The sequence below is a fragment of the Chiloscyllium punctatum genome, chromosome 3 (assembly GCF_047496795.1).
Source record: "Chiloscyllium punctatum isolate Juve2018m chromosome 3, sChiPun1.3, whole genome shotgun sequence".
Classification (NCBI taxonomy): Eukaryota; Metazoa; Chordata; class Chondrichthyes; order Orectolobiformes; family Hemiscylliidae; genus Chiloscyllium; species Chiloscyllium punctatum.
Genome location: NC_092741.1, coordinates 100,541,643 through 101,519,548, shown reverse-complemented (window position 1 = coordinate 101,519,548; position 977,906 = coordinate 100,541,643). Strand labels below are relative to the sequence as shown.

The following is a 977,906-nucleotide window of genomic DNA, read 5'->3' as shown; positions in this document are numbered from 1 at the left end:
TAGATGTAATCTATGTGGACTTCACTAAGGCGTTTGATAAAATTCCCCATGGGACAATGTTTAACAAGGTTAGATCTCATGGAATACAGGGATAACTAGCCATTTGGATACAGAACAGGCTCAAAAGTAGAAGACAGAAGGTGATGCTAGAGGGTTGTTTTTCAGACTGGAGGCCTGTAACCAGTGGAGTGCCACAAGGATAAATGATTTGGGTGTGAGCATAAGAGGTACAGTTAGTAAGTTTGCAGATGACACCAAAATTGGAGGTGTGATAACAACAGGACTTTGATCAGATGGGCCAATGGGCTGAGAAGTGGCAGATTGAGTTTAATTTAGATAAATAGGAGGTGCTGCATTTTGGGAAAGCAAATCTTAGCAGAGCTTATACACTTAATGGTAAGGTCCTCGTGAGTGACCAAAGGGACCTTGGGGTGCAATTTCATAGCTCCTTGAAAGTGGAGTCGCAAGTAGATAGGATAGTGAAGAAGGCATTTGGTATGCTTTCCTTTATTGGTCAGAGTATTGAGTACAGGAGTTGGGAGGTCATGTTGTGGCTGCATAGGACATTGGTTAGGCCACTGTTGGAATATTGCATGCAATTCTGGTCTCCTTCCTATCAGAAGGATGTTGTGAAACTTGAAAGGTTCAGAAAAGATTCACAAGAATGTTGCCAGGTTTGGAGAATTTGAGCAATAGGGACATGATGAATTGGCCAAGGCTGTTTTCCCTGCAGTATCGGAGGCTGAAGGGTGACCTTATAGAGGTTCATAAAATCATGAGGGTCATGGATAGGGTAGATAGACAAAGTCTTTTTCCTGGGGTGGGGGAGTCCAGAATTAGAGGGCATAGGTTTAGGGTGAGAGGGGAAAGATCTAAAAGAGACCTAAGGGGCAATCTTTTCACGCAGAGGGTGGTACATGCATGGAATGAGCTGCCAGAGGATGTGGTGGAGGATAGCACAATTGCAAAATTTAAAAGGCCTCTGGATGGGCATATGAATAGGAAAGGTTTGGAGGGATATGGCCCAGGTGGGGATAGGTGGGACTAGATTGCGTTGGGATATCTGGTCGGCATGGACAAGTTGGACCGAAGGGTCTGTTTCCATGCTGTACATCTTTATGACTCTGTGTAATTTACATGGATTTTAGCAAAGCTTTTGGCAAGATCCCACATGGAGACTGATTGAGAAGATTAAAGCACATGGAATTCTGAGAGACTTGCAGGATGGACCAGAAACTGGCTTAGTAATAGGACCCAAAAAATAGTTGTAGAATGCAGTTTGATTGGATGGAGGCCAGTGTCCAATGTTGTACTATAAGGACCAGGACTGGGACCATTACTGTTTATGATATAGATGAAAATGTGGGGGGGATGTTAAGCAAATTTGTAGACAAAACTGAGATCAGTAGGGTGGTTAATCGTGAAGAAGTTGGTTGTAAATTACTGGAAGATATAGATGGGTTAGTTAGATGGCAGAGCAGGAGCAGATGGTATTTAACGCTGATAAGTGTGAAGTGTTGCACTTTAGAAGAACAAATAAGATGAGTGACTATTTAATTAATGGCAGGACACAGATCCCCGAAGTTGACAGAGCATGTAAATAGTTTAGTTAAGAAGGCATATGGGACACTTCCTTCCATTTGTTGCAGCAGAGTATAAGAGCAAAAAGGTCATGTTGGATTTGTATAGAGCATTAATTAGGCCACAGCTGGAGTACTGTGTGCAGTTCCAGTCACCTCACTATGGGAAGGGTTTGATCACAAAAGGGGAAAAAAATTCCCAGGATGTTACCTGGATGTCACAATTGAGCTATAAGGAGAGAATAGATAAGCTTGAATTGTTTTCTTAAGAGCAGAGAAGGCTGAGGGTGGACATTATTGAGATGTTTAGGATTATGAGGGGCATGGACATAGTGAGTAGGGAGCAATTGTTCCCCTTGCTTGAGGGTTCAATCATGAGAGTACTCTGTATAGTTTTAGGGTAAGGGATAGGAAATTCAGAGGGGATTTGAGAGAAAAAAAACCTTTTCACTCTGGAATGCAATGCTTGGGAAGGTAGTAAAGGCTAGAAACTTTATAACCTTCAAAAGATATTTTATAAGCGGGACAACTGGGATTAGTGCACCATTAGTGATAGTTATTTCAATGCAGACTAATGGGCCGAAGGACCTTTTCTGCACTGTATGACTCTATTAGAATGCACAAATTTCACACAACAAGTGGTTCAGGTCTGGAATGCACTGTCTGGAAATGTGGAGCCAGAGTCAACTGAGATATCCAGGAGAGTTGATTATTTGAAAAGAAACAATGAACAAGCTTATGGGGATAAATGATACTAAATCATAATGTTAATTTGTGAGCTGGTGCAAACAGGATAGGCTGAATAGCCTTTGTGCACCATAGGAATTCTTGTGATTTTTGTGTTTGACTCAGTCCACTCGCACATGTAGCCCACAAACTGTCACTCTCCCAACCCCTTTCAGTCATTGAAGCCCCTACTCACCCACCCCACCCCACTCTCTTGCTCCCTTGCTGACAGGTAGTCTAATTTTAACCACCCTCCCAATTCTCATTCCACCCTCACAGCTATCAAAAGCCTATCTAATTTCCAACCCTCCCCACCACCACTGGCAACCCACCTGACCCTCTGGTACCTGGCACTCTCTGTGTTGACTCCCATTGACTTGCAAGCAACATGCCCTGTGGCCTGATTGTCATTTTCCCTCCTCCCTAAGCCAATGTTTCCATGAAAGGGTGCGAGTGTGCCGTTGCTCCAAGCCTCAAGCTGAATGTGTTCATGTTTTACATGCTGCACCTCCTGTCGCCAATGGTGTGTTTCTGGCATTTGTTGCAGACAGATGCACTATTAGAAAGCAAACATGGGAGCTAAATGGCTTTTGAAAAGGGGAGTAGCTGATACTAAATTTTTCAGTTCCACTTAACTGTGTTTTGACAAACAACTTGGTGGGCCACATAGGACAGATCAGCAGGTCACAAGACTGGCTAAGAATTTCTGAAGTAAAGAATGCTTTAACAGTGAACAAAGTTGTGCAAAAATATGACATCACATTTTTCATACTGTGCATCTTATTTCTCTTCTTTCATCATTATTAGGCAAAACCCTAAAACTCCCAAATGGCATTGGGGAATTAATTTCACAGTTGACATCATAATCTTTTCAAGACCAACAAGAGATGGGCAATGAACGATAGTCTTGTCAGTAATTGTGATATCCCAAGAACTTATTTTAAAATTATAGTTGCCAATCATTTTCCTTCTACAGTGCCAGGCAATAAAATATTTTTGTAACTTACAGAAGTCACAAATTAACTGCATTTTTGTTCATCAAATCATAAGATCACAAAATAAAATTAAAAGTTGTGTGAACAATGCAAGAAATGCTGACCATTGGGACATAAGGCATGATAAGAAGAGGAAAAAGCTATTCTTTCCACAGGCCATATGCAATTTACCCATTTATCAACATTAAGTTTGCGTAAAATATGTAATTTCAAAGGAAATAATTAATTACACATAAACATTCCAAGCTGGAGCTTTTTGAAATGTTTTCATAACTTCCAAATAATCTAGTGGAATTCCAGATTTCAATCTGACAATATGGTAACAACAGTGTTCTTCTGATTGTGTATGCATGGTTAAGTGAAGATAGATCGATTATCTCAAATGTTATGAAATATAATCCAGTCCTTAATTGGCTTTATTGATATTATATGTACACTGGATGATCAATGGGAACATCTTTTCGACTGCCATTTCCTTGTTAATAGACCATGGTGTGCATACTTTGTTTTCTGAACAGGTTTAAAATACCACTCATTTATCCATATTTACATTTCATTTTCGACCACCATCTGCATGGTAAGCAGAACTTATTTTCTTTCTAAGAGGAAATTTCCCCTTGTTGGCTTTTGTTTTCCATCTGTGGGAAGAAATCCTTATCTGTAAGTCAAAATTCAATCAGAATAAGAAAGATTACTTCTAATAAGTAAACTACCATCACATTCTGAAATAGCTCACACAAAAACAAATTTATAAATACTTTTATAAGAAAGCCACAAACCAATAACGAATAGCTTAAACTTTCTGCTTCTGTTATGGGGATAAAAACACTATTCCAATCAAAAATCAGTCATAATTTATGTTAACTTACTGTACAACCTCGAACAAAGGGCTACAATAATATCTCCAAAGCTGCCACCTTGCAACATGAATGTACATCATTTCTGTAAATTCTGCTTAACACTTAACTTTTGGTGTTCTGTGCTAATCAAATACACAATTTATTGTATCAACTCTACAGACTGTTTTCAGTCTTTCTAAAGTTGCAACCATTCAATACGAAGTAAGAATTCTATTTTTGAGGTGTATTTCCATCTGTTTAAATATGCAGGTCAGAATAGAACCATATATTTAATGATTAGCAAACAAGTGCACTTTGATTTTATTGTCGAGAGTATGGTGCTGGAAAAGCACAGTAGGTCAAGCAGCATCCAAGGAGCAGGAGAATCGACAGCATAAGCCCTTCATCAGGAATGAGTATTGTGGGCTGGGGGGGGAGGGGGAGCTGAGAGATAAGTGGGACGGAGCTTGGGCTCTTGGGAAAATAGCTAGGAATTTGATAGGTAGATGAATATGTGGGTGGAAGTGATAGGTCGGAGGGGACGGTGGAGCAGATAGATGGAAAGGAAGGAAGATAACAGATAGGACTGGTCAAGGGGGCAGGGCTGAGTTGGAGGCTTGAGTTCACAGCACAGAGTCAGATAAGTTGATCGTTGTTTTAAGTGTGACCTACAGACAATCTGCAGTAGTGAGTAGAATAGGTTCTTTCTTGATTATATGTTTTTGGCGATTTATCCCTTGATTAAACTTAAAATACAAGCCATAACTATTAACTTAACCTGGGGCAGTGTTTGTAAAGGAATAAGACGGTGTTATTTTCTGGGTCTGTAGATTGTGAAGGAGCAAAAATTGCCTTTAATAGAGTGATATGTACTTCTTGTCAGATATGGGAGTTTAAAGAGAGTTTAAGGGTTACTGCGGATTATATCTGCCATAAATGCTGCTGGCTGCGAATCGTATCAGATCGAATGGATCAGTTGGAATGACAGTTAGAAGCGATGAGAAATTTGCAACAGCAACAGTATTTGATGGATGGAGTTATAGGAAGGGGGGAAAGCCTCAGATACAGTCACATAGATAGGTTAACTCCAGGCAAGATGAGAGAGCTAGGCAACTAGTGCAGTTTTGGAAAATAAAGAGGTGATGGATTCTCAAGGGAACGTAGCGCAAACAGTTTCTGGTATGAAGACTGGCTCTAATGCAACATTGGGTTCCAAAAGATCAATTGTGTTAGGGGATTCTCTAGTTTGAGGTACAGACAGACGTTTCTGTGGCCAGCAACAAAAAAGCAGAATGGTGTGTTGCTTCCCTGGTGCCAGGATCAAAGATGACTCAGAGAGGGTGCAGAACGTTCTCAAGGGGGAGAGGGGCCAGCAAGAGGTCACTGTCCACATTAGAACCAACAATATAGGAAGGGAAAATGTTGATATTCTGAAGGGAGATTACAGAGAGCTAGGCAGAAATTTAAAAAGGAGATCTGGATTACTCCCAGTGCTATGAGCTAGTGAGGGCAGGAATAGGAGAATAGAGCAGATGAATGCATGGCTGAGGAGCTGGTGTATGGAAGAAGGATTCATATTTTTGGATCATTGGAATCTCTTTTGGGGTAGAAGTGACCTGTACAAGAAGGATGGATTGCATTTAAATTGGAAGAGGACTAATATACTGGCAGGGAAATTTGCTAGAGTTGCTCGGGAGGATTTAAACTAGTAAGGTGGGGGGATGGGACCCAGGGAGATAGTGAGGAAAGAGATCAATCTGAGACGGGGACAGTTGAGAACAGAAGCGAATCAAACAGTCAGGGCAGGCAGGGACAAGGTAGGACTAATAAATTAAACTGCATTTATTTCAATGCAAGGGGCCGAACAGGGAAGGCAGGTGAACTCAGGGCATGGTTAGGAACATGGGACTGGGATATCATAGCAATTACAGAAACATGGCTCAGGGATGGACAGGACTGGCAGCTTAATGTTCCAGGATACAAATGCTACAGGAAGGATAGAAAGGGAGGCAAGAGAGGAGTGGCGTTTTTGATAAGGGATAGCATTACAGCTGTGTTGAGGGAGGATATTCCCGGAAATACATCCAGGGAAGTTATTTGGGTGGAATTGAGAAAAAAGAAAGGACTGATCACCTTATTGGGATTGTCTTATAGACCCCTTAATAGTCAGAGGGAAATTGAATAACAAACTTGTTAGGAGATCTCAGCTATGGTAGGGGGGTTTAACTTTCCAAACATAGACTGGGACTGCAATAGTGTTAAGGATTTTGATGGAAAGGAATTTGTTAAGTGTGTACAAAACAATTTTCTGATTCAGTATGTGGATGTACCTACTGCAGAAGGTGCAAAACTTGACCTACTCTTGGGAAATAAGGCAGGCCAGGTGACTAAGGTGTCAGTGGGGGAGCACTTTGGGGCCAGCGACCATAATTCTATTAGATTTAAAATAGTGATGGAAAAGGATAGACGAGATCTAAAAGTTGAAGTTCTATATTGGAGAAAGGCCAATTTTGATGGTATTAGGCAAGAACTTTCGAAAGCTAATTGGAGGCAGATGTTCGCAGGTAAAGGGACGGCTGGAAAATGGGAAGCCTTCAGAAATGAGATAACAAGGATCCAGAGAAAGTATATTCCTGTCAGGGTGAAAGGGAAGGCTGATAGGTAAAGGGAATGCTGGATGACTAACAAAATTGAGGGTTTGGTTAAAAAAAAGACAGAAGCGTACATCAGGTATAAACAGAATAGATCGAGTGAATCCTTAAAAGAGTATAAAGGCAGTAGGAGGATACTTAAGAGGGAAATCAGGAGGACAAAAAGGGGGCATGAGATAGCATTGGCAAATAGAATTAAGGAGAATCCAAAGAGTTTTTACAAATACTTTTAGGACACAAGTGTAATTATGGAGAGAATAGGGCCCCCTCAAAGATCAGCATGATGGCCTTTGTGTGGAGCCGCAGAAAATGGGGGAGATACTAAATGAGTATTTTGCATCAGTATTTACTGTGGAAAAGGATTTGGAAGATATAGACTGTAGGGAAATAGATGGTGACATCTTGCAAAATGTCCACATTACAGAGGAGGAAGTGCTGGATGTTATGAAACGCATAAATGTGGATAAATCCCCAGGACCTGATCAGGTATACATGAGAACTCTGTGGAAAGCTAGAGAAGTGATTACTGGGCCTCTTGCTGAGATATATGTATCATTGATAGTCACAGGTGAGGTGCCGGAAGACTGGAGGTTGGCAAATGTGGTGCCACTGTTTAAAAAAGGTGGTAAGTGACCTCAGTAGTGGGCAAGTTGTTGGAGGGAATCCTGAGGGACAGGATGTACATGTATTTGGAAAGGCAAGGACTGATTAGGGAGAGTCAACATGGCTGTGTGTGTGGGAAATCATGTCTCACAAACTTGATTGAGTTTTTTGAGGAAGAAACAAAGAGGATTGGTGAGGGTAGTTTGGTAGATGTGATCTACATGGACTTCAGTAAGGCGTTCGACAAGGTGCCCCATGGGAGACTGCTTAGCAAGGTTAGATCTCATGGAATACAGGGAGAACTAGCCATTTGGATACAGAACTGGCTCAAAGGTAGAAGACAGAGGGTGGTGTTGTCGGGTTGTTTTTCAGACTGGAGGCCTGTGACCAGTGGAGTGCCACAAGGATCGGTGCTGGGCCCTCTACTTGTTGTCATTTACATAAATGATTTGGATGCGAGCATAAGGGGTACAGTTAGTAAATTTGCAGATGACACCAAAATTGGAGGTGTAGTGGACAGCGAAGAGGGTTACCTCAGATTACAACAGGATCTTGACCAATGGTCTGAGAAGTGGCAGATGGAGTTTAATTCAGATAAATGCGAGGTGCTGCATTTTGGGAAAGCAAATCTTAGCAGGACTTACACACTTAATGGTAAGGTCCTATGGAGTGTTGCTGAACAAAGAGACCTGGGAGTGCAGGTTCATAGCTCGTTGAAAGTGGAATCGCAGCTTGATAAGATAGTGAAGAAGGCATTTGGTATGCTTTCCTTTATTGGTCAGAGTATTGAGTACAGGAGTTGGGAGGTCATGTTGTGGCTGTACAGGACATTGGTTAGGCCACTGTTGGAATATTGCGTGCAATTCTGGTCTCCTTCCTATCGGAAAGATGTTGTGAAACTTGAAAGGGTTCAGAAAAGATTTATAAGGATGTTTCCAGGGTTGGAGGATTTGAGCAAAGGGGAGAGGCTGAACAGGCTGGGGCTGTTTTTCCTGAAGTGTCAGAGGCTGAGGGGTGACCTTATAGAGGTTTACAAAATTATGAGGAGCATGGATCAGATAAATAGGCAAAGTCTTTTCCCTGGGGTTGGGGAGTCCAGAACTAGAGGACATAGGTTTAGGATGAGGGGGGAAAGATTTAAAAGAGACCTACTGGGAAATCTTTTCACACAAAGGGTGTTACATGTATGGAATGAGCTGCCAGAGGAAGTGGTGGAGGCTGGTACAATTGTAACATTTAAGAGGCATTGGATGGGTATATGAATAGGAAGGATTTGGAGGGATATGGGCCAGGTGCTGGCAGGTGGGACTAGATTGGGTTGGGCTATCTGGTCGGCATGGACAGGTTGGACCGAAGGGTCTGTTTCCATGCTGTACATCTCTATGACTCTATGACTGGGAGAAGGTGGGGGAAGGGGAAATGAGGAAACTGGTGAAATCCACTTTGATCCCATGTGGTTGCAGGATCCCAAGGCGGAAGATGAGGAGTTTTTCCTCCAGGCATTCTCAGCTACCTTCCCCCCAGCCCCATGCCCCCTCCCATTTATCTCTCAGCCCCCAGGCCTACAAGCCTCATTCCTGATGAAGGCCTTATACCCAAAATATCGACTCTCCTGACCTGACCTGCTCTGCTTTTCCAGCACTACACTCTCGACTCTGATCTCCAGTATCTATAGTCCTCACTTTCTCCTAATTGATTTTACTGTGTTAATTATGTTTTCCCTGACCACAGGTTAATTTAAGAAAATTAACTCCTATCCAAGAACAGATTTTTCCTTTTGTTCCACTCGTCTTTTTTGCCAGTTTGAAAAATGAAAAGCAGCTTTGTTCTGTGGGCTTGCACCCACAATGGATTTGGTTGAGGCTGTGAGACCAGAGAAAGGACTTTTGTTTTAATAGTGGGTTTGAAATAAAGAAATTGAAGCTGCACCTGGAAACCTCAATGTTGCATGTTAATCTTTTGAGGGCACGGGTTACAAATTTACAATGTTAAAACTAAGTGGTAAAGCTTTTTGAAACATAGAAATAAAACATATGAATTACAACATGGGAGATCTAATTAATTCATGCCTGCTGCAACTTTTGTATATTTAAAAGACTAATAGAGACTAATAACCTCCCACCTTTAAATTCAGCTCAGAATCGGCACTAAAGGAACAAAACCTTTGCCGCAGTCAACAATGCAGGTTGGCCTGTGAGTGCTGTAATCGTACTCAATTGTGGAGTGAGATGAACAAAAGCTTTGGGAAAATCTGATTACTACTTACTTCAATTCAAGAAATCCACAGTGATGAGACGAATAATGCCATGTCCTTGTCTAGCTGATTACAGGTCAGACGTGAAGGAGATCAAAATAACCTGCATCCAAAACATTAAACTTGTTATTTACAGTTATAGAATATGATAAATCATTAGCTGTAACTAAGCCTGTTTTTCCTTTGAGAAGCCTCCATCATAGTGTAAACTCAGTTAACATATCTAATTAGAGATGCCGGAAATGGAGGGGACACATAGATGGTGACACCATTTTCTTTTGTCTTTTTTTTATGGTTGCCTCCCGTTGCAAACATTGGAGAAAATTTATGTGTATTTTCTTTATATACACAGACACATGTAAAGATCAGAACTTTTCCTCTGTTTTGTGTTTGTGATTATGGAGATGCCCACTGTGCTCCCTTTCTGATAGCTGTAACATTGGGTGCCCACATAATAAATCTCCCTCAAAGAATATGAGGTGATTCGTGCATCTTCAGATTGTTGATAGATAATGGCTGAAGGAAAATGACAAGAAAGAATGATGAGAGAAATTCCCACAGAGATGTTTCCATTTTACAGTAGGTTACAGATAAATTGTAGCCTCTGTTGCACAGAATCAGCAGCTTACCAGAGTTCTAAAATCCTTCCTCTGTAACATATTCCTCAGGCTGGATGTACCCTCACAATTGCAAAATTACACATGCACCGGGAAAGATATGCAAGGTTACTGGAATAGCATTCAGCTCAAAGCAAGAGCCCAAAAAGACTCTCCTTTCTCAAGAATAGACACCTGATCTGAAAGCAGACAAGGCTATCTGTATAGTTGAAATAAACTTGGTGGACAGAAACTTTTTGCAGATTAAATGGAGCTATAGAACAGCAAATTCAAAGCTCTGGTTCCCATTAAAGCTATTCCAAATAGGGAGGAAATCTATACCCTCCAGGGTCAGCCACTTTGCTCGAGTAAGGAATTGAAACTTTTATGGAACCTCTAAAAGGCTTCACAAGGGGCTTAATCTTACTTTTTTAACTATGTAAATTGTGTTGAGTGTTTTTCACTATGCAGCCAATTGAGATTTCTCACCGTATCTTACCAAACCGTCCCCCCATGGCATTCCTCATGTCCAATTCCATCCCCATCTTACCATTCAGCAGATAACCACTGAAAAACCAACATCCCTTGGATCCACATCATCTTTAAAAGGCCGGTGTGCACTCAGCAATCTGAATCACACCTCACTGGCAACGTAATGGCACAGCGATGAGAAAACCAGACTGCTGTGGTACATAGCCACCATGGATAATGGAATGCTATCCCATTTGCTCACTCTTGTCACCATTTAAACACCAGGTCACAGAGTTTACTTACCTGTAGCTTCATCCAGTGTGATCACCTTCTCAAGGTCACTGTTACACTAACTGCAATGCCCTCTAGACACTCGCTTCTTGTCAAAGTCCGGTAAAGGAACATCATATTTAGGCAAGAAACTAGACAATTCTAAACATGAGGGAGAAAAAGTAAAACAAATGCTGTAATCATGAGAAACATCTACTTCACATTCTATGATGGTCTGCTGCACCCAGCTGTCATCCCTTAGAACTGTGTGTCAATCAGATTCTGTCTGCCTTGTAGCAGTTGACACAACTGAACTGTGTTATGAATAAGGAGAGTTTCCATCTCCCTAGTGTCCCCTTCCTCAGAAGACTGCTCATGTTCTCATCAGCATTTATCAGATTGCTTCACTGTCTGCTCCAGTTGTGCACAGCATTGTATGTCAGGATGGTGCAGCACACTCAGTCCAGACTACAACTAGAGAACTCCAGACTAGTCCATGATACAGAACTGCATCTTCAGCAGCTCCATCATCTTTTACACCATAGCTCTGGTTGAGGCGTGCACAGTGTTCAATCTATACACTACAACGTGGATTGCACAATCCTGTCATCAGGTATAGTTGAAATGGGTAGCCCTTGTCCACAGCAACCTTCATTTATAAGGCACTGGGACCCTCAAATGCACCAAGCACATGAGAATGCTTCAGAATGTCAGAGACATAGCAGCTGCCAGGGAGGCACCATATGCATCTCCAGGAAGTCAAAAGGTGATCTCAGACCACCTGGCTATTAATAGAATGAAAACCCTTCCTGTTGATGGATTCCACAGTGTTGTGATACAGACCTTTCAGTGTTACGTGTGTTCAGTGAATAGCACCCTGCACCTGGAGGAAGCCAACTACGTTCCTGATTCCTACTGCTGGGCTGCAACATTGACCTCATCAATGGGAAATAAAAAAATCAGTGTGATTTTGCACAATGGCACTGGTCACTGTCTTGATGCATTTGTGGTTGCACAGCTGAGAGATCCCACTCAGGTCACCTATTACTCCTTGGAAGGAACCAGTTGTGATGTTCTTCACAGCAGGAGAGGATGGCCTCCCATTGTTGCACTCCTCAAATCCTACTCCTGCATAGTTCCGTCGCAGTGTCCCAGGATGTAAGCTGACACTCTATCTTGATCATCTCCAGAAGTGGAATTGGAGCTCATATACACTCTTGTGGGCCAAGATGGCCTGTTGCTGTTCTTTCTTCCTGAGTTAGGTATTCCTTGTCCTGCGTGATCCTGAACTTGCAATTGGCCTCACTCCTCCTCCATCCATTTTTCCTTGTAGCAAAGCAACCACAGCAACATCAGCCCATGTGCAGCTAGATGCAATATTCCTACAGGAAAAACTGATGTTGGAAACATAAGGAGCAGAAGAGATTCTGAGTTTTCAGCAGAGTCAGTGGTAGCATGCCCTGCAGATGAAAGCTGCATGAACCCCTCCACATAGTGAAACATGCAGCACCTTGATAACGAGGGCTATGTCTCCATCATTCATTCAGTTTTAGCCTCAATGTTTGCAGCAACCTCAAACTAATTACATAAAAGAAGTGACTGTGCCTTGACCCCTTCTTATTTCAGACTCCCATCACTCAGTTAGAGCAGACTGTTGTTAAACTTACATGACATAATGAAATCTAGTTTTTCAGACTGGAGGCCTGTGACCATCAGTCCACTTTCGATTATCATTTATATAAATGATTTGAATGAGAGTATAGAAAGCATAGTAAGGTTGTGGATAACACCAATGCAGTGGACAGTGAAGAGGTTTGTCTAAGATTACAAAGAGATCTTGATCAATTGAGTCATGGTCTGAAGAGTGGCAGATGGAATTTAATTTGAATAAATGTGATGTATTGGGAGGCAAGACTTATACAACTAAAAATAGGGCCTTGGATAGTGTTGTAGAACAGAGAAATCTAGGGGTTCAGGTATATAATTCTTTGAAGTTTGCATCACGTATAGATAGGGTAGTTAAGAAGGCATTTAGCATGCTTGCTATCGTTGCTCAGACCTTTGAGTATAGGACTTGGGAGGTTATGTTGAGGTTGTATAAGACATTGGTGAAGTCTTTTCTGGAGGACTGTGTCCCATTCTGGGCTCCTGTTGCAAGAAGGATATTATTACACTGGAGAGGGTGCAGAAGCTTATTACCAGGATGTTGCTGGGAATGGAGGGCTTGAGTTATAAGGACAGGCTGGATAGTCTGACACTTCTTTCACTGGAGGGTAGGAGGTTGAGCTGTGACCTTATACAGGTTTATAAAATAATGAGGGGTATAGATAAGGTGAATGGCAGTTGTCTTTTCCCTAAGTTGGGGGATTTCAAGACTAGGGGTCATATTTTTAAGATGAGAGGAGAAAGATTTTAAAAAGACATGGGGCCTTTTTTTTTACAAAGAGCCTGTATTGCTACAAAGAGCCTGTTCTGCTATATTCCACACATTCATGTGTGGAATGAACTTCCAGTGGAAGAGATGGATTTGGGTACAGATAGAATGCTTAAAATACATTTAGATAAGTGCATGAATAAGAAATGTTTGGCGGGATATTGGCCAAGTTCAGGTAGGTGGGATTAGTTTAGTTTGAGATTATGATCGGCATGGACTGGTTGGACCAAAAGGCCTATTTCCATGCTATATGATTATATGACTCTATATTGGTATTCACCTCCAACAGCACCCTTGAAAGTTGCACAATTAATGGCTTGTCTTTTGCCATCATTCCCCTCTTTTCAAGCAATTGGCACTATCTTCAGCACCATTGAAGCACCAGTGTTTAATTTATGAGGACCAATGGCATTTTGCAAATTAACTTTGACCAGTCTCTGATCCCTAAGCATGCTCACTTTACGTTCATTGCAGATGGATAATGAAATTAATTGCAAATAATTTACCTGGAGTTTTCAAACATCCACTTCATGTTCTTTCAACCATCAAACTGACACTACCTCCACCCACCCTGGAGGTTGACCCAGCCCTTTTCCAATTATGTTTTGTTTCTTGAGAATAGCAAATAATGGTAAGGAACATTGCTCCCAATGGATACTACAAGCATTGGATGTTGCCTTGCTGCCAGATATTGTCCCCTGAGCCTCCATGTCCCCTTTTACTTTGAAGTATTCCCACTGACTATTTCCACCTATTTCTACCACCTATTAGTGGGCGGCACGGTGGCACAGTGGTTAGCACTGCTGCCTCACAGCGCCAGAGACCCGGGTTCAATTCCCGCCTCAGGCGACTGACTGTGTAGAGTTTGCACATTCTCCCCGTGTCTGCGTGGGTTTCCTCCGGGTGCTCCGGTTTCCTCCCACAGTCCAAAGATGTGCAGGTTAGGTGAATTGGCTATGCTAAGTTGCCCGTAGTATTAGGTAAGGGGTAGATGTAGGGGTATGGGTGGGTTGCCCTTCGGCGGGGCGGTGTGGACTTGTTGGGCCGAAGGGCCTGTTTCCACACTGTAAGTAATCTAATCTAATCTACCCACCCTATACCCCGATTTGGAGGTAATCATATTGAAATTCACCTCCAACTCCTTTCCCTGCCAACAAGTCCCAACATTACACCTTAACAAGGCCTGCCCTGTTCCTCTATGGTCTCCCTATGGAGCCATAATGGTGCTCACTGTCAATAATCCCTCCTCCCACAGTCTATCATGAAAGCTGATCCTGTTCTGCCTACCCCTCCAGTCAAGATGTTCTCCCTTCACAGTCCTTAGCCCCACCTCTACAGACACTGCTGCATTGCCACCTGCCTCAATTTGCCTTGACTCTCTCACTCCTTTTGACAGTGACTCCCATGCTGCTTTAAAATCTCCCTTGCACCTTCCTCAATGAGACTGTATTTTATGTCTACAGTCCATTCTGATGGTTCCATTCTCGTACATACTCGCGTTACAAGAAAATCGCACAATTTAAACAGATGGGGTTGGACACACATTATAACCAGTATAGGTATAAACAACAGTCTAAATTCATTAATTGTGTTAAAGCCAATTTGCATTGAAGAAATGTGCCTTATAGCAGAACAGGCTGTTTGTAAAACCAAAATTCCCAAATGGTGATAATATATTACAAACCTTTAGCACATCAATCCCAAAGTTTAAAATGAAAAGATATCCTGAAGAGGCATTTTTGATTTCATCAAACATTTTCTTATCAATATTTTTATCTTATTTTGACAAGCACAATATATTTACATTAAAATCATAGGATTTTCAAACAATCATATTCTACACAAAGTAATGTTGATTATGACAATTGTTTTCTTTTATATAGAGTCATAGAGTTATAGAGATGTACAGCATGGAAACAGACCCTTCAGTCCAACCTGTCCATGCTGACCAGATATCCCAACCCAATCTAGTCCCACCTGCCAGCACCCGGCCCATATCCCTCCAAACCCTTCCTATTCATATACCCATCCAAATGCCTCTTACATGTTGCAATTGTTCCAGCCTCCACCACTTCCTCTGGCAGCTCATTCCAATGTTCTTGGTAAAGTGTTTGCTATAATACCGTCTTTTCATGTAACATGAATGTTTTCATAAATTATATAGTTTTGATGTTAGACACCAATGAAACAGTCTTCAATTCTTATTATAGAATCTCTCTAAAGACTGGATTATGGCCCATATAAATAAGCTTCCGAAGAGTTGTTGGAAATGTATATTTCAAATGTCTGCGGAGGTATGAACACAGTCAGTCTCTCATTCTCCAGCATAGAATATTTCTGTTGATCCACATTTAATCTCTTGAAAAAATAAAACTGACTGAATGTTTGATCCCCATCTCTGCTTCCTGACCTAATAGTATATGAACACTGCCTTTGCTGACTTCTACAATCAGTTTAAATTGATTCTTAATTTAGATAATTCTTAGTTTAAATGCTGTTAAAATTGATATGGTAGTCAGCCCAACTTTAAAGTTGTCAAAGGTATCCTGATATTCTTTCATCCATTCAAATTCCTTGACATTCCTCAATAGCTTTTATCCAAAATTAATACTTTTCCCATCCCTGTATTTTCTATTCTTAAAATTTCTTTGTTGGTTTCCATATAACCATTTCCCTACATGTGAAATATCATTGGTATCCAGCAGAACTGTTGCTTCTCGAATTTTTTTGATGGTTAGCAGTCATTTAAATAAATCTTCAGGATTACTGGAATACTATTTCAGAATTCTTCCATAACCTTGCTTTCTTTCATGTTCTCAAAACTTTTCTCTAAGTTTAGTGATCTATCTCATAACATTTCTTTTTATCTTGCATGTTTTACAAGTTCTTTCTATAAATTCAGGTCAGAAGTCACATGAAACCAGATTATAGTCCAAAAAGTTTATTTAAAATTGCAAGCTTTCAGAGCACTGCTCCTTCGTCACATGAAGTCTATAAATTTAAGCATGAAATGTGGACTTGTAGTTAAATCAAATCCCTCTTTATAATCAGAATTATCGTCTGAGGTGTTTCCTTTTCTTTCTTCATCTAATCTAAGCTTTTCTTTCTCAATATCATGTTGTCTGAGTTCTCTCTCTTTTGTGGTGTTCTAGCTCTTTAAATTTAATTTCTTTTTGATTTTCTTTCTCCTCACTTTCCAATTTCAGTTTTCTTAAATCCAGCTCTCTTTTCTTTTCTTCTTTTCCCTTTCCATTGTTTTTCTCCTTTAATTTTTAATCAGTTTTCATTTCTAATTCAGCATTTTTAAAAGTTTTGAACTGAATCCTTATGAGATTCTGCTTTTATTAATACTTTCAATTTAGCTGCTAATTCCTTCAACGTATCCCTTAGTCATAGATTTCAAATAACCTTGAAAAGGAGTATTGGGGTTAGGCAGGCCTGTGGGGTAATCTGATCAACCATGATATTACTGAATGGTGGAGCAAGTTTGAGGAGCTGAGAAGTCATCTCTTGCTCCCAATTCATGTATTCATGTGTATCGTCTCATGCGCCACTAGCATTGATGAATTTTACCCTCCCCCCACCTCAAGGACATCAACTGAAATGTAGCCTAAAAGACTGCTTGTGTCAGTCAAGTTTAGAAGCCTCAGAAGCTGAAAATACAGCCGATGAAGCATAACTAAGAGATTGAAAATATTAGCATCTTGCTAACTATTCAAACTATACATGCAACAATAAACTTAGAAATTATTTCAAATTAATTTAATTGTATTCTGTTAAATAAAATTATTTAGGGGTATATTTTAATTATGTGAAGTGAATTGGTATATTTTGAAAATCATTATTTACATCATGCATTGTATACCACAACAATTGCAAATATGAATAGTAACAAGTGCAATGGAAAATACTTCAATCTTCAACAAATGAGCTAATCTCTAATTTCATTCAAAAATATGGATTACTGTGTTGTATTCAAGTCCTTAGATGTAGGCTAAGAGCCAAACTTAGCTTGGCTGTTTCTAAATCCAATTGTCATCAGAGGGGAAGTACATAAAGAAAATTTTGCTCAACCAAAATGCTGCCCCTTGACCAGACTCATTACCCAATACAAAGTCTAGTATGGCCCCTTCCCTAGTTAGACTATCTACATACTGTTTCAAGAAACAGATCCTGCCCCATTTTAGCCCCTGGCACTAAGGGAGTCCTAGACAATATTGGAGATGTTAAAAATCATCCACTCCAACAACCCTGTTGTTTTTACATTGAGTTATAGAGTCATCAGTTTCCATGATCTGCCTACAAATCTGCTTCTCTAACTCAATCACTCCACATGTTGATCTGTGCTCTCGGTCCTGAACTCCTGGCCATATTAATTTAAACTGTCCTGACTGGCATTAGCAAATCTCCCTGCAAGGACATTGGTTCCCCTCCAGTTTAGGTGCAGCCCATCCTTCTTGTACAAGTCCCTCTTATCCTGGAAAAGACACCAATGATCCAGATATCTGAAGCCCTCTCTCCCACACCAGCTCTTTAGCCATGTATTCAACTTTGTTATCTTCCTAGTTCTGGCCTCATTAACATGTCGCACAGGCACTAATCCTGGGGAGATTACAATCCTAGAGATCCTGCTTTTCAACTCACTACATAACTCCCTAAATTCCCTTTGCAGAACTTCATCTCTCATCTGCCAATGTCCTCATGACCAATTTGAACCACAGCCTCTGGTTGCTCAAATTCCTTGTTCAGATTGTCTTTGCTGCTCAGAAACATTCTTGACCCTGGCACCAGGGAAGCAACACACCATCCTGCAGCCAGCTTGCAGCCACATAAACATCTGTCTGCGTTCCTGAATATAGAGTCCCCTATCACTTCAATCCTCCCTGCTGTACAACAGAACTAATCATGGTGCCACTGATCTGGATGCTGCTTTTGCTTTCTCCTCAAAAGTGATCTCCTTCTTCAACAATAGTACATTTCATCAAGAGGGGAATTGTCCAGGAACTCCAGTGCTTCCTGCCTGCCCCTCCTGGCAGTCACTCATCTATCTAGCTGAACCTTTGGCAATTTTCTTAAACCTTCTTTGTGTAAAACTTTCTGCCTCCTGCATTGTCTTCAAAGAATCCAGTTGTTGTTTCAACTGATCCATACAGTCTGAGAGGACACACTTCCTGCAAATATAGTTGTCAGGGACATTTGACTTCTCCTTGATCTCACACATCTCACAGGGTGAGCTTCACTCCACTAAGTGCAATTACTTCCCCTCTAGTAACTATTGGATTAAAAGAAAAGGAAAAGACTTTACCTTCATTCTGCTCGCCCTCCTCATTGAAGCCCGATGCTTACAAAAGTCCACATTTTGACATTAACAGCAGCACTTTGAACTCATTGCTGAGACTCTGTTTTTTTCTAAGCAACACCAAACCTTCTCACAGCTTCCTTCTCCCTTCCTCTCATTCTTTACTTTTTTTTTCATTTGGGGAATGTCTCTTTGTCCTGTCCATCGTTATTTTTGACATGAGAACTGCAAGTCACCATTCTTAATTTTATTACACTTCTTTAAGGTGTCCTTTTAAAGTTAAGTACTTACATGGTTAACCCCAAATGCTTGAATTAATTTGAGGTATTTAATTGATTTAATATTTAAGATTAAAACCCATGTTGTTTCAAATTATGTAAGATAGAGTATTTTCATACTCTAATATGCAAGTTAACATTGTAATTATTACAGCCATCTAAATTGCAATAAACACATAATGTTCAAGTTTATTTCAGCATCTCAGTGTACCTACAATTATAAAATGTGGCAAGGTTTTCTAGGTGCACTATATCACTCTACTGAAATCCTAGTAACAACAAAGAAGTAAAACAAAATTCAATGAAGTATGAAACAACAAAATTCTCCTGATAGTTGATTGAATTACACAATAGTGCATGCCTTTAAAGAAAATGTTACTGTTCAATGTAGTTTCTTTTCAAATGGATGAACAAATATCTTCTTTTTTTGCAGGTTTGTTCCTGAATGCCAAATCTTCATTTTTGATACGGTACTTTGCTGCTACGTAGTCAATTGAGTGTCTGTCCTCTCATTTTCAAGTAAACACCAATATTTCAATAGTACACAAACTTTAATATTGTTACGTGCTTTCTTTAAATGAAAATAATTCAAACATTGATTTTCTTATTTTCAAATTTTGTAACGATTCTAAACAATATGAATGTGTATATAACCCAAGCAAAAAGCACTGTTGTGTCTTTAAATTTTATTGAAATAATGCACCCTCTTGTGGAAAGCAAGCAATTTGACATGGTTTTGATCTTACTGGGTCTTTTAACCAGGGATTAGCTTTTGAATATTTTCTCATATTCTAAATTTTTGCATTCTACAATTCCAACCATTTATATAATCCTGTTTTTATAGCGATTTAACAAGAGATTAATTTCAAGTTGAAGTTCATGGAACTGAAAGCAATTTATTGACCTATGTGGAAGAATGGCTTAGTGACAGAAACAGAGGTTGTGGATACGAGCATTCCACATGGAAGGAAGTAGTTCATACTATCCCACATGGATCTGTGCAAGACCTCAACTACTCAGTATTTATGAATTGAGTTGATAACACAACACCTTGCTGATGACACATATATGGGTGGCATTGTAAATAATGTCGATGGGAGCATGTAATTACAAAGAGACATTGATAGATTATGTGAATGGATAGACTATAGTATTTCTATTTATGTTAAATATTAGAATATTTATTTGGATAGACCTGTTTATTTGTTAGGAATGAAAAGCTAAGAACAGTTGAGGTTCAGAGGGATTTTGGCATCTTGGTATACATCACTTCAGTGTAATAGCCAAGTACAAATAAAAGGCTAATTGAATGTTTGTTTTTGTAACTACTGGTTAAAGGAAAGACACTTGATTTGCAGCCATAGGACACCCTGAATTATTAACAATTACGAGTGTTTTATAAAATATAGTTTTGAACACTTAGAGAGAGTTTGCTAGCCTTGGAATACATTCACCAGATTGTTAGCTCCTACTGTGATATTCAGGATTTCTCAGTCAGGAGGACATCATCTAGAGTTCATCAGAGCCATCACATTACTTTATTATTCCTTCAAATAATTTTACCATATTGTACCGACCAAACATAAGACATCAGTCTGATAGGATATTTTTGATTGATTTGCTATGATTAAATTCCAGTGGTCTGACCCCACTTGGACATTAGACCTTTTGATGTAGACGATGAAGTCAATGTAAAGGGTTTGGATGGCCACAGGGCTACTATCTAAAATACTCTGCATTCTGAGGAACCCTTCCAATGAAGGAAGAGAATGTGATGAATACATTACATCTTAACAAATGACTAATTTGACAATCCTCACTGACGGTAGCTGGAATGGATTTAACACAAGCAGTGAGCTTGATACCAAAGGGAAGAGGTTGTCTGTAGGTCAGCTTTGAAGTGATCTTGTTTACCCTCTTTCCAAGCTCATCTTGTCTCTGGGACCCACCTCCTATTCAATCCTGTTCCCATCTGCTGATGACACCTAACTTGCCCTTCTCTTGCCTATGTTTGCCAAAACTGTAAATTGTTCTCCTTCTCTTCTTTAAGTCTATCGTCATCATCCCTTTCCTCAAAAATATAGCCTTGACTTCAGCATCCTTGCAAATTCTTCTCTACGTTATTAAAAGTGTTTCACTTCTCAAGTCTACTATTTCATGGAACTCCCTGTATGAATTCCTCCAAATAGGTGACCCCACCCTCCCCTACCTCATGACAAGGACAGGGCAGCACAGTGGTTCAATGGTTAGCACTGCTGTCTCACAGTGCCAGGGACCCAGGTTTGATTCCAGTCTTGGGCCACTGTCTGTGTAGAGTTTGCACATTCTCCCCATGTCTGCGTGGGATTTCTCCGAGTGCTTCGGTTTCCTCCCACAATCCAAAGATGTGCGGGTTAGATGAATTGGCCATGCTAAATTGCCCATAGTGTTAGATTCATTAGTCGGGGGTAAATGTCGGGGAATGAGTCTGGATGGGTTACTCTTTGGAGGGCCGGTGTGGACTTGGAGGGTCAAATGGCCTGTTCCCACACTGTAGGTACTCTGTAGGTAATCTAGTCTAAAGAGCTGTTAGTAAAGACTCAAAGGATGAACTTTCTTTCCTCGACCAGCCTTGGATGCTGTAGATCATGCTATCTTCCTCCAATCCCTCTTCATTCACCTCTGATTGCATGAACTACTCTCACCTGATTCCATGCTTGTGTAACTAATCATAGTTAGAGAAACACTTGCAATGAATTTTCTTCCTGCTCCGACACTAGTGACCCCTGAGGACTGGTCCCTCTCTCATTTCTTAACTAAATGCTGTCCATCTGTGACATTCACATTAATTTTTACATGTACACTTATGGCAGCCAACTTCGCCTCACTACCAAATCTGCAAATTCTTTCAAATCCTTCATTGTTGTTAAGTTATCAGACTGCTTATAACCAACATCAAAAAGTGTGGTGCTGGAAAGCCACAACACCTGAGGAGCAGGAGACTCAACATTTCCAGGGTGTACAAGGTACATGGATAGGGAACTGGCTGGGCAGCAGGAGACAGAGAGTAGTAGTGAATGGGAGTCTCTCAAAATGGAGAACTGCGACCAGTGGTGTTCCACAGGGATCCGTGCTGGGACCACTGTTGTCTGTGCTATTCATAAATAATCTGGAGCAAGTTATAGGTGGTCTGATTAGCAAGTTTTTAGACAATACTAAGATCGGTGGAGTAGCAGATAGTGAAGAGAACTGTCAGAGAATGCAGCAGAATATAGATAGATTAGACAGTTGGGCAGAGAAATGGCAAATGAAGTTCAATCCGGGCAAATGCGGAATGATGCATTTTGGAAGATACAATTCAAGAGCAAACTATACTGTATATTGTAAAACCCTGGAGAAGATTAATGTACAGATGGAACTGGCTGTTCAGGTCCATTGTATCCTGAAGGTGGCAACACACATTGATGCTTCCCTTAATTGGATGGAGTATTGAGTACAACAGTTGGCAGGTCATGTTACAGTTGCATACGACTTTGGTTCAGCCACATTTGGAATACTGAGTATAGTTCTGGTCACCACATTACCAAAAGGATGTGGATGCTTTGGAGTGGGTGCAGAGGAGGTTCACCAGGATGTTGCCTGGTATGGAAGGCACTAGCTATGAAGAGAGGTTGAGTAGATTAGGATTATTTTCATTAGAAAGACAGAGGCTGAGGGGAGACCTGATTTAGGTCTACCAAATCATGAGAGGTCTATGACAGGGTGGATATCAAGAAGCATTTTCCCCAGAGTGGGGGACTCAATTACTAGTGGTCATGAGTTCAAGGTGAAGTTTAAGGGAGATATGCGTGGAAAGTTCTTTACCCAGAGGATGGTGAGTGCCTGGAAAAAAACGCTAATAGAGGTAGAGGTAGAGGCTAATAGAGGTAGAGGCGAGCTCAATAGCGTCATTTAAGATACATCTAGACAGGTACATGAATAGGCAGGGAGTAGAGGGATACAGATCCTTAGAAAATAGGTGACAGGTTTAGATCGAGGATCTGGATCGGTCCAGGCTTGGAGGGCTGAAGGGCATGTTCCTGTGCTGTAATTTTCTTTGTTCTTTGTTCTATCACATCAAGAGTAATGGACACAGTAGATGAGGTGTTCGAATGTGCAGGAAAAACTCTGCCGAATGTGAAAAGATCTTTTGGGGCATTGGATGGAAGTGGGCGGAGTGGTGTGGGGCAGGTTTTACATCTGTTGCGACAGCAAGGGAAGATGTCGGGTGTGGAGTGCGGGTTGGTGGGCATGGACCTAACAAGGGAGTCACGGAGGGAATGGTCGCTGTGGAAGGCAGCTGTGATTGGAAGTGTGTCCAGAAAATTTAAAAGCATTACTGATGCTTCCAGTGGTGGTACCACTGGTGATATGTCTATTTGCCAGTGTGAACTGGCTCAATGCATCTGCATTTGTTATTTGGCCTCCTGGACGGTGTTCCAACTTGTAATTATATGCACATAATATTAAGCCCACAATTAATTTTGGCCTAAAGCTATGGGTGGCACTGCTTTGTCCTCTTCAAGCAGACCTAACAGGATTTGTGATCCGTTGTTATGACAAATGGACAACCAGCAAGGTTTTGTTGGAACCTTCTGACTCCAAACATGACCACTGAACCATTCTTCTTTATCTGGGCATGTTTATGCTCTGCATTAGCCAAAGTCCTGGATGTATACACTATTGGGCATTCCTCTCCATTGGGCCACCAATGAACTAATGCTGTGCTGATACCATATGGAGTGTCAAGACCAGATCTCCCTTGGGGTCATAGTGTAGCAACACCTTAGAGGATGATAGCTTCCCTGAAAGTTATAGCTTGACTATGCAATCTTTTCCAGGGCTGATCCTTATTTAGGGTTGATGCAAAGGTGCTAGGATGGAGGGCAGGTTATGCATGAACTTTTCATAATAATTCACCGAATGGAAAAACCTAAGCTGCAGCACAGACGTGGGAGCTGGTGCATCTTTGATCACCCTCAGTTTATTTTCCAATGGGTATAACCCGATCTTGTCGACTCTGTAATACCAAGTACATCACTTGGGGTGCCTGGAACATGTGCTTTCCTTTCTAAGGCGCATGCCTGCCTGTGGGAAATGTCCTCTAAGCGCTCCTATCGGTCTTCCCTAATTGCAGCATGTCATCTAGATAACTGGCAATCTGAGATAGACCTTTTAAAATGTTCTCCAATATCTGCTGAAAAATTGCACAATACCCCAGATGACAGTCTCATATATTGGTATAAAGCCTTATGGGTATTAATTGTAGCATACTTCTGAGAATCCTCAGCTAACCACAGTTGCAAATAAGTATGGCTCATGTCCAACTTTGTGAAAAACCAGTCCCCACCCACCAGCTTTGTATATAAATCCTCTATGCAAGGGATCTGATATTTATCCAAAATGTGGCTTACAGTCCTCTCCAAGGCGAACCGACCCGTCAGGTTTCACAACTAGTATGCTTGGTGTTGCCCATTCAGCAAACTGATTCCCTTGCTTTCCAGCCTTCAGATGTCTGCCTTTACTTTTGCCCATAAGGCAAATGGCACTGAGCAGGCCTTGCAGAATTATGAAATTGCTTCCTGGTCAACATACAAAGTGACCTTGACTTCTTTGATCGCCTCTGGACCTTTCTGAAAATTGTCTGGGTATTTAATTCGGACTTCACTCAGGGATCCATTTTCTAATTGAAAACTGTTGAGCTAATCTAAGTGAAACTTTCTCAACCAATTTTGCCCCATCAAGCTTGGGCATGATCCTTTTGCCACAATCAGTGGTAACTGAACCAGCTGCTTCTCGTGAGAGACTGGAACCAAAGTTGTATCTTTAATCTTTAAAGATCCCCCCTGAATATGTTCCCTGGCTGTGTAAACTTAAGGGTTGGAATGCAGAGTGAATTTTGTTAAAGACTGGCTCTGCAATCACTGATTCAGCTGCACAGGTATCGACCTCAATTAGAACCAAATGACCATTTAATGAAAGGCTTATTTTGATCGGTTCTAATTTGGATATTGCTAAGCAATTTAATTGTTCCAAACCAGATGTAGGTGGAATTTCCAAGGTGTGCACTCTTCTAGATACCAGCCTATGAGTTCTTTTACTCAATTTAAGTCTAATAGGACTCTTTTGCTGTCTCATTTCTACACAATGGCAGCAACTACACTGGCCTGCTCACCTGGATCCTGAAGAAAGTTTTAACAGTTTGGCTGAGGCTTGGCTTTGTTTTGGGGTTTTGCTGTGGGCTGACCTAGAGTCCCTCTGTTCAAGATATGCCCTGCGTGAGGCTCTGAGTTTACCTACACTTAAGTGGTGTTCCTCAAGCTCAGTCAAACTGGCGACAGTGTCCACTTCCATCAGAATACCCTGCAACTTGTATTCTGTACTTGCTGCTTGTAGTGCTGCTTGAAGTCTAGTTGGGCTTCAGCTAGTAGTTACTTTTGCATGGTTACATTGTTAATCTCACATACCAAATGGTCTGTCAACATCTCATTAAGGTTTAAACCAAATTTGCTGCCTAAACTGTCAAAAATCTAGTCAAAAATCCTGATATGGATTCCTCTGGTTCTCAAATGATCGAGTACAACCAATAGTTTCTCAGAATTAGAGGATGCTTTGGGTCACAACATTCCTTAAACTAAATCTGTCAATTCTTGAAGGGTTTTAGTATCTGGAAACTCAGGGAAAACAAGGCACCAAATAACTGAAAAAACTGCAGATCCATGAACTCTCAGGAAAATTACTCATTGCTTTCTGTCTGCCCAATGTCATTTGCCTGGAAAAATGTAATACATTCCTTCCACATTCTGCACCCAGTCTTCAACAGCAGGATCAAACATGTCAAGCTTCATAAATAACAGCATGATGCCAGAAATGCTTACCCCAACTGAATGACAACTATTACGAGCGAACTTCTTCAGCAGCATGTTTTACTCACGCCACCACTGAAATAACACCACAGAGGCCGGTATCCCATCACCAAGTCACCCTTTATTTAGACTGGAAAGTTCTTGACAGTGATCTAGCTTCCCTGAGAGCCAGCTTTCAGAGTGAACAGGATGTTTGTCACTCCTATTTTCATCTGTCAGCCAGGGCTCCCTGATTGGACTTGATGAACAGCCCAGTCAGGGAACTCTTACTTGGCTGACCTTGTTTCAATCACTGCATTTTGCTTTACAATGCCCTGGTGAAGCCTGTTGTGTGTTTTGATAGAAGAGACGTGCTACAAATATAAGTTGCTGTTTAATGATTACCCAGTTGCTGTGCCTCCTTTTAGTCAGTTTATTTGTGGCAAATGAGATCTAATTCTCGTAGGAACTCTTGAAAAGAGGGACTTAAAATGAAACTATTGACTAAATATTACATAGGTGTATTACATAGGATAGGAGCTAAATTGAATACCCTTGAGAAGGAATGTGAGATATGCGACACTCAATTAACACATGTTTACTGATTGAAATGCACGCAGCATTCAAACATTGCACAACCTGCTCATTCAAATGATTGTTGCATGTGACCACCTCTAGCTACACTATTCATTGCTGTCTGTATCAACAGGGCCCCCAAAATCATCTGGCCTCTAAATTGCAAAGAAAAGGGAGATGCATTGTGGCTGGAGCCACAGTGATTTGGAAACATGAAGATTGGCATATTATGGGAGAGCATGGACTCTGATGTTTGTGATTGCAGCTCTGAAGACAGGAGTGAAGGAGGTAAAAAGCTAGAGAGATGCTTTTATATTCTCAAGGGGCCAGGCAGCCAGACAGGCAGATACTCAAATACAGTTTTGGGAGCAAATAGCTGCAGATGAAGTAATACTTCAAAGGGATGTATAGTTCATCACAGCAGTCCAGCAATCTGTCCACCAATAGATTTGTATGATTGCTGGCATACCACCTCAGAGAGTGACAGTATTTCCATGGAGTATGAACCTTTTATCTTCTCTCAGCATCACAGTTTTTTGCTTGCACCCCTGTCATTCTGCCTGCCCCCTTGTGTTGTCTGTCAGCCAATGCAGACTGCTGTTGCCCATGTATAAATGGTGCTGTCCAGAGATGGACTTGTAAGCTTAGAACTGCTTAAAGTTGTCCATTAAGGACATTATCAGTCATCTTCTTTGAAAGCCAGAGCCTTCCACTAGCTGTTATGGGACGGGACTGTATTGGAGCACGAGGACCGGCAAAGGCACACAGAAGGATGACACCAAGAAAATGCCTGAGATTGATTTGCTTGCACTTGTATGCTGTAATTTGTGATTTAATGTATAAGTTTGGTTTGGAAGGTTTACTTTTGGCTTTCATTTTTGTATTTTGCTTATGATGACAACATGATGGTTTGTGATGGAGGAAAGACAAGATTTGGGAGTGTTAGTGAATGAGAATTGGGGAGTGTGTTTACTGGTGTCTCACTTAAGCATATACAGTCTCTAGATTGCTGCCTCCTTCCACTTATACTCATCTTTCATATTTTCCATTCTCTTATCCCTCCTCCTCCCTTTCCATGCAACATATCCAACTCTGCATGGCCTCTGCTCATTCTCCCAGTTATACTATATTCCAGGGGAAAGATATTTGTTTGGCATTGAGATTTTTGAAGACTCCTTTGCAGTCAAGGAAAACATTCTTTACTGCCTGTCATATCACTTCTCTAGACTATTGAATTTGAAAGAACTCTGCAAGGAAACAAACATTTGCTGAATCGCTGCAACAGCTAGGAAAAAAAATCAGTTAGCAACTCACCTGTATTTTTTATTGCTCTCTTTTATTGCACCAGTGAGTTGCAGACTAGAAGTTCCTTCCTCCTTCTGAACATGCAAGAGGAAGCACCAACCAAGGCCTTGGGCTATAAAATGGTAGTGCAATGTAATTTACATTGATTGGTAATTGATGTCATGATCTACCTTCTCTACGTACTGGACATTAGCTGTGCACGATTAATGCCCTCACCAATATGGAGTCATTTGGGATTTTCAGCAGTTGTGCGCAAAAGCACTAGCGCAACAATTTCATTTCCAAATGGTGCATATTGCTGGCTAATAATGAGAATTACCTCGTCCAAAATCATACCCTATATATTTTGTGATTCACTGACAGCAATGATATTACATTATCAAAGTAAATTATAGAACCAAGTACAATGTTACAAATGATGGATCAAATTTAAGTGAAACAGATGTATTTACAACAAAATAAAACTTTCTTCAGATTGTCTGTTTCTATATTATTGACAAAGCACACTACGATTTACGACATAACTCTTATTGATTATGCAGCTCAGATGTACTGATTGCTTATGACAGAAACAGGACAAATTAATAGAAATCAGTTGGTAAAAGAGTGGCTTAGTATTCATGTGCATCAGGGTCCTAGTTTTGCTTAAATTGGCAATTTCCATAATGAACTTCTTACGTAACATAGTATGTAATAAGTTTTATATTGTTAAAAACTAATGTTCCTATAATGAATTTTACATTGCAAGAGAGTCCACTAATCCTTTCCCTTTTGAAGGTCTTTGTTGCTCTATCCCTAATGAAATGCAACAATAGTAGAGATTGAACATTACACATATAGAGTCATAGAGTAATACAGTAATTCGGCCTAAGCTTATCCATGCTGACCATGGTGCTCACTCAGATGCCCATATTTAGTCCATATCCCTCTGAGCCCTTCCCATCGATATACTTATCCAAATGTTTTTTAAATGTCGCTATTGTATCTGCCTCAACCACTTTCTCTAGCAACCCATTCCATATACAGACCACTCTCTGTTTGAAGAAGTTGTCCGTCAGCTCCTTCTTAAATCTTTCTCCTCTTACTTTAAACATATGCCCTCTCGTTTTCTATTTATCATCCCTGGAAAAAAGATTATATGCATTCATCCTTTCTATGCCCCTCATGATTTTATGTACCTCACTAAGGTCGCCCCTCTTTTTCCTATGTTCCAAGGAATAAAGTCCTATCCTGGCCAACTTTTCCCTATAACTCAGGCCCAATAGTTCTAGCAACATTCTCATAAATCTTCTTTGCACTCTTTTCAGTTTAACAGTCTTTCGTATAACAGGATGACTAAAACTGTACACAATACTCCAGATGCAGCCTCACCAATGATTTATACAACTGTAACATAATGTCCCAAGTCCTATACTCAATGCCACGATCGATGAAGGCCAGCATGTTAAATGCCTTCTTCAGCACCCTGTCTACCTGTGAGGCCACTTTCAAAGAATTATGTACACGTACTCCTAGGTCCCTCTGTTCCACAACACTCTTCAGGACTTTACCATTCACTGTATAAATCCATTCCTGAAGAAGGGCTTATGCCCGAAACGTCGATTCTCCTGCTCCTTGGATGCTGCCTGACCTGCTGCGCTTTTCCAGCAACACATTTTCAGCACTGTATAAATCCTACCTTGGTTTGGCTTTCCAAAGAGCAATCACTCACTTAACTGTATTGAATTGCATTTGCCAATCCTTAGCTCACTTCACCATCGGATCAAGATCCCTCTGTAATTTTTGAGAACCTTCCTCACTACCAACGATACCTCCAATTTTTGTATCATCTGCAAACTTACTAATTATGTCTTGTACATTCACACCCAGACCATTTATGTAAATAGCAAATAACAAAGGTCCCAGCGCTGACCCCTGTGGCACACTACTAGTCACAGGACTCCAATTATCACCTTTTGCTTCCTACCATCAAGTCAATTTTGACTTCAATTAATTAGCTCTGTCTGGATCTCATGTGACTTTCATGATTAAATGTCCTTGTGGGATATTGTCAAAGGCCTTACTAAAGTCCATACAGAAAACATCCAATGCCCTCCCCTTATTGATCTGCTTGATTACCTCTTCGAAAAACTCTAAAAGATTTGTCAGACGTGACTTCCCACACATCTATCCCTAATCCAAAGACTACCCAAAGTCGAGAGTGTGGTGCTGGAAAACCACAGCAGGTCAGGAGAATTGATGTTTCAGGCATAAGCCCTTCATCAAGAATGAGGCTTTCTGAGGATATAAAACAGCAGAGGTCCTTTGCAGGTCTGGGAGAGTGTCACCCTGAGCTGAGGCAGGGCTGACTGTAGGGAGATAAGGTGACAGCGCATGGCTGCAAGTGTAGAGCAGAGGATCAGAAAGGAGAATGGTTCCTGAAGGTTTCAGATTTGTAATATGTACTGGCTGTTCTGTTGAGGTCAAAATTGTGTTGGTCTGAATTCTTAGTTTCGTAGGCAGGCACTGAGGAAGGAGATATGGCTGTGGTAGCGAGTCTGCTTCAGGATGTGGCTGAAAAGCTTCAGGGCAGAGGAGATTACCGGGGTGGGGGGGGAGGTGTTAGTGAGAGAGAGACTCACTGAGATCCTTATAGAGAGAGGAGGAGAACTTCTTCAAGGTAGGCATCCTTGGAAGAGGCTTCACAGTAGGGTTGAAATCAACTGGGAGAAAGTGAGGCCTGCAGATGCTGGAGATCAGAGTAGAGAGTGCAGTGCTGGAAAAGCACATCCAAGGAGCAGGAGAATCATCGTTTTGGGCATTAGTCCTTCATTCATTTTCTAGCACCACACTCGCGTCTCTGATCTCCAGCATCTGAAGTCCTCACTTGACTATCCAAATGTTGGTTGATCCTATCCCTCAGCATTCTCTCCAATAATTTGCCTACCACTGATTTCAGACTCATTGGCCTATAGTTTCCTGGTTTGTCTTTGCTGCTTTCCTAAACAATGGAACAACATTAGTCACTCTTTGTCTTCCGGAACTTCATCAGTGGCTAAAGAGGAAGCAAAAATCTCTGCAAGGACCTCTACAATTTCTTTCCTAGTCTCCCACAACATCCAAGGATGGAACTGATCAGGCTCAGGGGATTTATCCACCTTAATTGGCTTTCAGACTGCAAATACCACCTCTCTTGTAATATACGTGCGTCCAAAACATCCCCAATTGTTTCCCTTATGCATTATTGTGCATTTGTCTTTTCCACATAAATTCTTTTGTATTTCAGGGTATACAGAACTCCATATGAAATGTTCTAGCAACCTTTCTTCTATGCCATCAGCAGGCTCCTCTGATTCCTGCCTAAGGCCTTGAAATTCATCTCAGTAGATCCAATGATTTGATTTTGGCTTGAAATGTGCATTGACATTTTCAAAATTTTTGTGAGGCTTTCTACATCATCTTCACTCAGTTCTGAGTTAATTCACCCAATCCATAAAGGATGCAGCCAATCTTTTCCTCTTTGCTAGTGTATTTTAAAAAGCGACTGAACGTCAGTCTGCACTTCTGTTTTTGCTTCTCAAATGCTTATACAACATCATCAACCTCTCAAACAATCTGGAGTGGAAACATTTTGTAGGGGTGTCCATTTTATTTTTACATGAATCACTAAGCTTTCACCTCTCCCTCTGATGCTAATTCAGGTGGACTTTGCTTCTAATTCAGCAGTAATTTCTTTACAACATTTGGATTTTTTGCCCACAAACAGCCGCTATTACCATGTTATGTCTTCTAGTTCTCATATGTTAGAAACAAACATATTCAAAAATGCTAGGTCAGCATTGAATGTATTTCTTGTATCTCTTTGCATGCTCAGTCTTTGGACTGATATATTGTTTCTTTGAACATGAATGTGGCACCTCGGATAAATATTCTTATTATAATTAACTCTGAGCTCTTTATGAATTAAAAAATACTTTAGGTATTTTCTTTTTTGAGTTATCTGTTGTTTGATACTTGTATTACATGAATACCATCTGCCACTTTTCAACCCACAGTTGAATGATGCTAGTCACTGATTTTTTTTTTCATTTAATCTGTGCTCTTCGTGATACAAAGATTCCTGTAGCGTTCCACAGGGCAATTTCCATTTGGCAAATATGCTTGGCCTGTTTAGTGTCTGTGTTATTTTTGTGGCAAGTTTCTGGAAGGGCATGGTGGAAATGACGCAATACCCCCCTAAGATGTCCCGAATCGGCATGAACAGGGTAACAAACTATACATGCCCTTTACCAATCAGATTAAAGGATTGTAAAATGCTCAATGCTTGGTCTGAACAATCAAGTTACATTTTGTGCTATTATTTAATCACATTATTTAAATTTTCATCTTTTAATCACTTTCAGTTCTGCAAATCTTCTGTCATCTGTGTGAAATCTATCTTGTAGTAAGGAGGTTTGGATATTGGCGGGACAAATGTTCAAATGGCCACAATAATACCAATCCAATTTATACTGTCAGGCTGTCACCTCACTCTCTGCTGCTAGTCAATATAGACAAGATATGTTTATGCCATCTAGAGATCTAAAATGATGATATGTAGAAGTGTATTTCTGCTTCTTTTTGCATTGTCATACTCAGACTTCTCCCGCAAGGAACTCATACACAAGACAATTCATAGCTGAATGCATAATGGTGTAAATTTAAAATACAAATAACTTGAGTGAATCGTAACTTATGGGGCAGGTTACATATACTCAGAAAGTTATTGACTTCCTGGTCTTAATATATGCCCATATCTGGTCTATGTTCTTGTCCAATTTGGCTTTTGTCAGTTCCCTGTTTGCTAGAAAATAGCCTAAAGCAAATTGCAAAGAAAAAATTGATTAAAAAATTCCACAACTTCTCAAAATTGTGTTGCAATTTGCAGTTTATTACTGTCAGTTTGATGGTAGCAGCTTCTTCAGACAAAGTTGTTTGCTTTGCATATATGAACTCATTTCTTGACTCAGCGTTGTTCAAGCTTTTAAAATGCAGTACACTAAAGTGTGGAGCTTACAACTGAAGGAATTGTAGAAGTGAAATATTTTGCTTCTTCGTTGCCCAGATTTTTATCAGAGTTCCGTGCCTTTTTGTCAATGTCCACTGACATTGCACTGTGGACATAAAGTTTTCACATTTCATATGTGCTGTGTGTGCAGATAGGATATTGTGTCTTTCTCATTATTCTGATTGTATTGTTACAGTATAAACAGAACAGGACAATGAATATTTGATCAGGTAAAACTTCTTATGTAATGTAAATTTTGAACTATATTAAGTGCTGAGCTTTCATTCTTGTTTCAAAAATAGTTAGGCAATATTAAGACATTAACGTAATTCTGTGTACTTTGAAATATGAAAACCATTTGCTTTCATGAATTGCCATGATCAAACTAAACTGAGAAAAATAAAACACCAGCATGGAATTCAAACACTTTTTATGTTATTATAATACTTCTTAAGAAGTTCACAATACATCATACTGGACTCAAAATGCTAACCTTATTTCTCTCTCCACAGACGCTGCTAGATCCTCTGCATTTCTGCAGCACTTCTTATTTTATTTTAAATGTCCAACATCCACAGTATTTTAGGAGAAAGTGAGGACTGCAGATACTGGAGACCAGAGTTGAAAAATGTGGTGCTGGAAAAGCACAGCAGACCAGGCAGCATCGAGGAGCAGGAGAATTGGCGTTTTGGGCATAAGCCCTTCTTCAGGAATTCCTGATGAAGGGCTTATGCCCGAAACGTCGATCCACAGTATTTTGCCTTTATTATTCTAACACTGACAATTATCAAAGAAAAGGAAATATGAAACTAACAAACTTAGGAAGTTTATGTTATTAAGGTACAATATTTCACCCTATCTCATTATCCAAACTCTGTGATGCCAAACGATGTAAACAACTTAGATCCAATCTGTGCTGAGGTAACTGTTTACAGTTTGTGGTATAGTTAAGGGTGCTATATTGGCCTCAAACTTCCTGTATTAAGGTGTGGAAAATTAGCTAGAGTTCATATTCCTGATCACTATCATGAAACTCATACTGGAAGCATTCATACGTGGTTGTTGGATAAATTCAGGATCAAATTCAGAGGTAATATCTCAAGTGTTCAAATGCTGGTTGTCAACACTCATACATGAGGCATGATCAATTGAGTGAAGTACTAAAGAGCAATAATTACCTATGAGTTCATAGATAACTGAGGGAGTCAATCCTTCAAGAGAATCTGGGAAGGATAAAACCAAAGAAAAGTTGAAAATAATTTACAATAACCCTTTGATCTGTTGGGTTTGCCCCTCCAATTCTCAATCCTTTTCTACCCAATAGTCTTGCTGCATCCAAGACTTTTCCCATACTGCACCTTCATAGACAAGTAGAGACAAGTAAATAGTGGTAAATTATTTCACTGTGGGAGATATGATAGATGTCATATTCTGTCCTCACTGTGTGCCCACACATGCACTTTCTCAAGGGTATTTTGCTTTGAGTGCATTCAGTGTTTTTAGCAAGTGAATCCAGTATGAATTTCCTCCTTTCTAATCTGGGGCAATGATGCCAATTTTTGCTTTCCCATTTAATAATTTTACTAATTTGGAACAAAAAAGCAACTCTCAAACCTACCAAGACAAATATTTACCAATGTCTCCTGTTAGATAATCAATGTTACTTATGTACACGGGGAGGATAAATTCACAATAGTTTAGATATCTTTAGTAATTAAAGAATTAAAATTTTATCTGAGGAAATCAAATATAATCCTGATATGCACTTTTTAAAAAGGTTAGTCTGTCACAATTGAATACAGAATTGTAAATCTGCATTTAGAGTGAGGATTCCCACCTACTTTGTGGATGTAATATTCTGGAGGTTATGAAGTCATTGCTTTAGAATCATAGAAGAATCATCCAAGCCCTACAGTGCAGAAAAAATCCAATTGGTCATTCAAGTCTTCACTGACCCTCAAAAGAGCATCCCACTTAGACCCACACACCCATCCTATCCCTGTAAGTCCCCATGACCCCATCCATCCCTGATCACTACGGGGCAATTGAACATGGCAATCCACTTAACCCACAATTCTTTGGACTTTGACAGGGACACAAGCAGAAAATATCAAAAAACAAAATTTGATTTTCTGGATAAAGCTCATAAATTATTCACTCAAAATTAAGCATATATCAATATAACAAAAACACTTTGATAAATAATGATTATTTGAATAAAGGCTTTAACCACAAAGATTAGACTTGTAGTAGGTTTCTGCCTTCACATAAAATGTAGCAATGCACTCAAATCATCAAATGCACTAAACATGAAGAATGTAAGTAATGAGGGAAATATTTTCTTTGGTAAAAGACTATCTATTTATGTATTATATTAGGAACAGAAAGCATAAATTAATAGAATAACTAAGAACAGATTTGTCATTTTATTAAATTAAGATATGAACTATTCTTTCTCAACAACATAAAGTGATTTTTATCAAAGTCATACTTTAATCAAAAGAGTGCAAAAGACCCTAGTTTCCTAATACTTCATGAAAATAGTGAACAATTTTAATTATAGACATAAGAACATAATTGTCAAATTTGTCGATGAGCATAGCCATAGTTTGAATATTGGATCATAAGCATATTTTAACATAATAGAAACTACAGATGTATCTACCAATAATGATTACTTGTTTTTTAAAAAAATCACATGAATAAATCCTACAAGTGACACCTGTGCAATAAAGTAATTTACATTTAGGAATTGCATTTTACCCCAGCCTTAGGGAGAAAGCCTTCCTTCTGAACTGAGAGATCAGTGCAAAATCTGTTCAGATAGAATAACACATAATGCAATTTTCTTCAAACACACCAAGCATGTTTAATTCATAGATACAGACACACAACTCATCACGAAAGTAGAAAAATGAGATGCATTAATAAAGGTAGAAAATTTTAAAACATAACATGTAGAAATAAAAACAAAGACCTCAAAGCAAAAAAGCTGAGCTCAGAGCAGAGAAGTGCTAGAAATGTGCACAGGATTGAATATCTGAAAGAGAAAGCTAATTAATTGTTTCAGCTGGGACTTTGCATTAGAAAAGTGAACTTATTTTTCTTCTTTTCAACTGTGACTAACTGCTTGAACTGTTCTAAGTTTTTTTTATGCTTATTATCAAAAGGAAAATGAATAAGAAATTAAGATTTAGAAGGAGTATGAAAAATGCAGCATAAAGCTTGGAGCTATGAATTACTCAACTATCTAAAGATTTTTCATGATAGAACAAATGAGATGATTTAATTACCAATCCCTACACTTTATTTATACATTTTTAATTAAACATTTTGATATGAATTGCAAAATAATTCGAGAATAGGCTAAATCATTACATTGCATGTCTTTGTTATGCTACTTTACAAATATAAATTACACTTTTTACACCAATAAAAATGATTATTTTGCCCAGCATTATCAGTTGATCACTAAAAATGAAAAATACTCAAATATGAAAGTGCTCCAAAAGGAGTTCTGGCTTGCAAATTATATCGGAGATAATATAAAGTTAAATCTTTGCATTAAATATGAAAAGATTGCAAATCATATTTCTAATAAAAACAAATCTCAGACCTACAGCAGAGGAATATTATAAATTTATAATCACTACTCCAGGTCTAGCCTACAAAAAAAACAAAGACAATATTTCACAGCTGCACTGTCCAAGGTGCTGTTTTCTGGTGAGATGTTATACCCAGATCCTGACAACTCTCTTATGAGAATCTAATAAAATTGCATGACGTGTTGTTGAACGTGGGCAAAAGAGTTATCCCTGTATCCTGGCCAATATATTTGCCTTAAGCAACCTTACAAAAATAGATTTTCTGTTCAGTCGCACATTACCTTTGTGGGAGATTACTGTATGCAAAGTGGTTGCTGTTTATTTCATAATATTGACAAAGGTATTTAATTGGCAGTAAAGCAATTTGTGACATCCAGCAAAATAAAAGGCACTGTTTAAATGCAAGTTGTCACATCAATCCAAAATTCAGATTTTCAGTTTAGGACAAAATATAATTCAGGCTACTTGATTAAATCAGTTCATTCAGACTGTAAAGGGCACAGCAACAGCCTATAGTAAAGGAACCATTAAGTTTATATGTGCCTGAGCATTTAAAATGGCAGCTAAACCCACCGCATATCACATGAAAATGTTTCAATTTTTGGTAGATTAGTAACATGACTCAATATTTTTCCATTACTGCCTGACAAACACTTTTGAATTCTTGTTCACCAGAATAAGTGATTTAAAGATTATGGTGCCTGTTCAAAAGTGGTGCAGTGTTCTAAAATATATAGAGTCCAGTATAATTTGCTTCTCTATAAATATAAAGCTTACTGAAATGCAACACTGCAGTGTAGATCTCATACTATAGTGCTATTATAATTAAATTCATGAAGCTTGTGATTGTCAGATGTATTTGTAATCAATTCTTGGTAATTGTATAAAAAGATATTGGTTAAGAATAGCATAAAGTACTTAAACATAGGATACCTTAAAGCTATTGAAGGGATTAAGTTTTTAACGTCATCACCAATGATGTCCTAATGAAATGGGTATTTTCGTAAAACTAACTTCCAAGTGACGGCAAAACATAGAGGACCTGTTAGCAACAGGAGCTAGACTTTGTAAGTTAGTCTTTATGCCAGAAACTCTACGGTCTTGAGCCTTGAGTTGATAACGGAGTGGTAAATTGATAAAAACAATGAGACCATATGCATTTTGTTTGCCTAAAGTTTAACATTTAGATGTTTATCATCTCCACTGGCACATTTCTTGGTCACAATATTTTCGCACTTAAATTTGAGGACTAATCTGGAATCAACTAATTTTAAAAAACAGAGAACACCTATTGTAGCTAGGTGTCCATACCTGATATGATATCAGAGCGTCCAATGAAATAACCTGAGTTATCGATCCAAACGATATGCTTACATTTAACGAAACTACCTGTTATTCGGTTTAATTGCATACTCTCAAGTAGTTTCACTGTCACTTTGGGCAACACGAAATAACATTGATTTGTATTTCCAAGATTAAGTAGGGAACTTTTTTAAAAAAGAGTTGACAATCTGAGATAATTAATTCACTTGGAACTGATAATAACTTTACAGTTATTAATTAATATTGAAATAATGTTGTTTTCAAGAATTTTGGGCCTGACTAATATTGAAAACATACTGGCTAATTTCAAGATTCAGCATTCTTTACCTGCCACCCCGGTGATATTTTTAAAACTCATACACAGGACGTGGACGTCAGCATTTACTGCGCATCACTAAAAGAGATTTAGATAATTAGGAAATTATTTAGAAAAGTCAAATCGTTTGGTAGATTTCACAACTAATCGCCGGAATTGTTCAGTCGCTTCATTTTAATTTCCCAATATTACAGCGATTTGATGATTGTGGAAATCCAGAAGCTATTAGGACACAGTAACCTGAGATAATTCGTGAAGTTTCATTTGAACTGTTGGTGCGTTATTCCCAGTCGCAAAAAAAGCTGGTTTTCTATTTAGGTGAAAGAGACCGGCTTTAAATGAACGGAGAGCTACCAAAAACGAACGAGTGGCACATTTGATAAGCTAAACTGAGTTAGAGGATTTGTTGTGCTGTGAAGGTGGGGGAGGGGTTAGATAGGATGATTCTTATGGGGAATCATACAAGGTTTAATCCTATTCAATGTTCCAGTGGTAATGTCCGGACGCATATCGCGCGAAACGGTTTATCATAATAATTCTTCTCCCAAAAATGAAATACATTTCCTTACCAAATAGTTTTAGAGATGATGCGGTTAGTAAGTTTTTTTTTAATGGTGTTATTCGTTTGAAATGGTTACGTTGATGAGTGGTAAAACGGGTTCACACAAGTAGATGTGAAGCTGACCGAAACCAAACTAATGATGACACTGAAAATGTAATACTTTAAATGTGTTGTTGCGACTGAAAATAACACTACTTAAATTCCAGGCCAGTGTATTTCGAAAAATCCGATAACATATCACACTCAAAGTTTAAGACTTTCCTAAATATTCATTAATGGACGAAGCCAAGACACGCATTCTTCATAGCTCATGTGAGGTTTCAACCTGAAAATCAGACGTGAATGAAAGGTAACTCTTGCAAACACGTATAAATCAGAGATTATACATGCACACGTTGTCACATTAAAAAAAAACCCACTAGAATTTAGTACCATTGAAGCAGTTTACATTTTAAGTGTTCCTGGTGCTGGATTGAAAATTTCCATTTCCTAATGGATCCGACCAGGATAGTGGAAGTGATGTTGGAGGGAAGTGCATTTACCAACAGAGAATATTGTTTTGGTCGTTTCTGTTCGAGAATTCGTTTCACAATCTCCCAACGCTTTCCTGTCGGTGAAGTGAATTCTGTAAACTGAAGAGAGCTTCAAAACATACTTTTTAGAAAGCCATTAACCTTCTAATAGGTGCGTTGCTGTGGTTTTACACTAATCGTCTTACAATTGAGCCGCATATTTGGCTGGACTGAATCGGATTTTCTTGCTTCACATCAAACCTGAAATAGCGGGCAGCGGAAAAGCGCATAATAGTGTTTGAAATTGCCATTTAAAAATGTATAATTTAAAAAAAATCCTTGTCTTTGATATTGTCAGGGAATTTAAAACAAAATGATTCGAAGATGTTTAATCTCAATGCAACCAGAAGTATATTCGTAAACTATTTTGTAATATGGTTATAACTAGGTCCCTACGAATAATCCCGATGTATTTTATAAATCGACCCAAATACGAGTAGTATGACCTGCTTTATCACAAAGTATCTTTGTGAAGCTTTCACCGCCCAGTAAAACGGGTATGTTTCCATACCGCAGAAGAATTATTGAAAATGTCTGTGCTGGTGATCTCCATCTTCTGCAGATAACATAATCATGGCCATCACATGATTTCCAGTGAATTATTTATTGACCCACCAAACGTGTTTTTGTTCCTTCAGTCTTGCGCTGATTCATCGTAAGCAGGTGAAGATGGAAATCTCGGGACGTGGAGGGTGGGGATGCGGGTGGGTGGGGAATTTCTCGATGTTTTTGCACATTAAATGTTTCAATGCGACCTTGTAAAAAGGAAGATGACAAATGGCTGCGCATGAAGCTTGAGATTTAGGGCCGGCTAGACGGACACTGCACAGGAGCTGCAGATGCCCTTTTTGTCTCCGTCATTCGGATAGATTTCCGCCTGGAACCCTCATTTTACAACGCGGGCTGTTCGTTACTTGAAAACGTATTCCCATCGGCGTATTTTAATGAAGAAACGAAATCTTGTAACAGCATTCGAACCATCTCAATATCACATTAGCAACCTGATGTTGAATAAAGGGCATGTTTTAATCATGTGCCCTTTCTACAAGCAGCGTTTTCCCGGACGAGCAGGATTTATAGTTCCAAAATACTGTCTCCTTCTGCCTGCATATTGTTAATCGTAAAATTGCGGAGCTAGTATGAAGAATTTACTGCCTATTCCGCACAGACGGTAAAATTAGATTTAGTGGGCAGCACACGTCTGAATAAAATACAACTGACAGGCAGAAAACACTCACAAAAGAGGCAATTACCTTACTCAACGGCACAGAGTAGAGCATGAATGAATTTATTTGTGAGACAGTAACAATTTCCAATTCAAATGGCGCCAGCATCTTAAATGGCAACAACAGCTCGTCCGTCAACTTCATTTTCCTTACACAAAAAGAATATTGTGAGAGGGGAGAAAAGGTACGAGTGTTTCCCCCAAACCCCCCCAAGCCCATTTCCCCGGCATCAAAACGGATCAATGGAGAATGTCTGCCCGTTGAGCAGGTGCTTGATGTTCTCGATACGCGGGACTCGGCGGGGCGAACACGTTTCCACAAGGAGGGCGAGCTGCAGCATGATTCCCTCGCCGCCAGTACCTGGCCCAGGGCTGCTGCCTGTGTTCTGGGACTGCCCAGGACGACCAGCGGCCCCTCTCTTGGCATTCACCGCGTGCCTTAATTGTATAACATTAAATCAAGGTCCGCTGTGAACACGGAGAGTCGGGGCCCAACTCCAGCTCCATGTCACAGGAAAATCTCAACAAGACACATCGGGAGAAAGACAGAAACAAAACACTCGGCTCGGCAGAAATGCCTTCATGATCTGGGTTACCTCCTGAGCGATCTTCGCCAAAAATATGTCTGCCTTGGACCATCAAGAACACACAATACGCTCTGATCAATGGCGGTGCCTCAAGGAAGGAGCCTGGTAAAAAGAGTTCCACGGTTAATAGGGAAAACTGGCGCGGCGTTCTCAAACCTGAGCCGTTCTGGACCGTTAGTCGGCTGCACAGAAAAGGCCAAGAAAGCGGGCTAGATTTGCGCAGTCTGCCCGGCTCCCAAGTGTGCATCACGGCCCATCTGCTCAGCTTTTGTCAAGTCTTGCACACGCTAAAATGTTAATGACCCAGAAGAAAACTCTGTCTCTATTCCTCCTCCCCCCATTGTACCCACTCCCCCCACCCCCACTCCCCAACACACACACACAATGCGCACATTAAACTTACTGCTCGCCATGCACCCACGGCCCTGCGAACTCGACTTTTGTTTGAGTGGGGAGAGGTCACAAAGCACATCCACATCCAGCGAGTCCCCAACATGAAAAGCTTTGTGCGCTCACTATCCTCAGCCGAGCGTCAAGGATAAAGGCAGATGACTGCAGAGTAATCTATCGAGGGAGAGAGTGAGAGACTCGTACACACAGTCCAGCAATACACCCACAAGCGTAAATGCTATTCCTCCTACACGGAAATAAACGACCGGCGGCTTTCAAACAGAGAGCACAATCAAAGCAGAAACATAAAGAGAGAAAGAAAGCCCCATAAGCACACGATGAGAGATGGAGCCAGCGGGGAGTTGGCGTTGTCTGGTTCACCTAATGCGGGACAGCTCTGCAGGAACCAGCCTTCTCCATTTATCAATGGCCGGTCTAATCGTGGTCAGTGTCCTAGCCCACCCAGTCCTTCTGTATGCACTTGATCCACTTTCTTTAAGGATTATTCAGCAAACTTCCCATCTGCTGACTTGGGTTCAACACAAGCCGATTACATGATGGGACCCACACGTCATCTGCCCCATGTGCCCTCGGCTCTCAACGATGTATTGGGGGATGTCCTTGAATTAAAGAGATTTAATACGAGGACATCACTAACCACGATTAGAGAGGGAGGAAAAATATCTGCTTTGCCCACAGTGCGAGAGAAAAATGATTTTCTAAAGGTCTTCTTAGGCAAATAGAGAGAAGGTATGCAAGGTTGCGCTGCGCAGGCGTGCGCTCGATTCATTCACTCTTGGACGATCAAATTGATGGATCCGATTATTTCTTTTTCCTTATGAGGATATTTTTCAAAAGCAAGTGCTATGATTTACTAGGAATGCATTGCACATTGCATTACATCCAGTCAGTGTACAGCCATACAGACCTCGTCCCTATTCTAAGCAAAAATAAAGAACTACGGAAGCTGGAAATCAGAAACAAAACCAACAATCGCTGGAAAAACCCAGCAGGTCTGGCAGCATCTATGGAGAGAAAGCAGAGTTAAATTTTCGGGTCCAGCGACCCCGTTTCAGAATCCTTTTTACAGTGGTGAGGAAGGGTCACTGGGCCCCGAAACGTTAATTCTGCTTTCTCCGCACAGATGCTGCCAGATCTGCTGAGTTTTCCTAACAATTCCTGTTTTGTTTCTTCCCTAAGCTAACTTGCTGCACGGGGGTTCCTACTGCAGCCCCCACACAAACACACCACTCCATCTTCAAGCTCTCGTGTCGAGGTCACCGGTTAAACAAAATGAAAGCGCAGTTGGTGTGGATTTGCCTGTTTTAAACATCGTCTCAACGTTTGAAGAAACTGGAGCTACCCGGCGGACCCAAGTGTACACACTGATTTTGAATTTGTCCATTGGAGCCTTTTAGCCAGTCAGTATCCTGGGCAGTTACCATCTGAAGAACTGGTGTTAAGTGGAGAGGAGGTGGAAAGGCAATTCAAATGTTTATCAAATTAATTGTACATTTTACTTGGTTGTAAAAAAAATGAATCTTTCTATTGACTGATGTTGAATCACTTCGGTGATTAATCCATTGAGTTTCCAAAATATGCAAGATCAAAGCCTGGCTACATTTACTCCAGCATCATAAAGATTCATCCGCAACGCCTCCCTAACCTCCCAAAGAAAATTCCCCTTCGTTTGTTGGCAGCAATTCACCTCCCCATTGCCCTTCACCACCGAGTAACAGAAACGTAGCAACTGGATCGCCATCTTCCTAAATATTAACGCATTTGCTGCACTAGCAGTGCGGCTGGGAGTTTATGCTGGAGTGTTTATGCTGAGGACCAGTGTCGCAAGCTGGGCTGGCTCCACTCTGTCATATCAAGGGGATAGGTAAAGGAGGTCAATATGCGAGCAGATTTCCTGGGTGATTGAAGCCGTCCAGAAAACATACCTATGCTTTTGTTTTGTTATTACGCCGTTACAAATGATTGCGTTTCAATTACAAACAGCGCAGGTAGAGGCTGGCAATTGCCCCGTGATCTTTCTTGCTCTGACCCTTGGCCCATGTGAAACCAGACAGCCAGGACTGTTCACACTGAGAAATTACATTTCAGAATTCCTCAAATCGGATTGATCAGAACTCCTCGGTTCCATATGGCTCCGCATCTGCGCTGATCTCCTTTAAAATCAGACACACTCTCCTTACCCTCCCCCCTCGATTTGATCTGGGAGAAACCATTAGGTAAACAGGGACGGTTTTGTGGTCCTTGTCGCGGACTGTCAGGTCTTTGATGGCTGTGCTTTAGATTGTACACTTTGTGTGTGTGTGCGCGCGCGCGCGTGAGTGAGGCTTTTACATTGACTGACATGTCGGCCCGAGGTCAGGCAGAGTTCTCTGTGCTCGACACTGGACTTGAGAGAATAGTGATTGCCGTTCGCCTTACGCGTGGCTTCTATAAACACGTTTGACATGCGTTCAGCAGCAGATGGCTTGTTTTCTGGATTTAAAGCTGAACCATCCGTTTGTGTTGACCTACGTATCTACTGTATTTCAATAACTTAATAGCTGAATAAATTCCACAATATACCCTATTTTAACCCTTTAATTGTGAAATTGATTCTGTGGAATTCTGGTTATCAGTTCTTAATTCACTCCACAATTCTTACGATAATTTTAATCGTCGATATTGATTTTGCTCCCTCCGTATTTTGCTAGTAATTCAGACCGTCACCGAATCCAGTTCCTCACCGTTATCTCCACCCGCTACAATTTTGCTGAACTTACTTTAAACAATGACCTTCTTTCAAATACTAAGTGGCATGCATTGATTTTCAAATTGCCTTGGAGTTTCTTTTAGATTTCTGTTATTTGCATTTTTCTCATATCTTTTTCTTTAACATAACTATCGTGCTCTGTGTCGTTTCAATAACGAAACTTACAGAAGGGACTATCCTGATTCACAGTAAAGGGCTTGTGCTGGTTTGCAAAGATACATACAATTAGCAAGATAGACAAAACAAAAGCATGGGAAGCCAATATAAATAAGATGCGCAGTTACACTGGACCATTATCACCCTTAAAATTTATCATTTAAATGTATTATAAGTTAGATCTTGTAGCTGGCTTTAAAGCAGGTTTGAAAATTGCATCACAAACAGAACGCATGAACAGACTGAGAGCATCACGAGAGAGCCCCAATATAAATGGAAGGACCGTTTGGGACACATTTTATTATAAATTCATACTGGTTAAAGCAGCTTCACATTACACATGGCGAGGCAATTTCAACACCGGATTAGGTCATCCCTTAAGGAAAACGGCCTCGTCACAACAGAACTAATTTTATTTTATATGGTTAGGTATTCAGCAATTAATTGTCACATACAGTGCGCGCGTAGCTGTTCAAGAGTCCGGAAGCAACTGCTAGGTCATTACAGTTATCAAACATTACATTGTCAGGGGTATGTGGCTTGGAAGCTTGAAGTTCCCACGAACTATTAGATCGGTTCATTTTCAATGTCGAAGATGACAGTGAAATGTTTCTTTGATGCAAAATTGTTCAGTGGAAGTGTTCAAACTATCTAAAAAATGTGAGCTAAGACGAAAATATAAGGATCATACTTTTGAATTCATTCTAAAATATCTTTAACATTAGAGATAATGATATCCACCACAAATCAATTTCTCCACTCCCAAAGAACTGTGGGGGATCCCTAAACCCCTCCCCTCTCCGGAGTGCACTATTTAAATGACATTAATGGATGGCCAATCAATGTTGGTTCAAGTCAATCGTCCCCTCATCTATTATAAAAGATTTATAAAAGACGACGGCCAGCAATGTCAACATAATCATAAATTCCATCATCCTTTTGGTAAAATATGTCATCATATCACCTACTATGATCACAGTGTTTCAGAAATCTCCATAGTCATCTTTTCCAGTTAATTTCGCACTCTTTGAATATTTCTGCTCAAATAAATGCCTTTAAAGATAACTTTCAACTGTTTACTTTTCCGGTGCTTGTCAAAATGATGTATTTACTGCCCTGGAAATTCTGATTTCATTTTTCTTTATTGGCATTGACTCTTTCAGGAATAACTGAAGGAAAAGTGAAAACTGAGGTGATTTAAAAATTGAAAAGTGCTTCTTCAGATTGGTTAACGCTTTCTTCGGAAAGATCATTTCTACAGTAGTGGAACCCACATTAATGATCTAATTTAATTTGAGATTAAAACATGCCTAGATGGCAATTTTATCTGCAAATTTCTAAAAGCTAACTTCTTTGCTACACCACAACAATTCAATGGTAGTGCGGTAGGATTTTCAACGTTTCAAATCATGCATCACTATTTCTAATAAAATAGAACTAACAACATAAAAATATTTATTGCATTTGTAATGACTGGGATATTATAAGGGAGATTTGGTGTGGGCTATGTATCAGGAGCATCAATACTTCAGGCACTGCTAACGAGATAACTTATTTCTGCAGCACCTGTTCCAACTGAGCAAGATAACTTCCCGGGGCTTTGGAGGAAGCTGCTTAAAATAACCAAAAGGTAAGTTCGACCTTCAATGACACAACCAGGCCAAATGGAGTGTCTTTGTTCTTCATTAATCTTTGGAGGACGTTTTGAGCCCATCTTTTGAAAAAAAAACTAACCAGAGTTGAAACTTCAATGGTGTGGACCCCAGTTCAGATTAGGAATCACATTCTTGAATACTAAAGGTAGATGATTTTGGGAGTACATTATGTAAAAGAAGAATGTAATTAAGGATAGAGTTGAAATAGAAGTTGACATAAGGAGTATGTGGGAAGATTGGAAAGATAAAAAAAACATATTGATAAACAGCAAAATAATGCTTGTAAAAGCCCTTGATTTTAAATTGCAAATTTCTAAATGCATGAGGGACACTTTAACTTAAACTGTCAGCATCAGATCAGTCACCCATTTTATACCATCCAGTTGGAGTTCCTATTGATTTTGATGTGTTGTTACATCAGGTAGGATGTAAATTGGCAGTTGATGTGAGTTGATTAGAATTAACCTTAATGTGTCAATAAAATAATATTAATCAAACAGTAATAAATAAAGCCAGTCTTGATATCCACGTAACAGAGATCATTTTTGTAGTATTGGCATTTTCATCAATGGAAAATTGTGCAAAGTGAATTTCAAAAAAACTGGTCAGTGCAAGGAATGAATAATTCCCTAGAGCTGCTGATGGTTAAATTACATAAGGACTGTATTTTTGCTGCCATCTGTGGCACTCCAAACTTTGCTAATTAATAGGAATTTCCAGCATCTAAGAAATATATTCCTGACAATTTAATGTTTGATGGCCCTTAGATTTAAACACCTCGGCATTTTTTTAGGAGACCACATCATTTAAATAATTATGCCATGCAACTAAAATGTTGTTATCGCATCATGTATTTCATTTTCAACTCAAGCTCAACGCATTTAATCAAAATTTGTTGTCCAAGGGAGCTTTACAATATTTACTATTTGTGGTGAAATTGTAATGCTAATTATGACCAAAGTATTTTGCATTTTTGACACCAATACTGTATTAGGTACATCTTCATTAATGTAATTTAATTTGTTGAAACGTGATGAATAGCTTGTCATTTTTTTGTCTGAGCATAACCTCCCAATACCCAACCAATCAATATTATATCAAATTTGTTTTATGTATTTCATAAAAAGCAAGATCTACTATTGGCATTTCATTCTAGAAAAGTGTGGGCTGTGACAGTTGATGTTTCGGTGTCCAACGTTTGCAGCTAAAGGGGTGACAGGATTTTGCTTTGAAAATATTGACCTTAATACCTGTTTCAGAATTGCATCCAAGGTAGTCTAACCTACATTTGGCACGATCAGCACACCTTAAAGTCACTACTACAGGCCAGCAACACAAATATTAACACAATTAAGAAAAAATATTTGCCTGAAATTGGAGCTAGGCTGAACATTCCTGCTCTTCCCAGATCCAGAACAGCTGTGAAACCTATTTCAGCCCTGGTTTGGCCCCTTCCCAAAACCTTTCCCTTCCTGATCCCCTCTTCCATGGACTTCCTTCCTTTAAAGTGATCCCTCCTTTTTGATTATCTGCCTCTCACCTGACTGCCAAACACTCAATTTCACGCTCATCCACGCTCCCCCCAGTATCTATCTGATAGTCACTGACAGCAATGCAGTGTTCAGAAATTTAGATTTGCTTTGCTGTTAAACCCCTGCTACTAGATCAAAGAATCATTGAATAGTTAAAACAGAGGTGGAGTTTATTGGTCTATCATATCTATCTGGCTCTTTGCAAAAGCATCTCAGCTCAGCCTATGTTTCCTGCCTCTTACCCCACTACTGCTCAGTTGTGCAGTCTGAAATTACAAGAATGGAATAATATCCAAATACGAGAGAGTTAGATCAAATGAGCATCAATGGGTTACAGGATAAGGACACATGCAACCTGAATAGAAGGAGAAGAATAGAGTGGAATAATGTCCAAATCAGAAAAGATATTTGGGAAAATAGTGATTAGCTTGTTCTGTTCACAGTCCATATGCCAATTTATTTTAAGATTGAAGATTTTCAGTTGTAAAGTACAAATAATCTGTCATCGTGATGTTTATTTAGAGATAAATATTGGTGAGGACACCAATAACTCCCCTGTATTTCTTTAAATAATAGACTGGAATATTTTGCGTCTATCTGAGAAGGCAAATGGGCCTTGCTGAAACATCTTATCTGAAAGGTGACACAACAGTCAAATTGTGGACAGTAAAATCACATAGACAAGCAAATAAATGAACTTCTTGGACAACACAGCACTTACACAGTAAGGCTGCAACCATGACACTGTACAACCTAACAATATCTTCCCTCCTAGAACCAATTGCTCAGACCATCTGCGATCTTGCCTGCCCTCAGGTTGTCAGCTGCTTTCACACTGTACTGTGTAAACTACATCCCATAGTTTGAACATAGCAATTAAATTTGTGATAATATATTGTACCTGAGAAAAAAAACAAGGACTATTTAAAAATAATAAATTTATCCTATGAGCAAATTCACTCAATGTAAGAACATGACAGCAGATTTTTCATAGTGTGAAAACAAGTTGATGTTCCAGACACAGCTGCTTTGTCAGAATTCCTGGTTGAACTATGTAATTGGGCTTGAGGCAGGTGATTAAATTTTCCAGCAAAGGCAGGTGGGAACATTATTATCAAGTGCAAAAGGGTGTCATTTCTTAGCCCATGAAAGTGCTGACGGTTGAGTTTCCTGGATGCACAGTGAAACATGGAGGAAGTGATGTCTCAGGATGGACCATGAAGCTGCACGTGTGACAACCTTTTAAAGGCCATAGCTTTTAAAGGCAAACTCATTCATCCTTTTAGAAATCCTTCTGAGTGTTTCCTCTCTACCTGCATCCAATCCTTTCCCCTTTAGCCCATGCAAACCTGTCCTGCCCACCTTTATGCTTTTATGAGTCATTATGGCAGTTCATCAAGTCATAGAAAGGTAACAAAATGAGAGAGGTCCATTTGGCCTAAAGCATCTGTGCTGTCTGTCTGTCTATCTATCTAGATAAGCAACTCAGCTGTCATTTTGCCTTGAAACTTCCTTTAATTTGCTCCAGGGGTATAGCTTATTTGTTTTGGGCAAAGGAGAGTTGGGTGGGATATGTCACCTAATGATGTCATGCAGACTAGGCAAAAGAAAGTACTCTGTGCCCAGATGTTTGCCAACTGCAGAAAGAGGTCTGTCAACTGCAACAGAGGTGGCAGATTCATGCTGATAGTTGTTGTGAGTAGATCCTCCTCTTCCTAGTATCAGATGCACAACAAAATGTGAATGCTGGAAGGTTCATCTGAATTTTTCAGTTTAACGTGGGATACATGAGAAAATGATTAGGAGCCATTGTAGCCTGTTAGGCCACACCATCAAGAGCTATTCCATCAAGAAGCAGCAAACTGACCTTGGAGATTTTTAACTCTGCACAAAGAAAGATATGCTGTGCCATCTGCTGCTACATCAATCATTTCCACATAGCATTGGGTAATGATCAGCCGGGGCCATTTCTATGGAGTCCCTAAAAGTTTCCACCTAAAATATAGCTGAATCTCCAGAATTCCCTTATTCACTCACTCATTCTTTCACTATCATTGTCTTGGTAACAAATATGACAAACCTACACTTGGTTCATTATTTAGACAAGTAACTTAATTAGAATAGAAAGGAATCAAAACATCAACCGTATTTAATCCTTCATTGGACATTATAATACTCACCCACATTTCCTTTACTTTCTTTAAGGTGGCTTGTTTCCAATTTGTGACCCAGTTTCTCACAATTTTGAATTTTAAAAGAAACCTTTTATGTAGATCTTTGACAAAGTTTTCTGAAGGTCTAAATTAAAACTTGAATGGGACAGCAGTAGGAGAGAAATGTAAGAGTAATATTCTGTTCAGTGTTTGAGCCCAACACATATCCATTTTTAAGCAGCCGCAAAATAGGTGGTGGGGGTAGGGGTGTTAGGCCTTCGAATAGGCCTATGTTGAACACAGCCTAACCAGTTAAAGAGGTGGTGTGACCAAAGCGGCCTGTCAGAGGTAAGCATCAAAATATTTTTGTAGGCATTGGTGGACAAGGGATATTCTGAGTTTACAGAATATTTTGGGATTGATCACCCCATCACCTCTTTCTCTTCAGTAAAATATTTTGCTGGTGAATGCTACATTCCAATCTTGTGGTCTTGATCCTTTGAACTGCTTGTTTGGTAACCTGCAGTTAACTTGTCAAATTTAGATGAGGTAGGGGCATCAGAATTGCTTTGGGCCTTTACTGGAATTTGTATTCAGTTTTTCCCCAGGCTGGTCACTCAATTAGTGCTCGATCAAAACTGTCAATCAGTGCTTGGCTGCATAGGTGAAACAGTCCGACTGTTTAATCGGTTCTCACTCTGATCGGTCAAACAATGCTCAGACCAATTGTTCAATTAGTGTTCACTGTAATCAGTTAAATATTGTCAGTCTTATCGATCAATCAGAGCTAATCAATTTGTGCTTTATCTGATTGGTCAAGTAGTACTCACTCTGCTCAACCAACAAAGTGCTTGACTTGATTGCTCAATCAGTGCTCAGCCCAATTGATCAATCAGAGTCCATTCGAATTGATCAATTAGTGTCAAACTGATCAGTTAATCAGAGCAGGTAAATCAATGTTTGGCACATTCAATTAGTGGTGACACTAAATATTCAACGTTGCTTGGAGACAGAAGTTTTGAGGGTTTCTAGAAAAAAGGAACATATTTCAGATGCTGTGGACATATGTGGAGTGATTTCTTTAAAGGAGGCCATTGAAAGTTCAATTGTAGACAGTGAAGAGATGTTTTCCTCACTAGGCCTCTTAGAAATCACATAACAACTATTAACTTCTTGTTTGACTGTTGACCTTGATTGGGTTGTTTTGGATAGTGATTAGCTTGGAGCTATTGTGCCATCTGGTTCAGTTGGACAGAGGCATGTTAATAATAATCTGAGTTGGAACAAGATGGCATGGAGGAAAGCTTGCTGTGAACAAGATGCCCAGTTGATCCCTCCCATTTAAGAAAAGAAATCCCTCCACATCGGTTCAGTGTAAAATCTCAGTTTTTTTGAAAGAGTTATTGAATTAACACCTCCAGATTGTATTTCTTCAGAAAACTGTGTCTTTAAGACTTCAAAAACAATTGGGCATGATTAGTTACTTGACTATACATGACAGAATGTCAGAATTAGTTTCTGGAACATTCTACACTCTATCCTTCTGCCTTTAAGAATAACCTACTAATCATTTTTTTTTCCCAGAATGCCAATCTCTGCAAAATCTGTCTTTCTTTTTCTTGAATTATGTGTGTTACAAGTGAAGGTTTGATTTGCAAAGAATAACCAAGTTTAGGCTAAGTGAAATGGTATTTTAGGGTTAGTGTTCGAAGAGCGGGAAAAAGAAATTGGGCATTTACGATAGGAAGAAATGGAAGGGAAAGAGCAAGAGAAAAGGTGGATGATACAGATAGTGAAGGTGGGACATGAGAAGGACTAGATGATTCCCAGATTAAGCCACCTACTAGGTCATGTTAGCTGATGCCAAACTGTTAGGGAGGTTAGATACCATGCTTCCATATTTAAATACATAAGGATAAAGAGACATAATAATGCTTTGTACCAAAGTTAAGAGGTCTATGAAGTCAAATCAGGGGGTCCAACTATAGTCATTGATCATATGGATGTAGCAGCATCCTGTCTAATAAAACAATATTCTTATCATTTAGCTCAAGAGAGAAAAGCCAGGTAAGAGCATAAATCCAATATTGGAAAAGTGCCTAATTGAACCTAGTCGAATCAAACTGAGCTCCCCAGCTGTGTTCCTATCTAACTCTCATGAGTCAATCAGATTGTATGTCGATTACTGAAAGATCAATACAGTAACAAGTGCAGACTCTTAATCAATTCCTTACTTTTGATAGGGTTGGCAGTGTCAGACTTCTTGCCAAAATAAATTTGTTAAAGAAGTGTTGGAAAGTTCTTTTAACACCCAGTGGTTCGCTAAGTTAAGTGAGTGGACAATAATATGGGAAAATGTTAACTTGTCTATTTTGGCAGGAAGAATAAAAATGAAACATATTATTAAATGTTGAGCTCTGAGATTACATTACTTACAGTGTGGAAACAGGCCCTTCGGCCCAACAAGTCCACACCGACCCGCAACCCACCCAGACCCATTCCCCTACATTTACCCCTTCACCTAACACTACAGGCAATTTACCATGGCCAATTCACCTAACCTGCACATTTTTGGACTGTGGAGGAAACCAGAGCACCTGGAAGAAACCCACGCAGACATGGGGAGAATGTGCAAACTCCACACAGTCAGTTGCCTGAGGCGGGAATTGAACCTGGGTCTCTGACACTGTGAGGCAGTAGTGCTAACCACTGTGCCACCGTGCCGCCCATGCAGAGGTTAGTATGGTTAGTATGCAGATACAGCAAGTAAATAAGAAAACAAATATAATTTTATCATTTATTTCAAGGGGAATTGAATACAAAAGTAAAACAGTTATGCTTCAATTATACAGGGTAATAATGAAGCAACATCAGGAGTACTGTACACATATTGGTCATTTTATTTAAAGAAGGATGTAAATGCATTGGAGACAGCTGAGTTGAGGTTTACCAGACTAGTACTGCAATGCGCAAGCTGTCTTGTGAGGAAAGAATGGACAATCTTGTCTTATTGGATGGTTTTCAACCATTGGATGAAAACAAACAAAATCCAATCAGGGATAGTGCAGGGAACATGTGCCTGGAATCAGAGGAGGTGGGGGAGATCCTTAATGAATACTTTGCTTCAGTATTCAATAACGAGAAGGACCTTGTCGTTCATGAGGACAGTGTGAAACAGGCTGATATGCTTAAACAGGTTGATGGTTACAGGGTGGCACGGTGACTCAGTGGTTAGCACTGCCTCCTCTCAGTGCCAGGGACCTGGATTCAGTTCCTGCCTTGAGCGACTTTGTGCAGTTTGCACATTCTCCGTGTCTGTGTGGATTTCCTTTTGGGTGCTCCAGTTTCCTCCCACAATTTGATGTGCAAGTTAGGTAAATTGGTCATGCTAAATTGCCCATATTGTTAGGTGCATTAGTCAGGGCTAAATATAGGGTAGGGGTATGGGTCTGTGTGGGTTACTTTTTGGAGGGTTGCTGTGGACTTCTTGGGCCAAGGGGTTTGTTTCCATACTGTAGGGATTCTAATCTTAAGAAGGAGGGTGTGCTGGAAATTTTGAAAAACATGAAGATAGATAAGTCCCCTGGGCCAGATGGGATACATCCATAGGAAGCGAGGGAAGAAATTGCTGCACCTTTGGCGATGATCTTTGCATCCTCATTGGAGTAGTACCAGATGATTGGAAGGTAGCAAACGTTATTCCCTTGTTCAAGAAAGGGAATAAGGATAACCCTAGAAATTATAGACCAATCAGTTTTACATCGATGGTGGGCAAATTATTGGAGAGGATTCTGAGAGATAGGATTTATGATTATTTGGAAAAGCATGGTTTCATTAGAGATAGTTAGCATGGCTTTGTGAGAGGCAGGTCATGCCTCACAAGCCTTATTGAATTCTTTGAGCATGTGACATTAATGAAGGTAAAGAAGTGGATGTGGTGTATACGGATTTTAGCAAGGCTTTTGGTAAGGTTCCCCATAGTAGGTTCATTCAGAAAGTAAGGAGGCATGGGAAACAGGGAAATTTGGCTGTCTTGATACAGAATTGGCTGGCCCATAGAAGACAGAAGTTGGTAGTAGATGGAAAGTATTCAACCTAGAGCTCGGAGACCAATGGAGTTGCACAGGGATTTCTTCTGGGACCTCAGCTCTTTGTGATTTTTATAAATGACTTAGATGAGGAATTAGAAGGGTGGATGACACTATGGTTGTTGGAGTTGTGGACAGTGTGGAGGGCTGTTGTAGGTTGCAATGGGACATTGACAGGATGCAGAACTGGTCTGAGAAGTGGCAGATGGAGTTCAACCTGGAAAAGTGTGAAGTGATTCATTTTGGAAAGTTGAATTTGAATGCAGGGTTAAAGGCAGGATTCTTGGCAGTGTGGAGGAAAAACGGATCTCGGGGTCCATCTCCATAGATCTCTCAAAATTGCTACCCAAGTTGATAGGGTTGTTAAAAAGGCATATGGTGTGTTGGCTTTCATTGACAGGGATTGAGTTTAACAGACACGAGGTTATGCTGCAGCTCTATAGAGCCCTGGTTTGACTATACTTGGAATATTGTGTTCAGTTCTGGTCGCCTCATTATAGGAAGGATTTGGAAGCTTTAGACAGGGTGCAGAGGAGATTGCTGCCTGGACTGGAGGACATGTCTTATGAAGAAAGGTTGAGGGAGCTGGGGCTTTTCTCTGCAACAAAGATCAGATGGGCCAATGGGCTGAGAAGTGGCAGATGGAGTTTAATTCAGATAAATGTGAGGTGCTGCATTTTGGGAAAGCAAATCTTAGCAGGACTTATACACTTATCGGTAGGGTCCTAGGGAGAGTTACTGAACAATGAGACCTTGGAGTGCAGTTTAATAGCTCCTTGAAAGTGGAGTCGCAGGTCGATAGGATAGTGAAGAAGGTGTTTGGTATGCTTTCCTTTATTGGTCAGAGTATTGAGTACAGGAGTTGGGAGGTCATGTTGCAGCTGTGCAGGACATTGGTTAGGCCACTGTTGGAACATTACATGCAATTCTGAACTCCTTCCTATTGGAAAGATGTTGTGAAACTTGAAAGAGTTCAGTAAAGATTTACAAAGATGTTGCCAGGGATGGAGGATTTGAGCTACAAGGAGAGGCTGAACAGGCTGGGGCTGTTTTCCCTGAAGCGTCGGAGGCTGAGGGATGACGTTATGGAGGTTTACAAAATTATGAGGGGCATGGATAGGACAAATAGTCAAAGTCTTTTCCCTGGGGTGGGGGAGTCCAGAACTAGAGGGCATAAGTTTATGGTGAGTGGGGAAAGATATAAAAGAGAGCTAAGGAGTAACATTTTCACTCAGAGGGTGGTACATGTATGGAATGAGCTGCTAGAGGAAGTGGTGGAGGCTGGTACAATTGCAACATTTAAAAGGCATTGGGATGGGTATATGAATAGGGAGGGTTTGGAGGGATATGGGCCAGGTGCTGGCAGGTGGGACTAGATTGGATGAGTTGGACTGAATGGTCTGCTTCTGTGCTGTACATCTCTATGACTCTATGAGGAGACTTGATAGAGCTGTACAAGATGGTGAGGGGATAAATTGGATAGCCAGAGACTTTTTCCCAGGGTGGATATGGTTAACATGATTTTATAATTTTAAGGTGATTGAAGGAAGGTTTAGGGGAGATGTCAGAGTTAGGTTCTTTACACAGAGGGTGGTGTGTGCGTGGAATGCACTGCCAGCAGTGGTAGTCAAGTTGGATACATTTGGCATGTATCTCAATCTATCTCATCAATATATCTCATCTCAATCCTAAAAGGTTTTCCCCTTATCCTTGTAAGTATGACCCCAGTTTTGAACTCCCTCAGTATCCTTCCTGCATCTAACCTCTGTTAGAATTCCTGTTAGAATTTTATAGGTTTCTGTGAGATCACCTCATCCCCCATTCTTTCAACCTCTAGTGAATATAAAAACCAAAAGAATTGTGGATGCTGGAAATCACAAATAAAAACAAAAACTGAAATTGCTGAAAAAAACTCAGGAGGTCTGGCAGCATCTGTGGAGAGAAATTAGAGTTAATGTTTCAGGTCTGGTGACCCTTCTTCAGAACAGATGGTAGTTAGGAGGGGTTGATATTTTATAAATTATGTATATTATAAAAGTATTTCTGGTTTCTCTCCACATATGCTGCCACATCTGCAGTGGTTTTCCAACAATTTCTACTTTTGTTTTGCACCAGAGAATATAATCCTAACCAACTCAATCTCTCCTCATACATAAATCCTGCCATCCTTGGAATGAATTTGGTAAACCTTCAGTGCACTGTCTCTATAGCATTTCAGGTGGGACCTCACCAATTGTTCCTGTTCTCAAATCCTCTCACATTGGTCAATTAACATTCTATTTCATTGATTAATCAATGTTAATCTGATTGGTTAACTTATATATGATCTGATTGGTAAATCAGGGCACAGTCCAATTGATCAATTAGTGTATGACTGGATTGATTAATCAGTGGTCAAACAGTACTCTGTCTGATTGATCAGCCAAAGTGGCATTTATTGACCAATCAGTTTGAAATTTAATTGCTAAATCAGAGCTCTCCCCTGATTGACCAATTGGCGCTTCTGTTGGGCAATTAGATCTTAATCTCATTGGTCAACCAGTGCACAGTTTAACAGTCCAATCAGTTAAACAGTACCTAGCCCAATTGGTCATTAAATGCCAATTGGTCTCACTGATTTCAAAATAGTGCAGTTGATTTGTGTACTTTGGAGACTGGATATGTTATTAATTGTCTGGTAAATACATCCAGAAATCTTTTTAAAAAATTTAATCTTTATTTTCTTCCATTACACTTGATTTTACCTTTCAAATTTGGAGCGTCTTCTCTTACATTTGTTTCACCGCTATAATACATCACCCACTTCATTTCTGAGGGAAATTCAGCATAATTAGTCTCTGATTCCCAAAGATTATTGTGAAAGTTTAGAATATTCATGCATTGCCAGAATTCAACTTTAGCCTCCTGTGCTCCAGATAAATACTCATCAGCTCCCACAGTGCAGGAACATTTGTGCTTTATGGAGTATTGAATTATCTAAGCTTATCCCGAAAAGCACTGAGGCCTTTCCTAATCAGCTATTAGTGACTTTTTTTATTTAGGTATAATCATCGCCACCTGTATATGATGCAGTATATGAATTCCAGTATTGTTAAAAAAAGGTCCATTCTTCACAAAGTATATCATGCTAAAACTAAGTTTTAATTGTTCGAAGGAATTGTAATCAGAATATAATCTTGACCATTTCACCACATCAGAAATCAAATTTTTGCAACAGATGATTGAAAATATTGGGGATTTTACTGCAGAAATCTTGTCAAATTCATAAACTTTATAAAATCTATTCTCAGTACCTTAGGCTTCCAGAAATTTTCACTTTGAATAAATGGCAGTGGATAAATAATATGGAAGTATCTGACATCAGTATTTTTGGACAGCATCTTTATTTTAAATATAACTTTTAACTATAGCGTTAGAATGACTTTCATTTATTTAGTGTCAGTCATGACCACCAGAGTCAGTGCTTTATGACTGTTATAAATTGTGTAAGTAGTAGCAGGTTAAGGATGAGCAAAACCAGTCATAATAGCTTGTACCCATTTAGAAAAAAATGTCTTTTAGAGTGGATTATTTCATCAAGTCATGAAATATTACCTTTTTACAGGTGAACATTGTAGACCTCAGATCTGCATAGATTTTAAAATGATGGAATTCTCTTCAGAGCAAGCAATAGAAGTAAAGGCCATTTCAATGACTCAATTACTCCTTTTGCAGAAGGAAATGATCACTCATTGAAATTTCATGGAAACATCCATTAATTGGCATGGAATCAGGTTTGCTGTCCAGTCGGGGGTGATGGGCATTCTTGAAGCTGGACAACCGATCAGAGGCCTTCAAACTTGAGAAGAGTAGCAGGCTGCAATGGAAGATAATTAATAGCAGGGGTGCTGCAACATGGAAACACATTTTCTGAGGAGCAATCTTTTTTATGAAGGGAGAGAGCTCTGTATTTCTGAGAGGAGATTCCATTCACCCTTCCTTCTGACATTTTGACAGTTCTTTCATAGCATAGAAGATAAAGCATACCCCCTTTATGCAGCAATCAGCTGACGTCTTCTGAAATTATGAAGTCCACTTTGATAGCTTCTGTCAAACTGTAGGTTAATAAGATAAATGTGATATTAGGGTGTTTGAAAGGTTGGGTGCCAGAAGGTTATGGGTCAGATTTGTGGGATGCCAGTTGGGAAGAGGGCCAGCAGAGGGAGGGTTGGGGTGCCAGGTGTGTAATGTGAGATGAATAGGGGTTAGGATGCCAGTTTAAGGTGCCAGCTGGATAGAGCACCAGTGTGCTAGATAAGCAGGGTGTCAGCTGGGTAGGGTGCCAGCTAAGGAAGGGATAGGATGCCAGGGGTGGAATGCCAAATGGGTTAGAGGATAGTGCCAATTGGACGGGGTGCCAGTTGGATAGGGTAGCTGCAGAGATATTACGGTGTCAGAGATAGGATGATGAATGATGAATGAATGAACGATGAATGATTTATTTCTTGTCACACATATCTTGAGGATACAATGAAAAGTGTTTTGTTGCCAAAGTCCAGTGCCGTTTTGAGGAACAATAAGGATAAAAAGAAATTACTTAAATCAGAGTTTAACTTCTGTTCAAATTTGTGCCGCAGACATGTCTTCAGGGCTTCTGCAAGTTTTCTGTGTAGTGTTTCGGTCCTCAAGAAGTCCCATGCCAGGAACAACGATGCTGATGCCCCAGGAGATCCCAGTTCTGTTGCCAATGCTGCTTTGCTGACACTGCCAACAGTCCAAACTCCAAGCTTACTGCCACCAGGAGTCCCTGCTCCAGGCACCAGCATCATCACTGCCACTACCAAGAATTTAGGCTCTGCAAATGAGCAGAAGTTATGTGCCAGGTAAATAGGCCATCAACTAAGATGGATGCCAAGTGGGACGGGCTTATGGTGCTTTTGGTGGGGTATTAGTATGCAAGGTGGCAAGGACAAAGATTCAGTGTTTAGCTAAGGTGAAGGTGATTGGGAGAAATTTGTCAGGTGGGGGCTTTGGAGAGTGAGGGTTGAGTCTGGGGTTTGTAGTCTGGTGATGGGGGGATTGTAGGGCTGGGTCGGGTCAGATCTGAGCTGGTGGGATCATACAGATACTGGGGTTGGTTTGGGTCAGATTGGATTGAGTCAGAGCACAGTGGTAGAAGTTGGTGGCATAGTAGATAGTGAAGATGGTTATCCAAGATGACAAAGAGGAAATTAATTTGAAGATATTGAATTCTGGTAAAAAAATCAGGGGCAGAATTTATACAGTTGAAAGTAGGGTTTTGGGTAGTGTTGTAGAACAGAGAGATCTAGGGATTCAGATACATAATTATTCATAGTTCAAGTCACATTCGGATAGGATGGTTAAGAAAGTGTTTGGGACACTTGCGTTGATTGCTCAGACCTTTGGGAATATGATTTGGGACATTGTGTTGAGGTTGTACATACATTGGTGAGGCCTCTTCTGGATTTCTGTGTCCAGTTCTGGTTGCCCTGTTACAGGAAGGATTTATTAAGCTAGAAAGGGTTCAAAAAAGTTTTATGAGCATATTGCCAGGAATGGAGGGTTTGAGTTATAAGGAGAGGCTGGATAGACTGGAACTTTTTTTCACTGGAGTGAAGGAGGTTGAGGAAGAAGATTTATAAAATCACAAGGGATATAAGATAAGGTGAATGGCAAGTGATTTCTTGAGGGTGGAGGATTTCAAGACAATGGGACATATTTCTAAGATGAGAGGAGAAAGAAATTGCCCCCCGTGTCTTTTTTAAACAATGTAGTTCACATGTGGAATGAACTTCAGAGGAAGAGATGGATGTGGGTACAGTTACAATATTTAAAAGACATTTAGATAAATATATGATTAAAAATGTTTGGAGGGACATGGACCAAGCACAGGCAGGTGAGGCTTGTTTAGTTTGAGATTGTGGTTGGCATGGATTATTGGATGGAAGGGTGTGTCTAATTAGGTTCTGCAGCAGAGTGGATCAGAGTGATTGGCAAAAGGGTGAGGTAGGAAGGTAGTTTAGGATGCTAGTGGATGTCTATAATCTGGGTTGCGGGGGCGGGGGGGGTGGTGGTGTTGTGTGGGGGAGGTCGTAGGGACTGACTATGTTGGGTCCATTTCTCGGAGGTGTAAAAGGTCTGGTGGAGGTAAGATAGTATCTATAATGTAAGTATGGAATCTGTTGAATTGTTAATCAGGAGTTAGGAAGGGTTAAACTTAATGCATAGTCTAAGTAACTATGTACTTAATGTCAGTGGAACTTTCTAAAGTCTGTGATTTAAATGGAGAGCTTCTGGGGTAAGGAAATTGCCCAGCAGAAAATTCAAATTCCTCGGCAATTCCTTCAAAGTCTGCAATGATGGGAATTCCACAAAGTTCTCATGTTACTATTCCTATCCATGCTGGAATAGTAACTATCTGGCTATTGGAAAATTCAGGCCAACATTATCATCATTTTCAATCCTGAAGTAAAAAGTCACCTTGCCTGGAAATATTGGCTTCCTAACAGGCCATCAGGTGTAGAGAGCTGAAGGAGGACTAGATAAATCCCCGCAGGCCTGATTTAGGTCCTTAACAATTTTAATCAGTAGCTGTGTCAACCCTAATCCCATTGCTGTAAAAATGGGCAGTGCCAGGAATGATGTTGAGAAAATTGTAGGGTGGTATTTTTCACTTTGTTTCCCATCTTCATGAGGCCTGAAAATACAAATAAAGTGATTAAAACTGATGTCAAAATATCATTAAACAAATGACAATTGTAAAAGGAATTTGATGGATTTGCCCAAGAAAGATGGATGCACTATCTTCATTTCTGTTAGGTTTTTCAGGAAGCTGCACCTCATTATGCCTGGAGATGCATGTGGGAAAGGTGCAGGATATATGAGAATCAGAGAATGGTGGACTTGGTATTTTCCATCCTCGCATTAACTACAGTTTAGAGACAAACTGATCTTTAAAAATATAAATACAAATTTAACAAAAGTAGTTGCAGTAAAACCTACCAACAAGCCAACATATGCCTTCAGGGGTTATGGAATTTTTTGATTTGATTGCTAAGCAAGAGTTATCAGCTTCATAAATTGATAGTAGGATACTGTAACTCTTTTCTCTTAACAGATACGCATCATTTTGGATATGGTAGGTACAATTGATCCATCCCACATACAATGCAAGGAGAATTGCCACACTCTAATTTCAATTTCTTCACTCTAAAATGTAATATTTTGTAATTATGCCTGTTGCCCCAGTTATCTAAACTAAAAAAAAGCAGAAATTTAAGCTTTATGAATGAATTGCTAAAATGTATTAGCAGATATGTTGACTATACCTTCCTACTCTCCGAATCATCCCATGGCTCTTTTGTGGCTGAGTGTCTGTCTATTTATATACTGCTCTTGCTAAGTGAACTCACATTGAGTGGGAGCTGGGGGAGAAATTTCTAGAACCTGATACAGGATTTGCAATGGTGCTCAGTCTCCTTCAAAATGAATGCTAGAAGGTGCGAACTTTCCACAGGTACACTGGAAAACCGATCTGACCTACCTATCTGGCAACATTACTTTCTGTGGCCATATCATCTTAACCAATACTATTTTGCCCACGATCTGTGAGTGCACAGTCCTGACAGCTTCAATGACATAATGGGAAGCTCAATTCCATTTCATGCCTCATTTGTACATGCTCATATCCAGTGATGTGATTATAATGAAGCCCGTGGTCTGGACGGCAGCTGTTTTAGCTGTCACTGGGGCCTCCCTGAGGGGTAACTTTACTATAGATAGCCTTAGAATTGCCCCTCCATCCAAGAATATCTGCAGAAACAGGCTTATAATGAGGTGAAAATTGAGATATTTACTGCCCAATGTGATTTTCAAGCTACAGGAGTAAATTACTACAGATGCTGGAATCTGTACTGAAAACGACACATGCTGGAGATCAAGGCCTGTTGTGAATGGCCAGTGTTCCCATCCAAAGACCAGCTATGTGCTTTTGAAAATAAAGGGTAAAATAGGACTGGTTGTGATTTGCATATTGTTCCGTATCTTGTTAATCTATGCCTGAAGTAAAATGCAAATCATGATTATTTTTCATGTTTGAAACGCCACTCTGTGCAGCTCTTTACTTTCACTTTAATGTAAAGACTATATGAAACATTTAGTATTAAGTAAGAGAAAGTATTGTGAGACAAAAAAGTCTCGAAGACATTTATACTTATATAATCATGTTTGAACTTTAAAAAGACATATTTTAATATTCTCTACTGTTTGGAGAAATGCCGTTGTACTTGGTCTGCAGTCTGGCTTGCATCGTTGTTGTAATATCAACAGTAATCACGATGTAATCTCATAATGAGAATGTCATTTTTGATATGCTGTGTCCTCAAATTTTTTGCCTACAATAATAATATTATTGTATTATGAATTCTCTTCAAAGGTAGGTTTCCTGGTTTGTGCATTGGAATCAGAGCTTAACATGTCGGAAATACTCATCAAAAATCATATGCAGCGGCCTCATGACTGATAAGCTGAAATTCCCAACATAGGCTTTAGCACACAATGTTGCACTTGAGAGAATGATTTTATAAAATCCACTCTCTTAGTCGTATATATAGATGATGCCAGCAGATCTCCATGGCATTACTCACATCTGGGGTCTAATGTAGTCACAGTGCTTACCATGGCTCTGCTATGCCAGAGAGAGCTTAAAACATTCATGGATGAAGATTGGATTGAGAGAAATAAATATTCAAGATGTGGCAAACAATGAAATAAAGAACTTTGAGAGAGAAAAATAACTTAGATCTAGTTTACAACAGAAAGAAAAATTGTTTGTCCAATTCAAAAGTTGGGATGTGTCTTTAAAGCACAGAAATTGTCTTTGTGATTGTGAGTAAGTCTAACCATTCAACCAGTGTTTTCTGCTTTTAAACTCTGCCCTTTCTGTCAGTCAAAAGGTGTCCATTAATGTAGCATTTTGTGGCTTGTTGTGCATAAAAATGATAGGCTTTGTGATAATGGTGGAACTGAAGAATTGTCCAACAAGGCAAGGCTGCTTTTTGATTTAACATTTTGATTAAAAACAAAGTCCAAGATTTACAATGATGTTGGCAAATGTAGCAAACTCAGGCTAAGGCAGTATCTTGACAAAAAAAATCTTGAAGACACTTTTAAAAAACATATTTTAGGATTCTGTACTGTTTGGAGAAATGCCATTGTACTTGGTGTGCTGTCTGGTTTGCCATAGTCATGCATCTCTGTTGTAAGTACTTTTTGTGCAGTCTGTGGGAGTCATTAAGCACATCTCTTGACACGTGATGTCAGAGAGGTGCTGCTGAAAACGTATGAATTTTCAAAGCTGGAAGAGAGCCAGCTACAGAAAGAAACAGCAAGGAAGGAGTAAAAAAATCAACAGTCTGCAATTTTGCATTACTGGGTGAGTCAAAATGTCTGCACATTTTTTACTTCCCACTGATGTGAAAATGAAAGGAGATTCAAAGCAGATTTGGGATTTTGCAACTGTCAGTGACAAACTTGTGAAATAGCAACAGAATTAATTAAAAAGCATAGAAGAGTTGCAACTCAAATGGCAGTGCTGGGCTAAGAGACAAGCTGTATTGCAGTCTAGATCTTGCTGAACGGCAGAAAAGCCAGGTAGGTTAGATGTTGCAAGCATTGATGATAACTTGGAAATTCCAGATTAATATTACTTATAAACTGTATTTGTTCAATATCAGAGCACAAGAGGATAGGGAGAGTATTGATTAACTTGTAGTTACACTGATACACCTAACTAAATCCTCATCACCAACTGAAAGGTTATCTTGCCAGGCATGGGATTGTTTTAGGCATAAGAGATCTTGCCATGAGAACACATCTACTGAGAGAGGAGAAACCCACCCCAGTGATATCAAAAGACACAGAAGCTCTGAAGAAGTCAATTATTAGAAGCTAGAATATATTATTGGAAGAATAGAGGAGGTGTTGCATTATGGTTTAAGAAATTACAGGTCAAATGACAACAACATACTGGAAAAAGGAAGCAATATTTGTAGAAAAGCCAGCAGAAAGATCAAGGCCAGAGTAGAGGATGTAAATATTGTGAATGACATCATGTAAAAGAAAGTGATGCATATATAGCATGGGGAAAACAATGCTGTAACTACAAGAAGCTGAGTCACTTTACTTGTAAGTGTTAACTGGAAATAAGCTTATAAAATTGGTGGCTGGCAAGCTGATGAATTAGACAAAACACTTTGCATCATACGAGTGGTTGGTAATATCAAATCTAAAGGTCTAAATTATTTGTGACAGAATTATAACTGCAGAAGGCGAGCATCACATGAATGTGAAATGCTTCATGCAACATAATGAGTTCTAAGACCTGTGCAATGTGACTTAAAATGGTAACCCAAAATGAAGCCACTGAAGGTAACGTTAAGGCTATATAAAGGAACAATACTCATGCCAAGAGTCCAATGTAATTGGAAGAATGAACAGCTAGCGTAACAGATGGCAGGCATTAAGCAAAATCCACTGATCTCAGCTGAAGCAAACATAAAGCTAGAGATTTGCAGTGCTATCTGGTCTATTAAATCATTAACTGTTGAACAGGTTCTAGATTTCAAAGATGTTTTTAGAGGTCATCAATATCTTTCTGGTGAATATCATCTTGAAGTGGATAAGAGTGTGAGACCAATGCAGAATTGGTAAAGAATGACAGACTGAACTATAAGCATAATAGCAGTGAAAAATGTGGCAAATAGAGACCAGTGTGATGATGATGATCCTTTAACAAGCTTATGATATCCTTGGCTTTTTTTCCAGAGAGGTTGTAAAAGACACAGACTCTGAAAAGTTTGAAGGGTTTTAGGGCCAATTTGATTATAGCTAACAGATACTGCCTCATGAAAAGGCATTCAAGTTTTTTTTAAACACTTGTCCAACGAAAGGGGAGTGGCTGGTTCTGCCAGTTCAGCTTTTCTCTGGTTTGGTTTAGTCTGGCTATTCACTAAAAGCAGTCAGGCAGTTGTGAAGCTGCAGCACCAGGCCTATACTCCTCTCTCTCTGACTTTTCTCTTGCAAAACCCTGTGTTTGATTTTACCTTTTGTGTCAAGGGATGTTTCTGGGGATTGTTGCAAGTATTTGCGTTGATAGTCTGTTAGGTTTTCAGATAGATTAAGTTATTTGGTATTCTGTTCTCTTTTGTTTGTGTTTCATTTGGTAATCCTGTAAATAAATTCTGTTTTGTTTAAAACTAAGTGGCTTGACCAACATATCCATGTTACACCTGCTTAAAACAACTCGCACAGTTAGGATCTGAGTTACTTGATTGAAATGTTTTGAGGGGGTTTGGCCTGGTCCATAACACTACGCATAAGTCCAAAGGATCTCAAAAGTGGATTGAAGGGATCTCACAAACCCATGCCTACAATTAGAGTAATAGAATTTTACACTCAATTAGAGACCATTTAACCCATTGAGTCTGTAGCAGCTCCCAAAAGAGTTACCAAGTTAGTCCTATTCTCAAACATTATGTCTGTGATCCTGTAAATTCATCACTTTCAAATTTCTATCCAGCTCTCTTTTGAAACCTCCTATGTGAATCCACCTGAATACTCTTCCAAATCCTAACAATTCTCTGATAAAATAAGTTTCTCCTCATCTCACTTTTATTTCTCTTTTGACAATCTTGAAATTGTGACCCCTAATTACTGGCAAACCAATTAGAGGAAACAGAATATCCTTCTTTCCCCTGTCAAAATTATTCATAACTTTGAACACCTTTATAAGGTCATCTTTTAATCTTCTCTACTCCAAGGAGAATAAACCCAATTTCTCTAATCTTTTCTTGTGTCTAAAATCCCTCATTCCCAGTATCACTCTAATAAACCACCTTTGGACCTTCTCCAAGGATTTAACATTCTTCCTTAAATAAGATGCCAGAACTAAACACTATACTTCAAATATGGTCTGATAAGTGATCTGTAGAGATGTAGCATCACTTCCTTTCTTCCAAAATACATTACCTCATATTTCTCTGCATTGAAATTCATCTGTCCATTTGGCCAATCACAATTTATAGTGTCCTCAGTTTAGAGTCAAATTATTTATATAAATCAGCAAAAGCAAGGGTCCCAACCACTGTCCTCTCATCTCCATTTTGAGAAGTACATATCTATACCTACTCTCTTCATCCTATCTTTTAGCTAACTTCTAATCCACGCTGCCAAGGACCTATCAATCCCAAACATTTCTAATTTGTTAATCAACTTGCCATCTGGCATCATATCAAATGCTTTCTGAAGGTCGAAATGTACAATATCCACAGCACTGTCATCATCCACTGTCTGTGTCACCTTGTCAAAGAACTCAATTAAGGTTTTCAGACATGACCTACCCTTGACAAAGTAATGTTGATAAAGTAGTCTCAATCTTTTTCTCCAAGTGTATATTTATCTTATTGTATTATGGCCCCATCAGTTTTCCCACTGTTGATGTCAAGCTGACAGGTCTGTAGTTTCCTGGGTTATCATTTGCCCATCCTTATATCACGGTGTCACATTTGCAATCCTACAGACTCCTAGGACTAACCCTGTATTCAGAGATGCCTGGAAAATTTCTATCAACAGCTCTGCAATTTCCTCCCTTATCTCTCTCAGCAATCTAGGATGCATCTTACCCAGGCCTGGTGACGTCTCTACCTGGAGTGCTGCCAGCCTTTTAGCACCACTTCTTTATCTCTCACAATACTGCTTGGTTGCTCAACACCCATATTTTTAACTAGGCCATTGTCACCATCTTCTAGTTTGGTAAAGCCAGAAGCAAAGTTTTAGTTTAGTACCTCTGCTATATCCTTTGCTTCAGTGAGCAGCTTGCTCTGTTTGTTCATTCTATCCTTCACTAATCTTTTACTATTAGTATGTTTGAAAGACATTTTCCCATTTGTTTTAGTGTAGCCTGCCATCCTCTCCTCATGCTTCCTCTTGGTCTTCCTTCTTCCAGCCTTAGGCTTTCTTCTATATTTGAGATATTCTTCCTGATTTTTGATTGCTATTATTATTCTGGTATGCATTATATACCTCCATTTTCTACCTTATTTTTTCATTAATATCCTTAGACATTGAGAGTACTCGAGCTTTGAATACGCCATATGTATTTCTCATGGGTATGTACTCAGCTTACACCCTTTTGAAATTCTCCGATTGACATTATTATCCACCAAAATTTCCAATTAACTTGCCCCAGTTCAACATTTAGACCCCTAAAATCTGCCCTTTTCCAGGGATCTTAATGCTGAACCTTATTATGATTGCTATTTCCCAAATGCTCCCTACTCTGATGTTGAAAATATTTCACCAAGTCAAATGCCTTTACTCCCATTGATGTGAATGATGGTAACTGGCAAGTGAAACCAGATGAAGTAGTAACATCAGGTATGAAGTGCTACCAAGGCACCTTGCAGTATGATGCCAGCAAGACACGAATTGTATCAACCCTTATGCTACGAGGACAAGCAGTTGCATTTACCTCCAAGACACAACACAAGCACATCATGTTTGGGTTGAGACAGTTGCTAGCTATTGTATTTTCTTGTGAGTATTTTAATGAATGCTTGTTTGGGAGACAAGTTAAGAGTGGAGTCTGACTACAGGCCACTTTAAAGCATCCTTCTCAAACTGTTTCTATCTGCTTCAAAGAGCCTGCAAAGTTATCATCTGGAAATGAAATACAAGCAAAAGAAGCAGATGTATATTGCTAGCATGCTGTTAAGAGCAGCAATCCCTATGAAGGAAATTAGAGTTTGAATCTAAAAGACAAACATGTTGCTTAAAACAAGCAAACATCACAAAATACAACTCTCCAAGTACTGCAGGAAGTCAAGACATAAGATGGCCTGAAAATATCAATGACACACAGTGTAACAATGATCATAGTGACATTGTTAGTAGGTTAATAATCCGAATACGGAAGCAATGTTCCAGGGATCCAGGTTTGAAGCTCACCTTGGCAGATGATGAAACTGGAACTTAATTTAAAAAAAAAATAAATGTCTAATAATGACAATGAAACCATTGTCAATTCTCATAAACAAAAAATTGACTTACTCACATCCATTAGGGAAGAAAACCTGCTGTCCTTACCTGATCTTGTCTACACAAGCCTCTAGACCCATTGTAATGACACTTCACTGCCTTCAGAAATGGCAGAAATTTCATCAACAGCTAAAAAGTCTCCAAGAATAAATGAAACTGAAATGGACTACATGGCATTGACTAAAGCACTGGAACTGACACTGCAAACTCAGCTCTGTTGATCCTGAAAAATACCCATTAATAACATTTGGGCTCTATTGCCAAAATACCCCACAGACTAAGTAAACAACAGTCTGACATAGTTGTACTTGCGGTATCATACCTTTTTATGTCCCAGACAAGACCATCACCATCCCTGGATATGTCCTTTTCCACCAGCAGGACAAACCCAGCAGAGGTGGTGGTACAATGGTTAAAAACTGAAAGAAATGCAGAAACAGTAAATTAGAAACAATAAAAATAGAAATTGCTGGAAAAGCTCAGAAGGCCTGGCAGCATCTGTGGAAAGAAATCAGTGTTAACATTTTGGGTCAAGTGACCCTTCCTGAGAACCAGCCTCATTGGTTCTCAGGAAGGGTCACTCAACCCAAAATGTTAACTCTGATTTCTCTCCACAGATATTGCTAGGCCTGCCGAGTTTTTCCAGTAATTTCTGTTTTTATTGTTGGTGGCACAATGGTATTCAGTTAGGAGGGAGTTGTCCTGGGAGTCCTCAACATTGACATCAGACCAATGAAGATTCATGGTGCTGGGGCAAGGGAATCCCTCCCACTGATTACTATGTACCGTCCTCTCTCAGCTGATGAATCAATTCTCCATCTTGAACATCATTTGGATGCAACACCAACAGGGCAAAGAATGTACTCTGAGTAGGGAACATCTATATCCACCTCCATGAGTGGCCCTGCAGTTCTACCAGTTGAGTACTTAAATATATAGAAGCTAGACTAGGTCTGTGACAGGTAGTGAGGGATCCAACAAGAGGGAAAAATAGGTTTGATCTCATCCTCACTAATCTGCCTCTTGCACATGCATCTGTCCATGATAGTGTCAATGAGAATGACCGCCAAGCAGCCCTTGAGGAGATAAAGTCCTATCTTCACACTGAGAATACTTTCCTTTGTGTTGTATGGCACTATTACCATGCTAAGTGGAATAGGCCCTGTGGACCATCAACAGCAACAGTTTCATACTCCCACATGATTTGCCACCTCATAGTCCAACATATCCCGTACATTACTATTACCATCAAGCCAGAGGTCAACCCTGCAACAGGCTTACTTAAACATAAGGTGTCAAGCTGGTGCATATACAAAAGTAAATAGGCCTGTATCTGGGCCAAACAGCATAAACAGCAAGTGATAGATGGAACTAAGCAATTCCACAATGAATGGGTTTTGAATTATCCTATCTCATTGTTGTGAATGGTGGACAATTAAGCAACTAACTGGAGGAGGAGATTCCACATTCTCAGTCTCAACAATGCAGTAGCCCAGCACATCAGTGCTAAAGATCATCATCATCCTCAATCATTAGCCAGAAGGTCAACCTCCTCCAGACTGTTCCAGCATTTCAGATGCCAGGCTTAAGCCAATTCTATTTACTCCATGTGATATCAAGAAACAGTTGGAGGCATAGGATACTGCAAAATCTTTGATAACATATTTGCAACCGTATTGTGTGCTCCAGAACTTGCTATATCCCCAGACAAGCTACAGCTTCAGTATAGCTACAATATTAGCAACTACCTTACTGACAATGTGGAAAGTTGCACAAGTATTCCTGTACAAAAAATGTAGGTCAAATCCAAATGATTGCCTCAATCAATCTACTCTCGAATATCAGTACAGTGATGAAAGGTGTCATCAACAGTGTTATCAAGCAGCTATTGCTCAGCAATAACCTGCTCACTGTAAATTAATTTGGGTTCTGCTTGGGCCACTCAGTTCCTGACCTTAGCATTGTTTTAAAACATAAACATAAGGGCTGAATTCTAGAGGTGAGGTGAGAGTGACTGCTCTTTACATCAAGCCGTACTTAGAGTTTCGGAACTGCTTCGATCCAACTTGTCCGTAACAACCAAATTTCCCAAAGTAAACTAGTCCAATTTCCCTTTGTTTAGCCCATGTTCCTTTAAACCGTTCCTAATCATGTACCTATCCAAATACCTTTTAAATGTTGTGACTATACCTGCATCTATCACTTCCTTTGGCAGTTCATTTCATATATGTAACACTGTCTGTGTAAAAACATTGCCCCTCAGGGCCCTTTCAGGAACTGGGGTGGAAGGAGGAGGGGGAAGCTCTCTGCTGTTTGAAGCAATAACAGGCAAAAAGGAAGATGGTTGTGGTTGTTAGACATTAGTCATCTCAGCTCCAGGGCATCTCTACGGTAGTCCCTCAGGGTAGTGCCCTCCACCAAACCAGCTTCAGTTACTTCATTAATGACATTCCCTCCATCATAAGCTCAGAAGTGGGATATTCGTTGATAATTGCACAATGTTCAATACCATTCATGAAGCAGACCGTGACCAAATGCAGCAAGACCCGGACAGGTCTTGGGCTGAAAAATGGCAAGTAACATTTGTACTGCACAAGTACCCAGCAATGACCACCTCCAAAAAGACAGAATCAAATCATCAGCCCTTGACATTCAATAGCATGACCATTACTGAATCCCCCACTAACAACATCCTGGGGGGTTACTATTGACCAGAAACTGAACTGACCAGACTTATAAGTATAAATGTAGATATAAATAAGGACCTTTGAGTTGGGACATTATGTTCAGATTGTTGCAAAATGTTGGTGAGGCTTCTTCTGGAGTATTATGTCCTGTACTGGTCACCCTGTTATAGGAAGTTTATTATTAAACTGGTGAGGGTTCAGAAGAGATCTACCAGGTTGTTACTGGGTAAAGATGGGCTGGGTCTATTTTCACTGGAATGTAGAAAGTTGAAGAATGACCTTATAGAGGTTTATAACATCATAAAGAGAGTTGTGACAATGCATGGCTTTAAGAGGTGTATTTTGTCCTGGTTTATTTTAAGAGAGATTAAATGAGAGGTGAAGAGCAGTACATGGTATTGTAAGCAGCTTGTGATGCCTTTGGTTTTTTTTAAAGTTGGATAGGTGTGGCCAGCTCTCATGGGCCAGCGTTTCTCGTTATTTTTTAGGTTTAGCTTTAAGCAGTTGCTGCAGAAATCTCAACAGAGTTGGAAGCTGCAGTAAATGTCACCTGACTGCTCATCTGACTAAGTTTTCGCTTGATATTTTTTCTCTCTTTTTATTGCTGGATTGTATGCAGGATAACATTTTCTGACTTTGTCTTTTTGCCAAAGAGAATGTCACTATATTGGAATAGTTAATCAGCAATAGTTACTGAATCTGTTATTCTGTTAAAGTTGTTCAATAGAGTTAAGTTATTATAAGTTTCTCTTGTTGTATTTTAAGTATAGTATTTGAATAATTGTTTGGCTTGACCTCAAGTAGTTTGATCAATCGAATTACATCTGGAACACAGTATCTCGCATTTACCTGTAAAATAAGAAAATGTTAGTGTCTAGGCTCCTTTCTTAATATATTTTAAGGGGGTCTGGCCTGGTCCATGATAGATAAGCAGAAGTTTGGGAGAACACAGTAAGCCAGGTAACATCAGGAGTTAGAGAAATCAATGTGTCAGGTGTAGCCCTTCTTCAGGACTGGGGTGGAGGGGGTGCAGGTGATGAGATGGGGATAGGTGAAGAGAGATAAAGAGTACAATCTGTTTGGTCAATGGGACGAATGAATCCAGTAGGTAAAAACAAGTTGGTAAATGTATATCTACATTTATACTTATAAGTCTGGTCAGTTCAGTTTCTGGTCAATAGTAACCCCCCAGGATGTTGTTAGTGGGGGATTCAGTAATGGTCATGCTATTGAATGTCAAGGGCAGATGCTGGAAACCAAAGTCTAGATTAGAGTGGTGCTGGAAAAGCACAGCAGGTCAGGCAGCATCCGAGGAGCAGGAAAATTGACATTTCGAGCAAAGGCCCTTCATCAGGAATAAAGGCAGGGTGCCTGCAGAGTGGAGAGATAAATGAGAGAGGGGTGGGGATGGGGAGAAAATAGCATAGAGTACAATAGATTAATAGGGGTGGGGATGGAGGTGATAGGTCAGAGAGGAGGGTGGAGTGGATAGGTGAAAAGGAAGATAGGCAGGTAGGACAGGTCATGAGGGAGGTGCTGAGCTGGAAGGTTGGAGCTGGGGTGAGATGGGGGAAGGGGAAATTAGGAAACTGGTGCAATCCACATTGATGCCCTGGGGTTGAAGTGTTCCGAGGCCGAAGATGAGGCGTCCTTCCTCCAGACGTCAGGTGATGAGGGAGCAGCGGTGGAGGAGGCCCAGGACCTCCATTTCCTCAGCAGAGTGGGAGGGGGAGTTGAAATGTTGGTCCACAGGGTGGTGGGGTTGATGACCAAGAATGAATCCAGTAGGTTCCTAAGAGGAATGGAAGGTAGGGGGCGTTGCTGGGAGGGGAGTTGGGGATGGGAAGGGAGGTTATTTGAAATTAGAGAACTCAATGTTGCGTCCTCCAGGCTCACCACCGCTCCCACCGACCCCCCAATCCTCCCCAAACCCCAGGTACCTCCCCCCACAATCAGAAAAGATGCAAAACCTGCTGATACGCCACCCCCTCATATCCATCCACCACCCCAACACAGTCCTTTCAGGTGAGTCAGAGGTTCACCTATCTCTCCTCCAACCTAGTTTACTGTATCTGGTACTTCCAATGTAGTCTTCTCTACATTGAGGAGACCAAATGTAAATTAAGGTAACGTTTCGCTGAACATCTCAGCCAGGCCCACAGGGCCTGACAGGGCCTTCCAGTCACCGCCCATTTTAATTCCCTTTTCCACTCCCTTTCCAACATGACTATCCTTAGCCTCCTATATTGCTACAATGATTCAAACCACAATTTGGAGGAACAACACCTCATCTTTCTCCTGGGCTGCCTACAGCTGAAATGTTAACTTCTCCACCTCCTGATGCTGCTTGGCTTATTGTGTTCTCCCAGACTCCTGCTTGTTTACCTTGAATTCCAGCATCTGCAGTTTTTTTGTTTCTAGATAAGGTGAATGTCAGGTGTCTTTTCCCTGGACTGGGGGATATCAAAACTAGGGGTTTATTTTTAAGGTAAGAGGAGAAAGATCTAAAAAGATATGAGGGGCAAATCTTTTACACAGAGAGTGGTTTGTGTGTGGAATGAACATCCAGAGGAAGTGATGGAAGTGGGTACAGTTACAACGTTAAAGAGACATTTGGATCAGGACATGAAATAGAAATGTTTGGAGTTATATGGGCCAAGCACATGCAAGTGTGGCTAGTTTAGTTTGGGATTATGATTGCCTGGACTAGTTGGGCTGAAGGGTCTGTTTCCATGCTGTATGACTCTATGACTCCAATTGCGGGCCAGATGCTAGGAATCATACAGTGGATAACTCATCTCCTTATTCCTCAAATCCTCACCACCTCACAAGGCACAATTTAGGAGTGTGATGGAATATTTCCACTTTCCCGGATATGTGCAGCTCCAATAATTCTCAAGAAGCTTGACACCATTCAAGACAAAGCAGTCACTTGTTTGGCACCACATTTCACAAACATTCAGTCCCATCACCATTACTGCTCAGTAGCAGGAGAGTTTATTATCTACAAGATGTACTAAAGAAAAGCACCAAGGCTCCTTAAATAGCACTTCCCAAACCCATGTACACTACAACAGAAGGATAAGGGCAGCAGATACATGGGAATACCATCACCTGTACTCTAAGCCACTCACCATCCTGACTTGAAAATATTTTGTTGTTTGTTCAGTGTCACTGGAACTGTCTTGGATATCCCTCCCTAATTGCGTTATGGGAAGGATATCCAAATGGACAACACGATTTCAAGAAGGCAACTCATCACTACCTTCTCAAGGACAACTAGGGATGAGCAATAAATGTAGGCCCAGCAAGTGATTCCCACATCTGATGAATGTTAATTACCTTTCTTATCTAGTCTATATTACAAGCTGCAATTATCTAATTGATCTACATGTAGTACTGCTGAAAGGATGGCATGAAAAGATCAAGGATAAATTAGTTGCTATAACAGAGCATTGGGCATGCAGATGTCATCTTGGGCATACAGTGATAGCCCAAGATGACATCTTGTACAAAAGAAATAGAGTCTTTATCCTGAGAAAATAGATGCTAAAGCACACCAATGAAATCCATCAAGGAGTTGAGTTGAGTCTGAAGAAGGCTTAATATGTCCTCTATGGGCAAATACGAGCACTAAGTTTAAGATCCACATCAGCCAGCTAATAATGAATACAAGCTAAGAACTGCTTTATGATGCATGACATTCAAGATAGACTATGGATGAAGATTGGAATAGACATCTTCATATTTACAGGGACTGATCACTATGTCATCATTGACTACAATTCTGACTAGTGGGAGTTTAACAAACTGCATCAATGACTATAAGTGAGACTATAGAATCCTGAAAGTAAACTGGAGTTATTACAGAGGAGTGATAAATGTACATTAATAAGTGATAAAAACCGTGAATTTATGAATGAAGAATTCAATCACTTGATAAAGGATGAACATTTAACACAATATTCTCCATAATATCCAAACTTAAATGGAAAGTCTAAGGCACCAATGAAAACCTGCAAAGAAATCAATAAGATTGAGCAAATTCTGCACAGATATATACAAGGCAAGCTCTGAGTGAAGGCATTGAAAGTATTTAGGGCGGCACGGTGGCACAGTGGTTAGCACTGCTGCCTCACAGCGCTAGAGATCTGGGTTCAATTCCCGCCTCAGGCGACTAACTGTGTGGAGTTTGCACGTTCTCCCCGTGTCTGCGTGGGTTTCCTCCGGGTGCTCCGGTTTCCTCCCACAGTCCAAAGATGTGCAGGTCAGGTGAATTGGCCATGCTAAATTGCCCGTAGTGTTAGGTGTTAGGTAAGGGGTAAATGTAGGGGTATGGGTGGGTCGCACTTCGGCGGGGCGGTGTGGACTTGTTGGGCCGAAGGGCCTGTTTCCACACTGTAAGTAATCTAATCTAATCTATTCCAGTCCAAAGACAAATATAATGCTGCAACTAAACTTCTCTTCAAAAAACCAAACAAAATTATTTTAACCAGAATTAATTACAGACTTGTGAGTTATAAAATCAAGATGAAATGACAGGTAGTCAAATTTCAGTCAGTTCCACTTTCATCAGTCTCTGCCCATGCAGTGCATACATAGTCTTTAATTTGTGAACGGAAAGTGTACACATTATGATTGAGTAGATACCAAACAGCCATTCTTAACATAATGTTCCTTCTCCAGGGAGTTCCTTCTGCTCATTCTTAAAATGATGCGCTTACTCCTATGACAAGTGCAGTTGACTAGGTATTATTTTAATAGAATCCCTACAGTGTGGAAACAGGCCCTTCGGCCAAACAAGTCCCCACTGACTCTCCGAAGAGTACCCCACCCATCCATTCTCCATTACTCTGCATTTATCCCAAATGCACCTAACCTACACATCCCTGAACACTGTGGGCAATTTAGCATGGCCAATTCATCTAACCTGCAAATCTTTGGATTATGGAAGGAAACTGGAGCGTCCTGACAGGAGAATGTGCAAACTCCACACAGACAGTTACCCGAGGCTGAAATCAAACCCGGGTCCCTGGCACTGTGAGGCAACAGTGCTAACCACTGAGCCACCATGTAGCTGCTTTTGTTGATGCATTTCCATTGCTGGGGAATGCTGCACCTCTGTGGCTGATGGATGTTCTGTACTTTGTATAGTGTGGCAATCATATCTTCCTGATCTGCTGCCTACAGTAAAAGAATGGTTAAACAATGCTATTTCAGCAATGATCAATTGAGTTTTTACATAATAACTTCATTTTAGGGGATGTAAGATGTCTGACACCATTTGATTTTGATTTTACTCTGTGGTTTTTAATCTAAGCTATATCATCTGAAAGAATGTTATGATTTGGAGGTGCCAGTGTTGGACTGGGGTGTACAAACTTTGAAATCACACAACACCAGGTTATAGTCCAACAGGTTTATTTGGAAGAACTAGTTTCCTGATGAAGGAGCAGCAAGTGAACTACCTGATGAAAGAGCAGCACTCCAAAAGCTAGTGCTTCTAAATAAACTACAACCTGATGTTGTGTGATTTTAACTTTGAAAGAATTGTTCCATTTTACAAACTAACAATATAGTTTTTGTAGATTCCAGAGATTATTCTCCGTGTCATTAGTATTTCTTTTGACTGCTGGACAATGCGACAAAAGCCTAAATGTTATGCTCATAATGGTGTACCTCAGTTCTTAGATATAGTTCCTTAAAGGAAACATTTTATAAACCTTAAAATAATAACAATGTAAAGAATGATGGCATAACAGGTTTTCTAAGTAATTTAAAACTTTGGTTTTCATAATAGAGAAAGAAAATATAACCAGAAGTAATATGATTTTGTTTTCAACGGATCCAGCTTATATTCTGCTATCTACACTGCTATCTAATGCCTGCGATGGATTCTATGCTTTGTATTTTCTCTATAGCAAAACCACTCTCTCCCTTTTGTTTTTTGGCACCTTTTGATTTCTAACCTCCCTCATCCTCTAAACCTTCCCGAACCTTTTTTCTGTTCCACTTGCTTGTCACTATTTTATGCAAAGCAGAAAACACATACTTTTTTTCACTTTGGTTCTGAAGATGTCAAGTTGGATTTGAAATCTTAACTCTGCTTCTCTCTCCATTGATGCTGCCAGATATTTAGAGTTGCTCCAACTTCCTGATCTGCAATATCTTCAGTATTCTGATCCATTGCTCAAGATATTGGTATACATTAATGAAAAGGACTAATTTACAAAGGTTAAAATTGTAAAGAAAAATTGTAACTACAAAATAAAGTTGAAGTTGAACAATTCTACACATCTGGATAATTTCTAATTTAAAAGACATTAACAAACAAAATGGGATATATCAATTCCAACCTTTCAAAATTTGTAGGATTTGGAAACAATGTTGAAGGACTGGACAACAATACATTCAGAAAAGGAAGCAAGGACAATTTAACAACATGCAACCAATTTCAGTGATGGAAAAATTGCTAGAATCCATTATCAGTAACAGAATAAGTGAATACTTGGAATATTGTAACCAGATTACAAAGAGTCACCATAGTGTTGTAAAAGGTAAGACATGTCAAATTAGCCTAAAGGATTTCTAGAGTAATTGAAAGGGTCATCAATGGTTTTGTAGAGCTGAATTTTCACAAGGAATTTGGTGCAAGTGGATGGAATTCGAAGTAGTTTCATGGTTTTAATTGGGAAGTGCTTCAAAGGGAATTTGGATGACATGAACACTATCATACTGAATAAAAGCAAATCTTAGCACCCGGTCAGTGTGGGGATCTCAGTTTTCAGCTGTAAACTAATTATCACAAGATAAGAAAAGGAAACGGCATATCCGTTTCCATTTAACATGAAGGAGGGGACATTTTGCAAGGAAGGAGCGGAAAATTGCACAAGGGCTTAAAAAGATAAGTGGTTACAAGAAACAAAGCTTGTATGTGAGTACTGTTCAAATAAATGAATGGACGATGAGAACATGAATTAAATGCTAAAGATTTTAAGGTATCTAACTTCACCAAGTATAAAATGTTACTTCAGGCTGTTCTGCTATTAAGCGCATTTCAGTTAATGTGAATTCACTGTAACATGATTGCCGAATTGGGGACAATGTTTCTAAAGCTCGAACTTTTAAAATGTGTGTTGGCTGTAATGTGATTACTTTGCCAACACTTTCAGCACTGTGTCTAAAGTGCAATTTTCTATAACTTGGGGTTGCAGAAGAATGCAACCATTCCATTATAGAAGAGCTACCTGTGCAGAATTACAAAGAAAGGCGAGAAGGATAACAAGTTTCATTACAAGACCTTTACAATATAAAAGTTCTTATTTCAAAGGTGATCTTCAGTTTTGGGCATAAACTATGGGTAGGATACCAATCTTGAAGAAAACCTAGGACGGAATCTTCCCATTGCTGTGAAAGTGTTTTGTTGAATGAGGTTCATGGTGTCCAGTCCATAATGGCCCAGAGCAACTTCTCTCACATAATTTTCTGCTCTTCACCTAATTAATTATGTACCTTCCGTTATAACACAACAGGAGAGTTGTAAGGGCGCACCACTGTTGTGACCTTCTGGTATGCGTGCCTTTGCCATATTTAAAGCCACCATTTCAGATGATGCAATCTAGGAACTGTCTTCACCCTATGGTGTGTAATGTTACACACCAATTGCTGTGTGAAGAAGTTCTTTCTCACCTCATATTTGCTTCTTTTGTAAAATACTTTACTACCTTGCTCATAGAAGAATCAAATGCATGGAAATAAGATAGTTGCTATTCAATAATGAGATTTTAAAGTCGCCACTTAAAGCTGAAGTGGAAAAGCAGGTCTTTTTCTCAGTAGTGAGATTCCAATTTCTTCATTTTCACTTGATTTTCCCAATTTTCTTCTCAGTGCTTGAGCCATTCAAAGGAAGAGAAAATTCAACCCCACGTGACACCCATATCGGGATGACGCTTGGATTAGGGCAAATTTATATATTTAGATTATATTCTTGTGAGGTATGGAACTAATGAATGAATGTGATTGGGTCCATAGGTGTTTACTTACCATCTTGTAGAAATTTATAAGAAAAGGACATCATCCGAGATAGCAAGAAGCGATTTAGAGGAGATTCCAGAAAAGCTTTGTCCATGAAGGATATCAGAATATGAAATGATTGCCGAAATTATTACATGCAAAGTTAATTAAAATGTTTAAAAGCCATAAATATATTCATTTGAAAAATAAGACTATTAAAAGATATGGAAAAAAAGAAAAGGTATTAGGATTAAAAATATAGGGCCACATCATAACAAAGGTGGTAGAGAAGACTGAGTCCTGATCCCAAACTACATTGTCCTGATCCCAAACTACACCGTACTAGGAAGGCAAAAACATTTGAATAAAGTAAGAAAATGTCTGTGATTGTAAGGGAGGGCCTGGAGGCTTTGTTTTAGATGACTGGGTTTTATTGGTTTCTGCTCCAATTGGATGAACTCACACATTTAAGATTCCCTATGATAAGTTTGAAATCTTAGGAGCAAGGAGTAGAGACCAGATCTTTAACCACAGAAGAGGGGAATATGGTGTTCTATAAATCTGAGACTTTTTTTTCATGTCTTCTGACATCCAATTATTCACCAATATTGTTAGGAAAGCTCAATCCCTGAAGAAAATTCAGAGGAAAAATACTTAATAAAAGGAAACAACATAAGAAAAGGGTTGACTGATCTCAAGAATCAATCTGCTTAAGATGGCATAGAAGTAGGCATTGTTGATATGATGTGTTAGAACATTGCCATTTCACCACAAGGATCTGGGTTCAAACCAACAGACACAGATGGTCTGAATGTCTGTGACAAGTGCTGAGAAAAAATAGTTCAGCATCTCCCTACTTATTTTCTTGTTGATACAGATCAATAAGACAAAACTGTCTTCAGATTTGTGACTTACAATTACAATTAAAACTGAAATGAATAGAAAGCAAGAATGATCCTTTGGTACTGGAAGGGCTGCTTTGCACAAAGATTGTTGGGGTTGTGTGACACAAGCTCTGACCTATGTCATACCTCCTGGATGCCTTTAACTGTTATGTATTCAAGATGGGGAAAATGTTAATGTTTCATTCTGTCTCCACTCACCTTTGCACAGCAAACACTGGAAACATCATTGTAAGAAAATTTGATTAATTTATATTTAAGTACGAAAGTGTAACATGCCAAATATTCAGCTAACCTTTGATTGCCATCATTATCCAGTTTTCAACTTGCTGCTATTTAGCAGAAAGTCAAAACATACTTACAATATCTGTAAAGAACATTGTGTCGAGAAAGACTATGGACAATTTGGGACACACGAAAATGTACAATCTGGTTTAAAAATCTCACCCCAAAGTTACTTTTTAACCAACCCTATCCTGAGTAGAATAGGGCTGCAAAGAAAATGATTTTATGTTGAAAACAATAATCTTTTAAATTACACAGCTTAATGGATTGCGCTGTCAGTGTACTGAAAATGCAACCTTTCAAAAGGAAATAAAAATAGATAACAGCCTGTTAGCTTAAATCTGGCATTCAAACTCACTTCCCATGCTTGGGACTAATCAGTTCTCAGTTGGATCGCTAGATGGAGTGCCATGTGAAAGTTGTAATGTACACCTGTCCTACCATTCTTGTTTAGTTTCTAAGCAAGACAATGGAAAGTGCATTTAATGTCTAATTTTAAATAATCCAATTCATATTTAATTCAAAGCATACTTTTTATGCTTATGGGATAATTCAATGCTTTCACATCACTGTATTTTCACTGTAAGAGATAACTATTTTTTGTAACACAAAGTCCATATGAAAGGCAAGCCTAAAACAGGCGATAAATCATTCTTATTTTATTGAATGATGACATAATTATTGACTATTATAAAGCAGCATGAATTATGTAACTAATGTTATTACATGCTGATTTACTGTTGATTGTTTATAATTTGCAATGAAAATGCACAGAACTTTATAATGAGAAAGTCACTAATATGATCTATTAACAATAGAATGTTCTTTCAAAAAGTTTTACAAAATATAAATAGAAAGAGGATTTGAAACGGCCTGGAATTTCCTCATACCTTTTGACATAGCTACAGCATAAAACTAACCTTTTAGAAGGACATAAGCACACCTTATGCTGCCATATGCACAGTCATGCTCTCTTTCTCTCTCACCCCTCCTCCATCAGCACTGCTTTATTAGATTAGATTACTACAGTGTGGAAACAGGCCCTTCGGCCCAACAAGTCCACACCGCCCCACCAAAGCGCAACCCACCCATACCCCTACATCTACCCCTTACCTAACACTACGGGCAATTTAGCATGGCCAATTCACCTGACCTGCACATCTTTGGACTGTGGGAGGAAACTGGAGCACCTGGAGGAAACCCACGCAGACACAGGGAGAACGTGCAAACTCCACACAGTCAGTCGCCTGAGGCGGGAATTGAACCCGGGTCTCTGGCGCTGTGAGGCAGCAGTGCTAACCACTGTGCCACCGTGCCCCATTCCATTCCATTCTCCAGCTCATTCGATGTTCACAAGAAACATATTCTTGTTCTTTAAGATATTAATGAACACAGGTTAGACAGCGAAGAGGGTTACCTCAGATTACAGCAGGATCTGGACCAGATGGGCCAATGGGTGGAGAAGTGGCAGATGGAGTTTTAATTCAGATAAATGCGAGGGGCTGCATTTTGGGAAAGCAACTCTTAGCAGGACTTATACACTTAATGGTAAGGTCCGATGGAGTGTTGCTGAACAAAGAGACCTTGAAGTGAAGGTTCATAGCTCCTTGAAAGTGAAGTTGCAGGTAGATAGGATAGTGAAGAAGGTGTTTGGTATTCTTTCCTTTATTGGTCAGAGTATTGAGTACAGGAGTTGAGAGGTTATGTTGCAGCTGTACAGGACATTGGTTAGGCCACTGTTGGAATATTGCATGCAATTCTGGTCTCCTTCCTGTCGGAAAGATGTTGTGAAACTTGAAAGGGTTCAGAAAAGATTTACAAGGATGTTGCCAAGGTTGGAGGATTTGAGCTACAGGGAGAGGCTGAACAGGCTGGGGTTGTTTTCCCTGGAGCGTCAGAGGCTGAGGGGTGACCTTGTAGAGGTTTACAAAATTATGAGGAGCATGGATAGGTTAAATAGGCAAAGACTTTTCCCTGGGGTTGGGGAGTCCAGAACTAGAGGGCATAGGTTTAGGGTGAGAGGGGAAAGATATAAAAGAGAACTAAGGGGCAACTTTTTCACGCAGAGGGTGGTACATGTATGGAGCTGTCAGAGGATGTGGTGGAGACTGGTACAATTGCAACACTTAAGAGGCATTTGGATGGGTATATGAATAGGAAGGGTTTGGAGGGATATGGGCTGGGTGCTGGCAGGTGGGACTAGATTGGGTTGGGATATCTGGTCGGCATGAACGGGTTGGACCGAAGGGTCTGTTTCCATGCTGTACATCTCTATGCCTCTATGACTAACTCCGAGGTATGCATGCCCCTCTGGAATCTTCTTCCTCTTCTCTTCCCTCTGTCTCCATCTCTTCTCCTTCTCCCACCTCTTGTTGGGTATTTACTATCTCTTTTGACCTTCCACTCTCTGAAGCTGAACATTGTGTGCTCAGCAAAGGTCTTCATTTTATCCCTCTGCGCCCCCATCTCCATGAATTTTGGGCATGACACCACTTCTCTTCCCTCCCACAAACACTGGTTCTCACTTTCTACACCACCAGTATCTAGATCTAAAGGACTGTAAACTGCCATTTAGATTTTTTTATAATTTAGAATTTATTGTCATACATATTTTTACAATAAAAATACTCTGAAAAGTGTTTTAAGTCAGCCCACCATGGCGCTTATAGTGACAGACATCATGGTAAAATCATAAGAAACAAAATTAAGTAAATATAAGACAAAATTCATTAGAGTCTATTTAAAGGCTCCCTGTCTCGAAGAAAGCCAATCAATGGCAAGAATGACACAACAGGATGAAAACTGAAACGCCAGGTTTCCAAACAATTGGGTTGAAAGCCTCTGAAGAAAAACAGTTGCCAAAAACACCCCTTTAAAAATAAATGCTGGACCAACACCCATGGATAAAATGAAACACCGAGATTTTGGAACACCAAGCTGGAAGCGCTCACTGGAGATTAAGATTTGAGCTGGACCAGCATCAAGATCACAAACTGGGACAGTGCTCCAACAGAGACTGCTCTGTAAACCAAGACCAAAACGCCAAGAATGACCGCCACTCAGGAGAAGCTCACAGCTGAAGCTTTGAAAATGGAGGCAAGATGAATTTGAAGTTAGCTATTCTATAAATACTATCTGAAAACCTTAAAAACAGAACAAAAAACAAAATAATAAAGATGATTGGAGTAGATAAGCAAAGGGCTCCTGGGCTGAGTACCTACATTGGTACTCTGCCATTGCCACATTAAACAAAAAATACTGGAGAGTACAACAGATCAGGCAGCATCCATGGAGAGAGAAAGCAAACTAACATTTTGAGTCTAAATGACCCTTCATCAGAGCTGAAGTGAAGTGTGGAAGGGGCAGTATTTATAATACTGGGGAGAGGGGTTTGGAGTGCTGCAGGAGAAAGGCTGTTGATAGTTCAGATTAAGTGATCAGACTGTGAGAATGGTAGAACAAGAATGTGTCTAACTGCCAGACTGGAAAGAATAGACTGTCCCACTGGGGTGGAGGGAGGGGAGAGAGGACATAGTGATAAAGAATGTAATAAGCAAATCTAAAAGAAAGGAAGGAAATTGTTCACAATTTGAAGGTGTTGATCTCAATTTTGAGCCCAGCACTCCCCCTGTCCCTGCCCCCGCCCCCCCCCCCCCCACCCACCGCTGCGCCATCACTTCCTATGGTACCTTCCCATGTAACTGCAGAAGGTGCAACATCTGCTCCTTCACCTCCTCCCTGTTTATCATCCAAGGGCCAAAATAATCTTTCCAGGTAAAGCAGCAATTCATCTGTACCTCCTCCCATCTTGTGTATTGTATTCACTATACCCAATTTAGCCTACTCTATATTGGAAAAATTAAACACAGACTGGATAACTGCTTTGCAGAACACCTCCGATACATACACAAGCATGACCCTGATCTTCCCATAGCCAGTCATTTTAACACAGCATCTTGCTTGCATGCCCATGTATCTGTTCTCAGCACACTAGAGTGCTCCAGTGAATCACAGCACAAACTGGAGGAACAACATCTCAGCTTCAAACTAGACACTTCACAACCTTCTGGGCTCAATATTGAGTTCAATACCTTCAAATTGTGAACTCATTTTCTTTTAGCTTTGCTTGTTACATTCTCTGTCACCATGTCCTCTCCCTTGTCCCCCTACACGGTCTGTTCTTTCCAGTCTGGCAGTTAGATACACCATTGTTAATGCCATTCCGATCACTTATTCTGAACTATCAATATCCTTTCTCCCTCGGCCCTGCTATGCTCCCCCCGGTCCCCCCACCCCACCCAACTATTCACATTAGCTCTGATGAAGAGTCATTTCAACTCGAAATGTTAGTTTGCTCTCCATGCTTGCTGCCTGACCTGCTGTGATCTCCAGCAATTTTTGTTTTCAAAATTCTCTGATAATCAGTTCTACTAAACATGCTGAAGTGCATTTCATGCTTTATACACACAGCCTATTAAATCATACAATAGCATTTAATGTCAAAATACCCTAAAATTATTTTGTTGTATTGCTAGAGGTTGCGTGTAAGTTTTCTCTCATTTCTTTCTGACATTTTCTTACTGACACCAATAGTATACATCACCACAGTGCTGTTAGTCTTACAAAGATTTTATGATAACACATTCAGAGTGGCTCTTCCAATAGGCACATCTGTGTTTAGCATTATATTTAACAAGGTAGAGGAGCAGCAGTGGAGGCTAGAGCCCATGGAAATGAAGCAGTTATCTACTTCATAGTATTTCTTTACCCAGAGTATCCAGATTGTGTTAGTCATTCCAACATCTTTTGCAGAATCTTTGTATCAGGAGTCTGCATTTTGGGAGTAAGATTATTTGCTATCTAGAATCATAGAATCCCTACAGTGTGGAAGCAGGCCATTCAGCCCATTAAGTCTACACCGACCCTCCGAAGAGTGTCCTACCCAGATTCCACTTCCTACTCTATCCCTGTAACCTTGCATTTCCTGTGGCTAATGGCTAACCCACTTAACCTGCACATCTTTGGACTATGTGAGGAAGCCATAGCACCCAAAGAAAACGCATACAGACACTGGGAAAATGTGGAAATTCCACATAGTCACCCAAGACTGGAATCAAATCCAGATCCCTGGTTCTGCAAGCCAGCAGTGCTAACCACTGATCCACCATGCAGCAGTCTGCAAGATGACATCAAGCACCTTTTTAAAAAATTAATTCAGCAGATAAAGGAGGTTAGGCCGGCATTTATTGCTTATCCCTAAGTGAAGTTGACTGGAGACCTAAACTTTTACTATTTTAGTTCCTTTCAATCAACCATGCAGGATCTGTGTCATATCAGCCAGAAATCTAAAATAACCTGTACTCACCAGATGATAGATGTATTCAGAGTGAGAGCTTGCTGGTTTCCAAAGGTTCAGAGGGTAATTGATAGCACCCATATTGTGCTGAAGGCACTGACCTGGAAGCAATATTAAACTACCACATGGCTATGTCACTTCAATCACCTGAGTGAAAATATCTGAACAATTTGTGTGGATTGTTCCTTGAGAGATTATTACTTCAATGATTTATAGGGCAAAGAATATATTCAACTTTAATACAACAAGTACAGAACAAAAAAACTTCCACATATACTGAGGTACAAAATAAATAAACTTACAACTTGATAATAAATTTCAAAATCCAGAGCATTCTCCTTGCAACTGTATCATAGACTCAGATCAAAATTCACATTAAGGTAGCTAAGACCCCAGGGCCTGATGGGAACTATCCCAGGTTACTGAGGAAGGCAAGGGAGGAGATTGCTCGGGCCTTGACATTGATCTTTGTATCCTTTTTAACCACAGGTGAGGTCCTGGAAAGCTGGAGAATAGCCAGTGTTGCTTAAAGAAGGGCAACAAGGATACCAGGAAATTATTGGAGAAGTTTTTTAGGGAGAGGATTTACCTACATTTGGAAAAGAATGGATGTATTAGGGATAGTCAGCATGGCTTTGTGAGGGGGAGGTCTTGTCTCACAATTTGATGAGATTTTTTTAAGCAAGTGACAAAAATGATTGATGAGGGGAAAGCAGCGTATGTTATTTACTTTGACTTAACTAAAGCATGAACAAGATCCCTCAGAAGATTAAGTCACCTGGAATCCATGGTGAGTTGGCAATTTGAATATGAGTTGGCCTGGTCATAGAAGACAGAGGGAAGTTGTGAGGGGTGTTTTTTCTGACTGGAAGTCTGATTAATGATGTTCCACAAAGATCAGTGCTGGGCCCTCTGCTGTTTGAATATAGCACCTTTGACCCACCATATTTGTGCTGACCATGATGCCATTCTAAACTAATCCCATCTGCCTGCACATGGTGTAAATCCCTCTATTCCCAGACTGTTAGTCTATCTGTCTAATTACCACTTAAACATTGCAATCATACTGTATCTACCACCTCCCCTGGCAGTGCGTTCCAGGCACCTAGCACCCTCTATGTAAAAAGATTTCCTCTTGCACCTTCTTCAAGCCTTTCCCCTCTCACCTTAAACCTATGCCCCTGTGAATTTGACGGTTCCACCCTGGGAAAAATACTTCAACTATCCACCTTATCTATGTCTCTCATAATTTTATGTACTTTTATCAGAATTCCCCTTAGCCTCTAAAGCTCTGGCAAAAATAATCCAAGTCTGTTCAAGTTCTCCTGACTGTGAATAAATCCAGGCAACATCCTGCTAAATTTCTTTTGCAACTTCAAACACTCAACATCCTTCCTATAGTATGGCAACCAGTACTCCTTATAATACTCAAAATGTGGCCTAACTAAAGTTTTATACAGCAACCTGACTTACCAGCTTTTATACTCAATGCCCCTACTGATGAAGGCAAGCATTTGGACACCTCCTTTACCATCATATCCCCTTGTATCCCCTTACCACTTTGAGGGAGCTATGGACTTGCATGAAAATTGGAGGAATTGTAGACAGTGAGGAAGGTTGTCAAAGGATACAGGAGGATATAGATATGTTGGAAAATTGGGTGGAAAAATGTTAGGTAGAACTTAGGGATTCAGAGGGATCTTGGGATGCAAGTCCACACAGGTGGGTAAGGTGACAAAGAAATCATATGGCATGCTTGCCTTCATTAGTCATGGCACTGAGTACAAAAGTTGGCAAGTCATGTAATGGCTATGTACAACTTCAGTTAGGCCACATTTGGAATATTGTATGCAGTTCTGGTCACCACACTCTCGGAAGGATATGGAGGCTTTGGAGAAGGTGCAAAAGAGATTTAATGGGATGTTTCTTGGATTGGAATGTATTAACCAAAAGAAAACATTGCACAAACTTGGATTGTTTTCACTAGAGCATTGGAGACAGAGGAGTAACCTGATGGAAGTTTATAAAATTATAACAGGCGTGGATACATTGGAGCCTTTTTCCCAGGGTGGAAATGTCACATTCTAGAAGGTGTGGACTTAAGGTGAGAGGGGTAAGTTTAAAGGAGATCTGCGAGTCAAGAGGTGTTAGAAGCAGAGACGAGAGTGATATTTCAGAGGCATTTAGACAGACAGATGAACAGACAGCGAATAGAAGGATATAGACAATGTGCAGGTAGATGGGATTAGTTTAGAATGGCATCATGACTGGCACAGAAATTGTGGGCTAAAGTTCCTATTCTTATGCTGTACTTTCTGTGCGATCTAATATACGGCTGTCTCCATAGACCTAAAGTTCAAACTTGAGTAAGGAAATGGGCAAAAACAAAAGACTAGTTTTAATGATTCAAAACCAAGTTATTATATATTGTTTGCAAATATGAAATAGTTTGTGTAGTGCAAGACTTTGCCTCTGGGTTCTATTTTGCATATTGAGATGGCTATCCTGGTGTCTTCTAGTAATGATTTCCATTTACCTTGAGCAACTGTGCCTGATCAATGGGCATTGGCATCTCATAATTGTGTCCATTTTCATTGTACTAAATTAAACATTCTCTATAGAATTGAATTAGTTCCCAGCCCAACTGTTTGTTTTGTGATGTTGTGGAGTCCGTGGACCATGTGTATGTTGGGTGTGGGTATTTGCACTCCCTTTTTAGTTACCTGAAGAACCTTCTCCTCTGCCTTTGGTTACACCAGTCTCATGCTCCTGATCTTTGGGCACCTGGTGCAGAGAAGAGTGGGCAGGTGAAAGGGTCTCCTCATAGGTCTGCTCCTTGGTCCTGGCCGACCCATTGTCTTAGCCTGCTCCTGCTCCATCGAACTTATCTCCATCTACCTCGATACTGTCCTATCCCCCCGGTCCAGGAACACCCCATATAAGTTTGAGAGACCATCCATGCCCTCAACCTCCTCCAAGACTTCTGTTTCCCTGCCCCCCAGTGCCTCATCTTCACCATGGACATCCAATCCCTCTACACCTCAATCCTCCATGACTAGGGCCTCCAAGCCCTCTGTTTCTTCCTCTCCCAACATCCCCAATGGTACCCTTCCACGAACACTCTCATTCGTTTGGATGAACTGGTCCTCACCCATAACAATTTCTCCTTCAAATGCTCCCATTTCCTCCAAACGAAAGGGGTAGCCATGGGTACTCGCATGGGCACCAGCTATGCCTGTCTCTTTATCAGCTACGTAGAACAGTCCATCTTCCATAGTTACACTGGCACCACTCCCCACCTCTTCCTCCGCTACATTGATGACTGCATTGGCGCCACCTTGAACAGTTCACCAACATGTTCCACGTTGACCTTAAATTCACCTGGACCATCTCTGACACCTCCCTCCCCTTCCTGGACCTCTCCATCTCCATCAATGATGACCGATTTGACACTGACATTTTTTACAAACCCACCGACCCCCACAGCTACCTGGATTACACCTCTTCCCACCCTACCTCCTGCAAAAATGCTATCCATTATTCCCAATTCCTCCACCTCCACATATCTGCTCCTAGGAGGACTGGTTCCACCACAGAACCAGATGGCCTCCTTCTTTAAAGACTACAATTTCCTTTCCCACGTGGTTAAAGATGCCCTCCAATGCATCTCATCCACATCCCATACCTCCCCCCTCGAACCCCATCCCTTCAACCGCAACAAGGACAGAACCCCCCGGTCCTCACCTTCCACACTACCAACCTCCGCATAAACCGCATCATCTGTCAACATTTCTGTCACCTCCAAATGGACCCCACCCCTTTCCACTTTCTGCAAAGACTGTTCCCTCTGTGACTACCTGGTCAGGTCCACGCCCGCCAACAACACCCCCCCCTTTTGGCATCTTGCCCTGTCACTGCAGGAATTGCAAAATCTGCGTCCACACCTCCCACCTTACCTCCATCAAAGGCTCCAAAGGAGCCTTCCACATCCATCAATGTCATTTGTTGTATCCGTTGCTCCTGATGTGGTCGTCTTTATATTGGGGAGACTGGACGCCTTCTCGCAGAAAGCTTTAGAGAACATCTCCAGGAAACATGCACAAATCAACCCCACCGCACCATGGCCCAGAACTCCCCCATTCCACTCAGCCGAGGACACACAGGTCTCCTCCACCGCCACTCCCTCACCACCCAACGCTTGGAGGAAGAACACCTCATCTTCCGCCTTGGAACACTTCACTCCCAGGGGATCAATGTGGACTTCACCAGTTTCCTCATTTCTCCTCCCCCCACCTGACCCCAGTTTCAACCCTCCAGCTCAGCAACATCCTCATGACCTGTCCTACCTGCCAATCTTCCTTCACACCTCTCCACCCTCCTCTCTGACCTGTCACCTTCATCCCCACCTCCATCCATCTATTGTACTCTTGGCTACCCTCTCCCCAGCCACATCCCCCTCCCATTTATCTCTCCACCCAAGAGGCTCCCTGCCTTCATTCCTGATGTAGGGCTTTTGCCCGAAACGTCAATTTTCCTGCTCCTCAGATGTTGCCTGACCTGCTGTGCTTTTCCAGCGCCACTTTAACCTAGACTCTGATCTCCAGCATCTGCTGTCCTCACTTTTGCCCAGCTTCTGGATCTGGCCAGATTGGCCAATAACAGGCCCAGGCAGTGGGCCATGGAGGGGTTATTATGGCTGGACTGCCTGCTCTTCTTCCGTGGTTATGTTTAGATTAGATTAGATTAGATTAGATTATTTACAGTGTGGAAACAGGCCCTTCGGCCCAACAAGTCCACACCGCCCCGCCGAATCGCAACCCACCCATACCCCTACATCTACCCCTTACCTAACGCTACGGACAATTTAGCATGGCCAATTCACCTGACCTGCACATCTTTGGACTGTGGGAGGAAACCGGAGCACCCAGAGGAAACCCACGCAGACACGGGGAGAATGTGCAAACTCCACACAGTCAGTCGCCTGAGGCGGGAATTGAACCCGGGTCTCTGGCGCTGTGAGGCAGCAGTGCTAACCACTGTGCCACCGTGCCGCCCACTTGGGTGTCCACCAATACTTTTAGGGAGAGGTGGGCACTGTGGGGAGTGGAGTGCTGTATTTCCCCCTCCAATTCTATTTTGATTTAGTCCCTACCCTCCCCTTCACCTTTTTCACAGAGGCATTGCTTACTCTGGGCTTTGCTTGTCACTGGTTCATTGACTGCATGGATGTCTTTCCTGGTGATGAAATATTAATAAAGTTATTTTCACTTGGTGTTTTCACTGTGTCTTGCACCCACATGTACACACATGTGGGTGCTGGGGAATATAAGTACTACTGCTGTATGGCACAACTGTGGTGGTGGGGGGAATATTATAACCAGGATATTGAGAACTTAAAAAAGAACTGGACGAGTGCAAATTGAATTTTAGCACAGAATAAAAATGAATTTACACAAACCTCTGTCAATAACTGCAAACAGAAAACAAAAGTGAACCATCATGCAATTAAGACAATGTACAAAGTAACTGCAAAGAACATGAATATTTAATGTAAGTGTACTTTGAATCAGACAAAAACGCACAGTCACCACACAATTACTCAACTCTTTTGAGATGTAAGCAACATAGAGGTACCTAATCACACCTTTCTGACAAATTATAAAATGCAGTGTCTAACAATATTCCCGCCTCAGGCGGTTCCCGGTTCAATTCCCGCCTCAGGCGACCGACTGTGTGGAGTTTGCACGTTCTCCCCGTGTCTGCGTGGGTTTCCTCCGGGTGCTCCGGTTTCCTCCCACAGTCCAAAGATGTGCAGGTCAGGTGAATTGGCCATGCTAAATTGCCCGTAGTGTTAGGTAAGGGGTAGATGTAGATGTAGATGTAGGGGTATGGGTGGGTTACGCTTCGGCGGGGCGGTGTGGACTTGTTGGGCCGGAGGGCCTGTTTCCACACTGTAAGTAATCTAAAAAAAAAAAAAATATATACTGTGGAATAGTAAGATGGCAGTCAGTCTGCTCCTGATGCCGTATTGTAAAATCATGGGGCTGAGGTGGGCTCCCAAATTATAGCAATTAGGATATGATTCTGGCTGGAGGTCCCATGCTTTCACCTGCCATGTTCCACTAATGCAATCATCTGAGCCTGAAGGCTGAAGACCCGTCATGTGTTACTGCCCTGAAAGCTAGCCATAGATACATAGACTGCAACCACCCAGCTATTGACATCTGAAGCTCTGAATTGCTGTATTGGCCAGAATCTGGAAAGGATAATTCAATTTAATTGCATCTTTAGCTCTTCAGCAATGACTTTTCCTCCATCATAAGGCCAAACATTGGGATGTTTAATTCCACAATGTTCAGCACCATTATGACTCTTCAGGTATAGAAAACACCCATGTCCAAATGCAACAAGACCTGGACAACATCAGATTTCAGGCTGGCAGATATCAAAGTAACCTTTACATCACACAAATGCCAAGTAATGACTATATCCAACAAGAGAGAATCTAACCCTTGCTGCTTAACTTTCAAAGTCATGATGTGAAGGTGCTGGTGTTGGACTGGGGTGGACAAAGTCAGAAGTCACATGACACCAGGTTCTAGTCCAACAGGTTTATTAGAAATCACTGCTCCTTCATCAACAGAAGTAGAGGTAAGCATACAGATATAAAATTTATATGCAGAGAGATAATGGCTGGTAATTAAAAGTGTCAAAAGATAAGTACAAATAGTATGAATGGCGTATCGACAGGCTGAATAACAAGTCTTTGCAGGTGATCAAATGTGTCAAATGATGTGAGTAAAGTGGCAACAGCTGATTAGCAAGTGAAGGGATAGCTATGATCTGATTAATTAAGGCAGAGAAATTATCACAAGAAAATAGAAAATAAGATGGCGCTAGAGACAAACCAATCTAAGTTAGAGACAAAAAAAACGCAGATGCTGGAATCCAAAGTAGACAAGCAGGAAGTTGGAAGAACACAGCGAGCCAGGCAGAATCAGGAGGTGGAGGGGTTGATGTTTTGGGTTTCCTCCCACAGTCCAAAGATGTGCAGGTTAGGTAGATTGGCCATGCTAAATTACCCATAGAGTCCAGGGATGTGTAAGATAGCTGGGCTAGCCAAGGGAAATGCAGGGGGTTACAGGGATTGGGCAGGAGGGTGGGTCTGGGTGGGAGGCTCTTTGGGGGTGGGGGGGGGAGGGGGGGGGGGGCAGTGTCAGTGCGGACTTGATAAGCCAAACGTCCTGCTTTGACATTGTAGGGATTCTATTCTAAAAGTTGCAAATGTGATACTGTCAAAACAGAACAGGGAAGGAAGATTTTACACTGAACAGTATGGTGGGGTTACATGTGGCACGACATAAACCCAATATCACAGTTGAGGCTGTCCTTATGGATACTGAACTTTGTTATCAATTTCTGTTTGGTGATTCTGCGTTGTTTTGTATCTTGGAGGCTGCCTTGGAAGACATTCAAAGGCATTACCGTCGCTGATCCCTACAACAAATATAACAGTAAACCATTGACCAGAAATGAAACTTAGCTTGTCATATAAGTACTGTGGCTACACGAGAAGGTCAGAGGCTATGAATGTAGTAACCTACCTCCTGACTCTACAAGGCCTGTCCACTATCTACAAATCAGAAGTCAAAAGAGACTCATAAAAATTTCTTTGAGCATAAAGAAGCCTTTCTGGCTGAAGTGGCAAAGTGCAAAAAGGCAAGACAAAGTAAAGCAAAGCAGGGATGCTGTGAATATCCAAGTAGGCACAAAGCAACTGAGCACTAAGTAAGTGAGCAAGCAACTCTGTGATGCATCCTGGCCCATTCATTGGATGAGTGTCTGTACTTTGTTGTGGGCCAGACCAGACATTGCCAAAGTATTGTAAGGAGATAGACTAGATCCTAATTTTTATACCTATATTCATCGAAAGGCAAGTGTAAGGTGCTGTGTTCCAGATGTGATTTGATTAGTCTACCATGAGGCTTTAATCAAAACACACTTTTTTCTTACAATACATTTAAAATGCAAAAAAGAAGTATAACTTTAACACAATTGAAATACTTAACAAGAAAATGTATTACTTAACCACTAATCATCAACTGTTCCAATATAGGCAACATTTCACAAACACATCCTTTGGCAAAAATGCAATTCAATGAAACAATTTTGGTTCTCAAATGCTGCTACTCTCCAGTCAAGAAGAAAGAAATAATCTTGCCCCCTTTGATTTTTAAGAGCTAGTCTCACTATCTAAGAATTCAATCAAGCAGCTGGGAACTCAAGCTTTCAGCTCAGCAGCCATCAGAAACCCTCTCAACTAACTAAATGTAAAACTAAAAGGTTTCCTGGATCTGTGTGAACCCTGACCTCACTCGCTCATGATTCTTTTGTTTCATCTTAAAAAGAAACACCCAAGGATAACTCCAAACTGTTTAAGAACTACCTGAATGAAGCAAACATTTTAGCACAGCTGTGACATAATTCCTCTGCAAAAGAAATAGCATAGAACACATCTCTCAAAATCATAAGTACCATCACACCTTGCATATGAAGTGTCCTGGTAGCAGTATTGCAAAGAAGCATGCTAGTTCTCCAACATGTTGCAGGAATTGTAAAACCATACAATAAGTCTATTGAGATGTGCCATAATAATATGGCAAGGCAGGTATGTGTCAGATGCCAATGTCAGTAGATTGGGGTGCATGTGGTCACTGCCTATGGAGCATGCCCTGAGATGTTGGTGTCCAAGGTGGAGGTCCAGAGGAGCAAGTGGTAAAGGTGGAGAGGGATAAGGCCATGGAGAAATTCAAAAACTAGGATTAGAATTTTAAAATCAAGACATTGTTAATATACAGGCAGGAGAGTTTTAAATGGCCTAGGATTTATGAAGGACACTTTGTGAAATTAGCCTGGATAGTCTTGGAATAATCAAAGCTAGAGATAACTAAGGCAGGAGGGTTTCAGCAGCAGATCAACTTCAACAGAGTGAACTTGGATGATGCCACAGAAGTGAAACTAAATGGTCTTTGCGATGTCATCAATATTAGATCAGAAGCTCACCTTGTGTTCAAGTGAGATGCTAATGTCGAGAACACTAGTTTAGTCTCAAAATGCAGCCAACTGGAAGAAACTACAAAATAGAATTTGGTGCAGGGAACCAAGCCAATAGCTTTGGCCTTCTCAATGTTAATTACAAAGAACAAAAGAGAAGTACCGTACAGGAACAGGCCCTTCAGACATCCAAGCCTGTGCCTAATTAAAATAAAAAAGAAACAAACCTTCTGCCCTTATCAGGTCCATATCCCTCTATTCCCTCCCTATTCGTGTAACTACCAGATGCCTCTTAAATATTGCCAATGTGTCTGCTTCCATCACCTCACCTTGGCAGTGTGTTGCTGACTCCTACCATGCTCTGTGTGAAAAACTTCCCTCGCATATCTTCCTTAAACTTTCCCCTTCTCACTTTAAAATTGTGACCCCTGGTAATTGAAACTTCAAGACTGGGAAAAAGCCTCTGACTAGCCACCTATCTGTGCCTCTCATAATTTTGTAGAACTCTGTCAGGCCTTCTCTCAACTGCCATATTTCCAGTGAAATTAATCCTAGTTTTTTTTAACCTTTCCTCATAGCCAATGCAGGCAACACTCTGTTGAACCTTCTCTGCACTCTCACCAAAGTTTCCATGTCCTTCTAGTAGTGTGGCAACCAACCATAACACAGTACTCCAAATGTGGCCTAATAAGGATTTTATATAGCTGAAAAATGGTTTGCCAATTCTTGTACTCCATGCCCTGCCAGATGAAGGTAAGCATGCCATATACCTGCTTACTTACCTTGGCCAACTGTGTTGCCACTTTCTGGGAATTGTGGATCTGCTCACCCAGAGCAGTCTGTGTATTAATATTCTTAAGGGTTCTGCCATTTACCGTATAATTCACATCTAAATTTGATCCATCAAAATGCAATAGCTAGCATTTGTTTGGATTAAACTCCATCTGCCCAAGCTGCCAATCTATCTATATCCTGTTGTATCCTTTCACAATCGTCAGCACTTTCAGCACCTCCACCAATCTTCACGTCATCTGCAAACTTACTAATCAGCCCACCCACATTTTTCTCCAGAGCATGTATATATACTACAAAAACAGAGAACCTAAGACTGGTGCCTGTGAAACATCACCATTCCACTGCTACCCTCTGCCTTTCGTGACCAAGCTAGTTTTGTACCCATCTAGCCAGCCTACCCCGAATTCCATGTGATTTTAATTTTTGTACCAATCTGCCATATGAGACTTTATCAAATGTCTTCCTAAAGTCCCTATACAGTACATCCACAGCCCTTCCCTCATCAATTAACTTTGTCACCTCTTCAAAAAATTCAATCAGGTCAGTGAGACACAACCTTCCCCATACAAAACCATGCTGCCTATCAATAACTAATCAATTTTTGTCCAAATGTGCACATATCTTGTCCCTCAGTAAGTTGTCCAAGTGCTTCCCACTATAGACGTCAGGCTCACTGGTCTATAATTTCCTGGAATATCCTCCTTTATCCTTGAGTGGGCCTACTCTTTCCTTTGCTACCCTCTTCCTTCTCATATATGCATAAAAAGCCTTGGGATTCTCCTTGACTCTGCTGGCTAAAGGAGAATCCTAAGGCTTTTTATGCATATATGGTACAGAACTTACTGAGGGCAACGTGTTGATAATCAGTAAGAGATACTGATCCTCTTGGGGCACCAGAGGTAACAAGAATAGAAAGAGAAGCCATTGCAAGCATATTCTGTTTGCAATTAGACAGATGAGAATGTAACAATGTGAGAACAATCCCAAACAACTGGAAGACAATAGTGAGGTATTGGAGGATGCTGGAATGGTTACCCATGTTAAAGGCTGCAGACAGATGAAGAAGGATTAAGGGAGAAAGTTTATTGTATGAATGAAGAACATGTGGATAGTATCCAGAGAATTAATCACCACATGTTTTCCCTGGAGCATCAGAGTCTAAGGGATGACCTTACAGAGGTTTATGAAATCATGAGGGACATGGATATGGTAAATACACAAGGTCTTTTTCCTGGGATGGGGGAGTCCAGAACTAGAGGACATAGATTTATGGTGAGAGGAGAAAGATTTAAAAGGGACCTAAGGGGCAACACTTTTGCACAGAGGGTGGTGTGTGCATGGAATGATCTACCAGAGGAAATGGTGGAGGCTGATGCAATTACAACATTTAAAAGGCATCTGCTTGGATATATGAATAGGAAGTGCTTAAGAGGATATGGGCCAAATGCTGGCAAATGGGACTAGACTAAGTTAGGATATCTGGTCAGCATGGACGAGTTGGACCGTAAGGTCTGTTTTTGTCCTGTACATCTCTATGATTTTACGACATGCTAGGTTAGGTCCCACAGTAGATCTAGCCTTCCCTAAAAAAAGACCACTGTACTAGGTACAAGCATAGTTCCTTACCTACTTGATATACCCCCTAAATCTTGCTGCAGCCTTTAGAACAGGCATTTTAAAGTCCATATTCCAATTACCTCAAATACATCAGTTGATTCAGCTTTAATGCCAATCACCTCTTCCATTGATAGGTAAATTTAAAAACCTACAAAAGCCTTGTGTGAATGCATGGTACAAAGCAGTTCCATTGGGAACAAAAAATATGCAATGAAGTATGCAGAAAATCTAGAAGAACATGAATAAATGAAAAGGACATCGAATAACAAAATAACATCTTATGGATTTGAGAGGTTGTGAACCATATTTTAGTACTAAAACTAAATTGAAGTTTTAACTTAAGTGAAAGTGTAACTAATGTTATTAGGATGCATTATATGCATCATTACTACACACTAATACAATACTTCACATCATAATTGGTAGTAACTGATGGAAGACTTTGTAAAGGGATTTTTAACAAGAGAGGCAAAATAAATTTTTCACAAAAGAAAGTGTTGCATGAGCAGCATCTCATTCAGTGATATCAATTTAATTTAAGATTTAAGCCAAACAATAAGCCTGGGGAAACCACCTCTCCATTTTGAATTGCATAACTTTTATTTTTCAATAAAATAACAAACATTGGCATGGTGTATGTAGTCTTTTTTCCAGGTTCCCATCAATATTTTAATTAGCTGCTATTAAAGCTTTAACGTTTATCTGTGTTCCCTGTTGGATTACTTTTCATGTGTCTTTTCGTGATAATACAATTTATATTAATCATCTAAGAGTGTCCACCATCTTCTAATTTGATTTAATAATTATTATTATAAGAAGGATGTCAACTTAAGATTAGAGAGGAAAGAATAAAAGGGAACCTGAGGGTAACCTTTTTACACAGAGAGTTGTACACATGTGGAATGAGCTGCCAGTGGAAGTGGTTGAGGTGGGTACGTTAACAGCATTTAAAAGGCATTTGGACAAATACACAAATAGGAAAGGATTAGAAGGGCATTGGCCAAGTGTAAAAAAATGGGGCTAGCGTGGATGGACATTTTGGTCGGCATGGACCAGTTTGGGCCAAAGCACCTGTCTCTGTGCTGTAGGACTCTATGCTCTATCATTCTAAAAACTGAGATAATTACCATAAACTATAAAAAGCTTAGTTATAAACAAAACTCACTGCTTTTAACTGTACATCAAGTAATATCTTCTCGTTATTCTATTTGAACTAACTTTTATGGATGTGTAACTCTCATCCAGCTAAATTTTTAAGAGTCAGAGGTTTCATGCTTCTTTAAACAATAACATTATTAGAAACTTTATAATAGTTTAACTAATTTTTATAAAAATTCTGAATCAAAGTATCTATGGGATATGAATTGAAAAATCAAACACAGCTGGAAATCTGAAATAAAAACAGAACCTGCTGGAAATACTCTGTAGATTGTGGCAGCATCTGTAGAGAAACAGATTTAATAGCAGGAATTTTCCTATTTTTGGCAAGTCAGAAGACAAGAGAATTTTCAGGAGGGAAATGGCCTTTTAAGGTGCAAAAGCATGCCGGATCATCCAGCAGTCAGGAAGCTGAAAGTACAACACTGAAGACCAGGGCCGCTGCTGGGAAAACACTCCACCTTGGACTCGAGTGACAGAGGATCACTGATGGGAAAGAGTGGGTGGAAGTTTCTGTAGTTTGGGGTTTTGGGGATCGTATTAGGTAATTGCTCTGAAGAACTTTATTTTCATGTGACATTGAGCTCTACCCAATTTGATGATGTTACACATATTTTTGGGTGCAGAGAAAATCTGCTGTACTTACTACATGTGATACAAGATCTATCATAACGGGGTTAACCCTTAACTGCCCTCTGAAATGGCCACTCAATTTAAAACCAATTAGGGATGGACAACAAATATCAGCCTTGTCAGTGAAATTGACATTCTATGCAAGAATAAAGAAAAGGAGTTTTATGCTAGTTTTTGTATGGAGCAATTATACTCTGTAAAGTTCCCTTCTGTTCTAGGAATGAAAATTGAATTTATTGATTTCATGCAGTAAACCATCTTTTTTAACTAGGACAAGTACCTCTTCTGTTCAGACTCATTAGTGGTCAATACTCCAACACAGATCATCAAAGACAGTATAGGCAAACAAGGGAGAGCTCTTGCCACATAGTAGCAGTGTTCTTACCTCCAGACCAGGAGGGGGAGTTCAGGTCTCAGCTGCTCTAGAAGTATTGTAGGATTGGTGGCAGCAAACTGTTTGAACAATCCTTTGACCAACACTACATATTAGCAAAGGCGACATATTAACATAAGATATCAGCAATGGTAGTCAGTGTAGTACCACATGGTAGCAGCAGTGTGAGTTTGAAATCCATGCAGGGCCCCTGACACAAGGAGAATATCTTAGAAGAAGCAGAATAAATGTTTGTGATCAAGACTGAAGAACAGCACTGTCTCTCTAATCCCACTATTCCATGGGTCACAAATTAAATTAAAAGTTCATTACCCAGTTACCAAGGTGGCTAAGTAAATAGCTTATCTATAAGATCATAAGATGTGGAGCAGAAGTTGACCATTTAGTCATCGAATCAGCTCTGCCACCCACAATGCTTGTCAGCAAAATATAGAAGCTAATCATTGACTTCAGGAAGTGGAGTGAAGAGCATGCCTCTGTTAGCATCAGTGGCATTGAGGTGGAGATGGTTGAGAGTGTCAAGTTCCTGGGAGTGATGATCACCAACAATCTGTCCTGGTTCACCCACAATGACACTATGGTTGAGAAAGCACAGCAAAGCCTCTACTTCCTCAGAACACTAAGAAAATTTGGCATGTCTTACAAATTTTTATAGATGCACCATAGAAAGCATCCTATTTGGATGCATTACAGCATGGTGTGGCAACTGTTTTTGCCAAGATCAAAAAAAAACTACAGGAAGTTGTGAACACAGCCCAATCCATTACATGAACCATCTTTATCTATACTTCCTGCTGCACTGGGAAAGCAACCAACACAATCAAAGACCTCTCCCACCCCGGTGCTACTCTCTCCACCTCTGCTGTTGGGCAGAAGATATAACATGTACAAACAGATTCAAGAACAGATTCTTCCTGCTGTTATCAGACTTTTGAATAGCTCTCTTTTATGTTAATATTGATATCTCCCTCTGCACCTTCTTGGCAGCTGTAACATTGTATCTTGTGCTCTGTTCTGTTACTGTGATGCACTTGTATAGTATGATCTGCCAGCAAATAATGTAATACAACACTTTTCACTGTACCTCACTACATATGACAGCAACAAATCAAATAATAAATAGAGTCATAGAGTCATAGAAATGTACAGCATGGAAACAGACCCTTCGGTCCACCCTGTCCATGCCGACCAGATATCCCAATCCAATCTAGTCCCACCTGCCAGCACCCGGCCCATATCCCTCCAAACCCTTCCTATTCATATACCTATCCAAATGCCTCTTAAATGTTGCAATTGTACCAGCCTCCACCACTTCCTCTGGTAGCTCATTCCATACATATACCAACTTCAGCGTGAAAAAGTTGCCCCTTAGGTCTCTTTTATATCTTTCCCCTCTCACCCTAAGCCCATGCCCTCTGGTTCTGGACTCCCGACCCCAGGGAAAAGACTTAGTGTATTTATCCTATCCATGCCCCCCATAATTTTGTAAACCTCTATAAGCCTCCGACGCTCCAGGGAAAACAGCCCTAGCCAGTTCAGCCTCTCCCTATAGCTCAAATCCTCCAACCCTGGCAACATCCTTGTAAATCTTTTCTAAACCCTTTCAAGTTTCACATCTTTCCAATAGGAAGGAGGCCCCAAATCAATGAGATCATGACTGGTAGGATAATCCTTAACTCCATTTTTCTTTTCTTTTCTTCATGAGCATTCACTCACTTATTGATTAAAAATTTGTCCATCACAACTTGAATGTAATGACCCTGCCTTGACAGTCCTCTGTGGAAAAGAATTCCAAAGATTTACTAACTCTGAGAGAAGAAATTCCTTATCTCTGTTTTAAGTGGACAGCTCGTTACTCTGAGATTATGCCCTTTAGTCCCAGACATCCCTGCATCTCCCTTGTTAAGCCAACACAGTGGCAATGAGTTCCATAGATTCACCACCTTGTGACCGAAGAAATTCCTCTTTATCCCAGCTCTCTTTCAATCTGAGGCTGTGCCATCAGGTCCTAGTCTCTCCTATTAGTGGACATATCTTCTCCACACCAATGCTATCCAGATCACTCTGAATTCAGTAAGTTTCAATGAGCTATTGCTTCATCCTTCTAAGCTCCATTGAATACACAACCCAGAATCCCCAACCCTCCTTATATTGCTAGGCCTTCATTCCCAGGATCATTCTTGTGCACCTCTTCTAGACCCTTGCATGGCCAGTGTATCTTCCCTCGATATGGGGCCCAAAACTGTTCACAATATTCCAAATGTGATCTGACCAGAGCCTTATATAGCCTCAGTAGTATATTTCTGCTCTCGTATTCCACCTCTTTTGAAATGAATGCCAATATTGCATTTGCCTTCATAACTGCCAATTGAACCCACATGTTAACCTTAAGACTCCTTAATCCTTGGTACTTCAGATTTCTGAAGACATTTACTATTTAGAAAATTCTTCCTACCAAAGTGGATAACCTCACACTTAACCACATTCTTCCCTCCAAAGTACATAACTTCACAGTTTTACGCATTGTATTCCATCTGCCACTTCTTTGCCCACTCTCCTAACATGTCCAAGTTCTTCTGCAGCCTCCTCATTTCCTCACCATTACCTTTTCCACCACCTATCCCTGTGTCACCTGCAAACTTAGCAACAAGTCAGTCCTAAAATGCTATATCCCTTGATGTGGAGGAGCCAGTGATGGACTGGGGTGAACAAATTTAACAAGTTGTAGTCCAACAGGTCTATTTGGAAGTACAAGCTTTTGGAGTGCTGCTGCTTCATCAGGTAGCTAATAGGGCAGGATCATGGGAAACAGAATTTATAGTAAAAGATCAAAATGTCATACAACTAATATGATGTCTTGAACAAACCTAGCTTGATGTTAAGTCTTTTATGACTTAGAATGGGTTGCAGGTTTTGATTCATTATTATGTAAATCCCAGAACTTCTTTCAAGTCACATTCCCAAGATGACATAATTTTTAAAAAAAAGTGACATCTCAGCTCAGACAATGCAGTAAACATGTAAGGTTAGAGTGTCTGTATTGCAACCTTGAGTCAGACCAGTTCTACTTTCAAAGTAGGAATTGATAAAATGTCACATGGACTGACTGCCTACAGACTGTGTTTTCTTGAATAAAATAGAATGAATCTGCAAATACACATTCATAGAATCCCTATAGTGTTGAAACAGGCCCAACAAGTCCACCTCAACCCTCCGAAGAGTAACCCACTCAGACCCATTCCCCTAACTATTGCACCTAACCAAAACATCTCTGAATACTATGGGACAATTTAGCATGGCCAATTCACCTAACATGCACATCTTTGGATTGTGGGAGGAAACCCACACAGATACAGGGAGAATATGCAACTCCACACAAACAGTTGCCCAAGGCTGGAATCGAACCCAGGTTCCTTGCGCTGTGAGGCAGCAATGCTAGCCACTGTGCCATCCCTATTAACTTAATATGTGTTTGTGCTTGTGTGTGTGTGAGGGAGAGAGAGTGTGTTTGTGTGTGGGAAGAGGGAGAGAATGTGTGAGTGAGTGTGTGTGCATATATGCACACGTAAGACGGAGTATATGCCTGTGAGAGGGTGTGTCCGTGAGTGTGAGAGTGGGTGGGTTTTTGTGTCTGAGAGAGAGTATGTGTATGACAGAGAGTCTGTGTGTGTGTGTTTATGTATAAAGTAGTGGGGTCACCTGTAGTGTGATCCTGGTTGAGGCCATTTTCATGGGTACCAAACCTGGCTATCAGCCTCTGCTCGGTGACTCTGCATTGTTGTGTATTCCGAAGTCTGCTTTGAAGGACGGTCACCCGAAGATCCGAGGCCTAATGTCCCTGACCACTGAAGTGTTCCTCGACTAGGAGGGAACATCCCTGTTTGGCGATTATTGCACACTGTCCATTCATCCGCTGTCATAGCGTCTACTTGGTCTCACCAATGTATCACATCTTGGGTCATCCTTGCCTGCAGGAGCTGTGGTTTATGAAGGAAGTGGAATCTCTGGTCAAGAGGAAGAAGAAGGCTTATGTTAGGATGAGATGTGAAGGCTCAGTTAGGGCGTTTGAGGGTTACAAGGTAGCCAGGAAAGACCTAAAGAGAGAGCTCAGAAGAGCCAGGAGGAGATATGAGAAGTCGTTGGCAGATAGGACCAGGGTAAACCCTAAGGCTTTCTATAGGTATTTAAGGAATAAAAGAATGACGAGTAAGATTAGGGCCAATCAAGGATAGTAGTGGGAAGTTGTGTGTGGAGTCAAAGGAAATAGGGGAAGCACTAAATGAATATTTTTTGACACTATTCTCTCTAGAAAACAACAATGTTGTCGAGGAGATTACTGAGATACAGTTTCCTAGATTAGGTGTGATTGAGGTTTACAAGGAAAAGGTATTAGAAATCCTGCAGAGTGTGAAAATAGATAAGTCCCCTGGGCCAGATGGGATTTTTCCTAGGATCCTGTAGGAAGCCAGGGAGGAGATTGCTGAGCCTTTGGCATTGATCTTTAAATCATCATTGTCTATAGGAATAGTGCCAGATGACTGGAAGATAGCAAATGTGGTTCCCCTGTTCAAGAAGGGGAGTAGAGACAATCCTGGTAATTATAGACCAGTGAGCCTTACTTCAATTGTTGGTAAAGTGTTGGAAAAGGTTATAAGAGATAGAATTTATAATCATCTAGAAAAGAATAATTTGATTAGGGAAAGTCAACACGGTTTTGTGAAGGGTAGGTCGTGCCTCACAAACCTCATTGAGTTCTTTGAGAAGGTGACCAAAGAGGTAGCTGAGAGTAAACCAGTTGATGTGGTGTATTTGGATTTCAGTAAGGCGTTCGATAAGTAGGCTATTGTACAAAATGTGGAGGAATGGGACTGTGGGAGATATAGCAGTTTGGATCAGTAATTGGCTTGCTGAAAGAAGACAGAGGGTGGTGGTTGATGGGAAATGTTCAGCCTGGAGTCCAGTTACCAGTGGTGTACCGCAAGGGTCGGTGTTAGGTCCACTGCTGTTCGTCATTTTTATAAATGACCTGGATGAGGGCGTAGAAGGGTAGGTTAGTAAATTTACAGATGACACTAAGGTCGGTGGAGTTGTGGATAGTGATGAAGGATGTTGTAGGTTACAGAGAAACATAGATAAGCTGCAGACCTGGGCTGAGAGGTGGCAAATGGAGTTTAATGCGGACAAGTGTGAGGTGATTCACTTTGGTTGGAGTGACTGGAATGCAAAGTACTGGGCTAATGGTAAGATTCTTGGTAGTGTAGATGAGAAGAGAGATCTTGGTGTCCAGGTACAAAGATCCTTGAAAGTTGCCACCCAGGTTGACAGGGTTGTTAAGAAGGCAATACAGTGTTTTAGCTTTTATTAATAGAGGGATCACATTCTGGAACCATGAGGTTATGCTACAGCTGTACAAAACTCTAGTGCGGCTGCACTTGGAGTATTGTGTACAGTTCTGGTCACCGCATTATAAGAATGATGTGGAAGCTTTGGAAAAGGTGCAGAGGAGATTTACTAGGATGTTGCCTGGTCTTACGAGGAAAAGCTGAGGGACTTGAGGCTGTTTTCATTAGAGAGAAGAAGGTTGAGAGGTGACTTAATAGAGACATATAAGATAATCAGAGGGTTAGATAGGGTAGACAGGGAGAGCCTTTTTCCAAGAATGGTGATGGCGAGCACGAGGGGGTTTAGCTTTAAATTGAGGGGTGATAGATGTAGGGGGAGATCGTGAGGACTGCAGATGCTGGAGATCTGAGCTGAAAATGTGTTGCTGGAAAAGCACAGGAGGTCAGGCAGCATCCAAGGAGCAGGAGAATCGACGTTTCGGGCATGAGCCCTTCTTCAGGAATCAGGGTGATAGATATAGGACAGATGTCAGAGGTAGTTTCTTCACTCAGCAAATAGTGAGGCTATGGAATGCTTTGCCTGCAACAGTAGTAGATTCGCCAACTTTAAGTACATTTAATTCGTCATTGGACAAGCATATGGATGTACATGGAATAGTGTAGGTTAGATGGGCTTCAGATTAGTATGACTGGTTGGCGCAACATCGAGGGCTGAAGGGCCTGTACTGCGCTGTAATGTTCTATGTTCTATGTCTCCAGCATCACAGAGGAAATTATTGAAGACACTTAGTACTGCTTCTAATGTCCTTCCATTTATTGTACACTTGCCTTCTGCACTTCACCTCCCAAAATGCATTGCGTCACAGTTGTCTGGATTAAACCCATCTGCCATTTCTCTTTCCAACTGATCTATATATTGCTGTACCTTTGACAAAATGCACCACTACCTGTAAGGTCCCCCTCTAAGCTAAATACCATCCTGACTTGGAACTTAATTGTTATTCCTTCACTGTTGCTGTGTCAAAATCCTGAAACTTCCTCCCTGTAGGTTTAATTACATTCCAAGGACTGCAGCAGTTCAGCAAAGCAGCTCACCATTATCTTGTCCAGGAAAGTTAGGGATGGGCCAAGACAATAATGCCCATATGCTGGGAGTTATTTTTTAATAAGCACTCAGCATTGAGTTCAAGAATTTCAGTCCATCATCACAGTACCCAATTTGTTTCCATTTTTTTTGCCTATTTCAGTTTTTCTCTCATTGTTCGCCTGCCGTCAGCAACACATCTGTTCTGGGTACATCTTTTGCTTCTTTGTTTGGTCAGGTGGGGGAGTCTAGGGCAGAAAATCTGCTGTTTTTCTGACTCCTCCCAATCACACTACAGTTGACAAGGGTGGAGAGACATTTTCCCACTGAGGGGCCAAATGCACTTCTTTTCATCTATTATTATAAATATGGGAGCTAGTAATCATTGTTTACTGAAATAAAACTCTGGTTAGAAAAGTATATGCCTAAGCTCTGTCTAACCAGCATTTTAACTTCTGGTACTTAACACAGCCTTCTGGTTGTAATGACCATATTCAAGTACTTGGTGCTGAACGTGGAACCTAGGCATTAGGAATGGAGAGCCCACAGAAAGGCACACATTTGCCTTTACTGTTAGCCCCGTCTGCCCATGACCCCTTATCCTCTTTCCAACATCTTCATTCCATCCCACTTACCTTTTCCCAAGGATTTATTATTGAGCCCTAATGAAAGCCTTAATACAGTATCCCTATGGCCAAGACTCTCAGTACTGCTGCTATTGGAGACCTGCTGGCTGATAATTAGCTTGCAGTTCTCATGGGTAGGAAATTTGCCTTGTACAATGCTTCATTCAAAAAGATGCCTGTGTTGTTTAGGTTAGTTTCTGATTAGGTTTCGTGAAAATGTTTTACGTGGAATTTCTAGTCAGTGCATCTGAATCCGATATCTTTAAATTTCAACTACGTATCAGCTACAAAGTACCATCTTAATAATATATCAGCGAAGTCCTGGGTTGTTAATATTGTAATTGGTTTGTAATTTTCTGATCCTAGTAGTTGCTCAATTCCAAACAATGTATTTAGATAAGAGGCAATAGATAATGAACTCAACAAATATATAAAAAAAACTGTAGTCAAATATTCAAGGTATTACTAGAAATTGAAAAACAACATATTGATATTTAAATTGGTGATGTAGTAGACAGTCAAGAAGTGGCAGATGAAGTTTAATTTAGAATGTGAGGTGTTGCATTTTGGAAAGACAAGTTGAGCAGGACTTATACACTTAATGGTAATGTTCTGGGCAGTATTGCTAACCAAAGACATCTTGGATTGCATGTTTATGGTTCCTTTAAAGTAGAATGGTAGGTAGACAGGATAGTGAAGAAGGTGTTTAGTATGCTTGCCTTTATTGGTCAGTGCATTAAGGATAGGAGTTGGGAGGTATGTTGCAGTTATACAGGACATTGGTTAGGACACTTTTGGAATACGGTCTCCCTGCTATAGGAAGAATATTGTGAAACCTGAAAGGATTCAGAAAAGATTTGCAAGGATGTTGCCAGTGTTGGAAGGTTTGAGCTATAGGAAGAGGCTGAATAGACTTAGATGTTTTCACAGAATCATAGAATCCCTACAGTGTGGAAACAGGCCATTCAGCTCCACATCCATCCACCAAAGAGGAACCCACCCAGACCCATTCCCCAACACTATTACTCGACATTTACCCTGATTTCCCTGGAGACTTGAGGAGTGACCTTACATAAGTTTACAAATCATGAGCAGCATAGATAGGGTGAATAGCCAAGGTCTTTTCTCCAGGGTATGACAGTCCAAAACCAGAGAACATAGGTTTAAGGTAAGAGGAGAAAGACTTAAAAAGGACCTAAGGGATATCCTTTCCAGGCAGAGGTGGTACATGTGTAGAATGAACTGCCAGATAAAGTGATGGAGGCTAGTATAATTACAACATTTAAAAGGCATCTGGATGGGTGTATGGATAGGTAGGGTTTAGACGGATCTGGGCAAAATGCCAGCAAATGAGATTAGATTAAATTAGGGATCTGGTTAGCATGGATGAGTTGGACCGAAGGGTCTGTTTCTGTACTGAACAACTCTATAACTCTATATGAGGGCTACTTATCCATGGAGGAAGATCATTTATTATACTGTATATATAATCATTATTTATAAAATGATTATTAGCTAATATATTTTAAAATTTTTTTAGGGTGTTTCTGGAAAGCTACTAATTTATGCACAGCCATTGAAAGTACATATCACATCTTTTTCAAAAAGAATAAAAGATGTAGGCAATAATAAGTGCTGGAGATTTGGACAGTATGTTGTAGCCATGTTTGAGTCTGTTATTATTGAAAATACAATTTATTTATCAGTGATCATGATACAATCAAGATGGTCAGATAAATGATTTTTCTGCAGAACTCACAGATCCCAAGAACAGTCAACAGTTATTTTCTCAATTTTAATTTTGCAAAGGTGATGAAATTACAGGCAGCACAGAACCACAGACACCAGCATGGGTCATGGTTACAGCCAAAGTTTATGGAGACAGCACAGGGTCACACAGACATAACAGGGTTATAGAGACAGCACAGGGTCACACAGAAATCACAGAACCACAAGATAGCACAAGAGATGCGACAAAGTCACAGAGGCAGTACAGAATGAATGCATAAATCACAGGGTCATGAAGACAATGTGAAATCACAGAAATGGGACAGGGTCAAGGAGGCAACAAGGGTCACAGAGGCACTGTGAGATCACAAAGACACCATGGAATCACAGAGATAGTATGAGGTCATGGAGATAGCCAAGATCATGGTGATAGCACAGAGTCACAAATACAGCATGGGGTCACAGAGATGAGACAGGGTCACAGAGGCAGCAAAGATCACAGAAACAGTATGGGGTCACAAAGATAGCACAGGGTCATGAAGGCAGCATGTGGTTTAGGAGGTGGGACAGGGCCATGAAATAACACAAGGTCATACAGACAGCACAGGCCATGGCCATGTTCAGTCACAGAGATGGGACAGAGCACAGGGTAATGGAGATAATGCAAGATCAGCAGAGGCAGCAGAGAGTCAGAGAAAGTATGGGTTCACCGAACTGTTTTCTGTCTTGATGGCAAAATTCCAGCACTTAGGGTTTATAAAACTTTGGTTAGGCCACAATTAGAGAATTGTGTTCAATTCTAGTCGCCACATTATAGGAAGGACGTGGTGGCTTGGAGAGGGTGCAGAAGATGTTCACCAGGATGCTGCCTGGATTACAGGGTATGGGCTATAAGGACAGGCTAGAAAAACTCAGGTTGTTTTCTCTGGGGTGGCAGAGGCTGAGAAAAGACTTGATAGAAGTCTATAAAATTATGAAATGCATAGAAAGGATTGATTGTCAGGATCGTTTTCCCAGAGTTGAAATATCTAAAACTAGGGGACATGCATTTAAGCTGAGAGGGAGAAAGTTCAAAGTAGATGTGAGGGGCAAGCTTTTCAAACAGAGCATGATAGGAGTCTGGAATGTGTTACCAGGGATGGCGGTGGAGTCGAGAGTGTGATGCTGGAAAAGCGCAGCCAGTCAGGCAGCATCCAAGGAGCAGGAGAATCGACATTATGGGCATAAGCCCTTCCTCAGGAATGAGGCTTGTGGGTCGGATCTGAGAGATAAATGAGATAAGGGTGAGGTTGGGGGAGGTAGCTGGGAAAGTGATAGGTGGATGAAGTTGAGGAAGAAGGTGATAGGTCAGATGGGATAGTGATGGATGGGTCTGGAGGGTGGAGCCGTGTTGGAGGCTTGGGTCTGGGATAATGTGGGGAGAGGGGAAATGAGGTAGCTGTTGAAATCTACATTGATCCCGTGTGGTTGCATGGTCCCAAGGCGGAATAGGAGGCGTTCTTTCTCCAGGCGTCAGGTGGTAATGGTTGGGCGGTGGAGGATGCCCAGGACCTGCATGTCCTTGACTGAGTGGGAGTTGAAGTGTTCAGCCATGAGGCGATGGGGTTGATGGTGCGGGTGTCCTAGAGATGTTCTGTGAAACGATCCGCAAAGAGGTGTCCTGTCTCCCCAGTGTAGAGGAGAGACCACACTGGGTGTAACAGGTGCAGTAGATGGTATTGATAGAGGTGCAGGTGAATTTCTGATGGATGTGGAAGGATCCCTTGGGGCCTTGGATGGAGGTGAGAGGAGTGGTGTGGGCGCAGGTTTTGTACTTCCTGTGGTGGCAGGTAAAGATGCCAGAAGTGGGGTGTGGGCTGGTTCGTGGACGGTGGTGAGGACCTGCTGAGGGAGTCGCAGAGGGGATGGTCTCGATGGCAAAACTCCAGCATTTAGGGTTTATAAAACTTTGGTTAGACCACAATTAGAGAGTCGGGGTGATAGGGATGGGGAGGGAACTATATCTCCCAGGGACGATGGTTGAGGCAGATATGATAGGAGCATTTAAGAGACTTTTAGATAAGTACATGAATATGCAAGGAATGGAGGGATATGGACTAAGGGCAGGCAGAAGAGATTAGTTTAATTTGGTATCATGTTTGGCACAATATCCAAATGGCCTATCCTTTGCTGTACAGTTCTATGTTCTGTGTTGCCAGTACACTCATCTAACAAGCAAACAGAAAAGACACCTTTGCACCATCTCCACCTCAATACCACTAAAACTAATAGCCTAGACAATTACCAAGACTCCCTCTTATGACCTTCATTGCTCAGAACCTATTCATGTCATTCCATTCATCATCACAGGGCATGTGTCAGCCGGCAACGAGGAATTAACAGAGCAAAGTTTGATCCTTGCATCAGTTGGTTCTGCTCAGAGTCCTCACTTTATTACATTTTTGATCATTTTATATTTCTGAGCTCAATACACCAATTTTTTTTTCAAAAAGTCTGTTAAATTTATCAAATGTGGATTTCTTTTAACAAATTAGCATATTCTTGATTGACATGGACTGCAGTGGGTTCAAGAAGGCAGCTCACCACCATCTACTCGATAGCAACGAGGAATGGCTTGCCATTCCTAAAAGCTGGCCAGCCACCTCCATGGCCCATGAGTGATTAAAAAAATGCTAGCAAATCTCCAAATTCCTGACAATATTATCTTGAATTATGTTCTACTCTCATCTGCTGCATTTCAAAAAAGTGAATCAAGCTATACTTGCTTTAATGGACTAAGCACATACTAATTTAGAAAACAAAGTATAACTGAATCTTAGTAGATAAGGCATCACTGAGGGAGATGGAAACAGAATTAATTTTTCAGGTCAATGATCTTTCACAGATTCTGATGCAAGATCACCAACATGCACATAGGGCTGGATATTAAGTTGCTGGTGTGATGAGCAGGGATGGGATGGATAGACAGGTAGTATGCAGAAAACCCCGAGTTCTATTAGTGGCTTTTTAACCTCGCCACTGAATTACCAGAATTTTTGGGGTTTCATGTTTATGTAAGCCATGTAGGTATAATTGTTTTGCACAACATTCATGTTTTGCCTGATAAAATGTTGCCACCAGATTCATTTGACAACATGTCTTTTGATAGAATCAGATGGCAGACAGTTGTAATCTGAGATCCTAGTATCCTGGCATATTGAGAAGCTTATCCCCAGGTTGTAGCTTATGAACTGCAGCTCTCTGCTCATCTCCTCTTAGCTGTATATCTGGAGATGTGTGAGCCAAAGACAGTGATCTGAAATGTTAGCTTTATTCCCGTCTCCACAGATGCTGTCAAACCTGCTGCGTACTTTCAGAATTTCTTCCTTAATCTCAGACTTCAGGAATTCACAAATGTTTGCTTTTGTAGTAGGCAAAAAATGGTGTGAGAGAGTAAAGGAATCTATGGGAATGAGGCAAAAAAGTAGAGTTTGGGATTATCAAATCAGACATGATCTCATTGAATGGTAGAGAAGACTCAAGAGGCTCAATTACCTACTTTTGCTCCTATGTTTATATGTTCTTATCACAGAATTGTTACAGCATTTGGTCCATCGTGCTGGCACTAGCTCTTCAAACAAGCATCATGTCTTGGTGCCAATCTCTTAGTTCCCCATACCAGGACAATATTTCTATGCAAATAGTCATCCAATTCCCCCTTAAATGCCTCAATTGAATTGCCTCCACCACACCTCCAGGCATTGCGTTCCAAATCCTAACTACTCGTTTTGTGAAAAAGTTTTTTCTTACATCATAATTGCTTCTTTTGCACAACCCAAGTAAATCTAAGGCATCTTATTATTGTTCCTTTTACAACTGGGGGAGAATTCTTCCAATCTTTTCTATGCAGCCGACTCATGGTTTTGTAAACATCTATCAAATCTCCTGTCAACCTTCTTATCTTTGAGGAGAACAGTCCCAAAGATCTATCCTCAAAACTGAAGTTTCTCATTCCTGGAACTATTCTTGTATATTGCTTCTGTACTCTCTCCAATACATTCACATCTCTCTTATAGTATAGCACCACAACTCTAGACAAATTCTAAAGCTAAGGTTTAACAAGTGTCTTGTAGAAGTTCAATATGAACTCCTTGCTCTTGTACTTGATGCCCCTTTTAATAAAGTGGAGGACACTGTATGGTTTATTAAATGCTCTCTTCATCTGTCTTGCCACCTTTGGTGATCTGTGCACATGTACACCCAGGTCCCTCTATAACCTAAATTTGAATTTTAAAAGGCATTTAATAAAATGCCACTCTAAAGTCTAATATGTAAAATAGAATTCATGGAGTTGGAGGTAATATTTTAGCTTTCATAGTTCATTTCATATGATTAGTTAATAAACAAGAACAATAGAGTTTGGATAAATGCAGCATTTTCAAGTTGGCTGTGCCTGCTAGAGTACTGCAAAGATCACTACTTTGGTCTCTGTCATTTCAGATTTAAATTAATGACTTTGCAAGGGACCAAGAGTAATGTATGAAAGTTTTCTGGTAATGCAAAATTTGGGGAATAAAGTATGGTGAGCTTTGCCACATTATACTGCATCTGCCACCCTGTCTATGCCTCCTTAACCCACTTTGTGTCCTTCTTACATCTACCAAAGGGGATGGTATGATGGCTCATTTTCACAGAGTTTAAACTCAGTTACCACTTGAGGAGAAACAATTCCCTTTCCTTCAGCAGATGCCACAGATGTGACTTTTGAACTGATAAATCAGAGACATATTCCAAATGAATCAGTTGCTCTGCACTTCTTAAAATCCAATGGAAGCTTCCAGAGAAGCAGAACTAGACAGTGCAACTAGTTGAAGTGGGATCATATCAACAAGACTTTCCTTAGGCTTCATCATCCAAAAGAACAGGTGTGATGTGTTCTGAGCTAAAATGACTTGTTTGTAAGAGTGCCATTGCTTGGCTAATTAATGTAATGTAAAGCAATGAAATATGAAAATGAACCATCATACTGTCCCTTTTCAATATCTGTTTGTTCTCTTAAGAAATGTACATATCATTTAATCACTTTAAAGAATTTTTAGCAAAAATACTCCTGATACCAAAGTTTATTAACTCCACGACATTGACCAACATTTCTCTCTTCAATATCAAAGACTACAAGACATTCTCCATTGAGATTGGTTTAGATTTAGTCTTCATCGGTATAGCATATAAACAGGTCACATGGCACAGCTTATGATCTGCTTGAACCTTCTCCTGACCTTCACCATTTAATTTCAATAGCATAAACTGATACTCTCTTCATATGCATATTGCTATCTAGAGTTTTCTTAAATGTATCTACCTGCAAGGTTAGATCATGAGGAATCCAGGGAGAAGTAGCCAATTGGATACAAAATTGGCTTGACCCAGTAGGAGACAGAGTGGTCATAAACAATTGTTTTTCAGATTGGAGGCCAGTAACCAGCGGTGTTCCACAAGGATTGGTGCTGTGTCCACCAATGATTGTCATTTATATAAACAATTTGGATGGGAGAATGCTCAGAAGACTATAAAGGCAATAGGAGCATATTTAAGAGGGAAATCAGGAGGGCAAAAAGGGGATATGAGATAGCTATGGCAAATTGAGATAAGGAAGTTCCAATAGGTCTTTACGAATACGTTAAGGACTAGGGAGAGAATAGAGCCCCTCAATGATCAGCAAGATGGCCTTTGTGTGGAGCCTTAGGAGATGGGGGAGTTACTAAATGAGTATTTTGCATCAGTGTTTACTGTGGAAAAGGACATGGAAGATATAGAATGTCAGGAAATAGATGGTGGCATCTTGAAAAATGTCCATATTACAGAGGAGGAAGTCCTGGATGTCTTGAAACACATAAAAGTGGAAAAACCCCCAGGACCTGATCAGATGTACCCTAGAACTCTGTGGGAAGCTAGGGAAGTGATTGCTTGGCCTCTTGCAGAAATATTTGCATCATCGAAAGTCACAGATGATGTGCTGGAAGACTGGAGGTTGGCTAACATGGTGCCACTATTTAAGAAAGTCGGTAAGGAAAAGCAAGGGAACTATAGACCAGTGAGCCTAGCATCGATGGTGGGCAAGTTGTTGGAGGGAATCCTGAGGGACAGGATGTACATGTATTTGGAAAGGCAAGGACTGATAGGGATAGTCAACATGGCTATGTGTGTGGGAAATCTTGTCTCACAAACTTGATTGAGTTTTTTGAAGAAGTGCATGAGAGAGAGAGAGAGAGAGAGAACCTGCACAGTTACCACCTTTGCTGTGTGAATTCGTGTATCGCTGGACATCGGAGTGCATCTGGGAAAGTTAACAAACAGTGAAATTCACAACTAATCTTGGAGGAACTGTTGGGCGAAGTTCACAGCACAGAAATAGATAAGTCAATTGTTGTTTTAAGTCTGTCCAAGAGAAAGGCTGCAGTAGTGAGTATAGTGGATTCTTTCTTGATGATATGTTTTTGGAGATAAGTCTCTTGATTAAACTTAAAATATAAGCCATAGCTATTAATTTAGCCTGGGGCAGTGTTTGTAGAGGAATAAGACGGTGTTATTTTCTGGGTCTGTAGATTGTGAAGGAGCAAAAATGGTCTTTGCAATGACATGTACTTCTTCTCAGATGTGGGAGTTTAAAGAGAGTTTCAGGGTTACTACGGATTATATCTGCCATAAATGCTGTTGGATGCGAACCTTATCAGATCGAGTGGATCGGTTGGAGAGACAGACAGAAGTAATGAGGAATTTGCAACAGTAACAGTATGTGATGGATGGCAGTTATAGGAAGGGAGGAAAGTCTCAAATACAGTCACATAGATGTGTTAACTCCAGGAAGGGTAAGAGAGGGAGGCAGCCAGTGCAGGAGTCTTTTGTGGATATACCCATTTCAAACAAGTATGCTGTTTTGCAAAATGTAGGGGGTGATGGATTCTCGGGGGAATGTAGTATGAACAGCCAAGTTTCTGGTATTGAGACTGGCTCTAATGCGACGAGCGGTATGTTGGCTTCCAAGAGATCAATTGTGTTAGGGGATTCTGTAGTCAGAGGTACAGACAGACGTTTCTGTGGCCAGCAGAGAAAAAGCAGAATGATGTGTTGTTTCCCTGGTGCCAGGATCAAGGATGTCTCAGAGAGGGTGCAGAATGTTCTCACGGGGGAGAGGGGCCAGCAGGAGGTCATTGTCCACATTGGAACCAACAACATTGGAAGGGAAAAGGTTGAGATTCTGAAGGGAGATTATAGAGAGTTAGGCAGGAATTTAAAAAGGAGGTCCTCAAGGGTAGGAATATCTGGATTACTCCCAATGCTATGAGCTAGTGAGGGCAGGAATAGGAGGATAGAGCAAATAAATACATGGCTGAGGACCTGGTGTGTGGGAGAAGGATTCACATTTTTGGATCATTGGAATCTCTTTTGGGGTAGAAGTGACTTGTATAAGAAGGATGGATTGCACTTAAATTGGAAGGGGATTAATATACTGACAGGGAAATCTGCTAGAACTGCTTGGGAGGATTTAAACTAGTAAGGTGGGGGGATTGGACCCAGGGAGATAGTGAGGAAAGAGATTGATCTGAGACGGGTACAGCTGAGAACAGAAGTGAGTCAAACTGTCAGGGCAGGCAGGGACAAGGTAGGACAAATAAACTGCATTTATTTCAATGCATGAGGCTTAACAGGGAAGGCAGATGAACTCAGGGCATGGTTAAGAACATGGGATTGGGATATCATAGCAATTACAGAAATATGACTCAGGGATGGGCAGGACTGGCAGCTTAATATTCCAGGATACAAATGCTACAGGAAGGATAGAAAGGGAGGCAAGAGAGGAGGGAGAGTCGCATTTTTGATAAGGGATAGCATTACAGCTGTGCTGAGGGAGGATATTCCTGGAAATACATCCAGGGAAGTTATTTGGGTGGAACTGAGAAATAAGAAAGGGATGATCACCTTATTGGGATTGTATTATAGACCCCCCAATAGTCAGAGGGAAATTGAGAAACAAACTTGTAAGGAGTTCTCAGCTATCTGTAAGAATAATAGGGGGGTTATGGTAGGGGATTTTAACTTTCCAAACATCGACTGGGACTGCCATAGTGTTAAAGGTTTAGATGGAGAGGAATTTCTTAAGTATGTACAAGACAATTTTCTGATTTAGTTAGTGGATGTACCTACTAGAGGAGGTGCAAAACTTGACCTACTCTTGGGAAATAAGGCAGGCCAGGTGACTGAGGTGTCAATGGGGGAGCACTTTGGGGCCAGCGACCATAATTGTATTAGTTTTAAAATAGTGATGGAAAAGGATAGACCAGATCTAAAAGTTGAAGTTCTAAATTGGAGATTGGCCAATTTTGACGATATTAGGCAAGAACTTTCGAAAGCTGATTGGAGGCAGATGTTTGCAGGTAAAGGGATGGCTGGAAAATGGGAAGCCTTCAGAAATGACATTTGGATGGATATATGAATAGGAAGGTTTTGGAGGGGTATGGGCTGGGTGCTGGCAGGTGAGGCTAGATTGGGTTGGGATATGGTATTGGGTCCACTACTTTTTGTCATTTATATAAATGATTTGGATGTGTGCATAAGAGGTACAGTTAATAAGTTTGCAGATGACACCAAAATTGGAGGTATAGTGGATAGCAAAGAAGGTTACCTCAGATTTCAATGGGATCTTGATCAGATGGGCCATTGGGCTGAGAAATGGCAGATGGAGTTTAATTTAGATAAATGTGAGGTGTTGCATTTTGGGGAAGTAAATCTTAGCAGGACTTATACACTTAATGGTAAAGTCCTAGGGAGTTTTGCTGAACAAAGAGACCTTGAGGTGTAGATTCATAGCTCCTTGAAAGTAGCGTCGCAGGTAGATAAGATAATGAAGAAGGCATTTGGTATGCTTTCCTTTATTGGTCAGAGTATTGAGTACAGAGTTGGGAGGCCATGTTGCGGCTGTATAGGACATTGGTTAGGCCACTTTTGGAATATTGCATGCAATTCTGATCTCTTTCCTATTGGAAAGATGTTGTGAAACTTGAAAGGGTTCAGAAAGAATTTACAAGGATTTTGCCAGGATTGGAGGATTTGAGCTATAGGGAGAGGCTGGATAGTCTGGGGCTGTTTTCTCTGGAGCAGCGGAGGATGAGGGGTGACCTTATAGTGGTTTATAAAATCCTGAGGTGCATGGATAGGGTAAATAGACAAGGTCTTTTCCCTGGGGTGGGGGAGTCCAGAACTAGAGGACATAGGTTAGGGTGAGAGGGTAAAGATATAAAAGAGACCTAAGGGGCAACCTTTTCACGCAGATGGTGGTGTTTGTGTGTGGAATGGGCTGCCAGAGGAAGTGGTGGAGGATAGTACAATTGCAACATTTAAAAGGCATCTGGATGGGTATATGAATAGGAAGGGTTTGGAGGGATATGGGTCAGGTGCTGGCAGGTGAGACTAGATTGGGTTGGAATATCTGGTTGGCATGGAGGAGTTGGACCGAAGTGTCTGTTTCCGCACTGTGTATCTCTATGATTCTATGACAATATAGGTGGCATGTTTAGATAACACCAAAATTGATGGTATTGTGGATCGTGAAATAGGTTAGTTATGTGTACAATGGGATCTTGATCAACTGGGCCAATGGGCTGAGAAGTGGCAAATGGATTTTTATTTCGATAAATGTGAGTTGTTGAATTATGGTGAGGCAAGTCAGGACAATTAATGGTAGGAATGTTGTCAAACAGAGAAAGACCTGGAGGTTCAGGTATAGAATTTCTTGAAAGGGGTATCAGAAGTAGACAGGGTGGTGATGAAGGCATTTGGTCAAAGTATTGAGCATAGAAGTTGACATGTCATGCTTGGCAATACAAGACATTGTTGAGTCCATTTTTGGAGTATTGCATTCAGTTCTGGTCATCCTGCTGGAGGAAGGTTGTTATTAAATTGGAAGGGTCCAGAAAAGATGTAGAAGTGTGTGACTGGGACTGGAGAGTTTGAGTTGTAAGGAGAAGCTGGATAGTTGGAACATTTTTCCCTGGAGAAGAGGAGGTTGAGGGGTCACCTTATAAAGGTTTGTGAAACCATGAGAGGCACAGATAAGGTGAATAACCGAAGTCTTTTCCCTAGGTTAGAGAGTTAAAACTAGAGGGTGTAGGTTGAAAGTGAGAGGGGATAGATTTAAAAGGCACCTGAGGGATAACTTTTTCACACAGAGCGTGGTGTTTGTAGATTCACAGAGGTATACAGCACGAAAACAGATCCTTCAATCCAACTCGTCCATGCCAACTAGGTATCCCAACCCAATCTCGTCCCACCTACCAGCACCTGGCCAATATCCATGGAAACCCTTCCTATTCATATACCCATCCAGATGCCTTTTCAATGTTGCAATTGCATTAACTTCCACCACTTCCTCTGGCAGCTCATTCTATACACATACCACCCTCTGAGTGAAAAGCTTGCACCTTAGGTCTCTTTTATATTTTTCCTCTCTCACCCTAAACCTATGCCCTCTAGTTCTGGACTCCCCCACCCCAGGGAAAAGACTTTGTCTATTTATCCTATCCATGCCCTTCATAATTTTGTAAACGTCTATTAGGTCACCCCTCAGCCTCCGATGCTCCAAGTAAAACAGCTCCAGCCTTAGATTTAGATTACATTACAGTGTGGAAACAGGCCCTTTGGCCCAACAAGTTCACACCGACCCGCCGAAGCGCAACCCACCCATACCCCTACATTTACCCCTTACCTAATACTACGGGCAATTTAGCACGGCCAATTCACCTGACCTGCACATCTTTGGTCTATGGGAGGAAACCGGAGCACCCAGAGGAAACCCACGCAGACACGAGGAGAACATGTAAACTCCACACAGTCAGTCGCCTGAGGCGGGAATTGAACCTGGGTCTCTGGCGCTGTGAGGCAACAGTGCTAACCACTGTGCCACCGAGTCTGTTCAGCCTCTCCCTGTAGCTCAGATTCTCCAACCCTGGCAACATCCTTGTAAATCTTTTCTGAACCCTTTCAAGCTTCACAACATCTTTCTGATAGGAAAGAGGCCAGAATTGCACGCAATATCGCAACAGTGGCCTAACCAATGTCCTGTACAGCCGCAACATGACCTCCCAACTCCTGTACTCAATACTCTGACCAATAAAGGAAAGCATACCAAACGCGTTCTTCACTATCCTATCTACCCACGATTCCACTTTGAAGGAGCTATGAACCTGCACTCCAAGGTCTCTTTGTTCAACAACACTCTCAAGAACCTTACCATTAAGTGTTTAAGTCCTGCTAAGATGTGCTTTCCCAAAGTGCAGCACCTCACATTTATCTAAATTAGAGTCATAGAGATGTACAACATGGAAACGGGCCCTTCGGTCCAACCTGTCCATTCTGACCAGATATCCCAACCCAATCTAGTCCCACCTGCCAGCACCTGGTCCATATCCCTCCAAACCCTTCTTATACATATACCCATCCAAATGCCTCTTAAATGTTGCAATTGTACCAGCCTCCAACACATCCTCTGGCAGCTCATTCCATACACATACCACCCTCTGAGTGAAAATGTTGCCCTTAGGTCTCTTTAATATCTTTCCCCTCTCACCCTAAACCTATGCTCTCTAGTTCTGGACTCCCCAATCCCAGGGAAAAGATTTTGTCTATTTATCCTATCCATGCCCCTCATAATTTTGTAAACCTCTATAAGGTCACCCCTCAGCCTCCAAAGCTCCAGGGAAAACAGTCCCAGCCTGTTCAGCCTCTCCCTATAGCTCAGATCCTCCAACCCTCGCAACATCCTTGTTAAACTTTTCTGAACCCTTTCAAGTTTCACAACATCTTTCTGATAGGAAGGAGACCAGAATTGCATGCAATATTTCAACAGTGGCCTGACCAATGTCTTGTACAGCTGCAACATGACCCACCAACTCCTATACTCAATACTCTAACCAATAAAGGAAAACATACCAAACACCTTCTTCACTGTTCTATCTACCTGCGACTCATTTTCAAGGAGCTATGAACCTTCACTCCAAGGTCTCTTTGTTCAGCAACACTCCCTAGGACCTTACCGTTAAGTGTATAAGTCCTGCTAAGATTTGCTTTCCCAAAATGCAGCACCTCACATTTATCTGAATTAAACTCCATCTGCCACTTTTCAGCCCATTGGCCCATTTGGTCCAGATCCTGTTGTAATCTGAGGTAACCCTCTTCACTGTCCACTACACCTCCAATTTTGGTGTCATCTGCAAACGTACTAACTGTACCTCTTATGCTCAAATCCAAATCGTTTATATAAATGACAAGAAATAGTGGACCTAGCACCAATCCTTGTGGCACTCCACTGGTCACAGGTCTCCAGTCTGAAAAACAACACTCCACCACCACCCTCTGTTTTCTACCTTTGAGCCAGTTCTGTATCCAAATGGCTAGTTATCCCAGTATTCCACCTTGCTAACCAGTCTCCCATGGGAACCTTGTCAAATGCCTTACTGAAGTCCACCTAGATCAAAACTATCACTCTGCCCTCATCAATTCTCTCTATTACTTCTTCAAAAAACTCAATCAAGTTTGTGAGACATGATTTCCCACACACAAAGCCATGTTGATTATCCTGATCAGTCCTTGCCTTTCCAAATACTTACCAGTCCCTCAGGATTCCCTCCAACAACTTACCCACCAACGATGTCTTGTTTATGTAGAATGAACTGCTAGATGAGGTGGCAGAAGCAAGTACAATTACAATATTAAAAAGATATTTGGTCTGGTACATGAGTAGAAAAAGTTTAGAGGGATATTAGCAAACACAGACAAAATGAGACAAGTTTAGTTTGGGAATTCTGGTCGGCATGGGTTGAAGACGCTACTTCTGTGATGTACGACTCTCTGCTTGGTGCGGTTGGAGGTTCCACATTCTCACGTCTCTCTGGCTAAAGAGGCTTCTTCTGGATTCCTATTTGACTGCTTGGTTCCTTTACTCTGACGCACAAGTGAAAACATATCTGCTCCTATTGTATTAAAACCTTTCATAATGTTCAATAATGTTAACATTTACAGAGGCTCTCAGACTTCTTTTAAGAGGAAACATGCTTAATTTGTTCATCCTCTCCTGTCAGCATTAGCATTCAGTAAGTCTTTTCTATTGTTCTTAAATACCTTTATGTCTTTTTTTCACAATATGGTGAACAAGCACAGTACTCCAGGAATGGTTCAGTTAATCTTCAAAATAACTTTAATGTAAAATGTTTACCATCAGTTCTTTCCCTCTTGAAAACAACCCTCTGGTTTCTCTGTTAGTTTATGTTTTGGTTAATCTATGGTACAACTTTTAGTTATTGTTATATTTGCGTTTAGATCCAGTTGCTCCTCTAATCATACAGGTTCCTATTTCTAAATACACAAACTACAGTACTTACATTGCTTGCAAAAATGCTATGTCTAACACTTACATATGTTGAAATTCATTTGTCATTTCTATGCCCAATTTACAATTTTGTTATTAACTTAGAACATAGAACATTACAGCACAGTACAGGCCCTTCAGCCCTTGATGTTGTGCCGACTTGTAGAACCAATCCGAAGCCTATTTATCCTACACTATTCCATTTTCATCCATATGTTTATCCAATGACCATTCAAATGCCCTGAAATTTGGCAAGTCCATTACTGTTGCAGACAGGGCATTTACTCTCTGAGTAAAAAAAACCTTTGACATCTGTCCTATATCTATCACCCCTCAAATTTAAGGCTATCCATCACCATACAAGGAAAAAGGCTTTCACTGTCCACTCTGTCTAAACCTCTTATCATCTTATATGTCTCAATTATGTCACCTCTCAACCTTCTTTTCCAACAAAAATAGCCACAAGTCCCTCAGACTTTCCTCACAAGAACTTCCCTCCATACCAGGCAACATCCTAGTAAATCTCCTCTGAAACCTTTCCAAAGTTTCCACATCCTTCCTATAATGCGGTGACCAAAATTGTACGCAGTACTCTAAGTGCCGCCGTACCAGAGTTTTGTACAGCTGCAGCATGACCTTGTGGCTCCAAAACTCAATCCCTCTCCCAATAAAAGCTAACACACCGTATTCCTTCTTAACAACCCTACCAATCTGGGTGGCAACTTTCAGGAATCTACATATATGGATACTGAGATCTCTCTGCTCATCTACACTATCAAGAATCTTACCATGCATCCAGTATTCTTTATTCCTGTTGCTCCTTCCAAAGTGAATCACTTCACACTTGTCTGCATTAAACTCTATTTGTCACCTCTCAACCCAGCTCTGCAGATTATCTGTGTCCCTCTGTAACTTGCAACGTCCTTCAGCACTATCCACAACTCTACCAACCTTAGGGTGATCTGTAAATTTACTAACCCATCCTTCTATGCCCTCATCTAGGTCATTTATAAAAATGACAAACAGCAGTGGACCCAAAACAGATCCTTGTGGTATACCACTAGTAAATGAACTCCAGGATGAACACTTCCCATCAATCACCACCCTCTGTCTTCTTTCAGCTAGCCAATTTCTGATCCAAACCGCAAAATCACCCTCAATTCCTTGCCTCCTTATTTTGTCCAATAGCCTACTGTGGGACAGCTCATCAAACGCCTTACTGAAATCCATTCACACCACATCAACCGATTTACCCTCATCCTCCTGTTTTGCAACCATCTCAAAGAGCTCAATAAAGTTTATGAGGTACGACTTTACCCTTCACAAAACCGTGTTAGCTAGCCCTAAGCAACTTATTCCTCTCTAGATTATTATAAATCCCATCTCTTATAACTCTTTCCAACACTTTACCCACAACTGAAGTAAGGTTCACTGGTCTATATTTACCAGGGTGTCTCTAGGCCCCTTCTTCAACAAGGGAGCAACATTTGCTATCCTCCAGTCTTCTGGCACTATTCCTGTAGACAATGACGACATAAAGATCAAAGCCAAAGACTCTGCAATCTCCTCCCTGGTTCCCAGAAAATCCTAGAATAAGTCCCATTCAGCCCAGGGGATTTATCCATTTTCACACTTTCCAGAATTTCTAATACCTCCTCCTGTGAACCTCAATCCCGTCTAGTCTTGTAGCCTGTATCTCAGTATTCTCATTGACAACATTGTCGTTTTCCAGTGTGAATACTGATGAAAAATATTCATTTAGTGCTTCCCCATCTCCTCAAACTCCATGCACAATTTCCCACTACTATCCTTGATTGACTAGAGAAAGATTAGGGCCATTCTTTTCTTCCTGATATACCTATAGAAAGCTTTAGGGTTTTCCTTGATCCTATCTGCCAATGACTTCTCATGTCCGGTCCTGGTTCTCCTTAGCTTTCTCTTTACATCTTTCCTGGCTAACTTGTAACTGTCAAGTGCCCCAACTGAGCTTTCACATTTCATTTGAATATAAGCCTTCTTCTTCCCCTTGATAAGAGATTCAACTTCATCAATCATGGCTCCCTCATTCGTCCACTTCCACTTCCTCCCTGCCTGACAGCTACATACTTACAAAGGACCCATGGTGGCTGATCCTTGAATAAGCTCCACATTTCAATTGTGCACATTCATTGCAATTTTCTTCCCCATCCTATGCATCCTAAGTCTTGCCTAATTGCATTATAATTACCTTTCCCCAACAATAACTCTTGCCCTGCAGTATATACTCATCCCTTTCTATGGCTAAAGTAAACAAAACTAAATTGTGGTCACTATCACCTACCACCAAATCAAACACCTGGCCAGGTTCATTACACAAAACCAAATCCAACATGGCTTGCCCCTTGTTGGCTTGTCTACAGTGTGTGTCAGGAAACCCTCCTGCATACATTGGACAGAAACTGACCCATCTAAAGTACTCAAACTGTAGTATTTCCAGTCAATATTTGGAAAGTTAAAGTCACCCATAACAACTAGCCTGTTACTCTCACTCCGATACAGAATTATCTCTTTACCCTTTGCTCTAAAATGAGCTGAGGGGTGGCAGATGGAGTTTAATTTAGATAAATGTGAGGTGCTGCATTTTGGGAAAACAAATCTTAGCAGGACTTATACACTTAATGGTAAGGTCCTACGCAGTGTTGCTGAACAAAGAGACCTTGGAGTGCAGGTTCATAGCTCCACGAAAGTAGTCACAGATAGATAGGATAGTGAAGAATGCATTTGGTATGCTTTCCTTTATTGGTCAGTGCATTGAGTACAGTAGTCGGGAGGTCATGATGCGGCTGTACAGAATGTTGGTTAGGCCACTGTTGGAATATTGCATGCAGTTCTGGTCTCCTTCCTATCAGAAGGATATTGTAGAATTTGAAAGGGTTCAGAAAAGATTTTTAAGATCGTTGCCAGGGTTGGAGGATTTGAGCTATAGGGAGAGGCTGAATAGGCTGCAGCTGTTTTCCCTGGAGCGTCAGAGGCTGAGGGGTGACTTTATAGAGGTTTATAAAATCCTGAGGGGCATGGATAGGATAAATAAATAAAGTATTTCCCTGGGCTAGGAGAGTCCAGAACTAGAAGGCATTGGTTTAGGGTAAGAGGGGAAAGATATAAAAGAGACCTAAGGGACAACATTTTCATGCAGAGGGTGGCATGTGTATGGAATAAGCTCCCAGAGGAAGTGGTGGAGGCTAGTACAATTGCAACACTTAAAAGGCATCTGGATGGGTATGTGAATAGGAAGGGTTTAGAGGGATATGGGCCAAAAACTGGCAAACGATATTAGGTTAAGTCGGGATATCTAGTTGACACGGACAAGTTTGATCAAACGGTCTGTTTCCATGCTGTACATCTGTATGACTCAATCTCTGGAACTATTCAGAGGCCTCTGGAAAATTCTCTACAGGGTGACCTCTCCTTCCCTGTTTCTAACCTCAGCCCATACTACCTCAATAGACGAGTCCTCAAATGTCCTTCTTGCCACGGTAATACTGTCCTTGACTAACAATGCCACAGCTCCCCCTCTTTTACCACCTTCTCTGTTCTTCCTGAAGCATCCAAATTCTGGCACCTGCAACAGCCATTCCTGTCCCTGCTTTATCCATGTTTCCAAAATGGCCACAACATTGAAGTCTGAGGTACCAACCCAGGCTGCAAATTCACCCACCTTATTCCGGACACACTTCAAACCATCTTCCTGCTTGCCAGTGAACTTTTTTGATCTTGAAACCTCATTTCTGACCTTACTACTCTCAACCTCCTGGACACTGGGACTGCAATCTTGGTTCCCATCCCCGTGCTGAATTAGTTTAAACCCTCCCAAAGAACATTAGCAAATCTCTCTCCCCCCCCAAGATATTAGTACCGCTCTGGTTCAGGTGTAGACCATCCTGTTTGTAGAGGTCCCACCGACCATAGCCTGAGCCCCAATTATCCAGGTACCTGAAACCCTCCCTCCAATACTATTCCTGTAGCCACGTGTTCAACTCCTCCCTCTCTCTATTCCTCACCTTGCTAGCATGTGGCACAGGCAACAAACCAGAGATAACAACTCTGTTTATTGTAGCACTAAGCTTTCATCGTAGTTCTCTGAATTTCTGCCTTAAATCCCCATCCCCTCTCCTACCTATGTCGTTATTGCCTATGTGGACCATGACCTGGGGCTCCTCCCCCTCCCCCTCAAGGATGCCGAAACACGATCCAAGACATCATGAACTGTGGCACCTGGGAGGCAACACACCAACTGTGAGTTTCTCTCATTCCCACAGAACCTTCTATTTATCCCCCTAACTATGGAGTCCCCAACGACCCATGCTCTGCTCTTCTCACCTCTTTTGAGCAACAGAGATAGTCTCTGTGCCAGTGACCTGTACCCTATGACTTATCCCTGGTAGGTCATCACCCCCAACAGTATGCAAAACGATATACTTATTGAGGTGAACAGCCACAGAAGTTCCCCGCATTGTCTGCCGTTTCCCTTTCCATCCCATAACTGCAATACATCTGCCTTTTTCTTGCACCTGAGATGTGACTATCTTCCTGTGATTCCTCTCAGTAACCCCCCCCACCTTCTGAATGATCTGAAGTTCATCCAGCTACAGTTCCCTAACGTGGTTTTCGAGGATCTGGAGTTGGGTGCACTTCCCGCAGAGGAAGTCAGCAGGGACACTAATGACAACCCTTACCTCCTAAACTCTGCCGGAGGAACATTCAACTGCCTTAACTGCCACTCCCAGTATTCTAAGTTCGCAAAGAGACAGTAGAAAAATAAAGGATAAAAAAAAACTCGTTACCTTCCCAATCCAGCACTCAGAACCTTTTTTGTTTGTTAGAGGAGGAGGATGCGTGGGAGACACTACCTAAGTAGGGTTTCGGTTAATGCAACCACCCAAATACATTACTTCACTTGCTCAGCAGACCACTCCTGCTCAGTGTGTGCTCCACCTATTCACATGGAAAGTTTTAAAAACAGTGATTTACCTTCCCATCAGCCCCTGGTCGATGCTCCTGCTCTTCCTGCAGCTGAAACAAAAATGGATGACCGCGACTCTCAAGGTAAATTTTTAAATCAGTAACTCACCTTCCCGTCAGTCCACCTTCTTCCAAATTGCCATAATTTTCCTCAGTATTGACTGTCCATTCCCACCACATCCCCATTTGGTGTCATCTTCATATTTAGAAATTGTACTTTTAATTCCAAAAGTTAAATCTCTAATATACATCATAATCAGATGTAGTCGCATCACTTGTCCTTGTGAGACACTACTTTCCACTTTACTTTCTTATTAGCTACCCCTGAATTCAACAGTTTGGCTTGAAGGCATTTTTGCAATTTGTGTTTGGACTTCACGTTCATTGACTTCATTAATTTATCTGTTGAGTGGTACCTTATCTAAAAATTTAGGTAAATTCCATCTACTACATTGCCCTTGTCTACTATCTCTGTCAAATCTTAATGCAGTTCATCAAGGTTGACTTCATCATTTGAAATTCATGCCACTGAACCATTATTGTATCTTTGGAATTTTGATACTATTCTATTCTAAGCGAGGTTTGCGAAGATTTATAGCTCAGGTTGAGGTTTTGGATGTAGGTTTCCTCGCTGAGCTGAAAGTCTGGAAATGAACCTTCCAGCTCAGTGAGCAAACCTACATCCATCTATTCTTTTCTATTCAGATGACACTAAGATTTATGGTATAGTGGACAATGAAGAAGGTTATCTCAAATTACAAAGACAGAGTTTAGATTAGAGTGGTGCTGGAAAAGCACAGCAGTTCAGGCAGCATCCAAGGAGCAGTAAAATCGACGTTTCAGACAAAAGCCCTTCATCAGGAATACAGGCAGAGAGCCTGAAGGGTGGAGAGATAAGTGAGAGGAGGGTTGGAGTGGGGAGAAAGTAGCTTAGAGTACAATAGGTGAGTGGGGGAGGGGATGAAGGTGATAGGTTAGGGGGGAGGGGGGAGTGGATAGGTGGAAAAGAAGATAGGCAGGTAGCACAACTCATGGGGACAGTGCTGAGCTGGAAGTTTGGAACTTGGATGAGGTGGGGGAAGGGGAAACGAGGAAACCGTTGAAGTCCACATTGATGCCCTCGGGTTGAAGTGTTCCGAGGCGGAAGATGAGGTGTTCTTCCTCCAGGCATCTGGTGGTGAGGGAGTGGCGGTGAAGGAGGCCCAGGACCTCCATGTCCTCGGCAGAGTGGGAGGGGGAGTTGAAATGTTGGGCCACAGGGCACTGTGTTTGATTGGTACTGGTGTCCCAGAGATGTTCCCTAAAGCGCTCTGCTAGGAGGTGTCCAGTCTCCCCAATGTAGAGGAGACCGCATCAGGAACAATGGATACAATAAATGATATTGGTGGATGTGCAGGTAAAACTTTGATGGATGGCTCCTTTAGGGCCTTGGATGGAGGTGAGGGAGGTGTGGGTGCAGGTTTTGCAATTACAAAGTTACCTTGACCAATTGGATTAATGAGTGGAAGAATGGCAATAGAGTTTAATTTGGACAAATGGAAGGCAAAACATATACAATTAAAAGCAGCCATGAAGCAGAGGTGTCATAATCTGGATTGGGGTGGACAAGGTCAGAAGTCGCACGACATAGGTTAAAGTTCAACAGGATTATTTGCAATTATAAACTTTTGGAGCACTGCTCCTTCTTCAGGTGAAGGCTTAAAGAAGAATTAAAAGTAGGGCCTTGGGTAGTGTTATAGAACAGAGAGACCTAAGGTTCAGATATAATTCTTTGAAGTTTGCATCACATATAAATTAATAGTTTAGAAGGCGTTTCACATGTTTGCCTTGATTGCTCAGACCTTTGAATATAGGAATTGGGGACATTATGCTGAGGTTGTTCAAGATATTGATGAAGTCTCTTCTGGAGCAGTGTGTCCAATTCTGATTGCCCTGTTACAGGAAGGACATTATTAAGCTGGAGAAGGTTCAGAAGAGATTTACCAGGATGTTGCCAGAATGGAGGGTTTGAGTTATAAGGAGAGGCTGGATCGGCTGGGACTTTATTTCACTGGAGTATGTCAGGTTGAGAAGTAACCTTATAGAGGTTTGTAAAATAATGAGAGATCTAGATAAGATGAGTAGCAGGTCTCTTTTAGGGGCATATTTTTAAGGTGAGAGGAGAAAGGTTTAAATAATTTCTTTTTACACAGAGTATGGTTTGTGTGTGGAATAAATTTTCAGAGGAAGTGGTGGATGTGGATACAGTTACAACTTTTAAAGGCATTTGGATAAGTACATGAATAAGAAATGTTTGGAGGGATATGGGCCAAGTGTAGGCAGGTAAGACTAGTTTTGTTTAGGATTATGGTCGATATTGACTAATTGGACTGAGAGGTCTATCACCGACCTATACAACTCTATTCTCTCCTTAGGAAGGATTCCATTAATTTTCCTACAACTGAGATTATCTGTCTGATCGACAGTTCCTTGGACACATTCTATCTTCCTTCCTAAATACACATTAATACTATCTGACATAACATTCTTCCACAACTAATTTATTAAAGATGTGTAGCAACACCTCTATCTTCCCTAGATTATTTTAAGATGTGTGAATGTTATCTGTCCTCTTTACATTTAATGAACCTATTGAATATTCACTTTTTCTTTGTTTTAAATACAGCATTTTATTTCTTATATCAACATCTGTGTCCATCTATCTTGCTTGCCTAGTTAATGCTCTTGTCTGCTTTGAGTTTGGGTTTGATTTATTGTTATCACATGTACCAAGATACATGTTTCTTTCTCAGAGGGGTTGTAAAGGCAGAAGTTCCGATATGTTTGAGTTTATCTACTTGAACAAGCTTTTAAGTTTTTTAAAAAAAGCACTTGTACAATGAAAGGGGAGTGGCCAGTTTTCCCAGCTTTTAGCAAGCTGTTTTGTTTGCAGCTGCTAGACAAGTTTTAGTTGGGAATCCAGAGAGTTGCTGGTCAGTTTTCGAGGCTGCTGGTCCCCTATCTCTGTGACATCTCTCCTGTAAGAACCTGTGTGATTCTATGTTATAATTATGTTATTTTAAATTCGTATTTCTTTAGTTTGTGTATGAATAAATTCTGTTTTGTTTTAAACTGAGTGGCTGGGCCAGCTGACTCACTCCTGACTTTAACATCTGCTTAAAACTAGAAGAGTTAGGGTTTGGGCTGCCTTCTGAAATGCTTTGAGGGGTTCTGGTCTGGTCCATAACAGTGTGCTACATAGGCACATCATATCGCACAAAATGCATCAGGGTAGCAGAACAGAGTGCACAATAGTGTTACAGCTGCAAATAATGTGCAGAGAAAGATCAATATGAACATGAGAAATCTGTTCTAAAGTCTGAAAGCAGTGGGGAAAAGCTGTTCTTGAATCTGTTCTGCCCAACGGAAGAGGTTGGTAGAGAGTTTAACGGGGGTGGAGGGGTCTTTGATTATGTTGATTGCTTTCCTGAGGCAGTGGGAAGTATAGGTGGAGTCAGTGGATGGAAAGCCGATATGTGTGAAACACTTCTTATACAAGGTATATCTAACCTAGTCATAAATATTCCCTGCACGTATAATTTCAAATCTAATCTTTTTTTGACATTAAATTGAGTGTGATCTGACTTTCGTTCCACTGTTGTTTCCACCAGTACCTGCAAATATGAATTCCTTCAAACTTAATCTTCTGCTTTTTCAGCATGCTCCCTCATAGACAGAGTATTGTTTAACGGAGGTATAGTCCATCTTAACAAAAGCATCTGGAGACTGCCATGTTGCTCATCTCATCATAGCTGATGTCCTGGAGTGGATTATTGCTGGCTAAATCCCCTGTGCTTAGATTGGCCCTGGCTGCTTTTTTCATATGTTTAGGAATCTCAATGAACTGACATGGGGCACTTCATTTTTCTACATGATATGAATTCAGTAGGACTTTCTTTGTTACTTCAAGCTTGAAGTCCCCAAATTATTTTTTGCTGCTTTTCTAAGATGTCTGTGCAATGCAGATATTGGAAAAAAAATTACATACAAACCATAGTGGATAGCAAAACAATTTTGCTGTCATGGCCAGTTTGGAATTTTGTCAGCCACTGGGGAAAATAATGGTCCCTGGGAAATAATTACACACAACAAATGACATAAACATTTTAATATAGATTGAGTTGTAGTGGAGACTGCTCTGTAAGATAAACGACACGCCTGCTCTAGACCAGACGGCAATCAACACCAAAAACTCCCTGGTAAAGAACTGCCGATGCAAGTTCGTATATTGACTGCAAACACAATTGTCAGAAGTACAGAAGACTCCAGTACTCCTTACCTGTTTTTGTTACTTGTAACAAGGTAGACTGTATATTACTTTTTATTCCTTATGGTCCATCTCCTATGAGCTGACAATTAAAGGAACACTTTTCGTGGATATTAGAAAAATTCACAAATTGGACAGCTGCCTGTCTTTACTGTAGGCTGAAGGGATATGTTCCAATACATGTAACACAGAAATTAACAAAACCAATAAAATGTGCATGTATCTTAAGTTGTGGTTGATCATCTGCAAAATAAATCAACAAAATAGCTGATCTGATCAAAGCATTTCATTTTTACAACATATTAAAAATGAATACGTTGTTGTTTTAGCAGCAGATCTGGCTCGTTTCTGCCTTGAGGCATCTTGCTCTGCCTACAGGAACTTCATTGTTTCATGCAACACAGGCACTCCTGACTAAAATGCTTTCTTTATTATCATATAAAAGTTTGTTATAATCACACTGAACCTGAAAATAATTTTCATTCATGTTGCAATATAGTATCAAAACTATACATTTGGACTACACCTTGATCATGAGAATTTTAATTACGTTAGTATTGTTTTAACGACGCAGAGTTGGATATGACACATGCTGTAATTGGACAATGAGAGGCTTTATTAAGTGCTATTGTTCCATGTTCAATTGCTAGCATCTAGATAAAGCTTTGCCCTCAGAAATATTGTTGGAAAGCACTTATAACAACTACATAAAAGCAAACCAACAGCTTTTCTATAGGAGTTAACGGGTAAAGAAGTTTCCCTAACACAGCAAACAGGGTAGCATGGTGGCTCAGTGGCGAGCATTGATGTCTTACAGCACCAGGTACCCAGGTTTGTTTCATTCTCCCATGCTTGCACATTCTTCCTGTGTCTGCAGAGGTTTCTTCTGGGTTCTCCAGTTTCCTCCCAGAGTCCAAGATGCGCAGGCTAAGTGGATTAGCCATGGGAAATATGGGGTTATGGATGGGTAAGTGGTTCTGGGTGGGGTCCTCTTTGGAGGGTTGGTGTGGATTCGATAGGCTGACTGGTTCCCTTCCATGCTGTAGGGGTTTTATGAATTATCAATCAACTAATTTTTCACATATTAAAATGACAACAAAATTTAACCCTTATAATTATCTTTCTAGCTGGAATCTTATGGAGTGATGAGGGTCTTGCCAACTGAAAAACCAATGAGAGCAAAGTGTTGCCAATTTTGGAGCAGGCCTGCTGAATTAAATGCCATGCAATCACCCAATCACCAGGCAGCAACAGAAGGAAAACTGGGAACTAAGTCCCACCTGTGAAGAGTAGCTGGCTAATTAGGATAGCAGTTATTTGGGTGGAACTGAGAAATAAGGAAGGGATGATCACCTTATTGGGATTGCATTTTCAACCTCCTAATAGTCAGAGGGAAATTGAAACAAATTTGTGAGGAAATCTCAGTTATCTGCAAGAATAATAGAGTGGTTATGGTAGGGGATTTTAACTTTCCAAGCATAGACTGGGACTTCCATAGTGCTAAGGGTTTAGATGGAGAAGAATTTGTTAAGTGTGTACAAGAAAATTTTCTGATTCAGTATGTGGATGTACCTACTACAAAAGGTGCAAAATCTGACCCTACTCTTGGGAAATAAGGCAGGGCAGGTGACTGAGGTGTCAGTGGGGAAGCACTTTGGGGCCAGCGACCATAATTGTAGAACATAGAACATAGAACATAGAACAATACAGCACAGAACAGGCCCTTCGGCCCACGATGTTGTGCCGAACTTCTAACCTAGATTAAGCACCCATCCATGTACCTATCCAAATGCCTCTTAAAGGTCGCCAATGATTCTGACTCTACCACTCCCACGGGCAGCGCATTCCATGCCCCCACCACTCTCTGGGTAAAGAACCCACCCCTGACATCTCCCCTATACCTTCCACCCTTCACCTTAAATTTATGTCCCCTGTAACACTCTGTTGTACCCGGGGAAAAAGTTTCTGACTGTCTACTCTCTCTATTCCCCTGATTATCTTATAAACCTCTATCAAGTCACCCCTCATCCTTCGCCGTTCCAACGAGAAAAGGCCGAGAACTCTCAACCTATCCTCGTACGACCTACTCTCCATTCCAGGCAACATCCTGGTAAATCTTCTCTGCACCCTCTCCAAAGCTTCCACATCATTCCTAAAGTGAGGCGACCAGAACTGCACACAGTACTCCAACTGTGGCCTAACCAAAGTCCTGTACAGCTGCAACATCACTTCACGACTCTTGAATTCAATCCCTCTGCTAATGAACGATAATACTCCATCGGCCTTCTTACAAACTCTATCCACCTGAGTGGCAACCTTCAAAGATCTATGTACATAGACCCCAAGATCCCTCTGTTCCTCCACCTGACCAAGAACCCTACCATTAACCCTGTATTCCGCATTCTTATTTGTTCTTCCGAAATGGACAACCTCACACTTGGCAGGGTTGAACTCCATCTGCCACTCCTCAGCCCAGCTCTGCATCATATCTAAGTCCCTCTGCATCTGACAACAGCCCTCCTCACTGTCCACAACTCCACCTATCTTCGTATCATCTGCAAATTTACTGACCCACCCTTCGACTCCCTCATCTAAGTCATTAATAAAAATTACAAACAGCAGAGGACCCAGAACTGAACCCTGCGGAACTCCACTTGTAACTGGGCTCCAGGCTGAATATTTACCATCTACCACCACTCTCTGCCTTCGACCGGTTAGCCAGTTTTCTATCCAATTGGCCAAATTTCCCTCTATCCCATGCCTCCTGACTTTCCGCATAAGCCTACCACGGGGAACCTTATCAAATGCCTTACTAAAATCCATGTACACTACATCCACTGCTCTACCCTCATCCACATGCTTGGTCACCTCCTCGAAGAATTCAATAAGACTTGTAAGGCAAGACCTACCCTTCACAAATCCGTGCTGGCTGTCCCTAATCAAGCAGTGTCTTTCCAGATACTCGTAAATCCTATCCCTCAGTACCCTTTCCATTACTTTGCCTACCACAGAAGTAAGACTAACTGGCCTGTAATTCCCGGGGTTATCCCTATTCCCTTTTTTGAACAGGGGCACAACATTCGCTACTCTCCAGTCCCCTGGTACCACCCCCGTTGCCAGTGAAGACGAGAAGATCAATGCCAACGGTACTGCAATTTCCTCTCTTGCTTCCCACATAATCCTAGGATATATCCCGTCAGGCCCGGGGGACTTGTCTATCCTCAAGTTGTTCAAAATGTCCAACACATCTTCCTTCCTAACAGGTATCTCTTCTAGCTTAACAGTCCGTTCCACACTTAGTTTTAAAAAAATAGTAATGGAAAAGGATAGACCAGATCTAAAAGTTGAAGTTCTAAATTGGAGAAAGGCTAATTTTGACGGTATTAGTCAAGAACTTTTGAAAGCTGAGTGGGGGCAAATGTATGCAAGTAAAGGGACAGCTGGAAAATGGAAAGCCTTCAGAAATGAGATAACGAAAATCCAGAGAAAGTATATTCCCGTCAGGGTGAAAGGAAAGGCTGGTAGGTATAGGGAATGCTGGATGACTAAAGAAATTGAGGGTTTGGTTATGTAAAAGAAGGAAGATTATGTCAGGTATAGACAGGATATATCGAGTGAATCCTTAGAAGAGTATAAAGGCAGTAGGAGGATACTTAAGAGGTAAATCAGGAGGGCAAAAAGGGGACATGAAGTAGCTTTGGCAAATAGGGTTAAGGAGAATCCAAAGGGTTTTTACAAATACATTAAGGACAAAAGGGTAACTAGGGAGAGAATAGGACCCCAAAAGATCAGTAAAGTGGCCTTTGTGTGGAACCACAGGAGATGGGGCAGATACTAAACGAGTATTTTGCATCAGTATTTACTGTGGAAAAGGACATGGAAGATATAGAATATAGGAGAATAAATGGTGACATCTTGAAAAATGTTCATAGTAAGAGGAGGAAGTGCTGGATGTCTTGAAATGCATAAAAGTGGATAAATCCACTTATGGGCGGCACGGTGGCTCTGTGGTTAGCACTGCTGCCTCACAGCACCAGGGTCTTAGGTTTGATTCCAGCCTCGGGTGACTGTCTGTGTGGAGTTTGCACATTCTCCCCATGTCCGCGTGGGTTTCCTCCCGGTGCTCTTGTTTCCTCCCACAGGTCCAAAGATGTGCAGGTCAGGTGAATTGGCTATGCTAAAATTGCCCATAGTGTTAGGTGCTTTAGACAGAGGGAAATGGGACTGGGTGGGTTACTCTTCGGAGGGTCGGTGTGGACTTGTTGGGCCGAAGGGCCTGTTTCCACACTGTAGGGAATCTAATCCCCAGGACCTGATTAGGTGTACCCTAGAACGCTGTGGGAAGCTAGGGAAGTGGTTGCTGGGCCTCTTATTGAGATATTTGTATAATCGATTGTCACAGGTGAGGTGCTAGAAGACTGGAGGTTGGCTAACCTGGTGCCACTGTTTAAGAATGATGGTAAGGAAAAGCCAGGGAACTTGACGTCGGTGGTGGACAAGTTGTTGGAGGGAATCCTGAGGGACAGGCTGTACAAGTATTTGAAAAGGCAAGGACTGATTAGGGATAGTCAACATGGCTTTGTGCATGTGAAATCATGTCTCACAAACTTGATTGAGTTTGCTGAAGAAGTAACAAAGAGGATTGATGAGGGCAGAGTGGTAGATGTAATCTAGATGGACTTCATAATGAGTTCAACAAGGTTCCCTGTGGAAGACTGGTTTGCAATGTTATATCTTATGGAATACAGGGAGAACTAGCCATTTGGATACAGAACTGGCTCAAAAGTAGAAGACAGAGGGTGGTGGTGGAGGGTTGTGAACAGTGGAGTACCACAAGGATCGGTGCCGGGTCCACTACTTTTCATCATTTATATAAATGATTTGGATGTGAGCATAAGAAGTACAGTTAGTAAGTTTGCAGATGACACTAAAATTGGAGGTGTAGTGGAAAGCGAAAAAGGTTACCTCAGATTACAACGGGATCTTGATCAGACTGCCAAAGGGCTGAGAAGTGGCAGATAGAGTTTAATTTAGATAAGTGTGAGGTGCTGCATTTTGGGAAAGCAAATCTTAGCAGGACTTATACACTTAATGGTAAGGTCCTAAGGAGTGTTGCTGAACAAAGAGACCTTGGAGTGCAGGTTCATAGCTCCTTGAAAGTGGAGTCGCAGGTAGATAGGATAGTGAAGAAGGCGTTTGGTATGCTTTCCTTTTTTGGTCAGAGTATTGGGTATAGGAGTTGGGAGGTCATGTTGCGGCTGTTCAGGACATTGGTTAGGCCATGATTGGAATATTGCATGCAATTCTGGCCTCTTTCCTACTGAAATGATGTTGTGAAAATGATGTTCAGAAAAGATTTATAAGGATGTTGCCAGGGTTGGAGGATTTGAGCTATAGGGAGAGGTTGAATAGGCTAGGGCTGTTTTCCCTGGACCGTAGGAGGCTGAGGGGTGACCTTCTAGAGGTTTACAAAATCTTGAGGGGGATGGATAGGATAAATAGACAAAGTTTTTTCACTGGGCTAGGAGAGTCCAGAACTAGAAGGCATAGGTTTAGGGTAAGAGGGGAAAGATATAAAAGAGACCTAAGGGACAACTTTTTTAATGCAGAGGGTGGTATGTATATGGAGTGAGCAGCCAGAGAAGTGGTGGAGGCTAGTACAATTGCAAGACTTAAAAGGCAAGTGGATGGATTTATGAATAGGAAGAGTTTGAAGGACTGGGTGCTGGCAGGTGGGACTAGATTGGGTTGGAATATCTGGTTGGCATGGAGGAGTTGGACCGAAGGGTCTGTTTCCGTGCTGTACATCTATATGACTCAATGGCATTGGTCATGAGATGGATGTCAAGTGGGTAATTAATAGCAATGGTATGGTGTCAACTCACAGCTACAGCCCCTTTCTGATATCAGTCCCTTGATCATGCACTGAATGCTTTTTAACGAGGGCACCAATTCCCTCTTATGAAGATTGCAAGCAGCTCTACATAGATTTGCTCATCATACTCTCCATATGGTGGGTCTTCTGTTGGATTATTATCAGTCGTAGCAGGATGAATCCCTTAAGGAAGCATTAATTGCAGGAAGACTATTTATGGGCCTTCCTGCCATTTACTTTGTTGAGGTTCAGGCAAGGTGGCAGGATCTCCATTCCCCACCCTCTCATTCCATTAAATACCCCCCTGCCCACCAGCAAGGTTGCCACTTGGGTTGGGTATTGGCAGCAGGCGATTTTGGCACAGTTTCTTTGCAATTCAACAATTGGCTCTGATTTCCTCATTCTGTTTTATGCTCTACTCAATGGGTTTAGCTTTACTAGCCTTTTGAAAAAAAAGTGGAGGTGGGAAGGCTGGAAAAATTGCAGAGTGGAAACATTAGGTGGCACACCCTGTATCCTCCATGGCATGCCATTTTGCCAGCAAAGAGAGAAATGGCAGAGGAGGTGCCCCGAGGTCACTTGAGTCACTTATAACAGCCAATAAAGGACTACTTTCCATTTATGTTGGTATTAGAGGACATTAAGAGAATGAAGGAATGAATGAATGCCACCAAATTTCACTCCAGTGGCCTGGGGGGTGAGGAATGGGTCACATGCTCCTCTTTAGTTTCTGCGTTTCTCACAAATGTGCTCCAGATAACAATGTCTACCACATTGGTAACAGGCCCATGTGTTCACTGCAAATGTCTCCCAAATGAGTTCCAACCATGGCTGTGCAGAGCTATTTTGCCCTCGTTGACAGTTTTCTTCATTCATACGCCTCATGCTGTGTCTGTTTCACAGTACTGCTCAGTGCCAGTCTTTAGCCCAATCACTGGGCATTTGAAAAATGTATTCATAGGATGTGGGTGTCACCAGCTGGGCCCAGCATTTATTGCCCATCCCTAATTGCCCAGTGAGCAGTTACGAGTCAATCCTATTTGTGGGTCTTGAGTCACATGTAAGCCAGGCTGGGTAACCTTGGGTAATTCCTTCCCTTAAGTGAACCAAATGTGATTTTATGACAATTGACATTTGTTACATTATCACTACTACACTAGATTTTTATTCCAGTTTTAACTAGAAATAGATCACTGTTCGTTCACTGTTGCTGGGTCAAAATCATGGAATTCTCTCCCTCGGGGACTTATGGGTCAACCTACAGCATGTGGATTGCAGCAGCTCAAGAAGGCAGCTCACCAGCTCTTTCCAGCAACTAGGGATGGGCAATAAATGCTGACCAGCCAGTAACACCCACAATCTATAAGTGAAATAAAAATTCAAATTTCACCATCTGGTACAGGAGGATTTGAACACATGTCCCCAGAACAACGGCCTAATGTTCTGGATTACTATTCCACTGACAATACCATAATCATCATCTCTCCTCATGGAAGTGAGCCAACAATCTCAATGGTGATCCTAGCAGCAGCAACAACATGCATCATCGCTGTAGTCAAGATCCTGTCACATTCTGCCAACTCAGGATTTTCCTAGTACCTGAATGATGTGACAATAGTATCAGAGATGGGAGAAAATGCTAAGCGATGTCTAGCAACATCTACCAAAAAAATGTCAAATATTCCCCTTCAGGTTTCACTGCCTGGATGGGAAGCTTGTTAGAAACTGGTGAAAGCCCTGTTTGAATGCATTATCATTTCATTATTACCATCTCACTCATTTATTTCCAAGTACCAGTAAGAAACAAGATGGTTCCATATCTAAATGGAAAATTAGAGCAGTTCCTTGGTGGCTGCAAATCACGGGTATCTTTTCCAGGCTCCAATATTTGCCTGCATTCTAAATACCTTAGGGCATGGACCATGGACAATGACCACCTCCAATCATCGAAGTCAGTTTCAGCAAAGGCTCATCTCATCATTATATCACATCTCAGAATAACAGTTCAGAACCTCGCTGTTATACTTGGAGATCACTGACATCTTACAGCTGTTTTGCACTACAACAGGCACCCACCATCTCATACACTGGTATGGGATGCATCACCGGGCTTTTCACATACTTTCTTAGCACTCATTCAGCATTGCTTTGTGAAAGGGGAATCATGCTTGCCAGATTTATCAGGATTCTTTGAGAAGGTAACACGCAGGATATAAAAAGGGGAAGCAGCAATGTAGTATATTTTGATTTCAAGAAGACGTTTGATTAAATACAAGATGCTAGGCTACTTATTTAGATAAGCACTTTTGGAGTTAGAGCTAGTATATTAGCATGGATAAAGGATTCGCTAACTAATAGAAGATAGGCATTTAGGATAAAGAGGGTACTTTCAGGAAAGCAACTTGAAACTAATGGAATGTCACATGGATTGGTGCTAGGGCGACAATAAGGAAAATGAAAGTTTGCTGATGATACTAAAACAAGCGATGAGAATGACACAAAGAGTCTGCAAAGGGATATAGATAAGTTAAGTGATTGGGAAAAAAAATCACTTAACCTACCTATATCCCTCTGCACACTTATGGTCTTATGAACTTTGGCCTTTTAGTCTTCTCTAGTTTGCATATTCAAGTACACTTTTCGAATGCTTTCAGTCAACTCACAAGTTTAGTTAAAAATCACACAACACCAAGTTATAGTCCAACAGGTTTAATTGGAAGCACTAGCTCCTTCATCAGGTGGTTGTGGAGTACACAATTGTAAGATATGGAATTATAGCAAAAGTTTACAGTGTGATGTAACTGAAATTATACATTGAAAAATATCTTGATTGTTTGTTGAGTCTTTCAAATCCCAACTCGGGCAACTATCTGTGTGGAGTTTGCACATTCTCCCCGTGTCTGCATGGGTTTCCTCCCACAGGCTAAAGATGAGCAGGTTAGGTGATTTGGCCATGTTAAATTGCCCATAGTGTTAGGTGAAGGGGTAAATGTAGAGGAATGGGTTTGGGTGGGTTGTTCTTCGGAGGGTCGGTGTGGACTTGTTGGGCCGAAGGGCCTTTTTCCACACTGTAAGTAATCTAATCTGTTAGAATGACCATGTTAGTTTCACTTCTTTCATATGTAAATCACAAAACTTTTTTAAAAAAAAAGTTACATTCTCAGGTTAACTATGACAATTGGAGTCAGCCAGATAATATGGTGAAGGTGTTAGCCTCCTGTGTTCCCTGTCTATGCCATAACATTTAGACTGATTCTAATCGAAAAAGTGAGTTAACAGAGTCTTACATGGATTCATGCAGTTTTTGAGCAAAGTACAATGCAACTCTTCAAGTACAAATTCACCCCACAAACGTATATGTATATGTGTGCATGTGAGTTTGTGTGTGTCTGTCTGGGGTGGGGGGGGTTGTACCCCCTGGAAGTACTCATAAGAACGTGGTACGATGCTCAACTCATCGGCCGCCAGTTCCGACGTGCCACAGCAAGGAACTGTAACGACCTCCTCGGGAGACAGACACATGCTGCAACCAACAGGGAATCCTTCGTTGTTCAGTACTTCCCAGGAGCTGAAAATCTACGCCATGTTCTTTGTGACCTGCAACACGTTATCAATGAGGATGAGCACCTCGCCAAGACCTTCCCCACACCTCCACTGCTCGCCTTTAAACAACTGCCAAACCTCAAACAGATCATTGTTCATAGCAAGCTGCCCGGTTTTCAGGACAACTCCATACAACCCTGCCGCGGTAGGCGCTGCAAGACGTGTCAGAGTGAGGACATGGATACCACCATTACACGTGGGGACACCTCCCACCATGTACGTGGCAGGTACTCATGTGACTCAGCCAACACTGTCTCTTACACGTTACAGGCAAGGGTGCCCTGAGGCACGGTACATTGGGGAAACTGAGCAAAGGCTACGGTTTCGGATGAGTGGGCACTGTACAACAATCAACAGACAGGAGTGTTCCCTTCCAATTGTGGAGCACTTTAGTGGTCGAGGACATTCGACCTTGGACAGTCGGGTGACCATCCTCCAAGACGGACTTCGAGCCAGGCAGCAGTGAAAAGTGGCCGAGCAGAGGCTGATAGCTAAGTTCTGTACCCATAGGGAGGGCCTCAACCGGGACCTTGGGTTCATGTCACACTACAGGTGACCACACATACGCACACAAAGAGGCACTCCTATACACACACACGTATACACAAATACACACACACTCAGACACACTCCCACATACATCCTCTAACAGACGTAGACACTCTACACTCACACATATACACTCTCTCTCACACTCACAACCAGCCAGACAGACAGACACAAAAACCCACATCAATACATGTACATATACGTTTGTGGGGTGAATTTGTACTTGAAGAGTTACATTGTACTTTGCTCAAAAACTGCATGAATCCATGTAAGATCTGTTAACTCACTTTTTAGATTAGAATCAGTCTAAACATTATGGCATAGACAGGGAACACGGGGCTAACACCAATTGTTACAGTTAACCTGAGAATGTAACTTTTTAAAAAAAGTTTTGTGCTTTACATATGAAAGAAGTGAAACTATCATGGTCATTCTAACAGATAAAAGACTCAACAAACAATCAAGGTATTTTTCAATGTATAATTTCAGTTACATCACACTGTAAACTTTTGCTATAATTCCATGTCTCACAATTGTGTCCTTCACAACCACCTGATGAAGGAGCAGCGCTCCGAAAGCTAGTGCTTCCAATTAAACCTGGTGGATTATAACCTGGTGTTGTGTGATTTTTAATTTTGTACACCCCAGTCCAACACTGGCATCTCCAAATCACAAGTTTAGGTTAGGCTATTCTTAGAAACCTGACACAGAGGACAGAAGTGTAGTCTCTGAGCTTTGATTTCTAAATTTTACTTTAATCAATTTAAGTGTTCCTATTATGTCATGCAACGGAATCCTGTGTACTCATTTCAGGCAACCTTGACAGTATCAAAGGAACTCCTTTATCCCAATTATTTAGACATTCTTGACAATAAATTGTAATAAGAATGTTTAAAATTTGATGTCATTTTTCCATGGGATTGTGGTTGACGAAACATCTGAAAACGAACCTTCCAACTCAGTGAGCAAACCTACATCCAGAACCTCAATCTGAGCTACAAATCTTCTCAAAACTTGCTAATATATATTAGTAGATACAGTAGTTCCATCAGATATCCTTTGGAATGGCAAGTAAACTAGCTAAACTGTATTTTTTAATATAAGAATTTAACTGCAATTTTTTGGTGTTACAGACACTCGCATATGCATTGTAACTTTTAGGGTTTTCTTGGTTTTTATATTAATGTTTTAAAGTAAAACATATAAAATGATGGAAAAAAATTCTCATTAGTTGAATAGGTAGGTTGTAAGAACCACGGCGACAAGTTGGAGTAGAGTGGCAATAATGGAAACTGTATGGGTTGGTAATGTTGAAGAGGAGTCATGTAGTCTGGGAGCATGATCATTTTGCAGAGAACAGCAATCTGGGAAAATTCAGCAAAATTACAGGATAAAACAAGAAAACACTATCAACGTCTAGTAATAGCTGGAACAGGTTTAATACATGGATTGATGGGACCTATGTCCAAACACACCATCCAAATATGGGACCTTTTATGATCTTGTACCATTAAGCAGGTTCACTTAAATGTGATATGCGTGATAATACCTTTTAATATCTGTAGCACATTCGTGAAACATTTCTACAGAGCTTGGCAAGCTTCCATTCTATTTTGAGTGAGCTGGGTTGAGTGTGGAATGGGAGGAGTGGCAACTAACGGAAAAATGTCGGAATTAGGAGTCAGGATTGACAAACAGAATGGAGGGGAGCTGCACTATATGATCTAACATTTAAAAAGTTTCACATGGTATATTTTCCTAAAAATGATTTTGTTAATACAGAATATATTTTTTGGAAAAAGAAGGAATACATAAAATGCATCCTATTCACCTGCAGGACAGAAAGGGCAAAGCATGTCATGTAGAGATTACCCAGCTTCATTCTGAACACGGCTGTTCGAACTGTCTCACGTGATTTTCTTGATGGAGAGCATTTGGCGGCATTTCCTGCGCTGCAGAACAGGGTTTATAATGGCTTCGCGAGTTCAAATGTTATCGAAAGAGCAAGTCTGTGACAGGAAAGACGATGCAATTAAAGTTTCAGGTACCCGATTAAACTTCATTGAATGACGAATAATTTTCTTTAACAAGAGCGACTCGGCTTGTCTTTTGATTGGTCCTACGTGGAGCAAGGCTGAACCGCGAGAATATATTCAGGGTACGATCGTCATTATTGGAGGTGAGAAGGGCCGAACCTTCAGCCTCACTTCATGCAACAGCCACGACTGCGATTCGAGTTGCGGGTTTTAGATTATCACCCGGAACTTGCGGGACGTTCCAGTCCAACTTCCTCGTGCGCAATTGCGTAACGTACACAGTGTTGCAGAGTTGGAGAGATTGCTGCTGTCGGGGTGGGGATGGAAATGTAGTATCTCTCCCGCAACATTCATTACTGTGCTATCCTAATGTCAGTTTCACTGAGGCGTTGAAGAGCACAACGATATATGTCCGACTTCTAAAGGCATTTTCTTTCCTCTTAAATACCCTTTATTTGATTTGGGAAAATCCAGTCTTTCAATATATATCGGACATGTAGAATGATGTTAAAAAACACACAACACCAAGTTATAGTCCAACAGGTTTAACTGGAAGCACACTACTTTCGGAGCGCCCCTCCTTCATCACTATCACCTGATGAAGGAGCGAGGCTGCGAAAGCTCTTGTGCTTCCAGTTAAACCTATTGGACTATAACCTGGTGTTGTGATTTTTAACTTTGTACACCCCAGTGCAACACCGTCATCTCCAAATCATGTAGAATGATAGTAGGATAATTAAGAAGGCAAGCTGTAGGATGCTGTTTTTGTACAAAAACCTCCTTGCAGTTTGTTCTTCTCCAAAACTTGTCCAAATGGCTATTATTCATTACCATGAATGAAGTCCTTATTCTTGCAGTAATGCAGAAACATTAGTTTTTTTTTTACAAGTTAACACAACAACTATTCTCGAGATTATGCAAATCCACTCAAACCAGATTTTTTTTTGTTCTCTGATTTAAAGGCTCAAACTGTCCAAAACATATTTTCCCATCTTGTTTGCACATCATATGGAAAGCTACAGATGGTTAGGCCTAAGACACTACCCTGAGGAACTTTTACAGATGTTTACTGGGGTGAGATGACTCCCCCTCAGTCAGCAGGCTACTGCCTAACCGGTGTGACTTGATCTCACTGATGATAGCATCCATCACTTCACTGATAATTAAGAATGGACTGATGGGATGGTTTTTTTGTGAGCAGGACATACTTGGGCAATTTTACACATTGTTGATATAGTACTGGAACAGCGTGGCTGGGGAATTGACAAGTTCTGGAGCACAAGTCATCATTACTATTGCTGGAATGTTGTCAGGGCTCATAGCCTTGCAGAATCCAAGGATGGGGTAACTGAAACTCTTTAAATTTTTCAGTTAATCAGGGTAGGTCAGCATGAATTCATGACAGGTAGGTCATGCTGAACAATTAATTTTTTGAAGTGTGACTAAGGTAGTGGACAGGGCATTGTCTATGAATGTTGTTTATGTATAATTGCAGAAGGCATTTGATATAGTCCCATGTAAGAGACTGTTTTAAGGCCATGAAATATTGGGCAAATTACTGATATGTCTGGGAAATTGGTTAAGTGTCAGGTGCCAGAAAGTAGGTGTAATGAGTTGCCACTCAAATTGATAGGATGTGATCAAAGGTGTCCCACAGGATCTATGTTTGGGCCTCAGTTATACATGCTATTGATGAATGACTTCAATAATGGCATATAAAGTCATATATCCAAATTTACTGATAACACAAAGTTAGATGACAGCTAAAATTATAAAGAGTATTGATCGACTAAGTGAATTAGCAACACTGTGGCAGATGGAGTTCAATATGAGTAAGTGTAGATGATCCATTTTGGATCAAAAAAGACTAGATCTAGCTACTTTGCAGATAGTATTAAGTTAAATACAGCAGATGTCCAAAGAGACTTTGAGGTTTAGGTGCAAAGATCATTAAAAATGCCATGAACAGCTGTAGAAAATAATCAAGAAAACTAATGGAATGCTGGCCTTTTTATGTGGAGGACTGGAGTACAAAGATGCAGATGTTATACTGCAATTATACAGAACCCTAGTTAGACCCTAGCTGGAGTGCTGTGAGCAGATTTAGATAAACACACTTTAGGAAGAATATATTATCCTTGGAAGAACCATGTAGGTTTACAAGAATGATACCTAGACGTCAGGGGTTAAGTTATGAAGACACTTTATACAAATTAGGCCTTTTCTAGAAATTAGAAAGTTAAGGTACAATATCAATAGCTTCAAAAGTGGGTGACAAAAACAAAGGGAGGTATAACTGTATTGCTTAAAAAATCAATTACAATTTTGAGAGGAATGATATACAAAACTGGTTAACAAATGAGGATTTATGGATTGAGTTTAGGAATAAAACAAAAGGGGCAGTCACGCTACGCGGAGCATACTACAAACCCCAAATACTGAGAAGGAGATAGAATATATATGTAGACAAATGTCTGTTGGAATAAGAGAACAATAATAGCAGGTGACTTTAACTATCCCAATATCGACTGGGTTTCAAACATTCTCAGGTGATTTAAGGCTGAAAAATTCATGCACTGTATCCATGAATTCTTTTTAAACAATCTTGACAACCCAATGTGAGAAAATACAAATCTGGATTTAGTTTTGGGAAATGAAGATGGGCAAGTGGATGAAGTGATAGTGGGCAACCATATTTGGGATAGTGACTACAATTTGGTTAGATTTGCTAATATTATGGAAAAGGACAGCGATAAATTATGTGTAAATGTTTGTTTTTGCTTGTGGGAAGGCAAATTTTGCAAAACTGAGAAATGATTTGACTGAGGTGAACTTGGGTAGGACAGCGAAGGGATAGTCTGTAGGAAGCCGTAAAAAGTGTGATTCTTAGGGCACAGAGTAGACGTGCACCTTCCAAAATTTAAGAATGGTACTGCCAAATCTAGACTTCCATGGTTATCTTAAAAAATACAGGGAAAAATTAAACAGGAAAAGAAAGCTTATGGTAATCATAAAAAAAAACACTGCAGATAACTGAGAGGAGTATAGAAAGTACAGGGATCATTTTAACAAAGAAATAATGAAATCAAAGAGAGGACAATGAGAAAATATTAGCAAGCAAGATGAAGGAAAATTCAAGTTTATCAATATTTCAAGGACAAAAGCATAGTTAAGGAAAAAAAAGGGACCTATCAGAGCTGAAGAAGGGAACATCTGTGAAGATGCAGAGGATATTCACAAAGGAAAGCGATGATGTGGAATCCAAAAGGAGCAGTCTGAAATATTGGACAAAATAATCATAGAGAGAAGGTTTTTGTGAAATTCGAATTCTTGAAAGTGATAGGTCACCAGGGCGGAATGAGTTTTCCTAAAGATGCTGAAGGAAGTCAGGAAGGAAATAACAGTTGCTGTGAGGATTATTTTCCAATCTTCACTAGACAAAGGTAGGGTATCTGTGGAGTGGAGGAATGCAAATATGTTTCTGTTGTTTATAAAGGATACAAAGGAAACGCCAAACAATTCTGGGCCGGTTAGTCTTAATTTGGTGGTGGGCAAATTGTTAGACTCAGTCGTGAGAGATCAGATACACTGTCACTTAGACATGGACTAGTCAGGGGACAGTTAGCACAGCTTTCTTAAGGCGAGGTCATACTTTACAAATTTGATTGAAATATTTGATAAAGTGATGAGGATGATTGATGAGGGTGGTGCAGTGAATGTTGTCTACATGGATTTTAGTGAGGCATTTGACATGGCAGACTGGTCAAAAAAAGTAAAAGCCTGTGGGATACAGGGTAATGTCTTAAATTGGACAAAAGTTTGACTTAGTAACAGGAAGGAAGGGGTAATGATCAATGGCTGCCCTTGTAAATGGAAAATTATTTCAAGTAGTGATGTACTGGCCTCTGTGTTGGGACCTGTGCTGTTGTTTTGTACATTAACTATTTGGACTTGAACATTGACACAATTACTAAATTTGCAGACAATACAGAAATTAGCAGTGTAGTGGACAGTGTAGCGGATAGCTATAAGCTCCAAAATGATAAGGTTGGTGGAGTGGACAGGAAAGTTGAAGTTTAATGAAGTGATGTAATGCATTTAAGGAGGTCAAACAGTAAAAGGGAATATACAATAAATGGGAATATCCTGAGAGAGGTGATGAAGTGAGAAATCTTGGCAAGCAAATGCACAAAGATAGCAGTACAGGGGGATAAAGTTGTCAAAAAAAAACTTATGGAATGTGACCTTCATTGGCAGAGGTATGGAATACGAAAGTAAGGATCTAATGATAAAACTGTAGAAGTCATTGGTGAGGCCAGTGGAGAATTGTGTGCAGTTCTGGGCACTACATTATAAGGAGAAAATTATGGAGAGAGTACAGACCAGAATTATTTGTGTTACGAGGGCTAGAGAATTGTGGTTACAAGGAGAGATTGGAAAAGTTGGAGTTGTTTTCCTTGGAACAGAAAGCTGAGGGGTGACATGATTGAGGTTCTCAAAATTGTGAGGAGTGAAGATAGAGTAGACAGAAGAACCTGTTTCCCCTAGTAGAGAAGTCAAAAAGCAGAGGTCATAGACTTAAACTAAGTGGCAGAACAACAAGAGGGGACATTAGGGAAAACGTCTTTGTGCACCCATTTGTGATGGGTGTCTGGAATTTCCTGCCTGAGTTGGTGTTGGAGGCAGAGACCGTAAATTATTTTAAAAAGTACCGGGATCTGCTCCTTAAGTGCTGTAAGTTGCAGGGCTCTGGGCCACGTGCAGGAAGATGGGATTAGAAAGGGCATCTGGGTGTATTTGGAATGCCATGGATAAAATGGGCCACGTGGCCCTCTTCTGTGTTGTATCATTTCTATGGTTCTATATTAACAGGAAATAAACTCTTTCCACTGATTGGGACTAGGAGGCATAATCTGAGAATTAGAGCTAAACCATTCAGGAGTGATGTTAAAAAAGAAGAGAATATAGATGTTTGGAACACTTATGTACCAACAGCAGGACCAGTTGTTAATTTTAAATTTGAGGTCAATAAACGTTTTTTAAGCAAAGATATTAGAAGATATGGACCAAAGGTAAGTGAGTGGAATTAGGCCATTGATCAGCCTTGATCTCATTGAAGTAGGCTTTTGGGGCTGAATAGTCTACTCCAGTTGCCATGTTCATAATTTTTTTGCCTCTGATCCTACCATGTTGCATAAATGTCGTCAGAAGCCATGAGTTTGTGTGTTTTATGATCTGTATATGTTAAGAGAATGCTCATCACTGTATAATAGTATGTGACATGATGGAATCAAGATCTTACCTTCTACCTTAACTCAGCTCATTTGAAACATGACATGCTAATGGAAGCATGATTTGTATAACTTCATAGCTAAGCTTTAACCCAGACATCAAAGTGCCTGTGAATGTAATGATTGTATGCATTTGTGCGGTATGATTACATCTGTTGGATCCTTCAATACCATGTTACCCAAGCCTAATTTCTGATATTATGAGGGATGACCTGTACATTACTGCATCAGGGAAAATTTCCTGCTGGAGGCAAACCCACGAAAAATTCTATTTCAACATATTGCAGGAAGATGACAGAACCTGATGATGAGTTTGCTGTTGGTCATTGTGTCTTTGGCTTACCCGCTCAACTCCTTCTGCAGACAAACTAACCTAACTATTTGAAAAGAAGGAAAGTCACTGGACGTTTGGGGAAAAATACTTTAATCAACATCAACAGATCAAAGATCTTATTCAATAAGCGCAACTAAGTAAGAGGCTGTTATGATTTTGTTGGGTGATAGTTTGGTGTGTGAAAGTCGAACATCTCCAGTGAACAAAATGCTTTGAAAGGCCTACAAGAGATCTTCCCATTAATGGTGAAATGTTTGTATCTTGCGAGATTCCCGAAAAGTAATATTTTATCGCTTCAATGTTGCATTTGCAACTTATTGACATGTCAATATTTCAAAATACTGAAGTAATTGCTAGTAACACAGCCACAAAGATGACCAGGAAAATGAGCACTTACAAAAGAGGAAAAATGGTTGAGAACTTAGAGCTAGAAAGTGCAGCTGCGACATCCAGCTTGACTCTCAATTAAGCGAATTTTGATAGCTTACTGCACTGAGCAATGTACTGGAAGAGTTATCTGGGTTTATATTTACATTTTCGATCTTAACCAATTGTACAATGCTTTTAGAGTGAATTCTGTTATTCTTTAAATTATGAAGTAATTGTTTATTGATATTTGTCTTCAAAACAACTATTTTCCTCTTTTATGCTTCATGCTATGCATCATTACAACTACACATGACAGGTGGAATGTTCTTCACTAATCCCCTGCACCATTCCTTTCCCACAGTCCTCTGCAACTTCTTTCTGGGAAATATGCTGTAAGCTTGTAGTGCCTCCTTGTAGCATCCACTTTAGATCTGGAAATTTTATGGGGTATGTACAGATGTGAACTCAGAATTTTTTCAGATAAGACAAAGATAACCCATGCTATTTCACTTGCATTTATTTAAGGGAAAAGGAAGGATGAGTATAGGTAGCTCCTATTGAAGATCTGGTACTGATACAGCTGGCCTTGGGCAAATGGCTACCTATGGTGCTGCAATTTCCATTATAGCAGTGAAAGCTGGTACTTTTTCCTTTGCTTTTTCCAATCAGTGGGGGCACATTGTTCATTGGTAATTCACTGCTGGAGTGAAAAAAGCATTTGATAGGTAGTAGCTGTGGTAACTATTATGTGACCTTCAGGTCCTTTGCTGGTACTGGCTTTTCAGTTTCACTGTTGTCAAGTCACCAGTTTTTAAAAATATACTTAGCATGCTGTCAATGCATAACAATAAGAAAAATAACCAAATTAATTCTTATGGTACATTCTTTTCAACTTTACCTAGATTTAATGTCAAATTCTTAACTGATGTTAAGAGTAGGGTTTGGCTAATGTTTATACGCTATTATAGCTTTGCTCTTGCGGCTTTTGATGCTACTTTTATAATCTGACTACATTAGACCTTTAGAAATAGTTAACTTTAATTTTACTTATCTGATTGCTTTCGCAAGGAACTGCACATGATTAGAAAGAGAATATCATTGTCCTTATTTCTCAGTTTTCATGCTTCTGTTTTTATTTGTTTCTTTATTCTTTCAGTTTCTGTCTGTTTCTATAGTCTTCTGTTTCTATTCTAACATTTTTGTTTTTGTTACACTTTTATTTCTGACTGCATGGTGCTAGGATAGAAGCCATCAGTAGCTGTATGCTGCATTTGGAATTGAGGTTTATTGGAGAGGTGTGGTTCTCTGAAGCTTTGTGACTGTCCAGCCCCCACACTCGACCGATAATCTGTGCTTATTGCCGGTCATCCATCCATTCCACATGCATTCACCTTCTCACAAATTTTAGAAAACAAGTCAGAATCCTTTGGATGAAACAGATAGGAGGAAAGAGAAAAACAGGCAGGTCCCAAATTCATCCCAGCTGAAGCGGGAATCATCCCATTCTGTCTGATGAATGTGATCCACATCAGTCATCCAGTTGACTGAGCCTAACAACTTCCTAGGAGTACTAAGTGACACGGTGCAACAGTGCTTAACATTGCTACCTGACAGCACCAGGGACCCAGTTTTAATTCCAGCTTTGAGTAACTGTCTATGTGGAGTTTGCTCTTTGGAGCATTGATGCAATGGGCTGATTGACCTCTTTCTGTATTGTAAGGGATTCTGTAATTCTACTGGTTGTTGTGACTGTTCTATAAGACAGTTAGGCATGGCAAGATCAGCTCTATTAGTATGTAAAGGTGCCTGATATTTCATGTAGAATACGATTGTCGGCAGCAAATCTACCCTGAATCTCCTGATTCTCTGGAAGAAATCAACATTAACAATCATGGCAATGTGCACTTTTAAATGCATTTGAAATTTGGTGCTATGAGTAATGATGGTAAAGACTGATTTATTTACATTATTTGGCTGATGAAAAGACTCTCCTGCTATTGGCATATGTTAGAACGATATGCAGATTTGATGCTCAATCTGTTTGGTTGCGGGACTTGTTTCTGGTTCAGAGGCAGGAATGCTACTCACTATGCCGCAAGACTTCCTCCTTAATCACTCTCCTTTATAATTTCTCTCATGTTTTTCTGTCATTCATCTCATCCATAAACCTGCCATTTTGATTTCTGCAACATTTTCTATCTACAAAGATGAATAGCAGGAGATGGTTTACACAAGACCTTACAGTTGTCTTCATATTTTATTGTGGAGCTTTGTGTTGTTAGTAGCATGTTGAATATTTCTCCACTGGAAATATAAGTCAAAATAATTTTACATTGAGGTTTCAAATATCAGACAGAATAATTGTTTCTCCTCTATTTGTAGTATTATTTAGTCCAATTTGTTTTGGTTTGTAACATTGATAAATAATGATTTCAAATGCAAAAGACTACCAGTTCTTTGAAAGGGGTTTGGGATATTTAATTTTTAAATGGAAGTTGCATATTAACAGCTTTAATATATTATACTCATTTTCACTTTGAATTTTTTGAAATAATTTTTACTTCTATATGACCTCAATTAACTAATGGGAATTGCAGCCAATTATTACAATTTTATATATCAACTTTTGAATGAAGAGATGGCCTTTTGAGCTAAATCTAGTGTGTACAATGGATGCAAACAGAAGTCAAGGATTAATTTACTGCAATTTTACCTTGAAGCAGTTTTATGTTGTAAGTAATTGGATATTCAGAATATATTAAAATGTATAAAGTGTGTGATAATGGAAGTATGGAAAAGAAAGAATTTCAAAATAAGTTGTGCAGCTTTGGAAAAAAGCTTACATTTCTTCAAAAATACTTTTTCACTATGGCTATTGAAATAGATTATCTATTGTCCACTTACTAAAAGGATCACTGAACAGAATGTTAATATTGCAAGGCCAAATTCTCTTGGTGGATGCAGAGGATAGGGAGTCCAAAGTTTTAGAGGTTCATCATTTAATTTCTTGCGTTAATGCTGAAGCTGTAGATAGGAGTTGTTTGAAGGCTATCGGATACACAGACATCATTCATCAGTTGCTCATTTCTGGGAGCAAAGGTGAGAGTTCATCAAGATGTAAGGAAGAAATGTGTCCCAACTGTTCTCTTCATGGTTCACAGCTTTTAGATATAGGTCCCTTCTAAGGTGATGGCAATGGAGTAGGGAGCATTTGGTCTCCGTGCCCTGGGATCATCCATGCTGACCACTTTTTTTTTCTTTATTTTCTTTTAAATTTTGCTTTCTCTTTTTTTTGGCGGTAGGTGGGATGAAGTTGGATTTTAAGATTAGGTTAGATTCCCTACAGCATGGAAACAGGCCCTTTGGCCCAACTAGTCCACACTGACCCTCCGAAGATAACCCACTCATACCCATTTCCCTCTGACTAATGCAGCCAACACTATGGACAATTTAGCATGGCCAATTCACCTAACCTGCACATCTTTGGACTGTGGGAGAAAACCGGAGCACCTGGAGGAAACTCATGCAGACAGTGGGAGAATGTGCAAACTCCACACAGACATTCACCCAAGGTTGGAATCGAACCTGGAACCCTGGTGCTGTGAGGCAGCTGTGCTAACCACTGAGCCATCATGCCACCCTTTGTTGTGGTCCAGATTATGGTGGCAGTTGCTGAGCCCAGACTGAGAGGATGGCGAGGTGGCTGGTGAGCCCATTTTGGGACCTGGAGGGTGGCAGCAGAGTGGGACTCTGGAATCAGCGTCAAGGTGGTGGCTGGTGGAAGGGTGAGCAAGGGGACCTGGTTTCAGCTTCTAGATCAGTGGAGACTGGCAGCGGCTTCGACATTGAGGTGGTTAGACCCAGTATTTGGCTGTCTGGAAATTCTTTGGACAGCTTTTGCCACATCTTCTTTCCTGGGATCAGTGACGGGATTGGTCCTTAGGGCGGCTTCTGCAGAGCCTTGCTGGCTGGGATTCCAGCAGACTGGCATGGATGGCCTGCTTTGGTGGCAGCTTCCAGCCCAATATTCCATTAGCCTGGTATTCCATCGGCCTGGCATGGCAGTCTTGCAGCAGTACTGCTTTTTCCTGAAGTCAAGAGCTGCGAATTGATCTAAGATCGATTTTGTCATAAATCTTTATTCAATTTTTCTTATCTATGCCATTTGTTGTTAACATAGGCACCATGGAATGGCGACTTCAGCACATTTTGTAAAAAAATTACAAATGACAATAAATGACTAATCTGTTTTTTTTAAGTTTCAGAGGCAGACAGTACTCTAATAGCTTGGTAATCACTTAACAGCTTGTGTAGCTTTCTGAAGTATTTTTCTATTTTCTGAACTCTGGGTTGTTGTGAGTGCTAAGAATGCAGCATCACATCTATTCAAAGTGAAGTTCCTGAATTTATATTTTAAATTTGTTGGTAAAATTTGTCAGAGCAAAGCTCTAATGTGCTCACAAAGTTTACAGTTACAGAAGCACCAACTGTGCTATTGCAGAAATAAATCTTTGTATGATGCAAAATATATAAATTTACAAAGAAATTAAAAATGTGAAAAATTGCAAATACGTAGCAACACATGAATGTTTCTCCCTCCAAAAGATTACAGAGCCATAACCGTGCTGTTTGCCTCTAAAACAAAAAAGGTGACTTGAGTGTACTTGTGCATGAAACACAGAAAGCTAGCATGCAGGTGCAGCAGGTAATCAAGAAACCTAATGGAATGTTGGCCCTTACTTAAGGGGGTTGGAGTATGAGAGTAGGGAAAGGGTGGACAAAGTTAAGAATCACACAATGCCAAGTTCTAATCTAACAGGTTTATTTGGAAGTCCAAGCTTTTGAAGCACAGCTCTGAAAATGGTCCCAGGAATGAAAGGCTTAACATAGGAGGAATGTTTGAGAACTCTGGGACAGTACTTAATGGAGTTTAGAATAATGAGGGAGAATCTGATTGAAACTTTCAGAATACTGAATGGCCTGGACAGAGTGGACATTGGAAAGATGTTTTCATTGGCAGGAGAGATGAGGACCTGAGGGCACAGCCTAAGAGAACTTGTCTATCTCTGTTTTAAATATACTCAGTGACGTGGTCTCCACAGCTTTCTGTGGCAATGAATTTCACCGATTTTCCACTCTCTGGCTCAAGAATTTTCTTCTCATTTCCATTCTCAAAGGTCTTCCCTTTACTGTTAGGCTACTATAGAGCCACAGGATTGGCAGTGTCCCACTTCATGGACCAAGACCACTTCAACTAGACATCTGGCCACAATCAATCCCAGATTGATATTGAATGAATGCTGCCTTTTATTTACTGTGCCACGACACCCTGACTGACCGGTCCATCCCTGGAAAAGGCAGTACCGCCAGGCCAATAGAATATCTCTGGGTGAGACACCCTCTCAGGGTGAGACACTTACCCTACCATCTCCGGGTATGGTCACAGCCATTTTGAAAGCACAGTACAATGAAAGGTTTTACCAAGTACGCACTGAGGAGTGGTTTCCTCTAGAAATCAGCAAACTTCTAAATATCCAAATCTACTTCATGAGAGTCCTTCTCAGGGACCCAGTAGGCTTCGCAGTTCCTCAGGTCCCCACCAAATCCATTTAAAAAACTGCTTGCACATCCCACACCCCCAACCCCCGCCACTGCCGGACGTCTTTGGTAGACTGTACCCTTAAACATTTGAGACATGGCTGCTTGCTTGTTGTACATGCACTGTGACCAGGAACTCAACTGGACTCATCATATAAACACAGTGGCTACAGGAACAGGACAGAAGCTAGGAATACCCTCATTCCTGATGAAGGGCTTTTGCCCAAGATGTCGATTCTCCTGCTCCTCGGATGCTGCCTGACCTGCTGTGCTTTTCCAGCACCAGAATTTCGACTCTGATCACCAGCACCTGAAGTCCTCACTTTCTCCTAGTAAACCCAGTGGGGCGTCTTCTCAGCCCCAGCCCAGTCGGTGGTTTCTCGGCAGCCCATGGTGATCTCTTGGCCTGGCATGGTGGTTCTCAACTTGGCACAGCAGTGATGTGGCCTGGTCTCTCAGTCTGACATGGTGGTGTCACAGCCTGATCTCTCAGTAGCCTGTGCTAGAGTCTCAGCCCAGCATGGCGATATGTCAGCATGCAAATGCATCCTGCTCAGACATGTTCCAGAAGGAGGAGGAGGAGGAGATGAAGGCGGTGATAGCTTCTGCAACAGTAACAGTGGTGGCATCGCAGCCAAACATGGGGAGTGCAAGGAGGTCCCCAAGTATCTGCAGTGGCAGTGTGGAGGACAGGCAGTTGAGGTCTCCTGGATCGCAAAGTACGCAGAGGACTCAAAGACTCATGAACTTTTAACTTTATTCCTTTTATTTTTCTGGTCTATATTAAGAAGGACTTTAACTGTTATCTTATTTCTTTACGTTCATGGAATAAGTAGAAAAGTAATGCTTAACTTGTTTTAAACTTAGGTACAGGGTAGTAAAAGAAACTAAGTTTATTTTTGTACCTCGATACCTTTGCACTTATGTGTGTGGTGATATTATACACTTTTCACTGCACTCCTGTACTTGAGTACACATGACAATATAGATCTAAATCTCCGAGAAGAAATTCCTCATCTTAAATTGGCACCCTTCTGTTCTGAGCCAATGCCCTCTGGTTCCAGACTCACCCATGAGGGGACACATGCATAAGATCATAAGACATAGCAGCAGAAGTTAGACTTTGCAGCCCATTGAGTCTGCTATGCCATTCAATGATGCCTGATAGGTTTTTCAACCCCACTTTCCTGATTTCTGGCTGGGAAAAGACAAAATACTCTGAAGAGTGTTATGTCAAAAGTACTTGACCTTGTAGTCATTTGATAATACAGAACCTGTCTATCTTGAAATTAAGACATAAGTTGGTTTGAAGGTTTTTGACTTGCACTGATCAAGTTAGGGGAATACTTCATTCATACTGTATATATGGAGAGTGGTGATTGGTTGACAGTGGACCATGACTGGAGTAGGCATTACCATGGAAGATGCACCAGTTAATAATGACTGACAGTTAACTGCCAAGTTCTGTTTAATTCTTTTTCAAACAAGGCAAATTGACATGGATTGGTCTGAGAGCTGAGCCAGAGAATGGTTGTCACTTACTGCATCTGGTTCAATGCAAGTAGTATGACCGTTCTTTCTCCGAAGCATGAGGCCTGATAGATTAATCTATTGGATTGCAGTACATGCAAGTGTACTATTTGTGAGCCTGGCAGACAATCCTAAATTGTTTGTCATAATGTCTTTTTGAGCAATACATTGGCGAAGTGAAATGTTAAATTTTAGAAGAAAAAGATTACAGATTGTTGGTCAGTAGCTAGAATAGTTTTCTACACAAGTTGTTGGGTACCTTCCTTAATCAGTCAGAGCTAACTAAAATGCTTTTCTGGATTTAGTGGTGTAGATTTTAAATTGTCCTTTTAATGCCCTTCACTTCAAGTTCCAGTGAGCTTTAAAGTTCAATTAGTTGCATGAGAAGGATTTCAGTTGTTGTTTAGACAAACACAATGCTTATATGTAACAAGATTTCACAAAAGAACTGACTGACCTGTTACTACAATTCTAGCGGTATTGCTTTTTGATCAAAAGATGGCACAAACATCTTGCCTTTTAAGTTGTTTGATTGTAGCATTTCTTAATAATGAAAAATGATATCTTTAGGTAGATCTTAAATTGCAATTAGAAATTAAGCACTAAGGTGGGGGGGTGGGACCCAGGGAGATAGTAAGGAAAGATATCGATCTGAGACAGGTACACCTGAGAACAGAAGTGAGTCAAACAGTCAGGGCAGGCAGGGACAAGGTAGGACTAATAAATTAAACTGCATTTATTTCAATGCAAGGGGCCTAACAGGGAAGGCAGATGAACTCAGGGCATGGTTAGGAACATGGGACTGGGATATCATAGCAATTACGGAAACATGGCTCAGGGATGGGCAGGACTGGCAGCTGAATGTTCCAGGATACAAATGCTACAGGAAGGATAGAAAGGGAGGCAAAAGAGGAGGGGGAGTGGCATTTTTGATAAGGGACAGCATTACAGCTGCGCTGAGGGAGGATATTCCTGGAAATACATCCAGGGAAGTTATTTGGGTGGAACTGAGAAATAAGAAAGGGATGATCACCTTATAGACCCCCCAATAGTCAGAGAGAAATTGAGAAACAAACTTGTAAGGAGATCTCCGCTATCTGTATGAATAATCCGGTGGTTATGGTCGGGGATTTTAACTTTCCAAACATCGACTGGGACTGCCATAGTGTTAAAGGTTTAGATGGAGAGGAATTTGTTAAGTGTGTACAAGACAATTTTCTGATTCAGTGTGTGGATGTATCTACTAGAGAAGGTGCAAAACTTGACCTACACTTGGGAAATAAGGCAGGGCAGGTGACTGAGGTGTCAGTGGGGGAGCACTTTGGGGCCAGCGACCATAATTGTATTAGTTTTAAAATATTGATGGAAAAGGATAGACCAGATCTAAAAGTTGAAGTTCTAAATTGGAGGAAGGCCAACTTTGACAGTATTATGCAAGAACTTTCGAAAGTTAATTGGAGGCAGATGTTCACAGGTAAAGGGACGGCTGGAAAATGGGTAGCCTTCAGAAATGAGATAACAAGAATCCAGAGAAAGTATATTCCTGTCAGGGTGAAAGGGAAGGCTGGTAGGTATAGGGAATGCTGGATGACTAAAGAAATTGAGGGTTTGGTTAAGAAAAAGAAGGAAGCATATGTCAGGTACAAACAGGATAGATCGAGTGAATCCGTAGAGTATAAAGAAAGTAGGAGTATAGTTAAGAGGGAAATCAGGAGGGCAAAATGGGGACATGAGATAGCTTTGGCAAATAGAATTAAGGAGAATCCAAAGGGGTTTTACAAATACATTAAGGACAAAAGGGTAACTAGGGAGAGAATACGGCCACTCAAAGATCAGCAAGGTGGCCTTTGTATGGAGCCACAGAAAATGGGGGAGAAACTAAATGAATATTTTGCATCAGTATTTACTGTGGAAAAGGATATGGAAGATATAGACTGTAGGGAAATAGATGGTGACATCTTGCAAAATGTCCAGATTACAGAGGAGGAAGTGCTGGATGTCTTGAAATGGTTAAAGGTGGATAAATCCCCAGGACCTGATCAGGTGAACCCAAGAACTCTGTGGGAAGCTAGAGAAGTGATTGCTGGGCCTCTTGCTGAGATATTTGTATCATCGATAGTCACAGGTGAGGTGCCAGAAGACTGGAGGTTGGCAAACGTGGTGCCACTGTTTAAGAAGGGCGGTAAGGACAAGCCAGGGAACTATAGACCGGTGAGCCTGACCTCGGTGGCGGGCAAGTTGTTGGAAGGAATCCTGAGGGACAGGATGTACATGTATTTGGAAAGGCAAGGACTGATTAGGGATAGTCAACGTGGCTTTGTGTGGAAAATCATGTCTCACAAATTTGATTGAGTGTTTTGATGAAATAACAAAGAAGATTGATGAGGGCAGAGCTGTAGATGTGATCTATATGGACTTCAGTAAGGCGTTCGACAAGGTTCCCCATGGGAGACTGATTAGCAAGGTTAGATCTCATGGAATACAGGGAGAATTAGCCATTTGGATACAGAACTGGCTCAAAGGTAGAAGACAGAGGGTGGTGGGGGAGGGTTGTTTTTCAGACTGGAAGCCTGTGACCATTGGAGTGCCGCAAGGATCGGTGCTGGGTCCTTTCCTTTTTGTCATTTACATAAATGATTTGGATGTGAGCATAAGAGGTACAGTTAGTACGTTTTCAGATGACACCAAAATTGGAGGTGTAGTGGACAGTGAAGAGGGTTCCCTCAGATTACAACAGGATCTTGACCAAATGGGCCAATGGGCTGAGAAGTGGCAGGTGGAGTTTAATTCAGATAAATGTGTGTTACTGCATTTTGGGAAAGCAAATCTTAGCAGGACTTATACACTTAATGGTAAGGTCCTAAGGAGTGTTGCTGAACAAAGAGACCTTGGAGTGCAGGTTCATAGCTCCTTGAAAGTGGAGTCGCAGGTCGATAGGATCATGAAGAAGGCATTTGGTATGCTTTCCTTTATTGGTCAGAGTATTATGTACAGGAGTTGGGAGGTCATGTTGCGGCTGTACAGGACATTGGTTAGGCCGCTGTTGGAATATTGCGTGCAATACTGGTCTCCTTCCTATCGGAAAGATGTTGTGAAACTTGAAAGGGTTCAGAAAAGATTTACAAGGATGTTGCCAGGGTTGGAGGGTTTGAGCTATAGGGAGAGGCTGAACAGGCTGGGGCTGTTTTCTCTGAAGCATCGGAGGCTGAGGGGTGACCTTATAGAGGTTTACAAAATTATGAGGGGCATGGATAGGATAAATAGCGAAGTAATTTCCCTGGGGTGGGGGAGTGCAGAACCAGAGGGCATAGGTTTAGGGTGAGAGGGGAAAGATATAAAAGAGACCTAAAGGGCAACTTTCTCACACAGAAGGTGGTACGTGTATGGAATGAGCTGCCAGAGGAAGTGGTAGGGGCTGGTACAATTGCAACATTTAAGAGGCATTTGGATGGGTATATGAATAGAAAGGAGTTGAAGGGATATGGGCCGGGTGCTGGCAGGTGGGACTAGATTGGGTTGGGATATCTGGTCAGCATGGACAGGTTGAACTGAAGTGTCTGTTTCCATGGTGTACATCTCTATGACTATGACTCGATGTGAGGGGTAATTTTCTTTGCTGATTTCTGTCCGAGGACCACACTATTCTAGTTTGTGAGTAATACTGTATGCTGAATTGGGGAATCAATTATCAAATTGGGGGACTTGATAACAGGTTTTTAATTTCAGCACAGGAATGTAGAGAATCTACAGGTTCAAGACAACAAAAGTACAAGTGGGGAATTTTTATCAGCTTGTACCTGGAGCGTATTTAAAATGTAATGTCTGGGGTTTCGGACAACCCCCAATTATGAATACTGGGATTCTTTGCCTACTTAACTCTTAGGATTTCAATTATATGGTAGGTAATATGGACATATGACATAGGCAAAAGTGAGGACTGCAGATGCTGTAAATCAGAGTCTAGATTAGAGTGGTGCTGGAAAAGTGCAGCAGGTCAGGCAGCATCCGAGGAGCAGGGAAAATCAATGTTTCGGGCAATAGTCCTTCATCAGGAATGAAGACAGGCAGCCTCCAGGGTGGGGTGATAAATGCGTGGGGGGGTAGGGCTGGGGAGAAGGCAGCAAAGAGTATAATAGGTGGATGGGGATGAGGATGAAGGTGATAGGTCAGAGAGGAGGGTGGGAGAACGCCTCATCTTCCGCCTCGGAACACTTCAACCCCAGGGCATCAATGCGGGTGAACACTATCTACACTATCATTTCCCATCTCCTCACCTTACGCCAGTTCCAGCCTTCCAACTCAGCACCATCCTCATGATCGGTCCTACCTGCCAATCTTCCTTCCCACCTATCAGCTCCACTCTCCTCTCTGACCTATCGCCTTCATCCCCACCTCTATCCACCCATTGTACTCTTTTTGCTACTTTCTCCCACCTTCCTCCTGATTTATCACCTTCACCCCCACCCCCATCCACCAGGTGTACTCCTCAGCCCCACCACCCTCCCGTTTATCTCTCCACCCTGGAGGCTCCCTGCCTTCATTCCTGATGAAGGGCTCTTGCCCAAAATGTCGATTTTCCTGCTCCTCGGATGCTGCCTGTACTTTTCCAGCATCACTCTAATCTGGACATATGACATGTCATGCCTCATTTTCCTGTGTTCCCATGTGTGCTGGAGCAGTTGAAGAGAAAGGTTATCTGGGGTAATAATAAATCAAAATGCTGATGCATTGGTCCTCCCGTATTTGTCCAGCAAACCACCTCCTCTGACTATAAGCAAAAACATCCATCTAATTCTGTTTGTGGGATCTTGTAGTGTATAATAATGCCAACTAGTGATAATTTGCATCCATGTAAAATACTTTGAATAATGTATTCTGCAGTTTAGAATTTTAGAACATAGAACATAACAGTGCAGTACAGGCCCTTCCGCTCTCATGTTGCTCTGACCTGTGGAACCAATCAATATGAAGCTCATCTATTCCGTTCTCATCCAAAGACCATTTAAATGCCATTAAGGTTGGCGAGTCTATTACTGTTGCAGGCAGTGCGTTCCATGCCCTACTATTCTCTGAGTAACGAAACTACCTCTGACATTTGTCCTATGTCTATAACCCCTCGATTTAAAGCTATGTCCCCTTGTGCTAGCCATTACCATTCGAGGAAAAAGGCTCTCACTATCCAAATGATCTAATCCTCTGATCATCTTAAATGTCTCAATTAAGTCACCTCTCAACCTTCTTCTCTCTAATGAAAACAGCCTCCAGTCCCTCAGCCTTTCCTTGTAAGACCTTCTCTCCATACCAGGCAACATCCTGGTAAATCTCCCCTGAACCCTATCAAAAGCTTCCACATTCTTCCTATAATGTGGTGACCAGAACTGTATGCAATACTCCAAATGTGGCCGCACCAGAGTTTTATACAGCTGCAGCATGATCGCATTGTTCTGAAACTCAATCCCTCTACCAATAAAAGCTAACATACCATATGCCTTCTTAACAACCCTATGAACCTGGGTGGCAACTTTCAAGGATCCATGTACCTGGACACTGAGATCTCTCTGCTCATCTACACTGTGAAGAATCTTGCCATTAGCCCAGTACTTTGCATTCCTGTTACTCCTTCCAAAGTGAATCACTTCACATTTTTCTGCATTTGCCACCTCTCAGCCCAGCTCTGCAGCTTACTTATGTCTCTCTGTAATCTACAACATCCTTCAGCACTATCCACAACTCTACCAACCTTCGTGTCATCCGCAAGTTTACTAACCCATCCTTCTACACCCTCCTCCAGGTCACTTATAGAAATGGCAAACAGCAATGGCCCCAGAACAGATCTTTGTGGTACCCCACTAGTAACTGAACTCCAGGATGAATATTTCCCATCAACCACCACCCTCTGTCTTCTTTCAGCTGGCCAATTTCTGATCCAAATCACTGAACTATCCTCAATCCCATGCCTCTGTATTTTGTGCAATAGCCTACCATGGGGAACCTTATCAGATACCTTACAGAAATCCATATACACTAAGTCAACCGCTTTACCTTAACCACGTGTTTGGTCACCTTCTCAAAGAACTCAATAAGGTTTTGTGAGGCACGACCTACCCTTCACAAATCTGTGACTAGCCCTAATCAATTTATTCCTTTCTATATGATTCTAGTCCCCTTCTTGAACAAGGAAACACTATTTGCTATCCTTCACAATTTATTGTGAACTTATTTGTAATCTTATAAACTCTATTACTGAATTTGAAACTTGGATACAATGATAACAGCTATGGCTAAGTCTTTAAAAAAAAGGTTTGGAATCTTATGGGACCTGAACGATGTTGGTTATGGTAAGAAATATGGCAAATCGGATGAGAAATCCAGTGAGGCATATCATGGTGTCAGGAACAACTCGCTATCTTTTAACAAAGCTCTGGTGTCAAGGCCAATATCACATTAGACAAGCATCAACATCCCAAAGTATGCTTTGTGAGTACTGGCCACCTGCACCCCATGTCCATGGACAACAGCATCTGATAATTGCCAGCATGGGACATCTCTGATCCACTTACAGTGCACTTCTGAATATCAGTGCTGCACATTGGGCTCAATGGCAACCATCATTGTGATGTTGCAAGGACACTGTGCTGAGGGATACAGATTCAGCTCATGAACTAAACCAGGTTGCATCTCTCGGCTGTTTGCTTGCTGTCATAGTGCTCACTCAACTTGAGTCTACCTTGATACTCAGCAAAGCGGGTTGACAGTCTCTCCTTGTCTGCCATGCCATGGACAAATGTCATGAATCGTGTAGGTCAGTTCCGGACTAATGATGCTTACCTTGGTGCACAACCAGGATTGCTAGTGCATTTTGGGATGTCCTGACAGAGGTGAGTTGTACCAGGTAGCAAGCTGTAGAATGCAGCTAGAATTGGGGAAAAAGGGCACTGGAAGGCTGGGGCAGGTAGTTAATGAGCCGAGTTTGGTAAAATATGATAGGAGATCTCACTAGGCCTCCCTTCGAGAAACCTTCCATGGAATTCAACAAAACTGACAGCTAAAAAGTGTTAGATTCAGCTAGTATGTTTTTTTTCTTTAAAGTTTACCAAGCAATTATATGAATAACATTGATAAGCACTGATTGCAATCATAGTGTCAGATAATGGTGGAGTATTTCTATAGGTTATCCTATTTGCTATGTAAATGTACTCAGGTGTGTCAGTTCTTGTTAAACAGTTCAAAGTGTAGTCCATTTAGGAAGTGAAATGTTAGTCATGTTATTTTTGAAGTTGGCTACTGTTTAGTTTCTGAAATGTAATGTACCTCAGTTGCTCCTGTGGTCTAGAGAAAGCTTGTTGTTCTGTTAGTTGGATATTGATACCAATTTAGAGGCATGTCATTTACAATCTAGCGATGGACTATGCTGAATGGTGTTGTTTCTTCCCCTTTTTGTACTCAGTAGCTCATGAGAGCCATTTAGTTTTATTCGTTAAATACTGTGCTATTCATAGCACTTTCAATTTAAAAATAATTTTATGTAGAAATAGATGGATGCATGAAAACTGAAGCGAACATATTCTGTGTGGATCGGGTCTCCTGGGTCTGTAAAACCAGGCAGCTGGAGAAATCCATGCTCAGCTAACAAACATTGCATATAGCTGACTTGCTGGATTGATAACCAACCTCAAATGCAAAGTATCTTCTGTTGGCAAAGTCAGTCTGACTAATCAGCAAAATGTAAAGGTCTCTGCAGTACTGCTGATTGCACCATTGGGTGGCTGGGCGGTGGTGAAGACGACAATATTGATTGTTCTTCATCTTAATTCACTTAAATATGAAAGTGGGAAGCACCGGATACTGTAATTATTAACCTCTTCATGCTATTTTTCTCGGCATGGTGTTTTCACTTGGCACAAATCCATATTGTTTTAATAACACTGTTGTAGCATGCCCATTTTAGGCCTGCACCTTCAGGAGTACTTCACTATGATGGCGAATGGATGGCAATAATTCAGTGTTCCAAAGTACTGTACTCATTGAAGTACCTGTGCGGCCTACAGATTTTTTTTGTGCTTAAAGAATATTTATTTGTTTTTTTTACTGCAGCATCATGAGATTATCATGTGGATTTAGTGATACTTGTTTTGCTTAACATGAATCATCAGACACCATAGCTATAAAAATCAAACCTCAGATAAAGAAGTAGGTGCTGCCTTCCCATCATTATAAAACTATACATTCTAAGGAATGCTATTTTCTGTATTTAAAATCTAAACTAAGGACTGTGTACGTCATTGCACAGACAAATGTCCTAAAGGCTGGAGTTAGTTCCTAGATTGTTTCCTTCAATGCTACTTAGCATTCGGCTCACATTGTGCTTTGTGCAGTGGCATGAAACGCAATAGAACAAAGATATACCCACAGGATTGCGGTAGACTGATTACAGCAACTGTTCTCCAAGGATTTGCCTTGGTAACAGAAAGGTTGCTGGGATACAGTGCTATTTGAGGAATAGGATAGATACCCAGCAGGATCTCTGTTGTCAGTGGGAATGCTTTAGGTTTAGATTACAGATAATTTCACTTTCATGTGGCGTTAAACATTCAAAAGGCTTGGGTTTTTGGGGAATTTTTAATCATATTGCTTCCAGGATCAAGCAGGAGTACTAGCAGCTTTCTTTTATCTCAGACAGAGTGTATCAGTCAAGTAATTATCTTTGTTGGAGGGATGCAATCTGCTTTGAGCATGTCTTTTTGCCGCAGTGCGCCTGGCCTATGACATTCACTCTCAAAATGCTGGTTACACAGAAACACCGATTCTAGTAAATTTGTTTATTTGCAACAGAGAAAAGCAAATAACATTTATACTTGAGAAGTATAGTGAATTTAATACTGTAAAGGTACATTCATTTCAACATTAGTATGTGCCTAATCTGATTACATTGCCAGGTTGAGAAATAGGAATTGAAGATTTGTGTAGTTAATGGTCATAATAAAAACTTAAATTTAGGTTCCAATGTAAGTGCTAATCAAGAATGCCAATTTCCTTTTTTAAAGTATAAATAGCAAACAAAATTAAGAGATGTAGGCAAACATTTAAGCTCCATTCACGAAGTATAAAATCCATAATGTGAAATTTCTATGTTCACTGTATCTTTTCAAAATAGGATTTCAATTTAGAATTCTTAATTTTTAAATTGTATGATCAGAAATTTTAAGCTGAACTTTCCCTTTCGTTGGCAATTATTTTTAATTGAGATTCATGGTGGGTAGTCTGCTATATCCCAAGTTGACGTTTCTTCATGCAGTCTTCCCCTTTTCTCATTCATTTTACAACTGGCCCTTGTTTGACTGTCTTGTGGGATCATATATCAGGGATGGTGGAAGTGCTTACTGCTCCCAGGACTTCATACAGTTCACACTGTTAGACCCAAACTAAACACCACTGCAGACACTAACAACTGCTCTTCATACTGTGATCTGCACTGTTATCCTAAAGATAATGACCTGTTTAGCTCCTTGCTTTGCCAAGGGATCTGGAGATGGTGGATGGCAGTTTGGTGAAGAGGAGGGCAGTGCTTTTCTTGCTGACTGTCAAAGGAGGCCACTGCACTGAGATTGCAGCCCAGGACAGTGCAGTGTTCTGGAGCAAATCTCAGTACCCAGCAGTGCAGGGAGAAGGTCAATCATCTCTACGCTGTGCAGGAGATGTCACCTTCTCTCAGCTATGTCGTACTAGCAGGGTCACTGCTCACCTTAACTCATCCACTACACATATATCTTACCAATGCTCGTGAACTACAACCGTCATCATTCCATCCATCATGTCTGCTTGATGATTCTCACCCACCACAATCTCCCAAACTATTAACCCTTTTTGCCTTTGTGTTTTTTCCTCACTCATTGGACAAACCTCCCTACTTCTCTTGTACACTCTGAGCTGCTTCTGTATAAACTTCCATCATACTCAATCCATCCATATGTTTCTTATCAGTGTTTGTAGCACTAGCTCCTGATACTGACAGAGCAACGTGTCGCACAGCAATGTGTCTACTTCCATGACTTTACAGTATTCCAAACTATGACAAACAACCTGCTTCTCCCTCAGCACTATAAAGCAATCCTTACCACAGGCTGGAAGCCTCCAAGTATACACAAAGTGAGACAGTCCTAAGAAAGGAGGTTAAGAGCCATAAAATGCATTTTGTGTAGGTATATGTGTCCCTGTAGACAAAGTGATCTGGTATCTGCCTAAAGCTCTGTGCCTGAATGCAGCCATGATGCTGCAATGAGGCTGCTGGTTTCGCAGTGCTAACATATATGGATGAAGAGTAGAACAGGATAGCTCCTTGCAAGTGGAGTCACAGATAGATGGGATCATGAAGAAGGCGTTTGGTATGCTTTCCTTTATTGGTTAGAGTATTGAGTACAGAGTTGGGAAGTTATGTTGCGGCTGTACAGGACATTGGTTAGGCCACTATCGGAATATTGCGTGCAATTCTGGTCTCCTTCCTATCAGAAAGATGTTGTGAAACTTGAAAGGGTTCAGAAAAGATTTAGAAGGATGTTGCCAGGGTTGGAGGATTTGAGCTATGGGGAGAGGCTGAACAGGCTGGGGCTGTTTTCCCTGGAGCGTTGGAGGCTGAGGGGGTAACCTTGTAGAGGTTTACAAAATTATGGGGGGCATGGATAGGATAAATAGACAAAGTCTTTTCCCTGGTGTGGGGGAGTCCAGAACTAGAGGGCACAGATTTAGGGTGAGAGGGGAAGGATATGGAGGATACCTGAGGGACAACTTTTTCACGCAGAAGGTGATACGTGTGTGGAATGAGCTGCCAGAGAATGTGGTAGAGACTAGTACAATTGCAACGTTTGAGAGGCATTTGGATGGGTATGTGGGTGGGGGGGGAAAGAGAGTGGGGGTTGGAGGGATGTGGGCTGGGTGCTGGCAGGTGGGACTGAATTGGGTTAGGATATCTGGTCGGCATGTACAGGTTGGATCGAAGGGTCTGTTTCCATGCTGTACATCTCTGACTCTGATTCTTTGACATTGTGGTGATGACAAAGTTGTTTTCTGTCCAGAATTAGCATTGTCACATTTCTAAGGGCAAGAGGTGAATTAGAAGCTGCAATAGAAATGATGCAAGTTTAGTTAATAACAATATTAAGAACTCACTGTTTAAATCTTCAGGGAAAATTGGAAATTATTTTTCAAATCAATCTGATTTTTTTCATATTTGAAAATGAGAATATTTTCCAAATGTTTTGCCGTTGCCCATACTGCACAAAGCATTTAAAATTCTGTCCAATGTATTCTCCCAAGAATGTATCCCTTGTATATATTTTTACACTTATAGGACTATTTTAGATTTAAAAAAAATGTTTTTGTCTTTGTTTAAGGTCAACTATACCACCCATTTTCCTTACTAAAGAGGAACATAGAATTGGTGATTTCGGTCAGGTCCATTTCCAGTGCTTGTCTTGGTTGGCTTATGATAGATGTTGTAAAGTAGACTAATGTCATTCAATATATGATTGTTTTGTTAGTGTAGTTCCAGAGCAACTTGCTTCTGTTTGGTATCTTAATGCAAGTAACCTACCTTGTGCTGAATTATTCTGCAATTGACAAAGCATCTAATTAAGCCACCAATATAGAACATCAACGTACCACACTTTCAAATACACGTTTAACAAAAAAAATCTGTTTTCCTTTTTATAATTTTGATGTGACTGCATTGTGACTGCTTAATCTATATGTCTTGATCTTTAATTTTATTGATTTTAAGCAGGATTTTTAAAAAATCTGACATTTTGTATTATTATACATTCTTCCATATGATAAAGTACATCAAAAGAGCTTTTGTTTAAAAACACATTTATTTTTCAGTGGTTTCTTATCAGTGTTATAATTCTAATTGATGCTCCTATAGGGCAAGTCAGATCCCGGAATGAATTCTGGCTTAATATTCATTTTATAAATTTAATGTGGTGGTCATTCACTGAAACAGAAGCATTCAAGCCTGTGAAACTTCCTTCATAATAAAGGAGAATTTTGTTACTCAAATAATCAAGAAAACTAATGGAATTCTGGCCTTTATATCTAGAGGATTGGAGTACAGGATGTGGTTATTTTCCAATATAGTAACATCCCAGAAACACACTCTTGGCAAAGGCAATTTCAGTAAAATAGATTGTGTCTCATGCAATTCTAGCAGCGAGAAGAGAACCTAAGCTTCTAGTTGTCACAGAGAGAGGAATAAAACCTTCCACATCCAGCTCCAAGATCCCAGCAATTGCTGAAAGCTAAAACTAAAAATCCTGGTTCTGTGGGAGCTTGACCCTACCCATTCAGGCTGCTTCAATTGATCCTACTTATATTAAAACAAAGTCCAAGGCCTCACAAGCTGTTTACTTTATTGGCTTGGAGCATATTGCTCGTTAACTCTGTCTCAAGTTTTCTCCTTTCTACAAGAAAGGAGAAAATACACTTCTTAAAGCCATAGTATTGTCATACAAGTGAATTGTAAAGTCATGATGTATAAAAATTCATGAACCTGAAAACCGTAGACATTCTCAAACATTTAACAATCCACCGGTTTCTAACCAAATATTTCTGATCTAGAAGTTCCACAAGATAATATTTTACTCCCAGTAAGTGTGCTTTTTCTGACCTGTCCTATACACCTTCCTAGGAGAGAATCTATATTTGCTTTGACCCTACAGTCAGTTCTTCCATAACGGAATGGTGGTATTCTTGTGCAACCCCGCATTATAGAAAAATCGCACTTTAGAAACAGTGATTAAAGGGTTGGCGATGTAGTTGCATTACAGCTAGCACACACTTCTAAAAAGTTTAGTGCTGTAGAAACTGCATCTCCAATTCATCAGTCACGTTAAAGCCAATTCCCCTTGATGAACTTGTGTTATTACAGATCGACCTATAGTCATTATTCCTCAAAAACTATCCTGAAAGGTTTCAGTCTCAGGATATTTTCTACAATAAACTTAATCCTTGAATACTCTAACTCAAAAGCAAATTAATGATTTTCTATTTTTACTCTCCCAATCATAAACCTCACAATATCAATAACCTATTGACTTTTGAAGGGCCTTGCGGTCACCTGCTTTCTGACCATGATTTAATGAAATCCCTCAAATGTAACCAATGCCCATTTGACAATGGTTTAAAATCCAAACTTAAAAGTGTTAGTTTTATAATCACATATCTTTCATCACACCAGCTAGTAACTTAAAAATAGGAAATAAATATTGTATCAGAAGTAGGCCATTAGTTTCTAGAGCCTCTTCCCTCATGCTGATCTGAGACCCAACTCCATGTACCTACCTGCCTTTTCACCATTTTCCTTAAGGGCTTTGGCTAGCAAAAATCTATCAATCTCAGTTTTGACATAAACAATAATCAAAAGAGTTAATTGTTAACGAAATAAATATTTTTTTATTCATTCATAGGATGTGGACTTTGTGCCAGCATTTATTGTCTATTTTTAATTGTCTTTGAGAAGGTAATGGTGAGCTGCTTTTTGAACTGCTGCAGTTCATTTTGTGTAGACCAAACATCAGCGCTGGTAGGGAGGAAGTTTCATGATTATGACCTAGTGATAGTGAAATGGTATATTCTATGTATTTGCTGCCCATGTCTTTCTAGATGATCATGGACATGGGATTGGAAGGCATTGTTTAAGGATCTTAGTTAAATTTTCTGCAGTGCATCTTATAGATGATATCATCACAGTGGGTGCTGTGGATGTGTTGCCAATCAAGCGGGCTGCTTGGTCCTGGATGATATTGAAGCTGCACCCATCCAGACAGGTGAGGAGTATACCATCACACTCTTGACTTGTACCTTGTAGATGGTAGACAGGCTTTGAGGACTTACCTGCCTCAGTATTCCTATGAGAAAGTGAGAACTGCAGATGCTAGAGATCAGAGGTGGTGCTGGAAAAGCATAGCAGGTCAGGCAGCATCTGAGGAGTGGGAGAATCGACGTTTCGGGCATAAGGCCTTCATCAGGAATGAGGGTATTCCTAGCCTCTGTCCTGTTCTTGTAGCCATTGTATTTATATGATGAGCTGAAAATGTGTTGCTGGAAAGGCGCAGCAGGTCAGGCAGCATCCAAGGAGCAGGAGAATTGATGTTTCGGGCATGAACCCTTCTTCAGGAATGAGGAAAGTGTGTCAAGCAGGCTAAGATAAAAGGTAGGGAGGAGGGACTTTGGAAATGTGATGGGTGGAAGGAGGTTAAGGTGAGGGTGATAGGCCGGAGTGGGGGTGGGGACGGAGAGGTCAGGAAGAAGATTGCAGGTTAGGAAGGTGGTGCTGAGCTCGAGAGTTGGGGCTGAGACGAGGTGGGGGAAGGGAAAATGAGGAAACTGGAGAAATCTGAGTTCATCCCTTGTGGATGGAGGGTTCCCAGGCGGAAGATGAGGCGCTCTTCCCCCAGCTATCATGTTGCTATGGTCTGGTGATGGAGGAGTCCAAGGACCTGCATGTCCTTGGTGGGGTGGGAGGGGGAGTTGAAGTGTTGAGCCACGGGGTGGTTGGGTTGGTTGGTCCGGGTGTCCCGGAGGTGTTCTCTGAAATGTTCCGCAAGTAGGCGGCCTGTCTCCCCAATATAGAGGAGGCCACATCGGGTGCAGCAGATGCAGTAAATGATGTGTGTGGAGGTGCAGGTGAATTTGTGGCGGATATGGAAGGATCCCTTGGGGCCTTGGAGGGAAGTAAAGGGGGAGGTGTGGGTGCAAGTTTTGCATTTCTTGCGGTTGCAGGGGAAGGTGGCGGGAGTGGAGTTTGGGTTGGTGGGGGGTGTGGACCTAACAAGGGAGTCACGGAGGGAGTGGTGTTTTCGGAACGCTGATAGGAGAGGGGAGGGAAATATATCCATGGTGGTGGGGTCCGTTTGGAGGTGGCGGAAATGACGACTGATGATAAGATGTAAATGGAGGTTGGTGGGGAGGGGCGGGGCTCAAGGGCGGTGGAGCGGGAAGTGGAGGAGATGCGGTGGAGAGCATCGTTACACATATTCTACTAAGAGGCAGGCATAGCTGGGGCCCATGCAGGTGCCCATGGCCGCTCCTTTGGTTTGGGGAAAGTGGGAGGATTGGAAAGAGAAGTTGTTCAGGGTGAGGACTGGTTCAGTCAGTCGAAGGAGGGTGTCAGTGGAAGGGTACTGGTTGGGTCGGTGGGAAAGGAAGAAGTGGAGGGCTTTGAGTCCTTCATGATGGGGGATGGAGGTGTACAGGGACTGGATGTCCATGGTGAAGATAAGGCGTTGGGGACCAGGGAAGCGAAAATCATGGAGGAGGTGGAGGGTGTGGGTGGTGTTCCGAACATAGGTGGGGAGTTCTTGGACTAAGGGGGACAGGACCGTGTCGAGGTATGCAGAGATGAGTTCGGTGGGGCAGGAGCAGGCTGAGACAATGACATATCTACGAAGAGGCAGGCATAGCTAGGGCCCATGCTGGTGCCCATGGCTACTCCTTTGGTTTGGAGGAAGTAGGAGGATTGGAAAGAACCTATCCTCTCACTTGGTAGCCTGACCTGCTGCGCTTTTCCAGCAACACATTTTCAGTTCTGATCTACAGCATCTGCAGTCCTCACTTTCTCCTATTTATGATGAGTCCAGTTGAGTTCCTGGTCAGTGATAACTTCAAGGATGTTTTGGAGATGCCGGTGTTGGACTGGGGTGTACAAAGTTAAAAATCACACAACACCGGGTTATAGTCCAACAGGTTTAATTGGAAGCACACTAGCTTTCGGAGTGTTGCTCCTTCAACCACCTGATGAAGGAACGGCACTCTGAAAGCAAGTGTGATTCCAATTAAACCTGTTGGACTATAACCTGGTGCTGTGTGATCCTTAACTTCAAGGATGTTGATAGTGGAGGATTCATTGACGGTAACACCATTGAATGTCAAGGGGCGGTGATTGAATTGTCTCTTATTGATGATGGTCATAGCCTGGCATTTGTATGGCGTGGATGTTACTTGCTACTTGTCAGCCCAAGCCTGAATATTGTCCAGATCTTGTTGCATTTGAACATCGACTGCTTCAATATATGAGGAGTTGCAAATGATGCTGAATGTTGTGTAATCATTAGCGAACATCCCCACTTCTGATCTTATGATTTATGGAAGGTCATTAATAAAGTAGCTAAAGATGGTTGTGCCTAGAACTGTTCCCTGAGGAACTCCTGCAGTGATATTCTGGAACTTAGATGACTGACTTCCAACAACTACAACCATCTTCCCATGCGCTGGGTATGCCTGTAACACTGGAAAGTTTGCCCCGATACTTATTGATTTCAGCTATAAAGATTCTTGATGCCACATTTGGTCATATAGTTATACAGCATGGAAATTTGGTTCAACCAGTCCATGCTGACCATGTTCTCAAACTTAACTAGTTCCACTTGCCTTCATTTGACCCATATCCCCATAAACCCTTCTAATTCAATAACTTATCCAAATGCCTTTTAAATATTGTAACTGTACCTGCATCCACCACTTTCTCTGGCAGTTCATAAAAACATAGCCTACTCCTGCACCTATTTTCTATTTGGCCCTTCAAGTCTGCACTATTATTCAATACAATCATGGATGATCATACAATTTCAGTATCCCATTCCCATTTTCTCTTCGTACTCCTTGATCCCTTCAGCCCCAAATCCAGCTCTCTCTTGAATATATCTAATGAACTGGCCCCAACCTTCTCATCTCAGTCCTGGATGGCTTACCCCTTATTCTTAGACTATGACCCCTAGTCCTGGACTTTCCCACCTTCAGGTACATTCTTCCCACATCTGGCCTGTCCAGTTCGATCAGAATTTTATACGTTTTTATGAGATCCCCCCCCCCTCATTCTTCGATGGTCTGGCAAAGTACAAGCCCAGTCGATCCAATCTTTCCTCATATGGCAGTCTTGCCATCCCAGCAACCAGTCTGGTGAACCTTTGCTGGACTCCCTTAATAGAAAGAATGTCCTTCCTCAGACTAGGAGACAAAAACGGAACACAGTACTCAATGTGTGGCCTCACCAAGACCCTGTATAACTGCAGCAAGACACCCTTACTCTGATACTCAGATCCTCTCTCTATGAAGGCCAGCATGCCATTAGCTCTCCTTACCGCCTGCTACACCTGCATGCCAGCCTTCAGCGACTGTTCCACCATGACACCCAGGTCTTGTTGCAGCTCACCTTTTCCTAAACAGACATCATTCAGATAATAATCTGTCTTTTTGTTTTTGTGACCAAAGCGAATAACCTTACATTTATTCATATTATATTGTATTTGCCCACTCAGCCAGTGTGCCCCAGTCACTCTGCAGACTCTTATCATCCTCCACATAGCACATGTTGCCACCCAACTTAGTGTCATCTGTAAATTTGGAGATATTGCATTCAATTCTTTCATCCAAATCGTTAATTGTGAACAGCTGGGGACCCAGCACTGACCCGTGTGGAACTCTTCTCATCACTCTCAGCCACTCTGAAGAGGACCCATTTATTCCAATCCTTGCTTTCTGTCTGCCAACCATTTCTGTATCTGTGTCAATACATTACCTCTGATACTATACTAATTTTCCTTACTAATCTCTTGTGTGGAACCTTGTCAAAAGCCTTGAAAGTTTAGATGCATAATATGTACTGATTCACTCTTGTGCACTCTGCTAGTTACATCCTCAAAAAATTCCAGAAGATTTGTCAAGCATGATTTCCCTTTCATGAATCCATGCTGACTTGCATTGATTTTGTTGCTACTTTCTAAATGCTGAGTTATTACATCCTTAATAATTGACTCCATCACATTGCTACCAATTTGGTTAGCCCAATCAATATGTAGATTGAAGTTACCCATAATAACTGCTGTACACTTTCTGCACACATTTCTAATTTCCTGTTTGATACAATTCTCAACCTCTCAATTATTGTTTGGTGGTCTGTACACAACTCTCACTCATGTCTTTTTCCTTTTGGTGTGATTCAGCTCCACCTACACAGATTCCACATCTTCCAGGCTAATGTCCTCCCTTATTATTGTGTTAATCTCCTCCTTAATCAGTCACGCTAGCCACCCCTCTTTCCTTTCCATCTATTTTTCCTGAAAATTGAATAACCTTGGACATCGAGTTCCTATCCTTGGTCATCCCAGAGCCAGGTATCTATGATCCCAAATATATCACATTCATTAATAGCTGTCTGCGCGATTAATTCATTCACCTTATTACAAATGCTCCTCACATTGAAGTACAGAGTCTTCAGGCTCTTTTTCTTTTGACATTTATTGTCTTATTAGAATCATGGTATAATGTGGCCCTTTTTGATTTTGTCTTTGGTTTCCCTGCTTTCCACTTTCACTTTTCCCCGTACCATCTTTTGTTTCTGTCCCCACTTCACTTCCCTCTGACTTCCTGCATGGGTTCCCATCCATAGTACCGTAAACCTTCCCCAATAACATGAGCAAACACTCCTCCAGGACGTTGGTTCCAGTCCTGCCCAGGTGTAGACTGTCCGGTTTGTACTGGTCACACTTCTCCTCAGGAATGCCCCTACACTCTTAACTAGGATCAATTGATCCTAGTTGTATATATCTAATATATGATTTAAAAAAAAAATTCTTGACTAGACCTCAATATCTTTATTCATCCATTATTCCCTCATCTTACCAACCTTATCTTTCAGGAACATAATGCCTCTGAAATCTCGTTATCACACCTTTGAAGGCCTTCCACTTATCAGTTGTCCCTTTAATGTGTGAACAGTCTACTGCAACTTTTGAAAGTTCTTGTTTCATACTCAGAAAATTTGCCTTACTCCAATTAAGAACTTTAACTTTTATGGAAGACATCCTTTTCCATAATTATTTTAAAACTAATAGTATTATGATCACTAGTTCTGAAGTGTTCCCTTCCTAACACTTCAGTCTCTTGCCCTGCCTTACTTCCCAAGAGAAGGTGAAGTTTTGCTTCTTCTCTAGAGGAACATTTACATATTGATTAAAAAAATTTTCTTGAACACATTTAACAAATTCTTTACTATCCAAACCTTTAACACTTTTTGGCAGTCCCAGTGAATGTTTGGAAAATTAAAATCCTCTACTATTACAAACCTATTGAAACGTTCTTTATTTTCACATGTACTCAAGTATGGAAGTGCAGGATACAGTGAAAAGTTTACAGTGTCACTCTATGTAGCGCCATCTGCCCTACATACAGATCTGAGATACAAAATACAGAAATAAAGGGAAAAGAAAGGGAAAAATGTTACGTTATTCATAGTTGTTCATAGTATAAGTTAGAAAAGTGAGAATAAAGTTAAAAAGACAAGCATTACAGTCTTTCAGTAGATCAGCGCAGGGAGCTTCAATATGTGGTTTGCTTGGGCAGGCAAACCACTGACCACCTGTCCTGGTTCCTAGTTCAACAGCCGTCCCATTCCACACAGGCCTCCAGCCTGCCGCCTGTTGCTGCTCTGTTCAAGCATCCAGCCTGTTGGCTGTCCCCAAATCCGCTCGGGCCTTCAGTCTGCTGGTCATCCTCATTCCGATCAAACATCGAAAACGCTGGCTGTCCCCCGCTCTGCTCGGGCCTGCAGCCTGCTCTGCTCCATGTCTCCAGCTCCAGTTCTCTACCTCAGCAGAGAACACCAAGAGGGGCAAAAGGGGAAGGAGAGAGAAGAAAACAGGAAATAAACAGTAAGAGCGGAGGAGCTCCGGTTGGAGCATCCTATTCTTGCATATATTCAAGATCTGTCTACACCTTTTGCTTTTCAAATTCCCTCTGTCTTTTGGAAGGCCTATAATACAATCCCTTCATGGTGATCATCCCTTTCTTATTTCTAATTTTTTAAGCCATACATTTTCACTAAATGATCCCTCACAAATATCTTCTCTAAGTACAGTAGCAATGTTTTCCTTAATCAAAAATGCCACTTCGGGGGATCTAAGATGGCGGCGATCTGAGAAGATCACACTGCACAGCTTCGCATCGCAGCAGGAGCAGGATGGTCCTTTAACCCACCCAACCCAGGTCATCAGGATGTCTTGGTGTTGGAAAGATTGTGGAGCCCCAAGAAACATTTAAAAATTGACTTACTTGTATTTTGTCCAGAAATGCCTAAAAAGGGAGGAGGAGCATCTGAGGCCAGGCCTGCAGCTCAGCCTGCAGCAGCCTCAGAGTAGATTACTCTCCAGGACCTGGTGAACCAGCTCTCGAAATCTCGTGAGATGTTGGGGAAACAGATTGAAGATAAGCTGGCTCCAGTCTCTCTCATGCTACAGAAGCATGAGCAGCAGTTGGGAGACCTGGAGAAGAGGACGGATGAGGTGGACCACAGGGTCACATTGGTGGAAGCTGATGCCAGTTCATTCAAGGAAGAGATCTAAGCCCTGAAGAAGCAGGTTCGTAATTTGCGTGACCAAGTGGAAGATCTTGAAAACAGGGGCAGGAGAAAAAACATTCGGATCATCGGTCTGCCCGAGGGTAAGGAAGGTGAGAGGCCTGTGAAATTTATTGAAGATTGGCTTCCGAAATTCCTTGACTTGGAGACTGGCATGAGAGGATTGAAGATAGAGAGGGCTCACTGGGTTGCAGCACGGAGTCTGGGTCAACGCCCTTGTCCTTTCCTGGTGCGGTTCCATCATTACCAGGATAAGGAGAGAGTCATGGAGGCTTCCAGACTCCAGGGGAAGGATCCAACGGCCCTAATTTATGAGGGGTCTAAGATCATGTTTTTTCAGGACTTTTCAGCAGCGGTGATCCAGAAACGAAAATTGTATGATGGTGTCAAGAGAAGATTGAAGGAGCTTGGGATTCAGTACTCCGAGTCTCTGGCAGTGCTTTGGATCACCTTAGATGGATCCATGCATGTCTTTGACACATCGGAGAAGGCAAGAGACTTTGTGGACAAACTAACCTAAGTTAAACAATTGTAGTATGTATAAATATCATTGCTGAGGTATGCGTTTTATCATTCTGTAAAAGAAATGGAGGAAATCTGGTTGGAGCTTTGTTTTTTCCCCTTTTTATTTTACCTCTATTGATAATAATTTGGTTCAAACTATGTCTGGCGGTGGTTAAGATGTACATTTTAAATTTCTAAGTTAGGACATACCAAAGGATGGGTGGGGTATTTATTCCTCCTTTTTTTAAATAAAAGAATGTTTATTTTTAATCATATTGATATTCTATGGGGTGTTTATTCTTTTTAGCTTGTGCTTGCGATGTGGCTCTAGCTGGGAGAAGTGAAGGTGGTTGGGATGGTTAGGTGTCTATTTATGGGCAGTTCGGGATGGGTAGGGGGTGAGTTCCCCTACTCAGCGCTATTGGCGCTTTATATGTTGGTTTGTTTTCTGGTTTTTGTTGTTTTTTATTTTTAATAATTTTGTATGTTTGTTAAATGTAGTGGTTTTAGTTTATGTAGTTTTTATATTTGGTGGATCATGTGACACTCAGGCTCAGATATTTGTGGTTGTGGAATTTAAATGTAATTGCAGAAGATTATGGCTAATGATTTGATTAAATGGTGTACCTGGAATATCAAGGGAAGTCACTCACCAATTAAAAGGAAGAAGGTACTCTTGAGTCTGAGAAAGGAGAAGGTGGATATTGCTTTGTTACAGGAGACACATTTGGATGACAAGGAGCATCTGAAATTACGGCAGAATGGCTTTGACCGAGTTTATTTTTCATCATTTAATACCAGAAGTAGGGGCGTGGCTATATTGGTTAGGAAAAATCTCTCATTTAAATTGTTGGAATGTGTTAAAGACACATACAGGAGGTTTGTAATTCTTAAATACTTGATAAATGGGGAAGAATATGGCATCTTAAATGTTTATTGTCCCCCAGCTCATCCTCTTAAATTCTGGGTAGATGCTTTTTCTAAACGGATAAGTCTCAAGTCTCAGCACATCATTATAGGAGGAGATTTTAACTGCCTCATGAACGCCACTGTAGACAGGTTGCCTAAAGGTCCCTCGATACCCTCTGCACAAACTAAACAGTTATTGGGTTTGTGTGGGGAATTAGGATTGGTGGACGTCTGGACGTGTCTCCACTGTACAGGTAGGGATTTCACGTTTTTCTCCAATCTGCACAGATGTCACATGAGGATTGATTTTTTTTCTGACCCCTGCAGTAACCCTGGATCTGGTGGCATCCTGTACGATTAGTAATATTGCCATCTCTGATCATGCTCCAGTTAAAATTAAGGATGTTACAGTGGATTCAAGGTAATGGTGAATGGACCCCTTTATTCTCATGGACAGCAAGTTTGTGGAGTATTTCTCTAGGGAATTTTGGGCATTCCTAGACATCAACATAGGTTTGGTTGATAGCTCATCTGTTCTATGGGAAACTGCCAAAGCTTATGCCAGAGGGTTAGTTATTTCATATTCCACCAGTAGGAAGCGGCAGAAGGGTGAGCAGCAATGTCTACTTGAAGCACAGTTGAAGGCAGCCGTGAAGGCCTATTTTGGCAGACCCTTGTTGGTCAAACTACAGAGGATTACGGCACTGCGGTCTACACTAAATTCTGTGCTCACGCAGACGGCAAAGAAGGAGCTAGCTTTTGCAAAGCAAAGGTTATACAAGCATGGTGACAAGCCAAGCAAATACTTAGCATACCTTGCCAGAAAGAGAAGTGCCCCACAAACCATTACAGCGATGAGGGAAGGGTCTGGGAACCTAACATGTGATTCTAAAAAGATTAAAGTGGCGTTCCAGAGATTCTACTCTAAATTATATCAGTCTGAGAATTGTGAGGAGAGGCAGGCCAAAATGGAATCATTTTTTAGAGATCTGAGGCTCCCGGGTGTGACTCCCGAACACCAGTCCTTTCTCAATGCCCCATTATCAGAGCAAGAAGTGCAGGAAGCTGTGAGGCAGCTTCAAAGTGGAAAGGCGCCGGGTCCTGATGGACGTCCCAGTGAATTCTATAAGGAATTTATAAGTATACTGTCAGGCCCGATGCTGAATATGTTTAATGATTCATACAGTCATGTTTGTCTCCCACCATCTCTGAGAGAGGCCAATATTTCACTTATCCTTAAAAAAAGGGAAGGATCTGCAAGAATGTGCTTCATACAGGCCCGCTCTTAAATGTGGACTTTAAGATCCTTTCTGAGGCACTTGCGTTAAGGCTGGAGACCTATTATTAAAGAGGATCAGATGGGCTTCATAAAGGATCGCAGATCCTCCAATAACGTTAGGAGGCTGCTTAACGTAATTCAAGCATGCCAACAGCAGTCAATACAGGGATTGGTGATTTCTTTAGATGCAGTGAAGGCATTTGACCAAGTTGAGTGGCCGTACCTTTTCTATACTCTAGACCGGTTTGGTCTGGGCGAAGTTTTCATAAGGTGGGTAAAGGTTCTCTACAATGTACCTCTCACTGCGGTCATTACCAACGGAGTACGATCAAGCAATTTTAATATTTCTAGGGGCAGCCGGCAGGGCTGTCCCCTTTCACCATTACTTTTTACGTTGGTGATTGAACCGTTGGCAGAGGCCATTCGTGGGGATCTCAATATATCAGCTCCAGAGGTGGGGTCAAAATTACATAAGATCTCGCTGTATGCAGATAATGTTCTAATTTTCTTGACAAATCCAGCAGTTTCAGTGCCTTGCCTGATACAATGCATTCACGCGTTTGGTGCTTTTTCAGGGTATAAGATTCATTTTGCTAAATCAGAGGCTATGCCTATGGGTGGTCTTACAAGATAGTTGGCTTTTGAGAGTGACTATAGATTCCCATTTAGGTGGTCACAGGGGGGTTTTGTGTATTTGGGCATATTCATTGCTCCAGTTCTGGATTGGCTGTTCAAAGCCAATTTTACTCAATTATTTGAAAAAATCCAACAAGATCTCCAAAGATGGGAGGCACGTCCAGTCTTGTGGTTGGGTCGGACAGCACTTATTAAGATGAATGTTCTCCCTTGTTTGCTATACCGTATACGGATACTCCCCCTGATTTTCAATAAACAAACACTCAGGAGACTGAACAGTTGGTTCAGCTCCTTTATCTGGCTCCTCATTTAAATTAGCCAATCTGCAGTTGCCTCACAAACTGGGGGGAGTAGACCTTCCGGACATTAAATAAATTACCAATTAAGCTCGCTTTTGGCCGAGGTGAGTGATTGGATTTGTGGGGACCCTCTTTCAATATGGCTAGATATCGAAGCCTCCCAGGCAAGGTGCCCCCTTACCCAGTTTGCTGTTTTTGGACAAGGTGAGGACAGTTAGGGAATATTGCCATAACCCAATAGTCATCAATATTGTTAAAGCAAGGAGGGCAGTTCGGCAGAGGGAAGGTAATATTGGCAAAACATCTTTGTTTACACCTTTAGTGGGTATGCCGAGTTTTCAACCAGGTATGATAGATTCAGGATTTAAATGTAGGACAGCTAGGGGTATATCTTGCATGGGTGATTTATTTGAGAGAGATGTAATGATGTCCTTCGATCAGTTAGTACGGAAGTATGAGTTACCTAATAGAGACCTCTTTTTTTTGTTTTTTTTTCAAGTTAGGGATTTTATTCAAAAAAAGACCACACATTTGACTGATCCCTACAAATCTGACATAGAAAGAGGGGTACTAAGGGCTAAGAGTACACTCTCTGTCAGTACTTTATATCACCAACTGGGGGGGGTGCTACCTCAGATGAGTCTGATCGACTCTGCAAGATGTGGGAAAGAGAGCTGGGTGTTGAAGTTTCTTCAGAGGCATGGGAGGATATTTGGGAGAATGCAAGGAAGATATCAATTTACAATAAGACCCATGCTTTACAGTTGAAGATTCTCCACAGGGTCCACTTAGCCCCAGACCGTTTGTCAAAATTTAAACCAGGGGTATCTTCAGCATGCCCCAAGTGCAAGGTCTGTACTGGTATTCTGACCTATTGCCTTTGGTCTTGTGACAGGCTTCAAACATACTGGTGCGCTGTGGTGGGTGCAGTGGATAGGATTTTAGGTGTAGGGGTGGAGAAGGACCCTATTTTGCTCCTTTTGGGCCCTACCCATTGTATTTCCTGCAGACTCACATAAGGCAAAACTTTTCAATATTCTTACATTCTGTGCAAGGAAGAATATCTTGCTAGGTTGGATATCAGAAAACCCTCCAGGCCTGTCGGGTTGGCGGAAGATTGTTATGGAGCATATTCCCCTGGATTTTTTCACAAATATGGTACACTACAAAACTGAGAATTTTTACAAGACATGGCAACCCTTTTTGAAATACCTGGACACAGATCTATCTGCCACACTAACAAGGACTTTTATATAGCCGTAACGATTGTGTTTCATGTGTCCAATATCGAGGGAGGAGGAACTGTGAATGTATGAGTGTTTTGTTTGGCTGGGCTGAGTTATTACTGTTTATTTGTTTGTTGTTAGGTATTTATTTAGTTAGTTAAATAGCTAGTTTAGGGTTTTTAAAAAATTTTATACTTCCCTATATATGTTTATACATTCGTATAGGCAGGTGGGTTGGGTTTTTTTTATTATTTGGGTTTAGTTTTGTACATTTTGTACTGTTTTGAATTGCATTGTTTTGTATTTGTTGTAATATTTAAAAATCGATTTTTTTTTCTTAATATATTATGAAAAAGAAAGCCACTTCATCTCCTCTCTTGACTGTCTTTCTATCCTTCTGTAACATCTAAAACCCAGAACATTGAGCCGCCATTCCTCGTTTCCTCTGCCAAGTTTCTGTAATAGCTACAATGTCCCGGTCCCAGGTTCCCGTACATGCCTGGACTTCTTCAGCCCTATCTGTAAGACCTCTCATCGAGTCATAGAGGCCTACAACATGGAAACATGCCTGTCGGTCCAACTAGTCCATGCCGTACCATTTTTACAAGTAAATTAATCCTATTTGCCTGCGTTTGGTTCATATCTCTTCATAAGCAAAGGGCTTTTGCCTGAAACGTTGATTTTCCTGCTGCTCGGATGCTAGCTGACCTGTGCTTTTCCAGCGCCACTCTAATCTAAACTCATCTCTCTCCATGCCTATCTCATCCATGTACCTGTCTTTGCATTGAAATAAATGCAATCTGATTCTTCAGAATTACTTTGTTCTCTGACTTGCTGTTGACTGTATTTCAAATTAACTTGCTGTTTTCTGCTTCAGAACCACTCTCATCTTTCTTTCTACTTTCACTGTTGCTAGGAAACCCCCACCCCACCGCTCTAAAGTTTTACAGGCTCCTGAAATAGAACTAGCAAATCGTCCTACCAGAGTGTTGTAGAATTGCAACATTTAAAAGGCATATGGATGGGTACATGAATAGGAAGGGTTTAGAGGGGTATGGGTCGGGTGCTGGTAGGTGGGACTAGATTGGGTTGGGTTATCTGGTTGGCATGGATGGCTTGGATCAAAGGGTCTATTTCCATGCTGTACATCTCTATGACTCTATTGGTCTCTTTCCAATAAAAGCACAGGTGAAACCTATCCTTTATGAGCAGGTCTTTTCTGTCCTAGAAGAGATCCCATTTGAGCCATGAAACTGTTTTCCTGTACATTGCACCGCCTCTTTAATTGCAATAAGCCTTCAACGGAGCAGCAATGAGCAATTTAATTCCCTGAAACTTTTAATTCTTTTTCCATTAAAACTTAAAAAGGAGGTCCTCGAGAGTAGTAATATCTGGATTACTCCTGGTGCTACGAGCTGGTGAGGGCAGGAATAGGAGGATAGAGCAGATGAATGCATGGCTGAGGAACTGGTGTATGGGAGAAGGATTCACATTTTTGGATAATTGGAATCTCCTTTTGGGGTAGAAGTGACCTGGACAAGAAGGACAGATTGCACCTAAATTGGAAGGGGACTAATATACTGGCAGGGAGATTTGCTAGAGCTGCTCAGGAGGATTCAAACTATTAAGGTTGGGGGGTGGGACCCAGGGAGATAGTGAGGAAAGAGATCAATCTGAGATTAGTACGGTTGAGAAAAGAAGCAAGTCAAACAGTCAGGGCAGGCAGTGACAAAGCAGAGAACAAGGTCGGACTGATAAATAAAACTGCCTTTATTACAATGCAAGAGGCCTAACAGGGAAGGCAGATGAACTCAGGGCATGGTTCAGAAGATGGGACTGGGTTATCATAGCTATTACAGAAACATGGCTCACGGATGGGCAGGACTGGCAGCTTAATGTTCCAGGATACAAATGCTACAGGAAGGATAGAAAGGGAGGTAAGAGAGGAGGGGGAATGGTGTTTTTGATGAGGGATAACATTACAGCTGTACTGAGTGAGGTTATTCCCAGAAATACATCCATGGAGGTTATTTGGGTGGAACTGAGAAATAAGAAAGGGATGATCACCTTTTTGGGATTGTATTATAGACCCCCTAATAGTCAGAGGGAAATTGAGAAACAAATTTTGTAAGGAGATCTCAGTGACCTGTAAGAATAGTACTGTGGTTTTGGTAGGGGATTTTAACTTTCCAAATATAGACTGGGACTGCCATAGTGTTAAGTGTGTACAAGACAATTTTCTGATTCAGTATGTGGATGTACCTATTGGAGAAGGTGCAAAACATGGGAAATAAGGCAGGGCAGGTGACTGAGCTGTCAGTGGGGGAGCACTATGGGAACAGTGACCATAATTTTATTCGTTTTAAAATAGTGATGGAAAAGGATAGACCAGATCTAAAAGTTGAAGTTCTAAATTGGAGGACGGCCAATTTTGACAGTATTAGGCAAGAACTTTCAAAAGCTGATTGGGCACAGATGTTCGCATGTAAAGGGATGGCTGAAAAATGGGAAGCCTTCAGAAATGAGATAACAAGAATCCAGAGAAAGTATCATCCTGTCAGGATGAAAGGAAAGGCTGGTAGGTATAGGGAATGCTGGATGATGAGTGAAATTTGGTTTGGTTAAGAAATTTGAGGGTTTGGTTAAGAAATTTGAGGGTTTGGTTAAGAAAAAGAAGGAAGCATATGTCAGATATAGACAGGATGGATCGAGTGAATCCTTAGAGTACAAAGGCAGTAGGAGTATACTTAAGAGAGAAGTCAGGAGGGCAAAAAGGGGACATGACATAGATTTGGCAGATAGGGTTAAGGAGAATCTAAAGCGTTTCTACAAATATATTAAGGACAAAAGGGTAACTAGGGAGAGAATAGGGCTCCTCCTAGATCAGTAAGGCGGCCTTCGTGTCGAGCTGCAGGAGATGGGGCAGATACTAAACGAGTATTTTGCGTCAGTATTTACTGTGGAAAAGGATATGGAAGATATAGACTGTAGGGAAATAGATGGAGTCATCTTAAAAAATGTCCACATTACAGAGGAGGAAGTGCTGGATGTCTTGAAGCGCATAAAAGTGGATAAACCCGAGGACCTGATCAGGTGTACCCTAGATCTCTGTGGGAAGCTAGAGAAATGATTGCTGGACCTCTTACTGAGATATTTGTATCATCGGTAGTCACAGGTGAGGTGCTGGAAGACTGGAGGTTGGCTAACATGGTGCCACTGTTTAAGGAAGGTGGTAAGGATAAGCCAAGGAACTATAGACCAGTGAGCCTGACCTCGGTGGTGGGCAAGTTGTTGAAGGGAATCCTGAGGGACAGGATGTACGTGTATTTGGAAAGGCAAGGACTGATTAGGGATAGTCAACGTGGCTTTATGCGTGGGAAATCATGACTCACAAATTTGATTGAAGTTTTTGAAGATGTAACAAAGAGGATTGATGAGGGCAGAGCAGTAGGTGTGATCTATATGGACTTCAGTAAGGCGTTCGACAAGGTTCCCTATGGGAGACTGATTAGCAAGGTAGATCTCACTGAATACAGGATACAGAACTATCTCAAAGGTAGAAGACAGAGGGTGGTGGTGGTGGAGGGTTGTGTTTCAGACTGGAGGCCTGTGACCAATGGAGTGCCACAAGGATCGGTGCTGAGTCCACTATTTTCATCATTTATATAAAATGATTTGGATATGAGCATAAGCAGTATAGTTAGTACATTTGCAGATGACACCAAAATTGGAGGTGTAGTGGACAGTGAAGAAGGTTAGCTCAGATTACAACGGAATCTTGATCAGATGGGCCAATGGGCTGAGAAGTGGCAGATGGAGTTTAATTCTGATAAATATGAGGTGCTGCATTTTGGGAAAGCCAATCTTAGCAGGACTTATATACTTAATGGTAAGGTCCTAGGGAGTGTTGCTGAATAAAGAGACCTTGGAGTGCAGGTTCATAGCTCCTTGAAAGTGGAGTCGAGTCGCAGGTAGATAGGATAGTGAAGAAGGCATTTGGTATGCTTTTCTTTATTGGTCAGAGCATTGAGTACAGAAGTTGGGAGGTCATGTTGTGACTGTACAGGACGTTGTTTAGGCTACTGTTGGAATATTATGTGCAATTCTGGTCTCCTTCCTATCGGAAAGATGTTGTGAAATGTGAAAGGGTTCAGAAAAGATTTCCAAGGATGTTGCCAGGGTTGGACTATCTGAGCTATAGGGAGAGGCTGAATAGGCTGGGGCTGTTTTCCCTGGAGTGTCAGAGGCTGAGGGGTGATCTTACAGAGGTGTATAAAATCGTGAATGGGGCATGGATAGGATAAACAGACCAAGTCTTTTACCTGGGTTGGGGGAGTCCAGAACTAGAGGGTATAGGTTTAAGATGAGAGGGGAAAGATCTAAAAGAAACCTAAGGAGCAACATTTTCACACAGAGGGTGGTATGTGAATGGAATGAACTGCCAGAGGAAGTGGTGGAGGCTAGTATAAGTGCAACATTTAAAAGGCATTTGGATGGGTATATGAATAGGAAGGGTTTGGAGGGATATTGACTGTGTGCTGCAGGTGGAACTAGATTGAGATGTTATATCTGGTTGGCATGGACGAGTCGGACCAAAATGTCTGTTTCCGTGGTGTACATCTCTATAACTCTATTACTTGGTGCTGTAAATAAACCAGAGCTTACTACATTTTTTTTAACCTTCTACCTAACCTCTTAGATTTATTCTGCAAAGCCTTGACCCTTTCTCTAACTATGTAATTCCTCCCAATGCGTCCAACAACTTCTGGCTTCTCACTCTCCCCTTTGACAATGTGCTTCAAACATTTTGAGACATCCTTAATCCAGGAATCAGGAAAGCAACATACTATTCTAGATTCAAGCTCCAATGACACCCTGTAGGGTGGCACGTTGGCTCAGTGGTTAGCACTGCTGCCTCACAGCGCCAGGGTCCCAGGTTCGATTCTAGCTTTGGGCGACTGTGTGGAGTTTGTACATTCTCCCTGTGTCTACGTGGGTTTCCTCCGGGTGCTCCAGTTTCCTCCCACAGGCCAAAGATGTGCAGGTCAGGTGAATTGGTCATGCTAAATTGTCCATAGTTGTTTGGTGCATTAGTCAGAAGGGGGTTGGGTTACTCTTCGGAGGGTTGGTGTGAACTTGTTGGGTCAAAGGGCTTGTTTCCACACTGTAAGGAATCTAATTCAATCTAATACTTATTCTTTCAAATCTTGACAAACCCCACTTAACATAGATTCATTCTTACTGCCCAAGAGCTAACTAGCATTTGTAATTTCCTCTGAGAGACTATCTCTTTCAAAAGCACCCAAACCGACATATTATTGTTCTGCCTTTCTCACATTCTGACCACTTCTGAACTATCAACATCTTTTCTCCCCCAGCAATACAACCTCCCACCACCCCCCACCCCCACTCCCACCAAAAGTATTGCATAAATTCTGCCCCTTTCACACTTCACTGTAGCTCTGATGAAGAGTCATCCAGACTTGAAACATTAACTTGCTTTCTCTTTATGGATGCTGTGATTTCCAGCATTTTTTTGTTTTCAGTTGAGGTTCCAGCATTTGCAGTAATTTGCTCCCAAAATGGAATATCTTTTGTGAGAGAAGAATAACCACAGGAGACTTCTGAATTACCTTTTTTTAGCTTTCTTGACAGTAAACCATCTATCTGATTCTGCTGTGTAATCACTTGTCTAAATCTACTTAGTCATCACACTCAGTTTCTTGTATGCCCTCAGTAACATTAAGCGTAAAAATAAGAAGGTCTCAATAGCGCCTTGTATATAAAAATAAACGACCTTTCGTTACCTACAGATTTAATATTAAGCTTACAAAAATTAGAAAAAAAATCAATTAAGCTGGAGGGGATTCAGATGAGATTTACAAGGATGTTGCTGGGTATGGAAGGTTTGAGGTGTAAAGGAATGCTGGGACCTTTTTCACTGAGGTGTAGGAGATCGAGAGGCATCTTGATAGAAGTTCATAAAATAATGAGCAGTATAGATTGAGTTATGGTAATTGTCTGGATTAAAAAATACGTTTCTGCAGCCATCCGCCTGTAGGTCTCTCTCAAGCTCCATACATAAACAATCTTTGTCTCTCTCAGTTTATTTTTTCCATAAATATTTTTTGTCCAAAAATGGAAAAGCACTTGGCACATACAAATTGTGTTGGAAAACTGTCTCTCCTTTGCTTTTATTTGTTTTTTTTAAACATGATTTTGGAAATATAAAATTTTAAAATGGAAAATAATCTCTCCACAGATCGATATTGATAAGCACATGAAGGCCCTTTCCACACAAATTCAGATTTTAAAAATAATCTCTTCTTAATCTCTTTTTTTTTCAAAAGATAAATGTCCTAGCTTTGTCCAACCTCTCCCTATGACTATTGAGTCCTGGCAACATCCTTGTACATTTCTTCTGCACTCTTTTCAGTTTACTAACATGCGTCCTATAACAAGATGACCAAAGCTGAACACAATCTAAATGTGGCCTCACCAACATTGTACAACTGCAACATAAATTCTCAACTTCCAAACTCAGTGCCCTGACTGATGAAGGCCAGTGTGTCGTCTTCACTGCCCGGTCTATCTGTGACTCCACTTCCAGAGAACCATGCACCTGAACTCCAAGATCCCTCTGTTCCACTACACTTCTCAAGGCCCTTCCATTCACCATGAAACTCCTACATTGATTTGACTTTCCAAAATGCAAGACCTCACACTCATTTACATTAAACCCCTTTTGCCATTTTATGGCCCTTTGCCCCAGCTGATCAAGGTTCTATTTTTGACGACCTTCCTCACTGTCCGCAATACCTCCTATTTAGTGTCATCTGCGGACTTAGTAATCATGCCTTGTACATTCTCATCCAAATCATTGATATAGATAACAAACAGCAATTGACCCCGCACTGATTCCAGAGGCACTCCACTTGTCACAGGTCTCCAGTCCGCCAAGCATCCTTCCACTATTACCCTCTCCTTCCCACCAACAATCCAATTGTGTATCCAATTTGCCAGCTTCCCCCTGGATTCCATGCGATTTAACATTCCAGGGCAGCCAACCATGTGGAATTTTTTCAAAGGCCTTACTGAAATCCATGTAGACTACATCTACTGCCCTGCCCTTGTTAACCTTTCTGGTCAAGTCATCAAAGAACTCTACTTTGTGAGGCATGATCTCTCATGCACAAAGCCATGCTGACCACTCCTAACCATATCCCTGTCTTTCCAAATGCATGTATATCTTATCCCTCAATCATCTCAACTAACTTCATCGAATACAGATGTTAGGCTTACTGGTGGTTGGTTCCCAGATTTTCCTTTGCAGCCCTTCTTGAATAACGACGCAACATTCACTACTTTTTAGTCTTCCAGGACCTCACCTGTGGCTTACAATGATGCAAAAGTATCTCTGCAATTTCTTTTCTAGCCACTTGCCGTATTCTTGGATATATCTGGTCAGGACCAGGAGATGTATCCACCTGCATATATACATACAACATCTTCTCTACTGTGACATGGACTGTCCCTAAGATATTAGATTAGATTCCCTACAATGTGGAAACGGCCCTTCGGCCCAACAAGTCCACACCGACCCTCCGAAGAGTAACCCACCCAGACCCATTACCCTCTGACTAATGCACCTAACACTATGGACAATTTAGAATGGCCAATTCACCTGACCTGCACATCTTTGGACTGTGGGAGGAAACCGGAGCACCCGGGGGAAACCCACGCAGAGATGGGGAGAATGTGCAAACACCACACAAACAGTTGCCCAAGGCTGGAATCGAACCTGTATCACTGGTGCTGTGAGGCAGCAGTGCTAACCACTGAGTCATCGTGCCGCCCTCACTTCCCCAAGTTTCGAAGTCTTCATGTCTTTCTCCATGGTAAACACAGAGGAGAAATATTCATTGAGAATCTTGCCCATCTCTTGCAATTTCTATACATACATGGTCAAAGTTTGGTAGAAGATTTATTGTTGTGGTAGTGGCCGGTATATTGGGTCCAGGTCGATGTGTTTGTTGATAGAGTCTGTGGATGAGTACCACTACAGTGGACAGCTCGAACTGACAACCGGAAGCGGCAGAGACAGGCCACTATAAATGCCGGAGGAAACAGCATAGAAGCGCTTCACAGGAGGCTCCCAGGCACTGAGGATGTCACCTAGACAGGGGACAAAATGTTTGCAAGACAAATTCCCAGCTCGGCGAACAGAACCACAACATACATGGCCACTTTGGTCCTCAAGGGACTCTGTTCTCTCTCTAGTTATTCTTTTTCCTTTAGTATACTTAAAAAAACTTCTTTAGATTCACCCCTCATCTTCCAACTGAGAATGATGACCCCTTTTCACTCTCCTGATTTCCTCCTCCTATGAACCCCGACATTCCCTGCGTATTTCCAGGGATTCCCTTGATCCCAGCTGCCACGCCACCTCCTTTTTTCTGGACAAACCCTTGTCTTCCAGGGTTCCCCATTCCTGCCAACCTTGGCTTTCTCATTCCTGATGAAGGGCTTATGCTCAAAACGTTGATTCTCCTGCTCCTTGGATGCTGCTTGACCTGTCCTTTTCCAGTACCACACTCTCGACTCTGATTTCCAGCATCTGCAGTCCTCACTTTCTCCAACCTTGCCCTTCAACTTCACAGGAACATATAGACACTAGCTGTCTCATTTTTAAAGACCTCCCGCTTGCCGGAGGTCCCTTTGCCTGCAAACAAACTACTCCAATGAACCCCTGCAAGCTTCTGTCTAATTCCATCAAAATTTGCCTTGCCCCAATGTAGAACTTGAACCTGTGGGCCAGTTTTGTCCCTCTCCATAACTGTTTTTAAAATTAATAGAACTGCGGTCACTGCTCCCCCACTGTCACCTCCGTTGCCTGTCCTGCCCTATTTCTCAAGAGTAGGTCAAATTTTGTCTGCTCTTGACCTCCTATCTCCTTTATCTATTCTGACTCGTTGTTTGATATCTGCCATACCACGATTGTGTCGTCAGCAAACTTGGGAATGGCGAACCTTAACTGATTGTTTCTACCTCTGCTAATAACCCGTTTTCCCTATTTGTTTGTCTGTATGCCTGTGTTTGGGGGAGAGTTTTATTCATTGTGTTCGATGTCAATAGTTTATATCTAATTACTTGCAGCTATAGTCTTTTGAGAATATTTGTAGCTCAGGTAGAGGTTCTGGATGTAGATTTGCACGCTGAGCAATTTTCAAACAGGCAGAAAACTAGTCACCAAGATACATGAACGTCAACTAGCCACCAGGATACATGAACATCAACTAGTCACAAAAAGACATGACCCACTCTCACCAGTATCCTTACATAGAGATGAGGAAGGACACCACTTTGACTGGGACAACACATCCATCCTAGGACAAGCCAGAAACATGCAAGAGAATTCCTAGAAGCATGGCATTCCAACCAGAACTCTGTCAACAAACACATTGACTTGGTACCATTTACCACCCCCTGAGAAAATGAACAGGAAATGGTGTCACCACAGGAAGTGACATCACCAACCCAAGGAACCCTAAATACATAAATTAGAAAGCAGGCCATGCCACCAGTGCTTTATCTGGAGGCTCACTGATGATGTTACCTAGTATGGTGATGAAACATCTGAAAATGAACCTTCCAAATCAGTGAGCAAGCCTACATCCGGCTATAGTCTCATTATTTATTTAAAATTAAATAATTCATTTTAATACAGAAACCTGGTCCATCAAACTTTGTCTGGAAGCTAAATTGGAGTGCTGAGTGTACTTGTAAAAAAAAACTTTTAACATTCTGTGCGACTTCTGGAATGGCGGGGCTCAATTTACAGCATACTATGTTAGTGGGTCGCAATATCAATCTACTGCAAATTACTCTGAATGGTAAGCTATCTCAAACTTCAGTGACATACGAAGCTGACCATTTCACTCTTGTACTTTACAGAAGCAACACCTGTGGTATTTTCCACTAACAGGATGCTGCAGTCATGCCAAAAAAACATTTTGCCTGCATGTAAATGAGTACTGCTTATTTGAGTGTTTGATAATCTGAATTTCTGTGCCATTGTGGTGCCAGGTATATAGGCCATACATTCCAATTGTTGGAGGATTTTATCACAGCACTTTCCTTTGGCTAGAAACAGAGTTCTGAGTATAATAAAAGCCTATTAAATACTTGTCCAAATCTGCTAAGAATTATGCTAACAATTAATTTAGCTTCATCATTTGGCAAAATTATATTTTCTAGAAACTATGTATGTGCAAACACAAAAGACTCCATGCTTTTCAGGGAAAAAGATGTCCAGGCAATACTCCTTTTTAAAGTTATTTAAAAACCTGCATGACAATAGTTCCCTGCTACATTCTCCATAGCAATGCTTTGACCAACCAGAGCTAACTTGTCAAACAATCAGCATCCTTTTCTCTTGCAGTGTAAATTGACGCTCTCTTTTGAAATTTAGCATTCTTGCATCTGAGCAAGACAAACAGTTTTGACAGCATATCTTTTTTTCTTTTCTAAAATACTAAAATTAATTGTATGTTTGAAGTAGATTTGACATTTTTAGAAATGATTAGTATCTTTCTGAATTCAAAGACCAGGTTCTTTTGTGTAAGTGTGAATGCTTAACCTGAATAAAGTTAAAATATCAAGGTAAGACATGTAAAACTGTTTTAATTGCAATTCTTTTGTATATTTTTGCTTTGTTCTGCACAGTCTTCCTTGAGTCAAAAATAAATGAATAGTAGGTGAAGTTTTATTTTAAATTTGGGGCCTTCTTTATCACAGAGTCTTCAACTTCTTACCTTCTGAAAAATGTATGATGAATTGAATTCTGCTTTTTACATATCATTTGAGTTTTGATTATTAACAAATGAGTTTATTTTGGATATTTTTCTGTGATATGAACAGTATGAAAACTATAGTAAAATGATAAATCTTGCTTTATTCTCAAATTTCCTGTTTAATTTTATTCATTCTTTGGGTAGAGGTGAAGCTAACTAGGCAAAGTATTATTGTCCACCCCTACCTCTCCTGAAGAATGTGATATTGAGCAACCCTTTTTTAGTTTCTGTAATTCACATGGTGGAAGTGCACCCACTGTGCTGTTGGGTAAGGTTTTCCCTCAACAATGACATGTTTCCAAGTCCAGATGGTGTATGATTTGGGGGAAGATTTCAAAAAGTGCTGTTCCTATGCTCCTCCTGTCCTTATCCTTTAGCTGGTAGAATTACTGCTTTGAAAAGTATTTTGATAATGCTTTGGTAAATTATTGCAGTGCATCTTATAGATGCGATAGTCACATTGCACTGGTAGTGGAGGCCGTGAGGCTTAAAGCGCTGGATGAAGTACCAGTCAAGCAGACTGCTTTGTTGTAGGCTGTGTTGAGCTGCTTGAGTATTCTTAGAGCTGCACTCATCCAGGTAAATGGAGATTGTTTCATTACAACCTGACCTTTACCTTCTAGACAATGGACAGTGCTTGGGAATCAGGAAATGTGCCCCTTGCCTCAAAATTTTCAGACTCTGATCTGCTTCCATAGCCACAATATTTATATAGCTAGTCAAGCTCTGTTCCTGGTTATTGGTAACTCCTCACATGTTAGTAGTTGATGATTTAGTGATTTGTAATGCTATTGAATTTCAAGGTGAGATGACTAGAAAGTGACTTTTGTTGGAATTTCTCATTGGCTAGCACTTGTGGGAGTTAATGTTACTTGTCACTTGAATGTTGTCCAGGTTTTGCTGAGTGCAGAGACTGCTGCATTATTTGAGGAATTACAAGAGGCAATAACCATGGTGTAATCAACTGTGAACTTCTTCACCTCTGACTTTATGATGGAGGGAAGGCCATTGATGAAGCAGTAGTTGTACTGGAACAGCTCTGCTAGGAGTATAGTAAGCTGTGAGATATTGATTATCAGTTCTATAGTTGTGTTTGATTAGGGCCTCTAGCCTTTGCTGTACTCCATGCACTCAGTCATTATTTTTACAGCATCACAAAAAGTGAAGCAAATTGGCTAAAGACCTGAATCTGGAGATTTTAACTTGAGGTTGAGTTGGATTCTCGAAACTGCCTGTTTGTGGTGCGCAGTGATGCCAGCAGAGCAGGTTCAAGCCTTTGAGGTCACCCTGAGGCCTAGCCTCCTTAACTTTGCTATTCACCTGAGGCACAGTGACCCTCAGGTTGAATTGACCACCAGTTGTTTCTCTCTAATGAGAGAGAGCAGCCCAGGGTTCCCTGGGACAATAGGGATTTTCACTTTTACTGTTAACCCTTTAAAATGAAAATGGCTGTGAATCCTTCAGCTTTGTAATTTGCACTCACGTACCTGGTCTCCACCATTCTTGAGTATAAAAATATTCCCCACTAGTTGCTTAATTGTAGGACTCCAGAAATTTGAACTGATCTGTTGGTTGTAGGATTATTTAGCTCTGTATGGATGATGCATTTGTTATTCATGCATGTAGCAACAAATGTGAAAAAAGTATACCAGGAGTAGTCTTATGACTTCACCAGATGAGGATATTCCTGATGCTACTCTTGGTATACTTTTTTCACATTCCTCGTTGAATCACTGTTAGCCCCTTGCCTGTGGATAATAGTGAAATGAGGGATATGCTCTGCTGTGAGGTTAAAATTCGTGCAATATAATTTTGCAAATGTTGACGGCCTAAAGGATTCATAGATGCACATTTTTGTTCTGAATCGATTCCATTTATTACAGTGATGATAGTACAGAACATATTGTTGGGTGCTCTCAATGTGAAGACAGAACATTTTATCTCCATAAGAACTCTGATGGTAAAGCATTCCAGCACTGTTATGGTTAGCTATATCTACAATAATATTGGTGAGGATCAGCCTGAGTTGTTTTTCCCTTTTTGAGCTGATTGTCTCACTACGCTCACAAGCACAGTCTGGCAGGCATGTTATTCAGAACTTGACTAGTCAGTGACTACTGAATCACTTTTGGCAACACATGTGGAAGTTGCCAACCTAGGGCACACTCTGCCTCCTTCCTACCCTTGTACTTCTTTTGAAGTGATGTTCACAGGGAGGTGTATTGATTCATCAGTTTGGTGGGCAGTAGGTGGTAATCAACAGGAGGTTGCCTTATCATGGGTCTGAAGTTAATGTTGGGGTAATTTTTCTTGACTGTACACTACTGTGCTCACTGGTAACTTTTGCACTGCTTCTGGGATAGGTACTGGTGATTGAAGACCATGGGAGGAAGCTCATTGTCATATTCAAAATATCATACCTATGTCAGATTATTGAAAAATTTTCCCTTTAGTTCTCTGTAACAATTTATTTATCTAGAGGACTGTAAACTTAACACTATGTACATGTAATTATAGATCACCTAGTTTAACAGCATTTTTTTAAAGTTGAGATGAAACTACTGATCCTGTAGAAATTAATGGTATAATGAAAGACAATCTGTGTGATTTATTTAGAGGCATGCTGCATTTACGAAATGTGGGTATTGTATAAAAGTGACTGTGTAGGCAAAGGGCATGTAGTAGATGGCGTGCATCTCAGGATTTTCAAAAGGCTTTCAGAAGAGATATGATATCAGACAATGTAGCAGATGAGTCGAAAATTGATTGACAAACAGGGAAGAAAAAAGTTTGTGTTCATCGGACATTGGGTTTGATGATAGTAGAAGTTAAAGTTGGATCAATTTTTTGTTCTCTTTTCTTTTTGTCCATTGATTAGTTTGTAATATATGAATATATACACATATGTGTCTATGAATATATAAGTTGAACTTGGCCTGAAAGATAAACAGTTTCTTTGTCCACAAATGCTGCAGACTTTATTGTTTATTTGCATCATTTTCTGTTTATATCTAAAAATTAACAACTTCAACATTAAAAATTAAAACATTTTATAAAACACGTTAGGCATTTATATTCTGGGTTCCATACTTTGTGGGAAAGATGTCAATGCTTTGAGTGCTGGTGAGATTACAAAGAACAGTGTGAAAACAGGCCCTTCGGCCCAATAAGTCCACACCGACCCTCCAAAGAGCAACCCACATTCAGTAAACGTGCTGTCCAAGACTACTTCAGCATCACATACGCTCCAAAATGAGTCCATCCGCAGCTCCAGAGCCGTCATGCAGTCAAACAAGAGTGCAGCTGGACACACCTTCTGCACATGAAGGAGTCAAGGACGTCAGCCGCATCCTGGAGCTCCCACATTGAGCAAGAGGAGCATAACACTGGTCTGAGAGCTCCTGCCATTTTTAATCATAAGCGTAACTTAGATAAATGAAAAAGGCAAGATAAGAATTTTTTTTACCAATCATACGATTAAAAAAAATAGAAAAGCCTTACCTTATCAATGTACCACAGAGTTTTTTTTGGTTAGAGGAGGAGGGCGGGTGGGAGACACCACATTTGTAGTGTCTCTGGTTCAGCTACTGCCCAAATATATTGGTTCACTCACTTTGCCAGAACACAGTTCGAGCGCTCCCACTCAGCTCCTCACTCTAACTGCTTCTGCTGCTTTTGCAAATGAAACCACTGACGGTTGCGTTAAGTCCTTTTTAAGAGGGAACTTTACCTTCCTGGCAGCCCCTTGTTCCTTGCTCTCATCGCTCCTGCTGCTGCTGCAAATGAAGGTTGCTGACGCTGAAGTTAAGTCCTTTTAAAAGGGAAACTTAAGATTGACTCCAACAAGATTGTGGAGGAAATTGGGTTGTTCTCTGAGCAGAGAAGGTTGAGAAGGTCTAAGAGAGTTGGTCAAAATCATTGATATAAATAATTACAAATGCTTTCCAATGGCTGAAGGATTTGTAACTAAAAAGACAGATTCAAGGTGATGGGTACAAGAACCAGAAGCGCATTGAATCATAAAATGGTTACAACCCAGAAAAACAAAATAATTATATCTGTCAAATAAAGAGATAATTCACTGAGACCCTCTTTCCACCTTGTTTCCTTGACCATGTGGAGTTATGGAGTTACAGCTTTTGGAGAGCTCCTTAAAAGAACTGACTTAGGGTGATGTGCTGTATAACCTCCTTTCGTTGCCATATTGTCCTATCATTCTAGCTTCGAGCGTATTGTGCTGTTTTGGAGATCAAATCAATGTATATAAGTTTATTAGGAAAGATTGGAGATACAGACTGGAAGTGCATCCAGAGGTGCTAACAAAACTGAAAATGATTTAAAACCATAAAATTAACACCCAGGAGAGAGACCCTCCACAAACTGTTTTCTGTTTGCTGGAATTCTGCTGTCTGTGTCAGTTTCTGGCATTGCAAAAGATAGTTTTGCATTTTGAGGAAGTTTTGCTCTTGAATAGAAAAAGATGATTCCCTTTGGTTGGCAATATGGGACCGTTTTATGAATTAAAAATTTTCATGAAGGGAGTGAAGAGTCGTAGAGATGTACAGCATGGAAACAGACCCTTCGGTCCCTACACGTCCATGCCGACCAGATATCCCAACCCAATCTAGTCCCACCTGCCAGCACCTAGCCCATATCCCTCCAAACCTACTCATACCTATCCAAATGCCTCTTAAATGTTGCAGTTGTACCAGCCTCCACCACTTCCTCTGGCAGCTCATTCCATAAACATAACACCCTCTGTGTGAAAACGTTGCCCCTTAGGTCTCTTTTATATCTTTCCCCTCTCACCCTAAACCTATGCATTCTAGTTCTGGACTCCCCAACCCCGGAGAAATGACTTTGTCTATTTACCCTAATTATGCCCCTCATAATTTTGTAAACCTCCTATATGGTCACCCCTCAGCCTCCAACGCTGCAGGCAAAACAGCCCCAGCCTGTTCAGCCTCTCCCTGGCAACATCCTTGTAAATCTTTTCCAAACCCTTTCAAATTTCACAACATCTTTCCAACAGGAAGGAGACCAGAATTGCGTGCAATATTCCAACAGTGGCCTAACCAATGCTCAGTACAGCCGCAACATGACCTCCCTACTCCTGTACTCAATACTCTGACCAGTAAAAGAAAGCATACCAAACACCTCCTTAACTATCCTATCTACCTGCGACTCCACTTTCAAGGAGCTATGAACCTTCACTCCAAGGTCTCTTTGTTCAGCAACACTCCCTAGGACTTTACCGTTACGTGTATAAGTCCTGCTAAGATTTGCTTTCCCAAAATGCAGCACCTCGCATTTACCTGAATTAAACTCCATTTGCCACTTTTCAGTCCATTGGCCCATCTGGTCCAGATCCTGTTGTAAGCTGAGGTATCCCTCTTCGCTGTACACTACACCTCTAATTTTGGTGTCATCTGCAAACTTACTAACTGTGCTACTTACTCACATCCAAATCATTTATGTAAATGACTAAAATTAGAGGGCTCAGCACCGATCCTTGTGGCACTCCACTGGTCACAGGCCTCCAGTCTGAAAAACAACCCGCTACCACCACCCTCTGTCTTCTACCTTTTGAGCCAGTTCTATATCCAAATGGCTAGTTCTCCCTGTATTCTGTGAGATCTACCTTGCTATCAGTCTCCCATGGGGAACCTTGTCGAACGCCTTACTGAAGTCCATATAGATCACATCTGCCGCTCTGCCCTCATGAATCCTCTTTGTTACTTCTTCAAAAAACTCACTCAACTTTGTGAGACATGATTTTCCATGCACAAAGCCATGTTGACTATCCCTAATCAGTCCTTGCCTTTCCAAATACATGTACATCCTGTCCCTCAAGATTTCCTCCAACAACTTGCCCACCACCAACGTCAGGTTCACTGGTCTGAAGTTCCCTGGCTTGTCCTTACCACCCTTCTTAAATAGTGGCACCACGTTAGCCAACCTCCATCTTCTGGCACTTCACCTGTGACTATCGATAATACAAATATCTCAGCAAGAGCGCCAGCAATCTCTTCTCTCGCTTCCCACAGAGTTCCAGGGTAAACCAGATCAGGTTGTGGGGATTTATCCACCTTTATGCATTCCGAGACGTCCAGCACTTCCTCCTCTGTTATCTGGACATTTTGCAAGATGTCACCATCTATTTCCCTACAGTCTATATCTTCCATATCCTTTTCCACCGTAAATACTGATGCAAAATGCTCATTTTGTATCTCCCCCATTTTCTGTGGCTCCACACAAAGGCCACCTTGCTGATCTTTGAGGGGAACTATTCTCTCCTGAGTTACCCTTTTGTCCTTAATATATTTGTAAAAACCCTTTGGATTCTCCTTAATTCTATTTGCCAAAGCTAGCTCATGTCCCCTTTTTGCCCTCCTGGTTTCTCTCTTAAGTATACTCCTACTGCTTTTATACTCTTCTGAGGATTCACTCAATCTATCCTGTCTATACCTTACATATGCTCCTTTCTTTTTTTTAAACCAAACCCTCAATTTCTTTAGTCATCCAGCATTCCCTATATCTACCAGCCTTCCCTTTAACCCTAACAGGAATATACTTTCTCTGGATTCTCATTATGTCATTTCTGAAGGCTTCCCAATTTCCAGCCATCCCTTTACCTGCGAACATCTGTCCCCAGTCAGCCTTTGAAAGTTCTTGCCTAATACCGTCAAAATTAGCCTTACTCCAATTTAGAACTTCAACTTTTAGATCTGGTCTATCCTTTTCCATCACTATTTTAAATCTAATAGAATTATGGTCACTGGCCCCAAAGTGCTCCCCCACTGATACCTCAGTCACCTGCCCTGCCTTATTTCCCAAGAGTTGGATCAGGCTTTGCACCTTCTGTAGAGGTACATTCACATACTGAATCAGAAAATTGTCTTGTAAAAACTTAACAATTTCCTCTCCATCTAAACCCTTAACACTATGGCAGTCCCAGTCTATGTTTGGAAAGTTAAAATCACCTACCATAACCACCCAATTATTCTTACAGATAGCTGAGATCTCCTTACAAGTTTGTTTCTCAATTTCCCTCTGACTATGAGGGGGTCTATAATACAATCCCAATAAGGTGATCATCCCTTTCTTATTTCTCAGTTCCACTCAAATAACTTCCCTGGATTTATTTCCAGGAATATCCTCCCTCAGCACAGCTGTAATGCTATCCCTTATCAACAACGCCACTCCCCCTTCTCTCAGGAGAATTGTTTTTATGCAGAGAGCTATAATAGCATGGAGCATGTTCTCACATGGCTGAAAGCATGGCAATGGGAAACATTTTGGATTGCTCCAGCAAAGAGATGGCAGTGACATGAAGGTCTCTGCTATTGTTTCCTGTGATTTGAAGGATTACAAGGGGAAATCCATTGAGAATAAAATTCAGCTTTTGATATAACTGATGATAGCTAGTTCTAGCAAATTAACCTTCAAGTATTTATCCAATTCCCTTTGACTGTTAATGTTGAATCTGCCTGTTCAGAGTCACTACTTGGATGTTTTATGTAGACCCATAGAGATGTACAGTACGGAAACAGACCCTTCGGTCCAACCCGTCCATGCCGACCAGTTATCCCAACCCAATCTAGTCCCACCTGCCAGCAGGCGGACCATATTCCTCCAAACCCTTCCTATTCATATACCAATCCAGATGCCTCTTAAATGTTGCAATTGTAACAACCTTGACGACTTCCTTTGGCAGCTCGTTCCATACCCGTACCACCCTCTGCGTGAAACAGTTGCTCCTTATGTCCCTTTTATATTCTTCCTCTCTCACTCTAAACCTATGCCCTCTAGTTCTGGACTCCCCCCAACCCAGTGAAAAGACTTTGATTATTTGTTGTGGTTCTGTACGCTGAGCTGGGAATTTGTGTTGCAGACGTTTCGTCCCATCCTCAGTGCTTGGGAGCCTCCTGTGAAGCGCTTCTGTGATCTTTTCTCCGATTCTGAAAGATCACAGAAGCGCTTCACAGGAGGCTCCCAAGCACTGAGGATGTCACCTAGACAGGGGACGAAACGTCTGCAACACAAATTCCCAGCTCGGCGAACAGAACCACAACGAACACCCGAGCTACAAATCTTCTCACAAACTTTGAACTTTGTTTATTTATCCTATCCATGCCCTTCATAATTTTGTAAGCTTCTGTATGGTCACCCCTCAGCCTCCGACACTCCAGTGAAAAGAGCTTCAGTCTATTGAACCTCTCCCTATAGCTCAAATCCTCCAACCCTGACAACATCCTTGTAAATCTTTTCTGAACCCTTTCAAATTTCACATCTTTCTGATAGAAAGGAGACCAGAATTGCACGCAATATTCCCAACAGTTGCCTGATGAAGTTGACTTTTATCAACATTACTTTAAGCAGGGATCTTAGCAATGTTATCTAAGGAAAACAACAGTCAAGAAAAAGAATAGTGGGGGCTGTAAGATTAGGCAGGTAATTGAAATATTGTTTAATTGGCTTGTGCGAGAGAGAAATATCTGATCGGAAACTAAAGTGTGCCGTTCCCCAATAGGAACATTCATGGAAGGAATGGGGTCGATGGGTTGCATTAGATTTTCTTGTTTCGCAATTTCATTTTTGGAAAATAAAATTGGCTTCAGTGAAAGATTCTGCAAAGTGACCCAGATTTTTTTAAAAAATGGAAATGTGGTTTATTTTGTGTGCTTAAATTTCTGAATGAGGAAATCTGTTTGTTTTAAAACCATATATTCTAAAATATTAAACTTTATTTTCTGAACCAGAATGAGACAAAATGTTTTTTGTTCTGCATTTGGTTTGACTTTTTCTTATGTTGCTAATACAAGAACATCAGTTTAGAAACAGCCACAAACGCTTTGATTTGTTATTTCTGTCCACAGTAGAGAAGTTTCTTTGGTATCTTCAAATAACTTGAACAGATGCTCTTGTACACAAATGTACTTCGGCAGTAGGTTCTCTGAGTTGGTACAGTGGCTGCCCATTATAGTGTAGAGGCTGCTGTGTTTAGCTGTTACTACAGTTTGTATACTCTAGTATCAACTGTCTCCGTATTATTCCCTAACCAGAAACAAAGGTCTGTTATAAATCATAAAGAGCAAAAATTGGAATTTATGATCAGTTTTACTGGTTAATTATATTTGAGTTTTGATTTGATATTATGTGTATATTTTAATTTAAATTAAAATGCTTAGCAGGTAGTATAATCTAAGTGAGTAATACAGTTGCTGAAAATTTAATTCACCAGAATATCGATAACCTTTTACAGCTTGATGGGAGATGCATAATTAAGTAAGTCCATGTTAAAACCAGTTGTAATAATGCTGGAGGTAGGTCCTGATACATTGATCATTACAGTTCTGTGTGCAAGGAGTTTGGTAATATGCATGGGCTCTTTTATGAAATAAATGTGAAAGATTTGCCACTCTGAAATCACCTGGTTTTCTTTGTGAATAGAAACTGGAGCTCGTATTAAGGAGTCTACTGACAGGTTGGCCACCAACAAAGTCCTCCAAGCTGCAGGTGGTGCTTGTGTCACATATGGACACTTCCAGTGAGGTAGAGGGAGAGAAAGAGAGAGAAGGAGAATGTGAGTTCTTTGCATTCTCTACAGTGCTTGATAACTCTTTCTTTAATAAACTTTTAGTGGCATGTTATTGCACAGCAGATCAGTATGAAAAAAAAGATTGCAGCGTGTGAGGAAGTTGGCAGCTGCAGAATTGAAATCTGCCAGAATCCGGTGGCAGTTCGGTTGATCTTGTTTGTTTTGCGAAACGATCCAGGAAGGTACCTTTTGGGAGCTGGATTAGACAGATTGGCACTGGCTGGAGTGTTGCCAGAGATGCTTGGGATGGATGCCATGCTGAGAGAGTGCAAAGAAAAGCAGGCAATACTTGGCACAGCTGAATTGAAACAGTCTCCTTTGTTTGCTGGCTGTTGTTGTATTTCTCCTCCTTCCATTTCCGCCCCCCTCCCCCACAAACCACCAACCCCCCTCCTAACCCCCCACTCTTCCACAACCCCTTGCAAAGGAATAAAATGCCATGGGGCAAAATACAGCTACAGGACTTAAAATTTGAACTTTTGTTTTCACAGGCTTGGGAAATGACTGGTTAGCCTGACTATTTAATTGTGACTAACTGTCTATTTATAACAGTTGTTGAAGGAGAATGTATGATCTTTTGCTATACTGAGTGATTTTTAAAAAAAAACTATTGACTGCATTGCATTCATGGAGGCAGGTCAGACAGCTTGGATGGATTTCAGAGCGGCTGCATAAAAAGATGGCAATGGATTATTACAGTCAGGGTAAAAAAAAAGGAATTTCTTCTGTTTGGCATGGCGTCTGAGCTCAAAAGTATACGAGCAACAACTGAAATGACTATGCCCGGCTGTTGTAAACATTTATCCACGTCAAAAATTCCGATAATGCATTTTGCTTTTTCCTTTGATATGGAATGCGGATAGCTTTGAAATTGACTGTGCATAGTGTTTTCTCCATAGGAATTTGACTTAATTTGCTTAAGAAAACCTTGTGACAAAGTGTTTTTTTTAAAACATGTTTCTGTACTGTATTGGTGGCTGAAATGTTTGGCTGGAGATGTGGCTTCCTTTTTTCAATGGGGTTTTACAAAACTCTTTTAGGCCTGTAGTCAAATTTATAAATGATAATAAACGTTCTTCCCTTCATTTTTTATTGTTCTCATAACCTCACCATTTTCAGTCTGTATTAGCAGTTCGCTCTGAGTGATATAGTTGAAACAGGTCAAAATCACTTTTTGACCTTGAATTTAATTAGGTGGATTGTTTTTAAAAAGGGTTATAGGATCTTTAAGTTAAAGGTAATAAGCAATTTTACAAAAGCTTTTGAAATTTAAAATGAGTCTTGAGTATTTAACATTGTACAAATCTCAGGCGAATCCTTTGGAGTTGAGATTTTATTGAAAACCAATCCTTTTTAACTTTGATAGTTTTTGAAATTAATCCTTCTTCTGTGCTCATTGGCTAGTCCTGTTGACTATTTTCAGAAACCAATGGCTTTGAATGTATTTCAAAAACTTGATCATTATGCACCAATTTAAATGGTTAATTTTTTGAAACTATTTCAGCTTATCTTGCTTGCCATGTGTCAAAACCCATTTTGTAAACTTATGTCAGCAAGATGATGTCATGGATGTGTTCATGTTATCAATGAGCATCAGTTTCTGCATTTGAGAGTGAAATGTACACAATCAAATTATAGGAACTTGATAAAGGGGATCAGGTGTGAATTAGCTCAACTTTTTAATCCTTATGTAAAACTTTTTTTAATGCATAAACAGTTTAAAATTGAAATGGGATTTGGAATTATAGTGCTTAATTAATCGAAGTAACAATAATTTAACAGGATCCTTTGGTCTTGCAGCATAAAGTACATTATTCCATTGCCATGTCTAATTTAACAGATCATTGAGGGGATGGTCCTTGAACACTAATTCTTTCTATCAGTTTGATGTATTTATGGTAACAAAATGTATGCACAACTTTTAAATCTGATGATTTACTATAAATTGTCATTCTGTTAAATCAAACACTGTTTGTGATAATTGTGGTAGTGTATTACAGGATTTGAGTTGCAAAAGTGCCATATAGTGGAGCTGCTGTAACGAATGGTTCATTGAATTCAGCATAGTATAGAAGAACATTTTGGCAACTCTATAGGTATTTTTAGTCAGGTAACCTTTTTTATTAACCAGATAATCTTTGGTAAATAAATTGGGAATATTGTTGAATTACAAATGATCCAAACTTCCCAGCCTTTAAAGGCACTAGTGCAAATGGAATGGGAATTTCTCACTTGATGCATATTCTATTAATTATTAATGATGGTTCTTATTTAATAAGCTGTGATGCATATTAGCTTTATGAAAGCCATCCCCTTTTTTGTGTTGTATAGCATATTAAGTACTGTTGAATATATTCTGCATATAAACGTCCAGTGCAGGACAACAACTGCTCAGGCTTTTATTTGAGATTTTCCTCACAAATGTAGTATTTTTGCTTTTACAAGCCGCGGGCTATGATGTAAACAGGGTGGTACCATGCTCTTCAAGGTGTCCAAGATTCACCACCAGACGCTTTCTATGGATGTTTCAGCAGCCATGCTGCCCGGTGACAATGCAAACTTTCTTGTTAGAAGCAGTGATTGAGATTTCTTGGTAACTCAGCTCTTCCTGCCAAAAATAGTCCACTTTTGTGCCTAATGAAAACTTTCTAAAATTGATGATCATTGCAGTTGATCATGTTCCAGCCCCTACCTGTGGTGGCAGTGTTATGTTTTTGGATGAGTAATCCAGATATTTGTACTAATGATTCTAACATTAATTCAAATATGACCATAACGGTCACAATTTCCCAGTGGAGAATTTAAATTCAGTTAATGAATCAAAGCCTGGAATAAAAAGCCAGTGTTATCAAATAGGCATTGTACAGCTACCATTCTGGATGTATGTTTGCTCGCTGAGCTGGAAGGTACATTTTCAGACGTTTTGTCACCATACTAGGCAATATCTTTAGTAAGCTTCCAGACGAAGCTGGAGGTTCACTGAAGATATTACCTAGTATGGTGACAAAACGTCTGAAAATGAACCTTCCAGCTCAGCGAGCAAACCTACATCCAGAACCTCAACCTGAGGTACAAATCTTCTCAAAACTCGTTAGCTACCATTTTGTTGTTAAAAATCAATAATGTACCTAAAGGGAAGGAAAGTTTGCATCCTCACTTGGTCTGGCCTATATGTGCTTCCAAGTTTCTTAACTTCTTACTGAAATGTTCAAGCATGATCCTCTGTTAAATTTACTGCTACTTTCTGAGGTTAGTTGGGATAAGAAAGAAATGTCTTCATTGGCAGTGACATTCTCATGGGAGTGAATTAAAAAAAAAATGTTAATCCTGAAGTACCTTCATAAAAACTGGAAATAAAGACCGAGGCCTTCTTGGCTATTAAAGGTGTAATCAGTGAGTAAGTAAAATAGTTTTATGCTCCTTCAAATGTCACTTTCCTATCACTTACTTGCTATGTGGTAGTGAAAATACAATTGAGAATTTTGTCAATATTGTATTAATATTGTATTAATTAGCTACTTCCAGAGATAGAATTGTCGTTAGTACATCAGAAATAGGAGAAGGAGTAATCCATCTGACTATCTGAATCTGCTCCAGTAGTACTCAGCTCAACGTCGCCCATTCCCTTTATCAAAAATCGCTCAGTCTCACTCATATGAATATACTGAATATGGTGCATCCATAATTATCTGGGGTCTGCAGTGCTCAAAACGTACAACTCTTTGAGTGAAGAAATTACTCCTCGTCTTAGTTTTAAATGGTTCACCCCTCCTTTTAAGGTTGTTTCAACATAGATTTCATTGCCAGGGAAAACAACATCTCAATGTCCACACACAAGCTGAATAAAGTGGAGAATCAAGCATGGCATAATTATGTCACCTTTTAATTATGGAGCTTTTTAAAAGTTTAAAATAAACTGTGTATAAGGAAAGTTAGAATCTTGACAAACAAAGAGACATTATGCAAGTTGAGTAAAAGTGTTGTATAAGACTTAGAAATGCAAGGATATTTTGAGAAGGCAAGTCCAGTTTGAGTCCTGATACTTTCTAAACCATATCCTTCACTGAAGTTATTTTAAGCAGTTGTTCCACATTTATGTTCAAATGTAAAAATAGCTGCAAATGTTTTATTTACTATCTCTGCTCAAGGATGATTGTATAGTGGTTTTATCCAACTTTAAAAATTTCCTTTGAACGATTTGACAACTGCTTTTTACAAATATTTTTCTGTCATTCACTATTCCAACTTGTAATCAGTTCTAATACTCGCTCATTCAGGATGCGTTGGGGTTTTTATAAATTCATTTTGTGGGATGTGGACATTGCTGGCTGGCCAGCATTTATTGCCCACCCCTAGTTACCCTTGAGGAAGTGATGGTGAGCTGCCTTCTTGAACCGCTGCAGTCCACCTGCTGTGAGTTGACCCGCAATGCTATTTGGGAGGGAATTCCAGGATTTTGACCCAGTGACCGTAAAGCAATGGCGATATATTTTCAAGTCAGGATGGTGAGCAGCTTGGAAGGGAACTTGAAAGTTGTGATGTTCCCATACATCTGTTGCTCTTGTCCTTTTAGATGAAAGTGGTCGTGGATTTGGAAGGTGTTGTCTTTGATGAATTTTTGCAGTGCATCTTGTAGATAGTACACATTGCTGCTAATGAGCGTCGTTGATGAAGGGAGTGGATGCTTGTGGATGTAGTGCCAATCAGGCGGACTGCTTTGTCATGGATGGTGTCGAGCGTTTTGAGTATTGTTGGGGCTGCATTAATCCAGGCAAGTGGGGAGTATTCCATCATACTCCTGACTTGTGCCTTGTAGATGGTAGGCAGACTTTAAGGAGTCGGGAGGTGGGTTATTTGCTGAAGTATTCGTAGTCTCTGACTTCCTCTTGTAGCCACTGTGTTTATGTAGTGAGTCCATCTGAGTTTTTGGTCATTGATAACCCCCAGGATGTTGATAGTGAGGCATTCAGTGATGGTAAATGTTGAATATCAAGGGATTGTGGTTAGATTGTCTCTTATTGGTGATGGTCATATTTGTGTGGCTCACATGTTACTTGCCACTTGTCAATCCAAGCCTGGATATTAGATTAGATTAGATTAGATTAGATTAGATTAGATTACTTACAGTGTGGAAACAGGCCCTTCGGCCCAACAAGTCCACACCGCCCCGCCGAAGCGTAACCCACCCATACCCCTCCATCTACATTTTACCCCTTACCTAACACTATGGGCAATTTAGCATGGCCAATTCACCTGGCCTGCACATCTTTTGTGATTGTGGGAGGAAACCGGAGCACCCGGAGGAAACCCACGCAGACACGGGGAGAACGTGCAAACTCCACACAGTCAGTCGCCTGAGGCGGGAATTGAACCCGGGTCTCAGGCGCTGTGAGGCAGCAGTGCTAACCACTGTGCCACCGCGCCGCCAGATCTTGTTGCATTTGAACATGGGGTGTAACAAGACTCCCAAATTTTCTGTCTGGATAATCATAGAATCATAGAGCAAGGTAACCCTTGGTCCAACCAGTCCATGCCAACATATTCCCAAACTAAACTTGTCCCACCTGCTTGCTCCTGATCCACATCCCTGCAAACCTTTTCTATTCATATACTTATCCAAATGTCTTTCAAAATGCAATTATACCCACATCTACCACTTCCTCAGGAAATTGATTCCATACACTAATCACCCAAACAATTGCCCCTCATGTCTTTTAAATCTCTCTCCTCTCACATTAAAATATGCTTCCTGGTCTTGAAATTCCCCCAGTCTAGGGAAAAGACAACTACCATTAACTCTATCTATACCCCTTATTATTTTATGAATACCTATAACGTCTTTAAATTTGCTTGACAGATGGCTTTCTTCAAATTTTTATATTCAAGTAAAGCCATTAAGTTTTTTCAAGTCCCTAATCCTATCCTTCTACTCCAAGGAGTAAAGTTCCTGGGGAACCTATTACTCAACCAGTTTAGTTTAGGAATCTGCCTCAGGGACCTCCTTTAAACTCAATTCAATAATTTTACAGCTTCCCTGAAACATGTAGGCAAAAATTGAATGCGACTTCCTGATGTGACTTCTCAAAGGTTAGCGGCAAAATCAGCCATTGTAGACAATGGAGATTCTTGGTGTTTCACGTCACTGGGAATTGGCCAAATTATGTGCTCTAGACAGCATTTCAGGAAACTTGTACATAATAAGAATAGAATCTTATTTTATGGAAATCTAAAGAGCTGGAAAGTGTGCTTTGACAGCAGTCTTCAGTTTAGTATGGACAGTGTTATCAATTATTATTCCAAGGATCAACAAAACATTTGAAGATTTTTTTTCGCAAACATGTTTCAGATGTATATATAAATTCAGAACCCTAAGGTGGAACATGTGTTGTACTTTTCAATGTGGGGTGAACAGGTCCAAATGTGACTTGTTGAGCCTCACTGTGGAATTTTGGTGGGCTCCAAATGGCAGAAGCAACACTCATTTGGGAGCTTCTCAATTTTAGGGTGACACTTAATGAGCTACCGAATGAGCTACAGTTCTTCAGCATATTAAATGGGTTGTTGGCGTCAGTATTGTTTAACTGCTGAAGAAAAGGTCTGAAATTATGAAATGGTTGCTGTATCTACAGGAGAGCAAGAGTTGCTCTGTTTTCAGGAGTACAGCTGTAATAGAATTCTAGCTATGCAAAGTCAGTCAGAGAAAAAAAACCAAAACAATCAATATTGTTGATTTGTATGCTGCAGAACATGAGGGATCCCTATCTGGGGATAATGTCAGGCTGGTGAGCACCAGCTTCACAAATCATTGCATGGTGATTGCAGGAAAAAAGTTTAATGACGACAGCAGGTAAATCAAGGTAGTGAAAGCCATTAACATGTTTCCAAGAGTTCACTTCAGTAAACTGACTTTTTATCAAACTGTTATGATATTTGAATAGCTTTGTCAGACTATATTAGAGGACACAATCAAACAAGACAACAAATCCATCCTTTTGATATGTTAGTGGTGTGTCCTGGAATCCTACATCAATGTTTAGTGCAATGTTAGCAGAAAAGCACCTTGACTTATAGGAACCATGCTGTTCTGTCTGTCTGCCCAAACATATTTAGAGAATAAAAATTGTGAGCTACTGGTGAAGTTTACCATTTGCAATCATGTTATTATGGTGATAACTGACTTGGCTCAAGGAAGGGCAGGAGTTTGTGTTTAAATATTCCTGGGTACCAGGTGTTAGGAAGAGGCAGAAAAGGAAGTAATGGTGACAGTGTGGTTCAGAAGAGCATCACAGTACTGGAGGAAGTGGAGGTCCCAGAGGGTTCAAGGATAGAATCAATTTGAGAAGAGCTAAGGGACAAAAAGGCTATGAATACAGTGCTCAGTGTAGTCTACAGACCACTAATTACTCTGCAGGAAAATTGCAAAGAAATACGAACATTTTGAAGTTGTGTTTAATTATCCACCTATGGATTGGGATTGTGCTAGTGTAAAGGGCAAAGTGGGGCAAACATTCTATTAGATATTTTCTAATCAACCTCTTCAGAGATATTATTACATCCCTGTGCAGTAGATGGACTTGAATTTTTAAAAAGATATTTATTTATGACAGGATTCAAATAGAAAATATGAAAGAGAGCCAAGCCGTATACAAAAGATTCAGAAGGGAGGTGAAACAGTAAGTAAGGGAAGTGAAGGGGGATTATAAGAAAACATTGGCAGCCAAAATCCCAAAGTCTCTTCTATTGGCATGTACACAGTAAAATAAGGAGGAAGAGGGTCAAAAAGGGACCAAAAAGTGGATTTAAGCATGTAACAGAGGTATTGTTGAGGTGTTACATGAATACTTTGTATCTATCTTTACCTACAAGGCAGGTACTGCTCAGACCATGTTAACAGAGGAAGAAACTATCATCAGAAAGGTTTAAAATGAATAAGGAAGAGTTTCTGGAAAAGCTGTAGTAAAGCTGTAGCAGTAAAGTTGAAAAGGCAATATGAACAGATGCGATGCATCCAAGGATTTTGAAGGAACTGAGAATAGCAATTGTGAAAGCACTAACCATGATCTTTCAGTCTTCCTGAAACTTAGGGGAGGTTGGTTAGACTGGAAAATTGCAAACATTACACCTTGTTCGAAAAATGTTGTAAGGGTTAGCTGAGCAATTGCAGGTCAGTTGTTTAACTTTTTTGGTGGAGAAGCATCTAGAAACAATTATTTGGGTTGGAATTGATAGTCTCTTAAAATGTGTGGTTTGATTAGGAAGATCTAGTATGGATTTCTTAAGGAAACATTAATTTGCTGAAATTTTTTGAAGAGGTATCAGAAAGTGCTATAGGGTCATAGAGATCTACATAAGAAAGACCTTCAGTACATTGAGATTCTGCTGATCTAAAACAACCATCTAACTATTCTAATCCCATTTTCCAGCACTTGACCCCCATAGTCTTGTATGCCTTGGCATCACAAGTGCGCGTCTAAATATTCCTTGAAATTTTATGCATGTTACTGCCTCTACTCCCCTTACAAGTAGTGAGTCTCAAATTCCACCACCCTAGTAAAAATGTTTTTCTTCACATTTCTTAAAAATCTCCTGCCCTTTGTCTTAAATTTATGGCCCCTGGTATTTAATCCCTCCATCAATGGGAGAAAAGTTCTTCCTGTCTATTTTATCCATGCCCTTCATAATTTTATAAGTTCCAATTATGTCCACTCTCAATCTCCTCCTGCTTAGAGGAAAACAACCTCAATCTGTCCGACCTCTCTTCATAATTGAAACTGTCCAGGTCAGACAGCATCCTGGCAAAAATCATCTGCTCCCTCTCAGTGCTACAACGTGGATTCCAGAACACACACAAGACTCTAGCTGTGGCCTAATCAGCATTTTCTGCACTAACAACAGAATCTCTCTGCTATTAAACTCTAAACCTTTGCTAATAAAGGCAAGGATACCATATGTTGCTTTAACCATTTTATCAACCTGACCTGATAGCTTAAGGCACTGAAATACATGCACAACAAGATCACTCTGATCTTTGGTTCTTCCCAGGGACCTACTATTCATTATGTATTCCTTTGCCTTGTTTGTCCTGCCAAATGCATCACCTCATATTTATTGAGATTGAACGCCAATGAGGGTAAATGCTGTTTACATGGTGTACGTGGACTTCCAAAAGACATACAATTGAATGCTTCATAGCACAGTTATAGCTCATGAAATAAAAAGGACAGTAGTAATGTAAATGCAAATTGGCTGAGTAATAAAAAAACAAATTAGTAATCAGTAGATTATTTGCAGGCTGGAAGATGGTTTGTAGTGCAGCTCTCCAGGGGTAGATATTGTAACCCTTGCTTTTCATGGTTAATAATCTTGATCATGCTGTGCAGGGGATAGTTTCAGAGCTTTCTGATAATACCAAACTTGGAGGATGGTGGAGTGGGCAGGTAGGTGGAAAGTTCAATTCTGTGTGGACCAAGTGTGAGGTGATTAATTTTGGTAGGAAGTACATGGAGAGAGAGTCTAAAATGAGAGATTTAATTTTAAACTGTTGTGCAGAAGCAGGCAGACCCTGAGTGTATATGAACAGAAGTCATTAGAGGTCGTAAGACAAATGTAGAGAGTAGTTAACAGAGCATATGCTATTCTAGAATTTACTAATGGAAGTGTAGAGTCTAATAGCAACTGTACAATGTACCAGTTACTCCTTAGCTAGAATATTGTGTGTGGTTCTCTTCATCATACTTTAGGAAAAATGAGATGTCATTGGAGAGAGTGCATAGAAGATTTACAAAAATAATTCCACTAATGAGCAATTTCAGCTATGATGATAGATTGGAAAAGTTGGAATTTTCTCTATATAGAGAAGAAACTAAGATTTGATAAAAGTGTTGAAAATCGTGAGGGGGCTGAAGTATATAGATAGGGAGAAAGTGTTAAAATGATTGAGAAGAAGGGGCACAGTTGGAAATTGATTTCCAAAAAAAGTGTGATGTTTGAGAAGTCTGTCACAAATGGTTTGAATCTATAATGTACAGCTTAAACGTTTTGTGGAGTCACGTTTAGTCAGCTTGTTCGATAGCAATTAAATAATAGCTTCCATTCAAATTATGCGCAGAGGTACTTTGACAAAGCAGGAGAATGGTAGTAGGTCATAATGATCAGAGTATTGGCATTGACATGATCGGCCAAATGGCCACCTCCTGTGTTGTAACAATTCTGTCATTCTCAGACTGCCTTAGAATGAAGGTATTCTGGCCACACTGAAGGAAAACAAGAATTTACTTGAATTATGTTGTACTGTGTATTTCTAGCAGAAAACAAATTGTGCATTGACAGAATAGAATTTTTTCCTGTTAAAGTATTTGATAGTATTGTGAAGATAGTTTATATGAGCATGTAAGTGCAATCAGTGGCTCCTTCAAACTGTTGGAATCCTGCTGTTCTGCAAAATTGCAGTACCTTGTCACACTGGTGCCAATTACCTACATGAGAGAAGTTGAAATTGTTGATCTTGCAGATACTACATCTTGAATTTGCTCATTGGTGTACAGCTAATTAATAAATGTTAATGTTCCTGATAACCCTGATATAAGCTTATAGCATAAATGTTAAAGATAGTTATGACCTTACCACTTACCTCAGAAAAATGGTGATGTAGTCAACCATGGTAAATTTTAATTATATATCAACTTTCTTTAATAGTATGCAAGTGGTGGCATTAACTGGGGATTCACCCATGCCACCTTAAGTAGGCATATACTGGATTTGTAGGGCTCTTGTGATACAGTGATAGCATCCCTACCTCTGGGTCAAGAGGCCTGGTTCAAGCCCCCATCTGCTCCAGTGTTGTGTAAGAACATCTCTGAACAGGTTGATGAGAAAATATCTATAGTATACTGAATGTGTAGTTAAAGGATTACAAGGTATGTGTAACTGTGTAAGTAAGTTCTGTGTTGAAGTCTGTAAAGATTAGCTCCAGTTTTACTATTCACTAACTTCTGGGAGGATCATATTTTAGTATGATAGTTGGAAAAGTTTGGAAAAAGACTAGGTAAAAGACTTGCATAAAGTCACAACCTTAGTAGCTATTATGGAAAATCGCAAATTTAAATTGTCATGGTATAATTACCCTTCAATGTTAGAGTCATACAGCACAGCAACAGGCCCTTTGGCTCACCATGTCTACGCTGACCAACAACTACACTAATCGCATATACCTGCACTTGATCCATAGTCTACTATGTCCTGGCATTTTAATTGCTTGTTCAAATGCTTCTTCAATTTTGCAGGATTACCTGCCTCCAACACCCTCTTTTGGCAGCACATTCCATATTTCTACCACTCTCTGGGTGAGGAAAGTTTGTTTTCCTCAGATGCCCTCTAAACCACTTACTCCTCACCTTGAACTCATGCCCTCTGATTTTGACACATCTGCCATGGGGAAAAGATTCTCATGGACTACTCAATCTATGCTTTTCATAATTTTATATACCTCAATCAGATCCTCGCTCGCCTCCTCTGCTCCAGGGGGGACTATCCCAGCCCACCCAGTCTCTCTCATAACTGAGACTTTACATCCCAAGCAACGTCCTTATCCTTCTAATAGTGTGGTGACCGGAACTGTGCACAGTATTCCATCTGAGGCCTAATCAATGTTTTACACAGTTGCAACAAGACTTCCATGCTCCTATATTCAATGCACTAGCTTATGAAGCCAAGTATCCCATATGCCTTCTTTACCACCCTATCTACCTGTGCTAGGCAAAAGTGAAGACTGCAGATGCTGGAAACCAGAGTTTAGATTAGAGTGGTGCGGGAAAAGCACAGCAGGTCAGGCAGCATCCCAGGAGCAGGAAAATCGAAGTTTTGGGCAAAAACCTATCTACCTGTGCTGGCAACCTCGAGGATCTTATGGACTTGTGTACCAGGGTCTCTTTTTATACCCCAGTACTCCTTAAGGATCTACCACTCGTTGTGAAAATCCTTACCTTATTAGACCTCCCAAAATTCGTTACTTAGTTAGATTAGATTAGATTACATTCCCTACAGTATGGAAACAGGCTCTTCGGCCCAACAAGTCCACACCCACCCTCCAAAGTGTAAACCACCCAGACCCATTTCCCCTACCAATATTTACCCCTGCCTAATGCACCAAACACTATCGGCAATTTAGCATGGCGTGTTCACCTGACCTGCACATCTTTGGTTTGTGGGAGGAAACCCACGCAGACACGGGGAGAATGTGCTAACACGGATAGTCGTCCGAGGCAGGAACATATGCTTCCTTCTTTTTCCTAATCAAGCTGTTGACATCCAGATCACTGGATTTGCTACCCTTGCCCTTCACTCTAAGAAGAGCATGCTGGCCCTGAACTATTACTACACTATTTTAAAAGACTTCCACTTTCTAAATGTAGACTTACTTGTAGCTGCTTCCAGTCTGTTTGTCACACCCCATCTTGAATTTGCCTTCCCCCAATTGAGTTACAACTTTTGCACTGTTCTTATCTCTTTCCATATTGAATTAGAAACTTAAATTTCTGGTCATTATCCCAAAACACTTGCCCAATGACAATTCAACCACTTGTCTGCCGTCTTTACCCAAGGATTAGGTCTAGAACTGCCCCATCTCTAGTAGGACTATGTACTGCCACAAAAAGGTCCCAAGGATGCACTTCAAAAAATGCCATCCTGTCTAATCCTCTCACATTGAGGCAATCCCGGTTAATGTTAACAATGTTAAAATCCCCTCCTCCTGTAACCCTATTTCTTTCACACCTCTGTGATTTGTCTAAGTATCAGCTCCTCTACCTCCCTCTGACTTTAGTACAACCTGAGCAAAGTGATATCTCTATCAAGACATCCTCATTTGAAAAACCTTCAAAGACATGGGCTCAGTGGTCTGGGCGACACAGTGGTTCAGTGGTTAGCACTGCTTGCCTCACAGTGCCAGGGACTCTGGTTTGATTCCAGTCTTAGGTGACTGTGTGGTGTTTGCACATTCTCCCAGCGTACATGTGGGTTTCCTCCCACAATCCAAAGATGGGCAGGTTAGGTGAATTGGCCATGCTAAATTGCCCATAGTGTTCAGGGATGTGTAGGTTAGGTGCATTAGTCACGGGTAAATATAGAGTAATAGATTAGAGGAATGGGTCTGGATGTGTTTCTCTGCAGAGGGTTGGTGTGGACGTTTTGGGCTTAACGGCCTGTTTCCACACGGTAGGGATTTTATGAATTCCAGATCATTCTGTCTCATTACTGCAGTGATGGTTTTCTTTTTCAATATAATGGAATGCTGCTAGCTCTTCTAGATTGCCCCTATCATGCCTGAAATTTCTATACACTGAAATGTTGAATTGCCTGTCCTGCTGCTCCTTCAACCATGTTTCAATGATCACAACAAATCATTTTCTCATGTGCTGATCAAATCTCTTAAGTTAACCTACTTTGCCAGTTAGGCTCCTTTCATTTAAATAGATACAGTTTAGCTTTCCAGTCCTCCTATGTGTCTCATCATGCCCATGTGTCTCATCTGCCTGCTAGACTATCTTGCCATTCTTTTTATATCTAATTGGACTTTGCTGCCAACTTTACAGTTACTGTGTCTCATCCCTCTGCCAAATTGGTTGAGCAAAACCAACAAGGCTATTGGACCCATTCCAGTGCAGGTGCGCCTTATCCAGCTTGTACAGATGTCACTTACTTCAGCTGTCCCAATTATCCAAAAATCTGAAGCCCTTCCTCCTACACCCATCTCTTTAGCCACACCTTCATCTGACCTATCTTCCTATTCCAATACCTAGTCGTGCGTGGCATTGAAAGTAATTACAACCTTATTAGTCTTTCTCTTTCATCGACTGCCTGACTCTTAAGTTCCTGTTACAGGACCCCATTTCCTTTTTTACCTAAGTCATTGGTCCGAACATGTACTACGATTTTGGGCTATTTGCTCTTCCCCTTCAGAATACTTTGCTGTCACTCTGTGATGCCCCTGGCACCAGGGAGGCAACATACCATTCAAGAGTTTTGTTTGTTGCCAGTGAACCACCTGTCAATTCCCCTTATGATCGAGTCTCCTATCATTAAATTTCTCCCAGTCTTTTTCCTCCCCTACTATGCAGCACAGCCAACAGTGGTGTCACAAACAGGGTTGTTGCTGCTTTCCACTGAGAGGCCATACTCCCAACGCTATCCAACATGGTGTACCTGTTGAGAGGGGAAAAGTCACACAGGACTCTTGCACCACATGCCCACAGCTTCTAGTTTTTTTGGTGGTCACCTATCGCTTTTCTGCCTGTGTGGCCCTTGTTTGTGATGTGGTCAATTTGCTACACATGCTACCCACGGTGTCATCCACTTCATGGATGCTCTGTAGTGAGTCCATCTGTAGCTCCAGCTGTCCCATACTGAACACTTCCCGCTATGTGGTTACTGTGGACAATGGAAGTGTCCCAGATTTCCCACATATTGCAGGACGAATATTCTATGGGTCTGAGTTCTCCTGCCATTGTGATCCTTACCAACTACAAACAATAAACTGGGGACAAATTACTTTACCTTCCCCACTATTCATCAAATCTGTTACAACACAGGGTAAACCCCTCTGCTCATTTAAATGACTTTCTCTTAAACTTATCTTTTACCTTCCACTCGACAATACTGGTCTGATTAAATAAAACCCTGATTAAGATTTACAAAAAAAAATGTTTCAAAACCAGTCAGCTTTGTCGATTCTCCTCTGTCGATTCTCTTGGGTCATCTCCTCTTCGGTCATCTGCTGCACAACTTTTCTTATGGATGGGTACCTTTTTAGAGAGCTATTTGGCTAGCAATTTGGCTGTCACCTCATACTTGTTGGTACTTGGCAGTTCTTTCCTAATTCAGAATGTCCGGTTTTATACCCCAAAACATCAGATCATTTCATTGGTTTGATGTCGTCCCAAACAGTAAAGTTCAAATTTGATTGGATTTTGGAGTCTGGGGCATAATTTAAACTGGCTGAATTTGAATATGTTTTTGTTCCATGGCAACACAACTTGACCTGTTTGTTTCAACCATATGTTACATATTTAAATTGTTCAGCTCACTCTGTGCTTCTTTAGGTCCATGCCAGCTTCCACTCTCTCAAAGGTATAGTACACACTTCAACCTTTATAACACCACCCCCTTAAAAAAAGAACCATAATAATGAAAATAAGGAATAGTGAAAAAAAATGAAGCCATAATCACATTACCATGGCATACAAATGACTTTAATCTAAGTTCTTATTAACTTCTTCCCACAAATGACATTTAATTGATATCAATCTCATCTATACTTTATCAGTTAAATCCACGATTGCTCATTTGTGGTTACATTCTTATGATCCGCAACATGTAAGATTTGTAAATTAAAAGTCTGTAAAGTAAGACTCCAATGAAATAGACTTATAATCTTGTCTTTAAAGTGTTCCAAGTATATAAGCGGATCGTAATCGGTGTACACAACAGTCTTCGACGCATTGTTCGTGACATACACACTAAAATGTTGGAAGGCCAGTACCAAATTCAATAGTTCTTTTTCGATTGTGGAGTATTTCCTCTGGTGGATGTTGAGTTTGTTCAAAAAGTAACCAACTGGCAGTTCAATCCCATCATCATTTTCCTGTAGCAGTACAGCTCCAACCTCTATGTCACGAGCATTGATGGCAACTTTGAAGGGTTTTGAAAAATTTGGTGTAGTTGAAACTGGTTTGGTGGTTAATATTGCGTTTAAATGGTTGAATACCTCCTGGCGTTGTTCTGTCCACTGAACACTCTCTCTTCCTTTTCTCTCTCCCTTTCTTCTCTCTCTTTGCTCATCTAAGAACATTCTCTTTCTTTTTCCTCTCTCTTTGTTTATCATCTTCTAGCTCCATTTTCCTCAATTGTAAGTTAAATCTTACTACACTTGACTGTTTCTCTAACACACCTAAGTGTTTGAGTAATTCCCTTACACTTTCAGCTTTACTTTTATCGTTGGTTATATCCAATTCTAACCTCTTTGCTAATTCTAAGTGTAATGTTTTTTCTTTACTTTCTAAACTTTCTTGGCAAATTTGAGAATCATCTTCAAACCCCAGAACCTCTTTAGCAATTTTAAGAGCCATTTCTCTCACTTTTAATTTAGCCAACCACAAGTAACCAAAATTAAACAAATTGTCTCACCTATGTTTTAAAGATCTAGGACAGTAACTGACAAGCATTTTAAATCTACTGGGCTTTTTTCAAACCCCAAAGCTATTCAAATCTCAGACCGGCTCTGTCTAAATCTGTTCAAATCACGAATCACAGTCCCAAACTGTACAAATCCTGGCGATGAGCCCCTAAATTGTTACAACAGGGGGTAAACCTGTTATTTAAACCCAACACACAGAGAAGCTCACCTCGCACTGTAATCTGTTAAGTTTCAAGAGGCAAAGAACTATCCCCAATTTCACTATTTAAAGTTTAAAAAATAACAGTTTTATCCTTTTAAGTCCAACAGAGAACAATAGAACCACTATTTACAACTCCTTTCTTTTAAGCCTATCTTTTACCTCCCACTCTACAATACTGGTCCAATTTTTTCAGAGCTATTTGGCTAGAAGTCTGTACTTGTTGGTGCTTGGCAGTTCTTTCCTAACTGTTCAAAATGTCAATTTTTTTACCCCAAAACATTGGATCATTTCATTGGTTTGATGTCATCCCAAACAGTAAAGTTCAAATTCGATTGGATTTTGGTATCTGAGGCAAATTTAAACTGACTGGCTGAATTTGAATTTGCTTTTGTTCCATGGCAATGCAACTTGAGCTATTTATTTCAAACAAATGTTACATTTTTAAATTGTTCAGCATACTCAGTGCCTCCCTAGGTCCATGCCAGCTTCTACTCTCTCTTAAAGATGCAGTAAACCTTCATAACAAATCAGATGTCTCAATATGCAAAGTACAAACTACAAAAATAAGGACTTTAGACTCTGTCTCCCTTCCAGTAGCACTCACTCAGCCTCTGAAGCTGGTTCCTAGGCAGTAAATCACCTCATTCTGGATTAGGGGTGTTGGAAGAGTACAGCAGTTCAGGCAGCATCTGAGGAGTAGGATGCTGCCTGAACTGCTGTGCTCTTCCAGCACCACTAATCCAGAATCTGGTTTCCAGCATCTGCAGTCATTGTTTTTCCATAGTAAATCACCTCACCTCTTCCCTGTGACATCACCTGAATTTTTCTCATAACTTAGAATGAAGGTTTTATTCCTTGTAGTTTGAACCAGATAAGCATTCAAAGAATCCAGAAGTGAGTATCCATTATGTCCGTACCAGAGACAAAGCACTGTATAAGCTTGGTCTTGTTGTCTCCTACTTTACTTTTGATTTTACTTGTATCTCGTGAGGTGTGTGTTAGTCAATCGGATAGTGATGAAGGATTGGCACTGCTAAGAGTGAATGAAATTAACAAAATAGTAATAATAAAAAAAACTATGAGGCATGAGCAGGTTTTTGTAAATTTAATAAATAGATGGTCACTTTATGGAAGAATATATCATACACAGAGTCATAGAACCCTACAGCACGGAAACAGGCGTTTGGCCCAAAGTGGTCCACGCCAAGCAAAATGTCCATCCACCTTAACCCCATTTCCCTGCACTTGTCCCATATCCTTCTAAACCTTTCCTATCCATCTTTTAAATGTTGTTAATGTACCCTCAACCATTTCTACTGGCATCTCGTTCCATTTGCGTACCACCCTATGTAAACAGGTTGCCCCATTTATTCTTTCCCCTTCTAACCTTAAACTAGTGTCCTCTAGAACTCAATTACCCAGTCCTGGGAAAAAGACTGAGTGTAATCGTCCTATCCGTACCTCTCACGATCTTATACACTTCTATAAGATCTCCCTCCATCTTCTACACTATAAAGAAAAAGTCCTAGCTTGTACAACCTGCTCAGTCCTGGCAACATCCTTGTAAATTTCTTCTGCACTCTTTCCAGTTTAATAAAGTCCTTCCTATTAAAAGGTTTCCAAAACTGAACACAATAATCTGAAAACTGCCTATTTTAATGTCATCTGAAAGCTTACTAATCATGTCTTGTACCTTCTCATCTAAATCATTTGATACAGTAACAAACAGTAATGGTCCCAGCACCGACCCCTGAGGCACTCAATTAGTCACAGGCTTCCAGTCTGATAAACATCCTGCCACTGTTACCCTCTGCTTCCTACCATCGAGCCAATTGAGTATCCAATTTGTCAGGTCCACTTCAAGAATGTGTGAATAGATATTTAGTTTGGGTTCCCTGCATCAGAAATAGCATTCACATTATTGAATTGTGTACAGCTATTTCCTATAAGCGAGCTACTAGCTCTAACTGCACTGGGTTTTGGACAAGGAAACTCTAAGGGATTAGATGTCTGCTACTTTGGAAAAGATTCCTGGGGAAGTTGTCATTTTGTGGAACAAATGGGACATTCAAGGGTGACACAAAGGATAGAAGACTTGATGCTTACCAGATTTCAAACTGATTCAGTTATTGGACACAAGCATTGGCACAATGGCAAGATTAACGATAGGATTAGGAGGAGAGTACCTTTAGCAGATTATGGCACAAAACAGAATTGGAGTAGAAATGAAGGGTGAATGAATCCATGGAATATAGAAGGGGCAGTTAACAGGAGCATCAAATGTGACTTAAAGAGTCATTATTTAGCAAGCTGCCCGAAGTTGAGAGGGAGGATGGATAAAATGACACACACTGAAGAAAATTCTTAGGAAGAGGATGAAGATAATTATGAATCTGAACAAGTGATCATGTTTATTTAACACCGATATTCACATGTTAAATTAGTCAGGAAAGACTTTGAGAAATTTACAGGGGTTTTATTGATGTTTATGAAAACATCATTTCCTACCTTTCCCTGTGGGACTATTTTCTTGTCCAGAAGCCAAACCCTTCCTCTCCAATGGAAGACCCTAACTCTTTTTCGTTTTCTTTATGTAAACTCAATCATCAAATCACCCGATTAACAAGTAACAAATATTGTCCACCATGGGCAGAACCCCCGCTCATTTTTTTTTTAGAACAAATCTGTCACCAAATGACATATTTGACTAATTAAACGAATATAATTTACAAGTTATGCCCACCAGGGGCAGTGCAACCATCACATAAGAAAGGAAAGATCAGAAAAGACAGTGGGGCTAAATCAGAATGGAGTTCGGCGAGGAGTGATAACACATTCTGAAGGAGCCCAGGTCTTTAATTTTTGTAAAGCCATTGCCAAGCGTTACAATTATTCAATTAAAAACAAGTGACAATTAACCAACATGCTCACTAGTGGCAGTGTAACAAAAATGAAGGAAGGTTAGGGAAATGGGAGGGGTTAAAATGGGAGAAAAAACTGAACTCCCATCCTAGTGGTATCCACCTCTCTGTAGGAATGGTAAAGGCAGAACCTGCATAACATTTAAATATTTAGGTATGGATATGTGATGTCAAGACATGCAAGGGTATGGGCTAAGTGCTGAAAATGAGTTTTGAATCGTTCGATGGATGTTTCTTACTGGCGTGAACATAATGAGTTGAAAGACAATTTATTCAGTTCGGATGTTATTGTATCTCCTTAATAAAATATGATATTTCTCATAACATTTGCTATCTCTGCTGTGCATTAATCTGCCTGGTGTCGAAGGTGCTACAATTCCACTTTTTCCCATATATTTTTGAATGCTTTACTTACAAGGAGAGTGGCTTTCATTAAGGCTGAAGTCTGAAAAAAGATTTGGAGAGCCTTGTGGCATTGTATAAGACTGTGACTTTATTTAATTCAACAAACTTGGTGTATTATTAAAAAAGAGAATGTGTAGTACTGGTTGCCCTGGTGTGGGAAGGATTATTATTAAATTGGAGAGGGTTCAAAAAGATTTACCAGGATGTTGCTGGGAATGGAGGAGTCCACAGCTGGGTTGGAGGAAGCCTGCCTGACACTAGACCAATTTGGTGGATACCTGTGCCTAGACCCAGACATGGCATGGGTTTGCTGCCCAGTGCACCATCCTCAGCTTGAACTCTCACAGGGAGAATGGCAGGGAGGGGAGGGGGGGGGGGGGGGCGGGAGCGGAGCTGGGACAGTGGAGTGAATGAGTGGAGCAGCTGGTGGGAGAATATAACCCATTGATTACACAATTTCAGATACTCAGCAGTCCTTGGAAGTAAGTGAGACACTTTGGTGGATGTTGTTGAGGCCACTTCTGGAGTATAACCCATATCAAATAGTCTTTTGGTTGAAATCCAAAAGTTGGAGCTGTTCTAAGTGGTGAACTCCAGCTTGCTAAAAGACTACAATTAGTTATAATTTTAGAGTAGTTGAATTAAAACTGAAATTTGATTAGTTTTAAGATCTAAGGTAATCTCTTTTGAAACCAGTTACAATCTGGGAAATGTAATTCATTCTGACAGAAATGGGCTTAAAGAATTAAGAGACCTGGGAAGGTTGTTGGTAAAATAGAAAATTAGAATTGCTGTTCAATTGCATTCTCCAAAATTGATTGGGATGCATCACCAATTCATATATTCTGAAGAAGCTATAGAAAATAGCAAGAATTTGGTACTTGGTAACGAACCGGGACAAGTGATAGGCTTGTTAGTGGGTGAGCATTTTGGTGATGGTGACCACAATTCTGAGACCTTCACCTTGGTTATGGAGAGAGATAGGTGCATGCAACAGGGTAGGTTTTACAATTGGGGGAAGGGTAAATACGATGCTGCAAGACAGGATCTGACGAGCATAAGTTGGGAGCATAGGCTGTCGGCGAAGGATGTCGTTGAAATGTGGAACTTTTTCAAGGAACAGATACGATGTGTCCTTGATATGTATGTACCTGTCAGACAGGAAAGAGATGGTCGTGTGAGGGAACCTTGGTTGACGAGGGAGTTTGAATGTCTTGTAAAGAGGAAGAAGGAGGCTTACATAAGGTTGAGGAAACAAGGTTCAGACAGAGCGTTGGAGGGATACAGGATAGCCAGAAGGGAGCTGAAGAAAGGGATTAGGAGAGCTAAGAGAGGGCATGAAAAATCTTTGGCGGATAGGATCAAGCATAACCCCAAGGCATTTTATGCATATGTGAAAAACATGAGAATGACGAGAACGAGGGTAGGTCCGATCAACGACAGTAGTGGGAGACTGTGTATTGAGTCGGAAGAGATAGGAGAGGTCTTGAATGAGTACTTTTCTTCAGTATTTACAAATGAGAGGGACCGTATTGTTGAAGAGGAGAGTGCGAAATGGACTGGTAAGCTAGAAGAGATACTTGTTAGGAAGGAAGATGTGTTGGGCATTTTGAAAAACTTGAGGATAGACAAGTCCCCTGGGCCTGAAGGGATATATCCTAGGATTATGCGGGAAGCAAGACAGGAAATTGCAGAGCCGTTGGCAATGATCTATCCGTCTTCACTGTCAACGGGGGTGGTACCAGGGAACTAGAACGTGGCAAATGTTGTGCCCCGTTCAAAAAAGGGAATAGGGATAACCCCGGGAATTACAGGCCAGTTAGTCTTACTTCGATGGTAGGCAAAGTAATGGAAAGGGTACTGAGGGATAGGATTTATGAGTATCTGGAAAGACACTGCTTGATTAGGGACAGCCAGCACGGATTTGTGAGGGGTAGGTCTTGCCTTACAAGTCTTATTGAATTCTTCGAGGAGGTGACCAAGCATGTGGATGAGGATAGAGCAGTGGATGTAGTGTACATGGATTTTAGTAAGGCATTTAATAAGGTTGTAGGCTTATGTGGAAAGTCAGGAGGCATGGGATAGAGGGAAATTTGGCCAGTTGGATAGAAAACTGGCTAACTGGTCGAAGTCAGAGAGTGGTGGTAGATGGTAAATATTCAGCCTGGAGCCCAGCTACAAGTGGAGTTCCGCAGGGATCCGTTCTGGGTCCTCTGCTGTTTGTAATTTTTATTAATGACTTGGAAGAGGGAGTCGAGGGGTGGGTCAGTAAATTTGCAGATGATATGAAGATTGGTGGAGTTATGGATAGTGAGGAGGGCTGTTGTCGGCTGCAGATATGATGCAGAGCTTGGCTGAGGAGTGGCAGTTGGAGTTCAACCCTGTCAAGTGTGAGGTTGTCCATTTTGGAAGGACAAATAAGAATGCGGAATACAGGGTTAACGATCGGGTTCTTAGTAAGGTGGAGGAGCAGAGGGATCTTGGGGTCTATGTTCATAGATCTTTGAAAGTTGCCACTCAGGTGGATAGAGCTTGTAAGAAGGCCTATGGTGTATTAGTGTTCATTAGCAGAGGGATTGAATTCAAGAGTCGTGAAGTGATGTTGCAGCTGTACAGGACCTTGGTTAGGCCACATTTGGAGTACTGTGTGCAGTTCTGGTCTTCAGGAAAGATGTGGAAGCTTTGGAGACGGTGCGGAGAAGATTTACCAGGATGTTGCCTGGAATGGAGAAGAGGTTGTACGAGGATAGGTTGAGAGTGCTAGGCCTTTTCTCATTGGAACAGCGAAGGATGAGGGGTGACTTGATAGAGGTTTATAAGATGATCAGAGGAATAGATAGAGTCGACCGAAACATTTTCCCCGGGTACAACAGAGGGTTACAAGGGGACATAAATTTAAGGTGAAGGGTGGAAGGTATAGTGTAGGTTCTTTACCCAGAGAGTGGTGGGGGCATGGAGTGCGCTGCCTGTGGGAGTGGCAGAGTCAGAATCATTGGTGACCTTTTAAGTGGCAATTGGATAAGTACATGGATGGGTGCTTAAGCTAGGACAAATGTTCGGCACAACATCGTGGGCAGAAGGGCCTGTTCTGTGCTGTATTGTTCTATGTTCTATGTTCTATGTTCTATGATATGGGCCAAAGGCAGGGAAGTGGGCCTAGTTTGATTTGAGGACATGGTCAGCATGGACTAGTTGGACCGAAGGGTCTGTTTCAATGCTGTATGACTCTATGATGTAATTGCATCATTGATGTAATTGCATCATTCTTTTTACCATATGACTTTTTGCTTGCCTTTCTTTGGTGAATTGTGCCTATAACTACCAGCTCTAATTACTTGCATGTCAAAATGTGGGCAAGGTCAGAGCAGATTGGCTGAATTCTTCCAGTATTGACTCTGTTACTTCTAATGACAGAACACAGGGATCATCAGCATGGACTACACCTAAGTTCATTCAGGTGTAGTGTAACATCTGGATTCAGCACAGTTGAAGCTGGAAGTTGCAGTGCTATTGTGGTCCTGAATAGCAGTGAACATCTCAGCAAAATTAAACAATAAATGTACATGGAGTTAAGGAGTCATAGAGATGTACAGCATGGAAACAGACCCTTCGGTCCAAACTGTCCATGCCAACCAGATATCCCAACCCAATCTAGTCCCTCCTGCCAGCACCTGGCCCATATCCCTCCAAACCCTTCCTATTCATATACCCATCCAGATGCCTCTGAAATGTTGCAATTGTACCAGCCTCCACCACTTCCTCTGGCAGCTAATTCCAAACATGTACCACCCTCTGTGTGAAAGAGTTGTCCAGTAGGCCTCTTTTATATCTTTCCCCTCTCACCTATGCTCTCTAGTTCTGGGCTCCCCGACCCTAGGGAAAACACTTTGCTTATTTATCCTATCCACGCCCCTCATAATTTTGTAAACCTCTATAAGGTCACCCCCTCAGCCTCCGACGCTCCAGGGAAAACAGCCCCAGCCTATTCAGCCTCTCCCTATAGCTCAAATCCTCCAACCCTGGCAACATCCTTTAAAATCTTTTCTGAACCCTTTCAAATTTCACAATATCTTTTCGATAGGAAGGAGACCAGAATTGCATGCAGTATTCCAACAGTAGTTTAACCGATGTCCTGTACAGCCACAACATGACCTCCCAACTCCTGTACTCAATACTGTGACCAATAAAGAAAAGCATACCAAATGCCTTCTTCACTATCCTATCTACCTGCGACTCCATTTTCAAGGAGCTATGAACCTGCACTCCAAGGTCTCTTTGTTCAGCAGCACTCCCAAGGACCTTACCATTAAGTGTATAAATCCTGCTAAGATTTGCTTTCCCAAAATGCAGCACCTCGCATTTATCTGAATTAAACTCCATCTGCCACTTCTCAGCCCATTGGCCCATCTGGTCCAGATCCTGTTTTAATCTGAGGTAACCCTCTTTGCTGTCCACTACACCTCCAATTTTGGTCTCATTTGCAAACTTACCTTTTTCCACAGTAAATACTGATGCAAAATACTCATTTAGTATCTTCCCCTATTTTCTGCGGCTCCACACAGGCCACCTTGCTGATCTTTGAGGGGCCCTATTCTCTCCCTAGTTACTCTTTTGTCCTTAATGTATTTGTAAAAACTCTTTGGATTCTCCTTAATTCTATTTGCCAAAGCTATCTGATGTCCCCTTTATGCCCTCCTGATTACCCTCTTAAGTATACTCCTTTATACTCTTCTAAGGATTCACTCAATCTATCCTGTTTGTACCTGACATATGTTTCCTTCTTTTTCTTAACCAAACCCTCAATTTCTTTCATCATCCAGCATTCCCTGTACCTACCAGCCTTTCCTTTCACCCTCACATGAATATACTTTCTCTGAATTCTCGTTACCTCATTTTTGAAGGTTTCCCATTTTCCTGCTGTCCCTTTACCTGCGAACATCTGCCCCCAATCAGCTTTTGAAAGTTCGTGCCTAATACCGTCAAAATTGACCTTTCTCCAATTTAGAACTTCAACTTTTCCATCACTATTTTAAAACGAATAGAATTATGGTCACTGTCCCCAAAGTGCTCCCCCACTGACAGCTCAGTCACCTGCCCTGCCTTATTTCCCAAGAGTAGGTCAAGTTTTGCACGTTCTGCATTTGGTACATCCAAATACTGAATCAGAAAATTGTCTTAACAAATTCTTCTCCATCTAAACCCTTAACACTATGGCAGCCCCAGTCTATGTTTGGAAAGTTAAAATCCCCTACCATAACCACCCTATTATTCTTACAGATAACTGAGATCACCTTACGTTTGTTTCTCAATTTCCCTCTGACTATTTGGGGGTCTATAATACAATCCCAATAAGGTAATCAACCCTTTCTTATTTCTCAGTTCCACCCAAATAACTGGATGTATTTCTGGGACTATCCTCCCTCAGCACAGCTGTAATGCTATCCCTTATCAAAAATGCCACTCCCCCTCCTCTCTTGCATCCCTTTCTATCCTTCCTGTAGCATTTGTATCCTGGAACATTAAGCTGCCAGTCCTGCTCATCCCTGAGCCATGTTTCTGTAATTGCTATGATAACCCAGTCCCATGTTCCTAACCATGTCCTGAGTTCATCTGCCTTCCCTGTTAGGCCCCTTGCATTGAAATAAATGCAGTTTAATTTATTAGACCTTCCTTATCTGTGCCTTCCCTGACTGTTTGACTCGCTTCTGTTCTCAACTGTACCCGTCTCAGATCGATCTCTTTCCTCACTATCTCCCTGCGTCCCACCCCACCACCTTACTAGTTTAAATCCTCCCGAGCAACTCCAGCAAATTTCCCTACCAGTATATTAGTCCCCTTCTAATTTAGGTGCAATCTGTCCTTCTTGTACAGGTCACTTCTACCCCAAAAGAAATTCCAATGATCCAAAAATGTGAATCCTTCTCCCATACACCAGCTCCTCAGCCATGCATTCATCTGCTACGTCCTCCTATTCCTGCTCTCATTAGCTCATAGCATCGGGAGTAATCCAGATATTAGTACTCTCAAGGACATCCTTTTTAAATTTCTGCCTAACTCTCTGTAATCTCTCTTCAGAATCACAACCTTTTCCCTTCCTATGTTGTTGGTTCCAATGTGGACAATGACCTCTTGCTGGCCCCTCTCCCCCCATGAGAACATTCTGCACCCTCTCTGAGACATCCTTGATCCTGGCACAAGGGAAGCAGCACACCATTCTGCTTCAGGAGAAGGGTACCTATATAATATAAGTAAAATGCAATGACATTGTGTCGCAAGTGCAATAGATCATGAAATGCAAAGATCATTGTGTCCTCCTTCGAGGACATGATTTATTTCACCTTTAACAACGCTTACACATTCCATGTCTGAGTCTTCAAAGCCTCTATTGCTGTTTGAAACTGCATGATTTCTGCTAAATTACTGAGTCTCTGCTACTGGAATAATTCTGATAATTTATTCGGCTCACAATACAGGGACACCATTAATTAATTCTTGTGGCTGCAATTTTGTGGACACATGGATCCAAGCGGATGTGTAACTTTCTTCTGCCTACATATTATTGTTGGATTTGTGCTACTTCCAGGGCAGTTAACCATAATGGCCCCTCAGTTACCTTTATACTAAAGTTAAATATTAGATGTTACAGCCGTGTCTCTAAATGCATATCAGACCTTGTGAAATTATCTAACAACACTGTATCCGAGATAATATCCAAGTGAACATTCCACAACTGTCATTGCAGAACCAGTCAGTTGTATATGGTTTGCATTGCGTTTAAATATTTAGAGTTAGGTGGTCAGTTTAATAGAAATATTTTTCTCCAAAAGGCTGAGTTGTTAGTATAGCCAAGACCAGTCTGATGTGGAATCTCCTCTATAATTTTGCTATGTTGGGCACCAGAGATCGTTTGAGCTGCAGCAGATGCAATGTCAGCTGTCGCAACAATTTATGCTGTCAAGTATTTTTTCAATTACTGGCTTAGTTCCCAAAGTTTTGCATTACTAATTTTGTGAGTAGTGTGGCTGGTAGCTTTTTTCCAACTTCACCAAGGTGGGATGCTTTAACAGAGAGTTTTTAAACCTAATGATCTAATCCTTTTCCTGGATTGTACAAGTAGAAGGTAGCTTATTAATTAATTTATGAATACATAATAGGAAAATGTATGTCAGTAATGGCGATTAAAACTGAATTCTCATCTGATTTATATCATTATATTTTGCTTTATACTTGCTCTGTCATGTACCCTAGAAGATTTTATTATCTTAAAAGCGCCTTACAAATACAAGTTATTATTAACATAGAGGAAAATGATCTGCAAATTACAAATACTCCACTATGATGTTTTACCATTCTTGAGTTCCAGTGAAGTCAGCAGCTAATAGTATTACGACATCTTGATTTAACATGCACTTTTCTATGGTATCACATTAATCCAAATAGTTTGGTAATACTTTGCAGGAATGACGACAAATGCACTATTTTGTTGGCAGATCAATGCCAAGGTTTTATTTCCTGTTATCATTTAGCTGCTGTTTTCCCTTTTAATATTAGCTAGTTTATCTGCTGTGTTGCAGAATGGGAATTTGGTAGTAGTACTTCTCTGTACCATAATATTGTTGTCAGAAGGTCACCATTCCTTGAATGGAACCAGATGCCAAAGGTAGCTACTGTTCATTTACTACCCTGTCTTATCTTTCGTAACCTTTCCTCTTTCCTGAGCAATAAATTAAGACAGGATCTGACCAAAAAGGAAGGATGGCATATTTCAGTAAAATATTTTTTTCTCTAGTGGCATGCTGCTTTAACTTAATGAAATACTCAGAAGCACATTACTGCATTACATGCAGTATTTTGCCTTCATACACAATGCTACATGTACACAAAGTTTCAGCATTAGCAGAGGATAATATGAAGCAGGTCATGTGCATCACAGTAAAATGTGCATTGCATGATGCATCTTTTTCACCACATACATTTTTATTAACCCAAAGATATGTATGCCCCATATGCTCCTTATTAGAAGGATGTGCAGTCTAATCAATGATTAAGGTGACCATATTTAAGAACTATCAGCTGAAGTTGAGTTAAACACCCTACAAGCCCTAATTTACATTTTAACATTTGAAAAAATATACGATTGTTAAGAATTTTTGCAACAGCTAAAGAACAGTTCAGATGCTTTAAGTAGTTAACAGTTGAGTTTTTAAATTGAAAGTCTGGGAGAGAATTTCTGCATTGTATTATATAATTTTCATCTTTGATTTTGATTCTTTTTCCTGTTTAAAAGGAATAAAGAAGATTTGATCTATTATATTTTCGTTGTGCCTGTTGATGAAACTCAGTATAAACCAGTTTCCTCACTCACACAGATAGAATTAATTAATAGTTACCATAATGAGATTTTAATGAACACGATTCATGTTGGCGAGGGTAGAAAAACTCTGAATGCTAACCCAGAAATTAAGCAATTTGAAGACATGATTGTGTAATTTTAATATTTAAAATATGTATAAACCTATAAATGTACATATGTAAATTCTTGATATGGTGGTATTGTTTAATAAATAGGAGCATATCGGAAATCTAAGAACTTGTGATGGATTTAAACATATATTTGCTACATTTTCATATCTTTAAACTCCGGCATGATTTATATCATAATCACATTTTAATTGTGAGGATTCAGAGTAGCATCTTGTATCTTATTCAACTAAGCATGATTACATTTTCCAAATTCTGCAACTGTCATTTTTTTCATTCCTTTCCTTATGTTCTTCAAGAGTCAACTTTACATTTTCAGAAAAAAACGTTTTTTTTTATTTGCCCAAATATGACAGTCTCTTGAGAAATTGTTATCACCAGCTTGTTGCAAAACTAGTGAGAGGTGATTTTAAAACAAATCCAACATTACATTTGCCCGGCCTTGGGGAGATCAATGTGTGCAGCATTGCTGGACTGTTTCCACAATGACAAGATGGGAACAATAATCCCCTCCCCCACTATGCCTCCTCTTATTGGTTCATTTGAATCCGCAGCATCCTGAAGTGAATGATTTTTTTGATCCAATGCAGACACCACAGCAGTAATTTCAAAACATGTTCTGGCTTTAATCTTCAGTATTAAAAATCTTCAAATTAAAATGTCTTATGAATGACAGCCATAGTTAGCAAGCTATAGTGTATATAAGTGATACATTTGTACTCTTGAAGAACATATAAAATCCCTTTTGTAGAGCTCCATTGGCTGTATTATGTTGCTCCTTTTGAATTGCTGATGTTTACTGTTCAAATGACGTCACTGCCAGTTTCTGCTTTTTGAAACTGGCAATCACATAGTTGACACAAATCAATTTATTCATCATGGTCACAACAGTAGATTGATATATTTGAACGAAATTGTGTTTGAGAAGGTTCAGCTATGCAGCATAATGATGTTACTTTCACACCAGTTGGTTCATTGTGCTAACATTTGTAGGGATTGAAAATAATAATGCTGTTTTTGTGATCTGGATTCCTATTTAATTCCTTTTATTACATGTGAGATAAACTATCCGAAGAACTGTTTTTGTGTTGCCAAAAATTGCTGCGATGAAACCTCTTTAGGGCAATATTCCAGAACTAGGACAAAACCAAAATATTGTTAATTCTGGAAATGAAAAATAACTCTGTCCTGATTAGTTCCAACCAGAAACTTGAGATATTTCTCCCCTTAGTGACCACATATTAATGCAGTGCATGAAGTTGTATAAAAACAACAAGCTGCAGAATTCTGATCTTCACTTCAAACCAGTACATCACCAGCACCAGCAAAATGCTTTGAAAGTACTCCCCTTTACAAATTCATTTCTAACCTTCCTTCATTCCATTTCTGCAAAATCTTGTAGCCCTACATTGCAGTTGCCTGGCTCTGATTTATTGTCAGTTTATTGTGCATTTTCTTTCCCCAACTTGTTATCTCCTTGTGATAACAAGAGTAGGAAAGATGTTCCTAAACACATTACACCTAAACATTTCTGGAATTCTCTTTGAATCCTTTAATCTTACTACGCTTGCCTGTGTGTTTGTGTACAAATGTGCTTTATGAACTGAGATATATCAAATTTCCACCTTCCATGTAAATGTGGGATAGGCCTATTCATTATGAATGGGTTTTTTTTATTATGATCTCTTTGCAAAACAAGTTTGGAAGTCATGATTTGGAGATGCTGGTGTTGGACTGGGGTGTACAAAGTTTAAAAATCACACAATTCCAGGTTATAATCCAACAGGTTTAATTGGAAGCACCAGCTTTCAGAGCACTACTCCTTCATCAGGTGGTTTTTTGAATATGCACAACTTATAGCAAAGTAAGACACACAACTTATAGCAAAGGTTTACAGTGTGATGTAACTTAAATTATACATTGAAAAATTATACCTTGGTTGTTTTTCTTGAGTCTTTCATCTGTTAGAATACCATGATAATTTCACTTCTTCCTTTGTAAATCACACAACTTTTTTTTAAAAAGTTACATTCTCAGGATAACTGTAACAATCAATGTTAGCCAGATAAGATGTTGAAGGTGTTAGCTCCCTTTGTTCTGTTGTCTGTGCCATAATGTTTAGACTGATTCTAATTGAAAAAAATAATTAACAGAATCTTAGATGGATTTGTGCAGTTTTTGAGCAAAGTATAATGTAACTCTGCAAGTACAAATTCACCCCAAAAATGTATATGTGTGTGTGTGTGTGTAAGTAAACAGGTCTAAGTCTGAGAGGATGCATATGTGAGTATGTGTGTGTGTGTCTGGGGTGGGGGTTGAGAGTGTCTGTGAAAGAGAGAGACAGAGAGAGAGAGAGAGAGCGAGAGAGTGTGTGTGTGTGTAGTGTAATGGTGGTCACCTGTAGTGTGACATGAACCCAAGGTCCCGGTTGAGGTCCTCCCTATGGGTACCGAACTTCTCTATCAGCCTCTGCTGGTATCCATGTCCACACTGTGACCCATCTTGTAGTGCCTACACGACAGGGTGATATGGAGTTGTCCTGAAAGCTGGGCAGTCTGCTACAAACAATGATCTGTTTAAGGTTTGATGGTTGATTAAAGGTGAGCAGTGGAGGTGCGAGCAAGGTCTTGGGGAGGTGCTCATTGGACTATAACCTGGTGTTCTGTGATTTTTAACTCCAGTTTGGAAGTGTATTGAATGTAACCAATGAATCATAGAACAGTTAACAGCACAGAAGGTGGTTGTTAGTCACATTCCATGTTCTTTCCCTATAGCTCTGCATTTTTATTTCTCTTTAGATGCTTATCAATTTTCTTATTCCATGATCTGAACCTGCCTCTACCACTCTCTCTGGCTGTGGATTCCAGAAATTAACCACTTGCTGCATAAAAGGAAGTTTCCTCATATTGCCTTTCATACTTAGGGCATTAGTGTGCTCTGGGTCTTGACTCTTATTCATTGGAAATAGTTTCTCCATAACCACTCTGATAAGACCCCTAACTAGTTCTATTAAGTCTCCTCTCAACTAAATTGTCCCTAAAAGTGAATGATATAATTTAGCAAAGTAATGTTGCTGAACAAAGAGACTTGGAGTACAGATTCATAGTTCCTTGAAAGTGGAGTCGCAAGTAGATAGGGTAGTAAAGAAGGCATTTGGTATGCTTGCCTTTATTGGTCAGTGCATTGAATATAGGAGTTTGGAGATCATATTGCAGCTGTACAGGACATTGTTTAGGCCACTTTTGGAATATTGAATGCAGTTCTGGTCTCCCTGATATAGCAAGGTTCTGAAACTGGAAAGGGATCAGAAAAGATTTACAAGGATGCTGTCAGTGTTGAGGTTTTTTTAAGCTATAAGGAGAGACTGAATAGGCTGGGGCTATTTTCTCTGGAGCATCGGCGGCTGAGGGGTGACCTTTATGAAGGTTTATAAAATCTATGGATAGTGTAAATAGACAAAGTCTTTTCTCTGGGGTGGGTGAGTCCAAAACTAGGGAGCATAGTTTTAAGGTGAGAAGAGAAAGATTTAAAAGGGACCTAAGGGGCAACTTTTTCATGCAGAGGGTGGTGTGTGTATGTAGAGGAAGTGGTAGAGGCTGGTACAATTTCAACATTGAAAAGACATCTGAATGGGTATATGAATAGGAAGGGTTTAGGGGGATATGGGCCAAATGTTGGCAAATGGGACTCGATTAATTTAAGATACTCTGCTTGGCATGGACAAGTTGGACCAAAGGCTCTGTTTCCGTGTTGTATATCATAAGACTTATAACTGAAACCCTTCATCACTAGAACCATTCTACTCGGCCTCCATACTCTCTCTCATGCCTTCACATCCTTTCTGAAACATGGTCATCAGATTTGGACACAATAGGTTAGCTGAGGCTAAACTGTTGTTTTATAAAGCTTCACAATGATTTCCTTGCCTTTGTAAATATTTCCTTACTAATCTGTATAGGGATATTATAACACTTGTCTGGAGCTGGGGTGGGGGAAGGGGCTTGGAGCTGGCGGTATGGAAAGGGGCTTGAACTCAAGCCTCAAATGTCAAACGTACTGAAAATACCACAGCAATCTTGGAACCAAAGCACCACAAACATCCCTAGACTTAAACTATTTAGAGGATTGGTGTGGACTCTGACTGAATGGCCTGCTCCCATACTATAGGGATTCTATGACACAGGTTCAGACTGCCTGTAATCTTGAGGAATTCGTGTTCCACATTCTTAAAGGTCATGCAAGGTTGTAGTACCTCTCTTCTTATTTGAAATGCTGCTCCTTGATGTTTGGTTGTGCTTCAGCCCCTGCTTCTGATCTTTGGTTACTTGATGTAGAGGGGACCAAGCAGATTAGCAGATGGCCTTGTGATCTGCTTCAGGGCTGGACAAGGCTTTGGTCTATAGAGGGCCTCGTTAGGCTCAACTGCCTGCCTTCCTGTGGTTATGTCCATCGCTGGGTTTGCCTGGAGACTGAGTAGGTCGTGAACTTAAACATGTTTGAGGCATGTTTGGACATCATTGTGGCTGGAGTCAGTTCTAGGAATAACACTAATTTATTTTTAAACGTTTCCTTTGCAGGAATTTTTGTTACTTTTTAAAGGCTAATGTTTTTAGTTAATCAATTTAATTAATTCCTTTGTTCATTAAATGTGAAGAAAATACATTACGTCCCTAGCAATGCAAGGCCACCATCATCTAGTAGAATGAATGCATAGGAACGCCATCACTTCCAAGTTCCCCTCCAAGTCACTTGCCATATTGACTTGCACCGACATCACTGTTCCTTCAACGTCACTGAGTCAAAGTCCTGGAACTCCCTCCCTAACAGCATTTTTTTTAATCTATTAATACCAAAGATTGCAATGATTCAAAAATGATGTGGAGGTGCTGGTGTTGGACTTGAGTGGACCAAGTTAAAAATCACACAACACCAGGTTATTGTCCAACAGTGCTTCCAAATAAACCTGTTGGATTATAACCTGATGTTATGATTTTTAACATGATTCAAAAAGGCAGCTCATCAACACCACCTCTAGATCAGTCAGGGATGGGTAATAAATACTAGCCTAGCAATGAAACCCCACCCGCTAAATGGGAAAAAAACAAGACTGAGGTTTAACCTAAGCAGTGGTAAAGGTTTTAGAACAAATATCATGGACAAACCTGACAGACTCTTGGGTAAGTGCGGATTAATTATGAATGGCCAATAAGATTTGCTAAAGGTAAATCTCCAGGTTTTGCTGTTTCTACACCCACTTCAGATTTTGTAGTCTTAATTTATATTGCCTCTCCCCACTCTTCCTATCTATACGTAGAGAACTTCACAGTTCTCTACATTCAATTTCAGTTGCTTTCACATGGACGTCTAGAGCTCAGGGTCATAGTTTAAAAATGAGGATTCTCCTATTTTAGACGGAGCTAAATGGTCAGATGGTCATTGGACTTCAAATTCTTTCCTGGGGAGAACAACAACAGCAAAGTCAATTAATATAATGATCTAGACCAATTGAGCATTATGGGGAGCAGCAATGAAATGGAGATAGAGATCATCCGTAATCTTATTGCAGAGCATGTTTTATATGAGCATGTATGTTGGCTAGTTTCAAAAGCCAATGTCTCCTTGAACTCTACATCACAGCCCTTACAGTGCAGAACGTTTCCAAATGTTTTGTCACCTGCAAACTTTGAAATTATGCATAAAAGTCTTCATCATTAATATGTGCCAAGAATATCAGATGTGCTAGGAAACTTCACTGTTTAACATTCACCATGTTCCATTTCTGTTCACTTTCTGTCCATGCTGCCACTGTCCCTTTTAATTCAACTTTATGGCAAGGCTGTTATGTTACACTTGTTTTGAATGCCTTTTTTGGAAGTCCATGTTAAGTACATCAACTGCATTAACTGTATCAGCAAAACAAAATCAAATAAATTAGTTAAACTTTATTTCCTTTTGACAAACACCTGCTAACCTGTCCTTAATTGATCCATAATTATCAGAGTGACTGTGAATGCTGTCCCTGAACTTTTTAAAAATTCTTTACCATCACCTAGGTTAAACTGGCTGTAATTGCAAGTGTGTTGGAACAAATCTGTGACATTTTCCATTCTACAGCCCGCTGATGTCATCTAATGAGGATTGGACAACTATGTTAACTACTGTAATTTCCTCCCTTACTTTCCTCAGATATGTTCCTTCTGTTCATGGTGACTCACTAAATATGTCTACCTAAACTAATATCTTGCCTTTATTAAATATGAACATAAATACGATCATTTATTTTTTTCACTATGACTCTGGCAACATTTTGTTCTTTGGTAAAGACCACTCAAGGTGCTCACTCAGAAGCTTAACCAGTTCTTTGCTCCATGAGTGAATCCCATTTTTTTGTATCTTGACATAACGGATACTCAAGTATAGATGAATGCTGAGTGACTCAAGATAAATGGCTGTAGCCATATGTGCCATGGTATGGCAAGATCTGGCACTAGTCAACAAGTTCCCATGACCCATCAGTTGCACTGAAAGTCACCATGGCTCTCAATTTTTGTGGACAGAGAGTTCCAGTGCTCAGTAGCATTTCCAAGTCAGCTGCCCATATGTGTAAGAAAAAAAGGATTGGCACCAATTTAGGACTCCTTAAGGATGACCAAAACAAACTGATAAAGGGGTAAAGAGAAAATGCATGGAAGCCCACAGGCAAGGTAAAAACAGACTATAAAAGATGCTTAGGTATTCCACATGCCCTGTTTGTTTGGGTTGGGAGCATATAAACGTCCCTGTGGATGTGACAGACACAGAAGGCCAAGGGATTTGTGGACATAGCAGGCTTCCCAGAGGTCAAGGAGCTGTAAACAGTACAAATGTCACAATAAGGGCATCACCCCATTAGCAGGATGCCTTCATGAACAGGAATTTCCTATATTTATTGAATATCTAAGTGGTGTGTGACCACTGCCAGACGTTTCCTGCATCTATGTGCCCATTTTCCAGGAAGCTGCCATGATGGGCCATTCAGGGTGAGAAATTTACAGCTGTTTCAGCTGTTCCAGTTCCCAATATGGCTTTCTGATTGGCTTCTAATGAACAAGGCGTGCCGTTTTACGAAGATGCTTGATGATTCTTTTTAGGCAGCTGCAGATGGCGATACAATAACAGCCACGTGTAAACTAGGAGCAACATTGAACAGGCTAAGGGCATTTTGAAAATGCAGTTGAGATGCCTTAACCCCTCTAGAAGGTCATTCCAGTTTTCGAACGTAGGAGTCTTGATAATGATGGTTTGCTGCATGTTCCAACAAAATATGACCGAAGAAAGAGAGAAATAAATTCTGATGGTAATGTGCATGTAGAATTAAGGTGGTTTGCAAGGTCCCTGGCTTTGTGAGGCATCAATGTTAACCACTGAGACACTGTGCTGCCCCTTTTGTTTGAAAGTAGACAAGTAATCGTGAATATTTGAAAAGTATTACATGGTCTACAATAAATAAGCATTCTGCTAAAACACAAATACAGAACAAGGAAGTGAATTGGCTATATCGGCTGTGTCAAACAAAACAACTTAAAGCTTGCATCAGTCCAAAAGAAGTGGCCTGTAAGAAAAAAAGGATTGGCACCAATTTAGGACTCCTCAAGGATGACCAAAACAAACTGATAAAGGGGTAAAGAGAAAATGCATGAAAGCTCACAGGCACGGTAAAAACAGACTATAAAAGATGCTTAGGTAAATGAAATTTAAAGGATGTAAAAGCACACTGGATTGGCTCCCCAACCATCACCTTCAACATACACACCCTCATCACTGACACAGTGTCAGAGTTATGATCTGTCTGCAAGGTGCACTGCAGTAATTCACCAAGGCCCCTTTCACAGCACTGGCCAAAACTGCAACCTCTGCCATCAGGCATTTTAAAAAAAATATATAAAAATGAACAGGGAGGCGAATGCAAACATAGGCCCCTTAGAGAATGAGACCTAGGAAATAATGGGGAACAAGTAAATGGCAGAGAACTTTTCTTTTGATGTCAGTTGAAAGGAGAAAAGTCTCTATTTAGATGCCAGTTGCTTTGAAAGTAAGTCCCAATCTTTTTGAACAAGCATTTCTTTCTTTCTTCATGCTGTTGTCAAGCAGATATACAGTATCATTTTGATCACCACATAGTCTGTAGAAGCCCCCTTGGCCAAAGTGGTGTCTGTGATTCAAGTTTCTGAAATTTTTTTAATGAAAGGTTTTTTTTTCTAACCTGTATAGAATTAGTTATCATTTGGCCTTTTGAGTGTGCATGTGCACATGTTGATTATGTTCCTGTACACTTTTTAACTTGTTTAAAATATCAAAAATGTGTGTGCCCAGTATGATTTCAGTATACTAATATTTATTCAGTTATGGAGTTGGCCTTTCTCTTTTAGTAGTTGGCTCTAAGGAGCATGGGCTGTAAGTTGTAGCTGGCTCATAGCACTGATTTGGACAGTGGAGGAATTGATACATTTGAACGTGCAATTCTGTTAACTCTACAGGCTGATTGCTTGTGATCGGATGTATGTAAACCTATAATCATTGCTATTTTGTTTGGGAAGAGGTTAGGAGTAGGGTTAAGGTTTTCATTGAGTGAAGTTCTAAGGGTAGATTCTCTCTGCCAAAAATAAATGACTGTCAAAATGGTGTCAACAGTCAAATTATAGGTGCTGATGAAGGTGCTAGAATAAATTATTGATGATACACCATGATTAAATATGGGGAAATGAATGCTAATGGTTCAGCATTAAAGCACACTGTAACAGCTGTCTGTTTAGTACAAAATGAAGGGGTCTTAAAGAGATTAAATCCTTTTGTTTAGACTTGTTTGAATAGAATTTTCTTAACATTTGAACTGATAATATAATGCTGTGGTATGTGCTCTTTGGAGCTCAACACAGGCTGGTGACTTGTAGCTGTAAAAGCCTAAATTTACATTTGATTTACACGGTGCATGTTATGAATAAAGTAGACTTTCTAGGCACCTAATTGAGAGGCCTCCTTGGATGGAAGAAACTTTAAACAGGAAGGGTGGTCTGCATTTGAACAGATGGAAGATAAACTGCTTGAGCAAAACATAAAAAAGTAATGGGCATGACTTAAGCTAGATTTGGAGAGGACAGTGGATCAAATGCAGATAAGTAAAGGTATTACACTCGTGTGCTCGTGGATAATTTTCATAATGTGAGGGAATGGAGAGACCAGAAGGAAGGGATCAAAGTAGAAATAATTTTATGGGGATAATTGCTGATTGCTTTTAAATGCAAAATGTTAAGTTGAATACTTTATTTGATTCTGTGTTAGATTTAGCATTTTGCACATTGCCTGAAATTAGTCGTAACCTTAAAGTAGGTGAAAGCTTGGTCTGTAAAGATCTCTGGTAGATTTGAAATCATATTAATTTTAATCTAATCCATAAATGTATTAGCAAAAGACTTTAGAGAAATATTCTGACAATTAAGTAGAATGCAAAACAAAAAGAGAAATTTCTTGGTTTTACAATAATTTTATTGAGTTAATTTGGTTTCTCAGATAATGGTGTGAAATAGAAGAATAAACTATATGTAGTGTCTTGGAAGTTAAATGTGACTTTAGATAGTTAAATGAAAATTTCTAGAAGGCAGAGTCAGGTCCAATTTTGTTGGGAAACTTGGATTGTGTGGGAATGAGACATTAAGGGAGGAGGGGGTAAAAAGAGAAACAGAAATAGCAAGAGACTGAGAGATCTTTTTGGATTCTAGTTTTGGGAGGGTGGTGTAATTTATTTTGCGTGGGAGATGACTGCAGATATACTTTAGCAGAGGGCCTCCTTTATGCTTTTGAGGCCTGGAGAGGGTAAACCTTTAAGGGCACCGTACCATTTAATGTTTTCTTCCTTGAGGGCTAGTCTGTATATCACTTGATCTGATTGATGGTTGTTTATTTCATGTTGTTTGCAGCAACAGGCTGTTCTGCTATAATATGTATTTTGTTAATGCAAATTTGCTGTAATGTGATTGACGAATTGGAGACGCTATTTCTAAAGTGTGAACTTTTAAAATGTGTGTTGGCTTAAACGCGATTATTAGATTAGATTACTAGATTAGATTTAGATTAGATTAGATTACTTAGTGTGGACACAGGCCCTTCGGCCCAACAAGTCCACACTGACCCGCCGAAGTGCAACCCACCCATATATCGCAAACACTTTAAGCACTGTCTCTAAAGCACGATTTTTCTATAACACTGGGTTGCACAAGGACATAACCATTGCATTATAGAAGAACTACCTAGGGGGGAGTTGTTACATCGTTCTTGTGAGGGTGTTTGGTGGCTGGACCAATGCCTCTACAATTTTTTCTCTTATCCTCCGTACTCCACGACGTACTTCATCCAATTCTCGTGACTTATTAACTTCAAAATGCAGCCAGCATTTATACCTCCAATTATTTATCACATTTTAACCCATCTAACGTCTCAACTACCTCCTCTTTCACTCTGACTCTCGCAGCACCTTCCCAATTATTAATGACAGATGTATTCATTTAGAAGTTCAGTCATAAGATTACAAAAAATAGAAATCAGTCAGGCAAACCTTCTGTGAACTGTTTCCGATATATGTTCCTCCTTAAGTAATAGGATCAAATGAACAAACGTGATGTGATGTCACTAATGCCCTAAACAGTTGTAGCAAAACTTCCCTATTTTTGTATACCATCTTCTTTGCAATAAAGGCTATAACTCCACTTATCTTCCTAATTACTTGTTCACTTTCACTACTCTTTTCATTTTTTTGATGAAATGTGAAAGCTTTTACTGCTTGTTTTAAATTTCTTGCTAGTTTTCTTTCATATTCCATTTTCTCCTTTATTATAATTTTCATCACCCTTAGCCGGTTTTGAATTTTTTCCTAATCTTGTGGGCTACAGAGATTTATTTTCATACAGGGAATACAAAAAGTAATATAGATGTTTGCAGATGAAAAGTAAGTGATGATGGCCTGAAGGAGACTTTCTTAGTTTAACACTGAAAAGGTTCTTTAGCTACTGCCAAACCAATAATGTCTAATATCTTCAATTGACTGATGATGGATCCCCTGATAACCTGAATGTGCACAGGATAATATGCCAGCAAACAGCTGTAGGCATGTCTGTACTTGATTACAATAGGATCTATCACCTTCTCCACCACTGCACTTAGACTGGGCTATGGTTAAGGTCTGGATTAGTGGTGCTGGAAGAGCACAGCAGTTCAGGCAGCATCCAACGTTGGATGCTGCCTGAACTGCTGTGCTCTTCTAGCACCACTAATCCAGTATTTGGTTTTCAGCATCTGCAGTCATTGTTTTTACCTTTTATGGTTAAGGTCTGTGGGCTTACAAAAACATCTATGCTAAAATGACACTAGCGTTGTACAAAGGGGCTTTTGAAGTTTGTGTGTGCAAAATATCAAAACATTATTTCAAAGAAACAGAAGTTATAAAATGGAGTATTTGCATTCTAGAGAAATGGAACAGGAGACCGTCATTCAGCCCCTTTAACTCTGCTTTCTACTATTCACTCAGATCAGGATTGTTCTGCATCTGAACTCCATCATTCCACCTTTGCTCAATATTCCTCAAAACTCTTACCCAATAAAAAAGCTCTATTGGTCTAAGCCTGCAGTATTGCCATTTTTCCTTCATGTTTCTAGCTTTTGGAGGAAGAATCCTCTTTGTGTGAAAAGTGCTCCCTCATCTCACTCCAAAATGTCAAAGCACCAATTTTAATGTTGTCTCCCATGCATTTGGGTTTCCCATCAGACGAAATCGTTTTTGAAACCTTTTTGCCATTTTAAGCACCTCGATTGGTTCGCATCTTAAGGACAATGCAACACGTTGAATCACACCCCGAATCACCTTAAGACATGTGCATTTGTGATGCCAAAGTATAGAAGGCTCTAGGCCAAGCACTAGAAAATGGAATGAGAATAGTTAGATGGCTGTGTTGACTGATGTGGGTGCAGTGGGCCAAAGGGCCTTTTCTAGTTATGTAGATCTCCATCACTCTATGACTGCCTTAAGCTTTGCAGAACTGTACATCATTTCTTTCAATTTGATCCTATTCTTTACTACTTTGGTTAGCTACAAATGTTGCTTTCTTCTTATAATCTTAAGAAATACATCTTTATGAAAATTACAAAGCATGTGCTTAAATGTCTGCCACTGTTTTTCTATCATTTTCCATTTTAACCTGTATTTTAATTCACACAGCCTTCTAGTTGCCCTTTAAGTTAAGACTCTAGCTTCAGACACACATTCCCCACCCTCAAACTAAATATAAAATTAATTATGTTAGCATCAGTTGTTCCTTAGTTTCAGAGTGTATTGTTTTCAGAAACGGACCTGAAATATACCATATGCACTCACCTTTCTGGCTCTCTTTGCTAGATTTATTTGCATAGTCTATATGAAGATTAAAATCTCCCACAAAATACTGCAGTCTCATTCTTACATGCACGTATCATTTCTTGATTTATTGTCTGCCCTAGAGTGCACCTACTCTGAGGGACCAGCAAGATATTCCCATCAATATTTACTTTCATTTTGCTATTTCTTATTTCACCTGAAACTGATTCTCGATCTTGAATCTCTGACCAAGATCAATTGTTACCACCTACTGATCACATTCTTTATTAGCAGTTATCCCATGTCCATTTCCTTTCTTAAATATCAAAACCCTGGAATATTTCAGCCCTAGTTGTTCTCACTTTGTGGTTATGCATCATTGATGGTTATCAGCATAAATAGAAATTAATAAGTATAATATAAACTTATCTATCTCTCCTAGAACTCGTCACAATACTCCAGAATCTAAAGCCCTCCTTCCTGTGCAATCTCTCCACCAAGACACACATTTGCTCTATGTTCTTCAGCTGAGGCATCAGAATTAATATCTTTTGAAGTGCTTCTTGCTGGTTTCTTTCCTAGCTCCCACATATTTGCCTACAAGACCTCAATGCTGATTCTGACTGTGTCATTAACATTGACATGGACCATGGCCTGAGGCTGTTCACTAACCATGCGCTGTGCCCACCCCCCCCCCCCTCCAACACACACACACACACACACACAACTTCAGTACAGCCATTCAATGATATCCTTGACTCTGGCACCACAGAGGCAAGACACCATACTGGAATGATTTTTATAGCCATTGAAAAGCTCATCTGCTTCCCTAACTGTGTAATATTCTGTCACTATTGCTTCCCCAATCTTCCTCCTGCTCCCCAGCACAGCCAAGCCAGCAGTCGTCTTGGCTCTTTATTCCCCAGATGAGCCATCATTACCAGCTTGAACATAATGTACATTGAATGGCACTGAGATGCCCTGTCATGCCTCTTTTAGACTATTCACTAAAATTGTATGAAGTAGAATTTAAGACATTAAAAACAAACCTAAGGTTAATAACCCTGTTTAATCATTCATGTTTCTCTGTTTAGTTCATGAACTTAGTACTTGATCTCTACACTGAGTTGAATTTGCCCAGGTTCTGCTGGGCTTTTGTCTTTTGACATTTTCTGACTCTTCTGACATTTATTCCCCCTCCAGAATCTGGCCACTCTGCTACTTTACCCCTCAACTCCTTATCTCCAGCTCTGTGATTCAACAAAATAAACTCTGATTTATACATTTGCCCTAGCTAAGAGATTGGGACAGAGAGATTTTCTGATTTGATTGATGAATATATCATCTATCCACTTCTTGTAATGTCAGTCCTTAAAATGTTTCGTTTTTCTTGTCATATAGTTGCTGTTTCAGAGTCACCCCCTCACACACTGATCCCAATCTGTCTGTTCTCACTATCCCTGCTCCCACAATTCCTGCACCTCTTGTATTCCCACTGTAGTGATTGTAACAAGGTCAACCAGTGGGACCTTATAGAATATGAGTTCCTGATTGTGGCTGCTGATCTGGTCCAATCGGGGAGCCCTGGATGACATAAAAAAGGATGAGTGTCTGAGAGACTGACATGTCGATGTCTGACTCTGTCTAAGACAGTACTCTAGTCAAGGACTGTTCACGTGTAAATAAAAGGTGACTTGGATCGGATACCGGCCTCTCAGGACAGCAACTCATGATCCTGAAGGAACTTTCAACAATCGTTTTTGAGTTGGGGTGAGCATTTTCTTATGTCATGTCTTTATTTGGGAATCTTGACTCCTTCGACACTGCAGTTGAGGACTGTGCCTAATATGTGGAAAGAATGTGTAACTTTTTTCCAACAACATTGTGACAGATGAAAGACAACAAAGTAATTCTCCTGATTGCAGCTCCACAGGCTGATTTTCCAGTCATTAGAAGCCTAATTTTCCCTGAGGCACTAGGTACTAGAACCTTTCAAGAATTGACTGACATAGTTAAGGAATATTCCAACCCTAAGCTAACTCCAATTCTGAAATGCTCTTGCTTTTATTTGGCAAATTGTGAACCGGGGAACCTGATGTATACCTCGTTATGTTATAGCCAGAAACTTGGCTGTTTGTGCTACATTCCCCTGAGAGTCCATCACCTTTTCCAAAACAGCAAACTTGTTTGAAATGGGGATAGCCACAGGAGACTCCTGTACTACCTGCCTCACTCTCTTATCTTTCCTGGAGTTAACCCATCTACCTGACTGTGTAACTCAAGGGTGACTTGTGATGGGAGGCTGGCCTCTGTTGAGTTTTTTTTCACTCACCTCTCACTTCTGCCACTTTCCCTGCTCTTTAGACTTCCTGCTGCTCACCTCTTTGTCTCCCTGCCTCTCACTTTTCCTGTTTGGACTCCATGATTCTAGTCAATGCTTTTATTCTCACTGTTTTTTCACCTTCCCATCTCTCCCCTCTGCTTCCCTTGCTGCTGCTGGTCTGGGACCTTAGGACCCCATTCCTTTTAATTACTCCTCCCAACAAACCTCAGATTCTGCTCTGCAGGCTGCTCCTATTGCCTAATATGATGTATTTGGTCATCTCTGCTTCATATCCCAGTCTCTTGCATTTGCTGCTGCTGCTGGACATTTACAAACAGAAAGCTTAATAGGGAATGTATATTTCAGTGCAAAAGTATTGATGATTTAAAGGAGCAAAAATAATTTTGAAGATCTGAGCTAATTCACTCTTGATCTGGAAACATCTCCTGACAACTATGGTATGCATCACCTTAATATGCATTCAAATTGTAAACAGCATTTTACTCCACCTGAAATAATTCCTGTTGAATAATGTTAATGGTGGATCTGTATTAGCAGTAGATCTCTGCTCAGAGTATTTTCCCTCCTTAACAATAGTTAAATATGAATTGTCTTGAATATTTTATACCGACTGTTAAGAGTGTAAAAATAACAAAAATGTCAGAAACTCTTCTGACAAACATGTCCCTCGTTTAGGTTCTTGTTATTTTCAGTCATTTTGTTGCTTTCTTTTGTTAGAGACAATCCGGTGAAATGGTTATGGACTAATAGCTTTTATTCATTAGATGCTTAGAGTAACGACTCTCCTGCCATGTTGTAAATTTGATTTACAAGTATAAAGAGCCCAGTTATTTTCAGATCTTGCCCAGCTGAGCAATTTTAGAGTGGAGACCAAGTATTGAGTTGTACTGTCAATAACTCAGGTATTCAGTGAAGATATTAGACTCAGTCATAGCACAAAATAAGTGAAAATTGTAGCATTTCTAACCTCTTAAACTGGATAATTTTTCGATTTGTTGAATTTCAAGATGAACTCCATTCAAGATTCAGGACTGAAAGACAATCTGTTTCAGCTTTTATTTGAAGAAGTAATTTCCAAAAATATGATGAATATTGAGGGTTGAACTCTTACTTGTAGTGCTATCAGTTCATAATAGAACCTGGTTCAAGAGGCCATTTAGCCCATCAAACCTTTGCTTACTCTTTAAAATAGTGATTAAAGTAGTCCCACTCTGCAGCTCGTTCTGCATAGCTCTGTTATATTTTCCTTCAAGTATTTTACCACATTTCCTTTCAATGTTACAATTGAACCTCCTCCTAATAGCCTTGTTGACAGTTTGTAACAACAAATGATGTAAAGTTTCTTCATACCACTCTTAGTTCTTTTGGCCGTGAGTTCTTTAGTTACTGAGTTGCTACTGGAAACAGCTTCTCATTTGCTCTTCCAAAACTTTTCATGATCTTGAACATCTCGATCAAATCTCCTTTTAATCTTCTCTGGCCTAAAATAGAATAGCCCAGCTTCTCCAGTCTTTGCATGTAACTCAAATTCTTCATATCGTTACTTTTAAATATGTTTGAGCTTAACAATTCAAATATTTTACATTATAATTTACTATATATCATGACAATTGTGGTTTCAGAGCCTAACTGAGCCTAAAAGAGAGACGTTATGAGAATAATGATCTGCCACTCGAATGATGAGTCCTTTTCCACTTCTAACAAAAAAAAGACAATCTTGAAAATGAGTTGTCATTAATCAGAGAGCTTTATATTTAAATGTAAGTAATTGAATATTTCAGGTTAATTGAGTTGGTACTTAAATGCGTTAATGCCAAGCATCATCTCAGTTTTGTCTATGACACAAGTTGAACAACAATCCATGTTGAAGTAAAATAAAAAGGACAAATAAAGCTTAATATTGCACATTCATGTAGCAACTAGCCTCCTCACTGAGCATCAGTCTTGATAAAGAATTGAATGCAATAGGCAAATTTGTATTTGACCATTAATTTTTTTTTCTTTTGGAATGTTTCTCCTTTGTCCAGGTAAATAATGATTTTTTTCTTCCTAATTTGATGTTACTTTCTCTTGTATCAATGTTTTTTCTACAGAAGAGGGAACTTCATTTGTTATTGTAATTGTGCAACAATAGATTTGAAGTGAGTACTATTATCTAAAATGTATAAAATTTGAAAATGAAATAACAGTTTTTATGAATAAAGAAGGTAATTGACAACTAAATCATTTGGTAATTAATTTCCAACTGTATGCTTTATTGTTGAAGTTGAGAAAAATGCCAAATCACCTTGGAGAAAATAAAAAGGGAGTGTATAGCATATTATCCATTCACCTTGATGTCTGCATTTGAAATCTGTAGACACTGGTATCAGTCTGAGTTTCTTTCTATTTACTTTGACTTTTGTACAATGAGTGAACAGTTGGCATCAAACAGATACCTTGCTGATTCTCTCAAATTGATGGAAGGTGGTGGGAAATTGGTGTCAGAAGGATGTTGTGAAACTTGAAAGGGTTCAGAAAAGACTTACAAGGATGTTGCCCGGATTGGGGGATTTGAGTGATAGGAAGAGGCTGAGTAGGCTGGGGCTGTTTTCTCTGGAGTGTCGGAGACTGAGGGGTGACCTTAGAGGTTAATAAAATCATGAGGAGCATGGAAGGATAAATAGACAAAGTCTTTTCCCTGATGTGGGGGTGTCCAGAACTAGAGGGTATAGGTTTAGAGTGAGAGGGGAAAGATATATAAGAGACCTAAGGGGCAACTTTTTCCCGCAGAGGGTGGTACTTGTATGGAATGAGCTGCCAGAGCAAGTGGTGGAGGCTGGTACAATTGCAACATTTAAAAAGTATTTGGATGGGTATGTGAATAGGAAGGGTTTGGGCCAGGTGCTAGCAGGTGGGACAAGATTAGTTTGGAATATCTGGTCAGCATGAATGGGTTTGACTGAAGAGTCTGTTTCCGTGCTGTACTTCTCTGTGACTCTAGGACTTTATGGTCATTTTCTGCATTGATTTTTGTCTACCCTGCTTATAATCAGATTAGGTTCGCATGAGCCTGCAAAATTTACATTAGAATTTTATTCATCTTTGCCTCCTGTTGTAGCCCTCTTGCCCAACATATTTAATTATTCTCCTGCTGGTAATAAGTGTGCATTTGCAAGTTTGATTGAACATGCAGTCCACAGGCCTTAGATGCCAAATAATTGACCAAGATGTTCTCTCCCAGTTTTCACCTCTTGGCTATGCATTTTTCAGGTGTGTAATTGGTTGCCACTTTTTGAACATGAGTTATTTTCCTTTTTGTTTGATGAAGTCATGTTCAGATACCAAGTTCTGGAATCATCTCCATTATTTTCTGCAAGCCTGATCCAAAATACGCAAGCTATCTGTAATTGTCCATTTTTTAAAACTGTGGCTTCCCTGATGACTTACCTAGAGAGTCGGGCCTCCATTTTGCCAGAGAGACGAGGAGAGGAGGAGTGGTGGAACGAGGGCTGCTGGGAAGAGTGAGTTTTCCCGCATTAAAAGCGACTCACCTCTGGAGTCGGGCTTCCATTTGCCAAGAGGTGCGAAGGAACAGCGAAGGACTTCTGGGAAGTCATATATTTGCGTTACCCGAAACACTACTTGGGTAGTGTCTCCCACCCATCCTCCTCCATTAATCTGTGTGCCAGATTGGTATGGTAACGAGTTTTTAAAAATTCCTTATTTTTTCAACAGTCTCTTTGGAAATTTAGAATCGTGGGAATGGCGGTGAGGGCAGTTAAATGTTCCTCCTGCAGAATGTGGGAGGTAAGGGTCACCACTAGTGTCCCCGCTGACTACATCTGTGGGAAGTGCACCCAACTCCAGCTCCTTGAAAACCACGTTAGGGAACTGGAGCTGAAGCTGGATGAACTTTGGATCATTCGGAAGGCATATGGGGTTATTGAGAGGAGTTACAGGGAGGTAGTAACTCCTAAGGTACAAGAGAAAGGCAAATGGGTTACAGTCGGGGGACGGAAAGGGAACCGGCAGGCAGTGCAGGGATCCCCTGTGGCCATTCCCCTCAACGAGAAGTATACCGTTTTGAATACTGTTGGGGGGGATGACTTACCAGGGGAAAATCGTGGGGTACAGGGCTCTGGCACAGAGTCTGTCCCTGCTGCTTAGAAGGGGAAGAGGAGCAGAGCAGTAGTCACTGGGGACTCCATTGTTAGGTGGACAGATAGGAGGTTCTATGGGAATGAGAAAGTCTCATGGTTGGTATGTTGCCTCCCATGTGCCAGGGTACGTGATGTCTCTGATCGTGTTTTTGAGATCCTTTAAGGGGGAGGGGGAGCAGCCCCAAGTCGTGGTCCACATAGGCACCAACGACATAGGTAGGAAGAGAGATGTGGATTTAAGGCAGAAATTCAGGGAGCTAGGATGGAAGCTAGGACAAATAGAGTTGTTGTCTCTGGTTTGTTGCCCGTGCCACATGCCAGTGAGGCGAGGAATATTGAGAGAGAGGAGTTGAACACGTGGCTACAGGGATGGTGCAGGAGGGAGGGTTTTGGATTCTTGGATAATTGGGGCTCTTTCTGTGGTAGGTGGGGCCTCTACAAGCAGGATGGTCTTCATCTGAACTAGAGAGGTACCAATATCCTGGGTGGGAAATTCGCTAAGGCTATTGGGGTGGGTTTAAACTAATCCAGCCAGGGGGTGGGAACCAAAATTGTAGTTCGAGTATAGAAAAGATTGAGAGTAGGGAGGTCCAAAATCAAGTTTCAGGGACGCAAGATGGCACCGGCAAGCAAGAAGGTGGTTTGAAGTGTGTCTACTTCAAAGCCAGGAGCATCCAGAATAAGGTGGGTGAACTTGCAGCATGGGTTAGTACCTGGGACTTCAATGTTGTGGCCATTTCGGAGACATGGTTAGAGCAGGGAGAGGAATAGTTGTTGCAGGTTCCAGGATTTAGATGTTTCAGTAAGAACAGAGAAGATGGTAACAGAAGGGGAGGTGTGGCATTGTTGGTCAGGGACAGGTATTACAGTTGCGGAAAAGGTGTATGGGGACTCGTCAACTGAGGTAGTAAGAAACAGGAAAGGAGAGGTCACCATGTTGGGAGTTTTCTATAAGCCTCCGAATAGTTCCAGAGATGTAGAGGAAAGGATAGCAAAGATCATTCTAGATAGGAATGAGAGAGACAGGGTAGTTGTCATGGGGGACTTCAACTTTCCAAATATTGACTGGGAACACGATAGTACGAGTACTATAGATGGGTCAGTTTTTGTCCAGTGTGTGCAGGAAGGCTTCCTGACACAATATGTAGACAGGCCAACAAGGGGCGAATCCACATTAGATTTGGTACTGGGTAATGAACCCGGCTAGGTATTAGATTTGGAAGTAGGTGAGCACTTTGGTGAAAGCGATCACAATCCCTGTTTACTTTAGTGATAACAGGATACGTGTGTACCATTATGGAGGAAAGGCAATTACGATGCGATTAGGCAAGATTTAGGAAGCATAAGATGGGGAAGGAAACTGCAGGGGATAAGCACATTAGAAATGTGGAGCTTATTCAAGGAAAAGCTACTGTGTCCTAGATAAGTATGTACCTGTCAGGCAGGGAGGAAGCTGTAGAGTGCGGGTGCCGTGGTTTAAGAAGAAAGTGAAATCTCTGGTCAAGAGGAAGAAGAAGGCTTATGTTAGGATGAGATGCGAAGGCTCAGTTAAGGCGCTTGAGGGTTACAAGGTAGCCAGGAAAGACCTAAAGAGAGAGCTCAGAAGAGCCAGGAGGAGACATGAGAAGTTGTTGGCGGATAGGATCAGGGTAAACCCTAAGGCTTTCTATAGGTATTTAAGGAATAAAAGAATGACGAGTAAGATTAGGGCCAATCAAGGATAGTAGTGGGAAGTTGTGTGTGGAGTCAGAGGAGATAGGGGAAGCACTAAATGAATATTTTTTGACAGTATTCACTCTCTAGAAAATGACAATGTTATTGAGGAGATTGCTGAGATACAGGCTACTAGACTAGGTATGATTGAGGTTCACAAGGAAGAGGTATTAAATCCTGCAGAGTTTGAAAATAGATAAGTCCCCGGGCCGGATGGGATTTATCCTAGAATACTCTGGGAAGCCAGGGAGGAGATTGCCGAGCCTTTGGCATTGATCTTTAAATCGTCATTGTCTGCAGGAATAGTGCCAGAAGACTGGAGGACAGCAAATGTGGTTCCCCTGTTCAAGAAGGGGAGTAGAGACAATCCTGGTAATTATAGACCAGTGAGCCTTACTTCAGTTGTTGGTAAAGTGTTGGAAAAGGTTATAAGAGATAGGATTTATAATCATGTAGAAAAGAATAATTTGATTGGGGATAGTCAGCATGGTTTTGTGAAGGGTAGGTCGTGCCTCACAAACCTCATTGAGTTCTTTGAGAAGGTGACCAAAGAGGTAGATGAGAGCAAACCAGTTGATGTGGTGTATATGGATTTCAACAAGGAGTTCGATAAGGTTCCCCACAGTAGGCACAAAATGCGGAGGAATGGGATTGTGGGAGATATAGCAGTTTGGATCAGTAATTGGCTTGCTGAAAGAAGACAGAGGGTGGTGGTTGATGGGAAATGTTCATCCTGGAGTCCAGTTACCAGTGGTGTACTGCAAGGGTTTGTGTTGGGTCCACTGCTGTTCGTCATTTTTATAAACTACCTGGATGAGGGCGTAGGAGGGTGGGTTAGTAAATTAGCAGATGACACTAAGGTTGGTGGAGTTGTGGATAGTGATGAAGGATGTTGTAGGTTACAGAGAAACATAGATAAGCTGCAGACCTGGGCTGAGAGGTGGCAAATGGAGTTTAATGCGGACAAGTGTGAGGTGATTCACTTTGGTTGGAGTGACTGGAATGCAAAGTACTGTGCTAATGGTAAGATTCTTGGTAGTGTAGATGAGCAGAGAGATCTCAGTGTCCAGGTACATAGATCCTTGAAAGTTGCCACCCAGGTTGACAGGGTTGTTAAGAATCTGGATTAGTGGTGCTGGAAGAGCACAGCAGTTCAGGCAGCATCCAAGTAGCTTCGAAATCGACGTTTCGGGCAAAAGCCCTTCATCAGCCTTTTTATTCCTGATGAAGGGCTTTTGCCCGAAACGTCGATTTCGAAGCTACTTGGATGCTGCCTGAACTGCTGTGCTCTTCCAGCACCACTAATCCAGAATCTGGTTTCCAGCATCTGCAGTCATTGTTTTTACCAGGGTTGTTAAGAAGGCATACAGTGTTTTAGCTTTTATTAATAGAGGGATCACGTTCTGGAACCATGCGGTTATGCTACAGCTGTACAAAACTCTAGTGCGGCCGCACTTGGATTATTGTGTACAGTTCTGGTCACTACATTATAAGAAGGATGTGGAAGCTTTGGAAAGGGTGCAGAGGAGATTTACTAGGATGTTGCCTGGTATGGAGGGAAGGTCTTATGAGGAAAGGCTGAGGGACTTGAGAGGCTGTTTTCATTAGAGAGAAGAAGGTTTAGAGGTGACTTAATAGAGACATATAAGATAGGTTGGACAGGGAGAGCCTTTTTCCAAGTGTGGTGACAGCGAGCACGAGGGTGCTTAGCATTAAATTGATGGGTGATAGGTATAGGATAGATGTCAGAGGTAGTTTTTTTACTCAGAGAGTAGTAAGGGTATGGAATGTTTTGCCTGCAACTGTAGTAGATTTGCCAACTTTAAGTACTTTTAAGTCGACATTGGACAAGCATATGGATGTACATGGAATAGTGTAGGTTAGATGGACTTCAGATTGATATAACAGGCCGGCGCAACATCGAGGGCCAAAGGGCCTGTACTGCATTGTAATGTTGTATGTTCTATGATGTATGTATATAAGATTTGAAAAAATAAATTGTTTTCACTTGTAAGTTCTTTTTGAGAACCTTTTCAGAACTTTCAAATCATTTCAATAACTTCCACTTCCCGAAGCAATGTTTGAATTTTCTCTTTCCCAGTCCTGTGAACATATGTCGTTTCTGACATTCACCCTTGATGAGAAGCATGTCCATTTCGGTGAGTGCAGAAGAGGTTGTCAGTTTAGAAGACAATTTAACATATTGACATTCAAAATTAAATGACTGAATCCGAAGGAATCTTTGTTGGGTAAAGGGAGTATTCAGAATGGCATTGTTTGATTTCTTAAAAAAAATCTTTTCAGTATGAACAAAAAAGTATATTGCAAATGTATAGTAACTAGTATATTCTTACTATTATGTCTTTTTTCCCCTCGAAGTATAATATAATCACTGTATCCAGTACAAATCCTGGAGATGATATCTAGGACACTAACTGGAGTGCATTGATGAGTAATGCTGCATTCTAAGTATGTATATATGTGCATAACAATTTAGTTCCTAATTCTTTTTGAATAATACGACATTCACATTTCATTTCTCATCTTTTAAAACATTCTATTCCTCATCAAGGCTGTCTTGGTTTTTTGCAGTTTAATCCACTACTTCTGGTTACTTATTTTATCTATTGTTATTTAAGCTCCTTTTCTATCTCCTGTCGTATTCTGAGGTAGCCATCACATTCTGTGTCATACCAAAGGTAGACAAACAGAATAGCACATTGCGTTAATGACGGTAATCCTCAGCTATTGTGAGTCATGCGATCAAATAATATGTTACACTGAAAACTTGTGCAGTCTGTACAGGTTGTATAAAAAGAAGCAGATGACTTGAGATTTATTAGAAGGCTGTATGCTGTTGCATTTTGATATAGAGCCTGTAGTCAGGTATCAGCTGTTTCGAATGCTTTTAGCCTTCTCTTTCAAGCCTCTTCACAACTAACTTACAGTGTACATCTATTGAAGTGCTTCTATGTATTAGCAAATGATAACAACCATTTCTCTTGACGTAATGGTGGAAATTTGGCAGTCTTCTAGGCATGCCAAACAAAAACTTAATTTTACTGTTCAACAATTAATTGAAAAATATTTTAAAATATGACAAAAAGGGTTAGAATTAAGAACGTTCTAATAAGTGATATTTATGGTGGAAAAATGAGTTGTGATAAGTAATACTAGTAATAAGTGCGGAGGTAGAGAACTCGAGGAATTCTGAACAGCTACAAACTGGCCAAAACATTCCTGTAACTGTAAATTTGCCTTTCTTTGCCTTTTGTATGTCTCTATTAAATCCCCTCTTAGCTTTCTTCTTTCCAATGAGAACAGACCTAAGTCTCTCAGCCTTTCCTCATAAGACTTTTGCTCCAGATAAGGCAACATTCTGGTAAATCTCCTCTGCACCTTTTCCAATGTTTCCACGTCTTTCCTGTAATGGGGCAACCAGAACTGTAAGCAATATTCCAAGTACGGCCGTACAAGCATTTTGTATAGTTGCAGCATGACATTACGGCTCTGTAGCTCAATCCCTCTATCAATAAAACCAAACACACCGTATGCCTTCTTAACAGTACTATTAACCTGGTTGGCAACTTTCAGAGATTTGGACTCCAAGATCCCTCTGCACATCCACACTACCAAGAATCTTTCCATTGACCCAGTATTCTGTCTTCCTGTTATTCTTCCCGAGGTGAATCACCTCACATTCAGCTGCATTGAACTCCATTTGCCACCTCTCAGCCCAATTCTGTAGTTTATCCATCACCCTCTGCGACCTGCAACATTTTCTAAACTGTCCACAACTCCAGCGACTTCAATATCATCTGCAAACTTACTAACCCATCCACCTATGCCTGCATCTAAGTCATTTATAGAAATGATAAACAGCAATTGACCCAAGACAGATCCTTGTGGTACACCACGAGTAACTGGACTCCAGGCTGAATATTTTCCATCAACCACCACTTACAGAAAGCCAGTGAGTTTTGAAAAGATTTGTAGCTCAGGTTGAGGTTCTGGATGTGTGGTTCTGAGCAAACCTACATCCAGAAAGCCAGTTTCGAATCCAAACTGCTAAAACACTCTCAATCCCATGCCTCTGTATTTTCTCCAATAGCCTGCCGTGTGGAACCTTATCAAAAGCTTTACTGAAATCCATGTGCACCACATCAACTGTCCTATCCTCATCCATATGCTTGGTCACCTTCTCAAAAAACTCAATGAGGTTGTGAGACGTGATTTGCCCTTGACGAAATCATGTTGACTAACTGTAATCAAACTGTTGCTTGCTAGATGATTATAAATCCTATCTCTTCTAATCCTTTCCAAAACCTTTCCTACAACTGCCGTAAGGCTCACTGTTCTATAATTACCTGGGTCATCTCTACTGCCCTTCTTGAACAAGGACACAACATTTGCAATCCTCCAGTCTTCTGGTACTAAATCTTTAGACAATGACGACTCAAACATCAAAGCCAAAGGCTCCGCCATCTCCTCCCTAGCTTCCCAGAGAATCCTCGGATAAAACCCATTCAGCCAAGAGGACTTGTCCATAATGACCACCCTGTTTGTTTCATTCCTACCAAGAGTCGTTTTGCCAATCCTCTCCTCCAGCTCTCTGGAACTCTACAGAGGCCTATAAAAATCTGCCAGCAGTGTGACCTCTCCTCCTGTTTCTAACCTCAGCCCATGCTACCTCAGTAGACGAGTCCTCGTCAAAAGTTCTTTCAGCTACTGTTATACTATCCTTGACGAACAAGGCCACACCTCCCCCTCTTTTACGGCCTTGCCTGTTGTTAATGAAAGATCTAAACCTGGAACCTGCAACATCCATTCCTGACCCTGCTCTGTCCATGTCTGCACAATGGCCACAACATTGAAGTCCCAGGTACCGATCCATGCCGCAAGCTCACCTACCTTATTTCGGATACTTCTGGCATTGAAATAGACACACTTTAAACCAGCTTGCTGTCTGCCAGCACATTCCTGTGTCAGTGAAATCCTGTCCATGCCCCCTCTACTCTCATCCTCCTGTGCACTGGAACTACACCTCAGGTTTCCATCATCCTGCTGAGCTAGTTAAACCCACATGAATAGCACCAACAAATTTCCCACCCAAGATATTAGTACCCCTCTGGCTCAAGTGAAGACCGTCCTGTTTATAGTGGTTCCACCTTCCCCAGAATGATCCCAAATTATCCAAGTACATGAAACCCTCCCTCCTGCACCACCCTTGCAGCCACGTGTTCAGCTGATATCTCTCCCTATTCCTTGCCTCGCTATCACGTGACATGGGTAACAAACCAAAGATAACAACTCCGTTTGTTTGTTTTAGCTCTCAGCTTCCACGCTAGCTCCCTGAAATCCTGCCTTACATCCCTATCCCTCTTTCTACCTGTGTCGTTGGTACCTACATAGACTATGACTTGGGGCTGGTCACCCTCTCCCTTCAAAAACATGATCCGAGACATCATGGACCCTGGCACCTGGGAGGTAACACACCAACTGTGAGACCCGTTTATTCCCAACAAATCTATCTGATCCTCTATCTGAGTCCCCAAATGACTAACACTCTCCTCCTTTGCCACTTTCCCTTCCCTGCAACAGGGACATATTCTGTGCCAGAGACCTGCACCCCATTGCATACCCCTGGTAAGCCATCCCCCCCCCCCCCCCCCCCCCCCCCCCCCCACCAACAGTATCCAAAATGGTATACTTGTCTTCCAGGGGAACGACCACAGGAATCTCTCTACTGACTACTTTTTTCCCCTTCAAATTGTTACTCAGCTTTTTTTGTTCCTCAGAGTAACTGCTTCCTTGTAACTCCTATCTATCTCAGTCTCTGCCTCCTGAATGATCTGAAGTTCATCCAGCTCTCACTCCAGTTCCCTAACAAGGTAATGGAGGAACAGGAGTTGGGTGCACTTCCCGCAGATGTACTTGGATGGGACACTAATGATGTCCCTCACTTGAAACATCATGCAGGAAGAACATTCTTCTCCCTGCTAGTCCCTTTATTAGAAAGTAAAAAAGAAGAGAAGCTTACTTGATGTGCCCCTGGTGTGTAAGTTTGGAGGAGGTGGTTGGGTGGGAGGCCCTTCAAAGGTAGGGTCTCAGGTTTAGAAAACATTCACTTATATAGCTGGAGGGAAATAAAAAAGTCCCTCTTTTCTCAGAAACTTCTGCTCTCCAATGTCAAATGCAAAAGGTCAAATCAGTAACTCACTGCTCCTAACAGGCCCCTGGTGCAAGCTCCCGCCCTTTGAGCTACTGCTGAAAAACCAGAAATTCATGCATGAGAGCCTCCAAATTCCTTTCTACTGTAGCTCTATGCAGACTTCCACCATTTAAATAATGTTCAGCTCCTCTATTCTTCCTGCTAAAGTGTTCAACCTCTCATTTCCCCACATTATTCTTTTTTATTAAATGATGGATCAGGTTTGAAGGGCTGCTCTTGTTCCTTGATTGAATTCCATCTGCCAAGTCTTTGCTCACTTGTTTTAACCTGTATCTATCTCTCTGCAGACTTTCTTTAACTTCACCACTTGCCTTCCACATATTTTTGTGTCATCCATAAACTTGGCTCTACTAGGTTCACTTTCCTCATCTAATCCATTAATGTAGTGTAAATAATTGTGCCCTCAGCACTTGTGGCACTCCTGTAGATACAGATAGATGCCACCCTGAAAATGTCTTTGTTATCCCAAGTCTCTCTCTTCTACCAATTAGCTGATACTGTATCCATGTTAATATACTACCTCCGACACCACTGGTTGTAAGTAGACTGCAGTTCACCTTATCAAACAGCTTCTGAAAATCCAAAAATATTACATCACTGCTTCCCATTTATCTATCATGCTTGTTACTTCCTCAAAGATTTCTGATAAATTTTTCCCATGTTTAGGTCAGGTGGTGTTCAACTTTGCAATGCTTAACTGCTGTTAGGGAGAACTTGAAGTGCGTTTGCAGTTATTTTATTTTACAGTTCTTTAGGTTTTGAGACTTAAAGTCATTTGAAGGTTCTGCTGCTGTAGATGCTCAAAAACCTTTGTCTGCTGTCACCCTGTTGGGAGTTTTCTATAGGGCTCTGAATAGTTCCAGAGATGTGTAGGAAAGGATAGCAAAGATGATTCTCAATAGGACCGAGAGTGATAGGGTAGTTGCTATGGGGGACTTTAACTTTCCAAATATTGACTGGGAGTACTACAACAGTTTGAGTACTTTAGATGGGTCAGCTTTTGTCCAATGTGTGCAGGAGGGTTTTCTGACTTGGTATGTAGACAGGCCAACAAGGTGTGAGGCCACATTGGATTTGGTACTGGGCAATGAACCTGGCCAGGTGTTAGATTTGGAGGTAGGTGAGCACTTTGGTGATAGTGACCACAATTCAGTTATGTTTACTTTAGTGATGGAAAAGGTTAGCTATATACCATAGGGCAAGGGTTATTGCTGGGGGATGTGGTTGAGCGAGGGAGCCAATGTTTACAAAAGCAGTAATGAGGGAATATCCGCAAATGTTGATGCTTGAGGGTGTTATATTGCTCTTAAGAGGTGCTGTGATTCTCATGACTCTTCTATTTTCCTTGGTGCCAAACACTGTGTTGTTGAGAGGTACAGATATGAGTCTACAAGCCTGGATTGAAGAATTAGTAATATCATGGCTGATCTACTTATGGTCTGAATTTTATTTTCCTTGTTTTCCCCAACAGCCCTCCGTCCCCCTTTTTACCAACCCATAGCCCTTGACTCCCTTATCTATCAAAACTCAGCCTTGGATAAACTCAATCCCCTACTTCAACTGTTTTCTGAGGAAGAGAATTCCTCAGACTTGTGTCCCTCAGGGAAAAAAAATCCTCTCTGTCTTAAAAAGCTTATCTGTCTGACAGGATAGCTGGTTTGTGATGCAGAGTAATGCCTTGTAGACTCCAATGAATAAAGGCTGCCTTGTTCAAACTTTCTTCATGAAACCTTCATCTTAGAAAGATGAGTGAACTATCTTTGAACTGTTTAAAAACCAATTCTGCCCATTTTCCAATAAGGAGACCAGAAATGTACACAGCAGTCTAGGTGTGATCTCACCAAGGCCACGCATACCTACTTCTGTAATTCAGGTATTAAGAGACTTAAATTCCTCTGCACAGCCATATTATGCAATCTCTTTCCTTTTAAATAGTACACTTGTTTTCTACTCTTCCTGTCAAAGTAGACAAGTTTATATCTTCCCCATATTGTTCTCCATCTGCCATTTTTTCCCAAATTAGAACTTACCTATATTTCTTTGCATACTACTTCTCTCTTGCAAAATCATTTTGACTCTACTAAATCCCATTTTGATTTTAGTATCTTATTATAACTTCCTTAATTCTAGCAATTTCCCTATGGCTAGGCTAACTGGCATACGTTTTCCTGCTTTCTCTCTCCCTCCTTTCTTGAGGAAAGTTATTATATTTGGTATTTTCCAACTTACAGGGATCTTTCCCTTGTAACAGTGATTGTCTTAATTTTCTCCCTGTCATGTCCTGACTTTCACCTATTTTCATGAAGTTTTCTAAATCTTTTACAATGAACGCAGGTATAAGATAATTGTTCAACCCTTGCTTTCCATTCTTAATTTCCCAGATTCTCCCTATAAAAGACCGTATCTCAATTTGACTACTCTTTTCCTTTTTAAGTACTTGTAGAAACCCTTGATATTCATCTTTATATTTCAGGTTAGTTTTCTTTTAAATTCTTAATTTCTACCACTTTTTAGATTAGTCAGTTTTTGATGGTTCTTTAAAATCTTTTCAATCTCCTGACTTATTTATATTTACATTGCTTCTTTCAACTTGATACCAAACCTAACTTCCTTATTTAGCTACAGACGATGCAACCTCCTTAAAGTATTTCTAATGGGGATGAATCTTTGCTGAGAATGATTAAATACCAGCCAAAGACTACTGCTGCATCTCAACTGCTTTTTAGCCTAGTTTCCTCATTTATTTTAGTGTAGATTAGAGTGGTGCTGGAAACGTACAGTAGGTTGCTCCTCAGACGCTGCCTGACCGACTGTGCTTTTCCAGCACCACTGTAATGTAGATTCTGGTTTCCAGCATCTGCAGTCCTTGTTTTTACCTTCCTCCTTTATTTTAGCTAAGTCTGCCTTCATACCCTGATAATTGCTTTCATTCAGGTTTAAAACAATAATTTTAGACCTACACCCCTCATCTTCAAACTAAACATGAGACATTCTATTATGTTAGCATTGCTGTCATCTAGAGGTTCCTTTTAAAATTGGGCAATCAATTCATCCTGTTGCATTTCATGTTTGAGGTCTAGAATAGCTGGTTCCCTGGTAGGCTCCAGAGTGTACTGCTCTAAGAAATTGTACTGATCAGGCTACCATTGCCAGTCCGTTCTGTATATTCTGCATGGAGATTGAGATTACCAGTAGTTATTGCAGTATTTTTCTTATATGCCTCATTTATTTCTACTTGTATACACTGCCCCCATAGTATAATGACTACTTAAGTGGCTTAAAAACTACTCCTGCAATTCATACTCCTAAACCTCCTTTTTTCTTATCTGAACTGATTCTATATTTTCCCTTTTGCACTATATTTATCCCTCATTACTGTGCTAATGTTTTTTTCTAAATTAACAGAGCTATCATCCCACCAACTTTTCCAGACTTTCTATCATTTTAAAATGTCAGATTCTCTTAAATATGCAGGTCTTAGCTTTGGTCTTTTTGTAACCATGTCTCCATAATTGCTAATAAGTCATATATGTTAGTTGTGTTTAACAGTGCATCCATTTTGTTACAAATGCTACATGCATTCTGGTACAATCTCTGGTCTCATTTTCTGGTGCATTTTTACATTTGTATGTTCTGTTGCTTCCTGTCACATTCAGGTTATTATTACCCAAAATGGTGGAGAACAAATCATTTGGCCCATTATTTCTGCATTGGCTCAATTAGCTTCACTCTTTCTTTCATTTCTTTTTCTTTCCCTTTTATTTACCAAATACCTAAGTAAACCATGACGATTGAATTCCTCCCCTTCCCACTGCAAGTTTCTAATACTGACACTGGGCAAGCATCGTAGCCTTTTGGATTCTCACCCTTAGCCATAGAGAACCCCCTCATAAATGGCTTCCTGTACCGTGGTGCTATGGTCAATTCTGTCATCCAACCTACAGCTACCACTCATCCATACAAGCTGCACAAACCTTAAACATGTTGAAAAATTGTAAGAGCTGAGGGTCTTCCCCTTCTCAATTGTCTTCCCTACCTCATTCATAGTCACACCTTCCTGTACATGTTGACTGAAGTTAGAGGACCCCCATCCTAAGACTCTTTTGTAGAACAACGTGTCCAAGTAGCTTTCCCTCTCTCTGGTGCAGCATTGGCTCTGCATTTCCAACTTCAGTCCATTAATCTCCTGAGCCAAAGCTCTTCAAACTGCAGATACTCACTGAGGACATTATCCTGAGTAACACTCACATCTGTCAGCACCCACACAATAAAGCCACAACCCATCTGCTGCTGTGGGGTCATCTTTATCTGTTAATGAACTACATTTCTTAATTGATTTATAATTAATAAACTCAACTTCTTTAATTAGCTTCAAAATTGCCAGCAAGTAAGATAACTAAAAGTAAAACCTTATTCATAATGACCTGAATTTTGGAAGAGCACCATTCTCAGCTCTTCAACCTCTCCAAACTCTCTCTAGTTTAAATTCTATTTCACCCCCGATACCAAATTCCCAACGTACTGTCTGTCTGTCTCCTGCTCCAACAAAATCTCCTCTCTATCCACATATACAATGTGGATGCAAAAGCTTTCTGATTTTATATTTAGCCTATGTTGAATGATAAGCCAGCTTAATTAGCTGACAAGCTAGCTTAACTACACACATTATGTCTCACTCTGGCATCTTTGTGCATCTCCTTACTCTGTCAAGGTGGAGGAGATAACATGGCTGTTGATCTAAGTGTGATGATTTGTCCTGGTGTTGAGCAGCTTAAATATTATTGTAACTAAATCCTTTGGGTTCAATAGTTATACACCACCATATTCTTGACTTGAGCCTTGTAGAAGATGGAGTGGCTTTGAGGGGTCAGAAGGTCATCTATTGGGGAGTATCCAGACTGCTTAATTCTTGTCTGGATATGGCCAATGGAGTTGAGCTTCTGCAGCAGTGACCTTGAGGGTATTGTTGATGGAAGTGATGGTGGAGATATTGAGAATGGATTGAAACATTTCTTGACCTTGATTGTTTGATAAATGGTATGAATGTTATCTGCCATTTAGATTAGATTACTTACAGTGTGGAAACAGGCCCTTCGGCCCAACAAGTCCACACCGCCCCGCCGAAGCGTAACCCACCCATACCCTTACATCTACATCTACATCTACATCTACCCCTTACCTAACACTACGGGCAATTTAGCATGGCCAATTCACCTGACCTGCACATCTTTGGAGTGTGGGAGGAAACCGGAGCACCCGGAGGAAACCCACGCAGACACGGGGAGAATGTGCAAACTCCACACAGTCAGTCGCCTGAGGCGGGAATTGAACCCGGGTCTCTGGCGCTGTGAGGCAGCAGTGCTAACCACTGTGCCACCGTGCCGCCCACGAATAAGTATGAATGCTGTCTATGCCTTGTTTTTTTCATTATTGCAGGTGTTGTGACTGGTCTGGAATCATTTAAAACTGTGTCTCTGGACACTGTAACAGGTTATGACAAAAGGAAGGAGGCCAGTGATGACAGTTGAATATGACTATGCTGTAAAATCTGCCTCGAGGAACTCCAACAGCGTTTTGGGACAGCAGTAATTTGTCTCCAATTTCTATGGCTCCTTGCCTGTCATCTATAAGATATCTTAAGATGCCATGATAAAACACTGGACCAGTGCCTGTGAAAATGGTGGCTGTTAACTCTCATCCGATGAGAAAAGTATCATAAAGAGCTGCAGCCAAATTAAACGGCGTAAAGTTTAATCTAGTGACCTTATGCGAAGTGCATGTTGTGCAGTGGAGAGGAAATTATCATGGAGGAGATCGAGCTAACGCGAGGAAGGCCAGTCCAATGAGGTGGCAAGCGAGGTTCCCAGCATTGATGACAGTCATCCTGAGTGGCTGTGAGAGCAGGAATAAGCAGCCCAAGGCAGCGCTGGGAGTAGGTAGGATAGGATGCAAAGTGTCGAGAGTACGCGGCGTGGACGGCATCGAACCCCTTGTGAGGAACGTGAGCCCAGTACGGCTAAGACTGTAGTGTTAAACTAATAATTGTGTTTCTTTGTTTTCCTACTTTTTAGTAAGAAGGACTGTAATGTTTAATTTTTAAAAATCTTATTTATTCTTCTGCTTTGTACTAAGATTCTGTAGTACAAAGGTAACTTTGTATCAAGATGGTGCCATAAGTGGTGATTTGTAAACCTTTCACTTTACTCATGTGGGTACATGTGACAGTAAACCTAATTCTAATCTTTAAAGCATTTTCCCCTTTTATAAGCCATTGAATGCACCTTTGCTAGACTGCTCCTCTCCCAGATGAATGTTAAAAATGTTTATTAAAGTTTTTCTATGCTGCACAATTCAAGAGACTGGGTAACCATCTTCAGATTTTGTTCCTAGGTTCTATGCTCTATTGCTTATTATGTGAATGCAGAGTTTACATAGAAGTACATAAAAGTAGTGCAGTTCAAATGCTCTTCTTTGCACCCTATTTCCCCCTCCCTCTTCACCCCAGCCCAAGCTCTGAGATTGCTGGAGCTTATTACTTGGCACACTGGCTGAGATGTAGAAGTATTTATTGTTTCCCTGGCACAACTCCTTAGTGAGTTGGCATGTTCCATTGATGGAAGGATAGATATGTGAGAACAGCCAAATATTGCAGCATGTTTTTCAATTCTGTTATGTGAGATGAGAATATTTGTGCAGAACTTTATACAGTGGTGGGTGAATGTGGCATTCAGATAATTCAACATGTCAGAATGCGGGTTCAGGTGAAATATTATTTAAGCACACATTGCCTGTGGAATGCTAAATGCTGCGGGTTCTTGAACTGTTAATGATTGTGACCAGTAAATACTCTCAAAATCCCATAAAACCATGGAGATAGTTTGTTATTCCTGATTTGTAAAGCATGATGTTGCAGCCTTACAAAATATAAGACTGTACCAGACAACTTCTCTCACTCTCTGGGTCTATTATAAACAGAAGCCAAGTAAGTAATTTGTGTTTTATCTGACCATGTCAGCACGTAATAAATCAAATCTAGATACAAAGGGCACGTGTTAGAACTGATGGGTTGCGGATGGTCTTGCATCACAGTGTGATTATGGCAGTACACATGACACACAGTTTTGTAATTATTCTAATCTGTTTGGCAGCTCAGACCTTGCATTACTCACTTACCGTCTTGAAACATGGTTGTAGCCAGATTAAAGTAATCTACCTAGAATATGCATGTTAAGCTGCAAGATGGTGTAAAGGTTAAGGGCATCCCTGTTTTTTTTTTAAAAGGAGTCCAAAACAATTAATTGCTATTTCAGTATGAATAAGTAGTCTGTTCTAGCCTGTAACAGAGGGCAGGACAGTGACTGAGTGATTAGCATGTTGCCTCACAGTGCCAGGGACCTGGGTTCGATTTCGAGCTCAGGCGACTGTGTGTGGAGTTTGCACATTCTCCCTGTGACTGCATGAGTTTCCTCTGGATGCTCCGGTTTCCTCCCACAGTCCAGTGGAGTGCAGGTTAGGTGAATTGGCTATGCTAAATTGACCATAGTATTCAGGCATGTGTAGGTTAGGTGCATTAATCAAAGGTAAATATAGAGCAAGGTGAATGGATCTGGTGGGATACACTTTGGAGGGTCAGTGTGAACTTGTTGGGTTGAATGGCCTGTGTCTACACTGTAGGGATTCTATGATTGCGCTTCTTAACACATTTTAAAAAAGAACATATGTTTTAGCTAAAACTTGCTCTCTAATTAGAAACTGGATTGCTTATTGCCTCTGCCTTATTGCAGTTGCTGTGATCACAAAACCTGTGCATAGTAATAAACTGTTAGGCATGCTGGTAAAGATTTCTATGTCGAGTGTGTGTGTGATTGGATTAAATGTCTTGCACAATCCAACATAAACACATCAGCTAGTAGCCTCAACAATTATCAAGTATATTGTTTTAAGAATTTTTAAGTGGTTATTATTATGATCAAACTTATACAGTTTGACATTATATGAAGAAATAAGCATGCATGGCTCCTGGGCTGTTAGCTCTCATTTAAGATTTTTCTGACTCCACAAGGCGATTTCAACTTCTGTGTTCTGAAATGATCCTAATGTAACTCTACCTTATGTATTTTCAGCCCTTTTTCTGTCAGTCCTGTAAGATATGGAGATTTCCAGGCAGAAACAGAGTATGGGAAATTGTTACATTTTCAAAGTGCTTTTAGTTGAATTGATGCTCTTTGCCAAAAGTAAATGTGACAAGTGCCTTATTTAACAAGTACTAAAAAAAAAGCCCACCTAGTTTTTGTGTTTCCAGTTGGATCTTTACAATTTTTGTAGTTTGCTCATGTGTTGGATTCATGAAAGTTCACTGGTATACTCATTCTTAAGGAGGTCACAACAATCAAACTGTGATTTCCAAATTAAACTCTTCTCTTTCCAAATCTTCTGATTTTTCAATGCCACAAGACATTGTATTACCTGCTGACACTCATGGTAGGTTTTGTGTTGTGCATTTGGCAAACTTTTGACCCTGCTTCTTTAGGAAATGCCACAGTGACATTGAACAGTTATGTTCTACTGCTGATTATAAAGGAGATGGAAACTACTGGCTATATTCACTTATATAATGTATATGAAAGTAGCACACTGATAATTATGATTCGGTGTTTGGGTGATTGTTAATTGTAGTTCATTTTATATCTTCCCCTAATTCTCCCCCCACACCCAATTTAAGTCACCGCATATAGAAATGTGTAAACAGATAAGATGGTCTGTTTTACTGTTGGTTCTGATTTACTGTTGCCTATTTTCCACAGTTGGAGTGTTTTGGAGCTGTGGTGATGAGTTTCTGGACTTGGCAGGATGCTGCTGCATTCTGACAGGGATGGTAGATAAGAAGGGAATGAGTCCACGCAAAAGGCAGCAGCAAGTATGGAGAATGGCAATAGTGTCTCTGAGACTGCAGGAAGGCAGAGAGGACCAAGTGGTATTATTGCTAGGCTGTTATTCCAGAGACAGAGGTCGTGTTCTGGGGACCCCGATTCTAATCCCGTCACAGCAGATGGTGCAGTTTGCACTCAGTAAAAATCTGGAAGTAGGAGTCTAATGATGACCGTGAATCCATTGTTGGAAAAACCCATCTGGTTCACTAATGTCCTTTAGGGAAGTAATCTGCCATCTTTACCTGGTCTGGCCTACATGTGACTCTAGGCCCACAGCAATTTGGATGACTCTTAACTGCCTTTTGGACAGTTATTGATGGGAAAGAAATGCTGGCTTAGCCAGCAATGCCCTCATTCTGTGAATGAATCTGAAAAAAAGACAGAGTTGGAAGAGAATTTGCAGAGAGAGCAAACTCTGCATGATGCCCTCTGCCAATTTGGAACCAGATTTCTCCATATTCCTTGACAGTGACGGGAAGCTATATGGTAAACCCTCAAATGAACTAGGTGTCTCCACATATGTATATCCTTCAGCACCCTTCTGGAATGTTATTTCATTGAGATCTCTCTCTGAGTCCCATAGAGCAGAAGTCATCTGCAATCTCTCCCTCTAATGAACTGACACATAGATTAATCTTTTCTTCTGGCCTGGTTGCAGACCATTTGTAAACAGTGACATCATGCTGACCCCAACTTTGTGCGAGTTTTTAAGGTATGGGCAATGAAGGTTTCTGAGCTCATGACTGAGGTAAATGATCAGGCCTTTTCATCACTGCTATGCAATTGTTTTCTTGCCTCCTCCTGGTTCTCTGTTTCAGCAGGGAGACATTCCTGTATGAAAGGAGAAAAATAGAAGTTTGTGGTATGTAGATAAGAAGCAAGAGGTCCATGGTTGTACAATCAGCAGCTTGCTCATCGTGTCTGACAGAAAGAGGAAAGGTGCATTCGTAGTTGAAATGATGCATAAGATAGGAACATCATCCTCATGGTTCTCAATTATGCTCCTTATCATATGGCTTCTGTTGCAGCCAGTCTCGTTGTACTGAAAATCACCTGTAAGAGAGGGCAGAACATCAATGGTTATGCAGCACTCAGTTTGGATGCTGTAAGTGCGATAGTTACATTTTTGGAAGCATGTGAAGAATTTAAAGGGGAGTGTGAGGCTGACAACATTTGGTAGTTTGAAGGTGATATGGAATATCTGGATATTGAGTGTGAGTCATGAATGGTGATGATGTGGTATCCTTTCATTCTTTAATTGAATGTGAGTGTTGCTGATAAAACCAGAATTTATTGACATCCCTAACTGCTCTTGAACTGATGGGTGTGCTAGAATTCACTTGTAGAGGGTGTGAAAGTGGCGTGAACGTGGGAGTGGGAGTGGAGTTTCCCCATGAAAGCCTGAGGGGCAAGGCCCAGACTGAGCTCAGTCAGAACAGTAGCAAAAAACAGGAACCTGACTGAATTTGAAATGGCTAACATCGATTAAAAGGTAATGTCAGCACAAAGGACAAAACCGATTGGTAGGTGGTGGTCACCTTTGTATTCTGTTCTCAAGTTCTAACATAGTATACACCTCATTGGTAAAGTTAACATGTAAAAAGCAATGTATGTAAGCTAACAATGTAACTAAATAATAACTTCAAAATTCTTTAAAAGTAGCAGTACAGGTAGTGTGTCATAGCTGCAGTATATCGGAGCTTCTAGATAACATTGTGATCTGTGGTAAATGTTTGACGCTCGAGTGGTAACGGCTCAGAGTTTATGAACTCCAATCTTGACCCTCACCAAATGAACAAACAGAACCTCAAAGTCAATAATCTCTAGATTATTACCTCAGCCATGTACAAATTGGCATAGGTTAAGCAATGTTAGAGAGATGAATGTTGGAGAAGCAGGTTCTGGTTTGTAGGGCGCTGGCACCAAATTGGCAAACGTGAGATCAGTACCATTTGAAGGTCTACAACTGAACCATTCTTGGATTGATGTTCTTGTTAACCACATAACTTGGGAAATAGAGCAGATGTTAAACTACAATGAAACATAGATATTAAGAGCAGGAGTAGGGCATTCGGCCCTCTGAGTTTGCATCAACATTCAGGATTATCATCGTTGATCATCCAACTCAATACCGTGTTTCCACTTTCTCCCATTCCTTTTGCGTGGACTCATTCCTTTAATGCTAAGAACTATATCTAATTATAACTAAATAGTGGAAGCAAGTGCCCAAGTTTGAAAAGTTGTGATGACTGAAGGAATAGGAAAAAGGCACCAGGATGAAATTAATGTCGGAAATGATAGGCAATGACAGAAAGAATACAGATTTAACAGTAAATCCACATTTAAGATTAGAGGTCAGAAAAATAATAACAGGACAAAACTCAAGATACTGTATTTGAATGCATATCGCATTTGAAAGAGTTTGATTTTTTTTCCCACAAACTATTAGTCACAAACTGAGGTAAGTAAGTATGATCTAGTGGCCATTATTGAGCCTTGGCTATGGGATGGCCTAGATTGGGATCTGAAGTTTGAAGAATTTGTGACATTTATGAAGGACAGGAAGCTAGTATAGGGTCCAGGTGTGGATCTGTTAATTAAAGATGATATTCATCCAGTAGAGAGGATTGACCTTAGTTTAGAAAATCAGGATATAGAAGCAGTCTGGTTAGTGATGAGGAATGATTTAAAAAAGGTAACTAAAATTGTGTGATTTGAACCCATATCTCCAGATAAGTCGCCATTTTTTAAAGTCATGTTTAAAGAGCAAGGCTTTAAAAATTACAGATTATGAAACTTGAACAGACCTTATCTGTTCTTCAAGCATGTCACATCTCCAATACTGTACATATTCGTGACTCCTATTCTGAGCATTTGGGTATTTGGAGTGGCCAATATGACGATAAAGTGTGGCGCTAGAAAAGGCACAGCATCAGAGGAGCAAGAGTTGACGTTTTGGGCATAACCCTTCATCAGGACTGGGGAGGGGGCTGAGAAATAAATAGACTGAGTGGAATGGAGTGGGGCTAGGGAAAAGATAGATGGGATGGTGATAGGTGGGCAAAGGTAGGAAGTGATTTTGATAGGTTGGTGGGAAGTGTGGAACGGAAACATGGGGAGGAAGGTGGACAGGTAGGTGAGGTCCAGAGGGCAGTGCTAAGTCAGTCAGAGGGTTGCATCTGGGGGGAGCAGAGATTTGGAAACTGGGGAATTCAACGATTGGACCAGACTCCCGAGGCGAAAGATGAGGTGTTCTTCCTCCAGTTTGCTGGTGGCCATGTTCAGGTGACGGAGGAGGCATGTCCATTTCAAGTCTCCCCCCACCCCATGACATGTCCATTCTGGGCCTCCTCCTAATCAAAGCCACCCGCAAACTAGAGGAACAACGCCTCATCTTCTGCCTCGAGAGCCTACAATCACATAACCTCAACATTGAATTCACCAGTTTCCACATCTCCCCACCCCCCACTCCATCCCAGATCCAACCTTCCAACTCAACATCGCCGCCTTGACCTGACCTACCTGTCCATCTTCCTTCCCACCTATCCGCTCCACCAACCTATTACAATCACCTCATATCTTCGCCCACCCATCACCATCCCACTTAGTTTTCCTCTCGCTTCCCCCCATTTATTTCTCAGCCCCTTCTCTTTCCTCAGTCCTGATGAAGGATTATGCCTGGAACGTCGACTATCTTGCTCCTTAGATGCTGCCTGACCTGTTGTGCCTTTTTCAGTGCCACACTTTATCGACTCTGACTCTCCAGCATCTGAATCGTCACTATCCTCTAGCAGTTGATATGGCACCTGATTGTAGAACATAGAGCGTGGAACAATACAGCGTAGCACAGGCCCTTTGGCCCTCGGTGTTGCGCCGACCTGTGAACTATTCTCAGCTTGTCCCCCTACACTATCCCCAAATCATCCATGTGCTTATCTAAGGATTGTGGCTGTGTTGTCTACATTAGCAGATAGGGCATTCCATGCCCTTATCACTCTCTGCAAAGGCTCTGAAAGTTCAAATGGGCTTGCTGAGTTTAGGTCTACCCTTCGTGAGTCATGCCCTGTCCCCCATTTCTCCAGTTGATAACAGTTTGATATATCACAAATGGAATGGGTAATCTGTATTTGGGTCCAACTTGTAATTTTGTAAGATCCAAATTCAGCCTCAGTAGCAAATAGAAAAAAATAGAGATGACTGCCATTTTATTTTTTTATTTAAATTTTATTAGTTGCCTTGAGTCAGATTGTTTGCTGCAATGGTTTGTATCAGTATAGAGATCTTTTTATTCATTCACAGGATGTGGACATCACTAGCCAGGCCAGTATTTATTGCCAATTCTTATTTGCCCAGAGGGCAGTTGAGAATCAACCACATTGCTGTGAGTCTGGAGTCACACATAATCCAGATGGCATAAGGATGGCAAATTTTCTTCGCTAAAGGGTATTAGTGAACCAGATAGGTTTTTCCTTCATAATCCTGCATGGAACTCTCAACTAATGCATAACATCCATGAGCAATTTTGAAAATTCCAAGCTTTTCCTTTGCCTGGAAGATGTTGTGTTGGCATACTAATGCACTTTCTTGAAACAGGCTTCTTGGGTTATTTTCTAGTCTTGCTATGTTTGCTGGAGGAAATGGATCATGTTATATGAGAAACAGAAATCTGGTTTGACAGAAAGTTTACCAAACAGTTAGTGTCAATGCACCCAGTCTTGTACAAATACTTAATCTTAAATAAGGCTTGGAGTGTTACTGTGACAATGAACCATTCACAAAAACATTATTTCCTGATTTACTTAGGCAAAATAGATGAATTATATTGTCATCAATTTTATGTAATTGATAATGATACCAAATATACCTTCTTTTTAGAGAAAAGAAGCTCTATTTGGGCCGAAAGAAATGGAAAGATGGAAAGACCATTTGAAGTACAAATTGCAATGGCAAGCAAATATAATTCTTCATATTTTGTGTAGTTTCAGTACAAGCATAACTGTAATACTGGTTATAATAATTGAACCAAAACGAGATCAGACAAAAGTGAGGCAGCCTCTTGACCAATGGTACTGATGTTGCAACATATACCAGGTGGAAGAAGGAAACCTTTGGGAGGAACAGAAGGCAAGAGAGACCCGAATGTATTAGCCTGAGATGAGCGTTAGGGCCAATCATCTATCACTGTCAGATGGGAGAGGCAGCAGAGCGTTCCTGCTCATCTGCTCTCTGGCTGCCTGATTGAAGTGCAGGCAGTCTGCAGTCACAAAATGTACATACATTTAGGGTGAAAGGAGAAAGGAAAAAGATATCACAGATTGCAATTTGTTTAGAGCTCCACTCTAGACACCTTCACAAGTAATTTCAGTTGCTGCTGTGTCGCTTGGAAAACAGGAAACATGAATCCTTTTTAGGGCTGTGACTCTTCACACCTTTACTGGATGTGGATTTGTTTGCATGTTGTCGAGCAATATCATAAAACTGCACTATGAGTATTCTGCTTACTACCGATCAAATTATTCCTGCATCTGAACTGGCAATTGCAGCGGGTTCCTGTGCGAGATTCACCTCCTTTCTTCCTACCCTAGACCTAATATCCTTGCAAGTAGAGGTGCAATGCATTCGCTATGTCTGTAAACTATTAGTCTGCATGCTATGAAACTGTTGATTGGGGGAGGAAGAAAGCTTTGAGGTTTCAGATGCGGCTACTGCCAGCTGGTAGTTCATTTGGACTTTACTATAGAGATCCTCTGGAGTTGAAATTAATACTGTATGTTGTCTTGTCAGCTGTAGCATGCATGATGACCTTGCCAGTATGCCGAAACTATATTAAAGGCTGCGGGAGTCACTGCTTGAACTGCTGCTGTATGTAATATGAAACTGGCATACCTGACCTTATTTGGTTTTATATAATTTAGATCTAAAATTCATATGCAGCAGAATATTAGGTATTTAGGACTAATAACAAAACGTTAACCTGTTTGTAGGGTTTGCATGACTGCACAAACCAGCGGTTGTTCACAATGACCATTATGACAAACTGTGTAACAACAGCTCTGAACTGATTGAGTAGAAAAATAGGTTTAATAATTTTTCAAAAATTGAAATGTTTACAATGTTTGTCTATAGACTAGTGAAGCACTTAGAACATCTTACCCAAAATCTCACCTGATTTCTCAATGATCACTTGCTCTTTCTTGAGTGTGTGTGTGTATATATATATATAATATATATATATGAGAGAGATTTACAGTTTCCATTTTTAACCTGGAGTTTGAATTAGAATACGTTTAAGTCTGCAAGGAGGTTATGTTATCATCATGACATCATTCAAATTCCAGAAAATTGCATTAATCTGTGATGGTGCCATTGAAAGAGCCATCAAACATTGAAATTGGAATGAAACGCACTGAACATTAGAAGCAATAACATTTTGATTAATTGAGGAACCTAGGTAATGGTTTCTGATCTTTTAGCTAGAGGCTTACCAAATGGTCACAACAACAATGCCTATTCACATTGCATTTTAATACTGTGAAACACTCCAAGGCGTAGACCACTTTTGGAATATTGCGTGCAGTTCTGGTCTCCTTCCTATTGGAGGGATGTTGTGAAACATTAGATTACTTACAGTGTGGAAACAGGCCCTTCGGCCCAACAAGTCCACACCGACCCGCCGAAGCGCAACCCACCCATACCCCTAACCTAACACTACGGGTAATTTAGCATGGCCAATTCACCTGACCTGCACATCTTTGGACTGTGGGAGGAAACCGGAGCACCCGGAAGAAACCACGCAGACACGGGGAGAAAGTGCAAACTCCACACAGTCAGTCGCCTGAGGCGGGAATTGAACCCGGGTCTCTGGCGCTGTGAGGCAGCATGCTAACCACTGTGCCAAAAAGATTTACAAGTATGTTGCCAGGATGGATGATTTGAGCGATAGGGAGCGGTTGAATAGGCTGGGGCTGTTTTCCCTCGAGCGTTGGAGGATGATGGGTGACCTTACAGAGGTTTAAAAAATCATGAGGGGCATGGATACGATAAATAGACAAGGTCTTTTCCCTGGGATTGGGGAGTACAGGATTAGAGGGCATAGGTTTAGGGTGAGAGGGGAAAGATATAAAAGAGACCTAAGGGGCAACTTTTTCACACAGAAGTTGGTGCCTGTATGGAATGAGCTGCCAGAGGAAGTGACGGAGGCTGGTACAATTACAAAACAATTTAAAAGACATCTAGATGGGCCTATGATTAGGAACGATTTAGAGGGATATGGACTGAGTGTTGGCAAATGGGACTAGGTTAGGTTAGGATAGGATATCTGGTCAGCATGGACAAGTTAGACCGAAGAGTCTATTTGTCTTTGCGTCATTCTTGTTTGGTAAAGCACCTATGAGGTCATAGAGATGTACAGCTTGGAAACAATGTATTATTAAATTTGGTAAGCTAATCCTTGGTCAAAGAAGTAGGTTTTAGGAAGTGTCTTAAAGGGAGAAATTGAAACGCATAATCAAATGTTATAGGGAGTGATTTGAAGAGTTTGAGCCCTCCAACTGAGTACATAACCATGAAAAATGGGACTGTTGTAACTGGGAAAGCACAAGATGCAGAATCAGAGTAGCAGGGGTATCTTGGAATGTTGTTGGGCTGGAGGAAATTATAGAGCTAAAGAAGGCAAGGACCATCAAAGGCTATGAAAACAATAATCTTAATAACAGATGATATTTGATTGGAGTGAGAGCAGTTCTATCAGCACTGTGCTAATATGAAAATGGAAATTACTGTGAGTTTTGTACAACCTCAAGTTTATGAAGTATAGATTGAGGGTGACCAGCCAGTGTGTTGAACAACTTGAGTTCAGAGCTAACACATACATGGGTGATGGTTTCAATAGATGACTTGAGGTGGGATGAGGGGGTGAGGTGGTGGGTAGTGTGGTAGGGTCATTGAATGAGTAATCCAGACATCTTGGCTAATGCTGTGGGACACCAATCAAATTACACCACAGCAACTAGTGGAATTTAAACTTTATTAATAAATCTGTGATTATAAAGCATCCAATGGTGATCCTGAAAAATGTCGATTTGCAGTAAAACCACAGCTGCCTTAACAATGTTCTTTAAAGAAGGAAATCTGCCACACTTGTCTGGTCAACATGTAACTCTAGGCTCTCACCAATGCAACTGACTTAAATTCTCTCTGAGATGATCTGGAAAGTTAGTCAGTTTTGTCAAACTTCTACAAAGTCTAAAGTGAATGAAATCAGTTGGAGCACCTGGCGTTGACATGGCACCAGAAAGGACAATGACACAATACTACAACTTAAGTTGGGAGATCTGCGAGTGAAGCAACAGCCTGTCATAGTAATACTCTCAGAATCGTATCTTACAGATAGTGCCCTGGACACCACCATCACCATCCCTGGATATGTCCTGCTCCACTGGCAAGACATTCCCAGCTGAAGTGATAACACGGTTGGAAACAGTTAGGAGAGAGTTGTCTTGGAAGTCCACAGCATGAAGTCTCATGGAATCAAGCCAAACGTTGCAAAGGACCCCTTCTGCTGATTACCACCTTCAGCACCTGTTGATTGATGAATCAATAATTCTGCATGTTAAACAGGACTTGTAAGAAGCATTGAGGATGGCTAGGTTGAGAATGCATTCTTGGCATCAGCGAGTTTTGAGAAGATTTGTAGCTCAGGTTGAGGTTTTGGATGTAGGTTTGCTCACTGAGTTGGAAGGTTCATTTCCAGACGTTTTGTTACCCTACTAGGTAACATCTTCAGTGGGCCTCAGGCGAAGCCATGCTGAAAATTCCTGCTTTCTATTTATATGTTTGGGTTTCTTTGGGTTGGTGATGTCATTTCCTATGATGATGCTATTTCCTGTGGCAAAGTCACTTCCTGTTCCTTTTCTCAGGGGGTGGTAGATGGAGCTCTATCTCGATGTGTTTGTTGATGGAGTTCCAGTTGGAATGTCATCCTTCTAGGAATTCCCTATGACACCCATTGATTCCAGTTTTGCGAGGGCTCCATCATGCCACACTTGGTCATTTACAAAATACCATGCAAGGACTGTAACGAACACTACATTGGACAAACAGGCAGAAAACTAGCCACCAGGATATATGAACACCAACTAGCCACAAAAACACATGACCCTCTCTCACTAGTATCCTCACATATGGATGAGGAAGGACATCACTTCGACTGGGACAACACATCCATTCTAGGACAAGCCAAACAAAGACACACATGAGAATTCCTAGAAGCATGGCATTCTACCGGAACTCTATCGACAAACACGAAACGTCTGGAAATGAACCTTCCAGCTCAGCGAGCAAACATACATCCAAATTCTTGGCATCACTAGCTAGTCTGTTTCAGTACAGCTAATGTATTTCAGTACAGCTATAATACTGACATCTACCACACGATGTGGAAATTTTGTGTCCTTTCCACAAAAAGTAGGACAAAATCATCTCAACTAGTTACTGCTCCTTCGTCTATTGTTGGTTATCAGTAAAGTGATGGAAGATATCAGCAGTATAATCAAGTGGCATTTGCTTAACAATAACACAGACAAAAAAGTTGAACTCCAAGCGGTGACGTGAGAGTGTCTGCCCATGACATCAGGGCATCATTTGATCAAATGTGGCATTAAGGAGCTGTAGCAGAAATTGAGTCAATGAGAATGGAGGGAGCCCTGGTTTGAGTCAGATCTAACACAGAGGAAGATAACTGGGTTTAGTTGGTCAAATATCTCAGTACAACATGTCTCAGCAGGTGTTCTTCAGGGTAGTGGCCCAAATATCTTCAGCTGCTTCGTCATTGCCTTTTTTTCCATCAGAAGATCAGAAATGGATACGTTTGCACCATTTGTGACTCTCAAAATAAGGAAGCAGCTCATGTCCGTGTGCATCAAGACTTGGATAACGTCTGGTTTTCAGCTGATCAGTGGCAAGTAATGCACAGTACTCTGTGCCAGGCAATGATAATCTCCAATGTGAAAAAAATCCAACTGTCTCTCTTTGCCATTCAGTGACACTACTATTGCTGAAACCCCCAATATCAACATCTTCTGCAGTTATCATTGGCTAGGAATTTAAATGGATCATCCATTTAAATACTGTGGTTACAAAAACCACGGGAAGGCGATGATCTTGTGGTACTGTTACTAGATTATTAATCCAGAGACTCAGATAGTGTTCTAGGCACCCTGGTTCAGAACCCTTCACAGCAGATGAATCCAATTTTTAAAATCTGGAATTAAGAATCTATTGATGACCATGAAACCATTGTCGATTGTAGGAAAAAATCATCTGATTCACTAATGTCCATCAGGGAGGGAAATCTGCCATCCTCACCTGGTCTGGCTACATGTGACCCACAGCATTATAATTGACTCTCAATTGCCCTCTGAAATGGCCTAGGAAGCCATTCAGTTGTACCAATTACTACAAAGTCTCAAAGAAATGAAAATGGATGGATTGCCATTCATAGACCCACACCAGAAAAGACAATGGCAGAGAAGACAATGTCATCCTGTAGAGTCCTCCTCACTAACATTTGGGCCAAAATTGGAAGAGCTGCCTCGCAGACACATCAAGCAGCAGCCTGACATAATCATACTCTGAGTCAAACCTTACAGATCATGTCGCAGACACCGCCATCACCATCCCTGGATGAAACACTTATGCCCAAAAAGTTGATTCTCCTCCTCCTTGGATGCTGCCTGACCTGCTGTGCTTTTCCAGGCACTTTTTGACTCTGATCTCCAGCATCTGCAGTCCATGCTTTTTCCCACCATCCCTGGATATGGCCTGTCTCACTGGCAGTCCAGACCCAACCGAGGTGGTGGCACAGTTGGATACAGTGGAGAGGGAGTTGCTCTGGGAGTCCTCAACATTGACTTTGGATCCCAAGACTTGTGGCTTTAGGTTAAACATGGGCTTAAATCCTGCTGATTACCACGTAAGGTTCTTCCTCAGCCGATGAATCAGTACTCCTCCATGTTGAACAACACTTGGAGGAATCACTGAGGATGGAAGGGGGACAAATTACTGAGGGGGGGTTATTTTAATGTCCACCACCAAGAGTGCCTTGGCAGCAGTTCTACTGATTGAGCTGGATTAGTGGTGCTGGAAGAGCACAGCAGTTCAGGCAGCATCCGAGGAGCAGTAAAATCTACGTTTCTGGCAAAAGCCCTTCATCAGGAATAAAGGCAGAGAGCCTGAAGGGTGGAGAGATAAGCTAGAGGAGGGTGGGGGTGGGGAGAAAGTAGCATAGAGTACAATAGGTGAGTGGGGGAGGGGATGAAGGTGATAGGTCAGGGAGGAGGGTGGAGTGGATAGGTGGAAAAGAAGATAGGCAGGTAGGACAAGTCATGGGGACAGTGCTGAGCTGGAAGTTTGGAAGTAGGGTGAGGTGGGGTAGGGGAAATGAGGAAACTCTTGAAGTCCACATTGATGCCCTGGGGTTGAAGTGTTCCGAGGCAGAAGATGAGGTGTTCTTCCTCCAGTGAAACGTTGATTTTACTGCTCCTTGGATGCTGCCTGAACTGCTATGCTCTTCCAGCACCACTAATCCAGAATCTGGTTTCCAGCATCTGCAGTCAGGTCGTAAAAGATATAGTTGCTAGACTGGGTCTGCAGCAGGGGTAAGGGAACCAACAAGAGGGAAAAACATACTTGACCTCAGTCTTACCAATCTGGCAGCTGCATTGGTAAGACTCTTCCCCCCGCTTCACATTGAGAATAACTTCCGTTTTGGTGTGTGGCACTATCACCATGCTAAACTTCAAACTGATCTGGCAGTTCTAGGCTGGGCATCCATGAGGTGCTGTGGACTGTCAACAGAAGCAGAAATGTAGTCCATCACAATCTGCAACCTTGTGGCCTGGCATATTCCCCCATTGAGTCATTACCATGAAGCCAGGCGACGAACTCTAGTTCAGTGGAGAGCGCAGGAGGGCGTGCCAGGAGCAGCACCAGGTATCTGAAGATTAGATATCAACCTTGTGAAGCCACCAAACAGCACGACTTGCAATCCAACGAGCTTAAGCAGCAAGTAATAGACAGAGCTAAGCAATCCTACAACCAACGGATCACATCTAAACTGTACAGTCCTGCCACATCCATTCGTGAATGGTAGTGAATAATTAAACAACTTATGGGAGGAGGAGGCTCCACAAAACCCCTATCTTCAATGATAGAAGAGCCTTGCACATCAGTGCAAAAGATAAGGCTGAATCTTTCAGCCAGATGTGCTGATTGGATGGTTAGGTGAATTGGCCATGCTAAATTGCCCATAATTTTCAGGGATATGTAGGTTAGGTGCATTAGTCAGGGGTAAATATAAGAGTAATGGGGAATGGGTTTGAGTGGGGATACTCTTTGGAGGGTCATTGTGGATCTGTTCGGCCAAAGGTCTTGTTTCCACACTGTCGGGATTCTATGATGATTCTATGATCCATCTCAGCCTCCTCAATTAGTCCTCAGCATTACAGATGACAGTCTTCAGCCAATTTGATTCACTCCATGAGATATCAAAAAAAGATTGAAAGCACTGGGTTCTGCAAAGGCTACAGACCCTGACAACATTCTGCAATAGTACTGAAAACTTGTGCTGCAGAAATTGCTGCTTCTCTAGCCGAGCTGTTCCAGTACAATTACAATTCCGGCATCCACCTGATAATGTGGAAAATTGCCCAAGTATGCCATGTACATAAAAAGCAGAACAAATTCAACCCAGCTAATTACTGCCCAATTAACCTACTATCCATCAACCATAAAGTGATGGAAGGTGTCATCAACAGTGCTATCAATAGACAGTAGGTGCAGGAGTAGGCCATTCTGCCCTTCGAGCCAGCTCCACCATTCATTACGATCATGGCTGATCATTCTCAATCAGTAACCTGTTCCTGCCTTATCCCCATAACCCTTGATTCCACTATCCTTAAGAGTTCTATCCAACTCTTTTTCTTGGAAGTACCCAGAGACTTGGCCTCCACAGGGCAGAGCATTCCACATACCTACCACACTCTGGGTGAAGAAGTTTCTCCTCAACTCTGTTCTATGTGGCCTACCTCTTATTTTTAAACTGGTTCAGGACTCACCTATCAGCAGAAACATGCTTCCTGTCTTCAGAGCGTCCAATCCTTTAATAATCTTATATGTCTCAATCAGATCCCCTCTCATCCTTCTGAACGCAAGCGCATACAAGCCCAGTCGCTCCAATCTTTCAGCGCAAGATAGTCCCGCCATTCTGGGGATTGACCTCATGAACCTACGCTGCACTCCTTCAATAGCCAGAATGTCTTTCCTCCAATTTGGAGACCAAAACTGCGCACAATATTCCAGATGCGGTCTCACCAGGGCCCTGTACAGCTGCAGAAGGACCTCTTTGCTTCTGTACTTAATTCCTCTTGTTATGAAGGCCAGCATGATATTAGCTTTCTTCACTGCCTGTACCTACATGCTTGCTTTCATTGACTGATGTACAACAATACCTAGATCTCGTTGTACTGCCCCATTCCCTAACTTGACTCCATTTAGGTAATAATCTGCCTTTCTGTTCTTGCCACCAAAGTGGATAACCACACATTTATCCACATTAAACTGCATCTGCCATGCATCCATCCACTCACCAGCCTGTCCGGGTCACCCTGTATTCTCCTACCATCTTCCTCACATTTCACCCTGCCACCCAGCTTTTTGTCATCAGCAAATTTGCTAATCTTACTTTTAATACCTTCATCTATATCATTAATGTCCGTTGTAAAAAGCTGCGGTCTCAGCACTGGTCCTTGCGGAAAGCTTTGACAAAGGGTCAGTTGGACTCGAAGCGTCAGCTCTTTTCTCTCCTTACAGATGCTGCCAGACCTGCTGAGATTTTCCAGCATTTTCTGTTTTGGTATCACTACTCTTTGTTTCCTGTCAGCCAATCAATTTTCAAGCCATGTCAGTATTTTGCCCCTAATACCATGTGCCCTAATTTTACTCACTAAACTCCTATGTGGGACTTTATCAAAGGCTTTCTGAAAGTCCAGGTATACTACATCCACTGGATCTCCCTTGTCCATCTTCAAAGTTACTCCTCAAAAGATTCCAGAAGATTAGTCAAGCATGATTTCCCCTTCATAAATCCATGCTGACTCTGTCTCTGTTACTGCTATCCAGATGTGTCATAATTTCGTCCTTTATAATTGACTCCAGCATCTTTCCCACCATTGAGGTCAGACTAACTAGTCTATAATTCTCTGTTTTTTCTCTCCCTCCTTTATTAAAAAGTGGGACAACATTAGCCACCCTCCAATCCGCAGGAACTGATCCTGAATCTATAGAACACTGGAAAATGATCACCAATACATCCACGATTTCTAGAGCCATCTCCTTCAGTACCCTTTAGTAGACCATCAGGTCCTGGGGACTTATCAGCCTTCAGACTTAACAGTCTCTCCAACACCATTTCCTGCCTAATATAAATTCTCTTCAGTTCAGATCCTTCAGCCACTATTACATCTGGGAGATTGCTCGTGTCTTCCCCAGTGAAGACAGATCTGAAGTTCCAACTCAACTCTTCTGCCATTTCTTTGTTCCCCGTAATAAATTCACCCATTTCTGTCTTTAAGGGCCCAATTTTAGTCTTAACCATTTTTTTTTCTTTTCACATACCTAAAAAAGCCTTTACTATCCTCCTTTATATTTTTGGCCAGTTTACCTTCGTACCTTATTTTTTCTTTGCGTATTTCCTTTTTAGTTATTCTCTGTTGTTCTTTAAAAGCTTCCCAGTCCTCCGATTTCCCACTCATCTTTGCTATGATATACTTTTTCCCTTTTGTCTTTATATGGTCCTTAACTTCCCTCGTCAGTCACAGCCACCCCTGCCTCCTCTTAGGATCTTATCCTGCATCTTCTGCATTATACCCAGAAATACCTATCCGCAGATATTTATCTAGGCAGTAATGTTCCCATCCTGTAAATAAATACCCAAAAATACCTATTTGCAGCACCTGCTCAATAATGCCCAGTTTGGGTTCCATGAGGGCCACTCAGCTCCTGACCTCATTACACCCTTGGTTAAACATGGACAAAATAACTGAATTCCAGAGGTGAGGTGAGGTGAGAGTGACATCCCTTGACATCAAGACTACATTTGACCAAGTGTGGCATCATGGAGCCCTAGCAAAACTGGAATCAATGGGTGTCTCTCTGGTGTTTGGAGTTTTATACCTGATACATAGGAAGATGATCGTGCTTGTTGAAGGTCAGTCATCTCAGCTCCAGGACATCTCTGCAGGAGTTCCTCAGGTCCTAGGCCCAGCTATTTCCAGCTACGTCATTAGTGACCTTCCCTCCATCAAAAGGTCAGAAATAGTGCAAGCAGCAGCAAACATCCCGATGTTCAGCATCATTTGCAACTCCTCAGATACTGAAGCTGTCTGTCGCCAAATGCAACAAGATCTGGATAATATCCAGGTTTGGGCTGACAAATTACAAGTAACATGTGCATCACACAAATGCTAGGCTATAACCATCACCAACAAGGGTTAATCTAATCACTGCCCCTTGACATTCAACGGTGTTACCATCACTGAATCCCTTACTGTCAACATCCTGGAAGTTATCATTGATCAGAAACTCAACTGGACTCTCCACATAAGTGCAGTGGCTACAACAGTGGTCAGAGGTTGCAATAGTGCGATGAGTCACTCACCTCTTGACTCCCAAAAGTCTCTCTACTATCTACCAGCACAAGTCAGGAGTGTGATGGAATACATGCCACCTGCCTGGCTTAGTGCAGCCCCAAGAAAGCTCAGGAAGCTCAACACCATCCAGCACAAAGCAGCCTGCTTGATTGGCACTACATCCACAAGCATCCATTCCCTCTACCACCGACATTCAGTAGCAGCAGTGTGTTCGATCTACAAGATGCACTGCAGAAATTCACCAAAGATCCTCAGACAGCATGTTTCAAACCCGTGACCATTTCTAGAATGACAAGGGCAGCAGATATATGGGAACACTGCCACCTTCAATTCCTCTTCAAGCCACTAACCATTCTCACCTGGAAATATATCGCCGTTCCTTCACTGTCGCTGGGTCAAAACATGGAATTCCCTCCCTAATGACATTGTGGGTCAACCCACAGCAGCAGTTCAAGAATGCAGCTCACTATCACGACTCAAGGGCAACTAGGGACAGGCAATAAATGCTGGCCAACTAGCGACACCCCACGTTCCACAAAACATCTAAAGAAAAACAGGAAGAGACTAGGAATTCTACTGCAAAAAGCGTCACTCCTGGTTCACCTCCCACAAGCCACATTGTACAATTTATACTTGGGAATCAGTATCACAGTGAGAAGATGCTGATGGAGTGGTGATGTCATTGGATTAGAAGGTGAGGCCAATGTTTTGGCATATGGGTTCAAATCCCACCACAACAAGTGGTGGAATTTAGGAGTAATTAATAAATCTGGAAAATAAAATTCATTAATTGTAAGGTTATCATCATAGGTATTATTATCTATTTTCTCTATGGTTCACTAATATCTTTTAGATAAGGAAACCTGGCATCTTTACTCTTTGACTTGCATGTGATTCCAGACCCAGGCTTATTCAAGATTTAACTTTTAACAGATATCTGAAATGACCTAGCATGCCATTCAGAACAAGATAAATTAAGGATAGGCAACAAGTGTTGACCTTCTCAGTGTCATTTGCATCCCATTAGTGGGGAAAAAAAAGCAAGTCAGGACTGTGATGAAATGTTGTTCACTTTCCTTGATGAATGTGGCTTTGACATCGTTCAAGAAGCTTGATAACTTCCAGAACAAAGCAGCCTGCTTTTTTGACATCCAGTCTGCCATTTTCTACATACATTTCTTCTCCCCTTCGATATATATATAGTGGCAGCAGTATGTCCCATTTACAAGATGCACTGCACAAACTTGCTAAAGCATTTCAGACAGCACTTTGCAAATTTGTGATCTTTCCCAATTTGAAGGACAACAACAGCAGATACATGTGAATGTCAGCATCTGTCGGTCTGCTCCAAGCTTTCCAACGTCCTGACTTGGGAAAGTATTGTGGTCTCTTCACTATTGCTGGGTCAAAATCGTGGAACTCCCAGACAGCCTTTGGCTGCACCATGCACCACATCGTGTAGCAGCTGTCCCAACCCAGTGGACTGCAGGTGTTGAAGAAGGCAGATCACTACCACCTCTTCAAGAGAAATTTGCAGTGGGCAGTAAATATTTATCTAGGCAGTAATATTCCCATCCCGTAAATAAATTCAAAGCAAATAATTCTGAATAATGTTACAGAGGTGGAAATTGGCCTTCTTTGTGATTTGTATGAATACGGGGTCAGAAGCTTATCTTGGGGTCAAATGTGACAACAAGCTGCAAATAGATGAACTTCATCTTACTGCTGCTAGCAACATAGATGGAGTCAGTAACTAGGGATCAGTCTTTGGAGTTGGGATTGAAAATAATGACCTTTAGGCGAAGGGTCAATACAATTCAAGTACTAAATCCCTTATAAAGATATAAATTTATATTTGTAGCTTTACATAAAGACAGCTGATCCCTTTTACAACCACTTGAACTGACAAATAAACTAAATTTACAGGCTGCCACTGTGTCAAAAACGGCATTTGGAACAGTCAAACATTATTAATTGTACATGATATCTGTTCAGATCATGTTAATAAACAGCCTGTGAAATTGTAAGCACTTTCTTAAAATCTTGGTTACAATGGGCTATTTTCCTTTCAAACTTCAAGCAGCATTTTTTTTGTGCAACTGAGCCAGATTAGATTTCAGGAAATAAACCAGTGATAGTACTTGCTTTTGGTGAAACTCACTGCTTGTGAAAAACAGGAGTTGAATATTTAAGTACTAGAGATGCAGCATGGAGCCAGAAGAGATAGGTGAGGTCCTAAATAAATACTTTGTGTTGGTACTCATCAATGAAAAGGAAGTGGCATGGGTGGCTCAGTGGTTAGCACTGCTGCCTCACAATGCCAGGGACCCGGTTTCGATTCCAACCTCTGACGACTGTCTGTGTGGAGTTTGCACATTATCCCCATGTCTGCATGGGTTTATTCCACGTCCTCTGGTTTCCTCTTATCGTCCAAAGATGTGCACGTTAGATGAATTGGCTGCGCTAAATTGCCCACCATGTTCAGGGATTTGTGAGTTAAGTGTATTAGTCAGGGGTGAATATAGGGTAGGGGGAATGGGTCTGGGGTCTGGGTGGGTTACTCTTCGGTGGGCGGGGAATGCCAATGTGGACTTGTTGGGCTGAAGGGCCTGGTAACTGGTGGAGGATAGTTTCAGGGAAGGGATTATCTAATTTTTAAGTCAAGTTGTGATTAAAAAGGAATAGGTGTTGTATCTCTTTAAAAGTATTAAGGTAGATAAATCCCTGGGTCCTGATGGGATCTATCCCAGAATATTGAGGGAGGCAAGAGAACAAATTGCTGGAGCATTGACAAACATCTTTGTATCCTCTTTGTTGACTGGTGAGGTCAAAGAGGACTGGAGAATAACCAATGTTGTCCCATTGTTTACGAAGGGTAGCAGGGATAATCCAGGAAATTACATATCTGTCTGCCTCATGTTGATGGTAAGGAAATTATTGGTTAAGGTTCTCAGGGACAAGATCTTTGTGAATTTAGAAGCAAATGGACTTATCAGTGTTAGACAGCATGGTTTTGTGTGGAGGAGTTTGTGCTCACTAACTTGATTGAGTTTTTGAGGAGGTGATGAAGATAATTGATGAAGGAAAAGTGGTTGATGATGTCTATATGGAGATCAGTAAAGCCTTTGGCAAGGGCCCTCGTCGGAGACTGGCACAAAAAGTGAAGTCACATAGTATCAGGGATGAGCTGGCAAAATAGATACAGAACTGGCTTAATCATAGGAGACAGCAGGGAGCGGTGGAAGGATGCTTTTCAGAATGGAGGGCTATGACTAGTGGTGTGTCATAGGAAGCAGTACTGGAACCTCTGTTCATAGTCTATATATATGATTTGGAGGAAAATGTGGCTGGTCTAATTAGTAAGTTTGCGGACAATACAAAAGTTGTGGATAATGAGGATTGTCAGAGGATGCACCAGGATATAGATTAGTTGGAGGCATGAGTAGGAAAATGACAGATGGAATTTAATCCAGACAAAAGTGAAGTGATGCATTTTGGAAGGTGAAATATTGGTGGAAGTTATACAGTGAATGGCAGAACCCTTAGTAGTATTGATATACAGAAGCATCTGGGTGTGTAGGTCCACAGATCACTGAAAGTGGCAGCACAGGGAGATAAGGTTGTAAAAAAAAAGGCCAATGGCATGCTTGCCTTCATAGGAAGGGGCAATGAGTAAAGGATAAGCACATTATGCTGTAGCTTGATAGAAGTTATAGGTAAAAACATTGACTGCAGATGCTGGAAACCAGATTCTGGATTAGTGGTGCTGGAAAAGCACAGCAGTTCAGGCAACATCCAAGGAGCAGCTCCCCCTCTCACTCTGCCAAGAACATGGAGGTCCTGGGCCTCCTTCACTGCAGCTCCCTCACCACCCGACGCCTGGAGGAAGAACGCCTCCTCATCTGCCTCGGAACACTTCAACCCCAGGGCATCAATGTGGACTTCAACAGTTTCCTCATTTCCCCTTCCCCACCTCACCCCAGTTCCAAACTTCCAGCTCAGCACTGTCCCCATGACTTGTCCTACCTGCCTATTTTCTTTTCCACCTATCCACTCCACCCTCCTCTCTGACCTATTACCTTCATCCCCTCCCCCACTCACCTGTTGTACTCTGTGCTCCTTTCTCCCGACCCCCACCCTCCTCTCATTTATCTCTACACCCTTCAGGCACTCTGCCTGTATTCCTGATGAAGGGCTTTTGCCCGAAACTCCTCGGATGCTGCCTGAACTGCTGTGCTTTTCCAGCACCACTAATCCAGAACTTTAGTTATGCCATGCTTGAAATATTGCATGCAGTTCTGGACACGACACTGCCCAAAGGATGTGAATGTTTTGGAGAGGATACAGAAAAGGCTTAGCAGTATGTTGCCTGGTATGGAGATTTTACCTATGAAGAAAGGTTGGGTAGATTGGGTTTGTTTTCACTGGAACTCAGGAGATTGAGGGGTGACCTGATAGAAGTTTATAAAATTGTGAAAGGTTTGATAGAGTGGAAAGTATGATGCTTTTTCCCACGGTCAATTACTCAGGCCACAGGTTCAAGGTGTAGAGGGGGGGATGTTTAAAAGAGATGTGCAAGGCAAATCTTTCATACAAAGGGTGGTGAGTGCCTGGAATGTGCTGCCAGGAGGGGTGGTGGAAGCAGACATGATCACAGCATTCAAGAAGCATCTGGGTGAAATCATGAATAGAAAAGGAATGGAGAGATATATGGATCCTGTAAGTGAAGACAGGATTTTGTGTGGAAAGGGAAAACGTGTAGGTACAGGCTTAGAGGGCCAAAGGACCTGTTCCTGTGCTGTATTGTTGTTCAGAATCCAGCAAGGTGTAGTACCAGGAAAGGAAGGTAAGCCATCAGAACATGAGCAGCCTTTCAAGCAGTTAGGTAAAAACAATGACTGCAGATGCTGAAAACCAAATACTGGATTAGTGGTGCTGGAAGAGCACAGCAGTTCAGGCAGCATCCAATGAGCAGCGAAATCGACGTTTCGGGCAAAAGCCCTTCATCAGGAATAAAGGCAGTGAGCCTGAAGGGTGGAGAGATAAGCTAGAGGAAGGTGGGGGTGGGGCGAGAGTAGCATAGAGTACAATGGGTGAGTGGGGGAGGAGATGAAGGTGATAGGTCAAGGAGGAGAGGGTGGAGTGGATAGGTGGAAAAGAAGATAGGCAAGTCGGACAAGTCAAGGAGACAGTAACTGAGCTGGAAGTTTGAAACTAGGATGAGGTGGGGAAGGGGAAATGAGGAAGCTGTTGAAGTCCACATTGATGCCCTGGGGTTGAAGTGCTCTGAGGTGGAAGATGAGGCGTTCTTCCTCCAGGCGTCTGGTGGTGAGGGAGCGGCGGTGAAGGAGGCCCAGGACCTCCATGTCCTCGGCAGAGTGGGAGGGGGAGTTGAAATGTTGGGCCACGGGGCGGTGTGGTTGATTGGTGCGGGTGTCTCGGAGATGTACCCTAAAGCGGTCTGCTAGGAGGCGCCCAGTCTCCCCAATGTAGAGGAGCAGTTATACCTGTCTTTACGCAGTCAAGGCCTTCTTTTAATATCTTTGTATGTTTGTTTTCATTTTATTTGAAATAAACTCTTTGATGAAAGAAACTTGGTTGAGTTGTTTCTGATACTAAATTAGCGACAGTCTGAGACCTATATAATTGACCATTTCAACCTGGTTAAATTTGAGCTTTGTTCTGACCAGTGGAGGAGTAGGACTAGTAAGGAATCGGTGCACCCCTTCAACCTCGATTTATGACAGTTGGTTTGATGTTGTCTCAACAAAAGTGTGGAAGCTCAAATTTCGAATAGGAAGGGCATTAGAAATGTCAGATTTGATATATTATACACAGTTTTACATGTATGGAGTAGGTTGCAAACAAAACATAATTGGAAAAGTAGTTAGTCATACCTGATGATAGAAATGGAATTTTGAAGAATTTGATTTTGAAATATTGAGATTGGCCAGATCGTTCAGTGGTCTTTCCCAATCCTGTATAGTGTCCTTGATCCATCCACATGAAATTCCGTTTTGCTGCAGTGAAGATTTATACCTCAACTTCGTGAACAAAAGCACGTTTGCCACTGCCCTATTCATTTTCAGTCTGCAAAAGCTCTGCTGTATCCAGTTTGTTAATTGAAACTAGGATCAAAGACACACTTGATCAGGATAAGGACCATCCAAGAGATCAGCTAATGATTCTGTGAGATCATAATTGAATTGGACATTGAGATTATTGGCTGACTTCCTGATTAAACTACCTTGTGCATATTCCTCAGACTCCTAGGACTCCAACATTTCATAGATAAGAGCAAGATGACTGGAATTCTGAACCAGATTACATGTATGCTTGTTCACTATAGTGCTACAAATAAAATTAGTCAAATCCTTTTAGAAAGCAGTCAACCAAAGTCCATTTAAATTGTTACACTGCTCTGTGTAACTTCAAATTAAAAGCAAAAACACATCACACTACATAGAATTCCTTATAACTTAGAAAAGGATGAGTCCTATTCTTTTCTGGAATATTGTGAGGTGTTATGTACTTGACTATATGCAGTACAAAACACACTTTGCCTTAACTTTATTTTCAGAAGAACACAGTTTATTGTGTCTATGTTCTCCCTTGCCAATCTTTTGGCATCTCTGGTTGCCACTTCGTGCTAGGCTTTTGGCAGCTTTGTGCTGTAGTTTCATGACCGCTGAGAACTGGAGGAGCTTGTATGAATATATTTGCAAACTAGTTTCAGGGTAGCTCTTTATTTACTATGCCAGCAGAACTCCAATTGCATTGCATGTAGTGAGTGATTTTGGATGTTTTATAGAGGTAAAAACAATGACTGCAGATGCTGGAAACCAGATTCTGGACTAGTGGTGCTGGAAGAGCACAGCAGTTCAGGCAGCATCCAAGGAGCTTCGAAATCGACGTTTCGGGCAAAAGCCCTTCATCAGGAAGCCCTTGGATGTTTTATAACCAAATTGTGATTAGAAGTGGGGTGGCACAGTGACTCAATGGTTAGCACTGCTGCCTCACAGCACCAGGGTCCCAGGTTTGATTCCAGCCTCAGAGTTTGCACATTCTCCCCGTGGCTGTGTGGGTTTCCTCCGGGTGCTCCGATTTCCTCCCACTGTGCATGTGCATGTCAAGTGAATTGGCCATGCTAAATTACCCATAGGTTCGGTGTGTTAGTCAGAGGGAAATGGGTCTAGCTGGGTTACTCTTCGGAGGGTCGGTATGGACTTGTTGGGCCGAAGGGCCTGTTTCCACACTGTAGGGAACCTTACCTTAACTTCAAAATGTTTTGGGAACAGGATTGAAATTTTTTGATGGGATCAAATTGGATGCATGAAAAATTGTGACAAGTATATAGAGGAGAAAATGGATAAGCCCATATTATAGATAAATGACAGACCTGAATTAATAAATTTTAGAAGTAAGAATGTGGAAAGGAAATGCAAATTTATTTGTGAAATTTTAAATGAAGTAGGAGGGTAGAATGACCTGATCTCGGGAGAAAAAAAATCATCGAAGTGTTCGCACAAATATGGATCCTAAAAGTAGTATTGAACATGTATATCTCTATTTTAGGTAAAGTCACCACAATTCCACACTCATTAGTGAGAGAGAAAGACAGAGATCACTCGTGGTAGTTTAATCTGAGGATCACCATGCCTCAGGCAAGGGCAAGGTTGAGAAGGTGGGACCTTCATGTTGGTTGCAGGTCAGTTAGCTCAGTAGGCTGGATGTTTGATTTGCAGTGGGCCTCACAGCATCAGGTACCTGAGTTTGATTCCAGCCTTGGGTGACTGACTGAGGAATTTGCATGTTCTCCCTGTGTGTAGATGGGTTTCTGCTGGGTGCTCCGGTTTCCCCTCTCAGTCCAAAGATATGCAAGTTAGGTGGATTGATCATGCTAAATTGGCCGGTAGTGTCGAGGGATGTACAGGTTAGGTGGGTTATCCATATTAAATGCGAGGATAGGGTGGGGTCTTCAGAGGTGCAGACTCGTTGGGTCAAATAGCCTCTCTCTGCACTGCATGGATTTTATGTTTCTGTGATATTATACATTGTTGCAGGCACAGTTACAGGAAAGATAATAACACAATGAAAAACATGGAAGGTAGATTCACTTAGATATTTATTAGCAGTGAAGAATTGCCTGCACAACTTATTTGACCAGAAGGAAGGTGGATATTACCTGATGAATTGAAAGGACTTCAAGATTTTGAAGTATTAGGATCAAGTAAAAACTGAGAGATTTGATTCCTATGGTCATCCAAACAGCAATGTCTTGGTGAAGCGAGTGTTGTAGGTGTTGCTGTTCCTATTAGGTGTTACATGTAGTACAAACAGAGGAGAAAAGAAAGTGTTTCCTCTCAATTGGTTCAATCTGGATTGAATGCAGGTCCCAGTCTGCAAATCCCACTGCATCTCAGTCCATTTATTGTTTAAAAAAAATTAACATATTAGCATTGTTTCATTATACAGATTAACTATTACACTTTGAACATAATAAATATTTTCAACAGATTTGAAACTGTGAATTATTGTTCCCTGACATTCTTTATGGTTATTACAAATTACAGCAGCTTTGGGGAGCAGTAAGAAACATTGGCTCCTATGGTGTGGTTGCATTACTTGACTAATTCATCTACATCACAAGTTCAGAAACATTTATTTTATCCCAAACCAATTGGTATAATAACTGGTACAATCACAATCTCATACTACCCTAAGGTTTGAATCTTTTCAGGTTTTTACTAATTATTTTTGACACTATTTTGTATAATGTGATACATTTAATCATGTCATGATTCTTTGTATTTAATCTCAAACCGTATTTCCTAAAATTCTGAAATGAGCATGATGGTAATAAAATATGTTTGATTATGTGCGACTGTCAGTGGAACTTGGTGTATTTGAGCTGCTGCTGTGCTGTCCCGAATTGGTTTCTTAAGAAGAAAGGAATTTGCTCTCTTTTTTTGACACAGATTTGCTCTTTTCATGAGCTGCTGCATTTGCAGTTGAAATGAAGGAACAGCAGATTTTTCCATTTTACCCTTTTAGTGCCCTGCGCTTATTATTGTGGCCCACAGCTAGATAGATTTGTATTGTTGTTAGACGGTTAGTGATTTGGTTATTCTATTGAGTGGGCCTTATGTTTTCATAAGTTAGGGATCACCTGATATCGTAGAAAAATTCATTCTTCAGAAATCTAGGTCTAAAAGCATTTTTGTGTGTTTGTCCATAATGAAGTGTTAGTTGTTTGCATTATTACAATATGTGTTCTCAAACAAGAAGAAATACACTGTCAGGGTATTGACTTAATACCATTTATAGATAGTAATTAAATATGGACTATTGACTTTGTTAGAATGAGCATCTCATTTAAATATCTGGAAACTTTATGGATTCAAAAGGTTGCTGACCCGCAGAGATCTCCAGCATTTGTTGTCTTCAGTACAGATTTCAACATCTACAGTAATTTACTCCTTCAATAAGAAAGTATGCTGAATTGAAATAGCCACAGCAATCAGCTGACCGCATAGGTTAGCCAAGCTTCATTAAACCAACATAGAATTTACAAAATTGTTTGAATTGAAATTAATATTTTTATCAAAAGACTGAAAATAGTCCTCCCATTCAGGTGTGAAGAAACCCTTGAATCCTAGCTTTGATTTACTTCTGTATGATGTTTCTCATATTGCGAAAGAAAGATATCATCTATATTTATGAAGATGGAAATGATTAACTTGGACACAAAAATACACAAAGCAGCTTGTATTTTAAGGAATTGCTTTTGTAGAGCAAAGGATTTGTGACTGCACAACTGAAGAATTCATTCTGTCTGATCGCAGGAAGGAAAATGTGCTCGCTGAGGAAAGTTAAAAAGAAGCAACAAAACCTAGAGGAGTCAAAGTACAACTGAAGAATTTGCTACTGCTGTTAATAAAAGAGATTAACAAACAACTGTAGTTTTGGGTTAACATCTTTATACTTCAAGGGTACCCTGCAGAGTTTAAACAATGTATTCCTTTCATCTTTCTTTTGTACAGATTGGGTCTTGTAACTTGGTCTACAATTATAATTAACTTTGATCTTACAATTAATGTTAACGAGAATCCCAAAATCTTATAATACAGTGGCGGGGAGACCAAAAAAATTCCAGAAATAAACTAGGCACAGAATAGCATTTCAACAGTTAAGCTGAAGCTGAAGCAAAGTTATAAAATATTGCAGAGGTGGAAATGGTCAATTCTGTGATTGAGTGGAGATTTGATTGGCATTTTTGCAGTAGCAAATATTTCAGTTGTCCTTTGACTCCTCTGTTTTGTTGCGTCTTTTTACTTCTATCAGCAGGCACTTTTTCCTTGATTTGAGAGAATGTATTCTTCAGTTCTGAAGTCACAAATCGTTTGAGACTAGTCTGGTTCAGTTTCAGACAGTAGCCAGGGATGGAGTCTGTGGCTCACTTCCAATATTTAGACGGAGGAATTTTTATTTCATCTAGTCATGGTTGATAGACCTTGTCTGTTTAGAGAGTGGAGGGGTGGGGAGAGGTGATGGTGAAGTTGAACTAATTGTCATGCTGCTATGAGTGTGAGGATTTTAAAATCTGCTTTGTTTTAAACTGTCTCTTTTAATTCAAAGTCAGATATATTAATGAAGAGGGGTTATCTCCTTCAATTTCCACCCGTTGGGGTAGCTCAGTGGTTAGCACTGCTGTCTCACAGCACTGGGGATCCTGGTTCGATTCTACCCTCTGGTGACTGTCTGTGTGGAGTTTGCACATTCACCCAGTGTCTGCGTGGGTTTCATCCAGATGCTCTGGTTTCCTCCCAAAGTCCAAGGATATACAGGTTAGGTGGATTGGCCATACTGAATTGCCCGTAGTTTCCAGGGATGTGTGAGCTGGATGGATTGGCGATGCGAATTACAGCATTGCAGGGATATGGTATGGGGTGAGTCTGGGTGGAATGCTGTTTGGAGTATTGATGTGGACTCGATAGGCTGAATGACTTGCTTCTGCAATGTAGTGTTTCTATAACAGGCCTCTGTGATTTGGTTGCCATGGGGACTCCACATCATCCTATTGAAACCCAAATGCGAGCTTCCACACCGAAATACAAAGGCAGAGGCAGGTGGCCTGGTATTGTGCACATTCATCGATGTTTTGGCATTCTGATTCAGACACCCTGTACAGAGACCTAAAATGTTCTTAGAGAGACTAGCAGGGCAACCATAGCTGCTGTGAACAACAGGTGTACAAAAGGGTCACCAGGTAGAGTCAGTGGGATCGAAAGATGGGATGTATAGAGACTTAAAAGATACTGTACAATTCTCCCTGGCATTGTCTTGAGGAAGAGTTGCTTTGCTACTGCAAGTTGTTTTGAGGATTCTTAAAATACTAAGGAGAATTTTTTTTCGTGGATGTTGCACATTATGACTCAGCGCAGCAGCAAGAAGTGAGCTTTTTGAAAGCTGGTAGTAATGTTAATCAGCTGTCTCTAAAGACTACAATTCTACTGACAGTTTGGTGTAAGATAAAAGCATAGCGATGGTTTTAATTGTTAGGAAGTAAAGTGGGACATCTTACATGTAGTTTAGTTTTGTAGATCTCTACCGGATATTTAGTTGATATAAAACAGAAATTGCTGGAAAGACTCAGAAGCCTGGGTTTGGGTCCAGTGACCATTCTTCAGAACTCAGATGTTGATTTTACTTCCTTTATCACCTGTGGTGATCCTCAAGTTAAAACATCCACCAGTCATCTCTCTCGAATGAGAAAGAAGTGCTATGGTCTGATAAGACTTTGGTGTCTTTAGCTTGCCACTAGGAATTCAAATCTATTAAAAATTAGTTTATCTGAATGGCAAACCTAATAGTAAATGTCAAAACTGCCATGTTTTTGGATGGTGTTGCTGTGGGTGGCATTGACAAGAGGAACAGAATGGCATCAAGAATGGATATTTGGGGTACTTTAATCCTGTTATAATGCTAAAGAAAATTGTGTGAGATTCATTAGCTAAGAACAGAGGCAGGTTGGAGCAATCCTCCACTGCTGGACAAAGGAAGAGAGGCATGGAAAACTGTTGAAAGCCAAAAGCAGTTATAAAGGATAAAGAGGGGATAGTTTGTCAAGGTCACATACACATTTCATAGAATCCCTACAGTGTGGAAGCAGGTCATTCAGCCCATTATATCCATACTGACACTCTGAACAGCATCCTACCCAGGCCCACCCCATCCTGTAATCCTGCATTTCCATGGCCAGTCCAACAATCTGCACACCTTTGAACTGTGGGAGGGAAGCTAAGCACCTGGGAGGAAAACAAAACCAAGCAGACACGGGGGGAATGTGCAAACTCCACAAACAGACAGCTGCCCGAGAGTCGAATCAAACCTGGATCCCTGGTGCTGTGAGGCAGCAATGATGACCACTGAGCCACAGTGTTCTGGTTGATGCAGCAAAACATACTGGTTAGGGAGAGTGCCAAGAAGCCTTGCCAATTACTTTAGGATTGTGTATGTGTAACAACAGTGTTTGAGTGGTATTACTTACTTCAATAATCCAAGATAATCTGAAGCTTTATGATGCGGATTATTTTACCTGTGTTTCAGGAGAGGCATGCTTGGCTCTTTACTCCTTGCTCTTTAGCTAGCCACTACGTTCCCTCCCTCGAAGCCGACAGATATGCTGACATCATTCCTAGCATTGACTTCTTGTTTTGGAAGTCACTGTCACACATGAACTTGGGCGTGCATGCAAAATAAGAAAACAAAATTACAGGGAATGTTGACATGAGTGTGAAATACTTTCAGAGAATAAATCTAGTCAATTGAAGATCACTTGGAATTAGCACATCATTGATAAGGCCTAATTTTTCAAAATTGGAAATGATCATTCCTCTACCTTTTACTATTTATGTTGCGAAATGTGGTCTAGAACCACATAATTGAAGAATTTGGTTCTGGTTCAAAGCATCATAATTAGCTATAGTAAGTTTGACGTGAGCTTAGATCCAGTTTACTGTAGCCCCCTGCAGAGTTTGTGCATTAATACTTCAATCTGATTTTAGGAATCCAGCTGAGCAATACCATACAGGAAATACCTGCAATAAAGAATTGTTTCTTAATGTTATCCAAAATGTAAGTAGAATTTCTATCCTTCAACATGCATTCTTGTCCAGAGCAAGTGTAAGTCAAGAATTCAAAAAGATTAATTTATTTAATTCTCCATAGCATTTTTGTAAAATGGTAATTAAATAGAAAAGTTCTTGACCAAATTTTCCAGAATGATTCTTTATGTAAGCTTGTGCCAGACATTTCAGAATTCAAAGGGCATTTTTCAAAGAAAATTTGAAGTAATCTGATCAGAACAGGAATGCTGTAATCTGCAGTGACCAAAATCAGTTCTTCATTAATAGTTCTTTATATAGACATGTAACTATGTTTATGTGGATACAATGTTAACATCAACAATAGATGACTATGGACAGAGAAATGGTAGCAATGTAGGGTGAGAGTACAGGGAAAAAAAAAGTCATTAAATGCTACGTTTCTGATACACTAGGTATTTCACTTATAATGAGCATTTTGGACAAATGCAAAAATACTTGATTGAATTAAGCCTACTTGACGACTTATGCAAAGCATTCAGGCTAAGCTAGTGCAATATTATTACATCATCAGATGTGTTGATCTAGAAGTTGTTTAGTGCCGCACCTGCATTCCAAGGTAAGATGGGTATGTTTAGTTTGTTTATCATGTCATCGGTTATATTCGATTGGAATCCAGATTAGGGTGAAAACTATTAAAGAAATTCTTTACACCAAACTCAGAGTTGACAGATCTTTCAAACCTTTGAGAGAAATAGGTGTGCACCAGTTGTTAATTTAACATGATAATTTGCTGAGCAAATCTTGGCTGCGATGGTCAGGAAGGATCCAGCAGGGATTCCATTTAAAAGAGGCATTCCTATTAATTGCACATCATTGGGTGTTAACTATGTTCAGACAGTAGATGACAATAGGAATTGAACCTGGACTTCTGAGTGTATATATAGCAGGCTGAGAGAAGGTTATTTTTGTTCAAGATGACAGGCTGCAATGTATGCCTCTGTTAATTTTAAAAAAACACAGTTGTTAGCAACTAATATTGGGCTCCAGTATTCTGTCTTTCGCAACATGTTAGTTCAGGTTTTAACAGTCCCCTTCAAATAGGCTAGTAGCAGGCATGGCCTGTTAACACTGGGCATTCTGACTTTATCCTGGTTCTGGATTTCTATGATCTGTTTTGTATTATTTGTTCTAATCACTGGTGATGTGGCAGATTGGCTTTGGGACTAGGTGGGAACCTGGATTGTTGAAGCAGACATTATAGTCTACAAGTACTATAGGGCTGCAGGCAAATTCTTGTGTGTTTCTCATCGGTCTGCCGATCTTCTGAAAAGGACTGACAACCATTGTTGGAATATGCAGCATGTTTGTGAACATAGATGAATATCAAGGCCATTGATGATTCACTCATCCTCTGTATCACCCTTACATTGTCCTTGCTATTAGGTCCTGAATGATGACAAGGGATATCAATGGTTACAGCTCGTGATCCTTGTGCAGAACTTGCGTACAGATGTAGAACATTTCTGCAATGAATTAGATCATGAATTTCAGACAGTCAGCATGGTGAACCTCTCATGTAGAGGTCTGCAGTGCATTCCGTGTGTTTCCAGATTTGGGATTGTGTACTATCAGACATCAGTGCATTGACTCTGTTGTCTTGATGCCATGCAAAATTTCTAGGTACAATTTGAGTTGGACTACGCCATGCCATTAGCCACTGTGTGTAAGCTCACAGGTTGCCTGGTGCACCAAACATTTCTTTGCATATGTCCATTAGTAATCTTAGCCGGCAGTTTTCTGCTTGCAATCAAATTCTTAAATCACTGTCTTCTTCTGGATAAGATGCTAAGTGGATGCCAAATCCGTCTGTGACCAATCTCATGTGGTCTTTTGAAGTTCAGGGAGTCTTCCTAGTGTCCTGGCCACCATTTAATCTGCAACCAACGCCATTGAAAGCAAGTAAACTGGTGTTAATTTAGTTACAGTTTGTGCTAATTTCATATCAAATAATATAACTATACTTGAACAAGAAATCAATTACAGAGAAGCACTTTGGAATATGAAGGATGCAATTTGGATTAGAATGCAACGGTCAAGCTTTAAATGTAGCATTAAAATGAGTAAATGTTTATTTAAAAACTTAATCCTGCAATCAGTGCAACATTTCAAATGTTGGCAAAAAACAAGTGAGCTTCATCTTTCCTGAGTTGAAAGTTCCTCCCACTCATTCAGTTTTGAACATGTAAAGATCTGAACAGCACAGAGTGGAATAACACAATCACTTCAAATGCAGGCTTTTATAACTTACATTTTGTTATCCTGTTCCCAAAGATCTGGAAGAAATTGGAAATTGTTCAATGTATCTTTTTTAAAGTGAGCCAGTGCTACTTCTGGTGACTGAGCTTTGAGAGTGTTTATAATTCTCTTTCATGTATTATTTTCATGTAAAGAAAGTCAAAATGAGTCAATAGTAGTCATGATTTGGAGATGCTGGTGTTGGACTGGGGTGTACGAAGTTAGAGTCTAGATCAGAGTGGTGCTGAAAAAGCACAGCAGGTCAGGCAGCATCCAAGGAGCAGGAAAATCGACGTTTTGGGCAAAAGCCCTTCATCAGGAATAGAGCCTGTATTTCTGATGAAAGACTTTTGCCCGAAACGTCGATTTTCCTGCTCCTTGGATGCTGCCTGACCTGCTGTGCTTTTCCAGCACCACTCTAATGTAGACTCTGGTTTACAGCATCTGCAGTCCTTGTTTTTACCTGTACAAAGTTAAAAATCACACAACACCAGGTTATAGTCCAACAGGTTTATTTGGAAGCAGTAGTTTTCAGAGCACTGCTCCTTCAAACAATCCAGGTCTTTTTCAATATATAATTTCAGTTACATCACACTGTAAACGTTTGCTATAAATTTTGTGTCTTACAATCTTATTCTCCACAACCACCTGATGAAGGAGCAGCGCTCCGAAAGCTGGTTCTTCCAAATAAACCTGTTTGACTGTAACCTGGTGTTCTCTGATTTCTAAGTGAGTCAATAGTAAAATGTGATTTTAAATTCCGCACAAATTTAAAAAAAAGAGATAGCGAACAGCACTGAAATGGTTGGAAAAACTTTGCCCTGTTCTTTCGACCAAACTGGTTGATACATGAAGGCACAATTTTGAAACAAAATTTCTAAGTAAATACTTTAATTTCATTCAGTTGGGTAGCTTCTGATGTGCATTATCTCATTTATGTGAAGGACGTTGCAACAATTCTACCAGCTCTTTTCTCCTGGTTTGATGCAGCTTTGCTATATAAATAGTTATTACCTCTGACGGGATTCACAACAACAAAGTACATTACTTTTTTAAATTCAGTGTTTGAGCCACGCTTGACTGGGTAGGCATTTATTGCTTATCCCTATTTTCCATTGAGAATGTAGTGATGAGCTGTTTTCTTGAAGTCAGAAGTTCGTTTAGTGTAATAACAGACACAAACAGTGCTGTTCAGGGTGGAATGGGTGGTGGAGGAGAGTGGAGGTGGGTGTTCCAGGATTTTGACCCAGCACGACCCTCTCTCCCTCGTAGCCCTACAAACGGATGAAAAAAACCACCATTTCGACTGGGACAACACATCTATTCTGGGACAGGCTAAGCAAAGACATGCCAGAGAATTCCTAGAGGCCTGGCACTCCAACCACAACGCCATAAACAAACACACAGATCTAGATGCCATCTATCAACCCCTCAGAAAACGAACAGGAAATGACATCACCACAAACCCCAGGAACCCCATCCAGGAGAAAGATATAAATAGAAAGCAGGAGACAACAGCTTCGCTTCACTTGGAGGTCGCCACTGATGATGTTACCTAGCCAGGTAATGAAACGTCTGGATATCAAACTACAACTCAGCGAGCAAACCTACACCCTAAATCTGATGAGCTTTCACTAGAAGGCTGCATAAATCATGGACACAAATATTATAAGTGCTTTTTGAGTTTAGTCCCCTTTTGAGTTGACTCCTACATGCCTAACCTGGCCATGTTTGCTGGCACTTAGGAAGTGTGGCTTCCTCGCTTGAGCTGGATTCTTGGCCCCGTCAGACTTCACTCCTAACACTGTAAGCACTTCACAACAACATGCTAAAATGCATATGACTGGGAATTCTCTCATAAGTTAATCAACACAGAGAGGCTTCAATCTAACATTGTTTGTGTTAACATAAAAGGTGGCTTGTTTATTTTGATGGAGCCAATTTAGTAAAGATGTTTGTACTCATTAGAGGTGGAGAAACATATATGTTATTACATATAGTCCGGTTTATGAGTATGTCGAAGAATGTGGTGCTGCAAAAGCACAGCTGGTTAGGCAGCATGCGAGGAACAGGATAATCGACGTTTCAAGCATAAGCTCTTCATTAAGAATGAGAGGGTGGCCCAAGGGGGCTGAAAGATAAATGGGAGGGGTGGGGTTGGGTGGAAGGTAGCTGGGAATATGGTAGATAGATGAAGGTGGGGATGAAGGTGATAGGTCAGAGAGGAGAGTGGAGCGAATAGGTGGGATGGAAGGTGGACAAATTGGACAGTTCAAGAAGGCGGTGCCAAGTTTGAAGGTTAGATCTGGGATAAGGTGGGGACAGGGGAAGTGAGGACACTGGTGAAATCCACATTGATCCTGTGTGGTTGGAGAATCCGAAGGTGTCAGGTGGCTAGAGTTTAGCCATGGAGGTGGACCAGGACTTGCATGTCCTTGGCGGAGTGGGAGGGAGAGATAGTTCAGCCACAAGGGTTGTATAGTGCGGGAGTCCCAGAGATGTTCTCTGAAAAGTTCTGCAAGTTGGCGTCCTGTCTCCCAATGTAGAAGAGATCACATCGAGAGTAAAGGACACAATAGATGATGTGTGTGGAAGTACAGGTAAATCTCTATCAGAGGTGTGGGTGCAGGTTATTCACTTCTTGTGCCAGGGGAAGGTGCCGGGAGTGGAGGGTAGGTTGGATGGGGGGCCTAACAAGGGAATCGTGGAGGAAATGGTCTCTCCGGAACGCAGATAGGAGTGGGGACAGAAATATATCCCTGGTGGTAGGGTCTGTTTGTAGGTGGCAGAAATGGTGGATGGTGTTGTGATGTATCCAGAGGTTGGTGGTGTAGAAGGTGAAGGCTGGTTGGGGGTGTGGGATTCTGTCCTTGTTGCGATTGGAAGGGTGGGATTTAAAGGTGGAGTTATGGGAAGTGGAGGAGATTCATAGGGAGGGGAAATTGCTCTCTATGTGGTCTCCTCTACATTGGGGAGATAGATTAGCAACTTGTAGAACATTTCAGAGAACATCTCTGGGACACCTAGACTAAACAACCCCACCGCCCTGAGGCTGAACACTTTAACCCCCTCTCCACCCACTCTGCCAAGAACGTATAAGTCCTGGGCCACTTCCACTGCCAAGCTCTAGCCACCTGATACCTGGAAGAAGAATGCCTCATCTTCAGCCTTGGGATCCTCGAACCACACGGGATCAATGTGGATTTCACCAGTTTCCTCATTGCCCCTCTCCCCACCTTATCCTAGATCCACCCTTCGAGTTCGGCACCACCCTCTTGAACTTCCGTCTTCCTTCCCACTAATCCACTTCACCCTCCTCTCTGACTTATCACCTTCACCCCCATCTTCATCTACCTATCATATTCCTAGCACCAACCCCCCTCCCCTCCCATTTATCTCTCAGCCTACTTGGGCCTCCTTCACATTCCTGATGAAGAGCTTTTTCTCAAAATGTCAACTCTCCTATTCTTTGGATGCTGCCTGGTTGGCTGTGCTTCTCCAGCACCACACTCTTCGACTCTGATCTCCAGCATTTGCAGTCTTCACTTTCCCCAGGTTTGTGAATATGTATGTTTTCAGTTTTTGGCTAACAGGATTGTGCCTCTGAATGTACTTCTAGCAATTGGGGTCTTAATGATTATGGATAACATGCTAATAAATGCAAAGCAGGTTCCTGCAGTTTACAGTTGGGAAACCTGACCCATCTGAAATGTTCTGAGAATTTAACAGCAAACATTTGTGGTCAGTAATAAGTTTTGTCTCTCACCTAATTTTGTGCCCCTGTCTACACCTTTCAACCCTTTGGGCAAGCCTGAGATATTCTGCCACATAACTTGACTCTTACTAGTATGTAACTGGAGAAAATTTCTGATTATCCAACAGTGGATCTCAGATCCACCTCCTGATGCTGTCTGGCTTACTGTGTTCTTCCAGCCTCCCGCTTGTCTACCATGGATCTCAGACAAGCAGGCAGCCAATTTTGGGGCAGTGGAGGGATAGAGTTGGTGCTATCATAGGACTAGATACTGTCAGCATTCATCTGTAAACTGATGCTGTGCATAACTCAACAAATCCAACTGTCATCTATAAACTGCATACTCATAATGTGCGGATCTAGATGATGTTTCATAATGTTGAAGTGCAAGTCTGTGTCGTGCTTAGGATTATTGAATAAATCTGACATGGTGAAGGAGCTGCATTCTTCCTTTGGCACTGGCTCGGTTATTTGCATGTTAGTGCCATGTTTTATTGCCCTCTTAGAGACTGGGCCACCTTATTTTCATTATCATTCGGAGTCTTATTTTTACTTTTGTTAAGTTACAATAGCTAGTAGGTAGAAGAGTAGAAGACAATGCTATTTGAAGAAATTTATTTTTGTGTTCTATTTATATTAATATTTTGATTACATAAACTCAACAGTAATAAAACATATTTAGTATTAAGTCCTCCTGTAATTAATGCAAGTGTATTTGTAGGCCACTTTTGAATCTGATTCAATATTTTGTCTTTTTTAGAGGTTAAATTTATTGTAACTTCACATATACATGATAAAGTAGTTACATAAAATCCATGCAATATGTTCCTTTGATTCAGCGAATTTAAAAAATCCTATCCAAAGGAAACAATTGGGTTGACATACTTCCGTAATTCAATCAGGTGACGTGTACTTCTTTGCTCTAGTTTTAAAAGTCTTGCTTCTTATTTTTCAGAGAAACATCATGTCAATGGAAATAGGACAGTTGAGCCATTCCCCGAAGGACTACAGATGGTCATGTTTGGTAAGTTATTCTTGAATGCAAATTTAAAGTACTATATGTTCTAATTAGATGACGCAGTTATGGAGTTAAATAGAAAGGGGTCATTTCTCAGGTGTGGCCTGATCCTTTCCTCGCAGGTGCTTGTGACAATTCTCTCCATCTCCATTATAATAATTATATTCAGAAATAATGTGCTGATTCCAGAAATGTACTATGTTTAAAAAAAAGGATGTACATAGTATTTACGGGGAAAAGGAAACAAGTTTGATTTTGAAAATAACAATGAACATAATTCACATCATTACACTTAAATATTAGGTATTTGAAAGACTTTTGGAAAAATCAAATTCATTGAGCTGATGGAAAAATTAAATGAACATTTTATTTGTGATGATCCCTGTGCTAGCATGGGACTAAAAGGGCAGTTTTCAAATGGGTTTTTAATTAATTTCTTCTTTGATTTCTTGAGCTGTACCCATAGAATAAATTTAAATTAACATGAATGCAGTTCCGAGTCCACAGCTTTTTTGAAAGAGCTAACAGCAAATTTCAATTCTTGGTCAGAATGATTTCTGGATCCTGATGTGGAAGTGCAGATGTGGTGCAAAGTAATTCTTGGGCAGGAATTGTTTCTGCAACCTAATTACAGCAGCAGTAGACGCAGGATGGAGATTGGATCAAGGCAAGAACCAGCTCAGTTCAAAAGACAACCCCTGTTGAGGCAGCTGGAGTTCGTCCACAAACACAAAGTGCAACCTGAGCAGAGGGCACTGTACAGGGAGGGAACTCATGGGTCTATACATGACCTCATACGGAAAACACAGATGAAGATCTCAGGTAGTTTCCTCCGTCAGTGACAAAAACTTCCATTTATATATTGCCTCTAATGTAGAAGAACCTCCTAGGCATGTGGAAAATTAAATACAAAGCAATTAGGGGCATCGAGAGGATCTGTACTTTAAATGTTAGTCTTTCATTCGTTTTCAGATCCTAAAATGCTTGCAGTATGTTACCAGAATGCTTTGTATTTATTTCAGTCTGCATTGTATCCTAACTCTCCAGAGAACCATGGCAATTTGCTGTTGCTATGAATTTTGCATAATTTCTTTTATCAACAATTGAGCCATGATGGGCTGTCAACATTTATTGCTGTCTTTTTTGTCTCTGCTACACTTTTGCCTCCCAATATATTGCTGCCTCTTTCTCCATGCCATTGTTCTGATGGTGCATTGAACCCAAGTCACAAAACACAAGTCCAATTCTGACCCTTGAAAGAACTGAAAACAAGCTTCTTAATTGCTTTAAGTGACTAAGAGTTTGGATGGGACCCCTATTTGAGCTTCAGCCAACATGGTCTGAAATAGGAGTATATCAATCTCGTGCTAGGAAACTGGCATGCTGATCTAGGTGGGGTAGGGTGTAGTTTATGCAATCACCCATCCTTGAACTTGCCATGTCTAAAAATCCACAATATTGCCTAGAATTGCATCACTTGAGTATAACACTGTTACAGAATAGTAGGATATAGGGAGCCAACAATAGTTTATTGACCATTTAAAAAAAATTATTCAGCATACCAACTTTATTCATTATACTTTTTAACTGCTATACAACATTCAAACTATATTTTCATGAATGTTGCATATGCCCAACTAAAACTACACTTTAGAGGTAATTTCCTTTTGAATGAACTTTGAACCATGGTCCTGTCAAGAGACAGACACTTAACAGTGCACAATAAAACACAAGGTAATCCAGGAGATGAAATTGTTTTATATTCGTAGTGAAGAATGGACTGATAGTATTTTGCAGCCCATTTTATACAATATCCACTTTCAGGTCCTGATGCTCTGTATTGTCTTCCTGTTTACATTTATGTGTAGCTCCACTTGCGTTCAGCTGTAAGAAACTAGAGATTGTGAAAATAAAACAATTAATGGTAGCCCACTATTCTGTCTTCTGGTATTCTTATACTGGACAGGGATTTTTGGATGGGGCATGATGAACCACATACACAATGTTACTTAATTTCTTGTCATCTTGATGCTCTTTATTTTGTAAGTTGAAACAAAACATGGTTAGGTGAATTGGCCATACTAAATTGCCCGTAGTGTTAGGTGAATGCGCAAATGTAGGGGAATGGGTCTGAGGATGTTGCGCTTCGGCGGGTCGGTGTGGACTTGTTGGGCTGAAGGGCCTGTTTCCATACTGTAAGTAATCTAATCTAATCATGAAGCATTTTGAAAAGTAATTGGTCTGTAAAAATATTGACATGATGTATAACTGTAGAGGTTTATAGTACAAAAAGACATGGAATACCATGAAAGTATGTTGCATAACCTAAGTATTCACTGCATGAAAATATTTTTCTCATATCATCGTCACTTCTTTTAAATCTATGCCATCTCATTTTTATTCCTTTTATGATAAGTCAAGGTATTTAAGCTGGCTTGGGATTTGATGATAAGGAAAAAAGTGAGAAAGATGACAATTTGTTAGACTTCAGTACTTGGAGCCTGACAGCTAACAGAGATATACCTGAGATCTGACAACAGATATTAGGAGAACTGAAAATTATGCATTAATTGGTAGCATGCCAGTGCTGCATTGTAGGAGGATTTGAGTGTGATATGAACTCACTGAATGCCTACTGCTGATTTTTCTTTTGGATAAAACAGAATTAGTTGTCGGCCTAATATGTTTTCACTGTTTGTTGCCTTCAACTGAGGGGGTAGTACAGCTAAGTGGTTCACCTCTGGAAGATGTGTAAATAAATTGAAGGGCATAATGTCACAGGTTGCTTTTTGTACACATTCTGGCAGTGAGCACCAGAGTAACATCTGCGTGGGAGCAATTTGCTGGCTTTCATGATTAGGAGCTGTTCTGTGATGCAGAATGTAACTGAGAGGGAAGAGGAAACCCTTCAAAGTCAGGCAAAAAAGATTAACCATTAAATCTTGAAGGGTTGCAGTATGGCAGAGACAATTATGGAGCTAATGTATTTGCACAATGTGTGCTTTCATTGAATTTTAAATTCACTAGCCCTTTTTATATAACCCTTTAAACTAGTCTATTTCTTTGTGTTTCAATGCAATTTCTATTTATATAGATGGAAATGTAGAAAAAGTATCTATTGTAATTGCTGATATAAATAACCTTATTAAAAAAAGCAGTGTTTCCTTTTGGAATTCTGTTCATTAATCATTCCTGAAAAGACATGAAGCCCATTGTTTAAGAAAATAATCATTAAGAAATCAAATTGATAATTTCTCTCCAGTACAAAGCTGATATAAGGATTACTTTCAATACAGAGAATGTTACAGCTGATAGCTTCTGTTTTGCTGGACAGCTGTTGATATGTTTCATAGAGTTCTCAAGGTTAGCAGAGCAATAGAGATAAATAAATTCAGTGAAATGAGCAGACTGTGGTCTAATATTTGAAATGACAAGGTAGAACATCAGACCGAGTCTCTTGTAGTTTGACCATACCATATTCCACCAGGTCCTCTGCTCTACTAACACTAAGTTGACAACTGTTCAAGATTGTTTTGGAATCTGCATGAATTAAAGACTAACTTAATGAATGCTCTTGTGAACAACACAGGAGAATTTCTTTGAAGCATCAAAGAAAAATTTTTTTCATTATTTTTACAACTAATAGACTATTATTGAAATAATTGGAGATTTGGGTGGAGGACTGCTGTCCATTCAACTGAATGGGGCAGCTGTAGGCGAGTGTTCAGGTGAGGAAACCTCCAAACATATTCCTCAAAGTATTGATAATCTTTGTAAACCTGACCCACTACTTTAGAATCATTGTAGGTGGCAAAGAAAAACCCACCATCCTTTTGATCTCTCTTTTTTTGTTTACACATTTAAATTTCTGACATCTTGTGTCTGTTTTGAGTGGGAGTTTGAGATAAAAGATTGACAGCAATTGAAATGGTCAGAAAAAACAGCTGAAATATTAGTCGCAGGGTACACCAACAGCAGATAACTATAGGCTGACAGGAGATGAAAGTGAATAGAGTCCAATTTGGCAGAAATGCTTCAAAAGAGTAAAACAAGGAGAGGATGTGATATGGTAGGTTGCAACTACTTATTGTTATATCCATGAGAATCATGGAAATATTCAAAAGTAAAGGGGTTTAATCACTGTAGTATGACAGAGTCTTAGTTCACAAAAAGGATTCGTGCCATCTATTGGCACTGCACCCAATCCCACCCAATCCCACTGACGGTTGTAGGAGCAACCGTCAGTTATGATGGTGTAGCCAAGCTGATATTTCTTCCTCTGCTGTTGCCTGAGCTGCCAGTGGACATACCGCATTTGGTTGTAACATTCCACAAATAAGAAAAATGAGCAGAGAATCGGAGGATCCAAAGGGTGAAAACAAAGGTTCGTACTCATATGTGAGTTTAGTGGTAAGACAATGAGGAAGAGTCCTGGAGACTTTGATAACTTCTTCAGCGTTTTGTAGTTTCCTTGTGGAATATCTGAAAGGTGTTGAACATACTTACCCTAAAGATCCGAGATGGTTTATCATTTATTCATTTACAAGATTTTGCCCCTCCTCCAAGAGGGGAAACGAGATGGCACCATGCCTGGCTCCAAGTGGGCAATCAGAGATTGCAAATGCCATCACGTATTTGAACTTGTGCTATTATTTTAGTTGTATGGCTGATAAGGACTTTTAATTTGTTGTTATTTTCTGATGTATCTATGAAATATTAAATGTGTATAGTTATTTATTTCCACGCCCCACATTACAGACACCAGTGACTCCAAAACCTGCTTCCAATGGAGGCAGCTGGTCATGCGTGTACTACAAACTACACCCAATCCCACTTAATGACAACAGGAAGTTGTAAATTTCAAAGATTACATCAACTTTCAGTTGCAACTGTACTGCATTTTATTCATGCAGAGCGTTTGGAAAATTTCAAAATTGCAAATGAGCTATTTCAGTTTCCAATACTGTATCTGTATTTTAAAGCAATAATTAAACCAGCTGTATTTGTTGAAACTCTTTTCTGTTTTAAAATGAAAGAAGTATTTTTGAAAGAGATCAGAGATTTGTAAAATGGTTGCAGACTTAATAGGTCACCACAAGCTTCACAATAATGAATCCTATAATGCATCTAAGTTTTTCCACATTTAATATGTGGAGCAGGTTACCACTGAATCATGCCATAATATTCTAGAATTGGCTGTGCAAATACCACTTAATCTTGTCGTCTGCCAAAGCTTTTGTAGGTGGATCTTAAACTATTGCCTTCATCAATGAATTATTAACGCCAATTAAACAAGGTATAAATCTTTGGATCCAAGTTGTATTTATTTTAGAAACAGAATTCCATTTTATTGATTTATAAACTTATCACAATTTCAATACATTTGATGGATTAATAAAATAGTTGTCAAGGCATTACTTTCGCATCTGTACACCAGGTATTTTTTAAAATCACATGATGGAGAATGCCTCTCTTCTGGCAAAAATGCCAAAAGAAGTCAGTAATCTCAAATCCAGCCCCTGAACAAACACCTTCCTGTTGTCATTAAGTGGGATTGGGTGTAGTTTGTAGTTCATGCATGACCAGCTGCCTCCATTGGAAGCAGGTTTTGGAGTCACTGGTGTCTGTAATGTGGGGCGTGGAAATAAGGGAAAAGCTCCACTTTATAGAAGAACCTAACATAGATAACGAAAGAGATAAGGAACAGCATGAAACTAAAAGAAAGGGTTTACATAAATGCAAAAAAAAGTACAGACCCTGTTGAACAGGACAGATCCAAAGAGTAGCAAACGGCTTCCAAACTGCACACTAGAGCTACTAAAATGGATTATTGAAAGGAAACTTGCCAGGGGCATCAAAATCAATAAGAATGAATTTTGTGGTTCATAGAATTCCTACAGTGTGGAAGCAGGCCATTTGGCCCATCAAGAGCACAACAACCCTTCAAAGAACATCTCATACAGCCCCACACCCCCACCCTATCCCTGCAACCCCCTGCATTTCCCATGGCTAATCCACCTAGCTTGCATATCCATGAGCAATTTGGCATGCCAATCTACCTAACCTGCACATCCTTTGGACTGTAGGAGGAAACTGGAGCACCTGGATGAAACCCGTCACGGGGAGAATGTGAACACAGGCCTCTGGCGCCGTGAGGCAGCAGTGCTAACCACTGAGCTAACATGCTACCTTAAAAGAACCATAAAGAGAAAGTGAGTCATCCAGAGAGATGTTGACCTACTAAAGATTGAAAGTGGGAATGCTGTGGGGGAAATGTCAGACATATTGAAGAATTATTTTGCAACAATATTTATAGAGTAGAAAAGGAGGATAGCTTGCTGGAAATAAATTAATAGCAGATCAGGAATATGGCCTGAATAAACTAAACGGAAGTAAAATGAGGAAATTAATAGAATTAAAGAATGCTAATTCTTGGGACCTGATGGCTTCCAACCAAGGGTGTTAAAGGTAAATAGGGACCGCATTATAGATGCTGTAAACTATAATCCTTCAGATTTCCCTATATACAGGAATTGTCCTGGATTGGAAAATTGCACATAACAATCCACTTTTTGATAAAAGTGAAAGAGGAAAACCAAGGAATTACAGTTAGCCTAATATAGAACATAGAACAGTACAGCACAGAACAGGCCCTTCAACCCACGATGTTGTGCCGACCACTGATCCTCATGTATGTACCCTCAAATTTCTGTGATCATATGCATGTCCAGTAGACTCTTAAATATCCCCAAGGACCTTGCTTCCACAACTGCTGCTGGCAACGCATTCCATGCTCTCTAAACTCTCTGTGTAAAGAACCCGCCTCTGACATCCCCTCTATACTTTCCTCCAACCAGCTTAAAACTTGTGTTAGCCATTTCTGCCTTGGGAAATAGTCTCTGGCTATTGACTTTATCTATGCCTCTAATTATCTTGTATATCTCAATTAGGTCCCCTCTCCTCCTCCTTTTCTCCAATGAAAAAAGTCCGAGCTCAGTAAACCTCTCTTCATAAGATAAGCCCTCCAGTCCAGGCAGCATCCTGGTAAGCCTCCTCTGAACCCTCTCCAAAGCATCCACATCTTTCCTATAATAGGGCGACCAGAACTGGACGCAGTATTCCAAGTGCAGTCTAACCAAAGTTTTATAGAGCTGCAACAAGATCTTATGACTCCTATCTCACGCCATATGCTTTCTTAACAACCCTGTCCACTTGGATGGCCATTTTAAGGGATCTATGTACCTGCACACCAAGATCCCTCTATTCCTCCACACTGCCAAGAATCCTATCCTTAATCCTGTACTCAGCTTTCAAATTCGACCTTCCAAAATGCATCACCTCGCATTTATTCAGGTTGAACTCCATCTGCCACCTCTCAGCCCATCTCTGCAGCCTACAACTGCCCTCTGTACTCTCAACGACACCTCCAACCTTTGTGTCATCTGCAAACATGTTGACCCATCCTTCAATCCCCTCATTCAAGTCATTAGGAAGCACCTCTACGCACGTTGGTGTAGTATTTTGGAATTCTCTTTGATAAATGACTTTAGATACTCTATCAACTGTTATTTTTAAGACAGATAGATAATTCTTTTGCATAGCAAACATTTAAGGGATAAAGGGCCAAAGGCAGGTGTGCGGAGTTTGGCTACAAATCAACCATGATCTTACTAAATAATCCAGGGACTGAATGGCTGATGCCGGTTCCAATGTAGACAAGGTACAAGCAGGTTTGTTGTCAGTGCATTTCATTTGTATAGCCAGATACCCTTTTGGAGTATTGAGGTGCACCTATTGATATGGACCAAAGCTACCTTGGAGGTTTAGGTCAGAGTCATTTGTGGAGGTAGTTCTCAGATTGTGGTCAGGGATTTTTTGGATAGGTCAGGTGCCATTTGGAACTGTCAGTTATAGATAGGATTATGCATCAAAAGGTACATAAACCATCTAGAACTGTCCAAATTGTTAACACCTATTGGGAATTATGAGTAGGTTCAAGAAGTGCTGATAAGTGTTGTTTATGAATGAGAATGCTTTTCCTCACTGTAGTCTGCAATAAAGAGATTTAGATGATAGATTAGATTAGCTACAATGTGGAAACAGGCCCTTCGGCCCACCAAGTCCACACCGACCCTCCGAAGAGTAACCCACCCAGTCCCATTTCCCTCTGACTAATGCACCTATCACCATGGGCAATTTAGATTAGATTAGATTACTTAGTGTGGAAACAGGCCCTTCAGCCCAACAAGTCCACACCAACTCTCCGAAGCGCAACCCACCCAAACCCATTTCCCTACATTTTACCCCTTCACCTAACACTGCGGGCAATTTAGCATGGCCAATCCACCTAACCTGCACATTTTTGGACTGTGGGAGGAAACCGGAGCACCCGGAGGAAACCCATGCAGACACGGGGAGAATGTGCAAACTCGACAAAGTTAGTCGCCTGAGGTGGGAGTTGAACCTGGGTCTATGGTGCTGTGAGGCAACAGTGCTAACCACTGTGCCACCGTGCTGCTCCATTTTGTTTCTCCTATGTGAATGGGTATCTGTGAATATTTAATGACTTGAGCAAAGGAGGTAGTTGTGGTAGGTAGGAGTAGCACCAACTTGGTGTGGGGATATTAGGAGCCATGGAGGATGGTTAGATGTGCATAGATGGCACAAGATATATGAGGGATCATAGGAGGTTTACTCAAGGATGTGGCTTGGCATGGACATGATGTGGACATTGAGAGGGTGAACGTGGGAGTGATCTTTTGTGGTTTTATCTTTATTTTTAAACTTTGAGCACAGTGCCTGGGTCCTAAGTATCATGATCATGGATCAGAAATGCAAAGTACTGTCAAAATCTGTTTTTTAAATGATGGCTGCACAGCCTAAAATGACTGTGATGTACATTGGCTTTCTAGAGAGAGAGAGAGAGAGAGACACCCACCCACGAATGTTACACCTACACACATGCAAAGGGAAATTATGCAACAGCCTTTCAAATGGTGGAAGAGGCAACTCAAAACAGACTGGACCATGATCTCTTATGAATACAAAGGAGCTGGCAAATCCATGCTGAACAGGAAGCTACCCCTTGCAGATTATGTCCCAAACTTCAGTCGGATTTGTACTTCTTTTGAATGTTCTATTATGTACCGTCTGGGTTTGCATAATAGCATACTATGAAAGTCACAGTTGAAGAACTACCCATCAGTCATTCCAGTGGTGCAGCTATAGACCTCCTTTCACTCTAAGTGCTAGAAGTCAGTTAGCCAGCAGCCAGACAAAAGGGAAACAGGACAATTGACGGGCTGTTTCTCACCTGAGTGCTGGAATTCAACCACAGTCAAAGGTAATGAGAATTACAGAACATCAACCAACCTGCCAAACTAAGGTTCAGAAAACTGTCTGTTTAAGCACCAGTGTAACCTCCAATGCAATGGCCACAATCTTCAACAATCTGGTCCTTGTGAACATTTCCAAGACTAATCTGTATATGAGTTTTTTATTACTTTTATCCTTTTTGACTCGCCTGTTATTTCTATGTATGTACGCTGTGTTATTAATCCTTCTCATGGTTAATAATATTAAACTCCACCTTTGTTAATTCAGGAACACCTGGTTAATTGGCTACCTTTTTAAACTTAAGTTCGTTTAGGTCTGGGAGAAAGCTATCCACCAGCGAAGGGGTACGTTTTTAAACTAACCTCTTTAGAACCAATTGACTAAAGAGTGGAAGTATTCTGTCTGAAACTTTGGGGAACAACTTTGCCTGGAATCTGGGTGTAGCTTGAGGCAGGCTTTCCATCCAGTCTTCATTGGGAACTATATTTATTTTAAAGCTTATATTGGCTGAAATGTATCCATGATATCATATTTAACCTGAGTTAATTTTAGGATGATAAAGAATATATGATATTTAGTGTTTGATTTATTAACTCTTGTATGGTAAAAATTCTTCAATTTGAACATTGAAATCTGTGGCTTCATTTTGTTTGTAAATTTCCAGGATTTTGAATTTCAAAAATTACTATGTCCAGCGAGCTCCAAACATTGTAAAGCCAATCCACCGTTTGTCCCATCAAATTCATAATACATGCAAGTTATATTTTATGATGAATAATTGCCCTTAACTATTGCCATCAACACCTTCTGTATTGTTTGAGACTTGCATCAAGTGTACATTGTAATTTTTTTAGAAAAGATTTTCCTCATAGATCAGATGGAGGCAGTGTAACTCAATCCCTGGTACTTAAAAATGTGGAATTATTGTCATTCTTATTGTTTAATCAATTATGATCCCATGGATTGAACACACTGATTTCTGCAAAATGCTCCTGAACAATTAGATAACACTACTCCTATAAGTCCAACAGCAAGAACCACCAGAAAAGCAATCAGATCACTTCCATATTTCTTTCTGATCTACCACGCCATATTTCTCAGCAATTAAAATTGTAATGTGAAAAAACAGAATTAGAAAAATCACTGAACTTATACAAGACCTTAGCTTTGGAACAGAAAGGGGCTAAGCTCCTTATAAAGCGAAGCAGGAAATCCCAAACTGAGTTGCAACCATTGTGTATTGGATCCATGCCAATTTCTGAACTGTTTAGGCTTATGCTGGAGTTACAGTATGTGTTTAGAGGAATAAATGAAGAATTTTGACTAAAATCTTACTACAATCTCTGTGAAGAGACATCATATCATAACAAGAATCTTTTGGCTGATCAAGCGCTGTAACCTAAAAGGAGACCATGTTCTTCACAGTTTTACATGTCAAGATGTGACTGGGCAAGATGTCTTTAGGTGCCGGTTAATATACTTGCACAAAGTAATTCTATGTTTATTTATGAATTTCAGTGAAGGAGTGAGTAAGGAAAGTAGTGGAAAATATGAGAGGTCATCTTAACCCTTTAGTGTAACAAACTGGGAGGTGTTTATTTGAATTACTCATACAACGTCTGCTACCTTCCTGCAAGTTGTAATGTAATCAGCTGTTCTAAACACGCCAGAAGGACAACCATTCTTCTTGAATTCTACCAGTTCGACTCCACTGATGTTAAAAGGTCCCAACTAAAGGCCATAGCACCAGACAGCCATAACGCCTTCCTCATGAAAGCAATCTGATGGTGAAACAAGTTAGAGAAGAGTGTCAGAAAGCTTTTCTTGCGAAAGCATTTTTCTTTTGACAGTTTTCTTGTGGATCAGAGGCAACAACCCTCTCCCACCCCACACTCCTTCTTATCTTTTTGCTGTACCCTCCCACATACAGTGGGCAGAATCTTCCTCGCTCCTGAAAGACATGGGCAGCATGGAGTCAGTTGGGGAAAAAAGGATGAGATTGGCAGAAATGAGACACTCAACATCAAGGGAAAAAGGTCTGAATTGCCAATCAGGCTTTGAATAACAACATGGGAATCTCATTAATGAGTGGTGAGAAACTTATTTGCATCATCTGCATGCAATAGCATAGAGATGCCTGATTTCCATTTTTCTACCAAGTTAAAAACTAGATAGTGACAGTTATGACAAATTTCAAAGCAGGTATCTGCCATCTCTGGCTTAGCTGTTACACATTCAGGCTTCTATTTTGGACAGTAGTTCCCAACTCCTCTACTCCTATTCTATTGGCAGTGACTGCCCACATCCCTGACATGGAGGTTGGCATTGGACAAGTGCCAGCTGCATTGTCACTTCATGGCACACCTGTCAACTCATGTACAATATGGTTCTGCACTTCAGTGCTGCACTTTGGAATGCACTGACAAAGTGCCTATTGGTTTGCTTGGTGGCACAGTGATTAGCACTGCTACCTCACACCACCAGGGACCCGTGTTCAATTCTAGCCTCGGGCAACTATCTGTGTGGAGTTTGCATGTTCTCTCCGTGTCTGCATGGGTTTCCTCCGGGTGCTCCGGTTTCCTCCTACAATCTAAAGATATGCAGGTAGGGTAAATTGTCCATGCGAAATTGCCCATGGTGTTTAGGGACGTGAGGGTTAGGTGCATTAGTCAGAGGTAAATATCGAGTAATAGGGGAATGGGTCTGCATGGAATACTCTTAAAAGGGTCGGTGTAGATTTGCTGGGCTAAAGGGCCTGTTTTCTCACTGTAGGGATTCTATAGAATTTCAAATAATTGTCGAGAGGTATGAAGAATTAAAGGAATAGACTTTTTGAAACTTACAAAATACCTAAAGGAATAGACTGGGTAGGATGTTTCCTTGGTTGGATAGTCTAGAACAGAAATAACAATTTAAAAAGTAATTGGGATACCCATAAGGTCTGAGGTGAGGAGAATCTTTTCACTCAGAGTTGTGAGCCCTTGGAATTCTCTACCCCACTGGAAAATCTGTCTTTGAGTCTGTGGGGGTTACTGAGATAGGGTAGGTAAGAGGCATTGAAGTGTTCGATCAGCCATATCATATTAAATAGAGCTTGATGGGCTACACCTCTTCTTATACGGTGTCAGCCATGTCACCTGTATGCCCCACGAAACATTTCTCTTTTTGTTCTCCTTCCACCTCCTTATTATGTGCTACCATGTGTTACCATGTGCATGGTGATGGGCAACTCCTTCTTGGCTATGCTTGACCTGTTTCATGACAGTACCAGGAATCCTGGGAGATCCCAGCCATGCTGAGTACTTGCACCTCTGACAAGAGTGAAGCCCTTATGAGTGTGATGCCATAGAGGTGCATTCTATAGGTAATGAGTTGAGTCTTGGTATGTGTAATCTAGCTAGGGCTTGCAGACAGAAGTCCTCCGTGATCCTCACTCAAATTGACAATGCCTATTTGTGGTAAAATTCAGCCCTATGTCACTGCGCTTGTACTTGGAGTCCATCAGGCTCCCAAACCTAGTCGTCTTCTCATTCTGCTAACTGCTGGTTCGAGGTGAGGGCAAGGTGACTGAGTTACATTTTCACAGCCTCTTTCTGCAATGGAACAGAGTTTGCTGTCCAACTCTGATCAAGTCTGTCAGTCAGTGGTAAAACTGAGGCTATGGGATCTAGGAAATGCTATCTTTCCTTATTTTCTGGAGTAGAGGTTTTAGATCTTCTAATAATTTCAAACTAAGACTGGGGCCAACTGCTCAGTGGTTGCTACAGCCTGAGGATTAATTATCTGAAGACCAGAGGTGCACAATGATTTGGTGTCAGCTGTCTCCGTCTAGAAGATCTTAGTGCAAAATTTCATTTTTCCCACCTCTCTTTGGAACCACAGAAAAAGAAATCACAGCCATGAACAAAGTATTAAAAAAACTTGATGTGGACTCTGCGTAGTATGGTAAGTATTAGGATGAAATGTTCGGGTCAACTAAGGAATTTCTCAACTTACATCTGCAACTGATGTGAGGCTGTCTCCATGGCTGTCCCACACCAAAAGCCATATCAGAAAACCTGAAACATTTCAGGATTGACTCTCATTTTAATGTAACTGAAAAGTAATTAGCGACAAGATTGGCACCTCTGTATTGCCAATGGGTTTAGGAAGATAGATATTTGTAGAACTAGCTGGAAGGTTGGGTGAGGCTGGAAGGACACAGAAATTAAGCCCACTACAGAGGATGGCAGGTCAGTCAGTGTAGTGGGGTGATAAGGGGGCAAAAACAATGACTGCAGATGCTGGAAACCAGATTCTGGATTAGTGGTGCTGGAAGAGCACAGCAGTTCAGGCAGCATCCAACGAGCAGCGAAATCAACGTTTCGGGCAAAAGCCCTTCATCAGGAATAAAGGCAGTGAGCCTGAAGCGTGGAGAGATAAGCTAGAAGAGGGTGGGGGTGGGGAGAAAGTAGCATAGAGTACAATGGGTGAGTGGGGGAGGGGATGAAGGTGATAGGCCAGGGAGGAGAGGGTGGAGCGGATAGGTGGAAAAGGAGATAGGCAGGTAGGACAAGTCCGGACAAGTCATGGGGACAGTGCTTAGCTGGAAGTTTGGAACTAGGGTGAGGTGGGGGAAGGGAAAATGAGGAAACTGTTGAAGTCCACATTGATGCCCTGGGGTTGAAGTGTTCTGAGGCGGAAGATGAGACGTTCTTCCTCCAGGTGTCTGGTGGTGAGGGAGTGGCGGTGAAGGAGGCCCAGGACCTCCATGTCCTTGGCAGAGTGGGAGGGGGAGTTGAAATGTTGGGCCACGGGGCGGTGTGGTTGATTGGTGCGGGTGTCCCGGAGATGTTCCCTAAAGCGCTCTGCTAGGAGGCACCCGGTCTCCCCAGTGTAGAGGAGACCGCATCGGGAGCAACGGATACAATAAATGATATTAGTGGATGTGCAAGTAAAACTTTGATGGATGTGGAAGGCTCCTTTAGGGCCTTGGATAGAGGTGAGGGAGGAGGTGTGGGCACAGGTTTTACAGTTCCTGCGGTGGCAGGGGAAAGTGCCAGGATGGGAGGGTGGGTTGTAGGGGGGCGTGGAACTGACCAGGAGGGATAAGGGGGCATACAGGAACTGAGACAGTAGAGGGCAGACTGTTGAACAGAAAGATGCAACAATCAGGATGCAACAGTAAGCTACTGTCAGATAAGCTTTGGTTAGATTTAGTTGTCCCTTAGAACAAATATTTCCAAGGGGTGTCAGTGCTGATACGTAAAATATCATTTTACTTTTTGGTTTAATTTTTATACCTCTTTTTTTGAATAACCAAGTATTGATGAAAAGGTGCTTTTAGTGAAAAGGACTGTCTGCTTTTCACTCTTCAGCATTACAAGTATCCATTAATGTTGCATTTAACTTCACAGCACTGTCAGCATTATTTTTCTTCAACGCACAAAGATTTGCAGCTAGGAAATGTTACAAGTTGCATTTCACATACTAAACTTCAATAACTGGGATTGATTTCTTCAATAACACTGGTCACATCAAACTTCCCCACAGTAATTTGCAGTTGACATTATTTTTGTATCAGTTTGAAACAATTGAGTGACTTGCTGTACCAGCAGAAGGCAGTTCAGAAGAAACAGTTTCAGAAGTTTACTCACATGTTACTGTGGATGGAGTCACATGTAGCTCAGACTAGGTAAGGTTAGCAAATTTCTTGCTTTTATTGACATTAACAATAGACAATAGGTGCAGGAGTAGGCCATTCTGCCCTTCGAGCCTGCACCACCATTCAATATGATCATGGCTGATCATCCTTAATCAGTATCCTGTTCCTGCCTTATCTCCACTATCCTTGAGAGCTCCATCCAACTCTTTCTTAAATGAATCCAGAGACTGGGCCTCCACTGCCCTCTGGGGCAGAGCATTCCACACAGCCACCACACTCTGGGTGAAGAAGTTTCTCCTCATCTCTGTCCTAAATGGTCTACCCCGTATTTTTAAGCTGTGTCCCAGGTTCGGCACTCACCCATCAGCCACATGTTTCCGCCAGAGTGTCCAATCCTTTAATAATCTTATATGTCTCAATCAGATCCCCTCTCAGTCTTCTAAACTCAAGGGTACACAAACCCAGTGGCTCCAGTCTTTTAGTGTAAGGTAGTCTCGCCATTCTAGGAATTGACCTCGTGAACCTACGCTGCACTCCCTCAATAGCCAGAATGTCTTTCCTCAAATTTGGAGACCAGAACTGCACACAGTACTCCAGGTGTGGTCTCACCAGGGCCCTGTACAGCTGCAGAAGAAGCTCTTTGCTTCTATACTCAATCCCTCTTGTTATGAAAGCCAGCATGCTATTAGCTTTCTTCACTACCTGCTGTACCTGCATGCTTACCTTCATTGACTGGTGTACAAGAACACCCAGATCTCTTTTACTGCCTTTTACCTAAATTGATTCCATTTAGATAGTAATCTGTCTTTCTGTTCTTGCCACCAAAGTGAATAACCATACATTTATTAACATTAAACTGCATCTGCCATGCATCTGACCACTCACCTAACTTGTCCAGGTCACCCTGTAATCTCCTAACATCCTCATCACATTTCACCCTGCCACCCAGCTTAGTATCATCAGCAAATTTGCTAATGTTATTGCTAATACCATCTTCTATATTATTAACATATATCGTAAAAAGCTGCAGTCCTAGTACTGATCCCTGCAGTACCCCACTGGTCACTGCCTGCCATTCCGAAATGGAGCCATTTATCACTACTTTGTTTCCTATCAGCCAACCAACTTTCAATCCAAGTTAGTACTTTGCCCCCAATACCATGCGCCCTAATTTTGCTCACTAACCTCCTATGTGGGACTTTATCAAAAGCTTTCTGAAAGTCCAGGTACACCAGATCTACTGGATCTCCCTCGTCCATCTTCAGAGTTACATCCTCAAAAAATTCCCGGAGATTAGTCAAGCATGATTTCCCCTTCATAAATCCATGCTGACTCTGACCTATCCTGTTACTACGATCCAGATGTGTTGTAATTTCATCCTTTATAATAATCTCCAGCATCTTTCCCACCACTGAGATCAGACTAACTGGTCTATAATTTCCTGCTTTCTCTCTCCCACCTTTCTTAAAAAGTGGTATAACATTAGCCACCCTCCAATCCGCAGGAACTGATCCCTAATCTATCGAACTCTGGAAAATAATCACCAACGCATCCATGATTTCTCGAGCCACCTCCTTCAGTACCCTGGGATGTAGACCATCATGCCCCATGGACTTATCAACCTTCAGACCGAATAGTCTCTCCAACACCAATTCCTGGCAAATATAAATTCCCTTCAGTTCGGGTCCTTCAGCCACTGTTATCTCAGGGAGATTGCTTGTGTCTTCCCCAGTGAACACCGATCTGAAATACCAATTCAATTCTTCTGCCATTTCTTTGTTCCCATTATATCTTCCCCTGTTTCTGTCTTCAAGGGCCCAATTTTAGTCTTCACCATTTTTTTGCTTGTCACGTACCTAAAAAAAGCTTTTGCTATCCTCCTTTATATAATTGGCCAGTTTACCTTCGTACCTCATTTTTTCTCTGCGTATTTCCTTCTTAGTAATCCTCTGTTGTTCTTTAAAAGCTTCCCAGTCCTCCGTTTTCCCACTTATCTTTGCTATGTTATACTTTTTCTCTTTTAACTTTATATGTTTCTTAACTTCCCTCGTCAGCCAAGGCCACCCATGCCTCCTCCTAGGATCTTTCTTCCTTTTTGGAATGAACTTCTGCATTATACTCAGAAATATCCGTCATTAGAACATAGAACATAGAAAAATACAGCGCAGTACAGGCCCTTCGGCCCTCGATGTTACGCCGACCGAAGCCTACCTAACCTACACTAGCTCAATAACCCCCATATGCTTATCCAATGCCCGCTTGAATGACCATAAAGAGGGAGAGTCCACCACTGATACTGGCAGGGCGTTCCATGAACTCACAACCCGCTGAGTAAAGAATCTACCCCTAACATCTTTCCTATACCAACCTCCCCTTAATTTAAAGCTGTGTCCTCTAGTAACAGCTGACTCCATACACGGAAAAAGGTTCTCACTGTCAACCCTATCTAAACCCCTAATCATCTTGTACACCTCTATCAAATCTCCCCTAAACCTTCTTTTCTCCAATGAGAACAGCCCCAAGTGCCTCAGCCTTTCCTCATACGATCTTCCTACCATGCCAGGCAACATCCTGGTAAACCTCCTCTGCACCCGTTCCAGTGCCTCCACATCCATCCTATAGTATGGCGACCAAAACTGTACACAATACTCCAGATAAGGCCGCGCCAGAGTCTTCTACAACTGCAACATGACCTCAGGACTCCGGAACTCAATTCCTCTACCAATAAAGCCCAGTATGCCATATGCCGCCTTCACAGCACTATTTACCTGGGTGGCAACCTTCAGAGATCTGTGTACATGGACACCAAGATCCCTCTGCTCATCCACACTACCAAGTAGCCTACCATTAGCCCAGTAATCCATCTTCTTGTTACTCCTACCAAAGTGAATGACTTCACACTTAGCTACATTGAACTCCATTTGCCACCTTTCTGCCCAGCTCTGCAACTTATCTATATCGCGCTGTAACCTGCCACATCCTTCTTCGCTGTCCACCACTCCACCGACTTTCGTATCATCCGCAAACCTGCTCACCCAGCATTCAAGCCCCTCCTCCAGGTCATTTATAAAAATGACAAACAGCAATGGTCCCAAAACAGATCCTTGTGGAACACCGCTCGTAACTCCACTCCAAGATGAACCTTTACCATCAACTACTACCCTCTGTCTCCTTCCAGCCAGCCAATTCCTAATCCAAACCTCTAATGCACCCTCAATGCCATACCTCCGTAGTTTTTGCAGTAGCCTACCATGGGGTACCTTATCGAACGCCTTGCTAAAATCCATATACACCACATCTACTGCTTTACCCTCGTCCACTTTCTTGGTCACCTTCTCAAAGAACTCAATAAGGTTTGTGAGGCACGACCTGCCCTTCACAAAACCATGCTGACTATCCTTGATCACATTATTCCTATCCAGATGTTCATAAATCCTATCCCTTACAATTGTCTCTAAGACTTTGCCCACAACAGAAGTGAGACTCACTGGCCTATAGTTACTAGGGCTGTCCCTACTCCCCTTCGTGAACAAGGGGACCACATTCGCTATCCTCCAGTCTTCTGTCACTATTCCTGTAGACAACGACGATATAAAAATCAAGGCCAATGGCTCTGCAATCTCCTCCCTAGCTTCCCAGAGAATCCTAGGATAACTGCCATCAGGCCTAGGGGACTTATCTATTTTCACCCTTTCCAGTATTCCCCGGACCTCTTCCCTACATACCTCAAAGCCGTCCATTCTAATTAATTGTAACTCAATATTCACATCAGCAACAATGTCTTGTTCCTGAGTGAATACTGACGAAAAGTATTGATTTAGTGTCTCTCCAATCTCCTCTGCCTCCACGCACAACTTCCCGCTACTATCCTTGACTGGACCGATACCTACCCTAGTCATCCTTTTATTCCTGACATACCTATAGAAAGCCTTCGGGTTTTCCCTAATCCTACCAACCAAGGACTTTTCATGTCCCCTTCTCGCTGCTCTTAGCTCTCTCTTTAGATCCTTCCTGGCTACCTTATAACTCTCAATCGCCCCAACTGAACCTTCACGCCTCATCTTTACATAGGCCGCCCTCTTCCCTTTTACAAGGGATTCCAATTCCTTATTAAACCACGGCTCCCTCACAAGACCCTTTCCTCCCTGCCTGACTGGTACATACTTATCAAGGACACCCAATAGCTGCTCCTTGAACAAGATCCACATATCATTTGTGTCCTTCCCTTGAAGCCTATTTTTCCAATCTACACAGCCTAAGTCATGCCTCACTGCATCATAATTTCCCTGCCCCCAGCTATAACTCCTGCCCTGCAGTGCACACTTATCCCTCTCCATCACTAGAGTAAAAGTCACCGAGTTGTGGTCACTGTCCCCGAAGTGCTCACCTACCTCCAAGGCTAACACCTGGCCTGGTTCATTACCTAGAACCAAATCCAGTATGGCCTCACCTCTTGTTGGCCTTTCTACATATTATGTCAGGAAACCCACCTGCACACATTGGACAAACACCGGCCCATCTAACGAACTCGAGCTATAGCTTTCCTAGTCAATATCTGGGCAGTTAAAGTCCCCCATAACAACCACCCTACTACTTTCACTCTTCTCCTGAATTATCTTTGCAATACTTTCCTCTACGTCTCTCGGACTATTAGGAGGCCTGTAGAAAACTCCTAACAGGGTGACCTCACCTTTCCTATTTCTAACCTCAGCCCAAACTACCTCAGATGGCAAGTCTTCCTCCATCGTCTTTTCCACTGCTGTAATACTATCCTTGACAAGCAATGCCGCACCTCCCCCTCTTATACCCCCACCTCTGACCCTACTAAAACATTTAAACCCTGGAACCTGCAATAGCCATTCCTGTCCCTGTTTTACCCATGTCTCTGTAATGGCCACAACATCGAAGTCCCAGGTACCAACCCACGCTGCAAGTTCATTGTTCCTCCACTGCCATCCCTGCTAAGGTATTGCACCATTGAACTTTGGCCAGCTCCTCCCTCATAGCTCCATAGTTTCCTTTATTCAACAGAAATATTGTCACTTCCCCAATTGTACCCTCTCCCTCTCAAATTGCAGATTGAAGCTTATTGTGTTATGGTCACTTCTTCCCAATGGCTCCTTCTCTTCGAAGTCCCTGACCAGTTCTGGTTCATTGCACAATACCAGATCCAGCATTGCCTTCTCCCTGGTCGGCTCCAGCACCAGCTGTTCTAAGAATCCATCTCTGAAGCACTCCACAAAGTCTCTTTCTTGAGGTCCAATACCATCCTGATTCTCCCAGTCTACCTGCATGTTGAAATTCCCCATAACAACTGTAGTAACATCTTTGCGACAGGCCAATTTCAGCTCCTGCTTCAACTTACATCCGACATCCAGACTACTGTTTGGGGGCCTGTAGATGACTCCCAAGAAGGTCCTTTTACCCTTAGTATTTCTCAGCTGTATCCACACTGACATTATATCCCCTGATTCTAGGTCCCCCTGCGCAAGGGACTGAATATCATCCCTTACCAACATGGCCACCCCACCCCCTCTGCCTTTCAGTCTGTCCTTACGATAGCACGTGTAGCCTTGAATATTCATTTCCTAGGCCCTGTCCACTTGAAGTCACGTCTTGGTTATCCCCACAATATCGTATCTGCCAATTTCCAAAAGAGTCCCAAGCTCATCCATCTTATTTCTAATGCTTCGTGCATTTATGTATAGTATTTTTAATTTGTTACTGCCCTCACCCTTCCCATCAACTCCTATTTCACTCAACCTTACAGCATGATCCCTTTTTGAGTTTTCTGCCTCATTGATACAGTTGTCTTTCTTGACTTCTCTTCTAACTTTCCCTTCAATTTCCTTCTTAAACATCCAGTTTGTCCCCTCCCACCCCCGCGACTTAGTTTAAATGTAGCTGTGTTGCAGTAGCAAACCTGCCTGCCAGAATGCTGGTCCCTAACCTATTAAGGTGCAAACCATCTCTCTTGTAGAATTTATGCTTACCACAAAACATACCCCAGTGATTCAAGAATTTAAGTCCTTGCTTCCTGCACCAGTTTCCCAGCCACACGTTCAAGTCCATTATCTCCCTGTCTCTGGCCTCACCAGCCCGAGGAACTGGAAGCAAACTGGAGATGACCACCTTCGACGTCCTGCTTTTCAGCCTTCTTCCTAGTTCTCTGAAGTCCTGCTGTAGTATGTTCCTCCTCCTCTTCCCGACATCATTTGTGCCGACATGTACCACCACCTCTGGTTCTTCACCTTCGTCCTTGAGGATTTCCTGCCCTCTGTCTGTGATGTCATTAACCCTGGCACCAGATCTCATTCTCTCGGATGAGCCTAAGGTCCTCGAGTTCTTTCATCAGTGTTGCAATATGCTGTGTCAGTAGGTGAACGTGCACACACTTTCCACACTTATACAAGCCAGAAACACCAGAGTCGTTGACCTCCCACATCAAGCACGTAGCACACTGAACCAGCTTGTCTTCACCCTCTTCAACTGTGGCGTAATCACTTCACTCAATTTTTAAAATTGAGTCAGATGGTTTCACAATCGTTAGTGTTGAGACTAGCCCTTTATTCCATATTTATTAATTAACTGGACTAAAATTCCAGAGAGATCAAAACACTCTCATGGTATGAGTTCAATTAATGTCTCCACACTAATATTCAAAGTCTGTGGATTACTCAACCATTCCCCTCACCAGTACCTTCTCCAGGACCATTCAGAAAGAATTTTTACATATACTGGTTTTCCTGGCTGCACTCCCATCCAATGAAAACAAAAAAAAAACAAAAATAAATGTCACTTGGCAGTGCCCATCATACCTGTAGTGTTTTAATTTTACGTACATATTTTTAATATGTAAATATTCTGCATTCACTGGATGTCATGTAAATTTGATTTGCCATTATTTGTTATTTTATTCACCTTATAAAATATTAAAGATGTGACCTCAGTAACCACTTTGTGAAACCACTGCAGCACTGTCTGTCTGATCCTATGTGTAAAATATTTTTAGACTGATTCTATTTTTCTTAGATTGAGAATCATATAGCCTTGGCTCATCTGCTAGGACCACCGTTTTTTGCTTTGCTATAGCATAGTGCAGTTTTTTAAAAAAAAAATTCTTTATAGTAATATTTAAGGGTACATAGTGATAATTGTACAATTATAACATTATAAAGATATCATATCTTTATAATGTTTGGGCATTACGAAGCACTAGGCAGGAAATTGAAGCACAGGTCCTCAAGGGTCATAATCTCCGGATTACTGCCCGAGCCACGTGCCAATTGGCATAGGGACAAGAAAATTAGGCAAGTAAACATGTGGCTAAGGGATTGGTGTGGGAAAGAGGGATTCCACTTCATGGGGCACTGGCATCAGTTTTGGAACAGGGGGGATCTGTACCGTTGGGACGGTCTCCACCTGAACCGATCAGGTACCAATGTTCTGGCGAAGAGGATAAATAGGGTGGTCAGTAGGACTTTAAACTTCTGAGTTGGGGGGAAGGGAAAGTGAAAGCAACAGGGAGTATGGAGGTAAATGGAAAGATAAGCAGCAGGATAGCATGTTTCCAGGCGGATTTAAAATTGAGGCAGACTGAGAATGCAGAAAAAAGCAAGGATAACTTAGGACATATGACTTACAACATCTCTAATAAGGAAGTTAGCATTAAGGCACTTTACCTGAATGCTCGTAGCATTCATAACAAAGCCGATGAATTAATGGCACAGATAATAGTGAATGATTATGATGTAGTAGGCATCACAGAGACTTGGTTACAGGGGGGTCAGGACTGGCAGTTAAACCTCCATGGTTTTTCGACTTATCGAAAAGACAGAGAGGTGGGCAGAGGGGGTGGGGTTGCCTTGTTAGTTAAGAACAAAATTAAATCTATGGTATTGAATGACATAGCGTCGGATGATGTGGAGTCTGTGTGGGTGGAATTGAGGAACCACAAAGGCAAAAAAACCATAATTGGAGTTGTGTACAGACCTCCTAACAGTGGTCAGGACCAGGGACGCAACATGTACCGGGAAATAGAGAAGGCATGTCAGAAAGGCAAGGTTACATTGATCATGGGTGACTTCAATATGCAGGTGGACTGGGTAAATAATGTTGCTGGTGGATCTAAAGAAAGGGAATTCATGGAATGCTTACAGGATGGCTTTTTGGAACAGCTAGTCATGGAGCCCACAAGAGAGCAGGCTATTCTGGACCTAGTGCTTTGCAATGAACCAGACTCTATAAAAGATCTTAAAGTAAGGGAACCCTTAGGAAGTAGCGACCATAATATGGTAGAGTTCAGTCTGGAGTTTGAAAGGGAGAAGGCGAAATCTGATGTAATGGTGTTACAGTTGAATAAAGGTAATTATGAGGGCATGAGAGAGGAACTGACTAAAATAGACTGGAAGCAGAGGCTAACCGGGAAGACACTAGAGCAAAAATGGCAGGAGTTTGTAGGTATAATTGAGGACACTGTACAGAGGTTCATTCCCAAGAAAAGAAAGATTAACCGGGGAGGGATTAGACAACCTTGGCTGACAAAGGAAGTCAGGAAATGTATTAAAGAAAAAGAGAGATCCTATAAAGTGGCTAAGAACAGTGGGAAATCAGAAGATTGGGAAGGATACAAAAGCAAACAGAGGATAACAAAGAGTGTAATAAGAAATGAGAGGATCAAATATGAAGGTAGGCTAGCCAGTAATATTAGAAATAATAGTAAAAGTTTCTTTCAGTACATAAGAAACAAACGACAGGCAAAAGTAGACATTGGGCCACTTCAAACTGATGCAGGGAGCCTAGTGATGGGAGATAAGGAAATAGCAGGAGAACTTAACAAGTACTTTGCGTCAGTTTTCACAGTGGAAGACAGGAGTAATATCCCAAAAATTAAAGGGTGTCACGGGGCTGAGTTGAGTATGGTTGCCATTACGAAAGAGATAGTGCTAGAAAAGTTAAAAAGTCTTAAAATTGATAAATCTCCTGGCCCCGATGGGATACACCCTAGAGTTCTGAGAGAGGTTGCTGAGGAAATAGCAGAGGCATTGGTTGAGATCTTTCAAGAGTCACTGGAGTCAGGAAAGGTCCCGGACGATTGGAAGATGGCTGTAGTAACCCCCTTGTTCAAGAAAGGATCAAGGCAAAACATGGAAAATTATAGGCCAATCAGCTTAACCTCGGTTGTTGGTAAAATTCTAGAATCCATCATTAAGGATGAGGTTTCTAAATTCTTGGAAGAGCAGAGTCTGATTAGAACAAGTCAACATGGATTTAGTAAAGGGAGGTCATGCCTGACAAACCTGTTGGAATTTTTTGAAGAGGTAACAAGTAGGTTAGACCAGGGGAACCCAGTGGATGTGGTCTATCTGGACTTTCAAAAGGCCTTTGATAAGGTGCCACACGGGAGACTGCTGAGCAAGGTGAGGGCCCATGGTGTTCGAGGTGAGCTGCTGGGATGGATTGAGGATTGGCTATCTAACAGAAGGCAGAGAGTTGGGATAAAAGGTTCTTTTTCAGAATGGCAGCCGGTGACGAGCGGTGTCCCGCAGGGTTCGGTGCTGGGGCCACAGCTGTTCGCATTATATATTAATGATTTGGATGAGGGAACCGGGGGCATTCTAGCGAAGTTTGCCGATGATACAAAGTTAGGTAGACAGGCAGGTAGTACTGAGGAAGTGGGGAGGCTACAGAAGGATCTAGACAGGTTGGGAGAGTGGTCCAGGAAATGGCTGATGGAATTTAACGTGAGCAAGTGCGAGGTCTTGCACTTTGGCAAAAAGAATATAGGAATGGACTACTTTCTAAATGGTGAGAAACTTAATAAAGCCAAAGCACAAAGGGATCTGGGAGTGCTAGTCGAGGATTCTCTAAAGGTAAACATGCAGGTTGAGTCTGTGATTAAGAAAGCGAATGCAATGTTGTCTCTTATCTCAAGAGGGTTGGAATATAAAAGCAGAGATGTACTACTAAGACTTTATAAAGCTCTGGTTAGGCCCCATTTGGAGTACTGTGTCCAGTTTTGGTCCCCACACCTCAGGAAGGACATACTGGCACTGGAACGTGTCCAGCGGAGATTCACACGGATGATCCCTGGAATGACAGGTCTAGCATAAGAGGAACGGCTGAGGATACTGGGATTGTATTCGTTGGAGTTTAGAAGATTAAGGGGAGATCTAATAGAGACGTACAAAATAATACATGGCTTTGAAAAGGTGGATGCTAGAAAATTGTTTCTGTTAGGCGAGGAGACTAGGACCCGTGGACACAGCCTTAGAATTAGAGGGGGTCATTTCAGAACGGAAATGCGGAGACATTTCTTCAGCCAGAGAGTGGTGGGCCTGTGGAATTCATTGCCACGGAGTGCAGTGGAAGCCGGGACGCTAAATGTCTTCAAGGCCGAGATTGATAGGGTCTTGTTGTCTAGAGGAATTAAGGGCTACGGGGAGAACGCTGGCAAGTGGAGCTGAAATGCGCATCAGCCATGATTGAATGGCGGAGTGGACTCGATGGGCCGAATGGCCTTACTTCCACTCCTATGTCTTATGGTCTTATGGTCTTATGGTCTTATCTGAACAATGAAGTATATTGAAAATACTTTGCAATGCCACTAAAATTTGGTGCTTGATTACAACTTTGAATTCACATGTTATGAAAAGAACTGTCTACTGTAAACTTTCTATGATTGTTTTGGGAAATATTTTGCACCATCAGCAGTTTTGATTGTGGATGCTAACTGTCTGCCAAGTGTTCTTGATGAGGGCTTCACTGAAGAGTTAACTGTTACAGTGCTAGTACCACAAAGCAATTACCAGGACATTATTGAGAGATTAATGGACAGTGGGAACAAGTGCGTGGATGTAATCTAGTTCAGTTGGTGACAACAAAGAACATAATATAGTAAACTAAGGGCCCTCTTGTGGCACAGAAGTAATGTCCCTACCCCAGGACTGGGAGGCCTGGGTTCAGGTTTCACCTGTTCCAGTGGTGTGTGTTAATATCTCTGCACAAGTTGATTTGAAAAATAGGATAAAATTTAAAAAATACAGTAAACCACTTCTCCAGTATATCTATTATATTGTACACATTCTTTAGTTATATTTATTTCATAGACTTGACACTAGCAAGAAGATTGGTGGGCTGGAAGGTGAGGAGGTGGGGGGGTGGTTCTGTCCTTGTTGCGATTGGAGGGGTGGGCCCTCCGAATACAATACATCATACATCGCCATTTCCGTCACCTACAAACAGACCCCAGCACTGGGGATATATTTCTGTCCCCACCCCTATTGGCATTCTGCAGGTACATGATATTTTGCCATACCCGTTGATAATTCAAGATGGTTCTCATGAACTGAATACCATTGTTCTTAATTGTCTTGTGGAAAGGGGATTAACTGCAATCCTGTGGTTTACAGAAGGTAACGCATTACAGAGTGATGAAACTCACAAAGTATTGAACGACAACAGAACGTTGGAAGTTAACACTCAACAATTGATCAACTGCATTGTATACATGTGTAATCAGAAACATTTTGCACCAGAAAGAGAGGTCCCATTTGCTCACTGTTGATGGTATGAATTGTAATGGTCCTCATTTGTTCGTCATGAGTTAAATGCAACAATTCCTTTAAACAAAGTCTATCTTGTTATGCAGACCCTATTTATTTTAATGTGTGGTATCTTTTTTTGTATGCTCATGCACATGCAAAATACCTTCAAAGAGATAACTGAGAGCACTCTTGTGCAGTGGATAGTTTCTGACTGATGTGCAGCTGAACAAGTGCAGCACAGAGTGGCTACTTTTTTTTTAGATTAGATTACTTACAGTGTGGAAACAGGCCCTTCGGCCCAACAAGTCCACACCGCCCTGCCGAAGCGTCACCCACCCATACCCCTACATCTACATCTACCCCTTACCTAACACTACGGGCAATTTAGCATGGCCAATTCACCTGCACTGCACATCTTTGGACTGTGGGAGGAAACCGGAGCACCCGGAGGAAACCCACGCAGACACGGGGAGAATGTGCAAACTCCACACAGTCAGTCGCCTGAGGCGGGAATTGAACCCGGGTCTCCGGCTGTTACAGGATGAGAATTTTAAGACCTGTATATATCATAAAATGTGATATTTTGTCGGGTTAAGTGTGCCTTACTTTCCTGAATTTAAGTTTGTCTCTATTAACGCAAGCACATCTGAAATACTGGGCAGAATCTTAAGGCATCAGAAGCCCAAAGCAGTAGTTGGGCTGCTGGTGAGACACCTGTGTTACATATTCACAGTTTGGGCCACTTATGCACAAACCAAGCAGGTCCTGGCAAGGCCACCAGTGGATCTTCCCTGGAAATAATATCCTGGGGATGGAGGTCTTGCCCACTGAGAGCTTCAGATGAATAAATATCCTGAAGCTATTATGGTCAGTAGCATCTCTGTGATTGCTACAGGAAGAGCATCACCTGAACTTTTCAGGCTCAAGGTGCAATCCAACCCACAAATAAGAAATGAGGATGATAAGAGGTGGGATTTTCATTATGGGGATTACTCAGATTCGTCTTTTGTATGCTGCATTGAACTTTTAAGAGGAAGACTATCGGAAGATTATATTCTGATCATTTATGTATTTTGTGACTTACTGCTTTGTATTGCAGCTCTTTAAATCCTCTATCCTGATGTCTGTGGACAGGAAATGACACCTGAAACACCACAAGAGCTCACACATAGCAAGGAACCTTTTTACATTATTTGCATCTTATTATTTAGATAAATTTTGATTGAATCATAGAGGCTGTTTGGACAGTCATGATACCTCTGGCTCCTGGAAAGAGCAACAACACTGACGAGCGGTGTCCCGCAGGGTTCGGTGCTGGGGCCACAGCTGTTCGCATTATATATTAATGATTTGGATGAGGGAACCAGGGGCATTCTAGCGAAGTTTGCCGATGATACGAAGTTAGGTGGACAGCCAGGTAGTACTGAGGAAGTGGGGAGGCTACAGAAGGATCTAGACAGGTTGGGAGAGTGGTCCAGGAAATGGCTGATGGAATTTAACGTGAGCAAGTGCGAGGTCTTGCACTTTGGCAAAAAGAATAAAAGCATGGACTACTTTCTAAATGGTGAGAAAATTAATAAAGCCAAAGCACAAAGGGATCTGAGAGTGCTAGTCGAGGATTCTCTAAAGGTAAACATGCAGGTTGAGTCTGTGATTAAGAAAGCGAATGCAATGTTGTCTCTTATTTCAAGAGGGTTGGAATATAAAAGCAGAGATGTACCACTAAGACTTTATAAAGCTCTGGTTAGGCCCCATTTGGAGTACTGTGTCCAGTTTTGGTCCCCACACCTCAGGAAGGACATACTGGCACTGGAACGTGTCCAGCGGAGATTCACACGGATGATCCCTGGAATGACAGGTCTAGCATATGAGGAACGGCTGAGGATACTGGGATTGTATTCGTTGGAGTTTAGAAGATTAAGGGGAGATCTAATAGAGACGTACAAAATAATACATGGCTTTGAAAAGGTGGATGCTAGAAAATTGTTTCTGTTAGGCGAGGAGACTAGGACCCGTGGACACAGCCTTAGAATTAGAGGGGGTCATTTCAGAACAGAAATGCGGAGACATTTCTTCAGCCAGAGAGTGGTGGGCCTGTGGAATTCATTGCCACGGAGTGCAGTGGAAGCCGGGACGCTAAATGTCTTCAAGGCCGAGATTGATAGGTTCTTGTTGTCTAGAGGAATTAAGGGCTACGGGGAGAATGCTGGCAAGTGGAGCTGAAATGCGCATCAGCCATGATTGAATGGCGGAGTGGACTCGATGGGCCGAATGGCCTTACTTCCACTCCTATGTCTTATGGTCTTATGGAATCGTTTCCTTCACTTTTTTTCTGTTCATAACCATGTAAGTTTCCCAACTTTGAGTGGCCGCACAACTTGCTTTTAAATTATTTACACAGTTAACACGGTGGCACAGTGGTTAACACTGCTGCCTCACAGCACCAGAGACCCGGGTTCAATTGCCGTCTCAGGCAACTGACTGTGTGGAGTTTGCATATTCTCCCCGTGTCTGCGTGGGTTTCCTCCGGGTTCCTCCCACAGTCCAAAAATGTGCAGGTTAGGTGAATTGGCCATGCTAAAATTGCCCGTAGTGTTAGGTAAAGGGGTAAATGTAGGGGAATGGGTCTGGGTGGGTTGCGCTTTGGCAGGTCGTTGTGGACTTGTTGGGCTGAAGGGCCTGTTTCCACGCTGTAAGTAATTTAACCTTAGCTTCCACCACCGTTTCACATTGAGCAATCCTGGCAACACTGAGGGAAGAAATTGTCTTAATCTCCACTCTAAATCTTTTTCCAGTGATTTTTAATCCATGATCTCTCTGGTATTAAAATCATTTGCAAGGAAGAATTAGCATCTTTTCCATATCCTCTCTATCAAAATCTGTGTGACAGGAGAGACCACTCTGGATTACAGGTGGTATGTTACTAGTGACCGAGAACCTGGGAAATCCATGACAAAACTAATGTAAAGCTAAATGTGGCTAGATAGTATCCAGATGAAAATACTAAAATATTACTTTGTGTGCATTCATTGTGACTAACTCAGACCAATAGTCTAGGATATTTCCTTCTGTCTAAGCCAACATTTTCAGGTTATTCCTTGGTATCTAGAGTAAGGAATGTAGAATATTTCTTTGCACCTCGATCAGAGGCTGAGTGGTGACCTTATAGAGGTTTACAAAATTATGAGGGGCATGGATAGAGTAAATAGACAAAGTCTTTTCCCTGGGCATAGGTTTAGGGTGAGAGGGGAAAAGATATAAAAGGGGCAACTTTTACACGCAGGAATAAGCTGCCAGAGGAAGTGGTGGAGGCTGGTACAATTGCAACATTTAAAAGGCATTTGGATGGGTATATGAATAGGAAGGGTTTGGAGGGATATTGGCTGGGAACTGGCAGGTGGGACTAGATTGGGTTGGGATATCTGGTCAGCATGGACGGGTTGGACTGAGGGGTCTGTTTTCGTGCAGTACATCTCTGTGACTCTATACCATTCCCTCCGCGACTCCCTTGTTAGGTTCATACTCACATCTTGCTTCAGAAATAATTTCCTCATTTCATTCTTAAATGTGAAGAGATTGCCACTTATTATGAGGTGAATAATAGTTAAACTCTGCAAGTTAAATTTGTGGTATTAATTTAAAACAGTGTGGACCACCTGAATGTTGTTATCTTTCAATCCCTCCTTTGAAACTAGTGATCTGCGCACATCATGCAAAGATATTACATTTACTTCACAAAGAGAATTTCAAGCAGAGTCTGGTGTGTGATTGACAATTGGATTAGATCATTTCCCACATTGTGAATGAATAAGTTTGTCATGTGGTTCAAAGCAATCCACTAAACACCACACAGTGCTGTGAATTTGATATTCAATCTGGATTGTAAATCTGCAGGATATCATATCCTTGAAGAAGACCTCCTTTGCTATCCTTCAGACGATCTCCCCATCGCATTGAGATTTCTTGTCCTCATCCAACTGGACAGCATTTATACATCCCCTTTCCCCATCTGCATGTTTTCCCTCATACACTCTTCACCCCAACACCTTTGCATCCTTTGCCATCTCTGGATCTGTCTCCCTTATCTCCAATCTCTCTCAGTCACTGTCTTCCTGGTCGCTTTGTCACTGTTTCTCCTGCTGTTTCACTGTCTCAGTCTTTTTTCTACCTTCCCTGCCTCCCTTTCTGTTGTTTTCTGCTTCCTCCACAAAACACAAATAAAAGAATGTCTCCAATAGAAACACTGTGTCTCCTGTAACTTGTTAAAACTACCTAACAGCAAGGTTGGTAAAAAGAACAGAAAAAAATTGAGTAGCCAGGAGTAAAATTTGAGTATATTTCTCAAAAGGTAGTTTTTAATTGTCAATCCACTTGTCTGCTGCTGATTAGTAACTAGGAATACTACTTTTGTACTGATGTTCATTTCAGGGAGTGAGCCACAGGTGGCCAGGAGTGGTAGTACACCATAGATATGAAAGGGGTATTTAAATATAATTTTCATGTGGCAGGTTGCAATTAGTAGATGCAGCTGCCAAGTCACATAATCCATCGAGGAAAATTGTAATCGTGATTTTTGTGAGCAGGAGTTGGCAATTTGCCTCCCTGACCTATCTACCTTTTCTTGCTACAGGGGGATGTCTGAAAATGGATAGTAAGTAAGAGAAAATCCAAGACAGTTAGTGTGTGGATTAAGCTGCCAAATAGCAGAACTAGTATCACACTTCATTGAAACATTCAAAAGAAATTTGATCTTGATCAAATAAAGGGGTGAGGGAAATTGACTCGAACTAAAACAGGATTAAATTTAGTAACATTTTGCAAAATTCACCTAAACGGCTTGAAACAAAAAATGGAGTACTGGAAATACACAGCTCAGGCAGCTTCTGTGGACTATGTCAGCAATGTTTCTCTCCCCATTTCCATATTCACTGTTAGATACTCTCTTGTTCTTAGAATAACCAACTGTTGATAGGTAAAATTGGAGAATTTTTATTTAGAAGCCGTGTCAGTTTGAGAATAACAGTGTAACTGCATCGATTCAAAGTTCAGCTTACGTTTTTAAACATTAAGACATTGACAGCTTTATCTTAATTATATTTCATTTTCAAGTCTTAGCAACACAATAAGCCAATTACAACATGACATTCCGTCAAGTAAGTCACTTGACTTGAATCCTTGAAACATCAGTTAGGTTTGGTTTGTGGTAGCTTGTGTATGTGTTTAAATAAGCTGCTCAACAGTCTGTTTGTCATTTAACCCTATTAGCAGCAGAATCAAATTTAACTGTTATAAGATATTAACTCAATCAGATAAGCTGTTTTCTTATATTTTTTAACTGTTATACTATATTAGCTCAAACATACTCTTTTCTTATATCCCCATTTCTCCCCCCTTTTTGATTCTTCCCGAACAGAATTGCACAAGCAAAGCAAGCTAACAATAATATGTAGAGTTCTTAGGGTATTGGTGAGCCTTAGGGTATTGAGTTTTAGGGTTTAGCATTTGTTAATCCAACATTTAAGCGACATGAAGGCAAAATATAGGACAAAACTTTCCAGAAGAAGAACTACGATACCTTGCACTATTGGCATAACCAATGATCCCAACCGGCCGGTTGCCAACTCCACGTAGTCAAGGATGGAGGTTGTTTAAGTTTGTACATCTCTTTATGGACATGGTCAGCCATGTTAGTCGTCATCTCAGAGTTATCAGGGATATAGATGTATCGTTCCATGAGGGCACAGGTGCCACCTTTCTCGGCTAAGATCCAGCCCAGAGCTATGTGATTCTACATCAAGAGACTCTTAGGGCAATCATTTCCACATTAATCCATAAAGGGCCTGAGAGGTGTCATTAGCTATCTGTTCTAGGATAGCTGCCATATTGATAATTTTTTGGCTAGCTTGGCTGGGGATCAGAAGAGGAAAGAAGTGTTCTGTTTCTGTGATTACACGTTTGTGTACTGTGGAGTGCATTTCAAAGATCTCATAAATGGGACTACAAAAGCAGGATCCTGTCCCTGTAGGAGGCAACCAGGCATTCGTCTTGCGTCCACAAACAAAATATGTGCGATTGTATGGGACAAACCGAGTCATATAGTCAGAAGACCAGACATGGTCAAAGGTTCCCGCTGACATGAGGTTAATAAAATTAAGTTTAGCTGGAGGCCAAGTGTCAGGTGTGACATGAAAATATTGGGTGCAGTTACTCTGACCTGCAAACCAAGCCCTCAGCTCAGATCTAGTGCCTACTCTTGATGTATTGGTGATGGTAATAAATGCCGGAGTATGGGAGGTATTAAGTTGAGGTTGATACCACCCTTTAACTACCGAAAAGCTGTGTCCTGCCAATTCCCACTTGTCTCTGGTGCCTTTAATGTCCACCCAATATATCCTTCTCTCTGCTGAAGCTGTGGCAGTCATACGAGCCCCAGCTATTAGAGATTTGTTCTGGCGAATGACCCATTCTGCCACTTCAGATATATGAAAAAGAATGTATGGGAATGTGAGAGCAAACTCAGCAGCTGCAAACACTCATACATTCAGCATAGACATAAGGCATATACAAAAAGGTGTTTACATTAGTTCATGCTTTAAAGTAAGTCCTTCCACTGCAAGTGGTTTGGTATAGGTATGAGTCACAAAGGTAACAGCATCTTCATGATGGATCAGGGGCCTTGGTTCTTTAAAAAACATAAGACACGTGAATCCAAACTTTCTTGCTTTGTACCTTGATAGTCATTATAAGGAGAACTTAAATTGGGCCTTTTCACTTGGCACCCAGTGGCTCTTTATGTATTTTCTTAACGTAGCTCCACATTCCGGGGACTATATTGTATCCGCCGTCAGGGGGATCTCCCAAAGTGACTGACACCTGTTGGGAAGCAGAACCGACAGCATTGGTTAGATTACGTATTAGATGGTAATCCACTGTCCTAAAGTCTATTGTGCCGGGTAACAATATGGGTCAAGATTGTGATGCTGGAAAAGCACAACCAGTCAGATAGCATCCGAGGAGCAGGCGAATTGACGTTTCGGGCAGAAGCCCTTCATCAGGAAGATACGGGTCAGCCAGTTATCATCTCAAAAGGACTCAGGCCCGTGGTTCAGTTTGAGATGGCTCAAATGCTACCTAGGACCAGAAGTAGAGTTTGAGGCCAAGGCAATCCTGCTTGACAATACTTAGCGATGCGTTGTTTCAGAGTCCGATTTATGTGTTCCACCTATCCCCATGACTGAGGGTGATTAGGGCAATGCAAGTCCATCTTAATCTTCAGCAATCTGCACGCTTCCCGGCACACTGCACCTGTAAAATGAGTCCCTTGATCCGAGTCGATACTACTCTGTATTCCTTACAAAGGACTTAAGTAGAATGATTGGTCATGGCTTGCCGGGCCTGAGATGCTTTAGATCCTTGACATTTTGGGAGATATGTAGTTCACCTGCATGTGTTGGAAGGGTCCAGCGGGTGCCAGTGGTCTTAGTTGTGGCATTACCATGGTTGGTCCTGGATTGTTCTTTAGGCATCAAAGACCTACCACATGTTGTGCATGTTTCTTGAATCTCCTTCCCTACCAGCTGTTGTTGAACCTAGCCATCATTTGAAAGATGGTCAGATGTCCCCATGTTGTGTCAAGGAAGGCATTAAAGCTTGCAGTGCAACTAGTTTATTTGTATATCTTTGCCTCCAATCACCATCCTGGCATAACCTGCTTCAATCCATGTCCAATTTTCTTCTCAAGAGCATTGTTCTTGCAGGATCTTTAAGTCCTGTAACTTGGTTGTGAGGGTTTGTATTTTGGATTTTGGTGATCCACTCGGGTGATTCCCCTGTGAAGTTGCATTTCTAGCTATGTGGTCAGTTAAGGTATTGCCTTGTGATTAGATTAGATTACTTACAGTGTGGAAAAACAGGCCCTTTGGCCCAACAAGTCCACACCGACCCACCGAAGCGCAACCCACCCAGACCCATTCCCCTACATTTGTCCCTGCACCTAACACTATGGACAATTTAGCATGACCAATTCAGCTAACCTGCACATTTTTGGACTGTGGGAGGAAACCAGAGCACCCAGAGGAAACCCACGCAGACATGGGGAGAGTGTGCAAACTCCACACAGTCAGTCGCCTGAGGCGGGAAATGAACCCGGGTCTCTGGCGCTGTGAGGCAGCAGTGCTAACCACTGTGCCACCGTGCCGCCCACAGTGTTCTGTCAGGTATGAGTTTTACCTTTAAAAACTGAAACTTACTGATTGAGGAGGTCTCGTACTTCGTCCCTATTTCGGGTAGGTGTTCCAGCTGCTGTAAAGAATCCCCTTTTCTGCCACAAGGATCTGATTTCATGGGCTCCTCCAAATACATAGCAGGAATCTGTATAAATATTTTCAGCTTTTCCCTCCACTATTTTACAGCTTCGCTGAATGCTTATAGTTCTGCCTGTTGGACTGAAGTGCCCACCAGCAACCTTCCTTGCCTATCACTTTGTGTAAGATGCTTATGGCTCAGCCTGTTTTCTGTATACCACTTTCAACAAATGAAGATTCGTCAGTGAATAGAACTAGGCCTGGATTTTGAAAAGACTCTTCTGTTGCCTAAGCTGCCTCATCTAAGTGCTGCAGAATTTCTACATGTTCTTCTTCAACCTCATCAGTCTCTTCCCTTCCTCCCCACGTTTGGTCCTCCAATATTAAGGGATTGACCGGACTAGTGCAAACGAGTGGAGGTTAGGGGCTTCCAAAGGTTAATCCAACGTGTCCACTGGGCTGCTGTCAACTGGGCAACATGGCATGGACTGTGTGAGGACACCTAATAATCAACTTCTGATCAAGAACAATGGGTGTCGTGGCGATTGCAGCCCTTCACGTAGCTTCCATCGGTCTCAGGCAACTGCCCCATCCTAGAGCCACTGTATCCAGCTGAGCAGAATAGTAACTACTGAGTCTGCCTGTCACCATTCTCTTGTGTGAATATAGTGTTCATGTGACTGTCCTCTTCGTATACATAGAGGATAAGTGGTCTCCCATTATCGGAGATGCCCAAAGCTGGGGATGAGCACAGAACAGTTTTTAGTTTTTGGAAAGCAGAACACTGCTCTGGAGTGAGCGTTACAGCTTCCTTAGATTCCTTCTTTCCATTCAAAAGATCAATCAGCAGCCCAGCTTACTGTATAATTATTGATCCAGTTCGGTTGAAATTACAAAGGCCCAGAAAAGACCTCAATTCCTGACTAGTCGTGGGTTATTTTGCTGTTTGATTAGTAGCTGTCCTATCCTGTTTTCCTGCTGAAAACTCTTTGCCCCAGGTATACTCCTTTTTTTTGGGCAATATGCACCTTCTGAAGGTTGGCCTTATGGCTGTAGGAGTGTAAATGGTCAAGGAGCCTGTGTAAATCCTCCCTGAATTGTTCCTCCGTTTGGGATGCTTTTAGAATATTATCCACATACTGAATTACTGTGGACGCCATTGGAGATAATTCCCGCAAATGATTTTGCAAAGCCATAGGGAATACAATAGGACTACTGTGAAAGCCCTGCAGCAGATGCATCCAGGTATTCTGTTGCTGTTGCACAGTAACAACAAGCCATGGTTGCAATTCAAGGGCCAAGGGAACAGACCAAAATGCAGATCTATCACCGAAAAGCATTTGTGGTCTGGCGAGAGGGAGTTAAAAATGGTAGATGCATTGGCAACCAAGGGTTCTTTTTGATCAATACACAAATGTATCTCCTGTAGCCTACTGTCGATCTCCAGGTTCTGTCTGGCTTTTTAACTGGCCATACTGGATGATTGGGTGAACTATCAACTTTTACTAGTACACCTTGTTGCTCTAATTGCTTGATTACGGCTAAAATACCAGCAATGGAAGTGGGACTAATGGGTATTATTTAGTACATGGCGGGGCAACTCCCTTAAAAGTGACAGTGGTTGTCTTTAACAGACTATAGTCATTTTTATTGTTCACTGAAGTCGGATGACTCTGCCATTCTTCCTGTTTTGTAATGATGAATTTATCATAATTGTTAAGACATCCATTCCCAATAGGGCTTTTTGTACAAACCCAAAACATATAGATGACAAGATCTTTGTGGCCCCATCTGTATTGGCAATAGTTATGTTTTTAAGAGAATTAGTCCTTCCCCACCCACCCCCCCACGCCAAATGTGGTCCTCTACTCACCATCAAAGGGCAAATTATATCTGCCAATTAAAGGCAAACATATCAGTTCAGTTCCAGTGTCCAAAAGGCAATCAACTTCCCTATCACCCCACCCCCATCGAAACATAACAGCCATCTGGTCATTTTTCTAAAGCTGCCACAAAAAGGGCTAGGAGGCGGAATGTGTGCTGTTGTAATTTTTGAGTTTTAGGAGAGCTTTCTGTTGGTCTGGAGACAATCCCTTAATGCGTTCCAATAGCGCCTGTTCAACCAGAGGGTCTTTCTAAAGTGGGTTTACCTGCAGTCGTTTTCTTTTTGAACTGGCACATTTTTGCCCAATGCCCTTTTTGGCCATAATTGTGACATTTGCCTGGGTGCCTGCCTGCTGAGATCCCTGGTGTAGTTATACTACAATCTGTACAGTTCTCAATTTGGATTCCATATTTCGCTCACAATGATTTGCAGCCTCAATTATTTCTCTAGATATCTTTCCACTGTTCTCCCAATCTGGGATTTTAACTTTTAACATCTTTGCTAACTCTGGTTTTAGTCCCCCAGCAAGTACAGATTTAAGGGGTGTAAGGTTACTATGATCTAGCTCGTCTGGAGTGTCAATATTGCCTGCCAGTCCAGAGTGTTCAACCCAGACTACCACAAAACTACTCTGCGTAATCTCTCAGTTCTCATTGCCTCTTTGCTGGCAGCCAAATCTCACTCCAGTCAATTTTAGAGGGGCCATAATCCTTCAGCCAATCCACATCAAGCTTTTGCCCATCTTTGCTCAATTCTTCTCTCACCTTTCTCGCAAGTTTCCTGTCATTGTTATCTCCTAGAATGACAGATAATACTTGTACCCCGTCCATAGGATGGAGAATGTATATATTTTTAAGTTTTTCCAATACATTCCACAATTTTTTATAATATATTTTTATTAAGAAAAATAGATTTTTCAATATTACAACAAATACAAAACAATGCAATTCAAAACAGTACAAAAATAGTACAAAACTAAACCCAAATAATTTTTAAATATTCCCCAACCCACCCTCCTATACGAATGCATAAACATATGTAGAGAATTATAAAATATTAAAAAAACCTAAACGAGCTATTTAACGAAATAAATAAATACCTAACAACAAACAAATAAATAGTAATAACTCAGCCCAGCCAAACAAAACACTCATACATTCACAGTTCCTTCTCCCTGGATATTGGACACATGAAACACAATCGTTACGGATATATAAAAGCCCTTGTTAGTGTGGTAGATAAATCTGTGTCCAAGTATTTCAAAAAGGGTTGCCATGTCTTGTAAAAATTCTCCGTTTTGTGGTGTACCATTTTTGTGAGAAAATCGAGGGAATATGCTCCATAACAATCTTCCGCCAACCCGACAGGCCTGGGGGAGTTTTCTGATACCCAATCTAGCAAGATATTCTTCCTTGCACAGAATGTAAGAATATTGAAAAGTTTTTTCTTATGTGCGTCTGCAGGAAATACAATGGGTAGGCCTAAAAGGAGAGAAACAGGGTCCTTCTCCACCCATACACCTAAACTCCTCTCCATTTCACCCGCCACAGCACTCCAATATGTTTGAAGCCTGTCACAAGACCAAAGAATAAGAGTGCCCATGCAGATCTTGCACTTGGAACATGCTGAAAATACCCCGGTTTAAATTTTGACAAACAGTCTGGGGCTAAATGGACCCTGTGGAGAATAGTAAACTGTAAAGCATGTGTCCTATTGCAAATTGATATCTTTCTTGCATTCTCCCAATTATCCGCCCATGCCTCTGAAGAAACTTCAACACCCAACTCTCTTTCCCACATCTTGCAGAGTCGATCAGACTCATCTGAGGTGGCACCCCCCCAGTTGGTGATATAAAGTACTGACAGAGAGTGTACTCTTAGCCCTTAGTACCCCTCTTTCTATGTTAGATTTGTAGGGATCAGTCAAATGTGTGGTCTTTTTTTGAATAAAATCCCTAACTTGAAAAAAAACAAAAGAGGTCTCTATTAGGTAACTCATACTTCCGTACTAACTGATCGAAGGACGTCATTACATCTCCCTCAAATAAATCACCCATGCAAGATATACCCCTAACTGTCCAACGTTTAAATCCTGAATCTATCATACCCGGTTGAAAGCCCGGCATACCCACTAAAGGTGTAAACAAAGATGTTTTGTCAATATTACCTTCCCTCTGCCGAATTGCCCTCCATGCTTTAACAATATTGATGACTATTGGGTTATGGCAATATTCCCTAACTGTCCTCACCTTGTCCAAAAACAGCAAACTGGTAAGGGGGCACCTTGCCTGGGAGGCTTTGATATCTAGCCATATTGAAAGAGGGTCCCCACAAACCCAATCACTCACGTAGGTCAAAATCGAGCTTATTTGGTCATTTATAATGTCCGGAAGGTCTACTGCCCCCAATATGCGAGGCAACTGCAGTTTGGCTAATTTAATGAGGGGCCGTTTACGGTGCCAGATAAAGGAGCTGAACCAACTGTTCAGTCTCCTGAGTGTTTGTTTATTGAAAATCAGGGGGAGCATCCGTATATGGTATAGCAAACAAGGGAGAACATTCATCTTAATAAGTGCTATCCGACCCAACCACGAGACTAGAAATGCCTCCCATCTTTGGAGATCTTGTTTAATTTTTTCAAATAATTGAGTAAAATTGGCTTTGAGCAGCCAGTCCAGAACTGGAGTAATGAATATGCCCAAATACAGAAACCCCCCCTGTGACCACCTAAGTGGGAATCTATAGTCACTCTCAAGAGCTAACTCTTTCGTAAGACCACCCATAGGCATAGCCTCTGATTTAGCAAAATTAATCTTATACCCTGAAAAATCGCCAAAGGCATGAATGCATTGTATCAGGCAAGGCACTGAAACTGCTGGATTTGTCAAGAAAATTAGAACATCGTCTGCATACAGCAAGATCTTATGTAATTTTGACCCCAGTTCTGGAGCTGATATATTAAGATCCCCACGAATGGCCTCTACCAACGGTTCAATCACCAACGTAAAAAGTAATGGTGAAAGGGGACAGCCCTGCCGGCTGCCCCTAGAAATATTAAAATTGCTTGATTGTACCCCGTTGGCAATGACCGCCGCGAGAGGTACACTGTTGAGAACCTTTACCCATCTTATGAAAACTTCGCCCAGACCAAACCACCCTAGAGTATAGAAAAGGTACGGACACTAAACTTGGTCAAATGCCTGCTCTGCATCTAAAGAAATCACCAATCCCTGTATTGACTGCTGTTGGCATGCTTGAATTACGTTAAGCAGCCTCCTAACGTCATTGTAGGATCTGCGACCCTTTATAAAGCCCGTCTGATCCTCTTTAATAATAGAGGGCAACACAGTCTCCAGCCTTAACACGAGAAACTTAGAGAGGATCTTAAAGTTCACAATTAAGAGCGAGATGGGCCTGTATGAAGCACATTCTTGCAGATCCTTCCCTTTTTTAAGGATAAGTGAAATATTGGCCTCTCTCAGAGATGGTGGGAGACAAACATGACTGTATGAATCATTAAACATATTCAGCATCGGGCCTGACAGTATACTTATAAATTCCTTCTAGAATTTACTGGGAAGTCTGTCAGGACCGGGCGCCTTTCCACTCTGAAGCTGCCTCACAGCTTCCTGCACTTCTTGCTCTGATACTGAGGCATTGAGAAAGGACTGTTGTTCGGGAGTCAAACCCGGGAGCTTCAGATCTCTAAAAAAGGATTCCATTTTGGCCTGCCCCTCCTCACAATTCTCAGACTGATATAGTTTAGAGTAGAATCTCTGGAACGCCACATTAATCTTTTTAGAATCACTTGTTAGGTTTCCAGCCCCTTCCCTAATCGTATAATGGTTTGTGGGGCACTTCTCTTTCTGGCAAGGTATGCTAAGTATTTGCCTGGCTTGTCACCATGCTTGTATAACCTTTGCTTTGCAAAAGCTAGCTCCTTCTTTGCCGTCTGCGTGAGCATAGAATTTAGTGCAGACCGCAGTGCCGTAATCCTCTGTAGTTTGACCAACAAGGGTCTGTCAAAATAGGCCTTCTCGGCTGCCTTCAACTGTGCTTCAAGGAGACGTTGCTACTCCCCCTTCTGCCGGTTCCTACTGGTGGAATATGAAATAACTAACCCCCTGGCATAAGCTTTGGCAGTTTCCCAGAGAACAGATGAGCTATCAACCGAGCCTATGATGATGTCTAGGAATGCCTGAAATTCCCTAGAGAAATACTCTACAAACTTACTGTCCATGAGAATAAAAGGGTCCATTCGCCAGTACCTTGAATCCACTGTAACATCCTTAATCTTAACCATGATGTACACTGGAGCATGATCAGAGATGGCAATATTACCAATTGTACAGGATGCCACCAGATCCAGGGTTACTGCAGGGATCAGAAAAAAAAACAAACCTCGTGTGACATCTATGCGGACTGGAGAAAAACGTGAAATCCCTACCTATAGGGTGGAGACACCTCCAGATGTCTACCAACCCTAATTTCCCACACAAACCCAATAACTGTTTAGTTTGTGCAGAGGGTATCGAGGGACCTTTAGGCAACCTGTCTGCTGTGAGATCCCCCAATAATGATGTGCCGAGATTTGAGACTTATCAGTTTAGAAAAAGCAGCTACCAAGAATTTAAGAGGATGAGCTGGGGGACAATAAACATTTAAAACACCATATTCTTTCCCATTTATCAAGGCTTTAAGAATCACAAACCTCCTGTATGTGTCTTTAACACATTCCAACAATTTAAATGAGAGATTTTTCCTAACCAATGTCGCCACTCCCCTACATCTGGTATTAAATGATGAAAAATAAACTCGGTCAAAGCCATTCTGCTATATTTTCAGATGCTCCTTGTCATCCAAATGTGTCTCCTGTAACAAAGCAATATCCACCGTCTCCTTTTTAAGACTCGAGTACCTTCTTCCTCTTAATTGGTGAGTGACTTCCCTTGATAGTCCAGGTACACCATTTAATCAAATCATTAGCCATAATTAGATTAGATTAGATTACATACAGTGTGGAAACAGGCCCTTCGGCCCAACAAGTCCACACCAACCCGCCGAAGCATAACCCACTCAGACCCAGTCCCCTACAGTTACCCCTTCACCTAACACTACGGGCAATTTAGCATGGCCAATTCACCTAACCTGCACATTTTTTTGGGATTGTGGGAGGAAACCAGAGCACCCAGAGGAAACCCACGCAGACACAGGGAGAATGTGCAAACTCCACACAGACAGTCGCCTGAGGCGGAAATTGAACCTGGGTCTCTGGCGCTGTGAGGCCACAGTGCTAACCACTGTGCCACCGTGCCGCCCACATTTAATACCAGAAGTAGGGGAGTGGCAATATTGGTTATGAAAAATCTTTCATTTAAATTGTTGGAATGTGTTAAAGACGCATACGGGAGGTTTGTAATTCTTAATAATCTTCTGCAATTAATTTTAAATTCCAGAGAGGAGGAACCCGAACCACAAACTGCTGAGCCTTAGTGTCGCATGGTCCACCAAATATAAAAACTACATAAACTAAAACCGCTACATTTAACAAACATACAAAATTATTAAAAATAAAAAACAACAAAAACCAGAAAACAAACCAACATATAAAACACCAATAGCACTGAGTAGGGGAACTCACCCCCAGCCTAGAGGGGGCAATTACCCATTCCGAACTGCCCATAAATAGGCATCTAACCATCTCAACCACCTTCTCCTCTCCCAGCTAGAGCCGCATCATAAGCACAAGCTTCCTTACCCTCAGGCAGACCGATGGTCCAAATGTTTTTTCTCCTGCCCCTGTTTTCAAGATCATCCACTTGGTCACGCAAATTACGAACCTGCGTCTTCAGGGCTTGGATCTCATCCTTGAATGAACTGGCATCAGCTTCCACCACTGTGACCCTGTCCTCTTCTCCAGGTCTCCCAGCTGCTGCTCATGCTTCTGCAGCATGAGAGAGACTGGAGCCAGTTTCTCTTCAATCTGTTTCCCCAGCATCTCGCGAGATTTCGAGAGCTGGTTCACCAGGTCCTGGAGAGTAATCTGCTCCGAGGTTGCTGCAGGCTGAGCTGCAGACCCGGCCTCAGATGCTCCTCCTTCCTTTTTAGGCATTTCTGGACAGCTGAAAATACAGGTAAGTCAATTTTTAAATGTTTCTTGGGGCTCCACGATCTTTCCAACGCCCCAAGAAATCCTGATGACCTGGGTTGGGCAGGTTAAAGGACTGTCTTGCTCCTGCTGCCATACGAAGCTCTGCAGTGTGATCTTCTCAGATCGCCGCCATCTTAGATCCCCCATTCCACAATTTAAGCCTCCTTTTTTTTTGTTTGGGCAAGTTCTTTGGACCACCTTTTGACCAACTTGGTGTTGGTAGGTTTGTGGTCTGTCGTTTTTTTATATTCATAGTTGACTACACTCTTTGTATCTTTTTTTTCCCCTTCTTTCAAGCTCCTAGTCTGTACTAGTCATAAACTAAAGGTCCATTGATTTCTGCACTCCTTATCCAAATCATCAGAGCTGCTGTCAATAGAGTTGTATCCCTCAATTTCATTTAGGGCTCAAATCTTAAGATCGCATTCTGAGTACTGAGGAGCAGGAGGGTCACACGGATGAGGAGGAGATGATAGAATATTAGGTGGGTTGGAGCAGTTCCACCGTTCAATACAATCATGGCTGATCTTTTTATGGTCTCAGCTCCACTTACTCACCCTCTCATCACAACCCTTAATTGCTTCCTTTCCTTTGGGAGTTCCAGTTTAGTAGTTCTTAGTACAGACCACTTTTAATTGGTCTTTGAGATAATAAATTTGTGGTCATCATTCGATTTCTCAGTAATTCTTGTCGCTTTATGACTTGCTGCATAAAGACCAGTGAATCCATTCTTTGTCTTCCAATTGGAAAGTTGTACTCCAAGCATGTTTAATGTAATCCAGAGACCATTGCCGTGTGGAGGTTCCATACTTTTGGCGGATTTCAGTTAGCATCGTAGAGAGGTCAAATTATTTTTCAATGTATTCTTTTAAATTTTTAATGTTCATGGGCAATTCAGATTTAGACATCTTGTATGATGTTTTTTGTGCTTCTGATATTAGAGCCATTGGGGCTGTTGGTCCTATGTGACCACCTAGACATCTAGCTTTTGCTATGGGTTTGCATTTCCTATTGGTGATAAGGTCCTTTTAAGAGAATTGTATTGGACTGTTTTCGAAAATCCTTTATATGAATTGACTTTTATTGAAACAGGAGTCCTTACCTTGGGGAGCTGATGGATGTAGGGGATGTTCTTGGTGTTTGCGCAGTCTTTGCGAACCCTGTCGACTGCGCCAAATTGTTGGATACTCTTTTTTTCTTCTTAGAATAACCAGTCATCAATAGGTAAAAATTGGAGGATTTTTACCTAGAAGCAGTGACCGTTACATTCTGGTTGCTGAGGATAAGTGTGTAACTGCATTGATTCTAAGTTCAGCTTACGTATAAACATTAAGATGCTGATAGCTTTGTCTGAATTAAATTTTGTTTTCAAGCTTTAGCAACACAACAAGCCAATTACAACATGACATTCCGTGAGTAAGTCACTTGACTTGAACTCTTGCGACAACAGTTAGTTTTGGTTTGTGGTACCTCGTGTACGTGTTGAACAGTCTGTTGTCACGTAACCCTATTAGCAGCAGAAACAAATTTGCGAACATAAAAACTAGGAGCAGGAGTCAGCCATCTGGCCCTTTTGGGCCTGCTCCACCGTTCAATACAATCATGGCTGATCTTTTTATGGTCTCAGCTCCACTTACTCACCCTCTCATCACAACCTTTAATTACTTTACTGTTTAAAAGATTATCTATTTTAGCTTTAAAAACATTTACTGAGGAAGTCTCAACCACTTCACTGGGCAGGGAATTCCATAGATTCACAGCCCTCTGGGTGAAAAAGTTCCTTCTCAATTCAGTCCTAATTCTGCTCCTCCTAATTTTGAGGCCATGCCCTCTTGTCCTAGCCTCACCTGCCAGTGGAAACATCCTCTCTACTGCTATCTTATCTATTCCCTTAATAATTTTATATGTTTCGATAAATCCTCCCTCATTCTTCAAAATTCCAATGAACATAATCCTAGTCTTCTCAGTCTCTCCTCATAAGCCAACCCCCTCAACTCTGGAATCAACCTAGAGAATCTCCTCTGCACCCTCTCTAGTGCCAGTACATCCTTTCTCAAGTCAGGAGACCAAAACTGCACGCAGTACTCCAGATGTGGCCTCACTGACACCCTATACAATTGCAACATAGCCACTCTGTTTTTAAACTCAATCTCTTCAGCAATGAAGGACAAAATTGCATTTGCCTTCTTAATTACTTGTTGTGCCTACAGACCAACCTTCTGTGATTCATGCACAAGGACGCTCAAGTCCCTCTGCATAGCAGCATGCTGCAACATTTTACCATTCAAGTAATAGTTCTTTTTACTGTTACTCCTACCAAAATGGATGAGTTCACGTTTATTAACATTGTACTCCATTTGTCAGACCTTTGCCCACTCTGTGAAGCTATCTATGCCCCATTGCAAAGTTTCAGTCCTCTGTCCACTTTGCTGTAACACACACCTTAGTGTCGTCTGCAAACTACATGTGGTCGCCAACTCCAAATCATCAATGTAAATTGTTAATAATTACAGTCTCAACACTGATCCCTGAGGCACACCACTAGTCACTGATTGCCAACCAGAATAACACTCATTCATTCCCACTCCTAGTTAACCAATCCATATTTATATATTGCCCATAATACCTTGCATTTTTATCTTATGCAGCACCCTTTTGTGCAGCACATTGTTGAATGCCTTTTGTAAATTTAGATCCACCTCATTTATTGGGTCCCAGTTGTCCATCGTGTTTGTAATGTCTTCATAGAATTCCAAAAGATTAGTTAAGCATGACCTGCCTTTAATGAACCCATGCTACGTCGGCCCAGTGGGATAATTTAGAGTCATAGAGATGTACATCATGGATCCAGACCCTTCAGTCCAACTTGTCCACACTGACCAGATATCATAAACTAATCTAGTCCCATTTGCCAGCACTTGGCCCATATCCCTCTTAACCCTTCCTATTCATTTACCCATCCAGATGCCTTTTAAATGTTGTAATTGTAACAGCCTCTGGCAAATCATCCCATATAGACCATCCTCTCTGTGAAAAGGTTGCCCCTTAGGTCCCTTTTAAATCTTTCCCCATTCACCCTAAACCTATGCCCTCTAGTTCTGGACTCCCCAACCCCAAGGAAAATACCTTATCTATTTACCCTTTCCATGCCCCTCATGTGTTTGTAATCTTCTATAAGGTCACTCCTCAGCCTCTGATACTCCAACCCCAACCTATTGAGCTCTCCCTAGAGCTCAAACCCTCCAACCTTAGCAACATCCTTGTAAATCTTTTTTGAACCCTTGCAAGTTTCACATCATCCTACCAATAGGAAGGAGACCAGAATTGCATGCAATATTCCAAAAGTGGCCTAACCAATGTCCTGTACAGCCGCAACATGACCTCCCAACTCCTATACTCAATGCTCTGATTAATAAAAGGAAGCATACCGAACATCACCTTCACTATCCTATCTACCTGTGACTCTACTTTCAAGGAACTATGAACCTGCACTCCAAGGTCGCTTTGTTCAGCAACACTTCCCAGGACCTTGCCATTAAGTGCATAAGTCCTGCTCTGATTTGCTTTTTCATAATGTAGCACCTCACATTTATCTAAATAAAACTCCATCTGCGACTCAGCTGACTGGCCCATCTGATCAAGATCCTATTGTACTCTGAGGTAACCTTCTTCGCTGTCCACTAAACTTCCAATTTTGGTGTCATTTGTAAATTTACTAACTATACCTCCTATGTTCACATTAAAATCATTTATATAAATGTTGAAAAGTAGTGGACCCAGCAGCAATCCTTATGGCACTCCACTGGTCACGCCTCCAGTCTGAAAAGCAACCCTCCACCACCATCCTCTGTCTTCTACCTTTGAGCCAGTTCTGTATCCAAATGGTGAGTTCTCCCTGTATTCCATGTGATCTAACCTTGCTAACCAGTCTCCCATGAGGAACCTTGTCGAACGCCTTGCTGAAGTCCACATAGATCATGTCCACCGATCTGCCCTCATCAATTCTCTTTGTTACTTCTTCAAAAAATCAGTCAAGTTCTCTATGTAGATTCCTTGCTATTTCTTCCTTGATAATAGACCCAAACATCTTTCCCACTACAGAACTGGTCTATAATTCTCTATCTTTTGTCTACCTTCCTTTTCAAACAGTGGTGTCACATTTGCTGTTTTCCAATCTGCTGGAACAGCCCCAGTGAATTTTGGAAAATTACTACAAGTGTATTTAGTATTTCTCCTGCCATCTCATAAGATATTAACTCAATCAAATACACTGGTTTCTTATATCCTTAACTTTTATATGACATTGGCTCAATCACATTGTTTTCTTATATCCCATACCACAAAGCATTCTGTTGTATTAGTGGCCAAAACTGGTTAAATGCGATATGGTGACTTATTCCTGTTTTCAGTTAAATTCTTACATTATTTGTATGAAATGCCAATCAATATTGTTTCTCTTATTTTGAATAATACTGTTATTACAGTAATTCATTTTCAGTTTTCTGTTTGGTTATCACTTAAGAAAGCATTAGAAACTGATCATTTGCCCCAATTTACTCTATTTAAGTATTTTAAGAAAACAGTATTATTAAAAATAAAATACTGTAGATGCTGGAGATCTGAAATGATAACAAAATGTGCTGGAGAAACTCATTAGGTCTGACAACATCTGTGAAGACAGACAAACAGAGTTGACACTTTTGAGTCCAAAGATCATCTTCAGGTTCCAACAAAGACCCTGCAGACTCTAAACGTAGCTTTGTTACTTTCTCTATAGATGCTGCCAGATGTGCTGAGTTTGTCTAGCACATTTTTCTTATATATTATATTCCTGAAACTTGATTTCAATTCCATTGAAAAGTGTACATTCCCCATTTTAGGAGTCTATAGCACACTATCAAATGATCCAAGACTAGGTATGATAAAGTGTTATGGACCCTTAATAATCTGAAAAGCAGACATCCCTGTCTCACCAAAGTTCATTTCCTTTCCCCACATCAGCCATCTTCAATAGATTCTTGAAACGGGATGAGCAATTTATAGCACATTGGGAGAACCTTTCTCTGGCTGACTTTTGAACTCAAGAAGTTGGAGCTGATATTTCTCAGAGAAGGTCTTTGTCTCATTTTGCTTGGGCTGAATTCTGATTCAGGCTTCAGGTACCAAATGATGTGGTAAATCATTGCATACAAGTCTGGTATAATTAATGATGAAAGTGGAATTCACAATGATTTTTTTAAAAGAAAAGTACCCCATCTACATTTTGAAAAGCAAAACTTTACAATGCAGTGATTCCATAAAGGCCCTGTGATGAGCTTTTTTGTTGTCTTTGATCTTGACTTAGGTTGTGTGTATTATATCTGCATTCATTTTGCTTATGCTATGTCTCTGAATTTTGTCTTATTTAGGAATGGGCTGTTTCTGGGGTGCTGAGAGAAAATTCTGGGCTCAAGGAGGTGTTTATTCCACTCAGGTTGGATTTGCTGGTGGATTTAAACCAAATCCAAATTATAAGGAGGTCTGTTCAGGTACGTCTGGAATTTCTTCTCTGCTTTTGGGCTGAGTGACGTAGCTGACATGTTTGGGAGCATTTGCTCACAAGGTATTGAAATAAGTTTCTAAAACAGAAGTTGATTTGGAAAATTTCACAGCTTACATGTTATATTGATTTTTGGACACCTAACAATGATTAATTACAAGTTGAGAGTTTGGATTTTGCCTTCATCCATTTTTTACATGAGAGATGTAATAATTCTGGGGAATGAGAGTGCACTTTTAAAGTCATCTCAAATAAATGCCTTGGTGATGGATCTTTGCAGTCAGTGTCTAGTTATTTATGTTTTTTTCTCATAGCAGGAATTGTGCCTGTCAATTGGTAATGCACTGCCTACATTTAATGCATGGCCATACTGAAGGTTCATAATTGTACTCTAATCACTTAAAGTATAAAGTAATCATTTGTAATACATAAGTAGGAGAAAATGCAGCATAATCCAAAATGTTACAAAGCAAGAAAAACGCCTTAAAATCACAGTAGCATCTTGCACAGTTTCTGGAGTCCCAATGTGCTTTATGAATGAAGTATTTCTGAAGTGTAATGGAAATGTGGCAAACAGTTTGTGCAGGACAATGTCTGACAAATACCAATGTGATACCAGATAATAAAAAAAATCAGTGGTTCAGGAATAACTCTGCAGCTCGGTAGCTTGGTGATTGGCACTGCTGTCTCACAGTGCCAGGGAACCGGGTTCAATTCCCACCTCAGGTTTCCTTCTGCAGTCAAAATGTAGATGCAGGTCAGGTGAATTTGGACATGCTAAATTGCTCATAATGTCAGGTACATTAGTCAGAAGTAAATATAAGGCAAGGGAATGGGTCTGTGGGTTACTCTTTGGAGGATCAGTGTGAACTTGTTGGGCCAAAAGGCCTGTTTCCATACTGTCGGTAATCTAATCTAATCGGATATAATCTTATTTGAAGTAGTGTAGTCAGGTCTTTTACAGATCTTGTCCAAACGATGACACCACTAACACTGTAAACACCACCTGAATTACATATTCAGGACTTGAACCCACAAATTTCATGCTCACCTTTGAGAGTGTTCCTGACTAGGACTGTTAAGTCTTCCAAAATAATTTGGTTTTGTTTTTTTTTAAATTTGGGATGTTAACTGTCCACTGCTATCGGTGTCTTACACAGTTCTACAGTTGTGAAGGCATGTTGGTGACTTGTTGTCAGGTTCAGCTTGGCCCTGCTCTCTTATAAAGTGCACCTTCCAATTTCCCTGTCCTCTTCCATAAAGAGGCATTTATGTTTAAAGTAGGGAATCATGCTGAGGACCTGTATCCTGCCAATCCTTTACTCAATTTTTTGTAACACCAATGATCTTAAACGATAAAACATTCATCCAGGAGCTTGGAAATTTTGCAATTCTATTACATTTCCTCTTCCCTGTGAAACTTGAGAACTTCCAATAAAGTAACAGTTTTCACCCGATTAAATGGTCTGATGGGGGAAGCTGTTTGTGTTTCCAATTTTGGTATGAACTGTAATTAATTTGGAAGCAGATGTTAGAAACCTGTTTGAAGAATCTTTCTTTTATGATGTGAGAAGTATTCTCAAAGTTTGTTTACAGGCATACATAATGAAAAATGAAACATATTTGTTATGTTTTTATTACAATTTCTTTGAGGAAAGAGCATCACAATTTTTATGACCAGATTCCAGGAGAGGTTTGTCAAATTGTTATGGTTCCAGATGGAGACTTCAAATCTTGCCAAAACTTTTCATCTTGCACTTACCAGAACACTTTGCAAAAATGCAATTTAAGGGACAAACCAATGCCTCGAACAAGCGGCGTTCACTTGCAACCAGTCAGCACACTTTCCTCCTGTTGTATAAATGCTGTTTTTCCCATTGAATTTATATGCTATGAGCATAGGACGAATAACTGAAATACTCAGGCTCTATTCTTTGAGAAAACCACACCTCAATCATTAAGCTCCACAGTGAGTGACCATCTCCAATAAGAGACAATCGAACAACCACCCTTTTGCATTGACTATAAATCGACTCTCCTTGTTTATTAAAGAACAATGATCAAAGAATAATATAACACAGGAACAGGCCTTTCAGCCCTCCAAGCCTGTGCCGACAGTTTGTCCTTCCATACTAAAACTTCACTTATAGGATCCGTAATCCTCTCTTCCCTTCCTATTTACGTATTCGTCTAGGTGCTTCTTGAATGCTGCTATTGTGCCTGATTCCACCAACTCCTCTGGCAAAGCATTCCAGGCACTCACCACCTTTTGTGATAAACACTTGCCTTGCATGTTTCTTTTAATATTCCCTCCCACACCTTGAACCTATGTCCTGTACTCACTCTGTAGGTGTGTATCACTTGCCTACTTGGTTAGTTGCATCAAATTTACTTTAAAAAGAATCCCTTTCCTTTGGATATCTTTCTCCTATTCCATAATTAATTTGTGTTACAAAAGGAACCTATTTTAACAAGGCCGCCTTCTTGAATTGACAAAAAGAGTAATTTAATTAATTACTAAGTGCAAGAGGAAGTAATAACGCAATGCATGCTCACACAGCATAGAACGAAGAAATGAGAAAGTATAACTAAAGAAAAAATATGCAAATCAGTCTTTGAATTGTTCGAGAATAACATGAAAGGATGTTGTAATGGCTCCTCAGATACTATTCAAATGCAACAAGATCTGGATGATATACAGACTTCGGCTGACAAGTGGTAAGTAACAATTGCAACACATAAATGCAAGGCAGTGATCATCTCCAATAAGAGATAATCTAACCACCACCCCTTTACATTCAATAGCATTACCAACAAATGAATCCCCCACTATCAACGTCATGTGGCAAGAAACTTAACTGGACTTACCACAGAAGCACCGTGGCAACAAGAATAGGTCAGAGGCTAGGAATGTTATAGTGAGTACCTCACCTCCTGACTTCCAAAAGCCTGTCTACTATCTACCATGCACGAGCCAGTACTATGATGAAGTACTCTCCGCTTGCCTGGATAGGTGCAGCTTCAATAACACTCAAGAAACTTGACACCATCCAGGACAATGCAGCCCACCTCTTTGGTATCACATTCACAAACATCGATTCCCTCCACTACCAGTGCTCAGTAATAGTAGTGTGTGCTATCAACAAAATGCACTGCAAAACCTCATCAAAGATCCTATCACCTTCCAAACCCACAATTACTTCCATCTGGAAGGACGAGGGCAGTAGATACCTATGACTGTCACCATCTACAAGTTCCCGTCCAAGTCACTCACCATCCTGACTTTTAAATATATTGCCATTCCTTTGTTATCGCTGAGTCAAAATCTGGAATTCCCTCCTTTAGGCATTGTGGTTCAACCTACAGACATGGACTGCAGTAGTTCAAGAGACAGCTCACTGCCATGTTCTCAAGGGCAACTAGCAATGGGCAATTAATAGTGACCAGCCTGCAAAACCCACATCCCATGAATGAATAAAAAAAATTGAATGGCTTCTTGGTTTTGCAGGTTGGCAGAAATTCTGTTCTTATTCCTTTCAACAGTGACTCATTTCCAATATACAGAATGAGATAGAGTCTTTCTCTTGTTTTACCTGCCGTTCATAACAGCTTGAAATGGCTGTTTTCTAAGCTATCGCCCTGACAGTACTCTAGTCTACACACTAGGCCCTCTGGCCAACAGTGTTCACAGATTTGTCTTGCAGTCAGATTTTAACTCCGCCTTGTGTTTATTTCTGGAGAGTAAAACAACTATGTCTGCAAGGAATAGCTATTTGTTGTTTGGGTAGCCTCTTGTAATCCTTTCTTGTTAAGCTTCAGAGGTTTTCCTGATACTTTACAGGTGTGATATTTCACACATGACATTGCCGGACTGTTACTAACTTTTCACTCAAAGTTTTTTTGAATAGTATCAATAAATATTTCAGGATTCTGATCAATGGCTGTATCATACTATATATTGTTTTCTAGATGAATGTCAGACCTGGCTCATTTGCTAGCACTGTCACATCTGAGTCTCAGGGTTCCAAATTCAAATCAATTGAAGGGCATGAGCACAAAAAGATTCCATGGAACTGCCTTTAAGAAGAGAAGGGGCACCTTCCTGACACCCAAAAATCCCTCTAAGTTGCTGGGCAGTTCCATGCACGTTGATCGCTGCCTTTGGGAGCCGCTGCTGCACATGGACCTTGGAAGTCTGCATGGGAGGAAGAAAAGTGAGAGAACTGCTGGTATCCTGGCCAATATTTATCCCTCCATCAGCATTACAAAAGACAGGCTATTTCATATGATGACATTGCAATTTGTGAGATATTTCTACATGTAAACTGGTTGCTATGTTATCTGCAGTAAAACTGTGGTCACACTTGGAAAGGACTTCCATTGGCTCGAAAGGGCTTTCAGACATTAATTTGTCAATAAAAGTGCTATATAGCATTTAATTTATTAGAAATCACCTGATGAAGGAGCGTCGCTCCGAAAGCTAGTGTGCTTCCAATTAAACCTGTTGGACTATAACCTGGTGTTGTGTGATTTTTAAATTTATTAGAAGCTTACCTTCCTTGCACAGTAAAATGCATTTACTGTACGCAGTAGTTAATTTTACTTATAGGATGGTGTTTGCTGAGAATTCTCTTTTATTGAAGAGTTGACTCAATTACGTAGCTGGGGAAGACCGGGTTAAGTTTGTGTACCTGTGACTGTGTGATTAATGAAATGGTCTGTTGTGTACCTGGGAATGTCTCACATGTTGTAAACGTGACAGCAGTGCTCACTGTTTTGTGTGTGTGTGTTTACTGAAGAAAATAGAATGGATATAACAAAGCAGTAACATGCAGTGCTGAAAATACTAACCTTGAAATTGAAAATGTTCAAGTAGCCAATCTCCTATTGAAAGTGAAAGTTTGCAACACATTGAAAGGGTGATAGAAATTCATGATGAAAACATTTGAACAACAAAAATTGTAAACAAAATATATTTCCAAGATGGAAATGCAGAATAGTTTTGAATATCAGAAAATCAAAATTTGAGGCAAAAAATCAAATAATGTGGCAGAAATATCAAATATAAAAGTAGTTAACAGTACTGCCTCATAGTTGTCTGAATATCAGGAGCTCCATTTGGATAGCATTTGGGCTCACTGTTAAAAAAGGCTTTTTATAGCCAAGGTGTTTATATTTTAATAAATATAAAGAATTTGTGTCAGAAAGAGAACTGGTTAGTGAAAGTGTTCGAGTAGAATTCTTCCACTTTCTTTGTTTGAATCTGCTCCAGAGAATTCTTTAAGACGCATATCATTCCAATGCTTAGTGAGTGAGAATGTAAAAGTGCCCACATTGACAGCAGCTTACCCAATTTCATTTGGAGACTACGTGTGTTAATGGAATGGTGGTGTCATGCTTAGAGTAAAGGTTTTTGCTTCAATTGGGTGGGACATACAGTTTATATTTTTTGAATAGTATCAATATATATTTCAGGATTCTGATCAATGGCTGTATCATACTATATATTGTTTTCTAGATGAATGTTAGACCTGGCTCATTTGCTAGCATTGTCACACCTGAGTCTCAGGGTTCCAAATTCAAATCAATTGAAGGGCATGAGCACAAAAATATTCCATGGAACTGCTTTGAAGAAGAGAAGGGGCACCTTCCTGACACCCAAAAATCCCTTTAAGTTGCTGGGCAGTTCCATGCACGTTGATTGACATGGTACTGCAGGACTGCTGCCTTTGTGTTAGTGCTTGACACTAACCGTGAGAGAAAATAAGTCCTGTTCTTTAGCACTGTTGTTCTTCACCTTGATAAGCCCAGAGGTATTAAAAACAAGTTTAAAAATACCTTGCACTGCTTGATGCTATCAGTATGAGTATAATGATTCACTTTCACAGATATTTTGTCTTTCTTCTTCAGTATAATAGTTACTCCAGGTAAATCCATTGATTGCTATTTGTTCTTTATGATTAAATTACCCACGTCTTATACAGTATAACATAAATGAGCAATTTGCAGTAAATTATTTGCAAGACAAGTTGAATTAACAAGCCAGCACTGGTGTCCATGTTTGGAACAAGCGAAACTTCAGCTCCCACAGTTCTTTAGTGCAACATTGTGGATTAGCACTTTGGGTTTTGGTTGTCCCAGTGTCCTGTTAAAGCTACAGTGCGGCTGTACCAGGACAGCTGTGGGTGGTGTGTGTACTAGGCCAACTGTGGGTGGTTGGCCTTGAATACAAGAATGAAGGATCTAGAAACTAGATTCACAATTGAGAAAAGAAATATCAAGGCTACATTTTGCAAATTTCTAAATTATCATAATTATAAGACATTGTAGTCACAAATCTGTTTAATTTGAGACTATTATTTGTTCATGGAATGTGAGCGTCATAAGTTAAGACACCATTCCTACTTGTCCAGGAGAAGTTGGTTGTGAGCTACTTTATTGAACTATCGCTATTCTTGGGATGTTGTAACAGCCTCAGTTTGTTTGGGGAGGGAATTCCAAGATTACCACCCAGTGACAGTAAAGGAATGGCGATTGTATTTCAAGATCAGGATGGTGTATGGCTTGAAGGGAAGCTTGAAGGTAGTGGTGTTAATATGCATCTGCCGCCTTATAGGTGGAAGATGGTTTCGAAACACTCTTGGGTGAGTTGCTGCATATTGTAGATAGTACACACTGCTGCAAATATATGTCAGTTGTAAAGGGGGTGAATGTTGAAAGTGGTGAATGTGGTGCCAGTCAAGCAGGCTGTTTAGTCCTGGATGGTGTCAAGCTTCTTCAATGTTGTTGGAGCTATACTCATCAAGGGCAAGTGGAGAGAATTTCATCATACTCCTGACTTGTGCCTTGCGACTCGTGGCCAGTGAGGAGTCAAGAAGTGAGTTACTTGGTGTAAAATTCCTAGCCTCTCATCTGCTCTTGTAGCTACAGTATTCATAACAGCAGTCTAATTGAGTTGCTGGTCAATGGCAAGCTCTAGGATATTGATAGTGGGAATTCATTGATCATAATCCCATCATAATGCCAAGGGGTGCAATAGAAAAAAACAACAGAAGCTGCATTTGTGATTGAGAATGGACAGGGAGTGCTTGCATTTTGACCTGCAAAACATTCACAGTCAGTGAGTGTCACAGCTTCACCTGATATCTACAGGAATCAGGTGTCAGTTCAGTTTTGCCTGGCTTGTTGAGATTGACACTGCAGCTCCCTCTCATGCAGAAGGTGGTGTTCCTTCTGCTTCAGTCCTCATCGTCCTCCCCAAATGACTGCTGCCATTTTCCCAGCTCTTCAGAGTCTGTTATTTTTTTTCCTACCCAAGTTGTGCAAGCACAGTAAGTTGTTTAGAGTGTCGTACAAGGCTTCCTTCAAGGACTGCAACCCTATCTTCGGTAGGCCTAATGTCTGACCCACAGTTGCCCTGATTGAAGAGTCAGCTGCATTGAATCTACCCTCAACTTCATTCAGGAAGTTGCATAATTGAGCCATCCTTGTCTTTCAGTAATTATCCTTGTTAAGGCATCCAACATTGGAAATAAGTCAGTAATGTGAGAGCTCTTAAGAATATAGGCATCATGACTGCTCCAATGGTATATGATGCAAATTTCTAAGATGTGGTATTTGTGGTCATTGATGATGACCACTAATTCTGTTAATGAACCCAGCTGCCTGATGATTTGAAGTTCTCAGTGCAATCTCTAGTTCTGTCTTGCACATGGGCAGAAGCCAGCGATGTTGGCCAGGTCACAAAACAAACCTCATCACGGGGCAATGAGATGAAGTGGTGTGATCAGGCACAAATTGCATTAGTGTCTACAATGGCTCCTTTAAAGCAGCCAGTGGCATAAAAGTATAGTGTAGCTGTCATTCAAATGACCATTGGGATAGCGTGGCAGCACATGTCAGATCTCAGGTCCTGCTGTGGCAATTAGTATTATTCTATGACAGTTTCCCAAGGCGTCTTCAGTCTGTGGTGGCATTGCATCTTGCTCATTTGCTAAAAGTGGCATCAAGGACAATAGACTCTGGACCTCCTGTATGCCCTGTGTATCCTGAGGAGACCTTCAGCTGCAACTTCTTCATCTGGAGTCTGCTTGGACATTGCTGCTGGTCTTGGACTTCCTCACACATCTGTTCCTCCTCCATTTCTCTGTGCATTTGTAGCATGTGGTCACAGTGGTGATGTTTCTTTCTGTGGATGGATCCATTAATCGATCCAGCTCCAATAAACTTGGGGAATATCAGAAACAAGAGCTGAAAATGTGTTGCTGGAAAAGCGCAGCAGGTCAGACAGCATCCAAGGAGCAGGAGAATCGATGTTTCGGGCATGAGCCCTTCTTCAGGCTCATGCCCAAAATGTCAATTCTCCTGCTCCTTGGACGCTGCCTAGCCTGCTGCACTTTTCCAGCAACACATTTTCAGCTCTGACCTCCAGCATCTGCAGTCCTCACTTTCTCCTAGAATATCAGAAACAGAAGTGATGTGACAGTCAGCATTCAGATCATTCACAAATGACAGTGGGACATGGAGCACCCTGACAAGGAGGGCCATGGAATGTCTGTACTTTAGAGTTTGTCTGTATTTGGATGAACACACATTGTAAGTGCTGCATGATTACCGCTATCTTATCACAATCTGCATCACCCAAGAAAAGCAGTATTGCCTGTATGAGCACGTTGATGAAAACGTTCAGTTCAAGGTGAGAGAAAATCTGTTCCATATCCTTGCGCAACCTGAGATCTTGGAATGTCTTTGTGAATTATGGTCTGCAGGTGCTACTTCAAGGTTGACTGCGATTACTTCTGCTTCACAGAGATGATTCCTTTCAATCTGCAATGACCATTGACATGGCCAGGATTGCTATGACTCAGATTTGTACCCCACACAGTTGAACTCTGCTTTTATTTCACACACAGGGGTGATATGATTATTGATGTCTTCAACCTGTACTGTGAAAGTGTCTGATTAATACAGTCGCACCTTCAAGGGTCTCACATCATTCAAAAGTAGAGCTTGTATGCTCAGACAGAAATAAACACTGACTTCACAAACTTCAGGTGTGGTTACAGCCATTTGTATTCACATTTATGATTTGTATGAGGATGGAAGGCATTACAGGTCACACTGGCCATTGAGTCACAGACTCGTCATGGTAATCAATGGGTCCCACCAAACCTCTGTGTTCCTTTCTTCCTTGTACTCCAGATTGAAACCGTCAGTATTAAATGTCCACATATTCCTACAGTTACATCATTTGAATCATGACTTAATCTCCCAAAATTACCCCTTAAGTCCCAGGCTGACAGCTAAGTCATGCCAGGTGCTGACCTTGATGTGTCAAAGTCAGGATGGTTATGACTGTCAATGGCCACCCCTACAATAATAAGTTATGTCCTCATGCTGGCTTGTCTGTCTTCTTATATGTTGAGTTGGCCTGTTTTGCAATTATTGTTCTTGGATCCCAGCATGCTGCTTCCAACCTCCACAGTTAAGTTCTCCAAATTTCCTTTCATTATAATGGCCCCTGATAACCCCCTTGACTTTCATTAAAGCCAAGGATTGATAGTGACCCACTCCCTGGACTGAATGATATAGACACCTGACCCTGGATACCTCAGGTGGGTTGCTGACTGACTGTGCCAAAGGCCTCTGAACTGATGCTAAGTGATGTCCTTGTCTTACTGTGCTGGGATCCCCAACTGAAGGCTGCCCTGTTGACCTGAGTGAGGACTACCGCCCTTACACTTTGAGACATGGTCATTTGCTTACTACACATTGTATACTTATTGTATTTGTTCCTGGAACATGGTGCAGATGTAATATTAATGCAGCAGAGGGCCATAGAGCAACATGTTCACTCATTTGTCTGCTAACAACTACAGAATGCCTGGCTTTGTGTTTATAATTAAAGGCAAGGCAAGACAGAAGTACTGACACTTTAATGTCTGGTTGAGGGAGCAAATTTTTAAAAAGTTAAGGCAAGGCAGAAATACTGTGTATATCCAAATAGGCACAAAGTAAGTGAGTGCTAAGTGAGCAAGCAAGGAGCCCTGAGATGCACCCTGTTCAAAATACAGGAAGATGGGTGTCTGTCTGGCATACGAAATGTCCTGGTAATAGCATTACAAAGTTCAGACTTGTAGTACAGACCGTATTGTGTGAGAGTCAGAGATATGCCGTGAAGGATATAAGTGGTCACTGTCCATGCAGCATGCATGGAACTTAGGTTGGAATGATGAGCTTGAGTCACCAGGTACCCACTCTGACCTTCCTGTCAAGAATTATCATAATCTAATTTCTGTTTATTGGGGGAGATTAGGAACCTGCATATTAAAAAGACATGCAATTATGAGGCATGTTATGATAATGAATGCAACTTTTCCCCTAGCTGCTCTCTTGTGAAGTTCTTGACTCATCGTTCAAAACTTGGTTACAGAATTAGACTTTTTTCTCATCACTGAGAATCTCATTTTTACAATTTTGCCATATTTTCCCTACTGAATCCCCACTGCCCATGTTGTTCAGAGTCTGGGAAGATGCTATCCTATGCTTTTGGTTGCTATAACATAAGTAGGATTGTTTAGAAGCATAGAATTCCTGCAATATGCAAGCAGGCCATTCCGTCCACATTCACCCCCTGAAAAACGTGATGTGGAGGAGCTGGTGTCGGACCGAGGTCAATAAAGTTAAAAATGACATAACACCAGGTTATAGTCCAACAGGTTTATTTGGAAGCCCTAGCTTTTGGAGCACTGCTCCTTCAGAGCTGCCTGATGAAGGAGCAGCACTCCGAAAGCTAGTGCTTCCAAATAAACCTGGTGGACTATTCCTGGTGATCTTTAACTGTGTCCTCTGAAAAGCAGCATCCCACCCAAATCACCCCGCTCTTCCTGTAACCCTGCATTTTCTATGACCAATCCACCTCACCACATCTTTGGACTGAGGAGGGAAACTGGAACACCTCGAGGAAACCCACACAGGCACACTGAGAATGTGCAAACTCCCATACTTTGGATTTAGGCCTCATGCCAGTGATTTGAGCAAATACTTTAAATTGACACTTCAGTGCAGAGTTGAGGGAGGGCTGCATGTTTGCCTGAGGCTGGAATTGAACATGGGTCTCTGGAACTGTGAGTCAGCAGTGCTAACCACTGAGCTACCAGCTCTGGAACAATGCAGAGAGAAGGAAGAGGGTTGATACCTGATGGTAAATCAGGAATGGAAAATTAATTGGAATCCTTCAGTTTTAAAATGATTGTTTGAGAATTTTAAAAATGTTTCATGGGCTATAGGAAATTAAGAGTCAATTATTCCTTCAAATATTCAAGTCCGTAGCCAAGTGTATACAAATTTGTTACTGATTTACCTTTATTTCACAGTACTAGAAAGTGTTTCTTCATGTATTTTCTTCAATCAAAAGCTGGAACAGGTTTCCATGGAAAGATGCTGACGTCAGGAAAAAAGACATTTTTATCACAGTTGTGATTTTGGAAGGGTGACATGAAATGAGCCAAAGAGCCTTTTTATATTCACTCAAACCAACCATGTGATCATGAATGTTTGTCATGGATGTTACTGATTGTCAAATTAATATGCAAGCTATCTTGGCTCAATGTTCCACTTTTTCTTGTTAAATCAGATTTATTGGGTAGCAAGTGTTAATGGTTATCAAGAGTTATTCCATGTGTATTGTATTTCTGTATTTAGTGCACTAGGTTATGTATTATCACTGTCAGTTGTTCAATGCAAACAGCCAAACTTTTACGTGTAAGACTCAATCTAGCTGTAAGGAATTTGTGTTGAAGCAGCTGGCCTTGGCTATGTGGCAGCTCTCGTGCCTCTGAGTAAGAAAGCTGTGGATTTAGGCCCCATGCCAGTGATTTGAGCAAATATTTTAAATTGACACTTCAATGCAGATTTGAGGGAGGGCTGCATGTTTGAAGGTCCAGTCTTTTGGATAAAATGTTGAACTAAGGTCTGTCAGCCCCTTTGGCTGAACATTGAAAGTCCCTGCTCACTGTTTGATGAATAGTGAAGAATTTCCAACAGGGCACTGGCTGATTTTTATCCTACAACTGTCATTGTGAAACCAGATTATTCGATCATCTATCTCATTCACATTTGGTTGCTTACTGTGCACAAACTGCTGTTCTTTATAATAAGAACCATATTTTGAATATATGTTATTGACTTTGAAGCACTTTAGGATGTCTTGAGGTTATGACAAGCACAATAGAAATGTGAGCTTTTGCTTTTCTTGGCTATTCAACTAATCAAGTCAATCATTCATTGTAGATGTGATGAAACTAAACTACACTGATATTTCCCACATTTCCAAATGGCATGAAACAGGTGCAATGTCATATTTAAGATGGACTTTTAATATCGCATTGCTGTGATGATATTTTTCACACAGCCTATTTGTTGCCTGCTAATTAGAAACTTTGAACAAGGCAACTATAAAGATGAATGAATTATTATCTACAGTGAATTAATTTTCTGTGCACTTTAAATAGTCTAAAACAATGTGTAAAATTTATGATTGTATTATCAATTGATTTGAAGTTAGTGATAAATACAATAAATTATATTTTTTTGAACACACCTTACTTCCAAACATGCCTTCAAAATGCATACAATGACTAATAGCCCTTCAAAAATGAAGTTGATTGGACAAGCAGTGTACATTTCTGTGACCACTTTATAGCTCTATAATTCAATTTATGAAGCTGAAGGTTTTCTGCAGAGCTATTTGGTTATTTGTCATTGAGCTGATATGGTTTCTACAGCAACCATTTTTTTCTGCTGCTGGCAACTACACTGCATTTCGAAGCTATTTGATCCTTGCCATGTTGAACATCTTTGTCAGCCTGCTGCAAACATCTCCCAATTGTTTGCCTCAATGCAAAACAACTGCAGGCTGCCCTCCTAGATGTGCCCAAAATATTTCTCTGGATGCTTTGTGAACGTTTGCAATGTTCCAGCTCACTGTGCAAACCAGAAATGTTTTTATTCTTCGGTTGGTATCCTAGACCACACTATGGACGCATCAAGGCAATTTCCATCCTCTTCCACTCAGCTTGGAAAGTCTTTCGTAAACTACTGAATGGTGGGTCTAACGCCAATTGATCGCATGAAGCATCTGAGAGAGCACCGATGATACTTATTCTCTTATATGGTGATGATTCGCATTAACAATAATGGGTTCCAGAGAACTAAATTGCTGTTCAGGAGCTAAAACTGAAAACTGTATGTATAGGGATATAACACAGCATATGATTTTTTTTTTGCTTAATCTAAAATGTTATGAAATTGACCAGAGAAATATCAATGATGAAATGATCACAATGAACAATATATCAATAAATGCTTTACGAAGTAAGTTAGGTAAGTTACTTTAAGACCGTAAGACATCGGGACAGAAGTAAGTCATTCAGCCCATCGAGTTTGCCTTGCCATTAAATGAGAGCATGCTAATGATCTTTTTGCATCTACCTAGTCAAGTTGCCTAAGTCAAATAGGTCTCTCCTTCCTTCTAAACACCAATGAGTACAAACCAATCCTACTCAATCTCCTAATAAGCCAGTCCCTCCATACTTCCAGTCAACAGATTTTATCAAGTTGATTAGATTAGATTACCTATGGTGTGGAAACAGGCCCTTTGACCAACAAGTCCACACCAACCCTCCGAAGAGCAACCCAACCAGACCCATTCCCCAACATTTACCCCTGACTAATGCACCTAACACTATGGGCAATTTAGCATGACCAATTCACCTGACCTGCACATCTTTGGACTCTTAACAAAGGGTATAATGGAATTTGGAGTAATCACATGGACAAGTTTTTAATCCAGTGTGTGGATGAATAGCCAGAAGTGCAGAAAGAAGATCAGTGACCTTTTTGGCTTTGTCAGAGTAAGTTCCACAATCTTCTTTCTGCCAGTGCACTCATCTTCCACCAATACCCATGTTCTGTCTCTGTCACTGTCACTATTGCAATACCTTTCCTAACTTGGGCCATGGCTAACATCAACTCTAGTCTCCCAGTCTGCCTTGATCTCTTGCAATTTGCCTACCTTTGCAACAGGTCCATGGCATCTAGGCCATCTCCCGAGTCCCATACTCATCTCTGGAACATCTGGATAACAAAGATACCTATGTCAGGCTATTTAAGATTGACTACAGCTCCACTTTCAACACTCTAATTCTAACCAAACTAATTCTAACCAAACTCCAAGCTCCAAGACCTGAGTCTCTCTGCTCCGCCGTTGACATCTGGATCCTTGACCTCCTGACCCACAGACTGCAATCTGCAGTCTATAACCTTCTCAATGCTAATGCCAATGTGACCTGCAATATGGGTCTTTGCTTCTAAACTGCCCTGTCAGTGCAACATAAAAGAGCCAAAATGGTTGTGATTGTTGGCAGATGGAAGATGCCTGTGGTTGAGGGGTGTGTGCAGCTGGTACTCGTGGATCATGCCCTTGGCTGCAGTTTGGCATGCAGGTAGTTTGAAGCAAGTTGTGAGCTGAATCACCAGATGCATGCTTTGCTTTCCTAGTTGAGTTTTCCAGACATCTAACCTATTTGTTGAGTTTGGTAAGATGGGAGTATAAATATTAATGTGGCAAGTTGTGCTTATTTTCCTACCAACCTATTCAGATGTGTTATTACATACCTCTGGAGCTGGTATGATGTACACCTAGGCCTTCTGGCTCAAAGAGAGGGAGGAACGCCACCACTACACCACAAGAGCCCCATGAGATGATTTGTACCATTAACAAGGTGTTTAACGAGCAATAATCACAATCAATTAGAATATTACCACTGTCTAACAAGAGCCTTATCACGCAATTTATGAAAAACATGAAAGCTAGAGTGAAATGAACTCAATGCGAAAATTCACATCCAATCCTGCTAGATCTTGCCATGGCCCACATTGGTCAGGTCCTTATAAGATTCTCCCCTGTAGTTTTGCTAATATAACTCTGAGTCTGGAAGGCAATTCAAATAGTGAACGAGCAAATTACTGCAGATAATGGAATCTGTATTGAAATCAAAAATGGTGGATATCACAATGGGTTAGGCATCATCCATGGAGAGAGAGCAAGTTAAAGTTTTGAGTCTAGCTGACTCTTCATCAGATCGCTCTGGCAGCTCTGATGAAGAGACAAAGACTCAAAACTTTGACTTGTTCTCTCTCCATGGATGCTGCCTGACACGCTGTGATTTCCAGCATTCTTTGTTTTCAATTCAAAAAGTGGCTTTCTCTCTGCCAGGTCACTTCCACTTAATACCATTTCTGCAATTCAGTTTTAGAAGTGTTGAAGGGGATATATCCATTTAGATGGCTAATGAGATGCAAACTATGGAAATAAAGAATATTTGAAACAATATATGTCCTTCATTTGTAACATGACAGTGCTTGAGTGAAAAAATGCCAATTTAATGCTATTGAATGGAAAAGAGGCATTAAATTGGAAAGTTGAAAAGTGACAACTGATCCATTTGACAAGTCAGAATTTAACAAATATAAATAAAATATTTGTAGTATAGGAGCATTGAGGCAATTTCCCTTCGACCTGACTGTTGCAGGTAGATTTTCTGGTGTTGGCACCCACTAAGTCATGACATTTACTTTGCCTCCAAGAAACATTCTTTGGTCAGTGTTATAGCCAGGACAGAGATGAATTATTGGTGAAGATTTACTGTCATTGATGAGCATGTGCTGTCCTCTTTTGTCTCTTTTGGTGACATAAGTGTATGATAGCAGGGATAAGAGGAGAAATCTAGACTGCAGTTATTACTTCAGCTGCTTTCAAAGCCTTCATTTTGAATGTGGTCCAGCCAATAGAGATGCATAATTTATCTGTATTCCCTCCAGACGCTTAATTGTTTGGAAGTGCATGTTTTGGTCGTAAAATATTCTATTCCTTTGCCTTCATTATCTCCTTTGATGCAAGAGTTGGAAGCTGTGAAAGTGAAGGCTGGAAGCATATCAGGATGTATAATTTTGTCCAAAGTGAAAGAAATGGAACTAGCTATAGTGGGCATTCTGCAGAGGAGGTAACAAGTAGGACAGTGCATGTACTTTGTGTAAGAAGGGTGGCATTGTGGCAGTGAGCATGCAAGAAGTCGTGGGCAACAGGAAAGCAAAGACACAGAATTATTTCAGGCTGGCTGTATGGCTGCACCTATCTTGGAAGAGGTGTCTGAGCTAGCAAAAATATTGTGGAGTTAAAGACTAGTTTTACAAAACATTTGGTGCAAAATTGAATCTAAGATCTCTTAAAGTGACTCGACTCTGTGACAATACACTGTATTTCTGACAAGATTTGCAAAAACTTAAATCCTATTTATGTGTTACTTGTTTTAGGACTTATGCTTATTTTCGACGCTTAGATATGATAGAGGTACGCTGAGGAATCAAAATGACTGCTGAAATAAATAATAGAGCTGTGCAAGTAATTTGATGAGGTTTTTGGCTGGCATCTTTGACCAAAATTGGAGTGATTTTAACTTTTGTCTTTCTGTGCATTTTGCCAGTTAATGTTGGGAGATCCCCAAGAGCTGCTGGTCAGTCAGAGACTCATAAATGTTTTGCTCAGCAGTTGATCAGCAAGGAAGCATACCTGGGCCACTGGAGGCTCAGTGTGAGGGAGCAGCCAGTTGAGAAAAAACTAATGGTGGAAGCAGTGTCAGCAACAATGATGAGGCGGGTGACCCTGAGCTGCACTCCATTCTGCTGCTGCTCCTCACATCCCCTTCACCATGCCTAATGCCATGCCCCTCACTTAGGCACTGAATGCCTTTGATTGAGGGACCAACTTTTGAGACCCGAAAGAATCCACATGGTTCAGCTTGTTATGCATGTTGCAGTATGATGATAGCAGAATGAAACCCTTAACTGGCCTTTAATCAGCTGGAGTTAATTTTGGTGAGAGCACAAGTACATAGGATGCTTACATGGGCACTTCTACCTTACTCCTTGCCAGAAAATGTGTTCTGACAGGGGCCATGAAATTCCTCCCCCCTGCTGTTAATTGTTTTAAGCTAAACCCTGTTAAATGCAATTTTTGGATTCTGCTTTGCTGCATTGAAATGCAGGCAAGTAATTTATGTAATTACTGGTATGTAAGGTGAAAACATTGGAATAGGCTGTGAAGTCCTGAACTAATAATAAAGTATGTTGAAGCATAAAAATTCTGTCTATCCAGCTGTATAATTAAAAGATTTGCATCAAATATATCTGCAGGGTACTGTAATAAACTGGAGCGCTCACCATTCACATTCGCTGAAAATCACTGACACACAAATGCACATAACATCTGAAAAATCTCTGTCAGGATGAAAGGAACTAAAGTTAAACACTCAATATTTTTAAAAAATCTTTTAAAAGCTATTTAACGTTATACTAACAGCTAATAAAAACAAAGAAATTTATTAGCTGTGTGAGACATCATAAAGATTGAAGCCCATAGATCTACCAATGCATCTTTTTTTAAAAAATCATTCATAGATATGAGCATTACTTACTAGGCCAGCATTTTTTGCCTACCCCTTAATTGCCCAGAGGATAGTTAAGATTCTGTCATGTTGCTATATCGCTGGATTCACATGTGGGCCAGACCAGGTAAGGACAGTAGTTTCCTTCCCTAAATGACATGAATGAACAAGATGATCTTTCTTTCCAGCAGTATATTCATGGTTATCATTAGGCTGTTACTTCCAGATTTCATCAAATTCATATTCCATCATAAGTCATAGTAGGATTGGAACTCAGGTCTCCAGAACATTACTCAAGTGTCTGGATTAATAGTCGAGTGATAATCACCAATCTTAAAAATTCATCCACAATTCTACTTCTATTCCATCACCCCCAGACAGGTTCTGTTCCCCTGAACTTGTCTTTTCCCTTCATTTGTTGAGCATTGATATTCGAGTTGAGGCCTTTGTTTATATCAAAGAGTCATAGAGCTGTACGGCATGGAAACCGACCCTTTGGTCAAAACTCATCCATGCCGGTGAGATATCTTAAGTTAATCTAGTCCCATTTGCCAGCATTTGACCGTTACTGTTCATATATCCATCCAGGTACCTTATCAATGTTGTAATTGTATCAGCCTCCACCTCTTCCTCTGGCAGCTCATTCCATACACTCACCACTCTGAGTGAAAATGTTGCCCCTTAGGTCCCATGTAAATTTTTCCACTCTCACCTTTAAACTATGCCCTTTAGTTTTGGGCTCCCCCACCTTGGGGAAAAGACCTTGACTATTTACCCTTGCATGTTGCAATTGTACCAGCCTCCACCACATCCTCTGGCAGCTCATTCCATACACGTACCACCCTCTGCGTTAAAAAGTTGCCCCTTAGGTCTCTTTTATATCTTTCCCCTCTCACCCTAAACCTATGCCGTCCAGTTCTGGACTCCCCGACCCCAGGGAAATGACTTTGTCCATTTATCCTATCCATGCCCCTCATGATTTTATAAACTTCTATAAGGTCACCCCTCAGCCTCCGATGTTGCAAGGAAAACAGCCTCAGCCTAGTCAGCCTCTACTGATCGCTCAAACCCTCCAACCCTGGCAACAGCCTTGTAAATCTTTTCTGAATCCTTTCAAATTTAACAACATCCTTCCTATACTAGGGAGACCGTAATTGAACACAGTATTCCAAAAGTGGCTTAACTAATGTCTTGCACAGCTGCAATATGACCTTGCAACTCCTAAACACTGTACTGACCAATAAAGGCCAGCACACCAAATGCTGCCTTCACTATCCTGTCTGCCTGGGACTGCACTTTCAAGGGACTATGAACCTGCGCTCCAAGGTTTCTCTGTTTGGCAATACTCCTCAGGACCCTATCATTAAGTGTATAAGTCCTGCTCTGAATTGCCTTTCCAAATTGCAGCACCTGACCGTTATCTAAATTAAACTCCAAGGATCACTCCTTGGCCCATTGACCGATCTGATCGAGTTCCCATTATACTCTGAGGTAACCTTCTTGGCTATCCATTGCACCTCCAATTTTCATGTCAATTTTCAAACTTACAAACATTACCACATACATTCACTTTTCAAATTTCTGCATTTGTGCCGTTTAGAATACAAGAGGTGGAATTCTCCCCTTTCTGGAAGAAATGATGAGAAGGGGAAATAATTGGCTGAGGTTTTCCTGGAGAGAAAGAGAGAGAATCTTCCCCTTTTCGTCATCTCTGCAACTAAGGGCTGGGCAAGAAGATCCATGTGCAACTTCCTTGACTTAGAGACTCATAGAGATGTACAGCATGGAAACAGACCCTTCGGTCCAACCCATCCAGGCTGATCAGATATGCCAACCCAATCTAGTCCCACCTGCCAGCACCCGGCCCATATCCTTCCAAACCCTTCCTATTCATATACCCATCCAAATGCCTCTTACATGTTGCAATTGTACCAGCCTCCACCACTTCCTCTGGTAGCTCATTCATTCCATACACGTACCACCCTCTGCGTGAAAAAGTTGCTCCTTAGGTCTCTTTTATATCTTTCCCCTCTCACCCTAAACCTATGCCCTCGAGTTCTGGACTCCCCGAACCCAGGGAAAAGACTTGGTCTATTTATCCTATCCATGCCCCTCATAATTTTGTAAACCTCTATAACGTCACCCCTCAGCCTCTGACGCTCCAGGGAAAACAGCCCCATCCTGTTCAGCCTCTCCCTGTAGCTCAGATCCTCCAACCCTGTCAACATCCTTGTAAACCTTTTCTGAACCCTTTCAAGTTTCACAACATCTTTTCAATAGGAAGGAGACCAGAATTGCATGCAATATTCCAACAGTGGCCTAACTAATGTCCTATACAGCCACAACATGACCTCCCAACTCCTGTACTCAATACTCTGACCAATAAAGGAAAGCATACCAAGTGCCTTCTTCACTATCCTACCTACCTGCGACTCCACTTTCAAGGAGCTATGAACCTGCACTCCAAGGTCTCTTTGTTCAGCAACACTTCCATGGACCTTACCATTAAGTGTATAAGTCCTGCTAAGATTTGCTTTCCCAAAATGCAGCACCTCGCACTTATGTGAATTAAACTCCATTTGCCACTTCTCAGCCTATTGGCCCATCTGGTCCAGATCCTGTTGTAATCTGAGGTAACCCTCTTCACTGTCCACTACACCTCCAATTTTGGTGTCATCTGCAAACTTACTAACTGTACCTCTTATGCTCATATCCAAGTCATTTATATAAATGACAAAAAGTAGAGGGCCCAGCACCGATCCTTGTGGCACTCCACTGGTCACAGGCTTCCAGTCTGAAAAACAACCCTCCACCACCACCCTCTGTCTTCTACCTTTGTGCCAGTTCTGTATCCAAATGGCTAGTTCTCCCTGTATTCCATGAGATCTAACCTTGCTAACCAGTCTCCCATGGGGAATGTTGTCGAACGCCTTACTAAAGTCCATATAGATTACATCTACTGCTCTGCCCTCATCAATCTTCTTTGTTACTTCTTCAAAAAACTCAATCAAGTTTGTGAGACATGATTTCCCACGCACAAAGCCATGTTGACTATCCCTTGCCTTTCCAAATACATGTACACCCTGTCCCTCAGGATTCCCTCCAACAACTAGCCCACCACCGAGGTCAGGCTCACCGCTCTATAGTTCCCTGGCTTGTCTTTACTGCCCTTCTTAATCAGTGGCACCACGTTTGCCAACCTCCAGTCTTCCGGCACCTCCCCTGTGACTACCGATGATACAAATATCTCAGCAAGAGGCCCAGCAACCACTTCTCTAGCTTCCCACAGAGTTCTCGCGTACAGCTGATCAGGTCCTGGAGATTTATCCACCTTTAACCGTTTCAAGACATCCAGCACTTCCTCTTCTGTAATTTGGACATTTTGCAAGATGTCAAATCTATTTCCCTACAGTCTATATCTTCCATATCCTTTTCCACAGTAAATAATTATGCAAAATAAACTTGCTAGCAATTAAAACCCTTAAATGATCAATTAATAGCCATTTAAGGTTTTCAACCCACCATCTCTGCAATCATTGGTCTCCCCAATGAATGCCAAAGGTGACTGGTTTCTCGGATGCTGCGGCAACATGCCTACTGAGATGGGAATACTCACCTGCTCAATCTCTAATACTTGTAGTGTTTATGTTTGGTATGATTTAATGCTGATGAAATTTGTTTACTATTCTCACCCAGACTATTTCAAAATATGAAATTATTGTGTTTATCTACATAAGAAAGGACTTTTAATGTGATTTACCATTTGAAGTATTTTTGGAATCTTCTGAGAAATTGACTCATTCACTGTATAAGTGCATATTAATGAGCATCAAAAGCAGATGAAGTGCATAGATTTATTTGTAAATCATACTGTGTTCACAAAGCATTATTGATTTGTGGAGGTAGTGTATAGGCGGTGCAAGTTTATATCTGCCTGTATTAAGTGAGCAGTATATTAATTTTTCATGTGCTTCATCTTAATATTGTTAAAATGTGATGGTTTGGTGCGCTCACTGGTTTCTTTACAATTAAAATACTTTTGCTTGGTACTGAGTTAGATAAACTTCCAGGTGTAGTGGTTGTTATAAAAATTGAAGGGAGGTCAGAGTTTTAAAGGTCAGGATTAAATAGCTGGCTTCTATACACCGTTGAAAATTGTGAGAATACAATCCAAATCTTTTAGTAAAATTGATTCCTTTTCGTAAAATTGACACCAGTTAAGTTGCTTCCTGTGTTTTAGACACTGATGTCTTGTCAGGAATTTACAAAAAGAGAAAAGAAATTGGACATTGAATCATTTTATCAAATTTTGTATTAAACATTTGTGATTTTCAAGATGCATTACTCATCGTGCTTCCACATTTTGCAGTTTATCACACATCAAGGCCTTCTCTAGACTTGACTGATTCAGGTCAGATTAACAGACAGTTTACTAGAATACTGGCCATAATCAAAGTTTAAAAGAGTTGGGAAGGAAAGGTTCTCACTATCACTCTTAAAAAAACAAAGGTTCTGCAGTTTGACTGCTGGGTGCCTCATTTTCTTTTTACATCTACTGTCCTATTTACTTAGATTAGATTAGATTAAATTACTTACAGTGTGGAAACAGGCCCTTCGGCCCAACAAGTCCACACCGACCCGTCGAAGCGCATGCAGCCAGACCCATTCCCCTACATTTACCTCTGCACCTAACACTACGGGCAATTTAGCGTGGCCAATTCACCTAACCTGCACATTTTTGGACTGTGGGAGGAAACCGGAACACCTGGAGGAAACCCACGCAGACATGGGGAGAATGTGCAAACTCCGCAAAGTCTGAGGTATGGGAAAAGCACAGTTTGAGTATTGTGGTGCTACCAAAATGATTTTCTGTGGTGCAGTCCTTAGCTTATTATATCAGTCTGGTAGAAATGTCGTGTATAGATTTACCGGACAAAGTGAAATGTAGTGCTTCAAATGGTTGCAGATGGTCATTTTCCGGGAGTGGAGGGGCAGCAGTCTTGGGTGAGTGGGATCAACAGGAACAAGGGATCGCAGGTTTTCTGATGATTGTGTGGAGGCATAGTTGGTTGACGTCCAGGCAGATGATCCTTGGGGCGTTCATGATAGGAAGCCCTATAAAAAGGATTTCCAGGCCATATAACGGCTCTGTGTCCATTTTCTTTGCTGCGGATAGGCCAATGTATCATTTTCTGTGCAGTTTCCTCATGCTGTGGAGATAGAGATACCTTTCTACTGTTTCATTCATCACTTTCAGAACATAACTCTTATTCTCGTACTCTCAGAGCTACTGTAAATTCTGGAATCTCTTGAATATGCCTTATGCTAGACACAATTTATTCAACCAAAACATGGAATTTGAGAGTGACTGTAGTCTGCTCAACGATATTTCATCTAACATAGATGTACAGATCTCATTATATCTGTCATCTCTTCCTCGTTTGGAACCCCATTGGATCATTTGCTATTAATGCATAGCGCAGAGCATAGTGCATATATATTGCTCAAAGTCATGAGGCTCTATGGCAAAATTGTTCCTTCATCTGTTTGCACGATGCAGACAACACTAATAAAGTCACTATTTATTGTTGATCACTGAGTACCCTCATGAAGGTGGTGGTGAGTTGCCTTTTTCAACAACTTCAGTCTGCAGAATGTAGGGACACCAATAGTGCTATTAGGAAGAAAATACCCTGATCTTGACCTAGTGACAATAATGATGATACAGTTCCAAGTCAGGATTGGTGTAGCCTGGAGGGGAACATGCTGATGATGGTTTTCCATGTGTCTACCGCTGTTGTCCTAGATGGTGGAGGCAGGACATTTGGAAGGATCTGAGGAAGGTTGATTTTCTGTGCATTTTTAGATGTTAAACTTGGTTGCCACTGTGTACCAGCGATAGAGCAAGTAAATATTAAAGGTTGTGGATGAGTGCAGTTGAGTGGGCAGTTTTGTCCTAGATGATGTTGAGCTTCTTGAGTGTTGATGCATTTGAGCTGCATTCATCCAGGCACATGAGAGCATTTCATCACACTTCTCACTTGTGCCATGTAAGTGGTGCACAGTCATTCTCCATTTAAATAATGTTCTGCTTTTTCCATTTGCCAGATTTTTGTCAGCTGTTTGAACGTATCAATATCTATTTGTAATCTCCTTTTGTTCTCTTCACAATTTTCTGCCTTGTGTCATCAGCCACCATGCCATCGTCCCCTCATGTAAGTTATTGATGGAAAGTGTAAGCTGAGAGTCTGCAGGACTCCACTTCTCACACGACACTAGTTACTTTCAATTATGAAAGTCAAGCCTGAATGCTGTTTAGGATTTGCTGCAATATTTTCCAGGAGAACATTTATTAAACCTGACTCATTACACATCACCAGATCCAAAATAGCCTGATATACTTCGGCAGGAAGGATGGAGGAGCTGATTATTATTTGAATGGGGAAAGACTGCACAATCTGCAGCACAGAGGGATTTGGGAATCTTGTTCTATAAATTATAAAATATTTTAAATATTATAAAATTATAAAATATCCAAGATCAGTAGGAAATAGGGAAGGCAATTGGAATGTTGGCTTTATTTCAAAGGGGATGGAGTATTTAAATAGCCAAGCCTTGCTAAAATTATACAAGACACTGATGAGACCACTGCTTGAAATAATGTGAAAAGTATTGGTCTCCTTATCTAAGGAAAGATGTACTGGTATTCTAGGCGGTCCAAAGAATGTTCACTAGGTTTATCCCTGATATGGAAGGATTATCTTAAGAGGAGAGGTTGAGTTGGTCCAGTCTGTACTCATTGTAACTTACAAAATTAAGAGGCAATCGTATTGAAATTTTCAAGATAGGTGCAGAAGAATCTTGGTGTGCATGTTCACCAGTTCCTTAGGGTAGTAGGTAGGTAGATATTTGGTTTAGAAGTCATAAGAGATGCTTGCCTTTTATTTTCCAAGGCATAGAGTCTAAGAGTAGGAGATTATGGTGTGTAAAAAGTTGATTAGGCCAGAATATTGCTTAGGTAGCACCTTTCAAACTCTGATATCTACCATCTAGATGAGCAAGGGCAGCAGATCCATGGGAGCACCATCATCACTTGCAAGCTTCTCTCCAAACCACAAACATTCACACTTGAAAATAAATTGCTATGGTTAGGTTAAAATCCTGGAATTCCCTCCCTAACAGCAACGGAAGGTTTCACACACCAAAGGGAGTGCAGTGGTTTGTGGAGACAGCTCACTGCCACTGTCTAAATTACAAACATACAGACAAAGAAGCATACTAGGTCACTTGGCCCTTTGAGCAGCCTCTGTTCTGCTCATGGCTATCTGATTTTGACCTCAACTCTGCATTCCTGTATAGCACCAATAATTTGTCATCCCCTTGATGAAGAATCTATCTACCATTCCCTTAAAAATGTTTAAAAGTTCTATCTATTTCCATTTGAGGAAGGGAATACCAAAGACTCAGAACCCTCTGAGACACAAAATGTTTTCTTATCTCTGTCGTAAATGGACAACCCCTTATTTTTAAGCTTTGACTCCTGGTTCTTGACTCTTCACTGAGGAAACACCCCTTTGTCATTCACCCAGTCAAGTGCCCTCAAGGTTTTCTGTTTCAATCACCTCTGACTCTTCTAAACTCCAGAAGATGCAGGTCTTCCCTCAGAAGGCAATCCACTCATTCCAAGTGTTTGTCTAGTAAACCTTCTCTGAACTGTTTCCAATGTTAGGGATCAACAATAAATGCTGGCCAGCCAGTGAAGCACACATCCGGAATGAATTAAAAATAATTAACTGGACTATCACATTTTTAGGATGGGAATATTTGTGCAATTTTCTCCTCACTATTCTGGATGGGATGTAGCAGGTCTGCTTTGATTTAATCCATTGAGTCATAGAGTTGTCGAATGGTACAGCATGAAAACAGACCCTTCAATCTATGCTGACCAGATATCCTAAATTAATGTAGCCCCATCTGCCAGCATTTGGCCCATATTCCCCTAAATCCTTCTAAATACTCGTATACTCATTCAGATGCCTTTTAATTGTTGTAATTGTACCAGCCTCCACCATGTTCTCTGGCAGTTCATTCCATACACACAGTACCCTCTCTATGAAAAAGTTGCCCCTTAAGTCCCTTTTATATCTTTTTCCTCTCACCTTAAACTTACGCTCTTCAGTTTGGACAGACCTACCCTCAGAGAAAAAAAAGTTGGTATTTATCCTATTCATGCCCCTCATGATTTTATAAACCTCTATAAGGTCACCACTCAACCCCAATGCTGCAGGGGAAATAGCCCCAGCGTATTCAGCCTCTCCCTATAGCTCAAACTCTCCAACCCTGATAACATCCTTGTAAATCTTTTCTGCACCCTTTCAAGTTTAACAACATCTTTCTTACAGCAGGAAGACCATAACTGAATGCAGAATTCTAAAAGTGGCCTAACCAATGTCCTGTACAGCTGCAGCATGACATCCCAACTCCCAACAAGACAAGTGTACCAAACACCTTTTACCCTACTCTGTCTACCTGTGATTCCACTGTCTAGGAACTATGAGTCTGCACTCCAAGGTCTCTTTGTTTGGCAACTCTCCCTAGGACCCTACCATATACTTCCTGCCCTGATTTTACGTATCCAAATGCAACATCTTACATTTATCTAAATTAAACTCGATCTGCCACTCCCCGGCCCATCTGATTAAAGTCCTGTTGTATTCTGAGATAACCTTCGTCGCTATCTACTACACCACCAATTTTGGTGTCACCTGCAACCTTACAAACCATTCCTCAAATATTCACATCCAAATAATTTATATTAGTGATCAAAAGCAGTGGTCCTAGCACCAACCTTACGTCACACCACTGCTAACGGGCCTCCAATCTGAAAAGCAACCCTTCACTCCACCCTCTGTCTCTTACCTTCAAGCCAATTGGTTGTGGGATTGCTTAACCTTGATTACTGCATGCTGCTTCTGCTGTTTGACATGCACATAGCTTGTGTTGTAGATATGCCAGGTTAATGCCTACTTTTTAGATGTACTTGGTGTGACCCCTTGCATCTGTTCTCCACTCTTCCTTGATCCCTTGGTTTGATCAGTAATGGTAGAATGTACTTTATGCCAGGGCGTGAGGTTATGGATTGTGGATGATTACAACTCTGCTGTTGCTGATAGTCCAAGCACCTCATGGTTGTCCAGTTTTAAGTTAATAGATCTTCTTGAAGTCTATCCCATTTAGTACGTTAGTGGTGTGACACAACATGACATAGGGTATCCTCATTTGAAGATGGGACTTTGATTCCACAAGGAATTTGTGGTGGTCACTCCTACTAATACTGTTATGGACAGATGCATACATGACAGATTGGTGAGGATGAGGACCAAGTATGATTTTCCACTTATTAATTCTCTCACCATTTGCCACAGACCTGTTCTAGCAGACACCTGTTAAATAGCATTACTATATCACTCTTGGTGGTGGTATTGAAGTAGCTCACCCGAATCCATTCCTATCCCTTATTACCCTCAGTGCTGCTTCAAATTGATGTTTGACATTGAGCATTATAGGTTCATCTGCAAACAGAATATGTTCAGTGATATTGAGTTGGAGGTTTCCTACACTATGTTTGATCATGTGGCCGTTTATCTTCCTGGGTGTAGAGTGAATTTTTGATTCTTGCTAGGGTCCTCTTTCTTCTAACTGTTTATCTGTACACTGTCACCTTGGTGGGTCTGCCCTGTCAACTATGGTGATGGAGGAGTTTGGAATGTAGGCTGAAAGGTATGATTTTATTTGACTCTGGATGAATATATCAGGCTATTGCTTGACTGGTCCAAGAGGCAACTCTCCCAGTCTTATCATAATTCTGTTATATTGGTGAGGAAGACTTTGCAGGATTGCCTGTTTGGATGTGATGACAGTATCATGACAGCTTCCTAGTTATTGGGCATTCAAATGTAGGATACATTGATTGGCATAATTCTTTAGTAACATGCACATGTTACTTATTAAGGGTTGTCACATGTGGATTGAGTGCCTTATTAATTCACCAAATGGCTTTTCACACGAATGAACCTGTAGAGCTAGATTTCTCTCTGACTTTTTTTGTTTTCATTGGGAAGGATATGAACATTGTACTGTCCTGGTGGTTGTTTTGATATTACAGCAACATGGTGCCTGACTAATGTGACTGAGGCCACCGGCTGCTAATTGGAAGAATCTGTTATTGGGAAATTGATTTATTTACTATTCTGTATGGATTAGGACATGTGGGCTAACAGGATTCCTTTGTTCAAACTTAAATGCTTGAATGCAACAAAAATTGGGGGGAAGGGGACAGAGCGATGCTACACTGGTGGGACCCAAACAAGAAAAGTTCTAAACTTATTTTAGAAGATTTGTTTGACGGCTCACTCAGGTTCTTGTTGGAATATTCAGTATTTACATTGATTTGCTATTGATGGATCCTACCAATGTACTAGCACCTTGATTTGCACAAATAAATTAGATGTTTACCTGATTTGAAAGGATGCCTTGGGATTTTAAAATTGCAATGGATTGTGGACAGAACAGCTGATTCACCTCCCCTACTTCAGTTGCCTGCTGCCTAGTTTCTGCTGTGCCAGTAGCGGTGGATGGCCCAGGATGGGTGGGCTGAGTCAAGTTGATGAAAAATAAAAAGCCCCTTTATTAAACAATCCATTGTAGAAAACCGTTTCTTTGAAATTTCAAATGTCCTCTGCTAACGAAGTCACAATCAATCTCGATTTCAAACAGACTTGGTCTCTTACATCCTGAAAATGAATTTTTGGCAACTTAAGTTGGTCCCTCAACATAAAGTTGGAAATATCGATAAATAAAAACTGATTCAACTTTGGGGTATTATTTTGATTAGAGTTATTTCTTTCTCAGGAAATCTTGTGGATTTTTGGAAATCTACCAGGAATTATGCTGTATTATGTTAGGAGCAGTGCAGTGCATAAATTTGACTTTAGAGACTCTTAAATTGACCGTGCATCACAACTGGCAACTACCAAAACATAAACTACATAATATCTGTTCTGATTACTTCTGATATCTTGATCTCTGCTACAGTATTTATGGCTTATTGCCCCTTTTAGTAACAGGCAGCCCTAATTGAGAAATCTCATAAAATGGCGATTAGATCAGATTAGATTAGTTTCCCTACAGTATTGAAATGGGCCCTTCGGCTCAGCAAGTCCACACAGACTCTACTAGGAGTTACCCACCCAGACCCATTTCTCCTTACCCTATATTTACCCCTGACTAATGCACCTAACGCTATGGGCAACTTAGCATGGCTAGTTCACCTAACCTGCACACTTTTGGACTGTGGGAGGAAACCGGAGCACCCGGAGGAAACCCACGCAGACACGGAGAGAATGTGCAAATTCCACACAGTCAGTTGCCTGAGGCGGGAATCGAACCTGGGTCCCTGGTGCTGTGTGGCAGCAGTGCTAACTACTGAGCCACTGTTAATTTTTTAATAGTTCCCAAGACAACATATTGTCAAAATGCCATTAGCTTTCGCATTAATAAGAACTTCACCCCCTTCAGGCAGGTTTTGTCTGTTTCTGTGTTTTGTTGTTCGGAAAGCCTATGTTTTAAAATACATCGAGCTATCATTCAAGTTCTGGTAAAGTTCTTAGATTTCTTAAGTGCTTAAACAAATGTCTTTCTTCTATGAATATACAAAATATGAGTCATGAAGTAGATTCTTGAAATAAATAAATATTTTTCTTGTGCCTAAAGAGCATCACAGTACTCCCAGGTTGTTTTTCACAAAAATTGCGTCAGATGAGTGGAAGATTCCATTGTAAAACATTTTATGATTGTCCAGATTTAGGTGTTCCTTTGTTATATATAAATTAAATGGGTGTGTACTATTGTGCAGGGCCGAGCATGATAATTAAATTTGAAACTAAAAGCTAGAGGAGCATCTGAGGAATTCTATTTGACTGAAACTATTTTAATTGGCAATTATATAGTCTGATTTATGCTATAAATAAGATTGTGTTTAAAACATTGCTACACATACATGTATTTTTAATGTAATGTGCTTCATCTATTCACCATAATGATGGAGAAATCTCAGTTTTGATTGTATGTTAGAATGATTGATAATATTTAAAGATACTGGTGGAAAATTACCAATACAAGTTGATCATAAAGATGCATTAAAATCATAATATTTATAGTTTCTAAAAAAATGGAGTAATAGCCAAGCCTTCTCAGAACATTGTATTTTGTCTTATTATAAGTATTGTAGGTCAGACAGAAGCTGAGCACATTAGTCATGTATTCCATCTCAGATCATGAACATTAGAGAACATTAGACAACACATTCTTTATGAGACCTATTGAAAATTCATGCTATCATTAATTCTACCCTTTATATTCTTTTCTCATTTAGTCATGGTACATAGGTATCACTGAATAGGCCAGCATTTATTGACCATCTCAAATTTCTTTGGAACTGAGTGGCTTGCTAGGTAGTTTTAGAGAGCTGTCAACCACAATGCTGTGAGTCAACAGCATTATGTCGGCCAGAACCAGGTTAGGATAGTAGATTTCTTTTCTTAAAGGGCACTGGTGATCAGGTAGTTTTTTTTTAACAATTGTTGTCATCAGACCAGGTTTTAATTCCAGATTCATTTTATTGTTTTCAAATCCCACCTCAGTGGGATGCACAGCTATGTTCCCAGAATGATTCTGTTAAAAATCACACAACACCAGGTTATAGTCCAACAGGTTTACTTGAAAGCACACTAGCTTTTGGAGTGACGCTCCTTCATCAGGTGGTAGTGGAGGGCTCAATCCTAACACACAGAATTCTATGTGTTAGGATTGAGCCCTCCACTACCACCTGATGAAGGAGCGTCACTCCAAAAGCTAGTGTGCTTTCAAGTAAACCTGTTGGACTATAACCTGGTGTTGTGTGATTTTTAACTTTGTACACCGCAGACCAACACCGGCATCTCCAAATCATGCCTATGATTCTGGATTGCTTGGACAGTGACATTACCAATGTGTTACAACATATATTATAGTGATTAAATTAAACTGTGTTGTTATTCTATTATTAGTTTAGAGTCATAGTCATTGAGGTATACAGCAAGTCATTGAGGTATACAGCAAGTCATTGAGGTATACAGCATGGAGACAGATCCTTTGGTACGACTTGTCCATGCCGACCAGATATTCCAACCCAATCTAGTCCCACCTGCCAGCACCTGGCCCATATCCCTCCAGACCCTTCCTATTCATATACCCATCTAGATGCCTCTTAAATGTTGCAGCTTTACGAGCATCCACCACTTCCTCTGGCAGCTCATTCCATACCCGTACCACCCTTTGCATGAAAAAGTTGCCCCTTAGGTCTCTTTTATATCTTTCCTCTCTCACTCTAAACCTATGCCCTCTAGTTCTGGATTCCCCCAACCCAGAAAAGACTTTAGGAGAAAGTGAGGACTGCAGATGCTGGAGATCAGAGCTGGAAAAGCGCAGCAGGTCAGGCAGCATTCCTGAAGAAGGGCTCATGCCCGAAACATCGATTCTCCTGCTCCTTGTATGCTGCCGAACTTGCTGTGCTTTTCCAGCAACACATTTTCAGCAGGAAAAGACTTTGTCTATTTTTCCTATCCATGCCCCTCATGATTTTATAAACCTGTATAAGGTCACCCCTCACCCTCTGAAGCTCCAGGAAAACATCCCCAGCCTATTCAACCTCTCCCCAGAGCTCAAATCCTCCAACCCTAGCAACATCCTTGTCAATCTTTTCTGAACCCTTTCAAGTTTCACAACATCTTTTGAATAGGAAGGAGACCAGAATTTCACGCAATATTCCAACAGTGGCCTAACTAATGTCCTGTACAGCCGCAACATGACCTCCCAACTCCTGTACTCAATACTCTGACCAATAAAGGAAAGCATACCAAACGCCTTCTTCACTATCCTATCTACCTGCGACTCCACTTTCAAGGAGCCTTGAACCTGCACTCCAAGGTCTCTTTGTTCAGCAACCCTCCCTAGGACCTTACAGTTGAGTGTATAAGTCCTGCTAAGATTTGCTTTCCCAAAATACAGCACCTCGCATTTATCGGAATTAAACTCCATCTGCCACTTCTCAACCCATTGACCCATCTGATCAAGGTCCCATTGTATTCTGAGGTAACCTTCTTCACTGTCCACTACAGCTCCAAGTTTGGTGTCATCTGCAAACTTACTAACTATAGCTCTTATGCTCACATCCAAGTCATTTATATAAATGTCAAAAAGTAGTGGACCCAGCACCAACCCTTGTGACACTCCACTGGTCACAGTCCTGCAGTCTGAAAAACAAACCTCTGTCTTCTACCTTTCAGCCAGTTCTGTATCCAAATGGCTAGTTCTCCCTGTATTCCGTGAGATCTAACCTTGCTATCCAGTCTCCCATGGGGAACCTTATTGAACGCCTTACTGAAGTCCATTTCAATCACATCTACCGCTCTGCCCTCATCAATCCTTTTTGAGTTTTTTGAAGAAGTAACAATCAAGTTTGTGAGATGTGATTTCCCACACACAAAGCGATATTGACTATCTCTGATCAGTCCTTGTCTTTCCAAATACATGTACATCCTGTCCCTCAGGATTTCCTCCAACAACTTGCCCACCACGGATGTCAGGCTCACTGGTCTATAGTTACTTGGTTTGTCCTTACCACCTTTCCTAAACAGTGGCATCACGTTAGCCAACCTCCAGTCTTCCGGTACTTCATCTGTGATGATACAAATATCTCAGTAAGGGGCCCAGCAATCACTTTCCTAGCTTCCCACGGAGTTCTAGGGTACATCTGATCAGGTCCTGGGGATTTATCCACTTTCATGCGTTTCAAGACACCCAGCACTTCCTCCTCTGTAATATGGACATTTTCAAGATGTCACCATCTATTTTCTTACATTCTATGTCTTACATGTCCTTTTCCTTAGTAAATATTGATGCAAAATACTCTTAGGATGCAGATTTTATTTTACTGGTAATATGAGATCATTGGACAATTTGGTCTTTTCTTTATGAATACATATGCCAAGGGAAAATGTGTCTGCACTGGGACATAAGCTTGTCACAGCTGAAGCAGCTGATAAGCATTCTTCATTGCTAATGCTCTGCAATCTTGCACTCCCAGTGGGGAACTGTATGCAAATGAAAAACCGATAAAATTATAAACTTAAAGCCACATAACACTAATTCTGCAATTCAGCCACATTCCTCTTACAGTGCTCCCTGGGAACGTTGGACTGCTGGATTTAATTTGATCATTCATTTTGTTATTTAACTTTCAGGGAAGAATTAAAAAATCCATTTGTTTATACATTTAAAAAAAGAATTGTGGCTCTGAAGAGGGATGTTTCTTCAGAGCTTGCAGGTTTGCTTCCCAGGTAAATTTTAAAAAGTCAAAAATCAAAAAGTCTGACCTCTTCTGAGCTGCTTAGAGTCATAGAGAAGTACAGCATGGAAATAGACCCTTCGGTCCAACCCGTCCATGCCGACCAGATATCCCAACCCAATCTAGTTCCACCTGCCAGCACCCAGCCCATATCCCTCCAAATCCTTCCTATTCATATACCCATCCAAATGCCTCTTAAATGTTGCAATTGTACCAGCCTCCACCTCTTCCTCTGGCAGTTCATTCCATACCCGTACCACCCTCTGCGTGAAAAAGTTGCCCCTTAGGTCTCTTTTATAGCTTTCCCCTCTCACCCTAAACCTATGCCCTCTAGTTCTGGACTCCCCGACCCCAGGGAAAAGACTTTGCCTATTTATCCTATCCATGCCCCTCCATAATTTTGTAAACCTCTATAAGGCCATCTCCGACGCTCCAGGGAAAACAGCCCCAGCCTGTTCAGCCTCTCCCTATTGCTCAAATCCTCCAACCCTAGCAACATCCTTGTCAATCTTTTCTGAACCCTTTCAAGTTTCACAACATCTTTTGAATAGGAAGGAGACCAGAATTTCACGCAATATTCCAACAGTGGCCTAACTAATGTCCTGTACAGCCGCAACATGACCTCCCAACTCCTGTACTCAATAATCTGACCAATAAAGGAAAGCATACCAAACGCCTTCTTCACTATCCTATCTATCTGCAACTCCATTTTCAAGGAGCTATGAACCTGCATTCCAAGGTCTCTTTGTTCAGCAACACTCCCTAGGACCTTACCATTAAGTGTATAAGTCCTGCTAAGATTTGCTTTCCCAAAATGCAGCACCTCACATTTATCTGAATTAAACTCCATCTGCCACTTCTCAACCCATTGACCCATCTGGTCAAAATCCTGTTGTAATCTGAGGTAACCCTCTTCACTGTCTACTACTACACCTCCAATTTTGGTGTCATCTGCAAACTTATTATGCTTGCATCCAAATCATTTATATAAATGTCAAAAAGTAGAGGACCCAGCACCGATCCTTGTGGCACTCCACTGGTCACAGGCCTCCAGTCTGAAAAATAGCCCTCCACCACCACCCTCTGTCTTCTGTCTTTGAGCCAGTACTGTATCCAAATGGCTAGTTCTCCCTGTATTTCATGAGATCTAGCCTTGCTAATCAATTGCCCATGGGGAACCTTATTGAATGTCTTACTGAAGTCCATATAGATCACATCTACTGCTCTGCCCTCATCAATCCTCTTTGTTACCTCCTCAAAAAACTCAATCAAGTTTGTGAGACATGATTTCCCATGCACAAAGCCATGTTGACTATCCCTAATCAGTCCTTGCCTTTCCAAATACATGTACATCCTGTCCCTCAGGATTCCCTCCAACAACTAGCCCACCACCGAGGTCAGGCTCACCGGTCTATAGTTCCCTGGCTTGTCTTTACTGCCTTTCTTAAACAGTGGCACCACGTTTGCCAACCTCCAATCTTCTGGCACCTCACCTGTGACTATCGATGATATCTCAGCAAGAGGTCCAGCAATCACTTCTCTGGCTTCCCACAGAGTACTCGGGTACACCTGATCAGGTCCTGGGGATTTATCCACCTTTATGCATTCCAAGACATCCAGCACTCCCTCCTCTGTAATCTGGACATTTTGCAAGATGTCACCATCTATTTCCCTACAGTCTATATCTTCCATATCTTTTTCCACAGTAAATACTGATGCAAAATATTCATTTAATATCTCCCCCATTTTCTGTGGCTCCATACAAAGGCCACCTTGCTGATCTTTGAGGGGCCCTATTCTCTCCCTAGTTACCCTTTTGTCCTTAATATATTTGTAAAAACCCTTTGGATTCTCCTTAATTCTGTTTGCCAAAGCTATCTTATGTCCCCTTTTTGCCTTCCTGATTTCCCTCTTCAGTATACTCCCACTTCCTTTATACTCTTCTAAGGATTCACTCGATCTATACCTGACATATCCTTTCTTCTTTTTCTTAACCAAACCCTCAATTTCTTTCGTCATCCAGCATTTTATACCTACCAGCCTTTCCTTTCACCCTAACTGGAACATACTTTCTCTGGGTTCTTGTGATCTCATTTCTGAAGGCTTCCCATTTTCCAGCCATCCCTTTACCTGCGAACATCTGCCTCCAATCAGCTTTCGAAAGTTCTTGCCTAATATTGTCAAAATTGGCCTTTCTCCAATTTAGAACTTCAACTTTTAGGTCTGGTCTATCCTTTTCCAACATGATTTTAAAACGAATAGAATTATTGAAAAGAATGAGGCAAGTTTCTGAAAGATGCATGTTTTATGTGCTGTTCAATTCCTTCTCATTGAAACTAGAGATGCTACAAGTTGATTGGCTCTAGTTTGAATATTCAGATTTAATCTACTCATTTTGTCTGGTAACTTAGAATAAAATTGTGCCTTTTTCATTTTGGAGCTACTATTGGTTATTTTTTATTAGTCTTTTGGTATTATGTACATGGTTAGACAGCTTGAGATAAATAAAAAATAAAGCTGCCAATTTTAGTTCATCTGTTCATAAAAGTCTGCAGTATCCCCCTCCATAATTCCAGCATCTGATGATTCCCCACCTCCAGAGATTTTGTCTCCACTACTCTATCTTGCAAATAGAGCTGTGTATATTTAGTAATTTAAGGAAACATATAACTCTCCATGTCTGCATTATCATTGTGACTAAGACATAGGATTTTTATTTACCTTTAACTTGCTAATGTTTTCTTTGATTTAATCCCATTATATGCGTTTTAAACAGCTGCACTCATATTTCTATTCCCAATTTAATAATCATGTGAACAGTATTAAAGTCTGTATGCAGATGGCTTGAGCCAGACAACTCTCAGTCCTGGCTCAGTAATAGCATAGCCAAGATAGATTGAAAAAGTAGGGAGGAGAATATATTTTTAAAAAAATCAAAATCCAGTTACAGTTCAATGAACCCCTTGAAACTTGAAGCCTGAACTATGGTCTAATAGGTTGGGGAAAACCTGCAGGCCAAATAAAAAGTAATGTTAGACCAGAATTGCCTTAGGGCTCTCAGCTTCTTCCACGAACAGAGGACATGTAGTCTCCATCTTTCACCATCCACATCTGTTTAATTGAACTTCGTTCCAATACTGAGCTTCTTCTTTAACTGTTCTCAATGCCTTCAAATAACTACTATTGCAAGGGAACCCTTTCCTGTAAACTCGTTCATCCCCCCCACCCCCCCCAATTTCTCTGTGCCCATAACATAACATCTGTTCTGATGGTGCTGCTTTCCACACTTGTGCTTTTGTTATTTCTCCCTTTTCTTCAAGTGAGGATTTTCTACCATATGGTCAACCTTAACGTGTCCATCATTTTCTGCATTTCAGCTCCTTTGTGCTCTCATCCCCTCCTTTCCAGAATAATAATAAGGTTCTCACTAAATAAAAAAAAAGCAAAAGTACTGTGGATGGTGACAATCAGAAACAGAAACAGAAATTGCTGCAAAATCTCAGCAGATGTGGCAGCATCTGTGGAGAGAAATCAGCATTAATTGTTCAGGTCCAGTCACCCTTGTTCAGAACTGGAGAAGAAGGAGCTTCCATTCTGAAGAAGAGTCACTGGGCCCAAAATGTTAACTCTGAATTCTGTCCACAGATGCAGTCAAACCTGCTGAGATTTTCCAGCAATGTTTGTTTTTGTTTATTGTTTATAATAAGGTTTTTCTTGACCTCAGATTCCACCCCATCATCCTGCACTATTTCTACCAATTTCAGCGTGATGCCATCGTGATATCACCTTGCCCTTCCTTTATTCTGAAGGGACCATTCACTTCTGGACACCCTGATCAAATCAAATCTTCAGTCATCCAGAGCAGATTTTATTCTCTCTCTCTTTCTACCCCAACTCCCCAGTGTTTCACACATTGATATCTCTACATGGAAATAAGCAGCAACAGACATTTACAATTCCAAAGGTTTTACTACAAATCCATAGTTTACATCAGTTTCTATCTTTCACTGTCTAGAAGCCAACTAGAGAAGAACCCAGCTGTTATTTTAGCAAACCTGTTTAGTCATGTTCTAACACATTTGCATGCCAGGTGAGTCTTGACCTTAAACCTTCTGGCCTAGAAGGTCACTGCACCTTAAGAGCTCAACTCTTTTTATTTTTGAAACACCCACCTCCAAATCCCACCCAATTAACCAAATTATACCCATTGTTATAATAACTTTTTTTTTATAAAGGAATAAACAAAGTGTAAATTAAAATAGAGTTAGTGAAGAAGAACTCTGCTTTTTTCATAATCAGCCTGTCCAGACATACTATAACACCACTCAGGGACAGATTAGGACGTGAACCCTGGCCTTTTGGCTCAGAGGTAGGGACACTACCATTATGCCACAAGAGACCTAGAACCCAGTTCTTTCATTAAATGCAATACCAAGTTATCAAACCACTTCGAAGGTCGAATTTGAAAGCTGAGTACAGGATTAAGGATAGGATTCTTGGCAGTGTGGAGGAACAGAGGGATCTTGATGTGCAGGTACATAGATCCCTTAAAATGGCCACCTAAGTCGTTGTTAAGAAAGCATATGGTGTTTTGGCTTTCATTAACAGGGGGATTGAGCTTAAGAGTCGTGAGATCTTGTTGCAGCTCTATAAAACTTTGGTTAGACCGCACTTGGAATACTGTGTCCAGTTCTGGTCGCCCTATTATAGGAAAGATGTGGATGCTTTGGAGAGGGTTCAGAGGAGGTTTCCCAGGATGCTGCCTGGACTAGAGGGCTTATCTTATGAAGAGAGGTTGACTGAGCTCGGACTTTTTTCATTGGAGAAAAGGAGGAGGAAAGGGGACCTAATTGAGGTATACAAGATAATGAGAGGCATAGATAGAGTCGATAGCCAGAGACTATTTCCCAGGGCAGAAATGACTAACATGAGGGGTCATAGTTTTAAACTGGTTGGAGGAAAGTATAGAGGGGATGTCAGAGGCAGGTTCTTTACACAGAGAGTTTTGAGAGCATGGAATGCGTTGCCAGCAGCAGTTGTGGAAGCAAGGTCCTTGGGGACATTGAAGAGACTACTGGACATGCATATGGTCACAGAAATTTGAGGATACATACATGAGGATCAGTGGTCGGCACAACATCGTGGGCTGAAGGGCCAGTTCTGTGTTCACTTAAATTTCTTCACAGCAATTAGCAAATAGCTTACCAGAAGCAGTGTAACAAAAAGGCAAGAAGGGATAGAAAAAGGAGGGGCTACGTCAAAATGGTTTGGAGGGGGAGATGGTGCCTCTAATACTCAACTCCTTCTTTAATCAGCCTGTTTAGACACATTATGACACACCTCTGCAGCAGGTGGGAATTGAACCCAAACCTTTTAGGCCAGAGGAAGGGAAACGACCACTTCGTTACTATTGCCCTAAAATGAAATCTGTCATCTGAGAACAGTTGCCGCCTCCTTTACAAAGGAGCAGAAGCTTTGGAAAGAAAGGTGTATAAATTATCTTCTGGGCAAGTGCCTTGTAAAACCAAAACAAAGAACATACCAGATGGCTCACTTCCACCTAGCTACCCCCATATTGGCATGGGGAGTGCGCTATTGGTGTCACTTGGCTTATTTACACCTAACGTGTTAAATGGGGTGAACTCAGAAGTGGGTGGGATGGTGGTGAACTGAGAATCCAACCTATTTTACATGCTTCCTTACTGAAGACATCCCCGGTGAAGCACACCCCAGTAGATAATGGGGCCACAGGCACTGTTTCTGTCTCCACAGATGCTGCTGAACTTTTTATTGTTTGTTTCCAGTATTTTCTGCCTTGACTTGTTAGATTCCTTTTATCCACAGTTTTGTGTTTTTGTTTCTCTGTTGATCCCTGAGCTTGTTACATGTGTATGAGAGAGACACATTGATCAGTATGAAGTTTTAATTTCAGCTGTCTGACCTGAACCCACACCATTCTTGTTGGGGAGTTGATGAAATTAAAGTTAGGCTTTTGTTCAGAGCAAGTTTCCTATGAGTGGTCTAAAATTCTGTATCAACAAGTTAACCTAAAACACGCAATGTTGGCATCCGGCTTCACAAACATGGGAAAAAGTTTGCTGGCAATGAACTGAGGAGTTTTGTTGTTACTCCATAATGAATAAGACAACACTAATTCATTTACTTTATATACAGTACATTATATTTTCAATATAAAAATCACAAAGTTAATGGAGTTAATTCAACTTAAATACCAATATAGAACCAGAATGTATGGAACTTCGTAAGGCATAGATACAGCTTACTATGCTATCTGTAATGTCATCTTTATTTTCAATCCAAGGAAATAACAGGATATTGTATATTGAAGTGGATATATGTGAGTGTAATTCTTTAAACATAGTTGTGTTCCATCTGTAATTTCATTGGTACTATATCGTCTGAACAAAATATAGAAACTCCTGCAGATATACAGTGATAGAGATGTGCAGCTTGGAAACTGGCCCTTCCATCCAACTCGTCTATGCCGACGAGATATCCTAATCTAGTCCCATTTGCCAGCATTTCGCCCATACCCCTCTTAAACCCTCTGCTTGAAAAGGTTGTCCCTTAGATCCCTTCTAAACTTTTTACCTCTCACCCTAAATCTATGTCCTCTAGTTATGGACTCTCCCACCCATAGAAAAGATCTTGTCTATTTACCCTATCCATGCCCCTCACAATTTTATAAACCTCTATGAGGTCACCCCTCAGCCTCTGATGCTCCAGGGAAAACTGCCCCAGCCAATTCAACCTCTCCCTTCAGCTCAAATCCTCCAATCCTGGCAACATTCTTGTAAATCTTTTCTGAACCCTTTCAAGTTTCACAACAACCTTCTGATAGGAGGGAGACCAGAATAACGCACAATATTCAAAAAGTGGCCTAATCAATGTCCTGTACAGCCGCAACATGACCTCCCAGCCCCTATACTTAATGCTCTGATCAATAAAGGAAAACATACCAACCACCTTCTTCACTATCCCATTTACCTGCGACTCTACTTTCAATGAACTACCTGCATTCCAAGTTCTTTTCAGTCCCCAGGACCTTACCATTAAGTGTGTAAGTCCTGTTTTGATTTGCCTTTTCAAAATGTAGCACCTCACATTTATCTAAATTAATCTCCATCTGCCACTCCTCAGTTCATTGGCTCATCTGATCAAGATCCCATTGTAATGTGAGGTAACCTTCTTCACTGTCCACTCCGCCTCCAATTTTGGTATCATCTGCAAATTTACTAATTATATGTATGTTCATAGCCAAATCATTTATTTAAATGATGAAAAGCTGTGGACCCACCACCAGTCCTTGTGGCACACCACTGGTCACAGACCTCCAGTCTGAAAAGCATCCCTCCACCACCACCCTCAGTCTTCTACCTTCAAGCCAATTCTGTATCTAATGCCTAGTTCTCCCTGTACTCCATGAAAGCTAACCTTGCATATGTTTTTGTATGACCTTTGTTGCAATGATTCCTATACTACTCTGCAATTTAGATTAGTTTATTCACTAAGGCTCTTTTGACTCACTGCAAACACATAAGGAAACCCTGAAAATATACAAAATTTCTAAGGATAATCTTGAATATTTATCACATTGCTACTCGATTAAACAGAAAGACTGCATTTTGCATCAGAACTGATTTCATAGTGATCTATATAGATTTGTTTTGCATTTTTTAGTTTCTGACATAGAACCATATTCACTGTCCAATTTGAACTGATGATATACATGGCAGCTAGCTGAGAAATACTAATTAAACTTGTCGTGGACCACACACACCATCTTCATTTGTTTATCATGAACTGTGATTAAAGGCACAATTGAGTGATTGATCACCTTTCAGACATTTTTTTTACTCAGTAAAGTTAGATCATATGGAATTCAGAGTGAGCTTGCCAATTGTATACAAAATTGGCTTGACAGTAGGAGACAGAGAATGGTATTGGAGGGTCGGTTTTTGGATAGGATTTGGATTTGGATCCCTGTTCCACAGGGATCAGTACTGGGTCTACTTTTGTTTGTCATTTATATAAATGATTTGGATGAGAATATAGTAAGTTTATGGATGGTACCAAAATTGGTGATATAGTGGTCAGTGAAGAAGGTTACCTAAGATTACAAAGAGATTGATCAATTGGGTAACTGGGCTGAGAAGTGTCAGATGGGGTTTAACTTGGATAAATGTGAGCTGTTGCATTTTGGTAAAACAAACAAGGGCAGGACTTATACAATTAATGGTAGGGTCCTGGGTAGTGTTCTGAGCAGAGAGACCTAGGGATTCAGGTAAATAATTCTTTGAAATTTGCATCACAGATAGACAGAGTGCTGAAGAAGGCACTTAGGACGCTTGCCTTCATTGCTCGGGCTTTTGAGTATAGGAGTTAGGATGTCATGTTATTTCAGCCTCTTCTGGAGTACTGTGTCTGCCTGCTCTGCTATAAGAAGGACATTATTAAATTGGACAGTGTTCAAAAAAGATTTGCTATGATATTGCCGAGAATGGAGGTTTGGGTTGTAAAATAGGCTGGGACTTTTTAATACTGGATTAGTGGTGCTGGAAGAGCACAGCAGTTCAGGCAGCATCCAACGAGCAGCGAAATCAACGTTTCGGGCAAAAGCCCTTCATCAGGAACGAAACGTTGATTTCGCTGCTCGTTGGATGCTGCCTGAACTGCTGTGCTCTTCCAGCACCACTAATCCAGTATTTGATTTTCAGCATCTGCAGTCATTGTTTTTACCTTTGGGACTTTTTAAGTCAAGCATAGGAGGTTGAGGGGTGACCTTATACAGGTTTATAAAAATCATGAGGGCACAGATAAGGTGAAAAGCAAAGGTCCTTTTCTGAGGTTGGGGGTGTTCAAAACTAGAGGCATATTTTTAAGGTGAGAGGAGAAAGTTTTTAAAAAGAACATGAGGGGCAACATTCTTATGCAGTGTGGTTTGTGTGTGGAAAAAACTGCCAGAGGTAGCTGTGGATGCAGGTACAGTTACAACCTTTAAAAGACATTTGGATTAGTACATGAATAGGAAAGGTTTGGAAGGTATGGTTTAAGTGCAGGCAAGTGGGACTAGTTTAATTTGGGAACATGGTCAGCGTGGACTAGCTGGACGAACGGTCTATTTCCATGCTTCATGACTGTATGACTCTTAATTATCCAATATACACGTCATGAACAAATACTGTTGAAATTATGCTTTGAACATTGACATGTAGATAAGAGTGCATTCATTGTTGCCATCGTTATTACTTTTGAGGCATAGAAGAGAAAATATTTTTTGGGTGTGACAGCAAGGGTGTATTAATACATATTATTTATATATTATTTTAAACAATAGTGATATAAAGTAGTATAGGTTAAAATGTGTTTCAAATGTGATAGTGGGTAGTGGAATTTTCTCATAGTGGGGATTTTGTTACTTTTATATTCACAAGAATTGTTACTATCTGCATTGTTTGGTAATCAGGTTTGTAAGTGAATACTGACCTAGTAATTGGATTATGCTGTGTCTTTTTTGCACTGGTGAGCTGCCTTTGTGGCAGCACATTTGCCATCGGCCTCATAGAGTCATAGATTCATATAGCATAGAAACAGGTCCTTCGATCTACCATGTCTATGCCGACCAACAAGTACGAAACAATGCTACTCCCATTTACCTACAGATGGTCCATAACCTATTATGCCCTGGCATTTAAGTACTCATCCAGCTGCTTCTTAAATGTTGTGAGAGTGGTTGCCTCCACAGGCCTCGTAAGCTGCATTTTCCGTGAATATATTACACTCTGCTTGAAAAACATTTTTTTTCTCAGATCTTTGAACCATTTGTCCCTCACCTTAAACTTATACCCTCTGAACTTGGACATATCCGGCATGGGAAAGAGATTCTCACAATATCTACTGCACGTCATGTCATAATTTTGTATGCTTTAATCAGATCTTCCCTCAATCTCCTCTGCTCCAAAGAAAACAAACCCAGTCTCTCCTTCTAACTGAGACTTTTCATTCCAGACAATGTCCCAGTGAATCTCCTCTTCACCCTTTCCTTCCGACAGTGTGGCAACCAGAACTGCATACATTATTCCACCTATGGCTTAATCAATGTTTTTTGAAGTTATAACAAGGCTTCCTTGATTCTACATCCCAGTATATGAAGGCAAGCATTCCACGTGTTTTCTTCACCAACCTGCCTACCAGTGTTGACACCTTCAGGGATCTGTGGACTTGTACACCAAGATATCTTTGTTCCTCAGTACTCTCTAGGGACCTACCATTCATTGTGTATGTCCATCCTTTATTAGACCTCCCAAAATGCATCACATCACAGTTATCAGGATTAAATTCCATCTGCCATTCTTTGCCCAATTTACCAGCTGATCAATATCAACTGCAGCCTGAGACCATCCTCCTTACTATGAACAACAGTCCCAGTTTTTGTGTCATCTGCAAACTTACTAATTATACAGGTATACATTGTATCCAAGTTGTTAATGGATGCAACAAACAGCAAGGGTCCCAGCACCATACCCTGTGGTACACTGCTGGTCACAGACTTCCAATTACAGTAATAATCTTCTACTAATATTCTTTGTTTCCTATTTCCTGTTTGACCATAAGACTGTAAGACATAGGAGCAGGATAAGGCCATTTGGCCCATTGAGTCAACTCCACCATTCATGGCTGATATATTTCTGGACTCCGTTCTTCTGCTGTCTCCCACTAACCCTTGATTCCCTTACCAATCAATAATCTATCTATGCCTGTCTTAAATACACCAATGACTCCACCCCCCTCTGCGGCAATGAGTTCCATGCTTAACAACTCTCTGGCTGAAAAGAAATTCCTCTCTATCTCAATCCTAAAGAGTCATCCTTTCACTCTGAGGCTGTGCCCTTGGCTCCTTGGCTTTCCTACTAGTTGAAATATCTTCGCCAACTCCACTCTATCCAGTCCTCTCACTATTTTGTAAGTTTCCATCAGATCTCCGCTCATCATTCTCAACTGCATTGGGTTGACCCAGACTCCTCAACTGCTCTTCACATGAGAAATCCTTTGTCCCTGGGACAATTCTTGTAAACCTGCAGGATATAAACCAGCACATCCTTCATTAGATACAGGACCCAAACCTGTGCACAATATTTGAAAATGCGGTCTGACCAAAGCCTTATACAACCTCAGTACATCTCTACTCTTGTATTCTTCCCATCTTGGTATGAATGCTAACAATGCATTTTCCTTCCTGCCAAACAAGCCTGCAAGTTAACCTTAAGAGAATCCTGAACTCCCAAGTCCCTTTGTGCTTTCTCCTTTTTAATTCTTCCCACCAAAGTGCATGTCCTCACAGTTTTCTATTCCATTTGCCACATCTTTGCTCACTTTTCTTGCTTATCTAAGTCCTTCTGCAGCCTCTTGCTTCTTCACCACTACCTGTCCCTCCACATATCTCTGTGACATCTGCCAACTTCGTAAAAATGCACTCAGTTCTTACATCTAAATTGTTAATGTATAATATGAAAAGTTGTACTCCCAACACGTCCCTTTGCAGTACTCTATTACTCAAAAGATCGCTTTGTCCCTACTTTCCACTTCTGCCAGTTATCCAGTGGTCTATCCATGCCAGTACCTTGCCCGTAACACCAATGGCTCTGATAGTATTTAGCAGCCTCCTGTGCGGCACCTTGTCAAAAGCCTTTTCGAAATCCTATAGATAGTGTCCACTGGCTCCTCGTTGTCAAACTTGCTCATTACATCCTTAAAGAATTCTAACAGATCTCTCAAGTATGACCTCCCAGTCCAACATTGGCACCTCCACATCATGGTATAGATCCATGGTACATGATCTTCAAGCATGTCACCGTATCGGAAAGTCTAAAGTGCAGCTCTGCCTTGTGTTCTTCATGTAATCTTAGGTGTGATGTCAAGTCAAGTTCTTGTTGTAGATTATTGTAGTATGATGTAATGGATATGAAGGGGTTAATCTGAGCTAACTGAAGCTCCATCCTCTGTGATATAAAATATAGTCACTAAGTGGAACATGAGGCAGTGTTGGACACTTCTGGGAAATTTGGGCTGACATCAAGTGGAATGTTATTCAGTCTGTCTTGGAAACACATATATCTTACCTATCTCCTTGTTAGTAAGAGCTGACGTGACTCTGTAACCTGTCATGGAAGTGTTTTGAATCATCTTATTAACCCAGATAAGGGTCTCTTTTTTGAGGCTATTTTTGATTCACCCATCACCACAGACTATAAGAAATTCCCTGAATTATCACAGGAAGAAGGATTGCTGGCAACACTGTCTACTAACCATAAATGATTGGTACCAAGGGCTTCTTATCACTTGTAACAAGTATTGGAGGTGATACTGTGTTGTTCTCAGTATCTGACCATTTTAGGAGTGTCTTTGGCTAGGCCTGAGAGCATCCTGTAGGCCTGCCCTTCTCAGTGGGATATAAAATGTGGTGCATGAAGTCCAAGAGAAGTAGGAATAATGTGAATAAAGTAGCTTCTAAGTCATTCATATTAACTTGATGCAGTAATTAATCAGTTGCCTATCAACTTTTTGCTAAGTCATGATTATAATTTCTTATCCACACTAATACTCAGCTAGACAATAATTCAACTTTTCAACCCTAATAAGTCTATTTATCTGATGTTGCAAACTAGTAATGCACCTTTTTTGGAAACACCAATGCTGGTCAAAATAACAGGACATATTTAAATCCTGAATCGTGATGTTCCCATTACTAATGCTGCATTATACATTTTGACAGAAGGAAATTAGAATTTGATCTAAATCCTGTTGGAATCTGTCAAAGTATAGACAACATGTGCTTACCACCCAGTTTGAATGGGTTAATTACTCCCAATTTTGAATTTGATTTCTGAAGAAAAATATTTAGAAAAATTAATGGTGGCAGTGAGTTGAAAATCAGAATGTAGGCTTCCCTACCCTGACGCTTCTAGTAGGTTTTGCTTTTGTGTTTATTGCAGCATCTGAATTTATTTACATAACTGCTTAGAGCAAGAACAACTCACACTTATGTAATGATGTTAATGCTGCAAAGCATCCTAGGTACTTCACAGTAGCATTATCAAATAAAGTTTGTCACTGACTTACTTATGAGAGATTAGGACAGGTGTCCAAACATTTAGTTAAAGAGATAGTTTCTAAGGCATATCTCAAATGAAGGAGAGGTTTTTGAACTGAATTCTGCAGTAAGGACCATGTAGCCGAAAGTTGAACAGTAGTTCAACTAAAATTGGAGATATCTCCTGCTTCTGAGCAGATATATCCATAAATACTGCAAGAGACTAGAAAAACAATTGCGGGGACACTCACTGACATTTTTCCATCATCATTAGCCATGGATGAGGTCTCCAAAGGGTAGTGAATGGTGTGTCATTATTCAAGAAGGGCTGTGAAGAAAAGCTTGGGAACTTTAGAGCAGTGGGCCTAACATCTATGTAGGTAAGTTACTTGAGAAGATTCTGAGATAAGATATATATGCATTTGAAAAGACAAGGTTTGATTAGGAGTAGTCAGCGTAGATTTGTGCGTTGGAGATCACACCTCACAAATTTGTTGGAGTTCTTTGATGAACTGACCAGGAAGGTTAAAGGTGGTAGAAGTAGTCTATATGAATTTCAGTAAGACCTTCGATAAGGCTCTACATGGTAGGCTGCTCTGGAAGGCTAGATTGCATGGGATCCAGGGCAAGCTGACAAATTGGATACAATATTGGCTTGATAGTAAGAAGCAGAGGGTAATAGAGGAAGGATGCTTTCGGGACTGGAGGCTTGTGGAGTGCCTCGGTTCAACGCTGGGCCCATTACTGTTTGTTATCTATATCAATGATTTGGATGAGAATGTACAAGGCATGATTTGCTGTTGACATTAAAATAGGTGGCATTGTGGACAGTGAGGAAGGTTATCAGAAATTGCAGCAGGACCTCGTTCAGCTGGGGAAGTGGGCCAAGAAATGGAAAATGGAGCTTAATATAGATAAATGTGAGATCTTGCATTTTGGAAAGTCAAATCAATGTAGGAGTTTCATGGTGAATGGTAGGGCCTTAAGGAGTGTAGGGCAGAGGGATCTTGGAGTTCATGTTCACAGTTCTCTGAAAGTGGAGTCACAGGTAGACTGGGCAGTGAAGAAGACTTTTTGGTACGCTGGCCTTCATTAGTCAGGGTATTGAGTATAGAAGTTGGGAAGTTATGTTGCAGTTATACAGGACATTGGTGAGGCCGCACTTGGAGTATTGTGTTCAGTTTTGGTCACCTTGTTATAGGAAGGCTGTTATTAAACTGGAAAGAGTGCAGAAGAAATTTACAAGGATGTTGCCTGGATTCAATGTCCTGAGTTATAAGCAGATGTTGGACAACCGAGGATTTCTTCCTTTAGAGCGTAGGAGACTGAGAGGGAGGGGGGGTCTTATAGAGGTGTATAATATCATAAGAGGCATGGATAGGGTGAATGCACTTGGTATTTTCCCAGGGTTGGCAAATCGAGGACTAGAGGGCATTAGTTTAAGGTAAGAGGGAAAAGAATTAAAGGGAACCTGAGGGACACCTTTCTTACGCATGGGGTGGTACACATATGGAATGAGCTGCCAGTGGAAGTAGTTGAGGTGGATACATTAGCAATATTTAAAAGGCATTTGGACACATGCATAGATAGGAAAAGATTAAAAGGACATGGGCCAAGTGCAGGGAAATGGGGTTAGCATGGGCAGACATTTTGGTCAGCATGGACCAACTTGTCTCTGTACTGTAGGACTCTATGACTTTATATCCAGAAAGACAATTTGAGGAGCTTGATAGTGAGCTTGGGGGGTGTTGGGCTGCAGGATCTAGAATGATATAAGGTTGGTGTGCATCACAAAGTGGATTTTCGTGTAGACCACTTTAATTAAATTTAAATTAATTAAAACATCCAGGTCATACTGCTGTTGAGGCCATTAGAATCCAAACAAACTGAAGAAATATAGAGTGATTTAACCAGTTAAAGCGAATTCAAATTTGACAGTCCTTGATTTAAAACAATTTTTCAGTCAGAGATGCTATAAATGTTTACCTGTTGCTGATGATACTCAGGCACAACTCTATTGACCTCAGGGTAAATGAGCTGCCAAAAAACAGGATTTCATGGCCTACAAGACAATACTTCCTAAACAAAACAATGAATGCAGAAATTAGGCAGCCTGGAAATTATTTAAAGATGATTCATTTGAATAAGAATATGAGATTTTTTTCTGAAAATGAAAATCCTATGACTTGCTGGACTTACCCATGTACCAATAAGGCACTAATTGTATTTTCATACTTTATATTTTTTAATCATTGACATTCGGTATTACGAACATGCCACCATACACGCATTTTGTTGCTGATTATTTTATTGTGTGGTTTGAGACCACCTTCAATTTGAATGCAAGATGAAATGATCGAGGAAATGACAAAGTCAAGATCTATGTTAAAGCCTCCTAATTAGATATTAATACTAAATACTTTTGTATGTGTTATTTATAATATACCTGACTGTGATCTTATTCTTACTTTAGGTAAGGTCTAATTTATCTTCTCTATATGTCCATTTGCACTTAAAACTCTATAAAGCTCCATTCTAATGTGGTGTGGTGTATTCTGGTCTATTCTTCCAGAGTGTTGTAACTTTACCCACACTGTCCTTTTTCTTCTCAGTGATGTACAGCTCCATGACACCATTGCAAAGTTGCTCAGGCACAGTGTTTTGGAACAGGCCAGACCTTCTCAAAACATTTCAAGAAAGTAGCCCAACTTTTCTAGTTGTTTTAAGTGGGTGTAAAATGGATATTCCAGGGGTGATGCAACTGGCCCAACCACTCTGTTTTAAACAAAACAAGATTTATTTATATATGAACAAAAGAAAACTGAATTTAGAAAAACATCAGTTTGAAAACTCAATCAACTCTCTCACAACTTAATGATGCTGTTTCAAATGCCTACAACAGTCCCCATTTTACCTTGGCAAAAAGGTAAAATCAGGCATAAGTTCCTACAGGAGAAAGAGATGGCAGAGAGATTGAGCATGGAACCTCCTTCCACTGTATCAGTTTCTTTGAATTCCCCAGCTTAACTGACCAGCAGCTCTGAATGGTCAAACTGTTAACACTAAAACAAATCAGAGAAAAGCTGAGCTGGGAGAACTGGCCACTCCCCTTTCATTTTACAAGTTTTATTTTAAAACTTAAAATCTTCTTCAAGTAGATAAACCCAGACATCTCGGAACTCATGACTTTATGATCCGTCTGGAAATAAAAACCAAGGACAGAATAACCTTGTCAAAGGAGCAGCAGTCGTCACAACAGCACTTACTATTTGTCTCCAATCAATTAAAATGCTCTATAATTCTGATGTCTCCATTCTCTGGAAACATTTATAACTGCGACAAATTTAAAAGAATTGTATTACATATTTTCAATTTGTATTTCCTATTTCAAAACCAACTCTTTTCAAACCTCCTCATTGGGATACTAGGAAACACTGAATTGATGGACAATGAAAATTAGATGGGAATTCATTTCAAAAATTGAGTGTGATGCAGGCTGCTATTCAAGTGTAGGACTATAAAGGAATTGGGGGGAGTGTAACAATATAGTGAGTGGCATGTCACCGTTCTTTGCAGGAAGGAGTGGGAGCCCAGAAAACTGTATTAATATCTGGTACCAGGTTTTAGGACATCTGATTAGGACTAGTTTGGACCTTAAAGTGGGAGTAGGTAAATTCAGTTGTCATGATCCATGTCGGCACCAATGACATGGGAAGGAAAAGGAACATGGTTCTGCATTGTTAGAATGAGAAGCTAGGCACCAAATTAAAATGGAGAACTTCAAAAATGCCAATCTCTGGATTATCAGATGAGCTAAATGAAAACTAACACAGCATAAATTACATTAGAGAAAAGAATACATGGCTGAAAGACTGGCATCATGAAAGTGGTTTCTGCTCCATGGGGCACTGGCACCAGGTATTTGGGAAATTGGAGGCTGACCCCTTGGCACAGTCTACACTTGAACCACACTATAGTCTATCATAGAATCCTGACAGTGTGGAAGCAGGCAATTTAGCCCATCAAGGCCTATCTTTGATGTGTGCTCTCTATCCATTCCTGTCATATCTTTTAATAATTTCCTTTATTAATACCTCTCTCTTGTTTTCCCTTTCCACATCTTTCTAAATTTGACCCCTTGTATCCACTATTCAAGTTTCAATTTTTCTCTGCTTACCTAGTTATGTAGCTCACTTGAAGTGTTCAAACAAGTGTGTTGTTTTGAAAAATGTAGGGGATGATGGACTCTCAGGAGAATGTAGCACAACCAGCCACATTTCTGTTACTGAGACTGACTCTAACGTAACGAGGGTTACGTTCCAAGCGATCAACTGTGATAAGGGACTCTCTGGTTAGAGGTACAGACAGACGTTTCTGCAGCTGACAACAAGAAATCAGAATGGTGTGTTGCCTCCCTGGTGCCAGGATCAAGGATATCTTGGACAGGGTGTAGAATATTCTCAAAGGGGAGAGGGGCCAGCAGGAGGCCATTGTACACATTGGAACTAATGACAAAGGAAGGGAAAAATATAAGATTCTGAAGGGAACATATAGGAAGTTAGGCAGGAGTTTAAAAAGGAGGTCCTCAAGATTAATATCTGGATTATGCCCGGTGCTACGAACTAGTGAGGATAGGAATAGGAGAATAGAACAGATGAATGCATGGCTGAGGAGCTGGTGCAGGGGAGAAGGCTTCATGTTTTTGGATCATTAGAATATCTTCTGGGGTAGGAGTGACCTTTATAAGAAAGGATGGGACTCGGGGAGATGGTGAGAAAAGAGATCAGACTGCGTTTAGTACAGTTGGGAAAAAGGAGCAAGTCAAACAGTCAGGGCAGGCAGGAACAAAGCAGAGAATGAGGTAAATTACATTGCATTTATTTCAATGCAAGAGGCCTAACAGGGAAGGCAGATGAACTCAGGGCATGGCTAGAAACATGGGATTGGGATATCACGGCAATTATAGAGACATGGCTCAGGGAGGACAGGACTGGCAGCATAAATGTTCAAGAATACAAATGCTATAGGAGGAGTAGAAAGGGGGGCAAGAGAGGAGGGGGAGTGGTGTTTTTGATGAGGGATAACGTTACAACTGTACTGAGGGATGATATTCCTGGGAATACATCCAAAGAAGTTAGTTGGGTGGAACTGAGAAATAAGAAAGGGATGCTTACCTTATTTGGATTGTACAATAGAGCCCCCAGTAGTCAGCAGGAAATTGAGCAACAAATTTGTATCAAGATCGCCGTTATCTGTAAGAATAATAGGGTGGTATTGGTAGGGGACTTTAACTTTCCAAACATAGACTGGGGCTGCCATCGTGTTAAGGGTTCACATGGAGAGGAATCTGTACAAGAACATTTTCTGATTCAATATGTAGATGTACCAACTAGAAAAGGTGCAAAACTTGACCTATTCTTGGGAAATAAGGCAGGCCAGGTGACTGAGGTGTCACTGGGGGAGCACTTTGGGGCCAGCGATCATAATTCTATTAGTTTTTAATTGGTTTCAGTTAGTCCTGTTTCACAACCACCTGATGAAGAAGCAGCACTTCGAAAGCTAGTGCTTCCAAATAAACCTTTTGGACTATAACCTGGTGTTGTGTGATTTTTAACTTTGCTCACGCAGTCCAACACCAGCCCGTGCAAATCAGTTTTAAAATAGTGATGGAAAAGTATATTCAGGATCTAAAAGTTAAAGTTCTAAATTGGAGGAAGGCCAATTTTGACAGTATTAGGCAAGAACTTTCAAAAGTTGATTGGGTGCAGATGTTCACAGGTAAATGGATGGCTGGAAAATGGGAACACTTCAAACATGAGGTAACAAGAATCCAGAGACAGTGTGTTCCAGTTAGGGTTAAAGGCAAGGCTGGCAGATGTAAAGGAATTGATGTTTTTGGTCAAGAGAAAGAGGAAGCATGTGTCAGGTGTAGACAGCAGTGATCAAATGAATCCATCGAACAGTATAAAAGCAGTAGGAAAATGCTGAAGACGGAAATAAGGAGGGCAAAAAGGGGACATCAGATAACTTTGGCAAATAGGGTTAAGGAGAATCCAAAGGAATTTTGTAAATACATTAAGGACAAAATGGTAACTAGGGAGAGAACAGAATCCCTCAAAGATCAGCAAGGAGATGGGGGATACACGAAACGAATATTGTGCATCAGTATTCACTGTGGAGAAGGACATGGAAGATACAAAATGTGGAGAAATAGATGTGACATCTTGAAAAATGTCCACATTACAGAGGAGGAGGTGCTGGATATCTTAAAACACATGAAGGTGGATAAATCCCTAGGACCTGATCAGATGTACCTTATAACTCTGTGTGAAGCTAGCAAAGGGATTGCTGGGCCCTTTGTTGAGATGTTTGGATCACTGATAGTCACAGGTGAGGTGCCAGGAGACTGGAGATTGGCTAATGTTATGCTACTATCTAAGAAAGGTGGTAAGAAAAAGCCAGTGAGCCTGACATCAGTAGTGGTCAAGTTTTCTTTAGATTAGATTGCTTACAGTGTGGAAACAGGCCCTTCGGCCCAACAAGTCCACACTGGCCCACCAAAGTGCAACCCACTTAGACCTATTCCCTTACATTTACCCCTTCGACTCTCACTACGGGCAATTTAGCATGGCCAATTCACCTGACCTGCACATTGTTGGACTGTGGGAGGAAACCGGAGCACCCAGAGGAAACCCACGCAGACACGGGAGAATGTGCAAACTCCATACAGTCAGTCGCCTGAGATGGGAATTGAACCCGGGTCTCTGGCGCTGTGAGGCGGCAGTGCTAACCACTGTGCCACCGTGCCGCCCACAAAGTTGTTGGAGGGAATCTCGAGAGACAGGATTTATATGTATTAGAAAAGGCAAGGACTGATTAGGGACAGTCAACATGGCTTTGTGCGTGGAAAATCATGTCTCACTAACTTGTTTGACTTTTATGAAGAAGTAACAAAGAGGAGTACTAAAAAGTCCACCACCCTTCAGTCGTAGCTCTCTTATTCTTTTTTAGTCAGGTTCCTCACCACCGTCTTCCCTCGTGGGGTATTTTCCATGGACAGTGGCTTCAACAATGCACGTTATTTATGGTGAGGTAATTGATTCCATTACAGCCAGCTGTAGATGATAACCAGGCCTTGTGTAGCCCTTGTAGTCACAAGCAACTGTTGGGGAACAGTGGTAGCATCCCTACCTCTGAACCAGAACACCCAGGTCCGAGTCCAACCTGCTCCAGAGATAATAACATCTCTGTGAAAAGAGCGAAATAAGGAACATATCGATTTCAGAGGATTGTGTTTTCCCTTGTACTTTGGAGGCTGAGAGGTGACCTTTTGGAGGTTTATAAAATCATGAGGGGATTGGATAGGCTCTTTTCCCTGGGGTGGGGGAGGGCATAGGTTTAGAGTGAGAGGGGAAAGATATAAAAGAGACCTAATGGGCAACTTTTTCATGCAGAGGGTGGTGCATGTGTGAAATGGAATACTAGAGGAAGTGGTGGAGTACAATTGCAACATTGAAAAGGCATCTGGATGGGTACATGAATAGGAAAAGTTTAGAGAGATATGAGCTGGGTGCTGGCAGGTAGAACTAGATTGGATTGGGATGTCTGGTCAGCATGGATGATTTAGGCCGTAGGGTCTGTTTCTGTGCTGTGCATCTCTATGACTCTATGATTCTATGACTGATGAGGGCAGAGCGGGGAGTGTGATATATATGGACTTCAGCAAGGTGTTCAACAAGGTTCCTCATGGGAGACTGGTTACCAAGGTTCGATCTCATAGAGCACAGGGAGAACTAGCTACTTGAATACAGAACTAGCTTGAAGTAGAAGACAGAGGGTAGTGGTGGAGGGTTGCTTTTCAGACTAGAGGCCTATGACCAATAGTGTGCCATAAGGATTGGTGCTGGGTCCACTGCCTTTCGTCATTTATATACTTGATTTGGGTATGAACATACCTATAATTAGTACATTTGCAGATGATACCAAAATTGGAGGTATAGTGGACAGCGAAGAAGGTTCTCTCACATTACAATGGGATCTTGATCAGATGAGCCAATGAACTGAGGAGTGGCAGATGAAGTTTAATTAAGATAAATGTGAGGTGCTATATTTTGGAAAAGCAAATCAGAGCATGACTTATAAACTTAATGGTAAGGTCCTAAGGAGTATTGCTGAACAAAGGGAGCTTGGAGTGCAGGTTCATAGCTCCTTGAAAGAAGAGTCTCGGGTGGATAGGATACTGAAGAAGGCACTTAGTATGCTTTCCTTTATTGGTCAGTGCTTTGAGTATAGGGGTTGGGAGGTCATGTTGCAGCTGTACAGGACATTGGTTAGGCCACTTTTGGAATATTGTGTGCAATTCTAGTCTGCCTCCTATTGGAAGGATGTTGTGAAACTTCAAAGGATTCAGAAAAGATTTTACAAGGGTGTTGGCAAGGTTGGAGGTTTTAAGCTATAGAAAGAGGCTGAATAAACTGGGGCTGTTTTACCTGGAATATCTGAGGCTGAGGGGTGACCTTATAGAAGTTTATAAAATCATGAGGAGCATGGATAGGATAAATAGACAAGGTCTTTTACCTGGGGTTGGGGGATTCAGAACTAGAGGGCATAGGTTGAGGGTGAGAGGGCAAAGATGGTGAAGGGAACTAAGGGGTGAATTTTTCAGGCAGAGGGTGGTGCGTGTGTGAATGAGCTGCTAGAGGAAGTGGTGAAGGCTGGTCCAATTACCACATTTGCAGCACGGTGGCTTAGTGGTTAGCACTGCTGCCTCACAATACCAGGGTCCCAGGTTCGATTCCAGCCTTGGGTGACTATCTGTGTGGAGTTTGCACATTCTCCCTGTGTTTGCTTGGGTTTCCTCCGGGTGCTCTGGTTTCCTCCCACAATCCAAAGATGTGTAGGTTTAGGTGAATTGGCCATGCTAAATTGCTCATAGTGTTAGGTGCACCATTCAGAGGGAAATGGGTCTGGGTGGGTTGCTCTTCAGAGGGTCGGTGTGGACTGATTGGGCCAAAGGGCCTGTTTCCACACTGTAGGGAATCTAATCTAATTTAAAAGACATCAGGAAGGGTATATGATTAGGAAGGGTTTAGAGGGCTATGGGCCACGTGCAGGCTAATGGGACTAGATTGATTTAGCGTGGACAGCGTGGACGAGTTGGACTGAAGGGTTTGTTTCTGTGCTGTCCGTCTCTATGACTCTAAATCAGGCTAGAGCTTGCAAAATTAGTAAAAGGACAAAACTAAAGGCTCTGCATTTGAATGCACGTGGCATTTCAAACAAAACAAGTAAATTAGCTGGGTCCGCTACTTTTCATCATTTATATAAATGATTTGGATATGAACATAAGAGGTATAGTCAGTAAGTTTGCAGATGACACCAAAATTGGAGGTGTAGTAGACAGCAAAAAAGGTTACCTCAGTTTACAACGGGATCTTGATCAGATGGGCCAATGGGCTGAGAAGTGGCAGATGGAGTTTAATTTAAAAAGATAAGAGCACAGGAGGCATGGCCAGCAAGCCCTGCTACAGGAAAGATAGAAAGGGAGGCAAGAGAGGAGGGGGGGAGTGGCATTTTTGATAAGGGATAGCATTACAGCTGCACAGAGGGAGGATGTTCCAGGGAAGTAATTTGGGTGAAACTGAGAAATGAGAAAGGGCTGAATCACCTTATTGGGTTTGTATTATAGACCCCCTAATAGTCAGAGAGAAATTGAGAAACAAATTTGTAAAGAGAGCTCAGTTATCTGTAAGAATAATAGTGTGGTTATGGTAGAGGATTTTAACTTTCCAAACATAGACTGGGACTGCCATAGTGTTAAGGGTTTAGATGGAGAGGAATTTGTTAAATGTGTACAAGAAAATTTTCTGATTCAGTATGTGCATGTACCTACTAGAGAAAGTGCAAAACTTGACCTACTTTTGGGAAATAAGGCAGGCCAGGTGACTGAGGTGTCAGTGGGGGAGCACTTTGGGGTCAGCCACCATAATTGTGTTAGTTTTAAAATAGTGATGGAAAAGTATAGACCAGATCTAAAAGTTGAAGTTCTAAATTGGAGAAAGGCCAATTTAGACAATAATTTTCTAAAGCTGATTGGAGGCAGAGGTTCGCAGGTAAGATTGGATTAGATTCCCTTTGGCCCAACCAAGTCCGTACCGATCCTTCGAAGAGTAACCCACCCAGACCCATTTCCCTCTGACAAAGCGCCTAACACTATGGGCAATTTAGCATGGCCAATTCACCTAACCTGCACATCTTCGGACTGTGGGAGGAAATTGGAGCATCCAGAGGAAACCCACGTAGACATGTGGAGAATGTGCAAACTCCACATAAACAGTCAGCTGAGGCTGGAATCGAACCTGGGACCCTGGTGCTGTGAGGCAGCAGTGTTAACCACTGAGCCACTGTGGCGTGACACCCTCGTCCCACACTTACCACCGTGCCACTAACCCCCCCCCCCCCCCCCCCCCCCCCGCCCCCACCACCAACTGAGCCACTGTGCCAGGGCCCAGCTGGAAAGGGATGGCTGGAAAATCGAAAGGATTCAGAAATGAGATAATGCGAGTCCAGAGAAGGTATATTCCTGTCAGGGTGAAAGGAAAGGCTGGTTGGGGTAGGGAATGCTGGATGACTAAAGAAATTGAGGGTTTAGTTAAGAAAAAGAAGGAAGCATATGCCAGGTATAAAATGTGATGCTGGAAAAACACAGCAAGCCAGGCAGCATCCGAGGAACTGCCTGGCCTACTGTGTTTTTCCAGCATCACATTTTTCAACTCTGGTCTCCAGCATCTGCAGTCCTCACTTTCTCCTATATGTCAGGTATAGACAGGATACAATATATCAAATGAATCCTTAGAAGAGTATAATGGCAGTAGGAGTATACTTAAGAGGGAAATCAGGAGGGAAAAAAGGAGACAAAAAAGCTTTGGCAAATAGAGTTAAGGAGAATCCAAAGGATTTTTACAAATACATTAAGGACAAAAGGGTAACTAGGGAGAGAATAGGGCCCCTCAAAGATCAGCAAGTCAGTCTTGTGTGGAGCCAAGGAGGTGGGGCAGATACTAAATGAGTATTTTGCATCAGTATTTACTGTGGAAAATGGCATGGAAGATATAGAATGTAGGAAATAGGTGGTGACATCTTGAAAGATGTCCATATTACAGAGGAGGAAGTGCTGGATTTCTTGAAACACCTAAAAGTGGATAAATCCCCAGAACCTGATCAGGTGTACCCTAGAACTCTGTGGGAAGCTAGAGAAGTGATTGATGGGCCTTCTACCGAAATATTTGTATCATCGATCGTCACAGGTGAAGTACTGAAAGACTGGAAGTTTAGCTAACGTGGTGCTACTGTTTCATAAAGGTGGTAAGGACAAGCCAGTGAACGAAAGACCACTGAGCCTGATGTCGGTGTTGGGCAAGTTGTTGGAGGGAATCCTGAGGGACTGGATGTATATATAATTGGAAAGGCGGGAATTATTTGAGATAGTCAACATGGCTTTGTGCATGGAAAATCATGTCTCACTAACTTGATTGAGGTTTTTGAACAAGTAGCACAGAGGATTGATGAAGGCAGGGTGGGTGATGTGATCTATATGGACTTCATTAAGGTGTTCAACAATGTTCCCCATGGGATACTGGTTAGCAAGGTTAGATCTCACGGAATACAGGGAGAAGTAGCCATTTGGATACAGAACTGGCTCAAAGGTAGAATAGATGGTGGAGGGTTGTTTTGCAGACTGGAGGCCTGTGCCACAAGGATTAGTGCTGGGTCCGCTACTTTTCATCATTTATATAAATGATTTGGATATGAGCATAAGAGGTATAGTCAGTAAGTTTGCAGATGACACCAAAATTGGAGGTGTAGTAGACAACAAAAAAGGTTACCTCCGTTTACAACGGGATCTTGATCAGATGGGCCAATGGGCTGAGAAGTGGCAGATGGAGTTTAATTTAGGTAAGTGTGAGGTGCTGCGGTTTGGGAAAGCCAATCGTAGGAGGACTTAATGGTAAGATCCTAGGGAGTGTTGCTGAACAAAGAGATCTTGGAGTGCAGGTTGATAGCTCCTTGAAAGTGGAGTTGCAGGTAGTTAAGATAGTGAAGGTGTTTGGTATGCTTTATTGGTCAGAGTATTGAGTACAGGAGTTGGGAGGTCATGTTGCGGCTGTACAGGACATTAGTTCGGCCACTGTTGCATGCAGTTCTGTTCTCTTTCCTATCGGAAAGATGTTGTGAAACTTGAAAGGGTTCAGGAAAGATTTACCAGGATGTTGCCAGGGTTGGAGGATTTGAGCTACAGGGAGAGGCTGAACAGGCTGGGTCTGTTTTCCCTGGAGCTTCGGAGGCTGAGGGTTAGCCTTACAGAGGCTTACAAAATCATGAGGGGCATGTTTAGGATAAATAGACAAAGTCTTTTCCCTGGGTTGGGGGAGTTCAGAACTAGAGGCCATAGGTTTAAGGTGAGAGAGGAAAGATGTAAAGACACTTAAGCGGCAACCTTTGCATGCAGAGGGTGGTATGTTTATGGAATGAGCTGCCAGAGGAAGTGGTGGAGGCTGGTACAATTGCAACATTTAAAGGGAATTGGGTGGATACATGAAGGGTTTAGAGGGATATGGGCCGGGTGCCAGCAGGTGGGACTGGGTTGGACTGAAGGGTCTGTTTCCGTGCTGTACATCTCTATCACTCTATGTGGACTGGAAAATCAGAATGTAGGCATCTCTAGCTAGGCCAGTGTTTGTTGCTCATCCTCAATTGTCTTTGAGAACATGTTGGTTTGGTGTGTTCTTGAACCGCTATAGTCCTTTGGGTGTAGGAATACCCAGAATGCTGTTAAAAAGAGTCAAGAGTGTGGTGTTGGAAAAGCACAGCAGGTCAGGCAGCATCCGAGGAGCAGGAGAAATGGTGTTTCGGGCATAAGCCCTTTTATCAGGAATGATACTTGTGGGCCGGGGGGTTGAGAGATAAATGGGAGGGGGATGAGGCTGTGGGGGAAGCCTCAGTTTTATGAGACAGCTTCCCAAATTTAGCATTTACCAAAACTATTGTTGTAAAATCTTGTTTATTGTAACACAGTTAAATTTAACAGTGAGAAAGGATCTCTAAGCCGCTACTACACAACTTAAACTGCCCCTCTTTAAAAACTCCAACAACTCACGCACACTCATCCATGATTAAGTGAGACAAGAAACAAAATTTCAATACAGATACTATGGGTGGAAAAAGAATATTGACAAAATTAACAAAATTCAAAAGATCAAAAGTCCAGACCACAAGTTGGAAAAATATTTTGTGTTTTTGATTTTTACAATGAAGACATGTTGTTGTCTATAGGGCAACAGTTGCTTTTCAGTTCATTGGCTGATCAGGTAGACCTTGTTTTTTTTTCCCCTGTTAGAATCCTTTAAGATTTTTTTTGATTTTCTGTCCTTGCCTGGGGTGGAGATGGAAAGTGAGAGATAAATACTTCCGGTTTGCGGGCTGAGGATGTTTCGTCTTGAGAGTTTCTTTTAACAAACTGCAGCTTAACCAATCAGCGGGCAGTTGTCGGGCAGAATTTTCTTAAAAAAAATCTAATGTTGCTCGCATTCGCAATCTGACTGCTTCAAAAAGCAATATTGTATTACGCATCTTAAAAATTACGCAGCATTTGATTTTTTTTAAGTTGTAGAACTCTCCTGACTTTGCAGTTGTGGCAGTTCAGCTTCCAGTTCGCTTTATAGTTAGACAAAACAAGATATGTTTCCCTTGCAATATCTTCATTTGTAAAGCCTGAGAAACTCTGCATCTGATATGGAAAGGGGGAGTGAAGTCAATGAATAAAAACAGAAATTGCTGGAAAAGCTCAGCAGATCTGGCAGCATTTGTGGAAAGAAATCAAAATTAAAGTTTTGAGTTGAGTGACCCTTCCTCAGAACTGATGGTAGCTATGAAAATGTCAGTTTCTTTGCAGAAGATGGGGTGGAGGAGGGGCTAAAGAGTAAGTAAGAAGTGGGAAATCGAGCCCAAAGCGAGAGAACAGTTAAACAAGACAGACGACTGGGTAATGATCTGGTTAGGAGCGTGGATAGCTGATAATGGGAATTGTTAGTGGCTGCTAATGCGTTATGTGTAATAGCCGATTCTGTGTGGGGGTTGGGATAAGGACATAGGAGACCTCAAGCACTAAATGTTTGTTGAACTCGATATTGAGTTCAGAGAGCTGCAGGGTCCCCAAGTGGAAAATGAAGTGTTGTTCTTCCAGCTTGCGCGAGCTTTGCTGGAGCACTGCAGCAAGCCTGAGACAGAGATGTTGGCCAGGGAACAGGGTGGTGTGTTAATCTGCAGGCAACTGGAAGCTATGAGGTTTTTTTGTGAGCAGAGGCGGGGCCTTGGAGGGTGTTTGCAATGAAGGAGGGGACCGCGGTGACCTAGAGGGGAAAGGTTGCTGACAAGGGAGGGGAGGAGAATATTGGACTGGTGGTCGCAGCTCACTGAAGGTGGTGGAAATAGTGACTAGTGATCCTCTGGATGCGGATGCGATGGTAGGTTGAGACAAGGAGAACCCTATTGCTGTTGCAGGAGGGAAGAGAAGGGGTGAGGGACGAAGTGTGGGATATTGTGCAGACCCAGCTTAGAGCCCTGTCAATGTGCTCTGTTGAGGAAAAACGTGAATATTTCGGAGGTTCCCTTGTCAAAGTTGGCATAATCAGAACACATGCGACAAAGTAAGTGGGAGAATAGAATAGACTCTTTGCAGGTAATGGGATGTGATGATGAGTAGTCAAGGTAACTGTGAGAGTTGGTGTTATAGTGGATATTGGTGGCCAGCCTGGAACAAGGTGAACATTTCAGAGGCTCCATTGTCAAAATTGGCCTGTCTGTTTGTGCGGTACATGGTACATTTCTTGTTCCTGTCGTATTCTAGCCTCCACCCACAACCCTTTGTCTGGTATATTCATGATATTGTCGGTGCTGCTTCCCTCTCTTGGCTGGTATTGGTAAAGTTTATTGATTTTGCTTCCAATTTCCAACCTACTCTCATTTTCACCTGGTCCATCACTGAAACCTCTGTTCCCTTCCTCGACAACTCTGTTGCCATTTCTGGGGATAGGTTGGCCACCACAGCACCTTTCCGTGCAACTGTAGATGGTGTAATATCTGTCTGTTTACTTCCTTCCTCCTCAGTATCCAACGCCCCTCACACACCTTCAAGTGAAGCGATGCTTTACTTGCACTACACGCAATCTACTGCGTTCGCTGCTCACAATTTGGTCTCCTCTACGTTGGGGAAACGAAGCATAGATTGGATGACCATCTCGCAGAATACCTTCAGTTTGTCTCCAAAGAAGACCTGAGCTTCCTGTAGCCTGCCAGTTTAACGTACTACCCTGTTCTCTAGCCAATGTCTCTGTCTTAGACTTGCTGCAGTACTGCAGCAAAGTTCAGTGCAAGCTGGAAGAACAGCACTTGATTTTCCACTTGGGGACCCTGCAGCCCTCTGGACTCAACATCGAGTTCAATAACTTGAGGTCTCAAGACCTCAATGTCCTGATCCCAACTCCACACACACCAGGCCTTGTTGACACATAGTTGGTTATTACACATAAACTATTGTTAGCCACTAACAGTCCACATTAACAGCTGTTCAACCTCCTTGCCAGATCATTATCCACTCGTTTGTCTCGTCTAACTGTTTTCCTGTCTCTTTGGGCTCTTTTCCCACCTATCATTTACTCCTTGTTCCCTCCTCCACCCCATTCTCTGCATATAAACGGACATTTTCCTAAGCTACCATCAGGTCTAAGGAAGGGTCACCTTGATTCCCCTCCCCCTTCCCCCCCCCCTCCCCTTCCCCCCCCCCCTCCCCTTCCCCCCCCTCCCCTTTCCCCCCCCCTCCCCTCCCTCCCCTTTCCCCCCCCCTCCCCTCCCTCCCCTTTCCCCCCCTCCCCTTTCCCCCCCCTCCCCTTTCCCCCCACTCCCCCCCCCAGACTCACTCCCCCCCCACTCCCCTCCCCCCCACTCCCCTCCCCCCCACTCCACTCCCCCCCCTCCCCTTCCCCCCCCTCCCCTTTCCCCCCCCTCCCCTTTCCCCTCCCTCCCCTTTCCCCCCCCTCCCCTTTCCCCCCCCTCCCCTTTCCCCCCCCCTCCCCTTTCCCCCCCCTCCCCTTTCCCCCCCCCTCCCCTTTCCCCCCCCTCCCCTTTCCCCCCCCTCCCCTTCCCCCCCACTCCCCCCCCCCCAGACTCCCCTCCCCCCCCACTCCCCTCCCCCCCACTCCACTCCCCCCACCAACCAAAGAAACATTAACTCTGATTCTCTCCACAGATGCTGCCAGACTTTTCCATCAATTGGACATTTTCAATTGATCCACAACTGGAGACATTCAGCCTGACAAAAAAGATGGCCAGTCAAAATTAAACTAAACTAATCAGCTATAGAGAACAATGTAAACCAAGTTTAAGAGGTCACAAATATTCATGAGGAGCCAGTTACAACCAACCAAGAGTTGTTTTGGAGAAGTATTGATCAGATCTTCTGGCACGTTGACTTCTAGTGCCAGGGATTGTGCACTCTGTACCTTCCCAGCATGGCAGCGGTGAAGCATGTTTTGTGCAATCCTGTTTATAGTTTTGTTCGCCAAAGGCCACAGAATATTCAGGAAGGTGACAGGGCGATAATACACACACCCAGAAGTTATCACTTCGGCAAAGAGTTGCAGCAGAACCTGTGGTAGAAGACTGTGTAGGAGAAAGTGAGGACTGCAGATGCTGGAGATCAGAGTTTAAAAATGCCTGACCTGCTGCGAATAAAAAATAATTTCCTCTCCCCCCATCTTTTCTCAGTCCCAACCCTCAGACTCAGCACCGCCTTCTTGACCTGCAATCTTCTTCCCGACCTCTCCGCCCCCACCCCCTCTCCGGCCTATCACCCTGACCTTAACCTCCTTCCACCCCTCCCCCAAGTCCCTCCTCCCTACCTTTTATCTTAGCCTGCTTGGCACACCCTCCTCATTCCTGAAGAAGGGCTTATGCCCAAAATGTCGATCCTCCTGTTCAGTAGAAGACTGTGTGACAACTCAAAAAGACCCAAGAGAAAATCGATCCTGACCTGCAACCTTTGTGCAAGAGAGCCAGTCAGCAAAGGAGATTCCAGTGACCCAGCTTGAAAAATGTGGATGATTGTGGGTAATATCCTTTTACAGATGGATGGAGCTAGATAAGAGTAAAGATTTGGGGATTTTGGGAAATGCTCACATGTTCTCAATAAGGGAAATTTTATAAATAAAATAGTGTTGAGCAGCAAACTGAATTCTGTATCCTTTTGTTCACATTACCTCCATGAATGCTTGGGGAAGGTGTTTTTAACAAAAACTGGCCACAGTGTTCAAAGCACAGACATTTTTTTAAAGTGGCCTGCAGCAAGCTCTCTTTAGGATGAAAATAGAAATTGCTGGAAAATCTCAGCAGGTTTGACAGCATCTATGGAGAGAAATCAGAATTGACATTTCTTCAGAAGTAATAGAGTTCTAAGTCAGGATGGTGTCTAGCTTGGAGGGGAACTTGTAAATTGAAACTAGGATCCTCTTTTGTTTCAGGAAAGGTGTTGTATTCTCTTGGAGATTGATTCTGCCAAAGGTTTTAAACTGAAAACAATCGAAGGTGTAACATCAGGAAAAATAGTCCAAATCAGAAAAGGCTGGCTGGGTGGACAACAGCATAAACTGGATAGAGGAACGAAAGTAGCATGCAGAATTTCAGTGAAGTTAATAATGCTCCTGGACTATATCTAATGATGGATGGTAGTGGGTTTTAGTATTGTCCTGTTAGTTTCTAACTCTATCTTGTTGCCTGTACTCATTTATTCATATTAGTCTTTTAATGAACACTCTGGTTTATCAAGTATTTTTATACTTGCCTTTTCAAAAGTTACTGCTGAATTTGCTTCTGTCACCCTTTCAGGGGTGTACCTTTTCATAGAGAAGCAAAAAACTCTTTTTGGAGTATAATAGAAATGTTCCGAGAGGATGTTGTCAAACATCAATGTTGGTAAAATGAAACACATTAAGAATCCATCACCTGCATTTGCTAATGACTCTTCAATTCTACATGAGTCCACGATAACCAAAGTCCTCCAAAACAATCTGTTTGAAAATCAAAGATTGACTATAGGGAATGCATGGCCAAAGACACTTACACAGTAAACAAACTGCTTTTGTTTTGTTTGAAGTTAATTTTTCTACACTGTTTATGACCAAATTTCCATAACATTTATACATTTGCCAATGATCAACAATTTCATCACCTCAATGTATTTATTCAATTATATTAATTACCAAACTAATTTTTTTGTGACAAAAATAACGATCTCAATGAATCATTTCCAGTGAAACTCTAACAAGAGGTGTGCAATCAGAAAATGACTCACTGTACTTGACTCGAGAAGTACTCCATATTCTCTCTAACATCAGGCAGACTAAAACTATTACTGTCAGCAATTAAAATCTACATCCCTCATCCAAGTGTGACCTGCGGCCTTGTATCCTTCACTGGGGCATTGAGCTGTCAGTTATTGAGAAAAATTAAACCCTTTACATAGATTAATCTGATTAAGTAGAGCTTTAATACATTGTGTTTCTTTCGGATATTAATTGTTGTTTCAGCAGAGCTGTCCTTGCATACAAAAAAAAAGTGGCAAAATGTTAATTGAGTGCTACTTGTGAGAAGACGTGTCACGTGGTAATTTTACCAAAAGTGCTTTATCAACAGGATTACTGCATTACCACAGTCAGCTGCAAAAGAGATTAAGTGCTGAAATAAAAACACTATGAGATACAACCTCTGCAAATCCTAAAAGCAATCAATGCAACATTGTAATTTTGCACTAATTGTATCTCTGCACTCAGGGAGGATAAATGGTGGAATAAGCTATAACTTGCAAGTTGTTATTAGAGTTTTTCCATTTTTATTGTTTGTAATAAGTTGCTGTCCTGGAAAGGGACAAACTAACCAATAAAATTATGTACCTAAAATAACATGGGAGAGAAACTGCTGTACATACTTTGATTGGACAACCGGAAATCTGAATCAGATGATGAGGATAAAATATTTACAAAAATAGTTGATATTAATTCGTGTAAAGTGATTCTTAGTTGATCTTAGTTTTTCTCTTGTGGAATTCATATATCCACTTGTTTCTTTATTCTAGTTAAAGTCTAATTTTCAAAGATTTAAAATTGTAAGTATATATACATAAGAACATAGAACATTACAGCGCAGTATAGGCCCTTTGGCCTTTGATGTTGCGCTGACCTGTGGATCCAATGTGAAGCCTATCTATCCATTTTCATCCATATGTTTATCCAATGACCATTTAAATGCCCTTAAATTTGGCGAGTCTACTACAGTTGCAGGTAGGGTGTTCCATGCCCCTACTACTCTGAGAGTAAAGAAACTACCTTTGACAGGTGCTATATCTGTCACCCCTCAATTTAAAGCTATGTCCCCTCATGCTAACCATCACCATCTGAGGAAAAAGGTTCTCACTGTTCCCACCCTATCTAACCCTCTGATTATTTTATTTGTCTCAATTAAGTCACCTCCCAACCGTCTTCTCGCTAATGAAAACTGCATCAAGTCCCTCAGCCTTTTCTCATAAGACCTTCTCTCCATACAAAGCAACTTCCTCGTAAATCTCCTCTGCACTCTTTCCACAGCTTCGACATCCTTCCTATAATGCAGTGACCAGAACTGTACGGAATACTTCAAGTGTGGCCAACTATGGTCTCATTTGACTGAGCTATCTGCTGTGAGTGTATCCATTCATATGATGGATAGGAAATTTGAAAGAGTACTAAGGTTGACCATTCTTATTGCTTATATTATTGGAAAATTCTGACTAAATTTCGCTTGTGTACCTTCCTATGACTGGTTTAAATTGATTATATGTATTTAAATGGCATCATCAGAAATTGGTTTGGAGAGGGCAGCATGGTGGCTTATTGATTAGCACTGCTGCCTCACAGCGCCAGAGACCCGGGTTTGATTCCAGCTTCGGGTGATTGTGTGAAGTTTGCACATTCTCTACGTGTCTGCATAGGTTTCCTCTGGATGCTCTGGCTTCCTCCCATAGTCCAAAGATGAGCAGGTTAGGTGAATTGGCCAAACTAAACTGTCCATAGTGTTCAGTGGTGTGTAGGTTAGGTGCGTTGGTCAGGGGAAATGTAGATTAATAGGGTAGGGGAATGGGTCTGGGTAGGATATGCTGTGGAGGGTCGGTGTAGACTTGTTGGGCCAAATGGCCTGTTTCCATTCTGTAGACATTCTATTTATTCTATTGTATTCTACTCTATTTTAAGTTTCCAAGCTTGGAAAAATAAGAGAGAACTGAATTAATCATATCAATAGAATCATTAAGTTGTTATGTTTCAGCAGTTCCATTAATTCAGTTGTACAGTTAATCAGTACAGGTTATAGCTACTAGGCTCAGAAATTCTTCCAAACCAACTTCTGATGATATCAATACAATTTTGGAAAAAAAACCAGAAATGGACAAAACTTACTTTTCATGAGCTAATGTTTTTTGCATAGAATTTAAACCAGCATGGTAAAATCCCCATTTCAAGTATTGATCATCATTCATGCACTGTTACTCTCCCTTGCATATTGAGTTGTATTGATTTTTCCACTGATTCTTATAATTTTTCTCATTCTTACTGCTGGCATTCCTCTTTCTTCTCCAATTCCTAATTCCCCTGCTTGATTCATGGTTTGTCTCTCACATTCACTGCTGCAGTTTGCTTTCAGTCTCCTCCCACCTCTGTTCAACAGATCCTGTTCCCAGTTTTCTGTTTTAACTTCTTTATTTATTTTTAACATCTAATCCCTATTCAGATGCATTTTGATTTGCGGAATTACCTTTTCTCTATGCCTGACCTTTTGTTTGTGTCTTTAGTGTCTCTCTCTCTCTCTCTTTTTCTTTTTCTCTCTCTCTCCCCCTCCACTCTCACTGAGCTTGATTTTATTGAACACTGTAGTACCTCCCCTAATATTCCTGGCTAAGAAGTCCAGCCTGCCCATATCTTAATGGCAGCCCCACAGCAATTTGACCATTACTTTAAGATGAAATTTCTTTCTTGGTAGAAAATCTCACTTTAGAGAACTACCCGCCATTTGGACTGCTGGCAACTTTTATAGCCTAGTGTCATTCTTGGGACTATGGGGAGTTCAACTATGTTGAGGAATTATGGTAGATCGTGTCAGGGGTTTTGATGAGACGAAGTGGAGGATCATGCAAAAGATTGTGGGCAGGTGATAAAGTACACGTGATCATAATCAGGGTTGATACAGTTAGGCCTCGGGAGCAGTCAAAGTTTCCCCTTCTCACTGTTTTCCAACACCACATAGCTGAAGCTCATGGGTTTCTGTATGGTCTGGGCTTCTCCCCACGGCATCTAACTACCAAGGTGGCAGAGCCATTAATTGACTGTGTAAGGGTCTCTATAGGGCAAAGGGTGGAGGCGCCATCTGATGTTTCTTCTGTGCCCTATAAAATTTCAAACAATGGACGCGAGAAGAATGGCAGCCAATGAAATAACTCTAGAGACTCTAGTATTCCTTCACTAAATGACCCTTCATTTGCACAGCTAGCTCTCAGAGTCAACAGATGCCCTGACACTCCTGTGTATATCGGTCAAACAGAGCTCCCTGCATGGACTATTCCTCTTACCCATGCAGGGCCATTTCTATGGTTCTGGCATCAAATTTTGTCCCTTGAAGTAAACTATCTCTCTTGCTTAGATGAGTCTTCTGTACAGCATCGACTTTTCTGACGCCATTACAAACCCCCAAACCCCACCCCGCACACCCCACCCCGGATCCGAGATGATCACATTTTACCTGTGTGGAATGTTCTCCCCAAGAGTAACTCTGCTGGAGTTATCCCTGTAGCTCCATGCTATGTGGTCCGATACCCAAATAGGAAGTGGGACAGTTTAGTATTGAGTGAAGCTGTAGGTTGTTTCTTTAAGCCTGTTTTCAAAGTTTCGACTGCTCTTTCTGCCACACCACTAGATGATGGATGGCATGCAGCTATTCTTATATGTTAAATGCCATTTGACTTTAGGAAATACATGAAGTCCCTATTAGTAAATGATGGCCCATTTTATGTGACCAACATTTTTGTGAGCCTGTGTTTTGCAAAATATGCTTACAGCTTTTCTATCATCGTGCCGTTACTTAACAAGTGAAATTTATGCATTTCCAATCACTTAGAGTTGGTGTCCACAATGATTAAGAACGATAAGCCCATGAAAGGACCTGCGTTGTCAACATGTAACTGAGAGAAAGTGAGGACTGCAGATGCTGGAGACCAGAGTTGAAAAATGTGATGCTGGAAATACACAGCAGGCCAGGCAGCATCCGAGGAGCAGCATTCCTGAAGAAGGGCTTATGCCCGAAACATCGATTCTCCTGCTCCTCGGATGCTTCCTAGCCTGCTGTGTTTTTCCAGCATCACATTTTTCAAAACATGTAACTGAGTCCAGAGTTTATCCAGCTAATCCCGTGAATGTGGGAACTGCTGGTGGTAAGTTTTGCCCTTGTTGGCACTCTGAGCACTGTCCCACTCCTGGCCACCAGACATATCTTCTTACCAACATCTTCACTTTGGAGACCTTTGGATGACCCTGGTAGAGATTGGTCAGTGGCAGTGTTTGCTTGGGACAATCACTGTTGCTGCCTGTAATAAAGTGTCATCCTCTACTGTGATCTGGTCTTCCCTGGGTCCAGAAAGGTTTCAATTCTGGTTGTGATGACCCTTTTCTTTCCCCCAAAATCACCAACTGTTTTAGTTTTGCTAGGACTGGATCTTTTTTGAGTCCACACTCTGATAGTGTGACCAGAAGGATGTCCAGAAAGTTTAAAAATAGAATTTACTCATTCAGTGGCAGCACCACCAGTGGTGTATCTGCCAGCGGGAGGCAGTTCAAGCCATCCACCTTTGCTACTTGGCCTCCCAGACGGTGTTCGAGCTTGTAATTGTACAATTCTCTTAAAATGAGAACCCACCACTGAATTTGACTTGAAGCTGGGAGAAGTGCTTTACTGTTTGTTTAAAATCCAGTCAAAGGTGAACTGACCTGTCAGGCTTCACAATCAGTAAGTCCGGTACTGCTCATTACACAAACTGTACTGGTTTGATGATTCCTTCACTTTCCAGTCTCCTGATTTCAGCTTCTACTTTTGCATGTAAGGCAAATTGCACTGTGTGCCTTTGCAAAATCATGGAATTACTTCCTGATCAACATGCAAAGTGACCTTGACTCCTTCAATGGTCTGTAGAACTTTCTGAAAAGTTCTGCATATCTAATAAGGATTTTTCTTAGGCAGTTATTTTCTAATCAAAAAATGCCACCCTTTGTTTACACATGCATTGTACTCGACACTGGTCTGACTTCCTCAGAGGCAGCTCTCAGAGTCAACAGAATCTCTGACATCCTGGATATATATGTCAGCCAGGTCTCCTTGCTTAGACCAGGTTAACAGCCCCAATCAGGAACTCATTTTTGATGAGATCCATCTGACTGACCTTGGTACAATCTCTACAACAGCAAAGCTGCTTATAGCATCTTCATACCTATCAGTTGGGAAAAATGTAAAAAAAACAAGCGTTGGGATTTGTTTTAACTCTGCCCATGTGTCTGCTTTCTCTCCTTTTCTTTCTCTTTGTCTGCATGTCTTGCTGAATTTCCTCTCCTCCCCTTTCCCATTCAACATTCACTCAGTCATGTCACACTGGCTTCTGGAATCTCACCACTATGACTGAAATTTTGTTTACCTCCCACAGGGACTTGTCATTCAGCAGGAATATTATTTTAAAAGCTGCAGGATAAAAGGCACTGTATTCCAAGAACAGATTTTCTTTAATAAAGAAAGATCAGATTATTTGCTTTTCATTTGTTTAATATGTGCACTGACTGAATATTTTATGAATGAAGTAGAATGGTATATAACTCCCTTTTATTTGACACATAAAGCCAGATACAGTAATACATTTGGGGCAATTGTTACTTCTAACATCGTTTATTCAGAAAACTGGATTGAGGTGCTCAGAGTTATGCGGGGGCACAATGAGGTAAACAGGCAATCCTGTTGGTTCTTCTGGTTGGTTCTCCTGTTGGTAATTGCAAACCACAAATTTGAAATTTTCATGAAAAGAATGAAGGGAGAGTCTAGGGTTGCTAGGGTATAGAATGCCTGACAGGAAAGTAACAGCACCAAAATTTGTAATTGTTTTTCAAGTATTTAAATATTTAATGAAAGGTATTTTTTTTACGGATTTGGGGAAAGACAAATGGGAATGAGACTAAGTTGATCAGTCTTTAAGAAAGCTGAAATAAATACAGAAATTGCAGGAAAAACTCAGCAGATCTGGCAGCCTTTGTCCAGTGACCCTTCTTCAAAATTGATTATAGCTGGTTGTAAATGCTAAAGAAGGGGGAGGGGGAGGTGGAAGGGGAAGACGATAGAGAGAGCCCAGAAAGAGAGAACCATCAATTGGGCAGATAAAAGAATAGGTAAAGTTCAGCCTGGGAGAATGAATAGCTGCTGATGGGACTATTAGTGGCTGACAATGGTTGTAAGTGGTAGCAGTCTATGTATTGGTAAGGTCTGGTGTGTGGGAGTTAAGGTAAAGACATGAAAGAAGGAGCTCAAGTCTGAAAATTGCTGAACTCGATATTGAGTCCTGAAGCCTGCAGGTTCCCAAGCGGAAATTGAGGTGTTATTCTTCCAGCTTGCACTGACCTTCACTGTAGCGTTGCAACAAGCCTGAGACAGAGCTGTTGGCCAGTGAACATGGTGGTGTGTTGAAATGACAGGCAGCCAACAGCTCAGAGTCATGCATTGGTACAGAACCTAGGTGTTCTGCAAAGTAGTCACCCAGTCTGTGCTTCATCTTCTCAGTGAATCATAGAATCTCTACAGTGTTAAAACAGACCCTTCGGCCCTACAAGTCCACACCGATCCTCCACAGAGTAACCCACCCAGACCCATTCCCCTATTACTCTACATTTACCCCAGACTAATGCAGCTAACCTACACATCTCTGAGCACTATGGGCAATTCAGCATGGCCAATTCACCTGACCTGTACATCTTTGGACTGTGGGAGGAAACTGGAGCACCCGGAGGAAACCCATGCAGACACAGAGAGAATATACAAACTCCACATTGTCCAAGGCAGGAATTGAAACCAGGTCCCTGGCGCTGTGCTAACTACTGAGCCACCATGCCACCCACAGAGAGGAGACCTCAATGTGAGCACATTCAGTGAAGTGCAGGTAAATCGCTGCTTCACCTGGAAGCTATGTTTGGGGCCTTACCTAGTGAAGAGAAAGGAAATAAATAAGCAAATGTTATACCTTCTGCGACTACATGGGAAGGTGCTGTGGAGAGGTGTTTGGAGTAGGGGAGCAGTGAACCAAGGTTTCTCGGAGGAAACTGTTCACGTGGAAGGCTGACAAGGGAGGGAAAGGTGTGTCTGGTGGGTAGCATTCTCTTGGAGGTGACTGAAACTGTGGCAAATGATCCTTTGGAAGTGGATGCTGGCAGTGGGCTGGCAAGTGAAGATGAGGGAACCCTATCGCTGTGTGGTATGGAAAAGAAAGGGTGAGGGCCAAAGTGTGGGAGATGGGTCAGAACAGCTGAGGGTCCTGTCCAACTACATTGGTGGGGATTTCTCAATTGAAGATGAAAGTGCAGACTTTGGAGACTCCCTTGTCAACATTGGCACCATCAGAACAGATGTGGTGGAAACGGATCAACTGATAGAAAGAAATTGAGGGTTTACAGGAAGCAGGGTGTGAGGAGGATAAATATTCAAGATAACTGTGCAATTTAACTGATGAAGGGCTTATGCCCAAAATATTGACTTTCCTGTTTCTCGGATGCAGCCTGACCTGCTGTGCTTTTCCAGCGCCGCACTTTTCAACTCTGACTCTCCAGCATCTGCAGTACTCACTTTCACCTAACTATGGGATTTGGTCCATTATAATGAATATTGGTGGCCAGCCTATCCCCAGAAATGGAAACTGAGATGTTGAGGAGGGGAAGGCGATAGTCCGAGATGAAGGGCTTTTGCCTGAAACATCCACAACCTCATTCCTGATGAAGAGCTTTTGCCTGAAATGTCAATTTTCCTGCTCCTCGGATGCTGCCTGACCTGCTGTGCTTTTCCAGCACCACATTCTCAACTCTGATCTCCAGCATCTGAAGTCCTCACTTTCGCCTGGTAGTCTGAGATAGACCAGGTGAAGGTAAGAGAGAAACAGATAAATTTTTCCAATTCCAGATGAGGGATGGAAGCAGTATGGATGATGTCATCGATATACTGGAGAACAAGTTTTGCTTGGAGGCCAGATTAGAACTGGAGCAAGGAATGTTCTATGTACCCCACTAAGGGACAGGCTAAACTATGAGGGTATCAATGGCCACTCCTTTGACTTGAAGAAAATGAAAGGGGTTAAAAGAGAAGTTATCAAATTGAGGATGAGCTTGGCCAGGTAGAGGAGGGTGTTGGTGGGCGAGGACGATTCAGGCCTTGTTTTTCAAGGAAAAAGAGGAGAGCCCTGAGACCATCCTGATGAAAGGTGAACGTATAAATGTCCATAGTATAGTAGAGGTGGCTGGAGCCCTGGAACTGACATAACTGACTTCCGAAGAATTGCAGATGGAAGTGGAAAGGGACTGGTCAAAGATTAGGTTAGATTCCTTACAGTGTAACACAGGCCCTTTGGCCCAACAAGTCCAAACCGACCCTCCAAAGAGCAATCCACCCAGACCCATTCCCTTACACAGTAGACAATAGGTGCAGGAGTAGGCCATTCAGTCCTTCGAGCCTGCACCACCATTCAATATGATCATGGCTGATCATTCCTAATCAGTATCCTCTTCCTGCCTTATCTCCATAACCCTTGATTCCACTATCTTTGAGAGCTCTATCCAACTCTTTCTTACATGAATCCAGAGACTGGGCCTCCACTGCCCTCTGGGGCAGAGCATTCCACACAGCCACCACTCTCTGGGTGAAGAAGTTTCTCCTCATCTCTGTCCTAAATGGTCTACGCCGTATTTTTAAGCTGTGTCCTCTGGTTCGGCACTCACCCATCAGCGGAAACATGTTTCTTGCTGCCAGAGTGTCCAATCCTTTCATAATCTTATATGTCTAAATCAGATCCCCTCTCAGTCTTTTAAACTCAAGGGTATACAAGCCCAGTTGCTTCAGTCTTTCAGTGTAAGGTAATCCCGCCATTCCAGGAATTGACCTCGTGAACCTACGCTGCACTCCCTCAATAGCCAGAATGTTTTTCCTCAAATTCGGAGACCAGAACTGCACACAGTACTCCAGGTGTGTTCTCACCAGGGCCCTGTACAGCTGCAGAAGCACCTCTTTGCTTCTATACTCAATTCCTCTTGTTATGAAGGCCAGCATGCTATTAGCTTTCTTCACTACCTGCTGGACAATTTAGTATGGCCAGTTCACCTAACCTGCACATCTTTGGACTGTGGGAGGAAACCGGAGCACCCGGAGGAAACCCACACAGACTTGGGGAGAATGTGCAAACTCCACACAGACAGTTGCCTGAGGTGGGAATTGAACCCGGATCCTTGGTGCTGTGAGGCAGCAGTGCTAACCACTGAATCACCATGCCGCCCTCAAAAAGTGGAGATGCTGGGGATTGAATCCTGGGCCTCATATATGCAAAGCATGCGCTCTACCACTGAGCTCCATCCCCTCTCAGAATAAACCGAGTTAATGTAGGCAGACATGAGTTCTGTGGGGTAGGAACAGGCTGAAATAGTGGGTCTGCTCAGACAGCCCTGTTTGTAGATTTTGGGAAGAAAGTGGAAGTGGGCCATGCAGGGTCGAGGAAATATGAGTTTGGAAGCAGTGGAGGGGAGATCAAAGATTTTCCAGCAATTTCCAATGAATACGTCGATAATTAGGGCTCATTCTGTGGTAGGTGGGGCTTCTACAAACATAATGGTCTACATCTGAACCAGAGGAGTATTAATATACTGGGGGGGGATGTTTGCTAATGCTCTCAGGAGGGTTTAAGCTAATTCAGCAGGGGGATGGGAACTGAAATTGTAGTTCCAGTGTCCAGGAGGTTGAGAGTAGTGAGGTCAGAAATATGGTTTCAAGGTCGCAAGAGTGCATCAGCAAGTGGGAAGGTAGTTTGAAGTGTGTCTACTTCAACGCCAGGAGCATAAGATGGGTGAACTTGCAACATGGGTTGGTACCTGGGACTTCAGTGTTGTAGCCATTTCGGAGACATGGATAGAGCAGGGACAGGAATGGTTGTTGCAGATTCCAGGATTTAGATGTTTCAGTAAGAACAAAGAAGATGGTAAAAGAGGGGGAGGTGTGGCAATGCTAGTCAAAGACAGTATTACAGTGGCAGAAAAGACGTTTGAGGACCTCTCTACTGAGGTACTATGGGCTGAAGTTAGGATCACGAAAGGAGAGGTCACCCTAATGGGAATTTTCTATATGTCTCCAAATGGTTCCAGAGATGTAGAGGAAAGGGTTGCAAAGATGATTCTGAATAGGAGCAAGAGTATCAGTGTAGTTGTTATGGGGTTCTTTAACTTTTCATATATTGACTGGAAATACTAACGCTTGAGTACTTTAGATGGGTCAGTTTTTGTCCAGTGTGCACAGGAGGGTTTCCTGAGACAGAATGTAGACAGACCAACAAGGGGCAAGGCCATATTGGATTTGGTACTGGGTAATCAACCAGACCAGGCGTTAGATTTGGAGGTAGGTGAACATTTTGGTGATAGTGACCACAATTCGGTTATGTTTACTTTAGTGATGGAAACGGGATAGGTATAGGTATGGAGTTTGCACATTCTCCCCATGTCTGTGTGGGTTTTCTCTGGATACTCCGGTTTCCTCCCACATTCCAAAGATGTGCAGGTCAGGTGAATTGGTTATGCTAAATTGTCCATAGTTGCTAGGTGCATTAGTGAGAGAAAGTGGGGGGGGGGGGGTTACCCTTCAGAGGGTCGGTGTGGACTTGTTGGGCTGAAGGGCCTGTTTCCACACTGTAGGTAATCTAATCTGATATCGCAGGGCCAACACCAAGTTATAGTCCAACAGGTTTAATTGGAAGCACTAATTGGGGTGAATTTGTACTTGCAGAGTTACTTTGGTCAAAAACTGCATGAATCCATGAAAGATCCTGTGAATTCATTTTTTAGATTAGAATCAGTCTCAACATTATGGCACAGACAGCAGCACACAGGGGGCTAACACCTTCAACACAATCTCTGGGCTGACACCAAATGTTAAAGTTAACCTGAGAATGTAACTTTTTAAAAAAAAGTTTTGTGATTTACATATGAAAGAAGTGAAATTAACATGGTCATTCTAACAGATGAAAGACTTAACAAACAATCAAGGTATTTTTCAATGTATAATTTCAGTTATGTCACACTGTAAACGTTTACTATAAATTCTGTTCCTTACAATTGTGTCCTCCATAACCACCTGATGAAGGAGCATTAATTAAACATCCAATTAAACCTGTTGGACTATAACCTAGTGTTGTGTAATTTTAAACTTTGTGCACCCCAGTCCCACACTGGCATCTCCAAATCATGATGTGACAATAGCACACCAAATTCTATTCATACCAAGAGTGATGGATGAAAAGCTTTCTTTCCATGTGGAAGAATGTGCAATCCAATAATTTATTTGTGTGTCCTGAGGAATATATGAATTAGTTTGCTGGAGATAGGGATACTTTCTCATCCAACCATGTTGGCAGTTAAAGTTCCAGCTGCCTCATTTTTTTTTTCCACAGGACGTTTTTAAACCCCGAGAGAAGTTTACATTTACTTCACAAGGAGCACAATGTCACAGCTTTATCAGGAAGTGATTAGTGCTTTCCTAATATGTTCCTTGTGCTTCAATCACTTTTTAAAAACAATAAATATAACAGCCAGCATAATGGCATAAATGTTTTATGCTTGTAGAATTTCCTTATGTGCTTTGTCATCAGCCATTTAATGAGTTGGATACAGCCACCTTATATAATTTCTTGGTTTACATAAATGGCAAGATATTTTACAATACTTCCCAAGTGAACTCTAAATGTAAATATGTCTCTCTCCACAGATGCTGCCAGACTTGCCAAGTTTATTCAGCACTTTCTGGTTTTATGTGAGACCTTCAGCATCTGCAGTATTTTGTTTTTATTTTGGGAAGGTATTCAACTTTCTGTTTATGCAAGAAAAAAATATCTTGGATAAATATGCAATGATTCGTACTTCAAAGTCCCTTTGCTCACAACTTGTTCAAAACAATAACCTTTACCTGATAACTCTTGGACAATGGAGAGTAATGACTCAAAATATGGCCAGCGACAGCACTCTAGAATCCACATGATTCTCTGAGAGGTGCTGCATCAATTGTAGAATACAGACTTGAAACACTTAAACATAAGAGTGCCATGAATAAATAAGTCTTTTGTGAAAATGGAAGAAAATTTGCTGCATACTGCAGTATATGAGCAAGAAACTGCAGATACATATATCAGGGGCATGCTGCTTTTCTGTCCGATTATTAGCTTACCGATTTTAAAAGTTATTGGTTAGTACATATAGTTCTTTACTCGAAGTAACTCAACTAGGAGAAAGTGAGGACTGCAGATGCTGGAGATCAGAGCTGAAAATGTGTTGCTGGAAAAGCGCAGCAGGTCAGGCAGCATCCAAGGAGCAGGAGAATCGACGTTTTGGGCCTGAGCCCTTTTTCAGGAAGGAGGGCTTATGCCCGAAACGTCGATTCTCCTGCTCCTTGGATGCTGCCTGACCTGCTGCGCTTCTTGAAGTAGCTCAACATAAACATACCTAAGTATAAATAACAAAAATTAAAAAGGTGTACTTTTTTATTTAGTTTGGTGACACAGTTATTTTTGGAGTTTGTAGAAATCAAGAAATTGATTTCTTAATGAAATGGTAGAATATCTTTGCTTAAAGTTGCTACTGAAATCTCTTGTTGAGTGTGTGCTTGCTTGGAATTGTGAATCTGATGAAAGCTTGGATTTGGCTTTTTAACTGCTGGGTAATGACTACCTTCTAAAAGATAAATTGTAGACATTTTCCTATGACAAGCATTGACAACTGCATCACTGAATTCTCCCATCATTGCCATTGTGGTTGGATGGTAGACTGTTGTTGATGGGTTGTGTGCTGCATACCATTGCAAGGAGGTTAATTTCACCAACCTTTATTAGTATGGGTACTTTAACATGATAAAGGCAAGAGACTTTGAGATAGGTAGCTCATCTCCTGCCTGCACCTCCCCAAAACCTCTCCTCAACCATCTGTAAGATTCAAATGAAGGAAGTGTTGGAATATTCACTGTTTGGCTTTGGTGCAATTTACGTTGTCAATGGCTATACCATTGGAGTTAATGTTGTGCATCAGCAATGCACTTTAGTGATAGCATGTAGAATCAGAGTGGTTACAGCACAAAATGAAGTCATGCTATTTGCAAGATATAGTGTATTAACTTTCCAGACTCATTTCACAGTATCTCCTTGTCCTGTCTTGAACATTGAGGAGGGCAGCAACTGCAATATTTTGTAAGTGCCATCACCATGAAATTCCCTTCCATGTCTGATGATCCTGATTTGGACATCTATCTCTGGCTCTTATCACTTAATAAAGATGTGGGAATGATCTGCTATCATACCAAGTACTGCAATGAATCAAATAGAATCCCCAACGTTAGTTTTCCAAGGCAATTAGGGATAACAATAAATGCAGCCTCGCCAAATTAACACATCATGAAAATAATTGGAAGAAAAAGTTTGCCTAACACAAACCACAGATCTGCTCCTAAATATTGACAATATATAAATGTCAGGCTTTCTGCAAGGAGATGAAGGCATCATTGCAGAATATAATTGGAAGTGACATAGTGCAAACATTCCACAGAGGAAGTACATGGAAATAGCTCTGTATCCTGCCCCCATGTTTCAACAAAAATAACAGAGATGTGCATAAGTTACAGGATTATAAAACAACTTAGTGTCCTTAAATTGTTTCTAACATTGAGTCATTTGTATGTAATATAAGGTTTGAAAACTGTGTTTGAAGCCATGGGTCTTTACTTTCTGCATTACGCAGCTGTGGTTTGACTTTAAGAAATAAAATGTGAAGTGATTATTTGTGGCACACACATGCTTAATGAGCCCTTTCATCTGCACCTGTTTCTCATTGCTCTCCAAAAAAAACCATGACACCTTGTTTAAGAAACATTTTCAAAATAGCAACAGCGCTTGCTCAGTCTGATCATATAATCAAGCATAACTGTCCCATGCATCTTCGACTTCACCTGCTAACAGTGAAACAACATATGCATCCTGAGAATTCTAATGTAAACCTTTGATATGAAAATTGTGCCACATTTCCTTCATCAGATTCACTTCCGATTTTATTTGAAATGTAAAGCTTCTAATTAGTTCTGTTCCCCCACAATAGCTTTGTATTCTTTTTGAAAAGAAATATATATCAGTAGGTAGGCTTTGTATTTCCGCTATTTTTATGCATCAGTGTTTGTTTGGATGAAATCTGGATTTGTAACTTTAACAGCAATTGCCACGGTAATGGTAAAGAACTTCATAAAATTTGTCTACGACTAGAAATAAAGTGAAAGTAATGCAAGACTGTCTAACTGATGATAAAATGCAGGACACTGTTTTAGAAGCTTTTCTATGGGAATTATCACTATCATCATTATCCTCATGCTGATGGGGATCAATGAGTGCAGTTTTGTACTCCCACAGATGACAGGCTAATTGAATTTCATGCTTTTACCTTCTTGTTTTCTGTTCTGCTACGTACCACATGGCATTCAATTTCCTGATTCGCTTTACATTATTTGTGTTGTTCTTGCAACCTTTTCACTGTAGTCTGTCAATTTAATAAATACCTTTTTTATTCTCTCATGGGATGTGTGTGTAGCTAATGAGAACAGCATTTATTGCTCTTCCCTTGCTGCCCCTGAGACATTTACAAATAGTTGGGAACTCTTTTCTGCTAACCTCCAGCAGGATGTTTGTGTGGTTCAGCTGTGAGCTCCATCCTCCTTCAGTAGAAGGAAGGATCCTGAATAAGTTGCTCATCTTAGTTGTGTGTGTGTGCGTTTGCTTGTTTGTGGTGGAGTGGCTTGGGCGGTGGAATGATTGGTGTGGATGTTAACATTTTATATTGCTACATTATACTGACTGCCAAAAAAAATGAGACATTCAAATTCTTCTGTCACATGCAAAGGAAGGAAAATACTCAGATGATCATCTAAATAGTTTCTGTAGGTCCTTTTTCTCTTCAGCTGACATGCAAGGACACAAATCTTTTGAGTGTTTATCTGTTTTCAGATAACTATAGGGAAACCAAAACAAAACAACAAAGTAAATGAATTCAAGCTAGCAGTATCAAAAGGTTGTTAAATACATGGGCAGTAAATAGTGTTAATGGGACAGAGCTGCTAAACCTTTAGAAACTGTATCAATGGTGTTACTTGCTGACTTTTTGAGATTATGTAGGGTCATTTTGTTAGGGTTTATAGTGATCAGCAGATGATAGAAGCGCTACAGCATGGGTAGATTATCCAGGCCCTAAAGGATGCAAATTCTTCATAACTATATCCTTTAGACTTTACTCTAAACTGGTTGCAACTTACACTTGATGCACTGAATCAAGAAATGAATACACTGCATTTTGCCAATTTTCATCTTTTGAAATGTGCACATACATTCACAATGTGTTATTGTCGTTTGTATCAATGCCATATCAAAATGCTGACTTTGTTGGCCATCAAATATGGAATACAGCAAGTAGCATGTCAACCATAAGATGTTGGAGCTGAAGTCGACCATGCAGCAGATGGAATTTGCCCTGCCATTCAATGAGATCATAGCTGATCTGATAATCCTCAACTCCACTTTCCTGCATTTTCCCAATAACTATTGATTCCCTTATTGGTTAAAAATCTATTGATTTCAGCTTTGAGTATATTTAACAACCCAGTCTCAACAGATTCACTTCCTTCAGACTGAAGAAATTCATCCTCATTTGTATTCTAACTGGGCAAACTGTTACTCTGAGATTACGCCATCTAGTCGTAGATTCTCTCAGCATTTTACCTTGTCAAGCTCCCTACGAATCTTATATATTTCAATAAGATCTCCTTTTAATCTTCTAAGTTCTATGCGAAACCTCTCGACATGAAAAAATCCATCTATGCCTGATGTCAGCTGAGTGAACCTTCCCTGGATTGCCTCTGATGCCATTATCTTCCATTAGATAAGGAAACCAAAACTATTTATTGAATTCCAGCTGTGGTCTAACTAGTGCCTTTTATAGTTTAAACAAGACCTCACTCTTTTTACACTCCTTTCCCTTTGATATAAAAGCTAGCATTCTATTTGTCTTCCCCATTATCCACTGAACTTAGATGCTAGCTTTTGGTGATTAATGCACCCAAGATCCTAAAATCCCACCGTGCTGCAGCTTTCTGCAGTTTTGCCCTATTTAAATAATACTCATCCTTGATCTCATTGAATGGTGAAGCAGATTCAAGGGGCTGAATGACCTACACCTGTTCTTATGTTCCTACATTCCTATCTCCCCAATTCTTCCTGCGGAAGTACATATCATATTTCACCACATCTGCAAAGTTTTCGGTTCCTCACTTAAACTACCAATATCCCTTTGTAGACTGTTTTTATCATCCACAATTTTTGTCTTCCGTGTACTTTTGTAACACTCGCAAACTTGATGATTGTGCATTCATTGTTGTTGCCCAAATCACTAATATATAGTAAATAATTGTGGCCCAAGATTGCTCCTTGTGGCACTCCACTCATTATAGGTTGCCATCATGAAAATGGCTCCCTGGTCCCAATTCTCTGTCTTCTGTTAGCCAGCTATCTATGCTAATATACTGCCTTCAACACCATGGGCTTTTATCTTATTAAGAAGCTTTATGTGCCTTATTGTATGCTTTTTGGAAATCCAAATCTATTACATAGACTGATTCCCATTTATCTCTCCTGCTTGTCACCACCTGAAATAATTCTCGTAAATTTGTTAGGCATTATTTTCCCTTCGTGAAGCCTTGCTGACTCTGCTTGATTATTTTACGTGTTTCTATAATCTGTGTTTTTACACCCTTTGTCGTAGTCATTAGCATTTTTCCAATGACAGATGATAATCTAACTGGCCGAGAGTTACCTGTGTTTTTTGTCTTGCTTCCCTTTTGAAAAACGAGGTTACGTTGTCAGTTTTCTAATCCACTGGGACTTTTCTTGAATCTAAGGATTCTTGGAACATTATACCAGTGCATCCACCATTTCTGCAGCTTCTTCCTTTACAATCTTCGGTTACAAACCATCAGATACAGGGGACTTATCAGCCTTTAGCCCCATTAGTTTCTCTAATACTTTATCTCTAGTGATATATATTGTGTTTATTTTCTCCCCTCCTCCACTTCCGCCATTTTCTGACACCCATTATTATTACCCCAACCTCATTCTCTCAGAAGCCTGTGTTTACTTTGGCCTCTCTTCTTTTTTATATATTTAAATAAGCTTTTACTATCCATTTTTATGATGTTTACTAGTAGCCTTTAGTTTATTTATTCCCTCTTTATTTTCTTTTGATCATAGTTTGCTGGTTTTGAAACATAGAACAGAGAACATAGAACATTACAGCGCAGTACAGGCCCTTCGGCCCTCGATGTTGCGCCGATCAAAGCACACCTAACCTACACTAACCCAATATCCTCCATATACCTATCCAATGCCCGCTTAAATACCCATAAAAAGGGAGAGTCCACTACTGCTACTGGCAGGGCATTCCATGAACTTACGACTCGCTGAGTGAAGAACCTACCCCTAACATCAGTCCTATATCTACCCCCCCTTAATTTAAAGCTATGCCCCCTTGTAATAGCTGACTCCATACGTGGAAAAAGGTTCTCACTGTCAACCCTATCTAACCCCCTAATCATCTTGTACACCTCTATCAAGTCGCCCCTAAACCTTCTTTTCTCCAATGAAAACAACCCCAAGTGCCTCAGCCTTTCCTCATAGGATCTTCCTACCATACCAGGCAACATCCTGGTAAACTTCCTCTGCACCCGTTCCAGTGCCTCCACATCCTTCCTATAGTATGGCGACCAAAACTGCACACAATATTCCAGATGCGGCCGCACCAGAGTCTTATACAACTGCAGCATGACCTCAGGACTCCGGAACTCAATTCCTCTACCAATAAAAGCCAGTACGCCATATGCCTTCTTCACTGCACTATTTACCTGCGAGGCAACTTTCAGAGATCTGTGTACATGGACACCAAGATCCCTCTGCTCTTCCACACTACCAAGTATCCGACCATTAGCCCAGTACCCCATCTTTTTGTTACTCTTACCAAAGTGAATCACCTCACACTTAGCTACATTGAACTCCATTTGCCACCTTTCTGCCCAGCTCTGCAGCTTCTCTATATCCCGCTGTAACCTGCCACATCCTTCCTCACTGTCTACAACTCCTCCGACTTTCGTATCATCCGCAAACTTGCTCACCCAACCTTCTAACCCTTCCTCCAGGTCATTTATAAAAATGACAAACAGCAATGGTCCCAAAACAGATCCTTGCGGAACACCGCTAGTGACGGCACTCCAAGATGAACCTTTGCCATCAACTACTACCCTCTGTCTTCTTCCAGCCAGCCAATTCCTAATCCAAACCTCCAACTCACCCTCAATGCCATATCTCTGTATTTTCTGCAGTAGCCTACCATGGGGGACCTTATCAAACGCCTTACTAAAATCCATATATACCACATCTACAGCTTTCCCCTCATCTACCTCCTTAGTCACCTTCTCAAAGAATTCAATAAGGTTTGTGAGGCACGACCTGCCCTTCACAAAACCATGCTGACTATCCTTGATCACATTATTCTTATCCAGATGTGCATAAATCCTATCCCTTACAATTCTCTCTAAGACTTTGCCCACAACAGAAGTGAGACTCACTGGCCTATAGTTACTAGGATTATCCCTACTCCCCTTCTTGAACAAGGGAACCACGTTTGCTAGCCTCCAGTCCTCTGGCACTACTCCTGTAGACAAAGAGGACACAAAAATCAAGGCCAATGGCTCTGCAATCTCCTCCCTTGCTTCCCAGAGAATCCTAGGATAAATGCCATCAGGCCCAGGGGACTTATCTATTTTCACCCTTGCCAGAATTTCCAACACCTCTTCTCTACATATCTCAAAGCCATCCATTCTACTTATTCGTGCCTCAGTATTCATATCAACAACGATGTCCTGTTCCTGAGTGAATACTGATGAAAAGTATTCATTCAGTGCCTCCCCAATCTCTTCAGCCTCCACACGCAACTTCCCATTACTATCCTTGATTGGACCTATTCCTACCCTAGTCATTCTTTTATTCCTAACATACCTATAGAAAGCCTTAGGGTTTTCCCTAATCCAACCAACTAAGGACCTTTCATGTCCCCTCCTTGCTGCTCTTAGCTCTCTCTTCAGGTCCTTCCGGGCTACCTTATAACTCTCAATCGCCCCTATTGAACCTTCACGCCTCATCTTTACAAAGGCCGCCCTCTTCCATTTAACAAGGGATTCCAATTCCTTATTAAACCACGGCTCCCTCACACGACCCTTTCCTCCCTGCCTGATAGGTACGGACTTATCAAGGACACTCAATAGTTGCTCCTTGAACAAGTTCCACATATCAATTACGCTCTTGCCTTGGAATCTACTTTTCCAATCCATACATCCTAAGTCATGCCTCAACGCATCATACTTTCCCTGCCCCCAGCTATAACTCTTGCCCTGTAGTACACACTTATCCCTCTCCATCACGAGAGTAAAAATCACTGAATTGTGGTCACTGTCCCCAAAGTGCTCACCTACCTCAAGTTCTAATACCTGGCCTGGTTCGTTACCCAGAACCAAATCCAGTATGGCCTCACCTCTTGTTGGCTTATCTACATATTGTGTCAGGAAACTCTCCTGCACACATTGCACAAACACTGACCCATCTAACGAACTTGAGCTATAGCTTTCCCAATCAATATCAGGAAAGTTAAAGTCTCCCATAACAATCACCCTATTACTGTCACTCTTCTCCTGAATCATCTTCACAATCCTTTCTTCAACGATTCTAGGACTATTAGGAGGCCTGTAAAAGACTCCTAACAGGGTGACCTCACCTCTCCTATTCCTAACCTCAACCCAAACTACCTCAGATGGCAAATCTTCGTCCATCTTCCTTTCCACCGCTGTAATACTATCTTTGACAAGCAAAGCCACACCTCCCCCTCTTTTACCCCCTACTAAAACATTTAAACCGTGGAACCTGCAACAGCCAATCCTGTCCCTGATCTAGCCATGTCTCCGTAATAGCCACAACATCGAAGTCCCAGGTACCAACCCACGCTGCAAGTTCACCTACCTTATTTCGTATACTTCTGGCACTAAAGTATACACACTTCAAGCCACTCTTTCGTTTACAGGCACCCTCCTTTAAGATTGATGCCATATTCCTAACCTCCCTACACTCCAGGTCCTGCACCCTAAAGCTACAGTCTGGGTTCCCATGCCCCTGCAGAGTTCGTTTAAACCCCCCCCAAGAGCACTAGCAAACCTCCCCCCAAGGATACTGGTGCCCCTCAGGTTCAGGTGGAGACCACCCTGTTTATAGAGGTCCCACCTTCCCCAGAAAGAACCCCAGTTATCCAAGTACCGAAATCCCTCCCTCCTGCACCATCCCTGTAGCCACATATTTAACTGTTCTCTCTCCCTATTCCTCGACTCTCTGTCACGTGGCACGGGTAACAAACCAGAGACAACAACTCTGTTCGTTCTAACTCTGAGCTTCCAACCTAGCTCCCTAAAAGCCTGTCTAACATCCTCAGCACTCCTCCTACCTATGTCATTGGTGCCAATATGGACCACGACTTCAGGCTGCTCCCCCTCCCCCTTAAGGACCCGGAAAACACGATCAGAGACATCACGTACCCTTGCACCTGGGAGGCAACATACCAAACATGAGTCTCTCTCGTTCCCACAAAACCGCCTATCTGTGCCCTGAACTATCGAGTCCCCAATTATTATTGCTCTGCTCTTCTCCACCCTTCCCTTCTGAGTAACGGGGACAGGCTCCGTGCCAGAGGCCTGAGCCCCGTCACTTACCCCTGGTAAGTCGTCCCCCCCACAAGTATCCAAAACGGTATACTTGTTCTTGAGGGGAACGACCGCAGGGGGTCCCTGCACTGGCTGCTTCCTCCCAGTCCCCCTCACTGTCACCCATCTATCTGCCATCTTTGGAGTTACTACTTCCCTATAGCTCCGATCTATGACTCCCTCTGCCTCCCGAATGATCCGAAGTTCATCCAACTCCAGCTCCAGTTCCCTAACACGGTCTTGGAGGAGCTGGAGATGGGTGCACTTCCTGCAAGTGTAATCAGCAGGGACGTCCATGGCATCCCGCACCTCATACATGTTGCAGGAGGAACATTGCACTGCCTTCACTGCCATCCCTCTAAAGCTAACCTTTATTTTAAAACAAAACTGGGTCTAAAGAATACAACAAGCAAAATTCAGCACTTACCTATTTACCACAACGGATCTTATTATTAGGTTAGAGGAGGAGGGCGGGTGGGAGGCACTACCTCCGTAGTGCCTCGGGTTCTTCAGCTGCGCGCTTTTAAAGGGGAAACAAACCTACCCAGGTAAGCTTACTCTCTACCTGCTTCCGAGTCTCGCCTGCCTCTCTGGTCGTCGTCACTTCCCCCTACTGCTCCCGCTCTTTCTGTGAAGAGAGAGTGAAAAAAACCACCGCTGCCCGCTACCGGTAAGTACTTTTAAAACAAACAGTCTTACCTTAGCTGCTGCTCGCACTCAAAACCTTTCCCAATACTCTGATTTGCAATGAATCTTTGCTACATCAAACGTATGTTCGTTCACTTTGGTACCGTAAGCCGTGAGCACACAAAATCTGAATGGCGCATGTTGACAGGACAAAGTTTAATGGCACTCCATCCACCACCAATGCAATGTTAGCAGTGAGGAGAGTTGATTTGTATTGCCCTGTGGCAACTCACCTAGCTTCCTTCAGATCACTTTCTGAACCTCTATCTCCTATAGAATCAAACAGGTGCAAGATTATACCACCACCCGCAAGTTGGTTTCCAAACAATATGTCATCCTGACTATTGTCCTTCATTGTTTCTGAGTCAAAAGCACTGTGTGTGTTCCTATAGTACATGCACTGCAGGGTTTCTGACATGTAGTTCATCACCAACTTTTCGAAGGAACTTAGGGATGGACAACAAATATTGGCCTTGTCTGTGATATTCACTTGCATTGAATGAATAATTTTAGAAAATGCCTTCATCTTCTTCTGAAATTTTCTTTCATCCTTTGCACTTCCTTTTCCACCATATTGACAGATTTAATGAGGGCCACCTTCTCCTAACTACTAATGATGCCCTTCTTAGCTCTCCAAAAATACATTGCTTTTTTTTGTTCATTTGTGAGATGTGGGTGTCACTGACTGGCCAGCATTTACTGTCCATCTCTAGTTGCCCTTGAGAAGATGATGATGAGCTGCCTTCTTGAACCACTGCAGTCCTCCTACTGTAGGTTGACCCACAATGCCATTAGGGAGTGACAATGAAGGAACAGTGATATATTTCTAAGTCAGCATGGTGACTGGTTTGGAGGGGAAACCTGTTTGTGGTGTTCACATATTTACTGTCCTTGTCCTCAAGATGGAAGTGGCTGTGAGTTTAGAAGGTGCTGTCTGAGGATCTTTGATGAATTTCTGCAGTGCACTGGATAGATGGTCTCGTATTAGTGATGGTCATAGCCTGGTATTTCTGTGGCACCAATTTACTTGCCGTTTATCAACCCAAGCCTGGATGTTAGAATTAGGTTTATTGTCGCACGTACTCAAGGACAGGGATACTTAAGTACTGCAAAAATTGTAAAAAGTCTTCATTTCCCACACCATCTTAGGTACAAAATCATAGGTATAAATTAGAAAAATGAAGAAATAAAATTAAAAGATCAGCATCAGGATATTGTCCTGATGGATCATTAACTCTGCACTTCTGGCTGAAGATTGCTGTGAATGCTTCAGCCTTATCTTTTGCACTGATGTTTTGGGCTCTTCCATCATTCAGGATGGGGATTTTTGTGGAGCCACCTCCTCTAGTGAGTTGTTTAATTGACCACCACCTGCAGAGCTTAGATCTGATCCTTTAGTTGTAGGATTGTTTAGTTCTATCTGTCGCTTGCTGGTGATTCTGTTTGACATGCAAGTACTCCTGTTTGGTAGCTTTATCAGGTGGATACCTCATTTTCAGGTAAGCCTTCATACACTTTCCATTGGACTAGGTTTGATTCCCTGGCTTGATGGTAATGGTTAAGTGGGATGTGCCAGGCCATGAGATTGTGGAGTATAATTCTGTTGCTGTTGATGGCCCACAGTGCCTCAAAATTACAGGCCATTAGTACATCTCTCCCTGATGTGCTCAATGCAGTTTACACTTGTTTTGAAAAGTAAGTCAGTGAAATGGTGTCACTTGCCCTAACAGTCTCGGATGCACTTGTTACCTCAGTCACCGGTGCAGACATCATAGAGTCATAGAGATGTACAGCAAGGAAACAGACCCTTCGGTCCAAGCCGACCAGATATCCCAACCCAATCTAGTCCTACCTGCCAGCACCCGGCCCATATCCCTCCAAACCTTTCCTATTCATATACCCATCCAAATGCCTTTTAAATTTTGCAATTGTACCACTTCCTCTGGCACACAGATCAGCCTTTTTGAGAATGAACCCACAGCAAGCGACTGGTCCAGATGGAGTCCCCACTGTGCAGTCAGATCCTGTGTACCAGTAAGTTGAAATTTTCGCTGACATCTTTACCCGCTCCTTAGTATGATCTGAAGACCCCACCCGCTTCAAGAAGACCACCATCATCCTGTACCAAAGAAAACTCTCACAGCATGCTTCAATGACCTGGTGGCTCTGGTCTCCACAATTATGAAATGCTTTGAGACATTAATCATGATTCATATCAACTCTAGCCTCCAAGCCTGCCTTGACCCTTGCAATTCGTCTGCTGTTGCAACAGGTCCATGGCAGATACCATCTCCCTGGCTCTACACTTATTCCTGGAGCATCTAGATAACACAGATCCCTGCATCAGGCTCCTACTTATTGACTACAGTTCTGCCTTCAACACTATAATTCCAACCAAACTAATCTCCAAGCTCTGAGATCTAGGCCTTTGCTCCACCCTCTATAACAGGATCCTTAACTTCCTGACCCACGGACTGCAATCACTGAGAATGGGCAACAATATCACCTCCATGCCCCCTTCCCCAAGGCTGCATACTACATTCCCTCTATACTCATGACTGTGTGGCCAAATTTCGTCCTAACTCCATTTACAAGTTCACTGCTAACACCACAGTTTTAGACTGGATTCCAAACAATGATGAGACAGAATACAGGCAAGAGAATACTTGATGGCATGATGTAAAAGTAACAATCCCTCCTTCAACCTCTGCAAAATGAAACAGCTGGTCCTTGACTTCGGGAAGCACGCCTCTGTCTACATTAGTAGCGCTGAGGTGGAGATGGTTGAGATCGTCAAGTTCCTAGGAGTGATGATCATCAACAATCTGTCTTGGTCCACCCACTTGATACGACAGTCAAGAAAGCTCAACAATGCCTTACTTCCTCAGGAGGCTAAGAAAATTTGATATGTCCTTCAAGACTCTTACCAAGTTTTATAGAAAACATTTTATCCAGATGCATCATAGCCTGGTATGGTAGCTGCACTGCCCAGACTATAAGAAACTACAGAGAGTTAAGAACACAGCCCAGTCCATCACACAAGCCAATCTTCCATCCATCGACTCCATCAATGCTGCCTGCTGGCTCGAAAAGTAAGCAAACATCATCAAAGAGCCCTTCCACCTTTCAACCTCTTGCGTCAGACAAAAGCTTAAGCACACGTACCAGCAGATTCAAGAGCAGCTTCTTCCCTGCTTTCTTTCTTTATTCATGGGATGAGGGTGGTGCTGGCTAGGCCAGCATTTGTTGCTCATCCCTAATTGCGCAAAGGGCAGTTAAGAGTCAATCACATTGCTGTGAGTCTGGAGTCACGTGTAGGCCAGACAAGGTAAGGATGGCAGTTTCCTTCTCCAAGGGACATTAGTGAAGATGGGTTTTTCCAACAATCAACAGTGGATTTTTGGTCATCATTAGACTCTTAATTCCAGTTTTTTTTCTAACTGAATTCAAGTTCCATATTTGCCATAGCGGGATTCAAACCCAGCTCTCCAGAACATTTCCTAGTCTCTGGATTCAGCAACAATACCACTAGGTAATTGCCTCCCCTTATTAGCTTTCTGAATGGACCTCTCAAATTTTAAATTTAATGTTGATCTCACTCTTTGCAGTTGTAAAATTGTATTCCTTTCTCTGTTCTATTACCCTTATGCACTTTGCATGGTATAATCTCTACTGTGTGCTAAATAAGAATTTTCACTGTGTCTTGATATATGTTACAGTGATTAATCAAATCAAATCTTGGATGCTCAGTTTTGAGTTGCTAGAACTGTTCAAAGTCTGTCCCATTTAGCGCGGTGGTATGCCACACATAATGGAGGTTATTCTCAACGTGAAGGCAGGTCTTCGTCACCACAAGGATTGTGCGGTGGTCACTCTTACCAGTACTGTCATTCACAGATGTATCTACAGCTAGAAAATTGATAAAAATGAGGTCAAACATGTTTCTCCTTGCTGTTGGTTCCCTTGCAGACCCACTCTAGCAGCAATGTCCTTTAGGGCCCAACCAGCTCCATCAGTAGTGCTATTATCGAGCCACACTTGATGGTGGACATTGAAATCCATTGAGATCGTAAATCCTTTCTTCAACATGGAAAGACAGTGGAGAGTGACTTAGTGATGGCTCATGTTGGCAGCCTTGGAGCACAATGATTGATGAGGGTGACTGTGAAGGTGCATGTGTATTGGTTGTTCAGGTAGGACTGTGAAAAGTTGCCTGTTGAGAGAGGAACACAGAGTGTTTCCAATTGAAGGTACCAGAGGCTGGGTTGGAATATGTACTGGATTTCAAGATTGTAACATCCAAATTGTTGAAAAGGACATCTGGATCTGCGAAGGTTTGTCTTACTCTTACCTTGAGTGCTTTGCAGGAGAATGATGAGGAAGTCAATGTAGGGTTTGGTACCTGAGAGTGCGACACCACTCCTTTCCCACACTGCTAAATCCTGTTGCTGCACTGTTTCCAGGTCGAATAAGCCACAGTCTTGTTGCTAACTTCCTCAATCATTTCTGTTCACATCAGCTTGCTTGGCACAATTGTCCTCTCTCTCCTTTCATTGGGAGACCTCATCCCACTACAGCCTATGGAATCCTATAATAAGATCTCGAGGTAAGAGTGAGGGGTTGGGGTGAGAAGCCTTTGGTTGCTACAAACTTGAAGTCCAGGTCCAGTGCTTATTTTAACCCAGTGTGTGGCCTCTTTAATTGGAGTCTTCCCTTTGACAGAATTGGCATGTTATAGGTTCCTTCTTAGTGAGGGAACCAGGAAGTGTGATGCAAAAGTTAAAAAGCCCCAACAAAGCCCCCTTAAGAGTCTGACAAGTTCTGATCCATTAATGGTCCCACTGTTTCAACTAAGGACCAAGGTGAAAAATTTCTCTGCAGTGTTTCAGGATTATTACCTCCTTCAGAATGGATTAAAGAGCTGGTTAAGTCGAAATGTTAACTCTGTTTTTCTGTCTGTACAGATACTGCCTGCTCTGCTGAATGATTCAGGCATTTTTTTGTTCTCATTCCAAATCACCAGCATGGTTTATGAAGCTAGTCCTCTTTTAACTGCAAAGAAGCTTCACATTGTAGGAGTTGCTTAACATCTTTCTCCATTCTCAGCAAGCGATACAGCAAGAAAACAACAATCATGTCAAGCAACAAATTGAGAGGGTTTAGAGAGTATATGTGCATACTTTGCATGTAAAGATCAAAAACTGAAGAAGTCATTAGTAATATCTGAAGCTGAAGGATCTGTCCACTGCATTTATATTTCAGTTATGATATAACATTTAATTCAGTGAGCAAAGTCATGGAATTAAAGAAGTGATCTGCTGTTTGTTAGCAGACCTCTATCAACATGGTAAACCATTTGTCTCAGTTCTGACAATCTGTCTAAATGTTCATTCACTGATGAAAAGCAATAATTTTCACTAGCACCTGTGACCTTGATGAACTAACCAAACTCATGAAGGACTGTGAAAGGTCAGTGCCAGTGGAGATATGCATTTTGCCTGTCTGTTTTAAGTATGGGTAATTAGTACTGAATATATTAAAAATTAATTTTGATAAACTGTTATCCTACTGTTAATTAATATGTGTTCATTAAACAAACAAAGTACCTGTACAACTAACTCAAATTTTCCATTTTTTTAAAAACAAGTGGATTTGTGAATTTGTGAAAGGTGAGTTGTTAAGCCAGCATGTTTTAAAATTGGCATATAGAATTGACATTTTAAATAACATCCTTCAATGCTTCTCTCAAAGTGAATCCAAGCAATTGCAGGAGGTACATAATAGTGCTCAAAGTTCAAAATCACACAACACCAGGTTATAGTTCAACAGGTTTATTTGGAAGCACGAGCTTTCGAAGCGCTGCATCTTCATCAGGTGGTTGTGGAGCAGGACCATAAGACACAGAATTGATAGCAAAAGGTTACAGTGTCATGCGGCTGAGATATATTAAAGTTTATTTCAGCCGCATGACACTGTAACCTTTTGCTATAAATTCTGTGTCTTATGGTCCTGCTCCACAACCACCTGATGAAGATGCAGTGCTTCAAAAGCTAATACCTCCAAATAAACCTGCTGGAGTATAACCTGGTGTTGTGTGATTTTTAATTTCGTTCACCCCAATCCAAAACCGGCTCCTCCAAATCATAATAGTGGTATGTGACTTGCAACGTAAATGTTACTATATGCTCCCACTACATGCATAGAGGAAACTTCAAAGCAATATCAGTTAAAAGCTGCAGGGAGTAAAGCTCAGGGAGTAAAATTTTAAACAATTGACCTTTCTAGCTGCTCGAAGCTCCGTAGGCCTGCCCACTCCCCATGGTCATTTTGCACAGTTCTTTCTGTTCTAAATTTTTACAATTTAATTTTGACCCCAGAACTCTGGATTTGCAGTTAATAGATTGTAGGCATGGTTATGCTTATTTTGGAAGGTTGTTTGGCCTGATTCACTACATTTTGGGTATTGTATAAAATTGGGAAAATGATTGCGTTTTGAAAACGCACATCACTAAACGTATTTATTGTCAGAGGTTTCATAAGGTTAGGCTGTAATCTGGAGGACAAAACCATGGCATTAAATGATAAGGAGTGAATCATGTGCGAGAGAAAGGGAAGAATGATACGTAGATGGAGGTCTGCCAGACCTCAGAGCACCAGTGACTATTCCTATTAAAATATTAGATCTGGTCATTTGTCTTAATTGGGATTTATTAATTGGGATCCACATCATTTGCATTTATTCTCCCTTGTCTGGAATTCATTTAATACATGATTTTCTCTGACACATTAAAAACACATTTCATGTATATTTCTTTCTAAAAATCCTTTGGTATTGTAGTCACTTTTCTATGCATTTTTCTGTCAACATTATTTCATTATACATTTCTGTTGCATGCAAATAAAACTGGAAACAGTCTGTGCAAAGTTGAAATGTTGAACCTGCATGTCAGCTGTTGAGCACATTGGTCTGAACAGGTTGATTTCAACCTACATATCTTTACAAACCTAGAGTAGGATATTCCACAAGGTATTAGGATACAGAGTGCAGCATTTGCTTCAGTGTTTTCCTCCTCTGCTGTTTTTCTGCTTCGGTATTAAAGTATTGAGAAACAAAATGTGTTGCAGCTTAATGGACAAATTGTTGCCATTTTGAATGATTACAAGCAAGCTCCTCCCAGTCATCAAGATGAATGCCATCACATTTCAATGAGAGCTTCTGAATGTCTTTGAAAGTTTTTTTTGTCCTCCCTAGTAACATTGGACATTTAAAAGTAAAATACACAATATATCGTGGCAGAAGTGGTTTTAAGCCATTGAACACAATGTGGTTATGATCCCAGCGGTTGGTAAAACTGGGGAAACTAAGAAGTCACACAACATCAAATTATTTCTTGGGAGCCCTAGTAACTGAGTTCCCCACTCTAGGAAAAAGCTTCTTGCTATCCACCCTGTCATTTTCCTCTCATGATTTTGTGGACCTCAGTCAGGTCCCCCCTCAACCTCTGTCTTTCTAATGAAAATAATACAAATCTACTCTTCATAGCTAGCACCCTCCATACCAAGCAACATCCTGGTGAACCTCCTCTTCAGCCTCTCCAAAGCATCCACATCCTTTTGGTAATGTGGCGACCAGAACTGGACACAGTCATAGTCTGTATGCAGCATTCCAAATGTGGCTAATGCAAAGTCCGATACAACTGTAATATTAGCTGCTACTCTTGTACTCAATACCTGTCCAATGAAGAAAAGCATGCTGTATGCTTTCTTGACCACTACATCGACCTGTGTTGCCAGCTTCGGGGCGGCACAGTGGCTCAGTGGTTAGCACTGCTGCCTCACAGCACGAGGGTCCCAGGTTCGATTCTAGTCTTGTGCGACTGTCTATATGGAGTTCGCACATTCTCCTCGTGTCTGCGTGGGTTTCCTCCGGGTGCTTTGGTTTCCTCCCACAGTCCAAAGACGTGCAGATCAGGTGAATTGGCCATGCTAAATTGCCCATAGTGTTAGGTGCATTAGTCAGAGGGAAATGGGTCTGGGTGGGTTACTCTTCGGAGGGTCAGTGTGGACTGGTTGGGCTGAAGGGCCTGTTTACACACTGTAGGGAATCTAATCTAATCTAATGAGCACCCACATTGATTTTCCCCAGGGTTTTTCCTCTTACCATATTGTTTACTCTAGAGTTGGATCTTCCAAAATGCATCAGCTCGCATTTGCCCGATTTGAACTCCACCTGCCATTTCTTCGCCCACCTCTCTATCTGTGTTCAGCTGTATTCTCTGGCAGTCCCCTTCACGATCTGCTACACCACCAATCTTAGTGTCATCTGCAGATTTGCTAATCAGACCGCCTGTACCTTCCTCCAGATCATTTATGTATATCACAAACAGCAGTGGTCCCAGCACGGATCCCTGTGGAACGCCACTGGTCAAAGTACTCCATTTTGACAAACTCAATTCGACTACTACTCTCTGTCTCCTGTTGTCCAGCTCGTTCTCAATCCATCTAGCTAGTTCACCCTGAACCCCATGCGACTTCACTGTCTCCATCAGCCTACCATGGGGAACCTTATCAAACGCCTTACTGAAGTCCATGTATATGACATCTACAGATCTTCTCTCATCTATTAACTTTGTCACTTCCTCAAAGAATTCTACCAAGTTGTTAAGACATGACCTTTCCTGTACAAAACCATGCTGCCTATCACTGATAAGCCCATTTTCTTCCAAATGTAAATACATCCTATCCCTCAGTATCTTCTCCAGCAGCTTCCCTACCATTGATGTCAGGTTCCTGCTACTCTTCTTAAACAAGGGATCAACATTAGCAATTCTCCACTCCTCTGGGACCTCATCTGTATTCAAGGTTGTTGCAAAGATATCTGTTAAAGCCCCAGCTATTTCCTCTCTTGTTTCCCTTAGTAACGTGTGATAGATCACACCTAGACCTGGGGACTTGTCTACCTTAATGCCTTTTAGAATACCCAACACTTTCTCCCTCCTTATACCAACTTGACCTAGAGTAATCAAACATCTATCCCTAACCTCAAAATCTGTTATGCCTCTCTCCTTGGTGAATACAAATGCAAAGTACTAATTAAGAATCTCACCCATTTTCTTTGACTCCACGCATAACTTCCTTCCTTTGTCCTTGAGTGGGCCAATCTTTTCTCTAGTTACCCTCTTGCTACTTATGTATGAATAAAAAGCTTTGGGATTTTCCTTAACCCTGGTTGCTAAAAATATTTCATGACCCTTTTAGCCTTCTCAATTTCTCATTTCAGATTGGTCCTACTTTCACAATATACTTCCAAAGCTTCATCTGTTTTCAGTTGCCTAGACATTATATATGCTTCCTTTTTCCTCTTAGCTCGTCTCACCGTTTCACCTGCCATCCATGGTTCCCTAATCTTGCCTTTTCTCTCTCTCATTTTCTCAGCGACATGTCGGTCCTGCACTCTAATCAACTTCTCTTTAAAAGCCTCCCACATATCAAATATGGATTTACCCTCAAACAGCTGCTCTCAACCCACTTAAAACAAATGCATCTCAGACCACCAGTCCCTTTGTGTTCTGGTGAACTATCTTCCCCAACAGTGTCCTAAATGGTATACCTGTTTTGGAAGGAGATGTCTGCAGGGGATACCTGCACTGCCATCCTGCTCTTTCTCTACCTTTTGGTCACCCATTCCCATTCCCTTTCTCCCTCAGCTTTGCTAATCTGTGGTGTGATGAATTCATTATACGTGCTATTCATGACCACCTCAGCATCCTGGATGCTCCAAAGTCAGTCCACCTGCAGCTCCACAGCCATTATGAAGTCTAACAAGAGCTGCAGCTGGACACACTTCCTGCACATGAAGGAATCTGGAAATCAGCTACTTCCTGGAGCTCCTACACTGAGCAAAAGGAGCATAACACGGGTCATGAGATCTCATGCCATTTTTACTCTCAAGCTTAAGTTAGTTCCTAGTGTCAAAGAATAGATAATTGAAATGAAAAAAGAATTTTTTACCAACCACACAATAAACAAAGAAAAACTTTACCTTACCAACATACCACAGAGTCTTTTTTGGTTAGAGGAGGAGGATGGGTGGGAGGCACTACATGTGTAGTATCCCAGGTTTAGCCACTGCCCAAATATATCAGCTCACTCACCTTCTCAAAGCACTATTCGACCGCTCCCACACAGCTTCTTGCTCTCACTGCTCCTGCTGCTGCTGTAACTGGAGGCCACTGACTCGCGAAGTAAGTTGTTTGTGAGGATAATTTACCTTCCCAGCAGCCCCCGGTCCTCGCTCTCACCGCTCCCACTACTACTGCAAGATGGAGGCTGCTGACTCTCGAGGTAAGCTAAAGTTTCTACTAAGGTGTTTTCCTTGACTTGCTCTACAAAAGTTTTTATTTCTAGGGGATGACCAATACTTCTTTCTAATTCCAGTAAAGTTGTCTTCAAAATGCCATTAAAACCTCTAATCTCTGGGTTTTCCAAGTGAAAATCAATCCTTAATTATTCTGAAACGAAACAAAGATATTGGTCTTCTGTGTTCACATTGCCTGTGTGAACCACCATGCGATTAACAATTTTCCATTAATTCTCCAAAGGTTGATTAGGCCATTGCAGTAGAATAACTGTGTGATCTAATTTTATTTTAGAAACTTTCATTAATGTAACAAATACAAATATGCCACTACTTTGAAATCCAATCTCTAAAAATTTTACATACGCCTTTCGTCAATAAGGTCCAATCCATTGTTGTTGATTTGGTGAGTTTTGCTTGAAAGTTTGTGGACCAAGCTTTAAGAAAGTCAGTGTGATTTGTTTGACAGTACCCTCATTAGATGTAGAAGATGTAGCAGAGGCTCTGCTGATGGAACTTCTGTAGCCTTCTTATGTCCTGTTGATACACTGTCCAGCTCTCACTGCAGGACCATGATTCTCAGACTGGGACCTGGGAGTCTTCGTCTAGGGATGATAAAAGGAGAGGGAATCCTCTTCTTAGAGAATCTGCAGAGGAGGGCATGCCAAACTGAATATTAATGAGGCAAGTTGGGCCATTGAGAGGCAATAGACAAGACCTTCGAGTCAGCACCATCATTCAACATGATCATGGCTGATCATCCTGAATCAGTATCCTGTTCCTGCCTTATCTCCATTACCCTTGATTCCACTATCCTTGAGAACTCTATCCAATTCTTTCTTAAATGAATCCAGAGACTGGGCCTCCACTGCCCTCTGGGGAAGAGCATTCCACACAGCCACCACTCTCTGGGTGAAGACGTTTCTCCTCATCTCTGTCCTAAATGGTCTACCCCGTATTTTTAAGCTGTGTCCTCTGGTTCAGCACTCACCCATCAGAGGAAACATGTTTCCTGCCGCCAGAGTGTCCAAACTTTTAATAATCTTATATGTCTCAATCAGATCCCCTCTCAGTCTTCTAAACTCAAGGGTATACAAACCCAATCACTCCAGTCTTTCAGTGTAAGGTATTCCCGCCATTCCAGGAATTGACCTCGTGAACCTACGCTGCACTCCCTCAATAGCCAGAACGTCTTTCCTCAAATTTGGAGACCAGAACTGCACACAGTCCTCCAGGTGTGGTTTCACCAGGGCAGAAGAACCTCTTTGCTTCTATACTCAATCCCTCTTGTTATGAAGGCCAGCATGCTATTAGCCTTCTTCACTACCTGCATGCTTACCTTCATTGACTGGTGTACAAGAACACCCAGATCTCTCTGTACTGCCCCTTTACCTAAATTGATTCCATTTGGGTAGTAATCTGCCTTCCTGTTCTTGCCACCAAAGTGAGTAACCATACATTTATCAACATTAAACTGCATCTGCCATGCATCTGACCACTCAACTCACCTAACTTGTCCAGGTCACCCTGTAATCTCCTAACATCCTCATCACATTTCACCCTGCCACCCAGCTTAGTATCATCAGCAAATTTGCTAATGTTATTGCTAATACCATCTTCTATATCATTAACATATATCGTAAAAAGCTGCAGTCCCAGTACTGATCCCTGCGGTACCCCACTGGTCACTGCCTGCCATTCCGAAATGGAGTCATTTATCACTACTGTATGTTTCCTATTAGCCAACCAACTTTCAATCCAAGTTAGTACTTTGCCCCCAATACCATGTGCCCAAATTTTGCTCACTAACCTCCTATGTGGGACTTTATCAAAAGCTTTCTGAAAGTCCAGGTACACCAGATCTACTGGATCTCCCTCGTCCATCTGCAGAGTTACATCCTCATAAAATTCCAGGAGATTAGTCAAGCACGATTTCCCCTTCATAAATCCATGCTGACTCTGACCTATCCTGTTACTACTATCCAGATGTGTCGCAATTTCATCCTTTATAATAGACTCCAGCATCTTTCCCAGCACTGAGGTCAGACTAACTGGTCTATAATTTCCTGCTTTCTCTCTCCCACCTTTCTTAAAAAGTGGTATAACATTAGCCACCCTCCAATCCGCAGGAACTGATCCCGAATCTATCAAATTCTGGAAAATAATCACCAACGCATCCACGATTTCTTGAGCCACCTCCTTCAGTACCCTGGGATGTAGACCATCAGGCCCCGGAGACTTATCAACCTTCAGACCTAACAGTCTCTCCAACACCAATTCCTGGCAAATATAAATTCCCTTCAGTTCGGGTCCTTCAGCCACTGTTACCTCAGGGAGATTGCTTGTGTCTTCCCCAGTGAACACTGATTTGAAGTACCAATTCAATTCTTCTGCCATTTCTTTGTTCCCTGTAATATATTCCCCTGTTTCTGTCTTCAAGGGCCCAATTTTAGTCTTCACCACTTTTTTGCTTTTCACATACCTAAAAAAGCTTTTACTATCCTCCTTTATATTGGTAAAAACAATGACTGCAGATGCTGAAAATCAAATACTGGATTAGTGATGCTGGAAGAGCACAGCAGTTCAGGCAGCATCCAACGGGCAGCGAAATCAACGTTTCGGGCAAAAGCCCTTCATCAGGAATAAAGGCAGTGAGCCTGAAGCGTGGAGAGAAAAGCTAGAGGAGGGTGGGGATGGGGAGAGAGTAGCATAGAGTACAATGGGTGAGTGGGGGAGGAGATGAAGGTGATAGGTCAAGGAGGAGAGGGTGGAGTGGATAGGTGGAAAAGAAGATAGGCAGGTCGGACAAGTCAAGGAGACAGTAACTGAGCTGGAAGTTTGAAACTAGGATGAGGTGGGGGAAGGGGAAATTTCCCTTCCCACATGGTTAAAGATGCCCTCCAACGCATCTCGTCCACATCCCGCACCGCAATTTCCCTTCCCACGTGGTTAAAGATGCCCTCCAACGCATCTCGTCCACATCCCGCACCTCCGCCCTCAGACCCCACCCCTCCAACCGTAACAAGGACAGAACGCCCCTGGTGCTCACCTTCCACCCTACAAACCTTCGCATCAACCAAATCATCCACCGACAAATCCGCCACCTCCAAAAAGACCCCACCACCAGGGATATATTTCCCTCCCCACCCCTTTCCGCCTTCCGCAAAGACCATTCCCTCCGTGACTACCTGGTCAGGTCCACACCCCCCTACGACCCACCCTCCCATTCTGGCACTTTCCCCTGCCACCGCAGGAACTGTAAAACCTGTGCCCACACCTCCTCCCTCACCTCTATCCAAGGCCCTAAAGGAGCCTTCCACATCCATCAAAGTTTCACCTGCACATCCACCAATATCATTTATTGTATCCGTTGCTCCCGATGTGGTCTCCTCTACATTGGGGAGACTGGGCGCCTCCTAGCAGAGTGCTTTAGGGAACATCTCAGAGACACCCGCACCAATCAACCAAACCGCCCCGTGGCCCAACATTTCAACTCCCCCTCCCACTCTGCCGAGGACATGGAGGTCCTGGGCCTCCTTCACCGCTGCTCCCTCACCACCCGGAGGAAGAACGCCTCATCTTCCGCCTCGGAACACTTCAACCCCAGGGCATCAATGAGGACTTCAACAGCTTCCTCATTTCCCCTTCCCCCACCTCATCCTAGTTTCAAACTTCCAGCTCAGTTACTGTCTCCTTGACTTGTCCGACCTGCCTATCTTCTTTTCCACCTATCCACTCCACCCTCTCCTCCTTGACCTATCACCTTCATCTCCTCCCCCACTCACCCATTGTACTCTATGCTACTCTCTCCCCACCCCCACCCTCCTCTAGCTTATCTCTCTATGCTTCAGGCTCACTGCCTTTATTCCTGATGAAGGGCTTTTGCCCGAAACGTTGATTTCGCTGCTCGTTGGATGCTGCCTGAACTGCTGTGCTCTTCCAGCACCACTAATCCTTTATATTGGTGGTCAGCCACGGCCACCCATGCCTCCTCCTCGGATCTTTCTTCCTTTTTGGAATGAACTGATCCTGCAACTTCTGCATTATACACAGAAATGTCCGCCATTGATCCTCCACTGTCATCCCTGCTAAGGTATTGCACCATTTAACTTTGGCCAGCTCCTCCCTCATAGCTCCATAGTTCCCTTCATTCAACAGAATTATTGTCACTTCCGATTGTACCCTCTCCCTCTCAAATTGCAGGTATTAGGCGTTTAACGATCAATAATTTCTTTTAATTTTCAGCTCACTGCTATCTGGTGAGAAACTCACCGCACTGTTCATCAGAAGCTTAAACAATGAAGCTAAGTGCTGCCAGAGTGAAGATAGGCCTCACTAGACATTTTGTCCACATTGGCCACAGATCTCACCATAGCCCATGTTATTCAGACCTCTACAAGATTCCACCTTTTTTTACTTAAAGAAAGACTAACTTAAGGATTCAAATCAATTATCCTCAATCATTAACTCCGCGCCACATGAAAACCATGCTTCGTTTTGATTACCCCTTTCTGCCATAATCTTTTGCAATGCAAATCTTTTACCTGAATGCATTTCCTATTGTGCATTCGCGTATGTCACAACATAGGTGGTATTTGTAGCATTTCCATGCTGTTTTCCTTAACACAGTTACCACTTCCACTTGAGATTGATAAGTGACTTAGGTTCAGTTTACATGTAAATGTAAGGCTGATTTGCCTTCTGATCACTGCAATTACACTGCAACTAATTCATACACCTTTATTCAAGATGCTAATACCTAGTCATTGACAACCTGGTTATGTGTTCTCATCCTGGTCCTTGGCACATTGGCATGCTCAACTCTTAAAATTCTTTAGAGGAAGCAAAGGTGGATTTAATAACAGGAAATGAGGAAGTAACTGAGGTATTTTGTGTCAGTTGTCACAGTGGAAGGCATAAATAATATGCCAATAATTGATGACGACGCTACGGCAGATGAGGGCCTAGAAACAATCATTATGATTAAAGAGGCAATATTGGCCGAGCCAAAGGTAGACAAGTCTCCTGGCCCTGATGGAATGCACCCCACGGGATGAAAAGTGATGATGAGGGAAATAGCAGATCTCATAGTAATTTACCAAAATTTGGCTGATTCTGGGGGAGTCCTATCAGATGTGACGCCACTGTTTAAGAAAATGGTAGATAAAAGGCAGATAACAATAGGCACTTTGGCTTAACTTCTGCAGCGGGGTTTTGAATCTATAATCAAGGAAGAAATAGCGAGATACCTGGATAGAAATTGCCCCATTGAGCAGACACAGAATGGATCCATAAAAGGCAGGTCATGTTGAACTAATTTACTGGAACTCTTTGAGGACATTACAAGCACGGTGGACAATAGTGAACAAGTGGATATGGTGTATCTGGATTTCCAGAAGGCATTCAACAAGGTGTCAAACAAAAGGCTGCTGCATAAGATAAAGATGTATGACATTATAGGTAATGTATTAACATGAAGGAATTTGGTAACTAACAGGTAGCAAAGAGTCGGTAAAAATGGGTGTTTTTTTTGGCAGGTGATCAGTGGCTCATGGTCTGCCTCAGGGATCAATGTTGGGATTGCAGTTGTTTACAATTTACATCAATGATTTAGAGTTGGGAACAAGTGTAATGTCTCAAAGTTCGCAGACTAAACTAAAACAACTGGTAGAGCAAAGATGCAGAAGACACAAAGATGTAGAGGGATATAGATAGATTAATTGAGTGGGCATGGATCTGACAGATGGAGTACAATGTTGGTAAATGTGAGATTATCCACTTGATAGGAATAACAGCAAAATGGGTTGTTATTTAAATGATGAACATTGCAGCATGCTGCTGTGCAGAGGGACCTGGGTGACCATGTGCGTGAATCACAAAAAGTTAGTTTGCAGGGCCTTAGGTAATTAAGAAGAAATTGGAATATTGTCCTTCATTGCTAGAGGGATGGAGTTTAAAAATAGGGAGATTAGGCTGCAGCTGTAAACAGTATTGGTGAGGCCACACCTGGAGTACTGTCTATTGTTTTGCTCTCCTTCCTTGAGAAGGGATTTGCTGGCACTGGAGGGGGTTCATGAGATTGATTCTGGAATTGAGAAGGTTGCTTTATGAGGAGCGATTGTATAGACTGGGACTCTAGTCATTGGAATTTAGAAGAATGAGTGGATCTTGTAGAAAAGTGTAATATTGTGATAGAAGTAGATACAATAGAAGCAGGGTTTTTTTTCCACTGGCAAGTGAAACTAGCACTAGGGGGCATAGTCTCAAAATAAGGGGGAGGAGATTTAGGACTGAGTTGAGAAGGAATGTTTGTGAATCTGTGAAATTCCTTGCCCAGTGAAGCAGTTGAGGCTACCTTGGTCAATGTTTTTAAGACAAAGATACATTTGTGAACAGTAAAAATTAAGGCTTAAGGTGAATGGGTGGGTAAGTGGAGCTGAGTCCAATAAAAGATCAACCATGATCTTATTTAATGGCAGAGCAGGCTTAATGGGCCCGATGGCCTACTCCTGCTATTTCTTACGTTCTTATGTAGCCGTAACACAACATTCCCCAACTTCAATATAAAATTGCATGGACAAAGAGTAAAAATATTTTGGATACCTTTAGTGTAATAGCAAACCTATTTACACAGATACAAGAACTGTAAAATCATACAATATTTTAAAAGTTTGAGTCTGTGTAATGTATAGATGGTTTGATAGGTGTTGAAGATCTTACAGTAGTGTAACTTTCTGGAGGTTTAGACTTGATCCATGGAAATTCTTAATGTGTAGATATGTTGAAATCATAATGATGTTGATATATTGATTTGTGTCATGTTGATCTTCCACATGTTTGTTATCTGAGTACATCTTTTTGTGTGTTCTCTGCATCATATTGTACAGTTCCCTGAGTTGGCTTCTGTTTCTTCTCATGTTAGTTGTTGGGACATTATAGTGTTTAAACTCACTACGTATGTTTGATACCTCTGTGAGTAACCAGGTCCACCCCGCACCCCACACTCCCCAAACCCACCCTGCACTTCCCTTACCACCGCACGAGGTGTAAAACCTATGCCCACACCTTCTCCCTCACCGCCATTCAAGACCCCAAAGGATCCTTCCATATCTGGCAGAGATTTTCCTGCACATCCTTACACCTCATCCTCATCCAACATCCCTACCCTTATGTCTGACTAACTGGTCTGTAATTACCTAGCTTATCCCTGCTACCGTTCTTGTCCAATGTTAGCTTCATTTAGTCACCTGACATCTCACCTGTGGCCAGTGAAGTATTAAATGTGTCCATCAGGTCCTGGGGATTATGCATCTGTATACCCACTACAAAATCTAATATTTCCGCCTTATTAATCTTAATGTGTTCTAGAACCTCATCACTGCAACTGAAATCACCTGCTGCAGTGTCTTCCTCCTCTGTGAATACAGATGAGAAGTGTTCATTTAAGACCTCACTCTCCGACACTGGCTCAATGCACAGGTTGCCACTTTGATCTCTAATAGGTTTCCTCCCCTTTCCCTAAAAGTATCTTTACTCTTAATAATCTTATAAAAAGCCTTGGGGTTTTTCTTAATCCCATCTGCCAAAAATATTTTATGGGCCCTCTTTGGCCTCTTAATTTCCTTTTTAAGCAACCTCCTACACTTCCCATAATTTTGAAAGACCTTTTTTGAATGTACGTGACATATGCTTCCTTTTTTTTCTTTATCAAACTCTCAATGTCTCTTGACACCAACAGTTCTCTGGACTTTCTGCCCTTGCCCTTCGGAGGAACATGCTGACCCTGAATTCTCACCGTACTACTTTTAAAATACTTTAATTTCTAAATTTAATCCAATCTGAAAGTAGCTGGTCCCAGTCTATGTTTGCCGGATCATGTTTAATGATACTGAAATCAGCTACCACCAGTTTAGATACTTAATTTCTACCCTTATCACTTTCCATAATGACTTTTAAACTTAGGAGTTACGGTCATTATTCCCAAAATGTTCATCCATGAAACTTCTGCCACTTGACCAGCTTGATTCCCTAAGATTAGGTCCACACTGTCCATATATAGGAATATGTACCTTTTGGAATAAAAATTTCTCCAAGGTGAACTTTAAAAATTCCTACCCTGTGTAATCCTTTCACTTACGGCAGTTCCAGTTATGTTAGCAAAATTGAGATTCCTTCCGATTATAACCCTGTTTCTCTCACACCTTTCTGTGGTTTGCCTAGATAGCTGCTTCTCTATCTCCCTCTGACCTTTGGAGGGTTGTGGAATAATCCCAGAAATTATTCGCCCTTTTTTCATATTTCTAAGCTCTACCTGGGTGGCCTCTTATGAAGACAACTTCCAGGTGACATCCTCATTACTGTAGTGTTGGTTGCCTTCTCTCCACTGATGCTGCTAGATCTGCTGAGCTTTTACAACAATTTCTGTTTTTGTTTCTGATTTTCAGCATCTACAATTCTTTCAGTTTTTGTTTGGCCCCCTCATCAAGGATATTGGAGCCATTCCAATTCAGGTGCAATCTGACTAGCTTGTACAGGTCCCACCCACCCCCAGAAGCTATGCCAATGATCTAAAAAATCTAGAGCCCTCCCTCCTGGGCAATCTCTTCAGCATTGCTTTCATATGGCCTATCTTTTTATTCCGGTACTCAGCAGTACTTGGCATTGGGAGTTATCTAGAGATAAAGAGGAAAACAATTAAGATTATAATGTACTATTTGACTCCCTAAATTCGTGCTTTGTGTTCTTTTTCTTTTAGCTATGTCATTGGTATGGACATGTACCATGACTGCTGCCTGTTCACCCTTTCCTTTCAGAATGACCTGCGGCCTCTCTGAGTTATCCATATCTTGGCACTAGGGAGGCAACATATTATTTGAAAGTCTTGTCTGCTGTCACAGGACCACATGTCTGTTTACCTTATAATCAAAGCCCCTGTCATTAAAGCTCTCCCAGTCTTTTTCCTCCTCTGCTTTGTCGCAAAGTTGGGTAGAGTAATTATAGATTGGGGGGCAGAAAGTTAGGATATGGTGTTTGTAAAAATGTAAAATGGGGAAAGCATTGCATGGCTCCTTTAAAAGATCATGTGCTTTTCCTGTGCTTAGACATTTAAAATGGATGACTGCTAGCAGCAGCTTGAAAGTTTGCAGGGACATAGAGAGCACCTGAACTGAAACATTTGTATTAAAAGGCCATGCAGTTAGCAGGTGAAGCAGCAGTTTTTACCAAGACAACACTCTTTTGAATATAGCCAATCTATTTGAACCAGATACTTAGATACCAAAAATCTATTAAATTTAATTCTGATGGTTTTGAGAACATAGGACCAATCCTATTGTAAGAAATACTGATATGTAATCAAGGGTAAAAATGAAGTGGGCAGTTGGACAAAGACTCCAGCGCTAGCTGTCAAATGCCAGAGCCAACGGCCCTCAGCTCTTGAGAGAATCGCTGGCTGCACCCTCCTTTATGTCTTACAGAAAGCACCATCTAAATAACAGTGGAACCAACGCCACAGCTAATTAATATTCCTGACAGAAGAATCGGTAGAGAAGGCACAGAACATTCCGGAAGACACATAACCTGGCTGTAATTTTGAAAGTCTAAATTATTTTAATATATGAATAGGACCTGTACTTGTTGGAACAGCATACCATTAGAATCTTGCTTCATTCAGGAATAGATAGTAGAAGGGATTTTTTCGGTTAGTTATTTTAGTTAGTTTGCTCACAGTTAGAGTTAGATAATTAAATTGTTTATTGTTGATTTTGAGGTGAGTGTCAGGGATTTATTTTATTTAACCACTCAAGGTTGCTGAAAAGCAAGTTACACCACTTTTCGCACTCATTTTTACAGATTATAGGGTGAGGTGCTCCTTTCTGGGTGTTTTGGATTTAGTTCTTGGAGGGAAGGGTCAACCTCTGCTTTATAACAGCTGTGCAGCAGAGCCAACTCTAGTGCCGTAAACCTGGCTGTTGTTGCTTTCCACAAGAAGTCAGTCCTCCCAACAGTATATCTGTTTGAGAAGGAGATGGCCATAGGGAACACCTGCACTGCCTGCTCATACTTATTAGTCTTCCTGGTGGCCACCCAATGTTTTTCTGCCTGTGTAACCCCTGCTTGTGATATGACCGGTTTGCTATATATGCTATCCACGATGCCTGCAGCATCATAGACACTCCATTGTGAGTCCATCTGGAACTCCAGCTGCTCCATATGGTCAATCAGGAGCTGCAGCTGAACACACTTCCTGCATGTATGGTCACCATGGATTTTGGAAGTGTCTCTGGTTTCCCACATTTTGCAGGAGGAGCAATGCATTGGCTGTGCTCTCCTGTCATTGTGAACTTCATCAGCTGCAGACAATAAACTAGAGGCCAATTACTCAACCAAATCTACTAGTATACCAAGTAGACCGAATGGAACTCATTGTGTTTACCGTAGGTGCACTTTGAATATCCTTTTACTGTCTGAATATTGAAGATTTGAAAACTTCGGTGAAAATCTGTTGTGACTTTGGACCCATGGGACTGAGTATAGATGTCTAAATTTAGACATCTTATGTGCAAATGTACCCAGGTTGCATAACTTTTCTTCTGCATCCATGGGATAGTATTACATCAGGCCAAGTGCCAATGTACATGACAGATACCTTCACATTCTATATCGTCCACCTTGCTCTTAAGCCTCTCTTGTATGTGATCACTACACATCTGGGAGGGTCAGTTGATGGAGTTGCATCTTTTCTAAGTTGCAATGCAACATCACCTCTATTGTGCTGACTCTGTCTGTTATATTTGTCACAAGTCACAAGTCCTGAATTAATTTAATGCATGTTTTCCTGTCCTGACTGCTGTGATAAATAATCTGATGATTTCTTGAATGGTTAGATACTGAATTCTGTATATGCTGGTACATGCTCCACAAATGTTGGTCCATTTGTGTACAGTAGGTTGAATAATTGTAGTTTCTATGAAGTATTCCCATTGGTACATTTGATTGTCAACATAACAATGCAAGAGTATCATGACCCATTACATGCAGATAATCTTGCTGTTGTAAGTAATATCATTGGCTGCCAATGATCTAGACATATATTTTTCAGACTTCTCACTGGTAGATCTTTGCATAGCTGTTGTATCAATTTTTGTCTTGAGTATGCTTACCAATGCCCTTTAAGCATATGATGTTTGTAGTGACAGAAGTTTCTAACTATTTGTAAATGTGAAATTTTGTGTAGACAAAGTCAATATGGAAAACCTATTTGTCTTCTGTTTGAAGGCTCTTCCACCCTTGATCTTGACACTGGTCAAATTTGTTACTAACTGTGTCAGTGCAGGTCTCTGGCAAACTTGCTGTTGTTACTGCCAAATGCTGCATGTGCATTTTGCTTGTTTACATCCTATTTTAGCCCCTGTTCGCATTTCTGCAACAAGATTTGTTTCATAATCCAGTTCTTTTGCACTGTGTGACTTCCAAAGATCTTTGAATATAAGACAACTGCATTGTGGGTGCAACAGATTATATTTCTCACACAGGCTTGCTTTCATTCAGTATCCTGGCTCTTGTGCCAATACTGGTAGCGACTCCTAATTAGATTAGATTAGATTACATTACAGTGTGGAAACAGGCCCTTCGGCCCAACAAGTCCACACCGCCCCGCCGAAGCGCAACCCACCCATACCCCTACCTTTACCCCTTACCTAACACTACGGGCAATTTAGCATGGCTAATGCTTGAAGGTTTTGTTGTCTTTCTACAATGGCTTCTTATTTTTGCTATCTTTTAGTAGTATGTCAGTGTCATGACCTTTCCTTTTCCTCCAAGAGACCTTTTCAAGAAGGGGTGATGTGTGTTGTAGTTATAGGCGGCTCCAGTATCCACTAAGACAGTTCATCCTCTTAGAAATCACAGTTCTTGTCTTTGTTACAGCACCTATTGATGATCAATTGATTCTTATAGTTGTCTGTAAGACATCAGCTTTAGACATTGAATTCTAAAGCTTATTTTTACATAAAGCTGATCCTCCAGCATTTCCCATGGCATAGATCACACTCTTGTTCTTTTGAGACAAGTATGAAGTGTTGACTGTGTGTGACTCTTCATTTCTAATGACTTTTCTTTTACCATTTGCTTATTCAATCCTACAGCAGTGAATTTAGTTCTATTCTTTATTTTAAAAACAATTCAAGTTGAAGATTTGGTTTTGTTGGGTATCTTCCTGAAGTTAGTTAATTTTTCAAATGTAACGATATATATAGGGGGTTACACTAGAAAGACAATAGGTCTGGTCTATTATTGCAGTAATGCAGTGATTATTTTTCTTTTGCTGTATTTTATTCTTCCCTGTGCTGGTTCCATCTGCAGCTCAAAGGTTTTTTTTTGGAGCAATTTTTCCTTATTGAACCAGAGTGTCACAACCAAGGTTGTTTCAGTGACTCTGAAGCTTCTAAACCCCAACATGCATTTCCTTGCTCCATGCACAGATCATTGATCAGGCCAGCTCACAAATCAAGTAATCACTGTGTACTCAGTTCCATTTGTACCTTGATTTTTCTTCTTCTCTGCTCCTGGTGTAAATGTAACTTCTAATGCTTTAATCTTGTTTGAAGCATTTCCATTAGTTGTAACGTTTGCATTGCTTCCTTTATTTTAGGAAATATCACTGCTGATCACCATGTTGTATTCTTGAATTGTTTCCCTTGTGAAGAATTCATACTAGATTGTTTATGGCTATGATTTATGTGAAAATCGCAAGCAGGCTTGCTTAATAGACAAACTGATCTTTTACAACTACATAGTAACTTATCTGTACATGTTTTGTATCCCATGCTGCTGGAGTCCTTATGACTACTGGTCATGTAGTGCCGTCCTGGTCCTTGGCTCATTAACATACTTGGCTCTTAGAATAGTAACACAGCGTTGCAGTAAGTATTTACTTCCTTTATCCATCTAGGTATAGCTGTGGAGAAGTTTCTGCCTACCATTCTCTTTAAAAGATATTGAAGAATTTATTCAAGCATCTTTAGTGGTCAAATTATATTGATCATGTCTCGGGAGTAATTGCATATCATTCAGTTTCCCTTGAGGAATCCTATGAACTATCTGATAGTTTTAAAAACATTTTCTATACCACATTTCGTAGAGTCGTAGAATGTACAGCATGGAAACAGACCCTTCGGTCCAATCCGTCCATGCCGACCAGATATCCCAACCCAATCTAGTCCCACCTGCCAGCACCCGGCCCATATCCCTCCAAACCCTTCCTATTCATATACCCATCCAAATGCCTCTTACATGTTGCAATTGTTCCAGCCTCTACCACTTCCTCTGGCAGCTCATTCCATACTCATGCCATCATCTGTGTGAAAAAGTTGCCCCTTAGGTCTCTTTTATATCTTTCCCCTCTCACCCTAAACCTATGCCGTCTAGTTCTGGACTCCCTGACCCCAGGGAAAAGATTTTGTCTATTTATCCTATCCATGCCCCTCATAATTTTGTAAACCTCTATAAGGTCACCCCTCAGCCTCCGACGCTCCAGGGAAAACAGCCCCAGCCTGTTCAGCCTCTCCCTATAGCTCAAATCCTCCAACTCTGGCAACATCCTTGTAGATCTTTTCTGAACCCTTTCAAGTTTGACAACGTCTTTCCGATAGGAAGGAGACCAGAATTGCAGAATATTCCAACAGTGGCCTAACCAAGTCCAGTCTCCCCAATGCAGAGGAGACCCCATCGGGAGCAACGGATACAGTAAATGACTTTGGAAGTGCAGGTGAAACTTTGATGGATGTGGAAGGCTCTTTTGGGGCCTTGGACAGTGGTGAGGGCGGAGGTGTGGGCACAGGTTTTGCAATTCCTGCGATGGCAGGGGAAATTTCCGGGAAGGTATGGTGGCCTGTTAGGTACTTGGTCAGGTCCACACCCCCATCCTTTCAGATTAGTTTGCATAGTAGACACAATGGTGAACCTGCCAATCTGTCACTCTCTTTGGAGCTGACTGCTGGATATTCAATTTGGCTTCAGTGTGGCAGGAAAAAAGTGCTATTTTTAACTGGTGTATTGTAAGTGGTAAAATCACAAAGTGGGTAAATCAATGATGCACGCCACTTCTTTCTGAGTTCATAAACTTCAGTTCATAAAAAAAGTTCTAATTATTTTTAGATGTTAGAAGTGGGCACAGTGGTTAGCACTGCTGCCTCACAGCGCCAGAGACCCGGGTTCAGTTCCCGCCTCAGGCGACTAACTGTGTGGATTTGCACATTCTCCCCATGTCTGCGTGGGTTTCCTCCGGGTGCTCCGGTTTCCTCCCACAGTCTAAAAATGTGCAGGTCAGGTGAATTGGCCACGCTAAATTGCCCATAGTTTTAGATGTAGGGGAAATGTAGGGGAATGGGTATGGGTGGGTGCGCTTCGGCGGGTCGATGTGGACTTGTTGGGCAGAAGGGCCTGTTTCCATACTGTAAGTAATCTAATCTAATCTAATCCAATCTAATCTAATGTTTTGGGAATTAATAAATACCTGCCTGCCATAATGATCCCTCAACTATTAGATTGGTCAGACTGTTAAGCCAAAGTTAGTATGGATCCACCCTGCCCCCAAGGAGAGGTTTGCAAAATCATGAGGGGCATGGATAGGATAAATAGACAAAATCTTTTCCCTGAGATGGGGGAGTCCAGAACTAGAGGGCATAGGTTTAGGCTGAGAGGGGAAAGATATAAAAGAGACCTAAGGGGCAACTTTTTCACGCAGAGAGTGGCACATGTATGGAATGAGCTGCCAGAGGAAGTGGTGGAGGCTGGTACAATTACAACATTTAAAAGGCATCTGGATGGTTTTATGAATAAGAGGGGTTTGGAGGGATATGGGCCGGGTGCTGGCAGGTGGGACTAGATTAGGTTGGGATATCTGGTCAGCATGAACGAGTTGGACCGAAGGGTCTGTTTCCGTTCTGTACATCTCTATGACTCTACGACTGTAACTCCTTTTAATGCTTGAGTTTTGAGTTTTGATGAGTGTCTCATAGCAATCTTTAGTTCAATTCTATCTTCCCATTTTGTTGTCCAATTCTCTGAATGACTGTCCCAAACAGACCCTTCCTGATCTCGGCTTCAACCTCTGAGATTATCTTTACTTCTCACTTGTAAGAATCTCTTGCTGTCTTGCCTTCCAGTCTGTTTTATATATGTTGACACAAGATTCCATTTTAACAGACTTAGGAAAGCCTGAGCATTGGTCTTTGCTAAGTAGAATTATCTCTTTGACTGAACAGGCGTTGTGAAAAAGTCTAAAAATGTTATCTTCTGTCTGTTTCAACTTTGGAATGTTTTTAAAGAATCTTTCTTAATAAGAACGGAAGAGATTTTTGGAATGTATTAATTTCATAAAATCATTTGACAGCCATTTCATATAGTATTGTGATCACTTAATTGTGATTTGATAATGGAGATTTTGTTAATGGACCTGGAAAATTAATAGCAGATTCATCTTTGTTTATTACACTTTGCTTCCATTTGTTTGAATTTTCAGAAGAATTCTGACTCTAAACTGATGGCACATCATTACGGAATAAAATCTCTCCGTCCCAACTACTACGAAGCTGGGCCTTGAACAGTTTCCTTACTCCAGTAACATGGAGATGCTTTTATTAGAGTCTTCAAATTGATTAGATTGCTGCCATAAATGAATTAAAATAATACGTTTAAACCTTTATTCTCCCGCACTGTTATACCTCTCTTTTTTTCAAAAAATGACTTCAGTAATATTTCCATGGATGGTACGACTTTCCTGATGAAGGGCTTTTGCCCGAAATGTCGATTTTCCTGCTTCTCGGATGCTGCCTGACCTGCTGTGCTTCTCCAGCACCACTGTAATCTAGACTCTGGTTTCCAGCATCTGCAATCCTTGTTTTTACCTTTCATGCTGCACTGTTGTGCTGTAATTAAAATTTTGACAAACGTCATAGAAAGTCTCTTCACCTTGATTTTATCATTCTGTTACATTTCCATCTAAACACTTACGTACTTCTACAAACTCTGGTCGATTTTCAGATTAATAATGTTAATTAAGGTTCTGGAGTTATTTTTACAACCTCATAGGCATCCCTTTGGCCTTATGAAATTCGAGTGCTGCTTTCTAGATGCAGTGGCTGTTGGTTAATGGTACTGTCAGTAGTTGGCATTTTATGCTTGCCAATAAATACAACGCTGCCAGGTAGAGCTGGTAGCCATGGTGGCACTGTCAATCCACATTAGCAGTAGAAGCACTGCCACCAGATGTGTTGGCACTTTGCATTCAGCAAATAGAAGCAGCTGAATCTTTGCATTGCATTGTGAAAGCAAGGTCAGAAAATGCACTTAGCATGTTTGTTGGCTGCAGTAACACTGTCACTGAATTTGACAGTAAGAACACTGTCACCAGATATATTGGTCATGTAGATGATGGTATTGGCAGCATTGTTGCCAGATGTAGTTGGCACTAGGTTACTGGCAGAAGTAGTCCTGTGACTCTGCATTCATTATTAGAACCAGTTGCACACAAAGCTTGGCAGTAGAAGCAGTGTCACCAGATGCAGTTGCTATTCGGTGAATAACAGGGATGTTTGGCATGCAAAATAGTCAAGATGCTCACACATTATGGCTATTCTCTTTGTCCTTAAAAGTCTAAGCATTCCAAATGTATGTTATTCTTTGCACTCTTGTATAATTTAAAATATTTATCTGCAGGTAAGAAAATTCAATGACTTAAATTTCATGCAACCATTAAGAAAAAATATCCAACTTGAGTGTTTCTTTATTACATACTCAGTTATTCAATTGCAAATATTGCAGCTTGGCTTTCAGATTAAAAACAAATATTAATTCAATTCTTCAATTTTGCTATTGTCTATAAACCTGGGAGTTCCATTATGGGATACTAAGCTGTTTTTTTTTCTCTCCTGAAGTGAAGAGGTTTTTTCTGCATTACTGAACATTAATTTTGGATGTTGGTCATCACCATCAGGCAAATAAGGGCATGCCTGGAGCAGAAAATGAATCACTCCTGTCATAGTTCACACCATAGAAATAAAATTCAACTTGGCCATTACACTGCTAAAGTAGTCCTTTATCTACCACACCTAATTCACTTTTCCATTGATTTTAATAGAACTATGAAAAGTCACAAAATATAAATCACTGAATAAATTTAGTCATGTTATTTTGAAATCTGTATATTTTCAATGTTTTATTTGTTTAGAATATTATTCCTGACATTCAAAATCTTAATAATTGAGGAAAAATGTGTTTAGAGTGGTTCAAATGGCTGATCTTCTCCATTAATTTATCACTAGACTTTCTTGCGTATTTGTTTAAAATAACAGATGACTGGAAGCTTTAATAATTTTTAATGAATTGTTGGCCAACATTCATCCTCACTTTTGATCAGCACATTGCCTGCAGTGAGGGAAGTTATCTAAGGTTACAGAGAAATCTTATTCAATTGAGTCAATGGGCTGAGGAGTGGCAGATGGAGGTTAAGTTGGATAAATGTGAGATATTGCATTTTGGTAATGCAAACAAGAGAAGGACTAATGCATTTAATAGTAGGGCCTTGGTTAGTATTGTAGAATAGAGAGACCTAGGGGTTCAGGTAAATAATTCTTTCAAATTTGCATCGCAGATAGAAAGGATGGTTAAGAAGGCATTTAGCACCCTTGCCTTCTTTGCTCAGACCTTTGAATATGGCAGTTGGGATGTCATGTTCAGGTTGTACAGGACATCACTGAGGACTCTTCGGGAGTACTGTGTGCAATTCTGGTCGCCCTGTTATGGAAAGGATATTGTTAAAATGGAGAGAGTTCAGAAAGGATTTACCAGGATGTTGCTGGGAATGGAGGGTTTGAGTTAAACAAATAGACTGGAACGTTTTTCACTGAAGTACGGGAGGTTGAAGGGTGATTTTAGAGAGGTTTATAAAATTATAGAACATTGCAGTGCAGTGCAGGCCTTTCAGTCCTTGATGTTGCGCTGACCTATGAAATCAATCTGAAGCCCATCTAAATTACACTATTCCATTATCATCCATATGTTTATCCAATGACTATTTAAATGCCTTTGAAGTTGGCGAGAATACTACTGTTGCAGGCAGAGCATTCCACACCCTTACTACTCTCTGAGTAAAGAACCTACCTCTGACATCTGTCCCATATTGATGATTCCTCAATTTAAAGCTATGTTCTGTTGTGCTAGCCATCACCATCTGAGGAAAAAGGCTCTCACAGTCCACCCTATCTAATCCTCTGATCATCTTGTATGTCCCTTTTAAGTCACCTCTCAACCTTCTCTCTAACAAAAAGTGCTCTTGCCTCAAGTCCCTCAGCCTTTCCTTTAAGACCTTCCCTCCATACCTGGTAAACCTCCTCTGCACCTTTCCAGTGCATCCACATCCTTCTTATAATACGGTGATCAGAACTGTATGCAGTATTCCAAGTATTGTGGCTGCACCAGAGTCTTGTACAGTTGCAACATGACCTCATGATCACATTTGTCTAATATATCATTTCAATTGCATGACACTGTGATTTTTTGCTATAAATTCTGTATCTTATGGTCCTGCTTCACAAATACCTGATGAATGAGCAGTGCCATGAAAGCTAGTGCTTCCAAATAAACCTGTTGGACTATTACCTGGGGTTGTGTGGTTTTTAACTTGGTCTGTAATTACTAGGGTTGTCTCGACTCCCCTTCTTGACCAAGTAGACTACATTTGCCATTCTCCAATCTTCTGACACTATTGCTGTAGACACTGATGCCATAAAGATCAAAGCCAAAGGCTCTGCAAGTTCCTCCCTCACTTCCCAGAGAATCCTAGCGTAAATTAGATCCAGCCCAGGGGATTTAATATTTTCACACTTTCCAGAATTGCTAACACCTCCTCCTTATGAACCTCAATCCTGTCTAGTCTAATAGCCTGTATCTCAGTATTCTCCTCAACAACATGGTATTTTTCTAGCGTGAATACTGACTAAAAATATTTATTTAGTGCCTCTCCTATCTCCTCAGACTCGACGCACAAGTTCCCATTACTGTCCTTGACTGGCCCTAATTTTACTCCAGTCATTCTTTTATTCCTGACATAGCTATAAAAACCTTTCGGGTTTTCCTTGATCCTACTTGCCAAAGACTTCCCATGTCCCTTCCTGGCTCTTCTGAGCTCCCTCTTTAGGTCCTTCCTGGCTAACCTATAACTCTCAAGTGCCTTAACTGAGCCTTCATATCTCATCCTTAGATGAGCCTCCTTCTTCGTCTTGACAAGTGATTCAACTTCTTTAGTAAACCATGGTTCCCTTGCTCACTTCCTCCCTGCCTGACAGGTACATACTTATCAAGGACATGCAGTAGCTGTTCCTTGAACAAGCCCATCCTCTGCAGTTTCCTTCCCCATCCTATGCATTCTAAATCTTGCCTAATTGCATCATAATTGCCCTTCCCCCAGCTATAACTCTTGCCCTAGGGTATGTAAACATAATCGAATATTGGTCACTATAACCAAAGTGCTCACTGTACTCCAAATCTAACACCTGGCCAGGTTCATTACCTTGTACCAAATCCTATGTGGCCTTGCCATTGTTGGCCTCTCTACATAACTGTGTCAGGAAATCCTCCTGTACACATTGGACAAAAACTGACTCCTTTGAAATACTCAAACTATAGCGTTTTAAGTCAAATTTGGAAAGTTAAAGTCCCCCATAATATCTACCCTGTTACTTTTGCTCCTATCCAGAATCATCAATGCAATTCTTTCCTCTACATCTCTGGAACTTTTCGGAGGCCTATAGAAAACTCCCAACAGTGTGACCTCCTTTCCTGTTCCTATCCTCAGCCTATCCAACCTCAATAGATGAGTCCTCATCAAACGTCCTTTCTGCCACTGTAATACTGTCCTTGACTAACAATGCCAAGCCTCCTTCTGCTTTGCCACCTTCCCTGTTCTTACTGAAGCATCTAAACCCTGGAACCAGCAACATCCATTCCTGTCCCTGTCCCTGCACTATCCATGTTGGGGCATAGATAAGGTAAATAGCAAAGGTCTTTTCCCTAAGAAGGCAGAGTTGAAAACTAGGGAGTATAGAACATAGAACATTACAACACACTACAGGCCCTTTGGCCCGTGATGTTGCACCGACCTGTGAAACCAATCTGAAGCATATCTAAACTACACTATTCCATTATCATCCATACGTTTATCCAATGACCATTTAAATGCCCTTAAAGTTGAAAAGTCTACTACTGTTGCAGGCAGAGCATTCCATATCCCTACTACTCTCTGAGTAAAGAAACTACCACTGATATCTGTCCTACATCTATCACCCCTCAATTTAAAGCTATGTCCTCTCATGCTAGCCATCACCATCTGAGGAAAAAAGGCTCTCATTGTCCACCCTCAGATTATCTTGTATGTCTCAAGTCACATCTCAACCTTCTCTAATGAAAACAGCCTCCGGTCCCTCAGCCTTTCCTCATAAGATTTTCCGTTCATACCAGGCAACATCATAGTAAATCTCCTCTGAACCCTTTCCAAAGCTTCCACATCCTTCCTATAATGCAGTGCCAGAGGAAGTGGTGGATGCAGGTACATTGTTTAAAAGACTTTTGGATAAGTACATGAATAGGAAAAATTGGAGGGATATGGGCAGGTGGGATGAGTTTGGCATGGAATAGTTGGTATGGATTAGTTAGACTAAAGAGTCTGTTTCCATGCTGTATGATTCTAGGATTAAGTTATCCAGTTCTATTCATTTTATTAATTCCAAAATGGACTTTTAGATTTTAAAACGTTATGTTAATATGAAGAGCAATTGTTAGTAATGAAAGGGCACAGATTAAACATAAGAACTGAAAGAATTAAAGGTATGACCAGAAAAATATTATTTATATAGAAAGTAGTTTGAATGTGAAATATTCTGGTTGGAGTAGAGCCCATAAATTCTTTTAAAATGGAATCAGGACAGACCTCATTGTCTGGATTACTTCCTTTGATTTGTAACGCACTATAATTCCTGTGCAATGCACAGGAGATCAAATCTAAGTTTATGAAATAAATTAATCCTTGGCATCCTTTGGAAATGTTTTGAGTTTTTTTTTGAAAAGGCAAAGATTGCTGACGTACTGCAGCAGCACACAATTACATATATTTCAGTCCATCCACCATTGCTGCATCTTTTCATTATTCTCTCCCTCCTCCTAGAAGGCTATCCTAATCAGTGCAGGCATTCGCTCACACAGCACTTTCTTGTTTACTGATGTGCTTTGATTCCAAGTTTTAATATCGCTTTGTTAAATTTTAAACTGTTGGATATTAAAAATATTTTTGGTGTTCTGTGATGGAAATCTGTGTTTTGTGCTCCATTATGCAAGCTTGTTTTTGAGATCAAAATCAGTGCCTGCCATTAGCCTGATTCAAAGAGTCTGTTACAAGAAGACAATGACGGTGAAGTTCCGATTGCTTTGCTATTCGTGGGATAATGAACTTCTTCTGAGGTATTAATTCCTGTGCTGCAAGTGTGCAAGACGTGTTTGAAATATTCTGTCTTTAATTGCTTGTGTCATATTAATCCTCTGGAATGTTTTGGTGTTAAGCTTTAAGTGTGATATTAACAGAAATTCACTCATTGGAAATACTTCTTTAAAATGGAAAAGAAGCCATTCGGCAATATCCTACTGCATACTATGTATAATTCACACGTATAAACATATGTTATAGTAGTAGCTTCTACTATGAAGTGTAATGCTGTGTTTTTTCACTGCTTCACAGCATGGCGTCTAATGTCATGCACTATTGCGGTAGTGAGATGGATGACTTTACGAACAGACAGCTTCACAGCTGACACCACCATAAGGCTTCTCGCTTCATGCTGTGATGTCTTCATTTCTATGAATTGCAGATGATAAAAATGAAACATCTTCTTCCTCTTTTCTGATTCCCACGCTATATTCATATGGTCGACATTAGTAAAGCAGCAATTTTTTACTTAAAACTGTAATGCCTTTTTTTGTTGTTGATGAATACCAGCTGATTTAAACTGTAGTATCCTTGCATTATCCTTTTGTAAATCTCCACTGAGATCAAATACATAACAGAAAAAGAAATGCATTCAAATTTATTAAGATAGAAATCATCAGAAAGCAAATTTGAATTGAGGAAATATTTCATACTTATCCCTTGAATCCACACATCGTAATATTAGTTTATCATGTTTTCCCTATTTACATTAATGGTGTTAAGTCAGTTGAAGTATACCAGACTATGTCAATGCTAATATTGCTTATCTCTATATTGTTTGCCCCCCACCCCCTATTTAAAATGCTGCAATGGATCCTTGTTAATTTTTTCTACATTTGCTTTGTGTATTTTATTTTAATTGCTTCCAGTGATCCAATTACTCTAATTATTCTCTCTTGTGAGTGAGCTGATGTATGTAGAAATCACTGGTTGGGTGACTATGATGTATGAATTTGGCCTTGACTGCTGTTGATTTTCAGTTTTGCTATGTTAAAATACTGTATAGGACAATTAAACCACTTTGCAAGTTTTAAATATTTTAAATTGCAGGGATATATTGAATTCATTTTCCAGTGTGCTGGTTTAAGAAAGCATGAAAATATGTAGTTATTTCATTTTGTGAATTGTAGTTTCTAGAATCTGTTGGATTCTGGAATTCTCAGTGAACAGTAAAGATACAGTGATATTTAAAAACGGATTTGCTCTATCTTGTGCTTTATGCCAATACTGCTATCTGCACATGATCATAATGGCCTGGAGTATCTTGTCTATCTTGGCTGTCTACATAGGTACCACTGTCCCTTGTTGGGTCTTTAATACCAAGCAAAGTTTTTCAACTCCTGTAAGTACTATAACACCCTTTTATTTATGTAGCAGATGACTAAATGAGTACTACACTACTCAGATGGTTAGTATAGTATCTAAGACTATGCCCATTCTAGACTGGTATCCTCTGCCATACTGATATTAGCGTCATCAGTTACATCATCATCATTTACATTAATTTCATTTGTACCCCCAATTTTCTCTCTCCTTGGTCTACATTATTTTGGTAGTTATCTTTTACCTCCATTGATTAAATGGACCCTTTTCTCCCTTGAGAAAACCAGCTATCTATGACTATTACGGATCAGATAGTTCCTAGGTTTGCTAGGTGGTAGCATCCGATTCTACCTGGCAATACTGAAGAGCTTATTGCAAGGATTTCAAAAGGTCATCCAGGATAGTTCAGCGGTCTCTAAAGGTAGTTTAAAGATTATAAGAAGTAATAAATTAGATTACTTACTTACAGTGTGGAAACAGGCCCTTCGGCCCAACAAGTCCACACCGACCCGCCGAAGCGCAACCCACCCAGACCCATTCCCCTATATTTACCCCTTCACCTAACGCTACGGGCAATTTAGCTTGGCCAATTTACCTAACCTGCACATTTTTGGATTGTGGGAGGAAGCCGGAGCACCCGGAGGAAACCCATGTGGACATGGGGAGAATGTGCAAACACCACACAGAGAAGTCGCCTGAGGCGGGAATTGAACCCTGGTCTTTGGCGCTGTGAGGCAGCAGTGCTAACCACTGTGCCGCCAGAAAGCGATGGACAGAGAGACAAGAAGACTATGTGATTGGAATGCTGCAGTTTAGCTATACTGTTCAAAAATCATCTGAACTACACAGATTCTGTGCAGAGGTCTTAAGAATAGCTCTATGCTTTAGGGATGGACTCCGACAGAGGTTCTAGGAATTAATAGGCAGCTAAGTGTTCATCAGGACTCAGAAATCCTGAGAGCTAAGAATATGGGAAGGTTGCTGGCTCAGTGTTGGGAAAAGCTGTGAGGGGTTCAGAGGAAGTTTGCAAGCTTTAAGACTTCAGTGTTGTTGACAGAGTCGGGACTGAAAAACTCACAGAAATATTTGCTTGAAGTGACTGAGCAAAATTAGAACTCAGGTGAAAAACCCCAGGGCAGTTTTGATGCAGTAAATCTATCTGTAAGTGAAGTTATGGAGTTACACTTGTGAATGCATAATGGAGTTCAATTTTAGACTCTAGAGGATCTTGAACCAGAAAAGGCAGATAATTAGAACATAGAATCATACAGCGAGGAATGGGCCCTTTGGCCCATGATGTTGTGCGGAAAATGACATCAAATTAAACTAATCCCTTCTGCCTGCCCTTGCTCCTTATTCCTCCATGCCTTGCATATTCATGTGCTTATCTAAAAGTCCCTTAAATGTACCTATCATATCTGTCTTCACCATCACCCCTGGCAACACATTCCAGACTCCTTCCATTCTCTGTGTTCAAAAACTTGCCCTTCATGTCTCCTTTGAACTTTCCCCCTCTCACCTTAAATGCATGCCACTAGTATTAGATATTTCAATTCTGGGAAAAAGATTCTGACTGTCAGTCCTATCCATAATTTTCTAGACTTCTATCAAGCCTCTCCTTAGCCTTTGCCACTCCAGAGAAAACAACCTTAGGTTTTCTAGCCTCTCCTTATAGCTTACATCCTCCAATCCAGGCAGCATCCTGGTAAACCTCTTCTAGAGCCGTACCAAAGCCTCTATATCCTTCCTGTAATGTGGGAACTAGATTTGAACACAATACTCTTAAGTGTGACCTAACTAAAGGCTTATAAAACTGCAACATAACATCCTGACTCTTGTACTAACTGTCCAGCCAATAATGGCAAACATGCCTTATGTCTTCTTTACCACCTTATGTACTTTCAGTGAGCCCAAGATCCCCCTGTACATCAATGCTGTTTCAGGGTCCTGCCATTAACTGTATACTTTTCCTTAACATTTGATCTTTGATGGTTAACTACAATGGGGGATGGTTGTTAAGGTGGTCCATGACTGAGTTGTTTACATGACAGTATATTACCTATTTTACCACATGTTTATTCTGGGTATTAGAACTCATTGTTTTTTTTAGATTATACTCCTGTTCTGATAATGTATAGTAAAATGAATTTCTATTTGTTCAAAGTCATGAAATCTGATGGCTTTCTTCTCTTAGTAATGCTTCTTGATTGTCCCTATTTACAGTCAGAGAGATTTACAGCACAGAAACAGGCCCTTTAGCCCACCTTGTCTATGCTGTCCTGTTTTCTCAATTAGTCTAGTCTCATTTGCCTGCGTTTGATCAGTGCCCCTCCAAACTTATCCCATTCATGTACCTGTCCAAATGTTTCTTAAGTAATAAACCTGTAGTCACCTCCACCACTCCCTCTAGCAGCCCATTCCAGACACTCACCACTCTCTATGTGAAACATTGCCTCTCTGGACTCTTTTGTATCTCTCCTGTAATGAACCAGAACAAACCCCCTCAACCTATTCAGGAGATTGTCTAGAACCTAACATTTTATTATTTTAAAGGTTAATGTAAGGTGTTGCAATCCAGATGCCATTCAATTGGTCAAATTACTGGATTTAAAGCAAAACACACTTTATTCATTGACAATAGTTAAAATACAACAAAAACAGAAGAAGTGGAATAACTTTACTATATTAGAAAGCTTAACAAACAATAGATACAGTAACTATTACTAATTAACTTTTCCAAAAAGCAACATCCCATAAGCATGACTCCACTTTCAAAGAGATATGAACCTGAACCCCTCAATTGCTTTGTTCTATAATGCTCCCCAGGGTCCTTTGTAAGTTCTGCCCTGGTTTGACCTACCAAAATGCAACACATTGCATTTATTTAAATAAAACTCCATCTGCCATTCCTCAGCCCACTGGCCCAGTTGATCAGGATCTCACTGTATCCTAGATAGCCTTCTTCACTGAGCAGTGTACCACTAATCTTTGTGTCATCCCCAAACTTATTCACCTGACATCACCTGATGAAGGAGCAGAGCTCTGAAAACTCTTGATTTTAAATAAACCTGTTGGACTATAAACTGGTGTTGTGTGACTTCTGATTTTGCCTACCCCAATCCAACACTGGCACCTCCACATTATGGCAAGCTTATTAACCATGCCTCCTAAATTTCATCCAAAGCATTTGTATAAATGATGAATAACAGTGGACCCAGCACTAATCCCCATGGCACACCACTGGTTACAAGCCATTAGTTTGAAAAAAACCCTCTACTACCTTCAAGCCAAATTTATATCCAGTTAATAGCTCTCTCTGGGTCCTGTGAGATTTAACCTTACTCAACAACTCAACATGCAGTATCTTGTCAAAGGCCTTGCTAAACCCAAGTGTAGTCAACCACACTGCCATCATCTATTTGCTTGGTAACCCCTTCAAAAATCTCAATCAAATTTATGAGACACCATTTCCCATGCACAAAGCCATGCTGACTATCCTTAATCAGTCCTTGCCTCTCCAAAGGCCTGTAGATCCTGTCTCTCTGAATCCCCTCCAACAACTTTTCCACCATAGACATTAGGCTCAATGATAGTTCCCAGGCATTTTCTTGCAGCCTTTCTTAAATAATGCCACAACATTAGTCATCCTCCAATCTTCGAGCACTTCCCCTGTGGCTAATGATGATTAAATATCTCCACTAAGATCCCAGCAATTTCTTCCCTACCCTCCCACATAGTCCTGGGATACATTTCATCAGGTCCCACGGATTTATCTGCCTTAATATGTTTTAAGACTTTTGGCGCATGCTCTTCTGTGATGTGGACTGTCTTCGAGGCATCGTTATTTATTTACCCAAGTTCCCTCACATCTAAGCCTTTCTTGGTGGTAAATACTAACAACATTTAGGATCTCACCCATCTCTTGTGACTTTGCACATGGATGACCTTGTTGATCTGTAAGAGACCCTGTTCTCTTCCTAGTTAACCTTTTGGACTTATTGTACTTGTAGAATCCCCTTGGATTCTTCTTCACCTTATCTGCCAGGGCCATCTTCATGCCCCCTTTTAGCCCTCCTGATTTCTCTCTTCAGTGTACTTCTAAAATTATATTTATTGGTCCCTTACCAAATCGTATCACAAATTTGGCAGCCTGCTCCATGATTGGGATAACTTAATTGGTCTTTGTTAATGTTAGTATCATTATTACCATTATCACAATTCCTTCAGGTCAAAGACCAAATCTTACAGGTCAAGACAATCTGGAACAGCAACTAGATGTTACAACCTTGTTTGCTTGATTTCAACACTTGGGTAATGGTATTGTACTATGCCTGGAATTGATGCACCATTCTATCTACACGTACTGTGCAGTGCATGTATGGTTGTCCAATATTCTGAAATAATCATATTCATTTATACTTAGACCACATGATATAGGAGCTGAAGTAGGCCATTAAGCCTCTCAGGTCTGCTCCACCATTCAGTAAGATTAGGACTAATTTTTTCTGCCTTTTCCTCATAGTGCTTAATTTCTTTAATGATGAAAAATGTCTATCTCAATCTTGAATATATTTAACAACCCAGCCTCCATAGCCATTTGTAGGAAAGAATTGCATAGATCCATTACCCTGTGAGAGAAGAACTTCCTCTTCATCTCTGTCCTAACTGGGCAACACATTACTTCAGGATTATGCTCACTGCTCCTAGATTCCTTCATTAAGAGATATAGCTCCCTGCATTTACTCCTAAGAATCGTACATATTTCAATAAGGTCACATCTCATTCTCCTAAACTCCAATGAACACAGGCCCAAACTGTTCAACGTCTCCTTTTAAAAAAAAATCCCTCCATACCCGGGAACAACCTAATGAACCTTCTGTAGACCGCTGCAATGTTTTGATAATGCAAACAAAACTGTTCATAGTATTCTAACATAATGTATAGTGTGAGCAAGCCTTCCCTCCTTTTGTACTTCGTTCCCTTTGGATAAAATTATGAAGGTAATAGATAAGTTAGAAGTAGAGAGAATGTTTCCACTGGCAGGTGAAACTAGGACAGAGGGCATAGCCTCAAAATTGGGGGAGCAAATTTAGGACTGAGTTGAGAAGAAACTTCTTTACCCAGAGGATTATGAATCTGTGGAATTCCCTGCCCAGTGAAGTAGCTGAGGCTCCCTCATTGAATTTTTTTAATGCTAATATCAGTAATTTTTGAACAGTAAAGGAATTAAGGGTTATGGTGAAAGGGTGAGTAAATGGAGCTGACTCCACAAAAAGATCAGCCATGATCTTGTTGAATGGTGGAGCAGGCTCGAAGGGCTGGATGGCCTACTCCGGCTCCTAGTGCTAGCATTGTATTTAGCATCTATTTTACCTACTGTGATTCATGAACTAGGGCTAGAAATTGCTCTCTGTTGTAGCTTTCTATAAGTTTTTTTAAGTTAAATAATATTCAGCTCCTCTATTCTTCATACCAAAGTATGTAACCTCACATTTTACCACACATGGTACTATATTTTACCACATATCTTACACTTTTGGAGCAGATAATTAATAATAGTTGCTATATTTATTATTCGATTAAGTTTTCCAACAGAGTTAAGTTATTCTAAGTTGTTCTTTCTTTTGTTACATTATAGTTTGCTTAACATTGAAAAGTTTGACCAATCAAATTGCATCTGGAAAACAGCATGTTACATTTGCCTTTAAAATAACAGAAAGTTATGATCTAGGTCACATTCTTAAAATATTTTGAGGGGTTCTGGTCTGGGGTCCATAACAATATCCCTTGTAAATTCTTTGTGGCATCTTCACTCCCGCCTTCCCACCTATTTTTGTGTCATCCACAAACTTGCTGATTTTCCATTTGTTTCCGTAATTCTTTTTTTCTCGCGGCAGTAAGCAAAGTCATAGAGATTTACAGCATAGAAAAAGGCCCTTCAGCCGATCATGTCCACGCTAGTCAAAAACAACCACAAAACTATTCTAATCCCATTATCTAGCACTTGGCCCATATCTTTGTATTTATTTCCTCCCCTCCTTCTTGAATACTTAGTAATTTTTCAATGATATTTGTCATTTCTACTCTAACGACTGATACTTTATTTATTTGACTCCTCTGCCATTTCCTCATTTCCCATTATTATTTTCCCAGTCTCATTCTCTAAGGAGTCTATATTTACTGAGGCCTCTCTCACATCTTATATATTAAAAGTTGGACTTACTTTCCATTGTTATTACTTGGTCATTAACCTACAAAGTTTATTTTCTTCCTCTGTTACTTTTTTGGTCATCTTTTGTCGGTTTTTTAAACTTTCTCAATCTTCTGTCTTACATTGTAATCATTGCTACATTATATGCTTTCTCTTTAAATTTGATATTACTCTCTAATTCCATAGTTAACCATGATTGGTTTATGCCCTTACTATATTTTTTTTACTAGGATATATATTTATTGTGAGTGATTAACTATTTTCTTCAGTATCTGCCATTGTTCTTCAAATATCTTTACTGCTAAATTTATTTTCTAGTACACTCCAGCCAACATCTCTTCATAATTATATGTATTTAAACTTAGTATGGTCATTTCTGATCGAACGTTCTAGTCCTACTATGTTATGGTCGTTGTTACCTAGCGATCTGTCACTAACTTGATTGAGTTTTTTGAAGAAGTAATGAAGAGGACTGATGAGGACAAAGTGGTGGACATAATCTAAATGAGCTTCAGTAAGGCATTCAACAAGGTTGCTCATGGTAGACTGACTAACAAGGTTAGATCACATCAAATACAGGAAAAACTGGCCATTTTGATCATAACTGGCTCGAAGGTAGAAGACAGAGGGTGGTGGTAGAGGGTTGCTTTTCAGACTAGAGACTTGTGACCAGCAGTGTGCTACAAGGATCAATGCTGGGGTCCACTGCTTTTCGTCAGTTATATAAATGATTTGGATGTGAACATGGTTTCACATAGTTTGCAGATGACACCAAAATTGGAGGTGTAGTGGACAGCAAAGAAGGTTACCTCAGAGCACAATGGGATCTTGATCAGATGGGCCAATGGGCATTGGAGTAGCCAATGGAGTTTAATTTAGATAAATGTTAGGTGCTGCATTTTGGAAAGGCAAATCAGGGCAGGGTTTATACGCTTAATAGTAAGGCCCTGGGGAGTGTTGCTGAACAAAGGGACCTTGGAGTGCATGTTCATAGTTATTTGAAAGTGGAGCCACAGGTAGATAGGGTAGTGAAGAAGGCGTTTGGTATGCTTTCCTTTATTCATCAGTGCATTGAGTATAGGAGTTGGGATGTCATGTTGCAGGACATTGGTTAGGCGAACAGTTCTGGTCTCCCTGCTATAGGAAGGCTGTGAGACTTGAAAGGGTTCAGACAAGATTTACAAGGCTATTGCCACGGTTGGAGGGTTTGAAGTATATGGAGAGGCTGAATAGGCTGGGGCTATTTTCCCCGGAGTGTCGGAGTATGAGGGGTGACCTTATAGAGGTTTATAAAATCATGAGGGACATGGATAGAGTAAATAGCCAAGGTCTTTTCGCCAGTGTGGAGGAGTGCAAAACTAGAGGGCATAGGTTTAAGGTGAGAGGGGAAAGATTTAAAAGGAACCTTAGGGGCACCTTTTACATGCAAAGAATGGTGTATGTTTGGAATGAGCTGCCAGAAGAAGTGGTGGAGGCTGGGACAATCCAACATTTAAAAGGCATCTGCATGTGTATCTGAATAGGAAGGGTTTAGAGGGATATGGGCCAAATGCTGGCCAATGGGACTAAATTAATTTAGTATCTCTGGTCAGCATGGACAAGTTGGACTGAAGGATCTGCTTCCATGCTGTACAGCTCTATGACTCTCATCTGTTAAACCTGCCTCATTACATATTACCCAGTTGAAAATAACCTGATCCTTGTTTGCATCCACAATACTTTTTTTCTAGGAAACTACCTTGAATACACTCTATGAATCCTTCCTCCTGGCAACTTCTGACAATTTCAGAACTCCTGAGATTATTTAATACAATAATCTATCGAACCAGCCTCCTTAAATACTTCTACATACCAATGAGTGAATGCCCATCCTACTCAACCCCTTTGCATAAGAAAAATTCTTCCATATCCAGGATCAATGTAGTCTACCATCTCTGAACTGCTTCCATTAACATTGTATCTTTCCTTAGATTATGGGACCAAAACAGTTCACAGTATTCCTATTGTAGTCTGACTAGTCTGTGGTTTTAGCAAAGCAATTCTTATATCCCTATCCTATTATGTGGCTTATTTGTGCTTCATTATTGAACACATTTCGGAAATTCAAATCTACTGTGTTGAATACTGGATGATATCCCAGGTTGAGAGCATCTGGTGCCAACACAGCCTCATGTTTTTAAAAGTGACTGTTGCTTTCAAGCCAGAATCTATGTAATGAGATTTCAGAGATTGTCACTGAGCCTTTGAAATAAAATATTTTGAATTAAATATATGTTGAGGATGCATAACCAACTCTAGCATATAATTACAATATAATTTCCAACCTATTTGTATTTTGTAAATTATTGGTACAAGTGGCACATTCTTTGATATGTGAGAACTTGTGCACAGCGCACAATCAATATGCATTGCAACATCATCTTGCATATTGCATCATATGTAACAGCGTAAAAGCAGAAGCAATTGACCTAGACGTATTCCAGAGGCATGTTTATTATGTACATATTTTGCATACAAATGTCCTTCTCGCATTTTTCCCAGCATTATTTTGCTGTAGTTTGTCAAAGACTTAATAACAATGTTGAAGGTGCATGTAAACACTGTTTGGAACATACAGTACAACCATGTGTACATTTACCAATTTAGAAAGTCCATGGTGAGTTGAATTTATCCCATCCTGAAGCAGTGATTTTAAATTTGGCAGCACAATGGCTCAGTAGTTAGCACTGCTGCCTCACAGTGCTAAGGACCTGGTTTGATTTCACCCTTGAGCAATTGTCTGTATGGAGTTTGCATACTCTCCCCATGTCTGTGTGGGCTTTCTTTGGGTGCTCCAGTTTCCTCCCACAGTCCAAAGCTGTCTAGGTTACATGGATTGGTCATGGGAAATGCAAGGTTACAGGAATAGAGTGTTTGGTCTGTGTGGGATGCTCTTTGGAGGGTCATTGTGGACTTGATTGGTTGAATGGCCTGCTTCCACACTGCAAGGATTCTATGAAATTGCTTTCTGCAAAGAAAAGGTTAATACCACTTAACAGTAGAACTGTCATATTTCTGCACTCAATGGAATTTTGATAGAGCATTGGTCCACAGCTGCTGACAGTCATCTAATGTTCCAGCCAAGTAGCAATGCTTTGTGTATGGGCCAAGACAGTAAATGTTGGCAGTGAATTCTATAGTGAAAGGCATCAAGGGCTGTATTTATTGTCCCTCTTCATTTTCCTTATTGTGAGCTAGACTGCATTAATTGTATTCATAGTTACTTTGTGAAGATAATGGTGAGCTTCTTTCTTGAACTTTCGCTGTTCCTATGCTGGTACTCTTTTCACAGTGGTGTTAGGTGTGACCTTGATCCAGAATGCAATCTATGTCCAAGTCCTTTTTTATAGTGAAAGTTAGGTACTATGGAAAAACTAATTAATTTAAAACCAAAAAAAATTTTGGAAACCCCAGCAGGTCAGGCAGCATATGTGGAGAGAGAGCAAGGTATTCTTTTGAGTCTAGGTGACACTTTATCAAAGCTGACATGAAGTGTGAAGGGGGCAGCAGTTATATAGTAGGTAAAAATAAGGACTGCTGATGTTGGAAACCAGAGTCTAGATTAGAGTGGTGCTGGAAAAGCATAGCAGGTCAGGCAGCATCCAAGAAGCAGGAAAATCGATGTTTCGGGCAAAAGCACTTCATCAGGAATAGTGGCAGGGTGCCTGCAGAGTGGAGAGATAAATGAGAGGAGGGTGGGGTGTGGGGAGAAAGTAGCATAGAGTACAATAGGTGAATGGGGTGGGGATGGAGGTGATAGGTCAGAGAGGAGGATGGGGCAAGGTAGCAAAGAGTACAGTGGGTGAATGGGGGTGGGGATGAAGGTGATAGGTCAGAGAGGAGGTTGGAGTGGATAGGTGGAAAGGAAGATAGGCAGGTAGGACAGGTCATGGGGACAGTGCTAAGCTGGAAGGTTGGAGCTGGGGTGAGGTGGGGGAAGGGAAATGAGGAAACGGGTGAAATCCATATTGATGCCATGGGGTTGAAGTGTTCCAAGGCGGAAGATGAGCATTTATATAGTGGTTGGGGGAGGATGGGTGGAGTGGAGGAAGAACGCCTCATCTTCCGCCTCAGAACACTTCAACCCCAAGGCATCAATGTGGACTTCAACAGTTTCCTCATTTCCCCTTCCCCCACTTCATCCTAGTTCTAAACTTCCAGCTCAGTAACTGTCCCCATGACTGGTCCGGACTTGTCCTACCTGCCTATCGTCTTTTTCACCTATCCACTCCACCCTCTCCTCCTTGACCTATCACCTTCATCCCCTCCCCCACTCACCCATTGTACTCTATGCTAGTTTCTCCCCACCCACACCCTCCTCTAGCTTATCTCTCCACGCTTCAGGCTCACTGCCTTTATTCCTGATGAAGGGCTTTTGCCCGAAACGTCGATTTCGAAGCTACTTGGATGCTGCCTGAATTGCTGTGCTCTTCCAGCACCACTAATCCAGGAGTGGTAATCATGCGGATTAAGTGATGGGAATGTGAGAATGGCAGAACAATGGTACGTCTAACTGTCAAACTGGCAAGAACAGGTTGCCGGACTGGGGTTGGAGGTGGGGGCGGGAAGACATAGTGACAGAGAGTGTAACAGTTAAAGCCTAAAGAAAGGGAAGATGAAGTTGATAGCTCACTAGGGGAAGGTGGCAGCAGCAGCCAGGTTCATGGCAACATGTCTGGCTCTGCTGTACAGGAGTGGCAGATCTATATTGATAAGGGATTTAATTGTAAGGGGAATAGACGCACGTTCCTGTGGCTGTAATTGAGAGTCCAGGATGATTGGTTGCCTCACCTGGTGCAAGGGTCAAAGATGTCTCGGAGCAACTGCATGACATTCTGAAGGGGGAGGGTGAAGAGCCAGTTGACATGATGTGTACAGGCACCAATGATTTAAGTAAAAAATGGGATGAGGTCCTTAGGAATTAAACTAAAAAGTAGAACCTCAAAGGTAGTAATCTTGTGATTGCTACCAGTGCCACATGCTAGTCAGAGTAGGAATGGAAGGATAGCTAAGATGAATCAGGTTGTAAGTTTGCCTCTGGTAAAGCATTGGTGTTCTGTCCTGCTTCCTGTTTGTGTGTCTTGGTCTCTTGGATGATATCATTTAGAGTCATAGAGATGTACAGCATGGAACAATTTATGCAGTAAAGATGTTGTAGATGATGTTGTAGGTTTCCTCTAATTTGTTCCATTTTGTGATGACAAAGGTGTCATTCATGTAGTGGGCCCAAAATTTATGTTGGATTGTGGGGAGGGCTGTTCATTCAAGTCTCTACATTACTGCTTCTAACAAGCTTGATATTGGTGATCCCATGGGTGTTCCATTGATTTGTTTGTAGGTCTTATGACTGAAGGTGAAGTGGGAGTGAGGCACAGATCTACTAGCTTGAGGATGTTGTCCCTGCTGATGAGGTTGGTGCTGTCTGGTATTGTGTTCTTGGTTCATCTAATAGTGCGGTCAGTTTTTCTTTGGCCAGGCTAAATATTAATTGATGTGAATAGGGCTGTTTCGTCAAAGGAGATCATCATTTCATCCTCTTCTATCTTGGTGTCTTTGACGTTCAGGAATTCTTGGTTGGAGTGGATGGAGTGGCATGCATCGTCTACTAGGTATTTCAGTTTTTGGTGGAGTTCCTTTGCTAGGTTGTATGTTGGTGTGCCAGGGAGTGAGACTATGGGTCTGAGGGTGGGCCCCTGATTTGTGTACCTTAGATAATCCGGAGAAGTGTGTTGGATCCATCAGGTTTCATTTTTTGGAGATCTGTCATGTTAATTTGGCCTGGTTTGTGAAGCTTCTTCAATGAAGCTGTGACATGGTTTTCTGGCTGTGAAGTCGGGTCTCTCGCCACCTGTTGGTAAGTGTTGGTATCTGCGAACAGTGAGTTTGCCTTTTCAGTATACTATGTTCTTTTTAGGATGACAGTCATGTGCCCTTTGTCTGCAGGTAGGAGTGCAATGTTTCTGTCTTTTCTGAGTCATGAGGTTTTCCACTCCTCTGTGTTGAAAGTGTTCCCTTCCTTCCTGCTTATTGTTGGTGCAATTGTCTATCTGATGGTCTGCTGGATTTCTTCTGTGAATCTGTCATTGTTTCAAGATTCATTCTAATGATGCTAAGAAGCCCTTTTTGTCCATGCCTCTGTAGTTGTAGTTTATCCCTCTTACTAGGATGGCTTTGTCCGTGTCTGTTAGTGGTCGGTCCGATAGGTTTTTAATCCAAGCTTCTGAATTATTTGTGTTGTTCTTTTGTGTGAGCTTGTCTAGTTTTTCTTGTAAGGATTGTTTTTTTTTCTTTTTCTTGGTCTGCTGTTGTTTGATGCTGATGGCTCATCGATTTGTGTTTATCCATTCATGGTCTGTCATAGAGCCATAGAGTCATAGAGATGTACAGCACAGAAACAGACCCTTCGGTCCAACCTGTCCATGCCGACCAGATATCCCAACCCAATCTAGTCCCATTCTTGCAGTTGAGTGAGTCCAGTGAAGGCTCACCAGAATGATTCTCAGAATGGCAAGACTTACATATGAAGAAAGACTGGATCGACTGGGCTTGCACTCACTGCAATTTAGAAAAATGAGGAGGGATCTCATCGAAACGTACATGATCCTAATAGGATTGATAGGCTAGATGTGGGAAGAATATTCCCAATGTTGGGGAAGTCCAGAACTAGGGGTCACCATCTTAAGAATAAGGGCTAAACCATTCAGGACTGAGATGAGGAAGAATTTCTTCACTCAGAGTTGTGAATCTGTGGAATTCTCTACCACAGAAACTTATTGGGGCCAGTTTGTTTGATATATTCAAGAGGGAGCTTTTCATAGTCCTTGTGGCTAAAGGAATCAAGGAGTAAGGAGAGAAAGTGGAAGTGGGATACTGAAATTGCATGGTCATCCATGTTCCTTTGAATGGTGGTGCAGGCTCAAAGGGCTGAATTCTGCACTTATTTTCTGTTTCTGTGGAACAAATGGGCATGTACAGATTCCAGCATCTGCACTAATTTGCTCCTATGTAATGTAATTAATTACCTGCGTGTGTAAATCCTGAAAAACTTGTATTAAAAGTAATCAAAAAGGTTTGGAAGTGTACCTTCTATCATAACAGGTTGTTATTCAGCAATGAGGAATGATGTTTCACTTGTACAGAATCATTGGGCAGAAATTTGTTGAGGTCTGAGAGATATGGGCTATGGAGAGATGTGTGATAGAATCAGGCAAGAATTTTGGCAAGGCCCATCTCTTCATTGAGATATCTTGTTCCATCTGTTATGCTCTTCACAAGTGGCGCAGTGAGATTCTCACCAGGCAGCAGCAAGATGCCAATTGATGGATTGTTGCTTGTTAAATAACTTGATGATGTCACAAATCATTGATATTTTCATAATCCCATCTTACCAAACAAGCTAGATATTGGAAAAATAGGACAAAGAAACCTACACATGTACCTCAAGGTACACCACTTGCTCTGAATGACAGTGTCACTGCAGCCAAAGTTCAACCCATGGAATAATCCATGGTTACCAGGCACATGCACCATTCACTCAGACATTGGCACCTTACATCCACTAACCTATCATGACCACCTTGGCACTTTTCTGATAAACTGGCAGTGTAATCTCAAATTGCAGATTGAGGTGCACCAGCAACTAGCATTGAAAGGCTTTAGCAGAGATTGTTTGCACATGGGGACAGATATCCAGTTCACAGACTGGACTAGGCTGCATCTCAGAGCTGTTCACTTACACAATTAGCATTCACTCACTTAGTGAATACCTGCGTGCTCAAAGCATCTCTGCTTGCCTTGCTATGCCAACTATTGTAGTCCAATAACAGGCTACCTGCCTTGCTGCTAAGCAGTACTCAGTCATAGTGGGTTTGCATCTTGCTATAAGCAAGGTGCTAAATTATATGTGCTCCTTATGTGGCAAACACACTGCATATGCAACAAACAGGCAACTGTGTCTCAAAGTCTTAGAGGGTCAGTCTTCACCCAAGTACATGGAGGCAATGGTCAGGGAGCCCTGACACAGAAAGTAAAAGGGAACCTTCAATACCAGTCAAGAGAATTGTCAACAGCCAGGATTGGTCAGGGGTCATGGCTCTGCAGTCTATGTAGTAGGTGATGATTAGTGCATTGGCTCCGTAATGGCAAGTCTGGGAGGTCATGCTGTATGGTTGGGGAGATGTAGAGTAGAGTAGCTTTTATTTCTCATTTCTACCAAATACAACTGATACAGGAAAAATGAGACAGCATTCCTCCAGTACCAAGGATGCTACATTGACAACATGAAGTGCACAAGAAGTGCAAAACATGCAAGTTACAGTGTTACAGAAGAATGATGAATGATAGACATTTTTCTAGCAGCAATACAAAAGAATTTCAGATTGGAAAGAGTCCGATTATACTTAAGGAGCCTGATGGATTGGGAAAAGGAACTGTTGCTGTGAGAGACCATATGCTCTGGTATCTTCTGCCAGATGGCAGGAGGGAGAAGAGTTTGACTGAGGGGTGTGTGGGTCTTCCACAATGCTCTGAGCCTTTCTGATGCAGCGTGTGGAGTAAATATCAGTAATGGAGGGAAGAGAGACCCTAGTGATCTTCTCAGCTGTCCACACTATCCCTTGTAGAGTCTTGTGATCTGAGATGCAGTTCCCAAACCAGGCAGTTATGCAGCAGGTAAAAAACAATGACTGCAGATGCTGGAAACCAGATTCTGGATTAGTGGTGCTGGAAGAGCACAGCAGTTCAGGAAGCATCCGAGGAGCAGTAAAATTGACGTTTCGGGCAAAAGCCCTTCATCAGGAATAAAGGCAGAGAGCCTGAAGGGTGGAGAGATAAGCTCGAGGAGGGTGGGGGTGGGGAGAAAGTAGCATAGAGTACAATAGGTGAGTGGGGGAGGGGATGAAGGTCAAGGAGGAGGGTGGAGTGGATAGGTGGGAAAGAAGATAGGCAGGTAGGACAAGTCATGGGGACAGTGCTGAGCTGGAAGTTTGGAACTAGGGTGAGCTGGGGGAAGGGGAAATGAGGAAACTCAGGGTACTCTCAATGAACCCTCTGTAGAATGTATTGAGGATGGGGGGGCTGGGAGGTGGGTTTTCCTCAGCCTGTGCAGAAAGTAGAGACGCTCCTGGGCTTTTTTGGTTATGGAGCTGGTGTTGAGGAACTAGGTGAGGTTTTCCAGCAGAGAGTGGTTGCTCCGTGCCCTCCTGAAGTCAACAACTATCTCTTCCATCTTATCCATGTTCAAAGTCAGGTTGTTGGCTCTGCACCAGTCTCTTAGCTGCTGCACCTCCTGTCTGTATGCTGACTCGTTTGTGCTGATGAGAGCCACTACAGTCGTGTCATCAGCGAGCTTGATGATATGATTCGACCTGTGCATTGCTGCACCTTCGTGTGTCAGTAGGGTGAAGAGCAGTGGACTGAGCACACAGCCCTGGGGTGCCCCTGTGATGGTGTTGGAGATGCTGTTCCTGTTATGAACTGACTGAGGTCTCCTGTCAGGAAGTCCAGGATCCAGTTACAAAAGGAAGTATTTAGGCCCAGCAGACTCAGCTTTCCAATCAGATGGTGAGGAATCTGTTAAGTGCAGAGCTGAAGTCTCTGAACAGTGGTCTGACATAGGTGTCTTTCTTCTCCAGGTGGGTGAGGGCAAATGGAGGGTGGTGGAAATGGCATCATTTGTTGACAGTTGGGTCAGTACGCGAACTGCGGGGTGTCCAGTGAGGGGAGCATCAATCAGAGATCTGGGCACATCTTGTCTGTGGTTGCCCAGGTATATTCCCCATGAGAGTGGGCCACAATCAATCTGGTGGATGCAGCACAATTGTGAAGAGTAGCAGCAGGAGTTGCATGGTGAAATAAGACCGTATGACTAGAAGACATAGCAAGAAAAAGTAAGCCATTCAGCCCATTGAATCTGCTCTGATAACCTTCAACTCCATTTTCCTGCCTTTTCCCCATAACTTTTGATTCTCTTACAGAAGAACTGGGATCAGGAGTAGGCAACTCAGCCCCTCAAGCTGATCTTATCTTAGCTTCACCTCCACTTTTCTGCCCACTGTCTATAACCATTTTATCCATTACTAATGAAAAATCTCTTTCTCCTCCTCAAGTTTACACATTTTGCAGCATCCACTGCAATCTATGACAGTGAATTGCACAATTCATGACTCTTTAAGAGAAGTAATTTTTCCTCATCTCTGCTACCCTTGTCCTAATATTAGGGACTTCTCATTCTAGAGTCTGTCCCACATGAGGAAACATCCTTTCTACTTTATAAATACCCTTTAGCATCTTGCATACCTCTATTTGATCTCCTCTCATTCATCAAACCTCCAGAGAGTATAGCACTAAAAGACTGTCTACCCCAACCTTGAACCTGTATGTGACAACTTGGTCCTCTGTGGTAAATAATTCTATAGATTCATTTCCTACTAAGAGATTCTAGAGTTGAAATTTCTTTTCATCTCTAGCTTAACTGTGAGATCCCTTATTCTGAGATTATTCCTTTCTGTCCCAGACTCTTTCACAAAGGGAAGTAACCTTTCTATATCCAACCTGTCAAAACCTCTAAGAGTCTTGTATGTTTCAATAAGGTCACTTCTCATTCTTCTATGTTCAGGTGAGAAAAGGTCTAATCGACTCAGCCTGTCCCCATGGGCAGTCCATCTATATCTGTTATCAGCCTAGTAAACCTTCTCTGGATTGCCTCTAATGCCTGTATATTGATAAAGCATGGATGGGTAATGTAGGTTGGAGAGGGTCATCTGTGGCCAGGAGTATGCTAACTTCCAATGGGAGTGCCAGTGAATGACCAGACCAGGCATGATCACTTCATATGCTGGGGGCTGGGTGGGCAGCCTTGCTGATTTATTTCCCTGATGCTTCAGTGGTCATGTCTTCAACGGTCCAGAGGGTATTTCGGGGGGAACGAGACAATTTCCCAAGACGTCACAAGAAGGCTAATGGAACCTGCAAGACAGAAGAGAGAGAGTGAAATAACTGCACAGAGGCTGGTATCCCATCACAAGGTGTGAGACACTGAAAGACACAAGGTGTACAAATCTTTAGTCAATTTCCCTCACCAGGAGGGAAGTGGCCAGTGACAAGCAGTGCCCTTCTCATCAAAGGGCAATGCACATCCCTTTTTTTTAGGTGATTCTATTTATTCTATCATTTTCACTTCAAAAGAGGATTATTCAAATTGGAAGGAGCCATTTGCTCCACTTAAGCAGAAATGGCAGGTCCTCACTGTCATCACAACCATGCCTATGTGCATACACCAAAGTTCTTATACATTCACATTTTAATTTTATTTCCTATCCTAATAGAAGCATTTAGGAATAGTATTTAATGTAGAAGAAAACTATAGCTCTATAGAAAAAACACTTTATTATGTAGAGATACATCACGGCTTGAAGGAAAGTGCCAGTATCAAAACACTGAACAAAGTTTCAGGCTGGCTTAGAAAAGAAAAATCAGAAGCTCACATCAAATTCCAGTGCAACACAGCTGAAGGATAATCAAACTAGGATTTGCCTTATTTAAAAATGTGCAATTAGCTGCAAAGTAATATTTGTTTAGTTACAGTATTGCCTTTCAATTCACAAAAACCAAACAGAATGTTGCTCTCATCCAGACACACACACACACTTTGAAATGAGATGTTGCATCACACGGTCTCAGTCATTTCAGAGTCGTGAGGAAATCATCATTCTTAAAATCCAAGCCATCAATCAGCTTCTTAATTTCAGCTGCATTTTTACTGATGAAATCCTTCGTACCTTGGGAGACCTTTTCCAACTTTGCTACTTTGAGGGCTATCCCTTGTTATTATTAGTCAGCCAGGGCTTCTTGATTGGCCCAGATCAACAACCCCAATGAAGGATCTCTTAGTCAACAAGAGACACTTGCTTCCAAACACTACACCCCACCAACACCTCCTCCGCTCCCCCCCCCCCCCCCCCCCCCCACCGCGCCACACACACTCCACACCAAGGCTGGAGAGGTAGGTTTAGTCTTTCACTTGTAGCTTTCCCTGTGACTTTTTGCCCCAGGTCCTCTTCCTCTCATTTGGACTCTGATATGGGCAATATGTATTGGACTGGAGACCATCTTTTGCACCCGGAGTGTCTCGGGAGAGTTTCCTCCCTTCCTTCCAGCAGTAACGATATCGAGGCTGTATCTCAAACTCTGAGGTTTCCTCTACGCTAACCGGAGGGGGAGAACCCTTGGTTTCTGACAAGCTTTCTGGCTGTTGTGAGGGGCCAGGTATGATTTGCTCCTGCCCTGTTTGCAAGGTAACAGCTTTCAGGTGATCCACACGTTTGTTCAGGACTGCCTCACCTACCCAAACTTTGTCAGTAATGGGCAGCCCTCCACTGCACCACCTCCATTCCCCATTCCACTACTCTAAACCACGCCCACCCCTCTAAACACAATAAAGACAGAATCCCGCTTGTCCTTACCTACCACCCCACCAGACTCCCTTCCCAGCCCCTCCCCCTACTTCCCATTCCTCTCCGCCACCTAAGTATTCATCCCTCCCATTGACCGAATATGTCATGCCCTCTACGTGTCTTCACCTATCCCCACCTCAGCATGCTGCCCACACTTCCCTTTTATCTGTAGCTCCCCTTACACCTACCCCAAGTCCTGAAGGAACGTTGCACCTGAAATGTCAATTTCTCCACCTCCTGGCTTGCTGTGTTCTCCCAGCCTCCTGCTTGTCTACCTTGCATCAACTTCGCCTTGTACTCGAGCAGGACCATTTCCATGGTTCCAGCACCAAACATTGCGATCCTAATTAAATTATCTCTTGCTTAGAAGAGGCAGGTGGTTAACATTGGTGTTCCTGCAGCCGTTTCACCCTTCCCACCACCTCCCCTATCTCCACCTGCCCCCAGGTCTGGGAATATAACCTGGTGCAGAGTCTTTACCCCATTGACAACTCTGATGGAGCTATCCCTATTGTTGCATGAGAAATCGGGCCAGTTTGGTATCAAGTGACACCTTCATTGTTTGGACTGTTCTTTCTGCAAGACCATTCGATGATGGTTGTTATGCATCTGTCCTTATGTGCTGAATGCCATTGGACTTTAGGAAATACTTGAATTCCCTGCTGATAAATGACATCTCATTGTCTGTGACCAATAGCTGCTTTCTTAGTTCCCTAAAGACTACTTCTTGGCTATGAGTCTATTTCCAAGGCTGACCCTTTTCCGATAGCAGGTGTAAGGGTGCCAAGACGGTGGCCAGGTTATGGATTTTCCTTAACAATATACTAACCCAAGGAAAGACCTAACCTCTGGTACAGATGGGGAAGCTGGGGCTCCTTTAATTGCTCTCACTTTATCTCCCAACAGGTAAAAAACATTTTTTTTGACTCTGTAACCCAAAAATGTCACTTGGAATGCGTGGAACACACGTTATTCCTTTCTGAGTTGTGCGCCCGCTTGTGAGAAATGTTTAAGCATTATAACCAAGTTCTCCAAGTGCTCTTTATTAGTTTTCCCAGTTATTAGCACATATAGGTGGCAGCTTGGGGTAGCCTTTGTAAAATGTCCTCTGTGGTCTGCTGATGACACCTCAAATGGCAGTCTTGTATACTGATATAAACCATTGTAGGTATTAATTGTGGCACACATCTTGGACTCCTCATTGAGTCACAAGAGTGGCTCCATATCTAGCTTTGTAAGGGACAGCCCCCACCCCTCTGCCTCCTGCCCAAACTTTGCGTATAAGTCCTTTATGTGAGGGATTGTGTGTGTATCCAGCTGTGAGAAGCAGTTTATCGTTCACTTAAAGGCAAACTGAACCATCAGTCTTCACAATTGGCATGACCAGTGCCGCCCATTCTGCAAACTGCACTGGTTTGATGTTTGCTTCACTCGGCCTCATGGTGAAAAACCCTCTTAAACATTTACGCGACTCATGATTTGCCAAAAATTCATAAGATTCAGCCCATTTTCAGAACTCCTCTGAAGTCCTGGTACTACATTCTTCATCTTTGGGATGCAGTACAGGAGGAATTTGAGACAATAAGTTAACCAGAGAAGAAATCTTTTAAGTAACATGAGCTTACTGTTCCCAAAGCTGTTCACCACTCAGGCTATCTCCTTGCCATGATTTAGAACTTATTAATCAAAAGGATAATAGAAGCAGAAAGTAACTTTCAAAAGGAAATTTGATGTAGAATCCCTACAGAGCAAGAAGAGGCCATTCAGTCCATCAAGTCTGTACTAACCCTCTGAAGAGTATCTCACCCAAACCCACCCTGTTCCCATAACCCTTCATTTGCCTTGACTAACCCACCTAAACCTGCATAAATCCGGACACTGTGAACCATTTAGCATGGCCAATCCACCTGACCTGCACATCTTTAGACTGTGGGAAGAAACCGGACACCTGGCAGAAACCTATGGGGAAAAATCATTGAATCGTAGAATTGGAGAATTTACAAATGCCACACAGACAATCACGCAAGGCTGGAGTCAGAGCTGGGTCCCTGGTGCTGTGTGCCACCATGCTGCCCTGTAACCATATTATTGCCTTCATGTTGAGATCTTGAAGAACAGCAGCTTTTCTTTTTCAAAAGCACTTCAGACTTCAACAGTTTCATACTGTGAACTTTATGTCACATTTCGGTCTGAATTTAATGCTACCAATGCAAACGTCATGAGCCAGCTGGTAATTCTGCAAATGCTGAAGGGTTCCTGACTTAAGTGTCTGTCAGGCAATGGCTGCTGCCAGTCCCAACCTCGTCCATGGGCTAAGATTGTTGATGGACCCAGTCACAGGTGAGTGTGGTGGGAGGAGAGTTAACAGCAAGGTTGAGGGGAGGTTTGTATGCCTCCCACCTGCTGTCCTGATCAGACACTGACTGCCTTTGAATGACATTCCTTCTCCCACCTCACAACCAAGACAGATACTCTGCCCAAGTTTAATTTTGAAGCTTCTGCAATTGTGAGTATGCTAACTTAGGGGTGGCCCAGTGGCTCAGTGGTTAGCACTTCTGCCTCATAGTGCCAGGTTCAATTCCAGCCATGGGTGACAGACTGTGTGAAGATTGCACATTCTCCCTGCGTCTGTGTGGGTTTTGTCTGGGTGCTCCTGTTTCCTCCCACAGTACAAAGATGTGCAGGTCAAGTGAATTCGCCATGCTAAATTACCCATAGTGTTAGATGCATCAGTCAGAGGGAAATGGGTCTGGGTGAATTACTCTTTGGAGGGTTGGTGTGGACTTGTTAGGCTGAAGGGCCTGTTTCCACACTGTAGGGGAATCTAATCTAATTATTTGGCAGTTATTGTGGTGATAGAATGAGGACCTTTATAATGAACATGAATTTCCTAATTAAGGGCCTCACTTGGTATCAGGGTAAGAACTGGTACACTCAAGTGGCCTCAGTCCATGGTTTCAATTTGTGGTCTGTGGTCTCTTACAGAGTAATTGCTTGATATGATTTGTCAACAGTAACCATTACATTTGTCTTTATGTTGAATTTTGATCAGTGAAACTCAAACAGAGATATGTTAGTCTTGGAAAGAGCACAGTGTAAATTCTCCAAATTACTCCAAAGCTTAAAGTGCTAAATTATGAGGAGAGGTTGCATGAACTTGGCCTGGATTTGGGAGGTGATTCAATCAAGAATATTTTAAATGTTTAAGATCAGAGGAAACATTTTCTCTGGTGCAAAATCTAGATCAAGAAAGCATGATATTAAAATTGGAACGGGCCATGGAGGAGTGAAATCTGGAAGCATTTTCGTACTGAAGTCTCAGAAATCAGAAAACTTAACTGAACTCTCTTGAAAATAAATGTTTGTGACTTATTGAAAGTTTTTATTATTTAAGAGCAAAGGTGGTGGGTAGATGAATGAGATATAAATTATCCATGATATAATTAAATGATGAAATAGGTTTGATGGGCTGAAAAGTCATCTGCTATTCCTGTTCCTTGCCATGCTCCTGAAATCAACACATTATGCCATTTAGAGATGGTCATGTGCCCGTGACATTGCTGCTTTTGTTCTTCTTAAAGTCAAAGTTGCAGGGGAGAATAATACTACTGAGATAACTTTGGTGAATTGCTGCATTGCATTATGTAGATTGTATATGTTTCTGCCCAGTGCACCAGTAAAAGACAGGTGAATAATGACTCTGGTGACAGAGATATCAAGTAAGTGAGCTGCTTTATTCTGATGGTTTTGAGCCATTTGTTACGGAGTGCTGAGGTTCAGCCCTGTTCTTCTAGCCACAGTGCTAATATGTCTGATTCCATTAAACCACTGGTCAGTTTTGATCCCCAGGAGGATAATACAGTCACCAATACAGGTACAGTTGCATGGGAAATCGAGATGTTTTATCCTGTTGGAAATAGTTAATCATTTCTTGGCATTCGAATGCCATCTGTTGCTTAATAGTTCTCCCTTGGATGCAATCCAAATCTTGTGTTGGAATGCCATGGGTTCAATCATTATAAAAAGCACTGTAACTATAGCTGAATGGGAGTTCTTATCATATGGCAGATAGAAGGTAGTTGATGAAGAAGTGGAATATATTTTGGTGATGGCACTCTTTGAAATTGTCAGTCAATATTGTCTTGTAGTTATGACCATTTGCCTCTGACAAACCACAACCACCTTATTTTGTGTTAAATAGATCCCCAGTTACAGGAGGATATCCACATTGACCACAATTTAGTTCAATTTTGATAGGAGTGCCTGATGCCATGCTTAATAAAATTCTGCCTTGATATTAAGGGCTTGAGTTCTGTTAATCAACTTACATGAAGGATGTGATCCAGAATCCAATGCAAGAACTACTGAGCAAATTATTCCTGAATATCAGTAATGTCAGTGTTAATGAGTACCCTCATCTTCTTATTGATAATTACGAAATATCCATTGCTCAGAGGGAAAAACCAGTAACAAAAAACAGTAATAGGTATAAGAATCAGACAAGGACGAAACATTCTCGGGTTTTACTGATTTTTCTTTCTGGGATGGTACTTATATTTATCTTCAATTTCCTGTGAACAGAATATACTTGGGCAGTCATTCACATCATTGCTTAGGTATCATTGCTGTAGATATACTGGAGAAAGTTGGCTGAAGGACTGTGCAGCTTTAGTGTATGGTCTTTACCCCCTTTTTTGGGATGTTATCATTGTACATAATCTTTACCATGATGGTGTTGTGAAGTGCTTCTTAACATTGTGGATTGTGGAATGGATTACATAATTGGACTTGTCATTTGTGATATTAGGAGGAGGAGGAGGCGGCCTAGGCATCTTCACCCAAAAATTGCTTTCAATTACTTCACTTTTGTCTTTTACACTCCTGTGCTAGACTCCACCAAGCTGAAGCTGGCAACATTCGTCTTCCTTCTACCTGCTACCTGATTGTGAAATAAAGCATATTGATTCCTCAGAATTTTATTCTGTTGCTTAATTTTTTATTCTGGCACTAGCATGCATGTTCTAGTGAAATCTGGTATACAGTCAGTTCTGATATAATGCAATAGTTCTCATGTGATCTTGCGTTGTAAGAAAGTCATGCAATAGCTGTGCCATTTAAACTAATGAGGCTGAAATGGGGCTGAAATTGTGTTCCAGCCAAAAATTCGCTTTCTGCAAATAACAGTCTAAATTCTTCAATTGCATTAAAGCCAATTCATGTTAAAGAAACATGTGTTATAGCAGAACTGACTGAATTAAATATTTAAGGCAAGCAGCCTGGTTGACTTTGTTTATTTGCTTTTCCTAGCCTACAGTGCAGTTTTACAGTTTCCCCTTCCCAACATCATCCCAACCCCACTCACCCCATGCACCTAACTCTTTCAGGTTTGGTGAACTGATTCAGTGCAGCCCAGGGAATATAGCTAGAGAGTCCTGTTTTGCACTGTGAACTGACCCACTATGTTGTGCATTTCATTTGTAACATGGCAGTTTGCAAGAATTAAATAAAACTTTCAATCTTATATATGCTTGTATCAAAGATATATTTTGTTTACAAATGACTACTGTTCTATTGAAATAGTTAAAACTTCATGAAAGGTTGGCAATGAAGGTAGTTTCTAAAAGCAAAGCACCACACAAAAGTCCATTTCATTAAAAAAAAGTGCTTGTTTGTCATGAACTAGACTAGATCTGAAATGCCAAGGTCAACAATGGCAGTTAGTTTTGAGTTTCCAGTCGATTATTTGTGCACAAGACCAAATGTACTTAGATGATGTAAGAAGAATGCCCAAATAAATGCAAGTGTATATCAGACAGTGTAAAAATAGTGCGCAGCATTCACAAATATATGGCGGTTTAGTAATAGGTTTAAATTATTGACGACTGGTCACAGCAAAATTGAATGGTCAATTCCAATGAACTCTGTGAGCCCTAAAGGCTTTGACATAGATGTTCAAAATAAATAATATGTTGTTTGCAATACACATATAAAACTATTATTTTGTGTGAATTGTATATCTTATCAAAATAAATCCTGAGTTAATCGGACAAACACACTAAAGCTTGATTCTGAGGTCATAGTAATGTTATGCACATTTATACAGAAGGTCAAATTGCTTTATTGCCTCCTGTATTATACTACCAAAGAAAGTGAGAACTGCTGTTTCCATTGCGTATATGCTCATTGTAATGGCTATAAATGACAAGGAATGTTTATTCATTGAGTGGCATGGAAGTCAAATGTACAGCACTACAAGATGGTAAGTCCTGAGAACATGCTATGTTCTAAATACCAATCACAATGCTGTGGTGTGGCAACAAACTGAGGGCAGCTGTGTTACATGGAATTAAAGCCACTCTGGTCCAGTTTGGTGAGGCTTTTAAAGAAAGATGCCCACGGCGAACTGAAGGTAAGTCTCATTGATCATGGTTCGTAGGAACCAAGATAAGGGGAAAGGAAAAAAAATACATACTTTAAAAGTAGACTCTAACACGCAAAGGAAAATATAGTTGTCTGCCAAAGAGAAGTTTTAAATATTTGTTAATTTTTAAAATATCATCTTGTAAATCAGAGGGGATTTTAATTTTCATTTGAAAAGTATTAAAATAAAAAAAATCCATTTCATTTTCAAGAGATAGTAACTATTTTACAAGCTTTATAAAAGATGCATTTTGTTATTTTTTTAAAATATCTTTATTAATGGATATCCATCTGCTGTTGATTGCACCTAATTCATAATTTCAATGAAGTGTAAATAATAGATTTGATCAGTCAGTTTTGTTCAAGGTCCTGCAGAAGCAACTTAAAACTAAACATTCAGGGTATTCAGTTTACATTTCTGAAGAAAATATTATGATCTCAGGTGATGGTAATATTGTAAAAGTCAAACCTGAGAATAAAATTTGTATTGATTGATCATATGTTTAATTTTTGCTGTTGAATACTATAGTGGTTAGTCACTGTGACATATTGACACACGTTGCAGATGTTCTTTAATCGCAAAATATTGCACAAAAGAGAGGGAAAAAAGTCAAAGCTAGAGTGCAGTTAACATTCTCTCCCACCAGCAGCTTCTACACATGCCAATCATTGTGCAAATGACTTTGCATACAGAAGCCACAACTGCACACACAGCTTGGAAGTCCTTACAGCAGAAAATAAATATAGGTGGATTATTGATTACAGTTAGCAGGATCTGAACACAAACTGCAAAACAAAGTTTCAGCCCGATTCTGAACACTCACTTAATTGATTCTGCCTAGTTTCTTTTCTTGTATTACTGAGGCAGGTTTTACAATTCCTTTCTAAATCTACTAGCATGAATCTTCCACAATTCTGATAGACTAAGTTTTTTTAGTTATGACAACTTGAAGATTTCTATCCAACTTATTCTGGCTTGGAAGCTTTAAAAACTGAATTAATTTATTTTGTTGAATCAAAAACTTGAGTATTCTCTTAAGAGAAACAATGCAACGAGGGTTACTTCGGGTTCCAAGAGATCAAGTGTGTTAGGGGGTTCTCTACTTCGAGGTACAGACAAACGTTTCTGTGGCCAGCAGTGAAAAAGCAGAGTTGTGTGTTGCTTCCCTGGTGCCAGGATCAAGGATGCCTCAGAGAGAGTGCAGAATGTTCTCAAGGGGGAGAGGGACCAGCAAGAGGTCGTTGCCCACACTGGAACCAACGACATAGGAAGGGAAAAGGTTGTGATTCTGAAGGGAGATTACAGTGAGTTAGGCAGAAATTTAAAAAGGGGGGTCCTTGAGAGTAGTAATATCTGGATTACTCCCAGTGCTACGAGCTAGTGAGGGCAGGAATAGGAGGATGTAGCAGATGAATGCATGGCTGAGGAGCTGGTGTATGGGACAAGGGTTCACATTTTTAGATCATTGGAATCTCTTTTGGGGTAGAAGTGACCTGTACAAGAAGGATGGATTGTACCTAAATTGAAAGGGAACTAATATACTAGCAGGGAAATTTGCTAGAGCTGCTTGGGAGGATTTAAACTACTAAGGTGGGGGGATGGGGGGGAACCCAGGGAGACAGTGAGGAAAGAGATCAATCTGAGACTGGTACAGTTGAGAACAGAAGCGAGTCAAACTGTCAGGGCAGGCAGGGACAAGGTAGGACTAATAAATTAAACTATTTATTTCAATACAAGGGGCCTAACAGATGAACTCACGGCATGGTTAGGAACATGGGACTGGGATATCATAGCAATTACAGAAACATGGGTTAGGAATGTGCATGACTGGCAGCTTAATGTTCCAGGATACAAATGCTACAGGAAGGATAGAAAGGGAGGCAAGAGAGGAGGACGAGTGGCATTTTTGATCAGGGATAGCATTACAGCTGTACTGAGGGAGGATATTCCCAGAAATACATCGAGGGAAGGTATTTGGGTGGAACTGAGAAATAAGAAAGGGATGATCACCTTATTGGGATTGTATTATTGACCCCCTAATAGTCAGAGGGAAATTGAGAAACAAACTCGTAAGGAGATCTCAGCTATCTATAAGAATAATCGGGTAGTTATGGTAGGGGATTTTAACTTTTCAAACATCGACTGGGACTGCCATAGTGTTAAAGGTTTAGATGGAGAGGAATTTCTTAAGTGCGTACAAGACAACTTTCTGATTCAGTATGTGGATGTACCTACTAGAGAAGGTGCAAAACTTGACCTACTCTTGGGAAATAAGGCAGGGCAGGTGACCGAGGTGTCAGTGGGGGAGCACTTTGGGGCCAGCAACCATAATTCTATTAGATTTAAAATAATGATGGAAAAGGATAGATCTAAAAGTTGAAGTTCTAAATTGGAGAAAAGGCCAATTTTGACGATATTAGGCAAGTACCTTCGAAAGCTAATGGGGGCAAATGTTCACAGGTAAAAGGACGGTTAGTAAATGGGAAGCCTTCAGAAATGAGATAACAAGAATCCAGAGAAAATATATTCCTGTCAGGGTAAAAGGAAAGGCTGGTAGGTATAGGGAATGCTGGATGAGGAGGAAGTGCTGGATGTCTTGAAATGCGTAAAACTGGATAAATCCCCAGGACCTGATTAGGTGTACCCAGAACTCTGTAGGAAGCTAGAGAAGTGATTGCTGGGCCTCTTGCTGAGATACTTGTATCATCGGTAGTCACAGGTGAGGTGCCAGAAGACTGGAGGTTGGCAAACGTGGTGCCACTGTTGAAGAAGAGTGGTAAGGACAAGCCAGGGAACTATAGACCAGTGAGCCTGACTTTGGTGGTGGGCAAGTTGATGATTGGATTACATTAGATTCCCTACAGTGTGGAAACAGGCCCTTCGGCCCAACAAGTCCACACCGACCCTCCGAAGAGTAACCCGTCCAGAACCATTCCCCTCAAGTTGTTGGAGGGAATCCTGAGGGACAGGATGTACATGTATTTGGAAAGGCAAGGACTGATTAGGGAGAGTCAACATGGCTTTGTGTGTGGGAAATCATGTCTCACAAACTTGATTGAGTTTTTTGAGGAAGAAACAAAGAGGATTGGTGAGGGCAGAGCGATAGATGTGATCTATATGGATTTCAGTAAGGCTTTCTTCAAGGTTCCCCATGGGAGACTGATTAGCAAGGTTAGATCTCACAGACTAAAGGGAGAACTAGCCATTTGGATACAGAACTGGCTCAAAGGTAGAAGACAGAGGGTGGTGGTAGAGGGTTGTTTTTCAGACTGGAGGCCTGTGACCAGTGGAGTGCCACAAGGATCTGTGCTGGATTCTCTACTTTTTGTCATTTACATAAATGATTTGGATACGATCATAAGAGGTACAGTTAGTAAGCTTGCAGTTAGTAAGATAAAATAGGAGGTGTAGTGGATAGTGGATTACCTCAGATTACAACAGGATCTTGACCAGATGGGCCAAAGGGCTGAGAAGTGGCAGATGGAGTTTAATTCAGTTAAATGCGAGCTGCTGCATTTTGGGAAAGCAAATCTTAGCAGTACTTATGCACTTAGTGGTAAGGTCTATGGAAGATTGCTGAACAAAGAGACCTTGGAGTGCAGGTTCATAGCTCCTTGAAAGTGGAGTCGCAGGTAGCTAGGATCGTGAGGAAGGCGTTTGGTATGGATTCCTTTATTAGTCACAGTATTGAGTACAGGGGTTAGGAGGTCATGTTGCGGCTGTACAGGACATTGGTTAGGCCACTGTTGGAATATTGCGTGCAATTCTGGTCTCCTTCCTATCGGAAAGATGTTGTGAAACTTGAAAGGGTTCAGAAAAGATTTACAAGGATGTTGCCACGGTTGGAGGATTTGGGCTATAGGGAGAGGCTGAACAGACTGGGGCTGTTTTCCCTGGAGCGTTGGAGGCTGAGGGGTGACCTTATAGAGATTTACAAAATTATGAGGGCCATGGATAGGGTAAATAGACCAAAGTCTTTTCCCTGGGATTGGGGAGTCCAGAACTAGAGGGCATAGGTTTAGGGTGAGAGGGGAAAGATATAAAAGGTGGTACGGGTATGGAATGAGCTGCCAGAGGAAGTTGTGGAGGCTGGTACAATTGCAACATTTAAGAAGCATTTGGATGGGTATATGAATAGGAAGGGTTTGGAGGGATATGGGCTGCGTGATGGCAGGTGGGACGAGATTGGGTTAGGATATCTGATCGGCATGGACGGGATGCTGTACATCTCTATGACTCTAAATTGTTCTCCCTTCTGAACTCAACTCCTGATTCTTCTGAATGGAACTCAAAAGGTAAAATGAATGGCTCCTAAATATGTTATAAACTCAGCAGCATGAACATTCCATCCATTAACATTAAAGGGATTCTGTTTGCATTTGACTGCAGTCACATGGTTTCTTGGAATCAATGTTAATGTTCAAATTGCGCGTCCGTGTGCTCAGTTAGCTGGATGGCTAGTTTGCATTGCAGAGGGTAGCCAACAGCATGGGATCATTTCCCACACTGGTTCATATTACCAGGAAGGACTCTCCTCATAAGTCTCTCCCCTTGCCTAAAGTCTGGTGATCCTCAGGTTAAGCCACCAGCATTTGTCTTTCTCTTATGAGAGAGAGCCTCTGGGATTACGCAACTTTATCTTATATCCTACTATTCTTATGACTTTCTTATCTGTTTTACAAATAGAAACCTTCACAGAGCTGACCCATATCCATCCACTTTAAAAATCCAAATCCCAAAATAGAACATACTGTACAACACTGAAAGTACAACTTTATTTATGTGCAACAAATTGACAACTGATTATATAAATTTAAATGAAGAATTGATCAGATCAATAAAAAAATGGTTACTGTTTCTCGAAACATGTTTACTGTGAAGGCTAGATATAGATATTTTCTGAGTTATTCTTAAGCAGTTAAATCTTATGAATCCAGCACATCCTCACAGATGAAAATGAGTAGATATACAATTCCCAGCCTGAAGGAAAAAGTGAGGACTGCAGATGCTGGAGATCAGAGCTGAAAAATGTGAAAAATGTGTTGCTGGAAAAGTGCAGCAGGTCAGGCAACATCCGAAAAAAGGGCTTATGCCCGAAACGTCAATTCCCAGCCTGAGCAGGAGATGTCCCCATGATCGATTTTGAATTTAGATTACAAGTGGGTTTGACTCATTTGCTCAAACTTCCTACAGACAATTTAGTATAAATGAAGCAAACAACACATCTATAAGAAACTCAATGAGAGGCAGTGAAATTTGTATAAGATTCATATCTTACATTGAGTAAAATTGAAATAGATTAAAAACAAATGAATTTTATCGTGTACTGTTTTATAGACAATATGTTGAAAATGCTGAAAAATGTGTTGCTGGAAAAGCACAGCAGGTCAGGCAGCATCCAAGGAGCAGGAGAATCGACGTTTCGGGCATAAGCCCTTCTTCAGGAATAAGGAAGGTGTGCCAAGCAGGCTAAGATAAAAGGTAGGGAGGAGGGACTTGGGGGAAGGGCATTGGGAATGCGATATGGAGGTTAAGGTGAGGGTAATAGGCTGGAGATGGGGTGGGGGCGGAGAGGTCGGGAAGAAGATTGCAGGTCAAGAAGGCGGTGCTGAGTCCGAGAGTTGGGACTGAGATAGGGTGAGGGAGGGGAAATGAGGAAGCTGGAGAAATCTGCATGCATCCCTTGTGGTTGGAGGGTTCCTAGGCGGAAGATGAGGCGCCCTTCCTCCAGGCGTCGTGTTGCCATGGTCTGGCGATGGAGGAGGCTAAGGACCTGCATGTCCTTGGCGCAGTGGGAGGGGGAGTTAAAGTGTTCGGCCACGAGGCGGTTGGGTTGGTTGGTGCGGGTGTCCCAGAGGTGTTCTCTGAAACATTCCGCAAGTGGTCGGCTTGTCTCCCCAATGTAGAGGAGGCCACATCAGGTGCAGCGGATGCAGTAAATGATGTGTGTGGAATTGCAGGTGAATTTGTGACAGAGATGGAAGGATCCCTTGGGGCCTTGGAGGGAAGTGAGGGGGGCGGTGTGGGCGCAGGTTTTGCATTTCTTGCGGTTGCAGGGGAAGGTGCCGGGAGTGGAGGTTGGGTTGGTGGGGGTGTGGACCTGACGAGGGAGTCGCGGAGGGAGTGGCTTTCCAGAATGCTGATAGGGGAGGGGAGGGGAGGGAAATATATCCTTGGTGGTGAGGTCTGTTTGGAAGTGGTGGAAATGACGAAGGATGATAGGTGCGGACCAGTGGGGTTCTGTCCTGGTGGCGATTGGAGGGGCGAGGTTCAAGGGCAGAGGAGCGGGAAGTTGAGGAGATGCGGTGGAGAGCATCGTCAACCACATCTGAGAGGAAATTGCGGTCTTTGAAGAAGGGGACCATCTGTGTTGTTCGGTATTGGAATTGGTCCTCCTGGGAGCAGATGCGGCAGAGGCGAAAGAATTGGGAATATGGGATGGCGTTTTTACAGGGGGCAGGGTGGGAGGAGGTGTAATCTAGGTAGCTGTGGGAGTCGGTCGGTTTATAGTAAATGTCCGTGTTGAGTCAATTGCCCGAGATAGAAATGGCGAGGTCTAGGAAAGGGAGGGAGGAGTCTGAGACGGACCAGGTAAATTTGAGGTCAGGGTGGAAGGTGTTAGTAAAGTAGATGAACTGTTCAACCTCCTCATGGGAGCACGAGGTAGCGCCGATGCAGTCATCGATGTAGCGGAGGAAAAGGTGGGGGGTGGTGCCAGTGTAGCTGCGGACGATGGACTGTTCCTTCGTCAGATATTTTCGTCCTCACCTACCACCCCACCAACCTCCAGATACATTGTATCATCCTTTGTCATTTCTGCCACCTCCAAACAGACCCCACCACCAAGGATATATTTCCCTCCCCTCCCCTGTCAGCGTTCCGGAAAGACCACTCCCTCCGCAACTCCCTCGTCAGGTCCACATCCCCACTAACCCAACCTCCGCTCCCGGCACCTTCCCCGGCAACTGCAAGAAATGCAAAACTTGCGCCCACACCTCCCCCCTCACTTTCCTCCAAGGCCACAAGGGATTCTTCCATATCCGCCACAAATTCACCTGCACCTCCACACACATCATTTACTGCATCCGCTGCACCCGATGTGGCCTCCTCTACATTGGGGAGACAGGCTGCCTACTTGCGGAACGTTTCACAGAACACCTCTGGGAAACCCGCACCAACCAACCCAACCGCCCCGTGGCCGAACACTTTAACTCCCCCTCCCACTCTGCCAAGGACATTCAGGTCCTTGGCCTCCTCCATCGCCAGACCATGGCAACACGACGCCTGGAGGAAGAGCGCCTCATATTCCGCCTAGGAACCCTCCGACCACAAGAGATGAATGCAGATTTCTCCAGCTTCCTCATTTCCCCTCCCCCCACCTTATCTGAGTCCCAACCCTCGGACTCAGCACCACCTTCTTGACCTGCAATCTTCTTCCTGACCTCTCCGCCCCTACCCCCTTCTCTGGCCTATCACCCTCACCTTAACCTCCTTCCACCTATCGCATTTTCAATGCCCCTCCCCCAAGTCCTTCCTCCCTACCTTTTATCTTTGCCTGCTTGGCACACCTTCCTCATTCCTGAAGAAGGGCTAATGCCCGAAACGTCGATTCTCCTGCTCCTTGGATGCTGCCTGACCTGCTGCGCTTTTCCAGCAACACATTTCTCAGCTCTGATCTCCAGCATCTGCAGTCCTCACTTTCTCCTAATATGTTGTATATGAACCCGAAACAGCGTGTAAATCTTCTTTTCTAAATATCCTTCCAAATACTAAATGCTGTTGCTATATTTACTTTATATATTTAGGTATTGCTAAAGACTTTTTCAAATTCATTTTGAACTTATTTGTTCATGGGCTGTGGACGTCGTTTATTGCAAATCCTGAATTGCCTTTAAAGGTGGTGACAAGCTGCCTCGTTGAATCACTGCAGTCCATGTGGTGTAGGGACACCCAGTGCTGTTAGGTAGAGAATTCCAGGATACTGATGCAGTCATTCAATGTCAGTATGGTGGGTGACTTCGAGGGATACACATAGGTGTGCAATCTCTACTGCCTTTGCCTTTCTAGGTTGTAGAGATTGCACATTTAAAAGGTGCCATTAAATAAAAGACTTGTGAATTAGTACTATGCACCTTATTGATGGTGAACATTGCCAGTGTGCATGAAGAGGTGAATATTTAGATTGATGGATTGGATTTGTCCTGCTTTTTGTGAACAGGACAAGCTGGACAGTTTTCCACATTGCTGGTTGCATGCAAGTGTTGTAGCTGTATTGGAATACTTTGGCTAAGGTGTAGCAACTCTGCAGCATTGTTTTCAATACTATTGCTGGTATGTTGTCAGGTCTTTGCAGTCTCCTGTACTTCAGTATTTCTTGATATCCTGAGGAATTAATCAAATTTGCTGCAGATTGGCACCTGTGATACTGGTGACCTCAGGAGGAGGTTAAGATATTATCATCTCCTATGCAATTCTGATGAAGATGTTTGCAAATGCTTCAGCCTTACATTTTCGCACTGATGTACTGTGCTGTCCTATCATTGCGGATCGGACTATCTGTGGAGCCACCTCCTCCAGTGGGTTGTTTAATTGTCACTTCATGACAGGATGTGGCAGGACTGGAATAATGGATCAGTGCAGGAATACTCCATTTGACTCTTGAAGCCCACTCTGCCAACTGCACTTTTTTGTCAATACCTCATAATTCTTGACACTTTTGCCTCCGAGTTTATATCTAATCTGTTGCTTGAACATTCACTTAACACTTTCTACTGCACGTAGATTACATGGTTTGGCATGTGTTGTGGCTTTGTTTGGTTGACAGCTCTTTTTTTAACAATGTCTGGTGTTACACCTGACATGTTTTCCTACACTCTTCATTGAGCCAGAGTTAATCTCCTGGCTTGATGGTAATGGTAGAACAGTCGACATGTCATGTCATTGAGTTTGCAGATTGTATTTGAATATAGTTCTACTGCTTCTGAAGGCTCACATCACCTCATGGATGTCCAATTTTGAGTTGCTAGATCTGTTCTGTATTTTTAACAATTCAGTCATAGATTGGGCATCACTGCTGGTCCAGCATTTAATACCCGTCCCTAGTTGCCCTTGAGAAGGTGGTAAGCTGCCTTCTTGAACCACTGCAGTCCATTTGGTACTGGTGGACTCACAATGCCTTTAGAGAGAGTGTTCCAGGATTTTGACCCAGTGACACTGAAGAATTGTGATATATTTCCAAGTCAGAATGGTGAGTTGCTTGGAGGGGAATTTGCAGTTAGTTGCGTTTCCATATGTCTGCTGTCTTTGTCCTTCTAGATGCTAATCATTGTAGATTTGGAAAGGCTGTCTAAGGAATCTTGGTGAATTTCAATGATGCATTTTGTAAGTGGTACATGCTGCTGGTACTGAGTATTGGTGATTGAGGGGATAAATGTTTGTGGATGTGATGCCAATCAAGTGAGGCACTTTGCCGTAGATGATCAAGCTTCCTGAGAATTGTTGGAGCTGCACTCAGAGAGTATAAATAGAGTATTCCATCATACTCCTGACTTCTGTCTTGTAGATAGTAGACAGGCTTTGGGGAACCAGTTGGTGAGTTACTCACTGCAGTATTCCTAGCTCTGAACTGTTTTTGTAGCCACTGTCCTTATATGGCTATTCCTGTTTCTGGTCAGTGTTAACCCCTAGAATGTTGACAGTGGGGATTCAGTGATGGCGGTACCATTGAATGTCAAGAAGTCATTGTTAGATTCTTTCTTTTTGGAGATGATCGTTTCCTGGCACTTGTGTGGTCCATGAATGTTACTTGCCACTTGTCAGCCAAAACCTGGAAATTGCACTGGTCTAGCTGTAATTTGTGTAAAAACTGCTTCAGTGTATGAGGATTCAGGGGCCTTTGGGAGTGAAAAAAGAATGGACCAGGTGTCCCGGAGGAGGAAATGGTTCCTGTGGAAGGCAGACAAAGGAGGGAACGGAAATATGTGTCTGGTGGTGGCATCTTACTGGAGGTGGTGGAAATGGTCGCTAATGATTGTCTGGATGTGGATGCTGGTGAGATGGTAGATAAGGACATGTGAATGGCCTGAACATTGTGCAATTATCAGCAACACCTCCACTTCTGATTTTAATGACATAGGGAAGATCATTGATAAAGCAGCTGAAAATGGTTGGATTTAAGGCACAATCGTGAGGAGCTCCTGCAGAGATGTTCTGGAGCTGAGGTGACTAACCTTCAACAACCACAGCTATCTTCCTTGGTGCTAGGCATGACTGTAACCACCTATTCCCTTTAATACTGTGGTAGTGCAGCACATTTGATGGAGGGTATTCTCACTGTGAAGGTGGGACTTAGTCTGCGCAAGGATTCCACAATTGTTGCTCCTACCCTTAACACTTTCCGCAGCTCTATCCTTTAGCATTCAGTCTACCACTCCATAGACATGCTAATAAACTACTCTTGATAATGAACGTTGATAGATTGCATTCTATCCCTTGGTGCATTCTCCAAATGGTCTTCACCATTGTGAGGATCTGATTCATCAGTCGAGAGGGGTAATACTTGGAAATCAACAAGAAGTTTCCTTATGCATGTTTCACCTGATACCTTCAAGTTTCATGGGGTCTGGAATTAATGTTGAGAAAAGCACTCTCCCACTGTATTGGTGATCGATCATGCTGATGGGTGAAGACATACTGAGGAAGATGGTGTCTGGAACATTGTGAAGTATAATTCATGAGTATGATTATGTTAGTTTGTTTTTGTTTGTCAAATCTATGGGACAACTGTCACAGTTTTGACAAGTGTCCAAAATCTAGGAATGAGGACTTTGCAGGGTCATTTGCACTGGATTTACCAGTGTTTCTGGTGCCTCTGTTGATGCCAGGTAATCTGTTGTTCATTCCGACTTTGGAAACAATTGAGTGGCTATTAGGCTATTTCATAGTGCAGTTAAGAGTCAAACACGTTGCTGTGGGACTGGAGTCATGTGTGGACCAGGCCTCTAAAGAACATTGGTAAACAAGATGTGTCTTTAAGACAATTGACAATGGTTTCATGGTAACCATTACTGATCAGATTTTAACTCCTAATTTGTTAATTGAATGTAAATTTCACTGGCTGCCATGGTCGGATTTGAACCCATGTCACAGGCCTCTGGTTTAATCATTTGTCGACATTACCACCATTTTTTCCTATGTTTTTCAAAAAAAGTTATATTTTGTCAAAATCCAACTAATTTTGGATAATATTCCCCAATAAAGCAGAGATATATAATTTTAATTTGATTTTGTACACATTTTATATTTCTACAGTCACTTATGGTCAAAACAAAATTGACTGTTTCTGCAGCCTTGTTTATGGTTATAAATTCTATTACAGCAGTCAATCTGCCTGAAATGAAATCATAAAAACTCTTTTAAGTAGCTAGTTTATTGTATTTACAGCATGGTTTGTGTCCTTGGGCTCTGAATGGTTGGAGCTACTGTGTAGGTGAGCTGAAAAGAAATAAAGCCACAGTCTCAAAATCAATTGTGTTTTCATTTTATTTATTTTTCACTTTCTTTAACCTCATTCATGCAAGTTCTTTATGGGCATAAAGTTCCACAGGTGCTGAAAAGTATCCAGTATCCTGAGTTGCCATTGTTATATTTGTGATCCCATATAATTAGTGTTAGATTATTCAACATTGGCTGGATCCCAGGTTCAAAGGCTAACTTATAGTATCTACACTACTGCCTCAGGTGAGAGCCTTGCAGAGATCAGACACATCCAAAACTGAAACTTCATCAGTCCAAGTCCTTCTGTGGATAATGTTCACTTTAGACAGAGATTGGATGGGGTATTGTGGTTCTGCTATTTGTGCTGACCTTAGCAATAGCACAGCAGTGTTTTGATAGCCACAGTTCATGTACATTTGTCAGTAAGTTATGAGAGCTGAAATTTACTGATTAGGTAGGCACAAAAGATCAAACAATACTCTAGTGGAACCAAGCTAAACACTCAATATTCAAAGGAGTGCGGAGGCCTTAGCAGGGACATATCTGTGTTTCTTCTGGCTTTTAGAGTGACCTTCAGCGAACACATTGCAGATCACGGAATTGATTGTCTATCACCAGTAGGCAGCATTCATGTAGTATACCCTTTTGATCTCTCAGGATCTTACCTACATTATAACACTATCTTTCATTTTCTAAGGAATGTAATAAAAGATATATGACATATGTATCAATATCATTAGGATTTGGATTTTTAAAATAGAGGCAGTTGGATTTTGGCTAGATCTGTGAAGGCTTTTTTTAACAATGGGAAAGTCATTTGGTATGGTGACCTAAATACTTAATTTCCATGTACACATGTGACTTCAGTTACATGCCTGGCTAGATGCCTGGGTGTTAATGGGTAAAATGTTTATGTTACTTCATTCACGACAGATAAAATTGATCAGAGCACTTGTTTTGGTGTTGGAGCAGAATGTTCAACATTTCAGTTCAGGTGAAACAGTCACTCTGGTAGAAGGGGCTTTAGTCTGTGAAGCATCCAAGTCGTGCAAGTGTGTAGAACAGTTCCAGCTTTCTGAACTGACAAGTGGTTTTAGACCATCACAAGTGAAAAGGGTTCATACCAGGAGATTTGGAAAGGAATCATAAAACTGCCTCAGTAATCCAAGTAAAAGATCTGGAAAGATTCAAATATGTTAGAAGTTAATGAGTTGAGATAAAATTTACATTTCTTTGGGATTCAATAGCTGTAAAAGGATCGCGCCAGATAACAAGTAGAAACTATGTTTATCTGAATAGTTTCTGATTTTTTTTGACAGAATCCCTACAATGTGGAAGCAGACTGTTCAGCCCATCATGTCCACACCAACACTCTGAAAAGCATCCCACCTAGACTGTCCCCCAATCTTCTCCATGTAATGCTGCATCTTCTGTGGGTAACCCACCTAGCCTGCATATCCCTGGACACGGACACTTTAGCATGGCCAATCCACCTAACCTGCACATGTTTGGACTGTGGGAGGGAAAATGTGCAAACTCCACCCAGTCACCCAAGGCTGGAATTGAACCCAGGTCCCTAACCACTCAGCCACCATACCATTTTATCTAGCTTTAGATTAGATTAGATTAGATTAGATTAGATTAGATTACTTACAGTGTGGAAACAGGCCCTTCGGCCCAACAAGTCCACACCGCCCCGCCGAAGCGTAACCCACCCATACCCCTACATCAACATCTACATCTACCCCTTACTTAACACTACAGGCAATTTAGCATAGCCAATTCACCTGACCTACACATCTTTGGACTGTGGGAGGAAACCGGAGCACCCGGAGGAAACCAACGCAGACACGGGGAGAATGTGCAAACTCCACACAGTCAGTCGCCTGAGGAGGGAATTGAACCCGGGTCTCTGGCGCTGTGAGGCAGCAGTGCTAACCACTGTGCCACCGTGCCGCCCACGGTTTTTTTTCTGTGATAAGCTTATCTTCTTTTAATCATGAGCATCTGCAATCTTGTGTGAATATATTTCCTGATACATTAACTAACCATAAAATTTAACATTTGATCTATCAAGCTAGGTTTCAATCTGGGATTTGACGTTTTTAGCGTAAACTAGGGTCATATCAAGAGACTTCTGCCAAAATAGGTAGGCAGTTCACACACCAACTGAATACTGCAGATGTTAAATATCCAAAATAAAAATAGAAAATATTGGAAATACTGAGCAGGTCTGTGGAGAGCAAGACTGTGAACAAATTAGGTTGATGGCACTTCACCCACATTTGTCAATGTCAGCAATGAGTTACTTGATCGTGCTCTTGCCTCTGAGCTGCAAGGTTTTGGGTTCAAATCCCATTCCTGTGGTGAAGTACAAAATCAAGATTAACACTCAAATACAATACTGAGGGAGGGCAGCATGGTGGTTCAGTGGTTAGCACTGCTGCCTCACAGCACCAGGGTCCCAGGTTTGATTCTAGTCTCGGGCGACTGTCTGTGGAGTTTACACATTCTCCCTGTGTCTGCGTGGGTTTACGTCAGGTGCTGCGGTTTCCTCCCACAGTCCAAAGATGTGCAGGTCAGGTGAATTAGCCATGCTAAATTGCCCAAAGTGTTAGGTGCATTAGTCAGAGGGAAATGGGACTGGGTGCATTACTGTTCGGAGGGTCAGTGTGGACTTGTTGGGCCAAAGGGCCTGTTTCCACACTGTAGGGAATCTAATCTAATATCAGATACTGGCTTTCATCTGTGAAATTAAACTGAGATGCTGTCTGCTCTCTTTCAATTGGACCTGAAAGATTCCATGGTATTGTTGTATGGACATGGTAGCTCACTATTTGTATGCTTACAAATGAAATGCTTACAGTGTGTGCTTACAAATGTGCTCACTACTTACAATGAAACGTGCTGACCCTGTGCCCTTTTATTATTTGGAACAACAAAGCCTGCTTGGTCTAATGTGGTAGAGGAACACCATTTCATGGCCTAACTAAAAGAGACTTTTGGGATTAATGAGGTACAGTTTATTGCATGTCAGAAACTACTTACAGATTGCATTAATATGATTGACATTTGTAGTGATTGGGTCCACATTGACCTTATGAACTATGAAGATCTTCATCTAGGTTATTAACCTGGACCAATCAGGAAAGCCTGAGCTGGCTGAGTTGGGATGTCATGTTGAGTTTATACAAGACGTTTGTGAGGCTGTTCTAGAGTAATGCATCTGATTCTGGTCTCCAGGAGGAATGATATTATCAAGCTAGAGAGGGTTCAGGAAAGATTTATAACCAGGAGATTAAAATCTCCTTTGTTGAGGATTGATGTTGAGCTGGCTGACCACATTCAGTATACTGTGTTTTATTCATTCATAGGATGAGGGTGTCACTGGCTAGGCTAGCGTATATTGCCCATTCCTAATTTCCCAGAGGGCAGTTAAGAGTCAACCACAATGCTGTTGATCTGGATTCACATGTAGGCCAGATCAAGTAAGGATGGCAGTTTCCTTATCTAAAGGACACAAATGATCCAAATGGGTTTTTCCAATAATCGACAATGGATTCACAGTCAGCATTAGACTTTTAATTCCAGGCTTGTATTGAATTCAAATTCTATCATCCGCCATGGCAGGATTCAAACTAGGGTCCCCAGAACATTACCTAGGTCTCTGGATTAATAGTCCAGCGATAATACTACTAGGCCATTGCCTCCCCTAGTAAATAAAGATGACTCAGTGATGGGACCCGACCTCTGTGCAGTTATTTCAGTGGCAACAGAAGAAAACACGACTTCCCTGAGGAACTTTCACTTGCAACTGTCATCTTGAAGTTGGGGTAAGCATTTCTGGCATCTTGCCTTTATTTGGGAAGCCTGACTCATGTGACCCTGCTGTTGAAGACTGGGCCCAGATGTCAAGAGGATGCGATATTTTTTCCGCCCACATAACATTCGGGCAGATAAAGAGCAACAAGTAATCAGTAAAAGGGACTTAACTTTCTAAGATGCACCAGACACTAAAACTTTCCAAGAGTTGACAGAATTGGTTAAGGGATATTAAGATCACAATCCTCCTCTCATCCTGAGATGCTATCAATTTTATTTGGTTGTTGAGAATCAGGAGATTTTTGATGAGGTTATGACAACTGGCATGTAATTTTGGGCTAACGCTGAACAAGATGCTGAGAAACCATTTGGTATGTGGGATTACTGATGTGACCATGCAGAAGCACCTACTAGCTGAGGCCCAACTGGACTTCAAAAGGCACTGCAGCTTACCTTGTCATTAGAAAATATGGCTGGTGAAGAATGGGAACTACAGGGCATCCCAATGGAAGTGGACACCCTCACCTGTCCAGCTGAGCTTGGGGAACACCACCTGAGTGTATGCAATCGCAGAGCCTCATGCAGGGGTATGTCTGAGCAGAGGTTTCACTCTAGGCCAACCCACAGCAGAACCCTGGGGCGGCACAGTGGCTCAGTGGTTAGCACTGCTGCCTCACAGCGCCAGGGAACCCGGTTCAATTCCAGCCTTGGGCGACTGTGTGGAGTTTGCACATTCTCCCTGTGTCTGCGTGGGTTTCAGAATTAGAATCCCTATTGTGTGGAAACAGGCCTTTCAACCCAACAAATCTACACCGACCTTCCAAAGAGTATCCCACCCAGACCAATTCCCCTACATGTACCACTGACTCATGCACCTAACCTACACATCCCTGAACACTATGGGCAATTTAGCATGTCCCAATTCACCTAACTTGCACATCTTTGGATTGTGGGAGGAAACTAACCTGCATGGTGCTCCAGTTTCCTCCCACACTCCAAAGATGTGCAGGTCAGGTGAATTGGCCATACTAAATTGCCAATTCAGGGAATGTTCAGGAATATGTAGGTTAGGTGCATTAGTTAGGGGTTAATGTATGGGAATAGGATAGGAGAATGGGGTCTGGGTGGGTTACTCTTCAGAGGGTCGGTGTGGACTTGTTGGGCCAAATGGCCTATTTCCACACAGTAGGGATTCTATGATTCTAACCCCACAACAAATCAGTTCTTCATGATCTCAGCCAACAAATCATTGTAGTTGCTGCTCATATGCAGATTCAAGACAGTATAGGAGTCCTACAAGGCCTGACTTGAGGAGAAAAATTCAGAGGCCAGTGCCCTGGAAAGTTCCTCTGCATGTGGGTTGGAATAATTAAATTGCTTAGTGACACCCAAATCAGAGCCAATTAAAATGTATGTTTGGTTAAATGGTCACCCAGTTTCCATGGAGGTTGGTACCAGTGCAGCTGTATCTGTGGTTGCAGAGTATGTCTTCAACAAGATTTGCTCATGACTCCACCCCTTTAAGATTGCTCAAGACCGCAGCCAGAATGAGAACATGTTGCAAATTAAGAGTACGACTTCGGTTCTGGTCTCCTATGAGAAGCAGTTGGTACCATACCACTGATGGTAGTAAAAGGTTTGAGCCCAAGCCTACTGGCGAAGACTTGGTTGAGAAAGATTCACCTTGATTGGATCAGCATTTTTCAATTGGAAAACGGTTGCCTCATTGAAGTCCTAGTGAAATACAAGAAAGCCTTGGGACTATCAAAGGACCAAAGCCACTTTGCATGTTGTGGAGGTGCCGGTGTTGAAATGGGTTGGACAAGGTTAAAAATCACATGACACCAGGTTATAGTCAAACAGGTTTATTTCAAAACACAAACTTTCAGAGATCTGCTCCTTCTTCACGTGTTACAAATGGGGCTCCAAAAGCTTGTGTTTTCAAATAAACCTGATGGACTATAATCTGCTGTCACGTGCTTTTGACTTTACGTGTTCACCAGGAAGCAATTCGAAGATTTTGCAAGGCCCGGCCAGTGCTATTTGCCTTGCGGGCAAAAGTAGAGGCTGAAATCAGGAGGTTGGAGAACGAAGGAATCATTAAACCAATAGTTTGCAGAACAAGCCGCACCGGTCATACCAATTGTGAAGCCTGATGGCTGAGTTTGCCCTTAGGGGGATTTTAAGAAAACGGTAAACTGTTTCTCGCAGCTCCATAAATACCCAGTTACTCACAGAGAAGAGTTGTACGCAAAGTTGGTGGAGGGGGCTGTCCGTTACAAAACTAAACCACTCCTACCTGCAATTGCAACTGGATGAGGAGGCCCAGAATTACGCTACCAATAATACCCATTTGGGTTTATATCAATATTCAAGACTGCCATTTGGATTATTGTCAGCCTGTGCCCTTTTCCAGTGGACCATGGAGAACATTTTATCAGGGTTACTCCAGGTTGCCATTTATCTGGAAGTCATACTAATAATAGGGAGGACCAATAAAAAGCTCTTGGACAACTTGGATGTAGTGCTTAAATGTTTCTCCCAGCGGGTGTTGCCTTAGATGTGTGTCCCAGGTGCCTTAAGTGACCTACATGGATTACAGAATCAACAAAATCAGGTAACATCCATTGGAGGAGAAAGTGAGGATGATCAAAGGGGCCATGGCTTCCACATCTGTACCAGAGCTTAGGTCTTTCTTTGGATTAGTGAATTATTACAGAAAATTCATACGTAATCTGGCCTCTGTCTTGGCAACCTTACGCCTACTATTTAAAAAAAGAGTCCGTCTTGGAAATGATCACAAAGCCAAGAAGTAGCCTTTAGAGAAGTGAAAAAGCAGCTATCATCCTCTAAGTTGTTGGCCTACCACGATCCGAAGCGAGAAGTAGTACTGACATGCGATGCCTTCCTGTATGGTATTGGGGTAGTGTTGCCTCAGCGGTAGCCCAGTGGAAATGAACATCTGTAAGCGTATGCTTCACTGACATTGGCTGATGCCGAATATAAGTATGCCCAGATAGAGAAGGAAGATTTGGTGTTCATATGTGTGAGGAAGTTCCTCCAATACCTTTATGGATGGGAATTTGTCATGGTAACCAATCACAAATGCCTGCTAGGGCTATTGAAGGCGGACAAGGCCATGTCACCCATAACTTCTGGTTAAATTCAGCATTGGGCCCTTAAAAGATTAAAACCTTTTTGGACCCGGTGAGACCAGATCACCGTAGACAATGGCATATTACTGTGGGGAGCAAGAGTGATTGTCCCAACTAAAGGTTGAAGCCAAATACTGGCTGAACTCCATCAGGGCCATCCAGGCGTTTCCAAGATGAAGATGCCAATAAGTAACTATGTCTGATGGCCAGGGTTAGATGCTGACATTGGTGGGGCAGCTCCCAGAGTACCAACAAGGACAAAAGGTGCCACCCCAGCAGTGCCCCACATTCGTGGGAGTGACCAGGGAAACCCTGGACTTGGTTGCATGTCACCTATGCTGGTCCTTTCATGGGCTCATTGTTCCTGGTCATTATTAGATGTCCATTCAAAGTGGCTGGATGGGCATAAAGTTCATTCAGCAAATGCAAGGATAACAATTGAGAAGCTGTGAGCGTCATTTGTGACACACGGACTCCCAGAAGTATTGGTTATAGACAATACATCGTCATTTACCAACAGGGAATTTGAGTTTTTTCTAAAGGCTGATGGCATTCAGCACATAAGGACATCTCCATATCAACCAGCATGCAATGGTCTAGCAAAAACAGCAGTCCAAACATTAAAGGCAGGCTTAAAGAAGCCGCCACAGCATTAATTGAGACTGAACTGTCCCAGTTCCTGTTCAACTATCGGACCATCCCACATGCAACAAAAGGGATAGCTCCAATGGAATTGCTGATGGGGTGAAGACTGTGCACCAGGTTAAAACTGATATTTCCACACCTGTGGGGAGGGTCAAATGACAGCAGGAATGCCAATGCCAGTGAAATTCCTTCTCTAAGTGAGAGAGACAATTTAATTCAGGGAATGAAGTTCGGTGTCAGAACCGTGGAAATAGTCCTATATGTGTTACGAGGTGAGGTTGATGCAAAGTCAGGTCTCATGACTTATAAAGTCCAGGTAGGTGATACAATCTAGAATGATCACATGGATCCCCTAAAAGATGTTACCTCGCAAACAGGCTGGAGCAAAACATTCTTGGTCCTTCAGAACAGCATGAAGGCCCGGCTGAAGCCACAGGTGTTTCTACTCCGTCTAGTGTCCAGGAAATGTCTGAATCTGAGATGGACGCAGCCTCGATACCGTTGCTGCTGGAAGAAGAGGAGGAGACTCTTCCAAGATACTCTGGAAGCAAGAGATAGGCCACAGTCCAGTACATGCCCCCTGTGTCTGAGTCTGAGTCGGAGGAACTGAACCTGCAAAACATTGCAAAACAAGTGAAAAACCAGACCTACATCCCCTGATTTTGTGAGGGGGTGGGGAGAAGGGATATAATGATAGGGACCAGATTGTCTTCATTAACGTTGTGTGAGGTTCCTGATTTGCATTGTTAACCTGAGCCCACAAGGAAAGCTTTGGCTAAACAATATAACCAGGAGATTCCGAGTCTCCTCAGTAAAGAAAAAAAGTATAACCAGGAGATTAGAATCTCCTCGGTCCAGGACTGACTCCGGTATACTGTGTACTAGTAAATAAATGGTCATTTAGTGACAGAATACTGGCCTCTGTGCAGTTATTTCAGCAGCGATGAACAAAAAAAAATGCATGTATAAAACCAGGAGATTAGAATCTCCCAGTTGAGGACTGACTCTGAGCTATCTGGCACTAGCCAGTATGAAAAAGAAATATAACCAGGAGAAAGTCTTTAGGGAGAGCTGGGGCATGTAGTACTTTATTTCCCACTCCAATTCTATTTTGACTTGATCCCTATCCTCCCCTTCACTTTTCTTTCATGTAGGCATTGCCCGATTGGCTGGTTTCTTGGCCACCTGGGTTTTTTCTTCTTGGTAGTGGAGTGTTAATAAAATTATTTACACTTGGTGTTCTTACTGTGTCTTGCACATACACACGAAAAGAAAAATAACCAAGAGGTTTAGAATCTCCTTAGTTCAGGGGATAGGCTCTGACCTGACTGGCCACAGCCAGTATACCATGTACTGTACTGTACAAGTAAGTAAAGGGTGATATGGTGACAGGTACCAGTCTTTGTGTTGTTATTTCAGTTTTATACTGAGACCTCTACCTGTTGTCGCATATTCTTTTTATCCAATATCCCACCCAGTCTGATCCCACTCTCCCCCCTCACTCTCCATATCCTTTAGAAGCCCATGCAACATATACCATCAGTCCCCATCAGTCACTGCACACTTTAATATCGTATTCAGGGTGAATTCATTCACCTCACCCTTTAATATCCCATGCATCTAATTTCCCTCTCCTGCTGTCTTGAAATTACAAATGCGTAAATAGCTTTATTCAACATCCCAGCTTATCTCAACATTTTCTTGATGACTACTTTACTCTGATGGTCCACTGAATGACAGGAAAACAGACCCAAACCTTCAATTATAGTGTTAGTATATGCACATTTAAATTTTACCTAATTTAATGATTAAACTAAAAGATGTGGCATTTCCAAATTTTACTGCAGGGAAAAATGAAAAATTTGAATTTTGAAGCTAGTGTATAACATCAAGTGAAATAAAAGCTCAATAAATAAGTATCTAAAAAAAAGGTGAAGGCCTTTAGGGACAGGTGGGCACCACAAGTGTGGAGTGTTTTTCTTCCCCCTCCAATTCTACTTTGATTTAGTCCCTACCCTCCCCTTCACCTTTTTTATATAATCATTGCGCACTCTGTGCTTTGTTTGTCACTGGTTCATTGGCCACATGGGTGATTTTCCTAGTGGTGGAATACTAATAAAGGTATTTACACTTGGTGTTTTCACTGCATCTTGCACCTACACACATACTACATGTGTGCTGGGGCATATAAGCACTACTGTTGTATGAAAAAAAATATACATAAACAGAATCTCCTCAATTCAGGGGCTGGCTCTGAGCTGACTGACTACAGCCTGTATACTGGGCACAAGTAAAAAAAAATTAACCAGGAGAATAGAATCTTTTCAGTTGAGGATTGACTCCAAGCTGGAAAAAAAAAATCAGGAAAAGTATTTTAGGGAGAAGTGGGCACCCCAACGTGTGGAGTGTTTTATTTCCCCCTCAAATTTTGTTTTGATTTAGTCCCTATCCTTTTTTTCCACGTAAGCATTGTTTGCTCTGGGCTTTGCTTGTCACTAGTTCCTTGGCCAAATGGGTGTTTTTTCTGGTGATGGTATATTAATAAAGTTATTTACACTTGATGTTTTCATTGTGTCTTGTATCTACACATACACACATGCTGGGGAATATAGTCATGACTGCTGTGTGGCAGTAGGGGAGGTGGGAGAAAAAATTATAACCAGGAGATTAGAATCTCCTCACTCGAGAAAAATTTAACCAGGAGAAAGTCTTTAGGGAGAGATGGGCAACGTGGGGTGTTGAGTGCTATATTTCCCCCTCCAATTCTATTTGGATTTAATTCCTACCCTACAATTTCCTTCACATTGGCACTGCCCCTATGGGGCTCTGCTTGTCACTGCCCACTCAGATGTTCTTTTTCTCCTGGTGGTGGAATTTTAATAAAGTTGTTTATATCTGATCTTCTAAAATAAAATAAATATAACCAGGAGATTTAGCATTTCAGTCAACAGACTCTGAGCTGGCTGGCCACAGCCAGTGTATTGTGCACGAGTAAATAAAGGGTGACTTGGTGACAAGATACCAGCCTCTGTGCAGTTATTTCACTTCCTGATTACCTGCTATATCTATGTGCTCGCTTTCTATGTTTTGTGGATCGGTAACTCCAAGACCATTTGTCTTGCAGCTTTATGCAGTCTTTTTGCATTTAAACAATACCATTCTTTTGTTCTTCCTTCCAAATGAATAACTTCACATTTTCCAGATAAAGGAAAAAAATCATATAACCAGGAGGTTAGAATCTCCTAAATTGAGAATTGACTCTGAGCTGGCTGACCACTGTCAGTTTACTGGGCACTAATAAGTAAAGGGTGACCTGCTGACAGGACTCAGCCTCTGTGCAGTTATTTCAATATTGTTACAAAGGCATTGAGAAGGACTGGTTGTTAAGTCTTACTAGTTTGAAATTGTCAGCTGATCTGTTCACAGATCCATACCGCATCATCACGGACAGTGGTGTTTATGGCACTCCTTAGCATTAATCCTTTCAGGCTGATATAAAACAGGCACCACTTTAAAGAGGTGCATGGGATCCCTGGTGTTTTTGGCCTTGGTTTTCCTGGCCAATATTTATCACTCATTCAACATTTTAAAAATCTGATCATTATTCCTAAACAAAAAAAAATCATATTTCATTGCCAATTCTGTATCCAAATAGCTAGCTCTCTCTCTATTCCATGTGATCTAACCTATCTAACCAGTTTACCATGAGAAACCTTGTTGAACGCCTTACTGAAGTCCATATAGATCACATCCACCACTCTGTCCTCATCAATCCTCTTTGTTATTTCTTCAAAAAACTCAATCATGTTCATGAGACATGATTTCCCATGCACAAAACCATGTTGACTATCCCTAATCAATCCTTGCCTTTCCAAATACATGTAAACCCCAAATACATGTCCCTCAGGATTCCCTCTAACAACTTACCCATCACTGATGTCAGGGTCACGGGTCTACAGTTCCCTGGCTTTTCCTTACCACCTTTCTTAAATAGTGGCACCACGTTAGCCAACCTCTAGTCTTCTAGCACCTCATCTGTGGCTATTGATGATACAAATATCTCCACAGGGAGCCCAGCAGTCTCTTGCTCTCTAGCTTCCCACAGAGTTCGAGGGCACACCTGATCAAGTTCCGGGGATTTATCCACCTCTATGTGTTTTAAGAAATCCAGCACTTCCTTCTATGTAATGCGGACATTTTTCAAGATTTCATTATTTATTTCCCCATGTTCTCCAACTTTCATATCCTTCTCCGCAATCAACGCTGATGCAGAATTCTCATTTAATATTTTCCCCAATCTCTAGCAGTTCCACACCTGGTCTTAAGGGGCCCTATTCTCTCCCTCATTACCCTTTTGTCCTTAATGAACTTGTAGAATCCTTTTGGATTCTCCTTAACCCTATTTGCCAAGTAATAAATACATTTGAAAATTACTGACCGTTAAGTGCTTTGGAAAATCTTGTGGTCATGAAAGGTACCCTGTTGAGTACAAATCGTCTTTATTTCATTTTCTTGGGTTGTGTGTGCGAGGATGCAATCAAAGAAATGTTACAGTTCAGATCCACGATTTTAACAGCCCAGCACCCCATTTCCTACCTAGCAGAGGCTGTGAAATCAGCCCCTTAACTCAGTACAGCATTAGGTGGTACATTTATCCACTAAGCCATCATGTTGCAACTTAAGTAAGCATACTTTACAAAAAATGAAATTGGGAATAAATAATGCAGTGATTTACTGCTACGTTTCCTGTCAACATGCTTTGCAATTTTAATCAGATGGAAGCCTGGGAACTATTGCACAATGTAACCTTTAAAAAGCAGTCTGTAACCGCATCACTCACATCACCAGATAACTTGTCACTGGAATCAAATGCTCACGCAATATGCAGGTACTAAGGGGAACTGGAAGAATATGCTGGTTTATTTGTTTCGTCTTCGGAATATAACTAAAATGATGCGTTGCAAAAGGCTACGAAGAGAAACTTGTACTGACATTGCAGCATTCTGGTTAACAGTACAGTTGTGCTATTTTAACGGACCCCATACTATGTAGTGCTTTAAGGACAAAAGGTGCAAACAATGTAAACAGTGTAAAAAAAACAGAAAGACTCTCTTCTCAAATTTGAGCGAGTTATCTTTCTTTGTGATTGTCAATAAAGATTTCTAAAGTCAACACTGAAGAGCGATGGAGCTTCTGTATTGTGTGCGCCACACGAAGTCCCACCCGCAACCACAAGCTATCCATCATACAAATATTTTTTATATCCGCCGGACTGTGTCACGCGTGATTGCTTTACCACCTGAGTGCTTTACGACAAATGATCATCTCCAAGAACACAAATCATTCCAGACAACAGCATACACACATTGCATGAACATAACAGCTGCGTTTTTTTATCTGACATAGGAAGGCCATCCCAAGCTTTGCATTGGTTTGCATTGTCTTCTTTGTCACTTTGGTTGATGGAATTATTTAAAATCAAATTAAATAATGACCGGACATTTGCTGACATTGAAGAAATAATGTAGATGTAGGGGTATGGGTGGGTTACGCTTCGGCGGGGCGGTGTGGACTTGTTGGGCCGAAGGGCCTGTTTCCACATTGTAAGTAATCTAAATCTAAATGGTGGCTATTACTCCATGTACAAGAAACTAAAATTAACAACATTTTGTATTCTTTCCGATGTAAATTTAATACCTTTTCAACCTTCACCGGAAACAAAAGCATCTAGTTTCATTCAGTTGTCCTTTATTCAAATCGGGCAGATGTGCAATGTGGTGTTAAGGAACAGATCATTTTCGGTGCGTTATTACAGGCAGTTGGGTGATCAATACTGACAGTTACTTTCAGTTGTTTTATGAAAGATTGTGAATTCCTTTAAAACTCGTGTAACCTGGTATGCTGCGGGGTTACGATTGACAAAGATTGGATTGTTAAAGTTACAATCCAAAATTCTATAAGGTTTCATGTCCCTCCGATCACTTCAGCCAGCGGGACCTTCGATATCAAGGCTGTCAAGTAAAAAGAACTAGTAAAAGGTAGCAGATGGGTTCGAAAAAAAAGCTGACAGTGCTTAAAACATGAGACAGCACCCAGCCCTGGTAATGCTACAAGAGGAAAGTCAGAGCGAGGTTTCAGTCGGACACAGCCTAGTTTTAACTTGAACTGCACTTTTATTGCAGGGAGAAGTCGAATCGCTGTTTGCCTTAACAGTGTATTTAAAAATCACTTTCGGGACATGAGAGATACTTTACTTTTTGATTCTCGAATAGTGTATTCTCCAACATTTTCTGTATTTCAAAACAAATTGATTCTCCTCAAAGGATTGTTGCCTGCCATTCCGCAGGACCCGAGTCCAAATAGAATATTCATTCCAACTAGTAACAACAAACCCCACCCATAACAGTGTGCATCTCTTCAACCTGTAAAGACATGGACGTTTATTTTCTTACAAAGGACCTTTGAAATGCACTCCACATTGAATTGTCAAACTATTTTATTGCCAGGTAGTTTGCCATTTATTTACATTTTTTAACCAAGTGCAGGTTACAACTGCCCAAGGAGCATGTACATACAATGTATGTGAACTGAAGCATATGGTTCATGTGCTGACTGTGCAGTGTATAAAAACACAGATTATGGTTATTGTTGTTAAACAGTTCATTTGGAAATCTACCTCCTCCTGAGCATTTTTGAGACCTATGGAATATTTATATATGTATGGAAATTTGGAAAATGCACAAATAATGAATTTGTGAGCATTATGAGAGGCAATGTTTGATTATTTACAAAGTACTTATGCAGATCAACTCATTAGTAGTGCAGTATATTTCCTATTTCTCTGCTCCTGGCACAAATAAAGTTTACAATGGCGTAAATGGTGCAATCATAGCCCTTGGTTTCAAGTTATTGGCCTTAAGAAGCAGAAAATTTATGCTCAGGTAAGAATAGGAACCAGCAAAGAGTGAATGTGTGTATGTGTATGTTGGGGCAAGTGTGAGGGGAAGGTAGATGCATAACAGTGCAAAAGATATGGCTGACGATAAAGGCTCATGAGCAATAACGTGGTGGGAATAATCTAGTTGGGCATTGCAGAATAACAAGGAAAGGCAAAGGGATATTGGAGTTGCAGAATTGTAAAAGAGGACCATCAACCCACACATAGCTGGACAAATGAGACAGTTGATATAACAGTGGTTTCACTGACTACCTCAATTTCCACAGATGATATGTCAGAAAAAGATTTGCAGTGTTACTTGTTTTGTTATCATTCACAAGTCCCTTGACTTTTTGTCCATGAAGTTCTGATAATTTACGCTAAGCTGTAACGTGCAGAAATTATAAGTGAAAAGTTGCAACTGTAATAATATGATTGTGATATTCATACTGATTTCATGTAAATGAGAATAATTGACACACCATTGTATTCATTTCACCTTACATGCCTGACTGAAATTTTGCAGTGTTTTAACTACTAGACAACAATTTTGTAGATTGACATTATATGAATGCTGAAAAAACTCTCAGCACCCGTGAAGAGAGAAACATTTAGAGTTCAATATGACTCTTTTTCTTTAGAACTTTAATATAATTGTACATATGTACCACCGGCCAGAAGTTTGATTCTGATCACTACTGAGTTTCTTCACTTAGATATTTGATGTTTTCAATGTTGCAGCACATAAGGAAATGTTCACTACCCCACTCGATAAGAGTACTAGAATTTTTTCAATATCATGCATAAATACATAGTGCCTTGTTTACTCAATTACTGCTCTTAAGTTTTAGTTCATCTTTTCTTATGTTGATATGTAAGCTGCTGTTGAGATGCTTTGGGGCAGGGGGAAGAACCATTAGTCACTTGAAAATCTGAACCACTTCTCCCGTAAATATTTATTGATGTAGTCAACATAGCTGTTATGGATGATCAGCTCTGTAGGCTGGTTGTTCCTGCACAAGGTAGATAATGTGAGTAGATTTATTCCTAAACAAAAAAATAATCTTTTTATTGGCAATTTGTTAGTTTTGCTGGGCTGCGCACTCAAAATTTGCTCTCCTTAAATCTGCTGATCCATTAGGTGTAAAAGATTGCGGGACAGTTTGGTATGCAAAGTTCATCTGAAATAATTTTATTACAGTGTAATAGTCATGATTGTGGACTTACCTCCATTTCTTTCGGTCACGGTATATTGCCTTTGTAGAGTTACAATCTGCAACCCATGTCCACTCTTCACAGCTGCAGTAAAGATTGGCTCTGGTCTCTTCCTAGGATACAAAATTGCTGTGAATACAGCCAAATGGCACATTTTACCAGAACTGTTTTAATGTGAATGGAAAGTTCCATTTGCACTCTAGCTCTGACTTTAAATTTGTTTCAAATTAAAACGAATCATGTAAAAGGTGTAAAGAACTTATTGGAACATTAGCTGTTAGTAAAATCGCCTGCCTCCTGATAAGCAGTTTGAAGTTGGCTTGGATTTAGGTGATATTGATTCAGGATGTTGGAAACTGTTACGAAATTCCATTTGTAATTTTAGAATTCTCTAACACTTTCCAACATCCTGAATCAATATTATCAACTTTGCACCTGTTTCCTTACCCACTCTGCAGCATTGCAAAGGTATTGGGTTAAAGCATGATGTTTGCAAATTAAGTATTCAGATTTAAGATCCAAGATTTGTACAGTGAGATAGAATGGACTGGCCAATGGATGGAATTGGTTATATAAAACTTCCACAGGTCTGATTTGTAAACTGGATTACCACTCTTTGAGAGATGCAGTTCAATCTTAATCTTTACATAAATCAATGCATTGTTCAGAATATTGTGGAGCTGGGTTATAAGGGTTTTTTTTACATTGCAAAATTCAAATTTGCATTTGATTTCTGAAGGAATAGAAAAATACTGTTGATGCCTTTGAAACCTCATCAACTAAAACTACTATTGAACGGCCAACCTTTTAATTCCTTTATTTGATTCTGTTTTCACCCTTTCAAAAAGAAACTAGCTCTATCTCTAAGCCTAATTGCCTTAATCCACTGAGAATTGGAGTGTTTCTATGAGAAATAAATATTAAGTAAGCAATGGCTTATCTTGTTCTCCTCTGTTATCCTCTCGTACACAGGTACTAAATACTAAGCATGAACAGTTGTACAGAATGCTGAAAATTATCATGGAATCATTTTCACATTTTTCTATCTAATTGTAAACAAAATTATGATGCTAAAAAATAACTGAATGTAATCATTTATTTTGAACAGCATTGCTGATTTACATATGGGGTGATTTACATGTTTACCTTGGTACATAAAATAATTAATTTTGTGAACTTAAAGCATTACAAACTGCTTTGGTTTAACCAAAATAGCAAACTGTTATTTCATAAAATTATTATGATGTGTGAATGAATACTCATTTGCTGTGCTGCTGTCTGAAATTTGAGTTTGCAATAAAAATAACAAGCAGCAAACATAGACTTATCATAGGTCTCCTGAATTAGCATTGTTTTGTCTTTCTGTAGGGATGACTGGTCACGCAGAAGTAGTGAGAGTTGTGTACCATCCAGACAAAATCTGCTTTGAAAATCTTCTCAAGGTCTTCTGGGAGAACCATGACCCAACACAAGGTACTGTAATGAATAGACCAGCTCCTCATTATATTCCTAATCACTGCTGTGGTAATTAGTGTTTCAGTAACATGTTTAAATGAACCTTGAAACCACATGTGGTCCAAACAACGTGAAAAAAATGACAGGCAGAGTTTTTTTTAAACATTGAAACAATTGAACCAGAAAAAAATATTGTGACTGCTTAAATCCGAGGGTTAACATTGCTTTTTTCCTCAGCTCAATGGAAATTATTGACACTGTTCATGTGAAACTCTGCAGTTTATTTCACCTCCCAGCTTTCAGCAGTGTTATTTAAAAGGCAACTTTTTTTTATTAATATGAGTCCGCACTTGCTTTTGTCAGCAACTAAAGGCAATAAATCAAGTCCAAATAACTAACATTTACTAATAGTCCCTATGTCATAAAGTCTTTGTGACCCCAGTTGATTGATACTATAAAACAAATGATGGGTATGTAACTGTTGTAAGGAGTGTGGTTGCAGTATTTAATCAGCTGAAAATTAGATTTCTTGTACAGTTTTCATACTTTGAATTAGAGTGAAAAATGATATTAAAAAGCTGAAGTATTAAAAGGTACAATAATGGAAATGTATCAAGTTATAAAACATTTTGTTATTCTTAGTGTTCCTTTAAAACACCTATCCCTATCATGTATATGATAAACATGAGCAGTCACTTATGGAGCTGACAGTCAGAAAGATATTTGCATAATTCAGGAGATTCAAGAATTAATTATTAGTATGTCCTTTATGTTGCTGGTTAACCTCTGGATGTTTTTGAGCCTATTTTCTGATTATTGCAACCATTTTCTGGCCTCTAATGACAAGTGTTAGCCTGTGTTACATTTCTTTTGGCTGCTCGTGGCTGCAGTCTTGGGTAGTGTATAGAGCTACCAAAGGCCCAGAGTGGGAACAACCAAAAAGACAAGACAGTGCAGCAAGAAGGTGAAGAGGGAGCAGGAGAGCACTGTACACAAGGCACATTGCACATCCTTAGGGAACACATCTTCACAGTGAACTCCACTGGATAAAATGTGTGATGTGCCTTACTTCACAAATAAATCTGTCATTGAAGTAACCACAGATCTAGCCTACAACCAAGCAATAAGCAACACTGCTTTTGAATGTTACTTCACTGTGACCCTCATTTCTTATGTAACAGGATCTGTTCAAGCTGCATTCTGAATTTTGTTTTCAGGTGACAATGTCAACTAGTATGTTTACGAAGCATCCAAAGATGTTACAGAGGAGTGTTACTGAGCTGGACAGATGACCAAAGGATAGGTTTTAAAGAGTCCTTATTGATGGAAAAATTCTGTGGGAATAACGATCTCAGAAATTGCCTCACTATACGTGCCAATAAATTCAATTCAATTCAATTCAATGTGGCAGAAAAATACTGTGACCATGTTGGATCAGGATAAGATTCAGAAGCAGTAGAGAAAAATACTTCAACCCATTGATGCATTGCATCCCAAATTACTGTATACTGCAAGCATATGATATTTTAAATTTTGAGTTAACATCAGAGGATTACCACTATGGTATGGATTGCCATGTGTTATGCTGTGCATGAAAATTGTAGAAAATTAGGTGTAAGCTACACTTAGATCCTTTATTAAATTATACATTAAAAAGTCACAGTTACTGTTCTCAGCCCCTGATAACTGTTGGTCAGAAAGTGTGCTTTATGGTCTGACAATGCAGTGATGTTATGAATCAGAGTTTCTGTCATAAATTCTTCATAGTCTAGCCTTTGCCACTTTTATTTCTAAGTTTATATCACCATCTTAGCTGTGTGCAGTTGCCCATTCAGCCACAAAGGAACAGCTGATATACAAGGAAGATTTTTGTTTGCTATCACCATTTCACCAGTGTTATGACATGGGGTAAACCCCCTCCAGCTGCTAATTTAAAACCAGCACCAGAGAAAATCTGTGAAAATTCAAGAGGCCAAGAAATTTAAAGTAAACATTAACAATTTTATTTCTTCAACTATAACAGAGAATAATTAACTAGCAACTATTTACAACTCCTTTCTCTAACCTATCTTTTACCTTCTCCTTTTACAATACTACTCCGATAAAGCCCCTGATTAAGATTTACCAAAAATTCAAATTTCAAAATCAGCCAGCAGTTGAATCTGGTCTTTGTACCTTCCTCTGTCTTCTTTTCTTCGTCTTAGGGATTATGTTTAACGCTGATAGATAAAGGTACCTTTAAGAGAGCTATTCTGTGGGCAGTATGCATGTGTTGGTAGCTTGGCAGTTCTCCCCTAACTGTTCGATTTTCCCGGTCTTATACCCCCAAAGCATCGGAATGTGTCATTGGCTTTTAATATTGTCAATGTATTAAATTCAAACTTGGTTGGAGTTTGGTATTTTTTTGGGGTATAATTTAAACTGATTGGCCCAATTCAAATTTGTATTTGTTGTCTCCAGGCAACCATCTACACTAGCTGCTGGACCAAAAGGTTACATTGCATCTTGTTCAGAACACTTGGTGTTGTCAGGTAGTTCTGTTAGCTTTTAACTCTCTTAAAGGTATAGTGCACTCACATCTTCACAACACCAGTGAGATCAAAACTGGCAATAGGGATGCTGGTGAATTTTAAATATGATGTCACTAATCTTTCATTACTTCCTTTGTCTATAGTCTGTTTGTACATAATACTAACTTATTAACACTGTCAGCAGATTATCCCACACTACCAAGCTGCTTTTTCTTGAAGCTAGGTCAAGTGAAGACTGTTTGCTCCGTTCATGTGTTTTATAAGCGTAAATGTCAAGAATCTGTAATGGAAACATTTGGACTTAATTTTATTTTTATTGAAAAAAATGACATGATATCAGATTGCTTTTAAAAAATAAGTGCATTAGAACTAATATACTTTACATTTTCCTGCTTGTTCCTCTTAGTGACCTGCAGGGTTTTTTTTATGCTTCCCTTTACAAGTATTTATTCAATTCTCTTTTAAAAACTACTATCTTCATCCACCAGGATTTCAGGGAATACATTCCACATCATAATGGCTCATCACATGAAAAAAATCTTCTCCTCTCCTGTTTCTTTTGCTCAATATGTTAAATCTGTTTCCTCTTGTTGCTTTACTCTTCATATTTTCTTCGAAAAACTGGATGGATTTTCTTGTTTTTTGTCCTTTGTGTGTTCAAACAACTCCATGTGATTTTGAGCACCTCTATTAGCTCTCAATTTAATTTTCTCTGCTTTGAGAAGAAAAATCTCAACTTTTCCAGTTTTTTTACATAACTGATGTCTCTTATTCCTGTTAATATTCCATTTGAACTGTTACAAATTTGTTTATTTTAAACAGATGAGAGACATTATTGATGCTGCTTTTGTGTACTGGTCCCTGTCAGTTAGCTTTCACACACAACTTTACAATCAGTTTGCTGCACATTATTTTATAGAGTAGGGTTTAATTCATGGGTGGCAAAGGCTGCACAGTGCATCAAAGCATTGCATGGAGCAGTGTAGAATTCTGTCACTTGTATTGACAAACCTCCAGATAATTCAAATTCTAAATGTATGAAGACATATTTCAGTGTAAAACGTTGAGTGTAAATGAAGAATAATTTTGAGAATATTATTCATTTAATATTGCATTTTAAATTATATTGATTTTTACTCTCGACAGCTGATAGTATGTAAATAAGCCTGATTATTGCTGTACTCCCACTCTCCTTGATTGAGTACTACAAATGGAAGACAGGTAGAAGACAACAGCTCAGACTGCTTTCTCACTCATGTTGTAAAGGTGAATATTTAGGAAATTAATGGTTATATTCACACAGAAGTAAAATACCACTGATACTAGGCATCATTTTATTTTACTGGCCAGATATTTCAATGAGACAGTGGCCACTGGCAAACACGTTGGAGGTAAGCCAGCCTCTGTTGGCCCAGAAGGCACGATCATTATTTTGCATTCATCAGTGAGGGAGGATGAAAGAACTGACAGACAATCAGATGGCCAGCAACTCCAGCAATGCCACATTGAGTCACAATGAGTCAATGGGACAACAGGTATTCCCTGAGGAGAAGGGTAGGAGTGACAAGAGTACAAAGTAAATGAGATCACCTTGTCTTGTGAGGTCTGCAAAAGGAGTGACCAAGGTGGTTGTTCTGGTGGTGGGGAATGGATAGTAAGTAGGGCTCATTTCAACTGAGGATGTCTCCACTGGACAAAGACTTCTCATACAGACAGCCACCACCAGGGTTTACTGGGTATAATACCAGAAATGGTGAGCTAAGGACCTTAAATGACAATTAATTGATGCCCCCAGCATTCCACCCAATTTTACACCCCTTACCTGTCAGCTTGTTCCTGGCAGATTGTATCATCAATGTGAAGTCAGTTGGATTCTATTCATATAGCCTAAGTGCAGGTAAATAACTAAAACCTGTAAGGAATTAGATAATGAAGCCAGTGTGACTAAGAGGAAGAGTAGGCAGGGAGTAGATGATGAACACAAATGGACAGGTGGTCTGAGGCACATTTGTTTTAATGCGAGAAGTGTAGTAGGTAAGGCAGATGAACGTAGGGCTTGGATTAGTACCTGGGAGTATGATGCTATTGATATTACTGAGACTTGGTTGAGGAAAGGGCAAGATTGGCAACTAAATATCCCAGGATACAGATATTTCAGGTGGGTTAGAGAGAGAGGTAAAAGGGGTGGAGGAGTTGCATTACTTGTCAGAGAGGATATCACAGCTGTGCTGAAGGAGGGCACGATGGAGGACTCAAGCAGTGAGACAATACAAGCAGAGCTCAGAAATAGGAAGAATGTGTTAACAATGTTGGGGCTGTTCTATAGGCCTCCCAACAGCAAGTGTGAGATAGAGGTACAAGTATATAAAGAGATTATGGAAAGATGTAGGAGCAACAGGATGGTGGTGATAGGAGATTTTAATTTTCCAGACATTGACTGTGATTCACTTAATTTTAGAGGTTTAGATGGAGCAGAATTTGTAAGGAGCATCCAGGAGGATTTTATAGAGCAGTATGTAAATAGTCCAACTCGGGAAGGGGCCATACTGGACTTGGTATTGGGGAATGAGTCAGTCTAGGTGGTTGAAGTTTCAGTAGGGGGTTGCTTTGCGAATAGTGATCACAGTAAATAAGTTTCAAAATACTCTTGGACAAAGACGGGTTGGTCCTAAAGGAAGAAAGTTAGGGGAAGGCCAACTATAACTAAATTCAGCAGGAGCTGGGGACTGTGCATTGGGAGCAGCTGTTTGAAGGGAAATCCACATTTGATATGTGGGAGGCTTTTAAAGAGAGGTTGACTAGAGTGCAGGACCGACATGTCCTTTGAAAATGAGGAATAGAAATGGCAAGATTAGGGAACCATGGATAACAGGTGAAATTGTGAGATTAGCTAAGAGGAAAAAGGAAGCATACATAACGTCTGGCGACTGAAAACAGATAAAGCTTTGGAAGAATATTGGGAAAGTAGGACCAATCTGAAATGAGGAATTAAGAGAGCTAAAGGGTCATGAAATATCTTTAGCAAACAGTGTTAAGGAAAATCCCAAAGCCTTTTATTTGTACACAAGGAGTAACAGGGTAACTAGAGAAAGGGTTGGCCCACTCAGTGACACAGGAGTAAAGTTATATGTGGAGTCAGAGAAAATGGCTGAGATTCTTAATGAGTGCTTTGCGTCGGGATTCACCAAGGAGATGGATATGGCAGATGTTAGGGATAAATGTTTGATTACTCCGGGTCAAGTCGGCATAAGGAGGGAGAAAGTGTTGGGTATTCTAAAAGGCATTAAGGTGGACAAGTCCCCAGGTTCGGATGGGATATATCCTAGGACAGATGTTAGGGGTAGATTCTTTACTCAGCGAGTCATGAGTTCATGGAATGCTCTGCCAGTAGCAGTGGTGGACTCTCCCTCTTTATGGTCATTTAAACGGGCATTGGATAGGCATATGGAGGATAGTGGGCTAGTGTAGGTTAGGTGGGCTTGGATCGGCACAACATCGAGGGCCAAAGGGCCTGTAAAGCGCTGTATTTTTCTATGTTCTATGACTGGGGGATTGCTAATGTTGTCCCCTTGTTTTAGGAAGGGATAATCCAGGTAATTACAGACCTGTGAGCCTGACATCAATGGTAGGGAAGCTACTGGAAAAGGTACTGAGGGATAGGATCTATTTACATTTGGAAAAAAATGGGCTTATCAGTGATAGGCAGCATGGTTTTGTACAGGGAAGGTCATGTCTTACCAACTTAGTAGAATTCTTTGAGGAAGTGACAAAGTTAATAGATGAGGGAAGATCTGTAGATGTCATATAATGGCATTTACAGTAAGGCATTTAATTAGATTTCCCTATGGTTGGCAGATGGAGAAAATGATATGGCATGGGGTCCAGGGTGCATTAGCTAGATGGATAGACAACTGGCTGAGCAGCAGGAGACAGAGAGTAGTAGTGAAAGGGAGTTTCTCAAAATGGAGAACTATGACCAGTGGTGTTCCACAGGGATCCGAGCTGGGACCACTGTTGTTTGTGATATACATAAATGATCTGTGAGGAAGGTATAGGTGGTCTGATTAGCAAATTTGCAGATGACACTAAGATTGGTGGAGTAGCAGATAGTGAAGGGGACTGTCAAAGAACATAGCAGAATATAAGTAGATTGGACAGTTAGGCAGAGAAATGGCAGATGGAGTTCAATCTGGGCAAACGCGAGGTGGTGCATTTTTGAAGATCCAATTCTAGAGTGAATTATACGGTAAATGGAAAAGCCCTGGGGAAAATTGATGTACTGAGAGATCTGGGTGTTCAGGTCCATTGTACCCTGAAGGTGGAAACACAGGTTGATAGAGTGGTCAAGAAGGCATATGACATTCTTTCCTTCATTGGATGAGGTATTGGAGTTGTAGGTCATCTTACAGTTGTATAAGACGTTGGTCAGCCACATTTGGAATACTGCGGACAGTTCTGGTTGGCACATTACCAAAAGAATGTAGATGGTGACAGTGTAGAGGATGTTCGCCAGCATGTTACCTGGTATGGAGGGCGGTAGCTATAGAGAGGTTGAGTAGATTAGGATTATTTTCATTAGAAAGACGGAGGTTGTGGGGGTACCTGATTGAGGACTACAAAATCATGAGAGAGAAATGAGAGAGTGGATAGCAAGAAGCTTTTTCTCAGAGTGGGGAACTCAGTTACTAGGGGTCATGAGTTCAAGATGAGAGGGGAAAGGTTTAAGGGAAGTTCTTTATGCAGAGGATTTGGGTTCCTGAATGCATTGCCAGCGGAGGTGGTAGAGGCAGGCACAGTAGCATCATTTAAGATGTTTCTAGACAGATACATGAATGGGCAGGGATCAAAGGGATACAGATCCTTGGAAAATAGGCGACTGGTCTAGATAGATGATAGGGATTGCTGCAGGCTTGGAGGGCCAAAGGGCCTGTTTCTGTACTGTAATTTTCTTTGTTCTTTGAAGGGGAATTTGCCAAAATTTAATTCTGGTAAAACAAGAGGCTTTGTTGCATTATTACATGCTTCTACTGCTGTAAGGTGATGCAATCCATGCAAAGCAATCTCAGGAAGAAGCTGTCAGCTTGCTGGGCTGTCAAGGAACATATTCATCTGTTTAATTTTGACAAACAGCCAATTACTATGTTAATACTTCATTAACATTAGGACTGAGGATTTGGCATCAGTGAACATGGACTTAAATAAGTATGCCAAACAAACTTTGCCTGGCCAGATCTTGACTCAAAAGTGCAACTGATCACATTACCAATATATGACTGACACTTATTGTGTACTTGTACAGTAAAATTATTTTCTTAATCAAAAATAAATTACAGGGGGCTGTGGGATGAAGGCCGGGTCCACATGTCTGTCAGAGGAAAAGTCAGTGACCAGTGATTAGAACAAAGAACAAAGAGATATACAGCACAGGAACAAGCCCTTTTCCCTCCAAGCCTGTGCTGATCATCATGCCCTAACTAAACTAAAAAACAAATCTTCTGCCCTTGTTTGGTCTATATCTCTCTATTCCCTCCCTAGTCATGAAAGCATCAGATACCTCTTAAATGTCGTCAACATGCTGCTTCCACTACCTCTTCAGGCTGTGCATTTCAGAGTTACCACTCTCTCTGTGAAAAAAACTTCCCTCACACATCTCCCTAAGACCTGCCCCCTCTCACTTTTAACCTGTGCTCTTGTAATTCAAATTTCAAACCTGGGGAAAATCCTCTGATTATCTACCCTATCTATGCCTCTCATAATTTTGTAGACCTTTATCAAATCTCCTTTCAGCTGCCATTTTCCAGTGAAAACAATCCTAGCCTTTTCAACCTTTACTCATATCCAATACCCTCAAGACCAGGCAAATCCTGGTGAACCTTCTCGGCACTCTCTCCAAAGCTTCCACGTCTTTCTGGCAATGTGATGACCAAAACTGCACGCAGTACTCCAAGTGCAGCCTAAGAAGGGTTATATAAAGCTGCAACATGATTTGCCAACTCTTGTATGCCATGCCTCGGCCGATGAGGGTAAGCATGCCATAAGCCGCCTTAATCACCTTGGCCACCTGTGTTGCCACGCTTAGGGAACTGTGGACCTACACGTCCAGATCCTTCTGCATGTTAATGTTGCTAAGGGTTCTGCCATTTACAGTATAATTCACACCTAAATTCGATCCACCAAAATGCATCAGCTCACATTTGTCTGGATTAAACTCCATCTGCCATTTCTTTGCCCAAGTCACCAATCTATCAGCAACTCCACCAATCTTTGTGTTATCTGCAAACTTATTAATCAAACTATCCATGTTTTCCCCCAGGTCATTTATATATACTATAAACAACAGAGGACCTAATAATTAGATTAGATTAGATTAGATTAATTATAGTGTGGAACCAGGCCCTTCGGCCCAACAAGTCCACACCGCCGCGCCGAAACGCAACCCACCCATTCCCCTACATTTACCCCTTACCTAACACTACGGGCAATTTAGCATGGCCAATTCACCTGACCTGCACATCTTTGGATTGTGGGAGGAAACCGGAGCACCCGGAGGAAACCCACACAGACACGGGGAGAATGTGCAAACTCCACACAGTCAGTCGCCTGAGGCGGGAATTGAACCCAGGTCTCTGGTGCTGTGAGGCAGCAGTGCTAACCACTGTGCCAATGTGCCGCCCACTGATAGAAAATCCCACCTTCTCAAACTGCTGGCTAGGCAGATTGACCAGTAACTGTAACAGTCCCGACACAGTCATACCTCCATAGTGGGTATTGATCGGACAGGAGGGAGATATAGGAAGCAGGCCCAGGATAGAGACCCAGGAGAGTCTGAGGCAGGAGGCCCAGGGTGGAGGCAGGATGAGTCCAGATATTTTGTGATGGAGGATGTGGAGTTCTTTGACTAAGCAGTGTTTGTCCAACCTAGGGAGGGGGTCATTGTGTATAAGTAGGTGGCTTTCAAAGTCTAAGTGGATAGAAAAGAAGAGAGCACTTTCTTATGGGGCAGGGGGGTCATTCCTTCATGCACAAAGAGGACCCTCCAAAGATACTGATCCCCTTTCTTACTTGTCATTTCAAAAACTTAAAAAAACAAAAATATTCCTGATGAAGGGTTTTTGCCTGAAACATTGATTTTCCTATTCCTTGGATGCTGCCTTACCTGCTGTGCTTTTCCAGCACCACACTCGCAACTCTGACCTCCAGTATCTGCAGTCCCCACATTCACCTAGCTTCAAAAAATAGTCTGCCCACTCCCACCAAGCAGCCCACCTCCATTGTGTAATGGTATGACAGGATAGTAAATATTAATTATTTACTCATGTTGGGTATGCTGCCAAATTTGGTGCCTGCCCACACTCAAATTTTATTTGGGTGAGCTTAGAGGTAGGTTATGAAGTGGTGGGCTAACCACCCAAAGTATAACATGATTCCCACCAAATTGCACACATGGTGGCGACATGTAATGTCCAGCTTCAAAGCTTCATTTACTAGTGCAAAGTACACTGGCTGTGGCCAGCCGGCTCGGAGTCCATTCTTAAGTGAAGAATCTCCTATTTTTTTTATTCCTGAACTGGGGAGATTCTAATCTCCTGGTTATGTTTTTTGTAATCCCACACTACTGCCAAACAGCAGTATTGCTTAAAGATCCTGGTTTTATATATATAATTTGCATTTTTTTGCACAGTACCCTGGCTGTAGCCAGCCAGCTTGAAGTCAGTCCCTGAACTGAGGAAATTCTAAATCTCCTGCTTATATATATTTTTTCCAAACCCTCTACACTACCACTAAATAACGGCAGTGCCTACTTTTCCCCAGCACCCATGTCATTATGTGCAGGTGTAGGACATGATGAAGAAACAACGAGTGCAGAAACCTTTATTCATATTCCACCACCAGGAATAAAAGTGGCCAATGACAAGAAGAGCCCTTCTCAACAACAGTGCTTAACTGATCGAAAAAATGGAGGGGGCGGTGATAGAGATTAAATCAAAATAGAGTCGGAGGGGGAAATAAAACATTCCATGCCCAGCTGTGCCCACCTCTTTCTGAAAACCTCAACGGTGTTGTTAGACACTGTGTGCTCCTTCTCCAGGGACACCTGGGCCTGAACTTAACTGCAGAAGAGGGGCAGGCAATCAGCCATAATTACCCCTTCCACAGCCCACAGCCTGGACCTGTTTATGGCCAGCCTAGATCCTGGTTACATGTCTTTTAATCAAGGGAACTCTTCCCTACAGTAACATACTGGCTGTGACCAGCCAGCTCAAAGTCAGTCCTCAACTGAGGAGATTCTACTCACCTGGTATTTGTTTTTGTTTTATTTTAAGAGATTCTAATCTTCTGGTTATATGTGGTGCCCACCTCTCCCTGAAAACCTCAAGGTTGTTGATAGACACTGCGTACCTCCTCTCTAGGGATACCTGGACGCGGACATAACTGCAGAAGAGGGAAAGGAAGATCCTTTTTTTAAATTAACCCCCACACTACCGCCAAACAGCAGTAGTGCTTATTTTCCCAGCACCCATGTTGTGTGTGTGCAGGTGTAGGACACAGTGAAAAAATGAGTGTAGAAAACTTCATCCATATTACAACACCAGGAAGAAAGGAAACACCCAGGTAGCCTGTGACAAACAGTGCCCTTCTCATCAGAGGGTAATGCCCAAGCAGTTGAAAAAGTGAAGAGAGGGTAGGGATTAAACCAAAATTGAATCGAAGGGGGAAATAAAACACTCCACACCATGCGGTGCCCACTTCTCGCTGAAAACCTCAAGGGTGTTGGCAGACACCTCGTACTCCTACAGGGACACCCGGGCCTGCAGGTAACCATGGAAGAGGGGCAGGAAGATCCTGGTTATCTTGGTTCACCAAGGCTTTCCTGATTGGTCCAGGTTAACAACCCCAATCAAGCACATTGTAGCTCACAAGGTCAACCTGACCCCAATCACTACAATAGCCTCTTAATGGATAATGTGATGATTCAAAATATACTTTCAGGCCCCAAATTATCCTCTTCATGTACAGTAAGAATTACTCTATTAGTTCAAAATTAACAACTTGCAAACGAAAAAAAAATCAATCTATGACTTTGAATGTGTGATTACTAAGAATGCAATTTTGTCAGCAGTTCATTTGTTCTGATAGAAGAATGATCATTTGACCACAACCCCACCCCCAACCGGGATCTTATTAAAAGAGGAATATCCTTTATGTTGTCGCAGATTTTTCTAACTAAACATCCTAAATTTGAATTCTGTGGTGTTGTACACGAAGAACCATGTTTCCCATTAATTTTGCATAATTAGCAGTACAGCTTTAATCAAATACACTCAACAACAGACACACCTCGTTCATTGCTGATGCTTTCTATCCAATGAGAATTTATTGTGAACTGGAAAAGACTTGTGTAAGAATTATATATACTGCCTATTGAGAACTGTAAATGTATCAACCTTCTCCTCTTTGATGTGCAGGTATGCAGCAAGGAAATGATATTGGCATACAGTATCGTTCAGTCATTTATCCATACACACAGGAGCAGATGGCTGCAGCGCTGAAATCCAAAGAGGCCTATCAGAAGGTACTGTGCATAAATGTTTAGAGGGAGATTATTTTCTTTAACTGTTTCGCAACCAGATGTGTCCCACAAGCTCCTTTCTTTTAGTAGCAGAGGGAGTTAGGCTGTTGCAGCCATCTTGCTGCAGGATAGGATCATTAATGCAGAGCTGAAATTAAAAGCATCCCTTTAATTGTATAATTGATATTGGTAAGAGTTATAATCCCATTTCAAAAACTGTATATTTTACAGTTATGAACAGTGAGTGTTTTAGAGTGATGGAGACTGGTCTATGTTTTCCAAAGGTGTTTTAAAATCTGAAATCCTGTTTGCTTTCTGCCTCCATATTGTCAAGCTTAGACAAAAATGAGACTACGAACAGCTGTTATACCTTACACAGCAATAACATTGAATGGATGTTACACACATAGTGTAGAATTTTGCATCAAAAATTCACATTTTTAAACAAATATGCCCATGTATTCTCTCAGCTGTAACACTTAGAAAGCAATGAATGTTTATTAATTGGACTGCGAAGGTCATGGACCAGATAAAGCTGCTGTAATGACTAGGTCAAATTATTTGACCCGAATTAAACAAAATTGCAAATTAAATGTACTTTATTTTAAAATGGATGAAATTTGAACAATCAAAGTGAGTGGGGAAAGCATTGTAATGTAGATAACTGGTAGCAAAAATAGGAAGGCTGATTATTTATTTGAATAACTGTAAAGTGAGAGAGGGGAATGTTCAGTGAAACATGGGTGTTTTCATGCACCAATCACTGAAATTAAACATATAGGTGCAATGTGCAGTAAAGAAGCAAACTGTATGTTGGCCTTCATAGTGAGAAGATTGGAGTTCAGAAATAAGGACTTCTTGCTGCAATTAATCAGGGCATTAGTGAGGCCACACTTGGAACATTATGTGCAGTTTTGATTTCCTTACTTGAGGAAGGATGAATTTATTATCAAAGGCGTATTGGCAAAGGTTTACCACATTGATTCCTGGGATGCAGGGCTGTTGTATAAGGAGTGATTGAGTTAGTTAAGATTGTACTCACTGGAGTTTAGAAGAATGAGGAGGAATTTCATATAGACCTATAAAATTCTCATATTACTAGATAACTTAAATGCAGAAAGGACATTCCTAATGATGGAGTCCAAAACTAGAGATCATTGATTAAGAATAAGGAGTGAATCTTTTAGGACAGAGAGGAGAGGAAATTTCTTCACCTAGACAGTGGTGAAGAATCTTTCATGGTTCTGTTCTGCAACCTGACATCCCCCGCCTGTCACATCATTCTCCAAAGAAAAGCAGATGTTTGTGCTAGCTGTAAGGTCAAGATATCTGAATCTCACAATCATGGAATGGCTACTGCATAGCAGAAGGCCATTTAGACCATTGTGTTTTTCAGGCAAAGAGGCAAATACTTACATTGATGCATTAGGATTAATGAAGATTTGATACCAGTGAACATGGGTTCAAGTACCCATGCACTGGGATCAAGGTTGTGAGTATAATAGAACCACATCACCTGGATGTGATAACAGTCTTAAAATGGCAGCTACTGTACACCAGTGGCATTTTCTTAAAGAACAACTTGGCTAGTTCCAATCCTCCTTTCACTATAGCTCTGATTTTTTTTTTAGATAATTATTACTTTTCATTTGAGACCGATGTTTGAATCTGCCACCAAACCACTCTCTGCTTGTACTTTCTAGATCTAAATCACTTACTTCATAACAAAGGTTTAATTCATGTCATCTCTGGTTCTTTTGCCATTAGGCACCTCTATCAAATCTCCATTAAATTTGCTTTAACCAGAACAACCCCATCTTTGCTCATTTATCCACACACTGTCATCCCTGGACTATTTCTATAAATCTTCTCTTCTCTCTCCAGGGCCTTTCCATCTTTCATAAATTGTTGTGCCCAGAAGTGAACACTTTAGTCTAACTGAAGATAAACAGTGTTTTATAAAGGTTCACAATACCTTCCTTGCTTTTGTCATCTATGCCTATATTTATAAAACCTAGGATACTGGATACTTTATTAATGGTTTTCTCAACCTGCCCTGCCATTTTCAGCCATTAGTGCATTTATCCCATATATGCATATAATTTAAAGAAATGTTTTATAATTTTTCCAACCAAAACGTATCATTTTGTACTTCTCTGCATTAAATTTCATTTGCCATTGTCTGCCCATTCCACCAGCTTTCCTTGGCATCTATCACTATTCTTTGCATAGTTTATAATATTTCCAAGTTGAGTGTTATATGCAAATTTAAGTGGTGGCCCGGCATACCTAAGCTTATGTCATTAATCTAGATCATATACAGGTTTCTGGGAACCCCATTTCACATATCATCCTGCAATCTGTAAAACAATCATTCACCACAAATCTAATAATGTTTTTCAAGGACAATTGAACACAGTTCTTTGCCGATATTTTGCAGTATTCCTTTTGCAAAAGAAAACACTACTAATGTGCATTGCTGCTTCATTGTGTAGGTTTTCCTGGACATACACACCTTGCAGGGTTTTTTAAGCATATCATTGAGGGAACATGAGTTAAAATTACACCAGGCAAATTAAATATTTGAATTCAATTAAAACTGGAAATAGTTAATCTGGTCATGAACCTGTTGAATTGATGTAAAAATCCAACTGGTTCATTTAATGTCCTCCAGTGAATGGAGTTTCTGGGCCTATCCCAAAACAATTAGCTCATAAGTGACTTATGTAATGGCCCAGCAAACAATTCAGTTCAATTATGAACAGGGTAGACAATACATGCCATTCAAGTCTGCAATGTCCACATTTGGGAATAAATGAGAGTAGAGGGAAACTCTCCACTGATTGAAGTCATATGCAGTAGAAAAAAAAGGTTGTGGTTGTCAAAGGCCAATCATCGCACCCCCAGGACATCTCACAAGAGTTCCTTGTGCTAATGCTTTATGTATAACCATCTTCAGTTTTATCAATGACCTTCCTTCCTTGGGCGGCACAGTGGCTCAGTGGTGCCTTACAGTGTCAGGGAACCAAGTTCAATTCCAGCCTCGGGCAACTGTTTGTGTGGAGTTTGCACATTCTCCCCGTGCCCGCGTGGGTTTCTTCCGGGTGCTCCGGTTTCCTCCCACAGTCCAAAAATATGCAGGTTAGGGTGAATTGACCATGCTAAATTGCCCACAGTATTAGCTGCATTAGTCAGAGGGTCTGTTTCCACACTGTAGCGAATCTAATCTTGTAAGGTCAGAAATGGGGATGCTCACTGGTGATTGCGCAACATTCGGCAAGATTGCAACTTTTCAGATGTTGAGACAGCCCACTCATTTTCATTCCCCTACGCTCCCGGATTAACGAGTTCAACACGCAGCGAGACATCGAACAATTCTTCCGCTGCCTTTGCCTCCGCGCCTACTTCTTCAACCAGGATTCTCGCCCACCCTCTGACGACCCCTTCTCCCGCCTCCAACACACCCCATCCACCTCGACAACCCGTGCTGGCCTCTTATCTGCCCTTGATCTCTTCATACCCAACTGCCGCCAAGACATCAACCGCCTCAACTTCTCCACTCGTCTCACCCTCGGAACGTGCAGCCCTCCACTCCCTCCGTTCCAACCCCAACCTCACTATCAAACCGGCAGACAAGGGAGGTGCGGTAGTAGTTTGGCGCACCAACCTTTACACCGCTGAGGCTAAACGCCAGCTCGCGGACACCTCCTCCTACTGCCCCCTTGACCATGACCCCACCTCCCACCACCAAACCATCATCTCCCAGACCATCCATAACCTCATCACCATCGGCGCTGCCTCATGCTCCCATGAGGAGGTTGAACAGTTCATCCACTTTACTAAAACCTTTCACCCCGACCCCAAATTCACCTGGACCGTCTCAGACTCCTCCCTCCCCTTCCTAGACCTTTCCATTTCTATCTCGGGCAACCGAATCAATATGGACATTTACTATAAACTGACCGACTCCCACAGCTACCTAGACCACACCTCCTCCCACCCTGCCCCCTGTAAAAACGCCATCCCATATTCCCAATTCCTTCGTCTCCGCTGCATCTGCTCCCTGGAGGACCAGTTCCAATACCGTACAACCCAGATGGTCTCCTTCTTCAAAGACCGTAATTTCCCCCCAGACGTGATTGAAGATGCCCTCCACCGCATCTCCTCCACTTCCCGCTCCTCCGCTCTTGAGCCTCGCCGCTCCAACCGCCACCACGACAGAACCCCACTGGTCCTCACCTACCACCCCACCAACCTCCATATACAGCATATCATCCGCCATCATTTCCGCCACCTCCAAACGGACCCCACCACCAGGGATATATTTCCCTCCGCTCCCCTCTCAGCGTTCCGAAAAGATCACTCCCTCCGTGACTCCCTCGTCAGGTCCACACCCCCCACCAACCCAACCCTCACTCCCAGCACCTTCCCTGCAACCGCAATAAATGCAAAACTTGCGCCACACCTCCCCCCTTACTTCCCTCCAAGGGCCCCAAGGGATCCTTCCATATCCGCCACAAATTCACCTGCACTGCCACACACATCATTTATTGCATCCGCTGCACCCGATGTGGCCTCCTCTATTTGGGGAGACAGGCCGCTTACTTGTGGAACCTTTCAGAGAACACCTCTGGGACACCCGGACCAACCAACTCAACCACCCTGTGGCTCAACACTTCAACTCCCCCTCCCACCCCACCAAGGACATGCAGGTCCTTGGACTCCTCCATCGCCAGACCATAACAATACAACGGTTGGAAGAAGAGCGCCTCATCCTCCGCCTAGGAACCCTCCAACCACAAAGGATGAACTCCGATTTCTCCAGTTTCCTCATTTTCCCTCCCCCCACCTTGTCTCAGTCAAATCCCTTGAACTCAGCACCGCCTTCCTAACCTGCAATCTTCTTCCTGACCTCTCCGCCCCCACCCCCACTCCGGCCTATCACCCTCACCTTGACATCCTTCCACCTAAAGCATTTCCAACGCCCCTCCCCCAAGTCCCTCCTCCCTACCTTTTATCTTAGCCTGCTTGACACACTTTCCTCATTCCTGAAGAAGGGCTCATGCCCGAAACATCGATTCTCCTGCTCCTTGGATGCTGCCTGACCTGCTGCGCTTTTCCAGCAACCCATTTTCAGCTCATGTACTTCTGTAGCAAGACCTGTACAATATACAATTTGGGCATTACCATCTCGATATTCCTATTATCAATACACTAACCATATCAATACTGTGGCTACGGGAGCAGCTGACAAGTGAGATTCTGCAGTGAGTAACTCTCTCCTAACTCCTCAAAGCCTGTTCACAATATACAAGACACAAGCCTGGGGTGTGACAGAATATTCTCCATTTGTCTGGGCAGGTATATCTTCGTAAACACTCAAGAAGCTTGATACTCTCTGGGGCAAAGGAGCCCACTTGCTTGGCACCATATCCACCACCTTCAACATTCTCTCACTTCATCACAGGTGCACAGTTGTAGCAGTGTGTATCATTTACAAGATACACTCCCTTGACAGCACCTTCCAAATCTGTGAACCCAGCAGATGCATGAAAGCCACCATCACTTGCAAGTTCTCATCCAAGCCATGCACCATCTTGACTTGTTCCTGTGTTCCTTCACTGTTGCTGAGTTAAAATCCAGGTGCTCGATTCCGAACAACACCATGGGTCTCCCTACACCCAAAGGACAGCAACTCTTCAAGAAAGTAACTTGTCACTATCTTCTTGAGAAATCAGGAATAGGAAATAAATACTGGCCTAGCCAGCAGTGCCCACATCTTGTGAACAAATAAATGAAATAAAATAATTATAAAAAGCTTTTAATAGCTTTGAAAGCTTGCTCAGTAACAATACAAGTGATTCCATACCTTTGATCTCAACTTTTCAAACTTTAAGTTTCACTAATTTCTTTAGATTTCTCTTTACTAATTGCATCACCCATGTAAAATAATGGAAAGCACTTTGGGATAATCAGTAAGTGATTAAAATTAATGGCTAAATAAAATCTATATTTGCTGGTTTCATTTGCTACTGATTAAAGTCAGTACATCTGTCAAAAACAGGTGAAGTAGTTTGAAAATAAGCTACTGTAGATTAGGTGTTGTGTTATGCTGTCACCATCATTGTTATAAGTCTCACAAAAGTATTGGCACATCTTGCGCTACTACTGTCTATTATTGGTAGTTGACACTGCATGAAATATACTGCAGTGAAATGGTGTTGTGGTGCTTTGAGAGCTGCCTTAAGAATCTTTGCAGCAAAATAAATCAGGAAAATAGCAGTGGTTATTATAATTTACCTCAAGAGTTTTTTGTTTTAAGTCATCACAGTGGCCCAGTGATTGGCACTGCTGCCTCACAACGCCAGAGTCCCAGGTTTGATTCCACCCTTAAGTGACTGTGTCGAATTTGCATGTTCTCCCCATGTCTGCGCGGGTTTCTGTTGGGTGCTCCGGTTTCCTTCCACAGTCTAAAGATGTGCTAGTTAGGTGGATTGGCCATACTAAATTGCTCTGTAGTGTCCAGGGACCTAGGTGGATTAACCACAGCAAATGTGAGGTTACAGGGATAAGGTGGGGTGCTGGGTCTGGCTGGGATTCCCCTTAGAAGGTCAGGACAGATTTGATGTGCCAATGGCTTATATTTCCACTGTAGGGATTCTATGATTCTAAGTCATTCGTACAGTTTTTGAAACTTGATTTGCTAAACACTGTGCATTCAAATTCGATTCATAATCTCATGATGTTGAGACTAACAGTGCTGAAACTGTGTTTCACAAGGTGCTGAAACACATGGAGGACATTTTTTTCATTTATTCTTATTATTCATTCACGGAATGAGGGAATCGCTGGCTAGGCACTATTTATTGCCCATCCCTAATTGCCCAGAGGGTGGTTAAGAGTCAGCCACATTGCTGTGGGTCTGGAGTCACATGTAGGCCAGACCAGGTAAGGATGGCAGTTTCATTCCCTAAAGGACATTAGTGAACCAGATGAGCTTTTCTGACAATCGACAGTGGATTCATGGTCATCATTAGACTCTTAATTCCAGATTTTCTTTTTTTTATTGAATTCAGATTCCAACATCTGTCATGGCAGGATTCAAACCCAGTTCCCTGGAAAATTTTCTGTGTCTCTGGATTAACCAGTCCAACAATAATACTATTAGTTGGTTGCCTCCTGCAGTTGGCAGTTGCCTCCTTCAGTTCATGCTAGTTTTAGTTGGGAGTCCTCTAGTGCTACTGATATCTGTGGTCTTGCTCCACAAGTGGAACACGAGGAGCAAATTGCAACTGTGGTCATCCAAGTCAGACCTGAGCCGCCCTACTGTACTCTTGCCCCATGAAATCCGTTGCTGGTAGTATCACAAGCATCCAAACCTCATACATCAGGTGAAGCCATTAACTGGTTGTTAGCCTCAGCATCGTACTGTAAATACTGACTATGCAAAGAAAAAAAATGAATGCTGTAAAGTGTCAAAGAACTAAGGTGTTGTGCCATGGACAAAAAATGTGATGGAAAAACCATTGCAGTCCATTATACTGGAACATTAAGATGAGAAGCTTGATCAAACCACATGATTGTCTTTTATTGAGTCTATGCACAAATTATTTTGTTATCAGATAATCGTCCATCATCTTTTTTATGGCATCTTGCATCACACTAATTCTTTTTGACTCCCTCAGAGTATTTTTTAAAAATCCTGTACCAAGAAATTCATATTTTGAAAGCTGAACATGGTTAATTAAGAAAATAGTAGAGAATGAGAGATTTTATACGTTATTCGAGTTTGAGTAACAACAAAAGAACATTTAGGGGGTTTGTCTTGGTAGCACTGACAATATTTGGTGAATTCTAAGAGTTTCAGAACCTAGATGATATAAAAAGTCCTCAGGAGAGAAATGGACGAGTGGAATATTTATCACCCGTCGTTATTGTGGCACTGATCTGATGGCTTGACAATGAAATCAATCTGATTAAGACTGTAAAACGCATGTCACCTTCTTCTGTAATCCTGAATTGGCCTGCAACATTACAGACCAGTCTGAATACTGAACAAGACATTTATTGTAAATAGACTGTATTTAAGCCAAAGACTGAAGCTTGTGGACCGGGGTATTTGGAGACAACTGCATAGGATCATGTGTCAATAATCAATGCCATATTATTGCATAAAATCACATGCAATCTTGTTATTGTGTGATGTAGCTGTTTATTGCAATCTATACTAAATAAGTAAGTTAAAATTTAGTTTTCCCCTGATAAAATTAATGTGAAACCATTGCATCAGTATGAAACTATAATTAGAGTCCATATTCAATCACCAAGTCTTTAAGTGGAACAGTTAGCTTTTTTCATATTTTGAAAATTATGAAGAATTACTTGGATTAAAGTGTGTATTCTTCATTGGATAATTCGTTGCAAATACTGGCCTACAAGACAGAATGGCAAATGGAAAACTATACTAAAGCTCCCTCTGGTGGTTTAATTTCTGTCATTCTTTTGGCTGCCACCATTACTGGTGTGACATCTGTGCAAAGCACCACAGATCTATTACCACGGCAACAGACTCTACTTTGCCCTTTCATATTCTGAGGAAAGCAAGCAAGGTCAAGGGTCAGGTGCATATTGTCACGCAGCTGTTTGGAAATCAGCTGTTGGCATTGGCTGTAGTGAAGAGATGTTAGAGGCAAGAAGGTTAAGCAGCTCTGAATAACTGCCAGCTGTGTGCCTCACGGCTGTATAACCAAGGGACCCTAAGGCCAATGCCATTAGCTTTGTCTTCAGATTTGTGCGGTTGGGGGAAGGGGTGAGATGGGATGGACGAAGGCAGTGCTTTATTCCAGTTGAATTCTGTAGTCAGTTTCATTTGCTGCAGTGTATGCATTGTGTTTCAGTTGTAAGAAATAATTGTGGTTGTGTACACAAAACTGAACTGCATGAATGCTATCTCGAGAGAAAATTCAATTTGAAATCATTTGTTAAATTTCATTCCATCAGCTCTCCTTTTTTTGGCTCTGCGTATAAAGGCAGAGATCCTGTTTTCTCTATTTTATGTATATTTGTTTAAAAACTTTAACAATGGGTGACATTAATTGTAATATAGAATGGGTAGATAAGATCAAAACAATGTTAGTAAATTAAAAGGTTTGCAAAGCTCTACATTTTTGACATTAATGCCTCCTGATCTTTTGTTCAAGTTATGTGACTGATTCATATTCCTGAATCTTTTGTTTAAGGTATGATTAACCTTATTATGGTTATAGTGAATGCAATGTTGATGAATTGTCTAGTGGATATTGAAGCATTTTGCAATTACAGTACAGACGTCATTATGGAGCCACCATTTTGAATGTTATATGCAGTCAGTTTCTCAGGCAGACTTAATCCATTCAGTGTATTCATTGCTTTTCTGTACCTGTATATAATACATTATGCTGTTATAAACTGCAAATAATATAAAATATTATCAAGTTGGACTGTAAGAATTCAATAAGGGAGAATATATTATTCAGTAGAAAACTTCAGAGCTTCTAAATCAGTCATGATTGAATAGCAGCTTATAAGAAGTGGTACACAGTTGTTAGCTCTGCATCTCACAGTGCCAGGGACCTATGTTTGATTTCAGCCTTGGGTAACTATCCATGTGGAGTTTACAAGTTCTCCCTGGTGCCTCCATGTGTTTCTGCCAGTTAAGCTAGTTTATTCCCATAGCCCAAAGAGATGCAGGTTAGGCGGATTGGCCATGGTAAATGTGGGTTTGCAGGCATAAGTGGAGGTGGTTTGGGGGATGGGTCTGGGTTAAATGCACTTCGGAAGGTCATTGCAGGCTCGATGGGCTGAATGGCCTCTTTCTGCAATTGAGTTTCATGATGTGAAGGTGTTGGTGTTGGACTGGGGTTACAAAATCAGAATTCATGCAACAGCAGGTTCTAGTTAACAAGTTTATTTGAAATCACAAGCTTTCGGAGTGCTGCTCCTTTATCAGATCAAAAGAACAGTGCTCTGAAAGTTTGTGCTTTCAAATAAACCTGTTGGGCTATAACCTGGTGTTGTGTGACTTTGGACTTTATAAGGATTCTGTAATTCTAAGTGCAACTAAATCAGTTGGAAATTTCACTTCCTATACTTTTGAACTTCAGCTTGGAAGAATGTTTTCAGTAACATTAATGGGTTTCTTGAGTACATCAATTTTAAAACAGTTTATTCCTTACCTGATTCTGATCTTCTTACCTTAGCAATGTTTAAACTCAACTTCTGATTTGGAAGGTTGAATTTGAATGCAGATTACAGGGTTAAAGGCAGGATTCTTGGCAGGAACAGAGAAATCTTGGAGTATATGTCCACAGATCCCTTAAAGTTGCCACCCAAATTGGGAGGTTTGTTAAGAAGGCATATGGTGTGTTGGCTTTCATTAGCAAGGGGATTGAGTTTTAAGAGCTGCGAGGTTATGCAGAGGAGATTTACCAGGATGCTGCCGAGATTGGAGGGCATGTCTTACGAAGAAAGGTTGGGTGAGCTAGGGCTTTTCTCATTGGAGTAAAGAAGGATGATAGGAGACTTGATTGACGTATACAAGATGATGAGAGGCAGACAGTGAATAGCCAGAGATTTTTTCCAGGGTCGAAATGGCTATCACAAGGGGCCATAATTTTAAGGCGATTAGTGGAAGGTTTGGGGAGATGTCAGAGGTAGGTTCTTTACACAGAATGTGATGGATGTGTGGAATGATGGTAGTAGCGTCAGATACATTAGGGACATTTAAGCGACCCTTGGATAGGCACATGGATGATAGTAAAATGTAGGGTATGTAGGTTAGTTTGCTCTTACAGTAGGATAAAAGATCAGTACAACAACATCGAGGGCCGAAAGGCCTTTACTGTGTTGTACTATTTTATGTTCTACATTCTAAAAGAAATGAATGGAACAGGCAAACTCTGGTTCAGGAGTCCTACTCCACTGCCATTTTAGAGATCTGTCCCTGCTTCCTAAGGACCTAGTAATTTAGTCTACCGAAACTAAAATAGATGTCCGTAATGCTATTATGCAGTAAATCTTGTTCTCTAAGAACAATGCCTTTTCTGTAAGTTCTCCAAACTGGTGTATCCTCTGTCAATAATAACTAGAAAGGCACAAGTCAAAGCAAACAGAAGATTGTTGGCAGTGAGCTACCTCAAACAGCCCATAGCCAGGACCGTATTCTGATAGAGGTGGCAATTACCACAAAAAACCTAGAGTGGTCGTATGGGAAAAAAGATCATACTGTTGCAGTGGTGCAGATCTGAACACAGAGAAGAAACCCAGAAGGAAAGAAAACAATTACAAGCAAGTGAGTTTCTCACTTTAAGAGTTGCTTTAAGAAGGACGTATAGAGCCAAATTATAAATTTTTACTGGGGTCAGAGAATTGGGCTAGCATCAGAATTTATTTTAGCTCTACATTGAAAAACAAGAATAAAATCTCGTGGAAGATTCTAGCAACAGAAGAAAAGTTTTTTAAAAAATAAAGATTTAAAAGGAACAGGGAGTCAGTAATTAAGCTTTGATTTGATTGGGAAGATTTATATAGGCTTCAGAAAGAGAACTTTGTTTAAAAATTCATGGAGAGCAAAGTGCTTCAGAATGTGAAATGCATGGAAACATCCATTTTACCCAACAAGGAGCAGTAAAACTCCATTATGGTTTAAAAAAGTGGGGCAAACTCTTGACAAGGCAAATAGCCACCATTTTGATCATCAAAAAAGGCAGAAAACCCAGTAAATATTGCAGAGAAACTGTTACAAAAAATTGATTTCAAAAACTTGAGCGCAGTGAATCACTGTAAAACAGTCCCTGTGGAGAGAAATCAGAGTTAGTGTTTTGAGGTGAGTGGTCCTTCCTCAGAAATATGAGTTTCAGCTTTATTAAATAATTCAATGCAGTATTATAAAAATATACAGTTAACAAAGGCAAATAGAAGCAATACAATGACAATGCACGTGATCCATCAGATCCAGAATCAAGATGAAGAAGCTGCCTGGTCTTTAGTATCCTGGATACTTCAAAAAGACAACTACTTTTGACTAATTGTCTGAACTAGAAATCCATGGTGAAGACAGTCCTTATTTCAACAGAGCAGTTGTCCTTCAGTAGGTGATATAGGAGATTGAGATCCCTCCAAATAAGGTGATGGACCAACAACAATGTCTACAAAGAACAATATCCTCTTTGAAGTTCTTCCTAGAGTAATGATCCTCAAATCAGAAATAGAGTTAACTATCCTCAAGCAAGATAAATACCATTCTTTCAAGTCCAAAAATAATACATTCATTTTTGAGCACATTTTAAATGAGGCGGTTAGCTGAGAGAGTAAGGTGAGAGAAAGGACTGATTAAGGAAATTTCTGACCTTGGTGAGAAAGAGGAAACTTGAGGGATGTAAACAGAAGACTAAAGCTGGAGTGTTTAGTTTATAATAGAGCAAAGTTGATGAGATAATACAATGTATGAGTAAACAAATATGAGTGAACAGTAGCTGAAGGGGGAAGGGACGGTGAAAGGTTGGAGCAGCAGGAGTGGTGATTGGAGAGAGATGGTGGAGAAGCACGACAGATTGAGGGAATGGCATTAATGCGGCTGACTTTTAATCCCAAGAGTACCCTGCCCACAAGTCTAGCCTGCAAACTTTTGTAGCAACTTTCTCTTTTACATATAACATCTAGTATCGAAATTGAAAATAAAATTTGAAAACATAGAAAATAGGATCAGGAGAAGGCCATTTGTCCCTCCGAGTCCATTTCACCATTCATTAGGTTCATGGCTCTTCATCCAACTCTGTATCCTGTTCTTGCTTCGCCCTATACTCTTTGATCCCGGTAGCCTTAAGAACTATATCTCTCCTTGAATATTTTGTATATTTATATTGTAGGCTCTTCACATAAAGGTGGAGAGTCTGCAATATAAATATTGGGAGTGCAATAAAATTCTGGATTCTTTTTGTACACACATAACAAATAAAAGCTCCACATCACTTTCTATTTTGTATGCCTGTGAAGAAGATTATGTTCAAGCCAGTGATGCATTGCTTACTGTCGCTTTTATAAAATGTGGCCATAATTGATGATTTGTCTGAAATGGATGAGTTGCTTTATGTCATGTCATATGATCAGTACCTAATCTTTTTCAACACTGTTTAAAAAAATATCATGAGTTATTTTCTGGAATTCCCTTTGCATAAATAGCTTACACCATTGTCTTCAGCATAATGTAGCTGAAAATGTGTTGCTGGAAAAGCGCAGCAGGTCAGGCAGCATCCAAGGAACAGGAGAATCGACGTTTCGGGCATCAGCCCTTTTTCAGGCTGATGCCCGAAACGTCGATTCTCCTGTTCCTAGGCTGCTGCCTGACCTCCTGCCCTTTTCCAGCAACACATTTTTAGCTCTGATCTCCAGCATCTGCAGTCCTCACTTTCTCCTTCAGCGTAATGTAACAATGTTATACACAACTAAAAGTATCAGCTTTTCCGCTTTTAAGATATATCATTCTATTGTTTCAAATCGCATTCAACTTTTATCTCATGGTGATCTTTTATTTTGATTTAATCAGAAATTAGAATACGTCACAGTCCATATTTTTGGGCAGAAATTCTAAGTATTCTTTTAAATGAAGCTTTTAAATTATATTTTTACTTGCTAAGATTAAAAAAAACTCTGTCTAAAGGTTAAACACTTACCACTCATTGTGTTATAATAACCTCCACAGATCCATTTATGCACTGCAACTGTTTTAATTCTATAAACCTTGTAACAGTAGCCCACAGGGCTCTAAAGTAAAGTACCAACAAATGCCTGGACATTCGCACAACCCGAAGGATCTGCAAGTGTCCAACCTCAGTTACAGTTATTGATCATGAGGCTTTCACTGATTCAATCCATCTTAGAGCTGAGTGATTCTTTAGTAGCTATTGGACTCAGTCATGCTTCCTCTTTACCTTTGATACCATTGACAAGTTCTGTGTCTAAAAGATCAGCATTAACATGGTTCCTTGATTCCTTGCCCTCTATTACTTCAGCAACGTGTATTTAAATGCTGATCCAGAACAATGATATATGTACGTGATATAAAAATTCAGTTCTGTAGCTGTGTGGTGTTTGGATCTCAATTTTGGCTATCTGTAGGGAGCTGTGCAGGCATCATTATATATTTTCTGAAACAGTAAGTCCCTTTACAAATAAAATGAACTAAGATTTTGTGTCAATGAATGTATTGTGTGAAGGTTGGATGCTGATTAGAAGATCTCTTTCCTCAAGAGATGACCACGGATTGCACTCTGCCCACCCAGACCCATTCCCCTATATTTACCCATTCACCTAACACTATGGGCAATTTAGCATAGCCAATTCACCTAACCTGCATATTTTTTGATTGTGGGAGGAAACTGGAGCACCCGGAGGAAACCCACGCAGACACTGGGAGAATGTACAAACTCCACACAGAGAGTCACCTGAGATTGGAATTGAACCCAGGTCTCTGGTGCTGTGAGGCAGCAGTACTAACCACTGTGCCACCGTGCTGCCCACTACTCTGTACTCAGTCTGCCAAAAACATTTATATTTCAATGACTTCTTTTAGATCTATTAATCTTAACCTCCCAGAGAAAGGTTACACAGCTTGTCAGTTCTTTCCTGATAGATATATCCATTTCTTTTCTGCTATCATTCATGTAAGTTCTCACTGTGCCCTCTCTAATGCCGCTGTGTCCTTTTTATGTTGAGGTGCTGAGAACTTCAGGCAGTACTTTAAATATGGTCTCACTAGTGCTTAAAGCAGGTTTAGCATAATTTCACTACTTTTCAAATCTATTTTCTCAGAATTAAAATGTAGTGCTTTATTTGCTTTTCTTCATGATCTTGCTAACCTGTGACACATTTGTTATTGTGGCACATCATAGTCTTCCATAATAGGTTTCAGTTCTTCTTTTAGTATTGAATATTCCTACCGCCAATTTGATGTCATCTTCAAATTTATGAATTGCATTTTTGATTCCAAAATACAAATTGTTAATGTAAATTGTGAACAATAATAGTCTCAATAATAATCGTTTTGGAAATTGCCATCCTACCTTTTTTGAGTAGTTATTCTTTCTTCCGGCTGTCTGCATCCTGACTTGAAGTCAGCTAGCAATCCATTCCTGAGTTTGCATTTTCTGGTCTTATTAATCTATTACAGGGTACTTTATCAAAATTGTTTTGAAAATCCAGACAGCTAGTGTGTTACCATTGTTTGCTATCTCTATTGCCTCCTTAAAAGAATAACAGGTATCAAAACCATTTTTTGACTTATGTTTTAAGCATGTTTTACATTCTAAATTCCAAAAGTTTACATTTTCCCTGTGCAAATTGTTCTTTTTTTTGTGATTTTACTCGGCTTATCCCCAATTTCTATCTTTCTTACCCTCCAATCCACAATCGAGCAAAAATGCACATATATTCGGCAATAAAACTGGAAGAATCGATATGAACATAAGGACAAATCTGACCTTCTCATCCTTTGAGCATACCTTATTTCGATGTGTTGCAGAGCCTTGCACATTTTCTGCCTGCATCTCCCTAGCCATGCTATCTTGTGGGGAGGCAAAGGACTGTGCTCCTTTTAGGAAAAAAAGGAAATTGTTCCTGAATGCTTAAGACAATTAAGCAAGCTCCAATTTATTCAAATTGTGCAAAAAATATACAGTGAAGCATCTATTCTTCATAGTGGTCAGTAGTTATTGGAGAATTCCAGTATGGCTTTAAGGCACAGGGGTTTCTTCCACTCTTGTGTCTAAAAAAGGCTTTTAAGTAAGCTTTGATGTGCAATCAGTTATTAAATGTTAGGCTGGCTAGGGAATTGGTCGTATTCTCATAGGTACTGAGTCTTTGTCTGGGAATGGATCTCCATAGAGGCAGCTAGGACTGGAGACTCCACAGGATTCCATATTGGGACAGTTGCTGTTCACCATCTTCATAAATGAATTATGTGAAAATGATAACAAGACTCAAAAATATGCATGGATATTGGGCATATAAATATAATACCCAGGTACAGTCTTGGTTGGATTTTGGGCTGTGTGTAGCCAATTTTGTTCAATTTCACTGTTATGCATTTAAATCCAGAAAGCTTGTGCATATATAATGCTCAATAATATTGACACAATGCCATTCACTTGCCTACCTATACTAATCGGAAATTCTGACCTTTCCTAGCCCATAGTCAGGGCCAGGGAGAGGATCACTGCCTTAGTCTATTAACACTACCCTAGCCACGATTTCCTTAACCTCCTAAAAAAAAAGGCTGTTTTATGTTTTGTTAAATGTCTGGTCTTTTGAAGGCCATTAATGCAGAGCCAAATAATGTCTTCAGCCATATACATACTGTTTTCAGCAGGAGTCACTGAGTATTATTCCTTAGACAGAATCCTTGTCTTATTGTTCTTAGCTTAGAAACAGTGAAATCATTGATTCATTAAACTATAACACTATCCTGATTGAAATTAACTAACTCAGGAAAGAATAGATCTGAATGAAGCTTCTTAATTCTTAATGTGATATTATATGATGGCGAATAATTTTGATTGTAATGATTTTCACTCCGATGGTAATGATTTTTAACAATGAAAAGTGAAGTCTATGCAACAGTAGAGACTAAGTACTAAAGGGACCTACAAATCACAACTGTATATTCTTCTTAAATCCTGTAATAGCTGCTATATTTTCTCGCCAGATGACTATTTGGGGTAAATTGTCTCTCAGGAGAAGGATCTTTACTAGGTAATTTGGATGAAGCAATTAATGTTAATAGGAGTGATAAGAAGCGCTCTGATATTTTGGGACTATTTGGAACAATCGTATGGTAATCAACAGAATGTGATAAAGTGCGGAAACCTATATCACTATGCAGGACTGCATCTCACTGCAACAGTAGCAGAGGAGCAGATGCTTCCAGCATTCATTGCAAACATACACACTGGAAGCCTCATTTTGAAATCAGCATGGCTCTCATGGGCACGAGTTCTTTCATCTCAACAAATACAAAGAAAAGGACTTTTGTCGATGGGCTATAAGTTAAAATAAAACAATAAATATGTTTACTTAAAAATGTTTGAAGGTGTAGCTGATGTAATTTCACAAGATGCCAGCAGAGCAGACTGCAGCTGATATTTTCACTATGTTGCAACACTAACGCTGCTTTGACGAGGAGAGAAGTTTAAACTTGCTTTCATGGCTTGAATGTTGCTGTTGATGATGATGAAAGCTTGAATTTCTATACATACGTTTTAGACATTTTCCCTCTTTTCAAGTTTCACTGAATATTGTAAGCCAAATTTTTATGGAATGCTGCAGAGGAAATGGTTAGTCAAGATTTTATTTGTGCATGAGCCATCCTGCAGTGTTTGCTATATCTGACGGGATGCTGTATATACAGTAAATTATATATATTCTCTACCTTTTAAGTTATAAAATGAATCCATCATTTGCTAGAAAATGCGAGAAAATTTATTAAGAAAATATTCATTTGGTTTGATGCAGTTTACTTATATAATCCATGGGCAAGCTAAACTGGAGCAGTGTTTTCCTATGAAACAGGTTACCAAAAGAGGGTCAGGTGCACAGACAAGATTTTTTCGCATTACCTCTTACCAGCACATATAACCAGAATGTAGAATATGTATTCCAGGAAGAGGAAAATAGAAAACTGTATTCAGGATGTAAATACCTCCCCTGGTTCCTGACAACACATTTCACCATGCACAAACTTTTGAACAAATGCTTGCACCCATGGAAGGAAAAGGATGAGGCACATTAAAATATGTTGCAAATCATGTGGAGGATTTACATTGTGTGGGCAAGAGAAGAATTAAGCTCTCAGTTTTTACAAGATCTAAATGAGCTTTGTAATCTCCTCAGAGAGCTTTCAGCTAGGCTGAGTTCCTAGCAGAGCAACATGCAGCCTGTTCCCACAATTCCCCTCTTATGTCAATATTTACAGCAGATTCACACAAAACAGCATACAGCAATTGGGTAAATGTGTCTTTCTTTTAATTTAAATTTATCATTTTTGTAAAAGTTGTGATTAAGATTACAAAAACATCTGCAACCTGTACAAAGAGTAATGCCATGTTTGTGCTCTTTTCCTTTATAAATAAGGTAAGCGGTTTTGTCAGTAACTCCTACATTAATTTTTATTTGACCAGTGGTAAATTGTTTAAAGAAAAACACTATCATAATTTTTTTTTCATTTTTACGTTTACCCTATTTAGCATGACTCTGAAAAAATTTATTCTACAACTGGGTTGGTTCTCCTGTATCAGATCAGTTATGCCCCTTATCTACAATCCTAAATAATAAAGGGTCATACTGGAAGCTAAAGATAGCCTCAAACTACAGTTCTCAATGGCACAGGCCACTTTGAATCCCATTTGCCAATCTTCCTTCTCTCCAGTATCAAATGGAGCAAGCTATGAATGTTGCTTTCATCTCAATTTTTAAGATTGTCAGCATGACTGACTCACCAGCTATCTTTGTCAAATTCTTTTCCTCCATCCCAATCTCTAATATATCCCCAAACCTGATTTCTTACCACTTCTCAGCTTAGCTTGATCTTTTTACCAGCCTTGACTAGGTTCAAGTCCTCTATATTGTATACCGTATTGGTCTTTCTTAAGGAATTGTAATAAAGCATTCGAAACAGTTCAGAAAATGTTTTCTAGATAATACCTGGAATAAGTGTGTAACTTTTGAAAGGCTAGGCTTGTATTTGCTGGAGTTTAGAAGAATAAGAAGTCACTTGGTTGAAACATTCAAGGTCCTGAGGGGTCTTGACAGCATGCAAGTGGAAAGAATTTCTCTTACAGGAGAATCTAGAACTGGAGGAGTTACTATTACAAAATAAGTAGTCATCCATTTAAGACTGCAATGAGGATTTTGTTTTTCCTTACAGTGGGTCATGAGTCTTTGAAACTCCCTTCCTCAGAAGGTGGTAGAAACAGTTCTTGTATATTTTTAAGAGATTCTTGATAAGAAAGGGGATGAAAGGTTATTTGAGATAGGTGGGAATCTGGAGTGACCAGACCAACCATGATCCTACTAAATGGCAGAACGGTCTCCAAGGACCAACTAACCCACTCCTGTTCTGAATTCATGTGTACATATGAGACCAAGTTATTGGTACCTCATGCCCTGCCTAGTCAGTACATTTTTTTATTACAATCCCTTGCATTGAAGATCTTACAGGGAAGCACACCAACCAGTTAAGATAGGAGTTGTTCTGTCAGTCCCTCATTCACACCTCAAAATTCTTGATGTTTTCTGTGAGTCAAGAGTGATGAAAATGGTGTGAGTGTGTAGACATTGCTTAAAATCTTTGCATAGTAATGTGACATGAGAGGCTGAACACAACAATGTTGATCAGATAGTTTACATAACGAGTTGGATTGTTCTTTAGTTTGCTAACCTGCCATATAGCACCCCTAACCCCCAATATGTGCACACACACAAGCACACAATTTCTTTTTGCAATTCAGGATTCACAGGTCTGAGATCCTTGGAATATTTTGGTAGTGATCAGGGTGGGACAATTAGATGGCCAGACCGTTGTAGTCCGTGTGACACTTTACAATGAATCTGAACCTTTGAACGATATTGATGGAGTTTCTCCCTCATCTGAAGTTGAATTTCATTTCTTTTTGTCAAAAGTACAATCTGCACTTGTTAGCTGTTAGCCATTTTCTTCTACTTTGTGAAAATATAAGGATAAGTCATTTACTTTTTCATGAAAAAGTGCTAAAATGCCATTTCCATCACTTCTACAACTATGTGCTATGCAGTTTTATAAAAAAAACTTGTCATAATTTGTCATTGCCCAATTCAAAACTGTTAAGAATAGATGAAGTGCCAGCAATAACTCCAGAAAACACTTCAATTGAAGATCAGGTGAGAACAGATTGGTTTTAGGCTGTCATCAGCCAAAGCTATTATTTCGACAATGTAAAGATTGCTGTTATATGATGGCTCTGGCAGAAAAATCAAGAAGATTATCTTAAATATGTTAGAAATTATTGTACAAATACATGATTTGGTTTTGGTATGTCAGGATAATGTAATTTTCACACTATTCTCATTCTTTTAACTAAATAATAATATACAGATGTAATGTTTTTCACAAATACTTAGATGTGTATCATTCTATTTGTCGTTTTCTTCAGATGTGCATATATTCCTAGAAGCAACAATTTTTTTCAAAAGCAAATAAGAGTTTAAATGACTTTTTCTAGCATAGTGACTTCAAAGATATGCTTTGAAACAGTCTGCAAAAATATGATTATTATGGCCACTGTATTTTAACACACCGTTTGTGTACATTAAAAAGCTTTTATGATAGAGCTGTAAAAGTTTGATAATTTAGTTATTGATAGCACCCAATGCTAACATACCTGATATAATAGACTTACTGTGGGATATCATATGTGGAAGTTTCAATTCTAAGATACTTTGATCAAAACCAAGCGTTTGGATTTTGAAAATAACTTGGTACTTCTCTGATGTAATGTAACCAGGTCAATCAGGAATAATACTCAAAGATCTGATACAAAATATAATGGTAGTTTCTGTAAGTAGTCCAATAATGTGTTGATCCAACCATTTGTGAATGGAGAAAGGAGCACATAGTGCCAGGCAACTGAGGTAGAATAGTGCCAACATCTGGAATTTGATGTATGGCTTATTCTCTCCTCTCATTTTCCATCTTGACTCCTCTGGGCTATCGTTGTTCATGAAAATAGGCGTAATTTCGCTATTCAAAGAGGCCCATACAGTTAGGACCTCAAGAATGGAGGAATGCCATTATTGAACTGGAAGAAAAAAAAGATTTGCACTTACATAGTGACTTTCATGACCACCGGACATCTCAAAGCACTTTACGACCAAAGAAGTACTTTTGAATTGGAGTCACTGTTGTAATTGAGGAGTGCAGGGAAGGAGCCATCAGCAGCATAGAAGTTGTGGAAGGGGTTGACTTTGATTGGAATCTCCTTAAACCAAAGCATTCATTTGCAATTTTCCAGAAGAAATTTATTGACCTCACTAGGTAAGTAAAGGCCAAATGTTTAGATGAATAATGGGGTTGATAACCGAAACATCAAAAAGCACAGAAATATTCTCCATATTAATAGCCATGCAGCCGTTTAGAGAATTGCATGGCATCACATCCTTGTCTCAGAAGCTCTGCAACTTGGCAATGCTTATGTTCATTATTTTACATCCAGCAGTGAATCTCACTGTAGAATCTCATGCTGTAGAGTTTTGCTGCTGGACACCTGCTGTTACTACCATCCAATTAATAAATTCTTCTGCTTGTAACTGCAGGGTCTGGTCACAATTGCAGTTAATTAACACCATGCATTCCTTCTGTTCTGCAAGAGAAGGCAGCACACAATGCCAGGCAACTGAAGTAGAATAATGCCAACATCTGGAATTTGACACCGCAAAAAGGCAACAATTGACTTCCATCCTGACCTAGAAAGTAAGGAATGAGATATGGGAGTCACTATAGTTCAGTCGAATGACAAAGCATATACCATATTTGCTGTACCACGAAACACAATTTATTTTCAGGAAAAGAAGTCACCTAAAATTGCCGAACATCTAATGGTCTGAAGGTTGGCTCTGTTGCATAAATATATTTTTCTTAAGTCCAGGTGTTTCATCCAATCCAGTGCATGTTATACTCTGGCAAATATAGAGTTGCTTTCTTATTGGATATTTCTATGTGTTTTAAATCACCCCACAAATTATTGTTTTTTGTAAGAAAGCAACAAAGTTGTTGATTAAAAGTGAATACTATTCATGTAAACAAAAATTAAGATACAGCCAAGAAGATTTCTTAAAATCAAGGTATCGAAATTCCCTCGGTCTCTAGCAACATTGATAGACTGTTCACTGCACCCTCAGACAGGCTGTCACTTGTATTCAGTAGCCAAAAATACTCAGTAAGTGCTCGCAGACAGTGTAGATGAGCATATTATATGTTGAGACAAATAACACACAAAAAAGCGATGGATTCAGATTAGAAGTTGTGCCTGTTATGGTCATTTGCATTGGTATCTTTTCACAGAGCAAATAAATTGTGATTTCGTGCTTCTTGTCTGCTGCAAAATGATACTACCAATAACTTCTTTGCCATGTCAATTTTTGAATCTAAGACTATCCTGATCTGATCAGACGAATGAGATTAGTTCAGTTTAGGAAACCTGGTTGGCATGGATAAGTTGGCCTGAAGGGCCAGTTTCCATTTTGTATGATTCACTGGCATTAGATATGTGGCGCTTCTGCATTGCCTCTCCTCAGATGTGGAGCAAATTACTGAAATAATCATTATTTCTACATGCCTGCGGTGCTTCAGTCCAACATGTGAGAGGCTTTCAACTCTGGCAATCTGGAGAAACTGGAAGTTTTGGGAACGTTGCAAATGTTTCCCACCTTCACAAGAATTATTAATGGTTTAGTCAAATTAGTTATGGAGTAATGAATGAAGGGCTGGAGACTTTTGGTGACTGTCACTCAAAGTCACTTTATTGGTTAGTATATAGGGCAAGATCTGAAACAAAAATGGAGAATTATTTGTGAAGCTGGTGTACTTACCTCTGAGGCAGCACAGAAATGTCTTAACTAAAGCCTCCTTCATCATTGGAGGAATTAGCTGGCAAAGACCCCATGACAACTTGTTTCATACTATTGGACAGTAGCCCAGAAATGTCTGTTGCATATAAAATACGTTTTTTTATGAAGAGGACATGAACAATCTATCTAGTTTGGAGGGGGTTTTATAAGTAGTTTGAATAAACTATTGGAATTTTAAACATAAAGACTTATGTTTGGTTCTTTTTGTAAAATTATAGAAAATAGATAATGTTCTGATGTTGAGGTTCAAAATTAGATTATGATGGGTGGCTCTAAAGATTGAGGATGTTACTTGACCACTGAGCTTGGTTCTCAGTGGCAGGTCTTAGACAATACCAGTGGCAGGTAGATAATGCCCAGTGGACTAGTTGTGATGAATGGCCAGTTTCTGTGTTGTTACGTTCTTTTCCTGTGCTCAAGAAAGGGTTTACATCTCTGTATAAAGAATTGGCTTAGATTTATGATGAGTGCAGCTAGCCTAATCCAAGATGTGCAGACAGTTCCATGGGAAGCCCTTCTTCTCTATACCTGTCCATTCATGGGCCTTCTGCGACCATCCATTGCTCTTTCTCTCTTCTAATCCCAAATTTTGCTAATTACATTTTCGTGACTATCTGTGGGTGCATTTTAGTCCACACTTAGAGTCATAGAGATGTACAATAAGGAACCAGACCTTCAATCCAACTCATCCTTGCAGACCAGATATCCTAACCTAATCTAGTCCCACTTGCCAGCACTTAACCCATATCCCTCCAAACCTTTCCTATTCATGTACCCATCCAGATGCCTTTTAAATGCTTTAATTGTACCAGCCTCCAGCTGTTCCTCTGGCAGCGCATTCCATACACACACCATCCTTTGAGAGATAAAGTTGCCCCTAAGGTCCCTTTTAAATCTTTCCCCTCTCACCCTTTGCATTGTAGTTCTGGACTCCCCCAACCCAGGGAAAAGACCTTGTCTGTTTATCCTATCCATGGCTGATGGGCATTTCAATGACACTTACCCGCACTCTCCCTGAATCCCTTAATTTCTTGCAAGATTTAGAATTTACCAATCTCTGCCTTGAAGACATTTAACGCCCTGGCCTCCGCTGCGCTTCGTGGGAACGTCTTCTCATTTCCGTTCTAAATTGACTCCCTCTAATTCTAAAGCTGTGCCCATGGGTCCTACTATCCCCGCCGGACGGAAACAAATTCCCAGCGCCCACCAGGCTAAGTCATGCATTACCTTGTAAGTTTCTATTCGATCTCCCCTCAACCTTCTAAACTCTAATGAATACAATACCAGAATCCTCAGCCGTTCATCATATGTTAGGCCCATTCCATGTGAATCTCCCCTAGACATGTTCCAGTGACCAGTATGTCCTTCCTGAGGTGTGGGGCCCAAAACTGGACACAATATTCTAAATGGGGCCTAACCAGAGCTTTATAAAGTCTCAGTAGCACATCGCTGTTGTCTGTAAAAGATCTGAAAAAGAGCTGGCTATGAATTTTCTCTCAAACCTGGCTTCAAACTGCATACCACATTTGGAAAAAAAAAGTTACATTCTATTTCTGTCCAGGATCAGGTGTTATTTATTCGTTTATTTTCCTGATCTGCAACCTGTGGAAAATCTATTTTATTTTTCAAGATTGGCTTCAAATTCCTGGACTCCTCACAATATCAAGGAGACAGTTTTTGCTGTGATTACACTGTAAAACCTAAATTTTGTCACAGTGTATTTGACTTGTTATGACAATGAAAGTATCTTGATCAGTATACTGCTGTTTACCCACCATTGCAATGATTGAGAGACTTCAATTTTTTACTGAGTTTTGTATGTTGGTGTGACTGATGTTTCAGCTTTAGCCTGTTCTTGGCCAGATAACCTGCTATTACAGAATGTGCTAATGTCTCACAGCAATCTCTAATTGTTGTGGAATGCTCTTGCATTTGGAGCAAAGCCCCACTCTATTGGGGGCTGTGCTAGTTGACATGTGATAATCATGTGCAGACATTGTTCACTTGTCAAAATGGAATTTGCGACCTGGAATGTCAAGAACTTCAAGGGCAATCCAAACAGTGGCAAACCTGGATAGTGTACCACTGTCCTATCTCAGAAACTTGGCAGCACTTGAGATAGCTAAGTGACATGATGTACTGGAAAAAATCAACTGAAAGAACAATGCATTCAGTTCACCTTTTTTTGGACCTTTTCTCTGAGTATTTGAGAAGAGGACCAACATCTCTGAGGAGTGGGCTTAACTATCAAAAATGAGCTTTATCTGGTGCCTCAGCCCTCTCCCTACGGGATAATCAAATGTCCCATAGCTGTCCAGCTCATACTTCAGAGAAACCAGGATGCTACTATCATCAGTGCATGCGCTTCTATACTTGAGGTAACAGCCCAGGCCAAGGAGGGATTCTATACTGAACTTGAAAGCACAGCCTGAGTCCGAACAAGTGAAAAACTGATTGCCCTCTGAGATTTCAACGTCAGAGTTAGAAAGGTTGCAAATCTCTGGAATAATGAATAGGCAAGGAAAGAGTAGGGAAAGCTAATTACGACAAAACAATGTCATAACAGACATGCTGTTTTGCTAGTAAAACAACTACAAGATCTAATAGCAACACCACGGTCTGCAGTCCAAATACTGGCACTTGTCTTATAGTTCAATAAAGGATCTGCAGAGATGCCCATATCATTGATGCCCTGACACGTACGAACGACTGCTGGATTGATAATCCCTACGATAGCCTGGCCCCCCAAATGATGGAGGCAGCAGAAGAAAATTAACATCAAAGTCTGAAAGATCTCACCAAGCTGGCCGTTCTCAGTCAGCATCTCACTGCCAACCTCTCAATCTCCAGTCGAGGAGTAGGAGTGTGCCCGTAGTGCCATGTTGACCCTAAAGCCCAACTTAACAAGCAACTGTGAAGGAGTCATTGGTTTCCTTCTACCAGGAAACATTGTAACAGCTTTGACCAAGAGATAATCTTGATTCTGTCTTGGTCCAGATTGAAATTAGAAAAACTGTTCAAAATCTGAAAAACAACAAAGCTGCTGAAGAGAATGCAAACAGCACTGAAATTATGAAACAAAGTGCAGATACACTCTTGATACAGCCTCACAACTTCATACCCTTCATCTGCACGTTTATGTGTGTTCATTGCATGCTAGGGGCTCTCAGTGTTGTTGTGATTTTAACTATGTTCAAGAAGGAAGACCAAGTGCAAGTAAGAATGAATGTCCCTACTGTCTGCTACAGCAAAGATCAATTGCTTACTTCTAGAGACCGATGAACTCTTTCCAGGATTGTAGTGCAATGTATACCCATTAATAGGCACCATGGTCATGATTTCCATTCTGCAACAAATTCAAGAAAACTGCCCTTCTTAAGTACCCTCCTCAAATATGTCATTATCCTGCATTTACTGCACAATGACGTGCAATACATGACCCTCACCAACTAAACCACCACAAACACTATCTTGCTGAAAACTGGGGTCAGACAAGACTGTATCATTTCATAGCTGAAAAATGTGTTGCTGGAAAAGCACAGCAGGTCAGGCAGCATCCAAGGAGCAGGAGAGTCGACGTTTCGGGCATAAGCCCTTCTTCAGGGATGGAGAAGCCCTTCTTCATTCCTGAAGAAGAGCTTATGCCCGAAACATCGCTTTTCCAGCAACATATTTTTCAGCTCTGATCTCCAGCATCTGCAGTCCTCGCTTTCTTCCAATGTATCATTTCATAGACTATAATCTACAGATATGCAGATAATCTAAGAACTGTTCAAACTAGATCACCTTCAATCCAAGACCACTCATTCCTCACTCAAAGGTACTGAATGTCGATTACATTTGTAAGTGCGTCACTCAAAATCTGAATGCCGTGTCATTGTCAACATCTTCTCTGAAGCATATGAGAAAACGGAACTTCCATTAAACTGCCTGCAAAAGTATAGTCCTCTTCCAAACATCTTTGACAGCAGAATATTTCCCTTTATTGCTGTAAATTAATAGTGGGATCCTGATAAATGTGAACTATTTTCAATGGCTTAGGAGTCTCCTCTCGATGAAGGCAAATATAAATGATGAAATTCAGCATTACAATTAATACACCTTCAACAGACTGAAGCAAGTTGAGGAACAGGGATTTAAGCCCAAGACTACATTTACAGTTTACCAACAAGCAATGACTCCCCAGCTCTTATATGTTTCAGAGAACTGGATGACTTAAGTGAGCATCTCAGATTATTGGAGAGGTACCAACAGCAGTGCTTTTGCAAGATCCTCCAAGTCTGCTGATGAGAAAGGTAGGCCAATAGCAGTAAGCGCTCCCAAAAAAACTTCTCTAGCATTGAGGCACTAATCACTCAGACCCAGCTCTGTTGGACAGGACATGTATTTAAGACACCTACACCAGATTCCTGAAGCACTTGCTGTCTTTGGAACTCAGTCATGGAAGGAGACTCCCAAGAGGGGATTGGAGTACTTTTTGGATGTCTTTAGAGCATCCCCGAAGATGTCAAATATCTCAGCCAACTCATCAGATTCCATGGCTGGTGACCAACCAAAATACAGAAGGATCATTCAGAAAGGCAACAACACATCAGCAGACTAGTTGGGAACCTGTAAAGATAAGATTGAGGTGTCAAAGGGAGTGCATAAATCTACACCAACCTACATGCTTCAGTTCTTCAGGTACCACTTGACCCTTATGTGACAGAGGAGAAAGTGAGGACGGCAGATGCTGGAGATCAGAGCTTAAAAGTGTGTTGCAGGAAAAGCGCTGCAGGTCAGGCAGCATCAAAGGAACAGGAGAATCGACGTTTCGGGCATAAGCCCTTCAGGAGAATCGACGTTTCGGACATAAGCTTCTCCTGTTCTTTTGCGCTTTTCCAACAAGATATTTTTAAGCCCTTATGTGACAGAGTCCACACATCATGCATGACACTTATTAGCTGTCTCAAAAACCATCAAACTCGCTTGAAAGCAAGTCATTCTCCATCCCTAGGTGCTGCACAGGAGAAATTTGGTTTTGGTGGCTTTGATTCATCAAGGACAAGCAATATTTGCAGATATAGACCTCTACAGTGGAAAAAAGGACTGCAGTTATTAAGAATACATGAATATGTCAAGAGGCAGTTATAGGGTTTTATGCCAAGGGAACTTAAAACAATCACAAATTTAAGAATTGAGAGGTGATTGAGGATTAGTGCTGGAAGTTAAGCTTCTGTGAACCTGTGAGTTGGACAAATTTGAGTTCAGGAAGCTTGAGAGGAACATTTTATTCATCTAGGTAAAGAAAACTGGAGTAATTAGTGACTCTTTGAGATGTTCTGATCAATTCACAGAAAGTAAATTATTTAGGCCAGTAAGTAGTGATACTTTCAAATTGTGTTTTCCCATTGACATATTCTGCCATATGAGCTATTGATGCATTTCGCTCATTTGTGGCCCTCTCAGTTTGCTTAGTGTATAATAGATATAATCCAATAGATTTCCCCAGGTGTTGCTCACAGTGTGACAGAAGGTTTATAAGAAGAGAAGCTGTCACCCTATGTTATTCGTTTTGTATTATTAGGATTGGTGGATTTACAACAATTATAATAAACTAGATTTTCTTTGGTTTATGCATTCTGGAATTTTAGGAATTAAGTTTTGTGACTGTTTAGTCTGTAAAATGGCAAATAAGTGGCCCTTTTCTTACTCTAAGTAGGCACAGTCATATCTGTCGAGGCATGGCTCACAGTGGAATAGTGCTTATGTTAATTTATCGTAATAGGTTTGTTGTGAACAAAGTTTGATGAGAAATGAGTTACTGGAGATACGTTTGACACTTAAACAAGCCATATTCTAAACGCAAGTCTTTTAATACATTGAGAGATATACATTTGCAGGCAAATATGTACAACTGCTACGGGAGAATTATTTTCTGAATAGCAGTTATTTCAACTATTAGATAAATACGTAATCAATGTTGTCAGGATATTCACATGGGTAACCATTACTTTGGACAAGTATCGGAGAGAATCTGACAGTCCTCATGATGATGCATCGAAAATGAGTCAACATGTTCAAGTAAAAAGATGGAAAAGATGCTGAGAGGACATTAATAAAGAAGATCGTGTGGTTTGGTAGTAAAACTAGTCTTTTGTTAAATGCCTCAACCTTTTAGCTTGTGCTGAATTACAGTCGCTTATATTCAGCCACAATTTTAACATGCTGGATTGAAGCAGCCCACATACACACAATCTCTGAAGTATTAATGTAGAATTAGTAGAAGAAGTGAGGCGTGATGTTGTTATGACTGGAGGTTTTCTGCTGGGTCACAGTTAATTAAAAAAAACAGTTTATCATCTGTAGCACATTTGTAGAACTGAATTTGAGTTCATTGTTGATAACTGATGGCTCTCTCCTTTTAAAGAGAACAGTTATTTCTGAAGAACTTTTTGCAGGTCATTGAATTCTGAAGATGGAAAAAGATCAGGTTTGTTTCAGAGAGACATCTGCCAAAGGTGTTGTCAATTCATTTTAAAAATATTTCCTCATGACATTTTGTCTTTAGTGGAAATGTAACAGATTTGGCAGGAATTTTTATAGATGTCTCAATATTTTTGCATTAATTTATCTTGAAAATGTTAATCAAAATGTTATATGTCAAGGCAGTCATCACTATTAACATCATCTTAATTTAATCATTTTTTTTGCCTTCAGTTTAATATGTGGATTGGTGAATCAATTTCTGAAAGCAGTTATTTCTAATTCAAGCCATCCCCTGCAACAAAAGCGCATCTAGTGAAAGCAGGTTCAAGAATATCGCAAGGTAAAATAATACTGCATACATAGTTAATCTATAGCTAGCACTGATTATGCAAAGGTTTCAACATCATAGATATTATGATGTAATGTTTGAAAGATAAGCAGCAAGTAGCACAACACACAAAGGAAATCATGAGCTGTTGTGACAATATCAGACAAGAGCCACAGAAAATGGGAGAGATACTAAATGAATATTTTGCATCAGTATTTACTGTGGAAAAGGATATGGAAGATATAGACTGTAGGGAAATAGATGGTGACATCTTGCAAAATGTCCAGATTACAGAGGAGGAAGTGCTGGATTTCTTGAAACGGTTAAAGGTGGATAAATCCCCAGGACCTGATCAGGTGTACCCGAGAACTCTGTGGGAAGCCAGAGAAGTGATTGCTGGGCCTCTTGCTGAGATATTTGTATCAACGATAGTCACAGGTGAGGTGCCGGAAGACTGGAGGTTGGCAAATGTGGTGCCACTGTTTAAGAAAGGCAGTAAGGACAAGCCAGGGAACTATAGATCAGTGAGTCTGACCTCGGTGGTGGGCAAGTTGTTGGAGGGAATCCTGAGGGACAGGATGTACATGTATTTGGAAAGACAAGGACTGATTCGGGATAGTCAACATGGCTTTGTGTGTGGGAAATCATGTCTCACAAATTTGATTGAGTTTTTTGATGAAGTAACAAAGAAGATTGATGAGGGCAGAGCAGTAGATGTGATCTATATGGACTTCAGTAAGGCGTTCGCCAAGGTTCCCCATGGGAGACTGATTAGCAAGGTTAGATCTCATGGAATACAGGGAGAACTAGGCATTTGGATACAGAACTGGCTCAAAGGTAGAAGATAGAGGGTGGTAGTGTAGGATTGTTTTTCAGACTGGAGGCCTGTGACCAGTGGAGTGCCACAAGGATCGGTGCTGGGCCCTCTACTTTTTGTCATTTACATAAATGATTTGGATGCGAGCATAAGAGGTACAGTTAGTAAGTTTGCAGATGACACCAAAATTGGAGGTGTAGTGGACAGCGAAGAGGGTTCTCTCAGATTACAACAGGATCTTGACCAGATGGGCCAATGGGCTGAGAAGTGGCAGATGGAGTTTAATTCAGATAAATGTGAGGTGCTGCATTTTGGGAAAGCAAATCTTAGTAGGACTTATACACTTAATGGTAAGGTCCTAGGGAGTGTTGCTGAACAAAGAGACCTTGGAGTGCAGGTTCATAGCTCCTTGAAAGTGGAGTTGCAGGTAGATAGGATAGTGAAGAAGGCATTTGGTATGCTTTCTTTTATTGGTCAGAGTATTGAGTACAGGAGTTGGGAGGTCATGTTGCGGCTGTACAGAGCATTGGCTAGGCCACTGTTGGAATATTGCATGCAATTCTGGTCTCCTTCCTATCGGAAAGATGTTGTGAAAGTTGAAAGGGTTCAGAAAAGATTTACAAGGATGTTGCCAGGGTTGGAGGATCTGAGCTACAGGGAGAGGCTGAACAGGCTGGAGCTGTTTTCCCTGGATCGTCGGAGGCTGCGGGTGGTACGTGTATGGATTGAGCTGCCAGAGGATGTGGTGGAGGCTTGTACAATCGCAACATTTAAGAGGCATTTGGATGGGTATATGAATAGGAAGGGTTTGGAGGGATATGGGCCGGGTGCTGGCAGGTGAAACTAGATTGGGTTGGGATATCTGGTCGGCATGGACAGGTTGGAGCAAAGGGTCTGTTTCCATGCTGTACATCTCTCTGACTCTATGACTCTAAATGCGGTCCCTTTGTCCAGATATACAGTACATAGCTTTCAAATTGGAAATCACTGACTTTGAGGTGTGCAGAATGCTTATTTCTCATGTTAGTATTCGACTTGAATATTCAGAAATCCAAATATTCAGAGAGGTGATCTCATGGAAAGAAGTAAGATCCTGAGGTGAACTGACAGGCTGGATGCTGAGAGGGTGTTTCCCTTATGTGAAATTCTAGAACTGAGTACACAATTTAAAAGTGCAAGGTCTCTCACTTAAGACAGAAATGAAGAGTGCTTTTTCTCTGAAGACTGAATGGGATAGATTCTGAATTGACAACGGGAGTCAAAATGGGCACTAGGAAAATAGAGTTGAGGACGCTATCAAATCAACCGTTATTGTTTCAAATGGCAGAGTTGGGGGTATCAAATCACCCACTGATACTCATAATTTTCACGTTACTCACAATACTCAATGTGTATGAGAAGTAAGTTTCCAAATGTGACATAAAGTAGGTGAAACATCCACTGCCCAATTTTTATTGATCTATAGCAGCTCAGCCAAGAGGTTTAAATGACAACTGGAGGTTACTGATGTAAAGGTATGATTACATTTTCCTAAAAAAAAACTTCTGTGTAGAGGCAGGCACAGATTTTATGGTATGCATGCTGCCTGATGGTACTAAGATAAATAAAAAAGGTTTGGGATCCTAGTTAGGGAAGACTTCCTAGGATCATTCTGTGAATGACATAGGATCATTCTCAGAAAGAAATACAATGCTGGTTCAAGGCAGTGAAAGAGCATCTCCAGGACTGCTTAGAATCAGTGGACGGGACCGCATTCAAGTACACAGTGGAAAACCTGGATGAATACGCCACCACCGTCATGGACTCCATTAGCAAATGTGTGGATACTGCATGCCAAAGAACTCAATCGGGGTGTTTCCCAACTAGAAACCTTGAATGAAATGGGAAATTCACTCCCTAATGAAGACCAGGCATGCAGCATTGGATGATCCAGACCTACATGGAAAATCCAGATATGACCTCCACAAAGCCACCACACGTGCCAAGGGGCAGTACCGGACTAAGTTAGAGGTCCACACCAATCATGTTGCCTGTGGCAAGGCCTAAAAACATTATGGGATACCAAATAAAGCAGAGTAAGATAGTGGATAAAGACACATTGCTCCTTGAAGCACTCAATGCTCTATGTGCTTGGTTTGAGGAGAATGCCAGTGGTGCACTGTCACCTGCCCTGACAGCCCCGAACACACCTGTTCCCTCCATCAGTGCTGCAGATGTCCGATCGATCTTCCTGTGAATCAACCGTGGGAAAGTGATGGGCCCAGATGGAGTCTCCAGCCATGTACTTAGATTCTATGTGGACCAGATGGCAGATGTATTCACTGACATTTTCAATCTCTCCCTCCTACAAGCCAAAGTTCCCACCTGCTTCAAGGAGCCCACCATCATCCCAGTACCTAAGAAAGCACATGCATTGTGCCTTAATGACTACTGTCCAGTGGCTTTGATCTCTATAATCAATTTGCCCACTGATGTAACAGGTCCACAGTGGATGCTGTTTCCCTAGCCTTGCACTCATCCCTGGAACATCTGGACAAGAACATGTGCATCTTTTTTCCTGAGGCAGCTCAGGAAATTTAGGACCCATAAGGATCCTTACCAGCTTTTACAGATGCACCATAGAAAGCATACTGTCCATGTGCATAACTGCTTAGTACGGCATCTGCTCTGCCCAACACCGTAAGAAACTACAGAAGATTGTGTGCATAGCCAAGACCATGACGGAACCCAAGCAGCCCATCCATGGACTCCATTTACACTTCTCATTGCCGCAAAAAGGCTGCCAACATCTCCATAGACCCATCCCACCCTGGTAATCTCTTCCATCTGGCAGATGTTACCAAAGCTTGAACACATGCACCAGCAGCTTCAAGAACAGCTTCTTCCCTTCTGTTATCAGACTGATGAATGGACTCTCTAACCTCAAATAATGTTGAGCTTGTTAATATTGTTCTTGCTTTGCATGCGTGCTGTGCGGTGTAACCTGGAAGCCTCACCCTGTCCAAGTTGTTTTTTTCACCCAGGGATCTGTATGTCCTTGCTTACTGTCCGCAACTGCCTGTACTGCTTGCAAACAAAGCTTTTCGCTGTACTTAGGTACATGGGACAATAAATCAAGTCAATCAGCCAGTCGATTAGGGCAGAGCCTAATGCAACAGACTTTCACCCTGGAACTACTATGGAAAGGTTCACATATATCGTATTGACTGTCTTCTTCCTGGAAGTGCAGGTTTCACCTAACAGGAGTGACTATGGGAGGCACCAGTAAAAATATCATTGGAATCATATTGAAATCACAAGATCCTGATTTAGCTATATTAGGAGTACCCCTTCTTCCTCAATTAGAGATTTATTTCACCTAAAAAGACTATCTAAGTTTTTTTAGTAAGTGGGAATATAGTTTATGATTTCTTGTTTTGTTTCATTTAATGTCAGCTCCAATCACAACTAGGAAAGTCCCTCCATGACTTTTTGTGAAATATCTGAAATACCCCAGTCATTAAATTTGAATTTTCATGAAAGAACAGAAGCATATCTCTTCTCGAGAGACCACCTGATTTTCCCCTACCCATTCCTCTGTGATCATATTTTAAACAGCTATTAGTTGAATGTAATTGAAACTCTCTGGAAAGCTCCACATATTGATTTCCTTCGTCTGAGTCTTTTTTCAGTCTGGCAGAATGACATCATTCAAACAATGTAAGTGCCACTTAATCTGTTTGGAGTAGAGAGGAAGTAAGCAGTATAATTTAATTTTCATTATTGGTGTCATTTGAAAACGATTGGTATTTGGGCTGCTTGACTGAACAGAGCAGCTTTCGATAGAATAGTGATGTCAGTGGTTGAAGTTTCGAACAAAATATTTGTGAATACTTACTAAAGGCATAGAGTCATAGAGTCATTCAACCACAGAAACAGGCCTTTCGGCCCAACTTTGTTATCCTGACCAGGTTTCCTAAACTGTTCTCATCACTTCTGTCTGCATTTAGCCCACATCTCTCTAAACCACTCCTAACCATGTATCTGTCCAAATGACTTTTAAATATTGTATTTATACATACCACTACCAATTCCTCTGGCAGTTCATTCCAAATGCACATCGCCCTCTGTGTGGAAAACATTTGCCCTCATGCCCCTCACACGTTAAGCCTGTGCAGTCTAGTTTTCGACTTCCCTACTCTGGGGAAATGACTTTGGCTATTCAATTTATCTATGCCCCTCATGATTTTAAAAACCTTTGTAAGGTCACCCCTCAGCCTTTCAACCTCCAGGTAAAATATCCCACTTTACAACCTCACAAAGAACAAAGAGATCAGCACAGAACAGATTCTTTGGCCCTCCAAGCCTTCACCTACACATTTACCCTTCCATTTTAAAATTGTCTTCACTTACAACATCCATATCCCTCTATTTCCTTCTTTTCATGGATTGATTGTCAAGGTGCTTCTTGAAACCTGCTGTTGTGTCTGCTTCCACCACCTCCCCTGGCAGCACATTCCTGGCACTTACGGCGCTTTGTATGAAAAATGTGCCTTGCATATCTCTTAAACTTCCCCCTCGCACCTTGAATTTGGTCCCCTAGTAATTGATCTCTCCATCCTGGGAGAAAGCCTCATACTTTCCTCTCTATCTGTACCGTTCACAATCTTGTAAACTTCTATCAGGTTGTCCCTCAACCTCCTGCATCACAGTGAAAACAAGCCCCATCTATCCAAACTTTCTTCATAGCTAAAATCCCCCATATACCAGGCACATCCTAGTTAACGTTTTCTTTACCTTCTCCAAAGAATCCACATTCTTCTGGTAGAGTGGTGATCAGAACTGTACACAATATTTCAAGTGTAGTTTAACTAAAGTTCTATCAAGCTGCAGCATAACTTGTCCATCCTTGTACGCAATGCCTCTTCCAATGAAGGCAAGCATGTCATTGGCCTTTCTTACTAGCTTGTCTACGTGTGCTGCAATCTTCAGTGATCTGTGGACTTGCACACCCAGATCTCTCTGCATGTCAATACTTCTGAGGGACCTGCCATTCACTATATAATTTTAATCTGTAGTAGACCTTCCAAATGCATCACCTCACATTTGTCCAGATTAAACTCGATCTGCCATTTTTCTTCCCATGCCTCCACTGACCTATGTCCTGCTGTATCCTCTGACAATCCTCCTCACTATCCGCAACTTCACCAATCTTTGTATGTCCACAAAATTACTAATTGGACTAGCTGTGTTTTCCTCCAAATCATTTATGTAGACCTTGAACAGCAGAGGTCCCAGCACTGATCTCTGTCAAACACCACTTGTCACAGCCCTCAATTCTGAAAAGCATCCTTACACCACTCCCTACTGTCTCCTGTGACTAAGCCAGTTCTGTACCCATTTTGCCAACTCAACTCTGATACCATGTGACATCTTTTGTACCAGTCTGCCATGAGGGACCTTGTCAAAGGCTTTACTGAAGTCCATGTAAACAACATCAACCGCTTTTTCCTCATCAGTCATCTTCATCACCATCTCAGAAAACCCAATCAAGCTAGTGAGGCATGACATCCCCCACACAAAACATGCTGTTTATTGATAAGCAGTCCATTTGCTTCTAAATGCACATAGATCTTGTCCCTGAGAATCTTTTCCAATAATTGCCCTACCATTGACATGAGGCTCACAGGCTAGTAATTTCCTGGATTATCCCCGTTACCCTTTTTAAATAATGGGACAACATTTGCTATTCTCCAGTCCTCTGCGATCTTACCTGTGGCCAAAGAAGATACAAAGATGTCTGTCAATGCTTCAGCAGGTCGTTCTCTTGTCTCCCTCAATATTCTGGGATAGATCCAATCAGGATCCAGGGACTTATCTACCTTAAACCTTTTAAGATGCACAACAGCTCTCCTTATAACTCAAACCTTCCAGTCTTGGTGTAGACTTGTTGGGCCAAAGGGCCTGTTTCCAAACTGTAGGGATTCTATTCTGTTCTGTTCTGTATTTTTTTTTGCACCCTTTCCAGTTTGATAACATCCCTCCTATAGTAGGGTGACAAAAATTGTAAGCAGAAATTCAAATCTGACTTTACCAATGTTTTGTACAGCAGTAACATGACATCCCAACTACTGTAGGGGAGAAAGTGAGGACTGCAGATGCTGGAGATCAGAGCTGAAAGTTTGTTGCTGGAAAAGCGCAGCAGGTCAGGCAGCATCCAAGGAGCATGAGCCTGAAGAAGCCCGAAACGTCAATTCTCCTGCTCCTTGAATGCTGCCTGACCTGCTGCGCTTTTCCAGCATCCCAACTGCTGTAGTCAATACTCAACTTGCCAAGCATTGCCTTGATCACCCTGTCTACCTGTGTCCCCACCTTCAAGGAAATACACACCTGGATACCTAGGTCTCTCTTTTCAACAACGCTACCTGGAGTCCTAGCGTTAAATGTGTAAGTCCCACCCTTGTTTGTTTTATCAAAATGCAACTCTTCGCAATTATTTGAATTAAACTCCATCTGCCCTCACTTGGTCCACTGGCCCAGTTGATTAAGGTCCCGGTTTACTCTTAGATCACTTTCTTTACTGTCTATTTTACCACCAATTTTGGTGTCATCCACAAATTTCCTAACCATTCGTCCTATATTCTCATCCAAATCATTATTTAAATCATGGGCAACAGTGGAACCAGCACCAATCCTTGTGGCACATGGCTGGTCATGGGCCTCCAGTCTGAACAACCACACTCTAACACCATCTTTCATCAAGCAAACTCTGTATCCAATTGGTTTGCTCTCCCTGGATTCTGTGTGACCTAACCTTACTAACCAACTTATCATGTAGAACCTTCTTGAAGGCCCACGTAGGCAAAGTCTACTGCACTGCCTTCATCTATCTTCTTGGTAGCTTCTTCAAAAAACTCAATTAAATTTGAGAGACACAATTTCCTATGCATAGAGGCCATGTTGACTAGCTCTAATCAGTCTTTGCCTTTCCAAATCCATGTAGATCCTGTCTCTCAGAATCCCCTCCAACAACTTACTCACCACTGACATTAATCTCTTCTTCATAGTTGCCATGTGTTGATATTAGTGAGATTCAAAAAGGTAAAATTTAGCAAAGCCTAAACCTTGAAATCCTGTTGTGATGTGCTATTCATTCAATCAGTCTGCTTTTCCCTCGCCCCTTTGCTATACTTTCTGTTTCTCCTTCTGCAATTTCCTGGTAGCATGTTGGATGTACTGTAGCAATGCAATAGATTCAGTATTTAAAGTTGGTTACAAAACAGTTCAGGCTATCTTCCTTCTGATGGAATGACACAAGGATAAAATTAAGAGGCCAGCATACAGTAATTTAGGTGTGACCTTAGAGTCATTAGATGTCTGTATATCTGAAGTTGCCTTTAGTTGACAGCTACAAGTTTTGCTGAGGAGACCTGAGCAGGTCAAGTCACTGGCTGCTCAACATTCCTTTAAAAGGCCTTTCAACAATTTACTTAGGTGTCTGATGGTCTATTTAAAGAGATTTTGAGACACCATATTGAGGTTGTATGGGACATTGGTGAAACCGTTCTTGAAATACTGTGTACAGTGTTGGTCAACCTGCTTTAGGAAGCTTATTATTAGATTGGAGAGCATTCAGAAGAGATTGATAAAGATGTTGCTGTGATTGGAGGGTTTGAGATACACGTAGAAGCTGGGTAGACCAGGAGTTTTGTTTTATACTCGAGATTAGGAGATTTGACCTTACAGTCATTTATGAAATCATGACGGGCAGATATAAGGTGAATAGAAGAGGTCTTTTCCTAGAGTACGGGAGTTCAAAATTAGAGGGCATATTTTAAGATGAAAGGAAAAAGATTTAGAAGGGATTTGAAGGGCAACATTTTCACACAAAGGGTGGTTCATATGTGGAATGAACTTCCAGCGGATGTGGTATACATAGATACAACATATAAAATTCATTTGGACAGGTGCACAAATAGGAAATTAGAGAGATATGGGCTAAGCGCCAGCAGGTGGGACTAGTTTAGTTTGGAAGACTTGGTTGGCATGGACGGGTTGCACTGAAGGGTCTGTTTCCATTCTGTATGACTCTATGACCGTATGGATGTGTGGAAAATGGGCCCCACAAAATTAATAGTCTAACGATGAGGAACAACTAAAGGAATGTGTTGATCAACTTGATTAGCTAATTACTAGAACATTTCCTGATGTACCTAGCATCACAACAGTATTGAAATTTGTATAGTACATTGCTTGATTCTGTGGAAGGCATGATATTATTTGTCTTGTTCATAGTACATACTGACTGTTTAGTTGAATATTACCTTAGATTTTCATAACAGCCAGTGTACAAACTATATTCAACCAATCTTTGTTTGCAAAACCTAAATCAAAGAAAATATACTGTTAGATATAGTTGAACAATTGGTCAGCACTTACTGAGCAAACCTGTGTGTGCTAACAGCTACATGAACAACCAGTTTCAGATAATTAATCTGGATCACAACACAACACATTTATATTTGCTGGACAAACATTCATATACAGAGATCTGTCTTCTGAATAAAATAAAAATTTGTTCAAAGCCTGAACCTTTTCTTGAGTTACTCAGGAGTTTGAGGAACCTCTAATTCCTCATTACTTTTTCCATGGCAATGTTTCAGTTAATCAGGGAGTTGCCAACCATTTGCTGCCCTTTTTCACAGCAGCAAAAATTCTTGTAATGGTATGAAGTTTAACATTCTTGCATTTGTCCTGATGAGTGCAAGACCAAGAGGTTTGGCAAAAGAGCTAGCTTTTCAGAAATGTTTAAATTCCATGTCACTGAATTACATGCTATTGTTGATGCAAAAGTATGACAAGTAGAAAGTTACGTTTTGGAAACAGGAAATGTGTACAGGTTTAAGTTATTAGGATGCAGAAATAAAAAATATTATAAGTCTTCTTTTAAAAATTGCATTATTTCCATATATTCCAGGATTAATGAAATATGGAGGCAATAGCCAATCAGTTTTTTAATATAAATTTCTCCACATTTTAAAGTGAGAAGTGTTATTTTATAAAACATTAGTAAGCATTATTTGAATGTATTCCTGTTATGAAATAACAAAACACAAGATTAATTAACATCTAAAAGAGAAAGAAAGTGATGACTTTCTACAGTGTGATAGTTCTGATTAAAGGTCACAGTCAAAATATTATCCTGTATCTTTATTTCACATGCTGATCAACCTACTCTGCAAATTCAGCATTTTCTATGTGAATGTCACATTTGCTGCATTCTCATTTTTGAGTTCTACATTTAAAGACGTATTTTCATACCTTATGGCTTATACAAATATGTAATAAAATAAATATTAATGCAACACTTAAAAAATTGACTAGAATATCTAAAATGTATGGAAATAAAAATCTGAGTAAACTAACCCATGTCATTTCATTTTTGACTTTTGCAGTTTGAACACTGTATGGCTAAAATGAAGGCTTAACAATTAAGTAAAGCGTGTCAAACTGAATTAGTAATGGTTCTGCTTGTCCATCACTGATTAAAGGAATATATTTATATTATTTATTGTAAACATTATAAATTGATGTAGTGTTCTCTTACATTTTTTTGGAAAATAAAGCACATTCAGTTTTTACCTTTACAAGTTTTATCAGGAAACTGACAAGATATGTATACACATGGAATGCGACAAAACATGGAGCCCAACAGGTTTCATAATATCCTAACCAGCTTGTTCCTCCCCTGTTTGTCTTATGCATCTGTGGTCATTCTAAATAGGGATGAACTACCTGCAGCTACAGGACTTCAAGATGTAAGCTACCAGTTGGAAAAAAAGAGAACTGCCAACCATCTGCCAGGTAAATCTGTGGGCAGATTTTAAAAAAAATTCTAATTTGCCTTTTTGCGTATCAAGTGATTTGTTCAAAGCAAAGCAGCACAGATCTGTTTTTCTTACTAGTCACAAGTTTGGAAACCCAGTTCACCCATTTGTGCATTATGTTGTGTTCAAAAATAAAACCAGACATAATTACATCCGCCATACATTCAGAAACTAAAAAGGTGCTATTTTCAAGATCAGTAGAGTGCTTGAAGAAGGGATTCATTAATATTTTAGTGAGTAAATGGCCATTTAATTCTCCTTTCCTGGCAAGAAAAAACAGTGAGGGAGGAAGAAGGAAGTTGCATATTGCCTTTCATGTCCTCAAGGCATTCTAGAGTATTTTCCAGTCAATTAATTTCTTTTGATGTGTACTTACTATAATTAAGTTTGCTACCATGTTGTCTACTTTCTGCACAGAAAGACCCAAAATTATGTAAGACCAAAGGTTTTACTTAAATTGTGCAGTATTTTGTTAATATTGCACTTGAGTACCTGCCTGGATTATGTACAAAGTTCTGAGGTGATGCTTGATGTCATTATTTTTTGACTCAAAATAAGACTATCATCAAGGTGTCCAAGCTTATAATCATTCACTTCTGCACATACTATCATTGGTAGTGGAGCCAAGATCTTAACCAATCCCTGTAGTATCCAAAATACTTTGGATTGTATAAATGGCAGGCTTAGGTGTCATTTCCATAATGATTTCTTCTGTTAACTCACAGTTTTGTATTATTACTCTGATTATTTTAGTTTATTTATTCATTCACTGAATATGGGCACCACTGGCCAGGCCTATGTCTATATGGCCTGCAGAAGGTGGCAGAGGGTTGCCACCTTAAACTGTAGGAGTCCTTGAGGTGAAGTGAATATAGATCCATAGAACAAAATTGTAAATAATTGGATATTGCACTCACTTGAAAGATCCTGAAATGGCTTTTGTTTAAAACTGAAGTGTTATAGTGGCATAGTAGGGCTTCGCATCGTGACATTATGATTAAAGCACATTCTGTGGTTAGAATAATGGGAGCTTTCCTTTTTTGGCTAGGGGAGTGCTTAATTTAGATAACGCTTAACACAAAGGAAAATTGCTAGTTTTTGACATCATCTTCACTCATTGTGGTGAACATAAAGAAAACAATCAACTCACCAAAAATGCTAATGAGTGAGTTAGGATATGAACAACAAAAAATATAAGGAATGCAAATAGAAGCATTGAGAGACAAAGAAAATGGTACCAAAGACACAATTTAAGCAATATAATTAGGAAAGAAACAAAATGTTAATAACCTCGAAAGAGATTTACGTATCATTGAATTTTTCTGTTCAATTATATTTACATCCACACAATATGCAGTCTTTACCCATCATAGATGGTAAAAGAAAGTTGCAAGACTTGATGGACGTTTTGATAAAGAATGACCTTAAAAGTACCTTGTGCATTTTAATGACTATTTTTCTTGATTACTGAGTTCTCTATTACTGAAATTCTGATTCACTTCATTGTTCTTTTACACACAATGTTTTGTATCTTTATAGAGTATATTTTATTGTGGATTAATTATACAGCTCAAGTTTTCTTTCAGAACTGAAGATATTGTTCAAAGTTTTGTGACATGCATAACAAATTAATTGAAGAAATTGGCACAGCATATTATTGCCTTTAAGCATGTAAAATAGCATGTTCCATGAAACATTGATGTAAATAACTTTGCTATCATGGAATTCATTAAGGAATCTTTATCTTTATGTTTATCTTTATCCAATCTTATGATGCTTCTGAATAGGATCACTGATTTGTACTCAGTTCTGAACAGTTCTGTGGTTTCAAACCCACTATAATCTGAGTTGACGTAAATTTACAGTTTTCTAACCAATATCAGCACCCACTTCTGGAAACTTTGAGGTTAAATGATATTCACACTTTATTTGTATGGAACATTTTCAGCCCTAAGACATAATCCAACTGTCTCTTCAGATTGTTAATGCATTTGCCTTAAGGTAAATGACATTTAAACTGAATCAGTTATTTTTCATTGAGTTACCTCTTATGTCAATGTTATAAATTTGGCATGGTGCTGCTATTTACTAGGGAATTCTGAAAAATATACAACAAAATTTGTATTATATTTAGTTATGAAAACATAAGTAATATTTTTAAATTCTTGCATAGTCAACTTAAGTACGTACAATAAAGGCATGTCTTCTAAGTCTTAATATTTGATGTCATCCCCAGTAGACTAAATGGACTAGAAAATCACTGAGACTGTGAGGTAATTCTGTGAGTTTTTTTAAGCATTCGTATGGTTTCTCTTGTCAGGAACAACACTGTAATTTCCTATGTTTGCATCTTCAATCTTTGAGATCATTTATAGCTTCAAGATGCATTTTCCTGATTGCTTCTTGTTTCATCTTGATTATTTGAAACAATATGATCCACTTCAATCGATGATTTGTGACAAGTTTTACCAGTAAGGTTTGGATCAATTATAAAACAGCCTGTGTCTCAGATGTCTTATCAGTAGAACCTCACAGCACAGAAGGAGGCTCCTTGGCTGACCATTTCTGTGCTAGAGCAATCCAACGCTAATCCTATTGCCCTGCTCTCTTCCATCAAATGTTTATCCAGTATTAATTTTAAGGATACAGTAGTGTCTGTGTTAACCACAGAGTTGAAAGTATACATACAAAAGGTGGAGTTGTAACCACAACAAATAGAGTGGACAATCTCGGTAGCAAGGGAATTGAGTAATAATGAAGGAAAATATGTAACCTTCAAGCATATTCAAAGATGATAAGAAGCTAAGTTTAAATGTAAGGTCAAATGAAAGGCATTTGGCAAATCAAATCAAAATGGCTAACTGTCTTGATAAGCAGTCCTTGTAACACAAGTCCCAAATTTTCTGAATTTGACACTCCTCTGATTTGTGTTTCAAAATATTGAATTTCCACTAATTCAGTTGCAAGTCATATTCGATAGGAAGACCAAATTAATATGGAAATGTGTGTCAGATGAGGTTTTTAATCAGGGTAGTTAGTGTGATGAAGCAAAAATGGAAATTTCTCGAGAAACTGAGCAGGTTTGGCAGCATCTGTGAAGAGAAAACAGAGTTAATGTTTTGGGTCCATTCCAGTGTCATTCCTTCAGACTGATTTGTAGGTCGATTTTTGATAAGAAGGAGGTAAGGATGGGTCTGTGGCTGGATCTCCACCATACATGTTCACACGCACATATGCACTCACATATTCTCACACACTCACATGCATGTGTGCACATACACACACTGTCTCTCTCACACACACATGCACTGACTCTCACACCCACATGTACTAACACATAACACTCTCATGCTAACTCACAAATGCACACAGTCAGACACACACACACTCTCACACGCACACTCTGTGTCTCACACACACACATGTACACACTTCCTCACTGTCTCTCACACGCAAACTCCCTTCCTCCATCCAACTGTCTCTCTCTTACTGCCTCTCACATTCACTCAAAACCTCCCATATACAATCTCTGTCTAACTCCCTCAGACTTTAATTCCCTTTTTCTCTCTTCTTCCACTGCCTTCCACACACTTTTTTTTTCTCCCTTTTTGTTAGTTTTTGGCATAAAGGCTTTGCTGGCTTCGCCAGGATTTATTACCTGTCACTAATAGCTCTGGAGAAAGTGATGGTGAGTTGCCTTCTTGAACTCCTGTAAGCCTTTGGGATATAGGCACACCAGAGTACTGTTTGGAAGGGTTCTAGGGTTTTAGCCCAGTGACTGTGAAGGAACAGTGATATTGTTCCAAGTCTGGATAGTGTGTAGCTTGGAGGACAGCTTGCAGTTTGTGGTGTTCTCATGTATCTCATGTATCTCATGAAGGAGGTGATGACCTAGTGATATTATTGCTGGACTGTTAACCTCGAGACCCAGGTAATGTTCTTGGCACATTAGTAAATTCCACCACAGCAGATGGTGGAATTTGAATTCAATAAAAACCTGGAATTAAGAATCTAATGATGATCATGAAAAATTGTCAATTGTTGAAAAATCCATCTGCCACTCATGTCCTTTAGGGGTGTAATCTGCTGTACTTAACGTAAGTACCATGTAACTCCAGACCTCCGCCATGGGCAATTAGGGATGGGAAATAAATGTTGGCTTAGGCAGTGACACCCACATCCTGCTAAAATCTGCTGCCCTTGTCCTTCCAGATGTTGGAGAATCTGAGTTTGGAAGGTCCTCTTGGAGAAGCCTTGGCGTATTATTCTTTCACTGCTTCCCACATATGCCCTCTTTATTCCACATGCACACTGTATCTCTCCAGATTTCTAACTCTCTGTTTCTTGCTCTCTGTTCCACTGCCTTCCATACACAAACACCTATTCTGGCCACCTGTGAGAATATGAAGGCTAGGGCCACAAGTTTCATCTTCCTGTTTATCTCCTTCCAATGTTGAGATGTTTTGAAAAAATATGATATATTCAACGACATTTTTCATACTGGAACTAGCAGCAGGTAAACTACCACTTTGATTTCAGCCAATTTTACCATACAAACAATTTTACCATCCAAACAAATATTTAGGCCCTGATTTTCATTTCCAGGTTTGGCGCCCAGAGTCCAGAAAAATTCCAGCTCCGCAAAATGACCTTTAAAAATGGCCATCTGCTCATTCAGTCTGGGTAGAAGGCTGGATTGGGAGCTGGGCTGATGATCCGGGAAGAGTCAAAGAGGCTGCCAGTTCCCAAGGCAAGCCTGCCTTAAAGCGCCAACACTGGTCAAGATTTAAAAACAAGCCAAGAAATATTTCACCTTCTCTCTCCTTAACCTCCACACACTCCACACACCTCCTTATAAGCCTTAAGCCAATCTACCCACCTATGCCCATCTCACCATTTCCCCAAAGCCCAAGCTACACCTACTTTGCTAATCACGTCCAGGCCAATTATGGCCCATACCAACTCATATTCCCCTATCCAGCAGCTTTCTCCCTTACCTCTTCCTGTCAACTCACCTAGTATTGGCCTCAATGTTGGGAAAATCTCAGGAGCATTGCTGACAATTATGTTGATGAAGTCACTATTGGAAAAACACTCTCATTAATATCAAAAAACGAATATATTGAAATTCCTTCAAATTATTCATTCTGGAAACAAATGTTTCACTTGTTCTCTTAAATACTTAATCCCTTATTTGGATGAAAATTTTCATTTAATAAGGAGTTGAAATTGTCCATGAAATGCTCCCTTGATAGGCACCTCATTGTAAAAATCATTGTTTGGGAAATTAGTTATGCAGCCTGAATTGTATTAATGCACATGTCAACCTAGCACTTTTTTTAACTCCACACATTTATTTTGGATAGTTCCTTTCCAGTTTTGGCAGTCTCAATGTGCTTAAACAATGTTTATGTGGAAACATACAATTTTCATAATACCAAAATATACCTTAACACCACCAAAAATATCCTGAACCAGATTCAACATGTTTCCTCCCCTCACCAAAAAGAAATAAATGTAATACATTCTTCCAGTCATCACCCCCAAAACCTCCCGCCATTTGTGTTATCCCCAGACACTTAGCATGCCCCCTCTAAGCTGCCAGAGGCATGGTGGCTCAGTGATGCCTCACAGCGCTAGTGATCCGGGTTGGAAATTCTCCCCATGTCTGTGTGAGTTTCTTCCGGGTGCTCTGGTTTCCAAAAGATGTGCAGGTCAGGTGAATTGGCCATGCTAAATTGCCCATAGTGTTAGGTGCATTAGTCAGGGGTAAATATAGGGCAGGGGAATGTATCTGGGTGGGTTACACTTCAGAGGGTCAGTTGGGCTATAGGGCCTGTTTCTATACTATAGGGAATCTAGTCAAGCCAATCTAAGCAACTTAATGACATTCACCCATCTCCTGTAAACCCCTCATAACCTCTATGTCCATGTGCCCATCGCTGTGGCCCGTCATATGCTAACATAGTCCTAACCCCTTGAGTATTCACAAATACCAATGCATGCATGCAGTTTAGTTTCGTAATCTTCTAAGTTGCAGCCTAGACTCTTGTGTTTATTAAAATACATTTTGAGACTTCTTAACAGGTTTGATGGTTCCAAGGGCACTATCTACCTTTTACATACAATTTTCTCAACAATTAACAGCCCCAAAAAACACTCAGATCCATCCTAAAAGGGTATCTGATACCCTTCAATGACCGCCAGCTCCCACCTCCGGGTTTGTTGAAACTAGAACTACGAGCGCACCCCAACTCTCTCAAGGCGAACACTGGCCAACCAAAATGAAATGCTCTCAGAACAAAACTGCTTTTACCTGGTCTAACCTCCTCCATCCATGTTCCAGACTTCAGGGACTTTGATTTCATTGGAAGCAAATTATAATTTAAATGGCCAGGGTCTTCAGGAACTTTGTAGATATGAAACATGGACTGCCCCTAATCCCATCCCCATGAAAATGTGAAATGTTGAGTTTGAGGGTTGACTTGGGATTCACAACTTATCCTGGCATTTTTGCCATAGCAGAGACATATTAGAAATGTAATAGCATAGTTCATATGTAAAAGTCCTGGGTTGACTGCTTCACTTTGAGTTTCAACCGACTACTTATTTATTTCAAATAAATATTTGTGTATTCTGACAAACGACCTCAATTCAGAAACAGATCTGTGACTACAAATTAATTTCATTACATAGCAGTTCTTTTTCTTAAGGTAATGCTGACAGCACACAGTTGAAATCATTTAATTAAGAGTAATAAAAAAAGAAAGTATTCAGTCACATGAATATTTGTATATGATATTATTCCTGGAATTTGGAAAAATGTATTTTAGTAAAAAACAGTGAAATAACTGATTTTCACCTTAGAGAGGAAAAAAAAATAAGGCTTAACTAGAATAATGAGAATGATAAAGGCATTGGTATTTTATTATGAAAGCTTCTATCAACCCATAAAATAACAAGAATTTAATGGAGATGTTTAAACTAAGACATAATATTTTGTCTTCTTCAAGTATGAAATTAATGAGACAAGAATTTATAATGGAATTTATTATATTAGTTAGAATCAATTGTAATATTTACCTCATATAGATAAGTTTTTAAAAAATATATACTCTGAAATACTCAGGCCATGCAATATATGTAAAGAACGAAATAAAGTCAGCACTTTTGGCTGAAGACCTTTCATTAGAACAAAGCAAAGCAGTATAGCAGAATTATTTTCAACATCACATTTAGTTCAACATCAGAATGAATATTCACTTATCTCTTAATATATTTGTTAAAGTTGTAATTTCTGTAAATTATCTTCCAGCTAACCTATTATTTCAATTAATATTAAACTTAAATTTAACAAGGATACTGAACAAGAGTAATCTTAAATAGCCAGCAAGCAACCTATCCTAAAGCAGTCTTATATTACAAAATTCTCATGTGCTTTAAGAAGATTTATTCCAACATAAATACCTTTTATTTGAACAATGTTGCGCAGTGCCACTGATTTCAGTGTGATAGAGTGTTGTCTCTGTTGTCTCAGCAGCATTCATGGTCTGGACGTTATCTCAATAAGTTGTATGAAATATTCAGAGGAGCTAGTGTTCTACTAATGTCTGCATAATTTGGTGTGACATATTAGTGAATGCTCCAGTAAGCATAATTACAATAGTAATCCTATTCATTTCTAATGGAGACATTTGATCTTTCAGAAAAACTGTTAATGACCATTTATGCTGAACAAATAGTCAATTAGGAAAATAACAACAAACAATTTTTTTACACACCAGTGGTAATAACAGTCATACTTAATATCTTGAAGAAACCAAGAGTGTATGTGAGAGCCACAGAAAACAAACTTGAATTGATACCAACTGAGCTAATACATTGCTTGTTAGAAATCACCAGTTCTTTTCATTCACTTTTCTTGGCATAGAATAATTGGCTTAGATGGCTCATGTGTAGTTCAGAATAACATGTACAGTACAAGTTCAGGATCTGTTCCAGCTGAGGAGGCTTGGGACCTGACTCCTCACACTGTCCTCAAGAGAAGAAGTAAAAATAAAGTTGCCATAGCAAACCACCAATGACAAAAACAAACTGCCATGAGAAACAGCATAGGATGAATCATCAGCAGACAGTGACCCAATGACTTTGCTTCAGGTAGAATGCTCCTGGAATGGAATGAAAACATGAATTAAAATCTGTCCTCTTTTAATGAAATAAAAAACGGGCTCTTTGGTAAATTGGATTTGAATCAATAGTCAGCTCTGATTCAAATATTACCTTGTAGCTCAGTTTTAACCAGTTGTTCATAGAGCCATAGAGTCTACAACATGGAAATAAACCCTTTGGTCCAACTCGTACACCCCAACCATTTTTCCAAACTTAAATAGACCCTCTTGCCTGTGTTTGGCCCACATCCCTCCAAACTTTTCCTATTCATGAACTTATCCAAAATGTTTTTTAAATATTGGAAGTATAACTGCATCTGCCATTTCCTCTGGCAGTTCATTCCACACATGAACCACATTGTCCCTCATATCCTTTCTAAAACTTTCTCTAATCACCTTAAAAGTATGTCCCCTAGTTTTGAACACCCCACCCCCACCTTTGCTATTATCTAGTCCCTCATGATTTTATAAACCTCTGTAAGGTCACTCCTCAACCTTTGTGCTCCAGTAAAAGAGGTTCCAGCCTATTTTTATAACTCAAACCCTCCAATCCTGGCAACATTCTGGTAAATCTTTTCTGAACCCCCTCTAAGTTAATAGCCTGTCTGGTTGAGGAAGAAAGCACAATCTAAACAATATACAAATGAAACTTAGTTGAGATAAATATGGTCAGAATGAAAACAAATCCTGAGAATATTTTTTATATATCTTCATGAAATTTGGGCATCATTGGGAGGTGAGGTTGGGCTTTATTGCTTATTCCCAATTGCTCTTGAGAAAATGGTGCTGAGCTGCCTTCTTGAACTACTGTGGTCCAGGCATCCACATTCCAGGAGGAAGGGAGTTCCAAGATTTTGACCCAGCAACAATGAAGGAATGATGACATATTGCCTAGTCAGGATGGCTTGTGACTTGATGGGAGTCTTTATGTTAAAGGCAGTCCCATGTATTGACCTCCTGATTTTTCTAGAAGGCTGCAATTTCAAGTTGAGGAGATGCTGTCAAGCTGTGCTGAGTTGCTGTAAGACATCTTGGAGGTGGCTGCCAGTGTAGGAATGAATGTTTAAGGTTCTGAATGAGATGCCAGTCAAGCTTTGTTCTAACTTTTGTTGAACTTGACTAATGTAAAGCTGTATTCTTCCAGAAGCGTTATTCATTTCCAACCTGTTTCGAGATTGTCTTTCAAGGGCACAAACATTATCCAATTCCATTGATTGTATCAACCTGTAAAATTAGGAACTAAAGCAAATTGATTGACTTTTGAACTTAATGTTGTGATGAATTGTTGCGAGTGATGAATAAATATGTCCCTCTGAGACAGGCAAGAAGGGGTAAGATAAAGGACCCTTGGATGACGAGAGCGGTGGAGCTTCTCGTCAAAAGGAAGAAGGTAGCTTACATAAGATGAAGGAAGCTAGGGTCAAGCTCAGCTCTAGAGGATTACAGGCAGGGGAGGAAGGAGCTCAAACATGGTCTGAGGAGAGCCAAGAGGGGACACAAGAAAGGCTTGGCAGAACGGATTAGGGAGAGCACAAAGGCATTTTACACTTACGTGAGGAATAAGAGAATGGTCCAAGAAGGAGTAGGGCCGATCAGGGATAGCCTAGGGAACTTGTGTGTGGAGTCTGGGGAGATAGGGGAAGCCCTAAATGAGTTTTTTGCTTATGTCTTTACGAAAGAAATGAACTTTGTAGTGAATGAAACCTTTGAAGAGCAGGTGTGCATGTTGGAATGGATAGAGATAGAGGAAGCTGATGTGCTGAAAATTTTGTCAAACATTAAAATTGACAAGTTGCCAGGCCCGGACCAGATTTGTACTCGGCTGCTTTGGGAAACGAGAAATGCAATTGCTTCGCCACTTGCGAAGATCTTTTTATCCTCACTCCACTGGAGTCGTACCTGAGGACTGGAGAGAGGCAAATGTAATTCCTATCTTCAAGAAGGGAAATAGGGAAAACCCTGGCAATTACAGACCAGTTAGTCTCACGTCTGTCGTCTGCAAGGTGTTAGAAAGGATTCTGAGGGATAGGATTTATGACCATCTGGAAGAGCATGGCTTGATTAAATGCAGTCAACACGGCTTTGTGAGGGGCAGGTCATGCCTCACAAACCTTATCGAGTTCTTTGAGGATGTGACTAGCAACGTTGATGAGGGTTGAGCTGTGGATGTGGTGTATATGGACTGCAGCAAGGCATTTTGATAAGGTAGGCTCATTCAGAAGGTCAGGAGGAATGGGATACAGGGGAACTTAGCTGTCTGGATACAGAATTGGCTGGCCAACAGAAGACAGCAAGTGGTAGTAGAAGGAAAATATTCTGCCTGGAAGTCAGTGGTGAGTGGTGTTCCACAGGGCTCTGTCCTTGGGCCTCTACTGTTTGTAATTTTTATTAATGACTTGGATGAGGGGATTGAAGGATGAGTCAGCAGGTTTGCAGACGACACAAAGGTTGGAGGTGTCGTTGACAGTATAGAGGGCTGTTGTAGGCTGCAGCGGGACACTAACAGGATGCAGAGATGGGCTGAGAGGTGGCAGATGAAGTTCAACCTGGATAAATGCGAGGTGATGCATTTTGGAAGGTCGAATTTGAAAGCTGAGTACAGGATTAAGGATAGGATTCTTGGCAGTGTGGAGGAACAGAGGGATCTTGGTGTGCAGGTACATAGATCCCTTAAAATGGCCACCCAAGTGGACAGGGTTGTTAAGAAAGCATATGGTGTTTTGGCTTTCATTAACAGGGGGATTGAGTTTAAGAGTCGTGAGATCCTGTTGCAGCTCTATAAAACTTTGGTTAGACCGCACTTGGAATACTGCACCCAGTTCTGGTCGCCCTATTATAGGAAAGATGTGGATGCTTTGGAGAGGATTCAGAGGAGGTTTACCAGGATGCTGCCTGGACTGGAGGGCTTATCTTATGAAGAGAGGTTGACTGAGCTCAGACTTTTATCATTGGAGAAAAGGAGGAGGAGAGGGGACCTAATTGAGGAATACAAGATAATGAGAGGCATAGATAGTCTCTGGCTATCGACTCTATTTCCCAGGGCAGAAATGGCTAACACAAGGGGTCATAGTTTTAAGCTGGTTGGAGGAAAGTATAGAGGGGATGTCAGAGGCGGGTTCTTTACACAGAGTTGTGAGAGCATGGAATGCGTTGCCAGCAGCAGTTGTGGAAGCAAGGTCATTGGGGATATTTAAGAGACTGCTGGCCATGCATATGATCACAGAAATTTGAGGGTACATACATGAGGATCAATGGTTGGCACAACATTGTGGGCTGAAGGGCCTGTTCTGTGCTGTACTGTTCTATGTTCTATGAATTGCTGTAGTTGGTCTGCAGAAGTTTGTGAACATGTCATTTTTGAATTCCCTTATGATGTCACTACATGTAATAACCTGATGTTTAAAAAAAAAGTCCCTATTCAGAAGAGATTTTCCTCAGTCCTGAACCTAAGGAATCAATATTCTCCAGAGGAAAATTAATCTTTATTTCCTTTGCACTTTTCTATGATGACCTGTATTATGGGCATGCCCATAAGATCTAAATGTCATGTGCCATTTGTAAACGCAGACTCAATGTTGGAGGTACAATAAAGAAGGAAAAATATGCTCAACCTCCATAATGTTTATGGAGTTTGAATTTTTGGACACTCTAGCATTGGAGCACCTGCCAGTAAAGCAAGCAGAGGATTGGCACGGGTCTTTGGTGAAAATTGAAGGTTACAATGGAAGATTCATTTCACTATTATTTTACCTCTATTCAGAATATGCTGAAGACTTAGATGCTTTTTGGCTACAGCTCTTTAGCAGTAGCCAAGTGATTGAATATTGGCATCCTGCTGGAACAATGTTTACAATTCCTCCATGGTGGCCATATGGGCCATTCTTGATGATGATCTAATTCCTTGTCCAGAAAATAAAGAATACTTTACTATTTTGCTTGCCAAGATTGTTGCATCTTTACAGGGCAAGGTGGATTAATCTCTGTAAAAAAGGAAGAGTCAGAGCTGTAAATAGAGATTGGAATGGTGGGCTTAATTTTACATTGCTCAGCAAAGATATGTCAGCTAAGTAATTGGATGAATAACCTCACTGCATTGTAATAGGCAGAAGTGGATACTGCAGATGCTAGAGATTAGAGTCAAGATTAGAGTGATGCTGGAAAAGCACAGCAGGTCAGGCAGCATTCAAGGAGCAGGAAAATCGATGTTTCGGGCAAAAGCCTTTCATCATTCCTGATGAAGTGCTTTTGCCCAAAACGTCGATTTTCCTGCTTCGCAGATGTTGCCTGATCTGATGTGCTTTTCCAGCACCACTCTAATCCTCCCTGCATTGTAATGCATAATGAATCTACAGCACATAAAGTGTTCCATGTACATATTGGGCCCAGATAGTTTGATCAGAGGGAAATGTGCAACTAGTTATGTAATTCCATGTTATTACATCTGCACCTAGAATATTAGAATCCCTGCAGTGTGGGAGCAAGCCATTTGGCCCATTGACCTTCCAAAGAGCATAACACCCAGACCCACCACTATAACCCTTCATTTCCCATGGCTAATCCATCTAGCCTGCACATTCCTGGACACTATGAGCAATTTAGCATGGCTGATCTACCTAACCTGCACATGTTTGGACTGTGGGAGGAAAATGGAGCACAAGGTGGAAACTTACGCAGACAGGAAGAGAATGTGCAAACTCCACACAGACATTCGCTTGAGGATAGAATCAAACCGAGGTCCCCGGCACTGTGAGGCAGCAGTGCTAACCACTGAGCACCATGTTGACCTAACTCCACATTAATGTCCCAAATCCATGCCAGTATCTACAACATAACTACACCATTAGGAAGAAATTATCTATAATTGGGGAAAATGATTTGTTGGAAATCATTCATCAGTGAAAGTCCAGCATTTTCATTGTATTCAGGGCACTAGAAAAAAATTGCAAAGTAAGATACTAAATCACTTGATATAGAGTAATTGGAGTGATACATTGAATTTGTTCTGAGAGATTTTGCCATGACAAATTACTTGTCCAAACTATAATAAAGTCTAAATACAACCATTTAGTTGGTTATAGGGTTGGATGATCATTGTTTCTTATTGTATGAGAATAAATCAACTTTGTTTTATTTGGGTCAATACACGGAAATGCAGTTAGTTTTAGAAATTCTATTGGAGTCAGACAGAATTGATTACTGGGTTATCATTCTGCTGTTATTTCTTTTCAAATAACCTCAATCATAAAGGAGAAGAATTTATGATACATGAATTTTAGAAAATTGTGCTGTGTAATATTCTGCATTATGTCTGTACCGAATATTATTTTGGATAAATAGATGGAAAATCTATTTCAGCAAACAAATTTGTCTGTTGATGTATTGAGCAACTAATAAAGAAGAGTCAATGTTTAAAAAAGTCCTGTGGCTTAAAATTTTAAATTACTATAAAACTACTGTTTTTCCAATAAAAATAGTGTAAAGTATTTTCATATAAGTATCTCTTTGTTAGATTTTAATTACACAACTTCAACACAAGGAATATGCATTATTGTTATTTAGAAAATATGCAAACAATATCAAGAAAATGATAGGTAAAATTACCTGATTATTGCTTGTTCTATGCAATAATCAAATAAGCTAGAAGCAATTTGAATTCAGCATAATACTGACACAACATTTAGTGAAAGCAAATTACAATAGAGTAAGTTAAGAGGGCAGAGAAATATTCATTGGAATTTTATTCTGAAGTAGCGTTCTGAAATTTCTAATTTCTATTCAAACCAAAGATGTGGTCCTAATAGAACAGATTTGATCTAATTAATGAGATGTCCTCTACATTGAAGATTTTAAAACAGAAGAATGTTTGAAGCTTACAACAAATTCCCTTCTGTCTGACATTAACCTTTCACGGGCACTCTAGTATGTGTTGCTTCCCGTCTAGCAGAGTTGTGGATGCTGACGTTGTGGTACTACAAGTTATGAATCGATTGAGAAAAGTACTAATTTAACCAAGGGTGTCTTGAATGGTTTTAAGTTGTGTTTTGTGTTGAATTTGTTGATTTGCAGTGGTAGCAGCATCATAGTTTAGTTAAGCACCCATGTTAGAGAGGGGAAATACCGTCATCGGGTTTCTACTCCCAATTATTGTCCAGCCACTGTCTACTCGAAACAAGCAAAGTTGAGCATCGGGCCGTATTTTTTTCACCCGAGTTTGAATAATTAGTCAATATTCCTGTCAAGGTTCATACATGAATAGTAGCCACTTGGCCAAGGAAGTGAATTTGGTGTGATAGCCTGTACTCCATCAAGACAAAATGTCTTCAGGAGATTTGAGAGATTTTATTGAACCCTGACATTTATCATTTATCATTTATCGCAGTAATGGTGACATCAGCTTATGATACCCAGGTCTTAGGATTTTATAGGCACCCTGGGTGTGAATTTGATATATTTAAAAATAAAATCAATCATTAAAATTAGTTATTCAGCATTCATCTTTTAATTAGACTACTTCATAATACTGTTCATGCAGTCTCTCTAGATCTTCAAGGTTTTTTTCATTTATCAGTTCATTTATCAGTTACACTGGGGAGACTATCTACAAACCGGATGACTTGGTTCACCTTTGACTTGTATCTTGAGCAAGCAAAGCTGAATAACTTAATGACAACTTAACATACGCTTTGGTATGTTAAATAGATATCCTCTGTAGATGACCTGAAGGCATGTGACAGATGAAAGGTAAAGTGTTTGTAGCATTTCTGTTTTATCTTTAGTACTCCTGTTGGAACTAGACAGTCAGTAATATATACAGTCACATTGGATTTTCTGACAAAAACATCTGGGTTGAATTTTCATGCTCATCAACTGGGACTTACATTTTAAATTTGAATGCCCAATTTCAGCAGTAAGCTGTCTGTGAGCTGTCTATCTTCAGCATTAGAAGGTGCCTTGCTCTCTGAATATGTTGTTTAATCTGTATCTCAGAACAGCATCTCTTTCTAGCTCTTACATATGCTCATTTGTTTTGCATCTTTGTTGCCTTTCATCAAGATTGACCCTCTATATCTTGTAAATCCAAGGTCATTAGGAATTGGGTTGAAATAGCTGAAGCTGATAGCATTTAGTCTATCAGCTAACTGCGGAAGGGCTGTTTTTACACCCAGACTGTGCTGGCTTTGAATCCAGATCCCAGAGATTTGGCATACAATTAAATACTGAGGTGTATTTCAAGGACTTTTGGCTGTAAATTGAAATAACTTATTCTGACCTTGTACATATTGCTGGTTAAACTACATTGGGGATTATAGTTTGCATCCTACCTTGTAAAGGAATCAATGTTGAGGTTGGGAGCATGGCAAGAAGGATGATTGCTCTGAGCTGTGAAGAGACACTCATTGGACTTGTCTTTATTTCGTAGAATAAAGTTTAATGAGACGCATAATTGAGGATTTTAAGGTGCTGCAAGGAATAGATAAGGTAAATACTGATTATTTACTGGGACTATGAGTACAGAACTATAGGATATGTGTATGAAATTAGCAAGCCTGAGGTAACACTTAAGATTTGAAGGTTCTGAAGGATTTTTTTTTCCCCCACAAAGTGGTTGCTATTCCAATTAGGCCCCAAGCTAAAGTTGTTACTGCTGTATTGGCACCTTTAAAAAGTAGTTGGAGAAATGTCTGACTTAGAATATGTCTGAGGACTGTGGGGATAATAAAGCTGAAAATAATCAGTTGCCGAGTGGAACCTAATCATTGCTGAGATGTTTAAATCATAGACACATCAGGAATGGATGACAAATGGTCTTGGATATGCAAATTGAGTTAAAATGGATAGCTCTCTGGAGTTTTAATTGTTTGGTATTGGCAGGAGGGGAATAATAATGACTTCCAGTTATATAGCCTATTTTACATGAAAATAAAGTTTAAAAGCAGGTCACAGAACAAGTTGTGGAAAATAGATGCCCCAAGACAGGATAGAACTCATGAAAGATATAAGACTGATCGGAGACAGAGGGTTTGAAGGTTTTAAACCTTTACTTTCTATCTGTTTCTCTGTCCATTCCCCTGGTGCATTCCTCATTTAAGCGCCCTTAAGATTCCTGATGAAGGGCTCTTGCCAACATTGATTCTCCTGCTCCTCAGATATTGCCTGACCTGCTGTGGTTTTCCAGCAATCCACTCCTGACTAAGCTCACTTAAGTCCAAGAGACACACATTCAAATATGGCAGACAGTTGATTTAGCCATTCACCACTGTAGCTGGCTGGAGCTACAGTGGTCATTGCAGGTTAGGCCAACATTTACGTCCCATCCCTAATTGTCCAGAGGGCAGTTAAGAGTCAACCTCTTAACTTGTTGATCTGGAGTCACATTTCGACCTGATCAGGTAAGTATGGCATTTTCCTTCCTGAAAGGGCAGTTGTGAAGTAGGTGGGATTTGACAATGAATTCATGGTCATTAGACTCTTAATTCCAAATGTTTATTTATTTAAAATTCCACAATCTATCATGGTAGGATTTGAACCTGATTTCCCCAGGACATTACCTGGGTCTCTAGATGTACAGTCCAGAGATAATACCACTAGTCCATTGCCTCCCTATATCTGTTCCTACTTTCATCTACTAATACAGTTTTCTCTTCCAGCTTGAAGCGCAAAGATAAACTTGGCTTTTTTTGCTACTGCAGACCATTAAATTAAACCTCTTTCCCATATTTTATATCCTCTCCACCAATAAAAAATATCAGGAGCTTGTGGACCTTTGTCAATAAGTTTAAGATTATCCAGTCTCCTCCAGCACTTACCTAATTTTCCCTCGCCCACTGAGCCAGACTTGCTGTCCTGCTGTCCCCTCCTCCATACTAGTTTCTAGTTTCCTAGGTCATCATGCTTTCTTTGAAGTCTTGTCTTGCTCTATCAATCCTGCTCTCATACAATTGCCAACCACCCACCTCTTCTGGCCTCCATGTTAGTTGTTATGGTTAATGATCTCTCCTTTAAGTACTGCTTGTCCTTACTGCATTTTTGTGTCAAACTACCATCTCATCTCCAAGATTCCTTTTCCCTCCCAAGTAGTCAAATGTGCCAAAGTTTGTAACTTTATGCCCATCTCTAGTCTAACTGGTTAAATTCTACATAATTCCCAATCAGCTTTCCACCACTTCCATTTACCAAAGCAGCTGTTAACAAAGTCACATTTGTAATTCTATGTGATTTCAACAAGGACAACCTATCCCATAGAGACTTGTCTGCAATCCTTGACACAGTTGATTGAACCCTTGTCCTCTAGTTATTCAGCTGGGTGGTGCTAATCATCATAGAACTCCTACAGTGTGGAAACGGCGTTTGGCCTAACAAGTCCACACTGACCCTCCAAAGAGTAACCTACCCAGACCCATTCCTATAACCTAACTAATGCGCCTAACACTATGGGCAATTTAGCATGGCCAATTCACCTGACCTACACATCATTGGATCGTGGGAGGAAACTGGACACCCGGAGGAAACCAGCACAGACACGGGGAGAATGTGCAAGTTCCACACCAATAGTCATCCGAGGCTGAAATTGAACCAAGGTCCCTGGCGCTGTGAGGCAGCAGTGCTAACCATTGAGCCACCGTGCCTCCCCAACTCAATTCTTACTCTCTCATTGTAACTAGAGAATTACTTGTAATGACTTCTTCCTGCTCAGGCATGACTTCCCCTAATATCCCCTGAGGATCTAACTTTGTCTTCTTCCTATTTCTCATCTGCAGGTTATCCCATGTAAACATCATCCAAAAGCATTTGTTATTATGTGGAAACTGACAACATGCATCTCTGTTTCACCACCATCTCTCTCTGTTTCACCATGGTCTCTCTAAATGATTATCCAGTCGAGTCATAGAAGTCATACAGCAGGAAAACAGACCCTTCAGTCCAACTAAAATATACTGTCCATGTTCCCAAACTAAAGTAGTCACACTGATCTGCGTTTGGGTCATATCCCTCCAAGCCTTTCACAGTTATGGACTTATCTAAATGTCTTTTAAATGTTGTAAATGTACCTGCATCCAACACTTCCTCTGGCAACTGGTTGAACAGAAGCTTCTTGCAATTAAGTATTAGATAAACTCCAAATGTCACTTCCCAGCTACCTATTCCAACCTTCTTTCTGGCGATTGCAAATACCGAATAGGATTTTTTATAACTTTTGTGTCATATTTGACCCCAAGTTGAGTTCTAAAGGTATATCTGTATAATTTCTAAGATTGCATATATCCACCACCATATAACATGATTTGGAGATGCCAGTGTTGGACTGGGGTGTACAAAGTTAAAAATCACACAACACCAGGTTATAGTCCAACAGGTTTAATTGGAAGCACACTAGCTTTTGGAGCAACGCTCCTTCATCAGGTGATAGTGGAGGGCTCGATCGTAACACAGAATATATATCAAAAATTTACAGTGTGATGTAACTGAAATTATACATTGAACAATTGATTGTCTGTTAAGCCTTTCATCTGTTAGAATACAGTGATAGCTTCACTTCTTTCATGTGTAAATCACAAAACCTTTTTTTTAAAGTTACATTCTTGGGTTAGCTGTTAACAATGGTGATAGCTAGACAATATGTTGAAGGTTCTGGATTAGTGGTGCTGGAAGAGCACAGCAGTTTAGGCAGCATCCAGTAGCTTCGAAATTGACGTTTCGGGCAAAAGCCCTTCATCAGGATTGAAGGTGTTAGCCCCCTTTGTTCTCTGTCTATGACCTGATGTTTAGATTGATTCTAATCTAAAAAGTGAGATAACAGAGTTTTACATAAATTCATGCAGTTTTTGAGCTCAGAGTTCTACATGAATGCATACATTTTTTGAGCAAAGTACAATGTAACTCTGCAAGTATAAATTCACCACACAAATGTGTGTGTGTGTGTGTGTGTGTCTGTCTGTCTGGGGTGGGGGTTGTGAGTGTGAGAAAGTGTGTGTGTGTGTGTAGTGAGTGCAGAGTGTCTTAAGTCTGTGAGGGGATGCATATGTGAGTGTGGGAGTGTGTGTGTCTATAAGAGTGTGTGTGGGTGTCTGTGTGTGCGTCTGTATGTACCTGTGTCCATGTGTATGTGAGAGTGTGTGTGTGTGTGTGTGTGTGTGTGTAGTGCAACGGTGATCACCTGTAGTGTGACATGAACCCAAGGTCCTGGTTGAGGCCCTCCCTATTGGTACCGAACTTAGCTATCAGCCTCTGCTCGACGCGCACACAGACACCCACACACACTCTTATAGACACACACACTCCCACACTCACATATGCACCCCCTCACAGACTTAAGACACTCTGCACTCACTACACACACACTTTCTCACACTCACAACCCCCACCCCAGATAGACAAACAGACACACACACACACACACACACACACAGACAAAGACCCACATGCACACATATATTTTGTGGGGTGAATTTGTACTTGCAGAGTTACATTGTACTTTGCTCAAAAACTGCATGCATTCATGTAGAACTCTGAGCTCAAAAACTGCATGAATTTATGTAAAATTCCGTTATCTCACTTTTTAGATTAGAATCAATCTAAACATCATGGCATAGACTGAGAACACAGGGGGCCAACACCTTCAACATATTGTCTAGCTATCACCATTGTTAACAGCTAACCCGAGAATGCAACTTTAAAAAAAAGGTTTTGTGATTTACACATGAAAGAAGTGAAGCTATCACTGTATTCTAACAGACAATCAATTGGAGTGTCGCTCCAAAAGCTAGTGTGCTTCCAATTAAACCTGTTGGACTATAATCTGGTGTTGTGTGATTTTTAACCATATAATATCACTAACTTCAGCATTCCCTCAGGTTATCTGCTGCCTAAACCCATACCGAGAAAGCCTGATACTTAGCCATGTCGCGCCAAAGTGTTTGAAAGAGGCTCTTGCTCTCCATTCAGCAGCTGCATCACTTTTGGCAAGCCAGAACTCAGTTAAATGACCCCTCATCATTCCTTCGCTATGGCAGGCAGGCTGATGATTTTCAATACTCACCCACCTCGCGTATTATGAGATGAACTCATTACTAGGCTCGTGGTAGCAGTCCAGTCACCTGATCTAACTTAACGTTCACCCTTCTGTAAATACACTCAGTGAGAGTGGGTAAACTCCAGTCCAGACCTTTGTTACTTCCGGTCTTTATATACCTGGCCAGTTTCCCCCATAAACTGGATGTCATCCAAACCTGTGCTTCCCATATCCTAACACACACCAAATCTAGTTCACCTATCATCCCTTCACCTGCTGACCTATGTGGCTCCTGGTAAAGCAACACTTTGGTTTTAAAATTCCCACCCTCTTTTTAGATCTATGGCCTTGCCTATGTCTAACTTTGTAAGCTTTCCCAGCCCTACAAACCACTGGGTTATCTGCAGTCCTCTAGTTCTTGCCTGGCATGTAGCCCCAGTTTTATTTGCTCCAGTATTGCAGCTACGTCTTACACTGCCTGAATCCTGATCTTTGGACCTCTCTCGCTGAAATCTCTACGTCTCTTTCCAACTTAAAGACACTTTCAAACCCTACCCATTTGGCCAAACTTTTCCTCATTTGCTGTGCAGCCTGTTGTCACATTGCATTTCATTGTGATCCTGTGACATTTTGCTATGTTGAAAATGCCAAATAAATATGTTGTTGTTATCATCATAGTAATCCACATTGGTCAAAATAGGGGATATGCAGATAAGTCGGTGTCAAGCCATGGAAAGATACAAAACCAAGGATTATATTGTCCAAATTATCCGATGTCCAGATAATGGGGGCCAGACCTACAGATCAGAGGAGAGGGTAGTTGTTGAACATGCAGAAATAGAATGTAGAGAGTCTGTTAGGAAGGATATACAGTTGATAGGCTAAAGGGATGGGTTAAAGTATGACTGTTTCATTGCTAGGAGTGTCAGGAGTAAGAATGATGAATTTAGAACATGGATCTGTACTTGGAACTACGATACTGTGGCCATAGCGGAGATATGAATTTCACAGGGGCAGGAATGGTTGCTGGATGTTCCAGGGTTCAGATCTTTTAAAAAGAACAGGGAGGGGGTTAAAAGAGGAGGGGAATAGCATTGTTAATTTAGAGAGTGCATCACAGCTGCAGAAGAGGTTGTTGAGAGGGTCTTTCTATTGATTAAGAATGAAGTCAGTAACAGAAAAGGAGCAGTCACTTTATTGGGTGTTTTCGATAGACCCCCCAATAGTAGCAGAGAGATGGAGGAACAGTTTGGACAGCGGATTTTGGAAAGGTGCAGATGTAACAGAATTGTTGTGATGGGTGACTACAACTTCCCCAATATTGATTGGAACCTGGTCTGGATGGAGCTGAATTTGTCAGGGGTGTCTAGGAAGGATTCCTGACTCAATATGTAGATAGGCCGACTAGGGATGAGCCAAATTGGATTTGGTGCTAGATAACGAGACAGACCAGGTGTCAGATCTCTCGGAGAGCATTTCGGTGACAGTGACCACAACTGCCTCACCTTTACCATAGCCAGGGAGAGGGATCGGAACAGATAGTATGGGAAGGTATTTAATTGGGGGAGGGGAAATTATATTGCTATTAGACAGGAACTGTGGAGTATAAATTAGGAGCAGTTGTTCTATGGGAAATGCACAACAGAAATGTAGAGGCTGATTAAGGAGCACTTGTTGCGAGTGTTGGATAACTTTGTTCCACTGAGACAGGCAAGGAATGGTAAGGTGAAGGAGCCTTGGATGACAAGAGCAGAGGACCTTCTCATCAAGAGAAGAAGGAAACTTACTTAAGGTTGAGGAAGCAAGGATCTGACACCGCTTTACAGGATTACAGGGTAGCTGAGAAAGAACTCAAAATTGGACTTAAGAGAGCTAGGAGGGGGGACGAAAAAGCTTTGATGGGAAGGATTAGGGAAAACCCAAAGGCGTTCTACACTTAGGTAAGGAATAAGAAAATGATCAGAGAGAGGGTAGGGCCGATCAATGACAGTTGTACCTGGAGACTGAAGACGTAGGCGAGGCCCTAAATAAGTTTTTTGCTTCAGTATTCATGAGAGAGGGGCCTTGTTGATAGTGAGAACAGCGTGGATCAGCTTAATAGGCTTGAATAGATTGAAAAGATTTATAAGGAAGTGGCTGTGCTGGAAATACTGGGAAGCATCAAGATAAATAAGTTCCCAGGACCGACCAGATATATCCAAGGTTACTACGGGAAGCGAGGAATGAGATTGCTGCACTTCTGGCGATGATCTTTGCATCTTCACTCTCCACAGGAGATTGGAGGGAAGCAAATGTTGTTCCTGTGCTCAAGAATGGGAATAGGGAAATCCCTGGGAGTTACAGGCCAGTCAGTGTTACATCTGTGGAAGCAAAGTACTCAAAAGGATTCTGAGATATAGGATTTATGACTACAGAGGAACCTCGGTTATCTGAAGGACCCAGGCGGGGAGTATTTCATTTAGTTAATCAAATGCCAGATAATTGAATGCCAGATAACATAGTTAGCCAAGCATCAGGACCTTGCAAGCTTAGTCAGATAACCCAAAATTCACTTAATCAAATGCTAGATAATAGAGGGTCCTCTGTATTTGGAAAATCATAGTTTGATTAAAGATCGTCAATGTGGCTTTTGCCTCATAAGCTTACTGAGTTTTTTGAGGATGTGACAAGACAGGATGACAAAGGTCGAGCAGTGGATGTGGTGTATCTGGATTTCAGTAATACATTTGATTAGGTTCCCCACAGTAGACTCATTCAGACAGTTAGGAGGTGTGAGATACAGGGAAATTTGTCTGGATACAGAATTGGCTGGCCAAAAGAAGACAGCGTGTGGTAGTGGATGGAAAGTATGTTGGGCAGGAGATCAGTGACCAGTGGTGTCCCACAGGAATCTGTTACTAGGCCTCTGCGCTTTATAGTTTTTATAAATTACTTGGATGAAGAAGTGGAAAGGTAGGTTACTAAGTTTGCCAATGACACAAAGGTCAGTGGTGTTGTAGATAGTGTCGAGGGCTGTTGCAGGCTACAACAAGACTTTGACAGGATGCAGAGCTGGGCTGAGAAGTGACAGGTGGAGTTCAACCTGGATAAACGTGAAGTGATTCATTTTGGAAGGTCGAATTTGAATGCTGAATACAGGGTTAAAGACAGGATTCTTGGCAGTGTGGAGGAACATCGGGGACTTGGGGTCCACATGCATAGATCCCTCAAAGTTGCTATCCAAGTTGATAGGGTTGTTAAGAAGGCATATGGTGTTTTGGCTGACATTAACAGGGGTGGGGGGGGTGGGGTGGTGTTTAAGAGCTGTGAGGTTTTGCTGCAGCTTTATAAAAATCCTGGTTAGATCACACTTGGAATATTATTTCCAGTTCTGGTCACCTCTTTATAGGAAGGGTGTAAATGGTTTAGAGAGGATGCAGAAGAGATTTACCAGGATGCGGCCTGGAGTGGAGGGCTTGTCTTATGAAGAGAGGTTGAGTTAGCTAGGGATTTTTACACTGGAGAGAAGAAGAAAGAGAGGTGACTTGATGGAGGTGTGTAAGGTAATAAGAGGCATAGATAGCGTACGTAGCCAGAGATTTTTGCCAGGGCAGAAATGGCTGTCACGAGGGGTCATAATTTTAAGGTGATTGGAGGAAGGTATAAGGGAGATGTCAAAGTTAGGCACTTTACGCAGATAGTGGTGGGTGTGTGGAATGCACTGCCAGTGGTAGTAGTAGAGTCAGAGACATTAGGGACATTTAAGCGACTGCTGGACAAGCACATGGACCACAGTAAATTGAGGGGTGTTTAAGTTAAGTTGATCTTAGATGAAGATAAATGCCCGGCACAACATTGTGGACCGAAGGACCTGTACTCTGCTGTATTGGTCTATGGTCTATAGTCATTTCTGCATGGATGCATGGGAACCCTGTGGAATCCATATCGCAACAGACTGCAAAGGAATTGCTTAGGAAATTGAAGGTTCTATTTGGCAATTCCCTTCCTTGTAGATCTTCTGAAAATAAACATTTAAGTCAGTAAGTTTTGAGGGTTCTTCTGTAATTAATAATTGTTTAGGAAAATGTAGACTACTAAGTACCTAATGTAACTCCTGGGAAACAAGTGAACTGACCCTCAACTTAAAACTTGCCTTCATTGTTCAGATCTTTGAGTATAGGAATTGGGACATGATGCTGAGGTTGTACACAGGATGTTGGTGAGGACTGTTTTGGAGTACTATGTTCAATTCTGGCTGCCCAGTTGTAGGAAGGATATTATTAAGCTAGAGAGGGTTTAGAAAAGATTTACCAGGATGTTGCCAAGAATGGAGGGTTTGAGTTATGAGGACAGGATGGATAGGCTGGGACTTGTTTCATTTTTCGTTAGGGTGGGCGATTTCACACTGGAAAAAAATAATGTTGTCAAGGAAAATACTGAGATACAGACTAGATGGGATTGAGGTTCACAAGGAGGAGGCGTTAGCAATTCTGGAAAGTGTGAAAATAGGTAAATCCCCGAGGCCAGATGGGATTTATCCTAGGATTCTCAGGGAAACTAGGGAGGATATTGCAGAGTCTTTGGCTTTGATCTTTATGTCATTATTGTCTACAGGAATAGCGCCAGAAAACTGGCAGATAGCAAATGTTGTCTCCTTGTTCAAGAAGGGGAGTAGAGACAATGCTGGTAATTATAGACAAGTGAGCCTTTGGTCGTGGTCAAAGTGTTGGAAAGGATTATAAGAGATAGGATTTATAATCATCTAGAGAGGAATAAGTTGATTAAGGATGGTCAATACATACCTCGTTGAGTTCTTTGAGATGGTGACCAAACAAGTGGATGACGATAAAGCAGTTGATGTAGTGTATCTTGATTTCAGTAAGGTGTTTGTTAGGGTTCTCCATGGTAGCCTATTGCACAAAATACAGAGGCATGGGATTGAGAGTAATTTCGCGGTTTGGATCAGAAATTGGCTAGCTGAAAGGTAGTGGTTGATGGGAAATGTTCATCCTGGAGTTCAGTTGTTAGTGGTGTACCGTAAGGATCTGTTTTGGGGCCACTGCTGTTTGTCATTTTTATAAATGACCTAGATAAGGGCATAGAAGGATGGGTTAGTAAATTTACAGATGACGCAAAGGTCAGGAGAGTTGTGGTGGTGCTGAAGGATGTTGCAGGTTGCAGAGGGACATACGTAAGCTGCAGAACTGGGCTGAGAAGTGGCAAATGGAATTTACTGCAGAAAAGTTTGAGGTGATTTGCTTTGGAAGGAGCAACAGGAATAAAGAGTACTGGCCTAATGGTAAGATTCTTGGTAGTGTAGATGAACAGAGAGTTCTCAGTGTCCATGTACATAGATCCCTGAAAGTTGCCACCCAGGTTGATAGGGTCGTTCAGAAGGCATACGGTGTGTTAGCTTTTATTGATAGAGGGATTGAGTTTCAGAGCCACGCAGTCAATGCTGCAGCTGCACAAAACTCTGGTGCGGCTGCACTTGGAGTATTGCGTATAGTCTGGCCACTGCATTATAGGAAAGATGTGGAAGCATTGGAAAAGGTTCAGAGGAGATTTACTAGGATGTTGCCTAGTATGGAGGTAAGGTCTTACAGGAAAGGCTGAGGGACTTGCAGCTGTTTTCGTTAGAGAGAAGAAGGTTGAGAGGTGATTTAATTGAGACATAAAAGACAATCAGAGGGTTAGTTATGGTGGACAGTGAGAGCCTTTTCCCTCAGATGGAGATGGCTAGCATGAGGGAACGTCGCTTTAAATTGAGGGGTGATAGAGGTAGTTTCTTTACTCAGGGAGTAGTAGGGGCGTGGAGCGCACTGCCTGCAACAGTGGTAGACTCGCCAACTTTAAGGTCATTTAAATGGTCATTGGATAGACATATGGGCAGGAATGGAATAGTGTTGGATAGATAGGCTTCAGATTGGTTCCACAGGTTGGTGCAACATTGAGGGCCGAAGAGCCTGTACTGCTCAGTGATATTAGAACATAGAATACTAAGGGGCATATTTTTTAATGAGAAAAGAAAGATTTTAAAAAAGATATGAGGGTATCTTTTTTACTTAGACATGGTTCATGTGTGGAGTGAACTTCCAGATGAAGTGGTTAATGCAGATATATTTACAATGTTTAAAAGACATTTGGATTAGGACATGAATAAGAAATGTTTGGAGGGATATGGGCCAAGCACAGTTCAGTGCGACTAGTTTAGATGGATTTTATGGTCAGCATGGACTGGTTGGACCAAAGGGCATGTTTCCACACTGTATGACTGTGTGACTCTACATTTCTGAATGATTCCTGACCAGAATCTCCTGTTAGAAATGCAGAGCTCTTTCATTGTGTGGGAAAAAAAGGACTATCCTGTGGAACTCCTGCAGAGATATTCAGAGAGGTAATTTACTTTAATAATCACAACCATTTTCCTTAGAGTTCAGTACGATTCCAACCATCGGAGAGTTTTCTCTTGGTTCACATTGAGTCCAGTTTGGTTAGTGCTCCTTGATGCCATACTTAGTGAAATGCTGACTTGATGCCAAGCTTGGTCGCATCCATCTCATCTCTGGGCTTCAGTCCTTTTGTCCGTGTTTGAATCACATGGGGCGGCACGGTGGCTGAGTGGTTAGCACTGCTGCCTCATAGCACCAGGATCCCAGGTTCGATTCCAGCCTCGGCCGACTGTCTGTGTGGAGTTTGCACATTCTCCCTGTGTCTGCGTGGATTTCCTCCGGGTGCTCCGTTTTCCTCCCACAGTCCAAAGATGTGTAGGGAAGGTGAACTGGCTATGCTAAATTGCCCATAGTGTTAGTTAGAGGGAAGTGGGTGTGGGTGGTTTCCTGTTCGGAGGGTCAGTGTGGACTTGTTGGGCCGAAGGGTCTGTTTCCACACTGTAAGAAATCTAAACTCTAAATCGAAAAGGTCAGGAGAGTAGTGGCTCTGGTGGAGTCCAAACGCTGTTGCTGACACCTTACATTACTGATGATTGAGAGGAGACTGACAGGATGTAATTGAATTTGTCCAAATTTTTGTGAAGAATTTTCCAAATTTGAAATGTCATTCTTGCAGGGTCATAGAGGTGTACAGCACGGAAACAGGTTCTTCAGACCAACTCATCCATGCCGACCAGATATCCCAACCCAATCTAGTCCCACCGGCCAGCACTGGGCCCATATCCCTCCAAACACTTCCTATTCATATACCCATCCAGATGCCTTTTAAATGTTGCACTTGTACTAGCCTCCACCACTTCCTCTGGCAGCTCATTCCATACACGTACAACCCTTTGTGTGAAAAAGTTGCACCTTAGGTCTCTTTTATATCTTTTCCCTCTCACCCTAAACCTATGTCCTTTAGTTCTGGACTCCCCCAACCCAGGGAAAAGACTTGTCTATTTATCCTATCCATGGCCCTCATGGTTTTATCAACCTCTATAAGGTCACCCCTCAGCCTCCTACGCTGCAGGGCAAACAGCCCTAGCCTATTCAACCTCTCCCTATAGCTCAAATCCTTCAATCCTGGCAACATCTTTGTAAATCTTTTCTGAACCCTTTCAAGTTTCACATCTTTCCAATAGGAAGGAGACCAGAATTGCATGCAATATTCCAAGAGTGACCTAACCAATGTCCTGTATAGCCGCAACATGACCTCCCAAATCTTGTACAAATAAAGGAAAGCATACCAAATGCCTTCTTTACTATCCTATCTACTTGCAACTCCACTTTCAAGACCTACAAACCTGCACTCCAAGGTCTCTTTGTTCAGCAACACTCCTTAGGACCTTACCATTAAGTGTATAAGACCTGCTAAGATTTGCTTTCCCAAAATGCAGCACCTCACATTTATCCAAATTAAACTCGATCTCCCACTTCTCAACCCATTGGCCCATCTGATCAAGATCCCGTTGTAATCTGAGGTAACCTTCTTCGCTGTCCAGTACACCTCTAATTTTGGTGTCATCAGCAAACTTACTAACTATACCTCTTATGCTCACATCCAAATCATTTATATAAATGATGAAAAGCAGTGGACCCAGCACCGATCCTTGTGGCACTCCACTGGTCACAGGCCTCCAGTCTGAAAAATAACCCTCCACCACCAACCTCTGTCTTCTACTTTTGAGCCAGTTCTCCATCCAAATGGCGAGTTCTCCCTGTATTCCATGAGATCTAACCTTGCTAACCAGTCTGCCATGAGGAGCCTTGTCAAACTATAATTGTAGTGTTGAAGAGTGTGGTGCTGGAAAAGCACAGCCGGTTAGGTAGCATCCGAGGAGCAGGAGAATCAACATTTCAGGCATAAGCCCTTCATCAGGAATGCTTCATCGGGGCAGTCCTCACTTTCTCCTTATAATTGTAGTGGATCAGTTTGGCTGTAGGTTTGGCTAGGTCAGGAGAACAAACTTTCAGTACTTTCTGATGAAGAGCTTTGTGAAAGGTATAGAAATTTTAATGTTAAAGTGTTAAATTGACTGTATTATTTAATTAAAATGTATGTTTTAAAAATTTACTTAGACTGTGTTATCATTTGTGTTAGGCAAACTATTATAATGGTTTTGATTTTTACTGTTTTTTTGGCAGTTCACCCCAATGCTGTTTTTCCCATAGGCCCCAGAATCTATATTACACGATTTTCTATAACATGGTGTTGCACAGGAATGTAACTATCGCATTATAGGGGAACTATCTGTAGAGAGTTTTTTTTAATGTGCTTCATAGGGCCAAGGGGAACCTTCTTGTTTGCCCAGATCCCACAAGCTTCTTCTCAGAAACTGCAAATAGGCTGAAGCCTGATACTATCTGCTTCATATTTACAACCTCTTCCCATTTTAATTTTAACTTGCAGCTCAAATCCATATAGTGGCACCTAGATTTCTTCATTTTTGATAATGTCATAATGTGGAAGGGGTGAACATGCCCACCTTATCAAAAATCATCCCATGTTAATTACTTTAAAGTATTGCATGTATCTTGCGACTGATATTCCTTTTTAGATGCTTGAATATAAAGATAACAAAGTTAACAGTTGGAATTATTCAGATGTTTTTAGCAATTTTGTAGTTTGAAAAGCCATTTTGTTCTTATTTCATGAATTCAAATTGTGATGCATGGTGTTATTGTAATGACTATGATGGCACAAATCTGAAATATAAGTGGATCTGGATATTTTCTAAAATGTTTCACTTTTGTAGTTACACGACACAGAGAACCTACAAAGACTCTTGAAGTTGACCCCAATTTTTCCTAATCAGACATTTTGAATAACTAACAGCAGACTCCGTGAATAATAAATTTTAGATGCCAGTTTGTAGCTTAAACAAAAGACTTAGAAATTTATTAACAATACTATAAGTTCAGCAGAGCAAAATTAAACAACAAATGTCTAGATTTAAACCCAATAGCCATTGTTTTCAGCCCGATTCACTCAAAAGACAACCGAAAACAAGGGATAAATAAAAGCAAATAGCAAAACTAGCTAGATTACTTGAGTGGTTTTCACGATGCATTATTCCACAAACATATATGGTTGAGTTTCTGAAGGCATTGATCAGCCCACCTTTAAGTTCACTCTGACGAAGTTTCAGCAATACTTAAAACTTAGTATCTATTCTCTGAACATCCAATGGCAGATAATCGGAGGTTAGGCAGGGAGCTTTCAAACCTTCACGCTGTAGTATCAATAGCCAAACAACTTCTCCCAGATCCAGAAGCCAGTTCAAACTCTCCAGCCCCTTACTTTGTTTAACCATCATGTTGTCTCCCAGATTCACCCCTACTCACCTTATTAATAGCCAATCTCGGCTATCTCGTTAAACATACTACTTTCCCCAGTGTTGAAAAATTTGTAAAATCTTTTGATCAAGAACTAACCTACAATTATTTCCAGGCCTGGCCTCACAAACAAACAGTTTGTTTGTCTCTTGTTTTTCAACACAAGATGATGTTCACAGTCCAAAGGTCATTTCAAGCTCACTGGTCAACGCTCAAAGCTCCAAATCAAAATTGATTAAAGAATAAAGTAAAGGGGAATCCAAGATGCCAGCGGTCTAGGAGGATTGCATTACAGAGCTCTGCACCGCAGCTCAAGCGGGACGAACTTCTAACCCGCCCAAACGCAGACCATTGTGATATCCTGGGACTCTGGAAAGGTCGTGGAGTCCCAGGAAACTGTGAAAAATAAACTTACCTATGTTTTTGCCATCCAGAGACGCCGAAGAAGGGAGCAGGAGCATCTGAGGCCAGGCCCACAGACCAGCCTGCAGGATCCTCGGACTCAATTACCTGCCAGGCCCTGGTGAAGGGGCTCGCAAAATCTCGCAAGCAGATGTTGGGCAAGCAGATAGAGGAGAAGTTGGTCCCAATCTCTATCATGCTGCAGAAGCATGAACAGCAGCTGGGAGACTTGGAAAAGAGGATGGGTGAGGTTGAGCACAGAGTCTCAGTGGAGGAAGCTGATCCAAGTCCTGGAGCTGCAGGTCTGTAATTTGCGTGACCAAATGGATGATGTTGAGAACAGGGGCAGGAGAAAAGATATTCGGATAGTTGGTCTGCCGGGGGGTAAGGAATGTGAGCGGTCGGTGGAATTTATTGAGGACTGGTTGCTGAAATTTCTTAACTAGGAGGCTGGAATAAGAGGGTTGAAGATCGAGAGGGCTCACCATGTCACGGCACGGAGGTCAGGTCTGGGTCAACGTCCTCGTCCTCTCTCGGTGCGGTTTCATCATTATAGAATTAAGGAGAGAATCGTGGAAGCTTCTGGAATCCAGGGGAAGGATCCGAAGGTCCTAATTTATGAGGGTTCTAAGGTCATGTTTGTCCAGGACACCTCAGCGGCGGTGATCCAGAAAAGAAAATCCTATGACAGTGTCAAGAGAAGACTGAGAGAGCTTGGGATCCAGTACTCTCTGAGGAATCCGGCAGTGCTTCAGGCACCTTAGATGGATCCGTACATCTCTTTGACATGTCGGAGAAGGCAAGAGGCTTTATGGACAAATCTACCTAATCTGAACAATTTAGTATGTGCAAATAGTAGTGTTGTTTGGGTATGTCTTTGTTTGTTTTTCTTTAAAAAACAGAGGATGTCCAGTTGAGGCTTTCTTTTCCTTTTTTTCTTGGTAATCTGGTTTAAACTATGTTTGGCAGCAGTTGAGATGTGTACTTTCAATTTCTAAGTTGTTATACCAAAGGATGGGTGGGGTATTTACTCCTTATTTCTTTTTTAAAATTTTCTTCATTCACCTTGCTATTCCATGGTGTATTTTCTTTTTTGTCTGCTTGTGTTTGTGGTGCGGCTCTAGCTAGGAGGAGGGAAAATGGTGGGATGGCGAGATGCCTACTTACGGGCAGTTTATACCCCGTTCAGTTATTTAAATGCCCGAGCTACAGTCTTGGCAGTGGGATGGGAAATTGGGTTTTGGGATGAGTAGTCACCCCCTTTGGGCAGGGGTGAGTTCCCCTATTCAGTGCCATTGGCACTTTATATGTTGGTTTGTTTTTTGTTTTTTTATTTTTTGTTGTACATAATCTTTGATGGCTTTGATAAATGTAGTGGTTTGAGTTTATCCAGTTTTTATGTTTGATGGATCTTGTGACACTAAGGCTCGGCGATTTGAGGTTCAAATTCCTCCTGTCTGGAATTTAAATGTTACTGCAGAAGGGTATGGCTAATGACTTGATTCAATGGTGTACCTGGAATATTAAGGAGAGTCACTCACCAATTAAGAGGAAGAAAGTACATTTGAGTCTGAGAAAGGAGAAGGTGGATATTGCTTTGTTATAGGAGACACACTTGGATGATAGGGAGCATTTGAAGCTGCAGCAGAATGGCTTTGATCAGGTTTACTTTTCATCTTTCTATACCAGAAGTAGGGGAGTGACTATATTGGTTAGGAGGAATCTCCCATTCAAGTTATTAGAGTGTGTTAAAGACACACATGGGAGGTTTGTAATTCTCAAAGCCCTGATAAATAGGGAAGAATATGGTGTTTTAAATGTTTATTGCCCTCCGGTCCATCCCCTCAAATTATTGGTTGATGCGTTCTCTAAACTGATCAGTCTCGAGTCCTAGCATATCATTATAGGGGGAGATTTTAACTGTCTCATGGATCCCACAGTAGACAGGTTTCCCAAAAGCCCGAGGAGAAAGTGAGGACTGCAGATGCTAGAGTTCAGAGCTGAAAATGTGTTGCTGGAAAAACGCAGCAGGTCAGGCAGCATTCAAGGAGCAGGAGAATCGACGTTTCGGGCATCAGCACTTCTTCAGGAATGAGGAAAGTGCGTCCAGCAGGCTAAGATAAAAGTAGGGAGGAGGGACTTGAGGAGGGGCGTTGAGAATGCGATAGGTGGAAGGAGGTCAAGGTGAGGGTGATAGGCTGGAGTGGGGTGGGGGCGGAGAGGTCAGGAAGAATATTGCAGGTTAGGAAGGCGGTGCTGAGTTCGAGGGATTTGACTGAGACAAGGTGGGAGGAGGGGAAATGAGGAAACTGGAGAAATCTGAGTTCATCCCTTGTGGTTGGAGGGTTCCCAGGTGGAAGATGAGGCGCTCTTCCTCCAACCGTCGTGTTGCCATGGTCTGGCGATGGAGGAGACCAAGGACCTGCATGTCCTTGGTGGAGTGGGAGGGGGAGTTCCCATAGCCCAACACTTCAACTCCCAAAGCCTATGCCAGGGGTTAGTTATTTCCTACTCTGCCAGTAGGAAGCGGCAGAAGGGTGAGCAGCAATGTCTCCTCGAAGCATGATTGAAGGCAGCAAAGTCTTAGTTTGACAGACCCTCGTTGGTCAAGTTACAGAGAATTACGGCACTGTGGTCTGCATTGAATTCTGTGCTCACGCAGACAGCAAAGAAGGAGTTTACTTTTGCAAAGCAAAGATTATATGAGTACAGTGACAGGCCAGGCAAGTACTTAGCATATTTCGCCAGGAAAAGAAGTGCCCCACAAGCCATTACAGCATTTGGGAAGGGTCTGGGATCCTAACGTATGACTCCAAAAAGATTAATGTGGCATTCCAGAGATTTTACTCTGAAGTATACCAATCTGAGGGTTATGAGGAGGGGTGGGCCAAAATGAAGTCTTTTTTTTAAGAATCTGGAGCTCCTGGGCATGATCCCTGAACAAGAGTCTTTTCTCAATGCCCCCTTAAGCAGCTTCAGGTGGAAAGGTTCTGACGGACTTCCCAGTGAATTCTATGAGGAATTTATAAACATATTGTCAGGCCTGATGTTCAACATGTTTAATGACTCATACAGTCATGATTGTCACCCAATATCTCTGAGAGAGGCTGATATCTTGCTTATTTTTAAGCAAAAGGGTAGATCCTGGGGAACTGTGCTTCGTCCAGGCCCATTTCACTCTTAAATGTCAACTTTAAAATCCTCTCTAAGACTCTTGTGTTAAGGCTGGAGACTGTGTTACCTTCTATTGTTAAAGCAAACCAGACGAGCTTCATAAAGGGCCACAGATCCTCCAATACTGTTAGAAGGCTGCTTAATGTCAATCATGCTAACAACAGTCAATACAGGGATTGGTGATTTCTTTAGAGCAGAGAAGGCATTTGACCGAGTTGAGTAGCCGTACCTTTTCTATACTTTGGAGTGGTTTGGCTTGGGCAAAGTCTTTATAAGATGGGTAAAGGTTCACAACAGTGACACTCTCACTGCAGTCATCACCAATGGGGTGCGATCCAGCAATTTTACCATTTTTAGGGGCAGCTGGCAGGGCTGTCCCGTTTCGCCACTGCTTTTTACATTGGTGATTGAACCATTGGTGGAGGCCATTTTAGGTATCCCAATATATCAGCTCCAGAAGTGGGGTCAAAATTAGATAAGATTTCCTAATTTTTTTGCCAAATCCAGCAGTTTTGTTGCGTCACTTGATACAGTTAATCAATGCGTTTGGCACCTTTTCAGGGTATAAGATTAAACTTGCAAAATCAGAGGCTATGCCTATGGGTGATGTTACGAAGGTGCTAGGTCTTGAGGGTGAATATCGATTCCTATTTAAGTGGTCACGGGGGGTTTTGTGTATTTGGGCATGTTCATTACTCCAGCTCTGGATCGGTTGTTCAAAGCTAATTTTGTTCAATTATTTGACCAAATGAAACAAGACCTTCAAAGATGGGAGGCGCTTCCAGTCACATGGTCGGGTAGGATAGCACTTATTAAGATGAATATTCTCCCTCGTTTATTGTACCCTATACGATGCTTCCACTGATTTTCAATAAGCAAATATTCAGGACACTGGTTGGTTCAGCTCTTTTAAGTGGCATCGTAAGTGGCCCCTCATCAAATTAGCTAAACTGCAATTGCCTCACAGATAGGGGGAGTGGATCTCCAGGACATTAAAAGCTACCAACTAAGCCCGCTTTTATCCAACATGAGTGACTAGGACTCTTTCAATATGGCTAGATATCGAAGCCTCCCAGGCAAGGTGCCCCCTTACCAGTTTGCTGTTTTTGGACAAGGTGAGGACAGTTAGGGAATATTGTCATAACCCAATTGTTATCAATACTGTTAAAGCATGGAGGGCAATTCAGCAGAGGAAGGCAATATTGGAAATATGCCCTTAGTGGGTATGCTAAGTTTTCAATCAGGGTTGATAGATTCAGGATTCAAACTAGGGGTGTGTCTTGCACAGGCAATTTATTTGAGGGGGACACAATGATGTCCTTTGATCAGTTATCGCAGAAATATGAGCTATCTAACAGGGACCTCTTTTTTTTCCAAGTTAGGGATTTTATTCAACAAAATACTACACTTTTGACTGATCCCTGCAAATCCAACATAGAGAGGGGGTGCTCAGTGCTAAGAGTATACTTTTTGTCAGCACTTTATATCATCAATTGGTGGTGGGGGGGGTGTCCCCTCAGATGAGTTCAATCAACTCTGCAGGATGTGGGAGAGAGAGCTAGGTGTTGAGGTCACCTCACAGGCATGGGAAGGTATTTGGGAAAGCGCAAGAAAGATATCAACTTGCAATAGGACCCATGCTTTCCATTTGAAGATTCTCCACAGGGTCCACTTGGCTCTGGACTGTTTGTCAAAATTTAAACCAGGGGTATCTTCAACATGCCCCAAGTGCAAGGTCTGTACAGGCACTCTCACCCATCGTCTCTGGTCCTGTGGTAGGCTTCAAACATACAGGAGTGCTGTGGCGGGTGCAATGGAGAGGATTTAGGGTGGAAGGGTGGAAGAGGAGCCAATCTCTCTACTTCTTGGCCTGCCCAGTGTGTTCCCTGCAGATGTGCATAAGAAAAAAACTTTGCATAAGAAAGAATATCTTGTTAGGTTGGGTATCCGAAAAAACCCCAGACCTATTGGGGGTAGCAGAAGATTGGTATGGAGCATATCCCCTTGGACTTTCTCACTGGTACACCACAAAACTGAGAATTTTTATAAAACATTGCAGCCTTTTTTGGAATACCTTGATACAGATTTATCTGCCACGCTAATAAGGGCTTTTATATAACCGTAACAATTGTGTTTTACGAGTCCAATATCCAGGGAGGAGGAACTGTGAATGTATGAGTGTTTTTTTGGCTGAGTTGGGTTATTACTAACTATTAGTTTGTTTTTGGTTATTATTTATTTAATTAAATTGTTAGTTGGGTTTTTTTATTATATGTTTTTCTATATGTATTTGTACTTGGGGGGGAAGGGGGGTTGGATTTTTTTACTTTTTTGTATCCTTTCTTTGTATTGTTTTGAATTGTATTGTTTTGTATTTGTTGTAATATTTTTAAAAATCTATTTTTTCAATAAAAATATATTTTTAAAAGAATAAAACAAAAATATTGAATAATCATTTAAAGTTGTAACTACTGTTGAAATGACTACACACTTTTCAACAGTAAATTTCAGTCTAACATTAAGTTGTAATATATGATACTTTATTAATTCCTTGACAAGAAATAATGATAATATTGTGGGCTAGGAAATGGCTGAGCTTGCGATAACATTATGAAAAGTTTAAATATTTTCTTGGTCTGATACACTTAACTCATCAGGTATATTGTAAATCTTCTTTAGATGACATTGTTGTGTGTAGCTAAACAGATAATAAAAATGTGTTGTGCAGTGATTTCAATAAACACGTAGGTTGAGGGTGTCGTTGTCTGGACCAGCATTTTTTGCCCTTGAATAAGTGATGATGAATTGAAACACTGCAGTCCATGTGGTATAGTAGAACACCCACTGTGTTATCAGAGTGGGAGCTCCAGGATTTTCACCTAGCAACAGTGAAGGTTCAGCAATATAGTTTGATGTCCGGATAGTGTGTGATTTGCAGGAGAACCTGCAGGTAGTTGTATTCCCATGTTCCTGCTGTCCTTGTCACCTTAGCTGGTAGAAGTTGCTGGTTTAGGAGATGCTGCCAATAACGTAACAGTTTTATTAAAGTTGACTAAATGGTACTGTAGAGTGTTTCATTGGCTACAAGGTCACAGTGATGTGTTTTTACAGCATAACCTCAAAGGAGGTATGTGCGTTAAATGCTGATTTGTTGACCTGCCATTATTTAACTGAGGAAATTAATTTAGCCCATCCAAGCACAAATACTGTTGCATTAGATGACACTGTAGAATTGCACACAGTAGTTTTTAAAACCCCATGGATTACTGAATACCTAATTATGCAAACATTCTTCAATGCATGGGATTTTGTTCCTCAATGCTAACTGGAACAGCAATGAGGACCACAACAATTGTGTGTACCAGCGATAATGGTGTGCAAATAAACAATAGAATGTTGTCTTTGTGACTAAATAATTTATTTGTGCAGTTCTGCAATTCACTTAGAAGTGATAAAGTTGTTCTTAAACGTAGTAACAACAAGTTGTATCGAATTAGCACCTTAAATCTCTACTCATGGTGCATAACAGCAGTGTTACCAAACAAAATTTGCCACAGAAGAGAAAAGTGGGGTAGTTATCCTTGGCAAAAGAGGTGGGTTGTGAATAATGTCTTAAAGAGAAAGACCTAGAAAGGTAGCCCAATTTAGGATGGAATTCCAGAACTAAGGGAATTGCCAACTAACTGCATAGTTACTAATGGTGGAACACTTATAATTGTAAGGAAACTGGTGGCCAAAATTAGATGAATGCAGATATGTCAAAAGGTTGTTGGACGGACATACATCAGCAAGGTAGGAGGGATACTTTCATGGTTCTGTTTTAATATTAGACTGAGAATTTTAAAATTTAGGTCCAATATAACCTGACCAATATGACTCATTGGACATGGGGTGATTGATGATTGGAATGTGACAACTGTTAGGACAAAGCCAGCAATATTTTTAATGAGCTTAAGTTTATGGAGGTAAAAGTATGCAAACAAAAAAATGCTGGTGACCACAGTGGATCAAGCAGCATCCATATGGAGAAAGCAAGTTAATGTTTCAAGTCTAGATGACTCATCATCAGAATTAGCTTACTTTCTGTCCATGGATGCTACCTGACCCACTGTGATCTCCAGCGTTTTTCATTTTTAGTACAGATTCCAGCATTTGCAATAATTTACTCCTACGTTTTAAGTAGCCTGACAATTGGAATCGAGAGAGGTGATGCTGAACGAAAGTTGCCTGTCATCAATGTACATTTGTAAACAGTTGTGATTTTAAATGGTGTCACTAAGAAGCAGCAATTAGGTGCAGAATATGTTAAACGATGTTGCATCTAGTTTGACCTTGTGGTCAAATTCTTAAATAACTTTGGTGCATGAACCAATAAGCTCTAACCTCTAAATCACAATCCTATCATTTCATGACACTTTAAGCCAGTTGAGCATTTCAGCAATAAGCAATCCAGTGGTCTGTGAATGAAATGATGGTAATGATACCTCTAAAAGCAAGAAGAGGTTAGATTGTGTTCATGTAGATAGATAATTTAAATTAGACAGACTTAGAGCAAACAGAGGACAGGTGTACACTATGAGGGCATGAACATAAGATGTTCATCTTTTTGCAGTGTCACTGATGTTTGGAACATTTCAGGTTCATGCAATGAGTTGGGAATAGAGTTTAGGGCTATTAGAGACATAGAGATGTACAGCATGGAAACAGACCCTTCGGTCCAACTCATCTATGCCGACCAGATATCCCAACCCAATCTAGTTCCACCTGCCAGCACCTGGCCCATATCCTTCCAAACCCTTCCTATTCATATACCCAACCAGCTGCCTTTTAAATGTTGGAATTGTACCAGCCTCCACCACTTCCTCTGGCAGCTCATTCCATATACGTACCACCCTCTGAGTGAAAAGATTGCCCCTTAAGACTCTTTTATATCTTTCCCCTCTCACCCTAAACCTATGCCCTCTAGTTCTGGAGTCCCCCACCCCAGAGAAAAGACTTTGTCTATTTACCCTATCCATGCCCCTCATGATTTTATAGACCTCTATAAGGTCACCCCTCAGCCTCCTACGCTCCAGGGAAAACAGCCATAGCCTATTCAGCCTCCCCCTATAGGTCAAATCCTTCAACCCTGGCAACATCCCTGTAAATTTTTTCTGAACCCTTTCAAGTTTCACAACATTTTTCTCGTAGGAAGGAGACCAGAATTGCATGCAATATTCCAACAGTGGCCATCCAATGTCCTGTACAGCTGCAACATGACCTCTCAACTCCTGTACTCAAATGCTCTGACCAATAAAGGAAAGCATACCAAATGCCTTCTTCACTATCCTGTCTACCTGCCACTCTGCTTTCAAGGAGCTAGGAACCTGCACTCCAAGGTCTCTTTGTTCAGCAACACTCCCTAGGACCTTACCATTAAGTGTATAAATCCTGCTAAGATTTGCCTTCCCAAAATGCAGCACTTCACATTTATCTGAATTAAACTCCATCTGCCACTTCTCAACCCATTGGCCCATCTAATCAAGATCCTGTTGTAATCTGAGGTAACCTTCTTAGTTATCCAGTACACCTCCAATTTTGGTGTCATCAGCAAACTTACTAACTATACCGCTTATGCTCACATCCAAACCATTTATCAATGCTACCTGTGGTATTGAAACAAAGTTGATGAATATTTATTCATCCTTAAATGTATGAATTTATGAAGATTACTTGAAAGGGGTAGAAACTGGACAGATAAAGAATCATAAGCCCATTAACTTGATGCCGGGAGGATCCTGAATGTCTCTATTACCCTCCATGGACTCATCTTTTGTTCCTTGTACAGAATGTTGTCAAATTTTATGAAATAAATTATTGTCACATCAGATTCAAGCCAGTCAGTGAGATAGAAACTGAGACAGCTTTCTTTATGCATAGGGTTTATTGACTATTTAGTCTTCCTTGTTTTTAATTAAAAGTCACCCTGTTCAGACTTATTATAGTATACCTCTGAAGCAGGTGAGACTTGAATCGGGATCTCTTGGCTCTGTGATAGGGACACAATCACTGTGCCTCAAGGTCCCTCTTACTACTCAGTCTTACTATCCAGTAGTGATCTTACAAACTCCTGAATGACCTTTTTTTCCCACCCCAAAATCACTTGTGATGCTTTTCACCTATTGTCTGCCACCACTAAAATCACCTGTGTTCCCAGTTAATCAAATTACATGCAATGCCTGCTAAGGGAAATATACAGCATTGACGTTTAGGGTGAAAGGGAGGGATAAAAATCAAAATGGAGTTGGAAGGGGAGATATAACACTCTACTCCCCTGCAGTGTCCATCTCTAAGACTAAACTGGCCAATAATATAAAGAAGGATAGTAAAAGTTTTTTTAGGTATGTGAAAGGCAAAAAAATGGTTAAGACTAAAATTGGGCCCTTGAAGACAGAAACAGGGGAATATATTACGGGGAACAAAGAAATGGCAGAAGAATTGAATTGGTACTTCAGATCTGTGTTCACTGGGGAAGACACCTAAGGTAACAGTGGCTGAAGGACCCGAACTGAAGGGAATTTATATTTGCCAGGAATTGGTGTTGGAGAGACTGTTAGGTCTAAAGGTTGATAAGTCCCCGGGGCCTGATGGTCTACATCCCAGGGTACTGAAGGGAGGTGGCTCGAGAAATCGTGGATGCGTTGGTGATTATTTTCCAGAGTTCGATAGATTAGGGATCAGTTCCTGCGGATTGGAGGGAGGCTAATGTTATACCACTTTTTAAGAAAGGTGGGAGAGAGAAAGCAGGAAATTATAGACCAGTTAGTCTGACCTCAGTGGTGGGAAAGATGCTGGAGTATATTATAAAGGATGAAATTACGACACATCTGGATAGTAGTAACAGGATAGGTCAGAGTCAGCATGGATTTATGAAGGGGAAATCATGCTTGATTAATCTTCTGGAATTTTTTGAGGATGTAACTCTGAAGATGGACGAGGGAGATCCAGTAGATGTGGTGTACCTGGACTTTCAGAAAGCGTTTGATAAAGTCCCATATAGGAGGTTAGTGAGCAAAGTTAGGGTGCATGATATTGGGGGCAATGTGCTAACTTGGATTGAAAATTGGTTGGCTGATAGGAAACAAAGAGTAGTGATAAACGGCTCCATTTCGGAATGGGGTACCACAGGGATCAGTACTGGGACCGCAGCTTTTTACAATATTTGTTAATGATATAGAAGATGGTATTAGTAATAACATTTAGCAAATTTGCTGATGATACTAAGCTGGGTGGCAGGGTGAAATGTGATGAGGATGTTAGGACATTACTGGGTGACCTGGACAAGTTAGGTGAGTGGTCAGATGCATGGCAGATTCAGTTTAATATGGATAAATGTATGGTTATCCACTTTGGTGGCAAGAACAGGAAGGCAGATTACTACCTAAATGGAATCAATTTAGGTAAAGGGGCAGTACAGAGAGATCTGGGTGTTCTTGTACACCAGTCAATGAAGGTAAGCATGCAGGTACAGCAGGTAGTGAAGAAGGCTAATAGCATGCTGGCCTTCATAACAAGAGGGATTGAGTATAGAAGCAAAGAGGTTCTTCTGCAGCTGTACAGGGTCCTGGTGAGACCACACCTGGAGTACTGTGTGCAGTTCTGGTTTCCAAATTTGAGGAAAGACATTCTGACTATTGAGGGAGTACAGCATAGGTTCACGAGGTCAATTCCTGGAATGGCGGTATTACCTTACACTGAAAGACTGGAGCGACTGGGCTTGTATATCCTTGAGTTTAGAAGACTGAGAGGGGATCTGATTGAGACATATAAGATTTTTAAAGGATTGGACACTCTGGAGGCAGGAAACATGTTTCGGCTGATGGGTGAGTGCCGAACCAGAGGACACAGCTTAAAAATATGGGGTAGACCATTTAGGATAGAGATGAGGAGAAACTTCTTCACCCAGAGAGTGGTGGCTGTGTGGAATGCTCTGCCCCAGAGGGCAGTGGAGGCCCAGTCTCTGGATTCATTTAAGGAAGAGTTGGATAGAACTCTCAAGGATTGTGGAATCAAGGGTTATGGAGGTAAGGCAGGAACAGGATACTGATTAAGGATGATCAGCCATGATCATATTGAATGATGGTGCAGGCTCTAAGGGCAGAATGGCCTACTCCTGCACCTATTGCCTATTGTTTATAAATATTGGCAGACACTGCGTGCTCCCTCTTCAAAGATACCTGGCATGAATACAGCCATGGAACAGGAGCAGTCAGCAGATATGACTTTCTCCCCAGTCCACTGTCGAGACCTGTTAATAACTGACTTGACCAGGCCCAGAAGCAGACTCACAATGAGGTCCCTGACTTGCTCATATTCCTGCCATCTCTACAGTCACTTCTGCACACCAGTTCCCTTGCTACCTGTCTTAGTTTTGTTTTATATCGAGATCTGCTCTTACGCACAAATGAACATTCTTCCCCCCCCTTTACCCAAATCACTGTAGTACATTTTTCATTTATTAACCACCCAGTACATCTCCCATGCCTCCAACTGAATAATGTACATGCAAAGCCTGACAAAGGTAATGTAAAGCATCAAGGATGATGGAGTGGGAGAGAGGGCTAAATCAAAAATGGAGTTGGAAGAGGAGTTAAAGAACTATGTGCCCTGCAATGCCCTCATATATCTCTAAAGATATTGAGATATTATTGGACACTGTTCCCTCTCCAAGGGCACCTAGGCACAAACATAGCTATGGAAAAGGGGCAGATACTCAGCAGATATGACCTCCTTCACAACCTACTTCTAAACTTAATTTCAAAAATATACTTTATTATCAAATATATGTATGTATAAAGTCACTAAAGCAGTTTTATTCTGTACAGTAGTAAATGAAGAAAATCAACAAACATTAGATTTGTTTGACTCTATCCACCAAACAAACCAAAAGCATCTCTTACTTGTGTAAGATTATATTTACGTATAATTGAGATATTGGGAGGGTCCAATAACTGAACAGACCCCATTTAACTTCAGCAGAAAGACCTCAGAAATGATCTTTCCCCTACCTGGAACAGTCATCCCTCTTGGGCTCAAATCCTTCCTGATGGACTCAGCAAAAGACATTATACAACACACAAACAAGGTGAGAGTGGGCAACCCTGTCTGACTTCAGATCTGATCAGGAAGATTTCTGATTCCCAACCATTGATTGAGACTGCACTAATGATGTTGGTGTAGTGCAGTCGGATCCGGTTGCAAATACCCTTCCCAAATTCTTACACTTCCCAAATGTAAGTGTGCAGTATCCTGTCAAAGGCCTTCTCCTGGTCCAGGCTGATGAGGCAAATGTCTACCCCACTGTCCTACAGGTAGTTGATCATTTTTGTGAGGAGTGTGAGTGTCTCAAAGATCATCCAATACAGCACAAGTTTAGTCAGGGTGAATCACTGATCCCAGAGCAGGCCTGACCCAGTTGGTGATAACCTTAGACAGGACTTTGTAGTCTGCATTCAGCAGTGAAATTGATCGGCACTTTCTAATTCTCTCCCTTCCCCCCCCCCCCCCCCCCTCTTCTGCTTGTGGACAAGGGTGATGATGCCTTTTCTTATGGATTCACATATGCTACCTGACAGAAGCATACTCTAGTACATCTCCAGCAGATCCTGTCCAATCAAGGCCCACAGAGCTGAATACAACTCAGGTGCTAAGCTGTTGCTGCCAGGAGTTTTATTCCTCCACAGCCTCCTGACCGGTGCTGTTAGTAGCCAACTTGACCAGGATCAGACACATGAAGCCATTTTCTGAATAGCCCACACCCTATAACCTCTTACTTTATTTTATTTTTTATACCTAGAAGCGCTCTTACACGTGATCAAACTTCTTTCACCCATCACCAAATAACTCTGACTTTTCTTTTTGCTCTTCATCTATTAACCACCATCAGTAAATTATCCATACAACCAGTTGAATATTTATATACAAAGCCCATTACAAGCAATACAAACCATCAAAATGAGGGAGGGTTAGGGATAACAGTAAGGGGCTAAATCAAAATGGAGTTGAAATGGGAAATAAAGCACTACTGCCCCATAATGCCCATCTCTGTCTAAAGGCATTGAGAGAATTGATGGATGCTGTGTGCTGCCTCCTCCAGTGACACCCGGGGAAGAACATAACCACGGACCTGGTTACATCTCCTTCCACACATCATCAGTTCCATCTGCTCCCCCCTTTATATTTACCTAGTCAATTAACCCCAGTCATCTCCTTAAATATTAGCTATTTCAACAGATTACTTCTGGGAGCTCTTCTGGTGTATTGGAACATCCATGGAAGGTCAGGGTTCAAATCTTACCTGCCCCAGAGAAGTGTCATAATGGGTCCAAACAGGTTAATTTAGAAAGACTATATTACTCTCTTCTCCTTAAAGAGCAATTATTAGAGACATACAAATGTCTGTGTCTTATAATACAACCAATCAGAACCAAAATTGATTATTTTCATCAGTGTTCGCCCTTTTCTCTTTACTCAATAGAAAGCTCGATCACAAAATTATCCAAACAAAAATTGATCTCTTTTCATGTTCTTGTAAGTCATATTACCAAACATTCCTCTTTAATGATCTCCAAAACTATTCTGAAAGCAAACACCTTTTGTTGTGAAATAATTTCATTCAGAAAGTTAGGAGGTATGGGATACAGGGAAATTTGACTGCCTGGATACAGAATTGGCTGACCAAAAGAAGACAACGAGTGGTAATAATGGAAAGTATTTCGCCTGGACGTTGGTAACCAGTGGTGTCTCGCAGAGATCTGTTCTTGGACCTCTGCTCTTTGTAGTTTTTATAAATTACTTGGATGAAGAGGTGGAGGGGTGGTTTAGTAAGTTTGCTGATGACACAAAGGTTGGTGGTGTTGTAGATAATATCGAGGGCTGTTGCAGGCTACAACAAGACATTGTCAGGATGCAGAGCTGGGCTGAGAAGTGACAGATGGCGTTCAACCTGAATAAATGTGAAGTGATTCATTTGAAAGGTCGAATTTGAATGCTGCATACAGGGTTAAAGACAGGATTCTTTGCAGTGTGGAGGAACAGCGGGATCTTGGGTCCATGTACATAGATCCGTCAAAGTTGCCACTAAGTTGATAGGGTTGTTAAGAAGGTGTATGGTATTTTGGCTTTCATTAACAGGGGGATTGAATTTAAAATCTGTGAGGTTTTGCTGCAGCTCTATAAAATCCTGGTTAGGCCACACTTGGAATATTGTGTCCAGTTCTGGTCGCCTCATTATAGCAAGGATGTAGGTGCTTTAGAGAGGGCGCAGGGGAGATTTACCAGCATGCTGCCTGGATTTGAGGGCTTGTCTTATGAAGAGAAGTTGAGTGAGCTAGGTCTTTTCACACTGGAGAGAAAAAGAAAGGTGACATGGTGGAGGTGTACAAGGCAATGAGAGGCATAGAGGAGTTAGCCAGAGACCTTTCCCCAGGGGAGAAATGGCTGTCACGAGGGGTCATAATTTTAAGGTGATTCTAGGGAGGTATAAGGGGGATGTCAGAGGTAGGTTCTTTTCACAGAGAGTGATGGATGCATGGAATGCATTGCCAGCTGTTGTAGTAGAGTCAGAGACATTAGGGACATTTAAGCGACTGCTGGACAAGCACATGGATGACAGTAAATCGATGGGTGTGTAGGTTAGGTTGACCTTAGATTAAGATAAATGCTCAGCACAACATTGTGGGCCAAAGGGCCTGTACTGTGCTGTACTGTTCATTGTTCTATGTTCTAATCAGACATATAGTAACTTTCATCTACCTATTTTGGGAATCACTTTTCTTTCTAACATATCCTTTATGGTAGCAAAGGCAGTAATCATCCTTTCTCAACAGCACCCTTTGTTGAATGCACATTGTCCCTAAGAGAATGGACATTCATATAATATCCAAGAGAGTAATTTCTCTAAATGCCCCTTGTAGGGATTTTCTTTCTAATAGCACATAATTAAATCTCTGTATCACTACTTCTACCAGCATCGTGGTTTCAGTATATAGGGTACTTTTAACGACCTTTAATTCCCATCCTTCCCAGGCTTGCAGATATTGATTATTCCTTCTTATGAGAATATGCTAAACCCTTCTGTACTTGGATAGCTACCCAGAAGAGTAGCATATGAAATATCACTAATAAGGAGTCATTTCATTTTTTTTTCTGGGTTAACCCAGACTGGAAACTTGAATTTGTACTGTTTTTAACTTAAGTTCTTTTATGCTGCATCTGCACTCAAGGCATGTTGAACAATAGCATGTTTCATCGTGATACACAGATTGAAAATGCCATAACTGGCTCAAAACCATAAATTACTGGAGGAAATCAGCAGATCTGGCAGCATCTGTGAAGAGAAAAATAGTTAACGCTGAGTCCAGTGCTGTTACTAGCTTTGGGCTGAGTCTGAGTGCACAACCGGTTTAGTGTCAAATCCATGAATACCTGACTCAATTTATTGAGATGTGATTAATACGTTGCAAGTAATACTTTGCAAATAAGACTGTTGATCCAAAGTCATTTTTGACTTCTTCAGCTTTGTATCTAACACTATATATTTAAAGTGTTCTGAGGCATGACTTCTAATCATAAACTGACTTCTTACACTGTCTAGCACACATTTCTGAAATTCTTTACAACCACGCTACAGAAACCCATTGATGTGTTTCATAATGATGCCTGCCAGTCTTTTTGTGTGATACCATTGGAATACCATGTCCTTGCTCTATCATTCAATCCATAAACACTGATTTAAATTCCAAAGCATCCCTTCTATATCATGAGCTTTTTTAGGTGAATTCAAAAACAGTTCCCTTTTGAGACATTTCACCCTGCAAAAATGCAGATTTTATATTAATTGACTTACGTTCCTGGAATCATATTACTATAAAAGCTAAGATGCTCTTCAAGATCACTGGGAGAAATTGTCTTGTCTTGCCCATTCCTCTATCACTTCATTCAGTCATTCAGTCTTGCATTTGCCATAAACTGGTCCACATTGTTAACACTTTACAACCTTCTGTCATCAATATTGAGTTCAACACCTTCAAATTGTGAACCCATTCCTTTCCTTTGCTTGTTACATTCTCTGTCACCCTGTCTTCTCTCCCCTCACCTCCACTGCAGTGGGATTGCCTGTTCTTCCCAGGTAAAGCCACGGCAATTTAGCTGTTCTGGCAGCGAAACATCCTACTGTTCTGCCATTCTCACATTCCGTTCAGTTAATCTGAACTAACAACATCCTTCCTCCCCCAGCACTCCAACACAAAAAACAAAGTGCACGATACCTTGCTATTATCTATGATTTGACCAGATTCTCTAAGTGTGTAATTAGTGCAAATTTAACATTGAGGAAGACACCCTAACAGTTTGATTGCCATACTGTAAAAATAAATATTTTCCATCTATGCCTAACTATTCCCTAGACCTTTCCAGGAAATTTCTGCCATTTCTGCCCTTCACTTTTGTAACATTCCATGTCCCCAGATTAAAATTTGTTTCTGATAATATTATGACATGCTAACTGATTCTCCAAAAGCTTATTTTTCATGAATGCCCTTTTCCATGCATTCAGGATATTAAAATGCTCAGAAAAATTGAAAATAATTGTAATTCCCTCCCACATTGGGAGATTATCACTCCTTACTGAAGGAATGTTTGAATATCTCACAAAAACCAATTGATATGGATGCAGCTCCCAACTATTTCCCGTGAGTTCTTCACATCTTCACATGGACTATCATACCAAGCTACATGTTAATTTACAACTGGTTTGCCTTTGAAGGTTTTATGAAGCACTTCACCTGTTTGTGATTTTCTTTTCACTGCTGGGTGTATTACCACAAAATTCATATTTTTATGCATATCCAAAAATTAATCATTGACAATTTCCACCCCCTGCCTCCATGGTCAGTTAGGAATTCAGCCAGTGCCCAAAGTCTGTTTCCTATCTATTTCTCCATTACTTGGACAATTATTACTTTTTTAAAATTGTAAACTGATAAAACTATTTACTATCTCCTCCTCATCACACACCTTCAAGTCATTTGCTACAAATTCACTAAAGTTTTGTGCCAGTGGGAGGCTTACTATCGCCCTGATTAAGTATATTACATATATATGGTTTCTTCTATAACTTCTGTATATTCATTATTTACTAATCCTGCAACCTTGAATGGGATTTTTAATCTGTGGACAATTTGGTGATGTAGTTTGGAGTGATTATGTCGAATGCAATGTGGCCACTGTACATGCACAGAGGCAGAGTGTGTTCACCTGGCGGTGACACAGCTGTCTGTGCATGCACCACTAATGTTAGCTTGGAGAGGTGAAGTAAAAGAACTGGCCAAAGGTCCACGGTGCGTGAAAGAGGATGTGCTGGAGGGAGGCCAGGTGTGGGAATGGCTGCCAACTCTGGATGCCCCACAGTGACAGGTGGACCCACTGGAGGCAACTAACACCAAACCCCCCCCAGTTATTTAACACTACTAGTTGCATCCAGCAATGCCATTAAGTTCTTCTTACTCCAGTGACATCAGGTCATAATGGAGTGCTCATGAGCTCCTAGAGCCATCTGGTGGTACCATTGTCTTTGTTTCTTTTAAACTCCTGTCTTTTCATTGCCAAGAAAACATTCTTAATTATTTGGACAGCAAAATTAAGTCTTGCTAAAGAAATACAATAATGTTCAGATAGTGTAATCTCTGAATCCACTGATTTACCAACATCAGTGGTCATGTTGTGTTCCTGATTCAGTTTCATTTGAGCCTTTATCAAATATCCTACTCAACAGTCAGTGTGTATCTCTTGACAGCATGCCCATGCTTTTATACTAGTTTGCCCCAGCTATTTTAAAAAGAATCACCACTTTCGTTCATGATTTAGCATATTGCCATCCCAAACCTTGAGACAGGTCAAACTCTGAAATTCCTTTAACTTTATTGCAATCCTTATTATTCAAAAGATGTAGGTCTTATCTTAATTAACTCACTTCACATGCTCTGGATATGCACCCATTGTCCATCACAGCAGTTGAATGAGTCTGAGACTAAAATATTCATTACTAGCCTCAAGTTCTTGTATCTAGAACAATTTCTCTGCCAGATTAGTGATACCAGCATCATCTTTTAAACTTTCCATGTTCTGTATTATTACAAAAACCTTCGGCCTCGGACCTTCAGGTGATCATCCTCCAAGGCGGACTTCGGGACAGGCAGCAGCGAAAAGTGGCCGAGCAGAGGCTGATAAAGAGATCCTATAAAGTGGCTAAGAACAGTGGGAAATCAGAAGATTGGGAAGGATACAAAAGCAAACAGAGGATAACAAAGAGTGTAATAAGAAATGAGAGGATCAAATATGAAGGTAGGCTAGCCAGTAATATTAGAAATAATAGTAAAAGTTTCTTTCAGTACATAAGAAACAAACGACAGGCAAAAGTAGACATTGGGCCACTTCAAACTGATGCAGGGAGCCTAGTGATGGGAGATAAGGAAATAGCAGGAGAACTTAACAAGTACTTTGCGTCAGTTTTCACAGTGGAAGACATGAGTAATATCCCAAAAATTAAAGGGTGTCACGGGGCTGAGTTGAGTATGGTTGCCATTACAAAAGAGATAGTGCTAGAAAAGTTAAAAAGTCTTAAAATTGATAAATCTCCTGGCCCCGATGGGATACACCCTAGAGTTCTGAGAGAGGTTGCTGAGGAAATAGCAGAGGCATTGGTTGAGATCTTTCAAGAGTCACTGGAGTCAGGAAAGGTCCCAGATGATTGGAAGATGGCTGTAGTAACCCCCTTGTTCAAGAAAGGATCAAGGCAAAAGATGGAAAATTATAGGCCAATCAGCTTAACCTCGGTTGTTGGTAAAATTCTAGAATCCATCATTAAGGATGAGGTTTCTAAATTCTTGGAAGAGCAGAGTCTGATTAGAACAAGTCAACATGGATTTAGTAAAGGGAGGTCATGCCTGACAAACCTGTTGGAATTTTTTGAAGAGGTAACAAGTAGGTTAGACCAGGGGAACCCAGTGGATGTGGTCTATCTGGACTTTCAAAAGGCCTTTGATAAGGTGCCACACGGGAGACTGCTGAGCAAGGTGAGGGCCCATGGTGTTCGAGGTGAGCTGCTGGGATGGATTGAGGATTGGCTATCTAACAGAAGGCAGAGAGTTGGGATAAAAGGTTCTTTTTCAGAATGGCAGCCGGTGACGAGCGGTGTCCCGCAGGGTTCGGTGCTGGGGCCACAGCTGTTCGCATTATATATTAATGATTTGGATGAGGGAACCGGGGGCATTCTAGCGAAGTTTGCCGATGATACAAAGTTAGGTAGACAGGCAGGTAGTACTGAGGAAGTGGGGAGGCTACAGAAGGATCTAGACAGGTTGGGAGAGTGGTCCAGGAAATGGCTGATGGAATTTAACGTGAGCAAGTGCGAGGTCTTGCACTTTGGCAAAAAGAATATAGGAATGGACTACTTTCTAAATGGTGAGAAACTTAATAAAGCCAAAGCACAAAGGGATCTGGGAGTGCTAGTCGAGGATTCTCTAAAGGTAAACATGCAGGTTGAGTCTGTGATTAAGAAAGCGAATGCAATGTTGTCTCTTATCTCAAGAGGGTTGGAATATAAAAGCAGAGATGTACTACTAAGACTTTATAAAGCTCTGGTTAGGCCCCATTTGGAGTACTGTGTCCAGTTTTGGTCCCCACACCTCAGGAAGGACATACTGGCACTGGAACGTGTCCAGCGGAGATTCACACGGATGATCCCTGGAATGACAGGTCTAGCATATGAGGAACGGCTGAGGATACTGGGATTGTATTCGTTGGAGTTTAGAAGATTAAGGGGAGATCTAATAGAAACGTACAAAATAATACATGGCTTTGAAAAGGTGGATGCTAGAAAATTGTTTCTGTTAGGCGAGGAGACTAGGACCCGTGGACACAGCCTTAGAATTAGAGGGGGTCATTTCAGAACGGAAATGCGGAGACATTTCTTCAGCCAGAGAGTGGTGGGCCTGTGGAATTCATTGCCACGGAGTGCAGTGGAAGCCGGGACGCTAAATGTCTTCAAGGCCGAGATTGATAGGTTCTTGTTGTCTAGAGGAATTAAGGGCTACGGGGAGAACGCTGGCAAGTGGAGCTGAAATGCGCATCAGCCATGATTGAATGGCGGAGTGGACTCGATGGGCCGAATGGCCTTACTTCCACTCCTATGTCTTATGGTCTTATGGTCTTATGGTCTTATGATAGCTAAGTTCGGTACCCATCGGGAGGGCACATTACAGGTGACCACCATTGCACTATACACACACCGACAATCCTACACACACACACTCTCTCACACACACACACACACACATGCACCCCCTCACAGACTTCAGACACTTTACACTCAGTACACACACACATACACTTGCTCACACTCACAATCCCCAACCCAGACAGACATACACACACAGGCAGACAAAGACTCACATATGCATACATATATTTTGTGGGGTGAATTTATGAACGCCATTGGGAATGAATCTTTTCCTAGCAGAGGCACCTCTATCTTCAGTCCTTCTTGTTCTGAGTTCTGTTTCGTATTGACATTTGACTTGTATCCAGGTGTTCTCATATTGCCTCAGCATTGAACCCTTCTTTCTTTGCATTACTGATGAATATCCCATTTGATTTATGAATGCCATTGCGAATGAATCTTTTCCTAGGAATTGTGTTTAAGGGTTTCTGGCATCTGTTGCAAAGGCAAGTCTGTTTCTAAAACTGTACTCCAGTTATACTTAGAGTCTTATCAGGACTCTATCAGACCCTCCCGGCACCTTCCCCTACCACTGCCGGAATTGCAAAACCTGTATCCACACCTCTCCCTACACCTCTATCCAAAGCCCCAAAGGAGCCTTCCGCATCCATCAGAGTTTTACCTGCACTTCCACATGTCATTTACTGTAACTGTTGCTCCCGATGCGGTATCCTGTACATTGGGGAGACAGAACGCCTACTTGCACAACGCTTCAGAGAACATTTCCAGAGCATCCACACCAAACAATCCCACCAACCAGTGGCCGAACACTTCAACTCCCCCTCCCGCCCTGCTGAGCACATGTAGGTCCAGGGCCTCCTCCATCACCAAATCCTAACCACCCGACGCCTGAAGGAAGAACGCCTCATCTTCAGCCTTTGGACTCTCCAGCCACATGGAATCAATGTGGATTTCACCAGTTTCCTCATCTGCTCTCCGCCCACCTGATCCCAGATCCAGCCTTCCAACTCTGCACTGCCCTTATGATCTGTCCTACCTGTTCATCCTTCTTCCCACCGATCCACTCCAACCTCTTCTCTGACCAATCACCATTACATCAAAGTCCATCCACCTCAGCTACCTTCCCCCAGCCCAATACTCCTCCTATTTATCTCTCCACCCGTTGGCTCAGAAGCCTCATTCCTGATAAAGGGCTTTTGCCTGAAACATCGATTCTCCTGTTCCTCGGCTGCTGCCTGATCTGCTGTGCTTTTCCAGCACCACACCCTTGACTCTGATCTTCAGCATCTGCAGCCCTCACTTTCTCCTGTGCATATACAATAATCTAGAGGTGCTCATTTGTGCTCAGCCTGTGCAGAAATTTCCAGATTGCTGCATGACTGTGGAGCCACACTGTTTTCATGAAATATTAGTGAGCTTTGAGAAGATTTGTAGCTCAAGTTGAAATTCTAGATGTAGGTTTGCTCGCTGAGCTGGCGGTTTAATTTTCAGACATTTAGTCACTATACTATACTAGGTAACATCTTCAGTGAGCCTCCGGACTAAGCATTGCTGATGATTGATGCTTTCTATTTACATGTTTGGGTTTCTTTGGGTTGGTGATGTAATTTCCTGTGGTAATGTCATTTCCTACGGCGATGTCATTTCCTGTTCTTTTTCTCGGGGGGTGGGTAAATCAGGTCCAAAGTCAATGCGTTTGTTGATAGAGTTCCAGTTGGAATGCCATGTTTCTAGGAATTCTTGTGCATGTCTCTGTTCGGCTTGTACTAGGATGGATCTGTTGTCCCAGTCAAAGCGGTGTCCTTCCTCATCTGTATGTAAGGATATTAGTGAGAGAGGGTCATGTCATTTTGTGGCTAGTTGGTGTTCATGTATCCTGGTGGCTCGTTTTCTGTCTATTTGTCCAATGTAGTGTTTGTTACAGTACTTGCACAGTATTTTGTAAATGGCATTAGTTTTGCTTATTGTCTGTATAGGGTCTTTCAAGTTCATTAGCTGCTGTTTTAGTGTATTGATGGGTTTGTGGGCTACCACGATGCCAAGGAGTTTGAGTAGTTTGGCAGTCATTTCCGAGATGTCTTCAATATAGGGGAGAGTGGCTAGGGTTTCTGGACGTGTTTTGTTTGGGTTTATTGCTGAGAGATCTGTGGGCTGTGTTCATTGGGTATCTATGAGGAAGGACATCACTTCGACTAGGACAACACATCCATCCTAGGCATGCATGAGAATTCCTAGAAGCATGGCATTCCAGCCGGAATTCTATCAACAAGCACATTGACTTTGACCCGATTTACCACCCCCGAGAAAAAGAACTGGAAATGACATCACCACAGAACATTACATCACCAACCCAAAGAAACCCAAACATATAAATAGAAAGCAGGAATCATCAGCAACGCTTTGTATGGTGATGAAACATCTGAAAATTAACCTTCCAGCTCAGCGAACAAACCTAAATCCTTAATGAAATATTAATTTACAAACAATCTGATGAAGTCCTTGCTTGGGGGATCCTGCTTTGTGAAAAGTCATTGATCTGCTTTCCAAGAAGCAAACAGTTTAGATTAGTATGGAGTTAAGTTTTATTCATTTAGTGCAAAATTTTTGTTTTGGCTGATGGAAATGTCTGGAAATTTACTAAATTGTGCAAATAAGAACTCCCTGTTTTGAGTTAGCTAATTTCAACAAGAGTTATGGCACTTAAAGAAAAAAAATAATCAACTCCTCATTCCAACTCTAAACCTCTGCTGAAAAGTGTGTGAATGTGTGTGACTCACAAGTACAGTGAACACTTACGCGAGGTACCATATGGCTGCTGGCATCTATGGTGCCACACCTCAATGTTAAAAGAGATGGAAAAATTGGCAAAGAATATTTGTTCAGATTTTGCCTATGGCTGTATTACAACTCAATGCTGTAAAGTATCACATACAATACTTATATTTGCCTGACAGCATTAGGTTTGGGAATGAAAGCAAAAATTAAAATAAAGCACCGATCATTAAGATGTCTTTCCAGTCAAACATACATGTACAGATGTGTGAAGAGAAAAACCTGTCGTGAGCAAGCACTTGGCAGTAAACTAATTTTATTACCATCTGCCTGTCAATAGAACAATTTACAGACACCTGTCAGTAGCATCTGCTAAGTCAACCACTTCAAAGAGGGTGATGTCACACTTAACAGACATGGTTCTGTAAAGCTTGGGGATTTTTTCAGTTTATATGACAGAACTGGTCACGTGCTATTTGCCCAGATATGTTCATAGACAATGTTTTTCTTCTGTTCACAAATATTCAGAAATGTATGTAATACTTAGTTTTTGGCTTTACTCTTTACATTTTTTGAGTTTTTCATCACTGTTTCTCAACTTGAACTTGATGGTGGAGAGCATGAGAGAGGTCTGAATTTTATGGGAAAGGAGCTTTATAAAGGCTGCAAGGTATCAATGAATTAAAGTTATGTGTTTATTTCAAATTAAGAAACTACTGTCATTAATAATATACTTTAAATTATTACAAAATCAGAAACTTTTAAACACACCTTAATAGCCTCACAGACACTGGAAGCTTTCAATATATTTCATTTCCTGCCTTTCTAATGTATATATTACAAGGTCCCATAAACAGATTTTGGTTTTCCACATTAAAATGTATTTTAGTACCATCTTTCTTTTGGTATTGTTTGGTATTAATCCTTCCAACCCCATATTTTCCAAGGCATCTGCATTTCTGTCTTCCCTCATGAATCTAAAACAATATCTTTCTAATTGTTCTGCTGCGATCTAGATATAACATGCCCCTTCCAGGTGTTTTTCAGTGTACAGTGTAGTGGCATGTAAGATAGATCAGGATAGTATCATTAAGATAGATCAAGATACCACCTTCTCACACCAACTGAGCTCAACTCCATCATAGAGAAGTTTGATGGGCACTGAAATTTGCAGCGTACCTAACATATGTAAAAAGGTAAAGGACAATCGAGTTAGCTAAAAGCTTAGTTGACCCTGCTAATACGTTACCGAAATTTGGCATGGGTAAGCAGGTGAGAATGGGATTCCCATTTTTTAAGAGGTTTAATAAATTACAGGAAGAAAGGATCAAGTGCCATCTTCAAGGGGTACCATTTGTACATCAAAACATCCACACTGAAGATAGTAGCCTCACTTCTTTCTCATTAATTTCACTGAGCCCCATGCCAAGCTTTCTAAACCCTCCATAACCCAATACTCCAGTCTTTGCTCACTCCAGGATTCAAGCTGTCCTATTTGTGGGCTGCTTGCAGTCCTGGCAGTGCACACTGCTGAGCTGGCAACACTGTGGTATTCCTGGATATTCCAGCCAATCAGAAAGCAGCTCTTGTGAATACGACTCCACTTCAATGAGGGACAGAAATCTCACAATTAGACTATTCAGTCTGCCCACAGAGAACTACAGCTACGAGGCAGGGTCCTTTCTTCTTTCTTCTTTCTGAAACATTGGCTCACCATCAAACTTCCATCTTGGGGATGGGAGATCGAACATCCTACCTCTGCCAGTTCTTCATCTCTTTCCTTATCATAGAATCCCTACCATGTAGAAACAGGCCATTTGGCCAAACAAGTCCACACTGACCCTCTGAAGAGTAACTCTCCCAGACCCATTACTGTATATTTCCCCTGACTAATGCACCTAACCTACACATCCCTGAACACCATGGGAAATTCAGCACAGCCAATTCACCTAACCTGCATGTTTGGACTGTGGGAGGAAACCGGAACACCCAGAGGAAACCCACACAGACACAGGGACAACTTGCAAACTCCACACAGTCGCCCAAGGCTGGAATTAAACCTGGGTCCCTGGTGCTGTGAGGCGATAGTTCCAACCACTGTGCCATCACTATCAAACCAGCAGCCTGTATCGGAGTTTGGTACACCGACCTCTACACCGCTGAAGCCAGGTGCCAACTGCTCAGACACGTCTTCCTTCTGCCCCCTTGACCATGACCTAACTTCCCATTACCAAACCATCATCTCCCAGACCATCCACAACCTCATCACCTCTGGGGATCTCCCATGCACAGACTCCAACCTCATAATCCGAGAACCCCACACTGCCTGATTCTACCTCCTACTGAAGATTCACAAGCCTGACATCCCCGGTTGACTCTTTGTCTCAGCCTCCTCTTGTCCCACTGAACTCTGCATACCTTGACACCATTCGGTCCCCCTTAGTCCAGGAATTCCCCACCAACGTTCGAGACACCACCCATACCCTTCACCTCCTCCAAGACTTTAGTTTCCCCAGCTCCCTACGCCATATCTCCACCATTGACATCCAGTCCCTGTACACATCTATCAGCCATAACGAAGGCTTCCAAGCCCTCCGTTTCTTCCTTTCTCACAATCTCAACCCGTACCCTTCCATCGACACCCTCATCCGCCTGGCTGAACTGGTCTTCACCCTCAACAACTTCTCCTTCCAATCATCCCATTTCCTCAAACCAAAGGGGCACCTGCATGGGCTCCAGCTATGACTGCCTCTTCATCTAGTACGTAGAACAGTCCATCTGCTACAGCTACACTAGCACCATCTGCCATCATTTCCTCCATTACATTGATGACTGTATCGGCGCTACCTCATTTCCCACGAGGAGGTTGAACAGTTCATCAACTTCACTAACACCTTTCACCCCAATTTCAACTTCATCTTTCCATCTCTGACACCTCCCTCCCCTTCCTGGACCTCTCCATCTCCATCTTCAGTGACCGACTAACCATCTTCTACAAACTCAAAGACTCCCACAGCTACCTGGACTACACCTCCTCCCACCCTGCCTCCTGTAAAAATGCTATCTTTTATTTCTAATTCCTCCGCCGCATTTATTTCTAGGGTGACCAATTCCACCATAGAAAATTCCAAATGGCCTCCTTCTTCAAAGACTGCAATTTCCCCTCCCATGTGGTCGACAATGCCTTCCAGCGTATCTCCTCCATTTCCTGCAGCTTTGCCCTTGAATGCCACCCTATCCCAAAGCAACAGGGACAGAATCCTCTTATCCTCACCTTCCACCCCACCAACATCCAGATACATCGCATCAACCTCCACCACTTCTGCCACCCACAAACAGATCCCACCATGAGAGATATATTCCCCTCCCCACCTCTATCAGCATTTTGGAGAGACCATTCCCTCCGCGACTCCCTTGTCAGATCCATGCGCCCCCATCAGCCCCACCCCACTCCTGGCACTTTCCCCTGCCACTGCAAGAAGTGCAAAATATGCACCTATATCTTCCCTCTCACCTCTGTCCAAGGCCCCAAAGGATCTTTTCACATCCGACCGAAATTTCCCTGTACTTCTACAAAGATCATCTTCTGCAACCGTTGCACCCAATGTGGTTTCCTATACAATCGGGAAGACAGGACGCCAACTTGAGGATCGTTTCAGAGAACATTTCTGGGCCACCCACACCAACTAACCCCATCGCCCTGTGAATGAACACTTCCCTCCCCGTCCCACTCCACAAAGGACATGCAGGTCCTGGGCCTCATCATTCACCAAACCCCAACAGCCCGATGCCTGGAGGAAGAACACCCCATCTTCTGCTTTGGGATCCTGCAACCACACAGGATTAATGTGGATTTTGTGAGTGTCCTCATTTCCCCGCACCCCCATCTTATCCTAGTCCCAAGCCTCCAACTCGGCATAGCCCTCCAGATTTGTCCATCACTTCCTCCTCTGACCTTCTCCCCTACCTCCATCCACCTGTCGCTTTGTCAGCTACCTTCCCCCCAATCCCACACCCCCTCCCATTTATCTCTCAGCCCCAGCCCACAAGCCTCCTTCCTGATGAAGGGTTTATACTTGAAACATCAATTATCCTACTCCTCAGATGCTGCCTGACCTGCTGTGCTTTCCCAGCAACACACTCTCGACTCTGGAAAGATAAAATCCCATACCATAACCACCCTATTGTTCTTAGAAATAACTGAAATCTCCTTACAAATTTGTTTCTCAATTTCCCTTTGAATATTAAGGGGTCTATAATACAATACTAATAAGGTGATCATCCCTTTCTTATTTCTCAGTTCTACCCAAATAACTTCTCTGGATGTCTTTCCAGGAATATCCTCCCTCAGCACAGCTGTGATGCTATCTCTTACCAAAAACACCACGCCACCTCCTCTCTTACCTCCCTTTCTGTCCTTCCTGTAGCATTTGTATCCTGGAACATTAAGCTGCCAGTCCTGCCCATCTGTGAGCCATGTTTCTGCAATTGCTATGATATCCCAGTCCCATTTTCCTAACCATGTCCTGAATTCATCTGCCTTCCCTGTTAGGCCTCTTACTTTGAAATGAATGCAGCTTAATTTATCATTCCTACCTTGTTCTCTGCTTTGTCCCTGACTGTTTGACTCACTTCTGTTCTCAATTGTACCAGTCTCAGATTGATCTCTTTCCTCACTATCTCCCTGGGTCCCAACCCCCTACCTTACTAGTTTAAATCCTCACGAGCAGCTGTCGCAAATCTTCCTGCCAGTATATTAGTCCCTTCCAATTCAGATGCAATCCGTCCTTCTTGTTCAGGTCACTTCTACCCCAGAAGAAATTGCAATTCTCCAAAAATGTGAATCCTTCTCCCATACACCAGCTCCTAGGCCCTACTCTATTCTATTCCTACCCTCACTAGTTCGCAGCACCAGGAGTAATCCAGATACGACTACTCTCATGGACCTCCTTTTTAAATTCCTGCCTAACTCTTTGTATTGTCCCTTCAGAATCTCATCCTTTTTCCTTCCTGTGTCATTGGTTCCAATGTGTACAATGACCTCTTGCTGGCCCCTCCCCCCCTTGAGAACATTCTGCACCCTATCTGAGGCATCCTTGATCCTAGCACCAGGGGGTCAACACACCATTCTGATTTTTCACTGCTGTCCACAGAAACGTCTGTCTGTGCCTTGGACGAGAGACTCCCCTAACACAATCAATCTTTTGGAACCCAATGTACCCCTCATTGCATTAGAGCCAGTCTCAATAGCAGAAACTTGGCTGTTCATGCTACATTCTCCTGAGAATCCTTCGCCCCTTACATTTTCCAAAACAGCATATTGTTTGAAATGGGTATAGCTACTCCTGCACTACCTGCCTACCTCTCTTACCCTTCTTGGAGTTAACCCAACTATGTGACTGTATCTGCGAGTTTTCCCCCTTCCTATAGCTGCCATCCATCACATCCCCTTGCTCTTGTAAATTCCTCATTGCCTCTAACTGTCGCACCAACTGATCCATTTGAAATCTTGCATTCTCCAACATTTCTGGTATCTGATTTGCATCCTCTTTTGTGAAAACAGGACCAAAGTATATATTCAGTTGCTCAGCCATTTCTTTGTCCCCTATTATACATTCCCCTGTTTCTGTCTGTAGAGAACCTACATTTGGCTTCACAAATCTCTTTCTCTTCACATCATATAGAAACTCTTACTGTCAGTCTTTATGTTTCCTGCAGTAGACAGGCTGCCTGTCTACTTGGATTTCAGCATCTGCAGTTTTTGTCTTTATGTTCCCTGCAATCTTACTTTCATACAGTAGTTTCTCCTTCTTAATCAATCCCTTCATCCTTCTTTGGTGAATTCTAAACTGCTCCCAATCCTCAGATCTATTATTTTCTTGGCCAATCTATGTGCTTCTTTTTTGGATCAGATACTATCTCTAATTTCCTTTATAATCCATGGATTGGCCCTCTTACCCATTTTGCTTTTATGCTGCACAGGAATAAACAGTTGTTGCAGTTCCCCTGTGTGCTCCTTGAACGTTTGCCATTGTCTGTCTACTGTTGTCCGTTTAAGTAACTTTCCCCAACCTATTGAGGCCAACTCACTCCTCGTATCTTCATAGTTACCTTTACTAAATTCAGTACTCTTGCCTCCGAATCAACTATCTGACTTTCCATCTTGATAAAAAAAAATTCTATCATGTCGTGAATCACAAAGGCTGGAAACCCAAACTGAGCAGGGCCATTTGAAATTTGTGTTGACTTCAGATAGACTCTATGTTCACTGTTCCAAGGATCTTAATTGACACGGAAGTCAAAAATGTATGAGGTAGACCCAAGCACTTGTAAAATGTCGATTAAAATCTGTTCAGTTTTCAAGATTTGAAGTCTTCTAAATTCCTAGTACTCTAATCATGAAGCTTTCTCGAAAATACCCTCTACTGGTCTATGATTGACCATCTAGTGTAAATTAGAAATAAAGACATACGTCTTTTCTAAAAGATTGCACAAGGAGAATGGGCTGTGTGGAGGCATGAGGTGGCATTGTAGGGTTATGAGATGAGGCTAAGGCACAGAGGGCCTCACAGCATTTTACAGACCTTGAGCAAAGTCCCAGAGAACCAAAGTTTTGCTTTTTACTTATTAATGAAATGTATTCGTCAATGGCTAGGCCAGCATTTATTGCCCATATCTAATTGCCTAAAGGGTAATCAAGAGTCAGTCATATTGTTGTGTCACATGTAGGCCATACCTAAGGATGGCAGAGTTCCTTCCTGAAAGGGCATGAATGAACCAGATGAGTTTTTATGACAGTCAGCAATGGTTACATGTTTGCCATTCAGCCAGATTTTTAATTCAATTTAGATTTTATCCATGATTTGGAGATGCTAGTATTGGACTGGGGTGTACAAAGTTAAAATTCACACAATGCCAGGTTAGAGTCCAACAGGTTTAATTGGAAGCACAAGCTTTCGGAGTGTCTCTCCTTCATCAGGTGGTTGTGGAGTACACAATTATAAGACAAAGAATTGAAAGAAAAAATTTTTACTTTAGATTTTATCAGCTGTTATATAAGGATTTGAATCCCTGTTCCCCAGAACTTTATCGTGGAGCTCTGGATTACCAACGCAGTAACATTACCATTGCACCACTGCAACAAATGGTGGATGCTTTAGGAGCTGATATCAACACTCATTCCACTCTGTGGCTGCCTATAATCAGAGGGCTCAACTCTATACCACCCCTTGGACTGAAAATTGGATCTAACTTTAATCTGCCAAGTCAGGAAATTTAACAATTTGAGCTGCTTATGAAACTCTAACATGAAATATGGTTTACCTGCCACTTCTATTGACAGGCTAAAGTCAAACAAGACTTCCAGTTTGCTTAAAATTAAGGAACTTGGGGAACAAAAACAAAGAAAATCTTCCTTTGAAAATGATTTTTCCACTCTTGACAGACTACCCAAAGTGATGCTGTTTATTATTGAAATTACAGAAAGCTTGAACAATGATGTGCCATTATCACTACTAAATAAAGTATTCTTTCATAAATGGAACATGTTGAAGGGACAGATGACAAATCCAAATCTGTAATTAAAAGTGTTTTAAATTTCAGAGTGTTTTGCATTTTTTTAAGTAAGCTGCCAAGTTGTTGGTGTGTGTGTGTGTGTGTCCTGCCTCCGTTGCACATCCAGATAAGAGGGAAGGAATGAAAACGGTGGAGGAAGGTGGTGCTCAATGTGGGTATTTTTGTGTTGATTGGCCATGGCTCCACATTACGTGCCTGCCTTTATCAATGTTGAATGAATACACTGGGCACCTGTTTTGTTTTTGCAATATCGTGTGGGTGTGTATCCAGATGCTGGATTCTGTTGATTTCCGAACATTCAAATTTGGATCTAAAATTTGTATTTATCTGAATAGTCATGCCTGTTTTTTGGCTCGCAAAGAAGCAAGAAATAGCTGAAAAATCATAAATTTTGAAGGGGTTCAGAATTCTAAATCATTCCACCAAATATATAAAAATATATTCCATCTTCATCATGAAGCTAAGCATTTTACTCACTCTAATGAGGTTGTCATTATAACTAGAAAATCATAGAATCATAGAAACGCAATAATGTAGAAGCATCCATTCAGCCCATTGAGTCCACACCAACTCTCCAAATAGAAGCCCACCCAGACCCATCCCTGGACCCTATCCCTATATCCCTCCATTTCCCATGGCTAATCCACCTAGCCTGCACATCCCTGAACACTATGGGTAACTTATCATGGCCAATCCACTTAACCTGCACATCTTTGGACTGTGGGAGGAAACCGGAGGAAAACCACGCACACATGGGGAGAATGTGCAAACTCTACACAGACATTCGCCCAAGGGTGGAATTGAATGCAGATCAATGGCGCTGTGAAACATGAAATTGAGGAGGTACAGTAGCCTAAATCATACCTTGTTGATCATTACCTAATTAGTTTCTATCAATCCATAAGAGTGATATCTTTTTATAAAACCTGACCATAATGTTTCAAAGAATTCTGCTATAAATATTTTATATCAGTAGGCTACTTTATTTTCAAAATGCAATTTTATTCATTTTTGATGTCAATGCTGTCTGTAAAGGTAACTTAAATGCAATCCACTAAGTGTGATCACCAGAGTAGAATGGGCAAATCACTGGTGCAGAGAAGTGTTAGGTGATGCATTTTGGCAAAGGGAATGGGGAGAGATTGGTATAATTTTACAGTTCTTAAAGCTGAGCAGAGAGAAAGACATGGGAATGCATGTGCACATGTCTTTGATGTAGACAAGATATAGTGAGAAGGCAGTTAGCAAATCATGAGGGATTTTGGACTACTTAAATAAAGCACTGAGTCAAAAAGCAGGAATGTTATTTTGAACCTGTAAAGCTGTAGTTAGGCCCCCAACTGGCGTATTGTATATAGTCCTACTCACCAGTTTTAGAGAAGATGCGAAAGTCCTTGAATTGGACAGACTGGATTACTCCCCAGGGAACTGGCATGGGTGTGATGGATTGAATAGCAACCTTCTCTGCAGTCAATAACAACCAACATTGCAGGGAAATTATGAATGAGCAACAAATGCTGACCTTTGTGGTGATATTCACCTTCCATGGACAACTTTAACAATAAAATTCTGCACTTTAACTGACAACTGTACACTTGGGATGGGGCCAATTTGTTTTCATCCCATCTGATTTCTTCACTCCTGGTTCCTGAATATAAGGGTTGGATTAAAACAAATCATTGGATTTTCAAATATGATTATTAGGTTAACTTATCTCATTAGCATGTTTTGACTTCCATTTTGTTTTGTAGTTCTGAATATTATTACTTGTTTGATTCAATCAATCCAATTCAGCAACACACTGATTCCTTTTAAACAGTTGTGACTTTGTTATTGTCTTCCTGTTGACTTGTTGCCTGTTCCTGTGAAGCATCTGTAAAAAATATTGCCTTGATTGGTCAGCTTATTTGCAGTAATTATACATGACATACTTTTAATCAACAGCAGTAGTTTTGCTTATAGTTGCTATTAAATGCTGTATTTGCAATTGTGAAGTGGGCCATCAAAGTTTGCAAGGTTCATAGTTCAACTGGTAATTCATTGTTTGAAAGGTAATACTTGTTGCCTGGCAGTTCAATCAATGATATGGTGTTAACAATGCGCACAGATTAATTATCATCTTATGCATGGAGGGAATTTTGCTACACTTAGGACGTTTGAGTCCTTCGCGTTTTAATGAAAAAATGTCGTCATTATTACTCTTGATGCCTAGCCCATCAGTTTGCTGGGAAAATACAGCAGAATTGGATGACAGTTGAGGATGGGGGTTCAGTGATACAACCATGATGAAAGGACATCAAACTGAAATGTTAACTCTCTGTCTCCATCCACAGATTCAGCTTAACTTGCTGAGGATTCTACCATTTTCCGATTGTACAAGAAAGGTTCTGAAGAACGATCAACTTTGACTCAAAACATTAACTGTTTTCTCTCCACAGATTCTGCAAGACATGCTAAGTTTCTCTATCACTTTTGGCCTTTCTTTCAGATCTCTATCATCCACAGTACTTTGCTTTTATTTTCCCTTTATAATTTTGATTTCCAGCAATTGCATTTTTTTTTGGTTTTGAAGTAAGCTATCAATTGGGATAGTTATTGGAAGGCAGTTGTTGTTGAGGAAACTGCTCCTGAACAAGAACCTTCAGAAGAAAACAGGTAAACTTAGTTTGGGGTTGCAAAATGGATGATTATGAGATTTGGCTGTTCATTTTACTTTGTGTCTGCTTTCCTTTCTCATTGTCACCCATTTCTTTGCTGTCACTCTACTCCAAATTTACACAAAATGGCAGAAAAATGGAGGGAAGAAAGCAAGTGTATATGACAACCAATACACTTGTGTTCATGCTTTACAAATCAGTTGAGAACTTTATTTAGCACTTAAAGTAGATTTTAAGGTACTGTTTTACAACTTCATAAGAAAATGTGTATGTAAATATATTTTCCTGTCATATTATAATTAAGTTTTTAATCACTCTTCAAAGAGCAAATTGGTAGATTATGGTGTGCTTGGTTTTTTTTTCAGAGAGGTTGTACAAGACACAGACTCAATAAAGTCGATGTCAAAGGGTTTTATGGCCAATTTGATTATAGCTAACAGATGCTGCCTCAGGCAACAGGCTTTCAAAGATTTTGAAAGAAATTCTTGTATAATGAAGAGAGAGTAGCCAGTTCTTCCAGCTCAGCTTTTCTCTTGTTTGGTTTGAATTTTAACAGGAGAGTTGTAAAAGCTGCTGGACCCAAAAAAGCAGGATAAGGCTGACACTCTCTCTTTGACTTTTCTCCTATAAGACTCTACATTTGATGTTTGTGCCAAGGAGCTTTCATGGGGATTGTTGCAAGTATTGGGATCAGCATCATTAAGTTGGGATAATCTGTTGGGTTTTCGGATGGGTTAAGTTATTCTGTATTCTGTTCTCTTTTGTTTGTGTTCCATTCGGTAATCTTGAAAATAAACTCTATTTTGTTTAAAACGAAATGGTTTGACCAGCAGCATCTCTCCTGGAATATCCACGTTACACCTGCTTAAAACAGTTAGCAAATTTTAGGTCTCGGCTACCTTCTTGAAATGCTTTGAGAGGGGGTCTGGCCTGGTTCATAACCGGATAAATATGTTCTTCATGCGTGTGTTTGTAATAGTTCTTTGAAAATTAATGACCTATAAAAGTTAATTTAATATCTCATTTATAACCTTGTAAAATTGTTCCATACTTCCTTCTCATGCAATAATTCATGAAACTATTTTATACATGGCTAAAAACGTAAGCAACTGTTAAAGATAGCAAAAGTCTTAAAAATGTATCAGCTACATGATCTTTATTCTTACTGCAAGTAGCAATGTAGATATTTTAACTGGTACTTTTTGTTTCATAACAATGCATTTCTTCTTTGGAACATTATTAAAACAAACTATGATACAGCTCTACATAATGAAATATTAAGTCAGGTGACCCAAAGCTTGGTTAAAGAAATAGGTTTTAGGGAGTGATCTGAGAAAGGAAAATGAGATAGAGAGGCAGAGACGATAAAAAGAAAATTCTAGATTTAGAGGGCATTTAATTGTATGTCAAACAAGTTGCCTTAAATCTGCATAAGAATGGTGAACAATATTGATTGTTTTCATGTCATTTATTACATAGTTTGGATCTGAGCTGGTTGCATGAAGGTTTTGGTCAGCGTTTTTGCAGAGGTTTATCTTGTATTTCTATAGTCATGGCTCATAAAAAAAACAGACTAAGAGAAAGAATTATTGGAAGCTAATAAGAATGTATTTATATTAGGATGACTTGTACAAACATCCAGCAAACAGTTGTACATTACCCTTTATGTTTAGAATATCATAGATTTTATATTTTCTCTTTATATTAGTGGAAACATCCATAACATTGAAAAAGCCTTTTTGGTTTCAATTTGGGCAGTTTTGCAGATGTTTTGGCTGAAGCCAGAAATGTAAGACAGTTACTACTGAAGAGGAGATTTGGATTAAAACTGAAAAAAAAATCTCGGTGCAAAGAGTTTCATTTCAAATTTACAGACCATTGTTGTTTGGATCATGAAGGATTTTTTGAATCTGAGAAAGTCTATGTTTAGTGGTATAAAGGCTGAAGGAAGATGTCTTCAAATTCTCAAGGGCAGGGAATCAAAGCCACAGCTAAGACAAAAACCCATTGGTGATACAATGTGGAAGGAATGTGCTTTTGGGATGTGGTCTAAGCTCTGCAGTCATGTCACATGCAACAATTAAACAACTCACAGGATGAGGAGGATAACCACAAATATCCCCACCCTCAATACAACAGATAAGGCTGAAAGATTTGCCTCCTCCAGTGGTCCTAGCATTTCAGATACCAGTCGTCAGCCAATTGGATTCATTCTATATGATATCAAGAAACGGTTGGAGACACTGGATACTGCAAAAGCTACTGGATCTGACAACAGTAGCGATTTGCCACTCCCTGAGCCAAGCTATTACAATACTAGCATCCACCTGCCAATGTGCAAAAGTGCCCAGGTATGTCCTGTTCATAAAAAGCTGGACAATTTCCAACCCAGCCAATTACTGCCCAGTCAGTCTACTCTTAATCATTAGTGAAGTATTGAAAGGCGTCATCAGCAGTGCTATCAAGCAGACCCTGCTCAGTGATGAAAAATGTGTTGCTGGAAAAGCGCAGCAGGTCAGGCAGCATCCAAGGAGCAGGAGAATTGACGTTTCAGGCATAAGCCCTTCTTCAGGAAACTGAAGAAGGGCTTATGCCCGAAATGTCGATTCTCCTGCTCCTTGGATGCTGCCTGACCTGCTGCACCTTTCCAGCAACACATTTTCAGCTCTGATCTCCACCATCTGCAGTCCTCACTTTCTCCCTGCTCAGTGATGCCCAGTTTGGGTTCCACCAGGGTCACTCAGCTCCAGATCTCATTACAGCCTTTGTTCAAACATGGACAAAAAAGTTGAATTCCAAAAGTGAGCTGAGAGTGGCATCAAGCTAACAAAACTGGAATCAATGGCTATCAGGGGCAAACTCTCTGCTGGTTAGAATCATACCTGACGTATAGGAAGATTGTCATGGTTCATGGAGTTCAGCTATCTCAGTTCCAGCACATCTCTGTGGGAGTTCCTCAAGGTAGTGTCCTCGGCCCAGCCATCTTCAGCTGCTTCATAAATGATGTCCTGTCCATCATAAAGTGATCAGTGGAAATGTTTACTGGTGAGTGCACAATGTTCAGCATCATTTGTGACTCCTCACATACTGAAGCAGTCCATGTTCAAGTGCAACAAGATCTGGATAATATCCAGGCTTGGGCTGATAAATGGAAAATAACATTTATGCCACACAAAAATCAGGGTATGACCATCCCCATTAAGTGACAATCAATCCTGTTACCTTTATTGAATCCCCCACTGTCAACATTCTGGGGGGATTACCATTGACCGGATACTCAACTAGACTTGCCACATAAATACAGTGGCTACAAGAGTAGGTCAAAGGCTGGAGACTGTGTGGTGAATAACTCACCTGACTGCCCAAAACTGTACAAGTCAGGAGTGTGATGGAATGCTCCCCACTTGCCCACTTGCATGAATGGGTGCAGCTTGAACAACACTGAAGAAACTTGACACCATCCAGAACAAAGCAACCCACATCCACAAACATCCATTCCCTCCACCACCAACGCTCAATGGCAACAGTGTGTACCATATATAAGATGCACTGCAGCAATTCAACAAAGATCCTTCAACATCACTTTCCAAACCCACAACCACTTCCATCTAGAAGGACAAAGACAGCAGATGTATGGGAATACCACCACCTGCAAGTCCCCCTCCAAGGCGCTCACCATTCTGACTTGGAAATATGTTACCATTCCTTCAGTGTCACTAGGCTAAAATCCTGGAATTGCCTCCCTACCAGCATTATGGGCCAACTACAGCAGGTGGACTGCAGTAATTTAAGAAGGCAGCTCATCACCATTTTCTCAAATGTATCTAGGGATGAGTAATAAGTGCTGGCCACCCACTGAAGCCCACATCTGATGAGTGAATTATAAAAAAGAGTTGGGATTGTAGTTAACTGTTGTTTTGAAATCTTTAAACTCACCTTATATTTGAACAGCTTAATTTATCTTCTATTCTCTTGCATAATAAACTTCTGTTTTATTGTTAAAACCAAATCAGCAACACTGTGAAAGGCTACCTTATTAAAATCAAAAAAGAACACAATGTGATCTGTCAGCCAGATTTAAGTCTGGGATCTGACGTCTCCAACAATAACATAAACTGGCATCATAATGGAAGTCACATCCAGAATTTTTAGGAAATTGATCTTTCAAGAAATATTGGTGCATAGGAAACAATTCTAACTGTTACAAATCAGCAGAATGCTCTACTTATTTACATTTCTGGGAGCCACCTGATTCTTAAATGCTATATTTAACATGAGTTCAAAGTAAATGGGTTCCAACATCACACATCAGGGCAGGACTTAAACACATAATGGGAAGGTCCTGGAGAGTGTTGCTGAATAAAAAGACCTTGGAATAGAGCTTCATAGTTCCTTGAAAGTGGAGTTGCAGGTAGACAGGATAGTGAAGGTGGTGTTTGGAATGTTTGCCTTTATTGGTCAGTGTACTGAGTCCAGGAGTTGGAGGTCATGTGCAGTTGTACAGGACATTGGTTAGGTCACTTTTGGAAAATGTGCAATTCTGGTCTCCCTGCTATAGGAAGGATGTTGTAAAACTTGCAAGGGTTCAGAAAGGATATTGCCAGGGTTGGAGGGTTTGTGTTATAGGGAGAGACTGGGGCTATTTTCCAAGGAGTTTCAGAGGCTGAGGGGTGACCATATAGAGGTTTATAAAATCATGAGGGACATGAACAGGGTAAATAGACAAGGTCTTTTCCCTATCCATGGGTGGGTGAGTCCAAAGATAGCAGGCACAAGTTAGGGTGAAACAGGAAAGATTTAAAAGGGACCTAAAGGGCAACTTTTTCACGCAGAGAGTGGTGACCAGAGGAAGTAGTGGAGGCCAGGACAATCACAACATTTAAAAAGCATCTGGATAGGTATTTGAATAGAAAGCATTTCCATGCTGTATAGCTCTATGACCTTATGACTTTAAATGTTGAAGGTGTTTACACAGATGTCATAACAATAAATGCAGATTATGGATGAGCCATTCTGGCCAGTTAGCACTGTGGGAGCAGGATATCATACTGGGTGAACACAGCTGGTGGAATGCTCTCCTGCTGGATGAACACGGCAGGAAAAGTTTGTTCAACAGATGGCAAGAACAGTCTATCCCTCTGGCTGAAATTGCTGAAGTTTGTTCTGACTTTATGAGTGATGTGGCTGTTATGGTTAAATGACTGGAAGAGTAAGTAAGGTGTGATATTTGTCGTCATGTCAGTTGTGTGAAAGGGAGGTGGAGCTATTTATTTTGGATGTAGTTGTGATTGAATTCAACTGATTGATCAGTGAGTGATGAGAATTGTAACATTTGAAGATGCATTGACTAATCTTGATCACTCTTGAGGTTGTTGAGCTTAAAGTTCTACATTCTCAGGGTTATATCCTAGTGTTGACTTCAACAAGCTGTTTGACTCATTGCCCTGCCCTCATTTGTCTGTTGGTCTCCTCACAATTAAAGATGCCTCTCTTTCTGTCAAACTCCTACAAAAAGGTCCCCAGTGCTGTGCTGGAGAATCTTAGAGGCAACAATGAGGACTGCAGATGCTGAAATCCAGAGTTTAGATTAGAGTGGTGCTGGAAAAGTGCAGCAGGTCAGGCAGCATCCGAGGAGCAGGAAAATCGACGTTTCAGGCAAAAGCCCTTCACATGAAGGGCTTTTGCCTGAAACGTTGATTTTCCTGCTCCTCGGATGCTGCCTGACCTGCTGTGCTTTTCCAGCACCACTCTAATCTAAACTCTGGAGAACCTTAGAGCTGACTGTCTGTATTGAGCCATTCCTGTGGCCAAGTCATTTCTCCAATAAATTTCAGCTTCTGCCCAAGCCAAATTGAACCTTATCAAACTCTTCCACCATCACCCATGAAGAGTCTCTGACCAAGACTTGAAGAAATGGCAAAAATTTAGAAAACAGGGAAATTTCACACCAAATCTATTAACAATAGTACTTCATGAGAAATAGTTCACTCGGATTGAAGAAACCATTTTAGGTGACAGAAAGAAAAAGAGAGAATAAAAGCAGCATGTGGTTTGTTGAAATAAAATATTACTTTTTTTTATCTCAGCATTTTCATACTTTGTAGGTTCAAAGCTGATGATAATGTTTGATAGTTCTAATAGTCTTTCAGCAAAAAGAGAAATTGTAAATATTTTAAAAACGTTGCTGTTTCGGTACTTGAGATAGGAGGCAAGTTTTGCTTAGTAGAGTTAAGTACAACGTGTAGCTATAATGCCACATAAGATGTGAAAGTTTCTTCATTGCTTGGATCATGTGTAAGTTCAATTTTAATAATGGGAGTGCATTAATATTCTTGAGATTCATTTCGTTAACTTTGGACATCAAAACAAAACTATGGTTCACTACTTTAAGGTATGAATGAGTGATATTAAGTGCAGGTTGGCGTGGATTGTATAGATTGTCTTTTGAGGAAGCAGACTTGGTATGAAGGATGATCTCTTAACAATGGAGCAATAAGTAATTCAAACCATTAAGTCTGTTTTTGCTGATGTAACAGCTCTATCCTTTTATTCTGATTTCTATGTTCTTTTTCATATCTGATCGTGATCTTATTTACCAATCAAGTATGCGGCTCACTTGAAGCAATTCAGTTATTTTAATACAAGTGACTGTCTAATTTTCATTCTTTGCTGCTGTTTTACATTGGCAAAGTCTTTAAAATGTAAAGTTAACCTCACTGTGCTAATGTACAAGAGTTATAAAGATGGCTTATTGTTAATTTCTATATCAAAATTGTTCTCTATATCTAATGAAGTCTGACTGTTACATGTCTTTGCAGGAATTGAACAAAAGTGGGTATGGTCAAATCACAACTGAGATCAGTGAGGCTCAAGTGTTCTACTTTGCCGAAGATTACCACCAGCAGTACTTGGATAAGAACCCAGACGGTTATTGTGGATTAGGTGGAACTGGAGTATCTTGCCCAATTGGTATTCAGAAGTAAGACAGAATACTGAGTTAGTGGCTAACATAGCCCTAATTTGCCTTCATTGACCTGTTTCACAGACAATAGGGTAAAATTTTCATTTAATGGGACAAAATACTGGTTGGAGTGCATTGATCACCTGTTGCTCACTTGCTTGAAACCTATCCTAGTATTTCATATTTGCATTTAAATTTGTGTCAAGAAATCCAAATAAGCACAAAGTTGAATCAAAAGAAATAATAATTTTCCAATGCTTGCTCTTTTAACATGCCTTAGGTGAGAATGTTAGAAATTCTAATTATGGAGGGTGAACTTCAAAATATTTTTTCATCTATAATCATATATCATATTTACTGGTTATCTTTATTTTCATATTCACTAACTTTGGTAAAAAAATTGCTATCCCACCAAAATGGAGAATATAGTGTATTTTCAGCATTAGTGAAAATAATTTCTTTAGTATATACAATATTTTTGGGACAGCCATGACAATGAAAATAAAAAGCCTGCATTTCCAAATTTGTTACAAAGAGCTGGTAACTAAAGAACCAGGATAAGAACCTCACTTTTTGCATCAGAGTTGTGATTATGTACCAGAGATAAAATTGACTTGTAAAATATCACAGAAAATTAAATCGAAATTGTTCACTCTAAGTGGAATAATTATGAAAATTTGAAAACTCCTAGATAATAAAAATAAAAATAATTTGAATGCCTGTCAACCTGGAAAATGATAAAGTTTTGGCCTATTTTTCATGGGGCAGAAATGATACCAGGAAAGAGGCCTCAGATTTATAAAACAGTTTTGCTGGTGATGCCTGCTTACTAGTGCTACCCACAAAGCAAAAAGTACCATATATACTTGTGTAAAAGTCAATCTTATGTAAACATTGATCCCTTATTTTTGGCAAAAAGGTCTTGTATTTTCCATATATTTCGTGTAAATGTTGACCCTACCATATTGCATTGTAAACCTCTTACATAGAAACTGCACGTTCCCGTTATCCCACTTAAACAAAACCACATTCATTCATTTATACTGGTAACTCTACTTACTGTTCTTTGTTTACTATATTGTGTCTCTATTCATTCATTCATTCATTCATTCATACAAAACTCTACTTACCATACTTGGTTTATTACAGCACGTTTTGATTCATTCATTCATTCAGACCAGGTCTAAGTACATCGGTACTTATCACACTGTGTTCACTTTACATCCAAAAGGTAATATCATTAAAAAATTAATCATTTTAATTGTGCCATTATATCTGAATAAAAGTGAGATATATTAGTACATATATCTTTAATTCTTTGACAAATGTGTTAATGTTGCTGAGGTTCATTACATTCGAGAGTAAATGGGAGGGAAACGGAAGAATTTGGCGGGAAAGTTCAAGATGCTCGCACATTCAGAATTTAATAAATGTTTCATTTTAAGTGTGCCATTATACCAGGCCAGATGATGTTGCACAGTGTGATTTTGCAGGATTTCAATGAATCTTTGACATGTTAAATTTTCGTACCGATGTGTACAAATAAAATTTTCTCTTGCTTTTAATCGTAATTATCTTTATCCGGTAATTCATTATGTTTTTCTTCTTTACCTAGGATTAGTTGAGCAATCAAACTGACTTCTGCTAATAATACAGTATTTTGAGCTGCAGCTTGAATTTCAGCCCCTCAAAACTAGGGCCAGTGTAATAGTCTACCCTATAAATTGAATTTTTAAAAATCGTCTGAAAAGTTTGACTTTTACACGAGTATATAAGGTAGTAAACTAAAGGTACATAAGTCAGAGTAGCAGCGTGCTTTGAATACTACTAAATTGGATAAGTCATATTGACTGGGGACGTTTCACACTTTGATTTCAGCACCAAGTGATAACATTTTGTGTCATATCTCTAAAGTTGATGCATGTAGCTGAAGTATTCTCTTTCATGTTATGGGACTCTGTTAGATTTGAAATATATATCAGTTTGTTCTCCTTTCTTCTCCGTACCTACAACAATTTCCAATCATTGTATTTTAAACACGCCAATAAACATATAAAATTGTAACCAAACGCATTTTTTTGGCTTTGTTTGTTAACTGCCAATCTATCCTATGTGACATTTTATATAATATTGTTTTATATTGCTTGTGCAGCAACATTCCAAGTCATAAAATAGCTTTGCAAAGATGTTAATTTCCAATTTGTGACCTTAACCTTCATTTATGCTGATGAGTAACTTCATTAATTCTAACAATTACACAAATAAATCCAATTCCAGACCGCATCTTGAAGCTTGAATTTTTAAAAAAATCTTTCAAATAAAAAGCAAACCACAGCCAAATTATATTTGTTTTAGATTCTTGCTTCAGTTGAGACACCATCTCAATTACTGAAAAGGATGTCCATCAAACTCAACAACTTACAATAAGATTTATTCATTTTTGTCATATGAACTATTTTTAAGTGTTCTAATTTTAAAATTAGCACAACTCTATAGCACTAAAATTATATTTGTGTGCTTAAAATAAACAGCCCATTGCTTGAGAAAAAATAGTAAAGGCAAGACACTCTGCACTTTAAATCATCACAATAAAGTTATTAGCTCATGTGTCGTTTACATCACTTCAATTGACTTTAAAGAAATGTTGGGAGTGAGATTCAAAGGTGATGGCCCCATTGATGTTGTCCTTCAGTCTATAAACCTTTGAGTACTTAAGGTACAAGTAGTTGATTTTGACCATTATCAGTGGAGTTCATGCTCTACTCATATTCACTTTAAACCTTCAATCTGAATTCAAACTAATTTATTAGATGCCAGATTTTCATGAGAAGACATGCATGAACACACCAGGATAAGCACCCTTTAGAATATAATCAGTACCAATGCAGAATGTCTACTTCTTCATGGTTGAGATTCTTGCCTCTTATTTGACACTGATTTATGGAGGTGAAAATTGGAAAGGCTATGATTTCATCTGAAACTCAAAGGTAGGAGTCAGTGAGAGAGGAGGAAGAGTATCTGTTGGTTAGCTCGAGGTGGAAGAACATTTTGAACCATGATGTTTTAACATAGACAAGGTTTTCTGTGATTACTGTGTGACAAAATTAGAAATGCAAATGTAGAGGACAAGTGTGCAATTTCACGGTAAACAGCAGAGGAATTATTCCTTTTTGTAACCAGAGAGTCAGCTACAGAGGCTCACAATAACAGACTGCAGCATTACTGAAAAAAACATTACCTCCTAAATTAATTATTTGAGCAAATTTTCAATAAGTATCACTAGCCGCATAATGACACCACAAGCCAAAATAATATAGCCTTTTTCCTAAAATATTTTGCAATAATGTTTCTTGACATAAAAGTCAAAGAAAAATTTCACTGCCCACATCCATGTTAATTGCTATCCCTATACAGCAGAAACTCCAAATGAATGTTTTCAATTGATACAATGAATCTGTATTTCACCAAAATGCTGCTGTTTAAGAGAATTTGCATATCAGAAGTGGATATTGAACTCATATTTTGAGTTTTTCACCTTTACTCAGCAATTATTTTAAAATACCACAAAATAGAGGAGCAGAATTATGCTATTTGGTCCATCGAGTCTGCTCCACCATTCATAGATTCATACAGTGCAGAAAAGGCCTTTCAGCCCTTTGCACCAACACTGATAAAATCACTACTAAAGGTCTTCTAATCCCAATTTCCTGCACGATAAATTTAGCATTGCTGCCTTACAGTGACAGGGACCTGGGTTCGATTCCAGCCTCGGGTGACTGTCTGTCTGGAATTGCACATACTCAGGATACTCTGGTTTCTTGCCACAATCCTAAGATGTGCAGGTCAGGTGACTAGGAAAAGCTAAATTGCCCTTGTGTTCAGGAGTGTGTAGGTTAGGTGTATTAATCAGGGGAAATGTAGATTAATAGGTTAATGGGTCTGGGGATACGCTTTGGAGGGTTGGTGTGGACTTGTTGAGCCTAATGGCCTGTTTCAACATTGTAGGGAGCTCTATGACTATTTGATAGACGAGAAGGTAGATTAGAGTCATACAGCGTGGAAACAGATGCTACGATCGAACCAGTCCATGTCGACTATGTTCCCAAACTAAAACTCGTCCCACCTGCCTGTAATTGGCCCACATCCCTCCAAACTTTCTTTTTCATGAACTTATCTAAAGGTCTTTTAAACATTGTAACTGTACCTACACCCACCACTTCCTCTTGAGGTTCATTCCACGCAAGATGTATTCTTTGTGTAAAAACACTGCCCCTCATGCTTTTTTAAAATCTTTCTCCTCTCACTTTAAAACTATGTCCCCCAGTTTAAAATCTTCTACCCTAGTGAAAAGGCATCTGCCATTCACCTTATCTATACCTCTCATTATCTAATAAACCTCCATAAGGTCACCTCTCAACCTCCTCAGCTCCAGTGAAATAAGTGCTAGTCAATTTAGCTTTTCCTTAAACTCAGACCCTCCATTGCTGGCAACATGGCAACATCCTGGTAAATCTCTTCTGAACCCTCTGCAGCTTAATAATATCCTTCCTGTAACAGGGAAACTTGAATGTTATGATATTTGAAGTGCACATCTAAATATTTTATAAAAGTCGTAAGTTTCCTGGTCTCCACTACCTTCCCAGGCAGTGCATTCCAGTTTTTCATCACCCACTGAGTGAAAAACATTTTTCCTAAATTCCCTCTAAATCTCCTGCACCTTACCCTAAAACTATGCTGTCGCATGATTGATCCCACAATGAAGGCTGCTCTCTATTCACCCTATCCATAACCCTCATAATCTTATGCAATCAATTATGTACCCCCCACCCCCCCCCCCCCCCCCCCCCCGGCTTCTCTGTTCTAATGAAAAGAACCCAAACCTATATAATCTTCTCAATTTATCCATCTCAGGTAGTGTTGTGGTGAACCTCCTCTGTACCCCCTCTAGTGCTATCACATCCTTCCTGTAGTGAGGTGTCCAGAACAGCATGCAGTACGCAAGCTGTGGCCTAACATGCTCTGTACAATGCCCTGTACAACACCAACATTAGAGGGTTCCTAGTTGCAGGGTAATCGTTGATGCAGCACGGAAGCCAGCATCAGTGGCCCATTGGCAAGATGGGCCCAGTGACAAAGAGATGGTGCCTGAAGAGTAGCAACTCTGACATTGGTGGGTCTGGCAGAGGCAGCAGAGGGGTGGCAGTATAGATCTTTTTGGTCAGCTGGCTCAGGACTAATGACAGAGGTGGCGGAATAAAGATTGACTTGCTTTCAGCTCTGTCTTTTTATTCTTAAACCATTCAAAATGGTGCCAGATTGTGGTAACAGTTGAAGCTTTTTCAATGTATTTTACTATGCTGTTCATTGTAGAGTACAAGTGACAACAAATCAACATTCATTTCTTGCTCTTATATTCTATGTCACTACTAATAAAAACAAGTGTCCCATATGCCTTCTTTACTATCCTGTTCACACGTTCTGCCGATTTCAAGGATCTGTGAATAATTACCCCAAGATCCCTCAGTTCCTCTAAGTTATCTAGTGCCCGACCATTCATTAGGTACTCCCTCATCTTGTTTCTTCTTCCAAGGTGAAAACCTTGTACTTATCAGGGTTAAATACCATCTGCCACTAATCTGCCCATCTGACCAACCTATCTATATGTTGCTGTAACCTACAACCACCTTCTTCGCTATTAACCATTTTAACAATCTTGGTGTTGTCTGCAAATTTGCTTAACATTCTCCCCAGTTTGCTTAACATTCCCCCCACATTTAGATTAGATTACTTACAGTGTGGAAACAGGCCCTTCAGCCCAACAAGTCCACACCGACCCACCGAAGCGCAACCCACCCATACCCCTACATTTACCCCTTCACCTAACACTACAGGCAATTTAGCCTGGCCAATTCACCTGACCTGCACATCTTTGGACTGTGGGAGGAAACCGGAGCACCCGGAGGAAACCCACGCACACACGGGGAGAATGTGCAAACTCCACACAGTCAGTCGCCTGAGGCGGGAATTGAACCCAGGTCTCTCGCGCTGTGAGGCAGCAGTGCTAACTACTGCGCCACTGTGCTTTCCAGTACATCTATATTTTTATGTAAATGACAAATAATAAAAGTCCCAGGACTGATCCATGTGGTACACAGCTGGACACTGGTCTCTCGTCACTTGAACAGCCTTCTACCACTGCCCTTTCTTTGTGTTCTATTTCTAAGTCAGTTTCTGATCTATCTTGCCAAGTTTCCATTTTTAAAAAGTTCTAACAAGTTTGTTAGGCATGATGTTCCTCTGACATAGCCGTGCTGACTACCCCTAATTAACTTATCCCTTTTCAAGTAGATATTAATTCGCTCCTTCAGAATGTTCTCCCATAGTTTCCCTCTTACTAATGTGCAATGCACTGGTCTGTAATTTCCTAGTTCAACTCTAACACCCTTCTTGAAAAGTGGAACCACATTAGCCATCCTCCAGTGCACTGGCACTTCTCCTGTGATGAGAATGGAATTAAAAATTCAATCATGGCTCATATGTTTTTCTCCTGCCTTTTCCCCATAACCCTTGATCCCCTTACCAATCATGTGTATATAAACACTGAAAGAATAGCAGATGCTGTAACTCAAAAACAAAAACAGAAATGGCTGGAAAATCTCAGCAGGTCTGTCAAGAGAAATCAGAGTTAACGATTCAGATCTGGTGACTCTTTCTCAGAATATATCTCTTGTCTTAAATACACTCAGTGCCTTGGTATCCACAACACTGCAGCAATGAGTTCCACAGATTAATCAACCTCTGAATGAAGGAATTCCTCTTCATCTCAGTTCTAAAGGGTTGTCCCTTCACTCTAAGGCTGTGCACTTGGGTCCTAATATCTCCGACTAGTGGAAATATCTTCTCCATGTCCATTCTATCCAGGCATCTTAGTATTCTGTAAGTTTCATCAGAGTCCCCCCATTCCCTCTAAACTCTATTGAGTCCTCAACTGCTCTTCGTATGACAAGCCCTTCATCCCAGGGATCATTCTTGAAAACCTTCTCTTGTACCCTCCAACGCTAGCACATTCTTCCTTAGATACAAAGCTGAAAACTGTTCACAATATTCCAAATGTGGTCCGACCAGAACCTGATACAGCTTTCAGCAGTGCTTTTGAATCTGCTACTCCAAAGTCTCTTTGTTCAGCAACATTCCTAGGACCTTCCCATTAAGTGTATAAGTCCTGCTAAGATTTGCTTTCCCAAAATGCAGCACCTCATATTTATCTGAATTAAACTCCATCTGCCACTTCTCAGCCCATTGGCCCATCTGGTCAAGATCCTGTTATAATCTGAGGTAACCCTCTTCGCTGTCCACTACACCTCCAATTTTGGTGTCATCTGCAAACTTACTAACTGTATCTCTTATGCTCGCATCTAAATCATTTATGTAAATGACAAAAAGTAGAGGACCCAGCACCGATCCTTGTGGTACCCCACTGGTCACAGGCCTCCAGTCTGAAAAACAACCCTCCACCACCACCCTCTGTCTTCTACCTTTTAGCCAGTTCTCCCTGTATTCCGAGAGATCTAACCTTGCTAATCAGTCTCCCAGGAGGAACCTTGTCGAATACCTTACTGACATCCATATTGTAATGTTAAAATGAAAATATCTTGCAGAAAAGCTGTCAGGCATTATTATGCATAATCTGTGCTGTCTCTCTACTGGAGAATACTCAAACAAAATTAAGAAATTAATCTTATGCGTTTTCCATGGATAGTAGTGATCTTGTACAGAATATCCAAGATGTTCTTGAGAATTACTGTTTAAAGATATCAAATATATTGGACTGTTTGAGTGTTATCTCAATGCCAAATTGATTTCCAAGTCACAAACCCAAATATGCATCTGGTGAGGTCTTCCTGGTAAGGGGCTTTTCAAGAAGATGCCTCCAGAAGCACTGCCCATTTATCATCAGTGAGCAGCCTGTAGCTGCAGAAAGTCCAATCAGAATGCCCAAAATGGAAGTCACAGTCCCTCTGTGAATGTTATGTACTGTTGATGTGAATGGTGGATGACAGGGCAGCAAAGATGGAGGCAGTCTACTTTAGTTGGAACTATCAATCAATTTACCATGCCCTGCACTACCTGGTGCATGTAATGTCCTGAGAATTGCCACTCTTGGCCTTTCAGAGTTTCGATCGCCCAATCTGCTCTCACCTATGGCAGACAAACTGCAGACACAGCAACAAGCATGTGCACAATCAGCATTATTTCATTGTTTTCCAAAAATGTTCACTAATTATCTCCATAATTACTGTAATTAATTTCAGACAGAGTGAGGCTCCAGCAAGATCTCAATTTCCAACACAAGAAATGTTATCGTGAAAGTGTCACTATATCTGGCACACTCATTCCAGACTAGTCTATGGGACCCTGAGCGTTGATCTTGATCACCTGTTTCAGGTCCCTGGTATGAACAAGCCCATATGTACAGTCCTCTCAAAGCTTCACACATGTATGACTTAGAACAAAGTTGCAAATTACTCAATTGCACAGGTTCCAATCCTGGCAATGCCCTGACAGCTGTGATCACATGCAAAATATAGAATGCCTCAGCTGCAGATGCTGCTTTGGAAACAGAAGCAAGTTAGAAGTAGTTTAAACCTAACCCATAAAATGATCAATACACAAACTTCCTATTGTTTCTTCTCAGGCTATCAGAGTGGAAGGATAGATCTTGTATGTACAAAAAATTGAGAGACTCCATTCCCCTTTAAAATGAGTAGAGCAACATATTTCAAATGTTAAAACATTAAATTAATTTCTTCATTCTCCCACCCCCTTTCATAATGTTAGCTTCATTTTCTTTAAGCTAATTTTAGCTTATTGGAACAATGATCCTCAATTTCATCTTTCAACTTGTCTGGGAGAATCAGGTAAAGTGCGTTATGCATCGGTGTTCCTGAAATACTACCTGGCCAATAGGATTGGATATATGCATATGCAATTAGCAAAAACAATTGAATAGCTTTGGAAAGAAAGATGTTCAGTAAATTTCCTAACAGACTATTGACAATGAGCAAAGGCATGGTACATTTAACAATTTCAAGAAGTGTGGCACTGGAAAAGCACAGCAGGTCAGGCAGCAGCTGAGGCGCAGGAGAGTCAACGTTTTGGGCATTCGACTGTCCTCCTTGGATGTCCTCATCAGATGCTGCCTGACCTGCTGTGCTTTTCTAGCACCACACTTTTCGACTTTGATCTCCAGCATCCACAGACCTCACTTCCTTCTACATCTAACAATTTGTTGTGTAAAGGATTGTCGGATTTTGATTGTAAACGTGTCAGTGATATCCTGCAGGTGTTACCAAAAGGCTATTATTGGGAAGTAATGAGCAAAAAATTACATTTAGATAACATTTCATAAAGTGAAACAACTCAATATACTTTGTGTGCAAAGTGAGAAGAATAAAAAAAAACAAACAGAAATAACTAGAAATCTCATGGAATGTGGGCAGTATTTGATTGACATCATTAAATCAGTGGGTTGACTGTAGATTTTGCTCAGTGCTGTCACTCAGGTCCTAAGTAATTCAACAAACCCAGTAGGCAAACAGTTGCAGTTATATTTATCCTGCTGTTTTGCCATCTTGATTTAGCAGGACGAACAAATAGTTGTGAAAATATTGAACTTTTCCTTTAAGACTAAAACATCTAACAAGCAACAAAGTCTAAATAGGAACAAGTCTACTCTGCTCTGTAGCAAAGTGAAAGATTAGCACAATGGAAAGTGAAATGACTTCATTTTGTGTGAATGTCTTTTGTGTCTAATCTATAGTCTTATTCTTAGAACATAGAACATAGAAAAATACAGCGCAGTACAGGCCCTTCGGCCCTTGATGTTGCGCCGACTGAAGCCTACCTAACCTACACTAGCCCAATAACCTCCATATGCTTATCCAATGCCCGCTTGAATGACCATAAAGAGGGAGAGTCCACCACTGATACTGGCAGGGCGTTCCATGAACTCACAACCCGCTGAGTAAAGAATCTACCCCTAACATCTTTCCTATACCAACCTCCCCTTAATTTAAAGCTGTGTCCCCTAGTAACAGCTGACTCCATACGCGGAAAGAGGTTCTCACTGTCAACCCTATCTAAACCCCTAATCATCTTGTACACCTCTATCAAATCACCCCTAAACCTTCTTTTCTCCAATGGGAACAGCCCCAAGTGCCTCAGCCTTTCCTCATACGATCTTCCTACCATGCCAGGCAACATCCTGGTAAACCTCCTCTGCACCCGTTCCAGTGCCTCCACATCCATCCTATAGTATGGCGACCAAAACTGTACACAATACTCCAGATAAGGCCGCGCCAGAGTCTTCTACAACTGCAACATGACCTCAGGACTCCGGAACTCAATTCCTCTGCCAATAAAGCCCAGTACGCCATATGCCTTCTTCACAGCACTATTTACCTGGGTGGCAACTTTCAGAGATCTGTGTACATGGACACCAAGATCCCTCTGCTCATCCACACTACCAAGTAGCCTACCATTAGCCCAGTAATCCATCTTCTTGTTACTCCTACCAAAGTGAATGACTTCACATTTAGCTACATTGAACTCCATTTGCCACCTTTCTGCCCAGCTCTGCAACTTATCTATATCCCGCTGTAACCTACCACATCCTTCTTCGCTGTCCACCACTCCACCGACTTTCGTATCATCCGCAAACTTGCTCACCCAGCCTTCTAGCCCCTCCTCCAGGTCATTTATAAAAATGACAAACAGCAATGGTCCCAAAACAGATCCTTGTGGAACACCGCTCGTAACTGCACTCCAAGATGAACCTTTACCATCAACTACTACCCTCTGTCTCCTTCCAGCCAGCCAATTCCTAATCCAAACCTCTAATGCACCCTCAATGCTATACCTCCGTAATTTTTGCAGTAGCCTACCATGGGGTACCTTATCGAACGCCTTGCTAAAATCCATATACACCACATCTACTACTTTACCCTCGTCCACTTCCTTAGTCACCTTCGCAAAGAACTCAATAAGGTTTGTGAGGCACGACCTGCCCTTCACAAAACCATACTGACTATCCTTGATCACATTATTCCTATCCAGATGTTCATAAATCCTATCCCTTACAATTCTCTCTAAGCTACCATTTGTTTTTTACCCAATGTTACCAACTTTAGATGGGCCATGAATGCTGCCAATGCTGTCCAATTCCAACAATGCTAGGAGAAGGTAGCCTTCTCAACTGAAGGATTTGATTTAGCTATTAAGAGATAGAAGAGGTGCCAGTGCATCCCATCATGAAATCTGGGGTGCCTGAAATTATCAGCTGTGAAGGGTTTGCAGTCTGCATGTGGTCTCTGTACTGATTGTAACTAAATCAGTCAAATGGACTTCATAAAATATGAGTTCCTTGATTGGGATTGTTAATCTGGTGCAATCAGGGATCCCCGACTGACAGATGAAAACAGGAGTGTCAGACATCCTGATAATCTGAGAGTGGGCACTGAAGGAGCTGGATCAGTGACAGGAACCTTCCATGTGTAAATAAAGAGTGACTTGGTGGCAGGATACTGGCCTCTGGAGTTATTTCAGTCCCCATGTGGAGAAACAAATCTGGACTGCCTTAAAGTTAGAGATGAGTTGCTTCAAAGCAATCGATTCTGAACTTTTACTCCCCAAAACAGACACTAAATGAAAATAACATTCTTGAAAATGTGAGAATATTATTACTTTGTTAAATTGAAGATCAAATATAGATGTCAATTGTCAATTGATGGGTTATATTTATTACTGCAGCAATGAACTGAAATTTATGGAGAATGGAATGGAAGTGTGGGGTGCAGTTTATCCACAGATCTTATTAAAATTGTATGGGACCATACAGTCAAGTCACTACCAAGAACGATGAGCCCACAGCATCAGATTGCATCTGATCAACTCTGGGTCAGAGAAAAGATACCATGTTAACCCACTGTCCTAAAGTTTGTCTTGAGTTGAGCCTGATGCTTTCAATAATTATTTTTGTAACATTCGTCAAAGATTTCTAATATTCACAATATATTCTTGAAGAAAAAAAGCACAATCTGCACTAATAAAAACAATGTGCTAGAGACACTCAACAGGTTTGGCAGCAACTGTGGACAAAAAAAGTTAACTTTTTGAGTCAGATATGACTCTTGTTTTGGAATTAAAGAGGTATGGAAAATGATGGGTTTATATGTTGTTGATAAATGGGGAAGAGAAGTGAGTGGAGCAGATAGGGTGTCCAGAGTAAGAGACAAAGAGAGTGCCAATAGTAGTAAAGGAGAGATCTAGATGCAAATCAGATGTTAATGGTAGATGCAAGTAATATAAAATAAATCAGCTCTGCTAAGAACAAACTCATATCAAGAAACTGGGGGAGGGTTATAATTAAATTGGAGAACAATGTTCACTATTCACAATTTGCAGTTGTTAAATTCAGTGCTATATACATAAGAACATAAGACCTAGGAGCAGGAGTAGGCCATCCTGCTGATAAAGCCTGCTCCACCATTCAATAAGATCATGGCTGATCTTTTCATGGCCTCAGCTTCACTTACCCACACTCTCACTGGGATCCTTAATTACTTCATTGTTCCAAAAAAAATCTATCTTTGCTTTAAAAACATTTACTGAAGTAATGTCAACTAGTTCTCAGGGCAGGGAATTCCATAGATTCACAACCCTCTGGGTAAAGAAGTTCCTTCTCAATTAAGTCCTAAATCTGCTCCTCCTAATGCCTGTGGTAACATCCTCTCTATGTCTATCTTGTCTATTCCCTTCATAATTTTATATGTTTCTATAATATCCTTCCTCATTCTTCTAAATTCCGATGAATATAATCCCAGTCTACTCAGTCTCTCCTCATAAGCCAACCCTCTCAACTCCAGAATCAACCTCGTGAACCTGCTCAGTACCCCCTCGAGCGCCAGGACATCCTTTTTCAAGTAAGGAGACCAAAGCTGAACACAGTACTCCAGGTGTGGCTTCACCTGCACCTTTTACAGCTGCATTATAATCTCCCTGCTTTTCAACTCAATCCCTTTAACAATGAAGGAAAAAAATCCATTTGTCTTCCTAATTAGCTGTTGTACCTGCAGACCACTCTTCTCTGATTCATGTACAAGGACAGCCAGGTCCCTCTGCATGGCAGTATACTGCAACTTTTTACCATTCAAGTAACAGTCCTTTTTACTGTTACCCCTAGCAAACTGGATGACTTCACGTTTATTAACATTGAATTCCATCTGCCTGATCTTTGCATAGAAAATGAGGCACTGTTTCTCCAATCAGTGTTAAGTTTCACTAGACAACTGCAGTAGGCCTAGGACTGGAATGTTTGCATGGAAATAAGATGGTGCTTTGATAATGCAAGCAGCTGGAAGGTTGAGGTTGCTCTTATTGGCAGAGTGGACAGATTCCACAAAGAGTTCACTTAATCTGGTTTTAGTCCCTTCAATGCAGAGGAGACTGCACTCTGAGCAGTTGACTAGATTGAAAGAATTACAAAGAAAGTTTCACCTGGAATCTGCATTGATCAGTTCTTAATGCCACCCTTTTAAAAATGAAATCATCAGTTTTTCGAGTGCATTTTCCAAAAGTATTATCAGCCAGCAATACCTAAGAAACTTGACACCATCCAGGATAAAGCAACCTGCTTGATTGATATCACTTCCATAAACGTTCACTCGCTCTACCAACAACACTCAGTTGCAGCAAAGTGTAATATCCACAAGGTGCATTGCAGAAATTCACCAATGATCCTTAAGCAACACCTTCCATACCTTTGTTGAGAAAGCTCTATGGACATTTCATGTACAAAAGATGAAATGAAGGTGTTTCTGCAGTCCTCTCAGAAAATTCCAAAGCAGTTAAAGTAATTCAACCTCTTGATGTTTCTAGCACAACTGATTTGAGACATATCATCAGGAATATTTTACTTCTGGTTTATTTTCCCTTTTACTTTTCAGAACGTCGAATGAACAAATAAATAACTGCTTTTCCCCTCTAGGGGGTAAACCCTGGTTCAATGAAGATTGCAAGAGGACATGCCTAAAAATAAGCTGTTAACCTGGTGAAGCTTGCATACTAAACAGCATAGGCAGCAATTGATAGGCAGAGCTAAGTAAGTCTACAAAAACCTGATTGGATCAAAGCTTGCAGTCCTGTCATGAATGCTGGTGGACAATCTACAACTCACTGGAGTAGGAGATTCCATAATTTTCCCATCTTCAATGATGGGCAAGCCAGGCACATCAGTTCAAAAGGTAAGGCTGAAGCATTTGCAACAATCTTCACCCAGAGATATCAAGTGGATGGCCCATCTCAAATTCTGCCAGTGTTCAGCCAATTTGATTCACTCTACATGATGTCAAGAAACAGTTTGAGGTAATGAAAACTGCAAAGTCCTGACAACATTCTGACAATAGACACATACTCCAGAACTGGCCACTCCCCTACGTAGGCACTTCTAATACAGCTACGAAACTGGTATCTATTTAACCATGTGGAAAATTGCCCAGATATGTCCTGTACACATGTCCTGAAACAGGACAAATCCAACCTGGACAGTTACCTTCCCATCAATTTACTCCCAATCATCATTAAGTAATGGAAGATGTCATCAACAATACTACCAAGTATCACTTTTTTTCATTCATATGGTATGGATGTCATTGGCTGAGGCAACATTTCTTACCCATCCCTAATTGCCTAGAGGGCAGTAAGAGTCAACCATGATTCTGTGTTTTGGGAGTCACATGCCAGATCAAGTAAGGATGGCGGTTTCTCTCACTAAAGGAGTTTAGTGAACCATATAGATTTTTCCAACAATCGACAACGTATTCACGATCATCATTAAACTCCTAATTCCAGATTCTTTAGTGAATTCAAATTCCACCTTCTGCCATGTTAGGATTTGAACCCCAGTCCCTGGAACATTAGCTGTAACTCTGGATTAATAGTCTAGTGACAATAATATAAGGCCATCATCTCCCCGCAGTTGTTCAGCAATAACCGACTTATTGATGCCCAGTTTAGGTTCTGTCAGGGTTACTCTGCTCCCAAACTCATTGAAGCCTTGATTCAAAGACAAACAAAAGAGCTGAATTCCAGAGGTAAGGTGGGAGTGATAGACCTGCATTTGACCAAATGTGGCATCAGGAACCCCCAGCAAAACAGAATTTATCAGAATTGGAGGAAAATTTCCCAGTGGTTGAAATTATGACAGGTCAGACAGCATCTGGGGAGCAGGAAATTGACGTTATGAGCATAAGCCCTGCATCAGGAATGAGGCTGTGGGCCAGGAGGTTGAGAGATAAATTGAGTGGGCTGGGGCTGGGGGGAAGGTAGCTGAGAATGCAATAATTGATGAAGGCGGGGGAGAAGGTCAGAGAGGAGGGTGGAGCAGATAGATGGGAAAGACGATGGACACGTCAAGAGGGGGATGCTGAGTTAGAAGTTTGCGACTGGAATAAGGTAGGGGGAGGAGAAATGAGGAAACTGGTGAAATGCACATTAATCCCGTGTGGTTTCAGGGTCCCCAGGCGGAAGATGAGGTGTCCATCCTCCAGGTGGCAGGTGGATACGGTTTGGTGATGGAGGAGGCTCAAGACCTGCATGTCTTTGGTGGAGTAGGAGGGGGAGTTGAAGTGTTTAGCCACGGGGCAATGGGGTTGGTTGGTGTGGGTGTCCCAGAGATGTTCTCTGAAATGATCCGCAAGTTTGCGTCCTATCTCACCAATGTAGTGGAGACCACATATCAAATGCAATGGATACAGTAGATTACCTTTGTGGAAGTACAAGTAAATTTCTGTTGGATGTGGAAGGATCTCTTAGGACCTTGTACGGAGTGAGGGGGAAGGGTGGGTGCATGGTTTGCACTTTTTGCAATGGCAGGGGAAGGTGCCCCGAGTGAGCTCGTGGGGGCAATGAATCTGACAAGGGAGTTGTGGAGGAAATGGTCTCTCTGAAACGCTGATAGGAATGGGAAGGGAAATATATCCCTAGTTGTAGGGTCTGTTTTTAGGTGGCGGAAGTGGCAGAGGATGATGTGATGTATATAGAGGTTGGTGGGGTGGAAGGTGAGGACGGGATTCTGTCCTTGTTGCATTGGGAAGAGTGGGGTTCAAGGGTGGAGGTGCGAGACATGGAGGAGATGTGCTGGAGGCATTGCCACCACATGGGAGGGGAAATTGCAATCTTTGAAGAAGGAGGCCACCTGGGATTTGTTTGTTTCTTCTCCTCAAAAATTCTCAGAAATTCTCTTTATGTTTATCTACTTTCTCTATATCTGCATGAAATAGATATAGAGAAAGTAGATTATCTTCACCCTCCTCATCTCCTTTGTGCCTGCCAGCCACATAACTTCTTTGTATATTAACATACTTCCTGTTACTAATACTGCCAGGTCAAAGGTTGCCAGGTTGTATGTACTGGTATTTTTATTATGTAAGAAAAGTTCAATTAATTATTTTGCAATTAATTGCAAACTCTCAATTGTCATTTTCAGAAAAAAGACACCTTCTTAACATGAATTACAGATTCCGCAGACATGTTAAATAAACTAACAAACTTTATTTACTCTCTGCCTTGGCAGTAACCAAAAATTCAACCTAATGTTATAAACTCTATCCAGGAAGGCTGATTTTTATTATTGTAAAAATTGACATTTTTAACTGAGATTGTTACAACTAGAGGAATGCACTGATAATCAAACAATACTAATCCACTGATTTCATTATAAGTGAAAATTTGTTGATTCAGTCACTAAAATGGCCAATTCCCTTCCTTTGTACTATTACCCAGTATAAATGAAACCTTAACAGATTTCTTTAATGAACTCAAAAGTAATTAGTTTCTTGTGAATGAAATTTATTCTTAAAGAAGTGACTACTGATTAATACCCAAGGTTTAACCTGCATATCTCTCCAGAGATTTAGTTTTTTAGAAAAAAAAGGCAAAAGGAGGAAAACACTCAACCCCAAAGGATTCTGGTAAGAAAGGATAACATGATAACTGCTCGTGTCACTGAAATCTGCTGTCAGTGATGCTAATTTGCTGATGGCTGTGGACTGATAATGTTAAATGTTCAGTTCTGATTCCAATCAATTTGAATTTGAGTTGTTGAGGACTTGTCACAGTTCACTGCTTCTGGCTTCACCAAGTTGACATAAATACAGAGCTCTGAAAGCTAGTGTTTCCTAATAAACCTGTTGGATTATAACCTAGTGTTGTGTGATTTTTAACTTGGTATTTGGAAACTCAGCAATTTCCTCCCAGAAGCAGGACTTCAGGGCAGAGACTGCAGCTTATTTGTATGGCTTCTCTCCTCACTGTCTTCTAGCTCTGCAAAACATAATTCTATGACTAAAGAGTTGCTAGGTAACTAAATTGTGGGTGGGTGGGTTCACTTGCATAGAAAATTATGGAAAGAGTGAAAGGGAGGGAGAGCTTAGCAGAGGTTTAAGTCTTAGGAATAAGAAAAAGAACAGAGAGTATGGAAAAGGTCAGGAATTTAACTTCAGTCACAACAGATAAGAGACAACCATGAGAACTGGGCGAAGGGGCTGGTGTAATGTAAGAAATTAATTAAATTGATAGCAAGAAGTGATACAGAGTTGGAAGACATAAAATCAGTGTGGGTAGAGATGAGAAACTACACAGGAAAAAAGACTATGATAGGAGTCATGTCCATGCTTCCTAGCCAGTCAGGACATACTGAAGAAAATAACTCAAGAGATAGAAAAGGCATGTAAGAAAGGCATGATTATAATAATCAACATGCAGGTGGAATGTGAAAATCAGTTTTGTAGTGGATCTCAAGAAAAGGAATTAGTGGAATGCCTGTAAGATTTTTTATTGGAGCAGTTTGTGGTAGAGACCATGAGAGAAAAAGCAATTCTGGATATGGTGATGTGTAATGAGGTCAACTTGATTAGGGAACTGAAGGTGAAGGAACCCCGATGGGGCAGTGACCATAACATGATAGAATTCATCCTGCAGTTTGAGAAGGAGAAGATTCAATTAGATGTAATGGTATTGTAACTGAATAAAGGTAACTACAAATACATGAGGAATTGCTGGCCAGAGTTGATTGAAAGGGAAGCCTAGTAAGGAAGGCAATGTAACAGCAGTGGCAGGAAGTTCTGGGGGTTGTTTAGGAGGCATAGCAGAAATCCATTCAAAGAAAGATGCATCATATTTGGGAATGGATGAGGTAACAATGTAGGGAAGTCAGGGGCAACATAAAAGCAAAAGAAAAAGCATACAATGTGGTGAAAATTAGTGGGAAGCCAGAGGACTGGGAAATCATTAAAAACAAGCAGAGGAAAACTGCACAAAAGATTCACAAGGATGTTACTGGTACTGAAGGGTTTGACTTATAAGGAGAGGCTGATCGGCTGAGACATTTTTTACTGGAGTGGAGGATGTTATGGGGTAACCCTATAAGGGTTTATAAAATAATTAGGAGCATAGATAAGGTAAATAGCAAAGGTCTATTACCCAATGGTAGGGGAAGTCAAAACTACAGGACATATTTTTAAGGTGAGAGGAGAAATATTTGTAAAGGGACCTGAGGGGCAACATTTTCACACAGAGGGTGGTTCATATATGGAAAGAGCTACCAGAGGAAATGGTAGATGCAGGTACAGTTACAACATTCAAAAGACATTTGGACTGGTACATGAATAAGAAAAGTTCAAACGAATATTGGCCAAATGCAGACAAATGGACCAGTTTACTTTGGGAAACTTGGTTGGCGTGGATGAGTTGGACTGAAGGGTCTGTTTCCTGCTGTATAACTCTATGACTCTATAATGAGAACAAAGAACAAAGAAAATTACAGCACAGGAACAGGCACTTCAGCCCTCCAAGCCTGCACCAACCCTGATCATCTATCTAAAACTGTTGCTTATTTTCTAAGGATCTGTATCCCCCTGCTCCCTGCCCATTCATGTATCTGTCTAGATACATCTTAAGTGATACTATCGTTCCCGCCTCTACCACCTCCACTGGTAATGCATTCCAGGCACCCACCACCCTCCGTGTAAAGCACTTTCCACTCATATCTCCCTTAAACTTTTCCCCTCTCACCTTGATCTCATGACGCCTAGTAATTGAGTCCTCCACTCAATCAGGTTCCCCCTTAGCCACCGTCTTTCTGATGAAAATAATCCTAATCTACTCAATGTCTCTTCATAGCTCGTATCCTCTATACCATGCAACAACCTGGTGAACCTCCTCTGCAACTTCCCAAAGCATCCACGTCCTTTTGGTAATGTGGCGACCCCATGAGGGTAGGAGAAAATGAAATATGAGACTAGGCTAACTGGGAATATAAAAGAAGATTGCAAGAATATTTCAAGATATCTAAAAGTTAAGACAGAGACAAGACTGGACATTGGACTGTTGGACAATTAGGTTGGAGAAATAGTACTCACGAACAAAGACATGGTGGAAGAACTGAACAGGTGCTTAACATTACATTTCACATTGCAAGACACCAGCAGCAAACCAGAACTTCAATAGAGTCAGAGCCCAGAGGTGAGTATAGTGGCTACCACTCAGGAAAAGGTGCTAGGAAAGCTGAAAAGTCTTAAGGTGGATAAATCACCCAGACTGGATGTCCTGAAGGTCATAGCTGCAGAGATTCTAAACACTTTGTTGATGATCTTTCAGGAATCATGGGAGTCAGGCAGGGTCCCAGATGACTGGAAAATGGATAATGTATAATTCAGGAGAATTGATTTTTTAGGCATAAGCCCTTCATCAGAGGCCTATGCCCAAAACATGCTGTAATTACTTTTGTTCTTTGTTCTCTATAGAGTCATAGATGCCACATTCCCGATGAAACGCTTATGCTCAAAAAATCGATTCTCCTGCTCCTCAGATGCTGCCTGACCTGCTGTGCTTTTCCAGCGTCACATTTTATGGCTCTGACTCTCCAGCATCTGCAGTCCTCATTTTCCCCTCTAAGACTTTAGAGTCCATTATTAAGGATGAGATTGTGGATTACTTGGGAGTGCATGGTAAAACAAAACCAAGTCAAAATGGCTTTGTCGAGGGGAGATCCTACCTGACAAAACTGTTAGAATTCTTTGAGGAAGTAATGATCAAGTCAGACAAAAGAGAGCCAGTATTCATAATCTATCTGGATTTCAGAAGACCTTTGACAAGGTGCCACATATGGGACTGCTGGGTTAAGGGCATGGTGTTAAAGGTATTGTCATGGTATAAAGGCACGGTATTGTCGTGCATGGAGAATTGGCTGATTGGCAGAAGGCGGAAAGTAGGGATAAGGGATCTTTTTCAGGATGGCAGCTGGTGATTAGTGGAGTTCTGCAGAGATCAGTTTTGGCACCACAACTATTCACTTTGTATATTATTGATCTGGACAAAGGAACTGAGGGCATTGTTGCTAAGTTTGCAGATGACACAAAGATAGGTGGAAGGGTGGGTAGTGTTGAGGAAGTGAGGAGGCTGCAGAAGGGCTTGAACATGCCAGTTGAGTCAGCAAATTGACAGTTTGGAATACACTGTGGCAAAGTATGAGATTATACATTTTGGTCAGAGAATAGAGGTGTTGACTTTTTTCTTAGGTGGGGAAAGGCTTCAGACATCTGAAGTGCACAGATACTTGGGAATGCTTGTTTAGGATTCAGTTAAGGTTAACATCAGATTCAGTTGGTGTTTAGGAAGGCAAATGTAATGTTTGCATTCATTTCAAGAGAGCTAGAAAACAAGAGTAGAAATATACTGCTGAGGGCTTTATGAAGCTCTGGTTAGATAATGATTTGAATATTATGAGCAGTACTGGACCTGCTTTCTAAGGAAGAATGTGCTTGTATTTGACCAGGTCCAGAGGCGGTTTCCAAAAATGATCCGGGGGATGAAGGGCTTGTCATATGGGAGCAGTTGATGACTCTGAGTCTGTACTGGGTGGAGTTTAGAAGGATGAGGAGGGGTCTGATTGAAACTTATAGGATGCTGACAGACCTGGGTAGACTGAATGTGGAGAAGATGTTTCCACTAATAGGAGAGACAAGAACTTGAGGACACCTCTCAGGGTGAAGGGACAACCTTTCCAAACAGGTGAGAAAGAATATCTGGGATGAATCTGTGAAACTGTGAAGCCTAATTCATTGAGTGTATTTAAAACAGATGTCAATGGTTCTTGATTAGCAAGGGATCAAGGGTTATAGGAAGAAAGCAGGAGAATGAGGTTGAGTAATATAGAACATAGAACAGTACAGCACAGAACAGGCCCTTCAGCCCACGATGTTGTGCGGATCACTGATCCTCATGTATGCACCCTCAAATTTCTGTTACCATATGCATGTCCAGCAGTCTCTTAAATGTCCCCAGTGACCTTGTTTCCACAACTGCTGCTGGCAACGCATTCCATGCTCTCACAACTCTCTGTGTAAAGAACGCACCTCTGACATTCCTTCTATACTTTCCTCCAACCAGCTTAAAACTATGATCCCTCGTGTTAGTCATTTCTGCCCTGGGAAATAGTCTCTGGCTATTGACTCTATCTATGCCTCTAATAGGCTTGTATACCTCAATTAGGTCCCCTCTCCTCCTTCTTTTCTCCAATGAAAAAAGTCCGAGTTCAGTCAATCTCTCTTCATAAGATAAGCCCTCCAGTCCAGGCAGCATCCTGGTAAACCTCCTCTGAACCCTCTCTAAAGCATCCACATCTTTTCTATAATAGGGCGACCAGAACTGGACGCAGTATTCCAAGTGCGGTCTAACCAAAGTTTTATAGAGCTGCAACAAGATCTCATGACTCTTAAACTCAATCCCCCTGTTAATGAAAGCCAAAACACCATATGCTTTCTTAACAACCCTGTCCACTTGGGTGGCCATTTTAAGGGATCTATGTACCTGCACACCAAGATCCCTCTGTTCCTCCACACTGCCAAGAATCCTATCCTTAATCCTGTACTCAGCTTTCAAATTCGACCTTCCAAAATGCATCACCTTACATTTATCCAGGTTGAACTCCATCTGCCACCTCTCAGCCCATCTCTGCATCCTGTCAATGTTCTGCTGCAGCCTACAACAGTCCTCTATACTGTCAATGACACCTCCAACCTTTGTGTCGTCTGCAAACTTGCTGACCCATCCTTCAGTCCCCCCATCCAAGTCATTAATAAAAATTAAAAACAGTAGAGGCCCAAGGACAGAGCCCTGTGGAACACCACTCACCACTGACTTCCAGGAAGAATATTTTCTTTCTACTACCACTTGCTGTCTTCTGTTGGCCAGCCAATTCTGTATCCAGACAGCTAAGTTCCCCTGTATCCCATTCCTCCTGACCTTCTGAATGAGTCTACCATGGGGAACCTTATCAAATGCCCTGCAGAAGTCCATATACACCACATCCACAGCTCGACCCTCATCAACCTTTCTAGTCACATCCTCAAAGAACTTGATAAGGTTTGTGAGGCATGACCTGCCCCTCACAAAGCCGTGTTGACTGCATTTAATCAAGCCATGCTCTTCAGCCATGACCTATATATTAGCCATATATCAGCCATGACCTAGGTGTATCAGACATGATGGGCTAAATGGTCTAATTCTGCTTCTTTATCTTATGGTCAACCATCTAGGAAACATTTTACCCATCCCCCAAGTAATTAAAGCAATCAACAACATTTTTTTAAAAATCTTCTAGTTTTCCTTAGCTGCTTTTCTTCAAAGTTCCTTGATTTCCAAAAAGCTACCAGGTGACTTACAGCACCCATTAAACATTTGGCTTCAGTAATTGGCAGGTGGGTTTGCCCTGTTTTATGACATACTGCTGCCCACGCTGTTGTTTAAAAAAAAATCGCATGATACTGTTCAATCTAGAAAATGTCCAAATAATTACATCTCATCTATCTTCTTTCACATATGTGTTCCTAACAAAATGGTCCATGCATTTTCAATGGATGCCGTGAATTTGATCACCTCCAATAAAAAAAATGTCAGGGCATTCAGTGCCACAAGAAGTCTGTGAAGAAAGGCCTGTATACTATAGACCATTAAGCCCTGTGGTAGATAAGTTATTTGAGAAGATTCTGATTTACATGCATTTGGAAAGTCACGGTTTGATTAGGAGTAGTCAGCAATACTTTGTGAGTGGAAGATCAAGCCTCACAAATTTGTTAAGAGTTCTTTGATGAAGTGACCAGGAAGCTTGATGAGGGCAGGCTGGTAGAGATAGTCTATATGTATTTCAGTAAGGTCTTTGATAAGGTTTCAAATAGTAGGCTGTTCTGGAAGGTTAGATCACATGAAATCCAGGACAAACTGGCAAAATGGATTAAAAAATTAGCTTGATGGTAGGAAACAGAGGGTAATAGTGGAAGGATGCTTGTCGGACTAGAGGCCTGTGACTAGTGGAGTGCTTCAGTGGTTGGTGCTGGGCCTATTGCTGTTTGTTATCCATGTGAATGATTTGGATGAGAATGTACAAGGCATGATTAGTAAGTTTGCACATGACACTAAACTAAACGGTACCATGTAAGTGAAGAAGGTCTTCAGAAATTGCAACAGGACCTTGATCAGTTGGGGAAATGGGCTGAGAAATGGCAAATGGAGTTTAATATAGATAAGTGTGAAGTGTTGCATTTTGGAAAGTCAAATCAAGGTAGGAGTTTCTAGGGTCATAAGGAGTGTAGTGGAACAAAGGGATCTTGGTGTACAGGTTCACAGTTCTCTGAAAGTGGAGTCACAGCTAGACAGGGCAGTGAAGGCACCCCTTGGCGCACTGGCTTCAATCAATCAGAGCACTGAGTATAAAAATTGATAAGTTACATTGCAGTTATACAGGATGTTGGTGAGGGTGCACTTGGCGCATTGTGTTCAATTTTGGTCACCTTGCTATAGAAAGGATGTTGTTAAACTGGAAAGACTGCAGGAGAAATTTACAAGGATGTTGCCAGGACTCAAAGGTCTGAATTATAGGGAAAAGTTGGACAAGCTAGGACATTTTCCTTTTGAGTGTAGAAGACTGAGGGGAGACCTTATAGAGATGTATAAGATCATGAGAGGCATGGATAGGGTGGGTGTACTCAGTTTTTTTTCAGGGTTGGAGAGTCGAGGACTAGAGGGCATCAGTTTAAGGTTAGAGGGGAAAGAATAAAAGGGAATCTGAGGGGCAACTTTTTACACAGAGGATGGTATGCATATGGAATGAGCTGATAGCGGAATTGGTTGAGGCAGGTACATTGACAAAATTTAAAAGGCATTTGGACAAATACATGGATAGGAAAGGTTTAGAAGGATATGGGCCAAGTGCAGGGAAATGGGGTTAGTGTGGATGGACATTTTCATCGGCATGGACCAGTTTGGGCCAAAACGCCTGTCACCATACTGTATGACTCTGACTCTAAGAAAGTGATATTCAGCTAATAGGGTCACAAAAGCACCAGAAGTTGACCTCACACCTGACATATTGTTTTTTTTCTTTGCAATAGGTTAGATGGCTCTTGAAGTTGTTGATTATACTTACTAATGGAAGTATTTCTAGTTAATAATGCTGAAAGGAGAAAGAGATTTTCTTTCCATAAATTGTGAGTAATTTATCCATCAATGCAGAGTACTGCAGGTTAGTGCCTCATCTATAATTTTAAACAATATGCATCCACAAAACTGGACATGCTTCCTAATTACATTTGTATGATTCCTCTGACTGGGGAGACTCTTCAAATTGTATTAATTTTATTTGGTACATAAGCAGTTGTTGACAGATTTTAAAAGGTTTTGTGTGCCAAAATATTTAATTTACTAAAACATTGTTTACCATACACCAAAATATTAAATCATTTAAAACTGACAATTTCCAAATTATGAATATCTAACTTACAAATACTTGTACTTATGAATGAGATGCCATATTAATACTAATTTTAAAGATCCAATATGCAAACATTTTTTTATACTCACAAAAAACTATTTAGGGATATTGTGGACTGACTTGTGAACAAATTGGCTTACGAATGTACTCAGGAACAAAACCCCTTCATAACCTGGGGACAGCCTGCTTAGAATTGAGCCAATTTTTGGTACACAAAACCTTTTAAAATGTGTCAACAACTGCTTATGTACCAAATAAAATTAGTACAAGGGGGACTGGATTCTCCTATTAATTTTTTGCAGTTAATGTATTTTTCTAATCAAACTGTTCAGCCATGTTATTGCATACCTCTGGAGCAGATGGTAAGTGACCTGGGGTTCTTGGTCCAGGGGTAGGGGCATTACCACTGTGCCAGAAGACAGTCCATGGACACCAATTAAAGACCTTTTTCTTGAGATAAAACCAATTTCAACTATCCTGGTAAAACTATAGCAACTGCCCAACTGCCAAACCATCTTAATGGGAACAAAAGGTAAACTATTAAATTCTACAATGTTGTCTGATTATGGTGGTTTGTGCAAGATTTTACATAAAAGACTATATTAGTGAATTTTAGTGAAAACTTGAAATGGAATGTCCCCAGCACAACTTTTAGGCGTTTTCCCACTCAATTTCTCTTGTCCCCAGATGAAAAGGTTCACCATAATCACTTTCATGACTGCTTAGTTTGCTGATGCAAAGCATGACAAACTTGGTTCTGTTATGAAATATTAAAGTGCATTCTAATTATTACTAAAATTGTAAAGATAGATAATTGGCCGTAGGCTCTATATTAAAACTAAAGTTAACTTATATAAGTCTTGTGTTATTTCTAGTTTTCATCAACTCCTCACTTAGTATGTTATAAATTTTCCAGTCTGGAATACTGGGACCAAGTCATGTCTCATTTGCAGAGTTTTTTGGATGATTGAATGACACTGAAATGCCTAACTACAAATGTGCAAACTAGACAACTGTGTAGTCATAAATATTTGCCTGAAACATGAAATTGAAACATTAATAAATAATTAATTTTTTAAAAATCACTTACCCAAATGCTGTTTCTTTCATATTTGCAATACCAAAGTACTGTGCTGATGGTGTTCAGGGAAGCATAAAAGTTTTAAAATCCTTGAACAGCAAATAAGTTTCAGAGGTTCAAAACCCAATGCTAACCAGAAATGGAAATGTAATGATTGGGCATGAGGGTGTTGTGCACCCTGTGCAGCAAACTGTCTTCCACCTATCTTGGCTGTGTGAGACCTGGGCATTTATGCCTTAGTGTTCATCATCGACATAAAATGGGTGAGAGATGATAACTTGGGAAAAGACATATGATAGTAAAGAAGTAACTCTTCCCTTCTTGGGTTCAAGAATAGTTAGAGCCCATTTACTTTAGCTTCTCCAGTTGTCAGTTCTGTTGAAAGCAAAGGGTGGGCCTGATTGTAGTACTGCTGCTCCTTAAGTGCTGCATACAAGCTCAGCTTGTTTCACTACTTTATTGGTGCTCTGGACCATGGAATATCAGTGGAAGGACTTCTGGCTGGGCATGAGGTTCTACTTTTTTTTGGGGGGGGTGGTGTTCATAATCCCCTTTGATGCATTAACCTTTAGAGACAGGAATTGAGGTCCATGAATTGAGTATTTGACAGAGAATCTAACTGCATATTTTGTATTGTTCCTTATTTGAAGGGAAGATTGTTTTGACCTTTGTGGTGATAACCCATAAGACCCTATTATTATCACAAACTGTATTTCAAAGATGAGGGAACCTCTATTTCATAATACTGTAATGTGAAAGCAGGGAAAATGAAAAACACCTTCTCACAATCCAGTATTCTGACAATGTATTTCATTTATCTGATTTTATTTGGATTTTGCCTTTTTTATTATTATTATGTATACTTACCATTCCCCATGATCTTTCCATTTGCTTTGCCAGCCTTCTGTTACCAACTGCTTTCTGGAAACTTCTGTGGAGTTTTTTTTAATCATTCATGGGATGAGGGCATCACTGTCTAGGCACCTGAACCATAACAGAAAAGACACCTGAACAAAAGAGGTCAGCTTCACAGTGGGATACTATAAATCCAGTCATAGAGTCATAGAGATGTACAGCAAGGAAACAGACTCCTCGGTCCAACCCGTCCATATCGACCAGATGTGCCAACCCAACTGAGTTCCACCTGCCAGCACCCAGTCCATATTCCTCTAAACCCTTCCTATTCATACACCCATTTAGATGCCTTTTAAATAGTTAGAGCCCATTTTAAATGTTGCAATTGTACCAGCCTCCACCACTTTCTCTGGCAGCTCATTCCATACACCTACCACCCTCTGCGTGAAAACGTTGCCCCTTAGATCCCTTAGATCTCTTTTATATCTTTCCCCTCTCACCCTAAACCTATGCTCTCTAGTTCTGGACTGCCCCACTCTAGGGAAGAGACTTTGTCTGTTTATTCTATCCAGACCCTTCATGATTTTATAAAACTCTATAAGGTCACCCCTCAGCCTCAGAAACTCCAGGGAAAACAGCCCCAGCCTATTCAACTTATCCCTGTAGCTCAAATCCTCCAACGCTGCTAGCATCCTTGTAAATCTTTTCTGAACCCTTTCAAGTTTCACAACTCCTTCCAATAGGAAGGAGACCAGATTTGCATGTAATTTTCCAAAAGTGACCTAACCAATGTCCTGTACAGCTGCAACATGACCTCCTAACTCCTTTACTCAATACTCTGACCAATAAAGGAAAGCATACCAAACACCTTCTTCACTATCCTATCTACCTGCGACTCCACTTTCAAGGAGCTATGAACCTGCACTCCAAGGTCTCCTTGTTCAGCAACACTCCACAGGACCTTATCATTAAGTGAAAAAGTTCTAGTTTTCATCAACTCCTCACTTAGTATGTTATAAATTTTCCAGTCTGGAATGCTGGGACCAAGTCATGTCTCATTTCTGCTAAGTTCTGCTAAGATTTGCTTTCCCAAAATGCAGCACCTTGCATTTATCTGAATTAAACTCCATCTGCCACTTCTCTGCCAAATGGCCCATCTGGTCCAGATCCTGTTGTAATCTGAGGTAACCTTCTTCGCTGACCACTACACCTCTAACTTTGGTGTTACCTGCAAATGTACTCTGGCACAAATTGTTTTGAAACCATCCCAGGTTGATATGCTACACTTTAGACTTAGACAACTTGCCACTTCAAGAGGCAAATGAAGCAAATCTTTATGTCTGATTTCTGTAGCTTGTTTTTCCTGCACCAGGTCACAAGAATGAAGCCAGAGGCTGGAGCTTAAAGGTGCCAGTTGACATCAAGCATCACTGACCAGAAATCTCTCCCACTTGTACCACCTGCTATTGGCATACTGGAAGTACATGTCAGTTGGAAATCCAAATATTTGAACATCTTAGAAATGCTTCTTATCAAGCCATTAAGTCCCATAGTGGGAATCAAAGCTGGAGCTTTTGAATCAGAGGTATGGAAACTGCCTATTATGGCCTCTCAACCTTCATTCCAGCCTAAAGCACACACTAAGATGTACTGAAGTTTAACTGAGAGCAGCATTTGCATCACATAAGTGCCTCTGATCATTCTCTTAAGACTGCATTTGTTAAAGACATCATCCCCTTTCCAAACGTAGTCACTAAATTAGATGACTGGCTAAGTTTATGATAGTGGAGCCTCTAGCTAGTGGCCAGGCAAGCTAATCAATTAGATATTGTTGGCTGAAGGTGATCATAACCAGTCCAATCACATATCCTGCACTCATGCTACTTTAAGGACTATAGGCTTACAGTTTGAGAATTACAAGTTTGTAGTAGTAGGGTTCTGCCTGCCTTGAAGAAGTTTTCCTCCTCTCTCTACAAGAATCTCAGGGACTCCCTCTCCCACTGCAACTCCCAAGTCATTTCCTCTGCCCTGAAGCTCTTCAACCATATTATGAAACAAACTCGCTCCTCATTTCCCCTTTCCCCACCTCACCCTAGTTCTAAACTTCCAGCTCAGCACTGTCCCCATGACTTGTCTGGACTTGTCTCACCTGCCTATCTCCTTTTCCACCTATCTATTCCACCCTCTCCTCCCTGACCTATCACCTTCATCCCCTCCCCCACTCACCCATTGTATTCTATGCTACTTTCTCACCACCCCCACCCTCCTCTAGCTTATTTCTCCATGCTTCAGGCTCACTGCCTTTATTCCTGATGAAGATTTTTTGCCCGAAATGTCGATTTCGCTGCTCCTTGGATGCTGCCTGAACTGCTGTGCTCTTCTAGCACCACTAATCCAGATTCTGCCTCCAAGTGTTCACACTAAGTAAGTAGAATGGCATCACATAGTTTATTTATATTTTTACACTAATTTGAATAAAGAAAATGGTGTAACATAGAACCCCTACAATGCAGAAACAGGCCCTTCAGCCCAACAAGTCTACACTGACCCTCCAAAGAGTATCCCACCCAAACCCATTCCCTTACCCCTAGCTAATGCACCTAACACATCCATGAACATTATGGGCAATTTAGCATTGCCAATCCAATTAACCTGCACATCTTTGGACAGTGGGAGGAAACCAGAGCACCCAGAGGAAACCCATGCAGACACATGGCAGATGTGCAAACTCCAGACAGACAGTCGCCTGAGGCTGGAATTGAATCCAGGTACCTGGAAGGTTAGGCAGCAGTGCTAACCACTGAGTCACCGTGCCGCACCTCAGATCCAGAATGCAAGACTCTTAAATGTAGGAAGTTGCTACTTTTGTGTTTTTGAAGTTGTTTTTCTCTTAGGAATGCATTGAATTTGCGCTGTCAGGACCATTAAACAGCTTTTTAAAAAAATCTGATCAGTGGGCTGTCAGTTTTCCTTTAAGAAGAGAGGAAGATGAATTGTCTACTCGGTAGCATTTAATTTTGCTTCAGCCTTGTTATCTTTAAATAAAGGAACACAGAAATTTCTTGCATCTCTAAAGAACTTGGATTTTATTTAAAAAGAAATTAAATCTGTCTTTTAACTTACTTAGCTGGTGAATCCCTATAAACAGATTTTGATGGCTGTGTGCAATCACAAAAAAACTGATGCAGTAATTGTCTGAATTTCTATGATGTCCAGAGTCAGTTGGTCTTTAATTAGCTTTCCAAATGTCTACAACTGAAATAGACAACCATTGCTGTTAGCCATGATGTGGATTTTGCCTTCAACAGAGTATTTTGCCTAAAGCAGCAATGTTTATCATATTCCTTGTGACATAAGGAAAAAAGCATGCATATCATGGTAATGAAGAATCCAACATACGTTTTTTGCAACAAGAAGCAAAGAACTGTGGATGCTGGAAATCTGAAACAAAAATAGAAGTTGTTGGAGAAACTCAGCTCTTGCAGCATCCGTGGAGAGCAAGCAGAACCACTGTTTCAGATCCAGTAACCCTCCTTCAGAATTGATTGCAGCTAGGGAAAGGTGGTATATTTACTAAAGATAGGAGGTGAGAGTTGAGGAGGAATAAGCAAATGGTGGGAGATGGAACCCAGAGACAGAAAACTGTAGTTGGGAAGATAAAAAGATAGATAATGGTAGCTGGGAAGAAACAAAATCTGGTAATGGGAAATATTACTGAGTGAAAATGAATTGGCTGTGATTAAAGAAGCCCATGTGATGACAGGGCTAGCTGTATGGAGGTGGGTAAAGGACATAGAAAATGTGTTTAGGCCCTAAAATTATTGAATTTGATATATTGAGTTCTGAAGGCTACAAGATCCCCAAATGGAAAATCAGATATTTGTCTTTTGGCTTGTGCTGAGCCTCACTGGAGCACTGCCATAGAAATGTTGGTTTGGGAACATGTTGGTACATTGAATGGTAGGCAACCAGAAGCTCGAGGTCATTTTTGCAGACACAACATAGGTGTTCTACAAAGTAATTACCCGGTCTAAATTTTGCCTTCCCAGTGTAGAGAAGACCACATTGTGAGCAGTGAATATAGGAGCTGAGGTTGAGTGAAGTGCAGATAGTTTGGTGCTTCAGCTGGAAGGTGTGTGTGGGGCCTTGGATAGTGAGATGGGAGGGAGAAAATGGGCAGGTGTTACACCTTCTGTGATTTCATATGATGGTGCCACGGGGGTGTGGGGAGGTGTTGTAAATGGAGATGAGTGGACCAGGGTGCCCTGGAATGAAGTTCTCCTCCCTTGTCAGTCTTCCTGTGGAAGGGATGAGAAGGGAATATGTGTCTGGTGGTGGCATCCTTCTGGAGGTAGCAGAAATAGCAGCCTATGTTCCTTTTGATGAGGGGATTTGGTAACCAATGCAAATAAATAAGTTTTTAACAATTTGTAGAGTCTGCATTTATATATTTATAAAGGCATTTGGAGCCTTGTGTTGGATTTCAGGTGCCCTCTGATGGCTAATAGCAATAAATACATCAGTGGACCTGTATTTTAAAGCAACGTAGTGCTTCTTCTGTTTTTAGTTACAGCTGCTATTTTACTGCATTTATTGATCTAAGACCAGTTAGTGCCCTGAAGGTTGCCTCACAGTGAGCTCAGCCATACATCAAATGTTGCATTCACGAAATGCTCAGAAATCCTTTGCGCACCTTTAAATGTGGATCTGCATCTAATCTAAAGTAAATATGCAACTATGTTAGGTGGTTTAATTTCTTAGTGTAAAAACATTTCAGACCTGGTAAGGGAGAGACACCAGTGAGTGTGAGCTGGGAATTTCATGACACTGGAGCACTAGTCACACCAAGGCAATTACCATTGGAATCAGGTAGGAGTGCTACCGAGTTCAGCTAATAAGTGAATGGACATTCAGGAGTCCATGAGTACAGTTGATATTTGTAATGGGCAAGAGAAATCTTTGAGAAAACAGCACAGTTTACAAGGCTGGCAGGTTAGAACTAAGTTAAGTACTCTCAACAAAAATTGAGTATTGCTACCATAGTGAATGGGCCCCATGAGGGAAGGCTATACTAAGAGAAATCAAGGGCCACAGAAGTAATTCAAAATGAGGTCACAGGCACAAGCATATTGAAAAGCTAGAATTAAGGCATTAAAAGGGCAATTTAGAAGTCCAAGCAGACAGACTCTTATGGAAGAAGAAAGTTAAGAGACTATTGAGGCTCTAAAAAGATGAGAGATCCATTATTTAAACTGTGGTAAAAGCTGGAAGCATTTATTTAAACTGCAAACAGATGAATTCAGCTAAAAAAAAGAAACAATGCTAATTATTAGTAGTGCAGTTGAGGGCAGGGGCAACGAGGAAAAACCACTAAGGAAACCCGAGCAGAAATACAGTAAATCGGTGATATGATCAGCTGCTATGAAGGAGGAGTTGAGGCCTGAGATGGATCAACATAGGTTTTTTTGAATGGCAGGGCAGCATGAGGGCTGAAATAGCCTACTTTTGCTCCTATTTTTATATGTGCTTGTGTTCTCCTGATCCAACTTAAAGATCTTCAAAAAACAGAATTCATTTAGTGAAGCCATTAATGAAATATGAATCATTAATTGAATGTACTTTAACAAAGTTTGTGGATGACACAAAAAAATTGGTAGGAATTGGAGAGAATGACACAAAAGTCTGCAGAGGATATAGATTGGTTAAATAGTGGACAAAAACTTGGCAAATTAATAAATTTGACAATTTGGGATAGTGTGAGGTTATGCATTTTGGCAGGAAGAATAGAGAAGATGAATATTATTTAATAAGGGAAAGATTCAGGTGTCCTCTTGAATGAATCACAAAAAGCAAGCATCCAAGTTCAATGGATAACAGGAAATGTTGTTCTTTACTTAAAGCAAATGGAGTATAATAGTAGGGAGGGTTTGCTAAAGCTATGTAAAGTATTAACTACACTTAGAATACTGTGAATAATTTTGTGCCCCTTATCTTCGGAAAAGTGTACTGGCATTGGAGGCAGTCCAAAAGAGGTTCACAAGATTGATTCTGGATATGAAGGTATTTTCTTATGTGGAGAGGTTGGTTGGGCCTATAGTCATTGGAGCTTAAAAGAAGGAGAACTGGCCTTATTGAAACAAATATGTTTCATTGGAGCCTTGACAGGATAGATGTAGAGATTGTTTCTCCATGTGGGAGAGTCTAGGACAAAAGGGCAATACCTCGGAGTAAGGCATCACCCAGGTAGGACAAGGATGAGTAATTTCTTCTCTGAGGGTTGTGAATTTGGAATTCTTTACATGGCGGCTGTAGACTCTGGGTCATTAAATATACTCAAGGCTAAGATGAACAGATTTTTAGTGAATAAGGAATCAAGGGCATTGAATTGAATTAACTTTAATCTCTCATGTACTCAAGTGAGTACAGTGAAATGTTTACAAGTCACCACTTACAGCACCATCTCAGATACAGCTTCTTCAGTTACAAGATTAGGTACAGTGTAACAATGTCACCAACACATGACACCATTCCCTAGGTACATTCCTTACTTGCAGAATAGAGAAATTAAGAAAAAAAGTTACATTACAGCTAAACACAGTATAACCATAGGTCAGAAAAACAGGAAGCAAAGTTAAAAAGACAAAGCTCAAATCTGTCTCCAAGTCCTCTCCACAGCAGACCAGTACAGGGGATGTCCATGTGGTCTGACTGCTTGTTGCCGTCACGCTCTGCACTGGGCCACTGCCCCCACATCGCACTGGGCTGCTGGTCATTGGGGTCACCGCTTTGGATCGCTGTTTGCTGGTGGCCCAGCTTCAGGTTGCTGACTGCCAATCCTGCTTCAGAAGTCAGAAGTTGGAGATTGAGTCTGGGTATCTGAGGCCACGAGTCTGAGAAGGCAGAAGAGGCAAAGAAAACCACAGAAGGAAGGATAAGAAGTGAGGTGGGGGAAGAGAAAAGAAAAGGAATGGGTAGAGCAGACCCAATGGGTAGAGCCAAAGCTCTGGGCAGAGGGTCATACTCTACTGCCATCTTATCGGACGCAGGTTTGGGGAAAAAGCAGGAAAGCAAAGTCGAGCATAATTAGATTAGCCACAATCTTATTGATCAGCAGAACAGACTTTATGGGATGAATAGCCAACTTTTACTCCTGTACATTACAGTCTTATTAATGCTGCAAATACTGAGTTCATGTCGAAATTTAGGAAAAAAAGGGAATCATCCATTTTACTTGCCAGAAATAAGAATTATGAATTTTACGGATATTGGATATCCACTATTTTGACCATTAAAGCATAGCAAACCTATCCATTACGGTAGTTTGCAGCAGCAACATTGCAATAGTGCAGAATTAAATGCCTTTAAAGCAAGGGAAAATATCACATTAGAAAGACATGACAGCAGAAATAATATTGTATGAGTGATTTAATTTCAAAGATGGGCCAAATAGAGCACAGAATTAGTAATCTTAGGAAAACAATTCTTAGGATATAGAATTATTTCAAAACAAAACTGAATCAGAATCTGAATAATCAAATCCATTTTTGTATCCAATTGGGATTACAACAGAGTTTGTGCGAGCTTGTCAAAGTGCAATTGAAATAAAAGATGTTTTTGATGAATTTCTGAAAGCTTTTAAGAATTATGTTAACCATAATCATCATAAAAAATAAGGTTTAGTAGAAGAATTTAGCAGCAAATGGAATCCATTAATGATCTCTACAGATTATGTAGAAAAAATGTGACTATAAGAGATTTAAAGTCTGGATTTATAAGTGATAGAATTAGTAAAATTACTGATGAGTCTTCATCAGATTCATTACAGTCAAAAAGCAAATGCTTTGACTGTAGAGAAATCCATTCTGATGATGGATGAGCAGAAATCAGTAAAATACTGATCAATCCTAACATTGACCTTATCACAGGAGATCAGCAGACTCCTTTCAGTTTTTAAGGTACCAAAGGTAGACATTTTGAAACCAGTATGACAAGTAGGACAAATGCCAGATCCTCTGCAGTGCTGTAAAATAAGGAAATGTTAAAGGCACGGGTACTGTCCAGCTATTTAAAAAAACAATCTCTAAAACTATAGCTCACTTTCAAAAAAAAAATGCTGAAGTAGGACACAGAGCTGCAAGAAGTTAAATAGCAAGTCACATCAAGAGGTTCATGAGATAGAATGGGCTGAAATAGAAGAAATGCCAAGGGTGTACCTAGGCTTTAAAAAGTGATCCAGCCATATCTTTTGGCAAAGGAACATTTATGTCAGTAGGCATTTCACTAATTTTAATCATGATTAATGGTAAGTCACTAAATTATTAGATAGCATACCATGGTTGAAGGCACATCGGTTGCATCTATAGAAATGCAAATACATAGTCTGAGGGGGTATACCACTTAAGATTAAGAGTGTGCTACAAACAATAGTGCTACACAAGAAATGTAAGATTGTAGAAAACACTTATTTATGTCACAATCAAGAATTCTCATTCTTGAGTATGAACATGTGTTTTGATCTAAATCATTTTTAAATGATGCAATATATCAAATTAGTTAAAGACCAGAAAGCAATATTCAAGGAAGATAAGTTATAAGTATTTTCCACTTTTATCAGCACTGCAAAGAGCCTATAAAAATTGTGAGAATTACAAGAATCAGAAAAGTTTGCCCATGAAACAGGAATAAGCAGTGTACCTCACCTGATGTCATTGATGAATCTTCACATGATGTAATTCAGATTGTAATGCAGCTTGATAGACAGACAGTGATGGCAGACTTGATACTAATGTGAACAGGTTCACCCAGAGCATCATCTTCCTGTATTTTGCAGGAAGAATTGTAAGTACCAGTTACACAGATCATGCCAGGAAGGAAAAAATCCTCAAGTAGCCACCAAATAGAGAATAAAATCTCACGTTGCATGTTGAGGATGTGGTATATATCATATCAGCCACCACTGAGGAAGGACAACCAATGTCCACAGCTTTGAGATTTGGTTCAGAAGAAATTGATTGGCTCAGAGATCCAGGATATTGCCAAGAAAAAATGCCTTTCACAGGGATTCAAGGTACTGAAAGTACTTGTTTCAACAGCATAGCCATCTTCCAGGCAGGAAGTACATGAGAGTAAAGGTCCTCCAAATTTTACAATGGAGCAACTTCCTGTTTCAAAAATACGGATATCCTCAGTAAAACAAATCTAAGAGACAAAATGTTCTCTCATATTTAAGATTTTCAGATCTCCCACTGTCAAGAACAAAGATACCATGTTCTGACTGAAAAGTGAAATCTCCAAACCAGGGGAGAGATTCAGGATTTTGGCTTAGCAAAATGAAGGAACAGCAATATATTTCCAAAACAGGATGGCCAGTAGTTTGGAGGGAGTGTTTGCAAGTCATAGTGTCCTTGTCTTCTGGGAGGTAGTGGTTGTGACTTGGAAGATGCTATTGATGGGGTCTTTGTGAATTTCTGCAACACACCTTTTAGATGATATGTACTGCTGCTGCTGTGCATCAATGGTGAAGAAAGTGGCTATGGATGTGATGTCATACAGGTGGGCTGCATTATCCTGGATGTTGTTGAAGTTGTACTCATCCAAGCAAATGATGAGTATTCCATCTACAAGATTTGTATCTTGTAGATGGAGGACAGGCTTTAGGGAGTCAGGAGGTGAGTTACTTACTGTAGGATTCCTAGCTTCTGACCTGCTCTTGTAGCCATAGTCCAGTTCAGTTTATGGTCAACATTAACTCCCAAGATGATGATAGTGGAGGTTTCAGTGAAGGTGACATGGATGAATGTCAAGAGGTAATGGTTGGATTGTCTCTTATTGAGATGGTCATGATCTGGCACTCATGTGGTGCAAATGTAATTAGCTACTTTTCAGCCCTAGCCTGGATATTGTTGAAGTCTTCCTGCATTTGGACATAAACTGCTTCAGTATCTGAAGTAGTCATTAATGGTGCTGAACATTGTGTCTTAGCATTGATATAACATTATATCAGTGAACATTTCCACTTCTGACTTTGTGATGGATGCAGGGTCACTGATGGAGCAGCTGAAGATAGCCTAGGGTGCCAGATAATTAATGTAAGTGCTCTTGTAGTGTCCCTAACTCTGAGCTAGGAGGCCCAGGTTCAAGTTTCATTTGCTCCAGTAGTGTGTAATTACATCTCTGACCAAGTTGATTAGGAGATATCTAGGTCATTAATATAGGTAAAAGCAAGGCTCCTGACACTGACCACATTCCCATTCAGTCTGAAAAACATCGAATTATCAATAGTCAGTGAAAAGACATTGAGATGTGGTTATATTGTAAAGTTTGAAATCTGAGCACAAGTAGTTTTATGAAGACTGGATTTTAGCCAATAAAGAATTGGTGAAATATTAACCTACAGATTTAAGTAGCATTTAATTTATTTTACGTCTTTTATAGATCATTTTACTTTCTCATCTATCCACATATGGGAACATAGGTGTCAGTAATTCAACCCCTCATGATCATGGATGTCCATTTACTTCAACATAGTTTTCCCATATTATTCTCATTTCTGGAGTTGTGCGGGTGCAGTAATTTGGATTAGTGATCCAGGATCCAGAGTAATTTTGTGGGGACATAGGTTTGAATCCCACAATGGCAGAGGGGAAGCTTGAATTCAATAAAAGTTTGGAATAAAAAGGCTAAGCAATGATGACCAAGTATCTTTTGTCATAAAATGTTATTTTGGTTCACCAATTTTGGGAGAGATATCTGCACTCCTTACCTGGTTTGGTCTCTCTCTAACTCCAAACCCACAGCAGTACATTTGACCCTTTACTGCCCTCTGGGCAATTAGGAATGGAAAATAAAATGCTGGCCTAGCCAGTAAAACCATCATGCCATGACTGAATGCCATGAAAACTCCCTTGATGTCATTAGAATCTAGAAATTTATTGAGTTCCATCTTGAACACACTGAATGAGAGATTTCCCAGTTATTTTGGCTACAGAATTCCAAAGATTCACTTTCTTCTGAGTGAACAAATTTCTATTTGCATAGACCTAAGTGGCTTTCTCCTTATTTGTAAATGTTATCCCAGGTTCTAGACTTCCCAGCCAAATAAAATATCCTTGCTGCATCTACTCTGTGTATTCCTTTCAGAATTTGATAAGTTTCACTGAAATCATCTTTGTATCTTTAAGTGCTAGTGAATAAAGTTCTATTCTCCTCAGTCTGTATTAGTAAGACAGTACCCCCAATTGAAGAATTAGTCTGGTGATTCTTTATTGCTTCCATCTATGGAAGTATACCCTACCTTGGGCAAAGGAACTGCTCTGGGTTCATTGTCACCTAAGGTTCTATACAATTGAAGCAAGACTTCTTTACTTTTGTATTGAAATACCTCTGTGACAAAGGCCAACATAAACATTTGCATCGACATGTTAGTTTTCAGTGACTTATGGACAAGGGCACTCCTTTGGACATCAACACTTCCTAGTGTCTCACAGTTTAAAAAATACTTTGCATCACTCTTTCTTGCACCAAAGTGGATAACCTCACATAGCCACTTTATATTCCATCTGCTTAATGCTGTTCTATTCACTTAACCTATTTAAACTCATTGAAATCTCTTTGCATCATCCTCATGACACACATTTTCACCTAGATTTGTGCTGTTCACAAAATTGGAAACATTAAATTTGTTATCCACATCCAACTTAATTATATAGATTGTAGCATGTGAACCTCGGAATAACACATTTATTTGATATTTTCCTTCCATCAATTCAAGCTGTCCTATACGCTGTAATTTTGTTTGTGACTTCCTGTGTGGTAGTTTATCAGAAGACTTATAAAAATCCAAATGCACCACATCTAATGGTTTCCCTTTATCTATGCTGCAAGTGACATCCTGAGGAAAAGACACATACTTTTTTTATTCATTAAACCATATTGACTCTGTTCAATACTATTATTATTTTCTCAACATCCAGTTAACACATCATAAATTATTGTGTTTTCCCTACTATTCATGTCAGGCTAACACATCTGTCATTCTCCATTTACCCTGTCCCTCCTCTCTTAAATAGTGTGGTTGCATTTGCAGCCAGGGCAGATGATAACTTTTGTTTTGCCATTTGTTCTTTTTGGCCTGTCAGTTCTAATTAAAGGAGTTTGTGTTAATATGATTACAGTCAATCCATGTTTTCATGACTTTGGGGCCTGTTCTTAATATCTTGACTAATGGATATTAATCCTCATCACATCTTTTTCATGTCTATCCAAGTCCATTTTGGACCTTTGATTAGATAACAAATAATTTCAAATAATTTCAAAAAGTTACATGGACTTATTAGTTGCACTTTATACATCATGCAGAACACTGTAGACAAAACATTTAACCTTCCACAGAATGACTTGTATGATTTTTAATACTTGAACTGATTTGGATTGCAAATTAACTATGTCATAACAGTTACAGAACTTAGTGTATCAAAACTAAATGTTAATTTAAAGATGTAGAGAAATTTTGATTTCATTATTGAGTTAAAAACTGATTAATCAAAGTTCTGGTATTGGGAACACAAGTCTAAACTTATTTATGATGATTTTATTTATCATGCAACTCTTAGATAATTCGCTATAAATCAATGATTATAATTGGGGAGGCAATGACCTAGTTGCATTAGCAATAGACTGTTAGTCCAGAGACCCCAGTAATAATCTGGGAACATGGGTTCAAATCAACATGGCAAATTATAGAATTTTTTTAAAATCTGAAATTAAGAGTCTAATGATGACCATGAAACTGACTTCCATTGTTGAAAAAAACCCCATCTGATTCACTGGTGTCCTTAAGGGAAAGAAACTGCTGTCCTTACCTGGTCTGGCCAATATGTGACTTCAGACCCACAGCCAATGTGACTGACTATTAGCTGCCCCCGGGCAATTAGGAATGGGCAATAAATGCTGGCTTAGACAGCAAAGCCTGCATCCCATGAATGAATTTAAAAAAGACTATTTAATAAAAAATGGGAATTTTGTCTTCACAACAGGAGATGTGAGTGTCCAAAACAACAAAGCACTTTATTGGTTATTGTTTCTTTTTAATGAATTGTCAAGTCCAATAAAGGAGCAAAAATATTGGCTGCATCCTTTGAGTGATAGCAATTAATTCTCTCTGAAGAGAAATGCTGCATTGCAAGGGTTTTTACAGCACAAAATAGTCATTTATTTTGTGTTTGGAGTTATGTTCTGGGACATGCTGAGTCAGTAAATCACCAAAAAATCAAAACTACCCTATCAACCACTGAATACTTGAAGAACATAGAATTTGTAATGACATACTGAAGAAGTATATATTTCATCACCTTTGGTGTCTCCTGCAAGCACAATGATTTCATTTGCTTTAGCTTAAAATACAACACAAAAATATCAGAATTGAAAATGTTGTGTAACACTGGCTTGTGGAAATAAAAGCGTTTTTGTTTGTTTATTGACATTATACTTCCCACGTCCACATATCATTTCTGGACCTGAATGCATCTGAGATGATTTGCTATAGTCTGGAATTTAAACACACTTCTTAATTAATTAGTTTCTGCACGCAATTTATTTCTGCATGCAAGATTAGCAAGTACAATATATGCATAGCAATAGTAATAATTGACCCGTTAACTTGTACTGCTGCGGTGACAAAAATTTGCTAGAATGCTTGTGACCTGTATTTATTGACATTCGACTCTCCATTGGACAAGAACCCAGGGGACCTCCGTGTATCAGTAATTTCAAGAATCAAAATAAAACTAACAACAGAAAAAGTACTGCAACTCCTGTGCCATTTTAAAAATAAGAACAGAATTTTATAAACGAAATTGGAACAAATGGAAGGTTTACATTAAGAAAAGGCTCTTGACAAAAAAGATGAGAACAATTACAAAAATATTTTGAACAAGGTATTTTAGAAGTGATTACCAATAGATTCAAAAATCCTACTGATTCATATCACAATTTCTTTCTAGTCTATCACTAAAGCATTCATTAGGTGTTGGATTGAAGCTTCTCTTACTCCAGCCTGAAGTCAGGCTTGATCATTGATATTGAGTTTGTCTGGAACCTACTATGCTGTCCCAGCATGCCTGGTTTCACTTGCAACACACCAACTGATGTAAATGATGCCCAGTCCTTGAAATAAACCTGATCTCCTGGCAGGACTATTGAGCCATAAACAAGCCAGTTACCAGATTATTGTTCTAGGCAAAATCTAACCCCTACTGCATAAAAGGCACCCATGCTGGTGTTTTTCAAGAATCACTCAAATCCAATTCATTCCCCTTGCCCAAATTCAAAGCATTCATTCTCAACATTCTTTTGCCATCACACACCATCATGTGCCAGCATGGTCAGCTGTACTGAACTTTTATGTCTGTAATGCTGGACATTTTATTTATGTATTGTCTAAAATCTTGTAACTAAAGAAGCTGAGTCTATGTACTACTGTATTTAAGTTGGCACTGGCAATGTATAAACTTTTCACAATACTCATTGAGTATATGTGGCCATAAAGACTATTCTATTATTTGGTGTAGACTTACTATAGTGCAAATAATCTGCAATCATTTACTCTGGTATCACCCTAACAACCACCCTCTGAGACATCACTCATCACATCATTTTGCTTGAGAAACTTCGTTTTATCCCTATCTTGCAATTACTACCTTTCAACCACGTTGATCCATGTGGCCATATTCTCATAATCATTTATGGGATCAGGACATCTCTGGCTAGGCCAGAAATTATTGCCCAGCCCTAATTGCCCAGCCCTAATTTGTGGGCCTAAAGTCACACGTAAGCCAAACCATGTGAGGATGGCAGTGAACAGGACATTAGTGAACCAGATGGGTTTTTCCTAATAATTAATGTTGGTTTCATTCCAGGTATTTGTTGAATTAAATTATATCATTTACCATGGTGGGATTCAAGCCCAGATCCCCAGTCCATTACTTAGGTCTCTGGATTAAAAGTCTAGTGATAATACCACTGAGCCATCACCTCCCATAAGTCTCCTTCTTCATATGTCTGCTACTTCTCCTGTTTCCTAACTATTGAGCAAGCATCCAAGTGAACAGCATAGTCATCTTTTATTTTATTTGTATTTAAATTTTCAATTGCAAATACGTGATTCTTTATCTTTGTGTTTGAACATAACACTGATTGCAGCTTGGCAACAGAGTCACAGATTCAAAGTTTGGGAGATATGCCAATTAATGACTCATTCTGCTGTCAAGCAGCCAAAATGGCATGATGTAGAGGTAGTCTCAAAGGACAAGAGGCAGAATGTCTGACAAACTTATTTATTTAATCTTGTTAACTAAAAGACTGATGGCATTTTGTTTAGTCTTATAAAAATCTAAAAGTGCTGATGCTGCTGCTGATAGAGCAGTTACTGTTTTGTTATGTAGAAGTCTCGTGTTCCATTAAAATAAAAAAAAATTGAATGGTCTCAAAAATGTGATGGTCACAATAGCATATTTACATGAACATCTGTGTCTTTACTCCATGTCTATCATGATGTCTGATATTTATTAGTGGAGCTGAAAATGTGTTGCTGGAAAAGCGCAGCAGGTCAGGCAACATCCAAGGAGCAGGAGAATCAACGTTTCGGGCATAAGCCCTTCTTCAGGAATTCCTGAAGAAGGGCTTATGCCCGAAACGTCAATTCTCCTGTTCCTTGGATGCTGCCTGACCTGCTGCACTTTTCCAGCAACACATTTTCAGCTCTGATCTCCAGCATCTGCAGTCCTCACTTTCTCCCATTTATTAGTGGACCCATAATTACCAATATTGGCTCTTTGTGGAAGAGAATTCCAAACATCTACCACCCTTTGTATGTAGAAGTGTTCCTAACATCTCTCATAGGGTTATAGAGTCATAGAGATGTACAGCATGGAAACAAACCCTTCGGTCCAACCCGTCCATGCTGACCAGATATCCCAACCCAATCTAGTCTCACCTGCCAGCACTGGTCCATATTCCTCCAAACCCTTTCTATTCATATACCCATCCAAATGCCTCTTGAATGTTGCAATTGTACCAACCTCCACCACATCCTCTGGCAGCTCATTCCATACACGTACTGCCCTCTGTGTGAAAATGTTGCCCCTTAGGTCTCTTTTATACTTTCCCCTCTCACCCTAAACTTATGCCCTCAAGTTCTGGACTCCCCAACCCCCAGAAAAGACTTTGCCTATTTATCCTATCCATGCCCCCTCATAATTTTGTAAACCTCTACAAGGTCACCCCTCAGCCTCCGATGCTCCAGGGAAAAGAGTCCCAGCCTGTTCAGCCTCTCCCTGTAGCTCAGATCCTCCAACCCTGGCAACATCCTTGTAAATCTTTTCTGAATCCTTTCAAGTTTCACAATATCTTTCCGATAGGAAGGAGACCAGAATTTTGCACGCAATATTCCAACAGTGGCCTAACCAATGTCCTGTACAGCCGCAACATGACCTCCCAACTCCTGTACTCAATACTCTGACCAATAAAAGAAAGCATACCAAACACCTTCTTCACTATCCTATCTACCTGCGACTCCACTTTCAAGGAGCTATGAACCTGCACTCCAAGGTCTCTTTGTTCAACAACACTCCCTAGGACCTTACCATAAAGTGTATAAGTCCTGCTAAGAATAGCTTTCCCAAAATGCAGCACCTCGTATTTATCTGAATTAAACTCCACCTGCCACTTCTCAGCCCATTGGCCCATCTGGTCCAGATCCTGTTGCAATCTGAGGTAACCCTCTTCGCTGTCCACCACACCTCCAATTTTGGTGTCACCTGCAAACTTACTAACTGTACCTCCTATACTCGTATCCAAATCATTTATGTAAATGACAAAAAGTAGAGGGCCCAGCACTGATCCTCGTGGCACTCCACTGGTCACTGGCCTCCAGTCTGAAAAACAACTCTCCACCACCATCCTCTGTCTTCTACCTTTGAGCCAGTTCTGTATCCAAATGGCTAGTACTCCCTGAATTCCATGAGATCTAACCTTGCTAATCAGTTTCCCATGGGGAACCTTGTCGAATGCCTTACTGAACTCCATATCGATCACATCTACTGCTCTGCCCTCATCAATTTCTTTGTTACTTCTTTGAAAAACTCAATCAAGTTTGTGAGACATGATTTCCCATGCACAAAGCCATGTTGACTCTCCTGAATCAGTCCTTGCCTTTCCAAATGCATGTACATCCTATCCCTCAGGATTCCCTCCAACAACTTGCCCACCACTGAGTTCAGGCTCACCGGTCTATAGTTCCCTGGCTTGTCTTTACCACCCTTCTTAAACAGTGGCACCACGTTTGCCACAGTCTTCTGGCACCTCACCTGTGACTATCGATGATACAAATATCTCAGCAAGAGGCCCAGCAATCACTTCTCTAGCCTCCCACAGAGTTCTCAGGTTCACCTGATCAGGTCCTCGGGATTTATCCACCTTTAACCTTTTCAAGATATCCAACACCTCCTCCTCTGTAATCTGGACATTTTGCAAGATGTCACCATCTATTTCCCTACAGTCTATATCTTCCATATCCTTTCCACAGTAAACAATGATGGAAAATATTCATTTAGTATCTCCCCTATTTTCTGTGGCTCCACACAAAGGCCACCTTGCTGATCTTTGAGGGGAACTATTCTCTCCCTAGTTACCCTTTTGTCCCTAATATATTTGTAAACTCCCTTTGGATTCTCCTTAATTCTATTTGCCAAAGCTATCTCATGTCCCCGTTTTGCCCTCCTGATTTCCCTCTTAAGTATACTCCTACTTTCTTTATAAGGATTCACTCGATTCTATCCTGTCTATACCTGACATACACTTCCTTCTTTTTCTTAACCAAACCCTCATTTCTTTAGTCATCATGCATTCCCTATACCTACCACCCTTCCCTTTCACCCTGACAGGAATATGCTTTCTCTGGATTCTTGTGATCTCATTTCTGAAGGCTTCCCATTTGCCAGCCATCCCTTTACCTGCGAACATCTGCCTCCAATCAGCTTTTGAAAGTTCTTGCCTAATACCATCAAAATTGGCCTTTCTCCAATTTAGAACTTCAACTTTTAGAAAGATCTGGCTGTAATTTCCAGATTATGCCCCCTGTTTTAGAACCTCCAACCTGTAGAAATAGCTTATTATAACTCTGTATTTTCCTGTTAGTATGCAAAGACATTGATTAGATCACCCCATAACCTTCTAAATTCAGGAGAAAACAGGCCTAATATGTGCAATCTCTCCTTTCAACTTAACCCCTAAAGTCTCGGTATCATTCTTGTAAACTTACATTGTACCCTCTCTGAAGCCAATATAACTTTTCTAAAATGTGGTATCCACATCTGCTCACAGTACACCAAGTGGGATCTAACCACATCCTTGTACTTCAGTCGTCTAGATATAAAAGCCAGCATTTAATGAGCTTTTTGATATTGTAGCTGTTTTTGATATTTTAAATGTTTATTCACCTAAACCTCTGAGTCTCTTTGGACATACACTGTATTAACTTCATGCCATCTTAGAAAGTACCCTGATCTATCCTTTCCATCCAGGAAGTAGCCCGATCTAAAGAGATGGCCTTGCAAGCCACTCAATTCAAGGGCAACTAGGGAAGGGCAATAATTGCTGACCATACCAGCGATGCACAGATCCCATGACTGAGTATTTAAAATTTACTAAAAATATACACACGCCTAAAACTGCAAAACATTTACAGCCATATACCTGATTCTGGGAGTTCCATTCTACGTTCTACATTCTAACATAGTCATCAAGATATAGTTAGTGACTCAGTCAAGGTATCTGAAAATCACAGCACCCTGGAAATGGATGGATTTTAACTGAAAATATCTGAGTTGATTAATTTGTACAGTGTCCCTTAAATGGATGGATTTTAACTGAAAATATCTGAGTTGATTAATTTATACAGTGTCCCTTAAATGAAGTCACCAACATTTAAAACCAAAATACGATCAGTCTTTAATTTTAACCTGTAGCAACTCTATCAATGGGTCATTCCATAATAATGTTAAACCTGGCTCTGATGAAATCAATAATGCATAACCACTTTTTTGAAAGTGGTAGCTTGAGTTAGAAAACTATTGTGTTTTATTCTGCAGGTCCTGGCAATTGGTCACAGGTTGATCTTATCTCCCTCACAATCCACCCAGTAGTAGAGCAGTAAGAGACATGTGGTTAGCAGATGAAAGTGAAATGTTGGGTAGCAGGAATGTGCCATTGCAGTGTAAAAATACACTACAACCCTCTCCCACCCCATCCCACCACACGACATGACACTCTGCTAACAAAAGTTCCAAAGTGATAAGATTTTTGAACTTCTTACTTTCATTCTGGAGACAGAGGGAGCAGGGTGCTGCACCATTCCCAATGAGGAATTTGTCTTCCTAGCCTTGGGTATCTTCACTTCCTGACTGTGATGTCCTTCCAAAACCCCCAACCTGTAGACTTTCTATATTTAGTGGGGATGGGAAGAGGCCCTGCATGCCTCAGCTCAGACTTGTTTGCTTATCATCTAACGTTAAAATTAAACCAAATGGTTTTGCTATCTTTCAGCATGCTCCATCCAGCATAGAAAAGTTCAGCAGTTCAGCAGAAAAAAGCTCAAGAAATTTGGCAAGGTTCTTTCTGAGAATGATGTGCAAAACTGACCCTTAGATGTGAATGAGGAAGCAGAATTTCAATTCAGAACAATTTACAAGTTTCAGAAAAGAAAGATGCAATTTAGAAATACAAGACATCTGATGTTAGTGTTTTTAAATAATCTGCATGTAAAATCAGAGAATAATAGGACACAGACCTATTGTGGTTTTTTTAAAAAGAGTTTTTCAATAATAAAACAATACTATAGAAATTTTAGGTGCCTGTTGAAATTATAACGTACAAAATCAGAATAGTTTAATAATCAATATCTTATGACCATGTAGCAATTTTATGTCACCCAAATTTTGTAAATATCACAAGTATTCAATTCTAGATTGGTCAATTGAGATGAGTCATAGAATCAATTACACAGATAAGTCACATTAATGATATTGTCATTAACTGTGGATTGATTGCTGTCAAAGTACTAGAACCTCGAAACATTTCAAAATAATTATTTCTTATAAACAGTGCCAACCAACTTTAGAAAGAGTAGCATTTCAACCTTGAAAACCTTAGTGAATTGAACCTTTATTTATTCTAATAGAACACAATAGATAAAAAGGAAAGGGCTGTAGTGTATTTTTGTATTTTAGTGAATTGCGAGCACTGATGTGTTCAACATACTCATTGCTAATTTATTAGCTAGCTTACAGACTAAGAAAAAATGTATATTTCTTTTTTTATTATACCCAGTATTTGATCAATAACTTACTTAAGTCGACAAAATGTTCAGAAAGAGACTTTTTTATTCAAATGTCAAAAGACAGGGATTTATTGTAATATCTTTTTAATTATCCTTTTCCATTGGCCCACAAAATGATCATTGCAAACTAAGACCTTTTCCCAAGGAATCCGTTGCACTGTCACTCAACATTCCTTTCTCTACGAGATTTTCTCCCTCTGTGCAAGATGCAACATGCCTTAACAAATAACGGATTCCAATTTTGCTGTATTGACCCAAAGCTTTATCAATTGACTTTTCTCCATATCTGATATTCACGTAATTCCATTTTCTCTTGTTGTGCCTCTGTGTGGTTTGGTGAGATAGATTTTAACATTTGGGCGGCACGGTGGCACAGTGGTTAGCACTGCTGCCTCACAGCGTCTCTTGTTGGGCCGAAGGGCCTGTTTCCACACTGTAAGTAATTAATCTAATTTGTGTGGGCCTTTTCCTGAAGTGGTTACATAACGATGATTGATACAGCAACATTATCTGTTTGTATCAATTACCTTATTAGATCATTAGAATAATTTGGATCTGTGTGTCACCTATGGAAAAAAAGTTTAAGTTTCAGCAACTTTGGAGCCAGGCTAAAAGCATTCTTCTGCATTCTGTCTGTATTTTAGAAATCACGAACAAGAGAGCCAAGTGGATCCGCTGTCAGTAACGTAATATTGTATGACAAGTTTCATATGTATACCTGTACTAAAAGGAGCATTATAGCCAATTAGAGATCAAGAAGGAAATTGGTGCATAGAGCATGGGGTGTGGCTGAGGTATAAGTGAATATTTTGCATCTGTGTATAAAGGAAGAAGGTACTACACAGCTCATGGTAAATCAGGCTTTAAAATTGATAGCGAGGAGGCATTGGATAGATTATCTGTAATTAACATTAATAAGGCATCAGCATTGGATGAGATGCATCCAAAGATATTAAGGGAAATGAGTATGAAAATTTTAGAGGCTGTGGGCGTAATTTTCCAATCCTGCTTAGACTCTGTAGTAGTGACTGAGGAAATGGTTTCAACATTGTTTAAAAGCCCAGTTAGTTTAACCTCATCATGGGGAAGTTCTAGAAATGATGATTGGAAAAAAAAATGTCATACGTCATTTTGAGTGGGAGCAGCGGCCGAGGAAAAACGAACCCGGGAGACTACAGCTAAGGTAAGACAGTTTGATTCAAAATTACTTACCTGTAGCGGGCAGCGGTGTTTTTTTTCTCTCTCTTCACAAAAAGAGCGGGAGCACCAGAGGAAGTGACGGCAAACAGAGGGGCAGCCGGGAAGGAGAACGGTGAGAATAAATACTCACCTTTTAATCACCAACGGTCATTTGAGTGGGAGCAGCGGCCGAGGAAAAATGAACCCGGGAGACTACAGCTAAGGTAAGACAGTTTGATTCAAAATTACTTATCTGTAGCGGGCAGCGGAAGTGAGGTTGGAGCGCATAGCTGGGCGGGAAGGCAAGTGATTAGTATTTGAGTGGGTGTGTTCTGTGGACATGGGCGAGACTCTCGGATGGTTTGTTGCCTCCCGGGTGCTAGGGTCCGAGACATCTCGGACCGTGTCTTCAGAATCCTTAAGGGGGAGGGTGTGCAGCCAGAAGTCGTGGTACACATTGGCACCAACGACTTAGGTAGGAAGAGGGGTGGGGAGGTCATTCAAGAGCTCAAGGAGTTAGGCTGGAAGCTAAAAGCTAGGACAGACAGAGTCGTCATCTCTGGGTTGTTGCCGGTGCCACGTGACAGAGAGGCAAAGAATAGGGAGAGAGTGCAGTTGAACACGTGGCTGCAAGGATGGTGTAGGAGGGAGGGCTTCAGATATTTGGACAATTGGACTGCATTCTGGGGAAGGTGGGACCTGTATAAACAGGACGGGTTGCACCTGAACCAGAAGGGCACCAATATCCCTGGGGGGGTAGGTTTGCTAGCACTCTTCGGGGGGGTTTAAACTAATTTGGCAGGGGGATGGGATCCGGACTTGTAGTCCAGCAAGTAAGCTAGCTGTGTGTCAGGATGTCCAAGACTGTAGGGAGGCTGTGGAGAAGGTAGCACTGACAGGGACTACTTGCGGACACAGAGATGGGCTCAAGTGCGTATACTTCAATGCAAGGAGTATCAGAAATAAGGTGGGCGAACTTAAGGCGTGGATCGGTACCTGGGACTACGATGTTGTGGCCATCACGGAAACATGGATAGATGAGGGACAGGAATGGCTGTTGGAGGTTCCTGGTTACAGATGTTTCAGTAAGATTAGGGAGGGTCTTAAAAAAGGAGGGGGGGTGGCATTGCTAATTAGAAATGGTATAACGGCTGCAGAAAGGAAGTTTGAGGGGGATCTGCCTCTGGAGGTAGTATGGGCTGAAGTCAGAAATAGGAAAGGTGCAGTCACCTTGTTGGGTGTTTATTATAGGCCTCCCAATAGCAGCAGAGATGTGGAGAAACAGATTGGGAAACAGATTTTGGAAAGGTGCAGAAGCCACAGGGTCGTAGTCATGGGTGACTTCAACTTCCCAAATATTGATTGGAAGCTCTTTAGATCAAGTAGATTGGATGGGGCGGTGTTTGTGCAGTGTGTCCAGGAAGCTTTTCTAACACAGTATGTAGATTGTCCAACCAGAGGGGAGGCCATATTGGATTTGGTACTCGGTAATGAACCGGGACAAGTGTTGGGCTTGTTAGTGGGTGAACATTTTGGTGATGGTGACCACAATTCTGTGACTTTCACCTTGGTTATGGAGAGAGATAGGTGCGCACAACAAGGAAGTTTTTACAATTGGGGGAAGGGAAATTACGGCGCTGTAAGACAGGATTTGAGGAGCATACGTTGGGAGCGTAGGCTGTCAGGGAAGGATGTGGTGGAAATGTGGAACTTTTTCAAGGAGCAGATACGACGTGTCCTTGATATGTATGTACCGATCAGGCAGGAAAGAAATGGTCGTGTGAGGGAGCCTTGGTTGACGAGGGAGGTTGAATGTCTAGTAAAGAGGAAGAAGGAGGCTTACATAAGGTTGAGGAAACAGGGTTCAGACAGAGCAGTGGAGGGATACAGGATAGCCAGAAGGGACCTGAAGAAAGGGATTAGGAGAGCTAAGAGAGGGCATGAAAAATCCTTGGCGGATAGGATCAAGGATAACCCCAAGGCATTCTATTCATATGTGAGAAACCTGAGAATGACGAGAACGAGGGTAGGTCCGATCAAGGACAGTGGTGGGAGACTGTGTATTGAGTCGGAAGAGATAGGAGAGGTCTTGAACAAGTACTTCTCTTCAGTATTTACGAACGAGAGGGACCGTATTGTTGAAGAGGAGAGTGTGAAACGGACTGTTAAGCTAGAAGAGATACCTGTTAGGAAGGAAGATGTGTTGGACATTTTGAACAACTTGAGGATAGACAAGTCCCCGGGGCCTGACGGGATATATCCTAGGATTATGTGGGAAGCAAGAGAGGAAATTGCAGTACCGTTGGCAATGATCTTCTCGTCTTCACTGGCAACGGGGGTGGTACCAGGGGACTGGAGAGTAGCGAATGTTGTGCCCCTGTTCAAAAAAGGGAATAGGGATAACCCCGGGAATTACAGGCCAGTTAGTCTTACTTCTGTGGGAGGCAAAGTAATGGAAAGGGTACTGAGGGATAGGATTTACGAGTATCTGGAAAGACACTGCTTGATTAGGGACAGCCAGCACGGATTTGTGAAGGGTAGGTCTTGCCTTACAAGTCTTATTGAATTCTTCGAGGAGGTGACCAAGCATGTGGATGAGGGTAGAGCAGTGGATGTAGTGTACATGGATTTTAGTAAGGCATTTGATAAGGTTCCCCATGGTAGGCTTATGCGGAAAGTCAGGAGGCATGGGATAGTGGGAAATTTGGCCAATTGGATAGAAAACTGGCTAACCGGTCGAAGTCAGAGAGTGGTGGTAGATGGTAAATATTCAGCATGGACCCAGTTACAAGTGGAGTTCCGCAGGGATCAGTTCTGGGTCCTCTGCTGTTTGTAATTTTTATTAATGACTTAGATGAGGGAGTCGAAGGGTGGGTCAGTAAATTTGCAGATGATACGAAGATAGGTGGAGTTGTGGACAGTGAGGAGGGCTGTTGTCGGCTGCAGAGGGACTTAGATATGATGCAGAGCTGGGCTGAGGAGTGGCAGATGGAGTTCAACCCTGCCAAGTGTGAGGTTGTCCATTTCGAAAGAACAAATAAGAATGCGGAATACAGGGTTAATGGTAGGGTTCTTGGTCAGGTGGAGGAACAGAGGGATCTTGGGGTCTATGTACATAGATCTTTGAAGGTTGCCACTCAGGTGGATAGAGTTTGTAAGAAGGCCTATGGAGTATTATCGTTCATTAGCAGAGGGATTGAATTCAAGAGTCGTGGAGTGATGTTGCAGCTGTACAGGACTTTGGTTAGGCCACAGTTGGAGTACTGTGTGCTGTTCTGGTCGCCTCACTTTAGGAAAGATATGGAAGCTTTGGAGAGGGTGCAGAGAAGATTGACCAGGATGTTGCCTGGAATGGAGAGTAGGTCGTACGAGGATAGGTTGAGAGTTCTCGGCCTGTTCTCGTTGGAACGGCGAAGGATGAGGGGTGACTTGATAGAGGTTTATAAGATGATCAGGGGAATAGATAGAGTAGACAGTCAGAAACTTTTTCCCCGGGTACAACAGAGTGTTACAAGGGGGCATAAATTTAAGCTGAAGGGTGGAAGGTATAGGGGAGATGTCAGGGGTGGGTTCTTTACGCAGAGAGTGGTGGGGGCATGGAATGCGCTGCCCGTGGGAGTGGTAGAGTCAGAATCATTGGCGACCTTTAAGCGGCATTTGGATAGGTGCATGGATGGGTGCTTAATCTAGGAGAGAAGTTCGGCACAACATCGTGGGCCGAAGGGCCTGTTCTGTGCTGTATTGTTCTATGTTCTATGTTCTATGTTCTAAATCTGCATCGATTAAGTAAAGTCAGCTCAGATTTATTAAGGGTAAATCATGTTAAACTAACATGAATGAGTTCTTTGATGAAGTAACAGAGAGGTTTGGTGAGGATTGATGCGATGTACATGATCTTCCAAAAGGCTTTTGATAAAGTGCCAAGTACTGATTTACTAGAAAGCTTATAGTGGAGATCCCTTAGGGGTTGGTGTTAGAGCATCTGCTCTTCCTGACATATGTTAATGATCTAGACCTTGGTGTACAGATCCCCAGTTTCAAAATTTGATGACGATTCAAAATTTGGAAGTAGGGTGAACCGTGAGGATAATAGTGTAGAACTTCAAAACGCATAAGTTAGTGAGATAGGTGTACAAATGTCAGATGCAATTTAATGCTAAAATTGTGACATGATTCACATTCTGCTGGTCATTTTTGAAGTGAAAACGGGAGCGCATATCAGGATCCTGTGAAATTCCAGGCATAGCAAATTCCATTGGAATTGTTGGGAAATTTAAGGTTCCAACTGGCAATTCCCCTGTGCATGGAACTCTCTTCAAAAACCTTATGTCAAAGAATTGGGGGATTCACCTTCTATGAAGTTAATAGTTACCCAGAAAAAGTTAGACAATTAAAAAGCTCATCTAACTCCTGGGAAACTATTAAGCTGTTCCCTGACATGACCCAAACACCTCCAACTAAACCTCCCAGACCCCCTTATGTTCCCGAGATACATGGCAACCACTCCTCCCCTGCTGCCACCCTGAGCAGACACACAATCCGACATATTTCCATTCTGCCAGAACCTGACGCACCTAAACCAGCCATTGGTCTGAACACCCAGGTCACAGCACTCCTTCAGCCACTGACCCCTGACACCCCCACCATTGCAGTTGACTTGAACCCGCAGGAACTAACATTTCATACCTGCCAGACCCTCAACCAATAACCCACTCTCACCCACAAATCCCAACATATCCTTCCCCCCACCATCCTACTAGTGGTCTAAACATCTTCCCCACGTCTCCAACATTGACCGTGTCACTCTTCCCACTGCTGGCCAACTCATTGGTTCACCAAACCCAACCACAACCAGTAACCAACTCTCACCTACCAGTCCGAATATCTTCACAATCCCTCCTGCCATTGGCCCCCAACATCTCCCCTTGTTTCTGCTGCCACTACAAACGCATCACCACCCCCTTCCCAACACACTCTGCTGTAACTTAACTTTAACACTCCATTCCTTACATGGTATTCTATATACTTGGCACCCTGACCACCATCATTCTTCTTGTATGACACCCTAGCACTCTGCCCATCTGGTCCCTCAGCAAAATTGCCACTTAGTATCCTAACTCATTAAGCAACTGCCACTCTAACCTCACACTTACCTGATGTACTTGTCCTTTTATAGGAGTTGTCAAACTGTCTGTTATGGTGCTGCACATTTAAGTCTTAGAGCACAGCACAGTCATTATTGCAAAAGGAGGCTTGATTTGACTTCCCCCAATTAACTTGTACCATGGAGGAACTTAGATTTGCTCTGCATTTCTGAAGGAGCTAGAATCAGAAATCCTAGCCAAAAAGAAAGTGCTTGGTAATAATATGTGACAAAAAAAAGCAGAGCAATAATCCAACTGTGATTGTCATTCTCGGCAAAAATAAATTAAACTGGACAATTCTAAGGGGAGAATAGTATAGATACCTGAGAATATTTAAAGCAGAGTTAATGTTTCAATTTAAGAGACCCTTTGTCAAAAGTTCTGACGAAGGGACATGAAACTTGAAACATTAACTCTATTTTTCTTATAACAGAATAAAAATTGAAAGAACTGTTGGTGCTGTAAATCAGAAAGAAAAATCAAAATTACTGTGAAAGCTCAGCAGGTGGAGAGACATCAGAGTTACCATTTCTGGTCAAGTGACTCTCCCTGTGGGAAAATTAGTTCTATTTTTGTTTCATTTTATGGATGCTGCCAGACCTGACCTGCTAAGTTTCTCCAGAAATTTCTGTTTTTGTTTTTGTTAATAGTAGCAGAGATTACAAAACTGAGGAAGTTATGTTCAACTTCTATCAAATAATATTTTGGCCTCATCTGGAGTGTTTTGACCACTTCAGCTCATCACAATTTAGGAAGGACATGATGGCACCAGACAGTGTGCAGTAAAGGTTCCCGAGAATGATTCCATTGATGAGAAAATTCAGTTATGGAGTTGGATTAGAGAGTTTGGGATTGCATTCATTGGAAAGGAGATTTGATCAAGATACTCAAAATTTTGAGGGATGTGGACAAAGTAGATAGAGGGATAAACTTCCCATTGGTGAAATAATTAATAACAAGAGAGCACAGACTTATGATAATCAGCCAAAGAAGGAATAGTGACATGAGGAATATCTTTATCATACCATGAATGGTTAGGATCTGGAATGCATTGCCTGAGAGTGTGAAAGAGATATGCTTAACTGAGACAAGAGAAAATTGGCAAGTTACCTGAAAAAGAAGACTGGGCAAGGCTACAAGTAAAAAATGAAGCAGCCATTTGGTGCATTGCTCCTTCAGACAGCCAGCACAGATATGATAAGCTGAAAGGTCTCCTGTACTGTGACTATTTTGTGATTCTGCAATGAAAATTTGAAAAGTTTATGAAGAAAATAGTTCGAATGTTCTTTAATGTAGATCTATAGAAGCCCTGCAGTGTGGAAAGTGGTCATTTGGTCCATTGAGTCTTCATTGACCTTCTGATCCATCCCCATCTACATTTACCATGTATCCACCAAACCTGCGCATTTCTTGGACTGTAAGAGGAAACCAGAGCAGGAAATCCACACAGACACAAAGAGAACACTCAAACTCCACACTGACAGTGACCCATTGCTGGAGTCAAATCTGGGTCTCTTGACCTGTGAGGCAGCAGTGCTAACCACTGAGCTACCATACCACCCAATATCAGCACAGGAGACAGTTGCTTCTTATATGGAAGATGTTAGAGTTTACAGATCGACTCATGTTACAGGTTGATTTTTCTCAGTGTTGGATAACTTACTTCATTCCATTTTCAAGGTGGATGATTGTTCTATTACTTCATAGCTTAAACATTGTCATGGACTCATACTTTGCTTAAAATTCTGCAATATTCACGACTGGTCATGAAAGATAAAAACATTTACAATGAAAAGCCATCCTTTTAAGGAGAATGAGTTGCTGTTGTATTTTCAATTTGGAGCAAATAACTGGTAGGTCACTCTCAAGGTGATTGTCAAACCTTGCAATCCTGGCATCACTGATTAATCCCTTGAACAACCCTTCGGCCTTTATTTTAGATAATCATGGGGCATAACATCTATTTGCTGAGGCACCTAAAAAGGCCCTTTTAAATTTAACAATAGGACTTATATCTGTACGGATTGAACATAGCTCTTGTATTTCTAAATTAGTATGGTTTGTATTCAGCTCAGAGCCAAAGAAGCAGCTCCAACACACCAATTTCTATTTCTTTATAGCATTATTTTCCAATATTACTACTAATATTTATCATCCTTATCTGCAGTATTAAACCAGTAATAATTCTATTTCTTATCTGTGTACTGGAACTTTTTTTTATAATTTTCGTAGAAATTTCCACTTCATACTCAGTTTAAATAGAGATAAATATCAAATCCTTGGCAAGATTTTGCACTGTTGATTTCCATATGCACATTTCAACAGTTAGTGAAGGCAATCTCTGCCTGTATAGCCAAATGTGTAGGATAGTGAGAAAAGGAAGACTAAACATTAATAGAATCACAGGATGTTACAGCACAGAAGAAAGCCAGTTCAAATAGTGGAAACAGAATATCTTTTTATATCCTGTCAAAATAGTTCATAATTTTGAATACCTCTTAATCTTCCCTGCTCCAAAGAGAATAAGCTTAATTTTTCTAATTTTCCCTTGTACCTAAAATCCCTAATTCCAGGTATCATTCTAGTCTATCTTCTTTGCACATTCTCCAGGGCTTTAAATTCTTCCTTAAATAAGGTGCCTAGAGCAGAATATAACACTTCATCTATGGTCTGATCAATGCTTTCTAGAGATGTAGCATCACTTTCTTGTTTTTTTTTCTCTATACCTCCATATATAAACTCAAGAATCCTGTCAGCCTTCTTAGCAACTGTTTAAACTTGCCTGGGCACCATCAGAAGATTATGCACTTGAACCCCAAGTATTGTACCCCATCAAAAGTTGTACTATTGAGCCAGGATTGTCTCTCCATGTTTTGTCTACCAAAAGACGTTACTTCACACTTCCCTGCATTGATATTCATCTGCCAGATTTCTGCCAATTTGGCCAATTTGTCAATATCTCCCTGAAGTTGCTCTGCATCATCCTACAATTCACAATTCTTCCAAGTTTGATATCATCTACAAATTTAGAGATTTTTCCTTTACACTCATCTCCAAAACATTTACATAAATCAGGAAAAAGCAGGGGTCCCAACACAGATTCCTTAGGAACATCACTTTCAACTTGTCTCCAGTCTGAAAAATGTACAACTATGCCTACCCTCTGCTTTTTATCTTTTAGCCAACACTTCTAATCCATGCTGCCAAAACCCATCAATCCCAAACATTCCCATTTTGGTACCAAATCAAATGCTTTCTGAAAGTCCCAATATATCACACTCAGCATTACCCACATCCCCTAGCTGTGTCAACTCATTAAAGAACAGAATTAAATTTATCAGTCCTTGACAAGGCCACATTATTTTTCTCCAAGTCTATGTTTATCTTATCCCAAATTATGGCGTCCATCAGTTTTCTCATGATTGATGTTAAGCTGACAAATTTGTAGTTTCCTGGGTTATCCTTTGTCCCTTTCTTAAGCAATGGCATCACATTTGCAATCCTCTTGTCCCCAGGGACTAATCCCATAAACAGAGAGTCCTGGAAAAATCTCTGTCAATGGTTTCATGATTTGCTTCCCTACCTCTCTCAGCAATCCAGGATACATCCCATCCATACTTGGAGACGTCACTACCTGGAGAACTATCAGCATTTTAGCACTGCTTAATGCCCACATTTTCAAATGGGCCATTGTCACCTTCTTCATCAGGACTCGCTTACCCTAATTGTTCCTTATGAGCCCTACTCTACCTTTCACTTATCTTTTACTCCTAATACGTTTGAAGAACACTATTATTTGTGTTCCTTTCTCTCTTCATGCTTCCTTTCCTCATGCTTCTTGTTAGCTTTCCTTATTTCAGCCTTACCTTCTCTCCTGCATTTGAGATACTCTTCTTGATTTCCACTGCTATTATTATTTCAGCATATATCATATGCCTCTTTATCTTCTCTAATTTCTAATCATCATCATCCTTAGTCATCCAGAGTTCTCAAGGGTATGTAACTAGCTTGCACACTATTTAACTCTCTCTTATGAATGTCTGCCATTTTTCATCCATTTTATTTTATTCACTAAAATGCATTTCCAATCAACCTAATCCAGTTCAACTTTGCGACCCCTAAAATCTGCCCTTATCCAGTCTGGGATCTTAATCCTTGACTGATTTTTATCCTTTTTCAACTGAATATTGAGTGTTATTATATTATGATCACTACTTCCCAAATGCTCCCCTCCTCTGAAGTTCACCGTGTGTCCTGCTTCATTTTCTCGGACCACGTCCAGCACAGCTTCCTCCCTGATAGGACTAGAAATGTACTGTTCCAGAACATTTTCCTGCACATACTATAGGAAGTTTTCCCTTTTCATGCCCTACACTACCTCTTTTTCAGTTTATACTAGAGTAATTGAAATCATCAACCATCACAACCCTACTTTTCCTTCAGGTTTCCACAACATGCCTACACTGCTCTCTTTTCCTTCCTCCCCACTATTTGGTCTATAATAATACTTTGACCAAGACTGCTACAACTTTTCCTTTTTCTAATTTACCTTGTTTTGAAATGCAAAAGGATAGTTAAAGTTGTCTCAGACATTGTTGTTTTATTCTTTCCTTGGAGCATGTGTATAGTATTCTTTTTCATTCACTTTCTTGACTTCTCATTCTTGGATACTGGCTAACTACTGGGCTTCAAAGTATTTTGATGACAAATGAAAACCTGAGCTGGTGTAACCAATGCAGAATGTTGGTTGTTTCCAGGGCTGCTTTGCATCAGTGACATTGGAGAAGGGGCATAACCGACTATATTATGTTGTTATAAGTAACTTACAGCGTAAGATTGAATTGCATCATAATTTATTGTCAGTTGTATTTTTACAAAAGCCACAGTGGGAAGTGTTTAAGTTGCCATACTCCAGCACTATATTAATAACACAAATCATATATTAAAATAAAGACAAAGTCCAACTTTATTCAATTCACAGCTCATGGGTTCTCGAGTTCGAGGAACTGACAGGAACCATATTCTTCATCACTGCTGTCACTGAAGCCGTTGAACTCCTGGGCTGGACCACCGTGAAGATACCACAGAAGCTTCAAGGACCCACCTTGTTGGCAAAGCCACTGCCGATACAGACCACCATGCAGTGAAGTTGCAATCCTGAGTAAGAAGACTGCATAGAAGCTGTCTCAAGGAATCCTAGGCCATTGAAGTCCTGGGCAGAACCCACCTCATTACTGAAGGCATCACCGATCTGGGCCGTTGGAATCCTGGGCCAGACCCAACACATTGCTGAAGACACTGAAGTCACCGAACAAACTTCCACTCCCCAGTACCTACCAGGACACAGCTACATGTCCGCAAGGAATGGACCGCACCACCTTTGCTGCTACGACAGCCTCCTGAAACATCTTATCTCAACTGAAGTCATTAAAAGAAAGCAAGATGAAATTTGCTGTTAAAGAAGAAAGATGCAGCAGGGAGATGATCAGAAGCAAATGGGCACAGGAACTCAGAAACTTCCTACTGATCCTGCCGCCGCCATCTTGAAAGGAACTTCACTACAATCAGCTGGCAGGAGTATTCACAGACATCTTCAGTCTCTCTTTACTAGGATCTAAAGTCCCCACCTTCTTCAAGAAAATTACCGTCGTCGCAGTGCCAAAAACAAATCATGCTGCGTGCCTCAATGACTACTGCCGAGTGGGTCCGGCATCAATAATCATGAAGTGCTTTGAGAGATTGGTCATGGCTCATATCAAAACCAGCCTCCCAAATTGCCTTCATCCCTTGAAGTTTGTCTACTGGCACAATAGCTGTATGGTAGATGCCATCTCCCAGTCGTACACTCATCCTTGGAACATCTAGACAACAAGAAGTACTACGCCAGACTCCTATTCATTGACCACAGCTCTGCCTTCAACACCATAATTCCAAACAAAATCATCTCCAAACTCTAGAACCTAGGTCTCTGCTCGCCACTCTGTAACTGACTTCTTAACTTACTGACCAACAAACTGCAGTCAGTAAGGATGGGTGAAAACTCCTCCTCCATTATAATCCTCAGCACTGGTGCCCTTAACGGATATACTAAGCCCCTACTATACTCCTTATACATAGTTAAAAATTACACAACACCAGGTTATGGTCCAACAGGTTTAATTGGAAGCACACTAGCTTAACTAAACCTGTTGGTCTATAACCTGTTGTTGTGTGATTTTAAACTTTGTACACACCAGTCCAACACCGGCATCTCCAAATCATGACTCCTTATACATGACTCTGTGGCCAAATTCCATACCAAATTCCATACCAGCAAGTTTGCTGACAACACCATCATTATACAGTGGATCTCAAAAACAACAAGATGAAGTACAAGAAGGAGATAGAGTGCTTAGTGACATAGTGTAATGACAACAATCTTTTCATCAACATCAGCAAAATGAAGGAGCTGATCATTTACTTCAGGACATGGAGTGGAGGTCATGCCCCTGTCTGCAACAATGATGCTGAGGTAGAGATGGTCAAGAGTACAAGTTCCTGGAAGTGACAATCACCAATAATCTGTCTGATCCACCCACTTTGACACTAAATTCAAGAAAACACAACAATGTCTCTACTTCCTCAGGAAGCTAAGGAAATTCAGCATGTCCATAAAGACTTTTACCGACCTTTATGGAAACACCATAAAAAGCATTCTGTCTGGATGCATCACTGCTTGGTATGACAAATGTTCTCTCAAGACTGTGAAAGTTGTGAACACAGCTCAGTCCATCACATAAACCAGTCTCTTATCCATTGACCTAGTCTATACTTTCTGCTGCATCAGGAAAGCAGCCAACACAATCAAAGACCCCTCACACTCTTCCATTGGGTGGAAGATATAAAAGTTTGAATACAAATATGAACAGATTTAAGAACAGTTTTGTTCTTGCTGTTATTAGACTTTTGAATGGGTCTCTTAAATGTTAATGTCGATCTCTCTCTGCACCTTCTCAGCAGATGTAACACTGTGTCCTGCTCTCTGTTCTATTACCCTGATGCACATTGTATAGTACGATCTGCCTGCAAAGCATGTAAGACAACTCTTTTCACTGGGCCTTAGTACAAGTGAGGTAATAAATCAAATCAAAAGGTGATGGTAACACAGTAATATCACTGGAATAGCAATTCACAAGACTTGGGATATGGCAGTTGGTGGGACTTAAATTCAATTAATTTTTTAATTAGAAGCTAGTGTCAGTGATGGTAACTATGGTGTTGTGCTGAGTATTTATCTTAATCTAAGATCAGCCTAACCTACACATCCCTCAATTTACTGCCATCTATGTGCTTGTCCAGAAGTTGCTTAAATGTTCTTAATGTCTCTGACTCTAAAAAGACAGCTGGCAGTGCATTCCATGCACCCACAACTCTCTATGTAAAGAACCTATTTCTGACACCCCCCCAATCATCCCTCCAATCACCTCAAAATTATGATCCCCGTGACAGCCATTTCTGCCCTGGGGAAGAATCTCTGGCTATCTACTCTGTCTATGCTTCTCATTACCTTGTACACCTTTATCAAGTCACCTCTCTTACTTCTTCTCTCCAGTGCAAAATACCCTAGCTCACTCAACCTCTCTTCATAAGACAACCCCTCCAGATCAGGCAGCATCCTGGTAAATCTCCCCTGCACCCTCTCTAAAGCACCTACACACTTGCTATAATGAGGCGATCAGAACTGGACATAATAGTCCAAGTGTGGCCTGTCCAGGGTTTTATAGAGCTGCAGCAAAACCTCACAGATTTTAACTCAATTCCCTGTTAATGAAAGCCACAATACCACACACCTTCTTAACAACCCTATCAACTTGGTGGCAACTTTGACGGATGTGTGTGACACAATGGCACAATAGTTAGCACTGCTGCCTCACAGCGCCTGAAACCCAGGTTCAATTCCCACCTCAGGCGACTGACTGTGTGGAGTTTGCACATTGTCTGCGTGGGTTTCCTCCGGGTGCTCCGGTTTCCTCCCACAGTCCAAAAATGTGCAGGTTAGGTGAATTGGCCATGCTAAATTACAGTTTAAAAATTTGGGGTATACCATTTAGGACAGAGATGAGGAGAAACTTCTTCACCCAGAGAGTGGTGGCTGTGTGGAATGCTCTTCCCCAGAGGGCAGTGGAGGCCCAGTCTCTGGATTCATTTAAGAAAGAGTTGGATAGAGCTCTCAAGGATTGTGGAATCAAGGGTTACGGAGATAAGGCAGGAACAGGATACTGATTAAGGATGATCAGCCATGATCATATTGAATGATGGTGCAGGCTCGAAGGGCAGAAAGGCCTATTCCTGCACCTATTGTCTATTGTTTAAATTGCCCGTAGTGTTAGGCGAAGGCATAAGTGTAGGGGAATGGGTCTGGGTGGTTTGCGCTTCGGCAGGTCGGTGTGGACTTGTTGGGCCGAAGGGCCTGTTTCCACACTGTAAGTAATCTAATCTAATCTAATCTACATACGTGGACCCCAAGATCCCACTGTTCCCCACACTGCCAAGAATCCTGTCTTTAACCCTGTATTCAGCATTCAAATTCAACCATCCAAATGAAGTACTTCACATTTATCCAGGTTGAACTCCATCTGCCACTTCTCAGCCCAGCTCTGCATCCTGTCAATGTCTTGTTGTAGCCTGCAACAGCCCTCGATATTATCTACAACATCATCGACCTTTGTGACATCAGCAAACTTACTAACCCACCCTTCCACTTCATCATCCAAGTAATGTAGAAAAACTACAAAGAGCAGAGGCCCATGAACAGATCTCTGGGGGATACCACTGGTCACTGACGTCCAGGCAGAATACTTTCTATTCACTACCACTCGCTGTCTTCTTTCGGCCAGCCAATTCCATATCCAGACAGCCAAATTTCCTTGTATCCCATATGTCCTAACTTTCTGAATGAATCTACCATAGGGAAACTTATCAAATGCCTTACTGAAATCCATATACACCACATCCACTGCTCAGCCTTCAACTTGTCTTGTCACATCCTCAAAGAACTCAATAAGGCTTGTGAGGCATAACCTGCCCCTCATAAAGCCATGCTGACCACTTTAATCAAACTGTTTTTCCAAATAGTCATAAATCAAATTCCCAAGTACTTTACTTACCACAGACATAAGGCTGACTGGTCTGTAATTCCAAGGGATTTCCCTATTTCCTTTCTTGAACAGAGGAACAATATTCACCTCCTCCAATCATCCGGTACTACTCCCATAGAGAGTGAGGACACAAAGATCATTGCCAGAGGTGCAGCAATTTCATTCCTCGCTGGCTGTAGTAACCTTGGACATATCTGGATTGGCCTAGGGACTTATCTACTTTGATGCTTCTCAGAATTTCCAGCACATCCACTTTCTTGATAACAACCTGTTCAAGCCTATTCACCTGGTCCGTGGTGTTCTCGCTATCAACAAGGTCTCTCTCTCTCTAGTGAATACTGAAACAAAAAAACTAATTTGGGGTCTCCCCTACCTCTTCAGACTCCAGACACGTTCCCTCCACCATCTCTGATTGGCCTTACCCTCTCTCTGATCATTTTCTTATTCCTTATGTAAGTGTAGAACGCCTTTGGGTTTTCCCTAATCCTTTCCACCAAGGCTCTTTCGTGCCCCCTCCTAGCTCTCTGAAATCCATTTTTGAGTTCTTTCCTAGCTACCCTGTAATCTTCTAAAGCTGTGCCAGATCCTTGTTTCCTCAACCCTAAATAAGCTTCCTTCTTCCTCATGATGAGAAGCTCCTCTTCTCTTGTCATCCAAGGCTCCTTCACCTTACCATTCCTTGTCTGTCTCAGTGATATTCAACACTTGTGACAAGTGCTCCTTAAACATTTCTGTTGTGCATTTCCCATAGAACAGTTGTTCCCAATTTATACTCCACAGCTCCTGTCTAATAGCAGTATAATTTCCCCTCCCCTAATTAAATACCTCCCCATACTGTCTTCTCCTATCCCTCTCCATAGCTATGGTAAGGATGAGGCAGTTGTGGTCATTGTGACTGAAATGCGCTCCCATTGAGAGACCTGACATCTGGCCTGGCTCATTACCTAGCACCAAATCCAATAAGGCCTCCCCCTATTCAGCCTATAGAGTCAGGAATCCTCCCTGGACACCTGAAAAATTCAGCTCCATCCAGACCATCGGCACTAAGGAGGTTCCAATCAATATTGGGAAGTTGAAGTCACCCATAATAACAACACTGTTACATCTGCACCTTTCCAAGATCTGCTGTTCAATCTGTTCTTTCATCTCTCTGCTGCTATTGCGGGGTCTATAGAAAACACTCAATAAAATGACTGCTCCTTTCCTGTTACTGACTTCCAACCAAACTGACTCAGTAGACAAATCTTCCTCAACAACCTCCTTTTCTGCAGCTGTGATGCACTATCTAATTAACAATGCTACTCCCCCTCCTCTTTTACACCCCCTCCCTGTTCTTTTTAAAAGATCTAAACCCTGGAACATCCAGCAACCATTCCTGCCCCAGTGAAATCCATCTCTCCATTTTGGCCACAACAGTGTAGTCCCAAGCACTGATCCATGCTCAATGTTCATCACCCTTATTCCTGACACTCCTTTCATTGAAACAGACACACTTTAACTCATCCCTTTGGCTTATCAACTGTATATCCTTCCTGTTAGACTGTCTGCATTCTATTCCTGCCTGTTAAACAACTACCCTCTCCTCTGATCTGTAGCTCTGGTCCCCATCCCCCTGCCAAACTAGTTAAAAACTTCCCAAAGTGCTGTAGCAAATCTCATGCCCAGGACATTGATGCTCCTCCAGTTGAAGTGCAACCCGTCCTTCCTGTACAGGTCCTACCTTCCCTGCAAGGCACCCCAATGATCTATATATCTGAAGCACTCCCTCTGACACCAGCCCTGTAGCCACATGTTTAGCTGCCCTCGCTCCGTGTTCCTTGCCTCACTAGCACCGGTAGTAATCCTGAGATTACTACTCTGCTCGTTCTGTTTTTTAGTTTCTAACCTAACTCCTTGAAATCACTTTTTAGATTCTCATCCTTTGTACTACCTCTGTCATTGGTGCCAATGTGTACCATGACTTCTGGCTGCTCACCCTCCCCCTTCAGAATCTTAGACTCGATCAGAGACATCCTGGACACTGGCGTCTAGGAGGCAACATACCTTCCAGGAAACCTGTTTGCGACACAGAATCTTCTGACCCTTCCTCTAACAACTGTGTCTTCTACCACTAACACTTTTCTCCCTCTTTCTCATCTGAGCCACAGAGTCAGGCTCAGTGGCAGAGACCTGGCCACTATGGCTTTCCCCTGGTAGGTACCCCTTGCCTCCAAAAGTATCCAAAATGTATATTTACTATTGAGGGGAATGGCCACAGGGGATTCCTGCACTGTTCATCTGCTCCCTTTCTGTCCCCTGACTGTAATCCATCTACCTTTTTTCCTGCACCTGATGTGAGACTATCTCCCTGCAACTCCTCTCTATTACCCCCTCCGGCTCATGAATGATCCGAAGTTCATCACCTCCAAGTCCAGTTCCCTAACTGGGTTTCCGAGGAGCTGGAGTTGGGTGCACTTCCTGCAGATGAAGTCAGTGGGGTCACTAGTGGTGACCCTTACCTCCCACGTCCTACGGGAGGAGCATGCAACTGCCCTAACATCCATTCCCACTGTTCTGAATTCCCAAAGAGACTATTGAAAAAACTAGCAACCTTACCAAATCAGTGCACAGAACCTTTGTTTTTGGTTTGAGGAGGAGGATGGGTGGGAGACACTACCTAAGTAGTTTTTTGGATAAAGCAACTGCCCAAACATTACCTCACTTACTCAGCAGTCTCATGTCAGCTCCTGCTCAGTGTGGGCTCGGCCTATTAACGAGCTAAGTTATTAAAGGATAATTTACCTTCCCGGCTCTCACCACTCCCACTACTGCTGCAAAAATGAAATTCTGATTGACATCACCATATTGAGATGGTAAGTACACAGTAATAACACTGGGTGAATTTAATCTTTATTGGACAATCAAATTGAGTACAAGTTATCACATTTACTTGGGATAGTTTTTTTGAACAATGTTTATGGAACCAATCAAGGAAAAGGCTACTTTGGAATTGATGATGTGTCATGAGACAAGCTTAAATAATGATCTGATGGCAAAAGATCCTCTAGTGGAGTTACTCCTTTTGGAAGGAGTAACAGGGCTAATGGTAAGATTCTTGGTAGTGTAGATGAACATTGATTCCTCAAAGTTGCCACCCAGGTTGATAGGGTTGCTAAGGTGACATATGGTGTGTCAGCTTTTATTTTTGAGGGATCAAGTTTCAGAGTCATGAGGTCATGCTACAGTTGTACAAAACTCTGCTGCGGCTGCACTTGGAGTATTGCCTGCAGTTCTGATCATTGCATTACAAGAAGGATGTGGAAGCTTTGGAAAGGGTTCAGAGGAGATTTACTAGGATGTTGCCTGGTATGGCAGGTAGGTCTTACAAGGAAAGGTTATAGACAACAGACAATAGGTGCAGGAGTAGGCCATTCTGCCCTTAGAGCCTGCACCATCATTAAATATGATCATGGCTGATCATCCTTAATCAGTATCCTGTTCCTGCCTTATCTCCATAATCCTTGATTCCACAATCCTTGAGAGCTCTATCCAACTCTTTCTTAAATGAATCCAGAGACTGGGCCTCCACTGCCCTCTGGGGAAGAGCATTCCACACAGCCACCACTCTCTGGGTGAAGAAGTTTCTCCTCATCTCTGTCCTAAATGGTCTACCCTGTATTTTTAAGCTTCTCCCTCTGGTTCGGCACTCCCCCATCAGCGGAAACATGTTTCCTGCCTCCAGAGTGTCCAATCCTTTCATAATCTTATATGTCTCAATCAGATCTCCTCTCAGTCTTCTAAACTCAAGGCTATACAAGCCCAGTCGCTCCAGTCTTTCAGTGTAAGGTAATCCTGCCATTTCAGGAATTGACCTCATGAACTCTCTCAATAGCCAGAATGTCTTTCCTCAAATTTGGAAATCAGAACTGCACACAGTACTCCAGATGTGGTCTCACCAGGGCCCTGTACAGCTGCAGAAGAACCTCTTTGCTTCTATACTCAATCCCTGTTGTTATGAAGGCCAGCATGCTATTAGCCTTCTTCACAAGGTTGAGGGATGACGCTGTTTTCATCAGAGAGAAGAAGGTTGAGAAGTGAATTAATTGAGGCATAAAAGATAATCAGAGGGATAGATCGGGTGGACAGTGAGATCCTTTTTCCAAGAATGGTGATGGCTAGCACGGGGCGGCATAGAGTAAACTTAAAAGGTGAAGATATAGGACAGATGTCAGAGGTAGTTTCTTTATTCAGAGAGTAGTAGGGGCGTGCTACACACTGCCTGCAACAGTTGTAAACTTGCCACTTTTACGGCATTTAAATGGTCATTGGAGAGGCAGATGAATGAGAATGGAATAGTGTAGGTTAAATGGGCTTCAGATTGGTTTCATAGGATGACACAACATTGAGGGCAGAATGGCCTGTACTGTGGTGTAATGTTCTATGTTCTAATGAAGGGTGCTCATAATATTTAGAAATTTAGGTCTGAACGTAGTTTTTACATTTAAATAAAGTTAATTACAGATTACAAAATACAAATTTAAAAGACGGCATGGTGGCTGAGTGTTGAGCACTGCTGCCTCAAAGCACAACAGACCCAAGTTTGATTCCAGCCTTGGGTGACTGCGCGGAGGTTGCACGTTTTCCCCACGTTTGTTTGTGTTTCCATCAGATGCTCAAGTTTCCTTCCACAGTTCAAAAGATGTGCAGGTTGGGTGAATTGGCTATGCTAAATTATCTGCAGTTACTAGGGATGCGCAGATTAAATGTATTAGCCATGATAAATGCTGGATTATAGGGCTAGGGTTAGGGGTCTGAGGTTGGGTGGAGTACTCTTTGGAGGGTTGGTGCAGACTCTATGGGCTTAATGACTATTTCTTGCTCTGTAGGGATTCTAGAATCTATGCTTCAATAAAGCTGGAATTGTCTAAAATAGGCCAAAATTGTCTAAATTAGGTAAGAAAGTAAGCAGTGATAAGCCACTGGGTGGCATGGTGGCACAGTGGTTAGCACAGCTGCCTCACAGCGCCAGAGACCCGGGTTCAATTCACACCTTGGGCGACTGACTGTGTGGAGTTTGCACATTCTCCCGTGTCTGCGTGGGTTTCCTCCGGGTGCTCCGGTTTCCTCCCACAGTCCAAAAGATGTGCAGGTCAGGTAAATTGGCCATGCTAAATTGCCCCTAGTGTTAGGTGTAGGGGAATGGGTCTGGGTGGGTTGCTATTCGGAGGGTCGGTGTGGACTTGTTGGGCCAAAGGGCCTGTTTCCACACTGTAAGTAATCTAATCATAACACTCAACAAAATTATATCTTACTGAGAAAGACTCAGTGAGAAAGTTGAAACATCCATGGGAAGATAAGAAAGATATTACTAAATTGAAATAAAAGGTGTACAATGCTATGACAGGGGAGTCAATGTCCTAGGGGTACTTCCACTAGATTATTAAATTGAGAAGCTCAGCTTATTCTGGGACCCGGGCTCAAATCCTGCCATGCAGAGGGTGGAATTTGAATAAAGTTTTAAAAAGAGTTTGGAATTTAGTAATGACCATGAATCCATTGTCAATTGTTGGAAAACCTAGAACTAATATTCTTTCGGGAAGAAAATCTGCCGTTCTCCCCTGGTCTGGCCCACATGTGACTCTAGATCTGCAGCAAGGTGGTTGACACTTCACTGCCTTCTGGGCAATTAGGGGTGGGTAAAACCACCCAGTCAGAGCTGCCCAGTCAGAGCTGCCCAGTCAGAGCTGCCCATACCCTGTGAATTAAAAAAAAAGTAGTCCAGAAGATTGGGAACATTTTTGATCCCAGCAAAGGGTGAATAACAAAGAAGGAGAATAAGCTAGCAAGAACAGTAAAAGTTTCTAAAAGTATGTAGAAAAGAGGAGAATAGCTAAACATTGGCCCCTTTAAAAGGTGTGACTGACGAATAAATGAGAGGCAAGGAATTAACAGTTTTAAAACACATATACTGGAGTCCTCTTTATGGTAGGTGAGATTAAAGGCATTCCAAAAAAAAGGAATATCAAGGAGCAAAAGGGATGGAGAAACTTAAAATGATCACTGTCGGTAGGGTATAAGTACCAATAAAACTAATGGCTGTCATATTCCTGGGTCTGATAGCTTGTATTTTAGACAGAGATAGTAGATGCATTGGTTGAAGTCCTTCAAAATTCTACATATTTTGGAAAGATAAAGATAAAGGAAAACCAGAAACCAAATACACTTTTCAAAGGGGTATGAAGACGGGTATGAGGACACCATCAGACAGTTAGTCTAACATACCTAATTGTGAAAATGCTGAAATTCATTATTGGAGAAGTTGTAGCAGGACATTTAGAAAAATGTAGTACAATAAAGTTAAAAGAATCACAACACCAGGTTATAGTCCAACAGGTTTAACTGGAAGCATTATCTTTCGGAGCACTGCTCCTTCATCAGGTGGTTGTGGAGTGCACAATTGTAAGACAGAATTTGTATCAAAAGTTTACACTGTGATGTAACTGAAATTATACATTGAAAAATACCTTGACTTTTTTGTTAAGTGTCATATCGGTTAGAATGACCATGTTAGTTTCACATCTTTCATATGTAAAGTGCAAAACTTTTAAAGTTCACTTGAGAATGTAACTATTTTAAACAAATGGTGTCCACCCAGATAATGTATTGAAGGTGTTAGTCTGTTGTCTGTGCCATAATGTTTAGACTGATTCTAATCTAAAAATGATTAACAGAATTTTACATGGATTCATGCAGTTTTTGAGCAAAGTGCGATGTAACTCTTCAAGCACAAATTCACCCCACAAACGTATGTGCGTGTGTGTGCGGGTGTGTGCGTGTGTGTGTGCGTGTGCGTAAAGTTGGAACAATAGAACCAGAATAGGTATGGCCAACTCTCACAAACAAGGATTTCTAGTTTCTACATTTTTAGCTTGGAGTTTCAGCATCAGTTGCTGCTGGAGTCTCAACAAGGTTGGAAATTGCTGTAAAGATCTCCTGGCTGCTAGTCTAAGTTTTTGCTGGATTTTTATTTATGTTTCTGTTGCTAGGTTGCATATGAGAAAATCAGATTTCTGAATTTGCATTTTTGCTACAGGTGTGTTGATGGGATATTACTATATTGGCACAGTTAATTATTAATAATTACTGTATCTATTATTCGGTTAAGTTTTCCAATAGAGTTGTTATTCTAAATCTCTTTCTTTTGTTGTATTTTGCTTAATGTAGAGTAATTTGACCAGTTGCATTGCATCTGGAACACGGCACTTTAACTTGATTTTAAAATAAGAAAAGGTTAGAATTTAGGCTACCTTCGTAAATAGTTTGAGGGGATCTGGTCTCGTCCATAACAAGTGTAATTAAGATTTCCACAAGGCATTCAATAAGGTGCCACATAAAATGTTACTGTGCAAATTAGGCTGATGGTGTTTGGGTAATATGTTAGAATGGATAGAGGATTGGCTAGCTGACAGGAAACAGAAAATCAGGCGCATTTTCATGTTGTAAAACTGCTACGGGGCTCAGTGACAAATCTTCAAATGATATTTCAATGAATGTGATATTTTGGGGTCGAAGTGACCTGTACAAGGACAGATTGCACTTAAATTGGAAGGGGACTAATATGCTGTCCACTCCATCTCTCTCTCTGCTAGTCACTTTCATCAAGAGAGTGGGGCCTGGGGTGAAATTCACTCATTGCAACTGAACAGGAGTTGTTTTGTCCTTGCTAGCAGAACCTACCTGCTTTGTCCTCTACCTAAGTACACACACACACACACACACATAACTCCATGAATGAGTTAATGAACCTTCAGTTTGTCCTTGTCCCAATCCAAAATGTTGAGTGGTTGAAAGACATCTGATGTCATTCGCTGCTCAGGGGTTGGTACAAACACAAGATGCTGAGTGGACAGAAAGTTCAGTTCGAATGTTCAGTATCCTTTGTTTACGATCAGATCAGTTATCTAAACAAAATACTCTCCACCTATCTTGTTCGGAGTTTGTTCTGTCTTGACACAGCCTGCCACCTCCTGGTGACTATGCAGTACTACAGTCCATAAGAGCTAGTGTTCTGCAATGCTACAGTGCAGTCTTCACTGGGCTATCTTGTAGCATTTTTGGATTTTGAGAGTAATATTTGAGAATGTAATATTCATTTGTAATGCATTTTGCAATACAGTCAACATTTTAACATTTATTACCGTAGCATTGCTGTTCAAACTGTTGAAGTTGAAGCCATAAATGTTAATTAGGAAACAATGGGAAATATTTGCATATAATTACTAGCCTTCCAGGTCATGGTGGTAAAATGCTTATTGGGAGGACTGAAGCAAGCCAGCCATGAGACTTTTTATTGATGTTGTGGCTTTGATACAGTGGGACAAGGTCCAAATCTGACCTCAGAGACAGGGTATAGCTAACTCAGAATCATATTGAGAAGCGTTTCCAGCCACCAATATGTAATTACTTTGTTTTCAGTCAAAGGGTAGAATATTTATTGTGTTAATTAAATGAGAAAAAGTGTTGAGTTTCATTGAAGTTCCTCATTCAACAAGGTAACATGCTCAGTTATCAACACTTGCTTCCAGAGAGATATTATACAGTACAGGCTGTAAGGGAGAAAGAATCAGTCAATTTACGAGTTTTGTCTTGAATCATAGAATCCCTCCAGTATGGAAACAGGCCATTAGGCCCAACAAGTCCATACTAACTCTCCAAAAAGTAACACACCCAGAACCATTATTCTAGACTTACCTCTGACAAACACACCTAACCCACACATCCCTGAATACTATGGGCAATTTAGCATGCACATCTTTGGATTGTGAAAGGAAACCCACACAGACACAGGGAGAATATGCAAACTCCACACAGTCACCTGAGACTGAAATTGAACCTGGGACCCTATTGCTGTGAGGCAACAGTGCTTACCACTGAGCCATCGTGCCACCCACCAGTAAGCTACTGTGCCACCCTAGCTTAAATAACAACAATGTATTGTGACTTTAATATAATGGGACACCAAGTATCTTCACAGGGACATTATAAAACAATGTATGACACTCAGCCACAGAAGATGATACATAGTCATAACAGCATGGAAACAGACCCTTTGGTCCAACTCATCCTTACTGACCATGTTTCCCAAACTAAAATAGTCCCACTTACTTGCATTTGGTCCATATATCTTTACATTTTTACTTTTCATAACCTATCCAAATGTCTTTTAAATATTGTAACTGTACCTGCAAGGGAAGGTGCAGGGTGTGGTGAGTGGATTGTGTTGGGAGTGGACCAAATGAGGGAGTCACAAAGGGAATAGTCCCTGCTGAACGCAGATAGGGGTGGGGAGGGAAATATATCTGATGTGGGGTCTGATTGTAGGTGTCAGAAATGGCAGAGGATAATGCACTGTATCCAGAGATTAGTGAGGTGGAAGGTAAGGACCAGGGGTGTTGTATCCTATGAGGTCAAGCAGGGCAACAGCAAAGTGGTTCAAGTGCCTTCCGGCTCTCATGGAATTTCTCTTGTCCTCTTATATGTTAATGATACCTAGGTCAGAGCTCACTCCAATGTGGTGATGATAACTGCCCTCTTGAGGAGAGACAAAAAAAGAGGAGGCAGACAAAAGGATTATTTATATTAAGTCAAGAAAGAGGAGAAGCTAGCTAGGTGATAATAGGACCATGGAGTAGTTGAAAATGCATGGGCTGTGCTGAAAGTAAACCATTTCCTGACAGGACTTGAGGCTGTGGGCATAGGTAAGATACAAAGAAGGAAGTGCTCATGCATTGAAATTGGTAAACTCGATGTTAAGTGCTGTGCCGTAAGTGAGATATTTAAATGGAAGGCCTACCCTTTTTTCCCCTCTCGGTCTCTCTAACTCCAGGGTTCACCTCCACATATCTGCTCACCCTTATTTCCTCTCAACCTCCCCCACCCCCTCCAGTTATCAGTGCTATTATAACCTTCTCCTGGTTGCTTCAGATTCTGAAGGAGGATCATTGGACTTAAAACGTTAACTCTGTTTCTCTCCACAGATGACATCAGACCTGCTGATGTTTTATTTGCTTCAAACCTCCACTATCTACAGTTCTTTGTTTCATTAAAGTATCTTCAGCGATGGCTTAATCTTTCTGTTGGCAGCAAATATAATCTTAGAAAACATAAAGAAAACACCCAAAACCATGAATGTATGAACATTTATGCATGAATTTAGCCATTGAAATACTGAGAGATTTGAATGAATCATGCTTCCGACCTTTAATAAAAACAAAGCAATAGTGATTTTTTAAGAGTGATTAGGTGTGGAGCATGAGCTACGACCTTATACATTATTACTCTTACAGCCTGATAAGGTAACCAGAAACTGGTGAAGTCCAAAGTGAATGGCTGTAAATAATGCAATCAAGTAAAGAAAATAATAAATGCTGACCACTATGGAATATTAGGACTGGAATGTGTTAAAAGCAAGATTCAGCCAGACTATTTTCTATTGAGAAAAATTGGAACAAGTGGAACAAATGAATAATTAAGGGGTCCTGTAGCATTTTGGCAGTGTTCTTACTTCTGGGCCAGGGGTTCAAGTCGCCCTTGCACCAAAGGTGTATAGTAACATCTCTGAACAGGTTGATTCAAAAATTTCCACAATTAGATTCAGGCCAAAATCAGAAAGTACTTTTATACTAAACTCCATGTAAGCCTTTCGCCTTGTGAGACAAAGCTCTGTCAAACATCACCTGAGGTTATTAGGCTTTTTTCACAAGAATCCAGAGAAAGTATATTCCTGTCAGGGTGAAAAGGAAGGCTGGTGGGTATAGGGAATGCTGGATAACTAAAGAAATTGAGGGTTTGGTTAAGAAAAAGAAGGAAGCATATGTCAGGTATAGACAGGATAGATCGAGTGAATCCTTAGAAGAGTATAAAGAAAGTAGGAGTATACTTAAGAGGGAAATCAGGAGGGCAAAACAGGGACATGAGATAGCTTTGGTCAATAGAATTAAGGAGAATCCAAAGGGTTTTTACAAATATATTAAGAACAAAAGGGTAACTAGGGAGAGAATAGGGCCCCTCAAAGATCAGCAAGGCAGCCTTTGTGTGGAGCCACAGAAAATGGGGGAGATACTAAATGAATATTTTGCATCAGTATTTACTGTGGAAAAGGATATGGAAGATATAGACTGTAGGGAAACAGATGGTGACATCTTGCAAAATGTCCAGATTACAGAGGAGGGAGTGCTGGATGTCTTGAAATGGTTAAAAAGTGGATAAATCCCCAGGACCTGATCAGGTGTACCCAAGAACTCTGTGGGAAGCTAGAGAGGTGATTACTGGGCATCTTTCTGAGATATTTGTATCATTGATAGTCACAGGTGAGGTGCAGGAAGACTGGAGGTTGGCAAGCTGTTGAAGAAGGGCAGTAGAGAGAAGCCAGGGAACTCTAGGCCGATGAGCCTGACCTCGGCGGTGGGCACGTTGTTGGAGGGAATCCTGAGGGACAGGATGTACATGTACTTGGAAAGGCAAGGACTGATTAGGGATAGTCAACATGGCTTTGAGCGTGGGAAATCATGTCTCACAAACTTGATTGAGTTTTTTTGAAGAAGTAACAAAGAAGATTGATGAGGGCAGAGCAGTAGATGTGATCTATATGGACTTCAGTAAGGCATTCGACAAGGTTCCCCATGGGAGACTAATTGGCAAGGTTAGATCTCATGGAATACAGAGAGGACTAGCCATTTGGATACAGAACTGGTTCAAAGGTAGATGACAGAGGGTGGTGGTGGAGGGTTGTTTTTCAGACTGGAGGCCTGTGACCAGTGGAGTGCCACAAGGATTGGTGCTGGGCCCTTTACTTTTTGTCATTTACATAAATGATTTGGATGTGAGCATAAGAGGTACAGTTAGTAAGTTTGCAGATGACACCAAAATTGGAGGTGTAGTGGACAGCGAAGAGGGTTACTTCAGATTACAACAGGATCTTGACCAGATGGGCCAATGGGCTGAGAGGTGGCAGATGGAGTTTAATTCAGATAAATATGAGGTGCTACATTTTGGGAAAGCAAATCTTAGCAGGACTCATACGCTTAATGGTAAGGTCCTAGGGAGTGTTGCTGAACAAAGAGATCTTGGAGTGCAGGTTCATAGCTCCTTGAAAGTGGAGTTGCAGGTAGATAGGATAGTGAAGAAGGCGTTTGGTATGCTTTCCTTTATCGGTCAGAGTATTGAGTACAGGAGTTGGGAGGTCATGTTGTGGCTGTACAGGACATTGGTTAGGCACTGTTGGAATATTGCGTGAAATTCTGGTCTCCTTCCTATCGGAAAGATGTTGTGAAACTTCAAAGGGTTCAGAAAATATTTACAAGGATGTTGACAGGGTTAGAGGATCTGAGCTACAAGGAGAGGCTGAACAGGCTGGGGCTGTTTTCCCTGGAGCGTCGGAGGCTGAGGGGTGACCTTATAGAGATTTACAAAATTATGAGGGTCTTGGATAGGATAAATAGACAAAGTCTTTTCCCTGAGGTCAGGGAGTCCAGAACTAGAGGGCATAGGTTTAGGGTGCGAGGGGAAAGATATAAAAGAGACCTAAGGGCAACTTTTTCACACAGAGAGTGGTATGTGTATGGAATGAGCTACCAGAGGAAGTGGTGGAGGCTGATACAATTGCAACATTTAAGAGGCATTTGGATGGGTATATGAATAGGAAGGGTTTGGAGGGATATGGGCCGGATGCTGGCAGGTGGGACTAGATTGGGTTGGGATATCTGGTTGGCATCTGGTTGGAGACAAACAATGGGTCTGTTTCCATGCTATACATCTGTTTGACTCTATGACTCTAAGTGTACAATGGGGTGTAGATTGAAAGTAAATGGAGTAGAGATACAAGTCAACCATGATTTAATTGAATGGAAGAACAGGCTTGGTGTACTGAATGTCCAAATCCTGTTCATGTGTTCTCATGTTCCAATGCAGCATGTACTGAAAACATAAAATAAAGGTGAAGTAGTATCAGAGAATGACGGTGCGTCCTGAGGCCTTACATATTTTCATCTGTCTGCTCTGTTATATAGCTCTCTGGTTTTAAATTGCTTTGCTATTTCCTTCAGATGGGCTGGACACTGAAATGACAGGCATGATGACTATGGGAAAATAGCACTTCAATTCATTCTGTACAAGATCTTCCTGGTGTTTGTAGATGATACGTTTCATGCTGCTGGCAGGGAATTTATCCACCAGTCATTCTGCTATCAGTAGTTTTGACATTTTCTCCATTTCCCTCATCTCCCATGTGATGGCCTTTCTCAATGATATTTCCCATTTAGTGCATATTAGGGCTAATCATACTTTCTGAATGTGTCAACTAGGGATTGATGTAAATATATTTTGCAGTTAGGAAACAGAGGAGATTTGCATTTTGTCAGTCTGAAGTGAATGTAAACTGTGCAAGTGGACTATTCAATTCTTCCTTAACAGGCAAGAACTTTAGTGGTTTTTAAATAAAGATAGGGTTCAAAATAGATACTAACAAATTCAAAATAGTTATGATGCCTTCCCCTCTCTCATTGCAACTCCAATCAATGGTCTTTAAACATTCGAGAACGTAAAATCTGTTATTTAGTTTTTTTAAGTTCATTTTTCATGGATTTAAATTTTCTATTAATCATACTAATTTTATAAATTAAGAATTGCAAAAGCACATTAAACAATTTTTAAATTAATTTCTTCATGGATTCATTTAAAGTATTATATTTGTCTTATTCTCTTCTTCCAAAAGAAAATAAAACTAACATGCAAAAATTATTAAATTCATTTCAAGCAGCTAAATTGCAACAAAAAAATTGGTTTGCTTTTTTTTTAATTCATTCATGGGATGAAGATATCACTGGCTAGTCCCGAATTTATTGCCCATCCCTGATTTCTCAGACGGCAGTTAAGAGTCAATCACATTAATAGGCATACCCTCAATAATAAATAGATTGCTTTGGATACTAAGGGAGGAACAACCGACAAGGTGAAGGCCACAGGTTCCAGGTCTCTGGCACTAAGCCTGGCTCTATGGCTTAGAATAGAAGTGGGAAGAATAGCAGAGCAATACTGACAGGAGATTCAATGGTTAGAGGAACAGACAGAAGATTCTGTGGTTGCAAACGAGACTCCCAGATGGCATATTGCCTCCCGAGTGCCAGGGTCAGGGGCATTTCGGATCAAGTCTACAGGACTCTTAAGGGAGAGGGGGAGCAGCCAGAAATCGTGGTACACATTGGTACCAATGACATGGCAAGAAAAAGAGATTAGGACATGACAGGTAAATATTAGGGAGTTAGGTTGGAAGCTAAATGGCAGGACAAGCAGAGTAGTAATCTCAGGATTGCTACTAGTAACACAGTCTAATGAGGCAAATGCAGCTGAATATGTGGCTGCAGGGCTGGTGTAGGAGAGAGAGCTTCAGATATGTGGATCATTGGGATACCTTCTGGAGAAGGTGGGAGCTGTACAAGGAAAATGGGTTGCACCTCAAGTGGAGGGGCACCAATATCCTGGACGGGAGGTTTGCTGGAGCTCTTAAACTAGATTGGCAGGCTAATTGGAACCAGAGCTATGGATCAGAGGATGGGATAGCTGGGTGAACAGGCAGGAATGATAGACAGTTGACTTAGGGAAAATTTGAAGTCAGTGTGATGGGTTGAAGTGGCTCTAATTTTAATGCAATTAAGTGTCAGGACTAAGGGTGATTAACTTAGAGTATGGATCACTACTTGGATCTATGATATAGAACATAGAACATAGAACAATACAGCACAGAACAGGCCCTTCAGCCCACGATGTTGTGCCGAACTTCTATCCTAGATTAAGCACCCATCCATGTACCTATCCAAATGCCGCTTAAAGGTCGCCAATGATTCTGACTCTACCACTCCCACGGGCAGCGCATTCCATGCCCCCACCACTCTCTGGGTAAAGAACCCACCCCTGACATCTCCCCTATACCTTCCACCCTTCACCTTAAATTTATGTCCCCTTGTAATACTCTGTTGTACCCGGGGAAAAAGTTTCTGACTGTCTACTCTATCTATTCCTCTGATCATCTTATAAACCTCTATCAAGTCACCCCTCATCCTTCGCCGTTCCAACGAGAAAAGGCCGAGAACTCTCAACCTATCCTCGTACGACCTACTCTCCATTCCAGGCAACATCCTGGTAAATCTTCTCTGCACCCTCTCCAAAGCTTCCACATCTTTCCTAAAGTGAGGCGACCAGAACTGCACACAGTACTCCAACTGTGGCCTAACCAAAGTCCTGTACAGCTGCAACATCACTTCACGACTCTTGAATTCAATCCCTCTGCTAATGAATGATAATACTCCATAGGCCTTCTTACAAACTCTATCCACCTGAGTGGCAACCTTCAAAGATCTATGTACATAGACCCCAAGATCCCTCTGTTCCTCCACCTGACTAAGAACCCTACCATTAACCCTGTATTCCGCATTCTTATTTGTTCTTCCAAAATGGACAACCTCACACTTGGCAGGGTTGAACTCCATCTGCCACTCCTCAGCCCAGCTCTGCATCATATCTAAGTCCCTCTGCAGCCGACAACAGCCCTCCTCACTGTCCACAACTCCACCTATCTTTGTATCATCTGCAAATTTACTGACCCACCCTTCGACTCCCTCATCTAAGTCATTAATAAAAATTACAAACAGCAGAGGACCCAGAACTGATCCCTGCGGAACTCCACTTGTAACTGGGCTCCAGGCTGAATATTTACCATTCGACCGGTTAGCCAGTTTTCTATCCAATTGGCCAAATTTCCCTCTATCCCATGCCTCCTGACTTTCCGCATAAGTCTACCATGGGGAACCTTATCAAATGCCTTACTAAAATCCATGTACACTACATCCACTGCTCTACCCTCATCCACATGCTTGGTCACCTCCTCGAAGAATTCAATAAGACTTGTAAGGCAAGACCTACCCTTCACAAATCCGTGCTGGCTGTCCCTAATCAAGCAGTGTCTTTCCAGATACTCATAAATCCTATCCCTCAGTACCCTTTCCATTACTTTGCCTACCACAGAAGTAAGACTAACTGGCCTGTAATTCCCGGGGTTATCCCTATTCCCTTTTTTGAACAGGGGCACAACATTCGCTACTCTCCAGTCCCCTGGTACCACCCCAGTTGCCAGTGAAGACGAGAAGATCATTGCCAACGGTACTGCAATTTCCTCTCTTGCTTCCCACATAATCCTAGGATATATCCCGTCAGGCCCGGGGGACTTGTCTATCCTCAAGTTGTTCAAAATGCCCAACACATCTTCCTTCCTAACAGGTATCTCTTCTAGCTTAACAGTCCGTTTCACACTCTCCTCTTCAACAATACGGTCCCTCTCGTTCGTAAATACTGAAGAGAAGTACTTGTTCAAGACCTCTCCTATCTCTTCCGACTCAATACACAGTCTCCCACCACTGTCCTTGATTGGACCTACCCTCGTTCTCGTCATTCTCAGGTTTCTCACATACGCATAGAATGCCTTGGGGTTATCCTTGATCCTATCCGCCAAGGATTTTTCATGCCCTCTCTTAGCTCTCCTAATCCCTTTCTTCAGGTCCCTTCTGGCTATCCTGTATCCCTCCACTGCTCTGTCTGAATCCTGTTTCCTCAACCTTATGTAAGCCTCCTTCTTCCTCTTTACTAGACATTCAACCTCCCTCGTCAGCCAAGGCTCCCTCACACGACCATTTCTTTCCTGCCTGATCGGTACATACATATCAAGGACACGTCGTATCTGCTCCTTGAAAAAGTTCCACATTTCCACCACATCCTTCCCTGACAGCCTATGCTCCCAACGTATGCTCCTCAAATCCTGTCTTACAGCATCGTAATTTCCCTTCCCCCAATTGTAAAAACTTCCTTGTTGTGCGCACCTATCTCTCTCCATAACCAAGGTGAAAGTCACAGAATTGTGGTCACCATCACCAAAATGTTCACCCACTAACAAGCCCACCACTTGTCCCGGTTCATTACCGAGTACCAAATCCAATATGGCCTCCCCTCTGGTTGGACAATCTACATACTGCGTTAGAAAAGCTTCCTGGACACACTGCACAAACACCGTCCCATCCAATCTACTTGATCTAAAGAGCTTCCAATCAATATTTGGGAAGTTGAAGTCGCCCATGACTACGACACTGTGGCTTCTGCACCTTTCCAGAATCTGTTTCCCAATCTGTTTCTCCACATCTCTGCTGCTATTGGGGGGCCTATAATAAACACCCAACAAGGTGACTGCACCTTTCCTATTTCTGACTTCAGCCCATACTACCTCCAGAGGCAGATCCCCCTCAAACTTCCTTTCTGCAGCCGTTATACCATTTCTAATTAGCAATGCTACCCCCCCTCCTTTTTTACCACCCTCCCTAATCTTACTGAAACATCTGTAACCAGGAACCTCCAACAGCCATTCCTGTCCCTCATCTATCCATGTTTCCGTGATGGTCACAACATCGTAGTCCCAGGTACCGATCCACGCCTTAAGTTCACCCACCTTATTTCTGATACTCCTTGCATTGAAGTATACGCACTTGAGCCCATCTCTGTGTCCGCAAGTAGTCCCTGTCAGTGCTACCTTCTCCACAGCCTCCCTACAGTCTTGGGCATCCTGACACACAGCTAGCTTACTTGCTGGACTACAAGTCCGGATCCCATCCCCCTGCCAAATTAGTTTAAACCCCCCCGAAGAGTGCTAGCAAACCTACCCCCCAGGATATTGGTGCCCTTCTGGTTCAGGTGCAACCCGTCCTGTTTATACAGGTCCCACCTTCCCCAGAATGCAGTCCAATTGTCCAAATATCTGAAGCCCTCCCTCCTACACCATCCTTGCAGCCACGTGTTCAACTGCACTCTCTCCCTATTCTTTGCCTCTCTGTCACGTGGCACCGGCAACAACCCAGAGATGACGACTCTGTCTGTCCTAGCTTTTAGCTTCCAGCCTAACTCCTTGAGCTCTTGAATGACCTCCCCACCCCTCTTCCTACCTATGTCGTTGGTGCCAATGTGTACCACGACTTCTGGCTGCACACCCTCCCCCTTAAGGATTCTGAAGACACGGTCCGAGATGTCTCGGACCCTAGCACCCGGGAGGCAACAAACCATCCGAGAGTCTCGCCCATGTCCACAGAACCGCCTGTCCGTCCCTCTAACTAGAGAGTCCCCTATAACTAGCGCTCTCCTCTTCTCCCCCTTTCCCTTCTGAATCTCAGAGCCACAGACCCCTTCACTGCAGCTTACACCTGCAAGGCTGTCCCCCCCAACAGTTTCCAAAGCTGTATACCTATTTTTTAGGGGAACGACCACAGGAGAACCCTGCACTGCCTGTTTCTTCCCCTTCCCACCTCTAACTGTTACCCAGCTACCTCTGTTCTCTGGCGTAACTATGTCCCTGTAGCTTCTATCGATCACCCTCTCAGCCTCTCGAATAATCCTCAGCTCATCCAGCTCCAGTTCCAGTTCCCTAACTCGCTCGGTGAGGATCAGGATCTGACTGTCCATTACGGAAACTTGGATATCACAGGGGTAGGAATGGTCATTGGATGATCCAGGGGTTTAGATGTTTCCAAAAGAACAGGGAAGAAGCTAAAAGAGGTAGGGGAGTAACATCACTAATCAAGGATTGAATCCCAGCTGCAGAAAAGGAGGTTATCTACTGAGTCAGTGTGGGAGGAGGTCAGAAACAGAAAAAGGAGCAGACACTCTATTTGGAGTTTCTATAGACCCTCTCGTAGCAACAGAGACATGGAGGAGCAAATTGGGAGGCAGATTTTGGAAAGGTGCAGAAGTAACAGGGTTGTTGTCATGAGTGACTTCAACTTCCCTAATATTGATTGGAACCTTTTTCGTGCAAGCAGTTTGCATAGAACAGACTTTGTCAGGTGTGTCCAGGAAGACTTCTCAACTCAATATGTAGATAGGCCAACCAGAAGGGAGGCCATATTAGATTTGGTGCTTGGCAATGAACCAGGCCAGGTGTCAGATCTCTAGGTGGGAGAATATTTTGCTGATAGTGATCACAACTCCCTGACCTTAACTATAGTCATGGAGAAGGATAAGAGCAGATGGTATGGGAAAGTATTTAATTGGGGGAGGGGGAATTACAATGCTATTAAGCAGGAACTGGAGGGCCTAAACTGGGAACAGATGTTCTCACAGAAATGCATGACAGAAATGTGGAGGTTGCTGAGGGAGCACTTGCTGCAATAGGCTTGTTCCACTGAGGGAAGGAAGGGATGGTAGGAAGAAGGAACTTTAGATGACAAGAACATCTCGTCAAGACGGTAAAGGAAGCTTACTTAAAGTTGAGGAAGCAAGGATCAGACAGGGCTCGAGAGGGTTACAAGGTAGCCAGGAAGGAACTGAAGAATGGATTTGAGAGCTAGAAGAGGGCATGAAAAAGTGATAGGATTAAGGAAAACCCCAAGGTGTTATACACTTGTGAGAAACGCGAGTGATGGTAGGGCTAATCAAGGATAGTGGAGGGAACTGGTGTCTGGAGTTGGAGGAGCTGGGGAGGTCTCTAATAAATACTTTGCTTCAGTATTCACCAGTAAGAGTGCCCTTGTCATTTGAGAGGACAGTGTGAAACAGGTGGATATGCTGGAACAGGTTGATGTTAAGAAGGAGGATATGCTAGGAGTTTTCAAGTATGTGAGAATAGACTAGTCCCCTGGACCAGATGGGATACACCCAAGGTTGCTACGGGAAATGAGGGAAGTGATTGCTGTGCCTTTGTGTCCTCACTGACCTTTGAAGTAGTACCAAATAATTGGAGGGTGACACTGGATGTGGTGTTTATGGATTTTAACAAGGCATTTGATGAGGTCCCCCGTATTCGGCTCATTTAGAAAGTAAGGTGGCATGGGATACAGGGAAATTTGGCTGTCTGGATACAGAATTGACTGGCCCATAGAAGACAGAGGGTAGTAGTAGATGGAAAGTATTCAGCCTGGAGCTCCGTGACCACTGGTGTTCCACAGGGATCTATTCTGGGACCTCTGCCTTTTGCTATTTTTATAAATGACTTCGATGAGGAAGTGGAAGGGTGGGTTAGTAATTTTCCAGATGGCATGAAGTTTGGTGGAGTTGTGGATAGTGTGGAGGGCTGTTGTAGGTTGCAATGGGACATTGACAGGATGCAGAGCTGGATTGAGAAGTGGAAGATGGAGTTCAACCTGGAAAAGTGTGAAGTGATTCAGTTTGGAAGATTGAATTTGAATGTAGGTTACAGGGTTAAAGGCAAGATTCTTGGCAGTGTGGAGGAACAGAGGGATCTTGGGGGTCCATGTCCAAAGATCCCTCAAAGTTGCTACCCAAGTTGATAGGGTTGTTAAGGTATATGGTCTATTGGCTTTCATTAGTAGGGTGATTGAGTTTGAGAACTGTGAGGTCATGCTGCAGCTACATAAAGCGCTGGTTAGACCACACTTGGAATATTGTGTTCAATTCTGGTTACTTCATTATCAGAAGGATGTGGAAGTTTGAGGGTACAGAGGAGATTTACCAGGATGCTGCCTGGACTGGAAGGCACGTCTTATGAATAAAGGTTGAGAGAGCTTGGGCTTTTTTTCATTGGAGCGGAGGATGAGAGGTGACTTGATAGAGTGGATAGCCAGACACCTTTCCCAGGGCGGAAGCATCTATCATCAGGGGGCATAATTACAAGGTGATTGGAGGAAGGTTTAGGGAAGATGTCAGAGGTAGGTTCCTTACACAGAGAGCCATGAGTCTGTGGATGCACTGCCAGCGATGGTAGTAGAATCTGATACATTAAGGATGTGTAAGTGACTCTTGGATAGGCACATGGATGACTACATTCACATCGCTGTGGGTCTGGAGTCACATGTAGGCCAGACCCAGTAAAAATAGCCCTTTTCTCCCTGGAAAGATATCAGTCAAAGAGACAAGTTTTTTTCCTCTGACAACAAATTCATCATTAGACTTGCTGTTCCACTTTTAAAAATTTTAATTCAAATTCTACCATCTGCTGTGACAGGATTTGAATGCAAGTCCCCAGAACATTACCTGGATCTTTGGATTAACAGTTTTGTGATAATATCACTAAACTATAGCCTCCCTTTATATGAATTGCTGAATTTAGCTTCATTTATTTCAAGATTCCAGAATTTATATCTATGTCCTTACTTCCAGAGGTTCAATTCTGACACTAAGTATCCTCAGTTGTCAAGGCAGTATTGGTTAAATATTTCATGTTTCATGTTGGTGGCTTCCCTGTGATTATCATAATCAATTTTAGCCTGTTATAGACATGTTCTTGGTTCTCATTGGTGTCAGTAACACGAGAGCGTTTACTTCTTTGCTTGTTCAAAATGCTCTATTTCAATTATACAGCAGTGTAACCTGAAGATGCTAAAACAGCACCTCACTGAGATCCGAACCAGAAAGTTACTTTCTATTACACATGAATTTCAATCTCATGGAGGATAGAGTGAACATTTGGTTAAACACAGCCTGATATGAATTCTTACGATACATCATTTTAATATATGTTAACATAAACAATGATTATGATAAAAACTCACTTATTCCACTTGGTTTTATCTTGCTTTCTGGGCATAATGACAGCTTTCTATCACACTGGTGGATTGTTGTGCTTTCTTTCTTTACAAGAAAGTTTGTGAGAAATCAAATCCAACATAATCCCCTGAAAGTTGAGTTAATTACACAAAGATCCTCCATGGTATTGCGAATATCTATTTCATGGTTCTTGTGTTTGCATGTCAATTTTAGTTTTAGGAATTAACTTTTTTCTGAAGAAAATGGGATAAATGAAATTGAAGCATGGAAATATCTGTTGTCGTCATGTTGCTTTTAAGAAGTTAACAGCTAAAATTGCAAACTTCATGAGATGAGGAGCAAATTACTGCAGATGCTGGAACCTGTACTGAAAACAACAAATGCTGGTGATCACAGCTGGTCAGACAGCATCCACCGAGAGAGAGAAAGCTAATGTTTCGAATCTAGATGACTCTTCATTAGAGTGAAAGTGTCAGGTCAAATCTGGGGTGGTAGGTACGTTAGCGGTTGTCAGGTCCAGCAGGATCAGGTCAAATTGTGGGAAGAATTGGAAGGGGACATGGGGTGGAGAGGTAGGGGTGTGGGGAGATGGGGGGTTGAGGTGAGGGATGTATGGGGTGGTATCCAGTTCAGAGTGAGGGGAAGATGAGGAAGCAGTCATCATTAGTTGGAAGAGAGTGTCTGAAAGGTGGACCTACAGGCAGCGTGCTAACAGTTTGGACTTGATTTGTACTCTGCTCCGAGGGAAGCAGCTAGTTGTTTGGCAACAATCTGTTGAATGTTTAAGAGCTATTCAATTCCCAAAATTTTAAAGTAATATAGGAGACTAGTGAGAGTATTAATAAAATATGGAAAAATGAAATAAATAATTGAATTGATTTACAGAGTTAATCAGAAACAGATCATGGATAGTAGGACAGGTAATGTGTCAGAGCTGTATTTGGAAGTTCCTGGATTCCAGTGCAATCCAGGACAAACATGTCAACTGTGTTTCTCCAGTTCAAATAACTTCCACTCAGTTTATCATCTGGAGGGCAATCTACAGACACTGACACATCAGGGGAACCTACCTGGATATTTTATATCAAAAGGGAGTTGCTCCCAGCAGAATAGAGTCATTAGGTCTGTGGGAAAAGAGGATGAGACTGAGAGTGAAGGAAGCGAGGGCACCCAAAGGGCAGAATTGCAGAACCTTAGACATTACAACTGTGCAAGAGACTGGAACTTGTTTCTTCTTGTTTGGATGAGAAGAAGGTTCCTTTTTGCTTCCCCCACTTGAATGTGTTCCTGTACCATACGAGACTAGGCCTGTTTTGGTCTAGGATAGAAACATTTCGTATAACTAAGCCAGGACAATTGCAGCCCATTCGGGAGAAGCTGGAAAAGGATAGAAAAACAAACTCCAAAAGGTGTAACAGTCGTTCAAAACAAACAAATACAGTTCTCCACAGTTGAAATAGTGCAGACAGGATTATCAGGTCGTTTAAAATAAGATAAATGATCTAAAATAATCTTTAATAATTCTTTTTTCCTCAAGAAAAACTGTTAATCATGAATTTATGCCATGGTTACACAATGAACAGACTGTTTCTTTCAGTTTTATTTTGAAGTTACCATCTTACACTTGACCTGCCTTCTGTGTTGCCTTTCCTTTGTTTCTTGTGTGTTATTCACATACTCCTTGAGTGCTATCATGATTATACACAGGAGATTTGCTGATCTGATTAAGGGAAGGAGATTGTGATGCCGACATTGAAATTCTGAGCAAACTAATGATCTGAAATATATTTGATCGATGCTTTAATTTTGACCTTTATGTGGTGAGATTTCTTCGTTTCTTGACAACACTCTGATGCCTAAAGGCCCTGAGCAATATTGAAACATTCACATGTTTCAAGCTCATCCTGAGACTGGCTTATGGTCTGTGCCCCAGAGGAGGACCAATGTAAGTTGCTAACAGCAAGAAAATATGATTCACTGGAGATGCAGCCTCCCCGACCAAGATTTGTAGAAGCTTCCCAGTTGAAGCATATAGTGTGCAAACTTGGTATTAAGGACTTAGGACAAACAAACAAAAAAAAACACATTCAATACAAAGAAAAGTAAAATCAAGAGCGGAGTACGAAATAATGACTGGTCTGATAAACTTTACATCTGATAGGTGTGGTTGCTTCCTCCCTGTCCCCACCTGACAACGGATTGATATTTAATGCTGAGGACTGATGTGAAAATAGTTATGCCTTGGAAAGAGCGATCTGGCAGGTCATGAATCATTCCACTGTTAATACTATTTTCCAAGGGCAATGTGTGGAAAAATATACAAACAATTTTATGAAATTTTGCAATAAGCTCATTTCACCACAAGGTGGCAAACAGCTGTCAAGCAAACAACAATGCACTTGTTAACCTGTTTCTCGACTTTTTTTGTGTGATGTCCCAACAGTAAACAATATCTGAGAGTTTCTTTTTGAAATCCAGATTATTAGCTTCAAAGTGTCCAGGTTAAAATATGCAAGTTAATTCCATTAACATGAGGAAAATATTGTGTGTGTGTGTAGTAAACACAACATAACAGTGCTGTGCCATTCACTGGATAAAATCAGGAGCATAAAATATCTGTCAAAATAGTTATCTAGAGAATTATAGCAGGCGTAATCCACAATCAAAGTTTTTTGTCGAGGTTCTTCCCGAGCAGCTCTGTGATGCAGGACTCTGTGCTCTACTGGTTGTCACCTGGGATGCACACTGAGATAAACATCAAATGTTCCTGGAAGACCATGAACTTCGTGAAAGATACTGTTTGGTCTGCCCAAAGCTTGTTGATTTTCCAGTGTAAAGTGTTCACCTCAACTAAGCATTGCAGACTGGCAAATTCCAAGGTCCAGGACTGTGTGCGGAAGAACGTACTAAAGATGTCAAGGCACAGTGGGGCAAGCCATCTTCTAAAGTCTTTCTGCCAAAGTACAACAAGGGTCCATTCAGTTATCAGACCCTCTTGTTACCTCTGTGTAAGCTAGCTCGCTAGTCTGGAAGGTTTGTTTTCAGACATTTCGTCACCATGACATCATGGTACCATCAGAGAGAGTCTCAGGTGAAGTGCTGGTGGTATATCCCGTCTCTCTATTTAGAAGTCTTGGTTTCTTAAGGTAGCTGATGTCATTTCCAATCCCATCCATCTTCCCTTGAAAAAAAGAACCGGAAATCCCGTGAAGATCTCCAATTCAGCAAGTGAGCTTGCCAGTGCTTTTGATGATGCTGCACTGGGGTCACTGCTGCAGTACTAGTAAAGCTAATAGTGGACTTTAAAGGGTAGAGGTGATCTAGAGACTGGAGGTGATTTTTCTCATTAAAGGGCTTAGCTGAGATGATGCACTTCAATATTGAGGCAAGATCAAGGAAGTTAAGGCCACTTCGTGTCCTCCCTTTTTTAAACAATCATGTCCATATAGCTCAATCCTCCTACTTGCTGGATCCTAGGTGTTTTTCACCTGTCTCTCTCTCTGGCTTGTCATGCCATTGCCCTGTCATCTTGACATCTGTAAGGACTCTACTGGAGGATCACAGCATCATAGCTTGGTATGGCAACTGCTCTGCCCAAGACCGCAAGAAATTATAGGGAGTTTTAAACACAGCCCAGTCCATCACAAAAACCAGCCTTCTTTCCATTGACTTCACCTACACTTTCTACTGCTTTGGAAAGTGACCAAAGATCCCTCCCAACCTGGTTATACTCTCTGCCGTTCTCTTCCATCGGGTGGAAGATACAAACGTTTGAATACGGAGCAACAGATTTAAGAACAGCTTCTTCTCCACTGTTATCAGACTCATAAACGGACCTCTCATATATTAGAGTTGATCTTTCTCTGCAATTGTATTGTTATATTCTGAATTCTGTTCTACCATCCTGATGTACTTACATAAGGTATGATTTGTTAGCACAAAAAATACTTTTCACTGTATCGCATTACATGTGACAATCATAAATCAAATCAAATCAAACTCTCAGTGTCAGCTTCCTTCTAAGAGGAGATCTCTCACACCCCCATCTCAACCTATCACAAGACATCCAAATCTTTGCTGAGTTAGATTGTGGAGGGTGCAACAAAGAACTATGATATGAATATCTGTGTACAATATTGTAATGCCTTGACAAGTCCAGAGATTTTAGGAGTAGAAACCAGCATATCCCTGAAACTCAGGATGTTGTTCAATCCCTCTTTCAAAATCGACAGGAATCTGAAGACCATGACAGAAGCATGGAGGGATGGGAATGCTCAGACAGAGAATAGGAGGTTTAATAGTGACAAAGCTCAATTGTCTTTCTTTGAAACTCAGGACCAATTCCTCCAAATCATGGTGAAAGACTTGTCTTTACCATAAATAACATAACTGTCAGAATGGATGGGGAGAGAAACTTGGGCTAAAATGTTAGGGGAACAGATGGCTGTGCAGCAAATGCTGAACCAGTTGTTGTAGTTCGAACTTTATGATAAGCCTCAGTTAAATCACACCTAAGGAATGCTTCAGTGACATGTTGGAATTGTGACAGGGCTGGGTACTTCAAGCAAGGTTACCCTTGACAACTATGACCACCACTGCTTTCAGGTGCAGAGACATCATGCAGTATAATGCCCGTACTTTCATACTGGACATTAAGCTTAATCTTCCTACTCAGTGGGAAAAATGAGTTAAGATTTCTTCAAAACGAGGCTGACTATTATTTAGAGTGAAAGGGACTTGAATGTGAAATTTGGCAAAGTAGCACCATCGTGTCTAATTGACACAAAAGTGAAGTTGTGTGCCATTACTCACAAGTTTTTCTGAGAGCATCTTGCTAAGGAGTCTGAGCTGTTTGATGTACCTTACCTCAATAAGGTCTCAACTATACAGGAACCAGACAATTTGTGGTTGCATTGAGTACAGGTAGGGAGAAAGCAATCACAAATTTTAAGGCCTAGATTTCTGGTGGTCTGTGACCCAATTGATATTTCAGTGGAAGTAAGGAAGTTGAGAATACCGGTGGTTTTGGGGTTGAATGTATTAAGAGACATTTGGATGTCCATGGAAAATGTATCTTGTGACTACATTGAGCAGCACATTATGAGGTTGGCACTCAGAACAAAAGAGTTATTGATCTTGCTCCCCATGCTCAAGGTGTTTCAGCACGAATGGGACCCTAGATCCATTTAAGAGAAATTCTTTTACCTGCCAAAACTATTATTATTTTTGAAGACAATGTAAGCAGTCTACAAGTGGTTGACATCATGCCTTGCTAAAGAGTCACATATCATATGGATCAGAACACTGTGCCTGGGCAGTGGTTAGCACTGCTGCCTCACAGCACCAGTGGTCCCAGGTTTGATTCCTGCCTCGGGTGACTGTCTGTGTAGGGTTTGCACGTTCTCCCCGCATCTGTGTGGGTTTCCTCCGGGTGCTCCGGTTTCCTCCCACAGTGCAAAGATGTGCAGATCAGGTGAATTGGCCATGGTAAATTGCCCATTAGTCAGAGGGTCTGGATGGGTTACTCTGAGGAGAGTCAGTGTGGACTGGTTGGGCCAAAAGGAAATCTAATCTAATCAAACTTCCACTTGGTGTAACTGGAGCTGTTTTCACTGTGGCAGAAAAAAAAGGAGAGATTGTCCACTCAGGTTATTACCAATGACAGCAACAAAAATGGTTCCCTCAACCAAAATTGCCCGTAAGTGTCCTTAAACCTGACACTGTCAATGGACAGCAGACTAATGGAGGAAACATCTCTAACCACACTTCAAAGACAGACATTGAGTTGGAGGAGATCTGCATGATGTAGCTTGACTTTACTCTCTCCAAGTAGGGGATAACCTTCAGTAAAAGTGATGATGACATTGGATACTGTAACATTGTGAGCAACAGAATTGTGACTGAAATGACTATCCAATAAAAGTTCCTTCCTGCTAGATTCCATCTCATCATCGGGAGGAAGTATCGGGCTGCTTGCAGAACTCTTTGGAGAGAGGTTTCTATTGAGAATCGACAAGCTAGTAAGCCTTTCCAATAGACTTTGAGAGAAAGAAAGATGGACAACTGAGGATCACTGTATACGAAGATTCATAATGATGCTTACCTCTATCTAGGATTTAGGATGCATTGCCAAAGCTGTGAAGCAGTTTGTTTTCTGCATTCTTGATATGGCTCCAGTTATAACTTGTTGAACTAAACATTGAAGAACCAACACTCTGAAAGGGTGCTGGGGGACTTTACAAATTTGGGCTCTGTAATACCCCTGCTACCTTCGTGCATGTGTAGGGTTAAGATTTTGATGATTTTCATTTCTAGTCTATTCTTGTATATCTGGATGACATACTCAGCTTGATACTCAAGGAGTCACTTGTAAGACTGGACACAATCTTAACCCTCTTGTTACAGTTTAATTTGAATGTTGAACCAGAGATGTACCAAACAATAAGTAAGGTCCCTTGAATACTTAGTCACCAATTGGTGATGAGTTGAGAAAATCATTAGCAGTAGAGGAATGGCCTTGGCTGAAGACAAGGAGGGAGCTGTGTGAATTCTTCAGTCTGGTAAGTGTATAGGTGAGGTTTTGCACAGTTAGCTTCCCCAGTCTTTGCTTTGCTGAGGAAACCAGAAAATGCTGCAGGAATCATTGGGCAAGGATGTATGAGATGTGATACCTCAGAAATCATCACAGAGTTGGACCCTCAGGCAGAAGATTGTCTCAATACCTGTCCCTGGTTAATCAGATTTCCAATTCCCTGTCACACTGGGAATCTCCCCAGTTTCCTTGACTTAGGAGTGGTATTCTCAAGTTCATGAACAGAAATCGTTTATGTCAGTTAGAGTCTAAAACTGAACAAAGGGAATATGGAGAATTATTCTGGATGGAGACAGTGTCATTTATACTTTTATGATGAGGTCCAAATCAGGTCCAGATACACAGAGCTAGTTTTTTTTCCACTTTTGCCAAATTGTATCCAAACTGGCATGAAAACGGCAGAGCTACTGGAAGAAGATAAGTCAGCAGGCTGGAGTCCTGGCTTCTTCATGAAGAGAGAGATAGAGAAAAGATAACTGCACAGGGGGGAGCAGTGTTACAGGCCTAAGATGGCTGCTGATATTGATGACTTCCTGTTGAAATTGAGAAAAAGTGAATTTTGGCAAAAACAGGCAGGCAGCTTCAGACTAACGTGGGATTCCCTGGTCACTGAAAAACCACTAGAGTAAGCAATGGATTTTATAATCCTTGAAGCCATTAATAATGAGACCAAGCACATTCTTGTACCCCTGGATGTCTTCACCAAGTTCATGCAGACCATCCAAAAGGCCTCAACTCCAGCCAATGTGTTAGTACGTGATTGGTTCTCCATTCCACTGTTTGGTGTTGGCTTTAAAGTGATAAGAGGCACAACTGAGAGAGCAAGATCCTACAGGAAATTTACAAGGCTTAAGCATTGACAAAAACCACACTGCCTGCATCATCCCTTTCATCCAGAGGGTATAGAAAGGATGTAGATGTCATTTACATGGACTTCAGTCAGACGTTTCATAAGGTTCCTCATGGTGGGTCGATGGAAAAAGTGAAGTCACCTGGAGTCCAGGGTGTACTAGCTAGATGGATAGAGAATGGATAGAAAGGGCTGGGCAAAGGGAGACAGAGAATAGTAGTGGAAGGGAGCTTCTCAAAATGGAGAACTGTGACTGGTGGTGTTCCACAGGAATCTGTGATCTCGAGGAATGTATAGGTGGCCTGATTAGCAAGTTTGCAGGTGACACTAAAATTGGTGAAGCAACAGATAGTGAAGGGGACTGTCAGAGAATGCAGTAGAATATAGATAAATTGTAGATGTGGGCTAGAGAAATGGCAGATGGAGTTCAATCCAGACAAATGCGAGGTGATACATTTTGGAAGATCCAATTCTACAGCGAACTATATGGCAAATAGTAAAGCCCTGGGGAATATTGATGTACAGAGGGATCTGGGTGTTGAGGCCTTTTGTGCCCTGAAGTTAGCAATACAGGTCGAAAGAGTGGTGAGGGCAGCATATGGCATACTTTCTTTCGTTGGAAGGGGTATTGAGTACAAGAGTTGACAGGTCATGTTCTAGTTGTCTAGGACTTTGGTTCAGCCACATTTGGAATACTGCGTACAGTTCTGGCCCCCACATTACCAAAAGGATGTGGATGTTTTGGAGAGGGTTCAGAGGAGGTTCATCAGGATGTTCCCTGGTATGGAAGGCACTAGCTATGAAGAGAGGTTGAGTAGATTAGGAGTATTTTCATTAGAAAGACGGAGGTTGGGGGTGGGGGGGGGGGGGGGAACCTGATTGAGGTCTACAAAATCATGAGAGGTCTATGACAGGGTGGATAGCAAGAAGCTTTTTCCCCCAGAAAGGGGGATTCAATTACTAGGGGTCATGAGTTCAAGGTGAGAAGGGTAAAGATTAAGGGAAATGTATGTGAAAATTTATTTATGCAGAGAGTGGTGGAACACGTCACCAGTGGAGGTGCTAGAGACGGACAAGATAGCGTCATTTAAGATGTATCTGGGCAGATACGTAATGGGCAGGGAGCAGTGGAAAATAGACAATAGGTTTAGATAGAGGATCTGGATTGGTACAGGTTTGGAGGGTCAAAGGGCCTGTTCCTGTAATTTTCTTTGTAACGTATAGCACGAACAATTAAATGGTATGTATGACTGTCTGTGCACTTTGCCTCCTGAGAGTAAACACAAGTGGCCAGAGTACTTCCGAAGCTGGTTTATACCAGTGATAGCACCTCAAAATTAGATCATTCTCCACATTAAGACTTTTTTGGATGAGACTAGTCCTTCCCTCAAACCATTTCCACGTGCATATTGTGCATTCCAATGGAGCTAGTCAAATCAACACATGGATAGCTGAACATCATTAAGACATTTGAACTGCATTTAATACTGTAGTCACTAGCAGCATGCAGGTTTTGCTGACTGGGGCTGCAATTATTGCCCTTGGGAAGGTAATGGTCAGCTATCTTCTTGAACTGGATTAGTGGTGCTGGAAGAGCACAGCAGTTCAGGCAGCATCCAAGGAGCAGTAAAATCGACGTTTCGGGCAAAAGCCCTTCATCAGGAATAAAGGCAGAGAGCCTGAAGTGCGCAGTGGACAGTCTTTGGAGAGTCAAGTGGTGAGTTCCTCACTGCATGATTCCTGGCCACTGATATGCTATGGTAGCCATATACTTACACTACCCTAATGTTTGTAGCTGGCACCCAAGTAGACAAAGAGGGAAGTACTGAGACAAAATAAAACATGGAACAATTGTAAAGTTGACAGGACTGGCCTTTCAGTTGGTGCAAAGGGATTCATCTGAAATCAGAACATCAGAAGTTCTGAATAAAATACAGAATGTGTTGGACCCTGAACCCTACAGAGTCATCAAGCATCTGGACTTAGGTGGTCACACCTGTTTTTTTGAACCAAAGGCTGGAGAAAAGCCTCAGAAAATGATTCACAGAGCGTGGATGACAGGGGGTAAGCAGCTCACTCCATGATAATGTGGAATCTGATGTGTCCAAGCCTCATGGCTCCTGAAGTACAATCAGATAGCAATTAGAATTCTGGAGTGGCTTGTGTGTTGTCAATTCAGGAACTGCACTTATTAAACTCAGTACCAATATAGCTTAGCTTCAAGACAAAGGAATTTGGATGCTGCAAGTCTGAATTAGATCCACACTCAGAACGTAGAGGTGAAAGAGTAGTATTCTAACCCATTGAATCATCCAGTCCATCACCTACGGCTGAAAAGAGTGTCAACACTTCTTTTAGAAACAAGAAATGGGTCAAAATTGTTCTGGGAGTTGGAGAAATTTGGTGCCTTCTGTGGTTGCAGTGAAATGTTGAATGATGCAGCAACAAGCTGCATGATAAAATGACAAATTCGGCTTTGTTAGGATATTGCACAATTAATAAAGCTACACTTAATCCTATTGTCTCAAAATTGACCTGCACTCTAATAACACGAATACACCACCAGAAGTAAACTTGGGCATCAGTGAATCCAGAAGGAAAATCCTGTTCCTGTATTTCACATTGTACAGCTGTGTGGGAAAAGAAACTGCCGATAACTATTAAAGGTTTCTGGCCCAAGCTTGTCTTACTTTGCAGCTCACAAACGACTGGGACACGAATCAGATATTCCTGTGCTGTCAAAATTGGCATCAAGGTCACTTCTCCTTAATTGGACTTAAAGCAAACAGTTGCACAATAAAAAAGTTTAATTATAGTTGGCACATTTATCCCCCTTATCCCTAGACTGCCTGTCCCTCAAGTGCCTGCAGCCGTTTCCTCAGGCCAAGTCTATGGTTACAGAATCTCAGTTTCCTTCGAAGTGTGGGAACTTCGACTGTCAGGTCATCCAGCTGTACCACCAAACTGCTTTCTCATATTTGTCACAAGTGTCTAACTGGATCTATAATAAAACTGTAAAGAACAATAAAGCAGGCTGAGTCTCAGGGGTAAGCTGAGAGAATACAAATATTGTGCTCACCTGCCTGCCCCTTTCCTATTCATACAAATCCTCTAATACATTGTCAATGGAATTCCCTCTCTCAGTATAGAAATAATTTCCGTAAAGACAATATCACAACAATTATTTACTTATTCCTTTGGAAATAAGTATTGGCACACAGGAAAGGCACATTCGTTTGAAGCCCACAACAGCTTGTATATACTCCATCAATGAATGCATTTTGCTAGGCTATTCTTTTCAGCTGAGTAAAATATTAACTTAAAGAAACTGTTTTCCATTGTCTTGCCTATCTATAATTTAATATTCTCTCCATTCACTATGAACCGAATTTTGAATGTGTTCATTTGTTTCCTTTCATTTATGTTGAATGGAAATTAATGCCTCCATCCCCCACTACAAGATGCATTTGGACGTGAGGGGGAACTGCTTGATTGGGTGGCAGGATGTATGTTTGAGATCCTACTACCTTCCTGACCTCCCTTTATCAAGCTCATGAGTGTGGCCTTCCCAATCAGAGGCAATTGAGGCCCGTAAGTTGTCTCATGGTCATTAATATTCAACCAGCATGACTGGTGACCTTGCTATCCAGAAAGTCTATCCACAAAACCCTACTCAGCTTCTCCATGGCCCACGAGTGAGGAGAGTCTCTTATTCTCAGGCACTCTGCAGACTCCCAAAATGATTTTGATAATCACATCTCTATTGCACTAATGTGAATATGGTAGAATTCTAACAACAAAGCCAATTTGTGCATTTCATAGAACATAGAACATAGAAGAATACAGCGCAGTACAGGCCCTTCGGCCCTCGATGTTGCACCGATCAAAGCCCACCTAACCTACACTAACCCACTATCCTCCATATACCTATCCAATGCCCGCTTAAATACCCATAAAGAGGGAGAGTCCACTACTGCTACTGGCAGGGCATTCCATGAACTTACGACTCGCTGAGTGAAGAACCTACCCCTAACATCAGTCCTATATCTACCCCCCCTTAATTTAAAGCTATGCCCCCTTGTAATAGCTGACTCCATACGTGGAAAAAGGTTCTCACTGTCAACCCTATCTAACCCCCTAATCATCTTGTACACCTCTATCAAGTCACCCCTAAACCTTCTTTTCTCCAATGAAAACAACCCCAAGTGCCTCAGCCTTTCCTCATAGGATCTTCCTACCATACCAGGCAACATCCTGGTAAACTTCCTCTGCACCCGTTCCAGTGCCTCCACATCCTTCCTATAGTATGGCGACCAAAACTGCACACAATATTCCAGATGCGGCCGCACCAGAGTCTTATACAACTGCAGCATGACCTCAGGACTCCGGAACTCAATTCTTCTACCAATAAAAGCCAGTACGCCATATGCCTTCTTCACTGCACTATTTACCAGGGTGGCAACTTTCAGAGATCTGTGTACATGGACACCAAGATCACTCTGCTCTTCCACACTACCAAGTAGTCTACCATTAGCCCAGTAATCCATCTTTTTATTACTCTTACCAAAGTGAATCACCTCACACTTAGCTACATTGAACTCCATTTGCCACCTTTCTGCCCAGCTCTGCAGCTTCTCTATATCCCGCTGTAACCTGCCATATCCTTCCTCACTGTCTACAACTCCTCCGACTTTCGTATCATCCGCAAACTTGCTCACCCAACCTTCTAACCCTTCCTCCAGGTCATTTATAAAAATGACAAACAGCAATGGTCCCAAAACAGATCCTTGCGGAACACCGCTAGTGACGGCACTCCAAGATGAACCTTTGCCATCAACTACTACCCTCTGTCTTCTTCCAGCCAGCCAATTCCTAATCCAAACCTCCAACTCACCCTCAATGCCATATCTCTGTATTTTCTGCAGTAGCCTACCATGGGGGACCTTATCAAACGCCTTACTAAAATCCATATATACCACATCTACCGCTTTCCCCTCATCTACCTCCTTAGTCACCTTCTCAAAGAATTCAATAAGGTTTGTGAGGCACGACCTGCCCTTCACAAAACCATGCTGACTATCCTTGATCACATCATTCTTATCCAGATGTGCATAAATCCTATCCCTTACAATTCTCTCTAAGACTTTGCCCACAACAGAAGTGAGACTCACTGGCCTATAGTTACTAGGATTATCCCTACTCCCCTTCTTGAAAAAAATTTCCTTGACATTTGTCTGTCTATCAGAAATAAATGTCATCCATTTCCTGTTCATTGCAGTTTATCCATTTCCAAATTGCTCACATTTGAAACCCTGAGCTTGGAATTGAATTTTGCAATGTGATTAGATTTACAGGATCTTGTGATGCAGTGCTAGTGTCCTTACTTGCCCCAGAGGTGTATTAAAACATGTTCTAACAGGTTGACTAAAGGAACTATCAAACATCCACAAGTGATAAGAGCAATTAGGAAATGATAATAAATGGTGTTCTTCCTAGCAATATCTGCATCTCATGAATTAATAAAATGTGATGTTTCACACTCAATTGGACTCTGGTTGTCTTTCAACCCACACAAGTGCAAAAAGGTGCAAAGGTTTCCTGACTTGTGAAAGTAACTCAGTGGTTATCAAAAGGGCATATTTTATTTAACTATCTCGAAACCTTGCCTCACCTTTTACCATTCTGGAGACTTAATTTCCTTTACACCTCTAGTTTCCACTTAAATACTGCCACACTGCAAGAACAACAGCTTGATTTAAGGATATTTAACTCTGGTGTTTCCCTGGGAACTCCCTGCTTTTCCATGTGGTCGACTGAGGGATTTAGCAGTACTTTTTGCTGTATTTTCCTTCTTCAATGTTGCTGTTACCTATGAATGATGATGATTAGATGAAATAAACATTAGACCCTGTATCTAGTCTTGCTTCCATTGAAAAATCAGAGTGCAACTGATAACAAGATCATGGTGATAGTAAAGGAATGCATTATTTTGCTCTGTAACAAACAGCAGCAATTTAATAACTTAAGTATTTGTGCATGTCATGTACCCAACTGTCATAAACCATATGTGCCTTGTTAGTAATAGTTAGTTGGCTATTTAACCATAGGAGGCATCACCCACACATTCCAGTAGAGGTTGGTGACATTCCATTTTCCGATCATCAGGAAAAGTGAGAAAGCTGATGAAAGAGAACTCAATTGTAGTACCTCAAATGGCAAGCTGACTGACCTCAGCAAATTGAATATAGTAAAAAGACTGAAGCTGAGACTTTAAGATCTGCATGGTTCATTGACTCATTCTGTAATCTGATTTACTGAAGGAATTCACGAAAACATTTATAATGATAAACAAAACTGCTGTAGGATCACCTAAGGGATCCATTGCTGTCATTTTTATACTTCCATAAGAAAATATGTTATTCCTTCAATTTATTTTTCTAGCCAATTTAAGGAATGGAAAAAAAATAATTTAACCTATATATCTCTCAGTATATTTGAAATAAGGGTAGAAACCATTAAAAACTATACTATCTATAAATGTGGACATGCACTAAACTATGACAATACTATTCCAAAGAAATAAGGTTTATTTAAGATTCATTTTTGATATATTCATTTTTAAAAATAAATCAGATTTGGCACTTATCTGTGTCTAGTCTGTTGTCTGCTTTTTAGCCTATTTCATGGCCTTCTGAATTGAAACAATATCAGAGAGTATTGGATTTAACCAACATTCTTACAGGAGCTTCCAAACCGATACATTAGTGATCAACTTTTTAAATTTATTCCCTTGCATTCTTAACTGGATATCTTTTTGTCTGCACATTTTATTAACTATCTTAAATCCTTGCCTCACCTTTTACCATGCTGTGTACTCAATTTCCTTTATATCTCTGCTTTCCACAGCAGTATTTGAACAATGGAAGTTTATAAATAAGGGCCAAATCAATTAAACTGAGAGGCAGAGGAATAATTAAAGGCAGTTATGCACACCAAAATACAGCTGTAGGTCCTTGGAATCTATTATCGAGATTTTCACAATGACTCCATTCCATTTAGAGCATAATTGTAATCTTGATGGAAGAGAAGGAAAGAAAATGGTAAAATTAGGAAGTAGTTCTAATAAATGTGTTATGTGGCTTTGCTGATTAAAACCAAGCCATCATCATTAATTGGCATGCAAGGCCAGATATGCCAATTGTAGACATTGTGACTGACTAAATCAATCATGGTACTTGGAGAAACTAATCATAAACTGCCATAAAGGAAGAATGTCAATCAACCATGTTTTAATCTAACAACGTGATTTCTAGTTGGAAGAAGTTTACGAAAATTTTGCATTATAAGCTGCCAGTGCTTACATTAATTATCTTTAAACTTACAGCATATTCCTATCACTGCTCTGAGCTGCAGTTTGAGGGTATATCCTAAGCATAGCACTTCCAAAATCATCCATCAGACACATTCCACTGAGGTATATTTAGACTGTCCTACATGGAGGAAAGGGTTAATTATTCTTGATGAACAAAAGCACCTTGAAAGTGGGGTAGACAGATAATGAAAAAGGTATTGGATGATTGCCTTTATTGGTCAGTGCATTGAGTACAGGAGGTCATGTTAGAACATAGAACATAGAACAATACAGCGCAGTACAGGCCCTTCGGCCCTCGATGTTGCGCCGATCAAAGCCCACCTAACCTACACTAACCCACTATCCTCCATATACCTATCCAATGCCCGCTTAAATACCCATAAAGAGGGAGAGTCCACTACTGCTACTGGCAGGGCATTCCATGATCTTACGACTCGCTGAGTGAAGAACCTACCCCTAACATCAGTCCTATATCTACCCCCCCTTAATTTAAAGCTATGCCCCCTTGTAATAGCTGACTCCATACGCGGAAAAAGGTTCTCACTGTCAACCCTATCTAACCCCCTAATCATCTTGTACACCTCTATCAAATCACCCCTAAACCTTCTTTTCTCCAAAGAAAACAACCCCAAGTGCCTCAGCCTTTCCTCATAGGATCTTCCTACCATACCAGGCAACATCCTGGTAAACTTCCTCTGCACCCGTTCCAGTGCCTCCACATCCTTCCTATAGTATGGCGACCAAAACTGCACACAATATTCCAGAAGCGGCCGCACCAGAGTCTTATACAACTGCAGCATGACCTCAGGACTCCGGAACTCAATTCCTCTACCAATAAAAGCCAGTACGCCATATGCCTTCTTCACTGCACTATTTACCTGGGTGGCAACTTTCAGAGATCTGTGTACATGGACACCAAGATCCCTCTGCTCTTCCACACTACCAAGTAGTCTACCATTAGCCCAGTAATCCATCTTTTTATTACTCTTACCAAAGTGAATCACTTCACACTTAGCTACATTGAACTCCATTTGCCACCTTTCTGCCCAGCTCTGCAGCTTCTCTATATCCCGCTGTAACCTGCCATATCCTTCCTCACTGTCTACAACTCCTCCGACTTTCGTATCATCCGCAAACTTGCTCACCCAACCTTCTAACCCTTCCTCCAGGTCATTTATAAAAATGACAAACAGCAATGGTCCCAAAACAGATCCTTGCGGAACACCGCTAGTGACGGCACTCCAAGATGAATCTTTGCCATCAACTACTACCCTCTGTCTTCTTCCAGAGAGCCAATTCCTAATCCAAACCTCCAACTCACCCTCAATGCCATATCTCTGTATTTTCTGCAGTAGCCTACCATGGGGGACCTTATCAAACGCCTTACTAAAATCCATATATACTACATCTACCGCTTTCCCCTCATCTACCTCCTTCGTCACCTTCTCAAAGAATTCAATAAGGTTTGTGAGGCACGACCTGCCCTTCACAAAACCATGCTGACTATCCTTGATCACATCATTCTTATCCAGATGTGCATAAATCCTATCCCTTATAATTCTCTCTAAGACTTTGCCCACAACAGAAGTGAGACTCACTGGCCTATAGTTACTAGGATTATCCCTACTCCCCTTCTTGAACAAGGGAACCACGTTTGCTAGCCTCCAGTCCTCTGGCACTACTCCTGTAGACAAAGAGGACACAAAAATCAAGGCCAATGGCTCTGCAATCTCCTCCCTTGCTTCCCAGAGAATCCTAGGATAAACGCCATCAGGCCCAGGGGACTTATCTATTTTCACCCTTGCCAGAATTTCCAACACCTCTTCTCTACATATCTCAAAGCCATCCATTCTACTTATTCGTGCCTCAGTATTCATATCGACAACAATGTCCTGTTCCTGAGTGAATACTGACGAAAAGTATTCATTCAGCGCCTCCCCAATCTCTTCAGCCTCCACACGCAACTTCCCATTACTATCCTTGATTGGACCTATTCCTTCCCTAGTCATTCTTTTATTCCTATGGCTATACAGGACATAGGTTATAGATACTTTTGGAGTCAATAAAGTGTGATGCTGAATAAAGCACAATAGGTCAGGCAGCATCTGAGGAGCAAGTGAGTTGACATTTTGGACTTTACCCTTCATCAGGACTCATTTGGGTTAAGCCTGAAACATCGACTTCCTTGCTCCTCAGAGGCTGCCTGATCCTGCTATGCTTTTTCCAGTGCCATACTTTATCAACACTGAAATCTCCAGAGTCTGCAGTCCTCACTATCTTCTAGGATACTTTTGGAATATTATGTTGAATTATGGTCTCCTTGCTACAGGAAAGATGTTATTAAACTTGAAAGAGTTCAGAAAATATTTAAAATGATATTGCCAGGGTTGGAGGGTTTGAGGTATAGGGAGAGCTGGTTTAGGGTGGGGCTATTTTCAATGGAACACCAGAAGCTGAAGCATGACCTTATGGAACTTAATAAAATCATGAGGGCCATGGATAGGCTGAATAGATAAGGCCTTTTCCACAAGATAGAGTGTCCAAAATCAGAGGGCAAAGTTTAAGGTGAGAGGAGAAAGACTTAAAAGCAATCTTAGGGGCAACGTTTTCACACAAAGGGTGGTACATGCATGGAACAAACTGCTAGAGAGAGTGGTGGCACCTGATACAATTTCAATTATTCAAAAGGCCTCTGGGTGGGTATATAAATACGAAAGATTTAGAGGGATTTGGACCAACTTTTGGCAGTGGCACTAGATTAATTTAGGATTTCTGGTCAGCATAGATGAGTTGAAAGGAAGGGCTGAACATAGAACATAGAACAATACAGCACAGTACAGGTCCTTCAGCCCTCAATGTTGTGTCAGGCTTTTGTCCTACTCTATGACTCCGTGACTTTATTGCTTGAGTGTGTCCATAAGGGGCTATATTCTATGATGTCAGAACATATAAAATTGGGACTGTAGGGTTCCACATATGTTCGCTCTTACCCCCTCCTCTATAAAGTCCACATAGAGTCAGAGAGTTGTATAGCATGGAAATACACCCTTCAGTCCAAATCATTCATGCCAACCAGATATCCTGAATTAATCTATCCGCATTTGTCAGTATTTGGCCCATATTCTCAAAACTCTTCCTATTCATATACCCATCCAGAGGCCTTTTAAATATTGTAATTGTGCCAGTGCCATCGATTCCTCTGGCAGCCCATTCACACATGCACCACTCTCTGTGTGAACAAGTTGCTCCTGAGGTCCCTTTTAGATCTTTCTCCTCACCAAGTACATGTAAATCCTGTCCCTCAGGATTACCTCCAACAATTTGCCTACCACTATATAGGCAGATCAGTCTATAGTTCCCTGGCTTTTCTTACTACCTTTCTTACTACCACATTAGCCAACCTCCAATCTTCTGGCACATCACCTAGGGTTCTTGTTAATACAAATATCTCAGCAAGGAGCCCAGAAGTCTCTTCCTTAGCTTCCCAACAGAGATGTAAGGTGCACCTGATCATGCCCCAGGGATTTATCCACCTTTATGTGCTTTAAGACATCCATCATCTCCCCCTCTATAATATGGACATTTTTCAAGATGTCGCTATTTATTTTCCCACATTCTCTATCATTCATATCCTTCTCCACAGTAAACATTGATGCAAAATACTTGTATAGTATCACCCCCTTCTCCTGCAGCTCCACATAAAGAAGGCCTTGGTGATCTTTTCGGGGTGGAGAGTGTGGTGCCAGAAAAGCAATGCAGGGCAGGCAGCATCTGAGGAGCAGGAGAATTGACGTTTTGGGCCAGGATTCTTCTTCAGGATTCCTGATGAAAGGCTCCAGCCCGAAACGTCAATTCTTCTACACCTCAGATGCTGACTGATCTGCTGTGCTTTTCCAGCAACACACATTCGACTCTGATCTCCAGCATCTGCAGACCTCACTTTCTCCTAGTTGATCTTTTCAGGGCCCTTTTTTCTCTCACTTGTTGCTCTTTTATCCTTAATGCGTTTGTAGAAGTTTATACATTCTAAAGTGCAGCCATTCATAAACACTGATGTCAGACAGAAATCATGTGGAAGATTCTGTGTTGGATTGGGGTGGACAAAGTTAAAAATCACACACCAGGTTATTGTCCAACAGGTTTATTTGGAAGCACTAGCTTTTAGAGTGCTGCTCCTTCATCAGGTAGCTGTAAAACAAGATCATAAGACACAGAATATATAGCAAAATATTACAGTGTCATGCAAGTAAAATGATAAATTGAACAATTGGATTGCTGTTAAGTCTTTTATGGGTAGCAAGTTTTGGTTCATTGATATGCAAATCTTAGGACTTTTTTCAGTCACATTCTTGAGAAAACTTAAGGTCTTATAAAAAAGGTGACATCTCAGTTCAGATAATGCATTAAAGGTGTGAGGTTAGAGTCAGTCTGTATCCAAATCTTCAGTCAGACTGGTTCTCTTTCCAAAGTAGGAATTAATAAAATATTACATGGATTGAGTAACAAAGAGGAGTGATGAGGGCAGAGCAGTGGACGTGATCTATATGGACTTAAGTAAGGCATTCAACAAGGTTCCCCATAGGAGACTGGATACCAAGCTTAGATCACATTCAATATCGGGAGAACCAGCCACTTGGATGCAGAACTGGCTCAAAGGTAGAAGACAGAGGATAGTGGTGGAAGGTTGTTTTTCAGATTGGAGGTCTGTGACCAGTGGAGTGCCACAAGGATCGGTGCTGGGTCCACTAGTTTTCGTCATTTGTACAAATGATTCGGATATGATCATAGGAGATATAGTTAGTAAGTTTGCAGGTGACACCAAAATTGGAGGTTTAGGGACAGTGAAGAAGGTTACCTCAGATTACAATGGGATCTTGATCAAGTGGTCCGATGGGCTGAGAAGTGGCAGATGGAGTTTAATTCAGATAAATACGAGATGTTGCACTTTGGGAAAGCAAATCTTATCAGGGCTTATACACTTAATGGTAAGATCCTAGGGAGTGTTGCTGAACAAAGAGACCATGGAGTGCATGTTCATAGATCCTTGAAAGTAGAGTTGCAGGTAGATAGGATTGTGAAGAAGGCATTTGGTATGTTTTCCTTATTTGGTCAGAGTATTGAGTATAGGAGTTGGAAGGTCATGTTGCGGCTGTATAGGACATTGGTTAGGCCACTGTTGGAATATTATGTGCAATTCTGGTCTCCTTCCTATCATATGAAATGTTGTGAAATTTGAATGGGTTCAGAAAAGATTTACAAGGATGTTGTCAGGATTGGAGGGTTTGAGCTATAGGGAAAGGCTGAATAGGATGGGGCTGTTTTCACTGGAGTGTGAAGGCTGAGGGGTGACCTTATAGAGGTTTACAAAATCACGAGGGGCATGGATAGGATAAATAGACAAAGTCTTTTCCCTGGGGTCGTGGAGTCCAGAACTAGAGGGAAAAGGTTTAGGGTGAGAGGGGAAAGATATAAAAGAGACCTAAGGGGCAACATTTTCATGCAGAGGGTGGTATATGTATGGAATGAGCTGCCAGAGGAAGTGGTGAAGGCTGGTACAATTGCAGCATTTAAAAGGCATCTGGATGGCTATATGAATAGGAAGGGCTTAGAGGGATATGGGCCAAGTGCTGGCAAATGGGACTAGATTAGGTTGGGATATCTGGTTGGCATGGACAAGTTGGACCAAAGGGTTTGTTTCCATGCTGTACATCTCCATGACTCTATGACTCCATGACTGCCTGCATTGGCTGCCTGTGTGGTTTTTAATTTTGTCAGATAGAAAAACAAATGACTGAGCATATAGAGCTAATCTGGAGCTTGGATCCAACTGTGTGATGCCAAGTCTGCCTCAGTATAAGTCGGTAAAGTGAGCACAGTTGGCCAGCGAAACCACATTGTCTGCTATGGTAGCAGCAACAGTCAATGATGTGAACAGGGTAGTTGAGGGGCACAACATTGACCAGTCAACAGAGCATCATGCTTCTGCAGAAATGTTATCTTTGGCAGAGTTCCCCTTGCACAAGAACCTTAACAGATAGATTTGCATTCAACCTAGACAGCAACTCGTACAATTGGGAAATTAAATAATCTGGTTTCTTATTTGTCTCTTTCGGCTAAAACAAAAGCAGAAGAACCACTGGTAGAATTTTCTGTGATGAAGAATGAAACTCAGAAAAATTAATCTAAATATGATCAGCCAATTTAACCTAACCTTGGGGCATTTACAAAATGACAGTCACAGTCGGTATGGTTGTGCACACTCAGCACTCTTCTGGAGTCTATTGCTTTAGCAATGAGATCATCATTGTAATTGTAATTGTAAAGATTTTACATGATGACAGGGGGTGGGTGGTCATTATTGTGGGATTGTGGGGATGTATAATATGGGGTTTTGCGGGAACCTGGCAAGAGGTGGGTGAGGTTGCTTAAAGTGGTGTTGTGGAGGAGGGGAGTCAATCATGTCCTACCTAATCACCTGACTCACTGTGCTTGCTCCCGGTTTTGATTGTAAATGCTGGCGAAAGTGATGTCATGGACATATTTCAATCCTCCAAAACAACTCTCAAAGTAATGCTCCTTGGGAATTATGTGTTGTTCCATTTTATTGGTTTCATTGCGAAGCTATGTTAGGGTTTACAGTGTTTCTAATCACACACAAGTTCTATGTCCTGATTGTGTAGAGGGCTGTTACAGATCTGAATCAAGGGTAGTTTTTGCCACCAGATCTGAGGGCACAATTGAGAACAGTGGTTCATTGAGATGCTGTGTAAATAAATGTAGCTCACAAGAAACATACAAAATTAACTTTGAGGATATATATGATGGTGCCTGTTACAAGCATTCATACATAGAACTACCCGATATCCCAAACTCTGATTGCATTGTGATATCCGCATTTACCAAATATTCATTTTGGCCAATTTATCTAAAGATCACTGAGCTATCTCCAAAACTGAGAAACACAAATCTTATCATAGCTGGGATATGCTTCAGAATGTGTGAACACAAAATGGCAGTGTTCCTTCATGAATTTATGAAGGAAACAAGATTCCAGTGACATGATCAGAAACAGATTTTTCACACTGTCTTACTGAGTGGATTTTACAGCATAATTTGTAATACAGAACACAGTGCAATTCAATGATAATTGTGATTACACCATACACTCCTACCCCAGGGAATAGTGGACAGAGTTGTCATGCACTTGATAGACATCTGAGGTATCATGGATAGGACAGAAGAAGAGATAAAGCAAGCCAAGAGAAAAGCACATCTGCACATATAGTTAGGGGTGTGAAGGGCCCTTCAATCTTTGTCAATCAACTTGGCTCACTTCCCAGTATGTTGGAGACCGACCCCTGATATGATGCACCGCCTTCTTGGGTGTGAATAGACAGTGCAAATCAAATGGATGACCTGTAAAAGATCTTGACATTCCAAGGGCATAGTGTAATGTCTTAAAGCTCTCTTGGCCTCTCTGAGATGATATACCTTTCCAGGTAGTGTGATTTGCTGCTGCATGCACATAAGACTTGGCTAGCACTATATGCTCAGGACACAGTGGACAGCTATGTGAAATTTGAAATTGCAGACAGCTGCTATGTTACATTTTTCCCAAACCGTGGAGCCGTGTGTTGTTGTGTAGTTGTGCTGGCTGCAATATCATTGTGCAAACGAATTATATCAGTGACTGTCTCAATGTGATGGAGTTATTACATTCACTTCTTTTGCACTGTAATGCTCAACTGGAAAGTTGTGCCCTCATATTCTGAGTTGACTATTGCAAATATAGAATATGTTAAAGTACATAAATATTGAATATGTAAAAATTAGGAGTCTGACAGTCATTTTGTGACATCTAGGAGTGTATGGAGATAAGTGTACCTTTCTTGTAATGTTCACACTGGAATGTTTAATAATATAAAACTTTCCAAATTTTAAAAGGAACACGTATCTTTAAATAAATAAATTTGCTCCCCATCTAACTGTCATGTTGCATCCGTATAATATTTTCTTTGTACGGAAAAATAAATAAGTGGGACAATAAGAACATAGGTACCAAACACTCACATAAATCGATAAGCAGACAGAAGTTTGCCCTGTAAAAATGAATGAGTTTCGGAGAAGTTGGGGCTGGTGTTGTAGCTTTCTGTCTCACTATCAGTCTTGGTTGCTGAAGGCTCATTTGTCATTTGTGTTCTTTACCACTGCCTGCAGCCTGTCTTAGCTCCCAATGTTGACACACATGCTGATTGGTAGTGGGTATATGGTGAGACAGATCTGCAAGTGTAAAACTGAAAAGTCAATTATATCAGCTGTATGGTCATATTTTTAAAGCAGATGTGGGTGCATTATTTGTGTTAAGATAGAGGGTAAACGGTTATCAGGAGTAGGTGGGAATGCAGATTTGAGATTATAATTTGATCAGCATGATTTTTCTGAAAAGCAAAGCAGGTTTGAATGGCCCAGCATCTTGTTCAAAGGTTTATATGTTATGTCTGAATTGTACAAAACTGACAAAATTAAACAAACAGCACATTCTCTAATTAAAGATGTAGGCAGTTTGGCAGAATTGACAAGGCTAATGGTGCCCATCACTACCTTGACTGATATCATTACCAGACCAAGTGCAATGTGCAGCTTTGGGAAAATGTCGATTTTTTTTATTGCCATGTCACGTTTGTACAGACACAATAGTGAGATGCAATGATACAGAAATTAGCTATTGAATCTAAGAATTTAAGTAAACTCAGAATTTGATGTCTATAAATTGCTTAGGTGCCTTCCCTGCATGAAGAAGAGAGATGACATCCAACTCGATTTCACACCATGGGGAACTGAACTGTATTAATGCACATCCAACTTTCAGAACATAGAACATAGAACATAGAACATTACAGCGCAGTACAGGCCCTTCAGCCCTCGACGTTGCGCCGACCTGTCATACCAATCTGGAGCCCACCTAACCTACACTATTCCATGTACATCCATATGCTTGTCCAAGTGCAGGTTCGGCAGTTTGAGGAGATACACGGAGAAGAGAGAGGAGCTGAAGGGGGTTCAAGCACTTCTCCACAATCATTGGCTTGGCATTCTCTGGCTCTCCCCCAGGTTTCCCAACCACTAAGTTATTTTCCTGGTTCTGGCATGTTATGTTTGGGAAAACTGCAATTGAGGGCAAGTGAAAATGATATTCAGAAAGAGGAGGTGATTGATGTCTTGAAAAACATTAAGGGATCTATTCCAGGATATTGGAGAATGCAAGGGAGGAGGTTTCTAGGGACTTGTTAAAGGTGCGGACTGGAGAATAGACACATTTTTCTTTTGTTTAGGAATGACATTAGGGATAATCCAGGAAAATATGGGCCAGTGAGCCTTGCATCAATGATACAGAAATTATTGGAGAAGATTCTTAGGGACAGTATTTAGGGTCTCTTGGGGAAAAATTGACTTATTAGGTATAGTCTGCATGGCTTTATGGGGAGGAGGCCTTGTCTCACAAACTCAATTGAGTTTTTTGAGGAAATAACAAAGATGATTGATGTTGGTAGGGCAATGAATATTGTCTATATAGATCTTACAAAAGCATTTAACAAGATCCCTCATGGTGGGCAGGTCCAGAAGATGAAGTCACCTGGTACTCCTGTTGTGTTTGCAAGTTGGATACAAAATTGGCTTGGCCATAAAAGACAGAGTAGTTGTGAAGGAGTGTTTTTCTGACTGGAGGTCTGTGACCAGTGGTGTTAACAACAGCATTGGAATCTCTGTTATTTGTAATATGTATATACAATTTGAAGAAAATGTAGGCGGTCTGATTAGAAAGTTTTAAATGAAACAAAAATTGACAGAGTTATGGATAGTGAGGAAAGGATACAGCAAGATAGTGACCAGTTGGAAGGTTGGGTAGAGAAATGGCAGATGAAGTTTCATCTGGACAAGTGTGAGGTGATGCACTTTGGGAGGTCAAATGCAACATGAGAGTATACAGTAAATGACAGGACCCTTAGGAGTATTGATATACAGAAGGAGCAAGGGCCATTGCTCCCGGAAAGTGGATCAGGTAGTAAAGAAGGCATAGAACATGCTTGCCTTCCTTGGTCATGACATCGAGTATAAAAGTTGGAAAGTCATGTTGCAGCTGTATAAAACTTTAGTTATGCTACATTTGGAGTATGGTGTATAGTGTGGACACCACACTATAAGAAGGATATGGAGGTTTTGGAGAGGATGCAGAAAAGGATTACCAGGATGTTGCCTGGATTGAAGGGTATTAACTATAGAGATTGGGCAAACTTAGATTCATTTTGCTATAACATCAGAAGCTGGTGTGGGGGCGGTGTGTGGGACCAGATAGAAGTATATAAAATTATGAGAAGCATGGATAAGGTGGTTAGAACATAGAACACAGAGCAGTACTGCACAGGAATGGGCCCTTCAGCCTACAATACTGTGCTGAATATGTTGCCAAATTAAACTTATCTCTTCTGCCTGCCCTTGGTCCACATACCTCCATTCCTTGCTTCTTAATGTGCTTATCTAAAAGTTCCTTAAACACCCCTATTGTACCTGCCTCCACCACCACCCCTGGAAATGCATTCCAGATTCTGCCACTCTCTGGGGAAGGAATTGACCCACACATCTCCTTTTGAACTTTCCCCCTCTCAACTTAAATACATGCCCCCTAGTTTTGGACATTTCAACTCTGGGAAAAAAATTCTGACTGCCAATCCTATCTATGCATCTCATAATTTTATAACTGTCTATTGAGTCTCCCCTCAGCCTCCGCTGCTCCAGAGAATACAACACAAGCTTTTCCAGCCTCTCCTTATAGCTCATATTGTTCGATCTGGGCAGAATCCTGGTAAACCTCTTCTGCATCCTCTTTGAAGACTCCTGTAATGTGGTGACAGAATTGAACATAGTACTCTTACATGTGGCCTAACCAATGTCATATAAAGCTGCAACATGACATCCTGGTTCTTGTACTCAATTCCTTGACCAATAAGTGTGGCCACTTTCAGGGAGCAATGGCCTTGAACCCCAAGATTCCTCTGTATGTCAATGCTGTTCAGGATCCTACCATTAACTGTACACTTTTCTTTAGCAACTGCTCTCCCAAAGTGAGCACCTCACACTTACCCAGATTAAACTCCATCTGCCCAAATCTGTAACTGATCTATATCTCATTATATCCTTTGACAACCTTCTACACTATTGACAACTCTATTGATTTTTGTATCATCTGTAAACTTATTAACCCACCCATCCCACGTTTTCATTCAAGTCATTTATATATACCATAAAGAGCAGAGATCTGAGTATGGATCCCTGCTGAAAACCACTACTCATGGACCTCTAGCCTGAAAAACACCCTGCCACCACTACCTTCTGTCTTCTATGGGCAAGCCAATTTTAAATCCAAGCTGCCAAGTCACCATGGATTTCATCCATCTTAATCTTCTGGATGAACCTACCATGAGGGACCTTGTCAAAAGACTTACTAAAATCCATGTAGACAACATTCACTGCTCTACCCTCATCGATCACCTTCATCACTTCATCAAAAAATTCAATCAAGTTAGTAAGACATAACCTGCCTTGCACAAAACCATGCTGACTGTTCCTAATTAGAGCATGCTTTTCCAAATGCACGTAATTCCTATCCCTAAGAATTCTCTCCAATAGGTTCCCAACCACTAATATGAGACTCACAAGTCTGTAGTTTCCTGGATTATCCCTGTTTTCCTTCTTAAACAGAGGAATAACATTAACTACTTGCCAGTCCTTTGGGACCTCTCCAGTGAACTCCGATCAGTCGGTCTTTAAATAACTCCCACATGTGAAATGTGGACTTGTCTGATAAAGCTGCTCTCAATAACACTCCGTAGTCCCTGCCTAATACTGATATAATTAACCATTCCCTAATTTAGTACCTTCCCACGAGGTCCTGACTGATCCTTACAACCTAAGGAGCTGTGATCACTGCTTCCAAAATGCTCTTTCACTGAAACGTTACCTGTTGAGGCTCATTAACCAATACAATGTTCATTATGGCCCTTCCTGTAGAGTCACCCTATGCACAGCCTGTTTCAAGAAAACTTCTTGGATGCACTTAACAAATTTTGTCCTGTCAACTTCAATGCCAGGAGCATCCAGAATAAGGTGAGTGAACTTGCAACATGGGTTAGTACCTGGGACTTTGATGTGGCCATTTCGGAGACATGATTGAGCAGGGACAGGATTGGTTGTTGCACGTTCCAGGGTTTAGATGTTTCAGTAAGAACAGGAAAGGTGTTAAAAGAGGGGGAGGCATGGCATTGTTTGTCAAGGACATTATTTCCTGTGGAAGAAAGGATGTTTGATGAGGACTCATCTACTGAGGTAGTGTAGGTTGTGGTTTGAAACAGAAAAGGAGAGGTCACCCTGTTGGAAGTTTTCTATAAGCCTCCGAAATGTTCCTGAGATGTAGAGGAAAGGATTGCAAAGATGATTCTGAACAGGAGCAAAAGTAACAGGGTAGTTGTTATGGGGGCCTTTAACTTACCAAGTATTGATGGAAATGGTACAGTTTCTGTACTTTAGATGGTTTAGTTTTTGTCCAATGTGTGCAGGAGGGTTTCCTGACACAGTATGTAGGCAGACCAATAAGGGGTGAGGCCACATTGGATTTGGTACTGGGTAATGAACTTGGCTAGATTTGGAAGGAGGTGAGCACTTTGGCGATGGTGACCATAATTCAGTTAAGTTTACTTTAATGATGGAAAGGGACAGGTATATATCACAGGGTAAGAGTTATAGCTGGGGGGAAAAGACAATTATGATGTGATTAGGCAAGATTTAGGATGCATAGAATGGGGAAAGAAACTGCAGGTGATGGGCACGATCAAAATGTAGAGCTTGTTCAAGGAACAGCTACTGCATATCCTTGATAAGTATATACCTGTCAGGCAAGGAGGAAGTGGTTGAATGAGGGAGCCATGGTTTACTAAAGAAGTTGAATCTCTTGTCAAGAGGAAGAAGGAGGCTTATGTAAAGATGAGATATGAAGGCTCAGTTAGGGAGCTTAAGAGGTACAAGTTAGCTAGGAAAGATCTGAAGGGAGAGCTAAGAAGAGCCAAGAGGGGACATGAGAAGTGTTTGGCAGGTAGGATCAAGGAGAACCTTAAAACTTTCTATAGGTATGTCAGGAATAAAAGAATGATGAGAGTAAGGTTCTGGCCAGTCAAGGACAGTACTGGGAAGTTGTGCGTGGAGGCTGAGGAGATTGGAGAGGTGCTAAATGAATATTTTTTGTCAATACTCACACTTGAAAAAAACAATGTTGTTGAGGAGAATACTAGCATACAGGCTATTAGACTAGACGGGATTGAGGTTCACAAGGAGGAGGTGTTAGCAATTCTGGAAAGTGTGAAAATAGGTTAGTCCCCCGGGCCGGATGGCATTTATCCTAGGATTCTCTGGGAAACCAGGGAGGAGATTGCAAAGCCTTTGACTTTGATCTTTATGTCATCATTGTCTACAGGAATAGTGCCAGAAGACTGAAGGATAGCAAATGTTGTCCCCTTGATCAAGAAGGGGAGGAGAGACAACACTGGTAATTATAGGCCAGTGAGCTTTACTTCAGTTGTGGGTAAAGTGTTGAAAAGGAGGAAAGGCTGAGGGACTTGAGGCTGTTTTCGTTAGTGAGAAGAAAGTTCAGAGGTGACTTAACACAGACATACAAGAGAATCATAAGGTTAGATAGAGTGGACAATGAGACCATTTTTCCTCAAATGGTGATGACTAGCGTGAGGGGACAAGGCTTTAAATTGAGAGGTCATAGATATAGGACAGATATCAGAGGTAGGTTCTTTACTGAGAGAGGTGGAATGCCCTACCTGCAACAGGAGTAGACTCACCAACTTTAAGGGCATTTAAATAGTCATTGGATAGACATATGGGAGAGAATAAAATAGTGTAGGTTAGATGGGCTTCAGAATGGTTTCACAGTTTGGTGCAACATCAAGGGGCGAAGGGCCTCTACTGCACTGTAATGGTCTCAATTCTATGTCTAAGCCTCTTGTTCTAATAGAGTCCCAGTCAATATCTGATGTTAAAGTCACCCAGTTATACTATAATCCTATCAGAGTGATTACATTCATCTTATTTTTGAGCTCTACCCATTTTAGCTCAGTAGATGAGACCTCCAGCATGTCATCTCTGAGTGCATAGTCTTTCTCCCAGGCTGGAAAGTCTAAGGGGGCATAGGTTTAAAGTGAGCGGGGAACAGTTTAAAGCAGATGAATGAGGAACGATTTTTGAACATTGGGTGGTAGATGCCCTAAACGTGCTACAATGTTTAAGAGGTACTTGGACAGGAACGTGAACAGGCAGGGAATAGAGAGATATGGACCACATGCAAGCAGATGGGATTTATTTAAAATGACATCATGGTCAGCACAGATGGTGTGCTGAAGGGCCTATTCCTGTCCTGTACTCTTCTATGTTCTATGTTTTTGAGAGTTGTTGTTGATGCACTCATCTAGGCAAGTGTGGAGTACTACATCACATTCCTGATCTGTGTTTTCAAGGTAGTAAACAGTTGGCGGGGAGACAGGATATGAGTTATTTGCCACAGAAATCTCAAACTTTGACCTGCCCTTATGGCCATAGTATTTTTATGGCTAATACAGCTCTGCTTCTAGTCTATGGTAATCTCCAGAATGTTGACAGTAGGGAATTCAGTGATGGTTATGCCTTTGAATGATAAGGTAGAGATAAAAAAAACTGTGGATGCTGGAATCCAAAGTAGACAGGCAGGAAGCTGGAAGAACACGGCAAACTAGGGAGCATCAGGAGGTGGAGAAGTCGATGTTTCGGTGTAACCTTTCTTCAGAACTAGAGGTGGGTGTGGATGGAGCTGCAGATAAAGGGGATGGCGGGCTCAGGGTGGTGCAATGGGGATAGGTGAAGACAGGTGGAGGGTATGACCTGATTGGTCAATGGGAGGAATAAATCCAGTTGGTGGCAGGGAAGAGTGGAATGGAAGTAGTGAAGCTGGGAAGGGAGTTGGGGGATGGGAAGGGAGGTTATTTGAAATTGGAGAACTCAGTGTTGAATCCTCTGGACTGTAGGCTGCCCAGGCAGAAGACGAGGTGTTGTTCCCCCAATTTGTGGTTTGGATAATTGTGGCAATGGAGGAGGCCAAGGATGGTCATGTCAGAAAGGGAGTGGGAAGGGGAATTAAAATGGGCAGTGACTGGGAGGTCCGGTCGGCCCCTGCGGGCACGCTGAGATGCTCGGCGAACCATTCCTTAAATTTACTTGTGCCTCCCAGTCACTGCCTATTTTAATTCCCCTTCCAACCCCCTGTCTGAGAAGGCCATCCTTAGCCTTCTCCATTGCCACAATTATCCAAACTGCAAATTAGAGGAACACCCCTCATTTTTTGCCTGGGCAGCCTAAAGCCAGAAAACTCAACATTGAGTTCTCCAATTTCAAATAACCTCCCTTCCCATACCCCGACTCCCTTCCCTGTCTCCCCCTTTCCCTTCCACTCCTCCCTGCCACCAACCGAATTCATTCCTCCCATTGACCAACCAGATCGTACCCTCCACCTGTCTTCACCTATTCCCATTTCAACACCCTGCCCCCGTCAGCCCTTTTATCTGCAGTTCCCCCTCTAGTCCTGAAGAAAGTTTATACCTAAAATGTCAACTTCTCCATCTCCTGATGCTGCCTGGCTTACTGTGTTCTTTCAGCCTCCTGCCTATCTACTTTGAATAACAAGGGACATTGGTTAGGTTCTCTCTTGTTGCAAATGATCATTACTTGGCACTTACGTGGAATGATTGTTACTTGCCAATTATCAGTCCCAGCATGACACTGTCTAGGCTTTGTTGCATATGGATATGGGCTGCTTCAGAATCAGAGGAGTCATGAATTGTGCTGAAAAATTTGGCCTATTTTTGATCATATGATAGAAGGATTGTTATTGATGAAGCAGTTGGTGATTATTGGTGAGGAACTCTTGTTGCAATGTCCTAAGGCTGAAATCATTAACTTCCATCAATCACACCATCTTTCTTTGTGCACTCTGTGACTTCAATCAGTCTTGTTGACTCCAGTTTTGCATGGCTGCTTGATGCCATATTCAGCTTAATGCTGCCTTGATGCCAAATGCAGTCACTCTGGCCTCACTCTTTAGCTGTTTTCTTTATACTTCAGTAAAGGGTGTAATGAGGTCAGGAACTGAATGACCTTGGTGGAAATCAAAATGATTCTCAGTGAATAGATTATTTCTTTCTAAGTGGCATTTAATGGCATGTTGGTGACACCTTCCATCAATGCTAATGATTGACAGCAGATTGATGGGGTCGTTATTAACCGGGTTGGATTTCTGCTGCCTTTTATGCATATGATGTGCATGGTCAATTTTTCACATTGTCAGATAGACGCCAATTTTGTAGTTGCACACTTAGACCAGCTTAGCTAGGTGAGTAGTGGGTTCTGGAGTACAGGTTTTCGGGACTAATACTGGAATGTTGTCAGGGCCCTCAATCTTTTTTTGCAGTACCCAGCTCCATCAGTCATTTCTTGATATCATTGGAGTGAATCAAATTGGCTGTAGCTCTTCTGTGGAATATCTGGAGAAGTCTAGGATGAATCTTTCACTTGGCATTTCTAGCTGAAGATTGTTGCAAATGCTTTAACCATGTCTTTTGGACTGATGTGCTGAGTCTCCCTTTCCTGAGAATGGGGATATTTGTGAAATCTCCTCCTCTGCTAGCTGTTTAACTGTTTTGCCACCATTCATGGCTGGATAAGGCAAGTCTGCAGATCTTAGATCTGATGCTGCTCTGTTTGTCACATTAGTAATCCTGTGTTATAGTACACTGGACTGACATTTCATGTCTGTTGCTGTTCCTGGCATGGCCTCATTCACTCTCCATTGAACCAAGGTGGATCATAGATGCCCAGTTTTGAGTAGCTAACTTGGTCCCATTCAACATGGTAGTATGCCGCACAACATGACAGAGAGTACATTTAATGAGAAGATCTCCACAAGGACCCTATGGTGGCTACTCCTGTTGACACTGTTGTAGAGGTACACATTTGCGAATGGCAAATTGGTGAGCTTGATGTCAAGTGATTCTTCTCTTTATTTGGTTCACTCACCATCTGCTGCAGATTCGGTAATATAGCTGTGTCCTTTAGAACTCAGATAATAGTGCCACTACTGAGCCAGTCTTGGTGATGGGCATTGAGGTCCCCCCACCCAGAATACATTCTGTATACTTGCCAATCTCAGTGCTTCCTCCAACTGGTGTTCAATGTTCCTGCCTATTCTCCTTAATACTTGACTGCTTTCCTGATTAAAAATCTGTGTATCTTAACCTTAAATATATTTAATAAATCAACCGCGATATTTGATTGAGTGAATGCACGATTTATTATCAAATATATCTAGGGAGATACAATGAAAAGTGCTCTGTTGCAACAATACAGTGCTATTTTGAGAAACAGAAGAATAAAAATAAAGTACTTAAATAGAGTTAATTTTCATCATCTGGGGTCACAAACATGATTCCAGGACTTATACAAGGTCTCTGCAAGGTTCCCTTTCTGGGCCTACTACAGCCAGGAATCCCCATTCTGCCATTGCTGTAGCCAATGCCTTGTCATTAATTCTATGAGTCAGTGCATTGGGCCTGCGAAGCCAGGAGTCTCTGCTCCAGTTACTGCCCTCACCTCTCTGGCCTCCAAACCACAACAAGAAGATGAAGAAAAGAAGAAGAAAATGAAAAAGACGAAAAGGAGAAAGAAAAATAATGTTGCTGGCCTGGAGCAGACAGGCATACTGTGCCTGTCCTGCCATCTTGAATAGTTGGGATCACTTTTTCCTCCATGCTGCAGGGCTCACTGTTTCTGTTGCCGCTGCTGCAGCACATGCTCGGGAGGCCAGGCCCGCTCCTTCCCTGCTGAAGATGTGGAAAAATGGTATTAAAGATAAAGAAATTAAAAATTAAAAGAGCAAAAGAAAAAGCGCAAAAGTAAAAAGAAGGAAGCAGATGAAGATTGGACAAGCCCTGGACCAGGGGGCTCAAACACACTGCTGCTACACCACTACGATCTTGAACTTTACTTCTCTGTGGTAAAGAATTTCACAGATTCACTATCAACTGAGAGAAGAAATACCTCTTCATCTCTGTCTAAAATGTGCAACCCGTTACTTTGAGATGATGTTTTCCAGTCATAGACATTCCCATTAGGTGAAACACCCTCTTCACTTTACCTTGTCAAGCTCTGTAAGAATCTCTTATGTTTCAATAAGGTCTCTAATTTTTTTGAACTTCAAGTACAGGCCCAACCTACTCAATCTTTCCTCATAAGAAAATCTCTTCATTGTCAAGATCGACCGAGTAAACATTCTTTCCACCAAAAGCAGAACATTTCTCTTCAGATATGGGACCACAATATTCTCAGCGTGGCCTTGCAGTGTCTTGTATAATTTTAGTAAGACTATTCTATTTTTATACTCCATTCCCTTTGAAATAAAAGCCAACTTTCCATTTGATCTATTTATTACTGGTTGAGCATGTTTGTTATTTTTGTGTTGGGATATCTGGTCAGCATGGATGGGTTGGACCGAAGGGTCTGTTTCCGTGCTGTACACCTCTATGACTCTATGTTGCAACATGATTTATATATTGATCCATTTGCTGAAGACTGGTGCTTGGTGGTAATGAGCAGGAGGTTTTCTTGTCCATGTTTGAAATTATGCTATGAGACTGGAGTCAATGTTGAAGAATCCCATGGCAACTCCTTCTCAACTGAATTTCCCTGTGCTGCCACCTTGGCTTGGTCTGTCCTGCTGATGGATTGGCGATGATGCTATCTTGTACCTTATCTGGAAGATTCCGTTTGTAGATTCATGGAGATGTACAGAATGGAAACAACCTCTTTGGTCCAACTCGTCCATACCGACCAGATATCCTGACCCACCTGTCAGCACCCAGCCTATATCCCTCCAAACCCTTCCTATTCATATAGCCATCCAAATGCCTCTTAAATGTTGCAATTGTACTAGTCTCCACCACTTCCTCTGGCAGCTCATTCCATACACGTAGCACCCTCTGTGTGAAAAAGCTGCCCCTTAGGTCTCTTTTATATCTTTCCCCTCTCACCCTAAACCTATGCCCTCTAGTTCTGGACTCCCCAACCTCAGGGAAAAGACTTTGCCTACTTATCCTATCTATGCCGCTCATAATTTTGTAAACATCTTTAAGGTCACCCCTCAGCCTCTGACTCTCCAGGGAAAACAGCCCCAGCCTGTTCAGCCTCTTCCTATAGCTCAAATCCTCCAACCCTGGCAACATCCTTGTAAATCTTTTCTGAACCCTTTCAAGTTTCACAACATCCTTCCGATAGGAAGGAGAGCAGAATTGTATGCAATATTCCAAAAGTAGCTTAACCAACATGCTGTACAGCTGCAACATGACCTCCCAATCCCTGTTACTCAATACTCTGACCAATAAAGGAAAGCATACCAAACGCCTTCTTCACTATCCTATCTACCTGCAACTTTACTTTTAAGGAGCTATGAACCTGCACTCCAAGACCTCTTTGTTCAGTGAAACTCCCTAGGACCTTACCATTAAGTGAACAAAGTCCTGCTAAGATTTGCTTTCTGAAAATGCAGCATCTCATACTTCTCTAAATTAAACTCCATCTGCCACTCCTCAGCCCATTGGCCCATCTGAGCAAGATCCTGTTGTAATCTGAGGTAACATTCTTCACTGTCCAAGACATCTCCAATTTTGGTGTCATCTGCAAACTTACTAACTGTACCTCTTATGCTCACATCCAAATCATTTATATAAATGATGAAAAGTAGTGAACCCAGCACCGATCCTTGTGGCACTCCATTGGTCACAGGCTTCCAGTCTGAAAAACAACCGTCCACCACCACCCTCAGTCTTCTACCTTTGAGCCAGTTCTATATCCAAATGACTAATTCTCCCTGTATTGAATGAGATCTAACCTTGCTAACCAGTCTCCTATGGGGAATTATAATGGAAAATTAACAAAATTAACATTTGCTGTGAAATCTGAAAGAGAATGCTTTGCTAACTTTAATACTTTGCTGACCTTTGCAAACACTTTGCTGAATCTTGCAGTCGAGGAGACGGCTTGTCTTTGCTGAACTTTGTAAACATTCAACCTGGCCTTGCGAGCATTCGAATTCAGCAGAAAAGCTAAGGAAAACGTAAAGACAATTATGTCTACAGCAAAGGAATGAGAAAATAAGAACTCGAATGTTTCCCAGCCCTTGTCCTTGAGCATGTGATAAGAACGGTATAAAAAGAATATGTGAATTTTGTTCATGACCCTTACAAAAAGCGTTTTTTGCCAAGTATATCGGTCCTGCATGCACAAGTTTAAAAATAAAGCTTTTTCTTTGCTCTTGCTAGCAGTTGAGTAGAGTTGACTTAACTTCTACAGCAGTAAACTTGGGGCTCGTCCCTGGACCCCACGTCTGAATGAGATTCTGAAGATTCTCAGGAGGCGCAGGCGCCAGTGCCTTGAAGGTTTTTCACTTCATCCTGAAAGCTGAATTGGCCCCTTTGTGGGAGAGGACTGGGAATCTGTGGATCACCCCAGCACTGACGCTCGAATCGAATAGGCTCGGGGTAAGAGTTCTGGCTTAAGTAATCCTACATAGAGACTCATTCTAAGAGAATAAATGAATCAGGAAGAGGGTTCAGTAGACTCTCGAACGATATTCGAGCAAAACTCAAGGGAAAGGATTGCCGTCTCTAGAGTGGTTAAGAGACAGCGAGTTTAAGGGTGGTTTTAGACTTGGAGCCACCACTGGCTGAGTTGGACTCACCAAAGACGTACTGGGTACGTGGTTTCTTGGTTTACGAAAACCAAGGCATTGAGGCGGACACGCCCAATGCGAGAGGGGACCTCCAGAGGTAAAAAGCAAGTCAAAGGGAAAAGATAACAGTACCGTGTGAGAGAGAGAGAGAGAGCTGAACACTTTTCCAGTAATGCTGAAAATGCGCTTCAGCAAGAGCAAACAAAAAGAGGGTCCATAGAGGACTTGGAATGGCCAACCAAAAATACAACACATGCTAAATAATTATGGCCCATTATCTGTAAAGCAGTTAGAATTGTGGGTCAAAGAATGTGATTTTCTGGAGGGAGGAAGTTTTAGTAAAAGGCAGTTGGAAATGTTGAAGTTGAGGTTGGAGGAGAGAGAGAAGGAGAAACAGAAGGGAAAAATAGAACCTGTGAATTGGAGTGCTTATAACATGTGGAAGGCTGAGGCTGATATCAGAGAAAGGAAATCTCAAGTAAAAAGTAGATCAAATATGCGTACAAACTTTAGCGCACGGAAAACAACCTAATGAAGCTGTACAGTGTCTTAAGTCTGTTCTAGATCCTGACATTAATGACTGCCCTCCGAGACCTATACCCCCCCCCTACGATATCCGCCTGGCAAAGATTCCAAGTCAGCAGCCGCATCCTCAGGGTCTGCTGGATCACCGATAGCAAGTGGTACCCACAACCAATTGAAGCAAGAAGCCTAAAATGACGACAGCCACTCCAAGACGGAAAGGCATCCAGGGCCTGCTCACGATCTCCCCATGACGGATGATGAGTCAGACGGTGAGAGTATTAGTGTATGATCATCTAACCAGGTAGTTCTGCAAGCACCAACGGTTGAAGTTGCAGGCCCAGAAAGGCACCCAGTGCTGGTCTACCAACCATGGACAATGAAGCTTTTGGAAAGTGCCTATGGGCAATTGCCTGACCCACGTGAAGTTGGAAGTAATAAGTTCACCGAAGAAGTGACAAAGTTCTGTACCGAGTTCTGTCCCATGTCACATGAGATGAGACGTCTCCTGGGATGAAAACTGGGTGCCAATGTCACCAAAATCAAGTATAACTGGCCAGCCGTAAATGTCCATGCCAGATCAACCGACCCGCAAGCCAAAGAGATTGGAGACTTTAATGCTTTTGTTGCAGCGCTGGCAACCACCTGTAGGGTGGCATTCGCAGTGCGAATGGACATGACCAAAACTGCAATGTGTAAACAACAAGAAGGTGAGACAGTGTCCCAGTACCGTATGTGCCTCACTCAAGTCCATAAGGCCCATAGTGGACTGAGACCACCTGGCGACATAATGGTGGCAGAAATCACAGTGTATGAAGCACACCTGAGGAACAGCTTCATCAACAGAATGAAGGACAAAATAGCGAAAAAGGTAAAAGACATGTATTACCTGGGACACAAGAAAGCTGAATTTGATAGAACAACGTGCGATACATGCTGAAAAATTGCTGGCCCAAGAGAAGGATAAACGGAAACTAAAGATGGAACAGCAAGCACATAAAGCTCAGCTTACTATGATGCAAATGGTCAGCCGGCCATTGGAGGGAGGTCGTGGATGAGGAAGAGGAAGGGGTCGTGGAAGCGGTGCTGGCAGAGGTACATCTGGCAGGTGCTTTGTTTGCGGAGCAATGGACCATTGGCCCGCTCAGACAGCCCCAATCGGCTCTGGAGGCTGGACAGCAGGGTGGCTGACAGGGGAAGGCTGAGGTGGAGGTGGACAGCCCACAAGGTACGGGTAAGCATCTTTCCCTTATGCTTGGCAACGAAGACTTGCTTATGCTAATCTCTTCTACTAACCTTACGGGCACTGAGTCATGTCCCACCTCTATATTAAGCGTTGAGATTGCGAAATGTGGACTATATGTGGGAAGCAAGAGAGGAAATTGCAGTACTGTTGGCAATGATCTTCTCGTCTTCACTGGCAACGGGGGTGGTACCAGGGGACTGGAGAGTAGCGAATGTTGTGCCCCTGTTCAAAAAAGGGAATAGGGATAACCCCGGGAATTACAGGCCAGTTAGTCTTACTTCTGTGGTAGGCAAAGTAATGGAAAGGGTACTGAGGGATAGGATTTACGAGTATCTGGAAAGACACTGCTTGATTAGGGACAGCCAGCACGGATTTGTGAAGGGTAGGTCTTGCCTTACAAGTCTTATTGAATTCTTCGAGGAGGTGACCAAGCATGTGGATGAGGGTAGAGCAGTGGATGTAGTGTACATGGATTTTAGTAAGGCATTTGATAAGGTTCCCCATGGTAGACTTATGCGGAAAGTCAGGAGGCATGGGATAGAGGGAAATTTGGCCAATTGGATAGAAAACTGGCTAACCGGTCGAAGTCAGAGAGTGGTGGTAGATGGTAAATATTCAGCATGGAGTCCAGTTACAAGTGGAGTTCCGCAGGGATCAGTTCTGGGTCCTCTGCTGTTTGTAATTTTTATTAATGACTTAGATGAGGGAGTCGAAGGGTGGGTCAGTAAATTTGCAGATGATACAAAGATAGGTGGAGTTGTGGACAGTGAGGAGGGCTGTTGTCGGCTGCAGAGGGACTTAGATATGATGCAGAGCTGGGCTGAGGAGTGGCAGATGGAGTTCAACCCTGCCAAGTGTGAGGTTGTCCATTTTGGAAGAACAAATAAGAATGCGGAATACAGGGTTAATGGTAGGGTTCTTGGTCAGGTGGAGGAACAGAGGGATCTTGGGGTCTATGTACCTAGATCTTTGAAGGTTGCCACTCAGGTGGATAGAGTTTGTAAGAAGGCCTATGGAGTATTATTGTTCATTAGCAGAGGGATTGAATTCAAGAGTCGTGAAGTGATGTTGCAGCTGTACAGGACTTTGGTTAGGCCACATTTGGAGTACTGTGTGCAGTTCTGGTCGCCTCACTTTAGGAAAGATGTGGAAGCTTTGGAGAGGGTGCAGAGAAGATTTACCAGGATGTTGCCTGGAATGGAGAGTAGGTCGTACGAGGATAGGTTGAGAGTTCTCGGCCTTTTCTCGTTGGAACGGCGAAGGATGAGGGGTGACTTGATAGAGGTTTATAAGATGATCAGAGGAATAGATAGAGTAGACAGTCAGAAACTTTTTCCCCGGGTACAACAGAGTGTTACAAGGGGACATAAATTTAAGGTGAAGGGTGGAAGGTATAGGGGAGATGTCAGGGGTGGGTTCTTTACCCAGAGAGTGGTGGGGGCATGGAATGCGCTGCCCGTGGGAGTGGTAGAATCAGATTCATTGGCGACCTTTAAGCGGCATTTGGATAGGTACATGGATGGGTGCTTAATCTAGGATAGAAGTTCGGCACAACATCGTGGGCCGAAGGGCCTGTTCTGTGCTGTATTGTTCTATAACAATGATGCATATAGGTCGATGCCTAATTCTATGTTATATGTCGAAGGTATACCAATTACCTTTTTGGTAGATACAAGGGCAACATATTCAGTCCTTAAATTAAGCTAGTTTAGACAATTGATGCAAGTAAAGATGAGTGGAAGGTTCCTTAACACCACGAAACTAGTAACGGGGCAACATTACAATTCACATTCTTGTTATTGAAATTCTGTTCTTTAAATCTGATGGGTCAGGATCTCATAGGGAGACTGGGGTTGGATTTGTTCAGTACCCCGACGGGCATGCAGATAATTCACAGGGAAGATTTCCCCGTGCAGGCTGTAAAATACGACCCACAACCCCTGATGTATGTCTATGAATGGCGATTAAGCCAGACAGCGATAAGTTCAGTGAGCGATTCACTTGCCCTGGAAGCAAGTAACCATGTTAATTCTATTAACACCAATTTTCTTACTGGGGACATGCTGCACTACACAGCACACATACACCGCAACGGCCCCGATGAATCATATGAGAAGGATTGGTTCAGGAAATTGGTTAAAACAGATCAATTGTTATTGTGCAAATTTTATTGGAGTGATCACAGATGTGCAGTCAGTGTGAACTTATCCAAAGTATCTGTGATGACAAGTAGACCCTATCTTTTTTGCAGGCCGTTGTCCCGCGCACCCGAAATGTTCCCAACCCCTATACTATATTAGCTCAAGTTCCACCAGACAGTAAATGGTTCTCTGTTGTGGATTTAGCAAATGCCTTCTTTAGTGTACTGGTGCACCCAGATAGTCAATTCTGGTTCGCTTTTTCATTCAGAGAGAAATCATATACCTTCACGCAATTTTGTCAAGGTTACTGTAGTCTCCCAACATATATAATGAAGCTCTATGCAGGAGTCTGGAGACTCTTGTTCTAACCCTGGGGTCAGCGCTTCTGCAGTATGTAGACAATTGCTTAATAGCAGCACCGACAGTAGAACAATATGAGAAGGATACCCTTACATTGCTCTGCCATCTAGAGATGGAAGGGCATACAGCTAGTCTCACAACGCTACAACTTGTGCAACAACAGGTGAAGTTCTTAGGTCACCTAATATCTGAATAAGGGAAGGCCATTGGTCAAGACAGAGTCCAAGCAATCCAGTAAATTGCAAAGCCTCACAAGAAGAAACAGTTGCTATTCTTTTTGGGCATGTGCTCCTGCTGTAGAATGTTTATCCCACATTACACAACCCTTGAGGTGCCCCTAAGTGACATAGCCCATGGCAAAGGGTTTCAGAACCAGAGTCCGTTGCAGTGGACCCCAGAGGCCGAGAGTGCCTTTGTTGAATTGAAAAAGACCCTCCAAAGTACACCTACACTAGGGATTCCGAATCCAAACAAGCCTTTTGTACAAACGGTGGATGAGAAGTGTGGCTGCATGACATCTGTGCTGTTGCAGGACCATGGGGGAAAATTGAGGCCGGTAGCTTATTTTTCAGCTAAACTAGACCCCGAAGCGGCAGGATTGTCTAAATGCTGACGAGCCATGGCTGCAGCTGAAAAGACTGTTGTAGCATCCAGGGACATAGTCAGCTATGGTGAGTTAACCCTACTGGTCCCACATGCAGTATCCTTACTGCTTTCCGAGCAAAGGACCACACACATGTCAGCAGCACATTGGCTCAGATACAATACTGCTTTATTGAAGATGCCTAACATTACAATAAAGCGATGTAATGTCCTTAACCGTGCTAGCCTTCTCCCCACAGAAGGAGATGGAGATCCACATGATTGTGTCGCTGTAACTAATAAAAGTTGTGGCCCTAGACCAGGAGTCACCACTTCAGGATCCAGATATGGAGTTTTTTTGTGGATGGGTCAGCATTCAGGAGCAAGGAGACAGGCCAGAATTATGTTGGGGATGCTGTAGTAACTACCCTCGAGGTAGTCAAAGTGGGATCACTCCCTTCTCATCTGTCAGCACAAGCAGCGGAGCTGATTGCCTTGACTGAGCCATGTAAATTGGCTAAGGGAAGGACAGTGAATATTTACACCGACAGCAGATACGCATTTGGGGTTGTACATGATTTTGGTACCCTGTGAAACACAGGGCCTTCTTGACCTCCACCAGAAAGCCCATCAAACAACTTGGCCTGATTTCTGACCTCCTGGGAGCGGTCCTATTGCCTAAATCAATCGCTGTGTATAAATGTGAAGCCCACATCAAAAATAATGATTCTATTTCTCAAGGTATCGCAAGGGTAGACTCAATGGTAAGGACGGCAGCCCAGCAGCCGATAAGTGATTAGTTTGACATGTGTATGACAAAGATTTGTACCCCTTCAGCAGACGTAAAGGAGTTACAGTCGTAGGCCACACTGGAAGAAAAGCGTGAGTGGACAAAAGCAGGGTGTAGCGTGAGGGAAGGGTATGGTATGGCTCCAATGGTAAACCTTGCCTACCACGATCATTATTTCCATTCTATGCCAAACTGACACACGATAAGGACCATGTGCCAAAAAGGGGATGCATGGCAGTATTTCGGCACACTGGTACACTAAGAAATTTACTCATTACTCCCAGAAATATTGTGAATGATGTGTTATCTGTGCCACTAATAATGTGGGGAGGGGAATACAGATGAGTCAGGCAGCACACCCCCAACCCCAAAAACCCTTTGAACATTTACAGATGGATTTTATTGATCTAACATCCAGCGAAAGGAAAAGGTATTGTCTGGTAATAGTTGATATGTTTTCCAAATGGGTGGAAGCATTCCCCATGTCTAAACAGGATGCCAGTGCAGTAGCCAAGGCTTTGCTAACTGAAATAATTCCGAGATGGGGCATCGCTGAGAGGCTTAGTAGTGACAACGGGATACCATTTGTCAGTAATGCCCTACAGCAGATCAGTGATTATTTGGGAATAAACATGAGACAACACTATGCCTACCACCCAGCGAGCAGTGGGCCAGTGGAAAGATAAAATGCTTCCTTAAAAAATAAATTGACAAAATGTTGTGAGGAACTCGGGGTAACATGGACAAATTGTGTTAATGTATATGAGATCTAGAAGGAGAGGAAGAGCCAGTCTTAGCCAGTTTGAGATTTTGTTTGGTAGACCGTCCAACACAGGAATTGGCCCAAGACCTAAGGTAAAACAGGTAACAGGCCACTGTGAGGATGAGATGTTGTGTTACTGTATAAAACTCTCTACACTTTTGCCTCAAATACAGAATCAAGTGAAAGCAGCACTACCCCAAGCAGCAGAAGGGAAGCTGCACAATCTAGAACCTGGAGACTGGATAGTGCTGAAAGACTTCAGGAGAAAAAACTGGAAGGCAAAGAGGTGGCTGGAACCATTTCAAGTGCTCCTTACAACACAGACAGCTGTTAAGATCACTGAAAGAGCCATGTGGATACACGCCAGCTATTGCAAATGTGTAGCTGGGCCTGAGGAGACATCGGACAACACTGGAACCAATTAAGTGCAAGTAGTTGTTAGAAACCTCATACAAATATGGGGCTGCCCCAGCTCGCACTGTTAGCAAGCATCCTGTTTGGACTTTTCACAAGGGCAGAGGCGAATGGGACATAGCCGCAGACGGTAATCTTAACTGAGGGTGTAAGGGGACCTTCACATGCGACCCATAGCCATTTAGAAACCAGGACGACTATAAATTGGATAATAAATATTTATGCAGGGATCCTTGCGATGCTGGTGACTGCCACTTAGTCGTAGCTACCACGGCCAAAGGGATCAAGGTCAGAGATGCCAGGGCACGGTGGTAATATCCAAGACTCAGAAGATCGATGAGGGAGTCTGGTGGTGTGGAATAGATAGACCCTTCTCTGACATCTATTGGCAGGTGAATATAGTGCTACAGTCAACCCCCTCCTATATGCAGTGCAGAAGGTCCTACACTTGGGCATGTCGACCAACCAAACCAGATCATGGACCTGACCCCAAGCAGGGCAGAGGGCATTAATGTCATGCCCGAACCCGAAGGGAGTTGGCCGGCAAGTCTAACTCAGTAGTGGAATTGGCCCTTCAAGAGATAAATGGCATAAATGCGACGCGTAGGTTGGGAGGTGCGAAGGGCCATTGCTAGATGTGAAGGGAACAGAGCATTTGCTTTGGCCCTAATACAATACTGCAGATTAGACATTGGTTAACCTTGTTGGATATGTTTGCACACAGCCCAACGGTGGACTGCTGAACCAATCACAGAGCCTGGCGAGAAATGCTAGCCGTCTGCTTCCGCGAATACCCTGACCCTGATAAGGGGAGCAATTAGGGCAAATCTCGCACCACCATCTGAACTCAAGGCTAACTGCAGTCCCAAGGCTGACATGCTCCCAACCACAGCTTCCCACATAATGGAAGGCAGGGGAGAAATGTGTATTTGCACCAACCGGGGGAGACTCTACTTGGGGAATCTCCCAGTGTACTATGACACTGTACTTGAACAATGGCTCTTGCTCAGCAAACTATGCAAATGGTACAATCATAAATATTGCTTGTTCCTTTATCAATAATCAGATCATGATGGCGGGTATAATATGGGCCTATGGAGATAAAGGGTACCACCACCTTCCCCTGGGATGGAAGGGGTGCTGCTACCCCGTGATACTGTCCACAAGCACAACAGTGTTCGTCCCAAGGGCTGGTAACAGCTGCACCCGAAGGAACATCCCATGGCATTGGAATGGGTACACACTCGCAGACCCCTGGACTACACCAGGAGCAAACAATGGGCGGTCTATTTTCTTGGGAGCAGGGACAACGTTAGCAATAAACAAGATTAATGGCCTCACATATAGTGTATTACTGTAAGCAAATGAGACGGAGGAAGGCCTAGCACTCATTAACACTGAGTTAACGTCACGGTAGAGTGGGGTCTACGCAATCAGATCTTCCTACCGTGGGGCCACTGATAGTTTTACCATTTGGTACCCTATTGCACTCATAAGCAAGCAGTGATAGTTTTACCACTTGGTACCCTATTGCACTCATAAGCAAGCAGTGATAGTTTTACCACTTGGTATCCTACTGCACTCATAAGCAAGCAGTGATACAAAATTGATTAGTACTAGACATACTGACGGCCGAAAGAGGGGGTGTCTGCGAAATGTTAGGTACCTCATGCTGTTTTAATATTCCTGATGAGTCCCAAAATAAATCATCTGAAGGTAGCGATATGACAGCCTCCGCCAGCAGATGACTCCTGGTTCTGAATACTCACCTCCATTTGGGGAGGATGGGGTTATTAGATCCTCCACATTCTACTAGTTGTAGGACTGGTCTTACTCATAGTGTTTTGTATAGGACCCTGCTGTGTACCTGCCTATGCCGCTTGCTTATGAGTGTAGTAGGATACCAAATGGTAAAACTATCAGTGGCCCCATGGCAGGAAGATCTGATTGCGTAGACCCCACCCTACCACGATGTTGACGAGTGTGACGTGTGAACATTGGCTGCGTACAGGGCACACCAGAGCAAGTGACGATACCACCACAAAGCTATGTTACAGGTAGGTGGTGTCTGATGTGTTCCCTAAGCATTTTTGATGTATAGCTATTCTGAATCTGTATTTTTTTTTTGGTTGTTGTCCTTGTTGTCATAAAGTGATGAGTGCAGAGTGGTAGACATGATCTATATGGACTTCAGTAAGGCGCTCAACAAGATTCCTGATGTGGAAATTAAATTGACTCAACTCAACTACTAGTAAGAGCAAAAAAAAGCTTTATTTTGAAACTTCTGCATGCAGGACGGATATACTTGGCAAAAAAAATGCTTTGTGTAAAAAGTCATAAAATGACAACAAGGGAGAAAATGAAATGGAAAATTAACAAAATTAACATTTACTGTGAAATCCAAAAAAGAATGCATTGCTAAATTTAATACTTCGCTGATCTTTGCAAACACTTTGCTGAATCTTGCAGTAGAGGAGACATCTTGTCTTTGCTAAACTTCGTAGACATTCAACCAGGCCTTGCGAGCAGTTGAATTCTGCAGAAAAGCTAAGGAAAACATAAAGTCAGTTATGTCTATGGCAAAGGAATGAGAAAATAAGAACTCAAATGTTTCCCAGCCCTTGTCCTCGAGCGTGTGATAAGAACGGTATAAAAAGAGTATGTGAACTTTGTTCATGGCCCTTACACAAAGCGTTTTTTGCCAAGTGTATCAGTCCTGCATGCAGAAGTTTAAAAATAAATCTTTTTCTTTGCTCTTGCTAGCAGTTGAGTCGAGTCGATTTAACTTCCATGACAGGAATTTTGTTGAGCGCCTTACTGAAGTCCACATAGATCATGTCTACCGCTCTGCCCTCAGCAATCCTCATTGTTACTTCTTCAAAAAACACAATCAAATTTGTGAGATATGATTTCCCATGCACAAAGTCATATTGACTATCCCTAATCAGTCCTTGCCTTTCCAAATCGATGTACATCCTGTTCCTCAGAATTCCCTCCAATAACTTGCACACCACCGGTGTCAGGCTTACTGGTCAATAGATTCCTGGCTTGGCCTTGCCACTTTTTAAAAATAGTGACACAATGTTAGACAACCTCCAGTCTTCCGGCACCTCATCAATGACACAAATATCTCAGCAAGAGGCCCAGCAATCACTTTTCTAGCTTCCCATGGAGTTCTCGGGTACACCTGATCAGGTCCTGGAAATTTATCCACTTGTATGCGTTTCAAGACATCCAGCGCTTCTTCCTCTGTAATATGGACATTTTGCAGGATGTCACCATCTATTTTCCCTACAGTCTATATCTTCCATATCCTTCTTCACAGTAAATACTGATGCAAAATACTCATTTAGTATCTCCCCCATCTCCTGTGGCTCCACACATAGGCTGCCTTGCTGATCTTTGAGGCGCCTTATTCTCTCCCTAGTTACCATTTTGTCCTTAATGTGTTTGTAAAAACCTTTTGGATTCTCCTTAACTGTATTTGCCAAAGCTATCTCATGTCCCCTTTTTGCAAAAGTCAGAAACAGGAAAGGAGCAGTCACTTTATTGGGAGATTTTCACAGACCCCCAATAGCAACAGAGATGCGGAGGAATGGATTGGGAGGCAGATTTTGGAAAGGTATGGAAGTAACAGGGTTATTGTCATAGTTGACTTAAACTTTCCTAATATTAATTGGAACCTTCTTAGCTCAAATAGTTTGGATGGAACAGTTTTTGTCAGATGTGTCCAGGAAGGGTTCCTGACTCGGCATGGTGGCTCAGTGGTTAGCACTGCTACCTCACAGCATGGGGGACTTGGGTTCAATTCCAGCCTCAGCTGACGGTCTGTGTGGAGTTTGCACGCTCTCTCCATGTCTGCGTGGGTTTCGTCTGAGTGCTCTGAAATCCTCCCACAGTCTAAAGGTTAGGTGCATTGGCCAAGCTAAATTGCTCATAGTGTTTAGGGATGTGTAGGTTAGTTGCATTAGTTAGGGTAAATGTGGAGTAATAGGGTAGGGGAATGTTTCTGGGCGGGTTACTCTTCAGACCGTCAGTGTGGACTTGGTGGGGCGAAGGGCCTGGTTTGCACACTGAAGGGATTCTGTGATTCAATACATAGATAGGCCAACTAGAGGGGAAGACATATTGGATTTGGTGCTTGGTAACGAAACAGGTCAGGTGTCAGATCTCTTTGTGGGAGAGCATTTCACTGATAGCGATCACAACTCCCTGACCTTTACTATAGTCATGGAGAGGAGAAAGTGAGGACTCAGATGCTGGAGATCAGAGCTGAAAATGTGTTGCTGGAACAGTGCAGCAGGTCAGGCAGCATCCAAGGAACAGAAGAATCGATGTTTCGGGCATAAGCCCTTCTTCAGGAATGAGGAAAGTGTGTCCAGCAGGTTAGGATAAAAGGTAGGGAGGAGGGACTTGGGGGAGGGGTGTTGGAAATGCGATAAGTGGAAGGAGGTCAAGGTGAGGGTGATAGGCCGGAGTGGGGTGGGGGCGGAGAGGTCAGGAAGAAGATTGCAGGTTTGGAAGGCAGTGCTGAGTTCAAGGGATTTGACAGACTCAAGGTGGGGGGAGGGGAAATGAGGAAACTGGAGAAATCTGAGTTCATCCCTTGTGGTTGGAGGGTTCCTACGCAGAAGATGAGGTGCTCTTCCTCCAACCGTTATGTTGCTATGGTCTGGCGATGGAGGAGTCCAAGGACCTGCATGTCCTTGGTGGAGTGGGAGGGGGAGTTGAAATGTTGAGCCACGGGGTGGTTGGGTTGGTTGGTCCGGGTGTCCCAGAGGTGTTCTCTGAAACGTTCCGCAAGTAGGCGGCCTGTCTCCCCAATATAGAGGAGGCCACATCGGGTGCCTCTGAAACGTTCCGCAAGTAGGCGGCCTGTCTCCCCAATTTATTGCATCCGCTTCCACACACATCATTTATTGCATCCGCTTCAACACGGACATTTACTATAAACTAACCGACTCCCACAGCTACCTAGACTACACCTCCTCCCACCCTGCCCCCTGTAAAAACACCATCCCATATTCCCAATTCCTTCGTCTCTGCCACATCTGCTCCCAGGAGGACCAGTTCCAATACCGTACAACCCAGATGGCCTCCTTCTTCAAAGACGACAATTTCCCCCAGACGTGGTCGACGATGCCTTCCACCGCATTTCCTCCACTTCCCGATCCTCCGCCCTTGAGCCCCACCCCTCCAACCGCCACCAGGACAGAACCCCACTGGTCCTCACCTAACACCCCACCAACCTCCATATACAGCGTATCATCCGGCGTCATTTCCACCACCTCCAAACGGACCCCACCTCCCCTATTTCCCTTCCCACCCCTATCAGCGTTCCGAAAAGACCACTCCCTCCGTGACTCCCTCGTCAGGTCCACACCCCCCACCAATCCAACCTCCACTCCCGGCACCTTCCCCTGCAACCGCAAGAAATGCAAAACTTGCGCCCACACCTCCCCCCTTACCTCCCTCCAAGGCCCCAAGGGATCCTTCCATATCCGCCACAAATTCACCTGCACCTCCACACACATCATTTATTGCATCCGCTGCACCCGATGTGGCCTCCTCTATATTGGGGAGACAGGCCGCCTACTTGCGGAACGTTTCAGAGAACACCTCTGGGACACCTGGACCAACCAACCCAACCACCCTGTGGCTCAACACTTCAACTCCCCCTCCCACTCCAGCAAGGACATGCAGGTCCTTGGACTCCTCCATCGCCAGACCATAGCAACACGACGGTTGGAGGAAGAACGTATGAGGAAAGGCTGAGGCACATTGGAGAAAAGAAGGTTTAGGGGTGACTTGATAGAGGTGTACAAGATGATTAGGGGTTTAGATAGGGTCGACCATGACCATGAGTCAGCTATTACGAGGGGGCATAGCTTTAAATTAAGGGGTGGTAGGTATAGGACAGATGTTAGGGGTGGATTCTTTACTCAGCGAGTCGTGAATTCATGGAATGCCCTGCCAGTAGCAGTGGTGGACTCTCCCTCTTTATGGGCATTTAAACGGGCATTGGATAGGCATATGGAGGATAGTGGGCTAGTGTAGGTTAGGTGGGCTTGGATCGGCGCAACATTGAGTGCCAAAGGGCCTGTACTGCGCTGTATTCTTCTGTATTCTATATTCTATATTCTATAAACACAAGGGATGAACTCAGATTTCTCCAGTTTCCTCATTTCCCCTCCCCCGACTTGTCTCAGTCAAATCCCTCGAACTCAGCACTGCCTTCCTAACCTGCAATCATCTTCCTGACCTCTCCGCCCCCACCCCACTCCGGCCTATCACCCTCACCTTGACCTCCTTCCACTTGTCGCATTTCCAACGCCTCTCCCCCAAGTCTCTCCTCCCTACCTTTTATCCTAACCTGCTGGACACACTTTTCTCATTCCTGAAGAAGGGCTTATGCCTGAAACTTCGATTCTCCTGTTCCTTGGATGCTGCCTGACCTGCTGCGCTTTTCCAGCAACACATTTTCATCTATAGTCATGGAGAGGGAAAGGACCAGAAGTATGGGAAAGTATTTAATTGGGGAAAGGGGCATTACAATGCTATTAGGGACTGGTTGCCTAAATTGGGAACAGATGCTCTCAGGGAAATACACAACAGAAATATGGAGGTTTTTGAGGAAGCACTTGCTGATAGTGCTGGACAGGTTTGTCCCGCTGAGGCAAGTAAGGATAATGGGTTGAAAGAATCTTGGGTGGCAAGGGATCTGGAACATCAAGTCAAGAGGAAGAAAGAAGTGTACTTAAGGTTAAGGTGACAATGATCAGACAGGGCATTAGAGGGTTCCAAGGTAGCCAGGAAGGAACTGAAGAATGGACTTAGGAGGGCTAGAAGAGGGCATGAAAAAGCTTTAGCAGGTAGGATTAAGGAGATCCCCCAAGGCGTTCCACACAAGAGGATGGCCAGAGTGAGGATAGGGCCGATCAGAGATGGTAGATGGAACTTGAGCTGAGAGTTGGAGGAAATAGGGAAGGTCCTTAATGAATACTTTGCTTCAGAATTCACTACTTAGAGGGACCTTGATGTTTCTGAGGACAGCTTGAACTAGACTGATGTGCTCAAACAGGTTGATATTAAGAAGGAGGATGTGTTGAAGAGTTTGAAAAACATAGGGATAGATAAATCATCTGGGCTAGACGGGATATACTGTAGGTTACTACAGGCAGTGAGGGAAGAGATTGCTGCACCTTTGATGATGATCTTTGCATCCTCACTGTCCACTGGAGTACTGCCAGATGACTGGAGGGTGGCAAATGTTATTCCCTTGTTCAAGAAAGGGAATAGGGAAAACTTTGGGAATTACAGACCAGTCAGTCTTACGTCTGTCATGAGCAAAACATTGGGGAGGATTCTGAAAGATGGATTTATGTTTACTTGGAAAACCATAGTTGGATTAGAGATAGTCAGTATGGCATTGTGAGGGGCATGTCATGCTTCACAAACCTTATTGAATTCTTTGAAGATGTGACAAAATATATTGAAGAAGAGAGAGCAGTGGATGTGGTGTATATAGATTTTAGCAAGGCATTTGATATAGCTCCCCATGGTAGGCTCATTCAGAAGGGAAGGAGGCATAGGATATAGGGAAATCTGGCTGTCTGGATACAGAATTGGCTGGCCCATAGAAAACAGAGGGTGGTGGTAGATAGAAAGTATTCAGCCTGGAGCTCAGTGACCAGTGGTGATCTGCAGGGATCGGTTCTGGGACCTTTGCTCTTTGTGATTTTTATAAACAACTTGGATGAGGAAGTGGAAGGATGGGTTAGTAAGATTGACCTTCACATGAAAATTGGTGGAGTTGTGGCTAGCATGGAAGGTTGTTGTAGGCTGCACTGGGACATTGACAGTATGCAGAGTTGGACTGATAAGTGGCAGGTGGAGTTCAACCTGGAAAAGTCTGAAGTGATTCACTTTGGAAGATCAAATTTTGAATGCAGATTACAGGGATAAAGGCAGGATTCTTGGTAGTGTGGAGGAACCGAGGGATGTTGGGGCCCACATCCATAGATCCCTAAAGTTGCCACCCAAGTTGATAGGGTTGTTAAGAAGGCATATGGTGTGTTGGCTTTCATTAGCAGGGGGATTAGATTTAAGAGCTGTGAGTTATGCTGCAGGACTATAGAGCCCTGTTTAGACCACACTTGGAATATTGTGTTCAGTTCTGGTTGCCTCATTATAGAAAATATATGGAAGCTTTAGAAAGGGTGCAGAGGAGATTTATCAGGATGCTGCCTGGACAGGAGGGCATGTCTTATGAAGAAAGGTTGAGGGAGTTAGGGTGTTAGAAACGAAGGAGGATGAGAGCTGATTTGTTAGAGATGTACAAGATGATGAGAGGCATAGATAAAGTGGATAGCCAGAGACTTTTTCCCATGGTGGAAATGTCAATCACAGTGGGCATAAATTTAAGGTAATTGGAGAAGGGTTTAGGGGAGATGTAGTGGTTGCATGGAATGCACTGCCAGCAGTGGTAGTAGAATCAAATACTTTGGGGAAATTTAAGCAACAGGCAATGGAAGATAGTACAATGAAGGGTATGTAGGTTAATCTCATCTTAGGGCAGGATAAAAGGTCTGCACAACATCAAGGGCCTGAACTGTGTTATACTGTTACGAGTTCCATATTTCATGTTTTATCTGTCTTCATCTGTTCAAACCCATATCCCAGAACATCAGCCTACAGTTATGGATTACTAGTTCAGTGACATTACCACACTCGGGTACTGCTCTCTGAAAATGGTGGAGACCCAGTGAAGAAGACGATTAAGGATGTCCTGAACCATTGTGTCACACCTTCACAGCTGCTCATAAGGGCTCAACTACAAACCCATCCTGATAGTCCTGAAGGTGATAGAGCTCCTCTATTTCTTTGTAAGCAGTTCATTTCATGGAACAACTAGCTGTGTTGCAGTCCTCCACTCATAAGTGAATCTGGGATATTACTGCAGCAATCTTTTGCTAGAGAGCACCTATTCATCTCATCCCTTCCTGAAGCAGTCAGTCAGACAGTGAGAACATCAGGCCATTGCTGAGCTCTTGGTGATAGATGGTACTATTGATTATACTCAAATTGCTATTATCAACCAGTCATGTTTATGAATGGAAAAGGATTTCAAACTTTGAATATTCAACTATTTGTGACCTGAAGAGTCTCGTTTTGCAGTTCTGTGCTAGATTTCCAGGGAGCTTCCATGGCTTGAGTTTACTGGAGTATTGACAGATGCTATCCTCTTTGTAAGGCTTCCACCAATACAAGATTTATTGGGTCATGATAACGTCAAAGCCTGGCTCATGGTACATCTAAGAAATCCTCAGATTATTGCAGAGTAAAGGCACATTACTGCTCATGTTTCATATAATTCCTACAGTGTGGAAAGAGGCCATTCACTCTATCAAGTCTGCACTGACTCTCCAAAGAACATACCAAAGAGACCCAGTCCCCTATCCCATTCCCATATTTAAGATACCTACTCATCCATAAACTATCCTCTGGGATAATTTAGTACAGCAAATCCACCTAATCTGCTCATTTTTGGACTATAGGAGGAAACTGGAGCACCTGGCAGAAACCCATGGAGACATGGGGAGAATGAACACATTGAACATAGACAGTCACCTGACACTGGAATTGAACCATCTGGATTCCTGTTGTTGTGAGGTAGCAGTGCTAACATTGAGCCACCAGGCAATTTTGTATCAGGGCCATAGTGGAACAGATGGTAGGCCTCTTGAAGTTACCAAATGAGGTTCCAATATCTGAATTTGTCAGATGCTGCCTTGCAGGATATCTCTCATCATAGTGTTGTGGTGTGCGGTGCCCTTCACAATCTGAGCTGGTTGATGAAGATGTGTAGGAACGAGATAAATGCTCTGCAGATTATGATCTAAGATATGCCAGAAACAGCATCAATGAGAGGAAGATGGAGCAATAGTCCAGAGACTCCTGAGAGAATCTTAAAGACCCCACTTCCAGGATGACTAAACTGAATGGAGACTTTATGTTTGCTGGTCATGATTTAATTTGAACAATTTTCAGGTAGCCCTGCTTGATGTATTACACATTTCCATTGGTTTGATTTGTTGTTATTGTCCTTATTTTATTCAATGAAATGTTCTGTTCTTCTTTCAAGTGTGGATCTGATGTTCTCACCTCTGTGAAAGCTAAAGCCTGTGCAAACCTTGCCCTGGACCAACGTTAGTGATAAAGCAGCTGTGGTACACTTAGCATTTTCATTACATCATGATCCTGGGTTGTTTGCAGTAAAATAATGCTTATTGCAAAGATAGATGAGGTATAGTAAGGAGTGGCACTTGCCCTTGGAGAGTACAATAGTTTATCACAGCTGCCTGTCTCTTTTCAGTGAAGCCACAGCACTAACTTTTGCTGTAATCTCTGTCCATGATGGCCCAAGTACAACAGCTTCCTTATACAATGAGGAGAAAAAGCTTATCTCACCACAATCCTATTCAGCAATGCCTGCGACGCATTCTTGGTAAACGTTGGTGCCGAATTAGTTTCCAACATCAATTTTTTGATTAGTTGGTGTAACTAACTAATGCTTCTGCACTTGAAATATCTGAAGTGTTGATCTGGACTTTAACTATGACACCAACAATACTTCAACTACAAGTGCAAAATTCTGCTCCTTTTAACACTTTTATAATTTTGGAACTAAAACCATAAATTGAAAACAGCAATAATACTTTGAGGCTTGAAATTGGTCAACACTTGTGTGAAACAGGTTCATTTTACATTACCAGTTGGCTTTTCATTACACCAGACGTTTATTTTCCATCGAATTAAAAAACGCAACCAAGATTTTGAAGTTCAAAGCAAGCAAAAGCCACCATGTAAACGAGGAAATATATCTCCATAAAGAAGATCAGATGTGGTGATAATTCAGTTGCTAATTCATTCTAAATTTGTCTTGCATTGCTGGAATAGACTAATTCCATCCCCTCAACTAATGTGACAACTGCCAGGAACTAACACTGTCCAAATACCATATGAGGTTGATAATGCATAATCAACAAACAGCAGAAAATTGTCAGCTTCTAAATATTAACTGCTTCTTAAAGTTTCATCCCTTTAAAGTCTGGCTGAACATTAAATGTATCATCCTTCCTGAATAAAAAATTGCCTTGAGTTTGGTCTCATTTGTTGTATCAGAAACTAGAATTACATTATTTGATAGTTTAGCGATGCTATGGACTAGTTGTATCATCACAGTTTTATTAATCCGGAAACTCACCTATTGTTCTGAGGATCACCTTGACAGATGGTGGAAGTTGCCATGAAGAAAAGGATCTTGAACTGACTATCGAATGATGACAGTGAAACCATTGTTGATTGACAGAAAACCCAACCTGGTTGACTAACGATCTTTAGGGAAGGAAATCTGCTATCCTTACCTGATCTGAACTACATGTCATTCCAGACCCACAGAAATATCATTGACAATTAACTAACCTCTTGGGCAGAAGTGCCCACTCTTGTGAGTACTTAGGAAAACAAGTTAATGAATTCCTAATTTTAAACAAATAGATGGAATAGCTGGAACCTGTTCTCTGTAATATCTTCTGCACACGTCAAAGGCAGTTCCTCTTGAAGTGCTGAAAGTCATTAGGACATTAAAGCTTTACATCATTGAATTCTATCTTACAATAGGAAATGATTGCTGGGCCCTTTGCTGAGATATTTGGATCATCGATAGTCGCAGATGAAGTGCTGGAAGACTGAAAGTTGGCTAACATGGTGCCACTATTTCAGAAAGGTGGTAAGGAAAAGCCAGTGAACTATAGACCGGTGAGCCTGATATCGGTGGGCAAGGTGTTGGAGGGAATCCTGAGGAATAGGATTTACATGTATTTGGATAGTCAAGGACTGATAGTCAACATGACTCTGTACATAGAAAATCATGTCTCATTAACTTGATTGAATTTTTTGAAGAAGTAACAGAGAAGATTGATAAGAGCAGAGTGATAGATGTGGTCTATATGGACTTTAGTAAGGCTTTTGACAAGGTTCTCACAGTAGACCAGTTAGCAAGGTTAGATCACATGAAATACAGGGAGATGAAACTGGCTCAAACTTAGAAGACAGAGGGTGGTGGGTTGCTTTTCAGACTGGAGGTCTGTGACCAGTGATATGCCACATGGATCAGTGCTGGGTCCACTGCTTTTCCTCATTTATATAATTGATTTGAATGCGAACATAGGAGATGTAGTTAGTAAATTTGCAGATTGCACCAAAATTGGAGGTGTAGTGGACAGTGAAGAAGGTTGCCTCAGAGTACAATGGGTTCTTGATCAAATGGGCTAATGGGCTGAGGAATAGCAGACGGAGTTTAACTTGGATAAATGTAAGGTGCTGCACTCTGGAAAGGCAAATCAGGGCAGGACTTATAAACTTAGTGGTAAGGTCCCAGGGAGTATTGCTAAACAAACAGACCTTGAAGTGCAGGTTCATAGTTCTTTAAAAATGGAGTCACAGATAAATAGGATAGTGAAGAAGGCATTTGGTATGCTTTCATTTATTTGTTAGAGCAGTAAGTGTGGGATTTGGGAGGTCATGTTGTGGTTGGACAGAAAATTGGTTGGGCCATTTTTGGAATATTGTGTGCAATTCTGGTCTCCTCCTATAGGAAGGATGTTGTGAAACTTGAAAGGTTTCAGAAAAGATTTCCAAGGATGTTGCCAACGTTGGAGGCAATAAGCTATAGGGAGAGGCTGAATAGGTTGGGGCTGTTTTCCCTGGAGCATCATAGTTTGAGGGGTGACCTTATAGAGGTTTATAAAATCATGAGAGGCATGGATAGGGTAAATAGACTAGATATTTTCCCTGAGATGGAGGACTCCAGAACTAGAGGGCATATGTTTAGGGTGAGGGGGGGAGAAATATAAAAGGGACCTAATGGTAACGTTTTTATGCAAAGGGTAGTGGGAAATGGTGGAGGTTGGTACAATTACAACATTTAAAAGGCATCTGAATGGGTATATGAATAGGAAGGGTTTAGAGGGATGTGGGCCAAGTGCTGGCAAATGGGATAAGATTGATTTAGGAATCTGGTTGGCATGGACGAGTTGGACCGAAGGGTCTGTTTCCGTGCTGTACACCTCCATTATCTATAATTCTATTGCCAAAGAGTACAGCTGCTAGACAAACCAGTGCTAGTTCTGATGAATGGTCATCAATCTTTAATATTAACTCTGTTCCTCTCTTCCCAAAACTAAACTTGCTGAGTATCTTCAACATGTTCTGGTTTTATTCCACTACCTGTAGTATTTAACTTTTGCACAATTTGCTTGTGTTGAGAACTCATGACTGATGCCCATAGGGGAACATCTTTATAATGTTCACAGCGGAAAGGGGACACCCTTTGGTGAGGTAGGTGAATGGAATGGTTATCAGTTGTCAGGTTTTTCAATATTCCAGGTTACAAATGGAAATCTTGTAATCATGAGGACTCCATACTATCTCCATTACATATGCTAATAGAAGAAATACAAATCTATAATAATGCAGATTTATCTGCTTTAGTGGCATTACCTAGGATGCAGCCATGATGTTTATATATTTTTTCTTTTAACAGGATGTCTGACACTCCTGTTCTTTTTTTTTTCTGTTTTTTTTCCTTTTTCTTCCCACACTACCTCCTCACTGCGGTAGTGCTTATTTTTTCCCCAGCACCCATGTTGTGTGTGTGCAGGGGTGAGACACAGTGAAAGACACGAGGTGCATGAATTTTTATTCAAATTTCTACCACCATGAAAAAGGAAATACCCAAATGGCCAGTGACAAGCAGTGCCCTTCACATCAAAGGACAATGCTGTGTGATCAAACAGTGAAGGGGATGGCAGGGATCAAATCAAAATAGAGTTAGAGGGGGAAATAATACACTCCACTCCCTGCGGCGCCCACCTCTCCCTGAACAACTCCATGGTGTTGGTGGACACCGCCTGCTCCTTTTCTAGAGACACCCGGGCTCTAACGTAACTGCCAAAAAGGGGCAGGCAGTCAACCCCCTCCATAGCCCGCTGCCTGGACCTATTTTTGGCCAGTTTGGCCAGGCTCAGAAGCAGACCCACGAGGAGGTCTTCAGACCTGCCCTCCCTCCTCCGTACCAGCTGGCCATGATGTTTATATTCTGCAATTGTCAATTTGCTGATACTAATGGAACCAATCTAAGAATGATGCCTCTGATACTCTTTGCAGCTCAGACAAAATGTCCAAAGATAGAATGAGACAACAAGACCTTAGTCACCCCGAGTTTCTCAGAAACAAATCATACTAAAGCAATGAAATTCATTGAATTGACTGCTCTGATATTAACTCAACAGCAGCATTATTTGTTAATTGAAAGCAGACAGAAGATCAATGACCATGTAGTCCTGAATGTAAAGAATGAGGAAGAGGAATAAGGTGACATGAAGAAATAGTGCACAGCCAAGAAAGTAGATATTGAACTGTTGAAAATGGTGGGTAGATTTCCATGTTCATTCACAAGTTTTCTGTCATCACTTTTGATGCCATTTTCCTGGATTTTCATGGATCATACAGAAAAGTTCTGGCACCTAGGTCATTTCTACACATAGCTTGTTATCATTGGTTTTGCTTATAGGCGGTCACACACTGTAGCATGAAGAAACATCTTATTCCCTGTTTCCAACAACTCTGCCACTTTTCCATCTTCTACCTGGCGCTGCTACTATCTCTCTTTGGCAAAACACAAAATATATTGAAGCTACAGTAAAGAAATAAAACATTTCTTATTTATTAAATATTATTCAAAATGCTAGATGTGATGCATGGATCCTTTTGGTTCCATGCAACGTGTATGTATTCTGTACACTAACTTCAGATTTTATTTGGTGCTTACTGAGTGATGGAAGCTGTTGTTGGAGGCTGTGGACTTGTTGAGATAGTTATGGTCTTAACTTGCGTACTACTAAATCACATAGACATCTCTATCAAAGCTGCAGCAATGGTGGAGAATGCAGTGCCTGCACTCTGTTGGACACGTTCTTAGTCTTTAGAGGGACTTGGATGGAGAATATGTAGATGTCTTGAAAAGATATCACCATTCTCGAACCATTCCTATGCCACTTCCCCAAAGCTGCAGTATCCTGGTTGGATGCCCAGTAAACTGAATGAGGGCAGCCAGCACAGGCATGTTCTTTCTTTAAACAATGTGTAAGTTCAGTGGCTGAACCCTCAGGGAAATAAGCTGCAATACATACACAAAGATCTATAAAGTTCAAGCAAGGGTTTTGCTTAAAAATATTAAGCTTCTTGCAATATATGAAATCAATTGTCATGTCACTTTGATTGTTTTGTTATAAGATTTTAAAAAAACATACAGTCTGGGTAGGAAGAACTGCCTCTTTAAATTGAGATCCATATCCCCCGCCCCTAAAGGCAGCTGCTTCCTCTGTTATTTCCTTTTATTTATTTGGAGTAAAAACATTTGTAGAAAGATTAGGAAATCTCAAGAGATTGCCGGGGACAAAAGATTATTTTCTATTGAAAACAATTTGAATGTTATCCATAATGTGATATAATTGGCTGCTAGGTTTGTTCATTGACAGCTTTTACAAGTGGGACTTAATAACTGAGAAAGTGTTTATTATAAACCTCTTCCAAAGAACTTCCCAATTTAACTAGTACTTCATTTACGGACTTGATGGGCCAAGTTGTATTCTTTATTATTCTATGATTTTATAAGGATTGGTCCCAGGATGAAAAGGGTAAATGTTTTCAGTCTTTCTTCGTCATTCTGAGTATTAGCACCTGCTCACCCACTGTGACTTCAGCAGAAAATCGATAGAAACCTCTAAATAATGACATAAACAGCTGACAATTATGTATCTGCAATGATTTAGGCAATGATATAAGTTCCCTGAAAGTGGAGTCACAAGTAGTTAGCATAGTGAAGGAGACGTTTGGTATGTTTTCCTTTATTGGTCAGAGTATTGAGTATAGGAGTTGGGAGGTCGTGTTGCGGCTGTACAGGACATTGGTTAGACCACTGTTGGAATATTGTGTGCAATTCTGGTCTCCCTCCTATAGGAAGGATGTTGTCAAACTTGAAAGGGTTCAGAAAAGATTGACAAGGATGTTGCCAGGGTTGGAAGATTTGAACTATGGGGAGAGGTTGAATAGGCTAGGGCTGTTTTCCCTGGAGCATCGGAGGCTGAGGGGTGACCTTTTCGAGGTTTATAAAATCATGAGAGGCATGGATAGGATAAATAGACAAGGTCTTTTCCCTGGGTTGAGAGAGTCCACAACTAGAGGGCATAGGTTTGGGGTGAGAGGGGCAAGATTTAAAAGGGACCTAAGGTGCAACTTTTTCATGCAGAGGGTGGTACGTGTATGGAATGAGCTGCCAGAGGAAGTGGTGGAGGTGAGTACAATTATAACATTTAAAAGGCATTTGAACGGGTAAATGAATAGGAAGGGTTTAGAGGGTATAAACAAAATACTGACAAATGGGACTAGATTAATTTAGGATATCTGGTCAACATGGTCAAGTTGGACTGAGGGGTTTGTTTCCATTCTGTACATCTCTTTGGCTCCATAAGGAGTAGAGATTGAAGGCTTTTCTGGAACAGTAATAGTGCCCATATGTTTGAGCCCGAATGGTGGGCTTCAAGTCCCACCTCCACCTCAGGTTAGTTAGAAGTATACAGGAGTGGACATTTAGCCCTTTGAGTAGTTCCACAACTCATCAAGATCATGGCTTTTCTCCCCACAGCTACAGCAGGAAATGAGAACTTTTCCAATTTTCTACCTGTTGGCATTAGTCTTGTGAAGTTTATCTCCAGTGGTACCTGAATGTTTCTTCAAATGAGGCTGAGCAGGTTTGGTGTACATTAGGAGAAGAATGGTGAAGGCTGATATTAGCCTGGGGATGTCCTGCACAGTTCATTTGTCCTTAGCATGGCAAATAATGGGAAATGAGCATCTTGCTCCTTTGGTCAGGCACCTGTCGTGTCAGGTGGGATGGTGCAAAGCAGAGATATCCTCTTCCTCTAGGACCAGCGGAGTAGGCTATGACATCAGACCCTGTAGTACAGGTCTGTGCAACCTCAGCGATCTGATGGAACCCCATCCCCTACCAGAAAGAAGGAAGTTAATGACATTCTCCACAATACCAGGGGAAGAATCTCCATTTTCTTTCTGAAACTTCTTACTTAAGTATCTTTGCTACTCCGCAAATCTCCCAGCAGGACTCATGCTTTACCACTAACTTTGCATGCAAGACCACTCCTCACTCAATTTTATACACATCAACACAATGCCCCACCCCCTCCCCACATACCACTAACTCTGGATGGTCTCTGAGCTGCCTGCTCCTACACCCAAGACACACTACCTTCTTTACTGACCTGAACCGACATTTAAAGCTGTGCTGTCCACTTTCACTTCATTCAATTGCTCCCTTTCTCTCATTTTAAGAGAAAACAGATGACAACAGATGATTATGCTTGGCTAGGGTACTATGCTGGAAATCAAGCCCTACTATTCTCAGAGTCATCACAATTTTCCAATTTATCTACCTTTTAGACCCAGGATTGACATAACACATGCACCAGAATTGCTGCTTATTCCACATAAATAGATTTTAACTCAGGGCGAGCTTGCCAATTTGATTCATAATTGACTTAATGGTAGGAGACAGAGGGTAGTGGTTGAGAGTTCCTCTTTGGACTGGAGCCCTGTGAACAGTGATGTTCCACAGGGTTTGGTTCTGAGTCCTCTTTTGTTTGTCATTTATATAAATGATTTGGATGAGAAGATAGAAGGCATGGTTAGTAAATTTGCTAAAATTTAGTGGTATAGTGGACAGTGAAGAAGGTTTTCTAAGATTACAAAGAAATCTTGATCAATTAGGTCAATGGGCTGAAGAGTGGGAGATGGAATTTAATTTGGATGAATGTGAGGCATTCTATTTTGGTACAACAAATAGGGTAGGACTTATACAATTAATGGTAAGGTATTAGGGAGTGTTGTAGAACAAAGAGACCTCGGGGTTCAGGTACATAATTCTTTGTTTGAGTCACATTTCGACAAGGTGGTTGAAAAGGTGTTTAGCACGCTTGCTTTTGTTGCTCAGTTCTTTGAGTATAGGAGTTGGGAAGTTATGCTGAGATTGTACAGGACATTGGTGATGCCTTTTTTGGAATACTGTATCCAATTCTGGTTGCCAAGTTATAGGAAGGATATTATTAAGCAGGAGACAGTTCAGAAGAGATTTACTAGGATGTTGCTGGGTATGGAAGGTTTGAGTTATAAAGAAGGCAATCTTTGACATATAGAGTGGTTCCTGAGTGGAATGAACTTCCAGAAAAAGTGCTGGATGGAGGTACAATGACAACATTTAAAAGGCATTCCATTAATTACATGAATAAAAAATGTTTGGAGGGATATGGGCCAAGTGCAGGCAGGTGAGATTAGTTTAGTTTGGGATTATGGTTGGCTTGAACTAGTTGGACTGAAGGATCTGTTTCCATCTGTATGACTTCATGACTCTATGTGCAGAGAAGATTTATTAGAATGAAACCAGGGATAGAAGGATTTGAAAAAATTGGGATGGTCTCCTTAGAGCAGAGACGGTTATGAAGAGATTTAATAGACATGCTCAAATTTGTGCAGCAGTTAAAGAGGAATTACTTCTAGATGTTCAATTTGTGAAGTAAATAAGGAGGAACTATTTCTAGTGACAGAAGTGTTGGTAACCAAGGTATACAAATTTAAGGTGACTGTTGTCACGTTCTTCTATTTTTCACAAATGTAGTGAATCATTCAGCTTTATATAAACAGGATAGAAATATTAAACTTATTGAGAAACATCTCAAAGACTTCCCTCCATATATTTTAAAATGACAGCTTATGTTTATTCCATAGATCAGGAAATAATGAGTAGAGTGCTGGTGCACAAAGACAATTCAATAAGGAAACAACTCCTGAACAATTATCATTTTGAATTGCATAACAATAGTTCTCTCTGCCAGGTGGCTAAACTAAGTGTTGAGAGTATGGAAAAGCACAGCAGGTCAGGCAGCATCTAAGGAGCAGGAGAGTCGACGTTTCGGGCAACAGCCCTTATTCTTGATGAAGGGCTTTTGCTCCTGCTCCTCAGATGCTGCCTGTCCTGCTGTGCTTTTCTAGCACCACTCACTCGACTCTAATCCCCAGCATCTGCAGTCCCCACTTTCACCTACTAAACTAAGTGGTCAACGTTTGAAATTTCAGTTAGTTAGTTAATTAATTGATTTTGATTCCAAGCTTCCTGACCAGTTAAACAACACAAACAGGATCATTTGCTCATTCAATCAATCATTCAATCAAAGAGCCACGTACAGAGGCAAAGAGTATTACTGCAGGAAAAAAGGCCTTTCAGCCCTGTCAGCTGGTCATCAAAAACCTAACTAAACCTAGTTATGTAGAAATATAGGAATAGCAGTAGGCCATTCAGCCTTTGTGCTTTTTCCCCCATTCAATGAGATCATGGCTGATCTGTGGCCTAAATCCATATACCTGCTTTTGGCTCATAGCCCTTAATACCTTTACCCAACAAAAATGTAATATTTTTAGGTTTAAAATTAACAACTGATACTAAATCCACAATTGTTTGTGGAAGAGAATTCCAAATATTTATCAGCCTTTGTGTGTAGAACTGTTTCTAACATCTCTCTTGAATGGTCTGGCCCTAAAAGTCAGACTAAGCGTCCTAGTTCTAGAATCTCCAACCAGTGGAAATAGTTTACCGAGCCTGTTGTTTCTTGTTAATAGCTTGAAGATTTCAATCAAACCACTCCTTAACCTTCTAAATTCTAGAGAAAACATATCTTATTTGGTTGTAATACCTTCTCTTAAATTAAACCTTGTGGTTCAGGAATCATTCTTGTAAACCTACACTGTACTCCCTCCAAAGCCAATATGACCTTCCTCAGGTGTGATATCCAAATCTGCTCACAATACAACTGCAGTCTAATCATGGTGTTGTATAACTGCAGCATAATATCTGCATCCTTGTGTTCCAGTCCTCTAGATATTAAGGCCAGCATTCCATTAGGTTTCTTGATTATTTTTTGCAGCTTTTCTTGATATTTTAAAGATCAAAGCACTGAACCCCCAAGTGTCTTTGGATATCCACTGTATTTGACTTCATACTGTTATAAACAAATTACCTTGATTTATACTCTTTCAAATCCAAATGAATAACCTCACATTTGCTTCTTTGAACTCCACCTGCCACAGTTTTTCATATTCATTTAATGAATATCCCTTTGTAATTTTATGTTATCGTCTACACAGTCTATAATGCTACCTAACATTATGCCATCAACAAATGTGAATATAAGACTTTCTATATCATTAATAAATAATATGAATAATTGAGGTCTGAGCACAGATTCTTGTGTAACACCACTGGTCACATCCTGCCAATTAGAGTAACTGCACATTATTCCTATTTTCTGTCACCTACCCCTTGTGGATGAGTGACCATAGGCCCAAAGTTGGACATTCTAAATTGATCCACATTCTGGACAAATCAGACTTGATAGAAAATTGGCCAAACTAAATTAAATAGCAGTCAGCACCTATTGGCTACAGAGAGGTCAATGAGTCACAGAAGTTCATTAGAACCAGTTCCAACTAGTCCAAGGGTTGTACATAGAAGAATTGTTCAGACATTCTGGCACTTTGATTTTGAAGTCAGTGTTTGAGGACATGCACTTTACATGTCCCCAGCATGGCAACAGTGAGGGGTGTTGGTGTGACTCTCTTGGATGTTTTGAACCCTGCTCATGACCAAACCCCACTGGCCAAAGGCCACAGAATATATAGGAAGGTCCAGGGTGAGGGGTGATAAAAACACAAACCTGGAAGCTATCTCCTCAGCGAAAACTCGTACCAAGCCTTGCCGCAACCCGAGAAGACCCAGGAGGAGATTGGACTTGACTTGTGAGACTCACCTTCACAGAAGAGAGCCAGCTCCTCATCAGAGAAGAAAGAATTATAACTGCCCAGCTCAAAAAGTATGGATCATTACTTATCTCTATCAGATGGATAGAGCTAGATAGAGTAAATAGTGTGGAATTTTATGAGATACTCGAATGGTATTTTGAACAAGAAATATTTTTAAAATAAAATCAAGTTGAATTGCAATCCGAATTCTATGTCTCTTCTTCTGCCTCACTAACAAGGTAACTTGGGTAAAGTGTTTTTAATCCATACACTGGTTCAAATGTCCAAAGCATGGACAACACATTCAATCAATTTCTTAGTGATGTTAGTAATTTGTCCTCAATTCCATGGGCTTTTACCTTAGTCAACAGTCCCTTATTTTGGACTTGATGAAATGTCTTCCAAACATCCATATAAACAACATCCGTAGACATTCCCCACTACCTTAGTCACCTTTTCAAAAACATTCAATGAGGTTTGACAGGCATGACCTATTAGTCATGAATCCATGCTGGCAGTTCCTGAGTAACTGCAAATTTTCAAGATGTTCAGTTACCCAATCCTTGATTATAGACTCCAACAATTTCACACCACAAGTATTAGGCTAACTGGTCTCTAATTCCCTGGCATTCAATTTTTTTGCCCTTCTTAGAAAGTGGAGTGACATGTGCAATTTTCCAATCCAGAGGGACAACTCCTGTATCTAGGAAACTCTGAAAGATTTTAGTTAGAGCATTTACAGTGTGCTCATATAGTTCCTTTAATACTCTCCAATGGAAACTATTAATTCCTCACTCTTTAATTCCATTAATTTCCTCATTACCGATTTTTACATACATTAATTTTATTCAGTCCCTCTCCTCAATCCCTTATTAATTTCTTCAGGACTTCTGGCATCTTCCTTTTCTATTGTAAATGCTGAGGCAAAGTAATTATTCCACAAGTGGGCGGCACGGTGGCACAGTGTTTAGCACTGCTACCTCACAACACCAGAGACCCGGGTTCAATTCCCGCCTCAGGCAACTGTCTGTGTAGAGTTTGCACATTCTCCCCATGTCTGCGTGGGTTTCCTCCGGGTGCTCTGGTTTCCTCCCACAGTCCAACAAAAATGTGCAAGTTAGGTGAATTGGCCATGCTAGTGTTAGTTGAAGGGGTAAATGTAGGGGAATAGGTCTGGGTGGGTTGCTCTTCAGAGGGTCGGTTTGGACTTGTTGGGCCAAAGGGCCTGTTTCCACACTGTAAGTAATGTAATCTAATCCTCAAGTCATTCCCCATTGAGTCTTTAGTGAATCAACATTGCTTCTGACCACCTGCTTTCCCTTTAGTGTCAGAGAAATGTACAGCATGGAAACAGACTCTTTGGTCCAACTTATCCATGCCGACCAGGTATCCTAAGCTAATCTAGACCCATGTGCCAGCACTTGACCCACATCCCTCTAAACCCTTCCTATTAATGTGCCCATCAAAATGTAGTTTAAACGTTGTATCTGTACCGACCTCCACCACTTCCTCTGGCAGCTCATTCCATACACAAAACTATGCGCAATTTGTACAGTTGTGGCCTAAGTGTGTCTCATACAGTTCGATCAAAACCTCCCTGCTTTTTTATTCAAAGTCTTAGCTAATGAAGACAAGTTTCAATATGTCTACTTAACCACCCTATCCATCTGTCTTATTGCAATCAAGGGTCTGTCGACATGCACAACACAGTCCCTCTGATTCTGTATACTTCCCAGAGTTTTAGCGTTCATTGCATACTCCTTTGCCTCATTAGTCCTTCCAAAATGCATTACTTCACATTTATCAGGATTAAACTCCTGGAACAAACACATTAAAATAAATTATACTATTTACTTTTTAAAATAAATACCAAAACCTACAGAAGATCAAAACATGAGGATCATGGTGAAAGTAAATGACATTGTCCCCCAGGTTGGTTCAGGTAAGCAAAACAAACTGGTCACAGTGCTGACAAGTGTTCTGTTACCATCTTACCATCTAGGGTAACACATAGAACATAGAACATTACAGTGCAGTACAGGCCTTTCAGCCCTTTACGTTGCACCAACCTGTGGAACCAATTAAAGCCCATCTATCCAACACTATTCCATTTAAATCCATATGTTTGTCCAATGATCATTTAAATGCCCGTAAAGTTGGCGAGTCTACTAGTGTTGCATGCAGTGCGTTCCAAGCCCCTATTACTCTCTGAGTAAAGAAACTACCTCTGACATCTGTCCTACATCTACTGTCCCTCAATTTAAAGCTATGTCTCCACATGCTAGCCATCATAATTTGAGGAAAAAGGCTCTCACAGTCCACCCTATCTAACCCTCTGATTATCTGATATGTCTCAAGTAAGTCATGTCTCAACGTTGTCCTCTCTAACAAAAACAGCCTCAAATCCTTCAGCCTTTCCTCATAAGATGTTCCCTCCATACCAGGCAACATCCTAGCAAATCTCTTCTGAACCCTTTCCAAAGCTTTCACATCCTTCCTATAATACTATATAGGAAATGTACGCAATACTACAAGTTGACCGCAACAGAGTTCTGTATGGATGCAGCATGACCTCATGACTCTGAAACTCAATCCCTCTACTAATAAAAGCTAACACACCGTATGCCTACGTAACAACCCTATCAACCTGGGTGGCAATTTTCAGGGATCTATCTCCATGGATACCAAGATCTCTCTGCTCATCTACACTACCAAGAATCTTAGCATTAGCCCAGTACTCTTCATTCATGTTGCTCCTTCCAAAGTGAATCACCTCGCACCTTTCCACAGTAAACTCCATTTGTCACCTCTCAGTCCAGCTCTGCAGCTTATCTATGTCACTCAGTAACCCACAACATCCTTCAGCATTATTCACAACTCTTAGTGTCATCTGCAAATTTACTAACCCATCCTTCTTTGCCCTTATCCAGGGTAAAAATGACAAACAGCAGTGGCCTGAAAACAGAACCTTGTGGTACACCACCAGTAACTGAACCCCAGGATGACCATTTCCCATCAATCATCACTGCCTGTCTTCTTTCAGCAAGCCAATTTCTGATCCAAACCGTTAAATCACTCTCAATCTCATGCCTCCATATTTAATGCAATAACCTACTGTGGGGAACCTTATCAAATGCCTTACTGAAATCCATATACACCATGTCAACCACTTTACCCTCAACCACCTGTTTGGTCACCTTCTCAAAGAACTCAATAAGGTTTGTGAGGCATGACCTAATATTCACAAAATCGTGTTGACTATCCCTAATCACCTTAATCCTTACTAGATGATTATAAATCCTATCTCTTATAACCTTTTCCAACACTTTACCCACAACTGAAGTTATAGTTACAAAGGTTGTCTCTCCTCCCCTTCTTGAACAAGGAAACAACATTTGCTATCCTCCAGTCTTCTGGCACTATTCCTGTAGACAATGACGACCATAAAGATCAAAGCCAAAGGCTCTGCAATCTCCTCCCTGGCTTCCCAAAGAATCTTAGGATAAATCCCATCCGGCCCGGGGGACTTACCTGTTTTCACATTTTTCAGAATTGCTAACACCACCTCCTTGTGAACCTCTGATGAAGGGCTTTCTCCTGAAACATTGATTTCACTGCTCCTTGGACGCTGCCTGAACTGCTGTGCTCTTCCAGCACCACTAATCCAGAATCTGGTTTCCAGCATCTGCAGTCATTGTTTTTACCTCAATCCCATCTAGTCTAGTAGCCTGCATCTCAGTATTCTCCTCAACAACATTGTCTTTTTCTGGTATGAATACTGACAAAAAATATTTCTTTACCACTTCTCCATTTCCTCTGATTCCATGCACAACTTCCCACTACTGTCCTTGATTGGCCTTAATCTTACTCAATCATTCTTTTATTTCTGATATACCGATAGAAAGCTTCAGGATTTTCCTTGATCCTATCTGCCAATGACTTCTCATGTCCCCTCCAGGTTCTTCTTAGCTCTCCCTTTAGGTCTTTCCTGGCTAAGTTGTAACTCTCAAGTGCCCGAACTGAGCCTTCATGTCTCATCCTAACATAGTCTCCTTTTCCTCCTGACAAGAGCTTCAACTTCTTTAGTAAACCACAGCTCCTTCACTTGACCACTTCCTCCCTGCCTGGTAGGTACATACTTCTCAAGGACATGCAGCAGCTGTTCTTTGAATAAGCTCCATATTGCAATTGTGCCCATCCCTTGCAGTTTCCTTCACCTTCCTATGCTTCTGAAGTCTTGCCTAATTGTATCATAGTTACCTTTCCCTCAGCTATAACTCTTGCTCTGTTGTATATACCTATCCCTTTCCATCACTAAAGTAAACATAACTGAATTATGGTCACTATCACCAAAGTGCTCACCTACCTCCACATCTACTACCTGGCCAGGTTCATTACCAAATCCAATGCGGCCTCACCCCTTGTTGGCTTGTCTACAGACTGTGTCAGGAAACCTTCCTGCACACATTGGAGAAAAACTAACCTATCTAATGTACTTGAACAATAGATTCCCAGTCAATATTTGGAAAATTAAACTCCCAGTACAACTACCCTGACACTCTCACTCCTATTGAGAATCATCTTTGCTATCCTTTCTTCTACATCTCTGGAACTATTTGGAGGCCTATAGAAAACTCCCAACAGGGTGACCTCACTTTTCCTGTTTCTCACCTCAGCCCATACTACCTCAGGGGACGAGTCCTCAAACATTCTTTCTGCCACTGTAATACTGTTCTTGATTAACAATGCCACACCTTCCCCTCTTTTATCATCTTCTCTGTTCTTACTGAAACATCTAAATTCTGTCCCTGTTCTATCCATATCTCCGAAATGGCCACAACATCGAGATCCCAGATGCTAACCCATGCTGCAAGTTCATTCAACCTATTCTGAATGCTCATATTGAAATAGATACACTTCCAACCAACTTCTTGCTTGCTGGTGCCGTCTTGTGACCTTGAAACCTTATTCATGATCTCAATACTCTGAACTTCCTGTATACTGGAACTACAATTTAGGTTCCCATCCCCCTGCTGAATTAGTTTAAACCTTCCCAAATATTCCCTCCCCACCCACCCCCTCGAGAATATTGGTACACCTCTGCTTCAGGTGAAAACCATTCTGTTTGTAGAGGTCCCACCTACCCCAGAAAGAGCCCCAATTATCCAAGGATCCAAAACTCTCCCTCCTGCACCATCTCGGTAGCAACATGTTCAATTCCTCTCTCTCCTCCTATTCCTCGCCTCGCTAGCATGTGGCATGGGCAATAAACCAGAGGTAATGCCTCTGTTTGTTCTAGTACTAAGCTTCCAAAAGAATGGTACCAAAAGAGGGAGTTTGACCCCACCCCACAGTTCACCAATAGGATAAACAACACACTGAGGAACCTACAAAAAAATGGACAGATAACCAGGTTTGACCTACAGAGAATGAAACTTGAAAGCAACAACACCCCCAGATTCTATGGACTACCTAAAGTGCACAAACCAGACATCCCACTCAGACCCATCGTATCACTAGCAGGGACACCATCACACAAACTGGCTAAAGAGCTACAGCAGAAACTGAAACACCTGATCAGCGGATCCAGACACTGTATACAGTCAACACAGGAATTCTTGGACATCATCAGAAATATACACATAGACAAGGAAGAAACCATGGTCTCATTCGATGTAACAGCACTGTTCACCTCTATCGACAAAACCCTAGCCAGAGAAACAATAGCCAACCTGCTGGACATACAGAATAGACAAGAAGACGGTGAACCTATCAACAAAGACGGCATACTCAAACTACTGGACCTGTGCCTCACAACACACTTCACATTCAACAACCAAATATATGAACAAATCAACAGCACACCCATGGGCTCACCCATCTCTGGACTCAGCAGAAGCTGTAATGCAAAGATTAGAACAAGCAGTCTTACTGCAAATTCAACCCAAACTCTGGGTCAGATATGTGGATGACACCTTTGAAACACAGAAATAGAGAACACACACCAGATCATCAACGCCACATCCACAGGAATCCAATTCACCAGAGAGGAAGAAAAGGACAACCAACTCCCATTCCTAGAAGTGATGGTACAGAGAACACCGAACACAGAATTCACCACAAAGGTTTACAGGAAAGCCACACACACAGACCAAGTCCTGAACTACAAAAGCAACCACCCCAACACACACAAAAGAAGTTGCATCAAGACACTGTTTAAAAGGGCCACAACACACTGCAGTACACCAGAACTGCAAAAAGAGGAAGAAGAACATCTCTACAATGTATTCGCCAAAAACGGATACCCCCGCAATTTCATCAACAGATGCCTAAGGGAAAGACAACGGAATGAGGACATGCCACAACCCAAAGGACTAGCCACATTACCATACATCAAGAACATTTCTGAACTGACAGCCAGACTACTATAACCACTAGGACTCATAACAGCACACAAACCAACAGCCACTCTCAGACAACAACTCACCAGGACAAAGGACCCAATACCCAGCATGAGCAAAACCAATGTAGTGTACAAAATCCCATGCAAGGACTGCACAAAACATTACATAGGACAAATAGGATGACAGCTAATGATCCGCATCCATGAACACCAACTAGCCACGAAACGACACGTCCAGCTATCCTTAGTAGCCACACACGCAGATGACAAGCAACATGAGTTTGACTGGGACAACACTACTATTATAGGACAAGCCAAACAGAGAACAGCCAGGGAATTCCTAGAGGCATGGCACTCATCCACTGATTCAATCAACAAGCAAATCGATCTGGACCCAATGTACCGGCCACTGCAGCGGACAGTTGAAACTGACAACCGGAAGCGGCAGATTCAAACCACTATAAATGCCAGAGAAAAGATCACAGAAGCGCTTCACAGGAGGCTCCCAAGCACTGAGGATGTCACCTAGACAGGGGACGAAATGTCTGCAACACAAATTCCCAGCTCGGCAAACAGAGCTACAACAATGAGCACTCGAGCTACAAATCTTTGCACAAACTTTGAATTACATCCATGATGAGAAAGGCCCAGGAATGGCCTTTCCTACCCTGCTGCAAATTGGAGTTCTTAAATAGGTAATTGGAGGCCATTTTGGGCCAAATCCCAGGGGATCTCCAAGCAGGGAACACAACAGGCAGACTTGTGCAGGTTCCCAGAGTGATTGCTTTGTTTGAAAGCTCTTGGAGGGGACCTGTCTTCAGGCAGGGAGCCCCATTGTGATTTACACCCACACCCCTTGTTGCTGATGCTATAACACAGTGGGAATGGACAGGAAACCTGGGAAGTCTGTATCCCAGGCCCAGATTTCTCATTCATACCTGGAAGTCATGCTATAGAATCAGAGGAGCTGCAATGAGGTGACCTTTCCCTAGTATGGAAGGAAATGGAAATATCTCCAACTAGTCAGATGTGGACAAAAGTATGCTCCCTCCGACCTGTAGATAGTGCACCAACCATTTTCAGGGCTTTGGAAAGGCAGGAACATTGAGTCGTATAGTAATTTCAGGTCACATTCTGACTTTCCCAATATTCTCCTGCACAGCAATCTAAGACTCATACACCTGAGCAAAACAGAGAATAATCACCATCATTCTCATCTTATTATCCTTTCTCACCAACACCTCACAGTCAGTCACCTTTTCACAACACAAAGCATTTCTAACAGTCTTAACCCTCCGTTTTCTCTCCTTGAAGGAGAAGGAATGGTAGGATAGTTCTATTGCCACTTTACTAAAGATCCAGAGACTCAGTTAATGGTCTGGATACCAAGGTTCAAATCTCTCATTATAATTTCCCAAGTCAGCTAGTTGTTAAAGGGACAGAGATGACAGTGAAGTGGTATGCTTCTACTGTCACATGTGGGAAATCGGGGAGCAGTCAAGTGTCCCTGACAACAATGACTTTACGAAGTTTGTCTGGCTGCAGCTCCTGTCAGACCACATGGATCGGTGGCAGTGACAGTTGGAAACACTGAGGAGCATCCAGGAGGCAGAGAGTGTGATAGTAGCTTCAAGGAGGTGGCCACGCCACATGTACAGTCAGGTACCTGAGTGACTGCCAGGAGAGATAGGCAGGTCACGTAGGTGTCTCCTGTGGCTATACCCTCTCAAGCAAGTATACTGTTTTGGGTACTGTTGAGCTGGATAGCCTCTCAAGGGAAAATAGCAAGAGCAGCCAGGTTTTTGATACTACAACTGGGTCTACTGGAAAGCAGTGTAAGACAGAGTCCAAGTGAGCAATTGTGATAGGAAACTCTCTAGTCAGGGGCACAAACAGGAGTTTGTGCAGCCATGAGTGAGACTCCAGGATGGCATGTTGCCTCCCTCGTGCCAGAGTCAAAGACCTCTTGGAGCAGTTGCTGTAAATTCTCATGGGGGAGCATGAGCAGTCAGATGTCATTGTACACATCGGTACCAATGACATAGGTAGAAGTTAGGATGAGATCCTGCAGAGTGAATATAGAAAGTTAGGCAGGAGATTAGAAAGCAGGACTTCAAGGGTAGTTATTTCTGGGTGAGCTGCAGCCAGACAACTTCCTAGAGTCATTGTGCCATGTGCTAGTAAGAGTAGGAATAGGAAGTTAGGGTGATGAATGTCTGGCTGAGGAGCTAGTGCAGGGGCCAGGAATTTAGATGTTTGATCATTGGGATCTCTTCAGGGGCGCAGATGACCTGTACAAGAGGGACAGGTTACACTTAAACTGAAGGGGGACCAACATCCTGGCAGGGTTAGTTGCTAGAGCTACTCAGGAGAGTTTAAACTATTCTAGCAATGGGGTGCAACCCTAAACAGTAGTGACACTAAAAGCAAAGATTGAAGCTGGTACAAAAGTTAAACAGAGCAAGTTAAACAGAGCAAATAGACAAGGCAGGCAAGAGCCTGGCAGGGAATGAGGGAATTAAACTGCATTTATTTCAGTACAAGAGGCTCGACAGGCAAGGCAGATGAACTCAGGGCATAGATGGGTACATGGGACTGGGACATTATAGCTGTTATAGAAACATGGCTGAGTGAGGGATGGGTTTTTACTATAGGTCCCTAATAGTGAGGAGCAAACATGTAGGGAGATCACAGATAGCTGTAATAATAATATTGTTGTAATAATATGATTTTCGAAACATCGACTGGGACTGCTATAGTGGTAAGAACCTGGATGGAAGGAATTTGTTAAGTGTGTTCAGGAAAACTTTCTCAATTAATATGTAGATGTACCCATGAGAGAAGGGGCAAAATTGAACTTCCTCTTGGGAAATAAGGCAGGGCAAGTGACTGAGGTGTTAGTGGGGGCGCACTTTGGGACTAGTGACCATAATTCTATTAGTTTTAAAATAATTATTGAAAAGGACTGTTCCACAAGTTAAAGTTCTAAATTGGGACAAGGCTTATTTTGATGGTATTAGGTAGTAACTTTCAAAATTGGTTGGTGGAGGCTGTTTGCAGGTAAAGGGGTGTCTGGCAAGTGGGAGGCTTTCAAAGGTAAGATAGCAAGAGTTCAGGGCCAGCATCCTTTACATTAGTGTGAAGGCAAGGCTGGTAGGATTAGAGAACACAAGATGACTGGAGATTTTGAGGCTCTGTTCAACAAAAAAAAAGGTAGCATATGTCAGGTATAAGCAGTTGGGATCAAGTGAATCCCTTGATAGGGGTGTATGGGTGTAGGGGTATTCTTAAGAGAGAAATCAGGAGAGCAAAAGGGGAGATAAGATAACTTTCGTAGATAAGGTAAAGGAGAATCCAAAATGATTCTCTAAGTATATTAAGGGAAAACAAGTCACAAGGGAGAGAATAGGATCCCTTAAAAATCAGCAAGGTCATCTATTTGTGGAGCCACAGAGGATGGGTAAGATTGTAAATGAATATTTCTTGTCAGTATTTACCGTGGAGAAAAACATGGAAGCTAGAGAACGTGAAGAAGGAAATAGCGATGTCTTGAATAGTGTCCACATTGCTGAAGAGGAGGAGCTAGAAGTATTAAAATGCATAAAGACAGATAAATCCTGGGAACTGATCAAGCATATCCCAGGATATTGTAGGAGCTAGGAAGAAATTGTGGGGCCCCCAGCAGAGATATTGATATTATCAACAGACAGAGATGAGATACTGGAAGTCTAGAAAGTGGCTAATTTTGTACCATTATGTCAGAAAGGCTGCAAGGAAAACCCAGGAAACTATGGGCTGGGAAGCTTGATGTCAGTGGTGGGTAAGTTATTGGAGGGGATTCTGAGAGAAATGATCTACAAGCATTGGAAAGCAAGTGTTGATTACAAATAGTCAGCATGGCTTTGTGTGTGGAAAATTGTGTCTCACAAATTTGATTGAGCATTTTGAAAAAGTGATAAAGAACAGTAATGCAGGCAGAGCAGTAGATGTAGTCTGTATGAACTTCAACAAAGCATTCGACAAGGTTCAACAAGGTATACTGGTTAACAAGGTTAGATCATATCGAATCTAGGGAGAGCTAGCTCTTTGGACACAAAATTGGCATGAAAGTAGGAGACAGAGGGTGATGGTGGAGGTTGTTTCTCGATCTACTGCCCTGTGACCAGTAGTGTGCCGCAACGATCCGTGCTGGGTCCAATGCTTTTTGCCATTCATATAAATGATTTGGATGCGAATATAGGATGAATAGTTAGTAAATTTGCAGATCCCACCAAAATTGATGATGTAATGGACAGTAAAGAAAGTTGTCTAGGAGTGCAATGGGACATGGATCAGATGGACCAAAAGAGACAAGGAGTGACAGATAGGGCATACAGAATTTCATAGAATCCCGACAGTGTGGAAAAAGGCCATTGGCCCAGCAAGTCCACACTGACCCCCTGAACAGCAACATACCCAGATCTATTCTCCTACCCTATTACTATACATTTACCCCTGACAAATGCACCTAACTTACATATTCCTGAATTCTATGGACAATTTAGCATGAAAAAAACACCTAACCTGCACATCATTGGACTGTGGGAGGAAACCTACACAGACATGGGGAGAATGTGTAAATACCCACACACAATCAGCCCAGGCTAGAATCAAATCTGAGTCCCTGGCACTGTGAGGCAGCAGTGCTAACCACTGAGCCACCATGCATTTAGATAAATTTGAGGTATTCCGTTTGGTAAGGCAAATCAGGGCAGGAGTTAATAAATTAATGGTAAGGACCTGGGAATTGTCGCAGAACAAAGAGACCTAGGGATGCAGGTTCATAGTTCCTTGAAGGTAGAGTCACAGGTAGACAGGGTAATGAAGAAAGCATTTGGTGCACTTGCCTTTATTGGTCAGTGCACTGAGTAAAGGAGTTGGGATGTCATGTTGCGGCTGTACAGGACATTATTAGGCTACGTTTTGGAATATTACATTCAGTTTTAGTCTCCCTGCTACAGGAAGGATTTTGTTAAACTCGAGAAGGTGCAGAAAAGATTTGCAAGGATGTTGCCTGGTTTATAAAGTTTGAGCTATTGGGAGAGCCTGAATAAGATGGGCTATTTTCCCTGGAGTGTCAGAGTGGGCGGCACGGTGGCACAGTGGTTAGCACTGCTGCCTCACAGCGCCGGAGACCCGGGTTCAATTCCCGCCTCAGGCGACCGACTGTGTGGAGTTTGCACATTCTCCCCGTGTTTGCGTGGGTTTCCTCCGGGTGCTCCCACAGTCCAAAGATGTGCAGGTCAGGTGAATTGGCCATGCTAAATTGCCCGTAGTGTTAGGTAAGGGGTAGATGTAGATGTAGGGGTATGGGTGGGTTACGCTTCGGCGGGGCGGTGTGGACTTGTTGGGCCGAAGGGCCTGTTTCCACACTGTAAGTAATCTAATCTAATCTTATAGAAGTTTATAAAATCATGAGGGGCATAGATCATGTGAAAGTCAAGGTCTTTTTCCCATGGTTGGAGTGTCCAAAATTGAAGGGCACAGATTTAAGGTGAGAGGGGAAAGATCATAAAAAGGGTAACTTTTTCATGCAAGGGGTGGTGTAAGTATGGAATGAGCTGCCAGAGGAAGTGGTGGAGGCTGGTAAAATTACAGAAATTAAAAGGCAACATACTACCCTATTACTTTACATTTACCCCTGACAAATGGATGGGTACATGAGTAGGATGGTTTAGAAGGATATGTGCCACATGTTGACAAATGAGACTCGATTAATTTAGAATATCTGGCCAGCATGGATGAGTTGGACTGAAGGGTCTGTTTCTGTGTTGTGCAACACTATGACTCTACGACTGGGCAAGTGGGCTGAAGAGTGGCAGAGAGAGTTTAATTCAGCTAAATGTAAGACATCATCATTGCTGGTCCCTCGCAAACGTGGATAACTCTCTGCCATTCTCAGGGTGAGTCCGTAGGTGGCTGTACAGTCCGATTGGCATCCACAGACTCTTCTACACTTGGGACTGAAGTTGGTTGTGGAAAGTGTGGGTGGGTCATTGGTGTGGCAGGGCACTCCTTATGCTGTTTTTGCCTGGCTTCTGCTTTTTCCTGACGGCAAGATCCGAGATGCCCCATGCCTTCTTGAATGCTCCTCCTCCATTTTGACCAGTGATTCCCAGATGTAGGTGGGAATGCTGCACTTCACCAGCAGGGCCTTGAAGGTATCACTGAAGTGCTTCCTCTGGGGCTCACCTGCAGTTTCAAAGCCGGTAAGGAGCACCTGCTGGAAGAGTCTTGTGTCGATCATGCAGGTGATGTGCTTGGTCCATCACAGCTGATCAAGAGTGATCAGTGGGGATGTTGGCCTGCTCAAGAATGCTGGTGTTGATATGTTTGTCTCCCCAGCAGATTCACAGGATCTTGCACAGGCAGTACTGATGGTACTGCTCCAGTATGTTGAAGTATCTGCTGTAGACAGTTCATGTCTCAGAGCCATTTCGGAAGGTGGGAACTACCATACTCTAAACAATGAACTTGCTGTTGGATCTGACATTTTCCTTAAAAACCTTTTTCATCAGGCAGACAAAGGCTGTGCTAGCACACTGGAAGCAGTGCAAAATCTCTTCATCAATAAATGCTTTGGTCAACAGGATACTCCCAATGTATTGGAAGTGGCTAGCATTCTATAAGGCCTCCCCGTGGACCTTGATGATCAGGGGTTTGCTCCATAGTGATAGGCCAGCTTGGTGGAGGTCCTTCATGTTGCAAATGTTCAGGGTCGACCCATGCTCTCAAATGCCTCTGCAAAGATGCTGACGATGGTCTGGATGTTATCATCTGCGTTTGCACATATGCAAATATCACGGGTGAATTGCAGCTGAATGATACTGGTTAGGCTGATTTTGATTTTAGATTGAAGGGGGTGGAGGTCAAATAATTTCCCGCTGGTTCTATAAATTGGCTCCACTCTAACAGGGAGCTTATCAGCAGTCAGGAGAAGCATTGCAGCAAGGTAGATCAAGAACACTGTTAGGGTGATGACACAGCTCTGCTTGTCACTGGTCTGAACAGGAATCGGTCAATGGTGGAGCCATTTGCCTTTACCATGACTTCCATATCATCATGGAGCAGGCAAAGACAGTGACAAATGTCATAGTGCAGCCAAAGTGGAGAACAACGCTCTATAATGCGTTGACACTGTCAACCGTATTCCCGGTTGACAGTGTCAAAGGCCTTTGTAAGGTCGAAGAAGGCAATGTACAGGGATAGGTTCTTTTCTCAGCATTTCTTCTGCAGCTGTCGTGTGATGAAAATCATATCCATCCCTTCATGGTGGAAGCCACACTGCAATTCCAGAAGGAGTTCCCCAGCCACTGGGAGGAGGTAATGACTTTTCCAATGGTTGACTGGAGGGCAATTCCCTGTAGTTACCAATGTCTGATTTGTTCCCATTTTTGAAAATGCTCATGACTGTGGCATCTCGGAGCTCTACAGGGATGGTCTCCTCCTTCTGAAAATGCAGACAAGGGCATGTATCTGCAGCAGGAACTCCTTGCCTCCACACTTCCATGCTTCTATGTGGATACCATCTGTTCCAGCATCCTTGTTGTTCTTAAGCTGGTGGTTGACCTACTCCACTTCATAATGTCTGGGGTGTCGCTCGTATTGTGTCTGGTATGCGTTCAATGGTGCTTGGATCGATGCAAGAGCTCTGGTTGAGGAGGTCTCTAAAGTGCTCCCCCCAACGTTGTTTGATAGTTTTTTTGTCTTTGATAAGAGTCACTCTGTCTTTGGCCAGTAATGGGGTGTGATCTTGAGTGGACGAAAGTGAGGACCGCAGATGTTGGAGATCAGAGTCAAATATGTGACACTGGAGTAACACAGCAGGTCAGGCAGCATCCAAGGAGCAGGAGAGTCAATGTTTCAGGCATAAGCCCTTCATCAGGAATGTGGCCTTGGATGTTTGGTCTGTAAGTGGTCTTAACAGCACAGAAAAAACACTGCATAACATGGCTGTCAGCCATTCATTGGGTTTCTGATGCTTTCTCCACCATACACCTGTTCTTTATGTCATAGTTTCATTGATGGACCTCAGTCTTCAGTCGCCTGTAGGCCTGCCTTCTTTCTCTTCTAAGTGCGGTTCTTGTTTAACACTTAGAATTCCAATGTGCTTCCAGTATATCTTGGATCTCCCAATTATTCTCATCAAACCAATCTTGGTATTTCCTGGCTGAGTGACCAATTGAGTTTTTGCAGGCATGATAGCAGTCTTGAGGGTGGACCAGAGTCTGTTGGAATCCTGCAACTTAGTGTTGCTGAGGGTCACTATGTTTGAGGAGAGGAGTTGATTGTATGAATTTATATTTTCTGGGTCTTTGAGTGCTCCATTCTGAACATCTTGTGGCACTGCTTCTGTTATCTTTGCTGTGCAAGGGCTATGGTTCGGGCGATGATCTGACCAGCAGTCGCTGGCTCCTGTATAGTGCGGGCAATTTTAATGCCTTTCTGATCCCTTGCTCTGACAATGATGTAGTCAAGGAGCTGTCAGTGTTTGGAGTGTGGCTGCCACATTGTCTTGTATTTATCCCTTTGGTGGAACAGTGTGATGGTGATGAGGAGATTGTGTTCATATTTGTCCAAGCATTCTTACACTATCCGAATAATGGGAAAAATTGATTCGGTTCGCGAACTTTTCGGTTCGCGAACTGGGTCCCGGAACGGATTAAGTTCGTAAGTTGAGGCGCTACTGTACTAGCTTTTGTAGTGCTGCTCCTTCATCAGGTAACTAGTGGCGCAGGATCATAAGACACAGAATTTATACAAACGATCATAGTGTCAGGCAACTGATACAATATATTCAACACACCTAGATTGCTGTTAAGTCCTTCATCTTTCAGAAAGGGTTGCAAGTATTGATTCATTAATACGTAACTCCTGCCTCACTAGTGCCATTGGAGTTTGCTTCCCTACCTTCTCTTTCCCAATTATATCAGTGAGACAAACCAGGGCAGGACTTACACATTTATTGGTAGGGCCCGAGGAACGTTGTCAAACAGAGAGACTGAGGGAGAAAGTGAGGACTGAAGATGCTGGAGAGTCAGAGTCTAAAGGTGTGGTGCTGGAAAAGGACAGCAGATCAGGCAGCAAACGAGGAGCCAGAGAGTCAACCTTTTGAGCATAAGCCCTTCGTCAGAGACCTAGGGGTCCAGGTACATGGTTCCTTGAAAGGGATGTCACATGCAGAAAGGGTGGTGAGTAAGGCGTTTGGAATGCTTGCCTTCTTCAGCCAGAGTTAAAAATCACATAACACCAGGTTATAGTCCAACAAGTTTATTTGGAAGTACAGTAGTGCCTCGACATACGAACAACCTGTTCATGAACAAATAGGTTTACGAACAGGTTTGTATGTAAAATTTTGCTTCAACGTACGTACGAAATTCAAGGTACGAGCGAAGGTACGAACGCAAAAAGCCCGTGTGCGACCACGTGGTTTCATTGTTCTGCTTTGCTATGTGCACTTTGAACACAAAAGCTCTCGGGCCCCGCGTGATCTCATTTAGATTAGATTAGATTACTTAGATTACTTACAGTGTGGAAACAGGCCCTTCGGCCCAACAAGTCCACACCACCCCGCCGAAGCGCAACCCACCCATACCCCTACATTTACCCCTTACCTAACACTACGGGCAATTTAGCATGGCCAATTCACCTGACCTACACATCTTTGGACTGTGGGAGGAAACCGGAGTACCCGGAGGAAACCCACGCAGACACGGAGAGAATGTGCAAACTCCACACAGTCAGTTGCCTGAGGCGGGAATTGAACCCAGGTCTCTGGCGCTGTGAGGCAGCAGTGCTAACCACTGTGCCACCGTGCCGCCCACTGTGCCACCCTCGTCTTTGGTGCGCGCACGCTGTGAACATCGTTCGTTGCTACGTCCAAGCATTCTTACACTATCTGAACAATGGGAAAAATTGATTCGGTTCGCGAACTTTTCGGTTCGCGAACCGGGTCCCAGAATGGATTAAGTTTGTAAGTTGAGGCGCTACTGTACTAGCTTTTGTAGTGCTGCTCCTTCATCAGGTAACTAGTGGCGCAGGATCATAAGACACAGAATTTATACAAATGATCATAGTGTCAGGAAACTGATACAATATATTCAACTCACCTAGATTGCTGTTAAGTCCTTCATCTTTCAGAAAGGGTTGCAAGTATTGATTCATTAATACATAAATCCTGCCTCACTTTGTTACTGATGAAAGAGCAGCATTCTGTCGCGCCACTACAGATTTCTTGCAGAAACCCAGCACCCATGGACTATAGTCAAACCAGGAACATTCCTCATAACAATGGACGTTTCAGCACTAGATTAGATTACTTACCATGTGGAAGCAGGCCCTTCGGCCCAACAAGTCCACACCGACCCTTCGAAGAGCAACCCACCCAGACCCATTCCTCTACATTTACCCCTCCACCTAACACTACGGGCAATTTAGCATGGCCAATTCACCTAACCTGCACATTTTTGGACTGTGGGAGGAAACCAGAGCACCTGGAGGAAACCTACGCAGACACATGGAGAATATGCAAACTCCACACAGACAGTTGCCTAAGGTGGGAATTGAATCCGGGTCTCTGGTGCTGTGAGGCAGCAGTGCTAACCACTGTGCCACCGTGCTGCCCACAGACATCCAATCAACACTATACATCAGATATATTGACGACATTTTCTTCCTCTTCAACTCTGACAAGGAGTCACTGAAACAGCAATATCAACAGGTTTCATCCCATCATCCCACTGACCATGGACTACTCTTTAGGATCTGTCTCATTCTTGGACACATGCATTTCCATCAAGGATGGTCACATCAGTAACCTCTCTCTACCGCAAACCCACAGATAACCTCACCATGCTGCACTTCTCTAGCTTCCACCCTAAACATATTAGAACAGCCATCCCCTACGGACAAGCCCTACACTTATACAGGATCTGTTCAGACGAGGAGGAATGCAACAGACAACTGAAGGTGCTGAAGGACGCCCTCATAAGAGCAGGATATGATGTTTGATTCATCAATTGCCAGTTATGATGTGCCACAGCAAGAAATAGTAATGTCCTCTTCAGGAGACGAACACGTGATGGAACCAATAGGGTACCTTTCATTGTGCAGTACTTCCCGTGAGTGGAGAAGCTACACCATGTTTTTCGCAGCTTGCAACATATGATCATTGAGCACGTCGCCAAGACCATCCCTATGCCTCCACTACTCACATTTAAACAACTGCCAAATCTTCAACAGACCATTGTTTGCACCAAACTGCCCAGCCTTCAGGACAACATAGACCACAACACCATACAATCCTATCATGGCAACCACTGCAAGACATGTCAGAGTGTCAGAGTAACATGGATGCTATCATGACACGTGGGGACATCACCCATCACATATGTGGCAGGTACTCATGTGACTCAGCCAATGTTGTCTATCTTATATGCTGCAGGCAAGGATGCCCCTAGGATTGGTACATTGGCGTAATCAAGCAGATGCTACGACAACAGATCAATGGACACCACACAACAATCACCAGGCAGGGATGTTCCCTCCCGGTCAGAGAACACTTCGGCGGTCGTGGACACTCGGCTTCGGATCTTCAGGTGAAGATATATCATATTTCAATATGTCGTATCAGTTGCATAACACTTTATCTTTTAATTTATCTTTTACTATAAATTCTGTGTCTTATGATCCTGCCCCACTAGTTACCTGATGAATGAGCAGTACTTCCAAATAACCCTGTTGGACTATACCCTGGTGTTGTGTGATTTTTAACTTTGTCCAACTCAGTCCAACATCAACACCTCCACATCATGGCTACCTTCTTCAGTCAGGGCATTGAGTACAGGAGTTGGGACATCATGTTACAATTGTACAAGACATTGATAAGATCACATTTGGAGTACTACTTACAATTCTGGTTGCTCTGCTATAGGAAGGATGCTATAAATTGGATAGGGTGTAAAGCATATTTACAAGGATGTTACCGAGACTGAAGGGGTGAGTTAAAAGGAGAGGCTGCATAAGATGGGTCTTTTTTTCTTGGAGTGTAGGAGGCTGAGGTTTATAAAATCACAATGAGCATAGATAAGGTGAACAGCAAAGGTTTTTGCAGGGTAGTGAAATCCTAAACTGGAATGCATAGGTTTCAGGTGAGAGGGGAATGATTTAAAAGGAACCTGAGCAGCAACGTCTTCACACAGGATGTGGTAGGTATATGGAGTGAGATGCCAGAGGTTCAATTACAACATTTGGAAGGCATATAGACTGAAAAGCTTTAGAGGAAATGTGCCAAATGTTGGCAAATGGGACTAGTTCAGTTTAGGAAACCTGATAGGCATGAATGAGTTGGGCCGAAAGGCCTGTTTCAGTGCTGCATATCTCTATGATTCTATGTTGGACTTGCTGATCCTGGTGTTGGTATTGTTGCCTCTCTTGCTGTTCATCAGTGATGCAAGATAGCGTTCTATCAATTGCTTCCATGCCATGGTGAAGGTTGGCATCAAGGAAACACTACTGAATGTGATTGAAGTGCAAGAAGGGTGAACTAACTTCCATAAAGTTGACAATCATCTATCAAGTACTGAAAGCACACTACGGTAAGGATTACTGTGTGCAGCAGCCTCTTACCTGCCATGGTTGGAGCTCTTAAGTTAATTAAAGCTTTCCAAGCCTGTCAGTTTCACTGGAGATGCTCTCCATTGTGCTCTCAATTTTTGATAAAATAATTCCATACAGTTCAGAACATAGCTCAACTGTCTGTTAAAGACAAAATGGTTTTGATAAAATAGCAGTGAACTAACTATTAAAATATTTTAATTACTTAAGTGACAGCTCCAATGGGTTCTACATTCAGCTCACCCGGAGTGAAATCTTCAAGATTTCAAGATGATGTCTCGACGTAACATTACTTTTAGAGGATTTAACTGCCAGAAGTCCCCTCCCATTACCTGGGAGAATTCGTCCCTGGCGTTTTCTTCAACCTCAACAAACCACTGGCAGGGCAGTTCAGGAGATTTGTACATGAGGCAACACCATTCAGTAGAAAACCTTTAGTGGCATAGTGGATAAATCAGAGGAGAAAGAGTGGATGGCAAAACGTTTATCAAATTTAAAGCGAGTGCTAAGGCTAAGAATGCTTGATACACACATAATTTGGAGGTGCTAGTGTTGGACTGGGGTGGACAAAGTTAAGAATAATACAACACTAGGTTATAGTTCAACAGGTTTATTTGGAAGCACTAGCTTTTAGAGCGCTGCTCCTTTTTCAGGTGATTTTTGAACTTGATACACACATTGGCCTCCAATGTATTACTGGCATTTTCTGTTTGAATTGTGATTTCCATCATTCACAATAGTTCCTTTTTACCTTTAAGCTGGAATACTTTTCAATACATTTATTACTTTGTTGATTGCGAAGTTCATGTTTAGGTTTATGTGCTTCAGAACATTTCATTTCTTGAGTGCTGTTTGTATGTAATCCAAAATCTGCATTTCCTTCTTGAACCAGTGTTCATTGAAGCAATTCATTGAAGCAAAACTCAAAAGGAAATTGCAGTTAAAAATAATTCACATTAGTTAATTTCTTTTTCCCATGGTCCTTTTTGCATATTACTTAAGTGTTTGAGAAGGGGAGATGAAACACACAACATGCTGTGTGCTCAGTTCAGGTCGCAGATGTTCCCTTTATGGAAGTAAAGGGGGGAGACTTCCTTCCTTTAAAGAACAATGCTCACCTGTTGTTGTTTACTTAAAATTATCTACTTTAATAGCCTGTTTTCACACGAGACTTGTGAAAACAATTAAAGAAACAAAAGAATGACTTGCATTTGCAAAGTGCTTTCATGACCTCAGGACATCCCATAGCACTTTATAGCCAATAGAGCACTTTTAATGTATGAAGACTGTTGCAATGTACAAATAGCACATCCGAAAATACTTAACAAAACAAACTGTACGAAATACATGCCTAATGGAACTACCCTCAAAACTATGAAACCTGCTCTTAATCTTTCATGAACAATTATCTGTACATAAAATGGTGAATCAAACTTCCAGTAGATGGAGTTCTTCACTTCTGCAAAATCCTAAGAGGCAGCTACTGATGAAATATTTGGATTATATATTCAAACTGTAGCATTGCATTACCTCAGGATTTTGGATAAATATGTCCCCAGTTCAAATTTAATGCCTCTTTTGATAAATTCTATTGATCTGGCTACCTTAATTTTGTCACTTGGTTTGAGCCATCCAAGCAGTACAATTATTCTTTACTTGTTCAGCACTTAACACCATCAAATTTGTTATGAAATCAGTTCCCAACATCCTTAAGATTTTGGATAACATTCACGCAGTATTCAGAAAATGCTCTGAAGGTCATAAGCAGGAGTAAAACTTACATCTGAAATAGTCATTCAAGTTTCCCTTTAAAAATCATTTCCCAAGTGCAGGGTTCTGGTTTGAAATCTTTTTTTTATTTTTTAAGTGGTTTGAATCACCCCCAGATCCCCTGGTTCTAGACACTGGATGCATTTAAGAAATGTGAAATGAAGAAGACAATACACAGGTGTTACAGGGCAAAAGCATTTCTGCATTTATTTAAAATACAAAAGTTAAGTCTAATACAAGAAATATAAGTAAATGCAATAAACAGGGAAATTGACACAATCAACTATACATAGAACAGTAATACTATTGTTACACTATTAGCTAGATTAAACACAATTAAAATCTAAAAACAACAGTTTTAAATACAGAAACTTTAATCAGGCTTCCTACCCTTGGCGTCCCAATGCACTGGAACCACCTGCCTTCCCCTCCCTGCTAGCTAGGTCAGAACTTTGGGGTCTCAGAGGTTTCAGTTCACCATTGAAGAAAACGCAATTTTGAAGTGCACCCGTTTGATGAGGTACTTACCATTAATCCTTTTGGTTCAGAAAAGGCCTGTGTCTGGTAGCTCTGGTTGGCTTCCCCTTCTTGGATATCTTTCACTCTGAAGCCCTTAGCTTGGCTTTCCTGTTCTTGGTTCTCATTTCAGCCTCTGTGGTTCTTGGTCTAAAGCTGTTTGGTGGGGTTGGAAGCCTGTTGGGAAGCTGCTTGTGCAGAAGCATTTTGTTGCAAAAGGGTTTCTCAGGTGAGATTGGGGCTGGCAGATATACTGACTGCGTGTCCCGATAACACCCCTCAAATCTGTGTTGTCCATTGTGATTCGCTGTTTCCTTCTGAAGTCAATTGGTTTCCCAATCGTTAAGGGTATATATGAATGAATTTCAATTGAAGTTGAATGCCTCGTATCTCTGTGAATAGAATAGATTACGATTGAACTTGAACATTCAGTACCTCTAGTAGGCCCCATCTGTGCTGGGTAGTCTGAGGTGAAGAAGCTGTCTTGGGCTAAACTCAGTTAGTTTTTGGTTGATTGTCCTTTTAGAAAGAGGGTTGGAAATTAGACGTCCAGGCTGAACAATAATCCCAGACAGAGATCCCATTATGCTGGCTCTGTTGTGTGTTTTCTGCAGTCTCAGTCCAGGATTTTGTCCAGTATTTTAAATGATGGAAATATTTGCTCAATCCTACACAACTATAGAGTTGCTTTTCTTTATCTGATCTTTCATGCCACCATACATCATAATCAAATGATTAATGAGAGGAGTCAATCTCTGAAAATCAGAGATTTGACATCACATTTTCTTTCAAATGATTGAATAATTTAAAATCTAAAGTGCGCAATACATCATTACAGTTCTCTCATATGTTGTTTTACTGACGTTTACTTTGAGACAGTTGGACAATGCATTTTGTAATTTTTCCTTGAATTAATATATACTTGCATTCTTTTTACATGCAAGCTTACAAACAAATACAAAACTGAGTTGATTAAGGACAATTAGCTGGGGGGGATCCAAGATGGCGGCGACCCAGCAAGTCTGAGTCAACAGTGCTCCTCCCAAATCTTGGGCAAAGTGGGTCACCCACCCCCCACCACACTCACCAAATCATTTAAAATAACTGTTTAATTTAGTTAGTTGCTCAGTGTTGAATTTAAACAATTTAATCTTCGGCAAAAATGACTAAAGGGAAGGGAGCCCGCAGCTCTCAGCGAGCAGGACCCCCTCCCCCACCCTCTCCAGCTGCAGCAGAGGCGTCCGCAGCTATCCCGGGGGACTTACCTACAGTGGCATGCCTCGTGGTCTCTAAACTCGATGCGAAGATCGACGCTTTCATTGAAGAATCCCAAAGTCGATGGGACTCACTCTCAGCCGCGCTGCAAAAGCACGACTGAGACATTAAAGAAATCAAGCGCCGAGTCGGACGGCGGAGCTAAAGGCCGTGACCTCCGAAACTACAGCACAATCAGCTGTGGATCGGGTCTGGACTCTCGAACAGCGAGTCTGGACCTTAGAGAATCATATTGATGACCTCTATAAGCGGGGTCGTCAAAAAAATATTCGTTTGATGGGCCTTCCCGAACGGGAAGAGGAAGGCCAGTTTACAGCGTTTCTCGAGCAGTGGCTGCCACAGCTTTTAAATCTGGATGCTGGATCAGGCCAGGTAAGGGTGGAATGGGCCTACTGGGTTGCAATACGCGGGCCCGGCTCGAACCAGCGCCCACACCCGGTCCTGTTCCGGCTGCTGAGCTATAGGGAGAGGCAGATACTCCTAGAAGCCTCCAGAAATCTTGGAAAAGATTCCCAAGCCATGATGTATAAAGGATCCAAGATCATGTCATTCCAGGACTTTTCCTCAGCTCTGGTCTGAAAGAGGAAGGCATTCGGTGAGGCAAAGAAGTGTTCAAGGGACTTAAATATTCAGTATTCCTTACGCTACCCAGCGACGCTATGCTTTAACCATGAAGGATCAGTGTATAACTTTGGATCGCCAGAAAAGGCTAAAGAATTTTTGGATTCTCTTAGATAAATTGTAAGAGACAATGGATGTTGGTGTGCCTTTCCCCCACTCCGGTTTATATCCCCCCCTCCTTTTTCTTTTTTCTTACCTTACTGTTTAATATTATCTTGGGGGTGGGGAGAGGGGTTTATTTATTTGTTCTCGATTTAACTATGTATGTATGTGTGTATGTATATATATATATGTGTATATATGTGTGTTTGTGTATATATATATATAAGCTGGGGGGTTTAGTTAATGTTGGTGGGGGGAAGTGGTTACCTTATTCTATTTTACCTCTGTCTCTAGGAGCGGGGTTGTTTTCCCTTGCTATTTTGTATTATTATATTTAATTATTATTTGCTGAGGTTTTAATTTTATAGTTATATATGTTTATACATGGTATTCACATTACCAAATATATCCAGGTGTGGGTGGGTGGGGGGGGGGGTGGTGGGTGTAGGGTGCTCACTGTTAACTCTAGCTTTGTATTATATCTGAATTCTCCTCATCCTATTGAGGAGCGCCTAGGTCAAGGGTGGGGCATTGGTTGGGAGAGGATACGATGGACCTTTGGAAAAGAAGTGACACCCCCTGGGAATAAGGGGGAAAATCTCCATTTAAGTACGTTTTATACGTTTTTTTTTATTATTTAGAAATAGTTTTTTGTTATACTGTTGTGAGTGTATTAGAGAGCCTTTATTTTTGTGAATTTTATATGCTCTATGCTCGGGATGTTTTGGATAGGGTTTCCCCTCCCGAGGGGTCTCAGATTTGCCCGGATGATTATGGTTGATCAGTCGGTTAAGTGGTGCACCTGGAATGTCAAGGGGAGTAATTCGCCAGTCAAAAGGAAGAAAATATTATCAAATCTTAAGAAATAAAGAGTTGATATAGCTCTCCTATAGGAGACACACCTGTCAGATAAAGAACACTTGAAATTACGACAGGGTGGATTTGATCAGGCCTTTTTTTCTTCTTTTAGCTCAAAAAGTAGGGGAGTTGTTATTCTTATTCGGAAGAATTTCCCTTTCAAAATCCTAAATCAGATAAAAGATGAATCTGAATGATATATTCTGATTAAAGCCCTTATAAATGGAGAAGAATATGGGATTTTAAATTTGTACTGCCCCCCGGCACGCCCCTTTAAATTTATAATGGAAACCTTCTCAAAATTGATGGCTCTTGGTGCCCGTCATACAATTATAGGGGGAGACTTTAATTGTATTATGGATCCGGAAATAGATAGGATTCCCAAGAGTACTGCAGGAGTATCTCCCAGATCTAGACAATTGTTGGATCTGAACAAAGAAGTAGGATCAGTAGATGTATGGAGATGTCTTCATCCACAGGGCAGATTTTTCTTTTTACTCCAATCCACATAAATGCCATACCAGAATTGATATGTTTTTTGCCCCCTCGATTTTTTAAAATTCCATATCATCCTGAAAATAGGTAGTATAGTAATTTCCGACCATGCTGCTGTATATATGGAAACCAAGGCGAGGAATAATGGAACATCCCCTCGGCATTGGCGTATGGACCCCTTCCTAATGAAATAATAAATTTGTAAAGTACTTTTCTCAAGAATTTAAAACTTTTTTAGAAATTAATTTAGGTACGGCTCACAACCCATCAATGATGTGGGAGACCATCAAAGCTTACGCGTGAGGTTTGATCATCTCCTACTCAGCGACCCAGAAAAAATTAAAGGGTGAACAACAGTGTCTGCTCGAAGCTCGCTTAAAAGCAGCTGAAACTGCATACACTGATAGACCTTCTATTATGAAATTGCAAAGGATTACGGCCCTTAGGACAGCTCTAAACACTACGCTTACCCAAATGGCTAAGCGGGAAATATTATTTGCAAAACAAAGGTTATATGAATTTGGCGACAAACTGGGTAGATACTTAGCATTTCTTGCAAAGAAAAAAAAGGCCCCTCAAACTATCACGTCTATCAAGGAAAGTACAGGGATTTTGACTCATTAACATAAAAAGATTAATGCAATCTTTAGAAAATGTTATTCTGATTTATATAAACATCAGGATTGTGAAAACAGGACTAGGAGGATGCAATCATTTTAAAAAAATTTGATCTTTCCGGGCCTAACTCCGGAACAGGTATCGGTCTTAAATGCTCCCCTAACAGTCCAAGAAATACTTGATGCAATCAGGCAACTTCAGAGCGGTAAGGCACCGGGCCCAGATGGTTTTCAAGCTGAATTCTATAAAGAATTTACAGAAATATTGGCTGGTCCACTTATGAACACGTATAATCATGCATATAGTCAGGGCTGTCTCCCACCTTCGCTGAAAGAGGCAAATATCTCTCTTATCCTTAAAAAAGGAAAGGATCCAGAAGATTGTATGTCATATAGACCAATACCCTTGCTAAATGTAGATTTTAAAATCCTTTCTAAAACGTTAGCATTGAGACTAGAAAGGGTACTGCCATATATCATAAAGGAGGATCAGACGGGGTTTATTAAGGGCCGTAGATCATCCAATAATGTTAGAAGGGTTTTGAATATGATTCAAGCCTGCCATCAGGGAAAGATACCAGGAGTAGTAGTTTCATTAGACGTGGAAAAGGCATTTGATAGGGTTGAATGGTCATATTTGTTTTACACATTGGAAAGGTTTGGCATTGGAAAGGTGTTTACCAACTGGGTCTCAACATTGTATAGTGATCCCAAAGCAGTTGTGGTTACCAATGGATTAGGTTCGGATAGCTTCAGTGTGGGTAGGGGCTGCGTCAGGGATGTCCTCTCTCGCCATTGTTATTTACGCTAATAATTGAGCCACTAGCAGAAGCTATACGGGCTGATCCTAATATAACGGCCGCGAGGATTGGTACAGGTAAACATAAAATTACCCTGTATGCAGATGATGTTCTATTCCTCAGTAATCCTCTGATGTCCATACCTCGCTTAATCCAAGCTATTAATACATTTAGCGCATTCTCAGGCTATAAAATTAACTTCTCAAAATCAGAGGCTATGCCAATGGGTGGCCTTGCTATGATACCCCACTTAGTGAATGGATCCCATTTTCCCTTTCGTTGGTCCCTGGAGGGTTTCTTATATTTAGGCATTTTTATTGCCCCAGTATTTGGTCAGTTATACAAGGCTAACTTTGTGCATTTACTGGAAAGGATAAGGCAGGACCTTCAGCGATGGGGAGACCTTCCAATTTCCTGGCTGGGTAGAATAGCACTAATTAAAATGAATGTCCTGCCCCGTCTCCTATACCCTATGAGAAGAGTTTCATTCCTGCCGAGGCTGGCACTACGTAAATTATATGGCTGGTTGGGTTCCTTTATCTGGAATCATAGATGGCCCCTCATTAAGCTGAAGAAGCTACAGCTTCCAAAGGCAAGGGGAGGATTAGACTTCCCAGATTTTTGGAAATATCAGTTAAGTTCCTTATTAAGTTACATAGCTGATTGGGTCTTGTTTGATCCACAATCAATCTGGCTGGACATCGAGGCTTCTCAAGTAAAATGCCCACTTATTAACCTTTTATTTTCAGACAAGAGGAAAATAATTATGGATTACTGTAAAAACCCTATAATACTAAATACAATTAAAGCTTGGAATATAATGCGGCAAAATGAGGGCAACTGACATAAAACATCCCCCTATGCGCCGATAGTGGGAGCATGGGGATTCCAACCGGGGTTTACAGATGCCACTTTTAAACTCTGGAGATCCAGGGGTATCTCATGTCTAGGGGACCTATTTAAAGATGGGGTCTTGATGTCTTTTGAACAGCTGCGTCAGAAATTCGGATTACCTAATGGAGACCTCTATCGATACTTCCAAATTCGAGACTATATACAGAAGAAGATTACATTATTAGATAGTCTTTATAAATCAGATAGAGAATATAGAGTACTACGACCAATGGGGGTATCCTCCATCAGTACCGTTTACCATTTACTACATGATGAAGTATCGGGAGATATGGACAATCTGCTTAAAACATGGGATCAGGAATTGGGACTAGAAACGTGGAATGACATTTGGGAAAACGCCAGAAGAATCACCATCTGTAACAGAACTCAGGCTATCCAGCTGAAGATACTTCATAGGGCCCATATAGCACCGGATTGATTGGCAAAATTTAAGGTAGGGGTATCGCCAATGTGTCCCAAATGTAAAATAGAGGTGGGCACTCTTGTATATTGTCTATGGACCTGTCATAAGATCCGTAGATACTGGACTAAAGTAGCAAGTGCCCTGACGAAATTTTAGGAACAGAAATTAAAGTGGACCCCATATCTCTCATTTTGGGCTTTTCGAACTTATCCTCCCTGGACATGCATGGGAAGAGACTATTTTCTATTCTCTCTTTCTGTGCAAGGAAAAATATTTTGATAAACTGGGTGGCTGAGGGCCCCCCCTGGACTTTCAAATTGGCACAGATTAATTATGGAATGTATTCCCCTTGACTTCCTTACAAATATGGTGCACCGAAAGACTGAATTATTTTATAAAATATGGCAGCCCTTCTTGAATTATATGAATACAGATATTTCGGCTATCCTAACAAGAGCTAGCTTTTTATTTAACTGAGATTACGAACCTGGCTGGACCGGGGCCCCTTGGGAGAGGAATCCTGCGCGAATACGGGTTTTGTTACATTTGATGTTAACACATTCCGAGCGTGTATCTCACTACCCAATTTCTATGTTATCCGCTGTTTTTTTTCTCTTTCTCTTATTTGAATAATGTAAGAGACTTAAATATGCACTCTGGTTAGTTGTAGGTTAGATTACTAGTTAATTGAGTTTTGTTTATTTTTCTCGGTATTTTCCTTTTGTTAAATTTTGGTTATTATATATTTAAGATTTAATTGTATATCAATGTTTGTACTTGAGACTTTTGTTTATTTTTGTAAACTTGTAAAAATGTTAAATTTCTAATAAAAATATCTATTAAAAAAAGGACAATTGGCCACTAACATTCTGTGGAACCTGATGCTGTTGAGTGATGTCAATCTCATCTTTGGGTAAAGAAGTAATGGGTTTAAGATTGACAATTTGATGTGGTGCTGAGTGGTACAGTGTGATATGATTCTGAATGGTCAGTTATGTTATCTTTATGACACATTAAACTAAGATTATCTTTGGCTGAGTCTCAGTTGTGTTGAATTTTTTGAAGTGGTTTTCATCCTGAGGCCTAGCAAGTTTTCATATTTTCCATATCTTCCCAAACTCATTGCATTATCCCATCCAATGGTATCCCTCATGCCCAATTCTGTTCCCATCCTACCACCCACTGTTCCCAGAACAATTCAACATCAGTGGATGCTTGCCAAAAGGCCAAGTGTCAACTTTGTAAGAGCATTGTTCACCTAGACAGGTGTCAGGGTGTTGGCAGTCTGGCATTGCCCTTCTCTGGCAACATCAGGGCACAGTAACCCCAAAGCCATGCTGTTCATGTCAAATGGCCAGCATGGCTGAAATTCCTTCGCATATACAATTGGATTGTCTCACTCTGTTTAAGCACTGGAACACATATTTTATTTGTCTGTAGCTACATGCCATCTGAACATCTTTTCTAAGTCACTACTCCTCTGTCGCCAATGATCACTGGACATCCACAGCTTATCACTGTCTAGTGGGGCAACTTCACATCAGGCAAGCAATCAGAAAATTCCAAAGTGAGCTTTTGTTCTCAGAAAGCAAAGAGAACACAAACAAAGCCAACAGAGTCCCCTCAGTATCACGTATCTATAGTAAGTGGCACCCTACACCTGTGGGAAGCCAGCTTTGTTCCTGAATCCTACAGCCCAGACTGCACCTCTGACCTCATCATCAAGGAAATGAACTAGTGTGGTCTTGCATTAGATTAGATTCCCTACAGTGTGGAAACAGGCCCTTTAGCCCAACAAGTCCACACCGACCCTCTGAAGAGCAACCCACCCAGACCCATTTCTCTTTGGCTAATGCAGCTAACACTACGGGCAATTTAGCCTGGCCAATTCACCTGACCTACACATCTTTAGACTGTGGGACGAAACCGGAGCACCCGGTGGAAACCCACGCAGACACGGGGAGAATGTGCAAACTTCACACAGACAGTCGCCCAAGGCTGGATTTGAACCTGGGACCCTGGTGCTGTGAGGCAGCAGGTCACTGCCCTAACGCATTTGTGAGGGCTTGACTGAGAAATCCCACACAGATCACCCATCACTCCCCAGAAGAAGGCAATCAGATGGAAGTTCAAAGTGGCTGTTACCTTCAAGCCACAGGGAGAGGATGGCCTCCCTCACCTGCAGCTCTCAGGTCCCATTCCAGCATCAGGCAAAGTTCTATCATAGTGTGCCAGGACATACGGAGCCTGCATCGGCACAGTGACCTGCTCATCCTCAGGGTTGGGGTTGAAAATCTCTGGTCTTGCTTGATCCATGCATCCTGAGGCCCCCTGTGATGCTGACTGCTCCCTGAGCTGGATGATCTTTATTCTCTGTGGGGACCTGCTGCTGCTCCTGGGATTGCTCTTGGCCCTGGTTCTCCTCCTTCACCTTCTTAGGAAGGCAGGACAATAACCAACATGCTATCAACAGCAGGACCCCATGACTGTCAGTGGAATTTCCCAAAACAGGAGCAGAAGGAGCAAAAGTGTTTCTTAGATCTAATAATACTCATCAGTGGCATACCCTGCAGATGGGGGCCAAGTACACTTCTCCATATAGTGTCACGTTGTCTTTGATGAGGGACATGTCTTCATTATCCATCCACTTTCAGGCTCAATCTGTGCAGCAACTTGGTGAAGGTGCCAGGCTGGCTGAGTGATTACCCAACATCATTAGGATGGAAATCCTGTGGTGCTCAAACACTGTACCTACCCCAAACCTATATCAATTGCTCAACTTCTCACTTTATCTATTACACACCATTGTTATACTTACTAATTGAGATGATGAAGCTATGTTGTTTGACTCACACAGGAATTTTGGAAGTGTAAAAAAGGGAATATCACCATATTATGATTTATATCTTGTATTGTGCTGTTGCTAGAAGGAACAAGACTAGACAGTGACAGGATTTATCACTTCCTAATTAATATTTGATTGCAAGATAATTTGGAGTCTTGTTGTCATCAGAAGATGGCATTAGCTATTTATTCTGATAAGTTCTTTTTCAATTTACAGATTCAAAGTGCATTTGGATAGTAAATGTAGAGGTGAAAAATTCACTCACAATTTCATCCACTCCTCTTGATAATGTCATTGAAAATTGGACTGAAACTTGGATGTGTTAGTGCATGCAGCTTTTATGTTCACACCAACCACACAAGACTCCAGTAGGACTAATCAGCTGGAGCTCATCTGCTTCATCCATTTCTTTTCTTTCTTTTTCTCTTTTTGTGTCTTTATTTTCCTTTTTCCTTCTTACCTCCCATCTTGATCCCCAAGTGAAGTCATTGCAGACTCCCAGCCTCAGTGCAGACACCCGGTCTCAGTGTGGATTCCTGGCCTGCAGGTGAAGCCAGAGAGCACTCCCAGGCTCAAGAGCCTTAAGATAAAGCCCGGTGCAGTCTGGAGGCTAGATGCCAGCGTGGGCTGGGTTGGAAGGACTGTTATTCTGAACAATTTATTTTTTTAATGTATTCCTATGATTTTGTACTTTTGTACCTAAAATGGTACGAAGGTCTGAAATGCTGAACTTATTATTTCTTCATTTTTCAAATATTTTTCCTAAGAATTTGTACCTAAGAATCTGTACCCAGGTACATTTGTACTAAGATGGTGCCTTAAGTGGTGACTTGTAAACTTTTCACTGTCCTCATTTGAGTACATGACAGTAAAACTAATCCTAATTCTAATTCTACACTTGCCACCACACCGCATCAAATTTAATTATATTTATTGTTGTCACATGCACTAAATGACAGTGAAAATTTTTGTTTCACAATGGAACATGAAGGGGTATGCCAGATCATACAGACCTAATGCTTATCTTCTGAATATTCCACCAATCTTTAAAATCATTCTGCTGACCAATTCTATGTTATGCAAAGTTATTTGTCTTCATTTGTACTTTTCTGATTGAGTTTCTTTATTTCTAATGGTCAGGATTGGTAGGAAAGATTTTATTCTCCACTGTAGAGATTGAACACTTACAGGAGTTTGTTGTTCATAACTTAAAGAATGAATGTTACTTTCTTAGGAATGGCAAGGAGATAAAAGAACCCATACATGTGTTCACCCATTATCCCATAGGAAGTCAACTTTTTGTCATCAGATAATACAAGATTATTTCTCAGAAATGGATCACTTTCTTGAGAGATATATGAGAAAGACTCATCCTCATATCTTCTGGTATCCTGGCAACTGTTCAATCTGGTTAATGGGCTCTGGTGGCTTTTCTCATAGGATAAAGATAACCAATGCACAATAAATGTTTGAAAAATAATTACAAAATCTTGATATTAGATTAGATTAGATTCCCTACAGCACGGAAACAGAATCCTGCTGGATCTAGTTGCCAATTCTCAATGGCTAATAGCTTGTTTATTACAGCTTTGAGCTTTGGTACACAGAACGCTGCACTGAATAATTATAAAATTTAAGTGACACTTTGCACTGACATGGGCAAACTAATTTGAATTCTTGTTTTGAAAAGCCATTCTTAGCAGCACATAACTACACCTTGGCACTAAGTTAATTGCAAAGGTAAAATGGGGACTACACTTTTAAAAAGAATGATATGCAGATTTTTGCACTATTTTAATCAGTCAATTAGGAAAAATGTGCAAGGGGATTTTGCTTGGAACAAGTAATGGGAAATCAATATTTAGCACAAAAACAGAAATTGCCAGACAAACTCAGCAGGTCTGTCAGCATCTGTGGAGAGAAAACAGAGTTAATGTTTTGGCTGCATTGACCGTTTTTTTAGAACTGAAAAGATAGCTAGTTTCCATTTTGTTTTTACATATTTTATTTACTTCTTTACAGGAGAGATTACTTGAAACAATGCAACTAATTTGTTTCCAGTCCTTTACAACCAAAGGTTGACTTAATCATGCTACTAATCCAACATATGAGCTTATTCAATATATCAGAAAATAACACACCAACTTTGCAAAATAAGACATAATATTGTTCATTTAAAATAATACAATGGTTGACACTGCAAACACTTTTTTGTGAGTAAGGTATTTTTTGCATATTCCTTGAAGAATTATATCATTCCTTAAAAGCCATATCTGTCCTGAATTGCTGCTGCCTTGACTTGCCCATCCTGTCAGGCAACGGAACCCTGTGCGAGAACCTCTCTGGCTATATCGAGGGCATCTTGAAACCTATTATACAGGGGAACCCCAGCTTCTGTCATCACACTACAAATTTCTTACAGAAACTCAGCACCCACAGACAATTCAAACCGGGAACATTTCTTGTCATAATGGACATGTCGGCACTCTATATCAGCATCCCCCATGAGACAGCATCTCTGCAACAGCCTCAGTACACAATATCAACAATTGCCAATCTCCAAGCACCATCCTACAACTCATCCACTTCATCAATGACCACAACATTTTCACCTTTGGCAACCAATTCTTCATCCAAACACTTGGAACAGTCATGGGGACAAAAAGTGCATGCCAATGTGCTAACTTTTTTCATGTACCTGTTTGGACAAGACTTATTTGCTGCACAGGATCTCCAACCAACACTATACACTAGATATATTGATGACATTTGCTTCCTCTGGACCCATGATGAGGAGTCACTGAAGCAACTGCACCATGACATCAACGAGTTTCATCCCAACATCAGACTTCCCACAGACTACTGTTTAGTATTTGTCTCATTCTTGGACACATGCATTTTCAACAAGAACAGACAGCTCAGTACCTCACTCTACCACAAACCCATGGATAACCTCATGTTGCTGCACTTCCCTAGCTTCCACCCTAAACATATTAAAACAGCCACCCCCTACTGAGAAGCCCTACGCATACACAGGATCTGTTCAGATGAGAAGGAATGCGACAGACATCTGAAGGTGCTAAATGATGCCCTCATAAAAACAGGATATGATGTTCAACTCGTCGATCATCAGTTCCGACATGCTACAGCGAGAAACCATTATGAGCTCCTCAAAAGACAGACATGGGATGCAACCGATAGGGTACTCTTCATTGTCTAGTGCGTGGAGTGGAGAAACTATGCTATGTTCTTCGCAGCCTGCAACACATTATCGATGAGGATAAACACCCTCACCAAGACTATCCCTTTCCCTCCAGTTCTTGCCTTTAAACAACCGCCAAATCTTAAACAGATCATTGTTTGCAGCAAACTGCCCAGCCTTCAGGACAACATAGACCATAGCACTGTTCAACCATGTCATAGCAACCACTGCAACATGGATGTCGACATGGATACCTCCCATCAGGTACTCACGTGATTTGGCCAACATTGTCTATCTCAGATGCTGCAGGTATGGAAAATAAAGAGCATGAAAGCATGGGAAGGGTTAAAGCATGAAGACCACTGGCAATCTGTGGTCTGTGGAAGAAGAATAGTGGAATGCTCTTACACCAATTAGCAGAGTAAGGTTAAGGCTGAAAGTTCACTATGGCAAGATGAGATAACAGTTAGTAGAGCTAGTTTCCCTGTTAAGTGTCATTATGACAGGATTGGGACCAGAAATATTTGGGACATGATATTAGAATATCTAATTAATAGTTCATAGAATCAGCTTGAGACAGGAGACTATTGCAATAGACGGAATAGCTAAATATCTACCGTGACAGGTTAGTCTAGAATGGAAGATCATTACAGCAGAGGTGATAATAAATGTCTAACTGTGACATTGGAATAACATTAAGTAGAATGTACAACTAAGGAGATAATAGGAACTAACATCACTGGTTTATTGTGTAGCTAGAGTGAGGTACTTTGATTAATATAGTTGGACATGCTGATAAGCTAATAGAAACAGGATAAAAAAAAAAAAACCCACGGACCCTGAGGTTCATGGGCATTCGAGAATCTGCTTTCTCAGTGTCACGGTTTTTTGTTTGTACATTAAAGACCTACTTCTCTGTGTCTCCTGGTGATTCTTTACATTTTCTCCACAACACAGGCAAGGATGCCCTGAAGCATGGTACATTGGCAAGACCAAGCAGACATATGACAACAGATTAATGGACACCTTGCAACAATAGCCAGACAGGGATATTCCCTCCCAGTTGGGGAACACTTCAACAGTCAGGGACATTCGGCCTCAGATCTTCGAGTGACCATCCTCCAAGGTGGACTTCAGGATATGCAACAATGCAGAGTGGCCGAGCAGAGGCTGATAGACAAGTTCAGTACCTATGAGGAACTGATCCACACCCTCAACAACTTCTCCTTTGAATCTTTCCACTTCCATCAGACCAGCTATGCCTGCTTCTTTATTGGGCACTTGGAACAGTCTGTCTTCAGAAGTTACACTGGCACCATCTCCTACCTTTTCCTCTGCTACATCGATGACTGTATCAGTACTGCCTCATGCCTCTATCAGAAGGTTGAATGGTTCATCAACTTCACTAACACCTTCCAAGTTCACATGGACCATTTCCAACATCTCCCTGCACTTCCCAGACATCTCTGTTTCCATCTCGAGCAAACGACTCAATACAGATATCTATTTCAAATCCACTGACTCCCACAGCTACTTTGACTAAACCTCCTCCCACCGTCCCAGTAAAAACATGATCACTTACTCCCAATTCCTCTGCCTCCACCGTATCTGCTCCCACGAGGAGCAATTCCACTCCAGGACATCCCAGATGTCCTCCTATTTCAGGGACCGCAATTTCCCCTCCCACATGATAAACAATGCTCCCCATTGCATCTCCTCCACTTCCAGCACCTATGCCCTTGAACCCCATCCCTCCAACTGCAACAAGGATAGAATTCCCCTAATCTTCACCTTCTGCCCCACTAATCTCTGGATACAGCACATTATCCTCCACCATTTCCATCACCTACAGTCAGACCCCATCACCAAAGATATATTTCCCTCCCCGCCCCTGTCTGCTTTTTGCAGAGACCATTCCCTCCATGACTCCCTTGTTAGGTCGATGCCCCCCACCAACCCACCCTCTATACTTGGCAATTCTCTTGCCACCACATGAGGTGTAAAACCTGCACCCATACCTACCTCCTCAACTCCATCCAAGGCCCCAAAGGATCTTTTCATCACTGGCAGCGATTTTCCTTCACAAAAAACCCCACCTCATCTTCTGCGTCCGTTGCTCTCACTGTGGTCTCCTCTACATTGGGGAGACAACACACCAATTTGCAGAGTGTTTCAGGGAACATCTCTGAGACACACGCACCAAACAACCCCACCACCCTGTGGTTGACCACTTCAACTTCCCCTTCCACTCCCCCCCAGGGCATGCAAGTCCTGGGCCTCCCCTACCACCAAAGCAAAGCCACCTGCCAACTAGAGGAAGAACGTCTCATCTTCTGCCTTGAAACCCTTCAATCACACAGCATCAATATCGACTTCACTAGTTTCCAAGTCGCCCCTCCCCCACCTCATCCCAGCTCCAACTCTCCACCACCTCATCTCAGCTCCAACTCCAGCACCACCCTCTTGACCTGTCCTACCTGTCCATCTTCCTTCCCACTTATCTGCTCCACCATCCCCACCGATCGATCATAATTACCCTCACTTGCATCCACCTATCACCTTCCCATTCTACCTTCCCCCAGCCCTACCCCCAGTGTTTGTGCAATAGAATGTGAAAACGGGCCTGATGAATTAGTGAAGAAGTTAAGGCAGCACAAATATTGAAGACAGGAAGTTTTCATCAGGCAGGAAAATGTCACCTCATTCTCTGCTGTATGCAGTCACCTGCCGCAGAAGGTAAAGTTGGCTGGGATTTTTACTTCAGTGAACTAATATTAAGAAGTGTTTTGTCAGCTTTTGGCTTGGCCAGTATTTGGCATATGATCAATATAAGTGACACCAATTATTTGTGCCATGTGTCTACTGGAAGCTGGAGATATATGAAACATCAGTGGAAGACCATCAATCATAGGACCACTGGGGCTCCAAACTTATCAAGTAGACAGAATATTGAGTATACAGGAGAACTCCTAAGGGCTGAATTCTCCCCCGAACAGTCAATCATCAAAATCAGTGCTTTCAAAATCAAAAAGTAAAATGAAAATAAAGTCTATGACACAAAAGCTTTCAAAATTATCTTCAGTGTAAAGAAGACAATAATCAGCCAGAATGAATATGATATAATGATCCAAAAATACCATCTTAAAATCCAGCTTTACTAAGATGTGCACTTGCGACTGTTTAGTTCCTATTTGATGTATAGTCTCAGTGTTATTATTAATGATTTTGTGATTTTACCTTTGGATTTTGGAGTGGATTATTTATTATGTCAGCACTATGTAGGCATGATCTATGAAAGGCAGTAATAATCTTTGTTCTTGGCCTCACCAGCTTTATGCACTCTGGCTATTAATTATGTTAATCAAAAAGGAAAGGGGGAAGCAGTAACATAGAGATAGGTGAATCCCATTACAATCATTTTACAATGTTTACTAAAAATGCATATTATTAAAAGAAAACAACATGTTATCAATACATAATTCCAGAAGTAGAGATATGTTCATCATACTGCAAGCTTGAGTAGTTATTTTAGAAGTGTAGTTTTGATTGTAGTTTAAAAATAAATTCTGGAATGTCTTACCCCATTGCTCAATCACTATTATACATATGAAAATGAATCCCTCCAGTATGGAAGCAGGTGATGTAGCCCATTGAGTCCGCACAGACCCTCTGAAGGGCATCCCACCCAGACCCAAAACCTACATTTCCCATGGAAATGGAAAAATCACTAGACACTACAGGCAATTTCTGGATTAGTAGTGATGGAAGAGCTTATCTCTCCACGCTTCAGGCTCACTGCCTTTATTCCTGATGAAGGGCTTTTGCCCGAAACGTCGATTTCGAAGCTCCTTGGATGCTGCCTGTGCTCTTCTAGCACCACTAATCCAGAATCTGGTTTCCAGCATCTGCAGTCATTGTTTTTACGACAGGCAATTTGGCATGGCCAAGCCATCGAGCCTACGTATCTTTCAATTGTGGGAGGAAACTCACAGAGACAGGGAGAGGATGTGCCGATAATTGCCTGGGGTGGGATTGAACCCAGGGTCTACTACTGTGAGACAGCAGGCAAACCATTGAGCTACCATGTCACCATGTAAAACAGAGCTTAAAAATGTGTTGCTGGAAAAGCGCAGCAGGTCAGGCAGCATCAAAGGAACAGGAGAATCGACGTTTTGGGCTTAAGCCCTTCTTCAGGATTCCTGAAAGAAATTGACAAAGTTATTTGGAACAGTTTCTTAAAACATTATATTTTGGAACCACCATTTAAGGAGATACTTCAAGAACAATATATTCCATTGAGAAAGAAAGACTCCACGAGAAGATGATTCTGTCCATGGCTAACTAAAGAAGTCAAAGATAGTATTATATTGAAAGAAAAGAAATAATGGTGAAATTTAATGGTGAACCCAAAGATTAGGAATATTTTCATAACCAGCAATGCATGACTAAAAGGAACAAAGAGAAGGAAGTTCAAATATCAAAGTAAACGAATAATAAATATAAAAACAGAGAGTAAGAAATTGTACAAAGGATCGGTGCTGGGCCCTCTATTTTTTGTCATTCACATAAATGATTTGGATGCGGGCATAAGAGGTACAGTTAGTAAGTTTGCAGATGACACCAAAATTGGAGGTGTAGTGGACAGTGAAGAAGGTTACCTCAGATTACAACAGGATTTTGATCAGTTGGGCCAATGGCCGAGAAGTGGCAGATGGAGTTTAGAACATAGAACATAGAACATTACAGCGCAGTACAGGCCCTTCGGCCCTCGATGTTGCGCCGATCAAAGCCCACCTAACCTACACTAAGCCAATATCCTCCATATACCTATCCAATGCCCGCTTAAATACCCATAAAGAGGGAGAGTCCACTACTGCTACTGGCAGGGCATTCCATGAACTTACGACTCGCTGAGTGAAGAACCTACCCCTAACATCAGTCCTACATCTACCCCCCCTTAATTTAAAGCTATGCCCCCTTGTAATAGCTGACTCCATACGTGGAAAAAGGTTCTCACTGTCAACCCGATCTAACCCCCTAATCATCTTGTACACCTCTATCAAGTCACCCCTAAACCTTCTTTTCTCCAATGAAAACAACCCCAAGTGCCTCAGCCTTTCCTCATAGGTTCTTCCTACCATACCAGGCAACATCCTGGTAAACTTCCTCTGCACCCGTTCCAGTGCCTCCACATCCTTCCTATAGTATGGCGACCAAAACTGCACACAATATTCCAGATGCGGCCGCACCAGAGTCTTATACAACTGCAGCATGACCTCAGGACTCCGGAACTCAATTCCTCTACCAATAAAAGCCAGTACGCCATATGCCTTCTTCACTGCACTATTTACCTGGGTGGCAACTTTCAGAGATCTGTGTACATGGACACCAAGATCCCTCTGCTCTTCCACACTACCAAGTATCCGACCATTAGCCCAGTACCCCATCTTTTTATTACTCTTACCAAAGTGAATCACCTCACACTTAGCTACATTGAACTCCATTTGCCACCTTTCTGCCCAGCTCTGCAGCTTCTCTATATCCCGCTGTAACCTGCCACATCCTTCCTCACTGTCTACAACTCCTCCGACTTTCGTATCATCTGCAAACTTGCTCACCCAACCTTCTAACCCTTCCTCCAGGTCATTTATAAAAATGACAAACAGCAATGGTCCCAAAACAGATCCTTGCGGAACACCGCTAGTGACGGCACTCCAAGATGAACCTTTGCCATCAACGACTACCCTCTGTCTTCTTCCAGCCAGCCAATTCCTAATCCAAACCTCCAACTCACCCTCAATGCCATATCTCTGTATTTTCTGCAGTAGCCTACCATGGGGGACCTTATCAAACGCCTTACTAAAATCCATATATACCACATCTACCGCTTTCCCCTCATCTACCTCCTTAGTCACCTTCTCAAAGAATTCAATAAGGTTTGTGAGGCACAACCTGCCCTTCACAAAACCATGCTGACTATCCTTGATCACATTATTCTTATCCAGATGTGCATAAATCCTATCCCTTACAATTCTCTCTAAGACTTTGCCCACAACAGAAGTGAGACTCACTGGCCTATAGTTACTAGGATTATCCCTACTCCCCTTCTTGAACAAGGGAACCACGTTTGCTAGCCTCCAGTCCTCTGGCACTACTCCTGTAGACAAAGAGGACACAAAAATCAAGGCCAATGGCTCTGCAATCTCCTCCCTTGCTTCCCAGAGAATCCTAGGATAAATGCCATCAGGCCCAGGGGACTTATCTATTTTCACCCTTGCCAGAATTTCCAACACCTCTTCTCTACATATCTCAAAGCCATCCATTCTACTTATTCGTGCCTCAGTATTCATATCGACAACAATGTCCTGTTCCTGAGTGAATACTGACGAAAAGTATTCATTCAGTGCCTCCCCAATCTCTTCAGCCTCCACACGCAGCTTCCCATTACTATCCTTGATTGGACCTATTCCTACCCTAGTCATTCTTTTATTCCTAACATACCTATAGAAAGCCTTAGGGTTTTCCCTAATCCTACCAACTAAGGACCTCTCATGTCCCCTCCTTGCTGCTCTTAGCTCTCTCTTCAGGTCCTTCCGGGCTACCTTATAACTCTCAATCGCCCCTATTGAACCTTCACGCCTCATCTTTACAAAGGCCGCCCTCTTCCATTTAACAAGGGATTCCAATTCCTTATTAAACCACGGCTCCCTCACACGACCCTTTCCTCCCTGTCTGATAGGTACGTACTTATCAAGGACACTCAATAGTTGCTCCTTGAACAAGTTCCACATATCAATTACGCTCTTGCCTTCGAATCTACTTTTCCAATCCACACATCCTAAGTCATGCCTCAATGCATCATACTTTCCCTGCCCCCAGCTATAACTCTTGCCCTGTAGTACACACTTATCCCTCTCCATCACGAGTGTAAAAATCACCGAATTGTGGTCACTGTCCCCAAAGTGCTCACCTACCTCTAGTTCTAATACCTGGCCTGGTTCGTTACCCAGAACCAAATCCAGTATGGCCTCTCCTCTTGTTGGCTTATCTACATATTGTGTCAGGAAACTCTCCTGCACACATTGCACAAACACTGACCCATCTAACGAACTGGAGCTATAGCTTTCCCAATCAATATCAGGAAAGTTAAAGTCTCCCATAACAATCACCCTATTACTGTCACTCTTCTCCTGAATCATCTTCACAATCCTTTCTTCAACGATTCTAGGACTATTAGGAGGCCTGTAAAAGACTCCTAACAGGGTGACCTCACCTCTCCTATTCCTAACCTCAACCCAAACTACCTCAGATGGCAAATCTTCGTCCATCTTCCTTTCCACCGCTGTAATACTATCTTTGACAAGCAAAGCCACACCCCCCCCTCTTTTACCCCCACCTCTGACCCTACTAAAACATTTAAACCCTGGAACCTGCAACAGCCAATCCTGTCCCTGATCTAGCCATGTCTCCGTAATAGCCACAACATCGAAGTCCCAGGTACCAACCCACGCTGCAAGTTCACCTACCTTATTTCGTATACTTCTGGCATTAAAGTATACACACTTCAAACCACTCTTCTGTTTACAGGCACCCTCCTTTAAGATTGATGCCATATTCCTAACCTCCCTACACTCCAGGTCCTGCACCCTAAAGCTACAGTCTAGGTTCCCATGCCCCTGCAGAGTTAGTTTAAACCCCCCCCAAGAGCACTAGCAAACCTCCCCCCAAGGATACTGGTGCCCCTCAGGTTCAGGTGCAGACCATCCTGTTTATAGAGGTCCCACCTTCCCCAGAAAGAACCCCAGTTATCCAAGTACCGAAATCCCTCCCTCCTGCACCATCCCTGTAGCCACGTATTTAACTCTTCTCTCTCCCTATTCCTCGACTCTCTATCACGTGGCACGGGTAACAAACCAGAGACAACAACTCTGTTCGTTCTAACTCTGAGCTTCCAACCTAGCTCCCTAAAAGCCTGTCTAACATCCTCAGCACTCCTCCTACCTATGTCATTGGTGCCAATATGGACCACGACTTCAGGCTGCTCCCCCTCCCCCTTAAGGACCCGGAAAACACGATCAGAGACATCACGTACCCTTGCACCTGGGAGGCAACATACCAAACGTGAGTCTCTCTCGTTCCCACAAAACCGCCTATCTGTGCCCTGAACTATCGAGTCCCCAATTATTATTGCTCTGCTCTTCTCAACCCTTCCCTTCTGAGTAACGGGGACAGGCTCCGTGCCAGAGGCCTGAGCCCCGTCACTTACCCCTGGTAAGTCGTCCCCCCCACAAGTATCCAAAACGGTATACTTGTTCTTGAGGGGAACGACCGCAGGGGGTCCCTGCACTGGCTGCTTCCTCCCAGTCCCCCTCACTGTCACCCATCTATCTGCCATCTTTGGAGTTACTACTTCCCTATAGCTCCGATCTATGACCCCCTCTGCCTCCCGAATGATCCGAAGTTCATCCAACTCCAGCTCCAGTTCCCTAACACGGTCTTGGAGGAGCTGGAGATGGGTGCACTTCCTGCAAGTGTAATCAGCAGGAAGTTTAATTCAGATAAATGTGAGGTGCTGCATTTTGGGAAAGCAAATCTTAGCAGGACTTATACGCTTAATGGTAAGGTCCTCGGGAGTGTTGCTGAACAAAGCGACCTTGGAGTGCAGGTTCATAGCTCCTTGAAAGTGGAGTTGTAGGTATATTGGATAGTGAAGCAGGCATTTGGTATGCTTTCCTTTATTGGTCCGAGTATTGAGTACAGGAGTTGGGAGGTCATGTTGCGGCTGTACGGGACATTGGTTAGGCCACTGTTGGAATATTGTGTGTAATTCTGGTCTCCTTCCTACCAGAAAGATGTTATGAAACTTGAAAGGGTTCAGAAAAGATTTACAAGAATGTTGCCAGCGTTGGAGGATTTGAGCTATGGGGAGAGGCTGAACAGGCTGGGGCTGTTTTCCCTGGAGCATCAGAGGCTGAAGAGTAACCTTATAGAGGTTTACAAAATTATGATGGGCATGGATAGGATAAATAGACAAAGTCTTTTCCCTGGAGTCGTAAAGTCCAGAACTAGGGGGCATAGGTTTAGGGTGAAAGGGGAAAGATACAAAAGGGACCTAAGGGGCAACTTTTTCACGCAGAGGGTGGTACGTGTATGGAATGAGTTGCCAGAGGAAGTGGTGGAGGCTGGTACAATTGCAACATTTAAGAGGCATTTGGATGGGTATATGGATAGGAAGGGTTTGGAGGGATATGGACCGGGTGCTGGCAGGTGGGACTAGATTGGGTTGGGATATCTGGTCGGCATGGACAGGTTGGACTGAAGGGTCTGTCTCCATGCTGTACATCTCTATGACTGTATGACTCTAAAGCAGATATTGGTCACTGAGAGGATTAAACCAGGGATTTAGTAATGTGGAACAAGGAAGTAGCAGAGATTTTGAATAAATGCTTTCGATCCATTTTCATGGTAGAAGATACCAAAAGCATTCCAAGAATTGTGGAAATCAAATTGCAAAATGGAGAAGAGAATAATAACAATTACTATTGCTGGAGTTCAATTAAAATGAAAAATAATGGGACAATGGGCTGAAAAGTTTTATGGACCTGATGGCGTATATCCTAAGCTCTTAAAAAGTGTTGCTTTAGAGATAGTGGATGAATTGGTTGGATTTTGTGTACAATTTTGGTGTAATTTATGCAAGGATATTTATGTATTAGTAACAGATCAGAAATGGATTGCATGATAGATTCCTGGAATGAAAGGTACAGGGGAGGTTGTTATGAGAAAATGTTGAACAAAATGTTAGTCCAGTGATCATACCACTATTGCTTCACATGCTCTTCATGGACCTGTTTCGGTTTTATGCAAAGTCATGGGTGCCGTGGGGCATAGAACCACGGCAACTACATGATTATGGCAAAAATACATCAGCTTAGTTCCAGCAGGAGAGTGAGTCAAGTTTGTATTAATAGGCAGGCCAGAGCAGAGCAGCCAAACCATTTCAATATAAGGAGGTGTTCAGGAACCTGGATCTTGATGTTGTGTCTCCAGTGTGCCATCAGGCTATGGGGCATATGATTGGTTTGAAAGGGAAGTGACAATGGCTGGGCTAATGTATTGGAGCATTATGGATGATGGAAAATAATGGAATGGTAAATGAATTGATCATAATTTGTATGCCTCGTTGATGTAGATGACACAAGTAAAATCCTTTGAAATCAAGCAGTAAATTTGGAGTTGAGGCCACAATCTGGCCAGCCATGATCTTACTGATTTATGGAACAGGCTTGAGTGACTGAATGACATACTTATGACATTTTCAGATGCAGGACATATATAGTGAGAGGTGAAATTTTGGAACAGGAGGACAGAAGGAATTTAATACGATATACATAAATCTTTAGAAGTTGATAAAACTACATAGGAAATAAATGTATAATGATGGCTCAGGTTTATAAATAAAGGCGTTGCATACAAATACAAAAGATTATGCTAGATTTGGATCAGAACTGGCATTATTTGTCCCTGACGTGGATGTCAAGAGTATGAAGATGGTGAAAAAGAAGTTCATTATAAATAAGAATTACTAGTTATGAGCAGACAGGACAGAAATCAAAGAGAAATTACATGATTCATTTGAACAAATAAAGAAGGGATTAGATAGAGGGTTACAAAATGATGAGAGATGTGAATAAAGCATATGATGAATGACTATGTATTTTATAATTCATTAACTCTGCTACAGGAGTTTTATAATATGTCACAAACAGTTTCTAAGAATACCAGAAGATGTGCCAGAGTACAAAAACACTTTAAAACTAAGGTTGTCTCAAAGAGAGGGGGGATAAGGTAAATAGTGTCAGACGATCAGCTGTTTTCTCCTTGATCTTAATCTCCAGGATAGGTTTAATTACATCCGATCAGAAATACAGCAGATTATTCAGTCAACCAGTTGGATGCTATGACTATTTCAATTGACTTGAGAACTCTCAAACGTCAGAACTATTAATTAGGTATTACCAAGTTACCTAAGGGATTTAGGCCACATCATCTTATTTTTCATCCTCCTCTGGTGGTGCTGACTCATACTGAAATATGGGGAAAGTGTAACAGCTACTGCATCATCCAACAGCCAAACTTGGATGTTAGTTCAAACAATAGGGTGTATAATAATCTACCCTAATTTGAGCCTATGATATCCACACTATTTTGACAGGTAACACTGGTTAAAAGTTATAAACAGGAAACTGATCTGATTTCCCCAAACCCTAACTCGGGCTTGTTTATGTCAATTATGGTACAACTCCATCCCTCAGTTGACATGGCTAATTTCAAACAAAGTGACAATTGAATTTGAGCACTTATGGTCTGTTTGGCTGTTTGAAGGTCCACATGTTTCTCGAACAATGCTCCTGGCAGAACCCAAATTAAGCGTCAGTGGAGCAGGCTGTTACTGAGTAAGTGTCAATTACTGCTGGACCCTTGATCCTGGGCTTCAATTTAGCCTGTTAAAAAACCTTTCAAACTATGATCCAAAAAAACCAAGCAAAAAACATCTCCCCTTTGCACCAAATTCCCATATTGCTTCCAAATTCCCCAAAGTATATATTCACTCGGGCTATGTCTTAATATGGATGTGCTCTCTCCTTCCAGACAGTGTAAAATGTACCGATACTGATTGTTCTGCTATGGTGGGTCTCTATGGTGGCCACTTTTTCTTCCATGAAAGTTATGAACTTACATGCCAGACCCATGATATAAGAGAGAACATGAACACACCTCTCTGCCCTTTGTTCTTATCAGCACTTTAATGGCTGAGTTCAGAGGCATACCCTCTGTACAGAGTCAGTAGGGGTCTGTTCTCCAGCAATCCTTGGAGTGGCAGAGACTAAACTAGGTGTATTTGCCACCCGATTGAATGTCTCTGCTCTGTTATTGGGTGTGGAGTACAATCCCTGAGGCTTGTGATTGTTCCTCCTCAGAGCTGTGGCTCAAGGAGATAATAAAGATAGTCCAGGAGTCTCTTCTTTTTTGTTTCCTGGTCTCAGAGTGGGATACAGAGGCTGTATGGAAGAACATGGATTTAGAAAAGATGCAATTCATTCAAAAGGAGTGATGGAGAGTGCCACTCTCAGTTGTATTGGCAAGTGATATCAGACCCTATCTGGTCGGTTGAATAATTAAGATTGACAGTTGACTCTTCCTGCTGCATATCTATGGCATCAATGGCTCAACTTATCAGCATCCTCGTCTCATGCCATATAAATGGATGTCCCTTTTGCCAAGCCTGTTTCTCATGGCCTTGTTCCAATAAATGTAAGATTAAAAGCTTTAATGTCTTAGGTAAAAACAATGACTGCAGATGCTGGAAACCAGATTCTAGATTACAGTGGTGCTGGAAAAGCACAGCAGTTCAGACAGCATCCGAGGAGCAGTAAAATCGACGTTTCGGGCAAAAGCCGGATCTCTCCACCCTTCAGGCTGTATTTCTGTATTTCTGATGAAGGGCTTTTGCCCGAAACGTCAATTTTACTGCTCCTCGGATGCTGCCTGAACTGCTGTGCTCTTCCAGCACCACTCTAATCTAGGCTTGAATGTCTTGCCTATTTTTATCAATGTTTAAGTTCTATACTACCAAGTGATTAAAGATTGTTCATGTAACAGCCACCAACTTTACTCAAGGTTTCATTATGACGTTGGTGTTTGAGGTGTTGTTGGGAGTAACAAATTGGAGGTTTCCTCTTTTGATAGCTTCAGCTCCAGCATATTCTGCTGTCTTGACTGATGATCTGCCCCTTGAATGGAATCAGAACCCTTATGCCAGGCATTCCCTTACCACAGCCTTCACCCTGGGCAGGAGAATGTTTCCCCTTATTTTGCATGATTTCTTCTGCAGAAGGAGGGAAGCATCAAGAGGCAGGAGCACTACACTGTATATCCATTTGACAGATGCAGATACGGATGTAAATACCCTGAGCTGTGATTGTCCATGTGCATTCCTGAAAGAATGTGGTAGAGGGGAAGCAAGATGCTAAAAGGTCCTGAATAAAACTTAGCATTGTCACAGACAATTATTGATGAAAAACAATAAAGTGTTATATCTTGTGAGATACTTGTGAGGTGTTCACCCTGAAGCCATGTTTTGTGGTTGTGTTCTTGTTCCATGCAAGTCTTTGGTGAAAAGTCATCAGATATGTGCATTCTTGCGGCTATGTAAGTTTGCTGATGCGCATGAGCAGTGTTGTAACTGCTTTTACCTTTTTACTGTGAGCCTTTGCAGATGTATGCCAGGCATGCCAGTGGGGAAAAAAATATCAGTGAAAAACAAGCCAAAGAAAATTGGAAATGTATGCTGGTGCACTGCCCTGAGGTATACAAAACAAGTCAGACCAGCATGTGTTATTTGCAAACTTTATCGCTTTTTCCTTTGTCCAGGCCACTCTCATCACTCAGAATGCCTCTTGTTGCCATCCCTAGGGAAAAAAATTTCTCACTCCTGGAGAATCTCTAGAGAGATACTATTGAAATATGGTGCATCTTTTGCCTGGTTTCTGACATCTCCAGGGATGGGAGGAGCTATTGAATAGAGGCTGATTGGTACTCCCTTGTTGCAGAACTTAAAGTGCTGTCCAGGCATCTTTGAAATATTAGATTAGATTACATTACTTACAGTGTAGAAACAGGCCCCTTTGGCCCAACACGTCCACACTGACCCTCCAAAGGGCAACCCACCCAGACCCATTCCCCTACATTTATCCCTTTACCTAACACTATGGGCAATTTAGCATGGCCATTTCACCTAACCTGCACATTTTTGGACTGTGGGAGGAAACCAGAGCACCCAGAGGAAACCCACACAGACACGGGGCGAATGTGCAAACTTCACAGACAGTTGCCTGAGGTGGGAATTGAACCCGGGTCTCTGGCACTGTGAGGCAACAGTGTTAACCACTGTGCCACAGTGAAGCTTGAAAGTTAACATCTGGATAGGGCCAACTGGGGCAAAACCCTCAATCTGCTCATAATAGAAAATTGCAATTTTCATTTGTATGCATATCCTAAAGTATTCTATAGGAATATCAGGAATAAAGGAATGATGAGAGTAAGATTAGGGTCATTCAAGGACAGTACTGGGAAATTGTACGTGGAGTCAAAGGAGATAGGAGAGGTACTGAATGAATACTTTTCGTCAGTATTCACACTGGAAAAAGACAATGTTGTTGAGGAAAATAATGAGATATAGGCTACTAGACTAGATGTGATTGAGGTTCACAAGGAGGAGGTGTTAGCAATTCTGGAAAGTGTGAAAATAATTAAAACCCCTGGGCTGGATGGGATTTATTCTAGGTTTCTCTGGGAAGCCAGGGAGGAGATTGCAGAGCCTTTGGCTTTGATCTTTATGTCATCCTTGTCTATAGGAATAGTGCCAGAAGACTGGCAGATAGCAAATGTTGTTCCCTTGTTCAAGAAGGGGAGTAGAGACAACTCTGGTGATTACAAGTGATGTAAAGACTCGAAAAAGGCACTCCTGTGAGTGTTTCAAAATAGACCAGTGAGCTTTACTTCGATTGTGGATAAAGTGTTGGAAAAGGTAACAAGAGCTAGGATTTATAATAATCTAGAAAGGAATAAGGTGATCAGGGATAGTCAACACGGTTTTGTGATGGGTAGTTCATGCCTCACAAACCTTATTGAGTTCTTTGAGAAGGTGACCAAACAGGTGGATGAGGGTAAAGTAGTTCATGTGGTATATATGGATTTCAGAAAGGTGTTTGTTAAGGTTCCCCATGGTAGGCTATTGCACATAATACAGAGGCATGGGATTGAGGGTGATTTAGATGTTTAGATCTGAAATTGGCTAGCTGAAAGAAGACAGAGGGTGATGGTTGATGGGAAATGCTCTTCCGGGAGTTTAGTTACTAGTGGTGTACTGCAAGGATCTGTTTTGGGTTCACTGCTGTTTGAAATTTTTATAAATGACCCAGATGAGGAAGTAGAAGGATGGATTAGTAAATTTGCGGATGACACTAAGGTTGATGGAGTTGTGGACAGTGTTTAATGATGTTGCAGGTTACAGAGAGACATAGATAAGCTGCGGAGCTGGGCTGAGAGGTGGTAAATTGAGTTTAATCCAGAAAAAGTGTGATGTGATTCACTTTGGAAGGACCAACAGGAATAAAGATTATTGGGCTAATGCTAAGATTCTTGGCAGTGTAGATGAACAGAGAGACCTTGGTATCCATGTACATAGATCCCTGAAAGTTGCCACCCAGGTTGATAGGGTTGTTCAGAAGGCTGTGTTAGGTTTTATTGGTAGAGGATTGAGTTTCGGAGCCATGAGTTCATGTTGCAGCTGTACAAATCTCGGGTGCAGGCGCACTTGGAGTATTGCGTACAGTTCTGGTCATTGCATTATAGGAAGGATGTGGAAACTTTTCAAAGGGTTCAGAGATGATTTACTATGATGTTGCCTGGTATGGAGGGAAGGTTTTATGAGGAAAGGCTGAGGGACTTGAAATTGTTTTCATTAGAGAGCAGAAAGTTGAGAGGTGACTTAATTGAGACATATAAGATAATCAGAGTGTTAGTTAGGGTGGACAGTGAGAACCTTTTTCCTCACATGGTGATTGATAGCACAAGGGGACATAGCTTTATATTGAGGGGTAATAGATATAGAAAGATGTCAGAGGTAGTTTCTTTACTCAGAGAGTAGTAGGGGCATGGAACTCCTGCTTGCAACAGTAGTAGACTCACCAACTTTAAGGGCATTTAAATGGTCATTGGATAAACATATGGAGGGTAATGGAAGAGTTTAGGATGTATGGGCTTCAGATTAGTTCCACAGCTCAGCACAACATTGAGGGCCAAAGGGCCTGTATTGCGCTGTAATGTTCTATGCTTTATGTAAGCTGGAATAACATAATTACATGAGAACCCACTCTCCAACAACTCTGAGCAGAAGTATCTCATGTATTTAGGGAAGTAGCATTAATAAACTCTTACTCAGAATGAATTATGGGGCAGTGTTATTGAATAAAACTAACCTAACATTATACATTGAACACACTTGCAGAATTCATTGGCCTCCGATTGCTTATTAAGTAACAGAATAATCTTGTCTCCTGTAAATAAAGGAATTAAAGGATATCTTGAGTATAGAACAGTTAGAGATGATTTAGTTGGCTGTGGATATGAGTTTATTGTTAACACATTTTTTAGATCCTCCTTCCTATCATCTGAATGGAATATACAAATAATAAGGGAAAGCTCCTTGATATTTTAAAAATAAACTAAGGCAGAAATTCAGGGAGCTAGGGTGGAAGCTTAGTGCTAGAACAAACAGAGTTGTTACTTCGGTTTGTTGCTCGTGCCACGTGATAGTGAGGCGAGGAATAGAGAGAGAGAGAGAGGAGTTGAACACGTGGCTCCAGGGATGGTGCAGGAGGGAAGGTTTTGGGTACCTGGATAACTGGGCCTCATTCTGGGATAGGTGGGACCTCTACAAACAGGATGGTCTACACCTGATCCAGAGATGTACCAATATCCTGGCGGGGAAATTTGCTAATGCTCTCTGGGAGGGTTTAAAGTATTTCAGCAGGGGATGGGAACCTAAATTGTAGTGCCAGTGTCCAGGAGGTTGGGCACAGTAAGATAAGAAATGAGGTTTCAAGGTCACAAAAGTTCACCAGCAAACAGGAAGGTGGAATGTCTACTTCAACACCAGGAGCATCCAGAATAAGGTGGATGAACTTGCAGCATGGGTTGGTACCTAAGAATGTTGTGGCCATTTTGAAGACATGGATCGAGCAGTGAGAGGAACGATTGTTTTGGGTTCTGGAATATAGATGTTTCACTAAGAACAGAGCATAGGGTGAAAGAGGTGTAGGTGTGGCATTGTTAGTCAAGCACAGTATTACGGTGGCAGAAAGGATGTTTGAGGACTCATCTACTGAGGTAGGCTGAGGCTACAAACAGGAAAGGAGAGGTCACCCTGTTAGGAGTTTTCTGTATGCCTCCAAATAGTTCCAGAGATGTAGAGGAAAGGAAAGTAAAGATAATCCTGGATAGGAGCGAGAGTAACAGAGTAGTTGTTGTGGAGGACTTTAACTTTCCAAATATTGACTGGAAATACTATAGTTCACATACTTTAGATGGATCAGTATTTATCCAATGTATGCAGGATGGTTTCTGGACATAGCATGTAGACAGGCCAACAAGGGGCGAGGCCAGATTGGATTTGGTACTAGGTAATGAATCTGGCCAGGTGTTAGATTTGGAGGTGAGTGAGCACTTTGATGATAGTGACCACAATTCGGTTATGTTTACTTCAGCAATGGAAAGGGATAGGTATATACCACAGCGTAAGAGTTATTGCTGGGGGAAAGGCAATTATGATGTGATTAGGCATGATTTAGGATACATAGGATGGGGAAGGAAACTGTAGGGGATGGGCACAATTGAAATGTGGAGCTTATTCCAGGAACAGCTACTGCATGTCCTTGATAAGTATGTACCTGTCAGGCAAGGAGGAAGTGGCTGAGTGACGGAGTCGTGGTTTACTAAAGAAGTTGAATCTCTTGTCAAGAGGAAGAAGAAGGCTTATGTAAGGATGAGAAGTGAAGGCTCAGTTAGGGAGCTTGAGAGTTACAAGTTAGCCAGGAAAGACCTAAAGAGAGAGCTAAAAAACAGCGAGGAGAGGACATGAGAAGTTGTTGGCAGGTAGAATCAAGGAAAACCCTATAGCTTTCTATTGGTATATGAGGAATAAAAGAATGACGAGAGAAAGATTAGGGTCAATCAAGGATAGTAGTGGGAAGTTGTGCGTGAGTTCTGAGGAGATAGGGGAAGCACTGAATGAATATTTTCCATTAGTATTCACACTGGAAAAAGACAATGATGTTGAGGAGACACAGGCTCTTAGACTAGATGGTATTGAGGTGCACAAGGAGGAGGTGTTAGCAATTCTGGAAAGTATGAAAATAGAAAGATGCCCTGGGCCAGATGGGATTTAACCTAGGATTCTCTGGGAAGCCAGGGAGGAGATTGCAGAGCCTTTGACTTTGATCTTTATGTTTTTATTGTCTACAGGAATAGTGTCAAAAGACTGGAGGATAGCAAATGTTGTTTCCTTGTTCAAGGAAACTCTGGTAATTTTAGATCAGTGAGCCTTACTTTGGTAATGGGTAAAGTGTTGGAAAACATTATAAGAGATAGTATTTATAATCATCTGGGGAGGAATAAATTGATTAAAATAGTCAACACGGTTTTGTGAATGGTAGGTCATGTCTCACAAACCTTATTGGGTTCTCTGAGATGGTGACCAAACAGGTGGATGAGCCTAAAGCGGTTGATGTAGTTATATATGAATTCCAGTAAGGCATTTGATAAGGTTCCCCATGGTAGACAAATGCACGGAGGGTGGAAGCAAGAGATTTGAGGGTAATTTAGTGGTTTGGATCAGAAATTGGCTGGCTGAAAGAAGACAGAGGGTGGTGGTTGATGGGAAATGCTCATCTTGGAGTTCAGTTACTAGTGGTCTACCACAAGGATCTGTTTTGGGTCCACTGCTGAATGTCATTTTTATATATGACCTAGATGAAGGCATAAAAGGATGGTTTAGTAAATTTGCGGATGATGCAAAGGTCAGTGATGTTGTGGATAGTGCTGAAGGATGTTGCAGGTTTCAGAGAGACATAGATAAACTGCAGAGCTTGGTTGAGAGGTGGTAAAAGGAGTTTACTGTGGAAAAATGTGAGGTGATTCACTTTGGAAGGAGTAATATGTATAAAGAATCCTGGGCTAATGGTAAGATTCTTGGTAGTGTAGATGAGCAGAGAGATCTCAGTGCCCATGTATGTAGATCCCTGAAAGTTGCTATCCAGTTTGATAGGGCTGTTAAGAAGGCATAGGCTGTGTTAGCTTTTATTGGTAGAGAAATTGAGTTTCGGAGCCACGAGGTCATGCTGCAGTTGTACAAAACTCGGTGCAGCCACACTTGGAGTATTGCATATAGTTCTGATCACCACATTATATGATGTTGCCTGGTGTGGAGGAAAGGTCTTTTGAGGAAAGGCTGAGTGATTTGAGGCTGTTTTTGTTAGCGGGAAGAGGGTTGAGCGGTAACTTAATTGAGACATATAAGATAATTAGAGGATTAGATAGGGTGGACAGTGAGAACATTTTTCCTCAGATGGAGATGGCTAGCATGAAGGGATATAGCTTTGAATTGAGGGGTGATATATATATAGATATCAAAGGTAGTTTCTTTACTCAGAGAGTAGAGATGTGGAATGCCTTGCCTGCAACTATAGTAGACTCGCCAACTTTAAGGGCATTTAAATGGTCATTGGATAAACATAGGGATGAAAATGGAATCAGTGTAGGATAAATAGGCTTCAGATTGGTTCTACAGGTCAATGCAACATCGAAGGCCGAAGGTCCTGTATTGCACTGTAATGTTCTATGTTCTATGTTCTAATGTTTCTCCTGCATCATAAATGTAGAAATACATGGTCCAGGGTAAATGGTAGCTGGTTAACAGTGATAGTGTGGAGTTTTGGGTACTGAGGTGGGGAATGGAAAGATTATCAAAGGTAAGGCAAGGGTAATGAACCAACAAGTCAAACAGGACTGTGACTTCATTGTGTCCAAATTGCAGCTTAGAATCTGGCCCGTGTAAGATTTCTTGATCACCTCATGAAATTTCTCAATGTAAGTGCCATTAGATTCAGGAATTGCAAACTTCTCACAGTCAGGTGGATGTCGCTGGGTGGCAAACCTTGGGTGCCTGGCTTGATGCTATTTAAATATGATTTCTGGACTTTTGACCCCATAAAGTAACGATGGATTCAACAACCTCCAGCCCTCACTTGTCACATATTCAGCCAAGATCCCGCCTTCTGTATTTCTAATTGGCCACATTTCCACCTCCAAATTGAAGTGCCATACTCAACTCACAATACGAGAAGAAGATTCTGCCAAAGAGCCCATTAAACTTGCTGCAGAAAATTAAGGCTGTTAATTAGTTATATAAGAGGGCAGCACAGTGGCTCAGTGGTTATCACTGCTGCTTCACAGCACCAGGGACCTGGGTTTGATTCCAGCCTTGGGTGGCTGTTTGTGCAGAGTTTGCACATTCTCCCCATGTCTGTGTGGGATTCCTCCCACAATCCAAAGTTGTGCACATCAGGTGAATTGGCCATGCTAAATTGCCCATAGTGTTTGGTGCATGAGGGGTGAGTATAGGGGAATAGGCCTGGGTGGGTTACTCTTTAGAGGGTTGGTGTGGACTTGTGGACTGAATGACCTGTTTCTATTTTTGTTCTTTTTTTTCAGAACTTCTGACACTCCTGTTTTTATTTTCCTTACCCCCACACTACTGTCTAACTGCGGTAACGATTATTTTTTTCTCCAGCACCCATGTTGTGTGTGTGCAGGTGTAAGACAAAGTGGGAGATACAAGGTGTACGAATCTTTATTCAATTTCCACCACCAGGAAGAAAGGGAAACACCCGAGTGGCCAGTGACAAGCAGTGCCCTTCACAAAAGGCAATGCTGCGTGATCAAACAGTGAAGGGGAGGGGAGGGCAGGGAAATGACCTGTTTCTATACTGTCGGGATTCTAATCCTATCCATTTAACAATGTAATGGTTGTTAATGACTTCCAATCAATTTATCTTGCTGTGAAAACAAGCAATTACTAAATGGAGTCTCATTCCTTCAGAAGTGAAATGTTGTGGGAAATTTTTTAAATGTCAATTGTGAAAACATTTTGAAAGCAATTTGTTATCCTTTCTAGCTTTTTTTCCATTTCTCTCTTAATCCCATAGTGCTGTACCTCTCTTTTTGTTCCTGTTTGGAAGCAGGAGAGAGGCAGACCCAGAGAAAGCGACTTGTAAGCAAGCGAGAAAGTGGATTCTGTGCATCTGAAAATGTGTGAGACAGAATGGGAACAGCAGCTTCATAAAAAGTGAGAGAGTACACTGGATCAGCCATTTCATAAAGGGAAAAGTGGATCTGTATGAGAAGGACAGTGGCAACAGGAGCTATAAGTCAGAGCATTGGTGAGGCCACACCTCAAGTACTATGTACAATATTAGCTTTTGTTATTTTGAGGCACCCAAACATTATAATATATTTTTAATAATATCAGAAATATTTAGATAGGCATGTTTTTAACTATCTATATATCAATATAGAAAGTTTGTCCAAAGCAAGTATTGAGAGTACACTTCCAGGCAGTGCATTCCAGACCCTAACGCCTTCCTGAGTGAAAAAGGTATTTTATCACATTGCATTTCCTTCTTTTGCAAAATTAGTCTGTATCTTCTCATTCTCCATCCTCTTACAAGTAGGAACATTTTTCTCCTATCTACTCTGTCAAGTCCCCTGAAGATTTTGGAAACTACTATCAAATCTTGCTTTAGCCTTTCACTCTCCAAGGCAAGTCATCCCAACCTCTCCAATTTATCTTCAAAACTGAAGTTTTTCATCCCTGGAACGTGTGGTCTGGTAGCCAGCAGAAGTGCTCATGAGATTGGTTAAGAGCTACAATCAAGCATGCTGGGAATTTTGGCTAAATTAGTTTAAACTCTGTGAACGTTTCTTGTATATGTCTCCTTCCCTTTCTCCAGTATGTTCATATCCTTGCTAAAATTTTGGTCCCAAAACTGTGTGCAACAATCTAGCAGAGGTCTAATGCAAGTACAGCAGAAATTCCTTGCTCTTGTACTCTATGCTTCTATTAATAAAGCCTAGGATACTTTCTGCTTCATTAATGGCCCTCTCCAACTGTCCTGTCATCCTTAATGGCCAGATCTCTCTGCTCCAGTATATTCTTTAGAATAGAATGCAACATACTAGTTTTGTGTATTACACTCCGACTTTAGCAGCTATCACAAATTTACCATGTTACAGGTTAATCTAACAATAATATGATTGAGTCACACTTTGATTTGCTTTTCAAAAATTATCCCCAATTGTAGCAGTAACTATGTTCATAAACTGATAGAAAGGAATTTTCACAGGGAATTAATATAATGTGCTTAAATCAGATAAACATGCCACCAACTATAAGAAATTGTTGAGGTTTAAACTTAGCTGATATTGATAGAACTCTGGTCTCTAAATCTGAAGGCTGTGAATTCAAGATTTATCCCTGGACAAATCTAAAGGAGGTGCATTTCCACAGCATAGCTTCTATATCTATAATGCATTCAACAATGACGATACTTCACAAATTCTTTGCTCACTGTAAAATGCTTTCAAAAGTCCTGTAGTTATGAAAGTTGCCACCTAAAAAAAATCCAGTTATCCTTCGTTCTTTGTCTCCAAGAGAGAAAGAGTAGATTTACACCAATTTCTAGTTTTTTTGTGGTTCTGCTGACAACGCTGTTGGAGCAACTGAGAGAAAGCTGACAAACATTTTCTCTCATTATGTATACCTTGAGCAGTGAAGGATGGAAGAGTGGAAATTTCAAGGATATTTCTGAACAAGATATTATAGAAGTTCCATTTATCTGCTCTAGTAATTCAAATGTAAATGGTCCAACAGCATCATTTATAATACAGAAATTCACCCAATAATCTGGTTAAGTTCCTCTCTCCTTTCTATCAGTTTATGAACGTAGTTACTGCTACAATTGGGGATAATTTTTGAAAAGCAAATCAAAGTGTGACTCAATCATATTATTGTTAGATTAACCTGTAACATGGTAAATATGTGATAGCTGCTAAAGTCGGAGTGTAATATACAAAACTAGTATGTTGCATTCTATTCTAAAGAATATACTAGAGCAGAGAGATCTGGCCATTAAGGATGACAGGACAGTTGGAGAGGGCCATTATTAAAGCACAAAGTATCCTAAGCTTTATTAATAGAAGCATAGAGTAATGAACAAAAGTGGATTATCTTGGCACCTAACCTTTCATAGAATCTTGTTATGTGCACATTTCCTGTATGGCAAAGAGACTGCACTTTATAATTTATTGACTATGACAATTTCAGATGTCCATTTATGTAATAAGATACAATACGAATGTATCCTCATTGTTCCTTTACTGATCAAAATTCTCCCAAACATGAAATGGTTTGTGATATATTTAAAATAGATTTTGATGTATAATATGTGAATGATAATGCAATAATTACTTTTATTTCCATTGAGATGCCTTTCCAGTTGTACAGCTCATGGAACGTTGGCATCTTGCTATTTGATCAAGTTAAGTTTCTGTCAGAGCTGATGTGGACACCTTAGACAATAGTGGACATCAAAAAGACAATATCAATATATTTATTTAAACTCTTGAAATCATGTGGCAGGAGATGTGGAAGTGCTGGGATCTTCTGGAGTTCATGCTGCTGGTGCCAGGTTTGAAGGCCCAGCAGCACACCTCTTCAGATGCTGCAAGTTAGGAATTGGCCTCCACAGAGTGGTGTTACATTATAATGGAGGTCATGACCCAGAAAGCAAAGCTCGCTCCCCCATTTCACAGAAAGCAAACCCGGAGATACTGGTGGATATGTTGGTGGATAGGTCCTGCTGGCTGCTAAAGGAACCCATGTCACCAGACCAGCAGTGTGGACATAGATAGCAGCCCTGGTCAATGTAGGAATGGTCAGCAATTCTGGATAATTAATGATTTTCTGTGCTCCAAAAGAGTAAGTCCCACCATCTTCTTTCTGCTACTTCACACACAGGGCCATCACTCACTCTAACTGTACATGCCTTTCATCCAGCCTCATGGACTACAGCTCTCCCTATTGCATGGATTGTGTCATGTTCATCCAGCAGTTCTTACTCATGTCATCTTCCCAAATCATTAACCCTATCTCGCCCCTTCTCTCACTTCCAACACATCCCATCCACCAGGACACCCTATGCTGCCCTGTTATCTACCCTTGACCTCTTCATTTTGAACTGCTGTCATGACATAGACCACCTCAACCTGTACCCCCCCCATACTCCAACCTCCCATCCTCGCGATGCACAACCCTCCACTCCCTCCACCCCAACCCCAACTTCACCATCAAACCTGCAGGTAAGGGGAGGTGGGCAGTAGTAGTTTGGCACACCAATCTCTGCATCACTGAAGCCACTTGTCAACTCGTAGACACCTCCTCCTACAGCCCCTTGACCACGACCTCACCTTGCATCACCAAACCATCATGTCCCAGACCATCCACAATCTCAACACTTCCGTGGCTCTCCCATCCACAGCCTCCAACCTCATTGTCCGTGAACCCCGCACTGCCCGTTTCTACCTCCTACCAAAGATTCACAAACCTGACTTTCCCGGTCGACCCACAGCCTGCTCCTGTCCCACTGAACTTGACACCGTCCTGTCCTCCTTATTCCAGGAACTCCCTACCTACATTCGGGACACCACCCACGCTCTTCACCTCCTCAAAGATTTTTGTTTCCCCGGCCCCCATCGCCTCATCACCACCATGGACATCCAGTTCCTGTACACAACCATCCTCCACAATGAAGGCCTTCAAGCCCTCCCAACCAGTACCCTTCCACCAAAACCCTCATCCACCTGGCTGAACTGGTCCTCACCCTTAACAACTTCTATTTCCAATCCTCCCATTTCCTCCAAACCAAAGGTGTAGCCATGGGCATCCGCATGGGACCCAGCTAGGCCTACCTCTTCGTCGGGTACGTGGAACAATCCACCTTCTGCAGTTACATCGATGACTGCATTGGCGCTACCTCGTGCTCTCACGAGGAGGTAAAACAGTTCATCAACTTCACCAACACTTTTCACCCCAACCTCAAATTCACTTGGACCATCTTAGACACCTCCCTCCCCTTCCTGGACCTCTCCGTCTCCTTCTCAGGCAACTGACTTAAAATAGATATCTATGACAAACCCGCTGAATCCCACAGCTACCTGTACTATACCTCCTCCCACCCTAGTTCCTGTAGAAACACCACCCCTTATTCCGAATTCCTCTGTCTCCACCACATCTGTTCACCAGGATGACCAATTCCACCTTAGAAAATCCTAGATGGCCTCCTTCTTCCAAGACTGCAATTTCCTCTCCCACATGGTCGACGATGCCCTCCAGCACACCTCCTCCACTTCCCGCACCACCGCCCTTGAACCCCACCCTTCCTAATGAAACAAGGACAGAACCCCCCTGGTCTTCACCTTCCACCTCACCAACCCCCGCACACATCGTATAATCCTCCGCCACTTCCACCACCTACAAATGGACCCCACTACCAGAGATATATTTCCTTCCCCACCCCTATCAACATTCCGGAGAGACCATTCCCTTTGCAACTCCCTCGTCAGGTCCACGTCCCCCACCTGCCCACACCCCACTTCCGGCACCTTCCCCTTCCACCGCAGGAAGTGCAAAACCTGCATCCATATCACTCCCCTCACCTCTGTCCAAGGCCCCAAAGGATCCTTCCACATCTGACACAAATTTACTGTACCTCAACCGATGTCATCTTCTTTAGCCATTGCACCCGATGTGAACTTCTCTACAATTGGAGAGACAGGATGCCAACTTGTGGATCATTTCAGAGAACATCTCTGGAACCCCCACACCAACCAACCCCACCGCCCCATGATTGAACACTTCATCTCCCCTTCCCACTCCATCAAGGACATGCAGGTCCTGGGCCTCCTCCACCGCCAAACCCTAACTACCTGACGCCTGAAGGAAGAACATCTCATCTTCTGCCTTGGGACCCTGCAACCACACTGGATCAATGTGAATTTCAACAGTTTCCTCATTTCCTCTTCCCCAACATTATCCCAGTCCCCAGCATCCAACTTGGCATTGCCATCTTGACCTGTCCATTACCTTTCCTATCTATCTGCCCCACCCTCCTCTCCAACCTATCACCTTCGCCCTCACCTTCATCTACCTATTGCATTCTCAGTTACCTTCCCTCTAGCCCCACCCCCCTCCTGTTTATCTCCCAGCTCCCCGGCCCAAACGCCCCATTCTTGATGAAGGGCTTATGCTCGGAACGTTGATTCTCCTGCTCTTTGACCTGCTGTGTTTTTTCAACACTGAACTCTCGACAGTAACCCTTCCTGTCTTCTGTGCTTCCTACTCACTCACTGGGGGCACCTTACCTCCTCTTCTTCTCATGCATCACCACCAACTGATTTTCCAACTACCTCCACCATATTCAATCCATCCCTTCGTCTCATTGCAAGAAAAACTGGTCCACAGCCAGTGTTAGGTAAGGAGTAAATGTAGAGGTATGGGTGGGTTGCGCTTCGGCTGGTCGGTGCGGACTTGTTGGGCCGAAGGGCCTGTTTCCACGCTGTAATGTGATGTAATCTAATCTAATCTAATCACTGAGCCACTGGGCTGCCCTTCTGGCACAGATCACCAAGATTTGACATCCGTGGTCAAAAATAATTTGAACATTGCTGGAGTGGAAGCCTTTATTGTTGATAGACTCTGTAGATGAGTGACAGGGCACTCTCAAAGCAATATGTGTGTACCTGATCATGCTCAACTCCTGGGGGAAGGTAGTGATTCTGGAGAAATGGGTTGGAAGATGCCATATATGTCCCCAGTTGCTCCCTGGGACATCTAGTGGCATAAAGATTCAGGGCAGATGTGACTTTGACAATCATTAGGATGGGTTTGCCACCCAGTACTTTTGAGCAAAGGTCCTGCTCCAGCAGATGACACAGTTTGGTGATATGACTCAAGACATCCTTAATTGGTGCCTTCACTGACTATCAGAGAGTTGAAGAAAATAAAAATGAGACCTATAGTTCTTATCATTTACCTCTGCCCCTTTGGTGGCTTTTTGCCAACTACTTTGTCCTCTGGAGACTTTGCAGCAGCTGCTGAAGGGTTCTGTACTTGATATCTTGGTGACAAAGCTGTAATTGCTGTCTCTTTATACTTTGACGTTGAATTTGAAGGTAGGCCACAAGGATTCCAGCCACAGTGATGTCCATATCAAATGTATAAACAGATAATTTGTGCAAAGATTATAAAGAAAACACTATTCTATTAATTGTACTTCTGAGTCCTCACATCCATCACATTGATCCTCATGTTATGCCCTCACACACTGTGGTGTGGTGTGGAGGCTTCACAAGGAGGTACATGTCATGCCTAAATAAAGAGGGATGTAACTTTATCTAAATAAATTCTGCACAACCAAAATGTTCATGTTACATTGCAAGAATGGAATTCCATCATTAGGCTAAATGGTAGGCTCCTCATCAAAGCCTCACAGTGCCAGGGACCCAGGTTCAATTCCAACCTTGGGCAACTATCTGTGTGGAGTTAACGCATTCTCCCTATGTCTATGTGCTGCAGTTTCCTCTGGGTGCTCTGGTTCCCTCCCACAGTCCAAAGATGTGCAGGTTAGGTGAATTGTACCATTAGGTGAATGGGACATTAGTGTTCAGGGATTTATAGGCTAGGTGCATTCGGGGAAATGTAGAGTAATAGATGTAGGGGAATGGGTCTGAGTGGGATACACTTTGGAGGGTCAGTGTGGACTTGTTGGGTCAAATAGCCAGTAGGGATTCTATGAAATCCTGGGAGTTGTCATGCCTCTTAAATGGTAGAACCCCCAGAGTTTCCTGTTTCCTTCCAAAGTCCACAGGTCATATAGGAATAGCGGTGGGAGGGAAGATGACATGAGTAAGAACTGTTGGATGAACATGATGCAATCCATCCAACATCTGTCAAATCCTAAAGACAAGGTTTTAATGGCTTACTACTTAGGTTAGATTTTGCAGCATAGTCCAAGAAGGGTTATGCCACAGCAAAAATATTATCTATCTTCCAGATTTTTGCTATTTGAGGGCCAGTCCTCACAGATCAAGCTTTCTAGTTTTTTAGCTGTAGTGGTCAGAAGCTGATTGGGTCCTAGAAGAGTTGGACCTTCAGTAAAATGATTCCTAGCTGCTACATTGTCTGAAATCTCTCTTGATGTTGTTTCCTCCTGGACTGGAAAATTGCCTGTAAAAATGTGTGTCCGATTTTATCTTTTTGCCAAGTGTTATGTTTATGGGATATTACTGTATTGTAACAATTAGTTAGTAATAGGAAATATTATTCAGTTATGTTTTCCAATGGTTAAGTTATTCCAAATTCCTCTTTCTTTTGTATTTTAACTATAGTGTTTAAATAAATTGTATTTTGCTTAACGTCGAGTATTGAGGTCATGTTGCGGCAGTATAAGACATTGGTTAGGTGACTATTGGAATACTGTGTGCAGTTCTGGTCCCCCTGCTATAGGAAAGATGTTGTGAAACTTAAAAACGTTCAGAAATGATTTACAAGGATGTTGCCAGAGATGTAGGGTTTGAGCTACAGGGAGAGGCTGATTAGATGGGGGTTATTTCCCTGGGGTGTCGAGGCTGAGGGGTGACCTTATATTGAAGTTTATAAAATCATGAGGGGCATGGATAGGGTAAATAGACAAGGCCATTTCCCTGGGCTGGGGGAATTCAAAACAAGAAGGCATAGGTTTAAGGTGAGGGGAAAAAAATTTAATACGGATCTAAGGGGCAACTTTTCCACGCAGAGGGTGGTGCGTAGATGGAATGAGCTGCCAGAAGAAGTGGTGGAGGCTGGTATAACTACAACATTTAAAAGGCACCTGGATGGATACATGAAAAGGAAGAGTTTAGAGGGATATGGGCCAAATGCTGGCGAATGAGATATTTATATAAGATATTTGGTCGGTATGGACGAGTTGGACTGACATGTCTGTTTCCGTGCTGTATATCTCTGTGACTCAATTATTGCACACAATATAGTGATCACGTCTGCTTAATGCACTCATTATTAATTGAAATCTTGGACAATGAATGACCTGCCAATGAAATGCAAATTTAATCCAGGTTGGTGGCAATACTGAATCACTGCAGTCATGATTATTATAATTGCTATTTGAGGGAAACGTTTTGCTCTGACCCCAAAGGACAGTAACTTATTCTGCCCTGTTAAAGGTAAGGTCAGTTATGTTATGTGGTTATTGTGCAGTTGATGTTTGATCCAAGATGTCAAGTCTCCAACTTGCTGTTCCTGTGAGTTGCAGATGCTGCCTAAGATGTAAGGGGCGGTGCCCCTAATTCATTATGCCCTCTTTTGTGTTGCTGTCCCTGTGACCCTGATGAACCTTCAATCTCCCCCATTTCTGTACAGCCCCTTTCTACAACCACTAATGTTCCCACATTTGCACCAGAGTCCATGAATTTGCAAAATGTTATGCCATTAGCTTGTGAGCTCTTCACCATCTCCCCACCCCACGCTAGGAGCTCCCAGCCCCCTCCTGTGGTCTATGAGATCCCACCTTCATATTTAGAATTGTTCTCTTTCACTGCATTTCATTCAGCAACCTAGTGCAATGAAACCCACCCTGACACTTGAGTTGCCTGCTTTCCCCAGGACACCATTGAATGCCCTGATTGTCCTTCTGACTATCATTGAGCAAACCCCCAGGACTGACAGTGCCCACACCCCTGCCCTAACTCTCCTGAATCTCCAGACTGACTTGGCAAGATAGCCCTGGTTGAGCACGTTCGGCACATTTAGTCCCTGAACAGATCATAGAATCATAGAATCCCTACGGTGTCGAAATAGGCCATTTGGCCCAACAAGTCTACACTTGCCCTCCGAAGAGTATCCCATCCAGACCCACTTCTCAACAGTATTTTGACTGATGTACCTGTATGAACTTGACCTGCAGGACTGATTGTGGTGCAATGCCCAGACTGCTAGGACATGGATGCACTGACCAGGCTACCCCCCCAGACTGAAATCCAACATGCACCTTGACTGACTGTGAAGATACCCCTTGACTTTACTATGGACTGGTCCTCCTTTGACTTCACACATGGCCATTTGGTTGAAACACATATAGTATTCTTATCACGTGAAGTACTGGCACATGTTGAATGCGTTACCTTGATTTAATGTGTCCCTGTGCACAAAGTGACCTGGCAGAAGGATGGAAGATGTAGGTGTTCTTAAGCTCCAAAGTATCAAAGGGCCAAAAACATTATGCGAGTTGGTCCAAAGGCAACTATAATGATGTTGATGAGGTTTGTTGGTTTCCTGTGCTGCCGACTTATATAATTACATTTACCTGTCATTTTAGGTTTGATATTTTCTGTTTTCGGATCATTGACACATTATTTGGGTAAGCAGGGTAGTGTTTTCAATGATCAATGCTTGCTTATGCACAATAAGCAAGGGAAGAAATAATCTGCACAGGGATATGATTTTAAGGTTTAAAAATCATCCAACATGGCCATTGGATACATTCAACCAAACAGCACAAAAATGTTCCGTTTTGAGATATTATGTAACAAGAATATAGATGTAAAGTTGCATCTGAATTGTATAATGGAAATGATAGCCAAGCAATTGAGAGCAATGGGCAGAACAGTGCTTGTGCTATAAGCTTGCATGGTATTAACATAGCTACATCATTGATCTGTGGAATGATGTTGAAGAGAAAAGTGTCCACTGATTTTCTATAGTCTCACATAAAGAAATGATTCTGACGTTAACAGTTCTCCAGAACCTGATGTTTTACATCCTTTTGTTCTAAGAGATTGCTGCAGAGATAGTCAATACACTGCTCATGATTTCAAACTTGCATCGAATGTAAAATGGCCTCAGCATATTGCAACATAGCAAATGTAAAACTGCTATTGAAGAAAGGATGGAGAATAAAGATGTGGAACTACAAATTTCTCTCCCTAAGAGCATTTTGGGTCAACCCATAGCATATGGACTGTAGAGGTTCAAGAAGGCAGCTCAGCACCAGCTTCTCAGGGGCAATAAATGCTGAAAATGAATTAATTTTTTAGAAAAGTTAATCTGGTTTTAGTATTTGGAATATCAATCTCTAATATTAAGGAAACCTTAATAATGCATTGAGAGATTCACAGTATGATCAGAGTCAAAATGGATTTATGACAAGGAAATTGTGTTTGGCAAATTTATTAAAGATATTTGAGGATGTAACTAGTAGGGAGACAAATGGGATCCACTAGATATAATTGATAAGATGCCACATTGAAGGTTAGTATCTAAAATAAAAGCTCACGCAATTGGAGATAATATAGTAACATGCATAGCCGATTAGTTAATCAACAGGAAGCAGAGAGTAGGGAGAAAGAGGGCATTTTCAACTCAGCAGGCTGTGACTAGTGGAAAATAACAAGGACCAATCCAGGCATCTCAGCTATTTATAGTCCATATTAATCACTTAGACAAAGACCTCTAGGGCAATGCATCCAAGGTTTCTGTCAATACAAAACTAAGTGGAAATGTAAGCTGTGAGGAGAATACGAACAGGTGACCAAGGGATATAGATAACTTGGGTAAGAAGACAGCAAATGGATGATAATATAGGGAATGTTTTTCTCTTTGTGAGTGAGAATAGAAAATTAAAATATTTTTAAAAGGCTTGAAACTTTGAAATGTTAATGCTCAGTAAGACTTGGATGTACTTTTATAAGAAATATATAAAGACCATAAGACCTTGAGAAATAGAAACAGGAGTGGGCCGTTCAGCCCTTTGAGCATACTCTGCTTTTGAATAGGATCATAATCGATCATTCTTGAGTGTGGCATCAAGAACCCCGAGCAAAATTGGAATCAATGTCTACCTGAGGCAAACTCTCCACTAATTGGAATTATACCTGGCAGATAGGAACATGGTCTTGGTCTTTGGAGGTCAGTGATCTCTGCTTTATGAGACTTTTGGAGGAGCTTTTCAGAGTAATGTCCTCTACAAAACCATCTTCAGCTGCTTCATCAACGACTGTTCCTCCATCACAAGGTCAGAAATGGGATTGTTGACTGCACAATGTTCAGCACTATATACAACTCCTCAGATACTGAAGCAGTCCATGTTCAAATGCAACAAGATCTGAACAATATCCAGGCTTGGGCTGGCAAGTAACATTCAAACTACATAAATGCTAGATTATGACCATCACCAATAAGAGACATTCTAACTACTACCTCTTGACATGCAATGGTCTTACCATCACTGAATCCCCCATTATCAACATCCATTGACCAGAAACTCAACTGTTCGAGACACATAAACACAATGGCTACAGGAGCAGGTCAGAGGCTCGGAATACTGTGGCAAGTAACTCACTTCTTGTTTCCCAAAGTCTGTCCACCATCTACAAGACACAAGTCAGGAGTGTGATGGAATACTCTCCATTTGTCTGGATGGATGCAGCTCCAACAACACTCAAGAAGCTTGACACCATCCAGGACAAAGCAGCCTGCTTAATTGGCACTCCTTCCACCACCAATGCTCAGTAGCAGCAGTTTGTACTGTCTACATGATGTGCTGCAGAAATTCACCAAAGATCCTCAGACAGCACCTTCCAACCCGCAACCACTTCCATCTGAAAGGTCAAGGGCAGCAGATACATGAAAACACCACCACCTTTACGTTCCCCTCTAAGCCACTCATCATCCTGAATTGGAAATATATCACCACTCTTTCACTGTTGCTGGGTCAAAATCCTGGAATTACCTCCCTAATGGCATTGCATGTCAACGCACAGCAAGTGAATTGCAGCTGTTCAAGAAGGCAGCTCATCATCACCTTCTCAAGGGCTACTGGGACAGGCAATATATGCCGGTCAGTCAGCGATGCCCACGTCCCACAAGCAAATAAAAAAGGTCAGTCAATTAATCACTTAATACCAGCACAGATTCATTTGTTCTGGTAAAATTGGCCAGGACAGGACCTCATTGGCAAACTGGCCTAAAACTTTTATTTTCATAATTTTCTAGTAATCTCACCTCGAAAGACCTGGGAACGTTCAACTCAGTGTGTTTGGAAATGCCACAGCCTAATTCATTTATTGCATTCAATTAAATGGAATACACAGCATAGAACATAAACAGAAATTGCTGGAGAAACTCAACAAGTCTATCAATATCTGTGGAGAGAAAATAAAGTTAACATTTCTAGTCTAGTGACCCATCTTCAGAACAGCATAGAAGCTCTATTTGGCTCAATCAGTCCATGTTGGCTTCCTTTCAACATTGTAATCAGATATTTTTGCGATTTCATTGGTTGCTTCCTTTCAATAGTTGAACAGGATTGGAATCTTCATTCACACCTGCTTTGTGCTCAAGGTCCTTGAGTCACTGATTAAATTACATAAAATCTGAAGATCTATTTACTGGATTTTCCTAATAGTACAAATAAATGTTTTACTAACTGCTAAAAGCAATTTTTAAATCGTTAAAATAACAATTTTTAAATAACAAAAGCATTCTGAATAGAATCACTGTCAGTTGTGTTTCGAATACTTAAAAATCTAAATCATCGTCATCGAACTCGTTGTTACCAAGCTTCTTTGATCTGTTTCTCAGAGAAGCATTTTGATCTGCATCCAGATTTGAAGCGTTGCCTGAATCTTTCTCATCTTCAGCTGTTTCCGGACTTGTGCAAATACTTTTTGTATTTTCATCTGATGAACTTTCTGGGTACATTTGATGAGAGGATTTGTTTCCTGGACTGTTTGAGCTGCTACTTGTAGCTTCCTTAGTGTAAGCCAGAATATTATCACTCACATTGTCCTCCTTTACAGAATCTTCTGGTACTCCACTGCCAGAATGCTGTGGGCAATTAATAACAGCTAAGGAATCATTCTGTTCCAGAGGTACTTTTGAATTCATGACAACTAATACCCTTTCATTTGGGTTTTTAATAACATTAGATTTTACAAACTCATCAGAACTTTCTGAGACATCATTATCCAAATTCTCCACAATGTCTTTTATATCAGTTTCTGACATCTTGTACTCGTGTTGACTGTCAATAGAATGTGATTCTTCTAATCTGTTATTTTTCACCTCAGGCTCTGAATTGTTGCTTGACATATTATTTTCGACATCCTGTTCCCCACTTTGCACAGTTGCAGTACTAGCCATTTCATTATTGTATTCTGTGTAATTGGTTTCATACACAATAAATTCAGAGTCTTCTTTGTCATTTTTGTGTTCATTTTCATATTTATAAACATCACTTTCTTGATCTTTACTGCATTCCAGAACGCCTCCTGATACTATATTTAATGAGTCTCCACCTCCTTCACTTTTACATTCAATATAACTTGGGCATTTATTTATTTGTTTGCTCATCTGATCATTTTCTTTCAATTTCAAACCAACTACATGATTACCACTTCGCACTTTCTCCTCAGCTTGATCCAAAGTTATATCTAAATTGTAATTGTCACATTCATTATTCAAAACCACATTTTCTTGATTCATGGGCATTGGTTCAACATGTTGAATTGCATGTTCTGTTTTGTTTTGAACATGATGCATGGATTCACTCTCAGCACAATCATGCTTACTAAGTTCCCTATCCAATAATTGCTCAGAGCAATCTGTGTCAGAGATATGTTCCTTTACTTGCTTATTCATTTTTATCCTAAGGATCTCTCTCAGGTCAAAGTATTTAATAACAGGAATACTTGTATGCATTGGATTTGTTGCACATTTTGCAGCCTTATTTTTCTCTGAACAGGAATCACAAGGACAGAATTTATCAATGTTAAATTGTTCATCTGCATTAGTATTGTCACCTAACATTTCACCAAAAGTCAACACCTCATCACTTATTAAAGATGAAATATCTTTTGTGCTACATTGTTGCTCTGCTTCCTTAGACTGCGGAGAAAACATTTGCATTTTATGCATAGCCTTTAGTCGCTTATATCTTTGTTCTTTTTGTTCAGATGATTCACATCTACGTGGTTTATTTGGAGGTGATGGCTTGATTTGTCCAGCTCTACATTGGACCTTCCTTAGTTCTCTTTCAATGCTTCCTCGGATTCTCTTGCTAACATCTTCTCTTAGCTCTTCAATCATCTGATCTAGTCTATCATCTACTTCTAAATTCCATTTAATTTTAAATTCATTCATTGCATCCATATAATCTGTAATAAACTGTTTCTCCATTTTTTTCAGCAGTTTCTGCAACCAGGCTGGATCAGGATTAAATGATTTCCTTTGTGTCGGTTCAGGTTCTTGGTCTATGACAGCTTGTGTTCCACAATTGTGATGTATTATTTGCTGTGATGACTTTATTATTCCAGCATTCTCACATTTTTCTATTATCTTTTCATGAACATGTTGCTTTTCCTCAAAGTTACCTTCATCCACATTTTCATTATGGTCTTGTGCCTTAGTCAGATGAACATTTTTTTCCAAGTCACAGCTGGCTCCAGCGGATGGTTCCATTCCCTCTATGGCTGAAGCAGGTTGCTTTTTGGTGTCTTGATTTGTATCCTCGGGGCTTTGTCGACTGTTGTTGCATATATTTTCATCCAAGTCCTCATCATTATCACTTTGTTCCCCACTGTTCCACTGAACACGACAAGCTATGTCTGGAGTGACTGGACTGGATGGTGCAACATCTGAATGTGTTAGTCTTGAGTTTCTTGAAAGGGATCTTTCTTCAATGCTATTATTATCCTCTGACTTGGTCTTTGCATTCCTGGATTTTCTTAAATTTGGTTTCTTACAGGAAGCATTAGTCTTTGTTGAATCTACAGATGATATTGAGTATTCTTTAGTTTTATCATTCTGCTTATTACATATCTCAGAAGTTTCATCAACTGAGCTTTTCATTAAAGAAAGTTGATTTTGATTTGTTACATTGTTTTTCTTGTTGGTATGGGCATTTAAATACAAGTCACATTTCTTTTTCTCTATTACTTGAGAGACATCTATTGCTCCAGCCATGCTACCATCTCCTGACCCCCCAGATCCACTATTGATATCCACTCCAGAGGAAGACATTGGGGTGATATTATCATCTGCTGAAGTATGTCCTTTAAATGTTTTGGCATGTTTTTCTGCAGTTTGTGAAAATTTTCCCTCACATTCTTTCATGATATCAGTAAACCAGAGTGGCTTTAGGATACTTAGAAGTTCTTTTTGTGCAGAATTGTTTGTATCATTTAATTTGTTTTTATGATTTGAGGATTCTTTGTCAAAAAATTGCAAACTGGCAAGGCATCGCAACAGGGACTTTGCTGAATGGCTTAGATTTCTTTCAAATGTACGGTTTAAACTTGGCAGACTGCTTGATCTCTCCAATTTTATTCTCTGTCTAGAAGAAAGAAGACCTTTTATAGTCTCAACGGGAGAATGCATGTTGTATAGCAAAATGTTCTCATGCAGCTGATTGCTCATGTCTGGCACAGAACAGGAAAAGTTCATTGGCTTTGACTGTAAAACATCCAGCTCTTTGACCATCTCTTGACTGGAACTTTTATCTTCTGATACTTGCCTTGCAGTATTTTCCAACCATACCATTGTCAAATCATTTATCTCTTTTGATTTCTGATCATTCTTCTCTTTTGATTTCTGATCATTTACAGTTGTTTCAAGTCCATATGGTTTCTCTTCTAATATTGTTATTGCCTCTGTGTCACTTTTTGGCTCTTCTGGCATCACTTCTATTGCAGATTTTTCACACTTGTCTTGGAATTCCTCTGTGTTGTCATATTTCATGAGCATGTTTTCAGATGGAATTTTTTTCAGCCATTCATGAACAATATCTTCAAATGATGCATTTGGGAGTACGGTGGGTATAAGACCATGCTTTTCATAGCTGAGTGCACTAGGACGAGTGGAATTTTTATTCTTATTCTTTTTTTTATTATTTTTATCCTTACATTTTCCATTACTATTCACTTCTGCACTGTTTCTGTCACTGTCACTATTTACTTTGTGAGGTTTATTAGTGGTGCTTTTTTCACTTGGATTGGATGTTGAGGTTGTTAGCCTAGATGAAGGAGGTTTTTGACTTGAAACTTTATCAATAGTTGTACTGCTTTTAGTCTTGAGTGCAGGATCCAATAATATTTGTTTGGTAGTTTTACCACAAACATTTCCCCTTTGTGCAAATGACAGGGGCATGTTCTCAACAGAAGCACTTTCTGTGACTGAAGTTGTTTCAGTTATTTTAACATCATCTACTTTACAAGAGAAACATTCTACCTCTGTTACCTTTGATAATTTTGAAATTTCAGTTTGATGCAGTTCATTTTCAATATGATTTTGTTTTTGATTTTCAGCTGCAGTATTTTCTCTAGATGCTTTAGAAAGGATAGATGGATTGCTGCAGGTTGTTTCACATCTCTCATGCTCCATTTTTGTGTTGGTTTCCAGTTGTAAAACTTCTGAAAAACCTGAGGAATATAAAATTGTTATTTTCTCCTCATTGTTTGTTTTTCCTTCTACACCAGGTTCTAAATCTGGAATAGAATTATTAGAGACAGATGTAGAAGGCCTGCACTCATTTTCTGATTTGGCCCTTTTACTCCAACTTGTACTGCTGGAACTGCAGGGATTTAATGAATCAGAGTTTGATGATATTTTATTTTTGTTAATTGTGTTTGTCTGAATAATTTCTGTATGGTCGCTCAATGACGATTGTTTGGAGTGAGTGGAAACAGTTGGCTGATATTTTGGTTTCACTTCATTCAATTCACTCAAGTTTTCTGAACATGATGCATTGCTGTCTTTATCTGAAGTGAGTGATGGTGACTTCTTTTGTTCTGTTGAGGATGTTGATGACCAGGAGAGAACAGAATTTGAGTGAGCTTCATCTGTATTCATATTTTTTGAATACTCATTGCTCCTTTTGGAAGATGAGTAATTTGTGTTACTAACTGATATTCCATGCGTGCCATTATTTTGGATATGAAGATTATGACTAGTACCCTGGATTTCAGAAAAAGACTGTCTTTCTGATACATTCAAGTCAGTTTTGGATTTGCCTGCATATAATGAAATATCATTATCTGACTTATTGTCTTTACATATTTCTCCATTTGTATTTTTACCATTGTGGAGAGAGCCATTGGACACAACTTTGACTCCTTCAGTATATCCAGCATTCCTCATGGTCTTTACTTTCCCATTGAATTCACTGGAGCAACTTAATGCAGTGCTTGAACATAAATGGTTCAATGTAGTTGATTCTTCACAGTCATCAACTGGATGTTTTGAACATCTTGAAGATACATTCTGATCTCTTCCTTCTGTATTATCCTGGCCTTCAGTATTTTTGTTACATTTTAAGCAATGAAATGCTTCAGACACATTATTTTCATTCCTATCAGTTGCTGCTCTACTATCAACTTCTTCTAAATCAATTGAAGCCTCCTCTGAGTTGATGCATGATGTTGCTGGATCAACATTTTCTGATACATCCATGTTTTTGACTGCAACCTTCCTTTTTGCAGAAACTGTGGAACTGTTTGGTGAAATACAAGAAATCGGTCCATCGTGTGAGTTTTGGTGACTAATGTTTGTAGAACAACATGATGAAACATGATGGCTGCTGGCACTATGATTTCTGGAAATAGATGCTCTACCTTTGCAATATCCTTCAGTTTTAGAATCAAATGTGCAGCTTCCAGTTTGGCTACTGCAGTGACTAACAGAACAATATTCTACTCCTCTGTTTCCATTTTCCATTGTCTTCAATTCATTTTTGACCTGCTGTAAAAGGTGTTTTGAATATTCCTCACTAGATATTGTCTGTATGCTTTCAGTTGATTTACTCTGGTAGATAATTTCATGGTAAGGTGATGAACTTGACAAAGAAGAATGTGTGGCTGTGCTTTTTATCAAGTTTTCTTCTCTAATTTGACCATCATACATAGGATTTTTCCAAATATCATACCCCTGACCACATTTGCAACAGTTCTCACAATGGCTTTCTTCAGGTTCAATTCCATTGCACTTTGAAGCATAAAAATCATCAGTATTGCTTGGATGAAATGATTCATCAAAATCATTGTCAGCATTTATTTCCTCAACCTGTTCTGTGGCACATAAAAGTTCATTACTACTTTTCCGTCTTAAACTGGACCTCCTGATCTGTGTTGACCACTGAAGTGTCTCACGATTGAGCAAACGAAAACGAACCTTCATTTCCACTGAAAGACTTCCATCCTTGTTCACACGTACTTTTTTCTCAATGTCATCATCTATCATGGAATCATTAAGTTCTCCTTTTTTGTGCGGCAGCGAGTTTACAACTGAAGCACGACCACTGTTGCTTGATGACATGAGCAAGCCATTAGTACAGGATTTATCTGGTGATAATGAATGTCTGGATGATCTGGAAGGTGATCTGGGATGTATTACACTTTTCTTGGCTTCTAATCCAAAATTAACTATAAAATATGGAATGATATTTCAATGGAACAATCGAATAATTCCAGGAGTACCATGGAGGAAATAGGTTTACCAAGCAAAATTTAATGTAGCAAAGGAAGAGAAAAAGAAAATAAGGAGAGAAAGTATATTTAGTTTTAGAAAAAAACCATAATTAACTTTCATGATATCTAAATTTTATATGACATAATAATTGTAAGTATATTGTAAAGTTAAGCAAGGACAACATAGCAGATAGGGGTCATGAAATTGTGTTACCAGTGCTATAGAAAAGCCTTAATGGCACTGTTTGCTCTTCATAGAACCATACGTACAGAAGAGATACTTTGATCCATTGATCCAAATAAACTATGATTGACTATTGTCCCAGTTTCCACACTGGGCCCATAGCCTTGGATGATCATCCAAGTACGTTTTAAAGATTATGAGGTTTTCAGCTTCAATTAACCTTCCAGGCAGTGCATTCCAGATCCCCACCACCCTCTGGGTGAAAAATATTTTGTCAATCCCCTTTAAAAATACTGCTTTTCACTTTAAAATTGTGCTCCCTTGTTATTGAGCCTTCAACTAAGGGGAACAGCTGCTTTCTATTCATTCTGTCCATGCCCTTCATAATCTTATACACCTCTATCAGGACCCCTTAACCTTCTCTGCTAAAGTAACCAAGGTTTATCCAGTCTCCCTTCATAACTGAAATGCATCCCCTGCAATCCCTCCAGTGCAAGCACATCCTTCCTGTTATGTGATGACCAGACTGCTCACAGTACTCCAGCTGTGGCCTAAACAAAATTTAATCAGCTCCAACAAAACCTCTTTGCTCTTATAATCCAAGCCAAAACTGATAAAGTCCTGTATCTCTTCTTAACTACTGTAGTAACCGTCCCTACTGCCTTCACAGAACTTTGAGAAAGCACCCCAAGATTTCTCTCCTGTGAGTTTCCTAGTGTCTTGTCCTAAATGGATTATTCCCTTGTCTTGATTGTTCTTCCAAATTGCATTACCTCACATTTAACAGAGTTTAAATTCCATTTGCCAACTGTTCTGACCATCTGACTAATCTATTTACATCCTCTTGTAACCTAATAACTTGCTTCTCAATTTCAATCATCCAGCCAAACTTTGTGTCTTCCATAAATGTATCCCTATACCTCTACACCACCACCACCACCACCACCACTCCCCCAACCCTTGCCACCATTCTCACCTATATCATTACTGAACATCACAAACAATAAGGTACCCAGCACTGATATCTTTGTTACACCACAGCACATTGGGTTCAAGTCATACAAATCCTTCTCCCACCAACCCATGTCTCCTATTACTAAGGCAATTTTTGATCTAACTTGCCAAGTTAATTCTGGATCCCATAAGTTTTTAACCTTCTGTGGTGGCTGATAAAGCACCCCTTGCTGGGAAGGACCAGTTTTATCATAATGTCAAATAACTGATTTGACTTTAATTTCAGGAATTTCCGCACGTGCCCAGATACCATCTGTGTACGTTACTCCCATCAAATTAGACCTTCAGCACAATAAAGACTTCCAAAACAATAAAGGTCAGGTGCCAACTTCAAAGACTGCAATTTCCCCCCAGACGTGATCGGTGACGCTCTCCACTGCATCTCCTCCACTTCCCGATCCTCTGCCCTGGAGCCCCGCCCCTCCAATCACCACCAGGACAGAACCCCACTGGTCCTCACCTACTACCCCACCAACCTCCATATACATCGTATCATCTGTCGTTATTTCCGCCACCTCCAAACAGACTCCACCATCAGGGATATATTTCTCTCCCCTCCCCTATCAGTGTTCTGAAAAGACCACTCCCTCTGTGACTCCCTCATCAGGTCCACACCCCCCCCCCCCCCCACCAACCCAACCTCCACTCCCGGCACCTTCCCCTGCAACCACAAGAAATGCAAAACTTGCGCCCACACCTCCCCCCTTACTTCCCTCCAAGGCCCCAAGATCTTCCATATCTGCCACAAATTCACCTGCACCTCCACACACATCATTTACTGCATCCGCTGCACCCGATGTGGCCTCCTCTACATTGGGGAGACAGGCCGCCTACTTGCGGAATGTTTCAGAGAACACCTCTGCAACACCTGGACCAACCAACCCAACCGCCCCGTGGCTCAACACTTCAACTCCCCCTCCCACTCCACCAAGGACATGCAGGTCCTTGGACTCCTCCATTGCCAGACCATAGCAACACGACGGCTGGAGGAAGAGCGCCTCATCTTCTACCGAGGAACCCTCCAATCACAAGGGATGAACTCAGATTTCTCCAGTTTCCTCATTTCCCCTCCCCCCACCTTGTCTCAGTCCCAACCCTCGAACTCAGCACCACCTTCCTAACCTGCAATCTTCTTCCTGACCTCTCCGGCCCCACCCCCACTCCGGCCTATCACCCTCACCTTAACCTCCTTCCACCTATTGCATTTCCAACGCCCCTCCCCCAAGTCCCTCCTCCATACCTTTTATCTTAGCCTGCTTGGCACACTTTCCTCATTCCTGAAGAAGGGCTTATGCCCAAAACGTCGATTCTCCTGCTCCTTGGATGCTGCCTGACCTGCTGTGCTTTTCCAGCAACACATTTTCAGCTACAGTTACAATGCCTCTTTGTGTACATGACTATTAAATGGTTAGCTGTTACCAAAGGGCCAGGAACATTCAGCTCTATGGGAATATTTAAGAACAAATTTCAAGGTTAGCTTGTAGGGAAAGGATAGAAGAGCAGTGCAGCTATATGTGATTAGGATAACCTCTTGTTTTGAAGACCAGTTAGACCACATTTCTGGTTCATGAAATTTTATGAAAGTTCTTTGACCTTAAGTGATAATCTTGTTCCTCTCTCAACTGATGCTGCCTAACCTACTGAGCATTTCCAATATTTCTTATTTTTATTTTTGTTTTTGTGTTGTATTTTCAATGTAAATAGGTTTGCAGTTTACGGATCAAGTAAAATTAAGCATTGACATGTAATTTAGGTAGATTCTTTTAAACATAATGTGTTACACAATATAAGCAATTTTATCAATTATCTTGGCCTGTTTGCACTTCACACCTTGGATCATGCTGCTAGGCCTCCCATAGGTTAGGTCTTCCTTTCACTCAGTGTGGGTATGAATTAAAACCTCGCAGGATCACCCTTCATTCTACTCACTTTACTACATGATACCACAAACTGTGCTGTCTCCTTCATTTAGCAGTCCAATTATAAGCAACTCACAGTTAATTTTTCACAATGGCCTTTAAGAATAGCCAACTTTCCCCAGTTTTCCAATTTGCAGCAGTCCAGCTTTCAAGGTAGTTTCCTTTTGCAAATTTTCCACATGCATGGAGTTTGTTGAAGTAAAATTAAAGGAAATTCGAAACTTAAAATCGTCTGTAAAAAGACGAAGCTTGCCAAACTTTTACAGTTGGAGCTTTTCATTTAACAACCTTTGAATTAAAGTCATGTGGGTTAATTGAACATCCTATGATTCATAGCTTTGGTTCTGATCACAGCTACATTAAGTTTTTATATTTTAGTAAAATAAATGAAAGAAAATTACGAACCATTTGTTTTCATATCAATGGATTGGTTATCAATATAAGATCGTCTTGACAAGTCAGGCAGCTTTTCAGAAAGTCTTCTTCTGAATTTTTCATTCACAATTGGTTTGAGTGCTTCATGACCAACACACACCAGAATACCAGGGCAATGAAAAAGAGCCTGCAGGGTGTCGACCTGTAAAAAATCAATGATCTTTTTTCAGATTAGGAAATAGTTTCCATTATAAAATGTGTCGAGAGTTTGGTCATTTTATTTTTTGTTGACAGGTAAGCCATATTTCGTCTTCTTGGTAAGAAATCAAGAAAAATGGAAAAAAGACTGGTGGACACAGCAATGACTGAAATTCCATGGGAAACTTTCAAGTGGGCAGAGTGCAGGTGTTGTGTCCACGTGTTTAGTCTGCCAGAGAACCTATCTGCAATCCCAGGGATGGTGTAATTTGATTATGCAGAGTGGTTCTGCCATCCTTGGGGATGACGATAAGGTGTGGGGATGAAACAGAGGTATGCTTCTCTTGAAAGTGATGAAAATCAGGGTGATATCCTGTCACTCAACAAAGAAAATTCCAAACTCTGAAAGAACGGGATGACTGTAATGTTTCTTTACAAGGAAATGCTTAAAAATTTGATAAATCCCTCCAGGAATAATGACCTTGCTTTGCTGCAGCAATGGAATCTTTGACTGTTCAGTCTGTGAGGTGTTGCTCCTGAATATAATGGATAGAAGTACTTGCCCTTTCAGAGTGTAATTTCTAGCAAGACTTATGAGTAACCGGGGGAGAGGGAGGGATATGCTATTACTGGAGAGAGGGTGGGAGCTGTGCATGGGTCTTAAATTCAGTATTTTGATTAACTGGTGGCACAGCATTGCTACACTTCCTATCTTCCTGGATTTATTTACTGTTCCCATAGGGTGATTAACAGGGTAGCTGCTGGAAGACACTGGATGAGTATTTGAATTCACACACGGTGCAGCATTAACCCTAACTCAGACCATGATTTTATTACAATGCATAATGTTTTAACTTGATTATTCTATATCTGTAATAAACTAAAAAAACAAAATGTAAAAATTAGATTGCTCAGAATATCGTATTCACCAAGATAAGGCTATCCATTCATTATATGGAACACTGCAAGACAATCGTAGCATTTCAGAACAGTACTTTCTATAAAATACATAAATGACAATAGAATGCAATTCACTGACTATTTGTGTGACAACGAGGCAGCAAAAAATTGAAGAAAAATGAAGTTGAAACAGTTTGGAACAATTGTAAAAGTTGCTAATAATTCTAAAGACATTCGGAAAGGCAGAAAAGACACTGGGAACATTTGGCCCTGATTCAACAGGATGATTCCATAGTAGGATAACTATGTCCATGAAGAGAAGCCTGTGATACTGATTGTATGTCCAGTGGAGTAGGAGTGGCTAAAGCAAAATCTAACCAAGATTTGAAAGTTATGAAAGGTCTTACAGAATCATAGAATCATTACAGCACAGAAGGAAGTCATTAACCCACTGGGTCTATGCCTGCTTTCTGTAAGAGCAGCTCAGCTGCTTCACACTCTCCCAACTTTTCCCTCTAGTCCTGCAAGTGTATTTCTCTTCAGACCATTACCAAATAACTTTTACAAAGACACAATTAAATCTGTGCCCACCACACTCTCAGGCAGTGCATTCCAGATCCCATCCATTCATTGCATCAAAAGATTTTCATTTTATCACCATTGTTTATTTTGCAGTTACCTTAAATTGATGTCCTCTAATTTATTACATCTTTGCCAATGGGAACAGTTATTCTTTATTTATTCTGTCCTGATTCTCCTAATTTTTAATATTCTTATCAAACCTCCTCTCAACCTTCTTGTCCCTAAGAAAAGCAGCCTCAGCTAATTTCCTCATAACTCAAGTCCCTTATCTCTGGAACTATGCTCTGAAATCCTTTCTAATGCCTTTACATTACACCATTACTGTGATGCACAGAACTGGACACAATACTCTGGGTAGCCTCAATCCAGTGTTTTATAAAGTTACACTGTAATTGCTTTGGCTTTTGTACTCTTTGACTTTGTAAATACCAGGACTCTTGGCTTTTCATATACCTTATGAACCCCTTTCCCAATATGCCCTACCACACTGATTTGTGAAAATATACTCAGATCTCGCTGTTCCTGCACTGCCTTTAGAATTATGTTTTTTTGCCTCTCTTTGTACTTTCTTCCAAAATGTTCACAATTCTGTGCAATCAATTTCATCTGGCTTGTGTTCACTTATTCTACCACTTATCTATGTCTTCATGATGCCGTCAAATGCACTCCTTTAAAGATGCTGAAAGGTTTTGAGTCAACTTCAAATTTTGTAATTGTGTCCTTCACCATTTTGTTAGATTCCCCATAGCTTCCTTGTCATTCAGAAACTTTGTGGTAAATTGCACTTTGTGAAAAATATATCTGAAAATTTTCAGATATACGCTATCTAAGATTAATAATTTTTCACCTGGTCCAAATGTTTGTTGGTTGCTTTTAAAGATTAATGTATGATTTTTCTATGTTTCTCCAGTCAATACACTTATCTTTCAGTAAGCTCCTCACATTATTTCTTAAAGCTTTTTGTGGGTGTTGATAGCATGCTAGATAAGAGGGAATAGGAGATGTAGTATTTTTGGATTTGAGAAGGCATTTGAAAAGTACCACATAGGCTAATGCTCACAGATTGACGAATTGGTTTAACCTAGCTTTTGGGTATGGAGATAGCATTCTGCAATTGGCCTAAATTCACTTTGATCAAATTGGGCAACAAACAAACTTGGTGTAACCATCTCATCCATATGATTCTAGCATCTGGCCAAGTGGATCCTGTATTACTTTGTTTCTTTTAATCCCGACAATTTCCTCTGCCTTCAGCAAGGCTTCCAAGTAACATTATTTGAGAACCATTAAAAGCAGGCCAAAGGGAAAAATTGGTGCAACTTAGAACACAGAAAATTGAATAGTAGGACAGGAAAGGAGTTTCAGAGTGATGCATGTGATACTGAAGTGTTATAGGTGAAAAGGTGGTGAAATTTCTTGGTTCTGAAGGAGGTTCCAAAGGATCAAACTTGAAAGGGAGCAGGATTTGATGATTAGGAAGGTCAGTTCTAGGATTCTGGGCCAAAGGACCTGGTAGCAATGCCCTAAGGGCCAGGTGACCTCACAATAGTTAATGTCAGTGGACATACCTTCACATGAAATCATCTACATTCTAAAAGGACACCAGTATCTTCTGTACTATACAGAGGAGATGGCTGTCAGCACCATAGGGTAAGAATGTTCTTTTGCTAGCCAAGTTCCAGAGCATAGGAGTTTGATGAAGGAAACCTGTGGAATGCTATATAGGAGGATGTTGATGACTATGCCATCCAAGATTAGGTGATTTTATCGATTTGCCAGATGGCATCCTTTCATCATCAGGGAATATGTAAATGCCTAGTTCCAGGTTTACAAAGACATTACACAGAACTTGTCCCTTCCACTGCCTCTACTCCACCTCCCCATCTCCATCACTGTCAGTGCCAGAGGCACTGCTGCTGCTATTCTTCTAGCTGTTGCCTGTGTAGCTTGCCTTTAAGAGACTTTAACTTTAAGGACTCTGGGTGCTGTATGCATACAGTATTGCAACTTTTCCTGGTAGTTAGCCTGCTTTGATTTTGCAAGCAGCACATACTGAAATCAGTTGATTTCTGTAATACCTACTCTTTAAATGGACAAACTCATGGAGTTCTTCAATTCCTGAGAAATAAGTGATTATTAGACCATCATCATTAATGTGACATGGTGAACATTGATGTAATACATCATACTGATGAGACCTATCGTGCTTGGACAGTCGGTAAGCAAATTAATCAATAATTAAAAACACAGCTTGCTCATAAGCATACAAATCCCTGTTGAGAGGCTAATCTAACTCACTTGAGGAGGACAAATGTTCAGGGTGTGTTTGAGATCAAAAGTAAGCAAAGTAAGATCATATGCATGTTGTCAAAATGCTCACAAACTTCTTTAGTGTAAATTAAGCAGACCTGCTATCAAGAAGTAAAACATTTAAACAGCATTCAGAGCAGTGGTTACTAAATTTGAGTAAGTTTAATGTAGGAAATCAAATCATTAAGGTTTGTTAAGCATTTGTAAATGAACATCTTTGAGATTTAACACTTTGGGATTAACAGCTGAGGAAGTCTTGTAGCAATTATGCTGGGTTTTGATGAGATCAATCTGAAGAACTATGTGTAGTTTTTGCCTTTTTATCTGAGCAGGGAATGCAACAAAATGTGACTACACTGATTCCTGGGATGAAAGGGTTATCTTATGAAGAGTGTTTGAGGAGAATAGAGTTATATTCTCTGGAACTTTAAAGAATGAGAAGTGATTTCTTTGAGGCATTGAAAATTCATAGTTTATCAGAGCATATACTTTGAGGTCACTTCTCTTGACTGAAGATTTTAGAACTCAACATATAGTCCCAGGATAAAGGGATGGTCAGTTAGGACTGTGAAAAGAAAAAATGTCTTCACTCCAAGAGTTGTGAATATTAGGAATTCTCTGACCCAGCAATTTGTGAATACTCAGTCAATAAGTTTGTTCAATAAATATTGATTCATTTTTGGGCACTAAGGTAACCAAGGAGGACAAGGATGGAGCAGAAGAGTGAACCTAATGTACAGATTCAGCTTGCATCTTATTTAATGGTGTAGAACTCTCAAGAGTCACTAAGGCTTCCTCCTGGTTCTATTTCTTAAATTGTTATGATATTTCACATCCACACTGAAAATTGATCTATAGTTCCAACCATTACTTTGAAAAGCTAGAATTGGCATCCAGAGCTGATACAAACAAAAATCCCAATGTCCTAGTCAATGTCTAATGTACCAGACATCTTTGTCAGCACAATTGCTTTCCCTCAAATTGCCATCCCTCAAGTTTGTGTTTAATCCTGAGTGAGTAATCAGGGTCAACACATGTTTTGCAATTGTAAATTCTAACATTTGATAGGACTATGCAAATACTTACATTTTTTCCATCCATTGTATAAAGTTTCCTCACATTGTACTGCATGAGCTCAGAAATTTCTTCAAGAAAACTTCTGAAATTGTGTGTATTTTTCTTGTGGAGAACAATTGAGTAATGAATGTCGACATTCCCATTTTTAATAAGAATTATATTTTTATGTCCCATTTGAGTGTGATGTACATCACCAGCTTCCTGCTTTCCTCCCTTTGTGGCATGTTGATGGGTACCCCTTGGGTTATTGCCCTGCCATGTAGCCGGTTTTCTTCCAGTTACGTCCATATTGATTGGTTTGACATATTTTTTATGAGAACAGATATATGAGCCTCCATCTTCCAACTGCTCTAAACTGTTGATGTTGTGAACTCCATGTGGGGTAGTCACTGTTCGTACAGCAAACGGAAGTGAAATCTTCTGGGTGAGATCATCTAAGAGAGCATCAAAGGTCTTGAAGGTTCGTTTGTTTACAGTCATCTTCACTCCAGTGAGCTGAGGGTCACCACTTTTGTAGAAGGTTATTTTCTTTGCTGGAGTTATTTCAGTTAAGTTGGTGGTCTTGTTTGCTATATGCAAAGGATGCTCAAAGTTGAATGCATAAGTAGCAGAAGAATAATTCAGAGGCACTTGATTCATCCTCGTCTGTTAGGTAAACCTGAGGGAAAAGAGTTATATATCTTAGAACTTAATTCAAAGAAATGCATTTTCATTACAACCCAGCTTGACTATAGATTTTGCCACAATAATTTTGCCTTGCTTGTCTTCAGCAATGCTGACTCATGCTTGGACCAGCAATCCATCAGTAATTTGCCTCATTGGCCATTAAAACCTAGAAGCAGAGGGATGAATTTTATTGCCCCAGCGGTGGCAGAGGGGCTGAGAAAACAGAAAAAAGCCCAGTTTGAAGTCCCTGACACTGACTGGGAACTTACATAGGGAAACAAGATCACCAGCATCCAAGTGAGATTTCTGAGTCATGAATGGGGCAAATTGACAGTCACAGCAGCGTCCATGGAATGCAGCTCCCACTATGAAGGGAGGCCACTGGCTCAATCAAGGCACTGGTTGAAGGAGTTATTGTTGCCAAAAAATGATTGACAGGGTCATGAGTACAGAAGGCCTAGATCCCATCCCAAATGATTCCTGGAAAGATGTTTTCCCTCTGCTCTGAGGCTGGCTTCATCAAAGAAATAATCTTTTATTTGAACTGCACCTCTGGCAGCTGCTTCAATATTTAGTACACCTCAGGTCTATAACCTTCCTCAGCAGTGTCCATTTCTTCTGGTGGGGCTGCTGAGGCTCCAGTACTGACATCCCTCTGATTGGCCTGGCAGCACTGGGACAACAAGTGTGGAGGCAGCCAATAAAGAGACTGCCTCTGGGAAGTTTGCTCAGTTGCTCATATTGCCAGGAAGAATGGGCTTGATTCTTCCATTTAATCCTGACACTAGATTTCTGAAGCTCTTGGGAAAATCTATTTGAGTGTGACAGTAAGTTCTTCAAACTCTATGGATATAAGGGAACAACTGACTCAAATTTACTACTATCTTCATCTATTGCCTCCTGCTGAATAAATTAGAATTGGACTCGTGATCATAAAGGCTGTGGAATGTCACAAAAGCCCAATGGTTCAATATTATTCTATGAGGAAAGTAACTTGCCATTACAGTCTGATTTGCTTTGTCCTGCATATGCTTGTTGTAGACTTGAATGGTTTTACTGCAACTAGAAATGAATAAAAGAATTGTTTTTCCAGTATTGTCAATATCCTGAGGATAGAAAAGTGATCAAGATTTGGAATGTAGTTTATGTATAATCGTTTAGGAAACAGATGCAGCAGTGGAAACTGCAGGATTATTTGGGATGCTGAGATGGGAAAATAGTCTCTACAACCAATTACAGGAAACATTAAAGCCAGAATTGATTAGCATTCCACCAATTTAAAGGTGGACAATTGTAGCTGCCTCACTTTAAAACTAGGTGAAAGACAAATAAATTGTAGATGCTGGAAGAACACAGCAAGCCAGGCAGCATCAGGAGGTGCAGAATTCGATGTTTCAGGTGTAATCCTTCTTCAGGACTGGGGTGGGGGGAGCTGCGGATAAAGGAGAAGGCGAGGGCAGGGTGGTGAAGTGGGGATAGATGAAGACAGGTAAAGTCATAGAGTCTTAGAGTCATAGAGATGTACAGCATGGAAACAGACCCTTTGGTCCAACTCGTCCATGCCGACCAGTTATCCCAACCCAATCCAGTCCCACCTGTCAGCACCCAGCCCATATCCCTCCAAACCTTTCCTATTCATATACCCATCCAAATGCCTTTTAAATGTTGCAATTGTACCAGCCTCCACCACTTCCTCTGGCAGCTCATTCCATACACGTACCACCCTCTGTGTGAAAAAGTTGCCCCGTAGGTCTCTTTTATATCTTTCCCCTCTCACCCTAAACCTATGCCCTCTAGTTCTGGACTCCCCCACCCCAGGGAAAAGACATTGCCTATTTACCCATTGCCTATTTACCCTATCCATGCCCCTCATAATTTTCATAACCCATACATTATGATCCAGCAAATCAACTCTGACAATGTACATCTTTTTTTTATCAATGCACAATTTATACTCAAGGTGAACTGCAAGGAGGAGACTGGATTTAGCATCAACAGATGAAACCCATTAACTACTATTAATGATACCAACATGGACTTGTCGGATCGAAATGTTGGTGGAGAGAACAATGATCCTGGTTTATGAGAGGGTACAACCTGTACAGTTCTTGAGCACTCAATGCCAGCGCCTTCCGATGCCACGTGACAAACTCGTATCAAAATAGTATCATTTATACCATCTCTTTGAATTGGCTGCAAGTGGCTGTCTGAACTGAGTGCCTCACTGCAGAAGTCACATGACTAAAGCAAGTCAGGAAGGGTATTTGCACATGAAAGTATTTCAGTTCAAATGCAGTAAATCCTAGGTATCTGCGAGTTCACGACTCATGAATTCGCCCATCTACAATCTTTCCCTTCCAATCCTACCAGCCACCAACTGGATTCATTCCTCCCATTGACCAACCAGGTCAGACCCTCTACCTGTCTTCACCTATCCCCACTTCACCACCCTGTCCCCCACCACTCCCTTTATCTGCAGGTCCCCCTACACACACACCCAGTCCTGAAGAAGGGTTACATCCGAAACGTCAACTTCTCCACCTCCTGATGTTGCTTGGTTTGCTGTGTTCTTCCAGCCTCCTGCCTGTCTACTGAGGTGGACAATTCAGCAGCAGTGCAAGTACTGCTAACATTCAGCAACTTGCTGTGCTCAGCATTCACCAGAATTGTTGAACACAGGGCCTGCCCCATCTCTAACTCAGCAGGGTTTTTTCCACATCTGGAAAATCCAACTTAAGAGTTTCAAAGATCAAATATAAATTAGCTTGGAAGATGCTTAAGTTTACATGGAAAGACAGGCTTTCACAATAATATTAATTGCCTATTTAATGCATTCAAATAATGTTTATAACCTTTTAATGAAATCTCATGTTTCCAGGTTACATTGTCATTCTAATGTCACATTTTGTAATTAGAACAGAAATTGATTTTTCAAAATGTGCTCTAAATATCAATATCATAAGGTAGAATATGAAGTAAACTGCAATCGTTTTTAAATATATATTAGTTCAATACTGTTCAATAGTATTGTTCAATACAACCTATCTGAAAATATTTTGAAATTTCTTTTAAAACACATCTACAGGGAAAAAAATACTTCCGTCCATACTACGCAGAAGTATTACAGCCACTACTATTTAACTTTAATGACAAATTGCTTCTTGCACATGATAACTACATGCATTAAATGAATGGTAAGAAGGTCCAGGAACGTTTTCATTGTAATCTGATGACCTGTAAACTAAAACTTCTAAATCAAAGTAATATGAGAGAAGTTCAACTTACTTCACAAGGGATCATGATACCTCAGTTGTGCAACTTTTCAATAAAAATGTAGATACTTCACTACAGTGAACAGGCTGAGCCGAATACACAGTCCACTGTGAAGGCGAACCCAACTGTACTCATCAACATGACTGACAATCACGAGGACCTGACCAGTCTTCTAATGTCAATCATCAAACTACAAACCATCCAATTTCTGAGCACAAGCTTTAAAAGCTCTGGAAAAATTCATAAAGTGTTTAAAAATTTGCATTAATATGCAATTTGAGTTTATAGAAACTGCAAGAAAATTATATTTTCATTAATATTTGTGTTTTTACTTTATATATGTGAAGATAAATTGATTTACTATTCAGTAAATAAAAAATGAAGTAAAAACCATGCAATTAGTCTTAACTTTGATTAAAAAATAAAGAAACAAAACAGATTACATTTGGAATTGCTGCACAGTATTATGATACTTTATAAATATTTCTTTAAATTCAGGTCCCACTTACCTCTATGATGGATTTAATTCCATTCTCAACCTATTTTAACTTGCTTGTCCTTTTCTGTGTGTCTGTCTGATCAGAACTAGAACCCAGCTTAACTCCTACATAGCATTGGATGAATATCTATATTCTGTAACTCATTTGTATTGTCAGCGCTGCAGTATTTTTTAGCGTTTCTAAATATCAAAATATTTCTTATGATCCAATGTAAAAATCATCTAAATGAATACAGTCTTGTGAATTGGCAACAGTTTCTTCTCTGTGTAGATTCTTATGGAGAAGATTAGCTTGTGCATAAGAAGATTATTATTTGAGACGTCTGTATTCCACATAATTAACCCATAGATTACAGCATGTACAAAGATTGTAGACCAAGGCTCTCACTATTTTGCTTCTGAGGGCCCTTCAAATGTTATAAAATTTCCATAGACCCTCAATGTATCACATATGTATTTTTTCTCTTAGTGCATCTTCCATTCATCATGTTAAGGCTGCTGTTTCTACCTCAGCACTGTAGAAATTGCCAGACTCATCACACACACTTCAATTACCACCACATCAAGTGTTTTGGTTCTCTTTGGATTTTCAAACAATTTTTTTTCCTCATTTCAATTTTTAAAAAATGCAAAAAAAAGACATGCAGAATCATAGAGTAGAGAAGAGGCCATTCAGCCCACTGAGTCTGTACCACTGAAACTATGCTAAATCTACACATATCCCACTTTCTAGCACTAGACACATAGTGTTGAACCTTTTGTCTGTATGTTTTATCCATCAAGCGTCTCACAGCAGTGTCTAGGTCAATGTTTATTCCTGACAATTCTAGGGTATCGTTATAAGGTTGAAATCTGAGATGCTTGGAACATAGGGTGAGCGATCAGTATGGCCTTCAATACCTTCCTTGGTATAGCAAAGCTGTTAATATTCAAGTTATCTGCCCATTTAGCATATTTGAAGAGGGCCTGGAGAATTAAGCGTATGGCTTTCCCACCTACCCTGACCTATTCGCATATTATGGTGGTGACAGTGTCAGGTAGTTGCCTGTCCTGAGGCCTATTCTGGGCATTGGCTATTTAGGCTAATAATTCCACCTCCACCATTATTTTACAGGAGAAGATGGAGCCAGATGCATAGTCCAGCAGCTTGCAGACTATGGATTGCTGTCAAGCAAAAAATGGTGACACCTGCTTTGAGAATCTCCTGGGTCCATCAGAGACCATCCACCCTTCCACACAAAATCATTCTACTCCTTTAGCCCTCTCTTGCTGGCCTTGCTGGCCTCCCAAATTCCTTATTCGCCTTGCTGAATCTGCCAGTTATGCCTGTCCAAAATTTCAGAATTACCTTTATATTTGGGCTCCAACAATTCTTCCTGGGAAATGCCTGTCGTCCAGCTGTAGCCATCAGTGTGCATTTGATTCTGGCTGCTGGGACTATAGACCTGCCATACAAACAGATTGGCTAGCAGCTGCCTAAAACAGAATTTATTTTCGGTTGGGAAGGGAAATTCTATTCTGAATTATTCAGGTCTGCTTCAAGCATAAAATGGCAACCAGTTTTTGGGTGGATGGGCCTGCAACTGACTTGTTAGTGAGGGGCAGACTGAATACAATAGCTCATAAAATCCAGCCATGCACTCACTGGTGCAGAATGAATGAGGTTAGTTACTAAAGGGTAAAGAGCATTTCGTAACGATATCACAGTTTGAAGATAGCAGGAAAAGAATGGATGGTGGGAGCAGTGAATTCAATTGTGCAGAATATTTAAGTAACTTTGCCACACTGTTTTACATTTACTAGTGGTCAGCATCAATCTTAATAGTTTCCTAATGTGGAGATCATTCATTTCTATTTTTGTTTATTTCAGATCTCTAGCATCTGCGGTTCTTTGTTTTAGAAACATTCAATCATGGGATGCCTGAACTGAATGATCAAAATTAGAGGTGGTGATATAGATTGGGAGAATTTGGGAGCATGGGGTGGAAGTCAAAGAACATTTGCTTCAATTACACTGGGGGAGTGGATACAGTAACTGACTCAAGTGTTATATCACAAAGACACACAAGGAAAAGATGAAAATGCTAGGAAGAGCTAGGAAGTTCAGATAAAAGGATTACTTCTTTGCACATAGTGTACAGGAAATTTGAAATGTTTCTGTACAGAATGCTATTGAAGCTTGGGCAGTTGAAAATTTCAAAACTGAAACTGATCAACTTTGAAACATTGGCACAAGAGTAGGACAATCAGCCCCTGCAGCCTGTTCATTTCATGAAATCACATCTGATGTGTGGCATGATTCCATATTTTTTTTAGATTAGATTAGATTACTTACAGTGTGGAAACAGGCCCTTCGGCCCAACAAGTCCACACCACCCCGCCGAAGCGTAACCCACCCATACCCCTACATCTACATTTACCCCTTACCTAACACTATGGGCAATTTAGCATGGCCAATTCACCTGACCTGCACATCTTTGGACTGTGGGAGGAAACCGGAGCACCTGGAGGAAACCCACGCAGACACAGGGAGAACGTGCAAACTCCACACAGTCAGTCGCCTGAGGCGGGAATTGCACCCTAGTCTCAGGCGCTGTGAGGCAGCAGTGCTAACCACTGTGCCACTGTGCCGCCCACCTTTTACCCACATCCCTCAAAACTTTGCTTAACAAAATGTTATCTACCTCAGATTTAAATATAACAAATGATCCAGCTTCAACTGCTGTTTATGGAACAGAGTTCCAAACAGCCACCATCCTATGTGTGAAATGGACTGACCCTAATTCTCAGATTATGTCCCTGTATTTTCGTATAACTATATAATCATATAGTCATACAGCATGTAAACAGACCCTTGTGGTTCAACTTACCAATGCTGACTAAGTTTCCCAAACTAACTTATGCCCATTTGCATCCATTTGGTTCATATCCCTCTAAACCTTTCTAATTTATGTACCTGTCCAAATGTATTTAAATGTTGTAATTGTACTTGTATCTAACACTTCCTCTGACAGTTCATTTCAAATATGAACCACTATCTGTGAAAAAATTGCCCCCAGTTATCTCTTTTTCCTTTTACTTTAAAATTTTGTCCTTTTGTTTTTGACTCCCATAGCATAGGGAAAAGACCTTTGCTATTCACATAATCTATACTCCTCTTCAACTACCTATGATCCAGTGAGAGGTCCCAGGTTAATCAACCTCACCTTATAAAAAAACCCCTCTAAATCTTGATGATCACCCTTCTAAATTGTTGAGAAAAAAAAGGCCTAAATATAAATAATTTATCCTCAAAACCTAATGCCTGAAGTTCATTGTACTTCATTGAACCTACATTGTATAAACCTACATTGTACTTCCTTCAAGGCCAATATATCTTTTCTAAGTAAGATCTGCTCAAAGTACTCCACATTTGGTCTTATCCAGGTGTTGAGTGATAGCAGCATTTTGTTTGGTTAGTCCAGGCTAAATGTGTTAATCTAGGTGAATGGAGTTGATACAGATGCTGAATGTTGGCAAGTGTAATTGAAGCTGGGTTGAACGATTCCTCTTCCTATACACCAACTGCTCCACTAGTCACATAGCTCTGAGTTACCATGGATTGAAACAATTTCAATTTCAGCTGACTATCATGGTTTGAATTTCATCTTACTGTTGTGACATCGGAATATCTCAATGATTTGTGATAAATTTTATTCTTCTCAAAATGGTTTTCATAGCAAAGACAGGAATTGCTGGAAAATAACCTCAGCAGGTCTGGCAGTGAAAGTGAAGTTAACGTTTTGAGTCCAGTGATCCTTCACTGAGAACGGTCACTGGGCTCGAAACATTAACTCTGCTTTTTCTCCAAAGATGCTGCCAGACCTGCTGAGTTTTTCCAGTAATTTCTGTTTTGTTTTTATTTCCAGCAGTTTTTTTTTACAGAGTGTAAAGGTTTTACAGTTCACTAACTATTTAAACATACAAACCAATAAAACAGAAGTTTCTGGAAAAGTTCAGCAAGTCTGGCAGCATCTGTGCAGAGAAATCAGAGTTAATCTTTTGAGTCTGGTGACCCTTCCTCAAAGGGTTCCTCAGAACAATCCGAGGAAAGGTCACTGGACCTGAAAGGTTAACTCTGATTTACACACATGCTGCCAGACCTGCTGAGCTTTTCCAGCAACTTCTGCTTTGGTTTCTTAACGTACAGATGTTTTCCCATTCATTAAATGTAAAAAATAAACATTGTACTTTTAATGTACATGCAAATATCATTGCTTACATATTTCGAGTGCAGTAAAATAGTTTAAATAAACAAATAATTGTCTAATCTCTATCGTCTCGCATTCACTGCAAAAGTAATACGGGAGAAAATCGCAAACTAATGTGGATTGAGAGTAATAATCTGATTGAGAATAATCTTTAGTGTATAGGCTGTAGCCATCCTCTTTCTCCGAGTTCATATTTCTGTGCTTCATTAACTTCAAAAAAAGGCGGTGTACTGAAAATACTTGACTTGAACCTCGTCATCTTTTCTAAATTCAGGATAACCCGAAACGAACAGCAAAATGTCCACATTGTTATTCCGGGAAAACTCTTGCTCCTTGCATTGGGAGAAGAATAATCACATAGTTCTGTCATAGCCGTCGGAAAACAGTATGACCCCAATGGGAATGAAATTGCAAAATAAAATATCACGTTGCATTTTCTATGAATTTATTCATCCGTAACCGCTATAAAGAAGATGAAAACATGTCAGGAGTGGGATTCGAACCCACGCCTCCAGAGGAGACTGCGACCTGAACGCAGCGCCTTAGACCGCTCGGCCATCCTGACTTACATGAGACATCCGTGAATCTGTCCCTATAAGAGCTCTCGCGAGAGTGTGACTGTAGCGTTAGTAAAACCGTCTCCTAGTAACGATGAGCTCGCTGAAAGTCAGCGATGTGAAGCAGGTGGCGCGGCTACAGGTAAGAGCCGTTAGTTTAGGTGGTTGGAAAACGGATTGGTCTTGCTGGAGGGTAGACTTCTTCACCACAGGCACTCATGTCCCCAAACATCAACTGGACTGCCACCTCACAACTCACCACCTGAGATAAACCACAGAAAATAAATTGCCGACCCCCTTTTCACATTGTTATTGTTGTTGGTCACCTGTGCGTGGAAATCTCAGGCGGAAATACACGTGCCTACTTTCACAAACTTTCAATTTAAGTACGACAACTTGCACTTTAAATCAATGTTCATCTTATTTTCAAATTTAAATTTGAGAGGCTTAAAATCGTAATACCGAATTAATAGTGTTGTGATAGGTAATTTCATCATGATTCAAAGTTAGAGAGAAGACTCACAACAAATATTTAATTAATTATTCATATTGTACGATGAGCAATCTTTAATTAACTCTAGTTTTTAATTTTGCTGAAAGGAAAACAACTGTTTTTTTTTCTCTTACACTCATCAGAACTCATGTAAGTATCTCAAATTTCAACGGTAACTCTGAGAAAATTATTCTAATTGGCCGATATTTGGTACCAGATGAAATGTATTTTTAATGAATGAGTCTGAATCTTCTGCCCCACTGCATATGTCTGATATAGACTCATAAGGATTTTCTTACATACCTTAACACAATCCATCTCACACTCATTGACTTTTGAGATAGAGAAATCAAACATACTCCCTTTCCTTGATGTGTTTATTAGTTAAGAAATCTGCTCATAGTTGCTCCACTACGGTCTATCAGAAGCCTACCTTCACCAGTCATCATAAATATTTGGATTCGTAAACTTCCAATCATTTTAAGATTGGTTTTAGCAAGTATGTGAATAGGCCTTAGCTATTTGCTCACCTTGCAAGCATGATGCAGAAAAAGGTGGCATCAAAGCTACCTTATGGGACAATGGCTATTCTGATCAGACCATTATTCACTGTGTATTGCACAAACTTGCAAATGGGCAAAAGGCCACAACTTTCAGACCTGAATTACACTGGAAGGGCAAAATCTGTCAAAAATTTGAGTAATAGGTTAAGCAAGTCATTTCACACTGTTATGATGCAGTGGTAATTTAAATGTAGCACTGCTGTTAGTCTACCACAGAACTGTCCAATATTATACATGAATTTCAGCACTGACATGGCCTATGTACCTGCATTGCACTATGTATCAATGATTGGTTAATTGAATCAAAAGGCAGATTCAGTTGATAGTTTGTAATAGGCAGAGAACAGAATATGCTCAACCAGGCTGCACTTGTGAAACCTAATACTAATGTATACTGTTAACTGTAATTCTATAATTGGGAAAAACTTGCTGGACAATCTGGAGTTTCTTTTATTCAGTTTTGGGATGTAGATGTTGCTAGCTGGCCAGCATTTATTGCCTGTCCCTAGTTGCCCGTACGAAGGTGGTGGTAAGCTGTGATCTGGATCTGCTGCAGTGATGTAAGTTGACTTACAATGCCCTTAGAGAGAGAATTCCAGGATTTTGACCCAGCCATATAGTTTCAAGTCAGGATGGCAAAGTGCTTGGAGGGGAACGCGCACATGTTGGTGTTCCCACGTATCTGTTACCTTTGTACTTCCATATGAAAGTGGTTGTGGATTTGGGAAGATGCTATCTAAGGATCTTTGCTGAATTTCTTAATTGCATCTTGGAGATAATGTACACCGTTGTGCTGAGCATTGGTAGTGAAGGGAGTGAATGTTTGTGAATGTGGTACCAATTAAGCGGATTACTTTATACTGGATGGTGTCGAGCATCTTGAGTGCTACTGGTGCTGCACCCATCCAGGCAAGTGGAGAGTATTCCATCACATTTATGTTTTGTAGATGGGGGACAGGCTTAGAGAGTCAGATGAGTACTCATTGCAAGATTCCAACCATCTGACTTGCTCTTTTGGCTATATTTATATGGTGAGTCCAGATGAGTTTCTGGTCAATGGAAACCCACAGGATGTTGATAGTGGGGTATTTACTGTTGGTAAATGACCATTGAATGTCAAAGGGTGGTGGATAGATTGTCTCTGATTGTTGACAGTCATAGCCTGGCATTTGTGTGGAGTGAATGTCACTTGTCAGCCTAAGTTTGGATATAGCCTAGATCTTATTGCATGTGAACGTGGACTGCATCAATATCTGAGAAATTAAGAATGGTGCTGAAAATTATGCAATCATCAGCGAAAATCCCAAATTCTGATCTTATGATGGAGGGAAGGAAACATTATTGATGAAGCAGTTGAAGAAGATTGGGCCTCAGTCACTTCCTGAGCAGCTCCTGCAGAGATGACCAGGAGCTGATAAGACTGACCTCCGACAACCACAACCATGTTCCTATGTGCCAGGTATGATTCCAGTCAGCAGAGAATTTACCTTCAATATCCATTGATTCCAGTTTTGCTAACAGCTACATTAACAAAACATACATGATAATGTGGCTCATTTACACTTGCCAACAATGAATACATTCTGACCCAGAGATTTGTTCTCTGAAAACCAGAGTAATATATTCATCTTTGCATCATTGGACTGAACATGTTGCTGCACATCATTATGCTTCATCAGTTTTACACCTGCACTGTGTGTTAGCAACTGACACAGCAAAAAGTCTACACATGCTTCAGTCATTTAGGCTTTTTTTGCAGTCAGAGTGGAGTAATATTCATTCACATCATTTTCAGTCAGGGGCTCCCGGCACAGTAAGTTAAAGACAAGAGATACAGAAATTGCTGAAGAAACTCAGCAGGTCTGGCAGCATCTAAGAGAAAAAAGCAGAGCCAATGTTTTGGGTCCAATGAACCTTATTTAGAACTGATTGTATCCAGGGAATGATGGAGACACAGGAGTTGGCGGGGGGAGGGGGTATATAAGGAGTAAATGATTGGTGAAAATAGAGCCTAGAGAGAGAAACAGCAACAGGGCACACAGTGGATGGAATGGACAGTGGTGAGCTGGGGAGAAAGATAAGTTGATAATAAAGAACATTAGTCAGTGAAAATGGGCTGACTGTGATGAAAGCAGTCCATATGATGACATGGATAGGGGAATGGGGTGGGTAAAGGACCTGGATGAAGGTGTTCAGACCGTTAAATAATTGAGCTTGATATTGAAATTTGGATACTCGGTAGTCCTCAAGATGCATTTTATTTTAGTTTGTGCTGGAGCACTGTATAGAGCATGAGACAGAAATGTTGTCCAGGACTGTTGATATGTTGAGTGGCAGGCAACAGGAAGCTCAGGGTCATTTTTATGGACAGAAAATAGGTGTTCTGCAAAGCTGTTACCTAGTCTGCATTTTGTCCCCCCATTGTCATGGAGATCACACTGTGAGCATGAATAAGGCAGACCAGGATTGATTAAAGTGCAGGTAAATTACTGCTTCACATGATAGGTGTGTCCGAGCCTTTGATAGTGAGGAAGGAGGAAGTAAATAGGTACATGTTGCATCTTCTGCAATTGTAGGGGAAGGTGCCATGGGGATGTGGAAAGATGTTGGGAGTGGAGTAGAAGTGAGCTAGGATGTCCCAAAAGGAATGGCCTCCACGGAATTCTGACAAGAGAGAGTATGGGAATGTGTGTCCGGTGGTGGTATTCCACTAGAGGAAGTGAGAATGGCAGCTTATAATCCTTTGAATGTTGGCAAATGTTGCCACTAGATGGTGGCAAGTGAGGACAAGGAGGATCTTATGGATGTTGTGGGAGGGAAGAACATAGAACATTACAGCGTCATATAGGCCCTTCGGCCCTTGATGTTGCACCGGCCTGTGGAAACCAATCTGAAGCCCATCTATCCTACACTATTCTATTTTCATCCATATGTTTATCCAATGACCATTTAAATGCCCTTAAAGTTGGTGAGTGTATTACGCAGGCAGTGTGTTCCATGCCCCACTAGTCTCTGAGTAAAGAAACTATCTCTGACATCTGTCCTATATCAATCACCCCTCAATTTAAAGGTACATCCCCTCATGCTAGCCATCACCATCCGAGGAAAAAGGCTCTCAATGTCTACCCTATCTATTCCTCTGATTATCTTATACATCTCAATTAAGTCACCTCTCAACCTCCTTCTCTCTAATGAAAACAGCCTCAAGTCCCTCAGCCTTTTCTCATAAGACCTTCCCTCCATACCAGGCAACATCCTGATAAACCACTTTTGCGTGCTTTCCGATGCTTCCACATCCTTCCTATAATGCAGCGACCAGAACTGTACACAATACTCCAATGCAGCCGCACCAGAGTTTTGTACTCTTGCAGCATGATCTCGTGACTCCGAAACTCAATTCTCCTACCAATAAAAGCCAACACACCAAATGCCTTCTTAACAATCCTATTAACCTGAGTGGCAACTTCCAGTAATGGGCTAATTATTCCTGTTGCTCCTTCCAAAGTGAATCACCTCACACTTTTCCACATGAAACTCCATTTGCCACCTCTTAGCCCAGCTGTGCCTTTGGTACCTGCAACATCCTTCAGCACTGTCCACAACTCCACTGACCTTAGTGTTATCTGCAAATTTACTAATCCATCTTTCTAAGCCCTTATCTAGGTAATTTATAAAAATGACAAACAGAAGTGGCCCCAAAACAGATTCTTGAAGTACACCACTAATAATTGAACTCTAGGATAACCATTTCCCATCAACCACCACCCTCTGTCTTCTTTCAGCTTAATCCCATGCCTCCGTATTTTCTCCAATAACCTACCGTGGGGAAGCTTATCAAACACCTTACTGAAATCCATATACACCAGACCTCTCCCATGTCCTATGAGAAAGGGTGAAGGCACAAATGTGGGAAATGGGTGGACATGGCTGATGGCCCTGTCAACCATGGTGGTTGGGAATCCTCGGTTGAAGAAAAAAGTGGACATTTCTGAGGACTCCCTGTGAAAGGTGGCATCATCAGAATAGAAGTGACAGAGACATGAAACTGAGAGTATGGAATGGGTCTTTACAGAAAGTATGAGGATGTACAGTCCAGGTAATTGTGGGAGTTGGAAGGTTTGACATGAATAGTAGTGGTTAACCTGTACCCAGAAATGGAAACAAATGTTGAGGAATGGAAGGGAGGAGTCAGATAAACTAGATTCCAGATGAGAGATGGAAGCAGCACTCATCATTGATATACTGGAGAAAGAGTTGTGAGGAGGGACCAGGTAGAATGTTCCATGTGCCCCACAAAGACATATAACAGAGGCCATGTGGGAACCGTGGCCATACTTTTGATCTGAAGAAAGTCAGACGAGTTAAAGATGAAGTTGTTTAATGTGAGGACGAGCTTGGCCCAATGGAGGAGGTGCATGGGGACAGTTCAGATGTTTTTTTTGAGACCACTCTGATGGGGATTGCACATCCATGATAAAGAGGTAGCTGGTGCTTGTGAACTGAAAATTCTGAAAGCATTGTAAAGTATCAAACTCATTATTGACTTTCAGTGGGATATTACTCATGCCCCCCTACACATTAACAGCACAGTGATGGAACGAGGGGAGAGTGTCAAGCTCCTGGGAGTGGTCATTACCAACAAACTTTCTTGAACTCTTCACGGACACACTGGTTACAAAGGCCCAACAACGTCTCTTCTTCCTCAGGCAGCTGACGGCGAATACCCGTGCCAACTTTTGTGGGTTCGCCATTCTGTCTGAATGTATCACTACCTGGTATGGCAACGGTACCAGTCAAGATCGGAGATGGTTACAGAGAGTGGTGAACTTGGCCCAGACAATCGCAAAGGCCAACCTCCCATCTATAGAATCCATCTTCCAGGCCCGCTGTCAAGGAAAGGCCGCCAGCATTCTCAATGATCCATCCCATCCTGGCAATGCTTTTTTACAGCCTGTACCACATGGGAGAAGTTCCATGCACCAGCCGGTTTTGAAACAATTTCTACTCTACTGTTTTAGAATACTGAATGGACTCACAATCTCTTAGCAATTGCCTATACCTGTGTTTTGTTTTGCCGCTGTTTACCTATTATTTACTAATCTATGCTATTTAACTCTGTGATCTGCCTGTATTACATGCAAAACAAAGCTTTTCACTGCGCCTCGGTACACATGACAATAAATCTAATTCAATTCAATTCAATTCAGAAGAAGCATGGATTAAAGTGGGAAGAAATGAATTGTGAAGCACAGTGCAAGCTCGAAGAACAACACCTCATTTTCCACTTTTGCGCCCTGTGGCCCTCCAGACTCAATATCGAGTTCAATAATTTTAGGGCCTGAACTCTCCCAAGTCGTATCCGCCAACTCCACACGCCAGCCTTGTTAGCACATTGTCTGTGCCATTACACACTATCCATTGCTAGCTACTAACAGACTCCATTAACAGCTATTTAATCTCCCAGCCAGATCGTTATCTATTCTGTTGTTTGTCCAACCATTATTTTCTCTCTTTGGGCTCTATCCCCACCTATCATTTGCTCCTTACCCCTTCCCCGCAACCTATCTTCTGCACATAAACCACCATTTTCCTAGCCACCATCAGTTCCAAGGAAGAATCACTGGACTTGAAATGTTAACTCTGATTTCTCTTCTCAGATGCTGCCAGATCTGCTGAGCTTTTCCAGCAACATCTGTTTTGTTGTTGAAGAGATGAATTCTGTAGGGCAGGAGCAAGCAGAAGTGATGGAGGTTCACAGGCAAACCTGCTTGTGGATTTTGGGAAGGAGGTAGAAGCAGGCTGTGCGGGGTTGGGGACTATGAGCTTAGAGGCAGTAGGGGAAAAGATTTTTCCCAATAAAATGAGATTAGTGACCATTGTGGACACAATAGCCTGATGTTCAGTGGTGGTCTCATGGTCCGAGGGAGACAGAATGTATCACCTGAGAGCTGAAGCACAGCCTCCACAATGTAGAGGTCAGTATGCCAGGCAGCAACAGCACAACCCTTGTCTGCAGGGTTGATTACAAAGTCAGGGTTAGATCTGAGAGCACTGTCCACCCAGTTCAGAGGGAGATAGGTTGGAATGAGAGAGGGAAGCAGAGCAATTAAGGCGACCAGTGTCACATTAACAGTTCTCAATTAACAGTTCGAATGCAAGTAAAAGACCGAGGGGTGAGGGTGATGTCCAGGTGGAGGGGAACCGTTGGTGGCAGGTGAAGGGTTCAGTCGGTCTGTGAAAGGACTCCTCTCCAAAGAAATGGACTTGGAAGCAAAGGTGATGGAAGAAGATTTCAACATCATGTCATGCCCAAAATTCATTGAGGTAGGATGCAGAGGGATAAAATAAGACCTCTGTTGAGTGCAGAACGTGATTTTGATTTTATTGTCATGTGTAATTTACAGTAGGAATACAGTAAAATACAGTGAAAAGCTTTCATTTGTCGCCATGCAGCAGCACCATTTTGAATAATTTAAAAATAAGGAAGGAAAGAGATATAGCTTGAGAAGAGCCCATCAGTCCTGAGCCAGCTCATCACAGTCAATGATACCTGTGCTACCATGCCTCTACCACTGCTTCACCACCATCTACACCGGATTCAACTGATACTGAAGTTGCTGATCCTCAGGCACTATCTTCGTGGGTGGATACTCCTTTACTACTGCATCACAACTGCCTGTGCCAGACCAACCAACATCAGAGTTGTGTTTCTCATCACTAGGCCCACCCTGTTCATCAACGTTGCCATAATGCCCTTGTGTTACAGCCTCACTGCTGCCAGCGTCAGACCCAACCAACAATGAAGTCGCTGATCCTCAGGTGCCATGTTGCCTCTGTCGATGTAGCAGCTGCCGATTCCAGGTCCTGTCCTTGCTCCAGAAAAGTAAGTAGGGGTTCACTCTGTTCCATGCTGGACCCATTCAAGGTCTGCGTCCTGGGCCTGTTCGAGATCCATGGTAGGTCCGCTTGAGGTCTGCACCTTGGGCTCAGCTCAAGACCACTTGATGCCCCACCCCAGGTCCGTTGAGGTCCGCCACTCGTCTCTCACTGCCACCAATGCCTTCCAAGCTCAGGGCAAGATCAGTAAGTAAAGAAAAGAGAGGGTGGATAAAAAAGAAAAAAAGCAAAGCAGTTGGAATGGCAAGCTCTGGCACAGGAGCCCTATTCCCAATCTTTAACCAGATCCGGATCAGACAGCATAACAAATAAGTTATGTCAAGGGCAGCTTCTGAGGGCATGTAATTTAGATTAGATTAGATTCCCTACAGTGTGAAACAGGCCCTTCGGCCCAACATGCCCACACCGACCCTCCGAAGAGCAACTCACCTAGTCCCATTCCCCTACGTTTACCCCTGACTAATGCACCTAGTACTACGGACAATTTAGCATGGCCAATTCACCTGACCTGCACATCTTTGGACTGTGGGAGGAAACCCACACAGACACGGGGAGAATGTGCAAACTCCACATAGTCACCAAAGGCTGAGAATCGGACCTGGGAACCTGGTACTATGAGGCAGCACTGAGCCACCGTACTTTGGACAGTAAAAGTCAGGTCCATCTCTTTCTTGGGGGTGGCATTGCAAATGTTGGGCAGTGGATCACTGATAATCCCTGTATATTTTTTGGTGTTGAGTGGACCTCTGAAACAGAAGCGTCCGGAAGTAGAAACAATGCGTTGGCATGCTGATCACCATAAGTGGAGTCAGGCAATTAAGAGGAAATAAAACAAAGAACTGTGGATGCTGGAGATCTGAAGCACACAGAAACAAAATTTGCTGAAGAAACTCAGCACATCTGGTAGTATCTATGGAGAGAGAACAGTTAATATTTCAAGTCTAATGACTCTTCAACTGTTCTGCAGTTTTTGTGAGCTTAGAGGGAATGTTGTCTTAGCTCTTTCTGCCCTATTATGGACCATTTTATTCTGGGGTGAAAGAAAAGAATATATCAAGTGAGATGCAAATGGGTAGCACAGTAATGCGGAAAAGGTGGGGAGGTGTCTCAAATGAGTGATTCAGAGACGGAGAGTAGCTTGGCAATATGTGGGGAACGGGGTGTTTGAGAGTGAGTGAGTGAAGATGTTGCCTTGGCGGGAGGTGGGTGCAGTGACAGTGATAGACTGAGTATGAGGTAGGAGAGAAAACATGGTGGCACTTAACCTTGGCAAAACAGGAAAGGTCATTGACCTTCTTCCTACACTGTTGGACATTCCTCTGGACAGCTCAGACTGGTTGATGACCTCAGACAAGGCTGGCTCAGTTTGGTATTGTGGTCTCCACTAGCAGTCCTTAAGAAGTCTGCACAACCCTGTCCACCAGGACCTCCAGGCTCCTGTTCTCAAAGTGGAGTGCCAGTTTCACCTTGACTGTCATACCTGTGGCAAATTCCATGAACTTTGAGCACTTGTCAGTTTCATTATGGCCTTTCAAATATGGAGCTGGCGCCAAAGATAACAGTACATTCTGGCATATCCCGTCAGTGGTGAGTTCTTCAGACTAAAATTGGAAAAGAGCAGAGTCATAGAGGCATGGTGGATTGTTAATAAGCTGAGTTTGGGATGATAGAGTGAGGGAACTCGCTAGGTAAACCTTACTAAGACAAACCTGAGATGAAACCACACTCAGATGAAAATTATACTTAACATAGAGTATTGTAGGCTTCAGCCCAGGAATTCTGTATCATATAACTCACCATATGACTCCCAGAGTCTGTCCATTATCTACAAGGCACAGGTCAGGAGTCATGATTTGGAGATGCCGGTGTAGGACTGGGGTGTACAAAGTTAAAAATCACACAACACCAGGTTATAGTCCAACAGGTTTAATTGGAAGCACACTAGCTTTCGGAGCGTCGCTCCTTCATCAGGTGATAGTCACCTGATGAAGGAGTGACGCTCCAAAAGCTAATGTGCTTCCAATTAAACCTGTTGGACTATAGCCTGGTATTGTGTGATTTTTAACCCAGGTCAGGAGTGTGATGGAACACTCACCATTTGCCTGGCTGAGTGCAGCTCCAACTACTTTCATTAAACTCAACACCATCCACATCCCCCACCTCTGCCCTCAAACCCCACCCCTCCAACCGTAACAAGGACAGAACGCCCCTGGTACTCACCTTCCACCCTACAAACCTTCGCAAAAACCAAATCATCCACCGACATTTCTGCCACCTCCAAAAAGACCCCACCACCAGGGATATATTTCCCTCCCCACCTCTTTCCACCTTCCGCAAAGACCGTTCCCTCCGTGACTACCTGGTCAGGTCCACACCCCCCTACGACCCACCCTCCCATTCTGGCACTTTCCCCTGCCACTGCAGGAACTGTAAAACCTGTGCCCATACCTCCTCCCTCACCTCTATCCAAGGCCCTAAAGGAGCCTTCCACATCCATCAAAGTTTTACCTGCACATCCACTAATATCATTTATTGTATCCGTTGCTCCCGATGCGGTCTCCTCTACATTGGGGAGACTGGGCGCCTCCTAGCAGAGCGCTTTAGGGAACATCTCCAAGACACCCACACCAATCAACCAAACCGCCCCGTGGCCCAAAATTTCAACTCCCCCTCCCACTCTGCTGAGGACATGGAGGTCCTGGGCCTCCTTCACCGCCGCTCCCTCACCACCAGACGACTGGAGGAAGAACGCCTCATCTTCCGCCTCGGAACACTTCAACCCCAGGGCATCAATGTGGACTTCAACAGCTTCCTCATTTCCCCTTCCCCCACCTCATCCTAGTTTCAAACTTCCAGCTCAGCACTGTCTCCTTGACTTGTCTGGACTTGTCCGACCTGCCTATGTCCTTTTCCACCTATCCACTCCACCCTCTCCTCCTTGACCTATCACCTTCATCCCCTCCCCCACTCACCCATTGTACTCTATGCTACTTTCTCCCCACCCCCACCCTCCTCTAGCTTATCTCTCCATGCTTCAGGCTCACTGCCTTTATTCCTGATGAAGGGCTTTTGCCCGAAATGTCAATTTCGCTGCTCGTTGGATGCTGCCTGAACTGCTGTGCTCTTCCAGCACCACTAATCCAGTATTTGCTTTCCAGCATCTGCAGTCATTGTTTTTATACCATCCAAGACAAAGCAGCCCAGTAAACTTGCAACTCCTCTACCACTTCCAACAGTAGTGGAGTGTACCATTTACAAAATACACTGTAACAACACACCATAGATCCTTCAACAGAATTTTCTTAAATAATGTGCCACCACCTAGAATACAAAGACTGCATATGCATAGGGGTCATCACCATCTTCCAGTTCCCTGCGCCAAACATCCTGAATTGGAGCTGTGTCACCTTCACTGTTGCTGGGTCAACATTCTGAAACTGACTTCCTAACAACACTGTGGGTGCATCTAATCCCCAGTGGATATGTAGACAGCTCAAAACTACCTTCTCAATGACAGTTCAGGATGGGCAACATCCTCATCCTGTGAACAAGAAAACCTGGAGTTTTCCAATATATATAGCAGCTATTCTTTTAAAAACCTGCATTCCTGCAATGCTTCAGTGGTTTGATTGAAGTAGAGTTACACAGAACTTGAATATGCTATGTTCTGATACGAGTCTGTGGTTGAGATGCTGTAATCGACCTCAGAATTCCTAAGTTATAGGGGAGGAGATTTTGTGGAATTGGAGATCTGTAAGAAGAGAAAATGCATTTTAATATTTTGTACATTAACTATGAACAGATCATGTATTAAATTGGTTTAGTGCACATTGTGCATGATAGAATGGAGTTGCCCTGAAATTTGTGGTAGTTGCATAACTTGGGATTGATTTTACTGAACTGGGCTATGCAATATCTTCGACAAAGTTGCCCTACCAGAATGTTCCATATTTTGTTCTATAATCTCAATTTAATTTAAACATTGTTTGAAAAATTTTATCACTAAACACAGAGGAACCTCAATTATCCGGCATTCGATTACCTGAATCTTGGGTTATCCGAGCAACATCACAAGGTCCTGGTGCTTGGCTAAACTGTATTATTTGGCTTTCGATTATCTGAACAAAATACTCCCCATCCATGTCATTTGGATAATCGAAGTTCCTCTGTAAACTTTTATTTTTATTTGTTTTCTCTTAGAAAGAAGCTGGCCGTTGTAATTTAGTTAAATTGCTAAAATGGGAAGATTTTGATGAAGAAAAAGACTTAAAACCGGGTATTCTTCTTGACTATTTGTACAATGCTATTATATTTGCTGCTGGGAAAGGATTTCCGTGGCCCAGTGTGGCTCTGGCAGCACAATTTTCAGAGGAACTACTTTTCGAAACAGAAGGTAATACTGAAAAGAACGTTATTGTCATTTTTTTTTCTTGTACATTTAGCTCCAAGATACAACTGTTTAAGGGGCTGCCCTGATTAATGATTTAGAGACATAGGGCAATTGCTTCGGTTTTTAATATTCTAGTACATGACCCAGTGTATTGTAATCTAGGACTTGGCATTAATGCTAACTGTCATCCTATTGGAAATATGAAAGCATCATTCCTAGCTAAGAATGTGCAAACATGAGAGTCTAAATGATAATAAAAGACACTGGTTCATAAATATGTTTAAAATTCATATGAAGTTGTAGAGTTTGAAGTGAAAAACAAAAAGGCAGAATAATATTTAAATACGTTGGGAAATGTGCATGTACAAAAGGAACTTGGCATCTTTGTACACCAGTCAATGAAGGTAAACAGGCAGTCACAGCAGGTAACCTGGAATATAAATAGTGTATTGACCTTCGTTGCAAGAGGATTTAAGTTCAGAAGTAGAGATGCCTTACTATAAGGGGCCTTGGTAACACTGCACCTGAGGTATTAGGTGCAGTTTAGGCCTCTCTACCTGAGAAAGGATAACTTGCCATAGAAGTTATTTGTGCAGCAAAGGTTTACTAAGCTGAAACTGGAAATGGCAAGACTATCCTATGTAAAGATTTGTTGGATTGTATTCGCTAGAGCTTAGAAGAATGAGAGGAGATCTGATTGAAATATATGAAATTCTAAAAGGGCTGGACAGACTAAATGCTGGGGGATGCTTCCCCAGGTTGGGGAATCTGGAATCAGGGGTCACAGTCTCAGGAATTAGAGTAAGCTATTTAGATTGAGATGAAAATTCGTTTCTTCACTAAGAAGGTGGTCAACCAGAGGTTGTGAAGACAAGTCACGAGTATATTCAAAAAAGCAATTGATAATTTTTTCAGCTACTAATGACATCAATGGGTTAGAAAGAAAGGAGGAGTATGGCATTGAGATAGAGCATCAGCCATGATCATATTGAATGGCAGAGTAGGCTCAATGGGAAAAGGGCCTACTCCTGCTCCTAAGTTTCTATGTTTCTATATTGTTTCTCAACAGTTTTTAAAATTAGTTTAAAGATGCAACCAGTTTCAGGTTTCTTAATGCTTTAAGTTTTGTATTTCCATTCCTTGACATTATAGCATTTTCTTTGCTCTACCTCCCATAATAGGTGTGCAGATTTTCATAAAGATCTTATTGCTGTACTGCTGTTTTATGCATTTTCTGCCAGATTAATTAGAAACTTAATTTGCATTGCAACTGATTGGCTCAAATTAAAGCTAATCACTAATGAATGGAGATCAGGGATGTCACCCTGAAGGTGCTGCGAAAGCTTCAAAGCAAGAAATACATGACAAATTGAAACATAATCTCCTGTGAGCATCTTACACTGTGAACATAATAAGAGAAAAGTCTAAGTGTGAGACATGTTTTATATTTTTCCTCATTTTAAGAATACACAAGGATGGGGATTAAAGTACAGTTGCAAGCATGATTTGTAAATGCTAGTTTGCTGAGGTACTCACATGTGCTAGTTTATGCAATAGTGTTCTGTGAAAGTCACAGTTGGAGAGCTATCCAGTAATCACCCTGAGTTGCAGATAAAGAATTCTTGCTCTGAGTATTAAAGGATTAAAGGGATTTCAGTTAACCTGCAAAGCAAAGAATCCAAAACCAACTGCTCAATTTATCAGACATGACACAGGGACTGATCTGTGTATCTTATAATTTTTATTTTTTGTTGGACTCACTTCTCATTTCTAATATCTATGTATATATGTTGTATTGGTATTTCTTCCTGCATTAAGTAACAACTAAACTTAGTCTTTTAACTCAACAAATCCCGGTAAAATTGGCTCATTTGAAAACATAGATTCATTTGGTTTGGGAGAAAGGTATCATCAAGTGAGGGATCAACTTCTCTGTAACTTTTCTTGCTGTTGAATGGGCCTTTGAAGCCCATATGCAACATTGGCTTCCAGAGCTGAAGCCATATATCATCAGAACGATTGATGTATGTGGATTGTGCAGCTTTAAGGAAGTGTTAGAGGGGATCCTTTTTGATTAACCTTGTGATGAATAACCGTAGAAGGTTTGATTTCAGTAGGGCCTTTGATAAAGTTCCACGTGGTCGACTGCTTTAGGAGGTTAGATCGCATGCAATCCAGGGGGAGCTGGCATATTGGATACATGATTGGCCTGATGATAGGAACCAGAGGGTAAAAGTGAAAGGATGCTTATCAGACTGGAGGCATGTGGCTAATGGAGTGTCTCAGAGGTCAGTGTTGGGCCCATTGCTGTTTGTTATCTATATTAATGATTTGGATGAGAATATACAAGGCATGATTAGTAAGTCTGCTCAATGGTTTGAGTTATGGGGAGAGGTTGGACAAGCTAGGACTTTTTTCTTTAGAGTATAGGAAACTGAGAGGGGAACCTTATAGAAGTGTATAAGATCATGAGAGGCATGGATAGGGTGAATGCACTCAATCTTTTCCCCAGGGTTGAGGAATTGAGGACTAGAGGGTATTGGTTTAAGGTTAGAGGGGAAAGAATAAAAGGAACCTGGAGGGGTGGGGGGAAGCTTTTGTTTTTAACACAGAGGGTGGTACGCACATGGAATGAGCTGTCAGTGGAACTGGTTGAGATGGATACATTAACAACATTTAAAAGATGTTTGGACAAATACATGGATAAAGAAAGGTTTAAAAGGATATGGGCCAAGTGCAGGGAAATAAAGTCAGAGTCTATGGACATTTTGGTCAGCATGGACCAGTTTGGGCCAAAGGGCTTGTCTCTGTGCTGTAGGGCTATGACTCATTGACTCTTAGAGATGAATCAAGAATGGGTGCTGGGGGTAGGGGGAAGGTAGTGAGTGGTTGAGTTCCTCCCTCTTACCCTTGAGCTTCATAATTTAGGGTATCCCATCTGGAACCGTAATACATTCGGAATCTTGCCTGAGCACTGGTAATATAATGTATATTATAATCATATAATATAATGTTATATTATATAATATAATCATATAATGTATGAATGCAAGATTTTAATTATCTGCATGTGTGTAAATTATAAGTTCAAGTTTCTTGAAACAGCTTTTCAGCAAATGGCAAGTTCTAACAAATTAATATACCATAAATATTACCACAAATGTGTATGTTTGTATATTTTATATAATATCTAAGAACATGTCCTTTCTACAAACCCTTGCTAATGTATCATTATTTTACAAAATAAACTGTTTAGATTATATTAATTATAACTCAAAATATGGAGGTAAGAACTCTTTTTTAATTTTTTTTTCGGATACTCCTCTTAAAATTAAGGAAAGGCTGGCAACAAAATGCCTGTACTGATTAAAAATTTCAGAAATTAATTTTTGATTTTATATTTGGTTTTGGTTTAATTGTCAGAACATACCCTTATATCAACAGCAAGCTTAACTGAAGCACCCTATAATTCATATTATAACCTTCACATTGAAAAGCTGGATTAATTACCTTGGCAAAGTCTTCAGTCTCTGAGGGAAGCATTGTCCACATGGTGCACTTGCACTTGTTGCACTTGTTCTCTTGGCCCTTGGATATGCAATGACTTAAAAGTTATTTCTAACATGTTCTTGGCTGTTTCTGTCATTTCTAAAAAGAAAGTCAACATATCTGAATCAAATAAGTTTGGTCAGTTCTAGACTATCTGGATATATTGTAAAATATCTTAATTTTGATATGATAGACACCTGTTTTACAAACATTATGAATACATTTGGAAGAGTGAATTTTGGTAAACCAGTTCAAGAGAGGTGGGCTAAAAGCAGACATTAGATTTCTATTTAAATATGCAAAGGGACTAACACCCTTTTTAGGTATGGATAAAGGTTGCATATTTTTTGTCCTTGAGTAATGTGGTGATGGGCCACCTCCATCCAGATATGTGGACATACTTTCTGACTGCCATAAACTGGCTTTATCAGTTTGTGTGGCACCTCTAAAACACACTCAGTGAATCATTTTTCGTTACTGTTGCAAATATCTAGTTCATAGTTCATGAAAATGTTTTTTATTCATTTGCAAATTGTGGGTATTGCTGGCTGCCCAGCATTTATTTCCCATCCCTAGTTGCCCTTGAGAAGATGGTGACCTGCTTTCTTGTACCATTGCAGTCCACCTACTGTGGGTTGACCTGCGATGCCATTAGGGAGGGAATTCCAGGATTTTGATCCAGCAACAGTGAAGGAACACCAATATATTTCCATTGGAGGACAACGTAGAGCAGGTTACATTGTCATGAATTAGGGAAGTTCTCTGCTTTCAACTTATTTGGGTAGTTGCTGAGAAAGGTAGTCGCAGTTCGTAATCATATGGTTTAAAACTTTTAATAAAGTATTTTACATCATAGTTTTAAGTAAATAGTAGTGGTCATATTTACTACATCTTTATACATTAAAGTTTGTTTTTATCTGTATGACATAGTTCTATTGGTTAAAGCGAATGTATCTTTAAATATAATGATAGGTCGAATGGACTGGGCTTTTCTTCATTGGAGTTTAGATGACTGAGGGGGTGACTTGATTAAAGGATGTAAGGTCAGAAATTGTCTTAACAATGTGCACTTGGAAAGCATGTTTTTTTCTTGCTGGTCAGTCCAGAATTAGGGGGTACTCTTTTAAGATTAGGAATTGCCCTGTTCGGAGAGGGATGCAGAGAATTTTTCTCAAAAGATCGCATAACTTTGGAACTCTGCTTGAAAACGCGCTAGAAGTGGCATAATTGAATAGATTTTAAAGCAGAGAATGATAGCTTCTTGTTAGGCAAGGGTGTCAGGGTTATTGGAGTAAATGGAAATGCAGAATCTGAAGCACAAACAGATCAGTCATAATCTTACTGATGATTTGGAGGTGCTGGTGTTGGACTGGGCTGGGCAAAGTTAGAAGTCACACGGCACCAGGTTATAGTCCAACAGGTGTTTTTGAAATCACAAGCTTTCAGAGCACAGCCCTTTCATCGTGCAGTGAGAGAGAAGAGCACACAGACTCAGAGTTTATAGGCAGAGAGACCATAAGATCATGCAACTGGTATGAGTGAAGTGTCAGATAGTGAGTCTTTGCAGGTGACCAAGAGTGTTGGTCAGCGAGTAAAATGTCAACAGCTGAATAACTAGTGAAGGGATGACCTCTAATTTGATTAAGTGAGGCAGAGAGATAATTACAAACAATTAAAAATTAAGGATACAAACCAAATGACTGAAATAACATGGTAGGTATAAGAGTCGAGTGCCTAGGGTCTAACCAAAGTAGTTATTAATTCAACACTGTACAAACTAATTAAGGTAGAGAGATCATAACAATTTTTCAAAGTGGTGGTGTCAAAACCGGACAGTAAGGAAGATATTACAGATACACAATAGTGTGATGGGGTCACATGTAGTGCGACATAAGCCCAAGATCACCGTTGAAGGTAAGCATCCTCCGAGATGGACTTTGAGATACACAACAACACGGAATCTGACAGAGACTGACAGCCAAGTTCTGTATCCATGAAGACAGCCTCAACCGAGACTTGTTATCTGACACTCCACTCACTTCAGTTGTATGATCTTTTGATTTCTCTGCCTATAAAATGTGTCTCTGTGCTCTTCTGTCTCACTGCACCTGACGAATAGGCTGCGCTCCAAAAGGCTGTGTTTTTAAATAAACCTGTTGGAATATAACTGGGTGTCATGTGACTTCTGACTATGATCTTACTGAATAGCAGTGCCAGTTTGAGGGGCTGAATAACCACTTTTGCTCCTGGTTTGCATGCATATATGCTAATGGATCCTAATTGGATCACAATGTAATTTTGTCCAGTTTTTGATGTTCCACTTTAAGAAAATGTCAAGACCATGCAGAAGGTACAAAGGGAGGTGATAAGCTACTAATGCTGAAGAAAACACATAGGCTGATGCACTTTGATACATATTATTTTCATTTGAATATGTCTGTCCAAATTTTCAGTGTTCAATGCTTGCAATAAGAAATTCTAGAAGTGATACAATTAGTGGAACCGATGGAAGTCATTGATTTTTCATGACTGTTTCCACATATACTTCCATTATTGCTCATATTGGGTTTTTCCATCTCTTACATTTTCTACCTAAAAGCATCTAACCCTTCAATTCTTTGTAAGATAAAGGTCTTGTGGCATAGCATCTGAAACAGAAGCTTCAGATTCAAGTTGCGCTGCAATTTGATGGCCAAGGAAGGTACATTGATAATGTATCAACTTGTAAGTCCTTTCAGCTTATACCAGTGGCAGGTGGTAAGAATGGGAGAGATTAAAGAACAAGGAACATTACAACATAGGAACAGGCCCTTCGGCCCTTCAAGCCTGCGCTGATCCAGATCCTCCATCTAAACCTGTCGCATATTTTCTAAGGATCTGTATCCCTTTGCTCTCTGTCCATTCATGTATCTGTCTAGATACATTTTAAATGACGCTATCGTTCCCAGCCCTACCACCTCTCTTGGCAACACATTCCAGGCACCCACCACCCTCTGTGTGAAGAACTCTCCACGTATATCTCCCCTAAACTCTTCCCCTCTCACTTTGAACCTGTGACCCCTAATAACTGAGTCCTCCACCCTGGAAAAAATTTTCTTGCTATCCACCCTGTCTACACCTCTCATGATTTTGTAGGCCTCAATCAGGTCCCCCCCCTCAACAGCCTTCTTTCTGATGAAAATAATCCTAATCTACTCTACCTGTCTTCATAGCTAACCCCCTCCAAACCAGTCAACTTCCACAACCTCCTCTGCACCCTTTACAAAGCATCTTCATCCTTTTGGTAATGTGGCGACCAGAACTGTATGCAGTATTCCAAATGTGGCCAAACCAATGTCCTATACAACTGTAACATGACCTGCCAACCCTTGTAGTCAATACCCTGTCCGATGAAGGAAAGCATGCCGTAAGCCTTCTTGATCATTCTACTAACCTGTATTGCTACCTTCAGGGAACAATGAACTTGAACACCCAGATCTCTCTATACATCAATTTTCCCCAGAACTTTTCCATTTACTGTTTAGTTCGCTCTGGAATTGCAACTTCCAAAATGCATCACCTTGCATTTGTCTGGATTGAACTCCGTCTGCCATTTCTTTTTTTTTTAATATTGGATTACTTACTTACAGTGTGGAAACAGGCCCTTCGGCCCAACAAGTCCACACCGCCCCGCCGAAGCGCAACCCACCCATACATTTACATCTACCCCTTACCTAACACTATGGGCAATTTAGCATGGCCAATTCACCTGACCTGCACATCTTTGGACTGTGGGAGGAAACCGGAGCACCCGGAGGAAACCCACGCAGACACGGGGAGAACATGCAAACTCCACACAGAGAGTCGTCTGAGGTGGGAATTGAACCCGGGTCTCTGGCGCTGTGAGGCAGCAGTGCTAACCACTGTGCCACCGTGCTGCCCAACTCTCCAATCTATCTATATTCTGCTGTATTTTCTGACAGTCACCTTCACTATCTGCTACTCCACCAATCTTAGTGTCATCTGCAGACTTGCTATCGAGGCAACCTACACCCTCCTCCAAATCGTTTATGTATATCACAAACAACAGTGGTCCCAGCACGGATCCCTTTGGGCCATCATTGGTCACAGGTCTCCATTTTGAGAAACTCCCTTCCACTACTACTCTCTCCTGCTGCCCAACCAGTTCTCTATCCATTTAGCTAGAACACCCTGGACCCCATGCAACTTCATCTTCTTCATCAGCTTATCATGGGGAACCTTATCAAATGCCTTATTAAAGTCCATGTATATGACATCTACATCCCTTCCTTCATCAATCAACTTTGTCACCTCTTCAAAGAATTCTATTAGGTTTGTAGGGCATGACCTACCCTGCACAAAACCATGTACCTATCAATGATGAGCTGAAAATGTGTTGCTGGAAAAGCACAGCAGGTCAGGCAGCATCCAAGGAACAGGAGAATCGACATTTCGGGCATGAGCCCTTCAGGAATCAATGATGAGCCCATTTTCTTCTAAATGGGTATATATCCTATCCATACCTTCTCCAGTAGCTTCCCTACCACTGACGTCAGGCTCACAGATCTGTAATTACCTGGATTATTCCTGCTACCCTTCTTAAACAAGGGGACAACATTAGCAATTCTCCACATTTTCAAGGATGCTGCAAAGGTATCTGTTAAAGCCCCAGCTATTTCCTCTCTCAGTTCCCTCAGTGATCTGGGATAGATCCCAACGGGACCTGGGGATTTGTCCACCTAAATGCCTTTTAGAATACTCAACACTTCCTACTTCATTATGCCGACTTGACCTTGTGTAATCAAACATCTATCCCTAACCTCAACATCGGCCATGTCCCTCTCTTCTGTGAATACCGACGCAAAGTACTCATTAAGAATCCCACCCATTTTCTGTGACTCCATGCATATCTTTCCTGCTTTGTTCTTGAGTGGACCAACCCTTTCCCTAGTTACCCTTTTGCTCCTTATATGTGAATAAAAGGCTTTGGGATTTTCCTTAACCCTGCTCACTAAGGATATCTCATGACCCTTTAGCCCTCTTAATTCCTCATTTCAGATTGGTCCTACTTTCCCAATATTCTTCCAAAGCTTTGTCTGTCTTCAGTTGCCTAGACCTTATGTATGCATCATTTTTCCTTTTAGCTAGTCTCACAATTTCACCTGTCATCCATGGTTCCCTAATATTGCCACTTCTATCCCTCATATTCACAGGAACATATCTCTCTTCAACTCTAATCAACCTCTCTTTAAAAGTCTCCCACCTATCGAATGTGGATTTCTCTTCAAGCTGCTGCTCCCTATCTACATTCCGCAGTTCCTGCCAAATCTTGGTGTAGTTGGCCTTCCCCCAACTTAGCACTCTTCCTTTTGGGCCACTCTCGTTTTTGTCCATGAGTATTCTAAAACTTATGGGAATAATGATCGCTATTCCCAAAGTAATCCCCCACTGAAACTTCAACCACCTGGCCAGGTTCATTCGTGGTAAATCATGTGATGGAAATAAATTGGAACCTATCTCATTCACAATCCATAACTCCAGGTAGCAACATGGATGCAAGTGTATCTTGCCACAGCAACTCCAATTGTACATTTGACTGGATGGCCAGAATGGACCAGATTTACATCAATAAAATGTGGCTCAGCCCCAATTCTGACTGAGGTTGATTTGAGACTTTCCTCCATTCCTTACTCTGGTGTCTCTGTGGGCCACACCTGCCTTTGGCAGAGAACTTCAAAAGGTAAAAAAGTGATCTAATTTTCTTATTGTTTTACAACTCTTCCCTTGTTCAGAACTTGATACTGGATGGCAGGTATTTGGGTGGGAGGGAGGCAAATGGGGACTCTACTACTTTCCTACCTCTGCTCCATTGCCAGAAGTGCCATGAACACTCTTCTATCCCTCCTCCAATTGAGGCAATTAATGCTGACTTCAAGGACATCATTCCACCTCTGCTAGAATTTACTCAATGGCAAGTAAGGGACCTGTCATCCAGGAAACCTGAAGACTAAATCTAGTTAGGGCTACTTATGGGCTGGTTCTCAATTTCATGCACTCAGTGTTTGTTTAAGGGACTCAGCATTGAGAACAGACGGGCTGCTTAGAATCAGCTCCTCTGCCATCCTGATCTTGCTGCTAAACCCCCATTCAACCACTCTATTGCAGACCCCAGGCTGTGACCCCCCCCCCCCCCCCCAACCACCCCAACACCCCAGTAATACTTCTCTTTTGCCGTGGTCCATTCTCCACCCTGGTCTCCAGGAGAGTGCACTACTGGTAACAGTCAGTCACAGCCTGCTCATTGACACTGTCATTCGGTAGTTGAGAGTGTGGTGCTGGAAAAGCACAGCAGATCAGGCTGCATCCGAGAAATAAGAGAATCAACCGAGGATTCTGAAGAAGGGCTTATCCTGAAATATCAGTTTTCCAGCACCTCACTCTCGACTTTGATCTCCAGCATCTGCAGTCCTCACCTTCTCCCACTGTCATTCAGTAGTGTCGCTGAACCGGCTGGCAATTCTCAGTGAGTAGGACATCTGCCTATTGGATCTCTGATCCAAGGTAAACCCTGCCCCTGCTCAGTAAAATCCTATATTGGCTGCGAATGTAACAGGCCTTGCTGAAAAGAAGCAACATATTGCTCTCACCTGTTCTCCAGCCTATGGAGCAGGACTCCCATTTTCATCAATAAATACTGCTTTAAGTGTGTCATCCAACTCGGTTTCTTTAAATCATTTTATCGTCACTAAATTGACTCAATCACTTTCCCATCATTAGTCCAACTATATTTTACTGGAGGGAATATAAGACTCCAACTGTTGCCCATCTTATTCCAATTTTCTGACTTTTATTCTAATTATTTGTTTGACTTAATTTATAATGGTTTGCGTATTCCTGCATAATTAGGGTAAGAGTTATGCTCCTTAGTACACTTTGTCTTTAATTCTCTCTTCCTTTCACTATCCCTCCAGCCCGGCAGTAGCTCTTCACATTTGTCCCACCTTTCCATTCCTGACCATATACTGATTTGTTTTCTTTGTCATTGTGCTATCTTAGCTTTTTCCTATGTGTTTTAAGATTTGCTTGCTTTCTAACCTTACTGATTTAATTCCTTCCCCACTGCTTTATCTAACATGATAAAGTTCAAACATTTTCCCATGTCATATAATTTATCTTATAGCCTAGAAGTCTGAAGTCCTCCATTAAACCATGAAACTAGCCATATATTCATCTGTCTAATGTACTCACTCACAGCTAGCCCACAGAACAGCGCGAGTTCTAATTTTTACTCTAAAGTCTAAGTACTCAAGCTTCCTCAGCAAAACCGTCCATCTGTTTTATATCAGTAGTTGTAGCATAAACCAAAACTTCAGAGTATTCAGTTTCACATTTTCAAAATATTCACACACATTCATTTGTAGGTCTCTTACTTTATTACCTGCAAGGCAACAGATCACAGATGATTTCTTATCACACATTTACTGTTGAACCTTACTTGGTTCCATCTCCATCTATAATCATTCTGCATGGACTCAGAGCAGTACTCTTAGTTTCACTCCCCATATAACAGTCCTCACCTGAGTCATAGGTAGGTGCTGCATTCGTGTCAAACAACTCCAAATCTTGAGATCTATGTACTTCAAGAAGTGCCACCTCTCAAAGATGGAGTAGATGATGGACTTTTGAAATGTTGGTAAAATGTGACAAAACGTGGCTAAAGCTTAGTAACGGGTCAACAGTTTAGCTTTCACTGAGACCAGCAAAGTGGAGACTGGGGAATATTCGAGGATATTCTTATATCAGGTTCTGAAAGCGATAATGTTATAGACGAAATTAAACTCCATCTAGTCTGATGCCATCCAGTCTTGGATGGGGAATCCAGAGTTTAACTTGAGATTTTAATGAGGTCTGATGTGTCACTGTGGCACCTGACAGTCTTAGCATTTACATCATCATACGCCATTTGTGTCCCCCCTCCCCTTGGCCTGTGTCTAAAACGATCAACAAACTCTACTATATAATCCCATTTATCTGTACTTGGCCTACTATGCCCCTGCATTTAAGCACTCATCCAGATACTTCTTAAGTGTTGCATGAGTACTTGCCTCCACCACTCTCTCAGACAACACGTTTCATATATTTACCATGTTCTGGGTAAAAATAATTTTTCTCATATCTCCTTTAAACCACTTGTTCCTTACATTAAACCTATTTCATCTGGCCTTAGACATGTCTGCCATGGAGAAAACATTCTCATGATCTACTTCTATGCCTCTCATAATTTTATAAACCTCAATTGGATCCTTCCTGAGTATCCTGTGCTCCAGGGAAAACTAACCCAGCCTGTCCAGTCTCTCCTCATAATTGAGACTTCTCATCCAGGTAACATCCTGGTGAATCTCCTCTCTACCTTCTCCCATGCAATCTTGTCCTCCTGATAGTGTGCAATCAGAATTTCATACAGTATGTGTAACAATCCATCATGATTTGTACCTATTATTATCACACAATAACTTTATTGTTTTGTTAAAATAAGTGCCTCTTGTTAACACTCACCAATAGTTCATCCTCTACACCCTACTGCCCCATTCAAGAAGGAAGGGGTGGGGGTGGACAGAAGGTAGGAAACTCTAGAATCTAGAGTCTAGATCAACTAGCCTAACATCTATCGTTGGGAAAATGCGAGAGTCCATTACTAAGGAAGAAATAACAGTCCGTTTAGAAAAGCTTACCACAATCAAACAAGATTATTCAGGTGTTTTGAAAGTGAAATTATGTTTTGCAGAGGTCTCTGAAAATATAACTAGCAGAGTTGATAAAGGCAGCTGCAGTGTTTGGATTTTCAGAAGGCATTTGATAATGCACCATACAACAGGTCATTCCACATGGAGTACTGTCTTAATTCCATCATAACATCTTAATTCCAGGAATGAGTCTCTTGAATCTCTTTTGCATCCTTACAATGCCATATATCCTTTTCTTCAATGCAGGATTGAAAACTGTACATAGTATTCCAAGTGCTGCCATAGTAACACTCTGTACTGTTGTAACAGAATTTCCTATTCTTAAATTGCTAAAAAATAAATTAATTTTGTAATTTTCAAGTTTCTGTTAACATTTTGATTTTTTCCTACAGTACCCTATCTGGGTTTGTCTAAATCTTTCTTGTTTATTTAAAAAAGTAAAAAAGAAAAATAGTGGCAGCAAGCAACCATTAACTAGTACTACTTGGTTCTACAGGACTTATATGTTGATTGTAGTGAATTTGTTACTTAAGTGCCTCAAGGTAACAAGTGAAAAATCCATCCAACTCGGTTGAAAACACTTTTAGAAGATTAATGAATTTACCATTTTAAATATAAACGGTTTTACAAATACTCAAGACAATCAGTCAGTACATGTAGGCACTTGAACAAACAAGCAGAGCAGAACTTGAGGAAGAAACAGCAGGGTAAAGTTAAAAATCACGCAACACCAGGTTATAGTCCAACACGTTTATTTGGAAGCACTAGCTTTCAAAGCACTGCTCCTTCATCAGGTGGTTATGGAGAATAAGATTTTAAGACACAGAATTTATAGCAAAAGTTTACAGTGTAATGTAACTGAAATTATATATTGAAAAAGACCTGGATTGTTTGTTAAGTCTCTCATCTTTTAGAATGACCATGTTGGTTTCAGTTCTTTCATATGTAAATCGCAAAATGTTTTTTAAAAATTACATTCTCAACTGAACTTTAACAATTGGTGTCATGTCAGCCCAGATAATGTATCAAAAGTGTGAGTTTCCCTGTGTGAGGCTGCCTGTCCCACAATGGTCAAATTAAAAAACAGATTTACAGAATCTTACATGGATTCATGCAGTTTTTGAGCAAGGTAAAATGTAATTCTGCAAGTACAAATTCACCCCACAAACTTATTTGTGTATGTGTGCGTGTTGTGTGTGCATGTGAGTGTGTGTGTGTGCGTGCGCGCATGTAGGGGGGTAGGTTATGACTGTGAGAGATTGTGCGTATGTTTGTAAGTGTGAGTGTAAAGAGGTGTAAGATGGTGAGAGAGTGTGTGTGGGAGTGTATGTGTGAGTGTATGAGAGAGGGTCGGCGTGAGTATGTGTGTCTGTAGGAGAGTGTATGTGTAGGAGTGTGTGTGTGTGTCTGTGTGTGTATCTGTCTGTCTGTGTGTGTTCGGCTGTCTGCGTGTGTCTGTCTGTGTGTGTATATAGTGCCATGGGGTGCCCTGTAGTGTGACATGAACCCAAGGTCCTGGTTGAGGCCATCCCCATGGGTACCGAATTTCGCTATCAACCTCTGCTCCGCCATTTGCTCGGCACCGACGAAAAGTGATTGAGCAGAGGCTGATAGCCAAGTTCGGTACCCCTGAGGATGGCATCAACCAGGACCTTGGGTTCATGTCACACTACAGGTGACCCCATTGTACTATACACACACAGAGACAGACACACACACAGACAGACACACACACACTCACTTCTACACTCACACACATTCCTATACACACACTCTCCTACAGACGCACATACTAACGCATACCCTCTCTCATATGCTCACACATACACTCCCACACACATTCATTCACTCACAGACTTATACCCCTTTATACTCACACATACACACACTCTCACAGACACTCATAACTGCCCCCCAACCCCCCCCCCCCCCCCCCCCCCCCCCCCCCACACACACTCATATGCACACATACTCATATAAGTTTGTGGGGTGAATTTGTATAAGCAGAATTACATTTTACCTTGCTCAAAAACTGCATGAATCCATGTAAGATTCTGTAAATCCGTTTTTTAGACAAGAATCAGTCTGACCATTGTGGCACAGGCAGCCTCACACAGGGAAACTCACACTTTTAATACATTATCTGAGCTGACATGACAGCAGTTGTTAAAGTTCACTTGAGAATGTAACTTCTTAAAAAGGTTTTGTGATTTACGTATGAAAGAACTGAAATCAACATGGTAATTCTAAAAGATGACAGACTTAACAAACAATCCAGGTCTTTTTCAGTATATAATTTCAGTTACATCACACTGTAAATTCTGTGTCTTACAGTCTATTCTCCACAACCACCTGATGAAGGAGCAGCGCTCCAAAAATTAGTGCTTCCAAATAAACCTGTTGGACTATAGCCTGGTATTATGTGATTTTTAACTTTGTACACCCCAGACTAACACCAGCGTCTCCAAATCAGGGCAAAGTAGAGTTCCAGATTAAAATTTTTATCTCAAAGCTGATAGGAAGACATTGTAGGCTAGTAGGAGTGTAAAATATCTAGTCACAGTTGGTGGTTACAGAGTCCTTAGAAAAGTAAGATCTGTAGGAGCAGTTGCAAATGAACCTGGGCTGAGAAACGAGAGTTTTGGAGTGCCACGAATAAAATTAAGAATCCTGTGAGCAAGAGAAGAAAATTTAAGCAAATGCCAGAAAGAACCAAGCTGGAAAGAGAGAAGTAAAAAGAGGAGGATTTAATGTTTGCAACAAGCATGACTACTTTTGCATAGTAGCACCACGACGCACAGCCATCTATTAAATTCACTAACCAATGTAATGCGTACCTATTGTTATCAAGGAATAACTACATCTTGTTGTTACAAATGCCTCTTGTTGAGAATCAAGTTAAAAATCACAACACCAGGTTATAGTCCAATCAGTAATGGTTATTCCTTTACCATTGTTAACAAACTAGTTCTTACAGACAGTATTGTAAGGAATTTCGGTAGCACTTCTCTATCCCAACTATTAGCTGGCACTGGCTAACTCTGGCAGCACATGTAACAAATCTCAAATTTTAAGTTTAACAAAAGTTTTAATCCATAGCAAATACGTGCTTTTGAATGTGTTAATGTGTAGTGTCACAAATCTTTCCTAGGGAGTCTTTTGGAAGAAGTAACTTGGAAGGTTTATAAATAGGCTAATTTGTAAACTGTACACTATCATGATCGAAGTCCTTCTTTCACCTTTCATAGCTCACCCATATACCTTATTTTTAACCTCATTGCTTTTCACTTTATGCAGAGTGAACAGCTTCTGTAACGATAGCTGAAAGAACTTTAACTATACATGGGTATTTTCCAACTGTTGCTGAAACCTCGTAACTTGTAGCTCACTCAAATCTACTTGAAGACACTTCTGACATTGGAAAGCCATAAGTTTCCAAAAATTCCACAATCTGCAGGTTCTGTATAACACAGGCCAGCACAATTATACTTTCACACTGAACTCCACGGGTCCAAAAACCTGCTCAGCTCCTTTCCCACTATGTTGATTTTTAATATCCATCCTATATCTTCTATATCTCTTTATTTATATTTCTTACCGAACTGTCATCCCAAAACCAAAATTACTATTGATATTGCAAGTACATTGAGAAAAAAGAATAAGGTATTTAATTTTTTCATTTTCAGGGAAAACTATGCAAGAGGCCCTTCGTAAATTGAGAAATAAATGCAACCAATACCAATGTAAACTGAATCTTAGTCGCCTCCAACAATTAGTCAATTATTTCTTTGGAACATTCTTCAGACATTATCGTCTCTATCAATTTGTACTGTGTGAAGCCAGAGAGATTGATCAAATCACGCATAACCTTGAAGTTCACATACCCCCAGATATACCACCTCTGAAAGATGGAATAGATACTGAGCTTTGGAAACATCAGCAATACATGACTGAACTCAGTATGGCTGAAGCTCAGTTGCAGGCTGATATGTCAGCTTTCCGTGAGAACATGCAACTGAAAAATGAACAAGAACTGGAGAAATTTTATGAAGATCTTAAATTTCAAGATAAAGAAATGATTGAAAGAGCAGTAAGTGAGCTATACCTTTCTTTTAATCAGTCACACATTCCTGTTCATTATATGTTAGTATGCTGTGTCACAAATCTTTCCATGAGACTATCTTTTGGGAAGTAAAATGAAGAAATTCAGATGAGCATAAGTTATAATGTAGGCAACATATGATAATGTATGTAAGCTTTCAACAGAAACCGATATGCTTGTTTTATTATTTATTCAGAGGCTGAGGGCTTTTCTGGCTGGACCAGCATGTATTGCCCAATCCTAATTGTCCCTGAGAAGGTGTCAGTGAGCTGCCATCTTGAACCATGGCAGTCCTTGGGATGTACAAACACTTACAGTGCCATTTGAAAGGGAATTCTACATTTTGAACTTAGTGATCATGAAGGAACAATGACATGGTCCCCAATCATGGTATGAGGGGCCAATAAAGGTGGTGTGTTAGCAAATAGGATTCACTCAGGATCAGATTCAAGTAAATTGTTAAGGCAGTCTCTGGTTACTTGGATCCTGACTATTACTTTTATGCATTGGTCAAAGCAAAGCTGTTTTGTGTTGATACTCTGATGCTCTGTAAATGTAACCTTAATGTACTTGAGGTAGGAACATAGTACACCTGCAGTGTTTATTCAAGAGATTTAAAAAGTCAAACATTTTAAAGTGGAATTCTTTTCACACCTAAGGGGAGGTTAAATTAGCTCCTAAAAACTGTGTGATGATCACAATGTGCGATTGACCCATACTTGTTCTTTTTATTGTGTATTAAATTTGTGTTGGCTGATGCTTAAATGAGTGTTGCTTAGAAACAGCAGCATCCAGAAGAGATAGCACAGTTGCTTGGCTGCATACATCAGCAGAGAGTCCAATATCATGAGGGGTTATAAAGTCATAGAATCATAGAGATGTACAGCATGGAAACAGACCCTTCTGTCCAACCCATCCACGCCGACCAGATATCCCAACCCAATCTAGTCCCACCTGCCAGCACCCGGCCCATATCCCTCCAAACCCTTCCTATTCATATACCCATCCAAATGCCTCTTAAATGTTGCAATTGTACCAGCATCCACCGCTTCCTCTGGCAGCTCATTCCATACCCGTACCACCCTCTGTGTGAAAAAGTTGCCCCTTAGGTCTCTTTTATTTCTTTCCCCTCTCACCCTAAATCTATGCCCCCTGGTTCTGGACTCCACGACCCCAGGGAAAAGAGTTTGCCTATTTACCCTATCCATGCCCCTCATAATTTTATAAATCTCTATAAGGTCACCCCTCATCTTCTGACGCTCCAGGGAAAACAGCCCCAGCCTGTTCAGCCTCTCACTATAGTTCAAATCCTCCAACCCCGTCAACATCCTTGTCAATCTTTTCTGAACCCTTTCAAGTTTCACAACATCTTTCTGGTAGGAAGGACAACAGAATTGCACACAATATTCCAACACTGGTCTAACGAATGTCCTGTACAGCCGCAACATGACCTCCCTACTCCTGTACTGAATACTGTGACCAATAAAGGAAAGCATACCAAATGCCTTCTTCACTATCTTATCTACCTGCGACTCCACTTTCAAGGAGCTATGAACCTGTACTCCAAGGTCTCTTTGTTCAGCAACAGTTCCTAGGACCTTACCATTAAGTGTATAAGTCCTGCTAAGATTTGCTTTCCCAAAATGCAGCACCTCGCATTTATCTGAATTAAACTCCATCTGCCACTTCTCAGCCCATTGGCCCATCTGGTCAAGATCCTGTTGTAATCTGAGGTAACCTTCTTCGCTGTCCACCACACCTCCAATTTTGGTGTCATCTGCAGACTTACTAACTGTACCTCTTATGATCGCATCCAAATAATTTATGTAAATGACAAAAAGTAGAGGACCCAGCACTGATCCTTGTGGCACTCCACTGGTCACAGGCCTCCAATCTGAAAATCAACCCTCCACCACCAGCCTCTGTCTTCTACCTTTGAGCCAGTTCTGTATCTAAGTGGCTAGTTCTCCCTGTATTCCATGAGATCTAACCTTGCTAATCAGTCTCCCATAGGGAACCTTGTCGAATGCCTTACTGAAGTCCATATAGATCACATCTACCACTCTGCCCTCATCAATCCTCTTTGTTACTTCTTCAAAAAACTCAATCAAGTTTAGAGACATGATTTCCCACGCACAAAGCCATGTTGACTATCCCTAATCAGTCCTTGCCTTTCCAAATACATGTACATCCTGTCCCTCAGGATTCCCTCCAACAACTTGCCCATTACCAAGGCCAGGCTCACTGGTTTATAGTTCCCTGGCTTGTCCTTACCACCTTTCTTAAACAGTGGTACCACGTTAACCAACTTCCAGTCTTCCGGCACCTCACCTGTGACTATTGATGATACAAATATCTCAGCAAGAGGCCCAGCAATCACTTCTCTAGCTTCCCACAGAGTTCTCGGGTACACCAATCAGGTCCTGGGGATCTATCCACCTTTGCCCTTTTCAAGACATCCAGCACTTCGTCCTCTGTAAGCTGGACATTTTGCAATATGCCACCATCTATTTCCTTACAGTCTATATCTTCCATATCCTTTTCCACAGTAAATACTGATGCAAAGTACTCATTTAGTATCTCCCCCATTTTCTGTGGCTCCACACAATGGCCGCCTTGTTGATCTTGGAGGGCCCCTATTCTCTCCCTAGTTACCCTTTTGATGCTACTTAAAACCAGTCTGGTAATTCTAACGAGAAGGTGCATTATGCCTGCAAGAAGTTGTCAAAATCATTCTAGACTGATTCCTAAGCTGTGATACCTTGTTGAATGGCTGAATATGGATGAGAACAGGAGGTCTTGTTGCAAGTCATGAAGTGAAAGTGAGCCATCATATATGCAGAGGTTAGGAAACCCTCTAGTCATATTCTTTGGAGGCAATAGAAGGAACTACTATAGATGCACTGCATGAGGTTTAGCAATCTTGATGTAAGTTGTTGAAGAGAACAAGTTCAAACTTCAATGGCATATCCTACTAACTTCTTTTAAGGTGAGAGGAGAAAGAGTTAAATAGACACGAGGGTAATTTTTTTACACAGAGAGTGGTTTGTATGTGGAGTGAGCTTCCAGAGGAAGTGGTGGACAGGTACAGTTGCAACATTTAAAAGACATTTAGATAAATATGTGAATAAGAAAAGTTTGCAGGAATATAGGCTAAACACAGGCAGATGGGATTAGTTTAGTTTGGATTATGGTCAGCATAGATTGGTTGGACTGAAGAATCAATTTCCATACTGTATGATTCTGTAACTCTATAACTGCACCAATAGCCTTATCTGTTGAATCCAAATTGAGGCTTGGCTGGGAGCCCAAAAACCAATATTTTGTTGAAAACCTGAGCCCTTTTGAAAAGTGCAGCTGTGGGTAGCATGGTGGCTCAGTGGTTAGCATTGCTGCCTCACAGCACCAGGGACCCAAATTTGATTCCAGCCTCAGGTGGCTGCCTGTGTGGAGTTTGCACGTTCTCCATGTCTCAACCTAGGTTTCCTCCAGGCGCTTGGTTTCCTCTCACGGTCCAAAGATGTGCAGGTTAGGTGGAACGGCCATGGTGAAATTATCTGTCGTGACAAAGTATGTGCAGGCTAGATGGGTTAGTCATTGCTGAGTGGCCTCTTTCCACACTGTTGGGATTCTGTGATCCTAAGTTTGCTTGATTGATAGCTTTGATCTCTGCTGCCAGTTCCCCAAAGTTTACTTACATAGGTTTTAATGGTTCAAGCATTGTAGGCTCCACTATTGATACTTTAAAGGTCTGGATGATTAGCATTTTTATTCCTCTGTAGTAAAAAGATTTCCATAATGTAGTGAAAAATAATACATGAATAAATTTTCATAAAATCTCTTTTACACATCTTCTTGCCACAATCAGGTATATAGGTAAAATGCAATATGTAGTTTGTCAATGGGCATGACACAAAGGGCTTGTAAAACCATTGGTGGATGTGACGGCATTGGGTCGTGGGTGAGGAGAAATAACCAGGCATAGAAGACATGATGAAAGAGATGCTTTCAAAAGATTCTCTCAGGCAGATCATGGTTCGTAATACCTATGAGGACTATCAACCATGATTCTTTAAAAAGCTGGCCTGACTCCAAGAAAATTCCTTAACAGTGAGACATATTGGAGCTCCATATAACGGTTTGTAAAATCATGAGGGCATAGATTAGGTGAATAGTAAAAGTCTTTTCCCTAAGGAAGGGGGCGTTCAAAACTAGAGAGCATAATTTTAAGGTGCGATTTAAAAGGGACCTGAGGGGCACCGTTTTCACTGAGAGAGAGTTCATGTGTGGAATTATCTGCTAGAAAAGTAGTAGATGCAAGTGTAGTTACAACTTTAAAAGACATTTGGACACATACATGAATAGGAAGGCTTAGTGGGTCAAGTGCAGGCAAATGGGATGAGTTTAGTATGAAAAACCTGGTCAGCATGGAATAGTTAGAACCTAAGGGTTAATTTCCATGCTGTATGACTCCATGGCTCTACACAGGTTTTGGGTGCAAAAGTCCCAGGAATGGTGTTGGGAATCAGAGAAATGGAATGTTTGTGCAATCTTTAGAGGAGTCATCCTGACAATCCAGGCCATAATTTAGTGAGTGGATCATGTATTCATTTGATAATATGACAAAGCATAACTTGTAAGTTTCAACTTTTAATTCTTAAAAAAAGTTGCATTTAGCAAGTTTAACAGTAGAGGGCAGGATTGTTCTGCCTGCAGAGCTTCTCACAGATAGTCCCAGTGACTGACACTTCATGAAGCTCGTATGAAGTTTTACTTGTTTGTTTTCCCCTCTTCGTTCCTTTCTCGCTGAGTTTTCATCCTTAAAGTGAGTTAGTACAGACAGAAAATGAAGTCCCTCTTCCCATTTGTGATGAGTAACTTAATGTTTAAATTAATGCTTCAAAGATTGAAGACAACTTAAAGAAAACAGTTTTATGCATTTAAAGCTAACTTTTTTTCGTGAACTCATACGCATAATTAGAGTGGCAGGTAGAGGTGGAAACTACAAGAGCTATATTGTTGAGTGGGAAGCCAAGCTGCAGGCCTATCTTAAAAGTCAAAGAAGGGTTGCAAATTTGACCCTTTGTTTGACTGGCTTTGACAATTTCGTGCCAACAAATGTTGGGTCTTCCTGGACATGGCTCTGGTCTGGAAAACTTTGTGGACCTAACTTCAGCCAATCAGGATTATGCCCAGCCTCCAGGTCAGTGGAGATAAGGAGATAAAATTAGTATGAACTTCAGTACAAGATGCCATTTTGGGGAGATGGCATAGTGGTGATGGCACTGGATTCATAATTCAGAAGCCCAGCATAATGCTCTTGGGGACATGTGCTCAAACTTCACCATGATGAAATCTGAATTCACTAATAAAATCTGGAACTGAAAGCTAGTCTCAGAAAGGGTGATTGTAAAGTGATTATTGATTGTTGTCAAAACCCATCTGACCTGTTAATATCTTTTAAGGAGGAAACTATACCATCCTTTGCCAACCTGGCCTACATGACCAGATCCACAGAAATATCATTGATTCCTAAATGCTGCTCCATTCAGGATTGGGTGTGAAATTGAGATTCAAGATTAATGATTAAGTATCATGAAATGACAGTGTGTTAAATGCTGGCCTCACTAGTGATGTATACAGCCCAAGAAAGAATAAAGGGAAAAAAATGTTGCCTTCCTTTGTTTTTGAAGGATAGCGGGGTAATCCAGGTAATTACAGACCGGTGAGCCTGATGTCGATGGGAGACAAGCTGCTGGAGGAAGATACTGAGGGATAGAATCTATTTACATTTGGAAGAAAAATCAGTAGTAGGCAACATGGTTATGTGCAGGAAAGATCATGTCTTACCAACTTTATAGAAGTCTTTGAGCAAGTGACAAAGTTGATTGATGAGGGAAGGGCTGTAGATGTCATAGACATGGATTTTAATAAGGTGTTTGATAAGGTTCCCCATTGTAGGCTGATGGAGAAAGTGAAGTTGCATGTGTACTAGATAGATGGATAGAGAACCGGCTGGGCAACAGGAGACAGAGAGTAGTAGTGGAAGGGAGTTTCTGAAAATGGAGAACTGTGATCAGTGGTGTTCCACAGAGATCCATGTTTGGACCACTGTTGAATGTGATATACATAAATGATTTGGAGGAAGGTATAGATGGTCTGATTAGCAAGTCTGTAGATGACAGAAAATGCAGCAGGATATAGATAGATTAGTGTTGGGCGATAAAATAACATACGGAGTTCAATCCAGGTAAATTTTGGAAGATCCAATTCGAGAGTGAACTATATAGTAAATGGAAAAGCCCTGGGAAAATTGGTGTACAGAGAGATCTGTGTGTTCAGATCCATTGTACCTCGAAGATGGCAAAGCAAGTTAATAGAGTGGTCAAGAAGGCAAGTTAATAGAGTGGTCAAGCTGCTTTCCTTCATCTGAAAGGGTATTGAGTGCAAGAGTTGACAAGTCATGTTACAGTTGTTTAAAACTTTGGTTCAGCCACATTTGGAATACTGCGTACAGTTCTATCACCACATTACCAAAATGATATGGATGCTTTGGAGAGGGTGCAGATGAGGATCACCAGGATGTTGCCTGGTATGGAGGCGCTAGCTATGAAGAGAGATCAAGTAGATTAGGATTATTTTCATTAGAAAGACAGAGGTTGAGGTGGGACCTGATTGAGGTCTACAAAACCATGAGGGATAAAGACAAGGTGGATAGCAAAAAGCTTTTCCCAGAGTGGGGGACTCAATTACAAGGGATTACAAGTTCAAGGTGAGAGGGGAAACATTTAAAAGAGGTATGCATGGAATGTTCTTTATACAGAGGGTGGTGGTGCCTGGAATGCATTGTCAGCCGATGTGGTAGAGGCAGGTACAATAGCGTCATTTAAGATGTATCTAGACAGATACATTAAAGGGCAGGGAGCAGAGGGATACAGATCCATAAAAAATAGGTGACAGATTTAGATAGAGGGCCAAAGGGTCTGTTGCTGTGCTATAATTTTCTTTGTTCTTTGTTCTCTACATCAGGCTTTCAATCAAGCAGACAGATTCTTTAACCAGCTGCCTCATTCAGTAAGAATTTCTGGCAAGTTTTCTTCAAGGTGCTTCCAAGGAAGTTTGGAAACATTCCCCAGACCTGGCATTGCTTTGCCACATTTTTGCTTTATTCCACAAGTGTGGACTGGATCAGGCAGAAAATCAGTAGATCCCTAAAGGTCTTTTTATGGCGTAAAGCAAATTTTTCGAACTTCATGTTTCGAGCTCGTATAAAAATTGACATATGATGCAATTTAAATATCCATCAGAGGTAATGTGAAGGAGCCGGTGTTGGACTGGAGCGGACAAAGTTAAAAATCACACAACACCAGGTTATAGTCCAACAGGCTTAATTGGAAGCATTAACTTTTGGAACGCTGCTGCTTCATCAGGTAGCTTTCAGACCACTGCTCCTTCATCAACTACCTGTTGAAAGAGCAGCACACCAAAAGCTAGGGCTTACAAATAAACCTATTGGATTATAAACTGGTGTTGTGTGATTTTTAACTTTATCCATCAGAGAGACATTCGACTAAGTAGTTATAATAATTCTCAGACAGCTTGATTGACTGCATTGCAGAATTTGTGCAACGAGAAATGTAGAATCTCAGAAATAATATGCATTATTTTGGAGATCCAGCAGATTAATTAAAAAAGATTAAGTCTCTTTCCCTTTTTTAGTTTAATATTTACTTGCTGATTTGGACATTCTTTCTTAATGTATTGTTTTGAATTGTTTAATTTTCAGAATCTAGAAAAAGTTGTCAAGAATGCCCATGATATACAGATAATGGTAACTTCTGAAATTCTGCAAAAAGAGATTGAAACAGCATTTCAAATCCTAGATTTAAAAATCCAGAAGACAGCCACAGCCCTTCCAGGTTCCAAATCATCTCGATCCTTTACAAAGGAAATGAAAACTAAAAGAATGAGTATTAAGAAATAAGAACGTTATAAGAATGCAGTTTTAATAATTGTGACATTTTTATTAAGAAAATAAAATTTATACCCAATATGCAAAAATCTGGTTATTTCAGTGAATGAAAGTCAATAATCAAAGCCATCTTCATTTTCACATTTATTGGAAATTTCTTGTTAGTTATTGCATTAGTATATTTATGTATTCAAAATGATGTGGTCATATTCTGCATGTCATAGATGCTGATCTTTTTCACCATTTTTCCTGTTAACCAAATAGCAAATGTCTAAAGTGAACATTTGAGTTATGGCTTGAACTTTATTTTATACTATTTAGATCATGCCAAGATTAAATGGTATCTTTATAATTATACTTCCCATTGTGTCAAACAAATAATTTGTCTTGAAGTTACTCTGATTTATTTTTGTTTGTCGCGCTCTGTTTCATCCAGTTGTCTGAATTCTTCACCCAACTTTCTCGGCATGTTGATTTTAATTCTGACAGGTAGTTGGGATTTGAATGAGTTAAATCGTGTCCTGTATATTTTTGGATATCATGGGGTTTTTATACCTTACTGAATTGGTCATATTTCAAATAATTTGGAATAACTACTATCTTAATTTTGCATGATAAATAATAGTTAATTTTAAACCTGAATTTCATGATATTTAATAAAACAGTAATTTTATAACCCACATAAATTTATTGTAAAAATTCATCTTTACTATAATATGCACTGTTATTAGAATTTCATTCATATTTATTAAATAATCTTTAAAAGCCAAATACATCATAAATATGAAGTTCTGCTATTACTTAAACTTCAAATTGTTAGCAGAAATAACTCCTTTCTGATCTCCTAATGGAGTCACTGGTCCCAGATGATGTTATTCAGTGAGTTTTTCCAGATTGACATCAAGTGTTCATTCCTCAGTCTGATGACTGTAGTAAAATAACTACAAACATCCTGATGGAGAGGGAATGTAGAGTAGAAACAGTGTTATCAGGCAGGAAACAGAGCTGTGTCCACATCCGCCAGTTCAGAATCAAATTCCCAAACTTGGAAAAACAGACAGTGGCCATGGTTGGTTAGTGAATTGCATTTCTTTTTATTCTAAATCAGTTAAACAGATTTCAGCACAACCTAGTTCAGTAAACAGACTGTAAATTGCAATTGAATTTTTACTTCACAAGTCTATACGAATTCAAGACAGAATAATTTTCTGGAATGGTATTATTAATAGCTTCATCAGCAATTACAATCCAGTTGTGAACCTGTCAAAAATGTCAGTTTTATTAAATGCATTTCATCAAATGTTGTTAAAATTAGGTGAATCAATAAACTGGAACAGGGTAATAACTATGCATATTATGTACATCATAAAGTACATCTAAACACGATATGGATAGATTTCAGCGCTAGTATAAGTTCAACAGATTTAATATTTTATTTTAAAATTTCTTACAAACATTTACAAAAGCAGGAAATAAATCTTTGTCAATCAGTCATGGTATAGTTAAGTAACAAAATTACTGCTGATCAATTAATACATCAGAACAAGGTCTCTTACCAATCTGAATGAATTGCAAAGGCTTTCTGATAATTGATGATAGCACTCAGTAGAGAATAATTGAGCACTGACTGTCGTTAAAGAAACAGATAAAAACTTATTTAGATATCATGCTTTTCTTGACCACTGGACTGTTCACTGTGCTTTACAGACAATGAAGTACTTTACATTATAACAGTGATTATATTTCAATGATTTGGGTCAATTTCAAACTAGTGTGTCAAAAAAACATTTCATTTTAATTATACTCTAGATCTCGAAAATATTCTTAATAAATCTGATATAACTGACAAAGAAAACTATTAATAAAGTGCATAGGCTACATTCTTTCTAGATATTTCCAAATACTAATTCCTCTCACCTACACCGTATTCATATTAGCACATTTTCTGAGTAACCAGATGCAAATAACTTCCATTAAAGCTTCTGAAAAATTGTAACAATAATCTTTTATTATTTATACAATACAAAGTTTTTAATTTCCTCAATATTGTAAATAGTTGGTGGGTTTTCAAAGTATATAACTTCTTTCAGGCAATTAATAGTTCTTATGTATTACCTTTTGACTTCTTTATTCGTTCATGGGCTGAGGGCATTGCTGGCGAGGCCTGATCTTATTGCCCATTCCTAATTGTCCAGACGAATGCTAAGCATCAACCATATTGCTTTTAGATATTAGAAACACCATGTTAGGTCTAATCAAAAATGGTGCTGTTAGTTCAATTAAACTTTAATGCACTTTATATAATCTAAACTTTTTAGGGCTGCCAAGTTTGGTTTCAACAACCAAGAAAAGAATTTGTAATGTTTATGAAACACTAATTTTAACGAGATATGAATCAGCACTTTTTCATGACAGGCCAGTCAGATCAGCCATTTTTAAAAAAATCACGTTGAATTGTAGGTGCATTTATCGGCCATCCCGAGTTGCTCTGGAGGAGAGGATGGTAAGCTGCCTTCTTAAACACACTGCAGTCCTGGGCTGTAGATAGAAAGGGAGCTAGGGGAGGTGAATTATTTTTAATGAAAATTCCTATTTTTTCCCATCATTAATGATATTTTTAAATACTGATGTTATGGGACTGCATGACTGTGAAATGTGCAGTTTCTCAGACTGATATATAGATGGACTCCATTTTATCAGAAGTGCAATTACACTTCCATGTTTGCTTAGGATGCAATAAAACAATCAAGATAATAACTAGTGAAGAAGGACAGTACTTATGAAATCATTCAGAAAGCATATGTAAAGATTGAAAACAAACAATCTAATAAATCACTTGTTAAATACATCTTAACCTATTTACAAGCATAAAAAAGCTACAGTTTTTTTTAAAACAGTGACAGAAGAGTTGGCAAGCCAAGTAGCTGTTTGATTTTATAAATGTCAAAAGAATTTATCTACATAAATATATTTGTGGTCTGTCATTTCTGAAAAGCATGACAACGTTATTTTACTACCCTGAGGATATTTCCATGCCCGAAGATCTTTATAAGTAATACTGTTGTCACTCAGAAAAATATAAGTCTATTTGTTTCTTCTAGGAGCTACTGTAGCTGTTGTAATAAGCTGCAGTAGCATCTGCTAATACAGATATAAGGCTCCTCTCTGAATTTGTGCCTCCTGGTGAACAAATGTCAGGTAGATGTGAATTAATTACCATTCCTGCTTGATTTAGATGACTAGAGTTGTTCAAATACTGATCGAACTCATTGCGGTCCACTTCTCCTAAAAGTTCAGCTTGGGTGATATGTTCCAGATTATCTAGGTGATGGTGATCATGGGGAGGAGAAAGGTGAACTGATGTGCTCGAGTTCATGCACTGTGGAGCCGGCTGCTGGTTCCGGTTATAATAAAGAGGAGGTGGAGGATGGCTGGCTGCAGAGTGCATCATGGTAGATCTATTCTGGGGAATTGAAATCTGACTGAGATGTCCACATTGGATAGGGCTTTGACTGTAGTCTGAATGATACATTAGTCCGTTCATCTGGGAAGGAGAATCTTCTGTACACTGAGTTGGAAAGAAGCTATGATCGGCATCAATCACATCTAAAGGGGACATCTCAGGAGTGGGTAGCCCATAGTTGTCAAAGCTGTTGTTTGTTGTCTGTGTTTCCCTGAATCTGCTGATTACAGGAAGTCTTGAGGCTCGTGGATAGCCTTTATCCTCTTCCTCCTCCAGAGGTCCCCTGCACATTCTTCCACCGCGGACAGGAGATTTATCGTGGGGGAAGTTGGTGAGCAGGAAGCTAGGATCTACACGTTTGCAGAGACGTTTGATCTGTTTTTTCCTCCGAGGCCTGTATTTGTAATTGGGATGATCCTGCATATGCTGGACTCGTAATCTTTCAGCTTCCTCTACAAAAGGCCTCTTCTGTGAAGGAGTCAGTGCTTTCCATGATTTACCTAAAATATATCCCATGAATTCAATCAGAAGTTTCAAAAACATATTTATCTGCAACAAATTATTAAACATCATCTGTTTATCACTTCACTAATTCAATAATGAATATTTTAATTGGATAAATTTTATAAGGTATCATTCTTTGACACATTGAAATAATAAAAATGTTTTTACTCTTCAGTGCTATGACTATAAGGTAATTAAATCTCAATAGTAGACAATTTAGTCTTAATAAAAAAAGGAACTAAAGTCAGATTAAAATGTTATCATGCTGACATAAATATTATCCTGCATTCTGAGCCAGGATTTACAGCTGTATTTTCTTTCACAAACCTGACAGGGCTTATATTACTAAACAAATGCCAGGTAGTTTTCTGGAGGTCACTTGCATGTACTCTCCAGTTGGCTAGCTTGCAATTTGGACACACATGCCTCCACTGTCAGTTGGACTTTGACTTGAAAAATTAACTGTTAAGCATAAATAGGGAAGTATAATGTTAGCATTATCAGAATTTGATTAGTTTCTTTATCTTGTCTCAATGTAGTTAAACATTATGAATAATAACTGAGACTACATTAGTGCAACATTGTGACTTCACATATTAAGTTTTTGAAAATTAGTTTTCGTTTCTGTGGTTATATAGTGTTTAGTGAATGTTCCAGTAAACAGTGCCACTTAACACATTTTCAATTTTGTTGATATTTCAAGAAAGTTTTACTTCTTGTGCATGAAATGCATGTTCATGGTTCCAATTGTTGCATATATCAACTGTCTAGAATTTATATTTTTACTGACCCCAATTAATTCTAAATTTAACCTTATTAATTTAGTGAAGCTGTGGAAAGTCTGTTAATTTTAAAACACCACCTTCTACTTAAGCAAACAAAATCCAAGGTATATTTTATCATAGAATTCCAAACCACAACTTTATTTTTGTTTGTTTCATTTGGTCTATGGCCTGATCATCTTGATGATGACAGTTTCTTTGCTGCCTAAGTAAAAGATATTGTGACACCTGTCCTGTGTCCACCGATACAATTCTTATCTATGTTTTCCCATCATGTTCCAAATAGAAACTCTCCAAAGAATCGAGCTTGTAAATGCACTGACAAATGTAATACTGACGTATCTTAGACCTTCTAAGATTTGCTCCATAAATTATGCTGACCAAGTTGATCTCATCCAGAGAGTATGATAAGTGTCAGCACTTCCAGGAGAGAAAGAAGAAAAATATACTCTAATTGTCTGATAGCAATTCAGTTGACCAAGCTAGAAAAGTAGCCTTTATAGCTGTAAGATGATAATGCTTTTAGCTCAACAATAATTTCCTCAGTTGACAAGTAGTCTGCTGCAACTAGCTACCTAGGATAAACGGCCTTACAGTGAGACACTGGAAGACTTTTGATACATATATGCTTATTTTCTTCCGGTTTGAAGTGTGAAAAGAAAATACGTAAAATCTGTAGTAACAGGAAATAGGCGAAAATATCTATTTCTACCATCGTTCTTACCCTTCTTCCCATTTTGAAGGAACTGAAAGGCTGTTGAAAGTCAAGCATGATAACTGAATTCTGAGTTTCCATTCAGAGCACAGCAGTACTCTAGCACATGGTCCTTAAGCCCTAGCTCTGGTAAACATGTTCCACAACTCTATGGAATTTGTTAAATAGGTTGTGTTTAAATTTGAGGAAAATGTGCGCTTTACATAGGCATAATAAAAATTATAGATTTTCAATAGCACATCAGCAAACCAAAAGATGAAATATTTAATAGAAGTGAAAAACTTTTCTTGCATTAATTTAACTAGTATTTATCATTATTAGCTTGATCAGAGGCAGCTTGACTCCTACTTGCAATCCTAACCAGGATTTGGGCAGCACGGTGGCTTAGCAGTTAGCACTGCTACCTCACAGTGCCAGGAACCTGGGTTCAATTCCTGCCTCAGACAACTGTGTGGAGTTTGCACACTCTCCCTGTGTCTGTGTGGGTTTCCTCCCACAGTCCAAAGATGTGCATGTTAGGTGAATTGGCTTTGCTAAATTGCCTGTAGTGTTAGGTGCATTAGTTAGGGGAATAGGTCTGGGTGGGTTATTCTTCACAGGGTCAGTGTGGACTTGTTGGGCCAAAGGGCCTGTTTCCACACTGTAGGGAATCTAATCTTCATTTGACTTTAGCTGATAGTTTTCACCATCAAATTAATGAGGTTACAGATAGTAAAATTGTCAATGACTATTTTTATTTTGCGACTGGAATTTTCAAATCTCAACCTGCATTGTGCCGGTACTTGTTGGCAAGCATGGCCATGTGCAAGGTTTCGATCCATTGATGGATCACAGGTGGGTTCCTGATGCTGGAGTGCCAATTTGGGACCTTCCACAATGACTCACTAACAATCCCAACATCCTAATGATGGGGGTAGCCTTTGAACAGAATTTAAAAAATGTTAACATTAAAAATGCCAGACTGTCATGATGGAGTGTCAGCCTCTCCACTATATGGTCAATGGGCACAGTTATAGAGTCATAGAGATGTACAGCATGGAAACAGACCCTTCAGTCCAACCTGTCCATGCCGACCAGATATCCCAACCCAATCTAGTCCCACCTGCCAGCACCCGGCCCATATCCCTCCAAACTCTTCCTATTCATACACCCATCCAAATGCCTCTTAAATGTTGCAATTGTACCAGCCTCCACCACATCCTCTGGCAGCTCATTCCATACCCGTACCACCCTCTGTGTGAAAAAGTTGCACCTTAGGTCTCTTTTATATCTTTCCCCTCTCACCTTAAACCTATGCCCTCTAGTTCTGGACTCCCCAACCCCAGGGGAAAGATTTTGTCTATTTATCCTATCCATGCCCCTCAGCCTCCGACACTCCAGGGAAAACAGCCCCAGCCTGTTCAGCCTCTCCCTGTAGCTTGAATCCTCCAAACCTGACAACATCCTTGTAAATCCTTTCTGAACCCTTTCAAGTTTCATAACATTTTTCCGATAGGAAGGAGACCAGAATTGCACGCAATATTCCAACAGTGGCCTAACCAATGTCCTGTACAGCTGCAACATGACCTCCCAACTCCTGTACTCAATACTCTGACCAATAAAGGAAAGCATACCAAACGCCTTCTTCACTATCCTATCTACCTGCGACTCCACTTTCAAGGAGCTAGGAACCTGCACTCCAAGGTCTCTTTGTTCAGCAACACTCCCTAGGACTTTACCATTAAGTGTATAAGTCCTGCAAAGATTTGCTTTCCCAAAATGCAGCTCGTCGCATTTATCTGAATTAAACTCCATCTGCCACTTCTCAGCCTATTGGCCCATCTGGTACAGATCCTGTTGTAATCTGAGGTAACCCTCTTCACTGTCCACTACACCTCCAATTTTGGTGTCATCTGCAAACTTACTAACTGTACCTCTTATGATCGCATCCAAATAATTTATGTAAATGACAAAAAGTAGAGGACCCAGCACCAATCCTTGTGGCACTCCACTGGTCACGGGCCTCCAGTCTGAAAAACAACCCTCTACCACCACCCTCTGTCTTCTACCTTTGAGCCAGTTCAGTATCCAAATGGCTAGTTCTCCCTGTATTCCATGAGATCTAACCTTCCTAATCAGTCTACAGCCCCACAGCCTGGTGTGTGCAAGGGCTATGGCACAGAGTGGTGCATAGCTTTCATTATTAATGACTGAAGCAACTGGATTCTTGCAATTATTGCTCTCAACTTTGTTGAGTTTAGATTTCTTGTAACTTTCTATAGTAGGTTAATTGCTATGCTCTCGTTTAATGGGTTTCATAAGATTGACAATTTCTGAATAAGCTTACACAAAAATGGAAAATGGTGGGAATAGTAGATGAGTCACTAGAATAAATTAATTAAGGTTTAAGTTGTCGACCTCAAATCGGTAAAGGGTCCACTCCACCCTCATCTCTGAAAACTTTAGCTCATCATCAAATGTTAAATCATTTGCCTTATCCACAGATGCTGACTTCTGATGAGATTCTGGCACTTTTTCAGTTTTTATTTTAGATTTCCAAAATCTGCAGTTGTTTTTGTGAAGTTTTGTTTTCAGAGTAATCTCACAGGAAATTGCTAAGCTGCCATTGGATTGTTTCTGATATCTGCTGACAGTGGCCATTAGTGCAGTATTAATTTAGTGCAATGAAATGTGGCAAAGTAGACGTTCCAGCTATATCTGTGCAAACTTCAATAACTCCACTTTGTTCATAGTAGCAAACAAAGACTAAAGTGACATAAGACTACCTGAGTCACACAGTCAATCTCAAATGAGGCATAATGACATTTAGGGCTGCATTTACCACTAACTTACTAACTTGCCGATGCAATGAAAAAGCAGGGCCAGAAGAAAAACTATGCTTCCTAAAGTCAATGTTGATGCCATGAGTTGTGAGCTCCTGGACCTCACTACAGTGCTGATAATGTAATTCAAACGATATTAGTATAGTTTACTTAATACAATATTGACACTTTTTTTTAGAATTAAGATAAAGAGGCCTTAACAGACCATAGGGCTGCTCTCTCAGAGAGACAACTGGTGGTGGTTTAACTTGAGAATTACTCGGGATCTTTTCGAAACATATAAAATTATGATGGAAGTAGATAAGACAGAAATAGATAAGACAGAAGTAGAGAACACGTTTCCATTGGCGGGTGAAACTAGGACAAGTGGGCATAGCCTCAAAGTTAGAGGGAACAGATTCAGGACTGAATTGAGAAGGAACTTCTTCACTCAGAAGTTTGTGAATCTATGGCATTCCCTGCCCAGTGAAGTGGCTGAGGTTTCCTCAGTAAACATTTTCAAAGTTAAGATAGATACATTTTTGAACAGTACAGGAATTAAGGATGATGGTGAGAGGGCAGGTTAAGTGGAGCTGAGCTGAAAATGTGTTGCTGGAAAAGCGCAGCAGGTCAGGCAGCATCCAAGGAGCAGGAGAATCGACGTTTCGGGCATGAGCCCTTCTTCAGGAATGAGGAAAGTGAGTCCAGCAGGCTAAGATAAAAGGTAGGGAGGAGGGACTTGGGGGAGGGGCATTGGAAATGCGATAGGTGGAAGGAGGTCAAGGTGAGGGTGATAGACCGGAGTGGGGGTGGGCGCGGAGAGGTCAGGAAGAAGATTGCAGGTTAGGAAGGCGGTGCTGAGTTCGAGGGATTTGACTGAGACAAGGTGTCTTCTTCCTGACCTCTCCGCCCCCACCCCCACTCTGGCCTATCACCCTCACCTTGACCTCCTTCCATCTATCGCATTTCCAACGCCCCCCCCTCCCCCAAGTCCCTCCTCCCTACCTTTTATCTTAGCCTGCTGGACACACTTTCCTCATTCCTGAAGAAGGGCTCATGCCCGAAACGTCGATTCTCCTGCTCCTTGGATGCTGCCTGACCTGCTGCGTTTTTCCAGCAATACATTTTCAGTTCTGATCTCCAGCATCTGCAGTCTTCACTTTCTCCTCTAAGTGGAGCTGAGGCCATGAAAAGACCGGCCATGATCCTATTGAATGGCAAAGCAGGCTCAAAGGGCTAGATGGCCTACTCCTTATGTCTCAGGTGAGGGGAGACATCAAGAAGAAGAATCCTTCATGGTAACCTTAGCCATAGTAGAATTAAACTGACACTGTTGATATTACTCTGCATTGCTAAACCAGCTATTTGGCCAACTGAGCTGAATCTCTCATTGGAATTAGGTATAATAATATGTTAAATTATATGTCCAGATCAATTGGTCGAAGAGATAAGCAAATCTCTTGTGGGCGGCACGGTGGCACAGTGGTTAGCACTGCTGCCTCACAGCGCCAGAGACCCGGGTTCAATTCCCGCCTCAGGCGACTGACTGTGTGGAGTTTGCACGTTCTCCCCGTGTCTGTGTGGGTTTCCTCCGGGTGCTCCGGTTTCCTCCCACAGTCCAAAGATGTGCAGGTCAGGTGAATTGGCCATGCTAAATTGCCCGTAGTGTTAGGTAAGGGGTAGATATAGATGTAGGGGTAGGGGTATGGGTGGGTTACGCTTCGGCGGGGCGGTGTGGACTTGTTGGGCCGAAGGGCCTGTTTCCACACTGTAAGTAATCTAATCTAAATCACCTTTGAGGGTTTAAGCTGATACCATCAATGCCGGGAAGAGATAGTGTGGTTGATAATAAGCATTGGCTGATATTAAATACTGGTAAATCATTTTACCACTTTTTAAAATGTCCTTTTATGAATATACGAGAATGAGCACTGATCACGGCTGGTCTTTTAAAATATAGAACAGGTACCTCAATAATCCTTTTGCTTAATTTTATGAAATATCATGCTAAAACCCAAAGCTTTACTAGGGCCTGTTAAATTCCACACTGTGTCCCATGACTTTCTTTGTTTTTAACAATAAGATGGGAAAAAAAATCATTGACATAAAGTTTGAAAATATTTAGAAATTCAGCAGATTTGGTGCCAATCCCTTCACCATACATCAATACAAGTTTTTCTCTCAACGTGTGCCTTCTCTGAAGCAACTAGGTCTCATTTCCTGGTTTTTTCTTCCTTGCAGTACAATTTTCCTGGCATGTAATTATTCTGTTCTTCCACTAATTATATCATCATAGTGATATTGATTATTGTTACAATGGAGGACAATATCTGGACATTTCCTCCCCAGTTTTATCACCAATTAATTTCTTTCCTGCTTTTTTATCTCTACTGTAGGAATTGAACCTTGCAAGAACAACATACATTTATGCCTTCGATTTTAAATTTGAAAAGATGTTTGTAGAATGCCATGTATTTCAGGTTGTATTAAAAGGAAGCTGTTTAAAATGTGGAATATTTATTGGTATAAATTAGAAATTAAACATTAACATGAAGATATTGTGGTTTCCACATGATGTATGAGCAGTTATTATTTTAATGTTCTGCTATTTAGATGGTTTCTGCATTATAGACATGATTAAAATTATCTGAAGGACACCAATCCAAGGAGCAGTCATTGATTTGTACTGATTTTAGCTACTGCAGTGAATTGTGAATTAGTTTTCCTATAGCTGATCATCAAATGACTCTGGAAAAAGAAGTTTTAATATAGATTTGATGAAGAATCATAGAATCTTTACAGTGCGGGGCCCATTGAGACCTTCTGAAGTACATCCCACCCAGACTCACAAATCTGCGTTTATCATGGCTAACCTACACATCCCTGGACGCTAAAGGCAATTTAGCATGGCCGATCCACTAACCTGCACACCTTTGGACTATGGAAAGGAACCAGAGTATCCAAAGGAAAACCACGCAGACATGGGGAGAACATGCAAACTCCACACAGACACTTGCCTGAGGGTGGAATCGAACTCAGGTCCCTGGTGCTGTGAGGCAGCAGTGCTAGCCACTGAATGACTGTGCTGCTTAGAAGACATAAATCTTTGCCCACTACGATGCATTTATGGATTGAATACCCTCCTGAAAGTCATGTTCTAGCACCAATTATGAGAAAAATGACTACTTATGTGAACTACCAAACAGTTGGTGAGATTACCCTCATGGAAATCGTAGAAATGTACAGCACATGAAATCAGCTATCATGTCTATACCAGCTGAGAAAAAACAACCATCCTGCCTAATATCAAATTCCATTTCTTGGTCTGTAACCTTGTAGGTCAGACCTTTTCAAGTGTATATTCAGGTGATTTTTAAGTGTGATGAGGGCTACAGCCTCCACCATCTTTTTAGATAGTCAGTTCCAGACTCTAACCATATCATTAGCAAAAACAAATTCTTGATTCCCCTCTAATCCTTCAACCAATCACTAAGTATAGATTAGATTAGATTCCCTACAGTGTGGAAACAGGAACTTCAGCCCAACCAGTCTACACAAACCTTCCGAAGAGTAATCCACCTAAACCTATTTCCCTCTGACTAATGCATCTAACACTGTGGCAATTTAGTATGGCCAATTCACCTAACCTGCACATCTTTGGACTGTGGGAGGAAACCAGAGCACCCGGAGGAAACCCACACAGACACGGGGAGAACGTGCAAACTCCACGTAGACAGTCGCCTCAGGCTGGAATTGAACCCGGGTTCCTGGTGCTGTGAGGCTGCAATGCTAACCACTGAGCCACCATGGTGCCCAAATGCCCACTGATTACTTCCTTCCCTGTTAAGCAACACAGGTTTGTTTTCTTAACTCTATCGAAGACTCTCATTATTTTATACATTTCGATTAAATTTCTCTTCAGCTTTCTGGGTTCCAAAGAAAACAACGCTAGCTGTCTGCTCTTTCTTCATGTGGTAAATTTCCCGTTCTGTTTTTGTCATGTTTTATATAAATTTCCTCCAAAATCTAAAAAGAGTAAAACCTTCAAGAAAGGAGCAAAATATCAGATGAGATAACGGCAAGATTTTCCTGTGTGGAAGTCTAGATTGAGGGGACAAAATCACAGGATATGGAGTAAACTCCTTAGGTAAGGAAACATTTCTTCACTCAAATTCCACACTGTGGAATTCTTTACCACAAAAGGCACTATCACTTCTCTACCACTATAGAGGACAAGTCACTGAATCTATTCAAGAAAGAGGTAGATGACCTCTTTATATTTTAAAGAAATCAAAGGGTTGGGGAGAAAGTGGGAATTTGTCTTTGAGATGGAGGTCAGCCATGATCGTATTGAATAGAGGAGCAGACTCAAAGGGCTCAATGGCCTACTGCTCTGCTCCTAGTTTGTATGTTTCAAAAGAAATGAAACAAGTAAAACACAATATAGTTGGAGACCAAGGTACAAAATGTATATATTCACCTGTATATTAAAGTGGTAAAATTATTTATAAGAAAATACGTCTTGGAATAATTTATTTCTAACTTGTTAGTATCACTGGTGCTTTTCATGAAGAGTAGTAACTGTTCTTGTTGCTGTGATTATAAAACTAAATCACATTAATCATCTTCTCCATTCATTCAATTCTGTGTCTGAAAAAGACTCTCCCTGCCTCAGACATCTCTAACCATTATGATTTCATGTGTTCAAATCTTTGAAAAAAATGTTTTTTGTCTATTTAATTCTTTGACGTTCCATGAGATGAACCATAAGCCTGAAATTATCAGGCAAGAAAACTGTCACAATGCAAACCTAAAATTAAAATTAATCATTGGATATGGTATAAATATCATACCAGCTATAGATGTTTGAAAAAAGTATTGAAAGATTTTATTTTAATTTGAGTGGCTGAGCAAGATATAATTCAATAGTGCTAACTACAGTAATTAACTAAATCTCTTCAACATCACTGTAACCTGGGACTGGAGAGCCCTGAATGTGTGCCTCACCATCGAATACAGCAAGACAATTCACTATTGTCTGCTGGTTATGTATGTTTACTCCAAATTAAAACTACTACTTTGGTGATTCAAGTTTGATTCAGTTTTCTGGCAAGTAGCAAGTAATTTGTTGAAACAGTTGAATCTAAAAATAATCTACATAACATCCCTATTTAAGTTTTGATGAACGAATTAAACTCTGATAACATTTTCTAATCAATTATACCATGCCAAGACTACCAAAAGTTAGTTCCGGTGATGTATTTTAATCTATTCTATTTCCAGAATAACTTTTTGTTTGTACAAAAAGATAATTATATATGTTATCTTTCTTTCCAATGCAAAATGATCCTTTCAAGAAGTTAAATTGTAACATAACTGATATATTTTAAAAAAGGTTAATAACTTTTAGGACAATTTAATGTTGTTTTGTAAAAACCAAAGTAGGTGATGAAATTTTAATTATCAAAGAGAAAATTTTCATTTTTTTGTCAAGTTAGACCTAGACAATTCATAATCATTTGTGTCTACATTTACTTAATAAAAACAATTTGCTAATATATTTAGAAATTAAAGCAAGTCAGACTAATAAAGATCTACCTCATGACAAAATTGATATTTAGTTTATTTTAAAATACTTCAGATGGCTTTGTTGTATTTATGCCAGGCAACAATTTTTGTATATACTTACCCAGCATTTTGCTGAGCTCTGCATTGTGAAGGTCAGGATTTTGGATTGCTAGCTTTTTTCTCTCGTCCTTAGCCCAGACCATGAAGGCATTCATGGGTCTCCGGATTCGTGGTTCAGCTCTGTTCCTGCCTGAAGATTCGTGAGCTGTAAGCCCTGCCCTGGGCTTTCCTTCCCCAGCAGGAGAGTCCAAACCCTCTGTCCATGAATATGGGCTCATTATTGTAGCCATTACTGTGGATCAGATCACTTCAATTAAAGATAATCTGTCTAACTTTTGGAAATGTATATAAATCTGAGTAGGATTAAAACACAGCGATGCTGATGCTTAAATCTAGTAAGAAAATTTCCCAGATCAGGAAGTGTGTCCGAGATTCATTTATTCCCTCAGTGATGGCAAATATAGCCAATGACCATGAAGCTGTTTTTAATAAAAGCTCCTCCCTGAACTGGTTCTGCAATCAAACAGCTCAGACGTGTAACAACAAACTTAAAATTACATTTCAATTTAAGAAGTTTTTGTTTAGAATCTTTCAACTTTCAATAAGGTTATTTTCCATCGTCAGTGTTATAAATTGAAGGCACTTTAGTATCATTCAATTTCTTTAAGTATACTTGCAGAGAATTATAACAGAATTCAGTTGCTTAAGTATTATCAATACTGCTCTTAGGAGTTTGTGCATAATAAATGTTCCAACCTAAACAATTATTTATGTACAATCCAAAATTGGCACATACTGACCATGAAGGGAATTTCCTCAGTTTGTTAATAGTTGTACATTATTGTTATCTAACTAGCCAGTGTTAATATAAAGCAGGCAGTTTCAAAATAAATGGTTGAAAGAAGTGATTGCAAGGAAGTAATTCATTTTGTGCTCAGATTGCACTATAATTCACAAAAAATAAATTCTAATGATAGTATCAGATCCCAAATATTGGATTTCATAAAATTTTTAAAATGTGTTCATGCCTACATTGGACAAACAGGCAGAAAATTAGCCACCAGGATACATGAACATCAATTAGCCACAAAACAACATGACCCTCTCTCGCTAGTATCCCTGCATACTGATAAGGAAGGACACCACTTTGGCAGGGAAAATACATCCATCCTAGGACAAGCCAAATGGAGACAAGCATGAGAATTCCTAGAAGCATGGCATTCCAGCCGGAACTCTGTCAACAAATACATTGACTTGGATCCCATTTACCACCCCCTGAGAAAAGAGAACAGGAAATGACATCACCATAGGAAATGAAATCATCACAGGAGATAACATCACCACAGGAAATGACATCACCAACCCAAAGAAATCCAAACATATAAATAGAAAGCAGGAATCATCAACAGTGCTTCTTCTGGAGGCTCACTGAAGCTGTTACTTAGTATGGTGATGAAACATCTGAAAATGAACCTTCCAGCTCAATGAGCAAACCTACATCCTGAGAATCAGTGAGCATAGTGACCAAATAATCATTCCTGTACATGCATTTTATCTCTGTGTGTATAAGCCCAACCTGCTCAATCTTCCTTCAAAAGACAACTGCTTCATCTGAGGAATCAGTATAGTGAATGTCTGCTTCCAAACCACTTCCAAAACAAGTAAATTCGTCCTTAAACAAGGAGGCCAAACTGTATATAGTACTGCATAGGTGAGTCACTAGTGCTTGTTGCAGTAGGAATTCTCTGCTTTTATACTTCACCATCTTGCAATAAAAGCCAGCATTCCATTTGCCTTTCTAATTACTGGCTCACCTTTTGAGTTTCATACACAAAAATATACAGATGTTTCTGCACAACAGCATTATTTAATCTCCCCTGTTTTCAATGATATTTTGTTTTTCTTTTTTCTGGCCAAAGTGGATAGGCTCACATTTTGTCATATAATATTCCACACTCGTTAAGGCCCCCTACCATGTCTGTTTGCAGATTTTCGTGCTGATTATTTCTGACTTTATGACTTTAAAGAGTCATAGACGTATACAAAATGGAAACAGGCTCTTATCACTAAAAGTCCTGCTCCTTGCAGCCTTAGTTTTAACGGCCTGTAAGTAGCGGTTAAAGTTACATTGACCTTGACATCCTTGCTTCCTTCCAAGGGCCAGTTGTGGACTTGCTGCCATCTCACAAGTAGCATTTCTTTTCCAGAGCTGGACAGTGCATTCAATTCATGACTGACCCAATCTCATAAAGACAGAGGGCATTAGATTTAATTTCCATCACTGGATTCTCTGCATACATAGCATCTTTGATGCACCTATGTGATCATTAAGGCAGCCAGCAATTGGCCAATAAAGAGGAAGAACTTCAACTCCGTCAGTATTCAATGATTTTGACCACAACAAGAGCCTTCTCCATGTATATGCTAGCTTTTGTTGCAGCTGCTACACTGCCTTCACCCTCCATCAATTGACACTGGCTGAGATCTTCAGTTGAACCCTAAAGGTTCATGGATAGATTCTAGATGTTAAGGGATATCCCTTGAAGAGATGGCTACTCAACCCTCTGCAAGACTCACACAGACAGACAGAGGCAATAAACCAATATTACCTGCTCAGTGGGAGCAGACAATTAGAAATCTGAAAATGCCACTCTTGTATTTGTTGGGTGCTGCCTTCCAATATCCTTCTGCAAGGGAATGTCATTCTGGTGGTCAAGTACCCTTCATAATATGACCCTCAAGAGAAGTTAACCTTTGTTACAATTATGAAGCTTGTATGATTATTATATTTTGGTACCATGCCTTTAAAGCCAGGATAAATGAAAGGGGTGGTATGGCTTGTCCTGATATCTGTCTGACAGTGTGCTTGGATAGCTTGATTGTTAAGGATCAAGGGAAGACTCAGAAGAAGGTGTAATGCTTGTTGTCTTGAAAACGATGGCCCTGAGTAAACCATAAGTATACTATGAGTCTGCTAAAGTCTTGGAAAGATACTATATGTAACATGCTGCAAATAGTTGAACTGTAAATAATCAATTTACTCTAGGTTGAAAAGAAATTGTGATCAAGAATAAGTGCCTAGAATTTCTACTGAGAATCAAAGCTAATATGATTCACATTGCCATGGGGAAGAAGATAGAAGAAGACATTCTGTGACCTGCTTATAAGCTTCCCTGTAAATTCATGAATATCCAAGGAAATTTTGATTTAGTTTTGTCTTCTGTGATCTGCAGCAATCTGAGAAGAAGAAATAAAACCAGCCAGGCCTACATCTTAGACAAAGAAAATGCTGCCTCTATTGGCCTCCTTGCAGAACATTGGTGGGAGTTCATGGTCATATCAAGGACTGAGCCTGTGAGGATTTAAAGGAGCTGGAAAGTTTGCCTAGCTTGGAATTAGAGGAAGGTGTCACGTGGAAAGACAGTTTTGAGATTAAAAGTTGTCTGCTAGGAAAGTAAAGTGGAAGCAAATTATTGAGTGATAAGAATAGTCTGGCTCCTGAAAGTGAAATGTCCATTTAAGGCATCATGCAACATAAAATTGTAAAAGGAGGTGGCTGTTTGTGCTAGAAGTTCAATGGGAAATCTCTTTCCTGTAATTTAATGTATATGTTGCCTATGAAAGGAAAATAGTGTTTAGTCAATTATGTTTTTTTAAATAATCTGTTACAGTAAAATGTTTAGAAGGTAAGCTCTTGGTGTGTCATTTAGCTGTTAACTGAAAGTTTGAATTTCTCCGTAAAGTTATTAGTCTCAGCAAAGGCCTAGAGGACTGCCCTGAAAAGAGTTACTGTAGAGCAAGACTATTCCCGAAGTTGTACCAAATGTTAACATTTTTTCAAACGTCCGCGTAGTACCCCAATTTACCTGACTTTCAGACTTTCTCTGGAAGCCTCCTCTTTGTAAAGAGTACAGAGTGACTGATTCACTTTGAAAGTAGTTCTGATTTATCAATTCAAAAGTCATAGCTCACAGCAACTGTTGTAAGAAGGAAAACTGGTTTTCTTCAAGTTTATTTTTTTTTAACTGTGAAGAACAGTTAGCTTCTGCTGTGGAAAAGACTTAGCACAACCAATGGAGTTCTCCTTCATGGCATACAGCATCCTCAGTAAAGAACAACATGGGGAACCAAAATGAGGTACATATCATCTGACCCAGCTCCATTCCCATTATCTGTCTCCATAGCACGCAGTTCTGTCTGTCTGTGTGTGTCTGTGTCTCTGAAACTTGTTTCCAGTTCCAATCTGCTCAGTTAGCTGAGAACCAGCCAGGTTCATTTGTGAACAACTTCTCGCTCTGATCATCAATACATTGCAGGAACCCATAGCTACGAACTAACAGTCGCCTCATTAGCTGTCAAATTCCTTATTGTGAGATTACCCAGCTAACTTGGTAAATCCATTTTTAAAACCACTTATTTCTTCTCGCAGCTCACAAAAATAAAAAGACATGTTTCTTACACACTGTTCAGAGAAATGCCCTTTCTGTACTACGTTATGGTGTTTCCCTTTCACCCTCTGGGAAGGGCTCTTGCCTCTTATCCACATAATTTCCAGCAGCAGATCCAGGTCAGTATCAGTGAAGTAAAAGACTCCCCTGTATAGCGATAGGATTGCCTATGGCTCTCCAGTGCCACCTTGCTTCATTCTGGAGCTGTGAAAGGCTTAGAAGAACCAACAGATTTTTCATTCATGATATACACATCCTCTGTCAAGAACACCACGGGGAACCAAAATGATGTCATCTGACTCAGCTTCATTCCCATATCTGTCTCCATATCAATTAAGGATGTGCTTCCCTGAAAATTTTAACTCTACTCAGTTTCCCAGTGCAAGTGGGTTTCTGATCTGAAAACATGTTTCATGCCACTTAGAAAAATTCAGCCTTTTGTGTCTTCCTCACAATTTGCTTTTCTACCTATCTTCATATCATCAGCAAAATTGATATCAACACTCTGAGATTAACATAGATTGCTGATCATTGAAGTGACAGCACTGATCCCTATGGCACATTTACAATTTGCAATATTGTATAACTATGACCCATTTATCTCTACTTTCTGTTGGATAGCTAAATCGCTTTGCATACTAATAGATCATCCCTCATACCATGAACTATAATGTAATAACCTTAATGTGAATTCTTACAGGAAGTGTTTCGGAAATTCAAATATTCTACAGATATCGATTTCCTTTATCCACCCATGTTATTGTATCCTTAAAGAACTAACAAAAGATTTTTCCTTGAATAAAATTACATTTATTCTGCCTGATTGTCAGCCTTTAATACTAATACCTAATAATTTTGCTCCAGTGATAATTGACTTGAGCTCCTCGCTCTCATTTGCCCTCAATTTTCTATTATCAGAAAGCTTTTCTTGTCTTCTACCATGAAGAAAGATACAAAATATTTGCTCAAAATTTCTCCTACTTCCTTCATCTCCATGCCGACTTTTTTTAAAACCTTGACATTTTATTTGACCCACAAATGAAATTACATCCCCATTTCCATGATACCACCAAGAGCATAGACTTATCAATTGTAGTGTTCCCTCCACTTGTCTTACTCTCTATAAGCTTAAGGTCACCCCAAATTCTTACTCAACCCAAGTTCCATTCAGTCCATTAACTCTCTGCCTCATTGGCTCCTGATCTGCCATCACTTCAATTTTAGCATTCCCATCCTTGTTTTCAAGTTTCTCCATTCCCTGATTTCTCCCTATCTCTGTAACCCCCTCCAACTCCACAACCCTGTGACATAGAACATCTAGAACTCAGAACATAACAGTGCAGCAGAGGCCCTTCAGCCCTTGATGTTACACTCACCTGTGGTCAGTAAAGTTTTAGAAAGAATTCTGAGGGATAGGATTTATGACCATTTGGAAAAGCATAGCGTGATTAAAGGCAGTCAGCATGACTTTATGAGGTGTAGGTCATGCCTCACAAATTTCATTGAATTCTTTGAGGAGGTGACAAGACAGGTCGACGAAGGTCGAGCAGTGGATGTGGTGTATATGGACTTCAGCAAGGCATTTGATAAGGTTCCCCATGGTAGGCTCATTCATAAAGTCAGGAAGTAGGGGATACAGGGAGATTTGACTATCTGGATTCAGAATTGTTTGGCTGACAGAAGACAGAGAGTGGTTGTAGATAGAAAGTATTCTGCCTGGAGGTCAGTGTTGATTGGGGTCCTACAGGGCTCTGTTCTTGGGCCTCTGCTGTTTGTAGTTTTTATAAATGACTTGGATGAGGAGATTAAGGAGTGGGTTAATAAATTTGCAGATGACACAAAGGTTGGAGGTGCCATTGATAGTATCGAGTGCTATTGCAGGCTGCAGCGCGACATAGACAAATTGCAGAGCTGGGCTGAGAAATGGCAAATGGAGTTCAAGCTGGATAAATGTGAAGTGATGCATTTTGGAAGGTCGAACTCGAATGCTGAATATAGGATTAAAGACAGGATTCTTGGCAGTGTGGAGGAACAGAGGGATCTTGGTGTTCAAGTGCATAGATCCCTCAAAGTTGCCACCCAAGTGGATAGGGTTGTTAAGAAAGTATATGGTGTTTTGGCTTTCATCAACAGGGGGATCGAGTTTAAGAGCCTCGAGTTTTTGCTATAGCTCTACAAGTCCCTTGTGAGATCACACTTGGAATATTGTGTCCAGTTCTGGTCGCCCTACTATAGGAAAGATACAGAGGCTTTGGAGAGGGTACAAAGAAGGTTTACCAGGATGCCGCCTGGACTGGAGGGCTTGCCTTATCAAGAGAGTTTGACTAAGCTCTGACTTTTCTCTCTGGAGAGAAAGAGGAAGAGAGGTGACCTGATCGAGGTATACAAGATAATGATAGAGTCAATAGCCAGAGACTTTTCCCCTGGGCAGAATTGACTGGCACGAAGGATCATAGTTTTAAGATATTAGGAGAAAGGTATAGAGGGAACGTCAGAGGAAGGTTCTTTACGTAGAGAGTTGTGAATGCATGGAATGCATTGCCAGTGGTGGTGGTGGAAGCAGAGTCATTAGGAACATTTATGCGACTGTTGGCTACGCACACGGACAGCAGTGAATTGAGGGGTGCATAGGTTATTTTATTTTACATTAGGATTAATCCTCGGCACAACATCGTGGGCCAAAGGGCCTGTTCTGTGCTGTACTTTTGATTGTTCTATGTTCTGTGTACTATGAACTGTGAAACCAATCTGAAGCCCATCTAACCTACACTATTTTATTTTCATCCATATGTTTATCCAATGATCATTTAAATGTCCTGAAAGTCGTTGAGTATACTACTGTTGCAGGCAGTGCATTCCACGTACCACTACTCTCTGAGTAAAGAAACTACCTCTGATATCTGTCCTATATGTATCATCCCTCAATTTAAAGCTATGTCCCCTCATACTAGCCATTGCCATCCGAGGAAAAAAGGCTCTCACTGTCCACCATATCCAACCCTCTGATTGTCTTTATATCTTAATTAAGTTATCTCTCAACCTTCATCTCTCTAACAAAAACAGCCTCAGTCTTTCAGGTTTCCTCGTAAGACCCTCCCTCCATACCAGGGAACATCCTAGTAAATCTTCTCTGCCCCCTTTCCAAAGCCTCCACATCCTTCCTATAATGTGGTGACCAGAATTGTATACAATACTCCAAGTGCCGCCGCTTCAGAGTTTTGTACAGCTGCAGCATGACCTTGTGGCTTCAAAACTCAATGCTTCTACCAATAAAAGCTAACACACCATATGCCTTCTTAACAAACCTATCAACCTGAGTGGCAACTTTCAGGGATCTATGTACATGGACACCAAGATCTCTCTGCTCATCTATACTACCATGAATCTTACTATTAGCCCAGTTCTCTTTATTCCTGTTACTCCTTCCAATGTGAACCACCTTGCACTTTTCTGCATTAAACTTCATTTCCCACCTCTCAACCCAGGTCTGCAGCTTATCCATGTCCCTCTATAACCTGCAACATCCACCGACCTTAGTGTCATCTGCAAATTTATTAATCCATCCTTCTACACCCTCCTCCATGTCATGTATAAAAATGGCAAACAGCAGTGGCCCCAAAACAGATCCTTGCGGTACACCACTCGTAACTGAACTCCAGGATGAATATTTCGCATCAATCACCACCCTCTGTCTAATTTCTCAGCCAAACCACTAAATAACCCACAATCCCATGCCTCCATATTTTCTTCAATAGTCTAACATGGGGAACCTTATCAAACACTTTACTGAAATCCATATAGACCACATCAACGTGGGCGGCACGGTGGCACAGTGGTTAGCACTGCTGCCTCACAGCGCCAGAGACCCGGGTTCAATTCCCGCCTTAGGCGACTAACTGTGTGGAGTTTGCACGTTCTCCCCGTGTCTACGTGGGTTTCCTCCGGGTGCTCCAGTTTCCTCCCACAGTCCAAAGATGTGCAGGTCAGGTGAATTGGGCATGCTAAAATTGCCCGTAGTGTTAGATAAGAGGTAGATGTAGGGGTATGGGTGGGTTGTGCTTCGGCGGGTTGGTGTGGACTTGTTGGGCCGAAGGGCCTGTTTCCACACTGTAAGTAATCTAATCTAATCTTAAAAAAAAACGGCTTTACCCTCATCCACCTGTTTGGTCACCATCTCAAAGAATTCAGTAAGGTTTGTAAGGCACAACCTACCTTTAACAAAACCAAGTTGACTGTCCCTAATCAACTTGTTCCTCCCCAGATGATTATAAATCCTATCTCTTATAACTCTTTCCAACACTTTACCCACAACTGAAGTAAGGCTCACTGGTCTATAATTACCAGGGTTGTCTGTACTCCCCTTCTTGAATGGGGACAATATTTGCTATCCTCCAGTCTTCTGGCTCTATTCCTGTAGAGAATGATGACATAAAGATCAAAGCCAAAGACTCTGCAATCTCCTCCCTGGCTTCCCAGAGAATCCTACGATAAATCCCATCCAGCCCAGGGGATTTATCTACTTTCTCACTTCCCAGAATTGCTAACACCTCCTTCTCATGAACCTTAATCCCATCTCGTTGAGTAGGCTGTATCTCAGTATTCCCCTCGACAACGTTGTCTTTTTCCAGTGTGAATACTAATGAAAAATATTCATTTAGCACTTCCCCATCTCTTCAGACCCCACGCACAACTTCCCACTGCTATCCTTGATTGCCTGTACGCCTAAAGAATCTCTGATTTTAATTACTGTACCATTGCTGACCATTTCTTCAGCTGTCTAGACCCTAAACTCCAGAAATTTTGCCATAAGATGTCATCCATATGGCAAATGGTTCTCAGGTTACCTGCTGGTGTTCTAGGCATTGCCCTTTTGGAAAGCTTTGGCATGAAGCAGATCCCAAATAATGCAATACCATCAAATAATGGAATAGATGTGGTCAACAATCTAAATTGTTGATCTGAGGGTATTTGCCAGAACATACAGTTTGTGTCCTACTTCATGAAAAATTTTCTTGTTATAAATAATACCAAAAGATGAAATACAAAAAGATTTTCCCCCACAACTCCTTTGTTCAACTTGGTGAGATCTAAAAGCAATTTTACCTTCCCTTGCATCCTGGGAGGTTAGTTACTAGCCTTTAGTACCATTGTATCACTGGCGTATGACTCAGCTTGCCACCTGACTGAGATTTTACTTTTTGTATTAAAGGATGAGAAATATTCCTGGAAGTGTACAAAATGTATTTAGAATCTCCATGCAGATTACTGTGATACTCCTGCTTTAACTTACTTAAAACTTTGAATAGTTTTGAAGAGTCTTGCTGAAATTCTCTCCTACCTTCATTCAGAAGTACTTTATCCATTCTTTGTAAGAGATCTAGACAAACATACTCACTTCTACTCAACAATGAAGGAATTCTGATTTTCCAATATAGGTAATGTTTCATTGGCATTTTGAATTCTGTGACTAAGCTTTGTGATGATTTGCCACCAGCTGAACATCTGTGTCCCTTGAAGCTTGTTAGTTGGTCTGATAGCATTGACACAAGTATTCCTGGATCAAGTTTAAATTGTGTTTCAAAGCCTTACACGTTTGAAAGTCCAGAATCAGTCTTGACTCTTTTTGACCTGGTCTAAGAATCGTGTTCACCTTTTATTCCACATTATTAACTTCTTGACCTTTTCCCTTGTTGCATGATTCCCATTTCTTAAGAAGTGTTTTGTTTGCTGATTTTTTTTTATTTCTGGAGAAATGGTGCTTCTATTAACATACAATATTTTCCAGCTCTTCCTGCTGGACATTTGTTTGTGCATGTGATTCAGTTTGGAGCCACACCTAGTCCAATCTAATATGGTCTTATTGTGGATCTTCTGCATTATGGAATGGCTGTGGTAAAGATTAAGAACTCTACCAGAGCTACCAGGGAATAGGTCTTCTTAACAGAATGATGTGCATGAGTACTTGAGTATTTCCTTCTTACTGTTGAACAATTCCAATCCTGTGTTTGTGCTTCCAGAGAAGTATGGAATCGTGCTTAGGTTTTGAAATTTTCCAAAGTTTTTTTGCCTACATTGGGAGTCTTCTCCCTCTTTAGCTCTGTAATTGAAGCCTTTGAGAGTCTTTCATCTACCTTTGGGGTAGACACCTTTTGTGTCTTGAAGTCTCAAATACTTTTGCCTCCCTTTGTAGTCTTTTTACTCAACTGTACCATTAACGTTTTGTGAGGTCCTATTTTGCCTTTGGTATCTTCTCTTTACAACTGTGGCCCTTGGACTCTCTTTTAACTTTAGATCCTTGGCCTGGATTTTTTTAACTCAGTATGACCATGCTCTATCTTGTGCTTTAAACTAACTAAAACCACATTAACTATAAGACATAGGATCATAAATTAGGCCATTCAGCCCATTGCATCTGCTCCACCATTCAATCATGGCTGATAGGATTTTTAACCCAATTTTCCCGCTTTCCCCCTGTAACATTTGATCCCCTTAACAATCAAGAACTTGTCAATCTCTGTTTTAGATATACTCAATGAACTGGCCTCCACAGATTCACCACTTGCTGGCTAAAGACATTTCTCCTTGTTTCTGTTCTGAAATGTCTTCCCTCTACTCTTAGGCTGTGCCCTTGCTCCTCATCTCCCCTGCCAATGGAAACATTTTCCCAATGTCCACTCTGTCCAGACTGTTCAGTATTCTGTAAGTTTAAATCAGATCCCCCTTCATCCTTCCAAACTCCATCAAGTATAGTCCCGGAGTCCTCAAATGTTCCTCATATGTTACAGCTTTCATTCTTGGGATCATTCTTGTGAACCTAGTCCAGAGCTAGTACATCTTTTCTGAGGTATGGGGCCCAAAATTGTTCACAATATTCTAAATGTGGTCTGACTTGAGTCTTATAAAGCCTCAACATCACATCCATGCTTTTATATTCTAGCTCTCTCGAGATGAATGCCAACATCGTATTTGCCTTCCTAACAACCAACTCAATCTGCAAGATTACCTTAGGAGAAACCTGGACGAGGACTCCCAAGTCCTTTTGCACTTTAGATTTCTGAATTTTCTCCCTATTTAGAAAATAGTCCATGCCTCTATTCTTCCTACCGAAGTGCATGACCTCACACTTTTCCACATTGTATTTCATCTGCCATTTCTTTGCCCACTCTCCTGACCTTTCTGTAGCCTCCGTATCTAAATCCTTCTGTAGCCTCCCTGCCTCCTCAATACTATCTGCCCCTCCACCTACCTTTGTATCATCTGAAAAATTAGCCAGAATGCCCTCAGTTCCTTCATCCAGATTATTAATGTTTAAATGAAAAGTTGTGGACCCAACACTGACCCTTGTGGAACACCACTCATCACTGGCTTCCATCCTTAAAAGGACCGTTTTATCCCTACTCTCTGCCTTCTGCCAGACAGCCAATCTTCTATTCATGCTAGTACCCTGCCTCCAACACCATGGCCCTCACCTTACTCAGTAGCCTCCTGTGCAGCAACTTATCAAAGGCCTTCTGGAAGCCTAAATAGATAGCGTCCATTGGCTCCCCTTGGTCTAACCTGCTCGTTGCCTCCTCAAAAAATTCTAACAGACTTGTCAGGGATCACTCCCCCTTGATGAAACTATTGCTGACTATGCCCTATTTTACCACTTACTTTCAAGTATTCAGACATCTCAGCCTTCACAATTGACTCCAAAATCTCACGACTGAGGTTACCAATCTGGAGACAGTGTTTGCACATATGCTGTCCCCAGTGCTATTTGTTCCTTATGTAAGGTTCATCAACTTCTTAGGTACTTTAATACTTCTTTATTTACACCTGCATGTAATATGTTCTCAAATACAGTTGTCCACTGCTGTCTCTAAGATCTCTTTCTTCATGTGTTCATTTTAGGTGAGCACTTTGGGGACAGTGACCACAATTCGGTGATTTTTACTCTCGTGATGGAGAGGGATAAGTGTGTACTACAGGGCAAGAGTTATAGCTGGGGGCAGGGAAATTATGATGCGTTGAGGCATGACTTAGGATGTGTGGATTGGAAAAGTAGATTCCAAGGCAAGAGCGTAATTGATATGTGGAACTTGTTCAAGGAGCAACTATTGAGTGTCCTTGATAAGTACGTACCTATCAGGCAGGGAGGAAAGGGTCGTGTGAGGGAGCCGTGGTTTAATAAGGAGTTGGAATCCCTTGTTAAACGGAAGAGGGCGGCCTTTGTAAAGATGAGGCGTGAAGGTTCAATAGGGGCAATTGAGAGTTATAAGGTAGCCCGGAAGGACCTGAAGAGAGAGCTAAGAGCAGCAAGGAGGGGACATGAAAGGTCCTTAGTTGGTAGGATTAGGGAAAACCCTAAGGCTTTCTATAGGTATGTTAGGAATAAAAGAATGACTAGGGAAGGAATAGGTCCAATCAAGGATAGTAATGGGAAGTTGCGTGTGGAGGCTGAAGAGATTGGGGAGGCGCTGAATGAATACTTTTCGTCAGTATTCACTCAGGAACAGGACATTGTTGTCGATATAAATACTGAGGCACGAATAAGTAGAATGGATGGCTTTGAGATATGTAGAGAAGAGGTGTTGGAAATTCTGGCAAGGGTGAAAATAGATAAGTCCCCTGGGCCTGATGGTATTTATCCTAGGATTCTCTGGGAAGCAAGGGAGGAGATTGCAGAGCCATTGGCCTTGATTTTTGTGTCCTCTTTGTCGACAGGAGTAGTGCCAGAGGACTGGAGGCTAGCAAACGTGGTTCCCTTGTTCAAGAAGGGGAGTAGGGATAATCCTAGTAACTATAGGCCAGTGAGTCTCACTTCTGTTGTGGGCAAAGTCTTAGAGAGAATTGTAAGGGATAGGATTTATGCACATCTGGATAAGAGTGATGTGATCAAGGATAGTCAGCATGGTTTTGTGAAGGGCAGGTCGTGCCTCACAAACTTTATTGAATTCTTTGAGAAGGTGACTAAGGAGGTAGATGAGGGTAAAGCGGTAGATGTGGTATATATGGATTTTAGTAAGGCGTTTGATAAGGTCCCCCATGGTAGGCTACTGCAGAAAATACAGAGATATGGCATTGAAGGTGAGTTGGAGGTTTGGATTAGGAATTGGCTCTCTGGAAGAAGACAGAGGGTAGTAGTTGATGGCAAAGGTTCATCTTGGAGTGCCGTCACTAGCGGTGTTCCGCAAGGATCTGTTTTGGGACCATTGCTGTTTGTCATTTTTATAAATGACCTGGAGGAAGGGTTAGAAGGTTGGGTGAGCAAGTTTGCGGATGATACGAAAGTCGGAGGAGTTGTAGACAGTGAGGAAGGATATGGCAGGTTACAGCGGGATATAGAGAAGCTGCAGAGCTGGGCAGAAAGGTGGCAAATGGAGTTCAATGTAGCTAAGTGTGAAGTGATTCACTTTGGTAAGAGTAATAAAAAGATGGATTACTGGGCTAATGGTAGACTACTTGGTAGTGTGGAAGAGCAGAGGGATCTTGGTGTCCATGTACACAGATCTCTGAAAGTTGCCACCCAGGTAAATAGTGCAGTGAAGAAGGCATATGGCGAACTGGCTTTTATTGGTAGAGGAATTGAGTTCCGGAGTCCTGAGGTCATGCTGCAGTTGTATAAGACTCTGGTGCGGCCGCATCTGGAATATTGTGTGCAGTTTTGGTCGCCATACTATAGGAAGGATGTGGAGGCACTGGAACGGGTGCAGAGGAAGTTTACCAGGATGTTGCCTGGTATGGTAGGAAAATCCTATGAGGAAAGGCTGAGGCACTTGGGGTTGTTTTCATTGGAGAAAAGAAGGTTTAGGGGTGATTTGATAGAGGTGTACAAGATGATTAGGGGGTTAGATCGGGTTGACAGTGAGAACCTTTTTCCACATATGGAGTCAGCTATTACAAGGGGGCATAGCTTTAAATTAAGGGGGGGTAGATATAGGACTGATGTTAGGGGTAGGTTCTTCACTCAGCGAGTCGTAAGTTCATGGAATGCCCTGCCAGTAGCAGTAGTGGACTCTCCCTCTTTATGGGTATTTAAGCGGGCATTGGATAGGTATATGCAGGATAGTGGCTTAGTGTAGGTTAGGAGTGCTTTGATCGGCGCAACATCGAGGGCCGAAGGGCCTGTACTGCGCTGTAATGTTCTATGTTCTATGTTCTAAACAAATATCTTCTTTCTTACCAGTGTTAAAATCAAATGACAAGTCATACCACTATGGTTTTCATCAATGTCATTATCTCACACCTTGAACTGCCATCACTCACCTGTGACCTGCGATCGAGCAACAATATGAGGCTTTGAGTAGACGTTGTACAGGCCTGAGCTATCATTTCCCTGGTATCACTGCCATTCAATAGAGTTACTGACCGCTGATTGATTGGCAGTTTTCAGAGGATGGACAGTCTGTTTCCAGGGTCTTTGGAACCTTTGGAAGGCTCACTGCTGTCTAGTTAAGTGTCTGATTGATACTTAATTAGGCAGGCCTTTCCCACATGAGGTGATGCATGGCGCCTGCCAACTCTCTAATCTCCAGTCACCTCCATTAAGTGCATCTATGATTCACAACACCATCCTCTCACCAACTGTCATGTAATGTCCTAAGAGAGGCAATAAAAAAAGGCAATTTGTAGAAAAACATTTGGGAAATTGATGGATAAAACACTTTCTTAATCTTAGGATAAAAAATGCAGTTTTTGAAATGGATTCAGCATCCAAAAGGGTTAATTAATAATTTTGTAGGGTATTCAACAGGAATGCATCAAGATACATGACTTCAAAGTGAATCAACCAAACAGACGTGCAGATTTCAGTAGCTGCCAAATCTCATTTGTGCTGGTGTAAGAAAGGAAATGTAAAGTTTCCTTTTGTAAAATAAATTCTAAATTTGTAATTTTGAGCGCCATATATAATCTGTCATGTCAATGTTGTAGGAGCAATATTCACTGAAAATTGTAAGTAGAAATAGAGAAACAGTGGAGTGGTGTGCAAAATGAGGTCGAGTGAGTTGGAATTCCAGCTCAACTCATGTTTAATACAAGGTGCCATCTTCGTGAAGGAAACGAATAAGAATATCCACCTGGAAATATGGTTAACAGTATTTGACTCTTAAATTGCTTGTTAGCACTCATGAAGAGAACTGCATGGAAATTTACTCGGTAGTACTTTATCTGAAACCCTCCTCTAACCAACAAGCTGTTTTAAAGTAAACAAGATTTTAATTTCAAGTTTTGTTTGAATAGAAATTCACCATTTCATGATCAATGTTTCTGGAGCGATAAAGAGCACCCAGCATATGAGGTGACCTCTTGTGGTTTTATCAGGACTTCACCATCACTCTCGCAACATTTGTTCCAGAAATTCTCTCAGAAATTCACATTAGATTAGTGAACACACTTGGAGTCTTCAGTAAAAAGGCAGTTTTTGATCATTGCATTTCCACTTAGTCTGCACATGAAACAGGAGGAGGAGATGAGACCAGAGGGCCATTTCATCTTCTGTAGAGGAGAGGATCAGCGAAGTGAGCAGGTCATCTCTCCCCAAAAGGTGTAGGATATTCCTTTTCTTCTGGACCATCTCTCCTAACACTTTAAGTGCCACATCAGTGAATCTATACATGCTCTCAATTCAGGCAAGTTAATTTTTTAGTAATTAGCAATTAGCATCAACATAATGACTAAATCCAAATGTGCAAACAGGTTGGTATTATTAACATTGCATTATTTTAGCAGTTGCTTTCACACTTTAACCCACGTCTTAAAAGTAGCATGAACTGATAAGTCGCACTATATATTTACTTTATTTTAATACCTAAAATCAACTTTGAAAATAACCCACAACAAAAGAATAAAAGATTAAATTTGGCAACCAGATATATTGAAGACAATTATTTTTCTTCTAGACTGAAACTATTCAGAAGGGATAAGTTCCATTGTACGGGACAGCACCAAAAGTAGAGCATCCAGCCATGGCAGTCAATATAAATGACTACCACATAGTGTTTGTAGTGACAAAGTCCAACTTTCACCTTGAGAATACCCTCCATCGTGTTATGCAGAATCACTGCTCTGCTAAATTGACAGACTTCAAACAGATCTAGCAACTCAAGACTGGACATCCATGAGATGTTGGGACCATTAACAGCAACAGAACTGTACTTCAAAAGAATCTTCAACCTCATGGTCTGGTATATTCTCCACTCAACCATTGCCATCAAACCATCAACTTTGGTTCAATGAAAAGTGCAGAAGGGCATGCCAGATTGCAGCACCAGGCATACCTAAAATTAAGGTGATGTTACTAAACAGGACTACTTGTGCGCCAAGCAACATAACCAGCACGTGATAGAGCTCAGCAATCTACAACCATGAGATCTGATCTAAGCTCTGCAGTCCTGCACATCAGTTGTGAATAGTGGTGTATTATTAAATAGTTCACTGTTTAGCTGTACAAATATCCCCATCCTCAAAGATGGAAGAGCCCAATACATAAAAGCAAAAGATAAGGCTGAAGCATTTGTAACAATCTTCAGTGTAGAGTGAATGATCCATCTTGGCCTCCTCCAATGGCCCCCGGCATCACGGATGCCAATCTTCAGCTAATTTAGTTTACTCCGCATGGCATCAAGAAATATTTGGAGGCATGAGCCTTTCCTTTATCCAGGACTTCCAACTATTTCTTGATGCCACATGGACCACAAAGCCTTCAGCACCATTGCTGGAATGTTGTCATGACCCATAGCTTTTACAGTACAGTGGGCCCTGCAAAATTCTGGCAATTGTGCTGAAGGCTTGTGCTCCAGTACTTTCTGCTCCCCTAGGCAAACTTGTCCAATACAGTTACAACATTAGCATGTAGAAAATTACCCAGGTATGTCATTTACACAACAAGCAGTACAAATCCAACCCAGCCAATAACCCCTCTTCAATCTACTCTCGATCATCAGTAAAGTGATGGAAAGTGTCATCATCAGTTTGATCAACCAATGTCTGCTCAGCAATAACCTGCTCAGTGATGCCTAGTTTGTATTCCACCAGGGCCACTCAAGTTCCTGATCGCATTACAGCCTTGGATCAAACATGGACAAAAGCGCTGAAGTCTAGAGGTGAGGTGAGAGTGACAGCTTTTGACATCTATTTCAACTGAGTGTACCATCAAGGAGCCCTAGCACAACTGGAATAAGTGGGAATCGGGGCCAAATTACCACTGATTGGATTCATATCTGGCACATAGGAAGATGGTTGTAGTTGTTGAAAGTCAGTCATCTCAGATCCAGGACACCTATGCAAGAATTCCTCAGGGTTGTGTCCTCGGCCCAAACATCTTCAGTTATCATAATAATCTCCCTTTCCATCCGTATAAAGTTAGAAGAGGTGATATTCACAAATGGTTACATAATGTTCAGCACTATATGCAACTCCTCAGATACTGAAACAGTCCATGTTGAAATGTAACAAGATTCGTTAGGCAGGACTATATGCAGGCTTGGACTGACAAGTGGTATAGAAACCATAGAAATGATACAGCACAGAAGAGGTAATTCAGCCCATCTTGTCCATGTCAACCCATAGACACCTAGGTCCCCTTTCTAATCCTATCTTCCTGCACATGGCTCATAGACCTGAAGCTTACAGCACAAGATGCAAATCCAGGTACTTTTTGAAAGGGTGCAGGGTCTCAAAAAGTATCTGGATCTGCACCTTATGTTGCTGTAAGCTGCAGGACTATGGACCATGTGTCAAGTAACATTGATGCCACACAAATGCCAGGCAATGACCATCTCCAATAAGAGATGATCTAACCACCACACATTCACATTTAATGGTCTTACCATCACTGAATCCCCAACTACTAACATCCTGGGTGTTACCATTGACAAGTAACTCAACTGACTAGCCATATAAATACAATGGCTACCTCACCTCCTAACTCCCAAAAGCCTGTCGACTATCTACAAGACACATGTTAGGAATATGATAGAATACCTCTCACTTGCCTGGCCGGGTGCAGCTCCATACAACTCTATGTTGTGAAACTTGAAAGGGTTAGGAAAAGATTTACAAGGATGTTTCCAGGGTTCGAGGATTTCAGCTATAGGGAGAGGTTAAATATGCTGGAGATGTGACCCTGGAGCATCGGAGGTTGAAGGGTGACCTTATAGAGATTTATAAAATCATGAGGGGCATGGATAGGATAAATAGACAAAGTCTTTCCCTGAGGTGGAGGAGTTCAGAACTAGAGGGCATTGGATTAAGGTGAGAGGGGAAAAATATAAAAGAAACCTAAGGGACAATTTTTCACACGGAGGGTGGTATGTGTATGGAATGAGATGCCAGAGGAAATATTGGACGCTAGTACAATTGCAACATTTAAAAGGCATCTGGATGGGTATATGAATAGGCAGGGTTTGGAGGGATATGGGCCGGGTGCTGGCAAATGGCACTAGATTACATAGAGCATAGAACATTACAGCACAGTACAGGCCCTTCAGTCCTCGATGTTGCGCTGCCTTGTCATACTAATCTGAAGCCCATCCCACCTACACTATTCCATGTACGTCCATATGCCTGTCCAATGACGACTTAAATGCACTTAAACTTGGCGAATCGACTGCTGTCGCAGGCAAAGCATTCCAAACCCTTACTACTCTCTGAGTAAAGAAACTACCTCTGACATCTGTCTATCTCCCCTCACTTTAAAGTCAAATTAAAGTGTTTGCCGTCCCCATACTTGGAAAAAGGCTCGCCCTGTCCACCCTATCTAACCCGCTGATTATCTTGTATGTCTCTATTAAGTCACCTCTCAACCTTCTTCTCTCTAACGAGAACAGCCTCAAGGCCCTCAGCCTTTCCTTGTAAGACATTCCTTCCATACCAGGCAACATCCTAGTCAATCTCCTCTGCACCCTTTCCAAAGTTTCCACATCCTTCTTATAAAGCGGTGACCAGAACTGTACACAATACTCAAGTGTGGCCGTACCAGAGCTTTGTACACCTGCAGCATAACCCGGTTCTGGAACTCAAACCCTCGATTAATAAAGGCCAAAACACTGTATGCCTTCTTAACAACCCTGTCAATCTGGGTGGCAACTTTCAGGGATCTGTGTACATGGACACCGAGATCTCTCTGCTCATCTGCACTCTCAAGAATCTTACCATTAGCCCCAGTACTTTGCAATCCGATTACTCCGTCCAAAGTGTATCACCTCACACTTGTCCACATTAAACTCTATTTTCCACCTCTCAGCCCAGCTCTGCATCCTATCTATGTCTCTCCTATCTACTACATCCTTCGTCACTATCCACAACTCCACCGGCCTCAGTGTCATCCGCAAATTTACTAACCCACCCTTCTAAGCCCTTATCCAGGTCATTTATAAAAATGATGAACAGCAGTGGACCCAACACCGACCCTTGCGGTACACCGCTAGTAACTGGACACCAAGATGAACATGTTCCACCAACTACAACCCTCTGTTTTCTTTCAGCAAGCCAATTACTGATCCAAACTGTTATGTCTCCCACAATCCCATTCCTCCACATTTTGTATAATAGCCTACTGTGGGGAACCTTATCGAATGCCTTGCTGAAATCCATATACACCACATCAACCGGTTTACTCTCATCTACCTGTTTGGTCACTTTGTCAAAAAATTCAATAAGATTCGTTAGGCACGGCCTACCCTTCACAAAACCGTGCTGACTGTCCCTGATCAGATTATTCTTTTCTAGATGGTTATAAATCCTATCTCTTATAACTTTTTCCAACACTTTACCAACAATTGAAGTGAGACTCACTGGTCTGTAATTACCAGGGTTGTCTCTACTACCCTTTTTGAACAAGGGAACCACATTTGCTTTCCTCTAGTCCTCAGGCACTATTCCCGTAGATAATGATGATTTGAAGATCAATGCCAAAGGCTTGGCAATCTCTTCCCTTGCTTCCCAGAGGATCCTAGGATAGATCACATCTGGCCCAGGAGACTTGTCTATTTTCACACTCTGCAGTATTTCTAATACCTCTTCCTTGTGAACCTCAATCTCTTCTAGTCTAGATGCAAGTATCTCTGTATCTTCCTCGCCAACATTTTCATTTTCTATAGAGAACACTGTCGAAAAATATTTATTTAGTGCTTCCCCTATCTCCTCTGTCTCCACACACAACTTCCCACTATTATCCTTGATTGGCCTTAATTTAACTCTTGTCATTCTTTTATTCCTGACATACCTATAGAAAGCCTTAGGGTTAACCCTGATCCTATCCGCCAACAACTTCTCATGTCCCCTCCTGACTCTTCTGAGCTCTCATTTTAGGTCTTTCCTGACTTCCTTGTAACCCTCAAGCACCCTAACTGAGTTTTCAAATTTTGTCCTAACATAAGCCTTCTTCTTCTTGACCAGGGATTCCACTTCCTTCGTAAACCATGGCTCATGCGTTGTATATCTTCCTCCCTGCCTGACAGGTATACACAGGAGCTTTTCCTTGAATAAGCTCCACATTTTTAATGTGCTCATCCCCTGCAGTTTCCTTCCCCATTCTACACTTCCTAAATATTTCCTAATTACATCGTAATTTCCCTTCCCCCAGCTGTAACTCTTGCTCAGTGGAGTACACCTAACCCTTTCCATCACTAAAGTAAACCTGACAGAATTTGTGATCGCTGTCTCCAAAGTGCTCATCTACTTCCAAATCTAACACCTGGCCAGGTTCGTTACCCAGTACTAAATCTAAAGTGGATTCGCCCCTTGTTGGCCTGTCTACATATTGTGTCAGGAAGCCCTCCTGCACACACTGGACAAAAACTGATCCATCTATAGTACTCGTACTGTTGTGATCCCAGTCAATATTTGGAGAGGTGAAGTCCCCCATGACAACTACCCTGCCTCTCTCACTCCTATCGAGAATCATCTTTGCTATCCTTTCCTCTACATCTCTGGGACTATTCAGAGACCTATAGAAAACTCCCAGCATGGTGACTTCTCCTTTCCTGTTTCTAACCTCAGCCCATACTACCTCAGTTAACGAGTCCCCAAACATCCTTTCTACAACTGTAATATTGTCCCTGATCAACAATGCCACACCTCCCCCTCTTTTGCCATCTTCTCTGTTCTTACTGAAACATCTGAATCTTGGAACCTGCAACAGCCATTCCTGTCCCTGCTCTATCCATGTCTCCGTAATGGCCACAACATCGAAGTCCCAGATCCCAACCTACGCTGCCTGTTCACCCACTTTATTTCAGATGCTCCTCGTGTTGAAGTACACACACTTCAAACCAGGTTCTCGCTTGCCAGTGTCAGATACTTGATTTGGGAACTCCCTACTCTCATCCTCTTCTGTACTTGTCCTACAATTTTGGTTCCTATCCCCCTGCTGTATTAGTTTAAATCCACCTTAATAGCTTTAGCGAATTTCCCAACCAGGATATTGGTACCCCTCTGGTTAAATGAAGACCATCCTGCTTGTAGAGGTCCCACCTACCCCAGAAAGAGCACTAATTATCCAAAAACCCAAAACCCTCCCTCCTGCACCACCCTTGTAGCCACGTGTTCAACTCGTTTCTCTCCGTATTCCTCACCTCACTAGCACGTGGCACGGGCAGCAAACCAGAGAAAACAACTCTGTTTGTCCTCGCTCTAAGCTTCCATCCTAACTCCCTGAATTTCTGCCTCAAGTCCCCATCTCTCTTCCGACCTATGTCGTTGGTGCCAATGTGGACCATGACTTGAGGCTGCTCTCCCTCCCCTCGAAGGATCCCAAAAACACGATCAGAGATATCACGGACCCTGGCACCCGGGAGGCAACACACCAACCGTGAGTCTCTCTCGTCCCCACAGAACCTCCTATCTGTCCCCCTAACTATCGAGTCCCCAGTGACTACTGCTCTGCTGCTCTTCCCCCTTCTCTTCTGAGCAGCAGGTGCCCCACTGCTTTCCCCTGAAAAGTCATCCCCCCCAACAGTATCCAAAACGGTATACTTGTTGTTGAGGGGAATGGCCACAGGGGATCCCTGCACTGCCTGCCGGTTCCCTTTCTGTCCCCTAACTGTCACCCATTTGTCTTTTTCTTTTATCTGGGGAGTGACTCCCTCTCTGTAAGTCCTGTCAATAACCCCCTCTGCCCCCCGTATGATCCGAAGTTCATCCAACTCCAGCTCCAGTTCCCTGACGCGGTTTTCAAGGAGCTGGTGTTTGGTGCACTTCCCACAAATGTAGTCAGGAGAGACACGAGCGGTGACCCTTACTTCCCACATTCTGCAGAAGGAACATTCCACTGCCCTAAACTCCATTCCCACTATTCTAACTCCCGAAGTGACTACTAAAAAAAAGGATTAGGAAATAAACTAGTTACTTTACCTTGTCAATCTGGTTAGAGGAGGAGGATGGGTGGGAGACACTACCCTAATAGTGTCTCGGGTATCGCAACCACACAAATATAAACTGTTCTACTTACCCTTCCCAGAAGTCCTTTGCTTGCTCCTCCCTCGCTGGCCTGAAGGTAAGAAGTTTAAATATGCTTACCGGCCTTCCCGACAATCACCTCGCACCAACGTCACTTCCTCCTGGCTCCTGCCTCTCGCTCATTATGTTAGGATATCTGGCCAGCATGGAAGTGTTTGACCGAAGGGTCTGTTTCCGTGTGTATATCTCTATGACTCTGTGACAAAACAGGGAGAAAGTAAGGACTGCAGATGCAGATGACAAAACAGCATGCTTGATTGGCACCACATCCACAAGTATCCACCCCCTCCACCAGTAATGTTCAGTAGCAGCATGTGTACTATCTACAAGATGCACTTAAGAAATTCACAAAAGATCTTTAGACAGCACCTTCCAAACCCACAATCACTTTCACCTAGACGGGCAAGGGCAGCAAAAACATGCAAGCCCCCTACAATCCATTCATCCTCCTGATTGGAAATATATTGCTGTTCCTTCCCTCTGGTTGTGTCAAAATCCAGGAATTTCCTCCATAAGGGTCTACCTACAGGACATAGATTGGAGCACTTTAAGAAGGCAAATCACCACCATCTTCTCAATGGCAACGTGAGGGGCAATAGGTGCTGGCCATCTCGCAAAACTCATGTCCCACAAGTGAATAAAAATAAAAGACATTTGACAAAATTTCTGGAGTTTTTTGAGGATGGCGGAAGAGATAGGGAGAACCAGTAAATGTGGTGCATTTGGATTTTCAGAAAACTTCTTATAAAGTCCAACATAACAGGTTCAAATCCAAAATTAAAGCATATACGGTTGGGAATTATGGATTGAGAATTGGTTAGCAGCTAAGAAATGGAATAGATTGGAAGAAATAGTTGTTTTTCAGAGTGGAAGATGACAACTATCAGGGTACCACAGAAGTCAATGTATTTGCCCAACTATTCACAATATATATCAATCATTTGGATGAAGAAATAAATGTAATTTTCCAAGTTTGCTGGTAGTAGGAGTTGTGAGAGGTGGGGAAGTTGTAAAGAGGATTTGAATAAGATTAGTGTGTCGGCAAATATGTTTCAGATGCAGTATAATATGGTTAAGTTAACTATACTCTTCAGGAGGAAAAACAGAATGGGAGATTATTATTTGAATAGTGATAGATTGGGAAATGTTGATGTTCAAAGAAACATGGATGTCCTTTTACAGTATTCAGTGAAAATGAGCATGACATTAGGAAGACAAACGGTATGTTGGTATTATTTGTAAGAGGATTTGAGTAAGGATGTAAGGATTGCATGAGAAGAATGGATGCCAGTCAAGCCTTTGTCAAGTTGCCACGTAGACTTATCAAGAAGGCAAATACACATGAGATATAGGATCATTTGATAAAGTAGTTTCAAAAATAGCTCAGTTGCAGGAGAAAGTGATGACAGAAAGCTGCTTTAGTGATTGGAAGTCAGTGCCCAGTGTCCAGTAGTGTACCACAAGGGTCTCTACTGGGTTCCCTATTAGTTGTCATTTATACAAATGGCATAGATGACTGTATGAGATGGTTGGATTAATAAATTTGCAAATGACACAAAGATTGGTAACTGGTTAACAGTAAGGTTAAGTGTCTTGGGCTATGAATAGATATAAATCGGATGATCAAATGGGCAGATAAATGGTAGTTTGACAAGAAAGTATTCAATGAACAGCATGAGACTAGGAAGTTCTGCGGAAGAAAGGGACCTCAGTATGTTTGTTCATGATTCTCTGAAGGTGGAAGGACATGCTAGTAGGGTTGTGAAAAATGTACGGTAGTTTTAGTATCCCAATCTAAGGAGATAGGCACACTTGCCATAGAGGGAGTTCAGCAAAGATTCACTAGTCTAATTGTTGGAAACCAGACATGTTGTATGAAGTGAGATTGGGTCAACTGGGCACATTTCATTGATATTTAGAAGAACAAGGGGAGATAGAAGCATGAGAAGGGATTGTATTGAAACATATAAAATTAAAAAGGACTGGATAGACTGGATGCAAGAATGATGTTTCCCTGGCTGGAGTGTCTAAAATAAGGGGTCATGGTCTCAGGATACATGGTAGACCATTTCGGACTGAGATGAGGAGAAATTTCTTCACTCAGAGGGTAGTGATGGATGGAGGTTTGCTCACTGATCTGGCAGATTATTTTCCAGATGTTTCGTTACCCAGTAGGTAACATCTTCAGTGGGCCTCAGGCAAAGCAGTGTACATGATTCCAAAAGAGAAAATGCTGGAAAATTCAACAACTTCAGATGATTAACTCATCCTGACCCCTCTGTTTTCATTCTGCTCCGTAATTTTATTTCATTTATTTTATTTATTTTTTAATATTTTTTTCACTGTTCCTGTACCTCTTATTTCTTGATTGTCTCTCTTTCTCTCACTCCCCACTCTCTCATCACCTTTTTCCTCTCCTCTTCCCCCTTTGTTACCTTCTCCCCAGTTTTCCATTTTGCCTCTGCTTCCCCCCCATCCCCCACATATTTTGTCACATAGCACTGGCTTCAGCCTTGGTCATTCACATCTCCTAATCTCCCTATAATCTCTCTATAGTCCAACAGGTTTAATTGGAAGCACACTAGCTTTCGGAGCGACGCTCCTTCATCAGGTGATAGTGAGCGTCGCTCCGAAAGCTAGTGTGCTTCCAATTAAACCTGTTGGACTATAACCTGGTGTAGTGTGATTTTTAACTTTGTACACCTCAGTCCAACACTGGCATCTCCAAATTATAATCTCTCTATGCACTGTCATTATCACCTCTTTATTGTTACTTTTGCTTCTGGAGCCATGACTCACCTTCTCTCAGCCTAGTATAAATACCTCCCTATTTCTCCCTTTTTTTTAGCTTTGACAAAGGGTCAGTTAGACTCAAAATGTCAGCTCTTTTCTCTCCTTACAGATGTTGCCAAACCTGCTGAGATTTTCCAGCATTTTCTCTTTTGGTTTCAGATTCCAGTATCTGCAGTAATTTGCTTTTATCCAGTGTACACGATTCCTGTTTTCTATTTATATATTTGAGTTTCTTTGGGTTGGTGTTGTTATTTCCTGTGGTGATGTCATTTCCTGTTCTTTTTCTCAGGGGGTGGTAGATGGAGTCTAACTCAATGTGTTTGTTGATAGAGTTCCGGTTGGAATGCCATGCTTCTAGGAATTCTCGTGCATGTCTCTGTTTGGCTTGTCCTAAAATGGATGTGTTGTCCCAGTCAAAGTGGTGTCCTTCCTTATCTGTATGTAAGGATACTAGTGAGAGAGGGTCATGTTGTTTTGTGGCTAGTTGGTGTTCATGTATCCTGGTGGCTAGTTTTCTGCCTGTTTGTCCAATGTAGTGTCTGTTATAGATCTTGCATGGTATTTTGTAAATGACAATTGTTTTGTTTGTTGTCTGTATAGGGTCTTCATTAGCTGCTGTTTATTGTGTTGGTGGGTTTGTGGGCTACCATGATGGCCAGGGGGTCTGAGTAGTCTGGCAGTCATTTCCAGTAACCTGAGAAAAAGAACAGGAAATGACATCACGACTGGAAATCACATCACCATCCCAAAGAAACCCAAACATATGAATAGAAAGCAGGAATCATGAACAATGCTTTGCCTGGAGACCCACTGAAGATGTTATCGAGTAGGGTGACGAAACATCTGGAAATGAACCTCCCAGCTCAGTGAGCAAACCTACATCCAGAACCTCAACCTGAGCTACAAATCTTCTCAAAACTCGCTAATATCTATGGAATTCTCTACCATGTAAGGAAATACAGATAAAGTCACTAAGAAAGAAATACATAGATTTTTGGATGCTGAAGTGTCAAGGGTATAGGAAGAGCCTGGTTGTATGGCGCTGAGGTAGAAAGTCATCCATGATCATATTGAATGGTGGAACAGCCTCAATTAGCTGAATAACCTACACTTGCTCCTATTTTTTATGTTTTAGTATTCTTGCATTTCTCAATACCCATCCTGACCTCCCCTTGCTAGTCAATGTAAATGACTTACCTGAGACCCACAAATAGGACAGCAGTTTGATCTTCTACTATTTTCTGCCTTTGCCTTCCTTACCAGTGAGGTACTCAATGTATACCTTACTTGGTTATTGACTCCATTAATGTAATTAGAGCAGATTAACTGGGAGGGAAGTAAATAATCTGTGTGATGCCAACATGCTTTGCTCTCACATTATGTTCAAGTCAGGACCCTTACTTTGGAAAGAGAACTATATCATGATGGCTATCATGGTCATCTTTCTCATGTTGAACCATTACACCAAGCAGGCACCACAACCATTCATAACATAATGGGTAGTTATAAAAACTGAGAGTTGCAATTTCTGTTGGAGTTTATGTAAAAGAAAAAGAGAGATATGCTTTATCAGCGTCTCTCTCCTACAAAAATCTCTGAGGCACAGCTGCCAGGATTTTCTATGTCATCTGGTTCCCACAATGTAGATATAATCATACATTGGACTCAAAATACTGCAGCTTCATTGCATGTATTTCTTTTAGTTGTGAATGTGACTTGTGGATTGATAAATCATTGTTCAGCACAGGAATACGATGTGACAGTGAATATGGCTCTCTTAGATATATGGTCACATAAAAAGTAATTCCTAGACCTTTACAAATAATGTAATAACTTTACTAATCAACCTTTTACAAATAAACTGAGCAGTTTAAGAATCTTTCACAGCTTGTCTTAATTTGCATTTTGATTCTGGTCTTCTTGTTGCTGACGTATTGCTGGTGACATTTATTGATATTCTACTGTTGAGTATTAGTTCTGTTGGTTGTTGATGGTAATATTGATGATCTTTTCTGCTTTTCCAATGGTACATGACCTTGGACTCTCAGCTGCACCAACAACTTTCTGCTGTGTATTTCCATACTGCTGGCATACATTACAAATAAACATATTCTTTCAATATCTTTGTAGATGAGTATCCAAGGCACAGCATATCCAATCTTTATACTTTTCCATTTCTAAGTGCCTTCATCTGAAAAGGTTTTTCAAATGCATTTTGGGTATGACGGTTTTTTGTCTGGCCAGTAAAACACCAAGTTCTAGTGAAATAAGGAGAAAGGAGGAGGATGTGCCCCTATCTGCATCAATGGAGCTGAGGTGAAGAGGATTGAAAGTGTCAAGTTCCTAGGAGTAGTGATACCCAACAACCTGTCCTGGTCTTCCCATGTAGATGCCACAGTAAAGAAGACACAACAACACCTCTTCTTCCTTAGTTAAAAATCACACAACACCGGGTGGTTGTGAAGGAGCAGCGCTCCAAAAGCTAGTGCTTCCAAATAAACCTGTTGGACTATAACCTGGTGTTGTGTGATTTTTAACTTTATACACCCCAGTCCAACATCGGCACCTCCAAATCTTTTTCCTCAGGCAGCTTAGGAAATTTGGCATGTCTATGAGGACCCCCACTAACTTTTACAGATGCACCATAGAAAGCATTCTATCCAAGTGCATAACAGCCTGGAACAGCAACTGCTCAGCCCAGGACTGTAAGAAGCTACAGAAGGTTGTGTGCACAGCCCAGACCATGATGGAAGCCAATTTACACTTCTCTTTGATGCCGAAAAGCTGCCAACATCATCTAAGATCCTTTCCACCCCAGTAATGCTCTCTTCAAACCTCTTCCATCAGGCAGAAGATAGGAAACCTTGAATACACGCATAAGCAGGTTCAAGAGCAGCTTCTTCCCTGCTGTTGTTCCACTGCTGAATGGACTCTCTAACTTCAAATAATGTTGATCTTGCCTTGTGCATGACTTGTGCAGCAGTAACCTTGTACACTTCACTCTGTCTAAGCACCCTATGATCTGTAAGTCCTTGTTTGTGGTGATCTGCCTGTTCTGCTTGCAAACCAAAGCTTTTCTCTGTACTTTGGTACATATGACTACAATAAATCAAATCAAAAATCAATAAAATGTTATCTTCTGGTAGTATTTGAAATATCTTATCAGACCATCTCTGATCATTTGCTGACAAAGCATCTGCATTTCAATGGTTTTACATGTACCAATCTTTAGATCTTCTGTGTTATGTTTCTCTGGTAACAGCTTAGACAAGACATCTGCCAGCACTATTTCTCTTTCTGGCAGAGTGATGTCATAACTCTGAAGCCTCTGAGTAACCTTGGTTCTATGTAGATTTTCTTGTTGCTCAAGTGGACTAAATGATCACTCTCCACTATGACCTTTCTCTAGCAGTCATTTACCTTATTCCTACAATGAAGATCATTGCTCCAGATGGCTGAGACAGAACTGAACTGAATGGCAACCTCAGAGGGTTGGCATAGTCTGGTGTTGTGGCCTCTTTTACAGGTCCTTGGGGGATAAGAAAGTCCCATTTTTGCACCACTCCATCCAGAAGGACTTCTAGGTCTCTGCCCAGACAGCGGAATGCTGTTTTCGCCTATCTTCCATGACTCAGGCAAATGTCAGCAAATATGCAGGGCAGCTCTGGACTGACAAGTTGTCCAGGTGCACTTTTAAAGGTAGCATGGGAGCAAAGGATGCTTGTGAATTCTGGGATTGCCACGATATGGTGAATTGTTCTGGAAACAACAAGTGGTAAGATTGGGCTGGAATTGGACATGAGGGTCGTCGTAGTGCCGGGTAGATACTTGGTGAGGTAAACTTGGTAAGATATGGCAAGAAAACAGCTCTGTCTTGTGGCAGAAATCCCTCCAAAAATTGTGGCAGGAAATGTGGCACCCTGAGATACAAATATTCATGTACCAATTATTTCTTAGGACTTTACAAATAATATATAAAAAGAACAATGTCACATTCTGCAAGCCCTGAGTTGGTGTTGGTTCAACATTCTAACTTGCTTACTTTCAGCAATATGAGATGATATAATTTCTAATCCTTTAGCAACAACCTGTGCTCCCAAATCACATTTCTTAACAAATTCTTTTGGATAAGGTTGAGTTCTCGGAAGCTAATTCCAGAAGTTGACCCTTAATTATTCATTCTCCCACCATTTTCTCTGGGGCTCCTGGTTTTACCTGTGACCTAGCTTGTTTCTCATGACACTCCTTGTTTCATTTCCTGACACACCATCTCCCTCAGTGTTTCACTGTGTTTCATCCTGTGCTATCTTGCCCTTCCCTCTTCTCTTCTTCCCTCTCCCTTCCTCCTCCTACCACATGTTGGCCCATTTTATTACTTACTATGCTCTTATTCACACTGGATTTTCTCTCTAGGTGGAACATGATTCAGTAATGGGATTTCTGGCTCAAAGCAGCCCTCCAAAAGAAATAAAGGAAAATGCTGTAGGGTCCAGTTTGGGTCATGTGGATAGATGATGTCTTGTCATGTTTCCGGTAGGTGAGAGAAAGTGTAGGGCTCTCTAGGTGTTGATATTTATCTCTTTGTGTATATTTCTCTCCCTCTGTGTTTTTGAATTATCCATCTGCTGTAAGACCATTAAAATATTTTTAAAAAATGTTTGCAGTCTTTAAAAACTGAAATGCTACAGCTGATCAGGTGAAATACTTGGCAGTCAGTAAATCTGTTAGAAGAAAGAAGGAGAAACATTAGTCATTTCACTCTGGCATTAAAAAGGCAGCAGCAAGATCCAATTTGCCTTATTCATCCGACATGAAGCAGGAGTTAACAGGCTCTGATGAAACTTGGAGACAGCTCTATTCACTTGTTGGATGAGGGCATTGCTGGCAGGTTGCCTGATGATCCGGGTTTATTATCGAGCTAACATTGTATTGAACGAAAGTAAAAGGATTATCATCTGAAGTAAAAAATATTAAACGGGCATATTTACTCATAAACTTATGTGTCACTTTATCCACTTCGATAATTAAAGTACATTCTTGAAGCAGTGATTTCATCACATGTTCACATATATGCTACATAAGAATAAAGTCTTCTCCAGTGAAATTGAATCCTTCTGATTTGCACTGATACTGGGGAAGTAGAGTTTTTAATGGATCATAGTTGTTTCAAAACCCAAGCTTGTCTAGAAAACTCATCATTACAGCCACTACAACATCCCTGTTTCAACCAGATCTGAGTTTTACTTACTTAGGAACTGGTTAATCTTAATGTATAAGAGGTGACAGGAGTAGATGGGGTTGCAGGGGTGGAGGGTGGGGGGCAAGGTGGTGTGATAGGGGCAGTTAGTGTGCACAAAGGACTAAAGATGCAAAAGTGTTAGAAACCTCACACAAACCTGTGGCCTTCCAGATTTAACCAGAGTGCACTTTCAGACTATGAAATTGGCAGCTGCTGCTACAAGCAGTGTACTGGAATTGCTGCTTCACTCGTTCAGAGGTACAAGGCAGGGTTGCACAAGACAGAGAACAGTTTCCTGCTCTCAGGTTGCTGTGAGTGCTGGGAGCTGGAAAGTGCAAATCGGAATCTAAACAGTTGCAGAAAACACCCCATGAACAAGGAGTTTGTCAATTAACATGTGCAAAGTGGCAGTTGAATGAGATTTAAGCCAGTTTTCTGGCTTTAACTGCTAGAGCTTGTGTTTCCCAACTGTGTGAAACTGGCCAGGATCGACAAAGTGCGTGTACAGTAAGGGATTGGCAGGGCCACTAACTGTTAGGTTGATTTGTTTTAGGTGCAGGCCTATAACAGCTGCATCCTTGCCTGGGTTAAAGGGTTTTCCCTACAGGATTTTTTCTGAGAATGTTCCTTCACTACTTTGAAGGGGATTTCCAAAACATGCAGCTTATTTATACTTGGGGGCTATTTCTTTGAAATTAGAAACTTTTTGATTCCAATTTGCGCTTTCCAGCTCCCAGCACTCACAGCAACCTGGGAACAGGAAACTGTTCTCTGTCTTGTGCACCTCTGCCTCATACCTCTGAATGAGTGAAGCAGCAATTCCAGTACACTGCTCATAGCACAGCTGCTAATTTCTCAGTCACTTGCTATTCACGAGAACCAAGAGATTAAACACAGAAATCTTGCTCAGGGGAGACAATACAGGAACAACAAGCTGGAGATCAGCTTTTCATACATAAAGCCACTGTGCCACAGAAAATGGTGGATTTTTGCCAGGATCAAGAACTTCAGGGGCGAAACTAATGCCAGCCAAGAGCTGTGGGCAGCACAGTGGCACAGTGATTAGCACTGCTGCCTCACAGCACCAGAGACCCGGGTTCAATTCCTGCCTCAGGCGACTGACTGTGTGGAGTTTGCACATTCTCCCAGTGTCTGCGTGGGTTTCTTCCAGGTGCTCCGGTTTCCTCCCACAGTCCAAAGATGTGCAAGTCAGGTGAATCGGCCATGCTAAATTGCCCATAGTGTTAGGTAAGGAGTAAATGTAGGGGTATGGGTGGGTTGCGCTTCGGCGGGTTGGTGTGGACTTGTTGGGCCGAAGGGCCTGTTTCCTCACTGTAATGTAATCTAATCTAATCTGCTGGCCAATCAGAAGCATGATGAATATAGATTGAATCAACGATGGATCAAAACCTGTCACAATGGAAGACATTAAATTTCACAAAGACTTGCTTGGCTGGTCATTTCTGACACTTGCAACCTCTTGAAATAATACCTCCTTCCAAGCAAGCTGGTGGCATGAATTACCAATGGCCCAAAAGATCACTTTGAGTTGCTTCATCTCCATCACCTTCCAGGTATTTGTTCAGATATCTTCAGGATGGCCAAGTAATCAATCACTTTCAAGGAAATTCACTGATACACATGGTTAAATTTTCATTTTGGCATCAAGATCCAAATGTAGCGATCATTTACTGGTCCCAACCCAGCTTGATGTGCTCCAGATAAGGCCACCACTATTTTAAAGAATGGACAATTAATGGCTGTGGAGCAGGCTTGCCGTCCAACTGGGTCAGAGGATAAACTCTCAATGCTGGATGGCCATATTTAGAAAAAGGCAGAGGAATTGGAGAAGGCAAACCCAGTTGAAATCAAGTCAGTGTTCTAGGAGTAAAGTTAGTAATCAATAAAGATAGAGAGGATAACCTTATAAAATTGACATGAAAACCAGAAGGAGAAGGAAAGTGATTGAAGACAGAAAGTGCTCACCTCTTACAAAGTGCATCGTCGCCATCGAGATTTAGCTTCATGAGACATATCTGCAAGCAACAGTGAAGAGGCTGGGGAGAAATGTATATTCAGACTCCAGAATCAGAAATACCTCAGAATTTTATAGAAAAGAACAAATTTAAAGAAATGAGTGAACAAATCTAGCAGAAGAAGAAAAGACAGCTTCAGAAGGTCTGGGACTCTGTAAATAACCAGCAAATTTATAAAGGCCACAGCCAGAAAATTTTACTTACTAAGTTGTGTAAAAGAAAGTGCCATGCACTTTATACTGAAAAAGGTGGGAAAATGCCCATTTTGCTTTGGAAAGAAGTAGGAAACCTTACCTCATCTGCAGAAGGTGGGAATATTCTGAAGTGCGCAAGAAAACACAGTAAACATTAACAGAAATCTTGCATTAAGAAGCAACATAATTTTTTTTTAGTAATAAGTCACTACAGAATGGCTATTTATATGAGTTAAAGCTTTCTTATCACAGCATTGCAGCAATCCAGTGTTTAAAAAGATTGGGAGCAGAGAAAATGCTGCATAGAAACAGCAAACTCTCGGTAATTAAATTTAAAACAACATCAATAAATACAAGAATGCATGCTTAAAAAACAGCAGATTACACATGACTTAGTAGTGTATGAACATACAAACATACCAACAATGAGCAGAAATAGGCTTTTCACCTTGAGCCTTTTCTGCCATTCAATAAGATCATGAGGAGTAATGCTAATAATGGGTACAGTGCGTAGATGAAAATGGATTGGCTGGGCTGAAAGCTGTTGCTGTATTGTCGGCTTTTCTCCTTCCCTGACTTACTATCAGTCATCCTTTTGTCTGCCTAACTGCTTTTCTCTCTCTCTGGGCTCTCTTTCCAGCTATCCGATCACTCCCTCCAATCCCTCTCTACCATCAGCATAAATGCTACCTTTTTCCAAACTACCATCAGTTCTGGAGAAGGCTCAATGGACTCAAAATGTTGACTCTGCTTTCTCTCCACCGATGCTGCCAGACCTTCTGAGCTTCTGTAGCAATTTCTCTTTTTGTTAGAGTCTTTTGTGTCAGCTTTAGTTGGAATGTCTGTACAATGCAACAAGGTTGGAAACTTCGAGAAATAAGACTACGTGATGAACCATGGTCATTTTTTGAATCCAGCAAGATTGTCCATTTTAAAAGAATCAGAATTTAAATCCTAAAATATAGAGGAGAATTCAGTTTTATTTAGAATTTAAATTTTCTTCATGTCCTTTGGCCATTGCAAATGCTTATTTTTTATTCCTCCTGTCAAAATGAACAATTTCACATTTTCTCACATTGTACTCCATTTGCCATTGCATTGCCCACTGACTTAAATACTTATATCAATTGTATTCTCGTTATTCCTTCTTCATAATTTAGTTTTCTACCTATCTTTGTGTCCAGCAAATTTAGCTATGTTGTGTTTGGTCATAGAGTCATAGAGATCTACAGCACAGAAAAAGGCCATTCAGCCCATAAGTCTGTGCCCACCAAAAAGAACAACCTAACTCATCTAATCCCATTTTTGAACATTTGGCTCAAGTCTTGCATGCCTTGGTAAGACATGTACACATTTAAATACTTACTAAATGTTATGACACTTTCTGTGTCTACCACCCTTACATCAGTGAGTTACAGATTCCTACCATCGTCTGAGTGAAACATATGTTCCTCACATCCCCTCTAAACTTTCTTCCCCTAACTTAAATCTATCCCTCTGGTCACTTATACCTCCACCATGGGGAAATGTTCCTTGTTGTCTACCCTGTCGATGCCCCTCACAATATGATACATCCATACCAAAGCCAGTCTTTTCATATCAAAAACTCTCCAGCCCATGTAACATCCTCATGAATCTCCTCTGCACACTCTCCAGTGCAATCATATCCCTCCTGTAATATTGGTTCCAGAACTGCACACAATACCTTGGCTGTGGCCTAACCAATGTTTTATATCGTTCCAGCATAACCTCCCTACTCTTAAACTCAATGCCTCAACCAGTAAAGGCAAATATCCCGTTTGAAATTTTAATCACTTTATCTACCTGTCTGTTGATTTGTTCATATTTGTTGAATGTGAAGTGTGTTGTGAGGCACAGGTCCACTAGTTTGAGTATGCCGTCTTGAGTTGCATCAAGACACTATTCAAAAGGGCCACAACACACTGCAGTACACCAGAACTGCAAAAAGAGGAAGAAGAACACCTATACAATGTATTCGCCAAAAACGGATACCCGCGCAATTTCATCAACTGATGCCTAAGGGAAAGACAACGGAACGAGGACATGCGCAACCCAAAGGACTAGCCACACTATCATACATCAAGAGCATTTCCAAACTGACAGCCAGACTACTGCGACCACTAGGACTCATAACAGCACAGAAACCAACAGCCACTCTCAGACAACAACTCACCAGAACGAAGGACTCGATACCCAGCATGAGCAAAACCAATCTAGTGTACAAAGTCCCATGCAAGGACTGCACAAAACACTACATTGGACAAACAGGAACAATCTGCATCATGAACACCAACTAGCCACGAAACGACATGACCAGCTATCCGGAGTAGCCACACACGCAGATGACAAGCAACATGAATTCGACTGGGACAACATGACTATTATAGGACAAGCCAAACAGAGAACAGCCAGAGAATTCCTAGAGGCAAGGCACTCATCCACAGATTCAATCAATAAGCACATTGACCTGGACCCAATATACCGACCACTGCAATGGGCAGCTGGAACTGACAACCGAAAGCGGCAGATTCAAACCACTACAAATGGCGGAGGAAAGATCACAGAAGCGCTTCACAGGAGGCTCCCAAGCACTGAGGATGTCACCTAGACAGGGGATGAAATGTCTGCAACACAAATTCCCAGTTCGGTGAACAGAACCACAACAATGAGCACCCGAGCTACAAATCTTCTCACAAACTTTGATCAATTTATCCATCCCTTTCATGATTTTACAATCCTCTATCAGATCACTCTTCAGCCTGTGATGTTCCAGGAAAAAAAGTTTCAACCTAGTCAGCCTCTCCCTTTAACTTAAATTCTCCAGTTCCTGCTAAGTACTTGTAAAGCTTTACTGCACCCTCTCAAGATTAATGACATCCTTTCTATAGAAAGGCAACCAGAATTGTGCACAGCATTCTAAAAGTGGCCTCATCAATGTCCTGTACAGCCACAACATGCATCTCAACTCCTATACTCAGTGTTCTGACTAGTGAAGGCAGGCATGCTAAATACCTTCTTCACCATCCTGTCAACATGCGACTTGATTTTCAAGGAACTATGCAACATCATAAGTAACAAAGTCAAACAGGTGATATTAGATAAGGTTATGGAAAAGTTGCTTGGCATGGGCTTTGGAACACCAACTGAACTTCTAACAGATAATGGAGGAGAATTTACAAATGACAAGTTTAGGAGTACGTGTGAGAAATTCTAAATAGTAGTTATCAAAGTCTATTCAGTAATGGTTAACTTAATGGGAATGAAATTATAGGATTTGATGGGAAGGCTTTAATAATAGAACATTGTGAATTCTCTAATATTGAGAATGTTGGAGAAGGTGATAATGTTGAATCAAGTTGTACATCTCATATCTATGCATTCTGCAAAGGGTGAGGATCTGATAGTTCACATACTGATTATAAAAACAAGAAAGGACAATCCCATCCAGAATGCATCTACCTAAAGTAGGCTCCCAGGCATTGTACCAGCCAGAAGGGTTAGATAATCAAATAAAGTTCATAATAGTGGAATGAGCAGGGATTTCTGTGCACAAATACAAAAATTGACTAAATATCCAAGCAGAAGAATAAGTGATGAAGGTCATAATTTGAAAAAAACGAAGAGCAACAACGGAAAACAAGAAAACATAGTTCAAGTTTGAATAATATTTCAGGAGATCCATTAAAGAGGAAGAAAAGATTGTGCACAATAGAAGTGATCTTTAGTAGGCAGTATGACAAGAGCAGTCTTCATTGAGGGGGATTGCAGCCTGACAAGGCATGGAGAGTGCAGAAACCCCTTAGTGAAAGGAAAGAGCAGAAGTCCCCATGTTTGAGATGGTTTAATAGTTGCCAATAGATTAGAAAATAAAGCAATAGAGAGTCTAAATAGTAACATTGGAAAACTGGAAAGAATTTGGTGTTGTTTTCACAGTTGTGCAGTTTGGGGCATTTATAGCATTTACAGCCTACTTCTCCTCCTTTCCCCCATAAGGAGACATGGTCATATGGCTCACCTAGTATCGGACCCAACTGCTTTTTGAGTATATGATTTTGAAATTGCAAACGGTAAAGGATCAGCGTCTGCTTCATACAACATCTACTGGAACAACATCCCTCACTCCAAGATACAAAGGAAAAGCCCTGGCTAAATAACGACTTGTACTTGTGCCCATCCAAGTAAAAATATTCTTGGCAAAAGCTTCCTCAGGAAACGTTTGAAGAGATTTTTAATGAGGAAAAATTGTCAACAACTTCTCAATTGCTGATTAACCAATCAAGTACTCCACAAAGATATTCCAGACTGTGAACTCCAATGTTGGATTTTCAGATCCAACCTTTAAAAACAAGAACATTACTAAACTGGTATCACACTGGTAAACTTGGTCATTTTCTTTTGTACTTAGGTTATCATTAGTTAATTTTTTTCAAAAAATCTTTTTTGATTCTATATGTTTGTGCATTTGCCTTTGTTATAGAATGTGTCTCCCCAAATGTGAGTGTATGAAATAAATACTATTTCTGTTATTTACTTTGCTACAATGTTGTGGTTCTTGCAAAGTCAGAGCCCACAAACAGAGGGAATAGAGAAAGAAATTAAATCACAACCTGCTTACGGGCAAGTGGTGAGAATAAGGAGAGAGATTTGGCTTAAAACTTGCACCTGTCTGTGAGATATCCTCTCTCTCCTGGACGGCCTTCAGGAGACCCTGGATAGAAGCACCGTTAAAACATATGCTGCTTTTTACCCCGGTCTCTGATATCTCTAGAAGCTGAGGTTGAGTGATGTTGTTGGGTTGCCAGAGAGTAAAGTGCTGTCTGGGTGACTTTAAGATTTGGATCCTGGAAGATCCCAATTAGAGACAGAACTTCCTACATTCCTCTGCATAATGTTTGGCATTATACCTGTGCATGCATATGCAATAAGCTGAGAAGGACACAAGAAGACCCAAGTGGAACTCCTTGCTGCTTTGAGGCTAATTTTCACACTTAGTCTCAAAAGAAGACTCCCCCTGCTTTTGTGCTTCTTACATGCTGAACTAACTAAAGAAAGTAACATGGCTTGTTTTGACAGTAGCTGGCCTCTCTGGTTATTGTACAAATGTTGACTCAAAAATCGACAGCTGCCTTTCACCTAAAATCACTGAAGCGTAAAGTGAAAGGTAAAATCATAGAGAAAATTAATCATAATTAATGGATGTTCATAAAAGCACATTATTCTTGTATGAAATTTTAGACAGGCCTCGATTAGAAGGTTGTGCTCAGATTTTGTTTCCTAATTTGGTGGGACATAATGATACTTTGGAAATATTACAGAGAAGAGTCACTTTAAAAGCCATAGTTACTTAATTTCAATAATCTAGCTCTGTATACTTTAGAGAGCTCTGCTTTGCGATGGTTAATTGAGGTTTATGAAAACAACAAGGGACTAGATTGGGTCAGGTTTTAGTAGTAATAAAAGCAGAAGTGTCAGAACGTCCCATTATTTATCCACTGAAACTAGCAATAACTTTTGATGTCTGTAATTACTGTGATTGTAGGTGTATTGTTTGATAAATTTTGGGATTTTGAATTTTAAGATATAAGCAGATGAATATGGGTCAATTCTGTGAATTTTTCTTTTTTAAACAGGTCAGGAAGTGATGTGGAACAGTGATCTAAGTGTATCAGTTCTACAAAAGCAGTCAAGTGCATGGGAGAACCTCTGCAGTGTTCATGAATAACATTTTTATATTTCTGAGTTCTCAACAGACAAAAACAGATTAAAATGATTAATTTAGTTTTGATTTCAGAATAGAAGGTCCAAGATCTCAATTCAGAAGAGCCAGAAGTTTAGAAGAGAAAAACGTTTCTCCAGCAGGAGAAACAAGTTTTAGTTCAGGGGAACCATTCATCATTGTTGAAGTGTTTTTGTTCTATGTGGTTTCCAAACTCATGGAGTTTAGATAGAAATTTCTAGGTTGTTAGAATTGAAAAAGTTTAGGTTGTTAGAATTGTGAGAAGTTCATGCCATTGGATTCAGAAATGAATTACAAAAATCTCTCAGCAACCAAGGAAAAGTAATTGGGTGGAGTCACTTAAATAAAAATGTAGAGTTGAGACAGGAGTGAAATTTGTCTGGAATTGAATATTTGTAAAAGTATAGTATTGGGAAACAGGTTGAGCATTGTTTGCTGTTTGCATAAAGATATTTCTAACACTCCCTTCGATATATACCTTTATTTTATTCTTTTGTGCAATAAATTTCTTTTACGCTCTGTAGTTAAAAAAAACTTCTGCAACCTGATGTGAATGTTTCAGTGGCCAACCACTACATCAACCAATGGCAAAAATAAAACACATGATTTATCAAGCGAGGTTTCATTCTGAGATCTAATTTGCCTCATATTACCATCAGGAGAAAGTGAGGACTGCAGATGCTGGAGATCAGAGCTGAAAATGTGTTGCTGGAAAAGCGCAGCAGGTCAGGAAGCATGCAAGGAGCAGGAGAATCGATGTTTCGGGCATGAGGGCTCATGCCCAAAACATCGATTCTCCTGCTCCTTGGATGCTGCCTGACCTGCTGCGCTTTTCCAGCAACACATTTTCAGCTCATATTACCATCAGCTGAGGTCAAAGCAATGCTCTGAATAACTCCAACTCAAAAATCCCAAAGTTGCAGAAAGTAGTTTGATGCTGAGGTCTTGATATGTTAACTTCTGTCTCAACTAATGATTCTTTTATTTCGCTATCTGAAAATTAAAATTATAGGTGTTAGATAATCAATGTTTTTAGCTTCCTGTGTGCTGTCAGCACAGAACTAGATAATAATGTCTGGGACATTATCTATAAGTATGACTATGTTGGACTGTTGTTTGACATGTCTATTTGACAGATCTCCAAATTTTGGCACAATGGACCCCAAATGTTAGAATGCTTGACTTTCCAGGATTTGCTGTTGTCTTTCTTGACTGAGATTGATGCTGGGTGGTACATCAAATTTCTAACTTTTGAGACTGTGATACAACTGAGTGGCATGCTGGAACATCTCAGAGAATGGTTAAGAATCAAACACATTGCTACATGCTTGAAATCACATGTAGGCCAGATCAGATAAGAACAGCAGATTTACCAGGTGGGTTTTACATAGTAATTTCATGGTCATCATTAGACTTTTAATTTTTTTTTTCAAATTCTACATCTGCCATGGTGGGATTCAAACCCAGGTCCCTAGACCATTAAAGTGAGACTCTGGATTTCCAATCCACAATGCCATCACTTCCCATACTGCATCATATTGTATCATTCCACTTATCCCTCTACCCTTCTTACTTCCAAGACACTTTCCTAGTTAGTAAAAATATTGGATGATTCTACTTTTTGAACATGCACTATAAATAACTCTATCAATTCTGCACATTTTTACGCCTGTATGCTCACTGTTTTACAAATCACCCTTTAGAATGATACTCTGGGGAGATTAAGAGTTTACAAATAACGCAGATAAAAGTTATTAATATTCAATATGTCATTGTTCTATCTTGTCAAACATGCACTTGTCTAAAACTATCAGTCAATTAACAGTACATGGTCCTGGGCTTGAATAGTGAGATTATAAAAGATGAGAAGCTCAGAGATAGGCAGCATGTACGGAGGGAGAAACTTCTCTGATAGGAATCCCATCCACATTCTTTCTTGTGATCTGGAGCCATCAGTTAAATGTTTTAATTTGTTTTGTGAGCAGAAAAGGAGGTATCAGAATTCATTAGTGACTTACCCCACCTCAAGCCCATATTTTACTCCCTATCATGCAGTTATGGATTTAAGAGACACATCTCTTTTTCTAATTGGAAGGGGAGAACTAAATGAAGAGAATCTTATACTGCTACAATTTTAATGTTTCATCTGTATTGCAGGTCTTAAATGTTTTCATGTTACTTAACATTTTCTGTATTCCACTTAGGATTTTCTGCTGGTAATTCTCTTGAAAAAGATCCTTGGGGATAAGGATTAGCACCAGTGAAATCAGCACTATTATTGGTTTCTCTACTGCATGTTTTAATGTTTGGTATAGCACACAAACAGAACAAAAGCCAAAAAAGCACTCTGCAAGACAGCTCCTGGCATTAGTTACACAACAGTAATCGTTTTGATCCCTGAAACCGTAACTCCAGTAGCATAAACCTGACTTTATAGGATTGCTGAGATTCGTGCTTCAGTGAACACAGAACTACCAGGGCATGGAGACAGGTAGATGAGTGCCTCCCACTAGTCAAACAAAAAAACTGACAAATGAATATGGGATACTTAGCTTTGAGTCCTTGCTGAGTTTATTAAATGAACAAGAGCAGTTAAGGAAAGAGCTATTTATTTATTTGTTCGAAACAAGTGATGTAGAAAAAGAAACTAGTTACATGCAGACTATCAAAGCTCATCTAACACAGGTACATATTTTCATTTTTATTTTTAAAAATCTGTTTTTTCACATCACCTGAAACCACCAAACCGGATGCACATTCAATTGCATAATTTAGTGACTTTGGGAAAGGTGACAAGTATTAATCCTAACCCTGAGACTCTTTATCCAAATAGTTATTCTTCTTCAATGGTGAATTGACAGGATTCTTTAATTGGGTAGTAATTGCATCCAGACGTATCTCTCTATCAGCTGGCACCTGTATGTTCCAATTAGAGTAATTCCATCGTGATGGAATTTTTATTCCCTTTCCTAAGGCCAGTTGTAACATCCCAGCTTAACTAAATAAAGACACAAAATCAAACAAAGTAATATAATTTTGTAACAGGAAGAAGAACTGGTAGCTGCTTGAAGTTCTACCAACATATATAAACTGTTCAAGATTTGCACTTGCATTTATGAGCCTCGATTTCCCACCTTTGGTAGGTTAGGCTCAGAATAGGAATACTGCTGTCAGATTTGCACCATTACTAACCTGCTGCAATTTCTACCAAGAGGTCTTATTTGCTTATTTGACCGGGATAATGCGGTGATAGGTATCCTGATGAGTTTGCTACACTGGATAGATGACATATTTTCCCAATCATGTCTGTCATTTTCAAGAGCGTCTTTAGACTCTTGGAAGTTGGTATAAACAACATAAGGAAGAGACACGTTCTGTGATCCAGCACCCTATTTCCATAATTTTCTTCACTGTCTCTCCAAACTCTCCATTATTCTGAAACGGGCTTTATCTGAATCTTCTCTTCACTTATGGCAGTCATTCTTATAGCTGGCAATAGAATAACCTGAAGAGGTTATTTGATATATCATGAAGTACATGATGTGTTTTAAAACATTCAACTCTATAGAAGACCCAAGAGGAAGTGTGGAATGGGACAATATTATCTGTACTGGAGGCAAACACAATGCCTTCCCCTGCCACTGACTGACTGTGATCTGCATGCAAATTTCAAAACAAAGAAGGATGGAGCAGGAATGATGAAGTATAAGGATACCACTAGAGGCATACTGTAAGCACAGAAAGTCCTTCTCTGTGTTACAATAGGTTAGCATGTTCAGCTGTTAACTTGAAGGTTGGTAGTTTGGATGAACAGGGGTGTTATGACCTTGTTCAAAAAGAAAATGGAAGCATAAGTGAGGTCTAGGAGGATGGGAACCATTGAAGCCCTTGAAGTACATAAGGAAAGTAGGAAAGAACTTAAACAAGAGGCTAAAATGACTCATGAAAAGTCATTAACAAACATTATTAAAGAGAAATCGAAGGCTTTTTATACACATACAAACACAAGAGAGTAGCCAGATTTGAACCACTCAAGGACAAAGGAGGGAATCTATATGTCGAGCCAGAAGGGGTAGGTGAGGTTCCTAAGGAAGCAATTGGTGGGCAATGATCTCGTGGAAAGGAGTATTGAATTTCTAAGCTAAGTTGCTATTAAAAAAGAAGAGATGTTGTGCATCTTAAAAAGTATTAAGATAGATAAGTCCCTGGATCCTGATAGGATGTATCCCACAATAATAAGGGAGACAAGAGAACAAATTGCTGGAGTGTTGACATATATCTTTGTATCCTCTTGGCCACAGGAAAGGTCCAGAGGACTAGAGAATTGACAATGTTGTCTGATTGTTTTAAAAGGATAGCAGGGATAATCCTGGAAATTACAGGCCTGTGAGCCTCTCATAAGTGGTAGGGAAATTATTGGAAAAGATTCTCAGGGACAAGATCTGTACGCATTTAGAAACAAATGGACTTATTAGTAATAGACAGCATGGTTTTGTGCGGGGGAGATCATGCTTCATTAACTTGATTGAGTTTTCTGAGGAGGTGACAAAGATGATTGATGAGGGAAAAATGGTTGATACTATCTACATGGACTTTAGTAAAGCCTTTGACAAGGTCCCTCATGGTAGACTGGTACAAAATGGCAGATGGAGTTTAATCTGGAAAAATGTGAGGTGATGTATTTTGGAAGGTCCAAGGACAGGTAGAAATTATACAGTGAATGGAAGAACTTTCAGGAGTATTAATATGCAGAGGGATCT

At 41.2% G+C, this 977,906-nt stretch overlaps 4 protein-coding genes, 1 long non-coding RNA gene and 1 other non-coding gene across 8 annotated transcripts; 2 read left to right on the top strand and 4 right to left on the bottom strand.

The window, feature by feature from the left end:
- Window positions 1-40,416: 40,416 nt before the first annotated feature.
- LOC140463512 (uncharacterized) lies at window positions 40,417-41,865 on the bottom strand. The gene is made up of 2 exons (XR_011954691.1): window positions 41,360-41,865; window positions 40,417-41,058 (listed from the first exon to the last, which is right to left on the bottom strand). It is a non-coding gene; the product is annotated as an uncharacterized lncRNA (long non-coding RNA).
- Window positions 41,866-142,084: 100,219 nt separating this feature from the next.
- msraa (methionine sulfoxide reductase Aa) lies at window positions 142,085-647,450 on the top strand. Of its 3 annotated transcripts, XR_011954689.1 has the most exons (7): window positions 142,085-142,245; window positions 300,826-300,894; window positions 349,161-349,280; window positions 522,276-522,380; window positions 534,361-534,467; window positions 563,856-563,964; window positions 645,239-645,384. XR_011954689.1 is itself a non-coding variant. In XM_072557547.1 (6 exons), exons 1-6 carry the CDS (start codon window positions 142,125-142,127, stop codon window positions 645,401-645,403), a joined length of 687 nt encoding a protein of 228 aa, XP_072413648.1. In that variant the 5' UTR covers window positions 142,085-142,124; the 3' UTR covers window positions 645,404-647,450. The 3 variants fall into 3 exon arrangements, 2 of the variants coding, with proteins under 2 accessions (XP_072413648.1, XP_072413658.1); XM_072557547.1 differs by lacking the exon at window positions 563,856-563,964 and having other exon boundaries at window positions 645,239-647,450; XM_072557557.1 differs by lacking the exons at window positions 142,085-142,245; window positions 563,856-563,964 and adding an exon at window positions 201,732-201,771 and having other exon boundaries at window positions 645,239-647,450.
- A 201,992-nt stretch (window positions 647,451-849,442) lies between these two features.
- Window positions 849,443-879,089, bottom strand: rp1l1a (rp1 like 1a). The gene is made up of 4 exons (XM_072557533.1): window positions 878,838-879,089; window positions 874,399-875,047; window positions 869,353-869,524; window positions 849,443-865,785 (listed from the first exon to the last, which is right to left on the bottom strand). Exons 2-4 carry the CDS (start codon window positions 875,026-875,028, stop codon window positions 859,889-859,891), a joined length of 6,699 nt encoding a protein of 2,232 aa, XP_072413634.1. The 5' UTR covers window positions 875,029-875,047; window positions 878,838-879,089; the 3' UTR covers window positions 849,443-859,888.
- A 4,470-nt stretch (window positions 879,090-883,559) lies between these two features.
- Window positions 883,560-883,642, bottom strand: trnal-cag (transfer RNA leucine (anticodon CAG)). The gene has a single exon. It is a non-coding gene; the product is annotated as a tRNA-Leu (tRNA).
- An 86-nt stretch (window positions 883,643-883,728) lies between these two features.
- c3h8orf74 (chromosome 3 C8orf74 homolog) lies at window positions 883,729-920,416 on the top strand. The gene is made up of 4 exons (XM_072549048.1): window positions 883,729-883,776; window positions 895,788-895,980; window positions 911,957-912,360; window positions 920,159-920,416. Exons 1-4 carry the CDS (start codon window positions 883,729-883,731, stop codon window positions 920,354-920,356), a joined length of 843 nt encoding a protein of 280 aa, XP_072405149.1. The 3' UTR covers window positions 920,357-920,416.
- Window positions 920,417-921,758: 1,342 nt separating this feature from the next.
- On the bottom strand, window positions 921,759-934,644 carry LOC140463493 (transcription factor Sox-7-like). Its single transcript, XM_072557520.1, has 2 exons — window positions 934,299-934,644; window positions 921,759-924,307 (listed from the first exon to the last, which is right to left on the bottom strand). Exons 1-2 carry the CDS (start codon window positions 934,525-934,527, stop codon window positions 923,442-923,444), a joined length of 1,095 nt encoding a protein of 364 aa, XP_072413621.1. The 5' UTR covers window positions 934,528-934,644; the 3' UTR covers window positions 921,759-923,441.
- Window positions 934,645-977,906: the final 43,262 nt, after the last annotated feature.

Coding starts and splice junctions, on each gene's coding strand:
- rp1l1a (XM_072557533.1), bottom strand. CDS start 875,028: ATGAATCAAGTGCCTCTGAATTATTCTTCTGCTACTTATGCATTCAAC. Junction 869,525..874,398: donor ATACAATGGATGGAAAAAAT/GTAAGTATTTGC, acceptor GATTTTTTACAG/GTCGACACCCTGCAGGCTCT. Junction 865,786..869,352: donor CATTGATATGAAAACAAATG/GTTCGTAATTTT, acceptor CATATTTTATAG/TTAATTTTGGATTAGAAGCC.
- c3h8orf74 (XM_072549048.1), top strand. CDS start 883,729: ATGAGCTCGCTGAAAGTCAGCGATGTGAAGCAGGTGGCGCGGCTACAG. Junction 883,777..895,787: donor AGCAGGTGGCGCGGCTACAG/GTAAGAGCCGTT, acceptor GTTTTCTCTTAG/AAAGAAGCTGGCCGTTGTAA. Junction 895,981..911,956: donor ACTACTTTTCGAAACAGAAG/GTAATACTGAAA, acceptor TTTCATTTTCAG/GGAAAACTATGCAAGAGGCC.
- LOC140463493 (XM_072557520.1), bottom strand. CDS start 934,527: ATGGCTACAATAATGAGCCCATATTCATGGACAGAGGGTTTGGACTCT. Junction 924,308..934,298: donor AGAGCTCAGCAAAATGCTGG/GTAAGTATATAC, acceptor GATATATTTTAG/GTAAATCATGGAAAGCACTG.
- msraa (XM_072557547.1), top strand. CDS start 142,125: ATGGAGAGCATTTGGCGGCATTTCCTGCGCTGCAGAACAGGGTTTATA. Junction 300,895..349,160: donor ACTACAGATGGTCATGTTTG/GTAAGTTATTCT, acceptor TGTCTTATTTAG/GAATGGGCTGTTTCTGGGGT. Junction 349,281..522,275: donor TTATAAGGAGGTCTGTTCAG/GTACGTCTGGAA, acceptor GTCTTTCTGTAG/GGATGACTGGTCACGCAGAA.